Raw genomic sequence first — 991,938 nt, forward strand, 5'->3', positions numbered from 1 at the left:
CCAAGTCTTCATTTTTCTGGTGTCGAAATACACAACAACCAAGAAAGGTTACCTCTGCGCCACTTTTCTGGATTTTGCTTCAACATTTGACCATATGGACAGGAACATTCACTAGGCCAAACGCTGGAAAAAAACAACCCTAAACCCTTTCTTTATCCTACTCATCAAGAAGCAACACAGACAGAAATGCGCAAGTGAGAAGGTTTAAAGGGATAGCTGGCTCCAAAATTTCTATTTAAATCTGGGCTCAAAGTTACTTCCTGGCTCCATTTTTGTTCATCACATACATAAGCGACCTATTGCACTCACCTATAAGGCATGCTGTAGATGCTCCAAAATCCGAGCTTCCTAAAGAAATTGAGATGAACCAATATCAAACAGAAAAATAATTCATTAAAGTCAATGTAGCGCAATAGCATCAGAATTTGGTGCTCATAAAAAAATCATAACTTCTCGTTTATACATTAATAATCTAAATCTTCGAAGCACAGTCCAAAGCAAATGATGGTTCAGTTATCTACAGAGTCTCAGAAAGGTTTGATGTAGGGAACAAGTACAAGATAAGGAAAATTAGTCAGAACAAGGGTTAGCATCTTAGAAGCTCAGCAAAGTATCTTCAGTGGGTCAGGAATAAACATTTGCTTAAGCCACACTTAGGACAAAATTCTAAGTAAACACAGAAGTCTAAACCTCAAAGTCCATTCCAATTACAACAGATTGTCCCACACTGGACATGGGAACAACATATTTTTCTCACACCCAGGTCCGTAAAGAATAGTCCTTTCATTTGCTCTTTGGTGTCCCCTGTACTTTCATCAAGGTCTGCTTCTCAGGTTATGTATCTATCTGTAGTACAGAAATGTCTCTATTCTAATCTAACAATGTGTGTGACTACCTGCAAGAAAGCAATGTTAGAAGAAACTGGAATATAGTATTTTATGTAATGCAGCATGATGAAATACAGGCCTAAACTATCAAGTCAATTTGGGTGGAGACAGCATTAACCTCACTGGTAAGGGCTGCTAATCTACTCCGTACCTTTGGTGGTGAACGCACCAGAAGCTGTCCTTTGATGTTGGGCTCCACCGTTGCTACTTCAGCCGTGGCCTGAAACTCACGATATGCAGCTACGGTATGCCGACGGGAAATTTCTGCCCAGCCTGTGCATTTGTAATCCCGATTCCACCGGATCCAGAGAAAATGCATAATCCTGTCATTAGGACCCAGAATTATCATTCAGAATTAGAATTGCCGGTTGTAGAATTTCCACACTTTTTTATTTTTTACTTTGGAGACCATTTTAACCTTTGAAAACATTCTATAGATAAGTAAAAATTAATTCCTGAGATTTTTATTTTTCCCATTTCACAGACGACATTCATTGTCCAAACTCTGAACCTACCCTGTTGGCAGTAAGGTTTCTAGAATTGTTACTGAATGAGGATGTATGCTGCAGAGTAGGGTGTTTTCTTAAATCAGCTGTATATTGTTGTAAATGTTGACATTTTAAATAACTATTTTTGTGCTCATTGTTTTATCGATATTTGAATTTATTTATGTGATTTTATCACTGACTTGGGCTTTCAAATAAATAAAGCTGATGATAATGAAATGCCAATGATGTTATCAATGATGTAATAGGCCATGTCGTAAGTGTAGTAATATACAATATCATAAGCATGATAAGGTAATTTGATGGAATATCAAGTAGTATTAGTTAAGTGGATATTTTCATTAGCACTATGCATATTTCAGTATGAATTCAAAGATACTACGATCTGCATGGGATATGCAGAAATAAGCCATTACTATACAAGTAATCATGTGATCAATGCTTTCCAAATGAATTTGCAAATGTGCACTGAGACATAAATGTGTGCAGATAAAGGGAGTACAAACAGCAAATTGAAATAAAATGCGAACCAACACTATAAGACAAATAATGATGATATAAAATTGTGGACATTATTTTCTATTGAGTGCAGGAGAAGTGCACGGTCTAGTTGTTGGGTGACTGAAATTGACGAGGAATTGGCTTCACTATATGTATGTGAACTGAACAGTGGAATCATGGTCCAGTTGAAGGCGTCAACCAAAAAGCGTTGGGCCATGTCAGTGTGATTGCTATAATTATGTATAATTTTTATTTAGTATTTTCTTTTTACCCACACATTGTAACTAATTAAGAAAGTCTGCTAATCATCATACCCCTGAAGTGCCGCTGTTCTCTATCCAGTCTGCTCATCGGGGAGATAGGTATATATAATTATATGCATATATTTAGAGAAGTTGATTTCAATACATATATTTATAACTTTTTTGGTGATTCAAAAACATGTATAAAAAATATTCACTAATCATATGTTTATGCTTAATATATATGCATTGAAGTATAAAAAAAGTGACAGATGAAATGTTTAAATTAATCTCAGCCACTGATAATTGCTCAGATCGCACCCTGTGTCCAATGTTATTTTGCACACCATGCCACCTCAGTTTGGACTCAACCATTTGCAACTTGTGGGTTTATGGATTTTTTCTATGATGATATATATTTACTGTTGTGTCTAAATAGGACTATAGTTATGGTGAGGCTTTTCAACCCCAGTGATAAGCACGTTTGTGGCTATTTGGGGTACTTCATGCTTAGACCTTCATAACTTTTTCCGCATAAGGGATCCATGTCAAATTTACGTCCTTTTACCTCCCAACATCATGTGGATTCTAAAGGTACCCAGTGTTTGCGAATTCCCATTAACGGACTCAGAAAATAGTCAAAATATATCTAAATTATGGGTTTTTGGGTAACAAAGTGTTTTGCAGGTGTCTGGATTTTTTACTAAAAATGGCATCAACACAAGATTTGCTACGCTAAAATCACTATCTACTCAGCTTTCAGGAACTTGAGGAGCTGTATAAAATATATTTTTTTTTACCAGAGTGTTGGCTTATTTCTAACAGGTAGCCCATTTCTCCTAATTCTAATGTTGTTGCTTTCATCCTACTTTCAGTTTGTAGTGGAATCAGGTGTGAAAGTTCTACGTTTCTAAAAAGTAGAAAAAACTCTGAATTCACAAAAGGGTAATTTGTATTGCTTCCTTAAGGTTTTCTCAAAGAAAGTATCTGTTGAAATAAAAAAAATAATTGAAAAATGGGTAGGAAAAAAACATAAATTTGTGCCAATGTATTCATGTGTAACTTCGTGTTAACATGGCCGCTTTGTGAAAGAAATGCACTGGTACGTTAATGCGCTAATCACCCGTGAGGATATCCAGGCACTCTCCAGCAGGTGTGTGAGGTCAGCCCCTAGGGTCTTACTGGAAAAGCCAGGTCTTCATCTTCTTGGGAAAGTCAAGGAGAGGAGGAGGCTCTGTTGTGTAGTGGTAGGTCATTCCAGGCTTTAGGGGCCAGGTATGAGAAGATGCATCCCACTGCTCAGCTTTTGTGTAAGCTTGGGGTGTGTGCTAGTGATATACCGGCAGAACAGTGGTGTCTGGAAGGGTAGCAGCACTGAATATGGCCTTTTCAGGTTGACAGGGCCAGTGATGTGGAGAGTTTTGTAGGTGTGGGTGAGGAGTTTAACATGTGCGTGCTTGCATATCAGGAGCCAGTGGAGTTCCCTAAGGTGTGGTGTGATGTGTGCTTGACATGGAAGGTTGAGGGCTAGTCTGGCTGCTGTGTTTTGGACATTCTGCCGTCTATTTGTGAGCAGGTTGATAATCCCTGTGTTCAAAGTGTTTCCAGTCTAATCTGCTGGTGATGAGGAACTGGGTGATAGTTTTCCTGGTGTAGTCTGGTAGCCACTTAAATATTTTCTTTAGTGTCCTTAGTGCACTGAAGCAAGCCAAGACCACGCCCTGCCTTGGGCGGTTATGTCCCATTTGTTGTCTATGATGATTTTAATGTTTCTTGCTTGCGAGCAGGGCATGGGTCAAAGGTATGTGTGCCATCAAGTGGAGTCCCATATTAAGGCATTCTTCTGAAGACTACCACCTCGGTCTTGTCGAAGTTTGAGTTGAGGCAATTGGATTTCATCCAGGGTGCTACCTCCGTCATCAGTTGTGCGCCATCAGTGTAAGTGAGGATGTTTCTGCTGTGAGTTTGTGTGACAGACTAGTATTGTCATGTAGATGTTGAACAGTGTTGGGCTGAACGAGGAGCCCTGTGGAAATCCACAAATAAGATCTCTTCTAGTCGTGGGGATATATAGGGTTTGTAGGTTTTCCAGGAATCAGAGGTACACAGAGCCAACAACTGAGGCGCACCTTACAATGGTTTTCCATTGAGTATAGACCAATTCATATGCTAAAATATAAATAGTGAAAAATGGGTATGAAAGAAGGATTAGTTACTTACCTGGAATCCTAGTTCTCTTCCAAGGGTATCCTCATCAAAGTCATAAGCATTAGAATATTCCCGCCCATGCGCTGGACCCCGGAAACTATATATAAGTGCCCCACATATATATATATATACATATATATATATATATATATATATATATATATATATATATATATATATATATATATATATATATATATATATATATATATATATATATAAATAAGTAATTGCAGCCAAATAAACAGTAGAGCTGAATTATGCTGTAAAGAATTTCCACCATACATGAACATTTGCATTAGAAACATGAAAAAAAACACCAAAGATTGTTTAGAAACTGTTTTAATGCTTAGAAAGCAGTAGAAATTCTTATAACTCACTGAAAGCATAGAAAGCTCCCAGGCTGCATTGCAAACACACAGTCTAAAAAGACTGAAAAGCTAACCTGTAGCTGCATGTAATAAAAAACGGACACCGTGCCTTTAAGGCACTCATGACCCCCAGTATCCCATCATGCCTCAGGGGTGACAGTTGGGTCAGTTGTTCTTTTCGGAGACTGAAAAAACCAAGTAACAAATAGGTTAACAATATCTCCTCATTAACGAATGTCCTTTGCCCGGGGAGGCGGGAGGGTTGCTTATGACTTTGATGAGAATACCCCTGAAAGAGAACTAGGATTACAGGTAAGTAACTAATCCTTCTCTTCCAGGGGATCCTCATCAATAGTCATAAGCATTAGAATAGAATAGCGAGCCTCACCTCATCCCTGCGGGCAAAGGAATAACACAACAGTAATTTCCCATCAACAAGCCTGAGCAGGCCATAGGCTACCCAAACAGATTTCTCAAGGAGGCTTGCTCTACTTGAGTATCGGCCATGGAATCAGATTCTAGACAGTAATGCCTCGTAAAGGTATGAACTGATTTCCAGGTTGCAGCCTTGCAGATCTCTGACATAGGAATGTCATGTAAGAAAGCTACTGTGGCCGCTTTCCCTCTAGTAGAATGCGCTTTGGGTGACATCAATAAAGGTTTGCCTGCAAGCTGATAGTCAATTTAATGCAGGAGACAATCCATCTGGAGATGGATCTATTGGCCGCTGGAAAGCCCGTTCTCATTGAACCATAATTCACAAACAGTTGATCCGTCTGACTGATCCCTTTGGTCTTTTCCAAATAGAACTTGAGCACTCTCTTAAGATCCAAGGAGGGCAGTGACCGCTCGGCTGGGGTCGTAGGATTTGGAAAAAATTAGAAGGGAGGGAAATGGACTGATTTATATGAAAATCAGAAACCACCTTAGGCAAGAAGGATGGATGAGCTCTCAGGACTACTCTATTGTGGTGGAAAACCGTATATGGTTCCTTTGTACAGAGCGCTTGTATCTCACTTACTCTGCGCGCTGACGTAATCGCCACTAAAAAGGCTGCTTTCCAAGAGAGATGTTGCAAAGAGGCCTTGTGGATGGGTTCGAAAGGAGGTGAAATTAACCTGGATAGAACCAGGTTCAATTCCCAAGGAGGAGAAGGATTTCGCACAGGGGGATAGACTTTTTTCAACCCCTGTGGGAAATCCTTGACCACCGGAACCTGAAAGAAAGAAATCTGGTTAGGTGATTTTCTGTACGCTACTATGGCTGACAGATGCACTCTAATGGAAGCATATTTCGACCCAGAAGTTGCCAAGGAAAGGAGGTATGGAAGGATTACTTCCTCCTGCCCTTTAATAGGATCTAGGTGACGATCCCTACACCATATGTAAAACCTTTTCCACTTGAACGCATAAGATGCTCTTGTGGAAGGTCTCTTAGCCTCTCTTAAAATGTGCATACGTTTGGGAGGCAGGTTCAGGTGCCCATATTGCAGGACCTCAGGAGCCATGCTGTCAGTTTCAGTGATGGGAGGTTGGGAGGCAGAATCCTCCGGTTCATCTTGCTCAACAGGTCTGGTCTGCAAGGAAGTCGTCTGTGTGGACACACAGACAGATGCAGAAGGTCCAGGTACCACCACTACCGTGGCCAATCTGGAGCTATCAAGATCATCTCCATGTCTGACCTGAGGAGCTTGAACACTACCTTCGGAATCAGAGCCAGGGGCGGAAATGCGTAAGCAAATGTTCCTAACCAATCCATCAGGAGAGCATTCCCCTGCGTCCCTGGTCGGTGGAATCTGGACGCGAAGGCGTGGCATTTTGCGTTTTCGTCATCTGCAAACAAGTCTATGGTTGGACGACCCCAACAATGAAAGAGTTCTCTACCACTTTGTCGTTTAGCACCCAGTCTGGCTGATCTTCGAAGTGCCTGCTGAGTGCGTCTGCTTGGTGTTTAATTCGCCTGGAAGGTGCACTGCCACTACTGATAGGCTCCGAGCCAGAAGCCATTGCCAATTCGCCTGAACCTCCAGGGAGAGAGGGCGAGATCGTGTGCCTCCTTGTTTGTTCAGATAGAACATGGTGGTGGTATTGTCTGACTGAACTAGGACTGAGTCGGTGTTTTTAGCTGGAAGAAAAGCCTTGAGAGCCAGATGAACTGCCCGAAGCTCCAGCATGTTGATGTGGTAGGTTTGGTGCTGAGTTGACCACCGACCTTGAATCTGAAGGCACCCCATGTGTGTCCCCCAGCCCTCTAGAGAAGCGTCTGTGACCACGGACAGTGTCGGAAGAGGTTGGTGAAACAGCACACCCAGCAACACATTCTACGGGCGAGTCCACCATAGGATGGAAGTCCTGGCTGCCTGGGACAGACTGATCCGATCCTCCCGAACTCCCTGTCGCTTGGTCCCTCTGGTCCTCTAGAGCCTGCTGCAGTGGCCGCATTCTCAGTCTGGCGTTTGGTATCAGAAAAATGCAGGACACCATGGAGCCCAGCAAGGAAGCTACCTGTCTGACAGTTGGATTCCGAGACTAGAGGAGAGTCCTGCACTTCTGCTTCATAGATGATAGTCTCTCCTCCGAAGGAAACGCTTTTCCCAAACTTGTGTCCAGAACTGCCCCCAGGTAGTGGATGCTTTGGGTTGGTTGTGGGACAGACTTCTTCATATTCACATGGAGGCCTAGCTTGTGCAACTGCTGTAGGCACAGTCGAAAATCGCTGAGTACCTGTCGGGGAGATGAGCCTTTTAGGAGCCAGTCATCCAGGTATGGATATACGAAGAGCCCCTACTTGTGTAGATAAGCCGCAACCACGGCCATGCATTTGGTGAAGACTCGTGGTGCTGACTTGAGTCCGAAGGGCAGCACTTTGTACTGGTGGTGCTTGCTTCCTACCACGAATCTCAAGTACTTCCGATGGCGAAGGGCAATTGGAATGTGAAAGTACGCATCTTGCAAATCCACCGAACACATCCAATCCCCTAATTGAAGATGTGGACATATTTGGTGAAGAGCCAACATGCGGAACTTTTCTTTGACCACCACCTTGTTCAGAAGGCGAAGGTCCAAGATGGGCCTGAACCCGTCGTCCTGATCTTTTTGGGGGACAAGAAAGTATCTGGAGTAGACTCCTTTTCCCCTTTGAGAGGGAAGCACCTCCTTGATGGCTCTTTTTTGAAGAAGAGACTTGACCTCTCTTTGGAGAAGATTTAGTTGGTAAGGGCGAGACTTTTTCGGAGGTATGGACTTTGGGATCGCACAGAAACGTAGTGCATATCCATTGCGCAGTATATTCAGCACCCAACGATCTTTTGTGATGCTGACCCAACCCAGATGTTGCGAAGCACTTCCTCCCCCAGAGGAAGCCACTGCTCAAGCTTTTCCTCCTCTCATCATGGGCGAGGACTTCTGATGACCTCCTCTACTCCTGTTGGATTTGCCTCCTCGAAAGTGGGTATTTACCTGATTTTTGTTCCGGGACCACGGAGGGGTTTGAACCCTCTGTTGAGCCCTTCTGCCCTTGTTGGATTTGAAGCGTTGTTTGAATTCTTTCTTCTTCTCCAAACCGACCGCTTTTACTGTGTCCAGTTCGGTCTTCATCCGGGTCATCTCCTCATCTGCGTGTTCTCCGAAGAGAGAGGACCTAGAGAAAGGAAGATTCAAGATGTGTTGTTGAGCATCCGGTTTAAGGCCTGTTAAGCGCAACCAAGAAGACCTTCTGGCGCATACTCCGTGTGAATAAGAGTGCGCCGCCAACACTGCACCGTCCGCCGCGGTGCTTATCATTTGGTTTGCCACCAGACTGTCTTCCGTTAGTGTTTCTTCAAAGTCCTTTTGATCTTCCTTTGGTAGCTTGGCTTTGAAGCGCTGCATCGAGTCCCATAAGGCCCTGTCATACCTTCCCAGCAGTGCGGATGCACTGGATACCTTCAGGGCAGACGCGGCAGCATTACAAACTTTGCGACCCCATGAGTCCTGTGTCTTACTGTCCTTATCTGGCGGGACAGAAGATGAAGGAGCGACTGCATGGGTCTTTCGAGACGCTGCCACAATCACTGAATCTGCTGGAGAATCAGATTTGACAAAGACTGAATCTGAATCAGCAGGCTTGTATTTCTTTTGTATACGAGCCGGAACTGCTCTGATGGTTGCAGGGGTGAGGAAAATGTTCTTGACTGGTTCCATGATTCCTGGGACTAAAGGAAGTAACAGACCGGAAGAAGATTTTTGGTGCAATGTCTCAAAAATTTCTGTGGTAATCACTTGTGGGACAGCCATCTCAATATTTAATTTCTTTGCCCCTCTCTGCAGGACATTCAGATAGGTATTGATGTCGTCCACTGGAGAGACTCTGGAGATAGGGCTGTCTGTGAGGGTAGGGAAGTCATCCCTAGTGGAAGATTGGCTAGAGGAAGTAGAAGAAGTGGAAGGAGTTCTTCTACTCCTGCGATGGGAACTGTGTCGCCTCTCGCCCGATCTTCTGGAATGCTCTTCCCTTCTTGGAGAACGAGACCTTCTGGGAAGTTCCTTCTCCTTGGAGAAGGAGATCTTCTTGGACGTTCCTCTCTTCTTGGAGAACGAGATCTTCTCGGACGTTCCTCTCTTCTTGGAGAATGAGATCTATCTGGTGAACGTGCTGCCTGTTGTCTGGGAGGACTGACTCTGTCTACTTCAGCCACCAGCCTTTGCAGCGGAGATCTATGTTCCGGGCTTACGTACTGCCGAACATTCCGTAACCCCTGAGTCCTGCCAATTTTGCAGCGGCGCATTCCATCTAGGGGACAGCCTCACCCCAGGAGAAGAAACCTCTGACCGACGTGGAGGAGATTTCCGGACAGGACTTCTGGTGTTTGCAGATGATCTGGAGGAACCAGAAGAATGGGAAGATGAGTGACGTGAAGCTGATTCCGTAACCAGAATTGCAGAGTGCCTTGACATCGATCCAGCTCTCGACGGTGAAGAATGACGCCTCATCGTCGAATCGCCAAGCATCGACTATGGAACTCTTCCCCTCGACGCCGAGCGCTTCCGGGGCGTCGACGGAGCAATCACTTCCGACGTCGGATGTCTTGACGATGAGTGATGCGAGGAACGATGGTCTCTCGACGTCGAACGGCGATGACGTGACGACGACGGAGCTTTCTCCCTCGACGTCGAGTGTTTACGTGACGACGGCGGAGGAACTCTGGATGTCCTCGATGCCGAACGTCTACAAGACATTGACAGAGATCGCCTTCTCGATGCCGATCGACGTCTCGTTGTTGACGGCGGAGGGGTCTTGGTCCTCGAGGCTGGACGTCGCCTTGTTGACGTCGGAGGGGGAGTCACACTTCTCGACACCGATCGTGGTCGTGATGGCGACGGCGGAGGTGTGCCGCCCCTCGGCGCCGATCGTTGCCGGGTTGACGATGGCGGAGGGGTCTTGGTCGTCGACACCAATCGTCGCTGAGTTGACGATGGCAGAGGGGTCCTGGTCCTCGACTCCGAACGTCGTTGAGATGACGTCGACGGAGGGATTCTTTTCCTCGACGCTGAACGTCGCCTGGTTGACGACGGCGGAAGGGTCTTGGTCCTCGATGCCGATCGTCGCCCGGTTGACGATGGCGGAGGAATCACTGGCCTCGACACTGATCGCCGCCCTGTTGACGACGGTGGAGGCGTGACCTCCCTCGACGCCGATCGTCGCCTGGTTGATGACGGCGGAGGGGATTTCGTCGACTGAGCTGGCATACTCGATGTCGGTGACGAACCTGATCTTCTTTTTACGGCAAGCTCGCCGTCGATGGTCGTTTTTCAGCTGGAAAACTCACCTGTAGTTGTTTCTTCAGTGCCGAGCCCGACGTTGAAGTTGAAGGACGTGAAGACTTGCCTTTAGAAGGACTTCTGGGCCTCTTGCTGCCCTTCACTGGAGATCTTCCTCTGGTGGACCTTTGAGCCAGTCCATAAACGCGGTTTCTTTCTCTGTCCTTGAGAGTTCTCTCAGACAGGCGTTTGCAGTGAGGACAGTCCTTAGGATCATGATGATCAGGCAAGCAAAGTATACAGACATCATGACGGTCTGATATTGCCTTCTTGTTGCCACAAGAAGGACAGTTGTCAAAAGGAGAAGGCATTGGGGGCGGAGCTAGCCGGCGTCGATGACGGACGCGTGAGCCTTCGGCTCCTCGCATAGCCCCGGAAAAATCCTGATAAACTATCCTTCATTGTGCCCAATATGCCATAGCGGGCTCTCGAACACCTGTCGGCACCCCTAGATTCATTTGGGGACCTTTTGGGGCGTTTGCTGGCGAGCCTCTCCGAGATCTCTGGAGGACGGCCCCTCGCGCCACGGCAGAGGAGGACTAGGCCTAAAGCCGCGCACTATCCTGGAGAGGCGGCCGGGTGACATCGCCGGACGTGCGGCCTCAGCGCTGGGAGTGGTCGGGCTGAGCTCCGACCGGTCCACAATTTGGATTTACCCCTGGTTGGGACGACCTCTCCCCCTTCGGCTGCGATTGCCTCACGAGCGCACGGCTTGGAGGCCCAAAAGCAGAGAGAACACTGGCCTCCCGGACCACGAGGTAGAGCGATTGTCACGACGGTACGACTACTGGTCTGGATTCCCGCTGTGGCGAACTGTTCTCCCAGCGTCCGCCGGCCACGGTGGTGAGGGGTTGGCCGGTGCTGGAGTTGTGGACCTGATTGCGCCCTGGGCCTTGCGGGAGCGGGTCCTGCCGAAGTGATAGGAAGTGATCCGGCCGCCAATACGGGCGCCATCTTGGCTGCACAGGACCCACGGACCGGGCTTGAGGACTGGTGGAAGTCAATCGATTGCTTAAGAGACCCTTGTATTGCGCTCACGGCCTGCCGCTGGCGATACTTCTGGGCTCCTCTGCAACTGGGACAACGATGGGGAAGAACGACGCTGCCCAGGGGAAGATTTCCTTTGAACGGCGACGACCGAAAGGCTCAGAAGCGGCGGCGCCGGAGTCATCGCCGAAGGGAGCCACGGCCACGACGACTGCCACAGCTTCCACGGAGCTCCGAGACATGCTGGCTGCAATGGAAAAGGGCATCCAAGATAGCATTGCGTCTGTGGGCACGAAGATAGACGCTTTGTCATACCGAATGGACCGCATGGCGGAGCGCGTGGACAAACACGCGGAGCGCCTAGATATGGCGGAACGTCGTCTCACCGAAGCTGAAGAAGCCCAGACGGAATGGGACAAAGACAGAAAGCAGTTTGACAGACTTTTACATGTCATTCGTGATAAAACAGAGGACTTGGAGGCGCGCTCGCGCAGGTCCAACATCCGCATCACAGGAGTGGCGGAAACTACGCAGACGGGGAAGATGGAACTTTTCGTGGAGAAGCTGCTGAAGCTACTGCTTGGAGAGGAGGTTTTTTCCCCCATGTTCATAGTGGAACGGGCGCTCGGGCGCTTCGCACGTTGGGCCCACAGCCGCAGCCTGGCGCGCCTCCTCGCCCCATTATCGCGAAGCTCCTCAATTACCGCGACAGGGATACTGCTTTGCGCTTGGCGAGGGAGAAGGGCAAGCTACAATATGAGGGTATGGACATCTCCCTCTACCCGGACTTCACGGCCAGAGTGCAGGAAGAGAGGCGGCAGTTCGCGCCATATAAAAAGCAACTTCGTACTCTGGGCCTGGACTACGCGATGCTATACCCTGCCAAGCTTCGCATCAACACTGGAGGGCGGTCGTATTTCTTTACGGACCCTAAAGAACTACAAAAATCCCTAAAGACCTGGACGCGGGAGAGGAAGGAGGCTAGGCATGGCCAGGAGGAAGATACCGGCTCGGCTTCGAATCTGGAAGAACAGGACTAGAGTGTCTTGCAGTGAGGTTTTGAACTCTTCAACGAGTGGGGGACACTTTCACCTGACACCGCTGCAACACCGTGAGAGAAGGGACATATAAGGTCTACATGAGTACTGCCAGTCAAGATTGGTGAGGCGGTGGATAGGCTGCCTGGACATGTGCCTCACATACTGCTGGTGAGGAGGTCGTTGTCGCTGGGGGGAGGCAACCCGGAACACTGTTGCATCGTTGGGGGGGCTGGTTGGGGTGTGGGAGGGCTGTCATACTTGATATTCGAAGGGCATCGACCTACAAGTGGGGCGAAAGGGAGGCGCTGCTCAGTTTGTGTAATTGGGACTGTTTTTGTGTATCTTACTATTTTGGCGCGCTCTGCCCCGGTGCCTTTGGTTGTGCGACTCTCCAAGGGGTTGGTATTGAACTAGCGAATACTCTACTTCCTGAGGGTTGATGGGGGGGATCACTGGGAACTGTCTGACCTGGTTGGGGGTGGTCGGCTGTGGGTGGGCGGGAGTTCGAGGGGTGGGGTCGAGGAACTGGATAGTTGGGGGGGTAGTTGTCTTGGGTTATTTGGGGGTTTGATCGTACTGAGTGTGAACTGTTATGTGGTACTGCACCTGTTTGGAGACGCCGGCTGGCGGTTATGAGATCAAATGTACAGCAGTGTCATGTCTTACTCATCCTTGCTACTTATACACACATGAACCCTAGCAATGTCTAATGCTGCACCACATCTATTAACACAAGCCCAGAATAAGTTGAAGCTGATGACCTGGAATGTGCGGGGTTTGAACGACTTTCGTAAACTGAGGAAGGTCCTTAGCTATCTCCATAGACATCAGGTTGATCTGGCTCTGTTGCAGGAAACGCATTTACCTTGCAACAGCAGGATGTTACAAGCTAGGGGCCTGGCGGGGAACATAGTCGCTGCAGGTTTCACGACACACGCCCGAGGGGTGTTAATCTGGGCCAATCCCTCATCTCATCTGAAGTTGATCCCGGTGCTCGCTGACTCGGAGGGTAGATATGTCCTGGCTAGGTGTGTGGGTAAGGGTCATGATCTACTTGTGGTAAACGTTTATGGCCCCAATTATGATCACCCTGAATTCTATGCGACTTTGTCTGCCCTTAGCAGGTCACATGCCCAGCCTTGGATGTTGTGGGGGGGGGACTTCAATTTCGTATTCGACCCATCCATAGACCGTTCCGCGGGCCCAGTTCGGCGCCCGGTGGCTTCGGCCTCGCATATGAAAGCTGAGATGACTAAATTGGACTTGGTGGACGTTTGGAGGGACAAATACCCCACGAAGGGCGGCTTCACGCACTATTCGGCCTACCACAACGTGCACACTAGGATAGATTACTGGTTGGCATCCTCCCCGGTACTGGGAAGTATTAGCGCATGCGAGGTACTCCCGCGCACGCTCTCGGACCACTCCCCCATCCTCCTGCACCTTTCTACCGCCAGGAAGGGGATTCCGGCCTTCACTTGGAGGTTCCCCCCTTTTGCGCTGCTGGATGACGCATTCCGGGGGGAGCTGGCGGACGACATAGAACAATACTTCGCAACTAACATAGGCTCAGTCGACGACTTCTTCACGATTTGGGAGGCTTTTAAGGTGTATGTTGTACTCAACTCACATTCACAGCACACCAACATTCCAATCATCTAACATTCCACACATCATACATACAAGCTGAGCAGCAGGGAAACACAAGTTATAACAGTGTACATCAGGGGAGTGGCTATGTCCAAGCACTCCAGTGTGTTACGCTCCATCAGGCGGGACCTCGCGGCACTGGAGGCTAGACTGGCGGAGCTGGAGGCTAGGTAACTGTCGGCACGTGGCGATTCCGATGGCCCGGCGCTCACCTAACTCCTGTCCGAGTTCCAGGCTCTAGCAGACAGAGTGATTCTTTATATGGGCAAGTACGCCACTGCCAGAGTGTATGGTGAGGGGGATCGACCAGGTGCGTTGCTAGCGCGCATGGTTCGAAGCTCTCGAAGGCCTCTGGTTGTTGAGGAGCTGAGGACTCCGGAGGGTGACACAGTCTCAGATGAGAAACAGATACTAGGGACCTTCAGAAGATACTACGCGGAGCTCTATCAATCCAAGACGCAGGGCGTAGAGGACGAAATGGAAGACTATTTAGACCACATCGCAATGCCGTTCCTCAAGAGCTCGGATAGGGAATTCTTGATGGCCCCCTTTCACCAGGACGAAATACTGGAGGCTCTAGCGAGCATGCGATCGGGTAGTGCTCCGGGTTCGGATGGGCTCACGGTCGGCTTTTATAAAGCCTTCAAAGACTAACTACTCCCGCACTTGGTTGTCCTCTTCGACGCCATCTGTGAGGATGGCGAAATGCCGCCCACTACGCGTGAAGCGTTGCTCATCACGATACCTAAGCCAGGGAAACCTTCGGACCTTTGCGGCTCGTACAGGCCGCTCAGCCTGCTGAACGTAGATGCGAAAATTTATGCCAAGGTCCTGGCCAATCGGTTGGCCTTATTGGTCCCAGAGCTTGTCGCCCCGGAGCAGTCCGGGTTTGTCCCGAGCAGAAATTTAACTTACAACATTCGCACGGTACTGGGCACAATGCAACATGTCAAGCAGGAGAACAGCGCGCTGGCAATCTTCCTTGATATGGAAAAGGCGTTCGACTCGGTTGAGTGGCCTTTCATGGTGAGGGTACTGCGAATGTTGGGCCTCGGCGAACCATTCCTGCAGAGGGTTGGGGCGCTGTACCATCGGCCCTCTGCCAGACTGCGGCTGGGCGACAGAGTGTCGGAACCGATTTACATCGGTAGGGGCACGCGGCAAGGCTGCCCCCTGTCACCGTTGCTCTATGCTTTGGTCGCGGAGCCCCTTGCATGCGCCATTCGGGAATATCACAGCCTGGAGGGGATAAGTTTCCCCACCTACAAAATAGGGATATCGACTTATGCAGACGATACGTTATTGTATGTCAGGAACCCGGAGGCTAACCTGGCTGCGGTTCTTCGCGAAGTGGTCCGCTTTGGCTCGCTATCGGGCTTGAGGGTTAACTGGGATAAGTCCATTGCCTTTCCCCTCACCCCAGTGACACGACCGTTCGCTATGGAGTACCCGCTACAGTGGTCCTCTGACTCCGTCCGTTATTTGGGCATCAGGCTGCATACGGATCCCGAGGTACTCATTCGGGATAATTAAGGAGTGGCATACAACAAATTGGTAGATGATGTTGACGCCTGGATCAGGCTTCCGCTCTCCCTACTGGGCAGGATCGCTATAATGAAAATGATAGTGCTCCCCCGATTTCTGTTCCTTTTTCTTAACTTACCTGTGGTTTTATCGAAGGCATTCTTTAACCAGCTTACCCGAGTTATGATTCGGCTGGCCTGGGGTGACAAACAACCCAAAGTCCGATGGACGATCCTGACTCTCCCTTGCGAGATGGGGGGCCTGGGAGCACCGGATCTAGAACGCTACTACCGGGTCGCGCAGGCATCGCACCTGCACTCGTGGATTCACGGTGACGCAAGTACCCCGCACCTCATTTTGGAGCGGTTGTTTGCGGACCCGCTCCCGTTGCCTGCCACTGTCTGCTTGCCCAGGGATCGTTCGGTCGGCCAGATGGACTCACTTAAAGCGACCAATCATGCCTGGAACTCCTTGATGGGTTCTCGCGGTTGCACCCTTCTGTACTCCCCTCTGATGCCCGTAGACTGGGCCCTCTGGCTGGACCCGTTGGGCGAGAAAGGAGTAGTTAAAGCCCTACGGGCCCTCGGCATAGTGAGGATGGAGGACTTGTTCTCTGATGGCACACTGAAAACCTGGGACCAACTCGCCACCACGGAGTCGGGCCCTACCTTGCTACAGAAATTCCAATATCATAGACTTCGCTCCGCATTCCGGGAGATACTGGGCCCTGACATGGAGGAACCAGAGGAGATCCCGGAACTGACCTATGTAATCAAATCCACTTCGTCTACAAAGCTAATTTCACAGGTTAACAAGTTGGGAGTAGTGCATCAGCGCTTACAACCTTCCAAGGCTAGAGAGGCCTGGCAAGTCGATTTGCAATCCCCCATTGACGACTTGATGTGGCGATACTGCTGCACAAGCACACGCAAGATTTCCTTGAATGGCAGGCACAGGTTGGTGCATTTCAAATACCTGCAGCGGGTGTACTATACCCCCGAGCGACTGCACCGCTATGGCCTTCGCCCCACGGCGGAGTGCGAGCGTTGCCGGACGTTGGTGGCGGATTTCTTCCATTTGGCGTGGCTTTGCCCTGGGGTGCAGGCATTCTGGGGGGAGGTATTTGCAGAACTTGACCAGATTCTAGGGGAGGCGTTGCCCCGCACCCCGGCGCTTGCGCTCCTTGGTTACTCTAAGCCCTTGGCCCCTTCTTTGCGCCGGCTGGTAGACATGGCGTTGCTGCTGGCTAGGAGAGTGGTGGCGAACTGCTGGATGCGAGGGCCCCTGCCGGCCAAAGCGAGATGGATGCGGGACCTACAGTATTGTTGCACCCAAACAGAGCTGTACAGCGACCTGTTACCACCCAGGAGTAGGCCCAAGAATTTCTGGGACCTTTATAAAGACCACCTGCAGAAGGGGGAGGATGGCGACTCTGATACTTCCGAAGTGGCTGACCTCCAGGACCAGGTGGGGGAGATGGTTTGACCACATGCATTCTATCCCGAGAGGGGGGATGGGGGTGTGCTCTGAGTTGGGTGGGGGCTGCTATGAGGATCTTACACTGAGGTGCAACTGGAGGTGGCCTGGGGGGGGATATTCCATCAGGGAGGGAAGGCACTAGACACTGCGTAGGTACACATTGGGACACACAAGACTGGACAGGGTTGGCGGTCACACAGACACACTCTAGGGGGAGGGTTGGGAGTTTAGTTGGGGTAGTTCTATTGACCTTAATTCGCTACTGGACCTTTTAGCCGCGATTGCATTAGGGGATTGCCAGTTGACACTCTGCTCCAATATGATACTGGTGGAGTGACACTACACTTGGTACTAATAGGTTAACGATGAATCACCTCGCCGCCGGGTCCCTGGGATGCCGGCAAAAAGGCTGTGTACGGACTTTCTACTTCGATACTAATGTGATTACTATAATGTATGTCACGGTGCGCTTTAATATGCGATTACTTGATGGTGTCGATGGCATTGATATTAATAAAGGTCTTTCAAAAAAAAAAAAAAGGAGAAGGCATTTTAAAATAAAATGCCATACAATAACTGTCTAAACAGACAAAAACCTTACTTGACAAGATGTTAAAAGCCAAAGTAAGTCCAAAAGTTAGAAAATTAAAGCAAATTTCTGTCAGAAAAGCCAGAAATGAGTGGAGCTGTGTTACCAGGGTCCTTCCTGAAGGAGCCGGAAAGAACAACTGACCCAACTGTCTCCCCTGAGGCATGATGGGATACTGGGGTTCATGAGTGCCTTAAAGGCACGGTGTCAGTTTTTTATTAGATGCAGCTACAGGTTAGCTTTTCAGTCTTTTTAGACTGTGTGTTTGCAATGCAGCCTGGGAGCTTTCTATGCTTTCAGTGAGTTATAAGAATTTCTACTGCTTTCTAAGCGTTAAAACAGTTTCTAAACAATCTTTGGTGTTGTTTCTCATGTTTCTAATGCAGATGTTCATGTATGGTGGAAATTCTTTACAGCATAATTCAGCTCTACTGTTTATTTGGCTGCAATTGCTTATTTTTATATATATAGATCTGTGAGCAAGGGCATCCGCCCGAAACGCGTCAGACCGTTGTGCTGTAATCTATGAAATAAACATCTTGCCTGAAATTTATGGGACTCGCCTTGGTTTTTCTGTTCGCCAGTGTTGGAGGTGCAGAGCCAGCATTTTTATATATATATGAGTATATATATATATGTGGGGCACATATAATATATTGTTTCCGGGGTCCCGCACATGGACGGGAATATTCTAATGCTTATGCCTATTGATGAGGATCCCCTGGAAGAGAAACCTATATATTTCTGAAATGTACACCAGATGCGGAGTTTAGGAGCAGTGATTATTTTAACATCTCTGAATTTGTGAGTACCCATTTTAGCTTATGATTCATTTGCAAGAGGACTTCAATCTTACACACTTCTTTTACAGTGGCTTACATTTGGAAGGCACATCTACAGAGAAATCCAATAGGTAATAACTCCCATTAAAAATGTTACCCGACTTGCAGGGCTGGGCCTAGCATCGGAAACACAATACATACTAAAAAGCAACCTGGAGATTTATTTTACCCAGCAGAATTCATGTTTTTGGGTTCATTTTTCAATTTGGGTAGCTGCGGATGCGGAGTATTCGGGAATAGCTTTGCCACCACCCAAGAATACCTACCAATAAAGACTTTTCTGAAAACTAGATACCAGGGGTGCCTATGGTGGTGTAACTTATATGGCTCTAACGCTGTGTTTTTCCCTGAACTCCTTGCAAACCTAAAATGTAGGTTAAAAACACACTTTTTCCTCATATTTGTGAAATGGAAAATATTTGGAGGGAGCACAAATTTTCTACCACCCAGTGTCCCTCCCCTAACCCCAGAACCACTGTCTCACAATAAAACATGGCTCTTAACTTGTGTGGGTGGGCTTGGCATCCGAGACAGAAAAGGACCCAAAAGGAAACATGGACATATCTACTTTTTCCACTAAAAATAGAACGATTTTCTGCAATTTGGGTAGCTGTGGATTTTGTGTCCTACCTCAGTCTGCATCTAGGGAAACCTACCATATCTGCACAGCACTGAAAACAAGACAGCCGGGGAAGTCCAGAGTGGATGCCTTGCATGGGTCTCACAAGGTTTTTTTCCTTTACACAGAAGCTTGTCAAAAACCACACATTTTCCTAACCTCCCTGTGAAGGAAAGTACTGGAATAGATAGGGAGCAAAAAATGTCCTACAAGTCCCAAAATCTAGAGCTACCTACACTGCAAAACAAGGGGGGGGGGTGCTTCTGTAGAAAAACGTAGTGTGGTGTTCTGTGCCCTTTGCTTTCCCCGGCACTAGGCCCATCGACAAAAATTGGGCTCCCCTTTTATGTGGAAACATGTGGGAATAGGGGGTGGTTGGCAAGTTGGGGATCGCTACAGATTTCATAAATTTCTATCAAAAATTAAAATAAATAAGTTATCTTAGCCATTGACGCAAACTTTGAAAGTTTACAAGGTATTGTAGGAAAGAGAGTAGGATCAATGCAAGTTTGTTCAGTCCTCAAAAAAGTGAAGAGTTACTACTGTACCTTTGAATTGAAACTACTACTTAAGTACAGTTTTACACAGGTTGGTTTTGGCACCTCCAGAGATGCTAGCTTCTAAGTGCAAATACTAAACACAGTATCAGTATATTGAACACAAGACTGCTGAAGGCAAGCTAGGAAGCCACAACAAGATGAGCAACCACTTTATGGGCCCTTCACACACAGATCGCACACTAAGATTTCATACTGCCAAATACAAAACAGTAGTACACTCACATCAACACCTCCACCATTCAAGGGACCATCACATTCATAGAACACAGGACAGAATCTTCAATCTAATCACTTCTCACCTAGTCATCAACCAGCAGAAAAACACATTAACCACAAGCAAACCGCTACACAGACCTTACCAGACATTTTGTCGGTTGGTGCTTTAACAAACTTCACAACATCACAGATGAAAATAAACATTGAATAAAGGTTTCACTATCTGCCAAGTATCTGCTACCCTGGGCGCATTAAGCCATACCAAACAGGTGGTGCTTTACTAACAGCTCCCAATAGAGCAACACGAGGCTCAGGAAGACTGGTCTTTCATGCACCTTTTATAAATAAACTCTTTGTACTAATTCCAACTCCTTTCAGTTTGTGGATGTGAGTTGAGGGGTGTTTGTGGATGCCTCAAGGCCTAGATTCCTCGAACCTAGTGGACGCATCTACCTTTGAAACTAAGGTGCACATGTTGGGAGAAGACCGTCCCAAGTTCCTTAAAGAGCATGTCCCAAACTATAAGGACGTTCGTTTTTTGTCCCACAAGATACTCTGTGACAACGTGGCATGTATCCCACACATCATTAATGTGCAGTGCTGTGACTGTAATGCCCTTTTTATATAGCAAACATTCTTGTTCTGACAGTCGATAAAGATGTCAAGGAGGCCATACGCAAGTCCAATATTTTCTCAACTATCAATCAATCAGGGGAATTGTAAGCGCACTACTCCCCAGTGAGGGTCTCATGGCGGCGATCGGAGGTTTCACTTGGGTGCGTGGAAGGAGAATCTCTTGTTGAGGTATTTGGGTACAGTGTTGTGAAGGCATTTGTAGGCGTGGGTGAGTATCTTCAAGGTGATTCTCTTTTCTATGGAGAGCCAGTCGTAGTTCTGCAGGTGTTGGGTGATGCACTCGTGTCGAGGGATGGCAAGGACGAGCCTGGCTGCACGGTAGTGTAGTTCCTATTTTCCCTATAGGCCCTGCGCATTGGAATAACATAAACAGCAGTGTAGACGTAGGACTGCGGTCTTCTAGGTCTCTACTGACTATGTCAGACTTAATTTAGGTTTGCGCCAGCTAGCTCAGAGGTCACTGGAAACTTTCTTGACTGAATAGGAAGTGATCAGCTTCCCTGGCTCAGACAAGAAGGGATTCAGCTTCCGACAACCGCATTAACATGGCAACTTTACTCCTCAGAATAAGAGTCAATCTCTAGATTCGTGTGAAACAATAGATGGCTATTTCACTCAGTCAGTTGTGCAGATTTCCTTTCACAAGGATGCAGAGAATAGAGAGACGGGCGTTTTCAATAAAAGATATTGTTTATTGAGCAGTCTTCCTTCTCATGCAAGAGAAATGAATTGCCACAATTGCAAGACTTGTTATTATAAAAAGTGCGTACAGTAAAAGGAGTATTACGAAATAATACTGTAAAAGCATTGATATGGTTTCTTAGCCATAAGATAGTTAAAATGAATAAAATATATACATTCATATATACATTGACCTCAACTGGTGTTTCTAACTACGCCTACCCCAGTGTACCTGACCTAAGCCTAATACAAGGGAGGGAGTAAGTAGCAGTTTTAAGTTAAGTTGGTTTTGCCAAGAGTTTTTTCAAGAATTCTCTCTAAGGGTTTAGTCAGCACCGTACCTCTGGAATAGAATGCAGGAGGTCTGGTATCTCCTCTCAGGACCCGATATCCCAGTTACCCGCAAGGGTAGGCTGGAACGCCGGAGTTGGATTTTCTAGGTAAGAGAAAAGAAAGCGTCTTTCTCAGTGCGTCAAGGAGGAGGGGCAGCGTCCGTGGGCTTCTCGCATCTGCTGGGCTCTGCAAGGGACAGCTGATCTGCTCCAGTATTCACCACCACCGTGTGTTTGCTTAAGGCAACGTTGGTATATTTATACCTAAAGGTGCCGAGTTTGACGTACGTTTTTAGACATAAGACGTCAATAAAGATGTCACTAAGAACTGGTCATTTTTACAGTGCTCGCAGGAGTTCTATTACTAATCAAAACAAAGCAAGTGGGGCTTTCCCAGGTTGCTGGGGGGTTTGAGGTGTCGAAAGAACTTGGTGTGCTATCTAGGAATCTAAGGAAGTGGCTTCTGCTGTGTCATGGACTGTCATGAGCTGCAGAGACGAGTTACTGAAATATGGCTCTGATCGTTATGCCATTTTAGGGATATGTATTGATTATAGCCGTATAGGGGCATGAGGTCACAATATTGATCAGGGTCCTAGATAAAACACAACACCCACTCCACGAATTTATGTCCATCAAATTGCTTAAAAGTAAAGCAATAAGAAGCACGTGTATTCATACCCACCCCAAAATACATTTTGCATTTGAAATGGTGTACTTGAAATACATGGAAATGAATTGGTACTGTACGTTATCAAGCATAGTAATCATTCAAAAATATTGCATATGTAATTATTTGAACGATTCTGCGAAGATTTACACATGAAAAAGTCTCTAAATACAGAAATGAAGGGCGAGACTATTTCATCACATATAAATACAATTTGCTGTAAAATGTGCTAGAGGCTAAGGTAAAATTTTGTCTCTAGATCTACTAAAAATAGAAGCTCTGTTCTTTATGAATAGTTCTACTTTAAGCAAAAGACGTGTGCCAGAAAAAAGTTAAATATTTTGGAAAAATTAATTTCATGGTGAGCGGGGAAAATAGTTCAAAACTCTTTTCAGTAGCTTTGGTTTATCAAAGCTGAAGACCGAATTCAGAGTTCATGGGAACGCTGTGTGCCGGAATTTTTTTCCAAAAAGTTATTGTTTTTGTTCAGGGGAGAACATCATTTCAGACAGGCTCGCAAAGAATTGGTCTATATATTCAGGTGACAGTTCGACCAAGTTCGATAATGATGTAAATTGGCAGTTGTGAGAATGATTGCAATCATCGATTTCAGGATCAGCAATGCTCACAGAAGGTCGTACCTGGGTGATGCTGCTTTCATTTCTTGCTTCACTGCCACCACCTAGTCGTAGTGCAGGAGTCTCAACGAATGCCGTCATCAGGATTGGTAACTGCTGGGGACAACACGATGCGTGAACCGTTATTGGACTTAGCAAAGTATCGACGTCCATTGCTATTGCTGATGGTAGTGCAAGACAGGTGTCTAACACGCATTCCTCTCCGCATAGCATACATCGAAGCACAGGTAAGATGCAGGTCTGCCATATAGGTCTGAATGAAAGAAACTAGGTCATATTCAGATCTCGTAGCCGGGCTATCCCAAGGACTTTAGTTATGCGGTCCCGGTAGCGTATTGTTAGGATCGTTTCTTCCATCCGTGCCGGAGTCATGTCTGCGTTTTGGTTTGCCATATCGGAGCAGGAGAGTCAAAAATAAAATACCTGCTACGAGTCCCAAAAGTAGTGGTACGCCGCCAAAAATCGAATGTACAAAATTTGGAAAGATACCCAGGACCGCTTCAAATGGTGTTAACAGTCCCGAAAAAGCTGTCTTAAATACATTCGAGATACCACTGGCATTCAACATATTTAGTATTTGGCTGAGCATTTCTTTGAAATGCACCGGGCAATTTGTTGATAAAAGTGCATGTATCTCTGTCGCCGTCCTTGAAACTTGGAGATCATACGTCTCTTTTGATGACGAGATGGGCACTCTTGTCTGCAAAAGTACAGACTTCATTCTGCTTAAAGTATCAATTCGTATAGAAGAGATATTCAAATTAGGCCAAATCGGAGCCACTGAGTCTCCAGGGCCATTTGGATACAATGCTTGCATACAGCAAGTGACCATGGAACTCACGCTTAAGAGATATGCTTTCCCTGGCACCAAGCCACAACAGCTGTGATCCGTTATTAGAACGTAACTCCCGTTAGAAAGTTGCCTGAAGAATAGCTCTATTTGTGCTGCAGGTGTGCCATGTTGGTGGCAAGAAAGGTTGTTTGAAGTACCCTCACAGGCCCCATGTAAATTAATACCTTGGCACAAAAGTATACAGCTTAGGGAATGTTTACACTTATTACCACTAAGAAATACATTTTTGTTGTTGTCACTATAACATGTGTGTGTATAAGGTAATTTCCATGATGACAATGTATCCTTTACCCAACTTTTCATACTAGCCTGCCGGTATATATTCAAGGCAATTTTTAAATTGGAAAGTTGTTATCGGAATTGTGATAATCCCGTGTATTATCCATTCAATGACAGGTCTTTCTGACATTGTCAATGGTAATCTCTCAAGTTTTTCGATGCTCAGGATTGTATAGTCTGCTCCTTTCTGTGCCAAACTGATTTGTTTATCAGTAAGGTTAAAGATGGAAAACAATGACGTTGTGTTGATTAAACGCCATGGCACATAGCCTGAACGAAGATTTTGCAACGTCCAGCCTAGCTGTACAATAGAACGCAATTGGGACTGGCCATGTTGTAACATTAACAAGTCCTGGTCTATCATATCAATAGCAGATGATACAATACTGTCCAGTGAATATATTCTGGAGGACAGAGTCTTTAACCCATTGTCCACAACAGAAAGTGATTTTTCCAAATTAATACGATCAATTTCTCGTATTTTCTCGGCTGTTTCAATTTGAGTTTTTTTCCAAGCCTCGTTGTATGCCGCATATATGCCGGCCGCTTTGAAACGTTTTTGACGGTGTTTGTGTGGTCCCATAATGAAATCGTGCAAATCAGCACCATCTTTAAGTAAAGACAAGTGTTGCTTAATTTGTGCCAGTGTGGATGTTTGTATCCATTCAAGGCAGAGTTTCCTTACACTGTATGTTGTTACTATCCCTGGATGTTGTCTCTGGGAGTATCTAGGGTCTGGTCTGGACATTTTTAACCCCTGCATTTTGTTCAGGAATCTATCTTGACAGTTATTCGTGTCTGTAGGCCAGATTAACCACTTTTTCCAATCAGGATGTGTTCTGTTTTCATTTAAAATTTGGGATACGTCTATCTCAATATCTGTGGTTGCATTATCAGGTATTGGCTTTGGAATAGGCGGTTTGTTAAGGTCTTTAATCTTAGCTAGGCCAAGACAGGTTGTTTCTTGAATTGTGTCATTCAAGAACATTATTTGTTCTGGGATCATGCAGGCTCGAAATAATGCTTCTAGGCCTTGTACCTGCCAATCTTTTGTACCCCAGATGGTTTTTGTTTCAATGTAATTTTTCCAGAAATCAAAACCAAATGTAATCATTTTTTCATAAAATGCTTCTGAATATATCAATTTAGTATTTGTCAGCATGGTTTTCGTCCCTGTTTTATCCAACAGTTTATAATAAAATGTTTCTGCATTACTCGTGTTAAACCCTGAGAAGTATTGGAATTTCTCATAGAATGTTATTGAACTGAGTTTAGGTGGAGTAGCACAATGTTCCCATTGGTTATATTTAAAAACATTTCTAGGTTGGGCAGATTTATGTAAATAGTGGTCTGCGTAATGTGAAAAACAGTACATCTGTTCATAATTAGATGAACCTTGTAAATAATCATGTTCTGTAAATTTTGCTGACAGCACCAAATCTGACATCATATCATTTATACTTTTAAAGTCCCAATCATCAGAGAATGTACTTGGTTTTACAAAGTCACTTAAAGAAACCTTAAACTGGTGAGGATATTTCAAGATCTCGACCGGGCCATATATTTCATAGTCTGTCTTGTCCCAAACTACCCCGCCGGGTATAGGAATGGCTGTGACATTTACTGATGATAGTTCTCTTTTCTTGACGTGAGATGATCTGTGAGGTTTCAGAACGAAGTTGATGTTCTGACCTGCTGTGTCCATTGAACTGTGATAAATTTTCCTAAAATTAAAACTAAAATTAGGCATAGTAGGAGTAAAAGTACCCCTGATACAATCCAATACTCAATCAATGGTGCATTCAGATATGCTTCTTTGATTTGATGAAAGAGTTCTGTTGCTTTTTCTTTAAAAGTCTTTGTTTCTGGCATCACTTCAGGGTCGCTTTGATCTTCAGAAAAGTTGTTGAAATTGATGAAGTAGCCAGATGCAGTTCTGTCGATTGTTGGAATTGTTTTTCCCACTTGGCTTTCACTAGCACATTCTGATGCCACTTCATTGTAGACTGGTATTTCATGACAAACTGTTTCAATTTGTGTTTCAAGAGGCACAAGTTCCATGGCATTTCTGCATAGTCCTTTTTTATTCACTGCAGGTTTATCAAATGTGATTAGTCTTTCAATTTGAACCTCTTGGATGCTTGCAAATTTGGGTATTCTGTTACTTATTGGGAGTCCACTGGGCCTGCTATTGATTATAGGCCACATGATTGTGGTTTTACCAGGTCGATTGATACAACTCTGTTCTCCTTTTTACCAGCAAGGGGCGGTAGTACTACTAATCTTGTTCCGTTGATTTCTAAGACAGGTACTGCTTTTCTGTAAGAAGGCCCAAATTCCTTCTTCACCACTATTTTCTCTCTGACCAGATCCCCAATCTTTGGAATCCAGACAGGTCTTGCTGGAACAGGTGGTGTGTCTTCAGTGGTGGTTGGCTGTTGTTTTAACTTTATGTTGCTCAGGGCTTTTCTTGTTTCATTTAAGTCCTGTAAAACAGCCAAAAGATCTTTGATATCAAAGTCTTTATTCTTATGTTCTACCACTGAAGCAAGACTATCTAAGTCCTGAACATGCATTCTAGTTCCGAACAATAGTTAGTACGGGCTGAAACATTTTACAGAATTTCTTGGCAAGTTGTTAAGACTACGTTGGACACTTATTAAATGTTTGACCCACCCATCACCCGAACCTAATACCTTTGCTGTTATAGATTGCTTTATGTCTCGGTTTTTTCTTTCCACTACGCTATTTCCCTCAGGATGAAATGGACAAGAGAATCGCAATCCAATACCCATGCTGGTCATGGCCTCCTTATAAGCTCGAGAGCTAAAAGCAGGACCCTGGTCAGAATGAAGCATGGCAATTGCGAATGTGCCGATAAAGACTTGCAAATCTTTTATAACAGTTTTAGCATCCGCCGAGCGCTGGGGCCACATTTTTAAAGTGAATGTAGTCTTAAACAATTAATAGGACGCTGGATTGCATGTGTAGATAGCTCTATGCTATCTTCATACATGGCCACTCGACTCGTTACTGCAGTCTCTGTCGCAGTCTGGACAGCTCTTTACAAATGTATAATGGTGCAGTCTCATCCCCGGCCACCAGTATACTGATTGTAATTTGGTCAGAGATTCCTTCATCTGTTTGTGCCTTGGACCCAATCCCATGTGTGCGTCTGCTATTAAAAAAATTCTCCGATTCGTGTTTGGAATTACCCTATCCCCCACTCCAGGGATTCGAGCAAAAGGAACTAAGTTTGCATCAATTACGTATGTATAATTGAGTGGATAGTTCACAGGTAGTACTGCACAGTTGCCTTTTGAAGACGTTTTTACTGCCAGCATGGTTTTCCCATCTATGTATTTTTCTGAACGCTTTTTTGTGGCTACGGAAGCCGGTTTACTTGCTTCCGCTGTGGCTGTATTAGCCAATGAATTCCCTGCAACGTGAACGCCATCACATCGATGACTCAGAGGGTGTATCACGTGAGTCTTTTGTAGTTCTTTCTGTAAAAGAACTACTTGTTTCCAAAGCATTTTATTCTTGATTGTGGCACCTGTGTCGCCTTTGTAATCATTTTGAACCCAGTTCAGCAAATCATTATTGTAGGAGTTGACGCAAAAATGCGAATCGCACACGATTAGTGTCGGGAATTCACGTTCGGCATTTTCAATTGCCATCTTTAAAGATCTGATTTCAGCTCGCTGAGCCGAACATTTTCTCAGTTATTCCGTTTTTGTTATTTTCGGTCTGAATTTACCGCAGAGCCAGCGACCTTTAACAATCGCGCAGGCTGCATCGTAGGATTTATTTTCTACATTGTAATGCTGTACAAATCTGTCTGTATAGATTATACAGGAGTACTGTTCTAGAGGGAGAATTTCGATTGGCAGAGGATATTCTTTTTCATATTTTAAATCATTCAGTTTTTTCATGTGCGGGGCGAAATAGTATTTCACGTCTTCTGCAGTAAGAGAATTTTCCCACTGTATCCATTTTGGATCCAGTGACACTGTAGGCAGGTTTACTGGGCTGAATAGTGCCTCGAAGGCGGATTCTGCTGTGAGAACAGTGATCCTTTTGCCTTGTGCTAGTGCTCGTTCTTTCGCTATAGCAGTTTGCACTGCCTTCACAGTATTTTCTGTGAGACTGAATGTTTTTTCTGCTTGCGTTTACAAATGTGATTTGTAAGCTATTGGTACCGTTTCTCCCTCATTAGAGGTCAGGTACATGAATCCGCATCTTCCTGGGATGACCCGGATTACAAGGTTGCGTGTATTGTCACGTGTTTCTAATTTTGTTTTTGCTAACATGTCTGTTTGCAGTGATCTCAAAATTTCCGTGAGTTTTTGAGTCCAGTTGATTGGTTTAAAATCAGGTTTAATTAATTCGTAGAGAGGTTTAATCCTCTCTGCATAGTTTAAAATGTAAGTTCTTCCAAAATTCAGGAAGCCTAGAATCGATTGTAAGTTCTTCAGCGTTTTCGGTGCTTGGAGTACAGCGCACTTTTCTAAGAAGTTGTCCGCTAGGCTTTTTCCTTCACTTGATAATTCGTATCCTAAAAATAAGACTGTTAGATGGGCAATTCGTGACTTTTTAAAGTTGAATTTGTAACCCTCTGCTGCGAACCCAAGTATTATGGTGTTCACCCTTTTCAAGTGAGTATCCAAGTCGTCGTCTGTGAGATAGATGTCATCGACATAAGATAATGCCTCATCATCATAGATTTGTAGTAACTCTGTTACTCTGGCTGAGAATAGTCCTGGGCTGTTCTTGAATCCCTGTGGGAGCCTACAGAAAGTTTTCTGTGACCCCATTATTGAGAAAGCGGTTAAGTACCTACTTTCTGGTGCAATGTTTTGGCAAAAGAACCCATTAGATATGTCTAATGTCGTTTTGTATTTTTTGCGAACTATGTTATTCATTAGTGCAGCACTATGCGAATTTTGTACTGCAAATGTTTTGCAACATGAGTTAAGGTGTCTGTAGTCCAAGACTAGACGATACGAATCATCCGGTTTGGAGACAGGAAACAAAGGATTGTTCATTTGAGAGGTGCATGTTTCAATTACCCTTTGGTATTCAAGTTGATCTAAAATCTCCCTGACCTGTTTTTTAGCTTCTTGCTTAATTGAGTACTGCCTTTGTGCAGTCGGTTGACTTTTTAACTGGATTTTCTGAGGAGGAGAGTCCTCATCCCATCCTACATGATTTTTATATAATGCTGGTGCCTGGGCTACTGCCCATTTCCTTGCATATATATATTTAGTGTGAATTGGAATGTGCTTTGAGAAGGCAGGCATAATCATTTCTTCGCCATGAGACCAACTCTGGGGGCCAATCGTTCTCGGCTAACAGGATGTCATAGCCTTTTGAGAGGTTATCCCAAAATAGACCCCTTATTTTTCTAGTCTTATCTCCCTCTATACGCAGTGTTATTTCGTATATCTTATGAGGTTCGCTAACTCTGGTGCCTGCAGTTTCTACCTGAATGTATTCATTTGTGTCCACTGTCTCCAGATAACTCATCAGGATCTTGCGAGCTATGCTGATTTCTGCTGCACTGTCTAGCATTGTCTGTGCCCACTCTCCATTTTTCAGCTGTGTCCTCAGTATTCTCGGCATGTTCGATTACTCTAATACTGGCTACCTTCTTCCTTGGGAATTGTAATTCTTTACTTTGAGCAGGTTCCTTGTCTTTGGACTTGGTGTGCTCTTCCCTTGGGTCTGACCGTCCTCTTCTTTCCGATTTCTGCGAAAAAGATCGAGAGGGACGTGTATCAATACTTTGATATCTATCAGGCTTTTTCAAGTTATCCCTATTTCTAAGGTTATATCTTTTCTCAGAGTGTTCCCTCTAGGGAGACTGGTGTTCTCGAGTCGGAGTTCTTTCCCTCCACCGAAGAGACCTTCCTCTGGACTGGAAAACTTTTTCTTTGGGAGTGGATTGTTTATTTCCATCCCAGCTCTTTTTAGGAGTGTTTAGATTATTTTTAATAAATAATTTTTCAGGATTTTCAAGTAGTTGGGGTTTTACTGGTTTCCCACCCAAACTATCTCTACCTAATTCTTCATAGCATTTTTCTATGATTCTGGCAAGCTCAATTGGTTGATCTGTTATATCTGTTTCTTTCAATTTCTGGCGGATCGCCACAGATGCTGCTTCTCCTTTTATGTTGGCTAGTAATATAGCCGAGACCTGCTTGAAGTCTTTCAGTAAATTCATATCAAGAGTTAAAGCAGGTTCTGGACCGTATTCATTCTGAATTTGTTTTAGCACATCCGGTATTACCGCCATGGACGGAACACCATGTGTTTTTGTGTAAATGGAAGCAAAGACTGTTCCCCAAGTGTCACAGTCCCCCACGTGTGGTGCGACCCCCATTGGAAGGCAGATAGTCAGAATTCTGTGCTTCTCAATAGGGGTAGTATTCGGGAATACTGCCTCTATTTGAGTAATTTTCTGTGCTAACCAAAAAGGAATTTGTTCCCGTTTTGCGGGAGTTTTTCCAAGACATGATTGTATGTTTTGTGCTGTAATTTTATTTGTGTTCCCCTGATGAGGGGTCAGCTGTGGAACATTAACAGCTGTTTGGACTGTTGCAGTCCGCATTACATATTGGACTAACTGTCTATGTATTTTAATCAGTAATTTTAGCTGTGCTAAAAGTTCTTCTCTTGACATTTTTTCAATGTCTGGATGTGGTGTGTAGCTGGCTAGAACTGGCCACGTTGCTCCTGGTCTACCTAGTGGACCGAGCCTGGTGATGTGATCATTATGTTTTAGGGCACCTTTAAACCAGAGCAGGTGCTCTTGGTATTTTAATAGGATTTCAATCGCCTCGAAAGGAGCGTACTCTTCTGGTGGTTCCTCTATTTTGTAATAGTGAAACTCGTGTGTTGTAGCGTTTGCCGCTGGAAAGTTTATCCAAGAATAGAATACCTCTGTCTGCCGATATTCTTGTGCCTCTGTCACGAAAATGACTGTACCACCTCGTGATGTCAGTCCGTTTTCTATATGTTTTAAGGTTATAGTTTTTCTTATGTTTGCCAGTATGATAATTGCATCCGGTTCATTAATCCCTGTAACATCGAAACCCGGTTGATCCGCATCTACTGCGAATTCATTGGTTCCGTTGTTATTGCCATTATTTCACATTGTATTAATGAAAGTTTGCAGAGCAGGATTCCAAAGAAACAAAGATTAGGTGCACAATATTTTGGAACACTGTATCCTTCAACGTTGACTAAACCAGAAACTTTCATAGGAATCTCTTCCTACTAAGTTCCGGCGGATTTTAACCTTTCACCCACTCCAGACGTCTATTGGAGTATTTACGGGAGAAAGGGTCTGTGTGAAAAAGCACGACTGAGTTACTCTAACGTCTTGCGTTAGTTTTATCGCCTTACCAAACGTTGGGCGCCATGTAGTGTAGTTCCTATTTTCCCTATAGGCCCTGCGCATTGGAATAACATAAACAGCAGTGTAGACGTAGGACTGCGGTCTTCTAGGTCTCTACTGACTATGTCAGACTTAATTTAGGTTTGCGCCAGCTAGCTCAGAGGTCACTGGAAACTTTCTTGACTGAATAGTAAGTGATCAGCTTCCCTGGCTCAGACAAGAAGGGATTCAGCTTCCGACAACCGCATTAACATGACAACTTTGCTCCTCAGTATAAGAGTCAATCTCTAGAGTGTTGTGAAACAATAGACGGCTATTTCACTCAGTCAGTTGTGCAGATTTACTTTCACCAGGATGCAGAGAATAGAGAGACGGGCGTTTTCAATAAAAGATGTTGTTTATTGAGCAGTCTTCCTTCTCATGCAAGAGAAATGAATTGCCACCATTGCAAGACTTGTTATTATAAAAAGTGCGTACAGTAAAAGGAGTATTATGAAATAATACTGTAAAAGCATTGATATGGTTTCTTAGCCATAAGATAGTTAAAATGAATAAAATATATACATTCATATATACATTGGCTAACGACCTCAACTGGTGTTTCTAACTACGCCTACCCCAGTGTACCTGACCTAAGCCTAATACAAGGGAGGGAGTAAGTAGCAGTTTTAAGTTAAGTTGGTTTTGCCAAGAGTTTGTTTCAAGAATTCTCTCTAAGGGTTTAGTCAGCACCGTACCTCGGGAATAGAATGCAGGAGGTCTGGTATCTCCTCTCAGGACCCGATAACCCAGTTACCCGCAAGGGTAGGCTGGAAACGCCGGAGCTGGATTATCTCAGCAAGAGAAAAGACAGCGTCTTTCTCAGCGCATCAAGGAGGAGGGGCAGCGTCCGTGGGCTTCTCGCATCTGCTGGGCTCTGCAAGGGGCAGCTGATCTGCTCCAGTATTCACCACCACCGTGTGTTTTCTTAAGGCAACGTTGGTATATTTATACCTGAAAGGTGCCGAGTTTGACGTGCGTTTTTGGACATAAGACGTCAATAAAGATGTCACTAAGAACTGGTCGTTCTTACAGTGCTCGCAGGAGTTCTATTACTAATCAAAACAAAGCAAGCGGGGCTTTCCCAGGTTGCTGGGGGGTTTGAGATGTCGAAAGAACTCGATTTGCTATCTAGGAATCTAAGGAAGTGGCTTCTGCTGTGTCATGGACTGTCATGAGCTGCAGAGACGAGTTACTGAAATATGGCTCTGATCGTTATGCCATTATAGGGATATGTATTGATTATAGCCGTATAGGGGCATGAGGTCACAATATTGATCGGGGTCCTACATAAAACACTACACCTCGTTTTGGGGGGATCAATTTGAAGGTCTTGCTGAGGATGCAGAGGGTTATGAAGCAGCTGGAGGTGACGGCGTTGACCTGTTGGGTCATGGAGAGGGAGGCGTCAAGTACGATGCGGGGGTTATGAGCGTGGTCCGTGGGGGTGGGAGGGCTGCCAAGGGTGGTGGGCCACCAGGTGTTGTCCCATGCATAGGGGAACGGTTCGAGCACGAGGACCTCTGTCTTCTCAGAGTTGAGCTTCAGGCAGCTGCTGCTCATCCGTCCTTGTGAGGGAAAGGAAACAATGTGAAAAGCTGCTTGTCTAGTGTAGTGGTGGGCCATGGAAGGTGTTTATCCATGCGCAGCCATTGAAAGATATATACTTGGGCAGCTCCACCTTAGCCAATGTCCCAATACTTCACCTTTTGTATGGTACAACATAAAGAAAATTGGCTAACATAGGGCTGGCAGAGATGGGTCCAGGGGACAGCAACAAGAAACCTCTTACCTCTATCCTTGCTTAGAGCAGACTCTGCAACAACAACACAGTCAAGTCTTGCTCGCTGTTGCACTAATTCAGTTCTCAAAGTGCGGATTATGAAGCCTTGCTATTTTCTTCACAGCATATTAAGTGGAGGTAACTGCTTCTGCATCAATAAGACTTTCATTGATTTTCAACTAAAAGTCAAGGTTAGGCATCTGTCTTCATGTGGAGACCTGAAAGTAAACATCATATGCATTGTATGCTGCCAACTGGATAAGCTGGGTATATGGTTTCTTGTTTTACAACTCGTGTTGTATGGCTGAAATTCCTGGCAATTTTTATTCACTCTGCCCTTGTACTTGTGGCAGTAAAGTATACAGGTGGGCTTGTAAACTTTGGCCGACTAACCCCAATTTGTGACTGGTGAGGTGCTTTCATCATGGACTGTAGTGAGCACGTACACATCCGGCCTATCGGTGAATTTGACTGCGAGCAGTTCATTGGAAAGCAACACAGTGCTCTGGGATTTTTGGAGTTCTTGCAAACAAGCTCCTGCGGGAATACTTTGTGGTTTAATCAAACTGTACTACATGCCACAGTCAAACGTCCCTAGACGTTGGGGGTATACCCCAAGTCGTACGATAACCCCACCAAGGAGACTTGGGGGATATCCACGATTTCAGAGAGAAAATTATTTTGCTAAAATCAACAGCAACTTTGATTGAGTTTATTGATTGGCTCAACCTAGGAGACATCAACTTGAGATTCACTCATATATTAGCAACCACAGGTGTGAGTTTTTAGATATAACAATTAAACATAGTGAGGGAAAACTCCAGGTGGAACTATACACAAAACCAACGGACAGGAATACGATGTTGCACTTCGTAAGTCACCATCCAGCCTGTCAAAAAAAGAATATACCATATGGACAGTTTCTCAGACTGAAAAGAAACTACAAAAAATACAGATTATGACAAACATGCCCAAATACTCACTGAAAAATTCTTAGAAAGAGGGTACCCGAAGAAACTCATACGCCATTCTTACAAAAGGGCCAAATATTATAACAGGGAGGAATTCTTTAACAAAAAGGACAGCGAAAAGAAAGACAGACCACTTATTTTCGTAACCAATCATAGCAGTATCAATAATAAAATAAAGAATATAATAAATCGAAACTGGAACCTGGTGTCCAACCAAAACGGTACAACCCTTCCAAAACCCATGTTCTCCTACAGGAGAAATAAAACAATCAGAAATAGTTTAGTGAAAACATACAGGGAAACCACCCAAGAGAGACAAACGACCATAGATAAAAATCCACTACCCAAAGGAACCTTTCCGTGCAGTGGATGTGGAAACTGTAATGATATCATCAGAGGTACAGAAATAATAATAAATTGTAATACTCATAAATTTTCTGATTTCCAAAATTGTAGGTCTAAAAATCTCGTCTACCTAATTCAGTGTCCATGCAAACTTACATATATAGGAGAAACCTCCAGAGAAATAAGAATTAGACTAAACGAGCATAGGTCTGCAATACGAACCAATAAAAGCACTGCACCCTTGGTAGACCATTGGGTAATGGCTAAGCACACCAATCAAGATCTGAAGTGGTGTGTCTTAGAATCCATCAAAATGAGTACAAGAGGAGGAGATGCAAATACCAAGCGTAAAAAGCGTGAACAATTCTATATGTCGAAATTTATTACTGTAAGAAAAGGACTCAACAGTAAAGAGGATTGGGAGAGGATAATATAATTTACGCCATCTATCCGTCCTTATCCAATGACCCTTATTAAAAACCCTCATGTAATTCTAATAAGGAATGGGCTATATAATTAAGCTATCATATTCCCCTCATAAATGAAAGCTATACTCCAGTGACCTTAGGTAAAATAAACCATTACAAAATGGCGGATCGAGCGAACGACCACGCTGTGGGAATAACTATATGCATATAGCCAAACAAACATAGTAAGGGTTTAAATGAGTGTTTTCCTATATTCTTTATGAACTAATAAGATACCTGATAAGGGATTGATAAATACAGGCAACCGAGCAATATGCATCATTGAATATGATGTATATTTTAGAATTGTAATCAACACATTCAAACATGGCCGACGCATTCTCTCCCGAGCCTGGATCACATGACTAACTGCACGTGATCACCCACGCAAAACACCGCGCTTAAATGTCCAATAAAAAGAGAAACCCGGCGATACAAGACATTCCATGAGGAAGCTGTATCAGGACCAGGTGAAAGGGAGGCCGCTGTTCATACAGAAGGTAAGAACTATCAGACTGGCGAGTCACTCTATAGGAACGATAGAGAGCCCACGAACAGAGCACCGCTGCGTGTCTTAACAGGGTGTTATTTAGCGTCTTAAAATAATTTACCTTTACGAAATCCCGTAACACCATAGCGCGACTCTGGGTAATTGTCTCTAAGGCTCACGCATATACCGGAGTATTCCCGCCTCATGTTAAGCTCTTCTTGAGATTGTAACTTCCCCAAGTGAGCGATAATACTTTTATTCACCCGTAAAGGGCCGACAACACCTAAGTACGGGTTTCTGTTTCTACTAACAAATGCGCTTATACTACAGAATCAACCCCTTTGAGACTGCCCCTTGTGGGTTTGTCTCTCAAGGCAAATGCACCCCCAGCCTCGGCGTGGGGGAAACTAGCTCTACAGCTAAGACAATTTCGCATTCAAAATCTTAAGATAGTGCGAATTGAGTATAATGTCTATAATACAAAGGGTAATTATTAAACCATTTCTTATACGCTCTTTATTTTTGTTTTGATGATTAAACAGCGTAACGGAGAAATAGGACGCAAGCCGGTAGAAGGAAAGAAATATACAGGAAAGCCTCTATCTACAACAATACAAGCTGGAAATCAATCCACAGTATACTGATAAGGTACAACAAGAGAAAAGAATTCTTTGGCCTTTAATTAAAAGACTCAAGCTTCTTTGTTTTAATATTTGATTTAACAAAAAAAGAATGTATTTTTGTCCATTTGCAGAAACCTGTTTTAAAGTTCAAAAGACATACGGTGGTCACCCCTGCTACAGCACTGACCACATACATGAATTTTAATGTCCAGGTAATGAACCTCTATATATATCGCTCAGTTATAGGCTTTGTAAGTATAGTATTAATTGGGTATAAACTGAAGTATGACACTTACCCTCCAGGTGGAATAAGTATTACTAAATTCCATCCAATGATGAAGAAAAGTCTATGAGAGGCAGTTTAATGAATGAAAAAAACTGCACCCTCAACAAATCCCATACGCACAGAATCCCTCAAAAAGTTTGAGGTAGGTTGACAAATTCAGTGTGTAAAAAATGACGACGCATGCTTAAACATTGAATATAATGCATAACGATGAGACTTTAAGGGAAATTCTAAGAAATTCTGTATTGGCAAAAGTTATCTGTAATCCAAGAAAACAATGTGTTTTGTGTATTAACAACCCAGATTAACTAACATCCGGGACTATTCAGGAGAAATGTTTACACCTTTGATAAATGCCAACTTGGTTTTTAAATAAAAGATCTGAGGAATGTAGTGACTTAGACTAGAATGGGTAACTGTGAGAGATGCACTGAAAAAATTTGTTGTTGTCTCCTCCTGCATACAACTGTGAATGTAGATAATACTAATGTTTAAGTGAATGTGCAATGACATTTTTTTTTTAAGTGTGATACTAGAGTTTAGCTAACGTCAGTGTACAATAGGCCTCTGTTGATTATATTTCTTGTAATTTTACTTTTTTAGAGATTTTTAACAAAAACCCCCGTCCTGAAGAAGGTGTTACCATCAATACAAGACACAGAAACGCCGCGTCGACTTTTGTTTTTTTAAATTTGTATTTGATTGTAAAAAATCTTTTTTATGTATTGTCATACTGCATTATGTTAAAAATTTTAAACAATAAACTGTTGATGTTTAATACTGGTGAAGATTATAGTTTTTTAACAATTAATGTTACAAATTGTACACAGGGTTCCTACACTGACTGTTAGCTTCCACTTAGTAACTGTATGTATGTTGATTTTAGCAAAATAATTTTCTCTCTGAAATCGTGGATATCCCCCAAGTCTCCTTGGTGGGGTTATCGTACGACTTAGGGTATACCCCCAACGTCTAGGGACGTTTTGCTTGTTTTTCGATACTTGTTTACCCGGTCCCTTACTGGCTCTTAGGGTACCTCCCTCCTTGTGTTGTGACTACATGCCACAGTGCCAGCTCTGTACAGCTCACTGAACAGCTCTAAACCCATACATAAATTGTCCATCTAACGGTTAAAACCTTTATGAAGGAGTGGTTGCACAAGTTCCCAAACAATCTCTGTTGTGACTCCTAGCGAGGAAGGGCAACCTGCAGAATTTAGAGAGATCATTCCCTTCCCCATATACAATATAAGGCTGTATAGATAATCGGTAGAGCTCATACATAACAAGTACATTTGGACGCGATAACAAACTCTTTTGATTAGTATTTACTGCCTGAACAGCAGCCGCCCTTTGGCAGACAAATGCTCCACAACAGGTCAAACGTTGAACAACCTGCCATGGTTTGGATGGTTTCAGGGTAATGCAGCAAAATTATCACTGAAATGCAGCATACACTACTATACCTAAAGCTGACCACTGCGCAGTTGGGTATTACCCAAAATGTGCAAGCAGACCAGTAAGATTGTACGCATGGTTTGTGGGCTGTCTTAACTTTGAGGCTAAGGCCGAACAATTTTTCTAACTCTCCAAGTGATAGGAGAATCCAGTGGTGTGCTCTAGAATAAGACCAAAGAGTTCCTTCGTGCTCCCTCAGAATCTGTTTGACATGTAAATTTGTTTGGTGCCCACTTTCCTCAAGGAAATCAACATCCAAAAAGAGATGGACACTGTCAATAGGCAAAACATTTGCTGTATCGGCTTCACATCCAGCATCTCGAGTGAATGGGGAAAATTTGGGTTGCAGTAAATTAAGGGGGTGCCAGAGAGCACTCAGTCTGTGCTAGCTGCAGCACGGGTTGGTCCACTCTGCTACTGTCTCTCCGCTGCACAGATTGTACTTGCAAAGGTATCGCGCAACAGCCATGACCATGTTCCTCAGATTCACTGGACGAGTCATCAGATTGAACTCTGCTGACTGAAAAAACAATTCAACATTCTGTTCCATTTTTCTCTACCTCTGATGTGGTCTCCGTATCAGCTCTTGCAGTAGAGCTGTCCTCCAATACTGGGGTTAGGGCCTGGAGGGCACTCAGCCACTGCAATGCTATCTCTGTTGACTGCCTAAAACCATCCTTATGAAAAACTATGTCTACATAGAAGGCTACAACATACAGGGGTAGCTATGTGAAAGTGAAAACGTCAAATAACACTTATTAGCAGGATGTTTATGTTTATGTTTGTTTGTGCCATTTTTAGAGCGCGCAAATACCCAGGGGTGTCTCGGCGCTAAAATACAGAACCATCGCTGAGGTGATAAGTTACACTGGGAAAAGCCAAGTTTTTAGTTTCTTCCTGAAATTAAGGAGGGTTGGGGAAGTTATTATGTGGAGGGGCAGTGTGTTCCAGAGTTTGGATGAAGAGATAGTGAAACTTCTGTCACCCCAGTTCGCCTTTTTTGTTCGAGGGACTTTCAGCATATGTGCCGAGGAGGAGCGAAGTGTTCTTGGGTAATCAAGCGGGCGAAAAGCTGATCTGAGGAACTGTGGACCCACGTTGTTGACTGCCTTGTAAGCGATACATAGGGCCTTAAACATTATCCGGCTCCTGACCGGGAGCCAGTGTAATTGGCGGATGTGAGAGGAAATGGATTTGGATTTGGGAATGTTTAATAGGACTCTGGCCGAGGCGTTCTGGACTAATTGAAGTTGGTTGATAACTTTTTTCTGAGCGTTCAATAGAAGAGAGTTACAGTAATCGGTTTTAGAAAAAAACAATGTACTGACCAAGGTTCTACCGGCCGATGATGGAAGATAAGGGAGCAGTTTTTTTATTCTTTTTAGGATTTTTATTATTTTATTTATTTTATTGAATTTGTATTGCGCTCAGCTACCCACAATGGGTTTCAAGGCGCCAGGCACTGACTGAAGAAAGAGAACAAGCAGGTGCAAAAAGAGATCACAAAAAAGGGGAAATCAAAACAGAAAAGTCTTCAACTTTTTACGAAAAGCCAGAAGATTAGTTTCTGTTTTTAACGCCAGTGAGAGGGCATTCCACATCTTTGGTCCGAGATATGCAAATGAACGGCCTCCCATTTTTGCCAGTCGGATTCTTGGAATCAGAAAATTGCCATTATTAGATGACCTTAGATAAGTCTGGGCCAGGTAGATAAGGCTGGGCAAGGTTATGAAGGTAGGTAGGGGCAGAACCCTGACGAATCTTGAACAAAAAACACAGTGTTTTGAAGGTCACACGATCTGAAATTCTCAGCCAGTGCAGGTCACGCAAGGCTTGCATTGCGGACGTTCTCCGTGGAACATTGCGCAAGAGGCGAGCGGCTGAGTTCTGTACCACTTGGAGTTTATTAATTCTTGCTTTATCCGCTCCAAGATAAAGCACATTGCCATAGTCAATGCGAGACATCACAAGGGCCTGGACGACAGTTCTTCGAGTGGACTCAGGCAGCATCCATAAGATCTTCTGCAGCCAGCGTAAGGTGTTAAAACAGACTGCCTGCCTCATCGAAGGTTTGTCGTCAATTAAGAATCCGAGGTTACGAGCAACAGGCACAGGGGTAGGCAGAGGACCCATGTCACATGGCCAGTGTCTAGAGCCCCACAGATCTTTATGCTTGCGTAATATAATAACCTCCGTCTTATCTCCGTTTAGCTTTAGCAGATGGTCTTGCATCCAAGCTGCAACGCGAGATAGGCCAAGTTTAAGGGCAGAGACTTCCTGAGCCCTGCTGCTAGAGAGAGAAAACACAATCTGCGTATCGTCTGTGTATGAATATATAGACAGACCGGCGTCCTCTATGATGGAGGCAAGAGGTCTGATGTAAATATTAAAGAACAATGGGCTTAATATAGACCCTTGAGGGACGCCGTAAGCTGAGGAATGAGTCGCAGATTCAGCCTTGTTTGAGAAAACCTGAAAGGAGCGCTCATTAAGAAATGAGGCCACCCAGGCAAGCGCAGATCCATCAACACCAAGGGAGCGGAGGGACTCCAAAAGAGTGGAATGAGACACGGTATCAAATGCAGCGCTTAAGTCAAGAAGAATAAGTGCAAAGGTCTCACCGCTATCGATACCGTGTCGGAGTCGCTCAGTCACCCCAAGGAGTGCGGATCCGGTGGAGTAATTAGCGCGAAAGCCTGATTGGGATGGATGGAGATATCCCACGTTTTCAACAAACTCATTGAGCTGGGTGTTAACGTGGCATTCCAATATTTTGGAGCAGGCTGGCAGCAGGGATATAGGCCTAAAGTTGGCAAGATTTGTGATGTCAGCACCAAATTTTTTGAGCAAAGGGACAACCATGGCATGTTTCCATTCCTGTGCCACCCGAGATTCGGTAAGAGAGATGTTCAGTAGCCTCATTAAGAATCTCCGTGGTTCGAGGTCTAGTTGTTTTAGTATCTTCATAGGAACTGGGTCCCGAGGGGAACCTGACCTGATACTATTTAGACAAGACAGGAAGGAGGAATCATCAAATGGTAGCCAGTTATGGATAAATACAGTGGGAGAGAAAAAAACACTGCATGAAGAGCCAGGTTGGAGGGAATCAGTTGGCAGTGGCCATTTTGACTGTTTGGTGACTATCAGCTAGGAAGGATGCCAGGAGATCTTTCGCTTTGTTTTTGACTCCTATGGCTGAGACACGGTTGATCAAGGTGACATGATCGACCGTGTCAAAAGCTGCAGAAAGATCTAGTAAAATCAGTACCGCAGCACCTCCCTTGTCCAGGGTCACTCTGATCTCGTCTGCTGCTTTAAGTAGGGCGGTTTCAGTTCCATGGTCCCGTCTGAAGCCGAATTGGGTCTCATTTAATAAGGTATTTTTTTCTATAAAATTAGAAAGTTGCAAGTTCATCGCCTTTTCAAAAATCTTTGCTGGAAAGGGAAGACAGGCGATGGGTCGGTAGCTGGCAGGGAGAAGGGGATCAGGGTAGGTTTTTTTTAGGAGCGGCTTGATGATAGCCTCTTTCCAGACTGAGGGGTAGATGCCCATTGCGAACATAGAATTGCAGATGGACGTCAAGATGGGAGAAATGGCTTCAGGAATTCGGTTAAGAATGGCAGGGGGACAAGGATCTAGAGGTGATCCTGATTTTGTACACAGAATGAGTCGATGGACTTGTTCCTCCGTAACAGCTTCGAAGAACGGGAGGCAAGGTGTATCGTTGTTAGAAGGAGAATTGATTGGGGTAACAGAGGGTGCGAGGGTGAAAGCAGAAAAAATATCGGAGACTTTTTCCTTGAAAAAAATTGCGAGAGAGTCGCAAAGGGATTGAGTCCCATTGAAGCAGGGGGAAGGTGGGTTGGAGAGATGAGTAACTACCTGAAACAGTTCTTTAGCTGAGTTTTTTGCCTGGGTGATCTGGGAGGTATAGTAGGATGATTTTTCTATAGTAATAAGATTTTTGTATATCGAGAGAGCGCTTTTGTAGGTAGTTTTTTTCGATTCGTTGTAGTGGCAGCGCCAGCGTCTTTCGAGGTTTCTGCACTGTTGACGCTGCAGTCAAAGGTATTCTGTGAACCATGGAGCTGATGGGGAAAGTCTGGTGCGATGGCAGGTTTTAGGGGGTGCTAGGGTATGACAAGCCTTATTTAGGCTGTGGAGATAGTTGACAGAAGCTAGAGAGGGATCCTGTTCAGTAGTGGTGAAGCTGTCAAGCAGCAACGCTGAAAGGGGGGGAAGGTTCAATGTTTTTCCAGTTTCTTATAGTGATAGGAGAGTGAGGTGATGGGTGAGATGGCAATGAAGTTAGTTTTAAGGAGAACCAAACTGCTGAATGGTCCGTCCATAAAAGGGGGGTCACATTTGAAATCGTCATATGAGGATTATTGGTAATTAGCCCGTCAAGAGTATGACCGGCTTCATGGGTGGGCTGCGTGACAATTTGCCGTAGGCCGACAGCTGCTAAGTCATTGGTTAGCGTCAAAGTGTCAGGGTCAGACAGGGCCTCAAGATGAAAATTAAAATCGCCCAATATAGTGAAATATGGTACGCCTGCGGAGAGCTCAATTAAATTGTTGAGGTTATTAAGAAATTTCGATCTGGATCCCGGCCGGCGAGAAAGTAGGATGCCTGAAAATGATTGGATATCAGAGATAGTGATGGAGAAGGAACAAGCCTCGCAGTTACTGTCATTAAAGTCGTGAAGGTTGACTTTAAAGTGATTTTTATAAATAATGGCTATTCCTCCACCCTTACGTTTTTTCCTATCAAGTCTGCACACGCAGTAATTTTCGGGAATGGCTGCTTTAAAGTCTGGGCCTGATGAGTCATCGCCCCATGTTTCTGTAATAATTAAAAGGTCTATGTTGTGTGACTCGATGAAATCCAGAATTTCAATTTTATGTTTAGGGACTGAACGGACATTAATAAGTGCTCCTGAGATCTTAGGAGTGGGGATAGGGGAGTGCCTGGGGGAGGTGCAAAATGGGCATTTGTATGGCCCTATATTGAGATCGGTGTGAAGTAGATGAGGTAAGGGGTGCGTCACTTCTGTAAAGCAGTTCAGTTTACGAAGTTGTTCGGAAGTGTAAGTGAAAATGGAATATTTAGGAAGCAGATATGGCTCACCGGCATCAAGGGGGCTGGCCTCTGGCACGGTCTCGGCGCGGACGAGCGCAGACAAGCTTGCCTTAAGCGCGCCTTCGGCGCGCAATCGTCGCGCCCGCTGCGCCCGTCCGCTGCGCTTCCGGTGGGTGAGCATATTTTATAGGCAGAGAGGTGAGGAGGAAAGGGGGCGTGGCCAGCGTGAGTGGGCGTGTCCGCTGTGCCAGGTGGGGCGAAAGTAATTGTCCAAACACTCGCCCGCAGCAGCGTGAAATCGTCTGAGCGGGGTGTCGGTCGATCAAGGCAGAGGCCAAGGGTGAGTAGGTTTAAGAAACACGTTATGCAACAAACACAATTAAAAGTTATAGTGGTCCCTGTCAAGCTCCCGGCTTTTCGCCTCAGGAGTGGTTAAGTAAACGCTGCGCTAGCAGTCAGCGCGCGTTTAAATAGAGGAGGAAAGGGGGCGTGGCCAGCGTGAGTGGGCGTGTCCGCTGTGCCAGGTGGGGTGAAAGTAATTGTTAAATGTTGCAAATTGAAGAGCTCTTTCAAAGACACTAAAAGAGACAAAAAGAGACAAAAAGAACAAAGTATTGCTTTGACTTGCTACATTCCCAATACCCTTGCATACCTCAAAGTACAAGGAGTGAACCTACTTTAGTTACGGTTAATTTATTATGTGACTCAAATGCAACAGAGACAATATCAAGTTGGAGACAACTAAAAAAAAAACATTTCAGAGTCAGACAAAGCCAAAAAAAACAAGGTCTGGGCACAACAATAACAATGTCCACCTAAGCAAACCAGATAGCTAAACAACCATTTACAAAGCCAATAGGCGTGGCGTTCACTGCCAGTCTTCTGGCTTTGCAATGTTTTTTTTGTCTTGACTTAAGCAAAACTTTATTGTTGAGTGAGCTGTCAGGCCACTGCCAGTATTAAAATAAGTGTGTCAAGCTCCCGGCTTTTCGCCTCAGGAGTGGTTGAGTAAACGCTGCGCTAGCAGTCAGCGCGCGTTTAAATAGAGGAGGAAAGGGGGCGTGGCCAACGTGAGTGGGCGTGTCCGCTGTGCCAGGTGGGGTGAAAGTAATTGTTAAATGTTGCAAATTGAAGAGCTCTTTCAAAGACACTAAAAGAGACAAAAAAGAACAAAGTATTGCTTTGACTTGCTACATTCCCAATACCCTTGCATACCTCAAAGTACAAGGAGTGAACCTACTTTAGTTACGGTTAATTTATTATGTGACTCAAATGCAACAGAGACAATATCAAGTTGGAGACAACTAAAAAAAAAACATTTCAGAGTCAGACAAAGCCAAAAAAAACAAGGTCTGGGTACAACAATAACAATGTCCACCTAAGCAAACCAGATAGCTAAACAACCATTTACAAAGCCAATAGGCGTGGCGTTCCCTGCCAGTCTTCTGGCTTTGCAATGTTTTTTTTGTCTTGACTTAAGCAAAACTTTATTGTTGAGTGAGCTGTCAGGCCACTGCCAGTATTAAAATAAGTGTGTAAAGGGAAATATCTAGCTTTAATCTCACAAAGCACACATCCACATAGCACTCCCTGCAACTGAATACTGATAATGAAGTTAAGCAATGGCAAAAATAGCCTGACACATGCTTTAGTGGATGGGGGTGGAAGAATAAAATGATTGGCACAATAAACCAATGGATGAGTAATAAAATAAACACAAACACACATACACACAAAAAAACACCTTGTGTTGCTAATAACTTCGCTGCCGTTTGATGAATCTCCACAAAACTTTCCAAAAAAGTGCTACTTTTTCACTAGTTTGCACACAGAAAGTTTCAGAGGGATCCATCAAGTGAGGGCTGAGAAAAAAGGCGGCATCCCAAAACACGTATTCCCCATTCATTTTTTCACAGGAACTTAAAACACTGCTATAGCTTGAATTTGCTAGAAAATTAGATATTGGTCCAGAAAGAGTACTTTTTAGAGGGAGCGTGAGCCAGCACGCTAGCGCAGCTCTGCGAAGAGCTGTGGTTGTGGAGTATGGAGAGAAGCTACGCCCACCTCCTCCCCCTTATTTTCCATTGGCTTGTGTACTTGTCCTTTGTAAATGCTGGCTTCTGATTCATTATGAGGCTGGTTAGTCTCTCCTTAGTACAGCCATGTCATTTGTAACCTCCCATGGCACTGGCTCCTTTACTTGGTTGTTACTGTTTCCTTCGTAGAGTCAGGCAGCTCGGCCCATACTTCTTCCCCATCCCCCGCCCTCCCTCCCTACTGATTTCCGTGCCTTCTCTCTCCTCTCGCCCCCTGCCCTCCCATTGTCTGTGATGGCAAGTTGCCAACTCTTTGCAATGCAATAGGTCTTGCGTAAATTGGAGACCTATTGCATTGAAAATGCTTGTTTTTAACAACATCCTCTTCTAGAATTCCTGCCAGCACTCAGTTGTTTTGCCCCTGAAGGAGAAGAAAGGGTCTTAATTTCTTCAGGATGCTTCTCTGTGCTAATAATGCATAAATCAGTTGCCGAAAAAAGAGAGAGGAGGTGTTTATTTTAATGTTTCAGTTTGGCTCGACATTTCAGTGCAACATCAGGGGAAATCTTGACAGGAGCTGTAGAGCTTGAATAAACAAGCTAGCTTTTTATTCAGATTGTGTATGGTTTAGTGGTACTTGAACTACCAGACAGGGGTTCTGGGTAAGGACAGCCAGTACAGCAGACAGCATGCAAGCTTCCGATTACAGGTCTGCTAATGCACCTCAGTTTACTCAGATCAATATTGACTGTGCCAGCTCTGCACAGCTTCTCAACTGAGCAGTGTGTGACAAAGCAGTGGCTGGATTACTGGCCCTGCACTGTATGCAGCAGTTTAGATTTCATTAGAAAAACTGAACTCCAGTAATGCAAGGATGGTGGTATTGTCCTACCTCACACACTGATTAGCAGTGTGGCCCTGGTCTGCATTTATTTACTGACTGCGCCCAATCAAGTATTATGGGCGAAGCGGTGACCTGTTTATAGGATGTGTAGTGCGGTGTTCATGACTCGTGCTTTTCAAGCGAGGCTGCTACAGCGACTTGTTAACATATGATGTGGTTTACAGTGTTGTAAAAGGGAGTTTGTGTATGACATTCACAGCTAGACTCAAAACCCCGAGCGGCTCCGTCACCAGCATGCGGCCGCCGCGCGGCCGCCCCGCCCCTTTAGCGCTGCAGCGGAATAGCCGCCGCAGCGAAGGGGTTAAAATACATAGACAATTGGTCCAATATGTCATGCGGACGTCAACAGTCCAACCTGCAATTAAAGTTCCACAAAACACCCCTCACCAGGAGAACACAAACAAGATTACACCACAGAATATACAATCATGTCTTGGTAAAACACCCGTAAAACGGGAACAAATTCCATTCTGGTTAGCTCAAAAAATTACTCAGATAGAGGCATTATTTCCTGATACTACCCCTCACGAAAAACACAGAATTCTGACTATCTGTCTCCCAATGGGTATCGCACCACATGTGGAGGACTGTGACACTTGGGGCACAGCCTTTGCTTCTATCTACACAAAAACACATGGTGTTCCGTCTATGGCGGTGATACCAGACGTACTAAGACAGATTCAAAATGAATAAGGTCCAGAACCTGCTTTAACTCTGGGTATGAAATTACTGAAAGTCTTTAAGCAGGTCTCGGCTATATTATTAGCCAACATAAAAGGAGAAGCAGCATGTGTGGCGATCCGCCAAAAATTGAAAGAGACGGATATAGCAGACCAACCTTTTGAGCTTGCTAAAATAATTGAAAAATCCTAAGAAGAATTAGGTAGAGATAGCTTGGGTGGTAAACCAGTTACACCCCAACTAATTGAAAATCCTGAAAAAACTTTTATTTAAAATAATCTCGATTCTCAAAAGAAGAAGTGGGAGGGTAATAAACAAACCACACCCAGAGAAAAACAGTTTCAGACCAGAGGAATGTCTCCCCAACGAAGAGATAAATCTCCAGAACGGGGGGGCAAGTCTCCCCAAAGGGAACCCTCTGAAAAAAGATACACCTTAGAAATAGGGACAATTTGAGAAAACCTGACAGATATCAAGATATTGATACACGTCCCTCTCGATCTTTTCAGACTTCATCAAAGAAATCGGAAAGAAGAGGACGGTCAGAACATAAAGAAGAGCACGTCAAGTCCAAAGACAAGGAACCTGCTCATCAAAGTAAAAAATTACAATTTCCCAGAAAGAAGGTAGCAAGTATTAAAATAAAACATGCCGTGAATTCTGAGGACACAACTGAAAAACGGAGAGTGGACCCAGACAATGCTAGAAAGCGAAGCAGAAGTGAGCATAGCTCGCAAGATCCTGATGAATTTTCTGGAGACAGTGGACACGAATGAATACATTCAAGTGGAAACTGCAGATACCCGAGTGAGCGTGGCCCATAAACTATATGAAATAACATTACGTATAGAGGGAGATAAAAATAGGAATATAAAAGGTCTCTTTTAGGAGAACCTATCTAAAGGTTATGAGTGGAGAAGTGTGGCTCACTGGTTAGAGGAGGCAGACCCTGATGCAGAGGTCAGACCCGGGACCAGGGTTCAATTCCCGACGCGGCAGGGTCTTAAGCTCAAAATGTCCACGGACTCGATAATTCTCGCCTCGGTGCCTACTCGAATCATGGGTTCACACTCTGCAACTCTGGGCAATAGCTTGCTTAATCTCCACTACGGCCCTACCGCGATGGGATGCCTGGTCTTCACCTTGGGGATGCCCAGTAGGGGTTATCTCGCAGGAAAAGCGAGGACGGGTTCCCAAAGCAAGCGCTAAGAGACCTGTCGGTGATTTGGCGCTATATAAATCGAAATTAACATAACATAACATGATATCCTTCTAGCAGAAAAGGACTGGCCACCAGAGTTTATCAGGGAGTGCCCACATGGCGAAGAAATGATTATGCCTGCCTTCTCAAATCACATCCAATACATAGAAAATACACACTTGCTAGAAAATTGGCGGTGGCCCAAGTCCTGCATTGTATAAAAACCATGTAGGATGGGATGAGGATTCTCCTCACCATAAAATCCAGTTAAAAAAAATCAACCAACTGAACAGAGGCAGTATCCTGTTAAGCAAGAAGCTAAAAAACAAGTAAAAGAAATTATAGACCAACTTGAACATCAGGGGGTGATTGAAACATGCACCTCACAAATGAACAATCCTTTGTTTCCTGTCTCCAAGCCAGACGATTCCTATCGTCTAGTTTTGGACTACAGACATCTAAACTCCTGCTGTAAAACATTTGCAGTACAAAACTCACACAGTGCAGCACTAATGAATAACATTGAGCACAAAAAATATAAAACGGCATTGGATATTTCAAATAGTTCCTTCTGTCAAAACATAGCACCTGAAAGCAGATATTTGACCGCTTTCTCCAGCATGGGGACCCAAAAACAATTTTGTTGTCTCCCACAGGGATTCAAGAATAGCCCAGGATTATTCTCAGCCAGGGTAACAGAGTTACTACAAATATATGATGATGAGGCATTATCCTATGTCGATGACATCTATCTTACAGACGATGACCTGGAGACTGACTTGAAAAGAGTGAACACCATAATACTTGGGTTCGCAGCTGAAGGGTATGAATTTAACTTTAAAAAATCACGAATTGCCCATCTAACTGTCCCATTTTTAGGATATGAATTATCAAGTGAAGGCAAAAACTTAGCAGACAATTTCTTAGAGAAGTATGCAGTACTCCAAGCTCCAAATACGCTGAAGAACTTACAATCAATACTAGGTTTCCTGAATTTCGGAAGAACATACATTCTAAATTATGCATAGAGGGTGAAACCTCTCTACGAACTAATAAACCCTGGTTTTAAACCAATTAATTGGACTCAAAAACACACTGAAATGTTAAGATCATTACAGACAGATATGTTAACTAAAACAAAACTGCAAACAAACGCAACCTTGTAATCCGAGTCATCCCAGGAAGATGCGGATTCACATACCTGACCTCTGATGAAGGAGAAACGGTACCAATAGCTTACAAATCACATTTGTACATACAAGCTGAAATGAAATTCAGTTCTACTGAAAAAATTCTAACTGCGGTTCAAACTGCTGTAGCAAAAGAAAGAGCCCTCGCACAAGGTAAACAAATAATTATCGTTACACCAATACCTGCTCTAGAAGCAGTAACAAGGGCAAGCATCCCCAATGCTAAAGCTTTACATCCGAGATGGATACAATGGGTTAATTCTCTTGCTGCCCCAGACGTAGTATACAAATTTGATCCTAACTTAAAAACACAGGAATTTCTACAATATGAATATGAATGTCCTCTGCCGACCGAGATTCTGCCTCTGGAACATTACAACCCGCCGTTGGGGGTAAACAAGCCTACAGTGCTGCGTGCGCGATTGTTAAAGGTCGTTGGCACGAAGGAAAATTTAAACCTTTGGTAACTAAAACTCAATCACTCGGAGACTGTACAGCTCAGCGAGCTGAACAACAGGCTTTTAAGATGGCACTTGAAAATAGCGATCGCGAATTCCCCACACTAATAGTGTGCGATTCCTATTACTGTGTCCAGTTTTACAATGAATACTTGCAGAACTGGGTTCAAAACAACTTCAAAGATGCAAAATGTGGCACAATTAACCACATGGCTGCTAGGCGTTTTCCCGTCCTGCGCTGAATATCCAAAATGACCATTATTCATGACGAGCTGGCCTTGTCATCCGCGCACGGCAGGTAAGCGCCATGACGAGGCCAGCTCGTCATTAGCTTCGAAGGGGTTAAGCATAAAATGCTTTGGGAACAGGTAGTTCTTTTACAAAAAGAACTACAAAAGACTCACGTGATTCATACACTGAGTCATCAACGTGATGGCGTTCACGTTGCAGGGAATTAATTGGCTGATGAAGCCGCGAAAGCAGCTGTACAAACGGCTTCCGTAGCTACCATTACTCGGTCAAAAACAAAAATAGACCGCGAGATAATGCAAGCTGTCAGTGCTTCAGTAAAAGACAGCGGTAAGACACCCCCGAAAGGCTTTCGAGTAAATTACTCATACAAAACTGATACAAAACAACGTTCCGTTTGCTCAAATCCCTGGAGTGGGGGATAGAGTAATTCCAAACACGGAGCACAAATTAGGACTAATTTTAGCGGCACACGAAGATCTCGCCTCTGCACACGCTGGTGTTTCCGCCACAGTATCATTATTAAAACAGAGATATTGGTGGCCACGAATGAGAAAACAGACTAGGAACTATGTTCTAGAATGTGAAATATGTCAGAAAATGAAAGTATCAACAGTGAAGTGAAACGACCAGCGCAGACGCCCCTTCTAATCTCAGACAAACCATTAGCATGCGTTTACCTGGACCACTGTGGTCCCTTACAAAGGGACGGCAACTATAAATATATCATGGTTGCAGTGGATTCCTGTACGGGATTCATTTGGATGTGGCCCCAGCGCTCGGCTGAAGCCAGAACTGCTATAAAAGATTTGCGAGTCTTTATCGGCACATACGCAATTGGCATGCTACATTCTGACCAGGGTCCTGCGTTTAGCTCTCTGGCTTACAAGGAGGCCATGGCCAGTATGGGCATTGCATTGCGGTATTCTAGTCCATTCCATCCTGAGGGAAATGCGGTAGTGGAGAGAAAAAACTGGGACATAAAGCAATCTATAACAGCGAGGGTGTTAGGTTCGGGTGACGGGTGGGTCAAACATCTAATAAGTGTCCAAGAAATTCTCTAGGAGGTATCAGTCCGTACGAACTTTTATTTGGTACTAGAATGATCATTCAGGACTTGGATTGTCAGACTTCAGTGGTGCAACAATAAGCCTTTGATATCAAAGATCGTTTGGCTGTTTTACAGGACTTAAATGAAACAAGAAAAAGTCTGAGTAACGAAAAGCTAAAGCCAACTACCACTGAAGAAAAACCACCTGTCCCAGCAAGATTCCAAAGATTGGGGATCTGGTCAGAGAAAAGATCGCGGTGAAGAAGGAATTTGGGCCTTCTTACAGAAAAGCAGTACCTGTCTTGGCTGTCAGCTGAACAAGATCAGTTGTACTACCGCCCCTTGCTGGTAAAAAGGAGAACCGAGTTGTATCAATCGACCTGGTGAAACCACAACCATGTGGCCAATAATAAGTAGTAGGCCCAGAGGACTCCCAAGAAATAGCAGAAGACCAAATCTTGCTACAATCCAAGAGGTTCAAACTGAGAGACTAATTACATTTGACAAGCCTGCAGTGTTTAAAAAAGGACTATGCAACAAAGCCATGGAACGTGTGCCTCTTGAAACCCAAATTGCAACAGTTCATCAAGAAACTCCAGTCTACAACGATGTAGCCTCGGACTATACAAATGTAACAAAAGAAAATGCAAAGGTCAATGGAAATCCGGAAACAATCCCACCAATTGACAGAACTGCATCTGGCTACTTTATCAACTTTGATGACTTTTCCGATGATCCAAGTGAACATGGAGACAAGCCAGCAACAAAAACTTTCAAAAGAAAATCACAGAGCTCTTTCATCAACTGAGAGAAACATATCTAACTTCACCATGGATTAAATTATGGATTGTGTCAGGTGTACTTTTCCTCCTTCTATGGCTCATCTTGGTTTTAAGTTTGGGTAGATTTATTGATGGAAAATATAGTACAATGGACACAGCAAGTTAGAACATCAACTTGGTCCTGAAACCACACAGATCCTCACACATCGAAAAAAGAGAACTGTCATCAGTCAACATCACAGCAAAGCCTATACCTGGTGGTATAGCATGGGACAAAATTGATTATGAAATCTATGGCCCAGTTGAGCTCTTGAATTTTACACCAATTTAAGATTTCCTTAAGTGACTTTGTATCACCTAGTACCTTCTCTGATGATTGGGACTTTGAAAATATTAATAATATGATGTCAGATTTAGAAATGTCAGCAAAATTTACAGAACAAGAATATTTACAGGGTTCATCGAATTATGAGGAAATGTATTGTTACAATCACTTTGGGCATCATTATCTGTATAAATCTGCAAATCCTAGAAATGTTTTCAGTTATAATCAATGGGAACATTGTCCAACTCCGCCAAAAGGCAGTTTGAAAACATTTTATGAGAAATTCCCATACTTCTCAGGGTTTAATGTCACTGATCCTGAAACATTCTATTTCAAAGTGTTAAATAAGACAGGAATGAAAAACATGTTGACAAATACTAAACTGATTTATTGTGAAAAATTTTATGAAAAAATGTTAACATTTGGTTTGGAATTTTGGAAAAAACATTGAGACAAAAACCATCAGGGGTACAAAAGAATGGCAGGTACAAGGTTTCAAAGCATTGTTTAAAGCCTGCATGATCCCAGAACAAATAATGTTCCTGAATGACACAATCCAGCAAACAACCTGTCTTGGTTTAGCCAAGATAAAAGATTTAAACAACCCGGGGGGGTGGAGCTAGCCGGCAAACAAGATGGTCGGGTAGACCGTGAGCTCCGCTCAGTGGTTTTCTAATATCCTGCATTATCCTGCACCAAACGGAGAAACAACAGTGTTAAAGTGGCTCCCTGATCCTATGAGGGGTGGAGGACTCCGGGACTGCCCGTCCGATGCTGCTACGTAGAGGAGATTGCCCTGTGGACGAGGGCAGATCGGATCCGACGTGTTAGGCCGCAAGCCGCGACCTGAAGCTGGGACACGGGCCGTCTGGCGTGACGGAGCGTGCGGCAGATTAGCCCCGCCCATCACAGGCCTGCATCGGCCCGGGCTCGCTGTCGCGGCGCGCCCGCAGCTGGAAGTGCGGAGGCGATTCCGGAGGATAATACCTCTGTTGTGGGACCCAGCGCACTGCCTGGATACTCTGCCGCGACCGTCTCTCCCCCTGCAGGCCCGATCCGAAAGGGACGATAGAGTGCGTGGTGGTGGCGGCCATTACGGGTCAGCACGGGAGGATTGAGCCTGCAGAGCAGCGATCTACCGGTGAGTGAGGGCTCTTATTTGCAACTTGTGGAGCCTGGAGCTGGAGCTGGAGCACGGACACGGTCCTTGAGTAGAGGAGCTCCATTGTTGTTCGGGGTTCTGACACGGGGGCGGTGAGGACCCAACCCATAGGGTAACAAGTCTCCAGAGTGATTACAGTGCCCCAGGGGAATCCAAGAGAGACTGTCTATCGGAAGACTGTGCAGGGGCAGAATACCCTTCCATATGCCCTACGGGAGTGGGCAGTAGAAAGCAGGTGCTGCCTGGGAGCACACCTGGGAGAGCGCGCTAGTGTCTTGGGGCAGCTCGAGAGCCCATAGGAGCAGAATCGGAGGGAGCGCAAGCAGAACAGCGCTGTTGTAGTGGGGCTTCACCACAGACCCTCCACTAGGAAAGTGCATAGCGGCTTAGGGTCTGCGGACTACGAGGGGAGTGGTGGCACCCCCAGGAGATTGGTGGGGGCAACCAGCGAGAGGCACAGAGCCATCAGTGGCAGTGGGCGACGGAGGTCAAGGGGCACCCAGCGCTTCACGCGGATCTAAACACACAACAGAGTGCCCGGCAGGATGGGGCAAGGGGATAAAACCCAAACGACTATCCTTTGGGCAGCGGCGGGCACAGCCTCGGAGAGCTGAGAATGCAGAAAAAGAGGACCTGTAGCCTGACGATGAAGGTTCGGACTCCACGGATATCAAGAAGATGCTAGTAGCCATGGTAAGGGTTTACAATCTAGCATGTCCTCCTTGGGTTCCAAAATTGACGCACTATCTATAGGATGGACAGGATGGCGGAAAGGATAGATAAACACGCAGAAAGGTTAGACATGGCGGAAAGAAGGATAACGGAGGTGGAAGAGGCACAAATGGAGCTGGGCACTGACCATAAGAAGCTTGATAGCTTGATGCAAGCCCTGCAGGACAAAACCGAGGATTTGGGGGCGCGTTCACGTCGCTGCAACCTCAGAATCACTGGCCTTCCGGAGACGACTCAGACCGGTAACATGGAAAGATACATAGAAAACTCTCCTGGGGAGGGAGTCATTCTCAAAGGTATTTGTGGTGGAAAGGGCTCACCGCTCCCTGGCTCAGCGCACGCACCCGGGCGCCCCACCGCGCCTAATCATAGCTAAGCTACTCAACTACGGGGACAGAGATACCGCCCTGCGCTTGGCTAGAGAAAAGAAGCCGCTACAGCATGAGGGCTCCGAAATTTCATTATATCCGGACTTTACTGCGAGGGTGCAGGATGCCCGAAAACTTTTTGCGCCTTACAAACCACAACTCCGGGAGCTGGGTCTGAACTATGCCATGCTTTATCCGGCCAAATTCAGAGTAAATAAACAAGGTCACTCCCATCTGTTTACGGACCCCAGAGCCTTGCAGGTAGCCCTGAAAGGGTGGGCGAAGGAGCAACGCAGAGATGTTGAGGAGCTGCACAAGGATGTAGAGGGAAGCAGTCGCCTGGACGAGCAGGAATGATTGGACTCTTGAGGTCGGACACTTGCAATGTATGGGGAGAGATTCACACTCCCCCCTCCCTCTCTGGGATCCCCACACCGATACTCTGTGTAGAAGTCATCACCTACCTGAAGTAAGAATTCTCCGAACTGGAATGGGGGTCTGTTGTTACAGGGAAGGGGGAGGGGGAGGCGCAGGACTCAGAGACTCTGCCTACAGATTTGATATTCTCTTTACATAGCTGCTATAGTTCTGCTTACGGTACACACTACGCTGTTTGGTGCAACTCTTAAACCACAGAGGGAGGCAATTGGGGCAACCCCTATGCAGCGCTAGCTAGCGCTGATTGCTGGTGGCACGGCTACCTCGGCCCCTGTGCGCAACGCTCCCGAAGTTCTCTTCTGTGTTATTTAAGTTGAGAGGGAAGATGAAGGTGGGGGGGAAGGGGGTCTGGGAACCGGCAAGGCCAGGTTGGGGGCGGTCTGCTGTGGAAGGGGGGACGTTTTTGTTGTATCATACTGCAGAAGGAGGGGGGAAGGGTATAGTTCTTCGCTTTCCCTGCAGAATTTGGGGGGGGGGTAGGGTTCTGCTCCATAATGCACACACAGGATAGGTTTGCCTTAGGAACATTCACGGCTCTTGCACAACACACCCTTAAACATAATGGCCAGTATACCTAGAGTGGAGAACCACGGCCAGTGGGCCTTGACCCGCATTCTCACATGGAACGTACGAGGCCTTAACAACTTCCGTAAACTCAGGAAAGTTATGAGCTACCTGAACAGGCAAAAAGTAAACATAGCGCTTTTACAGGAGACACACTTGCCACACAACAGTAGAATGTTACGTAGTAAGGGACTGAAGGGTAACATCGTAGCCGCAGGCTTCACAACACATGCAAGGGGAGTGATAACATGGGTAAAACCTGGGTCCAAATTCACACTAACCCCCATGAGAGTTGACCCAGAGGGGCGCTTTGTGATTGCACATTGCAAGGGCCAGGGAATGAAAATAGTGGTGGTAAACATCTATGGTCCAAACTAAGACTCCCTGGACTTTTATCAAAATTTGGCTCAAACGGTCAGCACTCTAAATGCTTCACAGGTGCTGTGGGGTGGGGATTTCAACCTTACACTCGACCCAGACTTAGACAGATCAGCTGGCCCTACGCGGCGGCCTTTGGCCGCAGCCCGGATGCTGAAGGCCTGGATTACCAGATTAGACCTGGAGGATGTATGGAGACGCTGGCATGCTACCACGGGGGATACACACATTACTCTGCCTACCACGACATTCACACCAGAATAGACTATTGGTTGGCGACCTCATCGGTAGTACGTCGGATCAAAGACTGTACAGTACTTCCGCGTACTTTATCGGACCACTCGCCACTCTTGTTGATGCTGGAAGCCCCCAAGAGGGCGATCCTTCCCTTAACTACTGGATCCTTTCTTTAGGGGGGAACTTGCTGAAGCTATAGATATCTTTTTCAAGAGCAATGTTTGCTCGGTGGAGGACTTCCAAACGGTATGGGAGTCCTTCAAGGTCTACATACGGGCATCGCATTATCCAAACACTCCAGTGTGCTGAAGTTCATTAGGCAAAGGCTAGCTGTGCTGGAACTCCAACTGTCGACCCTTGAGAGTCGACAGTTGAGGGAACCAGACGCGGCCATCTCGGAAGAGATTAAGGTCACTCTGGCGGATTACCACGAAGAGGCGGATAGGGAAGTAAAACATATGGGCAAATATGCTACAGCCCAAATTTACAGGGAGGGTGAAAGGCCTGGCTCGGTCCTTGAGCATATTTTGAAGGGTAAGAGAGGGAAACCGCTGGTCACGGAGCTGAAAACCCCCGATGGCCATACTACTACTGACGAAACGGAAATCGCTAACACATTCAGAGGCTTCTACTCAGATCTGTATTCTTCGAAAGGCGGGGATCTCCCAGCTGAAAAACAAGAATATCTGGAGCACATAGAGCTCCCCGTGATCCCTGATACAGATAGGGATTTTCTCATGCACCCAATCACTAAGGATGAAATAATAGAAGCACTTGCCTCTATGCGGTCGGGCAGCGCCCCCGGAATCGATGGTCTTACTGTGGAATTTTACAAGGCCTTTCAAGACCAGTTGATTCCCCATCTCTCCACACTGTTTGACGAAATCTGTGTAGCGGGGTGTATGCCTCAGTCCATGAGGGAAGCACTGATAGTCACGCTACCGAAGCCGGGGAAGGCACAAGACGAGTGTAGCTCCTACCGACCACTATCCCTGTTAAATGTAGATACAAAGTTATTCGCAAAAGTCTTAGCAACACGACTGGCGCTACTTGCCCCGGAACTTGTGGCACCAGAACAAGCGGGCTTTATACCCAGCAGGAACTTGACATACAATATTCGCACCGTCCTGGGAACAATGCAACATGTCAAGCAGGATGTGAAGGCTATAGCTGTGTTCCTGGACATGGAAAAAGCCTTTGACTCGGTGGAGTGGCAGTTCCTGACTCAGGTGCTGCAGAGGATGGGTTTGGGCGCCCGTTTTCCCCAAATGATTGGTGCCCTATACAACAAGCCCACGGCCAGGGTACGTATAGGCAACATAGTGTTGGATTCCTTTTTTATTTGACGAGGCACGCGACAGGGATGCCCACTCTGCCCTCTGTTATATGCCCTGGTGGCAGAACCTTTGGCATGTGGTCTGAGGGAATACCATGGCAATGAGGGTATACGCTTTCCTACCTAACAAAATAGTGGTCTCCACGTATGCCGACGACACCTTGGTCTACGTCCACGACCCTGAAACTAACCTAGCTCCAATGCTTAGAGAGATTGTACATTTTGGAGCACTTTCGGGTCTAAGAGTCAATTGGGGGAAATCATTAGTTTTTCCTCTCACCCCAGTTACTACGAAGTTCATGATGGAGTACCCGCTTCAATGGTCGGATGACCCTATTAGATACCTAGGGATACGACTCCATACTGATCCAGAACTCCTCCTCAGAGAAAACTACGGCGTTGCGATGAGCAGACTGGAGGACGATGTAGCCGCTTGGAATAGGCTCCCTCTCTCCCTTATGGGTCGCATAGCCATTATGAAAATGGTGGTGCTGCCACGTCTCCTCTTCTTATTTAACGCCATCCCTATTGTCTTATCCAAAGCCTTTTTCCAAAGACTAACTCAGCTCATGCTTAGCCTTGCTTGGGCCGGAAAACAGCCCAGAGTTAGATGGTCACTACTCACCCTGCCATACAGTGCAGGGGGTTTAGGAGCGCCGGACCTAGAACTCTATTATCGAATTGCACAGGCATCACACTTACACACATGGATACATAGAGACAAACAGATACCACACCTCCGTATGGAACAACTATTTGCACACCCTCTTGCGCTACCGGCCACAGTGTGCCTTCCCCCGGATCGCAGGACTGGGATCCTGGATTCGATCACGGCTACTAAACATGCCTGGCATTGGTTATTGCAGAGGGGGGAGGGGCGGTGCTCTACTCGCCTGCCATGCCTATAGAATGGATGCTATGGCTTCCCCCAGCGGGGGGGAGAGGAGTGGTCCGGGCGTTGCGGATACACGGTTTATCACAGGCGGGACATATCTTCGTGGACGGAGTAGGTAAAACCTGGGAACAGGTGGTGGGCAATAGGAATGACGTTTCATTGCTGTCCCGCTTCCAATTTCACAGAGTTCGTAGTGCCTTCTTAGAGCTGCTGGGCCCGGACCTGGCCGAACCTCCCGAGGTACCGGAGCTGACCTATGTCATAAAAACTGTCTCACCCCGTAAACTACTGACTAATATGTACAGACTGGATATGTCCCGAGGAGAGCACCAGCTCATGAAGGCCAGAGTGGCCTGGCAAAGGGATTTACAGACTACTATCGATGACGATATGTGGCGCTACTGCTGTACTAAGCCAAAGCGCATTTCCCTAAACGGGAGACATAGATTGATACATTTTAAATTTCTCCAAAGGGTGTATTACACCCCGGAGAGGCTGCAGAGATACGGCCTACGACAGACAGTGGCATGTGAGAGATGCCGGGCATCTATCGCTGATTTCCTGCACATGGCTTGGAATTGCCCATGGATACAAAAATACTGGAATTACATTTTTGCAGAGATGAGCAAGATATTAGATGTGGAGCGGACTCCTGATCCGGCCCTTGCGCTCGTCAGACACTCTAGAACACTTCCGGAGGCCATTCGAAGGCTTGCTGATATGGGCTTGTTGATCGCTAAATGGGTGGTGGCGCACTGTTGGATGAGAGGGCCACTTTACCACTACTGCCAGATGGGCGAGAGATATGTTGTACTGCAGTACCCAAACTGAACACTATAGCGAACTCCTCCCACCCAAGAGCCGTCCTAAAAATTTCTGGGGCTTATACCAAACATACCTACGTACCGTCACGCGAGAAGGGGCCTCAGATGTGGAAGATGGGTCCTCCGGCACACATGTTAACACTGCTGATGGATCGGGAACATACACTGGGACAGATGTACCCCCTAGAGATGCTCAGGGTTAAGCAGCGTATTGGAATAGAGCGATTTGATAGTGCGTGAGCCACTTTGTACTGCGCAGGACTGTATGGAACCGGGTGGACGTGACCGCTGCACCATAATGAAGCAAGCTTATTAGATGGATTGGCATAGATAACTCCTTACATGTGTAATTCTAAATGAATCTAAGGTGTTGTGTGGATAATCTCCTGAACTCTGGGTGTGCATAGGGGAGAGGGGGGGGGGTTCTAGGTTGATAAGTTGTTTGGTTTCAGGGACTTCAGAGCGCATATGACCGCTGTAGTATAGTCGCTTTGGAGCTAGACGGGTGGAGATAGAGGGGATTATGTACAGAACTGGATAATATCCAAAATTATGTTACACTCTTGGCACTCCGCAGGGACTGATTGATTTGTGAATGTCTTCTTAGGTCACGCCGCCAGGCCCTAGGGTTGTCGGCTGATGGGCTGTGTTACTTCGGAAGAGATGAGTGAAAATTAAATCTCACGCAGCTGGCCCGCTGGGTTGTAGGCACGATGCTGTGTTTTTTGGCGGAAGTGCACAATAAAGGTCTTGGAAACTTTAAAAAAAAAAAAAAAGATTTAAACAACCCGTCTATACCAAAGCCTATGCCTGATGGAAACACCACTACAGATGAGTGGTTAGACGTGGCCTATATTTTAAAACAAAACAGAACAATTCCCGATTGGAACAAATGGTTGATCTGGCCCACAGACACTAATAACTGTCAAGATAGTTTCCTGAATAAAGTACAGGGTTTCAAACAGACAAGGCCAGACCCAAGATATTCCCAAAGACAACATCCAGGGATAGTTACAACATACAGTGTAGGAAAACTATGCCTCGACTGGCTACAGAAATCTACATTTCCCGAAATTAAGCAACACAACTTTACTTAAAGAAGGTGCTGACTTGCGAGATTTTGTACTGGGACCTCGCAAACAGCGTCAAAAACGTGTCATATACGCTGGTATATATACGCAGCTTACAATGAAGCTTGGAAATTAAATCAAATTGAAACTGCAGAAAAAATACGAGAAATTGATTGTATTCATTTGGAAAAAACACTTTCTGTAGTGGACAATGGGTTAACGACTCTGTCCTTCAGAATCTATTCACTGGACAGCATTGTATCATCTGCTATTGATATAAGAGAACAGGATATGATAATGTTACAACATGGTCCGTCCCAATTGCGTTCTATTGTACAGCTAGGCTGGACGTTACAAAACCTGCGTTCAGGTCACGTGCCATGGCGTCTAATCAACATAGCGTCATTATTTTCTATCTTTAACCTTACTGATAGACAAATCTTGTTGGCACAAAAAGGAGCAGACTATACGGTGCTGAGCATTGAAAAACTTGAGAGATTACCATTGACAATGTCAGGAAGACCTGTCATTGAATGGATAATACATGGCACCATTACAATCCTGATAACAACTTTTCAGTTTCAATACTGCCAAAAGTATATACCAGCGGGCCTGTATAAAAGGTTGGGTAAAGGATACATCAAACCAACCTGGAATTTACCTTATACATATAGATGTTGGAGTGGGGGCAAGAAGGAGTAATTTCTGTCCTGTAACTCCAGTTCTGTAGTAGGGGTATCTCTGTTATAGTCATAATCTAGTGGATAGTCCCGCCCATGTGCGTGGACCCCGGCAATCAAAAATAATCTCTTAATTTGTCAAATCATGCAGAAACTGCAAAGACACTTAAGAGAGAATTTAAAGACAAATAATGCAGCCTATATCCACAGGCTACACTGTACAGTACTTCAACTAGAAATTCCACCAAACAACACCACACACAACACAGCCTGCCCAGTTTCTACCATAGAGAAACTTGCCTACACCAGTAAAAGACTCTGGAATGATAGAGAGGAAGGCATGGACAGACAAGCCCCATAGGCTGCCATTATGTAGCTTTAATAGGATACTGTGCCTTTAAGAGAACTTTCCAGAACTTTCTCCCAGTATCCCAGAATGCATAGCAGGTCCCTCTTACTTTCAGTTCTTTTTGAAGGCGTAGCACGCCAGACCTGTAGCATTCCTTACATGAGGAAAATATCTCCAACGGGGAGGAGGGCGGGCTCTTATGACTATAACAGAGATACCCCTACTACAGAACTGGAGTTACAGGACAGAAACTACTCCTTCTGTAGTAGGGGATCTCTGTGTACAGTCATAATCTAGTGAATAGAATGGCAAGCCCATCCCCACACCAAAGCGGCGGTGGAGAAAGAAATTAACACGACTATTGTGCGAACAAATTCCGCAGCGAAGCCTGTCCAACCTGTGCATCTGCCCTGGCATCAGTGTCCAGACAGTAATGCTTAGCAAAGGTATGAAGCGACTTCCAAGGGGCTGCTTTGCAGATTTCAGCAATCGGCACGTTACGGAGCAAGGCTGTCGTGGCAGCTTTGCCCCTGGTGGAATGAGCCTTAGGCTTACCTCCTAAGGTCTTATTAGCTTTTTGGTAACACAATTGTATGCAGGACATAATCCACCTAGAAATGGACTGCTTAGAGGTAGCAAGACCCATCCTGACTGATCCATAATTGATAAACAACTGGTCAGACCTTCGAATATCTTTGGTTTTATCCAGATAAAATTTCAACACCCTCCTAACATCCAGGGAATGGAGAGACCTTTCCGCTGGAGACGAAGGATTCTGAAAAAACGTAGGAAAAGTTATGGTCTTGTTGACAAGAAAATCAGAAATAACCTTGGGAAGAAATTTAGGGTGAGTACGCATAACAACTTTAGCAGCATGAATTACAGTATAAGGTTCTTGGCAACACAACGCCTGAATTTCACTCACCCTGCGGGCCGATGTAATGGACACGAGGAACGGCGCCTTCCAGGACAGGTGCTGCAACGAAGCCTTATGAATAGGTTCAAAAGGCTCCTTCATCAACCTGGACAGCACCACATTCAGTTCCCATGAAGGGGAAGGAAGCCTGACAGGAGGGAATACTTTCTTCAATCCTTCCAAAAAGTCTTTGATCACAGGGATCTGGAAGAAGGAAGTCTGTGAAGGGCATTTCCTGTAGGCAGTCATTGCAGCGAGATGAACCTTAATGGAATGAACATTAAGTCCAGACTGCGCCAATTGTAGAAGGTAAGGAAGGATGACATCCTCCTTGCACGTCGTAGGGTCATGGTTCTTGGACTGGCACCAGATACAGAACCTCTTCCACTTGTAAGCATAGGAAGTCCTAGTGGAAGGTCTCTTAGACTCCTTCAGCATGTCCATGCAATCATCGGGCAGATTCAGATGGCCATATTGCACTATCTCAGGAGCCATGCCGCCAAACTCCAAGACGAGAGGTTGGGGTGTAACATCCGTCCCCCGAACTTCGTGAGAAGGTCCGGCCTGCACGGCAGCCGAATGTGAGGAAGGAGAGACCGGTGAAGCAGGTCCGTGAACCACCACTGTCTGGGCCATTCCGGGGCAATGAGTATCATCCGAGCTTTGGACCGGGCCAGCTTGATGAGCACCGCCGGAATCAGGGGAATGGGCGGAAAAGCGTACAGAAAGCTGTTCGACCAGTTGATTCATAACGCATTCTCCAGCTTCCCTGCTGGTAGTACCTGGAGGCGAAGTCTTGGCATTTGCTGTTTTCGGCGGTGGCGAACAGATCTACATCTGGAGTTCCCCACCTTGCGAAGACCTCTCCTAGTACTTCGTCGTTTATGACCCACTCGTGGTTTTCCTGAACCAGTCAGCTCAGTGCGTCTGCCTGAACATTCTGCACACCTGGCAGATGGGTAGCCGTTATCGTCAGTCCTCTGGCCAGAAGCCAGTGCCAGATCGTCTGCGCCTCCTGCGACAGAGTGCGTGATCTCGAGCCCCCCTGCTTGTTGAGGTAATACATCGTGGTGGTATTGTCCGTCTGTACAAGCAGAGAGTTGGTCTGAAAGGACGGAAGAAAGGCCTTCAGTGCCAAGTGAACAGCTCTGAGTTCCAGGAAATTGATGTGATACGTGGCCTCCATCGGGGACCACGTTCCTTGAATCTGTAGGTTCCCGGAGTGCGCTCCCCACCCCAGGAGAGAAGCATCCGTCATGACAGTCTGCGTGGGAATGTCCTTGTGGAAGGGAACCCCTCTGAGGCGATTCTCTGCTGAACACCACCACTTCAGAGACTGAAGAGCATGCAGAGACAGTCGTATCCTGTCGTCCCAAGATCCTTTCCTCTGATCCCACTGGTCTTCCAAGCACTCCTGCAGCGGTCTCATGTGTAGCCGTGCGTGTGGCGTCAGGAAGATACAAGAGGCCATCGATCCCAGTAGAGAAGACACCGTCCTCACTGTTGTAGATGGAGTTGTCATAAGAGCCTGAGCCTTCCGAAGGAGTGATAATCGTCGCTCTTCCGAAGGAGACACGCTTGCTGACAGCGTATTGATGGAGGCTCCCAAGTACTGTATGCATTGGATCGGAGTCGGGACCGACTTGGACATGTTGATGTGCAACCCCAGCTTGTTCAAAAGAACGCACGTCTTCTGGAAGTGTGCTCGCGCTTCCGAGAAGGAGGATGCCTTGATCAACCAATTGTCCAGGTACGGGTAGACAAACACCTTGTTCTTCCGTAGGTGTGCTGCTACCACCGCCATGCACTTCGAGAACGTTCTCAGCGCAGACTTTAGTCCGAATGGGAGTACTGTGTATTGATAATGATTGGCGCCGACTTGGACCCGCAGGAACTTCCTGTGTTTTTGTGCAATGGGCACATGGAAGTACGCATCCTGTAGGTCTATAGCATATAGCCAGTCTCCCTGTTGCAACTGAGGATAAATCTGATGCAACGACAGCATGCGAAACTTTTCCCTGCGAATCCATCTGTTTGCGTGTCACAAGACCAGAATGGGCCTGAACTCATTCTTGTCCTTCTTGCGAACCAGGAAGAACCTGGAGTACAGACCTCTTCCTCTCTGAGACAGAGGTACGTCTTCTATCGCCCGTTTCCTTAACAGGATATCTGCCTCCGCCTGAAGCTCGTGCAGCTGAAACTGCGAGCTGACAAGTGGAATTGCTGGAGGCGGGCCGGTGAACCAAAGACTGTATCCATTGCAAACAATATTCAGGACCCACTTGTCCGGAGTATTTTTTCTCCACTCTGCCAGAAAAAATTGAATGCTTCCCCCTACCAGAGTGGGTAACAGATCCGGGGGAAGTAAGTGCTCAGGGCCTAGACCCGGCCGGGCCTTTGGTCGCTGGAGCCGACTGTTGGCCTCCTCTGCCCTTCTGGCGTTTCTGGAACGGCTTACGGAACTGTTGATGTTGCTGTGACTGTCCCGAAGGTTGGCCACGTCCTCTGCCCTGCCCACCGAACCGCCGTTGGAATGGGCGGTACGATTTCTTCGCTTCTTTGGGCTTCTCCAGGCCCACAGCCGTGAGCGTTTCGGCAGAGCCAGGCGTGACGTCGCTGGTTAACCCCATGGCAAAAACCATGTGCCGCTAATAGGGATGAGTCTGCTGCAGCGCTGATAATCTGATTCGCTACCAGCATCCCTTCATTCAGCACTTCCTGGAAGTCTTCCCGCTTCTCGCGAGGCAAGTGTTCCGCAAACTGCTGGAGGGAGTCCCAGAGGGCGCGGTCGTAGCGTCCCAACAAAGCCGTGGCACTCGCAGCCTTCATAGAGGTCGCCGATGTTCCACATACTTTCCTTCCAGCTGAATCCATCCATGTAGACTCTTTATCCGGGGGAACCGTGGATGACGGGGTGGTGGCATGTTTGCGCGCCGCCGTCACAATTACAGAATCCGGAGGAGGTTCCGCCCTTAGAAAGGCCGGGTCCGAATCGGGAGCCCGGTATTTTTTCAGCAATCTCGATGGGGCCGCCTTCATCACCGCAGGGGTGAGGAAAAGGTCCATGGCCGGTTCCTCCAGGCCTGGCACCAGAGGCAGCAGTGGACGAGACAGGTGTTTCTGGTGCAGTGTCTCGAAAATGACTGATGTCTTAGGCGTGGGCACCGTCAAAGATATGCCCAATTTTGCAGCGCCTTCCAAAGAACATCATGGAATGCCACCAGGTCATCAATCGGAGACACCCTCGTGTCCGGTGATCCCGACAAGGTCGGAGAGTAGTCCCTGGTCCCTGAGGACCTCGTGCGAGAGCGAGATCTGTGCCTCCTATGGCGGCGTCTCGACCGCGTGGACGACCTTTGGCGCGATCGCTCCCTCCTCCTGGAGCGAGAGCGTGATCTCCCGCCCCGTGGACGGTCCACAGGTTTCCGTGGGGGCGTCTTCCTCGGTTCCTCCTGGGGTCGAGGTTTCGGAGTCCCCTTAGGAGGTGTCGGCAGAGGTGGTAATGAGGTCGACCTCGGCGGAGAGACAGGAGGTATCACTGACCGAGGGGCAGGCCCATGCGGTGGAAGTGGTGGTAGTGGTCGGCCTGGCGGAAGTGGAGGGTTGGTGGGAGGGTCCTCCTTAGGTACAGGAGGAGGGGGCGACCTAGGCCGAGTTGGTGTGTACACCAACGAGTACACCGAGCCCGGTTACTCCTTCGGCGAAGGGGACTGTGACCCAGCCCCTTCAGCAGGCGATCGATTCCTCTTGCGGCCTCCACTAGATCCAGCCTGACTTTTGGCGCCAGAACTCCTCTTGCGCCGCTTAGGAGAGATGGAGCGACTCCTAGACGCCGATCTCTTCCTTCTCGACGTTGAGCGTCGCTTTTCCGGCGTCGAATGCTGCCTCCGCGACTCCGGTGTCGAACGCCGCCTCCGCGACGTCAATCTCTTCCTCCACGATGTCGAACGCCGCCTCCGCGACGTCGACCTCTTCTTTCTTGAAGCCGAACGCCGCCTCCGCGACGTCGACCGTTCCATTCTCGATGACGAGCGTTGATTCCTCCTTCTCCAGGTCCTCGACGTCGAGGAGCCCCTCGACGCCGACCGTTGTCTCGACGGCGATCGGTGGTGTCGCCTCGATGGCGAGTGCCGATGCTTGTCGCTCCGTCTTAGACGTCGATAGGTCGACTCCGATAGGTCGACTCCGACGTCGACAATGACGATGAAGTCGACGGTGGTTTCGACGGCGGCCTATCCAGGCCCTTCGACGTCGAATCTTCACGCCGTCTCGACCCGGAGCCCCGGGGAGATGGGGAACACACCGTCGTCATCCCTCTCGACGTCGTCGTCGATGCAATCGACGTCGACGGAGACCGGGACCGTTTGCTTGCCTTCCTGCCTCTGGGGAGCCCCCCAGAGGCCTCAGCAGAGGCAGAGGGAACCTTTCCAGCCTGCCCAGACCCACCTGCAGCCTGCAGTCGTCTTTCTTCAAGGCCTTGAAGCCTAATCTTCAGCATGTCCTCAGGGTCCTTGCTGAAAATTGCTGGCAGATGTCACAGTCTTCAGGGACATATGTGTCAGGGAGACAGACGATGCAGACGTCCTGTGGATCACTCTTGGCCTTCTTCCTTCCACATGCTTTGCATTTGTCGAAAAGACCAGGCATTTTAGAGCCCTAAAAAGCCTGAACCAACACACAGGAGAGAAGAGAAGCACCAAGAAAGATATACTCAAACACCTTTATACAAAAAAGTGACAAAAGTCCAATAAACCCTTAAAACAAGAGAGAGCTCAATGCCAGGGTCCTGTTAGCAGGAGCCGGAAAAAAGAACTGAAAGTAAGAGGGACCTGCTATGCATTCTGGGATACTGGGAGAAAGTTCTGGAAAGTTCTCTTAAAGGCACAGTATCCTATTTAAGCCACATAATGGCAGCCTATGGGGCTTGTGTGTCCATGCCTTCCTCTCTATCATTCCAGAGTCTTTTACTGGTGGAGGCAAGTTTCTCTACGGTAGAAACTGGGCAGGCTGTGTTGTGTGTGGTGTTGTTTGGTGGAATTTCTAGTTGAAGTACTGGACAGTGTAGCCTGTGGATATAGGCTGCATTATTTGTCTTTAAATTCTCTCTTAAGTGTCTTTGCAGTTTCTGCATGATTTGACAACTTAAGAGATTATTTTTGATTGCCGGGGTCCACGCACATGGGCGGGACTATTCACTAGATTTTGACTATACACAGAGATCCCCTACTACAGAAAGAGGTATTTCTTAGTGGTTATAATTGTAAAACATCACTGAGCGGTACACTTCTATGTCAAGGTATAAACTTGCATGGAGCCTGCGAAGGTTCGTCAAACAACCTTTCATGTCATCGGCACCCCAGCTACACAGATAGAGCCCTTTTTCAGACAACTTTCCAACGGTAGCTACGTTATATTAAGTGACCACAGCTGTTGTGGCATGATGCCAGGAAAGCCCTATCTTGTGAGCGTTACTTCCAGGGTCATTTGTTGTACGCAAGTATTGTATCCAAACAACAATCCAGACATGGAGGCAGCATTATGGCTTTCCGTGAATATCTCTTCTATTCGAATTGATACCATAAGCAGAATGAAGTCTATTCTTTTACAGACAACTGTGCCTTTAACCTCGTCCAAAGAGACGTATGACCTGCAAGCTGCAAGGACAGCGGCAGAGATACATACCCTATTATCGACCGAATTGCCCCGTGCATTTCGTAGAAATGTTAAGCCAAATTTTTAACATGTCAGATACCAGTGGCATCGCACATGCATTTAAGACAATTTTTTCGGGACAGTTAGCACCCTTTGAAACAGTCCTGGGCATCTTCCCGAACTTTGTGCATTCACTATTCGGCGGCTTTCCTCTTATTTTGGGACTCGTAGCAGGAATTTTATTTTTGTTCCTTCTGCTCCGACATGGCAAGCCAAGTTACAGACAAAACTCAGGCTATGATGGAAGAAACGATCCTAGCAATACGATACCGAGACCGTATCACTAAGGTCCTCGGATTGGCCTGGCTAAGAGATCTGAATACCACCTGGTTTCTTTCATTCAGACCGATCTGGCAAAATTGCATCCTACTTGTGCTTCGATGTCTGCTATGTGGAGATGAATGCGTGTTGGACGTCTGTCTTACACTACATCAGCAGCACAAATGGATATCGACGCTTTGCTTTGTCCGGTAACGACTCATGCAACGTGTTGTCCGCAGCGGCTACTGATGATGGCATTCGTTGAGACTTCACCATTACGATTAGGTGGCGGTGAAGTACGAGATGAAAGCGTCACCACACAGGTACAACCTTCTGTGAACATTGCTGATCTGAACACCGATGATGGCAATGCATCGCATATATAAGCACTATTTCTGATTTTTCAGCGTTGGCCCAACTTTCACCTACTGTTGTAAACAAATTTTTTGCCGGTCTAGCTGAGGTAATGTTCTCTCCGAACAACGAGATCACAATTGAAATAGCAAGCACACAGCGTTCCCTGAACTCTGAATTTGTCCTTCAGTTTTTTATAAACAACACTACTGAAAACATTTGGAACTATTTTTTTCCCCATGAAAGCGAAATTATTTTTTCCCAATTTCCAAACTATTTACCTTTTTTGGCACATGGTCCTCTGCTTAAAGTAGAACTATTCTTAAAGAACAGAACTTCTATTTTTAGAGACTCTAGAGACAATATTTTGAATCAAACTCTAGCACATGTACAATCTGTATAAATATGTGATGAAATGGTCTTGACCTTCTCTTCTGTATTAAGAGCCATTTCATAAATGTAATTTTCCCAACTAATTCAGCTGATATTTATATTTGCATTATCTGAATGATACCACTGCTTGAAAGTGTACAGTATAATACTCATTTTCATGTATCTATACCATTTCAAATGCATTTGATGTCTTTTGGGGTGGGCTGGAAAACCATGCATACCTATATGTTTATATATTGCTTAGTATTTAGTAATGATGGACATTATACGTGGAGTGGGTGTTGTGATCGTATCTAGGACCCTAATTAAATATTCCCGATTTATGCCCTTATGTGGTTATAACAAATCATATCCTTATGAAGGCATAAGAATCATATCCATATTTAGTAATAGCCAATGCAATCCAAATACGGTAAGGCTACTTCCTTAGACTCCTAGAAAGTACGACTAGTTCTTTAAACAAACCAAACCTTCAGCAACCCGGGAATTCCCCATGATTTTGTTTTGATTTGTCCTAGAACTCCTGCGAGCACTGAAAGAACGGCCAGTTCTTAGTGACATATTTTATTGACGTCTTATGTCCAACCTTACGTCAAACACGGCAACTTCCAGGTATAAATATACCACTGTTTGCCTTAAGCAACACACGGTGGTTTGGAGCAGAGCGGCTATCTACTTATCCGAAGCCCAGCTGATACGAGTGCCGAAGGAAGCCGTCCCTCCCATTTGACGCACTGAGAAAGACGCTGTCTTTTTCTCCTGCAGAGAAAATCCAGCTCCAGTGTTTACTGTCACCCTTGCGGGTTACTGGGAGATCGAGTCCTGAGAGCGAGATACAAGACCTCCTTCATTCTAAATCCAAGGTACGGAGCTGATTAGATCCTTAGAGAATTCTTGAATCAGATTCTTGGCAAAAACTAACTTAACTTAAAAACTCCCTTACTCCTTCCCACGTACTAGGCTTAGGTTAGGTACACTGGGATAGGCGTATTTAGAAACATCAGTTGAGTACGTTTAGTCAACTTTTATCATTGTATGTAATTGTATATATTTTATACATTTTAAGTATCATATGGCTCAGAAACCATATCAATGCTTTTACAGTATTATTTCATAATACTCCTTTTACTGTACGCACTTTACTTTATAACAAGTATTGCAATTGTGGCAATTCATTTCTCTTGCATGAGAAAGAAGACTGCTCAATAAATAACACATTTTATTGAAAACGCCTGTCTCTCTAGTTCTCTGCACTCTGGTGAAACTAAGTATGCACGATTGACTGAGTGAAATAGATATCTATTGTTTTCACACGACTCTGGAGATATACTCCTTATTCTGGGGGAGCAAAGTTGTCATGTTTATGAGGTTGTCAGAAGCTCATCCCTTCTTGTCAAATCAGGGAAGTTAACTCCTCCCTGTTCATTCGAGAAAGTTTCTAGTGACCTCTGAGCTAGCTGGCAAACCTAATTAAGTCTAACATATTCAATAGAGACCTAGTCGACCTCAGTCCTACGTCTAAACTATCGTTTATGTTATTCCAATGCACAGAGCCTATTGGGAAAATAGGAACTACACTACATTGTTGTCATAGTTTGGGAAGTTGATATTGCCTAGGTCTTTCCTGTGTTTTCTGGGTCTACAGTGATTTGAGGGAAGTGGTGGAAAGATGAGCCCTCTGGTGATTCCTCTGGTCTCTGCCAAAGGATGCGAAGGTTTGGTGGATGATGGACCAGCATCTCTTTCACCTTCCCACCAGTCTCACTTTGGGTTACACAGACCCGAGGCAGCAATAGCAGGTGACACTATGGCACCTCCCCTTGCCATCTCCTTCACCTCCCAGTGGTCACTGGAGACTTCCAGCACATAGAGGTTTTCTTTCAAGGCCGGCAACAACACTGACCCAGGTGTTACAATGACAACCTCAGCTATCTGCCTCCACATTAAGGACAGAGAGTACTGCCTTATGGTAGGAAGGGACAGTGAAGGCAAGAGGGTAGGCTGTAAATATGCCTGTCTTTTAAGGTCGAGTCTGGGCAGTGAGTGCACTGCTCTGTGAGGTATGCTGTATTTCGAAAGAGTTGCTTTTGATTGGTAAATAGGCTTAGTGGTCCCTCCTTGGTACCGCCATGTGTGCATTTGTAACCTCCCATAAGGACTAGACTGTTTACTTGTGTTGTTACATGGCCTGCTTTATCTAAAACTGTGAGCACTATTTTCTTTAATGATCATCCACTATGCCATCCGCAGCGCGATTTCCAAAAGGCTTCACGCAGCCCGCAGTTTAAAAAAAATATATAAATGGCTGCAGTTCAACTTTAACTATAGCGACAGCACATATTTATTTATATATTTGCAGTTCAGTCCGCTTTAAGCATAGCTGATACGCTTTTTTTATTTATTTAATTTTCCAGTGCGGTCCACTTTAACTTTAGCTGCCGCGCTACACAACCTTTATGTATTTTTTTGTTGTTGGGTGAAAGTGCCTCATACCGCGCTTTCACTTTAATGTTGGACGTGCCCCTTTCTTTAGACGCTGCTCACTGTAACCTGAATTCGGCGAGCAGATTCTAAAGAAAGGGGTGCGGCCACCATTAAAGTGTTCTCTCATTTGAGAGAGTTTGAGCTATTGGCATTATAAATAACAGTGCCTTTTATATGTGTGTAGGTTTTAAAAAACATAAATAAAAGGCATTGTCATTTACAATGCCAATAGCATAAAGTCTTTCAAATGGGACACCTATTGCATTGAAAATGCTTGCTATTATTTGGTGTAATCCGTTCAGTAATTTTTGAGAAATGAATGCTCAAAGACTTTGCATATATCATTCTGTGGAGGATCCATGGGCCGACCGATGTCTTAGAGAGATCAGACTGCCTTCAAACACATCAACAAAAATGTGGCGGAAGCCATCTTGGGGCTTTGGACTCAGTCCAGAGTTCTAAAAGGAAATAAAGAAATAAGGGGTTAAGTTAGGGAAACCCTGACCCCCTTAGGCCTGGTGTTGAGGTCCATGAAGGATCCCACCTAAGGCCAAATCCTTTATCTCTCAAATGTTGACACAAATCTACAGTAACATTTAAATCAAAGCACAGGCTCTCACAATAAAAAATAAATTCTCAACAGTGAGGCAGCGTATAATTAATTAAGGTGAGGGGGTGCTTGGACCCCTCCCTGTACCTCTGAAAGACCACGGGGACCGCATCCCCCATGGCTGTAAACTAAGAATTGGGAAGGGGGTCCGCGCAGCTACCTCTCCTCAGCCATACCCATGGCTCAGGTATGTTGTCCCAGAGCCCACCCCCACCCACTGGACACCAGCTTTTCCCTGCCTGAGAGCATTGGCAGGGAAAGAGACCTGTTCTCCCACCGGGCGGGAGCACCTAGCTGCTCCTCCCTGGTGGTAGAACAAAATATTTTCATCCCCTTCTCTTTCAGGCAGGGAAAATACACTGAATTGTTCCCACTCTGCAGGAACAAATTAAAACTACTCCTGCTGTACCTTAATGGGTGCAAGCAGGGGACCCTGAATGCTGCGGGGGGAGGCTCTGGAAAAAGTTGTTTGTGGGGGCACGCCACTTTAAAAAAAATACAAGGTCAAATTCACACAGCAACAGCCGAAAGCCATGCACTGAGGGTAACTTCCCGGGGAGTGCGGGGGTGGGGAGGGCAGGGGAGCAGGCCCTGCGGCCAAAGGCTGTGCGAGGCAGGGGGTTACAGTTGGGTGAAAATGTCAGTTAAAACAAAGATTTAAACAAATAAAATCAAGTGAAATGTAATAGTTCTAGTTATCTCAAGAGCTCAGCCCTAAAGTAACTACAACTCGCTCGCCCGCCAAGCACTGCTAATTACCTATTATATCACTCATGACATGATCTACAACATCACAGATAACATCACTACAACATCTGAAATTACAGCATTTGTGAAAACAATGTGAATGGCGGGGCACGAGTTATAGTTATTTAAATGAGATTCTCTGCATCCCTCACTGCCATTCAAACTAGCATCAAGAATGTGGTTAGAACAAGACCTTTATCCTCATAGGTTGTGGATTTGGTGCTACAATGTACCTACTTCAGAAATAAATGTCAGACTACCTGGCACACATTTACTCTTCAATATGTATATGGCCGATGGAAATGCACTGGGATGAGGAGTTGCCACAAAGTTTTTCAGAACTCTGAAAAGCTGGAAATTTGTAGAACTCATAAACCATTTAGTGGCAGTTGCCCACATCAGAATGAGCATCAACAAAGTGCGGATTTAGGGGTGTTTCCAAGATGGCACAGGTGAACATCGTCACGTCCATAGTTTATGAGACGTGGAAATAAGAGACTGCTCTTCAAAGATTCTATAACCTATAACTGGCAGTGGGTGAACTTTTTGTGAATATAGTAAAATTGCAAATCCAAGACAAGAGTAAAATATTTCTGTTCATTTAGGTTAACACTTTTTTAAAAGAATTTGCTCCATAAGAACAATAGTTACTTACCTGTAATCTGTGGTTCTCCAGTATTGGTGTCTTTCATAGATTCACATGCCTGAATCATTCCCCGTCGTCGGAGTGGGAGTCCCACGGTATATAAAAAAGCAATATTATGCCTGTAATAACCAAAAAACCTTGGTAATAACCAACCAGGAAGTAAAGTAGCCCTCCGCTACAGGAGCAAAAGCTCCAACACTCAAGACTATCCTAGTCATTTTGTATAGACCAAACTGCAGCCAATCAGGCGACAGCACCCACCAGAATGTTCTCCCCAGAGGCTCAGGCTCTCAGATTTTCTCGCACAGGAGTGAAACTAACATAATTGCCTGAGGGAGCCTCTGAGGGGAGGTGGGCGGCTGCATGTGAGTCTATGAAAGACACCAATACTGGAGAACCACAGATTACAGGTACCTATAGTTCTTCTCCAGTATGGGGGTATTTTTCATAGATTCAAATGCCTGATTCAGAGTAGATAGCAGTACAAGAAAAAACATTATGCTCGTGAGACGCTTACAGTATACAGCAGATATGCATGAACGGTAATACCAATAACATGTTAGAAGCGTCTAAAAAAGAGCATATAGGAAGAGGGAGAACAGAGGCTCACCTTATTTGAAAAGATTGCGTAGAACTGCTTTTCCCACTGAAGTATCTGCATCACTTGCTGAATCCAGGCAGTAGTGTCTCGTAAAAGTGTGCCTGCTGGACCACGTTGCAGCTCTGCAGATTTGTAGCAGGGGCACACCAGCGAATAGAGCGGTGGAAGAGGACACTGCTCTTGTAGAATGCGCTCTTGGTACAGTCTGCAAGGGTCTTCCTGCCTGTTGATGACATAACCCAATTGCTGACGAAACCCATCTGGCTATAGTCTGCTTGGAAACCAAGCAGCCTTGGCGCAATCTTCCATATGCCACAAACAATTGGTCTGTCTTGCAAACAGTTGCCGTTCTTTGTAGATAGAACCTGAGACATATCCTGATGTCTAATGAGTGTAAAGCTCTTTCAGCCGATTGTGATTGTGGATTCGGAAAAAATGTCTTGAGGATCACTGGCTCATTTAAGTGAAAGTCCGATGGTACCTTGGGCATGTACCTAGGATTGGTACGTAGCACCACAGAGTCTGATGTAAATTGTAAGAAAGGTGATTTTGAAGTGAATGCTTGGATGTCACTGACCCTTCTAGCTGATGTTAAAGCCAATAGCAAAGAGACCTTCCAAGTAAGGAACTTGAGATCAACCTTATGAATGGGTTCAAAGGGGTGACGCATGAGTTGAGCTAGCACCACGTTCAAATGCCACGATGGAGGCGGTCGTCGAATTGGAGGAAACATCCGAAAAAATCCTTTAAAAAATTGCTGGATTATTCTTGAAGAAAACAGAGAGTTTGTTCCGTCCCGACGGAATCTGGAAATGGCTGCCAGGACTACCTTTAGGGTCGAATGTGCCAAACCCGATCTAGCCAAATGCAGGAAGAATGGCAAAATTTGTTCTGGTCTAGCATGAATGGGATGCAGATCGGCAGCTTGACACCAGGCACAAAAACGCTTCCACTTGAGCTTGTAGGTTTTAATCGTTGACGGTGCTCTGGCATTAGCGAGCACTTCCTGACAATCTTGAGGAATGTCTAAGTTGGCAAACTCATTGTGCTGAGGAGCCAGGCTGATAATTTCAACGAAACTGGGTCCGGATGGTACACTTGGCCTTCTTGGATTGTCAGGAGATTCGGTATTCGAGGCAGCTGTATCGGTCTGCACTCCGGGAGGAGGAGCAGCTCGGAGAACCAATATTGTCGGGCCACCTTGGAGAAATCAGGATTAGACAACATGGCTGTCTCCTCATCTTCCTGATGACCTTGGAAATTAGAGAAATCGGCGGAAAAGAATACACAAATATCCAACACCAGTTCATCGAAAGGGCATCCCCGCATGAGTTCTTGTGGGGAATCCAGCTTGCAAAGCGTGGGCATTTCCGGTTCTGATTCGTCGCAAACAAATCCAGGTCGGGATGACACCATTCTTGGAATATGTGATCCAGGGTTGGTTGATGTAGCTCTCATTCGTGATTGCCTGCAGCAGACCTGCTGAGGGAATCCGCCAGTACATTGGCAACCCCTGGGACATGGACCGCCGACAGATTGAGGTTGTGATCCAGGGCCCAATTCCAAATCTCCTGTGCCTGATGGGATAATCGGGCCGACCTTGTGCCTTCCTGTTTGTTCAGGTAGTGCATGCTGGTTGTGTTGTCCGTTCGAATTAGAACCGTAGAGTCCTCTAATATTGCTTGAAAGGATTTCAGGGCGAGAAAAATGGCTCGCAACTCTGAAGAGGTTTATGTGCCATTTTCTTTGCTGCATGTCCCATTTGCCACTGATTGTCATTCCTTGAAGGTGGACGCCCCAGCCTTCCAGAGAAGCATCTGTGGTCACGATGAATCTGGGTACTTCTGTTAGGAATGCACAACACGTCTGCAGGTTGCACTTCTGCATCAACCTTTAAAAGGAGTTCCTCATTCGAGGAGTTATGTTGACCACGTCCTCGAATGATCCTGTTTCCTGTATCCACTAAAGACTGAGTTCCTCTTGTAAGGGCCTCATTCTTAGGCGGCAGTTGGGGGTGAGAATACAGGACGAGATCATCCCCAGGAAAGACTTGAATTTGCGAACAGAAACGTACTTTCTTTTTAGCAATGCAGATGGCATCTTGTGAATCTTCAACTGCCTTTCTTTTGATATTAAGACCTGGGTGAGCTTTGTGTCCAGCGTCGCTCCCAAGAAAGATTTTCTCTGTGATGGAATTAGATGAGACTTTTCGAAATTTACTGTGAAACCTAGATTCTGAAGTAGCGACAGACATCTCTGAACGTGAGTTTTTGCTGTGAGGAAAGAACTGGCCTTGATAAGGCAGTCGTCCAAAAATGGATAAATCTGAATTCCTTCCAATCTCAAGTGAGCTGCCACCGGAGCTAGCATATTTGTAAAGACTCTGGGGACTGATCGTAGTCAAAGGGGAGGACTTTGAACTGAAAGTTCCTGCCAGCCACTCTGAACCGCAAGAACTTCCGGTGTCTGGGAAAAATTGGCACATGGAAGTATGCGTCCTGAAGGTCGAGTGTTGCCATGTGATCTCCTTCTGAAAGAAACTGGAGGATTTCTTGAAGCAGTAATTAATCAGAAGGGGGGATTAGAGATTGGGACATCTGTTTCATTCCCCAGGGTAAGTTAGAAATTAATCAGAAAGGAGAAACAGACACTTGTTACACTTCTAGACCATTGGTATAGAAGATTTTAGAGTAACCTCAAAAAACCCAATGCTGATGTGGTTGTGCGGTATATCTGTTTCATCCGCCCCGCATTCGGGTTGTTGGCAGTTATCATCGGGTACTCCAAAAATAGTGATGTTGCCCGCCTCAACCCGAGGCACCTCTGGTCTATTGTGCAGTGTCCAGAGAAGTGAAAAAAGTGTGCAAAATAAATTCTCAAAAAAAAAGGAAAAAATAATTAAAAAACTGGAGAGTCACCTACTGGAAGAGATACATTGATGACATCATAATGATTTGGGACACTAAACTGGACCTACAGGTTTATGAACTGGCTTAACAATTTAGATCCTTGGCTGAAGTTCACATACATGGCAACAAGTAACAACCTCGATTTCTTGGACATAACAATATTTGCAAAAGATAATGTGCTTCATACAAAGACCTTCAGAAAACCCACGGTCAAAAACAGCATCTTATCGTACAAGAGCTACCATCCAAAACCGTTGAGGGATAACCTTCCCTACAGCCAGTTTTTGCGCTTGAAGAGGAATTGCAGTAATAATGCAGACTACCAATTGCAAGCAATAGAACTGAGTGACAGGCTCAGGCAAAGAGACTATACAGAAAAAACAATAAGACTCTGCAAAAAAAGAGCGAATAACCAACCCAGAGACTGTCTCTTACAAACATTCCCAAAAGTACCAACACCAGATTTGACTACTTGTGTGACAACATTCTGCCAAGCTTCTTATGAAGTAAAGAAACTGATTAACAAAAACTGGCACATTTTGCACACGGGTTCATTCAACTGGCCAAAACCGAGATTTGCAAACCGAAGATCAAAGAATATTAAAGATGTTCTTGTACATACCCGACCAACAAAAAAAGTGCAATTAGTCACAACTAGAGATGCAACCATGGCACCTGTAACCGGGCATTACCCTTGCGGTTCTTGCGTCGCTTGTAAAACGACAACAGCATCCAAATCACTACAACTCTCAGAAACACTAGTTTGGCATCAACGTCAACATACAAATTGTAACTCTACACACGTCATTTACATGGTAAGCTGCCCTTGCGGCAAACAATATATTGGAATGACGTGTCGTAAAGTAAAAATAAGAATTGGAGAACATAGGAGCAATATTAAATTGAAAAAGAACACCACCAAGTTATGTTCCCATTTCGTGGAAGCAGGACACTCCTGCGACGACATTCACTGGACTGTAATTGAAATGCTGAATGATAAAACTTTGAGATGTGAGAGAACACTTTTTGAAAAGGAGCAGAGGTGGGTGGAACGTCTTAAAACCCACGAACACGGACTTAATGATTCAATTCCGTGGCACCAGTTTGCCAAATGAAGTTACCCCAAATGTTCAATTATAAAAAGCTCCTTAAACATCCAGAACTGTGAATTAAACCTAATCATTTTAATTTCCATCTGAATGATCCCTCCCTAACTATGGTAACTATTGGGCTTATAAAGAATCAACTCTGTTCCCGACTCGGTGACTGTATAAAGTTCGCATTGATAAAAAACATAGCAACGAGCCACTTTGATTCCCTGTGCCTTTAAAAATGATTCCTTCCGATGAGGGTGTCATTTCCGGGGGCAGAGCCAGCACAAGACGGAATTCCGAATACACGAGGGTAATGGCAGAGGGAGGATTGTGAAATCACAGAACTCCGGTAAGATACCTGCGAGATATGGTAACTAATGCGATAATCTCTAAACACAGCTCTGGGTAAAGCAGTTGCGACTTCCCCGATGCAAGAAAGAATTTCTCCGGTATAAGGTAGGACAGCGCACAGCGTTTTTTCTAAATTTCTCTGCGAGTCCTCCCACCCGTATACCAGGATAATTTAACACCTCCATGTTGCGAGACTAAACCAGACTTTTGAGAGTCTCCAGTCATATACAGATGCCCTAATAAAACCATAATTGGCACGCCCCATTCAGAGCTAGCGCGTAAAGTTCCCAAACTTGATTTTGAATTTGTCAAAATGTTACCACTGCTCGAACTCGAACTCCATACCCTCCCCAATCCTAAGTCTCTGTAAATGAATAATAATCTTATTCAATAAATGCATAAACCTGATTCAGAATGTATAAATCAAGTGTGTATTTCTCTATGTACTCTCCCCATTCTATTTCAGAAACAGGAGGAGCAATTTTCCTGAAAAAAAAACAGGAACCTACTTAAAACTACACAAATGGTGTGAGTAAAAAGTTCATTGTTTATGTCTATGTTAGTCCTGACGAAAGCTCTATAGACCCCTAGGGCCCAGAGAGCTGAAACATGTCGACGTTGTATATATAACACTACCCAGATCCAGTAACTCGATCTACATAGTAGTACCGAAACTATTTTAACTAATCTGGAAATCACACCAATATTAAAAGCCTTTAAGGGTGACTCTCCAGTTTTTTAATTATTTTTTCCTTTTTTTGAGAATTTATTTTGCACACTTTTTTCACTTCTCTGGACACTGCACAATAGACCAGAGGTGCCTCTGGTTGAGGCGGGCAACACCACTATTTTTGGAGTACCCGATGATAACTGCCAACAACCCGAATGCGGGGCGGATGAAACAGATATACCGCACAACCACATCAGCATTGGGTTTTTTGAGGTTACTCTAAAATCTTCTATACCAATGGTCTAGAAGTGTAACAAGTGTCTGTTTCTCCTTTCTGATTAATTCCGGATTTCTTGAAGCGTCAACATTCTGAAGACAATTTTTGAGGTATTTGTTGAGGGCACGCAGGTCGAGGATGGGACGCCATTCCCCCGACTTCTTGCGAATTAGGAAAAATCTTGAATACAATCCTTTTCCTCTTTGATATTGAGGTACCGTCTCGATTGCTCCTTTTCAATTCATAGAATATATTTGGGAAAATAGCTCCTTGAGATGAGCTGGTGGTGGTCCCCTTGGGGGGGAATTTGGAGGGGTTTTGACGAATTCCAGAATGTGACCTCTGGATACCACACCCAGGACCCATCTGTCCGTGGTAATCTTGGACCAATTTGAGTAATGTAGGGATATTCTTCCTCCAATTTGCTTCAGGTTGGGTGAAAGTGGTGGCAGGATGTTTGTCTCACTTGCTTTTGTTGTTGTTGTCTCTTCCTCGATAAGAGGTTTTTCCTCTTGATTGAGAGTAGTTGTTCCTCCTTTGACCATACGTTTGTTGTCAGTATGGTTGGTATCTTTGGTTACTCTGTGAGTTGTTATAGGAACGTGTTATATCCCTTGTTTTAGTTTTCTTTAGTTTACTTGCCTTAATGTTAATCTTGTTTTATGTATTGTGTTTTCTTTTAAGAAGTACTGCTTTTAGGCCATCCTTATCTATGTCATCGTTGCTTAGTAATATTGGAATGTTGGGGCTCTTGCTGCTCAATTGAGACTGGAGTTTGACAGAGTGGCACTCTGGCAGTTTGAGAGCTGTACTTGTTCTTAAGAATAAATCTTCTTTAACCTACAAGACTGGATCTGTCTTCACTGGATGTAACATAAATTTGGCGACGAGGTGGTCAAGTCAGCCCTCTTTGGACCCACATCCAACTAAAGACTTTCAACTTTATCAAGATTTATCTACAACTGCCAGACTACAGTGTCCTCTCTTCAACTACTACTCTTCAAAATTTCTTCATTTGATCCAAATTGAAGAATCAACTAAGATAAATGAAATTGAAGACTCAACTAAGATAAGTCATTAAGATAAGTTATTTTCCACTTTCCATTGGGAGCTTAGCTGCATTTATGCGTTTCTCTTCAAATCCCCTCTAAAAACTCTTTTGATTTTGATGCATGCGCATAGATTTACTTGTCTTTGAACTCTCGTTCAAATTTTGACTTATCCATCCTTTTTATTTTTATTTTATTTTCCAATTTCGTTCCCGCACGACTTTACCCTCATTTTAAAACTGCTATTTTATTTTTACTGTATGCCCTCCAAACAGATATCGCTCATGTTGTTCGATTTTGCTGAAGTGCTATGCTGATTTTAATTTCTTTGCTTACACTCCCTTTCGGACCTCAGAGCGACATTTGAAACTTTCCTTCAACGCTTACCGGCTCATTTCAGAACTCCCTGACGTCCTCCCTTGCCATCGCTTTCAGAATCTTCTCAATGAAGCAATTCTCTCCACAGCCCTCCTTCGTCTTCACGCTTCCACATCATCACCCCACTACGTTCTTCACGTTACTACGTTGCTTTTCACGTAACGTCACCGCCATCTTAACTGCTGCCTAGCAACCGGTGTCAACTTAACATCGTGCAACTTCTTCAACGCGCAATTTGCTGTTTTCCACAGTTCCTCTGTGCATTCGCTGATGTGCACAGCTACGATTTTTTCAACATTTATCACAATTACCCTGCCTTCACGCTGACAGGCACAGCAACTCTATAGTGCATTCGCTGATGTGCACAGCTACAATATCGTTGAACATTACTTCACTGCCTTCACGCTGACAAGCATAGCAACTCTATTGTGCATTCGCTGATGTGCACAGCTACACATTTCTTCACTGCCTTCACGCTGACAGAAACAGCTAAGTCAAACTTCACATTAATATTTTTATCTTTATTGCCCTTTGAATTTTACATTCCTCATTCTTTCTTATTCACATTTATTTCTTTTAGCTTACTCATATTTACTTGCTTTTAATTCTTGCCTTTTTATTTCTTCATTATGGCAATGCAAACTGCTATTCTTCCTGCTCCTTTTCTTCCAGAACCAGGTTGTCCCAAAATAAAATGGACTCAATGGTATAAGTCTTTCAACAGCTATATTATAGCTATTGATGGCATCAAGTTTCCTCCAGTGCGAAAAAATGCTATGCTGTATAATGCTTTAGGTGCAGAGGGTCAGAGGATTTTTGACCATCAACCCAAAATTATCCGCCCGCCCTCTGATGATTGGAATGAATACACAGAAGCAGTTCTCAGATTAGAAAAACATTTTATTGATGAACCAAGCATTGTTGAAAGACACAAATTTTATACTCGGAAACAAAGGGAACATGAGAATATTGATACCTTTTTGGCAGAATTAAGAGTTTTAGCAGCTTCTTGTGAATTTGAAGGTCCTATAGATCAATATTTGAGAGATCAACTAGTTGTTAATTGTCATTCTAATGAAGTTCAAAAGAGAATCCTCTGTTGTAGAAATCCTTCACTCACTGAGACTTTAGAAATTGCAAGAGGTATTGAAAGATCAGTTTCAGCTTCTAAAGAACTTGGCAATAATAAACCTATTTCAGAAACAGTCAACAAGGTTTCTCAACAAACTTCACAATCTACTTCACAACGAGAAAAAGATAAAAATGTTAACAAAAGTGAATGGAAAAAGTCTGACAAATCTCTTCAATGTTTTAGATGTGTTTCAAAATCTCATCTTGCTAATTCTCCAACTTGTCTAGCTTTAAAGAAACAATGCACCAATTGTAAGAAAATTGGACATTTTACTTCAGTTTGTAAATTTAAAGCTAAAACTATGTGTATTGTAACAGAGTCCCACTGAAGTAAATTTAATAACTAGGGAGAAATCTGTAAACAAAATATTACTATCTGTGGACATGATTAGTTCACAACAAGATTCAGATAGTGGTGATCCGGTATGTGATGTTATAATAGGAAAAGTTCCTGTCAACGTTACAGTTGATTCTGGATCTCCAGTTACCATTATTCCAGATGTATTTTTCTTTAGAGAATGGGCTGGGATTGATTTATTACCACCTGACATACATACAGTGGCTTTCAATGGTCATGAAATTGAAATGAATGGATATTTTATTGATAATATCACATTTGAAGATACAACTATTGACGCTAAGATTTATGTTTCTAAAAAAGGTTATAAAATCCTAGGTTGGAAGGATCAAGGGAAATTTAAAATGATATTGAGACCAGGTACTGATAATCCCATTTCTTTGGATCGCTTTGAAAATGTTAATTCTGTTACTATTGATACCTCTTCGTTAGATACCATTATTAATAAACATCAGGGTGTCTTTTCTGATAAGTTGGGTTCAGTCAAAGGTTTTGAACACAGAATAATACTAAAACCAGATGCCATTCCCGTAATTCATAAGGTTAGACATGTTCCTCTAAGTTCTAGGGATAGACTCAAAACCCATCTTGATCAATTCGTCATTATGGATTTCGCCAATTGTCGTTGCTCTTAAAAAGAATTGTGACGAAATTAGGCTCTGCATTGATCTCAGGTCTTTAAATAAGAACATTCAGATTGACTGTTTTCCTTTGCCTCAAATTCAGGACATGCTTGCTCAACTTAAGGGCACAAAAGTTTTTTCTACGATAGATTTAAGAGCGGCATACCATCAAATTGAGCTGAATGATGAGTCTAGGGATCTCACCGCTTTTAATACTCCATTTGGTCCTTTTAGATTCTTAAGATTACCCTTTGGCCTAGCGTCAGCGGCTTAAGTCTTTCAAAAATTAATGTCCCAACTTTTTGGTAATGTTAAGGATGTATTGGCTTACCAAGACGACATATTAATCTCCACTAATACTGTTCAAGAACATCTTGCTAAGTTGGATCAAGTTTTAGGTATTTTGAACAAACATGGCATGACTGTAAATAAACATAAGTGCAAATTTCTACTTGATAAAGTGGAGTATTTAGGTCATGTTATTTCTCAAGAAGGCATTAGTCCTAAACAAGACCTGCTTAAGGCTATCCGAGAGTGTGCTCAACCATCTAATAAGGATCAATTTAGGTCATTTTTAGGGTTGAGTGAATTTTATTCAAGGTTTGTACTGAACTTTGCTCTGGTCAGTGAACCTTTAAGACTTTTAACTAGGAATAAAGTCACATTTGTGTGGGACAATGATCAAAATTCAGCCTTTGAAAAATTAAAAGATTTGATTATTTCTGCTCCTGCACTTAAACCTTTTAATGAAGCCCTTACTTCTTACATTACTGTTGATGCCAGCAACACTGGTCTGGGTGCAATACTTAGTCAGTTAGGTAATGGGAATGAAAATATTGTTGCTTTTGCTTCTAGACAGCTTTCTTATTAATAAAAAAACTACAGTACTATAGAAAAGGAGGCCCTAGCTTGTGTCTGGGGTGTTTCAAACACTTTTCTACTTATGTATGGGGCAGAGAGTTTGTACTTATTTCTGATCACAAACCTCTCATTTTCATTTGGAATGACAAAGGTTTAAGAAATGCAAGTCCTAGATTGGTTCGTTTATTCTCTAAATTATATGATTTCAATTTTGTAATGAGACATATTCCTAGAGGAAAAAACTTTAAGGCAGATTTTTTATCAAGATGTCCTTTAAATACCTCAGAGGATGATTCCATTCTTGATGATAAGGAAGTGGTAATAAGTTTGGTTGATGGCCTAAAGTTAACGGAAGGGGTCATCTCTAAATCTGACTGGTTACGAGCTTCAGAATGTGATAATTCCCAAATTCTTTTGAAGAAATTGATATCTGATGGTTGGCCAAGAGAAAGTCAAATTGACAAGGACATGATTCCTTTCTCTAAAATTAATGATGAATTAAGTCTTGAAGAAAACCTTGTCATGAGAGGATCTTTACTTGTTCCCCCTATGTCTATTGGAGATAAAGTGGTTGCTTTGGCTCACAAGTGGCATGGAGGAATTACTAGTACAAAGAAAAGACTAAGACTGCATTACTGGTGGCCGGGCATGGATGTTTCCGTTGACACATTGTTGAACAACTGTGTTGAATGTTCTCATGCTGAAAAATCTTTACGCACGGTCAATTCTCCTTTGTCTCCAGTTACGTTTCCTGAAAACCCCTGGGTGAAACTGGGCATAGATTTTTTGGGGACAATTGGTGGTTTAAACCAAGGTTTTAGGTTTATCTTAACTGTTGTGGATTATCACTCAAAATGGGTGTCTTTCAAATTCATGAAGGATCCCAATACTGAAAATGTGATCCATTTTTTGACCAAACTATTTAGGTCAGAGGGAATCCCTGGTTTTCTTATTTCGGACAATGGTGTGCAATTTGTTTCACACAACATGAGGGATGTTTTAAACAATCTTGGAATAAAACATCTAACTACTGCTTTATACAGTCCACAAGGTAATGGTTTAGTGGAAAGGGTGAACCGCATTTTAAAAGATTATGTCCAACTTGCCATTTCTTCTGGCCAAACTGTACAGGATGTTGTGAGTGATAGAGTGTGGTCATATAATAATACTCCACACTCCACTACGGGTATCACTCCATTTGCCATGTTGCGTGGGAGAGAATCTTTTAATGAATTGTCTCCTGAATGAGTGATCAGCAAAACCAGGTGTGAAGGGGGTTCTCTCAATTTGGATATAGTTAGAGACAGGGTCAAAAATTCTCAAATTCAGTCCAAAATGAGATAGGATGACAGTAAACATGTTAAGAATGAATGTTTTTCTGTTGGAGATAAAGTTAGAATAAGGAGACCATGTAAAGTAAAAGGCTCTAGATTTTATCCTGAGACTACCATTGTCAAAGTTGGTAAACATTCAGTCATGGTTTCAGGTGGGAAATGGTGGAGCAACAGACGTGTTGCTAGAGTTGTCTGTGGCAAGTCTGGAACTTCTTCTGATTCTGGTTTGTTATTGCACTCTGATGAGGGTTTTTATAATACAGTTTCAGATGTTCCTTTCTGTTCTTCTGGTGCTGCACTATCTGTAATGACTTAACAGTTCCTGATGATATTTTGGATGGTCCTGAGCTTGTCTCGAATGACTCTTTTATTAGAGTCAGTTCCAGGCTGAGAGCTACTCCAAAGTATCTTGATGACTATGTGACTTAATTTTTTTTTTGTTTTTACAGGAGAGGAGGTGTTATATCCCTTGTTTTAGTTTTCTTTAGTTTACTTGCCTTAATGTTAATCTTGTTTTATGTATTGTGTTTTCTTTTAAGAAGTACTGCTTTTAGGCCATTCTTATCTATGTCATCGTTGCTTAGTAATATTGGAATGTTGGGGCTCTTGCTGCTCAATTGAGACTGGAGCTTGACAGAGTGGCACTCTGGCAGTTTGAGAGCTGTACTTGTTCTTAAGAATAAATCTTCTTTAACCTACAACACTGGATCTGTCTTCACTGGATGTAACAGAACGCTGCTGTGAGTAACCTCCTCTGCTAGAGAAATTGCCTCTTCCTCTTGCTCCACGAAAGGAAGATTTACGAAACTGAAGAGACCCCAGGAACCGTGCAGTCTCAGTATCCTTCTTTATGGCTTGTAAAGCCTCATCCACATGTTGTCCAAAAAGGAACTTCCCATCGTAAACCATGTCCATTATCTTAGATTGGACTTCCAGGCGAAAGGATGTAGATTTCAACCATCCCTGTCTTCTCAAAACAGCTGCACCCGCTAGCTGTCTAAATCCTGTGGCAGCATCAATAATTTCTGATGAAACACATTCTCCCTCTTGCGAAATCTTCTTGGCTTCAGACCTATCCGGCTCTGAAAGCTTTTCAATGTACGGTGATATGTCCGACCACATTTGTCTGTCATACCTCCCAAGTATTGCAAGGGAGTTCGCGACACGGACAGGAGCTGCCGCAATAGTGGAGACCTTTTTTCCTATTGTGTCAAGACGCCTTCCTTCCCTATCCGGGGGAGCAGTGACTTGTGTAGACAGATTTATGGATCTCCTCTGAGCCGCCTGGGCGACCACAGAATCAGTTTTTGCTTGTCCATTAAGGCATGCCGGTAAACTGTTAGGCGCCCTATACTTTTTATCTACCCGAGGTAGAACTGCAGGTAGAGAATTTGGCGTAGCCATTACCTTAAGGCCTTTGTTCCAGATAAAATCAATTATAGGAATGGACCAACTTTGTTTTTGCGATAAGTCCTTAAAATCATACAAAAAACACTCATCCTGCTTAGCTTCCATCGTGATGAGGAACCTCTTTGTTGCCCTTCCCATGATTTGATGGAAGGTTGCGATGTCCACCGGCGGAGATTCCGCCGTAGGTTGGCTAACTGGAGATGGAGTTTGTGCCGGATACTCATCCCACTCCGACGATACCGACTTGTCTACCTCGCCTTCTTCTTGTTCCTCCTCTTCCGAAGAGTCATCATCCTGCACCTGATGAGATGGCCCTGGTGAAGAGGCTACTGCAGGCCTTAACTCCGTAGTTTGTTGCGGAGAAGCTGGTATTTGAGACCCTAGCGTTGCCGTTGTTCTTGGTACCGGCGTAGAGAGGCGAGAATCATCTGATTTTGATGGTGGAAAACGACGATAATAATCGCTTAGCATATATTGAAGATTATGCAACGGGTCTAAAGGCATTTGTGTGGTAGGCGCAGACACAGGAGCCCGACCAGAGGGCTCAAGGAATTGGTCCTCCTCATCTTGTTCTTCATCCTGAAATTTGATTAGCAGCTCAGATGGGCTTCTGGCTGCACGGAAAGTATCATCCTCATAAGATTCCTCTTCCTCTGAATCTAGCAATTTTTCTGGTAGTTTCAATGGAGAAGCTACCTCAACCTCAGCTTTCCTCTTCCTAGAGGATACAGAAGACCCTGAGGCGATGCTCCCTACCTCAGAAACGGGGTTATCCTTGTCCTTTATCCTCTGGAGCCACAGGAGAAGACAATCATCTCTGTCCCTGAAGGTTTTCTGAGGAAACGTTCTGCAGATTTTACATTCCTTTGCCTCATGATCAGGATACAAACAATATATACATTTTTTGTGAGGATCCTCCTTGAACAGCCTTAGCTTTCCACAGGAATCACAAGCCCTAAAAAGGGATTTTGAAGTAGACATCTTTAGAAGGTAAAAAACCAACCAAAGTAAGAAGAAACTGAGCAGAGCTCAGGCAGACTCTTCACACGACGTGCGGTAGAAAATCTGAAAGCCTGAGCCTCTGGGGAGAACATTCTGGTGGGTGCTGTCGCCTGATTAGCTGTAGTTTGGTCTCTACAAAATGACTAGGATAGTCATGAGTGTGGGAGCTTTTGCTCCTGCAGCTGAGGGCTACTTTACTTCCTGGTTGGTTATTACCAAGGTTTTTTGGTTATTACAGGCAATTATTGCTTTTTTATATACCGTGGGACTCCCACTCCGATGACGGGGAATGATTCAGGCATGTGAATCTATGAAAGACACCCCAATACTGGAGAATTATTTTGACTGTCATTTGGTGATACAGTATAGCCCATGGTCTGCAATCAAACTACACACAGGTGTTTCCAGGACTCTACTGTAAGCAGCCAGTGATTTTTCCAGGGAGTGAATGTTTGTCTTGAGTTAAGAACCTCACTGGACCACTTACAAGTCACTATAACCCACTTATTTGGTATATAGAGAACCACAAATCTATCAGATTTGCAGTGTGCTAAAGATGCACAGAAAATGTAAATGGATGCATGAATTAATACTTTGTATCACAGACCTTCATACGAATGCTATGCTATTTTTTTCTCATCTGCACAATATGATTTTTACTGAATTTGCATCCCAATTCTACATTCAATTATATGATTTTCGTTTGCACAGCAGATCAAACATTTTACATAGCTATTGTAAATTCTTCAAATAATAAATAGAATGAAAATATAAAGTTGTCTTTATTAAAATATGGAAGAAGAATTGTCTTTAAGAGAAACAAGTTCAAATGTATACAAGTATAAAGTAGCATCTTTATAAACACAATTCATTTAAAGCTCCGAGGCATGGTTGAGGCAAGTGCTTAAAATATAAGTTCCAACAGTACTCTTGAATAACTCAGGTCATTCCTGAATGTTAAGGATATTGATTCTGTGGAATGGAATCGCTGCGTATCCTAATTAAATTCTATAACAATGGCATATGCAGCAATGTTAAAATGGGCACACATGATCAATAAAATTCTGCTATTGTCACATTAGCATGCTAATGAAAAGGAAGTTAATACTGACTGGGGTATAACGGTTTGTAAAGAGCACTTAGACAATCTGTTTTGCAAACAAAATTATTAAACTATTTACATCTGAAAAAAATAGAAAAAACCCTTTCCAAACAGACTGAAGGAGAGCTGTCTAGTGCTCTGCAAAGCTTGGAATTGTATTACACTTGGTTAAGATTTTGGACCACTGACAGTGGTGCGAACACCAAATTCAACGAGTCAAAACATCATAAGAACAAATGATCTACCTTCAGAACATCCATGATTTCTTCAATGTGGTATAGGTTTAGTGTTTCTTCCTTTAAATGTCCTGGTTGAGTCTATGCATGTCTGCCCATGCATTTATGGTTTTATAAATACATTTTAAAGCAGCATTAGTTCAAAATGAAAAAGTACTCTGCATCAATAATTGCTTATTTCCAGCACAGATTTTCTAAACACCACAGGATTTGTGCTTCCAAGATCAGTTGTCTGTGACTATTCCAAAGCTGCAAGTCATCAAATCCATCTATTTTGATCATATAAGATCGGATATACAAACAAGACAAATGTTTATTAGCAATATCTTATACATGTTCAGGTTTCATCTTCAGAGTAATAGTCTTCATCACGAACTTCTCTGTATTTCATGGCGGACCCTTCATCAGGATTGAATTTAACCATTTTTATATTCAGTCTTTCAGCAAGCTTCTGTGCTGCCAATTTAGCGTGCATTTCCTAAACAAACAAACAAATCACAAAACATGTTATTCTATGCATAATTCACAAAGTAGTGCACTTGTGAAGTTTTCACCAAAGGGTAACAATGCAAGCAATGCTACTCTAGCACAGGGTCCTCAAAAGACAGTCCAGGACGGCCGGATCTATTCTGATTTTTTAGCGTATCCCCAGTTAGATAAACATAGGTATCTTAAAAATGTGGCATGGATTTGGCTGTCCAGGACTGACTTTGGAGAACTCTGCTCTAGCCTAGCACACTCGCTAATCCCCAATATCCACTCTCATACTTATGCTCACCAACTGAGCCCTTGAACCCCAGTCTCATTTGAGTTAAGGCTCTTGTTCAGTATGCAAATGCGCTACATTTGAAACTGAGCTGTGAATATGTATAGTATAGTGTGGCGGATGTAGAATACTGAGTGCTGCACAAATGCTGCTCTCACATTTACCTTGTAACAACAGCAAGGACATACACAAATAGACTCACAAAGGAAAGTAGAAATATTTATCTCCCACACTGAGTAGAAGGCATTTCAATTTTTTGCAGTTGCTGGTGCAAGCAGACCTTGCTTTATGGACCACAATTGTGCATTTAATTCTGTAAGAATTTTAACATTAAAACCGTGCTGTGTTTTACATAATTGTGTTGAAAATCTGAAAATCGTTATACATGGACATATTCCTGAAATACAGCGTCTCTCATCATAAGTAAAGTACTGGAATTTTCAAGGTAAAACAAACTAGGATGCTTGCTACATATGGTCTAGTAGAACAGTGCTGAACTGAAAATTCGGATTTTTTTTCTCAAGGGTTTTGCATTTGTTATAACTGCAAACTTTACAATGTAGTCACTAGCAAGATGCTATATAATCTGGGAAAAACTCAGAAAATGTTGGATGACTCAACATTCTTTCCTAATCACATGAAACCATAAGACAGGCTCCGATAACGAAGCAGAATACAACACAGTATTGGATGGTTATAGAGCTGCCCTACCAAAGATAATCCTACACTGCAAGACAGTAAATAAGGATATTCAATCACAACAGCAACAAAGTGGAAAATCCAGGAAACAGTAGTGCACATATGGCAAATAGCGGAATATCAAAGTTACAGTGAGACTAGTAAAGTGCATGTGAATAAATGAATGTGCATTATAAACCTGTTTTGGGTCCTGGTGAAGGCCCAGTTACTAGAAGGGCAGATGACAGCTGTAACAAACGTAGTGACGCTGGAGCACTTAATTACCTCTGAGAATTTAATTGTACTCATAGTACATGTTCAGGCTAGGGGAACAAAACATTGTAAACAGGGCATCCTACTAGGCCACTGTACCATTTTGTTTCACGGGGTCCTGTAGATCAAGAGCTCCCTTGCGTGAAGGGAAGTCGATCCAAATATACCATCTCTCCTGGAAGTGGACTTAATGATGAAGGATACCACAGACCTTCTGTGGGTAGGAGTCATTTTTTCCAATGCTGTGAAAACTTGTGAATAGGGTAGGAAAGGGGCAACAAAACGGTAATCAAGGTATGAGTTTTCAGTTCTCAAAATTAAGGGATGGGGGTCTTTTCTTTATTGTTTTCCATGTAGCTTGGGAAGAGGGTCTGGCCTTCGAAAACTCCTATATCTCCCCTGTATTCATATGAATGTGCGTTATACCATAGTTATAGATTTAATTACACTGTTCACTAAACAGTAATAGGAATATTACTGAGAAAACAGCATGAGCCTTTATTTGGCAAAATGCCCTCTCTCTCACACTTACTGTCAGAAATTGTAATATTTCCAACTATACCTCATAAGTCTGTTTCTGGACCATCTGAAGCATAACAGACTCTTCAATAGGTAGTATCTGTGCAGGCATATAATTAAGAGGTGGAACACAGGCTGAAGTATAGTCGCTGTGATGTTGGTCTCTTATAAGTTTTGCTTCAGCAGACACTCTTGATTCAATTCTCCTTGGTGTGTGGCCGGGTGATGAACTGTGAGAAGACTCATTTGATCCAGAAAGCAATCTGAAAAGTAACATGTTTAAAGAATGACTTACAATAAATTATAGTAGAAAAACAATTTAAAGAAAGACAGCTCAAGGATATTTACTTGCATCACAAATCACAAAACATGTCTAATATATCTTCGGATAGACACGGGTTTCAAATGTTTCAGTGCAGAAACGTATGCTTTCACAACAGTGAACTAAGATTTCCCAGTAGATCATCGGTATGTAATCAGAGCCGTACCAAAATTGAACAAACTTGAGTTTTTCCAACTTACTTTAAATTACCTCACCCTAAATGTACTAAACTAAAAGAATGCGTTGTGGTCAGCAAAGTAATTGCAGCCTCATGAAAGGCAACCTTTAAGCTGAGTTGAAGGTGGAAAAGACAGGTTCACATTTACAGAATGCAGATGATTCTGAGCATAAGTGTATGGTCTTTACAAATCAGGTGTTATAAGATAGCCTTACTGAAGTGATAAACTAGCTAGGAGTAAAATAGATTTGCATTACTTAGAACAGAAGTTTCCAACCTTTTCTGTGGTAAGAGCTACTTCTGGATATTGGAAACAATCCTGAGCTACCTTCTAATATAAGGGTGTTTTATAAGGGTACATAAAGTAAGAGAAATAAAGGTGAAAGAGAGGTTGAGAAAGAGAAGGAGAAAGGAGAAGCGAGAGCAAAAGAGAAAAGGGTAGAAATAAAGTTGTGGCTAATCAAAAAAAACAACAAGAAGAGAGTAAGTGAAAAAAGACAGGAGAGTGGGTAGAATAACAAATACAAACAATAAGATTGAAAAAGAAAGGAAGAAAAAAGAAACTAAACTAAGGAGAAAGAAAAAGTAAAGGCTAAGATTAAAAAAGAAGCTAACAAAGAAACACAAAAGTGAAAGTAGAGGGGGAAAGATAAATAAATAGGTAAGAACCAGTCCCGAGCAAGTAAGAAATAAATGAGAAGGAAAAAGAAAAAGAGAACAAGTTGAGTAGACTCTCAGATTAGCGCTGTGGTATCATCCTGTTTCCTCAAGCTCCGCGTCATACGCAAGATTTCTCACTTCTTCTCCACTGCAGCTCTGAAAATGATCCTACTAGCTATGATTGTATCGCGCCTGGACTATGGCAACGCGCTATACGCCAGGGCTCCAGCACACGAGCTGCGACGTCTTCAATTGATTCAGAATCAAGCCGCTCGTCTAATCTTTAAACTGCCCAAGCATCATCATGTGACTCCTCTGCTAAAATCCTTACACTGGCTCCCTCTATCGGAACGCTCTTTGTTCAAAACGGGATGCTTTATCTTCCAGGCATTAGCAGGCAGCGGGCCAGCATTTCTAGCTTCTAAAATCACAGCTTATGTTCCTAATAGGGACCTGCGGTCCTCCTCCAAGCTCCTCTTGTGCGTCCCCCGATTTAGGAGGAAAAATGATGGCGGCATGAGGTTCTCTACTGTGGCCCCAGCCTTTTGGAATGCTCTTCCCTTTAGTATTAGGACAGCTGCCTCCTACTCGATCTTTCGCAGGGCTCTCAAGATCCAGCTCTTTTCACGTGTATTCTCTTAATAGGCGGCCCCCCTTCCTGCTTTTCCGGTATGTCCATCCTCAGCGCCAAGAAACCGTTCGGTATACGAGCGCTTTATAAATGTTTCAAAATATAGGAAAGGAAGAAAGGTAGAAGATAGAAAAAATAGAAAGACCAGAAAAGAAAAAACAAAGAGTTAAAGAGTGAAAGAAAGAAAAACTGGAAAGGAGAAAAAGAATTGAAGAATACAAAAGGGGAAGAAAAAAGTAACAAAGAAACAGAAAGGAGATTCAAGGGAGTTTAGTACGGGAAGCATCTCCGACCAACGGTACGCATAGTAGGCTGGACCGCGTACTCGCGGCTAACTTCACCACCTCCATTGCCTTGTCTGTCACTCACCAGGCTCGGTATCTATCGGATCATGCCCCGGTGACGTGTGTGGCGCAGTGGCCTGATCGAGCCGCGCGTCCGCGGACGTGGAGATTGCCGGCTGACCTGCTGCAGGATCAGGTGGCCTGGGAACATGTGGCGGAGTCACTGACAGGTTATCTGGAGCTCAATTGGGAGGGGGAGGACTTGCCTTATTCCACTAAGTGGGAAGCTTTAAAGGCAGTGGTGCGAGGCGCGTGTATGGGCCTCTCCTATGGGGTCCGGAAACAATTGTTGTCTGACTTGCGAGATGCGGAGCTGGTGCTCCAACGAGCCCAGACTCGTGCGGATCCGGGAGCACTGGACCTTCGGGCTGAGAGTGAGGCCTTAGTGTCGATCCATGACATACTCACACGGCTTGATAAATTCACGCTGGGTCAGTATAGGCAACGTCTTCACCGTGAGGGGGATAAGTCCGGCCGCTTATTGGCCTGGATTCTGAAGCGGGAGTTCGCGCCCGAAAGGATAGTAGCCCTACGAAACCCTACTGGAACTATGGTCCACTCTGAAATTGACGTTCTTGAGGTTCTTCGGGGCCATCTGCAGACTGTCTACGAAGCTGACCCATTACTCTCGGAGGATGGCAGCCAATCGTATCTCGATGATGTCCAACTCCAGACCCTGCCGGAAGCTGCGATGGAAGAACTGGACTCCCACCTGACGCTGGGTGAGATTACGGCAGCGATGGCTGCCCTCCCCCGCGCTAAGGCCCCTGGTGGTGATGGGAATCCGGTCGAGTTTTACCACACGTTCGGGGATATCCTGGCCCCCCTCCTTTTGCAGGTCTACAATGAAGCCCCGCGTGTTGGCACTCTTCCGCCTACTATGAATCAAGGAGAGGTATGCATGATTCTGAAGCCTGGCGGCGACAACACTGATCCCGCGGAGTATCGTCCTATCACGCTGCTGAATACAGATGCGAAAATCCTTACTAAATTATTGTCCATGCGCCTCGCCCCACTCATGACTCGACTAATCCACCCTGACCAATGCGGCTTTATTCCGGGTCGTAACACGGCAATGAATTTACGTCGCCTGAATCACATACTGCATGAAGTGAAGGGGCGAGAGGGTCCTCTCGTGTTGGTCTCGGTTGACTTGGCCAAGGCCTTTGATACAGTGCATTGGGGCTATCTGCTGCAGGTATTTCAGAAAATAGGGTTTGGACCTCGATTTCGAGACTGGATCCGCGTGCTCTACAAGGAGCCCCGAGCCAGGGTGCGCCTGGGATCAGCCCGATCGGCGGAGTGGTCGCTTGGGAGGGGCACTCGACAGGGCTGCCCTCTCTCCCCTCTCCTATTTGCTCTTGCAATTGAGCCCCTCGCCGTTTCCGCCCGTACTGAACTACAGACTTGGGGCATAATGGTGGGGGACACCACCAACGTGGTCTCCCTTTATGCGGATGATGCGCTTTTCTATCTGACCTCCCCAGCTGAGGCCCTCCCCGCTTTGATGCGAGTCCGTGACAAATTTGGCACTGCCTCTGGGTTGCGCATAAATGTCGCTAAATCTCTAGTTTTTCCACTGACCGACACTGTCCCGGACCCCAACATGGAGCTTCAACGATTGGGCCTCCGTTATGAACGAACGGCATTCCGATATTTGGGTATCCAGGTGGCCGCATCCACAGAGACTTTGATGACCTATAATATTGACAGGATACTCACGGCCCTACGCAAATCTATTACCTTTTGGAACACACTCCCCCTCTCTCTCATGGGGCGTTTGGCAGTGGCCAAAATGGTGATGCTCCCTAGGGTCCTAAATGTTTTGCAGAACTCTCTGTGTCCGTTACCTCCCTGAGTGTTCCGCACATTGAACTCTCTCCTCACCTCCCTGCTTTGGGCGGGTGGGCACAGTAGAGTCGCTTTGCGCACGGTGACGAGGAGTTGGGATGAAGGTGGCCTCGAGGCCCCGAGATTTGACCTCTACTACTACGCGGCGCAGCTTCTCCAGGCCGCCAGATGGTTTGCCGATGATGTTAATTGGGAACTGGCATTACTAGCTGGTACGGCGACTGATAGGGCCCTGCAGGAAGCCTTGATGCAAGGTCTCGGAACAGATGACACTTTGCCTTACGTGGTGCGTCACACTGCTAATGTTTGGCAGCGCTTTGTCGAAAAAGTGTTGTGTCGTGCGCCGTTCCATAGGGAGCTCCCAATCTGGATATTGGCTCCGGTTGGAGGAAAGCATGTCTTTTCGGGAGTGGCGATCTGGTGGATGCGAGACCCTAGCAGACCTCTATCCGAACGACACCTTTGTGTCCTTTGAAGGTGCCAGGGAGTCCTTTGGGCTGAGTGAGGGACAATACCTCCATTACGGTAGTCTCCAGGATGTGGCCAAGATCACATGGCCCCAGTTCCCAGAAGCGCCTCCGCTCACTAATACCCTCGACATCATCATGTCCTGTGGGAGGGGTAGACGCCTGATCTCCCTCCTCTATTCCGCTATGCGCCGGGATTCAACCCCCCCCCGTTGGCTCCGGCCTGGGTTGCCTGGGAAACAGACCTGGGTGTAGAATTGGAGCCTGCCCAAAGAAAGCGGATTGGGCTGTTGACCCACAAGTTCTCCTGCAATGCACGCTTTAAACTTATACACTTTAATTTTGTCCACCGCACATACATGACGCCGGTCTCCCTTCATTGCATATCGGCGGATAGGCGCCATACTTGTCCTAGGTGTGGAGTGAGAATGGCGGGCTTCCTGCACTTGGCATGGGAATGTCCTCTTATCCAGGACTTTTGGCACAAGGTAGTGAGGTATATCGTCCAGGCTACGCGACTTAGGCTTCTACTGGACCTACTCCAATGTCTGCTTGCACTGGTGCCCAAACCTAAAAATAAGAGACTATCTTATAAGTTCCTGCAACTCCTACTAGTCTTGGCTGGGAGACGAGTGGCTATCACTTGGATGGGTCACAGGGCGCCGGAGATTTCCCTATGGTTGAGGGACGCGAGGGAATGGGCTTTAGCCGAAGAGACCCATATGCAGCGTACCCGTAGAGATGGAAAGTTGCAGGATGATCTACTGGCTTGGAGGATGCTATGCATGGAGGGCCTGGCAGAGGACGACTCAGATGCCACCAGCGCTGAGTTGTTTTCTTCTGATGATTCGGGGTCTGAATGTGGAGGGAGAGTGGTGAAGGGGAGGGCCGTGGGACCGTGTAGGTGTCCTCTGTTGCCACGTTACAGTACCTTAATATGTATGTATGAATATAGCTGAGATTCTCATAGGCCTATGTAGTCTTAAATTGACTAGGCCTCGCTGGCCCTCACACAAATATCCTACTCTATTGGATCAGTACTAGCGATGCCATTCTAGGGGTAAAATTGTTGTTGTTCAACTGTTATGTGCTATATAGATATGACGTGCTAAAAAATGGCGAAGACATTGATACGTTTCCTATCCTTGGAGCGCAAATGCAGATTTCCCCTTTGTTAAACATGACCTGATCCTGCGCCGCCCAGCCTCCGGGATGTGGGCCATACATGGCTGTCTAGTGTTCTTGGAACTGCATACTCTTGCTGATTGTATGTCAATAGTGTTAATGTTGATATGCTTTGTGCCTCACTTTTTATGTGACTTCGCAACAATAAAAATATGTTTTAAAATAAAAAGTACGGGAAGCATGGAGAAAAGGAAGACAGCTAAAAATTGAAAGACAAAGAAGAATAAAGAAAGGAGAAAAAGAAGAGAAGGTGAGAAACAAGTTGAGAATGAAAGAAGAAAAAGGAGAAAGTGGTGAGGAATAGAAAAATGGAGAAAAAAAGGAAAGTGAAGAAAAAAGAAAACACGAAACAGTGAAAAAAGAAAAAGAAACAACAAAATAATGAAAAGAACTAAGTAGCAAAAGAAATTTCTTAAGCACCACAGACAGTGTGGCACTGTGTTTCAAAGTGCTGTCATAGCATTTTAGACCCCTGCATATCGTCAAACCAGCTGGCATGTGATTATGTGTGAGCTACTCAGAGGCAGATACTGTTGGCGACCCCTGACCTAGAAAAAAGCAGAAAGGAGTGGTTTCCCTTTTTAGAAAAAATAAAGAAAAGAAAAGAAACAAAAATCAAATATGCCACTTATTACTTAAGTTTGTGAGAAACTAAATTATATGCTGAAGAAGACCTAGTCTTGCATGCAAGCTACATCTATAGCAAGGATCCAGCCACTCTGAAATACAGTGGCCGACGTGGTGTAGTGTGAAAACTTAGCCTAAGTCTTTACACGGATGTAGGACAATTCTGTTCAAATGTCCCGCACGCAAACTTACAAGAGTGAATGTACTAGCAGTTTCCATAACAGCACAGCTGCTGCTTAGTCAGTCCAGTAGCGTGATTGAACTAAATGAAGTTTCATGCATTCTTGTAGCATACACATTCTGTCACACTGCGTTACACTAAAAAAAAATGACATAGTTCAACTTTCACACCTTGGCTTCAGGGCCGGACTGGAAACCAAAACCAGCCCTGGCAAAGTGCTCGGCCGGCCCCCCCCCCCACCTTGGGGAGCCGCCAAGCTCTTTGTCAGGGCCGGTTTTCGGCCGATTTTGGTACAGCTATGCTGCAAAAAAGGCCCTGTAACAAAATCGGGCACCAGGGGATTGCCCGGTGCCCGTTACGGCCAGTCCGGCCCTGCTGGGCTTGTTTTTAAGCAAAAACATGATTTCATTCTATGGTGTGGTTGTCCTATCAAAGACCCTGATTATGATGAGACGGTCGGGCCGCCAACCGACTGCCGCCAGCCAGTTTTAGGATACTGGCGGTCAGACCCACAGCTGTCACAGATCTGACAGTATGGCTGGCGGAGGAGTATCCCAGAATGGCAGCGGTGCCAAGGCAGCTATCGCCGTCGGGATTACGATATCCCTTCCCGACAGCCTTTTCATGACCAGAAAGGCGCCATGAAATGTTTGTCGGAAAGGGATCGGGGACATCATAGGTCAATGAAAAGTGTCCCATGGTGTACATGTAATACCCCGATTTACCTACGTGCATTGTGTGCAAGGACGTGCAGGAGGTGCTGTAACCCTATTTCATGGGCATTGCATGCCACGGTCGTGGTACCAGTGGCTTTCTGACCGCCAGCCAGGCGGTCAGTGTCTGTAGCTGCTTTCACCTGTGATTAGTTTTGATTACAGCAAATAAAAGAGGCATCCGCTACTTTAGACGTCCATTACTTTAAATCTCACAGAGTACTCTCAAAAAGGACGAAACTACTGCCGGAATTGACGTCATGAAGTCTGACTGGATGAACACACAACAAATATCTTAAAGCAGATTAATCGATTTTCAAGTACTGATAGCAGGAACTATTTGCATAGGAAACAGTGATTTAAAACTGCTGAGGGATGACTTACTATCTTGGCTTCCACACAGTATTCATGTGCATTTGTTTCTTCTTTTAACCAAAAAATATCCCGTGTACGAGGATTTACTAACACGCATAAAAGGATAGCAAATGCTGACCTGCTTCCGGTGCCAGTAAAATGCTATTTGTGGCACAAGTCCTCTTTCTGTTTCAAACAAGAGTGTTGTGTAGTGCTCCAGGCTCTGTGAGTGTGATATTACTGTTCCAGGACGGCAGAATGCGAGCTGCACTATGAATTCACGCAGGTCATTTCTGGCAGATGCGAGGCATGGCGAGAAGCAGTTGAACGCAACTCGGTACCGATGGAGCACTTATAAAGGTGATCAAGCATGGGTAGTAACAGGAGTGAAAAGGGGAGAAGAGCACAAGTCCAGCCCTCTCAGCTCGAAGTCCTGTTGACAGCATTTTGGAAAATGTTGTGAAGATTCGTCAAACAGCGCCAAAAATATAGCAAGTTAAAAAAAACAACGTTTTTCCTATGGAAATTAGGTCCTAAGTATGTGCATTTTTATATATACATATGCTAAAAAGAACAAAGATTACAGGGATGTTATAGTTAAGACTCCGATCTCGTACAAAACCAGTGAAATTCAGCAGTAATAGTTACCTGAGCTAACTACAACTTACGCCGTCGCAATGCACTACTTATTACCTCACATATTACATCACTAATAACATAGTCAGTGACCTCTCAAATGCAAAAAACTGATGACATCAAGAGAGCGTGATTTTAAGAGTTTATGAGCATATATTCTAGCCTACTACAAAGGTTAAATTAGTATACTAGGTGCACCACTACTGAGTGAATCTACTTCTAACATATATTATGTGAGTGGCTGTGTGATTGCATGTATCCTTGTGAGTGGCTGTATGCGTGTATAAGTGGGTGTGGGAGTAGCTGTGTGGGTGTGTGAGTAGCTGTGTGGGTGTGCGAGTAGCTGTGTGGGTGTGCGAGTAGCTGTGTGGGTGTGTGAGTAGCTGTGTGGGTGTGTGAGTAGCTGTGTGGGTGTGTGAGTAGCTGTGTGGGTGAGTGAGATGCTGTGTGAGTTGTTCTATTGGTAAGTGAAGAGGTACGTCAGTGACTGTACGGCGAGTGAGTGGCGTGAGTGTCTATGGGCGGGTAACTGGGTGTGTAGTGACTGTATGGGGGAGGAAGTGGGTGGGTATATGTGCAAGTGGCTGTATGGGTGAGTGATTGTATGTATGTCTGTATTGGTATGGATGTGGTTGTGTGAGCAAGTATGTGAGTGCTTCTATGGGTGAGTTGCTGTGTTTAGATGATGTATGGGTGAATGAGTGGGTGTGTCAGTGACTGTGTAGATAAATAAGTGGGTAGCTATATAGGAGAGTGCGACTTTGTGACTGGCTTGTAGAGTGCGTGACTGGTTATATAAGTTGCTGTATGGGTGAGTGAATGGTTGTGTGAGTACCTCTATGGAAGAGACAGTGTGAGTACTGGTATGGGTCAGTGAATGGTGTGTGAGTAGTTGTGCAGGTGTGTGAGTGGGCGTACGAGAGGTTGTATGGCATTATGAGGTGTTCTGTAGATGTCATCAGTGATATAATTTGCGATGTCATCAGTGATGTCACTGACCACATCATGAGTAATGTAATATGTGAGGTCATAAACAGTGCATTGCGGGGCATAAGTAATAGTTAGCTGAGATAACTATAACAGCTGAATTTCACTGGATTTATACCAGTGAAACATGAGCCTAACTATAACGTCCCTGTAATCCTTGTTTTTTTTTCAGTTAACTTCTAAAGTTATTTTAAATTACATTATCCAACTATAACGCCCCTGTAACCTTTGGTTTTTATGGTGAATTTCTATGATTTTTTAACTAGTAGTTGCGTTTGCAGAATGGTGGAGAAAAGGGGCAGACCTCTGAGTAGCTTGCTGAAATCCTGCTGTGTCAGATTTACTAGAGATAACAGGAGGGTTTCTGGCCCCCCAAGAACCATCAGCATCCTAGAGGACTTCATCCCCCAACAAGTCTTGAGCCAGGAGGCACCTTTGTAAAATGGTGGAGAAAGGGGGCGTGGCCTCCGAACACCTCTCAGAAAAGAATGCAGGACGTTGCAGCCTGGATGAGCAACAGCTGCCTAAAGCTCAACTCCAAGAAGACAGTAGTCATCGTCCTCTGAACCACCCCTTCAGCATGAGACAACACATGGTGGCCCACCGCCCTCGGCACCCCACGGACCATGCTAGAAACCTCAGCATTCAACTCGACTCATCCCTCTCCATGAACAGACAGGTCAACCCAGTCTCCTGCAGCTGCTTCAACACCCTCTGCATCCTCCGTAAGATGTTCAAATGGATCCCTCCGCCCCCCTCCTCCCCGAGTCAAGGAAGACAGTCACTCATGCAATCCTCACGTGCAGGCTGGACTATGGAAACAGACTCTACACCGGCATAAACAAGTCCCTACTCCGCAAACTCCAGATGATACAGAACACCGCCGCCAGACTTGTCCTCGGCATCCCTCAACGCAAGCACATCAGCCAACACCTACGGAAGCTCAACTGGCACCCCATAGAATTGAATTTATTTGAATTTATTTAATTTATAAAGCGCTAACAATCATCCAGAGTAGGATATCACGGCGCTGTAGTAACTAATTATGTGTGATGGATAGACATGGTCATGTTAGATTAGTCAGATTTAGGGAAGAGGAAGGTTTTCAGATGCTTCCTGAATGCCAAATGGCATTCCGTGAGTCTGAGGGCCACGGGCAGTTTGTTCCACTTGGTTGCGGCTATGTGAGAGAAGGCTCGCTCTCCCATCCTGGCTCTCTTCACCCGAGTGGTTCTTGCTCTTGCCATGAATTGGGAGCGAAGATTTCTAGTTGGAGCATAAAACTGGATCCTGTTTCTAAGAATACATGGGCCAGTATTGTGCAGTACTCTGTGTGTTATACACATCATTTTGAAAGTTGCTCTTTGCTTCATTGGCAGCCAATGGAGCTGACGTAGGCAGCTATTGGCTGAGTCAAACTTCCTTTTCATGCAGACGGCCTTGGCCGCTGCGTTCTGCACCATTTGAAGTTTAGTGAAAAGATATTCTGCCATGCCTATAAACAGGGAGTGTCCGTAGTCCAGACTGCTCATCAACAGAGACTGAACCAGGATCTTTCTGCACTCTAAGGGGATCCAGGGGAAGACCCTTCTAAGCATCTTTAGTACAGCGAAACCTTTGCCACATATAGTGGATACATGAGATTTCATAGATAGAGAAGTATCAAGCATTACTCCTAGGTTTCTTGCTGTTAGTGTCTGAGCTGGTGGAGTACCCAGGGATTCTGGCCACCAGCTGTCATTCCACAGTTGAGTGTGTCCACCAAACAGCAATATCTCCGATTTGTCTGCATTTAGTTTAAGACAATGGTTGTGCATCCAATCAGACAGTTCTGAGAGGCAATTTAGGAGCCTATCCCTGGGGTCGTTCCTCTCATCCAGGATTACAGTTAGTTGGGTGTCGTCTGCGTAAGAACAGATTTCGACACCCCACTTTCTGCCTATAGCTGCCAGAGAAGACACTAAAACGTTGAACAACGTTGGACTTAGTGAGGCCCCCTGTGGGCCCCCTGTGGGACCCCATATTTGATGTTCCGGCGCGGGGATGAAAAATTGCCCATGTGCACTGATTGCGTTCTGTCCGATAGAAAGGATTGCAACCCCCCCAGTGCTCTGCCCCTGATGCCTTTAGCTGCCAAAGTTCTTAGTAGCATGTTTTGTGTTACGGTATCAAACGCCGCCGAGAGGTCCAGTAATATCAAGGCGACTGTTTTCCCCTGGTCTACAAGCATTCTGATATTATACAGCACGGACAGGAGCGTAGTTTCCGTGCTGTTGTTGGCCCTGAAACCCGTTTGTGAAATATCTAGTAAGTTGTTTGTTTCAAGAAAGCTGGTTAGCTGCCTATTAACCAGTTTTTCTAATACTTTAGACAAGTAGGGTAGCTGAGATATGGGTCTATAATTGGCTGGGTTATTGATGTCTAAGCCTGGTTTTTTTTTAGAAGAGGGGTAACTGTGGCATTTTTCCAGCTGATTGGGAATTCCGCGGTTTTCAGCGAATGGTTCAGTAGTTGAGTCACTGCTGGGCAAATTATTGGAGTGAGTTGTGAAAAGATATGATGGGGACAGGGGTCCAGGGGGGGCCTGATTTGATTTCTAGCATAACTTTGCCCACTTCCTCTTCCGAGAAAGGACCAAAGCTAGAGCAACCGTCCTGGTCCTCCGGGCCTTCCGCTTTGGGGCTAGGAAATGACGAATCATTCGATTGGGGGGTGGAAAATGCCGAATAGATCATGTCTATTTTCTCACTGAAAAAATCGTTCATTTTATCACAGCCAACTTGTGTGGGGGCCAGATTTGATGAAAGACTGGTAGGATTGCATAGCTCTTTGACTATTTTAAAAAGCTCTTTAGACAAATCTTTATTTTCTGTTATCCTGCGAGAGAAGTAATCCTTCTTCGCTCTCCGAATGGCTTTGATGTATTGTATAAATTCTTTCTTATATGCCAGTCTCGTCTCCTGGGTTTTTGTTAATCTCCATTTGTGTTCGAGCAGTGAGCATTTTCTTTTTGCCACCTTTAGTTCTGGCCCATACCAGTTTTCTGAGATGGTACGCCTGGGTTTGGTGTTAAGATGAAGCAGAGAGCAATGTTCCAGTGCTTTCGTGATATAGTTCTGAAGCGTATCTGTTCTACATAGGAGTAGGTGAAGTGTTGCCGAAAAGTCTCTACATTGAACTTTTTCCAGCTCCTCCTTTGAGTTGCTGCTGGACATGAGTGTCTGGTATTTGTAATCGATAGGCCGATGTTGAACTCGATCATAGAATGATCTGTCCATGGCAAAGATTTTATCTCTTTAATGAAAATAGGATTAATATTAGAAAACATCAGGTCTAGAATATGTCCCGCCTTGTGGGTTGGTTGATCGATTCTCTGAGATAGTTGAAGGATTTCCATGTTCTCTACTAGAGAAGAGAGTCACTTTCAAGATCCTTAACCACACCTACACAACACCGGACCCAAATACCTCAATGACAGAGTCACCCTCCATGTACCCAAAAGAACCTCCCATCAGTCGACCATATCCTCGCTGAAACCCCATGCATCCACAGAACCATAGCAAGCAGAAGATCCTTCTCCTACATCCCGGCCAAGACGTGGTATGAGCTCACGACAGACATCAGACACGCCCCGTCTCTAAACACCTTCAGGAAGAGTCAAGACCTGGCTCTTCGGCTGAACAGCACTGCTGACCCCTCCCCCCAAGCGCCTTGAGACCCTTACAGGTAAGTGGCACGCTTACAATTCCCCCGATTGATTGATTGGGACTTACTGGAAGTAACAGGAGGGCTTGTTGGCCCCAAAGGACAGGGCCAAAGGGGAGAATCACTTACCTGCCGCCACCGCCGAGAGTCACTCCACGCCAGCAGGGAACACCAGAGCAGACGCTCAAGCCGCCACCGCCGAGAGTCACACCAGGGCATTGGAAACCGCGCCGCCGCTCCGGGAGGACTACAACTCCCGGCAGGCATCGCGGCGGCGCGCGGGAGTGACGCGGAACGCGCCAGCAGGGCGCACACAGCTGCTTAAAGGGAGGAGGAGACCGGCAGAGCGGGGGGAGAATCACTTACCTGCCGCCACCGCCGAGAGTCACTCCACGCCAGCAGGGAACACCAGAGCAGACGCTCAAGCCGCCACCGCCGAGAGTCACACCAGGGCATTGGAAACCGCGCCGCCGCTCCGGGAGGACTACAACTCCCGGCAGGCATCGCGGCGGCGCGCGGGAGTGACGCGGAACGCGCCAGCAGGGCGCACACAGCTGCTTAAAGGGAGGAGGAGACCGGCAGAGCGGGGGGAGAATCACTTACCTGCCGCCACCGCCGAGAGTCACTCCACGCCAGCAGGGAACACCAGAGCAGACGCTCAAGCCGCCACCGCCGAGAGTCACACCAGGGCATTGGAAACCGCGCCGCCGCTCCGGGAGGACTACAACTCCCGGCAGGCATCGCGGCGGCGCGCGGGAGTGACGCGGAACGCGCCAGCAGGGCGCACACAGCTGCTTAAAGGGAGGAGGAGACCCGCGTCGCGAGACGCGAGCGGGACGCCCGGGGCGAAGCCCGGGCAAAGGGCGGGCCCTCTGTGGCCCTCCGTGGACCGAGGAGCCGGGCCGGGGCCACTCCCCTTTCATCCATCAATGCTCTCTGCTTGTTTGAACAGCTCCTAAATACGTGAGTGAGATCCTATTTCCTACATAATTACATCTTGTTTTTAATTGAGTTTGGAACTATCAGCCACTATGACCACTAAAGTGGTTACTATGGACAATTTCCTTATAAAAAAGTAGCGCAAATCAACAGCAACAGAAGGGCGTCCTTGGGACTGGAACATTCGCCTGCAATTACTATCACACCTGAGCCCCCAGTTACTGTTCCTGATATCTCTGTGGCAAAGGAACACCCGGTCCCCGCAGGCAAAGTAACTATTGTCACAGCTATGGTCCATGCGGGGCAGCATGATGAAGTCTCTCATGTCCAAGCCCCCATAGGGTTGGGCATATCCTCTACAGGAATAAATGAGCCTGCAACTAAAGAATCTTCTAAAAGATTCAAGAAAGCCCGAGTGAGACGAAGGGGGAAGCAAAGCAAGGCAAGCCATAAACCTACACAAGGAGGGGGGAGTGTGCTTGGAACTGTACCCCTATTCTCTGAGTTGAGGTCTCCCAACTTGGGAGGAACGGGGGATGCAACTTCACTGAGTCGTCTTACAGACTCTGTGATGCTTATTGATTTCTCACAACCAGGGATTATAGACAATATTGATAATCTTCCTCTTGATCCCATTACAATGAGCAAACATCTCTTGTCTAGCACACCAACTAGCTCATCATTACTGGATTCACCTACAGGGAATGATAATGGCAGGTTGTCAGGTTTCCCAAAAATTCCTATTGAGTCATCTTCTAGGTCTTCTATTTCCCCCCTTGCTACAAGAACCAGTAAAAAAAAGGGGGGGCGAGCCACTTTATAATCGAGCACAGAAGATAAGGAAAGGGGCAGCTCATTCCCTACAGTCACAAACTGGTCAAACCTTATTAGGTGAAGAGGCCATGATGGCCAAAATTGTAAAACTTATTAGGGGTGTGATGCAACCGATTCTGGATAAGACCAATATGATGTGTACACACTTAGACATAATAGAGAAAAAGGTTGAACAGAATTCCCTCCTTTTACATGACCTAATAAAGGGCCCGGGAAAAGTTAAGATGAATCCTATAACAAAGACTAACCTACCTGCAAAATCTAAAGTAATAGCGCCCCCCATAACATCAGCTCCCATAATATCAGCAACTAAAGCACCAGCATCTGTGCTAAAAAAGAAACCAGTGCAAGAGAGGGTAATATCGGGTAGCCCCACGATTACATTATTAACTCCAACACCACAATTACCTATAACTCAGCCGGCGGCCCCAGTAATTAAGGATCAAACCCTTAAACCTGGGGGACCTCAAAACCAGGGTGGTAGTAAGGATATATTAACATCTAATTCAAGAAATGGGAATCCACCGACTATTGCCTCGGAAAAGACGAGCCGCACTATAGATTTACCCCCAGACTCTGCCCCTTTCGTTATTGTAATGGCAGGGGTTCCAGAACTGCCTGCAGGTAAATGGGAAGATCATGTAGCCTTACGGAATAAGGTTACCTTTTGGCTCCGAGACAACAGACCGTTACCTGCATCCATCAATGGTGAAATTTTAAGTGTATGGCGGGCCAATTGGGTGGGAGTTAGACCGAAGGATAGGAGGGGTGATGTTATAATCATTAATTTTAAGGATTATAGGGCCGTGAGGCACATTGGAGATTGGTTCGATGCCAGTAGCAGCGATGCCATCTCCACACATCTTTTATCCTATTTCTATCCCTATGCACCATCAAAAGATTATAATAAACGGGGCTGGGATAGGCGGCTATTTAAGAAGCCAACCCATCAACAACGGGGGTCTAGAAATGTGAGATCATGGGATAGGCCCGGTCCAAGGGGTCCACCCCCTTTGTTGGGTAGTCCTGTTTATGTAAATGCTCAGGACCCCCATACTTACATGCAAAGGCCGGAGGTCTTTTATCCCAGATATCAGTTACAAGATCATCAATACCCCACTTTAAATAATCAATACCCACCATATCTGGAGCCTAACCCCCCTCTAGATAGACCATGGAATAACAGAGAATTTTTCCCACACATGTATAATCTACCTACCCAAAATCGCTTCCAGATTTTCTCTGGTCTGGATGGGGTTGATTGACAGCAAGCTCAGATATCCCAAGAAAATCTGGTCGGGAAAAAATTTTCTCCTCCAATTTCCCACCCTCTTATTAAGGGTATGGCTCCCCCTAAAAGTATTGAGGCTCTGAGCGAGTTACCCCAAGAATTGCCCACTTTACAAAAGGTCCTTACTTTTGATAGATTGACACCACGCGACAGTGATACTCTGGAGCAGATGCAATCTATCACAGATGTTAAAAATGGGAGTGGGAAACAAATAACAGATGACCCAATCCAGATAAAGAGCGATCCATGTGCACTGCTGTTTTGGAATATAGCAGGGTTTAGGCAAAAAATTACTAATCCAGCCTGGGAGTCTGTAATAAATGGCCAGGATATAGTGGCCTTGCAAGAAACATGGATTCAGGAATCAATCCATGTAAATGGTTACAGAACATTCTTTACACCAGCTGTTGGAGGTCATTTTGGTAGAGCAAAGGGTGGATTGACCACGCTTGTTTCAAATCAACTTAAAATTAAACAAGCTCATTGTCATTTATACTCCAGTTATTTTCAGCTGATCACCCTAAGGAATTTTAAAGGAGCTGGGGTGCTAATTATTAATTTTTATAATAACGTCCCGAGAGATGAAATTCTGGTTGTTATGAAGCAGCTTAAGGAGGAAGTTCAGTTAGAGTTAGATAAAAATGATAGAGAGTTGGTAATTTTATGGGGGGGGGGGGATTTTAATTGTTCATTATGTACTAAAGGGAATCATGGCCTATGTGGCCTAATGACAGAGAGAGACATGCATTTGACACATTTCGATCATACTCTGATGGGGGACCTGCTTAATGAATTATTATTTACGTTTGATTTAGGGTTTGCTAATGAATCTGCCCTAGAACCCACACCCTTCGCACCGACCTTTGTTGGTAGAGGCTTAGCAACAACCATTGATTTTATTATCGCCTCCAGTAATCTTAATCACAGACTGTTGGGGGTTACAAATATCCAATTACCCATAAGTGACCACCTTCCACAATGTCTTAAGGTAGTAGATTTGTTCCCAGACCCATCGACGGCCGCGCCTCTAGTTGAGACAGCGGTTGATGTTGTCCTTGGGAGACAAAATGGGTACACACTTAAATGGAGCAAAGTAATCCCCACAACCTTTTTTAAGGAAATCTGGGAGGTGTGCTCAAATAGTTTTAGGATTTGCCTGAGTGACAACTCCACTAATGATCAAATTATCGAGCACTTTGGAATAATAGCTACAAACATAAAAAGTAGCCTAAGGGTGGAGGCAAAACGTAGAGGTAAGGGACCCAAGAGTTGGTTTAATAACGCATGCACCAGGGCATTGAAAAATCTAAAACAGGCAGTACACAGATGCCCCAAGGATATAGGCGAAATAAGAGAGTGCAGGTCCGCATATAATCAGGCCCTGAAAGTAAGGAAAACTACGCTAAATAAGGAGGCAATAGATTCCCTCTGCGAGGCCTCGCAATCTAAAGATTCCGTTGCATTTTGGAAAGTAATTAACACCCCTTTCCCATATGAAACCCATACGGCGCGAATCGAGATTGCAATAGACGAGGATAAATGGGTAGATCATTTCTCAAATCTTTATAAGGCACAGGAAGATATCCATAGTGGGGATCCTAACTCTAGTTTGGATTCACAACAGAGTTATAACCTGGTTGTAACACTTGATGAGGTACTTCTAGCCTTGAGATCTACCAAAGGCGGTAAGGCTGCCGGACCTGATGGGATTCCGGCAGACCTATTTAAAGCTAATACTGAAATCTGGGGACCTATGTTGGTACAACTTTTTAATGCAGCTCTCTCAATGGGCCTGAAAGAATCCTGGTTCACTTCTGTCATTGTCCCGATCTACAAGAAGGGGGATAGGAAAAGTTGTGCCTGTTACAGACCAATCTCCCTTCTTGACTCATCAGTAAAAATTTTGGGACGTATTGTGTTGGCAAGACTCCAAAGTTGGGCAGAGGAAAATGATATCATCAGTGATTTGCAATTTGGTTTTCAAAAAGGGATTGGCACAATTGAGCAAGGTTTAAACCTAATGCTTTTGCAGCACAAATACATAAGGATAAAATCGGAACGTTTATATTTTACTTTTGTGGACCTTTCATCAGTGTTTGATTGTGTATCACACTCTAAATTGTGGGGAATAATGAAAGGTTTGGGAGTGGACAATAAAATCATCTGTTTCTTGAGGGAACTTTACAGTGGAGCCACAGCTTCTGTTCGCTACGGCAGGGGGGGCGAATGCTCCAGACAATTTAGTGTAGGTCGCGGAGTGCGGCAAGGTTGCGTATTGGCACCTTTCTTATTTCTTCTTTATATTAATGGGCTCGAGCGTCACCTGCTGCATGAGTGCAGGGATATGCCCAGGGTGGGGAGGAGGGCAATCCCTGCGCTCATGTATGCGGATGACGCAGTACTCATGGCACGCACTCCTCGGGCTCTGCAAAAACTAGTAGTTAGTTTTGAGAAATTCATGTTGAACCTAGATCTACTAGTAAACTGTAGTAAGACTTTTACAATGAACTGTGGCCCAAAACCAGGTAAACTGATGAAGCGTATGTTTTTAAACAATGTGCCACTGGATAATACCCCAACCTTTTCTTATTTGGGCATTTTATTTCATGAGTCAGATGCCTGGATAAGTGCAATTAAGGCTAGAACTCTTTTATTTATGAAAACGATCATGGCCCTACAAAATTTTGTCAGAAAATTGGGCAGGAAGCCGATAAAAGAAATGTTAACTATATATAAAGCTACATGCTTGTCTGTGGCTATGTATGGCTCAGGTTTGTGGGGATACGCAAATGTAGATCAAATCCAGCTGGTTGAGAATACATTTTTGAGGGGAGTCCTAGCAGTTCCACAGTGTGCTGCCACATTCAACTGTCACGCTGAACTTGGCCAACCTTACATAACGGACATTATCAAAATTCAACCTATCCTACTGTGGCATAGGGTATGGACTACAAATGAATGCGTTATATATCGGGCCCTGTTACAAGACACCCTCAGCTTGGACCATGTGGACAGAATGGAATGGCTGGGATATGTAAAGCGTTTCCTAACTGAGATTGGATGCTACTCATATTATTCGGATCCATCCTCAATGGATACCATTTCCAGGAGTACACTAAAAACCATCTGCCTGGACCATCTTGTGGATAAGAGGAAGAGAATGGAAATTTTGAAACCCACAGTACACTCTCACCTTACTACTCTCTGTGAGACTAACTCTGTACAGCCATATTTATCCCTGCCCATGACAAACTATGATCGTTTTCTTTTAACTCGTTTTAGATTCTGTATATTTTTTAGATTAGTGTCTTTTCCACGCATGAACTCATGGAATCACATCTTGCCCACTTGTTTGTGTGATGGTACGTCACAACAATCTGATATTCATATCCTTTTTTTCTGCAGATTTTATAGTGCCCTCCGTAGAAAAATTATTGTCCCTTTTTTAAAAGACATGAATTTAACCAGATGTCGCCCAGCTTTTTTAGAAGTACAGAAAATGGATACGGTTTTAACTGTTACTGTGGTTTTAAATTATTTAAAAAGTGTTTTTAAATTTAGGAAACAAATGCTAACTGAAACAGCCTAGACCTCCTACTGATCTACCTCACTGCACTGATAATCATGAGATGTAATTATTGTAATCATTGTAACCATTGTAATTTGTTTTATGTCTGTTACTTTTATGGTTATTTGTTTTTAACCGAATAAAGTTTATTGAACTGAACTGAACTGAACACTTTAGAGCCAAGGGGATTTCCTCCCCCAAAAACCAGTGCGCGAGTGACACGTCTGTAGAGCGGTGATGATAATGGAGTCGGGCTTGCAGCGAGTTGCCGGTCTTTTTTTATTTGGGGTCGTTTTTGCCCCTAGGACCCCATCCCCTGGGGCTTTGCCTCTTTGTTAATTTAAAAAATAAAATAAACAAGGGAAGGAGGGCGGCCATCCCAGGCCAATTTGGGATCCAGGCCTGGAATCTGTTGTGGGTGCCCTGGTCGCACCCAGTGCACCCACTTTGAAGTGTTAGGGACTGTGGGGGGGAGCCTCAAGGCCCCTGCGATCCCTGCCGGCTCCCCACCTCCCGCAGGAGCTGGCACTGCATTGACAAAGAGAGCTGGTGAACATCAGCTTCCTCTCTGTCAAAGCGGAGCAGTTTGCTATGGCTTGGCAGGAGCAGTATATGCTAAATATAGGCGGGGTGAGCAGGGCCCCCCTCCAAGAACTAATTCCAATTTTGTGGGGGAGCCTCACAGACCAGCGTTGCCTCGGGGACCACTACTTCTTCGGAGCCAATTTTAATAGTATGGCCCCAGGGACCGCCGCCTCCCTGGTGGAGACTGTTTTTTTAAAGAAATGCAGAGAGGCCCTATCCTACCCCGCTGTCCCAGCGACCGCCACCTCCCCGGGGCACAAATTCAAGAATTAAGGGTGTCCTGGGGACCACCACCTCCCCGGGGCAAATTTGAACAAAGGAGAGGGGGACACAGCACCTTCTTCCAGAAGCCCTACTTGGACCTGTGGATCATCAGCTCTCAGGGTCGGCTCCAGCAATGTCCCTGCGTGCCCACTCCCAGGACATTGCAATTTGCTATAGCTTGCACCCACCAAGCCATTGCAAACAAGTGCTCTGCTTTCAGTAAGCGAGAGCACAAAATGCTCTTGCTGACTCAAAGTCGCCATGTTGTCACAGACGGGGTGGCAGCTGCAGTTGCGATTTCTCTCGTCCTGGGCCCTTTTTCGCTGCAAAACCGCCGTAGTCTGATAACCCAGTGTCTGGACAGCAGGCGCCGTCGTGTTGATAGACGCAATGGCTACAGGGGAATAGGATTAATGCAGGATTATGCCGGCAGAGCCGTGATATTATGCTGTCATCTTGCTGTGCGTCAAGCCACGCCCCCTCTGTGGCTCAACTACAGGTATAGCAGGAGGGTCTTGGCCTCGTCCCAGGGCCCAGCCTCAGTTCGCTTTCAAAATGGCCACGGTTTTGGTTTGGCCTGTTTCGTGCTCCAAGCTCTGCTTTGGATCTCGGTACGCTGATTGCACTCCGGGACAGCCGTGGCTTACTTCCCAGCCGCTGTGGGCAGCCGGGGTTAGCTCCAATTCTATCTTTCCGTTAGGGGACCTCTCCGGTTCCCCACTTGTCTCCGAAGTCCCTAGCAGTGGGGCCCGGCCAGTTCACTGGATAATTCTGGCTGCTCCCACCAAGGATCAATCACCACACCAGGAGGCATCCCAGAGCATCACTTGCACTGTCCTCTCCTTAACTCAGCGCTTGGGGTGCGGCCTGCTAGCCTTCCAGTCAGTCCCCGGCCTAGCTCCCAGCGTGAAAGCTCGGCTTTCCCCACATCGCTCACCTTAGCAGGGCCACTCACGGGCTCTATCTCCAGCTGCGGCAGCTCCGATATCCGCTGCACAGCCCTTTAACTTCCTGCACAGGCCACGGCTCACCGCTACTCGTTTCGATCTTTGCCAGGCTCCCTACCGCTCAGGCCACTCGTTCCACGTCCTGAACCAGTCATCGGCGTGCCAGCCCCTTACAGCAAGGAGCGCCGTTGTTTCTCTGTGGGGCGCACCACCTTGCTCACAGCGGTCACGATCACTGTCCCGGGCAGAGACCACGAAGCTCGGCCGCCCTGTCGCTTACCGGCTTTTCATCGGGGTCTGCTCCCAGGGCAGCTTCGATGCCGATCCCAGGCCACGGAGGTCTATAGATCGCTCACAATTTCTGTTGGTTGCTCTCCTAATCAAGGGCCTCTTTTCACCATGATATGGGTCCCAGATTTGCTTGTGGATGCTATTTATCGCACTTGGTGAGGGGAGCTCCGGACAAACGCTGTTACTCTGTCGCCATCTTGGCCACGCCCCTCTAATGTTTTTTAAATGTTAATTTCTAACTACACCTACATAGGTAAGACATGTGCAGAAAGAGGAAGAAAGGCGCAGAAAGAGGCAAGTGTGGTGCAGAAAGATGCAAAAGAAGTAAGAGAACTGCAAAAGAGGAAGGAAGGTGCAAGAAGAGGAAGAAAGGTGCAGAAAGAGGAAGAAAGGTGCAGAAAGAGGAAGAAAGGTGCATAAAGTGGAAGAAAGGTGCAGAAAGAAAGGTGCAGGAAGAAAGGTGCAGGAAGAAGCAAAAGAGTTGCAGAAAGAAGAGAGTGGGGTGCAGAAAGAAGAGAGTGGGGTGCAGAAAGAAGAGAGTGGGATGCAGAAAGAAGGTGCAGGAAGAAGCAAATGAGTTGCAGAAAGAAGAGAGTGGGGTGCAGAAAGAAGAGAGTGGGGTGCAGAAAGAAGAGTGGGGTGCAGAAAGAAGAGAGTGGGGTGCAGAAAGAAGAGTGAGGTGCAGAAAGAGGCACGAGAGGTGCAGAAAGAGGCACGAGAGGTGCAGAAAGAGGCAAGGGGTGCAGAAAGAGGCAAGGGGTGCAGAAAGAGGCAAGGGGTGCAGAAAGAGGCAAGAGGTGCAGAAAGAGGCAAGAGGTGCGGAAAGAGGCAAGAGGTGCGCAAAGAGGCAAGAGGTGCGCAAAGAGGCAAGAGGTGCGCAAAGAGGCAAGAGGTGCGCAAAGAGGCAAGAGGTGCGCAAAGAGGCAAGAGGTGCGCAAAGAGGCAAGAGAGGCGCAGAAAAAAGCTAGAGAAATGCAGAAAAAGCAAGAGAAGTGAGGAAAGAAGCAAGAGAAGTGAAGAAAGAATCAAGAGGTGTAGAAAGATGCAAGAGAGGTGCAGAAAGATCAAGAGAGGTGCGGAAGATGCAAGAGGGGTGCGAAAGAGGCAAGAGGGGTGCGAAAGAGGCAAGAGGGGTGCGAAAGAGGCAAGAGGGGTGCGAAAGAGGCAAGAGGGGTGCGAAAGAGGCAAGAGGGGTGCGGAAGAGGCAAGAGGGATGCGAAAGAGGCAAGAGGGATGCGAAAGAGGCAAGAGGGATGCGAAAGAGGCAAGAGGGATGCGAAAGAGGCAAGAGAAGTGCGAAAGAGGCAAGAGAAGTGCGAAAGAGGCAAGAGAAGTGCGAAAGAGGCAAGAGAGGTACAAAAAAAGGAAGGACGGTACAGAAAGAGGAAGAAAGGTGCAGAAAGAAACAAGACAGATGTAGAAAGTCAAGAGAGGTGCATAAAAAGGAAAAAAGGCACAGAAAGAAGAGAGGTGCAGAAAGAAGGAAGAGAGGTACAGAAAGAGTCAAGAGATGTGCAGAAAGAGTCAAGAGATGGGCAGAAAGAGTCAAGAGATGTGCAGAAAGAGGAGAAAGATGCAAAAAGAGGTTGAAAGGTACAGAAAGAGGCAAGAGATGTGCGTGATGAGGCAAGAGAGGTGCAAAAAGAGGCAAGAGAGGTGCAAAAAGAGGAAGAAAGGTACAGGAGGAAAAAAGGCAGAGAAAGAAACAAGACAGGTGTAGAAAGAGGCAAGAGGTGCAGAAAGAGGAAAAAAGGCACAGAAAGAAGAGAGGTGCAGAAAGAAGCAAGAGAGGTGCAGAAAGAGGCAAGAGAGGTACAGAAAGAGGAAAGAGATGCAGAAAGAGGCAATAGAGGTGCAGAAAGAGGAAGAAAGATGTAGAAAGTGGTTGAAAGGCGCAAAAAGAGGCATGAGGCAAGGTGTAAAATGAGGCAAGAGAGGTACAGAAATAGGTAAAAGGTGCAGAAAGAGGCACGCGAGGTGCAGAAAGAGGCACGCGAGGTGCAGAAAGAGGCACGCGAGGGGCAGAAAGAGGCACGCGAGGGGCAGAAAGAGGCACGCGAGGGGCAGAAAGAGGCACGCGAGGGGCAGAAAGAGGCACGAGAGGGGCAGAAAGAGGCACGAGAGGGGCAGAAAGAGGCACGAGAGGGGCAGAAAGAGGCACGAGGGGCAGAAAGAGGCTCGAGAGGGGCAGAAAGAGGCACGAGAGGGGCAGAAAGAGGCACGAGAGGGGCAGAAATAGGCACGAGAGGGGCAGAAATAGGCACGAGAGGGGCAGAAAGAGGCACGAGAGGGGCAGAAAGAGGCACGAGAGGGGCAGAAAGAGGCACGAGAGGGGTAGAAAAAGGCACAAGAGGGGCAGAAAGAGGCACGAGAGGGGCAGAAAGAGGCACGAGAGGGGCAGAAAGAGGCACGAGAGGGGCAGAAAGAGGCACGAGAGGGGCAGAAAGAGGCACGAGGGGCAGAAAGAGGCACGAGAGTGGCAGAAAGAGGCACGAGAGGGGCAGAAAGGCACAAGGAAGGTGTAGAGAGAGGCGCAGAAAGAGGCAAGAGGCGCAGAAAGAGGAAAAGGGGCGCAGAAAGAGGCGCAGAAAGAGGAAAGAGGCGCAGAAACCAGAGGTGCAGAAAGAGACAAGAGAGGTGCAGAAAGAGGCAAGATAGGTGCAGAAAGAGAAAGAGGCACAGAAAGAGGCAAGAGGTGAAGAAAGAGGCAAGAGAGGTGCAGAAAGAGGAAGAAAAGCAGAGAAAGAGGAGAGGCGCAGAAACAAGAGAGGTGCAGAAAGAGGCAAGAGTGCAGAAAGAGGCAACGGAGGTACAAAAAGAGGAAGAAAGGTGCAGAAAGAGGCACGACAGATACAAAAGAGGCAAGAGAGAAGCAGAAAGAGGCAAGAGAGGTGCAGAAAGAGGCAAATGAGGTGCAGAAAGAGGCAAGTGAGGTGCAGAAAGAGGCAAGAGAGGTACAGAGTCCAGAGGACACTTTATAACCTGCATTAAAAAAATCCCTGGGTGATCAAACTCACTACGAAATCCTGTTTGGGGTAAAGGTCAGCACAGTGGTGGCGGAATCACCATTTGACATAACTGAATGTTTATCTGTTTTACAGGAACTGAACCACCTCCCGGACGAGAACAGCAACGTCCAAGTAAAACGCATCGCCATTGGGGCAGTGAAGGAAATCCCAGCAAGACCCGCCTGGGTCCCAAAGGTAGGGGAGCTGGTCGGAGAGAAAAGTGTGTTCAAAAAAGAATTCCAGTCCTGGCTGTTGAATGTACAAGAACTGTGCTTCTTCTGCTCCTTGCCGGTCGCAAAGACAAAAGATTGGCCTCCATTGATCTGATCAAACCATACTATGTGGCTGATTCTCAACAGTAAGCCACATGGGCTCCTGAGTAGCTACCTGCCTCCTCTAGCTACTGTGCAGAAAGTTCAGACAGAAGCCTTAATGCCTAATGAAGCATCCTCTCTCCAACCAGAGACAACAATAAACATAAATCAAAGTATGTCTTCTACCTGTTGCTACAACTACAGCAACTGTAAGTCAACTAGTACAGAAATACAGATTTCAATTCAGAAACCAGAAAAGAACATGGTGTACATCAATGTACCACAGATCGAGTCATCTCCCAATTCCACTAAACCTGCTGAGCTGCCGAGAAGATCGAACAGCCCCTGGCTACTTCATCGACTTTGATAACTTCTATTCCAGGTACGGCATCCATGCAAACATATAGCCAATAAATGATACAAATGATTTAATAAGGTGATCAACACTAATTTCTAAAAATAACACTTTTCTTTATCTAACTTTAGGCACCAAGATCATCAAAATCAGGTAAGCACTTTTAAAAATAGCAGGTTTGGAAAATACAGGTTTTTGATACTTTAAATCGTAATTGAAGCACTTCGCAGCAATGTTAACTTAGGAAGAAAGCATACGCTACATACGGTCAGTTAACGACCCTTGTCCGTGTCTAAAGACGAGCGTGGGGCAAGGTCCCAGGCAACACCAACGGGTCACCTCTGGGGGCACTGGGGCATCTGGGTGCAGAGGTTTGTTTTTCGGCGTTGGTAGTTTTGATACTTTAAATTGACATTAAAGTACTTTGTGGTAATGTTAACCTTCGGAGGAAAAACATGTATTGCAATCAGGCACTCAACTGTGACTTACGGGGCTAATATTCTGTACTTGAGGTGAGTATGAGGCAAAGTCCAAGGCAGCACCAACAGTTTACTTTGGGCAGCATTGGGGTGGTCGGGTGTAAAGGTGCCTTACAGGTGCCTTATTCAAGTCAATGGAGATCGGTGCGTTGGAAAAGAGGCTGCAGGCTCAGTCAGGGGGACCAGTTGGGCTGAACCAACAAGGGGGCTCAGGCCTCACAATGCCTCAGGACACCTTCAGCCTTCTTCTCCATGGGCCTGGGGCGACAGGTGTAAAGGTGTCTTTAGGCATTCGTTTTTCATCCCTAGGCCTACTTCAGCTCGGGCTAGGCGGCTCAGGTGCAGGGGTGCTTTCAGGTGTCAGGTTTTCATGGTCTTGGAGCCTCACAGCTCAGTCTTTGGTACCTGCAAGATGGACTCCACTGGCTCTCCATCGAGGCGAGAATCACCTTTAAGATGTTCACCCACGCACACAAGGCCCTCCACAGCACCGGACCAGCATACCTGAACAGCCGACTCAAATTCCACACACCCCAAAGGACCCTACGATCAGCCCAGCTTTCCTACGCCGTGGTCCCCCGCACCAGAAAAACCATATCGGGAGGCCGCTCCTTCTCCTTCCTCGCGGCCAAAGCATGGAACGCCCTTCCGCTCAACCTCAGACAGAATCGCTCCCCATCTTCGCAAGAAACCTCAAAACCTGGCTCTTCGACAGACCCCCTCCTTGATGGAATGGAACCTGCAGTCCCCCCATCCCCCCCATCCCCCCCACCCCTAGCGCCTTGAGACCCTTACGGGTGAGTAGTCGCGCTTTAACAAACTCCTGATTGATTGATTTATTGCAGGAGAAAAGCTTTGCTGTTCTACGGCGTTACTGAGTCTTTGGAGAAGTGCTGACAGTCTTTCCAGGCGTTGGAGGATCAGCAGCTTGCAGGACCAGACAAATTTGGCTCAATTTTTGAGAATAGGCAAAGAGGCAGGCAGGGCTAGAGTGCCAAGTCAATCGCTTTTTCTGCAGTTCTTGCTTTTGCTGCTCTTCAGCCCGACTTCTTTTGGTCAGCAGGATCTGATTGACCTGGCGCCAGGGATCCCATAAATACTGAATTGAGGGGTGTTAGGGGAATATAGGGTAGTAGCCAATTGGCTACTTCCCCCTGGTCACTACACACCCTCTATGACTACTTCCAGGATGAAGTGGGCATTACTCTGTACCAGAGATCCTAAATTTGCCATCACCTAGATGGTCACTTTTGAAAAGTCGTATCCACTTCAGGTGGCACAGCTCAGGGGTGGTATTGCCTGAGGGTGGACACGCCAGTCTTGCCTAGCTAATTGTCCCGCCTGTTCAGCTGCCAAAGGGCTCTGGACAAACGGGTTGGTTTCCTCTTTTGTGAGAGAAGCCAGATTTGAATACCAAAAGCTTCTTTGAAGCTCTCTAGCCGTGGAATGCTAATTTGCAGGTCATCCTGTGGGCTGGGATGCAAGGAACTATTTGCCCTCTTTAATACCTGACGCCCTAGGTACCAGGAGTACTATTTACTAGAGAATTAAAGAGGGTACTTAAGGTATCGCCAATCAGGGGAAACAACTACATCGTTTTGGGAAAGAGATCTGGCACAAGAGGGACCTGGTTAGTAGGAAACCAGTGCACTCTTCGTCGAAATCCCATAAAATACCATGCAAAAAGTGGGTGTTCATGTCAAAAAGAATACTTTCATTTTGGGTGGGGGTATATACCGAATGTTTTGATCTGGAAATTCATGCAAAATGTTGTCCTTGAAATTTATGCAAATGTTATGTCTTTGTAATTTTTTTTTGTTATGTTGTACAGTTGGGTGGATGTTAAGCTGCTCTTCAGAAGTGAGAAATAAACATGCAAACATACCTGCATGTGTGTATTCACTACCTGGTCTGCTAAGAGAATACTGAAGATGTTTCAGAGAATGGCTGAAAAATAATACTTACAAAAATAGTCTGTAACCTCTACAACATCCAAAAAAAGGAGTTTAAAGGCAGATCATTCAATGCCGCGAGAAGGTGGGGGTGTGGCGTGTTGACCAATTATCATATATCCAGTGGAAAAATGTTAACAGTATACTTTTGTATAGATTGCTACTTAAATCATATCTAATCTGATGCAGAATAGTTAAGTTTTCTTCAGACGCAGAAAAAAATCCATGCTGGACTGTTAATTAGCCCATGTTCTGCGTACCAATTCCTCTTCCCCTGAAGCTAGATGCTATTCGGAACGCACTGGCAAAGTGAATTACACAGTATAACATTGCTGTAGATTTGTACGTGAGGATCTGTAAACATTTTCACTCAGAGAGAGAGAAGACTGTAGACCAGCATTAATAGATTTGAACTTTCGGTGGCCGATGTGTAGAATTCTGCAAGGGTACTGAGCCAAATGTATAATCACTGTAATGCAATGGGTCTGGACCTGAAAGGGAGGTCCCTTCATATGGTTGGGCCCGGTTTCTACCGGGGAAGACACTGCAGCACTTGACAGGGAAAGGCAGTTATCTTGGATTTGGGATCTACATTCTGGGTTCTAATCCTGTAGCTGAACCGCTGTTACAACATGGTGATAAGAGGTCATCATGAGTAAATCTCTTGAACAGCCAGACCAAAGTGAAAGAACAGTTGAAAATAAAGTAGAACTGCCCAATTCAGGGTCCTTCTCAGGGTCGTTTTCTATTAACTGAAATGCATGTGACAATCAAATGCGATTTCTTCCATTTGAAGGAAAATCCCAGATTGCACAGAGAATTGCAAACTAGACAAAGGTTCTCCAGAGAATGTGCTTTAAAAAGTCACCAAAATAAGGGAATAGATTAATTTTCTGAAGATGTACAAGAGTATTTGTGAACACTCACATAAGCAGAGTAAAGCCAAAACAACGATGGCAAAACTCCAGAAAATGTCATGAGTTTCCCTGACTGGAACACGGATGTGCACATCTTTGGGCTCCACAGATGTCATCTAATACCCTAACTGTATGCCCTCGTCTCAAAAGCCCTGTGAAAAGATTTAAAAAAGAAAGGTATTCAGATAGTTGGACTACAAATTAGACAGATGCCCTTGGTTTTAGAGATCAATGCAGAATCGGGTGTAAACATTCCAAACATGTTGGTGCTCTGGAAAGGCCAAAACCACTATAGTTTCCTGGAGCTCTGGCAATTGCCTCTGAAATCTTGTGTGGTGTGAGCAGACAGAATGAAGATAAATGCATAGCCTCTTTTGATGATGTGGGCTCCCAAATAATCTGAACAAAACACCATTAACGAAGGACAACAGTCTTCTGCCTAATGGCGATGTGAGCTTTAGGGCTTTTAGAGGACACATGCCCACCCAGTACATAACCTATAAAAAAAAGCTTTCAAGGAAAATGCCACATTTATTGCCTGTTGCCTGTTGTTTTGGACTGTTGGCTGAGCTTAAAAGACTGCTAGGAAGCATCCCTGTGTCTATCATATTTAGTGACTTCACAGTGCCAACAAATCTTTTGCACTTTCCTAGCACCTCATAGGTATAAATAGAAAATAAAGTATTGGGAATAAAGGGCAAATGCAGGACTCTGCCCCAACTATCCCAGTGAAGGAAAATATACTCAACCCGGAATGTCTCCAAATGTAAACAGACCCATTCACGGCAAGCATTAGAGTCCATATTAACCCCTTCGGCATCAGATCATTTTTGAAGACTTGTCTAGAAAGCATACATTCCAGGGAAATTATAGCTTTCGTGCTAGTTGCCAGCAAGCACAATGCCCTCCTGCCCCCATAAAACTCTGAAGGCATTAGTTTTCAAAAGTATGCAGGCTGTAAACAGCCATAACTCGAGTAGCATTTATCCGAGAAAGGGTGAAGAATTGCCAGGATTTTTTTGCCTTTGGTCAAAATCAACAATTGTAAAGGAGATGGACCCTACTCTTTCCTTAAGGCAGCCGTGACTACAGCTCACTAAGTAACCAGAATGCTCTTGGCAACAAAAGGCAGAATTTAGGGCCCAACCTGTGATCTTGGCACCCGGAGCAGGACGCTCACAGTGGTGTTCCCAGCAAGCTTTCTCATTAATGGACGTCCTCAAGGTGGCCAATAGAGGATTAACTCTGACCGAAAGCCCCTTAGCTTGGGACTGGCTTCTAGACCTCTATCCCATGGAAGCTACCTCCTTTGTGGACTCCCTCCCACACTTTGGTTTAGTTTTGACTTCTTTTTTGTATCTCACCAATTTGCCCATTTGATCTTGACATTTTACAATTTACCGCTTTCCTTACCCTGACATTGGAGAATAAGTGATTATGGCCGATGCCCTGTGGAGCTGCATAGACAGCTATAGAGGAGATCTGCCCTGGTTCACCCCCTTGGCAGTCACCTACCTAGCCCGACATTGGACAACGTTCTCCCTGTCTCCACGCTGTGCCCCCTTCCCCGCCCCTGCCCCTGCCTCCAAAGAACTCCCATAACTGGCTCTTCTTTCTTAGGCTTTACTATGCTTTTTGTAACATATGCAATTTGTAACCTTGTAACCCACAGATCCTCATGTAAAGCGCTCTGATACCTCTGGGTCTAGCCAGCGCTACATAAAACTTGCCAAATAAATAAGAGACCATTCGAAGTCAATCCTGCACCGCCCATATTGTTTGAGACTTGACATGAAACCTGAAGAAACGGAATTAGGAGGAAATGACTGGTGCATCTATTGTATTGGATGCCACAGAATCAAAGCAGGTGCACCTGTTTAACCTCAGACTCCAAAGAATGCTAGTCTACTTTTTGCTTTTTTGGTAAAGAACAGGGTCCTTCCCCTTCTTCATGTGTGGAGAATCAACTCTAAAAGGAGAAGTTATTGCAAAAGAATACAGAACTGGAATTTTGTTGATATCATTGTGCAATCGGTCAAAACAGTACAATGTTTTAACACATCTAGGCTGTCCTTTGCAAGGATACCATCATAATCCTGCTGTAATTCTTTCTGTTCAGATAAAGAAGAGTATAAGCCATTTCTATTGTAAAAGTGGAGGTGGTAAAAAGGAAACTGTAGTAGCTTTAGGATATCTTAAATGTAAAAAGTCATGTAACATGCATGTTCATTAGAAAGGGGGGAGGGCCCTGACAAACTAGAGTGAGGAGTAGGACAGTTCCTTCTGTTCTAAGGATAACAGAAAGCAGTCTCAACATGCAGCAACCAAATGGTCAAGAATACAGAGAAGGCCTCTTGGTTTCTCTCCCTATCACATTAAAGAGGAGCTCTGGAGGGACTGGAAAGTGGCAAATGTAGTCAAAGTCCTCCAGAGAATATGGTATCGCATGGGAAACATAATGCAATACAGGCAGGAAAACAAGCCACATTGCTGGAAATACTTCAGATCTAGAAAAAGAGTGTAGACTAAAGACAGAAGGAATTCCACTTCTATCCTTGGTTTCCCTCTTCCTATGCCTTAAACCCATTTCCTTCATAAGCAGAAGAATCACTCTACTCACAACAGTACGGATGTAGCTGCAAAAGCCTTATGTTCTGCTCCATAAACAGCTTATTCAAGAAATAGTGTAGGATACGTTTGTTTTAGGTATTTTCAATGCTAACTGCTTGGTCTCAGGAAATCATAGTACTAATATTCTAGGAACAGAACCCCGGAATGGGTCAAACTTACTAGCATTAGGATTTTGGTCAAAGGCAAGTGTGTCCAAAGCTTCTTTGGTGGAATACTGAATCAGGAAACGGGTTTGAAAAAGTTGTACGATACCACAGCACACCAATTTTTGCAATTTAGGGCCTTATTTGGATATTGGCGGACGGGTTATTCCACCACAACGGGGATAGAAATCCCGCCCAACGAACTATAAACCCCATAGGATATAATGGTATTTATATTTCGGCGGACGGTACAGCAGTCACCATGGTGATGGAGTAACCTGTCAACCAATTCTCCAGTATCAAACGGCATTGCTGACTTGGTAACCACGCCAAGGACTGTTTAGTTCAGTCCTTGGCATGGTTACCAAGTCGACAAGGGATAGTAGCTTCTGTCCTGCTCTGGATTTGAGGTCTCCTTTGACATCACTTATTGGCTATCTATACACAGTACAAATCTTCTCAGTGACCTCACCTTTCAGGATATATGTAGAAATGCACTGGACTCTGGTACCACAGATGCAAAAAGCAGGCTTTTGTGGGCCAACTACAGAGAACGGCATGATGCAAGGGAAGGCATGCTTGAAGCCAGTTGTGAATGGAATGTACGATGGAGAGAGGCATGATCTTTGAAAGACAGTTCAATCCAAATAAAAAATATAGTGAGAACGAGCTGCACCAAGCAAGGGAAAAACAAAACACAAGTTCAGCACCAGAGAAGCCAATATTTTTTTCTGCACAATAGACAAGGAAATCAAAACAGATACTTCGAGACGCACAAGAGGCAGAGCTAATACACATGGATTGAAACACATGCAAGAGCACCAACATTCTTTTAATTGAACTAAATATATATCAACAAGCTATTTCTAGTCTTATTGGAATGAGGGAGAACAGTAGAAAAGAGGCCACAGTAGTTTTTACTTCTTTTGACTTCACTGCCTTTCTTTACTGTTTTGACTAAAGCACCAAGCTACGGCAGAAAAGCCCTCCCCCCCCCCCCCTGCATGGCACTGAGGAACAGGTGCCTCTGCCTCGAGTTCACCACATCAGAGTCTCGTAGGTTTTTGACATTTCACCTCTTAGGTTTTTGACATTTTACCTAAGCACGCATGACAATCATGCTGTGCTCTAGGGGATTCCTGTGACATGGAATGAGACATAGAGCAAGGGTCTGGTGGGTCACACCTTGGGCAACCATGGTTTGACGAGTATCATTCCAGTCAGCTCAATAGAATGCTGAGAATTAACAGTGGTATAAGAAACTAATTATAGTAGCAAGACAAGCCTTTTTCTCCATCACCTGCCAGAAAGAGTCACCTACCGGCTTCTTATTTTCGACTTCCTGAATTCAAATGGTACTAACATGGAGTTTGGAGGGAGTCCCAGACAGCAACGTAAATTGCAGGGGCTCCTTGAAGGACAGTTCTGAGGTATTTTGTAGCGGATCAGATTCTAGGGCGTGGAGAAGAGGAGACAGAGGATCCATTTGACGTTTAGGGAAATTCCCCCACCCCTTTCTGCCACTCTTTCCTAGAAGGGCTACCTACTCCCAATCACAGGTTAAAAGGTAGTTAGATGTAACATCCTCTTTCTCTTTTGCGCTCTTCTTATGGGATTTTCTCGATAGGAGACTCTACTCCGACCCACCTTCCTGCTGACACCCATTGTTAAGGATTATGACTGGACTGTCTGCGTAAGCAAATGACTGAATAAGCAAAAGACAGAACTGCCCAAAACCAGTCACAGAGCTGAACTATTGGAATATACAAACTCTGCTTGTAAACTTAGTACAACAATGGGCCAATAACTTGTAACCAGTGTACCAAGATGTTTCGACCAGAAAATATCAAGCTCAACCAGTGCGGCCTGAAAAGCTCCTCTTCTGAGCTCTAGAGTTTGGGTACTCCTCTTGCCAGGTACAGGAACAGAAACGTAGGCATTTCTACAGATTGCTAGAAGAAGGCAGCCGTAGGGCATGCCTTGAAGAAAGGAGCTGAATACCGCCTAGCAGAACTTAATGAAGAAACTGATTTTCCAAAACTAGGCTTTTATATAGCCACTTGGCTGATATAATGTGGATTATAAACATTTTTCAGCAGGAAAAACATGACAAAAATATTTGTGGGGTGAGTGGTCACTGGACTCTAATGACAGACAATGACGATTTGTAACCCAACTAAATGGTACTCATTTATTGAGCTATGAAAGATTAACGGCTAAATGGACTCACTGATAATCTAGTCTGTAACCTCCGAGGGAATGAAACACGGATCCCTGTAAAGCATGTGTTAATGCATTAAGCAGCTAAACCTGGTAGTTCCTATAATGCAGAGAAAGAGGCCACCCACATCAACTCAATCCAAAAATGTATATATCCAAAAATTGGGTATGTCTCAGCACACAAGGCAATATAAAAATCCTACTGATGACCCAGAAATGTCTTCAACTGCTCATTCTTGTACCACTCCCCTAAAATCAGTGCTCGACAAACTCCTTACAAATTCTATAAAAAGCAAATCCCTCATGCAATTACTGTTACAGGAGTAGGTCCTCATTGTGCATGCCTACTCTATTATCTTCTCTTTAATCCCAAACTACTTGCATTAATGATGCTATTAACACATTTCTTCCGATAAGCGTTATATCATCCAAATATTGCAGGTGCTCACATCCTCTCCCCTTTAGGCACACATACTCCAGTCCTTTGGTGATCAAAGTCATCCGATGAATTGTTCCATTATATCCTGAATGCATATGGGTTGCCCACCAAATGGAAGCTGGGATCGCCATAGAAAATCAAAGTGCAGACCATGAGAACCACTGTGAAGGACAGTTACTCAAACACCCGTGATATGCAGCACACACAAAATAATACATAAAAAAGACCTTAAAACTCTAAGCACTCCTAGAGCTGTCAGAGACATGGTCAAAAGTGCCATTCCATGATTCAAAATCTGGATTGTGAAGATGCTCATTGAGGGGACCATAGAGCATTACTTTTTCAGGTACACTATGAACACACTGAACAAAAAATAGTTTTCCACGGGGAGAGCAAATATCACTGCCATACATTATCAATAATTTTCTGACCTGAAAGACAATGTTTCTTTAAGGAATGGATCTTGTGTGCGGCACAATGGCCTGGTATTGGGAGAAAGAGCACATTTGATTCCAAATAAGTCACATTAACAAACCACAAACTAGGTCTGAATTTAAAAGCATTTAGTTGCACATGAGGTTTCATCAGTATTCCCAAATTAAACATGGACAAGATTTCCAACCTCAAAACAATGTTGAGTTTTCATAGTACTTACTTATTTGGTTTAAATTTTGGTCTCGCTGTTAATGGGTTTTCTGCTCGGTTTTCCAGAACTTCAATGTAATGAAGTTTCTTTTGTGGACCAGTTAGAAAAGGCACAGCTGTCTTTAATTTCACTTTTTTATGTTCTCCTATTGTAGTTTCACTGTCACCAAGTTTATCATCAATGGTAACTTGCTGGATAGCACTTATCAGCATGTCCGTGTTAATTTCCTCAGGTTCCTTCTGGGGATCATTTGTATTGCTGTTCACATCAGTTATTGAGAAGGCACTGCTTTCAGACTTGCTCGATTCTTTTACATTGTTTATGTCAAAAATCTTTTCTGTATCTTCTTTTTGGCTCACAGCAATCTTTGTCTTATTACACGTAATTATAGAATCGTTTTCTTTTTGAATTTCTGTCACACTAGGCTGGTTTTCGCTGCAATTGTCACTTAAAGTTAAGGCAGTTGGCACATGTACAGTTTGCATTTGGGGCTCTGGAGTAATAGTGCTTGATTTGCTCTTGCTTACATTGTTAAGGTTCTCCTGAAAATCAATTCTAAAAGCAGATAACAGTTCGGTTGTTTTTTTCAGCTCTTCCTGCTCTGCGATGACAATTCTCAGGGTTTCAACAAAGTCCGACATCTTTTTACCTTTATCTGGAAGTTTAGAAATGAATGCCCTAAATGAAAAGAAAATAGAGACAGGTCAACAAAGAACACATCCGTTCAGATTAGTACAAAAATAAATACCTTAGTCTAAGTCAACTGGGTTTTGAGAGAAGACTCATCATGCTAAGATGGACTACCACAGCTGTCTAGAAAATCGAATGCAATGCCATTTTTTCAAAATAAAAATTACTCTTCATATAGCAGAAATCAAATCATTGTGTCATGGCACTTGACAGTTGTCAGAATCAACTGCACTCATTTGGGTGGAAATTATGTAAGACTGTAAAAGAGAAGCCCAGAGGGCAGTGGTTAGAATGAGGGTGGAGGTATTGAGCTGTTACTTTAAGAACTGATATCCCTTGATTTGGTAGCTTGAGGCTCGAAGAAGCACTGAGGACCAGGGCAGGAGACTATGAGAGGGCCTTAAAGTAGTCACAAAAGAGCAGGCGATCCAAACTTAGGGGTAAATGGAAGGGTATATGTGTGTGTACAGAGAGAGGTTTGTGGACAATGTGAACTGCCTGTGTGTGAGGGTAGTTATTTACACAATGTGCAATCGGCCAGATGGATCAGAACACTGACGTACTAGGGGTGAAGGAGTTACTGGTGCTGCTCGTTTACATATGAACATTACGAAACAGCCAGGCCATGGTAAATGTCCAAGTAGGCAGAGTGACTGGACACGTAGGTTTGATCCGATGAAAGGTATAAGCTCAGTATATATGTGATCTAATGGCTAAGTTGCCATCATTGAGAACAAACAAGCAAGACTGTTCCTAAAGTAGAAACCATATACGTGGTGAGAGGAGACTTCGATGTAGATGTATATCAAAGCCAAAAGATCCCCCAGAAACCTCGGAATATTTACCATCCAATGCTATGATTAGGCAGAATCAGCAACGCTGGATGAGTGGCCCGAAAGAATCAATGTCTGATTCCATATCGATACAATACTGATGCTGAACAAATGGAAGACAATCAAATAACTCCATAGCTCTTAACTATGTGACGAGGATGGCTTTCACTCAGAACTATTACACATGATGGACCTAGACGTTCAACTAGTTTGATGTTCCCATAAATCCCGCCCTGCAGACTGAAAAGACAGAACTGCCTGGAAGTCACTTTGGGAACATGGGGGCAGTTGACAGCTACGTAGATAAACAGCCGTTACTGTGCACACAACAAATGATTTAAAATAACAGATAGCAACAGTGCCTTCTCGGTCTACATAGTACAAACTAAGCCCGATGTCTCTGTCGGCTGCTTCTTACCGAAACTTAAAAAGCATTTCTTAGTTCCTTTCAGTCACCCAGTCCAATAGCGTGCTGCAATAATGAGTTCATGCATGGTCGCCAGATGCTCAAATGTATTAACTACCTCTAATAGAGCAAGGGGTCATCCCTGTTAAGGTTTCATATTGGTAGGGACGGTAGATGGAAGGTAAATGTATGTGGCCCTGCAAATGGATGGTCAAACTAATGACACCACATAGAAAGGGAAAGCAGGGTATATGAGACCAAATCTGTCAATCTAATAGTGTCATAGGTTCCATACAAGAGCATACCGGTGTAGGGTTGAGAGATGCCTGCAATTCACTTTAGATCAATAAGCGACCAAAATGACGCGCATGAACTCCATGGTAGGGCGTTTGAGGAAAGAACGTGCTGGGAATACACAGAATTGCTATAAAAACTGTAAATTGGTTTTTGTTTAACTTATGCACCTAAAACTAAATAAAAGATTTAAACCATAAAAACAGTAAATAGGTGTTAGAAAATCTATTACCAGGGTGCTATGCGTAGTCAGTTTGCATGACTATGCAACAGACAATCCACAAGCAAGTTTTGAAAAGTTTTTTCTAGTTGTGCACCACTTACCGGAGGCTTGACACTAAGTGCTTACGGCCCACGGAGAAAACATGAAGTGGCATCAAATGGCAATCATTTTCTTTAAAGTTCTAAGATGTGGATGCCAATCGATGAGCCGTAAATAAAAAACAATTTAAATGCAAAAGATTTTTTGGGAAAAGGCCCAGGTAGAAAATTGCCCAGTAGAAAATTGCAGCCCTCTGAAAAAATATATATATAAATATATTACACAGTGGCAGACACCCCTATTTAGTTATAGTTATGTCAGAGTTTTCTTAGAAAGAGCATTTTTTGTTTTGCTAATACCTTTAGTGCAGTTTAACAAATCTTCGCAAAACTATCCAAATAAAAGTTCACCCACCTTTGCTCCTTCCTAGAATGTTTCAGGGTGATCCATCAAGCTGCACAACACGTTTTTCCAATGCGATTTCCCAGAGGAATTTTGGGAAGTGACACAGAAAAAATGCCTCAACAGAATTACACCAAATCTGGCAAAAAGCTAGATATTTACTTACAAAGCATGCTTTTTGCAATTTGGTTAAAATCTGTTTTTGCCATTTTTGGAACGGTTGGTTCTGCTGGACTCCAGTGGTACTGCAAATTCTATAAATAGAGTGGCTTGATTAACAGGGAGGGCTTTTCCTCCCATTGGCCCATTCAGTCCTGCAGGACTGAACAATGTGATTGGCTTGCTGCAACTCAAGCAGAGGAGTTGCTGCCACTATTATAGGACCCAGGGACTAAGTCCAGGTGTTGTGAAACTACAGTACAAATAAGATATAAGCAGGAATGGTAGTGGTACCCCGTCCCTTTGGGTATTGGGAGAGTGGGAAGTGGGCTAGAGGGGACCAAACAGCTTCATAATAAAATGCAAAAATAAGTCTCGCCCCATGTGTCCTGTGACACACAGCCCGGACTCCAGCGGGATCACACTAGGGGTCCATGCGAGAATACTGGGGGGTGGGGTGCCACTGGAAAGAAATATGAATCCAACCGCCTATAGGACTTTTCGCAGACCAACCCTCTTCAAACACTAATTTCATGTTAGCTGGCTGAACCCAATCTGTGCACGGCCTTCGCCCTGTGTCAAGCCCTTTACGGACAGCCAACCCTTAGTGGGCAACCAATTGTACCCATTTGGTATGCCCCTGCTGCACACGGTCTTTGACCTGTGCACAGCCTCTTAAGGACAGCCAATGCCCTCCAGTCTCTCAAACCCCCTCTGGGGTTGTCGAACACTTAGTACGCATCGCATCCTCTCTGTACCAAAACCTTCACAGATAGCCAACCCCTTGTGGACAACCAAACGCACATGGGAGGGCAACCATCTGCTGGCCATGGTCTTTGTCCTGTGTATAATCCCTCATGAACAGCGTATTCACTGCAAACATCCAAATCCCCTTAGGTGGCCAAAACCCCACTACGCCCTGTGCATACCTCCTCACAGAGTCCACTCCCTTCAGACAGCATTGCCACATAGGTGGGCAAATCTCTAGTAAATATGACTTTTGCTCTATGGTGAAGCATTTGGAGACAACCAATCCCTTGTCTGCAATTAACCGTAGAAGGATGAGGGAGCCCCTTGTCGGTACGGTCGTCACATAGTGGACAACCTGTCACAAGTAGGTTTTACCGTTCACAAGACCCAGACCACTTAAATAGCAATTATTTGTGTTTTGGAATTTTAATTGAGGTCTACATAGGAAGTGCAAAATCCAAATGTAGACATACATTTACACAGTCCTAGTTACAACAACATTACAAAAGGAACGACGTTAAAAAGTGCTGACGTGCAAAATGCAATTACGACATATAAAACCATGTGATTTGAATTTGAGAAAAAAAAAAATCACATATAGACTTAAAAAGTGCAAAAGGTGCACAGGCAATTATGTTTGCAGCTATGCAAACATAATTGCAACTAACAGGGACAAAACAAGGGATTAATACACAAAAACATTTAAAAAAGTGAAAAAAATATTTGCGCAAACCATCTAATGGGGATGTGGAGGGAGGGCAAAAAGACACTGATGAGCTTCAACTGATGACAGTATATTCTATTTTTAAAAGACTGATCTTACATAGTGTTGACGTGCATAGTGCAAATAAGGGCACACGAATGACACATGTTTTAAATCTTGTATATGGGTAGTGCAAAGTACATGAAGTCTCTCTTCCTTGGGTACGCCTTCCCAAATTCCTGTGATCGCACGGCCCAGAGGGGGTAAATTTGGCCGTACAAGCAAACCAAGCCTTTTTTACTTGGATGCGCCTTCAAAAATTCCAGTGATCACACAGCACAGAGGGAGTAAATTTGGCCTTAAAAGCAAAACAAGTCTGCATACTCCACAAGGAAGATTCCAGTAAGGTAAGGCCGAGGCTTTTTCCATATACAACTTTCCTGATCAACCATATTTCTCATCTGCTGTAGGCAAAGCAAAAGATTCCTTTTCATGCTTAAAGATTTCTTCAAAAAGCTTATTAAAAGAGATGTTGGCAGTGGAAGATTCCCAATTTGAACAACCTCAAACATTTCATTAGCTTTGATAAAGAAATTTTAAAAAATTCACTTTTCTTTATGTGGCAGTCAAAAATTTCGTGCCTCAATGCAGCTCTAATTGACCCCTTTTCACTTATAAGCCGGCACTGTGACCCTCCTGACTCGCTCAGAAGAGGTCGCTCCCCACGCTCCCTGGCTCCTGGTATCGTAGCGCTATTACGCTCCCTCTGTTCATTACTGCTGACAGCTGATTTGAGCATCGCTCGCTTTGCTAGCATTGTCTTTTGTATTATTGTTTGTGCTTGCTTGTAATTTCGTTGCGCTGTACTGCTTTAGCATTGGTCTCATTGCCTTGTCATTAGGAGCTGCCTGGTACGATCGTGGAACTACATTGAATTGCACTGTTCGCATTGCTCTGTGAGTCATTTGTGCCCGATTGTGCCTCTGCCCATATCTTTGAGACACCACAGACTGTGCCCCAATCTACCCATGTTTCGCTTTTGCTTTGCAGCCATTTTGTTGTTGTTGTGCCTCATAGCCCGTCACTCCACCACGCTCCCGCCTCCCCGCTGCTCCTCCCTCGCCCCGCCTCCCTCCGCTATCCACATATGACGAAGACAATTGCGTGCAGCGTCCACGCGCAGCGGACGTGCCCTATGCGCGCCTAAGGCGCGCCAAAGGTAAGCCCGTCTACGCCCGTCCGCGCCTGGACCGCGCCCAGCGCCAGACCCCCGCAAAATACACTCCACCCGCATAACGTACGACTCCGCAACCCTCTCAGCACTTAACCCCGGCCGTCTCCCAAACTGCTACCATGCCGCCCCAGGACACACCCATGGACCCTTCACCTGCCACTCCTGCAAGTTCGACTGCATCAGGACCCACACCAAATCCACAAACTCCAAACAGAGCTCCGACACGAACAACCTGCAGTGCATCCTGCTCAACACCCGCTCGGTCCCCAGACACGCCATTGAACTTTGGAACCTACTCGACACCACATCGCCGGACGTCGCCTTTCTTACAGAAACCTGGATGAACGCCTCATCAGCGCCTGACATCGCCATAGCCATCCCGGACGGCTACAAGATCATCCGAAAGGACCGCAGCAACCAAATAGGAGGCATCGCCATCGTACATAAGAACACCATCCGCATCACGACCAGTTCCGACGATAACCTAGCAGCCGCCGAACACCTTCACTGCCAGATCCACACCGACCCCAAGACCACACTCAGAGGCACCCTCATCTACAGGCCTCCAGGACCCCGCACACAATTCAGCGAAGACATCACCGACTTCATCAGCCCACACGCCCTCCCCTCCGAGGACTACATTCTACTGGGAGACCTCAACTTCCACCTGGAAAAGAAAAACGACAACAACACTACCACCCTTCTGGACAATCTGGCCACCTCGGACTCAAACAACTTGTCAATACCCCCACCCACTAAGCCGGACACACACTCGACCCAATCTTCACCTCCAGCAAGCACATCTCCTTCAATCACACCACAGCTCTCCATTGGACGGACCATAGCTGCGTTCACTTCAACTACAAAAAGACTACGACCCACAACCACCCACAACCAATTCCCCGCAGAAACTGGAACAAACTTACCACCGACCAGCTCTTCTCATCACTTCAACAAAACCCCCCTGCCAAATCCTCGGACCCAAACCAAGCAGCCACCAACCTCACACAATGGATCACCCACAGCGCTGACGAATTAGCACCCTTGAAAAACCATCAAATCAAGCAAGGTAGCAAAAAAGCCCCCTGGTTCGATGATGACCTCAAGAAATCCAAGAAAATCTGTCGCAGCCTCGAAAAAGCCTGGCGAAAAAACTCAACCACTGACAACCTGGCCACATTCAAGAACGCCACCCGCAAGCACCACCAACTAATCCGATCCACAAAGAAATCAGCATTCAAGGATCGACTCGACAACAACTATTCAACATTGTCAAAGAGTTTACCAACCCCACCGCCGGCACCAACGGCATCACTCCATCCCAAGACCTCTGCGACTCTCTAGCCTCGTTCTTCCACAACAAAATCGCTGACATACATAACAGCTTCGGCAACCTGTCCACCCCACCCACCTCCGAACTAAAACCCCCCTCCAACAACCTTTGCGCCTGGAACCCAATCACCACTGAAGACACCATCCGCCTGATGAACTCCATCCACTCAGGACCGCCAACTGACCCATGTCCCCACCACATCTTCAACAAAGCAGACTCCATTATCGCACCCCATCTCCGAGACGTCATCAACTGCTCCCTCAACTCCGCTACCTTCCCGGAAAGCTGGAAACATGGCGAACTCAGCGCCCTCCTGAAGAAACCCACAGCAGACCCCACTGAACTTAAGAACTACCGCCCCATTTCCCTCCTCCCATTCCCTGCCAAAGTCATTGAGAAAGCCGTCAACAGTCAGCTAGCTGCCTTCCTCGAATCCAACAAATCCCTCGACCCTTCACAGTCCGGCTTCCGAGCCAAACACAGCACCGAGACTGCCCTCATCTCAGCAACAGACGACATTCGAGCTCTACTGGACAACGGGGAAACAACTGCCCTCATCCTAGTTGACCTTTCGGCGGCCTTCAACACAGTCTGTCATAGCACTCTTATACAACGCCTCAGCAACGTCGGAATTCAAGGAAAAGCATTGCACTGCATCATCTTGTTCCTCGCCGGAAGAACCCAGTGAGTCCGCCTCCCCCCCTTGCTAAGGCGTTGTATGAGGGTGCTATGACAGACTGTGTCGAAGGTTGCGGAGAGGTCAAGTAGGATGAGGGCAGCTGTTTCTCCGTTGTCCAGTAGAGTTCGAATGTCGTCTGTTGCTGCGATGAGGGCGGTTTCGGTGCTGTGTTTGGCTCGGAAGCCGGACTGTGAGGGGTCGAGGGATTTGTTGGATTCGAGGAAGGCGGCGAGCTGACTGTTGACGGCTTTCTCAATGACTTTGGCAGGGAATGGGAGGAGTGAGATGGGGCGGTAGTTCTTAAGTTCAGTGGGGTCTGCTGTGGGTTTCTTTAGAAGGGCGCTGAGTTCGGCAAGTTTCCAGCTTTCCGGGAAGGTAGCGGAGTTGAAGGAGCAGTTGATGACGTCAAGGAGATGGGGTGCGATAATGGAGTCTGCTTTGTTGAAAATGTGGTGGGGATATGGGTCGGTTGGCGATCCCGAGTGGATGGAGTTCATCAGGCGGATGGTGTCTTCAGTGGTGATTGGGTTCCAGTCGCAAAGGATGTTAGAGGGCGGTTTTGGTTCGGAAGTGGGTGGAGTGGACTGGTCTTCGGACTGGTTTCCAAAACTGTTATGTATGTTGGCAATTTTGTTGTGGAAGAATGAGGCTAGGGAGTCGCAGAGGTCTTGGGAGGGAGTGATGTCGTTGGTGCGGGCGGTGGGGTTGGTAAATTCTTTGACGATGTTGAATAGTTCCTTGCTGTTTTGGGCGTTGTTGTCAAGACGATCCTTGAATGCTGATTTCTTGGTGGATCTGATCAGTTGGTGGTGTTTGCGGGTGGCGTTCTTGAAGGTGGTCAGGTTGTCAGAGGTTGAGTTTTTTCTCCAGGCTTTCTCGAGGGAACAACAGAACTTCTTGGATTTCTTAAGGTCATCGTTGAACCAGGGGGCTTTTTTGCTACCATGCTTGATTTGATGGTTTTTCAAGGGAGCTAGTTCGTCGGCGCTGTGGGTGATCCATTGTGTGAGGTTGGTGGCTGCTTGGTTTGGGTCCGATGATTTGGCGGGAGGGTTTTGGTGAAGCGATGTGAAGAGCTGGTCGGTGGTAATTTTGTTCCAGTTTCTTCGGGGAATAGGTTGTGGGGGGTTGTGGGTCGTGGTCTTTTTGTAGTTGAAGTGAACGCAGCTGTGGTCAGTCCAGTGGGGCGCTGTTGTGTGATTGAAGGAGATATGCTTGCTGGATGTGAAGATTGGGTCTAGCGTGTGTCCGGCATAGTGGGTGGGGGTATTGACAAGTTGTTCGAGTCCGAGGTGGCCAGGTTGTCCAGAAGGGTGGTAGTGTTGTTGTCGTTTTTCTTTTCCAGGTGGAAGTTGAGGTCTCCCAGTAGAATGTAGTCCTCGGAGGGGAGGGCGTGTGGGCTGATGAAGTCGGTGATGTCTTCGCTGAATTGTTTGCGGGGTCCTGGAGGCCTGTAGATGAGGGTGCCTCTGAGTGTGGTCTTGGGGTCGGTGTGGATCTGGAAGTGAAGTTGTTCGACGGTTGCGAGGTAATCGTCGGAACTGGTTGTGATACGGATGGTGTTCTTATGGACGATGCCGATGACTCCTCCTGTTTGGTTGGTGCGGTCCTTTCGGATGATCTTGTAGCCGTCCAGGATGGCTTTGGCGATGTCCGGTGCTGATGAGGCGTTCATCCAGGTTTCTGTAAGGAAGGCGACATCCGGCGACGTAGTGTCGAGTAGGTTCCAGAGTTCAATGGCGTGTCTGTGGACCGAGCGGGTGTTGAGCAGGATGCATTTTAGGTGGTTCGTGTTGGAGCTCTGTTTGGAGTTTGTGGATTTGGTGTGGGTCCTGATGCAGTCGAACTTGCACGAGTGGCAGGTGAAGGGTCCATGGGTGTGTCCTGGGGCGGCTTGGTAGCAGTTTGATGGGCGGCCAGGGTTAAGGGATGAGAGGGTTGCGGCGTCGCACGTTATGCGGGCAGAGTGGATTTTGCGGGGGCCAGGGGGTATGGCGCTGGGCACGGTCCAGGCGCGGACGGGCGTAGACGGGCTTACCTTTGGCGCACCTTCGGCGCGCTTCTGCTGCACGCAAAAGCATCTGTCATGAGTGGATAGTGGAGGGGTGGGGCGAGGGAGGAGCAGCTGGGAGGCAGGGTGGAGAGGCTGGCTACGAGGCACAACAACAAATGGCAGTGAAAGTAGAACCGAAACAGGACAACAGGACGAGATTGGGGCACAAAGGGCAGTGGCACCGGCACAAACAGGCGCTAATTATAAAATTAAGCAATGCGAGCGCTAAATATGCAGATTTAAATGCGAGCAATGGACAAACTAGCACAATTACAATGCGAGCAATGGACAGCAGTAGTGAGCAGTAGCAGGCACTAATTCTTTACAGTCAATTCAAGCAAAGCGCTACGATACCCAGGAAAGGAGTGTGGGTGAAGAACAGCCGTTTAAAACTGAACTCAGACAAAACGGAAGTCCTCATCTTAGGATCATCCCCCTCCGCCTGGGACGACTCATAGTGGCCTCCGGCCTTGGGAAACGCACCCACACCAAAGGACCACGCACGTAACCTGGGCTTCATCCTAGACTCCTCCCTCTCAATGACCAGACAAGTCAACGCCGTCTTATCATGCTTCAACATCCTATGCATGCTCAAAAAAATCTTCCGCTGGATCTCCACCGAAACAAGAAAGACGGTCACCCACGCACTGGTCACAAGGCGACCACTACATGACAGTTTAAGTAGCAACTTCAGGATATCAACTGTGTTGTTGTCTTTAAAAGCGCAATATAATCATAGAGTTTAAGAACTAGATGCCATTATACAACTCCCATTTCTATTTAAGGCAGAATGAGGGGGATATCTCCACACGGTTCTATACACAGCGGGTTGTTGCAATAACCTAATCAAACGTTTCCTAATATGGCAATTTGATTGTGAGCCTTATGTGGGTCCGTGCATTGTTCAATCAGAAGGGTATAAAGATACACTCTTCGGGACAGACACCCGCATTGCATCTCTCATGTGAGAACGTACAGAAAGGAATAGAGAGATACTGAATACCTCAATACCTCTAAAATAGTAACTTCTTCCCGCAGTGATACCCCAAAAGTATATATATATATATATACATATGTATATATACACAATTTAAATAACATCTGAAACATTGATATTACCTACTACAGGGGAAATGCATCACATAGGTTATTTCATACATGCTTATATCTATTGTTCCAGATAAAACGTGTGGGAGATAAATATGATATAAATGGCAGAGGACTCCATCTAGAATCCCTTCCAGATGTAGTTGCAAAATCCTTAAGTAAGTATAAACAGACTAGATTGATAACAACGGTAATCAGGAACGCCATTGGGTGGCTTTTGTCAAAGACTGTTCTTCATTTATCATTTATCCCTTTAAAGCACCGTAGACCAGCTATCAGATATATGAAGATAACTGTTCACATTTGTTTCCAATTTCTAAGATGCTGGAGTGCCATTATTTAAATATATTGTGAGTATTACAACCCAATCCCACAATAATATTATAAGACTAGCACGCTAAAATAAACTTTTTCTCAAATTAAAACTTTAGCACAGACTTTAGAGTAATCTTTTTTTTAAAAATATTGTCCAAATTCATTTTTACAGATTGAGTAACCCTTAGGAGTCATCAATCAGAACACTAATTGGTTCTTGATACTCAACAGTTGTTTACAATCAGGTACATAATAGGACAATACCTCCATAGATTATTCAAATAATCAGCTATTTTGAACAATAAAATAATGTATAGAGATGTAAATGTAAATGTAAATGTATTGCGATTTATATAGCGCACGTATCACCCGCAGGCATCAAGGCGCTTGCCTTGGGAACCCGTCCTGGTATTCCCCTGTGAGATAACCCCAGTAGGGTATCCACAAGGTGAAAGCCAGGCATCCCGCCGCGAGGGGCCGTAGTGGAGATTAAGCAAGCTATTGCCCAGAGTCGCAGAGTGTGAACCCATGAGTCGAGTAGGCACCGGAACGAGAATTATCGAGTCCGTGGAATTTTTGAGCCCAAGACCCGCCGAGGCGGGGAATTGAACCCTGGTCCAGGACCGATCTCAGCTTCCGGGTCTGCTGCCTCTAACCCCTGAGCCACACTTCTCCAATTAATTCATGTTTTCCTTATGTTACATATCATTATAGAATTGAATGAACCCATGTGACGCTTCACAGTATCTAATGAACATTGTCTTCAGCTGTCACAGATTGTAGACCATTGCTTTGCTTTAGGACTATAGGTACATTATAGGATAATGACATTAATTTATCCTTTATTCAGGGCTCGAAAAATCCCCAAAATGGTACTAGTCCTGCAGGACTAGTACCGTAAAAAAATGTCCTTGACCTAACTGCAACCTACTTGACCTCCGTCTCTGAAAGCGAAGCAAATGTAACAAGATAACAAGATTTAAAGGCATCTTTATTGCTCTAACTTTGTGAGCAATACAAATTCCTTTCAATCTTGTTATCTAGTCACATTTGCTCCGTTTTCACAGACAGAGGACAAAAGTTGGTTTGTTTTCCTACTCGCCAGAAAGGGCGAGTAGGACCTAAAAACGGCTCGACCTTGTTAAATTTAGCTTGACTATGCGAGCGATCGAGTGGAATTTTCGAGCCCTGCTTTATTCCCCAACTATCTCGTTAACACACAGGTTATAAATAATGATGAATAATTTAATAAGATTGAAGACAATAATAGTTTGGTCTATGGACAGCAAAACAGTAAGGATTACCAATGCAGTGATTTCCTGTTTCTCTTTTCTTTATTTCCATCGACCTTAGCTTGCTCATGAGCATGAATAATTAACTATCGAAGTAATAAAACTTTTTCTCTTCACGGGTGATTCAGCTGTATCTGGGTTTATTCTATTTAAGTAACTTTAAATTCCCATTTTAATTCTCCTTTTTCTGTACAGTCTATATAACCTGGATTTCGTTTTTTCACGTAATGAGTGCGTGTTTCTATACTTGTGTGTAGCGATTTAGAGAAACAGCTGCTCTCGTGTTAACATGGGCATAGACATTAAATATAGTGAAGCACTTAGTGTTAGCAATTGTATCAATATCTGATTTTCAGGCCTAGAGTGCTGTTACATGTGTCTTATTATGTTTATTGTGCGCTTTATTGTAGAAATCGTTGAGACGGTTTCGCTGACGAAGGCACAAAACACCGAAACACTTGTCATGTTCTAATCGACCGCCAGTCTTTGAAATTATTTGCCAACATAGGAACTTCCTCTCCTAGTTTTGAATTCGAATTTTTGTATAGCACGGTCATGTATTGTCTGGGATATATATATATTTTGTGTATGTGTTATGCACATATGTGGTGGTGAATTGTTAATAATGAATTATATGTATGTAAAAATAATCACTGAAAATATCAAAACAGCAAAAAAAGAAGAAGAAAGAAGAAACAATAATTACAAATATATACAGTGAATAGCCATGGGAAAAATATATAATTTTGTACCAAAAGGAACTGAATAAAATCATATGTACATATTTATCCAACATGCACTGTTATTACACAGAATTAGGCCTGTTGTTTTTGTGAAGATTAAATAATATAGATCTGTATTTAGCGTGTTTCTTTACCCCAATTACACAGAATTCTGTGCCAGGTTTGTGTTTTTAAATTACTGTTTGTATATTTATGTTAATGCATGTTTGTATGTACAGGTGTAATGCGTACCGCATCTTATCTAATGTTATATTTGGGTTTTATGCGTGCTTTTCTGGTCTATACTGGAAGAAAAATAAGAGCTGTTGACTTGACAAAGAATTAACATTCAGTACACCTCAAAGCAATGCTGATTTGCCCAACAACAGAATGATGGCATTATTGTGAAAACATGTACATTTTGAACAGCAAGATTCCACTTGAGCAGGGAATCAATATGCAAGATGCATGTATTGAATAGCAGACAGCGGCTTAAGATATGGCAGTAATCAAATATTCCACACATGCTGCACAATCGATTAATGATCGTTACAGCAGTTCTCTGACAACTATAATGTGAACAACAATATCTGAACATTATGGTGGACCACTACAAAAAATTATTGCATGATTGCCTTGTCACTCTCCTTAATTCTGCTCCAAGGAGCTCTACATATTTCACAGAATTTGTATATATTATTGTTTGGATCAACTGGGACTGTCTATTGACAAATGAGTCAATTGTCTATAAACAAAAAATTAAAAATGTATAAAACCTAAAAGGATATGGATAAATATTATGAATTTTGAAGAATGGGGAACTACAATTCCCACAATGCCTCAGAATATACATATCGGCTACTGCTATGATTGCATGAGTCTTTGAGACGTCACATGTTTTTATGTCAAATTATTGTGAACAAGGCACATTTGAGCTGAAATGCACTGGTGTTGCTTTTCTGTACTAAAGAGTTTTGCTACAAACCGTTGGAATGTGTGTGGGTGCTCATAAGAGCAATGAATTGACAAGCTGCACCTGAATTGCCGTAATTCCATAGTTTCATTGGGATATCCATAAGAAGCAATAGCTGACACCAACATGATTCAACCTGCATGGTCCTGTGTTAACAAGGACCCCCTGATACGGATCAATATCCTGGGACAGGGTAAACAATATATGTAAAATAACACTCCCAGGCATACACCTAAAGCAATTGCACAATAGATTAAACAAACAAACTAGTTCAGTTTAGAAAATATACATTTTTAATTTGATTAAAAAGGAATAATAAAAATCAGTGCATTGATCAGAATTGATAAAATGACAATATAATGATACATGTGTATTCACAAAAAAATTAAAAAGAGGTTAGATGGCATCCGGTCGACGCGTTTCGACATAATGAATATGCCTTCATCAGGACTTATACCATCAAGTTTCTATAAGAAAGATCATAACAATGTTTTACTTTTTTAGCCTCCTAACGTGAGACAATATAACAGAACTAGTTTCATGTTTGTTCCAACATTCTATTGGCAAGAAATTATTTTCACATTTATGATATACCGCTTTTTATAAACAAATATCAGACACCTACGCATATAGAAGGGTTTCAAGAACAAGCCATACTGTATTGTGTGTGTACAGACAAAGAGGTACAATGCGGCAAAAATCTTTACCAAAATACAAAGTTAACACCTTTTATCTAAAGACATATTTATACATTTTGACATCTACAAGGACTACTTTCGTGTTATCTAATCCAATAATTTGATTGATGGTTATTTCTCATTTTTCATGATACATGATGTTATTAATGTCCTCACTCAAATTACACTTGTTTGCATGTGACTTTTAGGGGCTTCATCTTGTTCTAAAGTAGAACCTACAACCTATTAATTAAGAAGAAGAGTAAAGGGATAGAAAAATAGAGCGAGAAGGAAATAGTGTTTAGATTATCATCCTAATATTTTATACATCTCTTTTCTTAATACCCATATTTCTGAGAAGTTTCATGGCGCTTCTATCAACCGTTTATTAGTGCATATTCATTGCCTTAGTTTATTGCAAAAGGCAATATGCAAGATTTTAAGCTGACCCTTACTTCAATTTCTAAAACAAAACATATTTTCCTTATAACCAATCTTATGTTCTTACCTAAAAATGTACTCATGTACAGGGACAATACTATTCTCATGTAACGAGGCTGTATCAGGGCTGTATCGTCCGGACTTGATATTTTAATTACAATTTTCTAAAAAAACAGGGTAAAATGCGGGTAAGTGGTCTATGTTTCTTTTAAACTTTGTGGTTCCACTAAAGAAATAGTACATAACTGCTCACCTTGCATACATGTTAATATATCTGTTGGCAGTTTCAAGTAGAGCATTCATTACATGGGTTTATTTAGGTCCAAAGGGGTGACAATTCCCTATAGGCAAAAGAATATGTTTTCATTATTGACAACTGTATTCCTAGTTGCTTTTAAGGAAAGACGTACTTAGAGTTATCTTACCCCAAATGAATTAGGATACGTTCTTCATCTGGGGTCTTTCTATAGGTGGGGCACCACAACTTTATACTAATATGTAGAACCTGCATGGTCTTCATCGTGGTGAATGTTTACAAGCCCTATCTTTGTTTCAATAGTGCTCCAATATCACAGTAAAACAATAGACCAAGCAAAGTGCACAACAAGAACAAAAGTAAGCACTTAATGACAAAAATCATTTTGCTTCTTACTTAGAAATCATAGATTACTAGTCCTGAATTAATATATATTTTTTAAACTAGGAGTGTCGTTTACTGTATATCATTAGATAAAATTAGAAGATGAATGCCACTAAAAAAAGACTTGAGGCGAAAGGGGAAAGCAGCCGAGTTACTCAAAGAAACAGTATATAAATCTTAATAGGTAGGACAGTCATCAAAAAAGTGTGAGTAGTCTGCTGCAACAGAAATCACAATGGTTGGAGAAACTGTTGAAAAGACAACTCAATAAGTGCTGCAGGGGACCTAATTACGGAGGTACAGTTAAGTAAGTCACATCCCAAGAGGACTACATGTACACTATTCCTATGCATGCACATCCTAATCAGTGCATGCATGAGGAGTGGGCTAAAAATACTCCAACTGAATACTGGAAATTATATTTAAACATGCAATGGATAGACCGTGAAGTTATTCTACAAGAGATGACAAACTATTGTAGAAATAAGCAACATATGATGAACAAACATCCAGTGAAAGCTTCAAATTATCCATGATAAAACATGAATTGGCGATTAAAAGAAAAAAACAATGGAAATATACTAAAGAAAAAATAAATTAGGCTACAGGTCGTATTTTTGAGAAGTATTTTACAATTAGGAACAAGTAACCAGAAATAAACTAGTTCCAGAAAAGTAGGGTGGCACTGTAGACATTAATCAACCAGAAACCAAACCATGACGAATATTAAAATATAATTTAAATGCTGCAATAGTTTTGAGACTTTCCTTTGGTTTATATTCAAACAAAGACTTCCTATTCCTACTATCTACATTAATGTAAGTTGAGAAAATTCATAAAATGCTGGAGAAAAAAGCAACCCAAGAATCAGATTTTCAATTGCAAAAGTGGGGTATATTGGAGACAGGTGATTGTGATGTACTGAAAAATGTACATTAACTCTATACATCAGGTGCCATGTAATGCTACTAATAATTTTGAAGAAAGAATGGCGCAATACCTTTGGAAAAAACTTTGAGGTAAACTAAGGACCCGATGTATGCTTGGTAAGGAGTTATCCCTATTGAAAGACATTATCCTGGGTGGAAAATTATATGTGCTACTCATGAATATGTGGAACCGATTTGATGTAGACCCACCAATCAACTGACTTAAAGTAATGCCACAGCAGTACAAGGATGATACTTTGCCCAACCAAGGGAAAAAGTATAACTAAAATAAATAATAAAAAAAGCGAACAAATTAAACCAACTGCCTTAGTCATAGCGTTTCATAATAAGCAGACTAGAAATATTGCCTTGGACATAACATTTCCGAGCGTACCAGTCACACCCATAGCTCAAAACCATAATAAATTGAGACCTGCAGTTTTGAGCATAAACTTTTCTCACAAGGCAACCATCAGACAAACAGCATTAAAATTAGAAAGGTATATGCAAAATCACAGTTTGCTAAGCAAATACACACTCTCCTAAAATGGCCTAACCAGAATTCTTAAATAGTAGCTCCTCTATATCTGCAGTTTTTCATATGGAGTCACCTACAACAATAGAAGTGCCTACTACAGTACTCCATGTATCAAAATACCTATCTGTAGGCTTTTAGGATTGCTATTACAGTAATGTAATAACAATCCAGCTTTACAGGCCTATTGACTTTAACATATGCTTTTCACAGTAAATAGATTAGGCCTATTGCAGGGGTGTGGAATTTAATTAAATGTCTACTAGTCCATGGGAAAGGTTGCTTCAAAAATCTACTTGTCCTGTAAAAAAATCCTCGTCCCCTTTGAACCATGTAATGCGGCGACAAATTATTTCTGACATCTCATTGTATAAGAGATCTGAAATAGCTTCTCTGATTATGGCAGGGCTCATACCATAGGATAGTAGGGTTTGAGTACTAGCAATTCCCTTATGTTGCTACGTTTCCGCAGATGTACATACTGGGGCTGGGGGTAATGGTAAGCAACAGTTCCAGGGTTAGAATGCCTTATTGTCTGTGCAAACTTACTAACTTACATGTTTTAACACCTTAGATGCGGCGCAAATATCCCTCCCCAGTGCTGCGCTGTCCATTGGAACTAGTGCTGAATGGACGTCCAATGGACGTGCGCAGCACTGGGGAGGTAGTGCTGCCGTCGGCCAACGCCCCAACGCAGCACTTAAGAGGTTAAGGGTGTGCACCATCTCATCTATAATCTCGTCCCCTACTAAGAAAGGTTGGAAATGTACTCCCGACAATGGTAGACATAAAACATCTTCCAGGGTTGGAAAAGAAGTGGTTGGAGGGAAAGTGAACTTGCAAACACTCAGATCTTCTCATGAGCAAATTCACCTGCATATTTGCTCATGCTAAAATGCAGTTCACAAATATCTTCCAGGAGTACTATTTCTTGGCCTGCTACTGTAAAGTATTGTGAATTCACGAAAGCCGTATTTCTGCACTTAATGCAAGGACATGGGTGCACTTTTGAGACTTTATTTAATAATTGGGCCCATAATTAGGTCTGGCATTCACCATGGCCTTTAGTGTTTATTAAAATTATGTGTCTCTCTCTCTCTATCGGCTAGCTTCACTGTGAGTGACCTCATTCTGTTCTTTCACAAGGAGTACATCGACAAACAGTTGTTTTGTTCAGTGCCAGGAACTACTGTGGCAAGGTGTGCTTTTTGATGCCACACAGTTTTTGCTTTTGCCAATGTTTGTTGTAATGGTGAGGGCCCGGCAGCTTCCACACCAATAAGGTTTTACAAAAACCATGCCAGAACAAGTCATGCATTGACAAAACCAAAAGGCTGATCAACCATTTCAGACATATTGGATTTACCAACGCTTGTTTATTTCTATTTTCACCATAATCTTATTAAAACTGGTTACAATGATTTTCTATTATGGATATTTTTGGGGAATACAAGCATACATCAACACATTTACTAAATGATGCTGCAATGAAATGGTACCTACAATTTTACAGTAGTTTAGCTAAATGTTTTTGCATTTTTTTGTGAACATTTTATTTTGGGAGCAAAGAATCACCAATCTTGCTTTCAAGCATCTGCAAATATTTGCATCTAATCAGGTAACATTCTGGGAGCATTATACATAGCCTCATATTGCTAAACATTGAAAACGTGTGTACACATTTTTATACTGGAACCTCTGTCAGTAGTGTAATCTGAGCTTACATTCACTTAGAGCACCTACCCTAATGATAAAGGGTTTGCATTAATGAACCATAAATACAAATTTGAACAGCATTAACACAGGGAATCAAATATTACCTAAACTACAGACAATGCTCGTCCCTGATCCAATATGTGGGACTGTAAATTGGCAGCCCAAGGGTTTGGGCTGTAGGGGGTTGGCCCTACATGTCCCAAGGACAAAGTACACATGAAAACTTGTAGCCCTTGAACCCAAACAATATGTCCCGGGCGTCGGGCTATAGGAATTCCATATCCCTGTTATTGCCTTTGTCATAAAATGTCATAATAAGTAGATTATGCATAAAGCTATTTTCATTGGCGTGCTACCATAACGAACTCAGTCCCGTTGTTTCGAGTACAGACATTGGCATAAGCCAAAATTTACACTACAAGCAGTCTTTATGGGGAAGCACACAAATTCGGCCCAATCAAATCCTATACTGTAACATTTGTGAAGCATAAACGTCTCTCTCAGAAGTACTCTGAAAGCTCATTTTTGTGGAGCACCTATGGTCAGTCAACAATTTCACTGTTAAGCCAGTCAATAAAATTCATGTAGATTAGTGTTTGTATGGGCAGCTCGGATTGCACTCTTGCAAACACAAAAATGCACTCCGATGTATAAAGTTAATGATGTAAGGGGATGGGATTGCCTTAAATCCCTCATGTCTGCCATTGGGATGGAAAAGTCCTCCGCATTGTAAAGACATGTACCCCTGTCCTGAGTGGCCGACTGTATAATTATCTGGATTCCTAAAGCGGCTTTTTTCTGCCATAGGCAAACACGGATCATGCGTGTGTGCAATGGCAAAGGCCTGTCTCATGGATTGCGTGTTGTTGGACCGGGAGAAGCAACTAAAGCGCTGCCCTCAATGGTAGAAGGCTACTGCCTTCACCAGAGTTAAACAGCACAAGCACGGTGGTAGCAGCATACAGTGTGATTATCAATAGTAGTAACCAAGTCCTTTTTCCCTTGAGTCAATGCAGGCTCACTCGCATTTTTAAAGGTTCTGCAGCTGTGTGTAAAGCTCAACCTTGGACTACATCAGGTTGATGTAGAAGTGTGTGCCTAGTGAAAACATGTGCGAAGTGCATGTGAGTGCACAAGACATACACTACACAGGCGATGCAGTAAGTAACAGTGTGCACATGGTAAATGCGTGTGCATTGGCAGTGTGGGTTTAAAGTGACACTCGTGCAATACAGAGAGACAGTAGTATTGAACAGTGTGTGCAACTGAGTGCATGTGCTGCATGTATAAATGCTGCTGATATCATGGTACATGGGCACAGCAATACTAGACAGTAGAGTGTGCTGTGGATGTATGCTGAAGGAGAAGTGCATGTATGCTGAAGGAGAAATGCATGTAATGGAACACCGCAAAGAGGACCTTGGATTCCGATTAGGGAAGCCCAGGATTGCCTGGTGAAAACATGAGTAGAAGAATCTCCACTGACAGAATTGTACATTGCTGCATTCCTGTGAGCTGGGCGAAATAAGTACTGGGTGAGGTGGAGCATTTCAAAGAGCTCTTTCATTCAGTGACAGTTCACAAGGCAAGGGCCTGGAGACATCTCAGGAAGAGGGAGATGAGGCTGATAAGGGAATCATAAAGGGTAGGGCTAAGGGTCCAGATTTGAAATGGGATACATAGATCACTGTAGCTGACATCCAGGTTTGAACTTTGGCCACTCCCATAAATTATGTTGTGGGTCAATCAGCTTTGGAATCCTGCATGGTGTGACGGAAATCTTTCAGAAGGAAGGATGAAGGGGAGCGATGGCATATGAAAGAAGCAGAACCCCAACATAAAACTTAAAAAGTCCAGACCCTAAATAACATTATGCCTGGAAAAGAACTATTAGTAGGGGAGTCCGGAAACCCATACTTTGTCATCTGCCAAGCAGCCAGGTGGGCTGCATGAGGAGGAGAAGCTCTGCAAGACGTCTGCCTGTGATCAGGACTAGGGACCTAGCCTGCTAGTCTCCCTGCTTGGTGAGGGAACATTGCCCAGGGAAACAAAGAGCACCTTTCCATGAGTCCCAGTACCTGCCTACTCTCCAAGACAGGTTTGCCCATGAAACAGAGGAGCGTGTTGGAGGAAGCATGATCCACAGGGCAGCCCAGACGTGTGGTGCTCCTGTGCAAAGAAATGTGCTGCAACGATTGGGCCATGGCAGTGTGCTGTGTTGTCAAGTTCAGTGACCCCGTATGCCAGGAGGGGCCACCGCACACCCAGAACATGGCTGCATCGATCGGGCCATTGCCTGTGTGCAGTATTGTGAAGGATGGCGACCCGTATGCCAGGAGTTGTCGTTGGGCACTTAGAAATGGTGTTGTATCAATTGGACCATCGCCCTTGTGTGGGAAGTTGCTGTAACCCCAGGTGCGAGGAGAGGCTCTGGAGAAGACAACCCAAACCAGCGTGACCGGACAGTGAGGTTCACTGAAGTGACGCTATTTGCCTTGAGGCGCCACTCGAAGCTCTGAGGCCTGAGGTCTGAGTCACTGCCCGGTAAACTAAATTGCTGCTACAACTAAGACAAGGGAGCAACTCCGATTCTCTGGACGGTGGTAAGCGCGGCTCGGGAGAGAAAGCCCATGCCTGCCAGGAGTGCAGCCCAACTTTGTCGATCTGGGCCAGGACCGCACTTCACCTCTGCCAGGGTATGTACTGCCAGAGCAGGTAAGCTAAGAACTGGGCCTACCAGGCCCCAGGGGATATATATCGCCTTTAGCTTTTGCAAACCTTCTTGAACTGTATGTGACTACATATTGACTGAATCCAAGAGAAACAGCAGCAACTCGCCGCCTTCCTTGAATCCAACAACTCCCTCGATCCATCTCAATCCGGGTTTCGAGCCAAACACAGCACCGAAACCGCCCTCATCGCAGCGACCGACGACATCCGATCACTACTAGACAACGGAGAAACTGTGGCCCTCATTCTATTCGACCTCTCCGCCGCTTTCGACACAGTCTGCTACAGCACCCTTATACAACGCCTCAGCAACAACGGCATACAAGGAAAAGCCTTGGACTGGATCATCTCATTCCTCGCTGGGAGAACTCAAAGAGTTCGACTTCCCCCATTCAACTCAGAGGCCACTGAAGTCATCTGTGGCGTACCACAAGGATCTTCACTCAGTCCCACCCTCTTCAACGTTTACATGAGTCCTCTCGCCCCCATCGCGCGTCAACATAACATCATCTCTTACGCCGACGACACCCAGTTAATCCTTTCACTCACCAAAGACTCCAACACCGCCAAAACCAATCTTCACGAAGGCATGAAAGAAGTAGCAGAATGGATGAAACATAGCCGCCTAAAACTAAACTCAGACAAAACAGAGGTCCTCATCCTAGGATCTTCCCGCTCTGCCTGGGACGACTCTTGGTGGCCCTCCGCTTTGGGCACAGCACCCACTCCCACAGACCATGCACGTAACCTTGGCTTCATCCTAGACTCCTCTCTCTCGATGTCCAGACAAGTCAACGCAGTCTCATCCTCCTACTTCAACGTACTTCGCATTCTCAAAAAGATCTTCCGCTGGATCCCCCTCAAGACAAGAAAGACTGTCACCCACACACTGGTCACAAGTCGACTGGATTATGGAAACACCCTCTACGCCGGAATCACAACAAAATTACAGAAAAAACTCCAATGCATCCAAAACTCATCAGCGAGACTCATATTAGACATCCCTCGCGAAGATCACATCACCGGACACTTAAGACCTCCACTGGCTTCCCGTCAACAAAAGAATTACTTTCCGCCTTCTCACCCACGCACACAAAGCCCTCTACAATCTAGGACCCGAATGCCTCAACACTCGACTGTCCTTCTACAAACCCACCCGCCAACTTAGATCGTACAATCAAGCCCTCGCCGCAGTCCCGCGCATCCGAAAATCCACCATGGGTGGCAGATCATTCTCCTTCCTTGCTGCCAAGACCTGGAACTCACTCCCCACTCACCTCCGCCTTACTCAAAACCACATCTCCTTCAGAAAAGAACTTAAAACCTGGCTATTCGACAAATAATGAACCCCTTCCCCAAGCGCCTCGAGACCCACTGGGTGAGTAGTGCGCTATAAAAATGCCCGAACTTGAACTTGTCGTGCCGGGCGCAGCTATGCTCCAACTGTCAAAACATTGAACACCCAACCCCCTAGAACCTTACCATGTCATGATTAGGGCTCCCGGTTTTCCGTTTTTACATATAAATACAGACGGAAAAGTATTTTTCCACTGGCTGTATTTATATGTAGAAACGGCAAAATACGAGTAAATTTTGCCACGCTGCTGTGCTTCAGAGTTGCCGCGCCATGCGCCTGTTGAAGATGCTTGGAACAGCACACCAGCGGCAGAAAGATAGGCCGCATAATCAGCCTTCCCTTGCTGAGAAATCTGAAGTTGTACTTATGCAACAACCTTGAAGGAGCGCCCAAGCAGCACCTGCAGCGATTTTTTGGCTTAGGCGTCACGTTGCATGGCAACAGCTCCCCTGTACACTGCAGGCAATGTAGGGTCGTCAGACGCAGCAAACATCTTGAACCAGCCTTCTTTAAAAGCTTGTAATACAATTCATGACGTCTGCAGCTCCTACAATGTGTAATCTCAAAGGCTACCCCGCCGAGGCACTGTTACACTGTTGTAGCACGTGCTACAAATGTCACATAATTGACTGCAGATCAGGTCAGGCTTCAGCTCTTATTCACAACCCCCCCCCCCCCACCAGCCCCCCCCCCCCCCCCTCCTTGTGTGTCAGGCCGTGCCGAGACTGCCTCCCGGGCTGGCGCCCGTCTTATTGAAGCAGCACTTCACAGATGATTGGCGTTTCAGCTGGAGGCTGTACAATGAGAGGTGTGCCTGTGTATTGTGGAGTGGGCGGCATGTACTGGGACGGACAAGGAGGGTGTAAGGATCTTTGCCAGTCAGGTCACTAGGAGAGAAAGTCAAAGAATTAGATTCATGTCTGCTGTAACTCTTGGGACCCAAGGCGGAGTCCGGCTAGTCGTACAGTCACTGTAAGAACATTAATTGAAACATTCATAGAATATCTTTTGGTAACACGACTGGCAAGGCTGAAGCTTGCCACCAGCTGATTCATTGACACAAGCTGCAAGCAATACTGGTGAACAAGCATTGGGAAAGCAATAAGTCTAGGTTTTGGGCTTTCTTTGCTTTGCTAGGGCCTTTTCGTCATGAAGTACAGCATTAGCAAGATGCTACCTATATAGCAAGATGAAAGGCTAATAAAAAAAGAGCATTCACCTAGTTGCATCATTTTGTAGGCACCCGCATGCTGCATTACACATGCTAGAATATACAATGTCATGGGTGCCACTTTCTTTATTTACCGATCCAAGGTGGATAGTTTGGAAAACTAAAAGCAGCAAAAAAAATGTTTAAGGTGCACCAGCAGTCATTTACTGCCTCTTCCTAAACAAAGAAAATAAATGCATTGTTTTTAAAAAGACCACGAATGAGGGGGGGCAGCAACAGGGAGAAAGTGGGAAGGAAGAACCAAATGGGTGAGAGCAGGCGCGCAACACCAATAGGGCTCAAATGTCTTCGCCCCCCGCGTCGTGTGTGTCTGTCCGGGTTGAGACAGCTTACCGGACACAAACACAGACAGGTCTTGAGCTTATCGCAGCTGCTCCCGAGTGAATGGTCTTTAAAAGACCGTTCACTTGTTAACAAGGCTTTCTTGTTTCTTCACCCCTACTAATAATCCCTGCATCTCCACTCTGCCTATTGGCCCCCCGCCCAAAATTTGTATTAGCCCCAATGGCCCCCCCCTCCCCGGAATTTGACTCTAATTGCGCCTCTGGGTCAGGTTTAGTTGGAGGTTTCAGAAGGGCTGGCTGTTCCTTTCATCCTTCTGGGGAGGGTTTAACTCCGCACCATTTTTGAGTTGCATTAGTAAGTGTGCCTGCTTGATTTTTCTCGTAACAAAGCCACCCAGTCATAAAAATGTCTCTCATAATTTCACTGACATGAAAATGTCACACATGTCAATCTGAAACCTTGGCAGCCATGGGTTAGTTCACTACGCTTCCAGTAAAAACAATTGGGCTTACTTAAAGCCATGTTAGAGCTAACGTTTAGCATGGGGCTCGCTCTGTCACCACCAGGATTTATGTCCTACAGCCTCCTTACTGGGTTGGGGGCGCATGCATTATGTAGTTTATTTCACTTGGGCCCAGGTTCTGGCACTGGCAAAAGAAGATATAAATCATTATTGGCAGCCTAGTCAGCCCGTGCCTTATCAGCGCTTGTGGCTGCCTAATTGGTGATAAGATTATTGCCATCTCCTGCAGACAGTGCTTGTACTACAAAGGTAAAGTTTTCAGATGAATGTATAATGTTGACCAATAACAACCAGGTGCATGCATGCATTGTCAATTCAAGTAAATGTGGAAAAATACTAGCTGCAGCGTCGTCTTCTGCTTGTCGTAAAAATAAATGTGGATAAATACATATAAATTGGCCAAAAAATAAATATGGATAAATACAAACGGAAATAGCAAAAAAATAAATACCATAAAACCGGGAGCCCTAGTCATGATTATAGAATGCACAGCCTCAACCTAGCTAAGACTGCATAAGTACATTACACATGTACTACTGGCTACCTCCATGCGGGCAGGGCCAAAGCACCTCTGTAGTACTCATAAACCTATTTTTCAGGTTTACAATCCATCTGGCGACAGATATCATGGCAAACAAAAAATTATTTGGGCAGGGTGTTTATGATGGCCACGAGATCTCTGAAGCGGCCTCAATAATGTTTAATTCACAGTCTCAACAAAGTTCAGAACTGAAACATTTTCAATATTTATTTGCTGTCATTCGTTTATCTTAAATATCTAACAACTAATGACAATGGTCCTTGTAGATGTATGCCAGTTGCTGTGTTATTTATCTGAATACAATCACGGAAAGCTTAGAGAGGGAAAACAATACAGGTTAGGTGGAACACTATGGGAATTAGAGAAATGTAGATTACGTGTTTAAGTAACGGTCTTAATTTAATTGGCCGCTACCCTTTTAGTGAGCCCCCATTTTTCCATCTCACTCAAAGTCATGGATGTGCGATTGTACAAACACAACAATGGTGCTAAACAGAGACACATCCTAGCCAAACTGACGATTTATAAAGCACACATTGAAGTGTGTACCAGGACTATTTGACTCCAAGGTGATCAGCGGCCACAAAACGTTCTTGATAATGATTTGAAAGCCGTACAGTTAGGCAGATGAAGGGTAACACGTTTTCTTAGGAGGAGGGTTATGGGCGAAAGAAAGCAAAGGTAAGTCTCATACAAACACGCAAAATGTTTCTCGTCAAACATGCCTGTTTCCCATGAGACTTTCTTGTCGCTTCAACATCTCACGCAACTCCTCGCAGCTCTTCCCTCGCAGCCCGCGATCCCTCAGGCTTTTCGCCATGAGGCTTACGTCGCCGGGCATATATCGCTGGCTATTTCCCTCGCTCAAAGATGACCAACCACCTTTCCACTGAATACCCGGACTGTCAGCGACTCCGACTTATGGGCAACTATTCGTCCCAAATTGCATGTGAACGAAATTGTATTGCTTCCGGGTCGTGTAAAAGCCAGTTCGATGGCGGAACCCATTCTGGTGTGGGAGGGACTCGTCATATGTAAGTGGGCCATGGATTGGAGCAGGCCAGCACCATAGTCTTGCATACTACGCTTAAAAACATCCGGAGTGCTCATTGGCTGAGAATTCCCCACGTGCTTGTACTGTGTACATACAATAGTACTGTTCGAGGCGCGCTTTCAACTGTGATTGGTGTGTCTGATAGGTTAGAGTGGTCTGGAGGGGAGGGAGAATACTCCGGCTGCTGATGCTACGAACGATAGGGGAGAAAAGTGTGTCGGTACAGCCAGTGCTTGAATTCGATGAAAAAAATATACTCCGGAAACCCATTATTTGGGGGGTCAAAGTGTGGCAGAGAACATTGGCTGGAATCTATGCAGCACACAGTGTAACATGTAGATCACGGATTTCTGTGTTTTTTTTTAGATAAGTAAGTGGGCCGCCACCACCACCTCCCCCCAGGCCTTCAAAAGGGACGTCAATGTTCTCCTCCTCCAAACAGCCGCGTAGCTAGGGGGGGGCGAGGGGGGCGGTCCGCCCCAGGCGGCAACATTTTTGAGGCGGCCGCGGTACTGGAGGCCCTTTGCGGCCGCAAATCACTGAAACTAATCCAGGCCGGTGAAATGACAGGTGTCGCCTAGCAGCCAAGTACGGAAATTAGTTAATTAGTCCTGGCTTCTACACTTGGTTAACTGTGTGATACTGGACACACCGTGACTGCTAAACTTCCTGGTTCTCTAGAATTTGACAAGTCCGACTCTCAATTTTAAAGCTATGCAACAAAAAAAACATAACTGAAAGGGAAACAGAACCCCCTGGACCTTTTCTCCTTGTCACCTGCCGAACCAAGACACGCATAGGCTTCATTGTCAAACAACCCATACAGCAAGCTTTGTCGGGTCTGCCTCACAGATTATGCACTATTCTGCTGTAATGCTGAGGATTGGTCCAGAGCTGAAAGCAGCAGCGGCGTCATTAAAAGATGACAATGAACTGTCAAATACACTGCCTGCCACTGTGCACCAAAAGCAGCGGGCGTGCTCTTTTTGCCGAATACAAATACACATCTGATACAGTTATTAATAAAAAAAAACACATCTCACTGAAGCCATTGGCAGCCTAGGTCACTCTAGCACAAGCACTATCGGGATATTCTACCCAGGATCTCAAAACCAGCCAGCTTGTGTGTAGTTGAGTATTTGTACCAGCTTCCGCAAGGAACGCATGAAGAGAAGCTTGAGAAAGGGCAGTTGTAAAGTGGAAACTACTAAACATACAAACTATGGCAGTCAGGGAACCCAATGCCTCACCACGTGGAGAAGTCATTGTAACAATATAACCCAAATGCCCACCCCTAAAGGCCAGCTGCTGTTTAGCCATACCTTAGAAACACTTTAAACTAAAAAGAGAGGCAATAATCAAACGTGTATATAAATAGACAACCCAAAGTACGACTAATAGATCCTATCATAGCGAGGTATGCTGCTTCCTTTACACCCGCCCTCGACCTCTCCCGCCATTCTTAAGCATTGCAGGCCTGGGAATGATTTATTCATCACTCAGCCGTGGGTGACCCGAGAGGGGACAGAAATGTCAGCGACCAGGATGTGCTGTGGCTTGGGTTTACCTTCCAGGCCCGATTGTAAAGAGAGGCGTGTCACGGAGAGCTAAATGCTCTCCGCACACAATTACACATAGAACAGCGAACACACATACATTCAGATATATGAGCACACGTACACGTAGACCTGTGCGCACACATACTCACAGACCTGAGCGCACACATACTCACAGACCATTTGCACAGAGACCTGTGCACACAACTACACCTAGACATATGCGCACACTTACACACAGACCTGTGCACACAAGTACACACAGATGTGCATACAGTCATATGCACACATGTACACACAGACATATGTACCCATGTACACACAGACCTGTGCGCATACATGCACACACATATGAGCACACATACACAGTGACCTGTGCACACTCATACACGCGGACCTGTGCATACACATGCACACAAGCATATGCACACACTTACACCCAGACCTGTGCGCACACATCCACAGAGACCTGTACGCACACGTGCACATAGACATATGCACACACTTACACACATACCTGTGCACACAGATGTACATACAGTCATATGCACACATGTACACACAGACATATGCACCCATGTACACACAGACCTTTGTGCACGCATGCACACAGACATATGAGCGCAAATGAGGAAACGTTTATAAACAGAGTTGGAGTGAATGTAAAGATTCCAGAGGAGCTCAAACCGTGGCTGTTTGATGACTGGGACTTGATAACTAGGCAAAAGCAGCTCTTCTATCTCCCACTCGGCACACAGCTGCTGTACAAGTTTGAGAGGCCACAGTATGCAGAAATTCTGGCTGATCATCCACATGCACGGATGTCACATGTCTATGAAGCGCCTCACCTTTTAAGACTGTTTGTCCGTATTGGAGCAATGCTTGCCTTCACACCTCTGGATGAGAAGAATCTGGCTTTATTATTGAACTATTTGCATGATTTTCTGAAGTACCTTGCAAAGAATGCGCTAGTATTGTTCAGCACCAGTGACTATGAAGTTGCATCTCCTGGAACCACCCCTGCCTGCCATAGACCCTGCTTGGAGCTAGTGAGGTAAGAGGAGAGCAGCAGCAGATTCAGAGGGGTGGGTGGCTGAGTCTGTGGCTCATCCATGATAGCTGCCAAGGTGTCAGATTGCTATGTGTGGCATTTTCAGAATTTCATTGTAATTATGAGTGACATTTCAACGTCTAGAAGTCACACTTTCTCAGGGGCAAAAATTAATGTATGTGCATGTAACTCGCATGATCGAGGTAACTATTAGCAGCAATACTACGTGTCTCTCGGATATCTTTCAAGTGCTCACCGGCCTTTTTCCCCAGCACCCCTAAGGGGCGGCAATCTGAGGGATAGCCCCGGGCGCCACAAGCTCTAGCTACGCCCCTGCCTCCAAAGATACCTCCAAAAGTAATTCACGTCCTCTCTATTATCTGAAGGAAGACTTTCCATTACTGAAAATTCTTCCCTCCATGACTATGGAAGTGCCCTCCTAGTGTGTTCTTGTGGTTGGAGTGTTTGCCATTTATTGCAGTATTATCCTTGTACTTGTGTTTGTACTCTTTTGTACCATGCACACACCACTTTTCCCCTGTAACACACGGTTTGCTACCTCTCACATTTTGTTTGCCTTTGATACTTGCACAAGTGCCACCATTGCCTACGTAACGTTTGTTCCTGTGCCTGAGTGTCTAGCATATATTGCAGTATTATGCCTCTAATTCTATAGGAGGACAGGAGGCTCATATTATGCTTTCTCTATTTCTTTACTACCAACAGCAGCCAATAGGAACATAGTAAAGAAAAAACAGTAAACTACAACTCCCATGAGCCCCTAGGCAACCATAGAGAGTACATGCTATATAAGTCACCATAGAGGACAACACTTCCTCTTTCTTTGCTGCTTCGCAGCCAGTTAAGTGCTTTTCTACGTTTCTTGTATTACTTGAATGATTAATTGACTGTTACCTTGCTGTCCTGTTGTAATTGCTGTACGCCGCTTTCGCTTTGTATCTTCATTGCAGCCGCTTTGCGTGGGCGCGTAGTGCTGCCGCTGGCGTTTTCATTGTTTTACAGGACATTGTATTGTGGTTGTTGGAGAGCGCGTGTTCGCCTCTCTGGACTTGCGGGCGCCTTGTGCCCGTGTCGGTGTTTAGTGGAGTGGGACCGGAGCTCGGGGACTCAAGCGCGCGTGTCGCACGTCGCTCCTCTTCAGGGTAGCAGACACGCCACCACACATGCGCGTTGGTGACTTTGACGCTCCGTGTGACAGGAGCCCGGAAACGCTACGAGGCGGCGTTTTTCCTCATTGCCTTTGCCCACTTGTGTGCCGGAGAGCTCCTTCTGACGCCCTCTATCTCACGGAAGGTTTTGGGCTGTATAATCTTTAGAGGCGGTGCCTAGGGTGTATTTTACACGCAAGCTGGTCCCTCCACATTCAATTCTAATTGTTTTGGTCGAGTTCTTGCTCTACCTCATTAGCTTGCGTGGGGCTGTCACCCCCCCTGACAGGGTAGCTTGGTTGTGACCTGATCTTTGCCTTTTTGGTTTTCTGTGGGCATATAGATATACTTCTGTATATTTATATATTTCTACCTGTTTTTCCTCAGTGGTGTGCATTGTTTTTCAACACCATGGCAGAATACGTCGACGCTGAGGAGTATTATTATGAAGAGGAGCAGGAGGAATCATTTGAATATGATTTAGTCGATGCCCTTGACCAGGGCGTTCAACATTCCGTCAATACTGCATTGGTCCGAGCAATTGGGCCACTGAAACGTCATTTGACTGACTATGCCCAGCAACAGGGTTGGATTCCATCCTCTGCTTCCAAACATTCCCCTAAGTCACCCAGTAATCCTCACAGGTCGGACTTTGTACGATTAGCCAAGTCTTTTGTCTGCTCCTGCTAAAGTTTGTCACTCTCATCTTCCGCCTCCTGACACTGAGGATACCTCTTCTTCGTCATCTTCAGGTCCCTCTGGTCCCCCTCCGGCTAAAAAATCCCGAAAGGAACAAATTTGTAGACGCCTCTTCACATCCACCGGTCTTGACCTTTGAGCCTACGGATATCATACACCCTAATTCCAAGGTTTGGTGCCCTGCTCCAGAGGTCGCGGATTATATCCAAGCCCATATCCGTGACTCTTTCGATCAGGAGGTGCGTTCTCGGTTACGTTCCGAGTGCCCTCGTCCGGAGTTGGCGGATAAATTGGCTGACACTCCGGAGGTCGACCCCACAATTTTGACCTACCTTAAAAAATTTAATAAAGATCCCAAAAAGGGGATTGACCGTTCTTGGCGCCTGTGCCAAGACAAGTTGCTGGATCTTCTTGGTCCATTGACGAAAATCCTGGATCTGGGGTATCAAGCCCAAGGGGAGGCGTCTGGCATTGACCCCGATGTCCTTATTGGCTGGGCCCAAAGGGCTATCTGTCTTCTGGGGAACGCAAACTGTGCACTTTCAACGGAACGTAGGCGTTCCATATTGCTGAAAATGGATCCACGCTTGTCTGAGCTGGCTACGTCCGAGTCCGGTGCTCTGGCTCAAGGTCTGTTATTTGGTCAGCCATTTTTGAAGGAGCTGACAAAATTTGTGACGACCTTTATTGGCCTGGACAAGGCGCAATCTTCCTTGCGCAGGGCGTTCCGCCCGGTTTTTACCAAGGCCGGACGATCTGGGGGACGTTCGTTCGGCCGAGGTTCTGGTCAACAACGTGGCCAACAGTCCCACCAGGGTGGAGGCGGACAGCGTCAGCAACAACAACAGTCCTATTCCGGGTCTAAGACAACCTTCTACCCCTCCCGGAAAGGTAGAGGTCAAGGCAACAAGGGAGGCTACGGTGGAAGCCAAGGAGGACGACAGGATTACTCCGCTACAGGTGAGCCTGATTCCTTACGACAGTGTTGTTTTGGGGGGCAGGGTTCAGTGTTTTCTAGAGAATTGGCGCTCGATCTCCAACGATGCTTGGATATTACAAACAGTTCAGGGGTACCGCATCGAGTTCTACCACCCACCCCTTCAGGGTCCCGTCCCTTCTCCCCTTGTTTTTTCCCAACGAGATCGGGAGGTGATATCCAAGGAAATCGATTCTCTTCTTCTCAAAGGGGCCATTGTGCGAACGACTCTCCATCCACAGGGGTTCGTCAGCAATGTGTTTCTGGTGGAGAAGAAAGGGGGAGGGTCTCGTCTTGTACTCAACCTCAAAGAATTCAACAACGGGGTGGTCTATCGCCACTTCAAGATGGAGGGCATCCATCTTCTCAGGGATCTTCTTCACAAGGGCGACTGGATGGTTCGCCTGGATTTGAAGGACGCATACTTGTCCATTCCCATCTTTCCACCTCATCGCCGTTTTCTGCAGTTCCAATGGCTGGGGGAATGGTTCGAATACACGGTTCTCCCGTTCGGTCTCTCGTCCGCCCCATGGTGCTTCACGAAGCTCCTGCGACCAGTCATGGAATCGCGGGGGGTGCGACTGATAGTGTATCTGGACGACATTCTTTTGATGGCTCAGTGCCCACTACAACTACGTTCCCATTTATCTTGGACAATCGATCTACTTCAGTCTCTCGGATTTCTAGTGAATCCGCAGAAGTCTCATTTACTACCCACTCAATCAATAGAGTTTCTGGGTTTCCTTGTGGACTCGGTCTCTTGCCAACTTCTTTTACCTGCCCAGAAAGTCAGGTCTATCAAGAGGGAGTTGAAGTCACTGTTGTCTGCACCGAACGTATCGTTGCGGTCGATCGCTCGGATTGTCGGGCTATTGGCTTCTTCCATTCAGGCGATCTTTCCGGGTCCCCTGAATTATCGGGCCTTACAACGTCTCAAAATCAGGCACTTGCAGAAGGGTCTTCGGTATTCCGACCTTGTTCCTCTGTCCCAAGATGTGAAATCGGAAATGATGTGGTGGCTCCATCACATGGAAGCCTGGAACGGGAAAGCCCTGTCCGGCTCGACTCCAGACTTGGTTTTGGAATCGGATGCGAGTCTATGGGGCTGGGGAGCCCGTTGCGGGGACTTGACGACGGGCGGCCGTTGGTCTCAGGACGAATTAGCCCTTCATATCAACTGCCTAGAACTTCTGGCGGGATCGTTTGCAATCCGCAGTCTTGCTCCACAGGCCACCAGCTGTTGCATTTTGCTCCGCATGGACAATATCTCAGCGGTGCGATATGTAAACAAACTGGGGGGGACTCGGTCGAAATTGTTAGCGGAAATTGCGAAGGATTTCTGGCATTTCTGCCTTCAGAGGAAGATCACTCTTATTGCAGAGTATCTCCCAGGTCACCAGAATCAAGTGGCCGACTGGAATTCTCGCCATCTGCTGGACTTCAGCGACTGGCGTCTTCACCCTCGGGTCTTTCGATCCCTGTCTCGCCTTTGGGGTCGCCCTTGGATCGATCTCTTCGCCTCTCGCCTCATGCTCAACTGCCCAGGTTTTACAGCTGGCGTCCGGATCCGGAGGCCCTGGCCATGGATGCCTTTCTCCAGACTTGGCCTCCTCAGCTTTGCTATGCTTTTCCCCCGTTCGCGATGATCCCGCGAGTCTTGGCCAGGACGAAGCAGTTTCTGTCGGAGATCATTCTGATCATTCCTCTTTGGAGAGCTCAAGCGTGGTTTCCGGACCTTCTGGAAATGAGTTGCTCGACTCCATTTCTGCTTCCAACGAAGTGGAACTTACTGTTGGATCCTCTGCTCCATCCACATCCTCTAATTTGGTCGGGTCAGCTCCGCCTGGTGGCGTGGCGTCTTTCGGGGAACGCTGGAAAATCCCGGGCTTATCTGGAGACGCTGAGAGATTTATCAGTGAAGCTTGGGCCCCCAACACGCGTAAGCGTTATGCGTCAGCTTGGCATCGGTGGTGTGATTGGTGTTCTGAACGGAATTTGGATCCCGCTTCAGCAGATGTCTCTCTAGTGGTTAATTTTCTTGCTTCCATCGCTTCTTCTGGTTCTGCTTACAGGACTGTCAATTCTTTTCGCTCCGCTCTCTCTGCAGGCCATGACTTGGTAGACGGGAAGCCTGTTGGGGAGCATCCTCTCATCTCTACATTGCTGCGTGGTGTTCGGATGGCTAAACCGCCATGCCCGAAATATGTCGCTCTATGGGATGTCTCCATTGTGTTACGTTTTCTGGAAGCTTGGCCTCCCAACGCTTCTTTGTCTCGTAAGCAGTTGTCTGCGAAATTAACGATGCTTTTATGCTTAATTTCTTGTAAGCGTGTTTCGGATGTCCGCGCGTTGGATCTCGCGGGTCGTTCTTTTTCCCCAGAAGGCGTTACTTTTACGGTTTCCAGACGTACCAAGACTAATCTGTCTACTATCACTTACCCAGCGTTTCCTCACAATCCGCAATTGTGTGTGGTTCGCTGCATAAAGGATTATGAGGTGAGTACTGCTCCTTTTCGTCAGGATATGTCTGGACAGTTATTGATTGCTTTGCAAAAACCTTTTAAGCCTGTGGCGCCAGCTACTCTGGCTCGTTGGGTGCGCTGGCTTATGTCTGAGGCAGGCATTGATGTCTCCATCTTTGGCGCTCATTCCGCAAGGGGTGCCATGGCCTCTAAGGCTTTTCATGTTGGTGTAAGTTTGCATGACATTGTGAAGACAGCCGATTGGTCTTCTGATACTGTGTTTAAGACATTTTATTTCAAACCCATTGTGGATATTGCCTCTGTTGTGGTGGAACAGCTTTGAACAAGCATAATCTGAGCCTCCTGTCCTGCCATAGAATAAAAAATTTGCAAACATTCGTGACAAGAATTTTCAATTCTATTAAGGACACGGAGGCGAGGATTATCCCACCCATTTGTATTATACTGCATTCTTTATGTTGCATCTTTGCTTTACTATGATCTGCATTGTTTTTTGCATTGCTTTTTTCCCCACCCTCTGTGATGCTACCTTCCAAGGTTTTGGGGATATATGTTACGGCTCTGTTTTTCTTTCAGGTTCGGACCAGAAGTGATCTTTCATCTTGGTCTTTCCGGCACCGTTTTCCGCGCCTTGGAGCCTGGATTTGCTGTGTTTCCTGATGCACCTTCGGCGCTTTTGAGTGGTTGCCTGTTTTCCTGTTGGACTTCTTTACGGTTCTGCCTTCGGACTTTCCTTTCTGGATGGTTGGCGGTACTTTTCTTCAATGACTTTGACTGTTTATGGATCCTGGACAAAGAAAGAGGAAGTGTTGTCCTCTATGGTGACTTATATAGCATGTACTCTCTATGGTTGCCTAGGGGCTCATGGGAGTTGTAGTTTACTGTTTTTTCTTTACTATGTTCCTATTGGCTGCTGTTGGTAGTAAAGAAATAGAGAAAGCATAATCCTCGCCTCAGTGTCCTTAATAGAATTGAAAATTCTTGTCACGAATGTTTGCAAATTTTTAATTGTACTTTGTTTTCTCTTGTAACCTGCACACTTGTCACTTTGTCCTCCTGTGCACTTTTTGCTACCTCATGTATTTTGTTTGCTCACAATTGTCACTTTACCTTATGTAACTTAACGTCTGCTTTTGTAATCTGTTCATGTGTAATTTTCTCCTCATGTATCAGTTCTGTTCCTATTGTGAAGCGCTCTGACGCCTTCGGGTAAAGTCAGCGCTATATAAAAATGCATAAATAAATAAGGGTCTCAAGGCGCGGGGTGGAGGGGGGTGGGGAGCAGCTCCGGATCAGTCAAAGAGCCAGGTCTTGAGGTCCTACCTGAACGTGTGCAGGGTCGGTGAGTGTCTGATTTTCACAGGGAGCTCGTTCCAGGTCTTGGCTGCGATGTAGTAGATGGATCTCCCGCCTGTTCTGTTTCTGCGGACGCGGGGAACCTCAGCCAGGGCGAGGTCGGCGGAGCGGAGGTTCCTCTTGAGTACGTGGAAGGATACTCTCTCGTTGAGGTATTTGGGTCTGAGGTTGTAGAGGGATTTGTAGGCGTGGGTGAGGAGTTTGAAGGTGACCCTCTTATCGACGGGGAGCCAGTGGAGGTCTCGTAGGTGTTGGGTCATGTGTTCTGACACAATGCCCTGAGAACGAGTCTAGCCACGGTGTTCTGGATGGTCTGGAGCCTGTGCAGAAAAGTTCTGTTGATTCCGGTGTATAGGGCGTTTCCATAGTCCAGTCTGCTGGTTATGAGCGTGTTCGTGGCGGTCCTTCTGCAATCGAGGGGATCCGTTTGAAGGTCTTGCGGAGGATGTACAGGCAGTTGAAAATGGTGGCAGCGATGGCATTGATCTGGCGGGTCATGGAAAGGGAGGAGTCGAGGAGGATGCCAAGGTTTTGTGCATGGTCTGTAGGGGTGGGTGGATACCCGGGAGCGGAGGGCCACCAGGTGTTGTCCCAGGCGGAGGTGCAGGGTCAAAGGATGAGGACCTCGGTCTTCTCTGTGTTGAGTTTCAAACTGCTGTCTTTCATCCAGGCTGCCACGTTCTTCATTCCTTCCTGGAAACAGTCTTGTGTCTTTGGGATTCCTCGTGAGTGAGAGGACTAGCTGGGTGTCGTCGGCGTAGGCTACAATGCTGACCCTATGCTGACTGACGATGGCGGTGAGGGGGGCCATGTAGATGTTCAAGAGCATGGGGCTGAGCGATGTTCCTTGGGGTACCATGCAATTGATGTCAGTGGGTTCGGATAGGAAGGAAAGGAGTCTGATACTCAGGGTTCTGCCGGATAGAAAGGATTGGGTCCAGTCGAGGGCAGCTCCTTGTATCCCCGCGTCGTGAAGTCTAGCTGCGAGTGTGTGGTGTGAGACGGTGTAAAAGGCTGCGGAGAGGTCTAGGAGGATGAGGGCTGCAATGTGTCCTTGGTCGAGTAGCATGCAGATGTTGTCAGTGACGGCGAGGAGGGCGGTCTCGGCGCTGTGGTTGCTGCGGAATCCAGACTGTGAGGAGTCTAGGATAGAGTTCTCTTCGATGAAGGTTGTCTGCTGAGCATTTACGAGTCTCTCAGTGACCTTGGCCGCGAAGGGGAGGAGAGAGATGGGCCGGTAGTTTTTCAAGTCTGTTGGGTCGGCCGTTGGTTTCTTGAGGAGGGGTTTAACCTCTGCCCGCTTCCAGTGGTCTGGGCAGATGCCGGTTCTGAAGGAGGCGTTGATGGTCTGTCCTAGCTCGGGTGCAATGGCGGCAGCGTCCCTGTGGTATATGTGCGGTGGGCAGGGGTACATTGGGGCTCCTGAGTGGGTTTTCTTCATGGTCGAGGTGATGTGCTCGACGGTGGCTGGGTCCCAGGTCATGATGGCTGGCTTATCGGCGGCAATGGGTAGATGGGGTTGTGGTGTCTGGCGTTGGTTCCCTGAAGTTATCGTAGAGGACCTTGATCTTCAGATGGAAGTAGGCACTGAGCTTGTCGCAGAGTTCCTGGGAAGGTGTGACGTCTGTGGCTTTCCTGGGGGGTTTGTCGAACTGCTGTATGACATTGAACAGTTCCTTGGCTTTGGTTGAGTTGGTATGGACTTTGTCTAGTTTGAAGGTCCGTTTGGTGTCTCTTATGCGCTGGGGGTATTCCTTCGGGGCACTCCTGTGGTTATTTCATGCTTCTGTGGTTCTCTGGTTTTGCCAGGTTTTCTCTTGGCATCTGCAGGAGCGCCTGGCTTCTTGTAGTTATGTGGTGAACCAGGTGGCCTTCAGCGGTCGTTGTTTGGTGGGGTGGCGGAGGGGGTGCGAGCTTGTCAGCGCAGCTGGAGACCCAGGGGTGAAATTCTTTGGCTGCCAAGTTGGTGTCGGTCGTGGCTCTGGTGCTGACCTTTTACCTATTTTGGTGCCGAATATATGTTGTGTGACCTTCTTCGAACATTTTATGCATGAGGATTGTTAATATAACAGCAGGATTACCATCGCCTGCATAATAACTATGTACAAAAGTCACCACTATCGTCATCTGTGGCCGACATACCCACAGTACCATGACACATCTAGGTAGGACCCCTGAGGGTACCTTTCGGGTATATAAGTCCCACATCTTAGCTGAGCAAATTAGAGGTGAAGCTTCCATGCTGAAACAAGGGTCTGAAGTCCTGCCCGCAGACACTTCAGCACGCAGGTGTCTGACATCCCTTGACCAAGACAGGGTCCTTCGTTCTCTCCCATCAGGTAATGGTTTTGGCTATTTCCTACATGCATGCTAGGTACATCTAGTTAGGTTTTGCTTCTAAGGAATACTTATAATTACTGCCATGTATCTCTATGCCTGTATATATTCATTGTTTTAGCACTATGGTAGAATTCTACCTTTTATTTACTCTGTTGGTGCTTATAACCGTATATATCTGTTTCTGTTTAAGGGTTGTTGCATCACACATATTTTATATTAGAATGACGATGGTTCAATAAATGCTTATTGAAAACATACCCACCAGTTAGTCTGTGTATGCCTCTGAGACAGAGTGAGAACGAGTAACTAAGCGAATAGCATTGCACTGTTTCCATGATCCTGAGGGGTCAGGGTTGTCATGTTGGTTAGTTGCCAGACACTGTTCGCTCCTTGGTAAGGTTGTGGGGCTTATAGTGGCACTGTGAGCTGGCTAGTCAACAAACTAACATATTCTTTGGAGGTGTCTGGAATCAGTCTGGATACCAAACCCTTGGTTTATGTTGTCTAAACGCACAAATCCTATATAGATTTTTAGGAACTACACAACAACCTGAAAATTGGGAGACCAAGCTTGGGTCTCTCGGTCCTTTCCGCTGCCCAGCCCAAGAACCCCCCTCCACTCCCTCCATCCCCTTCATTCATTCTTCTTCTCTTTACTCTTCCCTTTCTCCTAACATCTCTCCCAATCCCTTGGAAGCATGCCTCGTCATTGCTTTGTCCATTCTTCACCGCCCTTCACCTGGTAACCATACAAGAGGTCAAACAAACGAAATAAAATGAAATGAAATGAAAGTGAGTTTTATAAAGCGCATTACTACCCAAAGGCCTCGTAGCGCTGTGGGTGCGTGTCTCTGGGAGTCTACTGATTTACTTAGAGAAGAGGAAGGTTTTAAGGGTTTTGCGGAATTTTAGATGATTGGGCTCGCTGCGAAGCGTGGATGGTAAAGAGTTCCAGGCCATGGCAGCATTCAGGGAGAAGGAGTGTCCGCCCCACCTGGCCCGTTTGATCTTATGTGTTGTTGCCAGAAAGGCCGTGCTGCAACGCAGTGATCTTTGGGGATGGTAAGGGGTGGCTAGAGAGCAGATCATTGCGGGGGCGTTTTTCGGCCTTATGCATTATGCACATAGCCTTGAATTTTACTCTGGCCTGGATGGGCAGCCAGTGTAAATTCCTCAGGGCAGCAGTGCCCGAATGCCTACGGGTCAGGCCGAGCAATAGACGTGCTGCTGCGTTCTGAGTGACTTGCAGCTTTTTAAGTGTGCTGGTCGGTGCACCCAAATATAAAGCATTCCCATAATCAAGACGGGACAGGATGATGGCCTGGACCATTATCCTGCGGGCCTGAAAAGGGAGGAGTGGTAGGACTTTGTGCAACATTCGCATCAGCCCGAAGCAAGTGGCGGAGAGTATTGTGGCTTGCTGGTTAAAGCTTAGGGTATCATCCAGCCACATGCCCAAGCTTTTTTGGCTCTGGGGGGGGACCCATGCAGGGTGGCCATTGACAGGTCGGTCTGGGGCCGGCTGTGTTCCCCAGGAACATCAGTTCTGTTTTGTCCCCGTTAAGTTTTAAATGGGAAGAGGCCATCCATTTTGTAACTGCTACTAGGCAGCTGTTCAGGTTGGAGGGGGTGCTTCCTGGCTGATTCAGGGCCACCACAAGCTGGGTGTCATCAGCGTAGGTCACGATTTCAAAGTCAAAAGGGTGAACGACCTCCACTAATGGCTGCATGTAAATGTTAAAAAGTGTGGGGCTCAGGGAGGAGCCCTGAGGCACACCTTGGTTGAGAGGCCACGCTTTAGAATGAATGTCAACCTCCACCACCTGGAAAGTGCGGTTTTCTAAGAAAGACTGTAACCATGAGATGGCGCTTCCCGTCACTCCGAGCTGTTTTAGGCTGTAATATGTATTATTTGAATTCATTCGTGCATTTCTGATACCATTGTTTAGTGAAAATTATACTTTTGTATCAAACCTCTTAATAAGCAAATGCAAAACAAAAAAAAGAAGGGATATATTTTGGGAAAGAGCCTCAAACTTCAATTTGCACCCAATATGAAGAATATTCTTACAAACTAATGAGCTAGTACTTTACCCCTGCCAGATTAAATACCATGGTGTATCCTTCATGGCCTAATGGCCCGATCAGCTCCAAAATTCAGGGTTATTTGACAAGGGAAAGCACAGATAATGGCTGGCCTACAAACACCACTAGATAAAGATCCATTCACTATGCTGTTAGGCAGTAATGGTAGCCATGAACAATAGTCAACAACCACTCCCCAAGAGAGGCTACATAGACATATGCTGCTGGAAACCAAATTATCCATTGCTCTGTTTTGGAATATCTGGTGGGCTAAGTGTTGTATCCTTACCTTTTGTACTTAACTTATTTATCTTCTGCTGGTGTCTGCAGCCTTGTTCATGTCCATGTTCTGATTCTGGACCTATGCTGATTTTTATACTGTTGCTACAAATTTAGTAGGACTGTGTATTAGATCATCAAACATCCTAATATAGAGACTGAGTCTACTCATATCAATAGTACATTTTGGTCCGGCTAGCTCACAGTACCACATTTAAACTCCTAAACCTTCAGAGTTGTAGATGTCTGTAACCTTGAACATGACAACTCTGATTTCCAAGTAATTTGTGGAAACAGACCTAACCCTTTCGTTTGTCACCTTTGAACGCACCAAAGTTGTTACAAAAAAAAATATAGTGCATTTTCAAATATTTATTGAAAATATCTAACCCTTGTAAATGAAACATGAACTGCAATTATTAGACAGAAGAAACACATTATTATAAGCAATATTAGAATGGCGAAAAATACAAACAATTCACCAATGTTAAGTGTTCCTAAAATGATTCCTATCTATCAATAATGCTTTTACTCTAACGAGCATTTTGGAAGTATCTTTCTGCCAGACCCATTTGGAATGATCTAAAACCCTACCTTGGTTTAATATCTCAGGCAGTCAGTCTCAGTTCATGAATTCGTTCTGAGTATGCTAACCTGTACGCATCTCTGCTTATGCAGCTATCTTCCTTCTTAAGATTAATGTTTGGACATCCAGGGCAGAGTCTCATTCACAGCTCTCTTCAGTATTCATGATAAGTCCGGTGTGAGGTGCCTCTCCCCAACTTCACAACAGAGGTTGTGTAAATAATAATACACTGGCCTTATTGCATTGTGCTAGAGACGCAGTATAACAATCTTACTTTGTCTAAAGGGATAAAACTGTCTCCTACGAACACATAATAAAACAAGGGCATCGTGTTTTGGTATTTGTGTCCCTAGAACTAACCGTGCAGACTACCAAACCACGAAATCCCAAAATAAATGGGTATATGACATTTTCTCATATTAATGAAACACATGTGCAAATCACCATTTCAAAAAGATGCTAAGCTAAAAGGAAAACCAAAATGGAGACCACATATATTCCCTGCAACAGATTGAGGCAGTTGGAGGGCTGGAATTAGATTGGCTGGATGTTGGTGATCAGGTTCCGATGTCCTTTGCTTACCTGCCTACTAAAGCTCCATACCTGAAACCATCTTTCTCTCCGGTGGCTCCTTGATGTCCCCAGTACACTAAGGTGTGATCTATACATGTGATGGAAAGATTATGTTCCCACTGCACAAAGTTGTGATCTATACTTGTGTGGAAAAATTTCCACCCACAATCCATGAACGATTGTCGAATCTCAACATCATTTGGGCCCGGTTGTGCACTATGTTAATGGGTATGCAGACTATTTGCTGCATTTATTTTGCCTGTGGATATTACGCCACCTACACTGCAGCGCCTAATGAAACAGCACTGCAGAAGTGGCGAGAAGCTGATGGACTAGGTGGGGAGGGCAGCAGAGACATGTGCCCCCCCCCCTGGAATTTTGTTTCTACCATAGGGACCGAGAGTGTCTTGCTTTATGCCCCAAGGTGAAATATCTGCAAATCATGTTAATAATCAGGAATGAGGTTCTGTCAACCGCATATTCATACCCATTTTAATCAATAAATCTAAAGCTATGCAAGTCAGGGGGAAACGAAATAATCCTACATATGAAGTCCACAGGACTAACCAGGAACACAAAACATAAAATGCATTAACCCAAGGCTTCACCCTTCACATACTACCCCAAATAGGCCCAATATTAAAGCAAATAGCAAGAAAGCCCATGAGGTCGACCTTTAACAATTACATAAAGGAGTAAATCCAGATAGACTATGACTATATCTCTCAAGGAAATGCCATGTCCCATTTACTTTTCTTTTGTTGATATTTTGTATTCGGTGAAGATCGTACAATTTTGATAAAACATAATAAAGAAATAGATGTAAAACAAATGTTAAAATCAATGTTAATGATTAATTTGCATCTCAAGCCAAACAAACCAATTGTACAAAGAGTCAACATAAACAGTTGCCACATATTGCACATCGGGGGTACATGGACAGCGTATGGTAAAAGACAGACATAACAATGAGCACATCTCCATTTGATACTGACAGAAATGATATTCACACATCATCTATCAACTTATTAGGGATCGAGGCCTCTGACACAGCAGTACTTGCCCCAGTTCGGCAAAGGTATGCGCAATAGGGTTCCCAAGTACCTCTTGGTCTTACCGCAGGTGGCTGCTCCTCCACATATTGATCCATCATATTACCACAATGTGCCACAGCTCGAAGCCAGTCCACAACCGTAGGGTTTTTGTTGTTCATCCACACTATAGCCACTTGTCTTCAAGGACCAGCAATATGAAATTAAGATGCCTGAATCTCACATAAACAGATGACATGTCCCCCAGCAGAGGTAACTTTAGGGGAGGGGTCCATTGCCATGTCAACAATTTCACTGAGCACTTGGAATACATCTTGCCAGAAATGGCGCATAACCCAACAGCTCCAGGATAATGGCAAATAATCTGCATCTTACATACTGCCGATCTTACATGTAATATGTTCTATTCCTCTACATCTGACTAGTCGTGCATTGATGGAGAGACTTAAAGTGTATCAATTTATGCTTGTAATTCACAGGGGTGTCCTTGACCTGCGCAGAGCAATAGGCCCATGTTTTATCTTATAAAATGCACTATCTTCTCTTTGTAAAAACTTGGGCATGCAAAGGTGACAAACGAAAGGGTTACAACTGGTTCCTTCGCAATCTATCAGAGCTGTCATGTTCGAGGTTACAGACATCTACAACTCTGCAAGTTTAGGAGTTTAAATGTGGTACTGTGAGCTAGCCAGACCAACATTTACTAAGGATACAAGTAAACTCTGTCTCTCTATTGTGAAGTTTGTCTTATGCTTAATGTTAATGTTTTATCTGAAAGTTTACAACAAAGAGTGGTCTTCCAACTCAGCCTGGCCTGGCTTCCCCAGGTGGCCACCATGAATGACCAGACTTGTAGCATACAGGAAGGAAATGAAGTGTTCATCATCTTTCTGCAGGTTATACACTGTGAGATGCAACATTTCAACAGATTCTGCTGGATAAGTAGGGAGGCCAGTCTATGCAATGCCGAGACCACAATGACTGAATCATCACCTTGGTATAAGCTGGTCAATGGAGCCGGTAGATGAAGATGCTGCAGGCGGGTCATCGACGAGAGTTCCGGTGGACCCAAGGGTGGATCTGAAGAGGTGAAGACCTGAAAGCAGAGGGGACAATGTTCAAGGTCACTAGCCAGTAACTACCGTGGAACCAGGAGGGAACCAGGCAATGTCGGGCGCAAACAGGTGAAAAGGTGAAGATTGTCTCTGCAGCCAAGTAGACACGAAGAGGTTGAGGACGTCCAGGCGTTGGTCACGAGCTGTCCCATGAAGGCTCTAGCTGATGGCAGTGTCGGCTTCTTGATCGGAGCAAACAGGCCTTAGCTAATGCAAGCCACGCAGGAATCGATGCAAGCTTCTCACTCGGACCAGCAAGGTCAGAGCGGGTGCTCCTTTTCAGGGGAGCGAGGGCCAGTTTGGAGCAACCAGACCAGCGGTGTTGATTGTAGGTTTCGTCGCCACGATGGCCGCTAGCCACGTGGCAAGTGGCCGGGATGGCGCGTTGAGTGGCAAAATGCAAAAGGGCCCCACGCAGATTGTGGAGATGCTGGGGGGCTGATCTTCGGTGCAGATGCTGCTCGGTGGTGGGGCTTCTCAAACCCCAAAGCACAGCATCGAGGGTGCCTCGGGTGCTGCGCAGTCAGCTTCCCGGGGGTCTTTCAAGAGGTCCGGTCCCACGTCTCTCGGTGCCTCCACGGGTCTCTTCTTTTCAGGGACTGTCTATCGGGCTCTGAGATGTCTGGGAATCAGGGTCTTGTTGGGCTCGGGCTCAGGCTCGGGCGGCGGCAAAGCAGACGTCGAGTTGCTCGATGGTGCCTGTATTCACAGGGTGGTCACTCCTTGGCCACAAGGGAGATGCTCTTCAGTCTTCTGTGCAGCAGAATGTCGAAGTCTAGTTTTCTTCTTAGTTTCAAGTCGAGTTCAGGATGATCTGCAGTCTTGGGACACAGCTCCTACTCTTATTCTCAATCTGGGGCCGGATCACCTGCTAGGTCCCTCCTCTGGGTGGGACCAGGAAGGGGGGTGGTTACACCCCCTTTCCTTTGTCCAGCTCCGTGCCAGGACAGGGGCTGGAAAGCCCCAGCACCGGTTTGGACTGGCTTATGCACGGGGACACCTTGTGTGCCCCAGGCATGTCTCATTCTATTCAGCCCTGTCCTACCCAATACACAAAATCCTGTCTGGGGTGGTGCTCGCACCTCCCAAGGCAGGAAACCCTTTGTCCAAGCCTCCCTCGCTAGAAAGACTCCCAGCAGCAGGAGGTCAGACTTGTGTCTGTGATGGCAGCATCCATTTTGTGATGCTGAGTCTCGAGTTAACTTTAACCGGGGTTCAGGTTATGTACATGTCGTGTCCCTCTAGAAGGGTGGAATGCTACCCCCGTCACCAGAGTTGGCGAGGGGGTAGTATTCCTGTTCGTATGACACCTTACTCGACATGTTTTGATAAAGCCAAACCAAAGTTAGCATATAACCGCGAGGATTATAATGCACTTAAGAGTATATGGTATGGCAATATCCAGGAACAGCTAAGGGAGTTGTTCCCGACAACTGCAGACAGGCTCAGCTCATGCTAGAGCACCATCTCACATAAAACCAAGCACTCTGCCTCCAGGATTGTTAAGGCCTGCCATAGGAGTGACCTATAGGTTACTATGTGCCCAGATAGGTTAGATATAGGTATACTATATCTAAGTAAGAGGTGATTACACCAACTTACCCCAGCTGATTGATCAGCCAGTTGTGTCAAATATGGAGGCCAGGCCAGGGGTGGCACAACACATGCTGCAGCTCCTGGTAGGCCTTGGATGCACCTATGCCCTGGGTACCTGGGGTACACTGTTACAGGGGCCTATAAGGTGAACCAGTTCCAATTATGTATGTACCTAAGGTACATGGAGTCCATTTTAAGGAGAGAGCAATTAGCCTGGGGCCCTGAATAGCAGGATACCAGGCCAACTAAGTCAAAAACCAGCTAAACACTAGGCAAAAAGTTTGGGGGTAACCATAGTCAGATTATCTACCTTCCTACTGCTAGTCAGTGATAAGATGCTGCCATTCTCAAAAAGTCACCTATCCTTGCCAAACTAACTTTCCTTAGTAGAGATGTCATTGCACGTTCACACGTTGGGGGGCAACAACAAGTTGTCCTGAAGGGGGATAAGTGGAGAATATGGCCAGACCATTCTGAGTGTCCCTGCCAAAAGCCACCAGGCTTGGCATGCGTTTGCCAGAACATGAACAACTACGCATGTCAGATATGATCTGACTATCACATCCCTAGATCTAGTGAATGCCTGCTTGACTTGAACTCACATTGCAGGTGGGGTGCAAGGGATCCAATAATGCAGATAGTAAAGATAAATGTCTGGTAACACTAGTTCACCATGTTGCAGGGGCCTGGTGAGAATCTCCGACTGTATCCTTGATTGTTGCCCACCTCATTCCATCCGTAGAAGGATGATGCGCAACTGCTTGAAGAAGCTTTGCGGGAGCATAACCGCAATGTTGGCAAATAAATATAAAAACATTGGCAGGACCACCGTTTTCACCAAGAATATGAGGCCCATCATAGAGAGTGGCAGGCGCTGCCACCTATCCACTTGATCTTGTATTTTATCCAATGCCACCCCAAAAGTGGCTCTTATCAGCTCACCAAGGTCACATGTGACCTAAATTACTCTATATATATCCCCATCACAGGCTAAATTTCAGCAGGTATTCCACAGCGGATTCTACAGTACAGGGAGGGGAAATAATTCAGGCTTGGCTCAGTTGATTCAGATGCCACTGTGCACTCCAAAAAAATGATGAACTCTCTAATTAGGGTTGGCAGGTTCTCTTCTGGCTTTTGAACATACAGGATGAAATCATCCATGTATAATGAGATAATCGGAGAGCCACTGCCAAGTCACAGCCCCCAATGAGCATGTAGCTCTTTTATGCTACATGCCAACGGTTCTATTGCCAAAGCAATCAACAGGGAAGATAGCGGGCCGCCTTGGAACATGCTAAGGGTTATCAGGTAAGCTTTAGAATGAAGATCTTGGACCACATTCCTGGCACAGGGGGCAGTGTAAAAGAAGGAGATCAGAAATAGAAAATATGATTCAAGGCCCAGTCCTGCAAAGTCTCCATATGTATGGCCATTCCAATGTATTAAACACTTTTTCTGCGTCTAGCACGATGGCTAGGTCAGGTCCTGTTCTGTGCAGTACAGCGATCAGGTTTGCAGATAAAAGGCTGTAGAACTTCTTGTTAGAACCTGGGTCTCTAGTTGGCAGAGGTATGCGCCCTTTTCTAAGTAGGGACCACAAATCTTGTCAGGGTAAATTAAAAGAAAGATAACGTGTGTCCTCTGGTAACTTGGCACAGCGTAGTCCGGCTTCTCTAAGGAAGCAATGTGTAAATTATCTGTACAACACACACACACAGTAACACAATTAATACACCACACAAATGTTCCACATATGTTTAGAAAAATGGAGAATAATTTTTATAAGAAAATCAAGACCAAAATTACAAAAATCCAATAAGTAGAACCAGAGTTATGGATTTAAAAAAAATATATCAAAAATAGTTCTTAGACGTCAATAGTGCTAAGGGGTTAGTGAGGTCGTGTTGGACTGGAGTAAATCCAAAGTTCAGGCCCACAGTGATGGAGGGCAGGCCGGCTACAGAGATCAGGCATGTCCAGCTGACAAAGTACCTTGGGTGAAGCATGTGTCGATGTTGAAAGTTCGATGGAATAAGTCATTGCTTCGGCGTTGATCCCGTGCATGGAGGCGAAGCGTCGGCGCCGATCCGTGAAGTCGATGAAGGCTTCATCAACAAACCCCTTTACGATGCAGGTGCTGCGTCATCAACGTCGAGCCGCACGGGGCGTGGCTTGGACACCGATCGGGATGGCGGCGTGAGCTCGCAGCTCCGCGCGGGATCCCGCTAATTCTCCTGATTGTTGCACCCTGGGCGACCCGTGTTCGACGCTCCTGCCCTATGAAGTGTAGGGGGGCCGCTGGGTGTCGGTAGGAAGTTGCTGGGGGACTGCTAGCCCCGAGGAGACCCTGATGAGCGACGGCTGAGGTGTCGCCGAGAGTGCGAAGAAAATGGCGGTGGAGCAGACGGGCGGCTCCGGGCATCGACATTGAGCGGCCTTGGCCCCGACTAGCGGAGGACTCTGCAGCCGAGAGAACGAAGCAGTAGGGACAGTGGTGACAGTCCTGAAGATCGGGGGACGGGGACACCGGCTCCGCTCGAATTTTGAGACTATTAGCTGGCCGCTATCCTCCTCTTTTCCCCTCTTCCTCCTGGCTCACGAGGAGGCAGGTCAGACGGTGTATCCCCACTTGGCCCTGGGAGCTGGGGGCATCGGCGGTGGCACTTGATCCTGCCCAATATTAGGAAGCGAGTGCCGGGACCAGACGGGCTTCCTGGCCTGTGACGCAGTACCCTAAGATGGCGGCTTCGGGAGGGCTGGTGGCCGTGGAGTGCGGACAGGGGGACATGGCGGCGATGTCCCAGATGGGCGAAACCCCCCAGCCGGAGTTGGACCAGGAGCAGCGACTGAATAGACGCCTGGATGCCATACTGGACGCAATTACCTCAACTAAGGAGGCGTTGCAGCAGGACATTGCGCAAGTAGCCACAGGGCTGGGGCTATTGCGAGCGGACCATGCGAAGCTGGCGGATAAGGTCAAGGACCATGATCAGCTGCTGTTGGACCTGAAACCGTCGGTGGTGACAGCGGAGCATAAGATCACGGACATACTGGCCAGGTTGGGCTCACTGGAGCGACGTGCGGAGGATGCTGAAGGCCGCAATAGGAGGAATAACGTGCGAGTCGTAGGCCTGCCGGAAAGAATTGAGGGGGAGGATGCGGTGGCCTACATGGAGGACTGGTTTCGAACTGTGGTGGCGCCGGAGGGGCTTACTTCCTTCTTTACCCTGGAAAGAGCCCACAGGGTGCCGGCTCGCCCGCCAGGACTCTGCCGCCCCCCCCGCCCGATGGTGGTGCGGCTACTCCATTATAAGGACCGGGACCACCTCATACAGAGGGCCCGGACGTTGGGCCCGTTTGAGGTGGAGAACAGCAGGGTCACAATCTTCCCGGACTACACCCAGGCAGTCCAAAGGAACCAAGCATCGTTCCTGGCGGTGAAGAAGGAGCTGCGAGAGGAGGGCATTCAATACTCCTTGCTCTTCCCGGCCAAGTTGCGGGTTATTCTGGACGAAACCACGCACTTCTTTCAGACTCCGGACGAGGCATGGCAGTGGCTGGAGTCGTACAGGGCGGGGACGGACAGGTCGCACAAAAGTAGGCGAGATCGGCCTAAACCGCCTCAGATCAGACAATCGCAACGCATCCGATCCCGCAATAGGCGCCAGCGGGAGAAACGGGAGGCCCAAATGGCTGCGGAAAAGAGGGATGCGCTCGCAGCGACGGCGGCCATCACGGGGTCGCAGCAGGAGAGTGAACTGGTGGAGTCGGACTCTGGCGGTGGGGGCAGCTGGACAGGAGAGGACCTTTCGGAAGCGGAAAGCTCAAAGGGGCCGGTGGTGACTCCCCAGACCTCCGATGGGATATTTCACGGTTGAGGCTGTGTTGAGACTTGGACATGATCTGATGGTAGGGCGGTATCCTGCTGGTTATGGGTGGGTTGCCGGGTAGGGTGCCAGGTGGGCAGGACGGGATGGGAGTGCGGGGCGTGGGCTCCGCTAGCTGAGATCGGCGATAACTCACCCCCCTAAGGCCCTTAAGGCCTTCTGTGGTGGAGACCACAGGTTCGGAGAATGTGGGGTTGGTTTGAGGTTTGGATTGGGGCTGACACTGGGTTTGTAGGCTCTGTCCTGGGGAGTGGGGTTTGGGGTGTTTTTCTTTCTAGAGTTTCTTTTGGGGGGGGGCAACTGCTTTGGTGGGGATGTGAACTGGGGTTGCTTGACCTGGACTGCTTGCTGCTGGTATGGGGACGTTACCTAATTTAAAATGCCTAACGTGGAATGTCCGGGGGTTACGAACCATGGTCAAGCGCCACAAGGTGCACGCATATCTGGTACGAAGGGGGGTCCAGATTGCAATGCTACAAGAGACCCATCTGACAAAAAAGGAATGTGCTGCGTTGCAAAAAAGATGGCGGGGCCAGGTGTTCGGCACCATTTACTCAGCCTATGCCAGAGGGGTACTGATTTGGGTGAGAGCGGGGATACCGTTTCAGGTGCTGAACCAAGTGGTGGATCCTGAGGGCAGGTTTGTGGCGGTGGAGGGGCGGTTGTATGGTAGGGATGTGGTGCTCTGTTGTGTGTATGCGCCGAATGCTGATCAGGCCCGGTTCTTCGATGGCCTTTCCGGGTCCTTGGCTTCTTTCCTAGCGGGCCCGGTGGTACTTGGGGGGGATTTCAACTCGATTACGGATGTGGTATTGGATAGGTCTCATCCCCCCCTGGTTGATTCCCCGGTGCGTAGGTTGGCCATGCATAGGAAGGACTGGCAGGACAGGTGGGGGTTGCGGGATGTGTGGCGGGAACAGCACAGGGACACCAGGGACTATTCTTTTTACTCAGCTCTCCATGCACTACATGTGAGGATAGATTCAGTGCTCTGTGGCGGGTCCCTAGCCCCATTAATATCACACACAGAATACCTGGCTAGAACCATTTCGGATCATAATCCCCTGTTGGTACACATCCAGTGGCAGCGGGAGCGCTCAGCAATCCCCACATGGCGGCTCCGGCCAGACACGCTAGAGGACTCAGTGTTTAGTGACGCTGTCCACCAGGGTATCGATAATTACTTCGGCGAGAATGAGGGTACAGCCACGTGCAGGTCCACTGAATGGGATGCGATGAAAGTGGTGGTGAGAGGGGTATGTCTGGGTCGGTTTTCGAATGCTCGTACGACTGTGTTGAATGCACTTGCAAAGGCGGAGGAGAATCTGAGAGACTTGGAGCGGCGTAGGCCGGCTAGGCCAGACTTACAGGCCCGGTTGTTGGAGGCGAAGGAGGTGGTCGCCACCGAAACGGAACGGCTGAGGTGTTACGACTACAGGCAATACGCGATCAGAGCGCATGCTGAGCGGGACAAGGTGGGCACGCTCTTGGCTAGACTCGCTAACCCTGAAATTAGGGGATGCCCGGTCCTTAGCATTAACAACGCACTGGGGGAGACGGTATACTCTCAAGCAGCGGTGTTGGAGTGCTTTCGAGTATATTACGAGCAATTGTACCAGAGTCAGTTGGGGGCGGAGGCCCCGGAAATTGTGGAATACCTAGAGGCGAGGCGGCTTCCGGTCCTTGATGGGGAGGACACGAAAGAGTTGGGCGGCCCGATCACGCTTACTGAATTACGGGTGGCCATTAAAAGTATGGCTCGGAATAAAACACCCGGGGTGGACGGGTTACCAGTGGAATTCTACCAACAGTTTGTGGACAGTTTGGCGCCCAGACTGCTGGTGGTGTATACGGAGGCTTTTGAGTCAGGAGGTTTGCCTGAGTCCATGAGGGAGGCTTTGATTGTGCCGCTTCTAAAACCCGGCAGGGATGCGACAGATGTGAGGTCCTATCGCCCGTTGTCCATGCTGACGGTGGACTACAAAATCCTGAGCCGGATTCTGGCCACCCGGCTGGCCCCACACATGACGAGCTTGGTACACAGGGATCAGACGGGGTTTATACCCATGAGGAGCACGGCGATGAATGTCCGCCGCCTGGTGGGGATAATGGACGCCATTTTGGACGAGGGTGGGACCCAAGCAGTGTTATCTGTGGACATAGAGAAGGCGTTCGATAGTTTGGAATGGGTCTTTCTGGATGGAGTGCTGGAGAGGTTTGGCATAGGTGATGGGTTCCGCCGGTGGACGAAGGTCCTGTACTCCTCAGCGAAGGCGCGGGTACGTCTGGGTGGTTTGGTGTCTGCGGCGTACCCGGTGGGTAGGGGCACGAGACAGGGGTGCTCCCTTTCCCCCCTCCTGTTCGCTCTGGCGATGGAACCCTTGGCGGTCCATGCCAGGACAGGTGACAGATACGCGGGGATAGATAGCGGCGGGCAGCTACATCACATCTCGCTATATGCGGACGACCTGTTGTTGTACTTAGACGACACAGAGCGGGCCCTGGAAGGAGCAATGGACCTGTTGTCGGAATTTGGCCAGTTGTCGGGCCTGAAAGTCAACTGGGCGAAGACCTGTGTATTCCCGCTGAGAGCGGAGACGCCCGGCCCTGCTCGTGACCTAGGGGTAGTCTGGGAGCCATCTTGCTTCACTTATCTGGGAGTCCGTATCTACCATGCGACCACGGACCTATTAGACGGCAACATTGGTCGGTGCGTTCGGGCGCTGAGGGGCAGCATGTCCTTTTGGTCGACCCTTCCGCTGACGGTACTGGGCAGGATTGCTCTCTTGAAAATGGTTTTTCTATGAATGGGGGGGTTTTGTCCTACGGGTCCTGGCTGGACAATTACATTAGTAAAGAAAAAGAGGTGCCAGGGCTCGAGTTTGAAACACCAAAGCTTATTTATTCAGCTGGTGTAAGCCTTCCTTTCAATGATTCAAGAAGGTATGTATTTATCATATTTCAACATTTCAAAACATATTTACATTTTCGTACAATCTTCAGAGTGAGAAACATTCCTTAAGCTGTGGAAACAGTTTAAACACATTTTTTCATACATTACAATGCTTTCAATATATTCAAACACAAAACAAATAAGCAAAATTCATCAATAGTTACATTCAAACTTTTTCATATGTGAAAAAAAAGAACTGTGAATCATGTACACCTAAACACATTTGGGTACATTTGCTTATGAATACATTGCCCTATGCTATTGTGCGTCTCTTTTGAACAGCCAGATAGCCGACGCATTTCCAAACCCTTCTCTTAATCAATGGGGTTCTTCATCAGGGCTGGGCTGTGTACCTATGGTGTAAAATTAGGGGACATTTAGTATCTCCTTTTCCCTAAACTTTGTAATCTGATTAATGAACAGGCTAAGCCTTTGGATTATTTTTACCTGGTTTCACGTTATTGTTGAGCGCTGTTTTCTGGGCGGGGCATCAAGTAAAACTTAAGTTTTCACCACTACCTGAATGGGGGTGAAGGTTAGCAAAGATTATAAGTATTTGAGCTTCTGTCACTACTTATTGTCTTTGGTTCTGTGTGTTTTTAGAGCACTGACACTTACTTGTATATCTGTTCGTCTAATTCTTCACTACATCGGAGTGACCATGTCTAGAAGTCTACTGCGCGTTCCGCGGTGATTGTTATTCTGTGAGATCAGAAATTGAATATCAGTTCATGTCCGAAACTCATACTCAAATTTTATATGTATTTATTATCTGTCCTGCTTACTTGTGCGGGATGCGGCGGGGGACCCAGGCGTTGCTATATTTATATCTGGTTGCGCGAGCGGCGACTCAAAGGTGATTCAAGATTCTGTGGGGAAAAAGGCACAACGGTAACCGTTACTACGCGGTCATATTTCTCTTTGCTTAACGCTTCGGTTCAGTAACCGGGGAGAATCTTACCCTGGTCCGTGTCTTCAGATGCCGCACTTGGGGGTCTGTTCGCCGCGTGACTCTCACTCCGTTTGTCAGTATTCAGGGCGGGTTTCAACACTCAGCGGAACGCGGTTTCCTATTTAAATATGCTGTCCGCATTGTGGGATATGTAGTTTTGCGGGTTTTCCGCGCTTGTTTACCCAAAAAATATTTCTAGGGTTTGTGGTTCTCATCGCTACGGGTACAGCGCTGTGATTCACGTCTCCTCTAAGAGTGTGTTTTTGGGACAGGTGGGGTTCACCGGGGGCTCAATAGTTGGATCTTTGTAGTTCGGACATTTCGTTCAGGCCATCCATCACACAATTAAATTTTAAAATTAAATATGCTTCTTTTTGGAGTAGCATGGCATCGATGTTTCCTCCTCTTAGGGGGACTTTCATGGCTTGTAGTATTGTCCACTTAAAATCTGTCTCATTATGATTGTGTTCCACAAAGTGCTGAACCATGGGCGCGGACAGCACTTTGTTTTTGATTCTCGATCTGTGTTGAGCTATTCGTTGATTAGCTCTTTGTGTGGTTTTCCCAATGTACAACTTGGGACAAGGGCACATGACTGCATATATGACGTTAGTCGTTTTACAATTTGAGAACCCTTTATGTGTCCATTTTGTATTATTGAATAGGAATTCTTCACCTTCTATTGTGTTGGGGCAAGAGACGCACGAGCCACATTTATGGTGGCCTGTTACAGGAGGTAGTCTCCATAGCGTGCGTAGATCAGTTCTAGCTTGGCTGATGCCCAGATCGGCTCTGACTATGTGCTGTGCAATACTTCTATTCTTCTTTAGGGCAAACAATGGCTCCTCCATTGGAACTTCTGAATTCTTGATCAGATGCCAATTCTTTCGAATAATGGATTTCAACTTATTCGTATATGGCCCAAATGTGGTGACACATACCGGCCTTTCGAGGGGTTTGATTTCTTTCTTTGAGTTCAATAATTCCTCCCTTGGGGTGTGCCATGCCCGTGTGGTTGAGTGTTTCAATAGTTTGTGAGGATAGCCTCTTTGTTGCAGTTGGTCACTTAGTATCTGAGAATGGATCAAAAAGTCTTCCTTCCTGGAACAATTCCGTCGGATTCTCAACATTTGTCCGTACAGCAAGTTGGATTTTAGGCTTTTAGGATGGCAGCTTGCATAGTGCAAGATCGTGTTCTTGTCTGTATCTTTACGATGTAAGGTGGTTGTCAATTTGTTTTCATAGGGAAAAACCACCACATCAAGAAAGGTGAGGGATGTTTTACTGGATGTTATTGTAAATTTTATATCTGGATGTCTGGTGTTAAGCCACTGATGGAATTGGGCAAGCATTTCTTCAGACCCTTTCCATTGACACCAGATATCATCAATGAAACGATACCATTTGGTAATGTTTTGTTGGAAAGGATTATTGCGGTAAATGTAACGCTCCTCGTACAGGGCCATGAAGAGCACCGCCATTTCTGGGGCATAAGGACACCCCATGGCGGTGCCCTTCACCTGCACGTAGAACGTGTCCATAAACCGGAAGTAGTTCTTTTGAGTGCTATTCTCGCCAAGTCAATAATGAAGTCTGTGGGGACTCTATGTGGTCTGGGTCGTGTGTCGAGGTAATACTCCATTGCTTCAAGTCCTTCCTGCTGGGGGATTTGGGTGTATAGGCTGGTGACATCAAAGGATACCATCAGTTCTTGATCTCCATCAAATGGGGTCCCTTCAATCTTATTAATGAAATCCCTTGTGTCTTTAAGGTATGATTTTACTTCGGGTAGAAAGGGTTTTAGGAACACATCCACGTACTTTGCTAACAGTTCCAATAATGAATCGCACCCGGAGACTATGGGCCTCCCGGGTGGTTCAGTCAAGCTTTTGTGAATTTTCGGTAGAAAATAAATCACTGGGATGCGTGGGCTCTTTTTGTCTAAATATTGAAACTCTTTTGTTCCTAATATCCCCATGTCACGACCCTCCACGAGTTTTATCTGAATCTCAGCTTTTATTTGTGGAGTTGGATCCTCTTTAACTTCTCTGTACCACTCAGTGTTTTTAATCTGACTGTTGGCCTCAGCAATGTATTTATGTCTGTCCCAGACCACAAGTGCACCCCCTTTATCGGCGGGTTTTAACACTATCGAATCGTCTTTACATAAGTTGTTTAGAGCCATTTGTTGATCTCTGCTAATGTTCCTCTTGAGGAACATTTTTTGTTTACTTAATTGTGTGATGGAGGATAGAACGACTTGTTCAAAGGCTATTATTTCCTTCGGGATTGTGTATGTTGGGGGGACAAATGTGGATTTGTTGGATAGATTAGAGGGTTCATTGACTCTATTGTCTTCTCTATTGTGGAAAAATGCCTTTAATCTTAGTTTACGGCAAAACTCCAAAGCTTCGATCTTTAAATTAGTAAGATCAGTATGTACTGTTGGCACAAATTTAAGTCCTAATTCCAATACAGATCTTTCATGTGCGGTTAATTCTTTATTGGAAATATTCACTATTGAGGTCAGGTCTACGTTTTGTACTGGGTTCTTCGTGTTCGCATTTCCCATGGTTGGGGCTGCGGTTTGAATCTTACTCTTCCTCTGCCTTCGCCCTTCTCTAAAAAAGGATTTCTTTTGGAAATGGTGGCGCTCCCCCGCCTCCTGTATTACTTCAGGACGTTGCCCATTTGGATTCCCCAGAGGATCTTTAGGGATCTGAGGACGATGATTATTAGTTTCCTGTGGGGACATGGCCGCCGAAGAGTGGCTCTGAACACGTTGCTACGCCCCAAGATTGAGGGGGGGATGGCTGTTCCTGATTTTGAACTATATTACTTGGCGGCGCAGCTCCAGGTTCTCACGCAACATGTGGCCCGGGTGTTTAGGGGACCGGAGGGTGACCGAGAGCTGGGGATACAACGCCATGTGCTGTCTTATATCGTTATGCAGCAGAGACTGGAGCTGGGGGGCCTCACAATGGAGGAACGGACGCTCAGGCAGTGCTGGCAGAGGAGTCTTAGGAGAGCGAGGGCGACTCGGCCTTATGCGCCTGAAATCCCGATTGGCATGTTGACGGCCCTACCACACGGTGGAGATTGGTCCTCCTTGCTGGAATGGGAGGAGGCGGGTCTTCAGGTGGTGGGAGACCTATATGTCGACGGGACTTTGGTGCCCTTTGGAGTGCTTCAGGAGCAGTACGGGCTGTCTGACGGGGGGTTCCTCTTGCATGCGGCGGTGGTAGCGGCTATACAGAAGCACTGGAAAGGTGGGCTCATAGAACCAGACACGACTATGGCGTGCCAGTATGTGGTGATGGCGGCGGGCACCTTTAAGGCTGTGACCTGCCTCCATAACAGGATGTTACACGAGGGACTGGAACCGCTCCAGGGGCTCAAAGCTAAATGGGAGGAGAGTGTGGGCAGGCCCATCCCAGACACGGTGTGGAGCCACATTCTGCGGCGCACGTGGAAAGGCACGAGGAATGCGCGCTTCCAACAAGTGCATTTCTTTGTGCGACATAGGGCCTATCTGACCCCGGAAAAAATACGGCGGTACTTTCAGGTGCAGGACGCACGGTGTCCGAGGTGTTCGTCTCCTGAGGCGGACATGGACCATTTGTTTTGGGGTTGCCCGCATTTGGAGGCCTACTGGGCAGAGGTGGGGGACCTGCTAAACGATGTGACCGACAGGGAGGTGGACTTCGACATGGCGGCGTGCCTGTTGCTCTGGTTCCCGCACACCAAACACACTAAGGTGACGAGCAAATTTATTGACTTGGGCCTGATACTGGCACAAAGAGAGATCTCGTGGCATTGGAAGTCTAGGAGCGGGCCATCAGTGAGGAGGTGGAAGAATGAATTGTTGCGGTGGTCGGAGTGTGAGAGTGTGCTCCGGATGACACAGGCTGTCAAGCTTGGTAATGAGAAGGCCTTGGATGCAGCGCGTGCGTGGGAATTTGGTGGTGCAAGCCTTGCGTGACTCTTTAGTGGAAGATGAGGACTGAGTGAATGGGACCTGTGGACACTGCGAGGCGTACTAACTCAGAGTTGTCATTGACACTGTAGCGGGATCCATACTACATTTCAGGACGGGACACACTCCATCAGCAGTTGCCGGGGTGGGGACACTGGGGGGTTGTTTAGTGGGAGTTTGGGGTGGGCCGGAAGCCAGGAGGATGGGTGACCGCGACGGCGACACTGTGCTGGGAAGGGCCTGTGGGGCGTGGGTGCTGCGCGGGAGGAGGCAAGGGGCGCGGGCCCGGCATGGAGGGCCCAACAGTGCGCGGGGCGGGTCAGGAAGCGGATGGTAGCAACGACCTGCATATGTGAGATGGCTGAAAATGTTATTGTTGTGGGTGGGGGGGTAAAATGCAGATACGTAAAATGATCTTTCGACCATTGTCCCAATGGGACATTCACCGTGATGGTACTACGCCGCCCGGCCTCCAGGATGCGGGCTGAATGGCTGTGTATGGTTTACGATTTAATGCTTGAACGGGGGGACATTACGTGTGGACTGGTTGAGCCATTGTATTCTGTGGTTTCTAATTCTGCAATAAAAACAAATTAAAAAAAAATAAATAAATCAACGTCGAGCCGCACAGTCTTTCAAAGTGATGTCATCGGCGTCGAAGCGTAATGTGTCAGCTCCGATTGGTGCAAAGTTGTCACATCGATTTTGGCGGGTCTGGACAGCAGAAATCACCTTTCAGAGGGCCCTGGACTGGATTGGCACCACTTGGCAGGGTAGGACTCACAGATGGCAGAGTCCAGGTGCTGCTGCAGAGTTGAAGGAAGTCTTTGTTGGCCCAGAGACTTCAGAACAGGGGGCAAGCTTTTGGAGTCACTCTGGGTTCAAGTGAGATGGGTTCAGTCCTTGTCCTCAGCAGTGCAGCGATCAGCAGGACAGCTCAACAAAGCAGAAAGCAGGTTCTTCAGAGCAGTAGTCAGGCAAAGTGGCAATACTTGTAGTCTTTATTCCAGGCAGAGTTCTACACAGGTCCAGTAGTGTACTGTCTTGGTAGGGTCCGAGCTCCAGTACCTCTACCCAAATGTGCCTTTGAAGTGGGAATGGCTTCAAAGCAGGCCCTTAAAATATACAGGTCCCCTTTTCATCCCAGCCATTAATCAGCCCTTTGTGTGGGACACAGGGCACTGCCTATTCAAATGCAAGGATCAGCTCCCTCTCCCTCTTCCTGCCTGGGAAGTGCTATCAGAATGTAGGTAAATGCAGATGAGTACTCTTATACCAACCCTTTCTGTGTTTGTGGCTGTCTAGAAGGAATACACAAATTGTGGCTGTCTCCCATCCCAGACATATAATAGAGACAAGCTTCAAGGCACACAAAGCATTAAGAGCAGAGACATGTATACTTTCTAAAAGTGGCATTTATAAAACAGCAATGTTAAATCCAACTTTACCAGTAAAGAGGATTTATCATTACCATTCCAAGAATATGAAACATGATGCTGCTACTCCTTTCTGATAGGCCTGAGCATAAAACTCTGCTCTGCTCGTGGAGTTTGTGGAATTTAGGCAGTCCCTGAATTCCGCCTTTCGGGAGCAAAGCAAAGTTTTTTTTCCCGTTTGCACAATCGAGATTTGTTTTGGGGCTCACTCAAGAGCACCACAATACTCTTGGGCTGATTTCAAGCACGAGCACAAGACTTCGCGTTCTCAGGCACTGCTAGCGTGCTCCCGCGAGACTTCACACTCACTCGCATGGCTGCGAATTGCGATGGAGCACTCAAGCAGCTTTTATGCTTGAGAAGAAGGTGAGAGTGCTTTCAAATGGATTTTCTTCTCTAGCTGGCTGTTGGAGTTGTTTTTTGTGTGAGATCCTTTTTTAAAAGCTTTTTTCCAACAGGGAGGAAGTGCCCCAGAGACTCCAACTTCCTATTCCTGTCCAGCAGGCTCCTCCCAATGCTTTGCACATCTCCTGGTCACTTTTCATTGGGATTTGGAGCCTGAAGGATCACTCTCCTGTCCTCTGCATATATATATTTTTTTTTTTTTTTTTTTTTTTTTTTTTGGAAGACCTTTATTGCACATTGTTAATATACACAGCGGTGTGCCCACAACCCACTGCTGGGGCCGGCCGCAATCAGAGTGTCACAGATATCATACAATCTTGAGATAATTCGCCAGAGGCACGAGTGCAGAAGTCCAGAATCCCTAGCTCAGATAGGCACTGCAGCAGAGACATATGCATTAAGTCCAACACTCCCAACGACTGCGGCCGTTGTGCCCCCATGTGATCTCGGTCTAATTTCAGTTTTATAAACAATAACAACCCTAAGAACCCCGAACCCCCCCTCCCCAACAGAACCTGATCAGCAAGAATAGTCTAAGTCCTTCAGCCAGAACGTGACAAGATAGGCAATACTGCAGACGGCCGACAGGGCCTCCAGAGAAGGATATCTTCACCGCTCTCCCGCAATTACCCTTAGGCTGTAATGAGGCACCGCAAGGCACACTGGCATGCCCATCTCAGTAGAACAAGACATACCCACTCGCACGGGCACTGTCTAGGTACTGTCGGAAGCAACCAGAGAGTATTCCACTCTGCACACAAGGTAGTCGGAGCAACACTCCACAGGGACCCCTCACACACCCGCATCCCCTCCAGCAGATAATGCTGTAACCACACTATCGTCACTATCGGACTCCGCCAAAGACAGCATGTACAGTGTGAACGGTGTCCATATGTCCCTCGGGCGGGACACCGCAGGCAATTCGTCATAATAGCAGTTCAGTTGGTCCCTGCAATAGGCCATGTCCTTCAGCCACAGTTGCACCTCAGGCGCTCTCCTCCCCCCCCAAACCATAGCGATTCTCCTCTTGGCCATCTGAAGCGCCAGCACCACAAAACGTCGCAACGGAGCAGCCACACCAGAAGCGATACCCAAAAGACACAGGCGTACATCCAGCCGCACCTCAATCGAGGTGATGATAGTCAACCGTTCAGTCACCTCTCTCCAGAAATCGTAGACTCGGGGGCACCCCCAGGCCAGATGAATAAAGTCGGCCTCCTCGGCCCCACACCGGACACATTGAGCAGTGGATCTAAGACCATATCTCACCAGTTGTGTAGGCGTATAGTACCATTGTTGCAGAAACTTATAATGTAGAAGGCGGAAGTTGCCATTTATCACATACCCCCCCGTCATCGCACAGCATTCATTCCACTCATCGTCACTCAGCGGTTCCGGGAGGTCCCTGTCCCACCGTGCTCTAGCCAGCGCCGCCCCCCCGCCCTCATCTTCTTGTGCAGCCTTATATAGCTTAGATAACAGTTTAGTCCTGTCCTTAATCGTATATAGCAGCTGCAAGGCACTTAGGGCCGGAGGCTCATCCGGATACGTAGGATATAAGTCACGCACGGCGGCCCGTAATCTAACATACATAAAGGTGGACATAGTGGCATTCGTCGAGTTGATCGTCATCTCCCGAGAGGAGATAAACGAGGCCCCAGGAAACAGGTCTCCCATGGTCTGCAGCCCAGCTTCCCGCAGTATCTGCAACCCTCCCGGTTCTCCCGTCACAGGAATATCTGAGTGATAGAGTAATGGCATAGCCGGGGCATATAGCGGCAGTCTATCAGCCCGTTTGCCTAAGCTGTGCCATGCAGTTGCCGTGATCCGCACCGTGTCAATCTCCCCCTTCTCAAAGACCGAATGTTCATTGGCGATCATAGCCCTTAAGGGGTATGGCAAAACCGCGCTCGCTTCCAGTGCCACGTGCGGAGTGTATGGCGGTGCGGTTATCCAGTAACTCGCGAAGTGTGCCTGCGCGCATAGATAATAAAGCCGCATGTCCGGCAGGGCAAACCCGCCCAGACCGTATGGCTTGACCAACACCTCCCAAGTCACTCGCGGTCTCTTGCCAGCCCAAGTGAGAGATATTAACAGGGATCTGAGCCTCGCAAAAAAGTGGGATGTCAACGCAATTGGGATGTTCGTGAAGAGATACAGAAATTTCGGAAGCACCACCATTTTTATTAGTGACACTCTGTCCGCCAGGGTAAGCGGCAAGTGGGTCCATTTCGCCACCTGATCCTCCAGCTTGGATATGGCAACACCGTAATTGGCCCGTATGACTTCCTGACAATCCCTATGTACCCAGATGCCCAGATATCTAACCGACTCCGTCGCCCACTCCAGCGGGAATTCTAAAGGGACCCGATGGGTAGCATCCGTGAGAGGTAGCACAATCGACTTGTCCCAGTTTATGGTTAGTCCGGAGTGCCTACCGAATTTGATGAATTCTCGAAGTATACGTTCCAGGTGGAGTGCCGGGTCCCTGACGTATAGGACCATGTCATCGGCATACATCGAGACAGCCAGTGATCGGAGAGGAAATTTCAATGCTGCGTCAGCATACCTTTGTCGCAAAATACAGGCCAGTGGTTCCATCATTATTGCAAAAAGCAGGGGCGAGAGAGGGCACCCCTGTCTAGTCCCCCTCTGTATCTGAAAGGAGGAAGAGACATACCCGTTAACCCTGACTCTTGCCGTGGGCGCATTGTATAGCAGGGCGATCAGAGACGTGAAGAAGTAAGGGACCCCCATTCGGTGTAGTACGGCCATCATGTACCTCCACGCCACTGAATCAAAGGCTTTGGCGGCATCTAGCAGGACCGCCACCGCAGCCAGCTCCGGCTTAAGGAGATGCAGTACAGCGAATAATGTCCGTAGGTTGTGAGTGGTGGACCGAAGAGGGATAAATCCCGACTGATCAGGCAGTACCATGACCGGTAGTATCAGCCGCAGTCTCGTGGCCAACACCTTGGCTATTATTTTAACGTCAGTATTCATAAGTGAAGGCGGGCGGTAAGATTCGCATTTATTCAGAGGTTTTCCGGGTTTGGGGAGCGCCACTAACAGCGCTTCTCTCATGGTCGCCGGAAGCCGTCCACATTCAAAGGCCTCCTCCAGAACCATCGCCAACCGCGGAATAAGCAAGTCTGCAAAGGTCTTATAAAATTCAGCAGGCAAGCCATCCGTGCCAGCCGCCTTTCCATTGGGGAGTGCAGCGATAGCATCTCGGAACTCCGCTTCAGTGACATGATGCATTAGGAATTCCTGTTGACCCCTGGAGAGCCACACTAGCGCCACATCCTCCAAATACCGTGATATGTCTGCCTCTTCCGCTGTTTCCCTATGTTCATAGAGTTGTGCATAATGACTCGAGAAGCTGGCGAGTATGCCTTCCGTCGTGGTCACCACTTCCCCCTGATCCTCAATTTCCAAGACAGAACAGTGCTTTGCCCAAGGATCGCGAATTCTATCAGCGAGCCCCTTACCCGGCCTACCCCCTTCACCATAGTACCTTGCCGTAGCACGTTTGGACAGAAATTTCACCTCCTGGTCGGCTAATTCATTATATTCTGTAACCTTTGCCCTGACATCTGCTAATAGCGTGTTCTCCGCCCCCTCCTCCAGTTGGCGCTCCAGAGACAACAGCTCCCTCTCCAATCTGGACATAGAGTCTCTGATGGACGTGAGGACCCCGGACCGCAACCCAATACAAGCACCCCGCACTGAGACCTTAAAGGCCTCCCACACCGTGAGCATACTATCCACAGATCCCACATTTATCTCAAAAAATTCCTCAATCACCTGCCGCAGGCGTTCACTCAACACTTGATCCGTCAGTACTCCAGGTGAGAGTCGCCAAGTAAATGGAGCAGGAGTGTGCATAGGCATCCGCAGCTGCAATTTAACAGGGGCATGATCAGACAGCGTACGGGGCAGATGTTCCACAGTCATCACCCAACCACTCACATCTCGGGTCAATAGCCAAAAATCCAGTCTCGACCACGTATTATGCGCTGACGTGTAACAAGTCCCCTCCCGCCTGCCAGGATTTCGCAAGCGCCAAACATCCACCAAATGCAGGCCATGCATTCCCTCACACACTGCCTCCGTCGCCCTCCTATGTTCATGGGGCCGATCCTGCCGCCTGTCCATACCAGAGTCTAATGTAACATTCCAATCCCCCCCACAGATGATAGCCGAGGGTGGCAGTTCATACAGCTTGTTCCAGAGAGCAACGAAAAAATCAGGATTATCTATATTAGGACCGTAGACATTGAGAAGAGTGACCAGCGTGCCACACAGTTTACCCTGCACAACAATATATCTACCATCCTGGTCCACGTCCACATGCATCACCTCAAAAGGAACATTCTTTTTTATCAAGATCATTACCCCACGGGCATAGGAAGAGTACGCCGTAGCCCACCTCGCCCCCGCCCATTGTTTGCCCACCATTTCGGCCGCCGTGCCCTTCAGGTGCGTCTCCTGCAGAAACACTACTTGGGCTCCATGTCTGTTGAGAAAGGCAAGCATTTGTCGTGTTTTTTGCGGCTTATTCAACCCTCGCACATTCCACGTAACACAATTTAGTGTGCCCCCCCTATCCATATCGCCAAGTGTGTAAGCATCCCATCAGTGATTTCATCCCCAGCAGCCCCATCGTGACAGTCGCCCCCTCCCCCTCCTCCAGCCCGGTGTCAACATCAATATTGCAGGTAAGTTTCTCACATCCCCGGCCGTGACCCCACTCACCCCCCATGCAGTTCCCAGACTTCGTCTCTTTGATCAGGAAAAACCCCAACAACTCAACAGTTCTCAACTTCCCTTCCCCCAACCCTCCACCCACTTCAGCACCCCCAATTTGCCAAAGAATCCCCACATCCCCCCCCTTTGCAACCCCCAACAATGCAAACAACCACGCTTTGGGGATCTCCCTTATCTGGGGACGTAGCGGCGCCTCACCCCCGCCAGAACTGACGAGAGCTTAGACCATTGCCGTCATCAACAACCCCAACTTCCCCACCCACACCCCGGTCAGAGCTGCAAACCCTTTAATATTCGTGCATCAGTACATTGCACTGGGCGCCCATGAAGCTTCCCCGCCTAAAGTGGGGCTCGCAGAGCTCAGAGGTGCCACTACAGCCAACGAGGTTACTCATATTGTCCAACAGAACCGCAGTCTACCAAGCTGATCCCGTAAAAAGACCCCAGGGGGGCGAGCAGGCGATAGAAGCAGGAACAGCGGCAGCCTGAGCGTCGCCCCCCTCAGCTCCCAAAACAATAGTGTTAAGTGGATCAAATGCTGAAGTGCCCTTGTGGCTCCCGAGTGTCAAAGAGCACCATGCAGTAGAGGCGGCCCAGTGCAGTTTCCCGTCGTTCTCTCCGCCCTAGGGCTAGCAGTGCGACTCAAGTCAATCCTCTTCTCCCAGTCGTTCATCATCGCCCTCATGGCGCCCTGGCGGTTCCTTGGCACGTTTTTTCAGTCTCTTGGCATAGTCCATAGCCGCCTTGGGTGCAGAGAAGATTTTGTTATCCGAAGGAGGCCCAATCCGAAGGCGCGCAGGATACAGCATGGCATAAGCCACGTTCTCGGCCCTCAGCAACTGTTTCACCGCAGCGAATTCCTTCCGTGCAGTCTGTACCGCCATGGTGAAGTCCGGAAAGAACTCCAATTTATTGCCCTGATATTCAATGGAGCCCTTCTCCCTGGCTAGCCTCAAGATGGTGTCCCGGTCCCTGTAGTTCAGGATCCTAGCCACAATAGGACGCGGTGGCGCTCCCGGTGGTGGTTTCTTGGCCAGAGAGCGATGCGCACGCTCCACAATGAATAGGCGAGAGAGGTGGTCAGCGCCAAAAATGTCAACAATCATGCGTTCCATGTAGTCTTCCATGCGCCCCACGTTGGTGGACTCCGGCAGACCCGTAACGCGAACGTTGTTCCGCCTAGACCTCCCTTCCAATTCCTCATTCTTCGCTTGTATGACCGCCAGAACCCTTTCCATACTGAACACTTTGGACGAGACTGTGGCCAGACCGTCCTCCGTGGCCGAAACTCGCTGCTCCACCTCGCCCATCCGTTCGTTCTGACGGTCAAATTGCGTCGCCATTTGGTCAAGACGATGATTGACGGACTCCATAGTGCCCTCAATAGATTGTAGAGTCTTTTGCATTGCCACCAGCGTGGATTCTAGATTAGGCGTACCCCCAGCAGCCCCCCCCTGGTCAGAGTCCACTGGTGCCTGGGAGGAAGTTTGCGTAGCCTTTTTTGCTTCAAAGTTAAGTTTGGGTTGGCTTCTGTCGGTCCTGCCCATGCCTGCGATTGGGGTCAGCGCAGTTTTAGATTCAGTCCCTCCGGGCCAGCTGTTCCCACTCGTGTCGCTATCCGCCCCGGAGCGCGACCAGGCCCAGGCCCTCAGGTACTACCAGTGTAGGCCAAACAGTCCCTCGACACAGTGGGCAGAGTGCGCCGAAACAATGTCTACTCCTCAGCAGGAGTGTACAGTCTTATGCAGTTCCCAGGAGGGCCCTCCGACACTGCCGAGGTTAGAGCTGTATGCGCCGGGAGATCTCCATTCGCTGGTGCACAGACGCAAGCAACAGCGCAGATAGACTGCCCAAGATGGCGGGTGCTCCTTCTCTCCTCGGCCCCCAATGTAGTAGGCCCCCCAGGGGACCCGTGTGTCCTCAAGCGCTCCTCCAGGCAGCCCAGCGCAATCTCCAGCCGGTGCTCCCAACCGCACCTCAGCCGACTCTCCTTCAGCCCCCCCCGGCCCCAGCTCGCGCGGCGCGGGCCAACGCGGCCCAGTACCACCTCCGCAGCACCGAGCTAGCGTGATCCCTGCCCCACTCACCAGGACCAGTAGGGCCAAGTCCAGGCCTGTCAGCGCTCCGAGGCCGCTCCAAAGGATCCGCTGGCAGATCCACCTCCGCGCTGCTGCAGTCCTGACACGCCGTCTCCCAGGCTCCGCTCGCCGAAGCAGCGACGATGTCCAGCGCCCAGATCACCCCGAGGCCGCCGCTCCGCAGCCGCCGGGTTTGCCGACCTGCACACCCAGCACGGGCCGCTCCGCTCCAGACGCCCTCGGCACAGCCTCAATCCTTCCGCAAATCGCCCCAGGGGGTCACCGCTGAAAGCGGAAAGGACGCAGCCGGGGTGGAAGGTGAAAGAGCTGGGGTAAAGCAGGATTTTTAAGCGGATTTGCAATGGCCGGGACGGAGCCTCACACAAGTGCGGCCATCTTGTCCGGCGCCCTCTAGCGCCCCCCTCCTCTGCATATATACCATTGGATTTAAGGACATTGTATTTTCGACTATTTCACATGTCATTTGAAAGAATGGTGTATAAGGATGTTGTTTCCTGGATTGGGGGCATGCACCAGGATTTATTTGCACTTTTCTTTATTTTTAAATGTATTGTGGTGGGTGGCTTGAAGTTCCAGTAGGGGCCTTGTTATTTTTATGCATATAATTTGTCTTCTTTTATTAGGAAAATGATGCACTGTTCACTATATTTTCTCCATGTTTAAAAAAAAATTTGCAATATTCATTTAATTCACTATGTGGCCGAGTCTGCCAATGGGACTTCCAGCCAGTAGGCCCAGTAGTAGATATGGAACAGAAACTGTTCCTGTGGTACGTACATCATTTAGACCATAGATGGCATTGGATTAATTGTCGAAGTGTTTTTTGGGGGGTATTTCACTTTTTTTCTGCAAACAGTGTATAGGTGGGGTAATTATATTTGATGCCTTTGGAGGATGTGTTTTGTAAAATTTCTTAGCCCAGTAACATGTAGCTTTTGGCACTGCTGAGGTAATGCTCTTTTTTCTGTGTTACCATGCCTCCTTTGTCTGGCCAGTGTATGTGTGTATTTGCCATATTCTACCATTTGTCTTTGTTCCCCATGCCATGTGGTAAGGGGTCATCTTTTAGTCAGTGTACATAGGCCTGTATGTGATCATTGTTTTCCATGCCTCCTGCTTGTTGTGACCATGTGACTGGTGGCCATTTTGTATAGGCAGCTAGTGTGCTTTTGCCATAGGCCTGCATATGTTCTTTGTTCCTCATGCTTTCTTGCTAATTGGTGTTGTTGACCATGTGGCACTGGCTGGAAGCCATGTTTTTCATCCTGCCAGTGTGGCTCTGCCATAGGCTTGCATGGAAGGATAAGATGTCAGTTTAAAAATATGCTTGAGGATAAATTCACTTATTGTTAATCTTTTTATTTATTTATTTTTAATTTATGTTGTAATTTTAATTTAATAATTTATTTGTAATGTAATTTTTTTTTTTTGTACATAATTTTTCCCCATTTTGACTCGGTCTATCCATTATCCATCCATCCACCATAGGAGCACGGCTGCACAACAGCATTCCGTGTTTTTTAGGTATATAACCCAATTTCGTCCTGGTGAACACCCTGGCTGCGGTGCACTTTTGATTCTAGTGTTGTGAATGTATCTTGGACCCTAATTAGATATTCCCAATGTATGCCCTTGTGTGGTTATAATAAATCATATCCTTATAAAGGCATAAGAATCATATCCATATTAAGACATTGCCAATGCAGTCCAAATACGACAAGGCTACTCCCATAGACTCCTAGAAAGTACAACGCGTTCTTAAACAAACCAAGCCTCCAGTAGCCCGGGAATTCCCCCTGCTTCTGTTTTGATTTGTCCTAGAACTCCTGAGAGTCTTGAAAGAACTGCCAGTTCTTAGTGACGTCTTATGTCCAACCTTACATCAAACTCGGCACCTTCCAGGTATAAATATACCAGCATCTGCCTTAAGCAACTCACGGTGGTTTGGAGCAGATCGGCTATCTACTTGCCCAACGCCCTGCTGATGCGAGTGCCGAAGGAAGCCGACCCTCCCAGCGTACGCACTGAGAAAGACGCTGTCCTTTGTCCTGCTGAGAAATCCAGCTCCAGTGTTTTCCGGTCACCCTTGCGGGTTTCTGGGAGATCGAGTCCTGAGAGAGTAATACAAGACCTCCTTCATTCTATACCCAAGGTACGGAGCTGATTAGACCCTTAGAGAATTCTTGATTCAGATTCTTGGCAAAAAAGTGTAACTCATCTACTCCTTCCTACGTACTAGGCTTAGGTTAGGTACACAGGGGTAGGCGTATCTTAGAAACACCAGTTGAGTATGTTTAGTCATTATTTTATCATTGTATGTATTTTATCCATTTTAAGTATCATATGGCTTAGAAACAATATAAATGCATTTACAGTATTATTTCATAATACTCCTTTTACTGTACGCACTTTACTTTATGACAAGTATTGCAATTGTGGCAATTCAATTCTCTTGCATGAGAAAGAAGACTGCTCAATAAATAACCCTTTTATTGAAAACACAGTCTCTCTATTTCTCTGCATTTCTGGTGAAACGAAGTATGCACGATTGACTGAGTAGAAGCTAATCCCTTCTCGTTGTTCTGACCGACTTTTTCGGCCCTCCTTTGAGGGAAGATGATTGAAGGTGACTTCAGTCTACTATCATTCTAGTGCGAGGATTAGAACCGTAGACAGGGCCTATTCACAAGGCATATTGATACAGTTCTGTACCCTTTTCCTTAGATCAGGGCTTATAGCCTTATGTTAGGGGATAGACTCATTAGTATTAGTGATTATCCGTCCTTTTGTAAGAGTGTTAGTATACCTTCTATGGAGTTATGCTTATTTCGGGCCTTGTAGGCCTCAAAAGGGAGAGACTCCATCTTTCTTTCTGCCCCGGCAGCTTGAGATGCTGCTAGGTCAAATGTAATGTTTTAGTTACGAGGTGTTGTTCGCTTGGAGAGAACCAGCTCAGGCTGGCCCTTATCGAAAGACTGTATTTTTCTCCACTCCGAAGACACAACATCAGGCCGGGCGGCTGAGAACGTGTCCTTGGTACGGGGAGGTACAGGAATTTGGTGGGCGGCAGGTTACTGGCCGTAACTTTCCATGAAGGGACAAGCTTCCATATTAGTGAAAGCATGAGGTAGTGAATTAGTCAGTCTGTAGGCGGCAGCTAGCCGTTAGCATCAATGCCATTAATTATTTCAGGGCAGACAGTCGCCATTTTGAAGTCCGAGAAAGACCGAGAAGCTGATACTCTCTTAGAAAGATTGAAGTTATTTTAGCTGGAGCAGCTGGCGAGCTTTGACCTTTAAGATCAGAGCATTCCGAGTGAAGCAGTTAGTCAAGAGAACGAATACCAGAGTGGCTGAAACTGAGTTATAAGATCGAAGCAGAAACGTGAAGATGGTCTGTGATTGAGAGGAGAGAGGAGTAGTGCAGAACAGCCAGAGAGAAAGCAGCTGATGAGAGGAAGGTTCCAGTGACTTGGAGGGAGGAGAAGGAGACAGAGCATAGCGGTGCAGCCGTGTATCCGTGACTGCAGAGGTGTGACCCTAAAGACGAGCCAAGGCACAGACGAGAAGGGAACCTAGATGACTGCTGAATCCAGACTTCACAATAATCAGGTGACGTCGACCCTTTCCTTGTAGTGTGCACATTCTAACCTTTCATTTTCCTTCGCAGGCTATATGTTATAGTATAATGTTATATTGATATTATTATATGATTAATAAAGTACCCCAGTTCTTAGAGAAACGGCATGTGCCTCTTATTCTTATATGAACAAGGTAACCTGTTCTTCTAGTCAGTTACTATTACACTAACGGATGCAACTCCCGATCAGGTAAGCGGTGACCGAATAATGAGGGAAAGAGGAGCCCTTGAAGTAAAGGATAAGTCGCATATTATCTAATTTGGCTATTGTGGTGACTCATAATATCGTAGTATTCCATCTTTAGTAAGTAACAAGAGATTCCCTAATAGAGAGAGCTAATGGTATTCATAGGAAAGTGATAGTCGTTGGGATGCGGCGTTATACCCACCGGATTGTGGCTTGTTTAGCGAGCACCAGGGAGGATACTGGTGTTTATACCCACTGGATTGTGGCTTGTTTAGCGAGCACCAGGGAGGATACTGGTGTTTATACCCACTGGATTGTGGCTTGAGTGAGCACTGGTTGTGGCCAGTGTGTAATGGTATATATTCAGAACTGCCCCAGGGTAGACTAGTCTGGGCCTAAGTTGCCGCAAGACTAATTGGTATGAGTGTGATATTGTAGAAAACTTAGGCATGTACATTGCTAATTCCCCATCCTTGGGTAGGAGACATAGATACCTGTTGTAAATAGGTCCTAAGGAGGGAGGTGATTACGTTCCCGCTGGGTTGGTGGTGCTCTGATGAGCTGATTCTATCTGGTCTGAGAATCCGGTCGTTACATCTGGCGTCACAAACGGTTTACGAAGCCTGTGTGCGCTGTATTGTTTTTATCTTGTTGGTTTGCGCTCGGCTCGTACATGGTTTATTTTGTATATTATTTGTTAATAGTTGTATATATCTTTTTGGTTTGTCAAAATGTTTTCACGGAGATCGAAATCTACTTTCAAATTGCCTGTTGACACTCCCGGCTGGGAATCAACGCCTTACGAGGCCTTGGCCCATGAGTGGGCCAATTCTACTGGTTTGAGTGAGAATTGGAGTTCTTGTTTGGAGCTGGCGGAGCCAGCTACTGTGATTTCTTTTTTGCAGAAAGCGTCGGTAGTGAAAGGTGAGGAGCTTCCTATTTTAGGACGCAGAGGTTGGATTGTTTTAACTGCGTACAGGATTGTACATGAGAAACTTTTAAAATTGCAGAAGCAATATGTGGATATGGAAGAAAAGTTTGTTGAAGTGCAAAATGCCCATACTCTTTTGCGATGTCAGAATAAATTGCTTGCCGACAAACTTGAAACTTATCAGACGATAGCTGAAAGCGCTGCGGTTCGAATTGCGAAATACAAATATAAGAATCGTCGTGGTCGTGTTTCTAAACGGAAGGTGCGTCTGGTCGTGGCGAAAGCCGGACTGGACTGGAATCCTGATGAATGGGATGGTAATATCTGGGACTCGAATGATTCTGGTTCCTCGGCTGAGGAGTCTGACAGGCGCGAGTCTTCTCGCTCCGGACGTGACTGTAAATCTACTACTTGTGATAAAAATGTTGATCCCGGCGACCGTGGTCGCTCTTCCCGTTCTGATGACGTTTTACATTCTGATTCTTCTTTTCAATCTATGGATCGGGCTTCTTCGGATGCTCGTCCGGACGTTTCTGCGCATCCGGTTTTTCGACGTAAATTACAGCAAGCTCCTGGTAATCCTAATGGTTTTGCTTTGGATAGTTTGGAGGATTTTACACAACAGGAAGTGAGTGACATTTTGCAACGATTTCGACAACGGCCTGGTGAGGCCTTGCTTACGTGGATGGTGCGCCTTTATGAGCTAGGCGCTGCGGGTATCATGTTAGATGCAGGAGATGCCTTGAAATTTTGCTCTTTGAGTTCCGATTCTACTGTTCAGGATCATTTTCGGAATTATAATGTTGGTGGGCAAATTAGTCTGCTGCAGTTGGCGACTGATGGCTGTAATCACAAGTACACTACTGAATCTGATTGGCCTGTAAATGACAAGCCGTGGTACACCTTGCGCGATGCGGCGCAGCGGCTGAAAGAGGAGGTGATGAAAACTGCGATTTTTCTGAGTATGGCTGATAGGCTGTTGGATGGTTTGTTAACTTCTTCTGTGCGTAATCGCATCATCCGTTCTTCCCCTGTTGCTTATAAACAGGTTATGATGACTTTGTTGATCAATCAAACTGGCAATGCTTTATCTATGGTGCTTGAATCTGTTCGTCGGCTTGGTGAGTTGGGTGACTGGTTTAAACCTGAGAGGCAGTCCAGACCCGAAGTTCGTACTCCTGGTGAGCATAAATTCTCTAGACGTGATATGTTTCTTGCACTGTTGGCTGATGGTGTGAAACAGGAAGACATTGATGGTGAGCCTAATAATCGCTTGTGGGACTTGTTTCGCAAGCGTGGTTTGGATCGGAAGGAGGGTGCCCGACGTGTGCGTAAGAATGATTGTGATCGTAGATATTCTGATGACAGTGGGGATGAAAGGCATCGTGATGATTCTGATCATCGTGGTGATCGACGACGTGAGCGTGATGTGTCCCTTCGCCGTGAAAAAGAGAGAGGGCGAGAGGGGGAAAGAGAAAGGGGGAGAGATGATCGTGTTAACAGCAGATATAGAGAGGAAAAGGATCAGTCCCCTTAGTTGAGGAGAAGGGAGGATCGATACAGACTTTCCGATCGAAATTCACAATATCATACAGATGACAGGAATCCATTTCGTAATGGAGATGGATATGAACATGATGTTTTGACACCCAAGAAATATGAGAGTATTTATCCTGATTTGTCCTGGTTGACAGAACGCGGTAAAAATGACTAGGAAATAGGTCAAGCTCCAGTACGCAGGTGGGCTCACAAAGACAATAGACCCTATGTAGATATTGAAATTTTCTGGAAACATCGTAATATCCAAAGGGCCCGCGCATTGGTAGATACGGGAGCGGAGGCCACTCTTATTCATGGAAAATCGAAGAAATTTAAAGGCCAATTTTTCACAATTACTGGTTTAGGTGGAAAGGAAACCCCCGCAGTGCAAACTGCACTTGAAATGAGAATAAGCAGAATTCCCCGAAAAGAATATTCTGTATTAGTTGTGCCACTTTTGGAATACATAATTGGAATTGACATTTTAAAAGGAATGACTTTGCATTTAGATGACGGCTGTTATCAATTTGGAACTAAACATTATATATCGTCCAGACCTGTACGGGTTGGTCGTTTAAGAATGCACCCCATAAAAATTCCCCAGGCTACAAAAATTGTTTCTCAGAAGCAGTACCGTATTCAAGGTGGTCATGAAGAAATTAGTGCTACAATTCAAGATTTAGTGGATGCAGGAGTTATAACTCCGGTTACTTCTGTTTGGAATAATCCTGTTTGGCCCGTACGCAAGAGTGATAATTCTTGGCGCATGACTGTTGATTACCGCGAATTGAACAAACATACACCCCCTTTGACTGTTGCAGTAGCAGACATCATTACTTTAATTGAACGAATTCAAAAACATTCAGGTACATGGTATGCGTCCATTGATATTGCCAATGCTTTCTTTTCCATTCCGATTGCCCCCGAGTGTCAGGAACAATTCAGTTTTACATGGAATGGACGTCAAATGACGTTTAGAAGTCTTCCCCAAGGCTATGTACACAGTCCTACGATCTGTCACCGGCTGGTGGCGGAACATTTATCCGAAGTACCTGTACACCCACAAATTTAAATATGTCATTATATTGATAACATTTTAATCCAAGGTGAGACACAAGATCAAGTTCAGACTCAGTTAGATCAAATTATTGATTGTTTGCGTGAAAAAGGGTGGGAAATCAATCCTGATAAATTGCAAGGTCCATCTCAAAATGTGAAATTTTTAGGCATTAACTGGCATGAGGGTCACAGAGAAGTGATTCCAGAAGTGAAACAGAAAATTCTTGATTTTGCGATCCCAAGAAACAGGAAAGAAGCCCAAAGCTTCATTGGCTTATTTGGCTTTTGGCGTCAGCATATTCCACATTTGAGTCAGATATTGGCCCCTTTATATCGAGTTACTCGCAAAAAGAATGTATTTGAATGGGGTAAACCACAACAAGATGCATTTAATTTGGCAAAAGAAGCGATCCAGTATGCTTTGGATTTATGGCCTGTGTGCGAGGGTGATGTGGATTTGAATGTGTCCGTGCAAGGTCCTTATGCGAATTGGAGTTTATGGCAAAAACAGGGCAAATGTAAAGTACCATTAGGTTTTTGGACTAAAAAGTTACCCGATGCTGGTGAGCGTTATACACCTTTTGAGAAACAGTTGCTTGCATGTTATTGGGCTCTGGTGGATACCGAGCAATTGACTTTGGGGCATGATGTGATTTTGAGACCTGAAATTCCTATTATGCAGTGGGTTTTGAGTTCGCCGAAAACTCATCGAATTGGACTTGCTCTAGAGGCGAGTGTGATTAAGTGGAAATGGTACATACAAGACAGGGCACGTGTGGGACCGAAAGGTGTAGCATCTTTGCATGAGCAAGTGGCCAGGCGCCATCGACTGAGACTGGGAGTGATTGCTCCGTACCTGTAGTACAGGAATCTCCTGTTAAATGGGGTAAGCCATTTGATGATTTGTCCGCGGAGGACAGAAACCATGTGTGGTTTACGGATGGTTCAGCGAGGTACATAGGAGAGAAACGGCATTGGAAGGCAGTGTCCTATAATCCTATCACACAAAAATTGCTGAGTACAACTGGTGAGGGAAAGAGTAGTCAATTTGCTGAATTATATGCTGTTTACCAAGTTTTGAAACAAGAGTTACCTGGCACATGTCATATTTTTACTGATTCCTGGTCCACTGCTAATGGACTGGCGGTCTGGTTACCGACTTGGCATTCTCATAATTGGGAATTGCATTCAAAAGAACTGTGGGGAAAAGAATTATGGCAAGAAACTTGGGAAATGCTCCCACAGAGTACTGTCACAATCTTTCATGTGGATGCTCATACCCCGATAGACTCTCTTGACAAATTCTTTCATAACATTGCAGATGAGAAATCTAAAATTGCTGAGGCAGTGGTGGACATGCAAGATTCTGATTTGGCGGGATTGGCGAAGTGGGCCCACCAGAAAGCAGGACACTTTGGAGAGAGAGCCACTAGCAGGTGGGCCGCCGATCGAGGAATTTATATTCCTTTAAATTTGATTAAAGGTACCATTTTGCATTGTCCTATTTGTCAACATTCTAGGCAACGAAAAGTGCCTCAAATTGTTAAAGGTCATTTACATCGAGGAAAATTGCCCGCTCAAATTTGGCAGATTGATTATATTGGTCCACTCCCTATGAGTAAAAACTGCCAATACGTTTGTACAATTGTCGATACATACAGTGGCCTTTTAGTGGCCTTTCCCTGTAAACGAGCCACCCAAGTGAATACCATTAAAACATTAGAATTGATTCTGCTCTATTATGGTGTTCCATTTCAAATTCAATCTCATAATGCATCCCATTTTCATGGAAGATTGGTACAGGAATTTTGTGTGGAAAATAACATCGAATGGGTGTTTCATATAACATATTATCCACAGGCATCAGGCCTTATTGAAAGAATGAATGGTTTGCTGAAAGATCAATTACGAAAATTAACTGACAATAAATATAAGAATTGGAGAGATTATTTGTTTCAAGCACTGTTAATTTTGAATAATCGTCCCTTTTTGAATGCTGAATCTCCATTAAAGCGTTTATTTCCTCCAGCTTTTGATGCAAAGCCCAACTCCATTGGCAATACTGTAATGTACTGGGAAATTTCCCCCGGAGCACTGGCTCCATGCAGAGCAACCCCAGGTTCCGCAGGCTTGGACCTGCATGCCATGAATGACACTGTGATTAAGAGCAGAGATCGAGTTATCATTGAGACTGGTGTTGGTGTCTGTATACCAACTGGAAATTTTGGACTGATCGCCCCTAGATCGGGCCTGGCCTTAAAAGGCATTCAAGTACTCGGAGGAGTCATTGACAGCGATTATCAGGGAGAGATTATGGTTCTCCTGCTGAACAGCAGTGAGGTTGATTTATCAATTCAAAAGACTGACCGAATTGCTCAATTACTAATTATGCCTTTTTTCAGTGGTGAGATTCAGAAAGGCACTGCCCCAACGTTGCTAACTGTACGAGGACAGAAAGGATTTGGCTCTACGGATAATCCGGGAGCGAGAGTATGGGTGCAATCGCCTAAAAATCCCCCTGAACAAGCTGAAATTATTGCAACCGGTCATGATAACACCATTTTAGTAATGAGACCAGGGAAAGATAGCTGGGAAGCTGTCCCGGCTGACAAATGTTACTTACGAGAATAAATAATGCCTATATTTGATTTTCTTTCAGATCATTCTCTGGACTGCTGCTGCAGGATGTGTCGGCGTTGGACTCCTTTTGGTCTGCTACGTCGGGAGAGAAGGGAGCCCACAGACATTGGTTGATTCGAGAACCCGAGTACCGGGTTCCTTTGCTGCGTAGTATTCATCATCTAACTTTTGGACTACTTTAGCTAAACGAGTTACCAATTCTCCACATTTTTGCCTGACACCGATGCGTTCGGTGACTGACATTTTAGCGACCTGTTTGGTTGCTGTCCCCGCTTCGTTGGAGACTCTAACGCATATTTTTAATATATCGAATGCCTGTCCCAATGTAATCCTTGGTGATTTTGCTGCACATGAATATTGTCCTTTATGTACTATACTTTCAGATTCAACGCCCCGATTCATTCCCAAATTACCACATATAATATCACTCAGGGTGACCTTTGTTTCTTTCTCACATGTGATCCCAATGCAATTACCGAATGTATGCGTTTAAAGCTTAGAGCGGCCACTTCTTTTTCCGCTCATGAACGAACTTTGTGCTCCCGAAGATCTCCGAAATCATGTACTTCTGTTAAAAATAATATGACCTGTAAAAGCTTAGTAGTTGCCCCTAGCCATTATCGTACAATGTTGTTACCTTCTGGATGGCTCTTTTCTTGTGGTAATACTTCCTGGCCCTACATTCCTGCCAACATTTCCGGAGGCCCGTGTGCCATCACTAGACTAAGCTTATTGATGTTTTCTTCACATCCTAATACATATTCCCGTGTTGTTCGTGATGCTATGATATTACATGAGGACTGTGATTCTTCCCTACATCTGTGCTCCAAATCTGAATACCTTAGTTTAGCTATTTCAATCATTGGTGTTCCAGCATTGGCCGTCTATAATGCTAAATCTATAGCGAAGATGGCATGCTGGATGGTTAAATCGATTAATCACACTTCTACAATTTTATCTGACATGTTATTAGATGCCCAGGGTGAACTCAGAGCTATTCTGCAAAACCGGGCTGCCATTGATTATCTTTTGCTCAAACATGGACATGATTGTTCTGATTTTGAAGGTCTTTGTTGTTTTAACCTGTATGACCATACTAAATCTATTCAGGCTCATATTGACAAACTTCATGACTTGACTGAAGAGGTTAGAAAACACATAGATCAGGGCTGGTTTGACTGGCTCTTCAATTGGTTACCTGACTTACATTCCTTATGACAGATATTAGGGGGTATAATGATTACTATTAGTATTTTAGTTGCTATCTGCTGCTTTATTCAGTGCATTCCTTCCTTACTTCAGTACTGTAGATTTGGTACAAGAAATAGATCAGTTAGTTTTGTTTCATATTATTCTTCTACAGATGTTAGTTCCATTTAACGAATGATTAATAGACTGAATTCAAGGGTGAAATGTTCTGACCGACTTTTTCGGCCCTCCTTTGAGGGAAGATGATTGAAGGTGACTTCAGTCTACTATCATTCTAGTGCGAGGATTAGAACCGTAGACAGGGCCTATTCACAAGGCATATTGATACAGTTCCGTACCCTTTTCCTTAGATCAGGGCTTATATTAGGGGATAGACTCATTAGTATTAGTGATTATCCGTCCTTTTGTAAGAGTGTTAGTATACCTTCTATGAAGTTATGCTTATTTCGGGCCTTGTAGGCCTCAAACGGGAGAGACTCCATCTTTCTTTCTGCCCCGGCAGCTTGAGATGCTTCTAGGTCAAATGTAATGTTTTAGATACGAGGTGTTGTTCGCTTGGAGAGAACCGGCTCAGGCTGGACCTTATCGAAATACTGTATTTTTCTCCACTCCGAAGACACAACATCAGGCCGGCCGGCTGGGAACGTGTCCTTGGTACGGGGAGGTACAGGAATTTGGTGGGCGGCAGGTTACTGGCCGTAACTTTCCATGAAGGGACAAGCTTCCATATTAGTGAAAGCATGAGGTAGTGATTTAGTCAGTCTGTAGGAGGCAGCTAGCCGTTAGCATCAATGCCATTAATTATTTCAGGGCAGACATTCGCCATTTTGAAGTCCGAGAAAGACCGAGAAGCTGATACTCTCTTAGAAAGATTGAAGTTATTTTAGCTGGAGCAGCTGGCGAGCTTTGACCTTTAAGATCAGAGCATTCCGAGTGAAGCAGTTAGTCAAGAGAACGAATACCAGAGTGGCTGAAACTGAGTTATAAGATCGAAGCAGAAACGTGAAGATGGTCCGTGATTGAGAGGAGAGAGGAGTAGTGCAGAACAGCCAGAGAGAAGGCAGCTGATGAGAGAAAGTTCCAGTGACTTGGAGGGAGGAGAAGGAGACAGAGCATAGCGGTGCAGACGTGTATTCGTGACTGCAGAGGTGTGACCCTAAAGACGAGCCAAGGCACAGACGAGAAGGGAACCTAGATGGCTGCTGAATCCAGACTTCACATTAATCAGGTGACGTCGACCCTTTCCTTGTAGTGTGCACATTCTAACCTTTCATTTTCCTTCGCAGGCTATATGTTATAGTATAATGTTATATTGATATTATTATATGATTAATAAAGTACCCCAGTTCTTAGAGAACCGGCATGTGCCTCTTATTCTTATATGAACAAGGTAACTTGTTCTTCTAGTCAGTTACTATTACACAAACGGATGCAACTCTTGATCAGGTAAGCGGTGACCGAATAATGAGGGAGAGAGGAGCCCTTGAAGTAAAGGATAAGTCGCATATCATCTAATTTGGCTATTGTGGTGACTCATAATATCGTAGTATTCCATCTTTAGTAAGTACCAAGAGATTCCCTAATAGAGAGAGCTAATGGTATTCATAGGAAAGTGATCGACGTTGGGATGCGGCGTTATACCCACCGGATTGTGGCTTGTTTAGCGAGCACCAGGGAGGATACTGGTGTTTATACCCACTGGATTGTGGCTTGTTTAGCGAGCACCAGGGAGGATACTGGTGTTTATACCCACTGGATTGTGGCTTGAGTGAGCACTGGTTGTGGCCAGTGTGTAATGGTATATATTCAGAACTGCCCCAGGGTAGACTAGTCTGGGCCTAAGTTGCCGCGAGACTAATTGGTATGAGTGTGATATTGTAGAAAACCTAGGCATGTACATTGCTAATTCCCCATCCTTGGGTAGGAGACATAGATACCTGTTGTAAATAGGTCCTAAGGAAGGAGGTGATTACGTTCCGGCTGGGTTGGTGGTGCTCTGATGAGCTGATTCTATCTGGTCCGAGAATCCGGTCGTTACACTCGTCTATTCAGGAAAGCTAAACGCCTTCTTGTTTACTCGAGAAAGTTTTTAGTGACCTCTAAGATAGCTGGCACACACAATTAAGTCTAACATATTCAATAGAGACCTAGTCGACCTCAGTCCTACGTCTAAGCTATCGTATATGTTATTCCAATGCGCAGAGCCTATTGGGAATATAGGAACTACACTACATGGCGCCCAACGTTTGGTAAGGTGATAATTTAACACTAGATACTAGAGTAACTCAGTTGTGCTTTTCACACAGACCCCTTTTCCCGTAAAAACTCCAATAGACGTCTGGAGTGGGTAAAAGGCTAATATCCGCAAAAACTTAGTAGGAAGAGATTCCTATGTATTAGTTTTTGATTTATTCAACGTTGAAGGATACAGTGTTCCAAAATATTGTGCACCTAATCTTTGTTTCCTTGAAACTTGTTCTGCAAACTTTCTGTCAGCAAAATGTCAGAGTGACGACGAAAGGGAGAGAGCTAGACTAGCAGCTCAACTTTTGACAGAAGTCACAAGTCTCCAACAAGATCAACCGGATGCAATACTCATCCCGGTAAATGTAAGGAAAACCTTAACTATAAAACTCATAGAAAATGGTGTATCATCAAGAGGTGGTACAGTCATATTTGTTGTCGAGGCACATGAATATCGGCAAACAGAGGTATTCTATTCATGGATAACTTTTCCAGCAGCAAATGCTGTAACACACGAGTTCCACTACTACAAAGTAGGGGAACCTCCAGCGGAATACACTCCTTTCGAGGAAGTTGAAATTCCACTAACTTACTAAGAGCATCAGTTCTGGTTTAATGGCGCCCTAAAACATCAAAATCACATTACCAGGCTCGTAGACCAGGAGCCACATGGCCGGTTCTAGCCAGTTATACACCACATCCTGACATTGAAGAAATGTCAGACAGAGAACTTTTAGTTCAACTAAAACAATTAATTAAAATTCATAGACAATTGGTACAATATGTCATGCAGACCTTAACAGTCCGACCTACTGTAAAAATTCCACAGCACACCCCTCACCAGGGGAACACTAATAAAATTACACCACAGACCATACAATCAGTCATTGGTAAATTACCCGCAAAACAGGAACAAATTCCGTTCTGGTTCGCTCAAAAAATTACTCAAATAGAGGCAGTATTTTCTGATACTACCCCTCACGAAAACACAGAATTCTGACCATCTGCCTACCAATGGGGATTACACCACATGTGGAGGACTGTGACACTTGGGGAACAGTTTTTGCTTCAATCTACACAAAAACACACTCTGTTCCGTCTATGGCGGTTATACCAGATGTACTAAGACAGATTCAAAATGAATACGGTCCAGAGCCTGCTTTAAATCTAGGTATGAAATTACTGAAAGACTTTAAGCAAGTCTCGGCTATACTACTAGCCAACATAAAAGGAGAAGCAGCATCCGTGGCAATCCGCCAGAAATTAAAAGAAACAGATATAGCAGATCAACCTTTTGAACTTGCCCGAATAATTGAAAAATCCTATGAAGAATTAGGTAGAGACAGTTTGGGTGGGAAACCACTAAAACCACAACTAACTGAAAATCCTGAAAAGACTTTCATTAAAAATAACTTAATACATCCTAAAAACAAGTGGGAGGGTAGTAAGCAAACCACTCCCAGGAAAAAACAGTCCCAGACCAGAGGAAGATCTCCCCAACGGAGAGATAGATCTCCAGAAAGGGGGGGAAAGTCTCCCCAACGGGAGCCCTCTGAAAAAAGAAATAACCCTAGAAATAGGGAAAACTTGAGAAAACCTGACAGATATCAAGATATTGATACACGTCCCTCTCGATCTTTTCAGACTTCCTCACAGAAATCAGAAAGAAGAGGACGGTCAGAACATAAAGAAGAGCGCGTCAAGTTCAAAGACAAAGAACCTGCTTATCAAAGTAAAAAATTACAATTTCCCAAAAAGAAGGTAACCAGTATTAAAGTAAAACATGCCGAGGATCCTGAGGACACAACTCAAGAACCGAGAGTGGGCCCAAACAATGCTAGACAGCGCAGCAGAAGTGACAATAGCTCGCAAGATCCTGATAAATCTTCTTGAGACAGTGGACACGAATGAATACATTCAGGTGGAAACTGCAGACACCAGAGTTAGCGTGCCCCATAAACTATATGAAATAACATTACGTATAGAGGGGGACAAAACTAGGAAAATAAGAGGTCTCTTCTGGGAAAACCTATCTAAAGGCTATGATATCCTTCTAGCAGAAAAAGACTGGCCACCTGAGTTTGTCAGGGAGTGCCCACTCGGCGAAAAAATTATTATACCTGCCTTCTCAAATCACATTCCAATTCATAAAAAAAACACATATGCTAGAAAATGGGCAGTGGCCCAAGCTCCTGCATTATATAAAAATCATGTAGGATGGGATGAGGATTCTCCTCACCATAAAATCCAGTTAGAAAATCTACCTACTGCAAAGGCAGTATCCTGTTAAGCAAGAAGCTAAAAAACAAGTCAGGGAGATATTAGATCAACTTGAGTACCAGGGGGTGATTGAAACATGCACCTCACAAATGAACAATCCTTTGTTTCCTGTCTCCAAGCCAGACGATTCACATAGTCTAGTTTTGTACTACAGACACCTAAACTCTTGTTGTAAAACATTTGCAGTACATAACTCACACAGTGCAGCACTAATGAATAATATCATGCGCAAAACATATAAAACAACATTAGATATTTCAAATGGTGGTTTCTGTCAAAACATTGCACCAGAAAGCAGGTATTTGACCGCTTTCTCCAGCATGGGAGCCCAAAAGCAATTTTGTCGTCTCCCACAGGGATTCAAGAACAGCCCAGGATTATTTTCAGCCAGGGTAACAGAATTACTACAAATATATGATGATGAGGCATTATCCTATGTCGATGACATCTATCTTACAGACAATGACCTGGAGACACACTTGAAAAGAGTGAACACCATCATACTTGGGTTCGCATCTGAAGGGTACAAATTTATCTTTAAAAAGTCACGAATTGCCCGGTAAATCCCGGTAATGTAAGGAAAACCTTAACTATAAAACTCATAGAAAATGGTGTATCATCAAGAGGTGGTACAGTCATATTTGTTGTCGAGGCACATGAATATCGGCAAACAGAGGTATTCTATTCATGGATAACTTTTCCAGCAGCAAATGCTGTAACACACAAGTTCCACTACTACAAAGTAGGGGAACCTCCAGCGGAATACACTCCTTTCGAGGAAGTTGAAATTCCACTAACTTACTAAGAGCATCAGTTCTGGTTTAATGGCGCCCTAAAACATCAAAATCACATTACCAGGCTCGTAGACCAGGAGCCACATGGCCGGTTCTAGCCAGTTATACACCACATCCTGACATTGAAGAAATGTCAGACAGAGAACTTTTAGTTCAACTAAAACAATTAATTAAAATTCATAGACAATTGGTACAATATGTCATGCAGACCTTAACAGTCCGACCTACTGTAAAAATTCCACAGCACACCCCTCACCAGGGGAACACTAATAAAATTACACCACAGACCATACAATCAGTCATTGGTAAATTACCCGCAAAACAGGAACAAATTCCGTTCTGGTTCGCTCAAAAAATTACTCAAATAGAGGCAGTATTTTCTGATACTACCCCTCACGAAAACACAGAATTCTGACCATCTGCCTACCAATGGGGATTACACCACATGTGGAGGACTGTGACACTTGGGAACAGTTTTTGCTTCAATCTACACAAAAACACACGGTGTTCCGTCTATGGCGGTTATACCAGATGTACTAAGACAGATTCAAAATGAATATGGTCCAGAGCCTGCTTTAAATCTAGGTATGAAATTACTGAAAGACTTTAAGCAAGTCTCGGCTATACTACTAGCCAACATAAAAGGAGAAGCAGCATCCGTGGCAATCCGCCAGAAATTAAAAGAAACAGATATAGCAGATCAACCTTTTGAACTTGCCCGAATAATTGAAAAATCCTATGAAGAATTAGGTAGAGACAGTTTGGGTGGGAAACCACTAAAACCACAACTAACTGAAAATCCTGAAAAGACTTTCATTAAAAATAACTTAATACATCCTAAAAACAAGTGGGAGGGTAGTAAGCAAACCACTCCCAGGAAAAAACAGTCCCAGACCAGAGGAAGATCTCCCCAACGGAGAGATAGATCTCCAGAAAGGGGGGGAAAGTCTCCCCAACGGGAGCCCTCTGAAAAAAGAAATAACCCTAGAAATAGGGAAAACTTGAGAAAACCTGACAGATATCAAGATATTGATACACGTCCCTCTCGATCTTTTCAGACTTCCTCACAGAAATCAGAAAGAAGAGGACGGTCAGAACATAAAGAAGAGCGCGTCAAGTTCAAAGACAAAGAACCTGCTTATCAAAGTAAAAAATTACAATTTCCCAAAAAGAAGGTAACCAGTATTAAAGTAAAACATGCCGAGGATCCTGAGGACACAACTCAAGAACCGAGAGTGGGCCCAAACAATGCTAGACAGCGCAGCAGAAGTGACAATAGCTCGCAAGATCCTGATAAATCTTCTTGAGACAGTGGACACGAATGAATACATTCAGGTGGAAACTGTAGACACCAGAGTTAGCGTGCCCCGTAAACTATATGAAATAACATTACGTATAGAGGGGGACAAAACTAGGAAAATAAGAGGTCTCTTCTGGGAAAACCTATCTAAAGGCTATGATATCCTTCTAGCAGAAAAAGACTGGCCACCTGAGTTTGTCAGGGAGTGCCCACTCGGCGAAAAAATTATTATACCTGCCTTCTCAAATCACATTCCAATTCATAAAAAATACACATATGCTAGAAAATGGGCAGTGGCCCAAGCTCCTGCATTATAAAAAAATCATGTAGGATGGGATGAGGATTCTCCTCACCATAAAATCCAGTTAGAAAATCTACCTACTGCACAAAGGCAGTATCCTGTTAAGCAAGAAGCTAAAAAACAAGTCAGGGAGATATTAGATCAACTTGAGTACCAGGGGGTGATTGAAACATGCACCTCACAAATGAACAATCCTTTGTTTCCTGTCTCCAAGCCAGACGATTCACATCGTCTAGTTTTGTACTACAGACACCTAAACTCTTGTTGTAAAACATTTGCAGTACATAACTCACACAGTGCAGCACTAATGAATAATATCATGCGCAAAACATATAAAACAACATTAGATATTTCAAATGGTGGTTTCTGTCAAAACATTGCACCAGAAAGCAGGTATTTGACCGCTTTCTCCAGCATGGGAGCCCAAAAGCAATTTTGTCGTCTCCCACAGGGATTCAAGAACAGCCCAGGATTATTTTCAGCCAGGGTAACAGAATTACTACAAATATATGATGATGAGGCATTATCCTATGTCGATGACATCTATCTTACAGACAATGACCTGGAGACACACTTGAAAAGAGTGAACACCATCATACTTGGGTTCGCATCTGAAGGGTACAAATTTATCTTTAAAAAGTCACGAATTGCCCACCAGACAGTCCTATTCTTAGGATATGAATTATCAAGTGAAGGCAAAAGCCTAGCAGACAACTTCTTAGAGAAGTGTGCAGTACTCTAAGCTCCAAAAACTCTGAAAACTTACAATCAATTCTAGGTTTCCTGAACTTCGGAAGAACTTACATTCTAAATTATGCAGAGAGGGTTAAACCACTCTACGAATTAATAAAACCTGATTTCAAGCCAATTAATTGGACTCAAAAACACACAGAAATTTTACGATCATTATAAACAGACATGTTAACTAAAACAAAACTGCAAACATGTGCAAACGAACGCAACCTTGTAATCCGAGTCATCCCAGGAAGATGCAGATTTACATATCTGACCTCTAATGAGGGAGAAACGGTACCAATAGCCTACAAATTACACTTGTACACACAAGCTGAAATAAAATTCAGTTCTACTGAAAAAAGTCTAACGGCGGTTCAAACGGCTGTAGCAAAATAAAAAGCCCTAGCTCATGGGAAGAGGATATCTGTTTTAACAGCAGTGTCAGCCCTTGAAGCAGTAACAAGACCGAGCATTCCAAATGCTATGGCATTAGATCCAAAATGGATACAATGGGTTAATTCTCTTGATACAACTGACGTGATACACGCGTTTGATCCCAGAATGAAAAAGCTAGAACATCTAGAATACGAACAAGAATGTCCTCTTTCGATCGAAATTCTGCCTCTAGAACAGTACACCTGTGTAATATACGCAGATAGATTTGCACAACACTACGTTGTGGATAAAAAGGTTTACAATTCAGCGTGTGCGATTGTTAAAGGTCGCTGGTGCTTAGGTAAATTCAGACCAATGGTCACTAAAACTGAATCAATCGGAAACTGTACAGCTCAGCGAGCTGAACTATGGCTTTTAAGATGGCGCTTGAAAATGCAGATCGCGAATTCAACACACTAATAGTGTGCGACTCGCATTACTGCGTCGAATCTTATAATAATTCCATGCAGACCTGGATTAAAAATGGTTACAAAGATGAAAGCGGTGGCACAATAAAACATAAAAAACTTTGGGAAGTAGTTCTTTTGCAGAAAGAACTACAAAAGACTCACGTGATACATACGCAGAGTCTTCAACGAGATGGCGTTCACGTTGCAGGGAATTCATTGGCTAATAAAGCCACAGCGGCAGCTGGTCAACCGGCTTCCATAGCTACAAAAAAGCGTTCTAAAAAACAAATAGATGGTGAAACGCTGCTTGCAGTAAAGGCCTCCATGGAAGGCAATTATGCGGCGTTACCTCTGAATTATCCACTCGGAAATACATACATAATTGATGCGAACTCCGTTCCTTTTGCTAGATCCCTGGAGTGGGGCATAGAGTAATTCCAAACACGAACCTGAGAGTCTTCTTGATTCAAGAAGCACACATGGGATTGTGTCTGAGGCACCAAGAGATCCTGAAATCTCTAATAGAATTGCAATCACGATACTGGTGGCCGGGAATGAGCGTGCAAATTTATAACTTTGCAATGGAGTGTCAGGACTGCAATAGAGATCGCAGTTATGAACCGGACCAGATATCTGACTATCACAGTAAGACCAGCCCAGCCTGTTAGACAGCATTAGACTATCTACATGCAGGCGTCCGACCAGACAAATGCGATCCCATAAATATTAAGACGAGATTCATTTGGATGTGGGCCCAGCGCTCGGCTGACGCCAGAACTTTTATAAAAGATTTGCGAGTCTTTATCGGCACATACGCAATTGGCATGCTACATTCTGACCAGGGTCCTGCGTTTAGCTCTCGCGCTTACAAGGAGGCCAGCATGGGCATTGCATTGCGGTACTCTCGTCCATTCCATCCTGAGGGAAATGTGGTAGTGGAGAGAAAAAACCGTGACATAAAGCAATCTATAACAGCGAGGGTATTAGGTTCGGGTGATGGGGTGGTTCAAACATCTAATAAGTGTCCAACGTAGTCTTAACAATCTGCCAAGAAATTCTCTGGGTGGAATCACTCCGAATGTACTTTTGTTTGGTACAAGAATGATAATCGAAGATCTCGATTGTCAGACTTCAGTGGTGGAACAAAAAGCTTTTGATATCAAAGATCGTTTGGCTGTCTTACAGGACTTAAATGAAACAAGAAGAAGTCTAAGTAACACAAAACTAAAGCCAACAGCCACTTAAGAGAAACCACCTGTCCCAGCAAGACCTGTCTGGATTACAAAGATTGAGGATCTGGTCAGAGAAAAGATCGCGGTGAAGAAGGAATTTGGGCCTTCTTACAGAAAAGCAGTACCTGTCTTAGCTATCAGCGGAACAAGATCAGTAGTACTACCGCCCCTTGCTGGTACAAAGGAGAACTGGTAAAACCACAACCATGTGGCCAATTATAAGTAGTAGGCCCAGTGGACTCCCAAGAAGTAGCAGAAGACCAAACCTTGCAACAATCCAAGAGGTTCAAACTGAAAGACTAATCACATTTGATAAACCTGCAGTGAATAAAAAAGGACTATGCAACAAAGCCATGGAACTTGTGCTTCTTGAAACACAAATTGCAACCGTTCATCAAGAAACACCTGTCTACATTGATGTAGCCTCGGACTGTTCTAATATGAAAAAGGAAGAAGCAACTTCAAAGATTAATAACAATACTGATGCCATCCAAACAATTGACAGAACTGCATCTGGCTACTTTATCAATTTCGATGACTTTTCCGATGATCCAAGTGAACATGGAGACAAGCCAGCAAACAAAACTTTCAAAGACAAAATTACAGAACTCTTTCATCAACCTGGAGAAACATATCTGATTTCACCGTGGATTGAACTGTGGATTGTGTTAGGTGTACTTTTCCTCCTGCTCTGGCTCATCTTAGTTTTAAGCTTGGGAAGAATGATTGATGGAAAATACAATACAATGGACACAGCAAGTCAGAACATCAACTTGGTTCTAAAACCTCACAGATCCTCTCACGTTAAAAAAAGAGAACTTTCATCAGTGAACATCACAGCCATTCCTATACCTGGTGGTGTAGCATGGGACAATACTGATTACGAAATCTATGGCCCGGTTGAACTCTTGAAGTATCCACACCAGTTCAAGATTTCTTTAAGTGACTTTGTATCACCTAGTACATTCTCTAATGATTGGGACTTTGAAATATTAATAATATGATGTCAGATTTAGAAATTTCAGCAAAATTTACAGAACATGATTATTTACAGGGTTCATCGAATTATGAAGAAATGTATTGCTTCAATCATTTTGGGCATCATCATTTGCATAAATCTGCTAATCCTAGAAATGTGGTCAGTTATAATCAATGGGAACATTGTCCAACTCCGCCAAAATGTAGTTCGAAAACATTTTATGAGAAATTCCCATACTTCTCAGGGTTTAATATCACTGATCCAGAAACGTTTATTTTAAAATTATGAATAAGACAGGAATGAAAAACATATTGACAAACACTAAACTGATTTATTCTGAAAAATGTTATGAAAAAATGTCTACATTTGGTTTTGAATTTTGGAAAAACAACATTGAGACAAAAACTGTCTGGGGTACAAAAGAATGGCAGGTACAAGGTTAAGAATAAGTATTCAGAGCCTGCATGATCCCAGAACAAATAATGTTCCTGAATGATACCATTCAACAAACGACCTGTCTTGGCCTAGCCTAGATAAATGATTTAAACAACCCGTCTATACCAAAGTCTATGCCTGATAGAAATAACACTACAGATGAGGGTTTAGACGTGTCCTATATATTTTAAAACAGAACAAATTCTGATTGGAGAAAATGGTTGATCTGGCCCATAGACACTAATAACTGTCAAGATAGATTCCTGAACAAAATACTGGGGTTCAAACAGAATAGGCCAGACCCAAGATATTCCCAGAGACAACATCCAGGGATAATTACAACCTATAGTGTAGGAAAACTTTGCCTCGAATGGCTACAGAAATCCACACTACCCGAAATTAAAAACACTTAACTTTACTTAAAGAAGGTGCTGACTTGCGAGATTTCTTACAAGGACCCCGCAAACAGCGTCAAAAACGTTTCATATACGCCGGTATATACGCAGCTTACAATGAAGCTTGGAAAATAACACAAATTGAAACTACAGAAAAAATACGAGATATTGATCGTATTAATTTGGAAAAATCACTTTCTGTAGTGAACAATGGGTTAACGACTCTGTCCTCCAGAATGTATTCACTTGACAGCATTGTATCTTCTGCTATTGATATAATAGAACAGGATATGCTAATGTTACAACATGGCCAGTCCCAATTACGTTCTATTGTACAAATAGGCTGGACGTAACAAAATTTGCGTTCAGGCAACGTGCCATGGCGTCTAATCAACACAACGTCATTATTTTCTATCTATAACCTTACTGATAGACAAATCTCTTTGGCACAAAGAGGGGCAGACTATACGGTGCTCAGCATTGAAAAACTCGAAAAATTGCCATTGACAATGTCAGAACGACCGGTCATTGAATGGATAATACATGGCACCATTACAATCCCGACAACAACTTTTCAGTTTTAATACTGCCAAAAGTATATACCAGCAGGCCTGTATGAAAGGTTGGGTAAAGGATACATCAAGTCAACCTGGAATTTACCTTATACACATAGATGTTGGAGTGGGGGCAAGAAAGAGGTATTTCTTAGTGGTAACAACTATAAAAAGTCACTAAGCGGTACACTTCTTTGTCAAGGAATTAACTTGCATGGAGCCTGCGAAGGTTCATCAAATAACCTTTCATGTCACCTGCACGGCACCCCTGCTACACAGATAGAGCCTTTTTTCAGACAGCTTTCCAACGGCAGCTCCGTTCTAATAAGTGACCACAGCTGTTGTGGCATGGTGCCAGGAAAAGCCTATCTCGTGAGCGTTACTTCCATGGTCACTTGTTGTATGCAAGTATTGTATCCAAACAGCAAACCTGACATGGAGGCGGCAATATTGCCTTCTTTGAATATCTCTTCAATTCGAATTGATACTTTAAGCAGAATGAAGTCTATCCTTTTACAAAAAACTGTGCCTTTAACCTCGTCTAGAGAAACGTATGATCTACAAGTTGCAAGGACAGCAGCAGAGATACATGCATTATTATCAACAAATTGCCCCGTACATTTCGTAGAAATGTTAAGTCAAATCTTAAACATGTCAGATACTAGTGGCATCGCACATGTATTTAAGACAATTTTCTCAGGACTACTAGCACCCTTTGAAGCAGTTCTTGGCATTTTCCCGAATTTCGTGCATTCTGTGTTCGGCGGCCTGCCTCTCATCTTGGGACTCGTAGCAGGAATCTTATTTTTGTTCCTTCTGCTCCGATATAGCGGGTCAAGTCACAGACAAAACTCAGGCTACAATGGAAGACACGATCCTAGCAGTACAATACCGAGAGCGGATCACTAAAGTCCTCGGCTTGGCTCGGCTAAGAGATCTGAATACTACCTGGTTTCTTTCATTCAGACCAATCTGGCAAGATTGCATCCTACTTGTTCTTTGATGCTTGCTTTGCGGAGAAGAATGCGTGTTAGACGTCTGTCTCACACTTCCAACAGCAGCACCTATGGATGTCGATACTTTGCTTGGTTCGGTAACGGCTCATGCAACGTGTTGTCCCCAGCGGCTACCCATTCTGATGACGGCATTCGTTGAGACCTCACCATTACGATTAGATGGCGGTGAGGTACGAGATAAAAGCGGCACACAGGTACAACCTTCCGTGACCATTGCTGATCTAAACACCGATGATGGCAATGCATCGCACATATGCACTATTTCCACTTTTTCAGATTTGGTCCAACGTTCACCTACTGTTGTAGACACATTTTTTACCAGCCTATCTGAGTTAATGTTCTCTCCTAAAAACGAGAATAATTTTTGAAATAGCGAGCACACAGCGTTCCCTGAACTTTGAATTCGGCCTTCAGTTTTGATAAACAGAACTTCTAAAAAACATTGGAACTATTTTTCTTCCTGAAAATGAAATAATTTTTCTCCAGTTCCCAAAATAGTTACATTTTTTGGCCCATGATACTCTGCTTAAAGTAGAACTATTCTTGGAGAACAAGATTTCTATTTTTAAAATATCTAGAGACAATATTTTGACTTAGCCTCTAGCACATGTACAGTCTTGTATAAATATGTGATGAAATGGTCTCGACCTTCTCTTCTGTATTAAGAGCCATTTCATAAATGTAATTTTCGTGATTCATTCAGTCAACATTCTAAATGAACAAAATATGCATTATCTGATTGATACCACTGCTTGAAAACGTACAGTATTATACTCATTTTTGTGTATACACCATTTCAAATGCAAACTATGTATTTTGGGGTGGGCTGAAAAACACATTGCTTAGTATTTAGTAATGATGGACATTATACGTGGAGTGGGTGTTGTGAATGTATCTAGGACCCTTATTAGATAGTCCCGATTTATGCCCTTGTGTGGTTATAATAAATCATATCCTTATAAAGGCATAAGAATCATATCCATATTAAGTCATAGCCAATGCAGTCCAAATACGGCAAGGCTACTCCCATAGACTCCTAGAAAGTACAACACGTTCTTAAATAAACCAAGCCTCCAGCAGCCCGGGAATTCCCCCTGCTTCTGTTTTGATTTGTCCTAGAACTCCTGAGAGTCCTGAAAGAAATGCCAGTTCTTAGTGACGTCTTATATCCATCCTTACGTCAAACTCGGCACCCCAGGTATAAATATACCAGCATCTGCCCTAAGCAACACATGGTGGTTTGGAGCAGATTGGCTATCTACTTGCCCAACGCCCTGCTGATGCGAGTGCCGAAGGAAGCCAACCCTTCCTGCTGACGCACTGAGAAAGACGCTGTCTTTTCTCCTGCAGAGAAATCCAGCTCCAGTGTTTTCCGGTCACCCTTGCGGGTTTCTGGGAGATCGAGTCCTGAGAGAGAGACACAAGACCTCCTTCATTCTATACCCAAGGTACGGAGCTGATTAAACCCATAGAGAATTCTTGATTCAGATGCTTGGCAAAAAACTGTAACTGTACTCCTTTCCATGTACTAGGCTTAGGTTAGGTACACTGGGGTAGGCGTATCTTAGAAACACCATTTCAGTACGTTTAGTCATTATTTTATCATTGTATGTATTTTATCCATTTTAAGTATCATATGGCTTAGAAACCATATAAATGCTTTTACAGTATTTTTTTTATAATACTCCATTTACTGTACGTACTTTACTTCATGGCAAGTATTGCAATTGTGGCAATTAATTTATCTTGCATGAGAAAGAAGACTGCTCAATAAATAACCCTTTTATTGAAAATGCCCGTCTATCTCTCTGCATTTCTGGTGAAACTAAGCATGCACGATTGACTGAGTAAAATAGCTATCTATTGTTTCCGCGACTCTAGAGATATATTCCTTATTGCAGGGGGAACAAAGTTGTCATGTGATATGGTTGTCAGAAGCTAATCCCTTCTTGTCTATTCAGGAAAGCTAAACACCTTCTTTTTTACTCGAGAAAGTTTTTAGCGAGCTCTGAGCTACCTGGCACACACAATTAAGTCTAACCTATTCAATAGAGACCTAGTCGACCTCAGTCCTACGTCTAAGCTATCGTTTATGTTATTCTAATGCGCAGAGCCTATTGGGAATATAGGAACTACACTACACTAGCATCATTTATGTTTTAAAAGATTAGTATTCCATTTACCCATTTAGTTCCCAGAGTGCCACAGATGTCTCCTTTAGAATACATTGAACTTAAAGGAAAGCGCTCTAGCATTCTGTATAGTTGGTGCTATTTTCTGATGGGGAATTATGGTATGGTGGTGTGGTTTGACATTAAAGTGGTTACATAAGTTAACAAAACAACCACACTAATATTGCCTTTGTCTGTACAAATTCAAACTGCAAACAATGCCACGTTTCATACTAAATATTTTTATTGTTTGTTTGCTTTTAGGTGCACAAGAGAAGAGACATCAGTCACCGTACTGCCAAACAAAGGCCTGTGCATTCACACGTCAGTCCTCCTATTACTTCCGCTTGTGCAGCTTGTTGCAACTGGAGCTTTAAGAAGATGGCCCCAAAGAAAGATGCTGCCAAGAAAATGGCCAGTGAAAAGAAGCAACTTTCCACCACTGGCCTGCCTGCCACAACCTTTTTCATCAAACGTGTGCCTGCTGCACCGGCCTTCGGGGAGTGAGCTGGGAGCAACACTTCTGATTCAACCTAAACCCAGGACCATGTCTGTCTGTGAGACAGCCACTCCAATTATGCCAACGCCGATATATAGTGACGTTCAATTGGATTTGTCCCTTTCACAATCGTTTCAGGAAGCAGAACAAAGTGGACAGCAGCCACAGTCAGCAATAGTACATTTTCCTGATGTTGTAGCAGAACAGGAGTGAGGTTCCGTGACGATTTGAACCCGTGTTTTCAATGTTGTCGGAAATACATAATATTGGTATCAGCGAACCGCAAATGATCCATTTAGCATATCCTGGTGTTTTCGCTATGCTACGAGCAAGAGTACTCCTGTTATGAACACATTTCCGATCTACCCACGGCATCCATCTTAGATCATGGCAGCCATTTTGTGTTCCTTGCCCTCACATACGCAATAACCTCTGATCACTTCATTTCGATTAAGGACACGTAGCCTTAGCCGGAGATTCACCTCTTTCATGACACGTGCACCTTAACCAGATCACGCTGTAGCTACATGACTCGACAAAGGCTGCCTCCTCTGCCCGAGGCCAGCCCAACTGAACTGGTTCTCGTGTCCATTGTCCCGATCATGATTAGGCGGCCGAAGCCGGTAGCCTTGCCCATTTACAACCCACAAACATCCCTTATCCCACTTTTCTATCTTCCACACCTGGCTCCGTTCCTTTCTTTCTGAATCTTTATTAGGGGGAGGTAACGAAATTTACGATGAGGCGGTCCGGCTCTTGAATGCAATATTGACAAGGGATTGTGATGAACTAGTGGGAACCCCTCTTCGTAATGTTTGGCATCAGATATTATCGATGGTTACTGTGTAACGCCAAATATTTATTGTTTTAGACACAAAGGTTTCGAGAATGTATTACATGTTAAGAATTCGCCCCCAGCTAAAAATTTAGTATATAAGGAGCAACCCTCTTTGTACAAATCGAACAGGCTCCTAGATTCTGCCCATGTGTGGTTTCTGTGACTTCTGTGTCCCTGCAGTAATAAACCTTTGGTCTTTGACGCCACCATCGAGAAGCCCGTGTTTCTGTTCATTTGCGCACCAAGGCAGGTGGAACTCCGGGGTCTTTGGGTGTTGTTCCCTGACACCTCTGGACGGAACCAAAAAGTCCAGAACTCCGATTGGCGCCCACGTGGGGCGATGTCATTCGGTACCGGTCCAAAAGCCTGAAGAGTTCGAGAAGCTTCGTGTGAAGATTCCTGAGGGAGGCGCCCCACTTCATCGATCCCGGCATTTCGCAAAAGTGGCCCGAAGTTCTCTTCCACGAGGGTTCCCGTTCAGGACGGCTGCAGTGGGCCGTTGCCTTGACCGTCGCCCTGTCTTGGACCCGAGGTGCAGTCCTTAGTACAGCGAAACGTGACGGGTTTCTCCTTGGTGACGTCTTCAGTGCCTCAGTTAAGTATTTAGTGGTTGCTAGTTGGTTACTTCGTGAGGGTTGCTAAAATCCTTTTTGGTTCTTGGTTTGGTTTGGTTTCGTAAGATTATCATTGGTTGTTCTGGTTACGATAATCTATTTGGTTCAGTTTGGGTATCGATACATCAGTTCGTTTTGGTAGGCCTAAAAGTTCTTGGTTCAGGTGCATATATCTGTTTCGTGTTTTGTTTGTTTTGTGTTCCGGACTAAACAATGGTAAGTCGGAGAAATTGTATGTTGTTGTGCTTTGGTTGCAACAGTGACTCACGATTGGAGGACTCATGTCTGGTTCCTCCGATTGGGACTCCCTTATATGACTTGTACTGTAAACATGGTGTGGGTCCTATATCTTATAATGAGGTGTGGGTCCGCTATACTGAGAAAGATGGTGTCCTTAGTTGGCCACTGCATGGTAGTTTTGAACCCGAAATTCTTGATAATTTAGAAGCGAAATTGTTTAGGAAGAAAGCCCGGCCGGCAATGTTTGATTCTTTCCGTTACTGGCGAAAAGAATCCAAACAGAGAGAAATTAAGAGGTTAAAGAAAGAACAGAAAGAGCAAGAAGAGTTGACTCTGGAGCAAGCGGCTAAGCAGCTGCAAGATAACGAGTGTGAAAAGGCCATAGAAGTGGCCATTAGAGAGCATAATTTAGCGATCGACAAGTGCTATCCTGCCTTGCCATCGAAAACAGCTAAGATACTAGAGGACCCCGAAAACGATCCTCTGTTGTCTTATCTGTTACGGTCACCTCCACCGTATGCACAAGGTGCTACGGCTCCACCTTTACCGAATGTTCAATTGCCGGTTGCTGGACAACCTGGTATTCCTGCTCCTGCCCCTCAGAATCAAGTTCCTGTACCTCCTGTGGTTAATATGAATGTTCCTACGGCTCCTCCTCCTCCTGGGTTGCCGACTTCTATACCTGTATCTGTCTCGCTTACACCTACTGCTCCACAAACTATTTTTCTCGATACTCCTACAGTTCCGCTATCTGTTCCTACCTCTACTGTGTTCTCTATGTCTGCGAGTGTGTTGACTCCGCTTTCTGTTCGTCGAAGAATCACTGATTCTGTTTCTAATATTCTGTCTCCTTTCTATAAAACTCTAATTAAGACTCCTACTTCTGACTCTGTTCAGAGACGCAGCCAGCATCCAAGCACTGAGGAACGGGGAATTTTAGATTCCACGGCTCTCAGATGGATTTCGAAGAGTAGGAGATATAGTACGAGAGACGTGCTAGATACATTTATGCAGTGGAAGGAACCAACGCAACGGTATGTCTTTGATGAGATGTGCTCGCTGTTACGTGAGGAGATAGAAGAAGATGATGTTGAATCGAATTTAGAAGACTTAATTAAGGTTCAGAAAGAGTTTGCTGCAGGTATGATAGTAGGTGAAAATATAGAAGAAGCGATGGAACTGATCTTAAGTTTTAGAAATGATCCATCTCTTCGTTCACCAAGAGATTTAGAGAAAGATAAGACGAAGCTGAGTCGCCAATATCCAATGAGGGAGGTTCCTCCGATTTGGCGCGAAGCTGTGCAAGCTGATGCTCTTAATGGTATTGTAGCCGCTCCGGCGCAATTCCAGAGAGTATGGATACACATTCCGTGGAAGCGAGCAGAAGTGCTAGCAGTAAAACAGGCCTTGCCAGACCCGCGTAAGAATCCTGCTGGATACTATAAGGAATTAACACAGACAGTTGAGGCTTGCATAATGAACTTAGCGGACATTGATATGTTATTTGGTAATGTAGTTCCGCAACCAATTTGGGCTAAAATTTGTAGAGAGAATCATCCAGTTGCCCTAGGTGGTGATTGGGCAGCTATCATTGCAGCGGATGGTCAGCAAACAGGTGGTGCAAAACCCGAACCCCTAATTGCTAATCTTCCAGGTAGGATAATAGACTTAATGAAGACTCTGATGCCCGCATTGCGTGTTAATTGGGACAAGTTATCCGCATGCAGGCAGAAGAAAGACGAAAGTGTCTCCGACTTCTTCACGAGGTTCGAAGAGACTTTTGTAGATCATAGTGGTCAAGATATGAGCACAGAAGGAGGACAGAGACTGTTTGTCGATAAATTCGTGCATAATTTGTTACCTGAGTTATGCAATAAATTAAAGGATTCAGAGAGTGCGTGGGCTGTTTCTACAACTGCGCAAATACTTGCAACTGCACAGTATTATGAAAATAGGGATAAAGAGGAAAAAGAGAAATCAGACAAGAAAACGAAAGATTTAAAAACTAAAGTTCTTTTGCAACAGGAGTATCCGCCTCGCACGAATCAGACTAATATGCAACAGAATTCGTATCAAAGAACAGATTATAGTTCACCGAGGCCTCAATATCAGTGGAACCAGTGTGCGTACTGTAAGAAAGAGGGTCACTACAAGAATGAGTGTCCGATCTTAGCGCAAAATAATGCAGCAGCGGCTCAGAGAGGTCGTGGTAGTTTTGTGCAGAATTCTAGAGGTCGAGGGCGAGGTGCTATGCCTCCACAGACGAATGATCGTCCTTCCAATCACTTTGATCAGCGAAATGGACAGTCAGCCCAACAAAATAGATCTCAACAATATCTTGTTGAAGACTATTGTGAAGCGGATGAGGGATTTCAGCAAAATGGGTACTAGGACAGCCATGGACAGAGAGAGGGAGTAGTATCAGTTCCAGTGGATCAGAGTGGGCCTTATGTCGCAGTAGCAACATCAGGTGTAGTCGAACCGTTTCTGTTGGATACTGGTGCCGCAAAAAGTTCTATCATTCATGCGAAACTCCCTGGCGCACCTTTGTCTGGCTCAACAAATGTTTCCGTAGGTTTTTCAGGCGCCCCTGTTTACAACCCCATATCTGGCCCTTTGTCTATTTCTGTTGGACCGTGTCAATTGAAAGCACCCCTGATTTTGACGACGGGTTGTAATGAAAATCTGCTTGGTTTAGACTTGTTAAAACGACTATATGCGACATTGTACTGTTCTCCGGAAGGGGTACAGCTTACATTGGGTAAAAGAATCACCTCTCCGATGTACTTGTCAATGGATGCACTGCCGCCAGAGCTGCGTTCACTCCCTGATTCTCTTTGGGCGACTGGTCCTAATGATGTAGGCCTTTTAGAAATACCACCATATGTAGTAACTTTGAAAGCAAATGTGAAATTTCCAAGAATTCCTCAATACAAAATATCTAGTGAAGGTGAGCGTGCACTTTTATTGATTGTGCAAGATTTAATTAAGAAAGGTGTGGTTGAAGAAACTAGAGGAAATGTTTGTAATAGTCCTGTATTACCGATTTTGAAACGAACTGATCCTACAAAGCCTCCAGTGTATAGGTTTGTCATCGACTTCAGAGAAGTCAATAAGATTGTGGTCCCGCAGTTTCCTGTGGTTCCAGACATTACTGCCTTGTTAACATTGATTCCTGCTACAGCTACTTGGTTTTCAGTTATCGACTTGAAGAATGCCTTTTTTAGCATTCCGATAGCCGAGGAAAGCAGAGATATTTTCGGCTTCTGTCTAGGAGGTCGCAGTTTCAGATTTAAACGCGCTCCACAGGGCTACTGTGAGAGCCCATCTATTTACAGTCAAGCATTAAAAAGTCAGTTAGATTCCTTTGTCCTTCCTCCAGGTTCTGCTCTAGTGCAGTATGTAGATGATCTTCTAGTGGCTGCCGATGACAAGGAAACTTGCAAAGCAGCTACGGTTTCGTTATTGCATCATCTGTCTAATTTGAATCACAAGGTATCACCTTCAAAAATGCAATACTGCTGCCAAGAAGTGACCTACCTAGGTCATCTCTTGTCAAAGGAGGGAAGGAAGTTGACCCCAGAGAGAATAAAAGCAATTACGCAGATGAGTGTTCCCCGCACACAGAGAGAAGTACGTGCCTTTTTAGGTATTACCTCTTACTGTAGGCAGTGGATCCCAAATTTTTCTCTTTTAGCGAAACCATTGGTAGCTTTGACTGGGAAAAATGTTCCGAGTCCGGTACCATGGTCTGATGAATGTCAAGAGAGTTTTTCTGAGTTACAAAAAGCATTGTGTTCAGCTCCTGTATTGGGTACACCCGATTACAGTAAGCCATTCACGCTCTACGTTCACGAGAGAGAAGGTTGCGCGGTGAGTGTTCTGACACAGAAGTTTGGTGATAAACAACGCCCCTGTGCGTATTTCTCATCAACTTTGGATCCGGTAGCTAGAGCGTTACCTAGTTGTTTGAGAGCTACAGCGGCAGCTGCGGCTTCCATTCGACAATCTGCTGGTTTGGTGATGAACAACATGCTAGTGGTCATGGTTCCTCATGCGGTGGATACACTCATGAACCGAACCAAGACACAACACCTTACCAGTGCGAGACTATCTGGTTACGAGCTGACATTACTAGCGAGTCATATTCAGATCAAAAGATGTAATGTATTGAATCCAGCAACGCTGTTGCCGGCTAATCAAGAGTCGAGTGATTCCGAGCCACATGATTGTTGGTTTAGAACGGAGGAAGAGACAAAAGGACGTATTGACTTAAAGGACACTCCATTATCAGATCCAGATGGCACGTTGTATGTGGATGGGTCATGTTTTAAATTGGAGAATGGTGATGTGACTGCTGCTTACGCAGTAACGACTTTGAAGACGATTGTGGAGACTGCAAGAGTGAGTCAGAATTCTGCCCAAGCTGCAGAATTAATAGCTTTAACCAGAGCGTGTGTTTTAGCTAAGGGAAAGAGAGTGAATGTTTTTACAGATAGTCAGTACGCATTTGGCGTGGCCCATAGTTTTGGCCGGTTGTGGAAAGAAAGAGGTTTCATTACGTCCCATGGGACTAAGATTCAACATGGTCAGCTAGTTAACGATCTGTTGGAATCTCTAACCATGCCGACTGAAGTTGCGATTGTGAAGTGCAGTGCTCATAAAGCAATCACGGATGATGTTGGTCGTGGGAATGCTTTTGCTGATGAGACCGCTAAACAGACAGCTAGAGACATGATGAGTAGAATGTATGTTGCTACGTCCGCAAGGTGGATTGCTGAATCTGGAATGTGTGAGGATACAATGGAAAGTGTGAAAGAGATTCAGAAAGAGGCAACTGAAGAGGAAAAACGTGTATGGAGAGAGAGTACGGGCAAGTTGGATTCGAATGGGTGTTGGATTGATTTGACAGAACAGCAGCGTTGGATGTTGCCTGATGCGTATGTGCTTGCAGTGGTGACGATGGCGCATGGAGTAGCGCATATAAGTTCTAAAGGGATCTGTAAGATGTTGGCTCCAGTCTGGAAGAATGATGGGATCAATAAGTGTGCAGAGAGAGTGGTGAAAAATTGTATGGTATGCCTGATGCATAATCCCGGCAAGGGAACTCCAACTCCTGCTGGTCACTTCGCTCCTCCTTCCTGCCCCTTTGAAGTGATTCAGTTAGACTTCATTCACATGGATCGCTGTAATAATCTGAAATATGTCCTGGTGGTAGTTTGTGCTTTTTCCAGATGGATCGAAGCATACCCACTAAAGGACAATACTGCCCTATCAACTGCCAAAATTCTTCTCAAAGAATATTTCCCTAGATATGGTATGCCACGGATTGTATGGTCAGATAACGGAAGTGAGTTCATAGGGAAAGTTATGCAGAGTGTGTGTGCCGGTCTGAACATAAAACAGAAGTTTCACAGTGCAAACCATCCCCAGTCTGCTGGTTTAGTTGAGGGTTACAATGGCACCCTCAAACTAAAACTAGCCAAAATTCAAGCCTCCACAGGTTTGTCCTGGCCAGACGCACTTCCTTTGGCTTTATTATCAACGAGAGCAACTGTACATTCTAGAGTGGGGCTTAGCCCGTATGAGATCGTTTTTGGCCGCCCGGCAAATATTTGGGGTGTGCCGAGACCTAAAGAGTTTTGTTCTCTAGAATATCCTATGTTGATCGACTACCTTTACGACTTGACTGCTAAATTGAGTCTTATTCACCAACAGGTTTTCGATACATTGCCAAAGCCTCCGGAGAGTCCAGGGCATCAGCTGAAACCCGGCGACCAAATTGTAATCCGGAACTTCGCGAGGACGAAGAATCTTCAGCCCAGATACATCGGCCCTTTTCAGGTCCTGCTTGCAACGAGAACAGCAGTTCGTGTAGCTGGTCGCAAGCATTGGGTGCACGCATCTCATGTTAAGCGTGTACCTTTGCCACTTCCTTACGACGACTGGGTGAAGAAGGGAATTGGTGCCTCCGAATTTGAACGCACACCAAAGTTCATCCCTTTCAGCGATGCCGAATTGATTACTGACACTCCGAAATCTGACTCTCCTCCTGAAAAGACTCCTTTGAACTCTGAACATTTGTCCCCTGCATCAGAAAAACATTTATCACCTGCGAACCTGAACACTGCAACAGCTACCAGTGATACGCTATTTGCCGATCAAACAGTACCTGCTAAGCAAAGATACAATTTACGACCTCGTAAAATGGACAAATAAAGCAGGCAACTGCCTATTGTGATATTTTGAAATATTGAACTTTTGCCTTCAGCCAGGAAGTTTGCTATTGTTCTATTGTTTTTAAAATTGCCTTGCCGTCTGGGTAGCCGTAGGGTCGTGGCTGTGTGCCTAGTTGAATCTGCGGGGGTCTGACATAAGGTCGATCTTTCTGTTGGTTCTGGGAACTCCCAGGGCTGATAGAGGCATTTTCATCTACGTACACATCATCAGTGGTCGCGAGCGGGTTGTAGAAGATGGAGCTTCCTGCGCTGCAACGAGAAAATGTGATTTATGTTCGCAGAAACAGACTTTACAGAATTCTTCACAGCAAATGCTTTTTGATGCAATGTGCCATTACATTTTTAATTGTTTTGATAACGTTGGTGGGTGGAATCGTTTTCGGTATAAGTTTGATTTTTGTGCCAGTAACTACAGTACCTCCCCTTAATCCTGTTACTTCTACTGTTTCCTCTATACACTCTTTTCACTCGTTTCCTGAACATGAGCAAGCTCGACGCTCAGAATTCATTAACAACACTTTTATACAGCTCTTGCACCAACACCAACTGGTAGTTAACACTACAGACTGCTGGGTGTGTGGCTTGATACCCCACACTATGGATAAAGGCATTCCCTATCTGGTTTTGCCTTTCAGCTACAATGGATCATTTCAGGCCCTTCAAACCATCTTTGCTTATGTCCTTGAAACCTATCCTCCGCGTCCACCACGTTCCACTAAATATAACTCTGCCAACAAAGCCTTAGTCCAGGGAATTATTGACATGATCAAGGACGTCAATAATACTCCATCATACCCTAGAGACGAATTGCGAGTATATTTAAGTTGGAATTCTTCAGAGTATCGCCTTAGTTTGGGAGAAAGCAAGCGTAAAAGCTCAACTCCAATCTGGGTCGTACCTCACCGAGGTCAGGTCTGTTTGCAAGGTAATGGGAGAAATCCGAGAGCTCAGCTAGGGAGGAGTGAGTGCGTAGAGACTTATGTGTTTCCGGCTAACTCTTCCCCTGCCTTCCTTACTGCTAGGGGTACCTACTTCATCTGTCGAGACCGAGCATATACATGGTTACCTGCTGACTTTTCAGGTTCATGTTATATTGCTCAATTATTGCCTCCAACATACACTGCTTCATCTGACTACCACAGGACTAGAGTAGCGAGAGGTGTCTTCAGCAAGGAAGATACCGCTGGTCAGGAAGCTGGAGACTTCTTCAAAGGCTTCCTTCCGTTCTGGGGGCCTATGGCTAATAGTAGAAACATACGTCAGCTAAGACGGGTAGTTGAATCTACTATTACCGAAACTGCTGGTGCCCTTAGCAATTTGACAGCTGAGCTTCAGGCGGATAGACTCATGACGTTGCAGAACCGTATGGTTCTAGATGTTATACTTGCAGATCGAGGTGGGGTATGCAGAATGATCCAATCGAGCTGCTGTGTCTTTATTCCTAATAATGCTCCAACAGTCTACGAGGCGATCTCTAAGCTACACAAGATTTCCGACTCTATTCATGTAGACAAGGGAAACTGGTCCTTCATGGAATGGTTTTGGACTCTGATCTCAGCGTGGGGATGGAAGGTTCTAATGGTCATTGGTGTCATCTTAGTATTCCTCTTCTCATGCTGCCTGATTATCCAGTGTGGTCCAGCCCTGTGTAGCCTTTGTGCTGCAACCTGTTTTAGGAAACCACCTGCGTTTGGAGAAAAGGCACAAGAAAGGATGATGATACAACAACATGTCACTGACCTGATGAGCATAGAACTAGATTCTGACATAGACTGAGTAATTGCCTATGTAAGGGCAAAAGGAGGGGCTGAGGTTCCGTGACGATTTGAACCCGTGTTTTCAATGTTGTCGGAAATACATCATATTGGTATCAGCGAACCGCAAATGATCCATTTAGCATATCCTGGTGTTTTCGCTATGCTACGAGCAAGAGTACTCCTGTTATGAACACATTTCTGATCTACCCACGGCATCCATCTTAGATCATGGCAGCCATTTTGTGTTCCTTGCCCTCACACACGCAATAACCTCTGATCACTTCATTTCGATTAAGGACACGTAGCCTTAGCCGGAGATTCACCTCTTTCATGACACGTGCACCTTAACCAGATCACGCTGTAGCTACATGACTCGACAAAGGCTGCCTCCTCTGCCCGAGGCCAGCCCAACTGAACTGGTTCTCGTGTCCATTGTCCCGATCATGATTAGGCGGCCGAAGCCGGTAGCCTTGCCCATTTACAACCCACAAACATCCCTTATCCCACTTTTCTATCTTCCACACCTGGCTCCGTTCCTTTCTTTCTGAATCTTTATTAGGGGGAGGTAACGAAATTTACGATGAGGCGGTCCGGCTCTTGAATGCAATATTGACAAGGGATTGTGATGAACTAGTGGGAACCCCTCTTCGTAATGTTTGGCATCAGATATTATCGATGGTTACTGTGTAACGCCAAATATTTATTGTTTTAGACACAAAGGTTTCGAGAATGTATTACATGTAAAGAATTCGCCCCCAGCTAAAAATTTAGTATATAAGGAGCAACCCTCTTTGTACAAATCGAACAGGCTCCTAGATTCTGCCCATGTGTGGTTTCTGTGACTTCTGTGTCCCTGCAGTAATAAACCTTTGGTCTTTGACGCCACCATCGAGAAGCCCGTGTTTCTGTTCATTTGCGCACCAAGGCAGGTGGAACTCCGGGGTCTTTGGGTGTTGTTCCCTGACACCTCTGGACGGAACCAAAAAGTCCAGAACTCCAGGAGGTTGAGCTTCCTTCGGAGCAAGAACCTCCTCTTTTGGAATCATTGGCTCCCAGATCTCCAGCAAGGAAAATAAAGGGTGCTACTCCAACAACTTCTCCAAGCACCACTTCTGATGATGATGATAGGGACATGGAGTGGACCCGGCAGAATCCAGGAGAGGCAAGGGAAAAGATGAGTTCGTGAAAGAGACGGAGATGATGAGGAGGATGACGAAGACAAGGCAGTCGTTGTGGAAGGTGTCACAGAGGAGTTGGACATTGCTATTTATTTGTTTATTTATTTGGAGCATTTTATATAGCGCACAGATACCCCAACGAGGTGTCCCGGCGCTTCTGTGGCTGTGAAACTGTGACTGGCTCAGATGGATTTAACAGAAGAGATAGGTTTTTAGAGCTCTTCGGAGCTATTCAACTTGCTCCAAGGGATGTGGTACAGTTACCATCGTCAGCTTCCATATTTGCAAAGCCCCAGTTGAGACCTGCATCAACCCTACCCCAGGAGAAGCAGAGAGGCAATTGATGACACGCCCACCTACCTCCACCAGTTCTCCTTCAGGCATTGGCAGTGGCACAGTAAAAAAGTACTTCTCCCCAGTTTGGGACTTTTTTACGGCTTACAATATGCAGTATGCAGCATTTGCAACGCAAATGTTAGTTGAGGTAAGTCTGGTACAAATTATGATACTGGAGGCCAAATAACGCATATCATAAAAAGCACCACTCAATCAAGTGGGAGAAGCACCTTAAACAAATTGCTGAACATGGTTGTGGCGGTGAGAAGGTCCGGGGAACATCATCTTCAATTCCAATCACGGTGGGAGTTGATGATGAGGATGAAGAGGGTGACATCTTCACGCAAAGCAGCCCCGTAACCAGCAGTGCGGCAGCAGAATCACCCACCTCTGTGGCTTCACAATGGCACAAGACTCATAGTGAGGTGGAGACACCACGGCATACAGTGATTGCCCCAGCACGTTGCACATTGAGTCCACCACCACCAGCTACTTCTCGAAAGATGCCTGGGTCAGTGGCCCCAGAAAATCTAGGCTACTATCACAGGCATATTTAGGCAAAGGAGCCCAATGAGTGGAACCCCCCAACCACACATTTGTATAATGGGAAGTTGGCAAAAAAGTTAGCACTGGACCTCCTCCCTCTTTCTTCTTTGGAAAGAGTGGAATTCTTAGAATTTGTGGCAGCCATCTTCCCGAAATGGAAAGTACCAAGTCAGACCTATTTTGCCAGAGTTGCTGTTCCATCACTGCATCACAATGTGCTGCAGTTGGTTTGACAAGATTTGCAGCAAAGTGTTGTTCACACCATCCACCTGACGACAGACATGTGGACCAGTTGCCAGGAGACTGATTACATGTGCATCACTACACACTGGATTTCTTTTGCGGTGGCAAAAGATATCTGCAGGTCATGGCCCTGAAGAAAGTTTTAAGAGCGTTCGACGACATGCAACAGTGGTCATATAGCCATGGAGAAATCACATTTATTTATTTATTTATTTAGGAGTTTTATATAGTTCTGGCCAGACCTGTAGGTAACGGAGCGCTTTACAACATTTATAGTGAAGAAAATCGAACACATAGCATGGCAGTCGTACACACCGTAATACATTAGTAAACAATGAGACTCAATGAGTCCAGTCAACCATTTGGGAGAGTATGTTGAGGTACAGGTCTGTGAGCTGACTTTTGAATTTTAAGAAGGAGGGAATGGTCCTGATATGGACTGGAATGGAGTTCCAGATTTTGGGAGCGTTTCCAGAGAAGGAGCGTGATAGTGTTTTTTGCTTGCAAGTTCTCAGGGGAATGAGAAGTAGAGTGTTAGTACTCCTGAGGGTTCTTGTCTGGCCAGCCTTAATGAGTTTGGCGGCCAGGTAGGCATGTTTCCCAGTGTGCAGAGCTTTGTGTGTGAGACAGTTCTGAATTTGGCACACATTTCGATTGGGAGCCATTTTTGCTCTCTGAGAGCAGTGGAGATGTGTTCATATTTCTTTACTCCGGTCACCATATTGGCTGCGGCATGAAGAGTTGATATGAGGGGAGCAAGGTGGGCTTTTACTGTGCCTGTGAGGGTTGCGTTCCTGTAGTCCAACCTGGACAACACCAGGGATTGAGTTGCCTGTTTGAGGTCATTGGGAGGGATGAAGGGTTTTATTTCGTAGAGAAGGTTTAGGTTGAGGAAGGCGCTCTTTGCAGTGTTCTTTTTTTTTTTAAACTCTTTTTATTTGCAACAAAAATAAAGTGGTGGTCAGCGCAGTCAGGAAATTCATTAGCCACATACGTACCATAAGAAACTCAGTATTCACATAGCCTTTTCAATACAAGATATTCCACAGCAGGACAAACTCAAAATCAATTTACAACGTAATCAGCTCGTCAATGGGTGTAATTCGGAGTGGCTCACATATGGTACCTCAATAGTCATTCCACTTGGACCACACCGCCACCCATTTCCGGGGACAACCCCGTGCCACGTACACTGTTTTTTCCTGCAGCATGCACCAGTCCATGTCCTTCTTCCAGGAACTGAGTGTCGGAGGTGCTGGAGTTCTGGACTTTTTGGTTCCGTCCAGAGGTGTCAGGGAACAACACCCGAAGACCCCGGAGTTCCACCTGCCTTGGTGCACAAATGAACAGAAACACGGGCTTCTCGATGGTGGCGTCAAAGACCAAAGGTTTATTACTGCAGGGACACAGAAGTCACAGAAACTACGCATGGGCAGTGTCTAGGAGCCTGTTCAAATTGTACAAAGAGGGTTGCTCCTTATATACTAAATTTTAAGCTGGGGGCGAATTCTTTACATGTAATACATTCCCAAAACCTTTGTGTCTAAAACAATAAATATTTGGCGTTACACAGGAACCGTTGATAAAATCTGATACCAAACATCTACGAAGAGGGGTTCCCACTAGTTCATCACAATCCCTTGTCAATATTGCATTCAAGAGCCGGACCGCCTCATCGTAAATTTCGTTACCTCCCCCTAATAAAGATTCAGAAAGAAAGGAACGGAGCCAGGTGTGGAAGATAGAAAAGCGGGATAAGAGATGTTCGTGGGTTGTAAATGGGCAAGGCTACCGGCTTCGGCCGTCTAATCGTGATCAGAACAATGGACGCGAAGACCAGTTTAGCAGGACTGGCCTCGGGCAGAGGAGGCAGCCTTTGTCGAGTCATGTAGCTACAGCGTGATCTAGTTTAAGGTGCACGTGTCATGAAAGAGGTGAATCTCCGGCTAAGGCTACGTGTCCTTAATCGAAATGAAGTGATCAGAGGTTATTGCGTATGTGAGGGCAAGAAACACAAAATGGCTGCCATGATCTAAGATGGATGCCATGGGTAGATCAGAAATGTGTTCATAACAGGAGTGCTCTTGCTCGTAGCATAGCGAAAACACCAGGATATGCTAAATGGATCATTTGCGGTTCGCTGATACCAATATTATGTATTTCCGACAATATTGAAAACACGGGTTCAAATCGTCACGGAACCTCAGTGCTCCTGGCCCCACAGCCTCGCAATATTTCGCTTCACGATTGCCAATCCCAGCGTGACCCAAAGCTTCCCCTTCGGTGGCAGGTCCGTGGGCTCCCAGGTATTCAAAATACACCTCTTCGCCTCCTGTCGCAACTCCACCCCAGACCTCTTGCATACAATCGAGTACCCATTTCCAGTAGGTCTGTAGCACTGGGCACTCCCACGGTATATGAAAGAAGGTTCCTAACTCCCCACACCTCCTCCTGCAGAGTCCATCCACACTACGGCCCATCCGCATCAGCCTAGTGCCAGAAAAGTAAACCCGGTGGAGAATTTTCAGTTGGATCAATCTAAGTCTGGCTGATATCGCTACCTCCCTGGGGGATGCCAGTGCTTACCGCCACTCCTCTTCGTCTACTTCGAGCCCATCTGCCTCCCATTTCCATTTGAGAGTTGACAATGGATCTGGGGAGTGATTGATAAGTTTCTTGTATGTGAGGGAGATGGCGTGCTCTGGGAGGTGGCCATTTAACAACCTATCCTCTAGGGGGGAGGACTCTGGGGGCTGAGTCCCTGAGGGGATGTTAGTCTGACGGGAGTGCCTAACCTGTAGGTATCAAAAATATTCTGTCTGGGCCAGATCGTAGGTGCGTGGAGCGAAGCGAATGGCACGACCCCGTCTGGACCCCATAGATCCTTAATGTGGGAAATCCCTATTAGGTCCCAGTTGTGGAACCCCTTGGTACGACCCAGATTGCCCAGCCTTTCTGATACCCATAGCGGGGTGGCCATTGTTAGTGTGTTAGCCCACCGCAGTTTTCGCTGTGCTATGTGCCATAATTGGACAGAGTGTTTTGTGGGCCCAGTGAGTGAGTGAGTACCTGCCAGGCCGAGAGTAAAGTGCGGCCTCGAAGTTGCCGCCCGAAGGAGCCATCGATCCATGTCGTATCACGGATCGTTTCCATCGCAGTAGGTACCCTGGTTTTTGGCCGAGAGATACGCAGCTCAATAGTATTTCCGGATGTCTGGGAGCGCTATGCTCCCATCAAACCACCCCCGTGGGAGCTTCTCCAAAGATATGCGGGGCATTCCAGTCCACAAAAGTTCTCTCTGCGCAGCTTCAATGGTCGCAAAGTATGACTGCGGGATTAAGTTCGGGTAGTTTTGCAGAGCGTAAAGGAATCGCGGCAGCGCCATCATTTTGAAGAGTGCTGCCCGGCCCAGGAGGGACAGCAGGAGTTTCTGCCAAGTGGCGGAGTCTCTTTTAAGCCGCTGTAGAGGCGGCAGCAGATTCTTCTCATACCTAGTGGTTTTCTCTTTGGGAATAAAGATACCCAAGTACATGAACCTGTCCGTGGCCACCTTAATCGGGCAGTCGCGTGGGACAACTGGAGGGTCTCCGTGAAGAACATAAAGGAGGGACTTGCCCCAGTTGATACTGTACCCCGAGTTCCTTCTGAAACTGGAGAAAAGGTCCAGGGCTACAATGAGGGACTTTCATGGCTTTGCGAGGTATAGAAGGAGGTCGTCCGCGTAAAGCGAAATCTTATCTTCCCATCCATCAGCCCACCGGAGCCCCTTCAGAGAGGGTTCCTGTCTGATCCAGACAGCAAGTGGCTACAGAGAAAGGGCGAAGAGCAATGGTGAGAGGGGACGCCCCTGTCGTTTCCCTCTCCCGAAGGTAAAAACCTCAGAGGTCTTGTTGTTTACCGTGACCTGGGCCAGAGGCTCGGAGTAAAGGAGACGCACCCATCCGATGAAGCTAGGACCAAAGCCCAGTTTCTGGAGGACTGCCATCATATATGGCCATTCCAGAGTGTTGAACGCCATTGCGGCGTCCAGTGACACCGCAACCGCATGATCGTGTGACAGCGTCCCAGAATCCCGTGCAGACGGCGCAGGTTGAGTGCCGTGTTTCGATGGGCCATAAAGCCCAATTGGTCTGGGTGGACCAATGTAGTTAGGACTGGCTTAAGCCTGTTTGCGAGGACCTTGGCGAGTATTTTGGGGCTTTGAGTTTAATAAAGAGATGGGCATGTAGGAGGCACACAGGTCTTTTGGTTTTCCCTCTTTAGGGATGGCCACAATTGTGGCTATACGCTGGTCTCGTGGTAAAACAACCCCTCTCCCTACTTTCTTCAAACATACGTTTCAGGTATGGGCTAAGGCCGTCGGGTTTGAGCTTGTACAGCTCGATCGGGAGGCCATTGGGCCCAAGGGCCTCCCCCGGCCTGAGATCTCGAATGGCCCCACACAGCTCCTCGACGGTAAGTGGCGCCTCCAAAATTTCCCTTTCAGCAGTCGAGAGGGCAGGTAATCTGATGTCAGCTACCTACTGGTCAACCGAATCCTCCTCCTGCCGGTCCGACCATCTGCTATAAACCTGATGGAAGTGTCTCGCAAACTCCCTAACAATCTCTCGGGGTTCCGTGATGACGGCTCCCGATTCAGCCCTGAGGTCGGCAACCACTCTCTGCGCTTGCCACTTTTTATCTAACCAGGCAATGAGCTTGCCCGCTTTGTCTCCTTGATCGTATAGTCTGCCCTCCCTGTCTCTTGCTAAAGTCTTAGCTGCATCAGTAGCCAGGGCTTTATATTCGGCCGCTTTAAGTTGCATCCGATGTACAGTTTCTGGGGTTCCATCAGCCTGCGCTGCATTTTCTAGTACAAGAAGATCACTTTCCACTGTCCTAATCTGCGCCTCCTGTTCCTTGCGACGGCCAGCATTCGCAGAAAGGGCCTCTCCCCTGAGCACGGTCTTGAAGGCCTCTCACTATACTACTGAGGACTCTACAGTGCCGTCGTTACTCTCGAAGTAATCTCGTCGCTGCGACGATACCAGGCATTAAATGGCACGGTATACCCCTCCCGTCGATCACCGATTGTAAGGTGGGCCCACAGTGGGGAGTGGTATGAGATACCCCTTACTAGGTGCATGACATCTTGAATGGTAGTGCTCTGGTGCATGGGTGCCAGGATGTAGTCTATGCCTGAGAAAGAGCGGTGTGGGCCGGAAAAGAAAGTGTATTGTTTGTGCGTCGGATGTCGCAGGCGCCAAAGATCGAGAAGGCCGAACGCCTCCAAGAAGTCAGCTAACCACATGTGCCCACGTCGGTATGTCCCTAGGTGGGTGCCTATCGATGTCTCCCGAGACCAGGGCATTAACCCCTCCCCTGCTGGTGACGGAACCACTCCGTCATCAGCCGCGGTCGCGCTGTGCTGATGACGGAGCGGTTCCGTCACGCCCCGCTCGGAACGCCTGCGCAGATTCCGCGCCTGCGCTGAATGTTCTATTGAGCGGGCGTGGCCGTGACGTAACCGCTCCATCATAAGCACAGCGCAACCGCGGCTGGTGACGGAGCGGTTCCGTCACCAGCATGCGCCCCCCGCTCTTCCGCCCCGCCCCCTTAGCACTGCGGCGGAATAGCCGCCCCAGTGAAGGTGTTAAAGTCTTTGCCCACTCGGAGTTGCCCCTCTGGGAGAGAAAGGAGAAGCCTACCCAAGTCTTGGTAAGATTGAGTTTGGAGACCCGGCGGGATGTAAGTCGTTACCAGGTTAAGCCTGCGCCCCTCCCACTTCCCTGAGACTGCTGCAAAACGCCCCAAGGGGTCGGATTCTGTGTGGTCAATGACAAGGGGGAAGCTGCGACGAAGAAGGATTCCCACCCCCCGGGACCCTGAGGTAAAACCGGCGTGGATCGACAGGGAGTACCCCCATCTGTTCAGCGCATGGCACGTGTTTCCCATCAGGTGGGTCTCCTGCAGAAGTACCACATCTGGGAGGTGTTGTTTGACAAATTGCAGTACAATAGTCCTCTTAAGCTTGCATTCCAGCTCAGTATCTTAAGGCTTTTATCCCACTTCATAGCCATCAACGCATTCTACTATAAGAACAGCCCCGCGATTCCTGGCACATTGCATAAACATATCTGAATATTCCTGGTCTGACCATTCCAAACATCCCCCCCTGCCCCAAGCCACCCCCAATCCCCCCAGGACCCTGAAAATGACCCCCTACTCCCTCCATCCCAAAAAGACTTGCCCCCCCAACAGCAACAACTCCCCCAACCCTGCTTCCCTGCTCCGTAGGTTTCAAACTACCCACAACCCCAATTAGCAGAGCGCCTGTCGCCCGACCCCAACCTGGGAGTGAGGGAACCTCCCCCTCCCGCTAAAAACTCCTGAAGGGGAAGAGTGCGCCCACGTCTGCCCCCCAACTTGCATAACAGTGCTATACCCAAGACACACTCTTAAAAGATTTGATCTTAGTCTTGATAGTGCACGTCTCGCCACTGGCGTTATCTGGTGACGGCCCCCCAGGGGAAACATCACTGTCTTATAGTTCGGTGAAAAGTGGGTTCCCTCCCCACCTCGCCCAGCATTACCCGGTGCCTGTGGTTATAACTGGACCAAGAAGTTCCCCCTCGTATCCACCCACCCAGGACCAATCATCCTGGCAGTACACAATATACATTACAGTTTGTGTCCATCTCCATTAGTGACCGTCCGTGTCTCGGAGAGACCCCCACTTGGGGTTAGCCGACCTGGACCTCCGGGAACGTTGACTCTGGACGTCCACCTCCGACCTCCAAGCCATAGATCCCGGAGAGGCGACCTGGCTGTCCCTCCAGGTTCCGCCCTCCGTCCGTTCCGGCGCTTGTGACGACTCCCTCTCAAGCCAGTCCTGAACCTCCGACGGCGTGGTGAAATACAGGGATTTGCCCCCCGTGATGACCTTCAGTTTGGCCAGAAAGAACATCATATACTTGAGTACCCTATCTCGGAGTGCCGCCTTCACGCCCGCAAAGGAGCGCCTTTCCCGCTGGACTTGAAGTGTGAAGTCCGGGAAGAAGCGGATCGTGGCGTTTTCGTAGTGCAGGTCACCCTTCTGTCTAGCCGCCTGGAGGATGACGTCCCTGTCCCTGTAGTTCAGGATTTTCGCAATGATCGTCCTGGGCGGCGCCCCCGGCTTAGGTTTAGGAACCGGCACGCGATGAGCAGTCTCCACCGTGAAGATATTGGACAGGCGCCTTGGCTTTAGGTGGGTGAGGATGAGGTCCTCCAGAAACAGTTCAACGCTGGGCCCCTCCGTTCCTTCCGGCACTCCCACCACACGTATGTTACTCCGGCAGGCCCTACCTTCCTGATCTGCGAGCCTAAGGGCCATTTGTCGGTGTTAGTGTACCAGTTCGCTAACCCGTTTTTTCAACGTTTTCGAGGAGGCCTGAAGTGCCTTTATCTCAGATTCGTTTGCTTTGGTCTTTTCCGTGGTCTTGCCAAGGTCCGTTCGGAGAAGGTTAACTTTTATTGAGATTTTGTCCATTTTCGTCTCTAGGTTAGTGCCCAATGTTTGTATCGCCGCCATTATGGAGGTCAAGGACGGCTCTTTCTGGCCAGCTTGGTCCTCGGTCGCTCTCCCTGCCTGGCCCTGCCCCAGAGGAACTGCATAATTGTCTAACTTATTAGTCTGGGCGGTAACGTTACCTTTCGGTCTCATGATGACGGAGTGTCCACTCCTCAGAATGTGCTCCCAGGTTTGTAATGTCCGGATTGGGCGTATCTGCTTTGCCTCCGGTGCGTGAGGGGTCTCCCCAGCAGCTTCCTCCCAGGATCTCAGGTCTCCTGCATTGCCCCCGTCCGCTCCGGCGCGGCTCTCAAGCTCGGGTCACCTGTCCGTTGTTCAGACCCGCTGGGCATATTTCACCTCAGCGGCACGGCCAGGTCAGGGTACAGTACAGTCTACACCGCGATGAGGGACCCAGTGCCCTGCCTCCCGGGCCTGTATATTATGTCGTCACCTGCGCTGACCCCTCCGAGTCCAGGGGGGCCTTATTGACAGTCCCAATCTCAGCTGTCGGGGTTCGGAATGTGCCACCACTTCCTAGTTACGCTTGGCTCCACAGTCGGCAGGGCCAACCTGCTCCAGTGCCGGTAAAATTTGGCGCAGGCCGCGCCTCCCACCAGGATGATGTTGTGGCTCTGGGGGCAAGGATCGTACCCCCATAGGTTCCCGAGGTGTCCCAGGGGCCCACTCTCCTCAATGCCCCCTTTTCAAGTATTGGTCCTCAGGCGCTGCTCCGGACCCCCAGCGCCCCAGCAAGTAAGGCCTCAGGAAGCTGTGATAAATTCAGTTTGGCGCCATTCACGCCTCTCACCCGGGTGGCGCAGCGTCTCCGGGGCCAAGGACGGTCTCCTCGGTATAGCTCGGGATGTCTCCCGGGGCCTATAATCCTCCGCACTCCTCCTAGGTTGCTGCAAGCCCTCAGGCTTCAATCCGGTGCACGGGACTCCTCCTTCCAATCTAGGCCCCGGATCAGAGCTGCCGGTCACCACTGCCATGCCGTGCCTCCCACACTGGCTTAGCTGAGTCCCCGGGGCCCGGGTTGCCACCCGCGCTGTATCAGGGAGGAGCAAGGGGTCCACACTCTTCCGTGCTCCCCTACCTTGATTTCCACCCTCCGGCACCGCTCCGATTCAGGCCGCAACTCGCACCCCCCACCACGGGCAGGCCACAAGCCGGGGCCTCTCATAGATGCGTGATGCAGGCACAGGGCACCAGCGGGTCCACCACGCACCCGGGCTCCGCACTCAAGAGGACTTTACTCCGGGCCGGAGGCAAGACGAATTCCAGTGAAGAAGTCGCTCCAGGAGCGATCCGCAGTGGCAATCCGGGAAGTACACTTGGTTGCGCCTCGGGCGGATTAATGTCAGATAATGAAGGGGGCAGACTTAGCTCCGGCGGAGCTCCCCTTTTAGGTGGCCATCTTCGCTGGTGCCTGGCCACGCCCCCCTTTGCAGTGCTCTTGATATGTTTGATCATGTCTAAGTTGGGGTCCAGAGTGAGTCCCAGTGATTTAACTGAGTCGGCTGGGGTGAGCTGGCAGTTGAGAGTGTTGATAGATTTAAGCCATTCTGTGATTTGGGGAGTCTGCTCTTTATTAGATATGAGAAGGATTTCCCTCTTATCTTGGTTGACTTTCAGGTGGTTGAGGAATAGACAGTGTTGAACTTCTTTTAGGGTGCTGTTTAGTCTCTGAATGTCACCGATGGAGGAAGTTTCTGTTTCTAGATAGATCTGTGTATCATCCGCATAGCGGTGGAATGGAATATTAGCTTTTATGAGTATGTTGGTGAGAGGCTCCATGTAGATGTTGAATAGGTTTTAGGAGAGAACAGATCCTTGAGGGACACCCCTGAGTGGCTGGAACTTAGAGTTTCACCCTGCAGTTCTCGGGTACTGCCTTCAACCTCCAGAGAGGACTGTCCTGTCTCAAAGCAGCCAGCAACACCATCAACCAGAACACCGTCAACAAAAATGTAAATTGATACTTGTATAGCGCTCTACTCACCCGCAAGGGTCTCAAGGCGCTTGTACGAATACCGCTGTGGAACCCATCCTGGCTTTCCCTGTGAGGCGTCCGCTCCTGGGCACCCCCAAGGTGGAGGCCAGGCATCCTTAGCGTTGTGGGGGCCGTTGTGGAGATTAAGCAAGCTATTGCCCAGAGTTGCAGAGTAGGACCCATGATTGGAATAGGCACAGAGGCGATAATTATCAGGTCCGTGGAATTTTGAGCCCAAGACCCGCCGAGGCGGGGAATTGAACCCTGGTCCTGGGCTAGACCTCTGCATCAGGGTCTGCCGCTCTAATCATTGAGCCACACTTCTCCAACAACAGCCACAGAAGGACCGGGCCCTACCTCTGCATTGAATTGGTTTCAATTGGCAGGGCTTAAGTCCAGTCCAGAGGCGGCGACAAAACAGGATGAGCAAGTACCAGCACCAATGACCATACACAAGATGTTCCAGGAGTATCTGGATGATCCAAAGAGGCCTATGTGAATCAAAATCTATTGATGTATTAGTATAGGAAGATGTGCCAAAGACCAGAGCTCAGCAGGCTGGCAATAAAGTATCTGGCTTGTACTGTAGCCAGTGTATCTGTGGAGCATATGTTCAGTCTAGCTGGTGCGGTTATTACAGTGAGAAGGACCTGTCTCTCACCTCAAAATGTGGAGAGATTGACCTTCATAAAAATTAACTGGCATTTTTTAAACTACACAATTACATCGTTCCTGAAACAGCACAGTAGGAGGAGGAGAATGATTGGTCAGAAATTAAATCAAGTGTGTTAGCTGATCAACTTCTGGGTGAATCGATTGAGTTTGAGGATGAATTCTACTTCCCGGACTAAGTATACCAATGCCCCTATAAAACTTTTTAATTATTTCTCATTGAACTTCTATCTTTGCAAACAAAAATACAAAGTAGCTCGGGGAACATTATTATTTTTGTGTCAGATCTATGCAACCCCACCATTCTTTAGTCACATATATTTCCAGATTGCCGTTGGACCAGTGTGCAATGAAGAAGCCTCCAAAATTCCTTTGTGACATTGGAGACAATGCCTTCCCCCTCGCATGCCTATCCTTTTTTTCATCACTTAGAACTTGCAGGTCTGCCACAGAAGATCATTGATTTACAAAGTGCCTTCCAATACCAAAATTCCAATGAGCTACCTGCATCAAAGATGAATACCTAATACCGAAACTACCTGTGCGTGGATTGAAAGAGGTAACTATTCAACAGTGAGTGAGTGATTGTGTGAGTGATGATGATTTATCCTCTGGTGGCTGACAGTGAGAGAGGGTGTGTTGAACTGTAATGCAGGAACTTTCTTGAGAAGATTAATTTGCAATGTTTGGGGCCTGAGTGATGGGTGATCATTTTTTCACTTGAGGCGACTGGTCTTTACACACTTACTTAGCCAAAATTAACCTGAATGGTCCACGTCTATGGTCCTTCTGTTTTTTCAGCATCTACGATGGCTGCCCCAGACAATCGTTTGATTTGCAAGACTGCGAAATTCCAATCTGTTGCTTACATTCAGGGGAGATAGTGTACCTATCACTATGCTTGGGTTTCCAGACTCCAGTGGGCGCTGGAGGTATGCTCACATCATGGCTGTGTCTGGACCCTTCTTGAAGGGCTGGTATGTCCAGTTCTCTGAAACTGAGCTCATGGGATATCTTCCTCTCTTCCATGGGTAATCTCTGCTCAAGCCTGATTTTTGTCAGCCAAAGCAAGTTTCTGTGCCTGCTCTAGCTTGACAAGCTCGAATTTAAGTTTTCTATCCTACCTTAGGTCTGCCAGCTACTCTGTGTACAGGTTCCTGGAAGAGACACTGCTTCCTGGTCTGGGAACCAGTACTGCTCTTGCCAAGTCATTGGTCCTTTCAACAGGCATTCCCAAATCCAAATTGGAATCCAGGATTAGGTCATTCTTCCTTTCAGGAATTTCCTGCTTCTCTAGCCCCTGGATTGTCATCCCCTGCTACCCTTATCTCAGCCCAGGATCTCAAAACCTTCTGTAGCTTCACCTTCCTGGTGAAACCCATTGTATACACTCGAAAGCCATTACAGAAATACTTCAGCTGGTGGACAATGTAAGAATCTAACCTGGCCAGGTCAAAATCAATTACTGCAGGTGCAGCTTCTCTAGAGTGAGACATGGTTTTAGCAGAAAAATCAAAAAGCCAATTAGGGTGAATTAAAAAAGGCTCAAATTGGTTTTAGTATAGCGTTATAGTGAACAATGAGTCACTATATAATATTGAACAAACACAAGTCCTATCCTCACCACTGATCAGCAATATTAGAAATTGAGTCTCAGCCAAGAGCGTCAAGATGGCGGTCGCACTTTAGAAGTGCTCTGGACCTCTCCGTCATCCGCGCCTGTATCCGTCACCATCGGGGAGTTCCTACCTTGCACCCCGCCTGCCTGCTTGTTCTCAACCCCGGAGCCTTCTTTGGTAGTGGCGTGGGTGGCATCCAGGTGTAGCAGGCGGCCCTTGCTGAATCTCTGGCCCTGCGGCGATCCCAAGATGGCGGCTCTGTCTTGATGATCTCCCGGCCAGGTCAAAGGCCCTGAACTCCGGGTTACCTCCTAGTGTGCCCGGGAGGGAAGGGGATCCAAGAGAGTTGATGCGCCATTCCGGAAGGAGTTAGCAGTGCAGCCTTCCTTCCCTGGCAGCGGAAGAATACCCGCTTGGGCGCAAGGCTTGGGATGGACTGCCACTAAGTCCAGCTGCCGATAAAGAGGTGAGGAGTTTGGATGCCTGCTTGATCCGGGGAGCGGGGGGATTCAGCGGTCAATCGGGCAGCAGGGAATTTTCCCCCCCTCTCCATCCCCTGTGTCCTGGGGTCCCCGGCTGTACCACTCATTTACCGGCGACTGTGGCCTCGACTGTGAACTTTGACCAGGGCGACCCTGTGGCTCGAAACACCCCTGATGCAGTGGTGATGTGTGAGGGGCGCCTCGGCCGCTGATTCGAGCGGCGGTGCCTGGTAGCTGCTCTGCTTCCTTCCTGAGGGTCACTGCAGACTCGGCACATGAAGCCTCTTGCGGGGGTATTGGTCACCACGTCGGGTGACAGGCTGTAAGGGATCCCCTCGCTCTCTGCCACGTCTCCTGGCTCCCCCGCTCTCTGCGCGCCTTGGGAGCTGCGCCCTGCCCCCTCCTCTTCACTAGCCTTGCGCCCTGATTCCGGTGTTGACCCCGGTCCATCTGTGGGACCACGCACGTCTGAACCCGTCCTATGGTAGGACCTAGGGAGAGAGAATATCGGCCGCCGTTCAAACAGCAAGGTTCGGAGCGGCAGGGCCCTCTCCCCTCATCTTCCTCCTTTAATTTTCCTTCCTCCTGTCTGGGTGCCAGAATCCCATCTGAGTTCCTGCCTCGCTGGACGACGGCCAAAGGCAGGGACAGAGCACCGAAGACCCCTGCCACCCAGACCAAAATGGACCGCTTCACTACCACGGTCTCCAGGGCGGTTGGGCGAACTGCGGACAAGGAAGACCCCCACATGCAGACCTGTTCACTATCCTCCAGGCTATTCATACCATGCAAACCTCAGTGGAGAGGAAAATTGCCGAAGTCCGGGTTGATGTGACTCTCATCTGGCCAGACCTTCACAATGCCATGGCATGGATTAAAGAACCTGAACCGTATCTACCGTGGGGGATGAGGTCCAACAGCTGAAGGATCAGGTTGCCCACTTCCAATCCCACACCCAGGAGCTTCATTGACAGCCCAAAGATGTTGAAAACAGGTCTCGTCGCATCAACCTTCGCTTGGTGTGATTTCCGGAGGGTGTGGAGTGGGGCTGGGCGGTGGACTTCCTGGAGTGCTGGTTGCGATCATGGATGTCGGAGGACTCCCTCTCCGCATGGTTTGTGATCGAAAGAGCCCACCTCTCACTTGCGCCCAAACCATGGCTGGGAGCGCCACACAGATGCGCATCTTCCATTTCAAGGATAGAGACTCTGTACTGACCAAAGCCCATAAGCAGCAACACCTCAAATATGAAGGGCAGACGATTCTGACCTTCCCTGACTATACGGGTGAGGTACAGGGCCAACACTGCTCATTTGGGGAAGTCAAGCAGAAGTTGCGCGCTCTCAACATACAGTACAGGCTCCTCTTACCGGCTCGTCTTTGGGTCGTATTCCAAAATAGAACTCTCTTCTTTGATTACCCTGAAGAAGCATGGATATGGGTGACAGAGGACCGCCCCTTAAGTCTCGCTGCCCGGAATTCATCGCCCTACGCCAGTGCTGGAGACGCCGGCCCGAGCATCCCAGGCCCCCGGCTACAGCGCACCCGCTCACGCAGGTGACAGGGCCATAGACGGGCCCGTTCAGACTCACCATTTGGCCCTGCTCATCAGCCGGCGCCTGAGGCTCTCACCGGAAATCTCCTTGCGGTGCGGCGCTCTGGTTCCTCAGGCCACTCGGATGCTGGGGGTGTCTCACCTCGCCCGTCATTGTTGGAACTACCTGACACAGATCTTTCACGCAGCCCGACGCTTCTCACAGGTCCTACTTAAACCCATCTTCACCGTTCAGATGTAACCAACTCAGAGGCTGGGTGCTGCACTTCCGCCTATTATTAACTCTATCTCTCGATGGACCTTGTCACGAACATCCTATTATGAGGAGGGGTCCTCCACCTTTCCCTATTCCCAAGCTTTTTGGTTTGGTTCTCTCTTGGGTACTCCTTGTTTGGGCGACAGATGTTTCCGTTCCTGAAGTATAGGGAGGGTGGAGGGAGTTGGGTTGGGGAGGGGGGACTGTTGTCCCGATTTGTCTTTGTAAATGTGTTTGTATTTGTTGTTTCATTTGTTTCTTATACCAGCTTACATTTCCACCTATACGACAGGCGCGTAGGGCCTAACTCTGTAGAATCGCATCCACCACCTCGCGCACATGCGTTAATCTGCCCACACTGGCCACACGCACTAGTTGTACTGCCCTGGACCCATTTTCCTCATGTCTGACAACCATGCTGAGAAAGCGTCGCTCCACATAATGTCCTGGAATGTTAACGGCTTGTTGGATAAGGTGAAGCGCACAGCGTTCCTGCGTTATGCTCAGAGTCACACTGTAGATATACTGCTACTCAAAGAAACCCACCTGGTGGGCAACCATTGTCCTTTCCTGGCACGCTATGGCTTTGGCGGAGTCTGGCACTCTGATTTTACTTGGGGATCACAAGGGGTGGCTGTCCTGGAATGCTGCGGTCTTCCACTCATGGTGCATAAGGCAACCCTGGATCCGAAGGGTTGCTTTGTCATCTTAGAGGGGAGCCTTGGGCACAGGCCTTTGAACTTGATTACTGTATACTCTCCCCCCTCCCTATTGACCTCCAAACCCTAGTTGCTGCCCTACCCTTGGGGACCATAGTCGTTGGGGGGATTTTAATGCAGTAATGGACCCTGACCTTGGACACTGCTACGACGCCCTCTGCCTCCAGGGTCGCTAAGTCTAACCTCCTGTCAAACTGGGCTGCCACTCTGGGTCTCGGAGACGCCTGGAGACTCTGGCATCCGACAACTCGACTTTACACCCACACATCAGCCTCCCATCACACGTATGCACGACTCAACTATGTTTTCTTGCCGGCCCTGGACTGTCGACCTATTCAAGATGTCACCATCCTCCCCAGAGGTTTATCAGACCACTCCCCAGTGGTGACGCGGATGGGCAGTCTCCCTGCATCTTTGCGCCCGATCTGGTGGCTTAACGCTTGGTTCCTCCAAGACAGGGACTTCAGGGACCAAGTGGGAGATGAGATCCGCCAATAGTTTACCACTAATCACAGGTCGGTTTCCTCTCCTGGCCCCCTATGGGAAGCCCCTAAGGCCACCACCCGGGGCTTCGGCAAGGGCCAACTCAAACTTAAACATGTGAAGCAGGATTCCCACCGCACACTCCTGGAGGCAGAGGCGGTCCTTATTAAAGCTCAACCCCTGGAGGAGAGATCAGAGGCCCAGGACAGGAGACTGGCGTTTCTGAGGGACGAGATTAAGCAGACCTCCCTAGAGGCTGCCAAGTTGCTGTGGAGGTCCTCTGTGGCACGTGTGTATGGGTGGGGTGATAAAAATCTGAAACTCCTTCACCGCCTGGCCACCTACCTGATGCCCAAGCGTATCCTCCCTGAGGTGATTGGCTCGGATGGAGTGATTCAGCAAACTCCTGTTGTGGTGGCCCAGTTCTTTGCCGCCTATTACGATACCCTTTACTCTGCACACCCCCCCACTCTCTTGCTCCCGGAACTCCTCCAACACGAACAGTTTTCCCTACCGAGACTCCGTGAGTCTGAGACAGAGGTGCTAGACCTCCCTGTCACCTCAGAGGAGATTAACAATGTTATATCACGCATGGCTGCAGGTAAGACACCGGGACCAGATGGACTCCCACAGGAGTTCTATGCTTCCTACCAGGACACGTTGATTCTCCACCTTTTAGAGATGTACCCGGAGGCATCGGATCGAGGCTCATTCCCTCCCGAGACGAACATGGACACTATTGTGGTTATCTCGAAGTCTCAACCTCCCCCAGGCACTGCCCCGATTATCGCCCCATCTCCCTGATTAATTTGGAGCTCAAAATATTTGCCTCGGTGCTAGCCAATCGTATACAGCCGTACCTGGCCAAACTGGTCCACCCCGACCAGTGCAGATTTATGCCCTCCCGGGGAACTCAAGACTGCCTCAGACGCTCCACCTTGCTTTAGCGAACCGGCACAAGCTGACCCCCTACCTATCCCTCCTTCTCGTGGATTTCGAGAAAGCATTTGACTCGGTGGACTGGCGATACTTAGAGGTGGTAGTGGTGGAAATGGGTTTTGAAGTTTCCTTCCGTGGCCTGGCTAAGTCACTTTATTGCAAACCCAAGTACTAGTCAACAGAGCCCTGTCTAAGCCCTGCCCCATCAAGAGAGGCACGAGGCAGGGATTCCCCCTCTCGTCCCTCCTATTCGCAATCGCGATGGAGCCCTTTGCCCGTTTTGTAAGGTCTGATCAACTCCTCACAGGATGCAGATGACCCGGCTTAGAGGAAGATAAGAACGCCCTTTACGCCAACGACGTTCTGTTATTCCTAGCAGATCCGACTCAGTCGGGACCCCAATGCCTCCGAGCCTTGAGTTTTTTCGAACAAACTTCAGTTCTTCAGGCGAACTCGACTAAATCAGTTCTGGTCCCTCTTCACCTTTTGAGAGAGTGCTTTGACTGGCAGTCGTCGATACTTCTTCGATGACAGTCCTTCAAGTATCTGGGGATTTGGGTTGCCCTCCTCCCTGACCTCGCTTGGCCACTTAATGACACTCCGTTAGTGAAAAAGTCCCGGGCTGACCTTCTCAAATGGTAAACCCTACGGCTGACCCTATGGGCAGAATAGCTCTTTTAAAAATGATGGTCCTGCCCAGATTCCTTTATATGCTCCAGAATACGCACCTGTCCTTCTCAAGGTCGTGGGTTCAGGGAGCTGGACACATGGCCACAAACCTGTGGGGGGGGGGGTCAAAGTCCTCGGTTGGCCCACACCCAGTGCCGGATCCCACCCTTTGACGGTGGCTTGGCGATGACAACTCTCTACCTTTATTATCTAGCGACTCAGCTTCTTCCCGTGCATGATTGGTTTAACGGTGGCGGGTCGGACCTTGCATACCACCTGGAACTGCACACCCTGAGCCTGTCTAACATTCAAGGGATGTTGTATGGGAACGTCATCTCCCAAACTCTACCAGAGGTCACCCGCAGGGTACTTCTGGCCTGGCGAGCTTCTTTGCGTCACAATGGTCGAATAAGCGGACTAAACATACCCATTATGGTGCGGCACATGGCTCCAGGAGGTTGCTAACCTCTATGGCTTTCGAACGTGGGATCTCATTGGCATTTCCCTGCTGGGTGACATCCGGGGAGAGAGTCACATACTTACTTTCCAAGAATTGCAAACTCGCCACTCTCTTCACAATTCCCAGTTCTATCGATACCTGCAGATACGCCATGCCCTCCACTCTCACATTTCACACAGCACCTCCCTGCCCGAATATAGCCCGCTCAAAGCCCAGACCATGACCCGTAATCTAGGGAGGGCGGGGATCTCCTGTATCTAACGATCCCTTATCAATAACATCCCTAACACACTATCACACCGCAGGGACAGATCGGAGGGTTGGCTTGGGTCTATGGATGACGCCAATAGGAGAGATGCATTGATGGCCCCCAAAACAGTCACGGCCTCAGCAAGGCTATGCCTAGTTCAAATATACTACCTTCACACTGACTATCTTACGCCACTGCTTCTCTACCGCGCTGGGCTCCGGCATGATGCATCCTGTCCCCGCTGCAGCCACCCACAAGCTGACTTTTATCACATTGTATGGCTTTGCTCCACTATCACATGCTACTGGGAGTCAGTAACTGGGGAACTCACTGAGGTTCTAGGCTGGGAGGTTCCCCTTAACCCAATGAATGTCCTGCTGGGTGTCATCGAGGGTATGGATGGCTCCAGAGCTGAGAAACTCTTGCTGAACATGGCAATGATGGTGGCCAAAAGAGACATTGCGGCCAACTGGTTGAGTTTAGCTGCCTACAGGCGGGCTCCAGGACTCAGGCAAGTCCAGCTGACAAAGTTCCTTGGAAGGAGCAAGCGTCAACGTCAAACTCAATGCAAGGAGGCACCGCGTCAATGCCGTGGAGGGAGGCAAAGCGTCGATGCCGATCAGCGTATTCGATGAAGGCTTCATCAACGAACCCCCTTAGGATGCAGGTGCTCTTTCGTCATTGAGCTGTGCTGTCTGCATCGAGCCACCCAGTCTGTCGAAGCAATGTCATTGCTAGGCTACTGGGTCAGGTGGAAGGGCAATCCATTGGTTCCTAATGGCGCAAAGTCATCACTGCGTCGATTTGGCTTGTTCAGGACAGCAGAAATCACCTTTCAAGGGGATTGGCAATACTTGGCAGGGCCCAGGGTCTGTTGCAGAATTGAAGGACTTTTCTGATGGCCCTTAGACCTCACAACAGACCTCGGAACAGAGTACAAACCAGTATGCCCTTGGAGTCACTCTGGGTTTAAGTAATATGGGTCCAGTCCTTGTCCTCAGCAGGGCTGACATCAGGCAGCAGGGTAGCTCAGCAAAGCGGAAAGCTGTTCCTTCAGAGCAGCAGTCAGCAAAGTGGCAATCCTTGTAGAACAGCAGTCCTTACTCCTGGCAGAGTTCTTCACAGGTCAAGTAGTTTACTGTCTTGGTAGGGTCAGAGCCCCAGTACTTATACTGAAATGTGCCTTTGAATTGAAGTACACCGTGTAGGAAGCTGGGTTTCTGTAGCAGAAACCTCCCCCACTGTATGTCAAACTACTGGTGCACTATGACTTGCTGTGCCTTGGGTCCCTGCCAATCAGGTTCCCAGGGCCTGTGTTCCCCAAACTGTACCTGGTACCCTCAATTGGCACCTCTGCGTCCACATGTCAGTCCCTTGTAAAAAGTACCAATGTACAAAGGGCACTGTGACCAGAGAGGTCCACTAAGGGCTGCAGCACTTATTGTGCCACCCTTAGAGGCCCTGTACCTTTATTTATATGTGTGTGTATATATATATATATATATATATATATATATATATATATACGTATATATACACATATATACATATATATACATATATACATATATACATATACATGCCACGAACTTCGCCAAATCCCCCAAGTCAGACTCAAAAGGAAATAACGAAAACCGGACCCAAGTGGATATTTTGCAAGTTGATTTATTTCATCCTTAGTGCACGGAACACGCCGCCATGACGCGTTTCGGGACCTCAGCCCCTTGATCACATACATATATACATATATATATACATATATATACATATATACATACACACACACCACCCCCCACCCCACCCCCCATTGCAGGCTGCGTGTTTTAGTGCAGAACAAAAGTAGAATGAGGCAATGTCAATATAATGGCAAATAAATGATTTAATACATGATTGTTTTGGGGATTTTCTTTTCTTTTTTAGGTGGGTAGGATAAAAGTTGGGGAAGATATCATGAGTATCAAATATGCTGTCATCTTAATGGGGCACATTGTTAATGTTTGCTAGGCTATGTACTGTGGGGAAAAGATGTATGTTATATCCCAATATAATATTCAAATCATTTCTACAGTGTTTAACTAAGATTGGTAATGTCAGAGGCTTAACTGATAATAATTTTTATTGTTTTATTTGCCATTGTAGTGACCTCTGATGAAGGGCACCAGAGGCCCGAAATGCATTGGGTTCTCAAATAAACATGCACTGCCTTGGACGAATTTGCATCTTTCATGTTTTTGTAAGAGGCTTGGATGGCCCTGCTTGAGCCCTAGAAAATGGGAAAATTGGCATATCACTCCACGTGTGGAGAAAAACAATTTGGAAATCAGTTGAACTTAAACATTTACCATATGGATTACAAGGAAGATATTGGAAAAATTGGAATGAACATTTCGAGAATAAGGTACCTGCAGCTGTGCGTTTGGTTGGGGCGACATTGCGCCCCAGATTAGATAAGTTATAACACATCCTTGTGTGCCATGCCTACAACCCACTGCCCTGGCCCAGGTCAGCCACCCCTCTAGATTGTTAGTGCAGTAATGCCATTAAGAATATATGGTGCTGAGAGTTTGTCATGACAAACTCCACAGCACCATAATGGCTTTACTGAAAACTGGGAAGTTTAGTATCCAACTTCTCAGCACATTAAACCCACACTGATGCCAGTGCGGGATTTAATGAAAAATGCACTCAGAGGGCATGCCCTCTGAAAAACGATCAGCCTCTGGTGGGTTCCCTGACTGGTACACACCAGCCTGCATCAACAAGATGTTTCTGGACCCCTGGGGTTAGAACCTTCACTCCCAGAGCCCAGAAACACAACTTAACCAGGCCAGGAAGAGTCATCTGTGGCAGGGGAGATTCAAAGCCTTCCCGCCTTTGTAATGTGACCACCAGCTTCTCCTGCTATTAGGAGCAGGCCCCCTTCCTGTCTTCCCTCTTGTTCGGCATTTAGGTGGGAAAAAGTAGCACGGCCCAGAAGGTTTGCCACCTCTGCCAACCCCATCCCTCAGGTGAGAGAGGCGAGATGAAGCCCACTCTTCCCTGCCTGCCAGATTGCAGGCACTCTCCAATCAGGATCAGGGATTGTGCCTTCTCCCCCACGTGGGGTGAGCACAGCAAGGCTTGCAGATTCCCGTAACCTAAGAAGAAGAAGAAGAATGAAAGAAGATGCCCAGCAGAGGAGACTGCAGAGAACTGACTTGGCCCCAGCCCTACCGGCCCATCTGCAGTATCCAGAGATCCTGCGCCAAATGTTGCCTTGTCCTGCAGCCAGAAACCTCCAGAACCCTGGGAGAATAGACGGCCTCCAAAAAGAAAACGGATCTCCTGTGAACCGCAGCTCTGTTCAAAAGAAACTCTCAAGACAGACTCTGAGCCTGGTGTGGACAAAGAAACCAGAAGCTTGAACCACCGGTCCCAGAGAGGTCTCCCAGCACTAAAGAGTCCAAGTCCCCTGTGGAATGACCCCTACATGACTCCCCGACATCACCTGCAGCCCTGCACGGAGACCCCCCCTAACTGCCAATAGCCCGATATGGTGAAATCCCACCTCAAAAGTCACCCCTTCATCATGCCGCTCTGTGCCCTGGAGAAGAGAACCCGAGGTGCACCTATTTCCCCGTGCTCTCTAACTTACCTGCCCAGCTGTTGGTTCCTCCCGGACGTCCTGGACCGAGCCCGAAGCCAAAATCCAAAACCGGAAACTCGCATTGAAAACAACTGGGCACCCAATGCACAAACAGCACCCAGCCGGCCCTGCGCCTGCTGCGGGTATACTTGGGTGCTACTCGAATTCCCCTTTTCCCTGAGACTTACACCATGAGCTTTGCTCCCTCAACCCTGTGGCCTGCTCGTAAGCAGCCACCAACTGCAGGCCCCCTATTCCCCATTGGATAACATTGGGCCTCTGCACTCAGCACCCGGCCGCCAGAGTGCAGCTGAGGGTGTTTCAAGGGTGCATCCTTGACCCTTGGGGAACCCTGGTTCTAACCCCAGAATTTCAACTCCGGTTACAAAGTACTTACCGGTTAACCAATAAGTTCATTTCTCTCCATAGGTATACATTGAATTATTTTCCTTGAGAAATGTGTGGAGTTCATTTGAAGGAAAACCTGAAAAACTGCAATTGTACAAAAACTGATATACTTACCTTTTCTCTAGGATATGACCCAGTGTGATATCTAGGCATATCACTCTGAGTAGAAAAAGTAAACTTAAAAGTAATCTGAAAAGTAACATACAAAGTATTCTGTAAGTAACTTAAAAGTAATTTCGACATGTTGACTCACCCGTATTTCAGTCAACTGCATTTGAACCAGTATTCAATTGTATAAACATTGCATAAGATTTTGCAGAGCATTTACTTCACTTGCCTGCACCAGGCCTGGCTTGGTTCAAGAAATAAAATAACTAAGCAATACTTTAGATACAAACACATTGGTCTGAGTTCATTCTTTGAGTGGGTGACATCCTTTGCTGATTGAGTAGGTATAACAAATGCTTAACACTACCCACTGATAAAGCCTAAATGCTCCCCAACACTACTATAAATAGAGAGTATGGTGCTATCTTCTTTTACCTCTGCCTACCTTTGGGTTTCCCCTGGACTCTGTGGGCACTATACCTTATGTTGGTATAGAAGATACAGAGCCATCTCCCTACAAAGAGGTTCCCTTTTCGTCCGAGCCCCAGCTCCAAACTATCAGTGGTTGTAATCAGCACTCTGTGTGGGATAAAGGACACTGTCTCTTGAGATGTAAATATCAGCTTCCTCTCCCTCTTCCTGCCCAGGAAGAGCTATCAGAATGTAGATGAATGCAGATGAGTACTCTGTTACACCAACCCTTTCTGAGCTTGTGGCTGTAAAGAGAGAATGCACAAAGTGTAGCCATGACCAATCCCATATGTGAATTGGAGGCAGGCTGCAAGTCACTCCGAGCAGTAAGAGCAGAGAAACATCATCTTTCTTTAATCAATTTTGTTGCACAGCAGTTATAGCACGAGTACATTCAGTTTTTAGTATAGAAGTACTTTAGGTTTGCAGGGAATGGAGACCTACTTTGAAAACATAGTGGTTAGAAAATTATTATTCTGGGGTAGGGAGGGGTCAAGGTTAAGAAAGGTGGAGGTTTTGGATTATTCACGTTTTTTCACATAGAAAGGGGTTTTATGAAACATCCAATTAGTTGCTGTTTTTTTTCATCTGTTACAGGGACCCCTGCAGAAGAGCGTTTAAGCTCGAAATGCATTGGGCAAATAAAAAAAATCTGCTTTGATGCATGGTTGACCTCACGTGCTGCTGGGATAAGCCTGGATGGGCAACAGTAGGCATTTGAAACTGTTGAATAAAAGTAATCTGGTACAATCAGGCTGTCTCCGGAGTGAATACATAAGCTTGAAGATGGATGAAATAAGGATTGGAAAAATCATTGGTGCACATGAAGAATTGATAAATTGGGAAAAAGTGGTTTACTTTTCATAAATGTTTCTCTACATAAATGCAGTGCGACAGTTGGGTGCGCGATGGATGCACCTTTTGGATGGACCTTTCTAAAGGTGGCATTTCTAAAACAGTAATGTTAAATCCAACGTTACCCTTAAAGATTCATCATTACCATTCCAAAGATATGAAACATGATGCAGCTACTCCTTCTTAATCAGGAATTACATCTTAAAAGTGTCAGGAAATGACCAATGCTAGCCTATTAGAGGAGCAGGCCTCACAGTACTAAAAAAACGAATTTAGCGGTTTCTCACTACCAAGACATGTAAAACTTGAAAGTACATGTCCTACTACAGCACCCTGCTCTTAGGGCTACTTACGGCCTACCATAGGGGTGATTTATGTGTTATAAAAGGGGAGTTTAAGGTTTGGCAAGTGATTTTAAATGCCAAATCAAAGTTGCAGTAACCTGCACACACAAGCCTTGCAATGGTAGGCAGGAGACTGGTTTGATTGCCTACTTGTGTGGGTGGCACAACCAGTGCTGCAGGCCCATAAGTGTATTGAAGATTTATGTACCCCCACATCATAAATTATTTTATAACTTGCCCTAAATAACATAATGAATCCATATATGCAATAGCCAACAATGGCTTCTTATTATTTCATAACCCTTAGTTCACACACACACACATACATTATTTGTGCAAATCAATGGACCATCACCTTACACAGAAAGAGACCTGGTATGTGTTGAAATAGTTTTCGCTTAGTTGAGTATCTTTACTTCAGAGATCACCATTTATTTATTATATAATGTGCGACAAAAAAATTATACTACACGGTGACAAAGTTACAGGAACATCACTTCAAAAAAAGGATATATACACAACATACATTCAATACAACTACTTCATGATAAGACGTGAAAACATTACATTTATAAGTGTCAAACATATATTCACATATTGTATTCATTGTGAAGAAGTGTCCAACAATAACAACAATTGAAGGTTACATATTGGAAAATAGAAAGAGAAATCTAGGTAGGACTATTATTTTCAAGAGTGCTATGCGACTTAGCAGTGAGAGAGGCAGCCCTGTCCAATGTTCATTGCTCTGTTAAGCACTGGACTGCTTTCCCATGGTTTTCCCTCATCACTATATCAGGGTCAGAGTGCACCTGTATTCCTAAATATCTCACTGACTAAGGGGAATTTAGTCGAAGGGGGGGCAGTGACTGGTGTGAGCGGGAATATGAGCGATTTCCCCCAATTAACTTTTAGTCCAGAGTGGCCACCAAATCGTACTACTTTGCGAAGTACTGGTGTTAGATTTTGTTCTGGGTCCCTGATGTATAATAGGGTGTCATCAGCATACGTTGAAATGATTAATTTGTATCCTGAGATCCGATTGTGCCCCAATGTGAGTGCTATTCTTATAGAGCGCACGCCATAGGCTCTGCGACCAGCGCGTATAAGAGGGAGTGGAAGCGGACAACCCTGTCGGGTGCCACGTATAATAGCTATGGGATTTTAAGAGAATCCCATTCATAAAGCTACGCGCCGTGAGATTCGAATACAAGACTTGTATTAATTTAATATAGTCCTCTCCCACCCCTACCCGCTGCAGCGTCGCTAGCATGACGGGCCATTCAACTGAATCAAACGCTTTTTTAGCGTCCAGGAACACTGCTGCCGCCTGCATCGCTGGGTCTATTAGGGTAACAGTGTCAAAGCGTTCTAAGTTTGTTGGTCAAGGTACATCTAGGGACAAACCCAGATTGTTCTGGACCTATAATGCATGGGAGCAGGAGGGCTAGTCTGTTCGCCAGAACTTTGGCAAATAATTTTGTGTCAGTGTTTAGCAGTGATAGGGGTCGATAGGAAGAGCAGTGCTCTTCTGGTTTCCCTGGTTTTCTTATTGCTATTAGCAGCACCTCACGCATGGTGGCTGGCATATTACCTTTCCAGACTTTCCTCTTGAATAGATTCACTAGGTGGGGGATCAGTTTATCTGGATGGGTCTTATAGAAGGCTACTGTGCGCCCGTCGATTCAGGAGCCTTCTCATTAGGTATCTCTTTGAGCAACGCAGCTCTTTCTGTGGGGCAGAGAGGAGCTATCAGTTTCTCCTTGTCCTCATTTGTGAGCCATTTCATTTTAATATGGGCTAGGTAGTAAAGTAGGTCTTCCTCTGACATTGTGGGGCAAGATGTGTACAGGTCGGTGTAGCTTTCCCGGAATCTGTCCACTACTGGTATTGCTCCGATAATAGGTTCGCCTCTCTTGTTCTGCTCTCGGAGTACTTCATTTGCAGTTTTATTTGGTCGGATTAGGGCTTCTAATGGGGCACTAGGCCACTCTCATTCACCATAAACCCTGGTACTGGCGTAATTTCCCAAGTATGAGCTCGGATTGGGCTAGCTCGTTGTAGTGATCGAAAGTAGTTTTAATCTGTACTAGCAGTTCCAGGTTATGTTCTTGGGTCTGTTCTTGTTCCATTGTTTTCAGTTCCCCGTCTAGTTTATGTAATCTATTCCTAATGGAGCACAGTACACCCCCGTTTTTGGATATAGTGATACCGCGAATATACGCCTTAAACGCTTCCCAGAGTGTAGACATTTTAGCAATACTACCTGTATTGATGCTAAAATATTCATCAATGGCTTGCTCAATTTGTTCACAAAGCACTGGGCCGAGAAGTGAGAATTGCTGGAATTGCCATAGGGTCATTCTAGGGTGCATGTCTAAGACGCGTATGGTCAGCTGTACTGGGAAGTGGTCACAGGTCTCTAGGTATAGCAGTAGGGAGCGGGATATTAGCCAATAAACAATGCACGTGTGAGCGTCATGGACAGTAGAATAATGTGTGTACTCTCTGCCTTGGGGTTTAGTGTGGTGCCAGGTGTCCACGAGCCCGCCTGCTTTTGCTACGGCAATAATGGCGTGGGCACCCGCTCTGGGCCTACGATGGGGGCCTTCGGACCTGTCCATCTCTGGGGGTAGCACACAGTTAGTCGCCTGCCCATAGGTGCGGTATATGAGTGTATGTGATCTTTTTACTGTGCAATGCCAAGTAAAACTGTCACCGTAGTTAGGGGCATATAACCCCATCAGCAGTGCTTCCAAGTGTCCCTGCTTGCAGTGAGCGATCACAAATCTAGAGTCTGTGTCTGAATGTATAATTTTAGGTGTAATCCCAGAGTTTAGTCTCGTCCATATTAATACACCACGTGCATGCGAAGTGAAACTGGCTAATAGACCTTCTTCCCTCATTGTCCGTTGAGATATGAGATTAGTTTGAGGGGCCAGGCGCGTTTCTTGTAGTATTGCCACGTCTATGTAATGTGGTATGTCACTATTTTGCGGATCTTACGATGGTAATTAAGACCACGTACATTCCACATGAGGAACCTTAAAGCAATCCCTCATTTCTGTGATGGTCCAGTGGCGCCAGTCACGTCTCCCATTGGGTCTGCCTGTGTCCTGCATTGTTGAGTACGTTCCCCAACTTTTGCTTCATTGTCACCAACAACTATAATAGAACAGCATAATATCCCAGTTCCAGCCCTACCTTCCCACCCACGCCGCATCCCTCAACATGAGACTAATCTGGCTAACGTCCACCCGAATCAGTCTCCTTAAAGAATGTCGAGGAAGAAATAAAGAAAAAAAAGAAAGCGAAATAAAAAAAAATTCCAACCAAACTGAAGGGATGGTAAACACTTGAGGGCGACGAGTGCCACACTATCACTGTTGCATTAATGTGACTATATATAATCGTTATTGTCAGTGAATTGATGCTGCTACATCATCTGATCTTGGTTATTCCAATACCCCTACAGAAATAACAGTGCTATTGTTACCGTCTTTCCTACCAGACAGAGTTAGTGCTCCTGAATTTGCCGTTATAACTATTTCTGAGTCTTCGATTTAGTTCACCATTTAAGAGTTCTTGGGAGCCCACCTTGCCATGTAAGTCTTACCAGCCTATCAGGTCGTCAGCATTCCAGAGGTAAGCATAGTGGGCAAGCTTCAACACCTGCAAGTGAATGTCTGTTAGATTATTTTATCGCGTGTTATTGAGTCACGACCCCGGTTGAGCACGTTATCCTTTGATATTAATTTTGTTTGTCTAGGCCGGCAGTATCTTCATTTTGTCTCTGTGAGATGTCCATCTTTTCGATCATTTGCTGGAGTCTTTTTGGATCGATGTAGATCCTGGGCTTACCTTGCAGCATGACTCGCATTCAGGCCAGGTAAAGCATAGCTTATTCCACGTGGAGTTCATGGAGCTTCCTCTTTGCCGGGGCGAATTGACGTCTCGCTTCCTTGCACCTCTGGAGTAAAGTCTGGCTATATCGATATTTCAGATACCTTGAAGTTAAGTGTCTTGACCTCCCTGGCACGGCGCAGGGTGGCATCTCTGTCTCGATAGTTAAGGGGTCTCGCTATGACAGGACGCAGAGGAGCCTCTGGTTTCGGAAGGGGGGGGAGGCAAGTGATCGATGAGCGCTCTCCATTATAAACATAGTTGAAAAAGTATCTCGGCCTGGGAGCGCAGTCAGCAGCTTCTCGGTGAAGGTCTCCATGTTGCCAGTAGTTGTAGATTCTTCCAGGACAATTATGCGCAGATTGTTTCACCTGGAGCAGCCTCTAGTCCTCGGCCTTGCTCTGCAACGCTGGCAGTGACTTTTCCGCAGCTCTCTAAGGCCGCACTTATAAGTCCATCGATAGCGGCTAGGCTTTGTTGCATATTTATTAGCAATTGCTTTATGTCGGCGTCTTGTTCGCTCCCAGTAGAGACCTCTGTCTGTTCTTGAGCGGGGGCATCTTCGGTGCGTGCCCTCGTTGACTTGTGCTGGTCAAAGCTCAGTTTAGGCTGATTCCAGTTTCCCCATCGTGTAAGGATCACAGGTGTGGTGGCAACCCAGCACCACTTCTCAGTAACCAACTGAGTCGAGTTTTATGTTGCCTCATTACGAATATGTTGCACCTCCCAGGTTAATTGTTGGCTGCAAAAGTGTCTCAGGTCACCTCCGTGCTCCACATTGAATCTAGCGTTGATGTACAGCCACCAGCAGGCCTAACCACCCTCCCATTTATTGTAGGCCTAATTGTCGAAGCCAAGCCTCACTGGGTCTCCATATGTACTGCCGGAGCGCAAGTGCAGATCGACATTTGTTCGCCAATTAGAGGGCGATCAGTTTTGGGTGTCAGGCAGTTGGTCGAGCACTAGCTGGCTCCCCTCTGTTGCGAGCAATACGTTCCCTTTCCTGCTGTAGTCGCATAGCACCCACTTCTTGGCAGTGGTTTGGCAGAAGGGCGTGCCGGGGCACCACGTGGAGACCGTATCCTGCCTCGATTAGTGGCTGTTAGGGGTCCCGCAGATGATGAGGGGTCCCGCGAGAGCAAGGAGGGCGTGCACCACCCATGGAGTTGGTAGTGGCCCCTACCTCCACCGGGTCTTTCAGCTGACTAGGCCTCATCGCCTCTGGTTGTTTCCGCCGCTGGTCAGTGTCCAAGGAAGACGGTTCGCAATGCCTAGGGGTATCTGCGCTTAGTGGGTGGTTTGTTATACGGGCAGCAGTGTCATTTTAAGGATATTTCAGCATTTTGTTGTGGACGGCACCCAGAGCTTGCTTAAGGTGCCTCCAGCTTGGAGTCAGGCAAACTCCGCCCTCCCAAGATACTCTTCTTGATGTTAAAAAATGTAATTGGGGAGTGAAGTATTTCCCAAACCAGGCCAGGGCAACCCAGCTGTGGTACAATAAGGTCTCCGCCATGTCCTAGGGATACAGCACAGAGCACAAAGTTTCTTAGTATACCCGAAACACCAGCACAACCTCAGTCGGATCCATTGTAAGGTACCAATCGCTCCTACGAATACCAGTGATTCATTCTTTAGTGCAAGCACTTCTCGTAACCTAGGGACAGGTTATCCCTAGTCGATCGCCCTCCCCGCTCTGCTTCACTCTGGCTTTTGGACCAAAATACAGCACCTCTCTTGCTGTCTCTTCTCGAAACCTACCTAGCTACTCTTTCAGCTGCATGAGTGTGTCCCCATCAGGCGAGTTTGCATAATAGATCATAAGCCAGCAAAGCTCTGACTCAAGATGATCTAGTCTGCCATGGATAGACTTGAGGATCCCAGCACTGTTGGCAATACACATTCCCCTAATGTAAGCCTTAAATGCCTCCCAGCAGATTTCAACCTCAGCGACTGTGTTTTCATTCAATTTAGGATGAATTATGTTTATTGGTACAGCCTAAGCCCTTTATGACACAGCATGTCGCCTACAACTCCTAGGGCAGTCCGCATTCTGGTTTTATTCTACATCAGCTGCCTACAACTCTGGCAGCTGACAGTGTGGTATAGACTTAATTTTATTGAAGAGAACAGAGGTGAACAATAACTCCTCCCTCCCCCATCAATCCCTTCGTGTTTGGGAGAAGATAACCAATGTAGTGATCAAGGGCCAGATGTAGGTAATTCATATTTACCGACTCTTAAATACCGAATTTTACCGATTCGGTATTGCAGAGTCGGTAAATATGAAGGGGGGAGATGTAGGTATTACAGATTCTGTAAATACCGAATCGGTATTGCCCATTGATTCCTATGGGCCTTAAAGCCCATAGGAATCAATGGGCAATACCGATTCTGTAATTACAGAATCGGTAAATACCGAATTTTGCAAGGGTGCAGGGGGTGTCACTTTGACACCCTCTGGCACCCCAAAAATAGGCATGTGCGCCATGTGGCACACAGACATGCCCTAAGGGCATGTCTGTCTGTCACATGGCTAGGTGTGCATGCACACATGTGCATGCACACCTGAAGTCGGTATTTTAACACCCAATTGGATTGGGTGGTAAAATACCGAATTTGTAGGGCCTTTGGGACTCAGAAGAGTCCCACCTACATCTGGGAATTACTGAATCGGTAAAATCTGGCCCCCTACATCTCAAGATGCCAAATACCGGTCGGAAACGGCCGAATTCGGCCGTTTCCGACCGATATTTGGCACCTACGTCGGGCCCCAAATAACGGGGAAAGAAAGTGTATATCACATAGGGTAACTGGTTTGGGTCGGCTAAACTTCAGGGGGTGGCGCCTCCAGATTCAGGCGAAGACGCCCGAGATATGACGGATATGTCCGTTCCCTAAATTCAGAAGAAAGGATGTGTATGAATACCTGCTGAGCTTGGGAAAATGCCAAAGAAGAGGAAGCAGAGTCCCAGTGCTTCTGCAGTCCCAGCAACCCCCAGAGAGATCCGAACTCCACTTATGAAGCCTCATCGGAGTATAATACCAATTAGAAGCAATTTTGTGGGCAGCTTCAGTGCTGGCCATTGTATGAGCTGTATGATGCACCCAGTAGTATATATCAGCCCATTCTTTAGCGGAAAGAGGCCTGCCTAGCTCAGCCTCCCACCTCCGCTGGCCCAGGGACTTGGACAGCGGCCCACCCTTCCCCAAACAGTGCATAGATTTTGGATATTAGGCACTTATTATCCATTTAGAGGTACAGCCATCTCTTGAACATGGTCTTCGGTCCTCCCGCACCTTGTCGTATCTCAGATCCCGTCCCCCAGTGGCGTATTTTCAAATATGAGACCTGGTCAATGTCAGTCAGGGAGTAATCGGATTAGAGTTATTCGAAAGGAATAGGTCCGTTCAAGTCGAAAAAGCATCCCAGCCGCTTACAGCCCCCGTCGATCCACCTGCCAAACCTGCCTTGGGACAGCCCAAGGGCAAAGTATGGGTTAGTGAAAAGAGAAGTTATTGGCGAGGGGAAGGCGTTTAGGGCAGACTTAATTGCAACCACATCTGAAACATGAAGAACCACACTCGTCACAGGTGAAGAGCACAGCCACCATGCTCTATATCGGCACGGAAGACACACCTCGTTCCATATCTGTGTTCCCGCCACCACCTGGCCCATAAAAACCCAGTGTTTCTCAGACAGAGGTCTATTCCACTCTACCAAAAACCTAAACTGCGAAGCATGATAATATTGTAGCAACTGGGGCACCGGAAGTCACACTTTTCGCTGGGAGCGATAGATGAGATGTTAATGGAGGTGGGGTTTCATACCTACTCATTTACATTTAATAATGTCCAGAGGAAGACAAAATTGCTTTCGGTGGAGGGGTCAGAGGAAAAGTCTAGAAAATATAGGAAACATGGAGGAGAATGGACATCTTGAGTGCTGCAACCTGCCTCATCTAAGACAGAAGTAGGCAATTCCATACCGAGAGATATTTGTGAGCCTGAGTGGCAAAGGACGCATAGGTATCATGGGTAAAGTTTGCACCAAGGATATGCCTAGGTAGGAATGCCCTCTGAGTCCAAGTCAAAGTCAAATTGTGATCTCAAGACCAGCTCACTCGTCGGGACAACCAAGAGGTTCAAGATCTGCAACTTTTGCATATTAACCCTGAACCCGGAGACCAACCTGAATGCCTGGAGCTCTGCAACTAAAGCCAGGAGGGAAATCAAAGGTTCCGTAACTGAGAAGATGACGTTATCGGCATCGAGACTAATCAATTGGTGATTGGACCCAAATGGGATCCCCGTCACAGTTGGGTAATCTCGAAGCGGCAGCGGCTCCATATACAGAGTGAAAAGAAGCTGTGATAATGAGCATCCCTGACGATTGTCCAGAGGGATAGAAAAATGGCAGGACTGGACTTTGTTAACCCTAACCAACGCTCGGGGTGTGCTATATATATTCTAAATCCATTTCCTGAATCTCTCGCCAATGAAAAACAACTTCAATGTGTTGAAAAGGTAAGGCCAATGTACCCGGTGAAACGCCTTCTCTGCGCAACCGGTGTACTTCGTCTATATGGTGACATATAGGCGCTTTGTGTTGTCTCCGCACTGGCGAGATGGAATAAAACCCGATTAGTCTGGGTCTAGAAGGCCAGCATAGGGGGATTGATTTGATGTGCAAAGGCTCAAATTGCAAATTCTGCCCTGTCTAGCTCCAACGGTTTAAGTTGCAACCAGGCCTTCTCCAACGCCCTCCATATTCTAGGAGCACCACTCATCTTGTGGATAGTCTCCAGTTCAGAGACCGTCCTCTCAAGGCCACTACGCTTTTCTTGGCACCTACGATTCTCAGCTTTGGAAAGAGCAATAGGCTCTCCTCGTACTACTAACTTTAGGGCTTCCCAGACAGAGGCCAATGTGGTCTCCCAGTTATCGACTATAGATAGTTCGCAAGTATTGCCCGGATCGCATTCACTGTAGGCTGGGACTGCAATATAGCCTCAAGGAAACACCAGCGGAGGCTCTGTGAAGGGCAAGCATATATCCGTATTGTCAGAGAAATAAGTGCGTGGTCTGAAAGAGAGTGCAGCTCAATGGTGGCATCAGAGAGGAGGTCTAAGACGGACGGGGTAGCTAAGAAGTGGTTGTTTCGCGAATATGTCTTATGTGCAGCAGAAGAAAATGTGCAGTCCCTATCATTGGGATGCGTATGTGGCCACATATCATGCAGTTGCATTCTGCAAGGCAACGGAAGCCTACTGGTGAAAGGCCACAGTCTTAGGGAATCCTGACCAGAGCAGTCGAAGTCAAAGGTCATCACAAGATTTAATTATCCCCCCGACCCCCAGGGACGCATCTGGGGACTAAAGGACAGAGGCCAACAAGTGTATGAAGTAGCTCTTCTGCTGTTCATTGGGGGCATGAACATTTGCTAGGCTAAAGTGAAAAAAGCCTATCTGTAGGCGGAGTGCCAGAAAGCAACCCTCAGTCTCTGCAACTTTGGCCAACACCTCCCAAGTAAAATGTTTGGAATAGAGAATAGCAACACGGATAGCATCCCCACCAGTCTCAGTAGGACAGTAGGACCAATATTGCAGTGGAAAGCACCAGGACTGCATTCTATGAATATCTTTAATCGACAAGGTGGGTCTCTTGGAGGAGACCCTTATCCCCCCCAGTTTGTTTAAGCAGTGAGAGGATATTTGATCTCCAGCCTCCTCTGGTGCTCCGCCACCCGCAAGCTCCTCGCAAACACCTACTCTGGGGTTGCGGTTCTCTCCACTGTTAGCGCCCTGGTAGTCAGGGCCTCTGGGCAAAAACCCAGGAGAGGAAATTTCAGCGGGCGGGGGCTCAAAACCATGCTTTTGGTGATGAGGACGGAGCTCAGCTTTGGCACTTCTAGTCCTCCACCATTTTGGTCACGTCCCGCCCTTTTTTCAATTTAAATTATTCTGTGATCGCTTCCCTGCTTTCAATGGGAAAGGCTAGATCCTGCAGTTCAGCGCTTTGCAGTCACCAGCTTTTGAAGCACAGAGACTAGAAAGTGCCATCAGGACAGGCAAATGGTCCAAATGTGTACAGGGAAGGATCTTCACAGTTTGAAATAGAGAGCATAACTAGCAGGGCATGAGCCACATGTCGAGCTGAGAAGCCACACCGAGTACTTGTGAGCGACACATGTATTCAAGGTCGCTCAGATGGAGAGCAATATGGTGAGCGCAAGGCATCCACCATATTGCAAAGTTGCAATATCTGCTCAAGGGCCAGACTGGCCCGTGGGCTCAGATGGGTCTTTCAGTGTGGGCAGAGTCATGTTGCAGTCTCCCCATCCCCATCTTACTGGGCTATCCCGGTATTTGCCACAGAGGGTGAATATCTCAAAGAACTACGAACAGTCCATATTAAGGACGTAAAGGTTTAGAAGTAATAAGAAACATCCCTCCATTCTCACAACCACTTCTACAAGCCTGCCCATTGTGGTTTTCAGGGTATCTACTGAAATAAAGTAAAGTGATCTCCTCACCTGAATAATAACCCCACGCACATACGTAGAGTACATAAAAGAAATACCTGTGCTTACCCCAGGTAGAGGCAAAAGAAGGGGAGCCAAATGGTGATGAGTGACTCTCCTGAAGGAGGACCACATCTACCCAATGTCGGTCTAGGTAGGCCAGAACCTGGCACGCATGTCCATAGACTATTCAGGCCTCGCACATTCTATGTAAGGAAATTGACTATGATGTTGAGCTAGTGTGTAAATTGTACCTAATAATGCCACTTTTACACCATCTCCCCATCACGCAGCTCATCTCAATGTGCAGAGAGTGGTACCCTCAGTAAGCTGTTTAATAACTGACAAAGATGCAATACAAACTTAGTAAACAATCACCCCCATGCTCCCACACCAATCCCAATCATTTTCGAATACTTGCGCCATTACACGCTAACACAAGAGAAAATTCAGAGGCAGCCGGGTCAGCCACATGTTTGTACTCCACGTTTGGGGGCGCTAAGGAGCACAGTCAGGTCATCGGCCAAGACCTGTCAGGGTGTATGGAACGTCACTATTCAACCAGTACCAAGTAACAAACCGATATCACTCTGTTCCAGGTTAAAGCAGAGACTTGCTCACGTTGTCACTTTTGCCTGATGCAGGGGTGAGAGCAGGACAGCACCGGAAGAAGTTAAGACATGATCGTGAGCAAGAGTAGTCAAACATTATCTAGCGTTGCAGGGACATCTCGCCAACTGGCAGTCCAGGGGGATGCAGAGCTCGCCGAGCGTATGTGTTGCTCAATAAAGTCCAGTGCATGTTCTGGCTGAAGGTTAAAAAAAGAAATTCTTTGTATTTGTAGGAATTTTGGAGCAGTTGTCCCCCACTTTTTGCCTCATTTGTGATTACTAGATGCTGGTTTTCAACTCTGTTACTCAGGCCCCAGTGCCAGTGCTCCGTCTCTAAAATATGGTTAAATGGTTTAATAGTCACACAATTATCAAACATTTTGTCACCCCTGTAAGTTCCAACTAATTGATATCGCTGGAACCTAGGGCATGGCTCCGAAAGAGGGTCCCTAAGGGCTGCAGCATGTATTATGCCACCATAAGGCACCCCATACAAATTGCATGCAGCCTGCCTTTGCCCGACTGCGTGTCATGGGGCAAACAATGAGTGAGAACACGACAAGGCACATGTGTGCCATGCGAAAGCCACTGCACATAATATATGTAAGTCATTCATGCAGTAGGCCTTGTAGCCATAAGGCAGGGTTCATTATATTACATGTGAGGGCATATCTGCATGAGCAGATATGCCCCTGCGCTGTCTAGTTCAATTACTAGATGGTGCAAGTGAACAGGGAAGCATTCTTACGTAGAAGATTGGTCACCTGTCATTACAAGTTCCACAGCTACAAGATGGCTTTACCGAAACCTATGATGTTTGGTATCAAACACCTTGTCGTAACAAATCTGTACTGTCGCCATTGATAGATTTAATATGACATGCACCAAGAGGGCACTAGAGGTGGCCTGTGAAAAACCTAACACTATTTTTTGTGCTGGCTGACTGGTCTCGTCCAGCCTGCCACCATTGACACTTTTCTGACCCCCTGCCGTGGAGAGCCCATGCTCTCTGAGGCCAGAAACATTGCCTGCTCTGGAGGAACATGTTCACACCTCCTCCAGAAGGATGGCTAGTGATTTAGCATATCAAGGCCAAGGGCTTCAAAGCACCTGCCACCTTTGATATGCCACCCTGGCTGTCCCACGACATAGGAGCTCCTACCCCCTGCCCTGAGGCACATTTGGCACCAGGACAGGTGGGAAATTTGCTATACAGTAGGTGTGTTACACCACCAGGCTAGTCACACCCCTGAGGTGGGATACCTGATGTGCTCCACCGTCTTGTTTTTGGTGGCATTAAAATCTCTTGGACATGGTTATGCCCACCCCACACAGGAAGTGGTCATCTAGGAGGTGTAGTGACCCCCAGTGTAAGTAGCCTATTGGCTACTTCCCTTAATGCCCTAAATTCAGTGTTTAGGTGGCCCCCTGACACCAGGAACTCTGATTCACCTGACTAAAGAAGAAGAAGAAAAAGAAAGACAAAGAAGAGCTGAAGAAATGTGGACTAGCTGTAGACTTGGCGCCAAACCCTGCCTGCTCCTGTCTCAACAATTGCAAAGACACAACTCATCCTGCAGCTGAGCATCCTCCAAAAGTCTTGGAGGGCCAACAGCACTTTGCCAATCAGTCAGCATCTCCCTTGAAGTGGAGGAGCCACTTCCCTGTAGCTTACAGGCACCAACCGCAAATTCTGGTTCACCAATCTGCTGACCACCGGATCCACCCACTGACGCTGCAGCCGCCCAGCAGGTGGTCACAGTGCTCCAAGAGGTCAGATCCATCTTTGCACCATGTTTAGAGACACCAGGCCCCCCAGAAGCTGCTCTGCACCAATTCCCAAGGTACCGGACTCCTAGTAGCAGCAAGGCTTGTTCAGTGCCCAGCTTGGATACCAACACACCAAGACCGACCTATCGATGAGAGATGTCAGCATCACCAAGACCAGCACCCAGAGTGGCCCTGCTGTTCTGCTCTGTCCCCATCTCCAAGTTGATCTAACAAGTGAGAACCCCTAATGCAAGAGACCCGCCTGATAAAACACCTCTGCAACTGTGCCATACAGCCCACTTCTGAGCCTACCAATGGTGCACCCTTGCCCCAGAGAGCCTCAAAAACCGAGCCCCACTTTGGGTTCCAATGGGCTTGTCCCCAAGTTCCCACTTGCAGCTATTTTCTGTTACAGGTTTTCTCAAAACCCTTCAGCTGTAGTGTTCAAGGCTACCCTTGTGACCAGCACCTCAACACACCAGGGTTGGTAAACCAAAACAGCTGGTGGTTCTAAGGACCATGGAAATGGCCCCTACTTACCTTAAGTCCTAAAGAGCAACCCTGTAACTCGATTGCAAGTAGCCCTATGCAGTGTATGTTTCTCCCATACGAGAACATTACCACTTTCAAGGCCTCAAACCTAACATCTGTATTTTGTCTTTCTGAAAATCGCTAACTCAAAAAGTATTTACCTAATCTTGTGTAATGTCACAGTTGAAGGTGCAAACTAAAAAAAATACACAAAAAATGTCACATATATATAAAATATAGATTTATCAATGGCAGTAACTCCTTGTGTTGGGATTGACAGAAAAGGGGAGCAGAGCGCCATGGTTTGTTCCTTTTTTGCAGCAGCTTCAGCTGTCTGTCCGAGACAGCATTCTTTACAATATTCCACAGAGCAAATCCATGCTCAAGATTAGATGGCTTTTGTGTCGGTTTCAGTTTCCTTGCTCTTATTTGTTGCTTTCCTACTTTTCGGTTATAGGCCCACTGAATGGACGAAGCAGGTACGTTTATTTCTTCCAACAGGACCAAGCAACTGCCGATCTCGGAAACAAAGCAAACCTTCCATATTACCAACATTACAACTGCATTCCAATCTCCTCGAGGAATGAGGAGCTGTGAATGAAGGCATAAACCATCATATCACCTTTTCTACAAAATACCCAAAAATAGAAAGAAACAGAATGGAAAAACCAAAATCATTATGCGAGTGTACGGATTGTACAAAACATAATACTACATACAGTCTAAAACAACCTAGTATGAACACTGGAAATGAAAGCATGAACATTACATCAAATATAAACAAAATACAGAAAAATTCTCACATAGAGCATGAATCATGCTGCATTACAAAATTATTGAAATTCAAAGGAAAGATTTTCCTCGCATTGAACCAGGTGGAATCCCGAACACTGTTGACCCCTTAGGCCATTCAGTCCCCATCCTATCACATACATACTTAGCTTTGGGCCTGGGTACCACAACCACCATACTCTTGTTCCAGATCAGGCCATTCACCAGAATCACCACATGGTCCTTCACCAAATATGGTGGTGAAAACCTGAAATGTCTTTTGCGAACATGACGAGGAATCAGTGCCCTCACAAGGTCACCATCTTGAATGCAAACCATCCCCTCCCTCTTTATTGCTTCATCATATTCGTTAAGTGGTATAAATACCCCAGGTGGATTCTCGTACTCAGGCAAACTGTCAAACACTTCTTGACCTGTTTTGCCTAACAATCCGAACAAGAGAGCTAACTTCCTTTCAGCATCATATTTCTTTCCGTCTATTGACACAATATAGTTCTCAAAAGCCCTTAACCATTTTTTCCATTTCATTGTGGGTCTCCCGGTTCCTCTAAGAATAGCGGCGGTACACAGATGTTATTGCTCTGGGCCATGTTCACTTTACACTTAGTTGAGTTGACAGTGCGTACTTTTCTTGTTATGGAAATGTGTACCTTTTTATTGTAAATGTTCACTATGTCGTTTTCATACACTTTAATAGTATTAATTAGCTTTTTCCTTTAAAACAGCTCAGCTGCGTTTATATTTCTTATTGCTTCCCTCTCCTGCTTCATTAAGTATACTTTTGCTGATTTATTTCTTTTTATACAGCTTTATTTTGTTTAGTTTTAGTCCAATTAGCCTTTATTGTGCAGGCACTGGCTTCCGCTTCAAATGGCTAGCCTTGTTTACTTTCAGCACGATTTATTCCCGTTCAGTCAGGGAAACTGACATGATTCCTTCGGGTTTTTTTTTTTCTAAGATGGCCGCCCCGATGACGTCATTCCCCTTATACCAATGGGCTTTCTTTACCCGCGCGACGCTGGAGCACTCCCAAGATGCTTCACGCGCTGTCAATTTCGCCGAGCCCTGGTCAGTTTCAAAAGCTATAGTTCCGGAACAGGACCTAGACCGACCGGGCATGGAGATATCGGTGTGTCGGTGGTTTGCAATCAACTGCAGAGGCTTTTTTGCACAGTACTCTCTTTTAGTTGTTGACTTGGGAGGTGCGGCCAAAGTGTGCCATTCAGTGAGGGCACGTTGCCCGGACCCTTGAAGGACGGGGAACAGTTGTGAGACGGCAGGTGGCACACACCAATGTTTATGTTTATGTTTATTAAAACTTTTATAGCGCGCTCTGTTACCACGGGGTATCCTGGCGCGGAGATTGTGTCTAAATTGGAAGCATGAAGAGGTTAGAAAAAGTGTGTGTGAGCGAGATGGCACCTCACGGGCGAACCACCAATGGAACGTGGCAGGTACTCACCAGGATTGCCCTGATCTCATCATTGGCACCATCAAGCTCTGAAAGAAAATAAGTGTCCACAAAACAAACAAAACAGTGTTTGTGAGGGAATGCAGTGTGTGGGACAAAACAAACAACCACAATACGTGAGAACGAACACATATGTAAAAGGCCACAAGCAACACGGGGACTTATCTTTATTCTGAATGGGGACAAGAGTGAGGTCATGCTGCTAGGAACAAATGCAGAAATTTGGTCACCAGATTGGTGGCCGGCGGATTTGGGAAACTGTCCGTCACCCATAACGAAAGTCAAAAACTTAGGCATCATGCTAGATAACAGGCTTACCTTTGATGCCCAAACCAACAAACTGGCATCTACTATGTGGTTCATCCTAAAAATGATTAGGAAACTAATGCCGTACATTCCTCTGGATTCCCGCAAAACCGTAGTGACCACCTTAGCCTTGTCAAGACTCGACTACGGGAACGCATTATACGCTGGGATGAAGGCACAGTACTTAAACAAACTACAACGCCTGCAGAACTCTGCAGCACGCCTAATCCTAGACATCCCTAGAACTGAACACATATCACACCATCTAGATACATTACATTGGCTCCCCATGGCAAAACGAATAAGGTTCAAATCTCTATGTCTAACTTATAAGGCACTCCAGGACAAGGGGCCCTTGTTCCTCAGAACCCACCTAAAGCCATATACCTCCTCAAGACAACTAAGATCAAGCCAGGCTAAGCTGATACAAGTTCCCAGGTTCAAACAGGCAAGATGGGGAGGCAGAAGCTTTATACTGCATGCTGCTAAGGACTGGAATCGTCTTCCCCTTGCTATCAAAAATAGTACCTCCCTGATGTCATTTAGGAAATCAGTAAAGACATGGCTCTTCAACCTCCGCTAAATCCAGCTCCCCGTCATCAGGACAAGGTCTCTTTCCTCAGCGCCAAGACGCCCAAGGGCATACGAGCGCTTTACAAAACTACAAATCAAATCAAATCTTTCCCCCCCCCTCTTAAAACCATACCTTTACAGTATGCAGCTTCGCACACCCAACACACTTCTCATCTTTTCACCATCCAGGTTCTTTCTCTTCATCCATTCCCTGTGCAAACGCAAAGAGGCAACTCTACCACTTAACAAGAACAAGAGAGATACACCTTGGCTAACATGTGGGGTAGTTCTCAGGGTCCATAACATGTCCTTGACTACTCTTTCCCAATCTAAACCGTTAACTAGAGTCAATTGAAGCTTGTCCTTCACTATCCAATTTACCCGCTCAACAAGACCTTTGCTATAACGATACAATGATGCTCTTATATGTTTGATCCCACTTGATTTTTAAAAATCACGTTTCCATAGACCGTTGTCTGTTAACATTTCTTCTGGAAAGCCTTTCCTGATAAAGATATTAAAAAAAAAAAAAATCAATGACCACTCTAGAATTGATACTGTTGACAAATGTTGCTTCTGTCTACTTGGGCATGTAATACATCAACACCAAAGGGTAGTTAGGCAAACTACCCAAAACTCCAAAATGACCAGACACATCGAACACTAATTTATGCCACGGCACCATGTTGCTGGGCACCTGTGTCACAGGAGACGGTACAGTGACTTGATACTTGCCACTTAAAACGCACGCACTACGCTCCCTTACCTAAAGCTCTGTCTACCCCAGTCCGTTCTGACAAGGCCTTTCATCTCAGGCATGCCTATATGTCCCTTGTGTGCTAGTTGGAGAACTTTTGGTCTAATCTAATTGGGAACCACCAAATGTTCACACCTTAACAAGATCCCATCAATGATGGACGCCTCATTGGCAGAAATCCAATATGGAAGCTACTCCCGGTTCATGCCAGGCACACTGGATTACTGATTAGTGACCTCCTTATCCTTGCAGTCAGCTGCCCGCCATCCTTCTTCAGACACAACACCGGAAGTAACCGTGTTCACAGCCCAGACAAATTCCACATCATCATCTTTGGTTCAATACCTTTGCTAGACACATGATACCTCAAATAATCCACTCCACACATGAGCTCATAATGCATCCTTGTCACCACTGAAGGTAAGACACCGTGTTCACTTGCACAGGTAACTTTATTTCTTCGTACAGCACCGAGCATCAGGCAGCAACTGCCGATCTTGGAATCAAAGCAAACATTCCACATTACTAACATCCCAACCTGCATGCCAATCCCCTCACGGCATGAGGAAATTGTGATAACCCAGCACCCACCCACAGGAGCTTTTTTTATTTCACCTTTGGTAGACTTGACCTTTGTGCTGCTCAACAAGAAACAGAGCAATGTTGAAACAACACCAGTTTGCTGTATTTTAGTGCTATCCAGTGGTCACGAGAAAAACTGCTACAGCAATGTGGAGAAAGCAACACCAACCTTGACTGACACTGATGACTATTATAAACAAGCATTGGCAATGTCATTTTGTCATGTCTATTTGTAAACGTAGTCAACACCGATTGCCAGTGCCATGCTTCTTATATTTTTTCTGTAACAACCATGAGATTTCTCAACAGCCTAAAAGTGCTCTTGTGTTTGGAGATTTAAATATCCCTCAACTGCACACTCTCATGGGTTCTGAAAGAGGATGCACTGGAAACCACTTATACTCTACAAAGAACTGTAGGTTATAGAACAAAAATAATTCCAGACGTAAAGCATCGGAGAATCAGATGTTTTTGAGACAGACTCTGTAGTGCGAGTCTTCACTTCTAGTCACTGTAAATCCATCGCAGTCTCCAACTCAGTATAGCACCAAGCAGTAAACACGCAAAAAAAAAAAAAATGTAACACACTGGGGTTGAGGAGATTGGGAGTGAATGCCCATTTTCAAAAGAGGTTTTAGTTGGCGGTAATGCAGTATTTAATGTTTTGTCTCTTTATGAGGTCTCTCTATTAAAACACGATTGGTAATATCGATTTAAGAATGTTTTTTATTTAGTCCTACAATTTTCCAGTTTATCTTCTTATACACAGTCTATACATGCAGGGTTTCATTAGGATGCCAAACTAGTGTCTATGTCCGAGTATACCAGCATTCACATAAAATTAATTCATAGGTATTTAAAATAGTTTTCCATGAATGTACATATTTGAAATAAAACCCCACTTTTTGGACAATATAGATATTTAAATACAAAACACTTTGAGCATATTAAAAATATAATTAAAAAAGATAAAACTTGTAATATAGAAATTTACATATCCCTGGTCTGTACATACCATACATGTATATAGCATACTCTTTAACACTGCTCTTTTTTAAAGAGGTTAGTTGTGCATTTAACAGCAAATGGCTCAATCAAATTAAAGACACTACGTTGATTTTTTGTCTGCTTTTATGCACTTTAAACTATATACATTTTACAGCTGTAGTAAAACTCTCCAGCGTTTTCTATTTTAAAAAAGCTCAGTGAATCCATAGAAGACTAATTTAAAGCACACAGGAATGCATAGACTTAGAGAACTAGACTTTCACCCACCCACTCCAAGGATTGGGTAATGTTAAGAGATATTGGGAAAGGAATATTTCATTCAGTACCCAAATCCGCTGGATGAGTCATAAGGAAGGAACATAAAGAGTAATATAAAAGGACTGCACTGTAAACTGAAGGTTACTGACAATAAGCTAGCCAAGGAACAATAAGCCCATAGTGGTACAAAAAGGATCTTAGATCCCTAAAGGAATGAACTCACTGGTAACAATTTGCATTACGGGTAAGTTCTGCTAGTGGCATATGTTATGTTGGAGTATGGTGAATCAGAGTTTTTTAATTAAGTTTGTTGTCCGAGTTACTTGATCACAAGAATATGTATTGTTCCCATGATCCCAGAGTGGTTGTTTGACTAACTATAGATAACTCTCCCACCCAAGCCTAGTTTTCTGTAGTTATCTAGGAGATTTGTAGGTCTCCCCTACAGACTGCTTAGCTGTCTCCTGGCAAACAGACTTACAGGTAGATTCATGAAGCCAAAATCGTCTCGCAAAGGGCCAGATTCTGAGAATCTGGCCATTTGTGAGCGCTTTTTTTGCATTTGGGATTCATCATCCCAAATGCAAAAATCGCTATTATAGAATTCGCAAATTTGCGAGGAATTGCATTTAAGGAATCTCTATTTGAGATTCCTTAAATGCAATTCATGAAACATTTAAAAATTGCGATTTCGCTATTTACCGCGAAGTCAAACCTCGTGGTAAATAGCAGAAACTTAGAAAAATGCACTTAAGTGCTTTTTTCTAAGTTGTATGTTACACACACACATGTCCCAAGGACATGTGTGTGCGTAACACCAGCATCCAATATCATTTCAGGGGTGCAACAGGGTGTCCTTTGGACACCCCTGCACCCTTGAAATCGCAAACTCAACATGCGATTCGCTAATAGCGATTCGCACATTGATATGTCTTCCCATTCATTCCTACGGGCCTTTAGGCCCATAGGAATGAATGGGGAGTTATTCCTTATTTGCGATTAGCAATTAGCTAATCGCAAATAAGGAAGCTGTATAAATCGCAATAAATATTGCGATTTCTACATGAATCCCGTTTTGCGAGTCTGTAATAGCGATTCCTTAATAATCGCTATTACAGACTCGCAAAACATGCCGATGATGAATTTATGTGTTAGTGTATTCAATATAGGCTTTGTGCTGTCCATACCTTCCTTGTGATCCAATGGTTCTTTGGTATTTCTTAGTATCCTGCTCCTGAGTTGATGGCTTTCCTCCCAAATCTGTTATCACACAAAGAGCATTTTGGCTTCATCATGTTGTTTTGATTAGATGTATTCTATCCTTCCACTGCTGAAATCAGAAATTTGCATTGCAGGGCACGAGGGACTATTTTGTTTCTCTGTGTTTCTCTCCCTGCTTCTTTACCACTGCTTTGGCCTCTAAAATAATGATTAGGCCTCCCCAGCAGCGTATTATACTCCAGCTCCCTAGAACTGTCACTGCCGCCCATCATTGGGCCAGGAAAGTGGCAATGTTTAAATTGATTTTTCTTTTCTTTTGAGAAAATTCATTCAAAAGATGACCATCTTGCATGAAAGTGCATTCACAACAGTAATTTTTTCACAAGTTTTCTTGAAACTGGCATTAATAAAGCCATTAGGTGTTACAGGCAAGACCTGTTGTCTACAGCAATGCTTGTTTCACCAATTTGCATCCATGTACGAGAGATGTGGGAATAGGTCAGACAATAAAGTAATGCGAAACAAAAGAAAACATGCACCAGAGATCATCTGCTTATTGCTGACGTTTAAAACGACCACCATACAATACATTAGAACTGTTTCCATCTTACATTCTGCACATACTCACTATTCTTAAAGGCACAACAAGAAATATCTACCGAGGGAGAAAGAAGAAATGAGTGGGCTTTCTAAGGAATCTACTTAAAACATTAAATACTCAGGGGTAGATTTACAGTTTGGCAGACATAAGGTACTTAGTGGGAAACAGGACTCTTGGCGGCCGGACCAAAAGCACCATTGGTGGAGAAACATTGACTCTGTCGATGGAAAGTGGACTCCAAAGGCCCGATATAGGGGTTGTAGGAGTAAAGCAATCACCTCACCCTCTCTATTTACAGGACACAGTGTGCTTTTTTCTGTTGATCACTGCCAGGAAAAGCTTAGTGGTTAGGGACAGAAAACAAAATAATAACCCCCCACACCCTAGAGAAAAGGAGGTTATTCGTTTTTCGTTTTCAGAAACAAACTCATTTTGTGAGTTTGCGTCTAAAAAAACAAAAAAAGTTCAAAGTTTGGTGAATGACCATCAAAACCAACAGCAGCTGTCTACCAAATAGGTTATACCTTGAAGGGAACTGCTGTGATGGCAGTTCTTTCAATGTACAGAGATGACTTCTGGGCTGGCAGATATCTCTAAATCTGATGATCGGTGTACCATCAGGATGGGAATTCAATGTCATCTGTCATCCAACAGACATTACTCTCTCCAGAGAATGCTAAATAAACCAGACATTTAATCTGTTCACTACTTCCTTAGAAAATGTTACCACCTTTCCTGTAGGACATAAACCTACTGACTACACGTTAGACCACAGCTTAGCATGGCTAGGGTTGAACACAGTCAGACTGCACCAATCAAAAGAAATCTAAATGTTTTTGCTCTACAAAAGACAGTGTCGTTATGCTTTAAGAATCAGTTTGCAGCCTATTTGCCAAAGAGAAACAATTAAAATGTCAACACTCTTTCTAATTAGTGTTCTATCAGCACACTGCCTATGACAGGTAGACATTTTTGGAAAGTTGATAAAGATGATGGACAGGGCGTGTTGCTGGTCACATTGGATCGTATCTATTGATTGATATCGTGGACTGTCCTGTCTTAATTTATGTTATGTCATGTTAAAAGGATTTATTTACTGCAAAGAATTACCCGGAAGTATCAACGCACTACTTCAAAGGAGAGATCGAGAAGAGCAGGATTACTTCGGGAACAGACATGTTTTTAGGTTTTTCCTAAACTGAAGGAGGTCTGGGGATTATTCTAATGGAAAGAGGAAGTGCATTCCATTCCTTGGCAGTGGAGGTAACACAACTACAGCCTACCCAGTTGGTTCTCCTGTATCTGTTAACTACAAGTTTTCTAGAACCAGAAGATCGTAGGCCTCTTCCCGGAACATACCTCTGAAAGGCACCCGTGAGAAACTTTGGGCCGACCCCATGCGTGGCTTTATGGGCAAGGCAAAGAGCTTTAAATTTGATGTGCTGCCTAACAGGTAGCCAATGAAAATGTTTAATGGCCTTAGCCGATGATTGAGGTTTAGGAGTCCCAGTTACCATTCTAGCAGCAGCACTTTGCAAAACCTGCAGCTTTTTAGATATTGCTGCATGCTAAGATATAAAGCATTGTGGTAGTCGATCTTAGAAACAGTAAGTGTGGTGATCGCATTGACCGGAGGGCCAAAGTTAAGTTTGTTGTCCATAATAACGCCAAGATTTCTGGCCTTCCAGACAAGAGTGGGAAGAGGTCTAAATTCTGTAGGCCAGCAGGGCAGGAACCACATGGAAGATAAGTTCCTGAACATGACGACCTTCGTTTTAGCCGATTTAAGTCTTAGACAATTTACATTCATCCAATTTCCTATAGCTGTCACGCAGTCACAGAAATCGGCTTGTTTATGGAAGGCAATGCCACCCCAATTTGTGTGTCCTTTGCATAGGATGTAAGGTCCAGCCTGAAAGATCTGATAAGGGGAGGGCCAGGGGTTCAACATAATTGTTAAAGAGAGAGAGGCTGAGAGCAGAGCCTTGTGGAATCCCGCAAGTCAAAGTGAAAGATTGAGACACAAGGTCCAGAGCAACCACCTGCGATCTATCTGATAAAAAGGATTCCAGAAGCTTAAGGGCTGACCCCTCGATCCCAACAGCTAGGAGGCGTTAGATCAAAACCTTATGGTCCACTGTGTTAAAGGCTGCAGACAGATCAAGGAGTATTGTCATAGCGTTTCCCCCACCATCTGTCATCGATCACATTTCTTCAGTTGTTTTAATCAGAGCGGTCTCAGTACTATGAATGCTTCTGAAATCAAATTGGGTAGTATCAAATAGGGAGTGATCAGTCAGGAATTGAGCTATTTGCAGATTTAGATCCTTTTCTAGAACTTTCGCAGAAAAGGTAAGCAGGAGATGGGTCTATAGTTGTTAAGATCATTAGGATCTAAAATGGTCTTTTTCGGTAAAGGCAGAATGCAACGTTCCAGATTCTGGTAAAAGTTCCTGATATTAGCACAGAGTTAAAAAATATTGATTAGACATAATGCGATTGTATCTAATACTTTTGTAGCTATGGATGGGGGCAATAGTCCATTGGGGACCCTGATTTAATAGTGCTGATGAGAGAAGTGACACACGGTGTGGTTTAAGAAGCAAATTGAGAACATTTGGGTGCAGCTGTAGCCCCAAGATCCTTTGAGGTTAAATTAGAGTCAGAGGAGGAGTGTTGGTTAAATGTATTACATATTTTCAACTCTTTCACTGTCACAAAATGTTTGGTCATGATTTGCAATTGTGTTTTTAGGGGCTGAGGTTAAGTTTGTAACCACTTAAAAAAAATCTTTGGCAGAATGATCAGAATCATTTGTGTGAAGTTAGTAGATTTTTCTTTAATAATTATTGCTTTATATTTGTTCAAACACATTTTATACTTTTCTCTATCTACAGTATCATATTCCTTCCTCCACTGTCTCTCCCGTCTCCTACATGCCTGTTTTTGAAGTGTGACTTTCTCAGTGAACCAAGGGGCGGGCGGCTTATTTATTTTAGAAGTAGTCATTTAGACAGGAACTGTAAGAGTTATGGCAGACTTTAGCCAGTTAGTATAGTTTGAGGAATCAACCTCAGGGGTATAAATGACGCAAAGCACAGTGATTGAACAGCTTTATTAAGGAACTTACTGTGCGCTTTATTTAAGGCATAGGTGGTAGTCTTAAAATTAGGAGATTTGTTAAAATTGGATAGATGTTTAAGCTTTATATTGAACAGGACTGCGTGGTGATTGGACTATGTTAGAGGAGTAGGGTCTTTCATGATCACCATGGGATTATTTGTGAACAGACCATCCAGTGTGTGTCCTGCTAAATGGGTGGAGTGCTGAAATATTTAGTTCAGGCCAAAAAGTTTGAGTGTTTCAATTAGAATTTCGGTATCACTATTCTCTGAGTTTTCTAAGTGAAATTTATAATCACCCATCTAAGTAAATTTGTTGTTGATTAGTCCTACTTTAAGTATGGAGCTAACATTGTGAATAATACATTTTCTGAGACCCGGTGGGTAATAGATTAACCTTCCCTTAAATAATTGTTTGGCAGAGAGATTAATTAAGAAAGTAAAGGCTTTACAGTCATCTATAGATGCTGGTTTAATTCTGCCGGCAGCGTATTTCTGTTAAGGGCAATGCCTCCTCCTCGTTTTGATGGTCTATCTATGCGATGCAGGACAAAATTAGGAAGGATGGCAGCCAGTAAACCGGTCCTGAGGATTGATCAGCCCAGGTTTAGGTATAGACTATTCACACTGTGGAACAGAGGCTCGCTGACCACCCAAGTGGTTAGCTAGACGAATGAAGTTAGTAAAGTTGAGTTCCTTCATCTCTGCAAATACTGATCACCTTTATGTGTCTCAAAGGTTTCCAAAACCAGGATATTCATTTAGCACCCCTATTTAATAGCACTAGTTGATTCTATTGCAGATCACTTGACTTCCCGCCTTCCTCGAGACGAATGGATCCCTCGACCCCTCACAGTCCGGCTTCCGAGCCAATCACAGCACCGAGACCGCCCTCATTGCCGCCACCGATGACATTCGAGCCCTGATGGACAACGGAGAAACAGCGGCCCTCATCCTCCTAGACCTCTCCGCAGCATTCGACACTGTCTGCCACCGCACCCTAGTACAGCGCCTCAGCAACGTCGGAATCCAGGACAAGGCGCTGGAATGGATCATCTCCTTCCTCGACGGAAGAACACAGAGAGTCCGTCTACCACCGTACAAGTCAGAGGCCACCGAAGTCATCTGCGGCGTCCCTCAAGGATCCTCACTGAGCCCCACCCTCTTCAACGTCTACATGAGCCCCCTCGCGGCCATCGCATGCCAACACAACCTCAACATAATCTCCTACGCCGACGACACCCAGCTGATCCTCTCCTTGACCAACGACCCCGCCGCCGCCAGAGCCAACCTGCACGAAGGGATGAAAGAGGTAGCCGAGTGGATGACGACCAGCCGCCTGAAACTGAACTCGGACAAGACGGAGGTCCTCATCCTGGGCTCCTCACCCTCCGCCTGGGACGACTCCTGGTGGCCTCCCGCCCTGGGCACCGCACCCAAACCGACAGACCATGCACGCAACCTGGGCTTCATCCTGGACTCCTCCCTCTCCATGACCAGGCAAGTCAACAACGTCTCCTCGGCGTGCTTCAACATCCTACGCATGCTACGGAAGATCTTCTGGTGGATCCCCACCGAGACCAAGAAGACCGTCACCCAGGCCCTCGTCACCAGCCGACTGGACTACGGCAACGCCCTCTACGCCGGTACCACCGCCAAGCTCCAGAAGAGACTCCAGCGGATCCAGAACGCCTCAGCCAGACTCATCCTCGACATCCCACGAACCAGCCACATCTCCGGACATCTGAGAGACCTGCACTGGCTCCCCGTCAACAAAAGAATCACCTTCTGCCTCCTCACCCACGCACACAAAGCCCTACACGACCAAGGCCCGAGCTACCTCAACAGCCGAATCAACTTCTACGCTCCCAAACGCCACCTCCGATCAGCCAACCACGCCCTCGCCGCCGTCCCCCGCATCCGAAGAGCGACTACAGGAGGAAGGTCCTTCTCCTACCTGGCCGCCAAGACCTGGAACTCCCTCCCGACCGACCTGCGCCTGACCCAAGACCACCTCTCCTTCAGGAAGAAGCTGAAGACCTGGCTGTTCGAGCAGTAGCGGCACCCCCCCACCCCCAGCGCCTTGAGATCCTACGGGTATGTAGTGCGCTCTATAAATGTCATTGATTGATTGATTGATTGACTTGTACACTGATGATGGGCAATTCTACAAAACATGAGTGTTACAGGATAGTCAAAACTTTAGCGACCTGAAAATCAACTGAAGAATGTTGAAAGCGGCATCTAATGGCACTAATAGATTAGTTAATTCAATCCATTAGCCTTCTAGCGGAGTTTGACCTCACAATATTAGCTGTCAATTCAGTAAAAAAAAATCTTAGTGTAAACTTTGCTTTTGATATGGCATTTAAGTCTTAGTCAGATCTATGGTTCGGAGTTGCTTTTTCAGTTATGCAACTTCAATAAATAAACTACTGTGATTTTTGACTAAGTCAACCAATTTAATTGCAGACACAATAATGGACTGTTCCAATCTTACCAACGCCTTTCTCAAGATGTTGCGGCTTGTCAGAACCTGGCTGAGCACAAGGCACATGCCTATAAGAAGATACACAGATTATTCTCTCCATTCCTGAGAATTTCACCTTCCCGGAGGACAAAATCAGTGCAAACATTATGGACAGTGTCAAATGGATGAACGAAAACGGTTTTAAGCTCAACAGCGATATAACTAAGCTCGTGGTATTCGGTAACAGTTGATCTCTATGGTCTCCTTCCAGTTCACTGACTGTACTCGGAAATGCTCCCATTCTGACTCCCACTTCAAAGAAATCTAGGCGTCATCTTCAATCATAATCCTGCCTTTGGTAATCAAGGTAATTAGTTAGTGTCTACCCTGCTTCATGACACTCAGAACTCTTGAGAAGCTAATTAGAATTCTTACGATTTCCTCCAGTAAAAAAGTGGTAAATTTTTTATTCACCTCAAGACTGGATTATGCCAACTCTCTTTACCTTGCTTTTCCTCACTGTTTGCTTAATCGATTGCATTTCATTCAGAATACTGCACCCCAGCAACGTTTGAAAATACCTAAATGGCAATAATTCTCAACCACCTAATTTTCACTTCATCCTAGGAAGAGATCGACCTTTAAATCTCTCACAAACTCTGGGCCAGTATGCATCAGATAGATTCAATCCTATTGCCTTGTTTACTGCAATCTGATCACAATCCTGCGCTTCTCACACTAGCCTAATGTGGATGCTCTTTCTTCCATGGAGCCATGAAATACTGGAATTCTCTGCCTGCATTGAATCTATATTTTAGGGAAAATAACTGAAAATCTGGCTGTTCACTCTCTAACTCTCTCTTCTCGCCCTGAAACTGGTTATTTTCAGAGCCGGGATACCCTCTATCAGCATGCTTTACAAAACACAAATCAAATTAAGGATAATTTTTTCGACAACAGGACATCATAAACTTACTTACTTAATTCCATGGTAGTGTGAGGTTAAAGCCCTGCCCTAATGCAATCCATAATGTTCTCAACAGGCTTGGACTATGGAGAAGGTCTCAATAAGAACAGCTATGCACAACTATGTTGCTGCACAACTCTACTGCTCACAGCAGCTACTGTGTGCATGGCATCGAGGGCTAATCTGGTGTATTGCTCTTTCATGGAGCTATATACAGATCGTGCAAGGCCCAGCATGGATACGTCTGCAGATCAGTAGCGCAGCACAACTGCTTCGGTCTAGCATTGTCTCTCATCAGTGGCACACATACATATTTGCTTTGTTGGTGGGTTTAGTAGGGAAGTTCACACATGATGGGTATTTAGCAAACTTTTTAATGGATGAGCCCAAATTGTTCTCATTATGAGAAGGTCTAAACATGTAAGTGATGCAACATTTATTAGACAGGTGTGCTTTTTTGATTTTATGCTTCTAGGCTTTACATACATACAACTGGTAATTTTACATATGAAGTGAAAAAGACGTGAAACACTGTATGCCATTTAAATGGAGCAATAATCAAACTCCCTGATACTTCTGAATAGGTTATGTCTTTGGCCTGCCTCGTGTGAATGTTGTGATACGTATATGTATTAAAGGCAATGTCTCAATGAAAAAATATGAGCATGCCTTCGTTATCAGAATAATTGATAAATAAGACACTACTTCTTTGAAAGGAAATGTGCATCATCTAGTGGGGCCAATTTTTGAGCAGGAGGTACACCTTTTATCCTGAATCAATCAGCTCTGATATTTCACCGTGCCTTTCAATCCAACTGATTAAAGCCTCAGCAAAATAAGGCAACAGAACGAGTTTGTACTTTCAACTTTCATATACATTTTCAAAGCCTACTGTTGAGACCTCTCTAGCGCTGCTCAGTCAAAATGTAACAGTTCTGGGACTGTCTACACAAAGTGCAACATCTCTGATGCAGTTTACACAAAGTAAAACAGTTCTGGCGGTGCCTACACAAAGTATAACATCACTAGCGCTGCCAACGCAGTGTAACACCACTAGTGCTGCCTACACAAAGTATAACATGGCAGGCGCTCCTTACACAAAGTGTAACACCACTAGCGCTGCCAACACAGTATAACACCACTAGCGCTGCCAACACAGTGTAACACCACTAGCGCTGCCAACACAGTGTAACACCACTAGTGCTGCCTACACAACACAGTGTAACACCACTAGTGCTGCCTACACAACACAGTGTAACACCACTAGTGCTGCCTACACAAAGTGTAACACCACTAGCACTGCCAACACAGTGTAACACCACTAGCACTGCCTACACAAAGTGTAACATTACTAGCGCTGCCAACACAGTGTAACACCACTAGCGCTGCCAACAGAGTTTAACACCACTAGTGCTGCCTACACAAAGTGTAACATCTCAGGCCCTCCCTACGCAAAGTAGAACATATCAGGGTCTCTACACAATGCATAACATCTTAGCGCTGCCAACACAGTGTAACATCACTAGTGCGGCCTCCACAAATTCTAACAGGTCTCTGTCACTGCTTAGACAGAGCGTAATATCGCTGCTGCTCCCTACAAACGTGCAACATCTCTGGTGATGTGTACACAAAGTTTTGTTTACATTTTAAGCAAAAGAAATGTTTGCAACACAGTTGCCAACCTTTTGTAGCTCATTATGGATGCATGTGTGACACTGGCTGCTTCCTGGACCTCAAGAAGGCAACCTTTCAGCTAAAGTATAATTTAGTTTCATTGCTGCGTGATGCAAATGTTTTCCATCGTGTGACTACTCCCTGTCTGCAAAGTGCCCTCGCAAAACAGGCCAGTAGCATCTCAAAAATGTACTATTCATCGTATATCTTTTCACAGGCAGATAGCCGTCGCCCATCACCCTATAATGAGTCTTCCACCAAGGCTCCACCCTTGCAGTGTGAAACAAGTGCACTCTGAGTTCCATAGTGTGCGCCTACTTGAGTGTCTAGCCCGGTCAGTAGCCTGTCGGAGTGTGTGCCTACTTGAGTGCCTAGCCCGGTCAGTAGCCTGTCGGAGTGTGTGCCTTCTTGAGTGCCTAGCCCGGTCAGTAGCCTGTCGGAGTGTGTGCCTACTTGAGTGACTAGCCCGGTCAGTAGCCTGTCGGAGTGTGTGCCTACTTGAGTGCCTAGCCCGGTCAGTAGCCTGTCGGAGTGTGTGCCTACTTGAGTGCCTAGCCCGGTCAGTAGCCTGTCGGAGTGTGTGCCTACTTGAGTGCCTAGCCCTGGTCAGTAGCCTGCACATTGGTCTCCTGCATGACAATTGACACCGCTGCTATCGAGCCACGTGGACCAGCCTAAGTTATTGCCTGTCCGTATAAGGGCAAAGGAATATCACTAATGTAATACAACCTAATAGTGGCCATGAAGTTAACAACGTTTAACACAACAGGTTCAATTATATAGTGCTTATATACACAAATAGTAATATAAATAAAATATCTTTCTTACAGAAATAGCATTTAGGCCTATGCCATGTGGAAACAATTTTGGCAAAAACACACAGGATGTTCTCTTAGTCGAGTACTTGAACAATTCCATGGTTAGCTCTTGTAGTGCCCCTTTGAAGGTAGCCAAGCTTAATCTAGGCAGGCTCGAGAGCACAAGGGTGTGAGGTTGAGTTCACAGTTTGCGGAAGATGTTGAATATGGGACCCAGGTGAAGTAGTCTCTGTATCTGGGAGCGCCATATCTCACTCTCCGCTGCCATTTGACGGCAGAAGTTCAGAACACTGGCCCTCGTGTAAGGGATGCGGTGAAGGCTAGCTTGTCTTCTTAGGTTGCCTCTGTGTTCTCCGCAGATAACTGAAGAACTCTCATATACGGGGTGTAGGATTTTCGCAAGAGGCTTGTGGTTTCAATTGCTCTGCCGCTGATGCTATTGGAGAAGGAAAAGGAAATAAGCCTTATAAAACAATCAAAGTAACAACTACCCCTTTTTACCCCCTTTTTGTAGCTACCTTCATACTTGCATATCTAAAACCTTTAGTTCTTCCAAAATATGTTTTAATATTGACACTCAAAGAGGGAAAGTTACTCACCACAATACCAATGATCCTCTTCAGTGAAAGACTCCTTGATATTACAAACTCATTGGGAATCCTGAAGATACCTGGAGTCTCAAGGCTACTGATTGTAAATGAACTATCAGAGGGGGGCCTGCATGCTCCACTCACCTGCATGCCTTAGTCTAGTTGTTATTTTAAGAAGAAAAGTGGTTCCTGTGGAATAGATACTGGATAATAAATTCAAAAAGAACGTAAATTACGTATATTAGAACAGGGGTTGGGTGAGATGTCAAAGAGAAAGAACTACCAATATACCGGTAGAGTTGTTCAATGAGTTGTATTGAAAAATTGAATTGTAGTAAAAAGTTTCATACATAACGCAAAATTATTTACAGTTGTGTAAAGGTGTCCCAAGGGAAAATATGAACCAAAACATTAGAATACCATATGTGAAAAAAATTGCATACGTGCAAGGTTTCGATAATTTGTTCTTCATAAAAGCGACCACTTTCTTGCATCAAAATACATAACATACATAACATCTATACAATCATAGAGTGCTATATTCAAAGGTTCCCTTTTGTTAATTGTCGATGGCGTTTCGCCCCTAGCATGGGTATTGGGTCTCTTCAGCACCTAAGCAGGGGCGTAACACAGGCCCCTGCAGCCCACGCAGTGCGGGGGGCCCCGTGCTCCTGGGGGCCCCTCTCTCTCTCTCTTAATTAATTACATGGTTAGTGTGCACGCCAGGCCCCGGCCGGGCCTCTGAGAGGCTTTTCGTAATGAAATGGTGCGCGGCGGCGCGCAGTTATTTCCGCGTCTGCGCAATCTTCAGGGTGGGGGCATAGGGGTGGGGCTGGTCACTGGTGACCAATTGTCTTCGGCATTGCGCAGCGCAATTGAAAGTGCGCGTGGGCGTGACTTGTGAGGCCTCCCTAGTAGAGCACTGATGTTAGCTTTATCCTCACGACCGACGCAGCTAACCTTTAAAATGAAATACTTCAAGAGCAGTTTTACGCTCCAAATGTTTCCTATTATGATCGCGCACACCGCACAGTAGTCGGGCTGAGATGGAAGCAGCAGATTGGATTGGGTAATTTTTGGTGTGCAGAAGAAGCAACGGGAGCGCCGGGCGAGCAGCGTTGATCTTCATGGGATCATTAGATACGCATTACAAGAGCCTTGTTGATTTTCCTTGGGCTGAACAGATCAGATGTGAATGTGATCATCCGGCCCGCAAGTGCACTGACGCCTGATATAAAACACTTTAGCGCTACCAAAATTAAAAGTGTGCTATTGGCGTGAAATGTGAGGCATCCCATGACCCAGCCAGTCTACGGTACTGAGAAGGACCGTCACAGTGACATCCAGTTCGAGCCAGGCTCGAGCTTTCAAGGGCACGCCCACCGCTACAAATTCAAAGTGCAAGCCCTGGCCTGGCATATTTCATGCCTGCATCTTGTCCATTGCCATATCAGCAGAGTTGAATCAGCAAACCTAGATCGCCCTTTAAGTAGTACAGACAGGTAAGCGAATCCAACTAACGCCAGCTTTTGTACATACTAAATGGGCTAGTATTAAATAATGGCATCTGGTGGCATGTTAAATTGGCTCCAAGTGGACGTCATGCTTTCATGTAAGGTAGAAATACTGTCTGTTTTTCTGACAAATTAGACAGAAATGCCTTGATGGAATATTTACTTTCATTTTCATGTTTAAAAAACACAAAAACGTCGTAATTATTGTGGTGTCTGTTGCCTTTGAGGAAGCATTTCTGGTCCACTGTTAATGTGAGCACAAGTCTAATACTGGACACCCTCGGGTTCTCAGAACTTTCGAGAGTTGGACGAGCCAAAAACATTGAACAGGACAGCCCAGCCAAAAAGATAATAGGGTTAGTCCTGGCCTTCCGAGCTTATGCAGGTACTGAAGCATGTAAACTGTGCAGCAAACACCATGTAAAAATACGATACTCTTTAAAGTTCAAAAAAGTGTATTTAACATGCAGAAGCCTTTCACCTTAGTACATTGGATTATATCGCTGCCTTTAGGAGCATTTGATTGTTTTTAAACATGAACTCAGAAACATTGATGCCTTTCCCTCTCAAGGGCAATGCCGTTAGTAACCTAAGATAAAGGTCAATTGTGATGAACACCTTATATGTACCACAGATTCATATTATAAATGGAGCAACATTATACTATATTAAATCAAACATGAAAGAAGATTCTGATTTTATGAATTTCAAGGAGCTCTCATTTGTGATAATGAAGAAAGGGGCAAAAAAAAGTATTTGCTTAGGATCACACACTTTGGTCTTGTAGAGAAGCGCGAATTGATCCCACACTTAGTATTTTCACATTTGTGCAATGCAGCCACCAGATGGGTATCTCTTTTTCTCTCCTGAAACGTAAATACTTTGTCTTTACTTCTTGGCACATGAGGTTAGAGCATAGGTATTACACAGTCCAGAAGCCTCAGGTTGTACTTTTCATTGGGTGCTCACATGTACAAACATCTCACATGAAGTGATTCTGATTCAAATGCCCAATTATTACACTTGCCAAAGCAGCAGGATGCCTTTAATATGTCAATAATGCCCACTATTATATGAGGGCCACCATTGTGCCAAGGCTGGACTCCATAGCAGCCAGAAAGCCCACCATATATTAGTCAATTATTATGCGAGGGGCGTACACTATTATATCAGGGATGACTGTAATTAGTCTGCTCATGCTCTTAATCAATCAATATATCAATCAATCAACACATTTGTATAGCGCGGTACTCACCTGCTAGGGTCTCAAGGCGCTGGGAGGAGGGGGGTCGCTACTGCTCGAACAGCCAGGTCTTGAGTTGTTTCCTGAAGGAGAGATGGTCCTGGGTCAGCCGTAGGTGGGTGGGGAGGGAGTTCAATGTCTTGGTCGCCAGGTAGGAGGAGGATCTTCCTCCGGCGGTGGTTTTGCGAGTTCGTGGGACGGTGGTGAGGGCGAGGCTGGCGGATCGGAGCTGGCGGGTAGGTGTGTAGAATGTGAGGCGGCTGTTGAGGTATTTGGGGCCCATGTCGTGGAGAGCCTTGTGTGCGTGGGTGAGGAGTCTAAACGTGATCCTCTTGCTGACGGGGAGCCAGTGCAGGTCTTTCAGATGGGCAGACATGTGGCTTTGACGGGGGATGTCCAGGATGAGTCGTGCAGAAGCGTTCTGTATGCGCTGGAGTCTTTTCTGGAGTTTGGCTGCGGTTCCAGCGTAGAGGGTGTTCCCGTAGTCCAGTCGGCTGGTGACGAGGGCCTGGGTGACCGTCTTCCTGGTTTCGGTGGGGATCTACCGGAAGATCTTTCGGAGCATGCGCAGGGTGTTAAAACATGATGACGAGACGGCGTTGACTTGCTTGGTCATAATGAGGGAGGAGTCCAGGATGAAGCCCAGGTTGCATGCATGATCTGTTGGCTTGGGGGCGGTGCCCAGGGCAGGGGGCCAGCAGGAGTCGTCCCAGGCAGAGGGGGATGGTCGCAGGATGAGGACTTCCATCTTGTCTGAGTTCAGTTTCAGACGGCTGAGCCTCATCCATTCCGCGACGTCTTTCATTCCTTCCTGGAGGCTGGCTCTGGCGGTGGCAGGGTCGTTGGAGAGGGAAAGTATCAGCTGGGTGTCGTCAGTGTAGGAGATGATGGTTAGGTTGTGCGATGGCTGCAAGGTGGCTCATGTAGATGTTGAAGAGGGTGGGGCTGAGCGAGGATCCTTGCCGAACACCGCAGATGACTTCGGTGGATCGGAACGGGGGGAGGCGGACTCTCTGAGTTCTTCCGGCGAGGAACGAGATGATCCACTCCAAGGCCGTTCCTTGGATTCTGGTGTTTCTGAGGCGCTGTATCAGGGTGCGGTGGCATACGGGGTCGAAGGCTGCTTAGAGGTCCAGGAGGATGAGGGCAGCTGTTTCCCCGTTGTCGAGCAGGGACCTGATGTCGTCGGTGGCTGCGATGAGGGCGGTCTCGGTGCTGTGGTTTGCTCGGAAACCGGACTGCGAGGGGTCGAGGGATCAGTTTGTCTCGAGGAAGGCGGAGAGTTGTTTGTTGACGGTCTTCTCGATGACTTTGGCAGGAAAAGGGAGGAGCGAGATGGGGCGGAAGTTCTTGAGGTCCGTGGGGTCCGCAGTGGGTTTCTTCAGGAGGGCGCTGAGCTCGGCATGTTTCCAGCTCTCCGGGAAGGTGGCGGATGATGGCTGCCCGTATGCCACAACTATCAACAAATGCCCAACATAGTCAGGGATGACAATTATTAAGCCATTGCCACTGTTAAGCCATAAACAGACACAAGTGTGCCATAGATTAACCCGTTGTGATTCAAGGATTGCATTTACTGTTAGTGGTCCTTGACACAGGCATCGTTTGCAAGGAGTTTTACACTGGTCATCAGGGAGGGAGGAATCCTTCTCTTTGTGCAGCTTTAGTTCTAGGAACTGTGAGAACATTTGCCACGGGTGTTTGTGTATGTAAAAGTACCAAGCCATTTAAAACAAGCACTGGCAAAGCCAATAAGTCTCAGCAGTGAAACCTTTTGGCTTTGCCAATGCTTTTTTGCTAGCCAGCCAAGGCAGAGTAACAATATTAAAAGCGGTGGCTTCGCTGCCAGGCAGGAATAAAGCTGCCCTGGATGATTCATCACTGACTTTCATTCGACTCACACAGCAAGTGCATATCAGCCTTTCTAAGCTTCAAGGATGCAGTCCACATCAGAGCTCCCTTCTTCCCCTCATCCCAGCAAACTGTTCAACCTCCGAATCCTGGCAAGGCCGACTAAGCTGTTAATCCTTTGGGGGTCAATATCATGAGGGCCATATCACGAGATTAATAAGAATATCACAAGGTGAATAAACCTATCGTGAGATGAATAAAAATGTCATGTGAATAAATATGAGATGCACAAGGTGAGGTACTATGAGATGAATAAAAATGAACACATCAAATTATCATATACAGATATACATATCCCCTACGGGTAAGTGGTGTAACGATAGTACCCGTGGTGCAGGGGGTCCCCTGAGCTCCCGGTGACCCCCTCTGGCACTGTGCATGGGCGGCAGGCTTCAATGGGTCTGGGGCATGGCGGCCCCCTCAATGTAACTTGCAGGGGGGCCCCCATAAGTTTCGTTACGCCACTGGACCTAAGACGTGGGACATCTAATTTGCCAAGGGCGCTAGAATACTGGTGAGGTTGGTGCAAACCGTGTAAGCCGTATTCTGATGTGTCCAGGGTGATTTCTTTTGTGGATGGCTGGTGAAGCACTGCATCTGTCAGTCCTCTCCTCGGTTCAATGAGTCCTTGAACCGAGGAGAGGACCGACAGATGCAGTCCTTCACTAGCCATCCACAAAAGAAATCACCCTGGACACGCAGTCACTGCCCATAAGCACCCGCTTTGGAATAAATACCAATTAAAGAAGCCTGCTGCACATCGGACGGCTTCTGACAAGGAGAGGACAGCCATTGTGACCCCACCTAGATCTGCTAGACCCACGCCCTCATTAGGGAACCCAGCTGGGTTGCTTAGTGAGTACTTTTATTTCACAATTACACGGTTTGCACCAACCTCACCAGTATTCTAGCGCCCTTGGCAAATGAGATGTCCCACATCCTAGGTCCTGAAGAGACCCTATACCCATGCTAGGGCCGAAACACCGTCGACAATTAAGAAAAGCGAACCTTTGAATATAGCACTATGATTGTATAGATGTTATGTATTTTGATGAAAGAAAGTGGTTGCTTTTATGAACAACAAATTATTGAAACCTTGCACGTATACAATTTTTTCACATATGTTATTCGAATGTTTTGGTTCATATTTTCACTTGGGACACCTTTACACAACTGTAAATAATTTTGCGTTATGTATGAAACTTTTTACTACAATTCAATTTTTCAATACAACTCATTTAACAGCTGTACTGTTCTATTGGTAGTTCTTTCTCTTTGACATCTCACCCAACCCCTGTTCTAATATACGTAATTTACTTTCTTTTTGAATTTATTATCCAGTATCTATTCCACAGGAACCACTGTTCTTCTTAAAATAATTTACTACCCTGGTTCCGTTGTGAGTAGGGTCCCCTTGTTTTCCTTTTCGATTAGTCTAGTTGTTAGCATGTCACATGTGAGCCTCACTCTCCGCTCTCTCGCCTACAGCCACAGACTGCAATCGGTTATCAAACCCCAGATGGCGGCTTCTAGCACATCTTGTGCTGATGGTCTCATTGCCTCTGCCCTGTCATTAGGCGCAAAATGACCAGTGATCTAGGTGCAAAGGTGATCTAGGTGCTAGGGCCAAATAATTAGTGCAGCTTGCAAGACAGTCAGTGATCTGGGTGCTGATATCATCCAGCCTAAATGTTTCATACAGGAAGTGAAAAGTTACGTAAATGCCATCAGTGGATATGTTCTTTAGAACTTGTTCAGTGCATTTGAAACCCTAATAGGTGCTTAACAAAACTGATGGAAAAACCTGGAATATTTATTATTATTAAATATCAGAAATTTATACCAGTTAGCCTGTAAAAAAATCCATCATTTTGTTCTTCTCCCATTTATTTACTCTGTCTATCCAGTGCTCTGTGCCATAAAAGTCAATCTGTCAGGACACCTTTCTGTATGTAAGGCCTCCGTGCAGATGCACAGAGTAGATATATAGGAAATATGAGAGCATATTATTCAATCGGTTTCGGAACCATAGCTTACTATTTTAGATTACACATTGTTCCGGCAGAATAACATGTTGTAACTGTATTACATATTAATAGCGCTATCAAAATCAAATCAAATTTGCAGACGTCTGGGCTGAAAAAAACACTTGTGAAGTTTAGTTCTGGTTATCTAGTGCCTTTGTGACATCTTTGAATTATGAAATGTAGCCTTCCTGATCTCAAATTAAGTTAATTCCAAAAGCGATACACATCTCACACCCTGTACCTCTATATGGACACTGCCTGCAAGCAGCTACTTCAACAGACTGACCCCTCAGCGCCGGGATTGGGACAGTGGATACTAAGGGCTGGCAATAGGAGACATTGGTTTGAGTGCATTCCAATAACATCCTTTCCATTAGAAGGGAACACGGAGAATTGGAGGAGCGATGCTCCAAAGGAGGCTGCTTTAAGGAAGGAGATTTGTTTTGAAGTCCAATTGTTTAAAATGAAGACCCCGCGTAGTGGAGGCAACAGAGATCTTATCTTGTCTTCTATAGCAAAGAAAAGGACTTAGCATTATGCATTTCTTATACATGAAGCTATGGAATAGTGTTGCCACAAAGCATAAATTCTAGACACAAACCAAACATCTTTGCTGCAAAGTTGGAAGAGGGAAGTTTCGAAATGTTATTAGGATTAACTAAAGACTGGCTGAGTTACCCTTTAAAATACCCTGCTTAACTAACTCCAAGGAGGTAACCTGCATGGATCAGAGGAAGTTACACCTAAGTTATGGAGAGTGTTGGGCTAAGATCCATCTTTATCTTCTCCAGCCTTAGTGGCACCAGTCTATTGCTGATACACTTCGAAGTGGACATTGCTTGATGACCTAAAACACAGTTATTGACTGTGGTATAAGAAATAATCAATCAATCAATCAATCAATCAGGGATTTGTGAAGCGTGCTACTCACCGGTAAGGGTCTCAATGCGCTTTGGGGGAGGAGGTGTGTGCAGCTTCCTGAAGGTGTGCAGAGTGGGGGAAGGTCTGATATTGATCGGGAGCTTGTTTCAGGTCTTTGCCGTAATGTAGGAGTAGGCTCTTCCGCCCGCTCTGGCTCTGCGGAGGGGTGGGGTTTTGGTGAGGGCGAGGTCAGTGGAGCGGAGGTCTCTCTTGGGTACGTGGAACGAGACTCTTTCGTTGAGGTATTGGGTTCAGTTGTTGTAGAGGGATTTGTAGGCATGTGTGAATAGCTTGAATGTTACTCTCTTCTCAATGGGGAGCCAGTGGAGGTCTCAAAAGTCCTGGGAGATGTGTTCATGTCGTAGAATGCAGAGGCCCCGTCTGGCTGCGGTATTCTGGAGTTTGCAGAGCAGGGATTTGTTGTTTCTGGTGTAGAGGGAGTTTCAGTAGTCCAGTCTGCTTGTTAGGAGTGGGTCACAGTCTTTCTGGATTCGGTGGGATCCAATTGAAGGTCTTGTGAAGGATGCAGAGGGTGCTGAATCACAAGGAAGAGATGGCGTTAATCTGTCGTGTCATGGTGGAGGAGTGGAGAATGATTTCGCACATGATGCAGAGGTTCCGGGCATGGTCTGTGGGAGTGGGGGGTTGCCTAGGGCGGTAGGTCACCAGGGGTTTTTCCAGGCTGAAGGGAGGGTCCAAGGATAAGGACTTCTGTTTTCTCTAAATTGAGCTTCAGATAGCTGCTGCTCATCCAGGATGTGACGTCTTTCATTCCTTCCTGGAAGCCGAGTCTGATGGTGTGGGGATCCTTCGTGAGGGAGAGGATGAGCTGGGCGTAGGATACTATGCTGAGTCCATGCAGCCTGACGATGGCGGCGAGGAGGGCCATGTAAATGTTGAAGAGTGTGCGGCTGACCGATGATCCTTGGGATACTACGCAGTTGATCTCTGTGGGTTCAGAGAGGAAAGGCGGGAGTCTGATTCTTTGGGTATGGCCAGTGTGGAAAGAGCGGATCCAGTTGAGGGTGGTTCCCTGTATGCCGGCGTTGTAGAGTCTGGCGGTAAGAGTGTGGTGGGAGACGTGTCGAAGGCTGCAGAGAGGTCTAGTAGAATGAGGGCGGCGGTGTGGCTCTGTTAGAGGAGAGTGCGGATGTCCTCTGTGGCTGCGAGGAGGGCGGTCTTTGTGCTGTGGTTGCTGCAAAATCCGGATCGGGAAGGGCCGAGGATGGAGTGGTCTTCGATGAAGTTCGTTAGCTGGCTGTTGACAATCTTCTTGGTGACTTTAGCTGCAAAGGGGAGAAGAGAGAGATGGGTCTGTTGTTTTTGAGGTCCGTTGGGTCTGCAAAGGGCTTCTTGAGGAAGGGCTCGACTTCTGCGCATTTCCAGTTGTCGGGGAATGTGCCAGATTCGAAGGTGGTGTTGATGGTGTGTTGTTGCTCGAGTGCTATGGCGGTGGTGGCTTTGTGGAAGATGTGTGGCGGGCTGGGGTAGCTGGGGTCTCCTGAGTGAATGCTCTTCATGATCATGGCGGTGTCTGTCTTCGGTTTTGACCCGGGTCCAGGTGGAGATGGTAAGCTGGCTGGCGTTGCTGGAGGTAGGTGTGGTTTTGGTGTCTGTTCATCAGAGTTGTTATAGAGGGACTTATTTTGAGATGGAGTTTGTTGCAGAAGTCCTGGGAGGGTGTGACATCCGAGGCTTCACTGGGGGGTTTGGTGAATTCCTGAATGACAAAGAGTTCCTTTGAGTTACTGGAGTTGGCGAGGATTTTGTTCTGGAGGAAAGTCCTTTTGGTTGATCTGATGCATTGGTGGTATTCGGTCATGACATTCCTGTAGGTGGTCCAGTCTTCCAAAGTTTTGTGGTTTCTCCATAATTTCTCGAGACGTCTGCAGGTGCATCTGTATTCTCGGAGGGCAGTGGTGAACCAGGTGGCTTTCATGGGGCACCGTCTGACGGAGTTGCGGAGAGGGGCAAGCTTGTCTGCGGAGTTGGTGATCCATGTTTGTAGTTTGTTGGCTGCAGTGTTCACGTTGGTCTTGGTGGGAGGGGGATCGTGGTAGAGAGTGAAGTTGAGGTGCTCCTCAGTGACCTTGCTCCAGTTCCTTCGCAGAAGGCGTGGGGTAGGTTTGTGAGCAGTGGCTTTATAAAGGGAGATGTCTACACCGTGGTGGTCCGTCCAGGGGGGTTGCGTGGTGTGGCTAAAGCGGATGTTCTTCCCCCCCTACAAAGATGGGGTCAAGGGTGCGTCCTACTTTGTGGATCAGGGTGGTGCCAAGCTGTTTTAGTCAGATGTTGGTGAGGTTGTCCAGGAGGGCGGTGGAATTGGGGTCGCTGAGGTTGTTGAGGTGAAAGTTGCGGTCTCCGAGCAGTATGTAGTCCATGGAGGCGATGGCATGGGTAGGGATGAGGTTGGTGGCGGTTGTGGTGAATGCGGTTTGCGGTCCGAGAGGTCTGTAGGCGAGGGTGCTGTGTAGGGTCGTTCTGGGGCTGGTCTGGATCTGGAAATGGAGGTGTTCCATGGGGGACGAGGAGTAATTTGTGCTGGAGGTGGTGAGAAGGAGGGAGTTCTTGTGCGCGATGGCAAAGTCCTCCTCCTGGGTGGTTGGGGCAGTCCTGCCTCTGCATCTTGTATCCGTCGGGGATGGCAGCAGCGATGTCAGGCGGAGGTGTGAAGAAGGCGATGTCTGGCGAAAGGGTGTCGAGGACGTCCCAGATCTCTACTGCAGGTCTATGCAGGGAAGGTACGTTAAGGAGGATGAACCTCAGCGGTTCAGATGCGTTGGCGTCCGTGGGGGAGCGGTGGCTGGGGGGGTGTGGAGGTTGGTGAAAATTTGTCAGCAGTATCAGCAGGAGAACTGGCCGTGGGTGGTGTTCGGATTAGAGAGCTGGCAGTTGTTGCTTCTTACGGGGTATAGTGTGTGGAGAGTCATAGCAGCGGGTGGTCAGAGAGCCAGGGTCCCTGAGGCTGGTGGGGTGCAGACAGGCTTGCTTTTGATGCGCCAGCGGTGCGGCCGGCTTTAAATAGGAAACGGTAGAGGAAAACTCTGCTGGAAGGTGGGAGCGGGAACCAGCAGGTGCTGTGGGGGCAGCAGCAGTGGGAATAAGCATTTACAATGCAATAGGTCTTGCAGCATTAAAGTTTGAGTTATTGGCATTGTGTATGACAATGACAATAGTTATAACTTTCGCAAATGTCACACCTATTGCATTTGTACTGCAATATTTGTTGAGGGTGAGTGGGCGAGTCAGTCAGTGAGTGAGTGAGAGTCAGTGAATGAGAGAGAGTAGGTGAGTCGGTCAGTGAGAGTCTGGACAGTGAGTGGGAGAGTCTGTCTGTGATAGTGAGAGAATTAGTGAGAGTCAGTGTGAGCGAGAGTCAGTGTGAGTGAGAGTTAGTATGAGTGAGTCAGTGAGAGTTAGTGTGAGTGAGAGTTAGTGTGAGTGAGAGTTAGTGTGAGTGAGAGTTAGTGTGAGTGAGAGTTAGTGAGAGTTAGTGAGAGTGAGTGAGAGTGAGAGTGAGCGAGAGTGAGAGTGAGTGAGAGTGAGTGAGAGTTAGTGAGAGTGAGAGTTAGTGAGAGTGTCAGTGAGAGAGTGAGAGTTTGTGATAGTGTTAGTGAGAGTGTGAGAGAGGGAGAGTCTGTGAGAGAGTGATAGTTAGTGCGAGTAGTGTGCTGGGTGCAGGAAGGCTGACACATCCCACTCCTTCCTTCAGTAGGCCCCCAGAAAACACTTCATCAGAAAAGCAACGGGGTCACAGGAAAGGGCAGGAAACCCACGCACCAAGGGTGTCCACGAGAGCCATGAAAACCTCTGCAAAGGCAGAGCCCTACGTAAAAATGCAGCGGCACAGAGTGCTTTTAACACTCCTCACCTCTCCTTCTTTCACATCGACCCTTCTACTGGTTTACGGTTTTCTTTATTTTTTAAACATCCCAAAGCACCAACAAACTTGACCCTCGCCCCGTTCTGCTCTAGGAGTGCCGGCTGCCCTTTGTGTCTGGAGTTCGGAGGGAGCCATCTGTGCCCCAGAGGACGGTCTCGTGAAGGAACAGTGACTGGGGACTTCCACGCAAACAGTGACCATGGGGAGTAGCAAATTAAGACGGGCAGGAAGGCAACATTTTATATCCCTTAAATACAGAAATAAATGTTTAAAGAGACGCTTTATTGTGATCATATCTATGAGAGAAACACAGTCGGAGTGCAAGCCTAAAATTAGCAGTCTGTCTTTCGTTGCAATCGAACCCTTTTTGCTGCGACGGGGAAATGCGCTTGTTTATTATGGGCACAAGACGGCACACAGGTTTTTGCTCAGCGAGAATAAAGCCACAGAATTTTAATTTTACAACAGGGCAGTGGATGAGTTGAGACTTTTTTTCCAATTGGAAGTGTGTTTATCATTAGTCTGAAGAGCAATAACCCCAACCCCCACTGCCAGGCATAGTGGGTAGGTCCCCTCCCCCTATTTAGTTGCCATGTGAGTTGTTAGGAAAATATGCCGATGTTCGGAAACATCAAAACGTTGCAAGAAAAAAGCACACGTTTTTGAAGGAGCAGTAGTAGGGCTGAGAGAAGAGGAGGGTTGGGAAGACTCATTTTTATAAGTCATATCCTGCTTTGGGGAAGGTGTGCAAGGGTGGGAATGAGGGGGCCTGCCGGAGACCGAAAGAGCAAAGGACATAAAACAAGTAACAACAGACAGAAGTACACACAGGTAAGAGCGGCACACAAGCGGGTAAACAGAGACGCACAGGCAAAAAGACACACAAGGGCATACCGAGACGCACACCGAGCAGTCAGACAGACGTCCTCAGAGGCAAAGACAGACCCAGGCACATATAGGTAAAATCACACAGACAACAGGACAGGGACAGGCACTATGGCAAGGACAGAGGGACAAATGGAAGGGTGATAAAAGGGTCACACAGCCGGAGGGAAACAAAGGCAAGAACAGACAGGAGTATGCACATGGAAAGATAGACAGGAGCCGTACTTTAAATGGAAACGGAATTGCGGATACTGTGTTAGCCCTGCTGTTGTTTGAAAGGGTGACTTCCAGCAATTCTTAATGGAAACCAGTGGTGCGTGCGCACCACAGAGAAGCAGAGGGCAAATGCATGCCTATTTCCACAAACGCATATTTGTCTCAAACTCTGCCATGTGCCGCTGGTTCCATGCCAGAGACACATGTTTCCAAATAATTTTAGATGGCATGCGCCTTCCCAGTGAATACCACTGTCATAGAAAAATCACCGAACACTCTACCTGTAAGCCTCTAAATTGTGTTTTTCGTTTTTTTTTAAGTATGCAAAAAAAAAAAAAAGTAATTGAGGCAAAAATTGACAAAACACATTCCTGGTAACTCAAGCTTGTTATCGCCATGTTTGTTGCCATGAAAGAAAAGGCAATTGGAGTGTTGGTTCTATGTTCAATGCGAAAAAGGCTTGCGTTCCTCTTTTCTTAGTCACACAATGCTAATTTTAGTCAAGAAACAAACAACAAGCAAACTCATTGCCGCAGCCCGGCTTCAACAGGAAGCCAGGCAACCTTTGTTGGGATGGGGGCGGGGCCGGACAAATACAGAAAACAGGCGGAAGCCTACCCCGCCGCGCTCCTGTGCCCGCCGGAAGATTTGCGTCTCAGCTAGCGGGGCTCCCGTGCTCGTGGAGAGCCCCGCGGCCCTCGCCTGTTGCCCAGAATGACCCGCTGGCTCCCGAGGGACACGCAAGAAGAACCTGGTGAATGGGGTGTGAGGGGGATGTGTGCGCGCGTGTCTGTGTGAACGTGTGTGTATGTGTGCGACGTCTGGGGTGGGAAGGGTTCTCTGTATGCATGTGTGTGTGCGTGCGTGCATGGGCGCTCGTGTGTGTGTGTCTCTGTGTATGCGCATGCGTGTGTCGTGTTGGAGCTTTCCAGGAGAGGAGACAGGAGCTGGCCATAGCGAGCGCGTTCGCGTGCACGTGACCCGCTCAATTCCGAGCGTGCGGCCAGCTCCTGTCCCCTCTCCTGGAAAGAAGACTCGCTGACGATAGGTCTCTGGCGAGACCGCGCTTTCGCGCGACTAACGCCTACAAGGCCTAAAAAACGGCAGAGAGGACACAAGAGCAAACAAGCACTGGCGTTGCCAATAGGTCTCGCAGTAGGAAAGTTGGAGCTATTGGTTTTGTAAATGCCATTTTATATTTATGTTTTGTGATTTACAATGCCAATACTTTTAACTTTAGCTATGTGACACTTTTAGTATTTGTAATGTCACATGTTTTGTATTTATTTACTACAAGGGGTGGTGAGGGACAGAGTCTCTGAATTAAGCAGAAAGCTCTCACCCAGTCAAGAGATCAGGGCTAGATCCAACCCCGTTTTTTAGCTCACTGCACCATCCCAGTTTCAGAACCTGGCTGTATGCAAATTAGTCTGTTCCTGTCCCAGTGCATGATGGGAACAGGGCAAACCAAACTACAAAAGCCAATTCTTACACTGGGAAGGAAACAAGCTCCCGGGGACCGGTTTCTGGCATTACAGCCGTCTTCGGCCCGGTTTGCTTGAATCCTGATGGTGCAATGAGCAAGGGTCTCACATCTGAGAATACCCTTCCACGCTTAGGGTGGACAAAAATATTTACTACAAGGGGTGGTGAGGGACAGAGTCTCTGAATTAAGCAGAAAGCTCTCACCCAGTCAAGAGATCAGGGCTAGATCCAACACCGTTTTTTAGCTCACTGCACCATCCCAGTTTCAGAACCTGGCTGTATGCAAATTAGTCTGTTCCTGTCCCAGTGCATGATGGGAACAGGGCAAACCAAACTACAAAAGCCAATTCTTACACTGGGAAGGAAACAAGCTCCCGGGGACCGGTTTCTGGCATTACAGCCGTCTTCGGCCCGGTTTGCTTGAATCCTGATGGTGCAATGAGCAAGGGTCTCACATCTGAGAATACCCTTCCACGCTTAGGGTGGACAAAAATATTTACTACAAGGGGTGGTGAGGGACAGAGTCTCTGAATTAAGCAGAAAGCTCTCACCCAGTCAAGAGATCAGGGCTAGATCCAACACCGTTTTTTAGCTCACTGCACCATCCCAGTTTCAGAACCTGGCTGTATGCAAATTAGTCTGTCCCACCCCCTTTTCTAAATCATGTTTTGTATTGACGTGACTTAGATGTATTGATATTACAATTAACAATGGCTTTTTTAGTTTTTAAAATAATTAATAAAAGTGATTGTAATTTTTAATGGCAATAGCTTAAACTTTTGTAAATAACTTTTGTGAAGATTATGTTCAGTGACGAAAATCCAAGAACAGAAGTGAAATATTAAAATTTTCTTATGACATTTGTAATAAAGCTTGAAACATTGAGAGAACATATTTGAACCAGTGAGGCTGTGGTGGTGCTGAGTGATGCTGTGATGGTGCTGAGTGATGCTGTGTTTGCGCTGAGTGATGAGGGCTGTGTGCACTGAGTGAGTGCTGTGTGCACTGAGTGAGTGCTGTGTGCACTGTGAATTAGGCCAGTGTGCACTGAGTGTGTGCAGTGTGCACTGAGTGCGGACTGTATGCAGTGTGATTGAAGGCTGTGTGCAGTGTGAGTGAGGCCTGTGTGCAGTGTGAGTGAGGCCTGTGTGCAGTGTGAGTGAGGCCTGTGTGCAGTGCGAGTGAGGCCTGTGTGCAGTGCGAGTGAGAGCTGTGTGCACTGAGTGAGTGCTGTGTGCACTGAGTGCGGACTGTATGCAGTGTGATTGAGGGCTGTGTGCACTGAGTGAGGCCTGTGTGCAGTGTGAGTGAAGCCTGTGTGCAGTGTGAGTTAGGGCTGTGTGCACTGAGTGACGGCTGTATGCACTGAGTGAGGCCTGTATGCAGTGCGATCAAAGACTTTGTGCAGTGTGAGTGAGGCCTGTGTGCAGTGTGAGTGAGGGCTGTGTGCACTGTGAGTGAGGCCTGTGTGGAGTGTGAGTGAGGCCTGTGTGGAGTGTGAGTGAGGCCTGTGTGCAGTGTGAGTGAGACCTGTGCGCAGTGTCAGTGAGGGCTGTGTGCACTGAGTGCGGCCTGTGTGCAGTGTGAGTGAGGGCTGTGTGCACTGAGTGAGGGCTGTTTGCACTGAGTAACACCTGTGTGCAGTGTGAGTGATCACTGTGTGCAGTGCGCTGAGTGAGTGCTGTGTGCACTGAATGAGTGCTGTGTGCACTGTGAGTTAGGGCAGTGTGCACTGAGTGTGTGCAGTATGCACTGAGTGCGGACTGTATGCAGTGTGATTGAAGGCTGTGTGCACTGAGTGAGGCCTGTGTGCAGTGTGAGTGAAGCCTGTGTGCAGTGTGAGTTAGGGCTGTGTGCACTGAGTGACGGCTGTATGCACTGAGTGAGGCCTGTATGCAGTGCAATCAAAGACTTTGTGCAGTGTGAGTGAGGCATGTGTGCAATGTGAGTGAGGCCTGTGTGCAGTGTGAGTTAGGGCAGTGTGCACTGAGTGTGTGCAATATGCACTGAGTGCGGACTGTATGCAGTGTGAGTGAGGGCTGTGTGCACTGAGTGAAGGCTGTGTGCACTGAGTGAAGGCTGTGTGCACTGTGAGTTAGGGCAGTGTGCACTGAGTGTGTGCAGTATGCACTGAGTGCGGACTGTATGCAGTGTGATTGAAGGCTGTGTGCACTGAGTGAGGCCTGTGTGCAGTGTGAGTTAGGGCTGTGTGCACTGAGTGACGTCTCTATGCACTGAGTAAGTTTCAATTCACTGAGATTTTACTGTGATTTACCCTTGTATTTATGGCTTACTCCTGCATTCCAGAAGAAAGTCAGGAGTAATGCAAGCAAGTGTAAGCCCCACCAACTCGGCAAAATCTTTGCAAAGACTGTACTGCCCACTCTGGCATTTCCTCAGTAGGCTGCAGGGCAAATGGCTATTTTCAAAGCATGGAGGGCTAAAATGGCTCAACCATTGCTTGGTGGCCTCAGTGTGTTGGTTTGAGTGTTTTCCTAGTCTTATGTTGATTTACAGTCTGGTCCTGATGTTTGTGGATTGCGATCAGCAAACGTAGCACGCCATCAAAAGCAGATTCAGTTCACGGTCTACTATGGTAACCTCTGGACCGCCGAAGGTACCACAAGGTGGTAGAATGTGCGCAATACAAATGCCAGTATCACAACAATAGACGGTAGTGTTTCCTATCGCGCTAAAACGACATGTAGCATTTTAACTTGCCTCATCTGATGCGGACGTGTTGTATTAATCGTTAGTGCCCCTTAGACCTTGCCTAGCGAGAACTCTACTGCTACTGCAGCAAGTTGAAGATGACAACCCCCACCACCTCCCCCTTGGGCCTGTAGCACTCCAGCCCAGAGCAGGGAATCGTTGCAGTGCTGCTGGAGCAGGCAGGGTGGTGCTTTATGTGGAGTCATGCTGGCTGCGGTTGGTATTCTTTTATATTGACCTCTCAGAGTGCCTCGGAGCTCTGCCCACCACGCAGGATTTCATGCTCATGGGGAATCTGGCGTTCAGCCGAAGGAATGCCTTGACGGGCCCGAGACGCCTCCTTCACGGAGGCATTTTTCACGACCTGCATTAGCATGACAATGATAAAGGTTAGCAGTCCAGCTCCCTGGCTGGCTTTAACTCTGAACATCCCTGTTGGGGAAAGTGGCGTGACGCAAAATGACGCGTCCCTCTGCATAACGGAATTAGGGTCCGGGAGTCTCCCATATTTACGATGTATTTATTGGCCATGGGCTGGTCGCTGGACCCCTAAAGCAGTGGGACCCTCTGCGCTATGCCTATAGTTGGAAGCTTAATGTTCCTTTTTTTTTTTTTTTTTTTGGTGCAAGACTATTATTAAATACTGTCAGGTGAACACAGCGTCACGCCTACAACCCTGAGGCCGGCCGCTATATGTACCAACATCAGGATCACAAGACATATAAAAACAAATGCACAGGTAAAGGTACATAGTTGTAATAGAAATGTGGTGACAGTCTGCATAGGCAATATAACAAATCAATTTGTCTCGCTTTTCACAGTTTTTTGTTGTAAAACCTCAACATGTGCGGTATCGAGTCTATAAATGAGAGACATCCGAGCGTCAGGTGGGTGGTGGGCCCACTCCAGGGCGTGGTGAAGCTCTGACAGTGCAATGCAAGGGAACAAGAAGAAAGTTGGAGCAGTCCATTGTTACTTATGAGACCTCAACACGGTCCCTCACACTTCGTACCTCGGGCAATCATGGCCACAGCGGAACACAATAAGCACAGAAACAGCGCCAATCACAGGAGCGGTGAGCTGGCCACAGGGAAAGAGGAGAAGAGGGAGGGGGGGGGGGGGGGAACGGTAACGCCAATAGCAGTAAAACACAACAGCATATTACTCCCGTACATTCTCCCGGGACCTCATGAGTACATACAAGCCCACCATTCGCATATGCCATAAATCAGCAATCCCTACCCTCGTCCGAGGCAACCTCCAGTAGATAGCACTGCAGCGGGGCCCATATATCAGTAGGTCTAGAGGCAATCGGTAATAGTTCAGAGTAGGTATGCAATTGTTCTTGACAGTACACCATGTCCTGTATCCAATCCTTGAATTTGGGGGCCCGTCCCCTCCCCCACCTGCAAGCCACCCTGCGCTTGGCCAACAGCATAGCTAGTGCCACATACTTGCGGTGGGCTGCCTGGAGTGGCTCTACATATCCCAGAAGCGCTACAATCGGGGAGGGACCTACTACCATGTGTATCATTTTGGAGATGGCCTGGAAGACTTGATCCCAGTAACGACGTATCTGATCGCACCCCCATGCAAGGTGTAAGAAATCCGCCCCAGGCTCACCACATCTATCACAATAGTCAGTGGGTCTTAACTGGAATCTGTGTAGCCGTGCAGGATTGTGATACAATCTGTGTAGGAATTAGTAATGAATAATCCTATACCTGCTACTAGCCGATATTCGTTCCGTCTGTTGCATACAGAAATCCCACTGTCTATCCGTAAGGGTGATGTCCAACTCCAAGTCCCACTTCCTCCTAGCAGGTAAGACAGTGTATTCCAGATTGGCGCGGACTGATTTATATAGTGTAAACACCAGTTTGATGGGGTTATCATGTAAGAGCAGGGCCTGCAGTGGGAGAAGTACAGGAGGCTCGTGTGGGAAGTCAGGTGTGACTGCCTGTAAACCGTGCCGGAGTCGGATATAGTAAAACACCTCTAGCGGTGTCGGCTGTATACCTTCGTACAGTTGTTCCTTGGAACGGAACGTGCCATTACGGTATAGGTCCCCCCAAGTTCGGACATGTATTTTCGTCAGTAGTCTCTGAAAGCCTGCTTCCTGTAGAAGTGGTAGCTGCGGGTGGTAAGCCAAGGGTAACAATGGGGCATACAACAGTTGCAGTCCAAGTTGCGATGTCAACCGCTGCCACGCAGTCACTGTGCTTAGTACTGTGTTGGGGGTCTTATCCCTACTTCCCACCGGGGAGTATAATGCGCCCTCAATCGGGGTTGGGTGTGCCAGGCAGTGTTCAGCTGCCAGTTGGGGCATGTATCTGGGTTGTCGCACCCAGAAGTAGGCAAAGTGGGCCTGAGCTGCGCGGTAATAAAGCTCAAAGTCCGGAATCCCAAAGCCACCCTGCGAGTACGGCCTGATAAGGATCTCCCATTTGAGCCGCGGTGATTTCCCGCCCCATACTAGTTTAAGCAGTTCCGAACGTAGCAGTCTAAAAAAAAGGCTCCGGGGTGAAATGGTATGTTCAGAAAAAGGTATAGGAGTTGAGGGAGTATCACCATCTTGATCAAGGAAGCCCTCCCAGCCATTGAAAGGGGCAGGGTTATCCATCTAGAGATCTTGTCACTGATTCTATCCATCACTGTGCCATAATTAGCCCGAATCAGCGCCTCCCTGTCCTTTTCTATGTGTATTTCTAGGTATTTAAAATCCCCCTCACACCAGGCAAGTGGGTACTCCAAAGGAAACGTATGGGTCGAGGCGGTGAGTGGGAAAATACACGACTTGGTCCAGTTGATCTGGACGCCAGAGAGGGCTCCAAATCGAATGAATTCTCTAAGGATGGGGTGCAAGTTCACATCCAGGTGGCGGAGAAAGAGTGTAATATCGTCGGCATACATCGAGATTAGTATCTGCCGCTGAAAGCATCTCAATGCACTATCTCGGTGATGTTGACGCAGTTTCGCTGCAAGGGGCTCAGTAGCTATAGCAAATAGTAGTGGGGAAAGTGGGCAACCCTGCCTAGTACCCCTGGAAACCGGGAATTCTGGGGACAATCTGCCGTTGATGAGTACCCTGGCTACCGGGCGAGTATTCAATAGTCTAATCCAAGATATGAAGATAGGTGGAAAGCCCATGCGTTCGAGTACCCGGAATACATAATCCCATTCCAGCGAATCAAACGCCTTGGTGGCGTCCAAAAATATGGCCGCCATCGGCAAGTCTTCGTGTACAGAATCATAGACCGAGAAAAAGGTGCGGAGATTATGTGATGTCGCCCTGCCCGGGACAAACCCAGTCTGGTCGGGGAGTATCAAATCGGGTAATAGAAGGCTAATGCGCGCTGCTATTAATTTGGCGAGAATTTTCACATCACAATTCAGTAATGACAGGGGCCTATATGAATCACAGTTAGTAGCAGGTTTCCCTGGCTTGAGGAGGGATGTGATGAGGGTGACTCTCATAGAGGCGGGGAGATGGCCAACCTCCAAAGCATCCTCATACACCTCACGCAGGACCGGCGCCATGAAATCTATGAATGTCTTGTAAAATTCAATAGGAATGCCGTCCAACCCCGTGGCCTTGCCTGATTTCATGTGCATGATAGCTTCACGTACTTCGTCTAATTCGAACGGGGCGCTGAGGAAGGCCCTCTGGGAGTCGCTCAGCCACCCGAATAATACATCCGCCAGGTAGTCGTCAAGTGTTTGTTCCCCTGTTCTGTTCGAGGAGTATAGCGCGCTGTAGTGTTCCACAAAGGCATTTAGTATGTGTGTGGTGTCCCTGAGTAGTGTCCCCTCGGCCGTTTCCAGTTCTAGTATGACAGTTGGCGAGCGCATAAGTCCAATCGTTGCAGCCAAGGCCTTTCCGGCCTTTCACCCTCCCCATACCTTCTGGCCACCCAGTGTTTATTCCTGAACTTCACCTCTCGAGCAGCTTCATCAGTGTATTCCGACAGTTTGGCACGGATCATAGCCAGGGTGTCACTCCCCGGATGCGCGCGGAGGGCATCCTCCGCGTGTCGAAGATCTGATTCCAGAGTCTTCAATCTGTTCAGAATACTCTTGAGCACACCCGAGCCCTTCGATATGCAGAGGCCCCTAAGCGTAACCTTGAAAGCATCCCAGATAGTTTCGACATCTCGGACTGAGTCTTTATTACGTTTGAAAAAATCTAAGCATTCAGTTCTGAGTTCTTCTTGGAATTCAGAGTCAAGCAGCATCGTGGGTTGCATGCGCCATGCCGTAACCGGGGGCCCCAGTTCAGTTCCTCTCAGCGTGACTATGACAGGCGAGTGGTCCGAGTATGTTCTGGGGGGATGCATTGAGTATGTAAGGGAGGTGTGGTGTCAAAAGTACATAATCCAGTCTGGCCCACGAGCGTGCCTGCGCAGTGAAGTGTGTACCCTCCCCCTTTGTCCCATGCATAGATCTCCACGCATCTATGAGCTTATGCTCTTCAATGATTGCATGCAGAACTTCCCTCCCCTGAGTATAGTGATGGGGGGCGGGGTGTGATCTATCCAAGACAGGGTTTAAGGCAATGTTGAAATCACCCCCCCCATATGATGTGTTGTGGTCCAGTGCCTACAATTGCCGCCCACAGGTCCGTAAAGTATTGTGGATCATCCACACTAGGGCCGTAGCAGCAGGCCAATGTCACAGCCATGCGTCCCAGTCTGCCCCACATTAAGCAAAACCTCCCTTGTGAGTCTGACGATGAGCCAGCCAGGTGGAAAGGCGTGTTCCTTTTGATTAGAATAGCAGTGCCTCTTGCATATGATGAATAAGAGGAGAAAACTGTATAAGAGGCCCACCTTGTCCCAAATGAGTGTGGCCCGTGAGGTTTGAAATGTGTCTCCTGAAGGAAGGCAATATGAACGTTATGTCGATCAAGATAGCTTAGAATGTGTCTCCGCTTTCTATGATCACCGAGCCCTCTCACATTCCATGTGATGATGTTCAAGTTCGTATCCCCCATGCGTGCATGTGTACATTTATACCAGAACAAGTGTCATCTAGTAGGACGCATCCAATACCATCCAGCAATGGGTCGCGCTCAAGGCGCTTGCACCGCGCATTCCCCAAAGTGAGTGGAGGGCCCAGCCCATGTGCAGTGCTCCCGTCCCACGCCATGTGGTGTTGCAACAGAGGTTACACGTCCCACCACAGGCCCTTTCAACTCTCCGACGCGTTCAGAAAGCCTCACAACAAGACCTAGTAATATTTCCTCGACACCTAGTGCACATGTCATAAAGATAAACCAAACATTCTCCCCAATTGTGCCCCCCACCCATCCATCCCCAAGATGCCCCAAGGAACAAGGTAGTCGCGCGGAAGGGACAGCAGCAACCAAAGTCCGTCCCTGCTCGCGCATTCTATACGGTTCCCCCAGAAGGAGCCATGTTCTGCCGTCTGCATTCTTCCCACACAAGGCAACTCGCCCCCCTCGCCCCACCCACTGAAGCATCCCCAACTTGCCAGCATTCCAAGCCCACCCCCCTCCCAAATAACAACAAAACCAACCAACCATCAATAGAATTGAAGTCCAGATCAGTGGGGCATACCCATTAGGGGTCATCAGAGGTGCACGTCTTCCCACCTCACCACCACCCACTCCGTGCATGTCCGCCCTGATGGCAATACCCGGATGGGAGAGGGGGCAGGGGGGTGGGTGCCTGGCAAACGTTACCGCCTGCAGTCCAGTACCCGTCCGTGGTACCCCAAGTGTTTGTCAAAGTCTCCAGCCGCAGCAGGAGCACCAAATTCCGCCGTGAGTCAGGAGACATGTCCCAGCCGTCTGTAGAGGTCCAGCAGTATAGTGCCACAGGACACTTATTCCGAAGTCGAGTCACGTTGGTCCCCCGCTTCAGCAGATCGCCGTCCTTGTTTATGCAAAGTTTTAATATCGTCCTCAACTTGTTGCGGGTTGAGAAAGAAATGTTGCGTGCCCTGATGAGTCACTCTCAGTTTGGCTGGGTATAGGAGGGCATAGTCAATGTTCAGGTCTCTAAGTTTCCTTTTAACCACAAGGAATTTACGCCGTTGTTCTTGCACCACTGTGGTGAAGTCAGGATAAATGGAGAATGTCACACGGTCATGTGTGAGGTTCCGGTTCGCTCGGGCCGCTCGCAGTGCCGCATCCCGATCTCTATAATTGAGCAGGCGCGCAATTATGGGCCTTGGCGGGGCACCAGGCTTGGGCTGAGGTCCAAGGGAGCGATGGGCGCGTTCCACAATAAATTGGTTAGAGAAGGCTTCTGCCCCCACTGCAGATATAAGTATTTTCTCTATGTAGAGCTCCATTTTCCCTGTGTTGGTCGTCTCTGGAACGCCCGTGACGCGGATGTTATTCCTTCTGCTTCTCGCTTCCAATTCCTCATTTTTAGCGGCAATCACTCAAAGCACATTGTCCATCCTCGAGAGTCTCGAGGCGTGCGCCGCCGTGGTGTCGTCGTGTTTGGAAATCCGGCGTTCTGCTTCCGTAAGGCGTTCCTCGTGGATATCCATCTTCCGGACTATGCCGTCCATTCCGGCGGAAAGTCCATCTACTTTATCAACTACAGTGGCAAAGCCCTGTCGCATCTCATGCAGCATAGTGGCAATGTCCGGCGCCGCAGGGGCCGATGTGGATACTTCTGCGGAAGGACTCCTGGGCTGTCCGCTGTCCCCCGTATTCCTCGTCACTTTTTTTTGTACCACAGTCTCAAAATGCAGTTTGGATTGTTTATTATCAGGTTTCCCCATTGCGCCGAGGATGCAGTATAGCTCCGCTCCAGGCGAATGATGATCCCGCCCAGTGCAGTTGCAAACAAGTCAAGCGAGGTATCCCTACACCAATTATACGCAGTGTAGAAGTTGCGGTGCCCTGCTATGCCACAGGCGAGCAAGGACAGTCTTGGTAGGTGCTGGCAGAGGAGCTTATGAGGAAGCTAGGTTGGTGCAGGAGACTGCGCACGTATCAGGGCCACAAGGGCTGGAGAGGATGTGATCCCGGTGAGTAGCACCACACAGAGCGGGCAGCGGCACCCTCAAGTGAACTGCGCAAGTACCGGGTATAGGGAAACCCCGGTGGCCCCACTGTAGAGGCTTGTAGGGAAGCTAGGGGTAGTCCATGGTATGGTGCACGCAGTAGAGCCCCGGTCCAGCGGTACCGTCGCCTCCACACGTGGCGCAACGTCCGGCAGCCAGCAGTGCCCCTGGGGACAACATTCAGGTCCGGGCAGCAGGAAGCACCTCACCGTTCAAAAGCGCCCTGGTGAAGTAAGTGTAGAGAGTCTCGAGGCTGCAGGGTGATTATAGCCGAATTTGCAGGCTGAGGCAAGGGTCAACTCGCATGGAGGCAGCAAGATGATTTCCACAGCGGTATAACAGCGCGTCTGCCAGCGCGCCGAAATCGGGCCGCTTTGGAGGGGGAGGGGCCGCGATCTGTGCACGCTATGGCGGTAAGCGCTGCAGCTGGCGGACTCACCGGGTTCCTCACTGGCCTGCACACTGTAGTCGGACGAGGAAGGGGAGGGGGGTGGTGGGATGAGACTTCGTCCCCCTCCGCCGCCAAGGACAGGAGTGCCACACTCTTCCGTGGCCGGCCTGGGTGCCTCGTGTAGGGCTTCGGTGTTGCGTAGCCACGCAAGCCGAGTCAGGGGTCCAGCACGGCAGGACACCTCCCGGGTCAAATCTTTGTAGGGCTCTGTCACCGCCGCCCATGCAAGCAGGGACACCAAAATCTCACCGAGTGTCCGGGCACCCTCGCTGATCTTGCGTGGGGAGTCTCGGACGGGCAGGTGCAGAAAAAAGCAGGATTAATTTAGGATATTGATGCCAGGCTGCCGGAGCCTCACAGTAGTGCGGCCATGCAGCTCGTGCGCCCTCTAGCGCCCCCGGAAGCTTAATGTTCCTTGTCGCAGCGCTACACGGGTAGTAAGCGCTATAAATTACAAGAAGAGATACCCCCTCCTTGCAGGAATGCAACATGAGACGGTGGGGCTGTGGAGGACGACAAGTGACCTTCTATCAACATTTTCATGCGTTGTGTCTATTCAAGACATTTCCCTTTTGTAGAAATTGTCCGCCGTTAATTTACAGGACTGTTTCCTGGTATCTCTGACTGCAACGCGGGGCCCTCGTGCCGCCCTGTATTATATTAATCTAAATCTGTGGTCACTTTTTACCCCCAGTACTACCCACCCCTCGTTTTCTGCTGGTTTGATTTCCCTTGGGTATGTGTGTAATTGCAGCCACAAACAGTTCACATTCACTTGAGAACCATAGCTACATTACGGTAAACTGCACAGTTCTCTCAAAAATGGAATTCTCAAAAACACCTTACTATGTGTACGTGTATATCGGTGTGTCCATTGATTGTTTCACGCTGATTTACCTGCCCACTCCTGTAATCTGAATTCGCCTGTATCCCTCCTTCCCTGCCCTAAAAAGAAGGTAGCCAATATGGTATGTATGGTATGGTAATGCAGCTTAAACGTAATCATCACGAAGCCCGCACCAAGACTTTTCCTGAGAACAGATCTACAAACCTTTTGACCATGGTAAGTGACCCTGACCAGCCGATCGCCTGACTGTCAAAGTTGCTTTGTGTGAGACTACATTGTCTCACTCGTAGGGGGCTGTATTACACCTCAGCATAATTTAATGTGTGCTTAAATTTAAAGCGGGCCAAGGAATATTTTTGTATTTGAAGCATTGTTGTAACAATTACGTATTGTTACATCAATCCCGATGCATTTCTATCATAGCAAGTTATCTTGGAGACACAAAGGGTAGGAAAACAAGAGCGGCCGGGAACCTGAAAGTACGGAAGAGGAAGCCTGAAAAGGAGGGGAAGAGAGAAAAAGAGAGGAATCATGAAAGAGTGAGAGAAAGAAAGGAATAAAAATAAAGGTAAGAGAGAGTGCAGTGAAAGGGACAGAAAAGAGTGAAGGTGAAAAAGCGAAGTTTATAAAGTGGAGAGATACAGGGGAGAAGGTGTAGAGGTACCAAGCGAGAAGATGAGCGGCCGGAAAACTGAAAGTACTGCCGGCCAGCCATGAATAATTAGGGGAGGAGAAGCTGCAGAGAGCACACTGGGAGAAGCCCTTTGATGTGGTGGCGGCCGTGAAAAAATGCAATTAGGAGGAAGGGAGGGAGGCTGATGCGCGTGCGTGTTTGGTCACGTGATTAAAGTGAACTCGAAGAAAACCCGCACAGAAAAAGCCTTAGCCAAGTATTTTGAGCAATTGAATTCTCTCCATTTTCCATTCATGCGGAATGGAAAAGGCGAGACCTAAAAAGGACAGAACAAGGCACAGCAATAGAAAGAAAATAGGGAGGAAAAGAATAAAAGGAAAATAAAAACTAATAAGAAAAACAACAGATAACGGGCGCAGTTAACACAAAACCAGACAGACAAACAAAGGCAGAAGACAGAAAGGCTAGCTGAGCAGACAAGCAGAAGAGCAAGCGTCTCCCAATGGACCACCAGGGATACGGTGCAGGCAGGTGTCTGCATGTGGAGGAGGGCCTCAAACACCTACCTGGACAGAGAAGTGCTGGTAGCAGCGGCACAACGACAGAGCTACGTGAGGGGAGAGCAGAATTCCATGACCAGGAGGTCAGAGTTCTTGCTCAACTGCTCACGCAGCTGCCGCTATTAAATAGGGAACTGGGAGGGAAACACAACTGAGAGGCTGGAGCAGGAACTGGCACGGGGGAGGGTCATTGGGGGCAGCAGAGATGGGACAAAATGGCACGGAGCACACATGGGCAAAAAAGAACACAAGAAGGCACAGAAATATAAAAAATATAGGGAGGAAAAGAATAAAAGGAAAATACAAAGAAATAGGAAAAACAACAGATAACGTGCACAGTTAACACAAAACAGCAGCCACACATCAAGCTTCAATGCCAGTTAACTTTACTAAACTGCAGTTAATGCGTCCATTAGGGGACTCAGGAGGGATACCAAGAGTGGATACTCTTTTTGTAGTGAACATTGCCATATCATAAGTAGGCACCGGGTGAAATGTGGCTTAATATCGCATTATTTGTGGTATTTAAGATTATGTTTCTTACTACAAAATGCAGAAATGTCACCACGCCCTGTAATTGAGCTGCGATTCAGGTAAAAGTCCTATTGCTGGAGCATGGGAGGGACATGAACAAACTGAACTCAAGCAGCTGCTGTTTACATCATGCACACGTTTGCAGTTTTTGTAACCACCCAGTGTAACCTATTGTCCAACATTGAACAGGAGGATGCATTTCGCACTAAAAATAGTACTAAATGCTGGATCTGGGTTTCATGTGATTTTGCGCTATTTTTCAGGAATTCCATGGCATTTTCACAAAGGAGATTATACAAACTTCGCAACAGTAAAATACATTTCTCTACACAATTCCAGAGCTATTCCATACCTTTCAGAATAGATAAATCCCAGAATGTAAAGCGACTTCAAACCACAAGGGCTCAAACTGATCCAGCAAGAAGAAAGCAGATATATAAACAATGAAGATTTACAATCTCCTGTGCATTTTCACACCGAAGCCTCTGCATTCCTCCGCTAGGAGGACACTACCCCAATACTCAGAGGTCAGATTCCCCCTTTCTACACACGGAAAAAGCTATTAGTAGAAAATACCTGTCTGGGTCAAGTTGAGAGAGGCATACCCTACTGAAGCGTCCAACTCTCTGGCCAACAATTCCATCCTTATGCTTATCAGCTATCTCTTCCCTCACATAGTTTTGGGGCACGTATCAGCGAAATAGGGGAGATTGCGAATGTCATGTACAATAAATTGTGCTTTCAGTGTCGCTCTTATTAGTATTTCTATTCTTTTGCTAAGCACAACCATAACTGTTCACCTGTCATACTATAACTACTTCTCACCCTCATAGGAAATCAATAGCCCTTGCGCACTACCCCTTCTGTGTCACATCTAGAACTTCTCACTTGGTGGAAAAAGCTTTTCCCACTGCACTACCAAACTCTGGAATGCTTTTCCCTGGTCCCTTTGTTCTGACAACTGTCTTTTTCAGATATTGAGTAACTTGTCTGCCAGTTCTTAGAGCTTAGAGACCCCAGTGGATAGTGTGCCTTATAATTACTCATTAACACATCATAATATCAACACACCCAGTATAGGTACCATTGCATGTTTCAGGGTTGCTGCAAAAGATGCAGGCTTTCAAGGGCCCAAGTCCATCCAATAGCTCACACCCCCATTTCAAACCTAGTTGTATTTAGTTCTAGGTCAGATTGCAGCATCTTCGCAGATTCCAGGAGGATCGTCTCGCCCCTCAACACATCTGCATGGTCCAAGATACCCACATCACCATCCCTTTATCACTTATTCCTCTGGGCTGAGCCAGGACTAAATAAGCCATCCCCTCTTCTTTTTCTTCACCATTTTTTAAAGGCAGATCGTAAAATAAAACTAGCTGAAGATGTAAGGAACCACGTACCACTAAAGAACAGTTTTGCAGACAGAAGTGTCACATACAGAACTCACCCTCACCCTTCTGTGACTGTCAGAATAAACGTTCTGGGTCCAGTGAGGCAGGAGTCCATTGCCCCAGCTGGAACCCACCTCTCTATCCTCACCGCCAATTCCCAAGCGAACCGTCCACTAGCCTGCTGCCTCCCAGCATTCGCAGTGGTGGTTGCAGACTTCCTGATAGACTCAGGCCTCACAGCGTCTTTGTTCCACCACTATCTGTGGAGCTGCCCACCCAAGTCGGCATGTTGGTTTTGTGAAAGAAAGTTAGGCCCACCACTACTGAAGCCAGGAATTCCCTGCTCACAACATATCAAGGGCTGAGAGGAGAGCAGGGACCCCTCTTTACATGCCTCCACTGCCCCAACCTCATGTTTCTTGGTCAGAAGAAGCATGTGGTGAAACAGTGCTCTAGCACGGGCACCAAGAAATGTAGCTTTCTTGGATCCCGTTGGCCTCAACCTTCCGGATTATTTTTTTAAATAAAAAGTACAAAAAGGTCGTTTTCTTGGCTTTATAACACAACAAAACATGATATGGGATGACAAGTTCATGCATTTTAAAATAAATAGTGTGTTCTTATATAAAAACGTATTTCAAACATATAGCTAGCTACACGTTGTAGTATGTCTTTGTTGCATTTTTACTTGTAACAAGGACAGCATGCAACGCTCTGCTTTCAGCTGAACCACTTCTTGAATGCGTTTGATGCCTACCATCCTTACCTTTATTAGCTTTACTAACTTTAGACCTCAACAGAGATCAACATAACAGTAGTTCCTTCATTCGCACTTTAGGAAAATGCAGAAATAAAATTGTTGACCACAAAAACTTCTTTTCCACACAAACAGATCAACCAATAAAAACCCCATCATTGCAAATAGCATAGTATTAAATAAATTATGGAACGGAAGCGATTAATACATTTTCACTACAAAAAGTATGTCCAATATAGGGTTAGGAAGCTTTTGAAGAATGTAAAAATGGCATAATAACCAATGAGTTCATTGACGTTGCTTTTCTAGGCTGGGTATGTTCTTGTGATCTGTGCGGTCTATATACCTACATGGCACAAGACGCAGGATGCAATGGTTGGTGCAATAAATCATCTGCTGAAGAAACGTCGGGTCTTGATCCCCTCCTTGAATTACAGGTTGACTTGAGGTTTCTTGTCTTTGCAGCAAGAGAGTTCTTTAATGTTGCCTCCTGTGCAGAGTATAAGGCTTCACTTATGCGCCCATTCTTGTTGGATGGGATGGTCAGCAGTAGTGCTGGTTCAGGAACAGATGGTTTTCCCCCAGACCACGCCCCCCCCGCCTCCCCCATCTACTTGGATGATAGAAACTCGCAAACCAATGTTTGGGATGCAATTATTTCATTTCATATATATCTTTAAACATTGGCTTGAGGGGTCCTTAATCATGCGTTTGAGAGGCTTATTGCTATTTCTGGTTTCTTAGTACTAGAGCACTCTTATTTGCATTGTATACATTGATGCATTTTTGTACGATAAAGCCTGTGACTTTGCGAGTTATATAAAGTATGACTTTTCTACCATTTTTCTTCTAAGCAGATTCTCTGTCATAACATAAATCTACCTGGAAGAGGCAAGCTTGTAAAATGAAATGAAGAAAAATTATATATTTTCACTGAAAAGGCATTTTCGTTTTCCTAATGACACCGTTCAACAAATCTGCACAAAAGTTTCCACTTAAAAGTTTCATCTAATATGGGTCTGATATTTCAAGTTTTGGATGGATCTTTTGAGTACGGGCTTGAAATAGGGGGAGCAAGAAAGCGACTTTTACCATTTAAATTTCTCATAGGATTTTTTGCATCCTTGATACAAAAAAACGCTGAATAGAATTATAGATTTACACCAAACTTTGTATGAAAGAATAACTTTTCTCAAGGAAGTGCCTTTACATTTTTTTTTATTCAATCTGTTATGTAGTTTTCCAGAAATTAGCATTAGGAACATGTTTTGTGTAGGCCTGAATTTGAGCTGACCAGCCAATGAAATTACACAGATAGAGATACCTTGACAGTCAGAATGAGCGTTTGTATTTTCTTACACCTTAAGGGACTTTAGATTGATTAGCAATACAGTTGGCAAATGCTTAGCATATTAAGCTTACTCTTGGCATTTCTAATTTCTATAGGTTCATCTAGGGGGCAGAGTCAAAAGAGGTGGATGGATTTTTTTTAAATTTGATAACACTTTTGGCATTATTTCACAAATCTACATGAAATTTAACATGGCGTTTAGCATTTTTAGTCTACAGTGGGTAAAGCGCGTTATGTGCAGACACATCATAGGGGAGTAAAATTAGAAGGGGAACTTGAACAATTTCATTTGCTAATAAAGTTGTGGATCTTTAATAAATCTGCATGAAATTTGGCATGCCGTTATCAAAATGAAAATGTGTGCCACTAACTCAGGTTTCATGCAGATCCAACAATTAGGGGAGGGGAGCAAAAAATCATTGCTAAGCAGATAACTTTGGCACCGTTTACAGATCTACACAACACTTACCACTGTGTGCTTGCTCATCATACTTTGAGTTTCATAAAAATACTTCCGGGAGCAGAAACACAATGTTATTATCAAAAACTCAGTGTTTTCTATTTTGACTCCAATAGGAATCTTTGCTGTCCGTACCCGAGTAGCCTGCGGCAGGTCGGGACTAGGGAACTGATGGAAGTGGTTTTTGACCCAAAAAACACAAAGTCACTCAAAAAACAAAAGCTAAGCTATTATTAGAACACATTACCGTCGGCTAAAAAACTCAGAAATTCATTGAGAAAACAGGTAAGCCAACCATAAGTTACCCCCAATCATGTACTGTTTATGACCTCAGTCATGACATGGTAAAATACATCATTAATGACACCAATGATGACATCGATACACATTTTGACAACATCACAGATGACATCACCCTTTGGTGCCGATTCTTTGTATATTTACCCTTTAAGAACATTATTTTTAAGTAGATTAATATTTACTAATTTTCTTACCTATTATACTGTTACAACTAAGAATATACTGATTGCTGAGGTATTTAATCCACATCCTTTTAATATGAATACGCCACGGAGTAATAATGTAAAAAGTACTACTTTACAAATAAGCCCACTGCAGGAAATTCCCCATTTCTACAAGGTCACCCTGTATTTTTCTCCTTTTGTTGGACCCTGCATTTTTGCTGGCGTTAGCACTCCTTGCATTTCAAACCTGGTTGAAGTGACATATTCATATATGGTATATTTCACTTACCTTTAAGTCCCTAGTATATGGTATAAAATGTACCTGTGGGCCTGTAGATTAAATGTCACCAGTACATTGCAGCACCAATTGTGTCATCCACTCAAGTGACAGTGTAAAACATGGCTTCAGAGCCCTACCATTGAGGAACTTTAAACACTTATTTGGCTTGTCAAAATAATCCCTTTTGACATATCAAAAGCTCCTTTTTAAATATTAATGAGTCACACCTATGTAAGCCCTATGGCCCACAAGGCAGGGTGCATGGTATTTGAAAGCAAGACATGTAGACATTTAACGTTAACAGGGACTTAAGAGACTAGCAGCCAAAAACTATTTTTCACTGAGGCAGGCCTAACTGTCCTGTGTAGAAAACCAGAGTACAGATACAAAATCAAAAAACTGTTTCTGGGGAATAGGACTAGCTAGAAAAATAATTACACAACTATTTTAATAGTTATTAAAATCCAATTCAATGGTCAAGTCAGATTTGTAATAAATAGTAAGGAAATGTTACTTTTAGAAAGTTACTCTTCCCTGCCTAAAATTCCTCGAGGCTAATCTGCATTTCTCTCAAATTTCTCCAAGGCAAGGGTTCACATTTGGATAGGCGTGAACAGGTGTAAAATGCGTCCCAGGAGCAAACGATAGGCTGACCTAAATGGGAAGAGACGGCTCTTCTGAATTTCCCGGAATATGTAGGGTTGGTCTCTGAACATCCCTTATGACACTACGGTGTCAAATTCTGAATAACAGGTCTCCTGGATTTTCACATAACACCATGGGGCACATTTGAAAGGCAGAGAAAAGGATGCCAAGATAATTCTTGTACATCCACTGTCTGATTGCTGAAGGACTTGCTTTTCCTTCCCAGACTTCTGTCTCTGGGTTTATTGTGAGTACAGTGGCTCCATCACCCCAAACTTTAGTGTTAGATGTGTCAGAACAAAATGATTACCATGATTTGTCATCTTAAAAACGCCCAGAAGATCGAGTTGGATCGGGAAATGTTACCCCATTGGTTAGGGCATGCCCAGGAGGCATTCACACCCACTAGTGCAAGCCAGACATAAATGTGACATCTCCAGCCACCCATTTCATAAAACCCATGGGCCTGAGGCAGAACAGTAGAGGACTGGATCTGCTGTCAGATCTGAGAGGAGCCCTGAAGGCTTGGACCTCCAAAAGTCAAAAGGCTGACCTGTTCTAACTACAGGGATATAACAAGCTTTAAGGGGCCTTTTCTGCAACTGTCCAGCTGATTAGTGGCATCTGGACTTGGACTGGACCAGTGGCGGTTTTTGTGCATGGGCGTCTGGGCTACGCCCCCTTTACTTCCACAGTAAAAACAAAGCAAATAACATTGATTATAATGTTAAATCAAAAGTGTATTTAATTAAAAAATAAAACCCTTGTAAGTTTATAGAACCGGAACGGGGAAAGAGGACTGTCTCCTCCACTCACCGACATTGTCAGTGTTGTTTCTGTGCTTAGTGCTAGCAATGGGAACACATGACTAAGATAGCCTTTGAACTGCTCCCCTCGGCGGGCCCAAAGTCTAAGTATTTGCCGGGCATACAACCTCTCAGCCCTGGATGCTGTGAGGTCATCAGCTCGACAAAGACGTAGCATCCAGGCCAAGTCTCCGCCCCCTGATGGCATGGAGGTAAGGTTAGCCCTGGGCGTTTTAAATACAGGCCCGGGATCGCTAAGCCTCCACGTCAATCAGGGAGTGGAGAGCTTGTCACCACACCCTTTCCCAACTCGTGACAGGGTGTGGGTGGGACCCCACCCTGTGACTAGTTGGGAAAGGGTGTGGCAGGAAGGAGTGCAAGAAATCGAGTCTGCGCAGACTCCACTTGGGTGCTCCCACACTGTACAGCTAGGCGCCATTTTAGCAACAGTGCATTCCGTGTATGTCAGACAGAAAAATGATGTAATGCAATGGCAGCAGCTATCAAGCTGCTATACAAGCACTGCAAGTTCCCGTCGTCGTGACGTGTGGACACATGTGAAGGAGTCGGACCGGCATTTGGTAGTTCACCAAGTAAGGACCATAAAAATAAACTGGCAGCTGCCGGACCCAGGCCCATCTTGTTGATTGTAATTGGGCCCCTTTATTGTATGTGGGGTTGTAATCCAGCAGCAGCAGGCCTTGGAGGGTGGTGGGGGTGTTTTGCGATATGAAATTCAGATGGGACTTTTAGGGGGCGCGTAACATATTTTATACTGTGTCTGCACGGTTGGCCCCTCTCACCGACATGCATCCGTGCATAACCTTTGGCAACTGGCATCATCAATGCATACAAGAAGAGGGCCGAGGCACGTAAAATGATGGTGACCCCATAAGCAAGGCCATGTTATGTAAAAGACCGTGCTTCAGTAGCACAGCGCATTTTCTGATGACATCCGACACTATTTTAAAACCTCTCCTGTCACGTTTAAACGAGTTGATTCCGGTGGTAATAATATAAACTGGCACCGGAGGCCCTTTCGACTACCGAGGAAACAAAGACATGAATACTTAAAAAGGATATATATATATATATATATATATATATATATATATAAATATATCCTACTGGCGATAGCCAGTAGGTATACATAGTTAGGACCCAGCTACCATAGGAAATCCGCAACATTCTATTGGGAATAACTTTGGCGCCGGTTGAGGAATTTGCCTGTAATTTTTCAAAATTTAGGCCAGCTCCGCTCCGCTCCTTCCCTAGGAAGTTTTGGGGGGATTCGTCAAGCGGGGGCCGAGAAAAAAGGGGGGTCCCAAAACGTGTTTTCCCCATGTTAATTTCCATAGGACGAATAGACAAGGCTACAGCCCGAACCGCTGAACGGAATTACACCAAACTTTGCAAAATTCTAGGGACTGGTACGCAGAAGTGCCTTTTCTATATTTGGTGAAAATTGCTCCAGTGGTTTTTACAAAAATTTGGTTAAAAAACACATATATATCTATATGCGCGCTTCCAGTGCTTACCGGCACGCGTACCGGGGAGCGCACCCGGCGCGACACGCAAGTGCGCGAGCGGAAAGCTGATTGGCTCTCGGGTGGAGAAAACAATAAAAGGGGTCAGGGTAGAGACCCCCTGACCCCCAAGGTTTTATCAGGGGGGCCTAGGAGGATCCCGAAGGTCAAAAAAGCGAATTGTTTTTTTGAAAAATTTCGCGGAGTACGCGCTGGGTGCGATGCCATGTACGCGTACCCTGAGCGTACCATGGGGAAAAAACAAAAAATATATATATTTTTGGGCCCCCTGAGCAGACCTAGGGGGTCTGGGTGCTTCTACCCTACCCCTTTGCGTGTTTTGCACCTTTGTTTCACTGCTTTCTTGTGCCTTGGTTCTACCGAGACACAAGATGGCTGCCAACACTTCCTGGTTTGGACTGTTGACAGACAGTGGCAGTCAATCAGCATGCCTTTCGCAGGAAAGCAGCATGCTCATTGGCTGGCAACACTTCTAACCAGGAAGTGTTGGCATTCATCTTGTGCTAGGTAGACCGAGGCACAAAAGAAGCAGAAAAACAAACGTGTAGAATGCAAAAGGGGGCAGGGTAGAAACAACCTGACCCCCTAGGGCTGCTCAGGTGGTCCACAAGGATATTAACATATTTAAACGTTATCCGCTAATAGAATTAGCATTTAAAAAATCTTGCTAATTCACTGAAAAAAAACCATAGGTTTCAGGCCTTATATAGTTAGGAATTAGCATTTAAAAAACCTTGGAAATTCACTTAAAAAACCATAGGTTTCAGGCCTTATATAGTTAGGAATTGTAAATGTAAATTGATACTTGTATAGCGCACTACTCACCCGCAAGGGTCTCAAGGCACTTGTACGAATACCGCTGTGGAACCCATCCTGGCTTTCCCTGTGAGGCGTCCACTCCTGGGCACCCCCAAGGTGGAGGCCAGGCATCCTTAGTGTTGTGGGGGCCGTTGTGGAGATTAAGCAAGCTATTGCCCAGAGTTGCAGAGTGGGACTCCATGATTGGAATAGGCACAGAGGCGAGAATTATCAGGTCCGTGGAATTTTTGAGCCCAAGACCCGCCGAGGCGGGGAATTGAACCCTGGTCCCGGGTTAGACCTCTGCATCAGGGTCTGCCGCTCGAATCATTGAGCCACACTTCTCCAATTAGTATTAAAAAAAACCTTGCAAATTCACTGAAAAAAACATAGGTTTCAGGCATTATATAGTTAGGAATTAGCTTTTAAAAAACCTTTGAAATTCACTCAAAAAACTACAAGTTTTAGGGCTGTTATAGTTAGCTGGACATTTCACTCATACAAAACCATTGAAATTGCTCCTATATAGTTAGTTGTACTAACTATATTTCGCGCACCCGCAATGCACTGCTGATGATGTCACATATTAGATCATTCATGACATGGTCAGTGACATCACTGATGACATCTCAAATGACATTACTAAAAGCGAATTCCTAACTATATAAGGCCTGAAACCTATGTTTTTTTCAGTGAATTTATATATGGGCAACTCCAATGGATCGCGAAGCGGATACAAAGAGTGGCCCGATCACCGCTTACCTTCGGAATTAGAAGAAATTTGGAGAAAAAGTGGTCTAAGAAGATAAAGTTCAGTGGGGCAAGGCTGCACGCACTGTACGAGGAGGAAGCTTTGTCATCCGGGAGCTGCTGCGTGAATTCTCTGTGAAAATGTCCACATTCGAACTTAGTCTCTTTTTTAGAAGTCTAAAAACTTCACAAAGAGACAAGGCTGTAGCCGACAGGAGTTCCACTAGACCAGATATCCAATTTAGCGAAAGACAGCTGAACAGGATTTGCTGCTGCGGAGAAGAACGTTTTAGAAAAGGGGGTGGTGATGAACAGAGTGTCTGAATTAAGCAGACCACTCTTACCCAGTCCAAAGATCAGGGCTTGATCCATCACCGTTATTTATCTCACTGCACCATCCCAGCTCAGAACCTGGCTATATGCAAATCAGTCTGTCCCTGGCCCAGTGCATCATGGGAACAGGGCAGACTAAACTACCAAGCCAATTCTTCACCAGAAAGGAGACAAGCTACCGGGGACCGGTTTCTGGCATTTCAGCAGTCTTCGGCCCGGCTTGCTTGAATCCTGATGGTGCAGTGAGAAAGGGACTCATGTCTGAGTATACCCTGCCACACCTATAGTGGCCAAAAACGATTTAGAAAAGGGGGTGGTGATGAACAGTGTGTCTGAATTAAGCAGACCACCCTTACCCAGTCTAAAGATCAGGGCTTGATCCATCACCGTTATTTATCTCACTGCACCATCCCAGCTCAGAACCTGACTATATGCAAATCAGTCTGTCCCTGGCCCAGTGCATCATGGGAACAGGGCAGACTAAACTACCAAGCCAATTCTTCACCAGAAAGGAGACAAGCTACCAGGGACCGGTTTCTGGCATTTCAGCCGTCTTCGGCCCGGCTTGCTTGAATCCTGATGGTGCAGTGAGAAAGGGACTCATGTCTGAGTATACCCTGCCACACCTATAGTGGCCAAAAACGATTTAGAAAAGGGGGTGGTGATGAACGGAGTGTCTGAATTAAGCAGACCACTCTTACCCAGTCCAAGGATCAGGGCTTGATCCATCACCATTATTTATCTCACTGCACCATCCCAGCTCAGAACCTGGCTATATGCAAATCAGTCTGTCCCTGGCCCAGTGCATCATGGGAATGTAGCAGGAGCTGGGTGGATAGACAGGCAAGTTGGTCCCAGTCTCCTCTCTGGTCTCAAAGCAGTTTTTAGCCAAAAATGTTCTAAGTCCTACGTTTCGGCTATTTTGCAATCTGGGCACCTGTAACCCATCACAAGGGGTCTAGGACTAGAGGGACTCCACTTGGCTGGTTAGGACTTGCTCAGGCAGGATCCAGGTGCTTGTTCAAGATGGTTGGAGTCTGTTTTGTCCCTGAGACTCTGATCCGTAGGCTAGCCAACTGGCCTTGGAGTCTCTCTGGTAGTCCTGGGTACAGCAGTGGAACAGGGCTCAAGCAGGAGGGCAGGCCTCAGAGACTCGAGTCAGACTTCCAGCATCAAAGCAGTACTTCCAGGTGCAGCAAAGTAGTCTTGTTGAGTACATAGAAGGCCACAGCAGCAGGCAGTCCTCTTTACGCATGTCCAGAAAGTGAATTGAAGAGTGCGTCTGAGAGGTGTTATTTGTATACCAGGTGCCTTCTTTGATGTAGGAGAAGATTCTACAGAATTACCTTCGAAGTGCTTGATGTTTCCCGATTCCCTTTACCTGGCTCCCTGCTAGCTGCATGAACGTAGGGGGGATAGATTCTTTGTGTGAAGGCAGGGCAAAGCCTATTCGTTGCAAGTTAGACTGTGCCCGCTCCACCCAGACCCCATCCTGCCAGTTGATGGCCCAACCAGGCAATCCTAATCTATTATGTGGCTGTCGGGGAGGAATAAACAAAGTCCAGCTGCCAGCTACACTCAGTCACCTGACCAAAGAGCAAGCTGCAGGTACCAAAGGGGCAGGACAATTCCAACTTTCTAAAAGTGACATTTTTGAAATTGTAATTTAAAATCTGACATTACCATTAAAGAAGGATTTAAATTACAATTCCTCAAACACCAAACATATTTACCTGTTCCCAATCAAAATGTAGTACTTATTAAATGTAATAAGGCAACCCAAAGCTATCCTATGGGAGAGGTTGGCCTCACAGTAGTGAAAAAAGAATGTAGGAGCTTTTCACTACCAGTACATGCAAAATGTAAAAGTACATGTCCAACCTTTTAATTACGATGCACCCTGTCGTATGGGTTAGCTAGAGCCTAACTGATATATGTGCCATAATTGGGAGTTTAATGCTTGGCAAGGGTGCTATATTACCAAGTTGAATTGGAAGTTTAAAACTGCATTGGGACTGCAATGGCCGACCTGGGACATGTTATAAGGGGGTACCTAAGTTGCTGGCACATACATTTTTAATTTACAGGCTTGGATATATGGTATACTCCTCTACAAAGAACTTATAAATAGATAAAATATGCCATTCAGGTGTAAACCAGTTTTACCTTGTTCGAAGGAGAAAGCACAAGCACTTTAGCACTGGTTAGCAGTGGTATAGTGCACACAGTCCTAGAGCCAACAAAAACAAATATCAGGAAAAAGTGGAGGTTTAAGGCAAAAGGTTTGGGGTGACCCTGCAGAGAGGGCCAAGTCCAACAGGGTTGAAATGAACTAAACACTTTGAGGTCCTCCTGGCATGCCAAGTGAGATCCAAATAAGTCCTCAATGTACTGGGGTAGATCTTGAGGCTGGATTGAGTCTAGAATCCCTCTGATGGGAATATTGTTGCAGCACGAGAGTTTTTCATAGTTATCAATTTTTTCTGTTAGTCATTGGCACTTCTTCTATAATTCATCCACTCGAACCCCGGCGCTCATCGCGCTCATGAGCTTTTCAACTATTTGAGGTTGTCCACTCTCAGATTTAACTGTTAGACTACATGGTCCAGTTCCACAAGCGGTTTCACAAAATCCTGCCGTACCTGGTTCATCTCTTTTATGAACGTAGACAGTAGGTCTTTATTATCCCCTCTGGTAGTTGGAGCTGCATTGACCCCCTTTGCGTTCGTCAGGAGAGCAGGTTGACTCTCACTGACCTTGGTGAAGGCTTAAATGTTAATTTCCCTGTGTGCTTTTGGTGTGCTGAGGAGTTCTCAGATTGACCATCCTCTTTGTGAAGAGCAAGAGCATAACCAATTGCCTCAGACCTGGTCGCTTCAGTTTTAAGCCCTGAAATGCCCAGGGCCAAGTGTCTATCAGCGACACTTAGTCACAGAGTGGGGTGGAGTCAGCAAGTCTCACTGAACCCATTCCACTCTGTGACGTGTGAGGAACTGCTGCCTTTCCTCATCCCAACCTTCCTGGGACTGCCGATGCTTTCTTCTCCCGGATCTGCAGGACAGGTACGTTTTAGGTTTCTGAAGGTTTGGTGCATGTGTGCGTGGATGTATAAACATGTAAATTTGTTGTGAATGTGTGTGTGTGTGTGGGGGGGGTGTTTGTAAATGAATGAGTGTAAGTAAGTGAGTGTGTGTGTGTGTGTGCGTGGCCCGCCCTGCCTGCCAAATTTTGCGGGCACCTCTGAAACAAAGTAATTCTTTAATTGGTTTTACATATCCTAGTCGTTGCACTAGGGCTACTATTGTTCATATCACCTTATCAAATTTCATATGGTACAAAAAATCATCTGTCAATTATTCTATAACAATGCAATGTCGAACTCATAATAGATTTTCCAAACAGTGTCCTGCACAAAACGTGATTCAAATCACTTATCACAAAATATAATGCAATAAAACTCAGAAGCATGCAACGTGTAGTTTCTCTTTTTGAAAGTTACGTTAAACAAAACCATCTTATTTGTTTTGTCATTTTTGTGATAATGGTTTTCCGCGAGTTTAAGGATCAATCAACAATGCAGTAATATTCTTATTTGGATTTCAGTATGAAACAACAATAGCTAAATAACTTACCGAGGTGATGACTGTTCTCCATTGAGGTCCTGAGACAATGTACTGTAAGCAATTTAACGATATAAAACCATTAATATATTAACAGTATTTGAACAAAAATAAGTACATTTAGAAAGGAATACTTTACACATATTTGGTTCAGAAACATGTCATTTAAGTACTCACGTCAATGCTTTCTATTCTGTACCACATTTGTCATTTCCTATTCTGTCCATGATTCAGGTCATTACTATGCATAGAGGAAATAGGTCAAAATCTATGGATCATCCTTCTGGGAGAGGTTTGTTACCCTTTCTTAGTTGCCCCCCGTCCCATTCCTGTACATCTCAGCCAGTCCGAAATTAACGAGGCTGAGCTGAAATAGATCAGGAAATGCCATTTTCCTAATTTCCTACTTGCGGATGTGGCCACAGGATGGGGTTTGAAGCAGTGGTATACTACTATTAACACTTGAAGTAGGTGGCCTTGAATTTCTGTGTCAAACTTGACCAAATTCTTTGGTTTACTCCTATTCCTAGTCAGTATCATCACTAGTCCTGTGAACATGGCAAAGAAAACTGGACTGACCCCACCCAGAGAAGTGGACTGATCCATAGGGATTGAGGCTGCAGCAGAGAGGTGGAAACAGACAAGCAGATGTTGGGTAGGTTTACTTGAAGTATGCTTAAAGATATTATGTGTTTGTACTTCGACTAAACAGCTTCTGCATTTATATTACTAATTGTTGAAAAGAGCAGTCCAGGTTCCGAGTAAATATCAGAACCAAAGGTCAAGACCTCAGAACACCTCGAATCCAGCAGTCCACAATAGCCTCGAAAAAATACATCCAACAATGGAAAACAGGGAAGACGTTTTAATGTAGGATGACGCATTTCACTCTGCAAGAGAGCTTGTTCACACAGCGCGCCAGAAACAGGGAAGTGCTTAAGTAGTAAACAAAGACAAAGGGCTAAATGAAAACAACCAATGCTACACGCCTTCTCACAGTAATAAACACAGTAGATGGACTACAAAGTAACTAAATGTAGAAACAAAGTAACAAAAACATATGACGTTAAATGCTGAATATGCCCGGTCCCATATATTTACATGTTATTAATCAAGAAAATAGTTTCAAGTAGTAATACTATGTACACGGGGGTTATTTACACAAGGAAGGAATATTTACAACCAACAGTGACGGCAAGTGCCTAATATTACCCTCCTGAAGCAATGATGTTCAAATGAACAAGAAGAAGAAAATGATGACATAGTGCCAAAATAACATTGCCAAGCCTAGCTTATAATTAGCAGCTAAGAAGTGCCCTGTGCAGAATATTACAAACATACTACATGCGATTTGGAAATAATCATGTGAATAGGACCACAGCAAAGTAGATGTACACAATTGAGAAACAAAACAAAATCTGCCAAAACAACTAATCAGAGAAAGCAAGAAAAAAGTGATAAAAGAAAAAATAATAAAAGGGAAAATAGAGGAAAAAGTATGTAGAGCCACAGCTGGGAAAAATATGCTAGACAGAACTAACTATAATCAAATAGCATACAACTTTGCACATCGATGTCAAATTGAACAAAATAAGCTCAATTCAATATCATTGAAAGAAACACCTAAACAAAGTATATACAAGTGTAGGCTGACCAGCCGGCCAACCACTCAGTGACAATCTACGTCACATCAGAAAAAATTGATAAATAAAAGAAAATAAAGTCATCACCCATCATGACACAGTTCACAAGAAATTGCTCAAATCTTCGGTCAATATATATATATATTACACATACACAGATAGATGGATATTAATATTGTTATACTTGAGTTCCCTTTAAACATTCACTAAAGTTGATTAAATTATAATACAGAATGAACCACACACATTTTGCACCAGTCCATTTGACTAAATAATGTTTTCCCTATGATACAAATGGGAAAATGGAATGTAGAACAAACGCTAAATTCATTTAATAGAGTATTCTAAATCGTTTTATGCATGTTCTAGATTTTTGAACAAACCATAATATAATTTAAGGAAAGTGAATTTGTACTGTTTTTACTACTTAATTAAATTGGAACAAATAGATTTAACTTAAGACATAGTCTAATCTTTCATATTTATAAAGAAGGTTTTAGTTCTACTTCTTAGTATGTAAAGACAGAAACAAAGTGAAATCATTTTTTCACATGTTAGCAATTGTGCAAATATAAGTCGTTACAGTCCCTTTTACATACGGAGCAAAATAGTAAGAAATAAGGTGTGCTGTGTTTTCTACGCTACTTTATAATTTATGTAATATGATGCCTGGTGTTTGTGAAATTGCTTCTGGTATTTTAAAGACCTAGCAATGAGGAGTATCACAGTTAAATGCTATTCAGTGCAATTCTACTCAAGCAAATTAGAAAGCTATTACCTTGGCGAAGTCTGTTCTTGAGTTAGGTCACTCGAGGGGGCGCTGCAAGAAATAAAAAAAATGCACAATTTATGAACAGCTAAATTTAAGTAAATAGTCCATATTGGGAAAGGTGATATTTAAAACACTGAAAAGGCTGAAAGTTCTAGTAAGTTATTAGCCAGATACGAGAAAATAACAATGGATATTAAATAATTCATACTGAACAGTATGATATTTCCATGTTTTATATGCTAAATGCATGTAATTTACAACCGTAGTACGACACTACTCTCACTGCGTAGTTTACCTTACATTCTATAATTCAAAATATATAAACAAAAAGTATGTGTTTTATTGGGAAAATTGGCAATCACATACATAGCGGTGGGTGAAGTTACTTTTTTGACCAGTGAACTCTAGTGAAAGACAAATTATTTTCCTCAAACTATGTCTATTGCCCCCTAAGGAAATTCAAACACCTTCAGTCATTACTGACCTCTTAACCATCAATACTTTGCATACTGACATTTCTAAGTCCATACTTAGAGTGCAATAAGTTAAAAAATTCCAGAATACAACTTGCTGTGCTATAAGTTAACACATTCCAGAATACAACTTGCTGCTTGTAAAAAAGTTAAGACATCCCTGTTCGCTAAGCAGGTATGTGCACATCGATTGGTTTGCAAACGAGAACCTAATTTGCTATGTGATCTCTACAAAGTGTTAACAACCCAACTTGACCATTCAGTCTCAAAATAACTTGCCTAAAAAATATTAACTAGGCAGGTCATATTTTTCGACCTCATGTCAATGACTACAAAGGAAGGGGTGATGGTCTGCAAGGAACAGCCAACCACCATACCTGCACTTGCTTTGTGAAAGGGATTTTTTAAAAAGCATCCAGGTATAGAAGGTGCTTTAAAAAAAGGTTTGCATACATTGGGATGAGTAGGTAGTGGTCCCATGGTACTCTGCCTGCTCAAGGTCTTCCAAAACCATTCCCAAAGGTTAGCTGTCTGGTTGGGACAGCTTCCCCTTTGCAAATCAGTTACCACCCCAACATGAGAGGTAGTAACTTTTCAATTGTTTGCAATGGCAGCTGATGTCACAAACCAATAATACATCCCTGTGCAACTCGCAAAGAGAAGAAGAATTCCTGTTTCACACCCCATGCTGTGTGCAATTCCGAAATGGCCACAACAACCCTCTTAGTTCTTCTAGCCGGTAAAAAGGGTTCAGGTACATTGTGAAAATGTTTGTGGTCGCTGCAGGCTGATTCAAAGCCTTTGTAACCCAAAAATCCTCTGGTGCATGCGGACCTAAATGAAGATTTCATAAATACAATGAGGTCATAGAACGACATGAGTGATGTGGTGTAATTAAAATGACCAGGGTGTGTGTTGTTACTTTAGAGCACAAGTCATAGCTACTTGAGATAAGTGAATTTCTAGGGTTTTTTAATGTAATGTAATATTTTATTACCAACTGTAAAGCCAACCTCACACCTTACTTACTGACATTGTCAGAGTCATAACATCAAAATATAAAAAGTGAGCCTATTATCCTCTTTTTCCAAACATCACTAATATTTGTAACCTAGTGTACATTTCAGTAACTCATACAATGCAATGTTTAATAATAGTGATTATTATAAAACTGTTTAATAAAGTTTTAATAAAAAAAGTATGAGTCTTTCTTTTAACAAAGTTTATATTATTGCATATTGTGGGGTGAAAACGACTCAAAGACATTGTTTTTTCAAAATAAAGCTGGAGAACTCAGAGCTTCAGCTAGAAGTACTTTAAAAAAAAATAAAAGGGTAAGTTCTCCTGGGATCATGGTTTTAATAACAGGAGAATTTCTGTTTTTTAAATGTTGCTGTGAGGGCTGCAAACTCCTTGCAGCCCCCCACAACATTAAAAAGAATCATTGGTGGTGCCCTGCCACTGTTAGGGGCACCACAAGCATAAATATATTGTATCCGAATCTCTGTGACAAAGCAAGAATACTGCCTGACTCATTCTTAGGCTACCCCTTCAGACGTCCCTATAACACCACATTTAGCTGCCTCCTCTCTCCCCACCACTTACTCTGCCACACCCCTTTCCCAATCACCAACATTCCTCATGGTCAGCTTAACCAATAACTCTCATACACCTCTACCCCTGGAACCAGATTCTACCTGCACCCACTCTCAGAATAAGCCAAGCCTCCTCCACACATCTAGAACAGCGGCCTTTGTCATGCCTGGCATGATCACCAACACCTACAACTCATCTTGGCCCAGGAACGCTGACTACTCACCCACTATCACCACTGACACATCTGGGACGCTCACCTGTGATCAACCCATGTCTCTCGCTAACTCAGAATCCCCTTCGAAAACACATAATATGGCCCCCCTCTCCTCAACACCTCCCATCAATGAGTTCTTGAGCCTCACACCCCAACACCTCAGAGTTCCAGCTCCACCCCCCACCCTCCCTTCCCCTGGCTCACCCTACTCAGGCACTCCCTAACACTATACCTTGGAGCACCCTCTCTCCTGGCCCCTTACCTCACATCTCAACTACCTGCTCCCACACCAATCTTGATTCCAAACTGAGTGAGTTCTCTGTGGAGCTTCATCATCTTAATGCAGACATACATAGCCTTATTACCATTACTACCGAGCTAGCAAATTATTGCTGTCCCACTAAAGTTCTGTTTAAGAATAGACATTCACTTTCACATACTTACAATAAGCAGGCGAGACAGATCTCACCAACCCGTTTCGAATGGGTTATCAGCTACTGAATCGTCACCCCAGTTCACCTGGAGAACTATTTCCCACCCTAATGCCCTTCAGATTGAAAAACTCAAAATCAGGCATTGATATCCTTACTCTCCTGCTCACCTACAATTCTATACACTACAAAACACCAGACAACTTGGGCCAAATCCAAATAATTCAGATTAATCTACACAGAGAACACAGACTCAATCCAATATCAGTTAACAACTCCAACCTCAAGCACATTCCCATCACTCAGTCTCTCTCCGCTGACAATACAACCCATCTGAAATGTATGCTACTCAACTGCAAATCGGCATCTAAACATTTGGCGGATATTGCGGACCTCTTCTTTTCTCACAATCTGCACCTCATAGTCCTGACTGAAACTTGGTTAAATGACTCCTCCACTCTCATTCTCGACATGCTAGTACAACCCAGCTACGACATCATTAGATTAGATAGACCGTTTAGACCTGGTGGTGGTATAGCTTTTATTTACCGCAACACTCTTGTGGTTAAGGAAGCACCAATTGTCTCTCTCACATCGTGTGAATACCTTGGAATCGAAATCTGGACTAAAGATAGAACTAGTTGCAAACTACATGCTTTTTATCACCCTCCAGGAGATAACCTCCCATTCATTGAACATATTATGGAAACCATCACAACTAACACTGGTCTACACTGCCCTAAATCTTCCATGGTGACTTCAATCTCCACTGGAATGACCCAAATTACCAAGCAGTGATCAGCCTTAAAACCTTCCTTGCTGACCTCAACCTTATACAAATCTGCGACAGCCCTACCCACAACCTTGAAGCGACCTTGGATCTAGTCATCTCTGAGGCCAGCTACACTAAACTGCAATCTATCACTCCATGTGACTGGACAGACAATCACCGCAAAACTTTCTTCATCACAGAATTGCTGCCTTCAAAAAAGATGCAAATAACAAAAAAAAGACATTGGATAAGAAGCACTAGTAACATTAACCCAAATGATCTGTCATCTATCAGCATGTGCTTTCTTCCCCCTGCTGGGGACATGTCAGATGTCCAGGTCCTTACAATAACTAAATAACAACCATCCTTGATGCTATGGCACCCCTCCAACTTAAAAGAATGTCAACATAAAGCCCCAAACCCTGGTTCAATGGTAGCCTAAATGCCGAAAGACACAATCTACTATTGGCTGAACGGTCATGGAGACTCTCTCCGTCTCTGGATCACCTCAAACAACTGAGATCTTTATGAAGCATTTACAACAAAAGCATACAGAGCTCCAAAGCTGACTTCTTTGGGAAACAGCTAAATGATGCCAGAAACCAACAAAAAACTGTTTGAAATCATCAAATTGCAATCCAACATGCAATCCATCCCTCTGCCAGGGTCTAATCTGCAGCCTAACTAAAGAACTTTCCACCTTCTTCCTGCGGAAGACGAAGAAGATTGAAAATGACTTACGGGTGGCAATGGATCTCCTTCCAGCTCCTGCACTCAGCAACCCACACCCATCCGTTTGGCCTGAGCGTCCAACGTACTCCTTCCATAAACAATGCCTTATGGTGCACATTCTAAACCTATGATGAAGCTACCATATTAAACATACGGTCTACTCTAAAATTCTCAAACCACTTCAATGATCCACAAACCTCGAACCTCTTCAATGATATTAAGACCTGACTGCTGCTACTTTCGACCACAATAGTTAACGCATTGCTACGTCAAGGCACCATACCTGAATGCTTCAAGTCAGGGCAGGTTACCCCCATTCTTAAAAAACTGACGGCGGACAACAAAGATCTAAATAACTTCCGTTCCATTTCCTGCCACCGAGTCTTTCTAAGCTCATTGAGAAATGTGTCCATATCCAACTTTGCAATCACATTGAGAAATTTCAACTCCTGAACCAATATCAATCTGGATTCCATCAGGGACACAGCACTGAATTGGCCCTCAAGCACATAGTTGATGACGCCTTACAAATGCTGGATCAAAAATTAATCTCATCTGCTAATCCTCCTCGACTTTTTCACAGTATTTGATACGGTCAAACAGGACACCCTCCTTGGTTTACTTGAAAACAGGATGGGGCTCTCTGGTCTCGCCCCAGGTTGGTTTGCCTCCCTCCTCCACAATAGATCCTAAAGAATAAAGATAAACCACGCCCTGTCCAACTCCACACCGGTCTCATTAGGGGTACCGAAGGGTTCATCTCTCTCATCCACTCTCATAGAACCGTTAACCGAAATCTTGAAAGCTACAAGCATCAACTACCACATATACGCCGACAACACCCAATTTTACATGAAAATCTTCTCCTTGGAGGATATTAGATCCCTCAACGCAACTCTACAAAGTAACTCAAAATTGGCTAACCAGCAACCATCTCAAACTAAACACCCTCAAAACCGAATTCCTTTTAATCTCAGACATTGATGACTGGTTGAAACATTTAACTGCCCTCAATTGTGTTCCGCATGTAATATATTCCACAAAATCTCTGGGAATAACACTTAATCAGAACCTTAACATGACACTGCTCTGCCACCAAAGGAGCTAATTTTCAAATGAGCATCCTGAGGAAAATCAATACCTTCCTCCCTGCAGATGACTTCAAAACAGTTGTCCAAGCCGTAATGATTTCCAGACTGGACTATGAAAATCTCCCTTAACGCAGCTGTTAAGCTTGTTGCGGGATCTAAACGCAATACCCACATCACACCCAATTTGAAATCTCTAAACTGGCTCCCCTACGAGGCTAGAATCCATCTAAAAATCGCCTGCTTAACACACTAAGCCATTCACTACAACACCCCGAAATACATTGCACAAAAACTGGAGTTGTCGGGTGGTTCTAGAACCTCCAGAGTGCCTCATCGTTACTACTGAATCCATAGAAATTCAAGAAAAAAAAACCTACAATCGTCCCTTCCCTGGTATTGCGCTGAAAATTTGGAACTCCCTACCTTTGGAAATCAGAATCAATCATTCAGCTGCATCGTTCAATAGAAAATGCTCCCATTATCTTGACTCTCCGATACGGATAAGTCACCTCCTGACACTATGCCTACTCTGTTGATATCTCTAGTGTACTAGAAGGAGTATTTTACCCAGCCTGGGTACAAACTCATCTGGAACTATTGTTATGATCTAATTTATTGTGTACTATGGCCTGCCATACTTCTCCCTCAACTTTTTTTTAAAGTTTGGAAGGGCTCCCAGTAGCTCTTCATTCCAGCCTACTTCCCACAACCCCAGTTCTTTTATTGTGATTGATACATGGTTTATTGCTGTTCTGATTTACCGGTTTGCTCACCTGCATATATGTAAAACGCTCTGATACCCTTTAGGGTCATGTTCGCGCTATACAAAACTGTAAAAAATGAAAAAAATAAAACAAATGAAATATCTTTAGTGCCCTAGGGCAGTGAATAATAAATGAGGGGCTCTTGACACCTATTTATTATTCACTTTTTAAAAATAATTTATGTGGGTTGTCCCAGTGCTCACCCGGCACGCTCATATTTTTTGGGATTAAGGGAAGGGGGACACTTGGCTCCAGGGGCCCCATCCTACAAAACCATTTATTGTTAATTAAAGGGAGGGGCCACGTAATCCCCCTCCCTGACCCACTAAGGAACCCATCTCATGGGGCTGTATAGTATTTTATTAAGGGGAGGGCATGTGCCCCCCCTACTGAAGACCCTAAAGACCTCAGGGACCCCTTCTCCCAGGAACGTTGATTTTTATTGTATAAATAAGGTGAGGCACCAAGTTCCCCACCACTCCCCAAGCCTTAGTGGCCCGGTCACCTCTTCTCCCGGGGCCTCAGTAATGTGCCTGAGTGCCCACCCGCGGCACCCACAAACTACTACATTGGGGGTTGCCGGGGGAGCCCCAGGGCTCCCCGGCCAGCACCATACTGGGTGCTGGTGGAAGCCAGCATCTTTCCTTTGCTCCTGCCCAAGCGGGAGCGGCAATTTTCATCTGCTCCCACCTGGCTGGAGTAAAGTGTAGTCCCCTGCCTGGGAGGGTATATGCCAGCACTCTCCCTGGCAGGTAACCACAGTGTCATGGTGTAGTGTAGTTCCTATATTCCCAGTAGGCTCTGCACATTGGAATAATATATCCTATAGATTAGACGTAGGACTGAGGTCGACTAGGTCTCTATTGAATATATTACACTTAATAGTGAATGCCAGCTAGCTCAGAGGTCACTAGAAACTTTCTCGAATTTACAAGAAGGGATTAGTTTCTGACAACCGCATAAACATGACAACTTTGTTTTCCAAGAATAAGAAATGTATCTCTAGAGTATTGGAAACAATAGATAAGTATTTCACTCAGTCACTCGTGCATACTTTGTTTCTACAGAGGTGCAGAGAAATAGAGAGACGGGTGTTTTCAATAAAAGGTTTTATTGAACAGTCTTCTTTCCCATGCAAGTAAAGTGAACTGCTACAATCGTAATGCAGACTGCAAAGTATAATGCGTACAGTGAGAACAATATTATAAAATAATACTGTAAGAGCATTGTATGATTTCTAAACCATATATAAATACATACATAAATGACAATGGGTAAAAGTACTCAACTGGTGTTTCTAAAATACACCTAACCCATTGTACCTAACCTAAGTCTAGTACGCGGGAAGAAGTAAGTGTGGTGTAGCATATGTTTAGTTTTTCTTTGCCAAGAATCTATCCAAGGTTTCTCTAGGTTCTAATCAGCTCCATATCTTTAGTTTAGAATGAAGGAGGTCTAGAATCTCAGTCTCGGGACTCGATTTCCCAACACCCCGCAAGGGAAACTTGGAAACACTGGAGCTGGATTGTCGCTGAGAGAAATGCAGCCTCTTGATCAGTGCGTCAGCTGGAGGGTCGGCTTCCTTCAGCACTTGCTGTAGCAAGCTGCGTCGGGCAAGTAGATAGTCGAACTGCTCTGAACCACTGTGCCTTGATAGAGCAAGTGAAGGCATATTTATACCTTGAAGGTGTCTAGTTTGACGTAAAGTCGGGCATAATAACGTCAGGAAAGAACCCCAAGGGAATAGTAGTTCTTTGTAAAGTACATGAGTTCTTGAACAAATCAATATTCAAGCAAGGGAAGGTCCCAGACTGCTTAAGCCGGTTTTCCAAGAAGTCGTCGTGACGTTTTGGTACAGGTGGAAGTAGCCATGCCTGTATTTGGTCTGCATGGGCTATGTCTAAATAAGATAAGGATTTCTATGCCTATAATAGGGTAACGTGAATTGTATTAAATAAGGGCATGAATCGGCAACAATGGAGCTGGGCTCCCTGGGACACCGTACAGCATCATGCCCAAGGACTGAGGTCTCCAGGGCGGATACCAGCCTGGGTAGGGGGAGCACGGCCCCCTTTGCCTTCTTAACGTAATTTGTCCCTTGGTGGTGGCATCCATGGGGCCCAAAAGAGGGTCGGAGAGGCGGACCATGCTCCATATAACCTTTTAAATAAAAAAAAAAAGATATCTGCCCCAATTTTTGAAAAGTGCTACAGCCCAAACAGCTGAATGGAATTAAACCAAATTTGTCAGATAGCTATATTTTCATGAAGCGAGCCTTTTGTGATAGAGCCGTTCAATAGAAGTCCAGCTATCATGCAGCTTTAAATAAGAGAGCACACGGATTGATTTAGGGGGCTTTTTTTTCAGTCAGCTGCTCACACACGTGGGAACAAGAAGCTCGTGTGAGTCCCATGGAAGCTCGCCTTCAGACTGGCTGCAACATGATGAGAAATGTTGCAGCCTCCATTTCAGGACAAGGGCACACTGTGTCATGAAAAAAAATAGTAGTATGGGTACCCTGACCCCAGGACCTTGTGGGAGGGTCTCAGATAGACCTCCCGTTGTAAAAAAAACCAAAAAACATTCTTTATCCGGTTATTGTGAACCCAAAGGACTCTTGTGGGAGTCAGCGAGGTCCTCTAGCTCCTATGAGAGTCCAATAGAAGTGCAGGGGCTGCGTTGACTCCTGTGGGATCAAAAACATTTTTTTAAAAGTGGGATGTAGGTGTGTGTGGCGGGGGTTGGCTACTCACAGGAGGTTGGGCCTCAGGCCTTGCCTTGTGGTCAAACCCCACTGCACACGGCCAAAGGCCGTGTGTGACGTGGGTGGGGTGTGGCTGCCCGCTGGACTTGGGTACATTGAATCCAACCCTATGCCGTACATGTCCAGAGCCCGTGCCTGGTGGCAGGTTCGCTTAGATGCATATAGAATTTCACTAAAAAAAGAATAAAGTGATGTTATAGTTTGGTGAAAATGTGACTTTCAACGTAACATTTTAAACAAAAAAAAATACTGAAATCCACCAGTTAAAGTTATTTCAAGTCACTATATCTTGTTCCCTCACCATGTACTGCTTATTGCCTCACATATTACATCACTCATAACATGTTCTTTAATATCATTGATAACATGACTGATTACATCATTCATGACATCAGTTACTGTTTCTTCTATGCGGAATTTGTTAAGCGCGCGGACACCCAGGGGTTTCATGGCGCTGGAGGAAACAGATGAGAGATGGAAAATGCGGGGTCAGAAGATGTAGAGTTCTAGCCGTACGCTTGTTTAAATAGCCAGGTCTTCAATGCACGTCTGAACTCAATCAGCTTGGAGCAGCTCCGGATAGACAAGGGCAGAGAGTTCCAGGTCTTTGGGGCGAGGTATGCGAAACTGGATCCGCCGAGTCGTTTCTTTTTAAATGTCGGCGCCTTAAGAAGGGATAGGTGGGCAGACCGAAGCTCGCGGGGCGGGATATGTTTGATAATGAGTTGGTTGATGAACCTAGGGCTTTTTCCGTGAAGAGCCTTGAAGATTATGCAGCCTGTCTTAAAGGTGATCCGATGGGTGATGGGGAGCCAGTGGAGGGAGGCTAGCAGAGGTTTGGCTGACTTCCTACGGTTGCTCTTGAAGATTAATCTGGCTGCTTGATTTTGCACAATCTGCAGGCGTTTAGAGATGGTGAGGGGAAGGCCAAGGTAGGTTGAGTTAGAGAAATCTAGTCGCGAAAGGACTAGTGCGAGTACTGCCTGGATGAGAGCAGAGTGAGACAGCAAATGAGAATTTTTTTTAATTTTTCTCAGTTGAAAGAAACAGGAGGAGGTCACTGTTCCGACCTGGGTTTTCAGAGAGAGATCGGCGCTGAGAGTGACCCCAAGGCTTTTAGCTGACTGGGAAGGGGATGGGGTTGTGCCCATGGAAGGTGGCCAAAAGTGGGGCCCCCAGCTGAGTGCGCTGTCACAGGGGAGTACTAACTCAGTCTTACCTGGGTTTAGCTTAAGGTGGTTCCGATCCATCCAGCTCTGGATATGCAGCATGGTCTTTTGGAATTCCTCGACGGAATCCGGGGAGTTGAGGGGGAATATCAGCTGCAAATCGTCAGCGTAGTTAAAAATGATTACTTTTCTGTTTTTCAAGGAGTGCAGAAGGGGTTTAAGATAGAGATTAAAAAGTAGGGGAGACAATGAGGAGCCCTGTGGGACACCGCAGGTGGATGGGAGAGTGGGGGCTGTGAAGTTCTCCAGCTTTACCGCCTGAGATCTGTCCGTCAGGAAGGATTTAACCCAAGAGAGAGCCGTGCCACTGAGGCCGGCTTGTTCGACACGGTGTAATAGAATAGTGTGGTCCACCGTGTTGAACGCGGCAGATAGGTCGAGTAGTACGAGGGCCTGATGGATTCCGTTATCGGCATTGGACCTTAGGGTGTTCTGCACGGCAAGGATCACCGCCTCGGTGGAGTGTGCCTGGCGGAATCCCGCTTGGTTGGGTTCGAAATAGTCTGATATTTCGATAAAGTTGGATAAGTAGCTGGTTACATAGGCTTCCAGTAGTTTTGCGCAGTAGGGGAGAAGGGAGATGGGGCGATAGTTAGAGAGGTTGGAGGGATCGGCGCCTGGTTTTTTTATGAGAGGGACCAGGGTGGCGTTTTTAAAGGAATCGGGTACTATTCCTTGTGATAGGGAGGTGTTCAGGATGGGGAGTATGCTCTGAGGGAGTATGGTGTAGACCTCTTTCAGAATGTGCGGGGGGCAGGGATCGTTGGGTGAGCCCGATTTTACTCGGTTCATTAATTCCAGTAGTTTGGGAGGGTCAATGGGGGGGATGTCTTGTAGGGTATTGGGATTTCTGCAGATGTCCGACTCATCTGCAGGATGATTGGTTTGAATGCTGTTTTTTATGTTGTCGATCTTCTCCTTGAAGAAGTTGTTGAGTTGGTTACACAGCATTTGAGATGCGGGTTGGGAGGGGGCAGTTCTGGTGTCATTGCAAAGGTCGTTGACGACTCTGAAGATTTCCCGTGATTTGTTTTTGGCATTGAAATAACTATAACTGGTAAATTTCCGTTTTTTAAGTTCAAAATGTTACATTTAAACTGACATATTCATGTAACTATAAGAAAACAAGTTACTTACCTGTAACTGTAGTTCTCCAGTATTGAAAGCTTTCATAGATTCACATGCCTGAATTATTCCCCGTCTTCGAGACGGGAGTCTCCGGTACCTCAAAAAGCAATGCATAGCAGAATAGCAAACTGAAAAGAGGCCTCGTGCAGAGCCAATCCCAGCTTGGTGAACAAGTCTTTGAACGCCCCCGTTGACGCTCTGGTTAGTGCTTCTGATGGTGCCTTGACTAACCAGTCGTCTAGGTAAGGAAAAACTTGATGTTTTTGTTTTCTTAAAACAGCCACCACGGGAGCCAGGCATTTTGTGAACACCCTTTGGGCTGATTTGAGGCCAAAAGGCAGTACCTTGAATTGGTAATGTTCCCCGGCCACCATGAAACAAAGGTACTGCCTGTGTGCAGGATGGATTGGGACGTGAAAGTACGTGTCTTGTAAGTCCAAGGTGGTCATATGATCCCCGGGGTTTAATAGTAGAAGGATGTCCTAAAGAGAAAGCATGACTGTTTTTTGAGATAGGTATTCAGGGATCTGAGATCCAGAATAGGACGCGATTGTAGGATGTTTTTCATGACTAGAAAAAAATTGGGAGTAAAATCCTTCTCCTTTTTGAGAATCCGGTTCCGGTTCTATTCTTTCGGAGAGTTGTCCGAATCTCCTTCTGGATTTGATGCACATGATTGACCTTGTGATGCATCAGTGGCGTCAGAGGGGGTGTCTGAAGAAATTCTAGAGTGTGGACGAATCAAATAATGTTGAAGACTCAACAGTCCGTGGTTATTATTTGCCAATTGTGAAGAAAACGGGAAATCTTTCCACCCAGGGGAACAAACAATCTCAGTGTATCCGGTGCGATCAGCATTCGCAGGTTGTCATTGTCGTTGGGCGCTGTCCTTACCCTGACAACCTCCTCTACCTTTTGGAGCAGATTTGGTATAACCTCCTGATTGTCGCTGTGTGTACTGCTGACGGTAGGGTTGAGAAGTGGAGGTATAAGACGAATATCTCCCTTGCTGATATCCTCCTCTGAATGATGTTTCTCACCTACCATTAGAGCCACGAAAAGGAACCTTTCTGTATTGCAGAGTTCCCAAAGCTTTGGCAGTATCAGTGTCTTTCTTGATACTCTGCAGCGCGTCATCCATGTGCTTGCTGAATAAGTCTTCCCTGTTGAACGGAAGATCCAAGATTTTATTTTGGACCTCTGGTCTGAATGCCATAGCCCTTAACCACCCTTGTCTGCGCAGCACCGCCACTCCTCCTAGAGACCTGAAAGCTGTAGTCGCTATATCCATAGCACAGTCTATGATTTCCGCCGAAGTCCTTTCTCCATCCAGAAGAATCTTTCTGGCTTCTTGCTTCTCCCCATCCGGCACGTGGTCAATATAAGATGACAGGTCGCACCACATTTGCCTGTCGTACCTTCCCAGGATGGCTAGAGCATTTGCCGCCATTACTAACAGAGCTGACATCGAGGAAAATCTCTTCTCTGCGTTGTCCAGCCTCCTTCCTTCTCTGTCCGGAGGTGCTGTAATCGGAGCTGACTGGTTTCTTGATTTCTGCTGCACCGCTTGTGTAATCACCGAATCCGGTTTGGGGTGACCCAAAAGACAGGCTGGGGTATCTGCCAGCGCTTTAAACTTTTTGTCTAATCTCGCGAGTACTGGCGTCACTGTAGCTGGTGATTCCATCACCTTTAGGCCTTCCTCCCAAATATGACTCACAATCGGCAAAGATCGAACCGATTTGCGATAGGTTTCTTGAAAGTCACATAAGAGGCATTCAACCTTATCCTCCGTCATGGAAAGCGAGAATCTTTTAGTGGCCCTTTCCACCAGGTTATGAAACGCCCCAATGTCCTCTGGTGGGGAATCCACGGGTTTCGGTGAAGGAGACGAAGGTGAAGGAATGAGGTAATCGTCCAACTCCTTGCTAGGATCCGTAATCTCCCCATCCTCATGTTCCTCATCAGTAGTGTCGGGATCCCGCTGAGATCTCGATGGCGGACACTTAGGCAAAGGCTCTGGCAAGATCTCTCGTCTGCGCACCGGCGTACCCGGTACAGAGAGTGGCCGAGGTGTAACGTCAGGGATTTCCTTAGTCGTTTGAGGTGTAGGATATCTTCTTCTATAATCTTCCAGCATGGATTGAAGATCTCTCAATAAAGAAGAGGGCACACTGGTCATCTCTTCTCGTTGTTCTTGGCGGTGGTGATGTTGGGGATGACTGAAAATCCTCATACTCATCTTGTGATTCTTCCTCCTGGTACTTAACATTTAGTTGAGATGGGCTGCTGGCATATCCGAAAGGACCACCATCATCCTCTTCCTCCGAATCTTCCTCCTCCAGAAGGTGAGAAGGAACCAATGGTGATACCTTACTTGGCGACGTAACGTCTGGCGTTATTGTTCTTTTCCAGGCCCAAAAATCTTTCTCTGGTGTTTTTTCCGTCGTCTACGAGCCCGTCAACGAGATAGACGTCGCCGAAATCATAACCGTCGATGCTATCGTAGACGTTGTCATCACTGTCCTCGTCGTCGATGGTCCCATGGTCGATGTCGTCGTCGTCGACGATCCCGTCGACGACATGGTCATCACTGCCTTCGTCGACAAAGAGCTCGTCGTCTATGTGGGCGGCGGCGGAAGCATCGACGGTAATACAGATTTTACCTCAATTTTCATAGACGATGAGGTTTTTGTCGACTATGATGTTCTCCTCGTCGACGACACAGATTTTTTCACATCAGGAGGTGTAGAAAAAGATTACCTTTGGAGGAGATTGACGGCTCTGATGAAGTCTTTTTAGCCTGTTTCTCCTCTGAAGCATGACCCTTCTTCTCCTTAGACTTTCCTGAAGGAGATTTTGAGGGACTGCGACTCGAAGAACCTGGTGTGGTCTTTAGGGTTTTTTTTCAGGCCTCTCACCTGAGGTATGAACCTGTGGAGATCTGCTCCTCTTTTGAGATCTCCTGGATAATGTTGACTCCTCCTCACTGTTACTTGAGAGGATCTCCTTCCAGGCCTTTACCTTCTGGAGTCAGAGTAGAAGCCTTCCTTCACGATCTCTCAAGGTCTTATTGGAGAAAGTGCGACAAATCTTACACTCCTTCGCCTGATGATCTGGGTAAAGGCAATATATACAGTCTACATGAGGATCATCTGTATAAAGCTTTTTCTTAGAGTAGGTGGCACAAGCTCTAAATAAGCTTTTCTTCTCCTTGACAGCCATGGTAGAAGAAATAGAGAGGTTTCCAAAAACTCAAACTAGAAAAGGGGAACCCCAAAATTCCAGTCAAAGAGTATAAAATGAAGATTTTGAGCACAGCTCAAAGGAGACTCCCTAGCACAACGTGCGTTAGAAAATCTGAGGGGCAAGGGGTTCTCTCAGGAGTGTTCTAGAGGTTGAGGACAGCGGATTGGCTCAGAGCAAAGTTTGGGCCTTTTTTACATAACGAAGGCTATGGGTTGCAAAAGGAAAATGGGCCTAGGACTCATTTCATTTCTATACTGCTATGCATTGCTTTTTTATGTACCGGAGACTCCCGTCTCGACGACAGGGAATAATTCAGGCATGTGAATCTATGAAAATTCCAATACTGGAGTTATGTTATGTTATGTTATTTATTCTTTTGTATAGCGCAACGGTTACTCAAAAAGAGTGTCCCGGCACTTTAGGTAAGGAGGACAGATTTCAGAATAACACAACACAGATAAAAGAGGTTAAAAAGTAAACAGAGAAAAAAAAACAGAACTACTGGCAACTACTAGTAACTTCATATTAACTTTTGTTTCTTACTGTGAGCTTTTGCCACTTTGTATTCTTGCCACAGCTGCAACTCTGTGAGTGAAGGGTTAAGATTCATGCATTAACAAAACCCTTATATATCATATAACTTCCAGAACTTGAACAAGTCCTTGAGTTCAAAAGTACAGACATATTTGAAATAAATATACGTGGCTGTCAAAACACTATTATCCTTAACAGAGGCTTTGTGGAATGAGTTTGTAGTCAGGTGAAATTTTGGAAGGGGGGACAAAGACAAACACACCTGAATAAACCCTTTGAAACAGCTGTACCATTCCCACTAGGCCCCAGGCAAAACAACTTGACTGAAGTTCTAGTAGATTGATGCCTTTCTATCATAATCTGTATTTATTGGCCAAAAGTTTTCAAACAGCCCACCGCTGCAGAAGACTGCAACTAGAATCATGCCATAGGGCTAGCATGATTGGGTCATGGCAGTGCATCCATCTCTGAGAAAACCACAAACAATAGAGCACAGCACCAATATAAGTACTCTCTGACCAACTCAGGTCAGGGTTGTTTTTTAATTTCCAAAGTACAGCATAGCAAACCTACAATCCAAATGACAAGAAAATAGGCAGCATATATTTGTTTGTACAAGTTGACACGTCGTTGTAGAGCATCCACGGCATGTGGGAAATTAAAATATAACCCTGACCTGAGCTGGTCAGAGAGTACTTCTATTGGTGCTGTGCTCTGTGTTTTGATGTTTTAGATTGAATGTGCTTAGAGTCTTTGCATCCTCTCTGCACAGAGGGACACTGTGGATGGCACGGTGTTTAACATTGAGCACGCGTAAGACAACATAGATAAAAACGTGTGCAATACGTCAACAGAGGTGCTGACTGTTCTCATAGCTATCGCTGCCATCATACTAATATTCCAACTCTGAGAAAAGCCTGCTGGCATTAGGCGAACCAGAACATTTCCAGAGATGCCAATGTGGTCCTGCAGAATGATGCCTGAGAAGGAGAAACAATTGCAGTTAGACTCAAGTACAATTAAGTGACAACTTTGAACACCCATGAGACTTGGAAGCCCAGCTTCAATCACCTGTACAAAGACTACAATAGGAGACATAATCAAGTAGTCCCAGTTTTGGAATACTGACACTTAGATTCTAATACAGACTTCACCAGTTGACCAACAGTTGCATCAATCTGGGCAAATAACCTTATCTCTCTTTATACAATACAGTAAATATGTGTATCACAATGAATAAATACAATGTTAATCACCCCCTTCAACACCAGTCACCATCACCACTTATCTCCGTCACCATTCCGTCACCAATTAATTAATATACTTCCTTGGTTACTATGTACACCATGTCAGGAAGCCACAAATGGATTAATAAAAAAAAAAAAACTCAGTGGGAATGGTAATATGTCTGACTGCCATCTCATTGTACTCCACTACCAGGTTGCTGCCGCAAAAAGAAGAGGCTGTGACAGCCTGTACTCTCACCAAAATGAACGGACCTCTTCTCATGTTCGCTCCAGTCTTTGGACCAGTTCCTTCTTAGTGTGGAGCTAGCAGGCACTTGAAAAGACAGAAACATTGCTAATTGGCTGGATCTATAATTCCAGATGATCCGCAATATGTTCAACACTTCAACTAAGCATTTCTGGTCTTTGGTAGCCCTTTGGGTCTATGAGCCATGTGCTTTAAGCAACCCTGATTGACATTTGGTGCAGAATATAAAAAAGATCACAAACATAATACAGCATTACTTGCAATATAAAATACAACAGGAAACCACATAAAAAAATGACCTATGTCTGACTAGATTTCCCCAAAAATAAAAAATAATAAAGGATAATCACGCACTTATATAGCGCACGACTACCCGGAGGCATCTCGGCGCTTGTATGAATACCGCTGAGGAACCCTTCCTGGCTTTTCCCTGTAAGGAGCCCACTCCTGGGCACCCCCAAGGTGAAGTCAGGCATCCTCAGCGTTGTTGGGGCCATTGTAGAGATTTAGCAAGCTATTGCCCAGAGGTGCAGAGTGGGGCTCATGATCAGAATAGGCACTGAGGCGAGAATCATCAGGTCAGAGGAAATTGAGCCCGAGACCCGCCGAGGCAGGAATTGGACCCTGGTCCTGGCCAGACTACTGCATCAGGGTCTGCCGCTATAACGATTGAGCCACACTTCTCTACTGAAGCAGCCCCCGTTCCAAATTGGTAAGTGGTATAAAGCACATGCAGTGCAGAAAGTATATGGCAAGGAGTCCATTAGCTAGCTAGTGTCGTGACAATGGTGAGCCAGGATACAGCAGACCCACTTCCTTGTTCCCTAACAGACCAAATCACATCAGCCTGGCAGCAACCCCCAAAACTAGTATACTTTCATTCATTGATTAAGGCTGTAAAAAAAAAAAAACATTGTGCACCTTAGCATTTACCAGCCCATTGCATGTAATTTCTGAGACTTTTCTAACATACACTGCCATCCCATTTGCGAATCCCAAATGTTCAAGCACCTACCATGTGAAATCATAAGCAAGATGACCATAATTAATTCAACTGCCAACATATGCTGCACACATTCACTGACTTGACATTCCAGTCGCATTGTCTATAGAAGTAACAGTTGCACAAACCAAGACCGCTCCTCAGCCCTTCTTTCACCTAGGAAAGGCATTCAAAGCAGGGACATCCTCCTCTTCGGTTTGGTTGTGGAACCAATTTAGAAGTATGGGTGATTGTCTAGTATTACCTGGAACTATACTCGATACGGAGTATGGATTTGAATGTCAGGCGATTCCAGACAAAATCCGTTATATATAGCTATGGTCTGCTAGAAAGCACCAAATAAAGGCCTGCTGCGCACCCTGGAACCAGAATCTGAATAAAGCTAATCCTCACTCTTCTACCTTCACAGTCAGCATCAAAATCAAATTAGGCACACCATAAACAGTCCATACTCTGGTTTCCAGTGCATCTACCCACATACGGAGAGAGACAGACAGACACACACACACACACACACACACAGACACACACACACACACACACACACACACACACACACACACACACACACACACCCACACACACACACACACACACACACACACACACACACACACAACAGTACATACTTGGGAATCATCCAGTTCCAGATCAATTTTCAGTTTTACCCGAAACTGTCAATTCAAGTCATGGGCACTCGTAAAGCGCACCGCTACCTCCAACGGAGGTGTCGCGGCGCTGACAGCGGATACTGTAGAGGAGGGGGAGAGAGAATAACTGCATATTAGGGGCTGGCAAATAGGTAGGTCTTCGGCGCTTTCTGAAATGCTTGTTCAGTCTCTGTCTTCCGAAGGTGGACCAACAGAGTTCCACAAGGATGCGGTTGCGGATGCGAAACTGTGCTCTAGAAGTTACTTGATGCCTAATGCCACCACATCCAAAAGGTATGCGCTCCGAAGGGGACCACTCACAAATCTATAGCATTCTAAAATGATCGTACCAAGAGAGTATGCTTCAAGTCCATGTACTAGGGATACCTTTATCTACAACCTCATTAAAAACGGGATCCGCAACAAGGCACATCAAAATAGACGCAGTTGCCATGCTTACGAATGCTCCATTCCACCTTTGACAACATCATATGGTCATACGTCCATGCAAAAGGTTCTTCAGAGTCTGAGAACATGCACAGACTAATTAATAAAGGCATTCTTATCTGTTGACTTATCTTCATGGACTATGTCCCAGATGACTTTCACCCTACAACAGAAATCATCCAGCAACAAACACTCAACCATCCTTACTTCAGGACCACAAGACCCGGACCCTTCTCCTTAAATTTAGACCTTTTACCTTAAACATTCAATGAACAGGGGCTAACTAGAGTCTACCTGCTCAGAAAGATACATGCTTTAGTTCTTGGCCCTCAGCTTAAGAGCTGACAGAGGTGACCTGGCCAATTTGCAGAGGTCTCATCTTCATTTGGACTTACTCTTAACAAGTCTTAATTTTAGGGAATATCTATGTTATTATTTGCCATGAGCCAAACTTAGGGTAAGGCACCATCATTGGGTGCGCTCAGTTTTCAGCTTCTGCTCACATGCACTTTTCTACAAAAATGCCTGCGTGCTAAGGGAAACTTGTTATGTAGAACTTACACATAGGTTCAATCAATTGTCTCATCCCCAGCTCAGTCAGCCACAATCCTTTGGTACTGTAACTCCTATTGACGATGCATCTAACTGCTACTACCTGCACTTTTACAGTACATGGCCTATAACATGTAAACTGAAGGTACAGGAGTACAGTCAAGTGAGTTGATTGTTTGAGGGAGCCAGAGAAGAGATTTCTAAAAGCAGATATCTTCAGGTAGTGGTAGGGAATTCAATCCTATACAAAGGCAGATGATTGGCCACAGTAAACAACACGAGGAATCCAAGACAATAACTAATTCCATTCGGAAGTTGCTGCAACGGTGGCAAGGTTACAGACGGGTGTCCAAGTCTGTTTTAACAAACTATAAACAGAAAAATGAAGATAGTGAGGGTTTAGGTGGCAGATCATGATAAGTCTGCAACTGTGGTACCAATTCTCCTGAATTCTGAGCAAGAGGAAGGAGGCCAAGCATGGAATGAAAGATTACTGTAGAGTACAATCTGTCCCAATCTGTCAGTTGAATCTATGATCCTGCATTGGCAGATACATTTTAGAGCAAATACTACATTTTTTTTTTTTTTTTTTAAATTTTTGAAAACCTTTATTGCGCCTGTTGCAGAAATACAAATACGGGCCTACAACCGTCTGGCCGGCCACATAACGTTTGAGCGCAGGTGCCAACAATATGGACCCCCCAATGACATCAGGCAATATAGCAACGATTAAGAACATTTACACTGAAATTTTGTCGCCAGGGGGAAGGAGAAGTAAAGGTTAATTTTAGGTTTTGTCGAATTAAACAAAAATCAATAAAGGATAGGTGCAAAGGAGATCCGAGCCCGTACTATAGTACCCACATGAGTAGGCAGCAAGTATAATAGCAACAATTGCGTGAAGTACTTCAACAGAGTAACAATACAATAGAGAGGCAAGCAGACGACAGGAACTAAACTCGTGTTACTCCCAGCGCCACCCACTCCCTACCAACCTCTATCACAGACCCAGAAGGAAAACAGTACAAGAAAGCGCAGAAAAATGAAAAAAAGGCCCATAGAAACTAAATAAAGAAATAAAATCTACCCCCCCACCCTACACCAATGCGGAGGCTACGGCCTACCCCCCCCGACAATGTGCCTGTCGCCCCATAAAGAACCCGAAATGTAGTAAAAGAAAAGGAAGAAAAGAAAGAATATAAACTCTGAGATATAGAGAGTGAGACCAGACCATTCTAATCTGCAACTCTCCGAAAACTACCAAGGAAACGGGAGGAGGAGCCAATCCAGACAGTCCCATCCCCCCAACCAGGAACGCCGTCCCCACTCAATTCGCGACAACTGAGAATCAGACATGTTAGGGGAAAGTCAATCTATCGTGTGCGACTGAAGCAAATATATATCAATCCCAGTCCCGGTCCAACCTGCCAAGCAACCGACTGCGTAAGAAGCACCTAGCCCTGACCCGACCTAGTACAGACCCCAAAACGAGGCACACAAAGAAAGTCCACCACCACCCAGACCAAGGACCAAAATGGCCGCATGTTGAAGGAGAATAAAGTAGTCCCACAAAATGGCCATTGAACGTCACCAATAAATCCTCCATTCTGAGCAGTCAAGTTCCCAAGTCCATCCGAGGAATATGTGGTCTTCGGAGCGCAGGCTGAAGGCAACAATAGAAGATCCGCCAAAGGGGCCAGCTGTTGCGAGTCCCAGGCATGAGGCAGTAACATAGTTGCAGGCGGCAGAGTGCCAGGCTCCGGAGACAAAGGAAACAGAGTATCACAAACACACTCACTGGTCGGCCGGTGGCAGGCTTCCACAAAGACAGGGAAAGTCACGGCTTCTCCATCAGTAAAGAGCGATACTGCACCCCTCATAGGCTCAACTGGAGATAGTCCCATGGTCAGCTGGCCATCCACTGTACGATCCCTCCGTAGATCGGTCGCCATTGTGTCGAGACAAGCACTCAGCGCTCGAAAACCCACTCTCATTTCCGACCTAAATTCGGTCAGGGCGGTCAGGATAGTCTTATAGGAAGGCGGTGGTTGGGGCTTCCCGCAGTCCCGTTCCCGGAGAGGAATGAGCAAATTGGCCCCCAGTTCCCTTCGGGCCCCATCACCGGCAGACAGGGACGGGTGCTCACCTCCATTCTTCAAGGCAGCAGACTCCATTCTAGTGGTCGAGGCACAACGCCGATCTAAATGCGAGCGTAGCGCGGTGCAGTTGCGATACAGGGCTCCAAGCGCATACAGGCAAGGAAGGTCGAGCCGTCAACACGGGGGATTGCGGGGCTACCGGCCGCACACCAGGCCGAGGGGGCAGGCAGCATACCACATCCCAACATGGCCGTGCAGTCCTTCTCCCTCTCCACCAGCCGCAGACAAAGACACACTGCCGAAATGTATCTTGAGGGGTTACAGATCATGGGGCGCTGATCGCGGCGTACCTCGGCAGGCTGCACAGTAATGGTTCCGAGTCGGGAGGAGAATGCCACTCCTCAGCGTCAGCGAATCCCAGGCAGGTCAGCCGCCTCTCAGCCGTACAGACTCGGGGACGTGCGGCGGCGTAGTCCCGGGGCCAGGGCTCGATGTCGTCACTCGGTTTACTCCGGCTGCCGGGCGAGTTGAGAGACCCGGGAAAGTCGAGGCGAGTCAGCACAACGTGGCGCGCATTTCGCCACCAAAATTGCAGGATTAGGTGCAGGATAATCAGCGCGGAGGAAGGGCAGCTGTCGGAGCCGGGAGCCTACACGTCTTCACTCGTCGCCATCTTGGCTCCTCCCCCAAATACTACATTTTTAACATGAATTGAGAGGAAAGACTCATGAAATATGAGGTAAAGGACTTAAAACCAGATGACACAAAGGATGGGAATAAAAACCGTCATCGCTTCCATGAGTGCTAGGCAAAAGTTCAAGTGAATGGGAAGAAAAGAGCACCACTGCTACAACAACTAGTGGTGGTTCTCACTTTTGAAACAGTGTCTTTTGTGCCATTCAAGGAAAAACTTCCTGTTACAAAGGCTTAGTCTAACCGCTAGATTTGCAGCCGGATTTGCATGCAAGACATCCTCAGGGATCAATCCTTGTAATTCCTTTAAAATAAAAGTGGGTTCTGGAAGCGTAACCTACAAGCAGCCTTCCTATCAGTTCTTCTGACTTTACTTATATAACCATGCTTGCTGGGCACACAGAAATAGTAGTAAGACTAGAACAAATCTCCAAAAGGATTGATGGAGTGTAGCTCCCAACATGTGTTGAGGGTGAGAAAGGATGCCACATATCCTGTCTAAAAGGAAGAAGAAACCTCAGCCTTCATCAGCTGTACTTAGTGTGAAGTCTAATCCAGCAAGGGAGAAGTAGCCTGTTTGAGAGACCAGCAAACATTCCAGAAAAATCTGACTTCTCAAAAGATCCAGTCAGGGTCATTTTCACTATCCCATGTGATTTGAACTCTCTCCCAGATCCAATATCACCAGCAAAAAGTAAAATTAATTGTTGCCCTTCACAAATTTCTAATCTAAGTTTAGATTCCCAGGAGGGACCTCTGGACTCTGTGCCAGAGAATGAGACTGAAGTAAGCAAAAAGCCCAGCCAGCTACCTGGAGCTTCTTTCACAGGGATCTTTGTCGCTGCGACTTTTCCCCGATCATCAATTGCCCCAGCTTCCACCAATACAGCTAATAACGAATGTAGCACCACTCTCAATAGAAGTAACAGTGGATATAACAAAAGGGAAAAGTAGCTTTGTCATTAACCATACACCGCATCAAGAATTAGATGTCTTTGAACTTCAACAAAGGAGCCTGGACTCCACCGGAGGCCCCTCACTAACGTCTCAAAAAATATAAAAAACGTACAATAGGATCAACACATGGGCATCCTATTAGCACCCCAAAGGGCCCCTGACTAACTATGAGGAAAGATATGTGGAACCTCTACAATGTATGGCACCAACGTAATACCCAAACTAGGGATGATTTGGGAAATTTTGCTTAGAACATGTCAACTAACCCTTGAAGCCCTAACATATTAGTCCTATAAGATGGATGTCCAAGTAGACCTATTGAATATAATGGCCATTTCAGTCTCTGGAATTGATCAGTAATTGGCTGAACTAAATAACTTGATCACCTGTGCACAATCATACATGGCTGCAAGCAGTATAGATTGTACCAGTGCCCCACTGGTTAATAAACTTGTAAGAATACCTGAGGCTCCAAAAACATTTACAGAAGATCTGAAAATAAGCCTTAGATCTCATGGCCACAGCTAAAATCTACAATCGCATATGTTAAACTCTCCTCCAAAGATCGAAGAGAAGGGATCAGAAAAGTCTGTAGGGCCTTTCAAAAAGGACTTACCATCTAACACAAAATCCCTACTTGAGGGTAAAGATTTTCCAGATCCAACAATTGACAAATGCTGTGAGAAAGAACCCAGAAAACTTCAAACTGAGCTTCAAGAGTCTCTAGAACACGTAATAATGGAAAAACTCAGAAAAAAGCGACATAAAGCAAGAAATAAAGAGATTAAGCCTAGTAATGTTTTCTGGCACAAGTGTAGCAACTTTGGGGAACAATGAATCCATCTCTGCGCAGTAAGCAAAATCACCCAAAAAAACTAATAAGCCCCGCCTAAAGAATATTTTATTTTTAGTCTTTTCAACAAATAGTAGATTTAACAGTTGGGGGTAGGTCTAATGCTGAACCCCCACATCTCCAAAGGAGTGAAGCCCAGTTTACCATCACAAATCCCGAAAGGGGTGAAGTCCAGTCAACCTTAAAACAAAGACTTAACTCCTCCCAGGGAACAAAATCATATGGGAAAATTCTCCATCTCCAATGGCATTTAAAAAACTGCTTCATGGCTTGTGAAAAAAAACTTCCATGGTAACAGACAAAGCAATTCCATCTTCAAGATCACATGCATGGACAGTTATAAATGGTTATAAGAATCTTAAACCTCAATCCTACCTAGAGATTGGGTGGTCCAGCTACTTAAAAATTGATTTTATGTGTTACCGTTTTGGTCTTACCCCATGGCAAATTATTGGAAAGTAATGAAAAAGAGCAAAAGGCCTGTTGCAGACTCTGATTCTGGAGAACAAAACATTGTACATACCACATGCCTTTGCCCAGTCTTTTGGCAAGCAAGAAGACCATTACAGATAATCCCATTTAATCAGCGCTGAATACGGACATGCAGGAAGGTAGTAACTGTAAGTATTAAAGTCACGGACCCAATTCTGAATTGCTACTACACTACAATTCTAAGACTTGCTGGGAAAAATCTTACCAACGCCTACCAGTGAAGCACACCATTTTTGTATCTTTCTCCAGTCTTTTAGTTTGCTCCTGTAACCTGCACTTTGCACCTAGCCATAGTAAGCACACCTTTATTGATGTCCCCTCGTGCCCACTGGGATGACCGTGAATGTTAGTTTTTGTTCTAAGTCTAGTTAGGGAAATAGCTGGCTTCTGCTACAAGCAATCGACAAACATGTATATCTTTCCCTGACGTCAATATTGAATATGCCTGTGTAAACTGCACTTTGTTATAGAATGCAATTTTTTCGATGCCCTTCTGATGTTGCTAGGGGGACTATGATGTCAAAGAGCAGCTAACATGATAATATGGTGCTCTACAGAATTTATTTACAACAATATTTCTACCTATGCCCTTTGATCTTAAAATGAATTGTTTTAATCTTTTTTTATAAATCTTTATTGTTAAGGTGTTACTCAACTGTACAATAGGAAAAGACTTGACTTGGCAAACTGTGACTAGCTGAAGATATGAAGGATGTCCCTGCAGAGGCAAACATCCTTTGGATGAAGCCTAAATCACACTGTTCATTCACAGTGCCGGCAACAGAAAGAACACGTCTTTAGCACGCATTCGTTCAGCAAGCAAGTCGTTACAACGAATTGCTTTACGGGGGCGTATTAACAGAATGTGGTTAGATTTAAAGTCCAACTCCTACTGTTGCGCAGACTGGAGTTGGAATAGGAAATGAAACTATTCCAAAATCCAGCACCTCCCAAAGGCAAGTTGTTTTAACGACTTGCGTGCTGAACGGATGCATAATAAAGACGTATTCGTTCTAATGAAGGCGTTCAGAAGGCATGGGTGATGCACACATGCAGAGTACAGTCATACATTCCCCTGCAGAGAGACAAACAGAAAAAAGCTCTATTTAGTAGGAACGCTTCTTCAGATTTTACTCTAGTGTTACGTCCCACCCAAACAGTTATAGGAATTATTTTAAGCTTTTCAATGGCACTAGCTCATAAGCTTAATAATAACACAAATTAAACTTTTGGGATGGAGGAGTTTTATTGAAACAGCGTCTTTTGATATACTGGTGCAGTTTTGCCATGTTTGACCCATTTAAAAAAGGCTTCTGGTGCTCCTCACTGCCTCAGAAATAACTTCATGAGCAATCATGGTGATCGATTTAGAATTCCCCTTTTCTCTCCTTCTAGGATGATAGGAGCCTGCCCCTCTGGAAGAGTTTCATCCATCTTCTGGGTTGTTTGTCCGTTTGTGCAGTTGTAGTGGTCCGTTTGTGCAGTTGTAGTGGTCCGGAACAGAACAAGTTTTGGTCTCATTTTGGTTTTCATCTGATAGGTGCTCAACTGATGTCCTTCCTCTGATCTGCTGGATAGTAAACATAACAATTGTTTTACTTTGTGAATTGTAGGGCACATAATACAACTTAATTGCCTCTAGGTGTGTTCTTGCAAATCATGTTAATAATGCATCAGATTTCAATTTTTGGGACTTAATATTTCCTGGAGTGGATAAACAGTATCAAAAAGTCTTGAGCACATTACTTAAAAGTGGGAAACAATGGCATGTTCTTAAGCAGGCTACTACATAGCTTGTGACATTCCATAGAGTAGATGTGTGGGATTTTCCACTCACAGAGTTTACAGAGGCGGTCTGTCAGAAGGGTTCTCTTTTTGTATTGTGTGAATTTGTTGTTAAGGTTAGACCTTTGACAATGGGGTAGATGATTAAAAATTCTATTTTGTCACACTCCAAGCAAATTCATTAAGTTGTCTTTGCATAGAGGCTACTCTATACTTTTGATATCCCTGCTGTGAATCTGGGGCATTGTGCTCCACCTTTTGGAGTAATATCAATCAGCATTCTGAGAGGGTGGAGTATAGTTATTTTGCAAAGTCAAGATTGTCATTGATCAAAGTGCTAATGACTTGCATGGAGCTCTGGGCGAAGGAGCTTCTTCCAGCCCTTTACAGTTGACATAATGTTTCTCTGCTTTGATGGCTACGTTTCTGTCGGTAGACGTAGGTCACAGTCCAGGATTAGCTAAAGGAAGGTGTAATGAGGTGGGTGAGTTGTCATATGCCCACGGGGCCAGAGGTGGACTTTTCTATTGATGCTACTCCTACCAACTACTCTGTCAATGTAGATTTGGATAGCAGTCTGTAGACACTGAAATAAACACGGATATTTGATATGTTTATAAGAGCAGCATGCTTATGTAGAAAAGAACGTTATGAGGAAAAGATACTCAGCAAACTAACTCAGGAGGAGAAGAACAAGCTAGGCTTGATCTCCCTCATTCAGATATAATTTGTACAGTCCTGGCTTGGGAACAAATGTCAATGTCCCAATCCCAAGACCTTGCTGAACTGTGACTGGCTGTTGAATACAGCAAATAGGTTGTCAAAAATGATCAGTGTGGCGTAGTGATGTGCATAGTGGTTGAGGAGAGGTTTATTACCTCTGAGTCTATGTCTTTCTAATTCTGTTGTGTATTAAAAGTTAGCAGATTAATGGAAACATGGAACTATTTGCATGTAAATTGCGGAATGGTTTGGAAGAATTTTAATGGAGTACTCAAATAATTGTGCAGCTTCTGATTCAATGTTTTATGTTGTAAAGATGGATTCTTGTTTACAATTTGTGGCTGGGTTTTTTGTGATGCTGTGAATTGAATCTACTGTTTCTTTTCTGACAATACTTAACAGGACCCAGCTACCATGTGGATGAACTGAATCCTATTTTCAGAACTACCACTATAAAAGAGTAAAGGTGTGTTCCATTTTATCAACGTTTACCACTGTTTGTCTTCTGACTTTATATCCAGACAACTGGGAATCTGAAGGATCCTGGACGAAGGAAAATTGGGAGGTAATAGCAAATAAAAAGTCAGAAAAAGGTCAACAATATACAATTAACCTAGGTGGTGCTATTGCTGGAGAAAGCTGCAAATGAACAATATTGGTAAACTAGCTGAATGTCCTTCGCTTTTCGCCACCTGCTCTGTCTACGACCTGCAGTATTTAGTCTTGCTGTAGCCGATGAAGCCTTCCATTGTTCAATTGTTTATATGAGTACCACTGATTTAGCTAATAGTAATACACAATGGGGGGATGTTTTCTTGCCCTGTAAGGTAAGGTCTGTTAAAAATTTGTGACAAGCTTTACTTTCTGACTGAAAGTTTGTGAATTCATAAAGAACAAACACTCCTACAAGATTAGTAGGAAACCAATGTATATGTAGAGGTACAAAGGTTTGTGCCACACAGGAGAAAGATAGCTCTTTTGCCACACAAATACACATTTCTCTGACACCTCAGTATGAGTCTTTCCTCTTCTTACCCATAAGTATGGAACAGCCCTCCTCCAGCCTCCGTGCCTGTGCTTTTTTTTCCTTGAGCAACACGCTTTCCCTTTACCAGATACTAGAACCTTGCTAGCAACATTTATTTTAGCCTATGGGGTGGCCTTCCTCAATATCCGTCTCTCCCATGGCCACGTCAGGATATCTCCGACTGACATACATAAACACATGCTTGCCTTAGTCTCCATTCCTACTGCAATTCCAACTGCCAGTTACGCAATGCTTACCCGTGTTCTACTATCACTGTTTTTTTTCTCTTCCAATTTTCTTCTTCATATTGTTCCTTTGTTAAACATTGCTGCTCTACTCCATTTTGAGTTCCTAAGACCATAGTCTTTTCTCAATGCTTCATATTTGTTATCTCTTGTTTATATTCTCCTCTTCACTCTTCCCATTACCTAAATCCTTTTTCTTCTCCTTTTGGTAACTTCAGTGGTATCATAGCACAGTTTGTGCAAATACAGTGGGAACTAAAGTAGCCAGACACCCAATATGGAGATTGCATGTAGCCATGCTGAATCGTCTTTGTGATGCCCTGTCTGAGAGGAATTAATAACGCCACTTGTTTTAATCAACTGGCTTTAGGGCATTCTCTGAATTGCAAGTGGTTGGTTCTGCCTTTAAGCATGGATCTATAGTCAATACATTTATAAGCCTCAGACCCTGGATTCCCCAGGATTTACCCAGTGGGTTAAATGTCTAAAGATGTATTAAATAATCTGATGTGTAGATGTTGCGTGCAAGTGCCTGAACAGTGAACAGTGGGATCACAATTTTTGAAGAGATCTTTGCCAACCGCCCCAGCGATCTCAGTAGATTTACAATAATAGATCATGTATGTCAATGGAGTGTTCTCGATAGAGTAGGTGTTAATGAGTACCAAATATTTGTGGGGAGAGGGGTTAGGAAGTTTCAATTTATAAGGTAGCTCAAGGTAGTTACTTTAATAGTGATAGCTAATATGTGAGGCATGTTGAATTAATAATAATAAAGACATTTATAGAGCGCATGGTTACGCCATCCCGGAGTGTCCCCGTGCTAAAAGAGAGAGGAAAACTCGCCAGGGGAGAGGACAGTGCGAGGCAGAGGACATTAGAGTAGACTATGAGGAGAACAGATGAGTTTTCAATTGACGTCGGAAAATAGTTTCCGAAAGCTCCAGGCGGAGACTGATGGGAAGTGTGTTCCATCCTATGGCAGCCGCCACTCTAAAGGACCGACCTCCCATTTTTTCTCTCCTATAGCGGTGGGTCACAAGCGTGCCCATGCCGCCCGATCTAAGCGATCTGCGTGGTTCATACCAGGTAACCAGACCTGCCAGATAGCCGGGAGCTTTATGCCAAAGGATCCGGTGACATATTAGGAGGGCTTTGTACATTATTCCTTTTTTCACTGGGAGCCAGTGGAGGGCCTCCAAGGCGGTTCTGGAGTTGGCTCTTCTTGGGAGTCTAAGCACTAGGTGGGCTGCAGCATTTAGCAGTATCTGGAGTCGTCCTATGCTTTTACTAGAAGCTCCCAGGAAGAGGACATTCCCATAGTCGAGGCGTGACATAATCAGTGCCTGGGTCATAGTGCGCCGAGCCTCCAAAGGAAGGAGGTCCAGGGTTTTATTGAGAGTTCTTAGGACTCCAAAGCACTTGCCTACTAAACGATTGATGTGTGTCTCATAAGAGAGTGTTGGATCCATCCATATCCCTAAGTTCTTGGCTTCAGGACTTGGTGTAGGCATAGCGCCTAAACAACTTGGCCACCAGTCACATGTCCAGAGCCGTTGATCACCACCTACAACCAAGACTTCTGTCTTGGAGCCGTTCAATTTTAGGCAGTGATTGTCCATCCAAGTGGCCAATGCTTGCATACAGGCTCGGAAGTTATTGGCTCCAGCAGCAGGAGTTTGGGTGAAGGTGAGTAAGAGTTGCGTATCATCGGCGTAGGAGACAATCTCTACACCGAACGATTGAACTAACTCAGCCAGGGGGGCCATATATAAGTTAAAAAGGGTAGGACTTAGAGCAGGGCCCTGTGGCACCCCCTGTTCCAATACCCTCTCCTCAGACTGAAACGAGCCCTGTTGAACCTGAAAGCTTCTGCCGGTCAGAAACGATTTAAGCCAACCGAGTGCTCTATCAGTCACACCTCCTCTGTTCAGACACTGTAGCAAGGTGATATGTGCTACAGTGTCGAACGCTGCACTAAGGTCTAGCATGACCAGTGCCATGGTTAGGCCTGCGTCAGCTCCTTGACGTAGAGTTTCGGTGGCTCGCAATAAGGCCGTCTCAGTAGAGAAGCCTCTTCGGAACCCCGATTGGGAGGGGTGTAGGAGATTATTCTTCTCCGCAAATGCCATCAATTGCACATTTGCAATTTTCTCTGCAATTTTCGCGGTGTAGGGTAGCAGAGAAATAGGCATTTGGCTGAAGATTGTTTGAGCGGAATTCAGGTTCAGGTCAGTTCAGCAGAGCCACTGTTACTGGAAAAATGTTGGAGTGGCCTCTACCACCACTTTGGTGCTGCCAGATGCCATGGGCAAAGGAGTTCAGGAAGGGGGGCTATCAGTGATAGTGAGTGGTTAACCGTGACAATGATGCGACACATTCCGTAAATATGTCAGTATGCCATACTTTGACCCTTCAAGTTTTAGGAAGGTCTCTTCAATTATGATTGTTTTACTGTTGCTATTGAAGGTGTTAATTGTAGGTGTTCAGAGGGTTCCCATGTTCAAGCTCTTAACTAGCACTAGATCGGTCTGAAGCATTCTGTGCAAGAACAATAAAAGTCTGTTACAGTTTTGCCTATTTTCAGCCTTCTAGACACATCTTTCAGAAGCGTCTCATTCTCCTTTTCACCTTTGTTTCTGCTTTGTGGTTTATGGGTGAATGACAGACAAGCTTGCTAGGACAACCCCTGAATGTGTTGTGGTGTAGAGAATTTCCAAGGTGGTTCCAGTGGTGTTTATAGAGGTAAAGCCTGAGGGAGCTTTGGGTATCAGCAGGAAGTGGACATAGTGGCTAAGAGCGTTCTAGCTTTGGGCACGTACAGCATAACTATGGTAGGAAGTAGAACGTGGTAGTTAAATTCACCCCGACTCGAGCCCTGGTAAGAACGGTCATGATTCCTTCTCAATATATGTCAATACCTTTGCTTAGAATTTAATTTTGGTTTTAAAAAAGAAAGTGTTTTAAAGGCATTTATATGAAGGCTGTGTGATCACAGTAGCATTGAGTGAATTGAGGAGGCATTGTGCATAAGGGGCAGCATGTGGGAAGACTGTGGATCATGATAGAGTAGGTTAATGTATACCATCTCGAAACTTGAAGAAGAGAAGGAGATGGTGAGGCAAGTCTTCCTGCAGATATGAGCCATGTAGCGAGGGAAGCTGAACAATACAGCACGGGATGGAGCCTGGAGTGGTGAGAAATGATGAACCATTAGCCACTTAATGAGGGAGGTTTATCTTGGATTGAGGTAGAAAGGACAAGGGAACGAGTAGCTGGATCCAGCCTCAAAGATGTGCTAGAAAGCACATGGTTCTGATCAATTTGGAGAAAGAGTGATGCAACCATGGCATGGAAGAGGCATGAAGGGTCATCCTCTCTGCTGTTTCCATGATGGAGATTGTCCATTACCCAGTTTCAGCAATTTCTTATGAAGTAGTGACTTCACGCGATATTAGGAGTTGGTCCCCCATAGGCAATTTTAAGAAGGCTCACTGTAAGGAAGTATTTCCCTGATAACGATGATCCACATCTACAGAATGCCCTACCAGGGTGCCATCTCATTATTGTAAAATTAATATTTATTTTCACCAGTGAAAAATTGATACCTGGAAGTTCAACACCCACTGATGATGTTTAAAGGCACATTAACTATCGTTTTTCCGATGAGAATCTTTTTATTCAGCTGACTCACTTTTCTTTGCCTGCTCTCCATTTTCCTCTAGGGTCTTAATATGGTAAAGGCTTGAAGATTCAAGTTGGCAAGTGTGCCAGGGGTTTTCTATTTTCTGTTCTAGCGCGGTGCAGTGATAGCACTGTACATTTTAATCGACAGGCAAGCCCATTAAAGTTAAATCTCTCCATATAGAAATCTGAATAATTACTCATGTTTACATGTAGTACTTTCGGTCACCGTTTTAGTAATTCAAAATCAGGAACTATAGCCAACTCAATGGTACTCATTTCAGCAACTTCATATAGATGAAAGGCTATCTGCCATGCAAGCACTGCAGGTTGCACACAGATCTCAGCAGTACATGCATAAATGAGCCTTGTTACTGGCTATTCAGAATGTTCTCCCTCTTTAGGGAGGCTATGATGGGATATTGTTATGTCCCTGGCAGCAGCACCAGCACAGACAATAGCCACCTAGCAATTGTATCATGGCATGACCCCAACAGTATCAGCTTAAATGTTTAAGTACCAGTATTATAGAATGCACCAGGCAAGCAGAACGATATCTCCCCTAATTCATGCACCATAATTTCTACCAAACAAGAAGCGCCTTGTACACTCACCTCCAGTACTAGCAGCAGAGAAGCCAGCACTGTGAAATATTTATTGCAGCAACAATTTACAAACCCCACAACTTTAATCATCATGGCCTATACCCAGCAGCATCAACTTACCTTTTCACAGTCCCAGCACAAAGGGATGTTCCCAGCAGAAGCAGTTTCTTGGAAGCAGTATACATTTTGGCATGATCCTAGTGGCACCAGCTTACTTGCACCCAGTACCAGCACCATAGCATGTAGTAGGCAAGAACCACCAGCTCCCAATTCCACCTTCAATGCCAGAATCATGATATGTTTCAGCAGGACCACAAATAGGTGATACCAAATCTTCTTCTCAAAGGAGGAAAGTTATGTACTGAGGCATAAAATAGAAGTCTCAGTAGCTAACACATTATTTTATCTACAATACAAGTAGGTAGGTAGAACCCACTGTTCTTGTACTCAATTTCTCTGAAATGCCATTGTGTGACTTGTTAGCACAGATTCACAATTGGTGACACAGTTAAAGCACTAGCTTTGGGGATAGTAGGATGTCAATGAGCAATCGTCCCTGTTTGAACCAATTGAAAAATAGAAACGGATACGAACAGAAGAAATAAACATGATAAACCTTGTAGAAGTTGGTCAAATTGAGAGATGCTTTCAAGTAGGTTTATAGCAAGGTTGATAAAATGAATATATACCTAAACATTCAGTCTGAAAAATGTACATTCATATTTCACACGTATAGCTTTGTTACATCAGAAGTTTATTTATTGCACAACATTTTTGTGAAGGTTATGTATCAGCATATATTTCAATATAAATAAAGTTATGGAAGAATATCAGTTCTGACTGTATTAGAGCAGTGGCACTCTGAGCCTCATCAGGGGTTTTGCATGAATGAACTTCTAAATTATCTCTTGAAGGGCAGGACCATAATGGTAAGACAGTAGCTCTCTCTACACCCTCATGGGGCAAGCGTTCAGTTTATTTCTTTTTGTGCCTGCGTATGTCTCCAGGCTAACTAAAACTTGGCCATATGGAGCGGGTCAGCATTTTATAACACCTTCATATCCCACTGTTGATTTCCAGGATGACTGACCAAAAGGGAGTCAGAGAGGGCTGGTTAAGAAGTACCCCAGTATGACTCTTCAACCCAGGAACTTCATCAAAGCTCCACCCTTTTCTGCCCCTGGCAAACCACTAAAGTTCTAAACAATAAACTGGGAGGTACTGCCACATCCAGCCCAGTTTATTGCAAATATTTGTGGTTTGTCAACTTCTAGAGGAGAATCATTTATGGGCTCCAGCTCTCTTGATGTGCTTTAGTGGCAAGAGTGTCAGTAATAAGAGCGATAGTCAGATTGCCTACTAGTCTCTGCTTGCTGTATAGGTATCATCAGTGCACAGTGATCAGAACATAGTAGTCTCAGCCTTTACTATTAAGGAGGGAAGGTCGGAGGAAATAAGCAAATGGCATGGCCCAGTAAAATGCTTCTCTTCATCGACAGCGCACACACTCTATACTTGATCATCTCCAACCCACTACAGTCCTAAAGGAGAAGTTGCATCGCTAATTGTGGATCCTAATCAGCTCGGAACATAAGGTACATGCTTCGCCTTATGTTATGTTATGTTAATGGGCATTTGTTAAGCGCACTGTCACCGTGGGTTTCCTGGCGCTGATAGGAACACTTATGAGCAGTCTCTCGTTATAGGAGAAAGAACAAAGGTTGAGAAGACCCATGGAAAGTAGCAACAAAACACAGAATCATTACTAAGGGTGAGGAATCACTCGTTTTCTGATGTGTTCTTTGTGAATCCATACTCTTGCATAGAACACATAGGCCGGTGAAGAGAATGTAAAGCAAACATGTGTCTCTCCAAAAGCATAACACTAGGTGATGCACTGTATTTGGTGTAAAGAAGATGCATTAAAAATCTCAATGCACACCTAAGAATTGTAACATATTTCAGTCAAGAAAACAGAATGAGCAAGATATTGCAAGAGTGATGATTAATAGTTATATTTTAATACCCAATTGCCTGATATGCAAGCTACCAAAATAATAATATCGTAGTAATGGTTTTCACAGATTAACTCCTGAGCACAATGTGTAAAAACAATGTATTAATTTAGGCCCTTCACATCCATTTCTCATGTACCTCTTTTCTTTGTACTAGTGTGCCCAACAAAACTGCAGCTACGGATTGAGCTTTCCTGCCCTGCTAACATGCTTGAATTGAAGTCTGTTTTACGGTAAAAAGTTCTAGCAGACTCAATTCCAATTCTGCACATTAGGAAATCATATGCATTTATGACCTGTTCCTTACCATATTATTCTCTTAAAAGGACCACTCTCCTTAATTGAGATATGTTCATTACAAAACACTCAATGAAGGCCTGCAAAAACTGCACCATCAGACTATTTAGCGTCATCGATTACATTCTTATTGGACTTAACCATCGAAAATCCTCACAGACTATTGATTCAGACTTGTAGTGAACTGCATCCTGAGAAACTACTACTGCCTACCACAGTTAACGCCTCACAGATGCTGACAAATTCTGATCTGCACTGTTAGTTTGCAACACCATGCTTTAAGCCTTACCTGACAAACCCCAAATGTAAATTGACTCAAATTGAAACCATTTTGAAACTACTGAAAAACAGGATTGAACATCTAGATGACCATTATCCATTACTTGGAATAGCTCCATATTTGACACTTATCTTCATTTGGCCATGTATTACACAAGATGATACAACATCCTGCCTGCAAGCATTTCTCAGTGCAACAATTCAAACACAACTCTCTGACTCTTCACCAATCCTAGTTCCCTTAGGGCACATCACTGTTAAGTGAACTAAACTAAGTGATCTAAAATAATTCACTGATTTGCCAAGCTCATCGGAGGCATCAGTAATTAAAAGCCTCAACTCCAAGACCCCAAAACGCTAATGGAATAAATCCTAACCTTGTGTTTTTGTTTACATTATCAGGACCCTTATACCTTAGCCAACTGTAAAAAAAAAAAATAGAAGGACTTCTTTCCCAGCTCTGCTTTCTGTAAATATTCAAATTTGTGGGGAGTGTTCCAGTATACCACACGTAAAGCTACTCTGTACTTCCAACTTCCTTTCAAAGTCACCACACTGATTCAAAACCTTATATTTTCTTTTGGAGGAGTCCAAGTGAAAACTTCAAAGTTCTCTCTCCTGTGGTCAGATCCACCATTTTAAATTCTCTGGGAGCTCCATGTCAAAGATCTTTCCTTAACAATTTCAGTATGGTAGCTAATGGTCTGAAATGAAATATGTTCAGGACTTCTATTGTTCCTAGCTAGGATCCCAGTCATTTGCCATCTAGAAAGGGGGCAGGAGTAAATACTTTTGTCGTAATGCAAAAACATCTCTTGGCTCATGTTCAGTGACTTCATCACAGTACAGAAAATGTCCCATATGTGTGCAGAGGTGTGTTTTAGCATGGAAACCGCACACCTCGGCCACACTTTTAAACTTCGTAATCATAGGTACTAGAGCCCCAGTTCTGGTATATCATACAAAATTGGCTTCCTCTCTTGGCAGCTCCTTTGATAAGCTACATTTAATGTTTTGATGTTACAGTTTAAGGGTAATAATTTAGGGAAAGGCAGCAAAAGTGGAGCGGGAATTTCTTCGATATTCAGAAAAAGCAGCATCTAGGGGTCGATTAGGATCGCGGACGGACGTGCCTCCGTCCGCGACCCCTGAGTAGGAGGGAACCTCCGCATGGCCTGCGGAGTTCCCTCCTGTGCTATTAGGATGTGACCGCCACCCTGGCGGTCACATCCTCTATTTTTAACATTGCAGCGGGTGCAGCTTCAAGCTGCACCCGCAGCAATGTTAAAAATGCACGCATAGCATTTGTGTGCAGAAAGTGAAAGGCACTGCGCGGTGCCTGCCGCTTTCTACATACAAATGCATAGGTACCCACCATAGGTACCCCCCATGTGCACCTCCCACCCCCCTTCACCTAGGGGGCCCGCAATGGGCCCCCGCAGTGAAGTTACACATGCTTTTCCACGGCGGAAAAGGCGCCGCGGAAAAGCATGTTTCCGAGCACATCCTAATCTGGCTGACGGTGTCTGAGAGACACCGTCACCATATTAGAGCTATTCCGCCGCGGTTGTAAGGCAACCACGGCGGAAAAGCTGCGGACGGAAACCAGGACCCACCAGCCATCCTAATGTGGCGGTGGGTCTTTGGTGGGTCCGCAGAGGATTTTCCGCATCCTCCGGGCCGGCGGTGGCTTCCGCCGGCCCAGAGGATGCGGAAAATCCTCCATCCTAATGAGGCCCTTAATCTTGATAAATTACCACACTTAGACCAAAAATATTGTTGATTAAAAAGATTGTAATTTTTGTGTGACCAATTTTGCCGATAAAGGCATACTTTTTTTTAATTTAAACCCGTAGCCAGTGCTCTTAGGTACAGAAATAATTCTGCTCACTCTAATTTGCACTGCGACAGAGCGCGGATTCTGTACCAAATAATTCAGACTTCTTTAAACAATACAGACTAAATATGCAGTTGGAGTTTGCCAAAGTAATCAATTATAGCAGGATGTACGTCTACCTGGATGGAAAATCACAGGATATTCCAATGTCTCTGGTTTCCACTTCAGTCTTTGCCTGGGTTTCTTTTAAATAGTCCATTTTGTCCTGCAATTCCTTATTCTAAAAAGCAAAGATCGTAGGGCATGGTTAGTACAATCACATTCAATAAAATGACATACATTTTCAATCAGCATGTGATATATGACCAGGTCCTGACCTGTATAATGCATAAAAATGCGATAACACAATACATTATATATTGGATGGACCTTTAAACAGTACCATTTTCATTAAAACAGACCTCCACACAATCACAAATGCTGTATGCATGTGGGGCACATTCCCTTTAATGACTAAACCTTCATTCTCCCTATTGGTTTCTTAGGGTCAGATGTACAAAACTTTTGTGAATTGGTAAGAAGTCTCAAACTGGTTATTAAATACAAAAATGCATTTTCTTATGTATGAAAGTCATTTGCACCATTTTATAGCAATGCAAATATTTCGCCATTTCATAATTTTAGAACTCATAATAGTGAGTCGCAACTAGGTAACCTGTATTAGGAAATTGCAATTCATATGTTATAGGTAGTCTCAAATTGTGATTAGTCGCAACATGAGCATTTAGCATATGCAATTAACCACCAACCCAGATCAGGTGATAACCATGAGCAAACTATAAAAACAAAATGCATCGACTGCTTCAACAATGGCGGCATTATATAGGATGGCAAGAAGAATGTGGATACCTGCTGGCTGGACTGGAGAGGAAGAGGAGACAGGAGACGATTTGTAAACTCAGAATAAGTCCTTTTCAACAAACTGAGGAATGAAATTTATGAAAAGTACAGGCAGAGTTGCACTGTAATTTTGGAGCGCATAGCTGATTCAAAACCACTGCTTAAGAGTAAATACTCTACCTGTTAATTCTATCTCCACCCTTGTCTAGGATGTATGTTCTTTGCATCTCTTAGCCAAAGATAGTGTCCAAGGTGTAATAGCTTCGGTTCGTAGGGTGAAACAGAGTGCTCTACCTCAATCTTTAGTGAATTCCTGGATCCTATGTGCATAACTGCTCGCATTTACTTTTCTTGCAATGCACAAGAAGTACAGAATACAACATTGCATTTTTCTAGGATTGACAATTTTCCACACGTGATTAGTTGTATAGATGGTACTCATGGGTCACCATCTGCCACTGAGTATTTATTTTGCAACCAGAAAAATTCCCTTTCATTAAATATGCAAATGGTGTGTGGTGCTAAAAATATGATTACGGCGGCTATTTTAGCATGCTTTCCAGAGAGCACCTATGAATTATTAATGTTTAGACACAGTGGCATCTACACAAAAGGCTACAAAGAAGAGATTATGAAGATGGATATTTATTGGGTAAATTGTTATATATGTACCAAATAAATTTACAGTATGATATGCTAATATGTACACTGATGTAGGCGATAGAGCTTACATCGCAAGCCCATGGATAACGACTCCTTCTCTGAACCCTTCTACATGGAGTGAGCATTGTTACAAGGTTGCACAAAGAAGAACAAGAGGTGTCACAGCGTACATTTGAACTTTTAAAAAGTAAATTCTGATGTCGCTAGAAGACGGGTAGTGCCCTACAATATTCTCCAGAAACCAGTTGTAAGATTGTAGCGACATGTGCAATTCTACACAATATAGCAACTTGGAAAGGATGTCAGAGTCAAATTCTGATGAGGAGTAAGACTAGCAATTACCACCTCTATAACGATAACTGAGGTACAGCAGAAGGCCGGGTACGATGTGCAACTGTTATTAATAATTATTTTTCAGGGTAAGTTAAAATTGTAACAGAAACGAGAGTGAACCCTTAAACCAACTAGGGGATTAGAGTACTTATAAGTAGTAAAATCAAAGGAGCCCTTGGCGGACAAATTGAATATTGGAAATCAATTCACACAAATAGCCCATGTATTAGAACTCTAATGAATAATAAGAAAATGATTTTACAATTGAATGTTGGGGTTGTTTTAATATGAAATGAATTTTAAGAATCAGTTGTGATCTGCTTATTAGCAGGAGGCTATGTATTCTCTTTTTTAATAAAACATGTGTTTTTTAAAAATTGTTTCTGATATAATTGTTTTGTAGAATATTTTTTCTTATTATTCAGTAGAGTTCTAATACATGGGCCATTTGTGTGAATTGATTTCCAAAAATCATTCATCTCAATGTTCAACGTGATACAACAATATCATTTAACCTAGTCTATGTAAAATTTCAGACTTCATGTGTTCAGAATTCAAATCAAATTAAGGTGTATTAAAATAGCATGAACAGGCAATGAATGAATGAATAGATGATAAAGTTTACATAGTGCCCAGCTGCTCTTAGAGTGTCCCAGACTGGGAAAGAACGATAACCATCATTCTTAACGTATTGTAAATAAAAATGTTGTCTATGCTTTTTATCTATGATTATGTCTACATATTTCGAAGCTTGAATTAAATAGGGTTCCAAGCTTGAGCTGCAAGGAAAGCAAAGGAGGACCCGCCGCTCTGTGACCTTTAAAATAGAGAAACTACCTCAGAAGAGCATCGGTGGAACAAAGTTCCCTTGTTGGGCGATAAAGTTGAAGCCTCTCACTAAGGTACCGGGATCCTGTCTTGTAAAAACCCGGTAGACTAATACAAGTGACTTCTACAGTATTCCCTTCATAAGCGGCAGCCACTGTACCTCCGCCAAATAGGTGGCATAGAAGCGCGCTGTGATCATTTGAATGAGAGTCATGCAGCTGTGTTCTGAACCACTTACATGAGATTAATGAAGTAGACCAGGAGGCCAAGATAAAGTGCAATGGCGAAATCAAGTCTGGATGTCACTAAAGCTTGATCTATCATTCTCTTAGCTTCCAGTGGGAGTAGATGTAAACAAATTAACGGGCTCATAATCGCAAAACAAGATCTGACCACCGAAGATACCCAAGATTTGAATGAGAGTTCATGATCAAAACGAAGTCCCAGACTCATGGCCACTGTGGCTGGAAGGGGAGGGGGGCAGGGGTCACTCACTTGACAATCCTACCAAGAGGTATAGGCTTGGTCAAACAAACAGACCTTCCATTTTATCCTGGTTGCATTTAAAATTATTGGCCCTCATCCAATTCATGACTGAACCAATACAAGTTGAGAAGGATCCTTGTGCAGCTGAAGAGCTGCTATTATATGAAAGAAGAAGCAAAGTATCATCTGCATAGGAAACAGTCTTAATGCCAAAAGAGTCCTATAATGCAGCCAGACATGGCAGATAAATATTGAAGAGTGTTGGGCTCAGTGATGAGACCTGAGGTGTGCCCTACTTAAGGATATTGGTGTCAGATGAATAAGGGGCCATCCAGAGTCCCTATCCTCTGTTATCCAGGGAAAAACGGATCCACTCCAGTGCCAAAGCTCTCACCCCTATATCCGAAAGAGAATGCATGAGAGAAAGCGTTGAATGTTGCAGAAAGATCCAATAATATCACAGCGGCATTGTGACGCTGATCCAGGGTCAGTTTAATGGAATCTGAGATTTCCAAAACAGTAGATTCTGGACTATGCTGAGGGTGGAAAATGGAATGGAATGGAATGGAATGGATGTGGATTTATAGAGCGCGAATTGCTGCCCGAAGGCGTCCAAGCGCTAGAATAACCAGGGACCTGCAGAGGGGCCTAACTGGGATTAGTGGGGCAGATTAAAAAAAAGTTTTTAACTGTTTCCGGAATGTGGGCAGTTTGCAATTGGATCTCAGGTGCAGGGGGAGGTTGTTCCATGCCATGGAAGCGTTGTAGGCGAACATCCTGCCGCCAGATCTGGATCTTTTTATTCTTGGTATCGTGGCCAAGAAGGTCTGGCTGGAGCGGAGGTTTCTGCTGGGGAGGTAGTGGGTAATTAGGTCCCAGGTAATCCTGGGACCCGTATCCCAGAAGGCCTGATGTGCAATGCACATGGCCTTAAACAGAATCCTCTGGCGCACTGGTAGCCAATGAAGGCTAGCCAGCCCGGCCCTCACCGATTGTCTGCGCGGGATGTTCAGCAGCAGGCGTGCTGCGCAGTTCTGCACTATCTGGAGTCTGCGAATCGACTGGGAGATGAGTTGCAGTCTATGTTTCTTCAAATACTCAGAAAGTTGGATGTCAAGTCTTTCTTCCTGTATTTTTGAAGCTGCAGGCAGCAAAGCAATTGGTCTAAAACTTGACAGGCACGAATAGCCTGACATCTTTTTTAAAAGTGGAATCACTTTTGCCTGTTTCCAAATAGAGGGAATCTGCCATGTCTGAAAAGTAAAGATTTACTATAGATTGGATTAATGATATCCACTACTGATATCACATAGATGGCAGACAGATCTGATGGTGATCCTGACCTGCAGCTCAAAATAGCCTTTTCTGAATCCTCGAGTTAAATAACTTTAACTTGGATAGTTTACAAGCTGGTGGCAAAATCCGCCCCTGGCAAAGAAATGAGACTAATCAGAATTTTTACGATTTGTTCCCTTTAAAAAAGTCACAGGTCAGAACGGGCTTTAATAAGGCGATCAGAAGTTCTAGGTTGTAGGAAGTTGGTGTCAATTTGAAATATTTTCCGTGACTTACTGGCAGCCTCAGAGACTTTCTTAGTGAAATAACAGCCCTGTGCTGATCTTATGGATAGTGCTTTAATGTGAGTTTTCAGCGGGACACGCTAATTGACTGCTGTCTACAGCCAATTATTATTTTGTATACTTTATTTTCATATTATTTAGTAACCAGGCAGTAAAGGGATAACATACACAGCACAGGCAAGATGAATGTTACAGGCAGGACTTGCCAGATATATTAGTGCCAGTCAGTCTCCTTTCGACAGTCCTCCTATACGCGCACATGACAAGCGCGATCTCCTCAGCCCAACCATCTTCTGGTGCAGAGCAGCTTGCAGTGCCTAATGGGTCACACTGTCTATCTCCCCCTCCGCATCGCCATCAGCACCGGTACGCACCAAATACGCCTGATATGGGCCCCATATCCCTGGGACGGCTTAGGGGCAGCATGAGCCTTTGAGGGTTGCGATATGCTATTTCAATGTGCCAGTCCAGCACCGTAGGGAAAGGGCCCTTCATCCCGCGCACCACTATCCTCTGCCGCGCTAGTAAAAGGCCTATTGTTACTAGTCTCCGGTTTGCTTAGGGGACATCCTTGTCATTGCCCAGGAGGGCCCCTAGGGGCGTGCCAGGCAACATTTCACCTTTGATCTCGTGCAGTTCTAGTACAATCACCAGCCAGAAGTGTTGAATGCCTAGTCGAAACCTTTACCCCTTCCATGCTCGTTACAGAACCATTCTGTCATGAGTCACGGTTGGGCTGAGCTGATGACGGAATGGTTCCGTCACGACCACGCCCGCGATTGGAATGTCCAGCACAGGGTTTGTACATGGCTAGGAGTTTAGCACTAAAGGGGCCTTCCTCTCTCGCAGGTTTATCCCAGGCCCAGAGTATTGTATCAGGCTACTGGAGGCAACAGCAGCCATCACACAGCAAGGTGGGCCAGCACCAGTACATGGCCCACAGTAAAGGTCCCCACACACTATGCCACCCCCATCCTTGCATCAAGTTAATCAAGAGATCAATGAAGCCCACCTCGGGGCCTACTCACTTGTGCTCAGTCCACAGCAGGCAGGCTGCCCCAAGCAGTGCAATCGCCAGGCACATACTGGAGCTCCCCAGAGCCTCTCCTCAGTGTCTGGAGGCAGCATCAAATCCGCACAAGGATTGACCGCTCAGGGCCAGATTGTGATCCTCCTGCTGGCAGGCTACACACCATACACAGTCTGTGGTTTCAGCTCCCCATGAGGGAAGTGCCTCAACTCAACCATCAACAGGCCGGCCAAGGGTCAGGAAGCCACCGCAGGCCCAGCTACAGCAGGTGTCTCCACAGACCGCAGTCCGGCACCACCAGCCCCAGAGCAGGTACGTCCACCACCACACTTCTCAGCAAGCGATCGAGCACCAGTCCCTAGATTCTTGTCCTCCAACAGCGGGCTGCAGAATTTGTTCATGGAGGCCCCCCCACAAGTACCGGCCGTCCAATCATAGGCAGGGAGCAAGTCGGCAACAAGCTGTCACACAAGTCATACAGGCCGGTGCAGCCACACGGTGTAGGATGGAAGAAAGATTAACAGTATTGGGCGCCCACCCCAGACTAAGATTTTGGCAGCTATCTGGGCGCAGGGACCGTGGGCACATGAGGCAATGATTTAAGGGGCTTTAGTCAGAAATCTGGCAAAGGATGATGTAGGATTCTAAAAGTAGCTGAAGGTGCGAGCCTAGGCGGCGGCTAACTTCAAACCAAGCAAGCTCCGCCCCCCTTGCAGCTAATGGTTAACTGCTAATGCGTTTCCATTGACATCACCCACTAAACTAGGCAAAGTGATTCAAAAAACACCAGTCAACTTTAAGGTCTTAATTTTATTACAAGCCCTAAACATTGTGGGTACACTGCAGTGCTCCTGAGTGTATTCAATCCTTGTACGCCAGGAGAAAAAAAAAAATCAAACAATGATCTGATCATGTGACTTCTAGAGTATCCCCAACCACTAGTCCAACATTTGAAAAAAATCAAATCTATTGTATGCTTTGCTAGTGGGACTCTGCCAATATGCCCAAGGGTTGACTGAGGGAAGCTTAAATCTCAATCAGCGATACAGCTAAGGGATCATCAGCATGCAGGTTGAAGGCTCACAATAGCATAAAATTGGCATATTGCAGGGTCTTATGTGCCAAGGTTTCAACTCATAGTTTAACAAACTCCACTGTGTATCCGGTGCCCAGTGTACTAGGGTTCCGAAAAAAGAGGGCTTTGATGAAATGGAGATACAGAAACCTAGTGCTTTCGCTCCTTTTAAATGTTATAGTGTAAAAGTAGAACATTTATGGTTCAATTTATAGACAATTGCAAGCCCCCTCCTCCTTGGCCTTCTCTGTCCAAATGGAAACCGGCATTTTTTAAAAGGCCAGCTGGATATCTGGGGTAAAATCCTGTCCATCCAGATTTTGGTCATATATAGAAAAGACAGCTGGTTATCTTACAGAAGACTAAAAATGTGCAATGGCATGTTTACGGAGGAACCAAATGTTAATTACAGCTGACTTCATTTAACTAGCTTTTCCTAAGTGAGTAGGACTGCTGTCTGCCTCTCCCCCTCCCATTAATTACGCCGATGACCTCCAGCTCATCTTTAATCTCTCTAACTCCCCTGATTCTGTTTATAATTTTCAGTCGGTGATGGTCTTTATCAGGGATTGTATGAGCTTTAACCACCTCAAGCTCAACCCTGATAAGACCGAATTCTCCTCACTGGCTGCAAACTCAACCCTTGGTCTTCCATCTTTTGGCCCCCTTCTTTTGGTCCCCCCTTCTCCTTCTTCCTCTATTAAGACTCTGGGAATCACCCTCAACCAACAACTCACCATTCACTCTCAGATTAGCACGGTGACTTCTTCCTGTTTCTTTATTTTACGCACTATTCTGAAGATCTCACAGTTCTTTTCTTTTCCTGCACTTAAATTGATCCTGATGGCTATGGTCCTCTCTCGTTTAGACTACGGGAATGTCCTGTACAACGGTGCTCCTGCATATGCCATCAGACGGCTCCAAATGGTGCAAAACCAAGCTGCTCGCCTAGCCTATGGCCTATCCAAGTCAAACCATACCACTCCCCTCCTAAGATCCCTCCACTGGCTCCCTATCAGACAAAGGGCTCTCTTTAAGATAGGATGCATCACCTTCCAGGCTCTTGCAGGAACAGCCCCATAGTTCATCAAGTCCAAAATCACACCTTACATCCCCAATAGGCAACTGCGCTCTTCCTCTTTGTCCCTCCTGGTGGTACCCAGGTTCAAGAAGAACAGAATGGGAGGCTCCAATTTCTCTGTTCTTGCTCCACAATTTTGGAACTCTCTTCCTCTCCAGATGAGATCCAACACATCCTACTTGGAGTTCCGCAGTACTCTGAAAACCTTCTTGTTCTCACAGGCTTTTTTAACAATCTAAACTTTCTCCCCCTCCAACTCAGGCTTCATTCTCCACTATAGCGCCATGAAACCGCTGGGTGTACGAGCGCTCTACAAATACCTTCAAATTCACTTCAAATTCGGTAATCATATAATCAAACAGTAAAACTGCTGGGCAGGCGAACGACACAGGGCCCATACAATTTAGTAGTACGAGCACGTACACTTCCTCTGGTACTTAATCCTTAGGAGCTCATCGGGTGAGTAATAATACTGATCTTCCCGCTCTACAGCTTGAGACGGCGACTGGCACAGATGGCCATACTAATCTTTATTCTGCTATGAGATGGCACTAATATTAAGTGAAAACAACAAATCAATGTTGTTGTTGGACCTGGCCCTTTTTGAAGGATCTCCTCCATATTTATGTCTTCTGTTGCTGAACCCGTTTTTGTTGGAAATTTTTCTTTCCTGCCTAACCAGTGGTAAAGTGCCTGTGCTCTCTCACTAAACCAGGGAATAAATGGCAGCGGCTTGATTGGTACATTTAATGTACTAGTAAGTCCCTAGTAAATGGTACCAGGTTTTCCCAGGGCCTGTACATTAAATGCTACTAGTGGGCAGCAGCACTCAGAGTGCTCCTCACTAAATTAGCTTTTTCTTAAGCATGCCACTGCAGCCTGTAGTGGAGTTTTTAACTGTCAATTTGACCTGGCAAAATAAACCTTTTGCCAGGTATTAAGCTTTCTTTTTAATATTTATAAGTCGGCACTAAAGACTCATAGGGGATGGTGGTTTGCATGTAAAAAGTAGGGTATGTGTACTTAAGTTTTACATGATATGGCAGTGAAAACCGTTTTCCCTGCTCTAAGGCCTATCTCTCCCATCGACTAACATTGGGTTACCCAATTACAATTAATAACTGGTAAGTTTGGATTGTGAGTAGATAGAGATTTATTGTTTATGCTCAAATTAATTGTAATTTACAATTCCCTTTAATGGTAAAGTCAGATTTTAAGTCACAATTGTGAAAATGCACTTTTAGAAAGTTGACCTTTCTTGTCCCAACCATGTATGTCTTCTACCAGTGTCCTGAGTCACATGACTGTGAATGGCTCTCCTGTTGAGGTTTGTGTATTGCTTCCAGATAGACAAAGTGGGAAATAGTATTGGCAAGATGGGCCACCATAGCAGGAAACAAGTAAGGGGCTGTACCTTGCCCCCTTTAAACTTCAAAGGGCTTTGCTTTGCCTCCTGCACACACAAAGGAACCTGACACCAGGCCTGCCCTGCCTTTTTTCACCTTCAGTTTGGGGCCTTTACATGGGAAGAAGGAGACCTTTCCTGAACCAGGACAGGGAATCCCTCCACACAAAAGTTGGTACCCAGTACAAATATTAGGCCTCAAGAGCCATTCTCCATAACACTCCTGGACCTGTGGAAGTTATAGAAGGACTGCCTTGCTGCCAGAGGAACTGCCTTGCTGTCTCAGAAGAAAAATTTAACCTATTTACTTTTATCCCATAACCAGAATGACTCAGAGGGTCTGTTGGTTGACCACTAGTGTGAGCCACAGGGACAGGTCACGCTGCAGAGTGCTCCCTGAATCTGCCCCGCTGATCTGCTGCAACAAGAACTGGCTGAGCCCTGCTGGCCTCTGCTGGAGAGAATTCCTGATTCCCAAGAGGTGCCTCCCCAGGTCCAGGACCCTCAGTTGGCATCAGATTGTACTCTTCTCAAAGAAAAAAGGTGAAAATCCTGAAGTTTGGATTTTGCATGACAGTGAGCAGCCCGTGAGGACCACCAATGCGAAGCTTCAGTGAGACCTGCCCTTTATGTTGACAGCAGTTGGGAGTGGTGACAAGCAACGCAAGACCCACATTTCATGCTACAGCAACAACAGCTGGGGACAACCACCAACACGAAGCTACATCAATGACCATCTACAATGTTTTACTGGTGCTTTGCGCTACATCAATGACTGTACACAATGCCCTGCAGGCACTTCGCACTACTGTGGTGACCATCTCAGATGCTCAGCCTCCTCCTTGTGGCCTCCTCCAATGCGAATGGACCACTTTGTGCCAGACTTTCAAAGGGAACTCTTCAGTTGGACTAATCTGATATGGCCCCTGTACCCGACCTGTGCTCTATCACAGTCGGCCTAAACTTGTGACTTTTTCCTCAGTATATCGCAACCAGATGGCGCTTTGCACTTATAGGGGCTATTTTCACTATAAACTTTGAAACAGAATATCTCCAGTTCTACTGATTGGATTTTTTTTGTTGTGGTATTATTTTATCTATTTAAATTTACTCTATATTTCTATTTGGTTTGGGATTTTTCAGGGGTTGTGCACTTTATTACTGTTTGCATAATGCATAAATACTTTACACATTGCCTCTAGCCCAGGTTAATTTAGTGCCTTTTGTGGTTCACCCTACCAAGGATTGTATTTGTTGCCTGAGTGGGGCATCCACCCCCTCAACCAGTAACTCGATTTTCTACAGTTGTAAATGCATTATTTTGGCTAAGACTAATATCGATGTCACATACAGTATATAATACGAGATGCAAATAAGTGGGTACGTTTATATCCTGTGTGTGTTCATTACTGCAATGGGATTCAACTACTCTTATTACAAAGACATTACATGTTGGCAGACCTGTACTTCAACTACTCTACTCCCAGGGTGTCCAGGAAATAAACCAATCTCATTTTTAGGGCGGGACTGAACACAATGGTTTATGTTTAATTCACTCCCAGCTTTTATAAGTTATACTGACAACCCTTGGCTCTTCACAGGAGTCAAAGTCAGATGTTATAGGAAACCTTGAACTGCCTACCATACCGTTTGGCCTGGACTGCCAACCTGTGACACAGTTCCTGGGAGACACAAAGTATTTTGGCAGCACTCAGTTGCCTTTATTGTTGTCTTGCACTTTGCCAGTTTTAGCCCTTTATTCAGCATGTGCGATAAACTGAGCACTTCCTTGATAAGTCACGTTAGGATTGTACATAGATGGAGCACAATAAGCATTTTTTGTTCATATATCTGTATGTGATATTCTGTTGACTATGTTGTGCTTGGAAATTTTATTATCATATACTGTTAAATATTTGCATCTGTGAATTCAACAGAGCGTCATGCGAGAATCTTTATGGACCTAACCAAAGATAATACTCTTCTAAGTATGTTTTGAAGCACCCGATAGGACCCACTGTTTGTCATACATTATGTTTCTTAGACCCCCTTGGGTTATAGGGTTAGCCCCATAATATTTCTCTCATCCTGCAGATGGCAGAAAAAGGGAAGAACTCTCAAGCTTGGTGACCGAAGAAAAGAGGAGGGCTTGTGATCGGACTAAAGTTGTTGAACTCGAGCGGCTGAGCGGAATGAGGGTTCCTGCGTGTAGAGCCTGTAGGACTGTAGTAGTTCCATGGGGCAGAGATAGGATTGCTAGTGAAGAGGTGGTCAATATGAGAGAACATGGATTCCTGATCAGCTAGCACAGCAAAGTCATCAGGAAAGAGTTTGGGGGTCATTCAAGTCCGAGTACCATGATTTTTTCAAAGCACAGAAGACATGGTGACAGATCCGAAGTTCAAAGAGGGTGAAGGTGATGGGAGATGATTTAAGGTCAAAGAGTGGAAGCAAGCTTTAGGTGAGAAGCAATGTTGGGTTTAGGGCTATGCCATGTAGGAAAAGTGAAGTGAGGATGGCTGGTGATTAAAGAGAGTAGCAAATTAAAGGTGAAGAGCTGCTTCAATTTCATGAAAAGGGTCTTTGCATTCCCAAGAGGAAGAAGACTTCGGCATTCTGAAAATTTCTGATGGTAAATATTTGATTTCCAAGGGGCAGCCTCACATTTCTGAGCAGAGGTTAATTTGAGCCAGTGGTTGCAGGTGAGGCCCACAAGCACTTAATTTTTGGGCACAATCATGTACTTTTCCCCATCAGATATTGACTCAGTGAAAGAGAGAACAACACAAAAGGGGAAGTGACAGAAAATAAAGACAGAAGGAAGTGACAAACCGAGAATTAAAGTACGAAAAAGGACTCACAAGGAGTGAGTTTGAGAGGCAGGGAGTGTCTAGGGATGGATTCAAGATGCATGATGGGAATTAAGACTACAAGCCCTCAGTATTCTGCATTGGCGGCAGCAAAGTAAAAGTTTGGGCCCGGCACTTATATTACAAATTAAGCATTGTCTGATAGTGTTACCTTGGATGCCGGAAGACGAGAATAGTGATGTGGTAGCTTGATAGTGACTGAAGGTCACTTGATGGGTGTAGCTTTGCGATGTGTTTGAGAATATTGGGCTGGAAGAGGGAGGAAGGAAGGGGTTTATAAATGGTAGAGGGCTGGTATTGTGCCTGCTGGTGCGGGAGGAGGTAGTTCTGTTTCTAAGGAAGAGTGAGGCAGAGGGCGTGGAAGCTTCATGTGAGTGGCTGAGGTACAGCCTATGGTGGGAGCAGATCTTTAAGGCAGTGAAAGCAGGAGTGACAGCAGTATGATGATGGAGATGTAAGGAGCGAGATGAAAAATAAGTACAACAGTAGTACCACAGGGGAGAACACAGACTTTTATCAAGAAATCCACAGTCGGGGTAGTGGGAAGTTTTTTTTTTGTTGTTTTTTTTTTTTAAAGGTTTTATTGATAATTCAAGATGAACACTGCCTTACGCCTACAAACCCGGGGGCCGGCGCCTATCATTCAACAGTTATTGTATGCTTACAGTTCCATAGCCACCTCAGGTGCAGGTGTTGTGATACATTTAGGCAATCCGTTGTATTAAAGCAGCACATATTTATAACAAACCGACATTACGCCAAAATAGAGTTATGCAAATGAGAACTTAGAACCAAATAATAACCCTCTAATCCCTCCCCTCTTGTCGTCTCAGAGTGCAGACATGGCACCATCTAACGTGCGGAAGTGTTATCCACAGCCCCGATAGGACTATCGTCGAGTGCCAACCCTGTCGGGGTGTAGTCGCCTTAGCGTATGGATGTACCAGTCTCCGACCATCATCTACCCCTATTCGGATTGATGATCGACACCCCCTAATCGTAGCCATTCAGTGAATGGGGCCCATAGATCTACCGGCCTGGATCTGCTAGGCATCTGTTCCCAGAACATCTCCAATTGGTCTTTACAGTATGTGACAACCCTATCCAATCCGCCACCTTCGGTGGTCTTTGTTTTCTCCAGTGGATGGCCACCTGCCTTTTGGCCATTAGCAACAGCATTGCAGTAAGTTTGCGGCTTTCCACAGGGACATCTCGCACAATCCAGGTACGTTCCAGTCTCTTACATTTTTTGCGTAGATCTCGTAGTTCCGGGGTGTACCAGGGGGATTTATAAGAGTTTCTCTTACTAGGTAGCTGTTTAACGGGAAGAACTGCGTCCAGAGACGATGTTATCCATTGACGACAACTTCTGCAACCATAACAACCCCGCCGCCCAACCCCTACCCACACCAACCCCCCAATCAGGTTGTAATGCCCTACCACCCCCCACCCATACATATCCCCAAATCAAAAGATATAACCCAACATGAGGAATCATCCTAGAGGGTGCGTCTGGTTGCCGGTGACAACCCCTGCACTCATGGCAGGGTGGACAAGCTGCAACAGGCGAACTGGCACAAACCCCCCGCCCGCCAGTAATGTTTTCAAGCATTTGTATAAGGCAACCCTCGGCACCCTGAGTCTATCATAGCACATCTATAGAACACCGCATGGCGGTCGCCTTACCCCAACCGTGATCTACAGGCCTTCAGTGACCCAGTACGTCCATTGAGTTTGTTCTTGCCAATCATTAATGTTCAGTCTCAGTCATTATCACTTAGTCTGTCCTGCGATTGGCCATCATCCTGTGTCTGGAGCGAGCGTTTATCTTTAGCCAGTTGTTTTGCATATTTCAGTGCGGCTTTGGAGTCTGTGAAAAACGTTGGCTTTCCCAGACCTTGCACTCTCAGCTTAGCCGGATAAATTAGGGCGTATCTTGTCCCAATTTGCTGAAAGATTTTTTTAGCAGGGACGAATTCCCTTCTCGCCGCCTGGACCTGTAAAGTGAAGTCTGGGTATAAAGCGATCTCGTTCCCTTTGTATTGCATATTACCTTTCTCCCGGGCAAGGCGCAGTATCATGTCGCGGTCTCTATAGTTCAAAACTCAGGCTAGTAGTGGTCTCGCTGGCGCCCCAGGTTTAGGCCGCGGGCCTAGTGTTCTATGCGCTCGCTCGATGAGGAACATGGACAAGAGACCGGGGCCAAACCGTTCCTTCATCATATCTTCCACAAAGAGTTCCATGTTCGCAATGTCCGTCGATTCTGCCACTTCCATGATGCGTATGCTATTCATGCGCGAGCGCGCTACCAAATCCTCGTTCTTTTGACGTATGAGGTCCAGCACCTTGTCCATGCCTCTGATCTTTTTTTCAACCTCCGTCTGTCCTTTTTCTGTCTCGGTTACCCTCGTCCCCAGGACACTCACCCGGCCTTATTGTTTGTCCATACGCTGGGTTGTTTTGTCCATCCGGTCAGCTAAGGCATCCATTTTGGTGTCTATTCCCTTCAAACCATTTTTGAGTTCCAGGAACATTGCCTTTACGTTATCCGCTGGGAGTTGGCTCGCTGAGCCCCCCTCGACTTGGTTATGTTCCCCATCTTCCGTCTCTGCTGGCTTGTTCCCTCTTTTCCCCTCATAGTTGATACAGGGCTGGCGAGTGTCAGGTTTCCCCATCGTTACCGCGTCTCAGTGTTCACTGTTGGAGTTGGTCCGGCAGGGCGCTAAAATGGAAATTCAGCAGTATGTCAATGGTTCCAGACGGCACCTCGAGGAGCTGTAGGTGGTCCCCACTGCACCCTGTGTCCTCAATGACCAACGGGAGTGTTGAGCTCGATTTCTGGCCACCTCGTTCAGCTCCGCGATGGGGGAAGGGGGAGGGGGGCTGTATATGCAGCATAGTCTCTTGAGCTGTGGTGCAGGTGCTGCGCTTCACCTATGTATTTTAAAACCTCTTCTCGGGCCCGGCAGCTATCGGCTACTGCAGCGATTTCTTGGTCCCCCAGGAACATGGGCACTCATCAGCAACCTATCACGCCTTTCAAGATCCTCCAAACCTGAGGTATGTTATGTGGGTGCGCGCACTTCTCATACGATACAGGATTGCTGCCTGCGCAATTAGTAGCGCTGTGACCACAGCATAGTGGTGCGATCTCTCCCCCAACCTCTGAGGCAGACCTCCTCCATGCCGGGCTCTGCCAATGATCAATATTGCTCACCACCACCGCCGGGCGCAGTTGTCAGGGTTGTCAGGGTCAGTCCCGCCACCATGAAACCGGAATCGCCCCAGTGAGCCCATTTCTGCTCTCAACAGATCTTCCTCCCAGGCCTCCAGGTCACTTCTCATCCCTTTGGGGGGTGCGGTAAGGGGGAGCCAGCCTCGCCTCCGATGTCATGGGCGGGCGCTGCACCTCTGGTTTAGCATGGAATGGCGGCTCGTGCAGCTGGCAGCGCCTTGTCCGTGCAATGGCAGTCCGGTCATGCCCCTAGGCCGTCGATGGTTAAGCGGCCTCTGCTCCACGCTGGGCACCACCGGGACACTGTTGTACTTAACTAAACAGGGTGATTAACCTCGCCGCCGCAGGGTAGGGAGCGCCCGGAGCAAGCTTCTCGCTTCGCTCACCAAACAGCCCCCCCCCCTTCTCCGGGACCATCGACGCCTCCTCCGGGGGGGTGTGAGGGCCCCGTCTCACACCGGTCACCGCGGTCAGGCACCACGGGTTACAGCCGCCTTGCTCCTGGGCTCCCCTGTCCCCGCTCTTATGGGTCAGGAGGCCTCTCGCACGGCCAGCCGCCACGCGGGGGCCCGGCTCCTGATCCCAGGGTAGGCCTCGATCGCGTCTGAGGGTCGTCCACCGTCACAACGTCTACCAGGCTGGGCAGCGACTCCAGATTTCACCCGTGGGTGCCAGGGGGTATCAGCCTCAGATACCCGGGCTTGAGGCCGCGTTCAGTCGCTTCTGTGTCGGATTAATATCGGATTGATATGCTTGGCCGGCGGAGCCGCTTTAGCAGTCGGCCATTCCGCTGCTCGGCCAAGCCACGCCCCCCTTGGGGTAGTGGGAAGTTATACAACAACATGCAAGTGTAGAAGGGGAAACATTGAAATCAACAACATGCTATCTGAATAACGGACTGGTTGGGTGACAATGTTTGTTGAGCGAAAGCAATAACAATTAGTAAAAGGAATAAGGTGCATGAATGAACAGTGGTAGCAATGATCAAATCAATAATCAATGTAGCCGCTGGTAATGCACCAATGAAGCATAAAGAGGTAACATCACACTAACTTGGCGTGAATTCATAGATCAAGAGATAATCATATGGTCTAAGTATCATGAGGAGCGTTTACAACATCTCGTCATGCTAGTTCACGTATCCCTTGCCTCAAGAGGACTATAATACCTTGGTGAAAAAATAACTAATTTCATGCCATCTGAAGAAACAAAACTGATGAACTACCAAGGATCCATGCTACGTAAAGGAACTAGAACCCTTGAAGAAAAAGAGAAACATAACTTGTAACAATAGACCATCCCAACATTGCATAATTCTATTCCTCCTTTCTGCAACAGCAGTTTTTTCACTATTTCCTACATTGGGGGTGGGGGGGGGGGGGGAGGGGGGAGGAAGGGGGGGTCTCCGCTTTGCAGGTAAACAAATAAAATAAATAACAGGTTTACAATATAAAGGATTATGTTGATGAGGTCACAAACAATTAGATTGAGTTAGGTGTGAGGAGAGAAAATGGTACATGCAAAGGAAGATTGGGTGTGAAATGCAAAAGGAAGGAAAAACAATGGAGAACAAAGTGATAGTGTAACAAGAGGTGTTCAATTGACGCAAAAGAAGTGGGGACCTAGACAGCTCATAAAAGACAATAATAATAGTTTTATTAAATTACCTTAATCTGGTTAAGGTGGTCAACTTGAACAATAACATTTGGGGTAAATGTTTGATCAGATTTTCCTTAGGCATATATTTGTGAAGTTATATTTTTTGACTAAAAGAGACAGATCTGCCGCAGTGGAATTGGTGGTATTCTTTTTTGGGTTGTTACCAATGGGGGGGCCTAATGTCCTTCATATACTTCAGGATGACAAGTATACGTTAGAAATCTGAAGCCTTTCACATTTACTTTCGTTACACCTACATTGTTATCAATGATTTACATAATAAATTTCACTGCCACACACAAATTCTGATTTCTCAATCTCTGAGGTCCGACCTCAGTCTTCTTTCATACCCTTCATGGCTTCTCTAAATTCAATGACTAAGACTCTGCCCTTAACAGAGGTGAACATAAATCATCTTGCTCACAAATACATAGAACTAAGGAATAAAAGACCAGATTTTGTAAGACTCTATTGTTAAATGACCTATGTGCTAATAGGTCAGTTTGTAAAACTCCTATTTAAAATGATGTAGATTGGAAAATGTGACTCACTCCGACTGGACAGGTGGACTGCTGAGGTCAGCAGATCACTACCATGTCTGTGATCGCATATCAATAATGCAAACTTGTTTTTAAAATGCAGCCCATTCTCCATAAAGGAAACGGCACCGTGTTTAAAAAGAAAAATGTACTTATTTTTTTTGTAAGTATGAGAGTTAGCATTGGTCCCGTGGACCACTGCCTACTCCCCAACACACAAAAAACAAAAAAATCTTAAAGGGGATGGGCCTTCTCTTTTGCGAATGAGTTGCCACCTCTTTTATGGTGTAGTTAGATTAGTAGTTTTGAGACAGATGTACTAGGCCATTTTGCGGTCATAAATCCTGCACTTCACAAAATTAGAGAGTTTATGACCATAAAACTGCATTTTGGTATGCACTACACCCATCTTGCGATTCGTTAAATGTTTACCGAATCACAAAATTAGCTTAGAAACAAAATGAAGAGGTGTATTTAGGGCATCCCTTACAAATTGCGATTCAGTATCAGTTATAATAATTGTTTGTTACCAGAGTACTGTTAGCAAACCATTGCAATTGACAGTATCTTCTCAGATTTTATATATAAATATACCAGTAATAAGTAAAAAACATGAGGTGTGTCTTATTTCATGTTTTGATCCATAGGGATTGAAGAACTACATATCTTTGTGGTCAATTCCTTAGCAGGGTCAAAGATCTTTTTTAGAAGCCCACTACAGCGGACAATTTCCATTTCTTTAGCAGGGCGGCTAAATGCCAATGTTGAGGCTACCTGAAAACCTTCACACTCCTTAAAGAAAAAATGAAAATGTGGTCTATTCCAGGCCACCCAAAGCTGGAAGAATAGTCTGCATGCACTGGTGTTTGTATTTTTAGGTCTCAGCTGTAATAGTAAAAAAAGGGGGACCCCCTCTCATACTACTTGAGGCCAGGGAAAAGAGGGGAATTGCAATGTTTCCCTCATGGCCTATATATCCTTTTCTTAGTACATTGTTTATACTCATTTAAACAGACATCAAAATGCAACAGTGACACATGTAATCATCTCGTTATTATTTTATCAAAAGTTATATATTTCTTTTTAAACGATTCTTTTCAAACGCATATTATACATAAACATTTCTTTTTTTCAGTGGTTATAAATACATATTCATTAATAAAAATTCAGATCAGAACAAATATTTTTCTTGGATGCACAAAACGACATTACAAAACAAATACTTTTGTAGAAAAAAAACATACAATCTCCCTGGTTAGAATTTAATAAATACAACCATACTACAATCATTCAGATTCAACCACTTTCACACCAACCACAAACATACAATATCTGTACACAGTTGAGTATAATGTGTGGCCAGCAAAATTCCTGCCACAACTGGATACCCCAGTATACAGTACAGGGTTCCACGCAAGCTCTACGCGCGTTTCGGTGGGATTAAGATGTTGAGACCACCTTCCTCAGGGCCTATCCAGATAAGTGCTCCAAACTTTCATTGACCAGGGAATGAAATCATTGATGTATATAAAAATCCAGATTAAAGAGGATTCATATGTCAAATCCATAACTGGAGTCCAGCCGGAACACCAGTTGAAAATGTCTCAATATGTCCAATAATATTAGTTGTAATCACTTATAATTTTCAGTAATGTCCAATGTAGAGTTCGGACAACATCATCTCAAGGGTGTAGCAGTAGGCAAGCTTGCAAGTTATCATTCTAAAAAGCATTGGATGGTCTTGATGTTGTAATCTGTTAGTTTTACTTCATTTTCATCAGTATATGTATCTCTGGAATACAGATATTTTTTGTATATTTGTCCTCCGTTAAGATTTGAGGATATCCCTCTGCCAGCCGCTCGATATCACCCCCAACAGACATTTTGATGTCTGTTTAAATGAGTATAAACAATGTTTAAATAAAAGGATATATAGGCCATGAGGGAAACATTTAGTAGTGTAGGTCTCAGCTGTAGACAGCACCTGACTTGTCTCAAAGAGATATGTAATATATACTTTGTTGGTGTGAGATCGCCAGAAAGCTTCCCATTTGCTGGTTCTACTGTCGCTCTCCTATTCTTTTCCCCATTTGTCCATGGCATGCATGGGTCATGCCTCTTCCTGGATTTAGCCCTCCCCGAGAGCAGGGGCCAAGTCCTATATCAATCCACTGGTCACCATTTTAGCATCTGTTTTAGAAACTACTTTTTTCTTTAACAGTTCACACGAGCGCTTGTGTTTTGCTCCAAACTCCTCGGTAAATAGGTCTGTAAATCTTGTTCCTATCTTGTCACATCTGCTGAGCATTCAAAGGCCAGGATCAAATGTAAGAAGCTGTTTTCAGAGGGCACATGTTCAATGCCCATTCCCCCTCCCTCATGCCATGCCACTGTTGCTTGGGCTCCTGAGCGAGTGCCACTGAAGTTGTACACCTCACTCCCACACATAGGCTATAGGTAAGCCTTCCCTATACTTGGGAGTGGAGGCTGCACTTGCACCAACTTGGGAGGTGGAGGGTGTAGGGGCTGGGGATATTAGGGGCACGCTATAGTTATGGCGCGTATACAGCCGGCCAGGGCCGTCCTAGGGCCTTCGGGCATGTGTCTTCGCGCTGAGCTTTTCCCCTGGGGCGGGCCTCGCTGCTTCTGCGCATGCGCGCTCCTCGATATCTGCCAATCGGGTCCCTCGCTAGCTGGGCCTACTACTGCTGCTCACGTCTTCTTGGCGCTCCGTTCACCGGCGCCCCACGCAGCTCTTGGCACACGCTGCTTACCGGTGCTGTTGCTCTCGGCGTCGGGCGCTTTCCGGCACCAGCGCTCGCCGCTTCGGCTGCAACTCACGACCACAGGTCTTTCTTCTGGGGCGATCGCCGGGAGCCCACCCTCGTCGCCAGTGTAGGGGCTGGGGATATTAGGGGCACGCTATAGTTATGGCGCGTATACAGCCGGCCATATATCACTCTGGGGCACAGGCTAATGAACCTAACGCTCACACAGATTTCTCAGTTTGACCGGAAGTCCCGAGTGACCCCGGCCCATTTATTTATAGCCTTCTGGCCACGCCTGGCCAGAAGGTGATACATAGTGTGTGAATGTTTCCGGGGCTCAGCCGAGACCCTCAGAAACACTAGAGCGCTACAGAGGGCGTAGTTGCATCTCAAATGAGTGAAGTGTAAGTTTTATGACTCCCTGTTTCCCTCCCTCGGTTTTGATTCTTGAAGGCCTGCCGCTCGCTCTCTTTCGGCATTGCAGGAATGTGTGAAAACCTAAAATGACTAATGAGATGCAAAATCCAGATTGGAGTCACCCCGGATCACGGCAACATACGATTGGGATCCAATGCCTACACTAAATCTGTAGGAGGGAGAAAGACCAAACCTGGGCTGAAACTTTTCAGATTCGTGCAAGATTACACAACACCCACACACTGCAGCCAAGAGAGAGAGGGAGCGCATGAGAGGGGCTGTCTTTTACAGCTAGATAATGATAGGTAACACACCATAGGAATTGCAAAGATCCACATCGGGTGAATTTTACAGATTCAGAATCCCATTCCAATGCTGAAGCAAACAGTTCAAACCTAGCCATGAACAGTTCAAGCCTTCAATATCTGCATCAAACACCCACACGTATTCTGCAGTGTGAGTACAGCAAAACATGGCACGTGCCATCATTGCACTATGCAGGGTCTGCAGAGGAGTTACAGGGGAACTTTCACCCTTCCAACAAGCCCAAATGATCCAGAGTGCAATAGGCTATCAAGTTTTCCTTTTCAGGTGTGCAGCTCCGGTAACTATCTTTCTTTGCCAGTATTCTGGTAATTCCACTGATGCAGCAAGTAATTTGATTGCATACTAAATTTCAGTCACACAAATTAAAAGATCCTTGACAAACGTTGTGCTGAGAGGCAGGCGAGTCAGAAAGTAAAGGATAGTTTTGTATTTGTTGGGCTTTTACAACATTTAGCCATCAGCGCTACAGCGCCAGAATGCCCGTAGGGTTACAGTGCACTTTAAAAGTGTTCATACAATACAATTTACTTGGTTTGTGGTTGGGTTCATTCATGCAACTATTTGTGAAAAGCGTGGTTTACTTTTGATTCCAGTTACCAGGAAAAAAATGTTTTCCATTGTTTTATTTGTATCAGAGCTTAACATAGGACATTTGTAGGAGACCCAGTGCTTTAAAAGTAAGCCATGTATGCGTCTATTGTTGTACATACATTTTTTGTTTATAAACCAAAGAGTATTAACACACTAACACTGTCACACTAACAACAGAGACCAAATACGTCTAAAATAAATTCGCATTGACAACACCAATAACTCGGAGCTCGACCATTGCAATTACCTATTGGCTTTGCTAATGCTTGCTTGTTTATATATATACTGAGTTGTTAAATATGCCGCTTTTGTACTGGGTTTAAAATTAGACAGACAGGTCCACCATGTGGTGTAATCCCTTAGAAATGTCCAAGGGCTTAATTACAAGTCTGTGATGGAGCATTGTCCTTAGGCGTGCACAGTGGTGGTAGTTTTCCGACTGCCCCATTAGACCAAGGCGGTTAGGACGCCCTGGGAATATCCGCAACCACCAGGGATGAGAGATCCCGGTTAGTAGCGCAGCAGTATTGAGGCCGTAATATGCTTGGCGGGGCCACTGCAGCCTCTCCTAGCATATTACAAGTTTCCTCACCGCCACACTTTTCACAGTCGTGAGCCTGCCATGAAAGGTGTGGCTGTGAAGAAATAAAGGGGGCTGTACAGGGCCTCCTCATGCCTCAAACAATGTGAATACACACAGAGAAGTGTGGCTCAATGATTGGAGCGGCAGACCCTGATGCAGAGGTCTAGCCCGGGACCAGGGTTCAATTCCCCGCCTCGGCGGTCTTGGGCTCAAAATTCCACGGACCTGATCATTCTCGCCTCGGTGCCTATTCCAATCATGGAGTCGCACTCTGCAACTCTGGGCAATAGCTCGCTTAATCTTCACAACGGCCCCCACAACGCTAAGGATGCCTGGCCTCCACCTTGGGGGTGCCCAGGAGTGGACACCTCACCGGGAAAGCCAGGATGGGTTCCACAGCGGTATTCGTGCAAGCGCCTTGAGACCGTTGCGGGTGAGTAGTGCGCTATACAAGTATCAATTTACAATTTACACGGGGGAACAACAAGTGTCCCCCTGTGCGCAAGCACACCAGTACCTGCACGGCATGGACTGCAGCAGTTGATGCAGTGCAGGTACTGCCTTTGACGTTCCCACTGCAGTGCTTATTTCATAAGCACTGTCCTGGGAATGAACTACCAACAGACAGGAGACAACTCCTAATCTGACGGACGGTTTTACACATGGGTTTCGCAGTGCGGGGCGGTCCCGCTCCCGCACCGCCCAACTCATATTAATGCCCTAAGGGCGGTTCTGAGCACTGGCAATTAAACACTGGATGCAGTAATTACTTCTAAATGTTTGCCTCTTGTATTGTGAACAGCGATATGCTGAAATAGCTTCGTATTGTTTGTGTACAGACTTTCATTAAGCAATCACAAATGCCTCTTCGTTTGCTCTTTTCAGTGCCAGTAGAAGTAAAGGATGCTTTGCGTTTCAATGTATTGACCAAGCTTACACAACTTCTCACTGGAGTGCGTCAGCGCACCATGAAATAAAAAGCATCCTGTAAACGTTAATATAAGAGTATTTTGTACAGGATATTTTTGCAGAGTTCTATACACTTTGGCCCCCTTGAAAAGTTGACAATTTTTTTAACCTCAAACTCTTGCCATCGAAACGGCAGCGTCAGCAAGAAGAGGGACTTTGAGTCTCTGTGGAAATGGTGCACATTGTAAATAAGGAGTGCCCCACACCATTATAAATAAAAATAAGATTCAGAGACACGGTATTCACAGGGACCCAACTATCAAAATGAACACCAAAATGTACACATATTTTGACCTGCAACTGCAATCAAAACAGCTTTTCAAAATGTACCTGCCATGCGAGAACATCATCATGTGAGCAGGACGCGTCGCTACTACCTACATTTACTGCACCACAAACATACTTGGAATACATTCTCAATATCTAATACTAACAGGTCTCGCATCAGTCAGAGTTATTGGCAATTACAATTTTAGTTACTGGTTTTGTGTGGAGAGTTTAAATGTATTTAACAGGTAAGTAGAGGTATATATGTTTTACGAAGTATGTGATGTGTAGTTTATGGTGTAGCTAGTGTGGTGGCAAAAGGAGTAGTTAGCAGCAGTGTGCAGTGTTTGAGTATTGCAATTAATAGTTGCTTGGACGTTGTGTGTTGGTAAAGTTAATGGGATGTTTCATTATTTGTCGGCAGTACCCTAGGTAGAGTTTTTAGCCTGTTGCTTACAAAGGAACAAGAGAGACAGCACTACAAAAGATACACTTTTGAAGGCTTTTTAATTAGATGTTCTTCATTTTGTCCTCAGACCCTGTTCTGCCACACCTACCCCTAAAGTGCTGCATCATATGCATAATGCACAAAACATAAGGAACACAGTAGCCCTGTCTGCAATAGAAGTGCAAAAACAGGGTGCATAAGCCTGAAACATAGCAGTAGTCAATCTTCCCAAAGCACAAATATGTGGCGTAATTGATAGAGCTGTGAAGCGGGAAGCTAACACGAACAGCTATGGGGGCTCTGTACACCCCAGTACTGTCCGTGTGTTAAAATGTTCCCACTACACAGGGAGCACTGGCAAGTGGTTAGTATACACACACCGCGACTTAGTATACGACCCGTAAATCTATACTGCCCTGGGGCTGCAGGAACAGCACATTGCATTGTTCCTGCACCTAAAAGTGAAAATGGCAAACAAACTGGTAATTGTACATGCAAGAAGACGCAATGATATTGCATTTTTCTACTAACAAAATCCATACGGAAACAGATGCACGACTGTAGCAGGGTACCAACATAAAATCATTACAGGCAAAAATAACACTAATAGACACCAACTAAGAACAGAAAGGCACATAAACACAGTAAAGCAAAAGCTCTATAACAATATAAAAAAGCACACACCCTAAATACAGCATTACTTGTTGGTAAAGTGAATGCGATTAGCAGTTGTGAAAAGGCACGTACGAAAAAGGAGAATGTAAATGTGTTAATAGAAGCGCTCAAAAAAATGTGAAAAGATATATAGTACATAATTAAGTGCCATGGGTTGCATGTTGCGGGTTCCGTTTCCATTACTATATTTTCAGCCTGTACATACAGAGCGCAAGATGCAGCGAAATGTAAAGGTGAAACTGATACATTTTCCAAGCTACAAACTTAAAATAAAATGCTGCGATGTGGCTACACAAACTCCAAATATAAAGAGCTGCAATGTGGGAAAGCAAAAGCAGCGATTAGGAGCCACAAACTCAAAAACAAACAATGCAATGTGAGCCACAAACTCAAAAATAAACGAGGAGATGTGGGCAAGCAAAGGCAAGAAGAAGTTCGGGAAAGGCACTCCTAAACAAATTAAAACAAGCTCAGCGCTATTTACAACCACAAGGCTGCAAAGTGTCTGGTGGGAGGGAAGTGGGGGCCACACCGGATGGTCTGCAAGATCAGTGACAGGTGAGACCATGACCCCTGACCTCTCCCCGGCCCTCGGGTCTCTCTTACCTAGGCAGTGTGGTAGGAAGGCGCAGCTGAATAGAATAAGCAGCAGGGCGAATGTCCTCGTTCCACTCGGGCGCTAAGGGGCAACCGTCAGTGCATGAGGTATGCTGGGGCGCACCATGAACCGAGAGCCCCACTCCACCCACCAGCACTCCAGCCATGGACCCCCTGGTCCCCCCAAGTCTCACACGTGAGGGAGTAAGGTCAGTCCCTGAGTCGGAAACACTCCCTCGCAAGCCATCCTTCCACTGCCCAGAGTTACACCCCCCCACCCCGGCCATACTGTGGGAACCTCGCTTTCACCCACTCGCGCCTAGATGACATTTCCTGGGCACACAATGCAAAGTCTTGGGACTGAGGAATGAGGGAGAGATGGGGGGTGCTCAGCCAGGAGCGAGAGAGCAGCGGGGAACATGCAGGACTGGGAGGGAGAAGCAGTGAAGGGAGGGAGGGCAGAGATAAAGAGGGAAGTGAGGAGAGAAAAGGAAGGGGAGCCGATGAGGGACCATGAGAACTGAGAAAAATATGGGGAAGACAGTGGGAGAAAGAGTACAAGCACGGAATCGAAACCAGTGGTGCGCGTGCACCACAGAGGAGAGGGAGCCTGTTGTCTGTGCCGCTGCTGCGCGTAACAGACACCACTGGGAAAAGGGTGGTTACATTTCTGAAGAAGCTGGGACATGCACACGCCTTTCACTAATGGCGTGCTGCCTTTTTTACAAAGACGCATGCAGAATCCAATAGCAGCGGACGAAAACAAAAGCACACGCACTAGTGTGTGGTCAGCTTTCAGAAGCCCCTACATGAGGTCTCTCGTTCAGCGGGTAATGCTGAGCACTGCAACGATAGGCGCGAGACCTAAAAATGAATCAGCCGTGTGTTCAATCACAAACCTTGTCTTGATATTCATTAAAATGTGGAATTATGTGTGGATTTAGAATGAATACTTATTTGTAGAAACTTTTTGTTAAGTATTTTATGCGTGATTTAATGAAAATCCATTTGAAAACGATATAATAAAGTTAAGATTAATTTCACATACGTTCATTCGAAAGCGATAAGGGGGCAAGCTCAGCGTGCACTAATCTTGAATTTGAAATAAAAAGCATCATGTACACGTTAATATAAGAGTGTATTTTGTATAGGATGTTTTTGCAGAGTTACATCGCTGATACAGAGAGGCGTTTTAACGTTCAAGTTTTGTATTCCTGGACTTTGAGCATAAAGCACATGTCCTATCACTAGAGCGGTGGCAGTGCTGCCTCGCCTCCTGTAATAAACAATAAGGGCCGTAAACTCGCGGTTTTATGACCCGGAGCTTGGCACTATGGGGACCATAAACATTTCAGAGGAGCAGAAAAACCATTCGGAACAAAGTGGGAAAATCGCTAAAAAAAAAAGAAATGTAATGTTTGTGAAGCTTAGCAATCACATGCAACACACGGATGGGCTTACTGCAGTTTGAAACACTGTTTATGTTTAAAAGAAACCTCAGTCTTGGGGAAATGTTCTTTATTGAAATAATATAGTCCGCCTGAAACATCCTGCACAACCAGCTAAAATTGAATTACATTTAGAAAAGTGCAAAAATAATCTGCTGTTTCCTCTTCATTTAACATTACATTTTTGTCAACATTATAGGACTAGAAAGGGGATAATTTGGGGGTTTCGAAATGGTAATTAACGTGGTGATGACATGCAGGGAAATGACATGATTTGACTTCTGACCTGAGAATAACTACATGAAAATGCATGCAGTGACCCGTTCCAGATCCTCTGAAATGACGGCGAGCCCCAGATCCTTATGAGGGCATTAGAAACTATATACAAGGGTGGAATTGATCTGTGCGGGCAGTCTTTAGCTCAATATGTGTGCCATAGTAATTATCCTGTTAAATAGAGGAGTGTGGCTCAATGCTTAGAGCGGCAGACCCGGATGCAGAGTTCTGGCCCGGGACCAGGGTTCAATTCCCGCCTCGGCGGGTCTTGGGCTCAATTTCCTCGGACCTGACAATTCTCGCCTCGGTGCCTATTCTAATCATGGGCCCCACGCTGCAACTCTGGGCAATAGCTTGCTTAACCTCCACACCGGCCCCAACAGCGCTAGGATGCCTGGCTTCACCCTGGGGGTGTCCAGGAGTGGACACTTCACAGGGAAAGCCAGGAAGGGTTCCACAGCGGTATGAGTAATAGCGCCAGGAAACCGCTTGGTGACAGTGCGCTCTACAAATACCTTGACATTTACATTTACATTTATAGCCCTCACCCGCCAATGTTTCCCCTTGGTGGCACTTCATCATAAGTATAGTTTAAAATACGGAGCCAAGGGGGGCCCTACCCTCAGCGAGGGAGTGCTGTGACACGAGTTTGACAACAGGTGTCCCTTCCCCCCTCCCCGAACGGTCTCATGTTGCCCTACGGCAACAGCGGATATAATATATTGATACAAACACCAATAGGTGCGGTATGTATTTTCTATTTTTTTTCTCACAATAGTGTATTTCTCCCTATTTAGGGAGAGCGTAAGAGTGGTATCAGGGAGCATTTCTTTTGGTCCTGAAGAATAGCCTTGGGGTACAGCTAGAAACATGTTGACCATGTGGAACTAGGGCTCATTGATACCCCCATGGTTCCCATATTTTAAACAATACCAGCTAGATGTAAAAATGAAAAGGCTTTACCTCCTACTACGCCCAGAATTTTACATGTTTTTCTCCCACTCTCTTTCCTATATACTTCATCCTCAAATAGATCTTTTACTACCCATAAGTGCTCCCTCGTAGCTCGCAGGTTGTAGCATGCCCCGTTCCACAGCGGAACGGTAAGAAACCCTTTGATGAAGCATGCCACCAAGGGGAAACCCTGGTGGGTGAGGTTCATTTAACCCCTTCGAGGCTATTGACGAGCTGGGCTCGTCATCGCGCTTACCTGTCCTGCGCGGATGACAAGGCCAGCTCGTCACGTAACGCGGTATTTTCGAATTTGCCGCGCACAGCGGGAAAAGCCGCCGCAGCGATGTGGTTAAAGGAAACACACTGTTTTCCAAAACGAACCTGTGAGTGGAGAGAAAGAACCTCTTCCAATGTTACAGAAGGGCTCTCTTTGATTAAACACATATGTAGTAAGGAGGACAAGCCTTCTCCGAGTTATAACTCAACCTACCCCTTGTTTCTTCACATGGTAATTACCCCACCTTCCGCACATGCACTCAATTATATTTATTAGGATTTCTGGCACAAACAGATGTGCATTGTGGATATGAGAACGTGGGGGGTGGCATGGCTGATGCAGCTCCTGGTAAATCAAAACGTAGGCTTCATGCCCAGGAAAACACTGTGTCAAATTGCTGTGCTATAACTTGGATCCACTTCTTTCCAATCCATTCCATATTCACACAAATGGATGAATAAAAAAAAAAAATGAATAGTTTATGGTGCAGAAATACTATCTGAACTGGTGGCACTTGGTAATCAAAGGTGCTTTCTTTCTTAACCCGTTCCCAGCGTCGAACGTTCAGCGCCCAGTGCTGAACGTTCGGAGAACGAATGCTGACCCGACGGCCAACGGTCGTGCGCAGCACTGGGGAGGTAGCGCTCGTGACGACCGTTGGCCGTCGGCAGCAATTAAAGTGTTAAAAGTGAGTTAGAGTAGTATCATCACAGGCCATCGGTAACATGGATGTCAATTAATCAGGGTCAGAAGGGGTAGCAGGTGCTAGCCCTTTCTAGTCCAGTGGTAACTCGCCAACTCCCTTGATACGCATAGTCTAAAGGCTCATAAAGTGAGCAGCAGGTATAGAAAGAAAACAGGAGCCAGATCTGTTACATTTTAGTCGTTTTTAGGTTTTGCCTACAATGAAAGCTATTGTTCTTAAAAAAAAAAAAAAAAGCTTAAAAGGGGCACCCCTCATTCTTTTTGAAAACATTCCCCACCCGCAGTCATTCACTTTAAATCACTGGCCTCCATTCTCCCACTACGATGCTCGTAATTAGTTGCCAATGATTATTTTTAGTTGCGGTCACTATTCCTATAGTTGCCATCTCTTTTCCTCTAGAAATTTTTTTGTATCATCTACTTTGACCCTCTTGTGAGGACCCTCTATTTTGACCCTCTTGTGAGGACAAACCTGTCAACAATCAATCAATCAATCAATCATAGTACTTGTAGAGAGCGCTATATACCCGTGAGGGTCTCAAGGCGCTGAGGGGAGGGGGGTGCTCCGTCTTGTCCGAGTTCAGCTTCAGACAGCTGTTGCACATCCTGTCGGCGACTGCCTTCATTCACTCGTGGAGGTTGGTTTTGGCGGTGTGTGGGTCCTTGGTGAGGGAGAGTATGAGCTGGGTGTCGTTGGCACAAGAGATGATGTTGAGGTCGTGATGGCGGGCCACTTGTGCGAGGGGGGCCATGTAGATGCACTTTTACCTTTCCTAGCACTGCAACGTTTACCCATTGGACACTGTGGTCGAGTAGTACATCTAAAAGCCAGACATTACAGTGGACAGAGTGAGGACTGCCTGTCCGTGAGAATCCTGTTTTACTCGGTTTCTCTACAAAAGAGCATGAATTGGGAACGCTAAAAACAAGAATGTGTTTTTTTGTAGACACAGTGAGATTAAGGGTCAGATGTACGACCCTTCCATTTTGCAACTCACAAATTGCGTCACTTAGCGACTCGCAATTTGCGACTCGCAAAATACAATCTACAACAGTGTCACAGAGATTGTTGACAATTCCCAATGGGGTCGCAAATTGCATGTCTCACAATTTGCGACCCCATTGGGAATGGCTAGCACTCCCAGGGATGGTGGCCTGCTGGGGTCAGCAGAACACCATGCCTGGGACTGCTTTTTAAATATAGCAGTTTAAAGGGCAGGCAGTGGTCTCTGAGACTACTGCCAGCATTTAAAAAATATTTTCTCACACACTCACAAAGGGGAAGAGGTCCCCTTCCCGTTTGCAAGTGGTTTACCACTTACTTGAAGTAGGTGGTAAGCTGCATGTGTTTTGCGGCCGCAAACGCGGTTGCAAAACAATAGTACATTGTAGTGAGTTTTTCTATTAGGAAGGGACACCCCTTCCTAATAGCGAGAGTCGCAAACGCTATTTTGCGAGTCAGTGACTCGTAAAATAGCATTTGTACATGCCATTGCCCTTTTTTACAGTCGCAAACGGGCAGATCTCCCGTTTGAGAGTGCAAAAAAGTGGTGTACATTTGGCCCAAAGGGATTTGCCCAGGGTGTGCCAAATTCAGCAGGTCTGGCCATTACGGCAGGTCCTCTTCCCTATGTTGTGGTGAAGTATAGTAACACATTTTTCGTTGAGCTTCAGCTTCTTTGTTTACAGATATTATGAACGTTTAGAAGTCCTGAGTACTTTCATTCTTAGGTTTCGCCTACAGCATATGCATGTGCAGTCAACAAAAGCTATTGTTCTTAAATACGCATTGCCAAAGCCAATAGGTTTTGCCTGCACAACATCTATTTGGTTTGTCAATGGTTTTTTAGACATGATGCTATGGGCTACACCACCCCACTGCACTCCAGTCCACTCTGTGTCACTACACTCAACAACACTCTACTCCACTCTATGCCACACAGACAGTCTGTGCAACTCCTTCTATGCCACTCAATTCCACTTTTCTCTACGACGCACTACTCCATGACACACTATCCCGCTCCACTCTATGACGCTCTTCTCCCCATTGTATGCCACTCCAGTCTTCAATACTACTCCACTTTTTGTCACTCCACTCAACTCTACGGCACTCCATTGTATGACACTGCACTCTACGACAATGTACTCTACTCTATACCACCTTACTCCACTCTACAATGCTCTGCTCTACTCTACGCCCCCACTCTACGCAAATCTGACTACGCTACTCCATGCCATTTTACTTTACTCTATGTCACTCCACTTTACCACACTCTATGCTACTCTACAACACTCTATGACACGCTGTTTCACTCTATGTCCCTTCAATCTATGACACACTACTCCCTCCCCGGCCACTCTACAATACTCCATTTCACTTTATTATACTCTACGCTCCTCTATGCCCTCCACTTTACTCCTCACATAACATTTTACTCCAGGATACTGCACGTAACTCCAGACCACTTTACTACAATCTATTCCACTCTACTCTTACCTACGGCACTCTACTCCCTCAACGCCACTCTACTCCCTCCATGCCACTCTACTCCCTCCACGACATGCTACTTCACTCTAGGACAATCTACTCCACGACTAGACTCCACTGTATGCTACTCCCTCTATGCCACTTTATTACACTCCACAACACTACTTCACTTTGACACCATTCGCCACTCCACGCAACTCCACGCCACTCACTCCACTCTACAAAGCTCTACTCCATTCACAACACTCTACGGTACTCCACTATATGATACTCCATGCCACCCCACTCTATGACACTTCACTCTATGACACTCCACTCTATGCCCCTTTCCTCTAAGCCACTAACATTTAGCCATGTTAAACAGCAGCCACAATGGTGTACAAAATAGCTAAAACACATTGGCAAAGCCAATAGCTCTTGCATAGATGAAACCTAGTGGCTTTGCCAATGCTGGTTTCTCTTTGTTCTTACTCTTATAAAATTGAATATTGATGTGGAGATAAAGGACATATAAATGGCGAAACCTGAAATATTTTGGGATTCATAGGGTGCACGGTCACGATCAGCGGGGATGCCGATGTGGATGCCCCCAGATTCCAACAAGGACTGCGGGCGGTCGCTGGCTGGATGACGTCCAACTGTCTACAGCTAAACGCTAGTAAGACCGAGGTCATGATTTTTGGCAAACAACCGGAACTCTGGGGAGAGAGATGGTGGCCAGCGGACCTGGGTCCTACACCTACCCCAGTCTCTGAGCTTAAAAACCTCGGGGTCTGGTTGGATCCTTCCCTTGCCTTTGTCTGTCACACCAAACGTACGGCGGCCTGTTGTTTTGGCATCTTGCGGGGACTTCGTCCAGTGCTTAAGTTCTTTGATGCCTCCACCAGGCAACTCGTGATCCAAGCTACAGTCATCTCTAGGCTGGATTACGCGAGTTCCCTTTTAGTGGGTCTGAATCAAGCAGAAATCGGACGCCTTCAGCGCATCCAAAATGCCGCAGCAAGAGCGGTGGTAGGGCTACCCAGATCGTGCCCCACTTCAAACACCCTGCGCTCGCTGCATTGGCTCCCGGTGGCACAACGGATCCGGTTTAAGGTCCTTTGTGTTGCCTATAAAATTCTTAAGGGGTCTCCGGCTGCCATTCTCTCTAAACTCCTGGTTCGTTACATCCCGGCCCGATCTTTAAGATCTTCTGATCTAGAACTGGCTGCTGTTGCCCGCTTTAAGCGGAGCAGGGCTGGTGGACGCTCTTTTCAAGTCCGTGCTGCGGTGCTTTGGAACTCCCTTCCCTTGGCGATTCGTGGCCTTAGGGATCTGCTTTCCTTTCGTCGTGCGGTGAAAACTTTTTTATTTAGTAGTCTGACTTTTGGGTTTGTCTGTTCTGTTGTGTTGTGTTGTGTTGTGCTGCTACCTGTCGGGCGCCAGGACGCTCCTTCGCTGGAGCATCTGTGCGCTAAATACACATAACATAACATAACTTCACTTCTGCTACCCCAGACAATTTAGTGAACTGACACCCATGATCAGTAACCTAAACGCACACAAGTAATAGTCCAGTCTGCACTGCTAATCAGAGTCTTCACTGAACCAGAATACAAGCAACCCAGGACCGGTTTCCCCCTAGTTGCATAGTTTACCACTAACGGTCTGTATTTTTAAGGAATAGCAATATTACTACCCCAGTTTGTTTAAAAATGCACCATTTCGTACGGAGTTTCTGAAAAAGATCTTGCGAGAGAAACACTAGTTCTTACTGTACCTGTTATTTTTAAAACATCTACTAACGTGTGCAGCAATGGTACTAGTGGACTAACTAGGAGTATCGATGGTTGGGGTGAGGGATGTGCAATGGTGAGCAGATTTTCTGTCTCTTTTTCAACAAGTTAGCCACTAGCCTAGAAGGTATGATTCGAACTATTTTTCTTAAGTGGTTCCTATAGTGCCATCAACAAACTAGGCATAGATTGTAATCAGGAAGTTTAGTTGAAATATCAGAAGAAAAGCAATGAAGAGAGCAAATGCACGTTAAAGGAAACTTACTGAATTCAACAGCGAGGAGAAAAAAAAACATTTGTAACATGTTAGCAAAGAAGAAAATTAAAGTAGTCTCGACAAATTAGGTGGGGAACTTCTCTAAACAGAAAGATGTACAACAAATATTAATAATTTGCAGTCTCCTGCTATTATCTGGAACTGTTGTCATATGGCACAAATCTGCACCATGACAAAAGCAGAGCCCGCGAGGCCGGACCTTACTGCCATGAGCAGTGTCAATAAACATGTGCCAATCTGGCATAACACAATTATCCTGCAGCCACCGTGTTGTTGATTGATCCAGAAGCAAGATTCTTCTGAAATGGAACCATGAATATACACTGGAAACGATTTTACTGCCACAAGTTATCATTTTCAATAAATGATAACTTTTCATGCTAGCCAATTCTGTGAATTTGCACAAAAAATAAAAGCATACAAAACACACATGGCACAACAATTCTAGGTGCAATATGGTTCACTTTAGTTACAATGCAGCCTGACAGATTATGATGCAATAACGCCCGTCGCTAAGTAACCGTGAGATGTCTTACCTCCCCTTCAAGAAGAGCTACTCGTTCTAAAAGCTGCTGGATGATCAAGTCTTTGTGTTGTATCTTCTTTCTTAGTAACTCAACCTGAAATTAGAAGAATGAATAGAAATACAGTGTTTTACAAGTTTGAAATATACACATGTTAGCCCATTTGCCTTGGTTTGCAAACATCAAATATGGGTAAAGGATGCATAAAACAGGAATAAATTACAAAGTAGAATATGCAAATACAGTCTTTTTGTTTGTTTAAATTTGTTTATTGGTTTTAATGACAGCCATAGAGAATTAGGTAAACATCAGTTTTCAAATCATTCAATACATTACATGTGCATATATTGATTTAAGATGTACATCAACCATTCCCATCTCTATTTGCATTTCTGCGCATCTCTAATTCTACCGAACGGGTCACACAGATATCTCCATGATATACATTCCACTTTGACCACTTGCCATCCAATTTTTTGGGGCAACCCTAGCTACAAAGACCTCCGTCTCCGCCCTCATGCATCTGTCAAGCTCTTTTGCCCACAAGCTGGTGGATGGCGGGTTTCCCCCCCCCACATCCTCGCCAGTTCCCGTTTGACCAATGTGTACCCCAGTGTTGCAAATTGATGTTCGACTTCAGTGAGATCAGTTGCATCCCATATGTTCAGCAGTTCCAGTTGTGGTGTCAAGACTATCTCCCTTCCCAAAGCCGTCTGCATGAGAATCGAGGCTCCCTCCCAAAGGGTACGTATGGCTGGGCAGTCTTCTCTTTCATATATGATCGGTGAAGTATCCTGAGCTGTATAAGACTAAATCTAAGTGTGATGGCTGTTTCCCTGGGGGACATGAGAGCCAGTTGCCAATCCTCGTCACTTCTTGGACCCAGGTCATCTTGCCACCGCTCTGAGCCGTGGAAAGGTGTCTGGCAGGTTATTGCTCAACTTTTTATATGTTAGAGATATAGCTTTGAAGAGTATAGGGCCATCCAACAGATGTTCCTCCAATTGGGATGACTCCGGTATGACCTTAGGGGTCGGAAATGCAGCATGAAGTGCATGTCTTACCTGCAAGTATCTGGATAAATCTCCCTGGGCCAGGTGATATTGGCTCTGAAGGTCTCCAAATGTAAGTACAGAACCCTTTTTTACCAGATCTTTAACTGCTGAGATACCAATGAGGTTCCATTTATCAAACCCAGGCTGATAGCACAACATGCCCAGCTTCTGCGTATACCACAATGGCTTTGCTCTAGAAAGGACACCCGCCCAACCCAGGTGAGAATTTCCTATGTGCCACATTTCTAGTGTATGTAGGGTGGGCCCTAAGTATTTCTTTTTGTTCTTCCTATCACTGGAGTATAAGGCTTCTAGGTCACTGAAGCGATCAGTTTGATACCTATAAAGAGAGTAAGCCAGGTCATCAGGGGGGTGATATAGCCAGTGGTTAATAGTTTCCACTTGAGCTGCCCAGTAATAAAGTTGCAGGTCAGGCAGAGCAATGCCTCGTCATACCATCCTTTTGTTAGTTTCTTGGTTGCCACCCTGGGGGCCCTTCCATCCCACAACAGCGTGGGGATTTCACCCTCCACTACTTTGAAATAAGAGTCTGGCACTCTGTGGGGGCAGTTATTGAGAATATACAGAGAACGAGGGGGGGGGGGCAGCATTTTAAAGAGGGCAGCTCGGCCTAACAATGAAAGAGGCAGGGATCTCCAGTGCTTCACATCAGCACACAGTTTGGCAAGTGGGGGAGCTAAATAGGAGCTGTAAAAAAGAGCCGGATCCGAAGTGACAAAGACTCCCAAATATCAAAACCCATTCTCCGCCACCACTATGGTACAGTTAACCGGAAGCCGGGGGACCTGGCCCTGCAGCATGAACAATATGGCTTTATGCCAGTTAATCGCATACCCAGAATATTTCCTGAAATTTGTGACGATGTCAAGCACCACACGTATAGACCTATACGGGGAAGCCAGATATAACAGTATGTCATCGGCAAACAAGAATATACGATCCTCCACACCCTCTGCCCATCGCATCCCCCGGACCATAGCATCTCGGCGCACCCATGCCACAAGGGGTTCCAACAGGATAGAGAATATCAGCGGGGACAAGGGACACCCATGTCTAGTGCCTCTTTTTAACCTAAATGACCGGGACTTGTAGCTGTTGACCCTCACTTGTCCTAACAGATCAGTGTAAAGCAACTTCACCCAGGCTGTACATTTAGGGCCTAATCCTACCTATTCCAGGACTGCGATCATATATGGCCATTCTATTGAGTCAAATGCCATCGAAGCATCGAGGAACAACACCGCTGCGTCTTCTTCAATATATTCCCTACGCGACAATACATTGTGTAGGCATCATATATTAAGGGACGTATTCCTCCCCGACATAAAACCGGATTGATCAATGAAGAAATTACCGTTACCAGCCGATTGGCCAGGACTTTTGCCAATATCTTCGCTTCCACATTAATCAGCGAAATTGGCCTATAAGAGCCACAGCTATCCGTTGGTTTTTCCGGCTTATGAATCACTATAATGGTAGCTAACCGTTGATCCTCAGGTAGCCCACCTGCCTCTTAGCTTTCCTCATACATAGCCCGTAAGTGTGGCACAGTCCGAGAGGCAGTGGCTTTTAGAAACTCAACTGGTATACTGTTTGGCCCCATTGCTTTCCCAGATTTAATCTGTCCTATGGGCTTACTAATCTCCTCGTTCGACAGATCTCCTTCTAAAGTTTCTCTATCACCGTCTGAGAGGACCTGCACATCGCTGTCCTGGAGGAGCCGACGTGAATCTTCAGCTGAGTATCGGGTAGAGGGGTAGTACACCACTTCCAGGTGATTCACAAATACCTCTGCTATTTCCTGTGGATGGGTCACTATTTCCTCCCTGGCTTTGTCAGTCTATGTACCCACCTCGTTCCTCATTCTTGCCTCTCCAGCCACGCTAGAGTCCTACCTACCCATTTAATATTTTCTGTGTTGGGTGTTTCGATACTTAGACAGCATGTGTTCTCTAGATTTTATCCGGTATTCATCTTGCTTCATTAAGAGTCTTTGACTAGTGTCGGCCGAGGGATCATGTGCATGCTCCCGTTCCAGTTCAAGGAGGTCCTTCTCTACCTGAACCAGGAGCTCACGTTTTCTGGTGACATACCCAGTGTTTAAAGATAAGGCCTGCCCTTTGAAGACCACCTTGTAGGCTTCCCAAATTGTTTGTGCAGATTCGACGGAGCCTACGTTCTCTTTGAAATAGTTCTCTGTTTACATACAGAGCTCCTCCCTTATGTCAGGTATGTGTAGGAGCCATGGGTTAAGGACTATGGTGGTGCGTGCCTGCCATTCCCAGTGTGTGTAGTCTGCCCAATCTGGGGAGTGGTCCGATATACCTCTGGGCAGAACAAGGATTTGTTTAAAGTTCCCTATCGAGGTCGAGTGTGTAATGAAATAGTCAATATGAGACAAATTTTGATGCACATTGGAAAAGTACGTGAATGATTTGTCAATGGGTTGGAGCGCCCAACATACATCAGTCAAATCTAGTGCCTTTGTAAAGTCAGCCATCAGTCCATTTGATTTCGCTCTTGACCTCAGCGGGCGTCGATCAATCGTGTCATCAAATGTCATGTTGTAATCTCCCCCCATGATTAATGAGCCCGCCTTGAGTTCTGTCAGCATTCGTCCCCGATCTGCCAGTCCTGCCTTACCCAGAGCCGGAGGCAAATAGACTGAGATTATGTTAATGTCCCTCCCTTTCAATTGAGCCTCCACCCCTGCAAACCTTCCCCCCCGGGCTGGTCCAGGTCTTGTGAACAATAAGGGGTGTGCTTTTCTTTACCAGGATTGCCGTCCCCCTCGAACCCGTGGTGTATTCTGCATGAACCAAGAGTTTATACCCCCACCTAGTGAGGGCCTTAGTCTTCTGACCCACAAGGTGCGTTTCTTGCAGCAGAACTACGTCAGGAGAATGCAAGCTTTAGGTGTGTTGCACTATCCCTCTCTTAATCTTGTCACCCATACCATTGACATTGCATGTTAGGACGGAAAGTACTCGGTCTCTATCCCCCCCCCCCCTAATCTTCCTCAGCACCACTCCCAACTATAAGGATCATTTAAAACGGAGAAGTAGCTCTTAACAGCCAACTCATCTTTGCGAGTCGCGAATACAGTCTTTTGAAATGAACAGAACATGCTCTACAAATCCAGTTTAATGGCCTATAAAATGTAGGTCTGGTCGGAACTTGGCTTTGAAACACTTCTGCTTCCAAATTCGGACTTAGCCAACCAACGTGACAATGAGAGAGAGGTGACACGAGACAACAAAAGGGGATGTCTTCTGGGGGAACAGCCTTTCCAGTTCCCTCTAAAGTACTTCTTTTCTCAGGGATATCATGAGCAACCTTATTGGAGACGTGTGGAAACGGGAGGTGAATTTGCTCAGATTTCTAACGCCATAATTGTTGGACATGTTCTTTCATTAATTTAAAACATATTATTGTAGGGAGCAAAGTCAAACTTGAGTTAGACATGACAAATGGGTAGCTACCAGACAGGACATAACTTGCAGAAGAAAAATCTAAGCTGGTTATTAGCCTCTTCAGTCACTTCTTCGCCAATCAGTCTGTGTCACTGAGCACCTATGCATAGAACATAATATCAGTCTGATGTGGGATGCCTCAATGAGATCTCTTGGACTAGAAACATTCTCTTGACTAGACAAAAATGATTTGACCTATAGACACCCCCAAAACACTAACAACCAGACTTTAATGCACCAAGCCCTGTTGATAAGCTGATCCCTTGAGAAGATTATCCCTTATGTACCAGTAGCTCATACAAATTGAAGTGTGGTTGCACAAAAGCATTGTTGCCAGGATTTGCATTTGTGCAATTTCCTAGTTCTTTTCTCTTTCCAGATGCGAGATACATGTGTAGACAATACATGGAGCTGAAACAAATGCATTCCTATTTTAATTAATATGGGTTATTTGTGTGGTTAATATATCGAAGCAGTAGTGCTAATTCTCCTCAGCTGTGTATTCACCTTTCTTGATATGTAATACATTAATATAACCCTCTATTAGTTGCAAAGAGCTATGTATATTACAAATATGGGGATCATATCAGCCTCTTACAGGGACAACTAGCTCAGCTACACATTTACACATTATTTGGTGAAATATGAAGTGTTTTATGGTTCCGGTATAAAAAAATCATACGTTTGCAACAGTTGCCAAATGTGGAGTTTATACCAGAAGTACTGTAAACTACCCAAGACCCTTATTTATTTACCGCGGCAAAGAGTTGACTCACATGTAAAATGTTTGGTAGATGGCCTGTCTATTGAATTCACTGAGGCCTTGATATACTTGAAAACAGAATTGTTGGAAATAAACATGGTTGCGTGGTGTACCTGAAGATTTCTGCCTTCACGGTTTTAACTGGCTGTGGAACTCTGAGCACTTCGCTATTTACCAGGGGTAAAGCGCAGTTGCTCCCCCTTTCAGCTTGAGGAGTCTGGCCTAGCCCTGGTTGTCCTACTTAACTTACCTACTAGTACTTAGTATTTAGTACCAAAGGGTACAGAGGGCTGATAGGTTAAAGGGCACAAGTGAATTGCAGCACCTATTGTGCAATTCACTACAGTGACAGTGTAATTATGACTACATGCCTACCATGTGTAGCCTGATAATGCAGTTTTACAAAGTAAAATTTGACCTGTAAAATAACCTCTTTTGACAGAACTAAACCTTTCTTTTAAATATTACTCAGTCACCCCTAAGTAGACCTTACTGCACATAAGGCAGGGTGCATGGTACTTAAATGAAGGACATGTAAAAGTTCAATCTTAAGAATGCCTTTACGGTCCAAAGGCCCCAAAAGCTATTTTCACTTTACTAGGATTGGCGGTTTCATAGCAAAGCACTATGATATAATATTACATTTACTAGGGTTATCTGCAGCTAGAAAACAGCTACAAGTTTTATTTTTGGACCTTTTGAAATATTTATAACAAGCCCAATTCACTTGTGAAGTTGGATCTGTAATAGATATTTTTGCAAACTTTAGGAAGTTACCTGAGGTCCAACTGTGATCAAGGAGCTGAATAGCCCCCGTTATAAAGTATGAACTTGCTCCCAAAACTTGGAAAGTCCTTGGGTGTGGGGAGGTATTCTGTTCCCCTGGTAGGATGACCATCTGGGTTATGCCCAGGAAGTTGATTAAATTCCAAGAGGTCTATTCTGACACAGGCCGACACTGCGGCAGGGCTATCCTTTGTTCCCTCAGTCAGGCAACCACCAATATCAGTGAAATTGTACCTACCCCCAGAACAGGTTAAGAGTGAGCACAATGGAGGAGTTGCTTGTTCCCCTGGTCACACCTCTGAGGTGGCCACACAGTCTCAGTAAAAGGATTTCACCATCTTGGATTTAGGCATAGAGTGGCATTGGAATTGTTTGCAGAAGGACAAACAGAAACTTCTACAAAAGAGGTATGTAATTGGTGAGGCCGGGGCTAGTAGTCATCAACACACACATAACCTGCGGAAGACCAGAATAGGACTGAACCTGAAGTCTGTCTCCTGATAAGAGCCTAGAAGACCGGACCTGTTCTTTTACCCAGAAAAGAAGAAATTGACTCCCAGGGTCTTAATGCTGACATCTCGTTTAAGCTTCAGTTACACAACAGGCTACATGAGTCCTTTTATGAAACTTCTCACCTGACCAGTTTCATCTGGATCTGCCCTGCACACTTGTGCTAACCTCTGCTGGGGAGAGTCTTGTCATCCAAGTACTATCTCCAAGGTCCTGGACCCTTAACTGGTGTTAAACTGTACTTTTGCTGAAAGTTTGGACGTCAAATATCTTCAAAGGATCAGGACCAACTTACAAAGCCCATCAGATGAAGATGCTTTGCCCTTGGGCCACAGGCTTAGGTTGCTTCACTTTGAATTTTTCTGCAGCAGTAAATGCAATTCAGCAGGAAAGGTATCGGCCCTCCTGAAGGCCCATTTGTCTACAGACTGCAGACCTGCCCTGCTGGAAGAATCAGAACTTCAGAAATGTGCCAAACCTATTTGGCTGGCAAGTGACCTTCTCTGGGCATGAAATTCAAATTTATATCGCTCACTGCTTTACCGCTAAAGGTCTGTTGCTTCACGGAGACCACATTCTGTGGCTATCCGATGACATCGAGCCCCCTTTGGATACAGCATGCTTTCTTGCCTACCTGAGGATTTTTGAGTTTCATTTGCTTATATGCAGCTGCAGCATCATAATACCACTCCCTACTGAAAGGCGACTATCTGGCTCAGGCGAGTATAAATGGCCATCCGTAACAGCACACAACACACTCCTAGTATTTCTTCCTCTAAAGGAGACAGGAGCTGCCAACCCCCAATCCAACAACAGCAACAATAATTTAAAGATACCACAGCAGAAGGGATTTTTAAAGACATTTTTAAAAAGTTTTGTTGCAGAGATGCCCAGGTCAAATAAATAAGTAGTGTACAGTTTTAAAAATTCCCAATTCAAGATTATCTAGTTAGAGTAAAATGTTCAATTGAAAGAAAGGTAAAATCTGTCAGGCACTTCTGAACATTAGAAATGTTGACTATCGTCACAAAATTGACCACTTAAATTTACTAAGGAGTGTTGAACTAGCAGCAAGACTATTACTCCAATAAATATCTGTTAGCCTGAACAGCCATCTGGGGTATTTCAAACGATAATACTGATTCATTAAGAACACTTTCAATAAGATTTAAAGACAACCTACGTTTTAAAGACTATATAGGATTACAATTCCCGGGAAAAAGTAACATTGCATTTTATCTTCAAAATTAATAGCATTTTGTGGGATTTAACTGTTCACAAAAACCAGTGACTCACACGTTTGGATAAGATCAGTTTGGGCTGCCAAGACCCATTTACATTCAGTTACTAATTTAATCCCATCTCTTATTGAAGTAAATTTGCAGAAGTTGTTAAGTTGCCTGAAGGCAGTCTTGTTCCTTGAGACACTACTGGGAAGCATAGGAATCATAATGGATTTTCCAACTTTGCTGTACAGAAGCTATAGGTTCTGGGGAAAGGTTGATGCATGTATCAAACAGATTATTGACACATACAAAAATTCTTTCACCATAATCATTATTTTGACTCCCAACATCCCTCCTTCGATGATTGTTGCAAAGACAAGAAGCCCTTATGATTTTCACATGTCTGGGTACAATACTGCCATGATTTTGGGAATTTTAGCTTGGAGCACTATTTGTATTTACTGGCAAATCATGCATCCCAATTCCTGTAACTCCTCTTCCTAGACTACTGAAGCTACCTTAATTGAATGGAATTTATCTTGAGTGTATTTCCAACCTTCAAGCAATCTGAATCCTAGATGAGACCCATCATTTGAGCCATTTCCTTTTAGGGGTTTAGTCAATTTTGATTTAATGGCTACCCTTTTAATGTGTGTGTGTTTGAAGGGTAAAATGTCTGTTGAATCAACCTGATGCCATGTTTGTGTTGCTTTCCTTTGACAACAAATCTCGTCCTTTAGAACAGTCTATACATTGTTTTTTTGGGATTCATAGATGCAACAGAATAGAAAAAGGAGGCTGTTTTATGAACAAAGTCAAAGGGTGAATTCGACCTATAACAGTTTTTAAAGGAGCCTTTTCTGGACTTCACAACTGAGTATTCCCTACTGTTTGATCTTATTACAGGTGGAGTGTTACAGCCTTCACAAGTGTTTTTACTAGGTGTTGCTATTTTAATTCAAGCGTAGAGTAATGCTTTAAGATTTAATCAGATTCACTTGGAACCGAAGAGCTGTGTTTTTCGTTTCTAATGGGTGGATTTAAGAGTCCAGATCCAGTTTGTCTATGTAAATGGAGATCTCTTGATTTACCATATCTTTCGCCAATTCTGAAAATCAACATGGGTCAACGAGATATATAATTAGTCTAGAGCTTGACGTGTTCATCCTCAGAAGAGACTTTTAACCCTTGGAGGAGATTTCAGAACGTCAACAACTGCTCTAAGCTGACCCCTCTTAACAGACCCGTTTCATTTCTTCCAAGAGTTCAATCTGTTTTTGCTTTCTATGTATTAAGAACTAGTGTCACCAACATGCTTTAAAAAGTGATTATATCAGAAGAACAAGTTACTTACCTTCGGTAACGCTTTTTTTGGTGGATACAGTATCTGTATCCACCAGCCAGCCTGTGGATTCCTCACCTTTTGAATACCCCCTGCGCCAGCAATCCACTGGAAATTCTTTCCTAGATGTCCCTCGTCGACGCAGACTTCACAGTAGACAGGCTCCGCTCGCTGCACCGTATGACGTCATCAGAGCCACAAACGGACCTAGTCGCGTGCTGACGTCAGTTTCACCCCTTTTTTCCGTGCCACCGAGGTAAACGGGCGGACAACACATTTTCAAATATATACACAGCATATCAAATATATACACATATGTAATATCACAAATGCATAATCAATAAAGGCAAAGAGAAATAGAAAGGGAAAAGCATTTCTCATTATTAAAATATAAACAGGATTAAAATAAAATAATCTTTGGTAGAAACAGGTGGACAACGGGGAGGCGAGTGGGACCGTGAGGGATCCACAGGCAGATACTGTATCCACCAGAAAAAGCGTTACCGAAGGTAAGTAACTTGTTCTTCTGAAGTATACTCTGCCTGTGGATTCCTCACCTTTTGAATAGACTCCCAAAGCCATACCTATCCCGGAGGAGGGTGTCCACCTGACTAGACCAAAAAATCTTGCAAAACAGAACCAGTAAAATAGCCAACCGTCCTAACCACAGAGTCCAAGCAATAATGCTTTGCTAAGGTGTGGAAGGAGGCCCAAGTTGCTGCTTTACAGATATCAAGAACAGGAACACCTCTAGCCAAAGCAGAAGAAGGAGACTTCGCTCTGGTGGAATGAGCTCTGATACCATCAGGAGGGACCTTCTTGGCCAGGGCATAGCAAATCTTGGTGCACAAGATAATCCACCTGGAAAGAGTCCTCTTGTGCACAGTCCTCTTGTTCCTCCTTAGAAGGGTGAGGGGAGGATAGAAGGTGGGTAAAGTAATGGACTGTCCCATATGAAAAGGGGTAACCACCTTGGGAAGAAAAGCAGCCCTAGTCCTTAGAACGAACTAATCTGCATGAATGGTCAGGAAAGGAGGTTTTGAAATAAGAGCCTGAAGCTCACTTACCCTCCTTATCGAGGTAATGGCAATCAAGACAACCGTTTTAAAAGAAAGAAACCTCAACGGGCAAGAATGAAGAGGCTCAAATGGAGAACCCATTAAAAAAGTAAGAACTAGATTCAAATCCCACTGAGGCATAATGAAAGGTGTGGGAGGGAACTTATTTGTAAGGCCCTTAATGCACCTCATGACAATGGGGGACTTAAATAAAGACGACTGGCCCAGCAAACATAGAAAGGCAAACAAAGCTGACAAACAGCCTTTGACAGTAGCTACAGCACAACCTTGCTGTGCCAAAGAAAGGGAAAACTCCAAAATATTAGACAAATGGGCCTTTAGAGGATCAATGTCTCTCTCTCCGCACCACTTAACAAATCTGGACCATCTGGATGAGTAAACAGACTTAGTTGAGTGTCACCTGGATGATAAAATAACATCCACTAAATCCGGCGGGAGAGAGAAGGAACTCAGGTTGTCCCGTTCAATCTCCAGGCATGAAGGTGCAAGTTCTGGAGGTGGGGGTGTAGAACCTACCCCTGCGACTGCAAGAGGAGGTCTGCCCTGAGAGGCAGACAGAGCGACGGGTACGATGAGAGGTGAAGTGGATATGTGTACCACACCCTTCTTGGCCAATCCGGTGCGATCAATATAACTTGCTCCCGGTCTTGGCAAATCTTCCTCAGAACCCGAGGAATCAAGGGTATGGGAGGAAACAAGTTGTGAGCTGCAATCTATCTGAAACGCATCCCCCAACGCTCCCTACATCACACACTGGAGACTGTAGAACAGCAGACAGTGCATGTTCTTGTGAGTAGCAAACAGGTCCAACCGAGGAGACCCCCACATCTGAAAGATGTGATGGACTACCTCCGGATGAAGCTGCCACCCGTGATCGGCCGAGTAACGGCGACTGAGACTGTGGGCACGAACATTTAGCACACCGGGCAGATGATTTGCAATTACACAAATCTGATGGTTTGGAACCAGTCTCTTGATAGAGACGATACGACCAGTTTGTTGATGTACCACATCGCGGTAGAGTTATCCATCAGGATCTGAACTGACTAACCGCAAAGTTAAGGAAGGAAGCCTTTAGTGCCAAACGTATCACCCACAATTCCAGAAGGTTGGTGTGAAGCAACCTTTTCTCTGGAGCCCAAAGACCTTTGACCTCCAGATCCCCCAGATGAGCACACCACCCTAGAGTGGAGGCATCCGGGATCACTGTGGCCACCGGCGGAGGAGGCTGAAAGGGCTTTACTTGAGACAGGTTGCCCTGCACACTCAACCAGTCAGCTCTGATGCAGCTTCTCTGGAGATTCTGATTGACTCCCTGAGATCTCCATTGTGTTGATACCACTGTCTGCGGAGGCATCACTGAAGTGCCCTCATGTGCCAGCGTGCATGGTTGAATGCTGGAAGCTAACAGATCGAGTAGGCGAAGAACCTTCAGGACTGGAACAACCGCTCCATCGTGAAATAAAGGAATAATTTCCTGAATGTCGAGAATGCTCTGCGGAGGAGGGAAAGCTCGACATACAGTAGTGTCCAGTATTGCCCCTATGAACAGGCTACGCTGAGAAGGCACTAGGTGAGATTTGAATACATTTAATGAGAAACACAATTTGAAAAACAAATGAGCTGTTACCTGCAAGTGGCGCGAAACCAACTCTGGAGACTCCGCTTTGAGCAGCCAGTCATCCAGGTGGGGGAAAACAGGAGATCCCTGGCCTTCTGAGATGAGCCGCTACCACCACCATAACCTTTGTAAAGACTCGAGGTGCAGAAATAAGACCGAACGGAAGAACCGCAAACTGATAATGTTGCAACCCTACCGTGAACCGGAGAAATTTCCGATGCGACTTCAGGATGGAAAGATGGAAATACGCATCCTGTAGATCGATGGACACCATCCAGTTTTCCTGTTGCAGCGTAAGAAGAACCTGAGCCAAGGTCAACATTTTGAACTTCATCTGTCTGAGGTAAAGGTTCAAAATCCTGAGGTCTAAGATTGGTCTTTAGCGACCGTCCTTTTGGGGGATCAGGAAATACCGGAAGTAGCAACCCTGATCCCTTTCCTGCTCCAGAACCACTTCTATAGCACCTTTCTGTAGCAAAGTGGTCCACTGAGCACCAACCCTGGTGAGGAGGGTAAGGAGGAAGAAACTCCAAAAAGGAAAGGGCGTACCCATTCTCTACAAGATTCAAGACCCAACGATCGAACATGATCAGTCTCCAATCTTGTAGAAAGTGGGACACCCGACCTCCAACCGGACAAACATGTTCTGAGATGGGGGATCTAGAACTGCTTACCTGTTGAACCAACGGTGGCGGGAGGAGAGGAAGAGGAGGAGGATTGTTGTCGAGCTGCTCCTCTGAGGCCTCTATTATTCCCTCTGCACAACTTGTACAAGGGATTCTGCTGTTGCAGACTGTTGAGATTGTTGGCGGCCACAAAAGGAAGCAGACCTCCCACATCCACGATACCTCTTGTAGCCGTATCCTCTAGATTGCACCTGGAGACCCAGAGACCTTGCAGTAGCCCTGCTGTCTTTAAAACGCTCTAAGGCTGAATACGCCTTTGAACCAAAGAGTTTTGACCCATCAAAGGGCAAATCCAGCAAAGTCGCCTGAACATCAGAAGAGAAACAAGATGATCAAAGCCATGCCTTTCTCCTTGCAGCCTGTGAATCAGAAAGGACTTCTAAGAAATCAGCACGATCTTCTTCAGGCAACTTCGGAGCTAGTTGCACGACTGAGTCCATCAAAGCATGAGTATATCTCCCAAGAAGGCAAGTTGCATTAGTTTATTTAAGAGCCATACTTACAGAAGAGAGCACTTTCCTTGCCGCTTGCTCCATCTTTTTAGAATCCCCATCACCAAGAATGGTAGGGAAAGAACCAGAAGACTGCTTCGAACAAGAAGCCTGGAAAACCAAACTTTCCGGCGTAGGATGTGATGATAAAAAAGCCGGATCTCCAGGAGCGGGCCTGTACCTTCTTGAGATGGAACGAGAAACCGCAGGAGCTGACAAAGGCTTTTGCCACAACTCCAGTATTGGTTCCGTCAAAGCATCCGTAAAAGGAAGCAACGGTTCAGAAGTTGAAGAAGATGCATTAAGAATTTCTGTTAAAATATTAGATTTCACTTCAGCTGAAGAAAGCTGAAGACCAAGTAAATCAGCCGCCTTTCTATAACCACATGTTTTGGAGCAATGTCATGTAGAACTCCTGCATTTGCAGATGGAAGATTATACTTAGGAGGAGTATCAAGGCCACTAGCCTCATGAAGGCCTTCAAACTCATCCATAGAATCAACCATCTCTCCTTCCTCCCGATTCTGTGCATATTCCTCCTCTTCAAGAATCCTCTGCACCTCTCTTCTAGAGCGTTGTATTGGAATCAGCATCAGCGGAGCTACACGCGGTGCCGGTGAAGACATCAACAACGTCGACGGAGGAGCCTCAGCTTCGAACCTCGACCGAACTCGAGGTGGCGCCGACTCAGAAGCCGAAGGAGACTGAGGAGCCGGAGTGGAGGACCTCAGTGCCTGGAAATGCCAAGCCAGAGTCGACGGCAAGAATGGCATGAAGGGTGCATGGGGATATAATTGAGGAACACCCAAGTTAAAGGCCATAGGACCCACGGGGCCCGAAGGCGCACCGGATGGAGCAGAGGCCCTGGCACACATGCCAAACATTGCATTGAGAAAATGCGAAGAATCTGACCCAGGAGCAGGAATAGGATGATATGGATATGTACCTTCCTGTAGAGGAGTCACTTGAAGTCGAACTGGAGGCTGCGGAGCCGGGGACGGCGCCCGCACAGGTGAAGCCACCCCGCTTGGAGAGGACTCCCTAGGCGCTGGAGACATCGCTGGGGCTGGTGAATCTTCATGCTGCAAAGAACCTTTCGAAGCAGGCGACACCGGAGATGGAACCGGCGTCACCCGAGGAGAAGGAAATGGAGAGACAAAGTCTTCACTTCGAGGTCGCTCAGCTGGAGTTGACGACCTCAAAGCCCTGGCCTTCGAAGAACGATGTCGAGAGCCATGTCTTCTTTTAAACTTCTTATGTTTCTTCAACTTCGAACTATGGGAAGATGAAGACTTCGCCCTCTTTCAACCCCTCTTCTCCTTCTTGGCTTTGGCCATGAACAGCTTGGCTCCACGCCCCTAAATAGCCTTGGGATTCATCTTCCTGCAGCTTCGACATTCTTCGACGTCATGGTCCGAAGATAAGCACCAGAGGCAGTCATTATGCGGGTCCGTGATGGACGTATGCCCGCCACACTCTTTGCAGGGTTTAAATCCAGTCTTCCTAGAAGTAGCCATCAGGAACAAACAAGAGATACAAAGTTTTCCTAGTAGAAAATGGAGAGCCCCTAGAAAAACCGTTAAGTGTCGATGGCACGGAAAAAAGGGAACTGTTGTCAGCACGCCAACAAGGTCCTTTTGTGGCTCCGATGAAGTCATACGGTGCCGTCCTCGTCAATGTGGGGGAGGTAGGAAAGCATTTCCCACTGAATGCTGGCGCAGGGGGTATTCAAAAGGTGAGGGATCCATAGGCAGAAGTATCCATCAGAATCAGCATACTTATCATAGAGATGTCCAGAATGACATCTTACATTGAAGAGATTTCCTGCAAAACACTAAAAGTGTCATGTAACACACCCTACATATTAAGAAACCTGTCCCCCTGATCTCTGAGGTAGACAGAGTCATTCAAGGCTGGAAGGGCTGGAGAAATAAAATCTTTTATGCTCTTGTTCATAGTGTGAAGTTCTTTCGAAATCAACTTCACCAGTTCAGGGGAGGACTGCAAACACAGTGGAAAGCTTCCAGCACAACTACTAAAAAAATCAAGGTTTAAATGTGGCTACTCTATCTAGTGAGACTCTAAGGTCAGTACAATGAGCTAAGTCATTGGCCTATTTATTAGTAGGAACCCCTTTTGGTAAATCGTTTAGTGAATTAGCAAACCCATCAAGGGATTTTAAAATTCCATATGGAATTCACCATCAGGGGTGGAGGGCTCCTCGCCAGACAGACCGACCAACCTAAAAAAGGAATTCTTATCATAAAGCTCAAGTGAAGGAGGGAAGTCTGCATAGGGGTTTTTCATGCCTCTCCTCTTCACTAAGCAGTTGGTACGCAAGATAAGGGTGGAAGGGCTGTACATCACGTAATAAGGCATAAAGACACAGTATTGGCAAGCAGCCAGGCAGACCACAAAGCCAAACAAGACAGAACAGCTTATTCTGGGTTTAGGTTGTTGAAAACAAATGCTGCTGCATTACAGGCTAACCGTTTTTTAATCTAGCAGATAGCTAGCTCACCTCCTCACAACAGACGTATTATCGGATTACTTTTAGCAGAGGGAGAACGAAAAAAGAAGTGTTTAAAAATCAAAGTTAATTTGGGGTACTAGGCTCGATGGAGCACCCAAAAGCACATTCAGGTCTGCAGACTTCTAGCTCCCCAGGGGTCAGTCAGTACCCAAATGGTTTCACTGAAGGCTGCAAAAATAGATTAAAATATGTTGTATCCAGCGAGAAGTATTAAACAAGAGTGGACAGGCGCAAAACAACAACCAAGATACAAGACCCGTTCCCACCTTGTTCCTTGAAGCTCACCTCAATTTGATGGAGTTTCCTGTGAGGTCCCATCCAGGTAGCTAAACTCCCTTGAAGCTACCTCTCCATAGGAATATGGGAGGCAATGTGGGTGTGGAGAGGGACGATATAATCTCTCACCCCAAACCATGGCTCAACCGAAGCTCAGCTCCATCATCCACCCAGCTCTATCTTGGCCGCCTGACTCCACTGAAACCAACTGCACCTGCAACTCTTGTTTGGACATGGCTCCTCTGATCTCTTTAACACTAACTTGGGCACCAGACTTCACTGAAATCACTTGCACCTGAATTTCATGCTTGTGCATGGCTTCTCTGCTCTGCACAGATGAGTATAGAATAATTTAAGAAGGTTTTGTGAACTTTATTAAACCTCCCATGGAGCTCTTGTTATCAGCTGTTACTGCAGTGCAGATATCTTTGTGGGCTTCAGTTACAAGTGGTAAGGAAACTGCTTTCCAAATGTTTGCTGTTGTGGGACCATCTGTGTTCCCATTAAAGTACATATGTACATATCAAATATGAACTCCCTGTTGAATTATATGAATTCTAGACACTTGGCTACATTATCAGTGAGTGAGTTCTGAGTTTCTACAGCATTTTTGTAGACCTTAATATTATCTTTGAGGGGGATGGTAATATAGAAACTTCCATGTGGAATTGACCTAAAAGCAGCGGTGGATAGAAATGGGGTAGCAGCATTACTACTCCTCAACCTCTCAGCAGTTTTCAGCACTGCACACAATGAACCACTAATAGACGAATTAAAAGAAAGTGGCATTGAAGTAAACCTGCTCAACAAATGAGACAGAAAAAGGCCACAAGAAACTAATTTTCAACATGTATAGCCACAGCAGAAACAATTGAAATGACACCAATCAAGTTCATAACAAAAGTAAAGCCATTCATGGTTCTAATGCACACTTTGTGATTCAAAAACAAATAATATCTTTTGGCCATCTATAAATTGTAAAATCATAATTGCATAATTTTCTATCCTGCATGACACCTGTACGTCACTTGTAAATGTGGTCCCGGTAGTATGTAACTGAACTACAGAATATGTGTTAATTATTTCTTCCTAGATGACAGTTTTGCTGGCCACTCAAACGCAATACTATGCAACACATTTCTACTTTCATTCTCAGAATAAATGGCACATTGTGTTATTCTATAAAAAATATTCTATTTCATAATAATGTAACAAAAGCTAGTAAAAAAAATAGAATAACAAAACGTAAATAGTTTTACAGATTAGGATAATTTTTTCCTGGTTCTGCGAGGAGACCTCTAACAATACGTACTTCAACTGAGATCGTGTAATACCACATAAAGACATAAGAGTATGAATTCCAAAGTATGTTGATCACAGACCAAGCTCTGACTGGTACAATAAGGAAAGTCTGCTATTGTGTATACGTGATAGATAATTACATTAAAAGTGCTTATAGTAACTTTCTGAAACAGTCTGATGTGTACAAATTTGAAATGTAAAACGAATGCACAGGTGACACACTGACTGCTCGTTTCTTACATGGTTAGCTAGGTCAGGAATTTATATTGTCTGTTTTATCTTTTAAACGATTTCACCAGAAGAGTGGCAAGTAATTTTGAAGATAAACTGTGGATATGTATGTTCTTATCCAAATTCTATCAAGGAGTAAATACCGAACAAAATAATACAGCTTTCAACTTGACATAGAATGTTTTCTTTTATTTAGATCTCACCTCTTCAACCATATATTTCACCTTCTTCTGCTGACAGTTGACCATGTCATCTAAGTGTTTAATTCTCTCTCTTAGGTTTTCTGCTGCTTCCTCTAGATGCTGCGATCTAATTAATGCAAGAATACAGAGGCAATCATATTATTTGACACATAGAAAGAAACATTCCAACAATCAAATTATAGACATTTATTTAATTAACATTAACATTATGAGTAAATTAGATATTACATGATGATCTGTAGATGTGTATATAAGCTCAGTATATGGTGATAATCAAGGCAGCCTGATTCTATGTCAGGACCGGAGGCTGCAGATTATGCTTTTCTCTCTCCGCTGTTTATTCAAAAGTCACCGCATAGCAGCCAGAAAAGCAATAAATATGAAAAAATATCACATAATACCCAACATCGGATTAATAAAATCAACAGAAAAAAATCAGAACATATTCAGGGAACTCCATATCCCATCAGTCCATGTACATAGGCCTTCTACAGTGTCCATAATCCTTAAGGTAGTCCGTCCATCTTGTGGTCTCTTCCTCTTTCTTCGATGCTTCGCAGCCAGTTAAGTGCGTTTTCCTATGCTCTCCCTCGTTATTGCAATGTGGGGGTGTTTTGGGTTTTAGGAACGATATATTTTTTGTATTTGGGCTTAGGGGCTCTTACTCGATATACGTGTGCACGTTTATCTTTCAGAGCCCTGGTATTTTGTCGTGGGGACGCTTCGCCCCGGACGCAACGGTCCCCGAGAGTTGCGGTGTCAGACAGGAGCCGCGCCGAAGAGGAAAGTCACGCCGGAGCCTTCCTCTGCCGCCTCACCTTGACGCCCTGTTGGGTTGTATTGCCCCAATTTGATTGACGCCCTTAACGGGTCTGTACTAAGCGGATTACCGCGTTTGACGCCTTCGGGCTGTATTTTTTTCAGCAATTCAGGAGATCGGCCCGCTTGCCAGCGTTTACTTTCAGCTAGCGCGCAGGGAGGTGGCCTTGACCCGGTCTCTGCTGAGAGGGTTGGCGCGCTGGGTGGAGTGCTGCCACTAGACTCCCTGGTTTACCAGTGACAAAAGCTTTTGCTAACCTCCGGTTGGCCCATATCCCTCGTCCCTAGTGTCAGTTAGAACTTTCCGCCCTTCCCGCGACATAGCAAGTAGGCAGCATGGCGGAAGGGTATTATATGGAGGAGGAGGAGGAATCCCACCAGTATTTGGGGGATGATGAGTTTTATGACGCAGTGAATCAATCTATCTACAGGTGTGTGCTGGAGATAATGGGCCCCATGGAGGATCGCCTCTCGGCTCGTATTGCGGAGGAGTGCGCGAAACTTGCTCCCGCACCAGTGGGTGCCCCTGCGGGTTCCCAGTCCCCTGGGGAGTGTCACCCGCCAGCACCCAAGAAGGTCTGTAGGGACGGTGGCTCGGGGGGCGAGCCGGGTGTGGATAAGGACGCCTTCGAACGCCTTAGGGATGCGTTTTTTGGCTAAGGCAACCGACCCTGCCCCGGCGTCGCTCCCGCCCCGGGCCCTTCGGTGCACACAGGGACAGCCCCTTCCTCTCCGGGAGGGCTCTCCCCTGCGGACACCGACGACGAGGAGGACTCAGTGCGGTCTTGGGGCCCGTCCGGTACTTCGGCTGAATTGCCTCCGGACGCCTCAGGTATGCTAGACCCGGACGATATCCATCCGAGGTCGGCTGCCTGGACGCCGGGCGACAAGGTCGCGAAGTTCGTGGCGGGGCGCCTCCGCAAACCTCTAGAGAAGGAGGCACGTAGTTGCCTGCGGGGAGAATGTCCGCATCCGACACTCGAAGGGAAGGTGGCCATGACTCCGGAACTAGACGGGAAGATGGCCACCTTTATGGCTAAGTTTGTGAAGGACCCTCATAAGGGCATCGACCGCTCTTGGCGGTCATGCCAGGATAAGCTTTTGGATACCATAGGCCCCCTGACGAAGATCTTGGATATGGAAGAGGAAGCCAAGACATTGGTTCTCTACAATAGCCCCTGATGTGTTGTCTAATTGGGCGCAGAGGGCAGTTATTTTCCTAGGCAACGCCAACTGCGCGCTCTCCACTGAATGCCGGCGCTTGCTACTCATCAAACTTGATGCCAAGTTAGGGGATCTGGCCTCTTCAGACGCGGGAGCGGTGGCACAAGGCGGCCTGTTTGGCGACCCGTTCATAAAGGAGTTGGGGAAGTTTGTTTCCACTTTTTCCTCCCTAGACAAGGCCCAGTCCACCCTCAAGAGGATGTTCCAACAAAGTTTTTCTAGGGGGGCCGGTCGTGGTAGGGGCCTCACGACCCGCTGTGGCGGACAGACCCAACCCAATAGGGGACAAAGCTCCGGCAGAGGCCAGTACAACACCTCGGCCAACTATAACAACTTCTACCCCACCAAGGGTCAACGTTTTCGTGGCAGAGGCGGCTTCAGCAACGACGCTGGAAACAAGAGTTCCCACGGTGAGTGTAATCCATCCGGATCGGGTGCTAATAGGAGGGCGGTTGGCTTGCTTCCCAGAGGCCTGGCGGGCCATCACGAGGGACGCCTGGGTTCTTCAAACCGTTCGAGGTTTCCATATAGAGTTTTACGATCAGCCTTTCCAGGCGAAAGCGCCTCATCCAATTGTTTTCTCGCAAGAAGATGGACGGTTGATCGACGAGGAGGCCTCGGAGCTGTTGCGCAAAGGGGCCATTTGCCGATCAACGAGACACTCCTCGGGGTTCCTCAGCAATGTGTTCCTAGTGGGGAAAGACGGACGGTGGCAAGAGACCAGTTATAAACCTTCGGGAGTTCAACGGCTGGTTGGTATACAACCATTTCAAGATGGAGGGTATCCACCTCCTGAGAGACTGAGAGATGTGCTCTTGCCCAACGACTGGATGGTCCGGTAGAACCTCAAGGACGCTTATCTGGTGGTTCCCATACACCCGCCTCACCGTTGATTCCTACAGTTTCTCTGGCGGGACCAGATTTTCGAATTCACAGCCCTTCCGTTCGGACTTTCCTCTGCCCCCTGGTGTTTCACCAAGTTGCTACGCCCGGCAGTGGAGGTCCTTCGGATGATCGTCTATCTGGACGACATTCTACTTCAATGTCCCAACAAGTTAGTGCTTCAACTCGATCACACAATTTCTCTCTTGCAGGGTCTGGGTTTCATTGTCAACAAGGATAAGTCAGTCTTCACACCCTCCCAGACGATGGTGTTCCTAGGGTTTGTGGTGGACTCAGTGCAGGCGTCTTTAAGCCTTCCCTCTCGGAAGATGGCCAAGATCCGGCACGTGCTTTGGCAGACGATCGACAAGTCTCACACGTCCCTACGACAGATTGCCAGGATAGTAGGGCTTCTCACGTCCTCGATTCAGGCACTCTTTCCAGTCCGCTTCATTATCGGGCCCTGCAACGCCTCCAGGCTTACCACCTCAGAAGGGACCTAACTTACGAGCAGTCAGTTCCTCTGTCGGAGGAAGTGAAAGGGGAAATGTCCTTGTGGCTCTCATATATGGAGGCTTGGAACGTCTGAGCAATTTTTGGATCGATTCCGGACCGGATGCCCGCTGCGGGGATTTTTCCACAGGCAGCGGTTGGTCGTTAGAGGAGCAGCAGCTCCATATCAATTGCCTAGAGCTTCTGGCGGGCTCTTTTGCGGTCCGTTGTTGGACCAAGGACTCGGTGAAGTCATGTGTTCTTCTACGGATGGACAACATATCAGCGGTCCGCTATGTCAACAACCTGGGCGGCCCTCGGTCGAGGGCGTTAGCAGACCTGGCAAAGGATTTTTGGGATTACTGCCTAGCCCATCAGGTCTCGGTAACGGCGGAGTACCACCCGGGCCAGGCCAATCAGGTGGCGGATTGGCACTCGAGGTACCTGCGGGATTCGAGTCTCTGGAAGCTGGACGCGCGGGTGTTTCACTGGTTAGAAACCATGTGGGGCCCGTTCTCTGTGGACCTGTTCGCGTCCCGTCTCGACTTCCAGTTGCCGAGGTTCTTCAGTTGGAGACCGGATCCTTTGGCGGAGGCGACCGATGCGTTCCTCCAAGATTGGAGTCGGGAACAGCCTTATGCTTTTCCCCCGTTCTTGATGGTGGTGAGGTCGGCGGCCCATCTGTGCCGCCATAAGGCGGATGTAGTGATGGTGACGCCCTGGTGGAGGTCGCAAGTTTGGTTTCCGGTTCTTCTGGAACTTTCTTGGGATTCTCCAATCCTACTCCCCCGGTTTCCTCGTCTCCTTCTCAATCCAGACTGGGAGCCTCATCACCTCATCATGCAGGATTCTCTTCACCTCATGGCGTGGCGGCTTTCAGGAGACGCTGGTCGCTCCCGGGACTTTCGGGCTCGGCTGAGTCTTTCCTGTCTAAAGCGTGGGCCGACAGTACAACAAAGTGGTACCGCTCGGCTTGGTCCAGGTGGGTTCGTTGGTGTCTTCGACAGCACCTGGATCCCCTGGTCGCAGGTGTCGTTCCCATCCTAAACTTCCTAGCGGAGCTGGCGGCGGATGGGCTGGCCTACAGGACCATTAATGCAATGCGTTCGGTGAACCACTTGATGGGGCCCCTGTCGGGGAGCATCCTTTGATTTGCAGGCTTCTTCGGGGTGTACGTCTTTCTTTACCCCCGGAGCCGAGATATTTTGTCTTATGGGACGTGAATGTGGTTTTAAACCTTTTCCTTTCCTGGCAGCACAATCGCTATCTTTCACTGAAAGAGTTATCGGCAAAATTGGCTATGCTTCTGTGTCTAGTGTCCTGTCACCGGGTTTCTGATGTGCGTGCCTTGGATATCTCTGCACAAATGTTTTCCCCTGAAGGGGTTACATTTACTGTGGGACGCCGTACGAAGTCCGCTACGAGATCCATCTCGTATCCGGTCTTTGTGGACGTTCCCAAACTCTGTATGGTGCAGTGTTTAAAGACGTACGAAGACGTGATGCTGGAATTTCGACCCCGGGCGAGAGGCAACTTTTAATTGGTCTTCGAAAACCGCACAAGGCGGTGTCTTCTCCCACTATCGCCCGTTGGGTGCGGTGGGTGCTCCAAGAAGCTGGCATTGATACTAAACAATTTGGAGCTCATTCGGCTAGAGCTGCCATGGCCTCGAAGGCTTTCTCCATAGGAGCACGTTTGGAGGACCTGATACGGGCGGCGGAAAGGTCCTCGGACTCCACTTTCAAGCGGTTTTATTTTAAGCCTCTGGTGGATATTGCAAGTTTGGTGGTTAATCAGCTTTGAACAAGCATAATCTGAACCCTCCGGTCCTGACAGAATCGAAATTTGCCTAGCCTAGTAACGGTAAGTTTCAATTCTATTAAGGACACGGAGGCGAGGATTATCCCACCAATGCTTCCTGCGGAGATCCCTCCCCGTATGGCTGCAAGTAATGTTTTCCATTAAATGAGATTGTTAAGACTTGTTGTAATGACGAGTGTTGTTCTTAAAGGTTGGTATTTTTCCTCTGGCGGAATGGCAACGCTCACGCGGTTGTGTTTTTCCTGCTAGGCAATGATGGCGCAAAGCAAGACCGTGGATGAGGTGGCGTGTCTCGCGCGAAGGAAGAGACCACAAGATGGACGGACTACCTTAAGGATTATGGACACTGTAGAAGGACTATGTACATGGACTGATGGGATATGGAGTTCCCTGAATATGTTCTGATTTTTTTCTGTTGATCTTATTAACCCGATGTTGGTTATTATGTGATATTTTTTTCATGTTTATTGCTTTTCTGGCTGCTATGCGGTGACTTTTGAATAAACAGCGGAGAGAGATAAGCATAATCCTCACCTCCGTGCCCTTAATAGAATTAAAACTTACCGTTACTATGCTAGGTAAATTTCGATTCCTAATATGTGGTTGAATCTTCCATCAAATCATCAGGACCTAGGCAGCACTTTGACTGTGTGGGAGAAATGTTGCTAACATTAATCCAAAAGCGACAGGGACTGGATTCTCAATTGACAGCATAATTCCCAAGTTGACAGCAGGAGGGTGGGCGCACACTGCCTCACATCCCAGCACTCTTTTTGCCAAAATGCATCAAGGTAAATGCACTTACTGCAGTACTAGTCCATAATTGTGCAGTGATGTGAGGCAGTGTGCTCCCACCCTCCTCCTGTTTGAAAAGGCTCCCTTGAACTACTGAGATGACAAGCTTATGTTGTTGCACCTGCACCCAGTGAGTGGTTCAGACACCTGAGAAGAATTTGGGTAGCATTTCCAGCAACCCCAAAATGACTTGTTGCTCTCTACTGATGAAGGAATAAATCTTGAAACATGTGTCTAGTTACACAGGACAGGCTGCACCAACAAAGGTGAAAAACTAAGGACAACGTCTGAAATAAGTGGTATGATGCCATGTATTTACCATGATGCACTGTGGCAAATTGAGTGCTGGGGTATGAGGCAGTGTGCCCCCCCCCTTCTGTTTGAAAAGGCACACATGTGCTACTTAGGGGACTAGCTTGTGTTGATGCACCTGAGCCCAGTGATTGATACAGAGACCCGAGAAGGCTTTGGGAAGCATTTCAGCACCCCCACAACGACGTGTTGCTCTTTACTGATGAAGGAATGAATCCAGAAACATGTGCCTAGAGTTACACAGCACAGGCTGCACCAACAAGGGTGACAAATTAAAGACTTCGACTCAAGAGTGATGGTGCACTTCATTTACCATGATGCATTGGGGCAAACTGAGTGCTATTCCGTCTTATGGGACGTGAATGTGGTTTTAAACCTTTTCCTTTCCTGGCAGCACAATTGCTATCTTTCACTGAAAGAGTTATCGGCAAAATTGGCTATGCTTCTGTGTTTAGTGTCCTGTCGCCGGGTTTCTGATGTGCGTGCCTTGGATATCTCTGCACAAATGTTTTCCCCTGAAGGGGTTACATTTACTGTGGGACGCCGTACGAAGTCCGCTACGAGATCCATCTCGTATCCGGCCTTTGTGGACGTTCCCAAACTCTGTATGGTGCAGTGTTTAAAGACGTACGAAGACGTGATGCTGGAATTTCGTCCCCCCCGGGCGAGAGGCAACTTTTAATTGGTCTTCGAAAACCGCACAAGGCATCCTTGTGAAGGTTGCGGAAAATGCAACAAAAATATATAATAATTAATATTTCAAATTTTCCGCTGCTTATCTACAATACCGAGCCATGGGCCTAAGAAGAAGGAATACAAAATTACAGATGTGAGGCTCCCATCCTCCTTCTCCAAGTTGGAAACAGACAAGACTCGCAGTGAGATGTTATGCTGGCAAACTTGATTTCCAGAAGGATTACCCCCCATTTACTTAAGCTCAGAACTTCTGTTTAAGAAGCTAGAAGAATAGAATAGCATGTAAAGTGGTGACGGTCTACTCGAGCAACTAAGAATAATTCTATGCTTTCAATGTCACCACCTATATGTATAAATGTAAATTTGGTTTTGAGGTCTAGAGTAACGGAGGTTCGAACTGAAACCAGCTGTGGCTAAGACTATGAACAATATATACATTGACTCTTCCTGAAGGTTGCTGAAAATGCAACAAAAATATATAATTATTAATATTTCAAATTTTCCGCTGCTTATCTACAATACCGAGCCATGGGCCTAAGAAGAAGGAATACAAAATGACAGTGTGTGTAATAATGTAAAGAGAGAAAGATTTCTGTTAAGAACCTAAAGGTCATAAATAGTGTTGTGAATAAGCCAATAGCACTTCTAAAAAGGATAGCTTGGATGCTAATCCTTACTTTACTAAATATCTTCTCTTTCTACTTTACAAACAGTCCAGCACAGTAAATACCAGTGCAGGTTTCTACAACATTTGCATTGGCAAAGAAGCATAAACAAATGCTAACACAGAGCTATAGATCTATTTAAAGCTTGACCTACTCATGTAGTAAGAGATTATCTTTTATGGTGGCTTAGCCAGCTGCAAGATGGCCGCACTTTAAGTGGGCTCTGCCGGCCAAGCCTATAATCTGCAATCATCCTGCAGACAACTGTGACGTATCATCCAGCTCCCCAAAATCTGCACTCACCTCGCCCCGGGGCTCCTGTTGATGCAATTATTGGCCTCCTGGGCTGCGATGGAGCCGTGCTGTGCAGTCTGACTTTTCCCATCGGGCTCCGCTGCTTGAGAGACACGGCCTACCTGCTCCGTTGCTGCGACCTTCCATAACTGGGTGGCTGGTCTGGGGACTTCGCAAGATCCGGGTCTGCTGAAGCCGGTGAGTGTCCCTGCCGTTGGGGCTCCTTGCGGAGGGATTGGGGGCGTGCGAGCCTCACCGTCTGGCCAGGGCCTTCTTGCGGCACGGGCGTAATTTCCCTGCTCCTTGGTGCCCGCTGTAACGGCCCATAGTTCCTGGGTCTGGTGACCGGGGTGGCGCATCCCCTGCGACTCCCCGCTGTGCATGGTCTTCTGCTGGCGAGATCCCTGGCTTCCCCCCAGCGTTCTGCCTGATGTCCTCTGCCGCTCCTCAGCCTCCTCTGTCCTGCAGCCTGCTGTGACTCCTGGGCCTGGTCCCGGTCTTCACAGCTGCAACCTTATCGAGCTGCATGCTTCTGGATCCTCCTTGCTGCGGCTCCCTATCTACTGGGCTGTGCGGGGGCCGTACCTTGCGGGCTCTCCGCTCCCCCTGATGGGCCCCCTTCCGTTCCAATTGCCTTCTTGAGTGGGCCCTCTGGCCTTGGCCCCTCTAGTGCTGGACATTACAACGCCCTGCTCCCCACGCACTTTCGGCTGCCTGCTGTGCCCACCGGATAGCAGCATCTCCCCTCTAGAGCAGGACCAGTTGGCCTGCTCCCTGATTGACCCAGTGAGGTTGTATCTTTAAATTTAATATTTACCTTTATTTTTTCACTGTGTAGTACCCAACACTCGAGGTCCTGAAGAATTGCCAGACAGGCAAGAAACATGTCGACCTTTTGAGAGGGTAGAGTTAGCCTACTGTAGAGTTAGCAGTTCCTTTCTCCCCTCCCACCATTTTAAACAAGGGAGTCAGCCACATGAATAAAGTCCCCTGTGGATTGACTCACCTTCTTTTAATATTCACTTTTCTCTCACGACTACACCGTCCCCAGACCCCTCACACCCACTCAAATTATTGGCTGGAACAAAAGATCTCCAACAAAGAGCGCCTATGGCGCCCGTCAGACATTGCAGCCCCAGTCTGACGAGGAGCAGGAGACCAATGATGAAGCATGACACCTAGGTTTCTGGGTGTGTGAGGTCTCTCAGTTCCAATAAGGGAACACCTTCTTCCCTGTTTGCGTTTGGTCTCCATATTCCTACACCTTCTTCATATTCCATCCCCGGGGAACTTAGTATTCTTTTTCTTAATAAGCAGCATCTCAGTGCCCAGGGGTCATGCGGCGGTGTTGGGGGTATGCAAGCCTTGCTGCGGGCCTTTTTACTTATCGCTGCTGCATGGTCACCCTGGCCTTTTCCTCACCAGTCGGCCCACTGCGTTGGCCCCGTGCCTGCTTGGTCGTGCCTGCCCAGTGTCGCCTACACTTGGACGTGACTGGGTCGCGCTTGGCTGCCCTTGTTCCCCGAGTCTCTAAATCACCCTAGTGGGCCTACCTCCCTCTTCGCACCTCCTGCCTTGATGTCCTCAGTTGGAGCCCCTGAGCTTGTTGGGCACCTACTTCAGCTTTGTGAGCGTCACGGCCTCAGAGTCTTTCCGCTGCGACTACGATGCTCACCTCTGATTTCCTGCCCAGTCGCCAGGTTAGAGGTTCTACTTTGTTCCTGATCTTGCCACCTCTCCGCTGGTCTCCTGGGCCCAACGATCACCTGCCTCGGCCTGTCATCTCTGGGGGTGCTGTCTGTGTTGCCTCACTTTTCTAGAGTCTGGCCTGGCCCCCTCCTGCCTGCTCTCATCCCAGGACATCGCTGACGGACACTGGTCTCCAACATTGAACTCTCCTGCTGCAGCACAGCTCAGCTGCCCCTGGGAGCGGTTGCCTTCTATTCGCGCCGTTGCCTCCCCTCTGCTGCACGATTGCGCTATTCACCTGTTGCTGCCGGCCATGGGCAGAACTGACCAAAACAGCCAAAGATCGCCTTCGGCCAGCACTGCCCGACGAGCCAGGAGGGCGCAACCTCTGATGGGGGGACCCCACTACCTTACTGGAGGCGCCCCAACACGTGAGGACGACCTCAATGCAGTCATGTTGGACGTCAAATCTACAGTCACTGGCATTTGGTCCAACTTGACCAGCTGTCAGCCCGTCTAGACACAGTTAAGGCCAGAGTTGACTCACATGATGCCCGCCTTCTACATGTTGAATCCAGGGTCTGACGCCGAGGACGCTGCCACTCAGGATCATCAAAAATTGCTACAGATGGACAAGGTGCTTGATCTAATTCAGAATAAAAATGAGGATTTGGAGGTGGGCTCCCAGAGGAGCAACCTCTGCATTACTTGAGTGCCTGAATCCTCCAATATTTCTCGAATGGAGGACTTTGTCGAGCAGCTCATCAGAGACCTCTTTGGTGACATCCTCTCTCCTGTCTTCATTGTCGAGCGGGCTCACCGCTCCTTCGGCCCACGTCCAGGCCCCGGTTTACCGGCTCGGCCCATCATTGCTAAAATCATGAACTTCAGGGATCGCGATGCAGCCAGGGAAAAGGGCGAAATTCGTCACCAGGGCATCTCCCCGTCTTTCTACCCAGACTACACCGCCGTGGTCCAGGCGGCCAGGAAGTTCCGGTGAAGAGGATCCTGCAAAAACATGAGGTCTCCTACTCTCTGGCATATCCTTCCAAACTGCGTGTCCGGCAGGGCTCCAAACTACTCATCTTTCCAGATCCCAAGCAGGCTCTTGCCTTTGCTAAGAAGTTGGACTGGTCTCATCGTTCTTCACCTGCCGAATCCTAGGCCTCCGTGGCTGACAACCTCAGTGATAATAAGTGAAATGTTGCCTACTCCTATATGTCTGCTAATTTTATTCCACGTTGCAACGTTCATGCTCCTAGCTAGCCCCTCAGGCTTCTGCAGCCTCCCTGGGCATATTATCCCTAAATCTGTGTTCTGGGCTTGCTGTTATTAGTTATCTTTTCTTGTCTGTCTGCTATGACCTACGGCTTGGCAGCCCTATCTTCACGCGAGGGTTGTATACTGGGCGACGCCATGCCTCCACGGGATGATTCCTATTTTGGAAATTGACTTTCCCCTTCCCAAGTTACGGTTCCCTGGGGGGTGGTATCTTAGCCTGATTGGGGGGTTGGAGTGGGTGTGGGGTGGGGGGCTTCTTGGGGATGGTGTCTCTGGGGCTTGTTGCCTCCCTCTGAGGCTATGTGGTTGTTTTTTGTACTGTTATGCACAATTGGTTTGTTTGGGACAGGTCACTCCAACTATGCCATTGCACCATGTTGGATTACCGCCTGGTTTCCTCAATGCACCTTTGGCCCTTCAGCCTCAACATTGGCCCTTCAACCTCCACCGTGGAGGCTGCGCTGTTTGCGTCGGCGCCCCTCTGCGGGCCTCTGCTGCTATTTGGACCATGTTCCCTCATTGAGACTACATGGTGATTGCACTGATCTTCTCCTCCCAATATTCATGGCACCTCTTCTCGCATCTGCACAATACGTTCCCCTTCCTTAAAGGTAATCCTTTTATTGGCTCTTCGACACAGCATCATGACTTACACTGTCCTCTGGACATGGAACGTCCGTGGTCTCAATGACCACCGAAATGCGAGCCTAGTCCATGCTCACCTCACTAGACATAAGGTAGGCGTCTCTTTTTTACAGGAGACCCATCTGTTGCCAGCCACCTCCTCCAGACTTCTGGCTCGACACTGGAGTGAGATTCACTCCTCCTATTCAAATTACTCTCGAGGCTATCAATCCTGTTACACAAGGGGCTCCCTTGGCTGACTTCTCAGGTGGTCACCGACCCCGGAGGGCGCTTTGTGCTCCTCCATGGCACCCTAGAGGCCCAGCCCCAGACGCTCGCTGCACTGTATGGGCCCAATAGTGATGACCCTGATTTTTTTGCGCAAGTCTGGCGCCACATTTTGGCCCTCGGGCCCGCTGCGCCCCTCTGGGGGGGTGACTTCAAATTAACACTCTCCCCCACCCTTGATCAGTCAGGCCCCCGCATCTCCCATCCACGCGCCACTGCACTCCTCTGCTCCATTCTCGCGGATAACTCCTTATATGATGCATGGCGCCACACTCGCAAGGGCACCTGCGTCACCAGCTCCTGTGGCTGATGGTCCCGTTTGCACCTTTGGATTACTACCCCGGATGCCCTTTCATGGCTTGCATCCGTTGATCACACGGCACGCACCCTCTCCGACCATGCTCCTGTCTGACTATGCCTCCGTCTCCCGCACTCCCCTTGCTGTGCTTTCTCCTGGTGGCTTCCTCCTAATGCGCTACACAACTCGGTCTTCTGTGACTAGATACAAACTGCGTTCACGCATTACTTCAAGCTTAATGAGGGCTCTGTCGATTCTGCGTCCACGCTTTGGGAGGGTTTTAAAGTAGTCATCCGTGGGAAATATATTTCCAAACAGTAGGGGGTCCTGCGCTCGATCCACGGTACTCTTAAACTACAACTGGAGATTAAGGATCTTGACTCTGCCCACTCCTGGGATCCCAATACCGAGATGCTTGCCCAGATTTGAGGGAAACGCACAGACTTTGTCGACGAGGCCAACAGGGAACTTTCGTTCCTTGGCAGGGAGGCACGGGCGCGCCGCTTTGGCGAGGGCGACCGCCTTGGAAAAACCCTTGCCAACCTCCTTCGCCCACCACGGGCTGCATCCTTCATTACCGCACTCCAGGATGGCGGCCCTGATCAGACCACCTCCCCTGAAGAAATTAAGGCACACTTCACTGCATTCTACTCACACCCCTGCACTGCTGGATCTGTAACTCTGCATGAGGTCCTTGATCAATATTTCAATACCCTTCAGCTCCTATGGCTGGGCAATTTCCCATCGAGAATTTCTTGACTAACTCTTTTCCAAGGAGGAAATCCTAGCTGCGATTAATAGCATGCCCGGTGACAAGGCCCCTGGCTCAGGTGGCCTACCAGCTTCCGTCCACAAGGCCTTCGCCCTCATCCTGGTCTCTCACTTAGCCACCATGTATAATGAATCATTTGAGACAGGTCAGTTTCCCCCATCGCTTCGCGAGGCATTACTCACTTTACTCCTCAAGCCGGACAAACCACCTGAGCTGCATGATTCTTATCGTACCCTGTTGCTCATTAATACATACAGTAAAGGTTTTGTCAAATTACTCGCCTCTCGCCTTCTTCCCCTCATGCTGCTTATTTCTCACCCAGACCAGTCCGGTTTCATCCCGTGCCGCGCGACTTCCCACAATCTCCATACCATCTTCTCTGTCCTCCTTAAATAAACCCTACTCTCCCGGCAGAGGCCGCCCTGCTTGACGAGCCCAAAGCCTTCGATACCTTAGAGTGGCCGTTCCTGTTACACCTCATCCCCAGCTTAGGCTTCAGCCCGGTCTTCATATGCAAAGTGCTGCTTCTTTACACTGCCTCCCCACCGCTAGTCTCTGGATAAATGGCCAGATTTCTGAGCCCATTCCATCGCGTGTGGTACTCTACATGGTTGTCCGCTGTCACCCATACTATTTTGCCATCGCAATGAAACCTCTTGCAGCCTGCCTTCGCCAACATCACACCCAGAGGGGCATTGGATTTGTGGCTCGCGCTCTACTTGTCTCCATGTACGCGGACGTCACTCTCTATGTCCGCAACCCCCAGGAAAACCTCAGCCCACTGGTCCGTGAGGCAATACGCTTTGGCGGTTACTTCGGCATCCAGGTGACCTGGAACAAATCTGTGCTGTTTCCCCTCACCAATGCCATGACACCCTTTGACCTGGGCTATCCCTTTGGTGGGCGTCCAAGCCCACTAGATACTTAGGTATCTGGCTGAGCAGGGACGTTGATGAACTTTGGAGGGCTAACTTCAGTCACGCAGTGGACTGGCTTCAATCCTCTGGAGCCGGTTGCCACTGTATCGCCGGTCGCATAGCCATTGCCAAAATGGCGGTGCTACAGAAGTTTTTATATCTGTTTGTCAACAACCCAATCCCTCTTACCTCCCACTTTTTCCATACGGTCCGCTATTTGTTAATCCCTCTGATCTGGGCTGGCCGAAAGCCCAGGATGGCTTATGATATTCTGACCCTCCCAATGTTGCGTGGTGGGCTTGGTGCCCCTGATTTTAAAAGTTACGCTCTCAGCACTCAGGCTAGTTTTCTCCACTTTTGGCTCCAACCAACTCCGTTTCAGCCTAACGTCGCGGTGGAAGCTGACTTAGCCGCACCTTGGCCGCTCACGACCGCCTTATTCACCCAGCAAAAACCCCACGAGCCGATATTGATACTGTTGAGACTTTACACTGGGCCTGGGAAGGACTCTGTAAACTTTCAGGCTTAGACATGCTCTCCGCAGATACAATGCCAATTGCTCATCACCCGGCCTTTCCCCACCTCCAATCCTCTGGGATGGTTAAACATGCGACCCATCTGGGACTATCTACAGTGTCCGTTCTCTACCCTGGGAACACATTCTTCGCACCTGCTCTTGACCTCAGCCCCATGGATACCCTACTTTACCATCAGCTTACAGCTGTCTGCAGGAAACTTCACCCCTCGTTTTCCCAGCCTCCTCATACGATGGCCACTCTCAACCTCCTCTATACATCCCCCTCCCCTAGGAAGCTAGTCACTAAAATCAATGCTCTTACACTTGCGGTGTCTTCCATCTCCACTGACCGGGCACGTGTAGCGCGGGGTGAGGATCTAGGCGCTGAGATTTCACAGGCTGACTGGCTGTACTGTTGCACTTAGTTTAAACGTCTATCCCCCAACTATTGTCTGCGCCTTATTCACTTTAAGTACTTGCATAGGCTCTATCGGACTTCCGTCCAGCTGCACAAGATGGGGCTCATCGCCAACGACAGATGCCTGCGCTGCTTGCCTGGTTGTGCCCCAAGGTCTCCGCATACTAGCGTGAGGTCTGCGCTGCTATTTCTGAGATCACCTCCTCACTGGTCCAACCTGATCCTCTGCTTAGCCTCTTCGGCTTTGTTAAATGTTGCCCATACATCTCACGCAGATTGATTGCCATGCTACTGGTCCTTGCACGGCGTAGGGTTTCCATGTGTTGGGGTCGCAAGTCTGCACCTACGTGGCCCTTTGGCTGGAGGATGCAGACACTCCTGTCCGAATTCTGGAACCTTATGCCTGCCAGATCCCGCCCACTCGATATATGGGGTCCGCTTGTGTCCTATATTCTGAGCCATGACTCCCAGCGCCCTGCGACCTCTCCCGCGCTCCCCACCGGTGCTCCGCCTGCGGCAGCCGATGTTGAAGGTCAATGAGCTGTCCCCCTTCTGTTTTTCAACCCCCTTCGCTCGCCCAACCTCCCCCTACCACATAAAATGCCTTCTTTGCGATCCCTTTCACTGTTTCAGTGCTCCAAGGTTGTTGCTGTCTCTGTTCTGATTTTAAGTGTTAACATTCTGCTATGACTTATTGCATAAATGTCCAGGTTGAGTTGACATGGTGTAATCCTGTAACATTATTGTGCTAATTTCTCATTAAAGTTTTTTGAAAAAAATCAACAACAAAAAAAAGAGATTACCTTTTATTCTGAAAAACATGTTTTCTGCCTTTTGGCTCTCTAATAATTTTGATTGCGTGTTAGTGTTATTGAGAGAGTATCAGAAGCATTCTGTATACGTGCCAAAACTTTTGACCAATGGATCTAAGGCACCCAGAAACAATCAACTTCTGTAATCCAAAACACTCAATGTAGAAGGCTGAACAACCAAAGATCTATGTTGCCCCGGAAGAAGAGGTAAGAGCTTAGAGGATAACTAGTTTACTTAAGCAGTGAAATACAGATTTCTATCAGAGAAGATGGCAAGATTCCTGACCTCCAATGAGGCATGCTGTGGACAATTGGAGTGAGGAGGCCTAAAGTTTTCTGGCAATGCCCGTGCAATCTTATTAGCAGCACGATAAAGCACCTCAATTTTATACTCCTTGTATTTGAGGTAATTCAAAGTCAGCCATTTAGTGACTGCCTGCATACTTTGATGGAACTTATCATACAGTGCAGGTGTCTTTGGATCCACAGGTATCATTAGTTGGGTGTCATATGCATAATTCATAAAGACTGCACCTAGATGATAGAGTAGCTTTGCCAAAAGGCGTAAGAAGATAAAATGAGGCTCAATGCGGAGTCTTGGGGATCTACTCTTTTGTATGTCTAAGTTCTGAATGTTATAGTGGAAGATGGATCGACTGAGTTCTTCAATTCAGATAAGACGCACATCATCTCAGAGCTATACCCTTTATGCGAATTTCAGATAATCTCGAAATTAGTATCACGTGAGAAACCATATCGAGCACAACCGATAGATCCAGTAATACCAGGGCTACAAAGTTCTCCTGGACAACAGCCATCCTCAGATCATACAAGACTGATACCAATGTGGTTTCAAACCATTCATTGAAAGAAAGCCTGACCGGGCAGCATCCAGCAGCTCATTACTCTCATGACAGCATAAAAGTGTTGAGTTCACATGCTTCTCTAAGATCTCCACTGGAAATAGGAGGCGTGATATGGGCCGATAGTTACTGAGGATGTACCAGGAAGCAGGCAGACCAATCGCTGGGCAGATCCAGTCTCTGGGAGGGCAGAGCAAGGCTCCCGCGCTCTCCACTATTTCAAACCAATGTGCCAGTGGCCGCTGGCGCGCCTAGCAAGCCCGTCTGCGCCCATCCGCGGCCCGCCGGGGCCAGTCAGTGGCCAGAACCCCTGCATGTGACAAACCAGCCCCAAACACCACTTACAGATACACGCAAGATAAATTACTAGCACTTTCGCATACCAGAGGCACCAACTACATGTGCTTCAGCGCACCCCGGCCACAAATATGGCCCGATATCCTGCCATGTTTGTAAGTGGTGCAGTCTGGGTCGAAGTCTGACAGGTAGGCAGGCTACCCCAGACCGAAACAAACTGTCCAGCATTTATTTTAACACAAGATCAGTCCCAAAGCACTCCCCCAACATTTGGGACCTTCTCAATGAAAGCAACCCAGACCTTGTTTTCATTACTGAAACTTGGTTGGACGACAAGACGTCGCCAATACATTACCAGCCAACTATAAAATTGTAAAACAAGATAGGCGCGGCCGGGAGAGAGGGGGGGGGGGTAGCAATTATTTTTAAAGAACATTTGACCTGCCAGCCTGTTCAAATAGCACCACAGAAAAAGCATGAAATATTACCCTTCCAAATACTTCAGGACGGTCTCATCATTCTGGCGGGTACAGTGATCTACAATCCCCCAGGTCACCAAGCTAATCTCAGTACGAGGCTACTTACTCAGCTCCTCCCAGTATGTATGAAATACAAGAATTACATAGTGATAGGGGACTTCAATGTACACTATGAAAACAATGATAACCCGGTTGTCTCTCAATTGGAGAGCGACATGCAAATTCTCAAACTCAAGCAGTGGATCAAGGGACCCACCCACATAGCAGGACATACCCTCGACCTACTCTTTACCAATATTGAAGCTACTCTTATCCAAGAGATAAAACCACTTCTATGGACAGACCATTCACTTGTCTCTTTTACACTCTGTCTACCAGCTAAATTAACTAAACCTTGCAAACTGCAACTGACGACAAAACGTGCCTGGAGACTAGTCACTGAAACATCATTCCAATCCTATTTTTCCCATCAGAATATAAAGGCCCTGGATGATCTCCCTGTAAGCTCGGGAGCAGTTATTCTTGAGACAGAAATTAGTGCAACATTGGACCTACTGGCCCCCAAACTAAAACCTAAGCAACTGCAAAGACCAGCTACGTAAAAGTGGTACACACCACAACTCAAATTGCTTAAAAGAAAGTGTCAAAATCTGGAACATCAATTGAGACTGTGAAAAAAAGGATTTATATAGACTGAGGTATAATTCCGAACTTAAATCCTACAACCACGCTATAAAAAATGCAAAAAAGACCTACTATGCACAACAAATTAACAACAACTGCAATGCAGCGAAAGAGCTATATGAAATAGTTAAAGAACTTAGCAAACCAGCTGGCATGTCTCAAATTTTACCTCCATCAATGGAAGCCTGCGAAAAAATAAGAAACTTCTTTTTGGATAAAATTAGTAAGATCTACTCCACGTTTAGTCCCACTACAAAAACCGACATAACTAGTTGGGACTTTCAGACCCCGCACCCAGAAGCCCCATCAGAAATGAGCAACTTCACCACCCTGGCAGAAAGTGAGGTCTTAAAGGCAATGGCCTAAGTGAAATCTGGTTCCCCCCTAAATCCCTGCCCCCATTTTATCTTTGTCCAGACTGCCTCCATCCTCTGTCCATATGTAACCCAGCTGTTTAACAACTCTCTCAAAACTGCCACCTTCTCTGATAATTGGAAACAGGGCATGGTAATCCCCCTATTGAAAAGGCTGGATCAGATATTCTCAACCCCGAGAACTATCGCCCAATCTCCCACCTTCCTTATCTCGCCAACGTTTTGGAGAGATTGGTAAATAGGTAACTATCAAACTACCTGGAAACAAACAATCTACTGGATCCATCACAGACAGGTTTCAAGGCTACCAACAGCACGGAGGCTACGCTGCAGGCAGTGCTGGACAACATGAGATCGTGCACAATTTCAATCTAAATCCAGCACCATTAGCTGCGGTGTCCCGCAGGGGGGCATCGCTAAGCCCCACTCTATTCAATGTCTTCGTTTCATCTTTGGCCAAGATAAGTAGGAAGTGGGGAATCGGCATCAACTCCTATGCAGACGACACACAGCTAATGGTAGCGTTGGAAGAAAGGCCTGAAGTCTCCAAACAAAAACTACATAACTGCCCGACCGAGATGGCTCAATGGATGCACAAACACTGCTTAAAGCTGAATGCGGGGAAATCTGAGATCTTGCTTTTCGGAGGTGCCAGGCTATTCTGGGACGCCACGTGGTGGCCACAAAGACTTGGCACTGCCCCGACTCCCAAACAATGTGCAAGAAACTTGGGTATCATTATCAACGACACCTTATCCATGAAGGACCATGTGAGGATCCTTTGTGGCAAGGGTTTTGCGATGTTGAAATTACTAGCAAGACTTTTCCCTTGGATACTGCTGGACTGTCGGAGATCAGTCACGTAGGCCCTGCTAATAAGTCAGCTCGATTATGGGAATGCATTATTTGTAGGCATGACCGAGTTCCTGTTCACGAGGTTACAAGTACTCCAAAATGCCGCTGCCAAACTTGTCTGCAACCAAAGCAGGTTGAGCTCAGCTTCAATGTGCATGAATAAATTGCACTGGTTACCCATGCGTCAACAACCAGTATTTAAATTTCTCAGACATGCACATAAAGCATTGTACCAAAGCGGCCCAAAAATACTCCAGGATAAAATTGAGTTTTATATTCCCTAAAGGAGTCTGCGGTCACTACATCAAGAGCTGGGCAGAACAAAGCGTATTAAGAAAGTTAGGACTGGAGGGCGATCCTTCTCATATTTGGCAGCCAAGAAGTGGAACAAATTGCCTTTGGATCTACGGCTCACATCCAACTATCTATCATTCTGGAAAAAACTAAAGCCTCATCTGTTCCCTAAATATTAAGAATAATCTGTGTTCGTCCCTCCCATCAGCCTAACCAATCTATTCACTATTAGCGCCTTGATATTCCTCTGGGATGTGTATAGTGCTCTATAAATAAGTAAAAAATAAAATAAATATAATTTTTTTTAATGTGAAAATAGCCATCATCTATATTATTATATATTAGCTCAAAGAAACCGTATGTTGACTGAATTAGTGTAACCTGTACACCGTTTAAACACATGGGGAAGAGTAGCAAAATACAGAAGAAGAAAATGGAAAGAAAAAAAATATATCGACAAAGTAACAAAATTGTTCCACCAGTACTACCACAGAGTGCACTTCTTTGCAGGTGTGAGTGCACGTGACCAGACGGTCACCAAAGGCTAAAGAGAGCTGACACATTGTTCAGTGCTGTGGTAGGTGGCAGCATTGAATGAGGAGTCGACAGACTGTTTGAGTCAAGATGCAGGTAAAAGCTTGCTCCCACCTAGCCACATTTGTAATAACAGTAGGCACGAATACAAATATAATAAACCTCTTTTCAACTTCAGGAAATTAAGTAAGAAAAGTTTGCGAGCCACGAGTAAGAGCGGCGCCTGAGAAAACTCTTTAAGAGGTACTTGCTTGTGTATCATTTTGTTTGAGCTAGTTAACAATCGGATACAGTGAAACTCAGAGCCGTTGACCGAGTGTCATTTATTTACCAGCTCGGGTTGAAAATAACGCGGTGAAGAGAAAAAACGCGCCTTTGAAATACGGGGCGAAAATTGTTTCGTGCACCGCACAGCAACCCGCAAGGTATGTGGCACTCTTTTCTCACTCACGCTGCACTGAATGTAATAATAAATAGCGCGCACCAGCAGTGAACAAAACTAAAAATAGATTCATTCCTCGCTAGGCAATTGATAACGAGCCAACGCGGTGGGTGAGAAGTAAAGTGGTGTACACAGCGGAATAAAGAGAACGAAAGATTGAGGTAAACTTCACTGAATAGGACACGAATAGTGTTGTTAAGTGAGACATATGTAGATGATTCTAAATAAGAATACGTATCTTTTGTAGGATCACAAAAGGCGCCCCAACAAACTGATGATATAGAGAAACACGCATACATTTAAGAGGCGAAAGTTAGCTCAAATACAGCCTGGATTTTTGAGCAGAGGCTCAAACAAAAGAAGAGTTCCAGGTACAATTATTTATACAAACAAGGTGTGATATATAGAAAGTGAGCCAGCTGTCCAAATATGTAAATACTTTAGTTTTGTACATTTTGTACAGAAAACTAAGTAAGCCCTGATGAAAATCGGAATTATAAATTCCTCAGATTCGAAACGCGTCGGCACAACAAAGGAGCGTATTAATTGGAAATTATACCCTGGTTTTGAGAAAATTTGATAATATTTAGTCAAAACTGCTCCGTCAGATTGCAAAATTCGACTGTTTGATTTATTCAGTAATAATCAAAGCTATGTCAATTTTTTTTAGTGTCAAGTTTTTTCTTGTGTAGAGTGTGTGTGTAAAGTTTTTGTACTTTCAATGTAACGTGGAAAGTATGTCACATTGAAAATATGGATCTAAATAGGTGTTGTAAATAATTCTGTAAATGTTTGTAAATGTTGTATAGAATTAATTTTGTTTCTTCTTTTCATATATAAAGTTTGTCAAAAGAAAAATGTAAAGAAAAATTGAACTGAAAGGTATAAATAAAATACCGGTGCAAACAAAAACTATTTGTGTTTGGTCATAGAGCGAGAATAATAAGAGCTTGAAATAATTGTGGTATTGGTAATTGTGATGTTTAATGAGTATATAAGGCATAACCTAAACCACGTTCCTAAAAGGGCCTAACTCCTTGGTTTCTTCAAAATGATTTTAGACTACAGCAGGCATTCATTTAGTCAAAATACAAGCTGAAGCGATTATGTTGCATATATATGTGAAAAAAAATAGGAAAACCAAGATTTGAGATTCTTATAGTCTAGCTATCTGCCTTGAATTGAAGCTCCAGACGGTGCCGATTTTAATTCTTAAAACATCTTCCCCCAAACAGTCTTTGCGCATTTGTATCTGGTTTACCGTGCGGCGTGTACCATTTCATGAGGTCCCAACATAAACGCACAGGAATTCCACTCGCCAATTCCTCTTGTTTCTAAAATTGTTTTCAAATAGCATTTATATGCACAGAACAGTTAACCCTGACATCCCTCGGTGCTAGCAGCTATGGCAAAGCATGAAAAGACCAAGCAAAGGCCTCTCTTCAATAAATCACTGGTCAGAGTTCACGGTTCACACAAGAGTTTCTAATGGTTTTCAATGATTCCTTTGTGATCTCCGAAAAGAGGCTTACACGATTTTGAAGAAATTGGAGAAATGCCCAGCGGAGTCTTTACTTTAAGAACCAATTACTGAAACAATTACTGAAAAGGGTACTTTGCAGAAATTCTTAAGGGATTGGGGTGCCCTCCATGGCAGTGTCAGGATTCATACCATTGTTTCACAGAAATGGACTCCACGACATCCCAGTTTGGACCCAGCCATATGCAAATCGGTCTTAACCCTGCTCCCCATGTGAACAGGCCAGTCCGTACTGCCAAACCAGGTCTTCCATGGATCAGAAACAAGCATCCTGGAACAAGTTAAGCGGTATCATCCCTCATCTGCCAGACTAGCTTAAAACCGGTAGCAAAGCGACCACAGGACCCACATCTGGGCATATCCTTCTTACTTAGGGCACAAATGCAAAAAAAAAAAAAAAAAAAGATGGAAGGATGGGTATATAGCTTGGTCAAAACTGGGGTGGCATGGTGAGCATATGGCTGGGATAGATTCTTGTTTCCACTCCAGGGAGGAACTGGCCTGGCAGTTCGAGCTGGACTGTTCCCATGGGGAGACTGATTTGCATATGGCTGGGTCCAAATTGGGGTGGCATGCTGGGCATAAAAACGATGGATTGGGAAGCGGCCCGAGCAATTGCCAGTGGCTTAGATTACTTCAGGCATTCCATTCACCACCTAGTTGTTTTTGCATTTGCAGCCCTAACTGAGCCGGATATGCCCAGACGTGGGTCCCAGGCTCACTGTACCACTGGATTCAAACTAGCCTAGCTGAAATGGGGTGATACACCAAAACCGGTCCCAGGATGCTTGTTTCCGGTCCAGGGAGGACCTGGACTGGCAGTTTGGGCTGGGCTGTTCCCATGGGGAGCAGGGTCAAGACTGATTTGCAAACGGAGGTGGCATAGTGGGTGAAAAAAATGATGGATTGGGATGCAACCCGAGCTTTCGCCAGTGGCTGATATTAATTTAAGCATTCTATCCATTATCTTGTTGCGTTTGCTTTGTTCCATAGAAAGGCGATAAAGTTATGAGACCGCCCTGCCCCGCTCAAGATCTCCGTTCCTCGAGCATCTTCTTCCATGCTACAATTCTACAAGCCTTCTAAGTCCCATGTGAAGCTCCCGACCTCGAGTTTTAGTGCATCTTTTCAGGCACCCTTTGTAAAAGACACCTGGTATTACATGTGGTATCAACGGAATGTACATTAGAAATACTTATCTTTTATGGGTGAAGCACACACGAATAAACAACTATCAATTAACAAATGTTTAAATGATTGCATATTATATTTAATGGAGGATGTAGGTCATTTGTTTGATTAAAGTAAAATCAAGAGGTCGCACCCTGGCAAACATTTCTTGCAAGTCCAGGCACCGCCATTACGGCAGTTGCTGAAAATGCATTGTAAGTTTGGCATGTAGTGAAATCTGGCCATTTGTCCGCCCACTCTAAATTGGGCGGGTGGACACATGGGCAAACCTCCAACAGCCCCGACGTTATAGGGCCATCGGAGATGTATGTAAGCAGCAGAGATGGAGTAGTCTTCACCAGCTAAACACTGAAGATCTGGCAGACTATAAATGAGGCGGACAGACCTTCAGATTGACGGAAAGGGTACTCCGTCCTCGTTGCAACGGGATACCCTTATCACTAACATCTAAATCAGGCCCATAGTTTCTGGTTATTGCTTTATCACCTATATGAGAGATTCCTGTGGATTGATTGAGACATGCAGAACATCACAATACTACCTTTCCTCCCAAGTACACCAGGAAAATCTCTGTTTTTAATTTTTTTTGTGGAGTTATTATATAGCGCAAACTAGACCCAAAGGTATCACAGTGCTTTACATGAGCACCAGTTACGTTACAGACGGACACATTCATTTTTGTGATGTACGGGGAGATTAAGTGATTTGCCGGGAATCACAGAATGTTGAGTGTCCCTGCTGAGACTCGAACACTGTTCCCCAGCTCCGAAGTCGACCGCTCTAGCCGTTAGGCCACATTCTCTCTGTTGAAATTGAATAAATAAAAGAAGGTATACTTGAATTATGCGATGGTCTGTGGCCCCCATGTAGAGACAGAAAGGAAATTGGACCTACTTCAATATTTTTTAGGGGCAGAAGGGCAATATGTGTTGGAAACACTTCCATCTCTTTGCTGGGAAGAGTAAAGAGATCTTAACAAGCTTGATATTGAAATTAACACACACTACCTTTCAAAGGGTAGTACAATCCCAGCCCTTTCCTATTTTGGGAAAGGAGAACAAGGAGAGGGTGAATCAGTCGAGGAATATGTAATGTCCCTGAGGAAACAGGCAAATATTGGAACAATTACCGACGAGATCATAAGAGACCAATTCTTGTTGCACTGCAACATAGAAAAAGTATATTGGGAACTATGGATAAAAGACCAATCGCCACTTAGTGAAGTGCTCATAGGAGGCTAAGGGGGGCACAGCACACATGAATTATCTGGGGAAATAAATCATGACAAGTGTTTCCCCTGTTTTAGAAAGTCATCCTTTTGCCCTATCCACCACCATCTCTTTGCTAAATGATACTGGTGGTAACTGACTCTGATTGTACCCTGGGATCTGCTAACCAGGCCCTGGGACAGTGCTATGTGTAAAACAATATATATAATGGGGTGCACTTACAACTGGCAATTGCAGACCTTATAAGTCACGTAGATAATAGGGCCAGGGGGTGCAAGCTAGCTATAAGTCCCTAGTATGGAGGTTTAGAGGCCCAGCAGATTTCCTGCAGTATATGTTTGCGCTGATGTGTGCCTGCTGTCCTTTTGAAGGCAGTCCTGCCTAGCAACCTATCTTTAAAAGTAAATTCTCACAATTAGTATGGACAGCCCCTATACGTCCTGAGTATATAATAGGGCTAGAGGTGTAAGCTACCTATAAATCCCTAGTATGTAATAGGGCATGGAACTTTAGAGGCCAGCAGATTTCCTGCACTTGCATGTGTGCACTGTCAAGTGTCTCCTGTCATTTTAAAGGCAGCCTGGCCTTGCAGAGTGTTTTTAAAAGTAAAAGTGTGCAAACTCTACTTGTTTGGCATGGGCACTGTAAAAGTGATAACCTACCTTAGGTTATAAATATTAGGCACCACTGAGGTCTCTCGTAGATGTCCCAGGTTTGGGGGGGGGGGGTTGGCCATGTTACTATAACATTGCAATATTTTCAGTAGATATAGCTATTGCTAGGAAAGGAGTTGTTGCAGGGATTCTGCTCAGGAACAGAACTATGCTTGGGACCATAGAACAACAGCATGTAGGGACTGAGTCACCATACTACATCAGTATCCATGAACTCGAGTCCAACTAGCTATAGTGCCTTACTTGCCCTCCTGACCTTACCAGAGAGACAAGAGACGTGGCATCCCAGACCAAAACACTTTCAACCCTCTCAGGGATCACGGTAACAGGACACACCCTTTCGCTCTCTCACTCGATACTCAATATGATAAAAAAGAAACACGAAGGAAGTTTATAATATTTTTTTAGACCATCGTGCTCAAGTAGCCAGTATTTGTGCCACAATTAGAAAACAAATGCATACCAAAATATTGTTAGAATGATTAGGCAACCACATACCATAAAAGCCCTGTAATATTAGAAGACAGATCAGCCTAAACCCCAACCGCCCTTCCTACTGACGCTAAATGATTATATATCGAAGATCTCCGGGATTAATTCCGTACCCCATCCCTTAGCATACATAGATGGATGTTCTACGTCTCAGCGGACGCAGTAATCTTGCTTCAGGACTTTCACTCAGTGTGTGTGTTTTTCGAACACCTGTCCTCAGTTATCTGATAAGAATTGTGCTCACAAACAGCAGCTGCATTTTCTTGTTATGTCTGTGTGCTATTGTCCAACCATAGAGAATAACAAGGAGCATGGTTGTTTGACCTAGTCTATGGTGTTCACACTAAATCCCAGTAAATAAGAACAGAACACGGAAATGTATGCAGGTTCTATGTGAAAATAAAATGTGGCACAAAAGCAAGCTTGTTTATGTAGTAAAGTGTGCAAAGGAAATGACGCCTACAACGTGCACAATCAGGCTAACATAAGGAAAAGAACTATGGGCCATGCAGGAAACACACTTGAGTAAAAATATAATTCTAGGACTTAAAAGATAGGTGTTGATAAATGCAACAACTTGCCACTGTTGAATTGATCATAACTAGTACAGAAGAGAAGTTATGGAACTTTCCCTTCTGTAAGACAAAATCCAGCCTTCTGGTGGTGTCTTATTGGTCAGCTTTAATAGGTGTAGCCAGACTGCTTGGATTTGGTGAAAACTAGCCTAACAGGAGCATAGGTTTTCCGATGGAGGGAGCTCTGCAGCTGGGGAGGATCGATCCTGCAGAGGAAGCTGAGTAAATCAAACTGAGCTGAGGGAGAGAGCAGATCGTAAAGTAATGCCAGGCATAACTACCCCCACATTCTGTGCCCCAGCCAGATTGCAGGATTAGGCCTGGAATTATCAGAGGTCAGGGTGAGGAGAGCTAATAGAAATGAACCAAACTGAGGGTTGATTTAGCTAGCTCTTATTCCGCTAGAGAGAAATCATCCATGTTGGATTTTGGAAGTGCAGTGCTTTGTAGGACAAGAAGATGGCACACTTTGGAGGAAGTTGTGCTGGGTGCCACCTTTTGGGTGGCACCCAGCATCTCATTGGACAGAGGTGCTCCATGCTTGTCGCCACAGAACACTGAATATGTACGTAAGTGCTGCATAGTCTCTCAGACCTGCTGCTTGAAGCTACAAGGAAAGCAAGGACTATCCTGCTGAAATCTGGGTCTGCACCCAAAGGCCTGCACTCTGAATGATTGTACCTGTTGCACAATCTGGTACTACAGCACTGGGGACTGTGAATTGCTTTAAGAGGATATTAAGGAGTGGAATCCGTGCGAGCTACAGGTGAACGGAGCTCACCTGCATCATCTCTACCTAGAGTGTACAGCCTGGAGTGCATCCAGACAACTTTTAAGGATTTGGTTAGGTGCATTGAGAGAATTGTGGGCCAGATATCCCAGAGACAATCTAGGAGATTCTAGATCTTTGGTGATTTGAACACTTTGAACCTACAAGGAGACCTACAAGAAGCACTTCTAGAATTTGGGAGAACCAGGGCTCAAACTTTGCCTTTGTCCCGGTCAAGAGCGAACAGATGTCCCAGACTGGCACTAAAGGCTATTGAGCACTGTAAAGTGGTTAATCTTTAAAAATGTATTTCTCCGGTTCCCTACATTGGATTTTTGTAGCTTTGGTATCCATTTGTTCATTAAAATATATTTCCTATTTTTATGAATTGGTGTGGGATTTTTATTGTATGTTGTGTCTTACTTATTCGATGTATTGTTGTTTTTAAATGCTTTACACTCCTGTCTCCTAGGCCACTTACTGAGACCTTTATTGGATCCTATACCATGTTAGTGGCCTGATTACTTGTGGCAAGTGCATACTTACCCCTAACAATAACCCACTTTCCAACACCCTCAAGTTAGTGTGGTAGGAGAGGCAAATCAAGGGAGTTGTGACAAAGAGAACAACTATGGTATTTCAAAGTACGATGATATTGGTGCGGAGGGGGTCACAGAGCATATGCCCATCTGTAGTGAAAGCAATCATTCACAAATGTGGAACAGAGGACACTACATGAAGTGCTACTGGGATTGTAGTATAGGGGAGAAACAGATGTGCAAGAGGTTCATGGGGCTACAGTGATGCCATTAGTACATATTGTTTTCACAATGTAATACTGAATGTGAAGCTAAAAAATGTTAGCTATTGTAGGTACGGATAAGATTTGCAGGTGGAGACAATAGTTACTTTAGTACATACCATAAAACAACATTTATTAACTGGTGAATGTAGTATTGTAACCTTAATATCATGAATGTCCTGTATTGTTAGAATTTCCATTATACCCACAATACACCTTAATTTAGACTTTTACTAAAATCCAAGGGAAAATTTGGTTTTAGTTCAAATTCAAAAACACCAATTGCCCTCATTTTCCCCAAGCACCGATGAGCATCAATGGTCCCATCTTGTAATGACCGTCAACGGGCCCACGTAGTAATAAAATACAATGGCATCAGGCTGCATTGAATATCAATGGCCCTTGGTCACAGGCAGAAATTAACTTCAATCCCCCTAGGAAGTAATGAATACTAATGTTCTCAAGCAATAATGTGTATTGGTAAACCTAAGCATTAAGAAGAATCAGTGGCTTCAAGCAGTAATGTGTCTCATTGGTCCTACATACTAAGGAGTATTAAAGCCTTGGAGCAATGATGAGTAACAACGGTGCACGTATTAATAACAATAAATGGGACCGTGCTTCATTGATCTTCAATAACCCTATCAGTGATGAGCATCATTAGCCCCAGTTATGAAACATGAAAGGCCCAAGGCAGTAATGAGGATCAACACTGTCCCAGACGTACAAATAGAGGGCTCAAAATGGCCAGGTGTCCTGTATCTGCAGACAACCTGATATATCTATAACTCACTACATTTTAAAATAAAAAATAAACTTTATTGATTTACAGAGATACCACATAGACATTACAGAGGAGTAGTCTTGTAGTAAGCATCCTGCCATTTTCCCCCTCGGGTATCCAGGGCCAAAAAGACCCCTCATCTGAAAAATACAAACTGACATTGGTGGTTATACAAACAATGACACCGGAAGGAAAAAGTCTATAGTCCAAGGGTCCCTGGATCCAACATAAACTGAAACCCCCAATCCTACTTATCCACTCTCGTGCCAGGTCTCTACAGTATTTTCAACATGGGATCACAACAAGTAAGCTCCATCTTGTCACGGCATATCGACCCATATCCCAGGTCTCCCTCAATCTCAATCCCTCATACCCTAAGCAAAGGCGCCATTCTTCAAAGCCCCATCAACAGATGCCTCCAATCCTGGGACTCTTTCAAGTAGGTTAGCATAGCTGACCAAGTCCGCAGATCATCCTCAAGCTAATCTCTACGGACGTGCCTCATTCGCTCCCCTTCCGCAATCGCCCACTCAAACATCTTTCAACTGTGCTGCATACGTGGGGGGGCATCGGACTAAGCCATGCTATCGATATGCACCTTTTTGTCAGTAGTCGACCAAGCAGAACACATTTCCTGCTTAGTTTCCTCTTAGGAGGGGAGGGGAGCAAACCCAATAAATACCCGACTAATCGCTAACTGTACATCCCACCTTGAGGCCTGTTGAGATTTCTTATCACTATGTGTCAGTAAGAGACCAGGGTCCTGCAGTGCCATACCATGTGGGGAAAGTCACCCACCGAGGCCCTGCATCGGGGGCAATTCACTGAGCGAGTGGCATAAATACTATGCAGGATCTGTAGAGTAAGGCAGGTTTGATGTATGAAATTATAATGTATAAGTTTAAACCGCACATTGGAACGGACTATCCTCACCACATCATGCACTTACAACCAGGACGTAGGTTGTACTGGTTCCCCAATAATGGTCTCCCATTTGGTGTGAATTGGGAGCACCTCCGATGGTAGGCCATCCCCGAGAGCCTTGAGTAGGTGGAAAATTAGCCGATGGCCCAGGCCATATCAAGCAGCGTAGTCAATGTATTGGACCGAGGTGGTTCATCAGAGAAGGAAGCCCACACCTCCTGAGTCGTGGTTGAAATTTTAATATACTGGAGGTATTGACCCGAGCCCAAAGAGAAGGAGTCCACAGCCTCCTCCCTCATGATAAAGCCCTCCGGGCTAGAGATCAACTTGCACCTTAAAGCCTCCAGCCCCCATATCTGGATCGATATAGAACCGGCAATCTGCAAAAAGGTTGTAGTACCACATGGAATTTCCGGACGTGAGGCACCTGCCGGAGACTCTACGGACCATCCTCCCACGCACCTGCCACCAGTCGGAATACATGAGGAGAACCGGCAGCGACCTCCCCCATGGGTGCCTCACAAAAGTTGCTTCTCCCAGTTGTCTTCCAGGTTGAGCCAATAGACGCCATATTGTAAATGGGTTGCCATATAATAAAGCTCCAGATGTGGAACTTCAAACATCACCTGTTCCCATGTCCTCGTCAATGTGGCAAGTATAACAGGACGACGCTGGTCACCCTTAATGAGGTCAACAATCAAACTATCCAAGGTGTGAAAATAGTGTATAGAAAGTGCTCTGGAGGACATATAGACAGCGTGCTAAAATGATCATCTTTACAAGAGCAATTCTGTCCATAAGGGACAGGGGTAGTAATCAAGGTTCTGTGACCGTCCACCACCCCACCTACATTAAGGGACTGGAAGGCATTGGCCATATGTGTCAAACGAACCCCCAAATAATGAGCATCTGTCTTCACCCAGGGAATACCCACCTCCGGAAACCTGTCGACCGGAATCCCCATCAACAGTCAACGGGAAGATTTTGGATTTAGCTGTGTGCATGCATAGCTCAGACACCTCACCAAAGACATGATTATCATTAAGCCAAATTAGCGCTGGATAAGCCAGCTGTTGCAGATACACCAGCGCATCGTCTGCATTATGAGAAACCATGTGATTATTCTCCGCCAGCAATGGCCCCCACGGGCACAATGCTTGTCGCAAGTTTCCAGCAATGGCTCCATGGCGATGGAAAAGAGCAGCGGCGAGAGAGGATATCCTTGCCAGGTACCCCTACTCACTGGAAAGGACTCAGAAAGCACTCCAGATGACCATACCCTGGTGCATGGCACAGAGTAAAAGACAAACCCAGCCAATAAACTGAGCGCCCAAACCCATCTTCTGAAGTACGTGCCACAAATACGTCCAATTCAGAGAATCAAAAGCTTGATCTATATCTAAGAATGATTAAGCATTCTCATTAGTTAGGAATGTGGCGCATGGTAAACACGAGCTAAACGTCTTAAGTTGTGAAGGGTGTTGAGTCTTGGAATAAAGCCAAACTGATCGTGGTGTATCAAGGTCGACAAATAAGGTAGCAGACATGCAACCAGCACTCTACTAAGATTTTCACATCAATATTCAAAAGATATATTAGTCTATATGCCGAGGCGAGTTCCAGATCTCTGCTCGGCTTCAGAATCATGAGAACCAGCACCTCATGCATAGATGCTGGCAAAACACCAGAACTAATGCCTCATTGTAGGCTTCCAAAGGCCAGTCGGCCTTCACGTCAGCAAATTTATGATAAAACTGTATGGGCAACCAGCTGCTACCCGGGGTTTTTGTGGTTTTCAAACACCTGATGGCAGCAAGTAACCTCCTCCTTGGTGAGCGGGTCATCCGAGGTCTCCTTAATCTCTGGCTCAAGACACGGGAGCAGGACACCCAGAAGAAACTCTTGGAAATCGGCCGGGGAGGGGCGCAGTCGCTCGGTGTAAGCATTCCAAAGATGGGCACAAAACACCTCATTACTCGCTTGTTGTGTATAAACTAAAGACCCCGTCACAGTATGTAACAACAATCTGGGAGACTCGGGAGAATCCCTCCGAACTAAATGGGCCAGCGTCGCTCCTGTTTTATCCCTTTCCATATGCAGCCATTGTCTGTAGGCTGCATACGTATATTTTTAAAGCATGCCACAATTCTCCAAAAGTTCCATCTTCAGCGTGCGCCTATCCATCAAATTATGGGGGAGGCAGGAACCCCTGCCTCTATCTTACCCAGTTTCAGTTATAGAAGATGGATAACCCGCAAGACGTTTTTATCTAGGCGCATCGCAGAATGACCTTCATTGCTTCCTAGTCTAGGGCCCTATTACTTGCTGTGCCCCATTTATTCTCAAAGTAGTGAGTCAGTGTGTCAGCAAGCATTGCTGCAAACGGAGGATATATCAGCGACTTGGTGCAAATGTACCAGGGAAGAATTGCCAGGTACCCAGGCCCCCCTCAAAACACACCAAACCTGGAGATTGATCCGAGAGATATCGGGCAAGGTGAGTGATGTCTGTAAACATGTGTCAGGTCATAGGAAAGGAAAAAGTAGTCCAATCGACTAAATGTACCCATCGCAGGGGTAAAGCAAGAGAATCATCTCTGCAGGGGTTGTCGCTCCTACCAGAAATCGAATAGTGTGAGACTGCGAACATATCCTGGAGTGACTCGGTGAGACAGGTTTTACTATTGTTCTTGGTCGAACCCCTCACTAAGAACACAGTTGCAATCTCAGTCAAGCAAGTCAGCTGTGCCCAGATAAGGGGCCACTGCCCTCAGGATCCCAGGGAAGAACTCAAGTAGTTGACATTAGGGGGTGTATATGGTAATAAGCCATATTTCATAACCATCTAGTGTAAAATTACGTAATGCCCCCTTCGTTTTTCACTCCTGCCTTCTTTGGTTGGGGTACTAATTTTGATGCTCAACTCACTTTCACCTTTCGCATTTATTATCTTTCTTGTATCTGCTTCTTTATGACACAGGTCATTAAGGAAATTATTTCTACACTACCCACGCATTCCTGTAAAACTCATCTAGGTACCCACACTTTCTCGCCTGAACTGTTGCAATTTCCTTCATTGAAGTATAAGTTCGTATGCACTGGCTAAAGTCCAACGCATTCAAATGCCTCATCCTGACTCTGCTCGGACTAAATTGCTCCTACAGGATAGCTAGTTATCAAAAACCACTCCATTGACTTCCCACTGGCAAATTATGTATTTTATAGTACTATCTGCCGGATTCATCAAAGACCCGTTTTGCGAGTCTTTAATAGTGATTCATAAGGAATCACTATTACAGACTCGCAAAACGGGATTCATGTAGGAATCGCAAAATAAAATGCGATTCCTACACATTCCTTATTCCTAAAGGCCCATTAGGAATGGATGGGGAGTTATTCCTTATTTGCGATTAGCAATTTGCTAATCGCAAATAAGGATGCGATTTCAAGGGTGCTAGGGGTGTCCAAAGGACACCCTGTAGCACCCCTGAAATGTAATCTACATTAGTGTTGCGCTCACACATGTCCAAAGGACATGTGTGTGTGCAACATGCAATTTAGAGAAATGCATTTAAAAGCATTTTTCTAAGTTTTCGCTATTTACCACGAGGTTTGACCTCGCGGTAAATAGCAGCCCGAAATTGCGAATTCGTAATTTATAAATGGTTAATGAATTGCATTTAAGGAATCTCAAATAGAGATTCCTTAAATGTAATTCCTCGCAATTTAGCGAAATCGCATTTACCGATTTTTGCATTTGGGGTGATCAATCCCAAATGCAAAAATTGCGCTCGCAAAGGGCCAGATTCTGAGAATCTGGCCCTTTGCGAGCGCAATTAAGCTTCATGAATCTGGCTGTTTGTCCTTACCCTAAAGCGTTATTTGCATAGGCTATATTATGCATGAAATCAGCTTTTTTGGTATCATAACATTTGTATTCTTTCTTCACAACTCTGCAAATCCCATAGTGGTTCTTGCACTTCGAAGAGCACAGGCATTTGGTTACTCCTTCTCTGTAACTCATTCTAAAGCTTGCAATCCTTTACTGCATGATCTCTGCTCCACTGAATATCACAAAATCGTTTGCACAATTATGTTCCACAATCTTCAACTCGGTCAGCTTTTTTTCTTATACTAGGCCTGCTAGTGTCAGGGCATCCTTTTTTGGGTATATACACACTGTGCAAAGTCCTTCATTTTTTTTCTTAAAAATGGTTGAACCAAAGTTCACCAAACTAAGCACCCAAATGAGGCAGAGCCCTAGGTGCCTTCCAATTCTGGTGCTCTTTCATTTAGCCATATTTGAACTTTTCACTGAGACATTTTATACTGGAATTCAAACTTACGCATAAAACCATTTTCTTTTGGGCCCACCTTCTAACTGTGGCGTCCCCGATCAACCTGCAACAAATGTGATAATATCAACATGAATTTCCCACGAGGTTGCTTGTAAAGTCTGGTACAGACCGTTAAAAGAGAGAGTCAAATTATTAGCGATGCAAAAATGGCTTTTCCAATTGGGTGTTGTGTCAATGTTAACTACTGAGGCAAGAATGCCACCTCTGTCTCCGCACCTCAGATGTATCCATTATACAGTAAAAAAAAAAAAAGTGTTCAGTTATTCCTCTAAAACGACCTCTAGTCAGTTAAACACTCTGCTGGTTTCCAGCCCACCTTCAAAAGTGGACACACAATCCCACGAATAAGGAAAACCAGAGCAGGCAGTCGAGCCTTCTCCTACACCGTATCTAAAGTGTGAAACAAAATCCCACTACACATAAGAGCCTCCTTGTAGGAAGGTGGATATCGGACTATGGTTGCCCCCAACTTTTTGCCTGGTGTTTAGCTGGTTTTTCGACTTAGTTGACCTGGGCCCTGCTATTCAGGACCCCAGGCCCACTGCTCTCTCTGTAAAATGGATTCCATGTACTCTAGGTACATATCTAATTGGATACTGAGTCACCTTATCAGCCCCAGTACAGTGTACCTTAGGTACCCAAGGCATAAGTGCACCCAGGGCCTACCAGGGGCTGCAGCATGTATTATGCCACCCCTGGCTGGCCATCCAAATCTGAGAAAACTGGCTGATCAATCAGCTGGGGCAAGGTGGTGTAATCACCCTTTGCCTTAGATATAGTATCTCTATATCTAACCCTAAAATGGACACATATACTCCTATAAGTCACTCCTATGGCAGACCTTAACAATCCTGGAGGCAGAGTGCTTGGAATTATGTGAGAGAGTGCCCTGGCATGAGCTGAGCCTGTCTACCGCTTTCGGAACCAAGTCCTTTAGCTGTTTTCATGATAACGCTATACCATATACTCTTAAGTGTATTATAACCTTGCGGTTATTGCTAACTTTGGCATAGCATTATCAAAACATGTCGAGTAAGGTGTCATACGAATTGGAATACTACCCCCTCGCCAGTTCTGGCGACGGGGGTAGCATTCCACCATTTTAGAGGGGCACAACATGTACCTAACTGTGAACCCCGGTTAAAGTTAACCCGAGCCTCAGCATCACAAATGGATGCTGCCACCACAGACACAAGTCTGACCTCCTGCTGCTGGGAGTCCTTCCAGCGAGGGAGGCTTGGACAAAGGGTTTCCTGCCTTGAGAGGTGCTAGCACCACCCCAGACAGGATTTTGTGTATTGGGTAGGACAGGGCTGAAAGGAATGAGACAGGCCTGGGACACACAAGGTGTCCCTGTGCATACACCGGTCTAAACCAGTTCCTGGGGCTCTCCAGCCCCAGCTCTGGCGCAAGACCGGACAAAGGATAGGAGGTGTAACCACCCCCCTTCCTGGTCCCACCCATAGGAGGGACCTAGTGATAGTACAGCCCCCTTTAGCAGGATAAAGGTAGGAGCGGGTCCCATTCCAAATTAGATTAATCCTGAACTGAAACTCTACAAGAAGAAACTCTGGACTTCGACTTTCTGCCAAGAAGACTGAAGAAATCTCCCTTGTGGGCAAGGAGTGTCCACCCTGCACAAGCAGGCACCATCAGCGTCCAGCGGATTCCCTTTGTCATCTTCCCTCGAGGATCCAGACTTCAGAGCCCGACGAGACCCGGATTCCCAGACCTCTCCGACCTCTACTTACATCTGCAGCACAGCTGAGATCCGTGGGTGCGACGAGACACGTGGGACCGGCCATCTTAGAAGAAGCAGCACTTCGCTCCAGCACGACTTCTGAGGTAACCTCGACCAAGTACTTTGGGGACTGAGAAGCCCCGACCCCGAGCAGCTCCTGCATCGAAGACCAGCCCTCCAGCATCCACGAGATCTGCGTGGGGCCCTTATGCCTGTTTGCTGCTCGACGCATTGTCTGGTCACTTGCCGGCTGGCTAGTGACCTCCTAGACGACGAACCTTGAAATCCAATCTGCTGGTCTGGTTGCTCCAGACTGGCCCCTGCTTCCCTGCAAAGGAGAAGTACCCCGGACCCTACAGGTCCACTCCAGACGCCGTTTCCACTCACCGCGTGGGTTGCCTTTGCCAAGGCCTGTTGACGCCAAATCCAGATCCGATACCGCCGACAGCGAGAGCCTGCGTGGGACAGCTCGTGCCTCCATCCTGGTCGTCGAAGACACCACCTGGTCCACGTGGCTACAGAGACGAGCGTCCACTCTTCACCTGATCGCGACGACGACATTTGGTCTCACTCCTGGTTCCACTCCAGTCACTGGTTAGTGACTTTGAACATTGTCCCCTCTGCTTTCAGGTTCTCCTCTTCACTGATCCACCCTTGGATCACAGCGGACATCTTCCTCCTGGTCGCCTGCAGCATCTTTTCTTCCAGGCTCCATAGACTTCAACGCCGGAACCCGACACGACTTCGCACCTATGCACCCGCAACCTGTGGGTGAGGTAACACGAGCATTTCGGTGCTCAAGGGTAGATTGATTCACCTAGTGTCCAGTTCCACAGTCGTTTTGGAAAGAAGGGGGACCCCTACATACTAGTGGCTTGCTAATCGTAGGGAATACATAGACATAAGTTGAGAAAGAAAATAGCAAACTAATAAGAGTGCCCTTATACCAACCTCATTTCACATATTGTTTACATAGACAGTAATAATTCGCTTAGACAGCAATGTATGAAAAATATATGATTATTTTATTTTTATTGTTATTTATTTACTTTTTATATCTTTTTTTCCATTTTGGACAGAAAAAGTTCTATATTTCTTTTTTAAAAAGTATTGATTTAGTTCATAGACAAACACTTATAATTCATTACAGTGACAATAAATAACATGCAGTACTCATTGTGAACAGAAACAAGACAATTTACATATAGATACAAAAAGGTGCTATACAATATGTTCGGTCGATGTAAAGTTTATGAAGGCAAATGCGGTAGAATAGAACACACCGCGTTTCGGCCTGAGGCCTTCATCAAGAGACCGTCATTCGTTTTTTACACAGAGACAGGTGTACAACAAAATCTTTAATTTATTATCCTGTAGAGTAGATTCCAGTTATTTCATATAGAGGAAATTCAGTTGTTTTTAATATTCAAAAGGCTTCAGCAGGAACTATGTAGCACTGATATTTTCTGTTTCTACTTTTTATTTTCTGTCGGGTTTCTCCTAGGATATATACTTTGGTCGAATAAGCACGTTACGGGAGGTGGCGGTTCATAGGCTTTTGTTCACAACTTATTTTTCTCCAAGTTAGATCCACATTGTGATCTTGATATAGATAAGTTGATAAGTTGTATTTTTTATCGCAATGGTTATGTCATCTTTATTTTTCTTTTCGCTAGAACCATTCCTTATTGTAGGATGCAGAGAGGACTGGTCTAACTCGATAGTCTTTTTCAGGGTTTGAGATCTCGTAACTGTGAGCGCTTCTCCGTAACAGGGGGGTGTGGTGTGCACTTCCGAGCGTTCCGGCGTGACACGAGCATTTCGGTGCTCAAGGGTAGATTGACTCTCCTAGTGTCCAGTTCCACAGTCGTTTTAGTCCTAACTAGTCAGGATTGTCCGTACTCACCTTTTACTTGAACTGTACTGTCCATAGACGTTGTTACGCATCTCGCGTGCGAGTTCACACTCTGCACACGCGTTCCGTGGGCCTCCTATTACTTACCTAAGGTTAGGGTAGCGTGGTCCCAGCGATCCTACAGCCTCTGGACAGCTCCATTTCTTCTATAGACTTTCACATTCCACTTACTTAGTATATGGTTTGTTGTGCCCCTAGGGCAACATTGTAACTGTGCAACTTAAACGTATTTTTCCTAAGAGTCTTGTCATGTGCTTAGCCCTCTGATCTCATAAAGAGTTCAGAGGTGTTTGTTAGTTAATAAATATCTTGTTTATTTTCATAACTACCTGTGTGGTGTCCTTTCATTTGGTATTCAAGGGGGTTATATATGGTAAAACAGCTGGCTTCACATGCCAAAAGAGTTTAGCCTAAGACTGCTTTGTCCATGCTACCATTAGGATAGCTGGTCTATAAGGTTGACTTACAACCAATCACCATAAGGGTTGTTTGGACTGATACATCAGGCCAACTTCTCACACTCCTCACACTTCTTGAAGTGCCCAAGAAGCTTAAGACCTGGCTTTTGAGTAGTCCCACTAAGCCTTAGGTGTGCAGGGCCGGACAGGGCCTGGCAAACTGCTTGGCCAGCCTCCCTGGGAGGGGAGGGGGGTTGCGGCCGTGCTGTTTAATAGGGCTGATTTCAGCCGATTTAATTACTGGGGGCCAATATTGCTGACCCCCGGTAACAGAAATGGACCCCAGGGGCCGAAAACTAGCCTCCACCCTGGTGGCCCAACTGGGAAACACCCGGAGCCCGCTATGGCCAGTCCGGCCCTGTAGGTGTGGCTAGACTCGCATCTGCTCAGTGCCAGGAAACCTTACCGAATGATAATGTGCTCTAAAAATGTAATATATATAGCAAACAACCAAAATGAATCAATAAAGAATGGTCGTGAGTTTGTGCCAATGCAACGTTTCCGGAGATGATGGAAGTGTCGACGTTTCGGTCTATAGAGCAGTCGTCATGCAGACCATCATCAGGACAGAGTATGTCAATGCCGAAAAAACTCCCTGGAAATTCTGAAAAAGAGCCGTTTTCAGTTGGCAATGAGTGGCACTACCATCATCTCCGGAAACGTTGCATTGGCACAAACTCACGACCATTCTTTATTGATTAATTTTGGTTGTTTGCTATATCCACTAGGAGTTGGTGTTTTTAGTTGTGAACTGTAGAGACACTATTGCTCATATCTGTTCATTACTATTGCTTGAATTCATTTTTCTGTACTTGTTTCCCCAACTTTATGTTACTTGAGTAAATATAAACTTTCTGAATATATTTCCTTCCTCTGTGTGTTCTCCTCGTACCTTCCACCGATTTACTTCGATTATGTACTGAGATTGATATCCTGTGGATACATTTGAGTGTGTTACATATGTACAATTCAGACCGACTAATTTCTGAAATAAGTCCCTTGTAGCATACTCTGACCTTAACTATAAGGTGCCCAAGCCTACAAGGGTTTATTGGTTTTCCCCTGCCTATAACACTTTTAACACCCTGGCACCCTTGAAATAGCTCCCGCTTTTGGCGATTCTTTAATACTGAATCGCAAATAGTGAATATCTTCCCATTCATTCCTCTGGGCCTCCTAGCCCATAGGAATGAATGGGTAGGTATTCCTTATTAACAAATCTCAATTTGCGATTCATTATTAAGGAATAGCTAATATTTTAGCGATTGTTACTTACATTCAATTTTGCGAGTCCTTAATAGCAAATAGGTAAAATTCTCTATTATTGACTCGCAAATTTGATTTTACCTACATCTGGCCCTAGATGGCTCAGTAAGCTAAATGCTGGTCTTTGACAAATTCAGTGATCTGGAAGTCAAGTGCTGGCAAGTGAGTCAGACCCAGTCTTCCCTCATTCCAACGTGAGTATATTGAGCATCATAATTTGGGTAATCGCAAGTGTTATCTACAAACCTTAGAAATACACAACTGTGGTGTACAGCAAAATATTAAAACAGTTATAATTAGTATTACTTTTATTGTCATTATGAATGATAACACTAAAAATGATAATATATCATAATAATAATAAACCGCTCATAATATTCAATTACTTGAGCATTCCTCGGATAAGTGTCTTTCACTCCTCTTTCCTTTCCATGAATCATTTTTTTCGCATGTCCCTAAACAATGTAAACAAGTGCTCAACACACTATTCGGTTACTTTCAAACACCTCTCCTGGCAACAGTGAAACGGCCCACTTGAAAACATGTTCTCAGTCTATTTACATTAAACCTGTGCGTTCCTAAGAAAACATAAAACCGAGCACATAAGATATGATATGCACGGTAAGCTCAACCAAAACAATTGTCTCTTGGCCAACATCATCACCACCACACACAGGAGTAGCAGGAGCAGGCATCTCCATCTGGAACAAAGCATGGCAGGTCATGGGGTGTAAAAACACTCACTGGGCCATCATTATTTGTCAAACCAAGGCTTTGGAAAAACCATGCTCATATCACAGTACTTTAAAGCAGCATGAAATACTTGCATATAATAACATTACAAAATGTATGTCGCATGCGTGTGCCAAACTCTCCTGCAATTGATTGCAATGCACCCCTGTGCTAGGGTGACTACCTCACACCGGGTCATTATGAACACGGTCTGCAGTCCTGAACTTTTCACCTACAAATATTTGATTTCAAGTGTGTTGATCTAATTAGTTCAATAGAGGTGAAACTACATAACACAAAAAAATGTATTAGGCGATCACAACCTGTGCCTCCTGCTCACAGGCCACAAAACACCAGTCTGTTGAGAGGTTGTGAATGTTGACACGTCTCACTCACCACACAAGACTGAATGCTGCACCTGCAAATCGTACATCTACAGGTACAGCATCCACAAGCCCTTCACAGAAGTTCTCATAGAAACATTGACAGTGCTCATCTGTTTCACACAAATGTTCAAATAAAATTTGCTTTGCATACTCTGTAACTTATTTTTTACATTTTGCTTGTCTTCCACAAGTTCAGTGCAATATTGAAGTTCTTATTTCCAATGTAATGCGGTTTTACATCTCGTGCAGGAGGTTGGATTTTCTGGAGATCAACTATGCATCTGAATTGCTTCACCCATATACCCACAATACTGCTGGCTTACTTAATTTTCTGCTGGGCACACATGAAGCTTTCTGCTTATAGACATGATATGGCAGCTAGCAGGACAGTATTTCTTCATGAATACTAGTCAGCACATATTTCCTCTAGCTTCAATAGACCACTGCACTTTTCTCAGGAGATTGTTAGCCTCGTGGCTATATAATGCAAAACACACTTGTGTGGCGTCTCCTATTTTCTTGCTGCCCCATGTGCAGCTTTCTGTGTATGTATGTATCAGGTGCGACTCAGGAGGTATAATAGGGATGGCTCGTCATTAAGGGCTAAGGGGCTACGCCCTCTTTTCTTTTCAGTCTTCTTATGTGCATGCAGTTTGGCTAATTAGCAGTAAACAAGATTAATTATTTAATAAAAGGTACTGATATCAGCCTGTCCGACTGACTGCCCATGTTTGTAATGCTGTAGAGGCAGCTCTGAAGTCCAGTCACCACTTATGTGCCTGTCCCCGACACGTGTGTGATCGTCAGCCTGCAGCTTGCTGCACCCACTGATGACTTGAAAGCAAAGTTAGCCCAGGGTGCATCAGGCTCGAGTTCTGAAGCCGCATGTCAATCATGGACTGGAGCCTCAGCCATCCTTCCCTTTCACAACTTGTCAAAGGGTGGAGTCAGCTAATCCCATTGACCCTATGACGAGCTGAAAAATAGTGGGGTTACTGCAGGAGAGGCTGCTTGCAGAAAATGACACATTGGAGCATGAGAAGGTGTTGTAAATGTGGGTGTACTTGTAAAGCGCACTGTGACTCCAAGGAGAATCCTGGTGCTGAAGACCGCTGGGGAACCCTGCCTGGTTTTCCCTGTGAGATGGTCCCTTTCTGGGTATATCTCCAAGGTGAAACCAGGCATCCCTGGCGTCTGTGGGGGGCCATTGTAGAGATGAGGCAAGCTTAATGCCCAGAGTTGCCGAGTGTGTTTCCCTGGTTAGAGTAGGCACCATGGTTTTCCCTGTGATATGGTCCCTTTCTGGGTATCTCCAAGGTGAAACCAGCCATCCCCGGCGTCTGTGGGGGGCCGTTGTAGAGATGAGGCAAGCTAATGCCCAGAGTTGCCGAGTGTGTTTCCCTGGTTAGAGTAGGCACCGAGGCGAGAATTATCGAGTGCATTTAACCCTAGTCCACGACCCTACCGCGTCGGGGATTGAACCCTGGTCCCGGGCCGTTCTCTGCTTACGGGTCTGCCGCCTCTAACCAGTGAGCCACACCACTCCACTCCACTCAGTCTTTATCCAGACTCCTGCTTACTGCCAGCGCGCCATGTATTTGAAAGATAGCCACTGCCAGTATAAACTCCTCCATCTGTGGCGTCCAGTGAATGGCAAATAAGAATAGTTTCTACATTTTGGCAATGTTGGTTGGCCCTTGATAGAACGGATTTCACTTTAACCTCAGACAGCCGAGCATGCAGACCTAAAAGCACGGAAGATACTTATTCAATGGTATTGGATGCTGAGCTGTGCGATTCCTGTGTATAAAATTAAATGTGCCTGGCCATTAAGTCCCAAACGTTTCGTGTACATGGAGAATTTTAGACAGAATAGCAAACCTTTCTGCTGCTCACCACCAACGACATACTCGAATCCGAGCTCATAGTGACTGAAGGTCTTATCAGACAAAAACACGGACCTTTAAAAGGGCTCCTGTCGATCAACGAGTCAACCGACAGTACATCCTGCTGGGCGGTCATCGTGGAGTTTCATTTATACCAGGACGATGCAATTCAATTGAAAAACTGCAAAAGAATAATATCAGTCCAGCATCTTTTCTGATCCGAGTCTGAAGGGTGCAATAAAAGACTGGCAAGGGAGAAGGACAAGAGCCAGATATAGGTATGAATTATAAGCCTCATATAAAGTGGCTATCCCCTCAAATGTGTAACATGATGATTGTACAGCCCAGTAAAGAAGTAAAGTACCTGCTGATGCAGTAAAGGCCCGGAAAGTGAAGCAGAGGGAGTCCGGTGGCGTACATGGCCCCTAGACACCCTCCCCCTCAGAGTCCAGGGCACCTTCCTTCTGGCAAACAGGGAGCCAGACTACAAGTACACACACTCTGTCCCTTCTGCATTGCCACTCATATAGTACAAGCATTCAAGGCTATGCGACCCTCTGAAGTCCGGGCTGGTGTGTTATGTCAGTGCAGTACATGGGCTATGCTGCCATCTGCTATGGTATGATAGGCAGAGGCGGCTCCTCCTTTAAGGCAGAGGAGCATCGCCCCACTGATCTTTCAGCAGTGCACACAGGAAAAATAAAATGATAATAAAACAAGTTTATCATTTTACTTTTCTTCTCTATGACTGAGTCTTGGGGGGAGGGGTCATGCTGACAGTCATCAACAGGGAGGAGGGCAGTGGGCACTAAGTGCGCATGTGGGTTTGGCCAGCTGTCTAAGCCAGGCAAACCGACATGCGCACCTAGCTTTTCTCAAATTCGTGCTGTGTTGTACAGCTGGGTGGAGAAGAGACACAGGCTCCCAGTCGTTATCTACGCGCCAAACCCGGCTGCTCAGACCAATCCTGGTGCTGCTCTCATGCTGGTAATAGCTGGTTGCTTGCTTTGAATACTACAAACCTAATTTCCCCTGGTAACATATCAAGTTTCCATTATGTTTAGCTGAGATGAGAAGTGGTAGCTAAATGAACTTTGATGAAAACAACACTTCTGCTTTCCAGTTCCTGCTCTACCGCTGCCATCAGTCAACACTGTATGATCCTGGGTGGATCGACTGATCTCCCTTACCCTCTGCCCCTTTCTCTGCCAGATAAGGCACCTTTAGACACTGGCTACTCAGTGCTGTGTGAGCTTGGCATACATATTTATGTATTTCAGCCCCCTTCCAATAAAAGCACAATCCTGTGCATTCTAATGGTACATGAAAATGCTTCTTTTTAGTTGCAGCTCTTTGACTCAAAGGCAAAGGCTTTATCTGTCAGGTGTCAGTATCCCCTCTCTGATTCAACTCGCAGTGCATGCTCAAAGTAGAGGGGATACCAGTGTATCTGATAAATGTTCACTCACTAAGCCAAATTCATGGTTTGGTCTTATGCCCTCACACTTTTCAACTTCACGAGCAGATACTGTAGAAAACAAAGCTTCTTATTTATTATTTTGAAGTTTACAGGAGGAGAAGTCATCACACCAGAAGCAGCGGATCTTCTGATTCAATACAGGTACACTCTCTAGCCTAGCAACCAATCTCCCAGTTAAAGACAGGCACGACGTTCCAATCAACAATATCACACAGAATCGCTGAGCAGGAGAGACAGTGAACACGCACTAGATAACATATCACTCTACTTACATTTTGGAGGACCCTTCATTAATCTAACTAATGCGTGACGAGTTCTACCTTAAAATGTGTTTTTGCCAGAAGTGAAATATGAATTTTAAAATTACACTAAAAGTACTTTAACAGTAATGATGCTTCTTCGTTGTTCAATCTATCCTGAAGACTTTTTAGTGGTAGGTCAATAATTGCCTTGCAATTGGCATACAGCAATGATAGAAGGCTACACAATGAAAGAAAAATATGTTTGAGAAGATCCCTTCTCATCTCTATCTGGATCAACTTTGGTTTCCGATAGATTTTCAAAACAATTTAGGTAGCAAACACTGAACGCTGAGGCACTCCTATCTGCATGAATTTTTGTAGTACTTAAAGGGGTACACTGCGTTTTTGCCAGAAGTAATGTACTTATTGTAGAATCACGGATACTTCAGACTTATTCACTATAATCTGAAGACTCTTGGGTGGAAGAGCAACAAATGCCTAGTTACTGGCAGATAACAATGACGGAAGACCACACAATGTAACAAGAATATACATTATGAAGATCTCTTGTTATATCTGTAGCAACTGTGGTTTCTGAAGAATTTTCAAGAATTTTCAAAAACATTTAGGTAACAATCAAAGCTGAGGCAAGGTCTTTGTAATTCATCTTAAACAAAAGACAAAAGGGTAATTTGTTGTTTATGCACACACTGGGAAACAAGTTTAGGACATTTACTAACACAACAATTACGAAATTGCATCAAAATACAAGGCAGGACACCTTAAAATACACAGGAGCTAATTACAAAGAGAAATTTTGTTACCTTTCTCTGTCGACCAAAGTACTTTGAGATTTTGTGGAAATTCTTTCAATTTGTTCTTCGCGTCTCTGTAATTGTTCTAGCAGTTGGTCCCGTTCCTTATAAAGTAAAATATAGTCAGTCAAAAATAACTTTTGTTGGATAAAAACAATTAATTGATCATATACAACAATTATAATCGCAAACTAAGCTATCATTACTTGCCTGTAATACAAAGAAATAGATATATTTTTATGTTTGTTAACATTACATTTCACATATATCATATTCCGAACAGCCTAAACAAATATTAAATTGAAAGGTACCATTTAAAAAAAAAATTAAAACAAAATTCATTACTGGGTCTCCTATACTGCCATAGCAAGATATTTCATCCACTGACGCCATGCCTTACCTCTCTAATTAGAGATGGATATAGTTAAAACTTTCTGTTGAAATACAGAGATATATAATATCTTTCACCATTTTAGTCTGAGTCTTCACTAATGTATGTTTAAACCGATTGTTTCTATATCTACAGTACAAAGAGTGTAACAAGAAAGAGCTCAATATTCTACCTTCCTTGTCACAACATGGTCACTTATCTGAAGAATATGACTTCATCCCCACCTCGCAGTAACATTTGTAACAAGTAAAATGTATAATCTCAAATTTTAAATAAAATTGCAAAAATCTCATATACAATTTGAAAATAAATAAGTGAATTCATTCAAAATATGCTTTTTCACAATATCTCCAGATACCAGGTCTTTAATTTTGCCGAGGCTACACAGGAGGCCACGCCCACGAGGAACATGGCGGCGGGTTGAGTGCCGGTCGCGGTAGCACCGAGGTGGTTTCCCGATGACCAAGCGAAGACGCTGCATACTTATGTGAAGGTGAGCCTATGATGCGCCATTCCCATTAATCACACGAGCCACAACTAAGTCGATCCCTCTGTCTCTCTTACCGAGGTAAACAGCCGTTTCTGTGGACGCTGCAGCTGCAGCGGACGGCGCTAGGACCTGCGCACTTCAGGACCCAGGAACGGAAGGGGCTTCCGAATCACCTGATGCAAGCGAGTGGAAAAACAGCTTTACTGGAGTTTGCTGTCGAAGGCTGTAATCTGGATGCATATTTCACCTAACCCGGCTTTAAACTCTGCTTGAGAGGTCAGCAGGCGGCTGATTTAAATATGCCTCGGTCCAAGAGTAAATTATCACGGTAAGGTGGAGAATAAGGGGGGGGGGGAGTAATGGCAACAATCTCCCCTATACTATACTTTCAAGCCAGCTGAGTCTCGCAATTCACTTGACTTTCCTCTGAGGTCGGGGTAGGTTTAACCAAAGGCAAAAAAAAAAAAAGAGTGCCAGGACTCTCACAGACCACAGACTCACAGACCTGTGCCCTCTACTACCTATGCTGGAAGAACGTAGACGGTATTTTTGGAGCAGATTCCGCTCCGTACTACCTAGGCTCAAGCTAGGGAGTCTGGCAACACACATACCTGAGCAACAGCCCCACAAAACGGAGGCTGAAAGAAAGAAGTTGTACTCTCTTGTACTTAGGTGTGGGGAGAGGGGGAGTAATGCAGTAGAAACTCAAATATCTACCACCGGGAGGTGGGGTTGCATGGATCCAACGCAGCCCGATCTTCCAGCGTATAAGAACAGTGAAGCCCCAATACAAGAGCGGGTTGTATTAAAATGCTTGGAGTCTGAGGGGCAAAAGCTGAAGTTGAAGGAAATTGTCACACCTGAGACTACTGGGTCAGCTAATGCTATTATAAGCTCAAATCTGGTAAAACAAGGAAATATCCCTTCTGCAAGGAGAAACAGGTACCAGTTGAGATCTAGGGTAGAATTAAAAGGGAAGGGGGCTTTAGAATTTGAGGAGAGGGAGCGACCTATGCCACTAACCCCTTGTAAAAGTAAAAAGAAAAAGATTACTTTAATCAAAAAACTTAAGGGAGTATCTCACGAGAGTCAAGCTGTGAAAAGTACCCCCTCCCTTAAATCTTTTTTTAAAGTCCTGGATCTGGCTAAACGTTCCCCAATTTTGTTGGAGGATAATATTGGCATTGTACCCTCAGAAAACCGTTACAGGGTTTTAGAGAATTTGGGAAATATGGAAAATGCAGAGGAGGGAACAGAAAGGCCAAATATAGCGAATTCAGGGCTGCACAAGGGTCAGCCAAATCCATCAGAGGTTGAAAGCACAAAGGTACTTCTAGGACCAAATGTTCAGGCCAGCCCAAATAAAGCACCCCCTGTAGACAAAGCGCGAGGAAAGCAAGATACTAGACCCAAGAGTCAGGCTGTACATAGTAGCTTTAAGGAAGGTGAAGACGGGACAAGAAGAAAAGATGTAAGCAAAGACAATCCATCAGACTCTGTCCAAATGACGTTAGGAATAAGGAGACGGTCTGAGGACTCATGTGAGCAGGAGAGTGATCGGCTAGGGGATCTTTTTCGATCCTTAAGATGTGATATGATGTCGAAATTTGAAATATCTGAAAATAATCAAAAAACAATCCAGGATAGATTCGACGTGTTAGAGTCAAAGTTAGCGGAGGTCATTTTGCGTACAGGGAACCTGGAAACAGAAGCAGCGGTTTTGAATAAAACGGTACATAGTAACCAAAAAGACATAGAACTTCTTAAAACCCAAAACAGATCACTGGTTATGGACATTGAGCGGCTGGAGACTCAAGCTAGGAGGAATAACTTAAGGATCCTAAAGATTCCGGAAGGGGAAGAGTTGGAGGACCTAAAGGGATTTGTTTGTGGATTTTTGAGGGATGGTGTTTTAAAAGATCGCCCGGATATAAACCTGGAGGCAGAAATCCAAAGGGTACATAGAGATCCATACAAGAGACGTTCGGATAGGAAAACACCAAGGAAAATCCTAGTAAATTTTCAAACTTATAGCGTTAAGGAACTTATTCTAGGAAGATCCCTATCAAAATCAGACTTACGTTATAAATCCAGTCCTTACATTATAAGGTCCGATATTGGTGCAAGAACCGCACAAAGACAATGGGAGCTGGGCACCAGAATGCCGGATTTAAGACTATTGGGAGCGCATGTTCAGATGAGATTCCCGGCTATGCTCAGGATCATGTGGAAAAATAAGACTTACAGTTTCACACAACCAGAAGAGGTCGATAATTTCTTGGACCAAATAAAAAGCGAGCAGGAGGAATAGTAACGGATAGAACTGGCGTCTACTTTGAAGGATGAATTTAATAAAACAAAACTAAAAAAAAAAAAAAAAAAAGGGGGAAACGTTAGGTAAATATAAATATGCTGTATGATAAAATTGAGAGACATGATGATTTATTTGTGATTTAATTTGTCTCACCAAAATACAGTTATAGGTCACGAGCACCACCCGGTTGCTCCGAAAGGCGAAGTCATCGCCAGGTATGTTGGAGGGGTTCCTCAGGGGGGAGGGGTTCAAGGGGCGGGGGGTTCAAGGGGGCAAATAAAAAACAAAAAATCCTCATATATAAATAATTGTATACTGAACAATGGCTTGGATGGGCATGAATCTATATTAGACCCATGATTAATCTATACAAACTTAAGGTCCTGTCATGGAATATTAACGGTATAGGGGAAAAAATAAAACAGAATAGAATTTGTGAATTCTTAAAAAACTCAGATGCTCAAATTATAATGCTACAGGAAACACATTTAGAGGCTGCACTATGCAATTCTCTCTTTAAGAAATCAAGGTGGGTTCAAGACAATCAGCTCTAGGCAATCAGGTGTTACAAGGGGTGTTTCTATTATATTTCGAGCGAATAGCGGGATAAGCCTGAGAAAATTCGAGACAGATCAATCTGGAAGATGGTTAGTTGCGGAAGTATTTATTCAAAATACCCCCTATACAATTGCAGTGTACTACGGTCCAAATGAGGACAATCCGGTTCCACTGTCTAAACTGGAATTAGCACTATTTACGACAACTGGTCCTCTAATTTTAGGTGGTGATTTCAACTTAGTCTTCGACCAAAAATTACATAGAACTTCTAAGGTGAAATACCATGCTCCCTTAAAGTCACTTGCCACCTTAGATGTCCTAATGAAAGATTTCACCCTAGTAGACGTTTGGAGGAAAAAATACAAAAATAAATCAGGCTTCACTTTTTACAGCAAAAAATACAAGAACTACTCTAGAATAGATCATCTCCTAGTAGATCAGCACTTCCTTAAGGATATTAATTACCTTTCCTTCACACCTACAGGTTTATCAGACCATGCTGTACTGGAAATGGTAATTGAATTGAACATAACTTCGTTAAAACCTAGATGGACACTGGAGAGATCACTTCTATTAGATAATCAATTAAAAGAAGAAGTTAATGAAAAAACACTAGATTTCTTCACGATGAATTTAGGATCTTCCTCCCCCCAGGTTGTATGGGAAACATATAAAGCCTATTTGAGGGGAGTTCTAAGCTCCCTAATGAGTTATAAGAGAAAGAGCATAAAAATAAAAAGAAGGGAAGATTTGGCAGTAATTACAAGAAAGGATCAAGAATTACAGAATGCAATTTTAGAAAACTCCAGTAGAGCACACTTGATAGAGAAGGAACTCATCGATTTACAGCTTCAATTAAAAGTATCGGATGAGAGAATTCTTAAAGAAAAATGGGAGTCTAGCAGATTAATAAATTTTGAGTACGGAGAAAAATGTGGAGCCCTCTTAGCTTGGAAAGCCAGAGAAGAGAGAACTAGAAATAACGTCAAAGCCCTATTACAAAGACAGACAGGAGAATTGTTGGAAACAGACATAGAAATCAGAGAAGAAGCAAGATCTTTTATGAGAAGTCTCTATACTGAGGATAAAGATCCTAAGGGGGAAGATTTAGAATCCTGGCTGACAACAAAACATCTGCCGCAAATACCCGAAACGGATAAGGTATACCTGGAAAGTGAGATAACAGAAGGGGAAATCCTGGGTCAATTGAAGAAAATGAAAAGAGGGAAAGCGGCAGGCTCAGATGGGTTGCCAGTGGAGATCTACTTGGATAACAAAGACCAATTAATATCTCCATTAAAGGAACTTTTCAACCTTTTACTGATTCAAGGTTTCTCAACACCCCCTTCATGGGGAGAAGCCATTATAACGCTTATACTAAAACCAAATAAGGATGTTAAAAGAATAGAGTCTTATAGACCCATTTCTTTGCTGAACACAGACATGAAGATCTACTCTGGTATCTTAGCAACCAGATTATCGAAGGTTATTAAGTCTATAATCCATCCTGATCAGAGAGGCTTTATCCCAGGGAGACAGTTAAATAAACTAACATTTCAAGCAATAGGAGCTATAGACTACGCCATCGTTAAAAACCTCCCACTGGCCCTGGTCGCCATAGATGCAGCTGAGGCCTTTGATCAGGTTAATTGGAAGTATCTATGGGCCTCTATGGCGGCATTTGGGTTCCCTCAGATCTTCATAGAGGCGGTTAGATCCTTATATTACAACCCAAAGGCAAAGGTTTTAATTAATGGAACTCTATCTGAATGGTTCGATATATCCCGAGGCACTAGACAGGGCTGTCCCTTATCCCCTCTTTTGTTCGATGTCTATATGGAGCCTTTTGTTTGTGGGATTAGAGAGGACAATATTATCCAACCTTTTTTGCTCGGAAATCTGCCCCTGAAGGTGGCATTGTACGCGGATGATCTTCTTTTATACACTTCCGACCATTCAGTAGCAATACCGAGGTTATTTTATTTATCGGAAGAATTTGGGAAATTGTCAGGTTACCAGATAAATAAGGAGAAAACTGAGATCATGGGATGGAATAACAATACACCTATATCAGGCGCTAATCAGAAAATGAGGTACCTGGGGATCTACTTAACCCAATCATTAAAAGATATTACATCACTTAGTTGGAATATGGTGGTTAAAGATATTAATAAAACATTAATAAGATGGGGAAACCTGCCCCTGAATATATACGGTCGAGTCAACCTCATTAAAATGACTATTCTCCCAAAATTGACTTTCCTATTCAACTGTATCCCCTTATCATTCTCACTGAAAGACATTAATACCTTACAGGGTAAAATTGGATCATTTATATGGGCATGTAAATCTACAAGAATTGCATGGAAGAAACTGAGGAGGGGTTTAAGTATAGGAGGGCTATCCCTCCCAGATCTTCTGTCATATTGTCATGCATTTCATTTCAGAAATTTTAGGCTTCTTGCAAATAAGTTAGATGCATCATCACAGGGCCGCTTGTTTCAAGCCTTATTAATTGATTTACCCTATGACCATGATTATTTGTTGTTTAAATTCGGAGACCAGAATTTTTTTTTAAAAATCTGCCTTAAAATCCTATTGACCGCACTAAAAAACTGGGGGTTCATCAGGAAGATATTTGATATCCCATATTACCATACATATACCCCAATATGGGACTCTCCTGGTACACCTTTAAGCCTCCAAGATCATCTGTCACAACCTTTAAGAAATGCTGGGGTAAAAACATGGGTGGATTCGGGCCTGGTGAACTGGAATTCTTTAGCACAACTTACTGATGGGCAGTTGACTAGGTTCAAATACTATCAACTATCTTCCTGGTGGTCCAGTCAAAATATGCAAAAAGAGAAAGACACAGATATTCTTGACTCTATAGGAAGGAGGGGGAAATGGGTAAAAGAACTCTCATTTTGGTACAAACTGTTGATCAAAGAAGAGGAGAGTAAAACCAATTCAGAGGTTATAAATGTATGGGGACATTGTATACCGGACACCCCCGATGAAGTTAATAAAGTATGGTTAGATTCCTTTTTTTTGTCATCAAGGCTAATGAAGCCAGCAAATTTAAGACGTAACCATCTATTTACGGCTTATAGAGTATATTGGACTCCGGCCAAACTGCACAAGATCACACGAAACAACTACTATTGTCCCCGATGTAAGCATAATGCAGCTGACGATATTCATATCTTTCTAGATTGTCCAGTCATTCAAGACTTCTGGAAAGCGGTAATGGATTTTTTGTGTGATGTACTCTCAACGACTATTATTTGTTCACGTAGACTTGTTTTTTTCGGTTTATCGAAAGATTATGATATCAATAGTCTGGACTCGCAGTTTATTTTTTATATAATAATTATTGCTAGGAGACAAATCTGTATGGAGTGGAAGTCAGTGTCTCCTCCTAGTTTTGCAGAATGTCTGAAGTATATAATGGAAGTCTGTAAAATGGATTTGGCTGGTCGAAAAGATAACACTGAGAACGTTTGGTCTAAACTGGTGGTCTGGATAAATAGGTGAACGGTCCTGTGATTATGCCAGAGGTTGAGTCGGTCCTGTCCTCCACCAGGCCTAGGGTGCCTAATATAGGCCTGGAGGAGTAGGATAAGGAAAGCAGCCTACCTCTGGGACTTCCCTGTATGCTATGATACTGTCTCCATGGCGGACCCGAAAAATAACAGTATAAGAGGCAACGATGAGACCCATCTAGAGCAAATATATTCTGGTGGCAAATATGAGGACAAAAAAAAAAAAAGGAACAAGGAAAATCCATTAACTCTAGTATATTACCAATATTGCGTTTTTATTAATGCAATTTCTGCCTTTAGTATATTATCTGGCACAGAATAAAATTGTAAGCTTGAAGCAGTTAAGATAGGAAAGGGCACAAGTTCCAGAAAACCCGACTTTTTCTTTAGACCATTCTTGAAATTCACGATGCATAATCATACCCCAAAATCTAGCAGCCTACATGTTATGTCTAAGCCAATGCCTTTGTGTTATGTTTTCATTTCAGTTTTCTTCTTCTTAGTAGCTTTCTCCATCACCCAGCAACAGAGTTCTACTGCTGGAATCCGGTCTGTGGAAGCCAGCAGTGGAGCTGAGAGAGTGGCTGCTGGAGTAGATGTACCTAACTTCAATAAACACCTTTAAACAGATGTGCTGTGTCCTGATATCCCAAAATGTATATTCCTAATTATAAAAAATTTCAGATTTAGAGTTTAAATCCTTTTTTGGAAGGGTTAATACAAATCTGTATTTGGACTAGATGTTCTTTCCTTGAAGAATTTCTTTATTAGTGTGACCTTAAAATTCTGTCTCATATAAAGATGCACAAAATACATGCCATCTATAGTATTCAGTTGTGGGACCTCTTGTTTACAACCAATTTCCAATTTTATAACAATGCACTGCTTCCACGGAACTGGATTATTAACCATCAATTTTGTTTTCAATAGTTTTTTTCTATTTCAAATCTTTATTTTCCAGAACAAGCAACAGGCAAAGGACTGAATGTTACACAGCGTTTCACCCACAACCCCTTGGGGTCGACCGCGTCATGTGATATCAAGCACAGGCCATTCAGTCTTGCAAAAAAAGCCTGACCCCTATGGTCAAATACAAACAGGCAACCAGCCTAAATGGAACAGACGGACCAGCAAGGTCCAAAACCCTACAAGATCTTGGAAAGAGAAGCAGTAGGACAGAGCAGACAGTGGGAATAAGTAAAGAGGGAAGAGGAGAAGACAGCCGGAGAAGATGGAGCGTGCACAGTGTGGAGGGGTCTACAGGACTTCAAGTCCAGTCCTGCATTCTTAGCCGCTAGGCAGGGCTTAATGCTCGGGGGTGTCTATGGTAGCAGCCTATCTGGATCAGGTGGGACAACAGTGTCCTCGAATAGACGCAGCGTCCGGAGCTTGGCAGGCATATGGCGCGCATGTTCAACGGCACATAAATATTGTACTAGGGGTCGCCAGACAGCCTTAAAGCGTGTGTCCCGGGTTTGCAGCCGAGCTGTAAATAGCTTCCTCGTAATAACATGCCATAAGCGCACAAACCAGGCCGTGATTGGAGGGGCTCCGGGCTTTTTCCAATACAAGGGAATAAGCTGCTTGGCTGCTCCCAGCATTTGAAGCGCCAAAGTCCAATTGCTCTGAGTCGGTGCCCTAAGGCTGGCAGGTTTGATACCGAGTAGGAGTGTGCTTGTGGCTTCAGGCAGAGGGAACCCCAACACTCCCCCTGATGTAGCTTAGGACCTCCTTTCAGAAGAGGGTCAGTGACGGGCACGCCCACCAAATATAAACAAAATCCCCCTTTTCAGACCGGCATCTCCAGCACGTAGGAGAGGAGGCTGGGAACATCTTGTGTAGACGCTGGAGCATGTAGTACCACTGGGTCATGAGCTTATAGGCATTCTCCTGCTGTGGGATGCTACGATACACTTTGGGGATATCCTGCCACAGGCCACACCACTGCGCGGGGGCAATGTCCGTACCTGATATTGACTGCCAACGTTGCGGATATGGATGTGAGGGTGGCATCTTCGGGTCTTGCAGGATCTGGTAGATCCGTGAGATCAAGCCCTTTGAGTCTGCAAAAGAGCGGGCCAGTCGCTCAAATGGAGTGAAGGTGCGCATAACTGCCTGATATGTTTCTTCTTCGGCCACCCAGTGCTTCAGCTGGGCGTATTGCATCCCCGCTGCCGGAGAGACGCAGAACTCCTCCCTACAGTGAGCAAAGGACTTAAGGGCGCCCCCTCCAAACAGATCAGTAAGCACCCTGCAGTTTCCCCGCGCCCACTTGCTGAAGGTGCCCGTGCGATGGGCCAGTGGAAAGGACGGGTTACCCTCTATCGGAGTGTGCGGCGAAGGGAAGATCGTGAGGCCCCTGCGCACCGCTATCTTATCCCAGTTCTCTAGCACCGTTTTCGTGGGTATCCCCATATAGGCGCTCCAAGAGCGCGCTGCCCTATGGTGCCATGCAAGATCCCAGATGGTTTGCCCCGTCACTACAAAACGGAGGTGCGCCACCAAGTAGCAGGCCAGTCCCCCCTGTTGCTCAGTGCCATCAGGAGCGTTTGGAGAACCCAGGCCGCCTCCTCCCCCAAATAAAATTTGTGAGATCTCGTTGGAGGCCTCTTATATAGTGCAGCGGGATGGGTGTGGGGAGGCATTGGAATAAATACAGAATTTTGGGGAGGATGGACATCTTGATAGCATTGAGTCTGCCCAGCCACGACAGTACAAGCGACTTCCACCTCCGCAGATCATCAAGAACCGAACGTCGACATTCCTGCCAGTTTACTTGTGTCCACTCGTCCAGGGAGGGGGTCAGCTGAAGGCCAAGGTAACGGATGTGCTGATCCGCCCATTGATATGGGACAAGCTGTTCTAGAAGGGGTATTTCATCCTTCGGAATGGTGAGGTTAAGGGCCCAAGACTTACTATGATTTATCTTCAGGCCGGAGGCACGTTCGAATAGGCACAACACTGAGTGCAGCGCCGGAAGAGACTCTCAAGGACTCGCAAGCGTAAGGATAAGGTCGTCCGCAAACAGCGCCACCTTGTTCTCGCGGCCGCCCAGGGGAATACCATGGATTCCAGGCGTCCGTCGGATCATTTCCGCCAAGGGCTCCACCGCAAAGGCAAATAATAACGGCGAAAGCGGGCATCCCTGCCTGGTACTCCTATAGATGGCGAACGGCGCATAGCTGTTGTTATTAACCCTGGGGGTAATGTGCGTAGTGGGGCTACCTGAAGCTACGTAAAGTGGGCGAGAAACTACGCCCAACTGCACCTACTAAAAAATGCACATGCGCGGCCACCCGCGCATGCGCATTGGTTAGCAGACGGTGCCGTAAACGAGCAGAGGGAGCCCCGGGACACCGCAAACAAGGTAAGTGTATTTTATTTATTTTTTTGTGCCCATTTAATTAAATTAGGCATGTTCGGGAGGGCGGGAGGGAGGCGTGTGGCGGGCAACTTCGCTACGCCCAAGGAGTGGGAGTAGTGCTGCCTGCTTCGCCTACTTTGCAAAGGGCGAAGTAGACAACACTACGCCCACTTTGTGGGCGTAGCGAAGTTGCCCGCCCAGGGTTAGTTGTTACCTCCTCTTGAGAGATAGGGCCCTCCAGAGACTCTACATGGTGTGGATATCCCTGTATAGTTTCTAAAGACCTCCACTACTACCTCCGGGGGCGGTGTCTCCGCCTGGTTCAATGCGGAGAAGTAAGCCCTAAATGCCTCACTTATCCCTCTCTGCTGTAACCCTCGTCCCGCCCGGCAATTGGACATTGGTAATATGCGCTTTGGCTGCCCGCACCATCAGCCGTCCCGCCAGTAGTCTCCCCACCTTGTCCCCCCCCTCGAAATATCTCTGTTTCAACGCCAATAGGGATTTCTCTGCCTTATTAATAGGCAGGAGCCGGAGCTGCCCTCTAAGATTGGCAAGCCGCCTCCTCGACTTCAGGGAGGTATGGCCCTGATCCTGCGACTCTGCTTTCTTTATATCCCCCGCCAGTCTGTCCTCCAGTGACCGAGCCTCGCGCACCCGTGCAATCGAAAGGGATGTTATATGACCCCGTATCGTGGCCTTAAAGGCATCCCATACCACTGGAAAGGGTGTCTCTGGCAGATCATTACTAACAAAGTAAGAGTCAATGCTTTCTACATCGGCCGCATCCCGGAGTATATCCGGCAGCAGGCACCACCTCGTTTCCCAGGCAGGGCAAGCGGCCGGGTCCTGCAGGAGCAGCTCGACATGCGCGTGGACAGAAAGCAAAATATCCCACATAGCGGCCCCAAGTATGTCCTGGGAGAGGGCGTGGGAAATAAATAGATAGTCGATACGGGAGTATGAGCGGTGTGCTTGAGAGTAGAACGAGTAGTCCCTCTAGTCTGGGGAATGGTAGCGCCATGCATCTAGCAACGCTAAGTCTGTTATCTGCATACGCAAGGCAGAGGACATGACCCCTACTCCACTATAGGAGTCATTGCTGTGCTCTACATCCAAACTCCAGACTAAGTTGAAGTCCCCTGCCAGGATGAACGAGGGGTCTCCCTGCGGGACCTGCTCTCTCAGGATATCCCGGAGGTAGCGGTCTTGCATCTGATTAGGGGCATATATATTACACAGGGTGTAGCGGCGTCGTCCAACCTCCACACTCACCTTAAGAACACGGCCATCCCCACTCCGAAAGGGCTTGTTCTCCCCCCGCCTGATGCCAGTCCTGCACAATATCGCTACCCCAGCTGTCTTGGTGTCCGCTGCAGCCCAAAACTGGAGAGGGTACTTAGGATGTGCCATACGCTTAGTATCCGCCTGCAAGAGATGCGTCTCCTGTAAGAATATGATGTCAGGGCCCTTGACATTAAGTGTTAAAATCTTCAAAGGGCTAGGTAAAGTCGCCATCATGACCGGTTCCAATCAGGAGCCACCCACGCCCCCCCTCCCTCGCTGGCAGATGTGTCCCCCAGTGCAATCCCCATATCACACCACAGCCACATGCCCCCCAGCCAAGCGTACTTAGAGGAAAGAGAAGAAAGAGGGGAAAAGACCAGTAAGAAACAAGAAGAGGTAGAATAGATCGAGAAGGCAAAAAGCGACCAAACAGGCCACAAATCTGTGTACAACAATATCGGCCAACGGGGCCATACTACACTGTCCCAGGGACAGAGTATCCTACACCCTAGGGTTTGGATACTCTCAGGGATGTCACTCCCTCAAGGACAGCCCGGGATAGGCCTGCGGTAGTCTCGAAGGTCTGACATCTGGGAGCTCCCGCCACCCCACAGCCCCTCTGCCAGGAGCCAGGGTATAGTGTGAAATACTGCGCAGAAGGCCTCCTACTGGGGAGTGAGTACACATGTTACAAGAGCATTCAACCCGTTAGGTAAGTTGCAGCCACTCATCTGATCATGGAGTCGAGGGACGCGAGATGGGTTCCTCCCGATCCCCTTCTAGGGATCTAATGTGCGCAATAATATCTTGCTTGGCCTGGGAGGCTGATCGTTCATCCATAGGAGCTGTGCAACGATGGCGTTGGACAGTGGTCCAGGACGGTTTGGCTGGTATCCTTTCCTGTCTTTGCGGGTGGGATGGGCTCGCCGGCGACGACGTGGACAGATGAAGGAGTTGCGCTGCCTCCGTGTAGGTCCGTATCACTTTTCACTTGGTTTCCCACTGGAAAATGAGAGCGAACGGATGGCCCCACTGATAGGAGATGCCTAGGGTTCGTAACTTCTCAGTCACAGGCCCGAAGGCTCGCCGCCTCTTCAAGGTGTTGGGCGTCAGGTCCTGGAATATCTGTATCCTGTGCCCCTTGTAGCTAAGGTCCGGTTTATCACGCGCCACTCTCCAGATGGCTTCCTTCTCCGCAAAAAAGTGGACCTGTGTCAAGATATCTAGGATGAGTCCTGTCCTCCCCGCGGGCCCGGAAACTCGGTGTGCTCGGTCCAAAGCGGGCGGAGAGGCATTCTCATCACCCCACACCTCATGAAGGAGCTGCACCACATACGTTAGAATGTCCTTCCCTTCTTCTCCGATGCGAACCCCTCAGATACGGAGATTGTTCCGGCGGCTACTATTCTCTAGGTCTTCCTGCTTCACCTGGAGCTCTATATTCTGCTCCTCGAAGACCGCCAGACGCTGCCACAGCTGCTCCTGATCTTCAGTACGAGCATCCATCGTCTTCTCCAGTCCATCCACCCGGTCCCCCAAGTCCTTAACCTCCCTCCGAAGCTCCTTTACGCAGGTGTGGACCTTGGACCTTAGGGAGCCGATCTCCATCTCGAGCTCTGACATGAAAGAGGTCATGAACACTTGGGTGACCGGCATTGAGTCCCCGGTAGCTTGGGACGATCCCTCAATAGCAGTCGACGCCCCCGCCTTAGCCCACATTGCCACAAAAGTATTGTCCCTGGGGGATGCAGCCAGGTCAGCCTTGCCCCCTCTGGATCTTGTCATCGCCATCTCCGCAGTGCCTCGGAAGCCGTCGAAGAATGCAGCCACAGCACGCCCAGCGCTAGGCGTTTAGAGGGTCCTCTTCCCGCTCTCCAACGTAGCAACTTTTGTTTGTGGGGGCCCAAGGCCTCGGCCCCAGGTCAATATGTAAAGTAACGGTCACCAGTTTCCTATTCGTCTAGTCGTCAGCACCTTGGCGTCATGAGCCTCAATCAGACCCGTCCCTCCACTTCCGAGGCCTGAGCCAGATGGCGGAGCCACCAACCAGGGGCACCAGCTTCTGGTGTTCGTCAGGATAGCGTCTAAGACGGCAGGGTAAGACACAGAGGGCACTCTCAATTCCCCGGTGACAGACAGGCAAGGGCCTCGGTGGAACAAAGGGGCCTAGGCAATGCAATCAGTCACACCTCTCCAGATCCGGCCCGCAGGTCCCCCCACAGGACACCCCCATAGCAGGGTTTAACCCCTCGGCCCTTTAGAACACACAAGACACAGGGCGCAGGATGGGCAGCCGCAGCAACGCCAGGCCCCACAATGCCTCCAAGTCAAGAGTGGGGATGTGCCGGCTTCTCCACCTCTCTTCCCGGCGGCGCCCCCAATAGCCGACCCCCACACCACCTTCTAATTGCCAAAGTTGCAGTTCAAAAGTTCACTCACCCCCTGAGCAGCTAAGCCGCGTAGCGCAGGCAGCGAAATGCAGTCAGCCTGGGTGACCAATAGGTCCGGACCTAAAATGGTAATCAATGGCGCCGCCGCCCAGCACTTCCTCGCGCCAGCCTCACAGGTCCTCCTCAGATTTCCCCACAGCAGCAAGACAAAGTAGAACAGGGGACCGCAGCAGGGGTATGAAGCTCCGTGTGCCAGGGCATCTAGGGGCCAGCAGCACTAGGTCCTCATGGGGAAGCAGTCAAAATGGCGGAAAGGGGCGCACACTCCAACTCCCCTTCTCACCTGAAGTGCCGACCGCCTCCAAGCCCAGCTGCTCCACGGCGTAGAGGCCACCAGTCGTGCAGTCCTCGGGTGTCCTACAGTACCGCTTCAGCCTCACCGCTCTCTCACCACCTCCTCCGCTTCGGGCCGGTCACCCGGACCCCCCACCAGTAGTTGCGCGGCGTTCAGGCGGCAAGCTCCAGGCAAAGTCCCGGGCACCACTGCACAGACCAGCGGGTCAGAGGGGTGAGCATATCTGTGGCTCGAGTCCGCACCACCCTGTTGTGCCTCTACCTTACGTGCCTCCAAGCCCCCGTCACCACCAGGGGGTTAAAGGTGGTGCCCCAGCCGCCAGACTCTCAATCACGGCAGGCAAACCCTCTCCATCACCATGCTGCAGGACCCGGGTCCTGCAGAGACCTAGGCAGTCACCGGTGTTCCAAGGTGCCACCGAGGAGCAGGCTAGGCATCGCCCGGACTGGAGGCAGTATCAGGAGCCGCCCCCGAGTGCTGTGAAGGGGCACGGGGATCTCCAGGCCCAGGTAGGCCGCAAGGGGGGGCGCTTACGAGCAGTTCACGAAATGGCAGTTCCCGCCTCTGGGCCGCAGCGTACTCCCTGACTCTCTCCCACGGAGATCGCTGCAAGTCGGGAGTCCGCCGCCCGGCACACTCCTCCACCCAAAGCTGCCACACAGTGAGACTGCCGGACCGCTCCCAGCAGCTGCCACCAGATTCCCCGCCGCCTCCTACCTCAGGTGCCAACGCTCACCTAAGATGGCGGCTCACTCCGCTAGGCCCCGGGCAGCAGATCCTCCTTCTCGCCGCAGGGTACGGCCAGGCAGCCTGCTCCCTGGTTCCGGCTCCCCAGAGCTCCGCAGTACGGCGCCGCTCTAGCAACAGACACCGCCACTAGGCACCTCGAGGCAGTCTCCGCCAGGCTTCGTAGCTGCCACCCCCTCCGGCCATCAACATTGTGGGCTCCGCTGGGGTGAGTCACTGAGCGGCACCAGCTCTGGCCCGTCCGCCACCACCGGACAGCTGGGGGCCGCAGCGTTGCCGCATATCCCGGTCACCAGGCTGCCGGTTTCCCGACCCTCTAATGTCCTGGGGGACCAGCCAGACCCAGAGAAGGCTCCATCTAGGGCCCGTAAGATGGCAGCTCGCACTGCCGAGTCTTAGGCCTCCGCTGTCCCCCGCATCTCCAGCTGTAGCCGGGCGGCGTGCAGTCCGTCCACCGATAGCCCTGGTCAGTGTGTTCGCCCCACAGGAGGTGTCCAAAGCCCCCGGGCTCCGCAATAATTGCTTAAAAGAAGGGCAGCCTGCCGGAGCTCCTCAGAAGCACGACCTACCCCATTGCGTGTTAAGCCACGCCCCCAATAGTTTGTTTTTTAATACCTAGTATAACTGATCTAACAGATTATGCAGCCCCTTTTTGGTGGATTTGTGATTGATAAAAGAATCACCAAATAATAAAATAGGAATAGACTTGGTATCTAACCTAAGATCATCATTTGTGAAATTTAAAGATTTCATACCATGCCTTTGATGTAAAGATTAAACAAATTTGGCAGCAAAGCACTCTTGTCGAACCTCTTGAGATATAACTATATATTCCTTGAGCTTCCAATCCATATTATAACAAACCAATGCAAAGTTGTCTTCATAAAAGGATTCGAGTCCCTACAACTGATTCATTGTTATTTCATTGTTTCTAAAATAGCCTTTAGACTTTCTCTATTTAGCTTAACAAATGCGTTCTTCATATAGAGAAAGACAGCATAAACTTTCTAATATCACACATCACTACAATTATCTTCACATAAAAAACCTGCTCAAGGGTATTCACACTACCCGTACAGTCAGCTAACAATTCTGTCATCTTCTCATTTTCATTGACACATTCATCTAACCACATCGGTAGTAATTAGACTTAGGGCCTGATCTACAAATCGGAGGGTCGGATACTCCGTCCCGCTGTGACTAGGAACCCACTTGCCAATATCTAAATCGGGCACTTAGTTTGAGACCATAATATCAATTACATAGATAGTGTGGTAATTTAACAGATTATAGATTAGACCAGTGTTTCTCACAGTGTGGGTCGCGACCCACCGGTAGGTCCTGAAAGTCCATGAAATAAATAACAAGGACTTCAAGTTCTGTATTTATCTTGTCACATTTGCTACACTTTAAAGACAGATGCCAAATGTAAGGTTACGTCATCTGACAAATTGTTGCTTACTACTTTTTAGGTCTCGGCTAGAACGTGCTGAAAAGCGCGTTCTCGCCAGAGAGCTATTGTCGGCGTCTCAGCAGTCTGAGATGCCGAAGTGAGACAAGACCTGGCCGCGCGCAGCGTTTCTCCATAGGATAACGTTGTGCGCGCGGCCAGGTCTTGTCTCCACAGCATTCCAGGGCTGACCGGATCGCGTTGCGCGCCTCTCTGGAATGCAGGGGGAGTCTGCAGAGAGGCGCGCGGCGCTTCAGCAACAAGCCCGGACTATGTTATTTCAGGTGAACGGAATGTAAAACGGTCTTCCATGGTCCCTGCAAGGTCGGAGTACCATCCTGCCCTCAGTGTGTGCGGACAAGAAAGTACTACAAGTTGAAGCATTCTGCTGCCTTATAACACTGCAGGGATATGTTTACAAAAGGACACCTTCAAGGAGACGCACATCTGCCAGCCTATGGGAACTCTCTAGAGATGGAAATGGTGGAACGTCACACGCAAAGTCTTTGCACCGGATTGGACAGGCAGATCGACCTCATTTGCATAGCCCCTGTATGCTTGTCTAGATCCAGCTTGAGGCGCTGTCGCTGAGGCAGCAGTCAGTGGTGAAGCCTTCCCTGCCCCGAAACGGCCGGGTGCAGTAGACGGATGCAGGGCGCCACTTCCACCCACATTAGCTGCCCTTACACTGTACCCAAGACATGTTTTCCGCAGGGGGTATTTACTGCTCTTATCCCTTACTACCGCTATGGGTGCCACAGTCCAGATGAAACGTTTGAGGACGATGGGTGTGTCCCCCGTAGAGGGCTCGGTTTTCCCCGTGTAGGACGGAGGTCACACTTCCAGCTGCTGGTTTCCATTCAGAGCTCTGACGTGCTCGGTTACTATGGCCAGTCCCAGCTGTGCTTCTTGGTATGCCATCCTCACGCTGCTTTACCTCGGAGACCAGGCCGTGCTGGAAGGTTTAATATACCAAACGCACCACGGGCGAGTTTAGTAAGATTTTGAACTTGTGAAAAGGGAGCCCCTTTGTTGGGCACTTTGGCGGGCACTGAACGGAAGGTGCAGGGTTGTCCCCAGATCTTATACCCTCTATTTAGAAATTTAATATGGACCAGCATGTACTCCACTGGTTGGAAATGTCAGGCATGATCCCGAAATGGGTGTTTGCATGATTCTAACCAGGGCATGCGTTTAAAAACAGCCTCCTTCTCTGCTCTGCCATGTAGGAAGGAGATTCTAGCCTCCGTGGAAACAGTAGGAAGGAAATAATGGAGACATGCAGGGACGTACCTGCAAGCGTTGGCCTTTTTTGGGGGCGAAACACGGTTTTCGTTTGAAGGAATGAATGTGTACATAACTTTCCATGTATTTATCTTTCTCAGGACACAGAAGAAGGTCTTCCATTTTCAGCATACGCCTTGGCACATTCAGAACAGTTTTATTTTCTTACATGTAAATATTAGACCCGTTTTTACAATTTTTACTCATAGGAGGTTCTTGTACAGAACTGAATTTATTGCCAATTACTTAAATGTCGATCACCTCCATCGCTGACGAGTGATGGTTATATTTTTTAAATATCTTTTGTTAAACGAATCACAGAGTAGCTGTTGATGTATGCACCAACATAACTTGTTAACACCTTAGCTGCTTGTAAACATTTCTCCCCAGTGCTGCGCTGTCCATTCGAACTAGTGCTGAATGGACGTTCAATGGTCGTGCGCAGCACTGGGGAGGTAGCGCTGCTGACGACCATTGGCCGTCAGCAGCACTTAAGGGGTTAAGAAAGGCAAGGGGTAGGAGGCAAGCGTTGCGCGATCTTTAAATTAACATGTTTTATTTAAATAAAAAACCTGCATCTTCGAGAACGTTTACTGGGTTTGGTTACACTGGTTTGCAGGATTGGTTACTTTCACATTAGAGCATTAGCGACAAAAAGCACTTTCAGAATGGGCAGAATGGTCATCAATTTTATTCTCGGTCACGGGGCTTGGAGCTGGTTTTTGGAGACCCAGGGCAGGCCTCTCGTGCACTCCTGTGTACCTGTGCTGCCCAGTCAAGAACAGAGCATTCCTCTTCTTTTTTTTTTTTTCAGGAAAGAAGTTAGTCATCGGAGTTACTTCTACGCAGCAGTAGGAATCATGAGGGTGCGGGGAGGGAGGGATGGTTTCAACAGGCCCGGTTTCCCTACCACCTGGAATGTGGCACTTGCTCGGGAGATCGCTAAAAGCGACCTAATTACAGAATTGCTTAAGCTTAACTAAAGCCGAAACCGTTGCATTGCAAATGCTTGTTCAACATGGGGATTGGTGTTTACAAATTCCTCTCATTGTGCAGTCAGTGAAAGAAAAGTAAACTGAATTATGTGGCAGAGTGTTAACAGAAAGGCTGTAAAATGTAATTTTTTTGTAACAACAAAATTTAAATTTCTGAAAATTAACTGTACTTATTCAGGAGTTAGGAACAGATAAATTAAGCTAATATTTTTGTTGTAAAACACATCAAGAAACTTTACTTGATAATGCACAAATGATTAATATTCACTGAAACCAGATTTCCACACATCATCATGTGTTTGTAATATAGTTTTATCAGTAAAACTGAATGTGTGTGCAGATTTAGTGGCCATTGCAATGGAAAAGGTGCTGTCTGTAAATTACAGTGTGCTATTAGGTCATGGTCAAGTTGCATTAAAAAATGGCCTGACTCATATCTAATAAATCCAGGTAGGTTGCAAATGATTGTTCTAAAATTTGGACGAGTGTTCTAAAAAGTTCCAAAGCACTGGATTAGACCAAGGTTTTCTCCTCTAAATACACCTTCTAGCCACTCAAATCTGAGGAGACTTTTGGCCAACCGTAATACTACTTGACAAGAGCGGTCATGTGTTTCTCCTATAGCCCATTGTCGTTTTCCCTATGTTAGCCTAATCATGCACATTATAAGTCGCTATGGTTTTGCACACATTACTAAATAATACGCTTGCCTTTATGCCACATAATATTTTCACATGGAACCAGCACATGTTGTTGTATTTTATTCTTTTCCTGGGATTTAGTTTGAATAGCCTAGGCAAGGTCAAACAAAATTGCTCCCTTGTTATTCTCTCTGGTCAGACACTAACACCTAGACATATGAAAGGAATGCAGCGGCAGTTTTTGAATAAGCATATCTTGTCATACAACTAAGGATGGGGGTTCCGAAAAAATACCCAGAGCAAAGGTCCTGAAACAAGAGTGCAGCGTCAGATGGGATGCAGAACACCAACCTATGCATGCTAAGGTACGGGCTCTGCAACTAAACCTAGAGATCTATACTATATAACCAATTTGCTTCAGTTGTACGGGAGGGGATAACATAACAGGTCTTTTAATGGTATACGGTTCATTAACCATGCTAATAATATTGACATGTGTTTGTTTTCTAATTGTGGCACAATTATTGCAACTTGGAGCACAATCGTTTAACTAAACATTGTAAACTTCCTTCGTGTCTCTTTGTTATCTTATTGTGGACAAGTACATTTGAGAGAGTGAAAGGGTGTGTCATGTTACTGAGCTCCCGGAGAGGGTTAAGAGCGTTGGGGTGCTGTATCACTTGCGTTTCTGGAAAGGTTAGGAGTTGAAGTCAGGCACTATAGCTAGTCGGACTCAGACTCATAGATAATGCTGTGGTATGGTGACTCAGCCCCAACATACTGATGTTCTATGGTCCCAAGCATAGTTCTGTTCCTGAGCAGAATCCCTGCAACAGTACTTTCAATTTCAACATTTAACAGGAAATAATCACCACACCAGTTTACCATCCAAAGAATACATATTTGTATTTACCCAGTTCTCGTTGTCACAGAAGAATTAACATCCTCCTAGACAAAACTCAGTATTGTGGTCATCGCAATCTTAAGTAAAAGTCCAGATTTCATTCAAATATCCATAATATGAGAGTCAATATAAATGTAGGTCAGAATATAAGAGCCACTCAAATATAAAATTAGAAAGTGCACCATATTTCCACCTAACTGCAACAACCTGTGTTCAGACAAATTCACCATTTTTTCTAAAGCAATGAACCTCTCTATCTGTTGCATTCTAGATAAAATATAACATTTTTCTGTTTTAAGCATAACCATAAGTAAAAAAACAATACAGCCAAATACAAGATAATAATTTTCTATAATTCAAGCAGACAAAGAAATAGGAAATCAGTCACTGTTGCCCCATTAAGCAATGACGAACAAGGGACTCCAGGGTAGCTGGTAAGATGTATTTTCTTTCAGACAAAGTGTGGCATTCACAGTAATGGAAGGTAAAATGCAACATTGGCCAATGTTAACATTTTGAATTGAAACCACAGATTTTTCATTTCATCATTGCCATGTTTTTGTTTCTTACATCTTTTAGTTGGGGAGGGAAGGTAATCTGTTTTGTAGCGTCTACCCCATAGCTTATGTTATGGATCAAATCTTATTACGGTTTAAGAAGACACATACACTTGCCAACAACTAATTGATGGTGAGGATTTTTTTATAAATGGCACATGTAAACCAGTGTAGCTGGAATAATTTTAAGAGTGTAGGTGCTGCCATCAAAGTACATAATTGAAGTCATAGGGATTGTGAAATCTCCAGACGTCACATAAAGACAAGTAAGGCAAATAAACCATGCAAATTCAACCAAAGAATGGTAAGAACGTAGTTTGTAGCCAGTGGTGCATTATGGAGCACTATCACAAATATATTACTAAAGCATGGCATACTAGCACAATGCCATTTACAGGCAGCATATTTCCAATTGAAATGGTCACTAAATTTGTATGGAAAGAAAATGATAATACTAAAAGTATAAAGCACACCAAATATAATGTGCGGACATTGAGTTTCAGTTAAAATCTATCTTTTGAATATTATCAAGTAAAGTGTCTTGACCCCATAAAAATAATTATTTCCATCAAACTGCCGAGTTAGAGGCAAATGTGCTTCATTTGTTGTTTCCTAAATACTGATAGATTTTGAAATATTTGTACAGTTAATTACAGGTATTTAAATGTTGTTGTGTATTAAAAATAAATGCCATCCTTAATCCTTTACTACCATACTCCTTGTACCCCCATCAAGCTAATCACATGGTTCCTCTCAGTTTGCAGTTGCAGTCAGTGAAAGAAATATCACACTCACTGTTAAAAGAATAAGCAGCAATTTGCAGAAGAGCCAGCCTGACAATTGATCTCCATCTTTCAAAGCACACAAATGAGACAAGATAAAAAAAACGTTGAGGCATTTGTATAGCCGGGTGTGGTGGCTTAGTAGACTAATGCATCCACTAAAGGGGCCTATGTTCGACCTCATGGTCAAAGGTTCTAATCCCGGCAAATCCACTCAGACTTTCATCCTTCCAAGGTCAATAAAATGAGTAATATTGAGTTGGGTAACAAACATCTGTAATTCAGCACCAGGATACCCTTTGGTGAACATGCTCTTCACAAATACTTATGTTATTGCTTATTTGCCTTCTAAACTCCAGCATGGTTATTTTGGAGGGTTCTACTGCAGCCCTTTACACCCCTACACATATCCCTTATCCTTAAAACCCCCCTGCAACTACCTATCCCATTCCCAGCTAGCCCCCATCCTGCTGTTGCACCATCGCCCACGAGTTAAGCCAACTATGGTGCTCCGTTTGTGATTTTCTTCTGCAGTCTGAGGTAAAGCAGGCATTTAAGCTCCCTGGATTTAGTGGAGAGATAGCTCAGAGATTGCCCACATAGTGTTTCCAGCACCTCTCCCCTGTGCTCCAACAATGGGATTTTATCAATTCCCGAAAGGTTCCACAGTCAGTATGTTCGCTGCCTATTTTCTGGTGTTCTATATTAGTTTCACAGGGTTTTGTCAGCCTGTCAGGATTCACCTAGTGCCATTGCCGTCTGTTTGCCCCTACAAGAGTACAGAGGAAAGATCCGCTCATTGGGTAGACCCAGCAATGTGTATACAGGAGGGGGCAGAAAACTGGCCTCAAACATGAATAAAGTTGCTGGCATTCAAGACGTGCCTAACATAAGTGCAGTTTGGGGTAGAGTCATAGCAGAGGTGACTAGATGTGAATGTGCCCGACAACCTCGACAGCATTCACTAGATCTTTGAGGGTCCCACTCATGTGCATTGGTCAGTGTGTGAAACCAATATGTGATTATACTCATCACTGACCTTACCGTGGTGCACCTGGATTGTTCTATAGTGTATCTGCTCCTTCTTCCTCACCGAGTGTCTCCTATAAAATTCAGTCTCTCGCATTCACTGTCTTGAGAGTTTATCTCTGGTTGTTGTCTTTACGAAGGGTATATATATATATATATATATATATTATATATATATATATATATATATATATATATATATATATATATATATATATATATATATATCGGAGATTAATTTCTTAACTCCATACTGTGTGATTAACCATTTTTCAAACAGGTCAATGGGCCTACTCACATAAATGTTAATGGAGTTGTTCATGAGCCAGAGGAGGATCTGGCAATATCTGTATTGATCTGTCTCCAGAGTCTCAAATATTACCTTCAAGAGTTGAATGAACTGATGCCTAGTTCAACAAAAAGCCATACTCTTTGGCAACATTTGACACTGCAAATGTCAAATGATTGTTTCCCTGTCACTGAGATAAAGTTGTGTTTTTCCAGTATCAGGGTGAACAAAATGTGTGCATGTAGAGAGAACCAGTCGCTGTGCTCCTTTACACCAGATCTTAAATATGGGCCTTGTCAGAGATGAGTAGAGTCACAATGCCCGATGTGTTTTTACTGTCCATGATGCCCTCCATATCTGTGTCTCTGTGACGATCTGGTTCATAAAGTACTAGTGCATCTCAAACTCTGGTCTCTGAGGTTTGCTGCTTGATAATAGCTCATAATCTTAGGAAAGTCCAACAACCCTTTTTAGGTATTCTGTGCGTTGTGAATCTGGCCAATCTATGTGGCTTCCTAGCTCAGTCGTCAATAGCTCTTTGGAGTTTGGCCAGGGCCATCAATGGAGCCAGTAACTGTAGAGCCTGAAAGATGAGGAGTATTTCCTCATCTTTCAGACTCTTTCAGAGCTCTCAAGATGATATGTATGTCATATTGAGAGCTCTAGTCTACTACACCACTGTGCCATACTTGCTGGCCCTGCTTCACCACTTGCACATGTGTTGCACAATTGGTATGCCCAGATATGTAAGAGTATTCAACGTCCACTGGAAAGTAAACCTTACTATGCTTTAGACGGCCTGATCACTAGGTACAGAGATATTTGGTATTTCTTGAACATTAACTTTAAATACCTTGGGTGAAACTGCAATTCTCCAGCTCCTACATCAGGACAGGTCCCTTGCTCACTGTGCCACTGGATTTAAGCTATCCTGGCTGATGAATTGTAATACCCAGAAACTGGTCCCAGGATGCTTGTTTCCGGTCTAGGGAGGACCTGGCTTGGTAGTTCGGTCTGCACTGTTGCCATGAGGCACTGTCGAGACTGATTTGCATATGGCTGGGTCTAAACTGGGGTAGCATAGTGAGCAAAAGAATGATGGATTTAACCCAAATCCCTTGACTTGGGGGTGAATGTATGATTTATTCAGCATTCCGTCCATCATTTGTTTGAGTAGCAGGAACAGATCGAGAATGATCAGTCAGTAAAACAGATATGGGCTTTGTAAAGTGGGGGAAAGGCTTTGGTTCCTCCCACTAGGAATTCAGGTTTTGAGTGTTGCTAACTGATGTTATCAAATCCTTAAAACGTTACTTGACTACCATTTAATGGTCTTGTTAGCCTGTCACAGATTTAAATATCCAGTTTATTTCTGCTCATCAAAACATATCTGCAACTTTAAAATTATACAATCTGTTCAAATGCCGAACAGTCTCATTCTTTATTCTTTGAAAGGGCAGATTCAGCTGCTAAAAAGTGATAATAATACAGTGGATCTTCAAATTTGCTATCCATTTCAGATCATGGTACAATCTTATTCGAGCATAATTTCCAATATGTATTAGCTGAGGGATTATTTGCGGAAGTGTGACATCGAAGCATCCGACTTGCATTCTCTTAAATGGAGATCTCAAATGCATTCATGCTGCCTTCCTACATACTCACAGTAATGTTTAAAGTTGTATGCGTTTTCAAAGAAAACATCTAAAGAAACCTGCTCTGACAAACCTTTGTCGATCCTTTAATGGAGATGTCTTTTACCTACATCAGCTTTCACCAGACTGACGAAACCAACCTAGTGAATGTCCTTAGTGAAAAATATCTTTCAACATGTTTTTCTAATACTGCTCTTTTTTCTTTAGGGGGCTTACTTTAATCCCACCCTTCTCTGCTCCTTGTTCTATCTCATCTTTTTCTTTGAATGGGGTGTTTCCTCATTGGGCACACATTTAGTTTCTTCTATTCTTTTTCTTTCATGGTGGAAGTCCACACCAATGGCGTGGGGTGTCTCTTCCATTGCCACAAATCTTTTCCAGCCCTTACCCCCTTTTTCCCCTATTGACATTTGCTTCTTTCCTCTTTATCACGAAAATCTGTGGATTTTCATGGAATAGTTATTTTGTTGTCATGACAATTTTCAACAAGCACTGGCATCGCCAATAGGTCTCGCTTTTGGGACCTTATAAGTGTTTATCTATGTAATGGTTGCAGTTGTTGCTGCAAGGATATTATGCTGCATAACTGAATAGTCTAAACAGTTATAATGTGTGTAAGGCTAGACCTCTTGGATTTTTTTGTGAGTGTTTTTTTAATGTAGTTATTGTGAGAATGTGATAGTTAGTGAGAGAGTGAGAACGTTTATTAGTGAGAGTATGTAACTGAGAATGATTTATTTTTTATAGTGAGTTTGTTAGTTATTGTCTGAGAGATACAGGGTTTTTTGTAACAGAGTTTGTTACTGTGAGTGTGTATGTGATAGTTAGAGTTATTTTTTTGTCTGAGTGAGTGTGTTAGTTTGTGAAAGATAGTGTGAGAGTTTGTTACTGAGAGAGAGTGTGATATAGTTATTGAGAGTGATTGGAAGAGTTACGTTTTTAGTTAGTGATGGTGAGTAAATGAGTTAGTACAAATGAGACTTTGTTAGCGATATTAGTTAAGTGAGAGTTTTTATCTAGACAGTTTGTCAGTCAGAGCGAGTTAGTGACAGTGAGTTAGTATGAATGATTGAGTGAGATTGAGTGAGTGATAGTGAGATTGTGAGTTACTTAGTGAGAGTGATTGAGTTATTGCGAGAGATTGGGAGAGTAAGCTATTGCGAGTATTTTTGAGAGTTAATTATTGTTAGTTTGTTAGTGATAGTTTATAAGAGAGTATGTTAGTGAGTTATTTATACTGAGTAATTGAGAATGAGTAATCGAGAGTGATTTGGCGATATTGAATTAGTGAGAGCCAAATTGTGAGTGAGTTAGAGAGAGTGATTTAGAGTATTTTTTTGGTAGTGGGGCAGTTATTGAGAGTGGTAGTAAGTGATAGACAGTGTGAGAATTAATCAAAGTTTTTAAGTGAGTTTGTTCATGCAAGTTAGAAAGTGAGTGTGAGTTTGTAATAGTGATTATAAGAGAGTGAGTAAGATAGAGTGTTTTAGAGTGAGTAAGAGCAAGTGTGTGTGAGTGAGTTTGTGGGATTGAGATAGATCGACTTAGTGAGAGAGACTGTTTTAAATATAGTTTGTTAGTGACTGCGATTGAGTGAGTTAGTGATTGAGAGAGAGTGGCCGAGTCATTGAGTGAGTGATTTTGTGATTGAGAGTGTGGAAGTTGGTGATAGAGAGTGGTAGAGTGAAGGTGTTTTTTGGGAGTTTGACTTTGTGAGTGTGTTATTGATCTTGTGTGATTGAGAGTTTGTTTGTGATAGATTGTTATTGCGAATGAGAGTGTGTCCATTAGTTAGTGAGAGAGAGTAGTAGAGATAGGTAGTGAGGTAGAGTTTGAGAATTAGTTATTGAGAGAGCGTTTAGAGGTAGTGATATTTTTTTGGAGACGTAGTTTATTGATAGAGAGAGAGTTTGTATTGTGAGTTTATTAGTGATAGTCAGTGAGTTATTTAGTTAGGGTTAGAGTGTGCTATAGTTAGTTATTGAGAAAGAGTGTAATAGTTGTTTATTTATTGAGAGTGATGGAGTTAGTGATAGAAAGTGCTCGAGTTAGTGAGTCTGACGAGTGGGACAGTTAGTGAGTGAGACATAGTGGGTGAGATAGATTATAACTGAGAGTGAGTTGATGAGTTATGTATCTAGTGAGTGAGATAGAGTGAGTTATTTAGTAAGTGTGAGATATTGGGATAGTTTGTTATTGAGACCGAGTGTGCTTTTTGCCAAGTGATTAGTTAATCGGAATTACTGTGCATGTATATCGTAAATAGGATATACGTTTCTATTACATTTTAAATTGAATAAATTATTGTGAAAAGGAAGCATCTACTGCAAAGAAACTGAACACTTCAAATCCTCAACAAAGAGTAGAGGGCAGTGTTGGACCGGGTAAAGAAACCTAATCGAGTTGGTTAGCTGAAGTGTCCTTGTACGAAGTGTTAATACAACTCCATCTATCCAATACCGAGGAGGGCAAGCCATATGAAATCAGAGTAAACTTTTGAACCTGCAGAGTAAGGACTATGCCAGACTCCAAAACTGGAAAAGTCTATTTTAAAACGGAGAAGGACTGCAATTGTGAACGGCCACACCAGAGAACACAAGTTTTAGTGGAAAAAACGAATGCCTCCTGGTGAACGTGGAACAAGTCCAAAAAACAGTTTGTAAAGTTTCTGACCACCACTTCTTACTTTGACACGATGCCTACCCTTGAAGCGTTGCTCCGTCACCAGGTTTACAAACGTGTCAATTTTCCAAATAAGTTCACTATATTAAACAACATAGTGAGCAAATATATGATTCAATACATGCAGGTTTTTGCCGCGCGGCATGAAACTGATACGCCTGTGAACATGAAAGTAATATCGCGCGCTGTAAGGGTGCCTGAAAATGAAGCTGACGAAGAGGGAGGGGGAGAAGGGAGGGGGTAGTGAGAGCAGAGAGACAGAGGGGGTGGAGGAGCATTGTAAGGCTTAATGAGCCATTACAGAAGCCAGATGACCTGTGCATGTTCACACGCACGTGCACACAAGCTTGAGGCCAGCAAAAGCCTCCTTAGTAGCACATTAAAAACCCGCTTACTAAAGGTCTCGCTTGAGCTAGTGCATGCGCTAGCTCAGGCGAGACCTAAAAATGGAGATCTGCCATCCTGATTTTGTCAGGAGGGTGTTCTTCATTGTGGGGTTTCATCATAATGTCCACGCACTCAGCTTTGAAACGCTTCACTAATCTCTAAACAAGCAATATTTTAAGAGCCCATATCTAACTTAACAAGCGCTCAATGAGGCAAGTAACCAGTGTTGAAACAGAAAATAAAGGAAACTCAAAGTAGTGAAATATCCATACACTCTAAAAGTTTTCTTGAATTACAATGGACTTTAACCTTGTGTCAGAATGCCCATTGCTACAATGATCCTAAATCCTCAGATTTTGCATAATGTCATCCTTATCCCAATGCTGTGCATATTCAAAAGTGATTCATACCTATTATGTGAAGGATTAGGTGTTTAAAAAACAATTACCAGCAGTATCGTTTTATCCATCTCCTTATCCTGATTTACAAACAAGTAAAATATTGTTAGACAATAAAATTATAATCCTTTGATGTCTGTTTACAGGTTTATCTCAACCAATATCATAAAAAAAGATACATAAAAGCACATTTGAACAGGTAAGTGATATGTGTTACCTCTTCCATGCAAATGATCAACCGATCCAACTCTTCTATTCGCTGATCACGTTCCCCAATCCTTATTTCTGCAATTCGCACCTTTTCATTGGCATCTTCAATGGCTTTGAGAAATTGGTTTGTTTTTACCTTAGAAAACAAAGGAAGCAATGTCACTGACATAAATACCGCAAAACGCACAAGATGATGGATGGAATGTTGCACAATGGCAAAACACTCACCCCCAGTCACGGATCTGGGTTTAATCCATCGTTATTTTGCTCAACAAGCCACCCCAGTTCATACATGGCCATATGCAAATCAGTCTTGACCATGTGCCTCATGGGAACAGTCCAGCCTGAACTGCCAAGCCACCAAGCCATGTCTTCCCTGGACCGGAATCAAGCATCCTAGGACCGGTTTAAGGCTATCAGCAGTCTTTAGCCAGGATAGCTTGACTCCAGTGGCTTAGTGAGCACGGGACCCATGTCTGGGCATACCCTTCCCACATAGGGTGAACAGGACTGACATAAATACCCCAGTATCTTAAAAATGTGAACAAAAATGTGGTTGTGCACCTATTTAAGTAAATACAACTGCTTTACACTGAGCTATTGCTTTAATGTAATGTTTCTTATCTAGCTCTGTCTCTGTGCTGCTGCCCCCAGCACCTGTCTCTGGTAGGTGTTCAAGGCCCTACTCCACCCGCAGGCTCCTGCCCGGCCACATTCCTGGTGGTCCAGTGGGAGAGACTTGCTATTCTGCGGGTCCGCTTGGCCAGCCCTTCTGTTTTCTGCCTCTGTTTTTTCTGTCTACCTGGTTTTTGTATATTGTGCCTGTCTATCTGCTGCCTTTTATTCTTTTTACTTCTTTTTGTGCCTGGTTGTGTCCTTATTTCCTATTTTGCCTTGTTTGTGTCCCTCTCGCCTTTTTACCGTCGCTGCTGCCCCCACAGCCCCTCTCCTCCAGCCTATTCCCGCCTATCAGCTGCGTTTTCCTCCCCGGTCCCTGTTTAAAGGTGCACCTATTTTCCGACCGCCCAACGCTACGACTCAGCAGCCCTCCACGCACTTAACCACGGAAGAAATAACAACTGCCTGCTGTTGACGCGGAACACCACCTGCGGCCATTTCCTCTGCAGAGACTGCCGCCGCACCTTCACCCACCTCCTGACACCCGCAGCTACCATGTACCAACTAGACGCCAGAGCACCCAAAACCCTGAACTGCATACTCTTCAACATACGCTCCCTACACAAACACACCATAGAAGTCTGGGAACTCCTCAACACCCTGTCACCAGACGTCGTCTTCCTCACAGAAACTTGGACCAGCGCCACTTTTGCCCCCGACATCACTACCACCAGCCCAGAAGGATACACGATCCAGAGGAAGGACCACCTCAACCACCCATGAGGAGGGCTCACCATCACACACAAGAACTCCCTCTGGTTCATCACATCCAGCACTACCGACTCCCGGACCTCTAGGGAACATCTCCCTTTCCAGATCTAGACCAACCACAGAACGATCCTACGTGGCACACTAGCCTACAGACCTGCCGGACCACTCACACGTTTGCCACAACCATCACTGACCTCATCGCACCCCAAACCCCACACCATCGCCTCCATGGACTACCTACCACTCTGAGACCTGAACTTCCACTTCAACAACGTCAACCGCAACTCCACTGCCCTCCAGGGCAACCAAGCCAACATTGGACTGAAGCAGCTCGTCAGCACTCCCACCCACAAGGCAGGACACACCCTCGAGGGAACAACATCCACTTCAGTGACACCATGCAACCCATCTGGACAGACCATCACTGCGATCACTTCTTCTCTAAACCCACTGCACACAAACCTACACCACGCCACCTGTGCAGGAACTGGAGCAAGATCACCGAACGACTGGAAGCGCGCATAAGGCAAACCCCTCCTCAAGAAGCACTCTGCCGACTGACCTAAAACCCATCTTTCTCCTCCCCTTCGCAGAAAAAGCAACTGAGAAGATCGGCAACAGCAAGCTCATGAACTTCATTGAAGTGAATTCCATCCTTGACTCCGCCCAATCCGGATTCCACTGCAGGCACAGCACTGAGACCGCCCTTCCTAGCCACCACAGCGGCTTTCGCATGGGCCCTCATCCTACTAGACCTCTCTGCAGCCTTCAACACAGTCTCCCAACGCACACTCACCGCCAGACTCCACAATGCTGGCCCTCGACTGGATCTGCTTCATTCTCACTGGCCAAAGCCAAAGAATCAGACTTCCAACCTTCATCTCAGAGCCCACAAAGATCAGCTGCGGAGTACCCCAAGGATCATTGCTCAGCGCCACGCTACATGACCCCCCTCGCTGCCATCGTCGGACAGCATGGACTCAGCATAGTATCCTAAGATGATGACACCCAGCTAATCCTCTCCCTCACAAAGGAGCCCGACACCACCAGACTAAGCTTCTCAGAAGGAATAAAAGAAGTTGCTTCCTGGATGAGCCGCACCTGGTGACCAACCGCCCTCTGCGACCCCCCCCCACTCGAAAGGACCATACTCACTCACTCTGCATCAGACAGATCAACGCAGTCTCCTCCACATATTTCAACACCCTACGATCCTCCGCAAGAGCTCCAAATAGATCCCCCCCGAATCCAGAAATACAGTCACCCACACACTCATAACCAGCAGACTGGACTACGGGAACTCCCTCTACGCCGTAATCAACAAATCCCTGCTCTGAACACTGCAGAACATCCAGAACACAGCTGTCAGACTCATCCTAGGCCCCCCATGACAAAAACTCATCACCCACCACCTACAAGACTTCCACTAGTTCCCCGTCGAGAAGAGAGTGACCTTCAAGCTACTCACTCATGCCTACTAATCCCTCCGCAACATCAGACCCCAGTACCTTAATGAGAGAGCCTCCTTCTACGCAACCAAGAGAACCCTTTGCTCTGCTGACCTCGCCTGGGCAAAACCCCTCGCATCCACAGAGCCAGAACAGGTGGAGGAGCCTACTCCTACATTGCGGCAAAAACCTGGAATGAGCTACTGCTCTGCATCAGATGTTCCCCCAGTGTGAATGCCTTAAGGAAGAGCCTAAAGACCTGGCTGTTTGAGTAAAATGGAGCCGCACGCAGCTGTACGACCTCCCCCCAACGGGTGAGTAGCTCACTTCATAAATCCCTGATTGATCATAATTGTATTCAAAATCTACATAATTAATCATTAGTTGCCTTGGTTCTAAATAGGAATACCATGACATGCATTTTAGAAACCTAATTTAACCAGGCAGATGAAAATAATTTAAGCAATTGTAAAATAGTTTATCTAAAATCTGGGCAAGCGACTAATGGCTGAATATTAAAGAAAGAAAAAAACAGAATGTGACAAAAGAAAGAAAGTCAGCTTGGTAATACCATAAGCACCCTTGACAGGAGATGAGGGGGACCCTAGTAGAGCCACTGTTCCCCTGCTGTTACAGACACCCTCATAGCTTTAACTGGTTAGCAAGATGCCACAGAGGTAGGAGAATAATAAGGGCTTTCTTTTATTTTCATGTGGAGTTTTATATAGCGCACACTAGACCCGAAGGTATCAGAGCGCTTTACATGAGCATCTGTTACGTTACAGACAGATGCATTCATTTTTTTTGTTAGGCACAGGGAGATTAAGTGATTTGCCCAGAATCACAAAATGTTGAGTGTCTCTGCAAAGACTCGAACCCGGTTCCCCAGCTACCAAGTCAACCGCCCTAACCATTAGGCCACATTCTCTTCACTTTCTAGCTAATTGGTAGCTAATGGATAAGACATGAAATATTGCTTGTGTTCTTGATGTTTTGATTACTCAAAATAAGAAGCTTCCTTCACAATTATAAATACATGTGAACAAATTGTCATTAAAAAGCTTGCCTGCCACTGCAACAGCCAGAGGAGCCCAATTAGTACAGAAAGAAAAAGCAATCCAAGATTAAAGCTCCTAGCTCATGCAGCTCTAGCTCTTAAGTGAGTTGCCAAAATATATTTAATGAAGGAGGAGATCAAAACAGAGGCATTTTCAATGTAGTAACTTCAATATTGGACCTGTGATGAAGAAAGGGTTAACAGAAGGTATTCAACCAGCTCTGCCATAGTTCAGACATTTGCAGCAAAGAAGTAAAAAAAATAACCAAGTGGACTTAAAGTAAATAATCATTTTTGTTACCTAGTACAAGGTGAAAAACACTATATATTGACATTTCATCTACATGGAACTGGAGGCACAGATACCAGAATCCCACTGTTACACAGAGCCTAGAATGAAATTTAAGTGTCAATAGATCACTGCTTAGTAATGTTGGAGGAGTCTTTTGAGGAATATGTGGAATAGAAAATGTACGACAATGGATTACTAACTAAAGAGAGATGCATGCCATGAAATTAAGAAGTTGGAAAAACAGGCATCCTAGATTGTATCATAAGGCTGTACAAGGTAATGCTTTCTATAATTAGAAAACAAATAACATTAATAGTACTTACACAATGATTAAATAATGTAGCCGTGAGCATGAAACACAATCTGCATTTAAAAAAAGAAATCTATAACTTAGAGTTTAAGTCATTTCCAATCTACAGAAAAAATAGAACTCAGCAGAAGGTGCATTGGTAGGATTTGTGGGGCCTGGAAATAATTAACAAGAATGGGCCCTTACACCAAACCAGAATTTGTGAAGCAGAAAGACTGGACTTCCAGTACCTTGTGAGCCTTCATGGATGACATTTAGACAGGGGGGAAAGTTCAAATATATCCATAAGCGTACTGAAAATAATAGCAATGGCAAAACATCAAGAAAACTAATTTGAACATATGCCAAATTAGTTCCCTAGACTAGATGTACATACTACTAGAGCTTCTCTCTCAGCAAAATGCTTTGCTTCTTCTTCTTGTAGCCTCTCTTCATACTGTCTGTGTAATTTTCTCGTCATCTCCCTCATAACGTCAGCATTCGCTTCCTGTGAAGATTCCACCTACCAAAGAAAATATGTAAGAAACAATGTATGGTCATGCACAGTTGTGTGATTTGTAATATGGCTTATTATGTATATTTAGAAAATGAAATATCTTGATAATATGACACTGACTAAACAATCTCATGCTTTACATTGTTAACATTCTCAATACTCCTCTATAAGAGCTACAGTTAATGTGATAAAACATAACTCCATCAACGTTTACTTTCCCTGACAAATATTTTCATGTGACATTATATACATCAAACTTTGAGAAAGGCTGTTTAAGAATCTTGAATACAACATCTTAGAAATGGAAGTCGAAAACGTAATATCACGCAAAGGATTGAGCTGTCTTAAGACGTGAAATAGGATCTTCCTTGCAAAGATTGTACTCTTCACCTCACATTGTTCAATTCTTCAGCATTTCCTGGTTCCATTTTTCATATAATGCCAATGTCCGATTGTCTAATGACGCATTGTTTTTCTATGGTCAATGCATTGGCCAGGCACCATTGAGTAATTGGTTAATGTTTCTATATTCCTGGTCAATAAAGTTGATGTTTTGAAATCCTACAGCTAACTCTAAATTGATATGTGTCACTCAATCTGAGATCTACAGAACACACTATGTTTAATGCAAGATACAGTCTCACACCATTCTTGGAGTTATATTTTGATTGCCCATACACACATCAGAAGAAAAACAAAATCGCACTGCTGTTCAAAAAAATGTTTTAATGATTTTGTCTTACCTATTGTGCTTTATAAGGTTGCAATCTGGTGTGTATAAAAGATTTTACAACCTATTGTATGCAGTAGAAATTATGCTGTAAACATTTCCCAAGTTTGGCTATGCTTACATTTTCATGCAGTTTTGAGATCACTTTCTTTAATTTCCTGCCAGCTGGAGGTTTCCAGCATTCTTTTGACAAACGTTTTGTATTGATTTTCTTACATGTAAAGGTTGGCATTGTAAAGACTTGCAAAGCAATGCACTCATATCAGTTCACATTTGTCTTCATAATTATTTTTGGTTCAATTTTATCAACATTCCTAATTACACAAGTTGTGGTCTCTGACTTGATACTTTCTGACAACCTAAATATTTACTTTTCTATAATCTAGATGGCTAGATCCACAAAATCCACCCATCCATGCACATCTTACCAATATCCTACACTCCTCCAGTGCCCTAATCCCAATTTTTTTGTATTGAGGGAAAAAGACCCCTTTAATTCACTGCCATATTTTGTAGAATGTTCTACTTATCCTTTTGTACATAGTATATAACTCCTTCATGGAGGCCTGGTGTCATCTTTCTGTATTCAAGCTAGCCTGGCGATGAAGGGTGTTACCCAGAAACCAGTGCCAGGATGCTGGTTGCCTGTCCAGGGAAGACCTGGACTGTTCTCAAAAGGTACAGGGTCAAGACTGATTTGAATATGGCTAGGTCTGAACTGGGGTGGCGAAGTGAGCTAAAGAACGATGATGGATTGAACAGGGTATACAACGGTTAGCACGCATTTTTTACAACGCGGTGCTGTTACCACGCTACTTTTACCACGCAAGTCGTTACAACGATTTGCGCTGGAGGGCGCTCCAGGATCAATCAATCAATCAATCAATGACATTTATAGAGCGCACTACCTACCCGTAGGGTCTCAAGGCGCTTAGGGGGAGGGGGTGCCGTTACTGCTCGAACAGCCAGGTCTTGAGCTTCTTCCTGAAGGAGAGGTGGTCTTGGGTCAGGCGCAGGTCGGCCGGGAGGGAGGGAGTTCCAGGTCTTGGCGGCCAGGTAGGAGAAGGACCTTCCTCCTGTTGTGGCTCTACGGATGCGTGGAACGGCGGCGAGGGCGTGGCTGGCAGATCGGAGGTGGCGTTTGGGAGCGTAGAAGTTGATTCGGTTGTTGAGGTAGCTCGGGCCTTGATCGTGTAGGGCTTTGTGTGCGTGGGTGAGGAGCCGGAAGGTGATAATTTTGTTGACGGGGAGCCAGTGCAGGTCTCTCAGGTGTCCGGAGATGTGGCTGTTCCGTGGGATGTCGAGGATGAGTCTGGCTGAGGCGTTCTGGATCCGCTGGAGTCTCTTCTGGAGCTTGGCGGTGGTTCCGGCGTAGAGTGCGTTGCCGTAGTCCAGTCGGCTGGTGACGAGGGGCTGGGTGACGGTCTTCCTGGTCTCCGTGGGGATCCACCAGAAGATCTTCCGAAGCATGCGCAGGATGTTGAAGCACGACGAGGAGACGGCGTTGACTTGCCTGGTCATGGAGAGGGAGGAGTCCAGGATGAAGCCCAGGTTGCGTGCGTGGTTCGTCGGTTTGGGTGCGGTGCCCAGGGCGGGGAGCCACCAGGAGTCGTCCCAGGCGGAGGGCGAGGAGCCCAGGATGAGGACCTCCGTCTTGTCTGAGTTCAGTTTCAGGCGGCTCGTCGTCATCTACTCGGCTACCTCTTTCATCCCTTCGTGCAGGTTGGCTCTGGCGGCGGCGGGGTCGTTGGTCAGGGAGAGGATCAGCTGGGTGTCGTCGGCGTAGGAGATTATGTTGAGGTTGTGTTGGCGTGCGATGGCCGCGAGGGGGCTCATGTAGACGTTGAAGAGGGTAGGGCTCAGCGAGGATCCTTGAGGGATAGTAAATAGTTTAATTTACTATCCAACTCCTTCCCTAGAGTCCACGGGGACTGGAGTTGGAATAGTAAATTAAAAAATTTACTATCCAGCGCTCCTCCACGCAAGTCGTTGTAACGACTTGCGTGGTTAAAGTAGCGTTGTAACAGTACGCGTTGTAAAAGTACGCGTGGTACCGTCATACATCCATTGAACAGAGACCTGCGACTGGAGGCGAGTGTCTGACCCTGTGCCTCATGGGACCAGTTTCGGGGCAACACCCCTCATCAGCCAGGCTAGCTTGAATCCAGTGGCAAAGTGAGCAAGGGTTCCACGACTGGACATACCTTGCCAACTAACGGTGAGCAAAGCAAACACAAGGAGAAGATGGACGGAGTGCTGAAACTTTTCAGACACTCAACCCCAGTTACAGATCTGGGTTGAATCTAGGTCTGGCCGGTAAATCCCGTTCCGACCGTGGAACTTGCGGAATTTGGGTAATTTCACGTTCCGCGGATAAAGCGAAATTGCCCAAAATTCTGCGTTCAGCGGATTTGCAAAATTTTTTGCAAGTTCACGTTCTCAAAACGCATGTATGCGAAATATTTCCCACTGAGCATGCAGATAGCAATTGTGAACAGGAAAAAAGCATCGCGAACAAGCAATTCCACGTGTTCGCGGAATTTCTGCGTGTTCGCAGAGATTTATTTACTGTTTTGCGGAGATTTGCGTAACGCGATTACACAAATTCCGCCCACCCCTAGTTGAATCAATCATCATTCTTTAGCTCACTTTGATCCCATGCTGAGGCAATGGAGGAGAGATCTGGAAGAATGAGCAGTAGCTGTGAAAAGACATATGCAGGAGGAGGATTGTAGATATAGGCTGAAATGTTGGAAGTGCAAACATAGGCGGAGGAGTACTGGGACACACAGGACACAAGCACGTGTTGACCCGGGAGTATACAGTAGAAAATTCATCCTAACACTGAGTCGAGCAGACAGAGAGAGTGGTGGTGAGGGGGTCCACCCAAGCAGAGGGAGGGCGTGATCCTGTTCCTGCCCAACATTGGAAGTTGTGTCCATGAAGTCTACTAGCTTGTACTGTAGCACTTAAGAGGTTTCTCCTGCAAATGGTGCCTAAGTTGATTATTTGCTGTAACTTAAAATCACAAATAAAGAGGTTAAAAAAAACTTTACATGGAAAAAACAAACCTGAATTGAGGAGTCTACTTAGGAGTCACAGGCTACCCCATAACCTTTATGCCAGATGTCATTGAAGCTTTCCAAACACCAAATCAAGTATTTATCTGTACATTTCGTGGTGTGCTGCCACCGAGTGGGATTTTAACTCTGTGGGCCAGAACAGCAGGAGGGAACATGATACTTCGCTTTAATTCCTGTATGACTTTAAGCATCTACGGAATCATTTTCTCCATATCCTCCTTCAAAATATGTATTGCTTGCTTTGGGCATTGTCCAACAATCAAATAAATTCGACCTCTTTTTTTGCAGGTCTTTCTGGGACACAGCATTATTTTATGTAGTAGAGTCTCCCTATGATGGTTAAGAGCTCATAAATAATAACATTTATATTACCTGTCACGGAAATCGGAAAGTTGAGTTATTGCATGAGAACATAGAATTAATAACTATTTTGAGAAATCTGTTGTGGTTTGATCTTGCATGCTGGTGGATTGTGCCTTACTGGGCATTCTGTTCTATAATGGAATGTGTGGGGAGAGGTAGAAGGCGTTGGGGAGCTGAGCTGCAAAGACCTAGTGAACTCGAAGGTGATGTAGATTGTCACAAGTAAAAAGATATATTTCAAGGAATTCACATGCAGTGTGTTCTTCCTGGTGCAGGGCCGACTGGGAACAGGAACCAGCCCTGGCAGATTGGTGCACCACCGGCCTTGGGAGCAGGGGGAAGGGAAATGAGGAAGGTGGTGGTGCTAGCAAGAAGCACTACTCTAGCTTTTGTAACAGGGGGTCGATATTGCATCACTGCTGCAAAAACCTGCCCCCAGTGACAAATCTGGACCCCACAGGCACAAAACCGGCAGCATCCCACTAGCCCTCCAAGGAGAAGCCGGGTGCCCGCTATGGCCAGTCCGGCCCGGTCTTGGTGTAGAGCACACACTACTATTCCAGTGCACCAAATGTACTGGCAGATAACTGTAGATGTGGGAAAAAGAAATAGAAAAGATTGGCTTCTTTAAACAATGCATCTATCAGCGGATAATGTTCCTTCAGGGCAGAGCCAAAGGTCCCTCCATGTGAAGGTTAAAGAACTGGTCAAATTAGGTGTACAGCCCACTGCGTCAAATCAAATCTAAAAACTATAAGCTGAGCTATATGGAAAACAGCCTAAGGACTTATTTTCAGCATGTTCACCAATCCCATGTGCAAGACAAAAGTAAGAGACTAAGCCACAGGGTAAAAGAGGTCTACATGTTTAGAAATAGTAAGCTTTTGAGGAGTCTAGTGGGATAAAGGTGTATCAGGAGTATGGAAACTGGCAGCAAGAAGGCGGATTAAAAGGGTAGGAAAGGAGTATGGGGAGTGCTAGAGACTGAAAGGAAATAAACCAAGACAGACAAGCACAACAGGTGGACTGGCACAGAGACACATGGAGCACTTGGACATGTGACAGAATACTGTGGTGGAAAGCACTGGTATGGCAGCAGCATTTTCGTTGTACGTCTTTTACTATAACATTGTTTTTGCCTTTTCATATTTAATAAGAGGCGATTAACAGCTGGAAATACACCCATGCAAATGGGTCATAAAGTTTAAAGGAATGCAGTTTCCATGAATGTTCACCTTACTTTCATCAACACACGTGTGTAGTGCACAACTGTGTAATTCTAGGACACGGTTGATGTACTCTTACATCTTGTTGTGCCGTCGCATTAGAAATTAGTTTTTTCCCTGTCGTTAGCCCAGCTAGTAAAGGCACCAGCTTGTGGCAGCACCAATTGTAAAGGCACTAATTGTGGAACTGAATAACCTAGGTGATAATAAAATGTTACTTGGCAGGCACACTAAACCCAAGACCAAATAAGACGACAAGATAACTTGATAGTATACCTTAAGCTTCAGCATTGAATTTTCCACTTGGGCAGTTTCCAGCTCTCTCTGCCTCTCCTTTAATTTTTTCAGGGATTCTTCATAAGAAAGTTTCAAACTTTTGATCTCATCTTTAATATCGCAATTCTCCAGTGTCACATCAACCAGCGTTTTCTAGAAGATAAGCAAAAAGCAAAAATATAATGAACATGCTTATGACTGCAAGCAAAACTTTTAGAAGAGTCAAATATAGTAACAGACATTTTAAAGAGTCATAACATTTTTATTTTACACGCCATTGGGTAGCAAATCTAGCTCTTCAGACAGTGATGTAAAGAATAATTGTATTTCTATTTTCGCACAACTTGGGAACAAATAGTTTGTTATATACACATTTATTTCGAATGGTGACCATAAAACAAATAATTTCTCAGTTGCATTGCTGTCAACTCAGATCCACCAGGGGTCAATTGTTTATGTTGTTATTATAGGTAAAAATATAATTTAACGTAATGTTCTAGGCAAAAAACGAGATGACAAAGGGATTTAAATTGAAATGCCCGTGTTACAATCCATGCAGTGCACAATCAGCTGGGAAACAGTTGCACAATTGTTTTGTAGTTAACTTCATTTTGGAATTAACTTGTTTTTATATTTTTGTTTTTACCAAATAGAGCATAGCAGTAATGTAGGAGCCTTGAGAAGGCCTCAATCTAAAACTAAGGCAGGCAAGGTGTTCTATTAATACTGTGATAAGTATAGATGAACTGAAAAACAGCTCACCTCTGTCTCACATAGAGACAGCAATTGGGTGTTGCGAAATGTTCCAGAAATTCCACATTAAAAGGCCCTGAGCTGATTTTCCAACCTCAGACTTCAAGGAAATTAAATGAGACCGGCAATTCGCTGTCAAGACTTGTTTTAAATAGGTTTGTGATTTAGAATGCTCAAGGCCACGTTGTGAGCACGCTTAGACTGAAACGTTGCATAATTATTTGGCATTTTTCCACATGCACACATTTTGGTGATTATGTTGTTATTTGTGAACACGTTTGTTTAATATCAATTAATAACCAAATTGGCCTGATAATTCTACTTTACTATAGGAAGTCAGTGGCAAACCCTTACAGACTTCGAATCACATCCCAGGCAATGAAATTAGTAATCTATAGACGCAATTAAGGGCAGGGGGGCAAGAAAGCAGAAAAGAATTACAGCATAGAAAGGAGAGCAGAAACAACTGTGTTAAATAAGCGAGAGAGAGAGAAATGTAGTGCGAGTGCTGACCTGAGCCAGTAAGAAATATAGTCAGAGAAGAAAACAGAAGGAGAGTGTAAAAGAGAGCCAAAGGTTAAATAGATAGTAAGATAAAATAAATAAGCATTGCGTAGCCGATAGGCCTTGCCCAGGAGACTTGCCAGTGCTTATTTCTTTTTTAGTAGACTGCCACCGTGTATGCGTAGGTAGATACAGCAATTATCCTGGAATGAAAAAAATATAAAAATGGGTGCAGTGCATGTCTTTCCAGGGGCCATTTTGGAATAATTGTTTTTATGCTTTAAAGAAAAATCATCCAATGATGGCCAATGTGCATGCATGCTCAGGTGTGATTGACATCTTTGGATGATTTTTTAAAAATAATTCCAAGATGGACACCGTGTATTCATGACTCCCATCTTGCAATGGTCCCTCGCTAACAGAAAAAAAAAATAGATAAGCAAGAAAGCTGTGCCATCATCAGAAAGGGACTGGCCCAAACCCCACTCTTTCTATTGTTTTGCTCAAGTAGTTATTCAACAGACAGATAAAGCGGCCAGTAGGTTAGACATAAAAGGTTAGCAGATCAGAATAGAGCACAATGGAGTGAGTAAGCTGAATGGAGCAAACAGAATTGGAAGACATGTGGGAACATAGAATAGCATAACATGTTTTATTACCAATTGGATTTCACTGCATTTGTGTCAACCATGTGAAAGCCAGTGTGTAACAAAGACATTTTGAAAAATGCCCCCTCAATCATATGCTAGAATGGGTACCTGCAAATTCAGAGATGTACAAATAATCACTGCTCCTGAGTTTCATATTGTTGCCTTTTTCAGAAATACATAGGTTTCCTCGATACCCATTTTTCACTCTACACATTTCGCCATATGAATTGGTCTATACTTGATACATAACGAAAAGCCTTTGTAGAGTGGTGTTCAGGTATTCATCTCTGCAACCAGAAGGGACTAGCAGACATAGTTTATAGCTGTTGCTCAGAATGACAAACCGTTACAGATAACAAGCATTTACAATGCAATGGTTTTGCCTTTGTTAAAGTTAGAGCTATTGGCATTGCTCTTGACACTCTGAAGCTCCACTCTGCACTCTGAAGCTCCACTCTGCACTCTGAAGCTCCACTCTGAAGCTCCACTCTGCACTCTGAAGCTCCACTCTGAATCTGCACTCTGAAGCTCCACTCTGCACTCTGAAGCTCCACTCTGCACTCTGAAGCTCCACTCTGAATCTCCACTCTGAAGCTCCACTCTGAAGCTCCACTCTGAAGCTCCACTCTGAAGCTCCACTCTGAAGCTCCACTCTGAAGCTCCACTCTGAAGCTCCACTCTGAAGCTCCACTCTGAAGCTCCACTCTGAAGCTCCACTCTGAAGCTCCACTCTGAAGCTCCACTCTGCACTCTGAAGCTCCACTCTGCACTCTGAAGCTCCACTCTGAAGCTCCACTCTGCACTCTGAAGCTCCACTCTGAAGCTCCACTCTGCACTCTGAAGCTTCACTCTGCACTCTGAAGCTTCACTCTGCACTCTGAAGCTTCACTCTGCACTCTGAAGCTCCACTCTGAATCTGCACTCTGAAGCTCCACTCTGCACTCTGAAGCTCCAATCTGAAGCTCCACTCTGCACTCTGAAGCTCCACTCTGCACTCTGAAGCTCCACTCTCCACTCTGAAGCTCCACTCTCCACTCTGAAGCTCCACTCTCCACTCTGAAGCTCCACTCTCCACTCTGAAGCTCCACTCTCCACTCTGAAGCTCCACTCTCCACTCTGAAGCTCCACTCTCCACTCTGAAGCTCCACTCTCCACTCTGAAGCTCCACTCTCCACTCTGAAGCTCCACTCTCCACTCTGAAGCTCCACTCTCCACTCTGAAGCTCCACTCTCCACTCTGAAGCTCCACTCTCCACTCTGAAGCTCCACTCTGAAGCTCCACTCTCCACTCTGAAGCTCCACTCTCCACTCTGAAGCTCCACTCTGAATCTCCACTCTGAAGCTCCACTCTGAAGCTCCACTCTGAATCTCCACTCTGAAGCTCCACTCTGAAGCTCCACTCTGAATCTCCACTCTGAAGCTCCACTCTCCACTCTGAATCTCCACTCTGAAGCTCCACTCTCCACTCTGAAGCTCCACTCTCCACTCTGAAGCTCCACTCTCCACTCTGAAGCTCCACTCTCCACTCTGAAGCTCCACTCTCCACTCTGAAGCTCCACTCTCCACTCTGAAGCTCCACTCTCCACTCTGAAGCTCCACTCTCCACTCTGAAGCTCCACTCTCCACTCTGAAGCTCCACTCTCCACTCTGAAGCTCCACTCTCCACTCTGAAGCTCCACTCTCCACTCTGAAGCTCCACTCTCCACTCTGAAGCTCCACTCTGAAGCTCCACTCTCCACTCTGAAGCTCCACTCTCCACTCTGAAGCTCCACTCTGAATCTCCACTCTGAAGCTCCACTCTGAAGCTCCACTCTGAATCTCCACTCTGAAGCTCCACTCTGAAGCTCCACTCTGAATCTCCACTCTGAAGCTCCACTCTCCACTCTGAATCTCCACTCTGAAGCTCCACTCTCCACTCTGAATCTCCACTCTGAAGCTCCACTCTCCACTCTGAATCTCCACTCTGAATCTCCACTCTGAAGCTCCACTCTGAAGCTCCACTCTCCACTCTGAATCTCCACTCTCCACTCTGAAGCTCCACTCTGAATCTCCACTCTCCACTCTGAAGCTCCACTCTCCACTCTGAAGCTCCACTCTCCACTCTGAAGCTCCACTCTCCACTCTGAAGCTCCACTCTCCACTCTGAAGCTCCACTCTGAATCTCCACTCTGAAGCTCCACTCTCCACTCTGAAGCTCCACTCTGAAGCTCCACTCTGAAGCTCCACTCTGAAGCTCCACTCTGAATCTCCACTCTGAAGCTCCACTCTGAAGCTCCACTCTCCACTCTGAATCTCCACTCTGAAGCTCCACTCTCCACTCTGAATCTCCACTCTGAAGCTCCACTCTGAAGCTCCACTCTCCACTCTGAATCTCCACTCTGAAGCTCCACTCTCCACTCTGAATCTCCACTCTGAAGCTCCACTCTCCACTCTGAATCTCCACTCTGAAGCTCCACTCTCCACTCTGAATCTCCACTCTGAATCTCCACTCTGAAGCTCCACTCTCCACTCTGAATCTCCACTCTGAAGCTCCACTCTCCACTCTGAATCTCCACTCTGAAGCTCCACTCTCCACTCTGCACTCTGAAGCTCCACTCTCCACTCTGAAGCTCCACTCTCCACTCTGAAGCTCCACTCTCCACTCTGAAGCTCCACTCTCCACTCTGAAGCTCCACTCTCCACTCTGAAGCTCCACTCTCCACTCTGAAGCTCCACTCTCCACTCTGAAGCTCCACTCTCCACTCTGAAGCTCCACTCTCCACTCTGAAGCTCCACTCTCCACTCTGAAGCTCCACTCTGAAGCTCCACTCTCCACTCTGAAGCTCCACTCTGAAGCTCCACTCTCCACTCTGAAGCTGCACTCTGAAGCTCCACTCTGCACTCTGAAGCTCCACTCTGAAGCTCCACTCTGAAGCTCCACTCTGAAGCTCCACTCTGAAGCTCCACTCTGAAGCTCCACTCTGAAGCTCCACTCTGAAGCTCCACTCTGAAGCTCCACTCTGAAGCTCCACTCTGAAGCTCCACTCTGAAGCTCCACTCTGAAGCTCCACTCTGAAGCTCCACTCTGAAGCTCCACTCTGCACTCTGAAGCTCCACTCTGCACTCTGAAGCTCCACTCTGCACTCTGAAGCTCCACTCTGAAGCTCCACTCTGCACTCTGAAGCTTCACTCTGCACTCTGAAGCTTCACTCTGCACTCTGAAGCTTCACTCTGCACTCTGAAGCTCCACTCTGAATCTGCACTCTGAAGCTCCACTCTGAAGCTCCACTCTGAAGCTCCACTCTGAAGCTCCACTCTGAAGCTCCACTCTGAAGCTCCACTCTGAAGCTCCACTCTGAAGCTCCACTCTGAAGCTCCACTCTGAAGCTCCACTCTGAAGCTCCACTCTGAAGCTCCACTCTGAAGCTCCACTCTCCACTCTGAATCTCCACTCTCCACTCTGAAGCTCCACTCTCCACTCTGAATCTCCACTCTCCACTCTGAATCTCCACTCTCCACTCTGAAGCTCCACTCTCCACTCTGAAGCTCCACTCTGAAGCTCCACTCTGAAGCTCCACTCTGAAGCTCCACTCTGAAGCTCCACTCTGAAGCTCCACTCTGAAGCTCCACTCTCCACTCTGAAGCTCCACTCTCCACTCTGAAGCTCCACTCTCCACTCTGAAGCTCCACTCTCCACTCTGAAGCTCCACTCTCCACTCTGAAGCTCCACTCTGAAGCTCCACTCTGAAGCTCCACTCTGAAGCTCCACTCTCCACTCTGAAGCTCCACTCTGAAGCTCCACTCTGAAGCTCCACTCTGAAGCTCCACTCTGAAGCTCCACTCTCCACTCTGAAGCTCCACTCTGAAGCTCCACTCTGAAGCTCCACTCTGAAGCTCCACTCTGAAGCTCCACTCTGAAGCTGCACTCTGAAGCTCCACTCTGAAGCTCCACTCTGCACTCTGAAGCTCCACTCTGCACTCTGAAGCTCCACTCTGAAGCTCCACTCTGAAGCTCCACTCTGAAGCTCCACTCTGAAGCTCCACTCTCCACTCTGAAGCTCCACTCTGAAGCTCCACTCTGAAGCTCCACTCTGAAGCTCCACTCTGAAGCTCCACTCTCCACTCTGAAGCTCCACTCTGAAGCTCCACTCTGAAGCTCCACTCTGAAGCTCCACTCTGCACTCTGAAGCTCCACTCTGAAGCTCCACTCTGAAGCTCCACTCTGAAGCTCCACTCTGAAGCTCCACTCTGAAGCTCCACTCTGAAGCTCCACTCTGAAGCTCCACTCTGAAGCTCCACTCTGAAGCTCCACTCTGAAGCTCCACTCTGAAGCTCCACTCTGAAGCTCCACTCTGAAGCTGCACTCTGAAGCTCCACTCTGAAGCTGCACTCTGAAGCTCCACTCTGCACTCTGAAGCTCCACTCTGCACTCTGAAGCTCCACTCTGCACTCTGAAGCTCCACTCTGCACTCTGAAGCTCCACTCTGCACTCTGAAGCTCCACTCTGAAGCTGCACTCTGAAGCTGCACTCTCCACTCTGAATCTCCACTCTGAAGCTCCACTCTGAAGCTCCACTCTCCACTCTGAATCTCCACTCTGAAGCTCCACTCTCCACTCTGAATCTCCACTCTGAAGCTCCACTCTCCACTCTGAATCTCCACTCTGAAGCTCCACTCTCCACTCTGAATCTCCACTCTGAAGCTCCACTCTCCACTCTGAATCTCCACTCTCCACTCTGAAGCTCCACTCTCCACTCTGAATCTCCACTCTCCACTCTGAAGCTCCACTCTCCACTCTGAATCTCCACTCTGAAGCTCCACTCTCCACTCTGAATCTCCACTCTGAAGCTCCACTCTCCACTCTGAATCTCCACTCTGAATCTCCACTCTGAAGCTCCACTCTCCACTCTGAATCTCCACTCTGAAGCTCCACTCTCCACTCTGAATCTGCACTCTGAAGCTCCACTCTCCACTCTGAATCTCCACTCTCCACTCTGAAGCTCCACTCTCCACTCTGAAGCTCCACTCTGAAGCTCCACTCTGCACTCTGAAGCTCCACTCTGCACTCTGAAGCTCCACTCTGCACTCTGAAGCTCCACTCTGAAGCTCCACTCTGAAGCTCCACTCTGAAGCTCCACTCTGAAGCTCCACTCTGAAGCTCCACTCTGAAGCTCCACTCTGAAGCTCCACTCTGAAGCTCCACTCTGAAGCTCCACTCTGAAGCTCCACTCTGAAGCTCCACTCTGAAGCTCCACTCTGAAGCTCCACTCTGAAGCTCCACTCTGAAGCTCCACTCTGAAGCACCACTCTGAAGCACCACTCTGAAGCACCACTCTGAAGCACCACTCTGCACTCTGAAGCTCCACTCTGCACTCTGAAGCTCCACTCTGAAGCTCCACTCTGCACTCTGAAGCTTCACTCTGCACTCTGAAGCTCCACTCTGAATCTGCACTCTGAATCTGCACTCTGAAGCTGCACTCTGAAGCTGCACTCTGAATCTGCACTCTGAAGCTCCACTCTGAAGCTGCACTCTGAATCTGCACTCTGAAGCTCCACTCTGAAGCTCCACTCTGAAGCTCCACTCTGAAGCTCCACTCTGAAGCTCCACTCTGAATCTGCACTCTGAAGCTCCACTCTGAAGCTCCACTCTGAAGCTCCACTCTGAAGCTCCACTCTGAAGCTCCACTCTGAAGCTCCACTCTGAAGCTCCACTCTGAAGCTCCACTCTCCACTCTGAATCTCCACTCTCCACTCTGAATCTCCACTCTCCACTCTGAAGCTCCACTCTCCACTCTGAATCTCCACTCTCCACTCTGAAGCTCCACTCTCCACTCTGAAGCTCCACTCTGAATCTCCACTCTCCACTCTGAAGCTCCACTCTCCACTCTGAAGCTCCACTCTGAAGCTCCACTCTGAAGCTCCACTCTGAAGCTCCACTCTGAAGCTCCACTCTGAAGCTCCACTCTGAAGCTCCACTCTGAAGCTCCACTCTGAAGCTCCACTCTGAATCTCCACTCTCCACTCTGAAGCTCCACTCTCCACTCTGAAGCTCCACTCTGAAGCTCCACTCTCCACTCTGAAGCTCCACTCTGAAGCTCCACTCTCCACTCTGAAGCTCCACTCTGAAGCTCCACTCTCCACTCTGAAGCTCCACTCTGAAGCTCCACTCTGAAGCTCCACTCTGAAGCTCCACTCTGAAGCTCCACTCTGAAGCTCCACTCTGAAGCTCCACTCTGAAGCTCCACTCTGAAGCTCCACTCTGAAGCTCCACTCTGAAGCTCCACTCTGAAGCTCCACTCTGAAGCTCCACTCTGAAGCTCCACTCTGAAGCTCCACTCTGAAGCTCCACTCTGAAGCTCCACTCTGCACTCTGAAGCTCCACTCTGCACTCTGAAGCTCCACTCTGCACTCTGAAGCTCCACTCTGCACTCTGAAGCTCCACTCTGCACTCTGAAGCTCCACTCTGAAGCTGCACTCTGAAGCTCCACTCTCCACTCTGAATCTGCACTCTGAAGCTCCACTCTCCACTCTGAATCTGCACTCTGAAGCTCCACTCTCCACTCTGAATCTGCACTCTGAAGCTCCACTCTCCACTCTGAATCTGCACTCTGAAGCTCCACTCTCCACTCTGAATCTGCACTCTCCACTCTGAAGCTCCACTCTCCACTCTGAAGCTCCACTCTCCACTCTGAAGCTCCACTCTCCACTCTGAAGCTCCACTCTGAAGCTCCACTCTCCACTCTGAAGCTCCACTCTCCACTCTGAAGCTCCACTCTCCACTCTGAAGCTCCACTCTCCACTCTGAAGCTCCACTCTCCACTCTGAAGCTCCACTCTGAAGCTCCACTCTGAAGCTCCACTCTGAAGCTCCACTCTGAAGCTCCACTCTGAAGCTCCACTCTGAAGCTCCACTCTGAAGCTCCACTCTGAAGCTCCACTCTGAAGCTCCACTCTGAAGCTCCACTCTGAAGCTCCACTCTCCACTCTGAATCTCCACTCTGAAGCTCCACTCTCCACTCTGAAGCTCCACTCTCCACTCTGAAGCTCCACTCTCCACTCTGAAGCTCCACTCTCCACTCTGAAGCTCCACTCTCCACTCTGAAGCTCCACTCTCCACTCTGAAGCTCCACTCTCCACTCTGAAGCTCCACTCTCCACTCTGAAGCTCCACTCTGAAGCTCCACTCTCCACTCTGCAGCTCCACTCTGAATCTCCACTCTGAATCTCCACTCTGAAGCTCCACTCTCCACTCTGAATCTCCACTCTCCACTCTGAAGCTCCACTCTGAATCTCCCCTCTCCACTCTGAAGCTCCACTCTCCACTCTGAAGCTCCACTCTGAATCTCCCCTCTCCACTCTGAAGCTCCACTCTCCACTCTGAAGCTCCACTCTCCACTCTGAAGCTCCACTCTCCACTCTGAAGCTCCACTCTCCACTCTGAAGCTCCACTCTGAAGCTCCACTCTGAAGCTCCACTCTGAAGCTCCACTCTGAAGCTCCACTCTGAAGCTCCACTCTGCACTCTGAATCTGCACTCTGAAGCTCCACTATGAAGCTCCACTCTGAATCTGCAGCTCCACTCTGCACTCTGAAGCTCCACTCTGCACTCTGAAGCTCCACTCTGCACTCTGAAGCTCCACTCTGCACTCTGAAGCTCCACTCTGCACTCTGAAGCTCCACTCTGAAGCTCCACTCTGAAGCTCCACTCTCCACTCTGAAGCTCCACTCTCCACTCTGAAGCTCCACTCTCCACTCTGAAGCTCCACTCTGAAGCTCCACTCTGAAGCTCCACTCTGAAGCTCCACTCTCCACTCTGAAGCTCCACTCTGAAGCTCCACGCTCCACTCTGAAGCTCCACTCTCCACTCTGAAGCTCCACTCTGAAGCTCCACTCTGAAGCTCCACTCTGAAGCTCCACTCTGAAGCTCCACTCTGAAGCTCCACTCTGAAGCTCCACTCTGAAGCTCCACTCTGAAGCTCCACTCTGAAGCTCCACTCTGCACTCTGAAGCTCCACTCTGCACTCTGAAGCTCCACTCTGCACTCTGAAGCTCCACTCTGCACTCTGAAGCTCCACTCTGCACTCTGAAGCTCCACTCTGCACTCTGAAGCTCCACTCTGCACTCTGAAGCTCCACTCTGAAGCTGCACTCTGAAGCTCCACTCTGAAGCTCCACTCTGAAGCTCCACTCTGAAGCTCCACTCTGAAGCTCCACTCTGAAGCTCCACTCTGAAGCTCCACTCTGAAGCTCCACTCTGCACTCTGAAGCTCCACTCTGCACTCTGAAGCTCCACTCTGCACTCTGAAGCTCCACTCTGCACTCTGAAGCTCCACTCTGCACTCTGAAGCTCCACTCTCCACTCTGAAGCTCCACTCTCCACTCTGAAGCTCCACTCTCCACTCTGAAGCTCCACTCTGACTCTGCACTCTGAAGCTCCACTCTCCACTCTGAAGCTCCACTCTCCACTCTGAAGCTCCACTCTGCACACTGAAGCTCCACTCTGAAGCTCCATTCTCCACTCTGAAGCTCCACTCTGAAGCTCCACTCTCCACTCTGAAGCTCCACTCTCCACTCTGAAGCTCCACTCTGAAGCTCCACTCTGCACTCTGAAGCTCCACTCTGAAGCTCCACTCTGAAGCTCCACTCTGAAGCTCCACTCTGAAGCTCCACTCTCCACTCTGAAGCTCCACTCTGAAGCTCCACTCTGAAGCTCCACTCTGAAGCTCCACTCTCCACTCTGAAGCTCCACTCTGAAGCTCCACTCTGCACTCTGAAGCTCCACTCTCCACTCTGAAGCTCCACTCTGAAGCTCCACTCTCCACTCTGAAGCTCCACTCTGAAGCTCCACTCTCCACTCTGAAGCTCCACTCTGAAGCTCCACTCTGCACTCTGAAGCTCCACTCTGAAGCTCCACTATGAAGCTCCACTATGAAGCTCCACTATGAAGCTCCACTCTGAATCTCCACTCTGAAGCTCCACTCTGAAGCTCCACTCTGAAGCTCCACTCTGAAGCTCCACTCTGAAGCTCCACTCTGAAGCTCCACTCTGAAGCTCCACTGTGAAGCTGCACTCTGAAGCTCCACTGTGAAGCTGCACTCTGAAGCTCCACTCTGCACTATGAAGCTCCACTCTGAAGCTCCACTCTGCACTATGAAGCTCCACTCTGAAGCTCCACTCTGCACTATGAAGCTCCACTCTGAAGCTCCACTCTGCACTATGAAGCTCCACTCTGAAGCTCCACTCTGCACTCTGAAGCTCCACTCTGAAGCTCCACTCTGCACTCTGAAGCTCCACTCTGAAGCTCCACTCTGCACTCTGAAGCTCCACTCTGAAGCTCCACTCTGCACTCTGAAGCTCCACTCTGAAGCTCCACTCTGCACTCTGAAGCTCCACTCTGAAGCTCCACTCTGGACTCTGAAGCTCCACTCTGAAGCTCCACTCTGAAGCTCCACTCTGAAGCTCCACTCTGAAGCTCCACTCTGAAGCTCCACTCTGAAGCTCCACTCTGCACTCTGAAGCTCCACTCTGAAGCTCCACTCTGCACTCTGAAGCTCCACTCTGAAGCTCCACTCTGCACTCTGAAGCTCCACTCTGAAGCTCCACTCTGCACTATGAAGCTCCACTCTGAAGCTCCACTCTGCACTCTGAAGCTCCACTCTGAAGCTCCACTCTGCACTCTGAAGCTCCACTCTGCACTATGAAGCTCCACTCTGAAGCTCCACTCTGCACTCTGAAGCTCCACTCTGCACTATGAAGCTCCACTCTGAAGCTCCACTCTGCACTCTGAAGCTCCACTCTGAAGCTCCACTCTCCACTCTGAAGCTCCACTCTGAAGCTCCACTCTCCACTCTGAAGCTCCACTCTGAAGCTCCACTCTGAAGCTCCACTCTGAAGCTCCACTCTGAAGCTCCACTCTGAAGCTCCACTCTGAAGCTCCACTCTGAAGCTCCACTCTGAAGCTCCACTCTGAAGCTCCACTCTGCACTCTGAAGCTCCACTCTGAAGCTCCACTCTGCACTATGAAGCTCCACTCTGAAGCTCCACTCTGCACTCTGAAGCTCCACTCTGCACTATGAAGCTCCACTCTGAAGCTCCACTCTGCACTATGAAGCTCCACTCTGAAGCTCCACTCTGCACTATGAAGCTCCACTCTGAAGCTCCACTCTCCACTCTGAAGCTCCACTCTCCACTCTGAAGCTCCACTCTGAAGCTCCACTCTGAAGCTCCACTCTGCACTATGAAGCTCCACTCTGAAGCTCCACTCTGCACTATGAAGCTCCACTCTGAAGCTCCACTCTGCACTCTGAAGCTCCACTCTGAAGCTCCACTCTGCACTCTGAAGCTCCACTCTGAAGCTCCACTCTGAAGCTCCACTCTGAAGCTCCACTCTGAAGCTCCACTCTGAAGCTCCACTCTGAAGCTCCACTCTGAAGCTCCACTCTGAATCTCCACTCTGCACTCTGAAGCTCCACTCTGCACTCTGAAGCTCCACTCTGCACTCTGAAGCTCCACTCTGCACTCTGAAGCTCCACTCTGAATCTCCACTCTGCACTCTGAAGCTCCACTCTGCACTCTGAAGCTCCACTCTGAAGCTCCACTCTGCACTCTGAAGCTCCACTCTGAAGCTCCACTCTGAAGCTCCACTCTGCACTCTGAATCTCCACTCTGAAGCTGCACTCTGCACTATGAAGCTCCACTCTGAATCTGCACTATGAAGCTCCACTCTGAATCTGCACTATGAAGCTCCACGCTCCACTCTGAATCTGCACTATGAAGCTCCACTCTGAATCTGCACTATGAAGCTCCACTCTGAATCTGCACTATGAAGCTCCACTCTGAATCTGCACTATGAAGCTCCACTCTGAAGCGCCACTCTGCACTATGAAGCTCCACTCTGAAGCTCCACTCTGCACTATGAAGCTCCACTCTGAAGCTCCACTCTGCACTATGAAGCTCCACTCTGAAGCTCCACTCTGCACTATGAAGCTCCACTCTGAAGCTCCACTCTGAAGCTCCACTCTGAAGCTCCACTCTGAAGCTCCACTCTGAAGCTCCACGCTCCACTCTGAAGCTCCACTCTGAAGCTCCACGCTCCACTCTGAATCTCCACTCTGAATCTCCACTCTCCACTCTGAATCTCCACTCTGAAGCTCCACTCTCCACTCTGAATCTCCACTCTGAAGCTCCACTCTCCACTCTGAAGCTCCACTCTGAAGCTCCACTCTCCACTCTGAAGCTCCACTCTGAAGCTCCACTCTCCACTCTGAAGCTCCACTCTCCACTCTGAAGCTCCACTCTGAAGCTCCACTCTCCACTCTGAAGCTCCACTCTGAAGCTCCACTCTGAAGCTCCACTCTGAAGCTCCACTCTGAAGCTCCACTCTGAAGCTCCACTCTGAAGCTCCACTCTGAAGCTGCACTCTGAAGCTGCACTCTGAAGCTGCACTCTGCAGCTCCACTCTGAAGCTCCACTCTGAAGCTCCACTCTGAAGCTCCACTCTGAAGCTCCACTCTCCACTCTGAAGCTCCACTCTGAAGCTCCACTCTCAAGCTCCACTCTCCACTCTCAAGCTCCACTCTCCACTCTCAAGCTCCACTCTCCACTCTCAAGCTCCACTCTCCACTCTCAAGCTCCACTCTGCACTCTCAAGCTCCACTCTGCACTCTGAAGCTCCACTCTGAAGCTCCACTCTGCACTCTGAAGCTCCACTCTGAAGCTCCACTCTGAAGCTCCACTCTGCACTCTGAATCTCCACTCTGAAGCTGCACTCTGCACTATGAAGCTCCACTCTGAATCTGCACTATGAAGCTCCACTCTGAATCTGCACTATGAAGCTCCACGCTCCACTCTGAATCTGCACTATGAAGCTCCACTCTGAATCTGCACTATGAAGCTCCACTCTGAATCTGCACTATGAAGCTCCACTCTGAATCTGCACTATGAAGCTCCACTCTGAAGCGCCACTCTGCACTATGAAGCTCCACTCTGAAGCTCCACTCTGCACTATGAAGCTCCACTCTGAAGCTCCACTCTGCACTATGAAGCTCCACTCTGAAGCTCCACTCTGCACTATGAAGCTCCACTCTGAAGCTCCACTCTGAAGCTCCACTCTGAAGCTCCACTCTGAAGCTCCACTCTGAAGCTCCACGCTCCACTCTGAAGCTCCACTCTGAAGCTCCACGCTCCACTCTGAATCTCCACTCTGAATCTCCACTCTCCACTCTGAATCTCCACTCTGAAGCTCCACTCTCCACTCTGAATCTCCACTCTGAAGCTCCACTCTCCACTCTGAAGCTCCACTCTGAAGCTCCACTCTCCACTCTGAAGCTCCACTCTGAAGCTCCACTCTCCACTCTGAAGCTCCACTCTCCACTCTGAAGCTCCACTCTGAAGCTCCACTCTCCACTCTGAAGCTCCACTCTGAAGCTCCACTCTCCACTCTGAAGCTCCACTCTGAAGCTCCACTCTGAAGCTCCACTCTGAAGCTCCACTCTGAAGCTCCACTCTGAAGCTCCACTCTGAAGCTGCACTCTGAAGCTGCACTCTGAAGCTGCACTCTGAAGCTGCACTCTGAAGCTCCACTCTGAAGCTCCACTCTGAAGCTCCACTCTCCACTCTGAAGCTCCACTCTGAAGCTCCACTCTCAAGCTCCACTCTCAAGCTCCACTCTCCACTCTCAAGCTCCACTCTCCACTCTCAAGCTCCACTCTGCACTCTCAAGCTCCACTCTGCACTCTGCAGCTCCACTCTGAAGCTCCACTCTGAAGCTCCACTCTGAAGCTCCACTCTCCACTCTGAAGCTCCACTCTCAAGCTCCACTCTCAAGCTCCACTCTCAAGCTCCACTCTCAAGCTCCACTCTCAAGCTCCACTCTCAAGCTCCACTCTCAAGCTCCACTCTCAAGCTCCACTCTCAAGCTCCACTCTCAAGCTCCACTCTCAAGCTCCACTCTCAAGCTCCACTCTCAAGCTCCACTCTCAAGCTCCACTCTCAAGCTCCACTCTCAAGCTCCACTCTCAAGCTCCACTCTCAAGCTCCACTCTCAAGCTCCACTCTCAAGCTCCACTCTCAAGCTCCACTCTCAAGCTCCACTCTCAAGCTCCACTCTCAAGCTCCACTCTCAAGCTCCACTCTCAAGCTCCACTCTCAAGCTCCACTCTCAAGCTCCACTCTGCAGCTCCACTCTGCAGCTCCACTCTGCAGCTCCACTCTGCAGCTCCACTCTGCAGCTCCACTCTGCAGCTCCACTCTGCAGCTCCACTCTGCAGCTCCACTCTGCAGCTCCACTCTGCAGCTCCACTCTGCAGCTCCACTCTGCAGCTCCACTCTGCAGCTCCACTCTGCAGCTCCACTCTGCAGCTCCACTCTGCAGCTCCACTCTGAAGCTCCACTCTGAAGCTCCACTCTGAAGCTCCACTCTGAAGCTCCACTCTGAAGCTCCACTCTGCAGCTCCACTCTGCAGCTCCACTCTGCAGCTCCACTCTGAAGCTCCACTCTGCAGCTCCACTCTGAAGCTCCACTCTGAAGCTCCACTCTGAAGCTCCACTCTGAAGCTCCACTCTGAAGCTCCACTCTGAAGCTCCACTCTGAAGCTCCACTCTGAAGCTCCACTCTGAAGCTCCACTCTGAAGCTCCACTCTGAAGCTCCACTCTCCACTCTGAATCTCCACTCTCCACTCTGAATCTCCACTCTCCACTCTGAATCTCCACTCTGAAGCTCCACTCTCCACTCTGAATCTCCACTCTGAAGCTCCACTCTCCACTCTGAAGCTCCACTCTGAAGCTCCACTCTCCACTCTGAAGCTCCACTCTCCACTCTGAAGCTCCACTCTCCACTCTGAAGCTCCACTCTGAAGCTCCACTCTGAAGCTCCACTCTGAAGCTCCACTCTGAAGCTCCACTCTGAAGCTCCACTCTGAAGCTCCACTCTGAAGCTGCACTCTGAAGCTGCACTCTGAAGCTGCACTCTGAAGCTGCACTCTGCAGCTCCACTCTGAAGCTCCACTCTGAAGCTCCACTCTGAAGCTCCACTCTCCACTCTGAAGCTCCACTCTGAAGCTCCACTCTCAAGCTCCACTCTCCACTCTGAAGCTCCACTCTGAAGCTCCACTCTCAAGCTCCACTCTCCACTCTCAAGCTCCACTCTCCACTCTCAAGCTCCACTCTCCACTCTCAAGCTCCACTCTCCACTCTCAAGCTCCACTCTGCACTCTCAAGCTCCACTCTGCACTCTGCAGCTCCACTCTGAAGCTCCACTCTGAAGCTCCACTCTGCAGCTCCACTCTGAAGCTGCACTCTGCAGCTCCACTCTGCAGCTCCACTCTGCAGCTCCACTCTGCAGCTCCACTCTGCAGCTCCACTCTGCAGCTCCACTCTGCAGCTCCACTCTGCAGCTCCACTCTGCAGCTCCACTCTGCAGCTCCACTCTGAAGCTCCACTCTGAAGCTCCACTCTGAAGCTCCACTCTGAAGCTCCACTCTGAAGCTCCACTCTGCAGCTCCACTCTGCAGCTCCACTCTGCAGCTCCACTCTGAAGCTCCACTCTGCAGCTCCACTCTGAAGCTCCACTCTGAAGCTCCACTCTGAAGCTCCACTCTGAAGCTCCACTCTGAAGCTCCACTCTGAAGCTCCACTCTGAAGCTCCACTCTGAAGCTCCACTCTGAAGCTCCACTCTGAAGCTCCACTCTGAAGCTCCACTCTGAAGCTCCACTCTGAAGCTCCACTCTGAAGCTCCACTCTGAAGCTCCACTCTGAAGCTCCACTCTCCACTCTGAATCTCCACACTCCACTCTGAATCTCCACTCTCCACTCTGAATCTCCACTCTGAAGCTCCACTCTCCACTCTGAATCTCCACTCTGAAGCTCCACTCTCCACTCTGAATCTCCACTCTCCACTCTGAATCTCCACTCTCCACTCTGAAGCTCCACTCTGAAGCTCCACTCTGAAGCTCCACTCTGAAGCTCCACTCTCCACTCTGAATCTCCACTCTCCACTCTGAATCTCCACTCTCCACTCTGAATCTCCACTCTGAAGCTCCACTCTCCACTCTGAAGCTCCACTCTGAAGCTCCACTCTGAAGCTCCACTCTGAAGCTCCACTCTGAAGCTCCACTCTGAAGCTCCACTCTCCACTCTGAATCTCCACTCTCCACTCTGAATCTCCACTCTCCACTCTGAAGCTCCACTCTGAAGCTCCACTCTCCACTCTGAAGCTCCACTCTCAAGCTCCACTCTCAAGCTCCACTCTCAAGCTCCACTCTCAAGCTCCACTCTCAAGCTCCACTCTCAAGCTCCACTCTCAAGCTCCACTCTCAAGCTCCACTCTCAAGCTCCACTCTCAAGCTCCACTCTCAAGCTCCACTCTCAAGCTCCACTCTCAAGCTCCACTCTCAAGCTCCACTCTCAAGCTCCACTCTCAAGCTCCACTCTCAAGCTCCACTCTCAAGCTGCACTCTCAAGCTGCACTCTGAAGCTGCACTCTGCAGCTCCACTCTGCAGCTCCACTCTGCAGCTCCACTCTGCAGCTCCACTCTGCAGCTCCACTCTGCAGCTCCACTCTGCAGCTCCACTCTGCAGCTCCACTCTGCAGCTCCACTCTGCAGCTCCACTCTGAAGCTCCACTCTGAAGCTCCACTCTGAAGCTCCACTCTGAAGCTCCACTCTGAAGCTCCACTCTGCAGCTCCACTCTGCAGCTCCACTCTGAAGCTCCACTCTGCAGCTCCACTCTGAAGCTCCACTCTGAAGCTCCACTCTGAAGCTCCACTCTGAAGCTCCACTCTGAAGCTCCACTCTGAAGCTCCACTCTGAAGCTCCACTCTGAAGCTCCACTCTGAAGCTCCACTCTGCACTCTGAAGCTCCACTCTGAAGCTCCACTCTGCACTCTGAATCTGCACTCTGAAGCTCCACTCTGCACTCTGAAGCTCCACTCTGATGCGAAAAAAAGTATTTCACAGTGCAGAGTAACAGTCCTAAAATCCTGGCTGAACATAACAGTCTGCAGTTTCACACGTTACATTTGTGTTAGCTGCATTACGTCATAATTTATTGTCAAAGGCGAAATTCTGATTTAAATGGTGTATTCTGCAAACCGGACCCCGTTGTCTCCACTGCCCAGTGATATGATCAAATGCTTTCAGATGTTAAATCTACAGAAAGTTAAGCACTCCATTGATAGGATTCTCGTAGAATGGCCTGTCATTAATTTGGCCTCCAGGTTCGGAAGCATTCTTGAACTGCAGCAGGTATTAATGAGCGGGAGAGCGGGAGGGCGGGAGGGGGCGGGAATGGGGGAGGAGAGACGCAAAAGACGGCCGGAGCAGGAAGGCGGGTGCCGGCAATGCCGGAACAGATTCGGGGGCGTTCCCGGCTTTCGCCTGACGTCGCGTGATGTCGGCAAAAGCCAAAGAATCTCGGGAACGCCCCCGTGTCTGGTCCGGCATTGACGGACAGGCCCCTCGTCCAATGGCTAGGCTCCATTTATGGAGCAAGCCAATGAATGACGAGGGCCGACCCAAACCCACACACAGTACTCATTAGGTTTTTGCCTGCGCAAAAAAGATGCGCAGAGCGCATCTTTTTCGCGAGGCAAAACCTAAAAACGTCGTCACAAATGGACGTTTCTTCCTACAAATATTGTATATTTGTTACTTTCAATAATTAGTTTCTTTGGGAACAAATTGATTGAACTAAACATATGACCCCTTGTTGAATTCAGAATCTTGTCTACTTTTTAAAAATCTATAGATTTCCTGGATCATGCATGGGGTTCACAACGGTTCCCACCACAAACTGGAAGTAAGTTGAAAGCACAAAAATTAGGGAAAATGGGCTACCTCTTTGAACTAAGTCAAAACTGTTATTACAAAATTATTTTTTTCAAAAAACACACCTCTGTAGGTTACTAAAAGCTGGGAACATGGTGATATTGGCACGCAAACCTTTAGTTGATGCCATTTTTGGGAAAAAACAGATACTTATTGCAAACCTCTTTTTTGGTATTTTTCCCAAACAGAACTAAGTGCAGCCATATTTTTCCTATTTTCCCGGTCCCAATACGGGAATCCACAAACCTCTAGAAGTACCAGGATGTTGGAAAAAAGGGACGCTAATTTGGTGTGAACAATATATGGACAAACAATTATGGATCAAAAAAAGCGCAAACTACCCCAAATAGCACAAAAAGGGGTTAGAACTGGGGGGTGGGTGGGAGTTGCAGTTGGGGGCGGCCTAAGCAGTTGTAGCTGTATACTCCACGCTTATGCACTTTACTATTACAACATTGGAAAATGGCTAGACGTGACATGAAATAACTCCAGTTTCACAAACGGGGCCTCTATATTCGGATTTGACAACTTGGCTTCCGACCCACCTGTAGATCAATTGAGGCTTCTGTCAAAGAACTAGTCATGGCTCCAAAGCTGTCAAGTGCTGCGGACTGCGCCTGCGCGTGGTTCTCAAGAGTTTCCTTCTGGGCGGTGGATACCTGGACAAACAACAAAGAAGGTAAAACAATCGATATATTCCCCAACTTTCTGTGTACTTTCAATTCTAGCTTTGACTGTTACACTGAGCACAGAAGATGGGCCTGGCATTTTGTTTCAGCAACAGAAGATCTGTGCAAAGAAAACAATCCAAACATTACATTCTAACACAACACATACATAGAACGCCTGACAAACGTAATAGATCACGAGTTCTTCGTGCAATGTTTTCTATTGGACCGATTTTGAATACATTTTAAATACTGCTACATGTCAGGCTCCAATTATGCCTTCAACCAGATTGCGACGGATACCTTTAATGAGTGCTTAATAAAAAGATTATACAGGCAGCATTTTTAAAACTGCGTTTTGAAATCTCATAAAAATCCCTGAAATTACCTGTGAATTTGTCCTCCAGGAACATAGTCTTCAAAGCCCGATGTGCCTCACTTCATTAGCCAAAGCAGGTGGATGTTATAAGTGCACTAACTAACCAATAAGCACGTTTTGCACATCAGTGCACCGAGTACAAAGGCCAACGCGTCACACTTTGAAGAAATTAGTGCTGACTAGGACATTCAAAGCTACAATTCTCGTTCTTCTGCATCAGAAAGGCCATGCGCCAAAGCTACCTACAAAACGTTACATTTTCACAGATCATGCCTGCTTTTACTCCAGTTCGTCATTTACCAATATGAAAGCTCATCAATAAACAGATCTAATCCGATCTCCGAGACGAAGCCGGGGCCGGTGGCTCAGTGGACTCCATAGGCCCTTGCCTCCACTGCAAAGGCCTGTGTACGACCTCATGGTCACAGGTTCAAATCCTGGTGGGTCCACTCAGCCTTTCATCCATCTGAGGTCGATAAACTGAGTACCATTGAGTTGGGAAACAAACATCTGTTAATCAGTGCCAAGATGCCTACAGGTGAACGTGTTATTTACCAATACACATCTTATAATATTCATTTCATATGTTCACGTGTATGTGGAAACAGCCTTTTATCTGTGGCACTTATGTTGTACACACATGCCCAAGGGGCAACACAGCACGCTCCAGCCTGAGAAAAAATAATAGCTTAACTTTAATATCTCGATTTGTATACAGTGCGTTCCGTTGTACCTCACTGTGGTTGCTAAGCGCTGTAAATGACATTACTATTATCCAGTTTAATGGTACTCTTTTCACCGATCTTTGGAAGGATTGGTGGCCAAATAATTTTTTGCAGTGATTTAAAAATTACGAATTTGTGACATGCAGATCAACTCGCCAACCTATTCGTCAAGTAGTTGGAACGGCATTTCTTATTGCCAGCTTGGAATAAGCCCAGGCGTGCTACGCACGTGCGGTACAACATGGCCGCTCTCCGGAGCGACTCCGGACGACTCTTGAAGACATGGCATTTCCAGGCGCCCCTTGCCCTCCTATTCCTCGAAAGGTCATGCCGCAAGGTGGGTGCAGTACATTGTGAATATTATCATTTTATTTTCACGCTGCATTGGCTCATTTCCTTCATGTTGCACCGCCGGTGCCAGGAGCCCAGGCCAAACAGGATTACTTTAGAAGTCATCCCAGAGTCATTGGATGATCATACAACTAATGTAGAAGTCATTTTCTCAACGTCACTGTAAAGATGGCTCTTAGTCCAGTTTCATTACCAAGTACTTTATTGGCAACTCCGCTCATAACACATCACCGACGATGTCTACTTGTCCTCATTCCCCCATCAACTGTCCCTCCCTGGAACCCCACACATGCATTCCTATTCTAAGAACACTTCTACATTCCTAACTAAGAATACTACAACACATCTTCCCCCTTAACAATAATAAATGAGCAAAGGAAAACTATATACAACATAATGGTCTACAAGAAGAAAATAAAATAAAATAAAAAGTAAACAAAACTAAACTAACATATAGTCTTTAAGTCTGTGAGGAGTATGGTTGACTCTTCCAAATCTTCCCAGTTCCCTTGTATCTGTACAAGTTTGTTAACACAACTCTTCATTTCCTATACAATTATCTTCTTCAGTTCTTACTTCATCTTCCACTTCATCTTCCCACAACCAATCCTAGAACATAGCTGTAGCTCCCCCAACATCCTCCTCTTCCGCTTTTTTACATTTAGCTATTCGACTCGTATGCCATACCCGACCATCACCAAGTCTAACTGAGTTCTTAAGACACTCCACAACTCTACATGGCTTAGAAAATGCACTTCCTCCTTTTGCCACTATTCCCCACTCCTTAGTTTTTACCAAATCTCCTACTTCAAGTTCCTCCACCCATGTCACATTCTTTTTGTCAATTTATGCATTCGGATTTAGTATTATATCCAAGCTTGCATGATCTTTCCATCCTAAAACACTTGGTCCATATTCCGCAACATACATTCTTCCCTCTGCTACTCTCCCTTTAAACACAAATGTCACATCTCTACAACCCACCATAGGAATGCTTTTCCCAGTGAATCCTCTTGGATTTATGTCACTTTTCATTAGATCAACACCAATTCCCTTCTCAAAATTTTACTTCCACATATCCAAATTAACTATCTTATATTGCGATCCTGAATCTGCCACCAATATCACTTTTACCCCTGCCACTTCAATTTCACATTTGGGTTTACATCTTCCTTTACTTTTTACATCCAAAATAAAATCTCTTATCATAAAAATGTCATTGTCTTCATCTGAATCGTCTTCTTTAGCTGGTTTCCTCAACTCATCTTCTTCCTCTGTCACATACTTTATCCTTGTAGTTTTAACTCTTCTTTAACAAACTCTTGCATAATGACCAATTAAACCACAAACTGTACACTTTTGATCTCTTGCTCTACATGCTTGGCTGTTCGCCAAATGTGTATAACTTCCACACCTAAATCATGCTAAATTAGTTGTGCTTCCTCTTCTATATTCATTTTTTGTTGCTTGAAAATATTTCTTCTCCGACTTTTCTTCATCATATTTATCTCTCTTCTCTGCACCAACGCTGCTTGCTCTTATAGTTTTTCTCACAACACACTTCTTCTCCATCTTTTCCTTTCGCTTCTTCCAGGGCTGCTTTTGCACATCTGACTGATACTTCAGCCTTTCTTACTACCGTTAGCACCTTATTCAGTGTTCCATCTCCCATGGTCCATAATTTTTCTTGCACCCTTTTATTGTTTGTGAGCATTATGACTTGATCTCTTATTACCTTCTCTTCTATCTGTCCAAATCTACATTTCTCTGCCATTCTCTTCAAAACGCTCAAATAATCATCAATCTTCTCATTCGGTTCTTGCTTACTCCTGAAAAACTTGTATCTGTCAATTGCCACACATACTGTTGGTGCATAATATCTCTCTAAATCGTCCAACGCATTCTCATATACATCTGTTTCTTCATCACCTCTTTCCTTTTTTTGCATCCGTTCATATTGCCTAATTCCTTCTGGCCCAAAGGAATGCAGTAATATTCCTTTTTTTCATTTCCGGTGTCATTTCCTCATTTTTAATAGTGAACATGTAATTTTTAAAGTATACTTTCCACTCTTGCCATCTTATTTTCGGTTCTCCAGGCTCTGTTAAGAATTGTATTGGTGGCGTTAATGTGAATGTTTGCGCTGCACACATTTTCTTTTTTTTAAAGTATTCTTTACGCTTTTAATAAACGTTCCTCCTTTGTTAATGTTTGTTCTTCCTTTTCCTTTATTAATCTTTTTGTTGCAATTCCATTCTTCAAAAGGGACTTTTCAACTTTTAAACTGCTTTTCTGATCCTTTACAATCGTTTCCTTCTTTAAAACGAATACGAGTCTTCCCAACTCGTTAAAATGGCCGCCGACGTGATGACGTCACACGCTAGCCAATCAGCGTGTGCACATTCGCTTCCTTTAACATGCGTCACAATCACAAAGACGCTGCCTCTTTCGCCTCTGCCACTGCTGTGCGCAGTGTCTGAATCACCTTCCTCGCGCCTCTAGCTGCTTCTGCTGCCGCACGCGATAACCTCCTTCCACGCGCCTCTCAGCTGACACGCGCTGCTTCACACCGGTAACACGTTATTTTACCTCTTCTTTTTTTTTTAACAAAATAGTCATTCACTGCTCACATGAATACTCCGTCGTTTCGCTCACCTCCGTCTTTGTCAATTTCACTCCTCAGTTCCTCTTTTCAATTATCCTCGTCCTCCGTCTGTATCTTCTTTTCATTTCACTTCAGGCTTCAATTTTTTTAACTCCGTGGGTCCACGCAGAGTTGCCCAATCCTCCGTCACCAAAATTGTAAAGATGGCTCTTAGTCCAGTTTCATTACTAAGTACTTTATTGGCAACTCCGCTCATAACACATCACCGACGATGTCTACTTGTCCTCATTCCCCCATCAACTGTCCCTCCCTGGAACCCCACACATGCATTCCTATTCTAAGAACACTTCTACATTCCTAACTAAGAATACTACAACACAACACATCTTCCCCTTAACAATAATAAATGAGCAAAGGATAACTATATACAACATAATGGTCTACAACACAACAGTCACACATCATCAAACTGCTGAAGTCATCAGGTAAGTGTTGGACACGAACTACAAAGGCGTGTATGAGTAGGGTGCGAGGACCGTGTTTAGGAGGGATTTACGACAGAAGTAACAAGGGAGCAAGTTCAGAAGTAAGGAGGGGGTTGGAGGGTCGGGCGGGGGTCTAAAATGGAAATTGGAAAGCAGACGGAGGAGGAAGAACAAAGTTATAGGGGAGGAAGGGTAGTGAGAAGTTAGGACAGATTTCGGTCATGGGTTGTTAGAGCCAGGGCAGGGATTAGAATTGAATGAACTAGGACAGAAATAGAGAGGAAACGATGACAGGGTTAAGAGAGATCTGGAGCGGGTTATGACCGACCTCTAACGGTTCTGAGAGGGTCAGAGCCACGGGTTTGAGAGGAAGTTAAGAGGGGACAGGGACAATTGTTCGAGGGGATGCTGAGAGGGGCTAGAGTAGAATGCGAGCACTGAGGACATGCCTTGGAAGTGGGACAGGTCAGAGAGAGAGAGTAATCTTGGGACGGTTTATCAATATTCATGGTTTGAGAGGGAGGTAAGAAACAAGAGCAAAGACAACATGAAACCTCCGGACTACAAGTAGGGCCCGGGCTCTACAGAACAACCCTTACAAAAAGTTTGACTCTTATTTAAAAATGGGACACATCATATTACTCTGCTAGGTTTTCTTCTGTATTTAAACCTGGTGCAGGCATGTTCAGCCGCTGGCCGCGCACGAGTTAGGTTTACTCCGGGGCACACAGCCGAGCGGACTGGTTCTAACACATGTAGGCCTCTCTGGGACCCCTGGAAGGAGAAGAACTTTGAAGTACTTCCTTTTCTCTCCGATAAACTCAAAAACTTTGTATATCACCCCGAGCACTGACCCCTCTGGCACGTGCGTGTGAACTCCAAGAGAGCTGGGGTCCTAGAGTGCACTTCAGAAACACAGGTCTCTGAGCGGGAACACTGGAGACACACGGAACCTGAATCTAAACTCCAGAGGCACGGGAGTCGGAAAGTGCGCTTCAGAAGAACACAAGTGTGCACTCGGATTCACGGGGCCGAAATGTGCAGTCAAAAAACCTACTCTTGTACACTTCAGAGACACGGAGGTTAGAATGTGCACTTAAAAAGCACACCCATGTGCCCTTCAGAAACACTAGGATCAGAGTGAAAAGCTGTGTAAAAGCTTACTCTTGTACACTCTTGAGACACTGGGTTTGGGATGTACACTCCAGAACCTCACACTTGAGCAGTTTAGAGCCACAGTATCGGAATGTGCATTTCAAACACACACCTGTGACTCAAGAGAGCAGGGTCGGAATGTGCACTCCAAACACACACTTGTGCATTGCAGAGACACGGGGTTAGAATGTGCAGTGTAAAGCACTTATGCACTTGTGCACACTCCAGAGTTTTGTGGGTAAGTGACGCTGACGTCTGGGTATGCTCACTGAAGTGCAGGTGTCCGAGGGAGCACTACAGAGGCATGGCAGTCTTCTAACCACCAGAGCTACAGGTGACTGCAGAGCAGACAGATGCAGGTGTCAGAGTGTGTGCTACAGATACCCGTGTATGAGTGTGCACTCGTGCGGCCCTCACTTGTTCAGAGGTCCTCCTAAGAGTGTAAGCACTAAGAGCACAGGTGTCCACACAGGGTGAATGAGGGTGCCCGTGTGTTGGACGGAGCATTCTGAAGAAGAGCCTGAGTGTGCACTGTGCACTCACAAGGTTCTGGGGTCTGCCTGTGTAATTCTGCCTCACCTGGGTCTGAGTCTGACTGTAGAGGGGCCGAAGTCAGAGAGGACAGCCGACAAGCACGGGGAACTGCCTTTTCTTTCCAAAGGCTTGTGGCCCCTAGTCTGCGCTCTGAGGGGTCGAAAGTGCGTTCTATGTGAGCAGGGCTCAGAGTGGTCCCTCTGAGTCAATATAGTTGAGCGAGCCAACAGAGGCGTTGCACAAGAGGGGGAGGAGAGACTGCATGGGAGACAAGCGCGGCCACACTTTATAAAAACAGATGGCATCTGCGCACCGCTGCTGGCTCCTGAGAGCAAAACGCTCTGGGAGTAAACATTCGCCAAGAAGCTGGGACATCCACACACCTTTGACCAATTGCGTGCTGAAGCCAGATGCAAAGGCCAATCGCGTGTGAGCACCACACACACTAGCTTCAAGTTCAACTAAACTTGAAGAAAGCTGAAGTGATTCCAAAAGGTCGATTTCCTAGTGCAGCGCATGCCCTGCGCTATGCTAGACCTGAAAAACGACTGTCTGCACATGCTGTGCATGGCTGGACATGTGTGGGTAGATGAATTTGAGTTTAAAAGAGGGGTTCTGATCAAACTGCAGAACCTATGATAATTCTGGGCTTTACGAACATTGGTCGTATGGGCATGCTAGTACACTGCTGTTGTAATGCGGCTAACACAAAGTTCATACACATAATTTCTTTATTATATATATATATATATATATATATATATATATATATATATATATATATATATATATATATCTATCTATATATATATATATATATATATATATATATATATATATATATGCCTCAGGTGTAAGCACCAAGAAAGGCAGACACCTCTCGCCAGCTCCTCACAGCCTTAATGCCTGATATTCTCAATGACATCACAATGCCCAAATCAAAATATGACATGGGCAGTTAAGGATGGGCAAAGGGGACAATAAGTACTAACAATTTACATAACATCCCAATTGTATAACTTATAATTCTGAGTCTAACAGTATAACCAAAACATCTTAAGTACTATAGGTAGTTAATATGGTGAGACAATGTTATGCATGACACAATCTTATCCTTCACTAATATTCATACATATAATCTTTTAACTTTATAGGTTCTGTGCTTCTCCTGCCCATTCTTCCCAATCTCATTTTTATCCCAGGAACCGGAATAGAACATTAGCCATCATTCTGTATATTTTCCTCCACAGATTTCCTCCCTCCACATTCACCTCCCTTTCTTGGCTCACATCACCATTCAACAACGGAAGGTCCAGTGTCCCTTTGCACTTCTGTTCTCATGCTATTCTCTCCTTTACATTTGGAAATGCAACTAATGTGCCATCACTCAACAGAACAGAATTACAAAATATTTGCTTTGCCATTAAATCCTGTAAAAACCTTCCTTCTCCTACGTTTTTACAATTGGGTTTCTTGTTATAATACCCCTTTCTCTACTGAACTTCTGACTTTTTTCTTACTTCCAAAGGTGTCCATTCACTCATACTTGACTGAAATCATACCTGCATTTCTTTCATGATAGGACTACGTCCCATCATTATCTCAAAAGGACTATGCCCTGTTGATCCACATGGTGTAATGCGATAAGCCAACGCCGTGCACCAAACATCGTTTAGCCATGATAAATTTGGCACTTTAGAAAGTTGAATGGTGTTCTTTCACACCCTGTTAAATTGCTCAACTGTACCATTTCCAACGGGATGAGATATGGAAGTGGTTCCACTCCATTACTTTTTAGATAGGATTTAAAAACTCCTGATATAAATTGGGGTACATGATAAGTAATATCAAACCATGATCTAGCAATACCCTCAGCACCATCTGAGTTTAGAATCATGTTCCTACTCGGTTTTTACCATCACCAGAATGTAGTCCTGATAAAAATATAACCTGGTTGCCTCCTTTAAAAAGTTGGAACATCAACCTCTGGAACATTGCAGCAGCAGATGCCAGACAAAAAGGCACCCTTATAAATTGGAAACACCCAAACGGCTTGATAAAAGCCGTCAACCGGCGACAATCAAGGTGCAAGGGTACCTGGTGGTATGCCGCAGTCAAATCTAAGGTCGTAAAAATATCATGCACTTGGCAACAGTTCGGCAATCTTTGGTAGAGGAAATTGGTCTACAAAAATATTCCTGTTAAGATCTTGTAAGTCTACACATAACCAAAGTTTTCCATTGGCCCATTTAGCAACCACCAATAAAGAACCCCAATCAGAAGACTCAATTGCCTCTTTTATCCCTGCATCCTGCAACTTGTCCAACGCTTTGGACACTTTGTCCCTTATAGTCATGGGAATGTTAAGGGCTTTATGTATACAAGGTACTGCCTTGTCTTTTAAAATTATCTTGTGTTGAAACACGTTAAGTTACTGAATGTCTCCAGAAAAAAAAACAGGAAAATCTTTTAATATTTTCTTGACATCTTTGAAATCCTCATGAATCACCATACCGAATCAGAATGGTTGGGGTTCAGAATGATTCCTAGTTCTCCCTGGTCCCACCATCCTAAAACAGGCTCTAGTTTTAGTTATGTAAAGTTTGCAATCTGCCTTCCTGTTTTTAAACACAAACAATAATTCTCTATAACCTATAAGTTCACTAGGTTCCCCAGTGAAGCTTTTGGGTGAAATATCAGGTGATTCAAGGTCACCGCCCATAACAGGTACAAATTATTCCTTCCATATCCCTTCATTTTTTTAAATATAATTCTTTTTATTGAAATAGCATCAGTTAAATCACATTACAGAGGGTCAATTAAAGCAACCGGGGCATACATCGGGGGGCAACAGATTAAACAACGTTCATGTTTATATGGGAACTTCACGGAGAAGGGGGGTCGTCCAAAGTGGCAGCAAGGGGTGGTGTAAAAATTCCCCCTCTGTAGCTATTCCAAGGCCCCCAAATCAATGACCATTTTCGAGGGCATTCCCTCGCAGGATATGCAGTTTTCTCCCTAAACATGCACCAGTCCAAATTGTTTTCCCACACTTCCAGGGTGGGAGGTTGGCCAGCTCCCCACAATTGAGCAATATTTCGTTTAACAATCATGAAGCCCAAAGTAGCCCATTGCGTCTGTGAGGTATTCAAATCAGTAGGCTTCCAGATATTAAGTAAGCACCTCATTGCTTCTAGTGAAAGAGAGACCCTAAGAACTGTATGTATGGTATCGTGTATATTGCGCCAATATGTATTGATGAGCTCACATTACCAGATGATATGTATAAAGGTACCCACTTGACCACATTGTCGTTTGCATAGCCCCCTGTCCGAGTCCCATATGCACCAGCCTCGGTCCCTTGATTTAAATCCTTTGGAGAATTTTAAGCTGAACTAATCACAAGCGGGCAGGAATTGCGACCTCCTTAGGGGAGGACCCCGCTGTTTGCCAATAGTCCTCATACAGCTCTATTCCGTCCTGCGTCCATTTGTCTCTCAGCACCTCCAGAGGGCCAGGCTTGTGATTGAACAATTTCTTATAAATCAAGGAGATAGTTTTGTCAGGTAGGTGTCCGTTCAGTATCATGTCCTCCAGGGGGGACGCCTCTGGTGGCTCCGACTCCCCGGGAAGCACTGAGAGAAGGGAGTGACGAATCTGCCATAACGGAAGTACTCTGACTCAGCAAGTTTATATTCTACCTGCATGTCTCCGAATGATTTAATTCCCCACCTGCCCCAGATATCTTAAATCGTGGAAATTCCTATGAGATCCCACTTGTCAAAGCCTTTCGTCTTCCAGAGCGTGCCTAATTGTTCCGAATCCCACAGCGGGGTGGCCATAGTCAGCTTGTTCTTCCAGCCCAGTGCACCCATGGCCACATGCCAAACCTTGACTGAGTGTTTAGTCGGCCCTGTCAATGCCAGTCTGCTATACCTACCCCCAGGGAGAAGCCATTTATCCATGGCATATCCAGGGCCGTTAATTTGGCCATATGTACCATGGTTGATCGCGGCCAGCTGGGACGCCCAGTAATATCTCTTGATATCCAGGAGGGATATGCCTCCCTCATACCAGGAGAGTGTTAATTTGTGCAAAGCAATACAGAGCCTACCCCCCACACCAAATTTCGCTGTAGGGTCTCTATCTCACCAAAGTATCTAGATGGCACCACATCCAGGGTGTTTTGCAGGGCATGGAGAAAATGGGGGAGGGCCATCATTTTAAAGAGGGCTTCCCTTCCCAACAGTGAAAGAGGAAACTTCTTCCAATTGGAAACATCACTCTTAAGTCTTTGGAGAGGAGGAAGAAGGTTTCGAGTATAACTAAGCAAGGAATCCAGTGAAACAAAAATATCCAAATATTTGAACCCTTCTGTGTTAACCTGTATAGGACAGTTTCTTGGAGAGACAGGGGGGTCTCCCTTCAATACAAACAGCAGAAATTTCTCCCAGTTGATGGAAAGCCCCGAGTTTCTCCCAAAGGAATCCAGGATATCAAAGACCACAATAAGAGATTTACGCAGAGAGGTCAGATAAAGCAGTAGATCATCTGCATACAGTGATATCCGGTCCTCCCATTAAGGGGTCCACAGCAGACCTTTGATCAAAGGTTCCCAGCGTATCCAGGCGGCCAAAGGCTCAAGAGCCAGAGAGAAAAGAAAGGGAGACAGCGGGCATCCCGGACAGGTGCCCCGTCCCAGCAAGAAGGGAGCCGAAGCTCTATTATTCACTACTACTTGAGCTAGAGGCTCAGAGTAATGCAGACTCACCCATCCAATAAACCCGGGGCCAAACCCAAACTCCGCCAAAACTGCCCACAAGTAAGGCCATTCTGTTGTGTCAAATGCCATTGTTGCGTCAAGTGGCGCAATTAAAGCTGGCTCCTGTAGAGTGTGACTAACACCCCGTGCATTCTGCGCAGATTTAGGGCAGTGTTCCTATGGGGCAAAAAGCCCGACTGGTCGGGGTGTACCAGATAACTGATGACTTTTACCAGTCTATTGCCAGGAGCTTGGCCAAAATCTTCGGCTCGGCGTTAAGGAGTGAAATGGGCCCGTAGGAGGCACAGCTTGTTTTAATCGTGCCCTCCTTATGGATCCCAACTATCGAAGCAATTCTCTGATCTCTAGGGAGAATCCCTGCGTCCCTGGACTCCATGAACATTTCCTTCAAGTAAAGCGCGAGTTTATCCGGTTTAAGCTTATAAATTTCAATGGGCAGCCCGTTGGGGCCCAGTGCCTTACCGGAGTTCAACAAACGGATGGCCAGGGCAATCTCGTCCGCTGTCATCGCACTGTCCATAAACTGCCGATCGTCAAAAGAAAGACACAGGAGTTGTATATCTCGGGGCAATAAGTGGGAATCAGCTTCCGGGCAGGAAGAAACCGATGTATATACAGCCTGGAAGTGCGCAGCGAATGCATTTACTATCTCCTGCGGTTCAGTGAGTCGCGTCTCCTCCTTCAAAAGGAGCTCCGGGACCAACCGGCAAGCCCAATCTCTTTTATCCAGCCATGCAATAAGCTTCCCTGCCTTGTCCCCCAGCTCGTACAATCTACCTTGTTGCTCCATACCAAGAGCCTTAGCCCTATCAGTGACCAATGCCCTGTAGTCATGCTGCTTTAGGCTTAGCTGGTGAAGCTTAGCCAAACACTTCTTGTTCCAGTTCACCCTCCAGTTTGCTGATATCAGTTTCCAACTCCACAACTTCTCTCTGCTTCTCCTTCTTAGTTCCCGCTATCACAGACAGGGCGTGGCCCCGGATCATTGCCTTAAAGGCCTCTCATAGGGATCCAGGCGAAGACCCGGATCCCATATTATTGGCAAAGTAGTCATCTAGCTTAGTGAGGAGGTATTTGCGGGTCTTGGGGTTACGCAAATACCACGGATTTATTGGAGCCACCCTTCTTCGCCGTGCCCCGGGTTATGACAATGTGAATCCAAAGTGGAGAATGATCTGATATGCCTCTGGCTAAATGTGTAACCTCCGCTATGTTTGAGGCTTGTGCAGCAGGGACCAAACAGTAGTCCAGGCGTGAGAGACTATCATGTGCCCCAGAGTGGAAAGTGTACTGTTTTTGATCATGGTGGAGTAACCTCCAACTATCGACAAGTCCCATTGCGTCTATAAAGTCAGGCAGCCACCGCATCGCCCTCCCCGTTTCCTGTGGGGGATACTGTTGTATCTCAGTAGACAGAAGAGTTGGTTGTAGGTTGTTTATTAGACAGAGAGACAGCTTAAACAACCACCTTGAAAGAGCATCAAATCGATACAGCCGTTAGAGAACACATACAGAATGTAGAAGTAAGAACGTGCAATAACAATTCCACAAGAACAGTAAAGTGAGAATGCTACACACCTTCCCCCTTTTGAAGAAAAAAACAAAAAAAAAACAAAAAAACTCAATGAAAATAATCCCGCAACTTTACAGGAATACATTTGACACGGGCACTCTTCCTCAAGATGACATCTGGAACAATAGTATTCTGTACAGCAATATTATCAGCATTTTCATTGTCAACAACCCTTGTAACATCAACTGGAGTACGATTATCGATCATAGGAAAAGAACCATCCACATTTTGATTTTCACACCCAAAAGTATCAACCATGGCCGAATAAGATACATCATCTTTCTTGTCAGGTTTTTTTTAACTTGTCTACAGAATGATTCACAACAGAATAATTTTTGATAGTAGATGAATTTAAATGAAGATCTACGTTCAAATTCGAACCTTTACATAAAGAAATCCTCCTGAAATTCCAAAATTTACCCCCTTCAACTCGTACTGCTTTGGAAAATATTTCAGTGACCTTGCATGGATCAAACCATTTGTTCCATTTATTGCCGAAAACCCTACCAAACTTAACACGCACAAAATCACCAACCTTGATCTTACTACTGCGGTTGTCCAAAGACAAATAATTGCTCTTCATCTTTTCTTGGTATTTCAAAACTTTTTCTCTAACCTCGGAAGAGTCAAAAGAAGATTCACAAGGAAACTTGATGTTCAACCACCAAGGAAGAAGCTTTGAACCAGGCTTCCTACCTCTAAGCATCTCAAATGGAGACAAACCTGTAAAAGAATTAGGGGAAATTCGATATAAGATAACAATGTGGCACGTAAAGTTCTTCTCCAATCCAAATTACTTTTAAGGGTCAATTGGATGGACTCTTTGACAACCCTATTAAAGCGTTCCGTTTGACCATTGGCCTGGGGGTTATAATTAGATACCCTTTTGTGCACTATGCCACACCTTTCAAGAAAAGACACAAATTCTTTGCTAATAAATTGCGGACCATTGTCCGACACAATTTCTGCCGGAATGCCCTCCCTACAGAAGACCTCATCCAAAAATTGAATTACTCGAGTAGAACCAATTTTGTCCACAATCTTTAACTCTGGCCATTTCGAACAATAATCAATCAATACTAGTGCAAAAACTTCCCTATGAGTGGACAAATCCAGAGGATCAACAATGTCAATCCCTAACTTCTTCCAAGGACATGTGACATATTCAATAGGAGAAATACCTACGGCCAAAGCTTTATCGGATTTGTCACTTTTAGCACAAGGAGAACATGAACTAACCCATTTATCAACCATTTTGTCAATACTAGGCCACCAATAGAACTCACGAATACGCCTCTTTGTGCTAGACATTCCCATATGACCTTCATGGGCCATGGAAATAATCCTTTCTCTCAACATAGCAGGAGGAACTATTTTGTCACCTCTAATTATGAAACCTTGATCGAACATAAGTTCATCTTTCACTTTATAAAAGGATGAGATGTCACCCGACAAATTTCTCTCTTGAGGCCAACCATGTTGTAAATAATTTACTACAAAAGATAAACTAGTATCCTTACTCATTACTTCTCTCCAGTCAAACACCGAAATACCGTCAGGCAAATCTCCAACACCAAAGCCGTTAACATCATCAATGTTGAAAATAACATCTGAATCATCAACACAATCATCAATACTAATAGAATTGATCAAAGGCAACCTGGACATACAGTCGGCATGTACATTTAAACGACCAGGAACATACTCAACAATGCATTGAAATTCTTGCAATTTTGCAGCAAGACGTGCTAAACGTGCAGTTAAAGTCCTACCACCGCCAGCTGCCAGCACGTTTATCAAAGGCTTATGGTCAGTTCTTAACCGAAACTGTGTTCCCCAAATAAATTGTCTGAAATGTTCAGCAGCCCAAGTGCACGCCAATAGTTCTTTCTCAATGGTAGAATAATTGTATTCAGCACCACGCAAGGTCCTAGATGCACAAGATACTACATATTCTTCACCCTTGTCCTTCTGCATTAACACAGAGCCAAGACCAACATTGCTTGCATCCACACATACTATACATTCTTTACCCAATTCGAATGGTCTTAAGAAAGGAGCATTGATGACTTCTTGTTTCAATAAAACAAATGCAGATTGTTGCTCATTATTCCATGCAAATTTAACATCTTTTTTTAACAACATTCTTAAAAGGATGTACTTTTGAAGCATAGTCTTGAACAAATTTGCTATAAAACTCAGTGAGACCTAAAAATGAGACTAACTGTTCTTTTCTCGATGGTGCTGGTGCCTTTGATATACTCCGACTGTGATACTTGGGTTTAATACCTAGAGAAGAAATTTCATGGCCAAGATATTCAACCTTGCTCTGTCTAAACTTGCACTTGGACAATTTTAATGTCAAACCTTTTTTTTTAACACATTCTAAAACTTTTTCTAGGTTTCTGTCATGTTCCTCAAAACTTTTACCATGAATTAGAATGTCGTCTTGAAAGGCAATAGCTCCTTCACAACCCTCCAAAACTGCTTTCATGAGTCTTTGAAATACAGATGCTGCACTGGCTAAGCCAAAAGGCATTCGGCAGAACTGGAACATACCCTCAGGCGTAATAAAAGTGGGTAAAAACTTTGATTCTTCATGTAAAACCACCTGATGATAGACACTAGCTAGATCTAGCGTTAAAAATACACAAGCACCTGCAAGTGTGGAAATAAGCTCATGAATATGGGGTAAGGGATGCCTGTCAACCCAGATCTCCTTGTTTAAACTACGAAAATCAACACATAAACGAAGCTCCCCATTACTATTAAGGGATAAAACCACTGGCGAAACCCATGGCGATGATTCGGTGGGTTCAAAAATCTTTTTTGCAACCAGATCAGACAAAATGATCTTTAATTTCTCACGATAGGCCAAAGGCACATTCCTGACCTTATGTCGAATGGGAATAGCTGACTCTTTGAGAATGATGCGATGTTTAAAATTAACAAAACCCCCCAAATCATCAGTAAAAATAGATGGAAATGTGTTCTTCATTTGAACTACAAAATCGTTTTCAGGTGGTACTACATAAACTGGAGGTGAGGCATTTGGGTCAAGTTTAATACCTAAATCGTGTTGGTGAGGCCAACAAAGGATAGATGCTCCTTTAGTAGCAACATATACTTTACCTCTAGTTGACTTGTTCTTAAATTTGATATCAGCCCACATGTACCCCTCCAAATTGATTTTTTTTCCTAAATATCCATCCGGATGTACATCAGGCGGTAACAAGCTCATTGTGCCCCAATACTTGTTAAAAATATTCTTTCCTATAATAGTATACCAGGCACAAGAATCAATAAGCATAGGTATTTCTTCACCATTGATGATAATAATATCAGTAGGAAAACCCTTGCATTTGGTATCTCCAACACACAATAAAGTGTTGATTTCAGAAGGCTGCTCAAAATCTTCACATTCTTCGTAAGACAAAAAATTAACCTTTTGTGATGATTTACACATTTTGTTAAAATGACCTAGTTTCTTACACTTTATACATATTTTGTTCCAAGCTGGACAACCTCTGTAGTTTCCTACATGCTCATTAGCTCCACATCTGTAACATATAATCTGGGATTTCCTCACAAAGGTTTTATTATCTTTGGTAAAAATCTCTTTTTTAGCAGAAGAAAAAGAAGGTTTCTTAAAATTAGAGAAATTCTTTACTAATGAAACTTCAGGAATAACTACTTTACTTTTGACTTCTTGACCTCTGATTTCACTCACAAATAACTCAGATTGTTCAATGCCTTTAGCGATGTTTAACACTGCACTAAGAGAAGATTCTGAACCCATCCATAAACGTTCTTGAATCTTTTTACTTTTTGTACGCATCATAATCTGATCCCTCAAAACCTGTTCAGAATTTATAGTTTCAAACTAACAAGATCCAGCTAAAGTACGTTACGCAGCTACGTAATTCTCGATAGACTCATCTTCTTTTTGTAGCCGGGAATAAAATTTAAATCTTTCCATGACAGTATTGATTTTCCTGCCAAATCTGATACTAAGTTGTTTTACAACAATTTCAAAAATATTTAAGCCTCCAGCACCTACATTTTCAATAGGGGGTAAATTTTCCAATTCTTTTAACCCTGCACCTCCTTAACAGTTCTTTAATAATGCTAGTTTCCTCTTAGGCGAACATCCATCCATAGATCCCACTCCACTTTGGGATCACCAGCTATTGGTAAAAAATGTGCAGGAGAAATAACATTATTCGACATGTTAAAGTACTTAGGGCCCGATGTAGGTAGGGCGTTACCGATCGGTAACGGCCGAAAATACCGATTTTTGGCCCTTACGGATCGGTAAACAGCCATCGAGATGTAGGGAACAAAAAACATAAAGAATCGGAGTGAAAACCGAATCGGAATGAGTACCGAATGGGAAAGAATCCGATACATACATACCGAAAATCGGATATGTAACGAATCGGAAAAACACCGATTCGGATGCAAAGACCGATTCGGCCCATGTACCGATTCGTTAGTGACACCGAATCGGAAAATCACCGATTCGGTCCATGTACCGATTCGTTAGTGACACCGACCCCTTTCTCTTCCAGGCGACAGTGCATATGCCCTCCGCTCATTCATACTCACCCCCTACCTCAACCCCTCCACACCCAGCCAAAGGAGGTATAACCGGGCCCACATACGCACAAGGAATGTTGTCGAACGGACCTTTGGCATCTGGAAAAGTAGATTCAGATGCCTGCACAAGAGTGGAGGTGCAAGGCAGTATACCCCCATCACCTGCTGCAAGATCATAGGTGTATGTGCAATGTTACACAACCTTGCGGTGAAGAAGGGCACTGAGGTGGAGTTGTCTGACTACGAGGACCATGACGACAACGAAGCTGTGCCACTGACACAGCCAGCTGGGGTGTGTACGCCAAGTGATGGCAGATACAGACGTGAGGAGATTACTGAGAACTATTTCTGAGTGAGGACAGATGCAAAGACAGCAAAATGTTGGTTGGAAAAGACACATTTTAATACTGTTGCAACACAGTTACAGCACTGATGTGCAACAAAAAATGGTGAATAGGAAATAAAATAAAGTTCAAGGTTCAGGTTGCCTTACCCGCCCTTGTAAGGCTACTTCTTTGCCCGCTTGCCAGACCCACTGGGGTGTCCCTCAGCCCCCTCTGAATGCCCAGCAGCATCAGCGGAGCGCCTGGTGCTCCTACGTGGTTCAGACGCAGCGCTGGCCGGGCTGCTGCGGCTGCTGCTGTCCCCAGCATCACCCAGGTCCAGGGCAGGATTGGAGGCGGTGTTCGAAATAATCATGGCCTCCATAGCAGTGGTGATCCGGGCCATCCCCCTTGTGAGCTCAGCCGTATGCTGGCTCAGGCTAGATTCCTGGTTCGCGCTGCGATGGCACAGTTGTGCCGTCGCCGCAGCAAGGCGGCCCATGGCGCGGTTCAGCACCCGGACATCCCGCCTGCGCACCAGCTCATGCTCCTCCTGTCTGCTAGATGATTGGGTAATGGCAGTGGTCAGCCTGCCTAACCCTGCTGCCACCTCCTTGTTCGATTCCACGAAGGCCTGGAATCCCTTGACCAACTCTCCCATCTGCAGGTTGTGCTGCAGGAGCTGGCGTTGGCAGGCCATCGTGGATCTAGCCTGTTGCCTCTGAATCTTCACCATCTGTCCCTCGAGGCCCAGGAATACACTGCCCTCCCGTGCTGGTGCAGCAGTGGTGGTGATGGTACGGCGCCGGGCACTGCTGTTTCCGGCCTGCTGAGTGGGCTGGGGTGCCACTGGTGGGGGTGTGGTGCTGGCCGGTCCTTGAGCCGCTGCTCCCAGGACAGGTAGTACAGGTGGCAAGGCCATGGTTGTGGCAGGAGCTGGTGTAGGCGGAATGGTGTCCCTTGTAGGGGAGTTCTCTGGGGAGAACTGCAAGGGGGGTGTGCTGGCCATTTGTGGGGAGTTCAGTGCATCGAAGTCTATGACCAGGTCTCCCTCCATACCTAGCCCTAGGGTGTTTCCGTCCTCCTCCTCCTCCTCCTCCTGGGCAGCCTGGCTGGTGCTCGGCCCTGCGACTGCAGTGTCAGACGGTGCTGCTCCCTCTGATGTCAATGTTGTTCCGCCTGATGGGGCCCCTAGGTACAAAGAAGCATTTGTAAACTGAGTGCCGATGTATTACAGTCAGTACAATTTCAGCATTCCACATGTCCTTGCATCTCCTTACACTGTGTCACACTGTTTCCTGTCTTGTGATTCTGCACTGCCATGTTTAGCTAACTACTGCTGACTACATGTACCATGATGCTTGTCTCTTGTATGTTGGTGACAGTACTGTGCTGGGGTTTGCCTATGCATTGTGTCTAATGGGGAGGTGTCTGGTAGGGTGTGTCATGATGCGCATGCTTCTTACCTGTAGCTGTAGCTCTTGCAGAGCTGTCCAGGGTCCCAATTCCACTGACACTCTCCCTCTCAATGGTGCTGGAGACCAGTTCCTCCAGCTCGGTGAGGGGTGGCGCCGGGTTCCTGCCTCCTCCAGTGAGTCCAGCCTGCCTCTGTATCTCAGCCATCTTCTTTTTTTTGAGGCTGCGGATGTCGTAGAATCTCTTTTTTAGTTCTTCAACGGACCTGGGGGTGACACCCGCAGCATTTACCTTTTGGGCGATCTCGGCCCAGATCCTCCTCTTGGTGCTGTCTGGCACATTGAGGGACAGATTTCCGAACCGCTGGCGGTGCACCCTCACCACCTCCTCGACCAGCACCTGAAGCTCGGTGGTGGTGAACTTCGGCTTCCTCTTCTGGGAGGACTTCTGGCTTTTGCACTGCTCTGCCATGTTCTACAGTTCTGTTGACAACCTCCTACTCCAACTGCTGCAAACTGTGAGTGTTGAGCTCAGGCTGGCTCTCCAGAACCTTCTTAATTAGCTGCACCTGCCAGGGTTGCCACTCCCTGTTTGGGTGGGGGAGGGGGAGCCACCTCATTGGCTGAATCGGCATTTACCGATTCGGATATTACCGATTCGGTAAAATCCGATTCGGTATTATCCGAATCGGTATTATCCGATTCGGTAAAAGCTGATTCGGTTTCTTCAATGCATTCCTATGGGCTTTTTCGCCATGGGTGTGTTTTCATGGCTACGAATCTATGATTGCCGAATCGGATTTTACAGATTCGGCTTTTACCGATTCGGTGTTGGCCGATTCGGTAATTTCCGATTCGTTGTTAGCCGATTCGGTACTTCCCGAATCGGTCCTTGCCGATTCGGAACGTACCGATTCTCATTACCGATGACGACCGATTCGGTATTCATTTGCTTTTTTTTCCCTACATCTCGTTTTCCGATTTCAGAATACCGATTATGCCCGCCTCGGTATTTTGAATTCGGAAAATCGCGTTTACCTACATCGGGCCCTTAATACCTAAAAGGAAAGTTCACAATACATGAAACAGTAAAATGTGTTTTAAAACAATAGTCTAAAACAATAAAAGTTGTCATCGTAGTCTGTGGAGTAGATGGTATCAAAAGTTGTTAATTGTGGAAAAGAAAACAATCGTTTCAGGGATATCGATGTAGTAGTTTACAAATAGGAAAACTTCCTCAAAAAACAGATGGAAAGAAAATATTCGTTGCTGTGGAAACAGAAAACAGTCGTCTTAAGAGACAAAATGGCCGCTGGAAACGTCACAAGCGTGATGACGTAATACGTAGTACACGCAGTTCGTGATGCGCATGCGTAGAAGATGCAGAATGACGAATACTCGGTGAGCGCGCAATGAGGATTGCTAGGCGACGCTGCTAGAGTACGAAGGATCCAAAGTGCCGAACTGCTCAACAGATTAGGAACGTTTTTAAAAGATGCATCGTGAAACAAGAACATGCAATTGAAATGAAATGCGGTGAAACCGGAAAAAAAAATGTTGAAAGTAACTCCGAACACAATTTAAAGTCTCAAAACGTCTGAGATTTCTTTAAGTAATTAAATCGTTTGAATAAGATTAGAAAATGTTATTAACATGACGAAAATGAAGGAAATATGCTCCCGCTGGTGCAATCAGGGCACATAAAGTACAAATACAGCCGCTGGTGCAATCATACTACACAGAACGAAATAAATACCTTATTTTTTCTTCTTCTGGTGAACGCTGTCTCTCAAAGTCTTTCTTTAAAAAAAAAATGAGATTTCAATTTTTGGATTCTTTCTTCTACCTTCATACGTATCCCGATAGTCGCCAAATTATGTTGTATCTCAGTAGACAGAAGAGTTGGTTGTAGGTAGTTTATTAGACAGAGAGACAGCTTAAACAACCACCTTGAAAGAGCATTAAATCGATACATCTGTTAGAGAACACATACAGAATGGAGATGTAAGAACGTGCAATAACAATTCCACAAGAACAGTAAAGTGAGAATGCTACAGATACCTGTCCATCATACCAGAGACGACTGCGTTAAAGTCGCCTCCCAAGAGTAATAGCCCCTCAGGGAGCGAAAGTAGGACCGTCCCCAGATCTGCCAGTGTTGTGCCTTGTAACCCTGGTGGAACATAAACAGACAAAAAGGTTATATGTTGTCCCTCCCACACACATGCCTGTGACTCCAATATACCTGCCCCTCCCATCTTCCCATGTGGAGGACACTGCCAGTGGAAATGCTTTACGAATTAAGATACCCGCTCCCCTTGAGCACATCCGGTGCCTGCCGTTTAAGGAATTGAAGAACGACACTTTGTTTAATCTTATCCCCTAACCCGTTAACGTTCCAACGTAATACTTTTATTTCACTACACACCATAATCTACCCGGTACTTCCAGTGCGCCCTGCTTTCCGTCTATTGAAACAGGATTTTGTGTTGATGCAACAAACAAAACAATCAACATATAAACCAAACCTCCCCCACCAAATCCCCCCACCCCGCTGGGCTTCAAACTGCCCATAGAAGATGAAGAGTGCCTGTCACCCCTAACGAAAGGAGGGAGTGTTCGGCTTCACCGCCCCCACCCCAGACCCCCTTCTAGTATTAGTGAATCCCCCCTAAGCCTCTACACCCAATAACACACCAAACTCCCAGAGAGTCTTGCGGCAGTTCCATGGCCCTACGGTCACTGATACCTGACAGGTTCAAGCCACACATCAAAATTGTAAACAGTATTATTCACGTTCCACTGTCTCATGTTCTTCTGATCGGTCTGGCATTCCTGTTCCGTCCCGAGGGAGAGTGTCTATCCAATCTGTCACAGTATCTGGGATGTCAAAAAACAAGACCCTCTGATTGACCTCCACCCTTAGACGTGCCGGGAACATCATGGCGTATTTCAATCCCTTCTCTCTCAGTTTTTTCTTAACAGCCAAAAAAGTTGCGTAGCTGCTTCTGGATCGCCTGCGTAAAATCCAGGAAAAAGGAGAGGGCAACATTTTCATACTGGAGAGGGTCCCCGGACCTTGCAGTTTGCAGCATAGCGTCTCTATCTCTGAAGTTTAGGACCCTGGCGATCATGGGACGCAGCGGGGCCCCAGGCCTCGGCCTCCCCCCTGGAACCCTGTGGGCACGCTCAACGGTAAAAAGTTTGCGGAGGCCTTTAGGTTGAAGATGTTTGAGGACAATGTCTTCCACAAATAGATCCGGGGCGGGGCCCTCCGATCTTTCGGGCACCCCTGAAATACGAACGTTGTTTCGCCGGGCCCTACTTTCATATTCGTACAGCTTGCCTTCTGCCAGTTCATGGGAGGATTTAAGCACACTTACGTCTTGTTGCAGTTAGGCCACATCATCTACCAGGCTGGAAGTTTTAATATCAAGTGATTTAACCTTCTCATTAACTTTAGTGAGGTCTGCTCTTATGAGGTTAACTTCCATGGAGACTGTGTCCAGCTTGGCGTCCAGTGTTCCCATTTGCTGTCCTAGAAAGGATTTAACACCATCTATGGCAGCCATAATGTCATGCAGCATGACATCCCCCCCTGATCTGGGGACCACTCAGCCGTGACAGTTGAGGACCCCAGGCCGGACGGCGAACCCTTCGGTAGAGTAGAACGGTCAAGCTTGTTTGACTGTACCGGCTTTAGTGACCTTGCCCCTGTAGAGGAGTGCCTCTCCCCATCTTGCTTGGATGCCATTGCATGTATTGTGCACAGGACAGCTTGGTTTTTAGTCCAGTCCCCCAGTGTCAGCGAGCCCACTGCTCCAGGGTCCCAGGTACGATACACCCCTCAGCAGGATATTTCAAATAAGTCTCCCACCAGAGGGGGTCATCCGCACACTCCGTTGCCCAGTGGCAATCAATCGCCACAAGCACCAGCGCACCTCCACCTACTAGCGCTCCCAAGGGCAAATTGTACACACAATGCTGGATTTGCCACCATGTTTCCTTCTGAACCCAGCCAGGCGACTATCATCCGGTATGCCCGCGCGCTACAGTGTCCGGTTCAGCACATGGGCAAGGAAACCGGGACCTCCGATTCACACAGGATGGCTTCCAATATACCAGGTCTCTCCCAGTTGCTTGCTACACTGTGGCCTCAATAAGGAGTTTAGGGAGGGGCCACCGCGCAACTTCATCTCACCCCCCCCCCTTTTAGACCAGGATGCTGTCCGCCCGTCTCCCGCGATCCCGAGGGCCCCGCAGGACCTGGGGCCCTCAACTTCTCCTCTTGCTTTGTGGAGGGTGGGGGCTGTAAGGGGGATATCCAGCCGCCGCCGCAGCTCTTTATACAGGTGCCTGCCTTCTCTGCAATTCCCCCTCTGGCGGACCTGGCCGGTAACTTCCGGCTCGGGCCTCCAGTGTTATTGTATTCGGGAGCGGCGGGGTCGCAAATCCCAGTCCCCAGCTCCCACACAGGCCCCAACTCGCGGCGGGCGCCACTCCGGCCCACGGCGTCCCCGGGACTCCGGAGCAGGCTGTAAGTGCTCCGCTCGACCTACGGTGTTAGCTGCGAGGCTTGGGGGTCAGGATAGATAAGAGGATGATGGGGCCGGCGGACGGTTTCGGCGGAGCCGAAAGTCTACGCAGCCATCTTCATCAGGCATGTAGCTCCTCCCCTTTCCCTTCATTTATTAATGCATAGGGTGACCCAGAGTCTGCAGTATTGGTTATGGTAACTCCTCTTAAATTTATATCACACTGTGGTTTCTTACGATTTCCTCCTAGAACTTCTGAAACTTCTGGGGAATTATCAATACTTAAAACACACATATTTATGTCTTCACTTTGAGGGTACAGATGGATTCCTCCTCAAAAATTGTCACGCCCGCACATCTATGACTTTTGTCCCTACATACCTTCTGGAAGTGCCCCATCAACCCACATGCTGAGCATTTCTGATATTGTGCAGGACATTTTTTGTCATTAGTCAAATGCCCACTGAAAGCACATCTCTAGCATTTAATATCTGTACTGTAGTCTGAATGTCTGATTTTTGCCTAACAACCAGTTTAGTTTGACTAGTTTTCTCTTCTAGAATAGGGGTTGCCTTTTGACTTATTTTAACACAGTCTCCACTCTCTTTATTGTCATTCTTCTTGTTATCAGCCAACAATGCTTTAGCAAGCGCATCAACCCATCATTTCAGCACGCTTATCTAGTTCTATCATTTTTATAATGGTGCTTCACCCTTGGCCCCAATATGGTCTTGTATCAGAGAGTTAGCTTCGTGCATCACTATCTGTTTTTTTTATTCACTCCTCATATTGAGACCAAAACAAAACATTAAAGCGCAGGTTTTCAAAGCAGAGACAAATTCCTCAAGAGTCTACTCTTAACTGCTTCCGTTGTTAAAATGTGGTCCTGTCAATTTCTACATATGCAGTAGGAGAAAAGTAAATATCCACATCCTCCAGTGCATTAATAAATACATCCCCTTCCCCTGGCCCTCTAGGTTTTTTTTACAATATGATTATAAACTCTTAACCCTAGAGGTCCAAAAAAAAAAAGAGTCACAAAATGTTTTTCTCTTCTGGACTGAAATCATCATCTTCAACTAGAGTCGATACATAATTCAAAAAATATTCTCTCCATTCTTGCCATTTTAAGGAATTGTTCACAGAATAATGCGAAAAAAGCTGAAGAGGTGTTACATTCAATGCATTGCCTGAAGCCATATTACACACACAAAGCTATCTTCAGAACACTTCCTGTGAACTACTTAAGCAGATCGATAAAGGTGGAGTTATATCCACAAAATCGCCTCAAAGCACACCGTGGTTCGTGTGTAGTTGCAGATGTCAGGTACAGTAGAAATTGCAGGTAGCGCTATAAACAATTGACACAAATCTCATAGCGATTTGTTTGGATTTGGCAGATGCGAATTTAAAGTAGAAGCACCGGTGTTCTCTTTCTTCCTAAGTACCAGTTCTGTAGAAATTAATTACGGATGAAATTGCACTTCATTCGCTTGATCTTCAATATGGTCCCAGGCATGGTGGCCCACGGCTCTGGGAGATCCCCCCCCACCCTGTAGAAAAGGTCAGAAACTTAGGGTTTATGATTGACGCGGATCTTTCGGGAAAATCTCAAGTCAACAAAATCACAGGCAAATGTTTCGGCACTTTAAAAACCCTACGAAAAATCATTGATCTCATCCCTACTGAAGCCAGAAAAACAAATAGTGCACGCGCTCATAACTCCCCACTTAGACTATGGAAATGTTCTCTTATTAGGCCTTAACCAAAAGCAGTTACATCAGCTACAATGCATACAGAATGCAGCCACCCGCATGGTACTAGGTCTTCCCAGAAGAACATCCTCCAAAGCGGCCTTATCCAAACTTCACTGGCTCCCTGTTAGGGAAAGAATCAGATTCAAAAGCCTCTGCTACGCCCATAAAATTGCCCACAATAAAGGACCTATCTATCTCAGAAATCTACTGACTATCCATCGTCCCCTCAGAGACCTAAGATCCTCTGGAATGACACAATTCAAACTTCCCCGTATTTTCAGAGCCAGAATGGAAGGAAGATCCTTTCGCTACCTTGGAGCTAAACACTGGAATGCTCTCCCAGTTCATCTGCGTATGGAACCCTCAGAAACGCTTTTCAGAGCCAAATTAAAAACACACCTCTTCCCACAATAATCATCTTCCTTTTTCCCCTCCAACCCTCTCCCTCTGACAGTTTTAGTTAGCAGTTAGCGCGGGGACACACAGTTTGTGCAGCCATGCGCTTTATAAATGCCTTATTATTATTATTATTATTATTATCTGAGGCCGCTCGAGTCTTCCCATGTCGTTTGAACACTGGAACACTGTTTATCAAGCAAAACCACCCCTGTTCACCATTCAAAGTGACCTAGTACTAGAAGGCAGTCTTGCATTTCAATGTGTATTTAGAATTCTTCAAGATGGCCACTAACGTCATGGGACGTCACACATCACAAAGCTTTTCTCTTCTGGTGATGGCTGTGCGAGCACTGCTTGCGGTAGTACTGGCCATAACAAAATCAACGGCTTTAGTAAGTAATATATTTTGACTAGTACTTTACTTGAGATAGACACTGAACACGGAGAAATGCACTCTTGGAAAAAATTGGTACTGACCGTAAAACTGTCTGGTCAGCAGGTAGTAGTAGCGCAAATTCGGTTTACTGTGGCACCTAGCAAAATGTTAAGTCCATTACGATGGGTTCTGGTTCTGAGGCCTCTAGCAGCTCGTCGCCAAAATTTGTAGTATTGCTGCTTACACATAAGTTCTTTGTTATATGTAAAGGCCACAGCTGTAAGCACACAGAACAGCAGGCTCCTCTCTCCAGCTCCTCACAGCCTTAATGCCTGGTATTCTAAATGACATCATAATGCCCAAAACAAACTATGACATGTGCAGTTAAGGATGGGCACAGGGGACAATAAGTTAATAAATGCATACTAACAATTTACATCACAAAAATTGCACCTAAGATGGCTCACTAGTAAAGATTGTGGAGTTGTCTAGACAGTACAGAAGTGTAAAAGTGTGATACTGGACAGCTCCCACACTATGGAGAGTACGATTGTGTGCATAAGGACATATGTTGACAAAATCATTTGTGCACAGGCTTTTTGTTGGTCTGTCTTGGTGCATACTTTCTAAGAAGCATGCGCGTCAAGTGTCTTATGAGAGCTTTGTTTATAGGTACGTTTTCTTGTTTGTGGCACACACTTGAAACTGTTGTGCCTCTAGGTGCTATAGGGACTTCAATGTTTGAATTTGAAGCATGTGAAATGCGCTGGATCGAGAGCACTGGAGATGAAGGGTGGCAGTGTTTCACCCCAAGGTTTCTGCTGTAAATACCCACCTTTTGCGAGGGTCTGGATTGTGTAGGTCTGAACCTACGCTGATTGCAGTGGTGCACTGAGTTGTTGATTTTTTTTGTGTTTTGACTGACGCTGTAAAGGTTTGAAGTTGTGAAACATCTTGATGTGGAAAGTGTTTTAAATGACTGGTCTTCTATGACTCTACAGTTCAATTATTCTGATGATGGGATTATTTATTTATTTCAGGAGTATTTTATAGTGCATTTTTCATAAACAGGAAAAAAGGAACAATAGTATAACACATGGGTCACATTTTGAGTTGCACAAGCCTGATACAAAGAGCCCTGGTGGGCTAATTGGGACCGGATGGTGCAATACATAGAAAAAAGTCCAGGTAACAGGTGACGAATGAGCGCAAAATAACAAGGTATATTTACAAACCCATAAGAATTACAGGATGAGGTATAATGATTTGGTAGAAATAAATTAAAGAAAAAAGAAGCGTTAGTAGGAATATTTTGAGTGCTGAATTTTGTCCTGGTGTTGCAAATGCTCTGACTGGCCTAGTTGTGAAAGCCACCCATCCATTATTTTAGGAGCAGTTTTTTGATGTTGTAGACATCAACATTGGTGAGTTTAAAGGCCTTTTTTGGTAATATTTTTATGTTTTTCAATCAATCCGTTAAGCTAGTGTTCGGACGAATGCAACCACTGCAGAGGTCCTCATGTAAACCAAACTTCCCACTCGGCCTCTCATCTTTCCAAAATTAAAGTAATGAGCACCATGAATATTAAGTCCCACAAGAATACCCTCAGCCTTTGAAGCTCACGTCCTGTTTTTGTCGGCTGTACATAACGCAAATATCTCCCTCGACCCCCATCTATAACTGTGCTCTGGTGTTTTGTAGCTAGGTTTGTATTTTATAAGTCACATATATGCACAGGCCTGCCATTAGCGCCTAGAAACTAAGCCTTTTGAAGGGATATCTTCATAAATAGTGGCGGCTGGCAGGGTGGGGTGATGGGGCGAGGGGGTGAACAAAAAATAAAAGAAAATTACTTGCCTTTTTCCTGCCGCCATCTCACTGTTGTTGCTTCGCTTCTTGGCAATCCCGGAACCAGAAACCACCCAGGCTCCCTCCCCTAAGCCAATCACAATACTGCAATGCAGCTTTGTGACTGGTCTGAGCGCTGTGGTTCGGCGCTCAGATGGGAACTCTGTAATGCAGCCTGGGGAGGAACATGCAAAGGGTGTATGACTGTTTGGCCAGGTGAAGACGGCAGGCCAAGCAGTCAAGCCCACATGGTGCGTGCACACCTCCCCTCCCCCGGTGTTCACCAGCCTAAACCTGCCCTAACCCATCCCCAGCAGTAGCAAAGAAAAATAAAATGATAACCCAGTTGATATCATTTTATTATTTTCGGCCTGAGAGGAGTGGGACGACACTCGCTACCTCTTTCGCTGCGTAGCACTGCCAATTTGTTCCAGTTCAGAAAGAGCCTGAAGACCTGGCTTTTTAATCCTTAGGTTGTTCTTATTGTTACTCTTTCAGTTCTTTTTATTCTTTTTGCTGTGTTGTGTTATTTTTATTCTGAGCCGCAGGTGGAAAGCGCCGGGACACTCTTTTCGAGTAGCCGTGCGCTATACAAGATCGTATAACATAACATAACACTCCTCCGCCTTAGCGGAGGAGTCACCCCTGTTCATAAATGTGCCAAGGGGTATGCTCCACTTTCTGCATCACCATCCTGTAAATATTCCAACACTACCTTCTGTTTTGATTTCTACCCTCCATGTTGGGCTCACATTGACAACCTCCAGGGTCAATGGAACTTACATCTGGGAGGACCAAATTAGGCACCAGGGTTGACTGAATTGTGCAGCAAGTTTTGTGATGGTATTACTTCATAGTTTTGTAATTTGTACACATGGTAATAGTGTCTGGGTAAATATGTCACCAGATTTTTACCAGTTTAACTTGCAAATATAGCAATAAGCAATAGAAAGATGATCAGTCAATTTGCGAAAGGGGTTGCTCTGCACAAGAAAACACGTTGCCACATTTTTAGTAACTTTTGATCTGTTTGATTATTTGCCATTTATATATGTAAAACTGTACATCAAGAAGAGTGAAATACAATCAATACAATTTCACCACCCTGAGCCTTTTTTAGTGACTCACTCATGAGCCAAGGATCGGGTTGTATTCTCATATTCTGAGCTTTCTTTTTCTAAAACACTGTTCTCAGGTTGGCAACTCCAATTCATTAGTTGAGCCAAAACAAACAAAGCCTACAGCAGTCATCTGGCATCTCTGCACCTATCATTTGCAAAATGCTTTTCATGCACTTTTCATTCACAAGACTTCCACCAACCTTGTCCACACACAGCATTCAGATGTGTCTTCACAACAAACTACCTAACAAGCATTTACAATGCAATGGTCTCGGCATTATTAAAGGTAGAACTATTGGCATTGCTCATGACATTTTTTTTTTTTAATCTTCAATAAATGGCATTGTCATTTACACTGCCAATAGCTTAATCGTTAAATAAATGGCATTGTCATTTGCAATGCCAATAGGTTAATCGCTCGCAAATGCATGACCTATTGCATTTACACACACACACAAACAGACCCACACACACACCCAGAGCCACACACACACACACACCCAGAGCCACACACACACACACACCCAGAGCCACACACACACACACACACACCCAGAGCCACACACACACACACCCAGAGCCACACACACACACACACACAGAGCCACACACACACACACACACACAGAGCCACACACACACCCAGAGCCACACACACACACACCCAGAGCCACACACACACACACCCAGAGCCACACACACACACACCCAGAGCCACACACACACACCCAGAGCCACACCCACACACCCAGAGCCACACACACACACACACCCAGAGCCACACATAGGGGAGCAAGCACAGCCAGGGGGCAGGGAAAGCAAGCACAGCCAGGGGGCAGGTAAAGCAAGCACAGCCAGGGGGCGGGGAAGCAAGCACAGCCAGGGGGCGGGGAAGCAAGCACAGCCAGGGGGCGGGGAAGCAAGCACAGCCAGGGGGCGGGGAAGCAAGCACAGCCAGGGGGCGGGGAAGCAAGCACAGCCAGGGGGCGGGGAAGCAAGCACAGCCAGGGGGCGGGGAAGCAAGCACAGCCAGGGGGCGGGGAAGCAAGCACAGCCAGGGGGCGGGGAAGCAAGCACAGCCAGGGGGCGGGGAAGCAAGCACAGCCAGGGGGCGGGGAAGCAAGCACAGCCAGGGGACGGGGAAGCAAGCACAGCCAGGGGGCGGGGAAGCAAGCACAGCCAGGAGGCGGGGAAGCAAGCACAGCCAGGGGGCGGGGAAGCAAGCACAGCCAGGGGGCGGGGAAGCAAGCACAGCCAGGGGGCGGGGAAGCAAGCACAGCCAGGGGGCGGGGAAGCAAGCACAGCCAGGGGGCGGGGAAGCAAGTACAGCCAGGGGGCGGGGAAGCAAGCACAGCCAGGGGGCGGGGAAGCAAGCACAGCCAGGGGGCGGGGAAGCAAAGGGCAGGAGGGAGAGGGAGTGCAGGAGGGAGAGAGAGATGGAGCGAGAGGGCAGGAGGGATAGAGGGGGCAGGAGGGAGAGAGAGAGGGCAGAAGGGAGAGGAAGGGTAGGAGGGAGAGCAGGAGGGAGAGGGAGGGCAGGAGGGAGAGGGAGGGCAGGAGGGAGAGGGAGGGCAGGAGGGAGAGGGAGGGCAGGATGGAGAGGGAGGGCAGGAGGGAGGGATAGGGAGGGCAGGAGGGAGAGAGGGCAGAAGGGAGAGGGAGGGCAGGAGGGAGGGATAGGGAGGGCAGGAGGGAGAGAGGGCAGAAGGGAGAGGGAGGGTAGGAGGGAGAGGGAGAGGGAGGGCAGGAGGGAGAGGGAGGGCAGGATGGAGAGGGAGGGCAGGAGGGAGAGGGAGGGCAGGAGGGAGAGGGAGGGCAGGAGAGAGGGCAGGAGAGAGAGGGCAGGAGAGAGAGGGCAGGAGGGAGAGGGAGGGCAGGATGGAGGGAGGGCAGGAGGGAGAGAGGGAGGGCAGAATGGAGGGAGGGCAGGAGGGAGAGAGGGCAGGAGGGAGAGAGGGCAGGAGGGAGAGAGATTGAGAGGGAGGGCAGGAGGGAGAGGGAGGGAAGAAGGGAGAGGGAGGGAAGAAGGGAGAGAGAGATGGAGAGAGAGATGGAGAGAGAGATGGAGAGAGAGAAGGAGAGAGAGATGGAGAGAGAGATGGAGAGAGAGAAGGAGAGAGAGATGGAGAGAGAGATGGAGAGAGAGGGCAGGAGGGAGAGAGAGGGCAGGAGGGAGAGAGAGATGGAGAGGAGGGCAGGAGGAATGGGTGGAGAGAGGGCAGGAGAGAGGGCAGGAGGGAGGGCAGGAGGGAGGGCAGGAGGGAGAGAGAGATTGAGAGGGAGGGCAGGAGGGAGAGGGAGGGCAGGAGGGAGAGGGAGGGCAGGAGGGAGAGAGAGATGGAGAGAGAGGGAGGGCAGGATGGAGAGGGAGGGCAGGAGGGAGAGAGAGATGGAGAGAGAGGGCGGGAGGGAGAGGGAGGGCAGGAGGGAGTGGGAGGGCATGATGGAGAGGGAGGGCAGGATGGAGAGGGAGGGCAGGATGGATAGAGAGATGGAGAGGGAGGGCAGGAGGTAGAGGGAGGGCAGGAGGTAGAGGGAGGGCAGGATGGAGAAGGAGGGCAGGATGGAGAAGGAGGGCAGGATGGAGAAGGAGGGCAGGATGGAGAAGGAGGGCAGGATGGAGAAGGAGGGCAGGATGGAGAGGGAGGGCAGGATGGAGAGGGAGGGCAGGATGGAGAGGGAGGGCAGGATGGAGAGGGAGGGCAGGAGGGAGAGAGGGATGGAGAGGGAGCACAGGAGGGAGAGAGAGACACACGGGAGGGCTGATTTAAACCTACACAAAATAATGCCTCACATTTCTGGTCTGAGGATAATCCCTCGGGAACTCAGGTGGCTTTTGTTTATTCGTCATTACTAAAAGGACGACACCAGAATATGTGAGTAAGAGTTTCATGTGCAGTATCTTAATGTGAACCGCTCCTTTCATTCTTGGTTTTAGTGACATCTTATTTCTCCTTAAATCAGCATTCATTATTGCCGAAAGATGTTTTTTTAATGAAAGTTTACTTGTTTCACGAAGTACTTTGGCCCCATTAAAATAACTTGCAGACAACTTCCTAAAAACGAGTTTGCATAGACTTATTCTGAGAAAAATGTCTTAAAAGTTACCTGGCTGTGAGGAGGGCCGGAACCTTTGAAGTTCTGCCGGATTGAGAGCCCTGCACTTAAGTACGGCCGTGCGGCCAGGGACAGTGGCCTGCCGACAGCCGGCTTGTTCTGCCTCTTCGTCTCTTCGTCGCCAAACGTGCAGGCCTATTTGGGGCTCGGTGGTCTTTTCGGGACACACAGGGGCGGCCTATGCTCCCGCTATTGTTTGGGGGTCTATTGTGAGTGGCTCCATGACGGGCTCCGGGGCATGTGCGGCGGTTGTGATTCCGGGACCCTTGGGTTCCATATCGGGCCCGGAGCTCTGTTTAAAAAAATAATAGATAAAATGAAACCCCTGGAGCCCCGTGATGCTCCATGCAGAGCTTCGGGGTGTTGAGGGCTCCTGCGCACCCGTTGCAAAGTAGTAGGGATCGAGGTCCCGTTTTAAATACAAAGCCCCGGAGATCCGCTGGGCGCCATGCGGGCTCCCTGGCATGTACAGCGGTTGTGGGGTCTCCATGGTGGTGCTCTTGGGCTCTAGGCCCCGTTTAAAAAAAAAAATTGAAACCTGGGATTTTGAGGCGGCGTTAGAGGCTCCTGTGCCCCCGTTGCGGCGTGGTAGGGCTCGAGGTCCCATTTTGAAACATGAAGCCCTGCTGGGCGCCATGCATACTCAGGGGCATGTGCGGCGGTGCACATTTTGTTTTTAAAATTGACGGGAGCGAGGCGCCTGCCAAGACACGGGGCTCTAAGCTTAGGAGGAGGGACGGGGGTCTGCATCAAGGGACAGGGCAGCTGGCACGCCGTGCGGGCGCAAAGGTTGGCACGGGGCGCACGGTACCTTCCTCCGCAGACTTCATGCTGCCAAGGCGCGAGTAGAGGGCGGCGTGCAGCTCCAGGGCTCCTGCGGGGGCGAGGGGCATCCACAGCCCGAGCCAGTCCCAGCCTCCTCCCGGCAGAGATTCGGACAGTTGACCGCGCGCCTCTCAGAAGTTTACTCTGACTGGAAGTCACTGCACCGTAGAGAGCCGGCTGGGGCAGCGGTGCACCGTTGTCACTGGCAACGCCCGGGCGGCCTGGAGAGCGGATAACTCACTTGCCACGAGCAGGATGGCAGCGGGAGCAAGATGACTTGTTTGTATAGCGCTGCTTAGCGCACACGCCAAACTGAACGAGGCGCTGCCGGTGTGTGAGAGGGAAGGAAAGTGGGATTCTGGGCGGTACCGTGATATTTGCAAGGTCACACGGTGATGGCATGCAGAGAAGCCAGGATTTCAGTGCCATGTTTGTGGGTTTCGAACTCTGGTTTAGCTGGTAACCAACAAGCGCTGCGAGACCGCTCCTGCGCTAGAAGTGTGCTATACTACACATGCCGTCTCATACATGTGTCACTAGCCGCTGCTCCACATGTGACCTCCGCGCACTGACTCTGTCAGCTGGCAGCGCGCGTCCTTCCTCCCTGGCCGGCGAGCTCTCCTTCAGGGCAGTGTGGGCAGCTTGTGCTCTCTGGTTTCCTTCTGGGGGTAGAATTGAGGGAGTGAAGGCTGATGGAGATGGCAGGACACATGGCGCGGGACACACTACACAAACGGGGATGGCGGGATACACAGCGCACACGAGCTACAGAGGACACGAACAGCGAGAGGGGGCGGGAACGAGGACAGCGGGAGCCACGGAGAGCGGGAGCAGCGCACAGCAGGAGGGGGCGGGAACGAGGACAGCGGGAGCAGGCGACCTACCTCATCTTTAACAAACAGCAAAATGGTGGCCTCAAAGCTCAAAACATTTTTGGATTTGGGGGCATGTTTTGCTGTCCTGAGTGACGGACGACGTCACGAGCTAAAGAACAGCAAAACATACGCCCCCGAATCCGAAAAAGACGGGGCTTATTTGGAGTGACTCACTTCTCTTCCAATGGCTGGCCTCTGTTTAGAAAGCCAGCCAATGGAAGCGAACGGAGCTGAGAGGCGGGTCTAAACTCTCCTACTAAGTAACATTAAATCTCCGGACCGGAAGCTGCGCTTTTGCGCAGCACCGAATCCGAAAAAGACGGGGCTTGTTTGGAGTGACTCACTTCTTTTCCAATGGCTGGCCTCTGTTTAGAAAGCCAGCCAATGGAAGGGAACAGAGCTGAGAGGCGGGTCTAAACTGCCCTACTAAGTAACATTAAATCTCCGGACCGGAAGCTGCGCTTTTGCGCAGCCTATAGGTCCCTCGACCTAAAAACCTCTCCCCACGCCCCTATATTTCCCTTGTCCTCTCTCAGCAGGCTCCCTAAGCATTTTCCTACCCACCGCACTCGCCATTAACTTTCCATGGCCGCTTATAATCAGGGCCACTGGATTTATGCGATTGTGCCGATGTGGTGATTTTTGCATAGTTAAAGATTTGATGTATTAGCCACATAACCCTTCTCTACCGCATAATCGGCAGATTTTAAGCCGCAAAAAAATAGTTTGTAGCTCAAACTGTTCATAAATTACTAAAAATGCAGTGACACGCATTGCTGTGCAGTGGAAGGCCCTTTACAGAGCTGGACTGGTTACCTTCTGCTGCTTATTGCTATAGTTTGGTGTTAAACTGATACCAACAAGTTGCAGCTAATGCATAGACCGTGTTACCAAGTTTTAAAATGTCAAAATAAACGAACTAATACAATTACAAAATGTGACGCATTATGCTACATAATTTGCCTTTTCTGACCGCATAATTTACTCAATCAGGCTGCATAATTTGGCTCTACCCTGCAGCATAATTCCAGTGGCCCTGCTTACAATGCTATTCACTTACAATAGCACTCATCTCTAGTCATTCTTATCATTACTCATTTAAAACCTTCCCCAGTGACATTAGCCACACGGTAGAAAATGGTACCCACGTATAATACAATCATGCATTACCATTTTACCTTACCACTGTGCTATAGGAACTGCCACCACATACTAAAGCCTAGACCAGAGCCACTTGACATGATTTACTGCTCTGTAACATCACAAACTTTTTCCTACACTTTCCTTTTCCAAACACTTCTAAACTTTGGAATTCTCTACGCACAGCGTTAAGGTCCCTGGAAAACAAGTTTCGATTCAGAAACAAGCTTAAGGCAGGGCACTTCCCCCAGTAATTACTCCCTGCAGTCATTCCCCCTAGGGGTTATGCTAATTGCTCTTCAGCGCTGGGACGCCTTAGAGCAGACACGCGCATTACAAATCTGAATAATAATAATCCACAGCTACTCGCAAAATCAATTTCTGAAACCACTTAACCACATCCAGTCAACACCCTTTCACCACACATCACCAATCGCACTGTTCATCAGCACTCACCACAGCTAGATAAATCATCCCTTGCTCGTGGTCTCTGTCATGACTCAACCTTATACTTAAACTTTCTCCACTACCTGAACACGTGTTTACTTGTGAAACGCTTACTCAGCCACATGCACTCACATTCTAGTCAAAATACCACTTACAACACCATTTCATTATTAGTCTCACCCTCATCCCAACTCTGCTCACTTGCACCTGCAACCACACATACAGCAAATTACATCATTTTGCACACTTTCAATACTAAGCATTCACCCACAGCCTCTTGTACCACAAATTAGACATTCACATAGCTTGGCTACCTGTAACACAACAAAGTAGCACCCCTCACCCATAACAGCATCTACCAGAATAAAAACAATCTCACACCACTGACGCGCCATCGCTAGTTTGTGACACCCTCACTTGCAATACCAGTCCAATACCACACCATTATAAACATTCAGCCACTCATTCACGAGCAAGACTTTTCAACTCCACCAGCAGAACACAACTACCAAATATGCAACTCACTTCCTACACTGCTGAAGCCATTCACAGTATTGCTTATTCCTTCCACAGTCAATTCACTCACCCTATCGTTCCGCCGCAATAGTCACTCACCCTCTTCGAGCTACAATAACACTCAATTGCAGCATATGCACATTCCCTAATTGCAAAACCACCAAACTGTTCTTTCGCCCTCATACGCTCATCTACACATTCAGTCATATGCAGTATCGGCCTGCTAGTTGGAACACCACTATACCTCGTTACATACTCGGAACAACACAGACCGCAACAATTAAGCACACAATTCACTCGCCATCAGCCTGTTACCAAGCATTTACTTGCATCAACATGTACATGCAGCATGATCACTCAGTCTACCACACATGCACAATATTATACAACTCACCCCATAAACCACAACCACTGACTCCACAGTATTCTTCATCCAGTCCCAGTAACTTACCACCCACAAAACCTTTCTCACCATAACCCTCGAATGCAGCCACTCAGTGAAACTCACTTCAACACTCGGTCATCAAATTGCTTACATCCACAACATAATACTTCGTTCACCCACAACTATTAAGTAATCCCAATTACCATCACCCACCAAAAACCTGCCAGTCACATCCTTAACAGACACAAAACAACCAGCCCCACTAACATTGGTTTCTGACACAATTCTCCCAGCCATTCAAAACAAGAATCGTACAACAATCACGCATGGCATTTAGTCAAAATTACAAGCCTATATATCTCATTGAAGCAACTCTTGAGGTCACTCATCGCTCTAGTATACTGTGCCATTGAGGCCACATACCCACACCCATTCAAATACAACAGAGCAACTCAAAACACTACTTCCTTGGCTCTCAATATGAAAAGCCATCTGTAAAATCCTTTGCTCGAAATACCGCATCAGACTCTTGTGGCACAAATCACTATAACAGTCTCCTTTACACTCTTACAACATCACCCAATCACACAACCTCTCAACTGCAGCACCCTAATTACTACAGTACAGAGATTAGGACTTGTTCACTTACAACATCAATCAGCTGATATGTCTGCACCAGTTTCTAGTGATTACAAGTTTCAGGCCCCAGAATGGGGAATAACCCGTTGGACCTGGAATTACATTGTCACACAGGTTTTCCCTGATTCTGGGGCCTTTTCTGTAGATATTTTTGAGCGCGCTGAGCAGGTAAAAACTGTCCACAGAGACCCCTTTTTAGGTCTTGCCTAGCGTGGCAGTGATCTATTGTTGTCTGTATTGTTTCGGAAGTGGGGTGGAAGCTCAGCCTCCGCTTTTTATTTGCTCGCCTCATACTTTATGTAAAACGCTCGCATTTCATTTGGAGAGAGGCTTTTTGGCGCCCTCCCGGTCTCCTTTCCGGCTCGCCCACCCGGACTGGAGATTTGGCTCACGCACAGAGTCTCTTCCACCTTGTTCAATTTGGTGCGAGCTTTGGCGGGAGTCGAGTTCAGCCGGTTGTTGTCAGGCGTGTATGCACGCTTGCAAACGGCGTCTCTTCTGCCTTGTTCAATTTGGTGTGAGCGTTGGTGGGAGTCAGGTTCAGTCAGTTGTTGTCAGACGTGTGGTGACAGCTGAGCGGGAGCCGGCAAGTCAGTTCCCGAAGGACAGCCTGTGTTAGAGACGCCATAGCACCACCACCGCCGCCAGAGCAGGCCGAGTCACTCCACTAACCAGAGGAAGACCCGTGCGGACACCCAGCACCAGCTTACCGCTGCCACTTGGCCTCCCCAGGCCGAGCAACCCGCCCAAGTCCCCTCCGACATGCATCTCATCAAGAGAGGTGAGCAGGCGCCTGGCCCCCTGTTGTAACCAAACTCCTGCAGGGGCAGCGCAGAAGCAGTCCTCACCCTGTTACAGCAGCTTAAATACTTTCCTCAGTCTTTTAGTCAATCTTCCATTCCTGCTGGTCATCTATGTTCATTATGACACAACAATAGTCCTGAGCTAATACGAAAATTCACTTTTCAGCCAATAGACAAATCACAAATCACTGTTTTCTTCTCTTCTTTCTTTTATTTCATGCGTTGATCGTTCATAAAACCTCCTAGCCGACATGTGTTTCGTCTGATATGGCGTTAATCCACAGACTTCTTCAAGGCTTTCACGCTGAACGCCAGGAACCCGACTCTGGAGAAGACGAGATATTGTCACAGGAGGAAAATACCCGACTAATACTGTTTGGAGAGAGATTGATTTTACCCACTACCCACGGGCTAAAACTACGGAAAATAGATTAAGAGGACAACTAAACCCCATTGACGGTGTGGCAGGGGTGTTAAACAGGAGATTAGAGGCCGAATTTATTCATTTTAAGCCTTGAAGAAGTCTGTGGATTAACGCCATATCAGACGAAACACGTGTCGGCTAGGAGGTTTTATGAACGATCAACGCATGAAATAAAAGAAAGAAGAGAAGAAAACAAACAGTGATTTGTGATTTGTCTATTGGCTGAAAAGTGAATTTTCGTATTAGCTCAGGACTATTGTTGTGTTGTGTATCAGGGCATTGACTGGTTCATGCCTGTTGTGTTTAGATTGGTGGTCTAAACTTTGTCCTTGGAGCTTTCATATATTTTCTTATCCTGACCATTATCACTGTTACCCAGCGCAAATATAACCCAACCACCAATTTTCCTATTTGCTATGTTCATTATGCTCTGGTTCCAATGCAGGATCCTTAACTTGGTCTTGTCAGTCAGTCAGTCAGTCAGTCAGTCAGTCATAGAGCACAGCAAAATCACCCGTGAGGGTCTCGAGGCACCGGAGATGTTCACTGCTGCGTGGTGGTGATTAACAAAAAAAACGGGTATTTTCTGAATTGCTGGAACAACGGTGCAGTCCTGAGGTGCAGGGGGACATTGTGCCAAGCCTAGGCTGCCACGTGTGAGACAGATCATCCTTAGCAGCTGGCGCAACAGATCCACGGGGTGTCTGTGATAGAGAGGGAGGCTGAACGGTGGTGTCTGGGCAGGTGGAAGTTTAGGGGTTCATTAATTGATACTTGTCCATCGTTGCGCAGTACCTTGTAGGAGTGGGTCAGCATCTTGAACTGTGCTCTCTACTGAATCGGGAGCCAGTGTAGTTTCTTGAGATGGGGCGTAATGTGGGTTCTTCTGGGGAGGTTAAGTATGAGTCTTACTGCGGATTTCTTTATTATTTGGAGTCTCTTTAGGAGGTGTGCAGTGATTCCTATGTAGAGCGTGTTTCCGTAGTATATTCTGCTGGTGATGAGGGCCTGTGTTACGGTCCTTCTGGGGTTGACTGGGAGCACCTGAAGATCTTGCGGAGCATGCAAAGTGTGTGGCAGCCAGGACCGGACTGGGAATAAAACCGGCACTGTGAATGTGCTTGGCCTGCCCCACCCCTCCCCCAGGGCCGGTTTTGCCAGATTTTGTTCAGGCCCGATTTTGCAGCTATGCTGCAAAAATGGCCCTGTAACAAAAACGGCCCTCCAGCGGCCCAAAACCGGTCCCCACCCTTGCGGCCCGCCAGGGGAATGCCCAGTGCCTGCTACGGCCAGTCCCGCCCTGGTGGCAGCAGGTGGAACAGACTGCATAGCTAGCTTGTTATCCAGGATGATTGTGAGGTTGCTGGCGTGGTTTGGTGAGTTAGGAAGTGTGCCCAGCTCCACCAGCCACCATGAATCATTCCATGGCGAGGTGCTGTTCCCAAAGATGAGGACTGATTTTTTTACCGAGTTGAGTTTGAGATAGTTATCTTTTATCCAGTCCACAACGTTCATCATGCATCTGTGGAAGTTACCTTTTGTGGTGGCGGGATCTTTGAACAGGGAGAGTTGATGTTGAGTCCATGTGATCTGTCGGTGACGGCCAGAGGTGTGTGGGGGGGGGGGGTCATGAGGTGTTGAAGAGGGTTTTATACTTCTAGTTTTATATAGACAACAATACATTGTTATGGCAAAGTTTTACACTTTCTTACTCCTTTATGGGCAGATTTTTTTAAAAGAAGAAAGTGAGTAAACGTCTCCTCTCCTCCAACAAACTCGCCATCAGCAAAACAGTTAGCCAATGAGACCTTTCTCCCGAGACTCGGTCCGCAAGTGGTTATGGGGTGAGTGGTGCTCCAGGATCTTTTTCAAAGAAATCCTGTAGTTCCATCGAAAGACCCAAAAAGAACTTCCATTCTACTACAATATTGACATAGCTCATCATTTGGGTCCCAAGCCGCCTTCATATACACTTTTACACGAGATAAAGGGATTATTATTCTCTTTTTGCTATTTACTGACTTCATGCAAGCCCTTTCTTCTGCCAAGTGATTAGGGACCTTGCAGTGGTCTGGGAACACGGTTATTTTCTAGCAGGATGTCGTCAATGCTACAGTAGGGATAAGGAAGTGTTTCCTTGAATTGCGCCCGCAGTTAAACTTTTTGAACATTAGATATGGTTTGGTTCATCCATGCTTCTTCAAGATTACTTGAAAGTTTTCCATGTAATCTGTAGCGAGTTATTTATCCTCACATTGCATCCTTGCATCCATTCAAGATTACTGTTTAATTTTGTGGTGTCCTTTAAAGACTCCCCGCTCCCTTATTTAGTAATATTTTGTATATTGTCTTTGAATATTGCTGTACCCCGCCTCTTTTTTAGGTGTTATGTAAACTCTTTATCCTTCGGGATGTTCTCTTTTTGTCATTATTAATATATTAGCAACCTAACAGACTTCCTCCTGTGTTGCCTCCTTGTTCTGTCCACTTTTCTTGGGTTTTGTTTCCCATCTTTTTCTCCTCCTCTTTCTGTACTTCTTAATTTTTACTCTTCTCCATCTCCTTCTTTGTACATTATTATGTTCAGAACTAAGATTATTATACAATATATTAGTGTCTAATAATACCTTTTTCCCCAAAATAATCTTAGAATCACAACGTGGAATGTTAAAGGTTTTTAAAAATCCTATTAAAGGTCAACGTGTTTTTCTCATATCTCTAGACTGAAATGCCAGCTGGCATTACTTCAGGAAACGCACCTAACTGACGTAGATATTAGTAAGCTTAAAAACAATGGATGGGTGAACTTTACTACACCCCCTCTGCTCATCATAAAGGGGGTGTGATTATATTGGTCCATAAAGATACTTCTCTTATTACCCACATAATGAGGATGAGAGCAGATGGTTTAAATTCAACTTAAAATTGATATTATTTCTACAATACTGAATGTCTATAGCCCACACACCCAGGTCCAAGCTTTTGGAAGATAATTTCTCATAAGGTTGCACAATACTCCACTGAGAACTTCATTTTGGGTAGTGAATGCAATCAGATCTTTGACCCCGAACCGTGATCGTCAATTCACTGCTTGGTTCATTCCACACATAGCCCCATAATGCATTCAAGCACACTATTACGCTACATGCTCTTTCAAACTCCTGAAGTTTATCTACTCCTGCTCCAAAAGAATATTCTTTTTATTCAACCCCTCAATTCCTAATCCAGAATTGATTATGTTTTTAGAAGTAAAAATCTGACTGAGCGCCTGGGTAATTCATAGATTGGTTCTATTTTGATCTCTGATTACCCCAGTCTGCACGGATCTTGAAATACTTCCAGATAACTCTTCCAAATCTCATTGCCGATTGAATAATACCCAAGTCTCTGACAAGGACGTTTTCCTTTGAAACCTTTGTGACTGAATATTTTGAGAAAAATTATATAGGAGACCTCTATTCATTTTATTTGGGATGCATTTAAAGCTATCTCTAGAGGATTTGTTTTGCTTTTATAACTCTTTATTGTAATCCAAGTACAGAAACTTCTCTAGAGGATTTATTAATACATCTCCTCAAAAAGACAGGCAATGGAAAAAGAATCCACCTCCATTTTATCGAACATGAAAGGATTAGAACACAGATATTACATGTCTAAAAATAACAAAGCTTATTTAGATGCTTTGATAGCAGCAAAGATTCAATTGAAAAAGCCCACAGTACAATTCTAAAAGTTAACACCAGATTTTATAGGTAAGAACAAAGTGGGTACTTGGTTAGCAAACTATTTCAAATGTAGGAAAGAAAAGTCTAATATCAAATCTATCTCTAATCAATTTGGGACCCAATTGTTTCAAGATACGGACATCGCTAAGTGCTTTACAGACTATTATCAAACTCTTGATACACCCCTGAATCTCACCCATCTAAGGAGTTTAGTCTTATTTCTCTCACCCTAAAACCTGCAAACTCACACACATAGATAAGTCTTCTTTTAAACTCCCACTACAAATTTAGAAATTGTTTCCAGATGTCAAATGTCTTAAAACTGGAAAGAGGCTAGGTATGGATAGTTTTACAGTAGAATTTTATTGACAATTTTCTAAATTACTATTCCCCTGAGTTATTTAAATTATTTTCTTTCCTTGAACAACTCCTCATGCTCCTCTACTGAAGCCATGATCTACCTCATTCCGAAAAAGATCATGATTTACTCCTTTGTAAGAATTATCATCCTATAGCCTTAATAAACACAGATTGCAAAATGTTTGCTAAGACATTCGCTCTGAGATTAAATGACAATGTCAGAATTAGCGGTCATTTAATAATTAGGTTTCATAAAAAATAGAAATATAACTAAATCACTATCTTGCAGGGATAAAGCTAGACACAGCAAACGTTTTCGATAGGGTAAATTGGCAATTTCTTATCCAGGCTTTTTGCTGGAATGGGTTTGGAACCAGATTTGTACAAGTAATCATGCTACTTTAATCGTCGCCTCTTTCTACAGTCAAGAAGCAAGGCTGTCCCTTATCAATCCTATTACTTAAATTTTGCGCTTCAGCTTTTACGGTATCGGTTTAAACATTCTGATAACAGTAGGATCTGCTTCTATGGTTACCCCACTTTTTGACTGGTGCTAAGCTGTACTGGACTAGTCTGACTGGGATCTAACTATTCAGGGCCACAGTCCTTCTGCTTTCTCCCTAAATTGTTATGTTCAATACTTAGGTACATCCCAGATTGGATACTGGGATACCCTTATAAGTCCCTAGTATGTGGTACCCCTGTACCCAGGACATAGGTATCCCAGAGGTCTCCCATGGGCTGAAGCAGGTATTATGCCACCCATGAGAGACTTTTCAAAATGGAACTACAGGCCTGCCATTGCAGCCTGTGTAAGTTGGAGCTTGCACCACTTACTAAAGATATAGTTTTTCTATATTTAGGGTCACTGCGCTTAAAACCTATAATGCACCCCAATAGCAGGCCTTTGCAACCCTGAAGGCAGGGTGCTTGGAACTAAGTGAGAGGGTCCCCCTGCTCGAGCAGGACACCCCTGAAACCTACGGAGTCCATTCTCCCGGATTGTCAGTGAAGCAGCCATATACTATATAGAAGGGCACAGCGTAAATACGCAATGACCATCTCGAAACTAGCTGCAATGAATCCTATCATGTTTGGTACCAAACATGTTGGAATTATACTCCCACACTTTAAACCATGTGGGAGGTACGATTCCAAGCACTGGAAGAGCCCTCAGTTAGGTTCTCAGTCGTCCCGGTACCAGCCTTCTTGACCCAGACAGCACAAAATGGTTGTTGCTGACCAGAGACCCGATTCTGCCCTCTTGCTGCGGAGCCAGCTCGAGCAGGGGTAGGCAGAACAATAGGTATCCTGTCACAGGGAGCTGTGACCACCTCCCAGACAGGATTTAGTGTATTGGGGTGGGGTGGGTGCACTTGCCAGAGCCACTCAGTCTGCATAAGGGGCACATTTGGTGTCTCTGTGCATAGTCCAGTTCAAACCAGTCCTGGGAGCCCTTGGCTCCCGCTTTGGTGCGAAACTGGACAAAGGGCATGGGAGTAACTTCTCCCCTGAGGGGGTCCCCTGAATCTTCCTAACCCTTTCTCTAGGGTACTTAAGGGCTTATCTGGGTCCTGGTCCCTAGATTTGTTGTGGAATAAGATTCAGATCAGACACAATTTCTTTTACCGCCTGGGCACTCTGGACTTTGCTGGGCTTTGTTTGGGTCTGACTTAGTTTCCCTTCCAGTCTACTGAATCATCTGTGCATCAGACAGGAACCTTCCAAGGCCTGTGAAGCACCAAAGACACGTAAAACAATCTCCCTTGAAGTGCAGGAGTCACTCCCCTGCATTCACAGGCATCACAACTAAGTCAACCAGTCTGCTGATCCTGAGCTCTTCCGGACTCCAAAGTCTCTGCAACATAGGTGGTGGTTTTCCACAGCTCCCGAGGCCTGCTCTGCCCTCTCACCAAGTTTGAGGCCAATATTCCTTGTGTGGGTTGCAATAACCGAACCCCTATGCACTGCGTCAACTTGCAGTTGCAAAGGCTTGTTGACTTCTTTCCAAGAAGATCATCAGGCTCTAAGCAGCCCCAATCCCGAGCACCATCAGTGACAAAAATCTCTAGCCACACCGCATCATGTGCATCGTGGCCTGCTTCTTTTGGTGAGCTGCTTGAGGTCCTTTTGCAACTCCAGTGTCTCTGGCATGTGGGCCCATTTAAGGGACACCTATGTTTCTTTAGGGCTGCCCCGATTGCTCGGGTCTGTCCTGACTCCCCTACTTGTGGCGTGTCCCCTGGACCTTGCTGGTCCCGACATTGCTCCTTGTTCACTTCTTGTGTTGGGTGCATTTTCCAAGGCTTGTTGGTGCTCCCGCCGGAAACCGACCCCCCAGCACTAGACATCCTTTGTGGGACAGCTTGTGCATAGCTCCTGGTCCTCCTCAGCGTCCCCTGGTCCTCACAGCTGCAGAGTCAAGGTCATTGTCACCCATCCTGCAACACCCGACATAGGAGGGCATTCGGCTTCCAAGTCTTCTGGTCACTCCTGAGTGACAGACTCTGTCCCCTCTGCTGGCAGGTACCTCTCATCTAGAATACACCTTTGGATTCCACTGGAAACTTTCTCCTTCTTTTGCAGCAGCACTTTCGTGAAGTCCTCCATTGGGTTCGATGACTGTTTCCAACACCACTTCACCCGTACGCACTCGGCTTCCCTGGTGTAAGTAACATGGGTACTAGGGAATCCACGGGTAGAGTGGCTCTCCAAACTTCTGTCTTCCACTGAGTTTCTTCAGGGTCCACTGGGAAGGGTCCTTAATCTTGAAAAATCCAACAGCAACTTGCACGTAGAGTTGTACGGTGCATGCAGTCGTGTTCCCACGCTGCAGACACTCTCCGTGGGGTCCCTATCTACTCACCTTGGGTGGGTCCTTGGGTCCCCAGCACTTCTACGTCCTCTCGACCCGGTCTTGATCCAAGTCATGGTTCTTATACCACTTTCTTAGTATATGGTTTGGTCCTCCCCTGGGGTCCACTGTGTATTTCAAGCTATTTACTGTGTTTCTTTGCTAAAATATTGTGTGCATTGTGCATATCTCTGGGTAGGAGATATATCTATGTGTTGGAGAGTATTATTTAATAAATACATATTTTTTATAAATACCTTGTGTGTTTTTTTTCCACTTAATTTATACTATAAGATTGCATTCCGGTAAAGCAAGCTACTTTACACTCCTTCTGGACTAAGCCTGAAGGTTGGTCTCCACAACTACCACTTGGAGAGCTTTCTGAGGTTGTCCAAGACGTCTTAAATCACCACAAGGGTTGTCTGGACTATTGCACGGTTGTTTGGACTAGTGCACGGTGCCAGCTTACTTAAGTGGACATCATGTACCAGGCCAGCTTCTCACAATAACCTTTCTGTTTTAACTGTAGGCCATCTTTCTGTTCAGTACTAAACAAATCTTTCGGGAGCAGCCCGTCTATGATGAGTAAAGCCTCACTCTCATGCCTAGCATCAGAGGCAGGAATCTTTTGAATTGCTTGCTCAGCTCTGAACGTTTACATAGCTGTATGTTTTTGAAGGTTATTTGTACACTCTCCCATGGCTTCAGATGCTACACTTGTGTAACACCTTTTTTTCAGTCTCATCACATGATCTACATTGGGACAAAATGCTGAAAAAATAAATGGGTGTTTTGTCACTGCTTTGATTACTTTATGCTCATCAGGGCTCTAGAGGATCCCCCTGTTGCCTGATTCTGAGTCACTGATTCATTCTTTATTTCATTAACAAACACTTGCAGACTTTGAACGAAAGAGTAAGAGAATTTTGAGAGGCCAATTATAAAGTTTTTCAGATAAATCACAAGGTTTGTTTACGGTGAACAGCTTTGCAGAATACAAAACGGAAATTGAATGTTAGGTGAACAGTGTCTTGGGGTTGGGTCAGCAATATTTGAGTTTGGTGATCAATGCTATTGTCAACTATATATAGATCCTCAGATTGATATAAGAGTACTAGCAAGATTTGCCATAATTAAAAATATTGAGAGCATCGTTACCACCAAATAGATTAATGATTATGGTTTGACATCACCTGCCAATCTTAAGCTGAGAATTGAATGAATAATGAGGACCGAATAACCCAGTACCAGATATGGGCAGATATGGGCAGGTGGAGTCTGAGGATTGAAAATATGCTTACAGGCATGATGCAAAGCAATGGAGCTCCATGACACCTTCTCCAGCAATGCCGGCAGAACAGCGGAGGGGGTACAGGTTTCGTACAAAGCATGGTTGTGACTAACTATGAAGACCAGGAGAAAGCCAAGGGCAGTTCCTCAGAGTAGGCAGGGAGGTACCTTCAACACAACCCCATGTCCCTGAGTAGCATAGGCTGGATATTCTGCCTGTGCAGGCATGCTACAGAGGAGGGTACGCGGGCAATGGAGTTTGTCCGACACAGTAGGTGTAGTGTAAATGCTACAACAACCTTTGCTCTTGATCCCCTTAAGGCAGACACCTCTGTTTTCTTCCACATTGTTTCCCACTGTATCTGCACTGCACCAATTCCAAGCAGACAGCCATTCTTTAGTGGACAGGAAACCTAATATGGACATACACAAATGGTAAACTCACTATTTAGCTATACTGCTCGCCATTATTGCACACTGAAAAATGGCTCAGAACAGTACAACTATGTAGCTTCCCTTCGAAGAGCAAGAAGCCTACACTGTGGCAGCAAATCACTCCAGAAGAGGGATTTGGTCTGCTGACGTATAGTAGGGCTTTGATTTTAGGTTCACTCGGCTCACACTCTCCCTCTCCCCTACATTCTGTTCTAATTTGGAGAGGGTTTCCTTATATCTACCGAATACTCACTAGGCCTTTTTTCCAGAATGCACAGATCCCCTTTTGGGCAAAAGGCAAAATGTGTGGATGGGACTATACAAAGCAAAGCGAGTTTACCCTGATAACAAGATAACCTTGTCCAACACATCCTAAAACAAGCATTTGCAATGCAATAGGTCTCGCATTTACGCAAGTTTAAGCTATTGGCGTTGTAAATAACAATGCCTTTTATTTAGGTTTTAAAAACGGAAACAGAAATAAAAGGCATTGTCATTTGTAATGTCAATAGCTCAAACTCACATAAATGCGAGACCTATTGCATTGCAAATGCTTGTTATTTGTGTAGTTCTTCAGCATACCCTTAATGACTCCTGAAGATCTCCACCTATCACGTTCTCTTCCTATGTGTGTTCTGCTCTATAGCTAGCCCTCTTCATATAGGCCTGACCACCATATTTGGTAGGAAATTTATGAGACACACTGTAAACAAACATTCTTTTCTGATGAACGGCTGTGGTTATGAGTGAGATGTAGGTGAAAAGGCAAGAGACCTCCAACATCTTGTCAGTAGCACTTCATGTATTCTGAAAAAGAATCCTATTTTTTATCATTGGGCAACACATGATTTGTACGATTGCCTAAAGCAGCAGGTTTTAGGTAAAAGCCCTTTCTTCTGTAGCAAAAAAAAAAGTATGATTCATGCCGACGCCATGTAACCACTTTATCTGGCTAAAAATATTTCCTTTGTGTGCTGCTCTCTAGAAACAAGTCCCAAATCCTCTGAGCATAAAAGCGCAGCTCATTCCAATAAACAAAATGAATGCTAAGCTTTCCCTATCCAGCCATACCGAAAACATAACAATATGATCCAGGTATGTGCTATATATGGATTATTAGTATTTTATTTATACATTGCACTAAACATTCAATTTTGTAAACATCAGTTTTATGAAACAACTTTATTGACATAAATTGTAAACTTTAAAGCAGGAATTCAGCCACGTGGGTAAGTTTTGTATAAAAGAGAAATGAAAATTAGTCACACAGTAGTAAGGGGAAGCAAGTATGCCAAACTGTTCATTTCAACAACAAATATAGTGTGTTTAAAACTCGAAAAATATTAATTGATTAAGTTTCTAAACTAGGACTAAAAGGCAACAAATAAAATTATTTTCAACAGCAGTACAGAAATATTTTTCGTATGCATCTCAAAATTTAATAAAGAGACAGTATAGGGCTTTGCAAACAAAACATGAAGCCCATTCTCAGAATATTGAGTGCAATGCCTCCAAATTGAAAATATTTCAGCGATGCCTTTAGATGTTACATACAAACGTAGCACTCTGTGCCACGAGTGCAGCGGGGGCATTGAACCCGCAAAAGTGCACGCTGAAATAGAGCACGCGAAAGCAGAGTTTCTCAGGGAAGAGATGCCGTGCGCATGCACAGGAGCCAACAACCACAGAACTCGCCAAGGTGAGCAGCGCATGCGCTGCGTCGCTAGGCGAGATCTAAAAATCACTACTCTGAACTTAATACAGCATATAGCAGAGGTCTTATTGGATGTTTCAAGATTTCCATAGTGTCTCACAGGAAAGAGGAACCAATAAACAAAGAAATAACTAAAGAGAAACATTACAACCCTACTTTTCCCAATTTGGATTAGTCCTGAAATTAAAGGAGTCTTATAGTTTGGTTCTAATGCCTTCCAATGGCCCTTTTCAGTCCCGCTCATATTCGGAGACCAGAGTGCTTCTCCATGCCCACTTATGTCTACAGCAATTATTTTATGTTTGCTTTCTTGAGTTTCTTACTTGTTTTCTTGTCAATAGATTTCTGAATGCAGCACAGTTTCTGCATTGTTTATTTTTTCTCTAGGTCACTTGTCACCTTTGTTGTTGAATTTGGACATCCAGTAAGTTGCCTTTTAACTCACAAATTGATATAGAGCTGGATAATTGTTTCTTTTTTTCCTATGAAACACATGATCTGCCTTGGTGATGTAATGTATGCTACATTTATTGCACTTGCCATGTTCCACGTTTTTACGGTTACTTCTTTGCAAAGGCACACGTGCAAAATGCAAGAAGATGTTTTTTAAATGTATTTATTTATGGGTTTTCTATAGTGCCTGAATCACCCCCGGAGGGGAATCTCTGTGCTTTGGGCTGTGCTGCTAGATGGGCTGATGGGCAATATTAAAATAGGGTGGTCTTAAGAGGTTTTCTGAAGGGCAGATAGTCAGGGTATTGCCTCAGGTGAATGTGGAACTGGATCCAGTAAAGGGGAGCGAGGTAAGAAAAAGGATTTCCCACCTAGCCTTGTTTTCCTGACCCGGGGGACTAAGAGAAGCGATTTGCTTCCTGACCTAAGGGTCCTGGTAGGAGCGCAATGCTTAAGTTTCCTAGAGATGTAAAGAGGGCCTTTGTTATACAAGGCTTTGTGGACGATACAGCAAACTTTGAATTTGACACGCTTACGAATTGGAAGCCAGTGCTGTCGAAGAAGGGGAAGGGAAGCAGTTTTGAGCGGGGCATTCATTACAAGGCGCGCAGCGGTGTTCTGGACCACCTGCAACCTGCTGAGCGGGTACTCGTTGGCTGAGACCAGGAGAGAGTTGCAGTAATCGAGACGGCTCATTACCATGGTCCGAATGGAATGAGGGTTTTACGAGTGGAATGTTGACAACCTTTAAACGCTGAAGCAGATTATCTCAATGTTGACATTTTATAGCTGCATTTAATGTATCAATTAGATAATTTCAACAAATGACCTTCATTTCAACAAAGCAGTATGCTTTCTGCAAAGAAAGTGATGCTGAACTATTTGTGAGCGTCCGCACAACACAGAACATATATTGCTAATATGCATTATACTGGTGTTTTTATTATACTGGTGTTCTTGTTCTATGTACACAAAAAAGCCACATTTTATAACCACCTTTAAGAAATTTTTATTTTGGAGTCATTATTATCACACTGGTCTATGGACCAGGTGGGTTGTCTACATGTAGTTTCTTTAAATAAGAAAGCGAGAGAGAAAGAAAGCGAAAGAGAGAAAAAGATACAGACAAATGTCAACTATCCTGTTTGGAGTTTCAGTGATGCATTATATTTAATATCCCAATATACTGCTTAATAAAGTAGGCATAAACTTTAATAAATGCCGAATTTTCAAAGGCCTTGCTTAACAATCGAGGTTTGGTCATTAGCCTCCAACTGTAGAGGTATGAAGGGTAAGTTGGCGCTCCTCCCGTTTAGTGGGGTTACATCATTGGTGAAATTGCACTATACTGTACTGAGCATTTATATAGTGAACTGAGTGGGATGTGTCAATGATGGTAATTAGTTGGTATGCTGAAGAAATACGTAAAGATATCAGCGTCAAAAATTGAGCCAACCTTCTCACAACCAAACCTGAAAGGGTTTACTTTAGGGTCTTAAAACGCAACGTTTGAAGTTGAAGAATGAAATTGGCATATTTTTCTGAATGGGCTGATTATGTGGACAGGAAAATATATGTTATAAGAGTTAGGAGATGGTCTATCTGCTTCCCTTATTTTGCATCGAAGAGGAACATGTTGAATTAGGTCATACTAGTGGCAAATTGCTACGAGTATATGAGGTTTTTATTATTCTGCAGTGAAGCAGATTTCAGGAAAAAAAGAGGAAAACCAAAATGGAAGTGGATATAGGGATAAAGATTGGAATGAATAGTAGCTTCAAGGAAGAGGAGTACATTTCACAGAGGTTTTGTATGGTAAAACTAACTTATAACCATTATTACAAAGCATGCACATACACAATGACCTGATTCCATGTGCAAGGATAAGTGTGCAGCCTCTTACCTGTATCTCTTTGCTGAGCTCTTTAATTTTCTGCTTCATTTCATCATACTCTCCAAACATTCTCTCTCGAATGTTTTCCAGGGTCCCTCTCACCTATATATAAGTAGACAGTACATATTTAAGAGGATATGTATTGTTTTCGAATAATACCACGGTTGACATACAATTTCATATATAATGTATTTGTTTTTGCTAGCTAAACAAATATTTTTGGAGATACAAGAAAATTGCCAAAATTTCCCTTGTAATGTATATATGTATGTATGAATATTAATATATTTGGTCTGCTTTTATTCAGCAGGACTGCTATTTAGCTCCATGTTTTGTGAATTGTGCACTTAGATTAAAAAACAATAACTGGATAACATATTTTAGTGTGTTATACAATTAGCATGCAGGTCAACCAAACTGTGTTTGTTGGAATCAAGCGCCTTAGCAACGCATTAAGACGCTGATCTAATCTGTTTTCGCTTTCACAATACGTAAAAGTGGTGACGAAATGCATGCATTTAATGTGACCAGGACCGCATCGCACGGTAGAAACGTATTATGGCACACAAAATGACCACCGAATAAAGCATTTGAATTGCTCCCGGTTTCTGCATCAATTTTTAGAAAGGGAGATTGGGATTGTTAACAGATATGTATGCATGTATGAAAATGTTATTTCTCTAATGTGAACCTAGACACAAGCCAGCCTGAAAGGAGTAGAAGGAACCCTACCCATAACGGACTACAACTCGTGAGGAGGGAGAACCAATTTGCAAGTCAGCATGCACATTTCTGGGTCAACAAGTTAACATCTGGTCAACATCAAGACTAAGAAGTCTAAGGAGTCTAAAAGGTTCTTATACCTTACCCATATGGGATAATTAGGGGCCAAGGAACCCTATGAATCTGGTTTGGCAAACCACAAAGTTCTATCCTTTTTGTTATTCATGGCAATATGAGGAAGGATTCACGAATGAGAAAGAGCTGCAGGCCAATTGCTCCATGCTTTGGGATCAGAGGAACTGGGTATCAAAGGGTGTTCAAAGATTACCCACTACTTTAAGAACATGTGGGACAAAGGCCTTTCCAATGGCACTGAGAGCAGAGAGACGGAGTGCACGGCCTGACCAAAGGGTGTGCCCAGAGTGTGATTGACATGACCAAAAGTTAAGGTCAGTAGTCTGTGGGCTCAAAGCAATGCCTAACTTACAGCGGTCATAGGGAGATCCGGCTCCAGGCATAGCCAGAGGCTACATATGCTGTTCTCCCAGCAGCTGCTGGGCTTGGCCAAACGCCAAGATACGGCGGTTTTGGGGCACACAGCCTGGGAGCTGAGGGAGGTGACAAAGCTGCTTGGTTGCAGAGCTGGACTCTCTACCCAAAGTGTCTTTCCATGGGTGAAGGCTGTGTAGAGTGGGAAATGAAGATAAGAGGGCTGGGAGCAAAGTGTAGACAAAGTTCACACCAAAGTCCTGAGCCCATATATATGTCATTATATTGCATCCACTATAGTCAACCTCCACTCTCATTGCTATTAGTAAATGAGAAAGTATGCAAAGAGGTCTGATTTTTAGAGACATAGCTTATGTTTGGGAGTGTTTTGTATGGCTGTATAATGGGGTTACTAAGTTGTTAGACTAACAATGTAGATCACCAGTATGATGGTTGTGTGGATGAATAATGGTGGGTGGGTGACAACTTCATGGTGGGTGCATGGTCTTATTTTAGTGGGTGTGGGCATAGAACATAGCTGAGTAGTCTTATAAGGGGTCAGCGCATACTGATGGATGCATGTACATTGTAGGGTGTATATGATGTGTGAACACATGTATGAAGGTTGGTGATTTGTTGTACACACTGTATAGTGCGTAAACTGAAAAACACTAGTTATAAGTCAAGGAGTTCATCTAAAAATAGATTAATGAAACAAAATTACTTTATTGCACAAACCACTAACAACGTTTGTCATCATATTCTGAAGATTTTTAATTTTCATCTAAATGCATGAGGAAAACTGGCTTTCCTTCAGTCCATGTACTTGTACTAGCATGATTTCTTTTGATACTGGCACTTTAGCCAAGCAAAACGATGGAAGGTTCAGGAGTATGTGTTTTATGAGCTTGTCATTAGTCATGAGTGTTTCAAGAGAGTGCACAAATATCTTCATCATAGTGTGCATCTCTTGTAAGGTCTGTATCCAGTGATATGAGGTGTGTCTATCTGTTATGTATGTTAGAGGGGTATGAGGAAATTGCTTTTTTAGTTTCACCTCCACTTTGTGACTATTAGGTACTAGAGCAATAACTTTGTAATGTACAGGGCCCTGCTGACCAGGTGTCCGTGCATGTGCTCCAACCGTTAAAAGTATATATTTAAATAGCTTATAAACAATTGGCATACGTTAATTTATTTATACGTCTCTAGTATATGGTAGCAGGTGTGCCCAGGGCTTTTAAGTTAAAGTATCCCTCATGCACTACAGCACTTATTGTGCCACCAAGAGTGTGATAAAGGAAACCATTTCTCCCAGCCTACCACTGCAGACTGATAGAGCTGGTTTAAACTTCTAACTCTACTTTGCCATTTATAGTAGTTGCAAAGCCCAAACCTTCCTATGAAAGATTATTATATATATATATATATATAAATAATCATTTTTACTGTGGAAAGGCTAGTTGCCCCATTGGCAAGTACAGAGTTACGCACTGTCATCTAAGCAGTGCCAGCTTCTAAATGGGACTGCTAAATAGGATACTTCAAGGTATCAAAAGAATAGTTTTATTAAAACTGACTTGATGCTCAAGTTGAATTTAATGTAACTTTTACACAAGTGGCAACTTTAGTTAAGTAGCCACTTTGTTGCTCATCGATTTCCAGTGAACGCTTACAGTTGCTGATCACGAAAGGGGAATAAAGCCCCCAGGTGGCCACAACTCCTGGGTGGGCTAGGGAGCTCTGTACACCAAGCGAAGGGATCTGCTATTTTGGGAGTGGGCAGAATAGTTCACTTTGGAATAGCTAGATGTGCATTTCAACGAAGGTTCATCACTAGTTGGGCTAGGATCTGGTAGCCCATTGACTAGTAGTCTCCACATCCCCTGAGGGCACTAATTTGTCATAGAAGTTGCACCCCTGGCACCCATACCTCAGATTACATCTGTACTGAAGGGTGGACCGAAGAAGGACTGCCCTGCTGGTCCCTGGACGTGCAAAGAGGCTCTACTAAGCCTGGACTATACCTGCAGATCCTTGGGATAGCAGAAAGAGGACTGTCTCCAAGAGTCAGTTGAATGACTTTCTTTTACAGTTGCATGGCCACAAAAGCTGAAGAAACATGCCTTGGCAACTTGGTGTGTCACATGTGGAGCATATGCCCCAGGCGGTTGTAGGAGGTATGTTGCTTCTGTGTTTAAAGTATAGGCTGTGTGCTACTCGAACTAAGGTGAAAGCCTACAAACATTTGGAATTTTTAAATGACAGAGAAAACGATGTTTGAAAAAATTAGACTATATCTAACTGAAATGCATGCTAGACCCATACTTTTGGCCGTATGTCTCCAAAACCTCTGAACAGGTCTTGCCAAACCAAAAAAGATCTCTGTGCCATAAAAATATGAAGAGTGTCCATTCAACGGACGTGCAGAGACAGACGGAGATAAACAATCCTATGGGAGATCCCATTTTATTAGCAGCTGAAAAACGAGCATTGCATTCCCTTATCACTTTGAGCAGTTTAACTGTTCTGACCACATTTAGCACACTCTTCCAGGTCTTCCAAATGTTCTGGCTGAATGTTTTTCCCAAGATAGTTAGAGGATAACTAGATAATTGGCGCAGTAACACTTGTCAATGTATGTTGAATCTTTATTTTTTAAATACAGTCCTAATGATAGAACTGGGTAAAGATGAAATCTTTGTCTGCAAAGTCGGAAACTTTAAAACTGCAAATGCTAAGTTACCCGAGGTATAACCTGTGTCAGGAAATGTCTGCCAGAGGCAGTCTGTCCTATGCAAACACGTGTGCAAGATGGGGAGAGGGAGGCCGTTATGTGGTATGCCAGGTGAACCAACTGAGGGGTCAACAGGTTCCCCAGGGTCTTCATGGGACCGTGCCCTTGGCCTGACCAGGGACGTGACCGAGGGAGGGGACTGCGGCCATGTGCCAGTAGTGCTCTCTCAGCCATGCTCAAAAACTTTAAGGAAGATACCCGGAAATGTGTAAGATGCCTGTCTTTAGAATGTTTCACACTCCTACCTAATGATCAAGAAGAAGTCCTACAGAAACTTCATGCATGCTGGGCTCGAAATTTCAGTTTTGAACAAAACCGGGTCATCATAGATCCTAACTATTATGCACAGATTCGGTTTTTGCATGCTTCTGTTGCTCTCTTGCGAACACAGCCCTGTTAAGGCCTGCTACAGCTTTCTTTCACTGGGGTAGATACTGTTGAACCATGATAGACCATTAGCGTTCACATAAAACTCACAAGAAACACAACAATCTCTGCACCCTAAAAGGAAAGCACGTGGAGGTCTTTCAGGGCATCCACTCCCTCTTCTCCGGAATGCTGATGTCCGAACTTCACTGCGAGAGAACAGAGCCTGCCTTCTCAACAACTGTAACAAGAATGGGGCACGCCTTAAAAGTGTATTTTATCAGATACTTGATCTTGTGAAAAATGCAAAGGTTTGAGTAGGAAAGCGGAAATCTGATTTGAGACGACTAGAGCATTTCGAGGCATGAAAGGAACATTGTTGTTTTTTCCTTTCTGCCGTCCTAGAAATGCTCGAGTCCTTGCTTTTCGAGTTTAATATTTTATGTTAATTAAAATGATGTTCCTGAATCACATTTGTTCTTGTGCGCCTAAATTCAAGTTGGTTGCACAAAAATGAATCTACAAATCGTAAATTCATCATCATGATTCGCAGAATTCGTATACATTTGAGTTTACAATTCAGAAGTGCATTTAGGATGTTAGAAAATCTAACACGATGGAGCATTTTCCACAGTCATAATTTATCTATTGAGGCAGGATAGGGGGCATACCAGTTGTTGCCATGAAAAATACACAGGGCACCTATAAACCCCTATTGTCGAATATTCCTAAAAACTTGCATGGCTTCCCACCCTGGAAACACATGCAAGATACTTCCACAAAGTTGGAGTAAGTGTGCTCTGAGTGAGGATATGGATAGAGAAATTCCCACCCTCATATTTTCACGGTGAGTGGTGGTGGTGGGGGGGGGAAGTGGGGGGCGGGGTTCTGCAGGTTACTCCGCAGGTAAAACTATTTTGCATGTGCTGAAGAAAAAAGTTAAATATAGAAATGCACATTTCTGCTTGATTTCCTAATGTGTGTTATTATTACAGCATGTTTACACATGATGAGTACTCCTGGAAATCCTGTTGCTCTTGTCCAAATATCTTCTTGGGAATGTGGAAACAAATACTTCAAAATTAAAAAATCTACTCCAAACCGAGAAGGAGAGCAAGAAAGGATTTCCAGTGTTCTTGAGAATGTCATTATGAAACAGGCCCAACATGTTAATATAAATACTAGAATGTGTATGATACTGTCAGCTCGGTTTGCTGTCCTAGTCTGTGCGCCAAGCGCTGGCAATCACATACTTTGCACGTAATCAGCTTTCGTTACTGGAGGTAAAAATTTGCACAATTTAGATGTGTGAAACAATTCTTAAGAACGTGGACTTCACAAAGCACTGAAAAATGTAATCTAAAGCCTGGCCGTAGTCATGCTCTCCTCAGTACAATAACAAGTTCAGGGTTTTACAATCTGTTAGCACTGAACACGTGTTGGGAATATTAACAGCCTACTCTAAATATAGGCCCACCCCAGAGGAACCATGCTTCAGAATTCAACCATATTGCACAGATGATATCAACTGCTGCAATGTGACGTATCCCGGATGCAGGCCAACGAATTACAAGCACTCATCAACGGCATCCTTGACGACAATGCACAATACCGCATTGCAGCTCTGCAGCTTCTATGGAACCGCTGGTGCACAATGGTATCCTCAACAACTCCACAAGATTCTGCATCATAGCTCCTCGAAACTTCCGTTAGGCGACGCATCCTCGATGTGGGATCTCACAACGTTCCGCAAATCAGGATTTAAGGTACTTCGTTCAGCGGACCTAACCGGTTCCCTATATCCGGCCCACGTTCCATAGCGGTCAGGCTGAACTCGTGACTTTGTCCTGGTCTGGTGCGACCAGATAACCCCAGTTGGTGATTTGTGCTTCTAGGCAATATTTGTAGTTGAGACTTTGAAATTGCATATCGCCAGTCCTACTGATTGGATTTCTTTAAATTAAATTTTTTTTGTTGTTGTTATTTATTTAATAAAGTCTTTATTTTTCTAAATTGGTGTGGGATTTTTCTTGCGTTTTCACCGTATTACTGTTTGAAGTTCTTAATAAATGCTTTACACATTGCCTCTGCTGTAGCATTTACTGGGCCCTTCCAAAATGTACTTGCTCAATGAGGACAAGGAATAGAACAACTAACTAAAACCTAAATTCAATATCTCCAAGATAAATTTTTGCCAATGCATGGACAACACATAATTAATGCTCACTCACAAGGAATGACAAGACAGAACTGCAGAGTCAGATTGAATGTTAGAGTTACGTTATTTAATCTAAAAGGTAAAGACATTTGCCTTCAATAAAGTAGCATACAGCTCTAATAATCAATTAGTAAAGTATTTAATTAAAAAAAACAGGCCTCTGGGATTCAGGGATAATAAGATGAGTGAATGGGCCAATCTTCGTAGGCCGAGGCAGATTCTACCACATCCTGCATATGTATCAATAGGAATAGGTAGCTAGGTGAGTCTACTGCAAAGACTCTCAGGAAAGTTCAGCAAAGTTCCAAGTAGCCAGTCCAGTTTGTCAAGACAGTAATCTGTCTCAGTTCACTGTTGTAACAGCACTTCACAGCAACATGACAAGAACCCTTCATCCAAAAAGATTCAATCTGAGTCAGGACACCGGTCAGCAGAAATGAGTCCAAGTCCCAGCAGCAGAATCCGAATCACAGTCGGAAACAGAAGCCAACAAGTTCTCTTAAAATGACCAATTATACTTGAACAGTTTCGGGGGTGAGACCCCTTGGCATCACCAAATTTGTCTGACAACTCAGTTCCATTGGGCACTCCAAACAAGAGGAGTGTGATGTGGCAGGAAAGAAGATACAAATCCGGAAAAATTAGGTGAATCAACTATGCAGTTCCTTATGTCATGTAACATTAAACAATGAGGCATTGAAGATGACATAATGGTTCAAAAGGTCCCTTTCCAAGGCAGCTGTTCCAGAGTGTATCAAACTTTGTTGCAAGTGCATTGTTCAGGACGGGAGATGTCAGAGGAAACTGTTATTATTTCAATACAACTGGCAACATAGCAACATAGCAAGTAGTTCTCATATGCTTTTGAAATATTCAGTCCATGACTTCACAGAAAAGGAAAATGCTGCCTACATGAAATGTGGGCCAATATACGATTAGATCATGTTAATTTGTGAATTATACATTAATAGGAAGCTAGCATGTGTATATGACAAAATACATAAATAAACATTTCAATCTGATCATAATTAATACACAAGTATAGCGTACTCATAAAAAGTTTTTCAGCATTATACATATAAGAACATGCATACTAATCTTTGTCGTTTATGTTTTATTCGACTAACACATGTGAAATACATGCTAAAGAAGTTTCATGAAAACACATTTAAGTATAATTGTGTAGCACCTGCATTTAAAAAAATTCTTTTTATTAACAATTGACAAAACAGGTGGCAATCATCACAGTATAGCATTAATTTGGTTACCTTTGTAGCGCAAGGAGTCTCTGGACATATACAGTAATCACAGTGCATAGGGATAAAAACAGTGTATTAAGTAGAGTTCACAGTTCAAGTGGACACCTACTTTTCTTTATCATTTTCGGTGCACCCAATTCATCAGAGAGACACGCAATCGGCAATACTGGAGACAAGGGATGGGATCCCTATCTTCAATTTATCTTCCTTTGAGCTGGATGTCCATAGTGAGACTTTACTTTCTAAAGGTCTGTCATATGTACCTCAGGCTCATGCAAATGTGTTCGAATTGCACCAAGACATTATCTCTTTTTTCCCGCAAGATTCGTTTAAAAAAGTTTTTCCAGACTAGTGAGGACCATAACGCCCAGATGAATACACAGAAACAATTGGCATTACCCTCAACTTTTAGCCCATCGCTGGACCAAGTGGGTCCTGAGGTGGCAGCATTTGAATTAGTAGTTCTACAGAAACTTGAGAGGACAATTCGTTTTATACCTAAACCTTGTTATAATCTCAGTAAAAATGAATCACAAGCCCTAAAAACATTATCTGATAATAAAAAACTTGTAATATAGGGATGTGACAAAGGCGGAGGCATTGTTGTAATTGACTCAGATAATTATGAACGTAATATGATCTCTATGTTGGATGACAGTTCTACATATCTAAGAATAAATTCTAATCCCTTCAATGTAATCTTTAAGAAAATTCAACACTTAAAGAAGGAGGCTTTATCTACTGGGGAAATTACTCGAAAAGAATATGATTTTCTGAATTCAAATAAAGGTAAAACTGCATGTATCTATGGTTTACCCAAGATACATAAAAATATGAATAATCCTCCATATAGGCCGATTGAGTCAACAATAGGAACCATCACTGAACCTTTATCCAAATTTATTGATTTTTATTTAAGACCAGATATACCCAAGATCACATCGTACATTAAGGATACAGGTGACATGATCATAGAGTTGAAAATCTAAGTTTTAATTCAAATACGGATATACTAGTGACTTTGGACATAGAGTCCCTCTATAGTAATATCCCTTTAAAAGAAGCAGTACTGGCCACTGATTGGTTCATTGATAAACATAATATAGCATGCCCTAAAAAATTCCTGATTGATTGCCTATATATCGTACTAACAGAAACCCTTTTTGAATTTGGAGTCACACTTTATCGCCAGATAAAGGGAGTCAGTATGGGAGCGTCGGTCGGACCGTCCATAGCTAATATATACATGGCAACCTTTGAGAGCAAATTTATGTATAACGAGATTGCCCCATTTTACGAGTTAGTTTCCCATTGGTCCAGATAAATAGATGATATCTTCTTTATCTGGACCAATGGGGAAGATGCCCTACATGAATTTTTGGAATGGCTCAATATGACTGATATTTATCTGAAATTCACTGCACAATATAATACAGACAAAGTGGAGTTTCTTGATCTGGTCCTAAAAAATCAAAATAATAAATTGGAGGTGGACTTATTCGTGAAGCCCACGGCACGGAATACGTTGCTCCACTTTAACAGCTTCCACCCTAGGAGCCAACGTCAGAGTAGTCCCTTTTCACAATTCCTAAGAGTGAGAAGGAATACATTAGATCTCATTTTTTCTAATCATCCTGGCATATCTGTTTTGTCCCCTTCTCTTCTGACCTGGACTGATCACTACCTTCTTCCTTTTACCCTTACCTCCCCTTCTTCTTTTTCCCCGTCCTCTCTTCATAGAGACAGTGGCCGTAGATGGACCAAAGTGACCTGTGAGTCTTTAGAACCGCATCTTCAGTTTCAATTTAACCATCTAGAAGACCTTGACAAAGAAACTGCAAGATTTAATTTGGCCCTTTCCTCGGCCCTTGATTCTGTTGCCCCTGCTGTTCCATTGTCTTCTTCCAGATCTCATCCCTCTTCTCCTTGGTTTTCTTCCTTGCTTCGCGAGGAAAAGAGCGTATGTAAACAACTGGAACGCAAATGGAGAAAAAATTATGACCCTCTTGCTAAACTGGCCTATAAATCTGCCCGGAACAAATTCCATAAGCTGAAACGCTCTACGATGAGAGCCTATTTCTCCAATCTTATCCATCAGGCACAGAATTCCTCCAAAACTCTCTTTACCATCGTGAAAGACTTTGTCAATCCCCCTTCCACGAAAACCCAATGTATTCCAACACAAGATCTTTGCAACGGACTTTCGGATTTTTTTCAGGATAAAATTATCAAACTCGCCTCTCCTTTTGATACTGCTGCACTCTGCCTCCCCCCTGATATAACCTGTTCCAGTTATAGCTCATTTAATCATTTTGATGAGCTTACCTCCGACCAAGCCTTGTCCTTACTATCTAAAGTGAAGTCCGGTTCTCCTTTGGACCCAGTCCCTGCCAAACTCATGGGCAATCTTGCCCCTGTTCTGGTTAAACCTTTCCTCTCGATTTGGAACGCCTCTCTATCTCGGGGTCAATTTCCCTCAGATTGGAAACAGGCCAGGCTAATCCCTATTCTAAAAAAACCTGGTGCTGACCCTTTAGAATTCACCAACTACCGGCCCATTTCACTTCTGCCTAAACCTGCGAAAGTCTTGGAGAAAGTGGTACAGACTCAGCTGGCCCAGTATCTGGCATCTAATCAGCTGTTACACGACTCCCAGTCCGGCTTTAGAGCGGGTTACAGCACCGAGACGGCGTTGCTAGAGGTCTCAGAAATTATTAGGGAATCAGTGGATAGGGGCGAGGAGGCCATGTTGGTCCTCCTCGACCTATCCGCTGCATTTGACACTGTATCCCATGACATACTAGCAACTCGTTTACATCAGCTCGGGATCAGTGGCACAGTTCTGGATTAATTCCTTTTTGTCGAACAGGTTTCAGAGGGTCACGTTGCACCCATTTGAATCAGAGGATAAACCTCTTTTGTGCGGAGTGCCCCAGGGCTCTGCCCTCAGCCCTCTATTATTCAACATCTACGTTGCTCCTCTTGCTAAGGTAGTTGAATCTTGGGGTGTCAGGGTGGTCTCCTATGCTGATGATACTCAGCTCATTTTTTCATTCAGAGGCCACTCTGACTCCCATTTCTCTGATTTTAGAAACTGCCTTGGCAATATCTGCACGTGGATGTCTGCTAACCACCTGGCGCTCAACGCCGCAAAAACTGAGGTTCTTTTCTTCGGTCAGAAATCTCCTCCCCCGGCTAGCTTGTGGTGGCCCACTGTCCTGGATCCCCCTCCTAAGCCAGCTCAGACTGCCCGCAACCTAGGCTTTACATTCGATAACACCTTGTCTGGTAAATCCCAAGTCAACAAGGTTGCGGGGGCTTGCTTTGCGAAATTGCGCATGATTAGGAAGATATTCCCGTATCTTCCTCAATCTTCTCGCAAAACCGTGGTCCAGGCACTTATCACCACACATTTGGACTATGCTAACAGCCTGTATGCGGGTGCCCCCCAGTATTTGATTGATCACCTGCAGATAGTCCAAAACGCCGCGGCTCGGCTTATTGGCAATATTCCTGCTTGTACCTCAGTCAGAGCGTACAGAGATGAGCTCCACTGGCTCCCCATAGCTCGGCGTATTGAGTTTAAGATCTTGACCTTGGCATTTCGTGCTACTCATGGAACAGGCCCGTCTTACCTGAGTAAACGCCTTAAAATTTCATCTTCTGTTAGGCACCTCAGATCTAACAGCCTTCGTTTACTGATCGTCCCAAGATTCAGACTTTCCAGATGTGGCGGCAGAACTTTCACCGTCACTGCTGCCAAACTCTGGAACAGACTACCCGTGGAACTCAGGTTCATTGAATCTGAGACGGTCTTTCGACGAAAACTCAAAACTTGGCTGTTTACTAATTGTTCATAATAATGTCTGTTTCTTTTATTTCCTTTCTGTAGGATTTACTTCTGGTACCTTCTCTGGGTGGCATTCGGGTAATCTCAGCGCCGGGACACCTCCGCCGGAGGTAGCCGTGCGCTTTGTAAGCTTCATAAATAAATAAATAAATAAATAAATAAAATTGTACCAGTCTCACTGATTTTGACAAACAGGCTGCAGCAATGAGGAAAAAATTCATGGATAGAGGCTATCCCCACTGACTAGTAAGCGATTTTTATAAAAGAGCGCGATTCTATGATCGAAATTCTTTGTTTGAATTTGAATTTAAAAACATTTATTAAGCGCACATATACCTGGCGGTTTCTTGGCGCTGGGGGATGCAAAAACCAGGGAGACAGAGGGAAGGGGACTAAGGCGAGAAAGCTTGCAGGAAAAGAAAAGTTTTGTTAGGATCTAAAATATGTAAAGAGAAGGACCAATTGGTCTGCGTTACCAGACATTCTACTCTCAACAACAAAGTCAGATTATCAATGCCAACTGGCATATCCTTAACTGTAATCCGACCCAAGAAAATAAACTGGCGAAACCTCTGTTTGCACACAAGAGAAATAGGAATATCAAGGATTTGATTGTTCATTCAAGATTTGACGAAAAGAATAATTCATTAGGATCTAGTCAGAGATCTTTGTTTAGCAATCTACCAGTACGGGGTACAGTTAAGTGTTCCTCTTGTAAATCGTGTGAGAACATTTTAGGAGGTGAGCTTTTTTCTCACAATGGCTTTACTTCTAAAGCGTGTGACTTGTGGAATTGCAAGACGGCGAACAGTGTATATTTAATTCTATGCCCCTGCAATCTCGGTTATGTTGGTGAAACCTCAAGATCTATTCAGGTTCGTCTGACAGAACATAGGTCAGCCATTAGAACGGGCAAGACCTTAGCACCACTAGTTTTGAAGAAAAGAACCATAAGCCAGAAGATATCAAATGGCGTATTTTAGAAAAGATTAGGACACCGGACAGTAAAGGAGGTTGTGCGATTCGTAAAAAGAGAGAAGTGTACTGGATTTTTGTATTTGATACCTTTAAAAACTGATTAAATAGTGAGATCCCTGGGAGAATGCAATATTCTGAAAATGACTATTGGTTAGGTGTGGAAAGTCAAACTGTATTTAATGATAAGTACTTACTTAGGGAATTCTTTATCATGCAATAGCCCTATCTATATAGAGTAGGTTTGTTTAATATTTGGTTAAGGATTTTATGACCTTCTATATTGAGTTCGAGTGTAGTACGTTCCACTCGACATTTGAAGATATAAATTAGATTATATCCTGGTCTTTTGATCTATTCTAACATTATTCAGGACGTCAATAAGCGAGTCCTTTTTCTAGGTTTTATTATGTGTCATCCTTATTGTGAGCCCTTGTTGTACAGGGGTTGTCATTCCCTCTGTCTCTCACTGACTATTCTTAAAATATAAATTTTGCGACACGCCCTTTTAAATTCAATGCATGTACGGCGATATTTGTTTTATCCGTTTTTTGCGAGATATTATATCCACGATGTTGAACACTTCTATTGCATGCTAAATAATGCAGTTATTACTCTGAGAACTTTTAACTTAGACTCAGGCACTATTTGGCAATCAAACGGAAACTTGTACATCAACTTTGCCAATATATTTAGGGTGATTACCACGGTTTTCGCCCTACGTGTTTAAGTCGCTGGTTGTTGGTCATGTGACTATCGGAGTGACTTATTTAAACTCCCGTCTGGCATCAGATTGTTGATACCTCCTCTAACCGACGGGAGACGCCGGCAGCCATCTTTTGCCCGGTTCACTTGCTTGTTGCAGTCTTTTGTTAAAACCTAGGTGAGCTAATTACGTGCCACCAGTTGTATTTAGAGATAAAATGTTTATACAAGAGTCTGTCAGTAACTCTGGGACATCGAGTGTACTTAAATCCTGAAACGTTCCTTTGCATGTGTCGTTCGTAGACCCACATATACTGAGAGTCGGGTGATTTTATTTACGCAGAGTCCTGCAATACGGCTAACTATAATTCTAGACTAACGGAGAACGCTGGTGGCCATCCTTCACCCCTCTGGTCAGTCTAATATAGATATCATCTGAACTACGGTGAGCTTCTGATGCGCATTCCTTGTGATTTTAGTAATTCTAGGAGTAAAATCATACCTCGAGAGTTTGTCAACAATAGTAAAAATATCGAACGGAAATGTGGAGAAGTGTGGCTCACTGGTTAGAGCAGGCAGACCCTGAAGCAGAGGTCAGACCCGGGACCAGGGTTCAATTCCCGACGCGGCAGGGTCTTGAGCTCAAATGTCCATGGACTCGATAATTCTCGCTTCGGTGCCTGACCTAATCATGGGTTCACACTCTGCAACTCTGGGCATTAAGCTTGCTTAATCTCCACAACGGCCCCCCTGCGGCGGGATGCCTGGCTTTCACCTTGGGGATGCCCTCTAGGGGCTATCTCACAGGGAAAAGCCAGGACGGGTTCCCAAGGCAAGCGCGGAGATACCCCTTCGGGGGTCGATTCTGGCGCTATATAAGAAACATAATAATAATAATAATAATAATAAATTCTTCTATGTTTACTTTCTTTTATAGACCCAGATATCTTGATTCTTTACTGATTTTATCTACACCAAGCAAATAGTCGGCGAATTATGGTCAGTTTCTTAACCTTGGAACAAAGAAAAAAAGTTTCTTTTACGAGGTGAGCTGTGTTAGTTGCTTCAATAGTTGAAACTCTCTCAGCTTATATAAACAATTGATGTATTCTGAGAGATGTTCATTTGTTTTTTATTTAAGGCAAACCACTGGCGTACCCTGGATGTCATTCATCGCATATATAGATGTGGCCAGGTTCCATTGGACCTTTATACCGTCTACAGCGCTGGTACGTAGGTACGCAGATGATCATATAGGTTGACATATGTATGTACCTAATAATTGAACACACCCGTTCTTTGAAACAGTTGCCCAGAAAAATTGGTGTTTTCCAGGGTAGAATCGGCTGTTCTGCGAGTTATTTTCAACCTGAATGCATCTCTAGTGACCAATACGTTGGAATTATTAGGGTCTGATAATATAGAGATATCCTTACAAATAAGGAAAAATGATGTTTCTGCCTTTATTGTGATTTATTTGATTTTTGTTTTAGGTACTGTTTATTTCTTTTACTGTTCTATCTTACATTTGAATCCCCCATTGAGAGGATCATTACCACGAAACACCCTGGGTTGGTCGTTTTTAAGTAAGAATTGTTTTTATTCATTATTAAGATACTCAAAGTTGTTTAATAGAAGGGGCACTGAAGGCCACAAATAGAATTCCTTCTCTTTAGGTCCACTATAGTTTCCGTACATTACATGTACAGGAAGGCTAGGTTTTCATCAACTTTCTTTTTGTCTATCGATGACTAAGTCCTAGGTTGTTTAAGTATGTATACTTTTCACCAAAGATCATCAACACCAGTAAAAAAAAACCTTGATAGTACCTCTTTTCGTTTTACCAATTCATCATAAATAAAAGGTGATACAGAAGTGGCTCCATTGGCCCTGAATTTAGAATTCTAATTTGCTATAATTATGTTGCACAGAAGTACAAATGAATACTCAGATGTTTTATTATGTCTCTTGTAAACTGATTATCTAACCAGTTGGGAATGTGATACATTTTTAAGGGAAGCATTGTTAAATGGAATGTGATTAATGATGACTAGATGCAATTTTTACTATGCAATCTAATATGATGTATTGTGTTTATATATTGATATTTTGTTTTCTGTTTATTTATACGTTTCAGAAATTTGTGTGGCTCCTGAGGAAGGCGTCTCAATACGCCGAAACGTGCGATTACATTAGTGCCACTGTATTAATAGATATTTTTATAAATTAATTTTTTGTGGTTGTCCTTCAAACAACGGTTTTATTTCATTTATGTATTTATATGTGTGTTGCATAGTTCAGATAAAAGAACAATTTCCTATGAAGAATTCATTAAAAATATAATGTTTTTATAAATCACTGATTCCTATGGGTCTTCCCTTATCTACTTGTTCCCCCTTTTTTTTGACTAATTGCCTAGGATTTGACACACGTAACACGTTAGAACCTGAACACATTTTTGGGAACTTTTCACATGAAAATCAATCTACTTCATATTTATTTCCTTTTAGTCTTATTAATTTCACATTTATATATGAATATCCAAGTGATTATAAGTTTGCTGTTTCTATTATTTCCTAACATAAATAAGTGAGCAATTTAGCAAGTCTTTAATAAAAATCACATCTATATTAATTTCAAACAAACAAATATGTCTCAATCTACTTTTTCTCCTGCATGCTTTTATGATGCAATATCTAAATTGTATATTTGTATCATTTTTCATACCGTTGAACTTAGCACACCATTTTCATGGTTTGCGTAAAAGTTATCAATCATTTCTTTTTTCAATAAAATCATTTGATGTAATCTCTGCTCTATCACCTCTAAATTAATCCTGACTGCTTTGTGCCAAGCTACCAGAGGGTTAAGCGCAGTTTAATTTGGGGGTAATTTGCGTTTCATCTTGACAGAAACTGTGGTTGCTGCTTGAGTAGGAGTTCACATCTCTCAACCGGCGACCCAATTTGCAACATGCATCAGATTGTGACATTTTTAGAGCTTTTAACATACTGTTGAGAATATAAAGTGTTGGAAAAGGTAATCTAGGTCAATTACACTTTGTCACCCTTTCCCCTCTCCTGGCAGAGACAATATTTGGTACTTGTAAAAGTAGTTTAGGCAGCCCATTGGTTATACCCTGACAAAAACCTAGACTGAACTAAAACTACCCCTGACAATAGTGCTTAGAAGTAAGCATGGTCTGCATAATCTACATATTACTCTAATGCAATCTGCCTTCAATCCTACCATAATGGTCAGCTTTCTAAGATTGGGTTTAATAACAAATGACTGCAACAAACACAAAGGGAACCACCTATTATTTACTGAAACAGAGTGTTCTTCTTATCTGTACCTCCATTTGGAATTCAGTGATTTTGTCTGCTGAGCAAATGACAACACCTGATGAATCAGGATCATCTTCAGGAACAGGTAGCCGGATGGGCAGTGCGGAGGGGGGACACGGTCTTGTGTTAACAGTCCAGGTGGGAAGGCTGTTGTGAGGGGCGGGGTAATGCATGGAGGCTGCGGCAGAATACAGGGAGTCCTTAAGAGGGAAAACACAATCACCGGGCTTCCAATCTCTGGGCTCAGGGATTTTGTGGGTAAGGCTCAGCGTGGACATGTTTACAGCCTCGAAGTGCACCAAGTATTGGGTGCAGGAGGGAGAATCGGTAAGAATGGCGATGCCTACCAAAAAGATAGCAGCAGATGTCTTTGAATACGTGTCAGATTCCAGTATGTGGAGTAGCAGTCACACATTAACCGCTATGTTCCGCTTTGGAATGAATCCCGCCTGGTCTATGTGAACCAACTGTGTCATATGGGGGAGCAACCAGGCACCAAGTATCTGACTCAAGATCTTATAGTCAGTAGGAAGCATAGACAGTGGCAGGTATGCAGTTCTATCTGAGGGTGACTTTCCTGGTTTCAAAAGGGGGATTATTATCGCTTCGCGGGTAATGGTAGGAAGATGTCTCACCGTCTTTGCCTCATTATAGAGAGTCACTAACTTTGGGGCAATCAGATCCATACATGCAAGATCAAATTCGACCTGCAATCCATCCGCTCCGGGAGTCTTCTTACGTGCCATATGTTTAATCGCAACTCTCACTTATCCCAATGTGATGTCTTGGCCAAGTTACTCAGCCTTGGAGTTGGCGAATGCTGGGAGATCGGCCGCCCCTAGAAACTCCCCAAGGATATCCTCATTCAGCACATCCTTACTCTGGTAAAGCTCTGTGTAATAAGCATGGAGCTGCTCATTTATTCCCTGCTGTGTGCGACAAAGTTCTCTCGACGGGCTATATACTTCTAAAATAGGCAATCCCTGCCGCTCTCGGTTGGCCAACCAAGCCAGCAGGGTGCCAGATTTGTCTCGCTCAGTATGAGCGCGTGTGATATACTTCTTATAGTTTGTGAAGGGCCAAGAAAAAGGAATAGTCTTGGTCAGTCGGGTGATGCGCACTCCATGTGTCAACCAGTCCCCGGAGTTCCTGCCTGGCTCTTGCTAGCTTATGTGTATGGGCAGTAGAGAGGGGTGGATGGGATCTATCTAGTAGGACATCAGTGACCAAATTAAAATCCCCTCCTATGAGAAAAGTGCCAGTCAAATAAAGTGCCAGTTTCCATGAGAGTTGAGCGAAAAAGGACGTTTGATCAATATTAGGCGCATAAACGCTACACAATGCAATATCCCTGCCATTAAGACGTCCAAACACCATCACATACCTGCCCTCAGGGTCTGTGATCTGCTGCACAAGCTGCAAGGGGACCCCCGCTCTAACACATGTTAAAACGCTTGCGTATAAGCAGAATAAGCAGTATGAAACGCCTGACCTCTCCATCTCCGCTGTAATGCAATACCCGCTTGGCCCATTATAGGTGTTTCTTGGAGAAAGGCTCTCTGAATCCCCCTACATACTAAATAAGCATGCATCTTATAGCGGCTGCCCATTGTATGCAGGCCCCTGACATTCCAAAATATGCATTTTAAATCCACCAATGATCCCATGGTGATAATTGCGCCCAACAGTCGTACCATATGCTAGCCGTGCCACGCCTGGGTCCCAACAAAACATCCCCAAAACCCCAACTCCCCCTTCCAAGGACAGTAACTATAAAACGAGCTCCCATCCAAACCTTAATAACCTAAAACTAAGTGAAATCTCCGACTACTTCAGAGGCAGTAGTGGACGCAACTGACCAGGGACGTGTACCCAGCTCGTGGAGCACAAGCTGCATTGAATCACAGCTAGCTCCAGGCCCCTACTCAAAATGTTACAGTAGTAAAGTTTAATTGAAAAACTGGTGCTAGGAACTAATAGCTAGGTCACACAATATCATCTACACTTTGGGGTGTTACCACTGGCAATTTAAAACTGCTACCATTCGACGTGTCCAAGTCATTGTCTGCCGACCCCATAGCAGACCCCGCTTCATCATCCGTTGGAGTCCTACTCAGAGTCTGGGATAAGGATAACATTGTCTGTAATGCAGAGCCTGTTCCTTCGTAGTTTGTGTTCCGCTAGGTTTCGCCTGGGCTCTCCTGCTGAATCTCCACAGTCCACGGGAGCCAGAAGGCCTGGTCCATGAACTCCTCCCCTCCCTTTGCGCTACTGTTGCCTTTCAGCAAGTCCCACGCTTCAGAAGACGAGTCAAAGTAGCGAGTGGTGTTGTTGAGCGCAATGCGCAGCCTGGCCGGGAACATCAAGGAGTATTGGAGCTCCTCATCCCTCAAGGCTTTCTTGACTTCCAGATAGTAAACTCGCTTCCGTTGAACTTCCAGACTATAACCTGGAAACAGAGTGACCCTACTATTATACAGCTGAAAGGGGCCTTCCATCCTAGCTCTCTGCAGCAGTATGTCCCGATCTCGGAAATGTAGCAGGTGGGCCACTATCTGTCGCAGAGGCCTCCCTGGAGCCAAGGGTGGAGCCGGCACTCTATGGGCACGTTCCAGAGTATAAAAGGAAGTCAGCCCCTCGGGGGTCACCACTGTTTTGAACCAATGTGCTAGGTAGGACACCATATCACTCCCTTCGTTTCCCTCCGGTAACCCTACCACTCGGACGTTGTTCCACCGATTGCAGCCTTCTGCGTCCTCAGCCCTACGCTCCAGGTCACCGACTATCTGTGAGGGCACTCAGCTGGTGGTCAGTCTCTTTCTGCGCAAGCAAGAGTTCTGCCATAGAAGTCTCATTATGTTGACCCTGTCCCACAATTTCCTATGTTCTTTGCGTAAAAGACCCAGACCTACCACCACTGTACTTATATCCTGGTGAAGGGTGGCTTTGGTGTCAGAGATGGCGTCAAGGATTTGCTTCAGTTTTTGTTGTATCGGGTTGCCCGGGCCCGACTGTGAGCACTCAGATGCGCTGTCAAAGGGATCCTGCGCAGCCCCGGCGATTTTATTCCTTTATTCTTGGGTTTCCCCATGGTAGTGTAGACCGGAGTGAGGGAAGCTCTTATCCCCAATTTAATGGGCACAGACCTCCTCCAAATCGCTGTTGACTGCTGTGGAAGCAGGCAATAGGATCACCAACCTTACAGGCCCAAGCAGGGTAGGCAATGCTCCCCATCACTAGTCACCAGTAGCCTCAACAATCATGCCATACTGGGCCTCACCGGCCAATAGTCCAAGCAACAGGCAAAAATGCAAATTAAAGTGTCAATGTGCCACTCTGTGTAAGTCACAACAATCAGGCTGAAGCAAAGCAGTTCCCCGGGGTAGACCCTGCGAAGGAGATAACACTAGGCACCTCTTTCCCGCCCCTCAGGGTGTCGAAGGTTGGTCACCCGCTTATGGGTAAGAAGCTTGCCCAGTCCTTAGTGCGTGGCCAGATCCCAAAATGGCGACAAGATCATGTTGCCCACTCGCAGCCAGTGTCCAGGCACACACCGCTCCCCAGCTCCCAGGATCGCACCCTTCCGTCACAGTCTACCTCAAACGGAGGTACGCTCTTATTCCAATAGCAGACGACGGGCTTTGTCAAGCAGAGCCACAGCCGCCCAAGGCTCACCTCTGAACAGCGCAGGCCGTAGCGCTCAGATCCCCTCCTACAGGGCAGACCATGCTGTCCCCTCACTCCAGGACCTCCGATCCCTCCTCAGCAGAGCGCCCCGTCAACGCGCTCGGCGGGAGCCTCCGGCGGTCGCAGCAGCGCAGTCCGAGGCCTGTATGGAGCTCCAAGCCAGGGCTTCGTGTGGCAGCAGGGCCGCTGCAGATATCCGGGAAGGTCGGCTCCTCCTGCGGAAGGCCTCTCCGGAAAGTGCCGTTCCCGACTCCCAGTATCAGGGATCAACGCAACCTGCTCCAGGATGCCCCCCCGCCCCCGCCCTCTAGATGTTGCTGCAGCGGTAGGGCGGATCGGCAAACCCCCAATTAGCTTGGGCACAGGAATAATGGGAAGCTGGTGCGGAGCTCTTCACTTAAATGTCCACCATCGTCCCCAGTCAAGCCACGCCCCTACATATTTTACATCATGATATGCGCTGTTTGATGTATGATTCTGCCTCGAAGAAAGTGCTTCGAGAGCAATATATGAGGTGCACTGGTTTCAGGATGTGGCCGGGGCTACTTTGTGAATAAAGATATTATTATGATTATGTGGTTTTATGGCTCCTCACTCACCAAATATCCAGGAACCTGTTTCTAGCTATGTGTCAGTACAAACATAACATGGCCACCTTTTGGTATTCTTTTTACAGCCTAAGATGGGCTGACCCAAAGATGGCTGCCTGAAGTCTTGCAAGATCAAGAAAAAAAACTGTAATCTTTTAGACTTCAGGATAGCTCTCTTGTAGTCCTGTACCCAGATTCTAATTTCAAAAAAAGACCCACCAACAACGCTGCTCCAAAAAGCTACGTTTATATAAAAAGACTATTCAAACTGGCCCACAGGTGGCCTCTAATCAGCCTGACTACGTTACAAACAATTGAAACCTTAATTGTGCTGACTAAAGTATTTATCTTGATAAGTCTTAAATTCTCAATTCTGAGATGAAATACAATGTAATTAATGCAGGAATAGGACATTTACCATTCTATAATTTGTCATATGCATGCATTCATCCTATGACAATTTATATTATGCCACTTTACAAGTATTGTGACCTTGAAATACTTAGCCATATCATTTTTTATCACCCAAAGACGTAACTGCTTCTAGTTCTAATTTCTATAGGCTGTCCTCCAACACTCCTATAACACTATACGTCATCCCAATACAGGTGACTCTAATAAAGACCCTGCGGGCTCCCCAGCTGATACAAGGATTATCAACCAACCCTCAACTGGATTTTAAACAAAATGGTCAAGGGCCTCCCTCAAGGCGACCTTGTATGGGGTATCCTGTGGGGCTATCGGCTGAAGCCTCCATGTCAGAATACATGTCATGTGTGTCCAATACCCAATACTAGCTTGAGTGAGTTATGATCACTCAGTGTCTGGATGACTGATAACCACCTTAGACTCAATGCAGACAAGACAGAGGTGCTGTTTTTTAACCAGAAAAATTCCATCCCTTCCTCTTGGTGGTGGCCCACGGCACTTGATCCTGCTTCCTCTCCCGTTCACTCTGCTCGTAACCTGGGATTTCAGTTTGATGACTCCCTCTCATGCAAAACTCAGGTTAATAAAGTGACCTCTGCCTGCTTCCTGAAGTTGCGCATGATCAAAAAGATACTCCCCTATCTCCCTCTGGACTCCCGTCGTACAGTTACCCATGCCCTCATTACGTCTCACCTGGACTATGCCAACAGCCTTTATGCTGGTGCCCCTCAATATCTGATAGACCGGCTTCAGATTGTCCAGAACGCGGCGGCCAGATTAATTGGTAATATCCCCTACCGTCAGTCAGTCTCCGCCTATCGTAAGGAACTTCACTGGCTACCGGTGGCCAGCCGTATCCAGTTCAAGATCCTTATCCTCGCCTACCGAGCCATCAATGACCTCGGACCCAATTACTTGAAAAAACGAGTCTCAATATCCCATTCCATCAGATCCCTGAGATCCAACGACCTCCGCCTTCTGGTCTCTCCCCGTTTTAGACTCACTAGAATGGGCGGCAGAGGGTTCAGTGTTATCGCAGCAAAATTGTGGAACGCTCTGCCAATCGATCTTAGATTCTGCCCTTCTGAATCCATCTTCCGGGCCAGACTCAAAACTTGGCTCTTTTCTGGACTCTGATTTTTATCCTGCTGACTCCCTCTCTGCTCCTTTCTTCTCACCCGGAGGTTCAGGTTCTAGTGCCGGGACACCCCCTTGGGGGTAGCTGTGCGCTTTACAAACTACATAAATAAATAAAAATAAAAATGATCCAATTACGTCTTGTTCATATATACACCAGAAACAATAAAGATTTGCTTCTGGGATTTACTCACAAAGCGCTCTATGCTCAGTGTTAAGTGCGTGTACATGATAATAATGTGCGTACTCCCCATCTAGGGGATAATCTGCCTTCCATAAAAAAAGCAATACTCACGTTTGTCAGCCATACAAGAAACTAATGGGTAGATGCATCAACGTTGTCATTTGCGATTCCTTATTTGCGAAAAATAAGGAATTGCAAATAAGGAATCGCAAATGGCAATGCATCATTTATTTCACAATTTTATTGAGATTCGGTAAAAATCGCAATTTTTACCGAATCGCAATAAAATTGCGAGTTTCAAATAGCGATTCCCATTCATTCCTATGGGCTGAAATGCCCATAGGAATGAATGGGAATTGCGAATTCGCAATTTGAAAATCGGAATTCAACAAAGCATTTCAAGGGTGGAGAGGGGGGGTCCAAAGGACCCCCCCTGCACCCATGAAATGCACTTTTACATGTAAGTTACATACACACATGTCCTAAGGACATGTGTGTCTGTAACTTAACAGTTTAAAAAATGCATTTTTGTGCTTTTTTAAACAATTGTGCAAATTACCACGAGGTTCAAACTCGTGGTAATTTGCACTTGCAATTTTAAAATTCGCGAATTTTTTTACAATGATGCATTCCATTTAAGGAATCGCACAATTGCGATTCCTTAAATGCAATCGCATTTAAGAAATTCGCAAAATTAGCGAATTTCAACAAAAAGTAATGATGCATACCAAAAAGCATTTTTGGAGTCGCAAACGGCCGATTTTAAGGAATCGCACCGTTTACGACTCCAAAAATGCTTGATGCATCTGGGCATAAGCTTGTTTTGCTGTGGTCCCCTGCAGGGCTGGAAACCGCACTGATTTACCATCTAATCTAGTCTCAGAGGAATGCATTGTGGATTACTATGTAAATGTAACTGTAAATGTACATGTATTTATATAGCGCAAATCGCCCACATCGCAGGCATCTATGCGCTTGCTTAGGGAACCCGTCCTGGTATTCCCCTGTGAGATACCCCGGCAGGGTATCCACAAGGTGAAAGCCAGGCATCCCGCCGTGAGGGGCCGTTGTGGAGATTAAGCAAGCTATTGCCCAGAGTCGCAGAGTGTGAACCCGTGAGTCGAGTTACTATCACAAAGTGCACCCCATGGTTTACCCCTATTAGGGCAGCTCTAGCAAACATTGAGTACTTTGTATAATACATTTGCCCTGCCATCTTTTCTTTGTATTTTTTTTTTTTACTTCAGCCCCGTAATTTTGCACATGGGAGTTTCATGTAGAAACACAAAATCAATCTCTCGCATTTGAAATATAGGAATATATTCTGTATATTTTTGCTACATTACTCAAAGGTCTGACATTGCAGGTGAGTACGTTGTAAACAGTCATCGTCATTGGGTTGTTTTTCTTTATTTTATGCTCGGTAACAAAAAGATTATGCTAGTTAAAACTCTTGTGTTCTCAATCAATTAGTACCATGCTGTCTATTCTATTCCAAATTGAGGTATAGTGTGCACAGAGTCCAGTGGATCCCGAAAGGTAGGCAGAGGTAAAAGTAGATAATTCCTTACTCTCTATTTGTGGTAGTGTGGGCGAGCAGTAAAGCTTTATCAGAGGGTTGTGCTAAGAATTTATTGTACACACTCAGGCAAGAAATGATGTCACACACTCAATGACTGAACTCAGACAAATTTGTTTGTGTAAAAATATTATTTAGTGTTAGTTTATTACTAGAATCAAATCATAGGCAAAATCGTACTTTCAAAGGTAAGGTATCACGAATAGGCATTTGTTATTAACCTGGTTTTTGTTACAGGTTTTTAAACTTTGTAAATAAACAGTTGAAACTACTTTATAGTTAATATGCCCTGCTCCAGCGGTGAGGGCTTAGCACCACAGTGCACAAGTTGATTATTAAATTCTGAAGAAAATGTTCAATCAAGATAGGTGTTCACCCCTCCTGGTCCACTGCATATCGACCACTCTAACAAACTAGAAAAATATATAGAGAGGAGGAGCGCCAAGAAAGTCCAAATCAAATATTGAAAACCTCGGGCAGTAGATTCAGTTCAAAGATCTTCTTCTTTATTATATATCAACAGCAATTCATTTCATGCTTGCTGGACTTTATTTCCAAAAGCTGAACTGTGATCCATAATTTAGATTTAGAAATGAATTGTTGATATATAATAAAGAAGAAGATCTTTGAACTGAATCTACTGTCTGAGGACTGATTATTAGAAGGTTTTCGATATTTGATTGTGACACGAACCTAAAGGTTTCTTGGCGCTCCTCCTCTCTATATATTTTTCTACTTTATAGTTACTTTACTTACTCAGCGAGGTATCTCTACATACCACGCTGGTACATTTCCTAAGAGAAAGAAAGGAAATTAATGCGTTTTGTAATACAATTAAAGTTTTGCAGGGTTACTCACAAGACTCTTCGCCTTGAAAGAACAAAAATGAGGTTACGGTCCGTGAGTAGGTCTCGGTCAGATGGACACTCGATTCGCACAGCGAGTGGCACATAGGCAGCCAGGTGCAGAGTGTAGGAACCACACGTTAGCCAATGGGCTAAGCAAGGTCATTGCTGAGGGAACTGCAGACGAGCAGGCCACCTGTTTGAGGGAACAAAAAGCTCATGGTGTTGAGGCAGGCACCGAAGGGCCCAATGGCCAGCACAAGCACTACACCGCCAGTAGCACAGAGGCAGCCGGCTGTAGGATGCGGTTGTCAGGAATCTTAGGTTTCTCAGTGGAGAACTTCGGTCTTGGTCTAAGCAGCAGATTTGGTCGGGGATTACTGAGAAGTGGTCCACGACCGGTACGGCGAATGGGGTCTTTGGGAGTTGAAACCCTGTGGCCGCAAATGCTCACAGAAGGAGTCAGTCGGGCGGTCGTGGTTGGGCTCCTAAGGACTGCTTCGGTCAGAGAGACGGTCGGGGTGTAGCCTTCGGTCGCGGTTGGAGGGGATCTTCCAGATACAGGCTGCAGGCTCTGGTTAGAAGCTAGTGATGGTTCAGGGGTCACCACAGCACAGGCTAGGATGGCATGGAGGACCGCCTTGGGGTGTTGGGCCACTCGGGTACTGTTTGAACTGGGGGTCTCCAGTTGGCAATGGCTTACAGCTTTCTCCAAATAGGGACCTTTGCTTCTAGTCAGTGTAAGGGGGCTACACTCCGAAATAACCCCTGTTCAATCCTGTGGTAGCTTGGCACGAGCAGGAAGGCTTATCTCAGAGTCAGTGTGTAAAGCATTTGTAAACACATACAGTAATACAGTGAAAACACTATAGATTGACACTACATAGGTTTTATAAAAATAAGTATTCTTTATATAGACTTAACACAAACCCCAAACAACAAAAATCCACAAGTTTCCCACAAAGTACCTTTGGATGAGTCAAGCGAAATAAAAGGTGCTCAAGGAGACAGATGCGTCGGTTCCTTGCTTCGGGCGAGGCAATGCATCTGTTCCTAAGTGCCTGAGCAAAGTAGGTGATGAGTCTGTTCCTTACTGGAGAAGAGGTGATGCAGCAAGCTCGAGCTGTGGCCTGGTTGCGATGCGACAAAATGGCGCCTTGCTGCGATGCAACGATCCAGTGCGATGCAAGAAGATGACGCCCCTGATGCGACGCAACAACGTGAAGACTATGTGTGCACGCCCGGCGGCCGTGCAGTGACTCTGGAACTTTGGACCTGCGACACGCTTCTCCGGTGATGCGACAGCGACCCTTGCGGTTGCGACACGTTTCTCTGGTGATGCAACGACACACAGCTGTGACGGAGACACGCTTCTCTCGTGATGAGACGGCAACCTTTGCGGTGGCAACATGCTTCTCTGATGTTGTGACAGCTGCGGATGCGACACGCTTCTTCTCGTTGAGTCGCGCTACCAGCTCCCAACACGCAGGCTTCAGCAGACAGAATTCCCAGCAAGAAAATTCAGGGGGCGCTGGTGGTGAAGTCTTGTATCCCTGAGACTTCAGCAGGAGGCAAGCACAGTTCAAGCCCTTAGAGATTCTTTTTCAAGATTATGAAAGTTGCAAATAAAAGTCTTTCTCCTTTCCTTGGCAATAAAGAAACCACTGCAGACCAACCCCAAAAAGCAACACACTGGCACAGGGGAAGTCAAAAACTCCTGTAGATTCTCTCGATCTTCTCCTTGGCAAAAGGTCTGTCTTGATGTCCATAGTGATCTAACGTTCTGGGGTCTGGGTCCCCCTTTTTATACACACAAATCCTTTGTCTCTGAAGGCAGAGAGTGTCTGTACCTATTCCAAACCAGTTCTGGGTGCATTCTGCCAGTGCACAACTTCTTCCTTTGTCAGTGTGGGCCAGGGACATCAGACGCATCACAAGAGGTGGAGCCAGCATTGTGGAAAGCAGGCACAGCCCTATTTAGGCCCAGGTGCTACTCGCCCCACCACTCCCAATGCAGATCGGTCTATTCAGCCTAGTGCAGACTCACACTGCCTCCTGGAGCCCCCTCAGCCTCTGTCACTCACAAACCAGACATGCAATACACAACGTAGCAGAGGCAGGCTGATGGTTAGGCAAGAAAATACCTACTTTCTAAAAGTGGTATTTTCAAACACAGAATGTTAAAACCAACTCCACTAAAAGATGTCTTTTATCATTCTGAGTTCAGGCATACCAAATTTGTTTTTCTACCATGTTCCCTGTGTCAGTTAGGATTATAAGATGTTATAATCAAACTGCCCATTCTGGCCTATGGCGAAATGTAGCCTTGCAGTATTGTAAAACGAAATTGGCTGTAATTCACTATCAGAACATGCTACACACATCAGGGCATGTCCTATCTTTCACATACAATGTACTCTGTCCTAGGGACTAAGTTAGGGGTGGATAACATGTACAAAAAAGAAGGTTTAGGGACTGGTAAGTGGGTGCACTTACCAAGTCGACAGGGCAGTACTAGACTGCACACAGGCTCTGCAATGGCAGGCCTGAGACACACTTTACAAGCTACTTTTGTGGGTGCACAATCAGTGCTGGAAGCCCACTAGCAGCATTTGATCTACAGGCCCTGGGCACACAGGTGCACTGTAATAAGGTCTGCCAAAATAAGCCAATCATGGAGTCACTAATCCATCACACTAATTTACAACAGGGAGCACTTGCACTGTGGCACTGAATAGCAGTGGCACAGTGCCCAAAGCATTTAACTAGCAAAACATATCAAAAACAGAGGAGACAACAGCAAAAAATGGAAGGGAGACTCAAGCCAATGGTACCAGGTCTAACAGGTACGGGCTCAGGGCGTTGGGTGCTGAGTGTTGAGGGACTCACGCTGTTAGAGTAAGTTGGCCTGGAGCAAGTCCGATGCTCACGGGAGACAAAGTCTTTGGATGGCAAAGGCAGGGCGGGTCCCCCTGGTTCTTGAGGGCTGCAGTACACACCGAGGTTTCGCTGGAGTGGTCTGAAGGGAGGACAGGCCAGTAGGGCATGGGGCCAAGTCAGTTGGTGTCCTTCTCTTCTTCTCCAACATGGCTCTTCGGTCCTTCTTCTTCTAGTTTCTTCTTGTCTGAGGAGGCAAGTTTCAAGGTTGCCCCATAATACTAAATTTAGTGGCAGTACAGGTTGGGACCAATGGGTCTCTTCCTTGGGCTGGTACACCCCTTTCTATGCCACCCTCCAGTGGGAGGGGGGCATAAGCCTCCCTCTGGTTGGCAGGGACTGAGAATTGTGCTTCACCTTGCCTCCCCCGACTTGAGGGGTGGGGTAAGCAAAGGTGGGCACACCTCTCCTAACTTGGTTTTCCTGCTGATTCTCCCAACCAAAGTGGGGGTCAGAACCTGTGGGAGCCAGTAGCTGGGAGCAGCAAATGGCTGGGGTAGCTCACAAATGATTGGTGAGGCTGTGTGCTTTCATTTATCTTATCGTCATTACTGGCAGTTATTTTTAATCTACTAGTCTACTCAGCTGACCTTTGGTGTGGTTGAACTGTGTGTTTTTATGTACGCTTTGTTTTAATCACTTATTGTTCGCCTCTTACCTGCTTGGCGTTACTTAGCTTCCCCGCTCCGGTCCACCGCTGCTGTGTGCTGTTTGCGTGGAGGGAGGTTACTTTCACTTCCCTGTTCTGCAAGGGGTGACGCACTTCCGGGGTCGGTGGTGGCGGTACTGCTCCTTAGCTCTTCATTATTTAATCATGCTGAGACCGCGGAAGCTCAGTGGGCGCACCGCTTGCGTGCCGAAGGCACGCCTAAGGCTAGCCCGTATGCGCCCGTGCACGCCTTAACGTTACCAGATGCCAGACATGCTCCCAGTTCGGCAAGCGGTAAGCCCATTTACTCCTGTGGCGACCTCCTTGCCATTAGGAAAGTAGTGAGCTCTTGCAGTCATCCTCCACGTAACATACCTGGGGGCCCGTTCTGCTGTAAAAGCTGTGGCATTAATTCCTGGACCATCACCTCGTCCCCCATTTCCCCTCTCTGCTCCAGGCAGAATATCAAACTTTTTAGCCTTAATTGGTGCTCCCTAGCTAAGCACTTTCCTGATGTCTACGACCTGCTGCAGGATTTATCTCCTGATGTCCTTTTTCTGACGGAGACATGGCTGTCAGCTGACATGGTGGCTGAGCCAGTTTTGGCGCTTCCCCAGGGTTTCAGCATTGTGACTCTCAATAGAGAGTCTAGAGGGAGCGGCATTGCAGTTTTTAAATCCTGCTACACCTGCACTTTTGTTAAAGAAACTCTGGTCGGCTGCGAGTGTGCGCGCTTTGGGATTCCTTTTAACAGTAGCTATACCATGTCCGGGCTACTGGTTTACCGCCCGCCAGGACCTTCTAAAGCGTTTAGGGCAGCACTCATCGATACAGTTAATTCCTTGGCAATGAGATCTGCCAATTTTAGCGTAATTGGTGATTTGACCCTGCATCTTGACAGCCCCCATGTCTCAGAAATGGGTATTTTCTATGCTGACCAATTCCATGCCCTCCTCTCTATGAACACACTCAGCATGCCGGATGATCTGGATGCTGCAGACAAAGCACTATCGGACTTGATCCCCTGCCTCAGGACACACTTATTCCTGCTAAATGGTCTAAGTGCAGTAATACTAAATCTAGTCCTTGGTATAATGACTAGCTTGCTACTATGCGTAAAGCATGTAAAAGGTTGGAGCGGGCATGGAGACGGGACTATGACCTGATCCTGAAAGGGTACTATCAGGCAGCCATCAAGAAGTATCAAAGGGCTATTTAGACAGAACGGGCAGCTTACTTTGCAGATGAGATCAGGAGCATCAGTTACCCCACCAAAAGTATATTTTCTATACTTAAAGATCTTAAATTGGAGGGGGTATCTGCAGCGCCTTCGATAACGTTGGATGAGCAATGTGAGGCTCTTGCCACCTTTTTTGTTAACAAGGTGGAAAACATTTATAAGACTTTCCTCAAGCTGCAATGTTTCCTGACCCTGTGTTTAGACCCCTTCCTACTCACACTCTTGCTGCTTTCCCACTGATCTCCCAGGATGTGCTGTGCTTGCTATGTAGCCAGGTTAAATCTGGCTCTCCTGCTGACCTTATGCCTGATCAATTTATGAAATTGCTACCTGTGCTTCTTACACCTCTGGGTCAGGTGATTAACATGTCCCTGTCTGTGGCAGTCGTCCCTAGGATTTGGAAGCAAGCAAGGGTTGCTCCCCTGCTAAAAATCCCACCCGCAATACAGCTAAACCTGAGAACTTTCATCCTATTTCTCTCCTGCCTTGGGTATCCAAGATCTGAGGCCTACATAAATTCCATCATGACCGGATTTTTGGAAGATAATAACATACTAGACCCCTCTCAGAATGGCTTTCGCCCGGGCCACAACATGGAGTCTGCTCTCCTAGCTGTGACCGAACATCTGAGGGTAGCACTAAATGCAGGGCGTACTTCGGCACTGATTTTATTAGATCTCAGTGCCGCGTTTGACACCGTTTCCAACCAGATCCTGTGCAAAGGTTGGAGAGGCTGGCATTGTGGTCTCTTTTCTGGACTGGTTCTTCGGTTTTCTCTCTGAGAGGACCTTCCAGGTAACGGCCCCACCTTTCGCCTCCAAGATACATACTATTAAACAAGGTGTGCCACAGGGCTCAGCTCTGAGCCCAACGCCATTCAACTTGCATGTCAAACCATTAGCAGCTGTGACCAGGAGTAGAGGGCTTACATCAGTGTCATATGCAGATGATACACAGTTGGTAGCAGCACTCTCTGATGATTCAGTGCGAGACGCTCACAAGTTTCGGAGCGATCTCGCTGCTATTGCGGAGTGGATGACTGCCAACTGCCTCCAGCTCAACGCCAGCAAGTCTGAGGTTTTGCTGCTTTGGAGAGACTCTGAGGTGTGGAGTGAACGCTGGTGGTCTGCTACCCTAGGCTGTGCACCCACCCCTAAACAGGTGGGGAAAAATCTAGGTGTTTGGGTGGACTCGGCCCTTAGCTTCCAGGTCCAATCTAAAAAAGTGACAGGGACTTGTTTTGGTATATTGCAGGGGTTGAAACCGCTGTTAGATTGTTTCAATCCGTCCATCAGGCAGGTTATTGTTCAGGCCTCCGTTCTGAGACTGCAAGGCTCCAAAACGCAGCTGCTAGAACTCTCTTTGGCCTCCCTAGAACCTGTTCTACTACCGGTGCTATTCTTCGGCTACACTGGTTGCCGGTGGCCAGACTTGTAGAGTTTAAGTCCCTATGCATTGCTTTCCAGGCATCTTGGCCAATCTGTTTTTATCATATACACCCACCGGCAACTCCGCTCGATGGGTCAACCTCTGGCGGTTGTTCCCAGGGTAAGGAGGGTGTGTGCTGGTGGGCGCTCCTTCTGCACACTGACAGCCAAACTCTGGAATTCTCTTCCAATACATATCCGCAGCATTAATAACTACCTTGCATTTCATAGGGCTATTAAAACTCACCTCTTCCCTCCGCTATAGGCCCTGTTTTTGTTAGTAGCCTCCTAATTTTTGCTATTAGCGATGGGACGCCTCATTGCCGGGCAGCTGTGCACTTTATAAAGTAGTATAACATAAGATAACATAACATAACAAGGGCAGCAAGCCTTTGAAGCTTCCCCTTTGTTGACCCTGCCCATCCTGGGGAGGAGGCTTGGCACCTTGTCTCAGGATGTGCTTTGTTTCAGGACTCCGAGAGCAGGAGGTTCTCGACCCAGGGGTCCACAAATATGTCTAGTGGTGGCAGCTGGCGAGCAGCCACTCAGCCAGGACTCTAGATTTAGGTTGTTTTTCAGGGGGCATCTCTAAGATGCCCTATGAGTGCATTTTTCATTAAATCCCACACTGGCATCAGTGTGGGTTTAATGTGCTGAAAGGTTGGATACCAAACTAACCAGTTTTCAGTAAAGCCATTATGGTGATGTGGAGTACGTAATGACAAACTCGCAGACCATATACTCTTTATGACATTAATGCACTTACAATGTCTAAGAACACTGTAGGGGTACAGGGCTCATGCACGTGTACCTTCACCACTGGTACAGTGCACCCAGCCAGAGGTGTTTACCTATGACAGGGCAGTGGATTGTAGGCATGGCAAACAGGGATGTGTGCCATGTCGACTCTTCAGTTTGTTCTGCACAAAAACACTCAGCCTGCCATGGCAGCATGTGTGTGTAAAGGTACAGGGCTTCTAAAGTGGCACAATAAGTGCTGCTGCCCTTAGAGGCCTTCCCTGGCCACAGTGCACTTGGTACCCGTGGTACCTTTTACAAGGGACTTACATAGACTATAGAGTTGCCAGTTGGGTTTTGCAACAGTACAGTTTGGGGAAAGAACATAGGCCCTGGGTACCTGGTTGGCAGGAACACAGGGCACACTCAGTGAAAGTACATCAACATTTAAGCAAAAAGTGGGGGAGGGGCAGCCATGCATGAAGGGGCACTTTCCTACACATGCTAAGAGTTGTTTAATTTACATGCTGTCTATGTTGTAGGCCTTTCACTGAAACCAGATATCTACAAAACACCCCACGTGCAACAGAGCCCATGTTCACAGAAATAATGCCTATTTCTTTAGCTGCTGCTATATTCTCCTTCTTTGCTCCTATTTATGCAACTTTAAATTAGAACACTTTCATGCAGAGGGATGCAATTACTATTTTACTCGAACCAGTAGGCTCCATATGTTTTAGTGCACTAGTTTGGGTTCCAATTTTGCTCAAGCCCACCTTGATGAAATGTTGTATGCTATCACTGTAGAAAAACAAAAACATTTGAAACATACTGCAGTTATGGCATATATGGGATAAGTCAAATATTTCAATAGGGGAGGCAGGGCAAGAATATAGGTCTCCATAGGGCACTGGTAAGAAGAGGAGTCAAACTCGTGACTGTGAAAATCAATACCCAGAGGGATCAAATCTAAGTTCAGCTACACTGAAATCCACCTTATCCGCCCTTTGAAAGGTTTTCCCAACAGAGAATAGAAAAAATACCTCCTGCAGAATTTTCACCTTCCTCGTCACCTACTTTTACCTCACAAAATCAACAAAATTAGCAATGACATGGTCAAACCAACTTTTATCCGAGTCGACTCATGTGAAGGAGTGATCTCTTTCTCAAATGATGCAAGAAGATGGACCCCTCCCTGACCATGTCTATAGCAGAGACCAGTATTGATGATTTGAGATGCAGAAAAATGGGTTTACGAGAGACAGTACAGAATATAATTGTATCCCTATTATTACTAATCAGAAAAGTGAACATGAAACATATGGAAATTCTGGGCCCAAAAATAGTTAAACAGTATTATGAAGAAAAATCCTATGCACCTAAGCCAGGCAGAACCCACCACACTAGTCAGGGTAATGGCAGTTACACACCCAAGATTATCCCTGCTCACCCCCTTGGTAGCTTGACAGAGCAGCCAGGCTTATCCCATAGGCAATATATAAAGCATTTGTACATAAAACACACAGTGACAGTAAAAACACTATAAATGGACACCACACCAGTTTATAAAAATAGGCAATATTTATCTAATCGACAAGACCAAAACGACAAAAATCCAGCTAACACAAGCATATCTAAAGAAATGCAGTTCCTTGATGTCGATAGCAACAAGCGGGGCTATGACGATGTCATCATTACCAACAAATCCAACAGTTAAGCCTGATATCAATGGAGCCGAGGGTCAGTAAGTGTGTCGGGGAAGACCCGCAAACAGTACCTTGGAGTTGTAGAGGCCTCGAGGACCTTGCAGTGAAATGCGGCGGTGAGGCGCCAATGGAGTCGCGAAGCCTCGGTGCTGCACATCAGAGCAGAAGTTGGTGAGTCCTTGAAGTCACAGACATTGCAGGTCGAACGCCATGTGATCGAAATCAGGAGTGCTGGCGTTGGCAAGGCTGAGACTCGGTGTTGTTGCAGGTGGTGCGTCGTGCCCGTCATGATGCAGTGTCTGTGGCTTAGGCGCAGGCAGCGGTGTAGCATCCATGCTGGGGCACTAGCGCCAAAGGCCCTGTTGTCGTCAGCATATGTCTGCAGTATATTTGAAGGTGGAGAGGCGGCGGCCAATGCATTGATGTAAGCAGTGGTGTTGGTGACAGTGCTTATGCGTCAGTGAGCCCAATGTTGCCGTGCATTCGAAGTTGGTGCAACAAGGCATGCCCACGGTGCAGGCAGCGGCATCCAGGTCAGCGAGACACATCGTCATTATTGAGACCAGTGCTGCGGTGTTGTCAGGGTTGGTGTTGCACTCTCCCAGCGAGCAGTGACCACGACATAGGTGCAGGCAGCCGTATTGGTGACAGCGCCAGAAATCCTTTTCTTCAAGTTACATCCCAGCAAGCACCTCCAATGGTCCAGAACAGGAGTTAGGCCCTCTTGGTAGGTCAGAACTGGAGTTCAGGTGCTGTAGTTGAAGGTGAAGTCTTGAGACTTTTTAACATGAGGCAAGCACACAGAAGCTCTTGGAGAAACCTGGAAAGCAGGATAAAACGGCAAAGTCCAGTTCCTTCGCTGCTCACAAACAGAAGCAGCAACTTCAAGCCAGCCCATAAAATCCACACCCAGCAAAGGGGCAGTACTCCTCCTGACAGCTCTTCAGCTCGTCTTCAATCCAGAAACGTTCTAAAAGTCTGGGGATTTAGGTCTAATACTTATATCCTTCAAAGAAAAGTCTTTATTGCCCACAAGATCCTGCCTTGCTCTGCCTTGGCTCCAGACACTCTACAGGGATGCAGAGACAGCATTGTGAGAGGTCGGGCACAGCCCTATGCAGGTGTCAGTGACAGCTCCTCCCACCACCCTAGCTCAGAAAGGCCTATCAGACTGGTGATGGGTCATCGGGATATGCAGGGCACACCTATGCTTCCTTTGTGTGACCGTCAAGAGTAAATGCACAAAAAACCCAGCTGTCAGTCTAAACGAGACGCTGATTCCACGGGCAGGCAGAAGCACATGATGGCAAAGCACAAAAATGCGAAAAAACACTACTTAGGGGAGGGTCTGAGGGCTGTTTTATGACTCTACACTGGATACATGCCCCAATCGTACAACTATAACAACAAAAAGTATCCAGGAGTCCTGACTCAGTGTTTTACTCGAGGCTTACCACTATGTGACTTAGACTGTGTGAATTCAAGTGTTAACCAACATTCAGTATGCAACTTAGGGCAGGAAATATTCCCATCAGTTGCCGCTCTGTACCACCATTTTTTCATCATTTGGGTCCTCCATACCCTGGAGTTTATACACAGAGCTGGTCACACTGTGAGTGGTGTGAGGACTGTGTGTGTAAGAGGACCGATGTGGGTGGTATCTTAAGAATGATGTCGACAAGGTTTACACTTGAGGGAAGCAGTGCAGTGAGGGATGAGTGAAAGTGAGTAAAATTAGGTGGACCCGAGTAGAAAAATGATTTATTGGTTTCTCTCGGACCCCTAAGACTAAAAACAGGTGCAAAAGGTAGATTTGACAATATATCTACATGCAAGTGGTCAACATGTTTCTGCATTTACCAGGAGTGTTCCCTATGCATTCTTCAGGACCATGATATTGCTACTGCTTGCTTTCATAAGTGAGAAATAAAATTTAAAATGGAAAATTTCACCTGAAAAGCAGGTGTAGAATCTCCGCCACAGTCTAAAAACAAGTCACATAAGAAGAAAGGAAAAGAGAAAAACAACATGGAATTATGGAATGCACTACAAACATTGCGCTATTCCTGTGCTCACGTATATGCAATTTGCACGAACATGGTAACACTCACCCAATACTTGTGGGGAAGGCGCCTCACCTCACCTGGCTGGAGCTCAGGTAAAATAGGAGCACTGCTCTGTTAGCAAAAGAACAATAACAGGGACATTCAACCGTGTCAGTAGGACAAAGCAAGAGAAAACTAAGTTTGTACCAATATACTCGGTGTCAGACCGAGACATCTACGTGTAACAATAGGGGCCGTAGCGAGGTATAGCCATGTACGATGCCCGTATTGTTGCTCGAGGAGGACTACCACAGGCACTCACCTCTCCGTCAGTGTCTCCAAACGTCCCTCTGGGCTCTTCTGGGGAGGCACCGAACAAGGGAAATGGGCGGGTATATCAGTGGAGGTTACTGGGCGAGTGTGATGCATGATGGGAATTGTAGTTCCTCGCTAGACGGTAAACAGTGGTATTGGAATTTTTGAGGAAGACTGTGTATTGTTATAGTGACATCCATGGAATAGGTTCGTTAAGACCATCCTTGTCACTATTCAGTTTGTACACCCATTTTTGCTCAATTCTGAATAGGAATTTACCGACATCTGGACAATGATCGGGTATTGTGGGTTGCTCTAAAATCGTCCATTGGAATTCGCTCGGCCCATGTCCTTTCTCTAGGAAGTGTGCTGTTAAGCGAGTAGCTTGTTTTCGACAGCGGACTGTGCTTTTGTGTTCTCCAATTCTTATTTTTGTTTTGCGGGTTGTCATGCCGACGTACCTCTTTGAACACGGGCACGTGATCATGTAGATCGTGTTTTCGCTGTTACAATTGGTGAACTTGCGCTGTTGCCAGGGGCGCGATGTTCCGATGTCAACACTGGTGGTTCTCGTGGTTTGAGGGCATGCTGAGCAGTTGCCACAGGGGTGGTGTCCTTGTACAGGTGGCATGTCCCATAATGTTCCGATTTGTCGGGGTGTTTTATTTTTCGGTCTGGTATGGACCAAGTGGTCTCTTATATTTGGTCCTCTCTTGAATGCAAAAAGGGGTGGTGGTAGGGTGTCTCCACTGGTGTTTAGAATGGACCAGTGTTTTGTTATGATCTTTCGAACTTCATTTGATCTCGTATGGAACGTGTTAACGAAAGTCATCCTCTGGGTCTTACCTTTCTGAATGGCAACCTCTAAGAGGGCTTCTCTGTTATTATTAGAGGCCCTTTTCTTGGACTGGCGGATAATCCTCGCCGGATATTTCTTTTCCCGCAAGAATTTGGAGAGTGTCCCGGAATGTTTCTCAAATGATTCTTTAGTTGAGCAGTTCCTTTTTAATCTGAGAAATTGTCCAAATGGTAAATTTTCTCTTAAGGACCTCGGATGGCAACTTTCAAAATTGAGCAACGAGTTGCGTGCCATCGGTTTCCTGTACAGTTCTGTGTTGAGCCCCTCTTATGTGACTACAATTAGAAGGTCAAGGAATGGCAGTTCCCTCTTGCTACATTCCACAGTGAATTTCAGAAACTGATTGCAGTTATTTAACCAACTGTGGAATTCCTGAAGGCTGGTCTCAGTGCCTCTCCATACCACAAGGATATCGTCTATGTATCGCTTCCAAAGTCGGAGCGATACATAGTATGGGTTGTCTTGATGCAGGATTTTGGTTTGTTCCAAGGCATGGACGTATAAATTCGCCAAGCTCGGCGCAAAAACGCTGCCCATACTGGTGCCAGACGTCTGGAGGTAGATGGTATCCTCAAATTTGAAGTAGTTTTCCTTCATTGCTAGTTCTGCCAACTCCATAATGAATGAGACCGGAGTGATTGTTTGAAGGTCTCTTTCTTGGAGAATATTGCCCACCACTTCCAAGGTTTCTGTTTGTGGGATAGATGTATATAGGGACTCTACATCAAAGGATACTAGTAGGTCCAAGTTAGGGTCAAATTCTACAGTTGGTAGGAGTCGAAGTACATCTTTTGTGTCCTTAAGATAGGTTGGCATTTCCTTCACAATGGGATTGAGGAAAAAATCAACAAAGGTTGACAGAGGCTCCAGTATAGACCCAATTCCAGAGATGATAGGTCTACCCGGGGGTGGTCTCTGGGGTTTGTGCACCTTTGGCAGACAATAAAAATAAGGGATTGTGGGATGAGAAGTGCACAGAAATTGTCCTTCTTGAGGGGTTATCCATCCTTGTGATGTGGCCTCTTCGACCAGATGGTTGATTTTGTTTTTCAATCTCTCAGTTGGATCATCTTTTAAAAGTCGATAGGATCTATGGTCCTGTAACTGTCTCAGGCATTCCTGTCTGTAGGTGTCTCTGTCTAAGATGACAATCCCTCCGCCCTTGTCTGCAGGCTTAATTATGATAGATTCGTTGGTCGTAAGTGCTTGCAGAGCCAGTTTCTCTTTATTTGGTAAATTCACATAAGATCTCGGTTTCTTTGTTTTGAACAATATGTCAATATCAGTTTCTACTGCCTCCTCAACCTTCTGGTTGAGATACAACTCCTAGAAGGTAAAATCAAAACTACCCTAAAAAATCCTGCCTTTAAAACTGGACAGGACGACACCAATAAGAAAAATACCGAGTTTAAGGAATCAATTCTCTTCACGAAAATGGAGAAATTCAAAAAAGACCTAGCTAAGTTCTCCAGAGAAAAAGTATATCCATATACTAGTGACTCATATGTCCCACCTACGTACAATCAAAATGGAGGTCGAAGAGGCTCAAACTATGCCACCTCTAGCTCGGATGATAATTCTAGCGATTCCGATACATCGCAGCGAGGTAGTGGAGGTCCTCCGAAAGGACGTGGTAACAGAAGAGGCCGCAGAGGTAATAACTTTGGTCAAAATAACTTCCAACAGTTTTGGCAACCGGGTCCGTGGATGTATGGCCCCAATTTCCCTCCAATGGGACATCCCTTCTTCCCACCACAAATGCAACAAATCCAAGGACAGCAGCCTTTTTTAGGGTATGGCCAGAGGAGCAACAGAGGGAGAAGAAGACAAGGTCAAGGACCACAAGTCCGCTGGGCAACTCCGGTACAACAACCGACCATGGACCTGAGGAGTGGCAAGAGGATACCACAAGAGGGAGCTGGAACGAGCGGGACAACCGACCACCAAGCCTCGTGATCAATTTGAGCTCCCATGTCCTTTCTAGTGATGAAGAGAATCTCCTTAATCGTGGGCTTGGCTTTGTGGCCACCCACGAAGGTGACCAATTCAATACTCAAATTGAGATCTCGAAACTATTTAGAAAGGTGAGACTGCACTACTTTTTTGCAAAACAAAATCCAGGTGATAACATTGGATCTGTTGCCAACACTGGTTTGAAAAGACCCTCCACTTTCAATCCTACAACAATTGGATTACCAACAAGGGTCCAAACCTTTGAGGAGGCAGTAGAAACTGATATTGACCTATTGTTCAAAACAAAGAAACCGAGATCTTATGTGAATTTACCAAATAAAGAGAAACTGGCTCTGCAAGCACTTACGACCAACGAATCGATCATAATTAAGCCTGCAGACAAGGGCGGAGGGATTGTCATCTTAGACAGAGACACCTACAGACAGGAATGCCTGAGACAGTTACAGGACCATAGATCCTATCGACTTTTAAAAGATGATCCAACTGAGAGATTGAAAAACAAAATCAACCATCTGGTCGAAGAGGCCACATCACAAGGATGGATAACCCCTCAAGAAGGACAATTTCTGTGCACTTCTCATCCCACAATCCCTTATTTTTATTGTCTGCCAAAGGTGCACAAACCCCAGAGACCACCCCCGGGTAGACCTATCATCTCTGGAATTGGGTCTATACTGGAGCCTCTGTCAACCTTTGTTGATTTTTTCCTCAATCCCATTGTGAAGGAAATGCCAACCTATCTTAAGGACACAAAAGATGTACTTCGACTCCTACCAACTGTAGAATTTGACCCTAACTTGGACCTACTAGTATCCTTTGATGTAGAGTCCCTATATACATCTATCCCACAAACAGAAACCTTGGAAGTGGTGGGCAATATTCTCCAAGAAAGAGACCTTCAAACAATCACTCCGGTCTCATTCATTATGGAGTTGGCAGAACTAGCAATGAAGGAAAACTACTTCAAATTTGAGGATACCATCTACCTCCAGACGTCTGGCACCAGTATGGGCAGCGTTTTTGCGCCGAGCTTGGCGAATTTATACGTCCATGCCTTGGAACAAACCAAAATCCTGCATCAAGACAACCCATACTATGTATCGCTCCGACTTTGGAAGCGATACATAGACGATATCCTTGTGGTATGGAGAGGCACTGAGACCAGCCTTCAGGAATTCCACAGTTGGTTAAATAACTGCAATCAGTTTCTGAAATTCACTGTGGAATGTAGCAAGAGGGAACTGCCATTCCTTGACCTTCTAATTGTAGTCACAGAAGAGGGGCTCAACACAGAACTGTACAGGAAACCGATGGCACGCAACTCGTTGCTCAATTTTGAAAGTTGCCATCCGAGGTCCTTAAGAGAAAATTTACCATTTGGACAATTTCTCAGATTAAAAAGGAACTGCTCAACTAAAGAATCATTTGAGAAACATTCCGGGACACTCTCCAAATTCTTGCGGGAAAAGAAATATCCGGCGAGGATTATCCGCCAGTCCAAGAAAAGGGCCTCTAATAATAACAGAGAAGCCCTCTTAGAGGTTGCCATTCAGAAAGAGAAGACCCAGAGGATGACTTTCGTTAACACGTTCCATACGAGATCAAATGAAGTTCGAAAGATCATAACAAAACACTGGTCCATTCTAAACACCAGTGGAGACACCCTACCACCACCCCTTTTTGCATTCAAGAGAGGACCAAATATAAGAGACCACTTGGTCCATACCAGACCGAAAAATAAAACACCCCGACAAATCGGAACATTATGGGACATGCCACCTGTACAAGGACACCACCCCTGTGGCAACTGCTCAGCATGCCCTCAAACCACGAGAACCACCAGTGTTGACATCGGAACATCGTGCCCCTGGCAACAGCGCAAGTTCACCAATTGTAACAGCGAAAACACGATCTACATGATCACGTGCCCGTGTTCAAAGAGGTACGTCGGCATGACAACCCGCAAAACAAAAATAAGAATTGGAGAACACAAAAGCACAGTCCGCTGTCGAAAACAAGCTACTCGCTTAACAGCACACTTCCTAGAGAAAGGACATGGGCCGAGCGAATTCCAATGGACGATTTTAGAGCAACCCACAATACCCGATCATTGTCCAGATGTCGGTAAATTCCTATTCAGAATTGATCAAAAATGGGTGTACAAACTGAATAGTGACAAGGATGGTCTTAACGAACCTATTCCATGGATGTCACTATAACAATACACAGTCTTCCTCAAAAATTCCAATACCACTGTTTACCGTCTAGCGAGGAACTACAATTCCCATCATGCATCACACTCGCCCAGTAACCTCCACTGATATACCCGCCCATTTCCCTTGTTCGGTGCCTCCCCAGAAGAGCCCAGAGGGACGTTTGGAGACACTGACGGAGAGGTGAGTGCCTGTGGTAGTCCTCCTCGAGCAACAATACGGGCATCGTACATGGCTATACCTCGCTACGGCCCCTATTGTTACACGTAGATGTCTCGGTCTGACACCGAGTATATTGGTACAAACTTAGTTTTCTCTTGCTTTGTCCTACTGACACGGTTGAATGTCCCTGTTATTGTTCTTTTGCTAACAGAGCAGTGCTCCTATTTTACCTGAGCTCCAGCCAGGTGAGGTGAGGCGCCTTCCCCACAAGTATTGGGTGAGTGTTACCATGTTCGTGCAAATTGCATATACGTGAGCACAGGAATAGCGCAATGTTTGTAGTGCATTCCATAATTCCATGTTGTTTTTCTTTTTTCCTTTCTTCTTATGTGACTTGTTTTTAGACTGTGGCGGAGATTCTACACCTGCTTTTCAGGTGAAATTTTCCATTTTAAATTTTATTTCTCACTTATGAAAGCAAGCAGTAGCAATATCATGGTCCTGAAGAATGCATAGGGAACACTCCTGGTAAATGCAGAAACATGTTGACCACTTGCATGTAGATATATTGTCAAATCTACCTTTTGCACCTGTTTTTAGTCTTAGGGGTCCGAGAGAAACCAATAAATCATTTTTCTACTCGGGTCCACCTAATTTTACTCACTTTCACTCATCCCTCACTGCACTGCTTCCCTCAAGTGTAAACCTTGTCGACATCATTCTTAAGATACCACCCACATCGGTCCTCTTACACACACAGTCCTCACACCACTCACAGTGTGACCAGCTCTGTGTATAAACTCCAGGGTATGGAGGACCCAAATGATGAAAAAATGGTGGTACAGAGCGGCAACTGATGGGAATATTTCCTGCCCTAAGTTGCATACTGAATGTTGGTTAACACTTGAATTCACACAGTCTAAGTCACATAGTGGTAAGCCTCGAGTAAAACACTGAGTCAGGACTCCTGGATACTTTTTGTTGTTATAAAGCACAAAAATGCCCACTTTCTAAAAATTGGATTTTTAGATGTGGTTTTAAATCCTGAGCTCCGAGAGACCATTTTCCAACTCTCTAGATCTTCCCAATGGGAATTTACACCTGTAAAATGTTACAAGGCAGCTTCAATGCTAACCTATAGGGAGAGATAGACCTCACAATAGTGAAAAACCAAACTGGTAGTATTTCACAATCAGGACATGTAAAACAAACCAGTACATGTCTTGCCTTTCACATACACTGTACCCTGCCCATGGGGCATCCTTGGGCCTACATTAGGGGTGCCTTCCATGTAAGAAAAGGCAAGGTGGGCCTGGCCAGTGGGTAAACTTACCAGTTCGATATGACAGTTTAAAACTGCAAGCACATACACTACAGTTGCATACCTTTGGTTTACAGGTCCTCTGCACATAGAGTTGACTGTACTAGGCACTTACCAATAAATCAATATGATAATCAATTACCATTACAATTTACACGGAGAGCATGTGTACCTTAGCACGGATTAGAATTGGTAAAGTGCCCAGAGTCCTAAAGCCACAAAAACAGGTCAGAACAAATACAGGAGGAGGGCAATAGATTTGGGAACAGCCCTACAAAGAAAGGGCCAGGTCCAACACTTTTAAAAAAACAAGGCCTATTGGATTGCTGTTTCATTGAAAGGGAATTTCCTATGTGGTGGAGCAATGCATAAATGTGACTACAAGGAAAAGCAACAAACATGATTATTGATTAATATAGGAAATATTTTAGATTATGTGTTCATAGCTACAATTGATGTTTTTCCTAATGATCTTGAGGAGAAAGAGGTCACAATTACACACATTGTTTTCAATGTATGCGTTCCATGTGAGACACCATCAGTTATGCGAATAGCTTCTGTTAAGCAGTCTATGAATGACACAACCATCCCATTTGGTTTGAACATATTTGATACAGATTTAGACTTTAGATGCTTAATGTCATTCACTTATAGTTGATCCTTCAATTATATACTCCTGGGTTTCATGTGCCTCATTACTTCCTATGTACAGATAACTAAAAATCACCACATGCCCTCCTACAAAAGAATCGAATGTTGCATAAAAACCCTAGAATATTTTTCTTTTGAAGAAGTTTATCATTATACAGACATCTGCATATTACAAGCTATATATGAATTTTGCTTTGGAATAATTATGTGACTCACATCTTTAATGTAGTTCATCTCTTCCTTTAGCTGATGAGTAGACCATTCATAAACAACGACTTCATTCTGATGCTTATTGTCCGAACGATGTACAACGCCATATACCATACCATGAGAAGGTGAATTGGATGAGGACCCCTCTTTTGGTACTGTGTATAGGTGCTGCAAAACCAAGAAATAAATGTTAAATGAATATAGCAACCAAACAAAATATAACATACTTCAGCAATCAATTTGTGAATAGACAAAAAAAATTAATCTCCTGCAGGAAGGAGAAAGGGATTCGCTTTGTAAATATTAATAATATACCAATTAATTTAATTGTGTGTAATTATTTTTATGGTACTAAATGTGGAGGCTTTAATGTATTTGGCTCTACCAGCAAGGTGAGAAATGGCATGTAAAGTTGTGGATATAATGATAAAGAGGAAGAGGCAAGGCAGGGAGAGATGAGGAGGCCATTTTCGGTTAACATTTTTGAATCCGCCATTAATGTTTTCTTTGAGTTGAATTCAGAATTGTCCTTAAACCATACATAAGGTCACTGCAGAGTTGTCCTCTGATGTACAAGTAACATGTATGATATTTTTGGTGAGCGGAGTGGGGATTATGTGTAATATTTATTAAATATGCACACTTTTCACAAAATTATGCATATTACATTGTGAGAAAATCTCTCCTTTTCGCATGGTCAACCCAAATGTTTTGATGAATTTTATTGCTGGTTTTTAGACGCTGCACACTGGGGCACAGCTGTCCAGTGCCCAGTGTGTCTGCTCTTATTCATAAAACATGTTGAAATTAATTAAATACGCTACTCAGGGATTAGCTAGCATATAACACAATAGTATACGGTGTAGAAGCTGCATGGAAAGTTAAAGGACACCTATGGACTGCATCACTTAATGTGCCATCTACTAGCGTGACTAGGAAACATAGCTTCAGGTGTACCATTGTACCCTCACTGCCACAGTTAAACCTGCAGTATGACTTGTTAAAATAACCATTTATGACAGTAAAAACCCCCTGTTTTAAATATTATTAAGTTGCCCAATTGTAGGTCTTGTAGCAGACAAGGCAGTGGGCATTGTATTTAAAAGTGGAACATGTAGAAAATGAATGCCAATATGTCCCTAAGTTACAAAGGATATGAACAATCGCACTCCTTGGGTCAATTTGTGTAGTAAATCCAGGTGATTATGTGGGTAGGTGCGGCTGGGTAGCCCCTCCTGAGTTTGAGGGTGGTGAGTAAACTCTGTTAATGCGTTATCCCAACAGTGGGCAACGTCACCTAGCTGCACTCTAGGGTACTTTTCAATAAGGTCATTCCACTTCAAAAAAGTTCAAGATATGCTTTTTTTCTTTTATTGTTATTTTATTACTGCATTTGATTCTTCATCATTATTATTGCTTTCATCATAATCTTTCCTTGTGTGCCCAATGCATTTCGGGGTTTGCCCTTCTTCAGGGTACTTTATATATTGTGTGAATTCAATCTGCTTGTGTGTTCCTAATGGGTTCATGAGGGTAGATATTGACGCTTGCACAAGAAACACGGGAGGTATTCTTCTAATGGATCGGTTCCGTACCGTCCGATGTCGTTTTACAAATTGCAAGAGGTATAGTGGCATTCCTCATCGGGACCAGCCATTGCTTTTAACCGATGAATACCTCCCGTGTTCTTGTGCACGCGTGGATATCTACCCTCGTGAACCCATTAAGAACACACAAGCGGATTGAATTCACACAATATATAAAGTCCCCTGAAGAAGGGCAAGCCCCGAAATGCATTGGGCAAAGTTACAAAGCCCATACAGCTATTTTCACTATGGCAAGCTTAACTGTACTATGTAGAGGTGCAGATTAAAATACTAATCCTGCTAACTCAGGAATGGGACCCATTAAAAATAGTTAAACCACTATTTTCAATAGGTATTAAAAATAAATGGTCACTGTCTCCCCATGGCGCACTTGGCAGTGACTCCCTTTTCCCCACAGCCCTCTTCGCCCCCCCCCCCCCCCCCCCTTGCCAAGAGGGCTCTTCTCTCCCTTTGTTGAATCCTTTTTTTTCTATTTCTATTCTGCTCTTCTTCTCTTTACTGTCTCGGTCTTCCTTTGTTTGGTTATCTTTGTTTGTTTTAATATGAAGCAACGATTGTCTTTTTTAATACTGCAATGTAATATAGCTACTGTCCAGATTGGGATACCACCCAGAATGTAGGAGTTCAAGTCACTTCACCTTTATTGCATGCTCAGTCACATTGCTGTGTCACCTTTTTACTGGTCATTCAGACTCAGTATGGAAAGCCTTATTTGGATCTTACTCATGAGCCCCCCTCTGACTCTGGCCCTTTGGCCTTATGGCTTCTGCCCTGGGAGGACTCTATATCATGCTCTATGTTAACTCACCCTGTTTGATGGGAGGGGACTGTTTCGATGGGTAGAACTATGCCCCTCTAGTATACTTCCCTCCCTAATCTGTGATGTTTCTTTATTGTTATAATTGCAGTGATGTGTAAGTACGCTTTGCTTGACTTCAATAAACAGAATTTAAAAAGAAAAAATAATGGTATGTTAGATTTTTAATATATATTAAGAAAAGGTAACTTTTAGAAAGTTACCCTTTACCTGCCTACGATTTTAGTGGACTAATTTGTATTAGCTTTCCAGCTACTCTCATCCTTGAGGTATGGAATTCCCCCAGGAACACACAATAGGCTGACCTGGATGGTAGATGTGAATTCTCAGACCTTGATAGAATGTGCAGTGTTGGGGCTGTGCCCCTCCTGTTGGCAACCAAGTGTCAAATCCTGCTCAACAGGTCTGTCTGAAGAACATGTAAATGTTCTGCCCCCTTCAAAAGAAGCAAACAGGATGCTAGAACAATTGTTTGGTTCTGCCTATCTGGTTGCTGAAGGATCCCGATTTTGTACTACTAGACTTGTGTCCTTGGGTTTGTTGTGGGTACAGTGTCATCTTCAAACAGGATGTTAGTGTTAGATATGGGAGAACACTATGATTTCCATAGTACACCCCACATGCCCTTAGCATCTGTGAACTGTGAGAAGGATGTGAGTCCAAAGATCATAGTCTGATTCCCTGAGTGGCTTAAGAAACACAAAAAGGCTGAAGATGACATTCCTGTAAAGAATACTAGCTGAACAGTGGCAACTGCAACTGACAGGACTTTTCGGTTGCCTTTCGCCACGCTCCCTGAGAGTCTCTAAATGCTCTATTTGAGGTCTTAGGGACCTTGGCAGTGTACTCCTATAGTTGTATGGACCTGAATCACACCTAGATTCAAGTCTACTGCGAGCATCGACTACCATTGGCACTTTGCACTTTTGGGCACTATTCTCACCTAAAAATCATACCTCCAGTCCCACTAATTGGATTTTTGTCATGTTGGTGTCATTATTTTTATGGATTTATTGTGTTGTGATGTGTTTTTGAATTTTTTACTCTTTGGGCACTTCTAAATGCTTTACATAATTACTTTGAGTTAGGCTCAGGTATAAATTACTTAATGCATTGACTGGACCTAGCAAGGTAGTGAATGTATTACTTGTAGTAGACACCAATCCATCCCAACTAATAAAAAACATTTTCACATCCATTAAATGCACTTCATAAGCATCTTGAGTAACTTTTTTCCGCCTGTCTATTCCTGGATCAGAAGAGTCAAACATGGTATTGTAGGAAACACATTCAGGGAACATTAGAGGTGAAAAGGTCTCTCTGCAAGGCATTTTCTATTCAAACTAGTGCCCTTAACCTCATCGGCAATTCCGGCGTGGTGCAGCGGTTTAGCTCAGCGGCGGGGCCGCGACGGCCAACGGACGTGCGCAGCACTACGAAGTTAGTGCGTGCAACGGCCATTGGCCGTCAGAAGCAGCGAAGGAGTTAAAGAAAAAAACATGAAAGATTTGGTGAGATGTTAAATGTTGAACATTTCACACATTTGCCATAAAGGGAAATTTGGTAATTACTCAAGATTACACTGGTGAAACACAATTTTCCACATGCTAACACGTCTTTTTGTTCGTAACCAAGCTGGCAAGTGCTATATTACATGATGTCATGGGTCTGATGTTATCTACGTTCAAGAAATTGGAGTGTATACATTTTGGTCCAGTCTTTCAGAAGACCGAGCAGAAGATGCAGATGGTCTTTATATTTTATTCTGCCTGCTAACGGTATCCAATGCAGTACATTAAGGTGCCTGTCTGTTCTTTACTGGAAGAGGATTATGGCAGCCTTGTATTAAGGAAGTTTATTCTTCTTCATAAATGTACTGAGAAGACCTGGCAGTAGGACATTTTAATAGGCTAGGCTTGACTTATGATATCCTAAAAATGGTTTTCTTTGGCCAGAAGGTGATGTTACATGCTGCCTGATTGGGATATTTCATCTAGGATTAAAGGTTTACAGAACAAACTGGAATTCATGACTAGATATTGTCAAAGATGTATAATATTAACTAATATTAGTGCCCTGTGAATACATGTGATAAAAGTGTTCTAAGGTTTTTTTCCCAGTAAACTGGGTACATACATATTGAAGAATATTTGCAACAAGATTTTGGATAACAAAGCTGTTCCGCTGTGTATTTGTAATGGATGTGTTCTGTTTGATAGAAAAAGTTATCCATGCTATGATTGCTTTGCAGATGCACAACTTTCTGTTCTGCAGTTGCTTGTTACCCATTCAAAGGGTAAACAGCCTGGCGCTGTCCAGTTCCTCCTGGTTGAAGACCACGCATAATTTGCACGTGGGAAGTTCTTCTCAGAAGTGTCAAAGAGGGCACAAAAAATGTGCATAGGAATGCGGTCCAGAGTATTTGCCAGTGGTTTGGAATCATGGAAGCATTTCCCTATGACTTGTTTGGTTTCCTCAATTTGAAACCATATGGGTGATGGATATTTCCAAGTGTCAGTCCCTTAGTCATAGTGCTATAAGAATCAAGCTGCACCTCCCTCATGAGACCTAAACAGGCTGAAACCATCCGAGGTGGCTTCTTTCCTGTTCAGAGGAGTCCTGGCTTGGTAGTTCATGCACCACTGGAGTTGCATAGTGAGAAAACAATGATGGACTGAAATGAAGCCCAGATTATTTACCAGTGGGTGTCATTAATTAAGTATTCCACCTACTACCCTTTTGTTTACCTCATCTTATTTGCAAGCCAGAGTAGAAAAATGATCTGCTGTGTCCAAATCCACATGTAGGTGAAGGAGGATACACACTTGTTAAGAGTTTTTTTTGTTGAATAAATTAAAGATATTAAGGCACTTATGTGGCCATCTGTGCACTGTAGAATGGAGAAGACTCTAACTGTCTTGGATCCCATAAGATGTTGAAATATAGCTACTTTTGAAAATGTTTGGTAGCTAGGTATGTTAAGATTGTAAGGATACAAATTAATGTTGCCATTAGGTCTGTAATTCAAGTCTGCAAGACCAGACTTTGTTGTTTTTAGACCAAGAATCAATGCAGGCAGGATTGAAAACAAGAGGGACTCCTTCTTGCTGTAAAATGCATGCATAAATATGACCACCTCAACAATTATCGAATCTGTGCACAATACTGCCAAAGTAACTGCACACCAGTTCACAGAGTTTGTACTGCATGTGGCTGGTTTGCGGAGAGAGAAGCCATCTAGGAGATTTGGGACCTGTGAATGATCAGGATAAGAGTGTTGCTTTTCAATGGAATTATATTTGATGTACATCATTAATTTGTCTATTTTGGATAGGAATTGAGTGAAGAAGGTGATAAGTGCTAAAAGTAAGGACCATGTTAGTGTTATATTTAGGGTTGTTAAAGAACAACTCGTGAGATTTCTCAACGTGGGCGGTTGCAGAACACTGCAATCGTTTGCATTAAGAAAGCTGCCGCTCAAGTAGAAAATCTAATCAGGCGGCAGAAAGAAACAGGGCCCCCTGCTGGGCAGCCTAGTGTCGTTTGTGCCGATTTTACTGTGCAGAATCAGCTCCCGGTGCTAAAAATCAGCGTGAGCAGCACAACGTGCTGAATTCCGCCCACGTTACTCCACGGAATCTCACAGAGTTTTTATGTAACTCCGCAAAATTCCACGGAGTGAAACTCTGCAAGTTCCAGCCACACTTAGGAAAAAGACAAATAATGAAAATTGCCAAATGAAATAAGTCCCAATACAACTGTCTGTCACTGTCTAGAAGTGGGCAAGGCACTATCGTGCTCCTTTGGAGCCAGCTGACAGCATAGCTATAAATGAAAACCGCTACAGGGCGCATAACTAATGCCTAACCGTCTCTGTGGCTTTTACAATAGACAATTCCTATATCACTTTTATGATTCACCTGGTCCGGTTTTCTTTTCCTTGAATTCAGTGACTGGAGGGATCACCGGACCTCCATTTACAAATTGTATTTTAACTTCATTATATTTATTGTTTATTTCTAGCCTTGTGATAGAGGTGCTATCTGGCCCTTGCTAGGATTTCTCTTTTGTTGTTATTACAGTCTTATAGCCCTCTGCCGAGGGCTATATCAGTTGTTAAAGGCCCTGAAATAGAGGTATAGGCCAGAGCCGCAGGCGAGGGCCTGTAACAAGCGAGAGGGCCTCTAACAACCAGTGTAGTCCAAAGAAGATGGGCTATAAGGCTAGTAGAACATTTCACCCAGTAAGGGAAGAATGTTCTAAATAGAAAAAGGAGAAACCTGAAAACAAAACATTGGCATGTTGGAGCTCCGGGCTTTTCAGCAGCCCTTCATAAGCCCGCAGCTCCTCCATGGTCTTCAAGTAGCTCCCAACATTCCAATGTTCTAACTGCAGTATCTCATTTGCCAGTCACCTTTTCCTGCCTGTCCCAGAATGGAGGTGAGTTTCGCACTATCCTGCTCTGCTGAAGTTGGCTGACAGCCCAGCCAAAAATAACGACTGTTGCCAAAGCACGTTCCATGAATGTCTATGGCAAACCCTGCTGTGCACATCCGTGCACTGCCTGGGACCAGGGGCCAGTTTTGAATCCCAATAAAAAAACATCCATGAGTAATCTTCTCTCCTTAGTATACGCAAAATGATCAAACCATCGCTGACCTGTGGTTAGAGAATCTTTGTAATTCTTTTCTTCTTTAAAGCATTTCCTCCCACTTTCTGGCTTCGAATTTGCTGGATTATCTACATGCTCCCCCTCCGCCTTAATTAATGCTCCACCATCACGAATAGCCATCTAATCAGGGCCATGTCCATGGACTGTAAACTTCGTCTGATGTCGATTTTTTGAGTTGCCTTCATGGTGAAATTAGTTTCAGGTCTTACTACTGGTGGTGTGGCAAATATTTCAGCTTCAGGTAAGCTAGGTTATATTTTTCTACTTCCAATGACTCATTGTGATGGCATTCAAACTCATGTAGCTTTGCACTTTGCCCACAGACTAAGGCTTCGTCTCCCAACACAATATTCTCATCAGACAACATTACTTGTATTTAGTTTCAATTATCACATTTCTTGGATTGATTCAACTTTGTTCAAAGTGTTCCTGGCCTCCCTCAGGTAATTGAACACAATGGATTTCATTTTCAGTCTGAGTGATGTATAGCAATTGAGAAATAATTCCTTTCCTTGGAGTTATCATTACCGAACAACATTTCCATTTGCGGTTTTGTTGTCTACCACCAATCACGGATCCTTCTCATGTCAAATACATTCTTAGACTATGGGTCAAATTCATACATAAATAAACGCTGGCATTTCATCAAAACCATTCCGCTAAATCAGCCCTATCTGAGCGTAAACCCTACCCCACCTATTCAGCATATTATATGGGCCACGGATGCCACTTCAAATACAACTTTCACCATAGAATCCAAGATTTACAAAGTTTAAGACTCTATCTGGCAAATGGTATTCTACATTACTAAACCACAAGTAGACCACATATGGATTCTGAAGATTGCTTGGTGGAGAACCACTGATTCTGATACCAAGGTGCTATAAAAGTGTCTACTCCACAACAGTTTCCATCTTTTGAGATCCGCCAAAAGAAAATTGTAATTGTCTAACAGCCGGATTCATCAAGCTGAATTGCGCTCGCAAAGGTCCAGATTCTGAGAATCTGGCCCTTTGCGAGTGCGAGTTTTGCATTTGAGATTCATCCCAAATGCAAAAATCGGTAATAGCGATTTCGCTATTTTGCGAGGAATTACATTTAAGGAATCTCTATTTGAGATTCCTTAAATGCTATTCATCATCCATTTTTAAATAGCGAATTAGCAATTTCGGCCCGCTATTTACCGCGAGGTCAAACCTCGTGGTAAATAGCGAAAACTTAGAAAAATGCTTATAAAAGCATTTTCCTAAGTTGCATGTTGCACACACACATGTCCTTTGGACATGTGTGTGCGCAACACCTGTTTATATTTGCATTTAAGGGGTGCTACAGGGTGTCCTTTGGACACCCCTAGCACCTTTTAAATCGCTATAGACAACAAAGCCCCTGCACTATACAATATTAATCAATTCTTGGTAATGCTGGTGTCAATTGAAGTGGTTGATTATGCACATCAAAACTTTCAGTGTAACACTTCGAGAATGACAAGTCATCAAATAGACATATAAAAGTTCAAAAAGACATTCTGTTCTTGGTGTAGTATATCAGTTTATTGTTTTTTTGTACAGGCCAACACGCGTTTCATCGCAGGGAACACACTGCGAATCTTCAGGGCCTCATGTGAATACGGGCGAAATAATGTTGGTCACAAAACCCGGTTGGGGCGATACTTGGAATATATATATTTTGACAATGACCGTCATTGTCAAACGGCGCCGGGAACTTCAAGAGGGAGTACTAAACGAATGCGGTGTACCCGCCTACATTTTGTCATTGAACATGACCACCTAACCCGAGCACTACCACTATATCCTCTCCTCCCGGTTACAGCTCCTATCGTTAACTATTAAGATTCAACTTATCACGCGGACAGCGAGTTCGAACATTTTGGAAGTCAAATATATATATTCCAAGTATCGCCCCAACCGGCCCTGAAGATTCGCAGTGTGTTCCCTGCGATGAAACACGTGTTGGCCTGTACAAAGGAACAATAAACTGATATACTACACCAAGAACAGAACGTCTTTTTGAACTTTTATATGTCTATTTGATGACTTGTCATTCTCGAAGTGTTACACTGAAAGTTTTGATGTGCATAATCAACCACTTCAATTGACACCAGCATTACCAAGAATTGATTAATATTGTATAGTGCAGGGGCTTTGTTGTCTATTGTTATTTGTGTGGACCTTCTTGGTCCAACCTTGAGCGGTTGTGAGGGATTACCGCTCGCCCTATTGCCTATACTGACTACCTCATGTTACTTTTCACTCTGCGGCTACTCAGGTTGTGCGCCTAGTCATTCTGGATGACTCAAAAAACCTCCTAGCTGTATACCTTTTAAATCGCTATCTTATTTGCGATTAGCAAATTGCTAATCGCAAATAAGGAATATGTAGGAATCACATTTTTTTTTGCGATTCCTACATGAATCCCGTTTTGCAAGCCTGTAATAGCGATTCCTTATGAATCGCTATTATAGACTCGCAAAACGGGTCGTTGATGAAACAGGCTGTTAGATCTGCTTGGCTGAAAACTCACAGTGTGCCCCTAAATTCTCCTTGAATCACGCTACACCCACCCAATTATCTCTTAAAATCCTTTCAACTTGGCTTTCGCCCCAACCATAGTGCAGAGACAGCTGTGTTTTTGGATCCAGATTACCCAAGAAGCATTTTGCATAAAGTTGGTGCTCTGACCTTACTAAATCGGTCAGTGGCTTTTGGCATAGTCTAAACAAGATATTACTTTCTCAGCTTTCTGAGCTTGCTATTCATGTGTGCATTGCAGTGGGAATAATCCTTTCTCACAAGGAGAGTTCTTCTGGTTCAGCCTGGTTCCATAACCTCTGGCAGCAGATAGGTGCCTTGGGGTGTGCCACAGGTTCTATGCTGGCCCAGATGCTTTTTATCGGCTTTTTAATATTGACATGTTGCCTCTGGTGCATATATTATATGGTATGGGGTTGTCATTCATCATGTATACTGATGATATACAGAGTTTGCTGAGTTCATACACGGTGAGTAAGGGATGAGTATTTGATCTACACCTAGCACTGCAGACTATTATACAAAGGAGGAACATAAATTATGTGAACCAGAATCCACCTGAAAATGAAATTTTGTTGACCCACACTAGCTCCATTCTGCAGGTTTGCATTCTTTGGACTGAGACTTTGGATGTCTTTCCAACTACTGCTTTAGTGACATAATAGCATGAGGTGTATATTGATTCTGCCCTTACCTTACGTCAACATGACTATGATTTCCAAGTCCTGTTTTTTCCATCTTAGGGAGCGTCAGAGACTCGTTACTTTTCGAGCGTTCAATCCGAGGGTCATTTTGGTCAATGCTTTTATACATTCAAGACCGGATTGTGGAATGTGATCTTCTTAGGATTGTCTAGTAAACACTTCTCGAACTGCAGCATATCTTGAGTACTGATGCAGATGTTATCCTTGGGTCTGGGTTGGAGGATGTTTGACTCTGTTTATAACCATATCCAATACTTGCATTGGCTGCCTGTGAGGAAATTGAACACCTTCAAGGCTCTTTGCTTTCTTCAAATAGTCCATGTAGACCATCGCCAGTTACAGCTAGCAACTTTAATAGATACAGTCCACTGAGTACTCACGAGTTCAGACCCTAAGCTTATTCTGATGACCTTTAGGGCCAATAAAAAGAAATGGGGTGGCAAAACCTCCCATGTTCTGGGTGTGAGCTGGTGTAATTAGCTTCTGGTGTCCCTCAACTGGAAACCAATTTAGTCAAATTTTGAAGGGCGCTGAAGACCACGCTCTTCCATTCAGTGGCACAGTAACTTCCCAGTTGGTCTATTCTCTTACGAATATCTTTATAGAGCAAGAGATCTCATTTATCGGCTGGACATTGCGCTCCGCAGATAGAAAATACAGCTACTCATCGAATAAATGACAGCTGTGGTGTGTGCAGTTTCTGGCCAAACAAAAGAATACAAAGAGCCAGGACAACGTCCATGACAATGCCTTTCTGAACACAAATAGTGCCACCTTCCTTACCACCCTCTCCACCCAAAAAACATATAATTTTTGCAATTCTACTGCTGCCTCTTTCTCCCTCAATGGGACATCTCTATTTGTGCTCTAACACCAATTACTAATGTATGTTAATTGCCTATTAAATTTTGCTTCAGCATGTAACCAGAGATACAGTAAATCCTCAACATCAGTTTCCTAAAGAGGTTATAGTTCCCAAGTTAATAAAGTATATGATTACCTATTTTATTAATTTACAATCTAAAGAATCCACTTCTTATTGATTTCTGCGTGTGTCAGAAACATATACAAAAATACAGCAACACGTGTTTCGGGCCTTTTTGTGTTTACCAATGTAGGTTGATCAGTTTGAATTTTTTCAGGATGCAAAATTCCATTCTTCCGTCTTCGCCTTGATGGAGAACTTGTCTTGTCAACCTAATGTGTAAAATTTAAAAAAAATACATAAATTGTATGCCATATCTAAAAGTAAAATCGCACACATCTATTACCTTTCAGAAACAGTTCACGCAGAAGGGTAAATCAGAGGCAATTGAAGAATGTAGTAAGAGTAAACCTTTGTGTTCATCAGTTTCTGCTATTCCAATTGTTTTGCAAAGCACACATTATTATCCAAATTTGTGATTACAAGGGAAAATAATAAGTGCACTGTTGCAATTTTAAGAATGTTACCCTTGAGGACTTTTCTTTTTAAGCGTTCAGGATTTTTTTTTTTTTTACAAACTTTGCTTGTTTCTTGCTGATGCTAGAAGGCCAGCGTACAGTTCTAGAGGCTCATTTACTAGTGTCCACGGCTTAGTTAATGCATCTTTCTGAAGAATAAAACACTAGTTTCATTGAATCTTATTATATCTATAAAAGCACAACACTCAGCAACAAGGCAGGGTGAATGGTGGCACTGAGAAAGGTATTTTAGAAACCCTTATAGCTTGAAAAGGTGATAGTTTTTACGACTCACATTTGATATATCTATAATTGATTCTCCACTGGACTGCATGGTAGACCGTGATATTACATAGTGGAGTGGTGTGGCTCACTGGTTAGAGGCGGCAGACCCGGAATCAGAGGACAGCCCGGGACCAGGGTTCAATTCCCGAGGCGGCAGGGTCGTGAACCAGGGTCAGCGGACTCGATAATTCTCGCCTCGGTGCCTACTCTAACCAGGGATCACACTCTGCAACTCTGGGCATTAGCTTGCCTCATCTCCACAACGGCCCCCCACAGACGCCGGGGATGCCTGGTTTCACCTTGGAGATACCCATTAGGGAACATCTCACAGGGAAAGCCAGGACGGGTTCCCCGGCGGTCTATAGCGCCAGGATGCCTCCGGGTAGCAGTGCGCTTTATAAGACAATTTACATTACACACAAGTATTGTCTGCCCTCTAGCAAAATCTGGCGAGGGGACCCTAAAATGTTATATCTGCTGGCACCCTCAGAGATGTACCAGTAAGCTGATGAGATGCCTTTGTGTTTAGGCCCCATGCACCACAGAGGTCTATGCTGCACTCCACACAGATTAATAATATGGAAAGCAGTACTTCATGTAATCAAAGTTAACATAAGGTGAAATTTAAAAGAAAATCTATTTGTTTGGCTACTATAGAGACCATACCTTGGACGAAAACAAAACGTTATCATCTTTAGTAAATTCAAGTGGTTCTGACTTTCATGAACGATAAGAAATTAAACATGGTACTACGGAATGCAAATGCAATGTAGTGTCAAACAATGTAACTCCCTATCGTACCCTTAATTTAACGCTGTACACAATGAGAATCATCCTTTAGTATGAAAATGTGTGCTATAAATAAGGATTATAATTAATTTAATGCATCTTGTAATTCAAATGCATAACTCATTTGAAAAGAATCTGTAAATTTATCTTTGGAGCCAACTGAAAGCTAAATAAATCCTGTGTTATAGCAATTGAAGTTAAGCTTCTGCCCCTTTTGGATTAAGGGCACCACCGCCTTCAGATGGGCATAATGATACTGGCTCATCCCCCTGCAATGGTCATTAAAGCAATCATATTAAGGGAACACATTATAACATTATTGCCCACTTAGTGGTTATAGTGATTGTTAACAGCTTTCTACAGGTGTATAGGCCTTAGCCACAGGCAAGGGCCTAAACAATGCTGACCGCCTTTAATAACGAGTATGGCGCAACATTCATCAAACTGGGTTTACATCCTTCTAAATTAAACAGGGAAAAATGGAAAGGCAAGTATACAGTGATGGAACAGAATGGGTACCAGCCATTATTTACTATCCGGTACTCTGTGGTCTTCAGTGGCGGTCCCAACATTCCAATATTCTAATATTTATTTAATATTTTGTGTAGTTTTGTAAAGTGCTGTGTGTGAACTTGCAGCAAAGTTAGAGTCCAAACAGTGAAGGGGAGCCCCCAATCTGAAGTTTTATTTTTTGTCACTTCCTTTGGGAAAGAGTTCAGTTGTATACGAGTTGGAAAACATCCATTTCCAGCTTCTCCCTTGAACGCATGTAATCTGCTACTGACTTTAAGCTTTGGCTCATGGCATTTTAAAAGCTTCCAAGGGATATCCTCCCGCTTTTTAACTAGTTAAATGCAGTATGGGAGAGCTGATAAGCAGTTGATAATACAGTATGCTGTGGGTCACAGCTGTGTGCCAATTTCTGAAGGTACCCTGCGCCCTTGCCCTCAAAGCTTCTTGTATAGTGTGAAGAATCTTGAATTTAATTTTGACCGAGACCAGGAAGCAGCGGAGCACCGTACGAAATATAGCATATGTTTTTTGTGACATTTCAGATCCAAGAGTCTACATATCACAGAGCCAGTCTCAGTGTGTAAGGAGTCCCAGGTCCCAATTTTAATCCACATTTACAGCAAGCAATATGCAAGATGACTCAAAGAGTGTGAGAAGACCAACCTTGGGCCAGTACATCTACGCCGTTCAGGTCATGCCTGAAATACCAACAATGAATATAAGGAACATCGTCCATAACTAAGCTAATCATTTAGTAAAACTAAAAAGAAATTGTTATCATGTCTCAATACAATCTATTTTAAGCAGATTAAGCAGTGTGCAAAATAATCATGAACCTAACCTGAACAACAGAACAATAGGGTAGTTTGTGGACACATTCCTGTTTAACTATGACTCACTGACATGTAATCATAACAAGAGTGCTTGAACGGATTCCAATCTTCATTTCAAAATAAGTTCTATGCCACTGCCAACTTTGTTCTGTATTTTTTTTTTCAGACCAGGCAAATGGTCCATATACCAAGACTGTGAAAGCGTTTGTTTTAGTTCATTCCAAAGCTTAATGGCCATTTAATCAAAAGTCTCAATTAACACCTTTCATAGACCTGATCAGTGTGTCTTTTTGAAAAAAAATTATATGATTAGACCGCTACCATAAGAGTTGCAAAGATCCGCCCTTTTCTAAATAAGCAAATTTATTTTTGTTATGGCTGTTCGCGGGAAACTTACGTTATGGGAGGATCATTGGTTCAATATATCACAACTGATATCACGATTCCTACTTCTCTCTAGATACTGTAATCTACAGTGCCTGTTCTTCAACATGCCTCAGCATTAAAGCATTCTTTTTTTTTTTTTTTTTATATATTTTTATTGTTGCACACACTTTATACATTATAGAAATTTCCAGCATTAATACTTCATGCTTCATAGCTAAATAAACTGTTTTTACAAGATATACAAGTTTTTCATTACACATTTCCACAAACAGTGTTTATGAGTTTCTTAGTTAATACAATTAAAGCTTAAGTCCTTCTTGGATGTGCCTAAGACCCAATTCCTTCCTTCCAAATACTTATGGGTTGCCATATTCTTAGGCCTAATATTCTTCCCCTTTTCCCTTTACGTGCATAGATATTCTTCTCCATATTATACGCGTTCAGGAGATTAGCCAACCAAGTTTGCAGTGTCGGTGGGTTTTTGTCAAGCCAAGCCCTTGCTAGGGTCAATCTATATACTGACATTGCGACAAACAGAAATTCCTGATGTATGTCAGCTCCTTCCGATCCCAAACCTAGGATTATTCTAGCTGGACTAAGAATGATTTGAATCCCCAGGGATCTATCTAGAAAACCCTCGATGTCCCTTATTAGCGTGTGTAATTGAGGGCATGTAGCGAAGATATGGATACTATCTGCTTCGCTAGCATTGCATCGGGGGCAATTTATGCCCGTGCTCCCTCCCCATTTAGCTATCTTAGCTGGAGTATGGTACAATGAATAAATAGTTTTGTAGTGTTGTGACTGCATGGGGGATGAGCACAGTATAGTACGGCCCAGGTCCAATGATTTTTTAAACCACCCAGTATCTATGCTGAGTTTTCCCGCCCATTTGTAGATGGTAGGGGCACTGAAAACTTGAAAGTTGGGTGTGATTACTAAATAACATGCGATCAATAGAAAAAGCACCTAATGGTGCTGTACAAGATTACTGACCCGGGCAAGAACAGTTCAGTAGATCAAGGAGACATGAACAAACTTGGAATCAGTCGCATAGGCACTGTGAAACTAATGAAAAATGTTAAATCCTCGCTTGCTACTGATCTTAAAGGGCTCCCCGCTGCCCTAAAGAAGCTTAATCCCCCAAAAAGGGGGCTTGATCCTAACAACAATGTTTAATTCATTTATACAGTTGGGCCTGGTTCTACAGTCATGGAAAGGAGTAATCTTGTATTCCATTTCTAAACGAGGCCCTAAAAAGCTTTGGGCAAGAGCTACGTTTGATGCTTCTATCTGCTTTAGTTGACATTAATCAGATCATGTATTTCATGGCGCCCAAGGAGGCAGGAACCCACACTTTAACATCACTTGTCATCAACTCATTTAGCACATCTTCGGAAGGAGCATTTCAGAAAGGTAACAGGAAGACAAGCTAGAAGATTATAAACTCTCCTTGATGGCGACAATAGCATCTATGCCTAGAACAGTGCATAAACCAGTGTTAAAAAAGGGAAAGGGAGTGAAAAGCCTAGCCCAGAGTAGGGATATTGACGCTACCTCCAGATATAGGAATAGGAAATACACCACGGACACCTTATCTAATTTAAGGCAACCTTATCTCGATTTTAATCTGCGGCCCCAGTATAAGATCGTGTTTATGCGATTTAGGTTTCTTTATCTCCCTTTTAAGGCTTCTTGCTGGTGCATGGAAATTGAAGGGCAGCATCAACACGTCATCTATAATGTGTAAGTCAGCCAGAGTCTATTGATGACTAGGGGCCAGATGTAGGTAGGCAAATATCGGTCGGTAACGGGGAAATACAGTAAATTTCATTCACCGTTACCGACCGGTATGTAGCCATGTGGGATGTAGGAAAGGAATCGGTAATAAGGAATCGGTAAATACCGATTCCTTAATACTGATTCCATATTGGCCTTGCATTTAAGGAATCAGTAATACCGATTCCTTAAATGCAATATAGGTAGCACTTAAAACAGTGCACCTCAGCCTTATGGAATCGCTATTTACCACCAACTTCAAGTTGGTGGTAAGTAGCAATTTCCTTTCAAAAAGCACTTTTTTGCTATTTTAAAGTGCCATGTGGCACACATCCATGCCCTTAGGGCATGGATGTGCGCCCCATGTACACACATGCACATTTCAGGGGTGCAACAGGACACCCTTGAAATACCTCCTGGTATTACCGATTCGGTATTACCGATTCAGTAATACTGAATGTCTTCACATTCATTCCTATGGGCCTCCAAGCCCATAGGAATGAATGGGTAGGTATTCGTTATTACCGAATCTCAATTACCGATTCGGTAATAACGAACCTTAAGAATTCAGTATTTTTTACCGAATTCTTAGCTTCATCTGAAATATCGATTTCTAAATACCGAATCGGTAAAATTCGGTATTCAGAATTCGGTATTTCCCTATTACCTACATCGGGCCCTTGGTGCGCCTCTGTTCAGCCCTACTAGACTCTAATGTAGAAGGGATAAGAGCAATATCAGATGCTGTATTATTTTGCTCCAAAGGTGGCACAGTATACGTGATGGGTAATCTTGTATAATTCATGAGGCAGGCCATCAAACTCTGGCAGGCAAATACTTAACTAATCAGCATCACTGTTAATGTCTACTTTTTAGCAAAGATTCTGAGATATGTCTTATGTAAAATAATTAGTGTATATAGTTTAATGTAAAGCTTAAACAAAAAAGTATACTACCAATACAACCACTGATACACTGAACATCCAAGTCTAGAAAAAATAGTTTCCGATAAAATAAGTCAATTGCAGTAAAACGAAAGTAGGCATTAAACTAAAATTACTTTTTTTGTGGGGCCGAGTTATCCATTTCACACTGTGCAGCAAAAGGATAAATAAGCCACTTGATTCCTAAGGAAATACTATACTTTTATTGATGATACACACCGTCTTTCACGCCGTATTGCTTGCACTAGCCTCTTTGTTAACATTTCTCATCTATCAAGTAGGAAGTGACCAAAATGTAGGACAGACAAAGCCAGATTTGCAAAGCAAGAAGCGTTTTGATTTATAGATCTACGTTTCTTCTCGGCTCTTGTCACTTTGTATATGAAATAAAAGTAGGACCATGTTTTCTGCATTATTGACTAATTACTAACACCCGAACTAAATAACCTACAAGCACAATTAGGAAGTGGCAATTTGAAAATGATACAATTAAAATATAGTGAAAAGAACCCCATTTGAGAATTCAGAAATAAAAAAAGGTATGCTAAATATACACTGTTATTTTCAGGACTAGTGCAAAATGTGGTATTGCGCCAAAACTACCTTAAACCATCAAAACTGACAAATTAGCAGATACAAAGCAACATAAACTATATATAGATACCCGCCAGACCTTCCACCTGTTATAGTGTTTGTAAGAACTGGCTGATGGATGTGCCGATTTGTGTTCTTAACTGATCTGCTGGAGCTTTGCTATGATCTGAAGATATGGAAGTGACTGGTAGGATCCCTGACCGAAAATGGGCGTACCCCAAGAAGAACCTTCTAGAAACATTGGCAGAACAGGCTGTGCACTGATACACGTATAACATCTTTCTTTGATTTCAATGTTGCCAATGGTTGTCACAAATAATACAAACCAAGAAGTACAAGAACAGCACACACAGCAGTAAAAGTATCATACCGCATTGGCAATAATAACAAGGGCAACAAGGTTTGCTGTGACAGATGGCCCCAGGGCCACTGTTATGCAGAACTGCAGGGAACAGCACGCTCTGGATACCTCACCGGAGCAGGTGAAACCTTAAAGAGAACGGCGTGGAAAGGGGAAGTCACACACGCTGGAAAGGGGAAGATACACACACTCGAAAGGCATGTAGCAGGCATGTTTCGGCAGAATATGCTTTCATCATTTATTTCTGCACTTTCCCTTATAGTTTTAACAGACAACTGAAATACCACCCTCACAGAAAGCAGTGGCTGAACAAAGAAATAAGGGTAACACCATGTTACAGAACCAGAAGTTATGTACCTGCACAGCAAAAGTTTCTGACCGAGTATTTCCTTCAGTTACTGTGAAACACATGGGAAATGGAATCTCTTCAAAAAGGTCCTGCATATTGTGTGCATGACTTCAGTTCATAAACTTAGGCCTAGAATGCTGTTTTAAGACAGTTAATGGAGCACGTTTTGAATTGCAGGAGTCTGGAAGGCAAGGAACTCGCTGCCCAACAGGTATTCCGTGAAAGCCTTCCAGGATTACAGGGAGTTATGAGGATCCATGTAAGAATTTGGAAGCTGAAAGGGGTGAGAACCCTTCCAAAGTAATCATCTCGACCCTTGTCAAGTAGAACAATTAAAGTCACTAAATAGAGGTCTGCTTAACCCTCTGGTTGGTTGGGCCGAAACAATCAGGCTTAACTTCGAGACAATGTATAAAGTATCTATGCAGCAATAAAACAGTACTAAAGTGAAAAAGCAACACAAGAAACATCCCAAACTACCTTAAGAATAATAAAGTTTATTTTAATAAATAAAATGACACCAGCATAACAAAAATCTAATACGTAGAACTGGAGATGAATTTGTAAAGTTTGATTAGCGCCACAAAGCACGACATTCTGAAAAGCACAACGTGGCAATCGCAGTTATCTGGTCTCACTAAACCAGGTTAACCACAATTGAGCGCGTGTTGGATACAGGGACCAGGTTTGTCCCGGCTGAAAGTTTACCATTGGACTTAGAAACTTTTAACTGATTAGCAAGACAAAAGTGAGGCAGGGCTAGATGTTAGCTACAACTACCAGTGACAGGGTAGGCATCCTTTAAAGCTCAGGAAGGGGCTAAGCACAAGCCCTCCAGGCCATCCTGCTCAAGGAGGGAAAACAACTCTTCACAACCAATCCCTCTGCCACTGTCTGGCACCATCTCACCACAGGGGAGCAATTCCTGCAGCCACATGTCCTGCAGGACATCCAGCTGCAGAGGTTTTTTTGGCTGATGTAACTCAAGGCTCTTATGCACTGCCTGCATGCAGGATGAACCTGAGCTAATGTAAATCACTCGCACACATATTTGGTCTTGTCACATTATATAAAACGGCAAATAAATAAAAATATAAATAAATGAATAAATAACTATGAGCTGTATCTTCCCCCATCCCCACTTTTTTAACTCGCTCAGTATGCACAAATAGGAACGATGCAACTCATAAGTGTTTGATACTACTGCGACACTCTGTATGTCAATGGGAACATAGCTGCTCCCAAGCAGAGCTCCTATTCGAGCCTTTTCTTTTTTTTTTAAACAAAAGCTTTGTATTAAAAAAAGTGCAAAGCTGGTAGCTGTAAAGTATAGGTTGGAGGAATTCACGTAATTTGCTTTTGCATTATTACCAAACATTTTGAGAAAATTATGCATACTTAAGGAAAATGCTAATCCATCATTTAATGTAATATTTTAGAGCAAACTGTTTCTTGGTTTCGAATGAAGCATTTGTTGTCATTTGCTTACTGTGTATATTGAAGTGAAATGGTTTTATTTCAGGAATTTTGCGTAGCAAGCGTAATGATAAATGTGGCTAATTATGCTTGCATAATCTACATTTCGCCTTCCTTAATGCTGTACATCTTTAGGTATTGCTAGTCACTATGCTAACTAAAGAAATAGAGAGACAGACTTACTCTCTCTTAGTTATCCCACACTTCAGAATATCCTTTTCTTGATTATGTGAAGCTAGTCTAACTGAAATAATGCGATATTTTTCATGTAATGGTCTTTGCAAGTGAACTGGTGCAGTCTGTGTGTTTTTTATGATCTATTATCAAAGCTGAAAAAGTTTAATTAATCTATTAGCTCCTATGTTTTTTTTTCAAGAAACGAAATTTGCTTGATACAACTTGTGTTCCTATGTATTCCGTCATCACCAATGGTTAAATATGTTGAGTTTGATTCAAGCGACTATAAATTATGTCACACTAATTTGCCAGAGTTGTCATTACAATGTAAGGCTATATTTACATAGATCGTGCCTGGTTGCATGTTCGTGATCAAGATAACGAGAATATTGGACAGCCAAATTACATTCGGAATCAGATTTCTTTATGCTTAAAGTGTGTGTCTCCTCGCGCCTGGCTGGAAGGAGACGTGCCCTATAGGTGTGGTAGCGATTTACTCTATTACTTTGAATTAAACTAATATGATCTCTAGGCTAGCAATCCCCTCCTGTACGAAGAAAATGATTCTTGGTTTGAATAAAAGGCAATTCGACCCCTAAGACTACCCTAGAATTAAAATGTAATAACAGTAGCGGTGGGTGACATTTCAAAGTGGTGGGGCGGCAAGTGGTCTGCGAAGTTAAGTACAGTCCAATAGCAATCAACGTATTGGCGTTGCCACACCTGCCTTTCCCTTCCTCTGTGTCACTCCATCCCTCACTCCCTCCCTCTGTGTCACCCCCTCCTTCTGTGTCACTCCCTCCTTCTGTGTCACTCCCTCCCTCTGTGTCACCCCCTCCCTCTGTGTCACTCCCTCCTTCTCTGTCACCCCCTCCTTCTGTGTCACCCCCTCCTTCTGTGTCACCCCCTCCTTCTGTGTCACCCCCTCCTTCTGTGTCACTCCCTCCCTCTGTGTTACCCCCTCCCTCTGTGTCACTCCCTCCTTCTCTGTCACCCCCTCCTTCTGTGTCACCCCCTCCTTCTGTGTCACCCCCTCCTTCTGTGTCACTCACTCCTTCTGTGTCACCCCCTCCCTCTGTGTCACTCCCTCCCACGTTCTGTCCCCGCTTCCCTCACTTCCTCCTACTGTCCTTCACCTCACACGTTTCTCTTCCACCCACCTATCTCTTCTCCCTTGCTTGGGTCACTCTTTCCCTCAACCCTCCCCCCCTATGTTTCACATGCTCTTCCTCTTCCTTCGTGCCTGCCCTCCCCTCTCAGCAGTGACCTAGCTTCTCTCCTCACCCCCTCTCTCTCTCCCTCTCTCTTACATTCTCTTATCTTCTCTCAGGGCTGTCTTCTCTCTTCTCGTCCCCTTCTCTGCACGTTGCCCCCGTCTCCCTTTCTGCGTCTCGTTCTCTCCGTCCACACTCTTATCTCGTTTTCCTCCCTCGGCCCCCTCCACTTCACTCCCGCCTCTCGCTCTCTCTCTCGATGTGAAAGAGATGCTACTTAAAAAAACACTGCACCAACATCACAGTAAGTTGATAGGAAAAACAGTGCTGCTGCTAAAGTGTTGTTCGAAAGCAAAATGTTGCATATTTTAAGCGAAACCAAATAGTGTTTCTAATTTTGGATCTGATATAGAAATTTCTACCTGTGACACAGACAACGGAAAGGCGTGCGAGTTGGACGGCTGAAGTGGACGCATCTTCACACCATTGCACACACAATTTCACAGGTTTCCATGACACGGATTCGGTGACTGTGGGCAGATGGAGAGGCGATCACTGTTTGTTTCACTTTCAGCTGTAACCGGAATCGGGCACCGCCGGCGCCACCGACCAGTCCTCCTTGGCTTACGACGAGATGATTGAATGCTGCCGCCGGGCCAACCCAACGCGCGGCATCCAATGGGATGCCGCTTGCAGGTGGACCAGCCAATCCTGGTGCAGCAGCAGTGCCAGGATTGGCTAGGGGGTCATTTTGCTGCTCGCCCTTTTGCCCTAAGGAAACCCGGGCTACAGCAGCACTGTGAAGCACCCCAGGGTCCCACTGGGGAATTTACAGTGCGCATGCTTGAAAAAGTTGAAAACTTTCTTAAGCATGCGTACTGTAAGTTCCCCAGCGGGACTGCGCACTACGGTCTGCTGCAGCCTGAGGTGGACTGTCACTCAAGCTGCAGCAGGCCAACCCCCTGCGCAATTTTAAAGATACGGCCGGCGGCCGCGATGCGTCCATGGTGGCTGGTGGGGCTCCGCCCCTACGCCCCAATGGACGCACCGCTGCTGTGTAATAATTTGGTTTTGTATTTATTTTTATATCGCCTTCACATCACCTTTTCACCGACCATTAAACGGGACACAATCCGCAGTGTTGACAGTCGCTGTATACATAGAAGAGAAGGACATTTTGATAATTGAGTTTGTAAAAAAGATGCATCCCTATACATACCTAGGTGTTATAATATTTATAAATACATTAATTGGATTTAAATCTACATGTTTCAAACTAATAGAAAAGGCAGCGAACATGATCCAGTGAAGACATATTTTAGTGACTCTCTGAGATGCTACGCGAAGAGTCAAACACGCCTCTACAAAGTTCAGAGCACTGGGTTGACAGCCTCATCATTCAAATCGCAGCCTTGGGGAAACAAAAGCAGGCCTGGGTGAAAGATGAATAATTTGTGTGTGTGCGGCTGTACAGGGGCTGAATACTGCTCCAGAAAGGTTTTAACTACGTGGAGAGGTTAAATAACCACATAACCTGTCACACGTGCTTTAACCTAGAATAGCTTCGAACACTCAGCCGTGTGACATTGCACCTCCCAACATGTCAAGGGATACCTTGCCCTATTGTCAGTCCAAATGTGCCAGGCCCCCCAATCATCTGTTCCCACCCCTAAGACAAGTTAGATATGGTCTCTGATCTAGAAAAACATCAGGAGCTGCATACAGAGGGGGCATACCCACAGCTCAGCCTAAGCAAAAGAAGACCCGAAATGTGGCAAGACCACACACAGGAGAAGCTTGGCTAGGTCATGGCTCTTGATACTTTATTGTAATACTTTTGTTTTGAAAAACATAATGAAAGCAGTTTTCCTATATAATTAACAATGCATGAATTAGAACTAGCACCAAGGTTCTCAAATCAAGTCTCCTCTAGTGGGCTGGGAGGTCAAATGGAGAAACGTGAGAGAGCAGAAGGTAAGTGAAATCAGGAAGAGGAGAGGGCTAGAGCTGATCTATGAAAATGACAGTGCTGAATAGTCAGTAACCCTACATAATATAGGCTGGCCATTCTAAAACAATAGGGTACAAACTATAGTATGTTTGTTGCTAGTATGGCATTCTCCCCAATTTCGCCCAACTATTGTTAACTTAGTTTGAGACAGAGACTTTGATGACTCAAATGTTTATGGCAGCATGTTGCAAGAGCAGTCTCTTGGCCACATAAATCTTACAGAAAATAGAAATAAACTTTAAAAAGAATGACACATTACTACCACTTCGTTCAATTAAGCACTAAGAGACGTTTAGCAGGTGCAATGAGAGCATAATATTTGCCTTCACCATCACCGACCTCATCAAACCCCACACCATCACCACAATGAACTACATCAGAGACCTGAACTTCCACCTCGACAACGCCAGTGATCCCAACTCCACCACCCTTCGTGACAACCTCACCAACATCGGACTCAAACAACTCGTCTCCACACGACCCAAAGGGTAGGACACACTCTTGGCTCCATCTTCGCAGCATGCAACAGAATTCACTTCAGCCACACAAAACAACCCCCATGGACAGACCACTACTGCGTATATTTCAATGGCGACAAACCCGGGGCACCCAAACCAGCCCCACGCCCTCCACAAAGGAACTGGAGCAAGGTCACCAACGACCAACTCAACTCCGCCCTCACCCGAAACAACCACACTTCGACATCCGACGCCAACATCGCAGCCAGAGAACTCCACACCGGGATCTCCTAATGCGCAGACGAGCTCGACCCTCGCAGCGAAGCCACAGACATCACCTCGTCACAAGACCTCTGCAACAAACTTGGAACATACTTCCACCTCAAGATCAAAAACCTTTATGACAACTTCGACTTTCCACCTGATGCCACAGCTGGCCCGCCCCCCAGATGCACCGGACAGCCCACCATCTCCACCTGGACGCCGATCACAGTTGAAGACACCACCTCAACCATGAAAGGCATCCACTCAGGGGCCCCCACCAACCCCTTCCCCCACACATCTACCACAGAGCCGCCATTGCACATGAACTACAACGAACCATCAACACCACCCTCAAAACAGGCAGCTTCCCAGATGACAGGAAACAACACAATGAGGGAGGTACCCAAAGACCAGTGAGGGACTGGGTAAACCAATATGCAAAAAACACAAAGAGTCCCTAGTTGGTGGGGGTCTATACCCTACAGCGTAGACTGACCCAGCCAAAAGGCTCTAAGGGTAGCTACGATGTCAAGGACAAGATAGTCTTTAGCATAACATACACATAATTTACAAATAATTTACAAATACAGGCTAACAGTCAGTATAGGAACCCTGTCTACAAAGCACCACATTAATTAGGAAACTATAATCTTTACCAGTGTAAAAACAATTTATTAAAAACAATACAGTTTAAGTTCGCATTCATAAAACAATTATACATTCAAACATATATTAAAAAACCAAAGAGTCGACTCTTTGACTGTTAGCCTGTATTTGCAAATTATTTGTAAATTATGTGTATGTTATGCTAAAGACTATCTTGTCCTTGACATCGTAGCTACCCTTAGAGCCTTTTGGCTGGGTCAGTCTACGCTGTAGGGTATATACCCCCACCAACTAGGGACTCTTTGTGTTTTTTGCAGATGACAGGAAACACACAGAAGTCAGGTCCCTGCTCAAGAAGCCGACAGCGGACCCCACTGACCTCAAGAACTACCGGCCCATCTCGCTCCTCCCTTTCAGGGCCAAAGTGGCAGAGAAAACAGTCAACAAGGAACTGACACGATTCATCGAAGACAATGCCATCCTCGACCCGTCCCAATCCGGATTCCAAAGCAACCACAGCACGAGACCGCCCTATTAGCCGCCACAGATGACATCCGCAACCTCCTGGACCAAGCCAATCTGCAGGCCTCATCCTACTCTACCTATCAACAGCCTTGGACACGGTCTACCACAGCACACTCGTCACCAGATTACACGACGTTGACATACAAGGAACAGCCCTAGACTGGATCCAATCATTCCTCACCGGAAGAAGCTAGACTGCCACCCTTCCTCTCCAATCCCACGGAAATCACCTGCGGAGATCCACAGGGATCATCACTGAGTCTGACCCTCTTCAACATCTACATGGTTCCCCTCGCCGCCATCATCGGACAACACAGCCTCAACATAGTCTCCTACGCTGACGACACCCAGCTCATCCTCTCCATCACCAAAGAGCCTGCCGCAGCCAGACTCAAATTCCAGTGAGGAATACAGGAAGTCGCCGTCTGGATGACCAACAGCTGCCTCAAGCTCAACGCTGAAGTCCTCGTACTCTGAACCACCCCTTTAGCATGGGACACCACCTGGTGGCCGACAGCCCTCGGAAGCCCACAAACCCCCCTCAGACCACGCCAAAAACCTCTGCATTGTACTTTACTCATCCCTCACCATGAACTGACAGATCAACACCCTCACCTCCAGCTGCTTCATCACCCTCCTTAAGACCTTCAAATGGATCCCCCCGGAGTCAAGGAAGAAAGTCACCCACGCACTCATCACCAGCAGATTGGACTATGGAAACGCACTATACACCGGCATGAACAAGTCCCTACGCTGAAAACTCCAGATGATACAAAATACCGCAGCCCAACTCATTCTCCGGATCCCCCAGCACAAACACCTCAGCCAACACCTTCGAACGCTCCACTGGCCTTCCCGTGGAGAAGAGAGTCACCTTCAAGATCCTCACCCACGCCTACAAATGCCTGCACAACACCGGACCCAAATACCTCAATGACAGAATCAACTTCCACTAACCCAAAAGGAACCTCTGATCTTCCAACCGCGCATCCGCAGAGCCAGAGCAGGTGGACGATCCTTCTCTCACATTGCGGCCAAAACCTGGAATGAGCTCCCGGGAGACATCAGACTCGCTCCCTCCCTGAACACCTGTAGGCAAGCCCTCAAGAAATGGCTCTTCGACTAACGGAGCTGCAAACCCCCCTTCTCAGTGCCTTGAGACCCTCCTGGCTGGGTAGCGTGCTTAACAAACCCCTGATTCATTGGTTGAAAATTAATATCTGCAGTTCCACTTATCTGACTCTAGTGATCTTGTGGTCTTTTACTCATTAAATCTTTCTCTATTTTTCTAAATTGGTTCGGGCATTTTATTGTGCTGTGTTTTTTTCCTTTAAAATTGTTGATACTTCTTCCACTAATGACGCACTTCTCTGGGACTTGCCTGCTGCTTGTGCCAAAGCTACCAGGGTTGAGTTGAGATTCTCCCAGAACTGCGTTTTGACCTAATCAGAGTGGTTTTTATTGAGTTGGTAGAGGTGCCTGCCACACTAGATTGTTACATACAAATAATACTTTGAGGAAAAAATGTATCAATTGCAATATACCCAAAAGTCAACAAAAGAACCATGAGATCAGTTTAGGCAGTTACAAAACAATACTTCACTGAAAAGAAAAAGTATTATTTTGAAACCTAGCATCACGTAGAAGAAAATTTACAGAACTACCAATTTGCTATAAATCAGAAAAATCACCTTACAGCCATATTCTTGTCCATCTATAAATAGAAGCCCAGATTCGCCTACCCAGCATTCTCCCTTTTTTACCCTTTCTTTCATGAATCCTCTTTTCAAGATTAGAGGAAGCTAGAATCCTGGCAAGCCGTTGGTGCTGCTTGATCCAACCAGGCCGAGGCTATATAAATCCGTAGCTTTTTAAATGCAGCCCAGAGCTTAAATGCAGCTGCCAAAGTTTGAAATCTTGTTTTTTTTTTTTAAATAACTAGGTTTATTAAACTTCATAAAGCAGTTCACACCATCCTCTCCTAGCAATAGCTTGTATGTATCTGGTAAAAATATACTAGACCAGGGATCTGAGACATTCCCGCAAAATAGCCTGCTCATATATTGGAAGGCCCCAGCCCAATAGTACATTTTGAAGTCTGGGGCTGCCCAGTCCCCTTTTTCCCTTGGCAGTGACATATACCTTAGAGCCTTCCTAGTTTTACCGTGTGCCCAAATAAATCTATTCACTATATTTTCAAGCGCTATAAACCAATGTCTCTCAAATTCCAATGGAATTGCCCTGAAGAGGTAAAGTACTTTAGGCAAAAAGACCATTTTGGCCACATTGCACCGACCCACAAGTGACATATGAAGATTATGAAATCTGTTGAAGTCTTTGTTAGTATGGGCTCAATATTTTTCTCTACCAGCTTCCCAGATCTGGTGTAATAGCTATACCAAGATAGACGGCTGATTCAGTCACCCGCGGGTCATATAAAACAGCCACACTATTCTTAACTATCCACATCTTGTGCCTGTTTAATAGATACCCAGAGATCCGACCAAAAGCTTGTGCTTCACTTTCTATTGCAGCTAAAGCAATTTGAGCATTGGACGTGACCACGGCAACATCGTCTGCATACGCCAACATTTTTGATTCCAGATCATGATAGCTGAGAGGTATTATTCCATTACTAACCCCCAGCTTCCTGATCAAAGGATCAATATATATGGCAAAGAGGAGGGGTGAATATGGGCAGCAGTGCCTTGTACCCAGTTTAATTAATAATGTTGCGGTATACCCCCTATTCAATCTTATATGAGCAGACGGTGCTTTATATATAACCTGAATTGCCTTAATAAAGCCGCTCCCCATGCCAAATCATTTCATAGCTGACCAGAGAAAGTCCCAGGAGACCCTATTGAATGCTTTTTCTGCATCCATAAGCACCAAAGCCATAGGGTCTCCAGAGACTTCAGCTGCATCAAACAAGGTCATAACCCTGCGTTTATGCTGTGCTGGACCCCTCCCCGGTATAAACCCATGTTGACAAGGGTGGATTGTTTTAGTGATGATAAAATGTAAGCGGGTTGCCAGGGGCTTAGAGACGATTTTTGCGTCACTGTTCAGGAGCGTGATAGGCCTATAGGACCCTGGGCTCTTAGCTGGCTTCCCCTTTTTTTTTTAAATACAATAATAATCTGCCTCAGCCCAAGACTCGGGAACAGAGCTCCCTTGCTGCGCTTGATGCATTATATCTACCAGATCTGGAACAATTGCAGGCAAAAAAGATTTATAAAACTCCAGGGGGGATCTGGTCCGGTCCTGCTTTCCCAGGTGAAAGATTACCCACTGCTGCATAGATCTCCTCCTGTGTCGGTGGGGTCTCCAGTGTATCCTTATCCTCAGGGACAATACCCTATATTGGGATTTCCCTTAAGTACCCTTGAATTAACCTCTGCTCCACAGATTGCTCTCCGCTATATAGATTTTTATAAAATTGTTGCAATACATCCTGAACCCCAGATGGACCCTCAGTCAAATTCCCGCTATTATCTATAATTTCATGCATCTCCCCCGCCGCTCTCTTTGGTCTCAGTCGAAATGCAAGGGTGTGCCCCAATCTCTCGCTAAACTCATAACAATGCTCTCTTCTGGTAAGAAACCTTTTCCGCTGCCTTAGCTGCTGCAATACCACCTATTTTTGCCTTAGCTAAAGCCAACCTGAGCAGTATATCATCCAGAGGTTTGCCCACCATTATTGCAGCTGCAAGCTCCTCCTCTACTCCCATTAGCATCCCTTTCCTGCCGATACAGACTGTAATTCAATGTCTCCCCTCTGACTCTAGCCTTGAACGCATCCCAGACCTCCCCAGAGCTAGCACTCTTCCTATTGATGTTCAAGAAACCCTTAATCCATTAATTCATATGACGGATATACTCCATATCCTTTAAAAGTGCTCTCTTAAAAGTCCAAACCCATTATGTCTTTTCACCCCTTCCTACTGCAATCGTTAAAATCAAGGGGTTATGGTCCCAGATTATCCAGGGGCGTTTCTCTATCTTGCATTTAGAAATGATTATGAAACAAAAATATTATCTAATCTGATAACTAATTTATGGGAGCAGAATAGAACGTACTTCCAGGATCTTCAGGCATAAGGTGTGCCCACACGTCTTTTCTGTACAAGGTTGGTAAGTGATCTATTCTTCCGACCCGTATACTTATTTCCAGCTCTCCCCCAGAGCCCCCCCAGGCCGTTAATGTAAAAGTCCCCACACAATATTACTGGGGTAGGCCATGATGCAAGCTCAGTGTCCAAAAATTCTACAATTTCCGGATCGTCCCAGGTCGAGCCGTAAACTGAGTAGATGGTAAACACCTCATTATGCAGAATACATTCCACCAATGCCCAGCGTCCCCATCTATCAGAGGACTTCCTCTTAAAAAAGATATCACTACGCTGGGAAAGCATGGCAACCCCTCTTGTTTTAGTGTCTTGCGAAGTGTTAACAATAAGTTTGAACCAGAGTTGCTACATGATGCTACCTTTAGTGCTCTCTATATGGGTATCTTGAACACATAATATGTCTATACGTAGTGTTTTCAGGACAATTGCGGCTCTTTGCCTCTTGGCCTGATTGTTCAAACCACAATTATTTATTGACGCAACTCGCAGGCTCATTAACTCATATTAAAAAATGTTCCAACCCGATTTATGGCTCTTTTACATCTTTGCCCCCCAGAATAGGTTCATTGATACACTGTTGTCTTCCCATTTCCATTTCCATGCTTATCTATAGGTTAAGACCTCAAGTAATGTGTGTGCTGTTCCCTCCACCTCCCTGGAGCCCCCTACCCTCCCCTTCCAACGCCCCTTCCCCACCCACCCTCACAGGCAAATACGTCAACCATGACCTATGAGAGGCAGCCGAGCTCACATCTCAAACTGCTGCAGATTCCCCGAAACCAAAATACACCACTGTGTTTCACATGATTTTAGCATTAACATAAATAGATAAAGTAGGGAGAAAAAAGCAAGGTGAAGTTAACCGATTACATGTTTCAGGGAGATTCTGCTAAGCTAAGCCCTCTAGTTAGTAAGGATTTCTCAGCCAACTGTGGGATCCCCTTGAGACGTTCTCCTTACCCCAGCCCTCCCCTTTGCCTCTTTCAGCTCGGTCAAGTATTCTTGTGCCTTAATTTCAGAAAAGAACATTTGCACACTCCCATTTAGGATAACCTTGAGCCACGCAGGGAACAGTAAGAAAGCTTCACAACCAATCCCTTGAAATGGGGATATCATCTGCCAAAGTCTCCATCTCCGCTCAACAGTGGTGTGACAAAAGTGTGGTTGAGTAAAAGAAGTATGGCCCTCAAAGGTCCTTTTTGAATCTGGCCGTGCTCTATCCATGATAGCTTGCCAAAGGAGAAAATTGCCAATATAGATTAAGATTGCTCTAGGTCGCTCCCCTTGCCCTGAGGTGTTGCCTTTCCTTTGTGTCATTGGGAAGCGATGTGCCCTTTGAACCTCCTTTTTCCATTTCCATTGTGGGAGATCAAAGAATGCTCCTTTTAGAAGTGTTACTACAAATGAAAAGATGTTCTCTCCTTTAATGTTCTCGGCAAGACCCAGGAACCGCTCGTTATTTCTGCATTGCCAATTCTCAAAGTCTTCTAGCATCCAAATCAAATCCTCTGAGAGTTTCTCCTTATACACCTGCAGCTTTTCAACTTCCTCCTCCAGGGCAACAGTTCTTTCCTCCATGTGAGAAACCCTTTCTGCCATATCAGTGCATATCTTATTAACCTTTCGCAGAGATCCCTGCTATTTTTTTGTGGCGTGGTACACCCTGAGGCTCTCCAATCTGGCCTCACCCTGCATCTGCTGTAGAGTGGCAAACGCCAAATCCAGCGATGTTGGGGCAGCAGGGTCTAGTGAGCCTACAGGCTCTCCATGTGGCTCTCCCTGTAGACTTCCCAGTCCATCATCCTCATAAACCTGACTAGTGGCGGAGTAATCGCACTTAAGTTTACAGGCTGTGGTCGCTTCCTCCTCACGGGAGCCAGTTCTTAACTTGGACCTGCGTTTCTGAATAGTAGACTTGTTATGCTGCGTCTTTTGTGTAGCAAAGGAATCCTCTGAGTCTGAAACTTCAGATGTATTACCATCACTTGAGAGCGAGAAATCTGTATCATCATTAAGCAAGAAGAACTTGTCCCCCACTGGGGATCCTAGGGTTGCTTCAGGCCTTGGGACTTTTTTATTTGGACCCTTTACATTTTCCAAAAATAGAGCCGGTTTTGCAATTTTAGGCATAATAAAAGTACTGTCTTTACCTTTCACCTCGGGTTCAGACTCTGAGATCAGGATGAGAGGATCAGCTTTACTCCTATTGGCGTCTATCATGCTATCGGATGAATACCGCAGCTCTGGTAGAGCCTGTTGTCCTGAAAGAATAGCAGTGTCCGCGGCCTCCACCTCCTGCTGCATCAGCTCCGGTCCGAGACGTTGGTGCAACAAGGTTTCATCATAGACAGGTGGAGCCCAGCCAGGCTCAGCCGCTCATTCCGGCCCGGCCTTAGCGGAGCTGATGACTCTCTCCACTCCGCCCGCAGCCGCTGAAGTAGAGGCGGATACCGCTAGAAAGGCCTCCACAACCGTAGGCTGTCACAGGGAGCCCTCCGTCCCGGCCAAGCGGAGCTTGCTTCCACCGCCCTTCGCCTTGCCACCCGTCTCCTTTGTTTTTTTAATGGGGGCCCGCGCCGAGATTGACCTGACCCTCGTGGAGCTGTGGAGCCAGCACCAGCAGCGGCCGTGGCCTCCTTCAAGGGATCCCGCTGTGCATCCTTCAAGGATCTATTCGGCTACAGTACCCGGAGCGAATAGTACTCCCCTGCAGTGTCCCAAAAGCTTTCCCGATCTCCTGCTGCAGTGCTTCGACCAGCGTAGCCAGCCTCCTGGATCTCCGATGCGGACCGCGATGCAGCACCCACCAGATCAGCTGGTCGAATAAGGTAAGCATGGGATGGCATATCAGTGGCATATCAGCACATTTTCGATAATCCTATAGAATCTCGAGGTGAGAGTCTCTGCAGCAGCACTCATAGAAGTCAGTCAGCGGCCATCTTGCCCCGTGCACCCTTTCTAAATATATTCCTTTTCATACATATACAAATAGTAGTTGTTTGCAACCTCACAAAAGGTTCCCACACTCTGGGTATTTGGACCCAGCAATGATATGGTTTGTAAAACCTGTTAAACAAGTCTTTTGGACCTACATAGCATATAGTTCCACAACACACACACACACTCTCTTTGCTAATACTACTAAAATATAATTTTTTTGATATTAACAACGCAGGCCTCCATACCAAGAACAATATTTACATAAATGTGTTTTGCCTCATTTACGTCACTTGTGGATCACACCTGTAACCCCTGGTTCGCCCCTTGCGTCACCTGGCCCTGTCTTTATGTCCACTGGCCTCAGAGATGGAAATATCAGTACCAAAAACACAGTGGTGGCTCAGTATTTCTTATTTCCGACATGTTGCTCATTATATTAATAGTGAATATTATAATATTATTATCTAATATTGTTATACACAATGGAGCTGGACCTAGACCTTGGGTGGCAGTTATATTAAGTAATAGTGGTTTTACATGTATGTTGTATGCATACTTGCTGATGAGAGTGTGTATGTTTCAGCATATACGTCTGCATGTGTAAGCATGTGTGTGCAAGTGAAAGTGAGTGAGAGTCAGTGATGGGTAGTGAATAAGATTGTGTGGGACTGAGGGCCAGATTTACTATTCTTTGATGCAAGGTAATGCTGCACCAAGGTTGCTGTGCTATGCTGTATCAAGGGGAGAAAGAGAAAATGCACCACATCCACTAAGAAAAGGAGATTTATTTTCTCTCCCAGTGCACTGGTGCAGCTTTGACAGCCATGTGCCAATGCACACACATTTGTGCCAGAGTGTGTACGTTCTCTAAAGTATAGGTATTGTATTGGAAGGCATCCCTTGTAGTACAAAAATGGAAGACAAGGAGACATTTAAACATTTCTCCTTGTTATGCCCACCCCAAGGAGGTGTAAGATTGTAGAGCAAATTTCAGTTTACCTGTATTTGTGTCAAAGCCTATGGGTGGTTACATGGGATCCATGGAAGGCCCCCTCGACACAAAGCAGCACATACTGCAACAGTGCCTTTTATTATTATTATTATTATATTCAAATTTATAGAGCGCACAGCTACCCTGAGGTTTCCCGGCGCAAGAGACAGGACAATTAAAGGACAATGCAGGAAAAGGGACACAGGGCCAAGTAATTAGGAAACTTATAGGTTAAACAACCAGCTCTTAAGATCTTTGCGAAATTTAGGGTAGCTGGGTTCAGTACGGAGGTGAAAAAGAAGGGAATTCCAGAGTGCTGGAGCCAGGTACGAGAAGGAGCAGCCCCCCATTCTAGCTCTTTTTATCCTGGGTATCTGAAACTTGTGCTGATTGGAAGAACGAAGGACGCAAGGGGGACAGTAGTGGTGAACTAGGGATTTTAGATAGAGGAGCGGTGCCAGAATGGATTTTGTGCATATAGCACATGGCTTTGAACTTAGTGCGATTTTCAATTTTGAGCCAATGGAGGTTTCTTAAGGAGGTTGAAGTAGGGGATTTGTTGGGAAGTTTGCAGAGTAATCTGACTGCTGCATTTTGTACGGTCTGAAGTTTGCGAATGACTTCCTTACTTTCAAATACTATCCAACACATATCCTGATTTACGTTGGATAATAAATCCCATCTTAACCTTTTGCACTCGGTTTTGTGTCACAAAAGTGATGCAACCCCAGTGAAAAGCATTAGTAAACCAGGACCAGAGTGTTAGTAGGTATAAGTGAGTGAGAATGAGTGAGATTAAGAGTATATGCGAGTATGTGAGTGAGAATGAATAAGAATGAGTATAAATGGGTGTAAGAGAGAATGAATGTCATAGATTGAATGGGAGTATGAGCAAGAAGAGAATGTGATGTTGCAAGTTTGTTGCTGGCCCTGAGACACTGAAGGTAGGTTTTCTCTAATAGAGATACCCGGGGCAAAATACTGGTGCTAGCATACTTGCAGCAATTCTTAACATGACACACACCTGTTACAAAACACGGGTGCTGGCACACTGGAGTTAATTCTTAACATAAAAGAGACCAATGGTATAATGTTGGAACTGGCATACTAGAGGTAATTCATAGCATTATAGGGCACACATGGAAAAATAGTGGCATACTTGAGGAAATTCTTGGCATGTGGACACCAGTGGCAAAATTCTGGTACTAGCACATTGAAGATAATCTTGGCATAAATATGGAAAAGCTGGGATAAGGGAGGGTGGCAACCAAGACAAAATGCTGGCTCTGACATTTTGTGGTTATTGATGAAATACGAGGCACCTACGGTATATGGATGGCATAAAATGAAAAAATCTGGCACTGGCTTATTAGATTTCATTTCTGATATAAGAGGGTACCCATGGAATATAAGGGGACCTCAACATAATGCTGGCCTGGCATAATGGTAATCATTTTTCATGTATGATGGGATCCACGACACCTTTAGGAAAAATAAATGGGGTCAATTCCTGGGTAATGGCAGGTTTCATGGCTTGGCACCGCATGATATGATTGGAATATTTGATTAGTGGCTTTTCAGTGCTTCTAGCATTTTAGAATTTTTTTGTAAAAATTAAGCTTGAAAATGCACTACTTCTACGCATTCTTTTCAGTTTTTTCTTGGTGGGGAGATACCCCCTAGATGAGAACTGGCTTACTCACTTTGCTCACTCTTAATTCAAGACAAGTAATATGTCCCAGAAATTTCAAAGATCATGTCAGCACCATAATGTTGGTGGTATCTAATATTTATGTTTGTTTGCGGTTATACTAATAATGCAATTATTATGGAACTTTATCAATACCAAATATTGTAATTTTAGAGTCATGTGACACGTACCCCTGAAGAAAAAAAAATCTGAGTCAAGGGTCATATCATTTCACTTCATGGTCAAAGGCTAAGCAATGTCACTTCTGCTACCTCTAGCATGTTGAAGAAACAGCGCCCATGTTGAGCCTCTAATTCAGTTATATCATGTGATTAATTCTACAATTGTGGTGAGCACCTAAAAGGAAATAATGGCACTGATATGTTGATACTCCCATTGATGCTGTATACAAAGCACAATGGAGGAGCAGCAATATTTACTCTGCCCTCATTTGTTGGCCTGCTGGTTTGTCTTCACTGAACCTGCTTTAAGGCATCACACAGATTTTTGTTTCCTGACAAACTATAATTTTAATCTTAATTCAAACACTCCTAATGTGAAACTTATTTTGAGCTTACTGTTTTCTGTCGATTCGGATAAACACACAGGACAAGCAAAGTGTTCAAGCCATGAATGAAAAAATCGCACACCACCATCTGTTTCCTTAATATAGGATAAAATGGCCAACATTGACCTGTTCAGTATGTACATCTACCCATATTTCAAAAGTGCATCTGATCCTTCATGGGATTCATGGGTAGGCTGATTATGCTCCACCACGTAGCCTGCACTCCTCAACTGTCTGTGGACAGGATCCCTGCTGTCAAAGTGAATCAGCAACACCACACATAGGGAGTTAAGAAAACTTCCCTCCGTTGTTTTGCATTAAAACAGATACTTTTCAATCTACTTTTCGTTTCCGTAACGTCGGCAAGGGGAAGAGGCTCATCTCTTAATATCCTCACACGTATACCCGGTGGTTCGATATGTTGGCATAGACACATCTAAAGGGAATTATATCCTTGACATTTAACACCATCAATGCTGATGGTATTCCCCTCCTGTGCTGGCCCTGATTTATTCCCATTGTTCATGACGAGCTCAGCTCGTCATGAGCATCGAAGGTGGTAAGTCTTACTCGTGCCCTGTGCCCTTAGTTCGTGGGGCTCCTCTCTTGGCATTTGAAAATTCCAGAGAGTTACATAAAAACTCAGAGATTCTGTAGAGTTCTGTGAGATGTAGCATTCGAAAGGTCGTATTGCTTGCGCTGATTTTTTAGCACCGGGGCAGCGTGAACTGAACCACGCGGCAAGCCACAGTGAGTTGCTTCTTTCTGCTGCTCAAGTAGATTTTCTACTTGAGCTGCAGCATCCTCAATGCGGGCGGTCACTGCAAGTCACTACCGTTCACTGGGAGGCATTCTATTGCTCTATTTTCTCGCTCGCTAACTTAACGTTGGCGAGCCGCGACTATTGCTGGAGTTTTACTGGAACTCTGTGATCCAAGTGAAGTGGGCAAAACTCTGCAAACTCTGCCAGTGGAGCAGAGTTTATTGCCCACCCCTACCTGCAATATCCTTCTAATGTAGTAAAGAGGCTACTTTATTCTTAATAATTCAGAGTCACACCATCACCCCTCCAGCACACCAATTAAATCCTTAGTGTGCTATTCTTTCACATGAAAGACAAAGAGTGTTTAAAGATATGAAGAATACACGTAGAATCTGTAGTGCCAAATTAAACACAATAATAAACTGTTAGATATTTGTTGCAAAAGAATTAATCAGTTTAATACAAGTCAAAGTAAAAAAAAATGCTGTTGCTCAGAAGTAGAAATATGCAGAGATTCTATCTTTCCTATAATTACCTACAGCCCACAAAAAAATAATCAGTTTGCCATAAATATCCCCTTCCTGCTGATCAACATTCATCTAGAAAAAAAAGCAAAGAAAAAAAATATTTTTGTTTCTGTTATTTGAACTGCAGCATTATTTCTGCTGTGTGTTGTGCCTTTCCCCTTGGATGCAGGCTCTGGTAGTAAGAGTTATGAAATCAGAACTCAACTGTATTAAGTTACTACAGGTAAGCAGCTATGTCATTTCTTTAATACAGGGGACTTGAGATGTCACAAGTCCCCTGTAAAAAGGAAATTAGAGCCAGGATTTTGTAATGGGATTACAGGCTTCCATGCATTGTAAACTGGATTGCTATAAAGCAAAACTTGTCTCTGATAGATTCATGTAGTCTAAAACAATCATGCTGAATTTACTTTCTTCACTAACTATTTTCCTTTTAAGGTCTCGCACCTGCGATACAGGGCGAAAGCCCCGTTGCAGCGCGAGACCTATTGCTGTCTGCTCTGCTTACAAGGAGCCAAAAGGGAGACAAGAGATGGGTCCACGCAGCCTGCCGGAATCGGTTCAGGTCGCGCGCGTGAACACGCGCTCCCATTCCGGCATGCTGTTGACACACACACGTTGACACACACACACACACGTTGACACACACACACACACACGTTGACACACACACACACGTTGACACACACACACACGTTGACACACACACACACACACACACACACACACACACACACACGCGCACACACGTGCGCACACACACACACACACACACACGTGCGCGCACACGTGCGCACACATGCGCACACATGCGCACACACACGCAGACACACACGTGCATCCCCCCCCCCCCCCCACTCACCGGGCTCTTTCCGCTACAGGCTCCGTCACATCACCTGGCACACGCTCTCTGCGAGTGGGCACCATGCATCCCTCACACGGGCTACAACACGCGGGGCTCCCTCAGCTCACGGGAGCCCCGGACACTGCCGCGCGCTCCATGCCCCAGGCAAAGTTGGCCGCACGCATGCGCAGTGCGTAAGGACTGCGTGCGAGTTCCTGTGAGGTCGCGCGCTGGTCCGCCATAAAAGCATTCGCTTTCGGTTTCGCAATCACCTTTCTCCTCCCTCACTACTCCTATTTGGTCCACTCCCCTCTGCCCCCTCCTCTTTGCCGCTGTGCTGTAGGACTCCCTCCCTTGCCCCCTACCTGTGCTGGACCGGCCCCCACAGATCTCGGGAGAAGCTGGGACACCGTTCACCGCCCTGCTCCCAGGTAGGAGCCTCTGCATCAGGGCCCTGTGTCCGGTGTCGGCTCTCTGCGGCTAGGGGTCGGAGGCAGGGGGATGGGGGGGCACAGGTGCAGTGTGTGCTTGTTGCCGGGTGACCCCGTCATTTCCTGCCCTCCTGCTAGCTCAGAGGGCGCTGGGAGGTTTGTGGGCGCAGGACAGTGCTGCAGGCTCCAGTTTAGAAGGGTAGATGGACAGGCCACATGACCTTGTGTATCGTCGCCCCCACCCACAATTATGGCGGACGTACCACACAGTGTTTGGGAAGTGGAATTCAGCACGAATATGACTGCATGTTGCTGGCATTGGGTGGATTCTTTGTGAGCCTCGGCCTGGTCTCCGTGGCCACCACCCGTGAATGTGCGTGTCTGTGGAACTAGGGTGCCCGAAGTAGGAGTTGTGAAGGGTGGTGGGGATCCGATTCCACCTGACGGCCAGCGGCAACGTCAGTGAGATTAATGATTGCGCTCCCAGTCCGGACGTCATGCACCGCGTCACTGTGACCTCCAAATCCACAGCACGACCCCTTCCCAACCTCTGACAGTGACCTCCAGAGCACAGGACTGTGGCTCTGACAGTGACACCCAGGCTCACCTCATCCTGTTGATATCATATTTATAAATTACGTTTTTAGCCGGATTCGGCTAGTGAGATTTCAGCCCAGCCCCAACGCATGGCCTTTGACCTCGGACGGTGACCCTCAGACCACAACAGCCTGACACCCGGCAGTGACCCACCCCCAGATTCACCTTACTCTATCTATTTTCACCTTGGTTACAAAGAACAGGTTCAAGTATATGTTCTTAGTGCATTGTTGACACTGCATGCCATGATCGAAAGCCTTCACCTTTGACACCTGACAATGGCACCGCCACGCTCATTTATATTATATTTACAACTCACACGGAGATCTGACGTAAGGTTTCCCCTCTCCCCCAACCAATACTGAAAAATTAGTCTGCTGCACACACCCCCTCACCCTAAACCCTAACCGTGGTCAACCCTACCTCTGATACCTGACGCTGAGGACAGACAGCAAGCTACCTTACCCCTGACCCTGTGAACTGACTGTCTGACACCTCACCCTGAGGACTGACAGTCTGCTGCCACACATCGTTCGCTGAGGACTGACAGACTTCTGCCTCATGATGCTGCAAGTCTGCTGTGTTTCACGATGCTGCAGGTTTGCTGTGTTTCACGATGCTGCAGGTCTGCTGTGTTTCACGATGCTGCAGATCTGCTGTGTTTCACGATGCTGCGGGTCTGGTGCATTTCACGATGCTGCGGGTCTGGTGCATTTCACGATTCTGCGGGTGTCCTGTGTTTCACAGTGCTGCAGGTGTCCTGTGTTTCACAGTGCTGCAGGTGTCCTGTGTTTCAGCGTGCTGCGGGTCTGCTGTGTTTCAGCGTGCTGCGGGTCTGCTGTGTTTCAGCGTGTTGCTGCTACAAGTCTGCTGTGTTTCAGGATACTGCGGTCCTGCTGTGTTTCAGGGTGCTGCAGGTAAGCTGTGTTTCTGAGTGCTGCGGGCAGCTGTGTTTCTGAGTGCTGCGGGCAGCTGTGTTTCAGGGTGCTGGGGGTCAGCTGTGTTTCAGCGTGCTGCGGGTCAGCTGTGTTTCAGCGTGCTGCGGGTCAGCTGTGTTTCAGCGTGCTGCGGGTCAGCTGTGTTCCAAGGTTCTGCGGGTCAGCTGTGTTCCAAGGTTCTGCGGGTGAGCTATGTTTCTGGGTGGTATAGCATGGGCGCTGCCATTTGCAATGAAATCGGTCTCACATGTACGAGAGTTTGAGCTTTTGGCATTGTAAATGACCATGCCTTTTATTTATCCGTTTAAAAAACAACACATAAATAAAAGGCATTGTCATTTACAATGCCAATAGCTCAAACTCTCGTAAATGTGAGACCCATTGCATTGCAAATGCTTGTTTATATGGGTGGAGGTTAACTTTTACTCTTCCTCATCATACCCATTTTCGACTCTACTTCCCCTCTTCCTTCTGCAACTTGAAACAAGTACTGCCTACACTTATTTCTGAAGAGCAGATGACTTCAATCCTCAATGTCCACTCCTTGAAATAGAACGGGACCTGTAATTTAGAGCTTGGACCCAGAAATCGTCAAGCAAGTGTTGTCCTACACTGGTCAGAGACATGCCAGAATTTCATGATGTTCAAATGCACAAAATAGTGATGAAATGAATGCATGCAGTTTGTCTAACCACTAGCAGTCACTCAACTTAGCATTCCAACTCACTGTTCTTTTGCCCACCATGCAACCCGAGTTTAGACCATCCATATGCAAATCAGTGTTGACCCTGCTTCACTAGGAACAGTCGAGCCCGAACTTCCAAGCCTGGTCCACTCTGTACCGAAACATAAGCAACCGAAGACTGGTGTTGGCCCGATTGGGGACATCTATCAGGTGCAGCCAGTCCAGTAGCAGAGTGAGCACGCCCCTAGGCATGTCTAGTTGTAGGAACTCTTTCGAAATGTCCAGGAGGCTTTCTTCCTTATCAGTGTCTTACTCTTTCTCATGAGTGACTGACGTCAGGGTACTGTTTCTAATTCGAGGAGTCATTACTCTGACAGGAATCCCGTCCCCTTCTCATTTGCCCTTTACAAGATTGAAAGCAGTCTAAAAGTGTGTCATGGTGTTACCCTAGGCATCCTTTATCTTTAAATACGGCATTCTCTGTAGATACCACCTAAATTTGGAACATACAATCTTATAGAGTGTAGAGAATTCCAGAGTAAGCAAACAGTTATTACAAGAACGCCATTAAAGACAACGCAGAAGGGAGAAGTAACCTCCTAGTGTATCTGGGCTGGCTGACCTTAAGGAAAGTGAGAAGTGGAATGTCTACATTTATGGGAGTCATGAGATGTAAGAGTTCTGGTCTGGTTCCACTGTTTGTGAGCAATTACATATATGTAATGGGGAAGGAATCCACAGCTTTTGTTTGGAAGGTCGTCCAGATAAGCGTGTTCAATTTATGTGCATGAATTATCAAAATGAGAGAGCAGACTCCAAATCTTGAGATATAGAACTCGGAGGGTAGTAGAATATTACCCTATATAAAGGCATTTGGAAATATGGAAATTCTGCCAGTATAGCGCAATGTCTACAATCATAAATAGGGCTAGTGATGGCTTCCTGAGCATTTCAACACATGTTTGTAGGTAATCTAATGCCCTTGTACCATAAAACTCTTTCAAAGTTACTCTTGTGTATTTTATCGGTGGAAATAGGGAGGTAGCACCCCACATATTTAATGGGTGTTTAGAAATGAATAATTTTTTCTACATAGAGAAACAAGGAGTTAAATGTGTATATTCCTGAGTCACATTTCCACATGCATAAATTCCCATCTTTGCACAAGAGTTATGCCAACAGGTGTCACAGCTGGGGCAATTGGCTTTTCCAAAGCGTGTTACATTTGTTTTTCCAAATTCCACTACTTTTTATTTTTTTTTTAATGGCAAGTTTGTTGTATGTTGCTCAATTTTTTATTAAGATTCAGTTGTAGGAGTGGTTCCTAATTCCTTTATCATTGTAAATGGTGCCCCGATTTCCCCCGTCACATTATATATGAATCATTGAACCCAATATATGAAATTTAAAAAAAAAACAAAAAAAGTGTCTACTGCGCACCCAGGCAAGAAAATATTGATCCTCCAAAACCTCATCATATTGAAACAGGATTAATAGTGAACTACCAACAGAACTATAGCTGTAACCTTTAAAGATCACAAAAATCTCCTACAAAGAGATGGAAATGATGGAGAAGTTCTTAACTTCAGTCTCAAAAGATGGAACATCATCTCTGGGGCACATCACAACCTTCACTCACCGGGCCTAGATAAAATAACAGCATTTAAATGTCTTTGTACCATGCAACAGTGTATGATCGCATCACCCAAGTCAACCTTCAGCACAAACACCTCAAACATGTGCCAGCCTGGCATCTATGATTGTACAAATCAGGATCACATATTTAGGCCAGAGGCTCATGTTAATGTTATGTTAAGGTGTTTGTAAAGCACATGGCTGCCCCAGCAACGGTGCGTCTGATGGAGCGAGGTGGAATTGCAAAATTTTGCGTACCCCTTGTGAAGTCCTACTTCAATAACTATAATTCGTACTAATGGAATGCTATATGTGACTAACCAACATAGAATAAGAAACGCACCTACATGAATACACGCAGGAAACTAATTTTGCTTATGTTGCAATCATAATCAACTAATTATGTGATTTTGTCATGTTCCAAACTAATGAGCAGCTTTGAGATAACGGAATGCAGCTTAAATGTGCTTTTGTTTGTGTTTTTGTGACAAAACGAGAGTTAAAGCGAGTATATCGCGTTTAATGTGTGGCTATTTGCTAGGGAACTATTAACAGGGAAACCTTAGTAAGGGGGAGGCAAACAGAAAGGTTAAATTAATTAAAATTAATGTTTATTTGTGTTTGTTTCTATGATAGTTCCCATTTTGACTTGTGAAGCCTAAAAGAAAATGGAGTCACTCGGTTATTGTGGCCACAAAAGAAATAAGTATGAGCGATTCTGAGAGCGGGCTGCTTGTGCCTGAAGTCACTATGGTTCAAGGACATGTTAGCCTGGAGGTGCAGATGGCTGCCAAAAGGATGAGCACAATGGTACAGAACGTGGGAACGAAAGTCAAAGTTACAAGTAGGGAACAGGACTAGGCCGAACTCTTATTAAACAATGGACCCATTAGAAAACTGCGGAGGGAAGGAAAAAATTAATTTGTGATGACGAGAGGGTGTTCATCCACCCCAAAATTGTCCAATCAGGACTTGAATTCAGGTTGAAAGTTACATTTTTAGATAGATAGAGCTAGTGAAAAAGGCATAAAAGTGCTGTTTTTATTGAAGAGGAGTGCTCTTTTCAATTTCATCCAGAGATGCTGTCGGAATGCTGATTTTCCTGATATGCAAGATATTCAATAACTCTTAATTCTTTCCAGATTGAGAGTCTAGTTAGGGATGTTAGGAGAATATATGATTATTTGGGAACTATCTGTCTTTGATCATTCTTGCTATATAAAACAAATGAAAATGTCTGAGTTTTTTCTTAATTAAATGAATAACTGTCCTGAATCTAAACTTTATATTAAATGTTGTATTTTGAAATAAAGAGATAAATAAAGTAAATAATCTTTGACATACTGAATTTGCACTTAATAAAAATTAGATAAATGGAGAATTAAGCTGGTCTTTTCCTACGCCTAATTTTTTACTAGCAGATCCATTGATCTAAGTTGTGGTGTGTCTAAACAAAATATCGTATTAAAATGAAAACCATGGTAAGTGCATTTTAAACTGCAGGTGTAAATAGTATAAATATTTTATTTTAGTTTTAGATACTCCACTATGATACAGCAGCTCTTCTTTGAATTTCACCAAACCATGAAATAGAGTGTAAGTGTTTTTGAATGATTTGCAGTGTTATGGGCCTCACTGTTTGAGAATATGTTCGAAATTGCACTTCAGGGAAAGGTGACATGGATTTAGAAATTATTTCCTGAGGAGCGCTGCATCACGTCCCAGCGCTAGTTTCGGAGAAAAGACCGGCTGAGGAACAGAAGATTATATTTAGAATAGCCAGGTCAAGCTATTTACATCCTGGGCCCAAAGTGATGACCTTGGCTCCCAATCCAGGAACCCTTTGTGCTGTACATAGAGGTCAGATCTGTGTTGAAACTATGTCTCAATTTAGACTCTCTGGTCATCACCACTTATTCCTAGCTCCTGGTCATTTTATCTTCTAGAGACAGGTAGGGCTGTAAAATGTGTTGCTGCTCACTTAAACAAAGAACCTTTACTCCAGACAGTGGTTCCCAAGGCCTACAAATTCGCAATCAAATAAAAAGTTTAATATTTCAATGTTTACAACTTTGATTTGGAAATTGCTATTCATATTCTAACCCCTGTACTTGACATGTTTTTTACAAGACGAGGTTTGTGGTTGGACGTTCATTTATAAGGAAGAGAGTTAAGGGAGTTCCCCTTCAATGGAGAGAATGCTGCTCTTCAGGATTAGCCTTTCGAAATTCTAACTCAGTCACTATAGAGTCTTTGCATCTTTGTTTTTGTCATTTACTGTCCAGCGCTTCGACCTGGTCTATATACACACAGCACTCTAGAAAACTCATAAATGCATAAAACTCCTAAATAAATTGTGTGTTCACGGTGATCTTGAAATTTACAGTTAAATGGCATTTTTCATTTCACCAAAAAACTGTCTACTCGTAATGCAGTACTTCTATTGGCATCATAAAAGTGCATGTTCTCACTGTCTCAGAGCACCCGTTTACTTACTTACGTTTGCTACTAAGAAGTGCCAATAATCTCCTGTAATCTCCTGTTAATAACGTTGTAGCTCTGCTAAGAAAGACCATACTCGCCCTCTCAGAAACGCACATACTTTCATATTAAAAGCAGCGCACCCCAATTTAGAAGTGCTGGTACTCTCCCATTAAAAACAGTGCACCCCTGTTTAGAAGTGCTGGCACTCTTCCATTAAAAACATTGCACCCCGTTCTACTATCCCTTTAAAATTAAAAGTGCTGAGCTGTAGGTGCCAGTGTCCTGTTCAGTCTTGCTTTGTGCTCTGCCAATAAAATCGATTTAATACTAAAATTAAAAGTGCAAATACTCAACATCTGATAGCAGTTGGCTATTTGAAACGCATTGCTCCAGGGAGATAAAAAGCAACTTTACCACCAGCGCCACGCCTACGTTTTTAAAGAAACACAACAGACTGAATTCAGCAGCGAGCAGCTACTTCGCCTCCGTGTGAAAATACTCGTGTCAATCACCACACAATCACTGGTCCAAGAGCAACACAATGACTAGATGAACGGTGTCCTCCAGGGAGCAATGTGGCTTTGAATAACAGCGTTCGTCTTAACAAAATATTGTTGACAAGCGCCAGCGCCGGCCCTGTCATTTTCCAAGGCATCTGCAGAAAGAATGCAAACATGTTTTACAGGAACGGGGTGGGGCGCGCCTGACAGACGGCCCCTCGCATCCGCAAACAGAGGCGGCTCTGTTTGTTCTATTCGTGCATCCTAATTGCTATAACATAAGGAGCTCCGTCCAAACAGTGCAGATGTTAAAGGCAATTTTTAAAGCAGCGGCAATTTGTTTATGTTGCTGCGGTTGTATATCAGTTTTATTTAGCATACAGCTAGGGTGACCAGAATTTTAAAGCCCAAAACCGGGACATTTTACAAAAATAGAAGTTCTGCAGTTTCTTCAAGCGAGCGCACAGAATTACAGCAGAGAATTACAGAACAGGCACTTAGAACATACATAAAATTGCAATTTCTAAATCCAGAAACTTGCCTGTTAATTAAATTGATTTCTTGAAACAACTGCTAACTATCCCTGCTTTGTAAAACATAAAAAAAACACCTCCCACTGTTTTCAGTCACCCCTCTCTTATAACCGAGACACGAGCTTAATTTCCTGAAATCTGCAAATCCGGGACGTCTGGTCACCCTACATACAACGCATCATTTATGTAATCGGAGCATTCCGCATAAGAAGAAACTTCTCTAGAGATATTAAACCACTGGTCACGATATGCAATTTCCATCATAAACTGTCCGGCTATGGGATTTTAAAACATAACCAGTCTTTCAAACTGTGGCTCAAAGAGCGCGTCAAAAGTCTTAAGATCTAAGGTCCCCGGCCAGGGCCGTTTCTAGGTGTTTTGCCGCCCTAGGCCAGAATTTAAAAATGCCTCCCCACCCTCAGCTGATGTACAGTTCTCAGTGCAGAAGTGGTCACGGTGGTACTGCTATGCATGTATGCGAGAGGTGTGCGTGCCCTAAACACCACCTGCTCAGCCACTAGTCCTGGACTCAGAGCAGGTGTTCATGAGGAGTTTTATTGTTGTCAGGAGACAGCAACAATTACTGGGCCTGGGCTGGGCACAGGTTGAGGGTGGCGGATATACTGTGCCATACATAAGCTATAATGCACTTTCATGAAGGGCCAGAGTGCCTTTCAAGTTCAACAGCATGTTATTATGTCTGTTAATCTAGGAAAAGTGTCTACAACAAAAGTTTGCAGTATTTTCATTCAAACATGCATAGTTTAAACTTGTTACCAGTTATTTAATCATAATTTGCACAACACCGTGTTTGGCTGGATGATCAGAATGGCTTAAAAACGTGAAGCTTTATTTTTTAAGCACATGCTCGCAAAAAACAGCAACATTGTATGCAAGGAAGCGAGAGAAAATTAAATAGTGAAATAAGCTATCATGCGGGAAGTGAAAGGCTGCTTCACATTAGTTTAAAAGCGCATCACAATTAACACCGACCTATGCAAACACGGCTCCACTTCACCAATACAGCTGTCAGGAACGAGAACCTTCCGTTTTTGGACAATGGAAGCACTTAGCACACATTAATTTCTATTGCTGCAGAGTGGTAATCATCACTCTAACTGGCTTTAAAATACAAAGGTTTTCAAGATGTAGGCCTAAAGCTAGAGAACACCGGGGTCAAGTGTTCTGCCACCCCACCTGCAATTATTAATGAGTTGCGGGGGTCTCCACACACCCGGAACCTGCTGCGCAGTTAAAAATCGGGTACTCCCGAGAACTCACTGACAACTTTCGTTTCCAGCGACTCCATCAGATGAGCTGGGCAAAACCATAGGGAAAAGAGAGGGAACAGCAGCACAGCGGGAGGGAGGAGCAGGGCATAAGCACCCCTGCGGCTCCTTGCTACCGCCGAATTGCAAGGCAAACTTGCCAAAAACTATGACTGCAATTACTTTCGGATAAATAGAGTCTGCTGCTCACTCTGGCGCTTACTGATGATCATGCAGGTTCGGCGGCCCTGTCAGCTGCAGTCAAGTCGTGCGGCCAGGGCAGGATCCCATCCACTTGACCCCCATCCACATGACCGCTACAAGCTGGCTCTCAGCCTGATTCCCTTTCCCCGCCTCCGCCGCCTTTTGACTCTAACCCCCCACTGACCTTAGACTATAACACCTCAACAATCAATGATTGGCCGGGCAAAGACTGACTTCAGCTATGCTCGTGAATCGGACTGGGGGGTGGGGGTGTCTAACTAGGATACATTGTTGTAACGTAGAGAGCAGTGCTCGAGAGTTACGAGCAGCCAGCCTTTTAGCCTCCCGGGAATAGCGTGCATTGCGCTACTGCTTCTCAAACTAGTCATGATATGGTGCATTATAGCAGCGCTCTGCATTGACAGCTGAGCAGCGCTATAATGCGTGACTAATGCATTCAGTGCGGTGATGCAGATCACCACACTGAAATGCGCTAGAGTAACGCCCTGGGACCCTGATGTATGGTACTTGTAAGGACTGTTTGCCGCCCTCCCCCTTTTGCCGCCCTAGGCAACCGCCTAGTCTTGCCTAATGGCAGAAACGGCCCTGTCCCCGGCCAGCCTCAGAGTCCCACCCTACACCTCAGCTGCATGCCTTTTCAAGGGCTCATATGGTCAACAGTAGTAACCTGTATGAAGAAATGCCTTTTTGCCCCCCCCCATATTTTGACTATTAAGTACTTGAATAATGACTTTGAGACCTGCTAACCAGACCTCAGTACCAGCACCCTGACCCTTAAAGGGTATGTTTAATTGGCTTATACCCAATTGGTATAAGTTAACTTACTTAGAAGCTCTTAGTACATGGTTTTGGGGTACCCAGGAACGCAGGTACTTATTGCGCCACCATGAATGTGACTAAGTAAAACAAATCTCCCAGCCTACCACTACAGACTGGTAGAGCAGTTTTAAAAGGCTAACTCAACTTTGCCATTTAAAGTAATGATAAAGTCCAGACCTTCTGTTTTTAATATATAAATCACCCCTAAGGTTGGTCTGCCGAGCCCTGAGTCAGGGTGCAGTATATTAAAAAGTTGGACAGAAGGTTTTGTACAGCGCAAATGTAAGTATTCACTGAAAAACCAAAGGTTACAGTGACGTTATTGATGGGTTCAGATTTGACTTGTACAAAACCATAGAAATTCAACAGTTACAGTTACCTGAGCTAACTATAACTTACGCCCATACTATGCACTGCTAATGACTTCGCATATTACATCACTCATGACATGGTCAGTGACATCACTGATGACATCTCAACTGACAGGAAGTCTTCTTATTAAGGTTTTTATCCAGTGAAATGCGCACCAGGGCCAGACTGAAACCTCATTGTGTTGCAGGGATTCAGCAGTCACAGAACTAGGTTTGGGATTATGGGACCTTAGTAGGCAGGGACAGAGTCATCCTACCACTTGAGTACCTATGAGCCAGAAAGCGACTAGCTACAGTGTCTCACTTGCCCTCCTACTCCCTCACAGAGGAACACGTTATTAGACACCCTAGAACACAACACTCCAGACTCTCTCAGGAATCACGGTTGCAGGACACACTTTTTCGCTCACACACTCTTACTAGTCTACAATAAATTTTGACAGAGACACGAGGAAAGTTTATAATGTTTATTTTAACTATCGTGCTCTAGTATGCAGTATACGTGCCACAACAAGTCAGAAAATGCCAAACACAAATACGGTTAGCACAGCTAGTAGTCCGTAAATCATAAATGGAGCTGTCATAATATAAACAGTGAAGCCTACACTCCCTCCCTTTAGTGTAGTTCCTATATTCCCAATAGGGTCTGCACCTTGGAATAGTATATCCTAAAGATTAGATTTAGGATTGAGGTCGACTAGGTCTCTATCGAATATATTACACTTAATTGTGAGTGCCAGCTAGCTCAGAGGTCACTAGAAACATCCTCGAATTAACAAGAAGGGATCAGTTTCTGACAACCGCATAAACATGACAACGTTGTTTCCCCAAGAATAAACGTATCTCCAGAGTCATGGAAACAATAGATAGATATTTTACTCAGTCAATCATGCATGCTTCGTTTCTACAGAGGTGCAGAGTAATAGAAAGACGAGCGTTTTCAATAAAAGTATTTATTGAACAGTCTTCTTTCTCATGCAAGTAAAGTGTACTGCTACAATCGTAATGCAGGCTGCAAAGTATAATGCGTACAGCAAGAACAGTATTATAAAATAATACTGTAAAAGAATTGTAGGATTTCTAAGCCAAAAAATATATACATAAATAATAATGACTAAAAATACTCAACTGGTGCTTCTAAAATAAGTCTACCCCAATGTACCTAACCTAAGTCTAGTACGCGGGAAGAAGTTAGTGTGGTGTAGTATAGGTTTAGTTTCTTTGCCAAGAATCTAGCCAAGATTTCTCTTAGGGTCTAATAAGCTCCATACCATAGTTTAGAATGAAGGAGGTCTGGTATCTCTGTCTTGGACTCGATTTCCCAACAACCCGCAAGGGGAGCTTGGAAACACTGGAGCTGGATTCTTAGTGGGAGAAAGGACAGCTTCTCGATCAGTGCGTCAGCTGGAGCGTCTGCTTCCTTCGGCACTTGCTGTAGCGAGCTGCGTCGGGCAAGTAGATAGTCGAACTGCTCCGAACCACCGTGTTTTGCTAGAGCAAGTGAAGGCATATTTATGCCTTGAAGGTGCCTAGTTTGACGTAAAGTCTGGCATAATAATGTCAGTAAAGAACCCCAAGGGAATGGAAGTTCTTTGTAAACTCCATGAGTTCATGGACAAATCAATATTCAATCAAGGGATGTCCCTGACTACTTAAGCCGATTTTCCAAGAAATCGTTGTGACGTTTTGGTATGGGTGGAAGTAGCCATGTCTGTATTTGGACTGCATGGGCTATGTCCAAATAAGGGTATGATTTCTATGCCTATACTAGGGCAATGTGAATTGTACCTATATAAGGGCATGAATCAGGAAATTTAGCTCGGATCCTAAAACGCCATACAACATCCCCTTCTGCAGAAGCAAAATTAATATATATCAGAAGATCTCTAGGTGTTAGCTGCAGACCCCATACATCAGTATGCACAGATGAAAGCTCTACATCACAGACATTGTCACAATCTATTCCTTGGAAAGGTCCCTCTGCAAGTTTGTGTTACCTATCTGTGTACTCTTATATGACAGGTAGTACGTGTTCCCAAATAACAGCTGCATTTGTGTGTTTTGTCTAGGTGCTAGGGCCTGACAAGAACAGAATAACTAGGGGCATTGTTGTCCAACCTAGTCTACTTGTTCAGACTAAATCCCAGGAAAAGAACAGAGCGCAAAACAACAGCGTGTTTTATGTGAAAGTACATTGTGGCAAAAGCAAAATATATCCAAGGTAAAGTGTGCAAAGCAGAGAACAGTCTGCAATGTGCTCATGCTAACATGGGGAAAACGACAATGGGCCAGCAAATGACTTATGACAATTTTTCCCAAGAAGAGTCCCAGTTTTGCCGAAAACGTCTGCCCAACTTGAGTACTTTCATCTGGTTAATTATTAAGTGCTACCTCGTTGAGTAAATGTTTTGTGCATATTTTGCAATACAGCTGTGTAAAGGATCACGGGGTAATGTCTTGAGTGACCTTGTGTGGATGTAATTTCGAAAGAGAAGACGAGACTACAAAGAGGTTAATCTCCACCAAACAGAGGTACTTCCTCTTGACTAAATGAAGTAAGTTGCTTCCTTGTTTGGTGGAGATGTCCTCGTATTCCTCTGCATCAATAATGCGTCCCCAAAATCGACTGGAAACGCACTTGTGGGGATTTTGTTAAGCTGTATATCAATGAGGGGAAAGGCGGGAAGACCTTTCCATACTACTAAGTAAAACGTCGCCCCCTCCCTGGGCCAATTTCGGCTCCGGAGACCCCATCCCCTTAAAGCCCATGTGATCACAGCCAGCTCCCCACCTCCTGTGGGGAGGCCAGCATTGCCCCACACACAGTGAGCTGCTACAAATGCAGCTCCCTGTGTTGGAGCAATACTTTCATCTCTTTCCCTGCCTGCTTAACAGCGGGCAGGGAATGAGATGAAAACTCCACTTCCAGCAAACAGGAGAGGTTCGACAGCTCCCACTTGCTGAAGGTGGAGTGCTTGCTCTTGCTTGGCAGGGCTATCACAGCTCCTGCCAAGGAAAAGCAAACAGTTATCTCCAGAGGGCAAGCACCTCGGGAGATAGCAGTAGCAAGCCTTTGGATGAGTCTGTCCCCAGGGCCATATATAGCTCCAGGACTGAGGGCTGCGCGTCCCCTCCTTTGTTTTATACGGGACAGCCCCAGGGAGGTGTTGTTCCCGGGACCCTTATATGGCTCAGGAGCGGGTTTGCTCGGCCCCCTCCCTCTTTATAAAATTTGAATTGTCCCGGAGAGGTGGAGTTCCCCCGGGGTTTGCTGCCACCCTCTTTTAAAATCAATCAATCAATCAATCAAAGACATTTATAGAGCGCACTACTTACCTGGAGGGTCTTAAGGCGCTTGGGGGGGGGGTGTGCTGCTACTGCTCGAACAGCCAGGTCTTGAGCTTCTTCCTGAAGGAGAGGTGGTCCTGGGTCAGGCGCAGGTCGGGAGGGAGGGAGTTCCAGGTCCTGGCGGCCAGGTAGGAGAAGGACCTTCCTCCTGTTGTCGTCCTTCGGATGCGAGGGCGTGACTGGCTGATCGGAGATGGCGTTTGGGAGCGTAGAAGTTGATGCGGTTGTTGAGGTAGCTCGGGCCTTGATCGTGTAGGGCTTTGTGTGCGTGGGTGAGGAGACGGAAGGTGATTCTTATGTTGACGGGGAGCCAGTGCAGGTCTCTCAGATGTCCGGAGATGTGGCTGTGTCGTGGGATGTCGAGGATGAGTCTGGCTGAGGCGTTCTGGATCCGCTGGAGTCTCTTCTGGAGCTTGGCGGTGGTTCCGGCGTAGAGGCCGTTGACGTAGTCCAGTCGGCTGGTGACGAGGGCCTGGGTGACCGTCTTCCTGGTCTCGGTGGGGATCCACCGGAAGATCTTCCATAGCATGCGCAGGATGTTGAAGCATGACGAGGAGACGGCGTTGACTTGTCTGGTCATGGTGAGGGAGGAGTCCAAGATGAAGCCCAGGTTGCGTGCGTGGTCTGTCGGTTTGGGTGCGGTGCCCAGGGCGGGGGGCCACTAGGAATCGTCCCAGGCGGAGGGCGAGGAACCCAGGATGAGGACTTCCGTCTTGTCTGAGTTCAGTTTCAGGCGGCTGGTCGTCATCCACTCGGCTACGTCTTTCATCCCTTCGTGAAGGTCGGCTCTGGCGGCGGCGGGGTCGTTGGTCAGGGAGAGGATCAGCTGGGTGTCGTCAGCGTAGGAGATGATGTTGAGGTTGTGTTGGCGTGCGATGGCCGCGAAGGGGCTCATGTAGACGTTGAAGAGGGTGGGGCTCAGCGAGGATCCTTGAGGGACGCCGCAGATGACTTCGGTGGCCTCTGACTTGTACGGTGGTAGACGGACTCTCTGTGTTCTTCCGTCGAGGAAGGAGATGATCCATTCCAGAGCCTTCTCCTGGATTCAGACGTTGCTGAGGCGCTTCACTAGGGTGCGGTGGCAGACCGTGTCGAATGCCGCGGAGAGGTCTAGGAGGATGAGGGCCGCTGTTTCTCCATTGTCCATCAGGGCTCGGATGTAATCGGTGGCAGCGATGAGGGCGGTCTCGGTGTTGTGGTTGGCTCGGAAGCCAGACTGTGAGGGGTCGAGGGATCCATTCGTCTCGAGGAAGGCGGCCAGCTGTTTGTTGACGGTCTTCTCGATGACTTTGGCTGGGAACGGGAGGAGCGAGATGGGGCGGTAATTCTTGAGTTCGGTGGGGTCCGCTGTAGGTTTCTTTAGTAGGGCGCTGAGTTCGGCGTGCTTCCAGCTCTCCGGGAAGGTGGCGGTGTCGAAGGAGGTGTTGATGATGTCCCACAGGTAGGGTGCGATGACAGCATCGGCCTTGTTGAAGACGTGGTGAGGGCAGGAGTCGGTCGGAGATCCGGAGTGGATGGAGTTCATCATGCGGACTGTGTCTTCGGTGCTGATCGGAGTCCAGGCGCGGATGGTGGTGGTGGGCCCTGTGAGGTTGTGGTCCCTTAGGCCCGGTGTCGAAGCAGCCCCCCAATATTTCTATGTAGCCCCGGGGATGTGGTGGTCCCCAGGGCATAAAAATGCCCTTGGAGGGGGCCACATGTGCCTCCTCCTTCAATTTTATAAACAATGCATGGCCCCCGGGACTCATCCCATCTGGAGCCTTCATTAATAAAAAGCACAGGAGACTGCACTTGTTTTTTTCTTTTTGCTACTCCGACACGATTTTGCATCAAGTTTTCTTTTAAAAAAGTGTTGTTTTCCCTGGCTGGATCCCAGGAACAAGGCTAGGAGATTAGGGTATTTGTACCCTGTCCCCCTTTAAAAAAAAAGAAAAGTGTTTCTGGGACTTGGCTGAAGCAGAGTTCCAAAATGTCTGCGTACACTTCCTGGTGGAAATGTTGGCAGCCAATCGGATATTGGCACTTGATCAGGGGTGGAGAGGGGGGAGGGGGAGGGGTATGTGTGTGTGTGTGTGTGTGTGTGTGTGTGTGTTTACACACACAAACATTTGGATTTCTTTTAATAACTTTAAAACTACTGGACGGATTTACCCCAAATAACAACAAGCATTTGCAATGCAATAGGTCTCGCATTACTGAAAGTTTGAGCTATTGCGATTGCAAACAATTACGCAACGCCAATAGCTCAAACTTTCAGTAATCTGGCACAAAAGAGGGTACATTAGGAGCTGACCGTGCCAAACAGTAGGACTTACTGGGAAGATGGTGTCTGAGTAGGAGCTACCACTTCCCTCTAACCACCTTGGTGGCGTAAATATCCCTGCTGGTGGCCACAAGTATGCATTGGAGCTGCAGCCGAGTCCATGACTTTCACGCCATTCTTCAGTGGGCTTCTTCTACGACCTTGTGTCAAGTCAAGCAGCGAGGGCATGCTTGCAAGTCGAAAGTAAAGGTATGCGGCGGACGCTGGGCGACCCTGACACGGCTTCTGCAGACGGCAGCGGCAGGTTCCGGGTACACCTACGGCCAATGATGATTGCCAGGAAACGGCAATGCGCTCACGGCTGGAGCAATGCGAGACACTGAGACTTAGTTAAACATCTATTCAGTTGCAATGGCTGCTGGAGGAAGGGGAAAGCTGTGAACAACCACTACTGCCATAAAGATACGGTGTGTGGGCTCTTATTCTAAAATAGATCTAAAAAAGGAGATATACAGCCAGGAAATGGTGACAAACTGAGGAAAACTGAACCTGATCAAGTTGAACTTCCAGTGAAAACAAATTTACGGCGAGCTAAACCATCTACCGATCTAGAGAAATCGCAACCATCCATTTTAACCATCTTCTCGCCTGTAACTCTGGGAGTGGAAGTGGCCCCAAACTGACATGCAAAAGGTCCCCAGCAACCTGTCTGCTGGTTGGCATCAATGACAGGGGTGCCAAGGTTGCCTCGCTCATGAATTAGACTACCGCACTGTCTCCTGGATGGCGCCAATGACTGGGGTGCAAAGGGACTACTGCACTGTCTGCTGGATGGCGCCAAGTAGTGGGTGCCATGGCACTACTGCACTGTCTGCTGGGTAGCACCCATACTAGCCTCCTTAAATGCAGGTACTCGTGGCACGGGTACTGGGTGCAAGAAGTGACCAAAGCCCTCACCTTGGCCCCTGAGCACGCAGTAAAGGGGGCACGCAGTAGGCTCTCGTCATGATGTCACAAGTGATGCCATCAATGATGTAATGTGTGATGTCATCTGTGACAGCATGTGTAAAGTTCTGTGCACTGCATTAGATTTTTTTAAATCTAAAGGTGACCCAATTGTGGCTGCGGGGGTGTGAAGCACGAGCTTGCGCACTTTGTGTCTTCACACTTCTAGCGCCTATGCGTCCGTGAAGTGGGCGAGAGATGCTTGAAGTAAAGCTTTAGTGTATGCTGCTCGGGGGCCCCGGGGGAACGCTTCCCTGCGCTGGACGATAAATGCATTTATCGCCTACCTCCGGGCAGTGTGACGCTCACGGTGCTAGCGCCAGCCGTGCTTTGGCAGCAGAGGCGCTGTGCATGATTGTTATCCTAAAGGAGCTGGTCTGGACTCCCCGCCCCTCCCCCTCCATGGCACACTGTGCCGACATACAGAGTCTACGGCCAAACATTGATATTCACCGGCGGTGGCTCAGTGCGGTCTGTGGCCTCATATCACTTCAGCGCTGATGGAGAGGCGGCAGCTCCGGCCAGACTGAGGCAACCTGGTACTGGTGCTAGGGGCCTGTGACCACCGAGGCGCCCCCGGGCACCGGACCCGAGCACTGCCACCAGCCATGCAACTCCTGGCGCCGGACTTCAGTACTCACCACCCCTGTACTCCCTGGCACCAGTGCTCTGTACCCTAAACTGGAGCAGTGCACCCCCTTGCTACTGGCTCCCCCCCACCTCTTCATCCTCCCGCTGCATCCCCTGCATCCCCTGCATCCCCGCTCCTGCACCAGACCCTGCTCACGGCTTCTTATAGCAATCCTCCCCTACAGACTGGCTGAGAATTGTCCTGATTTTTAAATCTAGAGCCTCCTTGTGATGTGTGCGCCTCAAGGCATCCCTGGAGAACTAAGAAAACTATTGCTTCTAGACATTCCCATGAACGTTGCACCCTGTGCCCCAAGGTATGCCATATATGCCCTGCCTGACGTAAGAAGGGCTCTGCAGAGACTCCTTTCACTGGCATGTTCACTCCTCCCTGCGGGGCCTCGGGCACAGACCAGCCCCGCAAAGGAAACCTCGATAATGAGGACAACTCGGGGTACATTTACAGCGTGGAATTAGGTCTCAATGTTCAAGTTGCAAGAATGGCACCCTAGGGGTTGTATTTGGCTTGACTGGGCTCTGCGAAGTTCATAAAACGTCTCTCGGCAGAGGAATAAATGCACACGCGAAGGGGGGTGAAAACAGAAAAAGGTGCAACCGCCTCAGAGCCTGGAAATCAAGAAAGTGGCAACTCCACGGGCGAAAAAACAGGAAACCCTTAAAAGGTCCGCTTGAGACCTCTTGTGCAACAGCCAAACCCTCCCCAGATTGTGGGGCAATTGGTATGGTCCTGGCGGCCCTCAAGCCTCACTTACAAGGTTCCCAAAGCTCCTGCCACATGGTTACATTGGAGGTTGTGGGGGCCACAAAGAAGTGAGTCCATAGGGCAGCAGTCTTCAGACTTTTTAATGCTACGCCCCCTGAGTGGGAAAAACGAGGTGTGTGCTGAAGTGAGGAGAAGCACCCCGAGTGGCCATTACTAGTGAGCAAGCCACGGAACTAGGCGCAAGATCGCACACGCGTGCTACATTGAGCCATGTGGTTTTAATTATCGCTACCGGGTCTGGGCACGATAATTGAAACCATATGGCAGCGGTGCGCATAATAGACACCAATAGGCCATGGGCGGAGCAATACGCCCGCCTTTGGCCAATTTCATGCTGTCTTTGATAAAAAGACGCACGCAAAGGACAAAAGCATGGCCCATAAGGAAAAGCACACGCACGATCGTGTGCGATTCCTAGGTCTGTTTTAAAACCCCCTACATGAGGTCTCTTGCTGTGCGAGCAATGCTGCGCACTGCAACGCTAGGCGTGAGACCTAAAACGCACTCTTTCTAGACCAAGAGCTAGCTTTCTACTGAATTTGGTGTAATTTTATCCAATGGTTTGGGCTGCAGTCATGTCTAAAATCCCTATGGGAATTAACATGGTTAACTTACTTACTTCCCATGTAACTGCCTACTCTAGCATTTCGAGGTTACCTCTGTTTGATCTAATTTTTGTTCATAAAATAAATATCTCTTTAAAAAACATGATTAACACACTTTTTTTGGCACTGCGATTTTTCTCGGCCCCGCTTGACTGATCATCCCGAAACTTTGTATGCACAACAAGACACAACTTGACACTCTTACGGGAACATTTTGTGAAGATTCGTCAAACAGCGCCATATAGGCAAGTCAAAAACTCTTTTCAAATGGAAAATACGTCCCAACTATAACTATCTAATGGTGACTGCCTAACCCAACTCTAAAAATATCCCTGCCACCCAAATGGTCCTGTTCACCTTAAACCCCAAAAATACACTTGCCACCCAAAAACCCTAAAAATTCTTCTGCCCCCAAATACGGTTACCCACCATAAACCCTAAAAATCCCCATGCCACCCAAAAAATCTTACCCACCGTAAACCCTAAAAATACAGTTGCCACCCTAATACCCCTACCCACCCTAAACCCTTAATATGCCCTTGCAAACCAAAAGCCAGTATCCACCCTAAAGCCTAAAAATAACCTAGCCACCAAAATACACTTACCCACCCTAAACCTTAAAAATACCCTTGTCACTCAAATACCCCTACCAACCCTAAACTGTAAAAATACCCTTGCCACCCAAATTTCCTCACACACCTGTAATCCTAAAAATACCCTACCCTCACTGACCCCTAAACCCTACAAATACCCTTGCACTGTTGCTAGTAGGTAGTAATAGTTAAGACAGTTTCCATAGCAAGAGCGTTTTGAAAAATGACGGCAAAATTATTGACAAATTAATTAAACAAATACAACGCTCACTTCAGCTGCTGCCTTGAAAGGTGCATCGTGATCCGTCAAGCCGGGCGGAGTGGGGGTGTGTGAGAAAAATGGGGTTTGCTAAAACGTGCTTTCCCCATGTTAATTCCCATAGAAACTTTAAACATGGCTACGGCCCGATCTGCTGAATGGAATTAAACTTAATTTGGCCCAGGTACGTGCCTTTTTGTGATTTGGTGTAAATCTATTCAGAGGTTGTTGAGTTATGTAAAGAAATATAGACATCTGGGTGGAGCCTCTGCACAGATCTCTGGTTGGGATCAGATTGGCTGCCACAACTGCAACCAGGAAGTATTGGCAGCCTTCTTGGAAAAAAGTAAAAAATAAAAATAAAAAACGGAGGGGACAGGGTAGGAATACCATGACTTCTGAGGCCTTATTATTTTAGCCTTAAGTTCGCAGTGGATCCGGGGGAAAAATTAAAAAAGAAAATATAAGCGCAGACATTTCATTTCAAAATTGCTTTATTCGAGATGCACTCATAAAAGCAAAGAACTAAAGCCTCCACAATGTATACAAATTTACAAAATAGTGCATTGATATTTTCATGCATACAGTAATTTAAGTTAAAAAGTAAAATCTGAGCAAATAGAAGAAGTAAAAATCCTTCTCGACGACTAAGATAGGATAAAACTCATTACATATAAGATAAAAAACGTTTAGAACAAATTCTGGTCAAACCTGCTACGTGGTCAGACTAGGCGAATCCCAATTTTCATTAAAAAATAGACAAACAAGTAGTCAGTTATCACAACTTTGAGTTCTGCCTTAACACCCACACCCATCCCAAGTATTTGGCTACCGCTATTGAGATGAATGGCAAAGTGCTGGTGCATATGAGCCTTTCAGCTTTAGCCCTTCTATTTGGGCCCAGTAATTTGCACATTGGGGTAAGCCAAACGCGCCTTGGGGTTGCAGATACAGGGCAGACGAACAAAAAGATGGGCAATAGTTTCCTTTTGGCTCCCACAAGCAGGGCAGATAATACTACTTGCATCAACCCACCTAAAGGTCAGTGACTTAAGAGGTAAAGATCCAGCCCTAAGCTGAAAATAAAGCTTCCTTTCCCCGGGCTTGGTAATAACGTCCCAGTATGATTCTAGCCTGGGAGAGCCCCTAAGAAGGCCACCGCCATAGTGGAAGAATGAGTGCCACTCCAAGTACGAGATTGCCACCAGTTCCCAGTACTTCGCCTTTAAAACATTTTGAGATGGGAACGTAGCTTCAGCAGGATTTTCCCACAGCATTTGCATGCCCAAGACAACCAGACTATTTCAACCATCCTTTAGCCAGCTGATCTTGTGGAAGCCATCGGATTTCATAACATCAATGAACCCTGCGGCATAGGGAGAAAGTTCCGGTGTAGTCCAAAGCCTACGCCAATACAGAATGGGGCGAAGTTTTTCTACATCTGCGATTGCTTTCCTACTCAAATCATATCTGAGTGGCTTTAGTGGGGTACTCTGTGGGAGACCAGTGATAGCGCGGAACTGAGAGCTTTTGCTTTATAATCTTGGAGAACAGGCTTAATTGGTTTCGTTAATGACTGTTTGTGCTCCAAGTTTAAAGCTCCTGCATATGTTTTAGGGCAGCTATATCTATGTGATGGTTCCATTTGAGATCTCTTGCTAAATGGATCCCCAAATAGGTAAAAGCCTTGACCATTTCAAGCGGTTGACCATTCATAAAAACCTTCCTTTAAAACTGTGATGCAGATTAAAAGCCATAAATTCAGTTTGTCACATTAACTTCAAGGACACGATCAGTACAGAAATCTTCAAAAATTACTAGGGCGCACTGTAGGTCACTTGGAGTTTTGGATAAAATTAACGTTTCGTCCGCAAACATAAAAAATTATTCCTGCTATGTGGTAAGAGCAACACACAAAAAAAAAAAAGAAGATGAACAGGGATGGATTCAAACTCCAACTTTCACCCAATAAGAATTCACCTGGATTCATCCTGGCACCAATCTAATGTTCAAGGCACACGTTGTCAAATAAAAGTAAGACAGCCTGACAACCAGTTCTCATCTTAAGTAAACCCTTTTCTCCCAGAAAGCAACTTCGAAACTACTGTTCAAGCCCTTATACTCGCCCATATAGATAATGTCAATACATTACTCTACTGCCTCAAAGACTTCATAGTAGTCTTCATTCAAAGCATCCTGAGTCCTGTAGTACACCTCATTAAAAGCATAAAGAAATATGATCACAATGCCCCTACCATAATAGAATGCCATTGACTCAACTTGCTGGTCTGCACTATATTCAAAACCAGCTGCCTCATCTACCAAGCCTACACTACCAGCACCCCTGCCTTCCCCGCTGACAAACTCGTCATCTCGGTTGGCTTTCAAAACACGGGCCCCAGGACACCATCAGATCGGGGATGAAAAAGCGCATAAAAATGAAATTATTTATTTATGTGTATTTATATAGCGCAAACTTTACTCAAAGGTGTCAGAGCACTTTACAATAGAACCTTCAGAGTGCAGGAATTACATAAAAGATACAAATAGATATATACAAGTTGCAAATTCACTCAAGGTTACATCCTAAGAAAAGTTGAAGCGATTAGGGTTGGGCAAATATATATTACATATTTACCCTGCATGATCTTCTCACCATTGCTGGGGATTTTGCTCTCAACCCGTCCTTCAGGGTGCTGTTGTACTCAAGGGTGGTGATCTTCCACGCACCCGAAAGGACCCTACGATCAGCCCAGCTCTTCTACGCCATGATCCCCCGCACCAGAAAGACCAGATCGGGAGGCCGCTCCTTCTCCTTCCTAGTGGCTAGAGCCTGGAATGCCCTTCCGCTCCACCTCAGACAGACCACATCGCTCCCCATCTTCGCATGAAACCTCAAAACCTGGCTCTTTGACAGAGCCCCTCCTTGATGGACTGGAACCTGCAAACCTCTCCCCCCCGCCCCCACCACCACCCCCAGCGCTTTGAGACCCTTACGGGTGAGTAGTCACACTTTACAAAACCCATGATTGGTTGATTGATTGATTAATCTTGGGCCTGGAGGGATCCCCAAGCTGGTGAAGTCCAGATGTCCTCCACGCTTGAAGGGATGGTTGCTTACGAGCCAGGCCCTAGCACAACGAAGTGACCATCAGTCTTCCTCAAAGCAGCAGCATCGGGGAAGCAGGTAGACCAAGCCCCTTTGTCTCCCTTGGTCCTCGGTTTGTGTGCCACAACGTCCGCTACCATAACTTAGGCCGCATCACAAGATCAGCCTGCTGCCACCGCTACCTCTTTCTCGGTGGTCGCGGGTCCCACGAGTGCCGCACTGGCAACGGATGCTTCCCCACACGGTTTGCTCTATAGAAGGGGCCCCTTCTAAAGATAAGTAAAGTCTGGGAGAAAAAGGGGGAACAACCACAGCAAAAATACTATTATACAACCTCCCACTTGACCACAATTTCTTTGACATTAGGGCTAAATCTGCTCCTACAGGCTCATCTTAGAAACTAAAAATTCTTATTAGACATTATCCACTCAACACCAACAAAATAATATTTTTATTAACTCTGTTATATGTTTTATACTTTTTTCATCAACAGCAAAAAGTGAATAAAAAATCATTTTCCTAAAAGACATACATATTATTACAAGTCCTTTTTCACACATTACTCTTTTTTTCTATATTTCATTAAATCTCAAAAACGACTGACATATTACTTTGAACAATAAATTATGCAGTGCACCCCTGAATTTATACCAGGAAATCAAATCACTCAACTATATCCACATTCATTCTCACTCATACATACACACTAACAATCGGCCCTGAACCACATATACAACCTGGTCAGAAGGGAACAGAGGTGTTTGAGGTCTACATGACCATATCATGGGCCGAGTGCATGGGACTAGGTCGACGCGTTTCGGTGGAATAAGTCTTATATTGACCACCTTCTTCAGGACGTTCTCAATTCATGTGCTATAGGGGTACAGACAAATATATTGTAATTCGGTAGATCACAATGCTAGTGATTGACTAGCAATTTTTCTTTTGTTGGTGGATCCTCCAAGTAAGAACGAGAATCTCTCCTTATTGGGCAACTTCACAAATGCCTTGCTTTGATGAGAACTCCTGTTGAAGTTTATGTCCTCAACTGAATCAAGGATTGAAAACCAGGGGGTGTGGTTAGCAGCCAAGCAAGGCAGCTGTCCTTTAACGCAGCTCCGGACCTGGACTGACAGAATCCTTGAATACATGGCCTGCTTGCTGTAGGAAAAACATTACGAATGCGGGGAAAGGCAGCTCAGGAGACACGGAAGACTTGAGGCTGCCTAGAAGACACAGAGAATAAGTCCTGCCGCAGTTATACCCCCGGGGGCCCGATGGCGCAGCGGACTGCTGAGCATAACGAGCCGTGACAACGTTGTGGCAGGTAACATCGGGCTCGCAGGTCGGAGGCACTGCGGCGGTGGTGAAGCGGATGCGGCCCCGAGATCAGGATTCGCCGCCGAGTGAAACGGAGGAGGTCACAGCAGCTTGCGCCGCCTATGTGTGCAAGCACGGATGGGCGTGACGAGACGGCGGACCCAAAGGGTACGTGAGGCCGGGGATGTGGAGAGGCCTTCCCCACTGCCACGCGGAGGAGACACCTAGAGGCAGCACTGCCAGTGGCGCTCGGCAGGCGATACTGGAGATGGGGACAGACGCTGCAACTTGAGGACACTGACGGCAGGCGGAGCGGGAACGGATAATTGGACTACGGCCCAGAACTAGGTGCGGGGCTGCAACAGAACCCTGCTGGGGCACACTGATTGGTGTGGGCACACGGCAGTAAGGCAAGCCTGCATGTCAGCATAAATGACCCTACAATGCCTGTGGGATGCCAAGGGTAGCACACCCCTCACAGCAACAGGAGAGGGTGGCATGCACGACGTTGAATAAAGGACTGCACACTATCACATCCAAGGAGACCAGAGGCGGTGGCCTGAGACATGCGAGCACTGTGGTGAGGGTGGCAGAGGGAGTAAAGCCCACAGGAGCCCCCTGGTAGATTGTAGGGCACATGATTCTTGTTCGGGTGCTTCGTGTTGTTCACATACTGACATGGAGAGCGTAGACTGAGAATGGTGTTGCACTGAGGGATAGTGTGCTAGCAATCCAGACACGAACTTCTTGAAGGGGGAACGTAGATACCTGTGACTCCCCTGCCCTGCTGCATGCCAGAACGGGTGCGGAGCAAGACCTACCCCACAGTAAGTGATAATGGGTAAGAAGACAGACTGCGAGATACTGAAAGGTGACCAGCAAAATTAAGGGCTACGGCGTGATTGTGTGGAAGCTAGGAAGAGTGCTGAGGAAGTGCACTGATGACCCGAGTTGGCACGCTGTGCACTGCGTTTGATTTATGCATACTTTCAGTTGTTGGATTGATCTACATGATGGGACGCAAGGGAGTGAAACAGCACGACCAGGGGGAGCAAGAAATTGTCCCAGACACAGCGGCTCCTGCACCTCACAAACCTGGGACTGAGTGTATTCCACAGACAGAAGTACCCACACCTGTGGATAAGCTGGATCTCATACTGGAGGAAGTGTGCGAATCACGGAAGGCGATTGAATTGCAAATTGGGACTGACTACTGGCCTTACCTTGCTCCGGGCGGACCACGCTAAACTTGTGGACAAAGTGAAAGATAATGTCATGACATTAGAGGAGGTGGTCCCACGTCAATCGCAGGCCGACGCTAAGATTAAACACTTGCAAGAACAAGTGGCTACCCTGTTAGATAGGGTGGAAGATGCAGAAGGGAGGGCCCGACGTAACAACATTCGCGTTATCGGGCTGCCTGAGAAAAGTGAAGGGAATGACACAAGATATATGGAGCAGTGGTTCTGGGACCACGTCACCAATGAAGGACTCTCCACTCAATACTGTATAGAACGAACACACAGGATACCTACCGGACGCCCGAAACCAGGAACCCCTCCTTGCCCGCTCATTGTAAAACTGCTGAACTTTCGCAACAGAGACGTCCTTCTGCAAAAAGCCCGTGAGGCATCTCCGATAAATTTTGAGTATACCAAAATCTCACTAAACCCAGATTACACAATGTTGGTCCAAGGCAGCGCTCTTCCTTTATAGCAGTCAAGAGGTAACTACGAGACTTAAACCTGAAATAAGCACTGCTGTTTCCGGCGCGTTTAAAAGTGTTGCACAACCAAAAATCCTATTTCTTCAAAAGCCCCGGAGATGTTGGAGATTGGCTAAAGGTGATGGAATTAACAAACGCTGCAAGGACTAATTCTCAACTCACTACAGCGGAACAAGCTCAGTAAGGACCCCTGGGCGAGGTAGCCGAAGAACACGTCAGACTCCTGCACGGCAACATCTCACGGCACAGCAGATACAAAAGGATAAATCGAAGGTCCTTATAGCTGCAGCCACGTTCATGCATACCTCAGGAGTGGAAGCTAAGACCTCCTCGGAAGAAGTGACGCATGAATCGGACTCAGAGGGCAGTGTGGCTCTGTTTCCGTCTGCGACACCACAAGTCATTAAAGACTTATGTGGCTGACTGTACCCGCAGGTATATGTTATGTGAATACAAAATGGTCTTTTGTAAACTGTATACAGCAACGATGGTTTCATGTACAATGTTCATTATGGATATAGCCCAGGATCCGTAGAGGCTCCACAGTATTGTTGTAGACAGAGTACACCACATGCGAGGCACTGGCAATGTCCCCCACATGGCGAAGGCGCTATGCATGACCAATATGTTTTTTTAATTGTTTCAGTTCAGTTTCATGGTCCGGTATAGTTGGGTGACCAGATTGGGATGTTCAGGGGGTGGCAAAGTCTCACGGTATGGAACTGCAAAACTTGGCTCCTTTACTTGTGTATCACTGACAGTCCCCTACAGATAGACTAGTTACAATGAATGTACAGGGTAAATACACTATAATAACATGGAATATACGGGGTATGGGAACAGTACAGAAATGGCATAGGCTGCATGCACAATTGCAACTTTGTAAAGCACAAATAGTATACTTGCAAGAATCCCATATGATAGACAGTGAGGTAGCGAAACTGCGCAAGAAATGGAGAGGGCAAATCTTCTCCACCTCTTACTCCAGTTATGCGAGGGGAACCACTTTTTGGGTTCGACATGGCGCACCGTTTATTGCTGACGAACAGAGGGTGGACAAACTAGGTAGATACATATTCCTCAAGGGTACATTAGACGGGCAACCTGTAATTCTGGGCACGGTATATGCTCCGAATGTTGACCAAGATAAGTACTGGGACGTGGTGAGTGGGGCATTAGCGGGGTGGGAGTCGCAGCCATGGATTTTAGGACGTGACTGCAATGCGGTAATGGGCGTGGCCCTGGCTAGGTCACATCCGCCACTGCATGGAGCAGGGATATTCAAGCAAGCAGAGGCATTGGTTAGATGGGCACAAGGTTGGGAATTGTGTGACGTATGGAGGATGAGGCACCCCACACACAGAGAATACTCCTATTACTCCGCAGTGCATGACCTCCATATCAGAATAGACAGGATATACTGCTCCACCAGGATAGCAATGCAAATGATCCACGCCACGTACTTGCCAAAAACCTTTTCCGATCATAACCCAATGGAAATCACTGTGGCTTGGGGGAGGGTACCCACACCGGTTACCACTTGGAGGCTCTGGCCACAGATGTTGGAAGATTCGGAATTTCGTAGTAAACTTTCAGAGACCATTGACCATTATTTTGCAGATAACAGTAACACGGCAACGAGTAGGCTTGTAGAATAGGACGCTTTTAAAGCTGTGATATGGGGAAAGCGATAAGCACGATAGTGGGTGTAAGGCAGGAGCTACATAATGCTCTCATAGATGTGGAAGGGAACATGGGTAAATTGAAACAGGAAGCTGTAATGAATGATGACCAAAAGGGCCCACTGCAAGAGGCGAGAATAATACATGCAGAGCTGCTAGAGACTCTGCGGGTCATCTTCTACCAAGCATATACGAGAAAAGCTCGCGCCGAAGCAGATAGGGCGGGGGCTTTACTTGCCAAACTAATTTGGATGCCCTCCCCACGGTGGTCATTCATGAAATAACGACAGTGGATGGGACAGCAGTTACCACTCAGGCAGATATCAACACGGCCTTCCGACACTACTAAACTGCACTATACAGTGCACCAGACCAAAACACAGCAGTACAAACAGAAGCCTTCCTCTCTGACTTGACATACCCAAGCCTCACACCCGCAGCCCAGAAATATCTCACAGGACCCATTACCCAATCCGAAATCAGAATAGCTATGAAGGGACTACCGAGAAACAAAAAGCCTGGTATTGACGGGCTCCCAATAGAATTTTATAATACGTACGCAGAAACCCTAGTACCTCAATTGGAACGGTTATATAAAACAGCATGGGAGAAAGGATCTTTACCACACACGATGGCACAAGCCTTGGTAATATCACTTCCGAAGGCTGGGAGGGACCCCACAGATATGGCCAACTACTGACCGCTGTCCTTGCTAAGTACGGAATATAAATCCTAAGTAAGGTGTTGGCGAACAGGCTACTGCCCTCGCTGCCCAGGTTAATCCATATTGATCAAATGGGGTTCTTGCAGTCACGTAGCACATCGCTGAATATTAGGAAGTCACACCACTTAATGACTGAGGCTCCGAGCCGATACTCAAATGTGGGCTGTCTTTCATTGGATCGGAGACAAGCCTTTGTCCATTAATTGAGAGTATATGTTTCAGGCCCTGGCGAAATTCAGGATCCCAGAGGGGTATATTGCCTAGTTGCGTCTGCTATACAAGGCCCCCACGGCACGAGCCCGTACAGGTAGCCAAATTTCAGGGGAATACTCCATACATAAAGGGACTAGCCAGGGCTGTCCCCTATCACCCTTTATTTTCATATTGGCATTGGAACCCTTAGCCATAACAATACAAAAGGAATTCGTAGATCAGAGCATACTGCTGAGAAACACATTGCACCTGTTTTCGGCATACGCGGACATTATTCTATACCTGCATGACTTTAATGTGCCCATAACTGCAAAATGCGACACGTTCCGCCGCTTTGAAAACGTGTCTGGTTTGGCCATTAATGTTGGTAAATCACATGATTTCTTCTTTACAGAGCAGGCAGGGACCACAAGTATAGATTTTGGAGACGCGCAGCTAACAGTGGCCTGACTACTTTTAAATACTTAGGATACAAATTTATAGGACGCATGCAGATGTGCTGGATGGTAACTTGCATAAAGCCATCCAAGCTCTACAATCCAGCATTATGTTCTGGACGGCATTGCCACCATCTGTGATGGGGAGGGTGGCCCCAACGAAAATGGTGGTACTGCCAAGACTTTTGTACTATTTCACTAATCTGCCTTTAATTGTACCGCATGCTATGTTTAAACTGCTGAACACTATGCTTATTGACCTTATTTGGGGGACTGGTAGAAGACGTATAAGCCTGAAGAAACTGCAGGTGGGTACACCGATGGGAGACTTAGGAGTCCCAGATCTGCGAGCAGATTATTATGCGCGCCAGCTACAGTGGCTATCCTATAGGACAGCGGGACGAAACCTGTAGGAAATCGGGTACACGGAGACAGACAGACAATGGTGAATTGCATGCACTATTATTACCTGGTAGCAGACCCTCGAGAGACCTCCCCCCATAACTGGCCACGGCGCTCTGATGCAAGAAGGCAGTGATACACTATACACAAGTCACCCCGGCGTATGCAGATAACATTCCTTTATTGGGGATCCCAGACATGGTGGTCTGCTGAGTCCCTACTAATGACCTGGTTAAAATGGTACATTATATGGGCAGAGGTATACACCTTAAACAATGGCTCTATACAGGCATCAGCTCACATGCGAAGGCCACCCTAGACACACTGAGAACTGCATGAGCAGGAGACATAGATAGGGAGGTAACAGATAAAGAATGGATGAAGATACCGGAACACCCAAGGAAGACATCGAGGAACACAAAATTCAAATTCATACAGACAATGGTTTTGCACAGAGCTTACCTTACTCCATATCAATTATGTTCCCCCACACCCAGCATTACTGCCCGAGATGCTTGTTGGAGGGGGCAAAACTACTACATAGGTTATGGTTATGTCCAAAGTGCGAAGATACTGGGACACTGTTAGGCAAAGGGCAGGGGAAGCGGCAAGCCGAGAAATACAGAACACAATAGATGAATGTATTTTAGGACTCCAAACAAACATCCAAGTACAAGGTACAATACCGCTTTATTGATCTAGCGCTCATCTTAGCTGTGCATAATGTAACTATGAGATGGAAATCGCGAAAACCCCCAGACGTGATGGCCTGGCTCACGGAATTACTGCGTTGGGGCACTGCTGAGAGTGCAGCATTACGCAGAGAGGAACTCCGGGACCTCGGAAAACACCAATAGCATTGAAGTGGAATGTGATGTTAGAAGCCATAAAATAAGTAGATGACGATTAAGACCCTGTGAGAAGTATGCCACTGAATACATGAAGGAAGAACTGCACCTTATACACAGCGTAAAAATAAGGAGATGGGATGCAAGCACACAGTGAGCCATCAAATACACATATTGGATGTTGTAATTGCGCAAGATTAAAACATACTTGTGAGTCTGGGGAGGGAAGGGAGGGGAGAGTTGGGGACTGTTTATTGTATTAATATGTTGGTGCATTATCATCACTGAGAATCGCTGTTCAGGAGGATACGCAAACTATTATACTTCCTATATAGACTGATTATAGGCATATAAATTGCAGAAGGATTAGATTGTGATTATATGAAACTATTATACAGGAATGACTGCTGATATTATTAAGTTGTGAAATGATGATATGGTTTAAAAATTAAAAACAATAAAGTATGTTAAAAAAACAAAAGAAGGATTGACAACCCCGTGTGTGGATAATTTTCTATGCCTGGTATGTTCAAGTGTTTCCAGATGTCAATTTTTACATTCTTTGATGTGTCTATAGTGGCTAGTACTACTACCGATAATACAGCGAGTACTTCTGATAGCCCCAATGTAAAACACTGTCCTGTCAATGCGATGCATTTCTTTTCTAATAGGGACCAATGGCATCCGGTGCTGCAAAGTCGTTGTGCTACCCCACAAGAGCACGTGCTCTGGATCAGGAGAGCACCGGGAAGCATCTTCGGCCGAGGATAAGAGGGGGCTAGGCCTCCTCCACTTGGTATGTCCGCTGCCCATCCACAGGGCCGGAGCAAAAAAGACTCGCCATCTGTCCTTCTCGAAACTGACACTGCCGGGCAGCAGGTAGCCCTGTCTCCTCTACCTCCTTTAGCCTAGTAATACTGCCGGCAAGCCGCAACATCCATGTCCAAGGGCCCAAAATGGAACCTGCAGCTCCGCCCCAAATTAGACAACGGCCCTCCTCCATCAATGCATTTATTATTTGGAGCAATATCCCTGTAACATCACGGATACCCTAACTGTGGTCCAATTTACACAATTTTTGAAGAACAATGCATCACATAATACAGTGCTGCAAGGAATTAGGTTATTGATGGACTGGGGTGTGAGCCCTGGTGAAGTAGCAACCACGATCCTTATCAGGGTAGGGCACAAGCAAACCCCAAATTAACCTGTGCACAACTCCCTTGGAGCAGTCAGGCTTCACTTAAAGGCAATTTGTAAAGCATTTTTGCAACACTTCAAACAGTAAAACAGTGAAAACACCACACAAAAAGATCTCATACCAGGTTAGAAAAATAGAGTTCTACCAATAATTGCATTAGGGCCTAAGGCAACCTTGCCATGCCACTGCAGTATATTTCTGTATTGGTCATTTTTTTCGACATGTTACTTTCTGAGCCTAAAAGAGACAACGCGGAGCAGGTGGTTTAAAGAGTCTCTGAAAGGAAGGTGCGCAAGTGGAGGTTGCAGGCTTCTCTTTAAAGACAGACCATAAAACCCCATATGCAATATGATAATAAAATATTGTAAAATGCAATGGTGTGGTTATAGGAATTCGTGTCTAACACTGACTACAAGTACACAGACAGATTTTTGCTTTGCCCTTTTGGCCATTCTTTTCGTTGTTTTGTCTTGAATGTTGTGGGTCACGGCTGTGCCCACTTGTTATTAATTTGTTCACACATCTTGTTTTACCAACTAGAACGCCAAAAATAAATTTCTTGTCCGGCTGGACAAAAGACATAACACTTATCAGGTGTATGATTATTGTTTCTGTACATTATTCTGTCCACAAGTAGGGACCACTGTCCTGTGTAATAGGCTTCTCTTTAATGAGCAGGTTTATTGCTTGCCCTCTGACACAGAAGCAGACTGCTGCCTGCTTTGTGCTAGAAACTCAACTTACAAGGGGGATCAGCGGCTTTATGGTACATGGTACAGGCCTTGTTTATTATTTACAGGTTAGTAAAGAACCAATAAGAATGATCGTTCAGCTACCTTAGTATTAGAGTAAAAAACATTTGTCCAACATCAGAACTGTAAAAATGCAAAGGAAACCATATTCACTAAACTGTTGAATGCCCTTTACAATCCTGTTATTTCCTTTAAACCAGGATCATTTCAGAATGAGCCAACTATGCGATTAACGACATACCTTTTAGTTCAGCTGGGGGCTAGAGACTGAGGGGAAACTTGATCCTCGAAGAAAGGGAGTGGAGCTTTCATGCTCCGGCCCGCAGCACAACTCCAATGCAATGCTTAACCTACTGCACCACGTGCAGGAATATCACTTGCAGCTCTTTGTGTGCCAACAAATGGGGTTAGTTGAAGGAGTGTGAGCTTCTCTTTTGTAGGCGGATGTTTAGGGGTTCACCTAAAATCACACAGGACAAGCACCGCACACATTAATGCACAAAGATGCTTTGGATAAGCTGCTGGCAGAGGCAGGCTAAAAATAACCTCTGTGGTTTTCAACATTGGAAGCTATACAATTGCATAGTGTATACAGCAGGCATGAATGGGGCCAGCTAACCAGTCAGCTTTGAGGTTTAAATGCGAGAGAACCCTTATATGAGAACTCGGGATAAGATATGACCCCGGAACAGGTGTGAGATACAGAGAGCCTGCTTCTAGTTCTAAGAAAAAAAAATTGGCAGAGCTGTCAGCAACGGGCCCCCCTACAGAATTCGACCTCCTGGGACGGAGGACGCGACAACCCCAGAAACAGGTGCATTTTCAATTAGAACAGCACGGCGAGAGGACAACTCGCAACAAAACCTACCGGTGGTAGAGACTGCCTTAACCTTAAGCCCAATTGTGAATATATCCAAACAATCACTCAATGAGGAGGAATTGAAAGTATTGAGTAAAGGGCTTTCGTATGTCCCACGTACACACCTGATAAATTCATTATTCGGACTGAACTATTCAAATTTTTTCGAAAAATCAGGCTCAAATACTTCTTTCGGCACTCTGACCCTCTAATCAATCCATCAACAACAGGATTGAGAATACCTTCAACTTTTGTCCCTTTTGCCAGTACAATGAGTCACAAGATTCTAGCTTATGAGGCGGTGGTGTGGAGAGACGTTCAAGAACTTTTACATACCAAATCCTTTACGAAGTACAACACCAGTAAAAGTGAGAAGGTTGCACTACAATCGCTAGCCCGCAACACCCAAGTCGTGATTAAACCCGCGGACAAAGGCGGGGCGATAGTTGTACAAGATACCTCTGCCTATGAATCTGAAATCCTACGACAACTGGGCGACGCCACCAGCTACCAACTGTTGCGCTCTGATCCATCTAAAGCCATTGCTCAAGAGATCCTAGAGTTAACCCAAGCTGGTCTCGACCAAGGCTTCCTAACGGACAATGAGTTTCAATACCTTAATCAGAAACATCCAAGACTGGCAACAATCTATACCATACCTAAAATACATAAGAGTATGGTCACTTCCCCTGGCCGCCCCATTGTTTCGGGGTGTGGCTCTATTCTTGAGCCACTCGGGAAATACATTGACTTCTTTTTGAAGCCCTTGGCTGAATCCACCCAATCTTACCTCAGAGATACCATGCATACGATCAACATCGTCGAAAATCCACCGTTTGACCACCATCTTCAAAGACTAGCAACATGCGATGTGGTTTCACTATACACATGCATCCCCCAACAAGAAGCCCATAATGTTATATCAAGGAGCTTACAACGACGACCTGCCCCGGTACAAGTACCATCAGAATTTATTGTGGCATTATTAAGAATTGCAATGACGAATAATTTCTTCTTGTTTAAAAACAAATTCTACCTCCAAACCTCAGGAGTAGCCATGGGGGCCCCTTTTGCCCCGGATGTGGCAATACTTTACATGGCCGCCTTCGAGGAAGACACTGTTCTCAATCAAGTGAATCCATTCAGAGACCAACTCGGTCTCTGGATGCGATACATAGATAATATTTTGTTAATTTGGAATGGCAATCAAGATGAATTATCCACCTTCTTCACATGGCTAAATCACCAGTCCACATCCCTGAAATTCACGATTCAGTCGGACAACCCCGCCATCAACTTCCTACACATTACTATCTATGAGGAATCCGGGATATTACTCACCACGCTGTACCGCAAACAGGCCGAGAGAAATTCATTGCTACAATATAATAGCCATCACCCAAGGGCGCTCCGTGACAATTTGCCCTTTGGGCAATTCTTACGGATTCGTAGGAATTGTTCAAGTAAAGAAAACTACTTTACACAATCAGAGGATCTCGCAAATCGACTGCATCAACGTGGTTACCCAAGACGTCTGGTGAAGAAATCACGCAAACGTGCCTGGTACTACCCCAGAGATGAACTACTCGTAGTCAAAGACAAACGTGATCAATCGGATAAGAGGATTGTCTGTGTTACCACCATTAACACGAAAAGCAACAAGATCAAGCGCATAATCAATCAGCACTGGCAACTTATATCGGATGACATCAACCAATCTCAAACTCCCCTACATGCTTTTAAGAAAGCTAAAAGCATCAAGAACTTTGTAGTACGGTCACTACTTCCATTACCAGAGGAGCCGACTATCACCTCACTGTGGGATCTGCCCCCTGTGGTTGGACATACCAGATGTGGACACTGCAAAGCCTGTGACACCACCATCCAGACTAAGGAATTTCAGTTTTCCCCGACACAAAATCAGACTTAAGACACATAGCAATTGTAATTCGGCTAATGTGATCTACGCCATAATCTGCCCGTGTGATAAAATCTATATTGGGCAAACACAGCAGAAAGTGAAAACGAGGATTCTTCAGCACATGAGCAGGATTAGATGCCACGTACAGGGGGCTCCCTTAGTAGACCATTTTGAGGGTGCAGGGCATTCCCTGGACGACTTTAAATGGGTGGTAATAGAGAAAGCCACTCTGGGCCCACGGGGTGGTAACATTACAGGCATCTTAAATACACGTGAACTCAAATGGATATATTTCTTTGACTCAATTGAGACAGGTCTTAATGAGCATGACAGCTCTTTCTCACTGCTGGCAACGCTAGTTTAAATTTCCATCAATCTATGTACTAATACCATCTTGAAATGCACTGGCCTACACCCTCATGTGAGAGGTGCGCCACAGTGAACAGGAACCTTAGTTGTTCTGGAATGGTCTTTACCCCACTGTCGGAGGTACACCACCCTTACAAATAGCAATTTACTGTTCGCTTTAATTACTTCAGTCAGTCAGTCAAATTAACTTTATTCAATTCGATTAAAATCATACAAAGGACATAAAAACAGTATTATATACAAATAATTTAATTACTTACTTTGACCGTGCATGTAATGATAGTATTAATCAGTAATGATGGTTGTTATCATTCTACAACTTTTCCCTGACTTGTGGCAATCTATGAATGACGATATGTACTAAAGCATTTGTATACCAACATTAATGGCTCTCTTACGGGGCATTTAATATCCAAGGTCTCCGAATATATTTTTTCATATTCCACAATTATGTGCATTTTAATGATGACAATTGACACTTTTAAAAGGATTTATTCAATCGCCTTTGTGTAAATAATTTCCTTCGTCTGACTGCGTTGTTGCGAGTCTTTCTTTCATATCGGTTAGCTGTGCTCACACCACGTGGTAGGATTACCATGGTGATATGAGAAACAGGAACAACAGTTTGCCATTCCGACTGCGAGCGGCGTCCGTTGCACGATTGAATCGGCATTTCCCAAGTAAGTTCACCACCGCGGGACAACTCCGCTCCTCGTGGTAACTATCTGGCCCTTGATAGTAGCTATTTAAGTCAGTAATGCCCACTTCATCTTCGTTTCAGCACTTCCGGATCCCTGAATTATGGCCGGACTCTGACGCGGGTTCCCAACCCCGGGTAAGCTGTCAATCCGTTTCTCAAAGTACCTCATCTCATTCATTAGTATATGGATAGAGAGTGATTGCGTTTTCCCCTCCGTGTACCCGCAGGAACAACAGTCTCCTCATTAACCCTTCGCAGCAACTCAGTGAATATTTTGATAATTACCACATGGTAAATCACTGTGTAATACATCTCTACCGTGATTGTTCTAAATGCCAGAATCATGGTACATTATGACCCACTTAAGTCCCGATCTACATGTTTTATTTTAGATGCTACGTGTAGGATAGGATCCAACTGATTGAAGACTTGCGACCCCGCCATTCTATATCGCATATTAAGGTACTCCTTGGGGCACAAATGTACTAGTGATTTAGCCGATGCTAGCCTCCGGGCCGTTTTCTGGCTCTTATCTCTCGTTTTTACCAATGTGATCTTGACTCCTTCATTTTAGATCCACTTGATCCCGTTTTAACTAATTGAGTTTTTAGTAAAGGCTTTCAATTACAATTCCATCCAAAAAGCCACAATCTGTGTGCGTCAATCAGTTATTACGAGGTATACCCCACTTCGTTCAAGCTTAATTCTGCAATCAATTGTTTCTAATCTCTTAGGCACCTAATATTAGTTTGATGATAATGTGAGATTAATTTCCATTCAAATTGCCTTAATATGTGTGCACGAACTAGTTATCATGAGACACATCCCATTACTTTGAATTACAATTCTGCATTCTATATACTTAAATAGGTTGCCTGCCCCCGTTCTCTGTCCTGATGAAGACCCCACAGCAAGGGCTCAACTAATCCCTGCATTACTTAGAGGGTCAAAACGTCGACAACCGCCCATTGGTCTATCAACTTCACGCCATCAATTGCTTCATTTACTGTTTTATGTGAAGTATGATCCCTTAACCTAACTATCATGAACTGTTGGTCCATCATACTGTATATGACTAATAAATAGTGTTTTTGATTCATTGATTTTACTGTCACTTATTCTTCCTCACTACCTCATCCTCACCTGATCACTTACCTTCACCTTCCCTATCCCTCTTGGGGCACTGTACAACCAATTGTACTTAATGATTTACTCTTGTGTATATTTAATATACCCAGTCTTGTTGTGATTAAAACAATGTGGACTCATTCAATGTGTTGTTAATTATTTGCTTTGATTGTTTAAACATTAATTTACAGACACTGGGACTCCTTCCTCTCAGTATATATCTAGTTCTAAGTGGTCAGTTCAGCGGGTTTCTCTAGCTTACTTTAAGGGTAGTTTTGATGCACATAAACACTTGAATATGTAGGTACAGATGTGGATAGACAGCTCCGCATTGAGCAGAAGCATTTGCTGCTCGCAAATAAGAGACTGAGGGCCAGATGTATGACTGTGGAAATAGCGCCTCGCAAATTCCGATTTTTTTGTGACTCGCAATTTGTGAGGCGCTATTTCCAATGTACAACAGTGTATTTCACACTGTTAGCGAATCCCAATGAGGTCTCAAATTGATACGCTCATGAATATAAATGAGCCTCTCGCAATTTGCGACCCCATTGGGAATGGCTGGCCCGCTGGACTCAGCAGACCACCATGTCTGGGTCTGCTTTTAAATTAAGCAGCTTTTTGTTTTTTTTCATACAGCCTGTTTTCCTTAAAGGAAAACGGGATGCATGTAAAAACAACTTACATTTGAAACGTTTTCGTTTCACATTTTAAGGGCAGGTAGTGGTCCCTGGGACCACTGCCTACCCTTCAAAAATATTTTCCCCTGCATTTGCAAAGGGGAAGGGGTCCCGTAAGGACCCCTTCCTTTTTGTGAGTGCATTACCACTCTCTTGAAGAAGGTGGTATTTGCGAGTGTTTTGCACCCACAATTGCAGATGCAAAACAGTCTTACATAGGGTTGCACGCACTATTAGGAAAGTAACGCCCCCTTGCTAATAGTGTGTCAAAAAACCCTATTTTGCGAGTTGCAAAAAAATTGGGACTCGCAATATAGGGTTTGTACATTCCCCATGCTGTTTCTGCATGTGCATATGGGTTCAACAACCCATTTGTGCATGCGAAAATGGTCGTACATCTGGCCCTGAGTTTGCAGAAGGAAGGGCAGGCCTATTGCACTGCTTTTTGCAGTGCACACCTTTTGTTTGAATGGCATTAAACCACTGGCACACAGAGTGCTTCAAACAAACTATACTGTAAACCTAAACATGCATTGGCAATGCCAATAGGGCTGGCTTTAAAGAAATATTGTATGGCCATGGGGCACATTACAAGTAAATAGAATGGGAATAGCTATGTGCTTGTGTGAAAGCTTGTGTGAAAGCAAAGAACTGTAGAAAAATATTGGTGTATGTTAAAAGGTCAAGTGACAATTGCATTGTAATGCCAGACCTAAAAATCCATGTACGTTAATGACTGCATTCCTCCAGTCTGCGTAATAATCTAGTTATTTAAGACACTTTAAGAGCACTCCAGTGTAATGTGCGTGCCTCTGAAAGTTCAAGCTTAGGCAGCTGGATAAATAAACAAAATGATCACAGTTGCGAGGAGGGCAAGCACTTTCTGGAAGCACACAAGTTCTGCCCAATCAAAACATGTAATCCTGACTACCAACATATTAGCGGAGCCACATCCCCTCTCTAGTGATGCTCACATAATTGTCTAATGACCGCTGTGCTGTCAAGCCAGATCCTAAAGACCTACAAAGGCAAATAAAGCTCTGCAACATATTCGTAATGCAGGAGCTCCCTGGGACCCGGTCTGCCCTTTTTAGGCGTTTAGCATGGGTTGGTTTGGACCCCGGTCTTCACTGTATCAACACCTCATGGATGCGCGCTTTGAAAGTGCATGTGCCATATTTCTTCTAACCTGAAGTAAACACCCAGGGTGATGTTCTTTTTGGCTACGACAATCATAGTTAATTTGAGGGGTTCATGTTTTTGTAGGTCAGAAGGTTTGGGGTTTCAAATTGGTCAGGAAATGGAGAAAGTTGTAGTACAGTCATTTTAGGGAGAGATCCCACAAGGTGTTGTGTTAGACAATCTGAAGAATTAAACGTTTGTGAGAGGTTGTTAATGTCTTCATGCTGTGAGTCTGGATCATTTGATGCCAGTCAATATGCAAATCGGTGGGTCAAATGGGAGTCGCTCACTTCGGACCCATTTTGCTTGTACAAAAATAGTAGGAGAAGTAAGACTTTTTCTCATCTGCCTCAGTTAGACCTGTCAACATAGGTCTTACTATTTCTCTTCTGCCTGGTCATGTCTTTTGCACACTGGCGCATCAAAGAAGAAGACACTGTCTTTTGTGAAAGATCTGTTTTTCTCTTCCTTCCAAATACCATTTCTGCTGGCTACTTGGCACACATCCCACAGGAGTGCTGTGGGATGAGTATTTATAATCTCTTAAGGTCAGACAGAATAGTTGAGAGATTAGGTTGCTGGTGCAGATTCCATTCATTTGGCAACACAGAGAAGTGATTTCCGATTATGCAAACAAATGCTTTTGCTCCCAGACTGTGCTGTGTCTTCTCTTGCAGAAGTATTCCAGCTCAGGGAAAGCGAGATGCAGTTAAGTGCAGATCATTTTATATTCTTCTGAAAAAGTGGGGGGGGAAGAGCTATCCAAGAAAGTACATTTTGCACTTGAGCTATATTTTATGTGCAACTTAAAGTACGAACATACATTACATTTTATGCAAGCTTAACATTTCCCCTATTATGATCCTGTGCAGATTGAGAAACATCTTTATAAATCTATCACAAAAGCACTTTAGCTGTATGTATGTATGTATGTATGTATCTATGTGGTATTTCTATAGTGCAAACATGACGAAAAGGCAGCAAAGTGCGGTACAGAGTCACAGACTAGTATAAAGTCAACAAATGATAGGAGAGGTAGCCGGTATGTAGGCATCTGATGCACTACGATGTAACATACTTTAACCTCTTCGCGGCAGATGACGAGCTCAGCTCGTCATCAGCCACGGTGGTCGTGTGCTGATGAAGAGCTGAGCTCGTCATGTAACGCAGCTTTTTGAAATGTGCCGCACACAGCGGGAAAAGCCGCCGCAGCGATGCGGCTAAAGAGTTGCATCTTCAATTCTTTCCTAAATTGGAGCAGCACTGGGATATGGGGGTGGTGTTCCAGATCATGGGTGTACAGATGGAAAAAGCCTGAAACCTTGTTCTTTCATTTTTACACTTCTTAGTCTTCAGTCTGATGTTGTCCTGGCAGTTGATGTACTGAGAACCGCAGGAGGTGGTGAGCTTGTCTGCATGATAAATAGGGGGGGGGGGAGGGGGCTAGTTGTGATGGCTTTGTAAGTGATGCAGCTGGTTTAGAAGAGGATACGGGTCAGTAAGGGGAGCCAATGGAGTTCCATCAGGATGGTGGTTATGTGATCATATTTCTTTAGACCCTGTGTAAGACATGCTGTGGCACGCAGGATTACTGTAAATGTGCCAGTGTGGAGTCTGGAAGGCCCTGGAGAACCACCATCCAAATGCAAGAATACAATGGCTTGTACAGCGGTTCTGAAGTTGCTTTCTGGAAGAAACAGTTTCATTTTCTTTAGACGAGAGAGCTGGCACCAGGGAATATGTGTTTATGCCAATATGTTCCTTGAGGATGAGGTTGGTGTTAAGGGCGAATCCAAGTGACTTGGCAAGTGGTCAGTTCAGCGGGTTTCTCTAGCTTACTTTAAGGGTAGTTTTGATGCACATAAACACTTGAATATGTAGGTACAGATGTGGATAGACAGCTCCGCATTGAGCAGAAGCATTTGCTGCTCGCAAATAAGAGACTGAGGGCCAGATGTATGACTGTGGAAATAGCGCCTCGCAAATTCCGATTTTTTTGTGACTCGCAATTTGTGAGGCGCTATTTCCAATGTACAACAGTGTATTTCACACTGTTAGCGAATCCCAATGAGGTCTCAAATTGATACGCTCATGAATATAAATGAGCCTCTCGCAATTTGCGACCCCATTGGGAATGGCTGGCCCTTCCAGGTATGGTGGCCTGCTGGACTCAGCAGACCACCATGTCTGGGTCTGCTTTTAAATTAAGCAGCTTTTTGTTTTTTTTCATACAGCCTGTTTTCCTTAAAGGAAAACGGGATGCATGTAAAAACAACTTACATTTGAAACGTTTTCGTTTCACATTTTAAGGGCAGGTAGTGGTCCCTGGGACCACTGCCTACCCTTCAAAAATATTTTCCCCTGCATTTGCAAAGGGGAAGGGGTCCCGTAAGGACCCCTTCCTTTTTGTGAGTGCATTACCACTCTCTTGAAGAAGGTGGTATTTGCGAGTGTTTTGCACCCACAATTGCAGATGCAAAACAGTCTTACATAGGGTTGCACGCACTATTAGGAAAGTAACGCCCCCTTGCTAATAGTGTGTCAAAAAACCCTATTTTGCGAGTTGCAAAAAAATTGGGACTCGCAATATAGGGTTTGTACATTCCCCATGCTGTTTCTGCATGTGCATATGGGTTCAACAACCCATTTGTGCATGCAAAAATGGTCGTACATCTGGCCCTGAGTTTGCAGAAGGAAGGGCAGGCCTATTGCACTGCTTTTTGCAGTGCACACCTTTTGTTTGAATGGCATTAAACCACTGGCACACAGAGTGCTTCAAACAAACTATACTGTAAACCTAAACATGCATTGGCAATGCCAATAGGGCTGGCTTTAAAGAAATATTGTATGGCCATGGGGCACATTACAAGTAAATAGAATGGGAATAGCTATGTGCTTGTGTGAAAGCTTGTGTGAAAGCAAAGAACTGTAGAAAAATATTGGTGTATGTTAAAAGGTCAAGTGACAATTGCATTGTAATGCCAGACCTAAAAATCCATGTACGTTAATGACTGCATTCCTCCAGTCTGCGTAATAATCTAGTTATTTAAGACACTTTAAGAGCACTCCAGTGTAATGTGCGTGCCTCTGAAAGTTCAAGCTTAGGCAGCTGGATAAATAAACAAAATGATCACAGTTGCGAGGAGGGCAAGCACTTTCTGGAAGCACACAAGTTCTGCCCAATCAAAACATGTAATCCTGACTACCAACATATTAGCGGAGCCACATCCCCTCTCTAGTGATGCTCACATAATTGTCTAATGACCGCTGTGCTGTCAAGCCAGATCCTAAAGACCTACAAAGGCAAATCAAGCTCTGCAACATATTCGTAATGCAGGAGCTCCCTGGGACCCGGTCTGCCCTTTTTAGGCGTTTAGCATGGGTTGGTTTGGACCCCGGTCTTCACTGTATCAACACCTCATGGATGCGCGCTTTGAAAGTGCATGTGCCATATTTCTTCTAACCTGAAGTAAACACCCAGGGTGATGTTCTTTTTGGCTACGACAATCATAGTTAATTTGAGGGGTTCATGTTTTTGTAGGTCAGAAGGTTTGGGGTTTCAAATTGGTCAGGAAATGGAGAAAGTTGTAGTACAGTCATTTTAGGGAGAGATCCCACAAGGTGTTGTGTTAGACAATCTGAAGAATTAAACGTTTGTGAGAGGTTGTTAATGTCTTCATGCTGTGAGTCTGGATCATTTGATGCCAGTCAATATGCAAATCGGTGGGTCAAATGGGAGTCGCTCACTTCGGACCCATTTTGCTTGTACAAAAATAGTAGGAGAAGTAAGACTTTTTCTCATCTGCCTCAGTTAGACCTGTCAACATAGGTCTTACTATTTCTCTTCTGCCTGGTCATGTCTTTTGCACACTGGCGCATCAAAGAAGAAGACACTGTCTTTTGTGAAAGATCTGTTTTTCTCTTCCTTCCAAATACCATTTCTGCTGGCTACTTGGCACACATCCCACAGGAGTGCTGTGGGATGAGTATTTATAATCTCTTAAGGTCAGACAGAATAGTTGAGAGATTAGGTTGCTGGTGCAGATTCCATTCATTTGGCAACACAGAGAAGTGATTTCAGATTATGCAAACAAATGCTTTTGCTCCCAGACTGTGCTGTGTCTTCTCTTGCAGAAGTATTCCAGCTCAGGGAAAGCGAGATGCAGTTAAGTGCAGATCATTTTATATTCTTCTGAAAAAGTGGGGGGGGAAGAGCTATCCAAGAAAGTACATTTTGCACTTGAGCTATATTTTATGTGCAACTTAAAGTACGAACATACATTACATTTTATGCAAGCTTAACATTTCCCCTATTATGATCCTGTGCAGATTGAGAAACATCTTTATAAATCTATCACAAAAGCACTTTAGCTGTATGTATGTATGTATGTATGTATCTATGTGGTATTTCTATAGTGCAAACATGACGAAAAGGCAGCAAAGTGCGGTACAGAGTCACAGACTAGTATAAAGTCAACAAATGATAGGAGAGGTAGCCGGTATGTAGGCATCTGATGCACTACGATGTAACATACTTTAACCTCTTCGCGGCAGATGACGAGCTCAGCTCGTCATCAGCCACGGTGGTCGTGTGCTGATGATGAGCTGAGCTCGTCATGTAACGCAGCTTTTTGAAATGTGCCGCACACAGCGGGAAAAGCCGCCGCAGCGATGCGGCTAAAGAGGTGCATCTTCAATTCTTTCCTAAATTGGAGCAGCACTGGGATATGGGGGTGGTGTTCCAGATCATGGGTGTACAGATGGAAAAAGCCTGAAACCTTGTTCTTTCATTTTTACACTTCTTAGTCTTCAGTCTGATGTTGTCCTGGCAGTTGATGTACTGAGAACCGCAGGAGATGGTGAGCTTGTCTGCATGATAAATTGGAGGGGGGGAGGGTGCTAGTTGTGATGGCTTTGTAAGTGATGCAGCTGGTTTAGAAGAGGATACGGGTCAGTAAGGGGAGCCAATGGAGTTCCATCAGGATGGTGGTTATGTGATCATATTTCTTTAGACCCTGTGTAAGACATGCTGTGGCACGCAGGATTACTGTAAATGTGCCAGTGTGGAGTCTGGAAGGCCCTGGAGAACCACCATCCAAATGCAAGAATACAATGGCTTGTACAGCGGTTCTGAAGTTGCTTTCTGGAAGAAACAGTTTCATTTTCTTTAGACGAGAGAGCTGGCACCAGGGAATATGTGTTTATGCCAATATGTTCCTTGAGGATGAGGTTGGTCTTAAGGGCGAATCCAAGTGACTTGGCATTCGGTGAAACTTGGAGTTCGAATCGGTCAAGTTTCAGGTCATTGAACAATGTTTGTACTGTTTAGTGTCTGTTTTTCTGGGAAAATAACAGGAATTCAGTTGTGGATGGGTTGATATTCAGGGAGGTGCTTCATACCCAGGTGGGGATGATGTGCACACAGAGTTTGAGGAATTAGACATCTGAAGCAGAGGATACTTTCAGGCAAAGTTGTGTATCATCAGCACATTAGCAAATCTTGATGCTGTTATCTGTGAGTAGAGCACCAAGCAGCTCCATGTAAAGAATGAAGATGAGAAGGCTCTATCACAATAAGAGAGCAAGAGGAATTATACTACTATTTGGCCTTCAAAACCAAAATATTACACATCAAATGTATTATATTAATAGCAGCACAACATCAACTAGTGGAGTACCGCTATCCTAATGGGGTCATTTGAGGAAAAAGGATGGAAACGCCTCATCCACATCAATTTTGGCATGATTCACCATAGGCAATTTCATCCCACCTTAGTTGGATACTGGTTTTCATGTGTTCTGCAGAGAAAGAAGTAGGTGGGAACATGGGTCCACCTCCTTGATGAATGTGTGACTACAGGGAGTGCCCCCCCCTCTCCTTTGAGACTAGTTGAGCCCAAATCCTTTGAGTTCAGGACAGCTCCCATAAGACGCTTGGTAAGGTAATATCTGCTCTTATATCTAGCATGGATTGAGTCAGGACCTTGACATCCACAGAATCCTATTTACCCAAACGATGAGCCAAATTTCTGTTGGGCTATGGATAGGGGCCAAAATATGCTGCTAGGAAGTATGATCAAGAGATGATATCTCTGGCCACATCCAATTGATTTTTTTAATCCTTCCTGGTGTACCCTTTGAACAAAGATTTTTTGGGGTTCTCACCGAGGAAGTTTTAATGAATTAAAAGGATCCCTTGTTTATCCAGTACCGATTATTGGATCACACTCATCTTGTAGTTGAGACCACCTTGCTGGTAATCATCGAACCAAGGTGGGATGGAATCTCCTATGATGAAGAATAGCACAATGATGTGGTTGAGGCTTTCCATCGATGTTTCTCAAATGACATTGTTACGAGGATCGCACTCCTCTAGTTGACGTTGTGCTACTATTACTACCATATCTTAGGTAAAAATGACATGGGACAGTATGGAACCCTGGGGGACTGCATAGAGGATATGTATCTTTCGTGACGTAAGAGTGCCCAAGTGAACAAACTAGTGCTGTCGGAAAAGTCGGAGGAAAACCAGTAACGGACACTGCCAGTGTATCCCATTCCAGACTTGAGAGAGCGTATGAGGGTAGAATGGTCGACTGTGTTGAACACAGCAGAAAGCTCCAGCAATATCAGGAGGCAGGGATCATCTGTTGTCAGGATGGAATGGTCTATGATGGGTAAGGTAGTGGTCTCCATGCTGCAGCGTGATCTGAAGCTAGATTGTCAGTCGTGCAGGAGATGGCTCTCAATTCTCATAGAATCACTGGGAGCTATTATTTCACAATGAATAGAGCAATGTGATCTTAAATAAAGTTAACTCACACTTGCAAGCTCAAGAGGTTGCCTGTGCATCCTTGTTCACCTTTTGAAGTGAAAGCAGGGTGATAGTGCAGCCTGTACAGCCCAACATCAGCTGTGGTCAACTGTAGTAGGGCCCGAGTGATAGAAGAATAGTGCCAATAAGAAGAGTGTTAGCATAAAACTTCTAAGTTATCTCTATTTCGGCCACAATACAGAAATGTGAAGGAGCATGTCGGGGCAGGATTTTTAGGAATAAGTTTCCCTTCAATTAACTTATGATTTCAATTTTTTTCTAAATTTTAGCAATGCTCTAGATTTGCTTTGGTTTTGAAAATAATGCATCAAATTGAACCTTAAATCATTCATATTTCAGATAGATTATCACTTCTACATTCATTTACTGAATATGAATTTGAAATTAGAGACCGCATAAAAAGGGGAAAAACAAGTATTTTCTGGTTAACTTCCCTCCATGGTGAGAGTAGAAATGGTATCGAACGGTACAAGTCTTTGTATAGAGTAACAATGATATCAAGCTGTGCAAGTTTTTGAGGAATGATAAGCAGAGTTCACCAACTATCAGTAGAGTAAGGGAATATATTACAGTTGCTGGTACTCCTGATCGTGTAGTTTCCAGATGTATTTGTGAACTGCTACAGAGTAGACCAGCAAGACCCCTAAATACCAATGTGACATATTTGTGCATATACAAAATACTATTCATCTCAATACCTTGGTCACCATCACTGCAAACAGCATTTTGAATTGCATTTTAAAGAAAAATTCAAATAATCACACCAACATTGTTTTACGTTATAAGTTATACCCTTTCCGTCAACGTCCTTATAAAGTATTACATTTTTTAATTCATACAAATCATCTACCTATTAATACAAACAATGTTCAAAAACATTAACCAAAAAAACCTCATTCATTCAAAGTTATTATAAAGGACATTGCTTATACAGCAAACATATGAATTAAAAAAAAATCTTGGTTCAAATCTCCTTTAATCCAATTCTGGAATATTGCACTATTTAATAGGTTTGTTTCACTTCTTGTACTCAAACGATCTTGGACGTGATGAAGCATGAATGGAGCTTTTAAAATGTTAAAAACTTGCTATTAAAATCCAAAAAAGAAATCAAAAATCTATTCAATACACACACAAATTAATAATTACATCTTTCAAAGAAATGGATTTTGTATCTAAAGGGGAGGGCCTTTTTGAATAATCAGAGGTGCCTATGTAATTCAATATCGATATTCAATCCCCAAGGTTCCTTGGTGTTTACAACTAGATTGCACTTCAACTCTAGTCTTCTCTAATCTCTTTCTCCATTTCCTCCTCTAATATCTCTTGGAATTGAACCAATAATGTAGTACTTTATTTTAGTTTCATCACCATTGCGTAATTTCTGGAAATTTCTTGCTATCGTGTAACTCATGTCTGCATTTCTGATGGCTCTGAGATGCTGTAGAATTCTATTATGGACCTGGAGTGTGGTGCCGGAAACTATATGTGGGGAGTACCACATTCAAGGTCCCTATGAGAATTCTACAGCCTCTCAGAGCCATCAGGAATGCCGATATCAGTTTCTCAGTAGCATGACCTTTCCAGAAATTTCACAATGGTGATGAAATCAAAATTAAGTACTGCATCATGGATTCAATCCAAAGAGATATGAAAGGAAGTAATAGAGAAAGGAACTTGAGAAGACTAAAGTTGAGGTACAATCTAGATATAAACACGAATGGACCTTGGGGATTGAATTTTTGTTTTAAAACATTTATTTCTCGTTTTTGTTGTTCACAAAACAGGAAAGATGACATTCAGTGCATATCAACTGCGCAGTTCGCGTTTTCCCCACCTAGCCTCCCTGTGCCCTACAAGCAGTACATAGAACAGCACTGTGTACACCAAGTCTACAAGCCATACCAATGTGTTCATTGAATGCGTCCACATCAGGCGACGGCATCGGAGGACATCAGTGTACCCAAAGTTCGGAATAACCAATCTATTGACCCTGGTCAGAGTCCAAGTTGCTATATATAGTAAACTCCTCCAAAAGCTGTCTCAAAGCCTCTATTGCCTCTGGAGCTCCCTCATCAATGCGGGAGAGAGATCTGATGACCTCCACTGTCCCCAACTCCAACACATCTCTAACCCAAAGGCCTCTGCTCAACACCCAGAACCCAATTGACCCTTTGGTGAATGTCCGTTTAGGTAGGAGCAATGCTAGATGCAAAAATGTGTAGAGCACTTAACGTTTGCGGTGTTGCTTTACCATCACCAGCAAGCACACTGCCGGCGTGCAAGGAATCTCGATGCTTCTTACTTCCCCCCCACTCTAGGGACCACCTCCTTCCATTAATTTAAATTCTCAGTACACTGCCATGCCAAATGCAGAAAGATGGCACCTTCCACCCCGCAGTGAGCACATTTTGCTGCTCTAATAGGGTATATTCTGTGGAGCCCAACAGGTGCCATATGTATAGTTTAAGAAATTGAAGTGCAGCAGTTTGAATCTATAGTTGCATGACACCCTTCGCACCAGACCACATGTTGGGTCCTAATCTGAATCCTCTATCAGGTTGCCCAGGTCTGTCTCCCAAGCCATCCTCCTCCGGTAAAGTATTTTAGAGGTATCCTCCCTGAGAGCTTTGTAGAAAAGCGTAATAAGGTTCCTGCCCTCGCCCCATCTAATCAGACCTCCTAGTGTATGAGAAGGAGGTGGAATCGCCGGGTGGGTACACCATATCGCCATGTTCTCCAGCTAAACATAGTGGTAGGAGTGACACTGCCCCACGTCTGAGGTGTCTTTGTGCATCCTGAAATGTGAGGGAAGTCTCCCCAGGGTAGAGGTGCCCCACCAAAAGGCATCCCCCCTCCATCTTTCCTTGGACATGTCCTGAGCTATGGACCAAAAGAGTTTGAGGTCCCAAATCTGTAATTCCCTGTCAAAGGGGGACCTGCACAATACCTTTTTTACTGCCAGCTCCCACACCTGTGCCATATGCTGCACCAAATAGGGTATCGGGTCGCAGGTGTGGCCACCTCTCATCAATAGGCGTGGCAAGGTATCCTCGTCATTCATACCCTGCAACTGCATCTTCTCTCAATTATCCGTGTCCGTTAGCCATCGAGCTGCATACTAAAGGTGTGCTGTGAAACTGTAGAGTTGTGTATCCGGCAGCACCAGTCCCCCCTCCTTCATGTCTCTCTTAAGTATTGACAGGGTGACTCAGCTGTGCTGCCCGGCCCACACCAGAGAAATTAACAGACTATTGAGATGACGAAAGAAGTCCATTTAGTGTGAAAAAGAAAATCTTGGCAATAGCCACGTCCGATCACCAGGGCAGCATCTTCCAGAAGTCAATCGACCCAGTCAGGTGCCTCAACACTATGTCCACATTGAAGCACCTGTAGGTGTCCTCGGTTTAGAAGGAATTAGCCCAAATTGGGTCACTCACAACCACCTCTCAGCCTTCCACACAAGGGAAGAGTTTGTCAGACAGTAGAGAATACAAACCAAGCATATGTTTATTCAGATACACTCGAGCGGAGCCCCGTCTGCCCAGTCGCTAAGGGGTGTTGCAGAGAGGACTGCCTTCAGCAAACAGAGATACATTATGTAAATTTTGGAACCAAGGAAGTCCCGCCAATAATGGACTTTTACTAGCAGGTGCAGCTAAAACAAAGAAGTACAGTAGGATGATTTTCGACTCTGAGGCCGGGCACACATTATTTCTATGCCAAGATCGTTCTGTCCGTGCCTCCTGCTAGACTAGTGGGAGAAGGCCTCTATCTAGTGGGAAAGTAATACATTAATAGAACAGTGTATTCATTAGCAGAGTAAGGCCTAACCTTTGGTGCTTTGTGCTTCTTCAATGAAGCAGTCAATTTGAAGAGCGCAACTTGCCACCTGTGAGAGTATCCAGGTGCTGGAAGGGTCCAGGTGATCAGCCGAAGACCCAGGTCTTTAATGAGTTTTGGAACTCAGGAAGAGATGGGAAGGTCTAGGGACGTAGGCATAGTTAATTCCATCGAAGTTAATCAAGTGAAAAATGGACACTTGTAACAGATCCAGACCATTGGTTTGGAAAAGGCTATGGTACCCTCAAAAGACCCAATGTGGATAGATTTGTGCGGTATATATCGTTCCTCCGCCCCTACATTGTGGTTCGTTGGCAGTTATCATTGGGTACCATAGATGGTGTGGGTGCCTGCCTCAGCCAGAGGCTCCTCTGGTCTGGATTGCAGTGGCCAGAGAAAAAAAATTTTTGTGCACAAAGTGATAAATAATAACTGTTAAAAATAAGGTCAGCACCTCAGAAGATTTTAATGAAATGGTGTTGATCTTATAATAAAACCAATGGGTACTTCACCTAGATCAAGTTACGGGATCCAGAAGTATGATTTTACGTGGGTGTCGACATGTTTCAGCCCCCCCTTGGCTCGAGGAGTCTACGGGGCTTTCGTCAGGACAAGTAGGGACAGACAGACATAGAAATTCTACTCACACGTATTTAGTGGAGTTCAAATGCAATGGTTGGTTCTATCGGGTGGTTCAGAGCCGCGCGGTTAGGATCCTGCACCGCTCCGGTCCGGGGGCAGAGCCAGCACAAGCGGTGCAGGATCCTAACCGCGCGGCTCTGAACCACCCGATAGAAGCAGCGAATTCCCACATAAGGGGGCTGAGACTTTCAAAAAAAGGGGGGTCCTAACATTTTGTGGACCAACCATTGCATTTGAACTCCACTAAATACGTGTGAGTAGAATTTCTATGTCTGTCTGTCCCTACTTGTCCTGACGAAAGCCCCGTAGACTCCTCGAGCCAAGGGGGGCTGAAACATGTCGACACCCACGTAAAATCATACTTCTGGATCCCGTAACTTGATTTAGGTGAAGTACCCATTGGTTTTATTATAAGATCAACACCATTTCATTAAAATCTTCTCAGGTGCTGACCTTATTTTTAACAGTTATTATTTATCACTTTTTGCACAAACATTTTTTTTCTCTGGCCACTGCAATCCAGACCAGAGGAGCCTCTGGCTGAGGCAGGCACCCACACCATCTATGGTACCCAATGATAACTGCCAACGAACCACAATGTAGGGGCGGAGGAACGATATATACCGCACAAATCTATCCACATTGGGTCTTTTGAGGGTACCATAGCCTTTTCCAAACCAATGGTCTGGATCTGTTACAAGTGTCCATTTTTCACTTGATTAACTTCGATATTACCTGGGGAAATAAATGGACACGTTTTCCTCTTCCCTCCTTTGATAAACCTAATAGTTAATTCCATGTCTTCGCTGCTAGGTAGGAGAAAGAGCGTACTCCACTGCCGCTACATCGGATCTAGAGGTGTAGACTAGCAAGATGGAGGCAGAGCAGAAGTGTATGGCGGGCTAGTGAAAATTTCAGGCAATGTTTCATGTAGACTGGTCCGCAGTTGTGTAGGGACCTAAATGTGTGGATCAGGAGTTTGAACTGCATCTTTTCTGTGAGGGGAGCCAATGATGTTCCCTAAGGTGGGTTTGTCTTGGAAGGGCGAGAATGAGTCTGGCCTCTGTGTTTTATATGGCCTAAAGTCTGCGGAGGAGGTGGGCTACAATCCAAGCATAGAGGGCGTCCCCGTACCCCTGTTGGCTGGCCAGGATCGCCTGGCTGATTGTGCATCTTGAGTTCTGGGGTAGCCACTTGAAGATCTTGCAAAGCCTGCATAGGATAAAGAAGCAGGAGGAAGAGACCGAGTGGACCCGGGATGTCATTGTTGCCTAGGATGATGCCTAGGTATCTAGCATCGCCAGTCAGGGTTGGAGTAGGTCAGAGTTCCATGGGACACCAGGAGGCGTCCTGCGGGGAGGTTGTGTTGCTGAAGATCAGTGCCTCAGTCTTCTCCGTGTTCAGCTTCAGGCAGTTGTCCTTCATTCAGTTGGCGATATTTGTCGCAGTTGTGGAAGTTGGTTTTGGTCATAGAGGGAAAAGAGGAGTTGTGTGTCATTGGCAAAAGATATGATGTTGAGTCCATGGGTTGCAAGTATGCTGGCTAGTAGTATCATGTACGTGGTGAAGAGGGTAGGGGTGATCGAAGATCTTTGAAGTACTTCACAGATGATGTACAGTGGTGAATGGTGGTAGGTGGACTTGTTTAAGTTCATTCAGGGGCGGAAAGAGGCGATCCATCTGAGGGCACTCCATGAATTTGAATGATGTGCAGCCCTTGCCATGAGTTTGTGGTGGAAGACCGTGTCAAGTGCTGCAGTGAGATCTAGGAGGATCAGTGCCGTTGTCTGACCCTGGTTAAGTGGGGCTGGGATGTGGTTAGTGGCAGCGATAAGGACCTTCTTGGTGCTCCGGTTGCTGTACCAGATCTTATCGCTTGTATGGAGGCCCATAGGAATGAATGGGAAGCTATTCAGTATTACCGAGTCGGTAAATACCGAATTGGTAATAGGGGGAACATTTTCAAGGGTGGCAGGGTGTCACATTGACACCCTGTTGCACCCCTGAATAGTGCATGGGTGCACATGTGGCACACAACATTCCCTAAGGGCATGTATGTCTGCCACATCGTATTGTTGTAAATGCAAAATAATTGCTTTTTCAAAGGTTTTCGATATTTACCACCAACTTGTAGTTGGTGGCAAATAACGAATCCTTAACTCAGGAATGCACTAACTGGAGTGCTCCCTACATTACGGATTCAGTAATTTACCGAATCGGTATGTTAAGAATTCGGTAATTTACTGATTCCTTGAATTACCGATTCGGTAAAATACCGAATCCTGGAATCAAGCCACCTACATCTCAAAAGCCAAATACCGGTCGGTAATGGCCGAAATTCAGTAATTTCCGCCATTACCGACCGGTATTGGGCCACCTACATCTGGCCCTATGTATTTATTAATATACCACTCTCTACTATCCTCTACACGAGGCTAGAATACAAAGCACACAATACTGGAGCAAAAGAACAGTCATAAGAAGCACAATACACAGCGGGAGGCCGAACCATATACTAAATAAAATGGTAGAACAATCACGACTTGACTAGACACAGTGCCTAAAGCACGTAGAATCGTTGGGACCCCAAGGAAGGTAGTGACACAGGGAGCCCACGGAGGATGGGTGCAGTGAGGAAACGCGACTGCGTGCTCCGTACAACTCTATGGGAAAGTCGCGGTTGCAAAGTTACAGTTTAAGGACACTTCTAGAAAGACTTCAAGCAAACTCTTTGGAACTTAAGAGGTTCTAAAGCCAACCCACCCATGAGTACCAAGGTACCAGAGTTACCTATCCCTGAGGAGCCGGGTGCATAGGGGTCAAGTGGTGTTGGAAACCTCAGTCGTTTTCAATGGGGTGCTGAGAAGAAGTACTACTGACGCGAAGGTGAAAGGTTTCGGGTGGAATCCAAGCCTGGATTCTGGAAGGAAAGAACCTGAAAGTACAGGGGACAGAGTCTGGGTCACTTCAGGTGTCCAGGGGCTCGGTGTCGAATGCCCACCGATGTCGGGTGCTTCAGGTGGGATGAGGAGATGCTAGACTCTTCAGCCACGAGGACCCGGAGACGTCTAGGATGACCAGGAGCCGGGGGTGAGCTGTCCCACGAAGGATGTCGAGTGCTGAGAGGTCCGTGTCCGGCTGGAGCATCAATCAAGCCTGGCAAATGCAACCCAAGCAGGAGGACACTGTGTGGACCAGCAAGGTCCAGGGGACTCTCCAAGCACTGGAGAGTCAGGGCACGTCTGGAGAAACCAGGGAAGCCCAAAAATACACCAGGTGACCCTCGCCAGGACCCACAGGCCAACGGACCAGGAGTCGCGAGGAGACCTCAAGCAAGTTTGCAAAGTACTAGCCCACAGAGCACTCTGTGTGAGGAGGCAGGAGTTCTTTGGTGCAAATACTGCTCGGGGTCAGGACTACAAGGAGTCCAATGCACAAGCTCAGGAATCGCCAACAAGCATATGGACTTGCAAATGTACGCGGTGCACAGGGGTTTCGGGTCACGCAGTCCCCACGAGGGATATTGGCCTAAGAATTGCTGAGAGGGAAGATCGACCTCAGGGACCTTCGGAAACCCACCTCCTGTGTTGCTGAAATCTTCGGAGTCCTCAGGAACTTGGGAGTAGCAAGCCGGTCAGATGCGCTTAGGTGCCTGCTAGTGCAGAGGATGTACTCCTTTACTCCAAGGGAGATTCTACAGTCGTCCAGCGTTGTGAAGATAGTTGAAGTACTTGGTTTCTTCTTAGCAGAATCTTGTCCAGGTAAAATCTAATGTCCTCTAGCCAGGTAACCCACTTTATACCCATGGGAGAGGGTTGGACAGATTATGGGGAATCTTCTAGGGGAGGGGCAGGACAGAGGGGTGGCTACACCCATGTCCTTTGTCCAGTTTCACACCAGAGCAGGAGCCAATGGCTTCCAGAACTGGTTTGAGCTGGACTATGCACTGGGACACCAAATGTGCCCCTAGTGCAGACTTTCTGGCACTCTCAGAGTGCACCCACCCAGCCCCAATACACTAAACCCTGTCTGGGAGGTGTTTACACCTCCCTGTGACATGATACCTATTGTCATGCCTTCCCCTGCTCAAGCTTGGCTCAGCAGCAGGAGGGCCGAAATGTGTCTGTGGCCACCAGCGCCCATTTTGTGCTGCCTGGGTCGAGAAAGCTGGTACTGGGTAGACCAGTGACCCCACAAAGATTGCTTCTGAAGGGTGGAATCATACCTCCCACACCAGTTACTGGTGTGGAGGTATGATACCAAGGTGTTTGACACAGAACACAACATGTTTCTACGCAGCAGTTTTAAAGTTAGCATTTACAGCACGGTTATAATGAACCTTAACCAAGATGTCTGGCTACATCACAGACAATCCCAGAGAATAGTCTCCGAAGGCTGCAGACGGGCCATACTCATGCAGGGGCATCCTCTCAAGGAAAAAAACTCAACACCCTGCCTTCAGGATTGAGAAGGCCTGCCATAGGGGTGACTGATAGGTTTTAAGTGCAGTGATGTAGACAGATATAGTGAACCTACATCTAAGTAAGTGGTGCAAGAACTAGCTTACCCAGGTTGCAGTAGCAGACCTGTAGTGTCATTTTGAATGGCTCCCATGAGTGGCATAATACATGCTTCAATCCATGGGAGGCCTCTGCGGTACCTATGCCCTGGGTACATGGGCCCCATATACTAGGGACTGATAAGGGTACCCCATTAACATAGCAATTTAAGGGAGAAAGCAGATCGACTGGGGTGCTGGATAGCAGGATCCCAGTCAGACGAGTCCAAAAACAGTGATTCATCAGCAAAAAGTGGGGGTAACCATAAGAAGCAGATACTACTTTCCCACATTCCTCATCATATTAAAAAATAGTTTTTTTGCTGCTTCGGGTCTAGGAAGGCACCCCAAAATCTCCTTAAATTCTTTTTTTTGTTTTTTGTAAATGAATGAGACTCTGAATGGCAGTTAGCTGTAGCATTACCTTCATCTAGTTACAATATCAATTTTAAATGTAAATAAACCAGTCCTCAACATTTTCACTTTTTTAATACACCACCATAGCTGTAACAGGTGGCCCATTACTGGTTTGAGAGTCAATCTATATGGAAAGCACACTTCCCTCAGAAGCCTAAAATAACCGTTTGCAAGCCCAAAAATGTATTGAAGAGGACCCCATCAGACTCTCATAAGATTCTGCGACCATTCTACTCCTGAAGTTTTGCATCGCCTGGACGGCCCTCTAAGCCAAGCAGTCTATCTTTGCCAGTCTGATTTCTATGGCCATAACAATGACTTTCATCATTTGTCCCTTGTTTCTGTTACATCAGGTAGTCTCTTCTCATTTTCCTTGCGTTGGCAGACTGAAAAGAGACGCTCCTTATTACAGACTAAAAACTGGCCTCCGGTGTCAACAGCATCTTCCATAACGTTGTTTTCAGGTACGTCCCAGTACAGAGAATTTCTTGCCCGTACCAACCACCGCCTGGGACAGTCACTGTGAAACAATGCGTGAAGTGATCTTTGGCAGAGACCAACAAGTAAAAGGTAAACACCGCCACCATTTGTCCTTCAGCTGGGAAAGAGTCAAGCTCATAGCTGGGGTAAAAGTACAACTTTAGGAAACTTCAAGTCAGAACTATGTGCAAACATTCTCGAGTTTCATACGATGCCAGATATCATAATTATTCTGAAGTTTGAAAACAATGAAGCCTTTGTTCGGATGCCTATTTTCCTGTACAACCTGCAAGCACAGCGTGTATGTTCTAGGAAAGCAAAATCTTTTCATTTTTGTAGAAACTTTTTTCTCTAAACATTTTTTCAAAAGTCCATATTACAATTATAAACATACGAAACAATATAGCACATAATATCTGCATATCAAATAATACAATATATATTTTGTCCGCACAAAACAGACGACTAGTAACTAAGTAAGAAGCCAGATGCTAGGAAGAAGAAAAGCAAGCTATGCCAATATGTTACTCTCAACAGATTTTGTACATCCTCAGTCTTGGCGCTAACAACTGGATATTGAAATAGAAATGCTTAAATACCTTGCCGAACAGCACATCTTTATAAATGACGGTTGTCATAAACCTTCTAAACAAAACATATGTTACCAATGCATTTAGAAGCACGGGTCGAACTCTGGCATCAGTCTGCCTAATGCCCAGCCCGGCTACATTTTTTCTTAAATGAAGTAATTTGGCACCTTATTCCTGGCACTTCCTTTGGCTTTTCAAGAACAATGAGGTGCAAGAGCAGATACTAATATGACATATATCCTTACTAGAAGTGTCATAGTCTGTAATGCACTTGTAATACAGCAAACGGGATATCCGTCCTCTAAACAAACTGTAGATCAGGCCCTAACTGGGGTGTAGCTACCACTGGTGCAGCAGGTGCAGTAGCACCGGGCCCCAAGACTTAAGAGGCCTATGGACTCTCTGGGTAATGCTACATTTTACTACCTATTGAGCACTTAGGAGTCCATTTTCATTGCTTATACCTGGCACCCTTACCACGCGATTGAGTCATAAATATGTTCTTCAAAGCGGCTACTAGATTCACAACTAATTCTTGCTATTCCTTTTTATGCCAAAATGGAGTTAAGCTAACAGTGGCCAACCAAAACAAAACAGTAAATAGCTATGTTTCCATGCACACAAATCTCCAAATTTTTGTTAATTAATGGACTTTATAAAAGTATTCTTTCCTCTTTAATTGTTAAAGTTGCAGGATAGATCGTTTAGCATCTCTGCTCATTTTACAAAAAACAAATAAATGACAAAGTTACATTCTTCTAGATTGTGCTATAATGAATCAAACAAACCCGCGTAGGCCCAGGTCAGGGCGAGGGCCAGTTCAGCAAACCTCCTAGGCAATTACAGCTTGGAAAAAGCGGCCTAACTCCATGAAATCCTTTCAAAGTGGTTTCACCTGTACTTGTCACACCCCACGTCTACATCTTTTACACAATGTTTCAAGCTCTGTGTGATCAAGGACAGGCTGCTCCTAGACAAGCGGCAATCCATTAATTCTTTATTACATATGACAATTTTGATGTTTAATGCTGGGAAGGCAACATTCCTGAGAGGCCGGTTTTATTGAACATATTGGCAACATTGAAGTTCGCATTGTAATTGGTCATTATTACTTTTATGTTCAGTGGACAGAATTTCTCAAAGGTCGCATAGAACTTTTCCGGTCATAGTGTGCAGTTAGAAACCCTAAGACAAAGTTATGGGTAAACTTCAGGTGCCCCATTTTCAGAAAAAAATCAGATATGATTTAGCAGTTTTGAAAAAAATCTACATACAAACAAGTGAATGGAAAATCAGGAGAAAGGTTTAATTATGGACAACAAACAATACAGGGCTTACCTTTTCTGTTTTCTCCTTAACATCGTTTTGTTCTGAATTTGATGCATCATCAACAGGCAGAGTTAAGCGTAGTCGGCAAATGTTACCCTTGGAGAGAAAACCATAAATGTATTTTAATTTAAATGACTTTGCTTAAAAAATGTCCCAGTAATTGACTCCAAGTGACTTATAATATAATCCACATCTTTACACTAAATGATTGCTGCTTAAAGTTGTACGTCTATATGTAACTAGACGACTAACAACAGTGAACGTATTTCAAAGAGGATGTTAATCAACCTCCGCCCTGTCTCTGTTACAGTCTTAGGTATGCCCTAAAAACAGCTTGTACCATTGTGGGCTATCTCAATACTTAAAGTGAGCGGTGGGTCAGCCATTGCCTTTCACTTGTAGGCTCTATTGATACTCACTTGCTTGTTTCTTATTGGATGGCTTGCCTTCCCACTCTTGTGTGTGGCCCTCTCCTGGAGCAATGTCTCTTTACCATCCTTTTGATAGTGACCGACTGGTATCCTTCCACTGCTCATATTTAGAGAATGTTTAGGTCTCGCTGAGCCAGCGCATGCGCTGCACTGAGACATTTAGTATCTGGGTTTAAAAGTGCTGCCAGGTGGCCTAGCACTTGCGTTCACAAGAGCGTACACGTGCGCAACCACCATCTTCCTCCCTTCTAGCGGGATCACTAACTTTTTCGTGCTGCTGCGCACATCACTAGCGTGTTTTTTTTTATTTATACGTGCGCGCATCACTAGCATGGTTTTTTTTTGCGTTGACTCATTAGACTCTAGTGCAGTTTGGGGTGTATCAGGAAGTGATGACATTTGTTTCACTCCCTGACCCGGTAGTCAGCTCTCAACAACTTGTAACGATATCTCCGATTTCTTTCACAGTAAAATTCACAGTAAAATTCACGATATACATGTCTCTCTTGAAGCCCATTGTAGTGCTCTTGACCAAAAAATTACATCTGACATTTTTAGTCTTGATTCACTTGGCAAAGATCCGTCTTATCTATTCACAACATTCCCATCATTATCCCTTGAATCACTGAACCTACTACTGGACAGGACCAAATCAGCTTCCCCCCTTGATCCGATACCGCTTAAAAAACTAAAAGAATGCAGAAATTGCCTCCTTCCTCCCTTGCTTCAGGTCCTTAACCAGGCCATTTCTCAAGGATCTTTCCCCCCTATATGGAAGAAAGCAATTGTTAAACCTCTTCTCAAGAAACCATCCTTGGATCCGACCTTGTTGAAAAATTTTAGGCCAATCTCCCTCCTTCCAGCACCTGCGAAGATGCTTGAGGCTCATCTGAATTTCCACCTGTCCTCCTTCGTTGATTCCTCGGAATACCTGGATAACACTCAACACGGTTATAGAAAACATCACAGCACAGAGTCCGCTCTTACCTGTGTTGTCGATAACATCCGACGCAAGGTAGACTCTGGCCAAACTACTGTTCTGGTCCTTTTAGATCTCACGGCCGAGTTCGACACCCTATCCCCCGCCATTCTTACATCTCGGCTGAGGGAAGCTGGTGTTTCAGGACCGGCCCTGAGCCTCTTAAATTCCTTCCTGACCGAAAGGGAACAGAGAGTTATGCTTGGGAACCACCTCTCCCCTGCCAAGTCATTGCAGTGTGGGGTGCCACAAGGGTCGGCCTTGAGTCCGACCCTGTTCAACATCTATGTGGCCCCCCTTGCAAGACTGGTTAAATCTCAGGGGATGGAGGTGGTATCCTACACAGATGATACCCAGATCATGGTATCTCTAACCCACACCTCTGTCACTACAGCAGCCGCTAATTTCAGGGTCTGCATGCAGTTTGTGGCAGACTGGATGACTATAAACTCCCTCAAACTAAACGGCGAAAAAACGGAGGTGTTGGTGTTTGGGAAGAATCAAAATCTGTGGTCGAGCGAGTGGTGGCCTTCTTCTCTTGGCAACTGCCCCACTCCCTCCCCTTCCGCCAGAAATCTTGGAGTTCTATTCGACACCGCGCTCTCTATGTCCCTGCAAGTCAATAGGACCGTGGCCACCTGCTGGGGCGTGATCAGTACGCTCAATAAAATCCGTGGTTACCTTTCCCCCCAGGCGCGTAAACAGGTTGCAGTCGCCCTGGTTGGTTCAAGACTGGACTACTGTAACTCCCTGTACATGGAAGCCAATAAAGGACTGATACATCGTCTGCAGATTCTCCAGAACGCTGCAGCTCGCTTTGTTCTGGAGCTTCCGAAAGCATCTTCAGCCACCTTAGCCAGGAAGGAGCTCCACTGGCTTCCGGTGCAGCATAGAATTGCCTTTAAAATTCTCTGTCTGACCCACAGAGCACTGAAGGATGGTCCTTCTACTGCTATCGGATCTCTTCTTACGCGCTATGTTCCCACAAGAAACCTTCGATCTGCGGGACTATGTCAACTGGTTGTTCCTCGTTTCAAACTTGCCAGATGGGGCGCCAGAGCCTTCTCTGTGGTTGCTCCGCAGCTGTGGAATTCCATCCCCACAGAAATAAAAACTCTCCCGACCATCGAGTCTTTTAAAAAGGCCCTCAAAACCTACTTTTGCAAGAGGGCCTACCCATGAGCAAATAGGACTTGGTAATTATTCTGTCTTCCGTATTTGAATTAGGCGCCTTGACGCCCATCGGGCTAAGTCCGCGCACATACAAGAACCGGTTCATTCATTCATTCATTCACTATGGATATTCTCAGAAGAACGTCCGGCGTCCGTGTGTTCTCACTCTCCCTTTTGAAGCTGTCATTCTGTGCTGCATCCGTCACGGTCTCCCAGGTCTGCTGTTACTCTCGATGCAGGACATGTTCCCAGCCCTTGCTCCTTGTCTCCCCTTGCATCAATCACCTCAAGCCTCAGTCTGTTGTCTGCTTCGCTCGTGCATTACACAGTCTATCTGCACCATTGCACTCGTCCAACATTCCCACGTGCTTCCACCGGAGGCCTCTGCGTCACTGCCGGTTCAAGTTCTGCCTTCTTATCAGCGTGTAAAGATTCACATGGCCGGCCCGCCCTCTTCCACACCTGCGCTTCCTGGTCTCCTTCCGGTCACATCTCTCCCCCTGCTCTCTCCAGCTCCACCGCCCCCACCCTGGCTCGCTGCCTCTATGCCTGGCACACCGATTGCTCTGTCCAGGACACTGCCTTCCTCTCTCTCTGGCTCACTGCCCCCGACTAGGACAACATCTCACGTCTGGAACGATGGCCATTCTGCCAGGCAAGCTTTCCCCCCTCTGCCCGGTTCTCTGCACCCTCCCTCCAGCATTATATTTACCCTCTCGCTGGCACGATGACCCCTCTACTGCCTCTGTACCCCATCTAACGGTCTCCCTGCCCTACTATTCTGTTACTTGACCATCTGGCTCTATAGCTCTCTGTCGGCACAATTCCTCCATTGCCGGGCTTTCTTACCCCTCTCTCTCTCTGACCCTACCCCCACCTCTCTTTCTGGATCTCTGCCTCTATATCAGGCACACTTCCCCTGCCCTCCCACTATCTCACTCTCTTCCCGCTCTGTCTGGCACTCTGCAACCTTTGTCGTGTACTCTCTGCTGTCTGTATCCATTTCTCGCTGGTGAACTCGCTTCTCTTTACTCTGGTTTGGTTGTTTGTCCTCCATTGTCCAGTTCATTCTGCTCCTCTGTCCTGTTGACTGCACTCCTTCATCCTGTTTACTTTGCTTCTCTGTCCTGTTCTTTCTACTTCTTACTTGTTCACCCGGATCCGCTCTCCTGTCCACTTTGCTCCCTGCCCATGCCCCTCCACTCCTCCTTCCATGCAACTCTGCTGCTCTATCCTGTTCACTCTTCTCCTCTTTCTATGGCCCTCCACTTCTCGGTCTTGTTCACTCTGCTACCCATCCACTGCCCTCTACTCCTCTGTCTATGCTGCTCTGTCCTGTTCACTCTGCTCTTCTGCGCTCTGTCTTCTGACCTGTTCTTACTACTTCTTTCTTGTTCACTCTGCTCCTTTGTCCTGTTCACTCTGCTCCCCTGTCCATGGCCCTCCAACCCTCTGTCCATGCAGCTCTGCACCTCCATCCTGTTCGTTTTGCCTTCTGTCCTGTTCTCTCTTCTTTCCTGTTCACTCTCCTCTTCTATCCTGTTCACTTTGCTCCTCTGTCCATAACCTTCCACTCCCCTATTTATGCCACTCTTCACCTCTGTCCTATTCACTCTGCTCCTCTGTTCTGGTCGTTCTGTCTTCCGTCCTGCATTCTCTTCCTTTTTCTTGTTCGCCCTGCTCCTTTGTTCTGTTCACTCTGCTCCTCTGTCCTGTTCACTCTGCTCCAATGTTCCTTTGACTCTGTTCCTTGGCCGTCTCCTATCCTCTGTACTGTACTGTCCATTCCTCTTCCATGTGCTATTCACCCGTCTGCTCTGAGCTGTTCTCTCTGCTCAATGCATCACAGCTATCCCAAGAAAACCCCCTGCCACTGTCTTACCACATTCAACCACCAATGGAATATTGGAGTTAAAACAGTACTGAGGGGCATGCCAAGGTGCAATAACTATAACTGAAACACATTAAAATACTAAGTTGAAAGTATAGAAACATAATCTCACAACAGATCATCTGCGATAACAATGTTCAAGGATTGGATTGTCCTTCCTGAAAATCGAAGATATTACACCTGAAAGTCGAAACTGCAGGTTATTTAAATGAATAATTTACTAAAGAGTTTTTGAGACGCACTACATGCTGCTGTTACTTGCCTCAAAGTGTGTTGTTCCCGGAACATTAGTTAATAAGAGTTGGCTCATACTGCGGCAAAGAGTGAAACTGGGTTTTGCCCATTGAGATTTTACAGCGCTACGGCCTTGGGTGTGATGAGATGGTGGCTGTGCTTTAAAAGCACAGACATATGTATATCTAGCTTTAATTGGCTCTACGCTGGACTATTGCAACGCCCTTCTCACTAGTGCGAGCAAGCGTAGTGTACATAAACTTCAGATGACTCCGAACGCCGCAGCTAGAGTCCTGCTCGGGCTCACTCACTATGATTCGGCCTACAAGGCTCTCGCAGAGCTACATTGGTTGCCCATCAGCAAACGCATTCAGTTCAAAGCTTTATGTATTGCGTTCAAGGCTAAAAATGGTCTGGGTCCTTGGCAACTGTCACAACTTCTCAAACCCTATATCCCGGCCAAATCACCAAGATTATCAGACAGTGGCAACCTGACCATCCCCAAGGTACACAAAGTAAAAAGCATTGGCATAGCCAATAGGTCTCGCCTTTGCGACCTTATAAGTGTTTAGCCATGCAACAGTTGATACTGTTGCAAGAAGGATATTGTACTGCATAACTAAATACTTATAAGGCCCCAAAGACGAAACCTATTGGCTATGCATTTATTTTCTTGCTCCCTCTCTTGTGTGCTGTTTACTTCCCCATATACCCACACACTGTTGCTTCCCCATCAACAGTAGCCACCCCTCCCCAGCACCCTCCCCCATCACGGTCAAGCAGCTGCCATTTGTCGCTCGGCCACTTAGCACTCCAAAAAACATTGTCACATGCTTCTGTTACTTTCTTGCAAAACACCCACACCTTGTTAGTTTCCTCCACTTTCCCAATTTCCTCCTCTGTTATTCCACTCCCCTTGTGGTTATTTCGATATTTCTTTTTAAACTAATTTTTTTTAAGAGCCGAACAAATGTATTTGCTGGCAGGCTACACTGGTCTCCAAAAAGCACTGTTGCCCAAAACACATTTGATTTTCATATTTATTTATTGATCCAAGTGCTTTCGCATATGTGCAACCACGGAATGACACGGTTTCTAGCAGTGGCCATGTGTTTGCGTCTTTTGTTCCTTTTCAGTTTTTTGTTTTGCTAATGCTGAACAACATCAGCAAAAAAACATTAGGAAAGCCAAGAGGCCAACAAGGCAGGAAATAATTGTTTGCAAATTCTTGGTCTTTCTTGGGATTAGGTATTCCTCTTAGGAGACTGTAAAAAGAATTCAGTTACTACACAATTGTGTAACCCCTCCAGCTCTTCTCCCAGCCCCCACCACTATGCACAGTTGTTACCTCCTATCATTTTGCATTAAATTGAAATTATAATTTTTATAAAGCATTCTAAAGTGGAACACAGGTGCCATTATCTTCTCTGTTTAACAGATGAGGTGACTGTTTTCCCTCTGTATTGTGATGGAGATAGAAAATTTCTAGAACAATGTAAAAGTATCTGCGCGTGTCCAAAAATAATAAGCAGTGCTTGATGGGGCATGTTACAACTGGCTATTTCTGGTTCGCTAAGGCAGACGCCAAAGCTAGGCAGAAACCACCATTCTAGTCAGGGCAAGGAAGTCACACGCCAAGATAACCCCTGCTCACCCCCTTGGTAGCTTGGCACGAGCAGTAAGGCTAAACTCGGAGGCAATGTGTAAAGCATTTGCGCCAGCATACAACAGCAACAACATACTAGGCACACCACAAAAGGAACTCCACACAAGGTTATTATAAAATAACTTTTGTATTGTAAAAACACATCAGATAGTATCACACAAAATTACATGGTGCCAACTGGCACGGGCAATATTCACAAGGGATTATGTACAGGACAGGGCCACATGGGCCACTGTCAGAATCAGCACTTAGTAGAAATTAGAATAAGTATAGCACAAAATAACAATTATAGATCACATCCAGTAACTACTGGGAATAGGTACCAGGACCTCACTAGGGCCACCTGTACTAGAAGAACAACCACCTAAGAATAAAATACATTTAGGGGTATAAACAAGAACACATTACCCATGATGCATGAAACACATTCAGAGGAGTAGTAAAGGAAAACACATGATGCATAAACCTACACATTCAGCGGTGTTAAGAACAAGGCACATGATGCATCACAACACATTCAGAGGTGCAGCGCTAGGAGACACATGACGCTTAAAACATTCAGAGGTGCAGCGCAGGGAAAGAAAGACACATGCTGCCTAAAAACATTCAGAGGTGCCAGAACAATACAATAGCGCAAAAATCACATGATGCCTGAAAACATTCAGAGGTGCAGGAATAACACATGATGCAAGAAAACACATTCAGAGGTGCAATAACCATACAATTGCGCAAAACTTACATAAGCCACTACCTGTGGCAGTCCCTAGGCCAACTGGCCTTGTTGGGGCTCAGACGCCCTGTGTCCAAATGTCAGGGCGCGCTGCCAAGCAGCGCCAGTCAGGGTGCGCCACTGGCGCAAAACCTAACGTTGCAGGTGCCCACTACTTGCTGGGCACCTGAGGACAATCACAAAACCTAAACGGTGCAGCTGCCCACTAATTGCTGGGCAGCTGTGAAGCAGAACTGCGGCAGGGCTCTCACTAGCCCTCAGGAGCAAACTGCGCCCACTGCTAGCAAACTGCGCATAGTCAACCGCTGGAGCCACACAGGCTCGTAAACAAATATGGCCTATGGAGCCCTCAAGGCTCTGAACAGATCCCTCGCAGGCAGGAGGGGGCGGGCACCGGCAATGTGCCCCAACGCCCCCTCTAGCTAATATGGCCCTCGAGCCTCGCTGGGCTCGTAAATCAAAAATGGCCCCTGGAGCCTCAGGGCTGCAAACATAATGCAGCCTTTGCTGAGCCTCTCAGGGCTCTACACACGTTGGGGCAACCCACTGCCAACCGGGGCTGCCCTTGAAGCCCTCGTGGCTTCATACTGACAATTGACGCGAGCTCGCGCTACTGGGGGGGGGGGGGGGCGGACACCGACAATGTGTCCCGGCGCCCCTCCCTTCTCCTCTGCCCCACTCTGCCCGGCCAAGACTCACCGACTGCTCGCGGTCCTGCTGCGGGGCTCTCCTCGTAGTACGGAGGCCTCACGGCCGGTCTTCTCTCTCTCCCCGGGGCTCTCCCTTCACTCAGGGGCCCCGGGGCGGACATGGCAGGCGGCTTCCTTCTTCCCCGGTCTCCCTCGGCGAGGTTGCATTCCCGGTCTCCCTCTCCACACGGGAGACCGGCAACGAACGAAGGACGAACAGGCTTCCTTGGGGTAGACCAATGAGGTCGCGGCTCCACGGACGAGCCTCCCTGACATCCCAGCTTCTGCGGGCAAAGCATCCAATCAGAGCGCGGCTCTCGGGGACAGGCCTACTGCAATGGCCAATCAGAGCGCGGCTCCTGTCGACGGAGGACCAATCAGGTCACGGCCCCTTCGTTTCTCTCTCCGCGGCTTCTGATCATTTTCCGGCCCCCGGGCCGCAGCGGTGAGAACACGGGGCAATGCCGGGTGGGCGCCGGCTCTTCAGTCATTTAACAATCGAGGTGGCCACTCGATCGGGCCATAAACAAAAGCGCTCCCCCAGAGCTAGGACAAAAAATAAAGCGCTCTCAAGCGCTTGGGGGAAATAAAGCGCTCGAAGACAGGCAGAGCGCTCCCAGGCGCTCAGGGGGAAGCACAGCGCTTCCAGGCGCTAGAATTACAACTCAAGCGCTCTCCACAGGAAAATGCAGCTTCTCCATGCTGCAAAGGTCCCAGAGATTTCCAGGGGGCAAAGCCAAGTCCCCCCCATCAGCCCAAGCAAGGCAGAGGGGTCCCCCAGGAGTCCAGGAAAGTCCATCAGAGGTCATGGGGCTGGGCAGGGCCCAGGGATTCCCCTGAGCCCAAGCTACAGCACGCCCCTGGCAGATTCAAGTTGGAAACAAGAACAAATTGGAAGGGGACACAGCCCCCTCTTATACAGGGAAAAGTCTTTGAAGTCTTTGTGCAGGCAGTGTGAAAACCAGCTAGAACTGGTTATAGGGAAGTCCCTTCAGTATCAGGGACAGAGGTGACAGTCGCCCAGCAGGAGGTGGAGCCAGCTTTGTGGTCAGGCAGGCACAGCCCTTCACTATCAGGTGCTATCTCCTCCCACTTCCCTGGCAGCAGATGCTGCCTTTCATCCACGGGCTGACTCAGACAACCTCCTGGGGGCTCTGCAGCCCCTGTCATCCTCAAACCAGACAGTCAATCCACAAGCAGGCCCAGGCACTCCTGGACCAGGCTCACCAGCCAATCACACGCCAGATACAAATTACACAAATATACCAACTTCCAAAAGTGGCACTTCTCGACTAGACACAGTTATGCCGCATATATCATCACGCAGCATTCAATCTCACGAGTTCGTACATATCAAACTTGCCCCTGCACTCCCCACACATCAGGAACTACCATGGGCATACATATTCCCCATTCATTCCTATGAGAGGGCAGGTCACTCACCACACATACACAGAGAGCTCAAGCACTTTACACTGTACCACAGTGAAAAAGTGCGCAGAGGCCTAAAATCACCACCACCAGGTTCCAGAAACAGGCTAGGAAAAAGCAAAAAGTCTCGGGGTGAACCTGCCTAAAGGGACGGGTCCAACAGGATACAAGTTATAATTAATTCATTAGACTACAACTGGCATATCTCATTGTTTTTTAAATAGTTCTTGTCCTATTTCAAAACTTAACTTGAACATCACTTTAACCTTGGTGCTTTTTTTCAGTACTGTTTTCGGGTTTTGATCATATTCTAGATTGGCCCAGCGTCCAACCCAACTGGAGCTCCCAACTTAATCTGTGCAGTGCCTGGACTCATGATCAGGCCCTGCACCCAATCCTCTACTGGCACCCAACCACAACTATGCACCGCCTTAGGCAGTGCCCAGTGGGGGCTTGGCCACTGGACCTGCGCCCAATCTCCTCCATGTGCATGCCAGCTTCTAACCACGACTGTGCACACAGCTATCTACCAAAATGTTTACTATTTTAACATTTGGAAGTGGTTAAGCAAATAAGAAGATTGGTTGGGTGAATAAACAGGAGTGGTGGTATTTGTGCAGACATCTACCCTTTTAACAAATATTTGCCCCTCAAAAATACAGTATGCCTCAAATTACTAAAACCCCATACCAACCCTCACATTTTTAACTCACTGGCTTCATACCTGCACCTATTCCAACAATGACATTAGGGAGTACCTTACTTTTGTCTAGAATACAAAATGTTAGCACTATAGCTATTCTTTAGAACTTAGTGATGACAGCGCACTCAGTTACTAGGGAGTTAACTGACAGACTGCTGCTAGTGTTGAAAGTACATGTTTCACTCAGAATACCAAACTGTTTTTTTCTTTGTAGGAAGATATTTGATAACTTAGAGAAAATGTGTCCTCATTTTAGCTTTCTAGATAATTTCTAAGACAAAATGAACCACTTTATTTAATTCATTTGTAAAGGAAACGCTTGGTTTTACAGCTTGGATTCCATCAAGATGGCATTTAAGTCTGCCACAAGTTTGTCATAAATGCAGAAAGCGAACACTCTTGTTGTTTATTTAGAACACAGTAATGAAACTGAATTAGAACACGGCGAATCAACTGGCAGGCTTCTGTTGTTCTTTGAAGAACGTTTTGCTAAGAATATCAGACTTTGTTCTCACATGGCTGATAATGATAGTATGACCTTATAGAAATGTGTGCTAATTTTAGCTACTGGAGCACCTTCGATAACCGTAATAGAAAATCATGAGAGAACTGTTCGCTCAAACATGATCCAGCAGAGAATAGAATTTTTCACATAGAACACACCACACCACAATTCCTAAAAACAGTTTGGTACTACCAACAAATGATTTATATTGGGTCTGGAATCTGTTTTCCCCCTTTATATGTGTTCATTTTTGTGACACTCAAAAACAGGATATATGTCTACAAAAGTACTACTTACCAATATTCTAAATTGGCCCTCACAGAGCACTCACAGTTGTCTAACTAACCATACTATCAGCCTATTCCCCGAAATAGACCACAGTAACATACTCAACACACACTCAAAATCCGTTAGCTCAACCGATACCACTGTAACAGCAGCACATGCGAGACAGAGCCTACTCAGCGAAACAGCTCACTCATTCATACTCAACACTCACTTAATACTCCCTATCTTAATCTTTACCAATATGCCCCCTGATCAGGAGCGACAGCCTAGTACCCAATGACTCGTAATACCTCCATTTCGGAGGGCCTTAATATTGTCTCCTTCAACGTTAAAGGCCTCAACCACCCGGTCAAAAGGAGAAAAGTTCTGGAGTACCTGTCCAAATCCAAGGGCGACATCCTCCTCCTGCAGGAGACTAAACTATCAAAGGATGACGCTGAATTTATAAACCAACATTGGATCTCTTATAATCTTTGCTCTCCAGCAGTTAGCAAAAAGAGGGGGGTCCTCACACTAATAGCTAAGAAATCCAACATTTCCGTAGTTTCACACACTCACGATAACGATGGCCGCTTCATCATGGCACACCTTCAGAGAAACGAAGATCATTTCCACGTCATGAACATATATGGCCCCAAGGGTGACGACCCAGATTTCTGGGATTCATTAGCCCCGACCCTAGAAAGCGTACCCCAGGGAGAATTACTAATTGTGGGAGGTGACTTCAACCTGCCACTAGACCCAATCACCGACCGTCACTCGAATTGCTCATACCACCCTACACGTTCGCATATTAGTTTACACCGTCTATGCTCCAGATTCAATCTACACGACTCGTGGAGACTCCAACATCCTGACAGCCGAGACTACACCTTCTACTCGCCTCCTCACAACTCCTACTCGAGGATAGATTATATCCTCATTAATAGCCCCTTCACACACCTCATCGAGGAAACTAGTATTGCCCCCAAATTATTTCTGACCACTCAAGCATTCAGACCAAACTAGTGGGCTCCAGATCCATTCTCCCCCCTAAGAGATGGAGATTCAATGACGAAATCTTTTCTGAACCGGAAAACAAGCAAAAGATCGAGGCTGCCATCCTAGACTACCTCAACCTAAACGACACCCCTGAATCGGAAATCGCGAATGTATGGGAGGCACTCAAGGCTACTTTGAGAGGGGTAATCATAGGCATTCGAGCACAAGCTAACAAAAAATTAAACAAGGAATTGACCAGTCTGGAAGATAACATTAAAAACCTAGAAACCGCTCGTATGGCAGATCTTCAAAACTCTCTGATTTTAAACTACCTCACTAGACTGAAATGTGAATATAACTCGATACTCAGTAGAAGGGCGGGGTTTGGGTCAATAAGTTCAATGCTCTAAGGACTTGTGAGGGCAACAGAGCTGGAAAGATTTTGGCATCATATCTAAAACATTAAAAAAAAGCAATTCAACATCACCTCAGTTAAAGATAGTAACAATGTCATCCAAACGAAGCAGGACCTAATTCTCCATACCTTTAAATCATTTTACCAAGACCTGTACAAGAATAATCTAGACTTTAACTCGGAAGAGTGTAACAGGTACCTAAACTCACTTGGCTTCCCTAAACTCAACGATGCAGACAATGCCACACTAAACTCTCCACTCACTCTACAGGAAGTATCAGCGTCCATTAAAACCCTTAAATGTAAGAAAGCACCGGTCCCTGACGGATTCTCGGCCAGCTTTTACAAGAACTCACGAACTCCCTGAGCCAGACTCTTCTAAAACTATTCCAATCCTTTAGCGTAACAAAAGGTATAACCAAATCGATGAGTGAAGCTACCATTATCGTCATCCCCAAAGAAGGTAAAGACCCGCTGCTAACCAAAAATTACAGGCCAATCTCCCTAATTAATTTAGATTGCAAAATATACGCAAAGATTCTCGCCACACGGTTAAAATCACAACTCCCAAAGCTAATTAGTACATCACAAGTAGGTTTCATGAACGATAATACAAGGATCCTCTGTCACTTCATTGAAAAAGCCAGACTACTCGCAGCCCCCTTCGTAGCTATTACTCTCGACGCAGAGAAGGCGTTCGACAGAGTCTCCTGGCTTTTCCTCAAGAGCTGTATGTCCGTCTTTAACCTTGGGGAAACCTTTACTGACTTGGTGATGGCCCTATACCTTTCACCATCCGCACGCATTGTTATAAATGGTTCATTGTCGGACCCCTTTTCTCTGGAACAAGGGACAAGGCAGGGCTGTCCCCTCTCCCCATCACTCTTCCTCTTGCCAATGGAACCCCTAATTGCTAATACTAAAATAAATGAAGACATCAGAGGTGTGAACTTTGGGGATAAGTGCGTCAAACTGTTCGCCTATGCGGACGATATCTTGATTGTAACAGAATCACCAGACACCTCCATCCCTGCACTAATGACTACCATTGACACTTACTCCACCCATTCAGGGTACAAACTCAATCGTGATAAGTCAGAGGTTAAGCCACTCAATATTTTAACGCCCAAAGAAGTGCTGGGAAACTCAGGTCTCTGCTGGCAACCAGAGTTTGTGAAATACCTAGGTATTGAATTCGGTGACTCCCTTATGGAGACCCTCCAACGGAATGAAAAGATAACTTTAAGCAAAATCAAGACCCAACTTGAGGGTTGGTCCCCTCACTTCATTACTTGGTGGGGCAGAGTTGAGACCATCAAGATGATGATATCACCTCTAGTTAACTACCTCATATCTATGCTCCCTCTAACCCTTACACCAGACTTCTACCACAAATTAGACATGGCTATCTCAAATTTCCTTTGGAAAGGGAAAAGGGCAAGAATCAGCATAAAAAAGCTCCGCTTAGATAAAACCGCAGGTGGGGTCAATTTACCAGATTTTAAAAAGGTATGAAACCGCCTTTTTAGCCAAGCAGGGAGCCCACTGGCTCGCACCCTCACCTGACTATACTCGAGTGTGGCTAGAAATTGAGAAAGAAATTCTAGATGGTATTGCCCCTAGCGCGGCTTTTTCGTCAAATCTAAACAAACTAACCCACTCTAAATCAATATTTCATAATACAAAATCTGCTCTTCTGAAGTTTGACAGAATCCTAGAAAACAGCATACGGGGCTCACAATGGGAATCCTTATGGAACAACCGTAACATATTGTACAAGGGTAAACCTCTACACAATGCGACATGGATCAAAAAAGGCATACTGTTCCCATATCAACTATTTGCGGGGTCATATTCTATTCCATTCAGTGACTTGCAAATCAAATTCGATCTTGAACCAATAGAATTTTACAACTTTCTAAACGTAAAAACAGCACTGTCCAAAACCAAACTCTCCCTGACACCACCCTCCCTCCCATCATACCTTGCCAGATTAAACAGACTAGGCCATCAGGTTTCCTTCCTCTATAGACTCAGTCGTCCCCAACAATCTAGCCTCACTGTCCCAATCACACAATTCTGGAATAATCTTTCGTCCACGCCAATCACAGAAATAGAATGGACCAGTACATGGGTATCTTGCACGAGACACAAAATCAGCCCTACACTATCTCAGACAAAATACTGGCTCCTTCATAAGGCCTTCTGGACTCCGGCGCGATTATTTGCACACAACATCAGCCCAGACGCCTTTTGCTGGAATTGCAAACGTGCGGAAGGTGATTTATCACTCATTATCCTAGAATGCGACTGTGTAGCACATTTTTGGGAGAAGATATTAGAGTTTCTCTCAAAACTATTCCACATTACACCAGCTAAAGAGCTCCCTTACTTAGTTTTCGGATTCACCCAGGACCCTTCCCTTGACGCAGACGATAAGGCGTTACTTGATCTCCTACTCACAGCGGCGGTTAAGACAGTCCTTAGTAACTGGAAAGATACCAGCAAAGCCAACTTCGCAGGGTGGCTGAATTGGATAATCAGCTTACGTGGTGCAGATAATGTAGCACTCCAACAGACACCGTGGCGCCCTCCCACGAGAAAACTGTGGTCAACTCTTGACAACTATTTCACGACACATAAGCCACCTTAAACTGGTCCCACACCGTCCACGATCCATTACCATGTGTTTGCAGACTCCCATCATTGTATTATTTATCATGGTGTTTTTTTTTTGGATGAGTAAAATGTTTGTGACTAAAATGTTATTGAGTATAAGATATATGCTCTACTACTTTCGGCAAGATATCGGCTATGTACTTTTGTATTGACATTTTCCTTTTGATGTAAAGTAGCGTACTGTAATTTTCGCCGTGAAATTCTGACTCTAATTATGCTACTAGTTCTACTCATTGTATGTTGATGCTGAAACAACCAATAAAAACTTCTTTGAAAGGTTAAAAAAAAAAAAAAAAAAAAAACAGGCTTTGACTACAATGCACTTCAATGGGGACCACGTCTTGAGTCCTGTAATTGATGTCACAACATGTTGTGGCCAGCTAATCAAGGTTTGATCACTTAGAGATCGATTCCACATTCCCCTTGGGGTCAGGGTGTCCTCACCCTGCAGCCCCCTTTTTAATTGTTTTTATTCATTTTCAGGATGTATGTACCATGTCCCGAGCTTTGTAAAGTCTGCCACAACATATTGTGGCTAGCCAATCCGGATAGACCACGCCCCTTTAAATTGACCAATCATAGCATAGCTGGACACCAACTGCACAGATATCATTAACTTTTCATGGTAGTTAACCCCTTCATGGCCATCCAAGTGTTTTTTAAATGCCGATTGCTCAAAATGTATGGAACAGATGTAGACCAAATAATGACAAGCAAGGTGTCGCAGTAAAATTCCAACTGTCTGCCAAATTTTGGATCCTTCATTTTCTTGGCCGTTGCTGAACGAATCCATGCAAAGCTTTCCATAAAGTGGAGATATGTCAAACAGCACCAAGGTTAAGAAAACAAAAATGCTTTTCCTGTGGAAAATCTGACCTAACTGTAACTACTCTGGCTATATATACATAAACATATCTAACTCAAACCATATAACCACAGAAACATGAGTGGTGCAAAATCGTATTGTGACACCTTGACACACTTCATCCTTAATCTATAAGCATTAACATTCATAAATATGAGTGGGTCAAGTGAGAATAGGATGATTAGGAGGAGGGAGTGGGGTGAGAAGGGATAATATTGAAATGAGTCAGCGTTAAGGTGAAGTTGTGGTGGAGAGATAAATGAGGGAAGGCAGTTCAATCAATCAATCAATCAGGGGTTTATATAGCATGCTACTCACCCGTGAGGGTCTCAAGGCACTAGGGGTGTGGGGGGGCGGGAAGAAACGGCTCTGGATCAGTCGAAGAGCCAGGTCTGGAGGTCCTTCCTGAATGTTTGCATGGTTGGGAGCGTCTGATGTTCACTGGGAGCTCGTTCCAGGTCTTTGCTCGATGTAGGAGAAGGCTCTTCCTCCGGTCTTGTTTCTGCGTATGAAGGGAACGTCTGCCAGGGCGAGGTCGGCGGAGCAGAGGTTTCTCTTGAGCGCGTGGAAGGACACTCTTGTTGAGGTATTTGGGTCTGATGTTGAGAGCTTTGTAGGAGTGAGTGAGGAGTTTGAAAGTGACTCTTTCCTCAACGGGGAGCCAGTGAAGGCTGCGTAGGTGTTGGGTCGTGTGCTCGTGTTGTGGAGTTGCAAGTACAAGTCTGGCTGCTGCGTTCTGGATAGTTTGAAGTCCGTGTAGGAGTGTCTTGTTGATTCCGGCTTAGAGGGTGCTGCCGTAGTTAAGTCTGCTGGTTATGAGTGCGTGAGTGACGGTCCTTCTACAGTCGGAGGAGATCCATTTGAAGGTCTTCCGGATCATCCGAAGGCAGTTGAAGCTGGTAGAGGCAATGGCGTTGAACTGGCGGTTCATGCAGAGGGAGGAGTCGAGGATGATCCAGAGGTTCTGGGTGTTGTTGGTGGGGGTGGGTTGGGTCCCGAGGGTAGGCGGCCACTAGGTGTTGTCCCAGGTGGTGGAGCAGGGTCCAAGGATGAGGACCTCAATCTTCTCAGAGTTGAGCTTCAGACAGCTGTCCCTCATCCAGGCTGCTACATTCTCCATTCCTTCCTGAAAGCAGCATCTGGTGTCATCTGGCTTGTTCGTGAGGGAAAGGATGAGCTGAGTGTCGTCAGCATAGGATACAATGTTGAGTCCATGTTGTCTGACGATGGCAGGGAGGGGGGCCATGTAGATGTTGAAGAGTGAAGGGATGCGCGATAATCCCTGTGGGACTCCGCAGTTGATGTGGGTGGGTTCCGAGAGGAAGGGAGGGAGTCTGATCCTCTGCGTTTGGCCGGTGTGGAATAATTGTATCCAGTCGAGGGCGGTTCCTTGTATCCTTGCGTCGTGAAGTCTGGCTGTGAGAGTGCGGTGTGAAACGGTGTTGAAAGCCGCGGAGAGGTCTAGTAGGATGAGGGCCGCCTTGTGTCCCTGGTCCAGTAGCATGCAGGTTTCATCAGTGGCGGTTAGGCGGGCGGTCTCAGTGCGGTATTTTCTGTGGAATCCAGATTGAGAGGCGTCCAGGATGGAGTTGTCTTCGACGAAGGTGGTCAGCTGGGTGTTTACGAGTCTCTCTGTTACTTTGGCCGCGAAGGGGAGGAGAGGAGATGGGCCAGTAGTTTTTCAGGTCCGTGGGGTCTGCCGTGGGTTTCTTTAGGAGGGATTTTACCTCCGCTCTTTTCCAATTGTCTGGGCAGATGCCGGATGTGAGAGAGGTGTTGATGGCGCAGCCCAGTTCGGGTGCGATGGCGGCTCTGGAATATGTGCAGTGGGCAGGGGTCCGTAGGTGCTCCGGAATGGGTTTTCTTCATGGTAGTGGTGATGAAGAGTTCATTGGAGGCGAGTCCCAAGATGTGATGGTAGGCTTGTCGGCTACGTCGGGGCAGGGTGGTGTCAGGTGTGGGTTCACTTAAGTTGTCGTAGAGGTCTTTGATCTTCAGATGGGAGTAGGAGCTGAGCCTGTCGCAGAGTTCCTGGGAAGGAGTTCAGAGGAGATTGAGGCTAATGGTGTGGGTGAGGGGAGGATTTGGTTGTGGGGAGGATTTGGTTGAGGGGAGTGTGGCTGAGGGGAGAAGCAGATGTTAAGGTTGGGTGTAAGATTAGGTTAATGCTGGGATGGGCTTTTGTCGAGCTGATGTGAGGAGGGGGAGGGGGAGGCTGGCATGAAGTTGTGATAGGATGAAGGGATGAGCGGGGTTATGTAAAATGAAATTGAGGCAATGTAAGGTACAGATGAGGAGGGGTGAAATTGAGGCTAATCCGAGATGAGCAAGGATTAAGAGTGAGGGGGAGGTAAATGCTTGAGGGATGATGCGGAGGTGAGATAAGTAACTTTAAACTGAAACTGGTAAGGAGTACAGTAAAATTAATAAGGAGTGTGGTTGACTTGAGACTGGAATTATATTACAGGCCCGGTGTGATAATACTGATAGCTTAATGTTAATCTCACCAATTTACTAAGGTAAGTGAAGGGTATCTGAAGGAAATCCGAATTTGAGGCAACGTTGATGGGTGGATGTGTGAGGCTTAGATGAAACTTAAATTGAGTATACGTTATGGCGGAGATAAGACTGAGATGAGGCTGATGCAAAGTTGAGTGTAATGAAGCAAGGATAAATAAAATAATTTGAGGTTAAGCTCATGGTTGATTTGATAATATAATGAAACATTAGACTGAGGTGAGGAGGAGAGGAGGTAAGGTTGAAATGAGGATGAAGGTGAGGCAGGGAAACATTGAGGTGAGGTTCAGGTGCAGTTGAATCCGATTTGGAAGAGGAGTTGGATTGGCTGAGGAAGTAAAGAGTGCTGTAAGAGAGTTTAATGTGAGGGAGGAGTGGAGTCTGAAATGAAGAACATCAGGGACAGTAACTATGCACAGCAAACACTAGTTAACATCCAGGTATGGTTAAGGACATGGCCTTATTGACGGTTAATCTCAATTACCATTAAGGAGGTTAATTCACAGGAAAGGGAGAATCCTGTGCTCACATTATCAGTCAATATGATTAATAAAAAATGAACATTACTAGGCTTTTTCCTCTTCTCAATTTGTAGATTCATTAAACTGTCAAATTAATCACTGCAGAAAGTAAAATGTTAGAATCAGAAACCAATTAATTAATAAGTTCAATTGTGGGAATCAACAGAAATTGGCATGAGTTGAAGCCATTTTGGTTGTGACACCCATTTTGTTAGCCATGTGATTCTTTCGTCTTCACGGTTGCTTGCCTTTCTATTCTGCTCGAGTCATTAACTATAGTTAACTCTTTCAGTACTGAGCCAAAGCAATGTATGAGCTCAGAAAGGCCTGTAGCTGCTAGAATGCACCTATTTAGAGTGTAACTGTCAGGCTATTTCAACTGTTGTTACAGTTCTATCTCCCCTCCCACTCTGCTGACTAAGTGATATCTATCTGCCCATGTTAGTCGACAGCTATTCAACTGTACCTTCTATTTGAGTCTCCATGATTACTCAGCAACAAACAGGGTATATAAGCATCATGGTTTCTGTATTCCTTGTACTACCTCCTACATTGCCGGAGGGTGTTATATTCATGTAGTCCCACTCATGAGTGATTAATAAACTTGTTATTTGATATTCCAGCTTCCGTGCCGATCTCTATTTTGTTGGTTCAAGGACCAGTGGAAAGATAAGGGTGAACCCCTGCACCGGTGGGCCCCTAAAATGGCTCATTTCCACACAATAATACAATGTCTCTAAGATACATGACATTTAATTATACCAAGCCCTAATACAAAATAACCACAAAACATCTAGCCCCCCTCAAAGCAGTGTTCTCACCAATAGACCAGCAGACTGACAAAATGAAAAAATAGTTTCATAGTATGCCATAATAAAACATAAAAAAGCAGCATTAAAATGCTGCTGGCACAGAAAATCCATCACACTAAGCTTCCACTCAACCCTAAATAACACCTACTTGCACAGAATTTCCATTGGCTACTAACTCGCACATTTTAGTTGCACTGACATAAACCAGAAATGAAACCTAATATAATAGACTATACCGCACAACCATAATGCAGGATATAGCAATGAAGATTCAGTTTATAACCTTGTAGTGTTTTAAAACACACCCTTTTTGCCGATGAAGCTAGAGAAAAATGTAAATTTACACGTACAGAGACAGACCGTGGCTCCAGATAAATTTCTATGAGATTCTAAAAAAACAATAGAAAACTATGCTTGTGCACTTATAAGAACGTGGCCTAGTTTGGCTTAATTATGTCAAATGAACCATACCTATGTTAAGAATTATTTTTCCTAAACAAGATTTGTTTTCCATAGCCTCCACCATACAGCTGACAGGGTAGCAGCCAGAAGCATAGAGACACCCATGCTGAAATTGCTCTAGGTAATTCATCATCTAAAATTCACCGCATTTAAGAGAAGCCAGTATCATTTTACCCAGATTCCTCTGGTTAGAGGACGTGCAACAGATAGTCCCAGCGGACAGACAGAGGTGAAATTATGCTCTTTGGTTACTAGTTACAATTTTCTTCCTTTTGTATTTTGACTATTGAGAAGGCGGTGGAAGGAAGTGGGAAACTACTGTGTCCACTAAATCTTTCACACTTACCCAAACTTGAGCTATACCAAGTTCACAAAACACTGACACAAGTACCTTTAGTCCAACTCATATTGCTGAACCCCCGTAGTTTAAATTTGCCGAAAAAACAAAGAGCTATGGGGCGTAAGCTATGGTAATCTAATCCTGATGTAATATGCCTTCATGAAACTCATTGTATGTGCAAAGACCATTCCAGTGATGTGGGATGCCTTCAAGGCTCTCACTAGAAGACTTTTCATAGCAGTAGCCGTAGAACGTGTGGCTGATGTAGGCTTAAAGTCCAGAACCTTGAAAAAGAGTTCTGAGATCTGGAACGGGAGTGGGCACAAAAACCTTTCAGATGACTCACCCGAGCATAGCAGCACAGCAAAAGGGCATCTAGAAATGTACCATACTAATAAAGCAGAGCTCTCTCTCCTTCACTTGAAAAACTAATCATGTACACTGGGGGTCAAAGTCGGAATGCCATCAGCCTGACTCGGGCAAGGTAAACAAGAGAAAAAATCTGTACATTAAGTAATCTTGGTCTTGGGATAACCAATACAAAAGGACGGAAAGAAAGTTGACAAATGTCATGTTCTACAGAGGACCTTGTTGTACAGTGCTTTGCTTCTTCCTTGGGCCAGCACTCTAGATCTCTCCTTGTGTTCTGGGTTCTGGAGTTCTCCTTCGCCCTGTTGGCAGTTGGAGCTCTGGTTGGACGGGGGGCTGACCTACCTATACCTGTGCTGCATTAAAGCCATTGCTTCACTTACCTGCTTGTGGAGTCATCATTCTATTTACAACATTTGGCGACTTGGACTGGTGAGGCGTCCGACCATTGTCTCTCCGTGTGTTGCTGCAGCCAAAGAAACCATTACAGTGCGGTAGAGCTCAAGAGCCCCTCAAGAACCCCGTGTGGACAGCGAGGACGCAGACATCGGTTTCAGTGTTGGCGGTGACTATTTTATCAAAAATAAAATAGTCCTTCGTGGAGTTTCCTGTCTCTATGGTCATTCTCTTCCTAGCGGTGATTGACGTCATACTCTCCAACGTCTCAGAACCCTGGTGAGTTGCTGTCTAATACAAACGCACCACTACAACGCAGGCGGCAGCGTCATCACGCAGGCGGCAGCGTCATCACCAACTCTGGCGGCAGCGTCACCAGCGTCACCAATCCCGCTCAACACGACTAGCGTCACAGAAACGCATAGCAACGTGAGTAGCGTTTCTCAAGCGCAGCTTCCTTGCGCGTAGACTCTCACTGTCAAGAGCGTCTGACGTGTCAATTACACGCACGACGTAATCGGCCATTTTAAAAATATCCTTCTCTAGTGTTGACTGTTTCCAGGGATACGCTCAGCGCGGAGCGTATAATATCGTTACTTGCCATTGGATCTTCACTACGTGTTGAAGTAAGCACACATTTAAAAACGTTTCTGCTTCTTACTGTGTGGTGAACTTTATTCTGCTCTTTACTCCATTTGTGGTCTTTATAGAATTTCCTCTATCCATGGCTCAATCGATTAATGTCGCCCTTCCTCCTCAATTTTTATCAGAGCCAGGCAATCCACCTATAGCCTGTGAGGACTGGATAGTCATGTTCAATAACTATATTGAAGCCCTAGATGGAGAGGACTATTCACCCAAACGTAAAAAAGCACTATTAATGACCACTTTGGGTAAAGAAGGACAGCGCCTTTTCAGATACTTACCACAAGTACTACCTGCAGGGTCACAAGCTGATCTAGATGAGTTTAAAGAGGCAGTAACAAGGTTAGAAACTCGTTTTGGCAAGGAAGATAATCTTATTCTTCAGAGATATAAATTTTATAAAAATAAGCAATTGGCTGATGAAAGTATTGATGAATTTGTAGCAAGACTGCGCGAGTTATCGATTAAGTGTAACTTTGGCCAGATGGCGGACGAATTAATTAGAGACCAGTTAGTTGTACAAGCCAACAATAGAAAAGTTCAAGAACGCTTGTGGGCGGCCAAGAATCCAACATTGAAAGATGCCATAGAACTAGCTAAGGTCGTGGAAGAAAGCGAAAAGTGTATGAAGGAACTGCAGAAAAGTGGCCTTGAGACTAAAGTGGCGGAAGTCTCCAATAAGAATATGCTTAGTGATAACAGCGATGATGAAGCTACAGCCATTGCAATTGTTAGGAAAAAAGGATATGTTCTTCAGAAAAAGAATGTGTTACAATCATCTTTTAGCAAAAATAGTCAAAAAATGTGCTCTAGGTGTGGTAGTTTTTCTCATTCTTCTGATGGGAAATTTTGTTTTGCAAACAACAAAGAGTGTCTGCGTTGTGGTAAGGTAGGACACTTCGCAAAAATGTGTAGAAATAAGAACAATTCAAGAATTACAGTCATTAATGAATGTGATGATTTGAGACGTGATTTTAACAAAATTTTGGTCTTGTCTGACACGGTTTGTTGGTGTAGCAACCAGAGAGGTAATCCTTTTAAGGATGACTTTGTTATTGATGGGAAAATCATTTCTCTCATGGTTGACACGGGTTCAAAATGGACCATAATTCCTTCTTCTCTATTGAAGAGTGTGTGGGGCGAAAGGGTACTAGAGACGTGTGACATCTTCCCGTCTGGCTACCAAGGTGAAAATATTGATATGCTAGGTTTCTTTGAAGCTAAGATTGACTTCAAAGGCAGATCAACTTATGGTAAAATATATATATCAACGGATGGACCAGCAATCTTAGGTCGTCACCATCAATATGATCTGCACATTGTCGTTGATCCTAGATCTGATAATCCCATTTCGATTGTTGAGACCTCATCCTTGGAGGACATATTGGCCAATTATAGAAACGTTTTTAGGGACCAGTTAGGTGAACTTATAGGCTACTCACATCGCATAATCCTTAAGGAGGGCAGTTTACCTGTTCAACACAAGGTAAGGAGAGTGCCCTTTGCTTTACGGAATGAGGTCAAGGCTACCCTGGAGGAAATGCTCCAAGGGGGAATCATTGAACCCATTGAAGCATCTCCTTGGGTTTCGCCTGTTGTGATCTCGCAGGAACCGGATAACAAGATCAGATTCTGTGTGGATCTTCGTTCCCTAAATAAGTGTGTTGTAGCCGATGTATTCCCTCTACCAAACATCGGTGAATTGGTATCAACTCTTAAAGGGGCAAGGTTCTTCAGTAAGTTGGACCTTAAACATGCCTACCATCAAATTTGTCTGGATGATAGCTCCAAGCATTTAACTGCTTTTATCACCAGTGAAGGCACATTCCAATTCACTAGGCTACCCTTTGGGCTAGTCTCAGCCGCTAGCGTATTCCAGAGACTTGTCTCTGAAGTTTTTAAGGGTCTTGATAAGGTGCTGTATTTTCAAGACGATATCTTGATTTATGGTGATTCTCTACAAGAACACAATAAAATCTTACAAGATGTGTTACTTAGGGTGGATGAGGCTGGTTTAACATTAAGAAAAGAGAAATGTGCTTTTCTGTTGAAAGAGATAGAGTATTTAGGATTTTGTTTGTCGGAAGAAGGCATTAAACCTAAGAAAAACTTACTTGAAGCCATTGAGCTAGCACCCTCCCCGGTTGATAAGGATCAACTTCGGTCCTTTATGGGCTTGATTGAGTTTTACTCGAAATTTGTAAGAGATTTCTCATCCAAGACTTCTTCCCTGAGATCCTTACTAAAAAAAGGTGTCAAGTTTTGTTGGACTACTGAGCACGAATCCTGCTTTAAGTTGATCAAAGGGGAACTTAAATCTGCAAATGTCCTCACCCCTTTTGACACTGCTCGGTTCTCCATCCTGATGGTTGACGCCAGTGCCATTGGCCTTGGTGCAGTTCTCTTACAAAGACATGGGAGTGTTGAGAAAACCACAGCATTCGCGTCTAGGCCTCTGTCCATCTCTGAGTCAAACTACTCTGTAATAGAGCGTGAGGCTCTTGCCGCAGTCTGGGGAACAAGTTACTTTCGAACCTACTTGTGGGGCTACAAGTTTGTTCTGCGTACAGACCACAAACCTCTTTTAAATGTTCTAGCTCCTGGTGGGGCTGGTAAGGGTTCTCCAAGGTTGGCGAGACTGGCCTCTCGCTTACAGGACTATCAGTGTGAGATCGAATTTGTTCATGGGTGGAAGAATATCCAAGCGGATTGTCTGTCTAGGCTCCCTATTCCTTCCACTTGTTGTGGTTCTGAGATCACGTCTGATGATCTTGCGGTTGCTGTGATGGAGGATGTTTTGTTGGTGGGTGGTGGTTCATTTTCCCGTGATGAATGGTCCAAGGGCATGGAGGAAGATCTGACTTTGAAGGCTGTTATCAGCCTTGTTTCTAATGGAACAAGGAGGGAAAGTACTGTTAGTCCTTCAGTCAGACCCTTCTTGAAAATTTTGGATGAACTTTCTTTAGAGGGAAAAGATGTTTTGATGCGAGGTGATCGCTTTGTCCCTCCTAATCAATTAAGAAGGAGGATTCTAGACTTGGCCTATGAGGGACACTTGGGTCAAAGTCTCACTCAACGTCGTATCAAACAGAACTTTTGGTGGCCCTCTATTGATAATGATGCAGTCGATTGTGTTTTGAAGTGTAGTTTCTGCAGGGAAGGCGAGAAGCGCCTCAAAGTTTTGGGCTCTCAGTCCACACATAAAATTGTCTTTGAGAATACTCCCTGGCATAGTGTCTGCATAGACTTCATAGGCCCCATGAGTGAACTACCTACTGATCACCGTTTCGCAATTGTTCTAATCGATTGTTTTTCAAAATGGCTGTGTGTACAATTTGTAAAAGAGATCACTACTGATGCCACCATTAAGTTTTTGAAGGGTATTTTTAATCAGCGAGGGCTATCCTTCTGTCCTCATTTCAGACAATGGGACTCAACTCACGTCCTCGAAAATGACTTCTTTTGTTAATGATTGTGGCATCAGGCACCAGAAGACTAGTCTTTACAACCCACAGGGTAATGGCCTTTGTGAAAGAGTGAATCGCCTTGTTAAGGGTGTGATTCAGATGTTTGTAGAGACTGGTTGTTTTTCAGATGAGCGTGTCCAGGAACTGGTCTGGGCTTACCGCTCCACTCCACATAAGAGTGGTGAAAAGTCTCCTTTTGAACTAATGCGTGGTCGCTCACCAGTAACTAAATTGACCCCTGCTTGGTTGAAGGGCTCTGGTGGCGATGTGCCCTTAATTCGTGACAGTACCCCCTTGCCCATCTCCGTGGGTGACCTGGTTAAGGTTAAGCCGGGGAGACTTGCTAAGGGTCTTAGCAAGTTTAGGGGTCCCTACAGAGTCAAGAAGGTTTTTCCACACTTCATTGTCTTGGCCAATGGTGAAAGTTGGAATTATCGGAGGGTAGCACTCTACCAGAAGCGTAAAGATTCTTCTTCTGATGACCTGTTTCCTACTCAGCTTGATGGTTGTAATGGTTATTTACTGTCCTCTGGTGGTCCTTCTTCTCCCATCCCCTTGCCAACTGGACGGGGGGAGGTGGGTGGTGGCGATGCCTCCACATCTTTATGTACATATCATAGTGGTTCTGTGGTTGATTCCGCTCCTGCCTCTTTTGTTCCTGCTTCTGTATCTCATGCTCCTGTTTCTCCTTCCTCTTCTTTGGTTGATGTCGGTTTGAGGAGCTCTCGCTCCCGTCGCCCACCCATGTACTTGAATGACTATGTGCATTAATGTTTCTTTCCTTTTCTTGTGTTTTCTTTCCTTGCAAAGGGGGGAGATATGTTGTACAGTGCTTTGCTTCTTCCTTGGGCCAGCACTCTAGATCTCTCCTTGTGTTCTGGGTTCTGGAGTTCTCCTTCGCCCTGTTGGCAGTTGGAGCTCTGGTTGGACGGGGGGCTGACCTACCTATACCTGTGCTGCATTAAAGCCATTGCTTCACTTACCTGCTTGTGGAGTCATCATTCTATTTACAACAGACCTCTCCTGCAGTGAGAAATAATTAGGCTCTCTTACACATAAAATGTCAGCTGAGACTTACTGCAACCCAGAGGGAGACTCTGAAGGACCCGATTATTCCCGGTAGGTGCAACTAGCAATAAAACCCCTCATGATCAACAAAAAACGCCATAGCCCAACGTTCTCATGGCCCAATTTTATAAAATGGACTCATCCAAGCTACTCCCAAAACTCCCTTCCCTGTTCAATCACTGTGCAACCACAGAGACTGTGGCTCAGACAATGGGTTAGGCAGTGATGATGGTCATTGTGAAACCGAACAAAGATGGTCATCGCTGTGCCTCCCGTCAGTTGATTGTGCCTCTGTGTTGCTGTTAGTGATAGCTCATAGGGAGAGGTGAGGTGCAGCCGTCAGAACAGCTGACTCTGAAGCACAGAAACTGAGGTTCGATCTCCGGCGCTGGCTGTGGACCAGCTCCTTGGAACCCTTCAGAGGTGATGTGTTTGCACTTTACAAATACGTATTATGTATATTATTGAACATTGATGCCAAGATATATACTAATGTGCTGGTGACCTGGTTAAACAAGATACTAGGTATTCTGATACATCCAGATCAGAGCAGTTTTATCCAAGGATGCCAGCCCCATGATATTATAAGACAGCCATCTACTTGATAGAAAAGGTCCAGTCTAAATCGATAATGAACGCAGGGAAGGCCTTTCATAGAGTGGGTTGGACCTTCCTGTGGCTCCCGCTTCAGAAGATGGGCATAGGGACCGCGTTCCTCCGAATGATTTTTGCAAACTATGCTAACCATATAACTAGAGTCACACTGAACGCCTGTTAAAACCTTTCGGATGATTAGAGGCACTCGATAGGGATGCCCTGGGTTATCTTTCCAATTTGCTCTCTTTATAGAACCCTTCATAGGATTGATTCGGCAGTAACTGTGGTTGTAGGGAATTTTAAATATCCCTCTATGCACATGATTTCTTGCTAACTTTGGGAACCCTGACACTTCGCTCCCAGCAGAAGTGAATCTGCTAGAGACCTGTAAGCAGGTCTCTGGTTAGAAGATTAATTACAACAAGTCTAAGATTCTCAATTTGACTCTCCCAGAGGAGGATGCATTGAGGCTGTTGTCCCACTTTCACTTCTGGTGGACTAACAATGCAATTAATTATATGGGTGTCCAACCCACAAAGAAGGTTAGTGATTTATGTGCGACTAATTATCCCCCCAATTACTAACTTTATGAAAGATCTCCTGGCCAGGTGCTCCCTGATGCTCGTGTTGTTTGTCTGCATTAATGTGATAAAAATGGAGTATACTCCCGAATCTCCTCTATATTTTTCAAGCACTCTTCATCTGGCTCAATCCCCTTTCTTAAAATCTATTCAGGGAAAGCGGAGGGCATTCATTTGTAAAGGTGGAACCCTAAGGCTCAGTACTTGACTACTGGCCCATGAGGACAGGTAGAGGACTGGCAGTCCCGAGGATCCCCCACAACTATATGGCAGGACAGCCGCGACTGATGGTGGAGAGGTCTATCAGGCTCTCAGAGAAATAAATGGAGGCAGATGGACCATGCCATAGTGCAGAGACTTTTATGAAGCCTGGTATGGTTTGAGAGACGACACAGACCTCCAAATGCATACCGCAGTACTCCAGTAGCAACACTTTCCTTAGGTGAAGGGAGGGAGGTTGCAAAATGCTCACAGACATGCACAACACACTGATGCCCAAGTCCTTTCTGCAATGTAAGGCCACATAGGACATTCTAGACACCAAACGATAGCACTTCATACAACTCAAGCATTGGGTTACACAACTCAGGCATTGGGGTTACACAATCAATCAAGCAAAACTTTTTTTCGCCGAAACGTAGTCGCCATAAAAAGTATTCTATACAAACAATCATTATCCATAAAAAGAATCATTATCCCATGCTCTTCAACTTATTCATGTCTGACCTTTCATCAGAACTGGATATTTGCAATTCTCATCCGCCTAAGCTGGGGGGGCTTTCACTTTCCAACCTCTTGTACGCAGATGATCTCGTACTGGTCAGCCAGACCCCCATCGGTCTCCAACGCCTATTGGACACAACTAGTCGTTATTCAATATCTAACAGATTATCCATTAATCATGACAAAACAAAAGGTTATGAGGATACATCTAAAGAAGGAAACCTCAAAATACTGCTGGCATATGGCAGACACCACAATCGAAGTACTTGACCGATACAAGTATCTAGGAGTGATCATGGATAACAAGGGGACTTTCAATTTACAAAAAGAAGAAATCAAAAGAAGAGGCAACTCGATCGTGGTTGCCATAAAATCGATCAAACAGAAAATGGTCGGCCCTAGCCTTATCCCATTGCTACAAGTCTGGCAAGCAAAACTCATACCAGCAATCTATTATGGAAGTGAGTGTCTGAGGGGAAGAGATGCACTGACTTTGGACAGAACTGTCTCAAGAGCTGCCAGAATAATATTCAATCTACCAAAGTACGTCTCGCCAGCCCAGATAATGCTAGAATTCGACATGCAAACTCAAGAAATAGCAGGCACACTGAACTCACTCTTATGGAGGGAAATACATCTAAAGAGAGGTGTGCAGAAAGGACTTATTTGACAGCATCAATAGATAGTCTGGGACTCGAGGAACTCTGGGCCGCTTCAGGGTCATATCATTGTTTTCAACAAATTGTTAATAAAACAGTGAAAAAGCTATCACTACTAGAAGACAAGGCGACACTCACAGAAAGAGCCCACCGATGGTTTGTGGTACACAGCTATGATAAATCCTCTCCACAACCATACTTAGGCACGGGCTTTATTAGAAAGAGTAAAGAAAAATATCTTCATTTTTGATTAGGTATTTTACCATCTTTACCGCACCTTCCCCCGTGGAAGAGACTCCAGGGTCAGTCATTATGCCGCCTATGTGAGGATGCTAATGAAAATGTATTCCACCTACTATATATATGTAGAAGTTTACATGCCGAACGGCGACAGCTACTAAAGCCACTCTTTGTAAGTAAGCGGATAAGAACCTGCAGACAAGCTGTGAAGGCATGTTTCGAAGGTGGAGATGTTCAACTAGCGTGTCGCTTTGTTCAATTCATGGAAGTAGCAGGGGCAAAAGCACTAGTGACCAGACAGCTTAAACTTGGCATCACTTGGCCCGTCGTCGCTAACAGTAAATACTCTCTCATTGCTGTTCACAACTAACGACGGATCAGTCCCTCTCTCTCAGTGGGAACTGAGCCTCGCTTTTCTTACCTTATGGCCTGTGTAAACATTTACTGACAACTGCTCTGTGCATGTTAATATATTTTATGAAAGTTTTTATATGTTTTTAAAGGGTTTTAGAAAATGAATTTTGCTGCTATTACGTTTTTCATATGGAAATTGTAAAGGTTTTAATTAACCAAACAATAAAAAAATATTACTTACTTACATAAAAAGAATCATTATCAATTAAATGCACATAATTGTATAAAATTCATAATAAAATACAGATAAAAGTTTAAAATAGTAAAATACATAAGCTCTAAGAAAAAAAATAAAGAGGAGCTCATAAATAGATGTTTGCATATACAATTAGACTATTGTACTGCACATTCGAGCAGGGGCCATCAGAACCAAAACCACTTTTGAGCTACACTTGCATTAACAAATAACCATGAGCAGCATCATTTCATCCCTTTACAAACTTTTGATGGTGTATGATTTCTCACAAGAGTGGTGGCATAATAGAGTGGGAACAGAGTATAGGAACTCATGTGGCAGAGATCACAGGCTGCAGCGGGATATCCATGCAGCTACCACCTTCTCTCTGGGGAGGGAAATCCACTTTAAAGTATGGTGTGAATAGATTGACACTACACCCCCCCCCCCCATCAGCTACATCAGATGGGTCACAATGCCTCGCTGAGGTGCTGAAGCGGGTGCGGGTCCCTAGAGAATGCGCTTCACATTTGGTGGGGATGCCCAGTCGTCCAACCGTTCTGGGAGGAAGCAATGAAATTACTCCAGGTGGTCCTCAGCTGCCCTAAACCCACTATGTCCAAGGGAATGATCCTCTGAATTAAACCGCTTATCCTAACACAGCTCTCGAAAGAAAAGTGGTATACATGTCTCCAATGTCTCGGGGTTGCTAACGATAGCATACCACTGGAAAAAAAACGGAATGCCTGGTGGAGGTGCAATGGAATCAGAGACTAGTAACGTACAGGGGTTCCACCCATCCATCGAGGAAAAATGGAAGCAGCTAGTCCAACGCCTGACTGGGGAGGCACCTAGTCTGGCTTTGCCGCCACATAGGAAAACTCTCTGCCTTTTTGACTGATTGGGCCATGACTGCTGCTAACAGTCACTCCGCCACAGACAAGGGTATGGGTGAGTTCAGCCGGACAATGTGAAATCTTGGGTTGGCTTATTGTGTTGTATACAAGTTGCATGGGCACAGAGGGGGATTATCACCTTCTGCAGGTGGGGAAAGGCAGAAGGAGGGAGGGCATTAATATAATTGTAAACAACTTCCAGAGCAGCAACGCTGCTGGAGCAGTTCTAGGAGATTGACATATACTGCTTACTATAACCAATATTAGCATTCCGGGCCTGTAACTCATGTTGGATTTTCTATATGCATTGTATGTTTTATACTGACTCTTAAATACCAATAAAATGCTTTTCAACAAATATTTGTATGCAATACATTGCATCAGTGTGTCAATGGACTGGAATCTTTCTGAAGTCCACCTGTAGGAGTTACTGTTCTAGTTTCTGTGTTTTCTACTCTGTAAATCATCAACATTTACTGGTTACAATACAATTTATAAGAACAACTCAGTCAGCTGACGGTCAGAGATGATGTACCCATCGGAAATCTCAGTGTCCCTCACATGTAGGGTGCGCCATTGGGGAGGAGCTCTCCAAGAAGCAATACCTCTCGTTCCAACATAATTAATTATTTTCATTAAGGGGGTCACTCAATCATGCTTTAACAAGGTACCATACAATAGGAAGAGCAGTTAAGGACACTATTGTTGCCTTTTAGTATGTAAAAGGTGTACCTCAGAATGTCCACCCCACTTGGCTTCTTGCATACTATTAGGACTGCATTTTACAGTGAGCGCTCAATTTGCTAGGTATGCAAAAAAGAGCATTCCTTAGCACTGGATTTTTTTCTTCCGATAGATGCGAACACTTTTACATATTTCTAGAATAAATCTCTTCCTAGAACCTAAGACTGTTTGCTGATTTTTTTTATTCAGCAATGCAAAGTTTCTGCTGTAAGGCGCCATTGTCTGATGAGATGTCTGTGTATAAGCCGAAAGGACAATCTGTATAGTTGAAAGATTGTAGATTTATAGTTTCAGGTGGGGATAGAATATCCAATCCTTGCTCTGCGACAGTATATTGCCCTTCACTAGAGGAGGGCATGGGAAGGGGGTGGGACACCAAGTCAGTGTACTACAGAAAACAGGTGTAATATTGGACACACAAGACAAAAGCCTGCTGAGGCTGGCGCCAAGCTACCCTGCAGTGGTCATATCTTCTCCATCAGATGAGTTACTTTTGGATCAATTCATTTGTCTTCAGCCTAGAACCAGAGGTCTTGTATGTTCTCGCAGAGCAGTTTGAATGCAGTGTACCCTACTTGTTCAAGTAAACACAGTGGTGTTGTTATTCTAAGGACTTGTCTTTGTTCCCTTTCAAGTAAAGCAAAAAAAAAACTCACTCCCCTTAGATCCAGAAAGTTGACATAAGAAAAACAATTGCTGTGGAGATCAGAGAGCCATGTCCATAGCCATTTAAGGATGTAACCATGAATCCTATCAGCAGCGGCCATAGTAGCCTTAAAAGTTCTACCTCTAAGTTACAGGTTTAGCATGCTCACCGCTGCAAGAGAAGTAGAAGTGCTGGGAGGAGCCAAATAAGGTATTTCAGGTGGATGTAAATCTGGTTCGGTGGGTTAGAAACTACTGAAGTGTTATCATATACAATGGGACCAGGAAAATTAAGAAGCTATCAAGCCGACCTCGCTGAACGATAAGGATTCTCCAACAGTTTTCATATTATTACATGTATGCTATGAAATCTTCCCTGAAGATAAAATGCTTGCAAATGCAGAGTATCTATAATTACTTTCAGGAACTGTACCCTTTAGCAAGAAGTCAAAACAAATCTTCTGATTCATTGTCACCATGTGCATCCACAAAGATGATGTGATTGTGCTGTGTACAAGAAAAACTGAAGCAAAACTTGGGTTCGGTTTTATCAAACAGCCGTTTAGTCTAGCTAATAGTAAGCGTAGGATCACCTGCAGTACAGATGAGCCATTTGTCATCATCAGTAGAGTGTAAGCAAAGCCAAATGGGAGCACTGCTTAAGCATATTGAATTTTTTCTGTATTTAAAAATATTAAGAAATGCTTTAAGAAATATCTTGTCCAAAATTAGACACGGACCGTCCACCCAACTATCGGTTGTTGCAACTATTACCTACGCCTAAGAGAAGTAAACTTTTGCTCCATTGGCGAAGAGCATGGAATTCTCCATAAAGATGTCCAAATAGGGAAGGAATGGAGTTTTTGTCAGAAGAGGAACAGAGGGAAATAATCTGAATACACTGTTGAAGAAAGGCCAACACATGTCCTTAATAACAGTCTCATGATCCAAACGTGTGAAGGACTCAGAGTGAATGACCGGAGAATGGCAGCAGACAAAGAACGCTTTGTGGCCTTAATTCTTTTAGACTTATCTACCACATTTGACACAGTCAATCATTATATTTTAATCTCCAGGTTATCTGATCTTGGCATCTGAGGACCAGCCTTAAGATCGTGCTAGCCCTACCTGCAAGATAGAACCAAAGTTGTGCATCATCCTCCTTTCGGACATGAACTTAGACAGATGGGAAAAGGAGACCCTCACAGGTCTTCACAGGCTCCTACTCTGTTTAATGTTTACCTCAGACCACTGGTACAGCCTATTAGTCACACAGCATCAGATTCATGAATTATGCTGACAATACTCCGCTAATTCCATAAATCGACCCACTCCATTTGAAATGTTCCAGCAGTGAACAGGGGACATAACGAGGCTGCTCAGACTTAATTTTCTGAAATGCATTGCTGATAAAACAAAGATCACGTGCTGCTCTTCTGGCAGGCCCCGTCTACTTCTGGCAGATAATTTCCTGCCAGCTATAGGCGATCCAACCCCAGATGCTTCTACTTCAGTGCGAAACCTAGGGATTCGCATCAACGAGGACCATATCAAGGGAGTCGGAAGGCTGTACGTAAATGAACGTCACGGCATGTATTATAACAGGCAGTGGACAATAGAATAAAAATAGACATGTAGGAGTGTCCTTTCATTGTGTTACTAAGCCATAGTGTGGGAGGAGACTAGCCAAGCAGGTTAGCACGTACCCAGGTATTAGCAGTAGAATTTAAATTGGACAAGTGGGTTTCACTGGGGAGTGAACAGCTCTTTAGTTAAAATTTAAATACGCAGAAGCACACTTAAAAAACAAGTTAGTTAAGTTGTCATGGATGAACTATAAGCAACGTTGGAATACTAAAAAACGAAAATTAAAGGTGGTTCCTCTTTTTTTATGCTTTTTTTTGTAGATGAACAGTGATAAGCAGAAAGGAGATTTTTATAGCAGCATGTGCTTTGGGTAATTATACGAAAGAAAGAATCGTTCTGCATATTTACACATTTTGAGTTACTGTGTTTATTTATTTCTCTGACTATTATTCAACCAGCTAATACCTTTTAGGAATAAATATCTAACTGCTTATTTTTAGGTTTATTTTGCACTAGAGATTATAATTTCATGCTTCATATTTACAAATGTATTGTTTCTTTCACATGAAAGAGCAGCACACAAAGAATTTAAGCATTTAGTGGTAAGGGTGATTGTGCGGGAAAGTATTATAAAGGAATAAAGTACTCCCTTTGGAGTTTCATAACCTTATAAAGGAACTCCTCTGTGATTTGCAATATACTTATTACGTAAGGCAGAGGATACTTTATCCCATGTATAAATCATATAAGACCGTAGATGATCACAAGATCAAGCTAGAGATTAACTCGGGTGTGGAATCACAGTACAATTCCATCGAGCAAAGCCTAGCATTAAGGTTCCCTGTGTTAAATCAATGGTAAATTGTGTAATCAATTAATGAACTTCCTTTTATTGGGTTCAATAATAAATTCCAAGAAAGTCATCTGATGTAAAAACTAGCATATATTGCTTTACCTATCATGGCCATTTCCACATGCATCATGATATTTTTCCACAAATGGACGCCTGAGAGCAAGACGGTGGAAGTGTCTAAACAGTGATCATCACCTACTGCTGTAGTTAACTTCGATTTGTTTACTTGGATTATGTCAAAGGAATTCACAATCAATAGCTACAGTTCAATTGAAGGTGTAATCTGGTGTGTGCTTTGTAAGCCTTGAAGGTTTAGAAGACTAGATAGAGGTGAAACAGTGGAGAGACACCTATGCTAAATTGCTCTAGGACCAGGTAATTCCTCATCTAAAATCCACCGCATTTAAGAGAAGACAGTTTAGTTTTACCTAGAGTACTCCGGTCAGAGAACGTGCAGCAGATAACCCCAGAGGACAGACGTAGAGGTGAAATTCACTCAGGCTCCAATTAACTGTGTTTGTTTCACTTTGCCTCAGTGGGTTTTGTTTCCACAATCCTGACGATAATGCTCCTCCTCGTTTTCTGGTGAAACCGGTTTTGCTGCAATAAGTGTCCCTGTAGTTACAATCGGTCTCAAAAATCTGCTTGTAAATTGTGTGTCCTTCAGATCCGAACTGGTCATTGTGCCTGGCAGTCAAAAACTGGGGGCAGGGGGCAAGAGGCATGGAGGCAGACACTGACACAATGTCACACACCGCATTACAGACAAATGCACAGTGTAGTTCAATTTTCATGCTGGCTACAGCCGTACTGAAGTCAGAATTTCTTAAAGAGTATAATAACCAACTTAAAGGATGGCATACACGATCAACAATGTTTTGTAACCGAGACCATTTTATTTTACTCCCTGTACAGTGACGGGCACGGTACAGTGTAGAGCACGGGTTACAACTTAAGAAGAGGGTGGTATTTAAACCCCGATGTTTGATTCATGGAGTCAGATATGGGACTGAGAAGTGAGTATGAAGACTCGTTATTCTGGCTTCAACTATGGTTCTCTGTGCCGTATCTCAGGTAATCCCGAATTGGTGGTAGGTCTCTTGCGTTTTTGGGATTCCGGAGCAATCCAACTACAGAAATTACTATCCACACTTCGTTCAGAAAAGCATTAAAGCCCTGCCAGTTTTGTTATAAATGAGGATAAATTGTTCAGTCCTTTGTATTTTTCTCCTCAGCACCAAAATGCCTTGTTGGTGAGCATACACTTAAGCGCTATTCAATTCTATAGAAGCCAGCTCAAATAGAAAGATGCTGCAAGGGGTCTTTTGTTTGGAAAGACTCGTGTGTAAACCCAGGGACTTGGAAAGCTTTGATGGAGCCAAATAGATTGAAAGGGATGGGGTTCACTCAACACATTTAAGAGTTCTGTACACTTGGCTGCAAATTCCACAATAACTCTTTACTTTCCTTGAGTGGGAACATACCCTAGCAGCAGAACAAGAGAGAAAATGGGTGGTGTGTAGCTGGTCGTCCCTTCAGTTGAAAAGGTAAAAACAACGACACATTTACTAAACCCTTTACCCCAGTACTGAGGGTAATCATTTCATTGATCTTGCCCAACTAGAAAACGTTGTAGGTGCTGGATGTTTTACCATATCGGAATTATTATGGTCAAAGTCCAGCTACATAAAAGAAACAGACCTGATTCTGTTGCCTGTTTTTCCACAGTGCCAGCTAAGATTTAGGGATTGATTTTAGGGTGCTCCAGAATGAGACAGTTCTCCACCTATTGTATTAATAGACTGATTACCATTACTTCCCAGAATGTGAGAGGCCTAGGGAAATCGTTGGTCCTGTGTTACCTTTTTCAAATGTATTACTACTTGGTAGGTTCTGGTGTCCACGATGATTTTGAATTTTAACCAAATTTCCTTAAGATTGGTACAAGGGAATCCAAAAGAAGGTTTGCTAATTTACTTCCACTGATGCTGATGCTGATATAATTGTGGTACTACAAGCTCAGATTGTCTATCAGTGTATGGATGTTTTTGAGAAATAGAGGCCAGTCATTTTTTCCCCACTATTTGCCATTCCGTGGATCAATGAGCCAATGGGATAGATCATTTTATAGAAGAATTGAGAGATAAATAGTTATGTGGTAGCCCATTTTTGTGCCTTCAGGGGACTGTAAACGTGACCTCTAAAACTCAATTGTCGCATAAATGCACACAGAATGAAAACCGGCAAGACTGTAGAGTTCCCTAGATTTGGGTGTGCTACGTGAGACTTTAGAAGCAAGTATCATTTTGCTTTGCATCTCCCCTCCGCTGCCAACTCACCCCTCCATCCTTTCACTTAAAGGAAACCAATAGTATGTCCACTGCTTAGGGTTCCTTTTGATGAAGAAAGCGGACAGGAGTGGCTGAGTTTGAATAAGCAGTACCAGTGTACACATAGTGTGACTGGCCTAAATCTCTTAGTACGGACGAACAAACAAAAGGAACAGTGATGAAGGACGCCATCGAGGAGGGGGCTCAGAAAGTTCAAAATACATCGTGGATTTTGGTTGCATCAACCAACCACCAGGAGGCACTAAAGAGAAGGCGAAGAATGGACTCAACACTAATGCCTCATTTTTGATAAGGCAACTGATCGCCATAAATGAGACCCTGAATTTTTTATTCCCATTTCAGTGAAACCAGACTGCATCGAAGTGGGTGCAGAGCATGTGTAGGAAGGTGGCTACCTGACTATGGTTACCCCAGATTTTTTCCATTGTGTTTAGCTGGTTTTCGACTTAGTTGGCCTGGTTCCCTGCTAATCAGGGCCCCAGGCTATCTGCTCTCTCTGTAAAATGGATTCCATGTACCCTAGGTGCATAACTAGATTGGCTTGGGTCACCTTATCAGCCCCTGTACAGAGCACTATAGGTGCCCATGGCATAGGTGCACCCAAGGCCTACCAGGGGCTGCAGCATATCTTTTGCCACCCAGGCTGGCTATCTAAAATTGACACAACTGGCTGATCACTCAGCTGGGGCAAGGTGGTGTAATCACCCCTTGCTTAGATATAGTATGCCTATATCTAAACCTATCTGGACACATATAAACCTGTGAGTCACTCCTATGGCAGGCCTTAACAATCCTGGAGGCAGAGTGCGTGGTTTAATGTGAGATGGTGCTCTAGCATGAGCTGAGCCTGTCTGCAGCTGTCGGGACCAATTCCCTTAGCTGTTCCGGGATAATGCCAAACCATATACTATTAAGTGCATTATATTCCTCGCGGTTACATGTCAACTTTGGTTTGGCTTTATCAAAACATGTCGTGTAAGGTGTCATACGATTTGGAATACTATCCCCGCGACAGTCCTGTCGACGGGGATAGCATTCCACCCCTCTAGAGGGGACGACATGTTACTTTTGCTAAAACGCGGTTGATTTTAAAAAGGAGCCTCAGATCCACAAAATGGATGCTTTTGCCACAGACACGAGTCTGACCTCCTGCAGCTGACCGAAACTCAGCCAGGGAGGCCTGGACAAAGGATTTCCTGTCACAGGGAGGTGTCACACCACCCCAGACAGGAGATAGTGGATTGTAGCAGGGAGGTTTCAAAGAAACCAGACACTGCCTGGGGAGCACAAGGCTGCCCTTGCATAATCCGGCCAAACCGGTTCTGGGGCACCCCAGCCCCGGTGCGGGCAGGATCAAAGGAAAGGGATGTATCCACCCCCTTCCTGGGTCCCACCCATAGGAGGGGACCTAGCAGGTAATCCAGCCCACCAGATTCGAATAAGAGTGGGAGCAGTGCCAATGCAACTCAGATTATCCTGATGAAACATAAGAAACGAAACTCTGAACCCTTCGACATCCTACTCAATGTAGAAGACTGAAGAATCTCCCTTGTGGTCAAGGAGTGACCACCCTGTGCAAACAGGTACCATCCAGCACCTCAACGCCTGCTTTGTTGCAGTTCCCGCCGGAACTCGAGCGACCGAGATCGACGAGATCAAGCTTGCCTGCCTTCCTACAGCCCGATCCACAGTCCCTGCAGAGCTGAGACCCATGGAGGCGACCGGAAGCGTGGGGCTCGCCATCTTGGATAGACCACGAGACGCTGACCGTGCAGCCCACGAGTGACCCTCGAAGCTGTACACCGGGGTCTGAGAAGCCCCAACCCTGAGCCACTCTTGCACCGAAGATCACCCCTCTACACTCGACGAGTGCTGCGTGGGGCCCTTCTGCTTGCCTTGGCTCGACGCGTTGGCCCGGTCACTTGCCAGCTGGCTTGTGGCCTCTGTGCAGACGAAAACCTAAAACCGACCTGCGATTCTGGTTGCTCCAGACTTGCACCAGCTCCTCTGAAAAGGAGCCCCCGCTCTAACCCTCCTGGTCCGAGTGAGAAGCAATCTTCCGGTCCTGCGTGGATTGCTCTTGCCAAGTGTTGTTTGCTCCAATCTTGAAGCCGACTGCGCCGACGGTGAGAGCCTGCGTGGGACAGATCGTGACCTGCTCCTGGACATCGCAGAGGCCCCAGGGCCCACGTGACAGCAGAGAGAAGCTCCTCGACAACCACCTGATTGCGCCCGACATTGCTTGGTTCCATCCTGGTTCCACCCTGGTCACTGCTGAGTGACCCAGACTCTGTCCCCTCTGCTTTCAGGTACTTTTCTACTCTGATCCACCCTTGGATCACACCGGACACTTCTCCTTCACATCACCTGCAGCATCTTCAGCGTCAAGCACCAACAACCTGCGTGACGAAACCAGACGCCACTTCGACCCTATGCACCCGCTTTCTGTGGGTGAGGTAACATTGCAACGCCGGTGTTTCCACACTGGTACACACCTCTAGGGTCTGTGTCTAAAGTTTTGTCCTTCTAGGTTCAGCGGAAGTACCCTTAAACTCTACTTGTGTAACTTTTACGCACCTGACATTGCATTGGTGCAAGCCGCACTTTACGTGCTGCACCCGAATTCCGCGGGCTTGTACCGACTACAGCATTGCTAGTCCCGACTGCTCCCAGTGATTCCCTAGGCCCTAGGCCTAACCACTGTTCGATTGGTATCTCTTATACCACTTTCTTAATATATGGTTTGAGTGGCCACCCGCCCTCATCCATAAATTGTGCAACTTTGTATGTTATACTGTGCTTTTGATTTAACGCTTGTGCCCCTTTGCTCATAAAGAGTACTGGGGATTATTTTAGAAATAAACACATATATTTTTATAATATATACTTGTGTGGTGTCCTTTCATTTGGTATTACAGGATTGTATGTGGTAAAACAGCTCGCTTAACACAACCTCCTAAGTTAAGCCTTTAGGCTGCTTAGTCCATGCTACCCCTCGGATAGCTTGTCTAACAAGGTTGACTTACAACCAGACACCATAAGGGATTGTTTGGACTGATACAAGGTGGTTCCAGAATTGGAAACATCATATATCAGGCCAACTTCTCACAGCATGCTTTTTTGGAGAAGTGCAAACAGGCAGGATTGGGGATAATGGATGGGGAGTAAATGTTGAGGAGTGCTGAGGTATGCAGTAGGAACACTCAAGAGGCTAGGAAGACTTTTGTAGTCATTCAGCCTTTAAAAATTTGTTCATGTGGTGGAAATCAGACCTGGTTTGTTGGGAAAGGGAACATAAAGATAATAGCGGCTACTAAAGATAAATACTTGACATATGCACAGTGGAAACACTGTTGTCAACAAACGCAAAAGAGTTTGATAAATGGGTGGCATAAAACTATCCATTACAAATTCCCACATAGGGTGTATTATATGCCGGTCATGCTTCAGAACCTACAGATTTGAGAGGGGGCAAACTGTAAGTGGTGTGGATAGCCTGAGGCGGATTATTTCAATCTAGCGTGGAACTATCCACGCATACTGCATTATTGGGGTGAAATGTGTAGCGATCAATCAATCAATCATGATTCATAAAGCGTGTCTAATCCCCCGATAGGGTACCCAGGTAATTACTGGTCCCAGAGGTTTATTCGAACAGCCAGATCTTGAGGGCCATTCGGAATTCCGAAAGTGAGGTAATCCCTGGAGGTGCGAAGGGAGGGTGTTCCAGGTCTTTGCTGCAATGTGGGAGAAGTACCACCTCCACTTCTACTTCAGTAGATGCGGGAAGTATGGGCAATTCAAAGGGCGTAGTCTTCTCGATGGTTGGTGGAAGCTCAGGCAGTGGTTCATGTAGGTAGGTCCTTGGTTGTGTAGAGCCTTGTGTGCCTGGGTCAGCAGCTTTAATTGGCATCTCTTCTGTACGGGGAGCCAGTGGAGTTGCCGGAGGTGGGGTGTAATGTGGGTTCTTTGGGGAAGGCAGAGGATGAGTCTGGCTGTGGCATTCTGTATGGTCTGAAGTCTCTGTCAGAGAGATCTATCAGGTATTACTGATTTGCAGATATTTCCATACCAATCAATGGCACTCTTGGACCATGTGAAGACTTTCCCCAAACAATTTGTAAATGTACAGCTGTAACTCTATTTCTGGCCATGGGGAAGTGGCCCTTCTCCAACAACAGACACAGGACAGAAAGACTTAATATACTGTAATGTAAACTGTGAATTGTATGCACAGCTGCAGCCTCCTAGTACGTGCCCGTGGGACTTCTGGCAACCCTTGCATAATTTTCTGGCAAACAAGTTCTGATGATGAATAATGTGTGGTGTTCTTCTCATTACGTTTTCTATTGACCTGATTATGGAATGGTATTAAGTTGTCTTATTAATAGCAGGCCAGAGTTATTTATACATAATTTGGAGGAGGGTTGAACCACTAAACTGATAGAGTTATTGCTGTAAGTGATAAAGAGATAAGAACATGTAAATCTGACACAACTGTCATATACGTGTAGCAGAAAGCCGTGCAGTATTTGTACTTACTGGGTTTAAAGCTGGTAAGGGGACAAGCATCCAAGGGGACATGCATTGAAGTAGCATCATTACACGAGGCCGACAGGTGGAGCCCAGTCTGCTCAGTGTTGTAATGATAGGATCCTGACCGAGGCTTGCTAACATGTTGTTGAGAGATTTAAATGCTAAATAAGAATGAAACAGATTGTCTAGGAGTTTTTTTTACCTACGCCAAACTCCCTGAGGTTAGAGTACTGCAAGTAGGTTTGATAAGTACAGCATGGGATAGCTAAAAGTAGGATGAGGCGTAACTGATGTGGACTGCTTTTACGACTTCATCGCTTTTTCTCCATTTTCCATAAAAGAATATATTTTAATCTATGTATGATGCTAAGTATTCTGCTGTGCCATAAATGCATATGTAATTTACGAAATGTGCACAGGACTCAGATGTATAATGGGCACAAGCTGGATGGTATTATGTTGGTAAACACTATGTACGACAGCTCAGTTACTGTGTGAAAAATTTAATAAATAAAGTTTAAAAAATATATATTTTAATAAAACGTGTTATATTGTGATTTGACTTTGAGCTTTAAATGTATTGATAGACAGATGTTTACAGGTTTGGCCACAATAGAGAAGATACATTACAAAACATATAAAGCCATCCTTGTGGAGAAGTGTGGCTCAACGGTTAGAGGCGGCAGACCCAGAGGCAGAGGTCGGCCTGGGACCAGGGTTCAATTCCTGACGGGGCCGGGTGCAGGACCAATGTCAACAGGCCCGATAAATCTCGCCTCGGTGCCACTCTAATCATGGGGTCCCACGCTGCAACTCTGGGCAATAGCTTGCTTAGTCTCCACTCCGGCCCCATCACCGCCGGGGATGCCTGGCATCACCTTGGGGATGCCCTGTAAAGGGACCATCTCACAGGGAGAGCCAGGACGGGTTCCCCAGTGGTACAGCGCTGGGACGCTCCAGGGTAACCACGCGCTCTATAAATCCAACATTTATTCATTCATTTAATTTCATTCATTCATCCTGATCGATTACTTCCTTTCTTACTCATCTTAACTAAACTGTGGCACTCAAATACTTGCTGTTAAAATGGATTTCCTCAATATGAATATATTATATATTCCTACTTTATAGTCATCACTAATGTTCAATGTGTTAAACGCTTGCCACTGGCATCTGCTATGATCTGCAGTTCACAAGCTCAATACCCGCTAAAGCTACCACAGCCTTCCATTACTCAAAGGTCAGTAAACGGAGTATCACTAGGTTGGGTAAAATCTACGTGATTTACACCACTAGAAATAAAGAAAACTGTGGTCTGAAGCGTTGTAGACAACAAGCTTTTGTTATATGTGCTTCTGCAGGCCCCTGCAGCACTTCACTAACGCTAGCCTGGGGTTGCACTTTAGAAGGTTTTAAAATAAACAAGCATGTACATGGGTGAACTGATTTGCTGCCTAACTATATTATAAATGCGATAGTGCTATGCAAATGATAGGAAAAGACAGAACACGTGCTTCTTGGGAACATAGCATGGTTCAGTTGTGGGTGACCTGTATAGCCAGTTTACGTTTAAAATAAGATGAAAAACAGGAATGGTTACAAGGATGCGACAACCATCCATCTAGAGGAACCACTGAAACCTGATCTTGCCGCCTGCCCACAATATCTGTGAAATAAACAGCTGAAGGAGTTTTCTAGTTCACGCCAGCCCTGAAAAAGACTGCGCTATCCAACTACACAAGGTGGAGCCTAATATATATAGATCGTTTGATATATTTGGTACTCACAGGACCTCAAGCTAACAAACCCTTTTAATTTACACTTCCGCTACAAATATTCTTGGTAAAACGAAGCTTCAAAACAAAAGTACTCAAGGAAACAGGACAGCAGGAAATGGGATAAGAATGCGATAAGAATTGCTGTATCCTGGTTCTACTTGCGATAAAGTTGCGGAACTTGTAAACCGCGCATGCGCTGTGGAACTGGAGCACATGACATGCGGCTCTAGGACCTTGCTCAACACCCTCGAGGCGCGACTATCTAGGGAAAGGCAAGTCAAAAACAATTTTTCATCGACGTCAACTTTTACTCACTTTGCCCATAACGCACGAACTGTGCTTTGTGTAAATAAGGTAAAACCCCTTTTACCTCATCATATTATTTAGCTTCAGCTCCATATATTGAGGGTTCTTTTACATTTCAACTGAACCTCGAGAAAAGGGGTGGAGGAGAACATCAGGGGTTTAATGGTTTACTTTATACAGACATTTCTTTTTATTGTTCCTGGCACAGGCTGCGAGATTCAATCAAAACAACCGCAGGACTGTTGAATAGAGTTCCTTCCTGCAAAAAACCCCAAGGCACATATTTTAATACCACCAAGAAGACAGGAGAAAGCCGTTTAATGGATTTTATTGCAGTCTTCTTTTCTGTTGCTTTAACCAGTACCAACAGTATCCCAGCATTCTTTCATGCAAAACCGTGTCTGGATCAAAGAACTCATAAATCAATCAAAAACAATGAAGATAGGATACAAAAGTGAAGCAAAGTTATTGTTCCAGGTTAAAATTAGTTGTGTGGGACGAGAACAGAGGGCTGTGGGGAGAGGCTTGCTGACATGATGGGGTTGGTATAAAAGGCATTGTAGTGAGTTAACATCGAGATTTAGAGATCGAAATACTATTCACAAATCACTATAATCTAAATATGACCGGTGCTTAACACACAATGAACGTGCACTTTTGCACAAGTCTTACGTGTCTTAACGATACTCGCACATCCTACACCCGACACTGCGAATGCATAGAGTTTGCTATAGAATTTATAGAGAACATACAGAATGTTTTACTAATGTCAAATGAAACTTATTTGATGTTTAACTTGGAATAGTTAAGGATAACAAGAGCTGCTCTTAACCCCTTCTATGCTATTGACGGAACGGTTCCGTCATGAGCGTCGGTTGGCCTGTGCTCATGACGGAACCGTTCCGTCATGAGCCCGTTGACTCATTAGAACGTTCAGCACAGCGCAGGAATCTGCGCCACGCTGACGGTGTTAATGAAAATGGTTTAGTAAACATCTACCCGATGTCAATAAAGGTGACTGACATGACAAGGTAAAAACATATATGCTTTGCCACAACTAAAAGAAATTGCAATCGTAATACATGCCTATATTCGGTAGTGAAACGTATGCTATGTGTATGTTACCCTTTAAAACGAATAATACTTGGCAATCGCATTCCTTAGAAGGTAATCTTGCTATTTGTTCAATAATTCATTTATTAGATGCAGAAGGGAATAGTCTCCTGAGCATAGGAAGTATTTAAACGTAACAGGAGACGCGTTTTCAATCGGTAAAAACGTCCCCAAACCGTACTCCCTCGATGAGTCAAGTCAAACTTTAATCCATTGAATGTTGAAATTTCAATTTAATGTAATATAAATATACAAAGAAAGACCCGGTGAACGGGTTCACTATTCAGCGAAATATCTGTATTTATCCATGCGCATTTAAAAACAAAACATGCATGATCCACTAGGCTAATTTAAAGTCTGGTGCGCGTAGTGTGTGGCGGAAGTGATAGAAAAAGGTTATGAACATACAGAGAGGTTCCAGGCTAAGCACTTCGTGAACAATATAAACAACTACCGGATTACCCTGCGGAAGAAGTCATGGGAAAAGGATATAGACATAGAGAGAGCTTCTGTATCAAACAAAGTGATACACCCTAAAGAAATGGAATAAGTGTTCCTCCAAACTTCATGTGTCTCCTACACTGATAGGAAGCACACAGCTTTGTTAAAATACCCCTCACCCACCAAATGGACCCTTGGTGGCATGCTTCATCATCGGGGTCTTCCTGCTCCGCTGCGGGACGGGGAGTGCTACGACCTCAGACTAAGTGTGAGCACTGGTTATGAAACAATACTAGGTTTGGTGTAGGAGTGTGAGTGGAAGGGTCAGAAGTGAGTGAAAGTGGTGTATAATGAAAAAATTCCTAGCTCCGAGGAAAAAAAATATTAATGTTCCTTTGGGCTGGTATTATTAAAAATGGGGAGTGGGGAATGAGATGGAGGTACTATGCTTCAATGGGCAGTACTTCCTGTGTCGACATGTTTCGAAGCCCTCCCCTAGCTTCTCATCATGACCTAGAAAGATCCCTTCTACAATCAAATTATTAAAGATAAAACATGATTTCTAATTAGATAAACACTATGTGGTGCATATTAAAATCTACATGCACTGTATACTGTACCCCAATAGGTATTATGCTGGTATGGGTTTATAATTGGCCCATCTACTGACCCATGAGCCGGCAAAAATGGGAGGGAAGGAGCACTTGTAGTCAGACAGACAGTCATCAAGGTTGCTACCTCGCCTGGATACTACCTCACATCCGATACTACCACCTAACGTCGAACATATGATCAAATTAAGCAAACCTAATCTTAAATACCAAACATAATGTGGTGAACAAAAGAAAGGTAGAATCCAATAATGGTTGACGTGGAACTATGGCGATTTTCTCTGGTAACTTATGTGTGATGGTCAAATAATAAAATGATTATTTATAGGAAACAATTCAAGTCCATCCGTTCATTCAATCCTTTGGGGTTGATTGAGTCCAGGCGATACACTTCTCTTTGGAACAGATATCTGCTGTTATCAATTCCTGATTTGATTGGTACCTGCTTGAATATTTAAAATTTCAGTTGATTATGGTTGTGGGTATTAAAATTTATCGCAACTGCTGATTTTGTATTTTTGGTGCGTATGTTACTTTTATGTTCATTCAATCGTATTTTTATTTTCCGTTGTGTCTTGCCCACGTATACCAGTCCACAGGGACATTTTAGAAGGTGAATCACATTACTGGTGTCACAGGTTGCAGTGGTCCTTAAATGAATAGGTGTCCCCTGTGTGGAGTGCAGGATGGTGGTACCTTTTATTACATTGTTGCAATTCCCACAATTGAGACAAGGTATAGTACCCCTGTGTGTCTGATTTTTGTCTTTGTTTACTTTCCCACAGAGTTGTTTAAGATTTTTTTTCTTTTGTAAGCAAAAAGAGGTTAATCTTGGAATATACCTTTGAAATCTAACTCAGTTTTTAACATTAGCCAATATTATAGACTTTTTTTTACCTTTTGACTTCTAGTGAAAATTTTGACACGAGAACTGATCTAGCTTCCTGGTTTTCGGTTTTTACCCTTTAATCCATCCTCTTTGTATTATGACCGAAGCCTTTCACGTGATTCATAAATGTGTGCAACATTGCCTGTGTAACTGCTAGAAATGTCATTCTAAGCTTTACATGACCCTTGTGTGTGGGTATTAGAACATCTTAAACTATAATGATTTCTCAGTGTATGCATCAATGTTACAAATATTGTTTCTAGGTATACTTACTGTCTTACAATTTAATTGCTTGCTATATGATTTATGCAATCAGAAATAAGAGTACTTAAGAGATATTACATATGCACGTTTAAATGTTGCCACACATATTAAATGTGCATTATTAGTTTAGTGTCTTAAGTTAGCAGTTTACACTTAAAGGCCTGAATCTTTGCCCGATGAGAAACTACTGTGTTCTACATTTCTACTAACTTGCTTTCTTTGCCTGACGTCTCATGATTTGTTAGTTTAGAATAGATACATTTTGTGTAACAGCTCTAGATATGTCTATGAAAGGAATCTAACAATGAGCACAGGGGAAAATGTGGCTGGAAATGAACTAATATACTAAAGCCTGAGTGTGTGATAAAATGGTGTTCCCATGTCCAGTGTGCCATTTTAATGGACTGTTGCAGAGTGTTTACCATGTAAACCGATACCAATATTGAAACAAATACAAAAGTAATTCAATTGATGATGCAACCAAAGGGGAGTTAATGATTAACTGTATCAATTAGAACTTACTGTTTGCCCTGGCAAGACTCTCAGACAAGGATAGAGAGTTAGACGACTTTCGACTTGCTTGCTGGACTTGCCTTCTTGAGACCCTTTCTGCATGTCCTATGCAGAGCTTTCCTTGGACTCCGACCCAAACCATGCCCAAAACTTCCATTCCCCTTAAAATGGACTTAGAGACTTTTCCCTATGTCTGGTTAACTTCCAAAGTGTGGTTTAGACTGACACTTATTTCTTGTCCTATTGACTCTTGATGTAGCTTCTGCAATACTGTTGCTATTTCTACTTGTACTCATTTGCTTGGTTCTTATTGTAGTCTGCAGATTTGCACTATGAACATTTAGGTGTCTTGAACCTGTATCTGGGAGAGTAGATTGCTAATGCCTAGAAAGAGCAAAGCCAAATTGTAATCTGATTATCAGATACTCATGCTATTGTTTTGTATCACAGCTACAGAGCTGCTTGTATGCTTGATTCTTGTTTGTGTAAACTTTTTTTAGGAGGCTTGGCCTTTCAGTTGCAATACTATACCTATATAGTCTGATCTTACGAATAATAAACATGAATGTAATTGTTAACTTATAATAAACACCTTTGAACTTGGCGATCAATTCCTAGTCATCGTTGTGCAGCAAACCTTGGTTGCACTGTTAATTGATAGGTGTTAGAAATGGGGTCTCTGGTTGGCAGTGGTTTGCACCTTGTCCAAGTAGGGACCCTCCCTCTAGTCAGGGTAAGGTAGTCACACATCTAAGATAAAGCTTTCTCACCCCCCTTGGTAGCTTGGCATGAGCAGGCAAGCTCATCACAGATGAAAATTGCAAAAAACACAGTTGATGGACAGAATGTAGAACAATGTCATACATTCACCCCAGTACAAGGATCTGGGCCTAAATCCATCGGTTTTTTTGCACTCCACACCACCCTGGGTTAGACACTGGCTATATGCAAATCAGCTCGGAACCTGTGCCTCATGGGAACAGTCCAGTCCGAACTACCAAGCCATGTCTTTCCCAGACCGGAATCAAGCATCCAAGGACCGGTTTCTGACTATCAGCCTTCATCAGCCTGGATAGCTTGACTCCAGTGGTGTGGAGAGCCAGAGCCTGGGACTCACGTCTGAGTATACCCAGCACACTCGGGGTGAAAATTGCAAAAAACACAGGTAATGGACAGAATGTAGAAATACGAATTTGGCAACCCATTAGCTCAGAGACAGCACAGAGCGCAGTGCGCTCACTAGGAGCCTTCACAGCCTGTATTTTACGATTCCCGTTTTGTATTTGAGTTGTGTGTTAGAGTTGTACTTTTACCCTGATTTTAATGCCACTTACTTGCACATTAAAAACTAACAAACACCGCGTTGGGGCGGCTCCTCCTACCACTCGAGAAGCTAGCAGCTTCACTTCACTTGATTTACTGCCATAGCGGTGGACATCTTGGGTGGGGGGTGAGGCTCTGCACGGTCTAGTCGTCACAAGGACGCTAGACCGGTACTTAAGCCGATCACGCGCTGCGGGCTCGCCAGATCATCGCCGGAGTCACGCCAGAGTCCAGCCCGTCCGCGCATGGACGTGCTCGGGGGCTCGTACTCCTGACCATCGGTATATCTATACGTCGGAGGAGCTTCGTTACTTAGATAACGGTGAGCTGCTAACTGATCATGGAGTCATTACTAGGCTAAAAAAGTATGCCATAAAGCGAGCTCACAATAGAACTCTTAGAGCCCAATACCCTGTATTAAAGATAGCTAGTTTGAATACCAGGTCACTTCACAGCCATCATGTGGAGATTTATACACTGCTTCAGGATAGGGACCTTGATGTCCTGACCCTCACAGAAACCTGGATGGGCGAAAACTCCATGCCGGACATTATTGCTGCTCTTCCAAATGGCTATGATGCAATATGGCAGAACTGCGCAGGGGCTGCGCGGGGGGGTGGAGTAGCGATTCTTTTTAAAAAGACTTTGTCCGTAGAGAGACTACTATCAGAAACAGTGGATCTAGCTGATCTGGTAGGAGTAAAGATTACCCTGAATAGCTCCTGCTGGGTGGTTCTGTCGATCTACCGTCCGCCCAACTCAACTCCACTTTTTAATGACTTATTTGCCCCCATTATGTCAGACCTTTGCACAAGATATAAGAAAATCTTGATAATGGGAGATTTTAATTTGCATTGGGATAGCCCCCACAGGGACCTGCCCACACGCCAATTGGACACTACTATGTCCGCCTTGAGTTTTAGTCAACTCGTGGAAGTACCCACACACATCAGGGGTCATACTCTTGACTTAGTATGGACCACAGACCCAAATGTCATCCTTAGGGATGTGGTCCCCTGTGTTTGGGCTGACCATTATTTGGTGACCTGTGAGGTAAATATTAATGACCATTTAAAGCACCTACCCCGGGGTACTAGAAGGACCCGTAAATGGACTGAGGTTGACTTAAAAACCCTGACCTTGGTGTTCCCGAAGGTGGCCTGTCTGTCGAATACAGATAAAAGCCTGGATCTAGAATATGCGGACCTAACCCGGAGTCTGGGCGAAGCTATTGATCAGATAGCGCCGGAAAGAACTCAGTTAATAAAAGCACCTGGTAAAGAGGCTCCCTGGTTTACCCCACTATTAAGGGAACAAAAAAGAAAACTCCGAGCTCGGGAGAGATCTTGGAGGAAAACTAAGCAGGACACAGCGAGGAACCACTATAAAGGCTCTCTCCATCTGTATAAAAAACTTATTTCACAAGCTAAGGCGGAGTACTATGAGTCTCGCCTAAAGAAGGCTGGGAATACCCAGAAGGAGACTTTCAAAATCCTGTCGGAGCCGAGTAAATAACAGGAGAATTTTGAGTCTCCCATAAATTGTAACACCTTCCAGGGGTATTTCTTAGAAAAAGTAAAGACCATCATCCTGGAAATAAAGAGTAGTGTGGTGAATAGTGCTACTATACACTCTGATGCCCATAATCCTGTTCACTGCTCTATAGTACAGTTCCCTGAGCTGGATGAGTTGAGCCTAGAGCAGCTGATGGATAAAACCAAATCTGGTTCCCCTGCGGACCCGTGTCCCCCGAGTGTCTTCCGTGTGGCACGTCCTCTATTGGAAGATCGGATCATCTCTCTCCTCAATGGGTCCCTAGAAACAGGGTATCTACCGGATGATCTCAAGGAGGCCCGAGTTAGGCCACTGTTAAGGAAACCGGAAGCAGACCCGGCCGTTCTGAAGAATTACAGGCCGATTTCCCAGTTGCCTTTCCTCGCAAAGATCTTAGAACAACACGTGCTGAAGTCCTTGTCCCTGTACCTGGAATCCCATGGTTTATTACATGAGCGACAGGCGGGGTTTCGAGCGCACCATAGCACCGAGTTAGTGATGCTCTCGGTGCTAGATGAACTAAGAGGCATGGCTGACAGTAAGAAACCGAGTACCCTGATTTTATTAGATCAGTCAGCGGCGTTCGATACTGTCAGCCATGACTTGCTCCTGGAAAGACTGGTGGCCTTTGGGATCAGAGGCCTGGCCTTTAAATGGCTGCAATCCTTCCTGTTGGGAAGGACACAGAGGGTACAACTGGGGGTCTCTATTTCAGAGGTGGAGCCCTTAGAGTGCGGGGTACCACAGGGCTCCGCACTGTCCCCACTTCTGTTCAATCTCTACCTACAACCTCTGATTACATCCTTGGCCGATATGGGCTGCAGAGTCTTTAATTATGCTGACGACACTCAGCTTGTGCTGAGTGTCGATAATACAGGGGCAGCACAAATTCAAGCCCAAAACATCTTGAGGTATACCGTAAGATGGATGATGGAAAACCTGTTAAAGATCAACCCGGATAAGACCGAGGTATTGGTAATTCCATCTACCACCTCACCGTGGAGTGATCTGTAATGGCCTGCAGAGCTTGGACTAGCCCCAAAGCCAAGTGTGAACGTAAAGAGCTTGGGGATTAAACTAGATTGTGATATGTCAATGTGCAGCCAAATATCTTCCATTGTCGGAAGCTGCACGAATATCATCAGGCAACTGAGAAAGTTAGCCCCCTTTCTCTCTCAATCTATGATGCGCTCAATTGTAGCAGCAACCGTCATCTCACGGATTGACTATGGGAATGCCCTTAATCTTGGCCACCCAAAAATGCTAACTAACAGAGTACAGGTCGTGATGAACGACGCTGCACGATTGATCTTTGGATTACCCAGAAGAACGAAGGCCTCCCCTCTACTACAAAATCTTCATTGGCTCCCTGTTAAAGAGAGGGTTGAATTTAAGAGTCTATGTATAGCTCACAAGGCGATTTACAGCCATGCTCCTGCCTACATTAAAGACCGTCTGGAGGTATATAACCCAAAGAGAACACTTAGATCATCGGATTCCCAGTTACTGGTCTGCCCCCGCTACAAATTAGTAACCAAGGGAGGGAGAGCCTTCTCCGTTTTGGCCTCCCAGCTATGGAATATGCTGCCTGAGGGGCTACTCAGGGAGGTGAATCTTTTGCAGTTCAGGAAATCATTGAAAATACTGCTGTTTGGTAAAGCCCTGAGCGCAATGTAAACTGGTAGCTGTGTCTCTCTGAGGTGTTGAGCTAAGTTATTGTAATAACATCGATTTCCAAACGCTTAGAGACCTGCAGGTGATTGGGCGCGTTACAAATCCAAATTAACAATAACAATTAACAATAACAATGTCATACATTCACCCCAGTACAAGGATCTGGGCCTAAATCCATCGTTTTTTTGCACTCCACACCACCCTGGGTTAGACACTGGCTATATGCAAATCAGCTCTGACCCTGTGCCTCATGGGAACAGTCCAGTCCGAACTACCAAGCCATGTCTTTCCCAGACCGGAATCAAGCATCCAAGGACCGGTTTCTGGCTATCAGCCTGGATAGCTTGACTCCAGTGGTGTGGAGAGCCTGGGACTCACGTCTGTGTTTTTTGCATTTTCACCCCGAGTGGGCTGGGTCTGCTCAGACGTGAGTCCCAGGCTCTCCACATCACTGGAGTCAAGCTATCCAGGCTGCATAAACTATGAAGAGGGTAATTTTTTTATTAACTCATCAAGAAAATGCATTGGAAATCCAACTGCGTTGTAAAATGTTCCTCCGTGTCCTGTCCATCATTCCAAGCCTGCTGGGTGTACAGTAAAAACACGCTCTTTAAGATTACGAAGCACCAGATGGAACTTGCTCCTAAACTAGGACTGCTTAGGATTATGGGTGCAATGGCGTACCAAAGGTGTAATGGGGCCTAATGCAAACAAGGAAAATGGGCTCCTCAGTCATCTTTTTTGGTAGTATAAAACGTATAATTGGAGTGCAGTTGGCCCCTCATATTCCGTGGCCCCAGTGGCATTGCATCTGCTGTGCTATTGATAGCTATGTCACTGTCTGAAGGGCTGGGAAGGCTCCTCTAGGAGGTGAATCCAGGGGGCTTAGGACTCATGATCAAACAGATGTGACCAATACTATCGCTCAAACATAGAGTGAAGTGACAGAGTGAAGTAGAGTAAAGGGACATAGGGTAGAATAGAGTGGAGTAGAGTGTCCTGAGAGGAGTGACAGAGGGACATAGCATAGAGTATAGTGTTGTAGAGTGGAGTGGCATGGAGTAGAGTGTCGTGTAGCAGAGTGGCAAAGAGTGGGATGAAGTAGAGTGTTGTAGATTAGAGTAGAGTAGCGTGTCATGGAGTGGCATAGAGAGGAGTGTCTTAGAATGGAATAGCATGGAGTGTCGTGGAGTAGAATGTCATGGAGTAGCATATAGTGGAGTACATTGGAGTGGTATAGAGTGAAGTTGCACAGAATGTAGTGGCATAGTCTGTCCAAGTGGAGGGGTGTAGAGTGACAGAATGAAGTGGCATAGAGTGGAGTATGCATGGTGTGGTAGCTTCACTGTCATTAAAGACAATACATTTTCAATTGAAATGACTATTACATTTCCAGAAATATACAGTTTTACTAATAAAACTATACTGCCCAAAAACGATAATTTGTGGAAATCGCATCACGTAGTGGATTGATTTGTTTTGATTGTATTAAAATATTTGTTTCCACCAGCCTTCAGAATTACAAAATAAGTGTGCCTAATTTGTGCTTTTCTAATTCCGATATATTCTGAAATGTTTGTACAGTTTATTTACTGCCATTTAAATTTTGTTGTATGTTGTGTGTAGTCTTCCAGCACCCACTGCCCTGCTTCCAGCGGCTATGGCATGGGTGGCAGATGTAGAATCAGTCAAGAAGAAAAATAGGAGTCAGGAAACCTTTTAAGAAAATACAGCACGGTTACTGCTGTGAACCAGTATACCAGGGAGACAACTTTAAGCGCTGCCTCACAAAAAAAGTATTTCCAAAAAGTAAGCGCTCATGGATGGATATAAGGAGCCGGTCAGTCAGAGAGGTGGTAAACAGACTTCGCTCCACGGGATGGACCAAGACATGCTTAACAGCCTAAAATAAATAAAGCCAGTAAACAGAAACAAAGCAAATGTCAGTTACAAATCACCAAGTTAATGGTAAGCAATGGGCAAAATAAATTTACAGGGAGGTTTTCAGAATGTCCCCAAAGTGCCTTTGAAACCAGTTAGCTGCACTGCCTAGTAGGGTTGGATCTAAAAACGCGCTTTAGATCAGCTACGCGTACATATATCACTGCCTTTAGACTGTTGGTTGTCTAAAATAAATAAACTTGCTTATCGTGAACTAAACTGTGCTCTGATTGACAGTGGCACGGCACGGCACTTCTTAAAGTTCAGAGTGTCCGACCACAGAAACTGCACAACACACTGAAAAATAACCGCAACCAAGGGAACACGTCCGATGGTGTGTTGATGCATCTGAAGAACCGCCGAGTCTTACAGTAATTATCAACATAATCATCGAATAATATTATACTTGGTAACTGCTTTGGAATGAGAGCACATTCCCAGGCCTCACGTGGACATATCTTAATACAGAGATTAATCTTCTTCTAATTATAGCTCCTGAAAGCTCATTAGCTGCAACAGACAATTTTAATGTTGTGCAATGGCAGCTGACAAATGGCGCCGCTTATCAAGACACAAAAAAAACACTGTTCACATCGTCATCCAGATAGACAACCATTAATGCCGTGACCTTGAAATGCTGCTCATTGGGGTGGGTAACGTAGAGATATCTTTCCCACATTGACATATCTGCCAAGTTTTCAGTAGGCACATGAGTGACATTTCTATTGTTTCAAGGCACCTATGAGTGACATTCACGTCTCTCAGGTGTGACACCTTCGGGGACACTTTATCACGAGCAGTGGATTAGGAAAATGTATGGAACAAAACTAAAATCTTGTATTAATAACTACAGTGCAGTATCTGGAGTCAATAAACCACTCGCATCTGACATGGGATACTTTGTATTTGTGAAGTTGCCCTGCGTCCTGTCCTGGGGTCCCATACTCTGCTCTAATATTTTATTATTAGCATTAACTAAAATGTAGCTGGCAATCTACACCAAATAAAAAGGGTCTACAGTGGAAGAATTTGAAATTAGAGTTAGAAATTAATTTTGTAGTAAAAAACATGTCATGCTATTTTGGTATTTGAAAGTGTTGCAACTGACACGCACTGATATTACCCAAATTAATGAGCACAATTTTCCGATGTCTGGAGGATGGAAGGCAGCTTTAGCCATTTGGAGATTGTACTCGAACTTCATTCAACAAAAATAGACATCGGTTTTCAGCGTTCAACTTAGTGGAACACTCCCACTTTACTTAAATAGTTGATTACGACTATCACAGTCCTCTCCACCGCCATAAGCAGCTGTGGTCACTTCACTTACCATTACCAGTGCTGCTGCCACTGTCAACTTAGCTACCACCAGCTAGTGTGCTAAACATTTATCACCCCTCGCTGCCAAACTGCTGCTGCCAGCTGGCCGCATCCTCACGCTGGGTGTCTCCCAGGTTCTACAGTGCAGTCCGCCATCTTTCTGGGATGGGGCCTGGCAGAAGCCTCAAGACTGAGTTGTGTACAGGGCTGGTCACGGTCAGGATTAAACACGTGTGCGCTCTGCCGACAGAAAAAGGTCTGTGATCAGATGAACGGACAAACACTGTGCCCCGTCCGCTAAATCATATGGCCATTGGTTAAGAGCTGAGAAGTTGACTTTTTTACAACAATCTCTGGCACGATGTTGCCAGGCTGGTCGGGGGCTTAGGGGGGCATGGGCCCAGCAGGCTGCAGACCAACATCCTGCTCCACGACCCTTCCGACAACACTGTAGGGGTCAAACCGCACAGGAAGCACCACTTTTCTGCAGATGACTGGCGCTGCAAGGGGGAAAAAAAGGGTTTTGCCCGCCACTGGGGCTACTAGGAGCCAATCTGCAAAGTGTGTGGTGCTGCTGGCCACCTATGGGGTGGTGCCTTTGCTGGAAACCAACAGGCAAGGCGCCGCCCTAGGGATCACCCACATGATGACTGGTACAACCAGAGTAGACTTGGAGGCAGGCCAAGTTGGGCACGGCTGATGGATCTGTAAAGCCCTGGCCTCCCCATTGTTGAATTATCGTAAATGGTCTGCATGGTTAGTGATTATTTTAGCTCCGACATAGTGCTAACATTCAACAGGCAGTGGCACACTCAGATCTGCAAGACAATGTTAGCATGCTGGGTGATGCTGCCTCATTAGCATCGCGGCTCGTCGCAGTGTTGTCCCAGGCACGCTATAATGCATGATTGACGCTTTTAACTGCGGTGTTGTGTACACCAGCACTGAAAAGTATTAGGCTAACCCCCGATGCGTGGTACTTGGCAGGGCTGTGTGAAATATTACACAAGACACACTTAGGCAGTCAGCTGCATAGCTGAATATGTAATACACTCTGTCGTATCCAAGTCAAGGACGATATCTGCACACTGTATTTTTCCTAACATTTTTAAAGTCTAGTGGGGAATGTTGCCAGCACAACACATGTGGCCGTAGTGCACATGCTGTTTTGCAGGTCCTGCAGGACACTTTATGATGAAACCAGTTACCTGCTGCGAAATTTACAAGAGAAAGCGTAAACAATAACAACATTTGGCAAAGTATATGATGATCCCAATCATCTTCACAAAAAATACTCCAATAACACTATATCAGGACAGACTGTCCAGTAGTGTGTAATATGAGGAAGACTATAGGTGGTAGTGAGGATTGCGCACTTACCCACGTAAGGTAAGAGGGCCATGCTAGTCATGTCCGTGGGTTTGGCGGGAAAAATAAACAAATTCTTTCTAATTACCCTCACACACCCTAGTGGTGTCATGCCTGATCATCGGGTCACCCTGACCCCTAAAAGTCGGGGTGGGCTCAATCACAGTGTTGGGTAGCTCTTCAGATAGATGAAAGAAGGGGGGACTTAAAGATTAAAAAAACTCAGTCAGACCCCTGGTTTACCTTTATTCTTGGGTCTGGCTGGGTCAATACAATTCTTAAAAAAACTGGTCTTTTTGGATTATAATGGTCCTAAGATCCTAGTAAATGTAAATGTAAATGTATAGGCATTTATATAGCGCACTACTTACCCGTAGGGTCCCAAGGCGCTTTGACCACTGCGAAACCCTTCCTGGCTTCCCTGAGAAATGGTCCCTTAATGGGTATCTCCAGGGTGAGACCAGGCATCCCCGGCGGTCTGGTGGGGCCGTTAGTGAAGATGAGGCAAGCTAATGCCCAGAGTTGCCGAGTGTGATCGCTGATCAGAGTGGGCACCGAGGCGAGAGAATTATCGAGTCCGCTGACCCTGGTCCAGAAACCTGCCGCGCCGGGAATCGAACCCTGGTCCCGGGCCGTCCTCTGCTCTCGGGTCTGCCGCCTCTAACCAGTGAGCCACACTACTTCACCTAGTGCCAACATGTTTCAGTCCAAAGGGGCCATAAAGGTCCAGGACTTTCTTCAGGGCTAGAGATGAACCCCCCTCTATGTGTAGGAAATTAAAGGATGGAAGGTCCCTATTCTATTCGTGTGGCGAAGGTAGAGTAGCTTCTCCTCGTGTATGTTAAAAATGTCTCTGTGTTGCCAGGCTCCGTCCAATTTATGGGGGCTTTGTGCTTCTCAAAGGACCGAGAAATGCGGTATTGTGGTCTCAGTTCGAGATCTCAACCGTCATCTACACCTATTGCGGTCTCGGTCCCCGGCTCTGCCTTTATGGCCCCTTTGGACTGAAACTTGTTGGCACTAGGGTCTTAGGACCATTATAATCCAAAAAGACCAGTTTTTTAGAATTTTATTGACCCAGCCAGACCCAAGAATAAAGGGAAACCAGGGGTCTGACTGAGGTTTTTTATCTTTAAGTCCCCCTTCTTTCATCTATCTGAAGAGCTACCCAACACTGTGGTTTAGGGGTCGGGGTGACCCGATGATGAAGCATGACACCACTGGGGTGTGCGAGAGTAATTAAAAAGAATTTGCTTCTTTTTCCCACCAAACACACGGACACTAGCATTGGCCCTCATACCTTAAGTGGGTAAGTGTGCAATCCTCACTACCACCTATAGTCTTCTTCATATTACACACTACTGGACAGTCTGTCCTGATATAGTGTTATTGGAGTATTTTTTGTGGAGTATATTCCCCAGGGAGGACATACTCCGGTTATTTTCCTCTCCAAACCCCCCGACCACTGGAAAGTGCACTAGTGGCCTTTTGTGTTAACAATCCCAATCATCACCATTTTTGCAAGAATACTTGAAGAAATGTCTCTCGATATCAGTATATTTAACACAAAAATATGTGCATATATGACCTTGTAATGGCATTCAGAAACTGGAACTTACACTATTGAAAGCCGCCCCTGGCGGAAGGAAACAAGTGTTTTAGGCAAAACTCGACTAATCTTAAGAAAATATTGTTGATTATACCTGCAAGACAAAATAGCACCTGCACCACCATCAAAACGAATCCGAGGTAAAGCATGGGGCGTTTTTCTTTTTAAAACATTTAGAGAAAGTGTTGAAACCCAGAGCACATAAGAGGATCTGTAAAGCAGAATTGTATAAATTCAACACACCGTGATCAAACCATTCCAGTGCTACATGACATCATTTGGAAATAATTTTTTTTAAAAATTGGTCTATTCATTATAATATGTCTGGAAGAGATGACTGATCCATTTTCTCGTAGTGTTCTTATTCAGAGTTTAAAAACCGTTCTGGATCATAACAAGGGACCGGTAAAGTCATTTAAGGGTCGGCAATATCGAAAGTCTATGAACGCCAGAAATCCTTGATACTTCCGGGCCCTGAGGCACATCTCTACCAGAAGGGCCGAAATGCACCTTTATTCCACTGGGCATTTACCCGGTGGGCTGAAGTCATTTTAGATTCATTGCTTCCGAAGACTAACTACAACAGGCAGAGAGGGCTGAGAGAGAGAAAAGGAGAGAGTTATAGAGATAGGTGCAGGGATGGAGAGAAATAGGAGGTCAGAGAGAGAGAGGGAGGTGAGCATGGATGGATGGCTGAAGAGAGAGATGGAGCAAGGAGAGTAAGGGAGCGGGCTGGCTAGAACATTTTTGCCAAGGCTGCATTTGAATCCCTAGCCTGGCCCCGTTTACCAGCGGCTGCACCGAAGGTGGCTTCTGATATGCCCAACAGGAGGCCCAAGTCCAAAAACCCAGATATCTTTTTGGGACAGCACTTGAGTGAGCATAGAAAAAATTCCTTTGCCAAACATGCTTTGATTGTTCATAATTTTCCATATTTGACTGCTGACATCATGTTGAGATATTTAACCAGGGGCAAAGAAGTGACGTCATAGTAGTGACAAAAATGGGGTGCAGGACATGATCTAAACCAATTTCTTATAGTCATCTATCAAGTGCAGAAGCCTTCAAAGGACTTTTAGAGAAATGAGGCGTCATCAGTGGAATCGTTCTCCTCAACAATTGTGTAAATTACTGTTTATCCCAGCTGCCCCTCAAGCATAGTGGCACTTTTACAGCATAAAGAACACACGGAAGAAGACAGGTTTATGTTCTTGTCCAGCAAAGCCCATTTAATCTTTGATAGCAAATAGTTTTCCAAAAGGCAATAAACAGTCATGCAGTCACACCCACAGGTGAGAGAGCAGCAAGGGATCCATATTGCATATGGAAAAGTGTGACCAGTATGTGCTTCGCAAGTGTGCATCACGACCACACAATATTGCATAGGTCTTATAGCTGACACGCCGCATCTAGCACTACAGAGAAGTGAAGACTGTAATGGCATTATTTCCCAGAATTCACAGCAAGCCATTCAGAAACCAGAGCATGTTAAGAAGCAGCAAGGCAGTACTTTAACAAGTAAAATAAACAGAGCATTCCTCTTTTCACACCAGGCGTAGAGGTGTGTGTGTGTATAATATATATATATATATATATGTTATGGGTATGTAGGCTACTTATAAATTGCAAACCGAGCCGCAGAGCACTGTACAGGGTGTGGGCTAAAGACATAGGCTATCCAGTCACACACACACACACACACACACACATCAATGGTGCAAAATGAGTGGTCCACACACTGAGCTGTCAGATCAGATCAGAGATCAGTCAGGCACTGCTTGATTGCCCAATAGACCAGTCCAACCCCAGGGATACCAACATATTAACTTTGACAACACCTGCATAATTTGTTGCATTAATGCGCTCTTTTTTGTGTTCTGCATTCCACCTTTATTCTTTCTCCACCACCCTCTCCCAATTGCTTCAAGCAGGCATTTACATCATAATGCATGATCGTGCCTACAGAATGACATGACCGGGCTTTTATGAAACTCAATTAAGACAATGGAAAAAAGTAAAAACGTGAAAAATGTACTCCCTGTGTGGGTTTTTGTAGCAGGACTGAGGATGAAAATCAAGCTGAACTGAGAGAGCACATGGGAAGATATGGTTCGATTGACTGACTGACTGACTTAGAGACTTATAAAGAAGTCTTATGCCGAGGCGTCTTGGCGCTGGGTGAATGTGATGCAGACAGCAACAGATATTAAGGCCTTGAGAAGAGCCAGGTCTTAATCCTTTTTCTAAAAACTGCCCTATTGGATTCTAAACTAATTTTCACAGGGAGGGAGTTCCATAAGATGGACGCTTGGTAGGAGAAACCTGTTCCTCCCCATCTAACTCTTTTTGTTTTAGGGACACAGACCAATCCTGTATTGGCTGACCTGAGAGAGCGTAGGGGCTGGTATACAGAGAACAAAGTTTGAATGTCCCCAGCCCCTCCTCCATATATAGCCTTTTGCAATGGGCATAGGGCTTTAAAGTTCACTCTCTGATGGACTTGGAGCCAATGTATCTCCTTAATCACCGCTGATGTTGGGTGATATTTGGGTAGGCCAAGTAGGACCCGAGCAGCTGCATTCTGGAGTGATTGAAGTTTTTGGCATGTCCCTTGCCAACTCCTAAGTATAGGGCGTTTCAATAAATCGATTCTTGACAGAACCAGGCTCAGACCACTGTTTTTCGAAGTGACAGAGATATGAAGGGCATAATTTTCCGTAAAATTTTTAAGGTGAAAAAGCATGATGAGGAAACTGGATTTATGTGTGATGCAAGTTTAAGGTCCTTGTCAAACACAAATCCCAAGATCCTAACCTTAGGCAAAAGTAAAAAGTATTGAAACACAAGCTTCAACTGATAGATGGGTACCAAGGCTTCATCCAGAGTGGGCTCCATGTGGTCGCACACATTGCTTTAGTGTTGAATAAAAAGTTCCAGGTTGTTGAAGAAAACTCAACTACTGACACCAAATCGATGGTCACTGGATGCTTAGGACGGCTTCTACAGCTCTAACTCCAGATGAAATGACTGACAGGCAAAAGCTGATCAGGTCTTATAGCTCTGACCTGACCTCATGCTGAAAGAAGCCAGGGATACAGAATATTTTCTAGACCGATGGCGGTACTTCACCCATTCATATGAAGGTTTTCAGAAATGATCTACGTTTTTCAGCAGTAAGGTTTTATCCCACAGAGGAGGCGGTGCTGGCAGTCACATAAGGAGATCCACAATTCCCAAGTTGATGACTTTGATTCCTACAGGTTAGCCCTCTACCATCATACAAATACCTCTTTATAGTCTTTGTCACAGCCAAGTATGGGGTTGACTGTAAATAAGCTATTTCAGCAGGAAGTAGGCTAAGCAGAAGGTCTAAGGGTTATGTTGTGGAATAGACTTCTCCGGCATCTGTATTTATGTTCAGTCATACAGGGACCCAGACACAAGAGTGAACAAGTCTTATTTTCTTCCTGCTTCAGGTATCAGAAAAGACTTCAAGAGGCAAACTGCTACAAAGTTGCTGAGTTCCAGCTATGAACTCTACAGGCAACCTTATGTTTCCTGTAAGAGCAGGCCCTTACACTGTGCCATAACCAACATAGGACTGACCACATCTGTTTTTTTTGTATGGTATTCTCAGATTACACTTAAGGGCGGGAAACACGTCGGACTTTGCTTACATCAGGACCAGTGGGTGACCACTAAGGTGTTTGGTGCCTGTAAGCACAGTCCCCCAGAACCATCTCACCAAGTTCCTGTCCGCATTTACAGGAGCATGATGTGGATGAGAAGCCTGGTGACTGTGAATGGTAATCTCCTGTAACCCCAATGTAGCTCCCATGAGATATCTGCTATGCAACATGTGTGTACTTTGTAATGATGATTTGTAGTAACCTAAACGTGTTTTTTGCCTCACACATTGTGGGGCAACAACTGAGAAAAAAGTAAAAGATGTTCACTAACCACGGTTTAATATAACACTTTTTGTGTCCCTGATAGGTCTTTATATGCAGAGAAAAAGTTTTATTTTGGGGTGGGGGAGGTCCCAATCGGTAAATGTATCTCTGCACCCACTTGTTTGATATGGCTAACAGGAAGAAATCCTTTTAGGTACACACTTTCCCCAAACAACCATACATTGATTTTACTATAAAGTGACATCATTAAAATTTGATGGTTTGCTTTCAGGCCCTTAAATCTCACAGGATAACTCCACTGTTTTCCAAGATGATACAGGGTTTTGATTGTTAGTAAGAGCCGTACTTTTGTCTCCTTCCCCAGTCACTTAATAAAAGAACCTAGTTTTGTGTCCAAGCTTGCAAGGCCCCTACCATCTGGTCAAGGAGCCAGAGAGCATTGCTTGCCCCAGATAAAACAATAGGCAAGCTTTCAAGCTACTTAGCATCAGAAGGCCTCATTGAAGTTACTCTCATGCAATCGGTTTGGTAAACTAGGAAGCACACTGCATTAAAGTAACATAACACAGGTTATAAAAATGAATTAGAAACAAAATCTGACCAATTAATCTTTAGATGCAATAGTTTAACCACTTTAAACAAGCCTTTCAATTGTTTTAAAGGTAAGTCAAAGACACAATAGATAAAAGGGACAATATACCATGTTAAGGAGTTGAAGGAATCTCTGCCCCGGTGTTGACAGAAACCAGCACAATGGCAGAATAAAAGTTAACGAACATTGCTCTCTGATGCACTTTAAAAGTCACAAATGACTGTGATGAACCCGCCATCCATCATACTCTGAGCTTTTTCTAAGTATGTGCTTGTTTAATAATTAAAAAACAAGGCCCTCGTAAGCATCCACATAATCCTAACACATGTATGGTCCATCTCCTTTTTTCGTATTGTGTAAATGATAGAGGGGTATATAATTTTAACACAAGCACATGAAGAATGAGGCAGGCTATGGGTAACAGGCATTAGCAGAGATGAACATCAAAAAGATTGTGGGGCTAAAGTAGGTGGGTTGAATTCCCAACTAGGCCACCTTTAAACAAGTACACAATTTAAACATGAATTGCACAGCAGAAGGGACGCACACATATGGAACATGGCACTTTGTGGACAAAGCTCTGGAGGATACTTGGAGAAACTACCGGCATTGTCAAGAAGAACCTGGGTTGGTGCTTGATCATTGCCGTTGCAGCATTTGAGCAAAGAGTTTGTTATTCAACAAGCAGATATAGAGGAATACACATATGTTCAAGGTTTCAATTTATCTATTCAATGCTCATGTTAACCACATACACATTCAGGGACGGCTTTAGCGCTGTTGGCGCTTGCTGCAACAATCGTTTTTGCCCCCCCTCGGTACCCTATGACGACCTCCTCGTATACCCTCACTACTACCACCTGGTAAAAGTGTCTCCCATCTCTCCATAGCCCCACTATGACATACATTTAATTTGTTTTAAAGAGCTGGTAAGGACTGGCTTTACTAATCCAATAAACTATCCACATAAAATACAAATCTGCTCTTCGCTGCAGGCATATTAACCCTCTGTGCTATTTTATGGCGAGCCAAAACTGACAGACAAAGTTCTGATCTCTCTCTCATTAATCACAAGTTATCTTGACATTTTTAATGCTGCCTGAAAGCTTAACGCACAAGGAACTCTGCATCAGGTGCTTTTAAATCTTAAGTTATTCCTAAACACAGTGCCCCCCCCAACCCCTCCAGATAAGCGCCAACGCTGCTGAACTGGTCGCACTCCCCTAATGCCAGCCCTGTACACATTAATCATAGAGGCTGCAGTATCTAAAGTGGATCCATTTCACAATAAATTTGCTTTAATGGTTATCCCAATTGGCAGTATGAGCTTTTAAGTTTGAACTGCAGAGGGATGACATTTCTGGGAAAAGGGTAGTTAAGGGCAAAGACAGCATTATGCCTTGCGAAGGATTGCAGTTTGTCCTCAATCCATCTGCTCCATTTATTCACTCATCTGTAGTCCTACTATTGCTGCCATCATTTGTTTATCTTGGTTAGTACTTATGATGCTAAGTTCCCCTTTATTGTTTCATGGAGCGAGCGCTCACTTTAGACATCCTCTCCTTTATCAGGTCCAGGTTTGGTGCGGTCCTATTCTTTGAATTCCTGAGCAAATGGTCCATTCTGGGCACTCTTCACTACTACCCAGCATTTGCAGATAGGTGTGCCATTTAAGAACAACATCCATACTATTTGCTGTCAGGCCTGGCCCTCTCTGCAGGGTCACCCCCAAACATTTGCCTTCACTCCTCCGGTTTTATGAACCCTTTTCGTTGGCTTTTAGGACTCTGTCACTTTCCAGTGCTAAAGTGCTTGTGTTCTCTTCTTTTAATGTGGTAGAACTGGCTTGCACCCAATTGAAACATTTAATTTAGTTATATGTCCTTTGTAAAGTGGTACTACATGTACTCTGGGCCTGTAAATTAAATGCTACTAGTGGGCCGGCAGGATGTAATGTGTCACCCACTTAAGTAGTCCTTTAAGCCATGTATCAGGCCTGCCATTGAAGCCTGTGTGAAGGTTTAAACTGCCATTTCGATGTGACAAAATCAATCTTTTACCAGGTTTAACCTTCCTTTTTAATACATAAAGTGTACCCCTATGGTAGGCTCTAAATAGCCATACAGCAGGGTGCAGAGCATTTAAAAAGTAGGACATGTGTTTAAGTTTTACATGTCCTGATAGTGAAAAACTCTTACATTTGTTTTCACTACGTTATGGCCCAAATCTCCCATTGGGTTATTACATTTAATATTTGACAACTTTTGATTGGGAGCAGGTAAGAAGGTCATGTTTAGACTCAACTGAATTTTCATTTAAACCCCTCTTTAATGGTAATGTCAGATTTTAATTCACAATTTCTTAAATGTCCCATTTAGAAAGTTGGCCCTTTCCTGTCCTAACCATTTGGTGCCTACAGTCTGTCTCGTGGGCCGCTTGACTAGGTGTAGCTGGCAGTTGGTCTTTGTGTATTCCTCCCAGACAGTGTCAAAAAGGAGGGCCGAGTGTTGGCAGGAGGAGCAATCCTGACAAGACGGGTGGGCACAGAGCTGCCATCTATCACACTTACCTTTCAAAGGAGTTGCCTCAGCACACCCACAAAGAACTTAATTCTAGTGGTTTCTCACCCCAGACATCTTGGAGCCAGGACCGGGAGAAAAGAAATTCCAAAAACATTTGTGGGGGGAAACTCCAGAAGCTTCTTCTTCAAAGCTGGCACCAGGTATAAAAATAGGACCCTCAGACCCACTCTTCAGTATACACCTGGTTCTGTGGATACTACACAAGAAGGACAGCCCTACTACCAAAGGACTGAACTGCTGTCTGAGAAGAAAGACTGGGCCTGCTCCCTTCATCACAGACAGAGTGTCTCCAGGGATCAGGTGGCTGACCTCCTGTTCTGGGTCACAGAGACAAAACAAACTCCAGTGGCCTCCCTTCAACTGCCCAGCTGACCTGCTGCAATTGACTTGCCTTGCCATGCAAATGGACCTGCCTAAACCCTGCTGGCCCCTGCTAAAGTGAGTCCCTGATCCCCAACAGGTGGCTCCCTAGTACCTGAACCCTTGGCTGGAATCAGAGTGCACTCCTTTGAAGAAAAGGGAGTAATATTGAATTCATGGTATCTGAGCGACTGGGCCAGTTAGGGCAGAGATCTTGATGCCTATGACAACCGCAAACACAAAGCTCCAATAAACCGGACTCTTCATGCAACAATGACCGCCAGCTACGACCAGCAAAGAGAGATCTGCACTTCACACTATATGACGACAGCACACAGTGACCAACAACGCGAAGCTCTAGCAATACCCGTCCACAATGCCAGACAGGAACTTCACGCTACAGCAATGGCCAGACACGTCAAGCCTGATATTTGCGCTACAAAAACGACCATCCACTATGCTCTCCTATCGGCCTCCTCCACCACAAACTGGACTCTTCACACCAGACTTTGAGAAGGTAACTTTTTCAGGACTAACCTGGTCCCTGTACCCAGCCCATGCTCCATCACAGTCTGCCTGAACTTGTGACTTTCCCCCGGTCTAGCACAATCAGATATCAAGAGAATCATGTTGTACTGTTAGGCGCTATACTTGTTTTTAATTTAATAATATTTGCCTTTAAGTTAAATATACACAATAGGAGTGGGAGAGGATGTATCTTCTAGCACAGCCTCCTATACTAAACAAGAATTCACAATGGATGCTTAAATCGGTGAAGTTAAATCTACATGACCCTATTCAATATTTATTATCAAGTGGAGGTAGCCAAAAGATATTGGAGAAAACGCCTCACTCAAAACTTAGCGTGGCATGATTCATCATAGGTGTCCTCACCACACCAGATTAGGTGAATACCACACCGGCGGACTCAACCAAATTGTGAGATCTCATATAATTATTGTTCTGGACATAAGCAAGAATCCAGTCATAAAAAAATCCAAAGGTAAACCCAAGGCTTCCTTTTAGTAGCAATTACCCTTGATATGGTTAAAAGAAAGTCATAAGTGGATTCCAGCTGAGGTAGAATTATTAATCCGCGTGATAGTAAATTTTAAATAGGGTTATGTAGATTTGACTCCCCACATACGAGCAGTTCTCGTTAATTCATGCCTGCAAGTTACGCATGACTGCTTTTTGTGCCAAGTTACCAAAAGGTTAAGCAAAGGTTAATTTAGTGACCTTCATAAATGTGCAAAGGTCCGCGTCCGCGCAGCGGACGCGTGCAGCGGGCGCGCCGGAAGCGCGCCGAAGTTGAGCCAAAGTCCAGCCCGTCTGCGCCCGTCCGCGACAGGACGGGGCGCGGGGCCAAGGACCCTGGTCTCTCTTCATCTTCTACGCTACGCTATGCGTGTGATGAGCTGCTTGCTCTCTGTCCTAATATCCCTCTGACCTGCGCACATTCAATGGAGCCGCTACTCCTACACGACTGTCCCCTATGCTCATTTAAGCCCCCCAATCCAGTTAGGATAGCTTACGTAAACAAGCATGTTAAGGCAGGTCTGATTAACTGCCGCTCTTTCGGTAAACATACTAATCAAATCTATCATTTACTCGAGGACGAGGATTATGATATGATCTTCTTTACCGAAACGTGGTTGGGTGAACTTTCTGACCCTGATGTGATAGAGGCCATCCCCCCTGGTTACTCCCTTGTAAGATTGGACAGGAAGGATGGCAGGGGAGGGGGTATTGCGATTGCTACTAAAACCTCTATGCAATGCACCCTACTGCCTCTGAGCATTGACCACTGTGAGGCCGGTGTTTTTACAATAAGCATAGGACCTCAAACCTCCCTTTCTGGCATCTTAGTATACAGACCTCCGGGCAGGATGTATGATTTTACTGCTAATCTGTTGGAGGCTGCCGCTCACCTTGCAATTAGGAAAAAGAGTGTACTTGTGCTGGGCGATAGGAATGCCCACTTTGATGATCCTTTGGATAGGGAGGCCAGTGACATTAGGTCCCAACTCCACTCCTTACAGCTTGATCTTATAAATCAGGACCCCACTCACAGACTTGGGCACCTCCTGGATCCCATCTTTGGAGATCACTGTAGAGTACAATCTTCCTTCCCGATTCCGGTCCCTTGGTCCGATCATTTCATCATTCCATTTCGTATTCAGTCATCCGAGGCTGATGCGAAGAAAGACTCTGAGCTGCGCTACCCGCGGCGGAAATGGAAATCCTTCTCTCAGACCACCTTTAATGAACTTCTTACAATAGGAGGCCCGATCGGAGGCACGGACTGTGAAACTGCGTATAGTCACCTTCAAACACGCATTTTAGGAGCCCTCGATAGAACTGCTCCCATTCGTCTTGGGAGTAACTCCAAAATTACGAAGAAAACTACTTCTTGGTATACGCCTGAACTTCAAACGCTCAAATCTGCCTGTAAAAAGCTGGAACGCGAATGGCGCGTTAATTTCTGCCCAAAGATCAAGGAACAATATAAAAAAACTCAAAGGGAGTATTATAAAAAAATTCGTAACTCCAAAGCAGCCCATTACAAAAATCGGATTGATGAAGCAGAGAACTCTTCTAAGGAACTTTTCAAAATCTTTAAGGAGATTTCTGTACTCTCGAATGAGAATAGCCCCTCCAGCGACTCAGTGGAAATCTGCAACAAGATTGCGAGATATTTTTCTGGAAAGATCTCGGATATCTATGCGAATTTCTCTGGAAACCTGGCCGTCAGCCATGATCTCAGGGCAGACATAGAGGTCAGTCCTACGGAGTCAGGCTTATACTGCTTCATGGTTCCGCCTCCTGAGGTACTGGTAGAAGTATGTAAAAGTGTCAAATCAGGCTCTCCCCGAGATCCGGTCCCTCCTAAAGTTCTGACTGCTAGTTTAGAAATATTGGAGCCATATTTTCGACACATTATCCAACTATCGTTTTCCTTGGCCTCTATTCCGAGTGACTGGAAGCAGGCGATAGTGCTGCCAATAAAAAAGAAACCCAATGTTAGCCAGGACCTTTTAGAGAACCTAAGGCCGATTTCCCTCCTACCTTTTCTTGCTAAAGTGACCGAAAAAATAGTCAATACTCAGCTTATTGATTACTTAGAAGCTAATAAGGCACTGCATAGCTCCCAATCTGGCTTTCGGAAGAATTATTCTACCGAGACTGCCCTCTTGCGAGCGACCGAAACTTTGCGGATTGGAGCGGATGAAGGTCACACAATGGCTCTCATTATGCTGGACCTCAGCGCTGCGTTCGACACTGTGGCTCATTCCATCTTGGTACAGTGTCTGAGCAGTGCTGGGGTCACCAAGGCGGCATTGGGCTGGCTTGAAGCCTTCCTATCTGAACGCAGCTTTCAGGTGCAGAGAGGCATGTGTCTTTCTGACAGCATAGCCTTAGAACAGGGGGTGCCTCAGGGCTCTGCCCTGAGCCCCACCCTGTTCAACCTGTACATGGCTCCCCTGGCAGACGTGGTTCAATCATACGGCATAGAACTAGTATCCTATGCCGATGATACTCAGCTGCTCATCTCCCTATCACAGACACCCACATTAGCAGCGGCCAATTTTAAAGCATGTATGCAGGAGCTTTCAGGCTGGATGAACCAACACTGCCTGAAGCTCAACGGTTCGAAAACTGAGGTAATAGTGATAGGGGGAAAGTATACCAGTTGGACTCAGGACTGGTGGCCTTCATGCCTTGGCCCTACTCCCATCCCTGGCAAGGAAGCAAAAAATCTGGGGGTTTGGGTGGATCCCAGACTCTCTTTTGAGAACCATGTCAACAAAGTAGCAGGGAAATGCTTTGGGATAATGAAGACCTTAAATCGCACGCTGGACCTTCTGCCCTTGGAGGCCAGGCGTACTATGACCCAAGCGCTAGTCACCTCCCGCATAGATTATGCGAACGTACTGCTACTAGGAACAACTGAGAAAAACTTAAGGCGACTCCAGGTGTTGCAGAACACGGCAGCACGATTAGTTCTCAGACTTCCTAAAAGAACGGCATCTAAACCCACTCTACTGGCCCTTCACTGGCTTCCTATTAGGAAAAGAATCCTATTTAAAGCTCTGCTTATCTGTTATAGGATAATCTCTCAGAAAGCCCCTGACTATCTGAAGGACCTAGCCATCCCTTATATGCCCAATAGAGCACTCCGCTCCTTGGGCGTGGGTCTTTTGAAAGTACCTCGTATAAAGAGGGCCAGAATGGGTGGACGCTCCTTCCGAGTGTTAGCAGCCAATCAATGGAATGCCCTTCCCATAGCAATCAGACTGGCCAGGACCGAAACTATTTTCAGGAAGCTGTTAAAAACACATTTGTTCACTCTGTAGATCTGTCTCTGCCGCTCTTTGTCTCCATCTCCTCAGCGCGGGGACACGCCGGGACGGCGTCACCAAGCGCTTTATAAGCCCCTTTATTATTTATTATTATTTTCATGGTTCACCCTGACAAGGACTGTGGTTGTTGCTTGAGTAGGGTTCCACTCTCCGGAACCAATAACTCAATGTCAAACGTAGTATTTAATTGTTATCATGCAGCAGACATAGTGTCAGAGGAACTTCCTGAAGCAGGTACAGAGCTCACGTTGTTTGCAACTGAGGTCGCAAATCAAGTTTGACACCATAGTTGATATTGGAAATAATTTGTGTATGTATATGGTATTTCTAACCTAGCCAAAAGGCAGGGGAGCACTACACGGGGTCAAAGACAAGCAGATCGTCAATGAGTATTAGGAGAGGTCGCTGGATTGTGGGCATAACCCTAACATAACAGCAATGGATCATCTATATTCAACCGAAAGCTTCATATCATTTGAAGAGATGAATAGACTCTTGGGAAGGTGGACCAAAAAGCTACAATTCGATTATATGTTGCTAATAATAAGCTAATATACAGAGAGTACTATTGGACTTCTTATCAACATTTCAGTCAGTCATAAATACTCTGAAAGGACATATTGAAACAAACCCCCATACAATTAATTAGAGGAAAGCCAACTTGACAAGCGCCCCCATTAACATGAAAACACTCAAGGCTTTTGTTACATGCAAGTGTAGATCAGATCAACCTGGTTGTCATTTGCAAAGCCATGAAGAGGGGGCTAAGGCCCTAGAACAGTCCCATGGCAAATAGTTGGCTACAGGAGAAAGAACATTCAAGTACCCTATGCTTGATCCATACAGCTACATCACTTACAATCTCAATGGTATACACTATACATCTCATGCCATTTTGTTGACCAATATTTTGCATATGAACTAGACGTCATACTATTTCATAGAGCTTTGTCTTCTCTTCGCGTGATTTGTGAGAGTAATGGATGCATTATTCGCTCAATGCGTTTTTTCCGTTGTGCTTACAGTCTATGTTGAATCTTTTTTTATCCGTTGCGCTTACAGTCAATACTGACAAATGAGAATACAAATATGACAGCGTGTATGTGCCAACAAAGTGCAGTACCACACCTATCATTGCTCAGTGAAGTGAGGCTGTAGCACGTGAATAGCCCGGTTATGATCTATTGACCTTCCCTTAAATGAGCAATAAACTCGGTATGAGCTCACACGTTCATGTACACGTCAAGTGATACAACTTAACAATCAGGTGTCTTATGGCACTGTCACAATTTAGGCTCAAGGTGTAATCATCCCTTTTAAACATATAATGCATATTTCTGGCCATTACTACATTGAAATCTAGTGCTGTTTTCAATAAACCAATAGCATGAAAAAAGAGAAGACAAGAGTACCTTCTAAGGTAATATGGCTACATAATAAATAAGTGTTTCGCAGAACAGCTATCTGGCATGAAAAGGAGTTTTCGCTTTGATAAATTTTATTAAACAGTTCAACTCGGTATAGTACATGTTACATCCTGTGACCCCCCCTCCCCTTTTGTTATAGTGAAAGAATTGTTGGAGTTGCCATGTTTATATAGCTTACTTACATTCCGGTACTAGTTGTTTATTGCTATGATACATGATCTAAGGATCGGAAACTATGTTATTAGTTGCAATGTTTATTTGTTTTATTTAATTTGGGATTCGGAAAGCCAGTAGTCTGAATAACAGGAAGTGTCCTTGGGTGTAGTGATGACATGTTTCTAAATCCGCAGTTCCACTGTTATTACAGCAAAACTGGTACATCATTAGCAGTGTTTTAAAATCAACATCCAGAAACGTAAAAAGGTAGAACTCATAGTTCAGTAGGTAAATTTTGGTGTGCCCCCTCGCCCCCACCCCAGACACTCCTATGCCCCTTTTGCCAGCCGACATTACATTTTAAACATTGGTGCCTCCCGCAGAGTAGAGTATTTTGAAAAGTATTTTACACTTCAAGAGCATGAAGCAAACTAAATCCATAAGCCTTATAGGGGCAACTTCTCCTACATGTACTAGACTTACCAAACCTACCATTCAAGCTTTTCATTTTTGATGCTTTTCGTGGCTAACCCTACACAAAAAGGCACACCGTAACATAGGCCCTCACCACCAGCCGACTGGACTACAGCAACTCCCTCTACCTTGGAATTGCCGCACACCTTCAACAGATACTTCAGACCATACAGAACGTGGCAGCCAGACTCTTCTTCGGCTTTCCCTGACGAACCAATATCACACTCCAACTCAGGACACTCCAATGGCTCCTCGTACAGAAGAATGCCAATTCAAGATGCGGACCCACGCACACAAGGCTCTACACAACCAAAGACACGCGTATATTAACCACCACCTGAACTTCCACCAACTGTTGAGAAGACTAAGCTCTGTTCCCTTTCACTTGCCTATACTCCCCGCATCTACCGAAGCAGAAATGGAGGACGCTCCTTCTCCCACATTGAAACAAAGACCTAGTACAGCCTCCCTGAGCACCTTCGGACCATCACCTCACTTCTGGAATTCCGAATGACCCTCAAGACCTGGCAGTTCGAATAAGCCTCCGGGACCTGCAAGCACCTGGATATCTTATCAGGTGATTATCCATGGTTTATAAATCCTGATTAGTTGATGCATAATGTGATCAAAGGTGCAAATCAAGAAGTCAGTATACAGTGCAAATACGTGGAGGCCTTGATGAGGCTGTATTACAGTGTTTCGGGCCCCTTCACTTCTCTGGGATTATCAAACAAATTGACAACAACCCCTCCCCCCTGCTTCCTCTATGTGCAGCCAACTGCACTACTGCAGACTAATTACCTGGTGATTTCTATACAAGTAACTGCAATAGTTTAGATCTCTTAAAGTGCATGTATAACAGCGTTGATAAGTTTACTGCACTAGATTTAACTGTTACGAACGTGTTCGTGTGACAAGAACACTACTGTACCAACCCCGGCAGGTCATCTTCATTGAATCACTACCTCCATATTTGTAACCGGGTGTTTGTTCCTCGACCACTGTCTGTTTCTCTTAAATTAATGGTTATTATGCTGGAAGACACAGAGAATGAACGAAAGTAAATTGCATCTATTGTGGGACGTATGGTTCGGATCTTTTGTGGTGCAAATTGCGCTCTCCCCTCCTTTGTGCACGAAGGGGCAGGCTCGAGTGGGATACAATAAGGAAGAGCTCTGACCGAGCAAAAACCACGAATATTTAAGTAGAGATGCACAGCGGGTACCACAGAAAAGAAACGGGGCAACCAGGGCATGTTCGGCAGGAGCATCCCTGTGAACCATGTATTGGACTCCTGTTTACTTTGCACTCTGCTGCTTGTAGTTTGAGCGCGCTCAATTTTACATACAATGCGGGGCTTGAGATACAGGAATGTAATTAAAAACGCCTGATTAGTATCCTCGTAGCTGAAGTAAAACTGCACTAGTTTAACTCTTGTAAAGTGCACGTAGGAAGAGCGTTGATAAGTTACCTAAACTAGATGTAACTGTTGGGAACTCATTCGCGTTATAAGAACACTTAATCAATAAACTGAAAAGCTGCGCTCACGGGAAAGCCGAACTTACCCCCTTGCCGGGTTCCAGTGTCTCCGAGGTGGTGACAGTGCTGCTGGTACAGTTATATCTCATCATTGTCCCGCTCGTGGTTGCCAACTCCTTCTAAAAGTGCTGCTGCTTCAGAGCCCTGGCTTCGGAAGAGCTGCTTTTTTCGTCCTCTGCCTCAAGCGACTTCCTAAGATCCAGTAAGACTCCACCTTTGTACACAGTCCAGCTGTTCCTCACTCCTACACCCTGAGATAAGAAAGCAGCCCGCGCCCTCCAGCCAGCAACAGGTTCCTTCCCCTTCTGCTTTCTCTGATGCGCGAGGACGCGCACCGCAAGAGGACAGGCGTCGCTGAGCGGGCACGAGCACGTCTGTGGACGCTTCGCCTCCAGCTTCGGCACAGCTGCACCTGGATCACCTAACATCAGGGATGTCCTTCGTTGCCGGGCAACGGCGCGTGTACCTGTGGCCTAGGAGTTACCTCCTGGACCTGTTGTACCGCATTTCCGCCATCGGATTCCATTGCCGTGATGCACGCGAGGAGGGCGGGGCTGGTCCACGTGAGGCCCTGTCAGCCTCACCTGGGCCCTGACAGGCGTGCTTCCTGTGTAATTAAGAGCAGGAATGTGAGACGCGGCCTCCATGGCATTAGCAGCTGCTGTGTGCGCACCAGCAAACTGTCAACACGAGCGGGATTACCTGCAGCCACCCAAGCTCAGAGAGATCATTGGCCAAATCATGCACAACGCCCAAGTTTCCTACATGCCCGGAGCAAGGGGCAGGTGTGAATGCAGCAGGCGTCTGTATTGTAGACTGACAGGAGCAGAACACTCCGAGTGCCAAGTTAGACTCAGTAGTTCACCCATTGCATTTTGGTACTCGTAGTCTTGCTAACCGTACAATTCAGGACTGCCAGTATCCGTAGCCTGCAGTGCAGAGTCAAAACTGTGGCTGAATAAGCTAGCCAACATCCGTGAGATGTAATGGCTCTGTAAAAGGAGTATATATGGCCAGTGCAAGGCAGTGTGGAAAAGATGCAGCAGCCATAGCACTTAAGGTTATGCTGGCCCCTTTGCAGTGTCTTGCTGCTCTTGTCGTTGCTCCAAGCATATTTTCAGGAACAAGCAGTTGTAAATAGATGCAACAAAACAGGGTAGTAGTGGAACAATATGCCGCACCTCGCAAGCAAACAATTTAGTGGGCATGCGATGCTTATAGGCTCGGTGAACATTGACTATCTTAGTACTGGTGCCACTCAGGGTAATACCACACCCTACTACTTAAAGTGCGATTAATACAAAACGGACACAGCCCTTGTGTTGAAATATTTACAGAAAGTTACCCCAGCACTCTACATTGAAATATAATATCTTTTAAGATATGAATGTGTCCTACAGAGAGTATCATAAAACAAGTTGGTTGTATCTAGTTACATGTATTTTAATGTTTCCTGAAATAACTTTGCTTCATTTTCACAGGGTAAAAATTACAGAAAAAAGCAATTTTCTCAACGGTTTAACAGTCCAATTATAGACCTATTAAATTCAATCAAATTTTACAAGAAAATAAAAAAGTACAAGGACTACACAATGTAGTAGTGAAATTTCAGAGTCCAATTAAAGCAGCAGTGTTCGATGACAGACAACAGCCGACACGTGTTTCGTCACTGAGGTGACTTTTTCAAGGCTTCAGATGTCAAATCTAGAAGTTGTACCGAGTAACATACGAAGCGTATGGTATGGAGAGAAAGAGGTTGTCAAGAGAGCCTCTTCGTAACAGTCTTGGCTGATATTTGTAATAAACAAATCTCTTTAAATCCGATGGTGTAAACGTATCAATCACGTGTAGTGGAGCTTCCAGTCAACAGAGCTGGAGGCTCTCTAGCTGCACCCGTTTTATTATTAGAGCTGCCAGGAGTTGCATTCACAAATATGAAGCACTTAAAAAATGTATAGTTTACGGACCATGATAAGTCTCTGGAATTCACTAGTCTTCGCCGCGGTGTGGAAACAATGCCATCAGCTGTCCTGGCACTGATGGTTATGCCAGCACCCTTGCAGTGTCCCTCTGCTCTTGTTGTTGCCCCATGCATATTTTCAGGAACACACATTATGAATAGATGTCAGCTGGTCCCCTAGCATGGGTACTTTAGTTTAAAGGGGCCGTCTGTAATAATACAATTTACAGTTTCCTTTCCTCAAATCTATGCCTCTGACTGTGAGATCTCTAAAATTACCTATGTATTACTAAGGGCTTGGATTTGGCTATTTGATCAAATTTACACGGGTGGACACATAGCCAGATTTCAATACCTATCATCGCCAGGAAAAACCTGGCTGTAAGGAACAATAAAAAGTGCTCACTGCCTCCCATCCCAAAAGTGCTATTTTCTTTTTGAAACAAACCAAACAAATTGTAAGGTTGAAGTACAGCTCTGTCATGTGACGAGCTGTATGCAAACTTGCAATCCATTGGCAGGAACCGCTGTGAGGGCAGTTCCTGTCAATGCTTGAAATGTCCACTGGGCCAGTGTACATTTAAACATTTGGTGGGTGGCGCCTCCATGAGAGCAGGTGAGTCATTTATTTTGTCTCCCTGGCAGAGAAACGGACTGCCCACAAAAATCTTAACCCGGGCCCTAAATGCTGTGAAGGTCTGTTGAATAACCTTGAGTGCCGGAGAAAAGGTAGCTCCTCCTAGTGGCCACCATACCACTTACTAGTGCACAAGTCAAGTTTCTCATTAAGAGTGTCCCAATAGGGAGTTGAGGGGTGTGGGGGGGGGGGGGGGGGCGGCCGACCAACGGGAGGCCTCCCCTCCCGGGGGATTTTGGGCCGGGGTGCAGCCAGAGCCCAATTGAGCTTGTTGGGCTACACTTGGTCTGGTTTTGGGCTTTAGGAGTATTTAGCCGGCCATCTTGTGGCACTGGCCACCATTTCGGTGGCAGTGACACAACAGCCGGCTGGGTGGTGGGCTGGGGTTAAAAAAAAAATTAGTAGTACGGCTAAAGAGCTCTAAGACGGACCAGCGGGGAGTGGGGAAGTGGGTGGTCATGGGTCCAGTGGTGGACAAAACAGTGCGTCCGGCAGCCTGGGGGGGGGATCCTTGCACAGGGGTTGGTGAGGGAGGACGGGGAGGTTTTCCAGTGGAAGGAGGGCGGCAGGGTGTCAGCGTCTCAGTTGCTTTGGGTCATGATGTGAGCCCTCCGAGGATTGGGGAAGATCCTGGACAGTTTGGGATACATTAATTTCGCATAGGGGCGGCCACAGACGCAACTAAGAGTGGGTGGGGGAAGGAAGACCTTATGAGTTTGGGACGTTGGAAGTCGGATTGCTTCAAAACATACATCCGGCTGCGGGGCATTGTGGAGGGGGACGCATAATGTAATTTCCTTCCTCACATATACGTCTTTGCAGTTGCGGTGGCGGGGCCTGCCACGGTGGAGGTGTCCATCTTCATCATAGGACACTCTTTTGTCAAAAGGGCAGAACGTTACAAGGGTGCAAAGGGGAATGGTTTGAATTTGGGTTTGGACTCCCAGTTGTTTCGGTGTCATTGGAACGGTAAAGGAGGCATGAGATGGCACAAGCTGATTCCAGCGTTAAACAGGTCGATCAGTAGGGGGATTTGTCCAGATGTTTTGATCATTCACTTGGGGGAGAATGACCTGGTTCAGTGTAAAGGTTTGGCCGTGTTAAAACAAATAAAGAGGGCTCTCTTGGAGATTAAATGGCAGTGATCTGGTTGTTATGTGATATGGTCAGAATTTATTCCCAGGAGACATTGGTGGGAGCAGAGCGACCAGCCGCCATAGATAAAGCAAATCGGGACATGCGGACATGCAGGTGTTTTGTGACAAGGAAGGTATTGGAAGAGTAGAACATCCGGAACTGCGGTATGCAGCAGTCTATTTTTTTTAGGGAAGATGGACTGGAGTTGTATGTTATGCAGATTAAGGAGGTTTTGGACAAGGCACTGGGCATGCGTAGGTACCCGAAGCGTGAGGGTCCCTAGTTGGGGGTCAGAAAAGTCTGAGTGGCGTTTTCCTGGGTAAGAGTCGGTAGATCTGTTTACAGTTGCAGTTTATTGGTTGGAAAAGGTCACTCCAGGAACACGCAGGAAGGGGAAGTAGCATAGGAAGGTTACTTAGATAGCTAGGTTAGGAAATGTTGAGAAGTTACAAGTTTAACGGGGCTGCAATGAGGACAAATTTGGGGGTTCCTAAATGGTTGCAAAGGGAAAACTTTAGGTCAGGGGATGGGGGGTAAGGTACGAAGAAAATATTTAGCGAGGTTTAGTTTTGTACGGCACAGGCCAAGAAATTTGTTTGTAAGGTGCACCTGGCTTCAATAAAGCAGCCTTTTTAACAATAACTCGCTGGTCTGTGCTGCACCCACTCTTTGGCTGAATAGGGCTTTGGGGGTGGGGGTGGGAGGGGAGGCGACCAACGAAAAGCCTGCCTCTCCTGGGGGATTTTGGGCAGGGGGTGCAGCCAGAGCCCAATTGGGCTCGTTGGACTGCACTTGGGCTTGTTTCCAGCTTTAGGGGTATTTAGCCGGCCATCTTGTGGCACTGGCCACCATTTCGGAGGTAGTGACACAACAGCCAGCTGGGTGGTGGGCTGGGGGTAAAAAAAAATTGAGGGTGTGTAAATAGTTGCAAAGAGAAAACTTTAGGGGAGGGGGTAAGGGGGTAAGGTAGGAGGAACATATTTAGTGAGGTTTGGTTTTGTACAGCACAGGCCAAGGAATTTGTTTGTAAGGTGCACCTGTCTTCAATAAAGCGGCCTTTTTCACACTAAAAAGCTGGTCTGTGGTCTGTGCTGCACCCCCCTCTTTGGCCCAAACGGGAGGCAAAAACAGAAAGGATAAAAAAAAAATCCCCCTTTGCTATTTTGTAGTTCTTGATTTTAGACGAAGATTAATATTGTGATGAATAGCAAGGCACTAAACGTCTGCTGACCTTAGGAATGAGGAGGAAGAGCCAAATACGACGAATCCAGAAGAAATTAGCAATATCACGAGCTAGAAAGGATCAAAATTAGGCACAAAAATAGTAGCTCAGGGGCTATGAACATAATGACAAATACAGAAACTAATACGTTATGATGCATTCATGTGTAAATAGCGCCTTATATACGATTTAAAGAGGAACTGACATCTTGAATGAGGAAACTTGGAGAATATGAAGAAAGGTTTCTGCTGCGACAATCAAGTAGAAACAGCTCTCAGTAAGCTAAAATAGTTGTTTGTTCAAATGCCGCTTTTGCAATATTCTGATACTTCAAAGAAGTTTATTGTGGAAACAGACATTTCTGGAACAACAATTGAAAAAGTTGTGTTTAAAAGAGCAGGAAGATGATAGGTAAGAACATCTTGTATTTTAGCTATATTATATTCTGTCAGAGAAATAACAGGATTACCTAGTAGGGGAAAGAGGGTTCTGAGCCCTGAATTTGGCTTGTACTGAATAGAGACATTTTTTGATGCGCTCTAGAGAACCATTTGAAATTCTGAGTGATTCCTGGAATGTGTCTTGCTTAAAAAATCTTCAATGCAGGAATAGCAATCTCAGAATCATCACTGACAACAATCTGGATATGACTTCCCAAATCAAAGCAGTGGTCTCAGCCTGCTTCAATACACTAACGATGTTGTAGAAAATCTTCAAGTGGCTACCAGACCACACCAGAAAAATGATCACCCAAGCCATCATCACCAGCAGACTAGACTGTGGAAAAACCATGGGGCATATTACCAACAACTAGCGATAATTTTTGTCTCTAACTTGTTTAGAGACAAAAATTATCGCCGCACATCGGCGATTTTTATCGCAGATAAACCTTGCTATTAGCAAGGTTTATCGCAAATGCGATAAAAAACGGCCGCAATGCATGAATATCGCTGAAAAGTCAGCGATATTCATGCATTATCGAGCAAATGCTCTTAGCCATGTTATCCACCTCCCATTGGATAACATGGCTAAGAACTGCTCAGAGCAGGTGTTAGCTTTTGGAGATATTCGCGCTTAGCGCGAATATCTCCAAAAGTTGGTAATAGGAGATAGCGATGTTAGGGACTGTTTCCAGTAGCTAACATCTTGGCACGCCCACTTTGCATGTCATTAGTGATAAATATCACTGACATGCAAAGCGGGGCCCAAGATGGTCGCTATCTCCTATTAGCTGTCACTAACTGGTGTTAGCGACAGCTTGGTAATAGGGAGATAATTTTATCTCCGCTTTCTTGGCTTTTAAAGCCAAAGAAGCGGAGATAAATCCCCTTGATAATATGCCCCCATGTATGCAGGGATTACCAACCAGCTCTCAAGAAGACTGCAGATCATCCAAAACACAGCAGCCAGACTAGTCCTCAAACTCACAATGTTGCCACATCACACTACACCTTAGGAAACTCCAAGGGGCTCCTGATACACAAGCACACACACTTTAAACTCCTCACCCCCACCTACACCTACAAATATCTCCACAACAGTGCCCCTGCTTACCTAAAAAGCTGCATTCAGTTCCAGCAACCTTCCAGGCACCTCTGCTCTGCCAGTCTCTTACTAGCACATACCCCAGGCCTGCAGAAAACCAGAGCAGGGGGCCACACATTCTCGTACCTGGCCGCTAAAGCCTGGAACAACCTCACACATCACATCAGAGCTTCCTCTTCTCTTCTTGACTTTCGCAAGAAGCTAACAACCTGGCTTTTTGAGTAAGCCCCCAGGGCTGGCATCACACACTTTCTACAGAGCACATGGCTACCCTCACGGGTAATTAGCACACTATAAAAACACTGAAAACATACTGAGTCATCACACGTATGAGAAGCCTGTAATTTCAATTCCACATTTTTGAAATGGTTGAGTCATTTTTAGATAAAATCAAGATGGCACTACAAATTAGGAGTTAGACAACCTTCCTATAAATATTTATTTTCCATTCTGTTTTCTGTGAGTTGGGGCTTCTGTCGACTTCTTTGCCCACAATGCACTGGAGCCCACTAAAGCACTCAGGATCTTGTAACAGTCTGCACCTGTTCGCGACCGATAGAGACTACACCGGGCCACTCCTCTTATTTTTGAGCTCTTTATACCACCTCAATCATGGGTAAGCAAACGATCTCTCCTATCGCTTAAGTTCAGAAGCATCTTCATAAAGATTCCACCATTATGTTGTTTGTAACCTCCGCAATAGGAGCGATTACTGATGAAGTTCCTAATGTAGAGGAGGAACTGGGTCTGACAACAAATGCAGCCGAAAAAGCCCGGGACCCTTCTACTAGGGGTGTCTTGACTGCATCTGAAGCCCCACCTTAACTGCCATCACACCTGATGCAGAGCACCCAGTAGACACTCACATCGTGGAACCCAAAGTGTATTACACAGCCGATTCTGCTGCTATTAGTAACATTGCAGTGAGGAAGAAACCTAGGAAAGTAAGTCATTTCGAGCCGAAAAGTAACATTTTTGATCAACGCTTCGGCTCCAATATGGCAGACGCTCCCGATCACAGCGCTGTGAGCTTCTTCTGTTCTCTGAAGAGAGCAATTTGTGACCCTCTGATCAAGGTACCCTTTTTGGCTTTACCTTCTCTGTGCTCTTTTCACCCCACGCATCGACCGCTCCGGAGATAATGCCTGTAACTGCCTGACTTTAAAATGGCAGGCAAAATTTCCCACGATCCGCCTCTACTACCTTCTCACCTCAATATTTGTTTCCCGTGTTATTACGGACCCCAAAGTTTGCCAGTGCTCTCCTCACTCTGTGGCCCCTTGACGCGCTTTAATCTGCTCTCTCACCCATTTTAGTCCGAAAATGTAACTGCTTTTAAATAAGCTATGATCAAAATGGTTCCCAACACATGTTAATGTACTGGTCTCTACCTGCTACCTTTAACATTTGCTACATTGGAGCAGCTGTCTCCCAGGCTTCTCTACCAGCTACCCTACTCTCAATTTCCCCTACTGCAGTGAAGGTCTTTCTCTACCAGCCCAACTGTCCCTAAGATGGCCGCCATGAGTGAGCTCTTCTCCAAAGCTCCCCTTCTTCCCTTGTTGGGGAGGGATCCAGCATCTGTGATTTGGAGTTTTAGAGACCCCTCTGAGAGAGACCACAGTGACAAGGGAGTCACACACAGCAGAGGATTGGGAATGATCCTACTACCACTCGGAGCCCAGCTCCGCTCACCGTATCCGGCGCTCGCGATGGAACTTTTTGACGATGCCACCCTAGGCCGAATCTAGAACTTCTGTATGTACTGGGGGGGCCGAGCAACCTTTGGCCGATGACCGGTGGAGCTGTCCTATGCAGCTATAAAGGAGTTTGGCTCTGGTTCACCCCTCGGCCGTCACCTACCCAGTCGGACGTCGGACACTGTTTTTTCTCGTCTATCCGTTGTATTTCCCACCCCCTCCCTCCTATGTTTATGCTATGCTTTTGTTACTCATGTAACTATGCTCCAGCAACTAATGTAACTTTGTAACTATGTTCTGAAACTATGTTCTTCCTCATATGAAGCGCTCTGATACCTTCGGGTCTAGCCAGCGCTATATAAAACTTTTCAAATAAATTTGTGTTGTGGCTGACAAGGATCCTGCTGGAAGTCAGGGACATGTCACAGCAAATCAAACCCATTTGGCTGATTTAATTACTACCCTATTTGATACATTTGAAGCTATTGTTTCTAATTCATTTGCTCCATTTAATGAGAGGTGTCCAAGATTGAAGAAACTCACTTAAAGCTAACTGCAGCCCTCTTTCTTTCCTCCCTCACTTATATGGTTATGTTGCATCCAACAGCAAATACAGTTGGCATTTTGATTCTTGAGCCTGCTCAATGTCTGCCTGTTGTTTCTAGATGTGTCAACACATTTGCAGCCTCTGTGGCAGGTGTTCCTAGGGGGGTCACACTAAGGTGGATGGGTAAGTCACTGGTAGCAGGTTTGCTTTGGCAATCCTGTGGCATGCCCAGCTCTCACACCAGTTCTTCCGTACATGGTCTCAGCTGCTACAAATCTAAATCGGCCAGTTGTTGCATCAACTATGTCTTGCTGTTGCCTTTGAAATCCCAACTTATCACACAATAACAGATATTTCTTAAAGTGCTCTCTCCGTTATTAACATCCGTGTTTGTAGTGGTTGAGAAGGCTATGTATGAGATGTGATTGTGATAGTGTGCTGTTGTGTGTGAGGAAAGAATGGTTCTATGTGGCTGGTTATTGGGGGTAGATATTTTGATATGTGTGGCATATGTCTCTAAACAATTGTTTGGTTTCTAATATGTTTTATCCCATAAAGATTAACATTTGATGCACCGTAATGTGGACGAACTGTGTATTTGAATTAATAATTAATATGTGGATTCATACAAATGTTTTTATCTTTGCATAATCAAATGAGAAGAAATTCAAACTGTGAAAAATTAAAGTAAGATAAAGACCAGTATGTCTATGTCTGTGACTCACATGTAAACACGTTTAGAGATGGTCAGCTCAAAAAGCATTTATAAGCCAACAAAGAAGCAATATAGGTCATGTTTTCTATTGTCTTTTCCCCCCTTGCTCTTATACCTATAACGTTTTCTTAGGGGGTACCTTCTCCATATAGTGGCCTCAAATATATCTGGTAGCGGTGCAGTTCTTCCTAGAGTCAATCTTGACTTACTACCAGCTGCTACACTCTTTGTTAGAGTTTTGGCCAATGTTCCTTAATTGAAGGCAGACTCTAAGGAAGATTATATCCAATTGAGGAATACACTTGCAGATTGGATCCAAGCACACCTTGGCTGGCTCTCTGCCTCAATTGTTTATATATATTAATATGGAGGGTCCCTTTCAGGACTTCAAAAGCATTAGCGGGTGATTGTGTAGTGATACATTTCAACCATTTCCACTGCACTGGCAACCTGCTAAGGAAATTGTCATCAAAGAAATGTTTCCCCCCGGTATTGTACCTGTTCCTTTGGGCTTCTTTTATAAACACTTATCACCTGCTGCCTGTTACCGTTTCCAGTTGTATTTCAGCTCCTCAACCCATGATGTTCTTACAGTATAAAGCCCTTTATAGTGTGCCTACTAGTAAGGTTTTCGAACCATTGAGCAAATAGATAGTAATGACAAACTGTCTTCTTTTTCTGTTATCCACCAGCCGCAGGCACATATGAATCAAGGCCCAAGGTGTCTTCTTTTTCTACATTAGACTTTCTTTGTTGGAACATTGTGGGCATAATGGCTAAAGGGATGGTGCTAGCTGGCTGACATTTTTTAAAAAGAACGTAAGATAATTTGCATGCAAGAGACTTGGAGCGTTAATAATAGTTTATTCTTAGACAGCTATTGTAGTTTTTCAGTACCAGACAGTAGTCCTTCCTTCGGGAGAGCTAAGGGAGGTTTTTTGGTTCTGGGTGCCCTGAGTTTCAAACTGCAAGTTGGACCGATGGATTCTGGTTCGGTTCACCAAATACCATAGCTCTACGATTTTCATTTTCTAACATGTGTAGGCTCCTGGTTATTAATTTTTACAATGTCAACAGTGATGTACACACGGGGGACCATGTCCAATTATTATATATGATTCTTGACAGGCATTCTAATTCTGCTGCAAGGCATTTCCCGGTTATACTTATGGGTGATTTAACCTTCTTTTATGTCATAGTTGCCCTAAGTGGTATTCTGACACTTACTGTTCTTTTACATCAGCTGATTCACATGTCTATCATTCCTCCTCGAGAGACCATATGAATTCTCTTATTTATGATTTTAATTTGTCCACGATTGGCAATGCACCTGTCGAATCTGATATATCATGGATATTCCCACATTTACAGGGAGATGTGTATTTACAGTGATTAGTTCCTCTTTAACTTTTTAAGCTTCATTTTTACTTACCTTTCACGTTCCCTGGGATACTAGGAACGGCCATAATCCTTAGCTTGCCTACTTTATTAGGCTTTTAGCACAGCACCCTCTCAGTATTTGTCACATGGGATGGTGTCTACGGTTGACATGGGCTGAAGAATTAGATGGAAGAATATTAATTAACATGGATAATTTTTACTCTAGTTTGGTTCGGGTTTACCCTGATGCTCTTGATATTTTCCTAGATGATGATTCACTAGATGTGATAATTATTTTCTCTCTTAATTAAATTTGCAAATTTGTAAAGTCTTTTTTATTATTACTCTGCAATCCACCTGAAAACAGCATAGATGGTGTAAACGTTCATGTTCAAAATCCCACCAGGAGCTCATGGTGTCCTACAAAGAGGCTCCTAGGATTAGTTCCAAGTTAGCCTCTTGCAGTGTTCAATACAAATCAGCCATATGTTATAGGAAACATATTTTGAAGTAGGAGCCATGGGAGGAGTTAATAGGTGCAGGTAGTTATGGGAATGGAACCTAGTTTTGGGACATAGTTAATCGTCCTTGTGAAGATGCAGGACTCCCAGGCATAGAGTTGATCAGGACGTTTATAATAGTATCTCAGTATGCAAGAAATGTCCCATCCACGACAGCTGTCTTCAGGTAACTGACCGGCATCATTCTATCACATCCCCACATTAATCTAAGTTCTATACTCTGTTGCCACCTTCCATCCAATGAATACGAAGCCATTAAAGTCAATAGATAAAAATTACTTAAATATACACAAGGCAGGCTAGCAGCCGATGATGGCGGCTGCCTAGAAGGAGAGCTCCGTGTTTAAGGCGGCTCCCAATTAAATCCGAACATCTATCCGGCATTATAATTACCCAGGCGGGTAGGCAGCGAAGCCCAGGACCAGGCGGCGGCGATCCGGATTCGCCGGACCTCAATCCGAGGTCAGGAACACCAGTTGCAGTCAGCGCCCCGAGCGGGCCTGTGGGCGACCTCCGGACCGGGAGGCACAGTAAGCAGCAAGCCGACAGGAAGTGGCTTGAGTCAGGCAGCCATCCGCCGGAAACGACCGATCGCGGAAAACGCCGGGGCACTCAGAAGCCGAGCCCTCCAGCATCCGTCACCGGACCAAGGGAAGCCGATCGGCCGGTCAGGAGGCCCAGCGGAGGTGAGGAGGACGCTCGGTGAAGGCGGGCTCCAGCGCCCGGAGCGACGACGGGGGAAACTGACGCCGCCATTTTCGGCAGCAGCGGCCAGGGCAACGGAGCCGCGCTGCCACCGTGTAAGTACGGCGACCCCCCCCCCTGGCCGACCAGAGAGCCTGGCAAAGCGCAACAGACCCGAGGGAGACCCCACCCAAGAACCGACAGGGCAACGGCGCGGGGCACCCGTCCCCGCAGCAAAAGGACCCATCTGGGAGCAACCCGGACCCCCCCCCCTCGCCATTAGGGGACCGAGCACTGAAAACTCCGGTGAGCCAGGGTCGCTGTAAGCGGTGGCGGAAGGGGCAGAGGGAGTCCTGCAGAGCGGCAACAATCGGCTGCGTGCCCCACTAACGAGTCGGTAACCCGGCCGGCCACCACACACCAGATCTCTGGCCCGTGCATATCCGTAAACTTAGTGGGACACCGCAAGGGGGCCACAATCCCCCCCCATAACCACAGCCGGGGCCCAGGATAGATCCCCAGTAGCTGGCAAAGGACGATAGCTTGGCCCAGGCAGATCCAGGATGGCTGGCAAGGGGCATAAAGGCGGAACAACACAAGCACGCCTAGATCGCTTTGCCTATGATAAGCCCGGCTCCCCCTCCCCCTCGCAGGACGCCAAAACACAGGGGAGCAAGACGACCGAAGTGACAGGGGGCAAGAAAGCGACCATTGACGACGTCATGCGGGCCCTCACGCAGGTACAGGCTACGGTGGGGTCGATTTCGGCCGAGATCACACTTATAAGGGCGGACTTCCATAAAATGACAGAGAAAGTGAACAATATGGAAGTCGTGACCAAGTCCCTGGTCGCGGACGTCTCGGAACTCCAGATTAGTATGGAACGCATCTCGAAGGAGAACAAAGAACTACGCGACAAGCTCGATGACCAAGAGGGGCGCTCGAGACGGAACAACATCCGTATTATTGGTGTGCCGGAATCGGAAGACACGAGGGCTATGGACCTATATGTCGAGAAATTGATCAAGGACACTCTGAAGCCCAAAGGACTCTCCGCCTTCTTCACAGTGGAAAGGGCGCACCGGGTACCGGGGGGACGCCACAAGACAGGAGCTAACCCCAGACCGATCATAGCAAGGCTCTTCAACTTCAGGGATCGAGATGCCATCCTACAGGCGGCGAGGAACTCGCCCCCTATCAAAATCCAGAACGCGACGCTGGCATTCTTTCCTGATTACACGGCCGAGGTGGCGCGGAGAAGACGAACCTTCTTTGAGGTCAAAAAAGAACTCAGAGCCAGGGAAATCCCATACTCGATGCTCTTCCCGGCCAAGCTTCGGGTCGTAGCGGACAACAGGACTTGGTTTTTCGAATCACCGGAGGTGGCGCAAGATTGGCTGGAGGGTTGGAGGGCGGCGGGCCCTCGTCGCTCAAATAGACAGAACAAACACCGACCAGCAGGCCCCCGGCAGGGCTCACAAGCCAACGACGAAGATCCAGAGGTGCATTCCCCTTTATCCGACCGTCAGGAGGACGAAGCGAACGGGGATCTGTAAGACACAGCCATGGTCCGACCGACCGGAACACGATATGACCAGTAAACGCCGCCTTGGACACTGGGCGGAAAGGCCTCCGCAGTTGAAGATGGGGGCCGCTGACCACGGAGAAACCTTCACCCCAGCGAGCAAGTACTATGTTAAGGGGTGGGATCAGGCACTCTGCTGAGTTGGGGGGGCGGGCAGTTCTGAGTCCGTTGAGCAGGGGGGCAGGGAGGGGGGGAGTTGGGGGTAGAAGGGGGTTTTGGTTATTAGTTTCTATGCAGGGACAGGTTAGCTACGATGGGGCACACGAGTATATGATGGTATGGTCACAATGCAACATACAGGAACACTGCACAGACCTCCTGGCCATCCCCGAGCGTAAATCCACAAGCCATAAACCAACACAGGATGGGGGAGGACACTAACATAGGGCAGACGTCCCCGCTACTCCTCATGTCCTGGAACGTAAGGGGCCTGGGCGACAAGATTAAACGTGGGCTGGTACTGCAGAGTATAAAGAGGCTACAACCCGCCCTGGTCCTACTACAAGAAACACATCTCACCGGCACAGCTACGAAGGCCCTAGACAGAAAAGGCTACAGCATGATAGTACACTCTGGGTTCACAAGGGGGTCCCGGGGCTCCGGGATATTAATTCATCGCTCATCCAGGTTCATAGCCCAATCAACGGCGACAGACACACAGGGACGCTTTGCAGCGATACACGGCCAGTGGGAGGGGAAGCCACTGAACGTGGTCTCGGTCTACATCCCACCAGCACTACACAACATAGCTTTCCCGGAACTGGGGAAATTCTTGTTAGGTCTTCCTGAAGGGGAGCTTATTATGGGGGGAGATTTCAATGCAGTGGCACAAGACTCCCTAGACCGACACCCAACGCGCATGCGCATACCAGGGCCCTCCAAACTGCATGACTTCATGGAAGCGCAGGGTCTAGTGGATGTGTGGAGGCGACTGCACCCAGATGATAGGCAATACACATACCATTCAACAGTCCATGATAGCCTGTCGCGGATAGACTATTTCCTGACGTTGGGGGGGGGTCTCCTCACTTTCACTGACTCCCAAATTAAGCCGAGAGGGATCTCTGATCACTCCCCGCTTACACTGACTCTGCTCAGTCAGAGACAATCCCACAGACGACTTTACCCTATTTACCCGGGTTACCTTAAGGAACCGGGCGTCACTAAGGCCTTGAGGAAAGGCACACGATCCTACCTTGCAGAAAACGTGGGGTCCGTGGAGTCTCCCACTGTACTGTGGGAGGCGTACAAGACAGTCCTCCGAGGACAGGCGATCTCGGCAATCGCACAGCACAGACGCACACAACGTCGGGAGCTAACAGACCTAGAGGAACAACTAGATAAGGCCACACGAGACCACGAGGGGAACCCGACTGGAGACACCCAGCACACACTCCGACTGGCCCAGCAGAGTCACACCGACTTTCTGCGCCGCCGGGTGCGAGACAATATGTCCGCAACTGCGAGCAGGGTCTACGACATAGGCGACAAGGCAGGGAAGCTTCTGGCGTGGTTGGAGAGGGCGCGGGGTGGCCAGCGGGCGATACTACAACTGAGGGACCCTCAGGGTGAGGTACAAACCAGTCCGGCACAAATAGTGGAACTCCTAGCTGACCATTTCCACTCCGTATACTCCCCTGACTATGAGGTCACACGGGAAATGGCAGAAAACTCCCTTGTGGGAGTGCCGACCCGCACTCTCTCCCCAGAACAACGGGACGAGCTCGACTCCGATTTGACGGAGGAGGAAATACAGGCAGCCATAGCAGCAATACACCCCGGGAGAGCACTGGGCCCCAATGGTGTGCCAATAGAATGGTACAAACTCATGTCCGAGACACTGTCCGCGCCATTGCTCGATATGTTTCAGGAGTGCCGGGAAAGGGGACGGCTCCCCCCTGATCAGCGCACAGCCACAATAGTCGCAATACCTAAGCCCGGTAAACCCCCAGAGGAGTGCGAATCGTATCGCCCGATCTCCCTCCTTAACGCCGAGAGTAAAATCCTGGCGAAACTGCTGGCCACCAGGCTCATGCCCCTTCTGGCGCACATTATACACCCGGACCAATCGGGCTTCATGCCACACCGCAGCACGGCGCTGAACCTGCGACGGCTGCATGGGGTATTGGCCCGAGCCCCGCAGCTGGAGGAAGCGGCAGCGGTACTATCGCTCGATGCCAAAATGGCATTTGATATGGTGGAGTGGCGCTATCTCTTTGCTGTCCTGGAGCACATTGGTATCGGCCCAACGTTCATATCGTGGGTCAGGCTACTATACACCGAACCTATGGCTAGAGTAACCGCAAACGGATACATATCAAGGGAATTCCCGTTGGCAAGGGGCACGAGACAGGGGTGCCCACTCTCGCCACTACTGTTTGCCTTAGTGCTAGAACCCTTGGCCACAATCCTCAGGACCACCCAGCTGCTGAAAGGTATACAATGGGAAGGCGGAGGCGAGGATAGGGTTTCCCTATACGCTGACGACATGCTCGTTTACCTCACGGACCTCACGACCGGAATCCCGGTCTTGCTGGCTCTATGTGAAAGCCACGGCACGGCCTCGGGCTATAAACTCAATTGGTCCAAATCAGTGATATATATGGTAAAGGGCGACCTTCCAATACTACCCACAGATTGCCAATTACTCGTGGAACACGTCACCTTTAAATACCTAGGGATATGGATTACAAGGGAACACTCGACCTTCCTTGACCGGAATCTTCAGCCCCAGCTGGACAAATTGAAGACTGACGTGCGCCTTTGGAAAAATCTCCCCCTAACGCTGCTAGGTAGGGCGGCACTCTTTAAGATGCTGGCACTCCCTCGCTTCCTTTATGTTCTGGAAAACACGCCGGCGGTGGTTCCAGCATCGTTCTTCCGTCAAGTCTCGGCCCAACTGTCCACTCTCCTATGGGGAGCCAAACCGGCCCGGGTCGCACAGTTAAAATTGACCAGAGACTGGTATAGCGGTGGGATAGCCCTCCCCAACCTTGAACTATACTACTGGGCGGCTCATCTCAAGGTGATTAACCAGTGGATACACGCACCGCAGGACGACCCAGCGTTTAGGGCGGATAGACACCAACTAGGCTTGTACACTCTGCTAGCCCCGCTCTACAATAGAGGGATGGTGAGGAAATTAGAGGGGCCTACCAAGCACACTGTTGCCCTATGGCACAAAGCTCAGAGACGGCTGAGATGGGAGGGAGTGATCACCAGGCTCACGCCACTATGGGACGCCAAGGCCCTCGGTAACCTGCGCAGCTCCAAGGGGTTCGACCAATGGGACACTATTGGGATCTCCACGGTGGGCGATCTATGGACCAGGGAGGGAGTGCTCTCCTTCACGACACTGAGAGAACAATACGACCTTGCAGAGACCGAAACATATAGGTACATACAAATCAGGCACGCACTCCTGTCGATGCTAGAAGCTGGTACGACGCCTCCGGAGTCGGCTCCGTTAGAGGACCGACTGCTTACGGACTACATGGAGGCCGGGGCAACCTCCCTCACCTATCGGAAACTCATGAATAACCTGCCGGATCCCCTGGGGAAACTAAAGGAGTATTGGGAGGACGAGATAGGGGACCTAGATGAGGCAGACTGGAACGCAGCCCTGGCTTCGCCCAGGGAGGCGGGTATTTCCACTCGATTCAGACTGATCCAGTTCAAAGTGCTGCACAGGGTATACTACACACGCACGACGCTGTACAAAATAAATAGAGCAGAACACCCACACTGCCTGAGAAGATGCGGGGAGGAGGGTACACTATACCACACCATATGGACATGTCCACATATACAGGATTATTGGCGGCGAGTCACGCGCACAATCGGCCAGACTCTACAGAACCCATTTACACCAGATCCCAGGATCTGTCTCCTGAACGTCTGGGGCCCAACAGACCTTTCATTGCATGCAAAGAGGTGGGTAATCATAGGGGTAATGCTAGCGAAACGTGACATCGCAAAGAACTGGGGGGCACAAGAAACACCGACACTGGCGCAGTGGTGCAGAAATATGGATGTGCTTATGCTAACTGAGCGGGCTGTGTATCAGCAGAGACATAATCCTCGGAAATGGAACGGGATTTGGTCACCCTGGAACAAATATAGGGGAGACCTCTGTGAACCCCTGCCCGAGGAAGGAGATGGGGACAGCTCAGAGGATGACGAAGGCCTAGATTAAAGGGGGGGAGGGGGGAGTGGAAGGTGGGGATAGTAAATGTTACAGGCCCATGGACACTTGCCCGCAGATGACCTTACTGAAATGTATACTTGAACCGAGACCTGATGGTTTAATCTAGACAATTCTAATGTTGGTATAGAACATTGCCAGTTTTTAACTTAGCCCCGAAAGTAGCAAGTTCAAGTTGGGGGGGTAAAATATTAAAAAGTTGCTCTAATGATTATGGCAGCTGAATGTTGACGCTGCACTGAAGATCTAATGTACGTTACTGCATACCATGTGACAGCAACAACAAAAATAAAACTTAAAAAAATAAAAAAAAATAAAAATATACACAAGGCAGTTTCTCAAAATTTCTCCAGTTAGAGAAAGAAAATAGACTTATAATGTGCACATAAGGTTTGAACAAAATGAACCTATAAAGTATATACACACCTAGGGTGAAATACTTAAAACAAAGTCCTTTAAATGTTTGGGGTGAAACACCGCCCACCCACTTCCCCTCTGTTTGGGGGAAACATGTTTATCACTTCTCATAAAATTATGACTCTTGGTACCTAATTGCTCAACCGCTCTGCCTAAATTCCAAATAAGATTATCACTTCAATTACCAGCATCGGGGAACAATTCGACCAACTTGAAAGGTGTGGAAAATTTGGTGTGGAAAATTTGGTAGAACCCCCTATCTGGGGATGCCTCACTCTAGACATATCAATCATTCACGTATTTGTAGAATGTGGCTTATCACTTCGGGGGGGGGGGGGGGGGGTTGGGGTATCCAGGCGCTGTGCTGCTTATGGCAGTTGAAAAGCCAGGTCTTGAGTCCCTTCCTGAAGTGGTTCAACGATGAAGAAGTGCAGAGGTGGAGTTGGAGAGGGTTCTAGGCTTTAGCTGCAAGGTGGGAGAAGGAGGGTCCTCCGGCGCGGCTGCAGTGGATAAGTGTTGTCTGAGCAAGGTCAAGGTGTGTGAAGTGAAGGTTTCTAGAGGGTTGGTGGAAGATCAGGCAGTGGTTCATGTAGTCTGGTCCTTGGTTGTAGATGGCTTTGTACACATGGCTCAGGAGCTTGAAGTGGCATTTCGTCTAGATGGGGAGACAGTGGAGGTCTTTCTGGTGTTGGGTGATGTGTGTCCTCTTGGGCAGGTTGAGAATCAGTCTGGCTGCTGCATTCTGGATTGTCTGTAGTCTTAGCAGGAGTTTGGTGGAGGTGCCGGCATAGAGTGCATTGCTGTAGACAAGCCAGCTGGTGATGAGGGCCTGCATCACAGTTTCCTTGTGCTGATGGTGAGCCATCTAAAGATTTTGCAGACCTCGTGGATCAGTCACGTGAAAGCACGCTGAGGTGATCTCATTAACCAGATGTCTCATGGAGAGTTAACTGTCCGGTATAATGCTGAAGTTTCAGACATGGTCTTTCGGCGTGGGAGTAGCTCTGAGCTCCGTTGGCCACCAGGGGTCATTCAAAGGGCGGTATATCTGCCGAAGAACAGAACTTCCATTTAATCCATGATCCCCCACCTTTACTTTTGTTAAAGAGGCCCCATGTGTCACATCAAAATTGAGTTTTTTTCACTTTCTCATCTTGAGTTACCCTCCATCTCTCTGAGGTAAAGAGTTTGCATACATCTATGCAATTCATCCACCTGGGACACATCAAGGTTGTAAGCTTCCTACCCCTCAACAATTCGAACAGCATCTTGCTCGTGATTGAATGGGGAGTAAGTTTGTACAGGTTCAACCTTTCTACAATATCTGACTTCCAGTCCCTGATCTGAGATTTTCGTATCTGTATAGACTCCTTCAAAAGCCTATTAAACCTCTCTTCCATCCAGTTGTTCTCGGGATTGTAGAGATAACACTTTATGTCTGATACCTAGTTAAGACAAAAACATTTCTTTGGAAACTAAGTGAACAACATTGCTGGTTAGGATACATTCAGGCAACCCCTCTCTACTGAACAAGTACTAAGGAATTCAATGGCTTTATGTGTTTCAATACACTGTGTGGAGCAAATATTTGACCACCATGAACAAACGTCAATCAAAACTAGGATGTTATACTGTCCAGACTTGCTGGTCATGGGTTCTAAGATATCCAGAGCCACCTCCTGCCAGACCCTTACAGGTTATTCCCTGATAGCCATAGGTTGAACCCTAGTCTTCCAAACATTGTCACTAGAGGCACACTCCAAACAATATTGCACATATCTTTCTATCTGCACATAAAATCTCAGTCCACCAGAAGTATAACCCGATCCTTTTTTTTATTTTGGAAATCTCCTGGCGCCCTTAATGTCCGAACTGAATAATCTTATCTCGGACCTGTCCGGGAGGCACGAATTTTGTGTCCCTCCAGAGGAGATCACCTTTTAACAGAAAGTTAATCAAGAACATTCCAGTATTTCTGGACTTCGTCACACACATCATTCTTGCAATGTCAACCACTAGAAATTTGCTCACACAACATATTTTGCTAACAACTCTTTTCAAACTTCTTCACCAATCACACCCTCAGTCATTTCACATACACCAAAATCCTCCAAGTCCTACAGGTCATCCCTTTAATGGCTCTCACTCTCAGTCTGTGCATAAACAAGTCACAACAAGCAGTCAGCCACCTTGTTCTCAGTCAAAGGAATATACTTGACCCTGAATTTGTAATCCTGTAACACAACCACTCACTTACAGATGCGAGAGGAAATTAAATCAAAACTGTTTTAAGAGAACACATCTTTCAAGGGTTTATGATCAGACCTGACCACGAAGGTTCCACCCCCCCAAAGAAACTTCTTGAGCTTGCTAATAGCCCAGTATATACAAAGATCTTCTTTCTTAATTACAGAGTTATGGTTTAAAGCCCCACTAATGCCCTGGACAAACCAATATAGTTTCCTCTCTTCCTTCATTAACCTGTTTTAAGAAAGCACCTAACCCCCTGGGACTTGCCTCTGTGATTAGGATAGATTGCCTTCCAGTGACAAAGCTTTGCAAGGAGGGGCATCGCACAGCGTATTCTTAATGTCTTGAAATTCAGAATGGCAATAAGCGCACCATCAAAACTTGACTCCTTTCTTTAAAAGCGCTCTCATGGTGTGACTAGCAAACCTAGGCACACATTTATTAAAATACTCGGCCATGTCCAAGAAGGCGATCAAGTCATCCCTGCAATTCGGAGTTGGAAGACCATCAATAGTCTTCACTAATTTATCCTTGGGTTTGACGCCGTCTTTGGTAAATTTGTGACCCAAATACTCAATCTCTGTAAGATTAAACTTGCACGTTTCCTCCCTCTAGGTAAGACCCCTCTCTTTAAATCTTCCCAACACCTGCCTGACTCTGTCATCATGCTCTTCTTGAGAAGAGCTGAACACTAAAACCTTGTCTTGGTAGACCTTAATGCCAGATACACCACCCAAGACATATTCCATGGCCCTCTGGAATACGGAGGCAGCCAAATTGAATCTAAAGGATTGCCTTGTGAATTTGAGCAATCCAAAATGAGCAATGAAAGAGGGCAGATTCATGTAGGCATCATCTAACTTTATCTGATGAAACGTTGCCCTGAGGGCTAGTGTTGAAAAAACGAATGACCCCTTTGTGTAAATCTGAAATAATTTCCGTTAGCATAAACTGAAGCCATCTTGGTTGTGGCATCCATTTTGTTAGCTATGTAATTCTTCCGTCTTCACTGTTGCTTATTCTTCTATTCTTCTTCTATCATCAGCTTTAGTTAAGTCCTTCTGTACTGAGCCAAAGCAATGTAGGTACTGAGAAAAGGCCTGTAGCTGCTAAAATGCACCTGGTTAAAGATGTAACTGTCAACTATTTTCTGCTGTTGTAAACATTTCTGTTCCCCACATTTCTGTTCCCCCTCCCACTTTGCTGACTAAGTGATCACTCATCTGCCCATGTTTGTCGGTTACTATTTCCGTGTAGGCCTGTACCTTCTATTTGTATCTACATGCTTACTCTGCAACAAAGTGTGTATAAAAGCCCCATGGTCTCTGTACTCAATGTATTACCTCCTGCAATACTTGAAGGTGTTGTATGGATGTGGTCCCACTCATGAGTGATTAATAAACTTTTTATTTGAATTCCAGCTTCAGTGCCAATCTCTATTTGTGGGTCTGCGGACCCATGGACAGAGAAGGGTGACCCCTGCACTGGTGTGCTCATTAAAAGGCACATTTCCACAGTTGGCGCCCGATACATGGGGTCTCATTGGGGACGCTGCCGTCTGAAGGAGTGGTCTTGACGGAAGAGTGGAATATTACTGAGGAGACGTCCTGCATGAGTAGACCCTTGCCTTTGCAGCTGAAGTGACTTTTCCGGTTTTTCGATTTGACCGTCCGGTTGGTGGCCGGTCCTGACTGAGGTATCCTTGGGCATAAAATTTGCAGTGACCATTAGGTCGATTAACCGCATCGCTGCGGCGGCTTTTCCCGCTGTGCGCGGCATTTTCAAAAATGCCGCGTTACATGACGAGCCCAGCTCGTCATCCGCCCACGGCAGGTAAAGGTGATGACGAGCTGGGCTCGTCATCCGCCTCGAAGGGGTTAAGAGATCGGCAGGTGGAAGTTGGAGACTCTTGTTTGGTAAGGTCGCTGAAGCGGCACTCTTGATTTGCTTGGCCAAGATTCTGGTTTTGTTTGTTTGATTTATTTTTTGCAAAAGATAATGGCAGGTAATGTGGAGATTTTTCTTTACTTTTGAATATTTTCGAAAAGTAATGTTTTACAAAAGTTTGGTAGCATGCCTGTTTCCAGCACACTCCGTAGGTTGTGTTGCTGTCTTGGTGGTACCAAAACTGATTTAGAAAGAACTCTGCCGGCTCCCCCAGTGTGCACACCTAATAGACATATGTATGTCAAATACGGTATTTCTTCCATAATGTATGGTACATTGTGGAACAAATATACGAAACAGGATCCTGATCTACAATGGCCAGTGAATGGGTCATTTGAATTTAAGAAAATTCAATATGTAGAACAGTGTTTGTTTAAAAGGAAAAGTCAACAAGATATGTTTGATTGTGTACGAATGTGGGAGAAAGAAGTGCAAGAGACAGTGAGGAAAGAAGAAGCTATAGCAGAAAAAGAACAGTGAAAAATGATATATCAAAAAGCATTGGAATTAAAAAATAAAGAGATGAAGGCAATCAAAGAAAAAGAGGAAAGGGAGCGTCGTTTAGAGGTAACTGGCCAGCACCCTATTAGGTGTCCCATTTATCCCATACTTAATAAACCTCAGAATGACTTCATTTTGCTAGATCGACCTCCGCCCCGTATAAATTTCCCTCGGCCCCTGAGAATGATTTTTCTGAAAAAGAACATTTTTTCTCAGACAATAAAGTCTTAGATAAGCAAGATGGGTGGCAGACTCGCTCTACTTTGACTACTGACCAAAAAGCCACTATCAGATCCACGGCTCGCAAAGAAGCTTGTGGGACTACTTCTGCTCCAGACTTTGTAGCAATGGTTCAGCAGTGGAAGGATTTAGAGCTTTTATATTTTGCAGAGAAGTTCACTTGGGAGGTAATACTTGGTTTTAGAAATGTTTCTAAAAACTTAGAGCCCACTGATATGAATTCTGATTATAAACAATTAAATGATGGAACTTTCCTTTTTTCAAATATACCTGATCTAATTAGGTGAGTGGTTAAATTAAGACATGATACACTGCTTTTAAAAGCGGGGAAAAAATCAGCTAGAAAAGTTAAAACTGCACAAACAGTTCATACCCCAGTGCAAAAAGAAGAAGTCTTGGGGACAGACAATGACCCTAGTGATACTGTGGTTACTGTAAAACCAATGCGTGAAGCTGCGCCTCTGTATGTTCCTCCGAAGGGTGCGGGAACAAATAATGATAAAACTTCAGATGATGCAAAGGGATATTTTGTTTATAATTGGGTCTATACTCTTTGGAGTAGACCAGATATAATGGCTCTTAAGGCTGCTTTGCCTGAACCGCAAAATCCGGCAACTTTCTATGAAGAAGTGGACGGAGCCATTAGCTCCTGCACTATGACCTTGCCAGATATCAATATGTTTTTAGGACTTATTTTGCCCCTTGATATGTGGAGAACAATTCGGAAAATAGATGATAATGTAGCATATGGTGATACTTGGGTGAGTTTAGAAGAAATAGATGCGGCTAGAGAGCCTGTGCAGAAACCACAACAGGAGATATTAGATCTTCCCAAAGCTATTGTGACTAAGTTGAAAACTCTTATAACCCCTAAGAAAATAGATTGGACAACGTTAGCGTCTTGTAAACAGAAAGCAGATGAGTCCGTTTCTGATTGCTTTACACGATTTGAAGAGAAATTTCATGACTTTAGTGGGCAGTCTTTGACAGATGAGATGGGTAAGCATTTGTTCGTCGACAAATATTTGTCGCTAACATGTTGACAGAAATAGCTAGTCGCCTTAAGGCCAGTGAGAGTTCGTTGACTACGTCTTCTCCAGTCTCCTTTTTGACTATGGCCCAGTATTATGAGCATCAGGAATTGGAAGCAAAAGGCAAACAGGATAAGAAGGTAAAGTATTTAAAGACGAAAGTTATGTTGGCTCAAGTATATGGTCTACCATTCAGGGGTGGTGGTAGAGGCGGATGTGTAGTATATACCCCTAGCGTACCCCCTTTCTCTCTATTAACTTTGTCTTCTGATCAGTGTGCTTATTGTAAAGAGATTGGATATTGGCGTTCTGAGTGCCCCTTTTTGCGAGGTCAACAGTATCAATAGGTAGAGGATGTATTAGAGGACGCCCAGGGAATTCAGGAAATAGGGGAGGAATAGGACATCACACCAGATTTGAGGCAATTGAACACAAACCAAATTATTCTAATACCTTTGTTATACGAAATCAGTATCAAATGTCAGATTATTCGGCTGATGGTCTTGGGGATTCTGATTGCGCATAGGAATGCCTAGGATGGGGTAAGGAGCCGGTTGAGGTCCCAATAGATCAGAAAGGTCCTTATGTTGATGCAAATTTCTTTGGCTCTATTGATCGGTTTCTGGTTGATACAGGAGCTACTCGTAGTGCTCTGTCTAAAAAATTGGTTCCTAGGGCTCACCTGTCTGGCTCAACAATAACATCGATAGGATTCAATGGGACACCTACATCTGTCCCACTGACACAGCCTCTTGCATTTAGTCTTGATAAATTCACTGCAGCATGTCAATTTTTGCTTTCCTCTAACACGCCGGATTGTGGGTATCGATATGCTCAAATATTTTCTTGCTACAATACGTTGTTCCCCAGAAGGTGTGCGTATTATCTTAAATGATAACTATCCAATGGTTGAGAGGTCTTGTCTCATTAAAGAGAATATCGTTCTGGCATCTTTACCTAGTACTGTATGGGCTACATCAGATACCGATGTGGGACAAATGGTTATTCCACCAGTGCATATTCAAATGAAGGAAGGTGCTTCTTTGCTTTGATTGCCCCAATATAAAATATCTCGGGAAGGCGAAGAAGCATTGACGCACATTGTTCAGGATTTGATCAAGTTGGGGGTGTAGAAGAAGTACCTTATAACATTTGTAATAGCCCTATCCTTCCTATTTTGAAAAGAGATACTGATACTAAAATTTACAGATTCATTATTGATTTACGAGAGGTTAACAAAATTGGTGGTGCCCCAATACCCGGTAGTCTCTGACATTACGACACTTCTTACTATGGTTTCTCCTACTGCCACTACATTTAGTGTGATAGATTTGAGGAATGCATTATTTTCTATACATATTTACCCTGAAAGCTGTTATTTGTTTGGCTTCACTTTGAATAATAGATCATTCAGATTCTGTAGAGCTCCACCAGGGTATACAGATAGTCCTAGCAGTTATAGTCAGGCATTGAAAAGGCAGCTTTATTCTTTTCCTGAACCGAAAGGGGTGGCTCTTATTGAATATGTCGATGACATCTTGTTGGCTGCCGATACCCCTGAACAGGGTAAAGAAGGAACACTGTCATTATTATCAGTTCAGCCTCTCATCATCACAAAGTCTCTGAAGACATTGCAATTTTGTAGACAGCAGGTTACCTATTTAGTTCACCTCCTGTCTAAGGAGGGACGTGCACTCACACCAGATTGCATTCAGACCATTTTAGATACTCCTGTGCTCAGAAGGATGTCCGTGCATTGATTGGCCTTACTTCCTTACTTACTTACTTCCTGGACTTCGTGTCCTAAGCAAAGCAGCAACAAGAAGCTTTCCTTTCAGCACTTAGAGAGACATCACACACAAGTGCATAATGCAAGAAAACCTACTTTCACTTAGACCACCTACTCGGCGGTACTCCAGGAGCAGCCAAAAAGAAGGGTGGTGGCATCATATTTTTCATATTCACAAGGTGTACAACAATTAGTTACAAGACAATTCAATCTAGGAATGTAAATTTCATAACACCAACACCAGTGTGTGAGTTTCAGATGCGAGACTATAAACGCAAAAACACACCAGTGTGCGATTCACACCCAAAATCCATCTGAAAAGAAAAAAATCTGTTCCTCACACAGAGTACAATGTCTTGTTTCCTTAGAAATTATGCAATATTGAAGTTGAATAGTGGTTTCTTAAAACTATGCAATAATGAAGCAGTCAGCCACCTATGCAATAAGCAATAATGAAGTTAAATAGTTTTTTATTTTCTAAATAGAAGGGTGTGCACGTCACTGTTACATTTAAATAAGCAGACAAGCAGTGATTGCTTTGCACGTGTGGGTTTGGATCCCATCTTCATCGCTATTGTGAAGAAGCAGGACTCCCAAACATAGAGTTGGTAAGGAGGTTTATTCAAATATCTCAGTATACAAGAAATACAGCTGTCTAGGCTCCTTTGTTATCACAGCATATTCCTTCTGACATTTGGGTTAGAAATTGTGAAGATTTTTATCATGACCCAAGGTCCAATTCTATGGGAGCTGAATTCCCGCTACCCTTTGTCTCTTGCTTATAGTCCTGTGTTAACCTTTGAATCGGTAGAGATCAGGAACGCCATCAATGATCTGTCTAATAACAAAGCCCCAGGCCCTGATGGCATCTCTTTGGACGTATTTAAGTACAATGTTAATCTCTGGGCCCCATTTTTAACTTTATACATTAATACCTCTTCAAGTCATCGCCTACCATCCTCGTTACCATTCAGTCGTTATGTCTTCTTTAAAAAAGTTGCACAAAGTGATCCTTGCTGCTAACGCCCCCATCTCGCAGTTTGATTCAATTGTCTAGGAATTGCAGAGAATAGACTTTACTAGGCTGATGACCTGGGCCAATGTTTATCAAATTCTTTCCAACATCCAAAATGTTTTCGTACAGGTTGAGGGACAGTGTACCAATGCTTGAGTACCTTTTGATCAATAAGTACATTGTGGCCTGATTGGGAGCATTACATCTAAAGTTTATGGACTCAAGTACTGCTTTCGATTGGGTAAACAGGGATAAGCTTTGGGCCATCATGTTAGAGACAGGGGTTGACAGGGACACTGTCTATTTTTTTTAGGGATTTAAATCAGAATTTGTCCGATACAACTAAGTCCAGTGATCAGGGTAAATGCACAGAGTATTTTTCACTGAATCAAGGCATTAGACAGGGTTGTATCCTTGCTTGTTTTTTGTTCACACTCAACAAATTGAAGCAGGTTCTAATTACAGGAGGGGTAGGATTTGCCAATGGTGGGTGTACAGCAGATTCCTGCTTTATTATATGCAGACGACATAAAGAAAACATAAATAGAAATAGAAATATATATAACAGTAAAAAGATACATACATTAAAATGAATACCAATTAGTATATTTAAAAACATTAAAACAAAAACAAAATTATTTGCAAACTTCATATAAAAATACTGCCAAATACTAGTATAAATAAAATCTTATGAACACATTAAAATACATACAATTTGAAAATAAAAACAAAATATTTACAGTTTTAACTCCAATCTAATAAATAATAAATTACATATGAAAAACAACTATTATAACTCCATTCATACAAAAACTATGAAAAACATAGTGTTGGACTTTAGAGGAGTGATGTTTATTATTCCCACCCCAAACAATAGAGAAAGTGCTGGACTTTGACAGGGTCAGATTTATTGTTACCACTCCAACCTAAGCAATATTAACAAAAGTGTTGGACTTTGGATGGGGCAGATTTACCATTCCCACTCCAAACTGAGCAACAGTAGAGAAAGTGTTGGACCTGGTGTCAGATTTACAATCCCCACACCAAACTAGGCAACAGAAAGGAAAGTGTATGACTTTGGATAAGTCACATTTACTATTCACATTCCAACCTAGACTACAATAGGGAAATTGTTGGACTTTAAAAACATCATATTCACAGTTCCCAGTGCAACCTAACCAGCAGTAAAAAATGTATAGGATGCTAGAAAATTACATTTATTGCTCTCAAAGATAAAGAATATAAAAATATAGAAAGAAACAAAATAAAGAAACACAGGAAAGGTATTTACATTAAATAAAATAACAGTTACTATCACTTAAAATGTAGAAACACAATTAACCAAATAAAGTAGCTATATATTAAAATAAATAAAATCTAAAATTTCAATCAGTCATATAAAATAATATTTTAAAAGGTCAATTAAGGGGGACGGGGCCAAGATTCCTATCATGGCGGACGTGATTTGATGTTAAGGTTGATATTAAGGTTTAATACAAGGGTTAATAGTAGTGGCAAAGGAGCTGCACTGATATACCACTCAGTGATGACTATAGTTCACTTCACTTATGGCCTTGGCTGGAGCTGAGGTAAATTTCAGGTAATAGGAGTAAACTATTAGAGAATGGTAGCATGACTGCTGCACAGCGCTCCTATTTAGGGACGTGGTCACCATATCCGCTCTAGGCATTTGGAGGAAGCCTAATGAATTAGTGGTGATACACAAGTTAACCAGTTGGTTGTGTATCCAGTCTGTGTTGGCAAGGTGGAGCCGACTGACCCCTTTGTTCTGTGTTTAGTTCTAAGGGCACACAGTGAGTCAGTCCCTGTGATAATAATTAATTTGCTGTTTTTGAAAGGTAAAGAAACACGGGCTTCGACACTGTTAAGTTAGTTTTGGGTCCCCAGAGCACATCACGTTTGTGCAGGTCCCCACTGCTTTAATGGGGGGACTATGATGTATGGTCATGTAATGTCAGCTGTAGTTGATGGATCCCTGAACAGTGTCATGTATGTGCATGTTTGCTTTGTGCTGAGGGGTAATTGTTCACACAGCTTTCTGATGGATGTCACATGTGGGTTTTCTGATTCCCCAGATAGATCATGCAGTCTGTGTGTTCTCTTTTGTACTGCCAGTCACCGTTGTATTAAACTTTCTAGCCTTTGACCGTGTCATGTATGTGCATGTAACTTGCATGATCGAGGAAACCGTTAGAAGCAATACTACGTGTCTCTCCTCGGAGACTCAGACATCTTTCAAGTGCTCACCGACCTTTTTCACGAGCACCCTCCCCCACCCCACAGGGAGCGGCAATCTGAGGGGTAGCCCCGGGCGCCACAAGCTCTAGCTACGCCCCTGCTTGGGGGCCACCGGACCCAGAGGTCATTGGGCCGGGGTTGGCGCTACCAGGTAGGTGGACCCACAGCTGAGGACTTGATGGCTGTCGGATCGTGCCACAGCGTTGTGAAAGGCCCGTGACTGGGCGAGGCCGAGACAACTAAGTACAGAGTATCCTGTACAGGGACTTTGGAGATACTGGAGTGACCCAGCCTGGCTGTGTGGATTCGGGCGCTGCTTTGGTCGTCGGACCAGCCCAAAAGCAGGGTTATTATTAAATTTTGCCCAGCTCTGTATCGGGCCAGCGTATCTCCGGTGGCCAATCCTGAGCTGGTGACCTGGGCCTGAGGCAGTGTGGGGCCCATGACGCTGATTGCCACGGAGGCACGGAGTGAGGTTGCATCATCGCCATATGGACCATATGCTACAGCTGGACTGGGTGAGTGCCCGTCATAGAGCTTTGTCAAGGCCTGTAGCATTTTGGGACACCCTGTAATGGACCGTGATGGGGCCTGACCCAGCAGCTTGTAATTAACTGTTCTCCAGACACCTGGGCCGTCCTGCTGTCCCACCAGACATGAGATTGTGCCTGTGTTCCCCATTTTGAAGTCTGGGGATTTAACGATCGGGACCTGGAGCTGTGTGGCCTGAGCAGCAACACAGTCACAGATAAAATATAAAAGGTGAGGTGTTAAACGAAAGTAAATGGTAAGAAAAATAAAGCAAAATTGAAGAAAATTGAACAGAAAATTCAAATGGTACATAAAAAAGAAAAACATCCTGTTGTAATGGAATGCAAAAGGAGTTGCACTGAAAGTGAATGGAAAGTGGAAACAAGCATTAGCAAAGTCAATATGTCGAACCCTTTGCAAGAGCTATTTGCTTTGCCAATGTGTTTTAGCCATGTTGTACACTAGTATGGCTGAGGTTCAGCATGGCTAAAGGTTAGTGGCAGAGAGGATAGTGGCATAGAGTGGAGTGTGGAGTACAGTGGTAAAGAGTAGAGAGAACAGTGTAGTACAGTGTCATGGACTGCAGTGTCATGGAGTGGAGTGGATTAGAGTGGAGTGTAGGGGCGTAGAGTTAAATTAAGTGTTATAGAGGGTAGGGTCGCAGAATGTAGTGTCATAAAGTGGCATAGAATAGAGTGTTGTGGAATGGTGTAGAATAGATCAGGCATCGTTCATCCCTCCTGCTGGACCAAGAGATCTCAGCTTAGTAAATCTTGTGAGTTTACTGGCTAACCAGCCTCTGAAGTCTGTGTACATTAAAGATGTCTGTGAATCCAGGAAGAGTTACTATTCAGTGAGGCCTAGAGTCATTGTCAGTGAGATGGTGGGACTCACAATGGTGGTACTGTGGAAAAGGGAATTCTGATAGAGAGGAAGGGTTAAGCCTTCAATCCTTTATATGGCATATTTCAGAGGAGGTTGACAGCCAGATGAAATCTCCAGTTACTCCCCAGGTCTGTGCTGTCGCTCAATCAGAAATGGAGCCACTCCTGCTGTGGCAGATTGTCAAAGGCAGTGCAGAGGAGAGAGAACTTCAAAGTAGTTGACACCCATACATTTAAGAGGGTCAGACACTAGGTGAGATATTTACAAGCCCCTTAAGCCACCTTTGCGCCACTGTTTGTGAGGCAACGGCATCGCAAACCCCAAATCATATTTATGAGGCCACATAAAGCCAAAAGCCACTTTGTGTGACTTTGAAGGGCCTCATAGATATGAATTGAGGCAAGGCAGCGCAAATTCGCTGCATTGACGTACTCTGCATTGGGGAGGCATTCCATTGGCGTTGCGGTGGGGGTTCCCACGGAACACCCATAGATTTTGATGCATCCCCAGATTTACAAGGCCATGTAAAACTGGGAATGCACTGTTGGACTTGGCTCTGCTTGCAGGATCATCCTAAAACTTTTTGCCTTTCCCCTAGCCCTTTCGCTGTGATGGAATTGGTGGGTTCAGGATGCTGGACACTTTGGCGCTGGTTAGCAGTGCAAAGTGTGTGTGCTTTCTGCCTTACATAGGTATATTAGGAATCCCCCCATTATAGGGGACATCTCCCCCATGGTAGGAAATGTATATGCCATGTGTGGTGTGAGAGGAAAATAATAAATGCTATGTTATGGTGTACGCACATTTATTTTCACCATTGCAGAAATGTCACTTTTAAAATGGACGCCATTTCTGTCTGCTTGTGCCGCCTGCCTGAGGTGGGTTGGCGGTCTAGTGTTTGAAGTGGCAAGGTGCTCTACACTTCCCCCAGTGACAGTGAGGCTGGAACTGCCAGGGACCTTCTAGAAGCTTCCAGTTCTTTCTGGTAGGTGGCAGGAGGGGTGTATATGTAGAGCAGTAGAGATGCCATGTGCTCAGACTGAGGGTGGACTGGAATGAGAGTGGACACTCTGCCAGGAGGTACCTCCGCATGAGCCTGTGTGCTGGCCCCTGAACCCATCTGTAGCCCTCTGCTGTCCACAGGGCCAGTGAGAGCCTTTGCTGGAGTGAAGACTGCTGTGTCAAGAGGAGTGCCACCTTATGGGAGATGACTGCTTCTAGGAGCTGCTGTCCTGTACTGATGAGTGCTCACTATCTGCTGATCTTGCCCAGCCTGGCCCGCCTGCTCTGCTGTCCTAGGGCCTCGTGAGTGTTATACTTTGACTGGCTGCACTCCAAGGAGGTGAGGAGCGTGGGCGCTACTCCCACGGGTGGGTCTCCGGGAACTGTGAGTCACCTAGCGCCTGGTTAGCGCCATATTTGAAGTGACTGTGCTGCTCTGCCTGCACTCTAGCGCCTGGTGGGCACTGTTTTCGTAATTACCAGAAGAGGTACACTATCTTCTGTCCCTGAAGCTTCTAGTGGAACCTAGTGCCTCGCAAGCGCTATATTCAAGGTTGTGTTGTGCTGTCAAAGCGCTATATTTCAATTCCCCTGCATGTGAGCTGCATTGGGGTGCTGCCAGAGTGCCATATTTGCATTCACTGTGCTCTGCTTGCTGCCAAGGCGCTACAACTGTGCCCAGGTGAAGAGGAGCGGACGTCTGCAGTGCCGGGATTCTAAAGCGCTACGAGGGGATCCCGGCGTGTGGGATTCCGCCCTGCCTGCTTGGTTGACAGTGGGCAGCTGCAACGTATTGTGGGGCATTGTACTCCTCAGGAGAAGAGAGAGAGGAGTGAGAGACACTCCTGCTCTGCCCCAGTGCTTTGCGCACTTTGCTTTTGCTGTTTTTGCAGCCAGTCCTGACTTTGCGGGACTTAGGGCATTTGAGCCCCGGAGAGAGGCCAGTTGGCCTTGGGCTAGTTTCAGAGTGTTGTGCCCCTGATTGGGACGAACTGTGTTTATGCTGGCGAGGCCTATTGCCCATATGATTTCTTGCATAATATTGTTGCATAATGCATTTGTACCTAGGATGATACCTAATGCTTTTCCCTCCGGTTTTCAGTGCTGATTTTGGGCCATTTGTAATTTGAGAGCCCCCGAATAGGGGCTCCCCAGGCGCAGTAGCACCAGAAGCGAATCTGCAACCTTGGGGCAGCTATTCCAGTTGTTTTTACATAAAGTGTACTGTTAATGTTGCTTAAGCCTAATGCATGTGGTTATATCGCTAATGATTTCTTTCCCCCCTAATGCTTACAGGATGTTTGGGGGTTACTAGGGATGCACCATTATGCTAATGTTCTGTCCTAATTTGCGCAATGATGAAATGCCTCATATGCATACCCCATTCTAATATGATTAGGCCCCATGCAGCCAGGAGGTGCCTTATGCATTTGCTAAGCCTAAGGTGATTTAATGCTCCCATGGTTTAGGCCCCAGCTGAGTGTGGTGTGCCTAATGATATGCAGAATATGCTCAACTGTTATGCCTAATGTATTCGTGTTTTCAGGTCCACTGTGACGGTAAGCCTAAGGTGTTGATTCAGGCTTTATGCCTGACCACTGTGTGTTTTATGCCTAGTGCCAATGATTTCTTTTCCCTTAAGGCTGCAATGCAGGTGTTCAGCATACAATGCCTAACCTGAGGTTCCCGTTCCAGGCTACGGCAATGATGATTTATGCCTGAAGTTATGCATAATGTGTTTTCATGATTAATGCCTTTATGCTACTGTTTTTCCCTAATGCCTACGTGGCTGGTTTCATGTTTAGACCTACCTTGACAAATGCCTAAAGTGATTTATGCCAAGTGCATGTCTACTCACCAGTAGTGTAGTGTAGTTCCTATATTTCCAATAGGCTCTGCGCATTGGAATAATATATCCTATAGATGTGACGAAGGACTAATGTCGACTAGGTCTCTATCGAATATACTAGACCTAATTTGCGAGTGCCAGCTAGCTCAGAGGTCACTAGAAACTTTCTGGAATATACAAGAAGGGATTAGTTTCTGACAACCGCATAAACATGACAACTTTGTTTCCCCAAGATAAAACTGATCTTCAGAGTCGTGGAACCAATAGATAGATATTTTACTCAGTCAATCGTGCATGCTTGGTTTCACCAGAGGTGCAGAGAAAATAGATAGACGGGCATTTTCAATAAAAGGATTTATTGAACAGTCTTCTTTCTCAAGCATAAGAAATGAACTGCTACAATCGTAAAACTGGTTGCAAAATATAATGCATACAGTAGAAAGAGTAGAATAAAATAATACTGTAAGAGCATTGTATGGTTCCTAAACCATAAATAAATACATACATAAATAACAGAGGCTAAAAGTACTCAACTGGTGCTTCTAAAATACGCCTACCCCGATGTACCTAACCTAAGCTTAGTACAAGGGAAGAAGTAAGTGAGGTGTAGAATAAATATAGTATTCTTTTGCCAAGAATCTGTCCAAGATTTCTCTTAGGGTCAAATCAGCTCCGTACCTTGATTTTGAATGAAGAAGGTGAGGCTCAGGACTCGATTTCCCAACACCCGCAAGGGGAGCTTGGAAACACTGGGGCTGGATTTCTCGGCAGGAGAAAAGACAGTGTCTCTCTCAGTGCGTCTGCTGGAGGGTCGGCTTCCTTCGGCACTTGCAGTAGCAGGATACGTCGGGCAAGTAGATAATCGAACTGCTCCAAACCACCATGTGTTTGCTAAGGCAAGTGTGGGCATATTTATACCTTGAAGTTCCCGAGTTTGACATAAAGGTGGACATAATAACGTCATAAAAGAGTCTCAGTTCTTTGAAAACTCCATGAGTTCTTGGACAAGTCAGTTCTCGAGCAAGGGGAAGTCCCTGACGGCTGAAGCCGAGTTTTCCAAGAAATCGTTGTATATTTTCAGAACTAGTGGAAGTAGCTCTGCCGTATTTGGACTTCATGAGTTAAGGCCAAATATGGTTATGATTTCTATGCCTAAATAAGGATATGGTCCTTTATACCTATATAAGGGCATGAATCGGGAAAATTACAATAGGGTCCTAAAATGGTACACAACACCCACTCCACGTTATCATGTTCATCTAAGATCAAGCACTAAAACATATAATCTACAGCATGTGTTTACAACCCCAAAAAATTCATATAAAATGCATTTGAAATGTTTGCACACTGAAAAAGCATTTGCATAGTATGCATTAAAAAGGAAATGATGTCATTGTAATATGGGAAATGCTAACCCAATCAATCATGAGATTACATTTATGAAATGGCTCTTAGTTACAGAAAAAAAATTCAAGACCATCTCAATGCAAAGTATATAAACTGTAATAGTTTGTAGATAAGGTCAAAATTGTTCCAAGGAAGTATTCAAAGAATTCTTGTTCTCTAACAATAGTTCTACTTTAAGCAGATTACTTTGTGCCAAAGTTCAGTTTTTGAAAGGTAGTAAAAAAAGTAAATTAAATCATAGTGAAATAGAGTTCCAAACTTAGAAGCCTTTGTTATGAAAAAGCGAAGGTCGAATTCAGAGTTCATAGAACGCTGTGTGTTAACTTCAAAAGTTATTCTCGGTGTCAGGAGAAAACATTAAATCGTCTAGGCTGGTAAAGAAATCGTCTACCACTGTAGATGAAAGTTGAACCACTTCATTAAGAAGATCAATTGTACACAGATGCGAAGCATCGCCATCAGCAACAGCCGCGTTCGTAATGTTCATAGCAGATGGTACCTGTGTGCCTGTTGGTCCGCGTATCTCACCTTCAGCTGGATTTTCCGGTGAGATCTCAATGAATGCCATCATCAGGATTGGTAGCCGTTGGGGGCAACACGACACATGAGCCATTACCGGACCCAGTAATGCGTCAACATCTGTTGGCATGGCCAATGGTAGTGTTAGACAGATATCTAACACGCATTCCTCTCCACAAAGCAGGCATCGTAGAACAGGTAAGATGCAATCTTGCCAGATTGGTCTGAATGACAGGAACCATGTGGTATTCAGATCTCTCAAGCGAGCCAAGCCAAGGATCTGTGTTATGCGGCCACGATACTGCATCGCCAGAAGAGCATTTTCCATGGTAATCTGGGTATCGTTGGTGACTGGACTTGCCATATCGGAGCAGAAGGAACAAAAATAGTATCCCTGCTACGAGTCCCAAGATGAGAGGCAGGCCGCCGAACACAGAGTGCACGAAGTTTGGAAAAATGCCTCGGACTGCTTCAAACGGTGCTAACAGTCTCGAAAGAATCGCCTTAAATACATGTACAATACCACTGGTATCAGACATGTTTAAGATACGACCTAACATTTCTGCGAAATGTATTGGGCAGTTTGTTGATAATAATGCATGTATCTCTGCAGAAGTCCTTGCAACTTGCAGATCATACGTCTCTCTGGACGAGGTCAGTGGCACAGTTTTTTGTAAAGGAATGGCTTTCATTCTGCTTAAAGTATCAATTCGTATAGAAGAGATGTTCAGTGAGGGCCATAGCAGCAACTCCCCGTCTGTCTTAGTTTTAGGAAACAATACTTGCATACGACAAGTGACCCTGTCTGACACACTAACGAGATAAGCTATTCCTGGCATCATTCCACAACAGCTGTGATCATTTCACATTATGTAGCTACCATTGGAAAGCTGCCTAAAAATTGGATCTATCACCGCTGTGGGCGAACCCTGTAGAAGGCAAGAAAGGTTATTTGAAGAACCCTCACAGGCTCCGTGTAAATTAATACCTTGACACAACAGTGTGCCGCTTAGTGAGTTTTTACAATTTTTACCACTAAGAAATACCTCCTTTCCCCCACTCCAACATTTGTGTGTATATGGTAAATCCCAGGTTGACTTAATGTATTCTTTACCCAACCTTTCATACAGGCCTGCTGGTATGTGTTTTAAGCAATACTGAAACTGGAAAATCGTCACTGGTATCGTAATGTGCCATGTATTATCAATTCAACTGATGGTTTCTCAGAAACGGTCAATGGTAATCTCTCAAGTTTTTCTATGCTCAGCACCGTATAGCCAAAGAGATTTGTTTATCTCTAAGGTTAAATACAGTAAACAATGACACATAGTGTTGATTAGACGCCAAGGCTCATAGCCAGAACGAAGGTTTTGTAACGTCCAGCCTAACAGCATTATGGAACGTAATTGATACTGGCCATGTTGTAACATTAGCAAGTCCTGTTCCATTATGTCTATGGCAGAGGATACAATGCTGGCCAAAGAATAAATTCTGGACGACAGAGTTGTTAACCCATTGTCAACTAGAGAGAGTGCTTTCTCTAAATTAATACAATCAATTTCTCGTATTCTTTCAGCTGTTTCCATTTGCGTGACTTTCCATGCTTCATTATAAGCAGTGTATATACACCGTTGTATATGAAACGTTTATGACGTGGATTACGAGGTCCAAGTAAGAAGTCTCGTAAGTCAACCCCATCTTTAAGCAAAGATAAGTGTTGTTTTATTTCTGGAAGTGTGGATTTCTGCAGCCACTCAAGGCATAGTTTTCCTACACTGTGAGTTGTTATTATCCCTGGATGTTGTCTCTGGACATATCTTGGATCTGGCCTAGTTACTGTAAACCCTTGTGTCTTGTTCAGTAATCTATTTTGACAGATATTCGTGTCTGTGGGCCAGATTAACCATTTTTTCCAATCAGGATTAGTTCTGTTCTGTTTAAAATATAGTTTATATCTACCTCCTCATCTATAGTTCTATTACTATCCGGTGTGGGTTTAGGTATGGACGGTTTGTTTACATCTTTTATCTTAGCAAGGCCAAGACAAGATGTTTGTTGAACAGTGTCATTTAAAAACATCATTTGTTCTGGGATGATGCAGGCTCTGAATAATGCTACTAGACCTTGTAACTGCCAGTCCTTTGTGCCCCAGACAGTTTTTGTCTCAATGTTGTCTTTCCAAAAGTTAAACCCCAATGTGGCCAACTGAGCATAAAATGCTGTAGAATAGATCTGTTTAGTATTAGTCAACATACTGTTCATGCCTGTTTTATTAACATGTCTAAAGTAAAATGTTTCTAGATTTGTGATATTGAACCCTGAAAAGTATGGAAATTTTCTATCGAATGTTTTAGAGCTACCCTTCGGTGGCCTTGGTCAATGTTCCCATTGATTATAACTTAAAACATTTCTAGGGTTTGCAGATTTGAGCAAATAATGGTGACCAAAATGATTAAAACAATACATTTGTTCATAATCTGATGAACCTTCTAGGTAATCATGATTTGTAAATATTGCTTACATTTCTAAGTCCGCCATCATGTTATTTACAGTTCCAATCATCAGAAAATGTGCTGGGTGAAACAAAATCACTCAAGGTAACCTTAAATTTGTGTGGAATTTTCAGTAGCTCGACAGGGCCATAAATGTCAGAATCAGTTGTGTCCCATGCTATTCCACCAGGTAGAGGAACCGCTGTGATGTTCACTGATGACAGGTCTCGTTGTTCACGATGAGATGATTTGTGTGGTTTCAGGAGCAAGTTGATGTTCTTACTTGCTGTGTCCATTTTAATGTGTTTTCCATCTATCAGCCTTCCCAAACTTAAAATGAGAATGAGCTATAGTAGGAGATAAAATACACCTAATCCAATCCAAAATTCAACCCATGGTGAAACTAGATATGAATTTTCAAGTTGGTGACAAAGTTCCGTTAATTGTTCCTTGAAAGTTTTATTTGCTGGCGTTGTTTCAGGTTCACTGGGATTCTCAGAAAAGTTATCAAAGTTGATGAAATAGCCAGAGGCAGTTCTATGAATTGTTGGTATTGCATCCGGATTATTTGAAATCGCGGGAGCTGCTTGTTCCCTTGACATATTCGTATAGTCAGATGCTACATCATTGTAGACGGGAGTGTTCAACTGATGGTTTCTCATAAACGGTCAATGGTACTCTCTCTCAAGTTTTTCTATGCTCAGCACCGTATAGTCTGCTCCCCTCTGTGCCAAAGAGATTTGTTTATCTCTAAGGTTAAATACAGTAAACAATGACATAGTGTTGATTAGATGCCAAGGCTCATAGCCAGAACGAAGGTTTTGTAACGTCCAGCCTAACAGCATTATAGAACGTAATTGATACTGGCCATGTTGTAACATTAGCAAGTCCTGTTCCATTATGTCTATGGCAGAGGATACAATGCTGTCCAAAGAATAAATTCTGGACGACAGAGTTGTTAACCCATTGTCAACTAGAGAGAGTGCTTTCTCTAAATTAATACGATCAATTTCTCGTATTCTTTCAGCTGTTTCCATTTGCGTGACTTTCCATGCTTCATTATAAGCAGTATATATACACCGTTGTATATGAAACGTTTATGACGTGGATTACGAGGTCCAAGTAAGAAGTCTCGTAAGTCAACGCCATCTTTAAGCAAAGATAAATGTTGTTTTATTTCTGGAAGTGTGGATTTCTGCAGCCACTCAAGGCATAGTTTTCCTACACTGTGAGTTGTTATTATCCCTGGATGTTGTCTCTGGACATATCTTGGATCTGGCCTAGTTACTGTAAACCCTTGTGTCTTGTTCAGGAATCTATTTTGACAGATATTCGTGTCTGTGGGCCAGATTAACCATTTTTTCCAATCAGGATTAGTTCTGTTCTGTTTAAAATATAGTTTATGTCTACCTCATCATCTATAGTTCTATTACTATCCGGTGTGGGTTTAGGTATGGACGGTTTGTTTACATCTTTTATCTTAGCAAGGCCAAGACAAGATGTCTGTTGAACAGTGTCATTTAAAAACATAATTTGTTCTGGGATGATGCAGGCTCTGAATAATGCTACTAGACCTTGTAACTGCCAGTCCTTTGTGCCCCAGACAGTTTTTGTCTCAATGTTGTCTTTCCAAAAGTTAAACCCCAATGTGGACAACTGAGCATAAAAATGCTGCAGAATAGATCTGTTTAGTATTAGTCAACATACTTTTCATGCCTGTCTTATTAACATGTCTAAAGTAAAATGTTTCTAGATTTGTGATATTGAACCCTGAAAAGTATGGAAATTTTCTATCGAATGTTTTAGAGCTACCCTTCGGTGGCCTTGGTCAATGTTCCCATTGATTATAACTTAAAACATTTCTAGGGTTTGCAGATTTGAGCAAATAATGGTGACCAAAATGATTAAAACAATACATTTGTTCATAATCTGATGAACCTTCTAGGTAATCATGATTTGTAAATATTGCTTACATTTCTAAGTCCGCCATCATGTTATTTACAGTTCCAATCATCAAAAAATGTGCTGGGTGAAACAAAATCACTCAAGGTAACCTTAAATTTGTGTGGAATTTTCAGTAGCTCGACAGGGCCATAAATGTCATATTCAGTTGTGTCCCATGCTATTCCACCAGGTAGAGGAACCGCTGTGATGTTCACTGATGACAGGTCTCGTTGTTCACAATGAGATGATTTGTGTGGTTTCAGGAGCAAGTTGATGTTCTTACTTGCTGTGTCCATTTTAATGTGTTTTCCATCTATCAGCCTTCCCAAACTTAAAATGAGAATGAGCTATACACCTAATCCAATCCAAAATTCAACCCATGGTGAAACTAGATATGAATTTTCAAGTTGGTGACAAAGTTCCGTTAATTGTTCCTTGAAAGTTTTATTTGCTGGCGTTGTTTCAGGTTCACTGGGATTCTCAGAAAAGTTATCAAAGTTGATGAAATAGCCAGAGGCAGTTCTATGAATTGTTGGTATTGCATCCGGATTATTTGAAATCACGGGAGCTGCTTGTTCCCTTGACATATTCGTATAGTCAGATGCTACATCATTGTAGACGGGAGTGTTTTGACGAACTGTTATTTGGGTTTCAAGAGGCACAAGTTCCATGGCTTTGTTGCATAGTCCTTCTTTTCTCACTGTAGATTCTTCAAAGGTGATGAGTCTTTCAGGTTGAACCTTTTGGATAGTAGCAAGATTTGGTTGTCTGCTACATCTTGGGAGTCCACTGGGCCTACTACTTATTATCGGCCACATGGTGTGGTTTTACCATGTCAATTGATACAGACCGGTTCTCCTTTCTTTCCAGCAAGGGGCGGCAGTAACACTGTTCTTGATCCATGGACTGCTAGTACAGGTACTGGTTTTCTGTAAGAAGGCCCAAATTCCTTCTTGTCCGCTATTTTTTCTCTGACCAGATTCCCAATCTTTGTAATCCAGACAGGTCTTGCTGGGACAGATGTTTTTTCTTCAGTGGTCGTTGGCTTTTCGCTGGTGTTGCGTAGACTTCTTCTTGTTTCTTTTAAGTCCTGTAAAACAGCCAAACGATCTTTGATATCAAAGGGTTTTTGTTCCACCACTGAAGTATGACGATCGAGGTCTTCCACCAACATTCTAGTACCAAAAAGGATTTCATATGGAGTGATTCCACCCAGAGAATTTCTTGGCAGGTTATTAAGACTACGTTGGACACTTATCAGATGTTTGACCCACCCATCACCCAAACCTAATACCCTAGCTGTTATAGATTGCTTTATATTTACAACAAGGGGTGGTGAGGGACAGAGTCTCTGAATTAAGCAGAAAGCTCTCACCCAGTCAAGAGATCAGGGCTAGATCCAACACCGTTTTTTAGCTCACTGCACCATCCCAGTTTCAGAACCTGGCTGTATGCAAATTAGTCTGTTCCTGTCCCAGTGCATGATGGGAACAGGGCAAACCAAACTACAAAAGCCAATTCTTACACTGGGAAGGAAACAAGCTCCCGGGGACCGGTTTCTGGCATTACAGCCGTCTTCGGCCCGGTTTGCTTGAATCCTGATGGTGCAATGAGCAAGGGTCTCACATCTGAGAATACCCTTCCACGCTTAGGGTGGACAAAAATATTTACAACAAGGGGTGGTGAGGGACAGAGTCTCTGAATTAAGCAGAAAGCTCTCACCCAGTCAAGAGATCAGGGCTAGATCCAACACCGTTTTTTAGCTCACTGCACCATCCCAGTTTCAGAACCTGGCTGTATGCAAATTAGTCTGTTCCTGTCCCAGTGCATGATGGGAACAGGGCAAACCAAACTACAAAAGCCAATTCTTACACTGGGAAGGAAACAAGCTCCCGGGGACCGGTTTCTGGCATTACAGCCGTCTTCGGCCCGGTTTGCTTGAATCCTGATGGTGCAATGAGCAAGGGTCTCACATCTGAGAATACCCTTCCACGCTTAGGGTGGACAAAAATATTTACAACAAGGAGTGGTGAGGGACAGAGTCTCTGAATTAAGCAGAAAGCTCTCACCCAGTCAAGAGATCAGGGCTAGATCCAACACCGTTTTTTAGCTCACTGCACCATCCCAGTTTCAGAACCTGGATGTATGCAAATTAGTCTGTTCCTGTCCCAGTGCATGATGGGAACAGGGCAAACCAAACTACAAAAGCCAATTCTTACACTGGAAAGGAAACAAGCTCCCGGGGACCGGTTTCTGGCATTACAGCCGTCTTCGGCCCGGTTTGCTTGAATCCTGATGGTGCAATGAGCAAGGGTCTCACATCTGAGAATACCCTTCCACGCTTAGGGTGGACAAAAATATTTACAACAAGGGGTGGTGAGGGACAGAGTCTCTGAATTAAGCAGAAAGCTCTCACCCAGTCAAGAGATCAGGGCTAGATCCAACACCGTTTTTTAGCTCACTGCACCATCCCAGTTTCAGAACCTGGCTGTATGCAAATTAGTCTGTTCCTGTCCCAGTGCATGATGGGAACAGGGCAAACTAAACTACAAAAGCCAATTCTTACACTGGGAAGGAAACAAGCTCCCGGGGACCGGTTTCTGGCATTACAGCCGTCTTCGGCCCGGTTTGCTTGAATCCTGATGGAGCAATGAGCAAGGGTCTCACATCTGAGAATACCCTTCCACGCTTAGGGTGGACAAAAATATTTACAACAAGGGGTGGTGAGGGACAGAGTCTCTGAATTAAGCAGAAAGCTCTCACCCAGTCAAGAGATCAGGGCTAGATCCAACACCGTTTTTTAGCTCACTGCACCATCCCAGTTTCAGAACCTGGCTGTATGCAAATTAGTCTGTTCCTGTCCCAGTGCATGATGGGAACAGGGCAAACCAAACTACAAAAGCCAATTCTTACACTGGGAAGGAAACAAGCTCCCGGGGACCGGTTTCTGGCATTACAGCCGTCTTCGGCCCGGTTTGCTTGAATCCTGATGGAGCAATGAGCAAGGGTCTCACATCTGAGAATACCCTTCCACGCTTAGGGTGGACAAAAATATTTACAACAAGGGGTGGTGAGGGACAGAGTCTCTGAATTAAGCAGAAAGCTCTCACCCAGTCAAGAGATCAGGGCTAGATCCAACACCGTTTTTTAGCTCACTGCACCATCCCAGTTTCAGAACCTGTGTGTAGAAATTCTAATGCTGTCTAACAATGGTGTCTGAACTGGGCTGGCTACACTGTAGTCAGGTATCTGGTGGCTTTCAAAGCTATGATCTTTATAACAGACATCGCAATTAATCCCAAATTCATAAATGTGGGTGCTCATCCCTGGCCACCAGTACATCTCTTTTAATTCTACTAGAGATTTGAGATCCTTTGATGTATCAGACCCTCTCCCATATGTGCTTCATGAATCAGAGCACCTCTCCTGTTCCTGTTTGGAATTACCCTTTCTCCCACTCCAGGGATTCGTGCAAAAGGATCACAGTTTGCATCAATTATGTATGTATACTCGAGTGGATAATTTAGAGGTAACACAGCTCTGCTGAGTTTGCTCGTGGCACTGATAGCGAGCATGGTTTCACCGTCTATTTTTGTTTTTGAACGAGTGATTGCAGCTACGGAAGCCGTATGCACAGCTGCCGTTGCGGCTTCATCAGCCAATGAATTCCCTTCAACGTGAACACCATCACTCTGATGACTCAGTGTATGGATCACGTGAGGCTTCTGCAGTTCTTTCTGTAATAGAACTACTTGTTCCCAAAGCAATTTATGCTTGATTGTGCCGCCTTTTGCGTCTTTATATCCATTTTGAACCTAGTTCTGCAGATATTCATTGTAAGACTGGACGCAGTAATACGAATCGCACACTATGAGTGTGGGGAATTCGCGATCTGTATTTTCAAGCGCTATCTTGAAAGCCTGTAGTTCAGCTCGCTGAGCTGTACAATCTCCTAGGGATTGAGTTTTTGTAACCATAGGTCGGAATTTATCATCGCGCATGCAGCACTGTAAGCTTGTTTACCCCCAATTGCGGGCTGTGCTGATCCGTCTGTATATATTATACAGCCGTAATGTTCTAGAGGCAGAATATTAGTCAGCAGAGGACATTCTAGTTCGTATTGGGGAAATTCTTGTGTTTTCAAGTAGGGATCAAAAACGTATTCAACGTCTGTTGCAGCAAGAGAATTAACCCATTGTATCCATCTTGGATATAAAGCTTTTGTATTTGGAATGCTTGCTTTTGTCACGGCCTCCAAGGCAGGTACAGGCGTAACGACCATTATGCGTTTTCCCTGTGCCAGGGCTCTCTCTTTTGCTATTGCAGTTTAAACCGCTGTCAGAATCTTTTCTGTTGAAGTGAATTTCATTCCAGCTTGTGTGTACAAGTGTGATTTGTAAGCTATTGGTACCTTTTCACCTTCATTAAAGGTTAGGTATGTGAATCCGCATCTCCCTGGGATGATTCGGATTAAAAGGTTGCGTACATTGTCGCGTGTTTGTAAATGTTTTGTTGCTAACAAGTCTGTTTGAATTGAACGCAAAATATCTGTGTGTTTTTGAGTCCAATTAGTTTGTTTGAAATCAGGTTTGATTAATTCATAGAGAGGTTTAACCCTTTCTGCGTAGTTTAGAATGTAAGTTCTTCCGAAATTCAGGAAACCTAGAATTGACTGTATGTTTTTCCGCGTTTTTGGAGGTTGGAGCAGTGCACACTTTTCTAAAAAGTTGGCTGCGAGGCTTTTGCCTTCACTTGAAAGTTTGTATCCCAAGAATAGGACATTGAGGTAGGCAATTCTTGATTTTTTTAAATTGGACTTGTTCCCTTCAGAAGCGAACCCAAGTATTATGGTGTTCGCTCTTTTCAAGTGCACATCCAAGTCATCGTCTGTAAGATAGATGTCATCGACATAAAATAATGCCTCATGCTCATACATTTGTAGTATCTCCGTTACTCTAGCTGAAAATAACCCTGGACTATTCTTGAATCCTTGGGGGAGACGGCAAAATTGACGCTGTGTCCCCATAATTGAGACAGCGGTCAAATACCTGCTTTCTGGTGCAATATTTTGACTTAAGAAACCGTTTGAAATATCTAATGTGGTTTTATATTTCTTGCGCACGATGTTGCTGTGTGCTGTGGAATTCTTACAGCAGGTTGGACTGTTAGAGTCTGCATGACATATTGTACAAATTGTATATGTATTTTTATTAATTGTTTTAGCTGAGCTAACAGTTCTGGGCCTGTCATTTGTTCAATGGCAGGATGTGGCCATTACCGTGGCCACATCCTGCCATTGGCTAGTACCGGCCATGTTGCTCCTGGTCTACCTATTGGACCGAGCCTGGTAATGTGATTTTGATGTTGTTGGGCGCCTTTAAACCAGAGCTGATGCTCTTGGTAATTTAATGGAATTTCAACGTCCTCGAAAGGAGAGTATTCCGCCGGAGTTTCCTCCATCTTGTAGAAGTGGAACACATGTGTTGTTGGATTTGCTTGTGTAAAGTTAATCCATGAATAGAATACCTCTGTCTGCTAATATTCATGTGCCTCTATGACAAATATGACTCTACCACCTCTTGCTGATAGTCCATTTTCTATAAGCTTTATAGCTATGGTTTTCCTTACATTTTCTGGAATGATTATAGCATTCGGGTCGTCTTCATTAAACCCTGTGGTGTCAAAACCTGGTCGGGTTGCAGTTCCTGCAGCTCCACCATTCTCGGAGTCGCTATTCGACATTTTGTTGAAAGTCTTGCAGAGCAAGTTTCAAGGAAATAAAGATAAGGTGCACAATATTTTGGAACACTGTATCCTTCAACGTTGAACTAACCAAAAACTAATACATAGGATTTTTCGTACTACTCAGTAATGGTGAATTTTTTATCCTTTCACCCACTCCAGACGTCTATTGGAGGTTTTTACCGGAAAAAGGGGTCTCTGTGAAAGGCACGACTGAGTTACTCTAGTATCTAGCGTTAAATTAATGCCTTACCAAACATTGGGCGCCATGTAGTATAGTTCCTATATTCCCAATAGGCTCTGCGCATTGGAATAATATATCCTATAGATGTGACTTAGGACTTATGACGATTAGGTCTCTATTGAATATACTAGACTTAATTTGTGAGTGCCAGCTAGCTAAGAGGTCAATAGAAACTTTCTCGAATAAACAAGAAGGGATTAGTTTCTGACAACCGCATAAACATGACAACTTTGTTTCCCCAAGATAAAACTGATCTTCAGAGTCGTGGAAACAATAGATAGATATTTTACTCAGTCAATCGTGCATGCTTCGTTTCACTAGAGGTGCAGAGAAAATAGATAGACGGGCGTTTTCAATAAAAGGATTTATTGAACAGTCTTCCTTCTCAAGCAGAAGAAATTAACTGCTACAATCGTAAAACTGGTTGCAAAATATAATGCATACAGTAGAAAGAGTAGAATAAAATAATACTGTAAGAGCATTGTATGGTTCCTAAACCATAAATAAATACATACATTAATAACAGAGGCTAAAAGTACTCAACTGGTGCTTCTAAAATACGCCTACCCCGATGTACCTAACCTAAGCTTAGTACAAGGGAAGAAGTAAGTGAGGTGTAGAGTAAATACAGTATTCTTTTGCCAAGAATCTATCCAAGATTTCTCTTAGGGTCTAATCAGTTCCGTACCTTGATTTGGAATGAAGAAGGTGAGGCTTAGGACTCGATTTCCCAACACCCCGCATGGGGAGCTTGGAAACACTGGAGCTGGATATCTCGGCAGGAGAAAAGACAGCGTCTCTCTCAGTGCATCTGCTGGAGGGTCGGCTTCCTTCGGCACTTGCAGTAGCAGGATGCGTCGGGCAAGTAGATAGTCAAACTGCTCAAAACCACCGTGTGTTTGCTATGGCAAGTGTGGGCATATTTATACCTTGAAGTTGCCGAGTTTGACGTAAACGTGGACATAATAACGTCATAAAAGAGTCTCAGTTCTTTGAAAACTCCATGAGTTCTTACACAAGTCAGTTCTCGAGCAAGGGGAAGTCCCTGGCGGTTGAAGCCGAGTTTTCCAAGAAATCGTTGTAGATTTTCGGAACTAATGGAATTATCCCTGCCGTATTTGGACTGCATGAGCTAAGGCCAAATATGGTTATGATTTCTATGCCTATATAAGGATATGGTGTTTTATACCTATATAAGGGCATGAATCGGGAAAATTACAATAGGGTCTTAAAATGGTACACAACAGTAGGTACGGCCGGTGAGACATTATTGCTTTCAGTTATCCTTGGACTTTTGATGGTTCTGGCAGCGGCCCGATTGGCGTTGCCCTGCAAATATTCCCCCTATGAATTATTCCCCGGTGCCGGCAGGCAGTTTATCTGCACCTGTGATTCCCTTCTGATGTGTTTATTTTACAATAAACATACTGTTTTTCACCTAACCTGATGTGGAGTCTCTTTTTGTAGTGTGCCTTGTGTGTTGCCTGTGTGTGCTGTGCGGATGCTTTACACATTTCCTCCGGAGTTTGGCCCGCCCGCTCTGCACCACGCTACCCGTTTCTAACATGCACCAAAACCACACGCCTCACCAGGGGAGGTTCAACAGGATGAAATGTTACTTCTCCCAGTTTTTTCCTCTTTCCATGTGTGTGTTGCAGAAGAAAGAAGAAAACGCCTCCCAGTATTGTTTTTGTCCACTTCTACACAAAAACAGTCCTACATGCATTGCAGGCACCCTTGCATGATGGTACCTGCATTGTTTCTTTGTTGCCGAAACAGCACCAGCACAGGGGGAAAGGACAGGAATGCGCTGTATGCTATAGATATGGTACATTCCTGCCCTTTCACATTGACTCAGGGCAGCACAGCAAGGTGACTTGATGAGCAGCCCTGCACTAAATCCCTATATATATGCCCCTAAATCACTTTGTGTCTGAAGTTGGACTACAAAGGTGGGAACATTAGACCCACAAGTTGTTCAACAGTACAGTTATTCATAAGAAAGAAGTGTGCCATGATTTCTAACTGCTGGAACCAGGACTAGGGACAAATGCCTGCTATTTTCCCTGCTGGGTGAGAGGCCATCACCGAACTCAAACATGGAGTGCAAGCCTTCTGTTTGCCTGCATTGAGATAAGTGTGAGATTCCTTGTCCGGTTGGGTGTACTGGCCGTGGCCCATATGAGTGCCAAAGTTGTGGACCCCTGAGGGGGACACCATGAAGTGCAGGCCATGGGTCATGTAGGCACCATGGTCAGCAAACCCCTTGTAACCAGGTAGGGGGCTAAAGTGAAGACAAAGCAGATGCCCATGTGAGGGCCGAGGTCGGCAACCCCCCGTGTGATCAGCAGGCAGTCCACCATGAGTCAGGACCATTGCCATGGTTCATAATGTTAGGCCATCCGAGGTCTGAGGTGGCAGATGTGTCATTTGGGAAAGACCACAAGAGATCGCAGGTCCTCAACATTGGGAGACCAGAGCTCACAGAGCTCATGAAAGGGTGCTCCGGTCCTCGGGGACTGCTGCCTGCTGTTGGTTTGGGTAAGACTTTCAAGGCCAACAGGTCTGCTGGCCTGCTGGGGACATCCACCAATTTAAAACATGATTGCTTCTAGCATTGACTCTCAAGCCGAATCATAGACTTTGATGCAAGGGGACTCATGTGGGCTGCAATTGGGAGATGTCTCCTATATAAAATGGGGAATAATCAATCCCACTAGACAGGACAGCGGGACTAAGGGATTCTAGCCTGGATGTCACTACCATGCTGACCTTAAGGTGCAGTAGGGATTTTTTGGTGTGTTGATTCTATGCTTTGTGCAATCACATTTAAAATACTCCTTTTCTCAAAAAAAGCTAGTATCTGGAAAGACAATTACCTTATTGCTGTTACTGTGTGTACTTTGAGTCTTGATCCTGTGTATGCCTCACACTTACTTATACCTCGAAGAGCCTTGGAATGCTCATCCTGGGCTACCACTGACAGTCAAGTGCTGAATGAGATAGTAGTTGGTCCAGTTACTCAGGACCCAAACTAGGCCGAGCCCCGGTGTTATATACTTCCTGATAGTCTAGTAGGACTGTGTATTTAGAACAAAAAACTTCATAATACAGAGACGGAGTCTTCTTATATATTCAGTGTATGTTGGTCTGGTTGGCTATCTCACAGTACCGCATCCAAACTCCTAAACCTACATAGTTATAGATGTTGTCGTTAACCTAGGACCGGGTTCTCCAAAGTCGGTCCTAGAGGGCCGGATCATTGCCAGATTTTTAAGATAACTACATTTATCTAAATGGGAATATTCTAGAAATCTGGCAAGGATTTGGCCCTTGGGGATCGACTTAGGGGAACACATACAAGGAACAGAACTTTCAGATTCCCAATGAAATCATGGAAACAGTTCTAACCCTTTAATTTGTCACTCTTGCATGCCAAAAGTGTCACAAAAAAGATACTATATTACATTTTCAAACATTTATTGAAAATCTCTAATCTTTGCAAATAAAACAGAAACTGCAGTTGTAAAAAAGATGACACACATTATTGTAATAAGTGTTATTAGAATAGTGAAAAATACAAACAATTCAATCAAAGTAATTTTTCATAACATTGCTGATGTTACTCCTATTTATTGCTTGCCAAGCTGAAGATGGCATATCAGGAGTACCCATCTGCATGGTCTGTTGGAATGACCTAACCTCACACCTTGATAGTGTATGTCAGGAACCTAGGCTCAGTGCATCCACAGATGCACCTTGGAGTGTACAGCTATCTTCCTTCTCAGGATAAAGGTCTGGGACAGCGGGTCGGCATCTTAGCAGTGTTCTGTGATGACTCTGGAAGAAGTGCACCTTTCACTGACTTCAGCATGTGCGCTGTATTTATATACACTTGGATATCAATTGTAAAAGGACTCAACCCTCATGTTTCGGCCCAGTATCCAGGGACAACTCCTCTGTTGGAGCAGAGGAGCGTTGTCCCATCTGCTGCAAGCGCAGCAGGCATACACAAATAAGTAAAATGGCATGTCAATGCCATTTTACTCAAATGCTGCAGTGGGAGGCAGTAGGCGGGCTGAATCCTCCAATTGCAGGATTACAGCTCGCCCTTTAGTACGTATGTCGAGTTGGCTGGCTCTATTGGTACGGTCAGCCCGACATGTGCACTGTAAACCAAGCAAATTCCCTTTTGTGAAACAGTTGAGATTGCTGGTACAGGCCCCCAGCTTTATAATGAGCGCTGGGTTAGCCTACTCGCACAAATCCTGGAGCTGGTCTCAGGATTACACCATCGAGCTCCTGGAGTGATTGCATTGGTGTCCATTGAGCAGGAAGTAAAGTCCTTCCCTTTCCTGCTTGTGGACACTGATCAGGGAGAGAGGTGTGCATTCTGGGAGCAGTATATGGTGAGTTTTGTGCCATTGTGCCTCACCATATTTTTATAGTTGTAGCCACCACTTCCAGAATACCCTGCTTGACCCTTGGCCCTCAGAAAGACGTTCACACCTGTGGAAGGGGTGGTTTTTTGGTTATGGGTTGCATTGCTTTTATAGAACTGTTTCTTGTTTGGACTACGCGTCTCAAGACACATTTCTACAACTTTATTTAATCGTTCTTTAGTGATTCCTTGATGAGATAGAGGGACTTCCTCAAGTGAGTGAGTGTGTATAATTATATATAAAGAGCTGGATGCTCTTTTAGACACATTGCGCTAAGCACAAAGTAAGGGCACCTCTTTTCAGCAGCACTTTACTATTCCTGTAATAAATTATATGTAAAGAAAGCAGGTCTCTCAGTAAGAGAGGAAGAAGGAAGAAAAAGTACAAAAGCCCAAAAACCTCTTTGCAAGGCACAGATGTTCTAAATTTGAGCATGGAGAAAGTAGACCAGGTACTAAACAACCGCAGACTGAGTTTAGCAGCAATAGGTAGCAGAACTGAAGAGGGTGAAGAAGGTCTGGGAGGATGAATCTTTTAGAAGCACAAAGAGAAAATGCAATTCTGATTGAAAAGGGGACAATGAATCCACTGGAAAAACAGAACTCAACTGCATTGCCACGTCTGGTGCTCAGTACTCCATCTTTTATACAGGGGAGAAACAGGAAGTTAGACCCACAGGAAATGGCACTTCAAAAGAAGATCTGCAACAGAACACTTCTGTCATGTTGGGTTGGTAAAGCTCCAGATGGGTTGCCCATCTTAACTTGGGAGTAATACTAGGCGCCTGGTTTTTTTTTTCTTGGGCAACTCAATTATACAATGTAGGTTTCTTCCAAGTCCTCTTACCTATTTCAGCGTTCCTTCCAGCACTCTAATGTGCCCATCAGAGCAATCGCAGAAGACGTCTACTGTAGAAGGAAGGCCACACCCTTTACAAAGAACATAATGGTAAAACAGCTACCCCAGTCACAGCAGAGAAGAATGTGATTGCACTACCAGGGGCTGGGTTCACATGAAGGAGAGCATAACCTGGGAAGCCCGAATTTTCAGCCTAATTCCAGGTGAGTGCAGGCTAAGGGCTTTCTCAGGAGCACGCTCAGGTGTTTTTTCCACTCAGCTGCTGCACTACACTCACTGTGCATCCATCACACTGCCCCACTACCATCCGCCAATGTCACAAAATTATTGGACACCATCCACAGAAACATTTGAATGTGTGCCAAAATGTGTGATCTCCTTTCTACCAAGTACTGGCAAAAACAGTCAGCCTCACCTGTAATAACCAGTATTCAGAGCAATTGGCTCATTTTCTTAGGCCCTGCACCAAATAAAAAAAAGCATTTGCAATGCAATAGGTCTCGCATTAGGAAAGTGTGAGCTATTGGTATTGTAAATTACATTTTTTTAAATATGTGTTGGCTTTGAAAATATATAAATTAATAGCATTGTTATTCACAAAGCCAATAGCTTACACTTTCCTAATGTGAGTCCTATTGGCTATGACAATGCTTGTTTATAGCAAGCAAGGACAGTGCTGTTGTGGTGCTGAGTGATGATGTGGTTGGGCTGAGTGATTTGGTGGCATATTAGAGTAATGTGGTGGTGTCCCAGAGTGATGTGGTGGTGTCCCAGAGTGATGTGGTGGTGTCCCAGAGTGATGTGGTGGTGTCGCTGAGTGATGTGGTGGTGTTCCTGAGTGATTGAGTGATGTGGTGGTGTCCCTGAGTGATGTGGTGGTGTCCCTGAGTGATGTGGTGGTGTTCCTGAGTGATGTGGTGGTGTCCCAGAGTGATGTGGTGGTGTCCCAGAGTGATGTGGTGGTGTCGCTGAGTGATGTGGTGGTGTTCCTGAGTGATTGAGTGATGTGGTGGTGTCCCTGAGTGATGTGGTGGTGTCCCTGAGTGATGTGGTGGTGTTCCTGAGTGATGTGGTGGTGTTCCTGAGTGATGTGGTGGTGTTCCTGAGTGATGTGGTGGTGTTCCTGAGTGATGTGGTGGTGTCCCTGAGTGACGTGGTGGTGCCCCTGAGTGATGTGGTGGTGCCCCCGAGTGGTGCCTCTGAGTGATGTGGTGGTGCCCCTGAGTGATGTGGTGGTGTCCCTGAGTGATGTGGTGGTGTCCTAGAGTGATGTGGTGGTGTCCTAGAGTGATGTGGTGGTGTCCTTGAGTGATGTGGTGGTGCCCCTGAGTGATGTGGTGGAGTCCCTGAGTGATGTGGGGCTGTCCCTGAGTGATGTGGGGCTGTCCCTGAGTGATGTGGTGCTGTCCCTGAGTGATGTGGTGGTGTCCTGGAGTGATGTGGTGGTGTCCTAGAGTGATGTGGTGGTGTCCTAGAGTGATGTGGTGGTGTCCTAGAGTGATATGGTGGTGTCCCAGAGTGATATGGTGGTGTCCTAGAGTGACATGGTGGTGCCCCTGAGTGATGTGGTGGTGTTGTGTGGCGTGCAGCAGTGTGAGGCGTGCAGCAGTGTGAGGCGTGCAGCAGTGTGAGGCGTGCAGCAATGTGTGGCGTGCAGCAATGTGTGGCGTGCAGCAATGTGTGGCGTGCAACAGTCTGTGGCGTGCAGCAGTGTGAGGCATGCAGCAGTGTGAGGCGTGCAGAAGTGTGAGGCGTGCAGCAGTGTGAGGCGTGCAGCAGTGTGAGTAATGCAGCAGTATGCAGCATGAAGCAGTGTGCCGCGTGCAGCAGTGTGAGGCGTGCAGCAGTGTGAGGCGTGCAGGAGTGTGAGGCGTGCAGCAGTGTGTGGCGTGCAGCAGTGTGTGGCGTGCAGCAGTCTGTTGCATGCAGCAGTGTGTGTTGCGTGTAGCAGTGTGAGGCGTGCAGCATTGTGTCGTGCAGCAGTGTGCAGCATGCAGCAGTGTGAGTAATGCAGCAGTGTGCAGCAGTGTGTGGCATGCAGCAGTGTGTGGCATGCAGCAGTGTGTGGCGTGCAGCAGTGTGTGGCATGCAGCAGTATGTGGCGTGCAGCAGTGTGAGGCGTGCAGCAGTATGAGGCGTGCAGCAGTATGAGGCATGCAGCAATATTGGGCATGCAGCAGTATTGGGCATGCAGCAGTGTGAGGCGTGCAGCAGTGTGAGGTGTGCAGCAGTGTGTGGAGTGCAGCTGTGTGCAGCATGCAGCAGTGTGAGTAAATCAGCAGTGTGCAGCAGTGTGAGGCGTGCAGCAGTGTGAGGCGTGCAGCAGTGTGCATCGTGCAGCAGTGTGAGGCTTGCAGCAGTGTGAGGCTTGCAGCAGTATGAGGCGTGCAGCAGTGTGTGGCGTGCAGCAGTGTGTGGCGTGCAGCAGTGTGCGGCGTGCAGCAGTGTGCGGCGTGCAGCAGTGTGCAGCATGCAGCAGTGTGTGGCGTACAGCAGTGTGTGGCGTGCAGCAGTGTGTGGCGTGCAGCAGTGTGTCGTGCAGCATGCAGCAGTATGAGGCGTGCAGCAGTGTGAGGCGTGGCAGTGTGCAGCATGCAGCAGTGTGAGTAATGCAGCAGTGTGCAGCAGTGTGAAGCGTGCAGCAGTGTGAGGGTGCAGCAGTGTGAGGCGTGCAGCAGTGTGAGGCGTGCAGCAGTTTGTGGCAATGTATAGACAGGCTTTTTGGCCCTATTTGGGAGTGATATAGACTTTAATCTTGCTCACATCTAGGATATGTATTCCTAGCTTGTGTTGGCCCTTTTAAGCCCTTTCTTTCAGACCTAGAAGAGGCCATCTATTGCCTATTGGCTTTGGCCTGTCATTTTTGCTTATAGTAGAGGTTGGATCCTGTGGTCCTGACTTTATATTACACATTGGTATGGTTTATGTAGGTACTCTGACAGAGGTAAGGGTTATTTCATCCTTTTCAGGCGTACAAGGCCCAGAACTAGAGGGACTCCATTTTGATGGAGCTGAGAGGCTTCAAGGGAAAAGGTAATATTTTGGTTTTGAGCTGTTGTTCGCCCTAAGCGAACCGGAGAGAACCGGCCAGAGCTGAATCTAATCAGGAAGTGTCTCTGGGCTCAGGTCTCTAGACGAAACAAGCAGCTGGTCACTGTGGGAGCGTCTAGCGCAAGGAGCCTGGTGCATGGGATCGGTGGGAGGAAGCTGCTGGCTGGAACTTTCCATGAGGAGACAGCATTCTATATTAGTGAAGTGCAGAGGCGGAGTCAGTTAGTTGAGTTGGAGGAGCAGAGAGAGTTAGTTGAGTTGGAGGAGCAGAGAGAGTGAGTTGAATTGGAGGAGCAGAGAGTGTTGGTAGAGTTGGAGGAGTGGAATTGCAGGAGGAGAAGAGACAGAAGATGCTTGGAACAGAGAGAAGACAAACAGACAGTCAGTGAGCTGGAACTGAAGGAAGCAGTCAGAAGCAGTTACTTATCAGGAGGAGTTGTGAATAGCTGGAGTCTGAAGTAATGCCTTTTAGAAGAGACTGAAGTTATATCGTGGATTAACTTGTGGGAGCAGCTGGAGTTAATTGGACATTGGCACAGAGACTTTATCCAGAGTGAACAAGCTAGTGGAATGAACAGTTATCAGAGCGGCAGAAACCATTAGATTGAAGTTGGAAGGTGGAGAGAGTCCGTGGGGGAGAGAAATCCAGTGCAAAGTGATCAGCGCAGATGTGTATCCAAGAGTGCAGGAGAGAGAGAGTCTGAGATGAGCCAAGACACAGACGAGAGAGGAGCCCAGATGACAGCTAGAGCAAGACTTCATACTCCCAAGGTGACCTCGTTCTTTATACTTACCCCTTAATCTTGTCCTTATTGCCTAGGCTATTGTATGTCTAATCCTTTTCTTTCAGCGGTGTGTTAAAAGTTCCTGTTACCCCGCAGATAACCTTGTACTGTATGTCTAATCCTTTTCTTTCAGCGGTGTGTTAAAAGTTCCTGTTACCCCGCAGATAACCTTGTACTGTATGTCTAATCCTTTTCTTTCAGCGGTGTGTTAAAGTTCCTGTTAGTCATAGAGACCCCGCAGATTTGTGTATGTGTATTTCATCATTGTTAAAATAAAGAGACCCCAGTTCTTAGTGAACTAGTGTGTATTTGTGGTTCTTATGATAGAGAGCGTTTTTACTCCTGCAAGCAGAGTGTCTCCTATTTCAGAGAACAGGTAACCTTTTCTTCTAGTCAGATGTTACAGCCAGAACAGATGCTGCCCTTGATCCTGTAAGTCTGAACAAGTAGGGAGAAAGAGGAGCCCTTGAGCTAGGGAATTGTTGACACTAAGTAATTTGGCCATCCCATAATATTATTGTAGTAGCGAACCCTTAGTGAATAGTGAGAGAGACTTCCCAACATAGAGAGACAGAGAGCTGAAAGTATTCATAGGAAAGTGGTCGTCATTGGTAAGTGGCGTTAGTGAGAGCACTGATTGTGGTCAGTGTGTAGATCTGCCGGATTGCAGATCGGATTGTAAGTGAGTGAGCACCAGGTAGGAGACTGGTGTGTGTAGTCCCGCTGGATTGGGGACACAATAGAAAGAGAGTGAGCACTGGGGCTGCAGCCCAGTGTATATGGCACGCTGGATTGTGTGTCGAGTGAGCACTGAGGGTGAGCAGTGTGTATACCCGCAAGATTGCGGCTTGAGTGAGCACTGAGGGTGAGCAGTGTGTAATGGTAGATAATCAGAACTGCCCCAGGGTAGATTAGTCTGGACCCATGTGGTCGCCAGACTATGAGGTATGAGTGTGGTGTAGGGCATGGATGTCCTTAGTAATCAGTGAGTATTCTTAGTATCCCTATAGATTTAGTGGTGTTTCTGATGATATGAGCTTGTATATTGCGAGTTCCCCATCCTCAGGTAGGTACCCAGGTGCCTGGATAGATGGTCCTGAGGAGGGAGGTGGTTATGTTCCGGCTGGGTTAGAGGGGCTCTCAGGAGCTGATCCCATCTGGTCCAAAAAATCCAGTCGTTACATCTGGCGTAGTCTGGCAGTTTGCGAAGCCTGTGTGACCTGGCCATGTGCTTGGAGAGTTTCCCATAAGTTGTGAGGGAGTGCCCTAAGCGCCAGTTCCATCTGGCGTAGTCGTCTGTTTATGAAGCCTCTGTGACCTGGCCATGTGCTTGGATAGTTTCCCATATGTTGTGGAGGAGTGCCCTGATCGCCAGTTCCATCTGGCGTAGTCTTGCAGTTTACGAAGCCTGTGTGACCTATGGGCTTGAACAGTTGCAGTGTGAGGAGATTGCAAAACATCATGGCATTTGGCTTATGCAGGGTGGAAGAAATGCTTTTCATCTTGGTGTTTGACCTGTCAGGGTTGAAGGATGACATTACATGAGGGAGCCAGTAACATCTTTGTGATGATCCAATTGTACAAATGTGCGTGAAAAATGCTTTTAAATTGCCCATTAAATTGCTTGCTGCGTCTGCTTATGCTGTGCAATGTGAAATGTGTTCAATGTAATATGATTTGTGGAGTTCCTTGTAAATAGCTCCTTGTAAATATGGCTTGTAAATAGCGCCATGTAATTGTGGCTTGTGAGGAGCATGTTCTCATTTTGACTTGCTGTGTTCCTTGTGAATTGCGCCTTGAATATATTCCTTGTGAGGAGCATGTCATTTTTTGAACTTGTTGACTTTCTTGTAAATATGGCTTGTGAATAGCGCCATGTGGTTATGGCTTGGACAGGGCATGTTATCATTACGTTAGGTAGGAGAGAGCTGGATCTCTTTCAAATGCTTGGGGGATTTGTTTTGTTGATGTGTGTACGTGTTATGTGAAAACGTGGAGAGATGAGTTCATGACTTTCCCATGTACTGCAGTCATTGGAGAATGATTGTGCTTGAGCTGCCAAAGGGTTAATATCTTGAATTGAGAAGGCAGTATTTATTTTAACACGCTGTTTAACATGCATGGTTATTTGAGCTGACATTAAAAGTCAGTGAGTGTTTAGATGAATGATGGTTTGATTTGACTTTCATTGGTTGCTCGGTCTGCCTATGTGCTTTGTCAGCTTGTTGACGGAAGGGTAACATCTTGAGCTGAGAGTAGAGCTGTGTTCATTTAACATTCTTTTTGAATTGCGTCTACGAATTTGTGTGGGTTTGCCTTGGAACTAATGATTTCATGTGTCTGACCCTTAGAGGTCGGTAAGTTATAAATCAACCAGTCGGATTGAGATAAGGGTTTACACGGAGGGAGCTGTGTTCTTTTAAATGTGCTACTTAATATGCATCCACAGACGTGTGGAGAATTATTTTTGAATGCATGATTTAAAATGAGTGAATGATTAAAAAGATGGCCCAGTTAGAGTGCACGCTACGGGCTGTTTTCATTAATTATTTCGTAGAGGGTTTTCCAACTAGAAAGGAATATGCCAACCGGTGTTTTGGAATGATCACAGATTGTGAATAATTATTCTTGCCCAACAGTGCACGGTAACATGTGCTTTTAATTAGTGAAATGCAACCGTGTGTTTTTAAAACAAATGTGTTCTCATTATTATTTTTCCAATGCAAGCTGTACCTTTTTCAAATGCAAATGTTTCTGATATGTAGCAGACCATTGTGTGAGTTTACCCACTCAGTTAGAAAAATGACTATTTGCTAAAAATGATGAATCTGGCCTGCAATGTAAAATTATGGTGTTTCACATGTTATTTTCCAATACTACACTGTGATGTGTCTGCTAATATTTTTTCCTTTGCAGCTAGTAGCAGTACTGAATTATTTTAAAATGCTAGCATGTCACTTAGTTACAAAAAATATATGCTCTTATTACTTATTAATATTAGGATGCTTTTCGTCACGTTTTAATTTAATTTAGTTACTTTCAGAACAGTGGTTCTGCATGGGAACAGAGTTGTTTTGGCTTCCAGGGAATGTGTTTTTGACCTTGAATTCGCCTGGCTCTCAGAGAAAAGCTGCTTTGTGAAGGGAGGGCCTTTTCCCTCTTGGAGCGCCGAGCAGTGCCTGTCTTGTTATCATTGGCCAACCTCCAATTTCTTCTGCGAAAGAAATGTTTATGTAAGGGAGGGGTCAAGTCGCTCTTCCTTGCTGTCGGCACAGACAGCTTCATTGCCTTCAGATAAGGGATCCTTGTACATGCAGAATAGTTGGCAGACTCTTGGCCCTTGGAGTTAGTTAAATACAGTAGGCCTGGGTGAGCTTCCCTGATTAGAGACTAGAGGTGCTTGAACCGAGTGCTTGGCAGCGCCTTGCTCCTGCAATGAGATCAGCACTTGGCAGTGATTCAAATTACTTCACACTGCAGCCTGGCTTCTGCGTATTTTTTTGGAGCGGATTCAAAACTCTGAGCACGAACATCTTTCTGAAGGGAGGGGCTGTCTCACAGAGGATTAGGGTGTTGCTTAGCCCCAGCCCTTCTGGCTGTGTATGAAAAAATTAGATTTTGCCCAAACAAATTTGAAAGTATATGATTTTAATTATTTCTTGACTTCAGAATAATGTTTTTTATTAATTAGGATGTTTCTTTTGACAATGAAAAGCACTCGGGGTGCTTTTTAAATGAAAAATTTTATCTTGCTAGATTAATGATACTGGTTTTCTCGTTCTAGGTTGCTGGGTTGTGGTGTTTGGTGTGTGCATCGGCCCACCCCCCTCGCACTCCCTTTATTATTTTACTTTTTTGTTTTCATTTTTTATGTTAGTTTGTTATTTTTGGAAGATGGAACCAGACCAGACCGGAATGGTGGTGGATGAATGGCGGAAGAAGTGCTTCCTTGGTACCGGATACAGATGAAGATGCAGGGTGGTGACCTACACTGATTTACCCACAATTGACTGCCTTGAACCCCGAAATTATGCTAAAAGAACTCTGAACTCTTGATATTAGACTTACAACCTGCAGTTGGCTGACAAAGCCAATAGTCATCTTTTAAATTTTTTTTTTTTTTTTTTTATTCTAAAAGAACCCATCATAATAATGTTTCCCACAAAAGGAATTTGTTATGTAATTCCTTGGCCTGCATTATTCCCATGTTTTTCTTTGCAATCACCACGAACAGGCCTCATACGAAAAGATTTCCGTCCTGTTCATGTTTTAATGTTTATGGAGTGCCACATGACTGAAATGTTTCATATATATTTACTTTTTAGGATGCTGTACTATTTTACACTGGTTTATCTTTCACCTATTATAGTTTTCCTGTTTTCTGCAAAAGTTTTTGCCAATGAAAGATCGATACAGAAAAATTTTAATTTTTAAATGGTGGTGCACACATGTGTTCCACAGTGTGATACAGTGAGAAACTAGGTGCTAACTGTTTTGTGATATTGTGTCTTTTAGATATGCACCACGTTTAGATAAATTTCTTTGATTCATTACCTAATATGCATAGTGCTACACCAGCTATTTTGTAGGAATGGGGTTATCTTTATTTTCCTGTTTTCACACTTTCACTTTTATTGATCCAAGGGTGGTTACCCTAGACTTTCAGTTGTCCTGGGAGGTGTGTCTTTTAGTATGGTTATGTCCTACATTTATTATTAATGTTTGCCCAGACCTTGAGAACCGTTTGTCATGTTTATTTCTCAGATTTCACCACATTTTTTCTTAAGTTGACCAAAGTAGGTAGGCCTCATTTAGGCCCATTGTTATTTTTATTCCACAAACAAGGCCCTACACCAATAGATTTCTTGAGTTATCCTTAGCTTAAGTTGACCAAAGTAGGTAGGCCTCATTTAGGCCCTTTGTTGTTTTTTCATTAGAAGTTGAAGCACATTTAGTTCTTAAGTTGTCCGAAGTAGGTAGGCCCCATTTAGGCCCCTTGCTGTTTTCATTCAACAAATAAGTCCCTACATCAATAGATTTCATCGGTTATCACTAGAAGTTGAGGCACGTTTAGTTTGAGGATGCTTTGGTTAGTTTCTGTTGTTATTAGATCAAATCTTAGATATGTTTCAGCATTCAGGTCAAGAATGCTTTGATTTGTTTTCAGTTGGTTGTTAGATTTCTATTCCCTACATTAAGTTTCAGGTGGAATTTCCTTAAGTTGTCATTCATTTTAGAGAGTTTTTTTTTGGTTTTTGGTTTTGTTGATAGCTTATGTTGATGTTTGTTTATTTGGATGTTGTTGCTTATAGATGTTCGCAAAATAAAGTCTAAGGGTGGAATGCATAGACAGGTTTTTTGGCCCTATTTGGGAGTGATATAGACTTTAATCTTGCTCACATCTAGGATATGTATTCCTAGCTTGTGTTGGCCCTTTTAAGCCCTTTCTTTCAGACCTAGAAGAGGCCATCTATTGCCTATTGGCTTTGGCCTGTCATTTTTGCTTATAGTAGAGTTTGGATCCTGTGGTCCTGACTTTATATTACACATTGGTATGGTTTATGTAGGTACTCTGACAGAGCTAAGGGTTATTTCATCCTTTTCAGGCGTACAAGGCCCAGAACTAGAGGGACTCCATTTTGATGGAGCTGAGAGGCTTCAAGGGAAAAGGTAATATTTTGGTTTTGAGCTGTTGTTCGCCCTAAGCGAACCGGAGAGAACCGGCCAGAGCTGAATCTAATCAGGAAGTGTCTCTGGGCTCAGGTCTCTAGACGAAACAAGCAGCTGGTCACTGTGGGAGCGTCTAGCGCAAGGAGCCTGGTGCATGGGATCGGTGGGAGGAAGCTGCTGGCTGGAACTTTCCATGAGGAGACAGCATTCTATATTAGTGAAGTGCAGAGGCGAAGTCAGTTAGTTGAGTTGGAGGAGCAGAGAGAGTTAGTTGAGTTGGAGGAGCAGAGAGAGTGAGTTGAATTGGAGGAGCAGAGAGTGTTGGTAGAGTTGGAGGAGTGGAATTGCAGGAGGAGAAGAGACAGAAGATGCTTGGAACAGAGATAAGACAAACAGACAGTCAGTGAGCTGGAACTGAAGGAAGCAGTCAGAAGCAGTTACTTATCAGGAGGAGTTGTGAATAGCTGGAGTCTGAAGTAATGCCTTTTAGAAGAGACTGAAGTTATATCGTGGATTAACCTGTGGGAGCAGCTGGAGTTAATTGGACATTGGCACAGAGACTTTACCCAGAGTGAACAAGCTAGTGGAATGAACAGTTATCAGAGCGGCAGAAACCATTAGATTGAAGTTGGAAGGTGGAGAGAGTCCGTGGGGGAGAGAAATCCAGTGCAAAGTGATCAGCGCAGATGTGTATCCAAGAGTGCAGGAGAGAGAGAGTCTGAGATGAGCCAAGACACAGACGAGAGAGGAGCCCAGATGACAGCTAGAGCAAGACTTCATACTCCCAAGGTGACCTCGTTCTTTATACTTACCCCTTAATCTTGTCCTTATTGCCTAGGCTATTGTATGTCTAATCCTTTTCTTTCAGCGGTGTGTTAAAAGTTCCTGTTACCCCGCAGATAACCTTGTACTGTATGTCTAATCCTTTTCTTTCAGCGGTGTGTTAAAAGTTCCTGTTACCCCGCAGATAACCTTGTACTGTATGTCTAATCCTTTTCTTTCAGCGGTGTGTTAAAGTTCCTGTTAGTCATAGAGACCCCGCAGATTTGTGTATGTGTATTTCATCATTGTTAAAATAAAGAGACCCCAGTTCTTGGTGAACTAGTGTGTATTTGTGGTTCTTATGATAGAGAGCGTTTTTACTCCTGCAAGCAGAGTGTCTCCTATTTCAGAGAACAGGTAACCTTTTCTTCTAGTCAGATGTTACAGCCAGAACAGATGCTGCCCCTGATCCTGTAAGTCTGAACAAGTAGGGAGAAAGAGGAGCCCTTGAGCTAGGGAATTGTTGACACTAAGTAATTTGGCCATCCCATAATATTATTGTAGTAGCGAACCCTTAGTGAATAGTGAGAGAGACTTCCCAACATAGAGAGACAGAGAGCTGAAGGTATTCATAGGAAAGTGGTCGTCATTGGTAAGTGGCGTTAGTGAGAGCACTGATTGTGGTCAGTGTGTAGATCTGCCGGATTGCAGATCGGATTGTAAGTGAGTGAGCACCAGGTAGGAGACTGGTGTGTGTAGTCCCGCTGGATTGGGGACACAATAGAAAGAGAGTGAGCACTGGGGCTGCAGCCCAGTGTATATGGCACGCTGGATTGTGTGTCGAGTGAGCACTGAGGGTGAGCAGTGTGTATACCCGCAAGATTGCGGCTTGAGTGAGCACTGAGGGTGAGCAGTGTGTAATGGTAGATAATCAGAACTGCCCCAGGGTAGATTAGTCTGGACCCATGTGGTCGCGAGACTATGAGGTATGAGTGTGGTGTAGGGCATGGATGTCCTTAGTAAAAAGTGAGTATTCTTAGTATCCCTATAGATTTAGTGGTGTTTCTGATGATATGCAGTGGCGTCACTGGGGTTGGTGTCACCCGGTGCGGGTAACTCATGGTGTCACCCCCTCACGACTTACCGCATGGACTACCTCTGTCGGAAATGTACGGTGCTAGGTACTGTCTTACTCCCTCTAGCTCCCTCTTTCTGTATAGATCCCTCTCTCTGTCTTACTCCCTCTAGCTCCCTCTCTCTCTGTCTTACTCCCTCTAGCTCCCTCCCTCTCTGCCTTACGCCCTCTAGCTCCCTCTCTCTCTGTCTTACTCCCTCTAGCTCCCTCTCTCTGTCTTGCTCCCTCTAGCTCCCTCTCTCCCTCTCTTACTCCTTCTAGCTCCCTCTCTCTCTGTCTTACTCCCTCTTGCTCCCTCTCTCTCTGTCTTACTCCCTCTAGCTCCCTCTCTCTGGCTTACTCTCTCTAGCTCCCACTCTCTCTCTTACTCCCTCTAGCTCCCGCTCTCTCTCTTACTCCCTCTAGCTCCCTCTCTCTCTCTTACTCCCTCTAGCTCCCTCTCTCTCTGTCTTGCTCCCTCTAGCTCCCTCTCTCTGCCTTACTCCCTCTAGCTTCCTCTCTCTCTGTCTCAGTCCCTCTAGCCCCCTCTTTCTTACTCCCTCTAGCTCCCTCTCTCTCTCTCTTACTCCCTCTAGCCCCCCCCTCTCTCTGTCTTGCTCCCTATAGCTCCCTCTCTCTTACTCCCTCTAGCTCCCTCTCTGTCTTGCTCCCTCTAGCTCCCTCTCTATCTGTCTTGCTCCGCCTAGCTCCCTCTCTCTCTGTCTTACTCCCTCTAGCTCCCTCTCTCTCCGGTTTGGTCCCTCTAGCTCCCTCTCTCTGTCTTGCTCCCTCTAGCTCCCTCTCTCTCTCTTACTCCCTCTAGCTCCCTCTCTCTCTGTCTTGCTCGCTCTAGCTCCCTGTAGCTCCCTCTCTCTCTATCTTACTTCCTCTAGCTCCCTCTCTCTGTCTAGCTCCCTCTCTCGCTGTCTTATTCTCTCTAGCTCCCTCTCTCTCTGTCTTACTCCCTCTAGCTCCATCTCTCTTGCTCCCTCTAGCTCCCTCTGTCTCCCTCTCTCTCGGTCTTACTCCCTCTAGCTCCCTCTATCTCTGTCTTACTCCCTCTAGCTTCCTCTCTCTCTGTCGTACTCCCTCTAGCTCCTCGCTCTGTCTTCCACCCTCTAGCTCCCTCTCTCTCTCTTACTCCCTCTAGCTCCCTCTCTCTCTGTCGTACTCCCTCTAGCTCCTCGCTCTGTCTTCCACCCTCTAGCTCCCTCTCTCTCTCTTACTCCCTCAAGCTCCCTCTCTCTCTGTCTTACTCCCTTTCGCTCCCTCTCTCTCTCTCTTACTCCCTCTAGCTCCCTCTCTCTGTCTAGCTCCCTCTCTCTGTCTTGCTCCCTCTAGCCCCCTCTGACTCCCTCTCTCTCTGTCTTACTCCCTCTAGCTCCCTCTCTCTGTCTAGCTCCCTCTAGCTCCCTCTCTCTCTGTCTTACTCCCTCTAGCTCCCTCTCTCTGTCTAGCTCCCTTGAGCTCCCTCTCTATTTGTCTTACTCCCTCTAGCTCCCCCTGTCTCTGTCTAGCTCCCTCTCTCTCTCTGTCTTACTCCCTCTAGCTCCCTCTGTCTCCCTCTCTCTCTGTCTTACTCCCTCTAGCTCCCTCTCTCTCTGTCTTACTCCCTCTAGCGCCCTCTCTCTGTCTTGCTCCCTCTACCTCCATCTCTCTTATTCCCTCTAGCTCCCTCTCTCTCTGTCTTGCTCCCTCTCTCTCTATCTTGCTCCCTCTAGCTCCCTCTCTCTCTATCATACTCCCTCTAGCTCCCTCTCTCTGTCTAGCTCCCTCTCTTTCTCTCTCTGTCTTACTTCCTCTAGCTACCTCTGTCTCCCTCTCTCTGTCTTACTCCCTCTAGCTCCCTCTCTCTCTGTCTTTCTCACTCTAGCTCCCTCTCTCTCTGTCTTTCTCACTCTAGCTCCCTCTCTCTGTCTTTCTCACTCTAACTCTCTCTCTCTCTGTCTTCTTACCCCCTCTAGCTCCCTCTCTCTCGCACATTAAACCCACTCTCTGCCGCTTTCATGTGGTTTCTCTTTTAAAGCTTTTCAAGATGCAAAAAGAAATCTGTGTACAAGGCACCAGCGAGTTTGTAGACGTGAGAATGTTACGATATGTAACAGCTAAAGTAAAAGCTAATTTCCAAGCGGTTAATACCCCCCCCCCTCCCCGCCCCCCTCCCTCTTTAGCTCTGTGTCTTTTTCCATATAAATGGCGGGGGGCCCTCATTACTACACTTTTCAAACTTTATCTAATGAGAACATTTTAATTCGAATAGGCTTTGTTTTTAAAGCGGATCGAGTCTCTCCAAGGCCTTCGGGTGCGGTGCAGGGGGTGCCATGTACAGAGGCCTGCTGGGGGGGCGGGGGGCGCAACCAGATGGTGTCACCCCCATGTGAGGGTGTCACCCGGTGCGGTCCGCACCCCCCGCACCCCCCTAGTGACGCCACTGATGATATGAGCTTGTATATTGCGAGTTCCCCATCCTCAGGTAGGTACCCAGGTGCCTGGATAGATGGTCCTGAGGAGGGAGGTGGTTACGTTCCGGCTGGGTTAGAGGGGCTCTCAGGAGCTGATCCCATCTGGTCCAAAAAATCCAGTCGTTACAGGCGTGCAGCAGTGTGAGGTGTGCAGCAGTGTGAGGCATGCAGCAGTGTGAGGCATGTAGCAGTGTGAGGCGTACAGCAGTGCGAGGCTTGCAGCAGTGCGAGGCGTGCATCAGTGTGAGGGGTGCAGCAGGGTGCAAAATGCAGCAGTGTCAGTAATGCAGCAGTGTGCAGCAGTGTGAGGCGTGCAGCTGTGTGAGGTGTGCAGCAGTGAGGCATGCAGCAGTGTGTGGCGTGCAGCAGTGTGAGGCGTGCAGCAGTGTGAGGTGTGCAGCAGTGTGGCATGCAGCAGCGTGAGGCGTGCAGCAGTGTGAGGAGTGCAGCAGTGTGAGGCTTGCAGCCATGTGTGGCGTGCAGCAGTGTGTGGCGTGCAGCAGTGTGCAGCATTGAACAGTGTGAGTAATGCAGCAGTGTGCAGCAGTGTGAGGCATATGGCAGAGTGCAGCATGCAGCAGTGTGAATAATGCAGCAGTGTGCAGCGTGCAGCAGTGTGAGGCGTGCAGCAGTGTGAGGCGTACAGCAGTGTGAGGCGTGCAGTAGTGTGTGGCGTGCAGCAGTATGCGGCATGCAGCAGTGTGTCGTGCAGCAGTGTGCAGCATGCAACAGTGTGAGGCGTGCAGCAGTGTGCAGCATGCAGCAGTGTGAGTAATGCAGCAGTGTGCAGCAGTGTGAGGCGTGCAGCAGTGTGAGGTGTGCAGCAGTGTGGCGTGCATTAGTGTGCAGTATGCAGCAGTGTGAGGCGTGCAGCAGTGTGAGGCATGCAGCAGTGTGAGGCGTGCAGCAGTGTGCAGCATGCAGCAGTGTGAGTAATGCAGCAGTGTGCAGCAGTGTGAGGCGTGCAGCAGTGTGAGGTGTGCAGCAGTGTGGCGTGCATTAGTGTGCAGTATGCAGCAGTGTGAGGCGTGCAGCAGTGTGAGGCGTGCAGCAGTGTGCAGCGTGCAGCAGTGTGAGCCGTGCAGCAGTGTGTGGCGTGCAGCAGTGTGTGGCGTGCAGCAGTGTGTCGTGCAGCAGTGTGCAGCATGCAGCAGTGTGAGGCATGCAGCAGTGTGAGGCGTGCGGCAGTGTGCAGCAGTGTTAGGCGTGGAGCAGTGTGAGGCGTGCATCAATGTGAGGCATGCAGCATTGTGTCGTGCAGCAGTGTGCAGCATGCAGCAGTGTGAGTAATGCAGCAGTGTGCAGCAGTGTGTGGCGTGCAGCAGTGTGCAGCAGTGTGAGGCGTGCAGCAGTGTGTGGCATGCAGCAGTGTGTCGTGCAGCAGTGTGCAGACCACATCAACCATAACTTACTAGCAGGGCACGAGTCGGGGGTACACACGGGTACACAGCGTCCACCCACTCTTTTCACTGGGTGGATGCCGTCCCCCCTGCCAAGAAGTTTAGCCCCACAGAAATAGGTTGAACTTTTCCTAGTGTCATTTTCAGACACTGGGACACGTTCAGCAGCTCCAGCACGGTGTCTGGTTTTCATTCTCAGCAGCAACGTGCAGGCAGTTAGGCGGCTTTTTTTTTACACCTACAGCTGTGCCAAAGATAAAGGAAGAAGTTGATCGATTATCAGACGGGAGGCGGCCGGAACCTCTCACTTAAATGCAAATGTACAGGGGAGGAAACAAAAGCACACAGCTTATCTCTTCACAGACACTTAAGTGATACATGCTTTTAACTTTTTTCAGTCCCTGTATATAAATGCATGCACAGTAAGAATGTCAGATGGGATGGTCTGTCCCAGTATTTACACAAATAACAATATAAATAGCGCTATGTTATTTCTTTTATAGCGCTACTCATCCTAATGCAGTCTTCCAGTGAGGCCACTTCCTGTGATGCCATGTGAGTTCTCACGTGTCGTTACCTCATGTGTTGTGTTGGCACACATCATGATGTCACTTGCATACTGCCTGCAACTTGGGCAGTCCCCCCTGCTTCTTTTTATAGGACTTGTGCACTCCTGCTTACTAGTAATAGTTATTACCGCTAATCTTACACGTGCTTGGCACAATACTCATGACCTCACTGCTGTGCGATTTGGCTGTTACCACGCAGTGGTGTTCGGCTTGAGGAGCAAGTGTAGGTGTAATGTATCATTGATTAGATTTTTTTGTATTTTTTTTATAAACGTGGATTGTGTTCAATGTGCACTTTATTAACCATATTTTTAGTATTACCCTGGTGTTTTGCAAAATATTGCCTTAAGCGAATATCAACAGAGCATAATAATTCAAGCAACACCGTCTGGGGAATTAAGAAAACAGAACTGTAAACAGATCAACAAACACCGAAATGTGCGTTTAACTACTACTAGGTTTAATGTTCTCCTCCGTTGCGCCTCGACAGTACAAAGGCCCTTATATTTACTGACTGACCTCACTTTTGCTGATTTTACTATCTGTTCTGCAAGCTTTTCAGAGTCACTCTAAAGCAACACAGTGTCATTGTGCTTTGCAGCAGAGCACTTCCTGTGTCAGGAAGAAGGGCCCGAGACACTAACAATGTTATATGATTTACGACCTTGGACAGTGCATATTTGGAAACGCACGCGGAGCTGCGCACGACCACGTACAGCTGGAAAGCGTCTTTGTGAAACCTAACTTTACGCAAGCTGAAGGGAGGTGACTGCTGAGGGACATGACATGGCCGTCTCTGCACGACTCTAAAGAATGCTTCAGGATAGTGGAGAATGCAGCGTGTGGAAAGGTTACTTTAATGTTTTTTTTGCATGGCGATTTCAGATATGCTACCATACATTAAAAGTCAGCAAATATCGTGTTAATGCTTAATAATAACTCGGGTCCATTCAATAACATGAGTTATGTTATGAAAAGTCATGTAGGAAATACTATAGCCTTATAGACCGATGCCGAGGGCTATACCGGTTGTTAAAGGCCCTGCCCCCAATTGCGGCTCTAGCCTATAACGAGGGAGAAAGCCTTTATCAACTGGTATGTATGGCTTGAAGCAGAAGACCTATAAGCCTATTAGAACATTCCACCGACTGAGGGTAGAATGTTCTAAGTTAAAAAGGGAGAAACATGAAGGCAAACGCTGGAATGTTGGAGATCCCACTTATATCAGCCATTATAAGCCTGCAGATACTGCATTGTCTTCAATGGAGCTTTCGACATTCCAATGTTAACACCGACGCTCCCTGAAAGCTGACTATTCCACACAGTTAGGTAACGTTTTTACACTTAGCTATAGCATCACTTAACATGTCCTTTAACCTCAGGTGAAATCTGGGGCGTAGCTTTTAATTGTGCAGCAGGTTCAATCATAGATTCTGTTATTAAGCAAAAGGGGTTCAAGAGATCCATTTGGCAAGATTTCATTAGGACCCACAACACCATTGTTACAACACTGGGTGGAATCATTTAGAAATAATTAATGCTCAAGCTTGGAACAACCTGCCCTACACACCAAAGCCGCCTCCTTAGTTCTTGAATTCCGCTAACAGACACTGAAGACCTTCACCTAGCTACAACAGTGGCCCGGCCCATACAGATCCTGCTTCAGCACCAGGATACCCTCCCAGGTGAGATGTGTGCTATGCAGATAAACATAACATACCATAACATAACATAACATCATATAACATAACACAGCATAACATAACTTGTGAAGGCCGTGATTGAACTACAAATGGGTGGGTGGCAACCGGTTGGCAAATGGGAACGAAGCGAGGAAGAGCTGTAAAAGTAGTGAGGCGTGTGTGGGCAGAGACTACTCACCTCAAATGGCTATGTGGGAGCGGGAGCAAATTTGCCAGGTTTTAATGCAGATTTCTTGTCACTTTGGCTGTCTTCCGACTGCTGATAGTTTCCAAGCAGATCAGTTTGCAGAGTGGTAGAGAAAGGGGGCGGGGCCTCCGACTAGCTCTGAACAATCGTGCTGTGTGGGACTTACTGGTGGTAAGAGGAGCACCTCTTGGCTCCCACTGACCCTCAGCATCCAAAAGGACTTCATCCCCCAACCAGTAGTGAGCCAGGAGGTACATTTGCAGAGTGGTGGAGAAAGAGTGCGGGCCTCCGACGTCTTGCTGAGTCGGCTCTTTTATGTCTTTTTTCTTTTATTAGGAGAGGGGGCAGCGTGGCTCCCCTTCCCTTGGCCAATTTCCCAGGGCCAGGCCATTTTGAAATGGAAGAGGGTGGCAACCTGACCCCCTCCCAGGACGGTTTCTGTCTAGGGACCCCATTACCCAGGGCACGGCCTTTTATTAATTTATATTTTTTTATTTAGGGGGAGGGGGCCACGCAGACACCCTCCTCAACTAGATGTCGGGCCCAGGGACCCCATTCCCTGGGGCCCAGCCTTTCTCAAATGGTGTAGAGGCCGTGTGGCCCCTCCACCATGAACCGATTTTGGTACAAAGGACCCTATCCCCCCGGGCCTGGCTATATCTGCTGGGTGCCCCTGGGGCACCCAGTCTCCACTTGGTGCATGAGGGGAGCATGAATGCCCCAGCGGTCCCTCCCAGCTGCCCACCTCTTGTGGGAAATGCCATTGCTTTTAGACATAGGGAGCTGCTAAACATGCTGCTCAATCTGTCTAAAAGTAATTCTGCTGAGGCCCCCACACTACTTATTTATTATGGGCAAGTCATGTGTTATTTGTATCCCATTTTTCTCACCCCACCTCCCCCTTAACAGATCACCCCAACACTTTCAATGCACACCAAGACTAACTATAACACTTTTTAGGAAGGTAGGATCCTTCTGCATGGTTATCCCCACTTTTTGCCTGGTGCTAAGCTGTTTTTGACTATTTTGACTGAGATCCTGCTAATAAGGACCCTAGGCTCTCTGCTTTCTCCCTTAAACTGCTGTGCTCCGTACTTAGGTACATCCTATATTGGGTACTGGGGTAAACTTATATATCCCTAGTATATGGTACTAAGCCACCCAGTGCATAGGTATCTCAGAGGTTCCCATGGGCTGAAGCATGCATTATGCCACCCATAGGAGACCATTCAAAATGGAACTACAGGCATGCCATTGAAGCCTGTTTAAGCTGGTGCTAGCACCACTTACTAAAGATATAGGTTTCCTATATCTAGGGTCACTGCGCTTAAAACCTATGTCACCCCTATAGCAGGCCTTTGTAATCCCGAAGGCACGGTGCTTGTTTCTAAGTGTCAGGGAGCACCTTCATGAGCAGGACACCCCTACAGCCTATGGAATCCATTTTCCCGGGTTAAAAGTGAAGCAGCCATATGCCATATAAAGGGGCACCGTGTAATTACGCGATGGCCATCTTGAAATTGGCTGCAATGAATCCTACCATGTTTGGTATCAAACATGTTGGAATCATACCTCCCACACCGTAAATGGTAAACGGTGTGGGATGGATGATTCCAAGCACTGGTAGAGCCCTCTGTTAGGCTCTCAGTGTTCGTGGTGCCAGCCTTCTTCTAGATCCAGACAGCACCAAATGTTGCTGCAGACAAGGGGCACGATTCTGCACTTCTGGTGCTGAGCCAGGCTCGAGCAGGGGAAGGCAGAACAATAGCAACCTGTCACAGGGAGATGTGACCACATCCCAGACAGGTTTTAGTGTATTGGGGCTGGGTGGGTGCGCTTGCCAGCACCACCAAGTCTGTATGAGGGGCACATTTGGTGCCTCCTTGCATAGCCCAGTCCAAACCAGCTCTGGGAACTGTTGGCTCCTGCACTGGCGCAAACTGGACAAAGGACATGGGAGTAACCTCACCACTGTCCAGACCTTCCCCTGGGAGGGTCCCCAGAATCATCCCAACCCTTTCCTGAGGGTACTTAAGAGCTTACCTGTGGGTGGGTGCCTAAATTGGTCGTGGGACAAGATTCAGATCATACACCACTCGTTCTTCTACTGTCTGGGCACTCTGGACTTCGCTGGACTTCGTGTGGGCTCGACCTCGTTTCCCTTCCAGTCTGATGCATCGTCTGTGCACCATACAGGAAGTTTCCAAGGCCTGTGGGCATAAAAGACACCTGAAGAAATCTCCCTTTAAGTAAAGGAGTAATTTTCCTGCATTCGCAGGCACCGCAACTAAGTCAACTGGTCAACTGACCCTGAGCTCCACCAGACTCTGAAAGGTACTGCAACAAAGGTGGTAGTTCTCCACAGCCCTCGAGGCCTGCCCTGCCCTCTCACCATGTTTGAGACCAATATCCCTTGTGGGGGCATGCAATAACCAAACCACCGTGCACTGCGTCAACTTATAGTTGCAAAGGCTTGTTGGCTTCCTTCCAAGAAGATCTTCAGGCTCGGGGGGGGGGGGCCGCTAGAGGGCGCGCACGCAGAATGGCTGCCTAGATAATTAATCCAACAAATAGCCTGTTTAACAGACACGTAACCTGGATGTAAGCTGCTATAAACTTGTGCGACGGTGAGCCCCAGCCTCGGTGGAAGTTTGAAGGCGATCTGACGTGACATGCCGGAACGTCGCAACATAAAAGAAATAGCCGAGAGCTGCGCTGGAAACGGGAGGTGAGGGGAAGGCGCGCCTGCAATCACGACAGCACGAGGCTTGCCATGCGGGACATAGGCCGCGGGTCTGGCGGAAGTGGATACTTGGGCGAAATTCCATTCCATGGGGCCGCGAACATACTGCAGAGGGCTGCTGTGCATCGGAAGCCTGTAAAGGCCACTAACAGCCGCCAGATATCAAGCAGTGGAGGGACGCAAACCCTTAGCAGAGATACATGAGCAGCGGCTGGCACTCATTGCGGAAGGTCTGAGCCGAGTGATATCAACTGACACGCACTGGAGAGGAACATACCGGGAGGGCTGAAACTGGTGCGTCTGCAATAAGGGGTGGCAAGTAAGGACCTGAGAGCCAAGCGGAGGATCAAAGACGTGCAACTGGCGAGATCTTCATGCTGCCGTGACCGACCCCGACGGGATTGAGGAGACCTGCAGCACTAACGGAGCAGACGCAAAAGCGTCCGAATCACATCGTTGAGGCACAGCGTGGAGGCTAGTAATACTGCTAGACGGCTGGACTAACTGCCTGGACCGGGAAAGGGTCATGTCAGAGAGCATGGCTTAAAGGGCAGATAACCGCGATAAGACGTAAATGCGCAACAATAACGCAAAGGCCCTGGAGCAGATCGTACTGATAGGTGGGAAAGACAGCTAAAGCCATATAGGAATACCAGCATAACCTGCAACTACGGGGAGGACTAGAGATACTTGTTCTGTGTGCAAAGTGAGCGTCGTGGGCGCAGTGAAGCTGAATAATCGGCAGGAGTGGGAACTACCGCTGAGAGAGACCCTGGGCACCTTGGAGACCTTAAAAGTGGGAACAGTTAGACACAGGCGTTACCTGATAAAGCCATAACACAAAGGAGCATATGAATGCACAATTACACAAGCTGGGCACTGGTGAAGAATACAGCTGTGTGAAGCACGCAACAGGTGGAAGAGTACATATAGTGCCAGCGTTACGTGAGAAGCTGCAACAGGGGCACAAAAAAGCTGGAACCAGAGTTGGCTACGATAAAAGCACCTCACGTAGCTGTTACAGTCAACTGGGCATTAACAGCAGTGGCGCCATGGGTAAACCAGACACCCGCCAACCCAAACTCAACTTTGGTGCCGCAACAAAAAAAGGCTTGAAGCCAGCATCGTACGCCGGTGAACCGAGCAGGGCGGAGGTAGCGGGTGATGGAGCCAAGTCACCAGACATGGATATGCAGCAGATACTACTGGAAATGAGACAGGGATTTGCCACGGTTGTAGATAAGGTGGATCGCATGTCTTTCAGAATGGACGCCATTGCCCACAAACTAGACTTACATGATGAGCGGATCAAAGAAACTGAGAGGCATATCTCTGACAATGATGACACCACAGCTTCTCACAAAACGCAACTCGCAAGAATGGATAGCCTCCTAACAGTGATCGCAGCTAAGAAGGAGGACTTGGAAGCCCGTAGTAGACGCAACAACATACGCGTGACGGGTGTGCCAGAGTCCTCAAATACTGGACGCATGGAGGACTATGTAGAAAAATTACTCCTGGCTGGCATCGGGTCGGAGGCCTTCTCCATGCAGTTCATCGTTAAAATGGCCCACCGATCACTTGGACCGAGGCCGAAACCCGGGGCCCCACCAAGGCCCATTATTGTGCGACTGTTACATTATAGAGACCGGGATGTGGCTCTGCGTGCAGCGCGCACCAGGAAAAACTTGTCGTATGAGGGAGTCTCTTTTTTGATATACCCCGACTTCACTCCAATGGTGCTAGAAGAACGGCGCAAATTTATTGAGGTGAAGAAGAAACTGCGTGCAGCACAAATTGATTATGCACTGTTGTATCCCGCAAGGCTTTGGGTGACATACCAAGGGAAGCAGCGCTTCTTTACCAATCCGCAACAAGTTGAGGACTACCCACGCACTACACGACGAGCGCAACAGGCAACAAATGGACGGGACTCTGCAAAACGTGATGAAGCGAGGGAAACAGATGAGGAGTCATGAATTTGGGATTCCATGGAACTTGCCATCAATCGCCACATAAGACACGCTTGGCAGATGACTCTTGGTGAAAAATATGCTGAGGCTGGGGACACTGGATGACCGAGATACCAAAGACAGTCACAACGCTGCTGGTGGTAATGTATTCCAGGCCCCACTTCCCCTCCTCAAACTAGGCCCGAGGTCGAACAGGTCGTAGGGCTAGAGGTGTGGGGAGTGGCTGTGCAGCTACCTAAAGTTGTCCCCCAACGGGTGTTCCCCCATGTTGGTTTGGAGCCCTTTGGTGTTAAATGGGGTTTTAAGGGATTTTTGAGGGAAGCGGGCGGGTAGGACAATCTGGCGAGTTGGGGATGCTTCAGTGGGAGGAGGGACGGGAAGGGGTAAAGGGAGACAGATGTTGTTGCATTGAATGGTTAAACTTTGACAGTGTGCTACACTGCGGGCATGTTGTCGGTGTAGAGGTAAACTGGTTGAGGGGACTGTTTGGGGGGAGAGGGAAGGATTGTTCTAAGGCAGTGCATTTGGAGATCATACAGTGGAAGTGTTCAAGTCAGAGAGATGTTACTGGAGTACAGACAAAATGGCAGGACATTATGCGCTCAATATTGATGTATGCTAGCTATAGGTCGTGAGGTGGTGAGGATCAGTTCCAGAGTAATCTATCCTTTAGGCAGTCTGACTGCTGTGACAAACCAATTCCATGGTCCTGAGTGAACTAAATACTATAACATGGAATGTGAGAGGGCTGGGTGACCCACGAAAGAAGCGCAAAGTGCTATCATATCGTGACAGACATAACATACACGTGGCCTTCTTACAAGAAACTCACTTCAACCCCCAATCTAGTAATACATTCGCCGGTAGGTGGGCGGAACACAAGATATTTTCCTCGTATTCAACGTATGCAAGGGCACTGCAATATTGATAAAGAAAGGCACACAGTTCAGCGTAATGGGAGAAAGAGGTGATGCACCAGGGAGATACTCTGTGACATGGGGGCAATTAGGACACATATTGATTACTTTAATATGCTGTTATGGCCCAAATATCGATGACTCTCAATTTTTTACTGAACTCTGGGACGCGGTTGTGGACATTGGGTCCGATCATATCATATGGGGAGGGGATTTCAATGTGTCACATAACCCGGTAGTGGATAGATCACATACGGCCCCACATCACTACACCAAAGCACACGCTGAGCTACACACAATACCACAGGAATATGATTTGGTGGATGCCTGGAGACATCTGCATCCCGCCTCACATGAAGGCACACATTTTACTGCACACGCTGCGTCATGGGCAAGATTAGATTACATATTTCTGTCACAAGGGCTATGTCCTGCGATCAATGAAGTGAAACACTTAGCCAGGACTTATTCAGATCAAGCACCGGTAAAGCTCACCTTATCTGCTGAGGACTTAGGCCCCCGGAGAGGCCACTGGAGATTGCAACCCACCATGCTGCTTGATGCAGTCTATCAAGAGGAACTCACGGATGAAGTGCTGGATTTTTTTAAACGAAATAAAGGTGCAGTTGACAGTGTCGAAATGATATGGGAAGCCTTTAAAGTCACACTGAGAGGGATATGTATAGCGAAAGGAGCAGGGGTCCTTAAGAGCATATTGAAAGCTCTATCCACCCTTGAACATGATCTGAAATCGCTAGTGGACTCCCTGACCATAAACCCAGAGGGGACGACACGCTAAAAAATTCAAGAAAAACTCACAGAATATAAGGAAGAGGCCGACAGGGAATCCAGATTTAGAGGCCGATACTGGACGGCTCGTAGGTATGGCGAAGGTGGAAGACCAGGGAAGACACTAGCTGCAACGATCAGACTGATACGACCTATGAATGTGGTGCTTGAAATTGAAGATAGAGATGGGAGGGTATGCAGAGATACAACACATATATTAAATGGCTTCACTGACCACTACACCAAATTGTACACTTCCACGAGGGCGGGCAAACTTGACCTCACTGAATATTTAGAGGATGTGACACTGGGATGGCTGAGTGATACCCAAGGGCGGTTTTTAAGCACCCGGTTTGAATTGGATGAAGTGAGGGACGCCATAATGCATATGCAATCAGGCAAAGCCACTGGATCACACGGTATCCCGATAGAATTCTATAAAACCTATATTGAATTTATGGCCCCAATATTGCGGGAAGTATACGAAGATGCGCTAGAAGTGGAACATTTGCCCCCCTCCATGAGAATGGCCCTCATAACATCGCTTCTAAAACCAGGAAAGTCACCAAAGAATTGTGACTCATATAGACCTCTTTCACTACTCAACTGTGACGTAAAAATATTAGCCAAGCTCATTGCTACACGCCTTAATATCCTTATGGAAAACTTGGTATTACCAGATCAGTCAGGCTTTGTGCCTGGCAGGGCGACATCTCATAACTTGAGGGCATTCTTCACTCTTATGAATAATGTTTCTGATGAGTTACCTATGGCAGCATTATTCCTAGACGCCACAAAAGCATTTGATTCCCTGGAATGGGACTATGTGTTTGCAGTGATGACACGCATGGGGTTCCCACCTATATTTCTAGCCTGGATTAAGATATTGTATGAATCCCCCACAGCTAATGTGGTCATTAATGGGAAGATGTTGCAGGACATACCCATTTCGAGAGGCACAAGGCAGGGATGCCCGCTGTCACCCCTGCTCTTTGCGATTGCAATGGAGCCACTAGCGGCGAAGCTGAGGCAACATCATAAAGACAAGGCGCTGCAATGCAATCTGCGACAAATTTTAATTTCTCTATATGCAGATGACATCACACTGTATATTCGTGACCCCCAACAGAATATGAATCCCATCCTAAGAGAATTTATAAAGTTTGGTAGAATTTCAGGGGTCCAGATAAATTGGAGCAAGTCGTGCTGTTTTCCCCTTACGGCTGTGACAACTAAATTCCACATGGATTACCCCATACCCTGGTGTGACGATGAGTTTAAATATTTGGGAATTCGTATATCAAAAGATAGAGAAGAGCTGATGAGGATTAATTACGGGACAACTATGGTCCAAATCTCAGATAAAATCACACGTTGGATTACTTTGCCACTGTCAATGGGGGTAGGGCTTTTCTAATAAAGATGGTGCTATTACCGCTGTTACTATATTTATTCTTGAACATTCCTTTTTACCCTGGGAGGTACTTCTTTCAACAGCTGAGGTCGGAATTAATCCACCTGGTATGGGGAGGCAAGAGCCCAAGACTCAAATGGGAAATGCTTACTCGGCCATATGGTCAGGGAGGGTTCGGAATTCCCGATTTTGAGCTGTATTATTACAGTGCGCAGGCACATTACGTATTTTTTTGGGTGCACCAACCTCGATATATGCCTCAGATAGCGGCAGAACACTGGTTAGCTCTGACTGTCCCTATAGAGGGCGCACTGTTTATCCCGCCACCTGGCAGAGACAAGATACCGTCCACAGTGATGAGTACAGTCAACGCATGGTCCCAATTGGGCAAACTGCTGGATACACCTCTGATATATTCACCGCTATTACCGCTAGTTTATCACCCTGACATGCCCCTACTGCAAGAGGCTATCTTTCACAAATTAATGGAACGCGTGAGGGTTAAAACTTAGGGAGACCTTTATCATGAAGGAACATTTCGAACTCTGGAGCACCTGTTTTTGGGTATACAACAATCACCCCTTGATACCTTTCTGTACCTTCGGCTTCGGCATGGGCTTAGGGCTATTACACTAGATTTTCTTAACGAACCTCCTATCTTGGCACCACTGCAGAGGATTCTACAAGAGGCGCAAGCTGAGAAATTAGTATCGGCAATTTAAAAGACTGTACAGGAGATGAGGGAACTCACAACTTTGGCAGCTAGGGCTAAATGGGATTGAGAGCTTAGTGTGGAACTAACGGATGGACAGTGGGACTTCTGTGTGCAGCAAACAGAGCGCATTTCAGCGAGCAGCAGACTCAGAATTATTCACTATAAATATCTACACAGACTAAACTTCACGCCTGCGCGCATGCATAAGCTCCGATTGCGAGATTCAGACTCCTGCAATAGGTGCCATACCCAAGGTGCTGACTTCTTACATTTAGCATGGGCTTGCGAGGGAGTGCAGGCATATTGGGTACAAGTTTTTAAGGCTCTATCCGAAATGCTCAATGAAGAGTTTAAACCCTCCTGGCACTCCTGGGATACGTCGAACCATTACAGGCAGCACACCGTAAATATGTTGCATTGGCTCTGCTCATGGCTAAAAGAAGAGTAGCGTGCAGATGGGGAAGGGTGAGAGCACCTAAATTTAAGGACTGGTTAAATGACCTTATTTATTGTCAGGAACAACTATCAACGTATGCTGAACTTTTACCAAAGTGCCGTGCCGGTACAAACGTTGTTTAGAGCAATCGCGGAATTCCGAGTTTGGCCAATTTAATTGGACATGTTGGTGAGCACAATGAAATATGCCACCTGTTGATTCAATCGCTTTGAGTATACCTAGAGGCAGTACTGAGACGCCTGTCAATTTATTTTTGCTTCGCTAACCAAACTTCTTGAAATTTGGATTTCTGTCTGAGTCCCATTTCATTAATGATTAGATGACTGTTTATTAAGCTACTTTACGCTCAAGTTACTTTTTGTCCTGATGATGACCGCATAGTAACCCAGCGGTCGAAACGCCGTCGACGCCTACTGTAGCCATAATTTGAGAAGGACACATTATTTTTGTTTTCGTTGTTCCTTTGTATACACAATGTTTGTTTGTTAGCCACTTGTTTGGCATGTGAATTGTTTTTTTGTTCTGCCAACATTTTTCTTGAGCGTTTTTGTTTCTTGGAACATGTTTTTTTATAAAAAAACGAAATAACTTTTTATAAAAAATACATGCATAATAAATTCTTACTGTTTGTGTAAATTCATTCATGTGTATTTAGGCTTCTTCGTTTCCTCTTTTCTTTTGTGAATTTTGTTTATGCTATTATTTGTTCACCTGAACCAATTGTTAGGTGTTTTTTTACCAATGGCATCTAGACCAAATGACCTCTGGGCCCCATTGAAATGTTACTTGCTGGAGCAGAGTAGATCAGACAACCAAGAGAGACACAATAATTGAGCACTCAGATTACAATAGGAGGGCCCTAACACGCACTTTAAGAGTGGAGGGCATATGTGGAGATGTATGGAATGAGACCAATAGGGTACGAGCTGTGATTGATAAGAAGCACCCCATACGCAGGAAGCACCCGAAATGCGCTAAATGTACTTGCCTGATGCTTGTAGACTCATTTGCTTAGAATACTGAGCTGATACATTTATGAGAAATGACTGGATGCAGAAATGTGCTGATATAACTAAGATGGGATGTATAACATTGGTCTGCCAAACGATATTGTAATAACCGATTAGAACTGGATGGCTATCCTCCCGATATCTACATGTATAGATTTGTATATAGAACTGCCATTGCATGCCGACTAATGTACTGACTGCTCGAATCTGCCGCATTGCGTGACTACTAATGTACTGGATTATTTTTGTAAATTGCACAACAATGAAACTCAATAAAAAAAGTTAAAAAAAATAAAAAAAAAATAAAAAAAGATCTTCGGGCTCCCAGTAGCCCCAACCTTGAGCATCTCCAGTGACCAGAATCTTAGACCACACTGCATTGTTTTGCATCGTGGCCTGCATCTCTTGGTGAGCTGCTTGAGGTCCTCTTGCGACTCCAGTGCCTCGGCCTGTGGATCTATTTTAGGATCACCTTTGTTTCTTTTGGCCTCCCCTAATTACTCAGGACCTGCCCTGAGTCCCCAGCTTGTGGTGAGTCCCCAGGATCTTGCTGGTCCCGACATTGCACCTTCTTCAACTTCTGAAATGGTTGCCCTTGCCAAGGCTTGTTGGTGCGCCAGCTGGACACTGACCCCTCAGCACTCAACATCCAATGTGGGACAGCTCGTGCACGCTGACGTCTACCTCAGCATCACATGGTCCTCACAGCTACAGAGTTAAGGTCACCGTCAGCTATCCTGCAACTCCCGACATTGGTGGGCATTAGTCTTCCAGATCTCCTGGTCACTCCTGAGTGACATAGACTCTGTCCCTTCTGCTTGCAGTTTCCTCTCAACAAAAATCCACCTTCGGATTCCACCGGACACTTTCTCCATCTTCAGCAGCGACACTTTCCTGAAGTCCTCCATTGGGTTCGACAGTGGTTTCCGACACCACATCACACCTATGTGCCCGGCTTCCCTTGTGTAGGTAACATGGGTACTAGGGTATCTACGGGTGGGGTGGCTCTCCTACCTTCTGTCTTCCACAGGGTTTCTCCAGTGTCCACTAAGAAGGGTCCTTAATCTTTAAAATTCCAACTTACACGTTGATTTGTATGGAGCACGCGGTCGTGTTCCCACATTGCACACGCCCTCCGCAGGGTTCCTAGTCACTCACCTTAGGTGGTTCTTTGGGTCCCCAGCCCTTTTACATTCTTATGAAATTGTCTTGACCTGAGTCATTCACCCACATGCATCAAACTCCCGTTTTGCGTTTCCAAATTAGCGATTTTTACCGAATCGCAAATATGGATTCGCAAAACGGGATGCATCATTGAAAATGCTAAATTTTTCCGATTCGGTAAAAATCGCAATTTTTACCGAATCGCAAATATTATGCGAATTCAAAATTGCGAATTTGCTATTCCCATTGATTCCTATGGGCCAAAAGGCCCATAGGAATCAATGGAAATTGCGAATTCGCAATTTTGAATTCGCAAATGTTGATGCATTCATTGGGTGCAGGGGGGGTCCAAAGGACCCCCCTCTGCACCCCTGAAATGTATTTTTAAATGGATGTTTCACACACACATGTCCTAAGGACATGTGTGTCTGTAACATGACATTGTTTAAAATGTAAATAAGAACATTTTAAACATTTTTCGCAAATTACCACGAGTTTCAACCTCGTGGTAATTTGCACTTCCAAACTTTGTTTTCGCAATTTGATTTCAGAATGATGCATTGCATTTAAGGAATCGCAAATTTGCGATTCCTTAAATGCAATCGCATTCTGGAAAGTCGCAAAATTAGCGATTTTCATTACAAAATAATGATGCATCTGAAAAAGCATTTCTGGAGTCGAAAACGGCCGATTTTAAGGAATCGCACCGTTTGCGACTTCAAAAATGCTTGATGCATGTGGGCATTGGTTCTTGTACCACGTTCCTAGCATATGGTTTGGTCCCCCCTGGGGCCAACTGTGCATTCTGTGGTATTTACTATATTTCTATGCAAAGTATTGTGTGAATTGTGTTTATCTCCAGCTAGGAGACATCTAAACGTGTTAGAGAGTATTATATAATTAATACATATTTTTATAAATACCTTGAGTGGTTCTTTTTCATGTAATCTATACTATAAGATTGCATTCTGGTAAAACAAGCTGCTTTATACTAAGCCTGAAGGCAGCTCTCCACAGCTACCACTTTGAGAGCTTTCTAAGGTTGTCTAAGACCTCTTAAACCACCATAAGGGTTGTCTGGAATGGTGCAAGGTGCCCACTTACATTAGTGGACATCATATACCAGGCCAGCTTCTCACACACTAATTTTGTGAAGATTAGTCAAAAGGTGCCAAAGATATTGGCAAGTCAAAAAACGCTTTTCCTAGCTAAACATGGTCCTAAATGTAGCTACCTACTAGTATATCAATATATATGCTTTTTATAGCAGCAACTTAAAAATATTTACAAAATAAAATTTAAATAATTTAAAATATACATTTTGTATGTGTTATACTATATATATATATATATATATATATATATATATATATATATATGTACATTAGTATATACATATAGATATATAAATAGATATATACAAAACACACACCCAGATATATGTGTGTTTATATAATTATATATGTATATATAGAATTAAATATAAGTGGAATGTATTTTATTTACATTGTATTAATGTTACATATTATATTTAAGATTTACTACTTTAAACTATATATATTTGAAAATTGGACGATATTAGTATCAACGATAATATTTACGATGTTATTGTTCTTACTATTAGAAATATATAAACGCAATATTGAGTAAACCATATTTTTGACACAATAGTTTTGTCAACAAGATTTTTTACCACAATATTGTGTCAGTGATCCATATCAAGCTATCCGACATCCCTGCTGCATGCCCAAAGGACTGGTGCTGCCACTGCCTTAAGTGAAGTACTCCATGAGAGAAGCTGTCATTATCACCTCTGAAGCGGAAGTCCTTTCAAAAGTCTGGAGGCTGCAACTGCCGAAGATACGCATCTGTCTCCATGTCTGCCAACCATTGAGAAGATAAACACAGGCTCTGAACTCACAAATACTGAAGACTGTGTTTAATCATACAAAGGTGAACTTGCCATTAGAAATCTAACATTTGCTGCTATGATAATTGTAGAATGTGCTAATTCTTGTGGTAAATAATGCAGTATTATAATAAAAATAAGTTAAAAAAGAAAAATAAACCTAACGTTTGCTATTGTGCACATTTTGGGATTGACGTACCATTGAACTGGCTTAGTAATAATTCAGTGAGATAATTGCTAGTGAGCTGCAACTGTACCTAATCAATGCCTATCGAAATATGGTTGCATGAACTGCCATAGACTCTGGGGAACTTCCTAGAGCAGGGAATGGGCACTGTAGTGGGTGTTGAACTTCACTAGAACCCATAGGCTAGATTACAAAACTGTAACCCCATTGGCATATGTAGTATTTCTTTTTGCTGTGGGATAAAGTAGTTTTTTAACCAATTGATAAGCATTGGCCTGGACAATACGTTAATAGACCTGTTGGTTGACTGTTGAGTTCTGAGCTCTTGTCCCCAGATGACCTCCCTGAGAAGCCTCTGACTGTTCGCCCTTGCTACCTGGTGAATTAAGTGCAGACAGAGTGTACTTGGCTGTTTACGCAGCAATAGTAGGATAGACCACAAGACCCAGAGACAAGCAAACCCAACTACAACCTTTGCGGCTTAGGGCCTTGCCTGCCCTATGGCCCTACAAAAGGCATCTGACAACGCAGATCAGGGCTCATTAGCTCCTGAGCACCTTCTACTTTACCAGTCAGTACTATCAGACTGACCTCAACATTTGTTCTAAGGAGAAAATAGCTTTCACCAAAAAGGAAGAGCTTGTGCAATGTAGGGTGATGCTTGCTTTTTGTACTAAAAAAGGCACCAGCCATCTTCGAAGTTGGTGAATCACGTTCTGCAAGGTCTGGCATCTGTTTCACCTGCCGAAATGATATAGTGGTGTTCAGTAATGCTGTTAGGTCGTCTTGGACACCTTGCACAAAGTGTTACCGGCACCGGGAAGAGCAAAGCTTGCCAAAAAGGTGAGCCACAAATGGCGAAGGCAACCACATGTCAGATTTAGAACCTCTAAAGACTGAAATGTATGCTCTCATGAACGGGATATGTTATTTCCCTTGACCAATGTGTGGACATTCTTGTGGCTTGGTGGATACTACACGAATTTTGTGGAAAAGTTATGGTTCGATTGTTTCTCGCTCACTGCACTCGCATTCAAGAGGCAGTCCAAAATGATAAACCACAGTATGGAATGTCAGCAGGCTTGTGACCAATGAAGAAGGCTCTACATGAGGTGCCAGCATTAAAGGTGCTGGATGTCCAGCAGCCCTACATCATACAGACTGACCATCAGACTGTAGAATTGGTGCAATAATCTCAGCTAATTAAAAAGTGGAGAACATGCAGTGACTGTCAATATCCTGCATTTGCTGCCCAAATAAAATAATTGTGCGGCCATTGGAAAGGTGTACTTCATGATTATGTGGGTATTAGGTTTTGTCCCTACTTGTTTAGGAGACCCTTAACCCAGATTGATAACAAGCCTCTCAAGAGGCCGAAGGACATGAAAGGGGTTAATCCCAAATTACTGATCATCTCTAAAGGGACTTTACCATTGAGCTCAAGTTGAAATGTTTCACAGGAGTCGAGGTAGCCTTCCAAATGAATTTCAACCAACAGTATGAACAGGACTCTCCTGGTGCAAGAAGTTGGCCACATCGTTCTCATCTGGTATGTGCTACAGTTTTGCTTTCGTCCTCTAATCCTCTAAAGTTCTCCTTGTCTTTTTATTTACCGCAATAGTTTGTGGGGCACTAAGCCAAAAGCCAACGCGTTCCATGTGGGGCCTTCTTATGGCCTCCTCTTGAACAGCGAATGTCGTGCATGGTTAAAGGCCGTCCTTTCCTTCTCCTCCAGTTCCTTCCAAGACTCAGGGCATCGCATTGAGAGCAACAGATAGTTATGTGACCAAAAAGAGCCAAGCGAGTTCAAAACTACCTTGGGCGGTTCTCCTACAAGTATCACACTCCTCATACTGAGGTAGGGTGTAGTCTGAGAAATGGTCAGTGCCCTTCTCAGACTTCAGAACCGTTCCTCAGTGACTTAAAAGTGCACAAAGCACACACCATAAAGATCCCAGCTCCACCCTACCATTCTTGTTGCGAAGCTGCAAGAATGGTGTAGATTGTATAGAAAATGGCAATGATGTCTAGTTCTGTTGTCCTAAGTAACATATATGGTATCAATTGTATGGGAAATGGACTTGTACTCTTAATATTGTGTGCTGTTCTCAGTAACACTGGTTTTGCCAGAGAGACCTGCCCTGTTGTTGTGTTGGCCATGTTGCATCGGGTGTATTTACTTTTCCTGCCAGCACTTGTTGCTCCCTCACAGGTCTTCATTGCCCCATCATGCCTTCTGGCCCACCGGTGGTCCCACTAACACTCTAAAGCTTTTGGGATTCTCTTGCCAAATGTTTTCTAAGTCCTAACTCAGAATGGGACCTAGCTATTTTTTTGAGGTGCGGAGACCTCTGCATGGGACAAAGCTGAAATCCAACATGACGCTGAGGAACATTCCAAAGTTTTCAAACTTTCTTCTGGTGCCCAAACAACCACAGGGTACACTTCCAACGTCCCCAGCACATTCTGGGAAAGCACTTACAGACTATCAGAGTGTCAATCAGAGACCAACAGCAAATTATATTCCCAGTCCAATTGCCACGGGTCCACTGGGTTCATCACAGAAATGTCCTCTTCACCTTTTTAATGTTCCTATGGCACCCCACCCATAGGAGCAGCCTTATGATCCATGGAGCTCTTTCTGTCCTTGGATTTCAAGCAGAAGGATGCCCTACCTTCTCACGTCCTTCTCACGGGTCACAGATGCTCAATGTAGCAGGTTAATTTGGGCTAGTATCCTTTCCAAGTGAAGTAGTATTCTGAGGAAGGCTTGGTGAGGGTCTAGCCTGCGGGTGGGGGATACACTAAAACACTCCTATTCTCTCTCTAACCAACTGAGTAAATGTTCCCAGGCACTCTCCTACCTCCTTTTTCAGTAGTTCCTGTTTGCCTTATGGCAAGCAGGCCCAAATTGCAATGTGTCAGGGAATATCAAAGGTGGGCAAAGTCTTCAGCTACACCAAACTTAGGCTCGGACAGCTGGGGGTAAGTAGGAGAGTGTACTATGGAAATTACTAGTGTCCTTCCACATCTAATACTACAAACCTGTTTGAAGCAGGTCCTGTACCCACCATATAAAATGATACAGAAATATAGTAAGACAGAGCAGAGTCCTTCAGTAACAAGACAGGGTATACAAAAGAATTGTGTCCTGGTCCTGTTTGATCCCTTTCAAACAGGCAGACGTTTTACATGTGCCTCAGACATGCTTGCCATGTAGGATTGGACACTGTTGTAACAGTAGGTGCAGCCTTTACCCTGTGTGTTTTGCTGAGATCAGATGGGTAATCCATGCCCATTCAGGTGAAACAGTCAATAAATGTGGTCTGCTCTGTGGCTCCTGGAAAGACTTTCACTACTTATTACAGGCATGGCAGGGCAGGGCTAGCCAGCAGCAGGAGTCTAAGCATAATTAGCTTACAGTTGCTTTGGCAAGTAAATACAACTTTTCTGAATGTTATATTTCTGAACAAGTTAGAAGAATATCATTTTAACAATAAATTGGATGTTTAAAAACACAAAAAGTTCTTTAAATTTTTCTGTAGTGATTTCGTGTTTTAGGCCCCTATAATAGTTTATTTTTTCAGGTTTGTCTGCAAACACAAGTTATTGCAGGCTGCTTGAGACCAGGCTTCAGTCGAGACCTGTGAGAGGTTATAAGGGTCCTAAAGTGAATGGCGCAATACAGTGCATTAGTCTACATGTGACATTTAATTTTACATGCCATAGTTGTAGGTTGTACTCCATATAGGATGGCCTTATAGTAAAATAAATTATGCCAAATGGGGTTTTAAGCCAATTTCACATTTGTTTTAGGGGTCAGAGCACATACACTGGGCCCTGGATAGCAGTGCCCCAGTATTTGAGTTCATAATTACCAGTAGGTGACTTATATAAAAATTAAAACTGGAAGTGGCCACCAAAAAGGAGGTCACTTTGAAACAATATGTAGGCCTCATAGACCTGCTATGGTAGGTTCTGTAATTTGTAAGCCATTGACGGCTAGTGATTCTTTCTACTACTAGAAGGGCATCATAAACCTACTACTGGTTCATCATGGCAGTAACATCTCCACACATGTAGACCGCTTAGATCCTCTACTGTGTATATATGGCTCTTTAGTGTAGCAACATCTATGCAACTGGATAGGCCCCATAGACCTATTACTGTGGTACTGTAGTAGTTTTTGGGTCACACCTGTTTTAGTGACTCTTCCACTCCTGGGTAGTCATGATAGACCTGCTACTGTGGTTTTTGTGCATCTAGAGCTATCCCCAGGGTACTGACTCTATTTCTGGGTGGGTATCGTAGACCTATGTCATGTCCAGTTGCACTGATCTCATTGAGTGCAATTTTTTTAGCAGGAATGAGGTTGACCCCCAAACCCTACTCTTTCTTGGCAACAATTTTGTGATAGGAACAAGCAGATGGTGAAAGAGTAATGGCTTTAAAGTGAGAGATATATCAAGTTGTGTTATGGCAGATGTCTGAAATCCATCAGTGATACTATTCCAGATTCCATGCAAAGCCGAGTGGTTTACTGTGATTGATCTGTGTCAAGCGTTCTTTTTGATACCTCTACACGAGGAGAGACCATTTTTGTTTGCTTTCCATCTGGAGGATTGTGTGTTAACGTGGTGTCGTATCCCTCAAGGGAATACAGTGAGTCCATTGATCTTTAACCAGATCTTGAAAAAGAATCTTGAGAGTCTCGTATTGCCGCAGAACTCTGTTCCCGTGCAATACGTCGACGATCTCCTTATTGCATCAGAAACAGAGGATGTTTGCTGGATTGACACAATTGCCTTACTGAATCATTTGGCAGAGAATGGACACTAGGTGTTCTCAAATAAGTTGCAGTACTGTTTGAGTGAGGTACAGTACGTGGGTCATCGAAAAGAGAAAGGCAAGATACAGGTGTCACCAGATCGAATTGAGGCAATCATGAATATAGCTGTACCTACCACTCAGAGGGAAGTCAGAATGTTCTTGGGGATGGTTGGCTACTGATGCCAATGTATTCCCAATTTTTCCCTGAAGGTGAAGCCTTTGCAAAGGCTGACGCACAAGGATGTGAGTAATCAATTACCATGGGACCACGACTGTCTGGTTTCGTTCTTGGAGTTGAGAGAGGGCATGTGCTGTGCTCCGGCTCTGGGAATGCCTGACTATAGCAAGCCTTTTTCATTGTTCTGTTGTGAGCGAGAAGGTTGTGCATTGCCAGTTCTGACTCAGAGTCATGGAGGTGTCCGTAGACCAGTTGCCTTTTTCTCAGCTACTCTAGATCCAGTAGCTTCAGCGTTGCCTGGATGTCTCAAATCCGTTGCTGCAACCGGTGTCAGCATTGAGAGACGTGGGAGCATTGTCATGGGTCACCCTTTAATAGTCTGTGTTCCGCATTCTGTTGAACTGTTGATGAGGAGGACTAAAACACAGCACCTGACAAACAATACACACGGTATGAGCAAGTCATACTTGTCGTGGAGAATGTGACTCTGAGAAGGTGTTCTGTTTTAAATCCCGCTACACTGATGCCTTTGCCAAATGCAGATGATTAAGATTGTGAAGACCATGACTGTCTCGATGTGACTGAACTTTGCACCAAACCGAGACTTGACATTGTTGATAAACCTCTGTCTGACCCTGATGAAATCTTCTTTGTCGAAGGTTCATGCTTAAGAGATAATGTTGGTCAGTTGAGAGCTGGTTTGCTGTGCGTACCATTAGAGGAGTGATTGAGCTGACTGCTTAGAAGGATTATACGCCGCAAAAGTGGCTGAATTTATTGCTTTGACTCGCGCCTGTTTGGCAGCTGATCAGATCTGAATCACCATCTACACCGACAGCCAGCATGGGCTCAGTGTGGTTCATGATTTCAGACAGCTATGGCCTCAGAGGGATTACATGACATCATCTGTCTCTCCTCTCAGGAGCGGAGAATATGTGAGATAATTGTTGGAAGCATTGCAATGTCCCAAGGAAATTGCTGTAGTACAGTGTACAGCACATGGGAGGGGAACTGACTTTGTTTCTCTTGGTAACAAGTTTGCAGATGAAATTGCAAATTTTTGCGCTGAACAAGGATGTATTTTTACAGGAGATTACACAGGAGAGAGCCAAGAGAAAACTGAGCTCAACATGATGTTAGCCATGGCAGACACTTGGGATGAACTCAAGCGCCTGCAGGAAGAGGTTTCAGAGCAGGAAAAAAAGGTATGGATCCAATCAGGATATGCGAAAGGGGATATTGACATTTGGGTCTCAACTGATGGTCGAGCAGTATTACCAGATGACCTATTGAGTCCGATTGCAAGGCAGATTCATGGTGCTGTGCATCTTGGAAGGGATGCGATGGTGCGAGTGTTCAGACAAACATGGTACAATCTATGATTTTGTACGCTTGCTGAAGCAGTGTGTCAGAGATGTGTTACTTGTCAATAAATGAATGCCGGAAATAAAACTGTAGTTATGTTGAGCCACATTGGGAGGTCGGGGAGACCTTTCAATAGAATGCAGTTAGATTTTATCGAGATGCCTAATTGCAATGGATTGAGGTACATTCTAGTGGCGGTGTGTGTTTTTTCACGCTAGGTGGAAGCTTACCCAACACGAAGCTGTGACACCCTAAAAGTAGCGAAGCTGCTACTGAGGGAGTTGATTCCTAGGTTCGGTTTTCCAACCTCGTTGAAGTCAGTTGTTGGAACACACTTCCACAGCGAGATCATGAAGTTGCTATGTGCTGCTTTAAATGTTGATCTGAGACTCCATTGTAGCTATCGACCAGAGGCTTTTGGGATAGTGGAGCAGATTAATGGAACTTTGAAAGCATGTATGCCAAAAGTGTGTTTGTCTACATACCTGAAGTGGCCTGATGCATCATACTTGGTGTTGATGAGTGTTTGCAGTGTCCCAGATAGAAGGACCGGTCTTTCCCTGCATGAAATTCTTATGTTGAGGGAGATGCGATTGCCAGCGGTACAAGCCTCATCTCTGATAAACATCACTAATGACTTAATTCTTGATTACTGCAAAGGACTAGCTGATGTGGTCCGTTCTGTGTCTCAGCAGGGGCAAGCTGCAGCTGTTCCCGCTTAAAGTGATCGGTGCCACAACCTCTGCCAGGGAGATTGGGATCTTGTCTGCAAGCACACGAGAAAGAGCTGCCTGGATGTCCAGTGGTGAGGCTCCTATCAGGTGATACTGGTAACCAACGCAGCAGTGAAGTGTGGAGAATTGCCATACTGGGTACACGCTTCCCACACCCGCAGAGTTTCAGCACCCTTAGAAGAAACAGCTCCTCTCACAAATAAAAATCCAGCTGTGGCGGCAGGGCCGCAAGAGGGGACAAGTCAAGCTGTGAGGGTTGCTGACAAAGCTGGTTGCTCACCAGACCAGGCTGCAGAGGATTACGCTACCCATAACCCAGACATTGACTCTGAGTAAAAAAGTTACGTTGGGAGTGGTAGAATACAGATGGGCTAGATGTGCAGAAGAAGCATGTCCTGAGAGACAGAGATGGTTGAATCTGAGACTGGCTCTCGAGAGAGATCTTGTCCCTGTGTCTGAGATCTCTGAATCGGCAGAGAGTGAAGAAGAACAAACTCAAGGCCCGAGAAGATCATGAAGAACAAGGGTGCCTTTCCAGAGATACGCTGCCCCGGAGTGGACTTACGTGGTAACTCGTGCCGGGAGTAATGAGTTCCGGGAGGCTGAGGCCAGTGAAAGTGATCAGCAGGAATCCTGTACTGAAAATCAATGTGGGACTGATAGTTCCAGGACTTGAAGTTGAAGGGGTCTTGACAATCACGGTTCCGAAACCTCCAGTTTTGAGCAAGGTGCGAATCCAGATATTGCACAAGGTAGTTTTAAACCACAACCTCATGAAATGGTAGGTGTTCGTCTTGAAATTCTGCAACGTGTTTTAGTTGAAATTAGATCTGAACTCATCGTAAATTGCGAATGAACTATGTTTTGTAAATGGGTGTTCAAAGAAGATAACTGTGGCCCGAGTGGAAGAAAAATACATTTAGGGAATTTCCGTAGAAGAAGAAAGAGGGTTAAGGAAGTCTTTTTATTTTTTGGGACTGTGTAAATAAGGAACAAGAGTACTGTAAAGTCTAAAGGAAATTTACAGATCTTCAGGAGAGGTTTTTGAACTGGTTAAGCAACAACCTGTGGTGGAGAAAGAGACTAAGTGTTCATCTGCTGCAGACTGACTAGACAGCGAAAATGGAGGCTGGAAATCTGAACTGTAGGTCCAAATGTAAGATAGGTACACTCAAAGTGGGAGTGATTATTTCAATAGTCGTAGTTATCATAGTGTCAGCTGCTATTCCACATGAAGGAGAAGTCATAGAGGTGAAGGGAACACCTGCACCCAGTGCTTCAACCAAGAAAGAGGGTATCATAGGAGCTGAAAAGGCTACGCTAGATCAGAATAATCGTAGGTTGCATGTAGATTTTTCGAGAGGTGATTTTAAGCTTAACTCGTAGGCCAAGCTGCTATATGAATATGTTGAGGCGATGGATGCGAAAGATTGTTATGTGTGTATGCAGTTGCCTGCCTCAGTGGATGAGGGCATTAATATCACCATCTTCCACTGACTGATGGGATTTTATGTAGTTTGTTGCTGAGTATATTTTACGGGAGAGATCACTGAGTATTTCGTCTCGAATTATGATGCACTGCTTTCAGAGGTACCAGCTTACAAGCACCTGAACAAGTATGATTATTATAAACAGGAAGATAGGATTGGGAAGTATTTCATACCGACTACAATGTTAGATACAGCCTATGTCCATAGACATAATCTGACATGCTCACTAACAGTTGTAGAGGAAAATTTTGTAGATCAGTAGAAGATAGATATAGACAACTAACACAAACACGTAACACTGGAGAAATCCAGTACATTGGACAGAGGAGGAGAGAGCTCACAGAGCAAAGGGAAGCTATGGTCCTATAGCATTGGATCCAGTGCAGAAGGGGAAGTTGTGTGTGAAACATTTGCAGACCTTGAATGATAAGGTCTTTGTAGGTGTCAGGTTTTGCACGGGATCGTGCGGTGATCCGGCTGACGTGCATTCTCAAAACTACAAGCCCCATGAGGCAATGCGGCACGTCACGCTGATGACGCGCGTTGCGCGCGCAACCCAGGAAATAAAGGCAAATTCCCCGGAGTCGGCGGTGCCGATTATTTATTCCCGTATACCAGCAGTCGGTTTGTACTTGAGAATGCGGTAAGAGTTTTGACCTTGTTTCAACACGGAGTTCCGATTTCCGTGGGATTTCGCTGTGTTACTTGTGGATTACAGTCCACGGATCCTGGGTGGTATACTGATTCTTTCCTCTCGGCTGAGAGAACCTTGCCTACTTACTTTGGCGGCGAACTAAGTGAAACATACCTGCTAACACTACCCCGATTACCAGGGTGCATTTAACTTTGGTAATTATCGGAGGGATTGGGCGCATTTGCATGACTTTGGTTACTAAAGCAGGGGTAGCTCTTGAACAGCGGTGAACTGTGCTCTGGATACAGGTGTGCTCTGAACACCAATACGATAACGCACAGCCGCTTATTCAAAACAGTGTTGTGATAACTGTTTCTGAGATAATTACTTTTGGATTTCACTGCACAACGTTGTTTATATTTTATATCCTGAACAGGAGACTCATGAGGGGTACCGCTTCAGAGGGATTGCAACTACCCCATTGAAGAGTGTTTACGTTTGAGTTTTGGTATGTGTGAGAAACCTCATAGATCATAACCCGATTCACTTAGTGGGCAAGGCTGTCATTGAGTTTCTTTTCTGCTACTCTCTTACAGTTGTGTAGATTCTCTGGTGCCTCCTCACTTCTTGTCTCCTGTGAATCGACCATTAGTATTTTCCATTTCAGGTATGAAGAAGGGTTTTTTGAGGTTTTTCCTTTAAGAGACACTGAAGGGGGGGTTTCCATTGAGTGTGAAGGGAGGGGTGTTTCTTAACGCCTGTTAATTGTCGTTGCAGATCTCCCTCCCCGCTGTCCCCTTCCTTTCCCTCCCCGGTTGGACTTACTTAGTTGTCTGTGATTACATTTCGGACTCTGAGGTAGTTCATTGGGGAGGTTATAGGCATATCAGCACAGCCTCGAAGAGGCTAGAAAGCAGAGCCTGACAGTAGGACAGAGTACGCTTGATTACGTTTTTGCTATTGAAGAGTCCGCAAAGAACTTTTTGCAAGGTTCGGTACAGGTGATGCCAACAGTATATTATGTGTGTGGAAGGAATGCTTACGTCAGATTGCCTGCGAAGTGATATGGCACTTGTTATCTGAGAATTATTTCTCCCAAGATCTACCATGCGGAGGAATTAGAACTCCTGGAAGGTGAAAGGCATTTTAGAGCAAGGAGGGATGTAAGTATGGAGCGCTGATTGGAGATATCTTTGGAGCAGAAACACCAAGTTTGGGAGTGATTCTTAAGGATGTGAAGATTAGAAAGTTGTTGACTGTTGTTGACAAGTTGTCAGCTAATACAGCTAAGTCGTTAATACTAGTTGATGGAGAGATGTTGTTGATAAGGACGATGGCGGTGCAGAACTGTCTTGCTTTGGATGTCTTATTGGCAAAAGAGGGCAGAGTCTGTAAAATGTTGAAGGTTCAAGAGTGCTGTACTTATATACCAGATAACAGTAAAGATCTGGAGAAATATATAAGTAACATCACTGTGATCCATCATGAGATCCAGGATCTGACTGAAGAGGGTGTTTGGGAAAAAGGTGGTAAAGGTTTTGGTAAAGTGGGAAATGGGAGGAAGATCATTCTCCTACCTCGCGGCCAAAACCTGGAACTCACTTCCCTTGCACCTTCGCCTCACTCAAAACCACCCAGCATTCAGAAAGCAACTTAAAACTTGGATATTCGAGAAGTAACTCCCCACCTATCCCCAAGCGCCTTGAGACCCTCTGGGTATGTAGCGCGCTATACAAATTTATTGACTTGACTTGACTTGACTATCCTTGGTTACATTCTGAAGCCTATCATTATCATTGTGGTTTGTGTGGTTTGCTTGTGGGGATTTGCTAGACGTTATCAGTGGTACAAGGTGATTCAAGTTGAAAGATCCCTTAGGGAGCAAGAGATAAGGATGGCTAGACTGCAGGACAGTCACTATCAGAATATCAAGAATCTAGAGAAGTTCCGACAGGGAAGAATGGCTACGAGCTCTGTTTAGGTTGCTTCTTTCTCCAGGGAATTGTGATTTGTTGATGAAACTTGTCATCAAAGGGGGGAACTGATAGAGCGTCATAATATGCCGAAATTGTAGGGGTGCATCATAATCGGGGATCGTCCGCACCCGCATATATTCTTGTTTTGTGCTAAAAGAGGATCATTAGAAATGTGGGGTAATAATTAAATTTGTAAGTGTGATGATAGAACCTTAGTTAGTTTAAGTAATTAAGGCGAATGATTAATTTAAGGAGAACAGAGGCTAGAATCAAGAAGCAAGTTTCAACAAAACAAAGTACCTCTGATACCATAAATCACACTAAAAAATTTTACCGCAGGAGTCCCCTTTATTGACCCTGTGCTTGTCTAGTTATTTTTTGTAGTTATTTGTGTTTTTTGCATTTAAGTATTCCTTCACCTTGTACACAACACGATTTTCAGTCTTATAGAAAGACCTTTACATTTATACAAAGAACACAAAAACTGTACAATGCTCACTTACTACAGTTGTTTTACAACAATACACATAAATTCATTCAAATATTTGAAACTTTGTAGAAATTGCACTTTCATTTTTTCACTTTATGAGAAAGAAAACATTTAGCGCTGTTGGTTAGCTGAAGTGTGTATGAGCACAATTTGATTCCCTACAGAATTGTAGTGTCCTACTGTTGTTTATTGTGTCAAGATCATAAACAATATTAGTCCTATACACCTGTCCTGTCTTGCGGTCCTTTTGGGTGGTCTAAAAGAAATTTACGATTTATTTGAAAGAGTGGATTTATCTTATTCCAACTCGACCAGCTGAAAGAAGCAGCAGCTTCTCTTTAACTAAATCTTTCTAGACCACTGGGTTGTGCCGACGCGTTTCGACCTTGCAGTTGTGGGACCAGCACACTTTTTACATCAAGGTCTTCATCAGGCTGTTTTTGATTGTGGTAGGACAAATTTTGATGTCCATAAAAAATTAATGTAACTGGTTTTAGTGTGTCTTGTTCAGTTTTTTTATTAAAAACATTACTTCATCAATATTTGTTGAAACCTGTACATACCGTCTTTGTAGCTGAAGAGAGTTACTCTTTCTTTGCTACCTGTTTGAATAAAGTGATAATTAGGATCCCAGTGCTATACCTGTTTTTTCAAGCAAGTACAACTGGCAAATAAGCTTGGTGTACCTACACTCTCTCCTATGTTTGTGTTTTTTGGAGAAGGACTTGATCTTAATTGTCCACTTTTTTCGATGTAATTGCGGCTGGGGAATTGGAAAGAGAAAGCTCTGTATTACTTTTATGGTTCTATATCATATACTTAATATTCTCTGTTGTAAACAGACATGCTTAATCATTACGTGTAAACTAGATCGTCGCGGAAACAATTGTAATGAGCTCAGGTTACATAAAGCGTGAGTGGATTGTGCCCCCAAAGTGCCTTCTTATACTTGAAATATTATGCTGTCTAAACATTTAGTGTGATTTATGGTGTCAGAGGTACTTTGTTTTGTTGAAACAAGAAAATAAGTTTGTGCCATTCGAGAAAGTAAAATTACATTTAAATGAATTATATAACCCTCGTTGTTCATTATAAATGTTTAATGAAGTAGCTTACATATAATGAGATGTATTAGATTTAAATGTGTACCATATTAAAGTTGCACATGTAGGAATGATTAATTGTGTTTTGACGTGATAAAATGTAGCGTTTGCAGATGCAAAATTTATTAATGCGTGAAATTCTTGATGTCTAAAGGCCTAAATGAATGTTCACGTTCTGCTATGAAAGGCCTATTCATATTTATTATGCTAGCTGTATTATGTAGGCCCGAAGTGTATTTCCCTGGTAGAACTCTCATTTAGAGGCAGTCAGCGAAATTCATGTGCGTGCAAGGTTTTTATGTTCTCATGCTTCTGTTGCTGGTGCAAGGACACCTTTCTCATTAGTTAGGCTGACGTCTTTTGTTTTAGGAGTAAGGTATGGAGGAGGCCTGCAGCAAAGTATCCTGTAATGGTGATAACTGGGAGCTATACTCTTTCTCGCTGAAGAAGCCTGAGACTCAAGGACATACCCACCATTGCTGGATGGAGTACAAGTTTTGGTGGAAAATTACCTACGAGAGGTGCCTGGCCAGAGGAGGTGTTTCATGGGCGTGTTCTACTACTTGTACATTTTGTATTAGGGACAGTGCCCTGAGGGAAGAGTTAGCAGAGAGCCGTTAGGAGGGTAGAAGAAGGGATAGATTCTTAGAAGGAAGACTTAGAACGGACTTAGTAGCTTTGGCTACTGACCCTTGCAATGTGAGTGTACTTATTAGGAAGTCTTCACGGCCTGACACCTTTTCTTGATCTTGCCTTGGAAATGCTAAGCATGGATGCCACTTTAGCGATAGTGTAGGGACAGATTAATGGATTTCTTTTACAGCCACTAATGAAGACTAACTTAGATGTTGGAGCAGTTGTTGCTTGTTTAATATCCTTGGAATTGCTCATTCTTTTTATGTTACACCGGATCAGACTGGTGCGTAGGATGAACTTTGTATTAGTGCCCATTTTTTTCTTCAACTTCGTCATGAGATGTTTGTATGTTCAGTTATTTTTGACTTTGTAATAAATCCCCTAAATCTAAAATCTGAATCAGTGATCTTTTCTGAATCTAGATTAGTTAGTTCATATTGTTTAATTGTGAATAGATTGCTTTTTCCCCTTTACACTTTTCAGCAGGAAATAAATATCCAGTCGACCGAGGATTTGTAGAGAGAGAAATATTAAAGATAAGAATCCGGCACAATCATCAGCACACTCAAAGGGGCACTTCATGGCTCTAATGATGTCACAAGCTGCCGCATGCGGCACTGAGATGGAGCCAGCACTCCCTACTAAGGTGGGAGTGCTATCAAAATGTTTCTGGATCCAGACTGAAACCTGGGATATTCAAAATGTGAGGTATCTGGAACAGAAGTATCTATCAGAAATATTTTTATGGGTGTCTCCATACTACAAGATTAAGAAGCATTGGTAAAGCCAATGGGTCTCTATTTGTCCACCAGATATTTGGCTTTGTCAAACCACATTTAGCTATAGTTAAAAAAAAAAGAAATTTCGAAAGCTGCCAGGCCCTCATCAATCTACAAAAATTAAAAAAAGAAACATTAGCTAAGAGAAAAAATATTTTTGTGTTTCAAAAACCAAACATTGCATAGTAGTTCTTTGCATTACTCTATGTGTGGATGTGCTCTATGTGAAATGGCAGAATGCTGTCACTCACAATAAACAGCCAGTGGTGGTTGAAGTGGGCTGAACAACCGGCCCATGCTGTATGATTCAGTGGGCAGACGAAAAATGTGCATGGCACAATGACAGATCAATGGATATAGAGAACTGGCTGAAACCCCCCATAAGTAAGTAAGTATGTTAAGCATCTAATTTAGTAAAAATCAAAGGTCTTGACATGTTACAGTGCACACATATTACCCCCACTAGGTCAGCTACCTGCCTCGGGACTACAGGTATCTCACATCAAACATTCCGAGACAGCCCTTGGGTCATAGGGCATGTTATGCGGTGCATTCAATATATTTGTTTTTTCACAAGATGGAGCAGCAGAAGTGGAAACATTCAAACCTGCCTGTGCATCGGGAGGAATTGCCACTGGGGAGCCCGGGCGGAGGGCTGCTGCCTTCATCGATCTTGTGAACAGCTGGGGTTGCTGCCTGCCTCCCACTGCCCGCTCCCACTTCCATCTGGGGAAGCGCCGGCCGTCGCGTGGAGAGCAGGTTGAGGGACTGCAATCCCCAGCAGCCCAGGGTCAGAACCACGTGACCTGATAGAAGCACCAGGAGGCGCTTTAAAACTGGGATAGCCCTCCCTTGCGAGACACGAGCGGGACGCCGGGACTAAGCCCGGGCAAAGGGCGGGCCCTCTCCGGCCCTCTGAGGCCAGAGGAGCACGGGACGGGCCACCCCACTTGACATTTTCTAAGGAGGAGGTATTGAGACGCTTTTTATTATTTGACTTCCATTGTACTCCTTATTGTCGCTTTTTGGAGTTTTGCCCTTTAATCATGTCAATCTGGGAGGAGCTCAATGCCCTGTGTGGCACCAAGTACGTCCCGGATGCATCACCCCCCCTATTATGGGCAGTGACTTTGACAATTTAAATGGCACTCCGCGGGACGTACCTCTACCCATAAATAAAGACCAAACTCAAGCCAATGCACCGCCTCGGGGTCTTAATATTAAAAGGAAGCATGATGGGGGAAATGTCGATGAGAAACAACCTAAAATTCAAAAATTGCGCGCCAGCCCTACATTTTCCCCCTCTAACCCAAACACATTAATGATGGACAAGGCTGTGGATAGAATAAATGACCCTGTATCGTCCTTCCAACTGACTTTACTGGCTCAGTTTGAGCAATTGTTAATATCTGCCATATCACCTCTGGTTGTAAAAATTCATGACCTGGGGGACAGGCTGACCAGCATTGAAAAATCACTTATAAGGAATTCTCCACCAACCAATAAAATAGCAATACCTATTTGCCCTAACCCTCCCACCAACCCCGAAAAGTCTAAGCCCATCACATGCAAGAATACCCAAACCCAATTACCGCCTTTTAATACACCTACCTCCACTGTCTCTAAAGTAATATTAAAACCCGCGATAATAACCCACATAGTGGCTAGAGACGCTCTAGAAAGAACGCCACGTATTAATTTACCTCCCGAAGCCGCCCCATATGTGACTGTCCTCTCTGGGGTCCCTGCACTAAGCCAGGGGAAACACGAAACTCATCAGGACCTCCTAAATAAGGTTATCTTTTGGCTACAGAACAACAGACCTTTACCACCTGATCTAGATGGTGGAATCCTGAGTGTCAGGAGGGTGGGGTGGCTAGGTACGCTGCCCAAAGACACCTCGGGGGACCTGGTATTAATTAAATTTAAGAATAGGAACATCGTCCCCTATTTAAAATTTTGTCAGCCCAAACAAGGAGATGGCCCCATTTGCGTTTGGGACTTGCATGATTTCTACCCGAGCTTCCTGCACTTTCCGTTACTAAGATCAACGGCAAAGAAATACAACTCCTGGAGAAGGGGATCTTGTGCACCCTGCGCCACTAACCCTCTAGCCTCTAATAGATTCGTACCTCTGTTTAAAAATTGAATTTTGGGAGAACCAACTACAAAGAGGCAACTCGCGAGTTTTAGCCCAATTGACACGGTAGTATGTACCTAGTAAGTAAACTACTGACATAGGTTTGCCTGATGTTCTTCCCCTGAACCTTAGCTATTTTGTGGCACTGTATGCATGACCCTTTTGTTTCTTAGAGATGTCCTACTTGATAATGAAATGTTTTATATTGATTAGTTGATCCGTCCCACTTATTTAATCCTGTTTTAATAGTTGATATTAACCTTGTAATGAAATGTTAAGGTATTAATTTATGCATTGTTGCTGCTTTTATGATTTTTAAACTAAAATCGAATAAAGCTCATCTGAATCAATCGTAAACATTTCTTCTTCACAGAACAGATTTCTTAGGAAAAAATAGTGTAAGCTTTTCTCCTTCAGAGGACTGGTACAGCTACAGCAGCAGTGCAAGGTTTCCACTTCACAGGACATGCGCATATCAGGGAGCATAGGTGCAACCTTTACGTTCTCACACAACAGGTACAGGTTGGCGATAGCAAAGCAAGTTTCTTTGTCTTTCAAAAGGCAGCAAGTGCAATCTTTAATTCCACTAACAACACATTCCGCACAGCAGACTAGTGCAAGTTTCATCGATCATAGAGCAGGTACAGTTAAGTCAGGAGTGATATTTAGATTAAACTCAGATCTCAGTACTGGATGTGTACCTCACTGAGGGGAATGTATAGGTGGATGAGTTATTATGAGGACTGACACTTGAAATGAAATGAAATGAAAAATTATATTTATATAGCGCATACATACCTGAAGGCCTCGCAGCGCTTGAACTGAATTATGTGGTGAGCAAATAGCAGGATTTAGCACATTTTAGCGAACAGGTGAGTTTTTAATATTTTCCTGAAGATCATCCGGTCGCTGATCTCCCGCATATTCGGCGGGAGCGAGTTCCACATCTTTGCCGCCAAGTGTGAAAACGCCCGGCCTCCCCAGCGAACCTTATTGACTTTAGTTGTAGTGGCGAGATGCAGAACGCTGGAACGAAGGGTTCTCGATGGAATGTAAGGTACAACCAAGGAGCGCAGGATAGCTGGGCCTGTTAGGTGAAATGCTTTGTGCACAATGCAAATAGCTTTGAAGTGCATTCTGGCAGCTATTGGGAGCCAGTGGAGTTCTTTTAAGGCCTTCCTTGCTGATTGCCAGCGAGGGATGCCAAACAAAAGTCGAGCAGCACAATTTTGTGTGACTTGGAGTCTGTTGATCACTGCTGCCGGGGCTCCCAGATATAGCGCATTTCCATAATCCAGGCGGGAGAGTATCAAGGCCTGGACCATGATTCTCCTCGCCTGGAAAGGAAGCAATGGGAGAATCTTCCGGAGCATTCTCAACAGTCCAATACAGATGGAAGCAGTTTTGGTGGCCTGCACAGAAAAATCTAATGCTTTATCAAGCCAGACTCCAAGGCTCTTGATGTGGGGTTTCGGTGAGGGAGGAGCGCCAAGACAAGCGGGCCAGATGGAAACCAGAGTGGTCGGTGCGAGATTGCCCAGTAGCATAATCTCTGTCTTCTCCCCGTTGAGTCTGAGACATGAGGAATGCATCCACTTGGCTACTGCCTCCAGACAGGGCCCCAAGGTGTTGGATGAACCCTCTGTGTGATCCAAAGAGACCACCAGTTGGGTATCATCCGCGTAGGTGATAATACGCACACCGAAGGGCTGCACTATCCCTGCCAGAGGACTCATGTAGACATTAAAGAGCGTGGGGCTCAGGGCTGAGCCCTGAGGAACCCCACAGCTCAGAGGATGTTTCGAGGATACTACCTCGCCCTCAAACACCTGGAAGAAGCGCTCATCCAGGAAGGAGGTCAGCCATTCCAGGGCCGCGCCCGACACGCCCATGCCACTTAAACGATGTAATAATGTGGCATGGTTAACCGTGTCGAACGCGGCACTGAGATCTAATAGTATAATGGCTGCCTTCCCTCCCCGGTCCAGCACAGATCTTGTTTCTTCCGTAACCGCGAGTAAAGCGGTTTCGGTGCCATGTTGAGGGCGGAATCCCGTCTGGGAGGCACAAAGCAGATCATTAGACTCCAAATACTCTACCAAGATGTTATTGATGTGTCTCTCCAGCAGCTTACTCATCCAAGGGAGAAGGGAGATGGGGCGGAAGTTGGCCAAGTTGTTCTGATCTAATGTAGGCTTTTTGAGAAGGGCCCTAACCATCGCACATTTCCACTGGGCAGGGACCAGGCTGGAGACAATGGACGAATTTAAGACGTCTAAGATGACAGGACTTATGGCCTCGCTGACTTTAAGGAGGGTCTGAGGAGGTGCAGGATCATTGGGAGATCCTGAGGTGACTTTAGAAAATATTTTCTTCAGTGCGATGGAGTCGAGAAGAGGGAACTCATCGAGCGAACTGTGAGCTGAGGCGTCCGCTTTAGGGTCAACAGTGGTGTCCCGCTTCTCTGCATCAGTGGGGAAAGAGGAATAGATGGCCTGAATTTTCTGGGAGAAAAAGGTTGGCAAATTGTTGCATCGAGCGAGCGCACCAACAGGGGATACGCACTCAGGAGGGGGGGAGATTAATGACTTTGCTATTTTGAATATTTCTTTGGGCGAATTAGCAGCTGACTTGATTTTAGAGTCATAAAATTGGATTTGTGCAGTTTTCAGTTCACTCTTATATGATTTAATCGCAGCTCTATACTCGGTTTTCTTGGATTGTGAATATTCTCGCCTCCAAGCTCTCTCCAGCTTACGACACGACTGTTTCATGGTTCTGAGGGTGGGGGAGTACCATGGGGCTACTTTGCATCGTTTTATGGAGTGTAGAGATTCTTTTGGGAGGACCTGGTCCAGAGTATCAGTAATCCAGTTATCATAGTTAGAAGTGCCTTTACTGGGGTTCATTGATTTGGAAGGTACGTGCTCGTCGAGAGCCAGTTTCCATTCAGACAGAGGCAACGAAGCCCATTTCCTACCCCAGTGCTTGTTCTTGTTTTGTGACGTAGGGGGAGTATTAGTGGGCCACGTAAAGGGTACTAGATAATGGTCAGTCCAAGGCAGAGGTATAGGAATTTCCACTGTTAGACTGTCAAGATTGCTAAAAATATGGTCCAGAAGGTGGCCTTTAATGTGCGTTGGATGAAAACCTTTTTGCAACAAATTAATGGCTTGAAGATTAAGTCGAAGACCAGTAACTGTTGCATCTTGGGAGTCATCCAAATGCAGATTTAGGTCGCCCAGCAGCGTAAAATTTGCTGCCAGGAGCATCTGATTAGCAGCCGCATCTGTCAGCTCAGTTATAAAGTTATTCAACGGGCTAGGTGGTCGATAAACTAAAATACCAGAAAAAGTGGATGTTGGGGAGAACTCCGGAGATCTGCTGTTTGTGTGGCAAGTATTAAGAGTAGACGTTAACAAGTAGGTCATTGTTATTTGGGGTAACCCGGCCACAGCCCAAATAACTTGCCTCTAAAACAGGATACACGTGGCGATCTTGTTGGTAAGGTTTAGAATAAGTGTGCACCACATGCTGTGCTATACCAGCTTCAGTGCTGCACTGGTTCAAAATATTGATGGCCGCCAGGGCTGTAACTAACTGAGGGAAGAAAGATGCTTCACATATCTAAGGAGGGTCAACAACAGTCTCTTTTCACCAATGCCCCCCCTCCTACCCACCCACCCTTCAACAGTCACTAATGTTAAAGGAAAGTATGTCTCATATATCTGAACCAGGGGATAGGCAACGATATCATCATTGTGAATGCACATTTGATACACCACAAGCATTCTGGTATAGGGGATCAGCCTTCTGGTATAGGGGAGCAGCCTTCTGATATAGGGGAAGCAGCCTGCGATCACACCCAATTCTTTAGAGTATAATTGCAGCTCAAGATTTTTGTTCTTGACCTAGACATTTTTATCCAGAGAGGATAAAAACAAAGCCACCTGTTCATTCACACCCACTTAAGGGTGGTGTTTTCCTTATTTATCTGGTAGTGGCCACATTGTTTCAGGGTGCATACAGTCATGAGGAAGGCAGACATTGAGTAGACAATGAGCAACAAACAGCATCTTTGGCATTTCCTGAACTCAGTAGATGCTCTGGGTAACAGTCCTTCCTTCCACACTGACATGCTGGTGATGGAATCTGTCCTGCCCAGTGGCCCAGGAGATGGTTTGACATTGCGTTGGAAAGTTTGATCTAATGTGGCAGGATGTTGTAGCTCTACGCTAAGTTAGATGTACTAACTGCTTAAATCTCTGACAAGCTGATGCACTCTGTGGTTCCACGCAGCTCCACGTGGAAGTGATGTGTAGGAATCAACGAGGATTAAGGTTCTATATTTGTGATAGCCCAGGCGTTTTAACTGAATATAGAATGCTCTGCGACCCTTTCTTCCCTTCCTACTCTATAGTTTCCTGGAGTCAATGGTAAATTACCAGTGACATTAAAGATTTATTTTTTTTAAACATGCCTTTATTGATTTTCAAACAGCCCTTTACTTGGGCCAACATTGTTTACAAGAAAAAGTAAATTAAATTCTTCTTGAATCCACCAATAAGGCACAGGGCTGGAAACTGACTCTGTTACTTACCGGTAATCTTCATTACTCTGAGTCATTGTCTTCCTTGTCGCTGTCACTTGTCACTGTCACCCAGGAGCACTATGTGTTCAGGGCACAGCATTTACCCATAGCAAAAAATTCCCCACCCAACATTGCGGCCTTACAGGAAGTACCTGTCACCTGACCTATAAGGGTGGGGCAATCCCCAACCTTATACTGTTTATTTGTCTCTGTTCTGGCTGGAACACCCATGGGCTTGCTTTACTGGCATTTGTTGCGGTGGTGAGGGTGGTGAGTATGTTTTTTTTTTTGGTAGTACTGCTATAAGCACAGTCAGGAATTAGCGGACCTCATTATTGACAATAATTTAGACATCCTCTTTATTACAGAAACATGGACCGACGATTCATCGGACCCTGACGTAGTGATCGCAACACCCAACGGATATAAAGCCTATCGACAGGACAGAGTAAGAAAAAGAGGAGGCGGGCTGGCCATTATAGCTAGGGAACGATTTGCAGTTAGAACCTCTCACATTCCAGCTACTTCATGCGAAGCCCTGCAGTTCGGAATTAAGCTTGACGCTCTTTGTAATTTTAAGGGAGTACTCTTACATCGAACCCCAGGAACGAGGACAGGCTTTCTTGCTAATTTAAGTACTATATTGGAATCATTAGCTACGGAAGAGTCCTTCACGCTCTTGGGCGATATGAATTTTTATTTAGATGAAAATAACCACAAGGATACCACTGCCCTTATTACAGACATGGAGACACTGGGGCTTAGACAACTGGTTGCCTCTGCAACCCACTTGGCGGGGCATACCTTAGACGGTATATTTTCCAACGTCGAGGGTTTGTATATATCAGATATCCTACCCATGACTTGGACCGACCATCACGCTATATTCAGTAAAATGACAATTAATGAACCCCCGAGTAAAAAAGTCATTCCCCCCGGCCTAGGCTCCTTTAAAGTTTGGAAGAAAATAAACCAGCTAGAACTAAAAAAAAACAGCTGAACAGTACGCGTCCACTGGTGTCCACTGAATCTAATAGAGCAACACGACAATTCCAGGACTGGCTCGGCCATGCTACCAATCTTTTGGTACCCATTAAGTCTCAATCTAGGAATAGATCCAAACCGACTGCCCCGTGGTATACTGAGCAACTAAGAATGCAAAAACAACTCAACAGGAATAGGGAAAGGCAATGGAGGAAAACTTATGATACAGTGAGTAAGATCCATTACAAAGAATCACTAGCTGTCTATAAAGCTATGATCGTAAAGGCAAAAAAATCATTCTTTTCAGAGCAAATTGAAAAAGCCAAAAACTCAAGTAAACAATTATACGAGATTACCAAAACTCTGTCAGGTAACGTCCCTGATCTTACCCCGCCCCCATCACAATTACTCTGTGACGCTTTGGCCAATTTCTTCTTCTCTAAAGTGGACGACATCTTCCAAGCATTTACTTGTAAACCCACCATGACGACAGCTTCTCCTTCTAATACACCTCCGGCAAACGCCTTTACCAGGTTTAAGGCTCTTACAACTGATCAAATAAAGACCATAGTTTCCACAATTAAAACAGGATCTGCACTCGACCCTTGCCCCTTTTCAGTCCTTCCACCAGTGATGGATTCCAATATTCCGGTCATTACCCAAGTTTGCAACTCCATACTGGGCTCCGGGACATACCCGAACTCGTTAAAAAACACTTTGCTGAAACCTTTATTAAAGAAACCGAGCTTGGACAAAGATGAACTAAAGAACTATAGGCCCATAGCAAGCCTCCCTTTTTTAGCTAAAGTGGCCGAAAAGGCTATGAACCTACAATTGTCGGAGCACATTGAGAAACATCGACTGCTGGACGACACACAATTTGGTTTCCACAAGTATCATGGTACCGAAACTGCCTTAATTAAAGCCACAGACGATGTTAGAACAATTCGAGACCAGGGCGGGACAGCAGTTCTGGTATTGCTCGATCTATCGGCAGCCTTCGACACGGTCGATCATAAGATCTTTGTCGACCGTGTCGGAAAGATGGGCATTTACCATACTAAAAGAGATTTGCTCGCATCTTTCCTGGCAGATAGAACACAGGCTGTCACCCTGGGGCCTTACCAATCTGCTAAGCTCTCGTTGCCATGTGGGGTTCCTCAAGGCTCATCCCTTAGTCCAACACTATTTAATATCTATGTGTCAGGCCTTGCTAATGTTATCAAAGCATATGGGATGAGCCTAACTTCCTATGCTGACGATACGCAATTGGTATTGGCCATAAAGGGTGACGGAGGCTAGATGGCAAAACGCTTCCAAAATGGAATGCTGGAAATTGGAGAGTGGATGGCAACAAACTGCCTTAAGCTTAATTCCGAAAAAACCGAGGTAGTTATTTTCGGACCCCTCTCACCAGGTTGGTCAGCATCCTGGTGGCCACCAGCCTTTGGAGTACTCCCAAGCCCGGCATCTAAGGTCAGGAACTTGGGAGTTACTTTTGATGAGGGTCTTAACTTTGTGGATCATGCGAACAAAGTAGCAACCACAGCCCATCATAAATTAAGAATGATCAAAAGAATTAGCCCGTTTCTGCCAGAGGCAGCTACTAAAACACTGGTCAGCTCTTTGGTTTTAGCGTCCCTCGATTACTGTAGTGGCCTATTTTAAATGCTCAGGTCAGGGTCACAAAGAAGCTACAGGCAATACAGAATGCCGCAGCACGTTTGCTCTCTGGAACACCCAAATTCTCGCCTATATCAGACACCATTAAAAAATATCAGACACCATTAAAAAATACCACTGGTTGACGATCCGGAATAGGATCAAGTTCAAATCACTTTGTATAGTGTATAAGGCCCTTAACGATCAAGGACCGCATTTTCTTAAGGACCAGCTGATACCCTACAAACCTTCTAGACAGGCTTTGTTCCACCACTCTTAACCAGCTAGTGATCCCACGTTCTAAAACAGTGTCCTGGGGTGACCGCCGCTTTTTAGTCGCGGCACCCAAGTTATGGAACACTTTGCCTCAACACATTAGGCTAAGCCCTTCACTTCTCCAGTTCCGCAAGAGATTGAAGACATGGCTTTTTAATCAGTAACACCCATTAAAAAATCCTCTGGAGCAATTAACATTGAGCTGAAGTTATGCGAATTGTCTAGCGCCGAGACGCCTGCGGGTATTCGTTCGCGCTTTATAAATGGCAAAAATAAAATAAATAATAAAATAAATATCGTCTCCATTTTATATGGACCGCCCCTTCTGCGCTGTGTGCTTGGTGCAGCAGTGTCTGCTTTTCTTTCCTGGTACCTCCACTACTGGATTAGCAGTGAGTTTTGCTCTTTTTTGCCGCCGCTCCTACGCTGAGCAATTATGAGCGGCAGTAGTGTGTTTTTTCTTCCCTGGTGGGCCAGCACCACTCCTGTGATCTAAACAGTGACGGAAATAGCATCAAAATTAATAAACAGAGCCCAAGTGTTGGTGGCAGTGGGACACTAGGGATTTTAAAAAAACGGCTCAGTGAAATGAAGACTTGGGTATTCGTTATCATGGGGGTAGCTTTAGGGGGGTCTATGAGGTGTTACACACCCCTGATAAATGTCTTTTCTGACAAATAGGTCGGTGCAAATGCTTTCAGTCGGGTATGGTGAGATGTCTGTTGGATTTCACAAGGAATTTTTACATTCACAGACAAAAAACGGACACTCACTCCCTGTTCATTACCCCCCCAATCTTACTGCCCAAGCTACGCCCTGTTCAATATTTACTCATTCCAGTTTGCCAGGTGTCTTGGCTCAGTGGTGGGTCTTTAGAGTCTATGATTTTTCCCAGGTTGATAGTTTTGGAGAATACAGTACAGGGGATGTCAGTGAAAGACCGGGATCGCCACCCTGACAGACGACTACGACTGTACTGGCAGTTCTCAATCAACTCGCATTTCAGGATATTCACGTAGTAAGAGAACCAAGAGCCAAGTGAGCTCTGTGCTGAAGGACCAGGCCAGACACAAATCTCAACAAGACTATCTCTTCAAATAGGCTGCAGCAAAAAGTGAGATCAGATTTAAATGACCCAGAGAATTGAGACCTGCATGCCTAGCAAGAGCGTAAGATAATGCCTTGCAAAATTATATGAAAATGACACAAAGACCAAATTCCTATCTGAGTCTGGAAATTTCTCTGGAAATTGCTTGGGTGGTAAAGTTCTGAAGATAGGAGCAGGAAAATGTAAGGGGTTCCTTCTGTGAGGGCACAGTTGTGAATGTAAGCTGTGTAAACTGGAGAAAGGGAATGGGGAAGCTGTTTCCAATCAAAGAATGTGAGATGTTTTATGGCGGCAGTAAAAAAGTCTAAGGAAGTGAAGGGCAACAATGAGCTTTTTTGTGAAAATTAGATACAAATGGGGAAGTGCAGATGTGCTTGCTGCAAAGGGAGATAACATGACTGGGGTAATTTGCTAGAGCAAACACAGCACTAGCCAGAGAAAAGTTTGTAATAAAGAGATTCAAATAACAGAAAATTGTCTCCTGAGCTAGAAGTATGGGATATGGGTATCATAAAATAAAAACTTACAGACAAATCCTAAATGTGGAAAGCAAAGCGCTGAATCTTCAAATGCTTGTTCAGTTGGCACAAAGGTCCGTCCTATGAGAATTAGTTACCTCATTCTGGAATGAAAGCCAGACCCATGGCTGAATGTGATGATGTCAGTATGGGAAGGGATTTGGGTTGAGTGGGGAAGGCTACAATAGACACTCTGGTTATATATATATATATTACAATGGAAAAGCCCCTCATTCTAGAACTGAGGGCTCAGAAGATGGTGCCTGACAGCAGATATTTTGTGATTCATGGATCCAAAGCATCCTATAGCTCAATTGCTAACAAAATCTATCTCACGCCATTCAGAGAATTTGGTTATGGAACAACAAAAAGAAAAGTTCAAAAAGTGTCAAGAGGATACAAATGTCTAATTTACTCACACTCGCCTTACAATTGGGTGTAAATCAGTGGGTGCAAAAATGTTAGCGTTCGAGGAGAGGCCAAATATGGTCAGTGTATATTGTAAATGTAAAATGTAAATTGATACTTGTATAGCGCACTACTCACCCACAAGGGTCTCAAGGCGCTTGTACGAATACCGTTGTGGAACCCATCCTGGCTTTCCCTGTGAGGGGCCCACTCCTGGGCAACCCCAAGGTGGAGGCCAGGCATCCTTAGCGTTTTGGGGGCCGTTGTGGAGATTAAGCAAGTTATTGCCCAGAGTTGCAGAGTGGGACTCCATGATTGGAATAGGCACCGAGGCGAGAATTATCAGGTCCGTGGAATTTTGAGCCCAAGACCCGCCGAGGCGGGGAACTGAACCCTGGTCCCGGGCTACACCTCTGCATCAGGGTCTGCCGCTCTAATCATTGAGCCACACTTCTCCACTAGATTAAGATCTGCATCACAGCAGGATTCATGGCAGACAATTTAGGAGTGCAAGATGTGATCTTATGTTCTTTGGTAGCAAATTGCAACTTATTAGACATGGTGTAAATCAGCATTTTACCTGATAAAAGATGTAGAAACTAATGTGGTTCTGTTTATTGACTTATCCCAAAAAGGTAAAAAACATTCCTCCTTTTAAAATGTCAATTTTTAAAAACCAATATTTTTATTGATAACAAAACTGACATAAGACAATAAAAATCATACATTTATAAAGAGCATTACTTGAAACCAGATATGAGTCTTTTCCCACCCCATGCTACCTTTCTTTTCTATAGTGTAAAGGTCCCTAGGTTTGCTACTCAATCTGAGTCAAGGGCTAAGGGATTAATCGCTCACATTGGTTCACAGATGTTTCCCCTGTATTCATTCCATTTGCCCCATATTTATGACCATTTCTTTGTGCAGCCCCTTGATTTGTATATTGTTCGATCAGTCAACATACAGCTATCTAGGTCTTTCTTCCACGCCGTAAGTGTAGGCGCCTCCTATGCACCCCACAACCTGGCAATGTTATGTTTCGCTATTGTCATTCCCAGTGTCTATCAGGTGTTTGCGTGTGGGTCCCCAAATTTGTAGGAGGCCCAGTCCCGCCCCAATCTCTATCTGGGTTCCCAGAACTTCTCCCATACAGCAGGTCATTGCCGACCAATACCGCTGAATGTACACACACTCCCATATGATATGGATGACTGTACCCTCCTGACCTCATTTCCATACACAACCAGGGTCTTCTCTGTAGACCATTTTTAGAAGTGCTGGACATGATAAATATGCTCGATGCAGAACCCTTAGCTGCCCATTCTAAGTCGGGATGAGATCGCCGCCTACCGAGGGGATGCTAAGGCCTCCTGCCAGTACTCGTCTTTTAGTTCCTCAACGTCAGAACCCCATTGGAGGGGATCAGTCATGTTGTTAATTCATTTCTGATAAGTCAGCGAGATGGCTTTTTGGGGCATGTGCCCGTCAAGGATTCTATCTTCCAAAGGGGTGGACTCTGCAAGAGACTCTCCCCTCGGGATGACCGCCTGCAAAGCATGCCTTTTTTGCAAATACCTAAAATATTCTGTGTTCAGCTGTGCAAAAGGAACCACTTCCCCGTTCTCTCATAGGTCTCCCACTCGTGAGATCCCAATCATATCCCATTTGTCAAAGCCCTTGGGACCTCATTTATGAGGCCTTGCGTCAGTTTTGCGCTGCGGATGCGTCACTTTTTGTGACGCATCGGCGGCGTAAAACATGCGTCACTTTTGTGACACACTCCAGCAATGCGTCACTTTTGCGCTTACAGATGCGTCAGAAATACTGACGTATCTGTAAGTCCTTGCGACATGATGCGTCATACATTAAATATGACGCATCATTGGTGTCGCAAGGAGTGCGCAGTGAAAAGTGACGCATCGCTGTTTTCACGCAGCGATGCGTCACTTTTCATAAATGAGGCCCTTGGTATTAATCAATGTGCTAATTCTATCTGAATCCCACAGTGGGGTGCAGTATGCCATATTTGAACCGCGTGAGCGGTGGGACCCTTCAAATGCAATTTTGTTGAGTTGGAATATAATGCCTTGTTGTATATCGGGTCGCTGTGGGGTCTTTATATGCCCTGGTTTATTGCTGCCAGGTGTGCCATCCAATAATACTGCTGCATATCTGATAACCCACTGCCACCATCATACCATACATTTATTAACTTATACGTGGCTATACAAGAGGGCTGTCCATCCCACGAGAGTTCTCTTTGTTCCCTTTCAATAGCCCTGAAATAATCTGCATGTATCAAGTTCGGCGAGTTCTACAGGATATAAAGAAATCGCGGCAGGGACATCATTTTGAATAATGCAGCTCTGCCTAGTAAAGACAAAGGGAGAGATTGCCAGTGTTTGACATTGCTCCTTAGTCCCTGCAGCGGGACCAGAAGGTTGCAATCATAATATAGCGCTGAATGTTTAGTGAAAAATATCTGAAGCCCTCTTTTGCCTCATCAATAAAATAAGTTTGGTGTAGCGGGGGGTTACCCCCTTCCAGCACATATATGACTGACTTTTCCCAGTTTATGGTGTAGCCAGAAACTTTCCCAAAATTGGTGAAGTTGATAAGCGCCCTATTGAGCGAGGCTCTCAGCGAGGCCAAGTACAATAGAATGTCATCTGCATACAATGAGATGTGATATTCCCAGCCTTTTGACCACCTTAGGCCCCTCATGACTTGATCTTTCCGTATTTACCACACCAATGGCTCAAGCATCAGAGCAAATAGGAGGGGGGACAGCCCTGTCGAGTACTCCTCTCAAGGGTAAATATTAGTGATTTTCAGTTATTCACCACCACCTGTGCCAGAGGCTTGGTATATAAAAGTTGTATCCTGCTTAGAAATTCAGGACAAAATCCCATCCTCTTGAGGACCGCATTCATATATGGCCATTCAATGGTATCAAAAGCCATGGAGACATCCATGGAAACCACCACAGCATCTTCTTGTAGTACTGTAGTGTAGTTCCTATTTTCCCTATAGGCCCTGCGCATTGGAATAACATAAACAGCAGTTTAGACGTAGGACTGAGGTCTTCTAGGTCACTACTGACTATGTTAGACTTAATTTAGGTTTGCGCCAGCTAGCTCAGAGGTCACTGGAAACTTTCTTGACTGAATAGGAAGTGATCAGCTTCCCTGGCTCAGACAAGAAGGGATTCAGCTTCCGACAACCGCATAAACATGACAACTTTGCTCCCTCAGAATAAGAGTCAATCTCTAGAGTCGTGTGAAACAATAGACAGCTATTTCACTCAGTCAGTTGTGCATATTTAATTTCACCAGGGTGCAGAGAATAGAGAGACGGGCGTTTTCAATAAAAGGTATTATTTATTGAGCAGTCTTCCTTCTCATGCAAGAGAAATGAATTGCCACAATTGCAATACTTAATGTAAAGTAAAGTACGTAGAGTAAAAGGAGTATTATGAAATAATACTGTAAAAGCATTGATATGGTTTCTTAGCCATAAGACACTTTAAAATGGATAAAACATATATACATATATACATAGGCTAACGTGCTCAACTGGTGCTTCTAAAATACGCCTACCCCGGTGTACCTGACCTAAGCCTAATACGTGGGAAGGAGTAAGTAAGTAGCAGTTTAAGTTAAGTAGGTTTGTTCCTAAGGATCTGTTCAAGAATTCTCTCTACGGGTTTAGTCAGCACTATATTCTATTGGGAATAGAATGTAGGAGGTCTGGTATCTCCCTCTCAGGACTCGATTTTCCAGTCACCCGCAAGGGTAGGCTGGAAACGCCGGAGCTGGATTTTCTCGGCAGGAGAAAAGACAGCGTCTTTCTCAGCGCGTCAAAGAGGAGGGGCAGCGTCCGTGGGCTTCTCGCTTCTTCTGGGCTCTCGGAAAGTAGATTAGCTGCTCTGCTCCAGAATCACCACTGTGTGTTTGCTTAAGGCAACGTTGGTATATTTATACCTGAAAGGTGCCGAGTTTGACGTAAGGTTTGGACATAAGACGTCAATAAAAATGTCACTAAGAACTGGCCGTTCTTACAGTGCTCGCAGGAGTTCTATTACAAATCAAAACAAAGCAAGCGGGGCTTTCCCAGGTTGCTGGAGGTTTGGTGTGTCGAAAGAACTCGGTGTGCTCTCTAGGAATCTAAGGAAGTAGCTTCTGCCGTGTCTTGGACTGCAGGGTCGATTTACTGAAATATGGCTCTGATTATTATGCCATTATAGGGATATTTATTGATTATAGCCGTATAGGGGCATAAGGTCACAATATTGAATCGGGTTCCTAGATAAAACACATCAGTACCTGATCTTCTCAGAAGTCTGTGCAAACTTCGGATATTAAGGGGGTCATTAGGATCTCGGGCGGATCGTCACTGCCCGCATGGTGGTGGCGATCTGCCCGACATCCGGTCCCGCCCGCCACTCATTTCCCCCCACCATACTGCTATGGCGGGGGAACCACGGCGGACGGAAAGACCCGCCTTCATCACCGCTCGGCACAATGGTAAATATGCGGGATGCGCCCGCCACTGTGGCAGGCGCATCCTAATGGTACCCACGGGACCCCCACCCTTATGGCGGGCGGTCCCTGTTCACGTCAGGAGGGCGGGTGAACAAAGTCCACCGCCATCCTAATGAGTCCCTAAGTGAGGTGTTTCTTGAGGGCATAAAGCCAGATTGATCTGGGTGCTCGAGCTTGGTTATAATGGGGAGCAGTCGGGTAGCAATAGTTTTGCCAAGATTTTGACCTCCAATACCAAAACTGGGTTTGGGCTCCAATCAGTAAGGCCAAGCCTCAATTGAACAAAGAACAGCAGAACTGCCAGTACTGATGCCTATTCACTCATTTATTTACGAGGGTACATATTGAAATAAAACAACATACAGCATAGACCTCTTTTTCCTTCTGAGTAAATCAGAAATTTCCTTTTATTTAATTTATTTCGTCACAAAACAGTCAAAAATTCTTAAAACACTTACACATCACACCACTAATACCCTCTAGGTTTTGATATATTTTACTTCCATTCTTCACTTTTTATCACCCATTCCATCATCTTCATACCACTCCATGCATTCTCATTCACCCCTGTTGTCACTCACCACATCATCCAGCAATCATACTGTCCTTTCAAACCAAAATGAAAATTTTTTCAAAGTCTCAAGTTTGTTCAATACAAGCCATAGAAAACACATTAACACAATATATACCATGAATCAAACATTTGAAATGATTCTCAATTCTTATGGCCTAAAAAAGAAGGTCTACGGGTTGCAAACCCCCTCAAATCCCGGGGTTCTCATTAGGACCTCAAAGCTCAATTGTAGTCTAGATCAGCCGATCTAGCGAATTCAAAAATGCCATACTGTCACTTGTTTGGCTGTTTCTCTCACTTATGGTGGCAATCCCAGAGATTCCTTCTTGAGGGATCTTGGGTGTGGTCTCCACTCGTCCCGTATCTGTCTATGTGGTGATTTCTGTCAAAGCCTTACGGCATGGAACGAGTCATCGATTCTCCGTGCTCCGCTTTGTATTTGACGACCGCGAGCAGTGGTGCAAGATTTTGACCTCAGCGTTGAGCAACGATATTGGTCTATTAGAAGAACATCTCTGTTTAGGCTTACCATCCTTGTGGATGACCACAATAGTAGCCAATCTTTGATCTCCAGGGGACCTACCCTGTTTGCGGCTCGCCAGAGACATCCTGGTGAGGTGGAGCGCTATTTTGCTTGGGGCAAGTTTGTACAGCGCAATGGGCAAGCCGTTGGGGCCCATCACCTTACCGGATTGTAGGTCTTTTATAGCCCGTTCAACTTCTATGGTGGTAAGTTCACTATCTAGTGTCTCAAAGTCGTCAGGTGAGAGGGTTGGCATCTCTGATAATAAGGACTTCGACTCTTCCTCCGTGTAAGCCATATGGGACTTATAAATTCTCTTAAAATGTTCAGCAAACTCATCCGCAATTGCCGGGGGTCTTTGATCGGCTTATCTGATCCATTTGTTAATTCGACTACCAGTCTATTAGTTTGCTCTCTGTGGTCAAGCCAAGCCCATAATTTCCCTGTTTTATCCCCTGCTTCATAGATTTAACAGAGCGCGGCTCTATGTTGAGCCTTTAAAGTCTTTCATTTTTAGTTTTAGTAGGTATTCGCTCTCCTTCGAACCCTCTGCACCAGACCCTTTTTCTAACTCAAGAATATCAGATTCCAACCTGGTTAGTTGTGCGTTTTTCTCCTTCTGGCATCCTGCGATCAGAGAGATCGCCTGCCCCCTAGCCACAGTTTTAAATGCTTCCCAGAGTAACAAAGTGTATTCTACAGAGCCCTCATTTTCTTGAAAGTACTGATCAATGCCAAGCGTCATTTTAGTTTTAATTGCGGGGTTCTTCAAATACCAAGGATTTATTGGAGCAATGATCCCTGCCTATGCTTCGCCTACCCCAGCACTGCCCAGATTGGGGAGTGGTACAATATACCGCTCGCCAAGTGGTGCACCTCTTGCACTTGTCCCACCTGACCTACTGGCACTATAATATAATCAACTCTCAAGAGTGAGTTATAGGCTCCAGATTGAAAAGTAAACTGTCTCTCAACAGGATTCAGTGTGCACCAAACATCAGTCAGTCCCATTGCACCCAGGAAGTCATGAATTTGTGTATGAGCGGGGGGCACCTCCCTCAGAGGGAAATGGTCAAGTTGCCCCGAGACTATCAAATTAAAGTCCCCTCCTATCACGGACCACCCATCGGAAAGGCAAGGAGGAGATCTCCCATGTCCTTAAAGGCTTGGAGGACTGGCGGAATATATGTAATAATAATAATAATCCACATTTGTAAAGCGCAAACCATCACCCGTTAGGGTCTCTAGGCGCTGGGGGCCATCAAGAAGATTAAGCAAGCTATTGCCCATAGTCACATGGTGCTGGGCTAATCTGCCGCCGGCCCCGGGGATCAAACCGTGATCCCCAGATTCCAGAGTCAGCCACCCTAGCCACAGCGCCACACATCTCCCCTTCCTATGTATAGACGCTAGTGTGAGTGTTTTACCCTCCCAGGTCCCTGTGACTGCAACATATCTTCCATGTTTGTCGGTCCAGATGCAGTCTACAGAAATCAGGAAATTCTTCCTTATAAGTATTCCGACTCCTCTGGAGCCAGCGGTGAACATCGAGTGAGCTATCAGCTTTATATCCCCATCATGTCAAGGCCATACATGTGTTTCCTACCAAGCGTGTCTCCTGTAGGAGAACAACGTCCGGAGCATGTCGTTTTAAATATTGGAGTACTATCCCTCTTTTGAGCTTGTCACCTACACGATTTATATTCCAGGACAATAGTCTAATTCTCCTGTCATTTAACATGTTTACTTCCAACTGCACCTAAGAACCCTGGCGATTTATTCAGACGGAAAAAGGCAGAGCACTTTGTCTTTCGTGTGTGTAAGCCCTCCATAGTGGGAGACGCTTTTTTGTCATCAAGCAATAGTGTTCTAGCATGGTGGACCCATTTCTGCTCTGTGTGGCTGTCATCTAAACTACTCTGTAAACAAAATGAACTTCCCCAACCACCCTCCCTGCTTCCCTGCATTCTGGGCTCAAAACTGCCCAAATCCCCAACTACGCAGCATGCCTGTCGCCCCATTAAAAACTAACGTAAGAGTGACTGGGAGTGCCTGTTGTGGGCCCATGCCCGCTGTTACTGTGCCATAAAGTATAACATATACTTGCAATCCTTATTGGTATGAACAAAGTGTCACTTAGCTCATAGTTCGAATGATCTGGAGATATCACCATTCACTGCATCTGGGCAAGTTTCTTGGCCCTGTATGCACCATCGGCAAGTCACTAGTGTTCATACAGGATATATTCTTCTTCCGGATCCCTGTCATCAGGTGTTGGTCCTACAGGCCTCCCTAGTCCATCGCGCCATTTAAGGAATTTCTCCCTCTGTCATTGAGTACCATTTCTAATGACAGGTTTCCACCCCTCGATCCATTCTTGCGCCGACTCAGAGGTGTCAAAGAACCATATTTTGCCCTCCGCCTCCACCCGAAGCTTGTCAGGAAGCAACATTAAATATTTCAGGCCCTTTTCTCTAAGTCAAGTCTTGGCACCTTGGAACAAGTGTCTCACTTTCTGTACAGTCACGGTGTAATCAGGGAAAAAGGTCACAACACTATTCCCAAACTTAGTCAGCGGAGCCATTCATGCAGTTTGCAGGATCACATCCCGGTCTCTGAAGTTGAACAGTCTCGCTAGTAATGGTCTAGGGGAAGCTCTCGGTCTTGGCCTTCCTCCCAGGACTTGATGCGCCCTTTCCACCGAGAAAAAGCTGGAAAGATTCTTGGGCTGGAGGTGTTTGGTGATTAGGTCTTCAACATACAGGTCTGGGGTGAGTCCCTCCGCCCTTTCCTGCACCCCAATAATTCTAATGTTATTTCGGCGTGACCTGCGTTTATAGTCGTTGAGTTTACTTTCCACTGACTTGCTTACTTCCTAAAGTTGCTTGATCAATTGCTGTATTGTTGGGAGTCTCGGTCAAGGGTGGCTTCAGCAACTTCCATCATTTGGAACTGGTCATTCATTTTATGGAGATCTGCACGGATGAGCGTGACAGTTGTGATTGTATTGATTCTAGTCTCGAGTGAAGTACGCCTCAATGATGTCTTTTAGCGAGTGGTCCTCTGTCTCCTGTTGTAGTCCCTGCCTGGCCTCTGGCCCATGCTGTCTTTCCAAGCTCAAACTTTTGGACATAGCATAGCGATCAAGCTTGATTTGGTGGCTGTTCATGGTGCCTTTATTAACGGACATTGCTGGATGCTACCCCGGAGGACGGGACGACAGTGATTAGCCTTACCCTCTCTCTCGGTTCGTTGGTCCCCGAGCTACTACTCGCTGCCCACATATGGAGCGCAACCACTGTGTGCCCCAGGCGGCCTTTCAGTGTTCACCCCGGGGATGGGAGGGCCAGCTATTATTGCAAGGCTGCCATGAGTTTTCGTACCTTCTATGATGTCTATGCATCGGAGGCTGCGTCAGGTCCACTGAAGGGGGAAGTATCAGTTCCCGTGCAGGAGGGGGGCCTTCCTGGGCTGCTGCACTACCCGAGGAGTATGTTCGCAGCTCAAATGGGTTCACTTTTACTTCTCTATATGTGACCGCTGAGGTTGCTGCTGCTAGTGCCAGGCTTGGGGGAGGAGGACCAGAGCATAGCTGGTGTCTTCTGTGCTCCTTCATTTGTGTTATGCAGATCCCTAGGGACCCCCGCAGGTCATCGCTCTACACCCCACGGTGAGGACTGGGGCGTAGGTTCTCGGGTGTCCCGTGCTGTTCTGAGGTACTATTACTCAGTTTCACCACTTCTCCCAATTTTGTCCCCCGCCAGGCTCATGTGGCAGCTCCCACCCAGGTATGGAGGACTTTTATTGTGGCAGAGGAAGGGTTAACAATGAGACAATCAGGCAGAAATCCCTTGATGCGATAATCTTTGCCCGTGCTCATCAGTCCTCTGGCCCTTAACTACCATCTACCAGACCCTCTCACTTTGTCTGAGGGCTTCAGTGGGTAGTGGGCAGTTCCCGTATTCCATCCAGCGCAGTGCACACGTAGGGATAGTCGGCTAACTATCAATTGTTTTCCTGCCGCACACTACGGCCTTGCCGCGAACTCACTCCGCTCCCCGCTACCAACTGTTTGGCGGGTTCTGGTGCTGTGGACTAGCACAGACGGGAGGCTGCCAATTCCCTCGCTAGGGCCCAGACGATGTGTCTGGTGACTAGACCGCTCAGAGGCCGAGAGAGTGCTTGATTATCTTCTGAGGATCAGGGATCAGGATTCAGAACGCTTCTGCGTGGCCCGGCTGAGCACGCAAGCCTGTGGCTTGCCGAAGAGTCTGGGCCCCAATGTGGAGCGCAGCGTTCCGAGCACTCTAGGATGTCGGGATCGGTCTCGCCTGACTCTCCAGCCACTCAGTATCTAATGCTGCTTTGTTATCTGGCAAAAATGGATCTGTTAGGCGGATTAATTTATGGCGAACACTGGGGACTAGTGGAGCTGCTCTAGTTCGCGTCCATCTTTGTCGATGCGTGGCCACGTCCCCCAAAACGTCAATTTTTTAACTTTAGAAAAAATTATTTTTTCAGGTCTCGGCACTAGACAATACATGTGCTGTTTTGAATAGACATTTTGTATATACTTTATGGCCTTCAACATGCCCATGAGCTTCCCATTGTCGGTCTCCTTTTCTTTCTCCCTATTTGTCCATCGCATACATGCGTCATGCTTCTCACTGTGTTTAGCCCTCCCGAAGAGCAAGCACCAAGTGTACATCCCCAGCTGCCATTTTGAGACCTACTTTTTTCTTTGGTTTAACAGCACTCTACACACTGCTTGTGCTTTTCGTAGCTGTTCTTGCAAGGGAATGCTTTGTCATTGATCATTGAATGATTGCAAAACAATCTCATGCTGGGTGCAACACAAATGCCCAAACATAAACAAGTATGATTTCAAAACAGCGTAGCAACTCCTCTCATTTTTTGTAATCAACAGCTTTTCACCTTGCTTTTCTGTGGCCTCCTACCTGCTTTCCCAGGCGCTCGCTCTCCAGTACAGTAGAATATAAACATATCCCTGAGCTTATTTTGAAACACTCCCTCTTGGCTTGCATAGTTGACGGCCGCGCAACAGATCACCATCTCTTTGAAGCTTGTGCAAGATTACCGGTGAGACACTTAAAAGGGAAAACAGCTGGATGGGAGCAACAGCTTTGCTTTTCCGTACATCAAGATGGCGGTGCTCCTTCACTTAGCAGCTGTTTCACCTGGAAGAACTATTAATATTTCGTACATGGCATCCTCCTCACATGTATATCATATGTGAAATATAATAGTGCTCGTTCTTTGTGACCTTTTAGATAGCTGTATTCTCATCTCCTGTATCTCGGAGCACAATTACACGCTGACGCTAGCACCATTACTTTGCCAGTGGGAGTTTCATTTTCCTGTTTAGAAAAGAGTGGTCGATTTGCTATTCAACCTAATGTTCACACAACTTTTTATTCACATTCTGCCTGCAGTTCTTTTTCCGCCTCCCATTCACCGTCCAATTTAATACATGGAACACTTGCAGTTCCAATCATGTGTTCTTTTGATTTGCTCCTTACTGGTACCTGCAGCGCCTATTTAGATAGATCACAAATTGGTAAGGTACTGTCTTCCCATTAACCGTTGTGTAGTGCAGGGTACAGCAAAACATTGCTCTGCCCTCAAACTTTTAGTGTCCTGATGACAGTCGTTTAATTTTTAACAGGTTGCATTGCCGTTGAGGCTTGTCTGGCAAGTGGATTGTACTTACTAATGCTTATGTTTGCTGTATTAGTATAAAGGACTGATTCCTTCTGAACAAACAAATACAATTATTTATGTAACATTGCCTTCGTGTACTATAAATACAAAGACTATTTGTGGGTTTTTTTTCTCCTCACTATGTGATTACTCGAGCACCGAGCACTCTTTGTGAGCATTTTGTTTTCACAATTTATATATTGTTGTGTGTTAGAACCGGCTGTCTCTAGTTGGCAGAGGTATGCACTTCTGACAAATAGGGACACACCTTTTCTAGTCAGGGCAAGGGGATCACACCCTTTGATAACCCCTGCTCACCCCCTTGGTAGCTTGGCAGAGCAGAACAGGCTTATCTCAGAGGCTGTGTGTTAAGCATTTACGACCACATACAGTAACCAAGTGAATACACTACAAATGGACACAACACAGTAGTATTATAAAAATAAGTATTTTTATATAAGGCTTAGCACAAGACCAAATAACGACACAAAGGTACACAATCTTAATAAATACTCTGGGAAGGGAAAAATAGTTCAAGGTAGTTTCTTCTTTAGCAAAAAAGGTCTTTAGTATCAAAGCAAATCTTCTTCTTGGCAATACAGTTCTTAGCAACAGGGTAACCCACACGGGGGCTACACGACGTCGAGGCAAAGTTAATCCAAAGGTTCGGCGTCGACCGCGAGGAGCGCTACGTCGAGCCCGGAGTCACATGGACCCCCAACAACACAGTACCTTTGGAAAATGAAGCACACGATGATCAGCGGCGTCGAGCAATCCGGCGTCGCGTCTTCGGTGTCGATCAGGCCTCAGCAGGCGTCGTCGTTGATGATGCGGTTGCACAGAGTGAGCAGCACTCACGGCGTCGAGAGGGCACGAGGGCGATGCGATCAGCAGCGGTGCGGACACGAGGTCCCTTGGAGCTGGAGCCGTACTCCCACTCACTGGCGTTGCTGCTGGCGTCGGTCGGGCCCGGCGGCTGGTCGTCGAGGAAGCGGGACACTGGGGCCGTTACCCACTACGTCGAGCTGGATTCGGCGACGTCCGTCGGCGTCGAGGTTGCTGGCTCTTTCAGAGGTGCTGGATTCACAGGTTCCAGCAAATAGCACTTTAAGCAGATGAAGTCCTTTAGCCCTGTGACTTCAACAGGAGACTGGCACTCTTCCAGTCCTTGGAGATTTTCTTATCAAGTGTGAGAGTACACACACAGTTCCTCTCTCCTGGTTCCTTGGCAAAAATAAAGAAGCACTGCAGGATTCCCCCCAGCAAACAGCACACTGGCAGAAGGGGTGGGCAAGTCCTCAGATCAGCAGGCCTCTTGTCCTTGGTTACAGGGTTCCTTGTCAGAAGTGATATAAATTCTTGGTTCAGGGGTCCTTCTCTTATACCCCTTTTCGGCTTTGATCCCTTTGTCCATGCAGGGGAATTTCCCAACATCCTGGGTCTGTCGTGGGTGGAGCCAGGCAGAAGCACCTGGCCTATTCACTGAGCAGGGCTGGGTCCTCAGACGCCCAGCAGGAGGTGGAGCCAGCATTGACACTGGCAGGAGCAGAGCTATCGGCCTCCTGGCAGGAGGTGGGGCTAGGATCGTCCATGGCAGGCACAGAGCCTCCTTGGCAGGAGCTGGAGCCAGCATTGTACCAGGCAGGGCAGGCTATCAACAACTACTCTCCCCCTACTCTCAACGCAAATGTCCCACTCATCCCACACTGACTCATCCAGACCTCTTGGAGCCACCCAGCTCCGGTCACACACACGCAAGACCAGCGGAAACCAGAAATGGTTAGACACGAAAATAGACACTTTCTAAAAGTGCAATTTTCGAACCCAGAGTCCAAAAACCATCCACACCAACGGATGCGTAATTAAACCCCGAGTTCAGGGATACCAAACTCGACATTGCACCATGCTCCCCGAGCCAGCTAGGATCATAGCATTAATAATCCCGGCGGCCCATTCTACCCAATGGAGAGCAGGCTACCTCGCAATAGTGAAGAACGAAGATGGCGGTAATTCACTATTAGGACATGCCAACTTGGTCAGGCGTGTCCTGCCTTACACTTACAATGCACCATGCCCGTGGCCCTACCATAGGGGTGACTAACATGAAGTCAAGGGAAGGTTTGAGGGGCTGGCAAGTAGGTATACTTGCGCATCCTGCGTGACAGCACTAGGCTGCACGTGGGTCTCGCAATGACCGACCCGTAGACATTCTTTTACGAGGCCGCTCCTGTGGGTGGCACAACACGTGCTGCAAGCCCACGAGCGGCATTTGTATTTACAAGCCCCGGCACTCCTGGTGCACTAGACTAGGGACTGACAGTAAACCAAATAAGCCAAACATGGATACAATAGTTACATCAATTTAACATCGGGAGCACTTGCGCTATGGCACTGATCAGCAGTGACACAGCGCCCAAAGCATATACCAGCAAAACATCGGAAAACAGTGGAGGCAACAGAAAAAATGGAGGAGAGACTCAAGCCAATGATGTCAGGTCTAACACGGTGGATAATGCCCACCCATACCCTTCCCATTTGCTGTCTGTGTCTTGGGTAGAACGGTGTCTCTGCTTGCCGCATGAGTAAGCCTGGGCGTAGTTCACGGAGTTTTGCTACATGGGACTCCGCGAAGTTATAAAAAAACTCTGCAAAGTTCCGCAAGTGGCAGAGTGTAGTGCGAACTGCTGTTCGCATTTGTCTTCCTGCCACTCGGTAGAAATTCTACCCGAGCGGAAGCTCGCGAACTTACTGTTCGCGAGCGCAAACGGGGAAAAAACTCAGCTGCACTAAGTGAAGCAGAGTTTTCTGCACTCCGCGAGCTCCGCGGAGGGCGGTGTGCAGAAAACTCTGCGAACAGAGTTCACCGCCCAGGTCTACTCATGAGCTGTTCTCACTATTATGGCTAGTCTGCTGCACACTATCTCTGCTGGGCCCTCAGGGGCTGTATTTTGGTTCAGGATTTTATCAACCTGAAGTTTACTCACACATGATGTCGATCTCCTTCGGAATCAGTACAGTAGCTCAGAATCACTATAGCAGCATTATATTTGCTATTTATTCTTCCCCCTTCCACTCACCATGTCTGCTGCTCCGTCCTTACAACTTGCATGCCACTCCACAACACACAATACTACTCCACGTAATCACACTCCATGACTTACAAACCCACTCCACATAATTCCACTACCCTCAATACCACATAATTACTGCCCACATAATTCCAATGCACACCATGTCACATAATTCAACTACATATAACTCCACTCGACACCACTCAATTCCTTGCCACACAATTCCACAGCAAAAAATTCCACTCCACACCACATATACCCACTCCATTCCATGCCCAATAACAGAAACATTGACAACGGCAATAGCTCTTGGAATACCGCGACCTATTGGATTTTTCACTGAAAAAAGTACAAACAAATATTATCCTCCTGTACTTCCAAAAGTAATCTTTTTAAAGAGTAGAAAGGTTCATGGTTTACAAAAAAACTCATTTAAAAACATCATATTAATATTCTTGGCATATTTTTAACTTTCCATCTCAGAATTTGAGCACAACCTGAAACTAAAATAAACCTTTTTTATTGTGAATCACAGACATTTATATTTGGATTTTACACCATGCTTACTTTGTGAACATAACTGGAGGGAATTTTACTTATCCCGTCGACTGCCAACTTCCACCGCTGTAGTGGCTAAGTATTTAGTATTTATGTATTTTATATGTAATGTATTTCAAATGTTCTAATGTTCTTTGTCGTGCAGGGAGCGTTAGTTTTTGGATGGATGTTCGATCAGCTGTTGTCAGTTGCTGACTGAGCCTCTAGGGGCCGCGACTCCTTGCCGTGGTTGAAGGAGTAATACCAATAAACATAATCTACTTTACAAAGACAACGACCTCTCGTCTTACCATATTGTCTACTACATTTTGGCGACGACTGGGATACGTTCTACCTTCAGCCTTACTGTCGGATTTCAAAGAATCCGAAGAATACCATGCTTCGTGCTGACTGTCCTCGATTTAAAAGAAAATGTTCTTCTGCGTCAGAGGCATCGTCGATGTGGATTAAAAACTGGTAGGACAGTTGATATTGTCTACTTTGGATTTGGTTGGGCGGTTCTCCTCGGGCAGGTCTCTCACGCCTTAATGAACTGGGAAACGTTCATCGCGGACATGGCATTTGCTTTGGGCAAATCAGAGCAACCGACTGCAACAAGCGATCAGCCGATCACATGTCACGGTGACGCGCACACCTCAATTTGGATCATTTTATTTATCAAATTACTCATTGAGCATCACAGTGATGCACACACCTTAATTTTCAGCATTCAAAAGATATTTAAGTAGACAAAAGTTCTACATATAGCATCAGTTTAATAGTGATGTGTAAATAATTGTTGGTGACTGCAAATTCATTTTAAATATTCACAGTTACGGCAACATCACAGCAAATCGCTCAACTTACTCAACCACCACCATTTTTAGCGAAACCAGGCAAACCAGGTTTACCCTGGCAAGAGTGGTTCTGTTTATTTGAAAACCATCTAGTGGCTATTGATGCTGCAGAGTACTCACCTGCTCGCAAGTTCGCTCTTCTTTTTGGTAGTTTGGGTTTGGCGGCTCATCGCATTTTTCAAAGTTAACCTCCTATTCCATCTCTGACTGGTCAATCAGGTGACAGACACTGGAACATTTATTTGGAGGCTATAGAAGGATTAAAAAACAGCTTTCAGAGCTTCCTAATATAATGTTAGAGAGACAATGTTTACAAAAGAAAACCGGGGGATGAAGAAAAAGCAGAAGAGTATATATCAGCTCTGAGAGTTCTAGCTCCCACCTGCAGATTTGGACCTTTATCGGATGACATCATCAGAAACCAGTTTGTTTTCAACTGTGCTTCACAAAAGATAAAGGAAAGGATTCTTAGTTGCAAAGATCCCTCTCTTTCGGAGGTGATAGATATGGTTTTAAGTATTGAGCACTCTGCCATCTCCACGAAAGTTATGCAATCCAGTTCAACAACCAAAGTTAATTTAGTTTCTAAGTCTGTAGAAGCTCACGAGGAAGGTTTATTGGCTCAAAAGACAGCTCAGCTAAATTTATACAAAGGAAAGATCAGTCTTTCTGTTATAGATGTTGGTCAAAATTCCACATTGGTAATTTTACGGGCTGCCCTGCTTTAGGTAGATGGTGTTCTATATGTCAAAAGACTGGTCACTTTCAATAACTTTGCAGTGGACAAAAGAAATGGTTCAAATTCGAAGTATTGATATTGAAACAGATGGTTGTGCTGAGTCTTTTGATAATTTACTTTTAACAGTTGATTATACGGATGAGCCTTTAGAGATTAACGGCCCCTTTTGTGATGTTTCGATTGATGGTAAAGAGACAAGAGTCATGGCCGACTCAGGATCTCCAATAACAATTCTGCATAATTCGAATTTTCTGGAGAGCTGGGGTGAAAAAGTTATACTGCCAAGTTCAGACGTGAATCCAAAGGCCTTTGGTGAAAAGGATATCAATATGTTGGGATTTTTTATATCCGATGTTGAAATCCTAGGACAGAAAATTACTACTAAGGTATATGTGGCCATTAAGGGTAAAAACATCGTGGGCTGGAAGGACCTGGCACGTTTGTGTCTATATTTAGTCCCAGGAGATGCGAATCCTGTGAGGGTTAACAAGTCCTTTGTGGGCAGTGTGGATGGATCCATTATTGATTTGAAAAGTTTGATATCTAAATTTAAATCTGTGTTCAAGGATCAAATTGGTTTTGTAGAGGAGTTTGAACACAAAATAAGGTTATTACCTGATGGGCAACCAGTGGCACATAAATTTAGACCAGTTCCTTTCAGTGCTAGAGAAGAATTAAAATCCATGTTAGAGGGGCTATGTTCACAAGGCATTATACAGCCCACCGAGTTGTCACAGTGGGTGGCCCCCATTGTGGTTGCCCGCCAAAAGAGAGTCACTCTAAATTAGACTCTGTGCGGACTTGAGGGGCCTGAATAAAAACATTGTAATTGACTGCCATCCTCTCCCTAAGATCCATGAGCTTCTTACAAATTTGGGGGGAGCGCAGTGGTTTTTGCTGATCGGTCTAGAATCGGTGTATCATCAGATTCCACTAGTTAGGGAGTCTCAGGAACTGACAACATTCATTACACCTTTCGGTGCTTATACGTTCCTGAGACTTCCCTTTGGTCTAGCATCCGCAGCTAGTGTCTTTCAGAGATTAATGGACACAGTTTTCAAAGGGATGAAGGGTGTCCAGACATACTTGGATGATATACAATTTTTTTCGAAAAATTCAGATGTTGACAGCACTTGGTAAATATGGAATGACCGTAAAGGCTGACAAATGTGAGTTGGGTGTAAAGGAATTGGATTATCGGGGTCACACAATTTATTGCAAGGGCATCAAACCACAATTTGCAGTCATCAGGGCACTCAAAGCGGCAAAACCACCTGCAGAGTATTATGCGAGATTTGGCAATAACTATGCGCAGATTGTTGAACCTCTGCGATTCTTATTCAAGAAAGGTGAAAATGTGTATGTTCTCAAGAGCTTGACTGGGTATTTGTGAATGTAAAAGATCTGATTATTTTAGCTCAAGCCTTGCATGCTTTTCGTGATGATTGTCCACCTATTATCACAGTTAATGCCAGTATGAATGGTCTGAGGGCGGTCCTTAGTCAAAAGGTGAATGGCAAGGAACAAACTGTGTCATTCGCCTCTAGAACGCTCAAATCTTTTTAGAAACATTACAGCACCATTGAGCGTGAGCGTGAGGCTCTGGCCTGTGTTTGGGCAGCCCAAAAGTTTAAAATGTGTATCTGGGGTCGCAAGTTTGTGATTTTTACTAACCACAAACCCCTTACTTTTATTTTTTGCAAGATGTCAAACAATACCATGTCTGCAAGGTTGACTCGATGCATTTCAAAGTTACAAGAATATAACTTTGAGATGAGATATATTCAAGGGGGCAAAAAATTTCAAGCGGACTGTCTGTCAAAAAGGATGATGAGGATGTGGAGGAAGATGAAATTGAGTGTGTGGCAGTACTAGATGAAGTGGAGAATTGCAATTCGGTTATCTCTGAGTCAGAATGGAAAGATGCATGTTCTAAGGATGCTATGCTGTCCATAGTTGTGGAATATTCTTCTACTAAATGGCCGGAGTCAAGAAATGTATCTGGTGAGCTAAGACATTTTTCGGATGAAATTTCAGTTAACAATGGTTTGGTGTTATGGGGAGATACGTTTATACCCCCAGATTGTTTAAGAAGAACTTTAATCAAGTTTGCTCATGAAGGGCATTTAGGGGTGACTAAAACCTGCATGAGGATTAAACAACATTACTGGTGGCCTGCTCTTGATGCCCAGGTGAGAAGTTTGGTGGAAGGCTGTGAAGAGTGTTTGCTGTCAGACAAGCACTGGAAACTTTCAAAGTTACCTTTGCATCCCACATAGTTCCCAGAGAAACCTTGGGAAAAAGTAAGATTGGATTTTCAGTACCTCACAATTTACTAACTGAGTCATTAAGATATTTGATTTTAGCTGTAGATTATCATTCTAAGTGGAGTATTACAGGTTTGTAGATGCTCCCACCACAGATAACACCATTTATTTTCTGAACAAAGTATTTTTACTGGAAGGTGCTCCTAGATCATTAGTAACTGATAATGGAACTCACTGTGTTTCTAATAAAATGTGTACATTTTTGAGGAGTCATGACATTAATCATTTGGAGGTGGCAATGTACTCCCCAGCTTCTAACGGGCTGGTGGAAAGGGGCAATAAAGTACTTAAGGAAGGAATACAGACAGCACTGGCCGCTGGTCGGGATGTAGGCAAGTTTTTACAAGAAAAAGTGTGGAATTATAATACTTCACTACACTGTACTACTGGTATCACCCCATTTGAACTTCTAAGAGGTAGAAAGGCCAACTCTGCCTTGCTGCCGTCTTGGTTAGACAATGGTGAGTTTACACATTTTGGCTCGGATTGTAAGAATATTCCAGATGTGGTGAGAGCAAAATAAGAGAAAATGAAAGAAAAGATTGACAAAATAAATGTTTCTTCATGTTCTGAAATTGGTGTGGGCGATTGGGTCTTATTCGAGAAACCATTCAAAGTTAGAAAAGGTGAATCAATATTTTCAAGTCCTGTTTTGGTTTGTAAAGCTAGCAAAGGTGCTGCATTTCTTCAAGGTAAAGGATGGTGGAATAAAAGACAATTGATAAAGGTAACTAAAGGACAAACCAACTTAAATAAAAGCAAGAAAACTTCCATAGGGGAACACGAGCTGGATTGGACCCATTGGTTATATGATCAAGAAAATCAAGGATCCTCTGGTGAGAATGTACGATTGTCGAATAATCTACCTGTGGGTAACTCAGTAGGAACTGAAACAAGCAGTTCACAGGGGTGTCGTATCAGAAAACCTCCTTCAAAGTTTAAGGATTTTGTTTCATATTAATGCTGACTAAGATGTTTGTGTTTTTATTATTGTATAAAGGGGGAGGTGATGTAGTGGCTAAGTATTTAGGGCGTCATTTATGAAATGTGACGCATCGCTGCGTGAAAACAGCGATGTGTCCCTTTTCATTGCGCCCTCCTTGCAACATGCTGGATGCGTCAATTTACAGTATGACGCATCATGTCGCAAGGAGTTACAGATATGTCAGTATTTCTGATGTATCTTTAGGCGCAAAAATGACGAATTGCTCGAGTGTCACAAAAGTGACGCAACTGCATCAATGGGTCATTTTCAAATGGGCAAGTCCCATTTCAAATGTTCCTGCATCAGTCTTACGCCTGCTGAGGCAAGCATAAGATATTGACGCATTTGCATCCTAGAAGTGACACAGTGAAATCTCATAGATTTCACTGCATCACTTCTACGTGGCTTACTTGCGTCAGAACGCCCACCCTGCATACATTATACCTGGTGTAGGTACAATGTGGCGCAGAGGTTTACAAAGTGATGCATCTACCTAGATGCGTCACTTTGTAAATATGACGCAACATGGTGCATTGTTTACTCTGCTGGTGCATCACAAAAAGTGACGCACCGGTAGCGCAAAAGTGACGTAAGGGCTCATAAACAAGCCCCTTAGTATTTATGTATTTTAGATGTAATGTATTTCATATGTTCTATTGTTCTTTCTCATGCGGAGAGCGTTTGTTCTTGGATGTTCGATCAGCTGTTGTCAGTTGCTGACTCAGCCTCCAGGGGATGCCGTTCCTTGCAGTGGTTGAAGGAGTAATACCAATTAACGTAATCTACTTTACAAAGACCTCTCGTCATACCATATTGTCTACTACAACCACCCTCCACCCTGCGCTGCCTCACCGCTCTTACCTGTGTGAGCCGCTACTGTAATCCAATCTCTCTTGCTGGAAGAAAAGCAGCGTTGCTACTGTTTTGTTTTTTAAATTCCTGATTGGGACGGGTTTACCTAATTGACTGTGTCATTGAATATTTGTGGGTGATCATTTTACATGCACGGAATAAGACCTGTTCTTGCTTTCTCTTTGTTCTTTATGTATATTTAGATGACCTGTGAGTTGGCCACATTTCAGACAGTGCCAAATAAGGCATCCTTGCTTGAACTACAGTGCAGGATAATGCTGTACTGGTGGTAATTTTAATGTCACCTTCCGTTAACCTTTCCTAACTTAACTTTGCAGAGAGTTTTACCTGTGACTGATGGAAAAAAAATAAAAATCTGCTGGATTTTTCGTTGGTTGTGATCAGTATGCAGTACTTGGTTGCTATAGAAGGGACCTAAGACAGGAAGACGTTCTGGGTTGGCGTGGAGTGTTCTGTATTCAAGTGTCATGGACGTTAGGAGATGGAACGTAAAAATTCGGAGGCTACAGAGAAGGAATTCCACATGGAAGGAAAATTGGGTTTCCGTTCAATGAAACACCTGCAGGGCTTTGCTGAAGAGTTTTCTCGAGTGGTAAAGGTGGCTGGAAATAGCCGCTTCTGGAGGCGCCATGGAGGGCTGACCGCTCACCCAAAGGCTATTCTAAATCTACGCTTAGTTGGTTCTAAGCTCTCTGGCCCAAAATGGTTCATATTTTTGCCTAGCTCACTTGAAATTCCAAAATGCCATATTAGTATTTTTCTGAGTCTTCGTGAGTCGACCCATTTAGCAGTATAAACAGAGAATTATACTCGGGTAATAATTTCCAACCCTGGTCGACAAGGATTGCATTTAATGCCACATTTTAAGACTAGGCACATGAGAAGATATATTTACACCGGATACAGTTACATACAACGGATATAAATGGGAAACATATACACAATCGGTTTTTATTGGTGAGAATCCAGCTTTATTAAACCAACTTCATACGTCTGCCATAGGGCTATAAAATCAATACTAAAACTGTTGGCAAACTAATTTGTATAAACATTTCAAACGAATTGTTAAAAACGAAAAAAAACCAAAGAGGTGAAACAGCTTCAAACTAATAATTACATATTACTCCTACTAACACAATAAATCACAACTACAATAAGGAGAAACATCTTCGACTTCCTTAGAGCACAAGACTAAGCCAATAACTACCAAATCCGCACCAATATTTAATAACCACTATATTAACCAATAACTTTGAGCTACATAGAGTTTTACCTGCCATAAATTGTTTTTACGCCTCGTCATGGGCCAGTAAGTATGGGGGAGGATGAGGCGTAAGGGGAAGAGCTGCAGAATTTAGCGCAGGCTCGAGCATACAAAAAAAAATGTAATTTGATACTTGTATAGCGCACTACTCACCCGCAAGGGTCTCAAGGCGCTTGTACGAATACCGCTGTGGAACCCATCCTGGCTTTCCCTGTGATGCGTCCACTCCTGGGCACCCCCAAGGTGGAGGCCAGGCATCCTTAGCGTTGTGGGGGCCGTTGTCGAGATTAAGCAAGCTATTGCCCAGAGTTGCAGAGTGGGACTCCATGATTGGAATAGGCACCGAGGCGAGAATTATCAGGTCCGTTGAATTTTGAGCCCTGGTCCCGGGATAGACCTCTGCATCAGGGTCTGCCGCTCTAATCATTGATTCCAGGGCTCGAGTTCAATTCACAACAGCTTTTTATTTAGCAGCTGTGTACCTTCTTTACATAGATTCCGAAGGTTAGTGTATTCATTCATACATTTTCAAAGTTTCAAGAGATTATTTACAATTTGTACAAACATCAGAGGTTTAAACATTCCTTAAGCAGTTGAAACAATACAAACATAAGTCATAAATGTGATACTTTGTGAAAAACAAATCATAACATTCATTTATAGTTACACTTAACTATTTGGACTAAAAAGCAACTCAATTTGATACACCTATACTTATTTTTATACTAGTCCTAACGACCAAGCGTGCATGTTTAGTGGGATTAGACACATTGGGCCTTATGACTTTGGTGAGATCGCCCTATGTTCGTGTGCGAACCCTTGGAATTTAGGTTCCCTTAAAACAGCCGAACAGCCGACGCGTTTCCAAACCCTTTGTTCTGTTTACAGGGTTCTTCCTCAGGGCTGAGCTGTGTACCTATGGTGTAAGATTGGGGAATATTTAGTATCTCCTCTTCTCAAATTTATTTGACTGGTATACTGCATGAGTAAAAAATGGGGGGAGGTTTTACCTCTTCTCACGTGGATGTTCACTATCGCTTTTGGGCACAGGGCATCTGATTATCCTTCGATGTCGCCATTGCCTAAACAATGAATTAAAGGATGGCATTCTTTTGAGTTTTTTATCTTAAAGTACATGCTGTCACATTTTGTATCCTTATTAAGAATTAGCCAGCACTTACTTGTTGTATATTTCAGAGTGCTCGAAAAGTTGAGTTATCCGTTTGTGGGAATCTTTTTTAGTTCTGCGATGCTTAGTTCTGTTGGAATGAGAATTTGAATCAGTCCGTGTGTGAAAATGACTGAGTATTTGTTACGCACTGGTCTAAAGCGGTGAGACTTACTTGTGAGTGACGAGGTGTGTGTCTCGTATGTGGCTCCCCTTTCTTTTGTTTTCTTCGTGTTATCCTCCTACCGATTTGGGGTTTCTGTGAATTTAAAGCACAGGGAGGACGACCATTCAGTATGTTTCCAGTTACGGTCGTGGTGTTACTTAACTATAGTCCGGGATGGTTGTTCCGAACTTCTTACCTCTGTCGGGGGTTCCCTAGTCAGTTTCAAAAATCTCTGTGTGGCCGCATAACTGGCGTTCAGTTCGCTGCGAGTCGACTGTGTTCTCATACGTCCCAGCGGAACTTGTTTTTCTTTTAAATACTCTGCTAAGCATCATGGGACTTGTAGTGTTCGGTGTTTTTGGGCGTTTCACACTGTGTGAAGCTTACATTTCGCAAAGTTGAATAGAGTTATATTTCAAGAAGTGACTGGCACTGTGTCTTACGAGGGGATGTGTGTTTACACGGGGTGGTTTAGCAGGGGGCTCAGTAATTAGATCGTTGTAATTCAGACATTTCGTTCAACCCATCCACCACACAGTTAAATTTAAGAATTAAGTAGGCTTCTTTTTTCAACAACATGGCATCTATATTTCCTCCTCTGGGGGGAACTTTTATTGCCGATAGTACTGTCCATTTGAAGTCTGTCTCAGTGTGTTTTTGTTCAACAAAGTGTTGTACCATGGGGGCAGTCAACACTTTGTGTCTAATTCTGGATCTGTGTTGTGCCACTCGCTGGTTTACTCTTTGGGTAGTTTTCCCAATGTACAACTTGGGACATGGGCACATGATTGCATATATTACATTGCTTGTTTTGCAATTGGAGAATTGTTTGTGTGACCATTTTGATGTATTGAATTGAAATTCCTCCCCTTCTATTGTGTTAGGGCAGGACACGCACGAGCCACATTTGTGGTGGCCTCTTATTGGAGGTAACTTCCATAGAGTGCGCAAATCTGCTTTGGCTTGGCTGACTCCCAGGTCAGCTCTTACTACGTATTGTGCGATACTTTTATTTTTCTTTAGAGCAAACAAGGGTTTCTCCATCGGGACCTCCGAATTCGTGATCAGGTGCCAGTTCTTTAAAATTATTGATTTCAGTTTGTTTGTGTATGGCCCGAATGTTGTGACACAGACTGCCTTTCAACGGGTTTGATCTCTTTCTTTTTCAATAATTCTTCTCGTGGCGTGTACCAAGCCCGTGTGATTGAATGTTTCAATAATTTCGAGGGATAACCTCTTTTGCTTAATTGGTCACTGAGTATTTGGGAGTGTGTTACAAAGTCTTCCTTTCGAGAGCAGTTACGTCGAATTCTCAACATTTGCCCATATGGTAGATTGGATTTCAGACTTTTAGGGTGGTAACTTGCGTAGTGCAAGATGGTGTTTTTGTCCGTGGTTTTGCGATGTAAGGTAGTCGTCAGTTTGCTTTCATTGGGAAAAACTACTACGTCTAGGAAGGTGAGAGATGTTCAGATTCAAACCACAGCCCCAACCATGGGAAATGAGAACACAAAGAACTCAGTACAAGACGTAAACCCCACCTCCATTGTAAATATATCATACAAAGAACTAACTGTACATGAGAAATCTGTTCTAGAATTAGGCCTGAAGTTTGTGCCAACAACTAACACTGACTTAACGAATTTGAAAATAGAAGCACTAGAATTCTGTCGTAAACTGAGACTGAAGGCATTCTTTCACAACAGAGAGGACACTAGAGTAGCAGAACCCTCGAATCTTTCTAACAAATCTACATTCGTTCCCCCAACGTATACAATACCAAAGGAAATAATAGCCTTTGAACAGACCGTTCTATCCTCCATCACACAGTTAGGTCAACAAAAGATGTTTCTGAAGAGGAACATCACCAGAGAACAACAAACAGCATTAAATAATCTCCGCAATGATGATTCGATAGTGGTGAAACCCGCTGACAAGGGGGGTGCACTGGTGGTCTGGGCTAGGGACAAGTACATTGCAGAAGCCAACAGTCAAATCAAGAACACTGAGTGGCATAGAGAAGTAAAAGAAGATCCAACTTCACAAATAAAAGCTGAGATTCAGACAAAACTCATAGAGGGTCGTGACAAGGGAATACTAGGAACCAAGGAATTTAAATATCTTGACAAAAAAAGTCCACGCATTCCAGTCATTTATTTTCTACCGAAAATACATAAGAACTTAACTGAACCACCTGGAAGACCCATTGTCTCCGGGTGTGATTCATTATTAGAACCACTGGCCAAGTATGTGGATGTGCTCCTAAAACCTTTCATGCCTGAAGTGACATCGTACCTTAAAGACACCATGGACTTTATTAACAAGGTCGAAGGGGTCCCATTCGATGAAACTCAAGAACTGATGGTATCTTTCGATGTCACCTCCCTATATACCCAAATCCCCCAAGAGGAGGGACTAGAAGCAATGGAATACTACTTAGATACACGCCCCAGACCACAAAGAGTCCCTACGGACTTCATTATTGACTTAGCGAGGATAGCCCTCAAAAGAAACTACTTTCGGTTCATGGACGCGTTCTACGTGCAAGTGAAGGGGACCGCCATGGGGTGTTCTTATGCCCCGGAAATGGCGGTCCTCTTCATGGCCCTGTATGAGGAGCGCTTCATCTACCGCAATAACCCATTCAGACAAAATATAACAACATGGTATCGTTTCATAGATGATATCTGGTGTCAATGGAATGGGTCTGAAGAAATGCTTGCCCAATTCCATCAGTGTCTTAACACCAGACACCCTGACATAAAATTCACAATGACACACAGTAGAACATCTCTCACCTTCCTAGACGTAGTAGTTTTTCCCAATGAAAGCAAACTGACGACTACCTTACATCGCAAAAGCACGGACAAAAACACCATCTTGCACTACGCAAGTTACCACCCTAAAAGTCTGAAATCCAATCTACCATATGGGCAAATGTTGAGAATTCGACGTAACTGCTCTCGAAAGGAAGACTTTGTAAAACACTCCCAAATACTCAGTGACCAATTAAGCAAAAGAGGTTATCCCTCGAAATTATTGAAACATTCAATCACACGGGCTTGGTACACGCCACGAGAAGAATTATTGAAAAAGAAAGAGATCAAACCCGTTGAAAGGCCAGTCTGTGTCACAACATTCGGGCCATACACAAACAAACTGAAGTCAATAATTTTAAAGAACTGGCACCTGATCACGAATTCCGGAGGTCCCAATGGAGAAACCATTGTTTGCTCTAAAGAAAAATAAAAGTATCGCACAATACGTAGTAAGAGCTGACCTGGGAGTCAGCCAAGCCAAAGCAGATTTGCGCACTCTATGGAAGTTACCTCCAATAAGAGGCCACCACAAATGTGGCTTGTGCGTGTCCTGCCCTAACACAATAGAAGGGGAGGAATTTCAATTCAATACATCAAAATGGTCACACAAAGAATTCTCCAATTGCAAAACAAGCAATGTAATACATGCAATCATGTGCCCATGTCCCAAGTTGTACTTTGGGAAAACTACCCAAAGAGTAAACCACCGAGTGGCACAACACAGATCCAGAATTAGGCACAAAGTGTTGACTGCCCCCATGGTACAACACTTTGTTGAACAAAAACACACTGAGACAGACTTCAAATGGACAGTACTATCGGCAATAAAAGTTCCCCCCAGAGGAGGAAATATAGATGCCATGTTGTTGAAAAAAGAAGCCTACTTAATTCTTAAATATAACTGTGTGGTGGATGGGTTGAACGAAATGTCTGAATTACAACGATCTAATTACTGAGCCCCCTGCTAAACCACCCCGTGTAAACACACACCCCCTCGTAAGACACAGTGCCAGTCACTTCTTGAAATATAACTCTATTCAACTTTGCGAAATTTAAGCTTCACACAGTGTGAAACGCCCAAAAACACAGAACACTACAAGTCCCATGATGCTTAGCAGAGTATTTAAAAGAAAAACAAGTTCCGCTGGGACGTATGAGAACACAGTCGACTCGCAGCGAACTGAACGCCAGTTATGCGGCCACACGGAGATTTTTGAAACTGACTAGGGAACCCCCGACAGAGGTAAGAAGTTCGGAACAACCATCCCGGACTATAGTTAAGTAACACCACGACCGTAACTGGAAACATACTGAATGGTCGTCCTCCCTGTGCTTTAAATTCACAGAAACCCCAAATCGGTAGGAGGATAACACGAAAAAAACAAAAGAAAGAGGAGCCGCATACGAGACACACACCTCGTCACTCACAAGTAAGTCTCACCGCTTTAGACCAGTGCGTAACAAACACTCAGTCATTTTCACACACGGACTGATTCAAATTCTCATTCCAACAGAACTAAGCATCGCAGAACTAAAAAAGATTCCCACAAACGGATAACTCAACTTTTCGAGCACTCTGAAATATACAACAAGTAAGTGCTGGCTAATTCTTAATAAGGATACAAAATGTGACAGCATGTACTTTAAGATAAAAAACTCAAAAGAATGCCATCCTTTAATTCATTGTTTAGGCAATGGCGACATCGAAGGATAATCAGATGCCATGTGCCCAAAAGCGATAGTGAACATCCACGTGAGAAGAGGTAAAACCTCCCCCCATTTTTGTACTCATGCAGTATACCAGTCAAATAAATTTGAGAAGAGGAGATACTAAATAATCCCCAATCTTACACCACAGGTACACAGCTCAGCCCTGAGGAAGAACCCTGTAAACAGAACAAAGGGTTTGGAAACGCGTCGGCTGTTCGGCTGTTTTAAGGGAACCTAAATTCCAAGGGTTCGCACACGAACATAGGGCGATCTCACCAAAGTCATAAGGCCCAATGTGTCTAGTCCCACTAAACATGCACGCTTGGTCGTTAGGACAAGTATAAAAATAAGTATAGGTGTATCAAATTGAGTTGCTTTTTAGTCCAAATAGTTAAGTATAACTATAAATGAATGTTATGATTTGTTTTTCACAAAGTATCACATTTATGACTTATGTTTGTATTATTTCAACTGCTTAAGGAATGTTTAAACCTATGATGTTTGTACAAAATGTAAATAATCTCTTGAAACTTTGAAAATGTATGAATGAATACACTAACCTTCGGAATCTATGTAAAGAAGGTACACAGCTGCTAAATAAAAAGCTGTTGTGAATTGAACTCGAGCCCTGGCACACTTGTTTTTGATATAACATACATTGTCCAGCCAGGACTTATAGGACAAAACCCCTCCAGTGTTAAAAGTTAAAAGAGCAGGCGACGCCTGCGTGGGTTTTGGTAATCAAGCCAAATCAACACCCCAGTAACTGGAAAACGGGTTATAGAACATAACCTGTTGGAACATGCCAGAGGAGGAAACACTCTCCTTTTCTGAAGACCATATAAAAAATTTGATTTCGGGACCTTCTCCATTCTCCTCAATTAAACTTAGTACAAACGCACAACAACAAAACGAAAGTGACAAGCTCTTAAGACTGCATAAAAAACACACACGCACAGAATTGCACGGGCATTTCTTATTTGAACACCTTAAGGCAGGTACCATTCCTTGGGGCCTTCAAGTTAAAAACGTACCGGTGGTGTTCACAGAGGACCCAGTATACAAAAAGGGTTTTAGTTACATAGCGACGAAATGTAGTAGAGACCTTATGGTCCACACAGTAGAAACGGCCAAGAGAATTTGCCAAAAAGAACAAGAAGAAATCGAGGCTCTAATCAAGGCCATAGAACACAGTGACAGAAGCAAAAGCTCTACTTGAAAAAATTGACAAGGAAATCGCGACATTCAGAGATAATACCATTAACTTTAGGTCCAACAAATTTGACAAAGACGTTAAGGCCTTTAAAATAGAGACAGTCTACCCTTACCTAAAAGAGGACTACTATACCCAAATAGAATCCAGACGAGCATTATCACAATACCAAGGGAGGTCCAAAAACATATTTGTAACGTTCTCTGAAAGCTCATCATCAGAATCTGCGAGTGACTCAGACCCAAGGGAGGGCCCATCCAAACGCAATAATCCTTTTTTAGAGAAGGGCGAAGGCAGAGGCAGAGTCAGATTCAAACCACAGCCCCAACCATGGGAAATGAGAACACGAAGAACTCAGTACAAGACGTAAACCCCACCTCCATTGTAAATATATCGAACAAAGAACTAACTGTACATGAGAAATCTGTTCTAGAATTAGGCCTGAAGTTTGTGCCAACAACTAACACTGACTTAACGAATTTGAAAATAGAAGCACTAGAATTCTGTCGTAAACTGAGACTGAAGGCATTCTTTCAAAACAGAGAGGACACTAGAGTAGCAGAACCCTCGAATCTTTCTAACAAATCTACATTCGTTCCCCCAACGCATACAATACCAAAGGAAATAATAGCCTTTGAACAGACCGTTCTATCCTCCATCACACAGTTAGGTCAACAAAAGATGTTTCTGAAGAGGAACATCACCAGAGAACAACAAACAGCATTAAATAATCTCCGCAATGATGATTCGATAGTGGTGAAACCCGCTGACAAGGGGGGCGCACTGGTGGTCTGGGCTAGGGACAAGTACATTGCAGAAGCCAACAGTCAAATCAAGAAAACTGAGTGGGGGGGCGTGGCCGACGGGCAGCGAGATGGCCGCTTAGTCAGCGAGCTCTGCTCGCCATGGCATGAATCCTGATAAAATCCTGCCTTCCCCTGCTCGCACAAGCTCGGAGCCGACTTGACGCGGCGTCGGAAGAACTGGGGAGTAGCGGGCGGCAACTTCGGCGTCTGGACGTGACCGGCAACTCGTTTTCTGATCCTTCCTGCCTGGGCCGTGGCGGTGTCGGGCTGCTAGCTGAGGGGCCGGAGGTCGACGCCGGCCGCTGCTGCTAATTGAGTACGCGGCTGTGCGGGCCGAGACGCCCACCAATCGGCACTGCGGGAGACGCATTGGACCTGCGCTGACGGAGGTGGTGAACGAGCGCTGTCCCGGACATAGATGCACTCATTGGAGATTCCACTTTGCCAGCCCGTAAGACTGTTTCTTTGTTCTGGAGGCTGCTTGTGTGGGTCGACTGGACGGGGGGGCCGCCATTTTGGATTGGGCACAGCACCGCAACTACTTTCGGGCCTGGGGCAGACCTGTGCAGTATGTTTCTCGGACCTCAGCGACATGGAGGTCAGTGATCTTGCACACGTTTGGAGGGTCTATCCTTGATATTATGACCCCGTGCCACACAGCGCAATTATTGCCTGCGCCTCATATAAGGTGTCCAAAGACTGATTGACCTGTACATGGCCATGGTGGAAATGGCGGATTGCCCCTGATTGCTGAGTGTGTTGTCGGCCCCAGTTTGGTGGATCTACTCATTGCTCTTTGGCTAGGTGGAACTGATCGGGCTTCTGGTGCTGAGTTACGTAAGGAGCTCCATTGAGTGCGAAAGAGACTGGACCGGACACGCAAGATGGAGCCCACGGTCCGGGATCTCTTTGTTGCTCTGGGCTCTTTCCATACCGCTTGGGTGAGGGGGGCCAGAGAACTTGGACGGAGACTGGACGCCATTGTTGCCCCACCGATGGATGAGAGCCCTGACGATCCTACGATGAGTGGTGCCGCTTGCGGATCTGCATTGGCACCGGGTGAGACTGCTATGCACCTACAGTTGGTTCGGTGGGGGGCCCCGGCTGGTGTTAGAGACGGGTTCAACTCGACCGATCGCGTGTGTGCGGCATTGGTGCCTGACACTGCATTGCAGGCAGACTGCCTCCACGGAACAGTCCCTTTGCCCACCAGACCTGCGTTGCCCTGGATGTGTCGCGATTTGGGAGGATGGCTCGGACCCTTGCTGTTGCGACTGGATGTCTGCAGGGGCTGCTTTCTCAGTCCCTGGATGCTGGTGTCTCCCATGGAGTCGGCTTGGCCTTGCTTTCCTGTTTACCTTGGTCGTTTGAGATTTTACTGTATTGCTGACATTCAGTTGCCAAGTACCGATGGAAGAGTCAAAGTGGGTCAGGGTTGAATTCTTCTTTCATATGACAAGGGACGGATGCCCGACCTACTACTGCGATGGGGATGCTTTATTGCTCTGTATTACGACGCCGCTATTGATTGTTGATTCGTGGGCTTATTTGTGATCGAGCCTGAGCTACTTGGTGCGAGCGGGGGGAGGGCAGGGGTCTGGTTTTAATGACTCTCCCCTGTCTTTTCCCTTTCCTTGGGGTTATCTTTGGGGCGACAGGCACGTTGGTTGGGGGGGTGGGCCATGGCCTCTTCAGACGTGCAGGGTGGGGGGGTGGGGTTCTTGTTTTCGCATATTCTTTACTCTATGGCCCTTTTCTTGGTCAAGTCTTTTCTCTATATATTTCGGGTATTCGTTTTAGGGGCGACAGGCACGCTGTCAGGGGGGGTAGGCTGTAGCCTCTGCAGGAGTGCAGGGTGGGGGGTTGGGGTATAGGGTTATTGTTTTGTTCTCCTTTAGTTACTATGGGCCTTTTTCTTCTTTTTCTTTTTCTCTTGTGTTTCCTTTCTCTATCTCCTTTTCTTTGGATCAATATGCTGGGTCAGTGGGTACCTCTCGTTGCTTTCTGCTTACTGTGGTCCTGTGGGAGGTACTAGGGTTGTCCTACGTTCTTGGGATGGGCGATGAATGGTGTGATACGCGTATAGCTATCTTTTATCCTGTTGGGAGATTTAGCACCGGTATCTTGAATAATTGCTATTTTGCTGCCCTGTTGTATGCATTGCCCACTCGGTACTTACTGTTAGACTGTGCAGCTTTTGATCCTTTATATTTTATAAATTTTAAAAATGAACCTTATCTCTTCCTGTTTCTCAGTGGTCGCGTTTGTTTCCAGTGTAACTTGAAATGCTTGCTGTTTTTATCGGTGTACTACTGAGTTCCCGTAACATTGCTAATGTGCCGCATACTGTAGCCGAGGCCGGCCAGGTGGTTGTAGGCCCGTAACTGTCTGCTGATATTGCACTATAAAGGTTTTAAAAAAAAAAAAAGAACACTGAGTGGTATAGAGAAGTAAAAGAAAATCCAACTTCACAAATAAAAGCTGAGATTCAGACAAAACTCATAGAGGGTCGTGACAAGGGAATACTAGGAACCAAGGAATTTGAATATCTTGACAAAAAAAGTCCACGCATTCCAGTCATTTATTTTCTACCGAAAATACATAAGAACTTAACTGAACCACCCGGGAGACCCGTTGTCTCCGGGTGTGATTCATTATTAGAACCACTGGCCAAGTATGTGGATGTGTTCCTAAAGCCTTTCATGCCTGAAGTGACATCGTACCTTAAATGATTTACAAAAAGTGAGCAACCCAAGAATACCCTTGAGGGCTTGGGTAATGAAAATGAATGGGTGAAGATGCCTTCAATGGAATTTATTTTATGCGTGCTTAATTATTTAGACTAATTTTAGGAAGGATCGATTAGTGATCCTTATTAAGAATCAATCAAACACTGTGGAGTTTCAATTCAGTTTAAACAATTTGTTTCAACAAGACACAACATACAAAAAACAACACAAGGTGTATTAGAAAAATATAATTTTATCCAAATTTCTTTTAAAGAAATCACTTCATATACAGATAAGTGAACAAACAGAAGATTAGGACAGTGGGTACACACATAAGTAAATTAATACGTGACTCAACAGAACCTAAAAACACCTATCCCAAATCACACTGAATAAAACAAGACAGGGATAAGATGAAATGTCGACGTTTCGGTTTCCTATGAATTAATTGCGGAAACCATCTTCAGGACTGAAGTCAATTGGGGTCTGTATAGAGAAAATTGCAATCTGAAATAAAAATATTTACAGTTACAGGTCTAAACTGACTATAAATATAACACCTTGGTGACATAACAAAAAACATTTATAAGACAACAAATATATATCAAACAGTGACATAGTGATGCAAAACATTACAAAGACATACTGGACCTAAATTTCATTGGACTGATCATTTCAATATAAACATATGTACATTTTGTTCGGGTTTAATGTTGATCCACATAAATCATAAAGTATTTTAAGTACTGGCTTATCAGATAGTAGGTCATTTAGTAAACCGGCAGTAGTCTCTGTAGCACGGTAACCTTACTGATCATTTGCATATCAAAAGAGAAAAACATTGCATTTCACGTTATCATGGTTCTACATTTTAGTTCATGAATATGCCTTTCAGTTCATAAGCCACCAAATATAACATTGGGGGGTCACAATATTCAATATTTCATTTCTATCTGAACATGGCCATTTAAGAAAAGAAAAGGAAGAGACAATGCTGTTATAAATATTAAACATCATTCTTTTCCTATCAAGCGGATGCTATATGAAATCAAATCAATAATGGATCTCAATTACCTGACTTCCTAACGCTGGCCGACTATGATTGCTTGAGGGCTGCCACGGTCTATTTTCAAGGTGGAACCGCTTCTGAATATAAATATCAAGATTACTATATAAACTGACTTATTTATAATTCAAAGGGAGTACAAGAATACTAAAAGAGGTTTACCTATTTGGTATGTTAGTTGACTTCTTGACTTTGAAAACAAGTTTGTGGGCTTCGCTGTATTGATGCTGGCTTTTATTTAAAATGAGGTTTCTGGCCACACCTAATGAGTGAAAACTGTAAAGGGCTGTGGTGGGCCCTAGGCCCTCATGCTGGCAAGCACTCATGCACTGACGCAGGACACACTGGAGATCTGGTGCAACTGGCCCAGAGCACGTGCGCTCGGCCTCTTTTATTGATGCTGTGTCACATGACCAGTGACATCAGTGGTGGGTGGGTGTTAAGTGTAGATACAGAGTTAGCACTAGAATGCTAACTGATTCTAGGGCATTACATCCCTCCCCAAATTGGTTAAAAATTAACCCAAACAGAAAAAGTCCAAAAACCTGTGGGGGAAAGAAAACACAGAAAATAACATTGGACTTGCGCTTTCAAAACGAGTCTCTTTGGCTGCTTACAAACCGCAGGCAGTATAGTTCTTGTGTTCTGGATTAACAGTTCTTGGTGGCACAATTCGCAGTTGTTCGGCGGGTTCATTCTTTGTCTGTTCTGTCTGTCTGCTGTTCTCAGCCCTGCATTTTGCTTTGCTCTCTTGGTGATGAATAGTTAAAGAGAGATGGATGGCATGGTTGTTGTTTGTCTTCCGGCTTCTTTTCTCCATGCTGGTTGCGTGATGTTTCCGGGCAGGCTTCAGTGTGTTTCTTGGCAGGTGAAAAGAGTAGGTGCGAACATCCCTCTCACTAGGATGCCCCTCTCGTCGGTTTTCTTCTGCCACAAGATGTCCGGGAGGACCTCTTTGCCAGGTTTCCACTGGACTGGTGTTTTTGGTCGCGTTGCTCTACCATAGCCTTCGGGCCGTGAGCAGGGCGCTCCACGAGCCTCACCGTCGTGTCCTAGTTCCACCTGAAGGTTGAGTTGTTGACTCTTCTCATTGCTCGCGAGGCTTTCATCCTCTTGGGTCCTGCAGACGTGCTTCTGTAGATCTGTCTCCCGTGCGGGACTTGCTGCCACCAGAGTCCCTCGAGGCTTCTGATACTGGTTTGCCAAGGGCTGGTGTGAGGTAGGTCAGGTCCTCCACTTCCGGAGTCCCGAGTAGTCTCGCCATCCAATCTTCCGCTCAAACCCCAGAGGTGGGTGTCGCCAACAGTCTATCTTGCTCTCTTCTGCGATCGCCATGTGGATGGACGGCTCGTAGGTGGTTGTCTTTGTTCTGCGCTGCCGGTGCTCTTGCCAGGCTTGTCTTCCATTGCACTCAGGTGTTCCAGTGCCTGTCACTTTGCTTCTCTCTTCCTTCTTCTTAACCTGACAGTCGTGCCACTCTGATTACTTCGTCCTTCTTTGCTTCTTAGTGGCGGTGGCCACTCTGTTCCTTCTCCTTTCTTCTTTTCTTCCTTTCTTCGGTGGCGGCATGCCACTCCTATCTTTCTTCTTCTCTTCTCGCGATGTACTCTGGTCCAATCTTCTTCATCTTCTCTGGCCAGGCTTCTCCATGCAGCGCGCGCACTCTGCACGTGTCTTCCTGGTCTTGTCCTAGTCCTAGGACACTGTCTTCTTGTCACTCACTTCCAGGGTTAGCGTCGCGACCTTCACATCTTCTTCCTGTCGATTTCGTTAATTTGTGTGGTTGAAGTTCGTGGGTCCAGGTCCTCGGACCGCGCCTTGTCCGAACTTCTTGGACCTCGTGCTGGTCCCTTCTGCCGAGGTCTGGCAGGTAAGCTTCGTGGTGCTGAGCTTCTTGGTGCTTGGTGACCATGCTGAGTGGTCATGTTGCTGTTGTGCAGATTCTTCAATGCAACGGGTTGACTGCGCAACCATTTTCTTTTCATCTCTGTTTGATTGCTTTGGTGCGCCACTGGGTGCGCTCTTCGTGTCTTCTTTGTGACTTGCTGCTTTGGGCTAGTGCTGTCCGCACTGCTGCGCATTTGCGTCATGCGCTTCCGCACTTCCTGGTGCTGGGTTCTAGAACCATCGTTGGTTCGTGTGGGGTGTTCTTACTTTCGCCATTCTGCTGCAGCGATGGCCTGTGGCCACTAGGCATCGCTGTCTTCTCTTCTGGCGTGGTGTAGATGCTTCTTGGGTATTTGCTTCTGGAGGGTTGCGTCACCACTCCATGGATCTTCGTTTGGTCGGGCTTCTTCTGTTTGGTTGTCGGTTGAGATTCTTTGGAATCTTCTTCTTGTGGGCGCACTTGTCGCGCGTTCTCTTGAATATCTTGTGAGGAGTCGCTGCACTTCTGGCGCACTTCTAGGGTTTCTGGAGCGTTTCTGGGGTTCTGTCGCGTTCTTGCGCTGTTGCTTTTTCTTGCCTTTGCGTATCCACCTTCGTTTCAGGATCACTGACTGTTTTCCTTGTGAGCTTCTCTAGTTCTCTTGTCCTTTGGGATAGCCACCTGCCAGCAGGTGGTTCTCTCACTCTCTATGCATCGCTTGTGTGCGCCACGTAATCTTGGCTGGGTGTCTTGCTTGGTGGTATTCTGCTGTGGCAGTGTCCTTGCGCTTGGACAGTTTATCCTTGTGTTGTTGCACATTCACCTGGTGCAGAGTTTTTTTTTTTTCCTTTTCGCCCTGGAGTCCTGCGCAGTGCTATGCTGTCCTGTGGGTGGAGTTCCTTCACTTCTTGGCGTGTTGGTCCCTCATTTGTTTCGCACTGGTGCTCTTTACCCTTGATCATGTGTTGAGAGAGCCTGTCCTGCGCTTTGCTCACATAATCATTCTTGCAGCCATTGTACTGTTCCTTAATGCTGCTGCAGTCTTCTTTGCATTCCAGGTGCAGTGTTGCTACTTGGTGACTAGGTGGCAGTGTGTCCTTTATTTCTATCGTGGGCCCAGGTTTGCCCTGATCTCGCTGCTTCCTGCTTTCTCCCGGGACCTTGCTTTACTTCCTATCCTACTTGCATTGTTGCCGAGATTCCTAGTCTGCGTCCCTGGGTAAGTTCCGTTTTTATTATTTTGTGGAAATATCAGTCTGTTTGTGCCTGCACGATCGGGGCTCTTTGCTGCTGCTAACTGTTCGCAGGCACTGCAGCTAATCTATCGGCCCCGGGCAGCTTCATTCCCGCTTCGGACCTCCCCTTATTGGCACCTCACTGCTGTTGAGACCCCCTGATCTCGCTCCCTGTGGGTGGCGCAGACCTCACCAGACCTCGCAGAGGAGCTTCTTCGGCTCTGTTGTGAGCGTCTCTTTGTTTGACAATGCTCATCTTGTAGATGCAGGCGGGGTGCCGATGCTTGTGATCCGGGCTGGCTTCTCGGTCACAGACTGCCTGCTGCCTCTTTGTATTTCTCGGTTAGGGGCAGGGCTCGGCTCGCACACACCGCGGGGTACTCTGCCCTCGCAGTAGGCTCGCCGCGCTTGTTTGATGGCACGTTGTTGCGGGCAGTCAATTCACTTTTAAACTTTCGCGCCCCTCGCAGCTTGGCTCAGTTTTCACGGGCTGCGCAGTGGGGGTGATATCGCTGCTCCGTGCATTCGCGGGTGGGCTCCGCTTGCTTCAATTAAGGGCACGGTAGCTCTCTAAACGTTGTGGGCTCCTTTCCCCTCCGCCGCAGCAGCTTCAGTTACACGCTGCTCGGCGGGGGTCGCAGTAGGCAGGCCGCGGGTGGGCTCCGCGAGCCTTGCTTCATTACGGGGGCAGTTGTGGCTGACGCTGCGTCACTGCAGGCAGGCCGCGGGTGGGCTCCGCGAGCCTTGCTTCACTACGGAGCCAACGTTCAGTGCCGCTCGCCTTTCAGGGGGCACATTAAATGTTCATAATCTATGGCGGGTGGGCTCCGCTTTTGGTGCTTCACAGTCTGGGGCTCACCTTCGGCCGACGGGCCTGTTCTTCTGCGGGTGGGCACCGCGATGGCTCCTTCGTCGTCTTAGGGCACCGCCACGGCAGGGCGGCACGGCAGGCTGGAGAGGTGCGGGGTGAGCTCTCGCCTCTCGGTCACCTCCTCCTTCTTCTCTAGGCCCGGGGCTCGACACACGCCCCACGGGCCTCTCGGCAGCCGGATCTGTTCGTCGTAGGGGGTGCTCTCAGGCGAGCAGCATTCTCTTCCCCTTTTTCTTCTTGACGTTTTTTTTTCTTAGCTGGCACGCATGGGCACAGCTACCCTCGTCGCCATTGTAAAGGGCTGTGGTGGGCCCTAGGCCCTCATGCTGGCAAGCACTCATGCACTGACGCAGGACACACTGGAGATCTGGTGCAACTGGCCCAGAGCACGTGCGCTCGGCCTCGTTATTGATGCTGTGTCACACGACCAGTGACATCAGTGGTGGGTGGGTGTTAAGTGTAGATACAGAGTTAGCAATAGAATGCTAACTGATTCTAGGGCATTACAAAAACGTAAACATCATGATAAATTCTGCCTATTTATCCAGATGTTTATTGGCCGCCTTGTATTAGGACAAAGAGCAGACAACATACCTGTTGATAAGGGGTATGTTGAATGAAGTTGTAGCTTAGACGCGGTGACCAAAAACTAATACCGGTACATACAGAAGTTTTGCCACACGAGGAGGATTCAGGGACAGTTGTGCAATCAACCATACGGCGATAATCTGAGAAACAAATAAAATAAATAAGCAAAATGCAATTATACACATACGGTATAAATAATTGCAGTTAGGCAACCTCATAATATTCTTCAATTGGCCACTTGATAGCTCCACATTCTTACTTTAAACTCACTTCAGTAGGGTGGGCGTAGCTAATTTTGAATGCTTCACTGGATTGGCATTGTAGACGCATTTCCAATTCGACCTGTTCCTCCAAGCACTCCGGTGCTAAATCTACACGACACAGACAACAGATGCTTCAAATATATCTAACTTTTCTCACAGAAAAAATATTGCTTAAGACGAGCTTCCTATTAGCGGCGGACCAGAGAGAAACGTCCATGGAGGCATGAATTAAGCCATGGCTTTGTGAGACCATCCTGCTTGGCATGGAACTCACCCGTTGTATGGCCCCATCCAACTGTTGCTCAAGTAAGGAATACTTGAGCTTGTGAGACCTGTAGAGAGCCATCCGGGCTTTCTCATGCAATGTAACACCCGTACACGCATGCATACGCCCCTCGGGGCTGGCTCGACCCGAGGGGATAAATAAACGTCAGGAGACCGCTCGGGGTCTTCCGGCCAGAGTGCAGTATACCAGTGTGGCCTACCTGTTATTATCCAGTGCTGCAACGGCCTTAGGTGTTCAGGTGCTACATTTGCGATGATGCCGGTCTCGACCAACGTGTGCCCCGCCTCCTCTGTGTCACCCTGCAGGGAGCGCGGGGAGCCCAGCGGCGATGCTCTGCCATCGTCAGCGTGGGGATCCTGCCCGTGCCCACATGTGCTACTGACTACAGCCAAGGCCGACCCCCAAGAGCGCTGCACTGCTTCCGCTGCAGGACCCACACGCCGCTCAGCACCGCGACTCCTATTGGCGCCCTGCACCCGCCGCACGCCTCCCCAAAGCCGCAAGAGCATGCTCAAGCCAGAGGTGTGCCCGTGGAGGACGGCATCACCGGTGAGTGCCTGGCCCAGTGCAATTAGCCCCGTTGTGGCGCATGGTGCCACGGCAGGATTCCTTCACCGCCTGAGAAGCGCGAGAGCCCATCTGCCAGATTCTGCATAGTGCTGTGGTCCACCACGACTGGAGAGGCTCAAGTACACGGTCCAGCCAGCATGCCCCAGGCAGCCAGCACAACCCTGCAAAATCTGCTCGCAGGCTGGGGAGGGGGATCATCTGAGCCCTGCACCATTCACAAAGACTTCTCCACACCTGTTGTGCTCCCCAAGCTGGCAAGCAGGGTACCTTCCGCCCCAGAGCACATTGGGGGATAGAGCCACTGCCCCAGGAGATCAGGCCAGAAGACCTGCTATTCCCACGTGGCCATGTGCCAGCGCTCAGCTTGGCTGACAGGACCGCTAGTGCCTGGACCGCGCCACTGCACCCGTGCACAAACGCACCAGCTTCATGAGCAATCAGGCCCAAGCAGGCGCTGCAGGTCAGCATGCCGGAGTGGACAATCCAAACCTGGGTGCCAACGCAACACCCCCAGGACACAGCCATACGGCTGTCGCCCCACTGCCGCCATTCAGCGAAACAGCAGACCCCGCCACAGCGGCTCCACAGTGGAAGGCGTGGGTCGGTCGGCTGAACCACTACTTCAAGGGCACCAGGGAGACGAATGGCACAGTGAAAAGGTCGCTACTAATCAATTAAGGAGGCTCAGATATCTACGATCTTTTTGAAACGCTCCCCAACACAGGCAATGATGACGACTACGAGGCGACTGTCTTTGAGAGATTCAAGTTCAGACAGGGATCGCAGTCGGACACTGAGTCCAAGGACATGTTTTACACGTGACTGCGCAGGCTGGCCTGCACGTGCGCCTTCCCAGATCAGAGAGAGGAGATAGGCGGCCAAGTCATCCAGGGGTGCCGCCCGCTCAAAACTGCTGGGGAAGCTGATCCTTCGACAGCCGGGATCTCTCTGAACGAGATCCTTATCTTGGCCCGGTCTCACGAGTTGTCGGACGTCCATGCTGGAGAAATGAAGGCTGCTCTGCACATGTCTGTCGCCGCACCACACACATCCAGATATGCGCCCGTCAAAGAAGAGAGGGTTGAGGCAATCCAACGGCGCCCCAACATGGCTCTAAAGGCACCAAGGACGACAACCTGAGGGCCATGTGGCTACTGTGGAGAGGACCACTCGGCGACTGCCGTGTGCGGAGCAATAGGGAAGACATGCGCCCGCCGAAGGAAGATAAGCCACTTCGCCAAGGTGTGTTACAGCGGTCAGTCCAGACAGGCTCCTCCAAGGTCGCAGGATATGTCACAACACCTGCGCCAGGTCTCACTCGATGACCCGCCATCACCAAGGGATGACCCGCCACAGGAACGCTGCCTTGCCCTCGAAGATGATGAAGTGTTTGCCGTGTCTTTTGTCAGCAGGTCCAACAACCACCGGAAGCCGCCACCATTGTGCTCTGTCCTGGTAGAAGGAACAGCTGTCTGGGCGCTCACCGACACGGGCGCATCCGTGATGGACTCAGAGCAGTATGACCCTCTGTCGCCACGGCCCTGCTCGCACCCACCAAGGCCCAAATATACACTTACGGAGGGAAAGACCCACTCCCCCTCCGAGGGGTCATTGAGGCCAAAATCGCCAGCGGGAAGCATGTCACAGTGGCTGGATTCTACATCGCAGAAGGGAGAAAAGGCACGCTGCTCAGCTGCCATATGGCAAAAGACCTGGGTCTGGCCTTCTTTGCCCACCAGATCCATAACTCACACGCCGAAACAATTCTGAGGGAGTCCCAGCGCTGTTCACTGGACTGGGCAAGGTAAAAGAAAAAAGTTTCAGGCTCCACATCAACACCACTGTGAGACCCGCCGCCCTGAGGCACCGGAGGGTGCCATTCAATCTATGCCCACAAGTGGAAGAAGAGCTGAAGAAGCTGGAGGACCTTGACGTGATCGAGAAAGTGTCCGGCCCAACCCTGTGGGTGTCCCCGCTGGTCATGGTGTCCAAACCAAACCAAATCTCGTGGACATGAGGCTACCGAACATGGCAGTCAAGAGGGAACACCACATCACGCCCACCATGGACAATATAGTGCGGATCTGAACGGAACCAAGTAGTTCTTGAAACTGGATTTGAACGCAGGGTGCCACCAGCTGGAGCTCGAGCCTGAGAGCAGGTATATCACTACGTTCTCAACAGACGTTGGCCTCAGGCGGTACAAGACACTGAGTTACGGAGTGTCGTCGGCAGCCGAAGTCTTACAGAACGCCATCAGGAAGGCACTGTCAGGTCTGCAGTGTGTGATCAACCTGAGCGATGACATCTGGTGTTCTCAAACACCCTGGAAGAACACCACACTCACCTCCGGGCCACCCTCCAGAGACTCGAAGACTGCGGACTGGCTCTGCCCAAGGCAAAGTGTTTGTTTTACCAGGAATGTGTTGATTTCTTCTGGTACACCTTCAACAGAGACGGACTTCAGGCAGACCCCAAGAAGGCCATGGACATATGAGCGGCAGGCACCCCAAAGACCCCCATGGAGGTACGCAGTTGTCTTGGCATGGCCACGTACTGTGGCAGGTTCCAAATCTGGCTGCCCTGGCAAAGCCGCTCCCCACTCTCACACACAATGACAATAAGTGGGAATGGACTGTAGCCTCCAACACAGCATTCAACAGCATCAAGGCAGCGCTCTTGGACAAGATGGTGATGGACTATTTTCACCCAGGGTGGCACACTGAATTGATCCCCGTCTCCAGCCCAGTAGGCCTTGGAGTGGTCCTCCTTCAGGAACATGGTCAGGAAACCTGGAGAACTGTGGTGTATGCCAGCAGGGCACTCACGGACACAGAAACAAGGTATGCCCAAATTGAGAGGGAGGCCCTGGCAACAAAATGGGCGTGCAGGCACTTTCAATTGTACCTATATGGCCAGGAATTCCAGGTGGTCACCGACCATAAACCACTACTCCCGCTCTTTGCAGGGTAGTTTTGACTGTCGCCCCCGAGAATAGAGAGATGAGCCGTGCAGCTGCAGGTTTATCATTTCAAAGTCATCTTCCACCTGGGGCACACAATCCGGCAGACTACCTCTGGCGACACATGAAAGCCATGCCAGCTTGAAGCTCACAGACGTATTTAGCATACTCCAAGGTGTTTGTGAAAATGATCTCACAAGAAGTGAGCCCCACAGCCATGACGCTCGAGGAAATTGGCCATGCTACGGATGAAGACGAGATACTGTCCAGGGTGAAAGCCACCATGCTGAGCAACTGATGGGCGTACTTCATTGACAGAACCGGGAACTCCAAGCCGAAGACAGCCACTCTCGGTAGCAGATCTGGCAGGTACGCCATGTACTAAGTGTGGGAGGAGAAACTTGGGGGAGGCTTGGGCCCTGTCACTGACCGGCCTAGGCCACTAGTAATTTGAACAACAAAACAATGACCGGACAGTATTCATTTAGCGTCAAGGTACACAAACCTAGTGTAATGAATCACTGGGTTGGACAACCATTTGTATTGATTGACTTATTTTTTTATAAAATATTTTTGCAAAGAAATTTTTGGCATCAAAAGTTACACCACAACATTACATAAATTTACAAACAACAAATTCTATGAACTCAACAGGAGAGAATCAAAACAGTACAAAAAACAAAGAAATTGTCATCATTAATAACAAAGACAACTGTGAAAAGGCCTCAAATTAATCACTTTACAGAGGCTCCAATCCTGAATTTCTAATAGACAAGGGGAATATTATATTTGAACAGTAAACCTCCTTGTTACAACCATCACGAGACACATAGAAAAGATACCACATCAGGTGCTTAGGCTAGGAGAAACATAGGAACAGTAAAACAATTCCAGAATGGTTTTTTGTTAAATCCTAGCATGCCCTAATAATTTTGTGTCTCGGAGGTGAAAACGTCGACGCGTTTCGAACCCAATGTCATTCAACGGGTTCTCCTCAGGACAGGGACTGGGGGGTCGTTGTCACTGTGAAACAATTAAGACATTGTATAAGCGAGGAATTTTTAAGAGGAAGCTCATCGCGGGGACTCATCCACTTTTAAATCAAAAAAAGTACCTTATTTGTGAAACGGGGAATCACTCCCTGCAGGAAGAATAAAATATTGGATTTACATTAGATACAGTCTCCCTCTGTTTGAGATGTGCTGTAAAAACGTTGTGACAAAGGATCAAAGCGTACCTTGACAATGGGCGGATTCGCCGCTAAACAAGAACGTTGTGCCGGCCGTGGGCTGAATCTCTCCGTGTTAATCTAAAGACTGGGGAGAGGGTTTGGACTTAGTGTTTGTATTATTACCAAATTGCTGCACTTTAAACGCGTAGGGTAGTTGAAAGTAATCCTACCTTTTAGCGTAGCAGATTGTTCAAGTTAGGCGCGTGGGGGGCGGCGGCCGCCACACGGGCTGGCGTGCTGTCAAAAAAGAGGGGCACGCATTTAGATTTAGTATATGAACGAGCGTTCAACAAGGGGATGCGTGTCCCAGGCGGGTGACTTACTTTTCAGCGCTGGATACTGGCTGCAGCGGTCCGGCACACAATGACTCCTGAGAGACTGCTTGTTTGTTAAAGGGGGCGTGTCTCCTGGTATTTAAACGACCCGTGGTCCCGGTGCATTATGGGGTTTGAAGTTTTTTGTGGAAAACTGTCACAAACGGTATACAGCACATCGATAGTAGATATTCTACAAGGGATTTGTAAATCACACGATTCCACTATTTTGGTACAGAGCGGTCACGTGAGAAGTAACGGCTTGAGCAGACTTACAGAACGGGCAGACAAAAAATTCATAGATTGCCAAGTTCGTTCAAATCGTTCAGACCTGACACTGCAGTGTTGAATTTCAGTATGAGGTACGCCTCTTTCTGTGCCAGTCAAAGAATGTTCCTGGTTCCGGAGGGGACCCTGATGTAAGACTGGCACAGAAAGAGGCGTACCTCATACTGAAATTCAACACTGCAGTGTCAGGTCTGAACGATTTGAACGAACTTGGCAATCTATGAATTTTTTGTCTGCCCGTTCTGTAAGTCTGCTCAAGCCGTTACTTCTCACGTGACCGCTCTGTACCAAAATAGTGGAATCGTGTGATTTACAAATCCCTTGTAGAATATCTACTATCGATGTGCTGTATACCGTTTGTGACAGTTTTCCACAAAAAACTTCAAACCCCATAATGCACCGGGACCACGGGTCGTTTAAATACCAGGAGACACGCCCCCTTTAACAAACAAGCAGTCTCTCAGGAGTCATTGTGTGCCGGACCGCTGCAGCCAGTATCCAGCGCTGAAAAGTAAGTCACCCGCCTGGGACACGCATCCCCTTGTTGAACGCTCGTTCATATACTAAATCTAAATGCGTGCCCCTCTTTTTTGACAGCACGCCAGCCCGTGTGGCGGCCGCCGCCCCCCACGCGCCTAACTTGAACAATCTGCTACGCTAAAAGGTAGGATTACTTTCAACTACCCTACGCGTTTAAAGTGCAGCAATTTGGTAATAATACAAACACTAAGTCCAAACCCTCTCCCCAGTCTTTAGATTAACACGGAGAGATTCAGCCCACGGCCGGCACAACGTTCTTGTTTAGCGGCGAATCCGCCCATTGTCAAGGTACGCTTTGATCCTTTGTCACAACGTTTTTACAGCACATCTCAAACAGAGGGAGACTGTATCTAATGTAAATCCAATATTTTATTCTTCCTGCAGGGAGTGATTCCCCGTTTCACAAATAAGGTACTTTTTTTGATTTAAAAGTGGATGAGTCCCCGCGATGAGCTTCCTCTTAAAAATTCCTCGCTTATACAATGTCTTAATTGTTTCACAGTGACAACGACCCCCCAGTCCCTGTCCTGAGGAGAACCCGTTGAATGACATTGGGTTCGAAACGCGTCGACGTTTTCACCTCCGAGACACAAAATTATTAGGGCATGCTAGGATTTAACAAAAAACCATTCTGGAATTGTTTTACTGTTCCTATGTTTCTCCTAGCCTAAGCACCTGATGTGGTATCTTTTCTATGTGTCTCGTGATGGTTGTAACAAGGAGGTTTACTGTTCAAATATAATATTCCCCTTGTCTATTAGAAATTCAGGATTGGAGCCTCTGTAAAGTGATTAATTTGAGGCCTTTTCACAGTTGTCTTTGTTATTAATGATGACAATTTCTTTGTTTTTTGTACTGTTTTGATTCTCTCCTGTTGAGTTCATAGAATTTGTTGTTTGTAAATTTATGTAATGTTGTGGTGTAACTTTTGATGCCAAAAATTTCTTTGCAAAAATATTTTATAAAAAAATAAGTCAATCAATACAAATGGTTGTCCAACCCAGTGATTCATTACACTAGGTTTGTGTACCTTGACGCTAAGTGTGGGAGAGCATGGAGTCATTATGAGGGGACACGCGATTATAATCCCGAAGAGGCTACAACGGCGGATCATTCAGCTGATGCATGTTGGACACCAAAGGATGGCAAAGACAAAAGCCATGCTAAGGAGCAAGGTCTGGTTCCCAGCTATGGATTCCATGGTGGAGGAAATGGTGAGGGAATGTCATGCCTTCACCATTAGTAGGGGAGACCCGGGGCCAGTGATTACGGAAGAGCCCAGCGAAACCCCATAGGCCAAGATCAGCCTTGATTTCAGAAGACTCCCGGATGGGCGCACCATGTTGGTGATGGTTGACTCCGTCCCAATGTACCCTATAGTTTAGGTGGTAGCATCAACAGTGTTCATGCATGTCCAAAGAGTCCTGAACAAGACCTTTACACATTTGGGTCTGCCAGAGGAAATTCAGTCAGATAACTTGCCCCCATTCCGAGGCCGGGAGTTCCAAGAGTACCTGGAGAGAAAAGCAATCCACCACCAGAAGATCACCCTTCTGTGGCCACAAGCCAATGGGGAGGTGGAGCGTCTCATGCGCACACTCAACCAGGCCCTGCGCATTGCCGTAGACCAAGGGGAAGATGCAGAAGCGACACTCAACTAATTCCTCGATGCCTACCGGCATACACCACACAGCACAAGCAAGTGTGCCCCCTCACATTTACTCTTCAAGAGGCCCCCGTGGGACAGCATCCCGATGGATCCAACATGGAAGCCCCCAGAACGGGACAACAATGCCGTTCAAGCAAGAAGGGCAATGACTAACCAGAAGGCGAGCGAAGCAACAGGGCAAGAGAGCCACAGCTGAAGGTGGGGGACAGCATTGTGGTCAAGGACAGACACCCTGGCTGGAAGTTCAGGACACCCTATGAGCCTGAAGGGTGGACTGTGGTGAACATACAAGGAACCATGGTCACTGCCCAGCGAGGGCAGCAAGTTGTCACTAGGATCGTGTCCAGTTTCAAGAAGATTTATGATCAGAACTCTGGCCAAGACGAGTCGGAAAGTTCCAACGATACCCCAGGTTTCCACCCGTCTGGCTCACCAGGGCTGATGGTTTTCTCACAGAGGGGCTTACAAGTGGAGAGGGAAGAGACTGTCCCGAGGCTAGCCGGCCTAGTCAGGGTGTGGTGACTGTGTCACCCCCGAACACATTGTCGGATGCAGTGGTCAGTTCCAGCTCCCGGAGCCAAAAGTATGGTCTGCGGCCAAACCCTGCGCCAAGTCAAAGACTGAAAGACTTTGGGTGCACCTCCCCGTGAACCTGAAGAACCTGATGGTCGGTCACTAAAAGAAAGGAGGGATGTAGAGAGCCATCCGGGCTCTCTCATACAATGTAACACCCGTACACGCATGGATACACACCTCGGGGCTGGCTCGACCCGAAGGGATAAATAAACGGCAAGAGACCACTCGGGGTCTTCCGATCAAGTGCAGTATACCAGTGTGGCCTACCTGTTATTATTCAGCACTGCAGTGGCCTAAGGTGTTCAGGCCCGCCGTGCTACAGGAATGTGAGAGGGAACCTTGGCCCTTATTTATGAGGCCTTGCGTCAATTTTGCGCCGCCGGTGCGTCACTTTTTGTGACGCACCAGCGGCGTAAAATATGCGCCTTGTTGCGCCATATTTAAAAAGTGACGCATCTAGGTAGATGCGTCACTTTTTAAACCCCTGCGCCACATTATATCTGCGTCAGGTATAATGTATGCAGAGGGGGCGTTCCCCCGCAAAAAGCCTCGTAATAGTGACGCAGTGAAATCTATGAGATTTCACTGCGTCACTTTTAGGATGCTGTTGCGTCAAAATCTTGCGCCTGCCTCGCAGCAGGCGTAAGACTGACGCGAGCCCTTTCACATGGGGCTTTCCCCATGTGAAAGGACGCATTGCTGGAGTTGCGTCACTTTTGTGACACACTCCAGCAATGCGTCACTTTTGCGCTTACAGATACGTCAGAAATACTGACGTATCTGTAAGTCCTTGCGACATGATGCGTCATACATTAAATATGACGCATCATTGGTGTCGCAAGGAGTGCGCAGTGAAAAGTGACGCATCGCTGTTTTCACGCAGCGATGCGTCACTTTTCATAAATGAGGCCCCTTGTATTTATTGGTGCACCGTGTGATCCTGTCCCTCTCAAAGCTGACAAAAGATGAGATTTTTGTCAAAGCTTTACTTCTAGGTGACCAGAATTGTAAAGCCAAAAACTGGGACATTTCACGAAAACAGAAGGACTACAGCGAGTGCCCAGAATGAAAGCACTCCGCAGCAGAGAATTACAGAACAGGCAGTTAGAACATACATAAAATTCTATTTTTTAAGTCAGAAGCGTGCCCGTTAATTAAATTGCTTTATTGGAACAACTGCTAACAATCCCTACTTAGTAAAACAAAAAAAAGCACCTCCCGCCGTATTCTGTCGACCCGCTCTAAAAACCGGGATAATAGCTAAATTTCCTGAAATCTGCCGGGACAGCTGGTGAAAAACCCGGACCATCCGGGCAAATCCGGGATGCCTGGTCACTCTATATACTTCTTAAATAGAAAAAACACGCTTTAAAGATTCCAATTTATATAAGATTTGTTTATACATTTCTATACCACCTAATCAGTGGCTAAAAAGTAGGGAAGCATGGTATGGTCAGTCGGGTGTAGAGTATAACCCGGCCACTACAATACAATGTAACACACCTTTTACCCGGAGAGCAGGGTGTGTTCCGAGGGGATAAATAAAGGGCAGGGCAGCCGCTTGGGGCCACTCTGTGTATCTATACAAGCCAAATGTGGTGTTTCTGCAACATAGTGTTTGCTGACTACATATGTGTCTGCACTGAGGCAGACAACAGTGGCTACTGTGGGGGATCAAAGGTGTCACCAGGCCCAAGTCGCCGCACTGCACAGGCAAGCAATAATTGGACACACACTCATGCTATGCTAGTGTGGACCGAAAGTGCTGTGCCACCTCTGTCCGTTTATTTAAAGCCTTCTGGCCACGCCTGGCCAGAAGGTGTTACATTTGTGGGTAGTGCTTCCGGGGCTCAGCCTGAGACCCTCGGAGCACTACATCCCTTCCCAACTTGGATTTTGAAAAGAATTGAAAATAAACAGTTCAACATGCAAAGTCTGCCAGTCTGTGGTTAGGCCTGGTATTGGGCCTAAGATTGTAGTGCCACTTGCCTCTCAGGGGTGTCGAATCTTGAGACTGTCCCGGTGACGATGGGGTTGTCACCTCAGCTGTAGTTGTGGGCAGACATGTGCTTGTTTCTGCCATGTCTCCTTCTTCCCTTACTGCTGATTCATCATGATTGTGATGTTGTTCACGCGTTGGTGGTATTTGTTTAAACCATGATATGTTTCGAGTTACTTCTTCACCATTTCGGCTGGCCATGATTGCTGTTCCTTTGGCTTCTTTGATGATCCAGGGCTCTGGCTCAAATGGTGTCTTGAATTTTCCTCCTGGTCTCCTTGTTCGAATTAACACCGTCTCTCCAGGGTTCAGGGTCCTTGTCCGGGCTCCCCCTTTTGTAACTCGCCTTCTCATTTGTCCTTCTCCTCCGTTCTTGCGTGTTTGCTGGTGAGTACGGTGCTGGGACCCAGTTGTCTGCCATGGGTAGCAAGTCCCTCCTTGGTCCAGCCAGCATCAGGGTCCATGGTGATTGCTGAGTGGTGCTATGTGGTGTGCTCCGGTATTCTCTTAAGAATGCTTGCAGCGCTTCTTCCGGGTCACTCCCTTCCGCTGAGGATATTAGCTGAATTTTATTTACTGTCCTCATAAATCTTTCTACTTCGCCATTAGCTTGTGGCCACTGAGGAGTGGTTCGGTGATGTTTTATTCCCAGATTTTGCAGAAAGTCTTTGAAATCACTCCCTTGGAACGGGGGCCTATTGTCCGTCTTGATGACGAGCGGGATACTGAACATTGCAAATGATTTGCTGAGAATAGGGCGAATGTTTGTGAAACTGGTTGACACTGCTATTTCTACAATGGGATATTTTGTGTAGCTGTCAATTAGCACCACAGTTATTCTCCCATCCGGGAAGCTCCCAAAATCTAGACTCAACCACGCCCAAGGTGACGGGGCATGGTCTTCCGTGATCACCGGAGCTGGCACGTCCGGACTACTGGTTATTTGGCATGCTCGACACTCCCGCACTGTGGCGTTGACGCTTTCTTCCAAGTTGGGGAACCATACTTTCTCGCGCATCCGAGCCTTCATCCTGCGGGTGCCTTGGTGACCCTCGTGTGCTAGGGTGGTCGCCTTCTCCTGTAGAGTCTTTGGGATTACTACGCGGGAGCCCCTCAGGATTAGACCATTGTCGGCGCAGCTTAGATCATTGTAAACTCTCCAGAACTGGTTCAGGCGTGTTCTGTCTGCCTAGTTCCAACCGCTGACGTTCTTCACGAAGTTCTCCCACGAGCTTGACAGTATTGCCTCCTTCACGTGTTGGATGACTGCATCATTGTCATAGTGGGAAATGATGGTGTCTGCAGTGAGAGCTCGTGGGCACACTCTGGTTGATATCATGTTTATGAACTCTTCAGTCTGACACTCTTGTTCGGCGTCGTGGGGTCCTTCTACAAACGGGTGTCGTGAGAGAAAATCCGCAGGGTTTCTTGCTCCAGGTCGATAGACGAGGTCCATTTGATATTGTTGAACTTGAATGGCCCAACGTTCAATCCTCGGTGGTGGGTGCGGAGCTGTACCTCGGAATAGAGGGATCAACGGCTGGTGGTCCGTCACCATTCTAAACGGGTGGCCAGATATGGATAGGTGAAAGTGGCTGCAAGCCACTTTACTGCTAGGGCTTCTCTTTCGATTTGTGAGTATCTCGACTCTGTCGCTGTTAGGGCCTTGCTTGTGAATGCCCTTCTTGTGAAATTAGGGCTCCCAGTCCCACTGGGCTAGCATCCACGAGTATCTCTGTGGGTTTTGCAGTGCTGAAGTATGCCATTGTGGTGCTATCCAATAGGGCCGCCTTGATTTGGTGGAATGCTTTGTTCTCGGTATCTGTCCACTTCCACGAATTTTCCTTCTTTGTCAAATTTCTTAGGGGTTCCGCAATTGTGGCTAGGTTAGGTATGAACCTCGCACAGTATTGTGCCATTCCTAAGAAACTCCTCACTTCAGACGCGGTGGTAGGTGCAGGGGCATTCTTGATAGCATGAGATTTGCGTGGGTCTACCTTCACTCCTTCTGAGTCAAATACGTAGCCAAAGAACTCGATGGATTTCCTAAAGAACTGGCATTTCTCTTTGTGTAGTGTTACACCATATTGTGTGAACCTCTGCAACGTAGCTTTCAGCCTGCAGTGGTGTTCTTCACTCGTTTTGGCATGGATCAGGATATCGTCGCTGACATGTAATACTCCTTGAAGTCCGGATAGTAACTCCTTAAAGGTATTTTGAAAAATCTCGGCCGCGGACGAGATGCCAAAATTCAGTCTTTTGTATCGTCTCAGCCCCAGGTGCGTCGAAAACGTTGTTATATAGCGGCTCTCCTCGGCTAGCCTCAGCTGATGGTACCCTGCGTTAAGGTCTAGTTTAGAGAACCACTGGGCCCCGTTTAAGTCCGTCAAGATGTCGTCTACGGTGAGCGTGAGGTGCCGCTCCCGCCGTATGGCCTTGTTGGGGACCCTCAGATCTATGCAGATCCTGATTTTACCTGGTTGGCGTGGCTTTTCAGCTATTACCATGGGGGACACCCATGGTGTTGGTCCCGACACCTTCTCGATCACTCCCTGTGCTTCTAGCTGGTTCAGCTCTTTCTCTACTGCTGTGCGAAGGTGAAATGGTATTCTTCGGTGCCTCAGCGCTACTGGTTGTATGGCGGGGTCTATGTGTAGTTTGATGGGCGGTCGTTTGATGGTCCCGAGGCCTTCGAATAACGTGGGGAACATTTGTAGGATATCCTCGGTCTGGAGTGCTTTCACGGCGTTTGCAAACGCAATGAGGTGGAGGTCTTCCGCCGTGTTGCTTCCGACTAATAGGTCTGCTTCTTTGTCTATTACATGAAAAGTCGTCATTACTTCATGGTCTTCTGCTTTAACTTGAACCATCATCTTCCCTCGCAGCGGAAGTGGTTCTTGGCTGCCATAGGTCAGCATTCGTGCCTTGGAAGGAACTAGTTTTGGTTGTGGTTTCAGTGATTTATAGTGTTGGATGCTCATTACATTCACGGTGGCCCCCGTGTCGATGACACCGGTCACTGGTGATCCATCAATTTGTATTTGGCACTTTGGCTGGGGCCTTCGACGTCTCTTTAGCTCGCTTACAAATGATACATAATAGCACTCGTCGTCCTCCTCTGTGGATGACTCATCGAATTGTGGATGTGACTGTCACAGCGTTTTGCCTGATCAGGACGATGCCACGTCGTCCAATGATATTTGTCTTACGGTTCCGGTGACTGTTTTCCTTCCTGAGGCTCCTCTTCCACGAGAACCGCCTCTGCACACGCTTGCGAAGTGGTTGGGTACTCCGCACTTTGAACATGTTTTTCCTCGTGCTGGGCAGCCATCTTGGTTGTGCTCTTCTCTGCCACAGTAACCACACGGTGTTCGGCGTGGTGGTCTGGTCGGCCATCTTCCTCTGCTTCCTCGACTGAAGCCGCGAACCGCGTCTACCCTTTCTGTCTTCACTGTAGTTCCTGCTTCTGCTCGTGGGTTCAGGGCTGCTTCCATCGCTGTTGCTCGAGCATCTGATAGCTCATGGGACCTGGCGAGGATTAATATTTCTTCAAGCGATATGCGCGGTTGCCTCAGAATTAGTGTTCTCAGGTGTTTGTTGCGACACCCTTGTATGAGTTGCGCGGTTACTTCCTTCTTTTCATCGTCTTCCGTGCACGTGCTTATGAGGTCCCTCAGGCGTGCATAAAATGCGTCCATTGTTTCTCCTTCTCTTTGTTTGGATTGTCGGAATTTGAAGCGTTCATAGTGTGGATTTAATTGGGGATCAAAATGGGAGTTCAGCGCGGCAACTGCTGCGTCGTAGTCGGTGTCGGCCCCAGTGTTTGGTAGGTGTTTGAATAATTTCTACAGTTCTGTGCCCCCAAAATGTAGCAGTAGTGACCTCTTCACCTCGTTGTCCTTCTCCCTCGTGGAGGTGAAGTAGTTGTTCAGTTGCCCTAACCACACGGCCCACCGTGGCGCTCCTGTGCCCGGATCTATCAGCTTGCTGAAAGGCGGCGATGCTTGTATTTGAGAGTGTGCTGACGGTACTGGGGGTTGGGCCATGGGGATTATTGCCTGCGCTGTGGGTCCTGCTCGCTGTGCTGGGTCTGCCGCTTGCTGCACTCCTCCTGTTGCTCCTCCTGGATTGGTGGACATGCTTGTGCTGGGCAGGGGTGTGGTGTCCCCCTCACTGAGGTTTCACTCTTGCTCTGGTTGTTGCCTTTGCTTCTGTTTGTTGTCCGGTCCTGTGCTGTGTCCGATATCTAGCCCTTGGGTCGTGTCCTTTCAATAGGCAGCATTAAGGGGTCTCTTTTGCTGCCTGTGGATGTTTCTGTGTGTCCTAGTCGTTTTACACACTTTGGTTTTATTTTGTTTTATTTTTTTCATGCGCTTGTGCTTGTTTTTTTTTCTTTACTCTCTTTGTCCAATTTTCGCTGTGGCGTGTGTCATCGCTCCCCTTCGTCTGCAGTGTGTATCTGTGCTTCGTCTGAGCCTCGCGCTCGGGTGATTTCGAGTGCCTCTCCTCACGCGTGCTCGAGCGGAGCTTCTTTCAGGGGGTGTCAGCTCTCACCGTTCTGCGCATGCACGCACTGTAGGGCCTGCCGTCGGAGCTGCCTGACTCGGCGTGTCTTGTCGCTTGGGCCGCCTTGATGCTGCCACCACCGGTGCCTCACGCAGCTTCTCGCATCTGCTGCTTACCGGTAGGTGGTTTCTTCTTTGGGTAGCGGGCCCGCTTCGGTCCTCTTCGTTGCTCCGCTCCGGCGCTGCGGCCGGTATATTCGAGCGGTGTCTCGCGGGGCAGGTAGCGTTTTTCGGCCCACGCTGTTTTCTTCAGGTTGATCCCACCCTCGTCGCCAGTGTGGGGGATCAAAGGTGTCACCAGGCCCAAGTCGCCGCACTGCACAGGCAAGCAATAATTGGACATACACTCATGCTATGCTAGTGTGGACCGGAAGTGCCGTGCCACCTCCGTCGGTTTATTTAAAGCCTTCTGGCCACGCCTGGCCAGAAGGTGATACATTTGTGGGTAGTGCTTCCGGGGCTCAGCCTGAGACCCTCGGAGCACTAGAGCGCTACAGCTACGAGGATGGTCGTAGCCTGGGCGTACCGTCATCGCTGTCCTGCCCATGAGGGTGTGCTGCGGTGAAAGACACTGGCAGTGCGAGGACGCCTTGTGCAGAATATTTGACTTGATGGTGAGGCTTATGAATCTGCTCTGCTGGCCACTCCTATTACGCGGTATCCAACCTGCATTCTTGGAAGGGACAGGCCCCTCCTGTTGTTGCACTCTGCCTGGAAGCGTACCAGTGAGGTGCCAGATGCAGCACTAGTTTTTCCTCCAGGACACACGATCAGTGCTGAGAGGCCCCATATGGCGGACGAGCGTGGGAACAGCACCACCTACCTGCCTGGATTGTCGGAATTTGAAGGGTCTGTACAGTGGGGCTAGGAGCACCCGCTGTCTAGCTGCTGGGGCTACACTGGTGTCCACTCGGAGGGGCTCAACCTGTAGCCCATGAAGCTACCCCCAGTTTTCCCCGTACAAAAAGCGTCTTCCATCGGTACACCATCACCCATTCCAGCCCTGCGACTCCCAGTACAGGCACCTGGAATCAGGAGTGACCCGCCGCTTGCGGGGTGAAGGTTATTTGATGGTGTCGGAGCAGAACACTGCTCCGCCACCACCCGCTCCCTATGCCCACTCGTCAGTTACTGCTATGCCGCCATTGTGTGAGCTGGTGGAACCAGCCATGGCAGACCCACAATGATGCTCATGGGCTCGACGACTGCCACACTGCTTCTGCCCCACCTACAAGACAAAAAGAGAGGTGAAGAGGTCACTGCACTTTGGTGGAGCAGAACTGTTTGACCTATTTGGAAAATCTAACCAACATGGTAGGGATGCTGACTTTGATGCCACAGTAGCGGCTCTTAACCAGCATTTCGACCCTCAGCTTAACCCCGACTGTGAGGAGGTAAAGCTGTGACAGGCGCGACAAATGGTGGATGAGTCAGTGGACCTATTCTACATACCCTTCAGGAATCTGGCGAGCCAGATTACCAATATCGATCAGCCCGAAGAATTCAGGACCCAGCTGATATAGGGCTTCAGTCACGAGTCCTGTAGCGACTTAATCTACTTCAGCCAGGGAGCTCCTTAGAGGACATCCTGGTCTTGGCAGTTACACAAACTGGTGAATAGCCATGCCAATGACAGAGGTGGCCCTGGCGAGAAGGGTGGCCCCTCACGGGTTGGCCCACATCATGAAGGGGAAGGAGGAGCAAGTGGATGCCATGGAAAGATGGTCTGCTAATCCCGAATGTGGCAAGGGCCTAATAATTTTGCCTCTTACTACTTGCCCGAAAGCACCCACCTTTAAGAGGCGAGATTACAAAAGTAACCTAGATTATGTTATCATTTCTTTTGACCTGTGGCCACATACAATTGATTTAAAAGTTAAGGAGAGATTTGACAGTGACCATTATCCCCTTGAAACCAGTTTCCTCAATAACTTACTAAAGGGGCTGGGTAACATAGAGGGAGGCGATAGACAAGTACAGTTACCAACATTAGATAACATCATAGTTAGCAATAATCGAAGGGCTGTCAAATGGGCATACATATTGGAAAGAGAGGACCTTCTATCTAATATTTATTGTATTCTAGCAAATACATTTGAATCGTTTTGTCTACTCAGATGTGAATCTGGGGAATTTACTAAATTACATAAAAAATCTTTTAACCAATTGCTAGACCTTTTAACAAAAAGACCAAAAAAAAAGGGTCTGGTATAGTTACGGCAAAACCAGTCGGGAAACCTTGGTACAACAAGGAATGTCGTGCTGCCAAAACCGCTTTGATCGAGGCCATTAAAAGAAAAAGTCCTGTAGAAATTAAAGACAAAAGAAAATGATATAACTCAATATTGGCAAAAGCAAAATCCTCTTGGGACGACGAATTATGGTCCAGCATGCTACAAGCAGCTAAAACCAAGGACCAGAGGCACTTCTGGGAATTAGTGGCTAAGGAGAATAAACGTGAGAAAGGCTCTAGAGAGTTGTTTTTTTTAGACGAGGCCACGTGGGTAAAACATTTTACAACTTTGTACGCAGCTAAAAGCAGCGAGGTTACCTCTTTGGAAGAATCAACTTCCATTCAGCCTGCGAATCCATACCCACTGGTAGTCTGACTTACACGAAACTGAGCTAGCAATTGCCTCAGTCAAACAAGGGAAGGCACCTGGACTCGATAAAATTCCAGGCGACCTTTTTTTGCATAATACTGATGTTTGGGCACCATATCTAAACCATCTATTCAATGCTATTGCGGCTGGTGATCAAATCCCAGACACTTGGGATGGTGCAGAAATTATCACTATTTTTAAAAAGGGGAATAGAGGCAATCCGGCCAATTATCGCCCCATTAGTCTTTTAGACATAACTCAAAAGATATATGCCAGGCATATATTAAATCGTATAAATACGTGGTTAGATGAAAAATTAGTTTTATCAAAATATCAGGCGGGGTTTAGGGAAAAAACTGGGACCATAGACCAGGTACTAAGGTTGTGCTGCTTGTTTTGGAAATATGATTTAGAAAAGGGGGTGGTAATGAACAGAGTGTCTGAATTGAGCAGACCACTCTTACCCAGTCCAAAGATCAGGGCTTGATCCATCACCGTTATTTATCTCACTGCCCCACCCCGGCTCAGAACCTGGCTATATGCAAATCAGTCTGTCCCTGGCCCAGTGCATCATGGGAACAGGGCAGACTAAACTACCAAGCCAATTCTTCACCAGAAAGGAGACAAGCTACCGGGGACCGGTGTCTGGCATTTCAGCCATCTTCGGCCCGGCTTGCTTGAATCCTGATGGAGCAGTGAGAAAGGGACTCATGTCTGAGTATACCCTGCCACACCTATAGTGGCCAAAAACGATTTAGAAAAGGGGGTGGTAATGAACAGAGTGTCTGAATTGAGCAGACCACTCTTACCCAGTCCAAAGATCAGGGCTTGATCCATCACCGTTATTTATCTCACTGCCCCAGCCCGGCTCAGAACCTGGCTATATGCAAATCAGTCTGTCCCTGGCCCAGTGCATCATGGGAACAGGGCAGACTAAACTACCAAGCCAATTCTTCACCAGAAAGGAGACAAGCTACCGGGGACCGGTTTCTGGCATTTCAGCCGTCTTCGGCCCGGCTTGCTTGAATCCTGATGGAGCAGTGAGAAAGGGACTCATGTCTGAGTATACCCTGCCACACCTATAGTGGCCAAAAACGATTTAGAAAAGGGGGTGGTAATGAACAGAGTGTCTGAATTGAGCAGACCACTCTTACCCAGTCCAAAGATCAGGGCTTGATCCATCACCGTTATTTATCTCTCTGCCCCACCCCGGCTCAGAACCTGGCTATATGCAAATCAGTCTGTCCCTGGCCCAGTGCATCATGGGAACAGGGCAGACTAAACTACCAAGCCAATTCTTCACCAGAAAGGAGACAAGCTACCGGGGACCGGTTTCTGGCATTTCAGCCGTCTTCGGCCCGGCTTGCTTGAATCCTGATGGAGCAGTGAGAAAGGGACTCATGTCTGAGTATACCCTGCCACACCTATAGTGGCCAAAAACGATTTAGAAAAGGGGGTGGTAATGAACAGAGTGTCTGAATTGAGCAGACCACTCTTACCCAGTCCAAAGATCAGGGCTTGATCCATCACCGTTATTTATCTCACTGCCCCACCCCGGCTCAGAACCTGGCTATATGCAAATCAGTCTGTCCCTGGCCCAGTGCATCATGGGAACAGGGCAGACTAAACTACCAAGCCAATTCTTCACCAGAAAGGAGACAAGCTACCGGGGACCGGTTTCTGGCATTTCAGCCGTCTTCGGCCCGGCTTGCTTGAATCCTGATGGAGCAGTGAGAAAGGGACTCATGTCTGAGTATACCCTGCCACACCTATAGTGGCCAAAAACGATTTAGAAAAGGGGGTGGTAATGAACAGAGTGTCTGAATTGAGCAGACCACTCTTACCCAGTCCAAAGATCAGGGCTTGAGCCATCACCGTTATTTATCTCACTGCCCCACCCCGGCTCAGAACCTGGCTATATGCAAATCAGTCTGTCCCTGGCCCAGTGCATCATGGGAACAGGGCAGACTAAACTAAACTACCTATTGGAAATATGTCATCATCCGCAAGGGCCACCTGTATGTGACCTTTGTAGATTTACGAGCTGCATTTGACCTAATACCTCGTGACTTGCTCTGGAAGTCTTTGGAAAGGCAGGGACTTCCTGGGGAACTACTAAAACTGGTGATGGGCCTGCACCAGGAGAATTATGCAAAGGTCAGGTGAGGCCCAAATGGGGAACTTACAGACCCAATCTCAATAAAAAGGGGAGTACGCCAGGGATGCGTATTGGCTCCCACACTTTCTTCCCTTTTTGTTAATGATATTGCGGCTTACATGGAGAATTGTGATAATGATTCGCCTCGATTAGGAGGGGAACGTGTACCGTCCCTCCTTTTCGCCGACGATACGATCCTCATCTCACAAACTCCTAGGGGCCTTCAGATCTTATTAGACAGGTTCCAGCAATACTGTACTTTAAAAGGGTTAGAAATCAATATGAAAAAAACTAAATATATGGCACTAAACCCGCACAAAAGTTTAAAAAAAATCTAATGTTAAATGGTCATAAGCTTGACTATGAACAGAGCTTTACATATTTAGGGATATTATTAGATTCGTCAATGGGATGGAGACCACAGCTAGAAAAATCGATAATAGTGTACAAACAAAATTGTCTCCCAATACTAAAAAGACACAATAAATGTGTGAACAAGGCAGTAACCCCAGCAATAGAGATTTTCAGATATAAGGTTCAATCAGCTGTTCTGTACGGGGCTGAACTTTGGGGACCAGTATGTAGGAAGACCTTCAAAACACTGGAGAACAAGTTTATTAGGGGATTATTAAAAGTTCCCATTAATACCCCATTGGTACCATTATTTCTAGATTTAAACATTAAGCATCCTGACCACCATGCAATGTTAAGACCATTATTATTGTGGGTTAGACTATGGACAACCCCCGAATTGACTGACTACAAAAATGGATTAAAAGAAGTACTGGACCTAGATAGTGGTAACCAAATGTATTGGTTTAAGCATGTAAGAGCGTGGTTATCCAGACTAGGCCTAACCCACTTTTGGAGTGAGCCGGAGTCCTTAATTATGGCCTCCAAGAAAATTGTTAAGTTGTCCTTCTGGTCTTATGTGAGCCATGATTCTGCGTATGTTAGAACACATGGCCCCTTAACTGAATCATTTTTAATGGTTAAAAATGTGGCGTGTTTCGAACCATTTCTTGATGAGGTTCAGCCGCCGTTGGCCAAAACCCTGTATCTAAAATTTAGATACGGAACACTGAGAACAAATACAACAGAGAAAAGCTGGTGAAGACAAACAGTGATTACTGCACTTTATGTTCTAACAACATAAGGGAAGACATTTTACACATATTGTTTTTTTGTCCTAGCTATGGTAATGTAAGGAAAAAATGGATAGTGCCATTATGTCACATTATTGGATCTAGATCCCATAAGGAAGCTGGTAGAATTTTAAAAACGGACACCGGCCAAGTAATTGTGTTTGGAATCAGTAAATTTCTTCTGGCTGTAAATTTCATTAGATTAAAAATGTCTCTTCCTTTTTAAGCTGTACATCACGTGGACCTGTTCAAACCACGGAATAGGTTTTCTTCGTTTTTATTTGCCTTGATAACTTTTAAATCTTATGCCTTGGTTGTTATAAATTTGATTTAATGATTTCTTAACTTTGTATAATGTATTTTAAACTATTTATTCAATTATGTGATAATTCTAAACCATAATAGATTCTCCAAAATGATGATCCGTAATATTGATACTGGGTTTCTGGTATTGTATATATGCATTTTTTATTATTGTATTACTGTATATCTTTTATGTTGCAAAGCAACGAAATAAAGATTATTGAATTGAATTGAGTATATACACTTACGGTGACACAGTATCACTGTGTCCACAGTAGTGGAGATCGTGATGGGGAGTGACGGAAGGATAAAACGAGCCCAGTTCCATGTCACAAAAGAAACACTTTATTTCTAAGAAACACTGGCACCCTCCTGGGCTGCCACATGGCAGACGACCTATGGATGGTTTGCTTTGCGAGGCAAATCCATGAGTCACATGCCAATGTCATCATGCAAGAGTTTCCCCAGCTTTTCGAAGGGCTTGGACAATTGAAGGGCACTAAAGTGCAGCTGCACATCGATGACACAGTAAGGCCTATGGTGCTCCATCACCGGAGGGTTCCTTTACACCTACAGCAGCTGGTGGACAAGGAGCTCTGGAAATTGGAACAGCAAGGGGTAATTGAAAATTTCACTAGGCCCACACCGTGGGTCTCAACTTTAGTAATTGCGCCTAAGCCCAAGCAACCTGGGGCCATTTGGCTCTGTGTGGATATACAGCTCCCAAACAAGGCTATTTGACAGGAGTGGCATATTACCCCTTCGATGGATGACATTGTGGCTGACCTGAATGGCGCACAATGGTTCTCTGAGCTCGACCTTAATGCCAGCTGCCACCAGCTGGAGCTAGAACTAGCCAGCTGCTATACAACAATGTACTCGTTTCACACAGGCCTCTGAATGGTCATGGATCCCAATCACTCTTACAAGCAGAGCATTGTCAGACACTGAAGCTTGATATGCTCAGATTGAGCGGCAGGCACTAGCGATCTGATGGGCTTGCGCCATTTTCATCTTTACCAGTGCAGGCAGCTATTCAGAGTCATCACGGATTGCAAGCTGCTCATCCCATTCTTTGCAGGAATGTCTCCTCACGCTCCTCCTCACTTTGAGCAGTGGGCAGTGGAGCTGCAACCGTATTGATTTGATGGGGTACACCGTCCAGGAGTGAACAACATGTCGGATTACCTGTCACTGCAACCAAAAGTGCAGCCTGGACCTAGTTAGGCACAGAAAGACAAAAGAGCCAAAGAGTTAAAATAAAAATGATGGCACATGAAGCATGTCCCCAGGCTTATCAGTTGAGGAGGTGAGGGAGGCAACCATTGTTAAAGGATAAATAACAACACTGAAACAATTCTCTCTCAGTACACAAGTTTGCAAGATTTATTGGGAAGCCAATCAGAATGCAAAATAAACGTGCAGCACGGAGACCTCAGCAAAACTTGCTGAGTGCCCAATTGGTATGACAGCGCAGAGACATTTTATAGATTCAAGCCTTATAGGATTAGCATCACAAAATACTTAACACAGATCAGACTATGCCCTGCTGGACCAATCAGTGAGGGCTAACCCTGGTGTGATACCTTCTAAGGCCCGATATACGTCTACGATCTGGTGTTGCTGCCCACGTGTCATCGGCAAAAGCAGATTTGGGGTATTTCCATAAAAGTGAAATATGTGTTTCTGGTATACGTGGGCATGGCACGGACATGACTGGTCAGGTCACGCTGACACTATTATGAAATGTGCTGTTTCTGCAATAGCTAGCTGGAAGTTGGCACGCGTATTCTCGGAAAGCCTTGCATTGCTTTGCATGTTGCAGCTGGCTGACACAAAATGGAACGTGTGACCATTTTGTGCATTCTTGCTGGTATCAATTTCAAGAATATCAAAGAAAGCTACAGGCCTTAAAGCAAAGGCATTTGGTATCATAAAATATCCGCGTCATCACTATGACTGGTGCCAAGCCTATTTAAGACCAATGAGGCACTTCCCAGGTAGCAATAGATCAACTTCCTAGACAGCGCCAAGTTGTTTCACTGTGCAAATGAGGGTGGGCCAACTCTGGAGAGTCAGAGATGAGATGAATACCAGCAGTGAGGGCTTACTGCTCAGAGGGAGGTGCATCGTGATGCCCTACTGCCTCTGCGTCAGGGTTGTTGACTTGGCTCATCAAGCCTGCCTGGGCTTGGTGAAAACAAAAGCGAGACTGAGAGAAGTGTGGTTCTCTGGAATGGACACCTTGGTGTACGAAAAGGTGCCAGGCTGCCACTTGTGCACGATCATCCGAGGGGTACCACTATCATTACAAGTTTTCATAAAGGAACCGTGCTTAAAACCCTAGTCCCAGGTCAACATGGACTTTGGGAGCTTCTCAGATGGCGGGCTCACGGCAGTGATAGTAGACAGTCACACTAAGTACACGATAGTCGAACTAGTACAATCTACTGTATTCTCAAAGGTGAAACCAGTCTTGGAGAAGATGTTCACCCTGCTATGGCTCCCCCAGGGCCGGCCCTATGCATGTGCAAACTGTGCACCTGCACAGGGCCGCCAAACCCCAGGGGCCGCCACGACGAGGGTCAGATCAGAAGGATCACTGGTGGCCCCCTGGCAGGATTTGGCAGCCTCCCGGCTTCTATTCTTTTTTAGGATATCTCGCGCTTCCCCTGTCTCTCTCTCCATCTCTCAGCACATGTTGTTGTTTTCGGGGAGGGGGGGTGGGGGAGGGCAGTCTCCAGTAGTTGAAGGGGGCCCCTCAGCTGAGCCCTCCGGTAGAGAGCTGTGTCTCTCTCTCTAAAGCAGCTGCTGCTGCCTGCAGCCTGCTCCTCGCTCCTCCCGCTGCTGACCTTTGACTGAAGAGAAACAAAGTATCAACTTCCATTGTTTCTCTTCAGTCAAAGCCACGAGCCAGGCCCGGAAAGAGGAGGGGGTGGGGGCCCTAGGAGAGTGCATTCTCCTCAGGGCACTATTCCTTTGAGAAGGGAGGAGGCCAGGGCTGTGAGGGGTGAGGGGTGGGGGAGGGGGGGTTGTCAGGGTTTGGGGGCCTACATGGGCTGGGGACCTCTTAATGTGATTGTGGCACCCTTAAAAAAACTGCTTCCCTGACTCCCCTACAAGTTATCTAAAGGCACAATTACAATGTTGAAGCTGGCTCGGTTTCCACATCAGCATTTTAAAAGCATGCTTACCTTTTCTGGATGATTTTAGCCGGCTCGACTACGCATGTCTAACATTGCGAAAGTGAAAGCGATTTGCTCACCCCTCTTGAGTGGGCCTCGGTAAATGTGGAGAGCTGGCATGCTGGCATGTGGCAAAGACGAAGACGCAGTGTTCTGCTGTGTGCCTTGTGCACAGATTGGCCCTTGGTAAATTATAATTATTAGAAAGAACGCTCCAGATGCAGAAGCGCTTCCTCAGCCACCAAGTTTGGGACAAGGAACGAGACAGTGAGTAAGTGTATTTTTATTGAAAGGTGAAACAGAGGTCTCGGTGGAATGGGATAACGGGCCTGCAAGTAAGGGAAGATTATCTGATCTCTGTTCAGACAGCCTGTAGGTCCTTTCTCCAACATACGTGCCTGTGTAATATAGTTTGTAATCACTGTGACATTTTTAGGAACTTTTATACATAATAGAAACTGTGTTTTCCGACAAGTCATTGTTCTTTTAAACAAAATACAATTTTAATTGGTTGCTTTATCGTAGTCCGTTTCACGCTCACCCTGACATCTGTTTAAGACCTCCAGATCATTTGTTATACTCTGGGCGTACCAAGTCAACCTTCCCTCTGAGTTCGGTAAGCTGAGTTACAGTGAGAATCGTTATGTACAGCACATAGAGGTGTCAAAATGGCATTTGTACAAACATTAATTTTATTGTGAGAGAAAAGCATCCTCATTAAAACATGAATGCATGTGAGGGTGATGTGCTCTCTGCCCACCCTTGTTTGGCCGATATATTGTTGGTAGTTCTTAGTATTTAGTGTGTATCCTTGGCTTGGGATGGTGGCACCTTCCTTGTATAGCCAGAGTACATATGGATACTGGATGGAAACTGCAAACTGATAGTAGAGCACCTGCCATGCATTTACTAAAAATAAAAAGCTTGTCTATTGGGTCAAAATTATTTTGTTTGAAGAAAGTGATCAGCTTACGTTTTGGAGTCCAGGCGGAGGGGGAGAAGGGTGCAAGGCAGAGGGGAGAAGGGCGCAAGGCAGAGAGGAGAAGGGCGCAAGGCAGAGAGGAGAAGGGCGCAAGGCAGAGAGGAGAAGGGTGCACGGCAGAGAGGAGAAGGGTGCAAGGCAGAGGGGAGAAAGGTGGAAGGCAGAGAGGAGAAGGGTGCAAGGTAGATAAGGGTGCAAAGTAGAGAAGGGAGCAAGGCGGAGGGGAGAAGGGTGCAAGGCAGAGGGGAGAAGGGTGCAAGGCAGAGGGGAGAAGGGTGCAAGGCAGAGAGTAGAAAGGGTGCACGGTAGAGAAGGGTGCAAGGCAGAGGGGAGAAGGTTGCAAGGCAGAGGGTAGAAGGTTGCAAGGCAGAGAGGAGAAGGGTGCAAGGCAGAGAGGAGAAGGGTGCAAGGCAGAGGGGAGTAGGATGCAAGGCAGAGAGGAGAAGGGTGCAAGGCGGAGGGGAGAAGGGTGCAAGGCAGAGGGGAGAAGGGTGCAAGGCAGAGGGGAGAAGGGTGCAAGGCAGAGAGGAGAAGGGTGCAAGGCAGATGGGAGAAGGTGCAAGGCAGAGGGGAGAAGGTGCAAGGCAGAGGGGAGAAGGGTGCTAGGCAGAGAGGAGAAGGATGCAAGGCAGAGGGGAGAAGGGTGCAAGGAAGAGGGGAGAATGGTGCAACGGGGAGGGGGAGAAGGGTGCAAGGCGGAGGGGAGAAGGGTGCAAGGTGGAGGGGAGAAGGGTGCAAGGCAGAGGGGAGAAGGGTGCAAGGCAGAGAGGAGGGTGCAAGGCAGAGGGGAGAAGGGTGCAAGGCAGAGAGGAGAAGGGTGCAAGGCAGAGGGGAGAAGGGCGCAAGGCAGAGAGGAGAAGGGCGCAAGGCAGAGAGGAGAAGGGCGCAAGGCAGAGAGGAGAAGGGTGCAAGGCAGAGAGGAGAAGGGTGCAAGGAAGAGGGGAGAATGGTGCAATGGGGAGGGGGAGAAGGGTGCAAGGCGGAGGGGAGAAGGGTGTAAGGCGGAGAGGAGAAGGGTGCCACGGGGAGGGGAGAAGGGTGCAAGGCAGAGAGGAGAAGGGTGCAAGGCAGAGAGGAGAAGGGTGCGCGGTAGAGAAGGCTGCAAGGCAGAGAGGAGAAGGGTGCAAGGCAGAGAGGAGAAGGGTGCAAGGCAGAGGGGAGAAGGGTGCAAGGCAGAGGGGAGAAGGGTGCAAGGCACAGGGGAGTAGGATGCAAGGCAGAGAGGAGAAGGGTGCAAGGCGGAGGGGAGAAGGGTGCAAGGCAGAGGGGAGAAGGGTGCAAGGCAGAGAGGAGAAGGGTGCAAGGCAGAGAGGAGAAGGGTGCAAGGCAGAGGGGAGAAGGGTGCTAGGCAGAGAGGAGAAGGGTGCAAGGCAGAGGGGAGAAGGGTGCAAGGAAGAGGGGAGAATGGTGCAACGGGGAGGGGGAGAAGGGTGCAAGGTGGAGGGGAGAAGGGTGCAAGGCAGAGGGGAGAAGTGTGCAAGGCAGAGGGGAGAAGGGTGCAAGGCAGAGAGGAGGGTGCAAGGCAGAGGGGAGAAGGGTGGAAGGCAGAGAGGAGAAGGGCGCAAGGCAGAGAGGAGAAGGGCGCAAGGCAGAGAGGAGAAGGGTGCACGGCAGAGAGAAGAAGGGTGCAAGGCAGAGGGGAGAAAGGTGGAAGGCAGAGAGGAGAAGGGTGCAAGGTAGATAAGGGTGCAAAGTAGAGAAGGGAGCAAGGCGGAGGGGAGAAGGGTGCAAGGCAGAGGGGAGAAGGGTGCAAGGCAGAGGGGAGAAGGGTGCAAGGCAGAGAGTAGAAAGGGTGCACGGTAGAGAAGGGTGCAAGGCAGAGGGGAGAAGGTTGCAAGGCAGAGGGTAGAAGGGTGCAAGGCAGAGAGGAGAAGGGTGCAAGGCAGAGGGGAGTAGGGTGCAAGGCAGAGGGGAGTAGGATGCAAGGCGGAGAGGAGAAGGGTGCAAGGCGGAGGGGAGAAGGGTGCAAGGCGCAGGGGAGAAGGGTGCAAGGCAGAGGGGAGAAGGGTGCCCGGCAGAGGGGAGAAGGGTGCAAGGCAGAGAGGAGAAGGGTGCAAGGCAGAGGGGAGAAGGTGCAAGGCAGAGGGGAGAAGGGTGCTAGGCAGAGAGGAGAAGGGTGCAAGGCAGAGGGGAGAAGGGTGCAAGGAAGAGGGGAGAATGGTGCAACGGGGAGGGGGAGAAGGGTGCAAGGCAGAGGGGAGAAGGGTGCAAGGTGGAGGGGAGAAGGGTGCAAGGCAGAGGGGAGAAGGGTGCAAGGCAGAGAGGAGGGTGCAAGGCAGAGGGGAGAAGGGTGCAAGGCAGAGAGGAGAAGGGTGCAAGGCAGAGGGGAGAAGGGCGCAAGGCAGAGAGGAGAAGGGCGCAAGGCAGAGAGGAGAAGGGCGCAAGGCAGAGAGGAGAAGGGTGCAAGGCGGAGGGGAGAAGGGTGCAAGGCAGAGGGGAGAAGGGTGCAAGGCAGAGAGGAGAATGGTGCAATGGGGAGGGGGAGAAGGGTGCAAGGCGGAGGGGAGAAGGGTGTAAGGCGGAGAGGAGAAGGGTGCCACGGGGAGGGGAGAAGGGTGCAAGGCAGGGAGGAGAAGGGTGCAAGGCAGAGAGGAGAAGGGTGCAAGGCAGAGAGGAGAAGGGTGCACGGTAGAGAAGGCTGCAAGGCAGAGAGGAGAAGGGTGCAAGGCAGAGAGGAGAAGGGTGCAAGGCAGAGGGGAGAAGGGTGCAAGGCACAGGGGAGTAGGATGCAAGGCAGAGAGGAGAAGGGTGCAAGGCGGAGGGGAGAAGGGTGCAAGGAAGAGGGGAGAAGGGTGCAAGGCAGAGAGGAGAAAGGTGCAAGGCAGAGGGGAGAAGGTGCAAGGCAGAGGGGAGAAGGTGCAAGGCAGAGGGGAGAAGGGTGCTAGGCAGAGAGGAGAAGGGTGCAAGGCAGAGGGGAGAAGGGTGCAAGGAAGAGGGGAGAATGGTGCAACGGGGAGGGGGAGAAGGGTGCAAGGTGGAGGGGAGAAGGGTGCAAGGCAGAGGGGAGAAGGGTGCAAGGCAGAGAGGAGGGTGCAAGGCAGAGGGGAGAAGGGTGCAAGGCAGAGAGGAGAAGGGTACAAGGCAGAGAGGAGAAGGGTACAAGGCAGAGGGGAGAAGGGCGCAAGGCAGAGAGGAGAAGGGCGCAAGGCAGAGAGGAGAAGGGTGCAAGGCGGAGGGGAGAAGGGTGCAAGGCAGAGGGGAGAAGGGTGCAAGGCAGAGAGGAGAAGGGTGCAAGGTGGAGGGCAGAAGGGTGCAAGGAAGAGGGGAGAATGGTGCAATGGGGAGGGGGAGAAGGGTGCAAGGCGGAGGGGAGAAGGGTGCAAGGTGGAGAGGAGAAGGGTGCCACGGGGAGGGGAGAAGGGTGCAAGGCAGAGAGGAGAAGGGTGCAAGGCAGAGAGGAGAAGGGTGCACGGTAGAGAAGGCTGCAAGGCAGAGAGGAGAAGGGTGCAAGGCAGAGGGGAGAAGGGTGCAAGGCAGAGGGGAGAAGGGTGCAAGGCAGAGGGGAGAAGGGTGCAAGGCAGAGAGGAGAAGGGTGCAAGGCAGAGGGGAGAAGGGTGCAAGGCAGCGGGGAGAAGGGTGCAAGGCAGAGGGGAGAAGGGTGCAAGGCAGAGGGGAGAATGGTGCAAGGTAGAAAAGGGTGCAAGGCGGAGGTGGAGAAGGGTGCAAGGGGGAGGGGGAGAAGGGTGTAAGGGGGAGGGCGAGAAGGGTGCTGCAAGGCAGAGGGGAGAAGGGTGCAAGGCAGAGGGGAGAAGGGTGCAAGGCAGAGAGGAGAAGGGTGCAAGGCAGAGGGGAGAAGGGTGCAAGGCAGAGGGGAGAAGGGTGCAAGGTAAAAAAGGGTGCAAGGCGGAGGTGGAGAAGGGTGCAAGGGGGAGGGGGAGAAGGGTGCAAGGGGGAGGGGGAAAAGGGTGCAAGGGGGAGGGCGAGAAGGGTGCTGCAAGGCAGAGGGGAGAAGGGTGCAAGGGGGATGGAGATGAAGTTAAAAATGTGCCCCCCCCCCGGAAACATTTCTGCGGATGCCCATGGAACGCACACTACTTTGTGAGAGAGAGTGGGAGAGAGTGGAGAGAGAGAGAGAGTGGAGAGAGAGAGTGTGGAGAGAGAGAGTAGAGAGCGAGAGTAGAGAGCGAGAGTAGAGAGAGAGAGTGGAGAGAGAGTGAGGGTGGAGAGAGAGGGTGGAGAGAGAGAGTGGAGAAAGAGTGGAGAAAGAGTGGAGTGAGGCAGTGGAGAGAGAGTATAGAGAGAGTGGAGAGAGAGAGTAGCGAGAGAGTAGAGAGAGAGAGTCAGTGGAGAGAGAGTGGAGAGAGTGGAGAGAAAGACAGTGGAGAGAGAGTGGAGAGAGAGAGTGGAGAGAGTGGAGAGAGAGTAGAGAGAGAGAGTGGAGGGAGAGAGGGTGGAGAGAGAGAGTGGAGAGAGAGCGTGGAGAGAGAGCGTGGAGAGAGTAGAGAGAGAGAGAGAGTGGAAAGAGAGTAGAGAGAGAGAGAGTGGAGAGAGAGTGGAGCTAGACAGTGGAGAGAGAGAGAGTGAAGAGAGCATGGAGACAGTGGAGAGAGTGAGCAAGAGAGTGGAGAGAGAGAGAGTGGAGGGAGACAGTGGAGAGAGAGTGGAGAGAGAGTGGAGAGAAAGACAGTGGAGAGAGAGTAGAGAGAGAGTGGAGAGAGAGTAGAGAGAGAGAGAGTGGAGGGAGAGAGAGTGAGGGAGAGAGAGTGGAGGGAGAGAGAGTGGAGGGAGAGAGAGTGGAGGGAGAGAGAGTGGAGAGAGAGTGGAGAGAGAGAGAGTGGAGAAAGAGTAGAGAGAGAGAGTGGAGAGAAAGTGGAGCTAGACAGTGGATAGAGAGTGGAGAGAGAGAGAGAAAGTGGTGAGAGAGACAGTGAAGAGAGAGAGAGTGGAGAGAGAGAGAGAGAGAGAGAGAGAGAGAGAGAGAGAGAGAGAGAGGGGAGAGAGTGGAGCTAGACAGTGGAGAGAGAGAGAGAGAGTGGAGAGAGAGAGAGTGGAGAGAGAGAGTGGAGAGAGAGAGTGGAGAGAGAGAGAGTGGAGAGAGAGAGAGTGGAGAGAGAGAGAGTGGAGAGAGAGAGAGTGGAGAGAGAGAGAGAGAGAGGAGAGAGAGAGTGGAGAGACAGTGGAGAGAGAGTGGAGGGAGACAGTGGAGGAGACAGTGGAGAGAGAGATAGAAGAGAGAGAGTGGAGAGAGAGAGAGTGGAGAGTGGAGAGAGAGAGAAGAGAGAGAGGAGAGAGAGTGCATAGAGAGTGGAGAGAGAGTGGAGGGAGAGTGGAGGGAGAGAGTGGAGGGAGAGAGTGGAGGAGACAGTGCAGAGAGAGAGTGTGGAGAGAGAGTGGAGAGGGAGTGGAGAGGGAGTAGAAAGAGGGTGGAGAGAGTAGATAGAGGGTGGAAAGAGAGTGAGACAGAGAGTGAGAGAGAGAGTGAGAGTGGAGTGAGAGAGTGGAGAGAGAGAGGGAGAGAGAGAGCGGAGAGAAAGAGAGAGTGGAGAGAAAGTAGAGAGAGAGTGTGAAGGGAGAGAGGGTGGAGAGGGTGGCGAGAGTGGAGAGAGAGTGGGGAGAGAGTGGGGGAGAGTGGAGAGAGAGTAGAGAGAGTGGAGGGATACAGTGGAGGGAGATAGTGGAGAGAGAGTGGAGAGAGAGTAGAGAGAGAGAAAGTGGAGAGAGAGACAGTGGAGAGAGAGTGGAGAGACAGTGGAGATGGAGTGGACAGAGTTGAGAGAGAGAATGGAGAGAGAGAGAGAGTTGAGAGAGAGAGAGAGACTGACTGACTGACTCAGAGACTGAATACTGACTGACTGAGAGACTGACTGGCTAGGAAACTGACAGAGAGAGAGAGCAAGATTGGCTGACTAAGAGAGTGACTGACTGACTAACAGAGAGAGACTGATTGAGAGTGAGACTGACTGGCAGAGAGAGAGACTGACTGAGGTAGAGAGATACTGACTGACTGAGGTAGAGAGATACTGACTGACAGAGAGAGAGACAGAGAGAGAGGCAGAGACTGACTGACTGAGAGAGATAGACTGATTGACTGCGAGAGAGACTGACTGACTGAGAGAGAATGACTGACAGAGAGACTGACAGAGAGAGAGAGAGACTGACTGACAGAGGGAGACTGACAGGGAGAGAGAGAGAGAGAGACTGACTGAGGTAGAGAGAGAATGACTGACAGAGAGACTGACTGGGAGAGAGAGAGACTGACTGGGAGAGAGCGAGATTGGCTGACAGAGAGAGAGACTAAGAGAGAGAGAGAGAGACTGGGAGACTTACTGGCTGAGAGAGAGACTGACAGAGAGAGAGACTGACAGAGAGAGAGACTGACTGAGAGAGAGATTGACTGACAGAGACTGACAGAGAGAGAGACTGACTGACAGAGAGAACAGAAACTAAAGAGGGCCCATGGAGCTTTGTTTACTTTTCTGTTGTCTCCATTTCTTGCTCTTTCCATAACACCTCAAGCAGTAAATAAGAGGCCGTCGAAAGTCCAAGGTTAGACACGCCTGTGATGTCACTGGGTGTGAAAGGGAGTGACATGTCGCTTTTGTCACCCATAACATTTTGGCGAATCGATGTCCATGAGGGTCCGGACCCCCAATTCCGGGGCCCCCACCTACGCTCCCTGCACAGGGCCACCATGAGCCTAGAGCCGGCCCTGCTCCTGTAGGAGGTGAAGACCGATAAAGGGCACCCGTTCCAGGGCTAAGAGTTGAGTACAAGAGTACCTGTAGTCACTCAACATCAAACACCAAAAGGTAACTCCACAATAACTCCAGGCCAGTGGAGAAATGGAGTGATTTGAATGCACATTGAACCCAGCACTCCACACAGAAGTGGAGCAAGGTGAAGATGCAGAGTGTTGTCTCCACAAGTTCCTGCAGGCATACCAGCAGACTCCACATAGCACCACAAGCAGTGCCCCCAATAGACCTGCTGCTTAGAAGGGCCACCTGAGACAGCATTCCAGTAGAACCTAGCTAGAAAAACGGTGCCCTAGACATACAAAAAAAAGCAAGAGAAGCAGAGAGACAATAAATTGGCTCAAGCCTGGTCCGGCAAGTGGTGGTCTCTGACCTCTCAGTGGGCGATCAGGTCATCATGTGGGATTAACGCCCTGGGTGAAAGTTCTGCACACAGTTCGAGGAAGAGATCTGGAACATTGTGACATTCAAGGGACCATAGTTACTGTCCAACAGGTCCACACTGCTGTGACCAGAAACATCTCCCCAGTGGGGGAGCATGATGAGGAACCAGAGGGGTAGTTCTATTTCTCAAGCCCAAGGTAGAAACTGTGACACCTAACTCCTATGCAGGGCATGCCTGGAGCTGCTCTGGTAATCCTAGGGCCATGTCAGTGGCTGGGGGACCCGTTTCTGCAACAGCCCCATCATGCCTGGATACCTACGCTGAGTCAGCCAACATGTCCACCCCACGACTGTTAAAAGATGAGATGGAGGCTGGTGCCAGAGGTATAGACTTCACCATAATCTGGCACCAAGTCAGAGACTGCAAGATTAAGTATGCATGGTGTAAAAAAAAATAGGAGTTGAGCGCAGTCTGAGGGGATAAATAATGGGAAGCCAGCTGCTCGGGGCCACTCCACCTATCTCAGCAAGCCGAATGAGTGTGGTGTTTCTGCATCGCAACGTTTACGGCCTACATATGTGTTTGCACTGAGGAGCGCTGTCACAAGTTAGTGGCCTTGTGGTGGCAACTGTTCAGGTAACCCTTGGGTCTTTTACTGGATGGTAGAGGTTGCTTGAAGAAATGTCAGGTGTAGGCGGGTGAGGAGTGTAGTAGCACAAGGTGGGGTAGATTGCAGCCAAGTTGGGTATGAAGATGGTGGTACCCTGAAGAGAGAGGCAGGGAGAGCAGCTCAAGCTGGTTCAGGGGTGGGGAAATTGTCACAACTATATAGTCTAAGCCTTCACTCTTTGCTTTGAATAGGGGAGGAAACCTCTCTGAATGTCTGCACATGATGCTGGGAGGTACTAATGTTATTTGGATTCTTTAGCCAACACCTAGGATATGGAGGTGTCAAGTTGAAGGTATGTGGGGATGAGGGGTGATGCTCACTGGGTTCTAAACAGGCATAATCTTTACCAATGGGGAGGAGCTAAAAGGAAGAACGGTTTCCTGGCAACCGGTGGTAAAGTGCATTGCTCTCTCCGTAAATTGTGATTATGATTGGTTTCCATGATTGGCATATTTGATTTACTAGTAAGTCCTTAGTAAAGGGCCTGTAAATCAAATTCTACTAGTGGGCTGTAAGCTCTGATTGTGCAACCCACAAGTAACCCTGTAAATGTGTCTCAGACCTGCCACTGCAGTGTCTGCGTGCACTGTTGTAAACTGCCATGTTGACATGGCAAGTGCACCCACTAGCCAGGCCGAGACCTTCCCTTTTCTTATATGTAAGGCACCCCTCAGGGAGGTCCAAGCTATCCCCATGGGCAGGGTGCAGTGTACGTGAAAGGTAGGACATGTGCTGGTGTGTTTTATATGTCCTGATAGTGAAATATTGTGTATATCGTTTTTCACTAATAAAAGACTGTCTGTCCCATATGTTAACATGGGCGCTGTCTTATAACATCCTACAAGGGTAACCTTCCATTAGGACAAGATAGATAAATGTAGTTTAGGCTCTTCGAACTCAGAGTTTATTAGCACACCTTTTAGTGAAGGTGGTTATTGAATTGTGTGTTTGAAAATTCTACTTTTAGAACGTGGGCGTTTTCTTGCTTTACCATTTTGTGTGCCTCTGCCTGTGTGGGTACTCGCCATCTGGTTTTGGAGTAACAGGAGCTGTCACAGTCACAAAGGGGAGTTGAGGTCTGTCCTGCCTTGCCTGGCTGACTCAACATCATTAGGCTAAATAGGCCTAGTCTTCATTAGAGTGGTGGGTGGAGTTTCGCTTGCACCTGAATAAACTGTATCTCCTTTGCACAATGCTATCTCCACCTCCTGTGGTCAAGCTATGCAAGGGAGGAAAGAACTGGTTTGTACTGAGCTCAGAAACTTTGAAGCAAAGAGAACAATGAGAAAATGGGGTAATAGTATTGGTCCTTAAACCCGAGGACATTAGATAATTTCTTGAAACAAGAGGACACTACCAAGAAGAAGAGCTGTGTGAGAAACGCTGCCTTTTCTGTGTGAAAGGTGGGTTGGCATACAGTTGCTGCTTCTAACTGTGGCAGTGGAAATGGGCTGACCTGCTGTGGTATTCTGCTTAATAAGATCTCCAAGGGCTTGTCTGTGCTTGCCTCCTGTTGGAAGTGTCATCGAGATCAAAGACTTAACCAGATTGTTGCTGGATCTAAAAGTAACCTGCCTCGCAGGACGGCTGAAGAGCTGCATGAGAAGCGCTGCCCCCGCTGTGTGTGTGGTGGGCCAGTCTGCAGTTGCTGCTCCTGTCTGGAGTAGGAGAAGGACTGTACTGTCCTTCTATCTTCCTGCAAAGTAAAATGTATGGGGAGTGCTTCCCCCTTCAAGAAGAAGCACTCATATCTAGCAAGTGGCGAGCACTATTTGTTTGTTCTGCAGCCACTGGTGGAGGTCCCATGCTGGGGATCATCGGCTGGCACTGAGCAACGAGTGCCTCTCTGGCCACCGCCATCCTGTTTCATCCTGGCTTACCCCCACTCACTCACTCCCGTGGCAAACGGGGTCCCTGAGAGAGCGGCTGCACAATGGGGCCGGCCCTAATCTCCAGTGAGGAAACCTGGCGTCAGCAAAAGAAGACCCCAACCAGAGAGGAAGGAACCGGGCGAGTCCAGAGGACGGCGAGCAGGGCATCCCCTCTAAAGTCAGGAGGATGGGTGAGGGTCGTGAGAGACTGGCCTGTCCCTGCCCTGAGTCGCGCTGCCTGGAAGAGGAAGATTGAGACAAGTTGAGAACTCTGACGCGCTCCCTGAGGAGAAGGGGTGGAGGAAACCACTGCCAGCCACTCTATGAGCTGGTGACCCAGCGAGGTCTCCCCACCACACTAAACAGAGTGAGGGTCTCCTGTGGGGATTCACGTCCGGGGATTGAACCCCTGAAACGACTCGCAATTGCCCCGCACAATCAGGGCAGCTGCCTTCCCACAAACTGTTGGAGGAGTTGTTAGCCCCATGGGCCGGGCGGAAAGGAATCCTCAACCTGCGGTACTGCTCGGCCAACCACGATTGACTGGCTCAGAGGCACCTGCGTTCCTACTCTTCTCAACACTGTAAACGACCACAGTTTACGTAAACTGTGGTTGTTTACAGTGTTGAGAAGAGTAGGAACGCAGGTGCCTCTGAGCCAGTCAATCGTGGTTGGAGTACTGTATACCCCACAATAGGTGTGCAAAGGCACTGCACCCTATATTCTGATGGTAATACAGTCATTCACGTGCTGTATCATTAGCTACCTTGCTTCCTTGCTCACATGTGATAATTCTTATGACTGGTTACTACACGCTGCAGTATATACAGTGATGTTGATATGGATTTGGCAATTTATGGGCAGTGATTGTTAATGATTCATGTGTGATCTAACTGCTGCCCTTCATGCCCTGATATTGTGATAAATGTCGGTTTTTACCTTGCAATGAGAAGACAAAGCATATCATTTCAGGACCTGCACAATGTGTATAGTGATGGTGTAGATATCTACTTTATTTCACTTACTTTGATATTATGACAATTGCAAAGTGACTTATGCGACTGTGGTCTTTGTGTTTATATACAATAAATTAGATATTTTCATATAACCTGGTGTGGAGTTTTTTTTGTGAAGTATTTAGTGTGTGTGTGTGTGTGTTACGCAAACGCTTTACACATTGCCTCTGGGATAAGCCTGACTGCTCTGCCAAGCTTCCGAGGGGGCGAGCAGAGGTTATCTTGGGTGTGTAACTCCCTCACCCTGACTAAAGTTTTGGGTTCTGCCTGGATTTGGTGCATACCTTAGCAAACCAGAAACCCCATATGCCAAACCGAGGACGAAATGGCTAAAACAGATCCGTCGGCATCTGGGCACACGGAACTGCAGGGTTGCCTTGCGCATTTTAAGATCAGACCCTAGACCACTCTTTGCTTGCGGAGTGGCTACATTTTTAAGTCATGCATGGTTTATAAGACAGAAGGCCCAGATAAGAACGCAATAGCACTCAGCAGGATGAGGATTTCACATAGTTGTCCAAGGGCTTTTAGGATAGCAATTTGTGTTTTACCCATATATTATGTACATGCACTTTATTGTTCAAAACCTCTTCGCAACGCTGTCCCGAGGAGGATTGGAACATCAATAAAAAGGCTTCCTGGGTATTGCTAGTTGGGTACACCAGAAGAGGCGTCAAACATGAAAATGCTCCTTTTTCATCTTCTATATTGTTTTTTTTTTTTTAACAACAATTTGTTTTTGATTATTTATTAGAAAGATGGGCAAAAGCTCTACAGTGACCTGTAGGAGAAAAAGGATTGACATCACTGAGGTTCTAACATTTTGACCATTTTCCAACACCCGCCAAACACGCAGGTGATACAACTGAAACAAACAGCAGACAATGCTAGATCTAGAGATATGAATACACAGTATATTAGCATAGGGATCCATTATCAAACAGTGCGGGATAGTCTGGTCAATAAGCATTGAGAATAGGGGGCACTTATCAGAGGTCTGCGGGTGGCGGGGGGAGCTCGATTCCTCGATATGACGCCCATCGGGTCCAAATCTTCCTATGTTTAGCGAGCAACCACGAGCCAGAAATACCACTATTTCGGCCCCCATACATCTATCTAGTTCGGTCTTCCATTTGCCCAGTGTCAGGGGGGGGAGATGTACCTTTCCACAGTTGTGCGATGTCTCGCTTGGCGATAGTGAGAGCTAAAAACAGTAAATGCTGCTTATACTTGCTTCCCCTAATATTGTCCTTGCTGTGTAAAAGGAAAAGTTGCAGGTCGAGCGGGAGCTCCCACGAAAGTACCTTACTTAGGCAGGACCTGGTTCTAAGCCAAAAGGGTTGCAACGCTGTGCAGCTCTAAACTGTATGCAAGAAAGTACCGTCCTCACGGTCACACCGCAGACATGCAGGGGACTGGATAACTCCCATTTGCCAGAGTCTGGTCTGTGTATAGTAAGCCTGGTGCAAATATTTAAACTGTTAGCAGGCGGTATTGTGTAAAGACCGCTGCACTCCGTGGGCTAGTAATAGCCTCAGCCCAGTCGTCGTCCGTCAGGTAGGGAATGCCGGCTTGCCACGCGAGCTGTGTCTTGTCGATCTTGTCTGTGTGTGGGTCGTCAGAGTCTGATTATTTGCCTGATCTTGTGTAGGCCAAGACCTCTCATCAGCAGATGACCCTCTAATGGGTGGAATTCCAGAAGGGTCTCAAGTGTGTGGATCAGGGGAGTCAGTGCATTATGGAGTTGAAGTAATTTGTAGAATTGTGTTGTGTAGTTTATACTCCTCCTAAAATTTCTGGAAGGATTTCAGTGTGGTACCCCACATCACATCGCCGAGGGTCGATATCCCCACTAGATCCCATCCCCGGAACCCCCCCAAGGCGGCCACTGGGCAGAGGTATGTACCCTGCCATAGTGGGGTTGTCCGGGTTAGCTTCCCGCTCCAACAAAAATGTCAGACTTTGGCCCGCCCAAGCTGTATCACCACTTTAGCTGCGGGAGGTAAAGAATTTAGGGGTGTGGCACTATAAAGGAGTTGAAGGAGGGGAGTCTGTTCCATTGCCGCATGCTCAATCGCATCCGCCAGGTCTGTGGGGAGTTATACCACCATTCATTTACCACAAGTATATGAGACGCTACACAATATGTGAATTGCACACACAAGCGACCCTGCCTGCCCCACTGTTCCAGAGAAATTTATTTTGTATGGCGTTGACCTGTGCGAACCGGGAGCACAGAATATGGTACAGGAAGTTTTGAAGGAGATATAAAATCTGAGGCAGCAATACCATCTTAAAAATGGGCGATTGCCCATATAAGGACAAGGAAAGGGAGCACCATATTGCCGTTTCACCATTCAGGCTTGCTAGCAAAGGAGTGATATTATGCGCCCAAGAGACTTTGGGGCATGGTGACACAAAAATGCAGAGATATTTAAAACCGTCTTTCGCACGGGGCGCTGCGATGCCCAAGCATTGTGTACTTGGTGACCACATACAGGAGACAGCATGGATTTTGCTGGGTTTGTTTGTAAACCGGTAGTGTGCCCGAACAAACTGAGGATTTCCAGTATGCAGGCCCAAGAGAACCATGGGTCTGTCATAAAAAATAGGACATTGTCCGTGTATAACGGGATGCGGTCTGACTGAGACCATTCATTGCCACGGAGCACCGGGTCACTCCTAACCCACGCTGCTAAAGGTTCAACCGCAAGGACGAACAACAGTGGCGACAGGGGGCAGCCCTGTATAGTGCCTGTTTGGATAGGCAAGGAGTTTGAGTGGTGGCCGGCTAAGCGACAATGCTGTTAAGTTCATATAGAACAGGCGTAAATATGCAATGAAGCGTGGACCAAAATTAATTGCCTCGAGCAATTGGAAAAGGTATGCCCAACGAAGTGAGTTGAAGGCTTTGTCCATATCGGCCAACAGCATAGCAGCTGGCCGACACAGTGCTGGGGATGCTGCCATAGTGTTATGTACTCTCCAGATTTGACTCTGCAGATCCTGACTGGTCAGGATGGATCAGATCCGAAACGCACTTACGTAGGCAATTGGCAAGGACTTCCCCAACATTTTAGGCTCAAAGTTGATGAAGGAAATGGGGTGGTATGAGGAGGAGTCTTCCGGTGGGTGGCCGGGCTTGAGAAATAGCACTATTTCCGAATTTTGCCAATCCTGGGGCAACATGATTGAGTTCTCGGCCTCCAGGATTGAACCAATAAATGGAGGGCCTAATAGATGCATGTTTGGCCTCAGGAATTACATAGGGAATCCATTGGGACCTGGGGCCTGCCCCGTGCGTAAAGCAGTGAGGGCCCCAATCAGTTCGTCCACTGTGATTGGGGTCTCCAATTGCTCACGCAGGTGGTCAGGAAGCTTCCGTGGTGGAATATCTGTTCGGAATTCCGCAATAAGATTGACCAAGATTTATTCACGTCATGCGTATTAGGCCATGAAGTGTGCGTGAATTCCCTGGCAACGCCCTCTGGTGTCGTACATAAAGACCCGTCCGTGCCGCGAATAGTGGGCACAACCGCTGGAGATTTGTCAGCCTGGCAAAGCCGGTGGAGCATTCTACATGATTTGTCACCCCATTGATAAACCCAGTGTTGTGATGCCTCCCAAATTACCTTGGTCTCTCCTATTAAATATTGCTGTAGTTCTTGTTGCGCCTGCAGGAGGCGGCGTCATGTAATAGGGCTAGGGTCTCGGTTAGGCTGCAATGCTAGGGCCGCCTGGCGTGACTCCAAAGCCGCCAGTTGCTCACGCCGTGCACGTTTTTCCTTGGCGCGCTAGCTAATTTCGGCGCCATGAACCGTGGGCCTGAGGGCTTCCCACAAGATACTTCGGGATGGGGCAGTGGGGCCATTTGAATCTAGGTACGTGAAGATCGCCGTACGGAGCATATCCTGATAGTCTGGACATAGAAGATGCCAGAGGGACATGCACCAGCGAAAGGGGGGCTTGCAAGAGCATGTATGAAATTGTAGGGTGACTGGGGAATGATCAGAGAGCCCGCGAGGACGATAAGTTATCTGTGAGAATCTGTGAAGGAATATGCGAGGGACAGAGAAGTAATCTAATCGGAATTGTGACCCATGGACTGCGGACAGGTATGTGTAGTTATGCTCTGTGGGGTGATATTCCCACCAAACGTCTACCCAACCCAGAGTGGATACGATTAGGCTCAATTTAGTGGGACCTAGTAATGGTTGGCGGTCAGCACTGCGTTGCTGGTCCAATGGCCCCCATTATGTCATTTGTCAGCCCCCCAGAAGGGTCAAACCCTCTGGCAAATCCCCCCAGACTCCAGAAATCTTGTCAATGAAGGCCGTCTTCAGCGGGGGAGGGGCGTATATGCTGCTTATAGTAACCTGTACACCATGCAGCGTACCCGTGACAAATAGGAATGTGCCCCCGGGATCTGTCCTGTGAGCTATGTATTGAAACTGGACCCTGCGATGTATTAAAATGGCCACCCCTGGTGAACCCTGGTAAATATGGTGAAAACCAAATTGGGCTAGACATGGGGCTTTGGTGCCTAGGAGGTGGGTTTCTTGCAAAAGTTGGATATCAGCCACATACCTCTTAGCTTGATGCAAAACAGCGCCCCGTTTCACTTTATTTAGGAGACACCAGACATTTCATGAAGCCACAGTAAGGTCGACGAGAGGGGCTCCATCGCCTAACGCCATTATCCCTCATTTCGAAAGGCATAGCAGTAAGCTTGCGAAATCTAGACAGCATGTCTCCATATAACAAACAACAAACTAAAACTGTATTCCGCTAATGACCTACCTCCCCCCACCCAACACTGCCATAAACTAGGAGCATCTGTCATGGTGTGAGGCACACCAGGCTCCCAACAGGGGAAACGTGAGTCCCCACACCAAAGGCACACTACCCACCCAGAAAACATGAGAACAAGGGGGGGCACAAAGAGTCTGTGGCCTGGTAGTCCCATGGCCTAGCATCCACACCCACTCAGAGGAATATACAGTTGGAAAGTCTTCGTGAACAGCAATCAGTGTCAACTTGCTGTTGGTTGCCAGCGGTGTGTCGAAAAGCTCAGGGGGGCCGCTCCAGACTCGTGGATTTCATGTCAGATCCGGATCGATGTTGTCTCTTGGATTTGGCCCTCCGAGACCTATTCTGCCATGATCCGTGTGATGAGTCCGAGTCCAGTAACAGCGGTGAAAGTGGCCGGAGTTGGAGGCGTTCGTCCACCCATGCAAAGACGGCCTGTGGAGTGTCAAAGAAAAACAATTTGAAGTTGAAGATCACTCTCATCCTGGCTGGATTTAAAAGCATATATTGTAGGTTCATGTCGCACAACTTGCGCTTCGCAGCTGAGAATGACTGGCGTTGTTGCTGGACCAAGCGGGTATAATCCGGTAACACCATTATGGACTGCGACTCGTGTTGAATGTAGTCGTTGTGTATCCTGGCATACCGCAAGATTGCCTCCCGGTCGGTGTAGTTCAGTATTTTTGCAATAACTGGTCTGGGATTTTCACCAGGGGGAGGTTTTGAAGTCAAAGCCCGGTGAGCGCGCTCTACCACAAAGCACAAAGACACTAGGTCTCTTGGCGTGAGTACTGTGAGCCACTGTGGGATGAAGCGGATCATGGATGTGCACTCACACCCCTCCGGTAGGCCCACAAAGCGTAAATTGTTGTGTTGCACTCAGCCTTCCGCATCTTCCACCCTGGAGGCCAGCTCCTGCGATACCACAGTAAGTTTATTGGCTTTTTTATTGAGGGCGGAATCTGTGTCCTCAAAGGTCGAGACCCTCGTCCCCGCCTCCATGATGCGATCAACAGCCTTACGGAGATCCTCGTGCATGAATGAAATCTCCGACCTTAGTGCACCAATCTTGGCATCAAGCATGTCTCTGGCACTATTTATCACCGCTAGGAGGGCAGCATTGTCAGATGTCGAGCTCACCCCTTCACCACCCGTGGAGCTCCCAGTAGGCGCGGTGAACTGGTCCAGGGTGCCCTGCTTGGGGCCAGCTCCACTGGGTTTGTCCCTGCCCATTGTGAATGAGATCAAGACGAGAGCAGCCACTCAGGGAGTATGTTCCGCCGTCACAGAGCCATATAGGCATTGAGGGAGATGTTGGAAGAGGGGGGCCGCCAGCCCGACAGGGCACAATCACACTCACACTTCCCTCAATATGCTCCGGAGGCGGCGACTGAGGCCGGCCCGCAACGGATCACGCCAACCCTTTCGCATGGGCTGTGGTGGGCACCCCAGGAACATCCTGGCCCATAGAATGGCCACAAGTCAAACAATGCTATGGGACCCGGCGTTGATGCGTCCCACGGGGTCAGCTACGCTTCCTTCCTGTTAGGACCCTCTCCGGGCCACCCCCGGCTGGGCACATCACACAGGGGAATATATGTTGATCAAGGCCATGTCGTCCAGTTTTGTAGCGCTGAGGCCAGAGACACTGTTGTCCAGGCCCCCCTGGGGGTTGACTAGAGTAAGCAGCAGGCTGCGCCAGGAGATCGAGGAGCAGGGATCGGCGGAAAGGCCCCGGCCCGCACGCAATCACGACGCAGCTTTCATGCTGCGGGAAGGGGTGCACTGAGTGTAGGTCGTGGCCGAGAGGCCGTGGGCAGCTATGCGGAGGGCGCCGGGCCGTAATGCTGGTCGATCCCGCCAAGGAGCGCTCACCTCTGGGGCTGCAGCCCAGCCCTGGCCAGCTCAGATACACCATACAGTGACTGCTGATGCCGGCTAGATATCTTCAGGACCGCGCTGCTCACCTCCGGGCCAGGTCCTTATACAACACAACAATACAATACAATATTAAAAGAAACCCCATATCTAACATTGGTAGTCAACGGTGAGGATAGGACTTGCGTTTGCGCACTACCACAATGACTCATTGCTGCGCTGCAAACTCTACACTTGGAACGTTATGCGATCACATACTGTTTTACATTTTCCTATTTTTATGACACCCCTTGAAAGTCAGTCAGGTCTCACCTGGGTGACCCAACAGTTATTGTGCCAGAAAATGCATTTGAGATTGGGAAGTTTTATTCCTACACTGGGAGTGACTTAAAGCAGTTCTGCAGGGATCTTGGTTATCACATGGGAACAGTGGGATGCCTTGGTGGCCTTTTGGAAAGTCAAACAAACTGGTAGGATTGAGGATGATGACATAGAATTGGGGCGAGGGGGCCTCCAAGCCTGCCAGAAATGTATTTTACAGAAATGTGTCCCCTGGGGGGATGGAGGACAGAGGGCCAGTGATCATGAGTTGGAGCATGTAAGACTTCAGATTAAAACGCTTGAAATGGAACAAAAGCAACATGAGAAAGAAAAGGGGAAGGCCCTTGCTCTGAAAGAGAGGACTCTTGCCATGGAGGAAAAGAAACTGCTTTTGTCATATGAGATGAAAATGTGAGCTGAAGCTGGGAGCCATGAGGGCAGAGTCCAGCTCAGATGGTGGCAGCAAAAATGTGGTGTCTAGTGATGTAGCGCCTGACTTGAAGGAGGGGGTTCACATAAACCAGGGGTTCAGGTTTATGAGGTAACCCCAGTGTCTCTGAGGTGGATTGGGGAACTGGCACAGGGGATTATATTCCTAGGTGTGGGAGGGACACTCTACTGACTCTAGAAGAGAGGTGCAGGGAGAGGGGTTCCCCGAGGTAGAAGCCCTGGTATGAGTATGGAGACCGCCCAGAAGAGTGTGGGTTGAGTGACATACAATCAGACACGGTCTTGCCAGTCTCAGCAGGGTGATGTGGGGTACCTTTGAAAGGCACTGGATGGTGATGTGAAGGGTAGCGTGGTTAACACACGTGAAGGGCTGTGTTACTCACTTGCTGTAGATCATTTGTTTAGTCCCTGTTTTCCGGAGCTAAGCCAATACCCGGAAGAGTGTGAGTCCCCGGACTGCAGGAAGTTTGCACTGGAGGGAAACCTTTTGGTGGATTCAACAGGATCTGAAGAAGCTTTTTGGAGTGCTCCTGAAGGAGGTGGATCAGGTTTCCCCCAACCAGGTGAGGTAGGGGAGGTTTGTAGTGACTCAGATTGGTCCTAGTGTAGTGGGATGGGTGAGGGGTCCCGCGCCCAGTCTCGGAGTACAGGGAGTGGGGTTGGACGAAGACCGAGGGTGCCCAATACCCAGTCCCAGAGCCAGGTTGGTTACATTAGGGAACACCAGGAATGGGGGCCTAGTCTGTACTGGGAGGCCATCCCCTGAGGGGGACTCCAGGGTGTTAGATGAGCTGGGGAGGGCGGCTGTCCAAGCATCCCACCAGTTCTGGTGCCAGACAGCACCACTCCAAATGGGAGGGTGCATGGGTCTCAATAAAGGAGTGAGGGGGGAAGACGGTCCCCAGTGGAAGGACCAGTGGGTCAAGGGTTGCCAGCTCTGAAGTCAGAGCACCCCGGGACTAACCCTGGTGAGGCCACTTATGACCTCCAGGGTCTTCATGCACTGTCACGTGAACAGGAGGCTGGAATCCCGTGCCAGGAAGATCCTCGCACAGAACTCATGAGGAGTGTGTTTCCCTTGGGAGGAGGGTGTACTCCCCCAGAGGTTCTGGCTTGCCAGACACAAGTAGAGCCTAAGTCTACAGACTCTGGGTTGGAGGACCAGGTTAAGGGTGTCCCACAGTCTTCTGGCTTTCCGCAAAAAACTGAAGACTCTCCTGTTCTAGATTCTAGATTCCTCCGGTCTAGTGTCTCCCTTTTTGCAATTACTTGTTTTCTGTTTTCTTCTCCAGTCTATCCCTGGCGCCGGGAAACCCACTGCGGGTAGCTGTGCGCAATATAAGTTCAATAAAATAAATAAATAAATAAATAAATAAATAAATAGGAGACTGCAGGAGTGCCCCTAATGGTTTGTCTTATGGGGTTACGCTCTGACTGGGAGGGTGCAAATCCCCAGGAGGGGGGCAGGGAGAGGGTAGCTTCACCCCTGAACTGACAGGAGAATTGTGCAGGACACCTGCCACAGGTGGCCTGACAATTCTGGAGTCTGGAGGTACAGCTCCAGGTGGGAGGGTGCAGAGTCCCAGGGAGGATAACAGGGTGTGGGAGAGCCCCCTCCAGGCTCCTGTCTAGCCTCAGGATACAGACCCTCGCCTGGTGGGCCAGTATCAGAATGTCATCCCTGACCTGGCAGGAGGGAGAGTAGAAAACAGGTGCCAGGCACCTGGGGCTACCGCCCCCCACTCTGATGCCACAGGGGTTAGAGAGCCCTGAGAGGCATGTGGTCTGCCTCTCCTCACTGAAAGCCGTCAGTGACCAGTATGGCTTGCTGTCTTGGTGGACAGAGTAGCCCCTGGGAGTGGGAGAGGAATCACACCCAGAGGGTGGACTATGCCACACCACTTTGTTGGCCATGTGGGTACTGTCTGCATGCTGGGACACATCTGTGCATGATTTTTTTGTGGAATGGTAAGCCTTTTCAATGTGAAGATGGGTGTTTATTTCTTTTTTCAAAAGTGTATAAAGGCAACATCTTTTAGTGACTGTCAAGTTTTAATTAGATTGATCTTTCTTACACTTCCTTGCTTTCCTCCTTTATATCCTTTTCATTTGTTTGATTTCTGTACCAATTATTCTGTTCATCTTGACATTTAAATTAATAGGAGCATAGATATATTTTATGCAAAATCCAAATCCTGTAGAGTCTTTCTTAGTTCATCACAGCCTACGTTAGATTATTATTGGGCTTTATTGAATGTGCTTTATATATTTGCGCAGAGAAAAAGTGTAGGAAATTAGTCTTTTTTGACAGGCCATACTGAATTTTTTGACCTTGCTGATCCACATTTTTATTGCTGGCTTTTGGACTATGTGCACTTTATCCGCTAATAAAAGGCTGGTGGCCCCCATTTAAAAAGGCAAAGCAAACACTGGCTGGGCAATACTTGCGCAATAACAACTAATAGAGTGTTCTCCAAGTAAAGTGGCTCAAGGGAACAGGGGAAAGCGGCCACCTGCGTCCCCAAAAGGAATCCTCTGAAAAGACAGAGAATTCAATGAAAAAAGACAAGTTGTTCCCGAGCACAAGCAAATTTATTATAGTCTCAAGAGAAAAGATAACCAAAGTCAAATCAATATTCCTTCAAAGTCCATTGGATTAATTCTTTTTATTTTCTTTTTCTTTTCTCGTCATACATCAGAGAATTCTTCATCATAGTCTTAATCTTCTAAGTTCATTAAATTCATATAATGCGTAGCCAATAGAAAAACCAATGCCAACACGTGTTTCGTCATGGGGCACAATCACCCAAATGACTTCTTCAGGGCGTAAGGGTAATACGTCTCAAAGTATATGCGCCAGTTCCAGAGGTCAGTGATTTCTCAAATAAGAGTTTCGAACTCTATTCATTTCATTAGCCTATAGTTCTTCTTTGTGGAATGGTATATAGGTTGTTTCTGGGAGAGTACTCCCTACACCGTCAGGTGGGTTCCGTATTCATCATCTTGTGCTCGGGAACAACTGGCCCCATTTAAATATGGTTGAACTAGCATACTCCTAATTGGCATTTTTAACTTGCCTGTAATTCCCTAGTATGTAGTACAAAGTTTACCCAGGACCTGGAAGTTAAATGTCATCAGTGGACTGCAGTACATATTGTGCTATCCACTACAGAGGCAGTCCAAACATCGTTTCAGGCCTACCACTATAGATAACTGTAGAAGTGTAAAAACTGCAATTCGACCTGTCAAAATAAACCCTTTGACTGGTCACAGTAAGTAAACATTAATATCACCTCTATGTAGGTCTTGTAGCCCATAAAGCAGGGTGCATGGTATTTTAAAGCCAGACATGTAGATATTTAATGTTAACAAGACGTTACAGTGAATAGTACCCAAAAGCTATTTTCACTGTACAAGAGGCCGGCTGGCCCATACAGAAACATTGGAAAGCAATATTAAATACTAATACTGCATCTCAGCTACAAAAAAATAAACCCATTTTAATAGTTATTAAAAATCCAATTCAGTGGTGAAGTTGGATTTGTAATAAATATTAAGGAAGGGTAACTTTTAAAAAGCTACCTTTACAGTGTCTGATGTTCCATGTGGCTAATTTGTGTTCGCTCTCAAGATTCTCCCTGCCAGTGATTAGCTTTAATCAGGTGTCGAAAAAAGGTGTGAGATGCCTCACATTAATAAAAAACAAGCTGACCTGAATTGGCAAATGATTCCTCATAGAATATGCAGGGTGTGGTCTGTGGGCATCCTTTTTGACACTAGTGTGTTTAATCTGCTTGAGTGTTTAATCCTGCTTTAGATGTCTGCTGGGCTCACATATAACAGTTGGAGTGCACTTGAAAGACGGAGAAGAGGATGCCAACACAATTATTGTGTGTTCACCATCTCGTTTATGAAGGAACCTGCTTTTGTCCTACTAGACGTGTGTCTCTGGGTTTGTTGTGGGTGCAGTGCCTGATCCAAACTGGATTGTAGTGTAAATTGTATTAGGACACTGGGATTACTGTAGTACACTCCCCCCCCCAACCCCCCCCCCCCCCCACACACAGCACTCAGAGCCCATGTTTTGTGTTGGTGAAGACTTGTTATCACCTCTCTCCTGCACTCACAAACTTCCCTTTTCACTCCCAAAGTAGAGTCTGGAGGAATATAACCAGTTTTCATGAGGAAAATAAACTCTGGGTTTCCTCCTGAATTAAGGTGTCAAAGCTCCTCTTCATGGGCCCTTATTGATCTAATATTGATTATTGCACTTTTAATATCACTATATATCTTTGTTTCCTATGGGATTAGTTATTTTCTTAATTGATTTTGTTTGAATGTGTAATCATAATGGAGTTGTTGTCATAGTATTTAAAGGATCCCTAAGGTCCCAGCAAATTTTGTCAAATTTCCAAGATATAGAACGTTTGAGGTATTATATTATTTGCCACGTCTTGGCAAATAATCAGTTTTAGGATTCTACGGAGCTCCTCCCTTTCTGTCTATTTAACATCACATGCTCATCCTGTTCGGATTGTTGTACCATCCTTATTACTGGCAAATCTATTTAATTCAGCTCTTATACTTTCCTGCACTATTATTGGTCCCTTATATGGTTAAACTATGCTCCTGTTACCTGCCTGTAGTATTGAAGCATAGAAAAAGACCAAGACAGGAGCCTTCAGGTTTGTCAAAGAATAGTAGTTTATTTCCAGAGTCCAAGGTAATAGACCCACAGCAAAAGTCCAACTGCAGCGGTAGCAGGTCAAGCAGGAACTGCCAAACTTCCACTCTAAGATTCTACGCAGAATGCAGAACACTCATAACCAAGGTACATTGTAACTTAAAGAGGAAGAAGTAAAGCAACAAATAAATGCAGTAAAGGATACAGTAAAGGAAACTACATCCTCTTCCCCATAAAAGAAAACTTGACAACTCAATCTTTAAAATGAATTGGCAATCTTGAATCTCTCCTAGTGGAAGAAGTTGGTTGTGTTGTGGATGGAGAAACTTCAGTACTCATTGCATCATCACTCAGATCACAGGCTTGAATTTCATTAGTACCAATCATGGGATCATGGAAAACAGAATCAGTAGAAGGTATACATTTTTGTTAATAAGTACAATAATTAGAACTACTAGTACTACCAGACTCGTATACCATAGAGTCTTGATCGTCAAACTGTACACGCGTGCTATTGTAGATCTGAACTTGTGCATCAGAGATGGACACCAGTCTGCTCTTATTCCACCACCCCCTTCACTGTAACAAAATAGCATTCTTTCCTACATGCTAAATTTTACACAAAGCAGAAAAAGATGGACTCTCCTATCCTTACATTCATAGGTTATCTTATAAGAAGCCAGGCACCTACGGAAAATTCCCTTTCTTCAACATGTTTGTTTAGCACTTTCATAATACATCTTCTGTTTCTTCTGTCCCAACAGTACTTTGTTTTGCAAGGAAGATACAGATGTTATTTTATTTCCCATGACTGGTCAGGACCTCTAACCAACTGGGTAAGATTTTGGTACTGCTTTTCCTCCCTCTTAGTAATTTGGAAGGAGTGAAACCAGTCGTCGAATGCGGGGTAGTGTGGTAAGCATGAATTTTTTCTTTCAGAAATTGTTTAACATCAAAACCAGCGGACAGGGCTGACTAAATACCTTCTTCAAGGAAACATTGGCCCTTTCCACCAGTCCATTAGCTGATGGGCTATATAATTCGCCTTGAAGATACTTCACATCAAAATCCAAAAGAAACTTTTGCATAGAACAAAAAATAAATAAATGCCATTGTGTGTTATGAGTTCTTTGGAGTGCCTTCCAGGGAAAAAACTTCTTGCAGAAAACACAAAACAGACAGAGTGGAAGCCAAATCAACACATGAAAAATAAATTAATTTAGAATAATATTCAACAAGTGCAAGTGAAATCAAGGAGTAATTACAAGTAGGTAATAGATTAAAGGGTCCTGCGAAATCTAAAGCAACTTTCACCCATGTTTCATCGGGTAGTGGAAAAGGGTGGAGTGGTTTCTCTATGGTTTTCCAATGGTTGTCCAAAACACATTGGGGACACAAATCCATAAAAGATTAAACCTGTGCAGTCATGGAAAGTCACCTATAGTGCTCTCTCAAATTCTTACACATGTCTGTGATCCCCAATTGTCCCTCGTGCAATTCTAATCAGATTTTTTCTTCTTAAGGATGAGAATGGAACAAAATTACAATTACTGGTGCACAGACAAATTCTCAACAGAAAGTTTTGAAGCAATCTGAGCAAATGGCTACATTTTGTTAGAAAGACTGCGTATTGGAGGCCAACCTTTAATGATGTATTCTACAACCTTCTTCAGAATGTCATCGTGAGAGGCAGCCTCCTACCAGGCTCTCTCCGAAATAACCCCATCGCTGGACGATCCTGCATGGATAGCATCCACAACACAATCACAGTCTACTTCAACATCATCATTGGTAGGTAACCGTTAATGGCAATCTGCTTGGAAATTCCTACCACCTTGTAATATTTGATGGAAAAATCATACTCTTGGAGTTTGGAAAGCAAACGTATAAGCCGAGCAGATGCTTTGTTTAACCGGTCACTTTGTAATAGATAACAAGGGCTTGTGGTCGGTGTAAATTACAAAAGAACTGTCCCAAAGGTAAGTTTTACATTTCTGGACAGCCCAGAACAAGCTAACACCTCCCTCTCTATGGTGCTGTGATGTGTTTCTGCAGTTAATAAACTTTCAGATACGAAAGCCGCAGTCACTTCTTTTCCTTTAACTTTCTGTCCAAATACCACACCAAGGGAGCGAGATGTAGGAGCCAAAATACCGGTCGGTAACGGCCGATTTCGGCCGTTACCGACCGGTATTTAGTAATTGGCATGTAGGGGGCATATTTTACCGATTCTGTAAATTTACCGAATCGGTAAATTTACCGAATCGGTAAAATACCAAATCGGTATTTTTACCGATTCGGTAACTTCCTGATGTAGGTGGGACTCTTCTGAGTCCCAATGGGCCTACAGATTAGGTATTTTACCACCCAATCCAATTGGGTGGTAAAATACCGAATCCAGGTGTGCATGCACACCTATGCCATGTGACAGACAGACATGCCCTTAGGGCATGTCTGTGTGCCACATGGCACACATGCCAGTATTTGGGGTGCTAGAGGGTGTCAAAGTGACACCCCCTGCACCCTTGCTGGAATCGGTATTTACCGAATCGGTAATGCCCATTGATTCCTATGGGCTTCAATGCCCATAGGAATCAATGGGCATTACCGAATCGGTATTTACCGATTCGGTAAATACCGATTGTTACAGAATCTGTAATTCAATTACCGAATTCACTTACATCTCCCCCCTTCTATTTTACCGATTCATAAATACCGAATCGGTAAAATTCGATATTTATGAATCAGTAAAATATACTTACCTACATCTGGCCCCAATTCCTTTGATGCTGGGATCAACAGTAACATAACACTCCTGGCCTGCAATAATGGGCTTAGAGCAGGATCTTTAACCATGATATTGGTTAAAGCATAATTAATTTCAGCAGTCCAATTGAAATGTACTAATTTTTCCAGTAGGTTCCTTAATGGTTGAATGGTAGAAGCACAGTTTGGCACAAAGTGGGCATAATATTCGCACAGACCTAAGAAGAACTTCATAGCATTCTTATCTGAGGGTGGTAGTGCTTTGGTGATAGCCTCCACATTGCAGAACTTAAGCCTAAAACCATCTGGAGTTATGGTGTGACCCAAATAATCAATGAGTTCAACAAGAAGAAATCTGCACTACTCTGGCTGAATAGCGATTTCTCTGCAATTCAAAATGTTAAGTATATTATCTAAAATTGCCAGGTGTTGCTCCTTAGTTTTAGTAAAAACAAGGATATCATCTTGAAATGCTTAAACATAAAACTTTAAACAAGACATCCATGAACTTTTGAAAAACACTGGCCGCGGAAGCAAGGCCAAAATGTAAGCTTAAATACTTATATGCTCCGAAAGGAGTAATAAAGTGGTCAGTTCTTGTGATTCAGCATTCAAGGCTATATGATGGTACGCAGCGTAAATAAATGGTACAAAAGTACTTGGCCTGTTCCTCAAATGCGGGCAGAGGGTGACAATCTACAATAATGCTGCGGTTCAATTACCTCAAGTCCACACAAAGACCGGGATCTCCACAGTTTTATCTTTTGCGAGAACAATGGGAAAAACCAACTCAGTGAGTGAAATTATCCCTTCTTTACTTAACTTCTCTAAAAGGTTATTCAATTCAGTCCGATCACTGATATGGGAACAGGCCTGAATAACTGGTAATGCCTTGTCTTTCAACCTAATCTTGAGTTCAAAACTATTAATGGTACCAATTTCATTTTTAAAAACATTAGGAAACTTCGAAAGCAGGGTGGAATGAACATTATTCTTGGTATTATTATCAGTCATTATCAATAGAAAGTTGCGGTAGCTCTCCTAATTCAATGAGATTTTTGTGGCCAGGTTTAAGATAAATGCTCCGGAATCAGCCATAAATTGAACAGACTTGCTATCAATTACAGCTTGACATATAGGACGTTCTATCTCAATATTGTCCTGCGAATCCTCAACGGTCAAAACAATATTTGAAAATCTCTAAGTAAAATCAAACATATCAGTGTTCTCCCTAGAAGTATTAGAATTAACTTGTACATCCACTTTGTGTATTCAGACATTACTACTTACGTTCTGAGAACTACAAACTGCCTGAAAGTGACCCACTTTCCTGCATTTAGTACATCTTACCCTTTCTTTATTTGTTCAGATACCGAAAATGGTAATGTCATCTGCTATGTAAGATACTGGAGAATGTCCCTCCTGACTGGCCAAAGCTGGAGTAGAAATAATAGAACACTCAATGCTTTTGGTTACATCTCTTACCTCAGTAAGGGGAGGGTTCCTACAGGTAATGAGACTTTCCTGAATCTTCTTTGAAAAGCAGTTGAAAACGAATTGGTCTCATATATGTATCAACACAATTCTAGAATTCACAAGAGGAGTCTAATACTCGCAATGCCGTCACAAATTATTCCACAGATTCATTGCTAGGCTGTTTTCGTTTAAAGAAACTGCCTTTCTAAAAGCACACTAGGCTCTTCAGAAAGGAAAATGCTACTTACCAGTATGCATCTATTCTTGGCATGTAGGGCTGCTGACATTCCGGTCCAGGAAAGACTTGGCTTGGCAGTTCGGGCTGGACTGTTCCCATGAGGCACAGGGTCAAGGCTGATTTGCATATGGCCATGTCTGAACTGGGGTGGTGTGGAGTGCAAATAAACAATGGATTTAGGCCCAGATCTCTGTACTGGGGTGAATGTATGACATTGTTCTGCATTCCGTCCATCAACTATTGTTTTTGCATTTGTCACCCCGAGTGGGTTGGGTATGCTCAGACGTGAGTCCCATGCTCTCCACACCATTGGAGTCAAGCTATCCTGGCTGAAGACGGCTAATAGCCAGAAACCGGTCCTAGGATGCTTGATTCCGGTCCAGGAAAGACATGGCTTGGAAGTTCGGGCTGGACTCTTCCCATGAGGCACAGGGTCAAGGCTGATTTGCATATGGCCATGTCTGAACTGGGGTGGTGTGGAGTGCAAAAAACTATGGATTTAAGCCCAGATCTCCACACTGGGGTGAATGGATGACATTGTTCTGCATTCTGTCCATCATCTATTGGTTTTGACATTCAGATCACCGCCTAGTGTTGGGTCCGGATGATTGCACCTTGTTGTCCTGGAAGAGTCTTTGAAGTATCACGAGATAGGTGACTCCTCCCCTGGACTAAAGTGCGCATGGGCATCTTCTCCATCCTTAGATTGTTATTCGCCATTGTGGCAAAGATGGAGTATAGTAAAGTAAGAGATGGCCATGCAAAAGAGAATCCTGCAGCTGCAACAGGCACCGGGGAGGAGGGTGGGCGATATGAATGTCAGCAGCCCTACATGCCAAGAACAAATGCATACTGGTAAGTAGCATTTTCCGTTCGAGGCATGTGGGCTGCTGAATTCATATCTTAGCATAGACTGTATAGCAGTATCTCCTCTAGCGGTGGTCACCTGTACCAGCTGCAGCAGTCTGAAAAAGAGTTTTAAGGACAGCCTGGCCTACAGCAGCTTGCTCCTTTGTTTGCATGTCTACACAATAGTGTTTAGTGAAAGTGTGTATGGTAGACCATGTAGCTGCCCTACATATGTCTTGAAGAGGAATATTCCCTAGGAAAGCCGTGGATGCCCCCTTTTTATGCGTGGAGTGTGCTTTTGGGGGAACTATTAGAGTGTGTTTAGCTTTTTGATAGCATATTTGAATGCATTTAACAATCCACCTGGCTATTCCTAATTTTGAGATGGGATTACCTTTATGTTGTGGGGAAAATGCAACAAACAGTTGCTTTGTTTTCCAAAATGATTTAGTCCTGTCAACATAATATAGCAGAGCTCTCCTTACATCTAGTGTGTGTAGGGCTCTTTCAGCTACCGACTGTGGGTTTTGGAAGAAAACTTGCAATTCTATGGATTGATTGATATGGAAAGTGGATATGACTTTTGGCATAAACTTAGGGTTAGTCCGAAGTACTACCTTATTTGCATGTATTTGCATGAAAGGTTCTTGAATGGTTAGTGCCTGTAGCTCACTCACTCGCCTGAGGGAGGTAATGGCAATCAAGAATGCCACCTTCCATGTTAGAAATTGTAATTCACATGAATGGAGTGGTTCGAAAGGAGGTCCCATAAGTCTGGTAAGGACTACATTTAAGTTCCAGACTGGTGAAGGTGGGTGCTTTGGAGGGATTATCCTTTTAAGACCTTCCTTAAAAGCTTTGATTGGGGGTACTCTGAACAGGGACAGGTGTTGTCAGTTCTGGAGATATGCAGCTATAGCAGCAAGATGTAGCCTTATGGAAGAGTATGCTACATTGCATCTTTGAAGATGCAAGAGGTAACAGATAATGTTTTGGATGGAAGCATCTAATGGATTGATTTGGTCATTATTGCAATAAATTACAAATCTCTTCCATTTAGCTGCATAGCATACTCTAGTAGTTGGCCGTCTTGCCTCCTTGATAATGTTCATGCAATCAGGAGGCAAGTTAAGGTATCCGAACTCTAACACTTCAGGAGCCAGATCGCTAGGTTCATCCGATTGGGATCTGGGGGCCTGATTTCTCCATGGTTCTGAGTTAAAAGATGGGGCGAGAGGCGCAGTCTTTGGTGGGGAACTACTGAAAGTTCTAGGAACGTTGTGTACCATGGCTGTCTTGCCTATGTGGGAGCAACCAGGATCGTTGTGAGTGACTGCTGGCGTAGTTTGCGTGCCACCAGCGGAATCAGTGGGGCTGGTGGAAAAGCATACGCACATCTGCCTGACCAGTTCATCCATATCGCATTGCCCTGTGACAACGGATGTGGGAACTTGGCGGCAAAGTACTGGCATTTTGAGTTTTCGTTTGTGACAAACAGATCTATCTCTGGATGCCCCCATTCTTGGAAGAATGGTTGGAGAACTTGAGGGTGAATCTCCCATTTGTGTAGCTCTAGGCTGTGTCTGCTTAACAGATCTGCTATTTGATTGTCTTTCCCTGGCAGGTGTTTTGCTAGGAGAAAAATGTTTTTGGGAATTGCCCACCTCCATATGCTCTGTGCTAGGTGAGACAGCTGTGGAGAGTGTTTCCCTCCTTGTTTCTGGATGTAATACATGGCTGTCATGTTGTCCATCCGGATCAACACAGCCTATTTGTACAAGTATTTCTGGAATGCTTTTAGTGCCAGAAATATTGCTAGCAACTCTAAGTGGTTGATATGCAGTGTCCTTTGTTTGATTGTCCAGAGCCCTTTGAACTGTGTATTGAAGTAAGTGGGCTCCCCAACCTGTCAGTGATGCGTCCGCTGTTAGTACTGCTTGTGGAACCAGCTCTTGGAACAGTCGCTCCTTGGAAAGGTTTTGTGGGTTCCACCACTGCAGAGAGTTGTAAGCGCAACTGTCTACCAACACTAGGTCTTTCAGTTGTCCTTGAGCTTGGTTCCACTGCCGTGCTAGGCATTCTTGCAATGGATGCATTTGAAGTCGGGAATGAGGGACAATGAATATGCAGGAGGCCATCATGCCTATGAGCTGCATGAACACTCGAGCTGGTAAGCAGGTTTGTGGCTGAAACTTTTGAAAGAGAGTCTGCATGTTGGCTATCCTGGCTGGATTTGGATATGCCTTTGATACAGAGGTATTTATTGTAGCCCCCAGATATTGCTGTATGTGGGAGGGCTGTAGATGTGATTTTGGGCAATTTATGGAAAAACCCAGGCTGTGCAGCAGCTGGAGTGCCTGTGACGTATGGCTTGCACACTGCGCATACGAGTTGGCTTTTATGATGCAATCGTCGAGGTATGGAAACACGTGGATGTGTTGATTTCCGAGGTGTGCTGTTACTACCGCTAGACATTTTGTGAAAACTCTTGGGGCTGTAGTCACCACGAAGGGGAGAACTTTGAATTGATAATGTTGACCTTCTATTGTGAACCGGAGGTATTTCCTGTGTGCTGGATGTATAGGTATGTTAAAATATGCATCTTTGAGGTCTAATGTAGCAAGGAAGTCGCTTTGCTGGAGTAACAGGAGTACTTGTTGTAGAGTAATCATTTGGAAGTGCTCTGAGAGTATGTATTGATTTAGCGGTCTGAGGTCTAGTATGGGTCTGAGGGAGCCATCCTTTTTGGGAATTAAGAAGTATAGAGAGTATACCCCTGTTCCTTGGTGTTGAAAAAAGACTGGTTCTATTGCTCCTTTTTGTAGCATGGACGAGACCTCTTGTTGTAACAATGTGATGTGTACTTTGGACATAGGACGGTGTTTGGGTGGTATGCTGGGAGGAGTAGAAGTGAGTTCCAGGCAATAACCATACTGGATCATTTGTCTCACCCACCTGTCTGTGGTAATGGAGTTCCAGACTGGTAGGAATTGTTTGGTTCAGCCTCCGACTGGTGTTGGATGGTCTGGAGGGAGTGTGATGAAGTCACTGTTTGGCGGCAGTGGAGGCTCTGGTGTTATTGCCGCGACATCCTCTGCCCTTGTTATTGTTGCCCCTATAACCTACTCTGTTGGAGCCTTTATTAAAGGAACTTTGGGTGTTGCTTTTGTATGTAGAGGAAGTTTGTGATGTGTTGCCTCTTGCGGAGCCTCTGTAGGAGGAGCCACGAAAGAAACCTCTATGTTGTTGAAAATGAAGTGCGCCCATAGACTTAGCAGTTTCGGTATCTTTTTTCATTTTGTCTAAGATGGTATCGACTGCAGGGCCAAACAGGAAGTCTTGGTTAACTGGTTGGTTGAGGATGGTGGATTGCACTTCGTTTTTAAAACCAGAGATGCGTAGCCATGCGTGTCTGCGTAGTAATACGCTAGTATTAATGGACCTGGCTGATGCGTCAGCTGTGTCAAGCGCACATTTAATGGAAGCATTAGTTATAAATTTGCCTTCCTGTATGAGGTCGTTAGCCTGAGCTTTAATAGGTTCTGGCAGGTGTTGCAGTAAACCTTCAAGTTGATCGTAGTTTGCTCTATCATAACGTGCTAGTAGAGCTTGTGTGTTCGCAATCCTCCATGAATTAGCAGCCTGTGAGGCTACTCTTTTGCCTGAGGCTTCTAATATTTTCGACTCTTTGTTAGGAGGGGGAGCATCTCCTGTTGTTTGTGAATTAGCTCTCTTTCAAGCGTTTGCTACTACTAGTGAGTCTAAAGGCAACTGGGATTTAATATACGTAGGGTCTGTAGGGGCCGCCTTATATTTCTTCTCAATTCTGGGATTGAGTACACATGCTCTGGTTGGATCTTTGAATATGTCTGGCGCGTGTTTATGTGCCCCTTTTAGCATAAAAAGTGTCCTGACATTTTTCTCAGAAGTAGGAAAAGTGTCAAATAGAAAATCTTCTTCTATTGGGTCAGTGTGCTTATCGACATCGTGGTATTTTGCTGCCCTATCCAGCAGTTGGTTAAAAACAATGGTGTCGTCAGTAGGCGACGGCTTTGTAGGGTATGGGGAGGTGTCTGGGATGGGTTGTGTTTCATATGGATCATTCTGGTCAAAACATGTGTCATCCTGTGCATGAGGATCCTCTGGTTCATTAAAATTATCATGAGGATCTTCCCCCATGTTATTCCCATCATTATAATCTGAATTCGTAGGGGAGTAGGGCACACAAGGCATATTAGGAAAGAAAGGAGGAGGAGGAGTAAAAGGCCTTGACGGAGATGTCCCGAAGTCTATTTTCTTTGGAGGAACAGTGGAAGGAGTGTCTGTGTCCAATGGTCTCTTATTCCAGTGATAAACTGTAACGTGTCCTGTTTCAGGGTCTAAATACAATTTAGGTTGTTCCTCAGTTACTGGATCAGGATGGAAGAGTTCTTCCTCAACTGTCCGTGGCTTTCGCGCCAATGTTTTTAGCTTAGTGACTGGTTTGTGACCTTTTGGCTCGAGGGCCTTTTCGTTGTGGAGCTTTTTTCGGCTCGACTGTTGCTTTGGGGTCTGTAACCTTTTTCGGTTCAACGTCCTTTGTTGGTTTAACAGTCTTTTTCGGTTCGGCGACCTTGTTTGGGTCGACGATCTGTTTCGGATCTGCTGGAGCTTTTGGTTCGATACGTTTTTTATGCTCGACTGCTTTTTCGGCTCAAAGTTTTTGGTTGAGTCAATGGCTTTTTTCGGCTCGACAGGGTTTGTAGTGTGATCCTGTTTTTGTTGATCGACACTCTTTTTAGGATCGACGGCCTTCTTTGGGTCGGGTGTTCTTTAGGATCGACGACCAGTTTTGGTTCGAGGCTCTTCTTTGGCTCGATAAGTTTTCGACTCGATAACCTTTTTGGGTTGGATGACCTTCTTTGGTTCGACCACCTTCTTCGGTTCGACAACCTTTGGTTCGACGACCTTGTTCGGATCAACGACCTTCGGTTCGACAACCCTCTTGGGGTCGACAACCTTCTAGGGGAGAATGGTACTCGGTCCTGGGCTATCAGAAGGCCTGGTTTTGGGCTTCGGAGCCGAGCCAGAAGACAGAGCTTCTGAAGGAGCTTGTCGATCTCGGCTAAGGCCTTTAGGCTATGCTTCGATCAGAGCCTTACCTTGTGGGATAAGCGGTGTTGTGGGCTGGGTACTCACTTTTTGCCCCGGCGTGATTTGGTCATCGAAGTCCGACTGGTCCTCAACGGTGACGATTTCTAGATCCGAGTCCGCCGCTTCTGGGAGGTCGTGTTCATCATCAAAGATGTTCTCCGGTGCCGGCCACTGCATCTCTTGCCTAGCGGCCCGTCGATTCTGGATGGTCTTTTTCTAACGGAATTGGGCACACGCTGGGCAATTTTCTTCGTTGTGCTCCGGTGATAAGCACTTGTTGCATACTGTATGTTTGTCAGTATGTGGGAATTTGGAGTGGCATTGTGGGCACCTTTTGAACAGGCTCCTTTCCATCGACAGCAGGCCCATGTGGCGTTGAAAGGCCCAACTGCCCGTGTCGACGACCGGATCGAGATGGTAAGTTTGGTCGAGTAAAGAAGTACCGAACGAGAACAATACCGTCAAAGTAGAAAGCCTTTTGGCCTTAGAAAGTAGTTTAGTTTCGGTTCCGAAGTTGGAGTAGAGGAATAACATCCGAACCCAATGGCGGAAAAAAACAATCTAAGGATGGAGAAGATGCCCATGCGCACTGTAGTCCAGGGGAGGAGTCACCTATCTCATGATACTTCAAAGACTCTTCCAGGACAACAAGGTGCATTCATCCGGACCCAACAGTAGGCGGCGATCTATGCTAAGATATGAATTCAGCAGCCCCCATGCCTCGAACATAGTTTTTTAAACCTTTCTTTGGCTTCAACGTTTACATTCCAAACATAGTCACCCAGAGGAGACAATAAAGAAGGCAGGTTATCAAAAACATTCTGACATGCAATCCCCAAGTTGTTAAACAGGGGAGCATATTTTCTAGGAGGAGCATTATTAAGCCCATCAATGTCCACCAAATAATTCTCAAATATGCAAATCCACTATTTCCACCCGATTTCCCATTTCCCAGGTTTTTGTAGTAACAGTGGTGGTTGTAACACATTCTGTGCTGTGCCATGAATAAACATCAACCTGAAAGAGTAAGAGAAAAAAACACAAATGTATCCAAATTGACCAACAAAAAAATATGAAAACTAGATTGGATCGAAATGTCACAACAGAAAATGGTTCACAAGCAGGAATAATAGATGCGGCAAAAATGTAGCAAAGTGGAGTGAAAAGTAAAACTCCGGTCGAGGAATACAAAGAAGTTCAACGTATTACCGAAATGCAGCCAAAATCCAATACAGCCAGCAGTAAGAGTGGTGCCGTGCGAGTGACGTAAGTACTCTTTATACCCATTATCCTTGGGAAGTTCTGAGCATGTGTAAGGAGACAAGGCTGTAGCACGCCCCCGCATACGTAAGAAGGTGGAAGGACGTAGCACTCTCACAGCTTAATGGAGAACTTAAGGCTGGAGCAAGAATGTTGTTGCCAGGGAACAAAAAACTTGAGCTCCTACAGCAGAACGATGGCAAGCGGACAGAATGTCAAGAGTTGCCAAGGTAACAAACACGAGCTTCCACAGCCGAATGATAGCAAGCGGCTGGAGCGTGACGAGTTGCCAGGGTACCACGGTAGGTGAGTGGAGCGAGAGAGTTTGAAACATGCAGGGTGCGTGACACTGCTGTTAGCGGTTGGGCACAGCACAAATTCCCAAAATGTAAAACATGCAGGGTGCGCAGGCACAGCAGTGATGGTCTAGCGACAGCACGTACTATCTGAACGCAGAAAATCAACCAGAGACACAGGAGGGTACAGAAGCCACGCATCAGAAAGCGCGAGAATAGTCCTCCTCAAACAAAAAGGTTCCCTGTAGATCCAAATGAAATCTGAGTCTGTGGGTCCGAAGCTTTTCCCATGAAGCAAAGGAACAGTCCGAGCAGCCTCTACTCGACTCCTGGTACCAAAACATAGTATCGGAGCAGAGATTGAAAGACCAAGGCAGGAGACTTCAGGATTTTCCAAGAGTAGTAGTTTATTTCTGACCTGACTCTTCGAGCAGTAGCAGCAACCCCCTCTCCCCTCAGCGCCTTTGGACCCTCACGGGTGAGTAGCACCCTTTACAAGTACTCTGATTGATTGATTTCTCGAGTCCAAAGGAATGGACCCACAGCAAAAGCCCAATTGCAACAGTAGAAGGTCAAGCAGGAACTGCAAACCTTCCACTGTAAGATTCATCCTAGAAATACAGAACATTAAAAAAACAAAGAACATTGTAAGATAAAGGGGAAGAAATAAAGCAATAAATACATATAGTAAAGGATACCACACTGCCCCTACCCATTCCTTTCTTCAGCCATAGTTTTTTCAAATGCCTAACTCTCTTGCCTCCACCACTACCGTAGTCAAATACTTTGTAAAGACTACCATAATCATAGATACTGGGGCAGGTGCTCAATGCTATTACTTGATATTGTATTGTTGTGGCCAGTTAGTTACTGACTATATTTACTGAGCTCATGTTTAGATTGCAGAGATTTGTTGGCAGGCGCATTTGGACCCAAATGGGCACAAAAAGGTGGACAATGGCTACTTTTAGTGAAGTAGTGTGGCTCACTGGTTAGAGGCGGCAGACCCGAGAGAAGAGGACGGCCCGGGACCAGGGTTCGATTCCCGGCGCGGCAGGTTTCTGGACCAGGGTCAGCAGACTCGATAATTCTCTCACCTCGGTGCCCACTCTGATCAGCGATCACACTCGGCAACTCTGGGCATTAGCTTGCCTCATCTTCACTAACGGCCCCACCAGACCGCCGGGGATGCCTGGTCTCACCCTGGAGATACCCATTAAGGGACCATCTCTCAGGGAAACCAGGAAGGGTTTCGCAGCGGTCGAAGCGCCTTGGGACCCTACGGGTAAGTAGTGCGCTATATAAATGCCTATACATTTACATACATTTACATTTTAGGGGCTCATCACTATGATGGTGGTTTTTAGGTCGAGCCTAGAGGAGTGCATGCGCTGCTTGCTCGACTTTTAGTAAGGGGCTTCAGAAATCGCTACCAGATGCTTTTTGCTGGCCGCAAGCTTGCGTGCACGCGTACTTTCTGAAAGCTCCTCCGCCCCTCCCCCACCACGTCTCGCCATAATTGTAAACATATGTGCTTTTATGTGCTTTGACTTTTTCCGCGGCGGGCGCGCCCGGATCACTTTTGAATCCGTGCTGGTCTTGTTTTATCTACATATCGTCAGTGAAAAAGCTTTACAACGGCCTTTTCTCAGTCATGCTTCATTTGCTAAGTCATGGTACGACTTTGCCACCTTGCGTCACAGTCGCCTAGAGCAGATACAGGAGGAATTTTTGACTAAGTGTTTTCCGCTGCACTTATATTTCTCATTTTCCACATGTAACCCCGAATCTGTCCACACATTTCTCACAAACATTAATTTAAGGTAAGCCTCTAGTATTTTTAGCAGCTATATGGCCACATTTGCTTTTCTTGGGCTTTTTCGGGGTGGGGGGTGAGAGGGTTGGCCTTTTTATTTTCTTTTTTAAACTTGTTACATACCTTTTAGTCAATGCAGCCATTTTCACAACATATTTTTAGACCTTTCAGAGAAATGAGAGTTACTCAATTTATACATTTTGGACATCTTTTTAAACCCCCGTTTCGGTATTATCTTTTCTTTCTCTGCTTTGTTTTTCAGTGGCTTCAGATGCTTTTAGTATTGTTTGTGGTCCCGATGATGATCTACTGAGTTATACATTGGGGTCAAAACACCAACATCTGAGACATTGTTAGGAGAACTGAACCTCAAGCAATGTGTGGATCAAAGTCTTGGGGCAGAATATCCGTTTCACCATTTATTCTCCACATTTTATAGTCCCACTCAACACCCCCCCAAAAAAAAAAAAAAAAAAAGATGCGGATACCCCCCCAAAAATTACAACAAAAAATACGTAGTGTCTAGTCACTGTTTTTGTGAATGTTATTTATGCACCTTTCGTACGATATCGGATACCAAACTAAAGAATTGCATCACTGGAATATGTTTGTGTCTTCATGGCTGTAATATGTTCTCTCTTGGTGGCACAGGTCAATGTGCAACCTTGTGGTCCTATTCTAAATGGCACTCCTTTTCTCTGAGGCTGAAAGAGCATTTGGCAGGGAGGCGTGGCTTGGGCAGATATTTAGGCTGCACTCGAGAGCTACCTGTTTGTCTTCCGGAAGCTCATTATCCAAGGCTTTTTACTTTGCTCTATTTCTATCCCACCAAGTGTTCCCAGAGTGCAATGTACTGCAGGCAGCACT

General features: G+C 45.5%; 2 protein-coding genes across 4 annotated transcripts; both read right to left on the minus strand.

Moving 5' to 3' along the window:
- Window positions 1–87,898: 87,898 nt before the first annotated feature.
- Window positions 87,899–152,164, minus strand: LOC147660920 (DNA-directed RNA polymerase II subunit GRINL1A-like). Its single transcript, XM_086951428.1, has 4 exons — window positions 151,911–152,164; window positions 125,383–126,051; window positions 90,753–90,972; window positions 87,899–88,951 (listed from the first exon to the last, which is right to left on the minus strand). The coding sequence occupies exons 1-4, from the start codon at window positions 152,024–152,026 to the stop codon at window positions 88,811–88,813; spliced, it is 1,146 nt and encodes a 381-aa protein (XP_086807554.1). The 5' UTR covers window positions 152,027–152,164; the 3' UTR covers window positions 87,899–88,810.
- A 129,772-nt stretch (window positions 152,165–281,936) lies between these two features.
- On the minus strand, window positions 281,937–782,805 carry LOC147660921 (myocardial zonula adherens protein-like). 3 transcript variants are annotated; one of them, XM_086951427.1, is made up of 16 exons: window positions 782,509–782,805; window positions 709,122–709,208; window positions 624,839–624,925; window positions 613,386–613,547; window positions 569,762–569,854; window positions 518,770–518,883; window positions 499,518–499,670; window positions 493,720–493,845; window positions 488,855–488,983; window positions 460,150–460,244; window positions 415,445–415,550; window positions 397,859–397,942; window positions 363,976–364,076; window positions 327,089–327,130; window positions 324,680–324,721; window positions 281,937–284,444 (listed from the first exon to the last, which is right to left on the minus strand). In XM_086951427.1, exons 1-16 carry the CDS (start codon window positions 782,572–782,574, stop codon window positions 284,342–284,344), a joined length of 1,590 nt encoding a protein of 529 aa, XP_086807553.1. In that variant the 5' UTR covers window positions 782,575–782,805; the 3' UTR covers window positions 281,937–284,341. The 3 variants fall into 3 exon arrangements, with proteins under 3 accessions (XP_086807553.1, XP_086807552.1, XP_086807551.1); XM_086951426.1 differs by lacking the exons at window positions 281,937–284,444; window positions 324,680–324,721; window positions 327,089–327,130 and adding an exon at window positions 352,527–352,866; XM_086951425.1 differs by lacking the exons at window positions 281,937–284,444; window positions 324,680–324,721; window positions 327,089–327,130 and adding an exon at window positions 352,527–352,869.
- Window positions 782,806–991,938: the final 209,133 nt, after the last annotated feature.

The sequence above is a fragment of the Lissotriton vulgaris genome, unplaced genomic scaffold (assembly GCF_964263255.1).
Source record: "Lissotriton vulgaris unplaced genomic scaffold, aLisVul1.2 SCAFFOLD_371, whole genome shotgun sequence".
Lineage (NCBI taxonomy): Eukaryota > Metazoa > Chordata > Amphibia > Caudata > Salamandridae > Lissotriton > Lissotriton vulgaris.

What these genes read in the sequence shown, in the direction of transcription:
- LOC147660920 (XM_086951428.1), bottom strand. Translation starts at nt 152,026, where the DNA reads ATGCCCGGCGACGTAAGCCTCATGGCGAAAAGCCTGAGGGATCGCGGG. An exon ending in GAAAGTCTCATGGGAAACAG is followed by an intron (nt 126,052 to 151,910) that starts GCATGTTTGACG and finishes CTTTTCATTTAG; the next exon opens with GGCATTCATTTCTAAACTTC. An exon ending in TCCAGAAACAGACTTATGAG is followed by an intron (nt 88,952 to 90,752) that starts GTATAGTTGGAA and finishes TTGTTTGTTTAG; the next exon opens with GAAATGCACGCTAAATTGGC.
- LOC147660921 (XM_086951425.1), bottom strand. Translation starts at nt 782,574, where the DNA reads ATGATGAGATATAACTGTACCAGCAGCACTGTCACCACCTCGGAGACA. An exon ending in TTAAGGAGAAAACAGAAAAG is followed by an intron (nt 624,926 to 709,121) that starts GTAAGCCCTGTA and finishes TTTACACATTAG; the next exon opens with GTTGACAAGACAAGTTCTCC. An exon ending in AGATGAACTACATTAAAGAT is followed by an intron (nt 569,855 to 613,385) that starts GTGAGTCACATA and finishes ACTTATATATAG; the next exon opens with GTGAGAGGGACCCTGGAAAA.